Here is a 1,080,998-nt window from a genome sequence, read left to right as displayed (position 1 = left end):
CCCATGATCGCCCTGCAGAGGGAGGCCCAGGCCACCGGCCAGTGGGGTGATCAATCAATCGGGGGCTTCCACAATTGCCCCAAAGAGGGAGGAGGCCCAGGCTACTGACTGGCAGGCTGCAGTGAATAGCCTGGGTCTGCCTCTGCAGGGGCAATGCCCCAGCCGGCTGGGCAGGGCCTACCTTTTGGGGTGATCAATCGTGGGGCTCCTGGACTGTGAGAGGTCACAGGCCGGGCTGAGGGACCCCTCCCCCCACCACGTGCATGAATATCGTGTACCGGGCCCTTACTACATATATAAATGGTTGCCTACAAAGGCCCTTTTAAAAAGTACAGGATCTCAATTTCAAAGTTTTGACTTTTTTATAAGAAAAGAAGCTGTTACATAACCAGGTTTCTGACTGCCTTTAACCTACCAGAGAGCCACCTCTTGCTGATGTCGGCTCCGTGGCTGAACAGGTTACCCACGTGCATTCTACGAAGGCCCATGCAGTGTGTTCCTGCAGCTCATCCGCATCAAACTCCTCGCATGTCAGGGACTAAGAATAAGACTTTTGGTTACCAACTGCCAACCTAGTACTTGCTGGCATTTCCTACCATGTCTTGCTTTACCTAACTTTCTGATTTTTTTAACTCTAAACTTCAAAAAAAAAAAAATTCCCATGAAATTGTTAGGTTTGATCACATACTTTGGTCCTATTGAAGTTACCAAATTCTTATTTATCTCTGAAGGTGTTAACAGCTTGTCCTTACTGTCAACACTGCGTGTTCATTTTAGGAACCAAAGCATCATTTCCATTGTGTTAGAAGCCAATCAAAAAATCTGTTGAGAAAAACTAACACTTTATTGATATGAAATGGTATCCCAAGGACCCTGCACCCAATCTGCTTAGTTTGTGTCCTTCAGGTTGTACCATGTTCACTATTTTAAAACAATACTAGTGTGTGCATGTTTTTCTGTCCTCGGTGGTAAGTGTTCCTTTTTATAAACTTACACATTATCAAGGAAGTTGTACATTTTCAGCTTTCTTTCCTTCTCTGTCACTGCTCTTCAGAATTTCCCAGCCTCCACTCGCTGCTGTGAAAGCCTCTCCCAGGTGTTTGTGCATTTGTGACAGCAGAGCCCCGCGTCTAATACCAAAACCTGCAGCTGCTCTCTGTTCCTGTGTAACCAATTACTACAGAAGTAGCAGCTTTAAACAACACACATTTATTGTCTAGGTTCCTGCAGGTCGGTGTCCACATGGTTTTTCTGGGTCCTCTGTCAGGCTGAGGTTGGGGTTGCAACTGGGGAAGATCTTGCGTCAGAGCTTTTTCCAACCGTTCGCAAAGGCGTGTCCTCATGGTCATAAGGCCCTGGACAGCTTGCTTCTTGAAAGCCAACAACAGAGGGATACAGGGGGGATCTCCCAGCCAGACAGTCTCAGACAACCTAATCAGGGGAGCGGCTTCCTACCACCTTTGCCATATTCTACTGCTCAGAAGCAAGTCATGGGTTCTGCTCACAGCATCAACAAATTTAAATGTTACATTTGGAGGGTAGTCAAGCCCTATCTAACATTCCCTAGTTCAACAGTTTTAAAGATAAATTCCACTCCTAAATAGAACTGGCTTATGCCTATTGCTAAACTCAGGTCATCTCAGAACATTTTTTAGCCGATACTACGGAACGTTTTTTAGCTTTTACTAATACAGAAAAATGTAACATTGTGGTCGGTGTGGAAAAAAGAGCCTGGATGTTACACTTTAAGAAACTGAAGGATTCCACTTCACTTAGCTATTTGCCTCAATGCTTCTTGATTGGCTCTGAGATTCAGGCCCAGAGCCATAAGAAAACAAGAATTTAGGCTTCTATCAATGAGCAGAAAAGCAAATTGCAAATCTAAAGGCATATGGTCCAGCCTATTGCTAACCTGCAGTTCCTACTAATCACAGAGGGATCTGAAAAACATTAGCTGTGGAGTTGTCAAGCCTTAAAAAATCTAGCCTTCCTTCAGGTAAATGCTGCCTGCTCGAAGGCACTGAGAGCTCAGCCAGGGTGGTCACATCCTGTTCCTTCTGCAGCATTGGGATTAATGGGCGGAATCGCAGTGACGCTGAGACACCCATCACCCAGAGAGAGAAATGAGGACAACACAGAATGTGGGAATTTCATACAGTTTGACTTGCCTGGAACAATCTTCCACCCCCTCCTACTCTATTTCTTTGAAATGTCACAGTCTTCTTGGGCACAGTGAGTGAGAGCGTGCACCTTGGGGACTGCTCAGCCCATTTTTCTTTAAAAACTGCTATAATCCATTTACTTCATTATGTCAACTTTCTAGCACATTTATTACACAATTTGTCAACCCTAGCTATTTTTTTAAAAAATCAACATGGAGTCTGGCCAGTGTGGCTCAGTGGTTGAGCCTCATTCTATGAACCAGGAGATCATGGTTTGATTCCCAGTCAGGGCATAGGCCCAGGTTTCAGGCTCGATCCCCAGTGTGAGATGTTCAGGAGGCAGCCAATGATTCATCATTATGTTTCTACCTCTCCCTCTCCCATTCTGAAATCAATAAAAACATATTTTTAAAAATAACATGGAGTCTAGAACATGGATCCAAAATTGCTTATAAAGCATGGTTATATATTCCCTTTTAAATGCTTTTTTAGCCATAACCGGTTTGGCTCAGTTGATAGAGCATTGGCCTGTGGACTCAAGGGTCCCAGGTTCGATTCTGGTGAAGGGCATGTACCTTGGCTGCGGGCACATCCCCAGTAGGGGGCGTGCGGGAGGCAGCTGATCAATGTTTCTTGCTCATCTGTGTTTCTAACTATCCCTCTCCCTCTCTGTAAAAAATCAATAAAATATATTTTTAAAATAAATAAATAAATGCTTTTTTACCTCTCTCCCTACCATATAAGAAGTGTCAGCCTTCAATCACCATAGAGGTGGCCTTGTGTTTTAATAGGCATTTTACTAAGTAAAATTGGATTATTCCATTATATTAAAAGTATATTTTTGTGGCAGGCCATTGTGTTCTCGGAAATGACATTTCATTTTGACAGTTTCTTATCAGAGCTGTTTAACTCCTAGGACAGTTGACAGAAGGCAGTAAGGACCCCCTTGAGTGTTGTTACCAACACATGTAGACACACACACACACACACACACACACACACACACACGCCTCTCGCAATTCTTTCAGATAAATGTAATATTTAGAGATTGGCCAGGTTCTTGTATTGCAAGCTTAAGAAAAAGCTTGTCAGCCAGATAATATATGCATTTTAGTGTACCCCATGCAATGTGAAGGCACCAGATATTTTTTGGCTGAATTTCAGGCTTACTCATTCTCCTTAAATAATACTGAAATCCAGTCCCTGAAGACAAGTGATGATAAAGAAATGCACATTTTGCCGAAACCGGTTTGGCTCGGTGGGTAGAGCATCGGCCTGAGGACTGAAAGGTCCCAGGTTCAATTCCGGTCAAGGGCATGTACCTGGGTTGTGGACACATCCCCAGTAGGAGATGTGCAGGAGGCAGCTGATTGATGTTTCTCTCTCATTGATATTTCTAACTCTCTATCCCTCTCCTTTCCTCTCTGTAAAAAATCAATAAAAATATATTAAAAAAAAAAAGAAATGCACATTTTGAGGCAGCAGTAGTTACCAACAATCAATTGGCAAAAACATCATTTGAATTGAAAGCTTTGGTGAGGGTACAAAGTAGAAGCCACTCAAACACACTTCTGATGGGAGTGTAAATTGGTAATTTATAAATAGATAAGTAGATTGATAAAGACATATTCTTAAACTTTCTATAATCCTTTTGACTCAACAAATCCACTTGTGGGAATTGTTCCTTAAAAAGACACATAAATCTATAGGAATTAATATACAAGGATGTTTTGCTCTGTGTTACTCATGAAAACAAAAAGTTTAAATGGTAATTATTCAGCGAAGTGGGAAATTTTTAAATCACTTATGGTACGTATATAAGATAGAATACTATGCAATCACTGAAAGTTAAAATGGAGGAAATCCTGATATTTTAGGTGCAAAACTGGAGAAAATGCCCACTGTGATACTAACTAGTGAAAATGCTTATCTGCAGGGAAAATGCCTGGGAGGATGTATACCCACGTGGGAGCAGTGATCTCTATGGCAGAAGAGCATATGACTTCTTTCTTCTTGGTGCTGTTCTGTCTTAAAACGTTTCTTTCCATGTTTATCGCCATTATTATATATTTTAAAAAAACAATAGGGAATAATACCAGTAATTTTATCTGGCAACTGAGAATAATGGAGAGTAAGATAAGTAAATAAGAAGAAATTTGAAAAATTGACTTTTCAAAGCCATTATGATAACCACCAAATGTTACAGACGCCTTGTTAAAGACTGACTTGTGTAGTCACATTCCAATTAGAATGGTGATCGATGAGTTTCTATTACAGACAGTGAAGGTATTTATAGGAACCCTGATGCTAGACCTTCCAGAGGAATAAGCGGTGTCTTGGATGAGCATCAGCAGCTCAGGCAGTGCATTTGCTTGGTCGGGGTGGTTAGTGGGCTGCAAAGTGTTAGCTTTACCACCGTAGAACTGAAAGGTAGTGCTTCTCTGGGTTTGCTTAACTCTCACTTCCCTCTGCATGAAGCTGTCACTATGTCACTAGCCCTGTTTTTTAAAGCAAGCGTAGCCTAAAAATAAATAAATAAAAACATAGATTGTGAACTCGGCCATCCTGGGCCACGCCACGTAAAGTTTAGTCACCTTGTGCCAGTAACTTAGACACTTGGGGCCTCCGTTTACTCATAGTGAAAAGAAAGAACGATAGCCAGCTGCTGCAGGTGGTGCTGGTGGAAATCCTTTGCTTCTATGAGAAAGCATATGACCAAATAGGAACGTAGGAGAAAGTTCTTTGTAAACTATGAAATGGCAGCTTAATGTAAGGACTAATATCCCCACTTCCTTCTCTCCTCAACACTATGCATCACTTGTTCTGTATATGAGAACCCAAACTGGTTTAATCTCAGGCACAGCTAATTGTCCCTGTTTGAGAAAAATCACCCCCCGGCTTGGCAGAAGTGTTCAGAAGCTGCAAAATCGTTTTCATGGTATGATTCAAGTGATGCGAGTGTCCATAGATAGGTAGGATCTTTTCCTGCTCAAGGGTCAACTTTCACCTTCTTCAGAGGGGCAAGAAAATAATGCATAATTATGATTACCCTTATGTATGTGGTCCATGCTTTTCTATGGCTAATATTGTCAAGGACTATTGACTACGAAGCAGCTAGCTAGCACAATGACTAGCAGTAATGCAGTTCATGTGCAAGCTCCTATGATTGTTGCATTGTTTTCTGGGTAAGGTGTGTCACGCACATATTTTGGGGTTAGCTACAATTATTTTCTCATAGGGGTTTTAGATTTGCATGGACACTTTTTATATGGATACATGTAGAAAATTGATTAATAAGTAGCATGCCAAGAGTCCATAGAACATTTGAGTGTAGTCAGGTTCATATAAGTTACCTTTTGGGGGAATGCCTATTGAAGACTAAAGCAGAAGGAATTCACAGGCTACACAGGTTCTTCATCTTCCAGAACAGTCTTTTAAGCCTAGGCACTATTAGAATTACCTGGGGATCTTTTTTGTTGTTTTTTAAATACGTTTTTATTGATTTGAGAGAGAGAGGAAGGGAGAGGGATAAAGAGATAGAAGCATCCTTGAGAAACATCATTGATAGGCTACCTCCTACACGCCCCCTACTGGGGATAGAGCCTGCAACCCAGGCATGTGCCCTGACCAGGAATCAAATCGGTTCATAGGTCAATGCTCAACCACTAAACCACATCGCCTGGGCTGGGGATGTTTTTTTTAAAGATACTGAAGTCTGAGCCTTCAGAGATTCTGAACTAATTGCTCTGGGGCTGGGCGCCAGGCATTACTATTTTTAAAAAATTTTGCAGATCAGTCCAATATACAGCCAGTGTGAACAGTCCCTGGCCTGGTGAAATGCATCAGAATACACGGAGAGCTGGTTGAAACCCTGGGCCTTGCCCTCAGGGTTTCTGATTCCGCAGGTCTGGGGCGAGACCCACGGTTAGCACTTCCATCAAGTTCTCAGGTGCTTCTGTCACTGCTGGTCAGAACTACTGGCCTAGTGGAAAGACCAGTAATTTAGGCTTGAGAAGAACTGGTGATATTCTTGACCTGTGAATCATCTTCTACAAAAGGAAATTAACTCATTCACATTGTAGTGATGGATAGAGACAATATTTTGAAAGTCGTGTACAGAATGTTTCTAATGCTGTACAAGCCCAAGGCAATACTGTTATCTCCCCACATCTTGAGAGCCCATGAGATAAAGTGGAGTGGTTCCCAGGAACATGAAATGTAATATAAAATGTACTTTATGTGCATTAGGTACTTTGAAAGTTTTAAAAACGTGGGTGTAAGGTGAAGAGGGGTTTCCTACAAAAAGAAAGAGATGATTCATTTTAAGCATGAAGCAGGACCTTGCCACTGATATTGCAAGTTGGGAGAATACTAGGTTATTAGGAGCATCTGGGGAAATCTGGCAGGCCTTGTGTATCACTGTATTGATTACGATGTTCTCGGGTTTTAAAATTGAAATTATCCTTAAGATTGAAGACATCTTTGGATATTCAGGGTAGGGCAGCCTTGCTTCCCTCTGTACGAATCATTTTTCAGGTTTCTAGACATTTCCGGGAAAGGCAGTTTTCCACCTCTCAGCATCAGGAGTGGGAGTGGGTGGAGGAAGTTGGGCACATTTGGATCCAGGAGCAACCAGAACAGGAGGGACCATTCAGCACAGCGGGGTCTGCACCTGGAGTTACCTGGCAGGAACCACAGAGTCTGCAAAGAGCCCAGGGCCAGATGACAGTCGCACACAAACACTGCAGGTCAGAACAGCACAAAGGGTAGGCAACAAACAGGCATGAGGACAGGATTGAGAGAGAAGTCGGGCTTGACTGGCAAAGTCCACAAACTTACCAAGGACTTGTTTCTCTGGGGAACAGAAGGCTTTTTAAAACTCTGTTATGGCATATTTGCTTGTTCATTCCCCTTTCCTCCTAAACATGAGCTGGCAGAGAGCAGGAAATGAAGGGGAAACAGAAGTCTAGTTGTGTGTCGGTCAGTTAGATTTCCGTTAATTAAGGGTTGACAATAAATACATGTGATTTAAGCCCGGTTGGTGTGGTTCAGTGGTTGAGTGTAGAGCTATGAACCAGGAGGTCACGCTTTGATTCCTGGTCAGGGCACATGCCTGGGTTGCAGGCTCGATCCCCAGTGGAAAAAGGGGGGCGGGGGATGGGGGGGGTTTTATAGGAGGCAGCCGATCAATGATTCTCTCTCATCATTGATGTTTCTATCTCTCCCTCTCCCTTCCCCTCTAAAATCAATAAAAATATATTTTTAAAAAGGCATGTGATTTAAGAACTCATAAGTATCTAGCTGTCATTCCATTGCAATGGTCCATGAAGTGCCCCTACTATGCCCAGAATGACTCTTTCAGAGGTTTTTGACTGGTACTATATATTAAAAAGAATGAACACCTGACTTCAGCCCTTTTAGATATGAAAAAGAAAAATGCTAACACCATTTATAAGGCCATGCTCAACTTTTAGCCCTACTACTACCGTGTGTACACACACATACACACACTTTGGCTGTTTTGCTCAACTCACCCCTTTGCTTACAGCTCCAACATCTCCAGACGCCCACCACCACTCTCTAACGTGGCTTTTCAGGGAGCTTCTCTGTCCTTATTGGTTTTCCTTAACCTCATCTTTCATTAAGTGTCTTAAATCATCCCCTTTTGAGTACCATTTGTTCCTTCAAAAACATTTGACCTGTAGAGCCACCCATTATCTTTGTGACATTTGGGCAAGTTATGTATGTCTTTCTTACATACATCTAGAAAGTGGGTGAATCTATAAAGTGGTCATTTAAACCATGTCAGAAACAAAATCCTAGAAAATTTGATAATCACAGCAGAACTTACATGAGCATCTTTCCCCCGCAAATAGAATCTTTGCACAGTTATCAAAAAGAAAAAGTAGTTCTGGCTTTCTGTATTTCTGTCCCTCCAAATTAAACAGGTTGTGATCAAGGCCCACTGGAAAAATTCTAAGACAGCCATCTCTATCACATTGATGGGGCAGGGAGTGGCTTCGAAACTGCATCTGAAAAGGTGAGATGACAGAGGAGAAAATTATACTCTATGTAAATAATGACCACTATAAATATGTTGATATATCATTTGGCCTTTGAAATGCTTTAGATGTGGTCTAATATTTTATGAACAGCATTTGCTAAAATTGGCTCTATGCCCACAAAATAAAATCCAAACTCTTCGTTGTGGCATTGGAGGCCATTCTCAGTCAGAACACACCCATCTTATCAACTTCATCCCTGGAGACTTCCCTGCTCACCCCTAGCCTGGGCAGGAGTGGGGAACGTCTGGCCCATAGTCCCTACAAGGCCTGAGAAATCACTTGGTCTGGCCCTGCCAAGGCATTAGGGGTGAGTTAATTAAATGTTTGACCAAATATAGCAGGCTAATTTTTAAGTTGATAATTTTATATGGCCTGCAAATGACGTGATTAATATCCAAATAGCCCTTGGCAGAAAAATGGTTCCCCACCCCTGGAGTGTGTAGACATATTGAGTCACCACCCCTCAAGCCCATGTTCACATTTTGGGAAATTTCTGATGGTAGGCCCTCTTTATTTGTGCTTCCCAACCTTATTTACCTAATAGCACACATAGAATATAATAATTTTGCATGGCAAATATGTAAAATGGAAGAATTTGGTGATATCTGTGGGGTTTTATTAAAAATTTACTTTTTCTTTATGTAATTATCAAATATAAAATGTATATTAGGGTAAATAATTCTGAATTGTAAATATGTTTAAATAAAATACTTTAATGTTAATGATAAATTTTACATAGTCTTTCTATTAATGTATTTCTTAAATATCTGTTTATAATGTTTAAAATGTTTCCATGTTATCCCTGAGCAAAACAAAAATGTAACGATAATTTTTTTCAAATTCTAAGTCTCCATTTATAAGAAACTTTCCTTAAACAATAGGTAATAAAACTTTATAAACTATTGATTTTAAATAATTCAAAATTTATAAGGCAGTTGATATTTAAATACAACAGCTCTCTTATTGGCAAATGCATTTTTTAAATTTTTATGATAATGTTAATTGGTTTTTAAGTCCAATTGAACTTTTTATATCATTCATGCCAAAACTTATTATTCATTTGTAAAAAAAAAAATTATTAACATTTTATTTTATTATTGTTAAGTTCTAGTCTAGTTACTAGTGTGATTCAGCAGTGAACAACAACAATGAAAAATCTCTGCCCTTATGGAGATTACATCCTACTCAGGTGAGGCAAACAATAAACAAAATAAATAAATGAAATATTTAGTATGTTTATGTGGTGATATGGAGAAAATGAAAGTGAGAAATGTGGGATATTTAGCAGTGGTAGTGATGGCCAATTTTGAATACAGTGGTCAGGGAAGACCTCCCCAAGAATGTGATATTTGACAAAGACCTAGAAAAGATGAGGGAATGAACCAAGTGGCTCTATGGGAGAGCATTGCAGGCACACGTAAGAAGCATATGCAAAGCCCTAGACAAGAGTGTGTCCAACTAGTTAAAGTAACAATGATGACAGCTGTTGTAAATTGAGCAGAACTACTATGGCAGGCAATAGTATGGTATGAAACCAGAGAAATAATAGAGATCAGATGGTGGAGAATTCCATAGACCTCTGTGAAGACTTTCTAAGTGAGATGGGAAGCCGATGCAGGGTGGATAGCAGAGGAGGATAAAACATTTATTTGAAAAGATGACATTCTCTGCTATATTGAGAATACATTACATATTTGTCAGGGTTCCCCAGGGATACGGAAACAATGGAATATATAGAGATCTAACTAACAGGAGATTTATTATAGGAATTGGCTCATGCAGCTATAGAGGCCAAGAAGTCACACCATCTGCCATCTGTAAGATGGAGACTCAAGAAAGCTGGTGGTGTAGTCCCAGTCTGAGTCCAAAGACCTGAGAACCGATGCTCTAAGTCAAAGTCCAAAGGTCTGAGAACTGGGAGAGCTGATGGTATAAGTTCCAGAGTCTAAAGAACTGGGAACCAGGAGCTCTAATGTCTAAGGGCAGGAGAAGATAGATGCCCCAGCTCAAGAAGGGAGATAATGTGCCTTTTGTTCCAATCGGGTCACCAATGGATTGGGTGATGACCACCCACATTGGTTAGGGCGGATCTCCTTACTCAGTTGAATCAAATGCTCCTTATTCAGTTTAGTGAATCAAATGGTAATCTCTTCCCAGATCAGGCCCCAAAACACAGCCAGAAATAATGATTTACCAGCTAACTGGGCATCCCAAGTTGACACATAACAATAACCATTCCAGACTTTGCGTACAAAAAGGACAAGGACTGAAATAGAGAGGACAATTAGGAGGCCTTTGCAATAATTCATCGCTGAAGCTATAGACTAGGAGAATGAACAACTCACAACACACCCTTTGGCCCATTTGTTGCACACCGGTGCCAAAATGCATCAGCTGGGAAGTTCTGCTCTGCAGCCCCCAGAGACTGAACCAAGAGTAGGTACATAGACATATAAGTGTTTCAGTTCTAGATTTTAATGTATATGTATCCCAAACCAGAATTCTTGAGCCTCAACATTATTGAAATCCAGTTCTTTTCTTGTGTCATAGCCTTAATTTCATCTGCTTATTCTCAAATGCAAATGACAGAGGCACAGCTATGCCCTCATCCCTGGGAAATCTAGACTTAGGCAGTTTGATCTGCACTCCCTGCATTTGCACATGTCCCACCTAGAGAAATTGCTCCTAGATCCTCCTCTGTGTGGTCCTCCCTGCTCATACCAACAGAGCCTTTAGTCTGGGCTTTTCTCAACCCGGATCCTGAAAGAAATAGGATGTTATGTGCAGGTGAGCACAATGTGTGCCATTAGGACACCAAGAGTACCCCAGCCTCCAAAGGTTTGGTTCGCCAACTCTGACTCAGATTCTCCTCTAGCTTGACCCCAGCTCTTCATTGACCCATTGCCCCTGGCCAACTGTCTGTACATTAAGTTTTAAACCTAACCCCACAGTTTGCCTGCATTTATTCTGTACAAAATAATTTATTCTCTACAAACTGATTATAATCTCATATCTTTGTGACTTTATTCATGCTGCTCCCTTTGCCTGGAGCCTCAGTCCCATTTTTTAATGGGTTAACTTTTACTCATTCTTTTTTTTTTTTCACAACATACAAAATAAATCTATTACTAGATTGTAGATACAACATAATTAGCCATTTACATGCAATTAACATTAATTTTACTCATTCTTTAGGCTCAACCCAGGCATCATGGCCAACTGTCCATGGCAAACACTCCAGGCAAAGTGCCCCTTTGCAGTCCTCTGCTGTTGAATACATTATATCAAAGGTATTGCTTTGTGTCTTCCTTTCCTACCAGACTCTAAGGTTTTAGTGGTCAAAAATGATATCCTGTTTACCTCTAAATTCCCATGTCCTGCTACACTTAATAAACATTTGTAGAACTCAGGATTGCTTGTCTGCAAAGCTTATTTAATAATTTCAAATAGTCCAAATTGATTTCTTCCTTGTCTGAATTCTAATCAGAACCAAATGACTTCAAATGTAAGTTGCCTCTATTCTTTAATTCTATGTTTTTCATCTACAACTCAGCTAGATCTAAGTTTCATGCACATTGGGATCATGTATTCACCATGATACCTAGCACATTAATAAGTACCTATTATAAATGTGAAATACTTATAGATTGTTTTTATGAACTCCAGTTTTCACTCTACTAAATGAGAAGAGTTGACTAGCTCCTCTGCTTCAGAGAATGATTATAAAAATTGTTTAGTAAACATTTAATATTAGATTTGATTCCTTGAAAGAAATGTGATTACAAAATCGCATTGTGAAAACCTTTAGGTAACATTTTATGTTCATGTTCTTTCCAATGACTAAAGAGAAATCCTTAAAGATATATAGAGTAAATCCAAAAGGAAATGACAGCAGTATATTTGGTCATTCTTTACCAAAGACTGTGTAGCTTTCAAGCTTCAATACTAGAATTATCATAAAAGCCAAAATTTAGATATTTACATGTTTCACATTAACATCATTCTATTCACTCACATGCAAATATAAGTTGATGGCTATTACAATCCCAAAAAGTTAACAAAGATATCAACATATGAAAAATTCATACACAATACAATTGCTTAATATTATTCATATTTCATTTTTTATCATGTTTATTGGGGCCATAATGGATAAGGTTGATTAGAAATTCAAAGAAGAGAAATAGATACAATTTTTTGGATAAAATTATGTATCAACACTTGGAAATTTGCCATATACATCTTATTTAATACTATGGAGGTGAATGCTTAAAATATTATACAGTAACTTTATTGAAATGGGATAGTGTTGCTTTTTTTAAAAAAACAGAATGATCACCAGCCATTTTTTAATCAAGATGTAACTGCGAACGCTCAGCAGCCTGAAGAGTTTGGAACAAAGCTCCCTTAGGCAGTTATTTTTAGAGGCTTAATTGTTGTGCCTGACTTTCTATTTAACAAATGTCCTGCCAAATCACTGTGTGTGTTGTTTCATTTCATGCACATGCTTACAAAGTGGCAGGGACTTTAGACTTTTCAGAATAAGCACCTACTACAGGTAGTAGAATAGAAGAGTTCATATAACAAGAAAACTTACCTTGGAAACACTTTTATAGCAGCTAAGGAGCAATTAGTGCATCGCATATCGTTCTGGTACATTTTTTTGTATAACTGTTCTTCCAAATGACTATGCCTTTAGAACAAGATGTTCTTATGTTTATTCATATTTATGAGCAACATAGTATGTTATCACATAGTATGTGTCATTCTGAACATTTATTTTAGAATATTTTAATGAGATATTTTAAAGAACAATTTTTTATAATACTCTTAGGGAACAGATCAATAGCAATAAATATTTCCTTAAGTCCAGTTCTGAAATATTTTTCTGAAATGCTTTGGAAATTTTTTTTTCATGACTTACAAAGATTTAAAATCTGTCGAGTGAACACATGGAATTCTACAATTCTATATGCTGTACCGGATCGTAGGTATTTCGAATGCTGTTGAAGCTGCTGTTAGTGCTGTTCTGCTTTATGAAGTTGAGAGTCATCCTAAGAGGCTCTCAAATGTTTTGGTTTCAGGTACTCCTCACTCTTAAAAATAATTGAGGACCTGCCTAGCCAGTTTGGCTCAGTGGGTACAGCATTGGCCCGTGGACTGAAGGATCACAGGTTCGATTCCTGTCAAGGGCATGTACCTCAGTTGCAGGCTCCACCCCGTTGATGTGTCTCTCTCACATCGATGTTTCTCTCTCTGTCTCTCCCTCTCCCTTCCTCTCTCTCTAAAAAGTCAAATGGGAAAAATATCCTCAGGTGAGGATTAACAAAAAATAAATAACTGGGGACCCAAAGAGAGGTGTTTTATTTATTTTTATATTTTTATTTTTTGTTGTTTAAAGCATTACACATGTCTCCTTTTCCCCCATCGACCACTCCCCAGCCACTCCCACCCCCAGGACAAGCCCCCACCACCCCAGTGTCTTTGTCCTTTGGTTATGCTAATGCACATGTACACAAGTCCTTTGGTTGATTTCTTATCTCCCCTTTCCACCCTCCCCTGCCTTCCCTCTGAGGTTTGATGGTCTGTTCGGTGTTTCTCTGTCTCTGGATCTTTTTTTGTTCATCAGTTTATGTTGTTCATTATATTCCACAAATGAGTGAGATCATGTGATATTTATCTTTCTCTGACTGGCTTATTTCACTTAGCATAATGTTGTCCATGTCTATCCATGCTGTTGCGAATAGTAAGAGTTTTTTCTTTTTTACAACAGTGTAGTATTCCATTGTGTAGATGTACCACAGTTTTTTAATCCACTCATTTGCTGATGGGCACTTAGGTTGCTTCCAAATCTTAGCTATGGTAAACCGTGCTGCTATGAATGTAGAGGTGCATATGTCCTTTCTGATTGGTGTTTCTGATTTCTTGGGATATATTCCTAGGAGTGGGATTACTGGGTCAAATGGGAATTCCATTTTTAACTTTTTGAGGAAACTCCATACTGTTTTCCACAATGGCTGCACCAGTCTGCATTCCCACCAGCAGTGCATGAGGGTTCCTTTTTCTCCACATCCTCACCAGCACTTGTCATTTGTTGATTTGTTGATGATAGCCATTCTGACAGGTGTGAGATGGTACCTCATTTTTGTTTTGATTTGCATCCAAAGAGAGATGTTTTATATTACTTATACCTACCAATATTTATGTTATTAGAAATTTAAGTGGAGAAATGTTAAAAATATTCATGCCCTAGCCGGTTTGGCTCATTGAATAGAGTGTCAGCCTGAGGATTAAAGGATCCCAGGTTTGATTCTGGTCAAGGGCACATGCCTGGTTGTGGGCTCGATCCCCAGTAGGGAGTATGCAGGAGGCAGCCGATCAATGATTCTCTCTCATCATTGATGTTTTTATCTCTCCCTCTCCCTTCCTATCTGAAATCAATAAAAATATATTTTAAAAAAATATTTATTCATTTAGAAATTATAAATCAACTAGAGGCCCGGTGCACAAAAATTTGTGCACTCGGGGTGAGGGGGTCCCTCAGCCCGGCCTGTGCCCTCTCACAGTCTGGGACCCCTCGGGGATGACCACTTGCTGGCTTAGGCCCCCTCCCTGGGGGATTGGGCCTAAGATGGCAATCAGACATCCCTCTGGCAGCCCAGCAGTCCTCAAGGAATGTCCACTTGCCAGCGGGGACCAGACCTAAGCTGCAGTCAGACATCCTTAGCGCTTCTGAGGAGTCAGGCGAGGCTCCCACCACCACTGCTGTGCTGGCAACCATCAACCTGGCTTATGGCTGAGCAGAGCTCCCCCATGTGGGAGTGCACTGACCACAAGAGGGCAGCTCCTGTATTGAGCGTCTGCCCCCTGGTGGTCAGTGTGTGTCATAGTGACCAGTCATTCCCAGTCTTTCTGCTGTTAGGGTCAGTTTGCCTATTACCCTTTTACTATATAGGATAGAGGCCTGGTGCACGGGTGGGGGCTGGCTGGTTTGCCCTGAAGGGTGTCCCGGATCAGGGTGGGGGTCCTGCTTGGGTACCTGGCCAGCCTGGGTGAGGGGCTGATGGCTGTTTGCAGCTGGTCACACCCCCTTCATGGTTGGGGGTCTCCACTGGGGTGCCTGGCCAGTCTGGGTGAGGGGCTGAGGGCCATTTTCAGGCTGGCGGGCGACTGAAGCTCCCAGCCTCTCCTTTTTTTCTTTTTTCTTTTTTAATTCTGGGATTTATTTACCTTCTATAGCTGTCACTGGAGCTGAGAGCTGGCTCCAGCTCTGAGGCTGAGGCTGGCTGAAAGCAGGTACCTCGGGTTTGTTTAGCTTCTATAATTGAAACATTGTTACTGTCCTGCTCGCTCCAGCTCTGAGGCCGCGGCTGGCTGAAAGCAGGTATCTGAGGTTTGTTTAGCTTCTACAATTGAAACATTGTTGCTTCCAGAGCTCAGAGCCAGGCCGCGGCAGGCGGGGAACCTTGGCTTCTCCATCACTGGAGCAAGTAAGCCTCATGTTCGCTTCAGCTGCGTGGCTGCTGGCTGCCATCTTTGTTGGCAGTTAATTTGCATATCCTGCTGGTTAGCCAATGGGAAGCGTAGCAGAGGTATGGTCAATTACCATGTTTGTCTATTATTAGATAGGATTATGTTAGCACAAAGAGCATATTTTAATTAAAAGTAATTCTGCTTTCCAAAACCAAAAGTTTTAGTGAGAACAATGGCATTGTTTTATTTTTTTAATTTTCTTTAATGTCTGGATTAATTTTTAAAAAGCTGAATTTTCATATCTGCTGCAATATGTTATTTTGGATGAAATATATCAAGAAAATCAAATCTCACACAGATAGGTGGTTAGAAAAGGAAGGCTTATTTTAATAGCCTTTTTACAGAATTTTGGACATTCTTCTTTGATAAACTCCACAAGTGATGTGGAATCTGAAACCAGATGAACATACTTCTCATGCTCGATTACATTATAGTACATTGGCTTGTATCTTCTACTTACATTTTGTAACATTATGCATTGGTCATTTGAAAAATATTGTTTTACTGGGTTACACAGATCTTGTAAGGATTGGCATATTTCATTATACAGTACAAAAATGTCATTCATTAGTATAATTAATATTACAATACTTAACATCCTTAATGGTTAGAAAGCTAAAAAGCTTACAGTGGCAAAGACAAATTTTTCATTATTCTATTTTCACTTGAAAGTTGAATTTCATCATTGTCAAAAATAATTTTAGTTGAAGTCTCTTTCCTTAAAAAGGCAAGCTCTCTTCATTTATTTTTGAGAAAATGTCTGCCAAATACTTAGGTCTGAGTAACTGGTTTGTTTCTCAACCATTTCCCATGAAATAAACCAGCTAGTTCAGTATTTGGCAACTGAAAATCACCAACTACACAGGTGCTTTTCCTCAAGACAACCATCGTATGCAGTGGAATTATTATTTACATATTTATTTCCAGTTACATCATCAGAATTTTTAAAGACATGTCAAGGGTCACGATAAAATAAAATTAGTAATTTTTACTGCTTCAATAAGGGTATTCTTGGTGAAACTGACATTTCTTTTTTTTACTGTAAATGCATTGTGTTGTTGAAGAACACAAAGACTACTAGAAGAGTTTTGTCCCACTACCTGGATTAGTTCTAAAGGGTCAACAGCTTTACCTACTATTGCTTTTGCACCTTTAGTGCAAATATTAACACTTTAAAAAGGGTAAATAACATCTCAGTATTATTAGTAAAAATTGTATGACCTTAAAGTTCTTGGGGACCTCTTGGAGTCTGTGGGCTACACTTTAAGAAGTATCCTAAGCAATTAGTCATAGGTCACTGGATATGCAAGGGACCCCCATATAGAATCACAGCTTTAAATATTTTTTATTGATTTCAGAGATAAGACTGGGGAGGGATAGAGTGATCGAAATAGCCATATATGTGCAGTGGTTATCATACTGGATGGACATCAAAGTAATACACCTTACTTATAGTATATCATTTAACTAGAGAATTTAATGAGCTCATTTTTAAAAAAATATTTTTATTGATTTCAGAGAGGAAGGAAGAGGGAGAGATAGAAACATCAATGATGAGAGAGAATCATTGATCTGCTGCCTCCTGCACGCCCCACCCTGGGGTTTGAGCCTGCAACCCAGGCATGTGCCCTTGACCGGAATGGAACCCAGGACCCTTCAGTCCGCAAGCCGATGCTTTATCCACTGAGCCAAACCAGCTAGGGCAATGAGCTCGTTTTTAACAATGTTGTGCATAGGCATTACTATTGTTCAACAGTACAGGGTTCTTCTCTATTTCCTGTGCACACAGGAGCACAGGTCCTAGCTCTCTTGCAGATGGGCAGGGTCATGTGCCTAGTTTTGGCCACAATATTCCTCTTGCCCTGATGTGATGGTGGGAATATTTCACAGTGGAGCCCTGGTGATTCTGACTGTGGAGCAGAGCTCCTCTTTCCATTACAAACCACAGTGGGCGTGTTATGCCACAGAGAACTTAGGATTCCTTTGTCACTGCAGCATAACCTAGACTGTTCTGACTGATAAGAGAATCACCTGAGCAAAGTTTTAAATTCACATACCTGGGTCCCATCCCAGCTTGGGATCTGGGCACTTGTATCTGTGGCTTAAAACAAAGCAGAACAAAATAAAAAACCTCTCCAGAAGACATGCTTGCATGCTCACCTGGTTAAGAACCAATGCTGAAAGTAACATTGTTGTTACTACAGATACTACAGAAGTGACTTAGAAATATAAAAGTAAATTTTGCAAAGTCACTTGACTACTAAGTGATGAGACGTAATTTGAACTTACTCTCTCCTAATGCTATGATTCTTTTTCCTCTTGTTATAAGAGATAGGGATGGTGGGAGAGATATACCCTGGCTTCCACATTAAATGTGTTGATATTTTATCCTTATTATAGTACTTCTGCAACGAGCAATCAGGTTCACAGAAGCCCGTTCACCCAAAATATAGTTCTGACAGTTGCACAGGCTATGGAAAAGGCTAGGAATCTAACTTCTGTTTATAAGTATTGTTTAAATAAGTAAATGTATTTCAAGTTCGAATAATTAGTATACTAGTATATAATTACTTTTTAAAATTAAAAAAATCATTTGTATTGGATAATTGGTTATGGAAAGTAGAATTGCATTGTATGCTACTTGACTAACAAAGAATGTTATTAGTAATAGCAACTGTACTGGCCATGTCCTGTCTGCCTTAAAATATCATTACTTAACTTTTAAAGTGACAGTCTTGGATGTTGGTTATTTCATTTGTTCGGCAAATACCAATGGGGTATCTGTTATATACCAGGCACTATGATATGCATTGGTACAGAGGGGTAAACAGAATAAAATACCTGTCCTTATGAAGCTTAGTTTAACGGGAGATATAAACATCTTGAGCAAATACAGTTTTCAGGTAAATAAATACAGTACATATTACAAGTTATATCCATTTCCTCAACATTAATGCATAAATGTAAGGCAATTCAATTTATAATCCCAACTTTTTTTTGGTGAGGGAGATAATTCTCTGATGTACTGGCAATATTTACATGAAAGAATAAAAGACCAAGGCTGGCCAAGAGAAGAAGGAGGTAAATGAGTGGCAGCGGGGGAGAGGAAAGTTACCTTAGGTGTCCGTGTGAGTTCTTGGAGAGCCAACACTGAGACAGAATTAGGAGCACATGACATTAATTTGGGACGGGGAAGGGGGAGTGAGGAAGCCAGGAAAGGGGAGGAAGCAAGGTTGGGCTGGGAAACCTTCAGCCCCTGATGAGATCTGACACCTGTTTAAGGACAGAGGCAGGAAGACCCTCTGATTGCCATGCAGATGTGACTGAGTCTCAGCCAAACTAGTGGAGAGCTTGGAACGAAAGCTTGGATGTTGGAGGTGTAGCTCACAGGCCCAAAGGGCCAGGCCCTCGTGCTTCTGCTGAGCCGGTCATTAGCTGGGGGCTGCCTGGTCTAACCCCACTGCTGTCAGTGGGCTGTGCTCCTCAGTCAACTGGCAAGGTCTTCCTGCCAGCGCTTGGAGAGTACACCTGTGGCTGCAGCAGACCAGGTATTAGCACCTAAGCCACTGCCATCAGAACAAGATGGTGTTGGTGTAAGAATGTAAAAGAGGTTAGTGTGATAGATTAAGGAGCAAAAAAACGACATCAATAAGTGAGAATTAGTACATGAAAAAAGTTTAATTCAATGGGAGAAATGGTTTATTTAATGAATGATGCTGGCATAAATGGCTATTTTTCTGGAAAAAAAATAAAACTCAGCCTCCAACTTAGGCATGGGTGAAAATTTACTACAGATATATGAAAGACTTAACTATAATTAATAAATAATTAAAATATCACAAGAAATTCTATGAAACTTGATCTATACTATCCAACAGCAAGGAAGACATTATTCAAGGCTGGGAACCCAGGAGCTATTTTTTTTTAAAAAAGACAAAAAATAATAATAATAAATAAAAATAAAAGAAAGACTTTAGAAAACGTAAAACCTTTGTTGAGAAAAGATAGCATAAAGTCATTAGATGAATGGTAGATTAGGAAAATCCTTCTATAAGAGAACTAGTTGCACTTTATGTGGTACAACTTAAAGTAAAGAAGTTGTTTTCTATTATGTTTTTTGTAGTCAAATAATATACCTACTATTTACATTTTCCATGAGAGTTAATACACATGTAGGGGCAAATTGTATGACCTGAAACTCTTAAGTGCCACCTAAGAAGAGCCACATTGACTTTCCTCAGTTCTTGATTCTGTTGAACAATTAAAAGTTGTGAAAATCTGACCCTCATTGCAGTGTCACTCCCTCCGCCGCAGGCATAGTTGCTGTGTGGTTTTTTTATGTAAATGTGGGATTTTTTCATTGTATCCCTGTAGAATATAATGAATGCCTATGGATGCGTCCTGGAAGAAAATCTTAGCCCTGTGGGAAAGTCTTAATTCACCCCGGAAAGTATGATTCTTTCCTAGAGTCAAGGACAGGAAAGAGGTTACTCTTCAGAGACTGAAGTTCAGAAAGGTAGTAGACCTCAGGGAAATCAGAAAAGAAACTCTTTATTTATTTATTTATTTGAGGTTTTCTACCCTGGGCAATAGATTCCAATTGTGTAGATGTCTTTGAAGTGAGCCATGTTTGGGAAAAACTAAGGTGGCCTCAGTTAATAGACTCAAGAAGGTCTGAAGGAAGCCACCAACTAAAGATGCATAATCTGGATCTACTAAGATTTACTAAGACAGACGTTTCAGTGTCAGATTTCTCTATAGCTCCCCAATAGCTTTCACAAGACCTTGGTAAACATCCAGCCCTGTTTCTAATGAAGGACCACAGGATAAATAGTCCCAGAATGTGGTGACAGCATATAAATTTTAGTGTCAACTATTTTTACTTCCTGAGACAGTGAATCCATAAATTTGCTGTTCTTGTGTAAAGTAGAATTGCTTTCATTTGTCCTCAGTTTGCTTCTTTAAACTTCAAGAGATGACCCCACCTTTGGATCGCAATATTTGGTGAATAATTTAGAGTTCTTCTTGATCTATATAAATTGTACATATATATGAATTCTAAGGCCATCAAATTGTATTTGAAATAAATTTGTTTGGGTATATTCATGGGAATAAATAGTATCAGAACTACTCTGCATATCAATGTGCAATAATAATTTTTATTAGCTTTTTCTTCCCCTAAAATTTGAAAGAGAAATAAATCTTATCCATATCTGTGATGATTGCAATGACAATAGAAATGGTAATTTAATTTCAATATTTATATGAATACATGAATATTCCTGTATCACTCACATGATTTATGAATAGTACTTTCTGTTGAGGCTAAAAGGATATGAGGCCTAAAGGCACAATTACATTTTTTTAATTCTAATTTCATTCTATGAGTTTCAATTCATATTACAGGGAACGACCTGGTTTTAATTTGATATTTTATAAATTGTTGTAAGGCATGTGGGAGAGTTTTAAAACCTGTGGAATGTTGTATAATGCAGGGACCTAAGGCTTTGAAGCCAGACCCAGCTCTGACCTGGGCTCTGCCATTGAACAAACAATTCACTTTACTTGGGAAAATCACTTCACCTCTCTGGACCTTAAGATTCCTTTTTTATAGAAGGATACCTGAGGTGAGGGCTCAGGGAGATAGTGCAGGAAAAGCATTTGTCTGTGCGTAGCATATAGCGGTTCTCTTCTTAGTAATACTTGTCCTGGCTCTACCACTAGTTATATGATGCTGGGCTAATCACAAACTGTAAGGGCATCAGTTTCTTGATTTATAGCTAAAATATTAGGTTAAGTAAAGTCTTCTGCCTCCTTGGTTAAGTTTATTCCTAAGTATTTTATTATTTCTTATGCTATTGCAAATAGCATCAAAAAAAATTTTTTTTTTTTACTTTTCTTTTGGGATTGTTCATTTTAGTGTACAGAGATGCAACCAATTTGCCCATAATTTTTAAAGGAATTCTCTTCAGTAGGTTAATTCACCCTCTCCTTTTTCCCCTTCCATGCCTCCTGACATGGTGTGCCCTAAAGAAAGCATATAGTTGAAAAGGCCTGTCGGAAGCCACTTCCAGCATGTCAGCAGGGCTGAATCATCTGGAGATGGCTGAGAGCATTTCCCCAAACCTGAAAAGGATGCATTAAATCATTGCTTGCTTCCAGACAGCTCAGGGCATCTTAATCTACATGTTATTGCCTCCTACTGGACAAACACCTGAACAGCCATAGGCAAATTATTCCAATCTGACAATGGATTGTATATATGAAACCCTACCCTTTGATGTGTGTATCTACCTCTCTTTAGGACAAATTGTGTTAATAAAAAGCAAGGGGTCCTGAGATGAGGAGAACTTAGTTCCTTTAGCTAAGTCTTCTCTGACTCCCCAATATGCCTTTCAAAATTATGTTCCATCTCTGAACTCTTATTTAATTTATGCACAGTGCCTTCTCCAGGTCTAGATGCTGGATCAAGACCACCGGCAAAGGCCCTTAAGATAAAGTGGTTTCTAATGTAATCATGTCATATTTTACAGACTATTTCCTTTTACCAACCCCCAGTTCAAGTCATGTTTTTCTTTTATGCTATTGAAAGAAATGAAGACAGCCCAGCTGGCATGGCTCTGTGGTTGAGTGTTAACCTATGAACCAGGAGATAACAGTTTGATTCTCAGTCAGGGCACATGCCTGTGTTGTGGGCTTGATCCCCAGTGGAGGTGTGCAGGAGGCAGCTGATCAAAGATTCTCTCTCATCATTGATGTTTCTATTTCTCTCTCCCTCTCCCTTTCTCTCCAAAATAAATAAAAACATTGAATGAAAGAAAGAAACAAAGGAAGAAAGGAAGGAAGACAAAGACATAAAAATACATCTGTAGGCCTTCTTTACCGAATACTTAGACTACATAAAAATGACTATTCAACAGTATTTCTAAAATAGCTTTGGGCTCTACTAAATCATTTTCATTCTCTGTGCTAGACCCTTTACCTATCAATAATGTTCTTATTCTTTGGGTGGAAGCCAAAGGTCAAGCTGAGTATAGTTTCCACTTAACTGGAAACGTTAACATGACATGACATTTTTCATTTCACCTGTCATTGGAAAGTACCAATTGTTTTTCCAACTTAAAACTACACAAGTCTTTGAATGAAGTCGTTGTGGCATCCTTTCTGATATTAAGCTCAAAGACATCTGGGGCTGCTAACCTGAATATAGGAAGCAGTCTGCTATTTTCAAAGGTCCAGAAAGACACTCTTTGTTTTTGCTTTAATATAATTTCCTTTGGAGCTTGACATATGTACTATAGATAAAATGTGTAATTTAATATTTTCCTTTGGATATAATCCCCTGGTAGTTGTCGATGTTATTGAATAAATAATTCAATACAGAAATATTGCACAACTAGTCTTGTGACATTTGAGCATGAGTTGTCATTTTTCTGATATGATTTGTTATTGAACAAATTAGATTTCCCAAGAACATGGTCACACCTTTTTCTGAAGTAATAAAACACTTGCTTAACTTGCTTTAGATAGATTTGCAAATCTCCATTACATTATCTTTGTTTTCTCAAATCTCACACGTCATTAGTTCTGAGAGCTTGAATGAGAATTTTCTAAAGTAAACTTGAAAACTCCAAGGTCCTAGAGCAGGGGTGGGCAAACTTTTTGACTCGAGGGCCACAATGGGTTCTTAAACTGGACCGGAGGGCCGGAACAAAAGCATGGATGGAGTGTTTGTGTGAACTAATATAAATTCAAAGTAAACATCATTACATAAAAGGGTACGGTCTTTTTTTGTTTGTTTGTTTTATTCATTTCAAACGGGCCGGATCCGGCCCGCAGGCCATAGTTTGCCCACAGCTGTCCTAGAGCAATATTTCTCTGAGAGATGATTTGTCCACGTCTGCAGATGGCCTGGGTCTGTGTAGGTATCACAGTCCCCAAGACCTCTTGTGTCCCATGGCCATGGTAAAGGGACTCTTGAGCTCCTGACTAGCACATGGCTTAGGAGGTAACATCTTTTATGTCAAATTTTACTATTACTGCTCAGGAAAAGAGTATGACTAACAAAAGTCATTTGGGAGCTACTAAGCAATTCAGTAAATACCAACTTTGACGTTGAAGCATGACTTTGCCAGAATCAGACTGGAATGTAGGAAACCAGGGGATGACAAGGTGAACTTGCAGACAGGTAAATAACAGCTCATCTGAGCCCTACACCACACAAGGGGGGAATGTGGCCAGGTAAATAAGCTGATTGCCACCTGTTTACATCATCAGAGTTTGACCCTACCCCCACATATTTAATCCTCACGCACAGCGGTGGGGAGAACCCCAGTTGCTAGACACAGTGGGCCAGTGACGTTTACTCCAGTTTGGCTGCTAGGTGAGAAGGGCTGGTCTCAGGTAACTGGCCCCGGACTCTCCATAGTGGTTGCTTGTGGTTTTCCTACCCTCTTCTTCCCAAGCCTCATCCACCCTCAGGAAGAAAAGCACAAAAATATGGAGTATGTGAATCATGTACATAAAAATGTCCCTGGTTCATTCAAAAAGTGCAATTTTAAGAAACCCACATGGAGGTAATAACTTCAATCATGTTATAAGGCAAGTTACTGTCTTCAACGTAATTGTTCTATAGAAATTATCAAATTAGAGTCTGACAGATTATTCCTCAAAACACATTTAAAAGTTCAGTACTATACAAATTAAGTGAAAATCACTTTTTAGCAAGAACAATTACTACAAGCTGGTCTATTAAGAACTGTCTTTAGTGACTCATATTGGAACTGATTTAGTCAACAGGAATTTAACCATCCAAAGGAGAACATTCGTGTAGAGTTCTTTTCTTCTGTGCTTTCAGAGTCAATAACTAAACTATAACAATAAGTAATAGGGGAACTTTTAAAGCAACCCAGACCAACTAAAAATGTGATTTACTTAAAGTAACCAATTAAAAAAGTAGGTTTGTACCAATTGAGAATTTTTCTAAAGCATATGTAAGAGAAAAGCAGAAAAATATAATTAAATGGAACAAGAGTTAAATATAAATGACTTTGAAATAATTCTTGTATTTTGGTTTTACTTAAATTGGCCACATTAGTGCTACAGCAGTTTTTGTTACTTTCAGCTTTTGTTATTTCCCAGAAGCATGTACAATAGGCAACAGATCAATGCTTCTCTTTTACATAGATGTTTCTCTCTCTCCCGCTCTCTCTTCACCTCTCTAAAAAAAATCAATAAAAACATATCCTCAAGTGAGGATTAAAAATAACAGTAATAATAATTACTCTAAATGTAAATGCTTCAATCAAAAGACATAGGTTGGCTTAATGGGTAAGAAAACAAGACCCACTTCAAATTGAAAAACACATACAAACTGAAAATATAAGAATGGGAAAAAAATATTTCATGCAAATGGAAATGAAAAAAATAGCTAGGATAGCGTTATTTATACCAGACAAAATAGACTTTAAAAAAAAAAAAAAAGCTGTAACAAGAGACAAAAAAAGGACATTTTGTATATAATAGCCAAGGTATAGTATAGAAACAACCTATGTGTCCATCACTAAACAATTGGATAAAAAAGAGGTGATACATATATACAATGGAATATATCTCAGCCATAAAAAAATAAATAAATAAAATCTTACCATTTGAACAACATGAATGGACCTAGAGGATAATATGCTAAATTAAATAAGTTAGACAAAAATATAAATACCATATGACTTTACTTATATGTATAGAATCTAAAAAGCAAAATAAATGTACCATCAAAACAGAAACAAACTCATAAATACAGAGAATAAATTGATGGTTTCCAGGTGGAAGGGAGATTAGGTGGCTGGGTGAAAAAGTTGAAGGGATTATGAATTACAAATTCTAGACCTGTAAATAGAGACAAGTCCCAGCAGACCCCAAAAGGTGAGGTGTAGAGTGTGACCCATGAGGTAGTGCACTGCACTCTAAAAAAACTCCATGATTTTTCTAATCTATACAGACAGAAAACCAGGGAATATGTGTGGTAATGAATGCTAAGAGTGTGGGATAATTGAGGCAGAAACATTGGATCAGGCCAAATTTATTAATAGGATCCACCAAGCAGAAATCCTGTATTTAATGTTGCAGCTTGGGGGGTTACAAAGGACTCTGGTTGGTTTACTGAAACAAGAACTGAAAAATGGTCTGCTCTAAATGAAGTTGAAATGCCAGAACTAACTTGGGAAAAATCCAAAGGCTTAGAATGATTGGAATGCTAAAGTGGATTTATCATTTGGTACCTGCTCTCCTACCAGGAAGGGTCCAGAAGACACACCTTTTATTCTAACTGTGAGACGTAAATTTGTGAGAGCAGCCCCAGCATCTTTGAGGAGCTCTGTAATTGCCCTTCTCTGTAGGTCAGATACAACAGTGGCTTCTGATTACATATCGGAAGGAAATAAAATCACTGTCTTGAAGAGATATAAGCCATGTTCACTGCTGCACTGTTGACAATAGCCAGCTTAACAAATGAATGGATGAATAAAATGTGAGCCACACCAAGTGCACCATCCTGTGGTAATCTCCCTAGTTCCAGAATGCATAATTGCAGTAGATATTTTCAGCAGCTTGCACAATCCCCGTATTGGTTCCTTGAACTGTGAAATATGGGCTATTATGGTGGGAAAGGCAAAATGGAAGCCTGTAGAACTGCGTCTACCTAGGAAAATAGTAAACCCAAAGCAGAATTCCTGGAAAGATTGCAGACTCTAGTGCTACCATCAAGGCCTTGAAGGATGCAGGGATAGTATTTCCACTACATCCCCACTGAATGTATTATCTGCCTTGTGCAAAAAACAGATGGATCTGGGAGAAGAACAATGGATTATTATAACCTTAACCAGGTGGTGACTCCAATTACAGCTGCTATACCAGTCGTGGTTTCATTGTTTGAGTAAATTAATGCATTCCCTAGTACCTGGTGTTCAGCTATTTATCTGAAAAATGTTTTTTTCTCCATACCTTTCATAAATACCATCACAGAAACTTGCTTTCAGATAGAGATGCTGTTTAGAGCCTTCAGCAGTCCCCAGGAGATGAGTCTCAGTGCAGACTCTTTGGATTTTGTAGCAAGGCCAGATATGCACCTTAATTGTCTTACCTCGGGGGTAAATCAATTCTCCAGCCCTAGGCCATAATTTACTTTGTAGGGATCTTGATTGCCTTCTCCTTTAAAAGATATGTTGGATGCTCTATTTCTTTGATGACATTATACTGTTGGACTTAGTGAGCAATAAGTAGCCACCTACTCTAGATTTATTGATAAGACAGTTGTTTGTTAGAGGTTGGGAAGTAAATCTAACAAAAACTCAGGAGCCTTCTACCTCAGTGAAATTTCTAAAGGTCCAGTGATGAGGGGCATGTCAAGATATCCCTCCTAAAATAAAGGAGAAGTTGTTGCATCTGGCTCCTCCTACAACAAAAAGGAGGCACAATGCCTAGTGGGCTTCTTTGGATTTTAGAGGCAACATCGTCCTCATTTAAGTGTGATACTCTGGCTCATTTACCAAGTAGCTTGAAAGTGCTAGTTTTGAGTGAGACCCAAAACAAGAGACGGCACTGCAACAGGTCCAGGCTGCTGTGCAAGCTGTTCTGCCACTTGGTCCATGTGATCCAGCAGATCCAATGGTGTTTGTAGTGACCCTGGCAGATAGGGATGCTGTTTAGAGCCTTCAGCAGTCCCCAGGAGATGAGTCTCAGTGCAGATTCTTTGGATTTTGTAGCAAAGCTCTGGCATCTTCTGCAGATAACTACTGTCATTTTGAGAAACACCTTTTGGCTTGCGGCTGGGTCTTAGTAAAGGCTGAACAGTTTAACCAGGGGCCACCAAGTTATTGTGCAACCTGTGCTACCCATCGTGACCTGGGTGTTGTCTGACCCACCCAGCCATGAGGCTGAGTGTGAACAGCAGCACCCCCTCATCAAGCAGAGGTGGTAGATACGAGATTGGTCTCATGCAGGCCCTGACGGCAGAAATAAGTTACCTGAAGCAGTGACCTAAATGGTCTCCACTCCCGTTACACTGCTTTCTTCCTCCCAGCCTGTACCTATGGCCTCATGAGGAGCTCCCTACAATCAGTTGGAAGAGGAAGAGCAAACTTGAGCCTGGTTTACAGATGGTTCTACACAATGTGCAGAAACCACCCAAAAGAGGACAGCTGCATACTGCAACCCCCTTTTAGGACATCCCGAAAGAACAGTGGTGAAGCGAAATCCTCCCAATAGGCAGAACTTTGAATGGTGTACCGGGTTGTTCATTTTGCTTAAAAGGAGACATGACCAGATGTACAAATGAATATTCTGTACTGAATATTATGTATTCATGGACTGTGGCCAATTGTTGGGCTGAATGATCAGAGATGGAAAAATCACAATAGAAAAATTGGTGACAAGGAGATTTAAGAGAGATGTATGGAAGTAGACCTCTCTGAATGAGTGAAAAATGTGAAGATACTTGCTTCCCATGTGACTGTTTATCAAAGGGTGACCTCAGCAGAAGAGGATTTTCAACATCAAGCAGATAGGAAGACACATTCTGTGGATACCATCAGTTTCTTTGCCCAGACACTCCTGTTACCCACTGATGGGCTCATGCACAAAGTGGCCATGGCAGCAGGTATGAAGTGTAGACACAGGGACAGCAACATGGACTTCCATTCCCAATGCCAACTTGGCTCCAGCCACTGCTGAGTGCCCCGTCGGCCAGCAGCAGAAACCAAGACCGAGCCCCTCATGAGGCACCATTCCGAGGGATGACCAGCCAGCTACCTGATGGCAGGTTGATTACACTGGACCATTTCCATCATGGAAAGGGCAGCATTATGTTCCTACTGGCATAGACGCCTCTCTGCATACATCAACCCAACACAATCAGGACTACTAATGGCACAGACCCTTCCAGAATGAAGGCTTGGTTCACCCAATCAGGCAAAAAGCCAAAAGCAGCTGAGGTGTCTGCTGAGGACAAAGAACATATTGCTGGTGGGGATGTAAATGGTTCCGCGAGCCTAGAAAAACAATTTGTCAGTTCCTTAAAATGGAAACATAGAATTACCATCCAGCCCAGCAATTTTACTCCTAGCTATACTCAAGAGTAGCGAAATCATATATCCCCACAGAAAACTTGGACATGAATGGTCATAGAAGCATTATTCATAATAGCCAAAATGTGGAAACAACCCAATGTCCATCAACTGATAGACAGATGAAATATGGTATATTTATAAATGAAGTTTATATTGGGCAAAAAAAGAATGAAGTGTTGGTACATGTTACAACATGGAGGAACCTTGAAAACATTACGCTAAGTGAAAGAGGTATCACAAAAGACCACATATTGTACAGTGCTATTTATATGAAAAGTCCGTATTAGAGAAATTCCTGGAGATAGAAATTAGATTAGTTATTGCCTAGTGCCAGAATTTCTCTATATCTTGGTTACATTAGTGGTTCCATCATTTATATGTTTGTCAAAACGTATAAAAACACAGTACCAAAAATTGTGAATTTTATAGAATGTAAATTATATTTAATAAGCCTGAGTTTATAAAAAAGATTACTATCTATTCTTTACTATGTTCTAGTCCACTTATAACAAATATAAGTAGATGCTCCATATCTTACGGTGAAGAAACTAAGGCTCAGAGATAATAAGTAATTTGCCTAAGGTCACACAGCTAATTATCAGTAGAACAAAAGTTTGGACTATTGACTCCAAAGCCCACAGAAGGAAAAAAATTAGAAAGAAATAGAATGAAACAGTGCTTGCCATCTGTGTGCTGAATGATTTTCTGCTGCTTCTCATCTTACTTTTAAAAAAAAAATAGTTAAGTATATGCTTTGTTAATATAGAAAAAACTATTATACCAAAATAAAAAGTAAAAACATTCACTTTCGGTAACTCTAAAGGTATGGTTACATATATTCAAAATAACATATGTATGATTTTTTTTTATTGCCCTATCGTTTAAAAGAAAAAAGTGTTGGGGACAACCTAAATGCCAATATGAGGAGAGAGGTTAAATAAATGCATCCAGATGACTGACAGCTAGGTAATAAAGGGATGGCTCATTTTTCATGAACTCTAAGTCTCTCCTCCATCTACTACATCTTAATAGTGCTCTTATTTTTGTTGTTGTCCTTCTTCTTGTGGTTATTTTGTACCAATATACAATACATATAGAATCTATTTTTGATCCTCAGAGTTAAACAGAAGCCCAAACTTAATTGGGTTCATACCAGTATTACCTACCCACTTAAAAAAGAGCTTAACTCTAATTTGAGAAACCAAAAGCCAATATTTCTGGTAGCATTTCTTTTAAAAAAAATTCTTAGGAAATATGAACCATTCAAAATAATGCCTTAATTTGAATTTGATAGCTGTTTTCTGAATTGCTAATATAAAATTAATAGTCAAGAAAGAATGCAAAAATGAGTACTTTGGTATGAAATAAATCATACAACAATTTATCTTTTTTACTGTTATTTGTTTCATACCTGAGAAAAAGTTAAGGCTACCTCAATAAGAGAGGAAAATTCCCACAGGTGAACTTGACACTGCAGTGTCAATGTTAATTCGGATTTATTAGATGAAGTGCTAATGACAAATAGCTAATGGAAAGTCTTCATTGTGAAGGATCAGGTGACTGTTCAGAATGACACTCGTTTTGTTCAGAATGCTGGTGCCTTTCCTCCACCACTCAACAGCAGTCGCTGGCAGGTGGGTGTGGCCAGGCAAAATGGACTTTTCCCCACTTTCCCCTTCTCCACCAATTTTAATACTGAAGTCACAGAGAGAAATTGAATCCTGCTGAGCATTCTACTTCCCGAGATACTATGCCCTAACAGTCTTCAAACTTTACTTAAGAATTGGTCCTGAGGAACAAAAGCACTTAGAGCCATACCATCTGTCTCTGCACCTTATACAGGGGCAACCAGCTAAAGCAGTGCTTCTCCTAATAAGAAAGCAAGAGCAGAAGAGAAAATTTTGTCTACTTATTCTCATCCTCACTCTGCTTTATGAAATTTCCCCATTCCTGGTGTCTTAGTTTCTAATTTACTAGATTGATGACTTAGTTTTAATCTTCCTGGTAAATTCTACTTCAAAAAAATACAAAAGTACACATGCCTCCTGTAGGCAGTGAAACAATGCAAAACAAGGAAACCCTGGTAAGTCTTGCCCCCCATTTTTTCTACCCACCTGCCCTGAGGGACCTGTATTTTTTTATTTAAGTATAATTGATACACAATATTATATTGGTTATATTAGTGTCAGGTGTACAACCTAGTGATTCTGTATTTTTATACCTTACAATGTGATCACCCCACTAATTCTAGTGCTCATCTGTCACTATGCAAACTTATCACAATATTCCTGACTATATTCTTCTTCACCTTTTTCACCAGACCCCTCACTTGGGAAACCATCCCTTTAGTCTCTGTTTCTGTTTCTGTTTTATTTGTTTGTTTCTTTTAGATTCCACATGTAAGTGAAACCATATGGCACTTGTCTTTCTCTGTGTGACATTTCATGTAGCATAACACCCTCTAGGTCCATCCAGGTTATCACAAATGACAAGATTTCATTCTTTTTTATTGCTGAGTAATATTCCATTGTATATATGTACCACATCTTCTTTATCCATTCATCTATTGATGGGCACCTAAGTTGTTTCCATATCTTAGTTATTATAAAAAATGCCACAATGAACATAGGGGTGCATATGCCTTTTTGAATTAGTGTTTTTATTTTATTTGGATAAATATCCAGAAGTGAAATTTCTGGGGACCCAGAATTAATAGCCTTGTACATCTTTTCCATACCTTTTTCCATATGTGGAAAGAATTAGGAATTTCAAATTAGGATCAATTTAATTATTAAAAGAGAAAATGATCTTAGCAAATCAATAAACTTTCAAAAACATTTAAAATTTTTGCTATATTTCAGATACTCAGAACTAGACCAACCTAAACTAGGGTACCAAGAAAGACTGTTGATGGAGAAGATACCCAAACTGAGCCTTGAAGCAAGTGTAGAAATAAGTCCACCGACATGGCAGCAGAGGAGTAGTGAGCGCATTGCAGCAGAAGAACAGCATGTGCAAAGGCCCTGGAACAGTACCAGCATGAGGCATTTTAAAAACCACAGGCATCTGTTTTGACTAGAGTATAGAGTACAACAGAAGAGAATGGCTGGGGATGAGAGTGGGGAGGCATGGAAGGAATGGCTTTTGAAAGAAGAGCTGTGCTGTTTCCCGCCAATGGTGCTCTAGAACCTCAAAGGACTTTCAATGTGGTGTCGCAGAGGTGGCTGGTGGTGAGGACACGACCAGACCTGCCTGATAATGAATGCTGTGTAACACTGCAGAGATGGACTTGATAGGATTCGGTGACCAATTATAATGAAGGTGAGAGAAATGATGAATGTAAGAATAGGGCTAAGGTTTTTGATATTGGTGATTAGGTGACTGCCGGTCCCCCAAATTGAAAGGGACGTAGACAGTTTACAGGGCAGGATCACTAGTTCAGTTTTGGAAATTGAAGATGTTAGTAAATTAGTAAGTGAATCCAAGCAAGGAAGAAGAGCCTGAGATACTACCTTGGGGATAGCCACACCCAAGGGATAGATTAAGAAGGAAGAGTGGAGCCCGGCAAGTGTATCTCAGTGGTTGAGCATCAACCTATGAAATAGAAGGTCAGTTTAATTCCTGGTCAGGGCACATGCCTGCGTTGCAGGCTCGATCCCCAGTAGGGGGGCCTTCAGGAGGCAGCCAATCAATGATTCTCTTATTATTGATGTTTCTCTCTCTCTCTCCTATCCTCTCTGAAATCAATAAAAATATTTTTTTTTAAAAAAAAAAAGAAGACTGGAGAGAAGGGACTGGGGGAGAGAATGAGAGGAAGAGTGAGAGGAAGAGAGAGAGGGACAGGAAGAGGGGGAAAGAAAGGGAGGGAGGGAATAAGAGCAGTGCAAGGGAAAGGACATTCAATGTAAATGCACTCAGGCCTGAGGGCTGGAAGGTGTTCTCTGGCTTTAGCAATGAGGAAGGTGATAATGTTGAGGGGTTGTTCAATGGGGTGGCAGGAGCAGAAGTCAGGGAGAAGTGAGTGAAGGAAGGGATTGGAATAAGAAAGTGGCCGCGATAATTACAGATCAGCTGCTTGAAGAGCTTAATTCTTAAGAATGGAAACAACAATCTGGACAGACAAGGGTGGGTTTTGTTTTTTAATAGATTATATAAACATTTTATGCTGAGAAAATCCTCCGGTAAAATAGAAGAAAGGTATACCCCAGAGAAATGATCATCAGTGGAGCATCATCTAGGACAAGATCCTTCTGCCACTGAGACAGGAAGAGGAAAGCAATGGGTGCGATGGCAGTGAGTCTGTACAGCAGACAGGAGGCAGGCTTTTGGGGGAGTTTTCTATTTTCTCTAAACCGAGGGAGGACCTTTGTTCGGTGCGGGTGACGGCTGCTGGCTCTGGGTCTGGGGTGGCAGGAACCTTCTCAGTTGTGCCACTTTCTCCGCGCTTCTCAACTGCATGGAGGGTGGTGACATACAGATTAGAATAGCTGGGTTGATTGAGGGTCAGGCTTTGCCAGGTAGCTATGGGGGAAAGATGGGCAAAGGAAATAAGGGTTTAGGGTAGGGGTAGGGAACATCTGACCCTCAGGCCATATAGGCCTGAGAAATCATTTGGTCTGGCCCGACCAAAGCATTCGGGGTGAGTTAATTAAATGTTTGACCAAATATAGCAGCTAACTTTTAAGTTGATAATCTTGTATGGCCCGCAAATGATGTTATAAATATCCAAATGGCCCTTGGCAGAAAATAGGTTCCCCACCCCTGGTTTAGGGGAACACATAGTTGAATTAAGCTTCTTTTGAGTTTCATCAGACGGGGTGCTTACAAGCTTGGTCTTGTTCAACTTCTTCATTCTATAAAGGGAGTGACTGAAGAACTCATCCCAAGTCACAGCTAGTTGCTGGCTGAGTCGTGTCCAAATTCAAAACTTCTGATCCTATGTCTTTCCCACTGCACTGACTGAGGTGTTTCTGTCCCGGCTGGTTTTGCTCTATACTTGCCCGTAGGCACTAGCTTCCTTGGTAAATTATCAGCACAGAGTCATCAAGCATTCGGAAGAAGGCAAGTTTGCTTTGCCTCTGACCTTGCTTTTGAGCCTTATTAAGTAACTGGTTGCTGCATGCAGTCATGGTAACCTTTCTGCATTTGGAAACCTGCCTCTTTCTGCTGGTTTTCAGCAGACATCTGGGAAACACAGGGTTAGTACAATAGAAAACTTTATAAGAGTCAAAGCAAGTGATTATAGTGTGCCCCATGATGGAAAACTTTTAAAATCATTTCCAGTTTTTCTCTAGTCTTTTCTACTGCCAATTCCTTTCATCCTACTTTGAATATTTCCCCTTTGATTTTACTGTCATCTTTGTTATAAGAAGAAATAGTTATCATTGGGATTATGGCCTTTATGAAAAAGCAAGGGACTGACTCCTGGCTGACACTGTCACAGAGATTTCAATCACCATCTTCTCAATAGACGACACACTGAAAATGTATCATCGTATCTCTGACTCTGTCATTTTCCAAATTGGATGTAGTCACAATCGCTCTCAATGGTGAGCAGGCTAATCTGAAAAGGAAAAGGACCTGCTACCAATTAGAATTATTCTTAAATATAGAGAATACATATTTCAAGTACTTTACTTAAACTTAATTACAATCACATAAATGATCTCAGCTCATATATAAAGTCATCATCTCCATCCCAACAAATAAAAGCTATCATTGCTGTTACAGATCCCTAAATAATATGAATTGGGAGTACTATAAAATACAGACCTCCAAAATAAGAAAATGACAATAAGAATTGGACTTACAACAGTGCTTAAATGCTTACATTGAAATAACATTTTATTTTGTTGGACATCATCACCTTACTCAGAATTAGTGACCAAGTTCAGCAAATAAAAATGCAGGATGCTCAGTTAAATTTGAATTTCAGATAAACCATGAATGATTTCTAGTATGAGAATGCACACTTTACATACAAATCTATGCATTGTTTTTGGAAATTCAAATTCACAGGGCTGTCCTGTATTTCATCCTGGGAACTCTCTTCAGGATCCGAGTAACTCTACATGGTGTAAAAACATCATGGATTCTCAGCACACACGTCTCAAGGACCTCCCCGTCCCTGTCCCCATGTCTCTGAGCTCATGTGGGATTATCCGTGGGCCCGTGTCTGCTACACAGGTGGAAGGGAGTGGGTGTGGCACTTTCCACAGAGTAAGGACCTGTGGATTGTGGCTGGGAAGCTGTAGCGTGGGAAGCGGAGACAGTTCTGAAGGAAAAAGCTCTAGGCCCTCAGAGTGCTACTTGTCCTCTACAAAACCCAGGACTGTTACGATTTCACCAAAGTATAATAGCCTTTTAATACTCTTTGGACGAACACTCTCCTTCCCAGTCAGCACACAGCGCTTTAATCTAAATGTATTCCTGACTAGTATGAACACATGTGCATTAAGGACAGTTCCTAGCCTCTCCCACCCGCCTCCGTCTATGTTTCACATTTCTGGAGTGGAAGCAAATACCTTTAACCTCTATGTGTTTTCTTTCTTTCTTTTTTTTTTTTTCTTGCAAGTGGAGGTTGGTGGGTAGAGGTTGGTCAGGATATTGTAAAGTAAGTTATCCGGTAGCAGAATAGAAGCTAGTGGTGTTTTCCTCAAACTTTAATGTTTGTGGGTAGTATCCATGGGACTGGGAGTGGGGTATGGGGAACAGTGGCTTTCTACTGGAGCCCTGATTTTTCCCCTATCCCATCTTAAATAACACCCTGAGGGTCATTTTGTGGTAGGCAGTTAGACAGACATGAGCGGAGCAAGGATGATGGGCCAGGGACAGAAGGTGACCAGGGTGGGAAGCCCCAGGTGCCTAGCAGAGGACAATGGTAGGGTGGGATGAAGTGACTTCCTCCCCTAGCATGTTTCTTCTCAGGCAGTTTGGACCCCTGACCTTGCCTCCCTAGAGATAATATCTAGGCCTCAGTTGTATTTTAGCTCCAGGCCCAGCAAAGACCAGCTGCATTGGATAATGGCCCCTGCCCTGGCGCCGACCAATCAATCAGTGGGGACCTAGACCCTGAAAGGACACACATGGAAAACTACTGAATGGAGATCTTCCCCTCGGGCCGCCACTAAAATCTCCACCTTTAAAACCCTTAGGACGGAGGACCCAGTGTACTCGCCCTCCCTGGAGCATGCCTGCACCTTCCCTTTCTCTATTTCCCTCCCCTTCCCTCCCCCTTCCTCACTCCCAAGCTCCTAGGGCCCTTCCTTTGCCTTCCACCTCTGTGATTTCATGGAGTCTTGACTCTGGATCCTTTCCCAGCCAGAACTCAAGAACCAAAGTGGTTGAACCCAGGTTTGGTCTGACCCCACCTGTCAGACACCCAGCACCTTCCTGCCGCCCACAACAATTGGATTATTCAAGACTGTCTCCTGGGGACTGCAGATCTCATATGTCTAAGAAAATAATTTCATGAGTCCCCCACCCCTTCTCCCTGTCTTTTACTCTGCCTGCTATATGGTTATGATACTAGCACCAAGTCACTACCAAGAAGATGATTCTTAAAATACTCTACTAAGTGTATGTATATGTATATTCATACACACACACATATATATATGATACCTTTTTAAGAATAAAATGTATATTCATTGCAGACCTTTAAAAAATAAGGAAATGGATATGTTCTATTACTGTGCAAAATATTTGAAAGAAGATATTAACATTTACCAATCCCTAAGACTCTCCCTAATCATCTTTCTAAAACAGAACTGCCCCTTAGCAGCCATAGCCTGTGCCTTCAAACTTGTAATCTTTGCCGTTTTTGGAAGACAGTTTTATATACGAGTTAATAAAATGTCTTTTTTTTAGGCTTTGTAACTCATAATTTTAAATATTGCACAAAGGCAGCATTGGCATGTAAGCATCTCTACCACTCCTTGATCCTTCATGCATTTACTTTATCCTGTGGCTTTCTAAGGGGGAATTAAAACCAGTTGAAGGAACCAAACACTGATTTCACCAAGACACTCCCTGCTCCAGAGGCAGTGAGGCCTTTTCCCCAAAGCCAGCCCCGTCCCACTTTTGGCTGCTCCGAGCTCCGAGCTACGTATGTGATCTTGGCAAGTCTCTGCTTCTCTGGGTCTCAGTTTCCTTTTCTATAAAATAGAGGCATGGCGACCTAAGGCTTTTTTAACCTTTGATGGTCATGATTAAAACCAGAGTCAAATGCCTATGCCCTAAATGTGTATCCAAAGAGGAAGTACAGGCAGCACATGAATGGAAAAGGCAGATTCGACAAACCTTTTGGATTTCTTTGCGTGAGAATTGAAGTGTTGAAGAATGATCCCCCACCCCACCCCTCATCCTGATCAGAAGAATGGATTTTGTATTTTGTATTTCATGTGCATCAAAAATAGGATCACAGTCTTTCCTCCTTGTAAAGGAACAACATTTTATGATGTGTGTAGTTCACTTACCCTGCCTCAAAAGAAGAAAGGTTAAAATTACATTACTTCTTTTAGGAAATATCATTTAGGGCAATCATCAACCCCATTTATTTGTCCTTATTCCTGTGGAAGCTGTTTTCTTCTTGGATGCTCATTAGGTCTTTTTTTTTTTTAATCCTTTTAAAGAGAGAGAGAGAGAGATTGGTTGCCTCCCATACATACCCTGACCAGAGACAAAACCTACAACCTTTTGGACTAAGAGACAATACTCCAACCAACTGAGCCATCTGGCCTGGGCTCGTTAGGACTTTTTAAAATACATAAAAGTAATTTGGATGAATTGAAGCAATATTCCTATTAAAACAGGGGGGCATGTCATTTTCCCAGGGGTACCATAGATATGTAAGCCCTGAAGTCTGGGAGAAATTACACAGGACACTGAACTGAAGAGGCCATTTCCTCCTTCCTGACACCTGTCATGAAACAGCTAAGCATTTGCTGGTCTATTTGAAATTACATGGATCCCAGGTTTTTTTGAAGCCTCCCTCCATACCAACTGGAGACATTTTCTAATGCAGGATGCCCATTATAACTTGTGGTTGCTTCTCTACCTGAAAACTAACCAGACTCCAGGAATAATAAGAACTCAATAAATGTTTCATTAATAAATGAGTGAATGGAGACTAACAAGTTATACTAAGTTCACGCATCCTTTTGGAGTGAGCCTGTGGCACTGAATTGAAGGAATCTCTGTATTTTTCACAATTTTCTAAATGTAAGGTTTAAGCTAATGTATGCATAAATTACTAAGAGATTTTTTTATACCCCAGGAGATTCTGTATGCTTTAATCTAAATTCATCGTGCTGACACAGATGTTGTACCAGATAAATATTATATTTAGAGGACGTGCATTGAATTCATCTTAACCTTGTTTGTACCTGTTATTTCCTTGGCCATCATTGCAGTGCACTGTAAATATGTAACTTAAATGCTCACAGGAGACAGAATGTGATCATATCAAAGGAAATGAATTTACATTTGTGGATTACCCTCACTGTGCCAGGCACTATGCATACACTGATTTCATTATCCTTTAAAACCTCACTGCAATTGGAAGAGGTGGTTGGGGGAGTATTTTGGTCGTGCCTTTTGGTCACACAAATGGTAACAGAATTGAGCTTCAAACCTAGGCTGACAAACTTTCTAAGTTCATACTCTTCTTTTTTATTAAGCATAAGGTATGGCTTTTTAAATTATGTGTAACATAGGCACAATTATTTAAAGTTAATACATTTTTCTTTAAAGAATTTCACATTATGATTCCTTCCACTGCCTTAGTTCCTCCTGAGTTTGAGTCTTGATTCCTTTTAGAAATATTTTTTGCTCAAAAAAAACTATTTTAAAACCATATTTTCCAATACATTTAATAAAATATTTTTTAAAAGTTTAAAAAATCCATGTTTTACTACTGGGAATGGAAAATTATGTATATATTTTAAAGCAAGAATTAAAAAGAAGCCTGTGATAGATATGATATTGGTGCACATCTGCTATTTTATTTGATTTAGATATATTTGACTTTTATAAGTACTTGCTAAAAATAATATATGAAGTATTAGTGTTTTAAATAAATTACACCTAAGTGCCTAAAAAGTAATAATAATATTTGTTCAATTTATAGTTATCATGTCAATCAGTCCACGATTCTTTTGGCTGGGCTTTTTTTTTTTATCTCCACTTGAATATGGACATACTTCAAAAATTTCCCCTCTATAATCATTGGGACCCAATTTCTTTAAACAATTTACTTTAGGGCTGGTTAGGGTCAAAGTAGATGGATCTGCCTGGTTCTCAGTTTCAGACACCCTCTGACCACGAATAACTTCAAATCATATTCATTCCTAAACTATCACTCCCTAGAACAGTACATATTGTTGCAATAAACCAATACCTAAGCTAAAATAATTTTGACTCTTAGGTCTTTCATAGTTTTAGCACATAGTTCTGTGGGTAAAGGAAATAACATATCTCATACTATTTTCATTATCTGAAAGAAAAAAGCGATGTTGGGCCAAAGGGCATCTTTATCAAATGTAATTGGTTAAACGAGTGGAGAAAACCCTAAGGAACTACCAACATTAAATAAAATATGAAAGATCACAGGTTTAAAAAAAAAAAAAAAAAACAGAAACAAATAGAAGGTCACATTTGCTTATCTATCCCAGTGATGAGATCCTTTTGAGAACTGTCAAGCATATCACATTTTCTAACCTTATTTTATTTGGTTCCTTGAAGGGAGTATAAAGTCTGGAGCAATGATCACGAAGGCAGACATTTCTAGCATCAGTAGGGGCACGTGTTACCTGCATCATCCTGGATAAATCATTTAGCTTCCGCATCTTGCTTTCTCCGTTTTTGAAATATTGACTCTCCCAGCCTGACAGCGTTTTGTGCATGTAGGGGACTCAAGTGGAATATGTATGAGAATACTCATTTCATGGCACTGTATGAAGAAATCATGACTGCCTCAACTAAAGGCAACTTTCTTCGTCTAAGACTAGCAAGTGTGAGAGAAGGAAGGACTTGGGATGCATAAAGGATTCCAGAAATAATTTGAATTCTGGTTCAGTCTGGCTGTTATGGTGACTATAATGATTCTGGATACACTTGATTATTGTCCTTCCTACTTGGCAGGGAACTAAATCATGTTATGAGTCTAGATTGCACTTAACACCTTGACAATAAAAATGAAGAAATTTCACATGAAGCGCCGATTTACTTGTGACTGGAGCTATAGCAAATCTGACCAAGTTACTAAATTTGACAGCAAAAGAACTGTAGGCATCCAACAGTGAGTTATTCCAAGTGAAAACAACCATGCTGCTTCCAGAAACATTTGACAAGCAATTTGTGTGGGGAGAAAATAATAGCAAAGGCAAAAATGAACAAATGACAACCCAGCCATCAGTGGATGCCCTGTGGGGTCACTAAAGCTAAAATCAAGATTCTCTGCTATCATTTCAGAGTCATAATTCCTTCCTCTGACTTACATGCAAATTAAGGAAGAGTTGGCTTGATGTGACCATATCAAGGAATTTATGAGTCAGCATAAATTTTAAAATGCTGACTAGAAGACTAAATAATTGCTTCTATTTACTGTCTAATTGCCTACTCTTAAAGTTATAGAAGAACCATAAATAATACTTTCTAAATAGTAGGAATACATGCCTATTAGCTGGATTTAAGGTTCAAGATAAAATTAGCATTCTAGCCGAAACCGGTTTGGCTCAGTGGATAGAGCGTCAGCCTGCGGACTGAAAGGTCCCAGGTTCGATTCCGGTCAAGGGCATGTACCTGGGTTGCGGGCACATCCCCAGTAGGAGATGTGCAGGAGGCAGCTGATCGATGTTTCTCTCCCATCGATGTTTCTAACTCTCTATCTCTCTCCCTTCCTCTCTGTGAAAAATCAATAAAATATATTTTTAAAAAAAAATTAGCATTCTATGTGAAGATTTTTAAAGATAATTATCAGATATATTCCATTCCATGGACCTTATGCTATTAAAGAAGATATAATCTCCCTCTTGTCCACAGATAAAAATAGAAGAATTATTTCAGGCTTAAATCTCAGATACTAAAATATTTTCAACTTCCAGAGGTTACGGGGACTTTGGAAGGTATTTGTGGAAAGTTTTGTCTTTGGGGGATACAGAATTGTTTGGAGCCAGAAAAGAATGTATCTCCTCATTTAATTTCAAACTTTTTGCAATTTGCTTTCTGTCAAATACAGATATGCTAAAGTCCTTTCCCTATGAAAAAATATGAAACAAACCTTGGAAACAGTTTTTTTAATGGAATATTAAAAGTCATGTTGCTGTTGTACATGAAGTGGATCTTATAGACCTTCATGAATTATATTGGACATTATTACTGTACAAAATCATGACTGCTTCTTTTCTAAAACATTACCAGGACCCTACCTAATATTTAATTGTGTGCTTATTAGTTACTGGGGATGACTTTATTCATAGTTATGATCTGCTATATCTTTTGTGTCCGGTATTCGCTGGCACCCTGCCCCCGGGGGCAAAAAGACCCCCTCCCTCTCTTGGGCCGGTGAGAAACTGACCTCACCACACTGACGTCCAGAAACTGCCCCACCCAGGTGGAAAGTCCCTGCCGGACAAACGGCTCCTGGAAATGGCCAAAACCGCAGGACAGACCGCAGGTTTCACCTGACCCCGGAAAACCCCCACTGCCACCAATTTCTGCCAGCATAAAAACTTGCCCCTGCTCCAGTCTGGCGCGGCTTCTCCTGCTCCCCTCTCCGAGCTGGTGAACCCGCCCGTGTGCTCCCAATAAAGCCTGTTTAATCTGGTCTCTATTTGGACTCACGGTTTTTCCTTGCGGCGGCGTAAAACCTAATATTTTGTTTTCAACAACTGATCCCTTCGCTCTCATATTGTGAGAAAAATTTACCTCTATCATCCCTAATTCACCACCTCCCACCATAACTGAATTATAATCTCCATGAGAGCAGGATTGTGTCTGTATTGCTCATGACTATACTCCCAATCTGTTATGCATAGTAGATGCTCAGCATGTACTGTGGAATGAGTGACTGGATTGAAGCAGGATCCTCTTTTCAATGCCCTGTGAAGGCAGAAGTGGAAGGGACCCGCCTAAGGAAGCTGCAGGAACTATCCCAAGAGAGCAATATTATTTCAGCTCAGCTTGGGAAAATCACCTCCATGTTGATTTTACACCTACCTGTGTGAGGCTCTTATGAGTCCTTGAGACAATAACAACAGTCTAAAGTGTTCTATTCATAAAAGAAAATGAAATGAAGAGGCAAGGAAGTCATCATTTGAGTTAGGGCTGTTGGTGTGGTGGTTAATAGACATTGGAGCAAGACAATCTGGGTTCAAATCTTTAGCCTGCCATTTGCTAGCAGCGTGACATTGGGGAAATTGTTTAATGTCTATGTGCTCCAGTTTCACTTGTCAATGGGGAGACCTACCTCATAGGGTGTTGTGAGGATAAATGAGTTAATGTAGCTGAAGTGCTTAGAACAACTCCTGATTCATGAAAAGTATTGTGCAGGCATTCGCTGTTTACTCCAAAGAAGCCAGCCAGCAGGCCTGGAGGACTAGATGAGCAGAGATTATCACCATGCTCTACCACCAACTAGCTATGAGTGCTAGTTTTAACATCTCAAGATATCTGTCTTCTCATCTGTCAGATAAGGGTGTAGGCCCATAAAAAAAAGGGCTTCTGTATTTCAAATCTTATAACAATTTACCTAGCCCTCTACTCCTTCCCTTCTCAAATGGAAATGTACAGAGCTACTGGAAAGATCAAATTGAATAATGAATGTATAAGCATCACACAAATGCAAAGCAAATGTAATGTTGGCTTTTAGTGTCAACGTTGGGTGTATTTAATACTATATTCACTATGAAATCATTTTAATATTAATTTCCAAATCTGGTAAATCCCAATTGCTCTATAAATATAATATTGATGGATCATAAAAGAAAATAAAGCAACCACAAATCACTTTAATAAAATGGTTGGCCTGCTCACCAGCAGTTTCCTCTTCTTCCTCCTCTCCTCTCTTTATCCATCTTTCTTCTCCAACTTTACTTCCCGTTCTCACATAAGGAATCATGGATGCCTAGAACTAGAAGTGTCTTCCTTATTCTTGCTATCCCCATAATTGAATACATTTCTAGTTTTTAACTTTTTAAAATTTGTTTTCTTTTACTTAAAAATATGCTTGTCCTACTTATATGCTTACCCATTGGGGTGCGCTTACCTCCAATGGGTAAGTTTAGCTGAGGATAGGGATAGTTAGTGGACTGGTCAAATCTGTCATAAACCTGTAAACGCTAGAGATCCATACGAAGCACATGGCTTGTGACAAAAGTATGAAGTGAATCTTCTGCAGTTGATGTGTTGGTTATGCAGTCTTTCCTGCCTGCTTATCGCCGATTGAAATTATGGACCAAAACTTACAAAACTGGAACATATATCTTTACTTTGAAAAATAGCAGGCTCTATAAAAGATATGATCATTGCATTTTAGAACTGGAAAGGATTTTAGAGTTTATCTAGTTCAAACTTAGTGACTTTAAAGTAGTTAGATGATATGACGAGAGGGACACTTCATCTCTGTGGTCGTCTTTCCAAAATCCCATAGCCCCAGTGTAATCGTGAGAAAAACATCAGACAAACCCAGGTGGGAAAAACATTCTTCAGGATACCTGGCCGGTACGCCTCACGATTGCCAAAGTCATGAAAACCGAGGCAAGGCTGAGAAGCTGTCACTGACCAGAAAAGACTGGGAGACACGACAACTAAATGCAATGTGGGACCCTGCATTGGATCCTGGAGCAGAGAACAGTAATGGAAAAGCCGATGAAATCCAAAAAAAAGTTTGAAGTTTAGTTCATAGTGATGCACCAATGTCAGTTTTTTAGTGTGGGTAAATGTACCACAGTAATGCAATATGTTAACCATGGGGAAACCAGGTGGAGGGGTACACAGGAGCACTGTATACTATTTTTGCAACTTTTCCATAAATCTAAAACTATTCCAAAATTAAAGGTTTATTGAAAAATAGTTAGAAATTTCAAATATAGTTATCCTTTTTTTTTTTTTTTTGTGGAACACTGATCTAGTGCTGGCTTATAGTATCCTCTGCAGAGGTCAGACTAACATATTAGTCAATATATACCTTCCTGGGATGGGAAATTTGAAATGTATAGCTCTCTTGGTTAAGAAATGTGAGCAGACCTAACTGCTCTACTTTTTAAAAGAATTTATTTTTTACTTGCACATTTCCCCTTGAGTATTCATTTAAATTATTCTAAACACTATTTTGCAAACAATAAAATTTTATAAATAACTTTTTCAAAATAAATATAGTATGGGCATATCTTGGAGATATTGTGGGTTTGGTTCTAGACCACCACAAAAAAGAAAGTGTAGCAATAAAGTGAGTCATAGGGTAAATGGTCTCGCCTTCAATTTGTAAAGGAAAAAAAAAGGCAAAAAAAAGCAATATCTGTGAAGTTCAATAAGGCAAAGTGCAATAAGATGAGGTATGCCAATAGAGAATTTTCCAAAAAGGTCTGTTTAGAAATAGAAACAGTTTTACTATGATATTGAAGACATATAATGAGAAGCTGATGACATAATTTGTCTGATCATTTCTTTTTCTAGTTACTTAAGTGGTTTAAATATTAGCTCTGAAAAGATCTATGTGTCTTTATGAATTTCTGGGAACTCTTGTTGAATTGTTTCTCTTTTAGCTGGAGATTGAGACTATAACTTCTATTAATAACAGATAAGAGAAGTATAGGAAAATATATTAGCTTGTTCCCTAATCATAGAGATAGTCATGTAATACTTAGGGTCATCTGTTACTTTTATTATCCTAAGTTCATGCTTTGCTTATTCATCCCCCAAAAAACTGGAATATAGGTCCAAATTGCTGGCTAGTTATGCAGACAAATCTACTTGATTCTCAAACTAATTATGAGGAGAGAATGAATCTTCTACTTATTTTGCCCTCATCTATAGACTCATTTTTAAAGCATGAACGAAGATAAGGAAAGGCTAATTTCTAGACATAACTTTGGAATGACCATGGAAAGATGGAGGGTTTCTATAAAGATATCATCTGATGGAATAAAGAATTCTGCTGAGCTGTTCTTATTCATTTAATGTCGATCCCATCCTACAGAACAAATGTCACCCAAGATCCCATGCTGCAGAAAAAATGTCACCTTCTTAGGCCAGTATTTAAGCATTCGAGTCTGAAAAAGGAAGACAATCTCTGACTATGCATCAGAAATTGTGTTAGTGTCTTAAAGGTATCATTTTATGTATGTCTCTCAACACCTCAAATGTCCCAGAAAGGTCCCCTCACCTTCTTGCTACAAGGCAGTGGTTTTCAACAATGGCAGTACCTTAAAATCACCTGGGGAGCTAGCTGTCGTATCTGCTGATAACTTGGGTCACACCCCAAAGCAATTAATCAGAATCACTGAGGATGGGACTCCAGGGCCAGCATCTGTAAAGCTCCCCAGGTAATTACTATGTAGAGCCAAGGTTGACAGGGACTCCTCTCAGGGGTCTACTGGAATCCTGGCCCTCCTGGGAGAACATTTCTCCCTGTAACCCTGTCCAGTGTGACTGCGTTTACTCCTTCCAGGAGTGGAGCAAGTGTCCTCCTTCCCCTTCAAAACCTTCCCTCTCCTTTCTCTACAAAAGTCCCTAGCTGTGACTCTCAGGTCATTTTACTGTATAACTCATGTTCCACCCCCTCTGCCTCTCCACCTCTGTTACTCCCTCTTAATCTTTGAAGATTTGAATTCCAGGAATCCCTTAAACCATGCTAAAATTTGTCCAGAAACATATAAAATCTTTGTTACAGTGTGTTGGGCATTTCATTTTCAAAAAACATAAACATAGTATCGCGGTAGAAAACAAAAACTGCTACACTGTCATGTGCCATCTAGGTTGATGCAGTGGCACTGGGGAGGTGTCTTCTTGATACGTCTTTCTTCTACTTGTCTTTGCTGTTTCTTCAACACAAAGGGATGCTTCTGCTACAGGACCTTTGTGTTTGCTGTTCTTTCCCCCCTAGAGGGCTTCTCTCATCATGATCGTCCCCTGACTGGCCCCATAGCCTCCTTCAGGTCTTTGTTTAAATGCTGCCTTCTCAAATGGCTCTATTTCAAATTGCTCACCCATATTTCCAGTCTTCCTATTACCTTCCCTTGCTTTATTTTTCTCCATTGCACTTATCACTTGTTGACATAATATATATTTAAATTATTTATCTACTTCTTGTCTGCCTCCCAGGTGAGAATATTTGTATGTTTATTCGCTGCTGTACCCACAGTGCCTATATGCCTGGGACAAAATGAATATTCATAACTATGTATGGAGTTAATTAACCCTATGAGGTAGGTACTATTTTTATCCAGTTATGCAGATTTTAAAAAAAAAAATGTTTCCCTTATACCTCTCTGTGGTACTAACTTGTAGGCTGTCACTTATCTGTCAGACAATATTTATTTATGGCTAAAGGTGCTGCACAGTGCTCAGTTAATGCCGGTGACCCAGCAAGATGCCAGGTCGAGGTCAAGCCCTTTCTTTGTGGTTCCTCGCCCCTCTCTCCTCCTTCCTTTGGAGTCGCCCCTCTAATTTAGACTCATCCCCATGATCCTCCTGAAGCAAGACTTGTCCAGGAAGACCTTATGTGACATGAGCATAAAACACATGGGGAGGTTAATAGATGCAAAACCAAGATGTCAGGAATCTGTCACTTGAGAAATGCATTCTAGTGCTAGAGAACTCTTCTGAACTGTTTTAATTTAATCAGATTAGTCAAATCCTGGGGAGACTTCACCTAGCTATATGCAATAAGGCTGCTTACATAATAGGCAGATAATAAAGATATGCAGAAAGAGTATATAAACCTATGCAATTGTGTGGTATGGGAGAAGGAGGAGCAGCAGCAGACAGTGAACTGTAACTGAGTGCTAGTCATGTCCATACACTGCTAAATGCAATGACAGTTTTATTGCTTGATCACATAACACTATATGAACACAAAACATAGACAGGATTGAAATAGATAGGTCCAGCCATGGTGTCAGAGGGAACACGACCACAACGTTATCAACTATGAACATAAATTTTGTCTGTTCTGCTCCTACACTTAAATCAACCACCCATGCAGAGTGAGGTCATTTAACACTACTGAGCTAATATTTGAACTAAGCACTTACATGAGCATTATTTTATTTAATCCGCACAACTACCCTTATCTTCATCTCAGAGACTAAGAAGCTGAGGTTTAGAGAAGTTAAACAAATGTACCCCGTATTTGAACCGGGTATGTCTGTTCTATCATTCAATACACCTACTAACCTCCGTGAATATCAAAGAAAATGTGTATAAAAACACCTTGTGAAACATTGAAACTTGTCAGTTTATATTACAAAATCAGCTGAGGCCAAATAGAATTTCTTTAGAATTTAATACAGCAATCATAATATCATTTCGTAAATGTTCACAACGTTTCTGTAACCGGAATTATATCTCGTATTCTTCATGCAAGCCCTGGGGGAAGGTCCTACTCTAATTTTCAAATGTTAAATTACACGTGCTTTTCTGAAACGCTGTTAAAAGGACTGTGATAAAGCAGCATCAGCTAAGCAGATGCTTCCAGTATTTCGGTGAGCAGAACACGTGGGAGCCGGGGCACTTCCCAGGTCTCAATGCCGGGCACAGCCCAGCCACCACCTCGGGGGAGAAGGACACAGGGTTTCAACAGCAACGGAGCCATGACTTCGCGGAACTCGGATGTCAGAATAGCGCTGCGTTCTCAGAGCTCTCCGAGGGAGCTGCAAACTAAATGCAGTCCGGGCGCAGCCCTGCTGGGCGCGCTAGGGCCTCCAGTACCGTGAATTTTGCCTCGAGTGTCCGGGTAGTTGCTGGAAGGTGGGCGCGGGCTTGGCTGGATACACAGAGCTTTGGGGTGAGCGCTTTCTCCTGGGTGACTGGGATAGACCTCTACAACCCATATGAAAGGTCATTTTTTTCATTTGTTCTGCAAACGTGTATTAAGCGCCTGCCTACCATTTCCCGATATACAGAACGCAGCGGCGACGACAGCCAGGACTCAACGCGAGGGCGCGCGCGCCTCGGTGTCTGCCCGTGTGCGCGGAGGGCGACGGTGCCCTGGGCGTTCGCCCCGTGGCCCAGGGCGAAGCCCGCAGCCGCAGCGCCGGCCTGCGCGCGCCCGAGGGCTGTACTGCCCCACGCACGAGCATACACACACGCACGGGAACGCCGACTTCCCGCGTCCCCGGCGCTGTCCCGGCGCTGGGAGCCGGCGGGAGCTCTCGTCGGAGCGGAAGGCGGGAGCTCCAGGCGGGGCGGGTGCCCGGGAGCCGCGCTCGTGCATACGCTCCGCGGCTCCCGAAGCCCCGCCCCTGTCCCGCCCTCCCCTTCTCCCGCGCGCGGGCTCCGCGCGCCCCAAGTCGCGCGCGTGCGCGCGCGTGCGCAGGCCAGCGCCCTCCGGGGGCGGCCCCGTAGACTCCAACGAAAGCGTCGCAAGGTCCCGGATTAACCCTTTCCGGGCTCGCCAATTTAGAGGCCCGGTCTGGTTCCGTGCCTGCGCAAGCCGGCGGCGCGCCTTCCCCCTAGCCCGCACCGCGCATGCACGGGAAGGGGGGGTGCCGGTGGGGGTTTTCAAGGCCGGCTAGACATTCTGTGCTCGTGCTGGAGGAGGGCTGCTACCATCAGGGACGTGCACGGTTCCCCCCCACCCCGCCCTCTCCCCAAACTCTAAAAAAAAAAAAAAAATCCAAAACACACTGCCACCCACCGTGACCCCGCGCCCCGCGTCCATCCCGTCCCCGGCCTGCGTGCAGCGAGCGTGGGGAGCCCACGGCGAGTGTCTGTGGCTGTGCCAGGCTGCAGGTAAGCGCGGGCCGGGGGTGCGGAAGGGGCCCGGACCATCCGCGAGGCGGGCACGGGGGCGGCGGGCGGCTGGCGGGGCGGCCCGGAAGCGCGCTCTCGCCGTGCTCCGGGCACCAGCCAGCTCCAGAATGTGCGGGCGGCCGGCGGCGCGGTGCGAACGGGGACGGGCGTGGGCCGGGGCTGGACCAGGCGTTCTGGGGGCTGCGCAGGCGGCGAGCTGGCTGGGACCGCAGCCGGGCGGCCCCGCGCGCGCGCGCTCGCCGAGCCTGGCGGCGGAGTTCATGGCCGTCCTCGCTCGCACCTCCGCGGTGAGGGCGGAGACGGCCCGGAGCCCGGCGCCGAGTGCGGCCCGCCGGGCGCCGCCCCTCCGAGCCGGGGACCCCGCCGCACCTCCCCCTCGCTGCCTGCGGAGGGGGCCGGGACCCTCGCGCTCGCACTCCCGGGTGCGCCCGCCGAGCTCGGGAAGCCGGCCGCGCGCCGCCCCCGCCCCCGGCCGCGGGAGGGCGGGGGAGGGCCCGGCGCGAGCCGGCCGGGGAGTGCGCGGGGCGCGAGCTCGGGGCTCGCGGGCGGTACGGGGCGCGGCGCGGCGCGGGGCTGCGGAGACCGGCCACACGCCCGCTCCCGCTCGCCGCCGCCGGGACCGCCGCGGGCTCTGCCGCCCGCGCTCAGAGCCGAGGCCTGCCGCCCGCGCGGGAAGCCCGATGATGAAAGGGAAAGGGGCCCCTTCACCTCCGGCTCCCAGGCCGGAGCTTTTGTTGGGGAAGAAATACAAACGGCCCTCTCCAGCCCCCCACCTCCAAGACGGAAAGAAGTGCGAGCGTGGCTTGGAGGAACCCCGAAGGCTCCTCGATGGCTTTTGCGCTCGGTTCTCTTTCTCCCCATCTCGAAGTTGCGAGCTTTGGACAGGGAAGTCGGGCGCCGCCATTGTCGCGGCCGTTCAGGGGCAGGGAGGCGGCTGCCGCTACTTATGTAAGTTCGGCTTTGCTGGAGCTCCCGCTCCCTGCTCCGTCAGGGCGCCTGGGCGCGCCGGCGATTTGGAGAACCTTCACTAAAGGGCAGCTTTGTTAGGGAGGAGCAGTGAGGGCTACAGGGCTCACCACCTGCACCGACTGGCAATGGGTATCTTCCAGTTTGACTCACCTGAACTTAGCCATTGGAACATCTCAATAGAAAAAGGTGGTCGAGAGGGAGAGGGAGAGGGAGGGAGGGGAAGAAGGCCAAATAACGCCCTAGCCAAAAAAAAAGGGGCGGGGGGGGGGCGCATCAGCACACTGATGTGTATGGCCACTCCTCTCCCTACCTAGTCCATCTCTTTTATCCCACAAGCCCCAGGATAGTTACTGGCAGCGGTAGGGAGTGTGACCTGGTAGGAAGTTTGGCCTGGACACTTGCTTTTGGGGGTGACTACAGGCCAGGTTCCATTTGAGGAACAAAGTCAGAAGCATCCCTAGAACTGATTGTGCCCATCCCGCACACTGGTTGCTCTGTTGGCTTTTCTGTAGAGGGAACTTTGTGATAGTTTTCAGGACTTGGGTCTCTTGGTTTGCGTCTTGCACCACAGTTTTGGGGTCAGACTATTGCAGCCCAGTCCCTTGGTCTTACCACATTGAAGTCTGTGTGATCACTGTTCGGTAGAAGAAACTTTTTATATTTTTCAGGACATTGGTCTGCAGGATGGAGTCCCTCTGGTAAGAGTTCAAATTAAAAAGCTAGAATTCTGCCCTACCTGGTTTGGCTCAGTGGATAGAACATCGGCCTGTGGACTGAAAGGTCCCGGGTTTAATTCCAGTCAAGGCACATGTCCAGGTTGCAGGCTCAGTCCCCAGTAGGAGGTAGCCGATCAATGATTCTCTCTCATCATTGATGTTTCTCTCTCTCTCCGTCTTCCTTCCTCTCTGAAATCAATAAAAATATATTTTAAAATAAAAAGCTGGAATTCTTTGATCTTCTCTGTAGGGATACAGGTGAAAACACTGGGGTTTCTCAAATGCAGGCTTAGAGACCAATGTAGCTTAAATGATGTGTGCTACATTGCACAGAAGTGTGGAAAGAAGAAACCAGCTACTGTTCCCTCACCTCCAGTGTTAACTGTTGGGTATATGAGCTTCTGTAACTTTCTCTGTATTTATAAATACATATACATATATATGTATACATATACATATATATATACTCTCTATATGAGCCTAGAGAAAAATGTGGAGGGCCACATACTTAGGAAATGGTGGGGGAGGGGGCACTTTCTGGCTTTTTCTGATAATCTGTGTAGCTCTCAACATCTGTAAATGGTCTTTGTGAGGAGAAAATCTTTAGTGGCTTTCCAACGCATACTCTGCGCACAGCCCCTCCACACTCCAAGTGCTGCGGCCCTTCCCTGTTCTTCAAGTCTGCTCAGAGCCGGACCTGATGCTGCCAGCCACCCTCCTCTCTGTTCCCAACCTGAAAATGGGTACATGTGCAAGTGGCAGGATAAGAAAGGAAAGTTTATTTTTTAAAAACATTCTTATTTAGAATTTGGGATAGAGGAAGACTCTATCTTATTCTTGTGTGTCCTTTTCTCTTATAGGACTGGCACGCCCCTGATCAGTTATTCTGATCTGAAGAATTTGGTGTTTCAAGCATTAAGACAATAGCCTGAGTTGTTCATGGTAACTATAACTTTGGATATTAAATCTTGAAAATATGGTTTGGTATTTGCTTTAAGAAATATGTGTGTGTGTGTGTGTATACACACACACACACACACACACACACACATAATGTGTTCGCACTTCTCTTTCTCCCCCATTTATACTTGAGGAATGAAAGGCAAACAATATTTTTAAAAGAAAACATAGAATCCATTATTAAAAGGTCACTTTCTGTGACATTATGACAGATGTCTTTTGTGCCAGTTTTAAATTCCTTTTGCTTATAAAATACTTGTAGCACTTGTCAAGTACATCCATCTTGATGACGTTTTTGTCTGGATGGCAGATAGATTGGCATCTAGAGGGAATGAAACTGCTCATCTTTGAGGGTCGTATTAAACCTTAACCCTCATTCAGAAGTGGCCCAAAACTGGTGTGGAAAAGCTAGAAGATAACACCAAATGGAATATTTTGGCAATATTCCAACTTTCTAGTTCTACAGTGACTTGTCAGTTCTCTCTAGGAAGTAGAACATTGAACGCTGTTAGTTATTTTACTAAATCTTTCTCTGAAATTAGACTAGATACAACATACATGACTGATGGATGCTTGCCTCAGAACTATTTTCAAACCTTGAAACTGAGTTATTTGCCTTTATTAACTCTACTTGTCAGGAAGCACAGGTTTTGGAGCTAGATTGCCTGGATTTAAGTCCCAGCTCTCCACTAAATAGCTACAATATTGGGCAGGTTCCCAACATCATCTATGAAATGGAGATAGTAATACCTATCTCATAGTTTTATTTGATCTTTACATTCGCAAAGAGATGGAAAGCACATAGAACAATACCAGGCATGTATTAGTTGCTCATTAAAAGTTGGCTATCATTATAACTAGGCAAATATTTAGTAAACTGAAGATAAATAGAAATAACAATTTGGAAGTCCCTAAGTTGGGATGTCTTTTCCTACTCATACTCTTGAACCCCTCTTAATGACTTTCTGAAATTGTTAGGTACCAAAAATTGATTAGAAAATGAAAATCTACCTGTATTTTCTATGTGGAAAATATTGTCATAATTATCAACTTTCTTTTTAAAAATTTTTTGTAGGAGTTTTTCATCAGTATGTCTGAAACCATTAAATATAATGACGATGATCATAAAACTCTGTTTCTGAAAACACTAAATGAACAGCGCCTGGAAGGGGAATTTTGTGATATTGCTATTGTGGTTGAAGATGTGAAATTCAGAGCACACAGATGTGTTCTTGCCGCCTGCAGCACCTACTTTAAAAAGCTTTTTAAGAAGCTTGAGGTTGATAGCTCTTCCGTAATAGAAATAGATTTTCTTCGTTCTGATATATTTGAAGAGGTCCTGAACTACATGTACACAGCAAAGATTTCTGTGAAAAAAGAAGATGTTAACTTAATGATGTCATCAGGTCAGATTCTTGGTATCCGATTTTTGGATAAACTCTGTTCTCAGAAGCGTGATGTATCTAGTCCTGATGAAAATAATGGTCAGTCAAAAACTAAATATTGCCTCAAAATAAATCGCCCCATTGGAGATGCTGCTGACACTCAGGATGATGACGTGGAGGAAATTGGAGATCAAGATGACAGTCCATCTGATGACACTGTAGAAGGCACACCCCCCAGTCAGGAGGATGGCAAGTCGCCTACAACTACACTCAGGGTTCAGGAAGCGATCTTGAAAGAACTGGGGAGTGAGGAAGTTCGAAAAGTAAATTGCTACGGCCAGGAAGTAGAATCCATGGAGGCCTCGGAATCGAAAGATTTGGGGTCTCAGACCCCTCAAGCCTTAACATTTAATGATGGAATGAGTGAAGTGAAGGATGAACAGACACCGGGCTGGACAACTGCTGCCAGTGACATGAAGTTTGAGTATTTACTTTATGGCCACCATCGGGAGCAGATTGCCTGTCAGGCATGTGGTAAGACATTTTCTGACGAAGGCAGATTAAGGAAGCATGAAAAACTCCACACAGCAGACAGGCCATTTGTTTGCGAAATGTGTACAAAAGGTTTTACCACACAGGCCCACCTGAAAGAACACCTAAAAATCCACACAGGTTATAAGCCCTACAGTTGTGAGGTGTGTGGAAAATCATTTATTCGTGCCCCAGACCTAAAGAAGCACGAGAGAGTTCACAGTAATGAAAGGCCGTTTGCATGCCATATGTGTGACAAAGCCTTCAAACACAAGTCCCACCTCAAAGATCATGAACGAAGACACAGAGGGGAAAAGCCTTTTGTGTGTGGCTCATGCACCAAGGCATTTGCCAAGGCGTCTGATCTGAAAAGGCACGAGAACAATATGCACAGTGAAAGGAAGCAGGTTACCCCCAGTGCCATCCAAAGCGAGACAGAACAGTTGCAGGCAGCAGCAATGGCCGCTGAAGCGGAGCAGCAGTTGGAAACAATAGCCTGTAGCTAGAGTTGATGGGACGCGAACACTTTGCCTGAGCCGTGGAGACTGAGATTGCATTGTTTGTAATAAATGAACACCAGTCACTGTATTATTATTTTTTATTTTTTCTGAAAACTTACGGAACATTGTATACTCACTGGACTTAAGGCAGTGCCTGGTTAGGTATTTTTAAAAATTTTAAAGGAGATAACGTTCCTTGTTTCTGACCAAACAGTTTCACTGTCCTGTCTGGTGTCTAGTATTAATGTTGCCAGTAAGTCCTGCCTCTTCTCTTTTTTTATGGTTTTAATTTGAGGACTCCTATGTCCAGTTCAGAAGTGAGAGACTTCTGTTCCAATTTTTAGTATCTCTTTGCACTTGCTGCACTGGTGAACGCCCTGCACAGAGTGATAATTGAGTAAATTGATTTCCTAATCACAATTATATGTGACTTACGGTCAAAACAGCATTTTTAGTAACTTAAAGTACTTCGTGTAGATGCAGAAAATACTGGTGGGTGGTTGACCAAGAACACTGCACAAGTATGAAAATGAGGCCTGGAAATGTAGAATGGTCTTAGGTTTGCATTGATTTATTAATTTTCTATCACTGTTTTTTTCACAGTTCTTGTGGACAAATAATGAATGGTTGCTTTGCTAAAGTGTTTCTTCATCCATTTTGATTGACCATACCTAACCCAAGAGATGTGGTAACAAGTCCCCAAGGCTGAACAAATCCGTAGGGATGGATATTGGTGATCTAGTGGCTGAGTTCCTTCATTCCTCTTATTTGGGGCATTACCACTCTGAAATTAAGTGGGGTTAGTGGAGTGGACCAGTGCTGAGAGGATTAAAAAACAGTGAATAGGAATCTGGCTCGCAGAGACAAGGTTTTCACATGCAATAATTCCAAGGTTTCCTAGATCAAAATAAATTTTAATTGATTTTGAAATTAGGACAAGAACAGGTATGTGTCCTCAGATACATTTGTGTAACAGACTGTTATCAAACTTTTGGGTTCTCTGTAGCACATGATTTATCCATAAAGGAGATGCAATATCGTGACTTGACTTAATACATTTAAAATCTTTAAAGTGTGTAAATAGTATAGAAGTATTGGTCTTACGTATTTCAAGGAAAGTAGACAGCTGCACTTTTTTTTTTTTGCACATTGAATAAAATAACTTCCATCAGCAAGAAACATCAGTCTGTTGTTAACCAATATTAAAGAGTGTCAGACCAAATGTTTATGTTTTTGAAGTATATTTCATCACTGGCTACAGTTTTAAGTAGAGTTGATTGCCTTTTCATAGCTGTAAGAATTATAAATGCTGTTCCAATTTTGGTGTATGAAAATTTTTTAAACCATTTATTTAGGAATATATTGAAATACCAATAATAGTTTGAATTATGTTCTATAATAAAGCATTAGTCAATTATTTTAGAATGTACAATTTTAGAAAAATGTTGACATTTAAAATTTATTTTTGGTTGCTAGGGTGTTTTTTTAAGAGACATTAAAATAATTGCATTTCATAGTCTGCTGCATTAACACCTATAATTACTACTGTGGGAGAAATTTTATTTTTTAAATGGTGTATATGTTGCACCCAAGATTGTAGGATGAAGATGCTACCTTCTAAGAAACATATTTATTGATAAAATGCTTAATTTAGTTTAAAATTAATTTAATTTCTTTTCTTAACAGTTGTTTTTTTCATCCTAAAGTAGTCCTGTCACTGTTTATATGCTATTAGTGGAAGGGAAATTGATTGACATTCCTAGGCTGTTTTAACCAAAGCAAAAGAAAAATAATTTCACATCTGGTTGATAGCTACTTCAACAAACCATTTTGGGTCTTCACTTTAATATATATAAGAAAATATACTTCTATCATTTCTGTTTTCATAGTAATCTTTCACACATCCGGGTTTCTACCAAAGTACATTTTCTACTATCTTCATCATGGTTTTTCAGAGTTGCAAGTTATGTGGTTAACCCTCATCGAAATCACATAATCATAATGGTACCCAAAAAAAGAAAGCTTAATTTTCAGCCCTTTATTTGTATTATGTAAATATTTATCATTTGTCCTATTTTGCATGAGAAATATATTTGTGTTGCAATTTCTACCGCTGGTACTGGGTTTATATGTGTGTTAGCGTGCTTGTCTGCTTGATGGCAGCAAAGTCATGACATGGCAGCTTTCCTGTCTCCTGGTCACTGAGACTGCCTCTCTCCTCACCCAGCTGGCTTTAATAGCCTCCTGGATGGTGAAACCATAATGTTAGACAGTTCAAGGATAACTCTAATCACAGGGGGGTAATTTTGAAATGTCCTTACACTGAATCTATCATGTGAGGGGAAGGAAATTCTAAGCTATCTTTCCCATTATTTAAAAGTCACTTTTTTCTGTTTGAACAAAGAATATCTACAAACTTAATTTTACTTTTTATGCCAACTTGTATTGTATTGGCAATGGTTGAGGAAGATAATTTTAGGAAGTCCAAACTTTAGGTCATTTATCTACTAATTGGTCACAAATTTAAAATTGTTAGACATTATAGAGGTTGCCATCAACTGAGCCTGATACTAATAAATTCTTCCTATTTTGTTGAGGAAAAAAAAAGATGGAGATGACAGGGAATGATGCAAATTTATGTAGTTTTGATCTAATTATGTAAGGTTATCTGTAACTCAGTCATTGGAAATCTGGAATACATTTTCCAGAGTAATGCTGTTAGTGGTGACTAGTTCCTAGAACAGCTGTAAAAGCCTGTGTACCTGTAACAGAATTAATGTAAGGGTTATAGTCTTGAGTTCTGAGTCGTAGATGTTAATGAGCTGAGGCTTCCAGGAATGAGAATGGAAGAAACTGTCCCTTTCCTCTGCCATTTATTTACCTGTAATATCTACCTCCCTTTCTCCATTACCCAAGCCCACCACCTTCCCACACTCCACAATGTATGAGAGACTAGCAAAACATCAGATTGGAGGCAAGATAACCATTAACAACCACCACAGTGAGAGATGAGGACCTAAATTTATTCTGATGCTTCCTTCTAATACTTAACTGAAATCAATGATCACTTTCAGTGATGGGGAGCTCCCTACTTCGCTGATGTCCTACACTCCCAGCTTTAACTGCTCCTTATTCCTTGAATTTTGTCTCCATTTTTGCATGTCCCCTTGTAACTGAACTTTCTTCCCCTTGGAACTATTCAAAATAAAGTTAATCCTGCAACTACTTGACAACACTTGCTTTGGACCCGACTAGCACAGTTTGTTCCCTTTCCCAGTCTTGTCTTAAGCATTATTTTTAAACTAGGGGCCCAGTGCACAAATTTGTGCAACTTGAAAGGAACTGTGAGCCACAAGGCTGCGGTGGGCACAGGGGTGGGTCTCAGCCCATCCTCTGCAACCCCACCCGGCCCCTCCCGCCATGGCCCCTGGTACCCTGTCTGCCAGCAGCCCCACTCCCACCACTCCCATGTGCTGATGGCACCAGACCTGCTTGTACCCACTGATGGCGTGGAACAATTGGGGCCAGTGCCAGCAGCGGGTACAAGCAGCAGCTGCTGCTCCAATCACCCCTCAGGAGCAGGGGGAGGTGGAGAAGCCCTTAGGGACAATGGGGCCGCAGCTGCCACTTGTACCCGCTGATGGCGCTGAGCGATTGGAGCCAGTGCCAGCAGTGGGTATGAGTGCCCAGTGGGACCATGGCATGTGGGAGCAAAGAATTTTCAGTAACCACCAGAGGCTCACCCCGATGACAATGACCAGTGCCCCGCCTTGGTCTGGTGCCCCTGCTCACCTGCTTCAGGCCAACACCTGCCATGGTCCACACTCGCCCCCTGGTGGTCAGTGCACATCATAGCTACCAGTTGTTCGGTTCTGCAGTTTGGTCTATTTGCATATTAGGGTTTTATATAGGTAGATAATTTGCCCATCACCTGTTATCTGTAATTTCTTAAAGGTCACCATACTGATCTGATCTTAAGGTCCCTGAATGTAATTTTGTTGGATTGTGATATTTCAGCAGTTATGTGATTTCATGATCTCTTCAAGAAATATTCCGAATTACCAGTACTCATGTAGATATTTTCAGTATAATTAGGGGGACGTGTAGTTTAGTGAAAAGACTTCTGTAGTCAAACTTGAATTGGATCCTGGCATGTTTATTAGTTAATATCTAAATTTAGACTAGTTCTTTACCTTCCTGAGCCTTAGTTTTATCATATCTAGAATAGCGATTGGGATTTCTACCTCTTGGTCTGCTGTGAAAATTAAATGTGATAACCAGTACAAAATGTTTAGCCCAGCACCCACTGCTTTTTAGGTGCACCATAAATGTTTCCTTCTTAATGATCATTCTCAATAGAGAAACAGAAGCCAAACTGAAGTTCTCTTGACTTTGACATGTCTGTTTTACAAAGTGACTTTTTTTTTTTTAATTCTCACCCAAATATATGTTTTCATTGATTTTTAGAGGGAGAGAAACATTAATTGGTTGTCTCCCATATGTGCTGTGACCTGGAATTGAACCTGAAACCTAGTTTTGTGCCCTGACCGGGAATTGAACCTGAAATCTTTTGGTGTATAGGATGACGCTTCAGCTAACTGAGCCACCTGGCCAGGACTCAAGTGGCCCTTTTCAATGTATACTGAGAAAATATATTTGTTATACATTATCATTTCCATTTGTTAACATTACCATTCTCATTTTTTCTCATTGGTATTGAATTGAGAAAGGGGAATATAATATGAGACTATCTTTAAAAGAATAGATTCTGGCATCAAGAAAGAACACGGATGCAAAGAAAATTAGACAAGTAAGAAATAACATGGCCCTAGCCAGTTTGGCTCAGTGGATAGAGCGTTGGCCTGTGGACTGAAGGGTCCTGGGTTTGATTGTTGCCAAGGGCACATACCCAGGTTGTGGGCTCCATCCCTAGTAGAGGATGTGCAGGAAGCAGCCATTCAACGATTCTCAGATGTTTCTATCTCTCCTTCTGCCTTCCTCTCTGAAATCAATAATATATAACATGGCCTTCCAGCAGCTTTGGACAAGGTACCATATATTAAAAATTTGGAAGTTTTCTTTTGCGGGGGAGGGTACTTAATGAGCAATACAGGGTATGTTCAGCAGCAGCTGTGAAATGAGAATTGTGAGTGAGCAGGTATTCCCTAACAGCCTCAAACCTAGCATTTGTTGAATATTTACTAGGTATCAGGCACTATTTATACTATTTCTATATACACTTTGTGACAACTTTTAGGCACACCTTCTGAACCAAGATTCAGAGAAGTTGAAAATCCTGCCAATGTCAAGGTGTTATCCAAGCCGGGACAGAACAGGTAGATCTTCCTCCAGAGCCTGTGTCCTTAGTTACCATGTCATAATGCCCTCAAACAGGGAAAGGGGCAACTGTGGCCTTGCACACATCCTTACCAACTTCAGTCCACTTTAGGAGGAGGGAGAGCAGTTGGAGGAGAGAGAGGCATTTATGCAAACAATTGCCCCTACGCTTATATCATTAATTAGTTTCAATATTTTGATTTCTCCAAGACGTTTCTTATGCAAGGAACCAAATACTAAACTAACACTGTTTTACCTTCCTTTGGGTCTAGAGCAGTGGTTCTCAACCTTCCTAATGCCGCGACCCTTTAATACAGTTCCTCATGTTGTGGTGACCCCCAACCATATAATTATTTTCGTTGCTACCTCATAACTGTAATTTTGCTAGTTATGAATCATAATGTAAATATCTGATATGCAGGATGTATTTTCATTGTTACAAATTGAACATAATTAAAGCATAGTGATTAATCACAAAAACAATATGAAATTATATATGTGTTTTCCGATGGTCTTAGGCGACCCCTATGAAAGGGTCCTTCGACCCCCAAAGGGGTCGTGACCCACAGATTGAGAATCGCTGGTCTAGAGGCTCCCCCAAATAATATAGAAAACTGCAGATAAAGTGCCATGGAGGATTGCAAAATAACAGAGCTACTGGTTGGTTTTCTTCACGTGTTCCATTATTCAATGAGCCAGGGAAACCCCAAAGACCATCTAGTTTGTTGTCAAAATTAACTCTTTATGTTTGTAAAAATAGTTATGTGTTAGGAGATCTCCCCCATCTCTCTGAAAAGTGCTAGAAAAGTTGAATTAAGGGTCTACCTCTACTGCTTTCAAGCTGACACTACCTTGGGATAGTTGCATAATTTTTCTTAATTTCTTCAGCTAAAGTGCAAATGGTGATTCCCTATCTAGTTTACCCCACTTTCTTATTATTTCAAAAAATAAACTCATTTCTTGCATAAGTAATAGGAAATTTGGCTTTAAAATGGTTTTTAAGATCAGATGTAATTGATTTAAAATATTACCTCAAGACGGAAAAGGTTAGAAGGTAAACAGGTGGGGAACTTAAATTTACACTTTATTCTTATGTTGTTTACATTTAACTAAAGCAAGGGTGTATGTATGAGTGCTATTTCTCCTAAATCTTGGAATGCTTTAGCCATTCTGTTGTATTCTGCAGTTTTCCAGCAATCTTTCAGCAAATATGAAATGGGAGCCCAGAGTGTGGGTCCATGCACTGAAGGGTCTTGGGTTCAATTCCTGGTCAAGGGCAGGTATCTGGATTGTAGGTTAAATCTTTTGCCAGGGACATGTGAGAGGCAACCAATTAATATGCCAGAGACATCAATGTTTCTCCCTCTCTCTCCCTTTCCCCTTCCCTCCCTTCCACTCTCTGAAAATCAATGGGAAAAATATCCTTGGGTGAGGATATATATATATAAAATAGTAACCGGATTGGAAGGCTACTGGATCAGTTGGCCTTGATTGGTATAAACAAGATTATACAGGGTGGAGCAAAAGTAAGTTTACAGTGGAAAATAATACTATAATTAATAATAATAAACTGTTTCATGTACTCACAAATATAAACCTACTTTTACCCCACCCTGTATTTAATAATCTGTAATAAATGTGGCATGGAAAAAAGGAATGAATTCATTTTAGGGGCTATATAATTATTATCCCAAACTTCTGTGACTTATGAGATCACTGGAATTTTCTCATTTTTTAAGTTTTGAGAAATAATTGACATACATCACTGTATAAGTTAAGGAGTACAGCATGATGGTTTGATTTACATCTATATATATATAAAAGCCCAGCGACCAGAGAGACCAGAACAACCTGTGGCTATGACGTGCACTGTGGCAGCCAACCAGCCTGATCTGGGCCCCGATGGGCTCCCCCCAGCTGGCCCAGCCCCCTGTTGGCCCCCAACACCCTGATCAGGGGCAGGGCTAGCTGGCCAACTGCCTGTGGCCCCTCCCCCCACCAGCCCAACTCGATGGACCCCCATTGGGGCAGGCTGGCCAGACCCCACCTGTGCACAAATTCTTGCACTGGGCCTCTAGTCTATTGTGAAATGCTTACCATTACTTAACAATCATCATCTCATATAGATACAATAAAAAGAAAAGAAAAATAATTCTCCTTTTACTGAGAACTGCTAGGAACACCTATCTTAACAACTTTCCTATACGTTATACAGCAGTGCTAACTAGTCATGTCGTATATCCCTAGTACTTACTTATCCTATAACTAAATTTGTATCTTTTGACCGCCTTCCTCCAAGTTTCCCTCCTCTCATCCTTTCCTCTGATAACCACAAATCTGATCCCTTTTTCTAATGTGGCCTTTAAAAATTAGATTCCACATATTAGTGAGATTATACAGTATTTGTCTTTCTCTGTTTGACTTATTTCACTAATTATAATGCTTCCATATTGTCACAAATGGTAGGATTTCCTCACTTTTTATAGCTGAATGATATTCCATCGCATATAGAGGGATACCTCAGAGACATAAGGGATTTGGGTCCCGACTACTGCAATAAAGCTATTACCAGAAAGGGGACCTGCCCTTCGTGGGGTCTGCCTAGGGCCAGCCCACAGTGTGTGGGTTCCTGGCTTCATGCAGGAAAGATTTCACAACATGAGTCCAGGTGAATTTTAGAACATTTATTAAAGCTAGCGAAACAAGAAAGAGCTGGGGGAATGAGCCTAGGCTGCTCTGCTTTGGCTCCCTAAGAAATCAGAGAAAAAGGGCCTTGGGGACAAGTTCAGGGGGTTTGTCTAGGACGAACTGCTGCTGCCCATTGCTGCCCTGGTTGCAAGCCTCATGGGGTCCCTTAGAGTTTAGGGAATGCCTATGGGGATGAAGGAGTGGAGATGTATGGGTGTGCTCCTGGGAGAGAGCACTCTTGGGACCTTGAATTTGAGGGGTTTTAAAGGCTGGGCATTTTAGGGGAGGATCTCAATAGAATATTCATCAGCTCTATGCTGATATACCAACATGAGAATCATTCTCTTCATCTTTTCTTGGGTGTGGTTGGCAAATAGCGCTGATCGGATCTCTGCTCTCTCTCTCCCTGAGTAGCGTGAATTAAGCTATTTACCCTCTGGTTGGGGAGAGTTGCAAACCATTTACTTTTAAGTGCCCCTGGTTTAGGAAGATAGGATTTACTAGGTAGCTGAGATTGCTTGGCATCTTGACTTTCTAGATGGCTGCAAACTGCTGTTTAACTATCTGGTCTCAGTTTCCCTATTCCCCTTGTCCTGGCTTACTGGCCTGTCTCACTAATGACCAGTGATTAGCATCTTTTCATGTATCTGTTGGCTATTTGTATATCTTTGGGAAAATGTCTATTTAGGTCCTTTGCCTATTTTTTAATTGGCAAGTTATTTGCTTTAAAGGAGGGGCTTGTACTACATGGTCTTTAAGTTTATTTCAAGATTCAAGTCTATTGTTTTATAATTATTTAATTGGTTCAGCTAATATGCTCCAGATATTTTTTAATGTAATTACTTTAAATTTGCTTGCCTTCTAACTCTATTTGGGCACCAAAGGTGATCACAAGATCCAAGTTCTTTAATATTTATGAGAGGTTGTGGGGGGGGGGGGGGGCGTTGGAAGCTGGTGACCACCTCTCACATTTGTTTTGCTTTTAAAAATGAATGGAATGTGCATAAGTCCATCCATGCTGTCACGTCACAGCTCCTAGCAAAATAACTTAAACCACACTTGAAGTAATGCAACTAAGGCTTTCCTGCTTATTTTAAGGACGTTCTCCAACATTGGAGACACGTCTATGAAAACCATACCCCAAACAGTATTTCCGGCTCCCCTGCTGTCTTTTCTTGATTCACTCTCTTGCTGTGGTGGAGGAGCACAACCTCAATCCGAGAATGAACAGAAGGTGAACTTTTTGAGATCCATTTTATCTTCTTACTTATTGATGGTGGGGATTGCTTTCTAGATCAGAAAATAAACTGTGCGGAAGTGAATGATTTGGTGTTTGCAGAGCTAGAGCTTCCTAGCAAACTTCCTATGGCACCTAGGAAACTAAAAGGTAGTTGAATAGCCAGAGATCTCCAAAGAGATTTAGAGCCTTCTCTCCCAATGTGTTTACACTTCAAACGGAGATGAGCTACAGAGCCTAGAGCCAGTCATTTACATTCTAAAGGATTGTTAATGACTAAGGAGCAAAAGTTCCAGGGCTTCTCGGGAGGGGGAAGGGGCAGACCTCCATGTGCAGGGTGACATATGGCTGTCATGCCACCTGTAGGGCACCGGGATGGGGAAACTGGTGCCGTATTGCTCTAAGTAATAAACAACTTTGATTTCTGCTACAGAACTCTCAGCTCTGCTTTCAGGGTGAAAATGTGAATAAACATAGATATTAAAAACATAACCTATCTTCAAAATTTTGAAAATATCTTGAGAAGCCTGAAGCTATTCTGATGTCTGATCCTTTATGTGTGGCCTATATATTTTCTCTCTTTAAAGTTTGAAGAATCTTTTCTTCATGCCCATATGGATATTTCCCAATGTGGATCATTGTACTGGAAACTGGTGGGTGGGGCCTAGCAATCTAGAAACTGTGCTCTTCAGTTTGGGGAAGTTTTCTTGAATTATTTCACTTATGATTTGTTCATGTTTGTTTTTCCATTCTCCTGTTTTCCTAGACAAATGCTCTAAATTTATTGTTACTCCTTTTCCCCCCATCTCTTTGTCTTCTGAGAGGTTCCCTTAACTTTATGTTTCCAATATTTACATTGAGATTTAAAAGAAAGCTTCTTAATTTGAAATAATTTTAGTTTTATGGAAATGTTGCAAAATGAGTACAGAGAGTTTCCATATACCCTGAGTAAACTTACCCTAATGTTAACATCTTACATAACCATAATACAATTATCAAAACTAAGAAATTAACATTGGAACAATTCTATTAACTGAACTACAGACTTAGTTTTGAATTTCACCAGTCCCTCCCCTCCACCCTCCACCCCCCACTAATGTCCTTTTTCTGTTAAATTCAATCCAGGATATCACATTACAATTATTTGTTATATCTCCTTAATTTCCTCCAACTTGTGATTTAATGCTTATTCTTTTCATAGCTTTTATATGGACAGCACCAGTGTGTTATTTTTGTTCAATGGGTCTCAATTTAAGTTTGTCTAGCAATTTCCTTTTTTTTTTTTTTAATATAGTTCTATTGATTTCAGAGAGGAAAAGAGAGTTAGAAACATCAATGATGAGAGAGAATCATTGATCGGCTGCCTCCTGCATGCCCCCTCCTAGGGATCGAGCCCACAACCTGGGCATGTACCCTTGATTGGAATCAAACCCAGGGCCCTTCAGTCCACAGGCCAACGCTGTATCCATTGAGCCAAACCAGCTAGGGCTGTCTAGTAATTTCTTTTTTTTTTTTTTTTTAAATATATTTTATTGATTTCTTACAGAGAGGAAGGGAGAGAGATAGAGAGTTAGAAACATCGATGAGAGAGAAACATCGATCAGCTGCCTCCTGCACATCTCCCACTGGGGATGTGCCCGCAACCCAGGTACATGCCCTTGACCAGAATCGAACCTGGGACCCCTCAGTCCGCAGGCCGACGCTCTATCCACTGAGCCAAACCGGTTTCGGCTAGTAATTTCTTATGATTACATTGAGGTTGTGATTTTTGGCAGAAATACCACTGAAGTGATATACCTTTCTCTGTGAATAATATCAGGGGGTTCCTGATGTTGCTATGTCTTTTTTTTTTTTTTTTTAATGTTTTTATTGATCATTTTAGAGAGAGAGGAAGGGTGAGGGATAGAAACACTGATGAGAAACATAATTGATCTGCTGCCTCCTACATGCCCCCTACTGGGGACTGAGCCAGAAACTCAGGCATGTGCCCTGACCGGAAATTGAACCAGTGACCTCTTGGTTTCTGGGTTGACACTCAACCTCTGAGCCACATTGGCTGGGCTGTTGCTATGTCTTATTACTGGTGATGTTTACTTTGATCGTTTGAGCAATCTGATTTTTGCAAGGTTTCTTAATTATAAAGTTACTATTTTTCCTTTTTAATTAACATCTTGGAGGTAGTACTTTGCAAATATATAAACATTCTATAGATCCTCAAATTTTCGGTCATTGATTTTAGCATCCAACTTTAGTTAAAATTGCCTACAACAGTTATTACTATGGTGTTCTAATAGAGATTTTTCTGTTATCCTCATTCTTTCTAGATGTGTTCATTGAAATTCTTTTATAAGGAAGAGATGGCCCTTCTCCCCAAATTATTTGTTTAATTATTTGTATCAGAACCCATGAGTATTTATTTTATTCTATGAGATATAAGCCAATGCTATTATTATTTAGTTACTCAAATTGTTTCAGCTTTGGCCATCGTGATATCCTAATTGTAATTTTTAAGAGCTTTTTTTGTTTATTTTTTTAATGCCTTCCACCTGATTTTGTTTTGTTTTGTTTTTCATAGATCCTGTTTTTGTTTTATGGTAGCAAATCTGAAGATGGTAATGATAGTTTATTTTTTAATATTCTCCCTGCATCAATAATCTGTTTTGTTAAAGTTGCTTTTTTCTATTTGTTTATTTGCCATGGTCTCTCTCTTTTAAAAAAAAAAATGATTTCAGAGAGAGAGAGAGAGAAATATCGATATGTCCTTTCATTTATATATGCATTCATTGGTTGATTCTTGTATGTGCTCTGACTGGGGATTGAACCCAAAACCTTGACATATTGGGATGACACTCCTAGCAGGCCAGGGCACCATGGTCTCTCTCTTTGTGTTAGACTTTCCTCAGATCACAGGCTATATCTCTTTTCTTCTCATTTCCAAAAGCGGATTATAAAAGCTGATGGGAATCCCTGAGCCCATCGGAGAGGCTTCAGTCTCTGGTGATCTGACTGAGATGTTTTTTAGTTATTACCTAAAGTCAGCATCTTTAGATCATTCCTTTTGATATGGTCAGACATAGCAAAGAATATTTTCAAATCTCCGGTTTAGGGGAGAAGGTATAGCTGATAATATTCTGGGAATTGAAAGGAGAAGAAGGTTGAACAATATCATCATTTAATATGTATGTACTCCCTTTAGTTTCCTTGTTTCCTAAATCTCTGCCTTCAGCTACCTGCCATTCTTAACACCTGATTTTTTAAATTTTATTACTTTAAAAAATATTTATTGTTGACAGTATTACAGATGTCCCCCATTTTCCCCCCTTTGCCACCCTCCCCACAACCCCTACCTCACCCAGGCCTTCAACACTATTGTCTGTGTCCATGGGTTATGCATATATGTTCTTTGGTTAATCTCTTCCTGTCCCCCACACCCCCAGGCTTATCATAGATCTATAAGTCTGTTCTATGCATCCATGCCTCTGGACCTGTTTTGTTCATCAGTTTATTTTGTTTATTAGATTCCACAGATAAGTGAGATCATGTGATATTTGTCTTTCTTTATTTGGCTTATTTCACTAAGCATAATAATCTCCAGTTCCATCCATGGTTTTGAAAGGTTAAGAGCTCCTTTGTTTTATAGCTGCATAGTATTCCATTGTGTAAATGTCACACAGCTTTTTTCTCTACTCATTTACTGATGGGCACTTGGGCTATTTCTAGATCTTGGCTATTTTAAATAATGCTGCTATGAACATGGGGTTGCATGTATTATTTCTGATTGTTGTTTCTGAATTCTTAGGATTTATTCCTAGAAGTGGGATAACTGGGTCAAATGGCAGTTCCATTTTTAATTTTTTGAAGAAACCCCATACTGTCTCCATAGTGGCTGCATCAATTTACAATCTCAACAGTTTACAGGGTTCCCTTTTTTCCACATCCTCACCAACACTCATTCCTTGTTGTCTTTTTTATAATAGCCGTTCTGACAGGTGTGCATTGAAATCTCACTGTGGTTTTGATTTTCATTTCCCTGATGATTACTGATGTCGAGCATCTTTTCGTGTCTTTTGGCCATCTGTTTATCTTTGGAGAAATGCTATTTAGGACCTCTGTCCATTTATAATTGAATTATTTGTTTTTGATAGTGAAATGTATGAGTTCTTTATATATTTTGTATATTAACCTCTTATCAGATATGTCAGTTATAAATACCTTTTTCCATTCAATTGGTTGCCTTTTCCTTTTGTTGATGGTTTCCTTCATGGTGTAAATGCATTTTAGAAACTGCCAACTTGTTTCCTATAATGGTTGTGCCACTTTAAATTCCCACCAGCATTGTATGAGGATTCTAATTGTTTCACATTCTTGTCAACACTTGGCATGGTTCTCTTTTCAGTTTTAGCTGTTCTGGTAGGTGTGTATTGGTGTCCCATTCTGGTTTTAATTTTTAGTTCCCTAATGACTAATGGTTTTGAGCGTCTTTTATGTGCTTTTAGCTGTGTATTTTCCTTCCTTGGTGAAGAGTCTGTACAGATCTGTTGCTCAGATTTTTAATTAAGTTGTCGTCTTTATGTATGCCAGATACAAGTTTTTTATCCCTCCATTTCTCTTCTCTCATTCTAGGACTCCAACACACATATATTAATTTGCTTGATGTTTCACAGATCCTCTTATTTTCAGTCTTTTTCCCCTTTGGTTTCCTTTGTGTAGTTTCTATTACCCTGTCCTCCTCAAGTTCACTAATCTTTTTTTCTGTAGTGCCAAATTTATCAGTAACTTCATTCGGTGCAATTTTCATTTCAGATATTTTAATTTTCAGCTCTAGAAATTTGATTTTGATTTTTGTTGTTATCTCTCTTTTGTTTTCTTTTTAAAAAAATATATTTTATTGATTTTTGACAGAGAGGAAGGGAGAGGGATAGAGTTAGAAACATCGATGAGAGAGAAACATTGATCAGCTGCCTCCTGCATAGCCCCTACTGGGGATGTGCCCACAATCAAGGTACATACCCTTGACTGGAATTGAATCTGGGACCCTTCAGTCCACAGGCTGACTCTCTATCCACTGAGCCAAACTGATCAGGGCTCTCTTTTGTTTTTTTATATGCTCATGCTTTCCTCTACCTTCTGGAACATATGGAGAATATTTAAAATAGTTGTTTTAAACACCCTTGTTTGCTAATTCTATCATCTGTGTCATTTCTAGGTTTTCCTTTATATTTCTGTTTGCTAAAAGTCATATTTCCTGCTTCTTGGTATGCCTGGTAGCTTTTTTCTTTTTAAAATCAGATTGTAAATTTTACCTTGTTGGATGCTTGACTTTTGTATTTCTTAATCGGTTTGGGGCTTTGTTCTGGGATGCAGGTGATTTAGTTGAAAACAGTTTGATGCTCTAGGCTTGATTTAAAGCTTTGTTAAGTGGGTCCAGAGCATCCTTATTCTAAGGCTAATGTGTCTCCTTTAGGAGACAACTCCCGTGGATTCTCCTAGGTGCCCCAAGCAGTAGGAGGTCTTTCCACTCTGGCTGCTCTGAATACAAATACCCTTAGCACTCTGTGAGATCTGAGAGCTGTTCTGCTTGCTTCTTTTGGGTGGTTTTCCCCTACCTTCCATAGTTTCCTCACTCACACGTGTGGATCAATACTCAGCTAAGCACCCGAGGGGATCCTTGTGCAGATGCCCAGAACTTGCTCCCTGTGCAGCTCTCTCCTTTGTTACTCTACCCTATGCATTCCAAATGTCTTGGCTTCCATCAATTTTGACCTCAGAGGGATAGCCATGCTCTGTTTAGGTTCTACTTCTGCTCTGCCATGGGAAACTCTCTCCAGGTGGTAAACTAAGGCAATCATGGGACTCCTGGATATTTCATACTGTGGGTTATAATTCAACTAGTGTCCTGGTGCACAGATTTGTGCACATGGAAAGTAAATTAATTAGAAGAAATATTTTAATATCACTATTCATGTTTTGCTAATGAAAAGAAAATAGGATTCTACCGAGTCTCCTATCTACCTACTCCAGGACTTCTGTGAGGATCAAATGAGATGAGGTATGGGAAAATGCTTCACAAACATGTGGTTAAACTGTGAAATGTTTGCACCTGGCTATAAAGCAAGTTGTGTTCCTGGCTGAAGAAACTCCAAGGAGGCTAGTCGCTAGGGAGCGGGAGCCGGGTGTTGCTATGTGACGTCATTACCCAGCACCCACAGCCACCATTTCCAGGCTGGGTTGGGCTATGGGCTGCATTTTGAGCCATGGGGTCTTGGCAGCGTTGGCTGTGATTTGGTGGGGTGTTGCTCCGGGGTGGTGGTGGGGCCTGTGTCCCACTTGGGAGAAGCCGAATGTTGGTTTGTCGGCGCCAGGTCCACAGTGCCGTTTATTGTTAAATGGCCAGTGCATGTCATGGCAGCTCCTGCATTGAACATCTTCCCCCTGGTGGTCAGTGCATGTCATAGCTACCAAGTCGGACGGTTGGACGGACACTTAGGCTTTTATATATAGATATTGAACTATTTGAGCTCCCAACCGCGCCCCCCCCCCCCCCCCCCCCCCCCCCCGTCAAGTTGTTACAGCTTTAAACATTGCAGGCTTTTTCAGGACAGGTCCAATATCCCTTTGACAGGCCCCATCTTTTAGTTTTTTGAGCATTTCTTTCTTTCTGGTACTACAAGATGCTCCAGGGTCATCTTTATATTCTCTGTTCTGTCCCTAGAATTAGCCACTTCTCCAAGGATCCCTTGTTCCTTTTATTGAAGAATAGTATAAGACACCAAGATCTGGGCACTGATCTATAAAAGCCAATTTATGGAGTTACTGGAGCCTAGATAAAAACTCACAATAATTTCCTGGTGCTCTACATACTTTAAGATGCAATGGTAATATGCATTAGAATATTTTAAATAACATTATGAAAATGTTAATATTTTAAAATGAGAAGATTGTGCAATTGCAGATGGATGCACTTAATTATAATTTAATTCAACAATAAGGAGGCTTTCCAAACACCGGATACCAATTTTAACCAGTCATGTATTAGGATATGAACAGTGTAGAATTTACATTACAAAATAGACTTTTAAATTAATTGATAATTGAACATTAACAGATTGTATGTAATTTAAAGTAATAAAATTTCTAAATTTTAGTTACATTAAATGAGAGTAATTACAGAAATTATAAAGCAAAGAATGATTCATTTGAAGCAAAAAGATTGACTCCTATACTCCTAAATCATGTGTTTCAAAATTGTTCCACATTTTTCACTTCTCATAATCTTGTTACTGATCTATATTCTTTGATGCTATTAATGATCTCAAGCCCCGTTGTACTATTGTTAGTTAATAATAATTGACTCCACCGTCAAGATGAATTCTAACCTCACAGTAGTTGACTGCCCTGAGTGCCATAGTTCCTGATATAGAGAGCATATCAGGAAAACCAAGCAGGGAGTGACAGATCATTTGCTCATGTTGTCCAGAGCCTGTTTCAATGGATCTGTGTTTAAATATGTTTACCCCCACCCAACTTCTCTTAACTCAGCCTCACCAAATCTCAAATAATGTTTATGGTCCTACTAAGTTCCTTCATTTCAAGGAAGCATACCCAATGATTTCATCACATCATCTTTTTGATATTTCATAGTCATTATAAATAGTATTTTCCCTCTGAATCTTAACTTTAGCCTAATGTAGTACTTTATATCTTTTTTTTATTACACTTAGTTCCTTAGTTATTATTTGTTTTCCTAACAAGTGAAGTTAGTTAAGGTCTATAATTTATAAAATTGTCCTTTTTATAAAATTCTCTATAAGAAGCCTAATTAGCTCATAGGCTTCTTATAGATAATTGAATATATGTTGAATAGTATTCAAATATAGGGCTACTTATGGCTTAAAAGATATGTAGCTCACAGTTTTTGGCAAATAAAACATTGAATTCAATATTTGAGTTAGGAATGATGGTTCCAATCTTTCTATATTCTTTTATTAATCGATTTTTTTTTTTTCTGGAGAAAGAGAGGGAGGAAGGGAAAGACAGAGAGAGAGAGAGAGAGAGAGAGAGAGACCACAAGAGAAACATCAATTAGGAGATTGGTTACCTCTCATAAGCGCCTGGAACAGGGAGGGATCAAACCCTAAACCTAGGAATATGCCTCGACTAGGAGTCGAACCCAAAACCTTTCTGGTGCGTGGGATGGCACCTCAACCAAGCCATAATACCATGTTCTTTTCCCTACAGCATTTACTTTCTAAAATTAAATACTAATTAACCCTTTGAGTGCCAACCAATATCCTAGGAACTATGCTAAAATTGCCAAGGCATTTTTGCTGATTTTACAGCAGTTTAGAAAAAAAATTATGAATTGCAAGTAAATGAAGTTACATATTCAAAAACTTAAGGAAACCTTTACTACATTTGTTTTCATCTTTGACATATATTGTTTGCTGATTGTATTATAAAATACTAGTAGAAAAAAAATTTGAACAAAACATATAATGTTAAAATAGAGGGACACCCTTCTCCAATATCTTCCACAAAATCGTCATCTTCACAGCAAGAATTGACATATTTAGCAATATCATCATCACTAATAAAAGCAGACTTAGAACTGGACGCCATTTTGAAGCTTTAGGGCTACAAGATCTGAGTAAACTTCATAAAATCGTAGTACCTGTAAAAAATTAGGCAGATAAATGCCAGTGGTCAATTTTAGAACTACAAACATTCGGCATCATAAGTAATCTGCACTTAGGTGCCATCTGTCAATAAAGAGTGAACTACTAGCACCTAATAGTGACACTGCAGGAGGAGCGCGATAGCGCTCCAGGCACCGGCACTCTAGGGGTTAAAAAAAAATTTTTTTTTTTTTCACCTTGTTTTAGTTTGCAAGGGCTGCCATAACAAAGTACCACAAACTGGCTGACTTAAAAGAACAAAATATTGCTCTGGCCAGTGTAGGTCAGTTGGGTGGGCATCCTCCCTTGCACCAAGAGGTTGTGGTTCGATTCCCGGTAGGGGCAAATGCCTGGGGAGAGCATGTGGGAGGCAGCCTATCAAAGTCTTGCTCTCACATCAATGTTTGTCTCTCCCTCTTCCTCTCTCTCTCTTAAAAAAAAAAAAAAATCAATAAAAAACCCCTCAATAATAATTAAAAAAGAACAGAAATAGATATTCTCCTGCAGTTCTGGTAGCCTAAGGTCTGAAATTAAGGTGTCAGTAAGGCCATGCACCTCTGAGTTCTAGGGAAGAATCTGTTCCATGCCCTCTTCTAACCTGTGGTGGTTGCCAGTAGTTCCTAGCATCCTTTGGCTTGCAGCTGCATCACTCAGTCTCTGCTTGTGTTGTCACATGCCTTTCTTCCCTGTGTGTCACTGTTTCTCTGCATCCTCCTCTTATAAAGACACCAGTCATATTGTATTTAAGACACACCCTAACCCAGAATGGCCTCATATTAATTTAACTATTTAAATCTGCTAAGATCCTGATTCTATATAAGCTCACATTCTGAGTTTCAGGGCGGACATGAATTTTGGAGAGACATTATTCAACTGAGTACGGCCCCATTTCTGTTATTACACCCTTCCCCCAACCTTTTGCCTTTCTCCTATCTTCCAGAACTTGAGTCAGTTACAAGATAAACAATGAGCTGGTTGTGTTTTACTTGCTTTTGATGACCTTTTACAAATCATTCCTTGGTATGTTTTTCTCAGCATTCATGACTTATAAGAGGATGAATAACTCATGAAGATACATTATTTATTTTAAACATGATCATTAGTTGAGCTTCATATATTTTCTTGGACTTTTTGCTTGTCTTCTTTAATTATCCTGTTCTTTGTGAGCTTGCTTGAACTTCAAAGGTCAGTCAATGCATTTTTCATAACTTTGTTGTTTCATTTTTAATAAGCCTTTCAAAAATGAAAGTATCTCTATCAACTTATTCTTTTCTACTTTTACAACTGGAGATTGTGAGATTGTGTGGCTTTATTTTTTTGATGCAGATTTTAAAAATATATATTTCATTGATTTTTACAGAGAGGAAGGGAGAGGAATAGAGAGTTAGAAACATCAATGAGAAAGAAACATTGATCAGCTGCCTCCTGCACGTCCCATACTGAGGATCAAGCCTGCAACCAAGGTACATGCCCTTGACTGGAATCGAACCTGGGACCCTTCAGTCTGTGAGCCAACACTCTATCCACTGAGCCAAAACAGTTAGGGCTGATGCAGATATTTATGGTTACCTGACAATGGCTTCAAACAGTGAAATCCAGTGAGAAATAAATATGAGATGTATACAATATTATATCATAATAATGGCAATGCTATCCTTGCATCAAAGCAAAAAGCAAACAATTGGAAATGCTTCTTACTACTCTCCCCATTGTTTTAGGCAAAAACAGTCTCTTTAGGTAAAGCAAATGAAATACTTGGGAAAATTAAACAAACAAAAATAACCATAACTAGTGTGGACAATGGACTATAGGGGAGTAAGTACAGATACAGTTAGGAATCCATTGGCATAATACCGTACCACAGAGTGACAGGAAGCACCAGAGCACCAGCTCTGCCGGAGCACAGGAAGTGTCTCCAGATCCTATCCACCGGGAAAAGGATGTCCAAAGACTAGCGATCCCTAACCAATCATTTGGTCCCCGCCTCCCTTGAGATGGAACAAGAAAGGGGATGTAGAAAAATGGAACCTCCAATATTCCTGAATGGGAGAGAGGAAGAAACACTTCCCACATCTTATTTATCTGTAAGGTCTGTCATTTCTATCTCCAAAACATATCTTAAATCTCTCCTGTCTCCACTTCTGTTGTTTTTACCTTAGATCAAATCCCTTTCTTTTTCCATTTGGATTGTTGCCTTAGCTGCCTCAAATCCTGAGGAAACAATGTACAAAGTCCTGTGTAGTCCCCAAGTCTATTGGAGCCTCCAAATTCAGGGTCTTGACATCATATGCAGTTTAGGCGATATGTTGCTTCTTATGGTAGGACAGTGTATATAGGAATGTGTTTTGGCAACTCTCTTAGGAAGCCATCTCTGACTTTCTGTCTTAGTGAACTTGGGCTGCTATACAAATCCCATAGACTGGGTGGCTTAAAGAATAAATGTTCATTTCTCACAGTTCTACAGGTTGGGAAGTCCAAGATCAAGCTCTGGCCTGCTTCTTGGTTTGCAGATGGTTGTCTTCTCATATCCTCACATGTCTCTTAAGGGCTCTAATACTATTTATGAGGGCTCCACCCTCATGCCTTAATTACCTTCCCAAAGCCCATCACATTGGGGTTTAGGATTTCAATATGAATTTCAGAGCGACACATTTAGTCCATAACACCCTCAAAGGCTGAGACTAGAATTCCTCTGTGCTACCAAAGACACAATTCCTGTTGCCATACAGCAGTTCTGCATTATAATAGCCTGTTTTGTTGTTGTTGTTATTGTTGTTGTTGTTTTGTCTTTCCAGTTGTAAGCTACTTGAGAGTCAGGGTTGTCTTGTTTATAGCTATGTCCCTAGTATACAGCATATTACATGATATACAGTTGTCTGATGGCTAACAATATAATAATCACTATATGTTAGAGGGACCCTTGTTGCCTCTTTTCAGAATTTACTAATGGTCTGGAAAACATAAAACAAGTTGATCAATTTTATAGATGCTATAGAATAGGACAAAATCAAAATTCAAGAATTCAAAGGTTCAAAAAAAGATTTCGACAGGCTATCAGAACAGGGTGAAACCAACAAGGTAAAGCTCTAGATAGCCCAGCCAGGTATGGCTCAGCAGTTGAGCGTCAATCCAGGAACCAGGAGGTCACCGGTTCAATTCCCAGTTAGGGCACATGCCCGGGTTGTGGGCTCAATCCCCAGTGTGGGGTGTGCAGGAGGCAGCCAATCAATGATTCTCTCTTATCATTGATGTTTCTATCTCTCTTTCTCCCTTCCTCTCTGAAATCAATAAAAAAGATATATTTAAAAAAATAAAGCTCTAGAGAGAAATTTAAAGTTCTACTTTTACGTTCATGTGTGTAATAGTTCTCAAAGTGTGGTCCTGATCAATATTGGGGAAATATAATTAAAAAATAAAATTCCCTATCAACCTGAAAAAACTTCTCCATAAAGATAGATGAAAGAAAAACAGTTTTATTATGGAATAAACACTAAACCAGAATGTGATGTAGAACACAGGAAAGGCACAAGAGATAGCAAATTCAGAAAGAAATTTCACCTATTTAGCCAAGCCATTAAAACCCATTATATCTATAGTCTCAAGATAAATAATCCTCAAGAGGACTCATTGCCTTCATATAAAGGAAAAACGAATTTCTCACATCTGTATGACAAAAGGCATGTTTGCAATTTGGAGCCGGGGGACCTGCTGAAGTTAGGCTTCTGTACTCCCAGGAAACTGGAGATAGGGGTGCTATTTTCCTTGATGATTACATTTCAAAGTGATGGCTCCAAATCCCATTTTAAAGAGAAATTCCTGGACTATAGAAAAGGCAAGAGGCTTATTTTGCCTTTTAAGAGGTTTGCATACATTTCAAAAGGTAGAGAAAGAGCCTATACTGACAAGTTTTTTAAAGTAAGTGCTCTCTTTCTGGTCTTTGCACTAGGGAGAATTAAATATTTCTCTAATGTCTAATCTTTTTACTCTTACACCAAGAGCATCAGCATCACCTAGGAACTTTAGTCATAAATGCAAATTCTCAGATCCCAGCCCAAATGTGGTAGATCAAAAACTCTGGAGGTAAGGTGTGGCAAACTGTGTTATGGTTTTTTGTTTTGTTTTTTTTAATCCTCACTCTAGGATATGTTTCTTGATTTTAGAGGAAGAGAAACATTAATGTAAGAGAGAAATATCAATCGGTTGCCTCTGGTATGCACCTGAGCTGGGGATCAAACCTGCAATGGAGGTATGTGCTCTGACAGGGAATTGAACCTGCAACCTTGTTGGTATATGGAACAATGCTCCAACCAACTGAGCAACCTGACCAGGGCAATCTGTTTTTTAATAAGCCCCTCAGGTGATGCTGATGCTCCCTAAAGCTAGAGAATCATTGTAGAGAACTGTTGAGAGCAGGCCACTTAAAAGGATCTGGGGAAGATGAAGGATTTTATTTTACTTGAATTAATAGTTATCTGCAGTTTGCATTGTATGGTAGCTACCTGCTTTGTTAGGACATTGCCTTCAATTAATTGGCAAGAAGTTAAGATGTCCAAAATTAAGATGTCCAAAATAAAGATATTTGATAAATCTTAGTTTAGCGAAGGCAGTAAAATTTTAACAAGTTGCATCACAGAGGGAAATGAAAAAAGCATTGTAACAAATTATGCTTATCTGGTTCTACAGTGAGTGCATTCCCTAATTTTAAATATATAAAGAGTTGCCTTTCTAGCAAATCACAAAATGCCCAAATCAGGTAAAGCCATACAAGCCAAAGTCAAGAGGAACGAGAAAAGTGTACTTTTTTTCCCACATGTACCCCTTCTTAAGTTCACCTGCCTCTCTTCTGGGACTAATCTATCCTTTATCAGTGCCCCTCAATTTTGCACTTAAATTGGAATCACTTGAGGATAAAAAGATACTCTCAGGGGAGACTCTGATAGCAGCGAGTGAGGAAGGAACAGTGAATTCTTTGGGTACATCGTTCACACAAGCAGTCCAGGCACTGAGCCCTGATCTTCTTTCTGGGCACAGGTCACAGCATGTGGCGGACCTCAAATAGAAGAGCTTCAGAGCCCCAGTTGAAATTCTAGGCACCAACACTGCGATGGGTCATCTGGAGCAGTCTGGAACATCCTCATTTAAGGAATCTGCTTTGAGGAAACAGTTTTTTGTACCTCAGATTTGACCCACAACTGAAAGACAGCTCTCGAACAAATTGGTTTCTGTGGCCATTGAGACAAACAGCATTCATGATGCCAAGTCTTCTTGAGGAAGTCTACCTAAAGCAAGGCCAGTGGCATTTGATTTCGTAGGAGCTCTGGATATTCCTGTGACTGACTTTCCTACATGCACCCTTGGGCTGTGGGCCTGCCTCTGTCCATTGGTCCCATCATGGATGTCCTGCAGGTCAGCCAGAAGAACCTGGACATGATGATTAAAGCCATGTAAATGGAAAACCTGGAATTGAAAAGCAAGTATGAGGAGCTCCACCTGAAATACCTGGAGATGAGAAAAATTATGGGTGGATTTTTAGGGACTGTACCCCAGGAGAGGGAGGAGGCTCAGAAACTAAAGTTGACTGCCAAAGCTGAAATATAGGTCTGAAAGGAAAAGGTCAACTTACTACAGATATGAACTCCATGAACACATCTCTCTCTGGCCTTTTCAAGGGATATGAGAAGCAGAAAGAGGTGACTAAAGGCAATTCCAAGAATAAAGAATCACTGAATTATGAATGCAAACGGAAGGCCAAAGATGCGAGAATTATAGGCCCACACAGAAGAGAAACTCAATGTAGCAGATGAGGAAATTGCTCAAGTTCATAGGAAAGTTCAAGTGGCCTGTGGCCATCTAGGTGATCCTAACAAAGGGCCAGATGAGGAACCATTCCCTGGAGATCATTTGGCAGAAGACCAAAGACTACAACAAACTGATCATAACCTGTTATGACCTGATTTCAGAGGTGGAAAAATATGATGTGGAAGTCATTGACCAGTGACCCTTCTCTCCTGGCTACTTTCTGTGTAACTGTCTGTAAGCAAGCCTCCTGTACTTTATTTTTTCCCCCCTTTTGGTGGAGATCTAAGTGATCCTCAATAATAAGAGATAGCTACAAAAAATTAAGTGATTTTTTGACTTTATAGTTACATTTTTAAAAAATATATTTTATTGATTTTTTACAGAGAGGAATAGAAAGTTAGAACCATCGATGAGAGAGAAACATCATGAGAGAAACATCAATCAGTTGCGTCCTGCACACCTCCTACTGGGGATGTGCCCGAAACCAAGGTACATGCTCTTGACCAGAATGGAACCTGGGACTCTTCAGTCCATAGGCCGACGCTCTATCCACTGAGCCAAACTGGTTAGGGCTAGAGTTATATTTTTGATGCTCTTTTTGACTTATTAAATGTTGATACTTATCTTTCATTAGAAAATTTTTGTATGCTATCAAATATGTGCTCTTGTGAGGGTTACTGAAAAAAAAAATTTTTTTTGGTGCTATATCCTGTAACTTTTTAAAAACTCATCCAAGGAGTGAGGATATTTTTTCCACTGATTTTTAGAGAGTGGGAGAGAGGGGAGAGAGACAGACACAGTGATTGGTTGCCCCCCACAGGAGCCCTGACTGGGGCAGAGATCAGACCTGCAACCCAGGCATGTGCCTTTACTGAGAATGAGAATAGAACCAGCAACCCTCCTGTAAGCAGGCCAACTGTCTAACCACTGAGCGCACAGGTCAGGACTGTAAATTTTTGTTACTATGGGAAAACATTGCTTTGAAATTAACAGCAATACACCCAAGATTCAGTTTATTTTGTTAGTACCTCATATATATATATGAAGTCTCCTTATGAATTCTTGTAATGCTAACCAGCAATGATAAAATAATTGCTATAATCTGTCATTAATCACATCTTGCAAAAATATAATTAGAGGTTTTTCCTATGCTCCTCGGGTATATAAATTGTCCACGAAGGTGGCAGTGATGAGTTTTTCTGAATATGAAGATGTCTAACCAAAAACTCAAGAAGACACTTCAGTGAAACTATATTCATTACCAGAATAACAAAATCTACGGACTTTCAAGGAAAGGCAGTTATAGATTTTCCTCCTTCAGGGTTTAAAGAACCGCTTTGTTTAATAGGAAGATTCAGATCCTCCTTTCTTCTTTCTTTGGCCTCATAAGAGAATCACAGAATTTTGAAACAAATGATCAAACAATGCCTTTAATTACAGAAGAAAAACTGAGGCCAAAAAGCAAAGTAATTTACAAGAAATGAGGAAGCTAAATCATTTAATAAAAAAGAATGAAGCCAAGTGCATACAGTTCAAACAATGCACCATTCCCATTTTTTTTTTTTTTTTACCGTTATATGCATTTTAAAATATAACATCTTCGCCTGATTTGGCAGCAAACATAAAAACTGTTCAGGTGGGTTTTCTGTCTCCTCTGTAAGCTGCATGTGTTTAACCCTTTGCACTCCGCTGTCCCCTCTCAGGGGACATCGGAATTCTAGCATATCACTCGGATGTCCCCTCTCAGGGGACATTGCAGTTTATTAGTGATTACGGGGAATTGAGTTATTTCAACGCAACTTTTTGAGACATGCATGTTTCCCTGAAGTTTTATCTTGAAATGGCACAAGAAATTAAATCAAAATATCGTAAAATTACTAAGATAAATACAAGAAATGTCAGCGGGTTTTGTGTCGGATTAAACAATAAACTACATATTCCCGATGTGGGACAAAGAAAACGGGACTGCATTGTGTGTTCTAACAGGAAAACACCTGGTGGCAGGCGTCAAACCACTTATTACTGTCAAACATGCACTAATCAGCCTGCAATGCATATTGGGGAGTGTTACAAAACTTATCATACTGTACAAAATTATAAACAATATTGTTTTTTTTGCAAATATACATTCCTCAATGTCACCCAATTCATATAAGTCCAGTATCATTATAATACGTTACTTGGTTCCAAAATTATACTAAATAATACGAGGGTCTGTAAATGCACGTTTCCGCCGCAAAGTAGCGTCGAGTAGCTGGTAGCCAATGTCCAGAATGGTTCGGAGTGCAAAGGGTTAAACTATGGGGCAAAGAAAAAAAAGGCCACCGAAAAATCAAATATGCCATTCTTTATACACAAAAGCATTATTTTACCAGACATCAGAACATGCACTTCCAATTTTTTCTCAGAACATAATTGTTTCTGAGGACATATATTTTGTCTTGGTGTTACTAAGTACAGTACTAGGCATACAGTAATGTAAGCTGTATTTAAATTTTAAAAGTACTTTTTCCGTGTAGTGTCCAGTGCCTGGATTTCTCTAAAAGGCACTATCTTTGAGACTCTTGTGTTTTCAGAACAGAAATGAAGGATGTGAAAAATTGATTCTTCGGGTAGAAATGTCAAAATTTGGCTGCCAGGCCCTAGCTGGTTTGGCTCAGCGGATAGAGCGTTGGCCTGTGGACTGAAGGGTCCCGGGTTCGATTCTGGTCAAGGACACATGCCCTCTTTTCGGGGCTCCATCCCCACCGTGGGACTTACAGGAGGCAGCCGATGGCTGAGTCCCTCTCATCCTTGATGCTTCTACATCTCTCTCCCTCTCCCTTCCTCTCTGAAATCAATGAAAGGTTTTAAAAAATTGGCTGCCAGGAACAGTAATCATGAAAGCTATTTCTGGGCCCGAGGATCCACATCAGTGTCCACAGGGGTTGTGGCAACCTCGGGCACTTTCTAGGGTGGCTCTGATTGGATGGCGGTCAGCAACAGTCTTCAGAGTTGGCAGGGCCGTGGTCCTGGGTGGCCCATTAACTTCTGACAGGTTCTCAGCAAGCGGAGTGCGAAGCAGAGCGGGTGGCAAGCACAGGCAGCAGCCGCCTTTCTAGCAGGGCTGGGGGCCCTGGAGCGGGGCTGGAGGGCTCTTTCCGAACCAAAGCCACGCAGGGCCGGTGGCTTCCCGCCCATCCCTGCCCCAGTGCGTCCACGAAGCCCCCCGAGTGAGCTCGGATGGGGCTCGCCCTCCGGATAAAAATGCCACCCTTAGGCTGTCGCTGGAGGCTCTGGCCTCCAAGAACCTCATGTACCAAACGGCTTGCAGCAAAAACTAGGGAAGGCGGGCGGAGTCGCCTCCAAACGTTTCGGGAAAAGCCGGGAAAAGCCGCGGTGCAAGCCGGCGGAGGCACCCGGGCAGCAGGTGGGCCTTCGCAAGGTACCCGCCGCACCTGCTCCGCGAGCTCGTGGCTCTCCCTGCGCAGGGCGTGCTTCTGGGTCGGGAGGTCCTGCGGCCGGACCGCCAGCGCGTCCATCCCGCCGCCGCGCGCCCCGCTGCCCTCGGGCTCCGTCCCTCCCGCGGCGACGGCGCGGTCTCCGCAGACCAGGCCGGGCCTCGGTCCGAGCACGGCGGGCAGGGTCGCCGGGACTATGGGCCGGAGAAGCGACAGCCAACAGGCCGGAAGCGGCGGAGGAAGAGGCAGGAGTCAGAGGCAGCCGCCGCGGCACCCAGCAGCGAGCTGGGCGGAGGAATCTGATTGCGTGGCAGCGCTCACGGACTTCCGGCGCCGGCGCGGGGCGGGGCGGGGCGGGGCCTCCTGCTGCCGCGAGCGCGGGGCGGGCCCGCAGGTGCTTAAAGTGAACGCTGCGCTTCCCTCCGCTCCCCTCCGAGGTCCGGGTAGGCCAACTGTTTGTGTTCCATATTCTGACCCCTCACACATTATGCCCAGGTCCTCACGGCTGCGAAGAGGCAGTTCTAATGAAGTGCTCAGCGCCTCCAGAGTTGACTATCCCTTGGGCTTCCCGCCTGACAGCACGCTGGTGCCGTATAGAACAGAGGTTCTCAACCTGTGGGTCGCGACCCCTTTGGTGGTCGAACGACCCTTTCACAGGGGTCGCCTAAGACCATCCTGCATATCAGATATTTACATGACGATTCATAACAGTAGCAACATTACAGTTATGAAGTAGCAACGAAAATAATTTTATGGTTGGGTCACAACGTGAGGAATTGTATTTAAAGGGCCAGAAGGTTGAGAACCACTGGTATAGAATCTTAGCAACGCCTCCTCTCAGCGCCCCCCACCCCGCCCTCCTCCAAAGCCCGTGTGTGTTTGTTTGTTTCCTGAAGACAAAAGTCAGCTCTGACCGTATATACACTTACGGGGGCTACAGTGTTGGTGGGACAGTGGGAGAATGCTTCTTGAGTACCAGGTCTTTGAAGAGGAACTTAACATTTCAGGTGGGGGGCAGTTTGTAGCTAGGAGAGGACCAGGTCTACATTAATGCCACTGATGTTTGTACTGACGAAGGGAACAGATAACATCTGGTTCAGTTCAGCACCGTTTACAGAGATGGCATCGAGTCTGTAGATCACTTTGGATAGTCACCTTAACAATAGTATGCCTTCAGATCCAGAACGAGGGGCAGCATTCCATTTATGTGGGTCTTTAATTTCTTTCAGCAATGTTTTGTAGTTTTCAGTGTGCTGTGTGCTTGCTTAAACTTATTCCTAAGTATTTTGTGGTTTAGAATGCTTTCTCTTTAAATTTTTTTTGGCTTGTTGATTGCTGGTATACAGAAATACAATTGATTCCTGTACCCTCCAACTTTGCTAAATTGATTAGCTATAATATATAATAATATATATATTATATATGTATATATATATATACATATATATATATAATTTGTGTGTGTGTATATTCTTTGGAGTTTTCTATATATAAGATCATGTCATCTGCAAGTACACATAGCTTTACTTCTTTTTTTTTGTTCACTATTACAGATACCCAACATTTTCCCCCACTTTGTCCACCTCCACCTAGTCCCCCACCCCCCACCCCATTACCGTGGCCTTCATTACACTGTGTCTGTGTCCATAGGCTATGCATTTATGTTCTTTGGCTAATCTCTCCAACTTCCTTTATCCAGTCGCCCCCACCAACCTCCCCTCTGAGATCTGTCAGTCTGTTCCATGTGTCCATGCCTCTGATTCTATTTTGTTCATCAGTTTATTTTGTTTATTAGATTCTGCATGTAAGTGAGATCATATGGTATTTGTCTTCCTCTGACTGGCTTATTTTGCTTAGCATAATAATCTCTGGGTCCATCATGCTGTCACAAAGGGTAAGAGTTACTTATTTTTTTACAGCTGAGTAGTATTCCACTGTGTAAATGACCACAGCTTTTATATCCACTCATCTACTGATGGATACTTGGACTGTTTCCAGATCTTGGCTATTGTAAATGATGCTGCTATGAGCATAGGGGTGCATATATTCTTTCTGATGGGTGTTTCAGGATTTTTACGATATAGTCCAAGAAGTGGGATTTCTGGATAAAAAGGCAATTCCTACAAAAGAATGAAACTAGAAATCAACCACAATAAAAATCTCAAAGACATTCAAACACTTGGAGGCTAAATAGCATGTTAGTAAACAATAAATGGGTTACCAATGAGATCAAGGAAGTAATAAAAAAAACTTCCTGGAAACAAATGAAAATAAACACACAACAAGCCAAAATCTCTGGGACCCAATGAAAGCAGTCCTGAGAGGGAAGTTCAAGAAGCAAGAAAAATCTCAAGTAAACAATCTGACCCTATACCTAAAAGAACTAGAAAAAGAATAATAGGAAAAGCCCAGAGTAAGTAGAAGGAAGGAAATAATAAAGCTCAGAACAGAAATAAATGACATAGAAATTTAAAAAAAATACAAAAATCAATGAAACCAAGAGCTAGCTCTTTGAAAAAATAAACAAGGTTGATGAACCTTTAACTAGACTCATTAAGAAGCAAAGAGAGAGGAACCAAATAAACAAAATCAGAAATGAAAGAGAAGTAATGATTGACATCACAGAAATATAAAGGATTGTAAGAAGATATTAAAACAACTATATGCCAACAAATTGGAAAACATGGGTGAAATTGACAAATTCCTAGAAACATACAACCTTCCAAAACTGAATCAAAATCTGAATAGATTGATAACAACTAATGACATGGAAGCACTAATAAAAAAAACTCCCAGCAAGCAAAAGTCCCGGATTGGATGTCTTCACAGGTGAGTTTAACGAAACATTCAAAGAAGAACTAACACCTATTCCAAAAAATTCAAGACGAGGGAAGACTTCAAGCTCTTTTTATGAGGCCAGCATTTTCCTATTTCTAAAACCAGATAAAGACACTACAAAGAAAGAATATTACAAGCCAATATCCCTAATGTACATAGATGCTAAAACCCTCAACAAAATATTAGCAAAATCAGTCCAGCAAAACATTTAAAAGAGCATATACCATGATCAAGTGAGATTTATTCTGGGTTGCAAAGTTGGTACAATATTTGCAAATCAGTAAATGTGATATATCACATAAACAAAATCAATGATAAAAATCACATTATCATATCAATAGATGCAGAAAAAGCACTCGATAAAAAGCCAGCACCCCCATTTATGATAAAAACTCTTAGCAAAGTGGGAATAGAGGGATCATACCTCAACATAAAAAAAGGCTGTATATGAAAAACCTACGCCAACATCAGATTCAATGAGCAAAAACTAAAAGTGTTTCCCTTAAGATCAGGAATGTGACAGGGATGTCCTCTTTCACCACTCTTATTCAACATAGTACTGGAAGTTCTAGCCATAGTGATCAGACAATAAGAAGAAATAAAAGGCAAGCTAATTGGAAAGGAGGAAGTAAAACTCATTATTTGCAGATGACATGATATTGTCCATAGAAAACCCTAAAGACTTCAAGAAACTACTAGATCTAATGAATTCTGCAAAATAACAGGATACACAATCAATATCCAAAAACTAGTGGCATTTTTATACACCAATAATGATCAGAAAAGGTAACTAAAAAAACAATCCCATTTACTATTGCAACAATAACAGAAAAGTAAGGTACCTTGGAATAAATTTAACCAAAGAGGTAAAAGACCTGTACTTGAAAAACTACAGGACATTGAAGAAAGAAATTGAGTAAGATACAAATAAGTGGAAGCATATACTGTGTTCATGGATTGGAAGAATTAACATAATTAAAATGTCCATACTACCCAAAGCAGTCTATAGATTCGAAACAATTCTTATTAAAATACCAATGGCTTATTTCACAGAACTGGAACAAGGATTCCAAAAATTTATATAAAACCCCCAAAGACCCTGAATAGCCTCAGTAATCTTGAGAAAGAAGAACAAAGTTGGAGGGAATCATAATACCAAACCACATTTTTAGGGTTAATATTTGACAAAGGAGGCAAGAGCATAGAATGGAATAAAGACAGTCTAATCAATAAATGGTGGGAAAATTGGACAGATCCATGCAAAAAAATGAAACTAGACCACCAATTGCACCACACACAAGAATACACTCAAAATGGATAAAGGACTTAAATTTAAGTTGTGAAACCATAAAAATCCTAGAAGAAAACAGGCAGTAAAATCTCAGACATCTATTGTAATATTTTTGCTGGTATATTTCCTAGGGCAAGGAAAACAAAGGAAAAATAAACAAATGGGACTACATCAAACTAAAAAGCTTCTGCACAGCAAAACAAACAAATAAACCATCAACAAAATGAAAAGAGAACCCACTGTATGGGAGAACATATTCATCAATGATATATCGGATAAGGGATTAATATTCAGATTTTAAAGGACTTATTAAAGTCAACACCAAAAAAAAAAAAAAAAAAAAAACCCACACCAAATAATCAAATTAAAAAATGGGCAAAGGACCTGAATAAACACTTCTCCAAAGAGGACATATTGATGGCCAATATACATGAAAAAAAAAATGCTCAATGGCACTAATCATCAGAGAGATGCAAATTAAAACCACAATGAGATATCACCACACACCTCCCCGAATGGCTACCATTAATAAATCAACAAACAACAGGTGTTCTTTTGCTTTATATAAAATTTAAATGTAATTCCCATGTAGCAATAAAGTCCACATCTTTGGATAATCTACTACTTGATTATGAGGGCCAAGAAGCCATTTTCAATGCTTAAAATAGTGAGCCATATTATGTCTTAAAAGTGCATATGTGGCCCTGGCTGGGTGGGTCAGGTATTTGGAGTGTTCCCCTGTGCACCAAAAGGTTTCAAGTTAGATTCCCAGTCAGGGCACATGCCTAGGTTGCAGCTTTGATCCCAGTCAGGGCGCGTAGAGGAGGCAACTGATTGATGTTGCTCTCTCCCATTGAGGTTTCTTTCTCTCTTTCTTTCTCTCTGAAATCAATAAAAACATATCCTCGGGTGAAGATAAAAAAACAAAAAACCCATGCATTTGTGAAATGTTGGCTTTGATACAAACCTCATAATTTAAAATTTAAATTTTTTAAAATTTATTTTTACTGTTGAGAATACTATAGATGTCCTCCATTTCCACTGCCTGTGTCCTCTACAACCAGTTCCTGTCCCATAAAATTTAAATTAAGTAGGTTACCATTTTTAATACCAACTAAATATGGTGACCCAATATAAAAAGTTGGATCAATGCTAGAAATAAAGATTCACAGTTTATCTCCTCAGACTTGTCATTAACATTTCACATTATGGTCTTGGTTTTGTTTGTATGCCTCAGATGAATTCAAATTTAAACATAATTCCACTGCAGCATAATGTTAATTAGGCAGTTTTCCCAAATCTGAGAACATCAGTGCTAATCTAGTTGTGATGCAATACATACTTCAGGATTGTGGAGAATGGCTTCAGAGAAGCGTTTTTGTTCCTGTAATAATCCAATTAAGGAACAGTTTCAGAAATTGTTGGAAGGTGGGTTATTCTGTAGTAACCACGTTTCAGTTGCCATGCAGTTAGCCCAGAAACAATCCATTTCAACGTCTGAACAGTTGGTTTAGAACACTTGTTGGATGAATATTCAGTTAAACACTTGGGTATGAGCTCTTGCCAGGTCAAACCTCTAACACTTATCTTGGAATGTTTCTGAGGACATTCCACACCTTCTGTTAACTCTATACACCTCTGAGCTTGGATCACCTATGCAATGATAGACAATGCCAACAGAGAAGGCTTAGCTTAAAAAAAAAAATATGATCCTGCAGTGGCATGCCTTAAATTGAGCTTCTAATCTTTTAAAATTAAGCCTATTCCTTTTTTTTTCACATTGTAAGTTCTCTTGAATGAGTGAATAGACATGCAGAAATTGGAAGGCAGAAGTAGCTTTGCCTTTCCAACACACCTTCTGAAACACAGCCTTTTCCATTCTCATCAGACATTTGATAATTTTAGAATAGTAGTTGAAGATATTAACAGAGATGGTCTAAACAGAAGCTGGCATTTATGAGAACTCCCTGAATGTTATTTTTTATTTGACTTAAAATTCTTTTAGAAAACAAATTAAATCAGGAATATTTCAAAACAGCTACTTCTTTAGGCAAGCAAATGAATAACCATGCCTCTATCAGTGAGGAGTTAGTCAGAATATATTTGCAATTGCTAAATGCAATTATGACAAAGGACAGTGTGCCTCTCAAGTAAATGGTTGTTTTTGTTGTCCAGGATCTACCCTTTATCACTTGCTGGCTCTCATTGGGGGATCATTTACAGTGACTCAAACTGTGAGTCAGGAAGTAAGAGTCTCCCTGGAGTCACACTAAAAAGACTTGTGAGACTCATAAGCTACAGGGGCTTGATGAACATATAATCTATGGGATTGAAATAGCACTTTAAAATGGGTATATTTTTCTTGCAGATGTCCTTGGGAGACCGTTCTCTTGCCTCCTAGAATGGGCTTTATTTTGACATGGAACCCATACTAAGGTAATGGTACCTTTTGATAAGTTGTCAGATGTCTGGAGCCCAACTATATTAACCAACCTCACAGATTTGTAAGGGGCAAACGAATAATGCATATGAAAGCATTTTGGAAGAGATCAAACATTAAAAAGTTGATGATACAGGTAAGTATGTTGTGTCAGAGAATTCATCAGAGGCCAATTTTCCCTTTCAAATCTTTGTACACTATTTAAATGTTTTTTGGCATTTATGTTGGAGAGATGGTTTTATTGAATTTTAGAACTTGCATTGTGTGAAGCAAAGCATTAAGGGAGTTTATTGAATTCAAGGTTTTAACAGCAGAGGCAGTAACATGGTTTATATGACTATCAATTTAATAAGTTAAGTGGTTCTTTAAAAGAGAATTCTAAGACCAACTATTTTGGTTTATTGTAAAAAAACATCAAGCATGAAACCTTTTGAGAATGTGTTCACTTACCTTCTGATCCCTCTTTTTCTGCATTCCTATAAATACTGATATTTTTCATCCAAGGCCTTCATATTTCCGCCCCCTTTATATCCCCTTCCTATGTTGATTCAATCAGGACCAAGGCTTTAGTCACTTGTATTCCGCAAACTTCCAAATCTTTACCTCTAGCACACTTCTGATTTCAGGACCACTATTTTTAGCTGCTTGGATATGCCCACATAATCTCAAACTAAATATTGACTAAACTGAAGTCTTTATCTTTACTTCTGCCTCAGCTGCTGCTTCCGAATTTCTGTCTTGGCTAATGGCATCACCATTGTATTAGTTAAATTAATCCTAGCTTCTGGGTAAATCCTCAAATCTTAGTGGCTTAACACAATGGATGTTTCTTTCTTATGAATGTAAAGTCCAATCAGTGGTAAGGGGAAATGGGCTTACCTTTCAGGGACCCAGCTAACAGAGGCTCTTCTTTCAACACCTTTTTTGAAGGCCCTGCTAAATCTATTGTTTCTTATCTATCCTAGTAAAAAAAATCTTGCTCCCAAACCCAGAATGAGTTTTTAAACAAAATAAAACAAATGCAAAATATTTCCTTTGGAGTGGAAAAACTGGCTACAAGCTTTTCCCCCAACTCTTACCAATTTAACCTTGAGGCTATGACTCAAAAAACTTTTTCCCCTCTGCTCTTATAATTAATTAAAAGCCTTGGTTTTCAAGACTTTACTCTCTGCTTTGCATTTCAAGAGCTTCTTTGAAAATTCAAATGTAAAGATTCAGCCTAATATCTACTATTGTTATGTAGTGGTATAAAAATCAAATACTAACTCTGAAAACCATCCATTTCCAAATGTTATCATAAACTGCTTCATAAAATGCAAACCTACAGAGACATTGCCCCCTACTCTTTAAATCTACAAAAATTATTTGATAATTCCCATTTCTTTTCTTAAAGTACAGTCATTATTTTTTATTATCTCTTCCCTTTTATTCCATCATCTCTTCATTTAAAAAAATTTGTCATTTCCCTCTTTATATGTATTTGTACCTTACTCTCTTTACAAATTTGATAGCACAAAGATTAGTTTTTCAATGTCTTCTTTCTCATTCAGTTTTTTTTATTTTCATGTCTCTTTATACCACATTTTCTCATTTATTTATTTATTTATTTATTTATTTTTTACTTAATTCACTTTTAGGCCATCCCACAGGCCCAATTCAATGACTTCTAGCAACTGTTAGGAGAAGATGAGCTTTTATTTTCAGCACTTCATTTCTGTAATCATTTGAAGTCTATAAGCCAAGACATTTGGAAAGATTATGGTTAAAGGCTTCATAATGAAATTGCTTCTTTTAATGGATATTATCAATAAATCAACAAACAACAGGTGTTGGCAAGGATGTGAAGAAAAGGGAACCCTCATGGACTGTTGGTGGGATTGTAAATTGGTGCAGCCACTATGGAAAACAGTATGGAGGTTCCTCAAAAAATTAAAAATAGAACTATCATAGGGTCCAGTAATTCCACTTCTGGGTATTTATTCAAAGAAATCCAAAAACACTAATTTGAACAGTTATATGCACCCTTAAGTTCATTGCAGCATTATTTACATTAGACAAGATATGGAAGCAATCTAAGTGTCCATCGATAGATGAATAGATAAATAAGTGGTACCTGGCTGGCATGGCTCCGTGGTTGAACATCACCCTATGAACCAAGAGGTCACAGTTTGAGGTTTGATTTCCAGTCAGGGCATATGGCTGGGTTGCAGGCTCAATACCCAGTGTGGGGTGTGCAAGAGGCAGCTGATCAATTATTCTCTCTCATCTTTGATGTTTCTATCTCTCTTTTTCTCTCTTTCCCTTCCTCGCTGAAATCAATAAAAATATATTTTAAAAAACACTTAAAAAAAGAAGTTTCATCTTGTTCAAGTGTCAGTAGGGATAGGAATGCCTAGTTTGATAAGTTCAGCACAAGAGTAGGAAGGTTGGGGCACCTAGTTCAACTTGTTTACCATCTTGCTTTTTATCACTATTTCCATCATTGCCTAGGAATGATGGTGCTAGAGTGAGGTTATTGTTGTTGTTGTTGTTGTTGTTGGTGGTGGTGGTGGTGGTGGAGGCGGTGGCAGCAGCAGCGACCGTGGCAGCCTCTCTGATAGATGGCTATCTCAAAATGCAACGGCTTGAATAGAGAGTCATTTGCCTTGAGTGAAGGTGTTTAAACAGAGACAGTGAGTCTACATTGGGAACTTAAGCCTCCATTGTGGGCTAAGACTGAATAAATGATATATCAAAGAATCTGGATTATATGGTAGAATAAAAGGGAATTTTTATTTTCCTATGAAGCATTCTATTATTAAATTGATCATTTACATTAAGATATAACAATTTACTAGCATTACTAGACCAACAGACTAATGACTCCAGTAGTAGTAAAAATTAAGAGATAATATTGTTGAATATAATATTTACTGATATAATATCTGTAAATTAAAAAATCATTAATGTGCCTTGATTTTATTGGTAGTAAAATTAATTGTTCTTACTAAAATATAAATAAGCAAAAGCTGAGTTAAGAAGATACTGTCCTTTGGCTGAGTAGCAGTGGTGTGTTGGGTAGAGCAAATGAAGAGATGATGGGAGGAAGTGATGATGGAAGGTCAGAGAAGAAGTGAGGATGGGCCTTAAAGACAGTTTTCTCTTCTGTCCTTGACCTGTTGAACTGGTTTTACTAGTTCATATTACCTTCTATTGCCATAGTAGGCTAATCAAAGGAGCTCTGGGACCATTTTTAGGCATTTTTTTCCTCCCTTCTAATATTATCTAGGCCTCTGTCTAGCTTGGAATTCTATGGGAATCCATCTGGATTCCTTTCTAGTATCACAGAAAGATGCACTCTGAGGTTGAAGGAGATGTAAGTAATTTACTTCTTTTTAAATGCTGATACATCTAATACCTTGCTCCTCAAAATATAGTCTGTGAACAAGCAGCAACTGCAGCATGGACATCACCTGGGAACTGGTTAGAAATGCAGAATCTCAGGCCCCACCCTGCTCTACTGAACCATAATCTGCATTTTAACAAGATCTTCAGTGGGAGTCACATGCACATTAATGTTTGAGAAGTATTGCTCTACCATATTCTTATAGGGTGTCATCTATTCCCAGGGTATTAGTAATTTCCTGGAATGAGTTTAATTGAGGTTGTGCTATCTCTTAATTAATCCATTATTACATTTAATCCCAACAACAAACCTTGGAGATACATTCATCCTTATATTGCAGGTGAGACAGGGAAGTAATTTATCTAAGAATATACAATTAGTACATGGTGAAGAAGTTATACCTGAGTGTGACTGGTTTCCAAGTATTTTTTCTTTCCCTACACTCTATTGCTTTTTTCTTGAGCTTAATCATGAGTGATTGTTTATACATTAGGAAAATAAAGCTCATTACAAAATACATTGTAAAGAAGAGCCCTATTGAGTGTGTTAAAAGAAGGAGGTCTTTCATTCATTCAAAGATTATTTCAAATAGTGTTTCACACTTATGGTGATAAGCATCATTTGTCCCTGGCTTTTGGTCTAACTTGGGAAAATGAGCAGACTGCATCTTGTTATGCCCACACTTCATCTGTCCATCAATTGACTTGCATCTTGTTGCTGCTGAGGCAGGTCCCATCTGTTCAAGCCTGTGTTGAGCCAGGTGCTAAGAGCAGTACTGATTATGTTATGTTGAGGCTGTTCATATGCCTCCAGGCAAACTGTGGTTCAAGAGCTGTAAAACTATTTGCCATTTCAGTCTATCGGATGGCTTGGAACAAAACCAGTCCCAATAAGGCTATTTGAATGCTTTATATTTTCCAAAAGAGTGTTGAGCTGATGGCCACCAATCAAATTATTAAGAAATACTGTATTTTCAGAATAGCTCTATTTTCCAGGGAGAAGTGCAAGTGAAGAAACCCTGTAAAACACTGGAGATGACTCTGATCACCCTTTGTTCTTGTATAACTCCATTCAACTGCGAAGATAGAGGATTAAACCCAAAGCAACTGACATCTGCTTTGAGGCTAGAGGATCCTGTATCAATTTTAGCACTGAGGTTATAACCCAGATGGACTTGTTTCAAGCTGGGTAATATCTAGCTTGGCCGATATTACAAGCACTTCTTGGGGGAACTAGATAGTGCTTTAAAGTGAGCAAGGATTAGAAGCATGGAGTGCGGTGTTATGTCCCAGTATCTTAGAGTAGAACTGGATGTATACATGGGGGGGGGGCATAGTTTTCAGTTGGGTAAAGGCAGGGGAAGCAGTAATGCTTCTTGATGGGTTTCAGGGCTGTTTTCACACTTGAAAGGGACTCTTGACTCATCCTTTCGTAGATTGTGTGAGTTTGTCGGTGGAGGAGACCAGCCTCACGAGGTCTCTTTCCAATTCCTTGTGGGGCCCTGCTTTCTCTAAAGTGATGACCTTGAGGGTCTCCAAGCCTAGGAGCTTTTAGAGCCAGATCGGCTGCCTGGGAGCAGGGCCTGATAGTGACGCCCTTCTCATGCCTTCATGGTCACCCTGTCCTTCCCTCCTGCTGTCTTTTTATAGTAGCACAAGACTGGGACTCTGGGCCCAAGACTGATTAACTTGGCGGTCCCACCCCTCTGTTCAGAGCCAGCCCAACTCGAAGAACTCAGTCAGCCGCCTCGAGAGTAAAGCTTTTGCGTTAAAAAAACAACAAAGAAAGAAAAAGAAAGGACAAACCCATTCTAAATGTCAGTCCTATATCCACCGGGACTAGTGACAGCAGGTAATAGAAGCAATTAGCTGACCCCTGCCGGGAAGCCGGGCAATTACCTTTTTCTCTCTTCCTCTTCGGTCCTTCTCCCGTAGAAGCTGTAGGAGTGCTTTGCTCTCTAAACAGCTACGTATGCTGAGCTGGCACAGGAATGAGGGATGAACTGAGCAGGGATTCCGTCTCCTCCTCCCGCCGCGGCTGTGGCCGCTGGCGGAGCAGTGCATTGTGGAGGCTGAGCGCGCCGCAGCGGCTGGAGCTGCAGCCCGGGATCGCGCGGCGGAGAGCTGTCCGAGGTGCTGATCGCCCCGGCCCGCAGCCGGTCCGCGCCCTGCACGCGCACCTGCACCGGACTCCTCCAAGTCCTGGCCTTCGTGTCTCTGTCTTTACCTAGGGGCGTAACGGCTGGAGGAAATCATGGTGTTCGCTCCAGGTACACCCGCACCTTGCTTTTCCACTAGATGTCCAGGCGGGGAGTGGGGAAGCGAAGGGAGAGAGTAGGGAGGGAAGGCCTTTACCTTAATGCCCATCTGCGCGTTTCGGAGTTATAGTCTGTGAGAGAGGGGCGAGAGAGTGCCCCTGTGCGGAGCCTTCATCCCTCTCCCCAGTCCTGCCCCATTTATCCTCTAACTATCTCCAGCCGTCGTCCCGTCGCTGTTCTTCCTGCTTAGCTCCTGCACATCCCATGCGAGCTCAGGCACCTTGAGAACTGGCACCTTCGTCTGCCGCACAGGCGCCTGCGTGGGCAGAAGGGTGGAGACAGGGGGCAAAGAGTAGTGGGCTTCGGGCTACTTCGGTGGGAATCTCCTTCACTGAACTTCCCTCTCCATAGAAGTGCAAAGTGACCCGGTTCCTCCTGACCTCCCGAGGAGAGAAGTGGGTGAAGCACAGGGGAGTGGGGCGCAGGGCAGAAGAGCGATGCTCCGTAAGGAATTAGCCCTGAAACTCTGGCCAGCGGAAGGCTGCAGCACAGAGGCTGCTATTGCGGCGTCGCGGGCCGTTGCAGTGTCTTTTGGAAGCGGTGAAAGACTTTGGTCTCTTTGCTGCTATTTGTGGCTACAAGTTGGGGAAGTCAGATTTGTCTGCTTTGGGCTGGCTTACCAGCATGTGCGTGTGTGTATGAAGTCGTGGATGTGTGTTTCAGATGAGGTCAGGAGGAGTTAAGGAAAGCTTGGCCCTTGTTAACATACGAAGCCCTCTCTAGGGGTAGATAGAAAGTCTCACCCCGCCCCCCCTTCTTAAATTCCAGCCTCCACTTCATTAAAGATTGCTGGGGGAAAAGAGGGAGTAGGGGAAAGATTAGAAGGGCCTTGAACTCTCTAGCTGTGTCATAGTTTAATCTGAAAGGTAGGTTTGCATTTGCTGTGGCCATGGACCTCAGAGATCTGGGGAAGAAAGGTATTTTAAAAAGGGAAGAATTGAGTCTGGGCTTCAAAAAATTCCTTAGGAAAACTGAGCAGAGGAAGTTGCAATCCCTCCCCCACAAATTAGGATGTTAGCTGGGAAGGCAGGGATGCGTTTCTGTCAGTTTTTATACTCACCACATCTGTGACTCAGAAGAACAAATGACTTAGAGAAAAGCCCATGAGCCGCCACCCCCCCCCCCACCCCCCGCCAAAAAATAAAGGAAAGAAAGTGTTCTGCTTAGTGAACGGACATTCAATCAACCCAGGTTCTGTGAAGCTGGAAAACAACAGCTCTTTGATACATATGTAAATTACTTAACACTTCATAAAGCACTTTCATGTCTTTAACTCATTTGATCTTTATATTACCCTCTGAAGTAAACAATATCACCCCTATTTTACTACCCTCAGGGAGGCTGATTCCAGATAGTTTTGCCAGCCTCAGCTGACGTTTTCTGACCTCAGATTCCTATACCTCAAAGCCTATCTTCCTGAAAAAAAATGTCTCACCAGACCCAGGGATAGCTGCTTTTTGGTTCAAGGTCAGATGTAGCCAAGGGGAAGTATCCTTCCATTTCCAAGGTGGGGGATGGGCTGGTGTTGTCCAGAGTTAGGGTTATTGGATGATGCTAACTTGGCATTTTCTAAAAGCATTGTGGGTGAAGGATTGTGTAATAAGCAGTGGGAAATTTCTGGAGTTGATTGATTTGGCTTAAAAGTAGCCCACTATTTGGATTGGGCTTTACTTTTCCATTTTTTCTTTAAGTTTTGTATTAGTTTTTTTTCCCCCTATGGAGAAAGTATAAGTTTTTCATAACTGTCAGAGATGGCATAAATTGACCTGGATAAGATATCTGAAACACTTTTTTGAGTAATTACTTCATTATTGAGTTTCTCTTGAAAAATCATAAGCATTTGGGGGCAATAGGAAAGGGGTGATAATATGTCTTCTAACTCATTTAGTGATACTGTTCTGGAAGAAAATCTGAAAAATGAATTGTTTTTGAACTCTGCCAGCTTTTCAGCATTACAACCTCGATATCTGGGGATCCAGTTGTTTTGGACTAGTCAAGGGAAATACCCCCACCTCTTTCTCCAAGCCAGCCTAATGCCAAGGAAGGGAATATGTAGTGATCACTCCCAAAATCATGAAATGTGTTTGATAATCCAAGCTGAATAAAACGGCAAATTAACAATGAGCTGTTTATAAAACTGAGTCAACGGATACTGTGCACTTCAAAACCCAGTGTAGCTTTTTGAATTTTAGCAAAGTGGAATAAGAACCTTGAGGTCTAGTTCTGATCTTGCCTCACGGATTGTTCATCCTTTGAATGGTTCTGCTGCCTTTTTGCTTACATTAAAGGCAAAAATAAAAAGTGACAGAGATCCATGGAGCAAGTTTCAGCTCAGAAGCACAATGGAATGAGGACGGAATGGAAGAGGACTTTATATACTCTAGCTAGAATTCACTCTTATCATATGGTATGACATATTCTTACATTCTCTTATTTAGGTTAGTTTACACACTGTACGACAGGGCTTAAGCTGGGCAGAATCTTTGGGTGATTTCTCAGTTTGCACAGGGCAGACAATACAGTTCTACACTTTCCCCCCTTCTTATACCATTCATAGATTTTGTAATTTTAGAGGGTTTTAATTTTGTGCACACCAATTTTTAAAAACCTTAATGGTGAAGGGTCATGAAGACTAATCATTTAAGGATTCAGTTACTTGGAACCTATCACTCATTTCTTCTTTCCTGTAAAGGAATTATACAAAATTAATAAGTGAGGAATAAAGTATAAATACATTAATTTCTCTATAAGTATGATATATTCCTAAATACTGATTAAATAAACTAAGCTGGGGCACATGTCTGAGGCAAAAAGACCCCTTTTCCTAAGTCTCTTTTCTACTTCCTTTCCTAAGTCTCTTTTTCTAAGTCTCTTTTCTACTCCTCCTTCCTTCCCTCAGCCCCAATCTGAAGGTGAAATCTTTCTTTCTGGAGCAATATGAGAAGATTTAGAAACATACAAACATAGCTAAAGGAAAATAGATGACACAACCAATATGGAAAAATATTTTGGCTCTGTGCATAACACTAAATTGACCCATGTTAGTCTGTGGCTATACAAAAACTTCCATTTGGGAGAAACAAAAAGTTCTGGATGAAGATGTCTGGACTTCTCATTCTGTGCTATTGGTTTTGTAGGGAATTCATGGGGAATAAAAATGGTGTAATTGTAAGGAATTAGACAGCCAGTATCTTGACTTCTAAGATTAAAACAATAGTTCTAGAGAGCGCTATCAAAATATTTAAGAAAATCTTATTTATTATAAGTTAATTATAGTATTTATTTATTTATTTTTGCATCCTCACCCGAGGATATTTTTGCATTGATTTTTAGAGACAGTGGAAGAAAGAGGGAAAGACAGAAATATCAATGTGAGAGAAACACATCTATTGGTTGCCTCCTGCATGTGCCCTGACAAAGGCCAGGGCCGGGGCCAGGGAGGAGCCTACAACCCAACTGAGGTATGTGCCCTTGACCAGAATCCAATCCGAAACCCTTTGGTCTGCAGACTGACGCTCTATCTACTGAGCCAAACTAGCTAGGGCAGCTTTTACTGGTATTTATTTATGTAAACCAATTCTTGAAAAATCAATCTGTAAATTATATAGCAGATTGTCTTAACTCTAAGGTATTTTTTACTTTTATTAATTTATTATTTAAAAATTATATCCAGTTAAGTTGACTCTTTTGGTGTATAGTTCTATGAATTTTAACATATGTACACCACTATTTATTCCCCCTTTGCCCTCTTCTACCTCCTCCAACCCCCTTTCCTTCTGGCAATCACCATACTGTTGCCTATGTCTTAATCCCTTCACCTTTTCACCCAGTGCCCCAACCTCTCTCCCCTCTGATAGATGTCAGTCTGTTCTATGTATCTATGAGTCTGTTTCTATTTTGTTTGTTAACTTATTTTGTTAATTAGATTCCACATATAAGTGAAGTCATATGATATTTGTCTTTATCTGAACACTTACTTCATTTAGCAAAATACTCTCCAGGACCATCCATGCTGTTGCAAAAGGTTAGATTTCCTTCTTTTTTACAGCTGAGTGGTATTCCACTGTGTAAATGTACCACAGCCTTTTTAGCTACTCATCTACTGCTGGGCACTTGGGCTGCTTCCAAATCTTGGCCATTGTAACACGACAATGAACACAGGGGTGCATATATTCTTTAGAATTAGTGTTTCAGGTTTCTTCTGATATATTCCTAGAAGTGGGATCACAGGGTCAAAAGGCAGTTCCATTAAAAATAAAAAATTAATTGAAGAAACCCCATACTGTTTTCCATAATGGCTGCACCAGTCTGCATTCCTACCAACAGTGCAGGAGGGGTCCCTTTTCTCCACATCCTCCTAACACTTGTTTGTTGATTTATGGATGATAGTTATCCTGACAGGCATGAGGTTTTAATTTGCATTTCTCTGATGATTAGTGATGCTGATCATATTTTTATATGACTGTTGGCCATCAGAGAAGTGTCTATTGAGGTCGTTTGGCCATTATTTAATTGCGATTTATTTATTTATTTATTTATTTATTTATTTAGTGTTGAGTTGTGTAAGTTCTTTATAAATTTTGGAAATTGACCCCTGATCAGATGTATCATTGGAAAATATGTTCTTCCATTCAGTGGGTTGTCTTTTCATTTTGTTGATGATTTCCTTTGCTATGCAAAAAGCTTTTTAGTTTGGTGTAGTCCCATTTGTTTATTTTTTGTTTTTTTCCCCTTGCCTGAGGAGATATGTCTGAAAAAAAAATTGCTATAAGAAATGTCTGAGATTTTACTGCCTATAATTTCTTCTAGGATTTTTATGGCTTCATGACTTACATTTATACTAGTAAGTCTTTAATCCCCTCTGGCAGTCACCGAGTCTGCTGGCCATGTCTAAGAGTCTATTTTAGCTTTGTTTATTTTCTTCTTTAGATTATACATATAAGTGAGACCATATGATATTTGTCTTTCTCTGTCTGACTTATTTCACTTAGCATAATGCCCTCTGGGTTCATCCATGCTGTTGCAAATGGAAAGATTCCGTTCTTTTTTATGGCTGAGTAATATTCCATTGCATATATATGTACCATAGGTTTGTCTTTTTTATCTGCTCGTCTTTCGATGAGCACTTAGTTGCTTCCATATTTTGGCTATTGTAAATAATGCTGCAATAAACATAGGGATACACATAATCTTTTGAATTAGTGTTTTGAGTTCCTTCAGATAAATCCCAGAAGTGGAATTGCTGGGTCATAAGGCAGGTCCATTTTTAATCTTTTGGGAAACCTCAATACTGTTTTTAGGATATGGTCTATCTTGGTGAATCTTCCATGTGCACTAAAAAGAGGACATATTCTGTTCTTTTTTAAAAAAGTTGAGTGCTATTTAAATGTCATTTTGATATAGTTGGCTGACAGTGTTGTTCATTTCTTCTATATCCTAACTCATATTCAGTCTACTTGGTCTACTGATTGCTAAAAGTTGGGTACTAAAGCCTCTAGCAAAAATTATAGATTTTCCTTTTGGTTTATTATTTATTCATTTATTTTCTTATTGATTCTCACCTGAGGATATTTTTTCATTGAATTTTAGGGAGAGTGGAAGATAGAGGGAAAGACAGAGAGAGACATCGATGTTGACTGGTTGCCTTCTACACAAGCCCCGACCAGTGTTAAAAACAAGGTTATGTATTTTTCAGTTGACAAAAATGTTGTGACCAGAGGTTTGCAGGAAGTCAAACATGAATTTTCATTTTTATAGATGATAAAAGTAAAGCTCAGAATGCCTGACAATTTTATAACCAAGATTTGACATTAGATCCGCTTATTTTCTACACACAACATAGTTTTTAAATAAAAGCAAGAATCAATTTGCAAACTAGAATTATAGACAAAGAAAAGATAAAATTTATCTCATTTGGAGGAAATCTGTGTATTAATACCTCTTCTTCCAAGTTAGACTATATAAGGGGTTCTTTCAACCATGCAGAAATGGGCTCAGTCCTTTCACAGTTTCTGGATCCTTCATCTTCTCCAGGCTGTTGCTCTTAGTAATGGAGAGGGAAAGAATGGACAGTTAGGATTGCCAAAAGTTTATCAGGAGAATAAAAAGATCCAACAAATTTACACAGTCCTTTATAATTCTTAAGGCATTTATATGAACTAGGTGTCATATGTAAGATATTTTTTGAGTTGAGAATAAATGGCATTGGACTAAGTATAATCTCTCCTCTATACAACTGATAATATTTCAGTTATTCCATAGCAATGCAAATATTAGGCAAACTTGGTTGCTGTAGGAGCATGGGTTTGGGGACAGATAGACCTGGGATCAAACAGCTCGCCTTTGCCATATCTACAATTATTGGAGTTGGGTAAACATCTAGTCTAGCTGATTTGCTCATGTAGAAAAGGAAGGTCATAATATCTATTTTCTAGAGTGGTAACAAAAATAAAGATGAAGTATCTGGTCCACAGTAGTCTAAATGGTAGCTATTACCGATGTTACTATTTTAAAAGGGAACAACCAATAATGTGTTTTTAATGTACATATGCGCATATATGATTTCAAGATTGGGCCATCCATTTGGGGAGTTATACAGTTGATTCTTTCTGTGGAAGAAGACTGACTTACTGGTTCACTCCAGGGGTGGGCAAAAGTAAGTTTATAGTTGTTCATTTGAAAAATAATACAAAAATTAATAAGTGATAATATAAGAATAAACTCTGCTTTGCTACCTCACAACTATAAACCTACTTTTGCCTACCCTTGTATGTTACCTAGGTAGAGGTTATTAAACTTTAAAGCAAAATGCTGTGGCAAGCTGAATTTATGATAGAGCAGATGTCTGAGTCCATCCTGCAATGAATAAGTTATGAATCATGGAAAGTTGCTGTTTAAAGGCTAGCAGCTGCATGCTTGAAAGCAGATGGGCATCTCGCTGATCTGAATAATTCTGATCTTGTCTAAATTGAAAAGCTGAATGATTTTCTGGTGAGGGTGTAATTCATTATGTTTTTAATATTTAATTTTTAGTTAAGGCAAATTTGTATTTTGGGATTTGAGATATTGTTTCACAATCTCTATACCTTTTTTTTTTCTTGGAGACATAAGTCCAAATTTTGTGACTTATGTCATAGCCACACACACATCCTCAGATACTATTCTTGGAACATTATCTTTGGTCCTACTTGAACCTTCTCAGGAAGAAAGCTTTTTTCTTTTGATAAAGAAACAGCCACATAGTTACTAACTAGAGATTAGGAGAGGGGTTGAGTTTTTCGTCAAAAGTTTTCCTCACTTGCTATGTGATTTTGAATTAGTTAATTGGCTTCCGTGCCTCTTTCTCAATCATTTTCTAGTCATCCTCAGCATCCTAGATGTTTATTATTGTAGTTCTCCGTTACAGAGATTTATTGGACAGAGGAGACAAATGTAAGAAAAGGCAAAGGAGCTACATTTGTAGAAGACCTACTGCGTGCGAGGTATGGTGATTACCTGAGGGAAAGGGAATGGGGGGAAGTAATAAAAGGTAAAGGGGGTCAAATATATGGTGATGGAAGAAGATTTGACTTTGGATAATAAACATACAATGCAATGTACAGATGATGTACATGTACAATTATAGAATTGTACACTTGAAACCTACATAATTTTATTAACCAATGTCACCCCAATCAATTTAATAAAAATGATCTCTATTACCTTTAAATGACAATAAAATGCCCTCAGAACCATATTAAAGACCTGAAAGGAGACTCTCTAAGGGGAGCAGATGTATTTGATCTAGGCCTGAATCTGGCCCCTGAAGTTTATCTTCTGCTTGATTATTTCCCTTTAATGACCATGGCCGCCACCAGGACAGGACAGGGAATGCTGTGCTCCCTTAAGGAATTGCCTGGAGCATAGGTAGATGTGTCTTTTCCTGTTTCTCTAAGTATAGAGAAGGTGGACATTTATTAAATACTAAGGGAGAACGCAACAGAAATTAGCATAAAATAATTAAAAAGGTCAAGATTTTGATGTGATCATAGATTTTTTTTAACTTCTTGATCCCTTTCTCCCTTCACTCCATTTGTATCTGTGTCATAGCTCAGGGGTTCTCAGTGCTGGCTACATATTAAAATCACCTGGGAAGCTTCTAAAATATATCATTGCTCTGGGTCCAACCCAGGCTGGTAAAATAAAAATCTCTAATGGTGTGCCCTAAGCATGAGTGTTTGTTAAAAGCTCTCCAGGTGGTTGATTGTGCATGTGGGCTGAGAGCCACTGATCTAACTTCAAAGGGCAAGCACAATAGGCAGGTAGCATCCTTGTTTCCTTGTACTTGGGGCGGCAAGAAATGGCGTGCTGCACGCATCTTCAGTGTATGTTCCATTGTCCCATTGAACTTCACTTACAAAACTCAAATTGAAAGATACAATTATTAAGAATTTCAAGATGACAACATCAGAGCAAAAAACAAAACCAAAACCAAACCAAAACAAAACAGAAAACCCCCCAATATCTAAAAAACCAAAAACCAAGCACAGGGTCCTTCTGAATGTGGGGCTACGGATTATTGCACCAGGCGCATGCCCATGAAGCCGGTCCTGGTTACTGACATCTAGTCGCTAGAAACTAGGGATGCTGCTAAACCTCCCACAGTACCCAGCACAGACCCCCCCATCAGAGGCACTGCTGCAAATGGTGGTATTCTGTCTCTGAAGAGCATCTGAGGCCTGTACACAAGGCTGGTTCTCTTCCTTTCTGAAGAATTATTCTCATGGTGGGGCCTGCTCTGTTCCACAATGTCATGGTCACTCCACCTGAGACAACCCCTTTCTGCTCTTTGAGGCAGAAAGGGAGTGGTCAGGCCCCTCAATGCTTCGTTTGAGTGGGCAGTTTTGCTTACTGCTCTTTGCTGTCAGTTTGCTGATGAGGCCAGACAAGGTTTCCAAGATGGATCTTGACCTCACCTGCAAGTGTTATGTAGACATTAGGGTCTCTGTAGGCACTGTCCCCTTGAAAGGGAATCCTCAGGGGCACTGCCTGTCCCACAGGGCAGGGCATTAGGACAGGTGGCCCTCAAGAGCTTGGACCTCCTGATGCGATGGTTCCCGGGGTTGTGCTAGCCAGGCTGGATTATCTCCAACACCAGAGTCCCCAGTACTATTGCAACCTTCGTATGGGTCTGAAAGTTAAAAAAAAATGTTTGTGGGAGAAAATCTGGCTGGGCAGCCAGAAAACCTCGGGCAGAGAGCCAAGAGCAGGTGTGGAATGAGTGCACGGGGAGAGCTCTGGGCACGTGCTCAGAGCATCTTCCTTGGATTTTGGTCTTCACGTGCCAGGAGGAGTGCTGAGGGTGGGTGAGCAAAGATCTCAGTGCAGAATTAATCCCCCAGCCTCCTTTCCTGGCTGGAATTCTATTTCTGGGTTTCTAACCACACACAGCAGATGGTGGTGGGGGTGGGGATCCTACCAGAAAAGAACCAGGTGGGACAGGTGCTCTCATAACACTTGCTGTCGCTGCTTACTACCATCAGTGTGGTCAAGTGTTCAGTGATCCAACCTCACTATGGTTCTCTACTCCTAGAGTTCAAGAAGATTCTTTGAAACTTATCTCTGAATTCCCAGTATCTATAGCAGAGCTTGGTTCATGTTAATTAAATATTCATTAGGCAAACATTATGCACCATGCCTGGACTAGTGCTAAACCAGTGTGACCCCAGTCCTTAGTGGATGTAGCACGATTAGGTACAAAGGCCAGGAAAACAACACCTGCCAGTTGTCTTGACTATGTTTTCTCCTCCAAAAAAATAATACGTAATTTTATTCCAACTAGAATATAACAGAAGTCAACCCCTCCTTTCTGATTTGGCTCACAGTAGAGTTGCCAGCTGCTCTGTTGGGCTTTCATATCGCTGATGGCTGTTCTTCTTTTTGGACATGGGGAATATGTTGTTCTTTTGAATCAATGATTTGGAAAACAAAATATATAAAGACATTGGGAAAGCTATAAAATATAATACAATAAACACAAAAACCCCTACAATGTCACAAATTTGATATTTAAATTTTTTTGTTTAATTCTACAAAAGGCTTTCAGCAATTGTGTCCATTTAGTCCTGAGAAAATTTGCATATATTATGTACAGTGTTATGGTCAGTAAAAGCAAGTTCTCTCCTTGGAAAGGATCTGAGCATTATCATGATTAGTAAATAATTAGAATGGTTTATTAAGCTCTTTATTTTGCACATAATAATGTCAATTTGCAGGATTGTAATGATCAAATAATTTTTAACCAGTTGTGAATGGAAACATTTCTCTTGCATTATAACTCAATGTTTAAATAAGACTTTTTGCCAAATCACTTATCTTGCTTTAAAATAGCTAATTATGCTGTAAACTGTAAAGCAGAAAGTGTGTAATTTAGATGCCACCCTCATTTTCTCCCATCATAACTCTTTTTCCATTGGCAGGACATTGATCTTTGTAGTCTTAATATGTCCCTCAGAGGGAGTTTTATAGATACGGTATAAATGAATTGAGTCAGCCTCCCTAGAAATTGCTTCTCCCAGCAGTAAAATTTCAATTTCTTATATTCTTGGGAAGTATAAATAGAAGAGGCTAAGAGAAACTCTTTTCTGATGTAAGGTTTTGTTTTCCCTAAAATGTTTTCAATCATTTTAGCCTTTGGTAGCATGATTTCTTTTTTTAAAAAAATATATTTTATTGATTTTTTACAGAGAGGAAGGGAGAGGGATAGAGAGTTAGAAACATCGATGAGAGAGAAACTTTGATCCCTACTGGGGATGGGCCCGCAACCAAGGTACATGCCCTTGACCGGAATCGAACCTGGGACCTTTGAGTCCGCAGGTTGATGCTCTATCCACTGAGCCAAACCGGTTAGGGCACATAATTTCTTTAAAAAAATATTTTTTATTGATTTCAGAGAGGAAAGGAGAGGGAGAGAGACAGAAACATCAATGATGAGAGAGAATCATCGATAGGCAGCCTTCTGCACACCCCACACTGGGGATCAAGCTCGCAACCCGGGTATATGCCCTGATGGGGAATCGAACTATAACCTCCTGGTTCATAGGTAGATGCTCAACCACTGAGCCATGCCGGCTGGGTGGTAGCATGATTTCTTGGGGGAAAATACATATAATGATATACAAATTATATAAAATATACAACATATTAAATAATTTAGTTAGGTAAGATGCACTATGAAATATCACAAGGAATAAGCAGGGCTGTGAATCAAGGACTAATAATTCTGTCTATTATTAAATGGAGTATAGCATAGTGTCCAAGGGCTCACTCCCTGGAGTTAGACTGCTGGGTTCCAATTCTGCTTCCACTCTGTGTGACCTTGGGCAATTTACATAGTCTCGCTTTGCTCACTTTCCCCATGGATAAAATGAGGATAAAACACTACTAACCTTGTTCTGATTATCTATTACTACAGAACAAACCAACACAAAACTTAGTGGCTTGTATTTTGTCATGATTCTTCAATTTGAGGTGGGGCTGCTTGGCAAGGTTAGCTGGTCTCTGTTCCACTTGGCATCAGCGGGAATTACTTGAATGCTGGGGGCTGAAATGATCTGAAGGCCCATTCACATTCATAACTGATGGTTGATTCTAGCTGTTAGATAAGATCTCCACTGGGTGCTGTCAGTTGGAACACCTATCTGTAGCCTCTCCTTGTGGCTTGAGTCTTTTATAGCATGGTGGCTGGGTTCTGAGATGACTGTCTTAAGGGAGAAAACGCCAGTGGAGTCTGTATGCCTAACCTTGGAAGTCATGTCACGCCCCCTCTACCATATTCTATTAATGAGGCAGTCACAAATGCTCACACAACTGCAAGGGAAAGGGACATAAATTCCATCTCTTGATGAGTGATGCAAGGTTCTGAGGACATGGGATAAGAACAAATACAAGTTTCTACTTAATATGGTTTTCATGATGATTAAATGAGTCATTTCATACATAAAATGTTTAAATATGAGTGTGCTGTTGTTATGATTGAACATTTAAAATATGCTAGGGGACTGTACGGATACTTCAATTAGCAGACTCAGAATTCTAGAGTTGCCAATTCAACCTCTAATTTAATCATAAGGAAATAGAAACCAAGAGGTTAACTTGCTCAGCCATCCAGTGAAAGAACTGGGGTGATGCAGCCACAATTGTGATGTCACTTAAGGTCAGACTCTGAAGTATGGAAACTTACAGAGTGGGCAAGCGGGGAAATAGACCTCTAAATAGTTAATTAAGTCGAGTAATGAATGCTCTGCCTCCAGAGATCCTTGGAACCTTATTTGACTATAGACCTGATTATAAAAGGAAACAGGCCTTTTCTCTAACTTGTAGCATGTTTGTGTTCAGTTGTGTTTTTTGCCTTTGTAATTAATCGGATCAGATTGAATTCTGCCCAAATTGCTAGTACTACATATTTACCACATAATGCAAAATAAGCACTATTTTTGTTAAAAATTAGAACATTTTTTAATATCCCAAATGTGCGAATTAGTAATACAGAATGTGTGACAGTCTTGTATACAACTATAATTGTGCTCATGTAAAATTTCAAATGGTTACAGGTAATAGAATTCTGGGCCAGTACAGGACCGAGAGGCTGAGGTGAAGAGTAACTGTAATTGCTGGGCATTGCCTGTCATGGTATATAGTCAATTCAGCAGGTTTTCACGAGAGTGTATTCACTTCTTTCCTATAGAATTATGTATATAGTTTATTATAAAACTTTATATTTTTGCCATCCCTCTGTGAATTTCACCTAACCCTCTTGTGATGATTAATTCTCTGTCAACTTCGCCAGGCAATGCTGACTCAATTTTGGTTAAACGCTAGTCTAGATATTGCTGGGAAAGTATTTTTTTTTAGGTGTGATTAACATTTAAATCAGTACACTTTGAATATAGCAAATAATGCTCCATAATATGAGTGGGCCTCATCTAATCAGTAGAAGGCATTTAAAGAAAAGATGGAGGTTCCCTGATGAAAAAGGAATTCTTTCTCTAGTCTACCTTTGGACTCAATGCTGCAACATCAACTCTTCCCCAGGTTTCTAGGCTGCTGCCTGCACTGTAGATTTCTGACTTCCCAGCTCCCACAATCATGTGAGCTAATTCCTTAAAATTGGCAAAAACATTTCTAGCTCTTAGAAACAGTCACAAGGAAGAAGGAGTCCATGTTCTGTTTTATGAGGATGTGATGCCTGAATCTATTGCAGACATTTTGTGGCCATGAGGGAGAGAATAGCCATCAATTTATTATTATTATTATTGGCTTACTTTTGCCTGGGGAGGAAGACATCCTATCATTTTTTTTTTTTGTATTCTGGATGAGGATAGTTTTTATCTTGAAAAAGGAGGATGAACACATATTACTCTTGCCTTTGAACATCCCACCTGAGTTGAATCCTGCTTCTTACATCTGCTCCACAATACAGCAGATTCTGATCCCAGAGTCTCTCTGTTCTCTTAGGCTGACTGAATGCCACTTTCTTGGAAGTCCTCTTCTAGTACATTCCAGGCTGTGCCTTTTTCTATTTCCCATGAATACTCAATCCTATGTGATTTTTTTCTTCCAGAAATTTGTAGATATTTCTCTTCATTGGTTCCCTCTGTCCCATTTTTTTTTTTCTTGTCATGGCTGTGGGTTTATTCCTTTTTGGATATTTATACAGTGGAAGGTACACAGGTTAATGCTTGTGCTTAGTTGATCATTATGACTATTTCTTTTATAAAGTGTTCCTTATAATGAAGTCATGTTTATATTGGGGGTTATTATCAATTTGAAAGACATATCTACATATTAAGATAACCCTTTTTCAAATATATAGCAAATATTTTTCCTAGTTGATTGCCTTTTAAAAATTATTTGTGTTTTACTTGATGTACTGAAGATTTTATTGTAGTGTAATAAATTTTATCATCTTCTTTGTGGACTTTTGTGATAATTGGTGCTATTTGATGGACTTTTTCTCCCCAAGACCAGATATACATTCACTATATATTTTTCATTCTCTTTTCCTCCCTTTCTTCTTTTTTTCTTTCTTTTTGGACTCAAATGTGCTGAATTTAACTAATAACATTTCTCAGTTCATGGCACGCTATCATCACTGGTCCATGCAGAGCCCCTGTTTGTTATTTTGTTAATTTTGTTCTTTCATCCTTCAGCCTCAGTGCCACTTTTCTCCCCAGCCATATACATTTATTTTAGTGTATCTAGTGCATGTTCTTTATTTTGAAAAACATTCACCATTTTTTTCTCCATCTGGAGTTAGAGATTAAAAAATTTTAAAAGACATCTAATTTTCTCAGTACCTTTTGAACTATCATTTGAACTATCATCTTCATCAAATGCGAGGTACCAGCCTTTCTAACCTGTTCCATTTGTCCATCTGTCTGTTTTTCTGTGCTAGGGTCACACTGCCTTAGTTGTTATATAATTTTAAAAACATTTTACTCTGCAGGAATGAAAATCATAGGTAATGTTCTTTCTCTATCATTTAATTCATTTCCTTTTTAAATATGATAGCCAAGGGGGGCATTTTTAATAATTAGCACATCTATGGATGTTAGCAGAGCCAATTGCTAGTCCCTGTCCCCCAAGCCAATCATATGCAGTGTTTTGCAGATGGTGAAAGACATTATGGAAGATGTGTCTTTAGGAGCAGAAGCATATTCAAAGGAAACAGATGCTCACATGCTTTTGTGAACTCTGGTTTAGAATTACTCAAGATGCCTACTGTGATTAATTCCTGCAACCTTAAGTTGTGCTCTGTCAACTTGTGAGAAAACAATTTCAAATGTCATTCTGAGAATTGATGAAATAGGAGCCAAGAATGTAATCAGGTTCTCACCCTCTTTCTATCCATGTTAAACAGTTTATCTGGAATTAATTTTTATCAACAGTGTTTGTCTTTTTGTGTGTGTTTATCTTGGCATGTGGTTTGAATATGGTTCTTATTTGATGAAATATGTAGAAATATTGTACTGGTCCTGAGAATCAGATTTTGGGACACAAAATGGTGCCTTGTTCAATGAAGCAGCACTGAACAGGGGATCCAAACGTATTGCTATAAGATGTGAGCATTTTAAGTCCTACCAATAATCAGTACTACAATAATGAATTAGAGGGGGGTTTACATATAGGCAAACACATGACACTTAGGTAATTTATATTTAATTCAGGAAACCTTCTCACTGGTAGATGCCTATCATCTTTCTGGGTATTGTCTATATTTTAACTAATTTGCTAAAATCAGATAGTTTAAAAGTTATGAAAATAATAGCTTATCATAATTATGATAAACACTTTATAGAACATTGAATATTAGAGGAATTTTTCTTTTTAGAAGAGGAAGCTTGAAGCCAGACAGGTCAAGTGATTTTTCAAAGTTACTTAGCAGGTTAGGGTGAAGCTGGCTGCAAGTCCAGACCTTTCCCCAAGCCCAGTGTGGGCCTGCCATCTGGGAACCGCAAAATGCTTTCTATGAGGACGACTGGCAAAGGCCGCTTGGAGCACTGTGTGGTGAAGGTTCCTGAGGGTAGGTAGCCAACCTCACAAGTCACAGGAAGGGCTGGCAGTGCTGGTCTTGGAGAGAGGAGTGGTGAGACATGAGGCCTATGTCTGTTCTTCATGTGTTACACCTCGCTCACTTAGAGAGGCCAGTTTGCATCTATTCTTATCTTTGCAGGGTTCCACTTAGTGTAGGTAGAGCTCCCTTTTACCCAATTTAGGGACAGCATGAAGGTAGCACAAGTGCACAGATCAGAACACTTAGCATTCCAGGTGTCTTCAAAAAGTCTCATTTCTGCTTGCTTTGAAAACTGGGTGTGAGCCCAGAGTGTTGTTATTCTCATACTGACTTTAGGGGTTTAAGTTCATTACAATTGCAGAGAGGAGACAGAGCTCATGAAGTGAAGTGCTTTGTCCTGGCTGCTGTTATTTTTTGCACCTTCCTTTCTCATCATTTCCTACCACCCTCGGAGTGTCGACAGGTATCTGCCAAGCAGGCCTTGGTATCTCCTGTTATGAGCTGAGTGTGAGATAAAACCAGCAGCTGATGGCCCATTTTATCTGCCTTTACAGGCACCAGTTAAAGCCTCGGATGACATCTCCCTTGATAAGCAGAACACACAGGGTGAAACATTTCAATAGAATGTTTTGATGTTTTGCTGGGTTCATCTTTCTTTTCTAATGGGCACTTGTACTGACTCATATTTTCTCGTTAGTTTTCATGCTCTACAGCCTATCTGGCTGGCAGATTGGAGTAAACAAGAGAGACACCAGTTGTATACAACCAGAAATGAAAAGGTGAATTGAAAATGATTCAATCAACGGGCTAAAAAGGTGAAAATTTACTAAAAAATTTTGTTATCTTTAGACATAATAGAATAAAAATTAGTGATTTTTACTCCAACTCTTTAATATCTATCCAAAAGACCAGTGATGTAGCAATTTATCTTACCCATCACCACTGGGAATGCATATTGTACCAAGTTGTATGTTATACATGGGTGATATAAATGTTATGAGCTGTCCTTTGTACAAAGGATGAGACTAATGTACTATGTATTACTTGGAAGGCAGGTGCTGTAAATGTTTTCAAATGTGGTGAAGTTTTGTTATACTACTTACCTTCAAACACCCCTTTCCCTATGGCCATTGGGGATACATTGAAGAAAGCTTACATGGTTGAGAGATGTATCTGTGTTCCTGGCAGGAATGGGGCCTTCTGGCTCATCATATTATATGACCTTAACCTTCTTATCTCTGTGTGAAGCAGTTGAGTTTATTGGATTGGAGATAATAAAGTTGAAGTTAGATACACACTTCTTACTTGCTTTTCCCTGAGGTATTTTATTCCGTTAATAAAAAATTCATTTGAAAAAATAAATACAAAATTGTCATATGTCTGCAATCCACTGGTGGCTCTAAATTATGTTAACCCTACCTCAAATCACAAGTAGTGTATTGCTTATTCCTCTCCTTCACTGAATTCTAGTCTGTTAAAGCAAATGAACTTTGTAATAATAGTGGGAACAATAGACCATGTTTTTCATCCTTTATCATCTTGCTATGAATTAATTTATTGCTTCCCCTGGGGTTACATGATTTTATATCAAATTATTTTCATGTGCATTTTAAATTCAAATATGAGCTGGGTTTTATTTTCATTGTCCCTTTTTTTTTCACCTTGCTCTAGATTTTCGGCACACAAAGAATATTTTCCAAATACAGGCACAATATTTGCCTATGATGTATTTTCAAATGTGTGATGATTGAATTGCAGCCCCCCCCCCCGCCCAGTTTTCTAAAAAGGGATAATTGTTGTATTATTGAATTTTTAAAATAAACTGCCTAGTACATTATGTGACTCGCATAAGTATACCAGATGGATCATATTGTTCAGTCTTCTGAACACACATACTGATAACATTAACTGCCAACATTTCTTTTTCATCATTGCAAATGATCTACCTGTTAATGCCTCGTGAGATTTAGAAGTGTATCTTCTAATTTTCTTACTTCCTGGAATTCACACCTATTAACTGCAATCAAGTATTGAAAAAAAATAGCTTGAAGGCTTCCAAGAAGACAGCACGACTTTAACATACAGAGAATTAAAAGCATTTATAAGAGAGGAAATTTTTCCACGTAAGAACTTCTCACTTCCATTTCCCCTCAACAAAAGGTTGTTTCTTATATTGTCCACAAACCTGAGTCCTTCGACAGATTTAACTATATAATGAAAGAGGAAGACCCTGGAAATGATACTAGTCTCCATAACCCAGGTTTGCGACCGGGAGAGCGGGTAGATGAAGTAACAGCTAGAATTTAAAGTGAATGGTTAAAACCTTGCTGAAGATTAATGGCTGATTAGTGTTTTCCAGAGTACAGTGCAGATTTGGCAATTAGCTAATTCAGTAAATGGAGGAGGTGCACCTTGCACTTTGTGGCTTGAATCATTTGCTTGATTGTCCCATTAATTAAATAAACTGTGAAATGGTCACTAGTCACTGACTTTCCTCATGCTCTGTGGGTATAGACTGAAGGTGAGTTTTAAATAAAAGGGCGGCCCATCTGAAACATGCATCAGAATTATCTGCGGTCACAGCTAAATATGTACATCCCCGAGCCGCTTCGTATGCAGTCTTCATTGTCACTCTGGATCCTCGGTGGTTCTTATGATGCCAGATGTTGAGAACCACAAACCAACCAGCTGCTCAATGACCTGCCTGAGCTCTGTCACGAAGATCCCACCTTTCCTGTAACAGATCATCCTCTTTATTGCTTTTTCCCTTGTTCTCTGCTCTCTACCACCTCTGCTGTGACAGGCGAGCCCTTCCCTCTTTACACCCTAGAAGTTAATAGTGCTGATGTCAGGTCTTTCTAAAGAGAAATGTGTGTGAAATGAGAATTTTGAACTCATGGAATTATATAAATATGTATATATCAGATTCAACTCTTCACAGCATTTGAATATTTCTTATAAATTTTTATCCTTATATTTATCCTATAATATACCTTGGAAGGATTTACTATTGTGATTTGAAAGATGATTAAAGTAGGCTAGGGGGTTAAGAGGCTCATAGAACCATATCATATCCTGTGCCTTCTGTGAACGTCGTGAAGACCAGGAGATGTGAATTATCTCAGTACCCCTAATGCCTAGCACATTGCCTGGACATAGTTGATGCTCAATAAACATTTGAATGACTCCATGTATCATATGTCTTCTCTGGCTGGCCCCGCCCTCCAGGACAAGGGCAGAGAGAGCACTCAGAGCAAGGGGTTGCCTAGATTGCTGTGAATCCTGATGAGACCCACCTGTCACTCTAAAGAGTATATCAATGTAAACTTTTGCATCTTAAACTGCTTATAATGTGTCTTATATAATGAATTTATATTTATTATAGCTTGCTAGAAACTTTTAAAGGCACGATTACCCTGTTAATTAGATGCATGCAATTTGATTTTAATTTGCATTCTCAGAGATACTGTTTCTCTTTTCCTCCCTGCCTCCATCTCTCCTTCCCTCCCTTATTTCTTTTTCCATATCTGACTCTTAGAGCAAATGCACAGTGCATTTGCTGTGCTCTGACTTGGAGTTTTGATGCTGGCAGCCAAAGCTCTAAGACACAGGTTGAGACAGGTGAAATTACTCTCCTGTTGCATAGCTGTAACAGACACTTCTAAAGTCTGGGTTTATTTTCCTTCAGTTTCTTTTCCCTTCTGAAATATCACTGAAAGAAACTCCCATAAAACATCTGATCGTGTTCTTCACTTCCTTTTCTATTTCCAGCCACCTGTGCTCTTTTTCTAATTAACCCCAACACAGCAAAGGGAGCCAAGATCCTCATGGTTATATAAAAAAGTATAACAGAAAAGCCTTTATCTTTATCTTCTCTACTAGAATTTTGCCCGAGGAAACTCATGGTTGAAGAAGGAGTTTTGTATTTCTTTGTCCAATTTGTAGATGAAGCAACATGGACTTGTCATCTCATTCCTCTGCTTTAAACAAACTGGTTGACTATGTTTTCCTGTGTGTTCGGAGGGAAAGCTGAGGCTTGTGCGGGTGAACTCGAAAGGCCCAGAGGTTCACATGCAGAGCCTCTGGGACAGGGGCCTTCTCAGCCCCTGAGAGTTGTGGGTTCAGAGAGTTTATAAATGCCTGGGGAGTGTGTTCATGGCAAACGGTTGGCCAATGGAACAAACCACCGGGGGACGTCACTGGACCTAAGTGAAGGGGCTTGTTTTCACACCACCTTGTTCTGAAAAGTATTTGAAACCTATGGGAGAGAGCTAAGAACTGATCATCAGAGGGACTGACAGGGACGCAAAAGGAGAGAATGGAGAAAACCAGGAAGATAGGAAATGAGAGATATAAATAGTGTAAATTTAAAAACTGGTAATTGGCCTAGTTATGTGGCCTAGAAATTGGAGCAGCCTTTCTGATATTCTCGCCAAGGAAGGTTTTGAACCATCGGATGACATATTGGATTTCCATTGAAAAAAGGTTACTCGGGCTGCTGTCAGGGCAGCAAGTGGAAGGACAAATAGACGATGTAATAACAAGACAGTGATTTAATATGAAAATCAGTTAGGAAGCAAGTGAGGGCGTGGCATTCATTTACTTATTTCCCATTTGGGGCAGAGAAGGAAATCATCTCTGGGCTCTGTTACTAGCTGCCAGCTCCTCGCCTGCCGGAAGACCAGGCAGCAGCAGGAGGGGGTCCTGGGAAGGACTCCTGAGCATGCAGTTCTACCCCAGCTCTGGACTTACTGAGTAGGAGGACCCCACGTGAGTGACTCCTTGCGATATTTGAGCCTCTTGAAAAATTGAGAGGGCTGATACTTTATCTTCTCTGCTAAACTTTTAAAGCCTTAAAATATTTTATCGTACTTAAAACTGTGAGAAATCTTAGGCATTATATCCTTCCAGAAGGTGACAGTTTGATTTGGCTATCTTGTGCAAACCCGTCACACTGAGGCATTTAGTAAACGCTTCATGGGTGACTAGGAGTAGGGGTAGAATTTGAGGCTAGCTGGTGGAAAAGTTCTTGCTCCACACCGCACCTGGCTGCTGCCTGCGTTCCATCGTCAGGCATTAGTTTACAACATCTACCCGGTTTTCATTGCTTCTACACCTGCAGTCTGGTGTGGGGGCAAGAAAGACCCTGGGAGCCATGGAGCTGTTTTAAGGGACAGGGACGCCGGGTTCCGCCACACTGTGGTGGTTGGGAATGCCATCTCTCTAACTCCTGCAATTTTCAAATGTAGGTGGAGGCTGTCGTGATGAATACCATTCAGATTTATCTAAAAGCATCACTGAATTCATAGCCTCTTTTTGTCATTGTGTCATGAGGGGATAGGTGAAATATTTTGACATTACAGAGGAGTCGTTTTCAAAAGGTGGGGAGCTGCTCTTCAAGGAGAGTAGAAAAGGTTTTACTTTATGTCAGAGCATAATCTCCTCCTGAGAGTTTTGCTACATACTCACATCCTCCAGGGATGATGGCTGCGCTTTGAGGCACCGCGTAGTTAAGATATAGACATGTACTCTCTGCTGACTTGTCGCAGCTGGGATTTGATTCCGTCTTTAGCTGAAAGATGATGATGGTGAAGGCTGTGCTCTTCATTGTAGGGAGGACAGTGTGAGAGGATTTTTTAAAGCATTTATTTAAAATCACTCAAAAAGCTAATATTAATGCCTCCCTCCCTCCCTCCCTCCCTCCCTCCCTCCCTCCCTCCCTCCCTCTCCATAGTGGGTAGGAAGGGAGAGCACATGGCTAGTTTTTCCCAGGAACTCAGAATATTTCATTAAACATTTAAGAGATATTAAATATTTTGGTCAAGCAATTTTCATCTGAATTGAGACAGAAAACCTTTGGACTATATTCCCAGCTGCCCCTGAACTCTTGGGAGGACATAGCTATAAAGGTCTGTGTGAGGTTTTGTGGTCAGACAGCAAGTACCATGGTGAGCTAGTTGTGCTAAGTGTGTTTGATAAAACCACACCTTTGTCTCATGGAGATTTCAGGGATTTCCCCTATAGTAACACACGTATTTACACACTGACACAGCCACACATTCACACACTCATACACTCACACATTCACGCACACACACACACACACACACACACAGAAAAAACACACACAGACACACTACCCATCCCAGGAATCAGGGCTGCCCACTTTCTGCCAAAGGACGTCCTGTCCCTGAGTCTGTGTCAACCCCAGGAGTGGCCACCAAGGGGCAGCAGAGGCTGCAGAGCCAGCAGGGGCGCAGCCTGGGTGGTGGTGGTCTGGCCGCAGAGCCTCTGAGGGGGAGGTGGTGTCTGGGTATCGGGGTAAAGAGCTGGCTCAGAGAGTGGGAAGAGTATGTCACCCTCAGGGGTCCCAGGGTTTGTTCTGTGTTCTATTCAGGTCTAGTATGGCCACTTTAATACATAAGCTCACACGGTGCCTACATTTTCTGTCCCTTAAATACCTGACTTCCGATTTCCAGACTCCTTTCTGGCATATCCCTGGGGCAGGAACGCAGGAGCCCACAGTTTGGGCCAGCCAGGTTCGCTTGATGGCTTTGGGAGGGGAGGGTGGACCCTGGGTGACACGGCCACTCTGAAGAAGTGAGCAGTTAGAGAAGGTCAGAAGGCGGACAATGGCCTCATCCCCATCTCACCCCCTGTTGGATATGAAAAATAGGCATTTTATCAGCCCTGTGTAAAGTGTCATGCACACCCCAGTTTCAGAACAAATTCTTGGTTTCCCTTTTCTCTGAGTGCCATTCCTAAATCCATCTTCATGGAAATTCTGAAGCTGCTACTAACAGCAAAAAACTAGGACCTGGGAGGAATTAGATTTCCCGAGTCTTTCGGGATGAAAGGAGAAAAACCTGCAGCTAAATTTTGCAGAAACCTGTGAGGTCGTAAAAACGTCCTTTTGGGTGTCTCTGAACTCATAACCCAGTCTTGATTGAGTTATTATCTGAGTGTTCAGAAAAGAAATTCTTAAAACATTTCCAAGATAGCATTTCTCCTGCCTCAATTTCCTCAAATGATAAGCCTTTTAACTGTGTGTGTGTGTGTGTGTGTGTGTGTGTGGTGTGTTTCCATGACAATACACACAGTTTAATGTAGCCTGATTTATCAAATTTTTCTCAATGGCTGTTGTATCATTTTCTCCTGTGCTTGAGCAGACTTGTAGCGATCGGCTATGCCATATAGTCTATGTGTGTAGTAGGACATGCCATCTAGGTTTGTGTCAGTCACTCCACAATGTTTGCACAAGGACGAAATTACCTGATGATGCTTTTCTCAGACCACATTCCCATCGTTAAGTGGTGCGTGACTGCACTACAGCTTTATGGCTGGTATTGAAAGCTGCTAAATTAGGTCCTCCCTGTTTGTTGTTCTTTTTCAGAATTACCTCTGCTCTTCTTGGCCAAAATACTCAAAACTTGGTTTCTAGATTATAATTGTCTTTTCCTTTTAAAGTTTTATTGGGACTCAGAGGCTGTGACTCTCTGTTGCTGGGAAGTCACATCACTTGAGCTTGCTCAGTGACACAGCAGGGCAAGCAGGATGGCTTTATTAGCTATCGGTGTAGATGAATGAGATCTAACATCTGGTCCTTCATGAAAAATTCCTGTAGTTACAGAGCTGGAAAATAGACTATCATTCCATTAATTAAGGGACCAGAATTAGTTCTTGTTCTCTGCATTCCATAGGCTAGTCATTGATGAATGATAATATATCTTTATAGTTTCAAGCAATCAGCGGGGAAGATAAAAATATGCTCCGCGGTCGCCATCAGCAGCACCATGTGTTGGAGAGTGTGGACAGTCAGTGGTGGAGCCCTAATAGGCACTTGCATATTTAGTGACCCAATGGGGAGAGACAGTGAGTATGACAAAACCTCTGCCACATTCTCTGTGTGATCCAGGGAAAAAAATCACTAATCAGAGTCTGCCTCACAGTGGGAATGCTAACTTTTTCTAAAACCCACCTCACTGGAATGTAATAGGGTTAATGTAATAGAGGCAAGTGGCACTTAGATTCTTAGGGGAAAAACAATGTAAATTTTTATCAGGAGAATCTTCCTATGGTTGATAGCAGCACAATTTTAATGATATAAATAAGGAATTAAGACCAATTATTAACCACATTGCAATTGAGTTCCTCAGACCCTTTCTACTGGGCTGGTGAGGATGGCACCTGAAACAGCAGGCTGGGAAGGGCAGGGAGAGGGCACGGAGCTCAGGGGAGTCTGTGGCAGGCTGGCCCCATGGGTGGGCTGGTGTCACAGGGAAGCATGACCCCAGGGCGGCCTGCATGTGTGGTGTTGGGAGCGGGAAGGAGGGTAATGATTTGAGGTGGAAAGACACAGAAGGCAAATTTAGTTACTTCACAATCTTGACTTCAATGCATTTATATTGGGCATTTAGAGTTTAAAGCTAATTACATCAATTCATCATCTTTTGTGAAATACCAGTACGATCTTGTAAATGCTAATTAGGCTGGAGGACATTTGCACCATTTAAAACCAGGCAATTGGCCTAGATTTATTAATTTCAAATAAATGTAGTGCATGTAAGTAAATGGCAAAATGCAGGATTTCTGTGGCTGGCTCTGGCTTCTGTCGGCTGTAATGCACTTTTGCACACTGTACTTATATTAAGGGTCTCCACCAGGGCGTTCTCAAATGCCTTTTCCTTTAAAATGAATGCCATAGGAGCACCAGTCGGTTATTATGGTGGACAACGTCAATCCTGACAATGCGTGGTCTGCCCGCAGTGCCTTCCCACGACAGGGGCCGGGGCGGTTTCCTCCTCCTAAGTAGCTGAGCTCTTACGTCTTTTTTTTTTTTTTTAAATACATTCCATTGACTTTTCACAGAGAGGAAGGGAGAGGGATAGAGAGCCAGAAACATCGATGAGAGAGAAACATCGATCAGCTGCCTCCTGCACACCCCGCACTGGGGATGTGCCTGCAACGAAGGTACATGCCCTTGACTGGAATCGAACCGGGGACCCTTGAGTCCGCAGGCCGACGCTCTATCCACTGAGCCAAACCGGTCAGGGCAGCTCTTACGTCTTGATCCAGCCTCTCAGGCCCCAGGTGACTGGCCCACACTGAGCCACAGGCATTGCAGTCTGTGGATAGCCTCCCATGCGGCTAGATGTGACCACCACATGACTCAGTTTCCCCCAGTAGCAAATGAGCAGAGTGATGCTTGCAACTTCTATGACAACTCTTTAGAGGGAAATTGCTTGCCCTCCATTTTCTCTTTGGCTCCCTTCCAGCCCCAAATGGCATATTAGTTAACCAGCTCTACTCACACAGTTGAGGCCAGTAGAGTAGGAAATGGCAGAGCAGGAAGATGGAAGGGAATCGAGCCCTTAGATAACCTGGTGGAGCACAGCCCCCTACACACTGGGGCACCTCTGAGCTGTTATGCAGAGAGCAATAAATATCTCTCCCTGGAGTGAGCTGCTCTAGTTCTGTTTCTCTGTTACAACAGCCTAATCTGTAACCCAACCAATACACAATGGTGGATACTAAGTGCTCAGGAACAGTTGTTATGTCACTTAATTCTCTAGCAACCATCCTAATAGATACTGCTTGCCCTTCTTACAGGTGTGCAAACAGGCTTAGAGAGCGAGGTGACTTGCTCAGGATCACATGGCTATAAGTGACAGAAGGAACTTGAACTCTTTTTTAAAAAAAATATATTTTATTGATTGTTTACAGAGAGGAATAGAGAGGGATAGAGAGTTAGAAACATTGATGAGAGAGAAACATCGATCAGCTGCCTCCTGCACACCCACTACTGGGGATGTGCCTGCAACCCAGGTACATGCCCTTGACCGGAATCGAACCTGGGACCCTTCAGTCCGCAGGCTGACGCTCTATCCACTGAGCCAAACTGGTCAGGGCTTGAACTCTTGCTCAGACAGTGTTGCTCAGTGGTTGAGTGTTGACCTATGAACCAGGAGGTCATGGTTGAATTTCCGGTCAGGGTATGTGCCTGGGTTGTGGGCGCAATTCCCAGTGTGGGGCATGTAGGAGGCAGCCGATCAATGGTTTTCTCTCATCATTGATGTTTCTCTCTCTCTCTCTCTCTCTCTCTCTCTCTCTCTCTCTCCCTTCCTAAAATCAATAAAAATCTCTTTATACAAAAAATAATTTGAACTTAACTCTAAAGTATTTAAAATGCACATTCTTAATTGCTGTGCCCTCATGTCTCTTAATATTACTATTCATTCTTTTTCTACAGAGAATATTTAAAGAATTCTTCTCTGCTGCTTTTACAGTTTTAATCTGTTATATATCGTAGCTCTGGACTCCTTTGCTAGGTTTGGTGTAGATTGCTGATTTTATCCTGTTTTTTTTTTAAGGGGGTGGAGAATGAGTATTGTTTTCTAGTTTTAGATAGATTCATCTTGCCTTGTTTATTGGTCTGTAAATCCCTCAGGAGGGGGTGCTAGTGATGCAAATGCTGAATAAATGACAGTTATACGTCTAAAGGGATAAGAGCTGTCTGGCCTTCTAGAATGACTCAATATTCTCTTACGCGATGTTCTTATGGGTGCATAAATTCTGTTGTTCATGAATCAATCCTGGTGAAAACCATCCTTTGCCAATTTAAAATACATTTGCATGGTAGCAGAGTATTTAAATAGAAGGAACATCTGAAAAGATGATTTCGAACAAGGAATGATGCCCATTTTATTTGTCACTATAAATATAAACAGGTGGGCTTTAACATTTTCACGATTGCACTTTAGTCAAATGTTAGATTCGTGATCATTCTGCTATATATGAATTGGTAATAAGTTTGATGCATAGTAAAATAAAATCCAAAATAACACTGCCTTAAATTATATATATATATATTCTAATATAAAAGAGGCCTAGAGGTGGGCAGTTAAGGAATAATATAGTCTAATATGGTCATTAGAATCTTAGGCCCTTTCTAACTTTTTCCTTCCAAATCCATGAAAATGCCTTCCATTCTAAAGGTTCCCTCATGGTCAGCCAGAGCCCCTGGAAAGACAACCATGTGTCTGAGCTAGAAGGGAGAGGGTAAAGGGCCTTTATCTGCCTCTTCCCCTTTAAAGACCTTTTAAAGAATTTTCACTAAACAAACTCCCACCCATTGGTTAGAACTTACCTGTACCTAGTTATATAGCTGGTTAAATAAAATTAAGGTTTTGACTTGTTTTTAACTAAGGAAGAAGGGGAAGAGTCAATGTTGGGTATATTGCCTTGCCTTTCTAATGAGAAAATTCCCACCATTCTAAGTCAGGGGTTGGCAACCTGGTCCATGGGCCAAATCTGCAACGTAGTGTTTTACTTTTCTTGTAAATAAAGAGTTACGGGAACAAAGCCATATGCATTCACTGATGTATTGTCTATAGCTGATCTCATGATACAGTAGTAGAGTTGAATGGTTTTTAGAGAGATGGTATGGCCAGCAGCCCCAAATATTCCCTATCTGCTCCTCTATAGTAAAAGTTTGCTCACCCCTGTTCTAGATCATGGAGAACAGATTCTGATGAATGAATAGCTTCATTCTTTGGGATGCTATTACAGGATCGGGGTTGCATTTAATATGAATTCAGTCACAAGCTATTTTTCAGCCCCAGTGAGCTCACATCTATTAGGCATATTTTTGGGTGCTAGCAACATAAAACCTGACTTGTGGTGGACTTAACAAAAAGGGGTTTATTTATCTCACACGTAAACACATTCAAAAGTACATGGTTCAGGGCTGTTGCAGATGCTCAATGATGCCTTCCGAACTGGCTCCTTTTGTCTCCCAATGATGCCCAGAATGTTGGCTTTCCTCTCCGTGCTTATTGTTAGATGGTTGCAGCACCTACAAGCAGTATGTCTGCATCCAGGGGAGGTGCCAAAGGCCAAAGGGGCTATGAGCCTCTCGCTTTCCAAAAACTTTCCCAGGGGTTTCCTTGGCCAAGACTATGACTCATTACCCTGCTAGCAGCAGAGAATTCTGGGATGGTGAGAATATAAATTGGGCACATTGCTGGGGCAAACAAATGCAGATTCTACTGGAAAGGGAGAAAGGGAGGCAAGAGTGGTATGTGCTACAGAGAGCTCCTCACAATTAGCTGGGCCACCCTAGTATGTTCTTATAGTCTCCCCTCCGCTTTCACCTTTTCTACCTGCTCCTTCCTGTCACAGTTCCTGAAATTGATTTTGTTGTTTTCACCTCCCTTTCATATCTTTGTCTAGGCGAGAAAACTGGAAACGAGCCTGAAGAGGTGAGGCTGCAGAATGCCAGCAAACAGATTGTGCAGAATGCCATCCTGCAGGCTGTGCGACAAGTCTCCCAGGAGAGTCGGCAGAGGGAAGAGAGAGACGGTGACAACCGGGGCAGCTTCCAGCTGGGCGTGGGGCAATTAACCAAGAAGCATGAAAAGAAGTAACACGGTGGATTTGGCTCTTGTCATATGCTCGTCTTTCAGCCTTTCTCTTAGTATAGGATGCGTCGCCAACATGTTGCCAGTAAAGCAAACCAAAAGTGCCATTGGCACCTAGCGGCAGAATGAATTCATACGAGCCCTGGCTGAGAAGCACTGTTTTGAAAAAGTGCGTTAGATGATTCTGTTTATATTAATGCAGTGCCTCTTAAACATTGTGGGGCCAAACCTGATATTGTAATTGCAAAAGTAGTTTTGCAGCACAGTTTATTTTTAAAAACATAATTTTGTCTATTGATTTCTGCCTTTTATGCATTCTTTCTGTGAATTTAACCAATAGTCCTTTTTGCTGTAATATTGAGTAATTTCTGTGTTCATTATAGTTTAAAAAGACTTGCTGGAAAGGGGAAAGATTGGAGTTTCAATCTTCAATATGGAACTGAAGGTCAAATTGAGCAAAGGCAAATTCTAAGACAGTCCCTCAGGATCTTATGAAGATATATATATATATATGAAATAAAAGGAGCAGGTAAACCTTTTAAGATCTCAGTCTTTTGGTTTCAGTTGTTTGATAGTTTGTGTTTACTCTCTGTGCAGAAATCCTTTGGAAATATGGATTTCTCTTCTTTTCATTTCAAAATTAAGACAATTACATCTATATGCATAAGTTGTCATTGACTCAGTTCTTTAGTAGCCCCATGAATAGCAACTAGAATTGTAGATTTCATCCTGGACATACACTAGGGTCTGACTCTGGGTGCAGTGCTCTTGAAAGGATCTCTGGGGCCTATAAATGCGGCATTGCCATTAGGCTATGCATTTGCACTAGTTCCTTACTAATAAGAACTTCCCTTTTCCCATCCATAAATTAGAATCATTTTCTTGAGATAATGAAAATCATGCACATCAGGAATGAATAACACGTGTGTATATGAATAAAGCTCTCTATTGCAACAGTATGACTGCTGCTTCATACCCAAGTGGATAATTCAGATCTTCCTGGAGTTTTAGAATCCGATTTCCTGGGAAAAGAGGAAGAATTTTACCTGTGTAAAAAACCTTTTGGTTTCAGAGTATCAATGGCTATATTTGGTAGTGGTTTTTTTTAAAAGCCAAGTATTTACATATAAAGTATGACTGATATTAAGATATATTTATAAAATTCCAATGTAACATTTCCCATAATGGATACTATTGATAGTGTACATGAATGACAGCAATCTCTTAGAAGCTCTGCTAGACTGTCTCACACAATGCACACCTGGAATAAATTCACAGGAGAATGGCTGCGGGAGAAAGCAGAGGGGTTACAATTTAAATAAGGTTTATTCGTAAGCTTTTTTCAGCAGAACTCATGACAATCAAATAATGAGTTTAAGTTGAACTGAAGGCATATCACTGATATGATAGCACTACAGTGTAGATGGTAGGAATGAAGGTACTAAGGAACATTATTTAGGAGTATTCATAAATAAAGTATAAACCCCAATGCTTGTAGTTTGCAAGTAATCTGGCACTATGTCTACTAAGCCTTCTGGATATAACCAGCCTTGGATCTTGCTGTCACATGGTGGAAACACATGAACTCGCTATATTCCCTCTCTGGTGTGTCTTTGCTAATATAGTGGGGATCTTTGGAAACATCTGATTAACCTCTGTATCTAAATGTTACTTGTAAATAAAATACACCGAACTTTCAAATATGTTGTCATTTTAAACAAAAGTTTCCTATGTCCTACTGTTATGGTTCATTCTGCACATGGATCTTACATTCATATGGCACCATGAGGTGTCCCAACACTGTTTCCAAGTTCCTAAATATCATGACCTGGAAAAGTGCTTCTTCAATGGGCCTTCACTGTGACTGAGGAGAGCAGGGCAACGATGCTTCCTGGGGTGTGAACAGAAAAAGGACATTTGCTAAGAAGTGGCCTTTGATCTCAGAAAGTGAAGGTAAGTGTATCTGCAAAGTTGCATGTCTTTCATGGTCTTTCTGAGATGGAAAGTCTACAGCAAGAAACAGAGATGTGGGCAAGTTCTTGGAAGAAGAAAGTTAAGCAACCCCTGGACTCCAGAGGAAGGTGCCATATTGGCAGAATCTTAAGGAGCTCAGTCATAAAAATCAATACATATGTTAAAGGTTTACTTGTATATCAGTATAAAGTTATTGGACTCTGAAGGGGCTGGCAGAATGTCACTGGACATAGGATTAAGGTGGGCTTCCCCTGATTATTATCATAAACCAGCATAGAGCCTTTGGTCTTAAGAATTAGAGGTAACACTTATTCATGTCCTTTATCTTCCTGATTACATGGTAAAGCACATATGGCCTCTGCTGTGTGTTGCTGTTCACTTTTCACTTTCCACGCAGCTGGGGTAGAACTGAAGAAAGAAATCTCTTCTGTTACTTTGCTTTTCTATAATCATGTGAACAGTATTATAAATATATACAAAGGAACTTATTGCTTTCTGGGCTTCAGTGGTTTTGTTTGTTTGTTTGTTTGTTTGTTTTTAAGCTACTTAGTCTTCCCTTATGGTGGGATTTCAGGTTACAAGTGAATCAATCAACCATTTTAAAAAAATCATTGAATATATGTCATTCAGGGTATTTTGAACAGTTTAGGTCTCTATGCAGAAACAACACCAAAAAAAGAAGGAATTTTTAATTTATTCACTGTAATAGGTATTCTAGTAATATACAATCCTAGAGAATGAAATCTGAAAAATCTGGTAACTAGTTTTGCCATTATGTTACCCAAACACTGAAGAATAAATACTTGAGTACATGACTCAGTTCATGTAAGGAGAAAGTGGAAGCTATGATAACCTCTCTCTCAAGGGTGAAAATGTTTTCTGAACTATATTACTACTAGAGGTCCGATGCATGAAATTCATGCAAGGGGCTCAGCCCTTGCAGCTATGGCGGCTTGCCTTGGCCCTCGCAGCCCTGGCTTCATCTGGAAGGTTGTCCAGAAGGACATCCAGAAGGACGTCTGGAAGGTCATTTGGCTGTCCGGTCTAATTAGCATATTACATGCTTATTATTATAGATACATTACCTCATTTGTCTCATGGCTACCACCTTACAATAGTGCAGCCAGGAAGATCTTATTCTCTTGTTGCAGATGAAGTCACATTGAGTCAGAGAGAGAATAAGTATAGGGCGTGACAAAAGGAGGTTTACAGTTGTTCGTATGAAAAATAATATAATGAATAATAATACAAGAATAAACTGTTTCATATACTCACAACTGTAAACCAACTGTTGTCCCGCCCTATAGATCCTAGGTAGTGAGAAATGAGTATTGTTGGGCACAAGAAGCCATGAATCACTGATCTTGAACTTTGTGAGTATATGAATTATCAGGGGAGCTTGAGATGATAAGTTATAGGAATATCTATATTTAGATGGAAGAATAAAACTGCCTTACAGAATATCTTTGTGTGCAAGAGAGGTAACAAAAGCATTAAAGAGCCCCCTCAAAAATAATTATCAATAGAAAAGGCTTAATCCATTACCTGAAAAAAGTGAGTGCAAAGAAAAATCAGGAAACTCCAAAGGGAATGAAATGGAAGGCCACAGAGCAGGTAGCCACTTCTCTTTCTTCTCCTCAGAAGCCATGGAGGTAAGTCCACCAAATCCTGACAAAGGTATCAAGAGAGACGAATGAGGGGGTGACTTTATCATTTGTCTTCTGGCTACAGTGTAATGGAAATGGCTTGTGGGAAGAAATAAGTGAAATAGGAAAGAAATTTCTCTCAGGAGTAATAGGCTCATCTTACAGAAATAAGAAAAGAAAACCAAGAGAGTGAAAGGAAAGAAAGTACATCTTAAAAAAAATCCCCTCATTGTATTCTAGGAAAATGGACACAAAATGTTCAACAGCAATATTTCCAGAATAAAATAAAAAATTTGGAATTTCTAGGCTGAGAGTGAGTCATTTACGAAGGTGAAACTTCAGGATGACATGAGACTACCTCATGGCAACATTCAACACAGTAACATAGGAAAGAAAAGGCTGCCAAGTAAATCTGAAGGAAGGAAAGTGTGAAGTAAGTGTATTATTTCCAGCTAAGATGTCACTCAAGAATAAAGGCAAGCATTAAAAAAATTTCTTAAGGGTTAGCAGTACTTAACAGACTTTCTTGAAAAAACTGCTTGACCACTTAAACATAAATAAAATAAAGAACGTATGAATGTGGGAGCTCCAATAAAATGACTGGTGAGGAGCACTGCCTTCACTTAAATATAAAGTGAATATTACATAAGTGTGAAAACTAGGCTAATGTAAAAAAATGTAAGTTGTTATATTTTGACAATATAGAAACACAACTAACAAAAATCAGGAGGTGGGGTAAGGGAAATAACATGCAAATGATTTCATCTGTTAGAGGAAAGAGAATGTTGGTACATTTGAAGTTGTCCCAGAGGCTCCTTACACGATCTTCTTATTTTTAGATTCTTTTTTCTTTTTACTCTTCTGATTGGGTATTTTTTGCTTCCTCATATTTCAAATAGTTGATTTGATTCTCAGAATCATCTCCTCTGAGATAATTGTTGAATCCCTATATATTATTCTTTATTTCAGTCAGTGTATATTTAATTTCTGACTGGTCCTTTTCCATTTTTTTGGAGGTTTCTAGGAGATTCTTGAGTAACCTTATAACTGTGGTTTTGAACTCTATATCCAGTAGTTTGCTTTCTTCCAGTTCTTTCATTTGTGATATGTTTCTTTGACTCTGCATTTTGGCTGCTTCCCTGTGTTTGTTTCTTTGTATTGGGTAGAGCTGCTATGTCTCCTTGAGTTGGTAGAGTGGCCTTGTGTAATGGGTGTTCTATAGGGCCCAGTGGCTCAGCCTCCCTAGTCATCTGAGCTGGGAGCTCTAGGTGCACCCCTTTGTGGGCTGTGAGCCCAGTCTTGGTGTAGTTGAGACTTGATTGCTGTTAGTGTCACTGGGAGGAATTGACCTCCAGGCCAATTGGCTGTGAGTACCAGCTGCGACTACAGTGGTAGAACTGCTGTGCAGGAGACACCCCTATGGAGCAGGACTTGCTTCAGTGGGGCTTTGATGCTCACTGAGTCTGCCCCTTCAGTGTGTCGCTTATGGATGTATAGAGTTATAATCTGGTATGGTCTGACACTGGCCACTGGGTCCACTGGCTCTTGGGTCTCCAGGGAGGTGCAAGGTCAGCCATTGCCTGGGGCCACCCAACAGGAACTCCAGAGAGATCTGCAGATTCTTCCTCTTTGTATGGGGTTTGGAAGTCCGTAGATGAGGCCCTGCTATGAAGCAAGGCAGGTTGGTGCTGGTGCTGGGTCTTGAGCCTTTTATTGATAGGTTTGGGGCTCCCTGACCCAGCTGCACTTGTTGAGATTTTAGCCTGAGCAAGGAAGGACGGGCCATTCATAGGCAAAAGCTGCTGCTCACAGCTTGGGTGGGGTTGTAAATTGGATGAGGCAGGGTCTTGGGGAATCAGTCAGCCCTGCAACCGGGAGGTTCCAGTATAGGAACAATGATCTCTGGGAGAAAGCTGCTCCCAAGTTCCTACCCTGATGCCAAACAATCCAGTTCCTCCTCATATGTATCTATGTCCCCCAGAGCTTTGCCTGGCACTGGAGCTCAGAGGAAGTGGGAGCTTGTAAAATCAGTTCATGGTGCCAGCCTTTTAAGAGGAACAGCTGGGTCTCCAGCAGCCTCTGTATCACTGAGCCCCAATCTGCACTGATTTTCACAGCCCATAGTTCTTACTGCCCATAGCAACTTCTTTTCCCAGCTCTGGGACCCTGGGCTGGGAGTCTGGTGTGGGGCTGGGGCCCCTTGCTCCTCCAGGCAGCCTCTGCAGAAACAATCTCCCTCCTGATTAAAAAAGCGGCCCACGTGGGTGCCAGCCCAGCCCGTTGCGAGCCTCTGCACCTCCTACCAGTCTCAATGTGCTTTCTTCTTTATTTCCCTATTTGTAGGACGTCCATTCAGCCAGCTTTCAGGTGGTTCTGGATGATGGTTTTTCTGTATTTTAGTTGTAATTTTGATGTGGTTGTGGGAGGCAGCAAGTACAGGCATTTGCCTATGCTGCCATCTTCGGGAGCTTTCTTTTAAAAAATCTTTCTTTTTAAAAAATAATTCTTTATTGTTCAAAGTATTACATATACCTCCTTCCCCCCCCCCCCCCCCCCATTGACACCCTCCAGCCTGCCTCTACCCCTGCTCCAGGCCTTCACCCCTATTGTCTGTGTCCATGGGTTCTGCATATATGCATACAAGGTCTTTGGTTGATTACCTCCTTCCTAGCCTTCCCTCTGAGATTCCACACTCTGTTCCATGCTTCCATGTCTCTGGATCTGCTCTGTTCATCATTTTATTTTGTTACTTAGATTCAGTTTTTTCTTGTGTTAAATTAAAAATAAATTAAGTGGCATATATATAATCTCTATATAATTTTTATGTATAATCCCATATGCCATAAAGGACCACTGCTCACTTATTCTTCTGATAAAGCTGGCCAGGACGACCTTTGCACCACACGAAGACCCCTGGTGATCTTCCATTGAGAAAGTGATTCCTTTGATCATTAGGCTTAGGCCCAGCCTGATGAGTCCCAGGTGTGCACACCCCTTCCTGTCTCTCTCTCACGTCGCCATCTTCCCACCTGTGCTTCCTACGGTGAGCTCCCAAATGAATATTTTTACTCAAATGTTTGTCTCAGGATCTGCTTCTCAGCCAACCAAACTGAAGACAGTAGCATTACGGTTGCTTCTTATAGAAAGCCAAGGTTACTAATGATGTGCTTTGTTACAGGAAAACTGGACCGGCCTTTCTGCAGACAGTCGGCCCCAGCCAGACCCTGAGCAGTAGCCGCGTCTTTTAAAAGTCCCCAGAGTAACAGACTGTGAGTTGCCTAAAATTCAGACGTGTCGTGTGTTTTAATTTTATTACATATATGTTGGTTTGAGATTGATTTATTTCAGTTCTGTTGTCTCAGTTGGCTGATTTATAACCACTGGATGCACACAAATATCACATAAGCAGGTACCAGCAGCTGCTCTGTTATCAGAAAGTGGTTGAGAAACGACTGCACGGTCAGACAATTTATGAATCTAAAGCATTGCTATTTAGTAAACAGGAAACAAATTTTAAGTCAAATAATTTTAGCAATACTTTTCTTGCTGAAATTAAATGCTTTTGGCAAGTCTTGGGAGGTCATTTAAAATTTATTTATAGTTTTGCTTATACTTCACAAGTGAAGGTCGCCCTTTGAAAACTCCGGAAATAAATTCATGAAGGGCTATGATTTGCTTCTAGTTTCTAAAAAGTTCAAAGTTCATGGAAAAGACAGTATTTTGGAGTCAAAAGAACACTACTTTGTCAGCCAGCTGAGCTAAGTTCCAGCTCCAGGTGCAATTGCGAAAAACTCCCCGCGCAGGCCCTTCACGTTTGTCACAAAATGGAATGCTGTGTTTCATTTTTGGGTTATTTGTTTGACATCTGTTTCTACAGCTAAGCTGCAAGCTTATGAAAGCAGGTAATGTGTCTGTCTTGTTTGACCTGTAAACTAATAGGTTCTCAGCAAAGAGCAAACGCCCAGTCATTACTTGTTGAACTAACGAACAAATTACCTGCATGACATTAACAAGCATCGTAGTTTTTCTGAGCCTTGGTTTCTCATCTGTAAAACAACAGAAGTTGGCCAAGGGGGTCACTAGGCTTCTTTCGAATTCTAAAATTAGATGATTTTGTATGCTCTGTATTTTTATTGAGGTTTCACAGAAGTAGACAGCTTGATGAATTTTTATGTATGTAAGTATGTAGCCAAGCAAGCGCCACCAGACCCATATAGTATATTTCCTTATGCCTCTGCCAGTTGATACCTTCCCCAAACTAATCACTATTCTGACCTTTATAATCATACTAGAGGCCCAGTGCACAAAAATTTGTGCACTCGGGGGTCCCTCAGCCCAGCCTGTGCCCTCTCGCAGTCTGGGATCCCTTGGGGGATGTCCACCTGCTGGCTTAGGCCTGCTCCCCGGGGGATTGTGCCTAAGCTGGCAGTGATACATCCCTTGGGGGATGTCCACTTGCCAGCAGGCCGAAGCTGCAGTTGAACATCCATAGAGCTGCTGAGGAGGCAGGAGAGGCACCCACCATCGCTGCTGTGATGCCGTCAGCCTGGCTTGTGGCTGAGCAGAGCTCCCGCTGTGGGAGTGCACTGACTACCAGGGGGCAGCTCCTGCATTGAGCATCTGCCCCCTGGTGGTCAGTGTGTGTCATAGTGACCAGTCATTCCCAGTCGTTTGGCTGTTAGGGTCAATTTGCACATTACTGCCCTAACGGGTTTGGCTCAGTGGATAGAGCGTCGGCCTGCGGACTGAAGGGTCCCAGGTTCAATTCTCGTCAAGGGCATGTACTCTGGTTGCATACACATCCCCAGTAGGGGGTGTGCAGGAGGCAGCTGATCGAAGTTTCGCTCTCATCGATGTTTCTAACTCTCTATCCCTCTCCCTTCCTCTCTGTAAAAAAATCAATAAAATATATTTGGAAAAAAAATTGCATGTGCACATTACCCTTTTATTATATAGGATAGAAGCCTGGTGCATGGGTGGGAGCCAGCTGGTTTGCCCTGAAGGGTGTCCCAGATCAGGGTGGGCAGGGGACCCCCAGCTCTCTATGATCGCCCACGCCGCCCCTGCTCACGATCGCTGGCTCTGCCCATGCTCAGGCCTAACACCTCTGGCCAAGGCATTAGGCCTGGGCAAGGAACCCCCAGGACCCCACCATTGCCAACTCGGCCCCTGCTCCGTGCGGTTGACGGCTCCGCCCTAATGCCTCTCACCCAGGCATTAGGCCTGGGCAGGGGACCCACAGCTCTCCAAGGGACCTCCTGCTCTACCTCTTCCCAGGCCTAACGCCTGTGGCCAAGGCATTAGGCCTGGGCAGAGTACCCCAAGCTCCCACCATCAGAGACTCTGCCCCTGCTCCCCATGATTGCTGGCACCGCCCCTGCCCAGGCTTAATGCCCCTGGCCGAGGCGTTTGGCCTGGGCAGGTGACCCCTCCAGCTGCAGCTGCCCCTGCCCAAGACTAACGCCTCTGGCCGAGTCGTTAGGCCCGGGCAGTGGGGACCCAACCAGCTGCAGCCGCCCCCCGATTGTGGGCTCCACCCCTGCCTGGGACTTACGCCTCTGGCCGAGGCATTAGGCCCGGGCAGGGGACGCCCCCAGCTGCAGCCGCCCCCAGATCGTGGGCTCCACCCCTGCCCGGGCCTTACGCCTCTGGCGGAGGCCTTAGGCCCGGGCAGCGGGGACCCCCAGCTGCAGCCGCCCCTGCCTGGGCCTAATGCCTCTGGCCCAGGCGTTAGGCCCGGGCAGGGGACCCTCCCAGCTGCAGCCGCCCCCCGAACGTGGGCTCTGCCCCTGCCCGGGCCTTACACCTCTGGCCAAGGCAGGGGACCCCCCCAGCTGCAGCCACCCCCCAATCATGGGCTCCACCCCTGCCCGGGCCTTACGCCTCTAGCTGAGGCGTTAGGCCTGGGCAGCGGGGACTCCCAGCTGCAGCCGCCCCCCGATTGTGGGCTCTGCCCCTGCCCGGGCCTTACTCCTCTGGCCAAGGCAGGGGACCCCCCCAGCTGCAGCCGCCCCCGATTGCTCCGCCCCTGCCCAGCTCCCATCGCTGGCTCCACCCCTACTTCCCCCTATCACTGGCCAGTGCGGCAAAGGCGCAGGATTCTCCAATCATGGCTGGGGGGCAGGGCAATGGCAGCTGCCATTGCCCTGCCCCCCGGCTCTTAGCTCCCCCCTGGGTTTCCGATCACTGTCAGTGCCAGGGGGCTTCTTCCGTGCTTTCCCTTTTGCCTCCCTGCATTGTGCCTACATATGCAAATTAACCACCATCTTTGTTGGCAGTTAACCGCCATCTTGGCTGACAGTTAATTTGCATATACTCACTGATTAGTCAATGAAAAGGGTAGCGGTCGTACACTAATTACCATGTTTCTCTTTTATTAGTGTAGATATTTGTTTTGCTTATTTTTGAACTACATATAATTGGAAAGATGCAGGGCAGTCTTTTTTGGTCTTTTTGCTCTCAGCTTGTCTGTGAGATTTACTCATGTTGGTGCAAATAGTGAGAACTTGTTCGTTTATTTGCTGTGTATTATATTGTATAAATATGTCAATACTTATCAATTGGGCTAGAGTTTCCCCTCAATTTGGGCTAATACAAATAAAGCTGTTATACCTATTCTTGCTTTTAGGTAGTTATACGCCACCTCCCTTGGGTAAATACCCAGGAGTGGAATTGCTGGGTCACAGTATATACATATTTAATTTACTGGATTCTGGCAAGGAGGTTTCCAATGTGGTAGTACTGACTTATCCTTCTACTAGTAATATATGAGGATTCCATGGTGTCATATGTTTGAGCCAGACCCTAGCCTTCTAAAGGGACGTTGTTTCCTAAGCATTGAGAAATTATGGGAAATCTCACTCTGTCTTTCAAATTCCTTGTTTCTCCCACCTTGTACTTGTAGTACCAGAATTCAGCAAGAGTCCTTGTGGGGGAAACCTGTCCTAATTTTGGGTACTTCAAGTTTCTATTCTGTCCATCTAGCTGCTAGAATCCTTGCTGATTTCATTTTCCTCCAGTCCTCACCCCAAATTAGCCAAGACCCCTCTCCCTCCTCTCATAAGACAACAGTTGATGATGGGCAGCTCACCCTGGAAAGACTTTCCCTAATCTGGAATTCCAGTTAATTTAGTTCCCATCGCAACCATGTCACTTTGCTGTATGTAAAGTATGTTTTTTGTAATGTATCTCCTCTTTTTTGTATGTTTGTGTGTTTTAAATTTATTTTGTATTAAAGTACAATGATATACAATATTATATGAGTCTCAGGTGTACAACATAGTGATTTGATATTTATATTCCTTATGGTGTGATCACCACAAAAAGCTTAGTAACTACCTGTTACCATACAAAGTTATTATGCTAATATTGACTATGTTCCCTTTGCTATACATTAATTACATTCCTGTGACTTTTTTTTTTTATATAACTAGAGGGTTGCCCTTTTATTCCCTTTCATCTTTTTTACTCATTCCTGTCCCTCTGGTAACCATCAGTTTGTTCTCTGTATCTATGAGTTTGTTTCTATTTTATTTTTAAATTCCACATATAAGTGAAATCATATAGTAGTTGTCTTATTTTACTTAGATCCATTTATGTTGTTGTAAATGGCAAGGTTTTATTCCTTTTTATTGCTGAATAATATCCCATTGTGTGTATGTGTACATACTATACACACACACACACGACCTATATAATAAAGAGGTGATATGCAAATTGACCATCATTCCAACACACAAGATGACTGCCCCCATGTGGCCACAAGATGGCCTGCAGGGGAGGGCAGTTGTGGGTGATCAGGCCAGCAGGGGAGGGCTGTTAGGGGTGACCAGGCTGGCAGGGGAGGGCAGTTGGGGGTGACTGGACCTGCAGGGGAGGGCAGTTGGGGGTGACCAGGCCAGCAGGGGAGGGCAGTTGGGGGTGACCAGGCCAGCAGGGGAGGGCAGTTAGGGGTGACCGGGCTGGCAGGGGAGGGCAGTTGGGGCAATTGGGCTGGCAGGGGAGCAGTTAGGCGTCGATCAGGCTGGCAGGGGAGTGGTTAGGGAGTGATCAGGCTGGTAGGCAGAAGTGGTTAGGGGCAACCAGGCAGGCAGGCAGGCAGGCGAGCGGTTGGGAGTCAACAGTCCTGGATTGTGAGAGGGACATTTTTCAAGGGGGTCCCAGATTGGAGAGGTGCAGGCTAGGCTGAGGGACCTCCCCCCAGTGCACAAATTTCGTGCACCAGGCCTCTAGCACATACATAAAATCATATCTTCTTTATCCGTTCATCTATCAATGAAACCTAGGTTGCTTCCACATCTTGGCTATTGTAAATAATGCTGCAATGGACATGGGGGTGTGCATATGCATATATCTTTGTGAATTAGTGTTTTTGTGTTCTTTGGATAAATATGAAGAAGTGGAATTGATGGGTTGTATGGTAGTTCTATTTTTAATTTTGAGGGCCCTCCATACTATTTTCCATAGTGACTGCACCAGTTTACAATCCAACCAACAGTGAGTGCAGGAGGGTTCCCTTTTCTCTATATCCTCACCAACACTTGTTGACATTTTGATAATAGCTATTCTGACAGGTGTGATGTGATATCTCATTGTGGTTTTGATTTGTATTTGCTTGATGATTAATGATGTTGAGCATCTTTTCATATGTTTATTGGAAATCTGAATGTCTTCTTTGGAGAAATGTCTGTTCAGGTCCTCTGCCCTTTTTTCACTGGATTCTTTTCCTTTCTTTTTTTAATATTGGGTTGTTTCCAGTCTTTTTTCTAGTTGCTGCACTAGGAGAATTTGGGTTATATTCCTTATGAGAAATAGAAATCTTCTAATTCTATAAATTATTAAACCAGACATGTTGGTACTGGTGATATCATATCAGTTATAAATCACATTTATGATATTGGGATAAAATATAAGAATAAAACTTGAGTAGCTACTTACTCTACTGATGTGCTTTCTGATACACAGTGGTTTGCAGTGAGGAAATTTTGATAGGATTATAGTCACTTAAACTTATGCTTAAGGTAGGTAATAAAGGAACCCTGTGCTATTCACTGACAACTCTTTTCATCTCATTATTTTTGTCCAACTTTCTGCAAATCGCCCTGCACTCCTCGATAAAATTCTCTTCTCTACATCCTCCAAGTTTCTGCTTCATCACCATTTCTTAACAATTTTGAATCTGACTATGAAAGGAGAAGAGGTGAGGAAGAGAAGGAAAAAGACAGAAGGCTAAAATGAGTCAGGAAAGGAGTAAATTTTATGTTCCATGTGCAAATATGCATGTATGTGCATGTCCACCTGAACACACATGTATGTTTGTGTATGTTAAGATGGATTAGTGTCCTAAGTCCAAACATGTACATTTAGAATGAAGTTAGTTATTTTTTGTCTTGGTTCTATTTTGTAACAACAATTCACAGAACTATTAAACAGAAATGACTTGCATAAAAGTAGGTACTTTTACTTTCACTCTTTTTCAGACACTGAGCTCTGTGGCATCAGGACAATTAAATATGGTCCTAAGACACAGGACCTCCTGGTTTCCTGAAAACTTGCCAAACTTCCAAAGAGAATTTATTTCATTTAAATTGAGAGGTAAACTCAGAGTTCTACTATTATTTTAGAAAAACAAAACAAAACATAACAAAAACCCCACACAGCAAAAGTACTCTCCATCCTGTTTGTAAAATTGTTTTCCTTATGGGGTAGCCTAATATCCTAATTTGTCTCAACTTATTTTTATTAAATTAAAAGTTTGTTGAAAATTAGGGTTTATGTTGAAATAATATACTTATTGAACTATTATAAACCACTGCTACTATTTGTTCAAAACTAGTTCAAAACTAATTAGATTTGTGACCTTAAGCAAATGAGTTTATTTTTCTGATGCTTGTTTTCATTATTTCTGAGAAAGACATTTATTATACCAGTTCCACTTATTATTAGTCATGTTGGTATATGATTGGTGTCCAAATGTTGGTGATGTTAAATTCAGTCCTGTGGGGTCCCAAGAACAAAATGTTTTTTGTAATGACTCTTGAAGCAAGTACATCCTTAATACTTGCTCGACATCAGTGCCAAGACCACTATGTGGTTTCTTAACCTGGTGAAACAGGCCGGATAAGCATTTTTACCGAGACCAGTAGGAGGCCTAAGTATCCTGCTGTACACCTGCCTTTTTTTTTTCTTAAGCCCTCCTTCATTCTTCCTTGGCTTTCATGGATAGGGGTAAACCTTGGCAAAGTCATTTCATATCACATGTACATGGAAAGGTGAGAACCATCAAAAGGGTCCATGCAGAAAAGAATTCCAAGTAAATAAAATATTTCTCCAATACAAATCTAATTATACTATCCATAAATGCTACACCCAGTCTCTTAAAAAGTATATCCCAAGGTTAATGATTGAGTTATATATCTAGGAGTTTTCCTTTTGTCCTTGACCCACAAGAATTCTTTAGAGCTGGAGTGAAAGGAAATGCCTCGCACTCCCTCTAGAGGGAAAAGTGTGCTATTAACTTACTTCAGAGGATGCGTTCAGCACATGTGTGAATGAGTGTGCTTAGTTAGAAAAGCCCAAAGTATCACACAGATTCATTTAGTTGAGAAACTATGATACTAGGCACTGTGTGAAAATCCTAATAGGCAAGATGGTTTTAAAGTGTAGGAAAAGGAAGGGAGGTAAAATATTTATGCAAATGCATATAATATAAAGTAGAAACCAACAGATTTATTAAGATAGGCACAAAACAGCGAAGGAGGGCAGGAATGATTCCATGGATGAAATAATATTTCAGTGGAAATCTTCATGAACCAGAGACATGGGCAAAAAGGGAAGAAAATGTATTGTTTAAATAAGCTTTGTAAATAACTATAATTTTTTTTAATTTCAAAAAATACACTTTTCATATACCAAAAATACTTTGTAAATTATGGCCTTCCTTTGCTTGTTCAGCTTCACCTTCTCCCACTTTCTACCTAACACTGTAGGCTTTAGATGTCCTAAAATACTTGTAGTTTTTCCGATGTCACCCTTCTGTGTCTGTGATCATGCATTCTCTTTGCCTAGAACATTTCCTCTTCTTTTATCTTGGCATCTTTTGTTTACTCTTAAGAATCAGCTCAAACATCTTATTTTCCTGAAAGTTTTTCTTATACCTCTGCTCTTTCATTCCTTCAACCAATGAGATTGGTCTAGACACATTCTTCTTTGCGCCCGAAGCTCCCTGGCTGTCTTAGTATCTACCACGTGTTTCTGCAGTTGTCCCTGACATCTCCCCTGCTAGTTTATAAACCCTTCTAGGGGAGAGGGCACATCTTCATCATTCTTATGTTCCCATGACATAGTACAGCGCCTTGAACAGGGTGTGTTCTCAGTAAATGTGGAGCTGAGTTGTACTTTTAGACTTTCTGGCGTGTATTCTGAGCTGTGCTGTATTTTAGGGATGGAGCACAGGTGAAGGGAGATCCCGCTGTCTGGCCTTTGTTTATTTTGCACATGTGATGTAATAAGTGAGGGGATATTATTACCTCTAATTATAACATTCTTTGGAAGCTACTCAGAGGTATATGAGGACTACTATTTACATTATCTTGTGACAGAAATTACTTATGTCAAAGGAGTATTCAATGAATCGGAGAACTCTCAGGCAGAATGCCAATGTTTATGTCTGTGGTAAAGAAACGAATCACTTTTATGTATTTCGGCTGCGAGTGACTTGACTCCAATTCTTTAGCAGCCACACAGAGAGGGTAAGGAGATCCTCAGCTCTGACAGTTTTTCTACTTTTTTTAAAAAAAAAATAATTTCCAGTAATGTCAGCCTTTTCTGTACTGCTCAGACCTATACCCATCTTTTCCTCTATCATAAATATCGGCCCTCAGTACCGAAAACATTACCAAACCAAAGAGGAGAAAATGACCTCAGAGCAGAAAGCAAAAACTGCTCAGGAGAGAGAGACTCAATTGTGATTTATAGTAAGACCCCCTCAGAATAGAAACCAAGCAACAGCTGAATTAAAATGAGTATGTTGGATCCTTCAGAAAAACTATCTGCATACCCAAGAACTAAAAACTACTTATGGTTTCTATAGAATATTTTCCAAGCTTTTGGATATCCCTTGAATTTTTTTCTCTAATTGAGAACTTAAGACAGTGGTTTAAATTAGTTATTCTTTAAACCTAAGTGGCATGATGAAAATTCTGCTACCAAGAAATCAGTCTGAAGAGATGAATGGAGGTTTTGGAAAACAGAGGTATGAATGCTATTAGGAAAGTACTAATAAGCTTAATTTTTCTGATGTCTTATTATTATTTTAAACTACTTAGGCCCACCTAGATATATTCCATCTCCCTATCATGGGGTTCTTCTCTTGCTTCTAATTTATCCCTTAGTCTTCAGCTTCTTTTGTCTTTTAACATAATTTGCTCATGTGACTTATAATTATAATTATAATAAAATAGCTACGGAATCCACCAGAGCAGTGACCATGACTCCTTTGTCTGGCACAGAGTGGGTACTCAATATATATTTTGTGGATGAATAAACAAATTAATTAATAGAACCTTTAGTAAATTGATGAATTAGTATTTATTATATACTGAAATCCATGGTTGATTTCTGACATGCATGAAACAAATCCTTATCCTTCTGTAAAGCATGTGTCATAATATGCCCATTTTTCAGTTTGGGAAATTGAGATGTAGGGAGGTTACAGAACTTGCTAAAGCCATCCTAAATAAATGGTGAGATCAGGATCTAAAGAAAAGCGCCTTGCTGTTTGCCAGTTGTGACCACAGCCTATTGTGGAGCCTCATGGTGGAACAGGGAGCACCACGGGGTAGTCAGAAAACAGGGTCCTAAATCCCCCCCGCCCTCCGCTGTCCTCACTGTAAATGTGGAGGGTGACAACCCCTTTCCTGTCTTTTTGCCAGATTACTGTCAGGATTAGATTTAGGCCAACGTGATTATAAAATACCTGGCAAATAATGTATTTTTGAAATGCTAGGTAAACGAAGAAGGGGGTGTTGGCAGTTTACTCAGGATAAACTCCTTCTCTCAGAGCTGACTGAACTGAGGAACCTGAGGGCTGCGCATTTCCCTGGAAGTCCTGGTCAGAGTCAAGGGCCCAGGAGTAGGGTGTGGGAAGAAGAGAATCCTTTGTTTTTTTTAAATAGAGAAATTGGTATGTGCAGAATCTGAATACTGAACTTGTATAGACTATAAATGTTAACCCGCCTTAGAAGGTCTTGAATAATACTATTAAAGTATTTTGATAATAATAGTTAAAATGCATATTAGTAATTTTAAATGTGATTAGAGGATGTTTTAAGGTATAGAATGATCCTGTCTTCTAAATCTTATTCCTTTTGTGCTGTATCTGGAACATATCTCAGGGTTCCTTTCAAATGTGGGATAAAGTTAAAAGGTTTCTCTCATCTAATTAAGGATGCAGGATTACCTAACTGAATTATAAGGAGCTGATCTCTCTCCAGCCCCTACCCCTTACCCTTCTGCTTCTTTTATAAGCGAATTAACATGCAATTTAAATGGAATGAATTATAGCCCATCAGGAGATATACTTTAATAGCTCCTGGAACAAAAACTAAGAGGAAATAAGCTTAACTGAATCTCAATTGGCCTTAAAGTTTAGTCTGAAATTGGGCTTTGAATCACTTTAACTTAATACATAAGTTCCAGAGTTACAAACTATGATGTATTTTGCTTTTAATTGTTTTTGTGTTATTTGGTAAACATTTTACACATTTTTAAACGCTGGGATTTACTTATAACAATAGTGACTATATTGACTTTAATAGTTTGTGATTAACCATGGTATGGTCATAAAATACTGAAACTGAAGGAAACTTTCAAAGTAGTATTTCTCAGAGTTCTGCAGAAGCCTAGTCTGTAAGATACTCTGAGAAACAAAGAAACAAAACAAACCAACCCCCCCCCCCCCGCCTCCCCCTCCCCCAACCACCACCGTGCAATCAAGTTGAGAAACACTGCACACCATCGCTCATGCTCAGAAACTGGGAATGCACACAGACTTGTTAAAGACTGAGAAGTTCTGCAAGGAAACCTATTGACCTTTGTTTAACCGTTTCTGTGGTATATGTCACCGTGTACCCTTTCCAGCCAAACAGCTATTAGTGACTTGTAGGGAACATACTTTGGGCTATTTAGTCCCAGATCGAGTGACTTATCCACAGCCACACAAACTCAAGGATATTGATTCCCCATCAATTACAGCTAGCTGATACTCTCACCAAAAAGAAAAGAAAATGTGGTTGTTGTGGCCTATTTGTGGGAAACACATGCTTGCTAATTAGTGATTGCTTTTTAAAAAAGTGTTTACAAACTATCTCTTTAACAAACTGTTCTAAAATATTGCCGGTTATTGATATCAAGTTCATCAATCTGTAATGACTACTTTTTGAAACTTGAAACATTTGCCAATTTTAATCCTGAGAGCTTTTTCATTTGTTTTGGTTTCTTAAAGATTGTTGATACCATGGTTCTATAAACATATATTTAAGTCTCAGGATATGATTCTTCTGGTTTAGATATTTAAAGTCTTTGAAAGCAACAAGCTACTCTGGTACAATTACCTTTTATATCTTGGTTTCTTGAAATTTCCTTCCCCCTTTACTTTTGTTTTGCCTTTTCTAATACTTTTCCTTCTTAAAGAAAAAATTGCATGTTAGTTTTATTTCTGCTTATTACCAATTCTGTAAAACAACATTATGGTGTCAAATTTAATCTAATATATAATACTTATATATTGGCTTTTGGTGCTTTAGATACAAATTGAATAATTAAATATTTTTGCTCATGATAGGCCCTAATATGAATTTAACCCTGTAGCATTTCTAGACTTTATTCTGAAAAATTAATTTACACATTTAGATTAATTTCCCATTCTTTTAACATGCTAGTGTCCTCACTCCCAAATAAAAAGGAGAATTAATATGATGCTGAATATTACCTGGGTTAAAAACAGAAAATATCCCATATAAATGGTAATAGGTTCACACCTGGGGTACCTGTGAATTCTTAAGACAGAGCTTCTCTAAAGATACCAGAGCTGAGAGCATCCACAGAGGGGCCAGCTTTCAGTGACATTTATTAGCGAGAAGCCTAGAGCCTGAAGCCTGGAGGGAATATACAGTTCAAAGCCAGCAGCTTAGGGTAGGTTCATGCTGTATAACAAATCCAGAATGTTGCCCCTGAGTAGTGGAACTGTCACTATGCTAAATATTGATTGATGATCATCCATCAAGAAAACTTTCCTTTCAGAACATTTGGAAGTTTGTTATCCTGGAGGGTTCTGTTCTGTGTGAAATGACGAGGCATAGAAGTGAAGGAGACTGGTACACCCGAGAAAGGAGCAGGTGGAAAAGTGGGGAAGTCAGCGGTGTGGGATACAGACCCAAGTTTCAACCAGGAATCACTTGTGAACCTACTTAGTAGGAGACATGACACAAGGCACAGCACCAACTCCAGGTATAGCCACATAACAGGGAATAACATTCATTTCCCAAGCTTCTGCTAGTCCAGGTATTTTCAAAGTGTAATTTCGTTTAATCCTCAGCACCACCAAGTTAAATATTATTATTATCTTCATTGTACAGTGTTGAAAGCTAAGGCCTAACAAATTAAGAAATTTGTAGAAGACCCTAGAAAGTGGCAGGGCTGGCATCTAGGTCTGAGTCTGTTGCCTCCAGATTCCAGAACCTTAGCCAGGTGCTGGCTGTACTGTCAACACATAAATGTGGCCAGGTGAGCAGTTGACCATGGCTGCCCAGTATATCTAAGCAGAAGGAGTACAGCAGTAGAAACATTTGACAAAATATACACTCTGCAACTGTGTTCTGCACTGTAAGGTCTGGTGCTAAGCACTAGGGCTATAATGAGTTAAACATAATACTTACTTTAGGGAGGTCTCAGTCTAACGCCTGAGGCACCTACCTTCAATGCATATGGACAGGAGCGGGAGGATATTAAAGCACTTGATTTTCATGCCTTCTAATGAGCATGCCTTTCTCAGAGCCCACAGCCCTCATAACTTCCTGCTGTGATATGATTCACCCATTTTCAATATGCTCCTAACCCCTAAGATGTGAGCTGGCAACTTAGAGCCAGAATCTACTGCAAAGAGGAGAGAAAGGGAATGTTTAAATAGATCCCATTGCAGTGAGATGATGAATATATGAGTAGGAAATGTGACATTTTATACATTTGGTATTTATCTGTATTTTTTCTTACCCAATTTTATGTTGTCATTAATGCTGGTGACTTGTACAGCTCTACCTACAACTGCCTGTTAATGTTTCTAAGATGAAAGGAGCCAAAGAGGGTCCATTCTAACTAACCTTTGACAGAGGATGTGAAGCAAGTGAAGAAATGTCCGGCAGCTAAAACTTGAGAACCGACTCACTTCTCCTGCTCAACACTAGGTGTCACTTTAGCTGTTGGAAAGCAGTATTAGGCCATCTTCAGAAACGGAAATTCTTCAGCATAGACATTTAGGCTTAATTTCTGCCTAATCTCTTCAGTGATGATTACTTATATTCTTTCTTCTTTTTTTCCTCCTCCATGACTACACTGTAACAGCGCCACTAGGCCGGTTTAACCAGATAAGTACCTTTCTGTCCTGTTTTGCCTACTTTTTTTTTTAAAAAAAGAAAACCTCTGAAATATTAATTTTTTGTTCCCTCTCGCCTTATTATTTAAAACTAGGAAACAAAGAACCCCCCCAAACCCAAAACACCAAAATAAACAAATAGAAACTAACCAATTAACCAACCAAAGGAACCAAATACCTGAACTGAAAGTACTATAGTATCTTAAGTTTAAGAAGTCTCAATTCAGTTGTAACACCCAGCATAAATAAAAAAAACGTTCTTTTAGTTTTCTATTAAATAATGAACATGAAATTCCAAAAATCATGCTTATGAATGATTTTGATGATTTGTGGGGCAGGGTTGAATCCAAGTTCAATTGCTTTGTCTGTATTTGTTAAGTACTGCCCTCTCTCTCAGGGTGTGTGTTTGTATCTATGGAGAAGAGAGCTTTCTTCAGGGTCACAATAAGAAGGCACATGCTACATTAATTCCCTGTTTATTGCTACAAGTGATTGATTTCTTGGGCTATCAGATGATTAGAATGATGGTGTTGAGTCTCTTGTACAAAAGGGCTGTCGATATTAAATGTAAGAAACATCCAAATCTGTGGGGAATTTGTATGAGTTTATTTGAGCCAAACTGACAACTATTGCCAGAAAGCAAAATCTCAGTGGATTGAGAAAATGCCCTGGAGAATAGCAATTTGAAAGCTTATTTTATACATTGAAATCGAAGATGTAAGGAGAATTACATGAAATTCATTGGTGGCAGATTAAGGAGGTGGGAGAAAGCAAAACTGGGAAAATCTCTGAGATTGGATAAAAGTAAAATGAGGAAACACATACTTCTTTTACATTGGTGGGTATAGGACAGTTAGCAAGTAACATAGCACATAGGGATGGTATTTGGGGAACAAGATAATAATGAGGGGTTCTGTGGTCTCGTGTTCTGGTGTGATAGGTTGTCCCCTGAGGTGCCTAGAAAAAGGGGGTTACTCTGACATTTCAAGGGACTATTATTATAGACTAGAAGCACGTTGCACAAAGATTCGTGCAATAGGCCTTCCTTTCCCTGGCTGCTGGCACCGGTTTTACTCTGGCACCCAGGACCCAGGCCTTTGGTCTGGCTGCAGCTGAGAAGCCAAGCGTCGAGGCTAGGCTTCTCCCCTCTGGCCACAGTGAGGCTAGGCTTCTCCGCTGTGGCTACAGCGGAGAAGCCAAGCCTCTTCAGTCTTCAGTCTTCACTTGGGCCAGAGCATTCAGTCTTTGCTCTGTGCCTGTGTATGCAAATTAACCGCCATCTTTGTAGGGTTAATTTGCACAGTCACTCTGATTGGCTGGTGAGTGTAGTGGAGTGACACCAATTTGCATGTTTCTCTTTTATTAGTGTAGATTCAAGAAGACAATAGGTGGCTTATTTAAAGATTGACCTTTGTCAAGGAAGCTACAGGCCTCAGGGTGATTATCCACCATGATTAGTTAGGAATTTTTATGTTCAGATCATCCTGTGGGGTTATTTTCAGTTTCTAAGTTTGTAAGGCCCACTATGCAGGCCTCCCTTGAGCTTGTCAGGATTAGTACATGGCCAGATCATTGGGAGTTGACCTCTATTGGTTAGGTTAAGTTTGACATTGATGGGTGTACTCACTTCCCAACCAGCTTGCTTGCCTCTCTTGTTGGGACAGCCAGACTAAATCCAATTGCTCAGGGAAATGAGTGTCTTTGTGCTTAAATTTTATTCTATTCTACTTCAACTTATTTCCTGAGGATAAGTCTTATGAATGGAATTATCAGGTCAAAAGTTATACACAATTTTAAAGATCTTAACACATATTACTAAATTGATTTTGAAACAGATCAACTGAATCTTAATGGAGATGAGCTGTAAATTTGTTCTCCCATGATAGCTTTTTAATTTAGTTATAGTTTACTCAAGACATGATCATTTTAGAGATGTTTGAAGTATTTTCCTCTTTCATTGCAGATTTATGGGATCATCTTTCTTTCAGAGAAAATGAGATCTCTTTTTTTGCAACTTACCTTATTATATTCAACTAGTGGCCTGGTGTGTGGATTCATGCACATTGGAAGGAAATTAAATAGAAGGTAGCTGGTGGGACGGAACTGGGCCAGATGGGCACAACACTCCCTGGAGCCAACCTCCCAAGATCCCTCCCTGGCCAGCCACACCTGGGGAAGCATCAGGGCTCAAAGGGCATCTGTAGTCACCGCAGCTTGACAGTAAACCAGATTTGGGGCCAACAGTGCCCCAGCAACAACATAACCCATGGCCGAAGGTAGAATAGTGCGGTCCTGTGAGGAATCAGGCTCCCTCCTCTGTGGTTCCAGGGTATGTCACCTGAGAGCTGCCACTGCCAAGTCACCACAGCTTGGCAGCTCTTGCATTGAGCGTCTACTCCCTGGTAGCCAGTATGCATCATACCTACTGGCTGGTCGGCCAGTCGCTTAGCCTTTTGTATATATATATATATATATATATATATATATATAGATGTGATTGTGTGCAATAAATTACAAGGCTTTAGTAGATCATCTTCCTACTTCCCTTAATACCTTGGGATTTGTGTGATATGGACCTGCTGACTTTATGGTTATATCATATCTTCTAAACATTCTTGTAGACTTTTCTTTTTTTGCAAGTTTTTTTCAGCCTTGTCTCCCATAAGTTAGAAAGCAGACTAGAAATATTAGTAAGAGGATAAACCTTTAAATTAATTTAGTCATTTTTCTCTCCTTATTTGATTTGTAGATGTTGAGATTCAGACATTGTTTTTGGCTCTCTGATAATCCTTCTGGATAAACTCTGGGGTTGACATCTGTAATACCTGATACATCCTACCTTTTTAAAGAACCAGGGACTACGATGCATTACACTCTGTGAATTATGTACTGGGGCTCTCTTACTTGTAGTCAATATAATATGACTGTCCCCTGTCTGGGTAAATTTTGTTTATTCCATTGATGTAGATGAGCCAATTGTAAAAGATATACTAACAGGATGCTATATACTAGAAGTAAGAAAAATATGCAGTAGACTAGTTAGAATACTTTAATAGTCATTAAAATCTAACCAGAATTTTAGACTTGACTATATAATTATCTTAAAATAATCTATTAATATCTAATTAATAAAAGACTACATATTTCTAATAAAACCTGCTAAGTGAAAAAAGTACAAAAAAGATGCAGTAGTCAGAAATGTTTTGTTATTAGATGGCAGAAACCCATTCAACTAATGTGCACACAAGGAGAAATGTATTGCTCACATAAATAGGTTCTAGCCATTCACCCTATCCTTCCCACTTCATTCATTTTAGACCCTTGGCACACATTGTCATTTTCAGTCCCAGAATGTAGTAGTTGCATCTCCTGGCTATTTTGTGGTTAGGTGGAACCACATGATATGTTTTGGCCATTGAAATATGGGTGGAAGTTTTAGAGATCACTTCTGGACTAAGAAAGTAGAAATCCCTGTACAATCCTGCAATCTCTCCTCTTGAGTAGAGAAAACAAAGTCCTTCTATGGAGAGAACAAAATCACAAAAGTGGTGTAGTCTTTGCCAGCTGAAGATTTTACATGTATGAGAAATATACCTTTCTTAGTCAAATCCCTGCGATTTTGAGGGTGCTGTTCATCACAGCATAGTTTGTTCTATCCTGAATGAATTCACTCACCTTGGTGTTATCACCTGGACTGAGAACTGCCCTTGATCCCAAAGGGAAATCAACTCCAAAGCTAAATTTTTAGAAATTTACTAGTCTAGGAGCTCAGGGAGTGTTTTGTTTTATTAAAAAATATTTTTATGGATTTCAGAGAGGAAAGGAGAGGGAGCGAGAGATAGAAACATCAAGGATGAGAGAATCATTGATCAGCTGCCTCTAGCATACCCCCTACTGGAGATGGAGCCATCAACCTGGGCTTGTGCCCTAGCTGGGAATCGAACTGTGACCTTCATAGGTCGACACCCAACCTGAGCCATGCCGGCTGGGCTCAGGGAGCCTTTTAGTAGACCCATAGGTTTTTTCAGGTTCAAGAGCAGCTTGGAAAACCTTTCCTGATAAGATTCTACAATTTTGAAGCCCAGGCGGAAGGAAGTCTAGAAAGATTGGTTTCTTCGGATAAGGTCCAAATGTGGTAAGGAAAGGAGCTTGCAGAAGGATGGGTGTCTGAACACAAGAACACACTATTTCACTTTATGGCATATGCGAATGGGAGCTGGTGGTACTGGCTGTCTTTGACAACAGGTCCTGGGCACACTTAGTGGCAAACAGGAATAGTGTCACCAGTAAACATGCCCTGGTCTCCAGCTCCCCAACATTAATCTTCCTTGCCTCTGAAAGACCACGGGTCTAATTTTAGGGAAGAAAAACAAAATGTTCTGCATTGTTGCAAGAACTTTAAGCCTAAAAATACATAAGGTAACTGAATCCAGACTTAATGATTGGGAAGCATCAAACTGATTCCTTTAGCTTTCACCTCACATTTTGACACTTTATATTATGCTTATCATCTAATAGGCATCTAGGACATGAGCAAATAAAAAAAAATATTTAGGTTAAACTGATCCACATTTCCTAGATGTGTCTAGAACTTTTTGCCATGATTAGGCCGTAAGTTTATTCAGGGACCTCTTTATCTTTTTCATTATTGTGTTGACCTAGCATTTGACAGAATGACTGGCATGTTATTGGTGCAGTTTAAAGGACTGAGTGAATTTATGTAATTCTTGCTGGATACCTGCCACAGGAGGATCCCAAATGTCATCTGTTCCTCAAAGATTTATGGCCCACAGATGTTCATGCTGTTTTCAGCAAGGGAACAAACTTCCTGTGGCATGAAATCTTGGGCATTCCTCTGTAACTCCTACCTAGAGAACCCCAGGGGAAGCAATGTTCTAGAAATAGGATGTGGAATTCACCTGCTCCCCCTTCCCAACCTTTGGCATTCCACCTATTTTAGTAGGCAGATAGTTTGGGTGATATTTTTGCTCTGGACTTAGTAATGGACCATCTGCTGATACGGGTTTCTATTTTGGTGATGTTCAAGGGCAGGAGGGGGGTTCAAGTGTTGAGGTAAGAAAGGGGTATGGTGAGGGCATGAGGAGATAAAGGAAAGATTGAAGGATGGAAGAAAAGAGAGAAAGAAAAAAAGAGGGATCTTGCACATTGTATATGTAGATTTTAGCTTGTGTGTATATGTCAGTAGCAATGTGGTTGAATGATATTTTGAAACATTTCTAGAATTTTTATCTGGGTTTTAATGACTTAATTTGGGGGGGGGGTTGGAGAAGTAATAATAAAGTAATAATGAATCCAAAATATACTCTTTACTGAAGCTTTTATTGCTTTGATAGGTAAAATGGTTTGCAAATAAAAATTGTCATTCTTTAGCGCAGACTTAAAAGCTTAAGTATGTTCTGGTTTGTGAAACTGCGCTGTTAATCACAGAAGACCGACTGAGTCATCGCTTAGAAAAAAGACTGCTTTTTGAGCCCTGAATGGTTGTTTGTGCTTAAGCCCAAGAAGATTTTAGAGTTAAGTTTTAAAGCAAGAAACCAATTCTCAGGAGTTGGATTTCTGGATGCAATAAGAAAGAGAATTTTTACCTGGGTCTTTATTAATACCCTGCAAGACAGCAAACCTCATTATAGCCTGGTCAGTGTGCTACTAGCCCAGGTGTAGCTGCTGTAGCTATTGATGTTTTGAATAGTAAGCACACAGGAATTATCTGATGTGTAAAACACAGTGCTTAAGCCTGTAATCTACTGCAGTAGCTGTTTCCCTCCAAATGTTTCAATTGGTTTTGGTTTAGTAACAAAACTATATGAAAGCTGTGTTTTATTGGTTTACAACACACAACACAGGAAAGCTCATGCGGGACTCCACACTTCCTGCAAAGTCACTTTGGGGATTTCTGAGAGTCCCCAGATGATGTCCTGGTCTTCACCCACAGGACTGGTCAGCTACCACAAGGAGGCCACCACCGACGACACACTGTTGGCACCAGGCATTACTGCTTCTACTGGGCATTGCGGCTGCCATCTATTTCAGTGATTTTTTTGTAGTATCCAGCTTCATCCTGAATCTAGCTTGCTAAGGACTAAGATGTGGGATCTATTTGTATAGATACCAGATTTTAAATGAGCTCTCTAGTGCTGAATCCTAGCCCTCAATCCTCATTTCTGTCATTTTGGGCCACAGGCATATCCCCCAGTCTCATACCACAACTACATTCTTAGAGCCCAACCAATCAGCGAATGAACTGCTTTCTTACGTTCTGTAAGGAAAATCCTCTACTGATGCTCCTAATTCTTCCCTGGCCAGGTCAGTTCTATGGAAGGCTTAATGTCTTAGTTTTATGAAATTATATACTTTTAAACCCCTTCTAGTCATATTCCTTTTTATTGACTTAATCCCTATGTCAGTCAGGGTTTGAGAGAGAGAGAGTCAATAGAAGGAGGGAGGGAGGAAGGGGAAAGGGAGAGGAAGCGGGAATGGGAGAGGGAGAGAGAGATTTATTTTTGAGGAATTGGCTCATGTGATTGTGGAAGCCAGCAAGCCAGAAATCTGTAGGCCAAAGCACTCTTTTGCCATTTCTCTGCTCAAAAACGTCAGTGACTTGTCATGGCCTGTGGAATAAAGTCTAAATTTCTTAATGAACTTCTCTGAAAACCTGGGAAACTGAGCCTCATTTTACATCTCCTACTTTCTCTTTTGCCACCCTTCCACTTGAGCCCTGTTCGACCACCAGACTATCCCACTCGCTCTCCTCTTTCCCACATTTGCTTATTAGACCTGACCCCACTAGGAAGCGTTCCCAGAGAATTCCCGCTCATAGTTCTCTTCTCTTCTCTAAACCCACACAGTTATTGCTGAGTTGTTGGTGAACGTTTGTATTTACCACATTCGCTTTTCTTGCACTTGCCTCACTTATTAGGTATTGAATCACTTCCTCATTTCAGCACCTCTTTCTCCATGTCTCTATTGTCTTCCTATCTATGAGCTCTTTGTCCTTACCCAGCCTGGACCCTACAATTAATCATCTAAACACTTTCACCAATACGCTAAGTCTTTAAATACCCCTCCCCCCATCTTCCTAATACAATTAAACTCTGAATTTACCTTCTTTTTTACACCCTGAATCCAGACAGCTGAGCACTGTCGAAGAGAAGTCTGCGACCATGCAGGTTGGTTCAGCTATGTATTCAGGCCCTCAAATGCAGCAGGGAACTGCAGTACCTTTTAATTTTTATTATTTTTCAAATTGAATATATTGGGGTGACATTGGTTTGCAAGACCATACAGGTTTCAAGTGTACAACTAAACAAAACATCATCTTCACACTGCAACCTGCACCCGTCACCCCAAGTAATGTCTCTTTCTGTTCCCATTTCCCCCCTTTGCCCACCTCCACTTACCTCCCAACCCCCAAAATCTTAGAGTTGTCTTTGGTCATCTTCCTCTCTCATCTCTAGCAGCTACCCTTCCATGTTTGTGTCATTCTTAAACACCCTTATCTTCTCCAGGCCCACCCTCTCACATGAGCTTCCATTCAACTTATTAGAAAACATGCAAGCATCAGGCATGGCCTTCTTTGATCCTCTCTTCCTTTTCCAGTACAAAATATACAAATATACATTCACCAATCAGCACCTGCTTTCCTCTAGTCTTGGAGAATTCGGTGTCTCCATTCTGACTAACTGCTTCACCAGGATATGAGATCCAATCATAAGTATCATTCCAGAATCTTGATCTGTTAATTATTCCTTCTTTGTCCTCTCTCTCCTTCTCTTCTGGTTTCTCCTTTATAGACTATAAGAATGCCCAAGATTTTCACAGGCCCCACAATGACCAGTACTTTTTCAGGACCCTTTAATAACTGAAGACAGTTATGGCTGACTGTCCTTCCCTCAATCTACTTCTTTGACGTGGACAAAGTGGGTTTTATATCTGGCTAATGAGCGTGTGCAAGAAGACCACTAGGGTATTGTCTCAGGGCAGACCAGAACCAGGAGAGGTGGTTCTTTGGAGAAATCTGTTTCTCTGTCCTTTTTTCTTATTTCCCCTCCAGCACTCCTTTAGACAGGCATAAATTCTGGACCTCTGGTCAATAAGAGATTTACACTCCCGGAGGAAATATTCTACCTTCCTTCCTCACCCCATCGTGCAGGAGGTAGAGCAGCAAACATGGAGGGTCTAGGGATCTACTTGCTGGCCTTGTGGGTTTCTGCCAAGCTCTGTGGTCTCGAAAAGCCTATGAGCCCCATTGTCTGGGACCCTAAGACTCTGGACTGCGATGGAAACCTGTAGGAAGCAGCACCTCACAATAAGCAAGGTCAGATGGGCTGCATGAATGATTAATGAACTCTTGTCCTTTCTTCTGTCAACATAGTTCTTTATGCTTTATGCATTTTCACTGCTGAGTTGGGATCCTGTCAGCTGTGACCTGAACAGAAGGGGCTGAATGGCCATCTCCATAAACAACTTCTGGTCTTCTAAACTGTGGCCAGTAATTCTTTCTCAGATTGGGATTGAAAATTTCAACACTGTCTCTTCATTTGCAGAGCATTTTTCTTCTCACTCAATCCAAATGTTTATAAATGTGGTGCTGAATGTTCTATTTATTTTGGGACAGAGGCCAAAGTGAACTGCTTCTCCATCAGTTATGCTAAGCAGTGTGTAATGGGGCAAATTGATAAAACAGCCACAGCTGGTGATGTGATTCCATTTTCAGAACATGACATACCCTTTGGACCAAAGGACTGCCACACTCATTAGCATGGGTAATATTGCCAGACCTGCCAAGGTGCTGGCTAGCAGTGGGCTGGCCCTTGAGCTGGCAGAGTCCTCTTAGACAACCCTGTGCATCCACAGTGTGGACCCTCTTGTAACAATTAAAACTGCTTGTGTTGTCCTTGCTGCAAACACATTTGCACAGAATGTGAATGAAAGACAGTGCTTTCCTCACAAATCTACCCACTGTTTACTAGGAGAAAAACACAGGGCAAGACTGGGAAATGCAGGCTCAGTTTCTGTAAGCAGAACACTGAGTCACCACCATGTTCAGGGAAATGGAGCAGAAGATGGGCCAGGGCTCTGCCTCCAGCCAGAAGCTAGCCATGTGGCAGCTGGGAGCACTGCAAGCTGTCTGAGGGACCGGGCCTGGAGAGAAGCTATATTTAAAGGAATCTACTTAACAAACAAACAAACAAACAAATAAACAAACAAACACACTTTATTTTTACAGCACTTTTAGGTTCATAGAACATTTGAGAGGAAGGTACACAGATTTTCCATGTACCCCCCTTTTCCACACATGTATAGGCTTACAGAGTGGTGAATTTATCCCAACTGATGAACTTACATGGACACATTAGAATCACCCCATGTCTTTTTAAAAATATTTTTTTTTTATTTTTCAACTACAGTTGACATATAATCCTATATAATAAAGGCTAATATGCAAATTGACTGAACGGCGGAACGACCAGTTGCTGTGATGTGCACTCACCACCAGGGGGCAGATGCTCAATGCAGGAGCTGCCTTCTGGTGGTCAGTGTGCTCCCACAGAGGGAGTGCCTCTCAGCCAGAAGCTGGGCTTACAGCTGGCAAGCGTGGTGGCTGTGGTGGGAGCCTCTCCTGCCTCTGTGGCAGCGCTAAGGATGTTCGACTGCCGGGGAATCGCTTAAGCCATCAGTCAGACATCCCCTGAGGGCTCCCGGACTGTGAGAGGGCGCAGGCCAGGCTGAGGGATCCCCCCGAGTGCATGGATTTTGTGCATGGGGCCTTTGGTATTATATAAGTTTCAGGTGTACAACATAGGGATTAGAAATTTATAGAACTGAATGATCACCCAAATAAGTCTAGTACCCATCTGACACCATACATATTTATTATAGTACTAGAGACCCGATGCACAAAATCGTGCAAGAGTAGGCCTTCGCAGCTGTGGCGGCTGCCTTGATCCCTTGGCTGCAGCCTCGGCTTCATCCAGAAGGTCATCTGGAAGGTTGATTTGCATATTACGCTTTTATTATTATAGATTATTGACTACATTCTCTATACTGTACTTTATATCCTCATGACTGGCAATTTGCATATCTTAATCCCTTCCCCTTTTTGACTTATCCCCTACTCTCCTCCCATCTGACAACCATCAAAATGCTCTCTGTATCTATGAGTTTGTTTCTGTTTTGTTCGTTCATTTATTTTGTTTTTTGGATTTCACATGTAAGTGAAATCATACGGCATTTATCTTTTTTTCTGTCTGACTTATTTCACTCAGTGTAATACCTTCTAGATTCATTCATGTTGTCACAAGTGCAACATTTCATTCTTTTTTATGGCTAAGCAATATTCCATTGTATATACATACAACCTCTTCTTTATCTATTAGTCTGTTGGTGGATACTTAGGTTGTTTCCATATCTTGATTATTATAAATAACTAGAGGCCCAGTGCACAAAAATTTGTGCACTCGGTGGGGGGAGGGGGGGTCCCTCAGCCTGACCTGTGCCCTCTCGCAGTCTGGGACCCCTTGGGAGATGACTACCTGCTGGCTTAGGCCTGCTCCCTGGGGGATAGGGCCTAAGCTGGCAATCAGACATCCCTCTGGCAGCCCGGCAGCCCTTGGGGGATGTCCACTTGCCAGCGGGGAGCAGGCCTAAGCTGCAGTCAGACATCCTTAGCGCTGCTGAGGAGGCGGGAGAGGCTCCCACCACCACCGCTGTACTGGCAGCTGTCAGCCTGGCTTGTGGCTGAGCAGAGCTCCCCCTGTGGGAGTGCACTGACTACCAGGGGGCAACTCCTGCATTGAGCATCTGCTCCCTGGTGGTCAGTGTGTGTCATAGTGACCAGTCATTCCCAGTCATTCTGCTGTTGGGGTCAATTTGCATATTACCCTTTTATTATATAGGAGTGCCTGGGCACCCTGGATGAGTGGCTCATGGCTGTTTGCAGGCTGGCCACAGCCCCTTCAGAGTGGGGGTCCCCTATGGGGTGCCTGGCCAGTCTGGGTGAGGGGCTGATGGCTGTTTGAAGGCTGGCCACAGCACCTTCAGTGTGGGGGGGATCCTGCTGGGGTGCCTGGCCAGTCTGGGTGAGTGGCTGATGGCTGTTTTCAGGCTGGCCACAGCCCTTTCAGGGTGAGGATCCCCGCTGGGATGCCTGGCCATCCTGGGTGAGGGGCTGAGGGACGTTTGCAGGCTGGCCACAGCCCTTTCAGAGTTGGGGGTCCTGCTGGGGTGCCTGGCCAGTCTGGGTAGGGGCTGAGGGCCGTTTTTAGGCTGGCTAAGCCCCCCCATGGAGACCCTCATCCCATGAGGGTGTGGCCAGCCTGGGTGAGGGGCTGATGGCTGTTTGCAGGTTGGCCACAGCCCCCAGCCACTCAAGCTCCCAGTGGAGGCTGGCTGGAAGCAGGTATCTGGGTTTTATTTATCTTCTATAATTGAAACTTTGTTGCCATGAGCAGAGGCCACAGCCGGCTCAGGGCAGGCGGAAAGCTTGGCTTCCTCCATCACCCGGGCAACCAAGCCTCCTGCTTGCTCCAGCTCCGTGGCTGCCGGCCACCATCTTGGTTGGGTTAATTTGCATATAGTTGCTCTGATTGGCTGGTGGGCGTGGCTTGGGATGTAGTGAAGGTACAGTCAATTAGCATCTTTGTCTTTTATTAGTGTAGATGCTTCAATAAACATAGGGATGCATTTGTCTTTGATTTATTGTTTTGGGTTTCTTCAGATAAATACCCGGAAGTGGAATTGCTGAGTCCTCTTTTCTTTTTTTTTTTTACTCTCTTGTTATAGCCTTAATGGATTCTTAAATAATTCTTTAGTGGTTTGAATTTCTTTAGATCTGAGGTGGGAGAAGTAGGACTAATTTTTTCCTCCTATTTTATTTTTGATGAATTTTGCTGCCTTTTAAAAAGGTACAACTAACCTTTACTGAAGCACCCATGGCAGATCCTACTCTTGCTGTTCCCCTGAACTCTCACATAACTTAAAGGCCCCGAGGCTTCCTGGGTCACATCTGGAATGCGTACCACTCTTTTATGTGCATTACTTTTAGATTGTCATTGATTTATTTTTTTTAAGAGAGAAAGGGAGAGATAGAAACATCTCATCGATCAGCTGCCTCCTGTACGACCACCCTCACTCACCAGGGACCAAGCCCACAACCTGGGCATGTGCCCGGACTGGGAATCGAACTGGTGACTTCCTGGTGCACGAGTTGACATTCAACCACTATCCCACACTTGCCAGGCTAGTTTTGAGTTTTCAAATGTGAGCTCTCCAAGGACAGAGACCCTTTCTCAGTGCTGAGCTCAGGTGTTGCTGTACAGAAGTTTATTTGGCCAGATAAACGTTGGAGGCATCCAAACCCTGGGATATTTCTGAAAGAATTTTTTTATTATGATCATTCATTTTGTAATCACACTGTTACAATTATGGAAGGACAGTCTGCTGTAGAGCCTGACAATAATGTAAGATACCAGGTTGTTGAAATGGGGTGGAGGGATGCCCCAATGGCCCAAGTTACATGATCCAGACTGTGTGATGGAGTTTGTAACAGACACATGAAAAACGACTTTGTCAGAAGTGGTTCGATATTATGAAAATCTCATAAGTTACATGAAACACAGGTCATTTATGCCAGAGCAAGAGCTATTTCAGGTGCACAGACAAGCACAGTTTGGAGAGGAAGATGTAGCTAGAACAAGCAGAGGACACTGATGGATCTTTTTAGGAATCATTTCTGATGGTGAGTGACTTTTCCCACACTTTTACCCACAGGCCAGTAAAGGTTCCCAGAAAAACACAATTTTCATACATATTTTACAGTTTTCTTTACCATTTTAAAAGGAAATGAATATATGATGCTAATTTTGATTTCTTTTTATATTACATATATTTATTGTGTTTACTATTAAATGTCTGGAATATTATATTATTTTTGTTCATTTGTAGATAAGACTAAGTATTTTTAATTGATATTGGATTTATTATAAGTACTCAGTACATTCTTTAATTGATTTGTATGAAACAAAAGACTTTGTAAAACTTACTTAATTCTCACTACACTTTATATCCCACCTCCCCATTTTTTTGCACCATTGTCTCATGGGCTGAAGTCTTTTTAAAATATTGTGTTACTTTCAAGTTAAGGTTTCTAAACTTCAGAAATATCATTAATCTGGAAATGGTCAGTTCCCTGGCATTACAAATAAACCCTCTACTATAATTCTATATTTATAAACAAGTAAAAAATTATCTGAAAAATCATGGTGACTTGTCACCATCTTTTTTATTATGTTTTACACTATCAATTTAATTCGCTAAACTAAAACTAGAAATTTAGAGTTTGTTCTTGACACCTTCTTCTCAACTTCATGTCCATTTGCAGAGCCTTGCCAATTTGAATTCCTAAATACCAGTCACGTCCTTCCACCTTTCTTCTGTGAACTGAGGAGCATATAGCTTCCTGGATGTTCTCATATACTAACTGCAGCCTCCAACCTCCATGTGAGTGGGCCTTAGGTTTGCTCATAAGTTTGTTCTTAATCCCCAGCAGAGTGCCAGGTAAGTATTAGATGTTGAACGAACAAAATCCCTGTGTAGTTGAATTATCAGGAATTCTGAATTAGTAGTAAAGTTCAATTAAGTATTACAAAGATGTTATAATGTGCGTGATTACCTCTAGATTCAATGTGCTCTCTTTGGTTATGATCGCCATAACCGAATTAATGTGTTGGCTTGAAATATCTATAATGTCACAGTGTGGGTATATGAAATTTTCTCCAAAAAGGAGACCAGAAGAGAGTGAGGGTATCTATTTTTGAAAACCAGACAATGAGGTAATGATATAACAACCATGTTATATTTATCCAGGGGAATAGGTAATAATAAAGTAAACACAGATGTATTAAGGGCCATGAAAATATAACCTGTAGGTCAGTTCAAGGCAAGGACAGGATCAAAGAGGTCTGTGGAGGACATGGAAATTGGAGATCTCATTTGCCTTCTGCTCTTCTCAATCTATGGAGGGATTTTTTAGCTTGGGGAGAATTTTTTTTTTTTTAAATATATTTTATTGATTTTTTACAGAGAGGAAGAGAGAGGGATAGAGGGTCAGAAACATCGATGAGAGAGAAACATCGACCAGCTGCCTCCTGCACATCTCCCACTGGGGGTGTGCCCGCAACCCAGGTACATGCCCTTGACCGGAATCGAACCTGGGACCCTTCAGTCCGCAGGCCGACGCTCTATCCACTGAGCCAAACCGGTTTTGGCAGCTTGGGGAGAATTTTTAAATGCACTTTCCTAGTGAAAAATAAACACAAAAACTTTTCTAGTGTGAGATGTATATATTTGGGGTCCAAATGGGAGCTGTTAAAAATAATGGGCTGCTATCACTTGTATTTTTAATGACCATTTCGTCTTTAAATAGCTTCCCTATAAATTTCATCTCTATTTGCGTGTATGTGTGTTATGCTCTTTCTTCCTTGGGCTTCCTCTCTGAAATGAAATGTGAGATTGTGAAATGACACTTTGCTCCAAGACTCCTTACAGGTGGAGTAAAATTTTCTCTTTCATAACACATCTTGTATCATTACATGTATGTTCCTTCTCTTCAGTGTGTGGTCACTTGACATTTTGCAGTGAGAGAAAATGTCTTTAAGGTTTATTTCCTTTCTAATTACAGGAATTCTGCACTTCAGAGCCTACCTTCATAGTGGGAATTTTTATGCGCATTAATCTTGGGTCCAGTGTCTCCTGAGTCACTGTGCATGAGCAGTGCTTGTGAACTTCAACAAGAATCAGGTGGGCACCACAGGGGCCCAGCCACCTATACTACACGCTCAGTGCTCCAGGCTGACATACAAGGGAGAGGGTCCCTGAAATCCTTATTTATGATCTGGAAATTGCCCAGATCTAGAGGTTTTAGGGCAGTGGTTTCTCAGCCTTCCTACTGCCGCGATCCTTTAATACAGTTCCTCATGTTGTGGTGACCCCCAATTTCATTGTTACAAATTGAACATAATTAAAGCATAGTGATTAATCACAAAAACAATATGTAATTATATATGAGTTTTCCGATGGTCTTAGACGACCCCTGTGAAAGGGTCGTTCGATCCCCAAAGGGGTCGTGACCCACAGGTTGAGAACCACTATTTTAGGTTCTAGAATTAATTGGAAACACAGAAAGAATAAATCTGGTATTTGAGTAAAAGAAATGATTTCTATGTTCAAAACAGTTTCATAGTGGATAGAAAGTCTTAGATCTTTTATGACAGAGGTTTGAGAATCTAGGTCAAGTAAAAAGTGTTTTCATGGCTTTGTCTGCATAAAGCTGAGAAAGCTCCTTAGTTAGAAATGATAAGCCAACCATTTTTATTAGAAAAGTAGTATGTTTCTGAGAGGCCCATTCATGAATATCAAAAAAGATGCTCCAACCAACTGCAGAGCCGGACTAAGGCTTCTAAAGTTCCAAAGCAGTAAAAATATTTCTATACTTAACCGGACACATGTAAATCAAGATGAAATCAATTTTACAGGGTAAAATAAGTGTAGAGAAATCAAAGAAGTTCTGACTTTTTCCCCCCAGAACGACTATTTTCAAGTGTTCTCTTTTTAATTTGAAAGATCAAATCATTTAAAAATAATTGCGAATGGGATGGGGAGGTTGTACTGCTTTGCCCCAAGCCTAATGCAGTCTGCATTTTGTAAAATTCTGTGATAAGCAGAATGCCTCCAGGAGATATTTATTTTCATAATAGGCACCTGGGCAAAATACATCCCTTGAGAACAATGTCAAAATGAAGTACAGTGCTGTCACCTGGCGACCACATTTTGAAATTGCAAAAACATCCATCTCTAGGGTTCCTGCCTTCTACTTCCTATACCCCCTATGTTAGGTGACATCATAGGGTTTTAGAGCTGGAGCAACAGTAGAACACATCACATGCAGTTTCTCCAGGTTACAAATGGAAAACCAGACTTTAAGTTTTAAGTGACACAGCTAGACGGTGGCCCTGGGTATATGCCTCGTTAGTGGTGCATTTGTGGTAAAAGGAGGCACTTGGCCGGACACGGTGGGTTTAAATGGCAGCTCCGCAGTTGACTAGCTGTCAGCACTTGGGCATACTATCACACCTGACTGAACCTCAGTTTCTTCACATGTAAATGTGAAGTCTGTTAGAGAATACCTTGTGGGGTTATTGGGAAGATCGAATGACATATCTAATTTGCCTGCTACATAATATATGCAGTTTGCAGACATGATTGAGACATGCCCAGCAGAGGACTAAATGTTGTCAGAGTAAATGTGATAATGGACTCAGGAGTGCCTTGAAAATTTACAGAACTGTATAAATATAGAATGGTTTAATGGATGATCAGCTGAAATCAAATGATATAGAATAAAAAAATAACTATGTTGATATCGGGACCAGTGAGCAGGAATTCTTCTCGGAATTGTGTCTCATGGAATCAAAGAATGAAGCCTCAGACCGGAGGAGTTCAAACAAGGCAGGAGTTTCTTGCGAGCAAACATGAGCTCCCTGCTCAGGGAGGGGGCCCAAGTGGATTGCCCCCCCGAAGCATTCTGCTCTTCCCCTTATATCTGCTAACGTCCTGCTCTTTATCTGTGCTGCTCCCTGATTGGTTCCTGACCCTTTTATTTTGCACGTGCAAGAAAAACATCCTTGTTCCATAACACCCTGTTTATCTGCTCTCCATCCTGTTTTTCTGCACAACATTTTGTGGTTTCAGCTAGCTCAGTGATTCCTCCTTCTACTACCCCTTTCCCTGTGTACCTAATTTTGCATTAACTCCTTTCAATGTTATATTAATTCAGGAGAAGAAGTAATAATAAAGTAAACAGAGATGTACTAAGGACCATGAAAATATAACCTGTAGGTCAGGTCAAGCCAAGGACAGGATCAAAGAGGACTATGGAGGACATTTGAGATCCCATTTGCCTCCTGCTCTTCTCAATTCTATGGAGGGATTTTTTTTTTTTTCTGGCTTGGGGAGAATTGATAAATCCAAAGGGCAGGCATCTTTCTTTCCTAGTGAAAAATAACCCCCCCAAGTTTTTCTAGTGTGAGATGTGTGTATTTGGGGTCTAAATGGAGCTGTTAAAAATAATGGGCACTATCATTTGTATGCAGAAAAGGTACTTGATAAAATTTAACAACTTTTCATCATAAAAACACTCAACAAACTAGGAATATAAGGAAACCACTTCAACATAATGAAGGGCATATCTGAAAAGCCTGCAGCTAACATCATTGTCATTGGTGAAAGATTGAAAGCTTTTTCTCTAAAATCAGGAACAAGGTAAGGATACTCATTCTCACTGCTTCTATTCAACAAGTATTGAAAGCCCTAGCCTTATCAATTAAGCAAGAAAAAGAAATAGAAAGCATCCAAATTAGGAAGAAAGAAGTAAAATTATCTCTGTTTACATATGACATGATCTATATGTAACAAACCCTAAAGAATACATTTAGAAAAGTAAAGTGTTAAAACTAATAGAGAAATTCTGCGAAGGTGCAGGATACAAAATTAACACGCAAAAACCAGCTGTGTTTTTATACACTGGAAATGAATGGTCTAAAAAGGAAATTGAGAAAACAATCCCATTTATGATAACAACAAAAATAATTAAATGGAAATAAACTTAACCAAGGAGACAAAAGACTTGTACACTGAAAAACGACAAAACGTTGCTGAAAGAAATTAAAGAAGACACAAGTAAATGGAATGCCATCTTATGCTTATGGATTGTCTGATATTGTTAACATGTCCATACTACCCAGAGCTATTTACAGATTCAATGCAAAATCCCCATGGCAGTTTTTTTCAGAAATAGAAAAGTAATTGTAAAATTCATACGAAATCTCAAAGGATAACCAAAGTAATCTTGAAAAATAATAAATTTGGAGGCCTTATACTTCCTGATTTCAAAACATATTACAAAGCTGTAGTGAGCAAAACAAAACAAAACAAAAAATATAAACCAGTGACACACCATAGAGAGTCTAGAAATAAACCTTGTGTATATGGCCAAATGATTTTTGACAAGGGTTCCAAGAGCACGTGGTAGGAAAGAAGTAATCTCTTCAACAAATGAGGTTGGGAAAAGTTTATATCCCCATGCAAAGGAATGAAGTTGGGCCCTTCCCTTATACCAGATTTAAAAAAATGACTCCAAATGTAAAGACCTGAACATCAGACCCTAAAACTGTAAAACTCCTAGAAGAAAATGAGAGGAGAACCTTCATGACAGTGGATTTGGCAATGGGTTCTTGGTCGTGACACGAAGAGCACAGAAAACAAAAGCAAAAATAGATTAATGGGACCACATGAAGTGGAAAACTTTCTGTGCCTGAAAGGAAGTAATCAACAGGATGAAAATCAACCCATGGAAAGGGAGAGAGTATCGCAAACCATATGTTTCAAAAGGAGTTAACATCCTGAATATATAAAAGAACTCCTAAAACCTCAATGACAAAAACCCCAAATAACCTAATTAATACATGGGCTAAGGACTTGAACAGACATTTCTCCAAAAAAGATATAGAATGTAGGTGGATTCTAGAGGCTGGAGCATGCAAGGGATGACTCCTTCTGCAAAACCTCCAGAAAGAATGCAGCCCTGCTGAAACCTGATCTCCGAACTTCTTATCTGCAGGACTGTAGGATAACACATTTGGGTTGCTTTAAGCCTGCAAGTGTGTGATAATTTGTTGTAGCAGCAATAGGAAATGAATAGTCTCTGTAATGGTTTTTCAGCCTTTTAAAAATCTTTGCTTTTCTCAGATCCAACTTCCCCATGATTAGTTTTATAAAACACAATAAGATCATATGACTCTATGGCCTTATGGTGAATTGAACCATTCACCATTAACCTTCTGACAAATACTGCCAGAATCCTCCAAGTGATTGTTGTATGACCTTCATATCTGCATTGGCTTATAAATGACTTTACATCAAGGGAACTTATCCACAAGAGGGTAACAAAGTTCCTTTCACATAGTAGAAACACATACACATATACACACATACACACATATCCATATACTAGTATATGCACACATATATACACACATCTAGTGTATGTATGTATATGTGTATATGCACACACATATATAGTAATTCAATATATATATTCAGTCTATCAGCAATCTATCTACCTATATAGATAAATATATATTATATATACAGGGTGTCCCCCCAAAATGTGTACACACTCTAACAGCTGATAGCTCACTTTTGAAAATGAAATGTATTTTAATAAACACCTCCTTTATAATTATTCAAAGTATGCATATACATTTTTGGGATACCCTATATATAATCTAACCTAATAGTCTAATATCTAATCTAATATATAATAGTCTAATCTAATATATAATCTAACAGTCACTGAATAACTATTCCTTAGCTTATGGAGTCTAATAGAGGTAACAGGACTTCTCTATGGAAGAAGCGAAGGAGAAAAATGAATTACTTTACGTTGCCAGAGGACTACCTGCTCACCATCCTCATAGCCTTTGCTTTAGAAAGGAAAGAACAGAATTAACCATACATAAGTTAAGAATATTTGCAGAATTAGGTGAAAAGGAGAAATCTTTTTACTCAGGAAGAGGATATGTTTTTTGATTTTTGTCACATATTGGGCTTACTCTTTGGGAAGTTATTTTAGAAAGAAATTTTATGAAAGTCAACAACCATTTCAACCTCTTCATAAGTAGTCTTTATGGCAGGAGAAAATATCTGCTTGAAGTAAATATTCTCCTGAAAAGAAGCAAAGCTTTTTAACTCCCTAAATCTCCCAGGGAGAAGGTGCATGAAAACAGCCATTAGGAAAACGGCTTAAAACAAAGAATACTGACTTTCTTTTCCCAGACGTCCTGAAATCCTTTGAAAGGCAACAATTTTGACTCTCCTGGCCACAGAGTGGGAAGAGATGTGACGTGGGAGGGAGGAGAGGAGGGCAGGGAGGCTATGAGAACTACCAGGATGAGGGCAAGTGCAGGAAATATAGCTGACGAACACAAGAGAACGTTGCCTATGGAACATATATGTTCATATGGAAAATGAGAGTGTGCCTTTAAAAAAAACTTTAGGGGACCGATTCACGCTCTTAGTTAGTGGAAATATATCTAGAGACTGCAAGATTAAAACTAATAAGATGTTGAATCTAAAAATAGCCTTTGGGGATCTAATCTATTGGTAGGCAAAGAGTTCTGGTATTCAACTTGAAATTGAGATATGTCTCTTCCAGTTACTTACAGGCCCATGGTTGGACAGCTGGGTTTGAAATTCTCTAGAGCATTTCATTTATTAGGTGCTTATGGAAAAGCGTGGTGCTGAGCGCTCCTCAGGATGGAGGGTTTTGTGTAGGATGTTTATGAGACTTCTACCACAATGCCTCCCCCAGGAGCAGTGCTTGAACAGACTCGGAACTCCTATTTGATTGGAACAATCAGTAAAGGTATTGTGCTTCCTTTAAATCACCTTGTGTTCCAGGAAAGGAACAAAGTCTTTCGTCTTTAGGTGAGTCCAGCCCTGGTGTAGTTACTGACTATGTCCACAAGATGGCAGGCACGATCAGGAAGAGCCTGAAGGAGCCGCCACTATCAGTCTCCACCAAATGGTGAGGTCTCCAGAGTAAGAGGTTAGTGGGTTGCGAGCCTGGGTTTCCACAAGAGCTCTTCCTGTGAGTAGGTGGTAGGATCAGACAGTGAAGTAGGTGGGAGGCAGCCATGGGGAGGGGAGGACGGAGATAATGAAATTTCAGCAAAATGTCTGGAGGTACATGGATGTGTAGAGTTGAGGTAAGGAAGATAAACCACAGGGGCAGGAGGAAGGTCCGGGGGCCAGACACCATGGACAAAAGTGAAAGGCTGTGGAATACGCCAGAATAATGTTTGACCAAATATCTGGGCCACGTGGCTCCGCTAAATCGACACTAGATTAATCATCAGAGAAATAATGTCAAAACATTGATGTTATTGTCACTACGACTTTTAATCTGTCTGACTCTTTCAGAAGGTTATAATCTCTGACAGCCACTGTGAGATAGGCATTAGCAGGACACTCTACATCAGTGGTTCTCAACCTTGGCTGCACATTAGAATCACCTGGGAATCTTTTTAAAATCCTGATTTCTGGGCCTCATCCTCTGGAAATTCTGTTTCTTTGTTATGGGGTGAGGCCACAACATTAGTAACAAAGAAACAGAATTTCTGGAGGATGAGGCCCAGAAATCAGGATTTTAAAAAGATTCCCAGATATTCTAATGTGCAGCCAAGGTTGAGAACCACTGCTCTACATCAACACTAGAGGCTTTTCTCAGTAGAACAGTAATGCTAGGAATACATTTGCATCATTGAAGTGATGGGCTAATTAGCAATAATAAATGTGAGAAATAGGCTTCTCTTGCTACCCTAGGCCATGTGGCTTAGTTACAGTTTTATGAATACTCTTTACCCCTTGCATTGACTGGATGCAAGAATATAGCGAGGCTTCATCCGAGCGTCTCTCCTATATGGGCCTGAGTCGGATGCTGGGAGGAATCAGGTGGCCTGATGCTGAGGGGGATGCCAGCAACACGTTTTCTGTAGAGTGTGTGGCACCTGCCTCGAGTGAACCTATATGGCAGGATCACCTAAAGCCATATCCGTGGAGCTTACCAAACATGTTACTGCTTATGAATGTTTGCTCGGCAAGTCTTGGGATGTGCGCTCTGAGGTTGGCTGTCACTATGACCTAGTAGCAAAGTTGTAGGGAAGGAGCTGACCCTCACCCACCTCTAACCCTTGGAGGAAGTTGTGTTTATTAAACCTGCCTAAGATAGATTCGTCCAAGGTGGGCCTTATTTATCATCACCTGAAGGAACAATAAACCGTACACCTCAGAACAAGTTGGTGACACGTCATTAGTAATCCCCTGAGCAAAGCCCCTCTTGCTCAGGTCTAAAGATGACATGATCACTCAAAGGGATGTTAGGAGCGCGAGCAGTCTTTTGACATCCATTCCTGTTTTACCCGAGAAAGATGTAGAGGATGTTGTATAGTGGGAACTGATGGGGGAAGTATTTTGTTTGGTGTTCATTTCAAGAATAATAATTGCTTCTAGACAGTTGGTTTATTTGCATCGCATGACTGCTGTGAGTCACATACCTGACCCTCTCTGCACTTTCTGCTGGCTACTAGAAAAGCCCAAATTGATGGAACATATCTAGAAAGTTCACAGAAACTCAGGAAATATGTTTAATTTATAGACTTCTCTCCTAGCTTTATCTTATCATTACAGTCCCAGTTTTCCTTTTCCTGATTTCTTCATAGATACAGGGTGGGCAAAAGTAGGTTTACAGTTGTGAGTACACAAAATGCAGTTTGTTTTTGTATTATTATTTATTAATTATTGTATTATTTTCCATACAAACAACTGTAAACCTACACTCACCCCTCTCTCTCTCTCTCTACATATATATGTATATATATATATAATACGCAGTTACTATTTTTTGTAGATCTATATGTATATTGCCTGCATTTATATAAGTAAATAAATCATTTTTCGTATAAGTTGGGAGTCCGAACAAGCATAACACATATTTCAAATATTATTTCTTTAACAATCACTTTTTTTTCTGTCCGGGACTCCAATGACACAAAAGTTATAAATTTTGATATTGTATTATCAATAGTGAAGTTGTGTTCATTTTTTCTTGAATCATTTTTCACTCCATTCTTCTGGCTGAAGAATTTCTATTGATTTTTTAAGTTCAGTGATTCTTTTCCATCTCCTTTCTGCTATTGAGCCCCTTTAACAAAGTTTTCATTTCAAGTACTGCGTTTTTTCAGTTTTAAATTTTCCATTGGGTTCTTTTTTGTAGCTCCTGTTTTCCAATGGGAATGTATTTCATTTACAGTTGATTACTTCCTGGAACATAGTTACGATAGGGGGAAGGCCATGCAACAAGAAAGGACCACAGTTGTTTAATGATTATTCTCCTTACTAACTAGAGATAAGAGGTTTTCTTCCCACCCTGGGAAGCTGGAGGATGTATTGCAAGGAGAAAAACGGGACTGTGAAATGGTAAGAGATGCCGCTAAGCCCGAATGGGTCCATTACTCAGAAGAGAAAATACATTTGAGAACAAACCAAGGACAGGACACACTTTGGTTAGGTTGCTGTGCCTGGACCCTGACCCACTCTGGGCATTTGCCTCAGGAATGCTGACTGTTCTATTAACCGCATAGAAAACTGACTACCTTGTTATTGGACTTCGAGATCCTGGAAGGAGACACATGACCACGGACCCTACACCCACTTATCCTACATCCCTTCCCCCTTACACGTAGCCTTTCTTCATTATCCATGTATAATCAGCCGGCTAGCAGGGGAGGTTAGAGTAGAATTTACAGGATCACCTGCTGCTCTCTCCACACTGCCAGCATTATTGGAATAAACACTCATATAGGATTCAACCTTGTCTCTGCTTAATTTGGCTCACGCAGTGAAAGGTGGCCCAGACCCGTTTCATATCTGGTTTCAGTTATAATAGCTGCGCCAGCGCCTTATCTGATCACTCTAACATCTGGGCTATTTAGGATTACCCCCTCAGTTAACTGTCTTGTGTGAATTGGTCATGTGTCTTTGGGCTGCCCACACTGCTGCTTTTCAGTTTAGTGTAATCGGAGTCACCCTTCACTCAGTGGCAAGAGAAAAGCAATTTCCTTGCTCTGTTTGGACCATAGGATCTCCTTTTCCTTGTTCTCCGGACCAGAAGATGGGTTAAATGTTTTGCTGCTGCCTCTGCCTGGGGCCACTCTTTGTTCAAAGCAGGGAGGAGAGACAGGGAAAATCTCTCCCACATAGGGGTTGCCTCTTCAAGTTTTGACCTCCTTCTTCCGGTTTCCTCTACCCTTAGGTTTTTGCATTTTCTATTTTGTCCAGGAGTTTTAGTTGTAATCAATGGGTGTATTGGACTTACTCCGTCGTTGCTGGTACCCAAGGTCCCCAGTAGAATGCTAATGTTGGTCATTGTTAGTATGGGAATCCTATTAATATCTTGATCGTTAGTACCATGAAGTGTTTTTTTTTTTACATAAACAAATTATCAGTAAAACAGAGACAAATTTGAGAATGAGTTAAATTTTTCACCTGAATATTTGCAACAGACATCTACTATCATAGAACTGATACCCAGCCGAAAGGATACACTAGATCTAAAGATGAAACTACAAAGGTACAATGAGTCTTCTTGTTCTCTTCACTGAAAAAACCAATAGTTCTTTGTGGTACAAGTCAGCAATAGATTTATTTTTCCCTAGGAAGGAGGAAACTTACAGAAAACGATCCTAAATTCTCTTGAATTTCAAAGAATAGGTTAGTGGCAGAAATATTAGTAAACAAACAAACAAACCCAAAAGATTCTTGCTTATCATGATTTATCTTGAAATCCAGTGTTTTCAGTATATGCCATTGACACTGTATAACTGTAATGGTGGATGTGGTGAAGGGCTAGAGGCAACTTTTTTCCCCCTGAGAATAAAGGAATTGAAGAACTTTGGCAGGAAGAGAAAATATTTTCCAGAATGTTTCACACAAACTCATTTTGGAATTTTGTATATTGTAAAAACCAGTGCTAGGCAATGGGAAAATAACAGAGATAACATGTGAGGAAACATTGAGATGTGACTGTGTTCCAAGTACTATTCTAAGCACTATACATGCTCATAGTAGTTCTCATTGTGTAGATGAGAAAACAGCCGTAAGGACATTGTAATTTATCCAAGTTCTCATAGCGGGTAAGCATCAGACCTGGAATCTGAAAACAGGATGTCTGATGTCAGAGCCTGTGCTTTAACTGATCTCCTATGTTCGTTCAGGTGTAAATATTGCCACATAAACATAAAGTCAAAGCCAGTGTGGTATAATGGTAGCTAGGAATCAAGACATAGATTTTAGGTTTGGATCGGTTACTAATGAAGGGTGCACACTTGAAGAAGTCATGCGATCGTCATGGTCTTCAGTTTTCTTATTTGGATGCTCTCTAAGATCCCTTCTGACTAGAAGAACGCATAGAAAATGTCAGGTCTTGGGAGGGATAATGAGTTTAAACATGAAAAGAATTCATTTGTCCAACACTTAGTAAGTATTATATACTCTTTTGAGAAAGGAGGCTACAGAGTGAACAAAATATAAAATTGCCAGTATCTTGGAGCTTTCATTTAAGTACAGAGGGCAATATAAAACATATAATAAATACATAATATAATGTTGGGTAGGGATGAATACCATGATTGAAAACAAAGTAGTAGGTGGCTATATTTTTAGACAGGGCTTCTCTGAAAAAGTAACACTTGAACAGAGAACTGGGTAAAGTGAGGGAGCAAGCCCTGTGGATACCTGACAAGGAGCAGTCCTAGCAGAGAGAACACTCTCCCAGTGCACAAGTGTCTTGCACACTCACCTCAGCATAGCTGAGCAAGCATTTCTTTTGAATTACATTTATGAATATACATTCTAATCAAAATTAGTGGGTTTCTGAAGAAAATTTGAATAAGTTCAAAGTAGTTTATTTCATTACTTTCAAATATTTAATTAGGCATGCATTTACAAGTTTTCTTACATTTTAAATGTTCTGTGAAGCCTGGAGCCATTAGCTCCAGGTCGGAATGATTTGTTCTTGTGTTCTGCCCAAACGGATGGAACTAGGAAGCTTGCCACCAAAGTGGGAGACACCCATCCTCTAATTACTGAGTGTAATTGAGAAGGGAATTTCATTTTGAAAACAAAATATATTTCATTCGGAAAAGGTGAGTTCAGTTCTTGAATGATTGATATAAACTGACATAAAGTTATTCAATAAAACAAGAAGAATTTGAACTGTATAAATCAAATCAGCAATATTCCTTCTTAAAGTAAAAATCAAGAAAGGCCTAAATATTAATTTGTATTTGGTTGTATTCAAGTCTTACTCATTCAAAACCTGAATTTAGGAGTGGTAGTTGCCTATTAACTTAGGAGAAATATTCACTCCAGAGAGGAGGATTAGGAATTCCTATGGACTGGGGAGAAGGAAATGTTCAATCATTGTTGGTTTCTGTAGGGCACTCAGAGAGAGTTTGGGAAGAGGCAGTGGTGCAAGCAGGTTGCTATGTTTCCTGCATTCCTGCGACTTAAAGTCCGGGTTGGCTTCCTTGAAGCACTTGGGGTTAAAGGAAACATTCAGATTTGATGCTAACTGTGTGTGCTGCGGTTGTCAAATCAAACATCAGAAGTGAAGAGATGTTATGTAGGCAAAGCACGCACTTCTTTCTTATTGTTCAAAGGATTGCCTAAGCCGCTAAATGTTATAAGGAATAAGTGTGGTGTTTTTTGAGCCTCCCCTCCACCCATGCTGGTTGTTTAAACACAGAGGGCTTCTGTATGTCAGTCCTTGCAAACACAATCGGAGAAAGAAACTGCAGAGCAGGCTATCCGGCAATTGTTCAGGTGTCTGAGCACGGGGAGGCGGGGAGAGGAGCACAGGCTGGTGGCACTTGGTGCCCATTTCCGGAAAGCCTTTTCTGGAAAGAGCCCTGCCTGGGTTGGTGGGGTACCCTGGGTGGCCTCCAGTTCTAGAGCTCATTTACCCCGACGTTGTTCCAATATGACCTTCAGGCCACGGTTGCTGAGTCCAGAGGGACTTCTAATCTCAACCACATACTGAACAAACATCAATCCTGCCTTTCTACATTCTTAAGCTCTTTAGTAAAAAGAAATAGAAAAAAATAAAATTGTGATAAACTCTACATGACACAAAATTTGCCATTTTAATCATTTGAAAATATATAGTTCAGAGACATTACTCTCTTAGGTTCTTATGTTGAGTTAGGAAATATATTTTTAAAAGCCACAAGTTTATATTGGTATTGACATTTCCAATTAAAATTTAATATTCAGTGCACTCACTGGTTTTCTTTTTTAAAAAAATTAAATCTTTATTGTTCAGATTATTACATTTGTTCCTCTTTTTTTCCCCCCATAACTCCTGTCCTCCCAGTTCCCGCCCCACCCTCCGCCCTCACTCCCCACCCACTGTCCTCATCCATAGGTGCACGATTTTTGTCCAGTCTCTTCCCGCATCTCCCACTCCCCTTTCCCCTGCAAGAATAGTCAGTCCATTCCCTTTCTATGTCCCTGATTCTATTATAATCACCAGTTCATTCTGTACATCAGATTATTTATTCACTTGATTCTTAGATTCACTTGTTGATAGATGCATGTTTGTTGTTCATAATTTGTATCTTTACCTTTTTCTTCTTCTTCCTCTTCTTAAAGGATACCTTTCAGCATTTCGTATAGTACTGGTTTAGTGGTGATGAACTCCTTTAGCTTTTCCTTATCTGTGAAGCTCTTTATCTGACCTTCAATTCTGAATGATAGCTTTGCTGGATAAAGTAATCTTGGTTGTAGGTTCTTGCTGTTCATCACTTTGAATATTTCTTGCCATTCTCTTCTGGCCTGCAAAGTTTCTGTTGAGAAATCAGCTGACAGTCGTATGGGTATTCCCTTGTAGGTAATTGAGTCTCTTTCTCTTGCTGCTTTTAAGATTCTCTCTTTGTCTTTTGCTCTTGGCATTTTAATTATGATGTGTGTTGGTGTGGTCCTCTTTGGATTCCTTTTGTTTGGGGTTCTCTGCGCTTCTTGGACCTGTAAGTCCATTTCTTTCACCAGGTGGGGGCAGTTTTCTGTCATTATTTCTTCAAATAGGTTTTCACTATCTTGCTCTCTCTCATCTTCTGGCACCCCTATAATTCTGATGTTGGTACGCTTGTAGCTGTCCCAGAGGCTCCTTACACTATCTTTGTATTTTCGGATTCTTTTTTCATTTTGCTTTTCCGGTTGGGTGTTTTTTGCTTCTTCGCATTTCAAATCTTTGACTTGATTCTTGTGCTCCTCTGGTTTGCTGTTGGGTGTCTGTATAATATTCTTTATTTCAGTCAGTGTATGCTTAATTTCTAGTTGGTTCTTTATCACAACATTGAGGGTCTCATTAGATTTCTTGAGGATCTCATGAAGTTTATTGGCAGTTTCTAGAAAATTATTGAAAGACCTTAAAAGTGCGTTTTTTAGCTCTATATCCTCCATTTCTGTCATGTTTCTTTGTCTTCACATTTTTTATGCTTTCTTGGTGCACCCCCTTATGGTCTTTGTGTGCAGTCTTGTTGTAGTTAAGCCTTGATTGTTGTCGGCAGTACTGGGGATGAATTGACCTCCAGTCAATGACTCTCAATGGCTATTAGAGTCAGCTGTGTCTGCAGTGGGAGAGCTTCTGTGCTGGATCTCTAGGGCGGTGCTAGTCTAGCATTTGCCTAAGGCTATCTGGCAAATGCCTCTGTGCAGGGCTTGGGCAGGGCGGGTCCCCGGGGATCTACAGGGCAGGCAGAGCAAGCAGTTATGGCTTCTCTCAGATCCGTCCCCAGGGGTTCTGCCTCTCAGAGTCCCGGGAGAGAAAGCTGCATTCGAGTTCTGACCAAAGCCAGACAGTCCCGCTTCTCCCGTTTGAGTCTGGGTCCCTAGAGACTCGCCCGGATCTGGAGCTCAGAGTCTGAAACTCCCTCCCGATTGAAAACAACAACAGCACCCTACGCCACTGGCCCGCTCCACATGCACTCCGCACCTTAGTATTTCACTTCCGCACTGCGCCTCCTCTGAGACTCGGTATGGATTTCTCTTTCCTTCTAGTTGTAGGATTTCCACTCAGCCAGCCTTCCTGTGGTTCTGGGTGATGTCTGTTCCATCTTTTAGTTGTATTTTTTGAAGTGGTTGTTCGAGGCAGCAAACTCCAGCTGCCTATGCCGCCATCTTGGTTTCTCTGGTTTTCTTAATTGTCTTACTTTGCAACATATATTTAAACATTGGGAAACTGCAATTCTAATATGACTTTTAACAGCACAATTATTGAGTAAAGGTTAGGATTTTTTTGCAGTTTGGTTTGTTTTTAGAATATAGTCCATAAAGGTCAGAGTATAGGACTCAAAATCCCCTGTAAAATATTCTCTGTTAGGTCCATGTGTTTCAGTTTGTTTTGAATGTCAGGATTTACTTTTGAAAATCCTTTAAATTGATGCTTTGAATATATACATGATTACATGATTCAAAATAAAAATGTTTTTAAAAAGTTTATTCAGACAGGTTCCATTTCCATTTTTATTTTTTTTCATCCTATCCTTCCTTCACCTAAGGGCCCTAAAAATAATTTTTTGTTGTTAATTCTCACTCAAGGATATTTTTTCCATTGATTTTCAGACAGAGTGTGTGTGTGGGGGAACAGAGAAACATCGATGTGAGAGCAACACATCGATTGGTTTCCTCTCACACATGGCCCTGATCAGGGATTGAGCCTGAAACTGAGGTACATGCCCTTGACCAGAATCAAACCCAGGACCCTTCAGTCTGTGGGCTGATGCTCTATCCACTGAGCCCAATTTATCTTTTCAGTGTTTCTCTTTGGAAAAAAAGTACATAGGAAATATAATCAATACTATTGCAATAACTATGTATGTTGTCAGTTGGGGTACTGGAAATAATGAGGCAAACACTATATAAAGTAGATGATTGTCTAACCACTAAACTGTACACCTGAAGTGAATACAAAATAAAATTGAAAGGAAAAAATAAAACAAAACAACAACAAAATGAATGAGACCTTTATTTCTTCCCGGAGAACCAGTTGTAAACAGTAACCGTCACATCACTAGACACACTATTAGAGACATTTCCGAGCCAAAAACCGGGCTCTGACATTTGTACATACAAATCCCACCCGACCCAAACAACCTGTACTCCTGTGTTTCTTCTCTTTAGTCTGCCTCATACCTCCCTCATGATTACCTTGCAATAGCATCTACCCATAGATATTAGGTGCATATTGCTTTTTTCTTGTATTATCATGACATTAAGCATGGGGTTTGGTTTGGTGTCTCAGCCTACTTTGTCTGGTGCCTTAGCAGGCTTTTCTTGGTGATAATCAGAATGATATTTAATTTTCTTCCGAGTTTATGCATGCCATATTATGCTGATGTTTTTAAAACCATGTAAGGATGAGATAATTACAACTCATTGATGTCAGTACAAACTGACCAGTCTGTTTTCCACTATTCATGTGTGTTTTTTTTCTCTCCTCTTTTCTCTGGCAGAGACTTATCTTTACTTCTGTTTTCATGTTTCCAGAGCACCGTGAGCCCAATTTTATATCTTAATTTAATCTCCATACCCTTTCAAAACTAAATTTCACTTCTTTTGGTTTCACAATATTTGATAAATAGTGAACAAACACTTCCTGAGGGATGTAATCATACAGCTTTATTTTTGGTTTCCATTGTCCCTTACTTCTTTCAAGATGAAATATAATGGTGTTTGCTGCCTATTCTCATTTTTTTCCAGCAAATATAAATGGTTTCACTCAATGACTAAAATGTCCAATCCCACATACAGCACACAACCGTACCTACCACGTAAAGGTGAGTCTTCTCCCTCCCCCCAGCCTGGACCCATTGCATGTGTAAGGCCTCTGGTTGGGTAGGGGGCCTTAGTCAGCATCTTCTCTATTCTCTTCCCCCTTCTGTTCTTATTCCACCAGGGTTGCGTGCAAGGAGAGAGTTGAGGACAGGGAGGCAAGGAAGTTCTCATTTGATGGCTATCGCATGACCTGGCATAAGCACTCTGTGCCCTTGGCAGAATGTTAAAGCAGAGCCAGTCAGTCCTCATGGACAAGACCGGACACTGGGTCTCCCATGAGCATCCCAAACACTCACACACTCTTTGCTCTGAAAAACTCATTTAATGCAGAGCATTCAAGATCCAGCAGTTTTCCTTTTACCCGCCATCAAAGCTTATCTCTTATACCTTAGATCTTTCAGGAAGGCACAAGACACCAGCTGACCATGTCTTCTAACTTAGGTGACACGTGAAAGCCCCTTTCTCATGATTTAAGGTGAAAAGGAAATACATTCATTCTCTTCACTCTTGGGGGTGAACTCTCCCCCATAAAAAACTATTCACCATACAATATTTAATTTTTTTTTATATAAGTAATGTGAGGGGGATGGGGATGAGGTTCATGAACTGTTTCTGGACATTGCTTATGAATTTCACATGTGGTCTGGCACTTTCTCTGGAAGGCAGTATCTGTTGTCCCCCTGAGGTCTTTGGGTGACACTTGCATTTAATATCCTGTTACATGAAGAGGATGACAGATGCTATCATGTTCTTATTGAATAATATGAATAATTTTAAATTTGCATGTTTAATTATGTACAAAAATTGGCATGACGGCTCATTATCAATTATCAAATGTGAATTCAAACCTAGTCATTAAATTTGAGTGCATTTTTGTGTGATTTAAATGTATCACTTCAACTTTTAGAACTTAATTTAGTTCAAAATCTAGTTTCAGGAGCCTATGTTTATAGGCGAATTAATACATTTTATAATAGCTATGTCATGCTGTCTTAGAGGGAATATTAGTTATTTTGAAAGAGAAATACCATTTAGGGATGTGGGAAGCATGCTAGATAATAACTTTAAAATAATCAAATCAGGGAACATTGTAGAGCAAGATTTTCATGAAGGAGAATGAAATTAGAATAGGAGGAAGAGTGTAAGTATAAATTAAAAAGGAATAAACATATTAAGAATTAGATGCTTTTACCCTGGATTCCATGGATCACCTGATTGTCAATTTTAGGGAGGCTGTGAACCTCCTGAAATTGCTTAAAATATTTGTGTAGATGTGATAATGTGTATTTTTTAGAAGAAGAATTCTTAGCTTTTGCCAGATTCTCAGAGGACCCCCAATGACTACCAAAGGAAAGGAACCATGGCTTATTCCCAATAGCATTATAGTTGGATTTCATAAATTTGGACTTCATAAACCATTTTTTCAGTAGCTAGGAACACAGTTGAACAAGTCACATTCACCTCTCTGGGCATCAGTGTTTTCACTATGCCCTGGAGAGAGCTCTAACTGATGGTGGTGCATGCCATGCCTGGGGTGGGACTCAGGGAGTGAACGAAGCAACATTATTCTCACCCTCCAGAAGTTGCAGTCATGAATGTAAAATATGCGAGTAAAACAGATGAACACCACATTTCAATTTTAAAATGTCAATTTTATAAAAACAGGATTGGAGAAATAGTTTAGATTTACAGCCAAGTGTACTTCCTTATACCTCATTATACTGCTTTCCTTCTCTGGGCATTGATGCATGCATGGGAACAGCAAATTTATGCCTCTATAAACTAACTGCCAGGAAAATCAGGGAATCTATGCATCTCAAGGGCACACTTTCCCAAAAATATTATCCAGAAGGTATTGAACCAAGTGTCCTTTTCTCAATTATACTGAAAAGATAAAGAGATCATAGAGACAGTTCCCTTCTAGGGGATTAAGCCATCAGTTTCTTGCTTTATGAAACAGGGTGAGAATGCTGCACAAGGATGGAAAGCACTCCCCTACTGATGCAACTTTCTCATACAAGCAGAAAGGCTGCTTAATAAAATAGCCTGAAGAAATCATTGGGGTTAATGGATGTTGAACATTTTATCTAAATCTAGGAAAGTTTAATTTGATCAAATGGAACATAGTTATTTACTTTAAAAATATTTTTATTGATTTCAGAGAGGAAGGGAGAGGGAGAGAAAGATAGAAACATCAATGATCAGAGAAAATCATTGATCAGCTGCCTCTTACACACCCCCTGTTGGGGATCAAGCCTGCAACCCAGGCGTGTGCCTCAGGGACATGAACTGTGACTTCCTTGTTCATAGGTCGACACTCAACCACTGAGCTACACTGGCTGGGCTAGTTGTTTACTTTTTGAAATAAATGTGATATAACCAAAAGTATTTAGATAGGTTAGCATGGGATGATTATTATACAATACACTAGAGCAGTGATGGCAAACCTATGACACGCGTGTCAGAGGTGACACGTGAACTCATTTTTTTGGTTGATTTTTCTTTGTTAAATGGCATTTAAATATATAAAATAAATATCAAAAATGTAAATCTTTGTTTTACTATGGTTGCAAATATCAAAAAATTTCTATATGTGACATGGCACCAGAATTAAGTTAGGGTTTTTCAAAATGCTGACACGCCGAGCTCAAAAGGTTCACCATCACTACACTAGAGGCTTGGTGCACAAATTCATGCACCAGTGGGGTACCTCAGCCTGGCCTGAGGGATCAGGCCAAAACCAGCTCTCCGACACCCCCCAAGGGGTCCTAGATTGTGAGAGGGTGCAGGCCAGGCTGAGGGACCCCACCGGTGCACAATCGGGGCTGGGGAGGGACACGGGAGGTTGGCCAGCAAGGGACGGACCATGGGAGGGCTCCAGGGTGTGTCTGGCCCATCTTGCTCAGTTCTGATCTGCCAGACCCCAGCAGCAAACTAATCTACCAGTCGGAGCATCTGCCCCCTGGTAGTCAGTGCATGTCATAGCAAGTGGTTGAGCAGCCTTAGCATATCATTAGCATATTGCATTTTGATTGGTTGAACAGATGACTGGACACTTAGCATATTAGGTTTTTATTATATAGGATTAGAGTAGTAAAAATAGAAAGATAGAAACATAACCAGAAAGTTATTACACAACTAATGGTGTTCTGTAATAATTTCCTGGACTGTTGGTAGTAGAAATTAAGATAAACAACTATGGTGGTGATTCACTGAATGCCGGGAGCAGAAGGGCTGTGGAATGAAAAAAATCATGTGCATTCTAAAGCTTAGGTCTTTGGAGGATGAGGACAATACGTGAGGAAGGAAGCTTTTGAGGTTGTGACAAATAATGGGTGTTAATTTTGCCATTTTCATTTGTTAAATTAAATTGATGAATTGGGTGAGTCATGCAGATTTTATAATTAGTAAAACTGAAAAAAAAGTTAGTTCTTACCTGTTCTAGATTATACATTAATTAGGACTTTCCACGTTGGCTCAGGACAATGTAATTGGTATTGGTGTTATTATTTATAGATATTTTTATTTTAGTTTTATGACCCTTTAGTATGTATTATGTCAATTTTCAATTTATACCTCTGAGTTGTACATTCACCCTTCATTACCTTCTCTGCCATAACGGAGCATTTCTCCTTAGCGGCAAGTATAATAAGCTTTGCCCACAGAGGGAGCTGAAAGTACATTGTAGGATGAAGGGGGTTCCAAGTTTAGAGGCCGCTGCTGGCTTCTTTTTCATGGATTCATGCGCAGTATGTTTGTGTGTGAACAGGAGTTGAGTGGGGAGCATCTAGGGCCCTACCCTAGCTATGTGCCCAGAGTACACAGTCATTTTGGAAGGTCCCAGCCCTAACTCTGGCCTGATGACATTATGGACATCACGCACCCAAGACCTGCTGTGCAGGTGAGTGGGATTTTACCATGGCACCCTTTGTGCACTCACCTGCCAGCCTCGGCCGGTCTCTCCAGTCTGCAGTTTCTCCAGTGCTGGACCCTGCAGAACGTGCTTCTCCAGGTCTCACTTGCAGCAGCATGGTTTGCTCTAATCCTGGGCTCCTTCAGGATACACTTTCTTCAGTGCTCAGCTCTTGCAATGGAACAGCTTCCTGTAGCTCTGGGACCCTGCAGACTCATGGCTGTTTCTTGCACGGGGCTTCTACAGGGAAGGCTGCCTCCTGCTCTCAATTCCAGTAGTGTCCAGAGGCCAACAGATCCCATTGGTGCTTAGAGGACAGATTTTCAGCAAGTCCCACTGACAAGGCACCTTAGCATCCAGAGAGCCATGGCTTTGCCCTTTCCAATGAGGATTGGATTTCCGTCCTGGAGAAGAGGGTCCTTCTGTGGGTACCCTATTTCAGCCTTTAAAATACCGGTTGCCTCTTTTATCTGCTACTCCTGTGTTCTTAAGAATTCTCTTTAACTCTCATTAAACAACTCTTCATTATTCCAATTCCATGTTGATAATTCTTTATGTTGAACTTTTCTCACTCACATTACTATGTCTCCTGACTAGACCCTAAGATACAGGCAATGACCTTACAACCTCATTCATGTTCTCTCATCCCCTATCAGTGGCCATTCTGGTTTTCTATATAAAATAGATTCTACTTTGTAATGACTCCTTCTTGTGCCTAAATAGTTCTGTCCATTTGAAAAAGACCTAAGGTAAAGCAGCTTTATTCTGAATTATGTGAATCTTGGAGATCTAACTCATGGAGAAAGATTTCTAGTTGCTCACTTGAGTAGAAGTCTTGATAGAATAGAATGAGAAAGAGCATGGGTCTTGCAAGCAGGAATCTGTTCTCCTTTTTTTTTTTGTCAGCAGGCAACTGGCTGATAATATAGATTTGAAAGGGGGAGGGTGGAATGAATTATGGCAAACAAAACACTGCAGTTTTCCAAGCAAGTGCAAATGACTGTAATCAAGACATTAATTAGATAAACCTCCAGCAAGAACACCCACAAAGAAATGTTGGGGCACTTACCTGGCAACCTAGGGGCACTTCAGTCCATTTCTCTTTCTATTTCCAGACCCTCCCCTCCCTCCAGGCACGCAGTGACCACCATGCTGCAAGCTTCTTACCCCTAATATAGTCTTCCTGACTCCTCCTCCCTAAGCCATTCATTTTCCATGATTGCTTTCCTCTTTCTTTTCACTTTAATAAAAAACTCCCAATTATTGAGCCTGAAATAACTTAGTGTGTTTCTTAACATTAAGGAGTAAATGACTATTATGTTTCATAACCATTTGTAGCCCCTAATAGAAGCATTTTACCCAAATTAACTTTAATTGATGGAATTTGGTAAGGAAAGGAGTAGGCAGATAGTTCTGAGATGGGGATCTAATGATGTTTTTTGATCGACTTACATGTCTTCTTCTTCTTCTCCATCATGCCCAAGCTAGGTTTCTGAGGGGAAATATGTTCATGAAAATTATTGGTAATTAGCTTGGAGCTGCATGCCACTCAAATCTTAGTAGTTACCCCTACAAATGTTGCTATGTTCCCTGGAGAGCACATAAGACGAAGGAATTGTGCTTAGGTTGGCAAAGTAAACTCTAGAAATGAGGGGTTTCTAGACCTTCTTTTGAGGTGTGCATTCACTTCTGACAAACATTGCTTTTGACAATCTCATTTCTCCTGTAAAATTGACAGATCAAAGTATTTATTTCTCTTGGCTTTATAAAATGAAGTAATCAAAGAGTTAACTAAGTTGTTCAAGGTCATGGTCCATCTAGGCATCAAAAATGATTAGAATCTCGAGTCTCGCTATTTGATCATGCTGCTTTCTATTAGGAAATTCAACTTTGAATTTTTCAAATCCCTGACCTATTTTAAACTTGTAGGTTGGACTTGTGAACTAAGGAAAATGATTATTTGCAGGGGAGAGATTTCAAATTCCTATTGATAGGAACAACTGCCTAAAGTGGCATAAAAGATCTCAAGAGTTTTCAAAGTTACTTCACAAAGCTTTCTGAGCCCTCTGAACATCAAATGGTTCTGATAAAAAGAACATACTTTTTATCTGAAAGTTAAAAAAAGGAGGGTGAAAGGCAAGAACTGTTGGCAGGGACTCTTCTAAAGAATGTAAAAGGACACATGAGCAGAAAAGTGGATTAGTATGTTTTCATCTATATTTTAGTATAATTATGTGGCAGTGTCTCTCCTTGCATTGAATTAAAATATCCAAATTAACTAGTAATTGGTTTTCTAATTACATATTGTGGTTTAGAATAATGGATTATATTGAAAAATTAAAGCAAATTAAGAAAAATATTCTAGCATTTTTACATTTAGATTTTCTAGATTAATACTAACCCTGATAATTTTTTAAAAATTCCTTTTGTTGCCCTAACCGGTTTGGCTCAGTGGATAGAGCGTTGGCCTGTGGACTGAAAGGTCCCAGGTTCGATTCCAGTCAAGGGCATATATCTTTGTTGCGGGCACATCCCCAGTAGGAGGTGTGCAGGAGGCAGCTGATCGATGTTTCTCTCTCATCGATGTTTCTAACTCTCTATCTCTCTCCATTCCTCTCTGTAAAAAATCAATAAAACATATTTTTAAAATTCCTTTTGTTGAGACAGTGTAGGATATCTGATCAATCAGCTAAATTTTCTTCAGGTACAAATAAAAAAATAATCATTCACTCAATCATTTATTCATATATTAATTTTGGAAATATATGCATGTAGAAGAAAAGTGATCATATAATTTATCCGATTAGCTTGTAATTTAATTTTAGATGTCTTTCTTTTCTTAATTATGTACATTTGTGTATATGTGTATATATATGTATGTGTATATGTGAGAATTTTAATTGTAAGAGTTATAGAGGGGCAGGATAATTTGAATTTTTAAGCTTTGCAAGATTATGGCCCCAATTTGGCAGGAATAGAATATTAACAGTGTAGTTGGGATCTAGACATTTGATTGATGCACCCACATATCTAGAATTTCCTGGGCCGTGTGGACTGCAGAAGTAAGAGCTAACACTTTTTTTTTCCAATTGAAGGCTAGTTTAAAGACAAATTAAAATTGCTTAAAGACAAATTGTCCCTTTGTAATTTACTTGCACTTTCCCTTCCAGTCACAATGACAAGGAACACTCAGAAACACTGAATCTTCAAGTTTCTGTGAACTTTTCCTAATTAGAGGTTAGTGCTCCCACTTTGTTTAAAGATGATGCACAGGCTTCTGCCTTGCAAGACAAATCATGTTCCTTTAAGATCTATCCCCACTGTTCTTCCTAGTCAACAGACCAATTGCTGGGATCAAGTTACAGCATAACCTAGCTGGGGAAGTGCTGGATCTGCTAGGAGCAGAAATGGACTATTTACCAAAAGAACTGCAGCAATCAACACGTACTGGCAAGGGCTAGAACAGTATATTTGGGGTCGAGTCCTTAGGAATTTTGATTAAGGGGAAACAGAACATAAGTTATAAAATAAAGATTTTATTAATATGTTGTACATGGTCTAGTAACACTGGATTTATAGTCCTGGAAAAGACCCCTTCTAGGTTGGCTCTTAGATACTTGGGACAAGCGATTATCCACACCACATAAATTAGAAAAGCCAGATATGCTATGGTAAATACAGAAGAAGGGAATCAAAGTCCCAAAGAAATAGTCACACTAGCATGGATATACTATATAATGCCAGAAAAATCCATGAGTTGGTTGTTTTGCCTGAGAATGATCTGAAGATATTCCATTCACTGAAGCAATAAGAAATGTGCCGGTAAGATTATACCAATGTGATTACTGAGTTTGTTGGTGGTTTTCCTCTGCAGACCCAGGCTGACATAGGAGATATGAAAAACCTGACATCTCTGATAGGAATGGTTTGATAGATCCCAAAGTAATAGAGGCTAAGTGTCAGTGCCTTATGATGAGAAGCACAATTATAAGGATCCAAACATTTGGAATGGTAGCTAGGGGCTTTGACCTATAGAGAGCTATGAAGATAGTTAATAGAATAAAATGTTCTCAGAGATAAGATAGGTAGAAAGCCAAGAGTATTTATCGATACAACAAAACAAATAGTTTGAATGGATAGTGGGTTTCAAAAGTGGTATTTTTCTCTGGAGCAGATTAACGCTGCCTGGGGTGTATGCCATGTGGCCATTGATCTGGCAAATGCATTCTTTTCCACATCTGTCAAATCAGTTCACATTTACATGGGAGGGATAACAGTACACATTGGTGATTTTGCCCCAGGGCTATGCTATTCTTCTGTGTGTCATAGTATAGTCTGTGGAGATCTAGACCCGACAGTCTGGACATTTTACAAAATATCACACTTATTGATGACATCATGTTAATCACACCAGATTAACAATATGTGTTAAGTACTTTGGAGGGCTTGTTTTTCACAGACTGAGGGAAAACCAAACGAAGCTTTAGGGGTTTAACACATCACTTAAATTTTTAGAGATTCAGTGGTCTGGGGTGTAGCAGGAAATCTCTTTCCAGACTAAAAGAAAAATTATTGTAGTTTGCGTCCCCACCCCTAAGAAAACTGGTAGGGTTTATGTTTTCCACTTTGGAGGCAACGCTGCCTCCATAAGTACTCCACACTTGGAAATATGGCTCTGATTCATTCATCACAAGCTACAAAGAGGGCTTCCCGCTTTAAGTAGTGTCTAGAGCAAAATAAGGGCCTGCACAAGGTCCCGGCTGCAATGCCCACAGTGCTGCTGCTTGGGCCATAAGGCCTGGCATTCGAGGTGTCTGTGGAGGGAAGAAGAGATTGAAGTTCATAGGAAGTGACAAATAGGAGATTATTGATAGAACCCTACAGTTCTTGAGCAATCCATGTTATTTGCATCAGAATTTCATAACATTTGGTAAACTTGCGAAGTGCTGTTGGGCCATCTTAAGGAGAAATATGGAGGGTTACCCTTGGGGTAAGTGACCATAGATACAGAGCATTCCATCATGAACTGAGTTCTGTCAGACCCACCAAGTATTAAGAGCAGGCAGGCTTCCCAGCAATGCATTACTGGATAGAAGTGGTATCAGTGGTATCTGGCAGGCACAAGTGTCTGAGTGAACATTAAACTCTATTTGGTTGAGGTGAATAATTTACTTAATGGCAGAACGAAGAAAACACTGTTGAATGCATATGGTTTGTAAATTGCAAGTCCAAGGAGATCAAGGAATGGACTGAAGTGATTTGTCTAGATCCTTTTTCTTGACTGAGACACTTCCTCTTGCTACTGTTGCTTGTGTTGGCATTACATTATTTTAAATATTCTTTGAATATTCTAAGAATGATCTTTTCCTGAAAGCTTGGATGAACTTACAAGTAAACCAATGTGGGACTAGAATATTTTTTTAAAAAAAATTTCCACAGCTTTTCATACATATTAAACAGAAGAAATTACTTGAAAACTGTCCCTACACTAAAAGAATTTGATATATGAAAAATAAACACCATAATAAATCCAGTGGATGGAAGTAGTTTGTTCCACAAATTGGTAAAAATTTTCTGTTTAGAACAAAAAAATCTACACTTAATGTATTTTCTTCTTATGTTAAATGTGATATTTTCCATTTTTTTTACAAAGTTCTAATACTTACATGGAGATTAATATATTATATACTAATTCTAAATATATTTTGAATTACTTGTGTCTTATTTTATTTCTAATGATATTTATCTGGGTGTGATTTTATTTTCCCTTGTTCAGATTTGCTAATGTTTGGGCTGTTTTACTAACTTCTACCTCACTTTCCTCTACCCTACACACCCACTCCAGTGATCCTGCTCTTGGTTTGTTTATTACTATACTAGAGGCCCAGTGCACAAAATTTTTCCCTGGGAAGGCAGCCCCTCAGCCTGGCCTGCACCCTCTCACAGTCCATGACTCCTCAGGCAGACATCCCTCTCACAATTTGGGATCCCTCGCTCCTTACTACCCGCCTGCTCGCTCCTTACCACTCAGCTCGTTGCTCCTTAGCAGCAGGCTCCTTACCATTCAGTTCACTGCTCCTTAACACTGCTGCTGTGGCCCGCCACCACTGCTGTACTAGCCAGCCATGAGCCTGGCTTCTGGCTGAGTGGCGCTCCCCCTGTGGGAGCGCACTGACCACCAGGGGGCAGCTCCTGCATTGAGTGTCTGCCCCCTGGTGGTCAGTGCACATCATAGCGACTGGTCATTCTGGACATTCAGCCATAATGGTAGCTTAGGCTTTTATTATATAGACTAGAGGCCTGGTGCATGAAATTCGTGCACTGGAGGGTGAGGTCCCTCAGCCCAGCCCGCCCCCTCTCACATCCAGGAGCCCTCAGTGGATGTCCTACTGTTGGTTTAGGCCCACTCCCCGTGAGGAGCAGGCCTAAGCCACAGTCTGGCAGCAGAGGCTGGGATCATGTGCCCAGTGTGTGTGTGTGTGTGTGTGTGTGTCTGCTGGGAGCCTGCCCCAAGCTGCACCATGGAGGCTCAGAGCAGGCACCCTGTGTGTGTGTGTGTGTGTGTGTGTATGTGTGTGTCCACTGAGGACCTGCCCCCAGCCACATCGTGGAGGCTTGGAGCAGGTGCCCCTCTGTGTCGATCTCTCAGGCTCCTGGCCATGCCTGTGTGTTGTTCTCTTCCTTGAGCAGCAGCCAGGGCAGGCTGGAAGCTTGGCTTTCTCTATTGCCAGGGGCAACCCAAGCCTCCAGCTCTGTGGCTGCTTGGCTTCTCCGCCGCAGCCTCAGCAGAGAAGCCAAGCCTCTTCATTCTTCAGTCTTCAGTCTTCAGTCTTCAGTCTTCACTCGGGTGGAGCCTTCAGTCTTCATCCCGTGCCTGCATATGCAAATTAACTGCCATATTTGTTGGGTTAATTTGCATACTCATCTGATTGGCTGATGGGCATAGCAGAGTGACACCAATTTGCATGTTTCTCTTTTATTAGGGTAGATTCTTCTCCATTCTAATTCATTGATTAACCTTTTATCTTTCTTTATGCAATGGGTATGATTACTGACTCCATGCCAAGCATTGTGCTAATGATTTTACCTTCAGCACATTAATTTCTTTCTTTTTTTATTTACATATTTCAATGTTTTCTTTTTAAAAAAATTATAGAACTGAATACTGAATTTATTGAAAATAACTTTTCCCATAAAATGTTATTCTATTCAAAATTTATTGAAAATAACTTTTCCCATAAAATGTTATTCTTCAATATTTAAATTCTACATATGTTTAAAACATATCTAGGTCTGGGAGTAGCAAGGAATAGACCAGCTAATTTAAAATTGAAAAACATGTTTTAAACCAAATTATTTTCTAAAAATTTCAAATGTTATTTTATCTTCAGTTGATTAAAGTTATGAGAGGATGTCTCTTTGAAGTTGGAGTGAAGGACCCTGGCAATTCAGTGCTGAGGTTTTAAAAAAATCTTTATTGTTGAAAGTATTATATATGTCCCCCTTTCCCTCCCATTAACTCCTTCTAGCCCACCCCCATCTCCCACCCTAGGTCTTTACCACCTATTGTCTGTGTCCATGGGTTATGCATATATGCATATAAATTCATTGGTTGAACTTTTCCTACCCACCCACCCCTGCTTCCCTCTGAGATTCCACAGTCTGTTCCAGGCTTGTATGTCTCTGGATCTATTTTGTTCATCAGTTTATTTTGTTCATTAGATTCCACATATGAGTGAGATCATGTGATAGTTGTCTTTCTCTGACTGGCTTATTTAGCTTAGCATAATACTCTCTAGGTCCATCCATGTTGTCTCAAAGGGTAAGAGATCCTTTACACAATATATAAGAATAAACTCAAAATGGTTAAAGACTTAAATGTAAGTCCTGAAACCATAAAAATCCTAGAAGAAACCACAGGCAGCAAAATCTCAGACATTTGTCATAACAGTATGTTTACAGATACATATCCTAGGGCAGTGTTCGGCAAACCTCAGCTTGCAAGCCACATGCGGCTCTTTGGCCCCTTGAGTGCGGCTCTTCCACAAAATACCATGTGCGGGTGAGCACGTACAGTGCGATTGAAACTTAGTGGCCCATGCGCAGAAATCGGTTTTTGGCCTGGGCGAGTCTATTTTGAAGAAGTGGCATTAGAAGAAGTGGTGGGTGTCGGTTGGTTGGGCAATGGGAGATGCTGCACAGGCGGGCCACGGGATACGCAGCGCGGGGGAGGTACATTGTTTTGAGGTACGTTCGCTGAGGTCGACCCCTTCCAACTCTCCCATCCACATTCGTCTATCTGAAACAAGTATACAAGACGAGTGTCAATGGGAGAGTTGGAAGGGGTCGACCTCAGCGAACGTACCTCAATCAGATTGAGGACGTTCTTAGCAAAGGCCAGTTTAGGAGTACCCTAATTAAGTTAATAACAATGTACCTACCTATATAGTTTAAGTTTAAAAAATTTGGCTCTCAAAAGAAATTTCAATTGTTGTACTGAGATTTGGCTCAGTTGACTAATGAGTTTGCCAACCACTGTCCTCGGGCAGTGGTCGGCAAACTGCTGCTCGCGAGCCACATGTGGCTCTTTGGCCCCTTGAGTGTGGCTCTTCCACAAAATACCGACTTCTGCGCATGGGCCACGAAGTTTCAATTGCACTGTACATGCACGCCCATACGTGGTATTTTGTGGAAGAGCCACACTCAAGGGGCCACAGAGCCGCATGTAGCTCGCGAGCCGCAGTTTGCTGACCACTGTCCTAGGGTAAAGGAGACTAGGGAGAAAATAAACAAATGGGACTACATAAAATAAAAAGCTCCTGTACAGCAAAAGAAATTATCAACAAAATGAAAAGGGAGTCCACTGTATGGGAGAACATATTTGGCAATGATACATCTGATAAAGGATTAATATCCAAAATATATAAGGAACTTATACAACTTAACAAAAGGAAGACAATCCAATTAAAAAATGGGCAAAGGACCTAAATAGAAACATCTCCAAAAAGGACACGCAGACGGCCAAGAGACATGAAAAAATGCTCAAAGTCACTGATCATCAGAGAGATGCAAATTAAAACAACAATGAAGTATCACCTGTCAGAATGGTTACCACCAACAAATCAACAAATGTCAAGTGTTGCTAAGAATGTGGAGAAAAGGGAACCCTAATACATTGCTGGAGAGAATGCAGACTGGTGTAACCATGTCAAAATGTTTTAGGAGCTTCTGGCTAGCTTTTGTTGTCTGATTTGGGGACTTTAGAGAAGTTAATTGTGACAAATATTTCTTAGAAAGCTCCTTAAAATTTTACTTATACTAGTACTGTCTCAGAGAGATAGCATCAATTTGCCATTTAGACTCCAGAGTATATTTTTCATGCTATCTTCTCTGAGTGTACTCTTACCTCAAAACAGTATCCTGTTCCCACAGAAAATTACTTACTATAGCTCCCACACACATTTGCATATATATAGAGGACGATACAATATCCATTAATGTCATCACCACCATGGTAGTAATTTATATATAATTTGGGTTCCTATGTGGTCCAGTCTCTGTACAGAGTCACAGTCAAAAAGCACTGACCAGCAACCCAGAGTAATTAAAAGGAAATGCCAATATCATTAAAGGGCATTCAATCCATAACCCACATTGACACAAATCTCCACACATCTCAAAAGCCCATTTCCTCTCCTAAAATATTCAATACCATACCTGCCCTGGCGTCTTTCACACAACTGCCTCTTGCTCTCATGAAGCCTGTGGAGGGTTTATCTGTTTATTTCTCTCCTGTTTCCCTTAACCTCTATTGCTCCCCACCCTGCCCCTACCATTGTTCTCATTCTGTATCTCAAAAGCCTGGGATTGGGTTGCAAAGACAGAATTCTTTCAAGGGCAAGTGAGTGAAGAAAAGGAAAGAAAAAGAAAGCAAAGGGAAGCAAAGGAAAAAAGACAACCCTCTTCTCTTTTAAAGGACTGGGAGGAGGAAGCATGAGAGAACTCATGCGAGAACACATTTTGTCCTTGTCACTTAAGCAGTGATATATGCATTAGTCATTCAATCCTCATGGTAACTGTATAAGGTAAATGGTGTTATGACAATTTCTATATTGTTGTCAGGGTAACCAGGACTTAGAGAAATGAAGTCATGTTCTCCCGTCATGAAGCTAGTGAGATAGAACAGGGCCTCTGCTTTTAAGCAACTTACTGTACTATTTTATGAAGTTCCAACGAACTCAATAATGGTTATTTGCCAACTAGAATATAGTTTTCCCCTTATGGCCCATTATTTCCTGTCTAAATCTAAGCTCTTAGAAGTGAATCCATGTCTTAGAAGTGAATCTTTATCAGATTACACACACACACACACACACACACACACACACACAACCAATATGCTGACTTTTAGTTTTGGAACCTGCCTCTATCAAAATTTTGCTTAAGTTATTCTAAAAATTTAAAACACATTTTATGGAATGGAACAACTAATTCTTCATGCAACTGTTAAGATTTTTTTGATGATTCTGGTAAATTAGATAGAATAGGTTTCTTAGCAGATGAGATTAGTGGGGAGAGGTCCTGGAGATGTACCCACCAACAGGAGAGTGTGCGTACATTCATTCCTTTGGGTTAATTATATTGATAATGGACTCTTGAGGGATAATGGCAGGGCTCAGGGAGGAAGCAACAAAGATGCATCTTGCTATAGTAGTAGATAAGATGTTATAATTTTCTAAAGGAATAACTGTAATTTCTGATGCAAAGGAGGAAGAAACATAATTGTTGTGGACAGTTGAACATCAAAGGATTATTTGTGGTAGGAACCACTGTACTGATTGTGCAAAATACATTTTTGTAACTCAGCATATGGTTTCTCTCGTAGCTTGCGAAGTATTCCATTGTGGATATGTACCACATCTTCTTTACCCAGTCCTCTATCTTGGGACACTTTGGTTGTTTCCATGTCTTGGCCATTGTGAATAATGCTGCAATGAACGTAGGGGCGCATATATCTATATGAATACATAATTTCAAGTTTTTTAAAAAATATACTTTTATTGATTTCAGAGAGGGAGGGAGAGGAATAGAGAACTAGAAACATCAATGATGAGAGAGAATCATTGATTGGCTGCCTCCTGCGTGCCCGCCATGGGGGATCAAGCCCATAACCCGGGCATGTGCCCTAACTGGGAATCAAACTGTGACCTCCTTGTTCATAGGTCGACACTTAACCACTGAGCAACCACCACGCTCAAGTTTTTCTGGAATATACCCAGAAGAGAGATTGCTGGGTCGTACAGTAGCTCTATTAACTTTTTTAGGAATCACCATACTGCTTTCCATATTGGTTGAACCAGAGTACATTCCCACTAGCAATGAATGAGGGTTCCCTTTTTCCCACAACCTCTCCAACAGTTGTTATTTCTTGTCTTATTGATGATGGCCACTCTAACAGGTGTAGACCCCTGTCTGTTTTTGTAAATACAATCTATTGTGACACAGCCATGCCCACTTATTTCCATATTGTCTCTGACTGCTCTTGCACTGTAGTGGCAAAGTTAAGTAATTCTGACAGACTACATAGCCCACAAAAACTAAACCATTTATTTCTAAGCCATTTATTATCTGGCCCTTAAAAGGACAAGTTTGCTGGGCTTATATCAGGAGATTTTTAGACAGGGAAGCCCTCTGCTGAATTGTCTACTATAGGTGATGATGACTTGCTCTTTTGTCAAGTTACTTGATGTTCTGTGGGATCATCTAAACTCTTTGAAAACTGGGCTTGTCTATTATATACCTGGTAGAAAGTTCTCTGCTAGAGTTTGGGCAGTTTCCCCTGAAATGATAATAGGATAAAGATCTCGAGGTCCTTTCTGATTTAAACCCTGCATTTGGGAAAATGTTCGGTTCTGGCAATGTGAAATTATAGCACATTTAAAAAAGATTGGTTATAAATCTACACATACTTCTTCACATAAGGCAGATGCTGCATTCTATGGGGAGGGGAAAATCACCCTTTATCCAGGTTGGAGTGTCATTAGAGAGTTGAAGAATCTGTTTTGCTCATAAAAAAGGTTTCAAAAATACACACCTTGTTATAGATAATAGATCACAAGTTATGGGAAATTCCTTCATGTAGCACCACAAAGAGACAATTCCTAATATTACCACCAGTTCTCATTATCTTCAGTTTACTGGAGAGGCCGAAGGTGCTGCGCAATCATGTAAGAACATCCTCTGGCAGAATGATGCATTTATAGAAATGCTGAGTTATTGAGTCACTCCCACAATATCAGCTAAATTCAGCCCATTCACTTGATTCACAGTAGAGATATTAAATTCACACTTCCCACATTAGGAAATATCCTGCTTCCTAAATTGTCAAAGCCAAACAGAAAGTTCAAGCATCAGCCACATTATGGCAAGGAGTACTAATGGGAACTCTTCTGTGAAAAAATTCTGACAGTATAAAAATACAGTTAGAGGGACTGGGAGATTAAAGGGAAAAAATGTAATTCCCTAAGGTTTCATGCCCTTGTAGTGGTTTAGAAATTTTTACTGAGCCATCAGCTTATACAAAGGATGAAACTCTAAAGTGAGGAGGTCACACCTACATGCAATTTCTCAGAGGATGTATTCGAGAATGTGTTTCATGACTCTTTGGTATAATACCGGTAGTAAGGGCATGACACATGAAAAGGTAGGCTAATCTACATCTATCTATCTATCTATCTATCTATCTATCTATCTATAAAAGGCTGATATGCAAAGTGTCCCCTCTGGAGTTCGACTGGGAGACCGGGAGTTCGATAGCTCACTATGATATGTGCTGACCACTAGGGGGCGGTGTGAAATGAAGGAAGGCCCTGGCTGGCAGCTGGCAGCTGGCAGCCAAGGAAGGGAGGCCCAGGCAGGCAGCTGGAAAGCCCTGATCGGCCCTGATCGCTTGCCAAATCTAGGGACCCTACCCATGCATGAATTTTGTGCACTGGGCCTCTAGTCTACACTAATAAAAGAGAAACATGGTAATTAGCATATGACCTCTACCCTTCCCATTGGCTAATCAGCATATCCTTATGCAAAATAACTGTCAGCCAAGATGGTGGCCGGCAGCCATGCACTGAAGCGAACAGGGAGGCTTGCTTGCTCCAGTGATGGCGAACTCCAACATTCCCCGCCTGAGTTGCTGGCCTCTCAGCTGCAACTCTAAGCAACTATGTACTATGTTGCAAATATAGAAGCTAAACAAAATCCCAGAAACCAGCTTTCAGTCAGCCGGGCTTCAGCCAGCCAGACCGCAACATTGTATCAAATACAGAAGGTAAAGGCCAGAGCCAAGGCCTCAGAGCTAAAGCTGGCCCAGAATAGAAAAAAAGAAAAAAGAAAAAAAGGAGCAGTTGGGAGCTTCAGTCACCCGCCAACCTGAAAACGGCCCTCAGCCCCTCAGCCAGACTGGCCAGGCACCCCAGTGGGGACCCCCACCCTGATCCAGGACACCCGTCAGGGCAAACTAGCCGGCCCCCACCCGTGCACCAGGCCTCTATTCTATATAGTAAAAGGGTAATATGCCTCCCGGCACTGGGATCAGCGGAGCAGCGAGCCTCCCGGCACCGGGATCAGCGTGACAGGGGGCAACGCCCAGACCCCCTGATCGCCCTGTGGCTCTGTGAGTGACAGGGGGTGGGGCCACAACCTCCCTATCCGCCCTGCTCTGTTCGTGACAGGAGAAGGTGCCCCAACCCCCTGATCAGCCCTGCTCTGTGCCTGATAGGGGGGAGCTCCCCAACCCCCTGATCACCCTGCAGCTTTGTGTTTGACAGGGTGCAGTGCACCAACCCTCTGATCGGCCCTGCTCTGTGTGTGACAGAGTGTGGTGCCCCAACCCCCCCCCCCCCCCCCCCCCGGGCCCTGCTCTGTGTGTAACGGTAGAGCCATAACCTCTCCATCGGCCCTGCCCTGAGTGTGACAGTGGCGGCACCCCAACCCCTTGATTGGCCCTGCTCTGTGGGTGATAGAGGGTGGCGCCCCAAGCCCCCTCCACGGGCCTTGCTCTGTGTGTGACAGGGTACGGAGCCCCAACCCCCCTGATGGGCCCTGCTCTGTGAGTGACAGGGGGCAGCGCCCCAACCCCCTGATGGGCCCTGCTCTGTGAGTGACAGGGGGCAGCGCCCCAACCCCCTGATGGGCCCTGCTCTGTGAGTGACAGGGGGCAGTGCCCCAACCCCCTGATCGACCCTGCTCTGTGCGTGACAGGGGGTGGCGCTGCAACCTCCCCATCGACCCTGCCTTGAGTGTGACAGGGGGTGGTGCCCCAATCCCCCAATCGGCCCTACCCTGAGCGTGACTGAGGGTGGCATCGCAACCTCCCGATCTGCCCTGCTCTGTGCATGACAGGGGGCGGCGCCCCAACTCCCCAATCAGCCCTGCTCTGAGCCTGACCAGGGGCTGCACCTAGGGATTGGGCGTACCCTCTGCCACCCGGGAGCAGGCCTAAGCCAGCAGGTCATTATCTCCCGAGGGGTCCCAGACTGCCACAGGGCACAGGCCAGGCTGGGGGACCCCCCTCCCCTCCCCCGAGTGCACAAATTTTTGTGCACCGGGCCTCTAGTTTAATATATAGGTGGGAGATTTAGTGGTGGAGGTTTAACAGAACTCAGATGTTGATTGATAGACACAAAAGTAGAATGGTGCTTGCCAGGGTCTGGGAGGGGATAACATGAGTTATTGTTTAATGAATGCAGTTTGGGTTTGAGATGATGAAAAAGTTCTGGAAATGGATAGTGATGATGGTTGCATAACATAGTGAATGTAATCAATGCTACTGAATTGTACACGTACAAATAGTTAAAATGGCTTTCTGTTGTATATGTTTTACCATAATTAAAAAAAGAGAAAGACATTTTTATGCTGTGAGTTTTATCCCTGTAAACGGAAGAAGTGGGGGTGTGTTTCCCTCATCTCAAGCATAGGTGAGAAAATATTCAAAGGACCATTGAGCTTAATATTTATCCCACCCCCTCTCCTGTCTCCACACATTAGGACATTGAAGGTGCCTGACCTATGCCTGAGAAACATAAACAGTCTTTGGAAATACAAAAGGAATTTGCATGAGATTAAGTACTGACTAATACAATGAAGATAAGCATTCATGAATCCTGCATGTAATCCAGAGCAAATGCAACTCTTGTATATTAATAGTGTAAATTCACTGTCACAGTGAAAAATTATTTGGCAGTATGTATTACAACTGAACATATGCATAGCCAATAATTCAGAATTCTCCTAGGTATATATCTAACATAACTGAGTTTGTTAAGTGGACCTAAAGACATATACAAGAATGTTCATAGCAGCTCTATTCATAAGAGCCCCCAAATGGAGACAATAAAAAGGCCAGTCTATCTTAGAATAAACAAATTATGGTATATATGGTTTTTCCCACAGTGGCTGCATCAATCTGCATACCCACCAACAGTGCACCAGGGTTCCCTCCTTCCACAACCTCACCAACACTTGTTTATAGATTCTTTGATGATGTCCTTTCTGACACGTGTAAGGTGGTTTTAATTTGCATTTGTCTGATGTTTAGTAACATTGACCATCTTTTCATATTCTATTGCCCATCTGTATGTCCTCTTTGGAGAAGAGTCTAGCAGTTTCTTTGCCCATTTAAAAAATATGTTTTTATTGATCTTTAGAGAAGAAGGGAGAGAGAGAGAGAAACATTGATGAGAAAAAAGCATCAGTGGGCTGCCTCCTGCATGCCTCCTACTGGGAATAGAACCAGCAAGCCTAACTAGTGACCTCTTTGTGCATGGGAGGATGCTCCAACAACGGAACCACACCTGACGGGCCCATTTTTAATTGGATTGCTTGTTTCTTTCAGTGTTGAGTTGTATAAGTTCTTTATAAATTTTGAATATTAACTCCTTATTAGGTGTGTCTTTGGTGAATATGTTCTTCCATTCAGGGTTGTCTTTTCATTTTTTGTTTATGGTTTTCTTTGCCGTGTAAAAACTTTTTAGTTTGATGTAGTCCCACTTGTTTATTTTTTCTTTTGTTTCCGTGGCCCAAGATATATCACAGAAAATAGTGCTATGAGAAAGGTCTGAGATTCTATTGCCTATGCTTTCTTCTAGGATTTTTATGGTTTTGAGTTTTACATTTAAGTCTTTAATCTATTTTGAGTTTATTTTTGTGTATGATGTAAGAAAGTGGTCTAATTTCATTTTTTGCACAGTTTTTATATTTTATATCCTTATTGGAAGAATCTGCTCCTGCCCTTGCTGTGTGGTTGGAGCGTTGTGTACACCAAAAGTTGTGGGTTGGGTTTCCCATTAGAGCACACATCTAGGTTGTGGGTTCGATCCCAGGTGGGGGTGCACACAGGAGGCAACCAATTAATATTTCTCTCATTTCTCTCTCCTCCCTCACCTCCCTCCCTCCCTCCCTCCCTCCCTCCCTCCCTCCCTCCTTTGGAGAGGATTAAAAAAAAAAGAATCTGCTCTTTTTTTGAAGACAAAAATGTAAACATTTTCTAACTTTCAAAACACAGATTAGCAGAACCACAAAGAGTTGAAAGTGAAGTGAACCTTGAAGATAGGTTAGCTGAACTCTCCTGCTTTACAGAGAATTGAGCTGAGCCCAGGAGAAATCAATAAGTGGTGGAGCCTGAATTATAGCTCAGCTCCGCCATTTGTTTAGTCCAATGTCCTTCTGTCAGTGCCTCCTCTTTCCTGCGTCTCTTCAGAACAGTCAAGCGAGATAAACCCAACTATGAAACCTTACTGAATGCCCACTATGTCAGGCGCTAGGTGAAATACAAAGAGGAATAAGGCCTCTTCCTCGCCACTGCTGAGTTTGTAGGGGAAGCCAGACATATAGGCACCTAATTATGTGACTGGCAGAAAGAGTTAAGTGCTATTAATTAAGGAGCAGAGAAAATGGAGAAATGAACTCTTCCTTCTGTTGGGGCTCATAAACAGTTTTTGAGAATAGATCACATTTGAGTTGAAAGCTAAACAATCTCCAAGTTGTGGCTGCGTTTTGCTTAGTTTCTTCCAGAAAAATGATGTGGCAAGGACTTTGTAGTTCCTCTGCAACTCGGCTGGCTCAGCTGAAAAGACTCTCAAATGGTCCTTATGGGCACATGCCCAGTAATGAGCTTAGAGACCTGAGCCAAATTGTTCTAACAGTTGCTTCACACCGTCATCCATGTAATAATTAGAAGCTCTTCTTTGCTTGCTGGTATGGCCAGGTCTTGTGTATCAAATAAGTTTGCTGAATTTCTCTAAGGGCCATGGAATAAGATGGGAGGAAATCATCACAGACAATTATTTTGGACATCTAGAATTAAAGTGTCCTTCTCTCCCTCCCTTCTTTTTCACACGAAGGATGCATATGAAATAATGAATCGACAATGTGTATCAATAAACATGGAATTATTGAGATATTTTACATTTTTTTAGATTGAGTCCTTAAAATTTAATTTGTACTTTACACATACAGTATATCTAAATCCAGACTAGCCATTTTTCAAGTGCTGTGCTCAGAGGGAGCATGGGAACTTGTGGGGCTCAAGTGAGGGTCCTAATATTAGTATTAAGGACTGGGAGATGGTGATAGATAGTAATGAATGCTCTGTTTTTTCTCTAATTTCACTTTCCCACAATTCATTTAACCAAACTGGGCATGGCTGTATGGAGCTACTTACCAACTTCTTTGCCTTTCCAGTTTTTAATTCTGTGCATCTCTGCCTTTGGCAATCAGGGGCGTTGAAATTTGATTTATTTGGATCAAAACACTTACAAATGGCATGATCTTGGTCAAATTATTTAACCTTTGTCCTGTATCATTTCCCTTGCCTATAAAACAGAATTAATAATAAGTACTCTTGGAGAGTTGTGGATTAGATGTAATATGTGAATAGTATATAGCACAGTTCAATTAATGAGAGTTGTTGTTAGTACTATATAGTATGGAAAGTTATGTCACAAATGCACTTTTCTGCAAGTAGTGTGTGGTAGGTGGCAGATTGCGCTTATCCCCAGGCATGTTATAAAATAAAATCTATTTGAAGAGATTCTTTCACCTAGGAAGAGGTTTCCAATCTTATCAGACAAGGCCTTCTTTTCATAGTGTTTTGTAACACTACCCTTTACTCTCCTGAAATAAAATTTATAGACGCTATAGCTCACCCACATATACTTAAAACATAAATATATGTTCTAATGTTATGTAAAGGGAAAATCCCAAGAAAGACATTTACAATAAAATGTGTATCTTAATATGTAAATGCGTAGGCACCACCACTCTAGAAAGTGTAGTGAAGTGGTCAGATGATACTCTCCATGCATGGAATCATTGTGAGTGGACTCTTCCAAGGCAAGATTGATAGAGTGAATCTAAATATCAGAAGTAGTACAGTTATTGGTGACTCAATTTTATGAAATAATGAACAACTCTTACTAGACTTTCCAACAAATGAAAGTAACTCTCCCATATTTTACTTTGTGGTTGTATCCCTGCACAATTCAGCATATTAAATTCAACATATTAAAATTGTACAAAAACCTTTATATTTAAATGTAAAATGGCTTAGACTCTAGACTCAAACTTATAAGCAGATTTTCACTTATAATAATTGTTCTGTGGAACAATCAAGGATAATGCAGGAATTAGAACAAGTTTTCATTGAGAAAGAGTGTTCTTAACATTGCAGGTCAAAGAGCATACTTATTCCTCGCCCCATATTTACTGCCAACAGTGCCCTCCAACTCTTGTGATGAAAACACCCCTAGTTTCCCTCCAATTCTCCAAATTCCCAAAATGTCCAGTTGGAGGTGGTACAACCCCAGTTGGAAACCATGGCTCATGAGGAGGAAGTTTTATGACCTCCTATTTTTAAGACGGCCTGGTCTTGGGACATGCCCGAGGAAGGCAGCACTTACTCATTAGAATGGTGCCAGGCAGCCAACTGTTTACACTAAATGGGGAAACAGGAGAACTGGAATGTCCCTGCTCATGTCAAGCTCCAGCATTATTTCTAAGAGAGCTTCCAGAGTCAAAGTCACTGCCACATAGTGCTCAGATAAATTAAAATCTTCCTTCAGACACACAGACTTTCAACTCCTGCGGGAATGTGGGTGGATGTCAAAAGTGGAGAGGCTGTCATTGGTGCTGGACTGAGCTGGAGAAACAGATCCACCCACAGGAAAGTGACCTAACAAACTGTGTCAATATGAAAGGATGGGAAAAATCTGCCCATTACAAAAACAGTGCAAAATCAGTTTTGAAATTTCAGTAAGAAAAATACACCCACGCTGGTGGCTTAGAGGAAGGGAATAAAGAGGGAGATGTGTACAGTCAGGTTGCTCTTCCTCCACTGTGACAGCTAAAAGTAATGTTACCTTCAGCTTCTTAAGGGATCAGAGGGGTTACTACTGAGGCTCAGAGATAAAAGCAACTTTAGAAGTTATCTGATTGAATCCTCTAAATTTACCCCGCGCGCTGGTCCACCAATGAGGGTGAATGTAGGTTAGGTTGAGGTGAGTTCATTACTGCGCTGTAGAGTTTAACAGAAGAAGAGGGAATATTTAGCACAATTGGCCAGATCAGCTACATTAGGCAAATCCCATTGTTAGGCTTCAGAATTAATTAGAGGAGCAGGAAAGCTGTTGGCTGCTATAGGAACCATGGCTAGAATGGACATCCTAAAAGATTATGCAAAGGAAAATCTGTCAGAAAACACAGTAGCATTGAGATTGAACATCAGGTTAGAGGTCACATAACCCTAAATTTCTTGGCCCAGTTCTACAGAGATGATGTATGCCAGCCAGGAAGCACACTGACTAGCAGCGAGAGAGGCTGCAGGCTGTGGAGGAGAGCAGGAGGGCAGTATACAGAAATCTGCCAAAGGGAATATTTAAGTACCTGTGGGCTCACCCGTTGATATATGAAAAGATGCTCACTTCACTAGCTATTAGGGAAATGCAAATCAAAACCACAATGAGATACCACCTCACACCTGTTAGAATGGCTATTATCAACAAGTAATAACAAGTGTTAAAGAGGTTGTGGAGAAAAAGGAACTCACGTTCAGTGCTGGAGGGGATGTAAACTGATTCAGCCACTATGGAAAACAGTATGAAGTTTCCTCAAAAAATTAAGAATAGAGTTCCCATACGACCCAGCAACCCCTCTTCTGGGTATCTACCTGAAAATTTTCAGAGCATTTAGTCCCAAAGATATATGCTACCCTATGCTCATTGCAGCATTATTCACGGTGGGTAAGACATGGAAACAACCAAAGTGCCCTTCAGTAGATGTTGGGATAAAGATGACTTGGTAGGCATCTATAATGGAATACTACACAGCCATTCAGAAAAGATTAAATACAAATACTTGTGACAACATGAATGGCTCTTGAGAACATCAGGTTAAGCAAAATAAGTCAGACAGAAAAAGTCAGCAACCATATGATTTTACTCATATGTGGGGCATAAAACTGAAGCAACAAATAAAGAAACATGAAAAAACAAATAAAAACTCATAGACACAGACAACAGTATAGTGGTTACCAGAAAAGGGGGGTGGAGTTGGTAAAGGGAGTCAAATATATGGTGATAGAAGAACATTTGACTTTTGGTGTTGGGCATACAATGCAATATACAGATGATGTATCATATAATTGTATACCTGAAATCTGTATTTTTTATTAACCAACGTCACCCAGTAAATTTAATTAAAAAGAAAAAAAACAAACAATATCTAGGTCAGGACTTGACAGAAAAAGCAATTCATAAAAAATCAGCAATGATACTTAGATTTGTTAAAAATAGATACATGAATGTGATGTAATGGGCATATATGTTACCAGGTTCAACTGGTGCAGAATGTACATTCATTAGAGACGTACACAGAAAATTGGCCAAATATTAGACAGTAAAGCAAGCCTTAATATATCTCAAATAATTAATATTCTAAAACTCACTTTATCTTAGCACCGTGTTATGGAAATGAAAGTCAGTATCTAAAAGTCAATAAGAACACAGAAAAAATGTATGGGTCAAAGATATAATAAATATTAGAAAATGTTAATAAATAAATGAGCATTGCTCCATATTAGCACATTTGAAATATGGAATTTAGACAGAATTATAAAGCCTAGAATTTTCTATCTGTAAGAAGAAAGACTGAGCTAAGCATCCATCCTAAACGGTTAGAAAAAAGACAGCAATGTACCCCTTAGGAAGAGGAAAATTACCTGTCGTTTCAGAAATGCTTATTAAGGTTCCTAAATTCTTGTGTCTTTAGGATAATTGAAAAAAAAGCACAACATAGAAGAGAATGAACAGAATCTTAACAAGCAGGTCTGAAGCGAGAGGTGGGAAAGATCCCCAGCAAGTAAAGACATCAGCAGGTGTCAGAGGCATCATAGCAGTCTTCTGTGACAGTAACCCTTTCAACTAGCACTGCAGAAAAATCGTTTTTTAAAATTTAGGTGAACTATTAATTGCATCATATAAATATCCCTTCTACTACGGTTAAAATGTCAGGGGAAGTACTGGAAGACTATTTCTGTCCTCTAAATCCATTCTCCTCACCAATACCGATATCGTTTTGCTGTTCTCACTCCCACCTATCAGGTACAACCTCTGACTAAATAAAACTGCTTTGGAAAGTAGGTTTTGTAGGCTAAAAAATTAACTCCCAGCCCTGGCTGGGTGGCTTGGTTGGTAGGTTGTGGGTTCGGTTCCTGGTCAGGGCACATACCTATAATGGATTCAATCCCTGGTGGGGGCGTGTACAGGAGGCAACCTATCGATGATTCCCTCTCACATCGATGTGTTCTTTTTCTCTCTCTTTCTTGTTATTTCTCTAAAAAAAATCAGCAAAGCCATATCCTTGGATGAGGATTTAAAAAATTCACTCCCACAGTTTTGAATTTCATAGCACAATCTATATCTATATCTATATCTATATATCTATATCTATATCTATCTATCTATCTATATATATATATATATATATAATGCTGCAACATAGGTATGCACATGCATTATTTTTTTAAGGAAAGAACATCATTAATTTAATAAAACTATTTTAATTAAAATATAGAGAAGGAAAAGTTACCACCTAACACTGACAAGAAATGCTATCTTGTCTTTTTTCCTGTAATTTGTCATTGCTTGCTGGTAATTGTACTTTGGAGATATACCATTTAAACAGCAGTGTTTGAGAACGTAGGGGAAGGGAGGTTAATGACCACTTCTTGATGTTTTAATTACCTGAGGGGAACATCAGAAACTGAGAGGCTCCAATAGTTCCACAGAGCTCATTAGTGACCTGCCAAAGACAATGCCTAGTCTCATCACCCTTGACCTATCAGGACATTTGACACAGTTGATCTCTTTTGTTCTTCTTGGTTGTTTTATCACTTGGCTGCAGATACCACATTCTTAAACTTTCTAGGTTTGTTTTTCCCTGGTCACTGCTTACCTTGCTTTAGAGATTTCTTTTTTTTTCTCTTCAATGTTTCTTTAAAAACATATTTATATTGATTTCAGAGAGGAAGAGAGAGGGAGAGAGATAGAAACAATGATGAGAGAGAATCATTGATTGGCTGCCTCCTACAAACCCCCACAGGGGATGTTTCCATTGTTTTTTAGAGAGAGTGGAAGAGAGAGGGAAAGACCAAGAGAGATATCTGTGTGAGAGAGACACATCAATTGGTTGCCTCCTGCATGAGCCCTGACCAGGGTCCGGGTCAGGGAGGAACCCACAACTGAGATACATGCCCTTGCCAGAATCAAACCCAAGATCCTTCAGTCCTCAGGCAGACGCTCTGTCCACTGAGCAAAACTGGCTAGGGCTGTATGTACTTCTTTATCTAATGTCATCTCTAATACAACATCCAGCACTTCAGACACATGGAACTGCTGCAGCTCTCCATGGCTTTTGCACTTGATGTTCTTAACTGGACTGTCCCACCGTGTCTTCTTCCCCACCCCATCATTTCCTTGGGAAATCTGCCTTTATTATGCAGCCTCACTGCTGAGCACATTACCTAGCGCACAGGAAGCATCCAATAAATGTAAGGCTGTTTAAAAAACCATTATTTACAGAGGACTGGTATTTCCTATATCAAGTTCTTCATTAGTAAAATTTATGCAGCTATGATATAGCTCATTACTTCTTCTTCATTTTTATTGTCATTATAGCTAGAAGGAAATATGTATAAACTAGGCAGAATAAGTGTGCTTCTCTACTCACACAAACATGTAGAGTCTGTAGAATTCAGGGTCTACAGTTTACATCCATCTCTCCAAGATGCATCTATCCTATGAAAATGGCTTTATTAATAATGAAAGACATGGATTGCTTTGGTTGCAAAGGAAATTAAAGAGTAGAAGACCTTTGGGACTTTTGTAATATCAAGGTCAGGAGCAGCAGCTGCCACAGTCAGATCCTCTCCCCACATCTGATTGACAGAAGTACTTGGGAACGCTACTTCTGACATTGCATGAGATGTCCTATAGTTAAGGCCGTATTTTAGGTCAATACCTATATTCACAAATAAAATATGACAGCAATTAAAGACATGCCTGCCAACAACAAACAAGTTTTCCAACCCAAAAGGTAAAACACAAGAAACAAATAAAAATAGTGAAAGCTGCTTGAAGTCATTTTCTTTTATTTTCTGAAAAGTAGTTTTTGACATGTATATTCAAATAAATATTATTTGCATAAAAAGCTAAGCCTAGAAAAAATTTAATCTTCACCCATTTCTCATTTATTAAATTAAGTGTAGTTTTTATCTGTAGTTGGAGTAATATTTTTTAAGGGACCAGAATTTTGAGAGCTCTGATTCAAGGTTGGGTTCTGGGCAGCTTCTAGTTGGGAAAAGCAAGCAGGGCACACATTCCACGCACAGGGGGGAGAGGGCGGAGCCTCGAGTTGCCTGGAACCGGCTCTTGGGTCAAACTGGTGATCTGTCTTCTTAATGACCTTCCAACACAATTTACAATTTGGAAGGAATAAAAGATTGCCTAAATAAAAATGTAAGCAACCATGTTATTACATACATGGAGTTTTGTAAACATCTTCAGATCATGTGTATGGTGGTTTTGTGTGCATACAATGTGTGAGTGTGTGTGTGTGTGTGTGTGTGTGTGTGTAAAGGAGGGCAGGGAGGGAAAAGACCATAGAGAGAGAAGAAAGGTGAAGTGATGATTTTGTTCTTTTCCTTTCCTAATAATCCTCTTATTATTGGAGAGTTTAAAAGAGATGGTCTGAAAGCTGGCCCTGACCTTGATGTATGATCTGCCACCTATCCACACCCCTCTACCCCATGTTTCTCCCACCCCTGCTGTCTCAAACATGAAATGATTTATAATCATACTGAGTCCTTTCAGCCAATGTCAATGTAAGTGGAAATATTTGAGTCCTTTCAGCCACTAATTTCTAATTAGATTCTGGCTGACACTCTGAAACAGGAGTGTCATTGTTTTTGCTTTTGTGCCGTCCAACCTAATTAATGAACAGACTCTTTCATAAGTAGATTAATGAAAGTCATCTCCTTACCCAAAGTTATTTCAGGCACGGCTATATGGCACCTCATTAGAGAAGCATCAATGTGGTTGCTTTCAGTTAGAAAAAAAACACACACATGTCAGTGTGGGCCTTATTATTTTTAGAATAGTTTGTTTTTATCCTGTTTCCAGAAAGGATTCTTAGCTTCCATTCCTCTACCTATTTTCTCATCCAGAATGAAAACCTTTAAATAAAATTGGTGCTGATTTTCCGCTGGATTTGTAATCAGAAGGTTTTGTACAGTCCTAGACCTGTCACTTTAATAAATGTGTAATCTTAGGAAATTGACTTAAAAGCCTCTGAGCATCACTTCTTCATTTGCAAAATTGTAAATAGTATGTTGATAACTTACCTACCTTATAGCATTGAGAGAATGTGAACAAAAGTATTTAAGGATCCCCACTCTCCTCCTCTTCTTCACATGCACTTTCTATTTCTCCTTCTTGGATTCCCTGTTGGTATCATTCTAGTATGTGTTCTTTCTTAATTTCAGTGACTTCCTCTACTCCAGTGAACTGCACCTACAACTTTTCTTCATGGTCATGGTATCATCCTAATCTTATCACATCCTATCTAGGCCTATGGTCACATCCAAACTCAATCTTGCTGTCCCCATGAACTTCTCCCACGAAAACCCTTACCCTTCATTATTTCACCTTTGGATCAGAATCTCCTATGTATTTTTTTCCTCACTATCAATTCATTTGTTAATTTGTACTTTAAAATTTTTGGACTTTATGTATTTATTAATAAAGAACTAACTTTCTTACCTGTTAGCCAGATATTTAGACCCTTGCCGTAGAAAGAGGATTCTTATTCAAAGAAATCAAGCAAATAATCTCAGAAACATCATGGTAGGTAAGGATCCTGAATGAAGTTATCCACTTTGTTATATTTGGGTAGTTTTCAGAGTAACTGCCACTTCATGCAGTCCTTTTGAAAATTCATTCATTCCTTGACTCTGCTTTCTTATTTTTTCCATTTACTATTATTAATATAATTAATGATTGCTATTTAAAGTAATAAACAACTGAATAATACCAGAGGGAATTATGGTAGGCAGAATTTTGACCCCATGATGTCTGTCCTCTGGTGTTACTCCCATGATAGTGTTACCTTACTGGTAGAAGAGAAATTATACTACTGGTGAGCTCAAGCTAATCAAATAAGCTCTTTAAAATCAGAGTGTTTTTCCATAGGTAGCAAAATCTCAGACATCTCTCAGAGCAATATGTTTATTGATACATCTCCTAGGGCAAAGAAACTAAGGAGAAAACAAACAAGTGGGACTATACCAAAATAAAAAAGCTTCTGCACATCAAAAGAAACCATCAACAAAATGAAAATTAATTTCCAAAATATATAAGGAACTCATACAACTTAACAAAAGGAAGACAAACAATCCAATTTAAAAATGGGCAAAGGACCTAAATAGACACTTCCAAAGTAGACATATAGAAGGCCAAGAGACATGAAAAAAAATGCTCAAAGTCATTAATCATTCAAGAGATGCAAATTAAAATGACAATGAGGTATCACCTCACACCTGTCAGAATGGCTATCATCAACAAATCAACAAATGACAAGTGTTGGTGAGGATGTGGAGAAAAAGGAACACTTGTGCACTGCTGGTGGGAATGCAGACTGGTGCAGCCACTATGGAAAACAGTATGGAGTTTCCTCAAAAAATTAAAAATGGAACTCCCATTTGACCCAATGATCCCATTTCTAGGAATATATCATAAGAAATCCAAAACACCAATGTGAAAGAATACATGCACCCAATGCATGAAATTTGTGCAAGAGTAGGCCTTCCTTCCCTTGGCTGCCGACACCGGCTTCCCTCTGGCACCTGGGACCCAGGCTTCCTTCACAGCCCCAGCTTTTTCCTGTAGGTCATCCAGAATGACGTCCAGAAGGACGTCTGGTCTAATTAGCATATTATGCTTTTATTATTATAGATTTGTATTTTCCTGGTTCAACAATTAAAAATAATTTTTGTGTTACAACCTTTTTTTGAGAATCTACTTAAAGTTATGGACAATTTTTAAAGAAATAGATTCTTATAACATTTTATATATAAGTTTATTCAGGGGCTCATGGACACCCTTAGGGGAGTCACTGACCACATGTTAATAATTCTCTCTGGATGATCGTGTTCACTTGTATAAACTCAAGCATGGTTTATGAATATACTGTTATCCCTGCCTGGTCATAAGCTCTATCCCTCATTCAAAAATTTGCATTGGACATCTTCCTTGAGGTAATTATCCAGCATATGCTTTGAACACAACATACTTTAAATGACATTAATCTTTTCTATCCTAAAACAGTTGTCTCTTAATGTTATTCTTCTGTTTGTTAAGATCTATCACTTTTTTAGTACCCGAGTTTGAATCATTAGTGTGGAATGTTGACAATACCATTTAAATGTGTTAAGATTTCAAGAACTAGTAGAATGGCCTGGATAAGAGATTAAGCACCATCAGTCCATTGAAATATTTTACACAATTTTATTCTGTCTCCTTCACTACTATAGAAACAAAAATTCCTTGATAATTATTAAGGATATCATCAGAAGAGATAAGAAGGTGAGTAAAGTGGATTGGCAAATACCTCTCTAATTAAAAAAAACACAAAACATTTTCTCTAGAGGACTCAACACACACACACACACACACACACACACACACACACACACACACTTTTCCTTTTGGATTTTGTGCAAATATATCACTTACTTTGTGATTTGGAAAAGGATCTAGAATTACCTATGACATTTACCAGATAGTAGCCCCAAGGTGCTGGTTTATTTTTTTCACTATCCTCTCCCATGTTTAATGGCAACAGTTAAATAAATACCCATTACCACACTCTTTATCCAGGCCAACTAATAAAAATGTGAAATTTTTCAGCTTTATTATTTTGAAAGTTTTAAGATAAAACCAAATGTAAGTTATCACCAAATTGTTCTGTCCCAATAAACAATTAAATCTATAAGAGTTCTTTACCTGGATGATCAAAGAAAGTACTGTAAGTATGCACTGATTTCAAATCTCTGCCTTTTAACCTGAGTATCCCATAACTTACCCCAATTTTAAATAATCGATTCTCTAAATCAGCAATCCTTTTCTTAAAAAATAACTTGCCCCTAAAATATTTTCATTTGTAATACTAACTTCTTGAGTAGATGCTGTCGGCTAATCTCCATTATGATCTGCAACACTTTGAATAGCATTATATAGGCCATGATGTCAGCGTTCTGAGTAGCACATGAGAGTTACAGTTCCTGAACCCAACCCTTATTTGCATAAAGAGCCTTTGGAATTCAGAATTCTTCTAAATGCTGCAGATCATCACTCACGTGATTGCAAATTGAAGTAAACCCTATATTCAGTCAACAGAGACTACATCAAATTCTTACCTTCTTGTCTCCCATAAGTGCTTTCTTCTTAGTATTCATTAAAAAGCTCTCAAATACCACAAAGACCAAATGGGCTATAATTCAATTTCCACACACATAGATAGCAGCTATTACTAATGAAAGCTAAGAAAGTTACCACACTGAAATCAGGCACAGACTGTAATTTACAAATAACCATTAATGTGGCATTGAAAAAGTATTTTTGGTCCTACATCTCCAAGATAATTAACCAGAAATCATTGGTTTTATCCCAATAGAAAGGCAGAGGTCAAGCGACTCAATTTGAGTAAATAAGTTGAAACAAAATATTTCATCATTATACTATTTCTAGAGCAATGATCATCTATTAAGTGTTGTAGATTTATTCATTAAAACTGTGAAATAAAGAGGACAACACAAAATAATGTCACATTGAATTTTTAAAATGGCAATAGTAGTAACTATCTAAAATTGAGGTCTGATCAGCAAAAATTATAAAATATTTATCAGAATACTATAAAATGCAGTGTTACTCTGGGATTTTAGAAAAACATCCTGAAGATTAGACAAGGACCCTGACGGAGAGTTGATGATCTAATAGGAAGGGAAATTCTAAATTACTTTTTGATAAACAAGAATATCTCTGTGAAGTAGTTATGCTAGACATGAATCACGCAGCTATTTTACAGTCTCTAAACATAACATAGTTTAGACTTTTAAAAATATTTTTAAAGCACTGGAAGTAATAAGGAAAATGATAAGCGAAGAACTCAAAAGTAATTAAAATGGAATCTGCCCTAAGAAAAGAGAAAAGATAATGAAAAGAGCTTTTCATGTTGACTGGATTTTCAGAACATCTATCACTATGTATGGGGGGCATTCTTCCATGTCAGACCCACTGAGGCTCTTTCTGTAGAATGAGTCCCATCCTCAGGGAAGGCATTTCCCTAAAGAACCTGATGGCAGCTATGAGACCTCTGCCTAGAATTGTGTCAGACACATATATACACAAAGCTGGCATATAGTTAACTCCCTTCACCTGTCTGTGATCTCCCATTGGCTCTTTTTCAGTAGGAACACTAGGGAAGCTTGAGAACTGCCCATGAGAAACAAGCATTTGATGATCACAAAATATGAACTTAACCCAAGTTCACAAACCGGTTTTGTTCATAAATACATCATTGGAAACAACCCGCTGCCTATGCCGAAGGGGTCGTAGATTAATAAAGCACCCGAAGGAGGCCAGCTGTGGCTTCACTGTCATAGGTAGGAAGGTCCCATAGATATTTACTGATGGTGATTAATGAGCAATGTTCCCTAGGAAGGAGTGTTTAGCCTTGACTTTGTAGGCACTGGTCAGGTCTAGTAGGAGGAGACTAATATCTAATTGACTCATCATTTTTGACCTCTTTGTAGGCTTTTTAAAATGTAAACCAAACCTCAGGACATTAATCAAGTTTGAAACACTCATCTTCAAGAAGTGTTCATCAGAAGTCATTTCTTTCATACTTCTAAAATTACAGAAGTTACATTTAAATGCTGTAATGCTTGGATAATTATAATTTACATTCATTTGTATTTATTTGTTTTATAGTTTATAAGAATGTTTATGTTATTTCCTTATAGTCTAGTAGTATATTATAATAATTCTATAAATAATGTAGTGGGGGTATGTTTATCTCTTGCCATAAAAAAACTAAGACACAGATGTCAAATGATCTGCCCAAGGTCATACAGCTCAGTGTGAGGCAGAGCTGAGAAAATTATTCAGATTTTTTTTTTTTTCCGTTCAGACATCAAGTTCATTGAGCATATCAAGTTTAGGAGCTACAGTGATATACATTAGGCAACAAGAAAGCTCCATTAGAAAATATCTACATTAATAAAAGCAAATTGGCATATTGTTCATATTTCCCCCCACCTATTTGAGCAATGCTTTCATTAAGATAAACAGACAATCAAACATATAAGACCATATCAGTGTGAACTTATGTTTTCTGAGTTTGCTTCTTATAGATGGTGTTTGCCTATATATAGAGAATAAATAAATTGTGATTTCACAAAATGTTCTATGTATGCTATCAGGAATGACTATTTTAGGTTCCTGGAGGGTATCCAAGAATTCTCAATCCCTGCAGAAGCCTTTATATTTATTATAAATTACATTTTAGGCCTCTATGAGACTTTTCTATTGCAATCGTAGCTTATCAGGTTATGCAACACAAAATTCCATTTTATAAATTGTATTTACTTCCTACAAGCAGACTTTATCAACTAGAAAATGAGCTAGTTCAGGAAGCATAGAATTCAGATATTTATGAAAGCTAAGTACTTTCCTCTATTTTCTTTTAACTTTATAGATCTGTTCAAGCAGAACTATGACAATGGCTCAGGGCAAAAACCTAAAATATATATTATATTCTCTTTTTGAAAATCCTTTGCCTAATGTAACCTTTGACTTACTTCAGAGAAAGCAATTTCATTTATTTATACATAGTAGGTGGTAACACCTACTATGTGCTGGCACTGTTGCGGTCATTGCAGATGGGACAGAAAAAGGGATAGGATTCTTACTCATCAGGGGTGTGCTGTCTCCTGGCAGAAAGATGTATGTACACAGTAGTTACAGTATAATTTGATAGGTGCTATCACAGTGACATAAATAGAAGTGCTATGGGCACACAGAAGACTGGCAAAATGCTCAGGAGATGGGTGTCACGAAAAGCTTGGTTTCAAAATATGAATAGTATTTGTCAGCAGAGAAGATGAGAAAGGGTTTGGTGGGGGTAACAGAGGCATGAGAAAGCCTGCCATATTTGGGAACAAATGCATCCATAGTCATGGATAATAAAGTATCTTGGGTGCAATGTCAGAGTGTTTACAGAGTAAGCAAGGGAAAGATAATGAAGAGCCTGATGTGCCGCACTAAGTTAGCAATTCATCCCATAGGGATTGGAAACAGGAAATTGGATCACAAAACAGATGACATGTTTCTATCTGAGATTGGAGAAAAACGATGAAGTCTGCTACAGGGTGGAAGATGAATTTGCAAGGGAAAATATGGAGGCAAATAGTTTGACAGAATTTATTTAAATCATTCTCTCAAGGTGTAAAGGGCTTTGTCAATGATATCCCAATGAAGCTATTAAAAATAAATGCAAAAATTAAAAGTGGCTGATTTAAAAAAGAAAGACATTAGCAGTGGAGGGGAAAGTTTTCAGAAAGATGTGATCACTAACTAGGCTTAGAAACTCAAAAACACCCAAGAGTTATAGTGGAATTTTGTCACTGGCATGGCAATTGACAGCATCTATTCTCACTTAAATTGCTCAAACAGCCCAGATTTTTAATTTGAAACCAACAATGAACAAATGATTATGTTACTACTAACCACCATATAGTCTATTCACATGACTAATATATAAAGTCAGTTGAATTCAGACTTTATTTATTGGTATTTTTAAATGGATAAAATCTACTTTAGAGTAATAAAAAAATGTTGAGGTCACATATAAAGGTTGATATCTATGGAATTTTCATCATTCAGAAGTGGTTTATAATTTCTAATTCCTTTGACTTTATCCTAGCATTTACAAATGTAAAAGGTTAATTATTTCATTTCCTCTGACAATATTCTGGAAATTTTTTAGGGAAAATATCCCACTATGTATCTTATTGTCAATCCATTAGCCATTGTAAATTCTTTTGAGGACTTTCTAAATGGTTTATATTTGGGGGTGTTGGGGATGGTTATTTTAGATTCTTCATCCAACAAACACCCTGAAATATGAATCTCATTTACATGTGTATGCCATAAAGTTAGGATTTATTTTTTCTTGACAAAGGTCCAATGTTATGATTTTATAGGTAAGCAATGATTTTATTAAAAGCAGTAGGCAAAGTTATAATCATTTGAAGACTATTACTTATATGAAAGGTGTTAACACTTTCCTATTGCTAGTGTAATCATGTACTAATGGGACACTATTAGCCTATTGTATTTATCTCTGCAGAAATCTTTTGCAATAAAAGATATTTAAGATAGATGCAAAGGTAAACTTGTAAATTTGAGGGATGACTTTTCTTTGGTATTGAGTTTTCAAAAACTATATTATAGAATATTAAAAAACAGTATCCTGTAAGGTCAATGTGCAAATTGCCATAGTATCTGTAAAAACTATATTTAATTGCTTAAAATTAGAATATGGTTCAGAGTTGTTCAATCAAGTCTAACTTTAACTTTCAAGATTTTTCCCCCCCATTTTCAGTCAGTGGACACATTAGTCAGGATTCTTCAAAGAAACCAAAGCGATAGAAATTATATAGAGAGAACTGGCTCATATTATAGTGGAGGTTGGTAAGTCTGAAATATGTAGAGCAGGCTTGTAGATGAAAAATTCAGGTAAGAGTTGATATTTTGTTCTTTAGGCCTAAATCTGCAGGCTGGGCATGCAGGTGGGGTTTCCATGTTGCACTTTTGAGGCAGAATTGCTTCTCCTCCCCTCCCCCCAGCTTTATTGAGATATAACTGACATATGATTACTGCAATAAGGTTAGTTATTACATTCATCACCTCATATAGTTACAATTTGTGAGTGTGTGTATGTTTATGTGGTGAGAACTTTAAAAAAATCTCTTTTTAAAAAAAAATATATTTTATTGATTTTTTACAGAAAGGAAGGGAGAGAGATAGAGAGTTAGAAACATCGATCAGCTGCCTCCTGCACATCTCCTACTGGGGATATGCCCGCAACCAAGGTACATGCCCTTGACTGGAATCGAACCTGGGACCTTCCAGTCCGCAGGCTGACGTTCTATCCACTGAGCCAAACCAGTTTTTGGCAAAAAATCTACTCTTTTAGAAACTTTCAAATGTACAACACAGTGTTAACTCTAGTCACCATGTTGTACATTACATCCCAGAACTTAACGCATCTTATAACTGGAAGTTTGTACTTTGTGACCATTTTCACCACCTCCTACCCCTTCCCCCTGGCAACCACCAATCTGTCTCTATGATTTTGTTTTTCTTTTAGATTTCTCATTCCACTTCTGGGTATATATTCTAAGGAAATGAAATAACTAGCTCAAAGAGATATCTGAACAGCAATGTTCACTGCAGCATTATTTACAGAATTGCTTCTTTTTTCTGAAACTTCAGTGTTTTCTTAAGGACTTCAACTGAGTGGATGAGACCCACTCACACTATGGAGCATCATCTGCTTTCCTGAATCTACTGACTTAAGTGTTAGTCAGATCTAAAATATGGCTTCACAAAAACATCTAGGCTGGTATTGGAACAAATTAATGGGCAATGTAGCTCCAGTCAAGTTGGCACATCAAATTAACCATCACCGTATATGTGATAAAAATAAATTCTTAGTTGCCGTATGAGGACAAAAGTTATTTTTGAAATCTCATCATAGGGATTTGTGAGGTTTAGTTTTTTATAGGAACATTGTATTTGAATGCTTTGTTTGAATCATATTTGAATATGTTGAATAATTCAAATATGAGTTGAAAGAAAATTTTTAAATTTGTTTTCTAAAGTAAGAAAAATAACATTGCTGTAAGTTTTAATAGAGACTTAGATATTTGTGTAACTTTAAGAATGCAACTGTAACACATATTACTTGTAATAATTTTAGTGATAATTTCATGCGCGAATGGGTCAATGTAATTACCCCACATATTTATGATATGTGTGACTTCAAAGTTGATGCTGTGTTTATAAATGGTAGTGCTACAAAGCAAACTTGCCAAGGACACCCTTCAAAACTGAAAGAGGAGGAGAAAGGGGAATAGCATTTACTATATGGGACCTCCTATTTGTAGGTACTTTATATATGCTAACTCACTTACACCTTACATCTTATTAAAATATCCCCCTTTTACAGATGAAAAAATTGAGAGAGAGATTAAGCAACCAATTCACATCAGATGTCTAATAAGTGGTCAAGCTAGAATCTAAACCTTTGTAAATATGACTGCTAGGCAAGACCTCCTCCAAAGTAGGAGTCCTAGATCTACTTTTCTGAGTTTTCAGAATAATTTTCAGGGAAGAGCATCACAGGAAATAAATGAGGATAAATGACAATGGGGAAAGGCAGAAAGCATCTTTACTTCCTGCTTCTTCCTACTCCTACGAAGTGTGTGCTATATATTTAACTTGTCCTAACCAGCATAGACATTTTAAACTTTATGTAAATATACTGTATGCATTTTTGTATTACTTTCCCCTCTTAATTTTCTGCTGGTGATATTCATTGATGTTGATACATGTAGCTCCAATTTATTCACCGGTATATGCTATTTCATTGTGCGAATATACAATACTTTTTTGGGTAGTTATTCTACAGATAAGGGACTTTTTATTCCTCCAAATTCTTGCTATTTTAAACAATTCCTGCTATTTTAAAAAGTGCATGCAAGATTTGAAATAGGTCTTGGTACACACGTGCAAGACCTATTCTAGAGTGTATATAACAAAAGGTTGAACTGTTAAATCCTGTGAAATATACATCTTTGATGTTACTAATTATTATTAAACTATCTTCCAGAGATGTTCTACTGGCTGACAGCAGTGTATAAATGTCTTCTTTGCTATACATTCATGCAACAATTGTTACTATAAGACACATTATTTTTCATGTGGGTTTTACTCATGTGGGTTTAAAATGGCATCTCAAAAAAAATAAATAAATAAAATGGCATCTCATTCTGCTTTTCCATGATTATACATAAGAGAAAGCACTTTTGTTTTTGGGTACTTATGCATCTTTTTATTTTTTCTCATTGCCTTAAATAGATACTTTATGAATAAAGTATCTTCTTTGGTTAATGTGGAGTGAATACTCCTTCAAATTTTTCTCTTGTGCTTGGACCTTTTAAATACTGTTTTAATAATAGTTTTTAAATTACTATGCAGCTGAATTTGACTATGCCTTTACAATTTGTGCTCTTTATATTTTAATTAAGATACCCTTTACCAACTATAATATAGATGAGTCTCTTTTTTTTTCTATAGCTTTGAGTCCTGCTTTTCACAGAATACAGTCTACATGAAATTTATTTTCACATACAATTTAGTATAAAGATTGCCATTTTATTTCTCTTTCCCATATGGATGTGCTACTGCCCCAGTAGCCTTAAAAATTTTCCTTCTTTTCCCAGGATCTACCATGATAGCACTGAAATGGAATAGGCTTTAATTTATACATGGGACTAATTTTAGACCTTTTTCTGTACTGTAGGGTCATTTATCTATTTCTGAGCTTATACCACATTGTGTTATAAAAAGCCTCAGTCTGTTGTAAGACAAGTATCTCACTTCATTCTTTTTTAGGAGTGCCTTCATATTTCTTGATTCTTACTCTTTCATATACATCTTAGAAACAACTTGTCAAATTGCATGAGACATCCTATTGGGGTTTTGTTTGAAATTGCTTTGAACTTATAGGTTATTTGGGAAGTCTACGTTATAACGAATCTTCTTGTCCATAAAGATAGTGTATCTTACCATTTATCTACAGATATTTTAGTGTGTTTTATAATTTTCTCGGTAGTTTTACTCTGATATTTCTAGTTATGATTTTCTTTGTATCTATCTTGCTTGAGGTCTGTAGGGATTCTTAATACTATGGCATCATATCCTCAGTCAGCTCTGCTCAGCCACAAGCCAGGCTGATGGCTGCTAATACAGCAGTGATGGGAGCCTCTCCTGCCTCCTCAGCAGCGCTAAGGATGTCCGACTGCAGTTTAGGCCTGCTTCCCGCTGGCAAGTGGACATCCCTCGAGGGCTGCCGGGCTGCCAGAGGGATGTCTGATTGCCATCTTAGGCCCAATCCCCCGAGGAGAGGGCCTAAGCCAGCAGGTGGTCATTCCCTGAGGGGTTTCAGACTGCGAGAGGGCACAGGCCGGGCTGAGGGACCCTCCCTCCCCCACAAGTGCACAAATTTTTGTGCACCGGGCCTCTAGTCTATATAAAAACAGGTAATATGCAAATTAGCCAGGCGTCACGACCGGCTCAGGAGCAGCTGCGGGCGCAGATGGGCAGGAGGGAACTCTGTACCACCCCCAGCCCCAGTGGACACACACCAGGGGTGGGGGTGTGCTCCAAGTGGCTGCGGCGCAGCTTGGAGCATGCCCCTGGTGGGTGGTGGCAATGGCCAGAGAGAAGCAGCCCCAGTCCCAGATGCCTGGCAGTGGCTGGAGCAAAGCAGCCTGGGTCCCAGTGGGTGGCGGTGGCAGCTGGAGTGAAGCAGCCCGGGTCCTGGGTGCTGGAGGGAAGCTGGTGCTGGCAGCCATGGGAAGGAAGGCCTATTCTTGCAGAATCTTCATGCATCGGGCCTCTACTTAGTAATAAAGATGTTTCCATATAAACAAAAGATAGTCACTTTAGTTGTCCATTTTGGGTTTTCAGCAATTTTCTTTCAGCACTCTGAAAATTTTAATGCATTTTCCCCTTTTACTATTATTTTCAACAAAATTGGTCCTCATTAAAATTTTCATTTCTTTGTAAGTAATTTGACTGTTTTCTTACCTGACATTCAATTTTATTAGATTGTCTATTAGACCTCACTCTATTTTTCCTATTGCATCATCGTACTCCCTGTTTTTTCTTCACATTTCTTACATTTTTTACTATTTGTGCTCCATTCTATATGATTTCTTCAGATTAATCATATAATATACTAGATCTCACTTCATAAACTTCTAATCTACCAATTAACTCTTTTATTTTATTTTAAATTTTAATTATTATTTTGTTCTTGCTAGAAGTTTTATTTTGTTCCTGTTCAAATATACCTTTTTGTCTTTGATAGCCTTTTTCTTGCTGTTGCTTTTGGCACACTTTTTATTTTCTTAAAAATGTTAAAGAATACTTAATTGATGGTTTGTAGCATCACGGTTCTCTTAGTATTGTCCAGATTTTAACACCTAAAGTTCAGTGTCCTGGAAAACACGTCAGTCCTGGACAAACTGGGACAGTTGGTCACCTTAGCATCTCATGCCTTTACAAATCTGATTTTGTTAGTTGTTGTTTCTGTTGCTCTTCCCCTTAATGATTTGTTTCCTAATTTTAAAAAATACTGATTATGATGGTGCTCTCCTGTTCTTTGAGACTTTATCTGTGAGAGTCAATGAGGCCTGATTTAAGATTTACTTCAAAGAATCAGAGTTTCCTTCAGTCAGTCACTTGGGGATGCTACCAAAAAAACATTTAGTTATTTTAAACCTTTAAAATAATTTAAACAATTTTTTAAACTTTTAAAATAATTTAATTAATTTCAAATTTACAAAAGAGTTTCAAAAATAATACAAAGAGTTCCCACATACTCATCACCCCGACTACCAATCTTAACATCTTCCCTCATTTATTTTATCATTTATTTATTTAAATAAATTTTTATTGATTTCAGAGAGGAAGAGAGAGGGAGAAAGAGACAGAAACATCAACAATGAGAGAGAATCATTCATCAGCTGCCTCCTGTATGCCCCACATTGGGGATCGAGCCCGCAACATGGGCATGTGCTCTGACCAGGAATTGAACTGTTACCTCCTGGTTCATAAGTCTATGCTCAACCACTGAGCCATGCTGGCCAGGCCCCATTTACTTTATTATTCTTATTTTCTGAACCATTTGTGGGTGGCTTGTATCCATTATGCTCCTTAATTCTTAAATATTTCAGCATGTTTTTACAAGAATGCGAAAATCTTATAGTCTGTTATAAAATGCAAGAAATTTATCATTGATACAATTAATATCTAAAATATAGTTCATATTCAGTTTTGCCAGTAGTTTCAATAATATTCTTTTCAACAGGAAAATGTTTCTAATTTTGCATTAGTTTTCATGTCCCTTTAGTCTCTATTAACTAAACAGCTTATTTATTCACTAGAGGCCCGGTGCACAAAATTGTGCACAGGTAGGGTCCCTAGGCCTGGCTGGTAATCAGGGCTGATTGGGGCCTTCCAGCTGCCGGCTAGGGCCTTCCTTAGCTTGCTGTCGGCTGCTGGCTGCTGGCTGCTGGCCAGGGCCTTCCTTCATTCCATGCTGCCCCCTGGTGGTCAGCACACGTCATAGCGAGTGGTTGAACTCCCAAGGGGACAATTTGCATATTAGCCTTTTATTATAGAGGATAATTTTGATGAGTACAGGCTGCTTACTTGTTAAGTATTGTACAGTCTGGGTTTGTCTCATGTTTCCCTATGATTCATTTTCAGGTTACCTATTGAGGCTACGTAAATAAAGTTTTCTCTTCAGTAGAGGCCCACATTAAATTTATGTAATTGCTCATTTTGGGATATTTTTGTGCATGAAACAGTATGGCTTTTACCCCAATGCAGTGTGAGGGCTGGCTGGGGTTACCAATAATCAAGGAGGAATCTTGCCCCAGCACAGCCAATGCTGAGTCACAAAGGTTTTTCTTCCCCTCTCCTGCAGGGGAGGATTTTTGTTATCTTCGTCTTCTCATTCACCTTTTAGCTCTTCACATTTCCCTGCTTTAGGAGAAAACCTTTGTTTCCATACTGCTAGTTATACCCACAGGACATCCCAGCTTCCCTGTAGGTATAAAAACTCAGAGCTCCCAGCGTTCTGGAAATAGCAGGATGCAGTCAGCTTTTGCTTTCTAGTCTGGGTTTGTGTGCCTGCTCAGGTGGAGGTCTCTGAAGTTTCTCTTGACTTTCTTGTAAATGTAGTGATGCATTTAGAAGAACATCTTTCATAAATTATGTTGAATTTTAAGTGCTTTTTCATTCCGGGTTTTCAGAATTTTTTTGTCTGCCATATTGCCAACAGGTATTGAAGACAAATATGTTTGATCTCCATCTCCAAACCTATTCATTGATCCCTTATTTCTCCACTTACTAATCCATTAAGAAAATACTTACTGAAAAATTTTGCTATTTTGCTACTTAAAACAATAAAGAATTAAAAAACAAAACATAAAACCAAAAAAATTTTGCCACGCATTAGGAACCCACACTTAATTCTGTCTTCCACTTTCCCTCTAACCTGTTATTCCTTCCCCTCTAAATAAACCTAAAAATGAAGTGTAGGCCAGATGAGCGGCAACAAAAAGACTTGTTTTATCTTGATTTTCTTCAGACAATCTGCCCCTATTCTCAGCTCCTACAGCCACTCTGTAAATACCTTTTCTCCTTCTTTCAATGAACACATTTCAAACACTACTGTGTGCCAGAGATTTTGCTAGGTAGCAGGTAATCATTCCCCTTGTTTTTTAGGAACTCGCAGAATGGTGGAGATAGCAAACAGGTAAATTGCAGGCTGCAAAAGTCAACTTTCTGCTACTGTAAATAACAACACCATCAACAATACTAGCAAACACGTGTATGTCACTCTGTGTGCCAGTTTTAAATGCCACATATGTACTAACTCATTAAGTTATCATAACCATCCTGTGAGTAAGATATTACTTTCTATCCATATGTTACGGAGGAGATGACTGAAGTACAGAAATTTGGTAAAAGCTAGGAAGCTGCAGAGCAACTTTCCAAGATTGGAACCAAGGCAGCTGACATATGGGTTATGTTCTTGGTCTCATACCGAACTGCAGTGAGAGCTGTACAAGGTGCAGTGAACTGCAGCCTCACTTATTTATACAGGTACCTTGAAGAGGGTGTTCAGGCTTCTCATATTTGTACCCCATGGCATTCAGTTTACTGTCCTGTTTCCACTAGGTATTAAGTGCACCCTTGTTGAACTGAATTTTCTTGGGCTGGCTCTTGGGAGTGGGATTTAAAGGGCACTGACAGAGACAGCCATTCTGTTGGTATCAACCAACAGTTGGTCATCTGTCTTTATTGAACAGACACGGTGAGGTGGAAAGGCCAGTGTCGGTTGTTTGCTGAACAGGAGGACTGAGTAGCTGTGCAAAATGTCCAAAGGTGCAGCTGCTCCCCGGATTGGCCTTCAGATACAGAACTGTCCTCTGCTTCAATGTCTATTGTATCCTCTCCAAAGGGCCCAGAATTCATTTCTCATCCAAATAGCAGGAGGCATTCTAGGCTTATGACAATGTAACTCTGTCCAGAAGGACAGACATTTAGCTGTTACTAACCAATAACACCTTTTTCTAATTTCTTAAGTCAACTGGTCTATCAAAACCTCAGTAAATGTAATTAAAAAAAAATGTTTTTATTGATTTCAGAAAGAGGAAGGGAGAAGTAGGGAGAAAAACTTCAATAATGAGAATCATTAATCAGCTGCCTCCTGCACACCCCCTATTGGGGATCAAGCCTGAAACCCATGCATATGCCCTGACTGGAAATCGAACCAGAGACCTCCTGGTGCATAAGGCGATGCTCAACCACTGAGCCACCCTTGCTGGGCAGGCTCTCTTTTTTTTGGCCAGCATTTTTGGCTCAATAAAACCTTTCATTAATAAATATCAGAAAAGAATGGACAGAGTTCTTGAATAAACATTTGTATGTTCCAAAGAAAACATACAAATGACCAACAGATATATAAAAACTTCCCAACATAACTAATTATAAGGGGTATGCAAATTAAAACAATAATATACCCACTTATATCTGTTAGGATAGCCAATATTAAAAGTAATTATAATAAGTGTTGGAGAGGATGTGGAAAATTTGAAACATTTTTAAAAAGTACACAGAGCCGAAACCGGTTTGGCCCAGTGGATAGAGCGTCGGCCTGCGGACTGAAGGGTCCCAGGTTTGATTCCGGTCAGGGGCGTGTACCTGGGTTGCGGGCACATCCCCAGTGGGAGGTGTGCAGGAGGCAGCTGATCGATGTTTCTCTCTCATCGATGTTTCTAACTCTCTATCTCTCTCCCTTCCTCTCTGTAAAAAAATCAATAAAATATATTTTAAAAAAATAAAAATAAAAAAAAATAAAAATAAAAAAGTACACAGAGAAAAAAATACTTCAAGTATAGGAAAATACAGCAATTTTACTTCAGGAATTCTGACCAGATGACTTTGTTTGCATGTTCAAAGTAGTGGCCTCTCCATGATCTACAGGTTTGAGATCACTCAGCACACCTATTAGGGAGAATTAATTATAAGAGGCTGGAAAGTACCAACCCACTTTTCCAGCAAGACACATATGAAAGGTCAACTTATTGGCACTTTGACTAAACCTAAAATGAAACAAATTATGAACATGTCATGTTTTAATTCTAATTTAGGAAAAACTTAACTCTACAATTAAGATTCATCAACAGTAGTAAGTAGCCAACATGTCCCTTTCCTGACACTATTTATCTTCAGAATGCAAAATGGTGCATTCACTATGGAAAATAGTATGGAGGTTCCTCAAAATATTAAAAATAGAACTACCACATGATCCAGCAATCCTATTTCTGGTGTTTATCCAAAAGAGTTGGAAGCAGAATCTTGAAGAGATATTTGCACTTCCATGTTTATTGCAGCATTATTTATAGTAGTCATGATGTAGAAACAACCTAAATGTCCATTAATAGATGAATGGATAAGAAAAATGTATACATGTATTCCAAAATATGCAATGGCATGAATGAAACTGAAGGACATCATGCTAAGTGAAATAAGCCAGTCACAAAAGGATACATACTACATGATTTCATTTACATGATGTGATGGTTAATTCTATGTGTCAACTTGATTGGGCTAAGGGATAGTTAGATATCTGGTAAAACATTATTTCTGAGTGTCTGTGAAGGTGTTTCTGGAAGAGAATAGCATTTGATACAGTAAGCTGAATAAAGAGATCTACCCTCACCAAAGTGGGGGGTGTTATCCAATTCTTTGAGGGCTAGACTGAAACAAAAGATGAAGAAAGGGTTAATGCTTAAGCTGAGATTCCCATTTCCCCCCCTGTCCTTGGACATAGGAGCTGCTGGTTCTCAGGTCTTCAGACTCCAGGACTTATACCAGCAGCCCGCTGGTTATCAGGCCTTTAAAATTAGATTGGTTTATACCACTGGCTTTCCTGGTTCTATAGATTACAGGTAGCAAATTACATGCTTCTCAACCTCCGTGACTGCATGAGCCAATTTTCTGTAATCAGTCTATCTATCTATCTATCTATCTATCTATCTATCTATCTATCATCTATCTATCATAGTCTATCTATCTATCTATCTATCTATCTATCTATCTATCTCCTATTGGTTGTGATTCTCTGGAGAAACCTGACTAGTAAATATGTGGTATCAAAAATAGATTAGAACAGTAGTTGCCAGAAGCTGAGAGGAAGGGGAAATGGGGAACTTCTATTCAATGGAAGATACAAGATGCATTAAATTCCAAATATTTTCAGTACACATTGTGCCTATCCTATATAATAAAAGGTTAATATGCAAATAGACCAAATGGCAGAATAAACCAAACAACCAATCAAAGCATAATATGCTAATAATATGCTAAGGCTGCGCAACCGCTCACTATGACATGCATTGACTGCCAGGGGGCAGATAGTCAACTGGTCAACCAGTCACTATTATGTGCACTGACCAACAGGGGGCAGATGCTCTGACTGGTAGGTTAGCTTGCTGCTGAGGTTCGGCCGATTGGGACTGAGCAAGATGGGCCAGACATGCCCTGGAGCCCTCCCACAGTCCCTCCCCAGCCCGATCGTGCACTGGTGGGGTCCCTCAGCCTGTCCTGTGCCCTCTTGCAATTTGCAATTCAGGACCCCCTCGGGGGATGTTTGAGAGTTGGTTTCAGCCAGATCCTGCAGGCCACTCCCCTTGGGAGGGCACCAGACGCAGGGCTCATGGCTGGTGAGTGGTGCTGCGGCAGCATGAGCCTCTCCTGATCAGGACTGATTGGGCGCAAGCCTGCGGCAGACACAGTGAGGCCAGGATGAGCAGGAGCGGCAGGTAGAAGCTGCAGGTGGTGTTGGACTGTGGGTTTCAGCCTGATGGGACTCTACCCATGCACGAATTCATGCACTGGGCCTCTAGTAGTTAATAATACTCTATTTTATACTTAAACATTTGTTAAAAGGGTAGACATCATATTAATTGTTCTAACAACAACAATAAGGTGAGTAACTGCCTTCATGACCAGAGAAAGCAAAAGCCTACAGTGGAAGTGTGGGAGACCTGGGACCAGATGAATTAGGAATCAGACACATGGCTCCTTCTACAAGTGCTAGTGCACTCAGGACAAATTGGTTGGTAGTCTGGAAGCTTAGAGAAACTCCCTCCTGGACAGGCCAGGGGGCTGTTCTGGCCTGCACAGGAATGGACCAGAACCAGCTAGCAAGGAAGATTCATCAAACCAGAATCCAAAGCAATTGCAAAAATCAGGACTAGCTTATAAAATACTTCGGGTTACTTTATAAACAGGAACTTGGCAGAATGCTCTGATTCAGGACTCCAATGTCATGTCTATAAAGCACAGGAGGTAAGAGTCTGTACTTTGAAGCATAGTAGATCTCTATTTGCACCTGGGCACTTTGCCTTACTAGCTGCATGACCTTAGGCAAGTTGATTGTCTCTGAGCCTCAGTTAAGGAGTTTTGAAACCATATCTAAAACACTTAATTTGTAGAGAGCAGGAGTAAAGAACAACTAATTTTACAGTCATTATCATTATTATTTACTTAATATTGGTTGGGTTTGATAGCTGCTGATGCTTTAAATATACTGAAAGCTTAGATGTCAGTTTTCTTATATGTAAACTCGAGGCCTGGTGCACAAATCCATGCACAGGTGGGGTCCATCTGCCTGGCCAGTGATTGGGGCCGATTGGGCCATCTTGCCCAGTCCCAGGGGAGGGACTGTGGAAGGTTGGCTGTGGGAGCACACTGACCACCAGGAGGCAGTTTCTGCATTAAACGTCTGCCCCCTGGGGGTCAGTGCACATCATAGCGACCAGTTGTCCTATTGCAATGGTCACTTAGGCTTTTATATATATAGATAGGAATTATATTGGTATTTATTTCATGAAGTTATGAATATGAAATGAGCTAATTTATGTAGTGTCCATATCATGCAAAAATACGAAAATGGTAATGTTGATCATGACAGCAATATTATTACTACTTAAGAGATTAAGAATCATATTTGGGATATATTTTTTTGCCCAGCCTTTCAGTTGTAGGAGAATTAAACATTTTGCCCACTAGCAGGTATTCTTTTTATCACTGAGCACTCTGGTACCTGTAGCCTCTCTGGTATCCAAGCAGTGCAAGCTCCTTTTAGCAGAATAATATGAAAAAGTGTCAGACATGTTTCTGGCCCCACCCACTGGTCATTCTGGAAGGTTGTTCCACCGTCTGGTCTAATTAGCATGTTAGCTCTTTATTATATAGGATTGCTTCCAGGAATTTTATTTATTTATTTATTTGTTTGTTTATTTATTTGTTTGTTTATTTATTTATTTCTGTGAATATGAGGAGCTATGTATCCAAACTTATTTCCTAAGGCAATGATCATATCATAGAAATATTTTTATATTCTAAATATAATTTCTCATACCTGCATAATTCTCATACCATAATTTGTTGCTTTTTCTGTTGTCAGTGGTTTAATTTTCTTTCCTTTCTGTATGCTTAAAGTTGTTTTTTGAAAGCTAGGCGATTTGTATAGAGCAGGAGTGAAAATGTACACAGCTTTTTCTTTCTTTTTTTTGACCATCAGGTGAGCTGTGTTTGGGTTTTCCTGCTGCTATAGTTACCTTCAGTGTACCCCAGAATTCAAATTCCTCCATCTGGAATGTGGGCAGGTGTTTTTTTTTTAGGCTCCTGCTCCACCCTCAGCTTCCAGGAGTCCCTGCACATCTGCACATCCAGGGAGACCTCCCTCCTCACCCCTGCCCTTCTACCAGGAGTGGCTTGTTACTCAGTGCTCAGCTCATGGTGGGGGCAGAGGTATCCTTGGTTTTTCTGGCCCAGCCTCAGTCTTAGGCAGGCCCTGTTCAACTAAACACGTGTGCGTGTGTGTGTGTGTGTGTGTGTGTGTGTGTGTGTAGGGGATGGGGGTGGGGAGGCTTTCTCAGCATTTCTGTTCCCTCCACCCCATTGTAACCAAGATCTGCTTTGTATCTGTGGGAGTCTTAGGTGGGAGAGAGTTCCTTGCGCTTTACACCAAATCAGCAACCCCTGCTTTGCATGGATGCAGGATCTTGGGAATGAGAAGGATTCCTACTCTTTCCCCAGAGGCAGAAATTTTTGCTTCTCCCTTTCCTGGGACCTGTGCATGGGAACATTTCTTACCTCTTCTCCAGGGGCTTCAGGCTTTTGCTTCCTATGAGTGAGAGGTCTGGGGAGTGAGCGGGATTTTCTGTGCCCTCTTTATGTCAGAGGCTCTCGGGAATGCTGCACTGTCATGTTCAGACTCAGCTGCTTTCTCTTTTCCTACCTTCTCTTCTGCCTGTGCTTTCAAAGGTGAACCTGATCATGTGTCCCAACACCCTGGTGGGGTTTGTCACTCTTTAGAATTTGATTTACTTGTTATCTTGCAAATGCAGGTCTCTGATAGACTCAAGGAAGTTATGATTTAGAATGCAAGAAACAGTTTCTTACAGTTTCTACATCCTAAGCAGAAGCAGAACCCCACAACTTTTGTTAGAGAAGGGCTTCCTGTAAGTTGTTCCCATTTCTTTGCTGCTGTGAATGACTCTGTGAGCATCATCTATGTATAAATCCTTTACTGTTTTCCTTCCTATGCAGTCTTCAAGGCAGCATTGCTGGTACAGTGATAGTTTCATTAAGTCCCTTGAAACATATTGCCACATTGCATTCCAAGGTGGTCTCACTCTTACTGACACCAGCAGTATATGAGAGAAAAACGTGTTCTTAAACATTTTCTAACATTGCTTATTATTATTTTAAATCCTCACCCGAGGAGAAGCTTTTATTGAATTGAGAGAGAGAGAGGATGGGATAGAGAAAGAGAGAGAAATATCAATGTGAGAGTAAAACATCGATCGGCCACTCCTCTCCCCTGCACACACCCCAGCCAAGGATGGAACCTGCAACCCAGGTATGTGCTCTGATGGGGAATCAAACCCATAACCTTTCAGTGTACAGGGTGATGCTCCAACCAACTGAGCTACACCAGTTGGGGAGCTTATTACTCTTTGACAGCATATAAAATATTTGCCAGCATATAATTTTGTTAAAATTTAGATTTTTGTAAGGTTAAATATTTGACCAAACTGATGGTCATCTGTCTCCCTTCTGTCTTTCTGTTGCTCAGTTTATCAGTGCTGAATGCTTCCTTGTGGATTTATTACTAATAAGTAACGGCTATAGCAGAAGCTACCATGAATATAGCACCTGTGAAGTGGCTGCTCCCAAGGCCTGTAGAACGTCGGTGCCCAGATCTTGGCTCTTTGCACCTTTGCCCTCCAGCCCTAAGATTCTTTCTGAAGGACCTCAAACCAGAGCTCAATGACAGATAATGTGTGTTGACCTCTGGGTCTGGTTATCTTCAGTTTATATGCAATAGAGGAAGCCATTTGCTTCTCTCCTGTCATCCTCATTCAGCTAAACAGACTCCAAATAAAATGGAGACTTGCTGCATGCCCTTCTGTTTTCATTTGACTTTAGACTCCACTTAAGAACGTTTTCAGCATGCCCCAGGTTCCTCTGCTTCTAGGACAAAGCTGGGTTAGTTTTAAGTGAACCAACCATGTTTTTCAATGTCAATCCTTTGGATGCTGATGGATAACCATGTGAACAAGAAGCACAGATGAACAAGGAGCAATATCCACATGGTATAAAATTCCATGTTTCATTGTGACAGTATTTTCAATAGAATTTTTGAATACCTGTTACTGAAGTATTTTTTCTCATAGTTTATGTACATGGTGAGTGCTGACATTGAACCTGGAAAAATTTAAGAAGTCTGAGGCACAACTTTTATCAAGAAAGCATCTCCATGCCGAAACCGGTTTGGCTCAGTGGATAGAGCGTCGGCCTGCGGACTGAGGGGTCCCGGGTTCAATTCCGGTCAAGGGCATGTACCTTGGTTGCGGGCACATACCCAATAAGGATTGTGCAGGAGGCGGCTGGTCGATGTTTCTCTCTCATCGATGTTCTAACTCTCTATCTCTCTCCCATCCTCTCTGTAAAAAAATCAATAAAATATATTAAAAAAAAAAAAAAGAAAGCATCTCCATAGAAATGATTGTTGTCATTATTTAGTACCACCAGTCGCCTTTCAAAAAGTTGCTCTTACTTGCTTCTTCACTTTTTATAGTTATATTCATATTCCATTTCCTTTTTACATGGTATATAAGTCTCAAATACAAATGTTGTCATTAATAAAATATGTAGTAACATCTAATAATGTTCTATTATAATCTATACTAATAAAAATAAAGATAATAGTTTCATTATAGCATTAATAGCAAAATTACAACATATGCATTTAGCTCACATCAAGCATAGGAACACAAATTGATGGGGAATCTTATCTGGTTTTATTGTCTTTAAAAATAGATACTTTCCAGAAACTTTCAAACAAAAGTTCACTTATTATTTACTTTTGTGAATACTATTTTGATCATCTAAATCTTTCCTTTCTAAATTAAGAACCATTTTACAAACGTAATAGAAACTCAAGAACATAACACTTTCCGTGTGGGTGATTTCATATTTCCTTTGCTTTTTTTTGCATTAAAATTATTAATGAAATGTCGAGGTAATGCTTTTACATTCAAGTTCTTTAGAGGTTTATTTTTAAGTCACAAGGTGGGAAGAACAGAATCTGTACATAGCTCTCCACCTCTGCAGCAAGGCAGCAGCATGAACCCCAGCACCAGCTACCAAGGGTACACTTTTCAAAACCTGTAGTCATTGAACTAATTATGTAACTCAAAATTCGACGGGTTTCTCAAACTTCATGAAAGTCTCCTGTCCAAAATATTTGCATAATTCAATGTTAAAATGTCCCCTTAAGAACCTCACATGACTATGGTCCCCTATGGCATAGTTGTGGAAAGATAGCTAAACTTCAATGTAAAACCTCATTGCAAATGCATCAGTGTATGCAATTCAGTGTCAAGAGACTCCAAGACAAGTGAAACTACTGACTGAGGGAAAAGTAATTCTCAAGAATGATTTTTCTTAAATATTTTATATTTAGAACATTTGAGATAGGGTAAAGTTATGTGGAGTATTCAGTTTTCATTCTTGTATTAAGAAATGTGTGACTAGTCCAATTGGGGTCATAAATGAAAATGCTATAAATAGCAGTTTTTAGAAAGTACATTAAAGGTCATAACTTATTATCATAGTGTCAACTTTTATATTTCCACAAGAGTTGATTCTGAATTTTGCTCAAAACAAAAAAGGTAAAACTTCAGGATTGAGATTAATTTTTTAAAAAAGGACCTCAATCAGGAAATAGTTTTATTTTCTTAATAATTTCTCAGTACTAATATGGGTTTAATGGGAGTTGATATCGCTTTAAGTATGATTTGCTTCTGGGCAAAGACATAGCCCAATATCTTTGTTTTGAGAATTATGAATATGTCCATTTCATTTGGGGAATTGTATTCAATACATTTGTATTCATTTGGTTTTGTTCAGTTGAAGATATTGGTTCCTTTGAAGTCCTGACCATTTCTGTAACTATGGAAACTATAGTACTTATCCAAAGTGGGCAGCTACCTGGCAAAAAATGCTTTTTGATAGGCAGCAAAATGGACCTATCAGTTCCCATTTCCCCTAACATTTGTAAGAATTAGATGATATAGAAATCTGGTATTTTAGACTAGTAGGAATTCATATCTTTTTATGTTAACACATTGCACACCAGTAGTTTTATTGCTAGCTTTACCCAGTGGCCAGATAAGTTTCTATTGAACGAGTACAAAAAACGTTTTACAAAGTATCATACTTTAAAAATATATTAGCTTGTAGGAACATGTAATAAATAACTTCAAAATGCAATGGGTATTTAATTTTAAGGTGTGCCTTTAACATTTATGTAAAACACTGTGTAATATGAAAACCCGAGAATGCTCGTGATCCGCCCGCAATGTGTTAATATATTTACACTTTACAAGTTATGGGGTGAATTGTGTCCCTCCAAAATTCATTCCCATTACCTCAGAATGTATCCATACTTGCAGCTATGGTCTTTAAGAGGTAATTAAGTTAAAATGAGGTCGTTAAGGTGGGCCCTAATCAGTACAACTGGTGCCCTTTTAAGAGGTGGAAGAGTTACCTCTTAGGGATGGGCACACACAGAGAAAAAGGCATGTGACAATACAGCCAGCAGGCAGCTGTGGGGCTTCCTCAGAACCAACCTTGCTGGCACCTTGATCTTGGACTGCCAGCCTACAGAAGTGTAAGAAAATAGCTTTCTGTTATGTAAGCCACAGAGTCTGTGGTATTTTGTTAGGGTAGCTCTAGTAAACTCAGACACTGCATACTATACCAGCCATGTATATTTCCAGTATCCTTTAAGCAAACAGATATAAATGGGATATCAGTTCAAAGGGGATACTTGGAAGCTAGTATATATATTTTTAATAGAGTCTATTTGATTTCTTAAGGAGGGTGCTGCATGTCACCTATTCTAGAAAAAGAAAGTATCTAAGGAGCTTAACACACTTGTTTAATGTGAATAGCACCTCAAAAAAAATTCCAAAATACCAAGGATCCACAGGCCTTTTATTTCTTGGGAAATAGGTACATGATTTACCTCTTAGTTTTCATTTTGATATAAATAAAATGCATAATGCAGAAGATTGGTACCATAATCTGTATAAATAAAGTTTGGATTATAGGATCTTTAAGGCTTCTCCGGATGTGTTATTTTATTTTTCTGTCAACCTGGGAGTGGAAAGAAAAGGAATTCTATTAATTGAACTTTATCAAAACCTGGAACAATTTAAAAAGGATCTAGTTTCAAATCATGGATGACAAAATAGCCTATGAAACATGAAGTTGGCTGGGCTGAAATATCTGTGTTCCATCAGTTTGCTGTCTTCAGCATCAATGCTTCCTAAACTTCAATTTGTGAAACTGAAGATTCTGATTGAGAAATTCTGGACATGGCCCAAGAGGCTGCCTTCCCACAAAACATCATCTCATGATTATTCCAATAGTGACAATGTCAACCCATTTATTGGTCACTTACAATTATCTCTAATCCTCACAAGAATCTTTTAGAGTTATTATTATTCTAATTTTTCAAGTAAAGAAACCAAGACTAGCATAAGAACAATAACTTGGTCACAGTCTCATGGTTAGAAAGTCTAGGGTTAGAGAAAGACAAGTATCACATGATCTCACTCATATATGGAATCTAGGGGACAAAATAAATTGATGAACAAAATAGATCCAGAGACACAGAAGCATGGAACAGACTGTGGAATCTCAGAGGGAAGATGGGGGTGGGTGGGAAGAGATCAACCAAAGAACTTGTATGCATATATGCATAACCCATGGACAGAGACAATAGGGTGGTGAAGGACTGGGACATAGGGGTGCGGGGGAGGAGTAGAAGGAGTTAATGGGGGAAAAAGGGGGACTTATGTAGTACTTTCAACAATAAAGATTTAAATTAAAAAATTCAAACATGTTTTCTGATTCAAATCCTTTGCTGTTTGCTCATCAATGGCGCAGCACTGAAATCATCAAAGTAGTTAAAAATAGGGCATACGGTTTAAATCTGTAAGATTAATACTGTAAGATATTAGTCTTACAGTTACTTTTATTAAATGCCACAATACTGTAAAGTTATTGTGGTTTGACGTGTTTTGCAGAATTTATCCTTACAATTTTAAACTCTTATTTATACCTTGTCTAAAAATATCAAAACCATTTCAGTAGCATTACATAGTCTGGGTACTCATTATAACTGAGCAGTTCATTAGAACAAAATTCTGATGTATATAAAGGGTAAAAGGGTAGGCACATTTCTCTGTTAAACTAAAAAAATAAAAATAAAAGGCAGTTGGGAATTGAGTGTGAGCATTAGCGTGACATGCTAACTAAAGGGTAAATCCATATTAGCACCCGTGTCTTTTAACTGCTCCATCATTCATGGTTCACAGATTGAAGCAAGATTAAGAGAAAAAATTATTTCACCAGCAGCCCCCAAAGATTTCACCTATAGAAATAGATAATGAGCATTGCCATGGATACACTATAATTATATCACCTGAACAGAATCTAAGGGAATTAGAAAACAAGAGACAAAGAAATAAGCTTAATTATTCATTCCCCTCCCAGTAATCTCTACAGGCAATTTAACAGTAAAGTGGGGTGACTACGGAACACATACATTCCATGCCCGTATGCCACAGAAATAACTAATTAGGCACCATGTGCCAGTACTAATTATAGACGTGATTGCTGGGAGAAGGATGGCCGAATATAGAGTAGCTGGCAACATGACGGTCCTCCTGCTATGCAGAGTGTGCTGAATGCTGCCGCAGGCTGATTGGTTGTTATCTTCTTTGCATGAGAATCAAATTGTAACTGGTTTACCTTTTTAAAAAATTTTCTGATAACTCCCAGATTACTGAAGAAGATGCTGAGATGACAGCAGGCTAATCCTCTGAGAATGGAGAAAAGAGGAAAAATAGTATGATTTGGTAATTTTCACCCAGGACGACAAATCCTGTGCTCAGATATAAAAACCCTCAGATATAAAAACCCTCATCCCTACGAGTCCAGGTTGGTGTAAACGATGGGTTCAACCATTACTCATGCTTTAACGTAAGCTCGATCTACCAACCTACCCATCTTCAAATCTCTCCAAAAACACTCCCTGAAAATGCATCAGGAAATTATTTTTAGTTAATGAGATGCCTCTGAAGACCAACGTTACTGAGAGAAGTTGTGGTATTCACAATTTAGTCTGGATTGAATTAATTTGTGTTTCCCAAACCTGGATGAGAGAAAAGAAACTGTTGTAAATAGAAGGGTGTGGTAGGCAGAATTTTGAGATACCCCCTAGTGCACACATTCTGCGTAATACCCAGAATGTGAACATGACGGATTTTACTCTCAAGATGCTATTAGTCAGTTGACCTTAAGTTCGAGAGATCATCTGGGTGGGCCTGACCTAACCACAGGAGCCCCTTATATCCAGGCCCAGAGTTCAGAGATGGAAAAAGTCAGAGAGTCAAGGCAGAAGAACTTGATGCACTTTTGCTGGCCTGAAGATGGAGGGGCATGTGGCAAGGAATCAGATGACCTCCAGGAGCTGAGTGGCCCCTGGCTGCCAGGCAATCAGTCCTACAACCTCAAGAGACTGAATTCTGTCAACAAGAATGAACTTGGAAGCAAAGTTTTCCTCAGAGCCTTCAGATAGAAACTCAGCCAGGCTGACATGGGGATTTTGGCCTCTTGATGCCTTGAGGAGGGAACTCGGTCATGCTATGCTGGATTTACAATCTACAGAACTGCGAACCCCCAAACGGGGTGCTGTTTTAAGGCACTAAGTTTGTGGCAATTCGGTGCAGTGCAATAGAAAGCTAACACAGGACTAGGGAAGAGGTAGGAACCAGAGGGACCTTTGAATTGGTTTGGGAGAGCATAGGTAGGTTGAGGCGGTGGGCAGGGGCTAACCATAGGGTAGTGCAAACATGTTTGGTGGTGGAGGCAGGGGCCCCCAGGCAAGCACAGAGTGCAGGGAGATAGGGAGAGGGCTTAGAATGTCTGAGTCCCTTTGGACTTCTCCCCGTCATTCCTCATACTCAATTAGTCAACAAGGCCAATTGATGATACTGTCACCATCTGTTGCTCATTTTAAGATTGTAAGATCTTGCTGTCTCCTTTTTCGAAGTAGAACCATGACTTATGTTCTGGTTGGATTTACCATTATGAGTTCACTGAACTTGGATGAATCACTGTACTCATCTAGGCCTTAGTTTTTAAATTTATAAAATAGACAGATGGACGAGGGGTTCTTGAGTCCCTTCCAGCAGTAGCAGTTTTAAATCAGAGACTCATCATTGCCCTAGACTGGCCTTCCTGCCTCTAGAATCTGTTCATCCGGCAGATCTGATCTCATCACTCTTTTCTGAAGAGATTTAAGATTTAACCTCTTTAGGATGCCATTCAAAATTCCTTTATGAACTGACATCAAAGTGGTATTTTCTATCAGAGACCACTGCTCACCCTCAAAGCACTTCAAGTTCTAGGCTATCTGGACACTTTACTATTTATTCCCAGACACAATTCCTGGTTTCCTGTCTTCGTGCTTCACTCATCGGTCTTTGGGGATGAAATACTCGAATTCATCTGAATGTGGTGATCAAACTCAACTAATTCATTAAAATGCAGCTCAAACAATACCTCTTTCAAGAAGCATTTTCTAATCCAACTGGGGGTGATAGCCACCTTCTCTGAACCATAATTATTTTCTGAATCATTTGACTTGATTTGTAACCTTTTTGTAGCACTCATTCTTTATAATAGTATTTAAAAGTAAATATATGAAAAAAAAATAAAAGTACATATACATTTATGTGTTTATTTATATACTAATAGCCCAGTGCACAAAATTCGTGCACTGGAGTGGGGGGCGGGGAGAAGGGGCCCTTCAGTCTGGCCTTCACCCTCTCCAATCTGAGACCCCTCAGGGAATGTCCAACTACCTGTTTGTGCCCACACTTTTAACAGATAACAGCTCCATTGTTGTTCCTTTCTTATGCTTAAAACCATTGGAATTAGTAGGTATTCAAAGTGTGTATACATTTTGGGGGGACACACTGTATATTTCTAGTCAGTGGTGAAAGAAACCAACATCAGATTTGGAACCCCTAGACAGGGAACCTTGCTCATTCCCCACATGTCTCCCCACTTCACTTTCCACCTTCGTGGGCAGCAGGAGAATCAATGTTTTCTCTCATTGATTTGGAAAAGCACGTCCTGTCACCCGTTGCCCAGCAGGAGTGTGCTAGGCTCCAAGCAAGCAAGGCTCAGTCAGGGCAGCCTGCACTCATGGGTGCTGGCACCCAAAGTGCACATTCCTCCTCTACAGTCACCCCGACTATCCCACTGTTTTACTGAGAGGATGGAATTCCTCTCTGCCTCTGGGCTCTTGATCTTGAACGCTGACCAAAGGCACCTCAGAGAGGGCCACCTGCGCCCACCAGGTGTGTCTGTCTGCACCTGCTCCCGCCTCAGCACCTGCATTAGCCCCACAGAGGTGATCTCGTAGCTGCACTGGCCTCCGTGGGAACAGGGCATCACCACTCCGCCCTCTCACTGTCATCTCACAGGCGCCCACTCTCAGCACCCAGAACACCCAGACACTCTCCAAAGTACGTGAGTGCATCAGAAGGTGTTAGGCATGCCGGGTTGATGGAAGTGTGGTGGAGAGGCAGGGGGAACTTGTGCATGCCTTGGTTTGCAACTGTTGCAGGCGTGGGAGGGTGACAGTGTGCTGGGGGATGTTCGCACGCCAGGGGGGTATGTGCACACCGGAGGCCTCTGGCTTTGCAGATCCGCAAACCCCTGTGGTGCGGCCAGGAGGACGTCAGTCTGGCCCGCCACCGTGGCTGTCTCTGGGCCAGGAGGTTGATCTTGCGCAGTCACTCCTGGGCACTGATGGCTGCCTCCCTGCCGTGAAGGGTCACGGATCCGAGTCCCGGGACTGTGCACAGCCTCAAGCGCTGCCCCCCACCCGGCAGGGTCACAGATCCGAGTCCCAGACTGCAGACAGCCTCCTGTGGTGCCCCCCACCCGGCAGGGTCACAGATCCGGGTCCTGGGACCATGGACAGCCTCAAGCACTGCTGCCTCACTCTCGAGGACATGGATCCAGGTCCCAGACTGCGGACAGCCTCAAGCACTGCCCCCACCTGGCAGCTTCACAGATCCGGATCCCAGAACGCAGACAGCCTTGCCTGCTGCCGCCTGCCTTCAGTATGCAAATTAGCCGCCATCTTGCTGCTTCAGGGTGGGGGTCCCCACTGGGGTGCTTGGCCAGTCTGGGTGAGGGGCTTAGGGCTGTTTTCAGGCTGGTGGGTGACTGAAGCTCCAAACCTCTCTCTTTTTTCTTTTTTCTTTTATTCTGGCATTTATTTACCTTCTATGCCTGTCACTGGAGCTGAGAGCCGGCTTTCTCTCTGAGGCTTGGCTGCTGAAAGCAGGTTTCTGGCCTTTGTTTATCTTCTGTATTTGATACAATGTTGCGGTCTTGCTGGCTGAAGCCCCGCTGACTGAAAACAGGTTTCTGGGGTTTTGTTTAGCTTCTATATTTGTTACAATGTTTCAAACTGCAAGCTCAGAGGCCAGCAAGACAGGCGGGGAAGCTTGGCTTCCTCCGTCACTGAAGCAAGCAAGCCTCCCTGTTCGCTTCAAGCTGCCTGGCTGCCGGCCGCCATCTTGGCTGGCAGTTAATTTGCATATCTCAGTGATTATCCAATGGGAAGGGTAGCAGCTGTATGGCTAATTACCATGTTTCTATTTTATTAGATAGGATACCATATATGTGTGTCTTTACTAGTACATCTGGTCATCTCTAATTGATTATAAACTCCTTTAGGACTAGAAACTTTTTTGTGTTTTCTACAGTACTTGACAACAGAACTTTTTGCTCAGCAAAGTGTTGAATCAAATATGAAATATTATTCTTTTGTACTGTGTGACGTCTGGTCTAATATTCTGCCTGTTAGAGTGAACTTGGAGGGCATTTTATGAAAGAACTTTCTGATCTTCTTGGTGCTGACCTTCGAGATTAGAGGTTTGCCCCAAAAGCTTAGATTTCTCTTTTCTGATGACATATTTCTCTTCTCTAACATATGCTTATGTTCGCTAATTATATATAAAGTTATATTACATTTATGTATGTGTGCATATATATACATACATATATCATATGTCAATATATTTTAATACATATATGTGCGTCATTTAGAATTCAGCTTCTATCTTTTTAGGATATTTTAGATCATAGAAATATTAGGTTTATTGCCATTATGTAAAGATAGACTCCATTTTATTCTTTACTTGTTATTCTTTATTTATTCTTTTTTTCTCCACCCATCTTAAACCCAGTATCTTCCTTTTATCACAAACATCATGATAATAGAAACTTAAATTATACCTTTCTGCCTCTATTGTTGCATACTTTTGTGCAGATCTTCTCAGTCTGTACTCACAAGGTGATCCATTCTTCCTTTTGACCATTTCATTTTCTTTTTTCTGATCCTTTTCTAGTTCCATCTATAGCTTGCTTGAGAGTTGACACCAGTGTAATTTTTTTCTCAAAATACCCATTCATAGTTATGAAACCACCCTGTTGTCAGGGGTTAGTTGAGTCATTGAATAAGTGCCTGTTGAACATCCTGTAAGACTGACAAGATATTGAATAAACATTTCAGAGAGAAACAAAAATGTCCAATTTGAAGAGATCCAGTCAGTCCATCAATACCTTCTCCATGTGACACACCAATAAACAGCTTGAAAGCTGGCAACACAGCTGTCTGTGGTGGATGCCAAAGAAACAGATGGTGCTAATGCAGGAAGGATGCTTTCCATCACTTGGCATTAGGCTCTTTTGATTACACACCGAAAATGGAGAAGGAATTGACAGGCACCAGAGTGCCTAACGCAGGCTTTATTGCCACCACTTGTCAGCTGGAATATTTTAAACACACACTGATGAAGAACCCTTTGGGCTCACTCTACTTTCCCCCAGGTTTTCAAACAACTTTTCTGGGAAAAAATTGCCCTAGTGATGGATGGAAAAACTAAGGTCTGGAAGGAAATATAACTGAAGATGACTGGCTCTAGATCAAATGTTGAATCATTTCCAAGATCAGACTTAACTTCCAGTGTCCTTCTTCCATTCTAAAGCTTTTACAGAGTCAGCTACCTGGCTGACATGATCACATCATATCTTCCCTCTCTTACGTGTAGCAATGCTCCATGTTTTGTTTTATATATTTATTTTTAAAGGAAGAAGTGATGCAGAAGAGCAGAGCAGTAGAGCTAGCAGATTTTAAGAGAGAGAGGCTTATTTTTTAGGGTTTAAAAGTCAGGCTGTGATTACTTCCAAACTATTTTAATGCATCTGAGTCAGTTACCTCATCAACTAGCTGAGCTGCAAAAGGAAGAAGGTGATATTATTCTAAGGAGGAGTATCTGCAGTGAAATGCGTGCAGCACCAGTTTTCTGCACTTTGCTACCTCTTATGTGGGGTATAGTGTGTGTTTAAAACTGACCCTTAACCTTGCACTGGTGAATTGAGGCAAAAATGCACTCCCATTTTGATTGGTTTTGTATCCTAAGGTTTATCATCTGGCATGCCTCCATAATGATAAGGAAAACAACATGGCTAAATTATTGTTATTTATTCTGAAACAGTTTTTTAAATATGTTTTTATTGATTTCATAGAGGAAGGGAGAGGAAGAGAGAGATAGAAACAACAATGATGAGAGAGAATGATCCATCCGCTGCCTCCTGCATGCCCCCTACTGGGGATTGAGCCTGCAACCTGGGCGTGTGCCCTGACCAGGAATTGAACCACGACCTCCTGGTTCATGGGCCAATGTAAGGAAGGAAGAACAGTGTGTGTGCTAGTTTCTATTTGTTACCTCTCAGCATCGAACCTCAGCCTTGTCTGCTCTTCTCTGAGTTACTGAGGCGGGGCCTCTGCAAACCATTTCTCGGACAGCCTGCTAGCTGACTTCGGGGTAAGTCCTGCCAATAGAAGGGACCAGAGGGAAACTGGAAGATGGAAGGAGTGGAGAATGGGCTTCCTTCCTGGTTTTTCCTATTCCTCTCAGCATCAATCTTTTTTTCTTTTTAAAAAAGTATGTTTTTATTGATTTCAGAGAGGAACAGAGAGGGATAGGGAGATAGAAGCATCGATGAGAGAGAAACATCAATCGGCTGCCTCCTGCATGCCCCTTACTGGGGATTGAGCCTGCAACCTGGGCATGTGCCCTGACTGGGATCTAATTGGTGAACTCTTGGTTCATGGGAGGGCACTCAACCACTGAGCCGTACTGGCCAGGCTCCGCATCAATCTTTCTGTGGCAGTTGCTCTAGCAGTCTTTTGGTTTTAGCAGTACCAGAATCAGCCTTAGCCATCCCCCTCAGAAGTGCTGATATAACTTATAATATGAGCAACAGCAACATGGAGCTCCTTCTGTGGGCTCTAAAGTTCTTAAAACCCCGCCTACTACTTGTTTCCCAGCTCTCTTTATAACCCATATAACCAATTTACTATATGAAATAGCCACATCGCTGCATGAATCCTGGCTGTGAGCATGGCAAAAGGACACATTTACTTGGAAGAGGATTCCACAGGAAAGTTCACAGGCTGATGTGGGCTCAGTATAAGGGAGGACTGACTTTCTAACTGTGGGAGTTATCCCTCAGTGGTTGTACAGAGCTTTCTATGGCTGGAAGCATTCAGCAGGAGCTAGATGAATTCTGCCAGAAATGCTGTAGCAAAGACAATTAGAGGAATTTTGCCTATAAGACTGGCATAGATTTAAAGTTATATCTATATAATTTTTTGATTTTAGAGAGAGAGGAAGGGAGAGGAATAGGGAGATAGAAAATGAATGAGAGAGAAACCTCAATGGGCTGTGATTATATATATATATATATATATATATATATATATATATAATCACAGCTGGAGTATACACATGGGCACAGCTTTCTTGAAGGGGAATTTGGCAATTTATATTCAATTACTATTTCATTCTAGAAAGGGGTCCAAAAATAAACATAACATGAGTGGGTATATCTTATGTCAGGGATATTAGTGGTAAGCACAAACCAGGAAAGGGGAACAGTGTGAAGGTGCCATTTTAGGGGGTGGGTGTGGAAGGCTGTTCTGGAGCAGCTCAATGTGAGCAGAGATGTAAATAGCAGGTCATGTGGGATTCTGGGGGAGCAAAGTTCTGGGAAGAAAAGGGCTTGGCTTGAGGGAGGTCAAGGATGGAAGGAGATGTCACAGAGGAGCCAGTGACTAGGTTTTGCGGGGAATCATGGTCTAGGCTGAGAACATTCCATTTCTTTCTGAATACCATCAAAAGCCATTGGACCATTTTTATCAAAGGAAAGCCAAGATCTGACATGAGCGGTTTATAAAACTTTTAAAAATATGTTCTGTCTTTGACCTAGCAACTCTAATTTTTTAAGTATTTGCTTTAAGAAAATTATCAGAAACTACATCTATAGAATTGCATATGCATATATCAAAGTGTGCAGGCTGAATATTTCTTCCTTGTTTTTCCAGCATTTCCTCTTTTATCTGGGAACAGCCCCTGGGCTGCCCATCCCCCACCTTTCTTGCAGCTCTTAGGGTGGGCAGGTTCCAAGAACACCCAGCAGGGGCACTAGATCCACTAGGCACAGTGGTGGGCTGTAACCCTGGTAGATACTTCCCTTCCCTAGGACCATCAATCACCCTGTCTTCCCGCCTGAGTTGATTCATCCAGGGGAAAGCATCTGGTCTACACTAGCAAAACCAAACTCTCTGCCCCAGAAATGGAAACTGAAAGCCAAATCACAACACGGTAGTTGTTGGAATGGGGCCAGGTGCACGATGGCCCCTAGGAATTGAGTATTCTCTCACGACTCCTACTGAGCTGTGTGGATGCCCTCTTCCCAGACACCTGGCAGCTCAGCATTTCCTTTGATTCTCTGAATGATTCCAGGACCGGCCTAATAACTCCTGTGCTGTGTTTATATACGCAAGGATTGCTGCTGCTGCTCACAAACCAATGACCTTTATCTAATATTGTCTGGAAGGATGTATATGAAAATGTCAATAGTGAGGGAAGTTTGTGTAACTTTTGTCTTTTTTACAAGTGACAAATACTCAAATGTCAGGTTAAGAATACCTAACTTGATCTTGCTGCCTATTTAACATTCAGAGTGGACATTGAGCTCTCTGAGGTCTACTTGTCGCCGAAGTATCCAGGCACCCATAGCCCAGACTTTGAAGACAAAGAGGTCATAGCAGATATAATAACAAGACATTGAACTATGATGAAATGTGAGTCATGGAAACGTCTGACAGTGAGATTAAAACTTGGAAAGTTTCAGACCAGAAGGTAGAACAGACAGCGGAGGGTGGAGGTGGATGTGGGAAGGGGACTCATGACAAATCATATTTCAAAATCCTGTTACCCTCTGAGCTATGACTGCGGTAATAAGCACTCATGGGACTTTGTGATTTAATTACCTAAAACACATTATTAAAACTAATCAGCTTTCATGATTGGTGTTGTTGGAGACATAGCGCGTTTGCTGTACTTTGCCCATGTTGGAGCAACATTGTTCTCTAGGGCGTCCAAATTTTAAAGGGTTTGCATACCAATGAAACAGAAAAACCTATAATGTAAATGGGTTATGAATAAAAGGAGTGTTAGTTTATAGAAATCAAGAAGCAAACATGTATATTTCAGTCATTTCTATGCAGTAGCCTATTATGATTAACTGCCTAGTTAGACATTCAGCAAAACTCTAAACTCCTTTCATAGCCTTCATTCCTGCCAAGTTTCCCCAGGTCTTTTCACACAAAAAACTGCTGAGTGCTCACCCACTATCAGGCATAGTACCAGGCAGAGGGAACACAGAGCCATCTAAACACTGCGTCTCTGCCTCAGCATGTTCACATTAGAGAAGGGGAGACAAGGGAGACATCTATCGATTTTTTTTTTTTTTTACTATGCTCAGGGCCTGTGCCTGCTCTTTATATCTTCACAATGATCTTATGTAGCAGGCGCTATTATTACATTGTCATTTTACTGATAAAGAAATTGGCCTCAGAGAGTTAGATAACTTGCCAAAGTTACTCAAACATGATAGAATCAGAATTACACACATTTGTGTGTGCACGCATGCGTGTACACACACACACACACATATGCACACACACATACACATATACGATGTCATGGACCTCCAGAGCTGTAGCTTTTAATAACAGATACTCTATTCCTCACTGAGGGGACATTAGCTCTATCTGAAGGGATAGAAAGTCAGGATCTGTTATGGACTGAATGCTCCTAACCCAGGCCTGAAATTCATCCTGAAACTCTAATCCCCAGTGTTGCAGTGCTTGGAGATGGGGCCTGAGGGAGGTATTTAGATTAGATGAGATCATGACAGTGGGGCCCTTACAATAGAATTAATGCCCTGTAAGGAGAGAATTGCAGACTTGCTTTCTCTCTCTATATATGCACTCACCTAGGACAGGCCAGACGAGGACAGAGTAAGAAGGTGGCCATCTGGCAAGCCAGGAAGAGAGCTCTTACCAGGAACTGACCAGACCTTGATCTCCAGCTTCCAGTCTCTAGACTGGTGAGAAATACATGTCTGTTGTTTAATCACCCAGGCTGAGGTATGTTGTCAGAGCAGCCTGAGCAGACTAAGACAGATTAGTTTCTGAAAAGAAGAAAAGAGATGGCGGAGCACGGAGGCCTTATCTCTAGAGAATTGGTCAGTTCTCTAGGATGCAGGAGATTCACTGGGCAGTGCCCTTGCCCTTGCCCTTGCCCTTGCCTTGTGTAGGGAGCATGCAAGCAGGACTGGGCATGCACTGCTATGTGGTTGCTCCAAAGGCCTTAGCTGATCCTCTGCAGAGTTCTGGAGCTGGGATGGTCCTGCATTAAAGTGGAGGAGGGGGACCTTCATACTCCTGCATAAGCCAGTCCCTGCTATGTCTGTTAACACTGGCAGAGGCTGGAGGAATGAGGACTCTTATTCTGGAGGGAGTCTGGGCGGGACTACCGCATCCACCATACCTCTCTCTTTTCTCTCCGAGGCCCCCTATTTTCTCACATCTTAAGATCAAAATATAGTATAAAATGGTATCTATGTGCACTTTCATGAGTGTTAGGAAACTCAAGTTTTAGAGTGAAATTTAAAGTAACTTCATGAAATATTTAAAGATGCTCAGAAACGACTGCTGATTTTGTCACTACTGCCCTCTCAACTTCAACTTTCAGGAGGAAAATACTATTGGATCCTCTGCATGTTTTCACATCAGCAGACTGCCACTATCATAGTAAAAATAATTTGGAACTTCCAAAATTCTGGTAATGCTAGTACCTATAAGCGCAAGGCAGGAGTTTCAGGACAATATATAGTAAATGGTGAATAAATGGTGCCAATGTTCATTTAGTTACACTACTGCACAAATTAGGTCTTTGACTCTTTTTTTTTTTTTTGCTTTTCTTTTTTTTTAATACTGTGCTGTAGCATTCTTCTGCCAACTTTATTTAGCATTCTTCTGCCAACTTTTCTATCATTGGAATTCATGTTGTTGAGACTTGAAGAGGGTGTTTTCCCCCAACCTATCTCCCTTTTGTTGAATAAGAATCATTCAGAAAACCTCTATAGCACTTATAAATGTGTTCTGCTTATTTGAGAGGCTGATTTAAATTTTAGATCATACTATTGAGAGAAATGCATTGAAAAATGCTAAAGAAGAATACAAACATCAAAGATCAATACAGTTTCTGATAACTCTGCAGCAATGCTGACGTTTGAAGCAGAGATGTCATGCGGGCAGGTCTGTGGAAGTTCAGGGAGGTCCTTCCAGAGAATTGCACCTGTGTGGGCTCATCCCAGGGTCCCAGCAGAGGCAGCCTGTGCTGTGCACATTACCCGGCTGAGCAGTCAGGGAGTGGCCTAGAACTCACCTACATTGCATATCAACGCAAATATCCTGCGGAGGCTTTTAGTGAGTCTTTTCATGGCAGAGGCAGAAAAAAGTTTCACCAGGGTCCAAGTGCACATTTGCTAGACCTGATCGGCAGGGTTTAGAGTCTGAAAATTGAGGCATTCAGGTTTGTCTCTATTTTCAGTTGGTCAGATTTGCATGATCAAAACATAGGGAGTCTGGACTAGAAATAAGCATCCTAGTCTATTAATTTGAAATGAGAAACAAAATTGCCATGTAGAGCAGAAAGTCAGGTTGGCTCATCCCAGCTTCCCCTTATGGGAGAAGATGCCATTATAACCTTACACTGTTCTGAATAGTAAGCTGATGGTAATATAGCCAGATGCCTACCACTTCCTTAGTTTGTACCTAACAAAAAGACTCTGTGTCTGTGTCAGCCAATTGGCATTGGTGGTGTCCACGCACAAAGACCACGCCTTGCTATTTGACTCATCCTCTGCAGTCTCCATTCGAAACACCCTTCTCAAACATTTTGGAAAATACATTAGAAGGCAGTAGATAGGACCATTGTCTCTTTTTTACTTTCAATCTGTTTTTCTAAATCTATACCAAAAACCAAAACAAACAACACAAAGAGTCCTCATTACACATATGCATTCCACAGTGTAACAGTCTATGTTTAACTAGGTTTTCTTGTTTTGTTTTGCCAGGAGAATGATAAATGATGTGACCTTGGGGCATTAGCTGTGGGAAGAAATTTACTTATTTGACATCCTTTATAATGTAAAATGAAACTGTGGCTCAGGAGGCTAAGATGTTTATTTGGACATCTCCAACCATAAAAGAAATGATGAGATAGTATCATTATGCAATAACTTAACAGTGATATTTATGGCAGTTAGTAGAAAGCTTTCTTAAAACAGGGCAATTGATGCCAGATTACAGTTGTAGGAAGACTCATGAAGTGCTTTAACTTGGTACATGATGCCGGGCCATGTGGCAGGCTCACATTAGGTTCTCATTAAATGTCCTAATGAATGACTAAATGCATAAATTAAAGAGCACATTGCTCAAGGCCACAAACCGGTCCTACTGGAATTTTTAGTCCCAGATAGAAATACCTTAGCTCACGCTGTTCCTCTGGGGTCGCAGATTTTCTTGCATTTTCATCTTTGCCTGAATCCAGACCTGTGCTGGAGGCTTAGAGCATCTGGGAAGGTAGACATGGTAAGCCGCCCTGTGAGTGAGGCGTGCTGACCAAAGTGCTGATCTGGCACACATCCTCCGCCCAAGCGACGCCAGAAATATCACAAGAACAGCAGGGAAAGTGCTGCCTGTTGCCAAGTTTATTTTGTATTTTCTGCATGTTAAAAATGAAAACCCACGCAACCAAGAGCACTCACTTTTTTTTTCTGACAGGAAGTGATTAGGAGGGAAGGGGTTTGTTTCTGGGAGCAACTTTTTTATTTTGACATCCTAAGGGCCAGAAAACATGCAAATTTTAGCATCATCTTTAGATCTGGCACAAGAGGTACCTGCCTTGAATCCTGGATTTAGGGGACCTCACTCTGGCTCATTATCAGGTACAATTCTCCCCATGGAATAAGGAGTCTGCAGGGCCAAGGGTGTTTCCACAAATAGTTTTTACTCTAGACTACACCATGAATAACCAGCAACCTGGTGTTTCCTGCCCAGAAAGCACCAAGCACATTTCCAGGATCTACGCAATATCTCTCCTGGGTCCATCATCTTAAGGGATTTGATGCAGTGGTGTGTTTGCCTAGGTTTGAGGGACTGGGCAAGCATGGCTGTTGGCAGTGGTATGAATTAAGAGTAGATGTGCCAGCTGGGTGTGCATGTCTGCCTGCAAGGTCCCTTGTCCCGTAGGGGATCACATGTTGTGCAGAAGGTATAGCATAATGCCAAGGTGGGAAGAGAAGCTTGATTGTCTGTTGGCTGACTATCCTAACTCGGCCATATTCCCCAGTGGGTCCTCACGGACTCTTAGAATTTAGGACATGGCCTTCTAGGTCATTGTGAAGGCATTATTTTTTCATGGTGAGAGCATAGGACATATTTTATTTAACAGTTTGATAGCTTGATTTATAACTTTTAAATATTCATATATCTGGGATGAAGGCCCCCACATACTTTTCCCATAGACTTCAAAAACATTAGTGCCAGGACTGGAAATATAGACCTGAACTATTTATGAATTTGAAGATATTTTTGCCCTTCTTTCTTACTTTCCTTTCAGGGAAGTAAGGAGAATATACATTAGGACATGGTGTTCCTTATTTGTTTTAGAAAGCAGGATGAAGAATTTGACAAGATATGTTTATAACTTTAAAAAAGAGCAAAACATTTTTAAAGGAGTTTAAACCATTACATCTACCATCCAGTGATTGTTTTCATGGTCAGCATTTTCTCAGGTAAACCTGAGACTTCACTTCCATACAGACCTGGTTGCAAATGCAGCCACTCTGGAGTCAGCTCTTGTCAGTTCCATAGACCACAGGGTTCCAGATTCTCTCTATTCACAGGATGTCCCTTCATTTCTCTGGATCCCCCTAGACCAAGAAACACCCAACAGTCCCACTTGCTAAGCAGTTAGGTCCAATAAATTAATAATTATTTAAACACGGATGCCTTAGTAGCCATTTACAAAAAATTAAAAGTAAAAAATATATTTTAAATAAGTTTTAAATGACTATAATTTCTAATGGGATATTGGCCATCTTTTGGGAACTGCACACTTTCTCAAGCTTTGGATCAGATTGGACGGTACCAGCCTCACTCTCCCTTCCACATTGATCTGTGTGTAGTACCAGCTTTCTATCACAGCAATTGCCAACAATCCAAGCTGGCAAGGATGAATGTTATCAAAAGGTATATAATGTGATCTCATATTAAAACTGTAAACTACCTTGAACTAGTAGTTTGCATGGGGTCCGACAGTTTTTGAGCATTACTCTGTCCCCCTCAAAAATATAAAATATCCCATAGAAGCCCATGAGTTCATTGTAACACTCTGTGTGCCTGCTGTGCTTTGGGAACCACTAATGTAGACACTTGTAGAGTAAAGAATACAGAATAGCTTGAGACTGATGGGAGATAATTTTCCCCTCCCCTGGACCAGCCATGCCAAAACTATTTACTCATGGTTACCACTTTCTGTAGATATTAAGTTTTCCATGAAGACATTTTTAAATACTTGTTTTAATGATGGCATATTTGGGGGAAAATAATCACAATTAATATATAATAATTACTAGAGGCCTAATGCACGAAATTCGTGCAAGAGTAGACCTTTCTTCCCCCAGCTGCTGGCACTGACTTCCCTCTGGCACCTGGAACCCGGGACCCGGGCTTCCCTCTGGCCACTGGCAACTTCCTTCGCAGAGGGAGGTCAGTGGCCTGGGCCTCCCTCTGCGGGGTGATCATGGGGTGATGGCTGGGCCCCGACCAATCACATTGTACCTGCCTTGGCTGGCCTGATGCCAGTGGGTATCATAGCATGGTCCTGGATGGTTGTCTGGATGGTCATTCTACTGTTCGGTCATTTGATTAATTTGCATATTACGCTTTCATTATATAGGATGACTGACACTTATACAGTACATAAAGTTTCCAAAGCCTCTTGCTATATTTTGTTATGTTATAATAAGGAGAATGATCCTAGAGAGGGAATATGTCTTCATCTGAGCCTCCTGCAAGCGAACACACCCATCCAGGCCTGCCTCAAACCCTGTCATAGCTTTCCCTGATTTACAATGGATTGTACTTGCTTTCTCTCTAGTTATGTGCAATTGTTTGCTTGTGACTTCCCTGAGAAGTTTTCATATTCTCTGTATTGGGTTTCAGCAAATTTTGCTACTTTTATTTTATCATCCCTAGGGTTATAAGTTCTTTGTCACCAGTCATGTCTAATTCTTTCCAGTTTCCTCAAAATTACCTTGATCTAGAGCAGCGGTTCTCAACCTGTGGGTTGTGACCCCTTTGGCGGTCGAACGACCCTTTCACAGGGGTCGCCTAAGACCATCCTGCATTTCAGATATTTACATTACAATTCATAACAGTAGCAACATTACATTTATGAAGTAGCAACGAAAAGAATTTTATGGTTGGGTCACAACATGAGGAACTGTATTTAAAGGGCCAGAAGGTTGAGAACCACTGGTCTAGAGCATCATTAGCTCAAAAGAGCTGTTTGTTGAGTACATGAATGAACAGTTGAAGAAATAATGAATTGCTCTAGGCCTCTTATCAAAAGGACAGACATTTGCACTAATCTGGGCTAAAATGAGAAATTATTTTATCACTTTTAGATTTATGTTCCAAGGGCTACTTTGCCTATTTTAGAAGGACTAAAAGAAGAGAAAAACCACTAAGACAGTGGTTCTCAACCTTGGCTGCACATTAGAATCACATGGGAATCTTTTTAAAATCCTGATTTCTGGGCCTCATCCTCTGGAAATTCTGTTTCTTTGTTATGGGGTGGGGCCACAACATTAGTACTGACTTTCTAGGGCACAACCTCCACAAGCTGTCAGCAGCAAATAAATAACAAGGTGATTCTGTGGGTACCACACCTGGTCACACTGGGGTCTGCCTCACCAGATAGAGCAGACTGTCTTGGTGAAACATTGAGGGAACTGTGGAAATAAGCCAAGGCCATCCATGCTGGAACCAGTGGAAAGTATTCATTTAGAGCTTACCATGGAAAGGAAGTCAGCCACTGTCACTTGCTTTTGGCAGAGACTCAAAGGCAGTCAGTCAGAAGAGGGGCAAAGCTTTAAAGTGGAAGAATTTAAGGCTCAGGTGTGCCCTGATTGAAAGTTGTTGGCTGGGGAGGCCAGAGATGTGCTAACTAGAAGTGGGCTTCTTCTGAGATGGGTTTGGCATGTATATCTACCTTGCTCTCTTTGGATCTGAGTTGGAAGCAGAGATACAAACAAGGGCAGTGGCAGTTTTTGAGAAAGTCCTGATTGTCTGGGCCTATTGCTGCAGAGGTTGTGGGTCAGAGTTCTGTTGTCATATATGGTCTGGCCATTGTCCAATTATATATTCAATCTCTTATAGTTATCTACAGAACTCTGAAGTATCATGTTATTTCTCTTCTTATGTCATGGAGGTACATTTTTACTCTCAGGATTAAACAGATAACCACAATGACAAACTTATTTGCTTAATGTAGATCACAAAATATGTACAATATTTTAGTAAAAGTTTACTCATTTAAAAAAATTAATACAACCAAAGAAACCCAAACAAATATTTATCCAGAAAATAGTGATCTCAGAGAAGTTCCTAAAGGAAAACACATTTTTATCTTCTTAAAATATCCTAGGACATCTCCTCAATGTCACTGCCATTTCTCCTAGAGGCTGTTTTAAAATGAATAAGTGGTTCTCCCTAGGTGTGAACTGAGCCTCTTTTACAGAGAGGAGGGTGAGCTATTTTAAACCTTTGCACCCCTAGTAAGTGTTTGTACTGTGTGACTAAGAAACAACGAAACCTAGAAGGTTCAAACTAGAAGAAACCTTTGGAATAGTCACTGCTTCCCTGCAGCCAGTAAGTGGAATTTATAAACTGTGTGAGATCCTAGCACCCTCTATAGCAGTGGTTCTCAACCTTCCTAATGCCGCGACCCTTTAATACAGTTCCTTATGTTGTGGTGACCCCCAACCATAAAATTCTTTTCGTTGCTACTTCATAACTGTAATTTTGCTACTGTTATGAATTGTAATGTAAATATCTGATATGCAGGATGTATTTTCATTGTTACAAATTGAACATAATTAAAGCATAGTGATTAATCACAAAAACAATATCTTACCTAATAATAGACAGACATGGAAATTGACCATCCCTCTGCTACACTCACCAGCCAATCAGGAGAGTATGCAAATTAACCCAACAAAGATGGTGGTTAATTTGCATACACAGGTGTGGAGCAAAAACTGAAGGCTCTGGCCAGAGCAGCAAAGACTGAAGGCTGAAGAGGCTTTGCTTCTCTGCTGTGGCTGGAGGGAAGGCCTGGGTCCCCGGTGCCGGAGGAAAACCGGTGCCGGCACCTAGGGGAAGGAAGGCCTGTTGCACAAAACTCTTCATGCAACGGGCTTCTAGTGTAATTATATATGTGTTTTCCGATGGTCTTAGGCAACCCCTGTGAAAGGGTCGTTCGACCCCCAAAGGGGTCGCGACCCACAAGTTAAGAACTGCTGCTCTATATGCTAGCTGACAACCTGTAGCCTCTTAAGCTCAGTGTCAAAAGCAGCTTGCATCTTAGAGTGACAATGCATTGAGTAGAACATGCTGTACCACTTCAGTTGTACTTTCAGCAGCCTCTGCCCTCCTTCCCCCAACTCTGTTGTAGTTTTTCACACACATCTCCTCTAACACCTCCATTTTCATTTAAATTTTTAGAGGGTAATGCAGATCAAGATTCTTTTCCCTTTGAGCTTGACGTACAAAAAGATAGTTCATCTTATATTGCTCAACGTTTACAATGACTGGCTAGTTTTAGATTTTGATTTCATGCCTTTGACTTACTCAGAATCTTAATTTTGATGCAAGTGTTCCATGTTTTGGGGACAGGAGTGTCCATGACCCACTGTGGGTTCTTGGCTTCCCACAGGAAAGAATTAAAAGGCAAACCAACATAGAGTTTAAAGTGATTGGTGTTTCTGTTTTCTTGGGATATATTCCTAGAAGTGGAATTACTGGGTCAAATGGAAGTTCCAAGAAAACAGAAACACCCATCAGAAAGGATATATATACCCATATGTTCATTGCAGCACAATTTACAATAGCAAAGATTTGGAATTTTAACAACCTGAGTGCCCATCAGCAGATGAGTGGATTAGAAAACTGTGGTACATCTACACAATGGAATACTATGCTGCTATAAAAAGGAAGGAATTCTTACCATTTGCAACAGCATGGATGGACCTGGAGAGCATTATGCTAAGCGAAGTAAGTCAGTCAGAGAAAGATAAATATCACATGATATCACTCATTTTTAAAATATAATGAACAAATATAAACTGAAGAACAAAAATAGGACCCGAGACACAGAAGCATCGAACAGACTGTCCAACCTATGAGGGAAGTCAGGAGGTGAGGGAGTAAGAGGTCAACCAAAGGACTTGTATGCATGTATATGAGCCTAACCAATGGACACAGACAGTAGGGGGGGGCGGTGAGGATATGTGCTGGGGTGAGAGGTCAATGAGGGAATAAGGACACTCATGTAATACTTTAAACAATAAAGAATTTAAATTAAAAAATAAAGTGAAAGTGAGTTTATTAGTGAAGCACTGAGACAGAGAACAGACTATTGGCTACTCCCTTTAGTGGAATTTTTTTCCTTTATTGAGGTTCTTTTAATCTAGTGTGGAAGAGGTAGGTATTCAATAAGGGGGAGGAATATTTAGGATCTTCCTGGGAAAGATATGGAGATTTCTCAGAAGAGCTCTGAGGGCCAACTAAAAATATATGGTTTGGAAAACAAAACATTTTAATTGGTTATAACACACCAGTGGGGAATGAGCAGAAATCAAAGAGGATTGTCTTAGATGACACAGATTCTCTACAGGCATTAGCAAGTTTGAGTAATTTTAAAATTTTATGACATGGGATAGAGTTGTTCAAACATTCATTTTCCATGGTTGTGTCACTATAGGTGTCTATTGCATGTATATAATATAAAATAACGAGCTGCTTTGCAGCAGACCATTGCGTCCACCCTAACAATGCTAGGAAGGTACAGAGTGACAGCAAGAACTGATGTTAATTTTCTTAGTCTTATGCTGTAAAAACTGTAGGAACTTCCTCAGTATCTGCATAAGAAAAACAAAATAAAACTTGTAGCCAAATAGCTTTAAAGATTATTCCAGTAAAATTGATGAATGAGTTACCTGTTGGCTTTCCCTGTATGCAGTTATCACTTGGTGATATAAAAAGCATTTTGGTAGCAATTTCGTTGATAAAGTCTGTATCAGACATTTATCATGGGGCCAAGTCAGAGGTAACTTAGTTTCTGCATAAAGATGTTTCCCATGGGATTTGACAAGAGACTATATGGAGTGAGCACTACCCATTCCGTGAGCTTGTTCTGACTCAAGGAATAAGCTTGTGATTGGCTTATTGGCCTCTGTCTGGGATTGTCTTTCTCCCAGGCTTCCATGCCACTGGGTGGGATGTACAACATCATAAGGACCTCTGACTATCTGTCTTTCCTCAGCAAAAGGAGTGAGACCAAGAATAGGCATGCCCAGGACAAGGAGGGCTCAGCATATAGCCAGGGCCCTAGCTTCCTGCCTCATCTCTCCTGGACCTCTAGACACCAGTCCCTATTTGGAGGCCTTGAAGTAAGGCACTAACAACTTTTCTTTAAAAAAAAATAATGCATTTACATAGACCCACTCCTCCAAAATGTTCAGCATTCAAAAATCTAGTCAGCTTTTCAGCTGGTTGAGCTCTGAAGGCTGCTGAGAATTTTACCTAGAGGCTCAGAAGCAAACAGCGAGGAGCAGCTATTTGTTTTTGTTGCGTTTCCTATCTATAAAGTGGGCATTGAAACATCTTTGGTGAAACATTTTAAATTCCTTGGCTATAATGGATATCTAATTATAAAATATTATTTTGCTTCCCCCCACCCCAGCATTTGCAGAGTAGCTTTAGTCCAATGGCATAAATCACCACCAAAGGAGTAAGGAAATTAAATCTGCGCTTGGATGAGTGTGTGATTCTGGTTTACAGCCGAAGCTATAAAGCCTTCTAGTGCCTTCACTACAGATCAGTTCTAATGTTCTCCGCATAGAGCATCTGCTGCTAAGGCAAATGAAAATCAGTTGGAACAACAACAAAAGAAACACAGAGATTGGGTTTTAATAATCATGTCTCAAAAATGAGCTTATCACTGTTTGAATACAGATCTGAGCAATTTGGTACACCATTTATACATCCTCTAAACTAGCATAGTGCTTTTCTTCCAGGGGCTAAAAAGCTTTGTGTGTATAATTTGGCTTTATATTACAGAACAGGGGGAGCAGAGTTGTCCTAGGGAAGCACTTATCCCTTTTTTCTGTTTAGGTTAGGAGCATGTGTCCCAGGGAGAGGCAGTGCAGTGCAGTGGAGAGAGCGGTGACTTTGCTTCCAAAGGCCTAGCTAACTCTCTCAGCTCAGCTGTGCAGGCTGGGTGACACTGGGCCAAGATAACCCTCTATGAGCGATAGTTCCATCCTCTGTTAAATGAAGGTCAGGACATACTTTTGTAGAGATGTGAAGAGGATTAAGTGAAGTGAGGTACCCTTGACTTGGTACCCTTCCATGGCACCTGCTCATCAGTGCCTACTTTGAGATCAGTCCAACAGCCCAATTTCTCAATACCTGCACCCCGCTGAGGAGATCCACTGGAGAAGACTTGAAAGCCTACACTTTGGGGTTTCTGTCAATTCATGCATTCATGTTGTCCAACCAAAGCTGGGTCCCCAGGACTATTGCCTTTCAATCCTTCTGTTTTTGTAATCAGTTCTCTACTCTTCTCTACCCATGCTATTTTTAAAAAATCTAATTTTTTTGAACCCACTATGCTATTGCTAACCTCTATCCTCAGCAAATAACCTTGACTCTTACTGTACTGAGAAAAAAGAGAAAGAGAAAGAGAACAATATAACTTTCACAACTTTGTATAGCTCTACCCTTAAACTTATCAGCATTCCTGTTCATATTTTCTTCCCTTTTTGTTCTCACTCTGGGATAATGAGGCCCCTCTCCCCTGTTCAAGGCTAATCCCCTGTTCTTTTGTTCTAATCCCATCTACTTTCCCCTCCTTAGGATCTAGCCTGTTAATCATCCACTCTCTTCATTCGATGTTAACATTTCTCTCTGTAATGGCATCTTTGCCATGACACCTCATTACATTCAATATTTTCATCTTAACAAAAGAAACCCTCTCTAGAACTGGGTTCCAGGTTGTCATGGCTGACAGCCTATGTTCTTACCTTCCCTTTACCAGGAAGCATCAGAAGTACTCAGTTTCCTGCTTCACTTTTATTCACCCTTCAATCCACTGTAATATGACTACCACTCTACATCTTCATGGAAAATATTTTTGCAAGGTCCTCTATGATTATCTTGTTTTAAAAACCACTGGTCACTTCCAAGACTTTATCTTATTTAAGGTCTCTGAACCATTTGTATTCAAAAGTACTCCCTTTTCCTTAAAATAATCTTTCCCTAATTTCTGAGATTGCATATCCTTTTGGGTTTTTCCTTTACCTGACCCAGGCTCAGCATCCTTTACCAGTTCTTCTTCCTAGTTACATTTCTTTAATTTGGTGTTCCGCAGGCTTGCACCCTGGGGTTTCATGTTTTTTTAAATCCTATACCATCTCCCTGGGTGAGTGCAACTACCTCTAAGGTCTCAGTTAGGAATAATGAACCAGAAGCTATGACCCCTGTCTAGCTTTCACTCTTGATCCTAAACCACAATCACTTCTGCCCAGTAGAAACGTCCCTTAAATGTCTCCTCAGCTTTTCAGTTTTAACTATAAAACTTCCATCTTCTCCTAAACCATTTTCTTCCCCTTTTTATCTCATCTGAGTGAGGGGCCTACATTTCACTCAGTTGCCAGAAGGAAAAACAATAAAAAGCAGATGTTCACATAGGATCTTCCTTTTTCCACAGAGTATGTGTTATCAACATATAAGCCAACATCCGTGTCCTAGAGCTCTCACCTCTTTACATCTCTCACTAATTCTGTTGTCATCTCTCACCAAGATTGCTGCCACACCTGCCTCTGCTGTGCCCTCTCTGCCTCAGGCTTGGCCACACAACAATTTTTCTACAACCCAAACACCAACCTGAACATTTCACTTCCCTCATTAAAACTTTTTGGTTATTTATTGACATAAGCAAGTCTCATCACAATTTGCCTCTGCTTTGCTTTGTAGATTAACATTTTTTTGTTTCATCATCCTGAAAGTCTTAGAGTCAGATGAAATGAAAAATAGAAGGCTTTGTAAATGCATCATACCTAGTGGCACATAATTTGCTTATGCACTTTCTTCTTTCACGAACAGCTTTCCCTCTCAAATTCATCTCACCAACTCTAACTCACCCACCAGATGTCAATTCGCACCTCACTTGAGTTTCATTGGCCTTTTCCCTCTCTTCCTAATGGACTAGCTGTCCCTCATGGGGGATCTTTCAAGTACCTGTTATAAATTTGGTGATCTATAATTGATAGCTACTACTACTACTACTACCACCACCACCATTAACAGACCTAGACCTAGAACTAAAGGTTTTGGGTTCCATTTTCAGTATCATTTTTTATAATGGACGATATCAGTGGTCGGCAAACTGCTGCTCGTGAGCCACATGCGGCTCTGTGGCCCCTTGAGTGTGGCTCTTCCACAAAATACCACGTGTGGGCGCGCATGTACAGTGCGATTGAAACTTCGTGGCCCATGCGCAGAAGTCGGTATTTTGTGGAAGAGCCACACTCAAGGGGCCAAAGAGCCACATGTGGCTCACGAGCCACAGTTTGCCGACCACTGGACTATATCATGGCTATGTTTACCTATATTTCTCATGAAAAAACCTTGGTTTCTATGAATGATAGCTATGAACTTTAAAAAATCCCCAATCAGCCCTAGCTGGTTTTTCTCAGTGGTTAGAGCATCAGTCTGTGGACTGTTAGGGTTGCTTGTTTGATTCCAGTCAAGGACACCTACCTCCATTGCAGGCTCGATCCTGATGTTTCTCTCTTTCTGTCTCTCTCTCTCCTTTCCACTCTCTCTAAAAATCAATGGAAAATATCCTCAGGTGAAGATTAAAAACATTTTTTAAAGAGATCTTCAATCATTTGTCAGGCTCTTTGATCCCCTGGTTGCTGAGCATTAATCTTAGTTCTACAGAGAGTGAACAGAGACGTTGCCTTTGTAAGATGAACATCAGTTAGAATGAGTTAATATTCACCTTCACCATTCGGCCATGAAAACTGAAGATGGGTGCCCGTATGGCCCTTAGCAGTCGTGTTGGTGTAATGACTTTCACAGTTCCCCTCTAGCAATGAAAAGAAATGCTCCCAAAAGAGAGGGGTAAAGCAAATGCTAAGTCAGAGACCACCCAAATTCAAACCCTACAAACTATTGGAATTACTCTGGCTCCTGAATCTTAATATTCACAAAAATAAAGAATTGAACAAAGCATTTACTGTGAATTGGCTAACATACTGAAGTGACCTTACTTCATATGAAATGTTTTATTCCTCTGTTCTTAAGGTTAAATGTTTGTGGTTTCTAATTTTTACCTAAAATTTGTATCCTGTGCTTGTGAGAAGAATGTGAAACTCTTCACTGTATTAACACTACATAAGAGTCCTGACTGGTTAGACTCAGTGGTAGAGCATTGACCCTCAGACCAAACGCTCATGAGTCCGATTCCTGGTCAGGGACACCTATCTCCATTGTAGGTTCGGTCCCTGGTGAGGTGTATGCGGGAGGCAACCAATCGATGTGTCTCTCTTACATCAATGGTTGTTTTTTTCCCCCCTCTCTCTCCTTCTCCTCCCTCCCTTCCACTCTCTCTAAAAATCAATGGGAAAAATATCCTCAGGTGAGGATTAAAAAAAAACACACACAAAAACACCGCATAATATGCTTTTCAAGTTGTCAGGACTGTAAATATTCAAATGAGAAATGTCATTGTGCTTTAGTAGCATGTACACCTTTTGTTCTGGATAATGAGCACAAATATAAAGGCTTAATTATCAGTGCTGTTTCACACTTTATGGAGAGTTGACAGAGTGTTAGACACTTTATAGAGTGTGGGGAAAATAGTCTCTGACCTGCATGAAGATGGATATTCCTTTAAAATAATTGATTTTTAGTCGATCACCAAATATGTCATTATATTTGCTAAAATTGTTTTAAAGATTAATACTTATCATTGTTTTTACTACTATAGGAACAACTAATAGATATGATACATTGCATGATGTCAGATTAGACTTAAGTGCTAAAACCAAAAATATAGAAACTATATTGTGATCATTTTTTTAGGTAGATGTAGGTGACCATTTTGATAGATTAAAGAAATATGGTCCTCTGATCTGCTCTAAAGCAATGTTTGATTTGGTTCTATAAGATGCATTTGCATATCTGAGCCTCTCCTAGTTTCTAGCATTGCCTCACCACTCCTATCATAAGGCGTGCAACTTATCCAAGTATAATAACCAAAACAAGGACAAGGTCAGAAGAAGCTCCAAGACCATGTGAACAGTTGCCAGAGCACAACTGGTCCTAGTGTAACAAGTGACTTAGGAGGAGAAACCAGGCAGACAGCAAAAGAAGTGGCTGGAAACTAGATCATGAAGGACATTATTATCAAAGTTACCTAATAATGTGTTGTCTGAACTGAAGCTCTTAGGGAGAGCTATTTAGTAATAACTCCCTTAGGGAGTTATTTAGTAATTTTGCTGGAACAGTGGCCAATTTTGGGTAAACAGGGGCAAATGTTCTCCCTACTTATATACCATGCCTTTGTGATGAAGAGTAGCTAAATGATTTTAGGGATAGTGATATGAATAAATTTTCATTCTTAAAGGTCATTTTTGGTAGCCATGTGTTAGATAACTAGGAAGGGAGAGAATGTCGACACAGACATCACTTAGTTGACTAAGACATTCAGTTTCCTTGGTGAGAGTGTTAAGAGCTGCATCCGAGGTAATGACCACAAGGAAGTAGAAGGGGAAATAGATTTGAAAAATATTAGAAGTCAGAATCAATAGGACTGGTAAATAGATTTGGAATATTAAGAGAAGGAAAATTTTTAGGATAACTGCAGTATTTCTGGGTTGGGTGACTATGTGCAACCAATTAAAATTGATAGTACAGCCAATCAGAATACAGATTGCAAGATCAGTAGGTGTTGGTGGATGAAGAGCGTAAGTTCAGTTCCAGAGGCTAAACTTGTGTGTTTGTGGGGCAAATACGATAGAATGTCTAGTAGCTAATTGGAAAGATGGACATATGTTCACAGGAGAAGTCAAGGCTATAGAAGAACACAAGAAACTATTCTAATTACAAAACCACTTGGCTTCAATTAAATGTTTTTTATTGTCAGTACTGGAATTCTTGAAAGAGTGTCTTTGGCTTTCTAGTATTGATTCTTTCAATGTTAATGTGTCTAAATACAACTCTAATAATAATTTTTAAAAAAATATATTTTTATTATTGATTTCAGAGATGAAGGGAGAGGGAGGAAGAGAGAGAGAAACATCAATGATGAGAAAGAATCACTGGCTGCACACCCCACACTGGGGATTGAGCCCGCAACCTGGGCATATGCCCTTACCGGGAATTGAACTGTCATAGATTGATGCTCAACCACCGAGCCATGCCAGCCAGGCTCTAATAATAATTTCTATTGCATTCTTGTTTTATAGCAAATTTTTTCTATCATTGGAAATATTTATTTGTTTTCATAGCTCTATTTCAGAACAGTTTGCACGGGCTGCTTCCAAAGCAGTCGCATATGAAATTGTAGGATTGTGGTAGTCCACTGACAGACATTGAATAATGCCATCTAGCAACAGTGTGCTTGAGGGTATGCCCCACACTCCACATTTTATTCTATTGTTTCATCTATCATTGTCACTGGGCACATTTAGACATATTGTAATGAAACAATCCAAGTTGAAACACTACTGTAAGCTCAAACATGCAGACATTCATTTACTGTTCAAATAGTAAGGCTCTACTATGTTCCCACTGTGTTTACAGATGGGAGGGTTCAGTAAGCAGCAGATACTCTCCCAACCCTAACAGTAATTACAGTTATGGTATTCATCTTGGTTGAGCTGATATAAAGCCGTCCTGTAAAACTCTGAATTTCCACCTCTGACCTTGATATGACCCGAGTTTTCCATTTTTTCTGGATCACATTCTTCCCAAGATTGAGTAGTATAAAGCTTGATTAGTGGATAAAAATCTTTATATAAGAAATATTTAAGTTTGTGGTAAATTTGATCGTGTTACCCTCCCAACTTAGATTTTTTTAATGGCTCCCAGTACCTCTGGGATAAAGTAAACTCTTATATATGTCATATAAAGTTATTCACAATAGTTTTAGGCCTGTCTCTCTAACTTGTTTGAACTCCATCTTCTCTTACAAATATTTCTGTCCAGTTATATGGCCTTTTTACATGCATTATCCATAAACAGTGCTTTTATTTCTCATCCTGGGTTATGTTTTTATTCTCTGTCCCTTCTTCCTACTTCACTCTAGCTTGTTTTTAAAGATTTTTCTTAGGCAGTGGTTCTCAACCTTGGCTGCACATTAGAATCACCTGGGAATCTTTTTAAAATCCTGATTTCTGGGCCTCATCCTCCAGAAATTCCGTTTCTTTGTTATGGGGTGGGGCCACAACATTAGTAACAAAGAAACAGAATTTCTGGAGGATGAGGCCCAGAAATCAGGATTTTAAAAAGATTCCCAGGTGATTCTAATGTGCAGCCAAGGTTGAGAACCACTGCTCTAGAAACACTTTGTTTCCCAAACTGGGCTATGAGATCTTTCTACTTGCTCTTATAGTACTCTGCATTTATTTTCATCCAAGCACCTACCATGCTCTATATTAAATATGTGGGACTAATTTGTACCTTTACAATAGATCAGTGGTTCTCAACCTGTGGGTCGTGACCCCTTTGGGGGCCGAACGACCCTTTCACAGGGGTTGCCTAAGACCATAGGAAAACACATACATAATTACATATTGTTTTTGTGATTAATCACTATGCTTTAATTATGTTCAATTTGTAACAATGAAATTGGGGGTCACCACAACATGAGGAACTGTATTAAAGGGTCGCGGCATTAGGAAGGTTGAGAACCACTGCAATAGATCCTTGTGACTAAGAACCATGTTTTCATCTTAGTATCACTAACATCTGGCTTAATACTTGGCACATGGGAATACTTCAATAAACATTTGTTGAGTAAAATGAATGTGTTAATAAATGAAAGAACACGCTTCCTATAGCATCATGCTCGTTAGGATTCTAGCATTTTTTACTTCTCCCTCTGAACTTTCCCCCACAAAGCCATGGACATTGCCCTCTCTCTACCCTCTGAAAGCCACATTCTTACTCAAGGTCAAAGCGGTTCTGGGCTCCTGTGACCCACTTTTCTATGCGTTTGTCTCTAGAATAGGGAATATTCTATTAGGGTTTCACTTTCTAGGGCTAGCAACAAGGACTCTTACTGAGTATTTTTTAATTCTTCCAAAGTAACACATTTTTAGTCAGTTAATAAATGAAGAGAGAATGATTGGCTAGCCCCTTATGTATGTCTGAGCTGTGCTGGACTTTGCATATAAGCAGCCCTGGAAAAAATAGATATGTACCTATTCACATGTAGGTAGAATTTTATTTTTATATAGCGCTATATGACCCACATTATTTCAGTTTTTAAAAATTTGTCTTCACAGAGACCCTATGAGGTAGATAGGGCAAATTTCAATTTTCCGTATTTCAAAGATGGAGAAATGGAAGCTGTGGGAAGGAAAATGATTAGCTGGTAAGTAGCAGCTGACACTCAAACCCATGCCTTTGGCCCTAGATTCAGTTAACTCTTCACTAAACCAAGCTGACAAATGTCTTCAGTCCTCTGTGCGGCTTAGTAATTCTTACAGTGCAATGGCTACAGAGGCATGTGTGCTATGGCATTAGCCTCTCCCCCACGCATATTTTTCTGAGTCCTTCCTAAAAGAACATACTTTACTGCAACCCCATGTTTCTAAGCAGAAAGAACAATGGGAGATGCAGTTCCTATATGAGTTCCTACATTGAATCAGAGGTGATTGTGGAGCGTTAGAGAGCTTCTGCCACCCAGGCGTTTGTCTAAAGTCTTCATAGTCATAGATAACCTTGTCATTGCCCCAGCTTCCTGATAGCTGAATCTCTCAGAAGGTGGAATAGATAACGAAGAAATAGCTACTTTGGGCATAATTTTCATCCCAAAAGAGGAATTTATTTGTGGATAAGAAGGGCAAGATGAAAATTTGAGGAAACATGGCCATGTTATGTTAAAGCAACGAGGCTCCATCTTTAGGAGGAAAAAGAACATCTACAACTAGTTTAAAATGCGTATTGCTGGTTTCAGATGCCGGAGAACCTTGGCATCTGAAGTGGTGTCTCAAATTCTATAATGTCAAACACACCAGCCAGGTTATCATAGGACAGATTTTGATTCCATAAGAACACTTGCTAGAGTCTGCAAGGGAATACAAAAAAGAAGGTATTTGGGGTTGACTATTTTGGGTTCATCTACTTCTATTACTTACTACTTTGAGAAACATCCTTAAACCCAAAGGGCTTTAGTTTCTTCATTTGTAAACCAAGAACCCCTTAAGAAACAGGACCAGGATATTTTAGCTTCCAATCTTGTGAGGTAATTTAGAGGCTCTAATTATATTTGAAAGGATCCTATCTAATAATAGACAAACATGGTAATTAACCGTACCTCCGACACACTTCCCATTGGCTAATTAGGGCGATATGGTCATTCCCTGAGGGGTCCCAGACTGTGAGAGGGCACAGGCCGGGCTGAGGAACTCCCCCTCCCACCCCCCCCAGTGCACAAATTTTTGTGCACTGGGCCTCTAGTACTTTATAAAATGTTAAACCCAATAAAGTGATTATATTTTGGGTTGTCCTCCTAACAACCCTACCTGGTAAATTTCCTAAAATTTCAGAGAAAAAACTACTTGATTGTATGCTACAAAACTTTAGAGGGGGCCCTAGCCGGTTTGGCTCAGTGGATAGAGCGTCGGCCTGCGGACTCAAGGGTCCCAGGTTCGATTCTGGCCAACGGCATGTACCTTGGTTGCAGGCACATCCTCAGTGGGGAGTGTGCAGGAGGCAGCTGATCGATGTTTCTCTCTCATCGATGTTTCCAACCCTCTATCCCTCTCCCTTCCAATCTGTAAAAAAAAAAAATCAATAAAATATATTTAAAAAAATACTTTAGAGGGGAAGAGAACTGAAGAGAGTCAGCTTTCAAAGATTAAATTTTACTTGTTTCATTGCTGTTCACTTCAGTGAGGAAGAAAAGGGTATGGGACCTAAGGAGCCCACCAAGCCTGGTTAGTTAGGAGTTTCCCAATGCACACAATTTTTTAAATAATATGTATAAGAAAAAAGGAAGCAAAATAACCAAAGACAAAACTTTAAAAAATTATGTCAGAAAGAATCTGAAGCAAAAATAACTAAGGTTTGTAAAGAAGTTAAATAAAAAACACAAAGGACAATTTTATTTGTGTTCAATGTATTAGTTTTATAGAACTACATAAACATGTACTTATTATCTCACAGTTTCCATGTGTTAGGAATCTGGGCATGACTTAGCTATGTCCTCTGCTCAGTTTCACAAAGCTGCAGTCAATGTGTTTCTGGGCTGTGATCTCATTTTAGGCTGGGGTCCTCTTCCAGATACATGTGATTTTTGGCAGGGTTCACGTCCTTGAAACTAGAGGGCACATGATGGCTTTTTTTTTTTTGCAGAGCCAGTGGCAGGGCGGGGCGGGGGGGGGGGGGGGCGGGAGAGATTAAAAGCTGAGGAGCTGATGTATAGGACCAATCTATGGAAAAGGTCTTATACCCTGCTGTCTTCCTAAGTGATAGGCACCTTCAGACCTGCATTGCAGGGTTAGCATTTTCTCCAGAATAACCCAATAGAACACTCAAGATAATTTCTCAAAGGCAAGGGCCTAAAATATCTGCCATGTGTTCTCCTCTCTCTATTCCTCAAGCAATCAGAGATCGTTCTTCAGAGTAGGGAAGAGGGCTTTCTTTGTCACTGCTTTGCAGGCAGTAGAAGTGCTCACAGCTGTGCCTGCACACGGCCTCTGTGCCTATCCTCTAGCTTCCTGCCTGGCAGAGAGCTCCTGAGTTCCCCTGCTTGACAGAACTTGATTCAATTGCTGAAATTTGCAGCAGTGTCCCTTGAGTGTCCTTGTCCAGAATGATTTTTCTCCTCATATAGCTTCTCTGAGTCAAGTCCCTTAGGACTTGAAATGGAAGATCATGCACAGGGGACACAGACTTCATAGGGGCCCCAGAGGGGAAGTTGCTTTAGGCCAAGCATTGATCTTCTTGGATTCAGAGCACCTGGGCTCCTTCCTGAGCCATGCATCCCCCTTCCCATTGAAAACCACCACAATTTTAAGTGAAAATAAATTATTATTTTTTTTTTACCAGAACTAACCCCAAGGCCTTGGTATGTTGCTGAGGCATGAGACAGATATTATTACTTTTTTCCCTTTAATGGTTTTACTATGTTCATAGAGATATATAGACAGCACCACAATCAATATTTAGGACACATTCTGCACCCGCAGAAGAAACTCTTTAGCCATTAGCAGTCATTCCTAATTTTCCAACAAGGCCCTCAGGCCTAATCAACCACTAATCCCTTTCTCTACTGTTGCATTCATTTTATCAAAAAATTGTTGGTAAAAAATATCCACTAAGGCCGGGGGGGCCTTGTGAAGCTACTAGACACTCCCACTTTGATACTGATTTGCTTATTGACACTGTGTATATAGTTGTGTCACAGCTGAGAATCCCCCGACGGCATTGTGTCCTTTCTCCACTGGTACTTTGTCACATAATTTGCTAAAATTAACATAACAGTATTTGTACATCATCCATGGTGTTCCTAAAATCAAATAAATTTATGAAAAAAACCCCAACCATTTAATTTAACTAAATGTAACCTTAGTGGATGCTTTTGTATTCTGACCTTTTATTCCTGACTTTTTATATGCTCATAGCCACTGGCTTAATTGTTCAGTTTAGTTGATTTTTGAGGATCAATATAAAAATTGGCAGTTTAGTTTTCTGTAACTTTTTATTTTTTAGGGATAGAAACACACACACATAAACAGGAAAAGGGCTTGTAAAATTAATGTTCAAATAATGTAAATTGGACTAGGACATCTGTATTTCAGACTATTTATTGATTCATTCATTATTCCAGCCTACTTAAAAGGCACTAAATTTAATTTATGCCACACACAGTTTCAACTCCCAAAAGCATTGCCTATTGTCTCATGTTCCCTTTGAGTCTTATACTAGAGAATTTCTACTCTACAGTCACCATTCCCTATAAAACTTCCAAACAAAAGTACTAGTATGAGTAGCATGTTTAATATTGAATTGTTTTGTCTATGGCCCCATCAGTTTTCCCATCTATATTTTAGAATCTTTGTAAAAATAGACCATGTTCTGGTTACTTCAATTGGTGTTTAGTAAATGATTGTTGAGTAGGTGAATTAATGAGTGAATGAACAAATGAAAGAATGGAGGAAGTGATCAAGCAGTGGAAAAAATGGGGGAAAATGATGTCAGCTTTGTTTCTCTGTGAACTAATTTTCCTCTTCCATTTATAATAATGCTATACACTTTCATCTGTCATTCACATCTTTTCACAGCTACTCTGTGGTAAATGAGATTTTCGTAGAGGCCATAAAAGCAGTTCAAAACTTCAATTTCATTAAGCATTCAACTTCCACCATAAAACTTAATGACTAAGCAGATGAACATGGAGATGACTTTGTAAGAGTAAAGTGCATAGGCATACACATCATAATTGCAAAGCTACTGTACAGCTTAACCAATTCAGAGAAGGCAGCTGCTCTGAAAAGAAAACAAGGCTGCTGTCCTGATGGCCTTTCTCACTGAATTGTGCTCACAGCTCTCTTTCAATGCCTGCTTGATTTCGATTGGGATATTTTGAATACACCATGTGGTAAATCACATGGCCCCATAGCATTCCATCTTTTCAAAAGCACTATACTCGTTGATTAGTGCAATTATATATCTCTCTTTTCAACCTACACATTTATTTCCATTTCACAGATGGAGAAACTCAGGCAAAGTCAGTTTAAGTCATATAACATGTTTATTTTTCAAGTGAGGGAATTGAGATGTGGAGTGACCAAGTAAATTGCCATGGTCAAAGCCGGGAGTGGTGGAGCTTCATTTGGGGTCCAGGCATTCTGTTTCAGAAGCCAACTATTCTATACTGCTTGTTTCTCTGTGACTACCCTCAGTGTGGTCATCACCTTAATTTCAGCCCTACGTTCTGTGCACCGCATTATAGCACTCTCTCTCTCGCTCTCTCTCTCTCTCTCTCTCCCCCTCTCCTCTATGGACTGACCTCCCAGGGCTCTCCATAGATAATTTTCCCATGTCCCCTCAGAATTCCCAGATTTTCTTCCTTTACTTTGATTTTCATGTATTCCCTACATATATCCAGAGACCCCTATTCAAACTGCATTCTCAAAGTTGCCTTGAACTAAGCTCCCCAGGAACTACCACTGTGCTCTCTGCATGTGCACCCTCACTGCCAACTCTCTTGGCTTCCCAAAGAACCCTGACTCCAGCTGGGGCCATCTGGGCTTACAACCTACCAGAGTCCTGAGTCATTGAAGACCCTGCAGGCTGGACCGTCTAAACATGTAGATGTGTGATGGAGATACTCAAATCTGAGGCCTTTATGAGCTCATGGAATGTCTCCCTTGAGGACTTTGTCTCACAGAGAAATATATTATTCTATATCCAGTTTTGGAGTATAAAAGGTATTTTATTTCATTTAACAACACAAGGGAATTGTTGCCAGATTCAACTTCCATTGTTCTCTCTTCATTCCTCTGGACTACTCTGCCACATTAGACCCCGTTCAATAGTTACTTCTCCAAAATGTTCCCCACTACCAGATCCATGCATAGGTCTCTCCTGGACTTAATACCGTGTTTTTGTTTTTATCCTTGTTTTTTTATGTGACCATGCCATATTTCTCTTCTTCCCTTACTTTTCTCTTATGCTCCTCGGTTTTTTAGTGTTAGGTTCTCATTTTTCCCTTCTGTCTCTGTATGTCCTTTTCCTCAGGGCTTACCTATCCTCTCAACTTTTTAAAAAATATATATTTTTTATTGATTTCAAAGAGGAAGGGAGAGGGAGAGAGAGATAGAAACATCAGTGATGAGAGAGAATCATTGATCAGCTGCCTCCTGCATGCTCCCCACTGAGAATTGAGCCCCAAACCCAGGCATGTGCCCTTGACCGGAATTTAACCTGGGACCCTTCAGTTCTCAGGCCAAAGCTCTATCCACTGAGCCAAACCAATTAGGGCCCAACTTTTCATTATAACTTGATGGGAGAGAAAATTATAAACTCTGACCCTGTACCTTTAGTTACAAGGCTCACTCCAGTCTTTGATCCCATATATTCAACTTTCAGCAAGTTAATTTCACTTGGAGGAGTTTTCTCTCAGATTCAAGATGAGTTTTATATACCCGATGTGTTCTGCCTGCGAAGGTGCCCAGCACTTCCTGGACAACATCACTTTCCCTGGCAGAGCCAGTGCCTCCCTCTGGCTGCCACTCCTGGTTGACCAGCTGTATGCCTGGAATTCTGGGCTCCTCCCACTATGTCAGATCTTGACTAAAATTCTACACTTGCAGGTATGGCTCTGGCACCCTAAGGATCAGGGAGTTAGTGACCCTTGGAGGAAATTTTGACTAAGAAGAAACCAGAGCGTGAAGGGAGCCAAGGAGGTTGATTTCCCTCTTCTTCTCACCCACAGACTAATCAACCCTGGTTTTCTTCCCAACTTGTATGTATGGAAAAGTCTTGTGAGCTGAAAGAAACACCTCGTAAACACCTAGTAAGCCTGAGCTTGTATGGGGGGAGGGTGAGGGGAGGCAGTCCAGGGAAGCAGCGCTGCATGTGTCATACATATCCTTTCTCACCTCGCTCCCCTGTTTTGGCACCCTCATTGCTCAGGATGTGTACCTGCAAATAATGCATCACGCTCTGTTTTCTAAAGAAACCAGGTTAAGAGAGCTCTTCAAAATCAAAGTTTTTAACAAGAAATGGAACTTTTTTTCATCACTCAGGTTAGCTCCTGTGTCTGTCGAAAATAACACTGTAATCCTGTCACTCAAGATGAAAATTCTGTGGTCGTTTAGTACTGCTCATTCTTTCACTGATAAAAATTCGACCCTCAAAAACCCCGTTCGTTCTTCCTTCACACATGTATTCTCTCCAATGCATGCACTACTCCAGATTCACACCAGTTGTACCTCAGTTCCTTCATAGGCTCCTGCTTTCTTAACTCTGATCCCAGTCTCTCCTTCATCTTCCCAGTCTACGAGGCAGATCTTCCTTAACCATCACCTTCATTTCATATTCCGGAAACATACCAATATACACAACATAAGCTCCAGTGATGCTTCACAGCCTTCTATGAAACCCTTGAAACGCTTTCTGGGTTTGAAGTACTTTCAATTATCCAACATTCCAGCCTATCCCTCACCTGCTGCTATAGACACAGGCCAGCTCATTTCCAACTTCTGCACCTGTGCTCATTATTTCTTTGGCCCGAAGCACCTTTTCCTCCTCTTATATAATTCTTCCTGCCTTCCAAACCTCAGCTTCACACAGTGTCCTTCATGAGGTTTATAATAAGAACTCTGGAACATACCTCTCATGAATTTCTTTAGCATGAATCATCTCTAAAGTTAAATAGATAAATTGCATATTGCTTTATACTGATCATAAGTTATTAGATAATTTAGTTCTGTTTTCTGAAGTATATTACATTCTTTGACCCTAGAAAGAGTCATTTTTAAAATTAGTTATACAAGACACAAAATACATACTTAAAACTTTTTTTTAGTGACTGTGTCTTTGAAAATGAATAGCCCACTGCACTATAACCAGAAATGTCTTGGTTAGTTGAAAGCGAGGTAGCACTGCCTGATAATAATGATCAGAAGTAGGGATAGTTGGATTTAATGAACAAAATGATATCCATCATCTATACTTGTCAATGCCACTCTGAAGGAGAGCCAGTGATTGACAACTAAGCATGTCTAGCTTGTTGCTGTTGCAGAAACAGCTTTAGAGAATAGCCCTACTCTTCCTTCCACTGAGTGTTCCTGCCTCTGCCAGGTAAAAGTTACACTTGGGTAGGCAGTGGTGGAACTGGGAAGCAAGTTGTATCTCAGTCTTACATCTTCAGTGCCGTCTCAGACCCAGATCAAACATTTGTTGGCCAAAGTATTAGAATACACCAAGCCAAAGGCATGAGGGTAGACAGTGAAGAGGTCAGTGAGGCTAACGTGTGCACTGAGTGTGATTAGTGACTGGACATATACTCAGGTTCTGAAGGGTATATGTTAAAAAGTTTGGATTTTTATTTTATTTTAGTTCATCGCCATTTATCCCTTCTATGCCCTTTTTCACCTCCACCTACCCCACAATCACCACACTGTTGTCCATGTCCATGAGTTCTCTCTCTTTTTCTTTCTTTTTTGCTCAATCCTTTCACCCACACCTCTCAAAATGCCCCCACCCCATCAGAACTGTCTGCATGCCCTCTATCTATGAGTCTCTCTCTATTTTTTGCTTGGTGGTTCAGTTTGTTCATTAAATTCCATATGTAAGTGAATTCATATGGTACTTGTCTTTCTCTGACTGACGTTTCACTTAGCATAATGTTCTCCATCCATGCTGTTGCAAAGGGTAAAATTGTCTTCCTTTTTATGGCCGAGCAGTATTCCATTCCCAGTGTAAATGTACCAGAGCTTTTGTTTTATTATTATTCACTCATCTACTGATGGACACTTGGGTTGCTTCCAAATCTCGGCTATTGTAAATAACACTGCATATAATCTTTGGAATTAGTGCTCCCGGTTTATTCAGATAAATTCCCAGAAGTGGAATCTCTGGATTTTAAGGAAGTCGCATTTTTTATTTTTTGAGCAAACTCCATCCTGCTTTCAACAGTGGCTGTACCAATCTGCATTCCCACAAACAGTACACAAGGATTTCCTTTTTTCCACATCCTCACCAGCATTTTTTCCACAACCTCTCCAGGTCCATTCATTTGCTGTTGCAAATGGTAAGAGTTTCTTCTCTTTTTAACAGCAATGTAGTATTCCATTGTGTAGCTGTATCAGTTTTTTAATCCACTCTGGATTAAAAAGTGCTGATGGGCACTTAGGCTGTTTCCAGATCTTAGAAATTGTAAGATTGTAAATTGTGCTGCTATGAACATAGGGGTGCATATATCCTTTCTGATTGATATTTCTGGTTTCTTGGGATATATTCCTAGAAGTCGGATTACTGGGTCAAATGGGAGTTCCATTTTTAACTTTTTGAGGGAACTCCATACTATTCTCCACAGTGGCTGCATCAGTCTGCATTCCCACTAGCAGTGCATAAGGATTCCTTTTTCTCTGTATCCTTACCAGCACTTGTTGTTTGTTGATTTGTTGATGATTGCCATTCTGACAGGTGTGAGATGGTACCTCATTGTCATTTTGATTTGCATCTCTTGGATGATTAGTGACTTTGAGCATGTTTTCATATGTCTCTTGGCCTTCTGTATATCAATGGCATACTTCACAGATCTAGAACAAACTCTCCAAAAATTCATATGGAATAAAAAAAGACCCTGTATAGCTGCAGCAATCCTGAGAAAGAATAACAAAATTGGAGGGATCACAGTACCAGATATCAAGCTATATTATAAAGCCACTGTTCTCAAAACTGCCTGGTACTGGCACAAGAACAGACATAAAGACCAATGGAACCAAACAGAGAACCCAGAAATCGACCCAAGCCATTATGCTCAGTTAATAATTGACAAAGGAGGCAAGATCATACAATTGATTCAAGACAATCTCTTCAATAAATGGTATTGGGAAAATTGGACAGATACATGTAAAAAAATGAAACTAGACCACCAACTTACACTATAAATAAAAATAAACTCAAAATAGATAAAGGACTTAAATGTAAGACAGGAAACCATAAAAATATTATTAGAAAGATTTCAGAAATACTGTATCTTGAGGTAAATCCCATTAGACTTGCTTATCAATAACATCTGTGAGGTTAAAAATGAGAACTTAAAGGTCCTTGGGTGACCAAATAGAAGTGATTGCATTAACCAAAGCAGGGATCACTCCAGGTGGAGGAGATTTACAGACAGACAAGGAGATTCAAATCAATTCATCCATTGCCTGTGGAAAAGAATTTGCCTAGAGATTGGAATCCTTAAGGTCAGATAAAAGTCTGTGAGTCATAAATATTAGATGAGCTTCCAACCCCAGGAGATGATGCTGTAAGTCAGCAATAAGTAGAGACCAGAAGCACTGGGTGATGACCAGATGACAGCAGACCATGAGTATCATCTGTTTGCCCGTAAAGATTCTTCAGCCCTTCCAGTATTTTATATTTTAAATGTATTGTCAACTTTTAAATTTTGTTATTTTTTACTTCTCTGGACAAGTTAGAGGTTCTGGCAATACTGGATTACCATTCCCTCATGGCCACCACAGACCAGGTGTTGTTGAGTGGCACCCATGCAGAGGGTACATGCTCTGCGGGCGAGCGCCTCCCCTCGCACCAGGCTGTGCCAGCTGGGTCAAGATCTCCAGGCATTTGAGTCTTCAATCGCTGAGAGAGAGCACTGACAATGGGACAGGGCTATTTATTATGAAGTAGAGCCAGAAAATGGGTTTGTTGTTCTTGTTTTGATTATTTTCATATTTTTTTTTGAGCCCAAGAGGTAAATTGAAGCTATGTCTTTAGAGTTAGGGAAGGCAAGAGGGGTTCTTCAACTTAATGGCCTAAATAATAATTACTGTTTTTGAATTCTAGTGGCACCATCATAAAAAAAAGGCAACATTACATAATGTAATATGGTGTAATCATATATTGTTAACATATGGGTAGAACATAATATATTAGGATATAACATAAACGGCTAATATAATAAAGTGTATGTTAGTTTGGAGTTGGGTAAGACAACAATGTCAAGGCTAAGGACATGGACTCTAAAATCAGACAGCCTGGGTTCAAATTGTGACTCTGTTGGTTATCACCTGTGTGACCTTGTGCAAGTTGTCTTTCTATACCTTGGTTTCCTCACCTTTAGAAGGCAATTGTGAATATTGAATATGTTACTATAAGTACATTTCTGGTGCATAATGAGTGATCAGTAAAGGTAAATGATTGGTGTTACTTAATCCAAAGTGGTTCATTCCTTACCACCCACAGACCTAATAAATCTACTGAGTTTTGTAAATCCATAGCTAAGGAAACAGGAACTAATGAGACATTAATAGCTAACATTTAAATATGATGTGTTGTTTTTGCAGCCATGTCTTACATATCTGCTTGACATGGCTGGACATCTTGAGAGTTAAATATCTGCTCTTCTGAGCATATAAATATTCTGACATATTTTTATATTTTCTAAGAGGAAGGACATTTATTTCTGTTCTGGAGCTGTTAATGAATTCTCTAAAGTATTAGTTATTCTTTCGATTTGTAAATTTTTGTGATTAATTCAGGATGAAACAGTGAATCAGTATTTAGATTACCCGCTTCATCAAGATTTATAGCCAGAAAATTATGTGGAATTTAAAGGAAAAGGAATATCCGTAGAAGAAGTTTTATCCTCCGTAAGGAGTGCTAAGTGATTCAGTTACACACGTCAGTAAATTTTTATTCAGAAGGTGAATTTGCTGTCTAGCTTCATTTAAAAATCAACTTCAAAAATCCCAGAATTTAATTTTGGGGTCCAAACCTCATGCATATTTATCTTTAGGAAATTGATAGAAATGTTTCCCATTTGCAATTAGATATATAATTGAATTGAAAGGAGGTTTGGGATTAAAATATTAAAGAGCTTGCTTTAAAGTGTTTACCCAGATAGTCTTTGAATTTCAGAGAGAGACAGACTTTTGTTGGAAAAAATAAAGAGAATTTGAGAGGCCTTTGAGCCAAGTCTCCTCTTTAGATGGATGCATCTAAGGGAAGTCCTGAGGGTAACACATTAAATTATATTTCCCTGCTTTTTAATATTTAATAACAAATGTTTTGGTCTGAAGAATCCTCAAGTTAGAATCATAGGATTTTAGAGCTAGAAGAGACCACAAACTGAAGCATGATGATTCGATTAATGTAAGGAGAATAGTTTGTATATCATCAATTAGCCATATTTCTTTTCAAAGAAAAGCAAAGTGTAGTGGTTAGCTAGAAATTGCTAGAAAGACAAAATTTGCATTAACCAGTTACATACAAATTGGCTAACTCATTCAGTTGCCCAGAATCTGGGAGGCTGTTTGACATGCAGTGGAATAGTGTTTTAAATAGCCAAATAATTTTTATATTCACTACACAACCTTATTATTTTGTCAAGCTTATTTGAATGCATTGAGCTTGGATGGGATGCTTCTATATGGATGGGTATACAGGCAAACCTCAGAGATATTGCGGGTTCAGTTCCAGACCATCACAATAAAGCAAGTATTGTCATAAAGCGAGTCGGAATCTTTCTGCTGGTAGAGGGTCTTTCTTTCAATTTGTGAAAACACACCCATGAAACTCAATAAAATAAAGTGCAGTAAAATGAGGCATGCTGTATTTGCATGTCTATTCTTTCCTCTTTTGCAAAGGTGTCCAGTAAAAACAAATGAGTAGAGAAGGCTAACATATCAGAAACATGGAAAAATCATGAGTAAAGAAATACAAGGAAGAGTGAAAAACAAAGACTAGAAATAAGAGAAAGAATAGAGATTGGCTTTACCCAACCGATGAGGAGGTGGAAGTACAAGGATGCTAAGCAATTTGTCAGCTAGTAAGGGGCAGGCTCAGAAATCTGAGCCAGTTCTCCGGACTCCTAGCCTGTCCACTGAGCTATGCCAAGCTTCTCAAACTTAAATGTGTCAACATGTCTCCTGATGACCTTGTTAAAATGCAGATTCTGATTCCATAGGTGCAAAGCAAGGCCCGGATTCTCATTTCTGACAGCCGGGTAGTGGGCCCACCCCCAGCAGCAAGGGGTCATATTCTACATCCTTAATATGGTCAAAACCAGACCAGAACAACTTGTCCAGAAAATGGTTTTCTTCCTTAGACGGCCCACCTGCTGCTCTCAAGGAAACTCAAGGGCCCTGGCTGGGTGGTTCAGTTGGTTGGAGCACAGTCAGGTACATGAAAAGGTTGTGGGTTCAATTCCTGGTCAGAGCGCATACCCAGGTTACAGGTTCCAACCCCAATCAGGGCATGTTAGGGAGGCAACTAATTGATGTTTTTCTCTCATATCCATTTCTTTATTTTCTCTCCCTCTCCCACCCCCATTCCTTTCTCCCTAAAAATCAACAAAAACACATTCTTGGGTGAGGATTAAAGAAACAAAAAGAAAAGAAAATGCAAGGCCCAGTTTGAACAGCATTGTGAGGTTGGACAGGTTTAATTTCAGGGCCTTAAACTTCAGTTGGTGTTTTTATTCACTCGTGGCCCAGTATATTCCTGAGGGAACCAGTTCTGATTTTGCTTTCTTCCTATTAAGATCTCCTAGGAAAAGTCATAAATTATTTCACGCTACTGAGTGAGTGCCTGATACCAACTTTTAGAATAGTTTATTGGGAGTATTTAAATGTTACCAATACTCAAAGTACCCTACTTGTAGGACATTGTTTCTCAGTCATTGGGTGAGGAATATCCATTTGGGGGTACTGAGGGATGCTTTCTATCTACTAGCAACCTTGAAGTCCTTCCACACCAAGGGCATTTTTACATATTTAGCATACCCAAGTTCCCATACTACAAATTTCTCTCCAGCTTTCTCATTTACTTCTTTGCCTTCTAACCCTCCTCATTAAAAACTAACATAAGAATCTCAGAGATGTGGTGGCTTTTCAAAGGCTGGACGAATTCCATTCCTTTCCTACAGTTGACTTGCTGAGATGTAAGAAATGTCTGATGGTTTTCCCTACCCTGCAAATCAGACACGAGAGTCTTAAACACAGAGCAAGGGCTGAACCACTTTAGCATCTGGGGAAGGAAGAGAGATTTGTGTAAGACCAGTGCCATAACAAAGAATCTTGTATCAAACAAGAATTTGGAGCAGAACCAGAACTCAGAACAGTGCACAGTACACAAGAAAGCCTCATTAAGTGATTAGTTGAATGAATGAGAGAATTATGAATGAATTATTCTGTAGCTAAGGACAAAGGTGTAGGGATTTCACAGTACTCTTTCATTTGTTTTATTTGATGCAATCACAAGTGTGATAGCAAGGAAATTCTAGTGGATTGTGTAGCATAAGAGAGAAGTCAGGGAGGAGGAAGAATATTTTGCTCTCATTTTTTCTCCTCGTCTTCATCTACCTATCCAAGCACCTGTCACTTCCTTGTCTTATTTTTTCTACAGCTTATCTGCAAGACTAGTTTTATCTTCTTAAATTTGTGTTTCTGAAGCTTTTCTTCCTTTGTGTCTATTTAGGGTTCTAAATATACCAATACATTTTGTATATTTAACTGAAGAATAAACTCCTCATTTTTTTTCTGGTATAAATGCCAGGATCTGGTATGAACACAGCATGAAATGTACAAAAAATAAAACATGCCTTATCTCTTGAAAGATTGAGGTTAACTTCCTTGCTCAGAAACAAAATATGTATGTGAACTGGAAGAATATCTGTAGTGTACTGCTACCCTTTTGAGCTAAAAATATTCTTGCCTATCCCCGGCTTCATCCTGTGGTCGCTGAAAAGCAGATGTTAACATTGGATTAGACATGTAAGAGGTTACTAGAGGAATACTTGTGAAGGATACAGGGAGAAAGTGGGAGTGTATGGGAAGAGCCTTCAGGCTGACACATATGAAAAAAGAAGAGAAAGGAAAGAGATGGGGCTAGAAAGAGTCGCAGGCTGCAGTGAGATTCTAAGAAAGTTTCAACCAGGCTGTTGGAGAGTCCCAAGGGCTCCACCTCCTAGAAGTCAATGCCTGGAAAATACCATTCCTATGAGGATGAACTGCTGGCCCTTCTAGGATGAAAGGGGCCTCATATAGTCAACTTGTCATATGTGCTGATTGGTCTTCTCAAGGAAGAGAGTCATACAGGGCTGCATACTGGTCTCGTTGTTGGCAGGCTGAATCTTCAGAGGCGGCAGTAACTAGATCCATCTTGATAAGAAGTTCATGTTTTGGGTTCTATATAATTCTGCCACTGTGTCCACTCCATTCATGTGCCTGTCATGATGGTGACAAAGTTTAGCTCATGTCAACTGACTGAGCCATTTTGTTTATATGAAGTTGTTTAGTGCCTCTTTTATTTTGAATGGTTTCTGATGGTGCTTTGGGATTCTAAGTATCAGTATCCATTTAGACCCTGTGTTCAACAGTCGTCAGGTTTAAATATTTCTCTTCACCCAGGGGAAGAAGATGGGCAATCATTAGAGCACATACTTACTTCACTTTTGCGTATTCCTTCTTTCTAGTCAGTGGATTCTGGATATGAACTAGTGAATCTGACATTATATTGGAGCCAATGCCTCAGCCTCTTGCTCCTTGGTTTTGCCTTCTCTGGCTCCAGATATTAAGCAGAATCCTTGTTGGTGTGTTTTACTTCTAAGGATGCATGTTCTGTTAACCATCTCCACCCCAGTGTGAGCCCATTCACACTGACTGCTCAGTTGTTTCCGCTGGTGTCAGCCACCTGGCTTCTAGTGGGTGACATCACCACTGTTGGTGAAGCATCTAGTGGTCCTAACTGCCTCAGTTCCCACCAGCCCCCTGGGTATTAATGAACCCAGCCTTGGGTCAGCCTGTCTTGCATTTGCCTCAGAGAAGAACCACCACTGCGATTCTTGGTTATGCTGGTGCCCTCTCACCTTTCATGCATGCCCCCTCCACACACACCCATTCCCAGGGACACTGTCTTGGCTATTGCTGCTACATGCAAGTTAATTTTTTAAAACCTTTCAATATATTATAATCTCTCTCCTGATTTATATGGTCCAACATACTCCCAGGTGGTTATAACTCTAGTTATCAGCCCAGAACCCAGGAGAGAAGGTGGGAGCAGCTCATGAGAGAGGGACCCTGTCAGGAGAGGGCTCTGCATCTTCCTGCCTGGAGGAAGCACTCCCCATAGAAAGGGATAGCAAGCTCTGAGGGTTAGATCCACTGGGACATCCATCCAGATGTCCTCCCTTATGCCGCAGGGCCCCAGGTTCATCGTCCAGGGCTCCAAGCTTAGCAAAGCAGACGGCCTTAGCTGAGCACTTCCACTTCTCCAGAGCTCTGTGTCTCTATCAAGTGAGTCTGCTCCTCGGCCGAGTCAGGCTCTCCCTATAGGAGAAGGACTTCTTTGGAAGTGACCGAAAGGCCCTGTGGCTCTCCTACTTATCCTTGTGTGTTCATGGCCTTTCGTTTTTCATTCTGCTTCTGTGGGGTCTCAATGCAACTTAGCAATAACCCGCCAACTCTGCTGTCTTTGTCATGATTACTCCCTCATATCTTTCAAGTGCCTGATCTATTGCCCTTGGAGGGGGATCCCCTCTGCCAGGATGTTTTTCCAAGTCACCAACAAAGAACTCGGCAGCAATTGGATCATTGCTTATGCCGGGATCTGTATGTACTGCACACCACTCAGGATGGCATCCTCCTTGTCCTCCAGGCAGTGAGTGAGGCAGATTCCAGGCCTTCTTCAATCTCTGTTTCCTTGGACCAACCCTGGCACCACCTGTGTTAGAGTCCCCTGAGAAGTAGGCACCAGGATGAGCTCAGACACGTAGAGCAGGAATGACAGAAGGGTCACGGAAGGAGTCGGGACGGGGTAGTGGGAGTCTTGGACTGACACCTGTGAAAGAAGATGGGACAGGGGCAGTGGAGGATGGGGTAGAAAGAGAAGTAATCAAACCACAGGGCAGTGCCAGGAAAGATTCTGGCCGGCTGAAGCAGAGTCTTTGTGGCAAGGTGTGTGTTAGAGAAGTCCCTTGTCCAAAGGAGTCCCCCACTACCCAGGCTTTGGCTGGGAACAGTCAAGAGGAAACTGAACTGCAGCATTCACATGGTGGGGTCCAGAGGGCAGGGGGCCAGGAGTGGAGGTCAACTCCCCACAGCAGGCTGAGCGACACCTTCCCATTGCCACCAACAGGGATGGTAATTGCTTCCTAAATAATAGGTAATATTTATAAGCATCTGTTATATGTCAGGTACCATGTAAGAGGTTTTGAAAACATCTTCCCATTTAATCATCATAACGAGTGTAAAGATTATCCCAATTTTTCAAAATCAAACTGGGGCTTAGAGAGGTTGATTAGTTTGCAATAGGTCATAAGGAGTTGGTCCCCTTAACAGGAATCCTGTATTACTACTTCCCATTAAAGCAATTTTGCATATATTGACAAAAACACATATTCTGTTCTAAAGCTTTACTAAGTCTTTGGAATATAATGATAAACCAGGCAGCATGGGTCCTGCTTTCACAGAATTTAAGTCTAATTGGAGAAATTGTGCAGATACCCAGTTATAATGTGGCTTGTCAACAGTATAGAAAGGCCCTTATAATGTCGTGTAAGGCTTCCTGAAGGACATGATATTTGGATGGGTAGCATTTAACCAGGTGACAAAAGGTGGGCAAAAAAAAAGGTACTAAGTGGAGGAAACACTATATGCAAATACCGATGGGCCAAAGAAAGCACAAGACCCTCAGTGGTTCTCAACCTTCCTAATGCCGCGACCCTTTAATACAGTTCCTCATGTTGTGGTGACCCCCAACCATAAAATTATTTTCGTTACTGCTTCATAACTTTAATTTTGCTACTGTAATGAATCGTAATGTAAATATCTGATATGCAGGATGTATTTTCATTGTTCGTGACCCACAGGTTGAGAACCGCTGCTAGATACTTAGTGATAATGGACATCATAGCATGTGGAAAAGGCTCCAAACTGTTAGTAATTTTATACTGTCTTTTATATAGATTTGCCCAGAAGCAGAGTTACAAGCAGAAAAGACAGGGTCACATATGCTCAAAAGGGATATATTAAATAGCATGAAAGTTGCATTATGGAAGCTAAATAGAACATCCTTTTTAAACAAAATTCAGAACTTAATTGCATTACAATTAATTGACGTAAGATTTAAAACACGACAACAACAACACCACCTTCCTATTTGATTCACACAAGAGTGTCCCGGTTGAAATCTCTGCCTTCCAACTGCCTCCTCATGCTGCTCCAATGCTACCCGTCCCTGAGGTGTAAATAGGTTGTTTCACTCCTAAACTTACTGTAATGGTCTCCTGTTGATTCTAAGAGTATTAAGCTTTGTGTCCTGACTTTCAAGATACTTGAGAAGATAAGGGAGTTCTGGTAATAGTTGCAGGAAGAGGTCAGTGATTCCTTTATATAAGACAGGTCAAAATTGTCCAAAACAATCATTTCTGGGTACAGGAAATTGGCCCAGAGAAGAAAGAACAAATTGAAGCATTTATTCTTGAAAAACTGATAGCCAGCAGGTAAGAACATGTGACCTTGCCTGGAGCATTTACTCCCTGCTTAGCTCTTCCTGGTAAGAAGAGTAGTTTTAAAGGATGATGCTGGCCACAAAATCAGCAGCTTTGCTGTCGGAATGAGTACAAGCTATTGGGGTTAGAGGCAAAAAACAAAACAAAACACAAAAAATGAACAAAAAAATGAAAAAACCCCACAAAAACAAACAAACAAACAAAAAACCTGTGGATTTGCAGTGTAAAAGTGATACATCTTTACCCACATAGGAAATAATAGAAACACCAACTGGTAAATTGTTAAATAAGATATGGTATATAGTGGAACATTACTCAGTGATACAAAGGAATAAACTACTGATGCATTCTGCAAGCCCCATTTTCTTCACTAAGCCTTCCCTGACTATTCTAGTTCATAGTGAGGTACAGTATAATAATTAGTTGTTCTCCAGTCACTTACTTTAATGCTGTTCAGCAAATTTTATAGAAAGTGTACTATGTGCTGGATACTATTAAGGTACTGGAGAAAAAATAAGGTCTTTCTTCCATGGAAACTATATTTGAGCAATTATTTATGGTATTGAACCCATGCTATTAAATCTGATAGTTTTGTTGCCTTTGTTATAGTATAATTAATTCTTTGAGGGTAGAGAGCCTCTTATACCTCTTTTCATAATCTCTAAGACCATCCTTAAGGTAGTTTAGGCCATTTAGTGAAATGAATGTGTTGTCTCTTTCAGCGATATTTGCATTTAGGTCTTAATTTTATTTATAGGAAGAAAGACCTGGGAACAGGAATCTAGAAATTTTTAATAAGGAGTGGGTAGAGATTTATTTGTACCAAATAAGTGAGAACACAGATTATTTCTCTACACTTCTGAAATTAAAACACTAAAATAAGTTTTAATACTGCCTATATTTAAGGAAAATGCTGGATTTACTCCAAGGTTCAATTTACACCTGTTATTTAGAAGTGAAATGTGAAAATTGAACTGGAATACACTGAATTCCCGGGTTCTTATCTCAGTGGTTTTGAAGAATGAAGCCACAGATGAAAGGTGATAGGTGAAAAGTACAGAAACTTTATTGCAAGCAGATGCTACCTCTAAAACCTAATTCTAAATTCTAAGCCTAAGACTCTGTCCCTCCTGGGTGGACAGAGGGGCCCCTCAGAAGGGTGACGGCTTCTTTCTTTGTCTTGAGGCATTAAATAGGCTCTAGTTCTTTGTCTGAACCTAACCCCTTCTTATTGGTCATTTTGTTACATAGAATTCGTTTTCAAAGCTCAAAGCCCATGTAGTGTCTCCCACCTCCCGCCCATCACCACCACTCTCCCCCTTATCTTGTTGGTTGGAGTTACTTTTGATTTATCTTATAGCTCTTTCAGTTGTGTTGGCAGAGAAAGCCTTATCTTATGGCCCTCCCAGCTACTCAGGTCAGGGCTACTTTTGGCCTAACTTCTGGTCACTTTAATTGCTCAGGCCCGAGATACCCCTGTCCTTGGCTTATGGCTGTCTTTATTGCACAGGCCAGATATATTTCTATTTGCCTGTAGCACTTCTTTAGTCTCTGTACAAGTAAGATAAACACACTGGTGTCTTCAGGTCTTCATTGTGTATTCCTTCGCCCATAGACCTCTCCCTTATCTCTATGGCTTCCTAAACCTGCCTAATTAAGCTAGCTAGCTACCCCTTTCAGAAGTATGCTAAAAGTTTTATTTGTTAGGGTAGGTAAAACTAGCTAGTGTCATTTCTGAAATTCAGTGGCTCAGTGGAAGTTCACTTTTTATTTATGTCAATTCCAGTGTGTGTTTGCCAGGTGGTCTACCTCCAGGTCATTTCAGGACCCAGGTTTACGGGCTCCTTCCATTCAGCTGACAGAGAACCAGAGATTACATATGGAAGACACACCCTCTTAACCACTTCCAACTGGAATTAGCATGTTATACTCCCACTCACATTCTGTTGGACAGAACTCAGTCACATGACCACATCTAAATATAAGAGGATGTAGCAAATACAGCTTTGCTACATGTCCAGGAGGAAAAGGAAATGGGTTTTTTGAACATGTAGCAATCTCCTCTTTAGAATTTGTACCCTGTTGTTCTAGAACAGCTCAGTAATCTTGGATATTCCTGACAAATGCTTATGAATAATTCACTTTGACTACAGTGGAGATATGCCATATGCTGGCTATATTTGTGCTATCTTGCATTTTCATCTGGATTACTTATTTTTATAGTTAAAAAATAACTTAAATTGTTTCACTTTGCAGTAAATAAAAATTGCATATTACAAACAAGTGGCATACTATGAAGCCATTTTTGTGAAATGGGAGCGTGTGCACAAAGAAAGCCTAAACAGAAATATATCAAAATGTTAGTAGTGGTTATCTGCTTAGAAATAGAAACAATTTTTCCTTCCTTCCTTCCTTCCTTCCTTCCTTCCTTCCTTCCTCCCTTCCTCCCTCCCTCCCTCCCTTCCTTCCTTCCTTCCTTCCTTCCTTCCTTCCTTCCTTCCTTCCTTCCTTCCTTCCTTCCTTCCTTCTTTCCTTCCTTTCTTTCTTTCTCTCTTTCTTGCTTTCTATTTTCTGAAAAGTTTTAGAATAAGCAGATATAATTTTACAATCAGAAAAATAAAACAATTCTACTTAAAATAAGAGGGGTCAACTTGCATCGGGTTGAAAGGGGTACTTTCACATGCTTTTTTTATGTGAGTCAGTAGGCAGGCATTCATAGTACCATGTCCATTTTACAGATAAGGAAACTGAAGTGCAGGTGGAGCAAGTGACCTGCCTAAGGGCACACAGCCAGAAATAGCCAATCTAGGACATGAACCTAGACCATATCCTTTCAAATTCCTTGTTTTTCCATAATATCAGCTTGGTTTCAGGAGCCCTGAAGTGAACTATAGTGCTGTGGAAGGTTCTACCTCCTAGTTATTATAGAGGAAAAACACACAGACACTTGTGTGGGGGATTCTGGTAGAGAGCCTCTTAGAAAGACACCAGGGAAGTATCACTGAGTGCTTCTCGATGTTTTAGAGAGAGCTTTCTGACCGAGAACTGGTGCGGGGTCACCTTTATCACCTCTCTGCAGAGGGATAGGGTCTGCTTTCTGACTTTTGGCAGCTCTTTCCAGGACAAGGATTGGAAAAGTTGCCGGGCCGCCTTCCTCTGCCGCATCTGATGCAGATGGCTGCGCACTCTCCGCTTTTCGTTCCTGTTTTCTTTTCACCTCTCAGGGTAAAAAAGAACAGCCTGTAACATTGCTGTGGGGGACTTTCTGGAGCAAACCCTGCACCGTGACTGCCCAGGGAGGGCAAGGTTGCCACCCCTCTGGTGTGCTAATTGGCCTCTTATACTTGTCACAGCCATCAGAGTCCCCAGCCTGCAGGGTTCCGGGCAGTGGTTTATTTCAGGGGCATCTGGTAGGAACCAGAGAGGATGATTGGCGTGTGGACTGGGAAAGGTGTGCCACAAAGCTGGAAGCCTCACTAGGAAAGCTTGCGCCCATGCTGAAGGACAGAGAGAAGGAGAGAAACACTTCCTGGGACCCAGTGTTGGGAGTGGGCTGGAAACTAGTCATTATGTTACCCAAATGGCATGTTCAGTTTGAAGCTAGTGACAGCCCCAATAAGCAAATCCAAAGACATTACAGCTTTTAATTCTGCGGCTCCGAACTCCCGCCCCCTCCCACTCTCTTTCCTTTTAACCTGCCTTTTACCACTGCTACCTTTGGTGTTCTCCTTCAGTCTTTCCAACAGAGCAAGTTTTAAAGAACCATTATGATATGGTGATGGTGGGCTGTTATTTAAGGTGGCAGGATCATTTTGTTCATGAGAGAGCTTTCTCTACTGTTTTAGCAGAGGTTCCTGAGAACCTTGACCATAAATGAGGAAATCAGAGTTTGACATTCATCTGCTCAAATGCTGAGCCAACAGCTGAGGGGTAAGTTCTCTCGGTCACAGGGTATGTGTCTGAGTGCCACAAAGAGCAAATGGGGCATATATCATCTACGCTGGATAAGACATAATATTCTGACTCTTTTTCTGAAACTTAGCTTAAAAATTGTTGAAGATACTCTACAATTTTGTCTCCTAGCTAATTAATTGTCAAAAAATTGAGTCATAAGGGAAACTATTCTCCAAAGAGCAAAAGAAAGAAAACATATACGTACCAGCCAAGAATATTTCAAACTCTGTCACACCAGCCTCTTGAAGTGTCATATAATTTGTTTCCTTAATAATTTGCAGGCTGTCATTAAGTCGCAATCCAAGGGAGAGAGGAGCTGTGAGGTGCTCTAATTTCTAGAAGAGAAATTCAAGGCAGATGTGTGCACCAGATGTTATGGAACGGTGGGGGTTTTCGTGCATACTTCTATGAGACTAAGTTTATTATTACAAAGCCTCTGTTTACAGAACGAAGATGATGTGACCTGAGTTTGAAAGAAAGAGCAAAGTTAGAGAGTGAGAATGTTGTGTGCCGAGGTAGGACGGAACCTGCAAATACTGAAATGGAAATAGTGATGAATCTTTGTGCTTAATCCTCATTGTTGAGAGGCCTAAAGCAGATCAGAGAGTTCCTAATCCAGTTCCACTTCTGGGCAGTTAGTTAGCATTGGCATTGAGAGGGCACCCTGAGATCAATCAAAGCTGTCAACCAGACACAGTGCGGAAGGGCAGCTCAGGCATATACTGAGCCCTTGGAAGACCAAGGAGGTGGTGTTTCCATGGCTGGCAGTGACCTGGACAGAAATCCAGACACCTGGAAAGTCTCGTTCCGTAACTTAAGAACGGCGTGACTCTGGGTTATCCTGTCTAAGTGTCATCTATTTACATTATACAAAGGGAAAAACATAGTAATGTCTGCTACATTGTTCTTCAACCTGAATTCAATCTATGTACATTAAATGAAATGTTCTCATATAGGAAATATTTAGTAACATTAAAAATGGAGCCTGGCTGGTGTGGCTCAGTGGTTGAGTGTCGACCTATGAACCAGGAGGTCATGGTTCGATTCCTGGTCAGTGAACATACCTGGTTTGCAGGCTCGATACCCAGTGGGAGGCGTGCAGGAGGCAGCCAATCAATGATTCTCTCACATCATTGATGTTTCTATCTCTCCCTTCCTCTCTGAAATCACTGAAAATATATTTTTTAAAAATTGAGATAAACCCCACATGCTTATATTTCTCCCAGGAAAATATTGCATGTTCATATCTGTGAATAGAACTGCCATTTGGACATTGAGTATGCCTTACAAAGTGAGGAACATTGAGCCACAAGTACTCTACAAAATTAAGCCCCTATTTTTATTCTATTTCTTAAATAATTAGAGCTTCTAATCATGCCTTTAGAAGGTTTCTAGGCTGGCTTTGTTTCTTTGACATCTAATTGACCTCACCAATTCTTATATGCAACTTTTGTTTTTCTTACTTTTGCTTTCAGATAATTCATTAACAGCCATTTGCCCTTGACTCATTTGTCATTACACTTTCACCTTTGTGAAAACTTTCTTTTCAAATTACCTCTTCTGTTTGTTTTTATCAGTCTTAGTTAACTATTCGGATGTAACTGTGAATGAAACTATTTTCATAATAGCTGGGAACATTTCAGCACTTTAAAATTTGTCAAACTGTTCAGATAGCGAAAGTTCTTATTTGCCCTGACTAGACTGCCTCCTTGTGACCTTCTCTTTTCCCTTTTCCTCACTTCAGAGGAGTTTACTACAGGTCTTGTGATCCCCCTAAAATACTTCACCAATGGCTCTTGTACATTTGATCTTAAGGCTCTATTTGCTTCTCTCTGCTTCTGCTAATTTTCCTGAAAGGGTTCTCTTTACAAACCCCCACTGTTTTCCAAGAGCAGCGGGCTGTGCTGGCAGTTGTAGCTTCTCAAAGAGGCTCTCCCTGCGGCCCTGCAATGCTGAGTTAGCCTCACCCCCAGGCTCATCTGTGAGGCTGTTTAATAATAACGAGCATGTATTCAGTGCTCGCCACGTGTCTGGTACTGTTCTCAGTATTTTATATGCATTCAAGCCAGAGGATAAGTTATGAAGCAGCTATCACTGCATTTTAAAGATGAGGAAATGAGGCAGGATAGTAAGAAGCAGGGGAAATGCCTTGACAAGTGAAATAAGGGAAACTGAGACAAAATAATTAAACAAGGGCCAAACAATATGAGCAATTTACAGTCAGCTAATAAATCACAAGGTTTTATCTTCCCTAACCACACTTAGGAGCAAATGGGCTTACACATCCCAGACTGTCCTGGGCGTTAGTCCTGAGCCCTCTGCCTAGGACTAACGCCCAGGACAGTCTGGGATGATGTTCCTTAAAAATGAAACTAACTAGAATATAACTTTGACTCCTCTACATGCACATTTTGATGTACCAACATATTGAAGGACACACCTGGAAAGCTAATGAATATTCTGTTAAGAACCTCCCCTGACACCTCCCCTAGGATTTCCACAGGCAAAAGAAAGATAAAAGCCTCAAGACAAAGGACCCAGTGCACATACTCTCTAGAGTACTGGTTCTCAACCTTCCTAATGCCGCGACCCTTTAATACAGTTCCTCACGTTGTGGTGACTCCCAATTTCATTGTTACAAATTGAACATAATTAAAGCATAGTGATTAATCACAAAAACATTATGTAATTATATATGTGTTTTCTGATGGTCTTAGGTGAGCCCTGTGAAAGGGTCATTTGACCCCCAAAGGGGTCGCGACCCACAGGTTGAGAACCGCTGCTCTAGTGCCTGCCCACGCCTTTCTGCTTTAGGCCTGTGTCTCTGCTCTCTTTCCCCTAACACTAAGGGTCCCCACAAGACACAACCAGGGGAGCAGCTGGCCAAGCCCATGAACCTCTCTCCAAGGTCCCCTTTTCTCTGACTTTGCAGTGAGCTGACAGCCGCCCCACCTTGGCTCACTTCTGTCACTGTGGCTTTACTTCCCAGTGAGTCCACACAGCCCACGTGGCCATTTCTTTCCCATAACGTTTCTAGAGCCAAAGCAGCACCGCCTAGGCTCTCTCCAAGTTTTACAAATTTTAAAGTGCTGAAATGAGGCGACATTTAAGCTGAGACCTAAATGAAGTGAGGAAGTGAGACTGCCAAAGTGACTGAAATTGACTGGGGATGGGGGGGAGAGGGGGAAGTGGGGGGATCCTGGAAGGAGACAACCATAAGGGGGGAACTCTCATAAATTTATATAAACTCTTCTTAAATCCTTTCTGACCCCTGACCTGGACAAGGGACTCAGGGAAGGAAATAGTTGGAGATTTAAAAGAGAGGTGAACAGATACTTTCGCAATTGCCCACCACAATGGTGCAGGGGTATCTGAGTCCTGGCAAGACAGAAAGACTTAGAAAATACATTGGAGTTTACATTGAAACTCCAGAGACCAGACCTTGGGAATAAAGACCATATCCTGGGGCTAAGAGATTCACCCTCGGTGCATTTATTAGGATGTGATCAAAGTTATAGTGATGTCCTGAGGAAGGGACATGACATAATCATATTTGTTAATATTATCAGTCTGCCTCCTGTATGGAGACTAGGCTGTAGGAGTCAAAGTAAAAGCAAGAACCTATTGTAATAGTCCAGGTGAGAGGTGATAGCGGTTGTGACCAGGATAACATTTGTTGGAGGCAGAGGAGAGGGGTGGCATTTGGGTAAATGCCTTGAAGTTTGACAAAACTTACTGGTAGGTTGAATATGGATGTGTGTGTGTGTGTGTATGTGTGTGTGTGTGTGTGTGTGTGAGAGAGAGAGAGAGAGAGAGAGAGAGAGGAGAGAGACTAGAATAATTCCTTTTTTTAAGAATAATTCTTGACATGCTGTGGCTTTACAATGTTACTCCATCACCTTAAAGCAGATTACAAAGGATAGGTCCACACAATCCATCAAGCTCCCTAAGATGGGGAAAGTGCTGGTGGATGGTCCACAACATACACAATGGCCAAACTGGCAACCAGACTAGCTACCATGGAATCCAACAAGTATGGCAACAGTCTGCAGCCCAGGCAAGCAGTCATGTCAGGGAGGTCAAACAACAGATGCCAGAGCATTGGGACTGGTGACTGAGGCCTGGCTCCTGAGAATCAAGAAACAGACAAGATTCAGAAAAGTGTAGCAGATCGAAAGGAAGCTGGGGCCAGAGGACTTTGGGACAACAAACAGGAGGAAGAGAGGGCCTCTGCATTAGAGGGTCTTAGGTACCAGGCGAGCCAGCCCTCAGAGAGAGCACGCAGACCTGACTTGTCCAGCTGGGGAAAGAAAATGGGAGCTTTGTCATGGGAGATGTAAATGTCTAGTTATTGGATCTGAGACACCTGATCAGATAGAAATTATTAATAAGAGGTGCTTTGGTTTGAATTAACTGAGTATTGAACTAGAGCTTTTAAGATATCTGTTGCAACAGGACTGGCAGCCGAAATGTTTACAGTAGCACCACCCACAGATCAGGCCCTTGCAGCCGCCTGCTATGGGAATCACAGCCATAGGAAGGATAGGGACCCAGGGATGCTATTAAACCCCTGTTTCCCTGTTAGGAGAAATGAGAGGCAAGAGCGGAGCCAAAGCAGTCCGAGAGGTCAGCCATCTGCTGCGGGGAAATGGAGGTTATGCTCCCTCCTCCTCGCGGCTCTTGACACCTGGCTCTGTATTCCCTTGCTCACAAGGGCCTGCGGCCTCTTTCACTGGTGCCTGCTTGTAATGGCCTAAAATGCTTGAAAGCACGCCTTTCCTGCTGTGGCTTAATCACACTAGACTGAAGACTTTCATTTAAAATGTACACTGTTTTTCTCTCTCTCTCTTTCTCCCCCAGAATAATTTATTCAGCTTGACCAGCGCTGTATCCCTGATTTTATTTGAAACTTGCTAGAAAACAGTAAACTAAAAGGTATTTTGCAGTTCTCCAAAGTAAAACCTACAGAATGATTGGGAATTGGGTCAATGGTGAATTTGGGGCAGTAACCGAAAGCTTGTTTGGGTCAGGTTCCATTGACTTAAAAGAATTCTTGTGATTGAGTGAATTTGTGTTTCCTTCTTCACTGCTCTATAAGGCTGTGGAAGTCGGGATTTTTATCATGTTTTTTTCCCCTCTCACATAATCTAAGAAAGCACGGGTGGGGGTGGGTTGTGGTGTATAATTCTCTTAATACATTATTGAATTTAATTTGCTAAAATTGTATTGAGGATTTTGCTTCTATGTTCATGAACGATATTGGTCTGTATTTTCCTTTTTTGTGATGTCCTTGTCTGGCTTTGGTATTAGGGCAATGCTGGCCTTGTAGATTAAATTAGGGAGTATTTCTTCTGCTTTTATCTTCTGGAAGAGATTATAGAGAATTAGAATAATTTCTGCCTTACTAGTTGATAAATTTTCCATGATTACATATGGGCCTACTGCTTTCTGTTTTAGATTGTTAATTTAGATTTATTTTTAAAAAACCCACAATCTTGTCTTGTCATTGATGTACCTATCAGTAAATTACTTCGAATAAAGTCCCAAACCCTTAAGATGGACAGTATATAGGATCTTGCTCTTTATTTCCTACAACCTCTATCTCACATTTGCTTTCTGGATCATATCTACATAGACTTTTTTCGGTTCCTTGAAGGATTATTTCTCAGGGGGCTTCACACCTGGTCTTTCATCTGTTTATAATACCATTCTCCCAGATTTCTTACCTAAGTAAAAAAAATGGCCTATTCTTCAGATCTCTGCTATACTTTCTTTGTGTGTCCCCTCCATGGTACCCAACAAAATGGAATCGACTCTTTATTGTTATTATTTGTTTGCTGCTTATCTTTCTTACTAGACCATAAATTCCAATGAAGACTATTTGTCTTGTTCCCTCATGCATTGCCCTACAATTCAAACAAATGTCCATCATATATTTGTTGAAAGACTATTTCTCATACTGTTTCTGTGGAGAAAGTACTTTATCTTCCTTATATTGATGAGGAAACAGGCATAGAGAGAGCCCGTAAGTGGTTCATTTGCGTTATCAGTAAATTGGATGGACAGGTTGAAAGCCATGTCAATGACTCTGATCCCGATGCTATAAAAAACTGTGCTAGAACAGGATGCTTTACTGGGGCTTCACTTAGACTGAGGATATAGGGGTCCTCAGAGGATCCTTGAAGTCCTTAAGCATCTTTATAAATTATTTTGGGTAGGAGGATTTTTAGAAAATTGAATATCCATAAATATCATTTACTTCTTAAAATATTCTGGTTCACAAATAATTTTAAGAACCATTTTTATAGAGACTCATCTTAAAGTGTCATCATTTTTTTTTTCAAGCTGTGTAGACAAGACTTGTCAGTACTGTCCTTGACACATAGGAAAAAGTGAAATCTTACTAAGAAATACTATAATGATAATTTCACTGTTTAAGAAGAGTAGTACAAAATCATTTATTTTGTTTAAAAATTAATCTTAAATGCCTCTTTGAGAAGGATTTTCTTCTGAAAATTGTCAGTCGTGTTTTAAATGAACCAACACAAACCAGTTATTTAAACCACTTAAAGAACTTCAAGAGGAGAATTATTGCAGTATTTTTTCAAAATCCATTTTCACTACTTCATAAATAAGTGAGGCATGGTAGTTTTTAGCAAGAACTGACATTTTATATAGAGAGAGGTCAAGAGGTCTATGTCTGCTCAGCAGTTTAAATGCATAAACATTTTAAGCAGTAATAATGAACAATTAAGTAATTGCCTTAGAATGTTTGGATCCTGGTCTTTTTGTATAAGTTCCAGCAAAAGTTTAGCTAGAAGGGAAATTCTGGTTATCACATTCCTTAGACCAAAGTTGGGCTTGAATCCTTCAAGTGCACTGTGAGGAAATGGATCCCTGGGTCTCTGAAAATGAACAGGAGCACTGAGAGCTGATGTAACTTTGCTGATGGTTAAATTACATCAAGAAACATTAAGGCCTTACACAACATTCCCTCAAAAGGAAACACGTATATTGGGAATGTTTGGTCTTTCAGGGTGGAAATATAAACCTTAGGCATAATAGTTCTGTTGTGTAACAATATTTGGTGATTTGCTAGTTCTGGCAGGGCCTTCCTTGTATTGAGAATGTTTCTGAAATTTGTCCCATTAGGACAAAGTCATACTAACACATGATGCATTAGCTCCTGCACTATGTAGACTCCTCCTGTGTATGTGTTTCCAACATATGTAATCCACCTGAAACCCTACACCCCAAATTCAAAATGGAATCCCTTGTCTCTATCTCCTTACCTCTTCTGGCTGTTGCTCAACAAGTATATGTATAACTAGACAGATAATTCAGAGTTGTACCCGGATATCCCTAAGCTGGTTGCACTACCACATCTCTTCTTGTGGGCCCCTGGGATTGTTACAATGGGGGAAAATGATTTGTGATAGTATCCTTTTCCCAATTCTATTTTGGGATTATATTCCTCCTTCAATCAAGAGACCTTGATTATATTGAACTTCATAACCAGTAGGGAGGAAGCTATCTACACTAATAAAAGAGAAACATGGTAATTAGCATATGACCGCTACCCTTCCCATTGGCTAATCAGCATATCCTTATGCAAATTAACTGTCAGCCAAGATGGCGGCCAGCAGCCATGCACTGAAGCGAGCAGGGAGGCTTGCTTGCTTCAGTGACTGCGGACTCCAATGTTCCCCGCCTAACTTGCCGGCCTCTCAGCTGCAATTCTAAGCAACTATGTACTATGTTGCAAATGAGAACCTAAACAAAACCCCAGAAACCAGCCAGACTGAAAGTCAGCCGGACCTAAACATTGTATCGATGTTTTCAGCAGCGAGGCCTCAGAGTTAAAGCTGGCCCAGAATAAAAAAAAAAAAAAGAAAACAAGGAGAGGTTGGGAGCTTCAGTCACTCGCCAGCCGAAAACAGCCCTCAGCCCCTCACCCAGACTGGCCAGGCACCCCAGTGGGGACCCCCAACCTGATCCAGGACACCCTTCAGGGCAAACCAGCCAGCCCCTACCCATGCACCAGGCCTCTATTCTATATAGTAAAAGGGTAATATGCCCCCCGGCACCGGGATCAGAGTGACAGGAGGCAGCGCCCAAACCCCCTGATTGCCCTGTGGCTCTGTGTGTGACAGGGGGCGGGGCCACAACCTCCCTATCCGCTCTGCTCTGTTCGTGACAGGGGAAGGCGCCCCAACCCCCTGATCAGCCCTGCTCTGTGCCTGATACGGGGGAGCTCCCCAATCCCCTGATTGCCTTGTGGCTCTGTGTTTGACAGGGTGCAGCGCCCCAACACCCCCCCCCCACCACGGGCCCTGCTCTGTGTGTGACAGGGTAGAGCCATAATGTCTTCGTCGACCCTGCCCCGAGTATGACTGTGGCGGTGCCCCAACCCCCTGATCAGCCCTGCTCTGTGGGTGATAAAGGGTGGCGCCCCCACCCCCCTCCATGGGCCTTGCTCTGTGTGTGACAGGTTAGAGCCATAACCTCCTCATTGGCCCTGCCCTGAGTGTGACAGGGTGCAGCGCCCCAACCCCCTGATCTGCCCTGCTCTGTGTGTGACAGGGGGCGGTGCCCCAACTCCCCTATCGGCCCTACTCTGTGAGTAACAGGGGGGATTTCCTCAACCCCTTGATTGACCCTGCTCTGTGTGTGACAGGGTACAGAGCCCCAACCCCCTGATGGGCCCAGCTCTGTGAGTGACAGGGGGCAGTGCCCCAACCCCCTGATCGGCCCTGCTCTGTGCATGACAGGGGGTGGCGCCGCAACCTCCCCATCGACCCTACCTTGAGTGTGACAGGGGGCGGTGCCCCAACCCCCCAATCGGCCCTACCCTGAGCGTGACTGAGAATGGCATCGCAACCTCCTGATCTGCCCTGCTCTGTGCATGACGGGGGCGGTGCTCCAACTCCCCAATCGGCCCTGCTCTGAGCCTGACCAGGGGCTGCACTTAGGGATTGGGCCTGCCCTCTGCCCCCCCGGGAGCAGGCCTAAGCCAGCAGGTCGTTATCTCCCGAGGGGTCTCAGGCTGCGAGAGGGCACAGGCCGGGCTGGGGGACCCCTCTCCTCCCCCTCCCCACCCCCCCGAGTGCACAAATTTTTGTGCACCGGGCCTCTAGTCCTATATAATAAAAGCCAATTATGCAAATCGACCGAATGGTGGAATAACCGGTCAGTAGGGGTGGGGCCTGCGAGCAGGTGGCAATGGGCCAGCCAAGGCAGGTGCCAGAGAGCAGAGGGAGGGGATGGCGATTGGGGGGAGGAGGGGCAGTGACTAGTGGTGGCTGAGGGGCGATGCGGGTGGGGGGGGGCGGGCAGCTGGCGCCATCCTTCCGATCAGCCCACTGGTCACCTCCTGCAGAGGGAGGCCACTGGTGGCAGCGGGGTGATGGGGGCGGGGCTGAAGCTGCCCCCTGGTGATCAGTGTGCTTCCACAGGGATGTCCGCAGGGAGCAGGCCTAAGCCGTCAGTCAGACATTCCCCAAGGGCTCCCAGACTGCAAGAGGGCACAGGCCAGGCTGAGGGACCTCTACTTTACAAAATAATTTAACATATCTGTCTCGTGGTTTCTAGGGTTGAAGTTCTGCAGTTGAAGTTCTTAGTTGAGTTGTCTACTTGTATCATAGTTTATAACTCAGAATATTTAATGAATGAAGAAGGATATTCAAAAGGCTGCAATATGGGGCTTGGACTGTTTCACAAATCCTAATACTTCAGAGATTACCTAAAATAATCAGCTGTGGGGTGGAAAGTGCCCGAGTGGGAAGGCAGCAAGATGCTGCTGAGAGGAAGGAACCAGAAAGAACAGATACCTTAAAATAGTAAAACACCTATCTGTATGCATGACTGGTGGGACAAAGATTTTCCCAGAACAGATTCCTGCCATAACACTACAATGAAATTCATTAAATATTTAATGTGTATAACATTAAGGGAAGAGCTCAGCTGAAAAAAAAATGATTTTGAAAAAAAGGCAGGTATCTCAACAACTTTTTTTTTTTCATTTTATTTTTTTAATTTAATTATTTTAAAAAAAATATGTTTTTGTTGATTTTTAAGAGAGAGGATGGGAGAGGGATAGGAGATAGAAACATCAATGAGAGATCAAGCCCACAACCAGGGCATATGTCCTGACCAAGAATTGAACTGGTGACCTCTTGGTTCCTGGGTCAATGCTCAACCACTGAGCCACACTGGCCGAACTCATTTTATTTTTTAAAAATTCTTTTCTTTCATCACCATTTATCCTCCCATCCCCTCTTCCAGCTCCACCCATCCCTCTCCCCCCCTCAATATCCATACTGTTGTCTATGTCCATGAGTTCTTTCTCTCTCTTTTTTCTTTTTTTGCTCAATCCCTCCACCATTTTAAATAATCACTGAAAGAATACCTTAAATTTTCCATTTTTTTTCATACATATTTTTTGGGGAGGGAAATAATTTTAAAAAATTATCATCACTGGTTATCTAAAGTGGGTTGTTAGTCCTATACTCTCCTTTCATTTGGGACCTTTAATATTAAAAGACTACAAGAAGGAGATGCCAACAAAACAAGTTTAAGCAAAGGAATGATAATTAAGATGTTTATTCACCACATATTCATATTACTGAATAGATAATGTGTTGTGTCCTTCTCAGGACATCACATCTAGAGGTGAATGATGTTTATCGTTTCTCAACAGTGCCATAAATTGGTCAAGGTGTGGCCTGACTTCTCCACTGTATAATTGCACTTTTCCCCCCTTACAAGTCATAAGTGGTCTGTGAAAGATACTTTTTTATCATGCATATATCCTTCTCCCCGTTACATGTTACCTCTAGATTTAGCTTCCATTGAGGGTCCCAATCGGATTCAATCTTTAGCATGATAGTTGCAAAGTGATGGCTTTCCAACTCCAACCCTCCTTCTACAAAAACCCATCATCTCTTAGCATTCTACTGTAAACAACTTACATAATGTTATTAAACAATGTTACCCCAGGAAGTTTAATAATAAAAAAGCTCTTTGCCTATTGTTGATATGGAGAGTGTAAAAAGTCACATTTCAGTGGTGGTTTGTTATAGCATCTTATTAATTCTTTTTTTGGCTTTCTTTTAAAAAATTATTTAATGCATTGGGGTGATATTGATCTTCTTTAATTATTATAGCAATTCTATAAGAGTGGCTCTTCCATATATATATATATATATATATATATATATATATATATTTAATATATTTTATTGATTTTTTACCAAGAGGAAGGGAGAGGGATAGAGAGCCAGAAACATCGATGAGAGAAAGAAACATTGATTAGCTGCCTCCTGAACCCCCCCCCTACTGGGGATGTGCCTGCAACCAAGGTACATGCCCTTGACCAGAATCAAACCTGGGACCTTCAGTCCACAGGCCGACGATCTATCCACTGAGCCAAACTGGTTAGGGCTCCAGTATGTATTTTACATGAAAATTTTTTTCAGTGTAAAATAAAATTCTGTCTATTGTAAAATATTTAGAAACAGCAGATAAGCTAAATAAATAAATAAATAAATAATAAAAACCCACACATAATAGACATCATCCACATTTTTAAAACAACTGACTAATAGTTCTATATTTTCAAAATATTAAAAAAAATGTATTCCCAAATGATTTTAATTTAAAAACAAATTGGCTTTGTCTCATTGATCAGACAAAAAGAAACTAATGTTAAGGGAAGCGCAAACACATTTATTTTGTAATGCAGAAGAATTGCTTTTTGTATCACTTTTTGTGTAATGGTTAGTAAATGTCATTTAAGTCCTTTTATGTATAAAACTGCCAAATGCTTACCTGGTATTTTATTAGATGCAGAAAAAGATTGGAAACAGCTAAATTATAACCTTTACATATGGCTCTGTATTATTGTTTCTTCATACTGTGTCTGTATTTAATCTTTTTTTATGGAACCTGTTGCGCCTATTTATGAAATAATAAATATAGGTGTTTGTAAGTAAAAAAAAAAAAAAAAAAAAAGGCTGCAATATGGGGCTTGGACTGTTTCCAGGAAGATTTGTCCAGGGTCCACATTTACCTACATGGGACAGCTGTAACTCTATCCTAGGTCTCCATATATTCTATGTTTATTTTTCTCCAACAGCCTGCCAATCTGAACTCAGCACTAAGAGTCTATAGATTTGAGAGACCTTCCCATAAGCTTCCAGCTTGAACTTGATACCATTATATCCTGGGTCTCTCCTCTTATCTCTGTCACTTTCAATGATGCTGACATTCTCCCAATGTATAGCAGAGCTCATTTAATCTTTTTAATGACCGTGAGAAATAAGGTAGGGATAGTATATACTCCCATTTGTTGATGTGATAACTGAGGTTCAGAGAGATTAATCTTGTTCCTGGAGTCATTTAAAGATGCCTGCATTCTTAAATTATAGTTTTTTCTATTTTTAAAAGGCATAAAGCCATTACTTACAGATTAATATAGGTGAGATAATAGACCATAAGAGATGTTTTATATATTCTTTCCTACCTAGAAAATCAACCATTAGTAGGTTTCTCAAACATATTCCTTTTGTTTTTATTATCTCAATTTAAATTTTATAAACTATTGAAAATATTTGGTTAGGAATATATTCTAAAATCTTGCTTCTAGAAATTACAGAATTTCACAAAGGAAATATAATAAAAGAAAGCACGCTAAGGATAAGAATACTGAATTATATCAGCTCTCTCTCTTCAACCTGTTTTCAAACTATTGCATTAGGAATGTGACACACTGCAGCTTTTCAAAACAGCACATACATATTCTCTGAAAGCGACTGCAGATCTGGAAAGTATCATGTCCAAAAAAGCGGACAAGTCCGCTAACCACTCTTAGGCTTCAATGGACCTTGCAAAAAACTTTAAAGACCCTATCCTAGTCAATGAGCTATGCCATTTTTTTTGGTTATTTGAAATTTTGTGTTAAGAAAGTCAATCTTCAAACTGCCATCTATAGCTGTCATATCTTTGAAACTTCTAAATATCTGTTTTCTATCTTCTATTACCATTTTGGCAAGTTTTTTAAAAGTATGTATCTTTTTAGTGGAAAAGTTCATTAGGATACTGCCACAAGTAACCACAATATATAGTACAATCAGTATAGTACCTTTTAAAGTCTCTTTTCAGATATCACTCTTCCTATAGAAAGAAAAATAAACATGAAAACTAATGGCGTTTGAAAATTACACAGATAGCCTTATTGGAAAATAGCAAGATATTTATATATGCATTTTACCTCACTTTCCCCTACCCCCAAGTCATCAGTATCAATTTTTGATAGTTTTGTACTAATACTTTAATGTTACCTGAAGCATAATAAAAATCTACCTCTGTTACACTGAACACATTTTTTTAATTAAATCTTTATTGTTCAGATTGCATTTGTTCCTCTTCCCCCCCCCCCCCATAACTCCCCTCCTCCCAGTTCCAGCCCCACCCTCCGCCCTCACTCCCCACCCACTGTCCTCATCCATAGGTGCACAATTTTTGTCCAGTCTCTTCCCGCATCTCCCATTCCCCTTTCCCCTCCCAAGAATAGTCAGTGCATTCCCTTTCTATGTCCCTGATTCATTATAATCACCAATTCATTCTGTACATCAGATTATTTATTCACTTGATTCTTAGATTCACTTGTTGATAGATGCATGTTTGTTGTTCACAATTTGTATCTTTACCTTTTTCTTCTTCCTCTTCTTAAAGGATACCATTCAGAATTTCATATAATACTGGTTTAGTGGTGATGAACTCCTTTAGCTTTTCCTTATCTGTGAAGCTCTTTATCTGTGCTGGGGTCCAACCCCAGCGGGTCCAGGGGTCCCCAAAGGTGTGGACAGAGTCGGCGAAGAAGGAAGGACACGGAGGTAGCATTCAGTTGATCAGCAGCCTAGCCAGGATCTCTAGCCAAGTTCTGGTCAGGATCTCCAGCGAAGTTCTGGTTAGGATCTCCAGCCAGGCGCTGTGTCCATGTTCTCTTGCTAGGTTCTCCAGCCAGGTTCTGTCCAGGTTCTTCAGCCAGGTTCAGTCACCAGGTTCTAGTCAGGTTCTCTTGCCATGTTCTGTCTAGGTTCTCCAGCCAAGTTCTGTAGCCAGGTTCTGTCCAGGATCTTTTGCCATGTTCTCTGGCTAGGTTCTGGTTAGGATCTGACGATTATTGTCTTGTTACATCCGTATTTATACCAGCCGATTTTAATCCTGTCAATTTCTATTACAAAGGTTAGGGCGTTTCTTATCTCCATTCCAGGGAGTAAAGATTATGTAGCTTAACTACCCGCCTGGCACTTAATTAAGGGGTTGTATCCCCTCCCTAACCTCAGGGAAAAATCCCCACCTGAGGAAACAACCTTTCTCAGAGAGGTGACCTTGGTTAAAACACATGGCACTAAGGAGAGCAAACATATTAAGAACAATATGCTATATATGCCAGGTCCCTTGAAACATATGCTGTGCAGATGTTTCTTTCCTGCAGCGACTGTGTCAAGCAGCAAGGATGGACCGGCTTCCGGCATATCTGACCTTCAATTCTGAATGATAGCTTTGCTGGATAAAGTAATCTTGGTTGTAGGTTCTTGGTATTCAGCACTTTGAATATTTCTTGCCATTCCCTTCTGGCCTGCAAAGTTTCTGTTGAGAAATCAGCTGACAGTCGTATGGGTATTCCCTTGTAGGTAATTGAGTCTCTTTCTCTTGCTGCTTTTAAGATTCTCTCTTTGTCTTTTGCTCTTGGCATTTTAATGATGATGTGTCTTGGTGTGGTCCTCTTTGGATTCCTTTTGTTTGGGGTTCTCTGCACTTCTTGGACCTGTAAGTCCATTTCTTTCACCAGGTGGGGGAAGTTTTCTGCCATTATTTCTTCAAATAGGTTTTCAATATCTTGCTCTCTCTCTTCTTCTGGCACCCCTATAATTCTGATGTTTGTACTCTTGAAGCTGTCTCAGAGGCTCCTTACACTATCTTCGTATTTTCGTATTCTTTTTTCATTTTGCTTTTCTGGTTGGGTGTTTTTTGCTTCTTTGCATTTCAAATCTTTGACTTGATTCTTGCGCTCCTCTGGTCTGCTATTGGGTGTCTATATAATATTCTTTATTTCAGTCCATGTACGCTTAATTTCTAGTTGGTTCTTTATCATAGCATCGAGGGTCTCATTAGTTTTTGTGAGGCTCTCATCAAGTTTATTGGCAGCTTCTAGCACATTATTGCAAGCCCTCAAAATTGCGTTTTTTAGCTCTATATCCTCCATTTCTGTCATGTTTTTTTGTCTCCACATTTTTTATGCTTTCTTGGTGCACCCCCTTGTGGTCTTTGTGCGCAGTCTTGTTCTAGTTGAGCCTTGATTGTTGTAGTTAATACTAGAGGGATTTGACCACCAGGCCAACTGGCTGTGAGAATCAGCTGTGTCTGCCGCGTCGCGGGAAAACTTCTGTCCTCTGGAGAGGTGCTAATCTAGCCTTTGCCTGAGGCAATCCAGCAAATGGCTCTGTGCAGGGCTTGGGTGGGGCGGGATCAACAGGGCGGGCGGAGGAGAGCAGTTATGGCTGCTCTCAGTCTCGTTCCCAGAGGCTCTGCTTCTCAGAACCCCAGCAACTGCTGCAAACCTTGGAGAGAAAGCTTCCCTCACGTTCCAACTGACACCAGACAATCCCACTTCTCCCGTTTGAGTCTGAGTCCCTAGAGACTCGCCTGGATCTGGAGCTCAGAGTCTGAGACTCCCTCCTGATTGAAAATGACAACCGCGACCTCAGCCACCAGCCTGCTTTGCGTGCGCACCACCGCACCTTTATATTTTCCACACTGCGCCTCCTCTGAGCCTTGGTATGCTGTTGTCTTTCCTTCTAGTTGAAGAGTCTCTCCTCAGCCAGCCTTCCTGTGGTTCTGGGTGATGTTCGTTCCGTCTTTTAGTTGTATTTTTGAAGCGGTTGTTTGCGGCAGCAAACTCCGGTGTTTACCTATGCCGCCGTCTTGATCTCAGTCTGCCTCAAAACATTTGTTTTGAGGAAGAATTTTTGTAGGAGTTTGAGAAGAAATGGGTAAGTGCTTTGAGGACAGGAACTATGTCATCTTCACCCTTTAGATTTTTTCAGTAAATGTAGATGGACACGGACATGTCAAAAATGAGTAAAACATGGAATGGGCATTAGGCAAAATCAATTTATAAAAGCAAAATAGTTAAATTCCATTATAGTGGATGTAACCAAAATGTTATAGTTATTGCAAATAATAATTCTGATGTAAGTCATTCTGTAAGTTCTAAGTTACTTTAAGAAAAGATTTCCTGGACAGTGCCTTTGTCTACCAAGAAACCATGCTCATGTAAAATTGTGACTGCTGTTAAAAACTCAAATTTTAGGAATTTGTTTCAAAGAAAAGAAAGTACCCAAGAGATAGTAAAATTTTAGGTTCATAAATAAAAGAGGAAAGTGTTTACTTTAGATTACTATGGTCCAATTTTGTCAGCATGCCCACAGAAAAGGGGGCAAAGGATAGGAAATCTATATATCACGAAAATACAAATTAAAGCATTACACCTATGGACTCAAACAGAACAAAGTTCAGTGTGCTAATATACTACTAAACAAAAGAAAAACTTATTTTAAAATTACTGTAGTCTTAGGAAGGAAGCTTTTCTAAAAGGCTCAGTGCATCATACAGATTTGAATCAAGTTCTCTGAAGACCTGAATAGAGCAAATCAGGGCAAAGGCTGGTGCAGGCCAAAAGACTGGTACATTCTGAGCAGTAGAATAATTTTTACTCTTAGGACAATGGAGGTAAAAATAGATGACCTCACCAGGCTGAGAATTAATTGAATCAAACCAATCCATTCCTACTTTCAACCTTTCTCCTCTAAGAGATCCTAATTGTGTCACAGTAATTTCTCTCTGTAGTCAACTCTCTGTCCTTTTGATGCCATTTCCCTCCCCAATCAATGCTAACCCTTCCACTGTTATACGTGCTAACTGGAGAATCTTCGGTACAGATGTCTATAATTAATGGAGAGAAGCTTTTTGAAAATGGAGTCTATTTAATTCTTTCATTCAACTAATATTTCCTGAATGTCTACTAAGTGCCAGGGACTGCTCAGCAGACACACAGGTGAACATGACAGTTTCTGCTTTCATGTATAAACTGCAATGCAAATAGGCACAGAGGCACACGGGAGGAAGGAGAGATGGGAAGAAGGGAAGGGGGTCACACAACACATCCCGCTGGCCTAGAAATGTTCACAGGAAGGTGTTGTGAGGGTCTAAGGATAGGGGATGTGATTTTATATATTCTGTAGTGGGGTAACATTTTTGAGTTACAAAACTAAAAGTTCTTTGGGCTGGGCTGTGCATCACTTAGGGCAAAGTGGAGGCCAGTCCTGCAATTGGAACAAGGAAGGCACAGGTGCTCTGCCCCAGGGCATACCATGGTGTGTGGCAAGGGCAGCAACTAAACTTCCTGGACCTTGTTTGCCAAAGTGGATCATATGGTTACGAAAGCTTTCAAACTGCAGGTGGAGGGAGTTGAATGGATTGTACTGTCTCCAAGGTGAGGAATAAGTATGCAGAGTATGCTTAGAATGGGCCCCTAAGTTCCTGTGGTGGTTGCCAGCTTTGAGGAAGAGCTATTTGTGATTGAGAGTTAAAAGCCCAATAGGCTGTTGGAAGTGTCCAGGAGGAATATAAAGCAATGTTTAAAATTGTGGGATTTATAATTCTAGTTCAAAATGAAATGTCGTAAGAAAAAAAAAGAAATGTTCCCCTATGGTTCCCTCCGGACTGCTGTAGTGCATCATCCTACAATATGCAATGCATTGGGCTTGTCAAATCAGTAACAACTGAATGGGGTTCGTGTCAAGGCAATTTGCCACCACAAATTATTATTGAACAAACCTGTGAGTTGGGTTGTTCTTCTAAGCAGGATGTAAGGGTGATTTCTTTCCTGGGTTCTTGACCAGATAGATTAGAAGGATGAAGCCACAGACAAAAGGTGGTAGATGAAAAGGGTAGAAATTTATTGGAAGCAAGTACAGACTCCCACGTAAGGAGAGAGTCCCAAGGGGGTAACCCACCAAGCTCTTTTTTGTTAAGGTTTATAAAGGCTGCAGTTCTTTGTCTCTTCATACTCCCTTCTAATTGGTAGAATATCAGCTTCAAAGCCCAAACCCCACCTGGGGCTCCCCTCTTTCTCTCCCACTTCAGTGGTAGAATTCTCTACCTCCTGTGAAAATCTGTTTTCCTCTTTCTCCCACTTGATGGCATTTCTCTATCCTCTGTGAAAGTTTGTTTCCTCTCTCTCCCCATACCCTGTGGCTATTCCCTATCTACTTCTCTTTTCCCCTTTGTTGATTAAGGTATTACAAATGTGTCCTTATCCCCCCATTGTTCCCCCACCCCCCAATTCATGTCCTCCCCCCTCCCCCCCGTGTCTGTATCCATTGGTTATGCTTATATGCATGCATACAAGTCCTTTGGTTGATCTCTCCCCCTTAGCCCCACCCTCCCCTGCCTTCCCTCTGAGGTTTGAACATCTGATCAATGTTTCCCTGTCTCTAGATCTATTTTTGTTCATCGGCTTATGTTGTTCATTATAATCCACAAATGAGTGCGATCATGTGATATTTAGCTTTCTCTGACTGGCTTATTTCACTTAGCATAATGCTCTCCAGCTCCATCCATGCTATTGCAAATGATAGAAGTTCCTTCCTTTTTACAGCAGCATTGTGTAGATGTGCCAAAGTTTTTTAATCCACTCATCTGCTGATGGGCACTTAGGCTGATTCCAAATCTTAGCTATTGTCAATTGTGCTGCTATGAACATAGGGGTGCATATATCCTTTCTGATTGGTGTTTCTGGTTTCTTGGGATATATTCCTAGAAGTTGGATCACTGGGTCAAATGGAAGTTCCATTTTTAGTTTTTTGAGGAAACTCCATACTCTTCTCCACAGTGGCTGCACCAGTCTGCAATCCTACCAGCAGTGCATGAGGGTTCCTTTTTTCTCCACACCCATACAATAGAGTTAAGACAGTCTCTTCAATAAATGGTGCTGGGAAATTTGGTCAGATACATGCAAAAAAATGAAACTAGACCACCAACTTACACCATACACAAAAATAAACTCAAAATGGATAAAGGACTTAAACGTAAGATGGGAAACCATAAAAATATTAGAGGAATCCAAAGGCAGCAAAAACTCAGACATATGCCGAAGCAATTTCTTCACCAATACCACTCTTAGAGCAATGGAAACTAAAGAGAAAATAAACAAATGGGACTACATCAAAATAAAAAGCTTCTGCACAGCAAAAGAAACCATCAACAAAACAACAAGAAAACCCACTGCGTGGGAGAACATATTTGCCAATGATATCTCCGGTAAGGGTTTAATCCCCAACATTTACAGGGAACTCATGCAACTTAACAAAAGGAAGACAAACAACCTAATAAAAAAAATGGGCAAAGGACCTCAACAGACACTTTTCGGAAGAAGACATAAAGAAGGCCAAGAGACATATGAAAACATGCTCAAAGTCACTAATCATCTGAGAGATGCAAATCAAAACGACAATGAGGTACCATCTCACTCCTGTCAGAATGGCTATCATCAACAAATCAACAAATGACAAGTGCTGGTGAGGATGTGGAGGAAAAGGAACCCTGGTTCCCTATCTTCTGTGAATGCATGCCTTCCTCTCCCCTTTTCCTGTGGCACCTCTTTTTTTCTCTGTGAATGTATGCCTTCCAGCAGCTCCAAGCCCTTACCTATGCCTTCCTCCCCATTAGACCTTCATTTCTAAAACTCCCTAAACCTGCCTATTTTATCCCTAACACTCCTTTCACCTGGACTCCACCACTAACTCAAAGGCCTGCCTGGGTTCTTGGTTTGGTTACGAAAACTCCAAAGTAAAGGAGAGAGACAATCTTGGGACATCCTGGAGCTCAAGAAACAAGTCTAACAGGAAAAGCTCAGAGTCACAACATCAGAAGACAGAGAAGAGCTGGAAATGAGATAAACTGCCTCATCCTTCTGATTTCAGACACTGGACGGCCTGGACGCCAGTGCGAGGTGGGTGAAGACAGCCTTTAATTGGCAAGCATAACATTTAAATCTCTACCTAGGCATATTTACTATGTTTCCGTTGTGTTCTTTTCATTTCTAATATACTTAGGAAGTCTGCCCATCCGGAGATCAGTTAAATATATGTCTTCCCACTTTCTCTTGTTTAAATTTAACTCTAGAGTATAACATGAGACTTGGATTTGATCAATACCCCCCCAAACACTTTTTGAATAATGTCCTTTGAAAAGCCAATTTTTGAATAATCTCTTTCTGCAAGGCTGGTTTACCCCCAAATTCTTTTTAAAGAGTCTATCTGGCCCCATTGTTTTGTGACGGTCCTTTTAAACTTATATCCTGTTACTGACTGAATTAGGTTATTTTCATGATATCTGTCCTATTTACTCTTATGTCATGTTTTGCACTGATTCCGTACTATTTTATTTGTAGTTGTTTTATATTTTGTGGGTAATTTACTAACATGATGTCTCTGTTTGAGACTTTTAAAAAAAATTTAAATTCTTTTTTGTTTAAAGTATTACATAAGTTTCCTTTTTCCCCCATTGACCTCTCCCTGGCTGCCCCTACCCCCCAGCACATGCTTGAGACTTTTTTAAACTATTGTTATACTTGTTCTTCCAAATAAACTATTAAACTAATTATTGTCAAGTCCACAAAAATATAATCAGAATTGAGTTAAACCATTACATTAATTTGGGAACTATTGCTTTCTCAATACTCTTTAATCCTTTGGAGGGGAAAAATGTGTATCTTAATATATTAGATCTCCCTTTGGTTTTTCCTATTAAGTCCTATAACTGTTTATCATAAGAATTGCAAATTTTTCTTGCTAATTCTAGATATTTCTTTTTTTTGCTTCTTTGAATGAAAATAGTTTTCTTTTGTTTTATCTTATAATTATTGTTTATTGACATAGGATAAATCTAGTGGTGACTGCATTACTAAACTACATTCTAAAAGTTTTAAATTAATTTTTTGGATTTTAAAGATGCATAATCATATATTACACAAGTAATAATTTATCTTCATAAAATTAGTGAGAATTTTTATATATTCTGGCACATTTGGCAAATTTTCATCCTTAGTGTGTTGTGGCTGGTGTTTATTTTATTATAGCTAGAAACAACATCATAAAATTTATAATTAGATTTACAGGTCGTATGAAGTGAAAAAATGAAATTCTAGTTGAATTTAGTTGGACTCACTTGTTTTTAACACTAGAATTTTGTTTTTTGAGTGCATATTTTGGTAAAATTTTTCAAAATAAATGTAGCTCAGCTTTTTTATCCACTCATCTACTGATGGGCACCTGGGCCGCTTCTAAATATAGGCTATTGTAAATAACACAGCAATGAACATAGGAGTGCATAATATTCTTTTGAATTAGTGTTTTAGGGTTTTTTGGATATATTCCCAGAAGTGGAATTGCTAAGTCATAAGGCAGTTCCATTTTTAATTTTTTGAGGTGACTCCATCCTGCTTTCCCCAGTGGCTGCACCAAACTGCATTCCTACCAACAGTGCACAAGGGTTCTCTTTTCTCCATATCCTCTCCAACACTTGCTGTTTGTTGATTTGTTGATGACAGCCATTCTGACAGATGCGAGGTGATATCTCATTGTGGTTTTAATTTGCATTTCACTGATGATTAGTGACAATGAACATCCTATCATATGTCTCTTGGCCATCTGTATGTCCTTTTTGGAGAGGAGTCTATTCAGGTCCTTTGCCTATTTCTTAATTGAATTGTTTTTTTGTTGTTGAGTTTTATAAGTTCCTTATAAATTTTGGATATTAAGTCCTTATCAGATATATAAGTGATTATGTTCTCCCATTCAGTGGGTTGTCTTTTTATTTTGTTGATGGTTTCCTTTGCTGTGAAAAAATTTTTAGTTTGACATAGTCCCAATTGTTTATTTTTTTCTTTTGCTTCTTTTGCCTGAGGTGATATATCAGAAAAAAAAATATTGCTGTGAGAAATGTCTGAGATTGTGGAGACAGACTCATGGATAGAGAGAACAGACAGACAGTTATCAGAGAGGAGGGGGTTGGGGGCTGAGTGAGAAGGGTGAAGGGATTAAGCAAAGATAAAAAGAAAAAAGAAAGACTCCTGGACACAGACAACAGTATGGTGATTGCCTGAGGGAAGAGGGTTGGGAGGAGGTAGAAGAAAGTAAAGGAGAGATAAATGGTGATGAAAGGAAACTTGACTTGAGGTAGTAAACACACAATACAACAATACAATGCACAGATGATGTATTGTAAAATAAATAAAAGCATATTTTGGTATCACTGTACACAGGATTTCTAAGAACCAATAAACATAATGATTATGCTTTTCAGTAAATTAAGGTAAATTTTTATCTCCGATGATTGATAAAATTTAATCCAAATGAATCATTGGAACTTTTGTGAAGAGCTTTATAAAGGACTGGAGTCCCAGTGCACAAATTTGTGCACATTGAAAGGAAATTAATTAGAAGAAATATTTTAATATTGCTATTTGCCCTTTCTCTATAATAGAAGTGTCAAACAAATTCACGATTGACAATGACAGATGGAAACACATGCATGTGATTGGCGCCAATGAGAGCTTCTTATATATATAGATAAACTTACTTAATTAGGCCTGCTTTCTGATTTAGCTAAACTTTTTCCAGCCCAGTGAAGCACCCCAAATTCTCTTTCAGGTAGTTGTCAGCAACACAGCAGTAAATATCAACATGAAGCAGGTTATTATTGTAGATCACGCAGGAAGAACAAAGGGTAAAATATTTAACTGCAGCAGTGTTTGATTATATTCTACGCAGTGATAAAACCTGAAGTCATTTGCAAAGTCCACCACTTCTTACTTCTTTTCAGTTGGCTCAAGTTCTAAATCTCCATTTTCTGGCTAATGAAAAGAAAATAGGATTCACCAAGTCTCCTATCTACCTACTCTAGGACTTCTGTGAGGATCAAATGAGATGAGGCACAGGAAAACACTTCATAGACATTTGGTTAAAGTGTAAAATGTTTCCACCTGGCTGTAAAGCAAGTGGTATTCCTGGGCTAAAGAAACTCCAAGGAGGCCAGTTGCTAGGGAGAGGAAGCCGGGCATGGCTATGTGCTATCATTACCCGACGCCCACAGCAGGCTAGGCTGGGCTGTGGGCTGCATTTTGTACCATGGGGTCTCGGCAGCATCTGCTGCAATTTGGTGGGGTGTTGCTCTGGGTTGGTGGTGGGGTGGTTGGGGAAGCTGAATGTTGCTTTGTGGGTGCCAGGTCCTCAGTGCCGTTTCTTTGTAAATGGCCAGTGCTTGTCATGGCAGCTCCTGCGTTAAGCATCTGCCCCCTGGTGGTCAGTGCCCATCATAGCTACCAGCCGGTTGACCGGTTGGCTGGTCGATTATGCTTTTATATATATAGATTATAACTGCAATGTTAGATCAGCTTGCAACATAAGAAGTGAAAGGTAAAGGAAAATTTCAAAATGATTTTCAGGTCTCTATACAACAGAGAGCTTGTATTTGTATCCTATTGGTTCTGTTTCTCTAGAGAACCCTGACTTAAAGAGACACTATAATTACTTTTTTTCTTCCTGAAAGAGGGAAAAGTAGGAAGTCTTCATTCAGATGTGAATTTGGGGGCTACACTTTGGCACCCCACAAAAAGGGGAAAAATAACTAGAGTGAGAGAATACTTTGTCTCCTATAGAGAAAATATCCCCAAGACATAGCTTATTTTCTGTAATACTTGATGCCATTATTAGATTCTCCAAAATTTTTTTTATCAGACACAACTTTTAATATAAAGCATTTGTTTAAAAAAATGTTCAGCAGATATATAAATGGCTGTTTTTTATACTGTTTCCTAGAGGAGCCATAGAGTTCATGTCATCTTTGTGATCATGCTCTCTCCATTGCAAAAATGTGCATACTAGTTCAGTTATAGTTTAAATGTTTAAAAAATCTAAATGATGATGTTGTCTCTTTTGCATCGTAACTGGTGTAGGTGTCCCATTACAGCTGTAATCATAATTAGTTGTGCATTCCAGATGCACTGCCTGATATAACTATAGAATTTAAGGAACAACGGCATGGGTCTGCATTTGGGCTTCCTTTCTAAAACATTATAAGCCCTTATAATGCCCTTGACTTCCTCTTCAGTTGATTCCTTTTAGGAGGTTCCAGAAGGTGCTGGCTTTATTAACAGTCTCTAACTGCATTCCTTTAAACCATTCTCCATTTATGAAGTTATGTTTCATTTTAGTGCTAGTTGTCATAGTGTAGTGGTCGCATAGCAACAAACATTGGCAAAAACATTATCTTTTTTTCCCTACACACAAATGTATTTCTCAGTGATGATCAGAACTCCTTTGCTTTGATACCGTAAAAACTTTCATTATCTTATTGGGCAAATCAAGCTAGGTAGCAGGTGAAGTTGTCAAAAACTGAGGCACTGAGGTCAATTGTATAGGAAGTAAATTGGTCAAGAGAAGAGGCAAAGCTAGGAGGAAATTAGGGAGATACAAAGACAATTTAAGCAATGGAATACTATTATCCATGTTGTGTGGAGGAGATTATAGTTTTGTGGCTTTGTGGGCTGGTGGAATTGAAAGTCATATTGGAACACTGGTGATGAGAAGCAGCCGGGACACTGTTGTATGAGTAGAAAACCCATTCCCTTAAAACTTCAGATTTTTAAAAATAAAACTTTCAGATATAGCTACATCCTTAAGTTTGTACATCCCAAACGAACCATGAGCTCTGTTTTCTAGAATACTTAAGAATGAACACATATATGCCCTGGCTGGTGTTGCTCAATGGTTAGAGGGATGCAACCTAAGGGTCCTAGGTTTGATTCCTGGTCAAGGGTACATACTTGGGTTGCAAGTTCAATTCCTGGTATGGTCGGGTGCATATGGGAGGCAACCAATCCACGTGTCTCTTTCACATCGATGTTTCGATATTCCTCTCTCTCTCTTTCTCTTTCTCTTTCTTCCCTTCCCTCCCTTCCACTCTTTCTAAAAATCAATGAACAAAAAATATCCTCAGGTGAGGATTAATAAGAATGAACACCTATAACATGTAAAATACTATGACAGACAGTACAAGAAATAAAAAATTAGTTATCCTTAGATACTAACCTCAAGGAGTCTTAGTGTAATAGATGCTTTCTGTTTGTGTTTAATTTAAAAATATGTTCTTCCAAGTTTATATCGAGGCTGTTTATGAGCTAGGCTTTTCTTTCTTCTTCCCCTAAACTCTCTCCCTCTTGCCCTCCTCCTGACCAATGCTCTTCTCCTCAGTGAGTTCCAAGCCATTATCTGTTATACACACACACACAAAAATGTACTTAATTGCCTTGAACTTTTGCTATTTTACTCCTCTATAGCAACTTACAAATGATTATCTTTTACATTCATTAGCACATTTCAGATAGGATATTGCTTCTATCTGAAGTAAAGGATTTTAGAATTGAGGTGCAGCCAGTAAGTAACAGAGCCTTTCTCAAATACCATTTTTGCCTCTAGTTGAGGGCTCTTGCCCCTAAACCATAGTTCCTTTAATGAAAGGGGATCAGAGATATATGACTCAAATTATAAAAGTTAGTTTGGGAAATAGTTCAAAAAAATGGATACATATTTGTTAACACTGTCTGTTGTAGGCTTCTAGAAAGGAGAAAACAAATTGGTTCAATTCACTCCATGTTACCCACAAACCATCAAACATTTAGGCATTTAGTAAAAGATAACAGTATGCAGTTTACAAAGTCATAATCATTCATGGTATCATCACACTTTTGGTCTTTAGATAAATATGATTTTTCTGTAGATTTTCAATAATAATGCAACAAACAGCGTGGTTGTTTTGCTACTGATTTTATAATATAATCTTCATTTTGAAACAAATGCTGTAAATAGCCTTCACTTTTTATCTATTGATTATGCTTTCATATAACAGCATTGGAAACAAAGTTTTACAGTGAGAATAAAAAACATTATATTATGTAAGTTATAGTCTCAACACAAGGACAATATATTAATTGATTTTTAAATATTAAATCCATCTTACATTTCTAGGATAAAGCACACTTGTGTGTAATTTGTTTTATATTGTTGAATTCAGTTTGCTAACAAACATTGTGAACCTTTGCATTTACATTCATGATTTGTATTGGCCATAATGTTATTTTCTTGTGCTATCTTTGACATTGGCATTGGGATGATACTGGCCTCATAGAAGGAGTTGGGATGAGTTTAATCCTCCTCTATTTTCAGGAAGAGTTTGTCGAGTACTCATATTATTTCTTTTGAAATTTTTGATGGAATTCATCAGTGAAGCCATCTGGACCTGGGCTTTTCTGTATGGAAATATTTTAAATAGCTAATTCAATTTATTTACTTGTTATATTTCTATTAAGATTTTTATTTCTTCCTAAGTCAATTTTGTTTATGTTTAAATTTGCTAATTTTACGTAACTAGTCAAATTGTTGGCATCAGATTATGTTATAGTAGGTCCTTATAATGCTTTTAATTTCTGAGGAGTCAGTGATGACTTTCATTCCTAATTTTGTTAATCTGTGTTTGTTCATGTTTCCTCTTGGTTAATCTAGCTAATGGCTTGCCAATTTTGTTAATCTTTTCAAAGAATCAAGTCTGACTTGTTGTTTTTCTCTTTTCGTTGTTTTGTTTTCTATTTGATTTCTGATCTTGTCTTTATAATTTTTTTTTCTTTTCCTTGCCTTCAGTTGAGTTTACCCTTATTTGTGTTTCAAGTACGTAAGGTGAAACTTAAGTTATTGATTTGAGATATTTTTTCTTTCTAAATATAAATATAAAAAGCTATAGATTTTCCTCTATGAAATGCTTTAACTGTAACTGCATCCTATAAATTTTCACACATCTTTATCTTTTTCACCATTATTGAAATCTGATTAAAAATAAAAATCATATATTTAAGCTGTATAATATCACCTTTAATATATGTATACATTGAAATAATTACCACAAAAATATATTTATTACCAAACATACTTACCATTTGTGTGTATGTGTGTGTGTGTTGAAATCTGCTCTCAGCAAATTGCCAGTATTTAATACATTATCATTAACTGTAATCATCGTGTTGTACATTACATCATTCCAGAACTCACCATCTAATAATAGAAATAACCAACTTATTTCTATCTTTTAATCAATATCTCTTTTCTTCCCTCACACCCAGCCTCTTAACCACCATTCTACTTAACTCTGTTACTATAAGTTCAGCTTTTTTTTAATTGCACATATAAGTGAGATCATGTGATAGTTGTCTTTCTGTGTCTAGCTTATTTCACTTAGCTTAATGTCCTCCAAGTTCATCTATTTTGTTTCAAATGTCAAGATTTCTTTCTTTTTAAAGGTTGAATAATATTCTATTGTACATGAATACCACATTTTATTTATACATTCATCTGTTAAGCGACACATAGGTTGTTTTCATATTTTGGCTATTATGAATAATGCTGCAATGAACATAGCACTATAGATCTCCCTTCAGATCTGTTAATATTTGCTCTATAAATTTAGGTGCTTCCATGTTGGGTGTATATATTTTATAATTGTTATTTTTCTTAGTGAGTTGATCTCTTTATCAATATATAATTACCTTCTGTGTTTTTTGTTATAATTTTTTACTTAAAGTCTATTTTGTCTGATATAACTACCCCTGCTCTCTTTTGGTTCCATTTGCATGGAATATGTTTTTTCATTCCTTCAGCATATAGACAACAGTCTGTAGGGTTTTATTTTTTTATTTATTTAGCCATTCCATGTCTTTTATTAGAGATATTGATCCTTTTACATTTAAAGGCTGTACTATTGCCATTTTATGAATTGTTTTCTCAGTATTTTGCATATATCTTGTTTCTTCCTCTCTTGCTGTCTTCTTTGTGGTTTATTTTCTGTAGTTAAATGCTTTGTAAAAGAGACACACTTTAGACTGTAAGACTCAAAAATTTTTAAGTGAAAGGATTAAAAAACAAGATTTCTGACCCTCTTTAACCTCATCTATCACCCCTTATTACTTTTAACATATTTCTCCCTTGATGTCTCATAATTAGTCCTATACTTTTTAGCCTAATTTCACTGGGCAGTAAGTTACAATCCCCAGCATTAAGGTCAATGGAATTCTTACCCATTTGGCATACCAGATGTTTATTAATTACAATAATAATAATCATCATTTAAGTGATTAGTGAATTTTATATTCAGAATCAAATTTAAGTGTAGGTCTGGAAAAGTTATACTATGAGGACATAATAACCTTTATTCAATAACATTGAATGCCCATTCAATTTATTTTGGAAAGCTGCTGGACAAAGGAGGATCTGTGAATAAAGGCTATTCTTTGGAAAAGCAGGAACTTGTACTAGTAGTAATAATGGTGCCTTATATTCTAGTATATGTAGATTTTTTAAAAGCACTTTACCTGCCTCCATGGACTAGCATTTTGAAAAGCCTTTCAAGCTTGATGTAAGTCAAGGGTAGGAAGTGACACTTTTCTATTCTCCACTTTTTAGTGTAGCTATTTTAGCATTCATCAAACCCAACATTCAAGAACTGTGAAAGAAACGGGCAACTTTCCATCCACTGATGCTATAGAAAGAAACATGTAGAGGTGGTCTCAGTAAAAGCAGCCACTCATGGAAAGAAATAGCACTTAAGGATATTTAACTCTGGAGGAAATTTTCAATGTACATGACATATGTGTATTTGTATGTAAGTGCATGTAAATGTGTGTAGGTGGAGACACAGAGATACACATATATGTTCTCATTTGTACAATGGAAATCCTTCTAACTATGCAAATCGAACAGAGATTCAGTCTGCTAAGCAGTATGGAAAGGTAGTAAGAATACTCCACTTTCTTCACTGGAGATAAAACCCCAAAGAAAGGTGCTTATTATAGCCTAGGAAACAAATACCAGCTACTATTCCTCAGTTCCTGCTAACTTCCCAGCTCCTAAATGCTGCTGACAACTCTGTCTGCTGCTGAGTGTGACCTCGAGTCCAGGCTGCTCTCCATCTTTACTTGATTGTCTGCCTGGTTTATAAGCAGTTTTTGCCTTGTCTTCTCAATCATACCTGGCTCAATTCCCTTGCCCATTAGGTTTTCATTTCCTTAGCTTTTTGTCCCAATGCATCTGGCCTCTGGCATTTTTATTGTAATAGAGAACTGATTTTGTTTCTCTTTATGTATTGATTAAATGTCAGCATACAATAGATATATTGAATGATCTAGGTCCTTCTCACCAGGATAAAATATCTGTGAGTTTAAAATATTCTGTAGAAATTAAAACATCTTTCATCTGTTCAGCATAAGAAAATGTAATTATAACAATACTAGTACCATGTATTGAAGTTCTATACATGTATATACTCTATTTCCTTTCATCTATACGGAACCATATCAGTTAACTGTTGTCATTTTCATACAATTTACAGAAAACCAAGGCTCATGCAGCTAGTAAGTAATAGGGAAGGAATTCCAACTCAGATTTCTCTTCTGCCTCAAATGTACTCCCCATAAAACTTATGGATCTAGAAAACAACTACCATGATATTTCAGTGGAGGACAAGCCTTGTTAGTATAGTAAGGCAGAAGGTAAAAAAACTCCAATTTTATGACCACAATGGGCTTTGTGCACATGGCAAGTAAAATTAATCTCTAAAGTTAACTATATTGCTATGTCCTTCCTAATCATCAAAGATCAGCAGCCCACGAAGTCTATAAGAACTAAAGGAAGAAACTCACATTCTCTTGTGTACGTTCTCTCTTGACCACTTGATAAACTCCAATCCACCCTTCCGGAAAGTTCCTCTTGATCACCTTTGTCTTTATGCCCAACTCCCAAATACCCACCTGGACAGTTAGGTCCTCTATGCTGTGCTTTTACTGTATTGACACCATATTTCTATCTCTGTTACTGTATGTAATTCTCTCCCCTTCCATTATTTGATGAGCTTGAGAGTAAGCATTTTCTTTTTCATGTTTGTATCTCCAGTGCCCAGGAAATAGTAACCAGGCTTAAATAAATAAATGAGAGCCTTGAAGGGAAGCAGCCATCACTTAATTGTCAAAACTCAATTAAGTGATAAACACCATTCAGATGGAATGACTTTTCCATGTCTAATTTCAAAGGCTAATCCTTTTCCTTTTCACTTCCAATTTTAGAGGAATTCCCCATATAATTTTAATGGCTTTGAAATAAATGTCTTTATGAAGATACAATTTAGGTAGTTTATAATTCACCCATTTAATGTATATAATGTATTGTTTTAAAAAATATATTTATAGTGTGCATCCATTAACACAATCTAATTTTAGAATATATTCATTACCTTAAAAGAAAATACCAGTCACTCTTCACTACTCTCATTTTTTTCCTACTCCAGCCCTAGACAATCATGACTATACCTTCTGTTTCTATACATTTGGCAATTCTGGGCATCTCATATAAATGTAATCATATAATATTTGTTTTTGTGTGACTAGTTTCAGTCAGCATAATGTCTTAAGGTTCATTCATGCTGTAAAATGCATCAGTAATTCATTCCTTTTATTGGCTGAATAATATTCAATTATATTTGTATACCATAATTTGTATATCCAATTATCAGCTTATGGACATATGCATTGTTTTTACTTTGGGGCTACTATAAATAATGCTCCTGTGCACCTTCATGTATGCATTTCTGTGTGGACATACGTTTTCATTTCTCTAGGCTATAAACCAAATGAATTAATTAGCCATACGGTAACCCTATGTTTAATTCATTGAAGGAAACACTAAATGTTGTCAAAGGCAGCTACACCATTTCACATTCCCACCAGCAACCTTGCTACTGCTTGTTTATATCTGACTTCCTGATTGTAGCCATGGTAGTGTGAGTGAAGTGGTATCTCAATGTGGTTTTAATGTGCATTTCCCTGGCAGTAAATGATGTTGTATATCTTTTCATGTGTTTGTTAGATATGAATATATTTTCTTTGGAGAAATGTCTATTCAGATCCTTTGTCTATTTTTAAATTCATTTCGTCACCTTTTTATTATTTCGATGTAGGGTTCCTTCATGTTACGACTACAAGTCACTTATCAGATATATGACTTGCAAGTATTCTCTCTCATTTTGTATTTTATATTTTCACATTCCTGATGGTGTCTTTTGAAGCACAAAAGTTTTTAATTTTGATGAAATCCAACTTACCTACTTTTTTTAAAAAAAATTTGTTTGTTTTGTTTTTGTCACTGTGGTTTTGGTGTCTAAGAAGGTCTTACCTAACTAAAGATCTTAAAGATTTAACTTATTTCTTAAATTAAATTTATTGGGGTGACGTTGGTTAATATGATCATAAAGGTTTCAGATGTGGGTTTCTATGTTACAAGATCTGTATATTGCACCATGTGCCCACCACCCAAAGTCAAATCTCCTGTCACCATATATTAGGATCCCCTTTAACCCTTAGCCCCTTCCCTCTGGCAACCACCACACTACTGTTTGTGTCCACAAGTTTTAGTTTTATATCCCACATATGAATGAAATCTGGTGGTTCTTAGCTTTTTCTGACTGACTTATTTCACCTAGCATAACGTCCTCAAGGTTCATCCATGTTGTTGCAAGTTTTATCCTTTCTTATGGTTGAGTAGTGTTCTATTGTGTTTATGTACCACATCTTCTTTATCCAGTCCTCTATCACGGTACGCTCTGCTTGTTTCCGTGTCCTGACCACCATGAATAATGCTGCAACATAGTGGTGTATATATCTTTGCAAATATGTTTTCAAGTTTTTTGTATATACCCAGGAGAGAGATTGCTGGGTCGTATGGTAGCTCTATTCTTAATTTTTTTGAGGAATCACCAGGCTATTTTCCATAGTGATTGTAACAGCCTATATTCCCACCAGCAGTGAATGAGGGTTCCTTGTTATTGCTTGTCTTGTTGATAACAGCCACTCTGACAGGTGTGATGTGGTATGTCATGGTAGTTTTTATTTGCATTTACCTAATTGCTAGTGAGGTTGAACATCTTTTCATATATCTATTGGCTGTTCATATGTCTTCTTGAGAGAAGTGTCTGTTCAGGTCCTCTAACCATTTTTTGATTGGGTCATTTGTTTGTTCGGTGTTGAATTTTATGAGATTTTCTTATAAATTTTGGTCCATTTTGAATTAATTTTTGTTTAGTGTTAGGTAGAGTTTGACCTTTATTCTTTCACATGTGAATATCCTGTTGTTCCATCACCACTGTTGAAAATAACTGAATTTCAATTCAATTGAATTGTCTCGGCATCCTAGCACAATATAATTTTAATAAAGACAGAATATATTCATTAAAGCCAGCACAAAAGTATTCTTGACTAATTCCTTTCTCATTTTTCCATTATTACTACTATAAAACTAGGATCTTAAAAACCAGAATGTGAATTGCTTTATTAATAAATATTTTTGGAATGAAGCTATAAAGAACTAAAAACTATCAGCTTTAAAATTTTATCTTTGCTCTTGAATCCCAAATGCAGACAGCCTCTCATTTAGCATCTTGTTAAGTAGTCTGAGTCATTAGCACTGAAGTATTGAATTCTATAATATCATCTCTATAATTTAGTTTTATTATATCCACATTAACTGAATACAGAATAAGCATGCTGAATGACTTCTCAGATATTCTGCTTTAACAGATGGAACTCATTTCTCACAACTGCTTATTCCACAGTGACTTGATACAGTTTATACATTGTCATTCATGTCCCACAAATGGACCACATCTGTTTGCAAAGTTGCAAAGAGATTTACCCATAACTATGAGAAATATTATGAGCTATATTTCAGTGTTTCAATTTATTTCCTTCAGGACCTTTTGGCTACCTTACATATAACCCTCTCCAAATAAACATATATATATATATACTAGAGGCCCGGTGCACAAAAATTTGTGCACTCGGGGGGGAAAGGGGGTTCCTCAGCCCATCCTGTGCCCTCTCCCAGTCTGGGACCCCTCGGGAGATAATGACCTGCTGGCTTAGGCCTGCTCCCAGGTGGCAGAGGGCAGGCCCAATCCCTGGATGCAGCCCCTGGTCGGGCTCAGAGCAGGGCCGATTGGGGAGTTGGGGCACCGCCCCCTGACACGCAAAGAGCAGGGCCCATCAGGGGGGTTGGGGCTCCATACCCTGTCACACACAGGGCAAGGCCCAACAGGGGGTTGAGGAGCTCCCCCGTGTCACACACAGAGCAGGGCCCATCAGGGGGTTGAGGAGCTCCCCTCTGTCACTCACAGAGTAGGGCCGATAGGGGAGTTGGAGCACCGCCCCCTGTCACCCACAGAGCAGGGCCGATCAGGGGGTTGGGGCGCCGCCACTGTCACACTCAGGGCAGGGCCGATGGGGAGGTTATGGTTCTACCCTGTCACACACAAAGCAGGGCCCGTGGGGCGGCGGGGGGTAGTTGGGGCACCGCACCCTGTCACACACAGAGCACGGCCGATCAGGGGGTTTGCGCACTGCCCCCTGTCACGCTGATCCGGTGCCAGGAGGCCTCGTGGCTCCGCTGATCCCGGTGCTGGGAGGCATATTACCCTTTTACTATATAGAATAGAGGCCTGGGGGCCGGCTGGTTTGCCTTGAAGGGTGTCCTGGATCAGGATGGGGGTCCCCACTGGGGTGCCTTGCCAGCCTGGAGGAGGGGATGATGGCTGTTTGCAGCTGGTCACACACCCTTCAGGGTGGGGGTCCCCACTGGGGTGCCTGGCCAGTCTGGGTGAGGGGCTGAGGGCTGCTTTCAGGCTGGCAGTTGTTGATTGAAGCTCCCAACCGCTCCTTTTTTTAATTTTATTCTGGGCCAGCTTTAGCTCTGGCTCTAGCTCTGAGAGCAGGTATCTGGTTTGTTTCGGTTCTATAATCGAAACAATGTATAACTTCAGCTCTGAGATCCCAGCCTATATTTGTTAGAATGTTTCAAACTGCCAGCTCAGAGGCCGGCAGCGCAGGCGGGGAACGTTGCAGTCTGCAGTCACGGGAGCAAGCAAGCCTCATGTTCGCTTCCAGCTGCCTGGCTGCAGGCCGCCATCTTGGCTGACAGTTAATTTGCATAAGGATACGCTGATTAGCCAATGGGAAGGGTAGCGGTCGTACGCCAATTACCATGTTTCTCTTTTATTAGTGTAGATATTTAAAATTACTGATCCTAGTTTTTTAGTAGTAATAATGGAAAAATGAGAAAGGAATTAGGACTTGATGTCACTGCTCAAGTCAAGAATACTTTTGTGCTGGCTTTAATGAATATATTCTGTCTTTATTAAAATTATATTGTGCTGGGATGCTGAATATCAATGAATATTCTTTTTGGCATCCCTTAGACTAAATGTTAGAATGCAAATTAAAAACTGTATCCCCTGAGGATCTTTATTTTTTGGGTTAATTGGTAAAATAAGAGATCTCTGAAATATAAGCCAATTAAAAATAATTCAACTCAGGCAAAAACTGAATGACATTAGATTTGGCAATGATTTCTTGGATATGACATCGAAGGCACGGGCAATAAAAGAACAAAATAGATAAATCAAAGATCAAAATTAAAGACTTTTGTGCATAAAGGACACTATCCACAGAAGAGGCAACTCATCAGAAGGGATAAAATATTTTCAAATTATGTATCTAGTTAGATATTAATATTCAGAATATATAAAGAACTACAACTTAAAAATAATAGCAAAACAGTAAACGACTCAATTAAAAATGTGCAAAGGGTCTGAATATAGTCATACCTCATTTTATTGTGCATCACTTTACTGTGCTTTACAGATGGTGCATTTTTTACAAATTGAAGGCAAAATAATTATGACTTTTTTTCCGACTTTGTAGTTAACTACAAAGGCTATTAAGGGATACGAATCAACAGAAGGTGAAGAGACACATGGGGCGAAGCCCAGTCAAAGGACCCTCTGTTCTCATGGAGTTCAGGGCTGGAAGCATTCTGGTTCCCCAACCTGAAAGCTCTTTGAACCTATAATTTACATTCATTATTATCCTGTATTAGTTTTTATATAGCAAAGTAGTTAAAAAGTCATGTACTTTACAGAGTGGTTCCCCTGCTGCTTCAAGTACCCACTTGGCCCCATATGTATTTATCATTTCATTGACTATATTATTCCCTGAACTGTAATCTACAACTCTGTGACTATTCCGTAACTACCAAAGTGTACTGCTTAATCCCTTCAACTTTTCACCCAGTCCCCCAACCCCGCTCCACTCTGTCCGTCTGTTCGCTGTACCTATGAGTCTGTTTCTGCTTTGTTTGTTCATTATTTTGTACATTAGATTCCACATATAAGTGAAATCATATGGCATTTGTCTTTCTCTGTCTGACTTATTTCACTTAGCATAATTTTATTGCAAGAATTGCTTCACTGCAGTGATCTGGATCTGAACCCACAATATACCCAAGGTATGCCTGACATTTAGCCAAAGAAAATATATAAATGGCCAATAAGCACATGCAAAGTGTTCAACATCTCTATTAGGAAGATGAAGATTAAAAGTACAATGAAATATCACTTTACACCCATTAGAATGGCTATTATAACACACACACACACACACACACACACACACACAATAATCTATGTTGGCAAGAATGAGGAGAGATTAGAACACCTGTGTTGTCAGTGGAAATGTAAAATGGTGTATCCACTATGGGAAAAGTTATGATGGTTCCTCAAAAATGTAACCATAGAATTACCATATGGTCTTACAATTCCACTTCTGGGTATACATTCCAAAGAACTGAAAGCAGATATGAACAGATATTTGTACACTCATGTCCATACCAATGTTATTCACAATAGCCAAATGGTGGAAGCAACCTAGTGCTTATTGAAAGATAAATGGATTAGAATAATGTAGTGTATACATACAATGCAATTATCAATAAGCCTTGAAAATCAATGAAATTCTGATTCATGCTGCAACATGTTACATGTATGAACCTTGAAGACATTATACTAAGTGAAATAAATCCAGATACAAAAGCACAAATATTGTATGACTTCACTTATATGAGATACTTGGAACAGTCAAATTTATAGAGACACAAAGTAGAATGGTGTTTACTAGGCTCTGGGGGTAGGAGCATTATTATTTACTGGGTACAGAGTTCCAGTTTGGAATGATGAAAAGTTCTGGAGATGGATAGTGATGATGGTTGCACAACAATGTGAATGTACTTAACACCTTTCTTTTCTCTCTTTTCCTTCCCTTCCCTCCTCCCTTCCTTCCTCCCTTTTTGTCCTTCCTCCTCCCTCCCTCTCTTCATTTCTTCCTCCTTCCTATCTATTTATCTCCCTATCTGTCCACTTACCTTCCTACTATTCATATAACATATATCTAATAGTTGGATTACCTATTCTGGTACTTCCAACTTTGGGACGGTTTTCTTTGTCACACCAACAATCACTAAACAATGCAGTTTATTCATTCCTTTAATATTATTCCACATATTGAAGAATGGAGATATTAGGTAACTTCCCTAAGGTCATACAGCTGTTAGATTCAAATCCTAGCAGTGCAATGCCAGCAATCATGCTGTTAACCACAATACTAGGCTGCCTTGTTATTTATTCAAATAAATTCCTAGGAGTTGAATTATTGAATTAAAGAATGTGAAAAATGTAAACTTTTGATTGTAGCTATTATCCAATCTTTTTTCAGGATATTTGGTTCAACTTACAATCTTGCCAAAAGCATCTGGAAATGCTACTTTGCCTTGCCAATTATGGATTTTTAAAAAATTGTAAGCCTAATGTTTTAAATATGTGTCTTAAATTATTAGTTGTTATGGACATTTTTTTGCATATATTAATGGTCCCTTGAAGTTATGTTATGAATTTTCCTTACCTATTATTCAATTCTTACTAATGTAAAGAAGTTCAGATTTAGCAATTGAATATATGAATTATTTTTTCTTTAAAAATAATGCAAACTATTTTTCTCAGTTAGAAAGATTTTATTACTCTAGCTACATATTGCTAAGTCATTTTACATAATAACTCTAAAAATTTATAGGCATCGGTGTGTGAAACATGGAAAAGCAACCCAACGGCTGCCCAGGGCCATCGTCCTGTCAGACTGGATGACTGAATACCTTCCCAATTGTTCTTTCTCTATCTCTTTTTGCTCCTTGTTACTCTATCTCTTCTAAAAAGAATGAGCTTTCAGAATGAAGTTTTAAACATGCTTACTTTTGTTCACATTTCTCAGTGATGTAAAAATTTAATTTAAAATGCTTAGCAAAGGCTATAAAGTCTTTCTGGCCTTTCCCATCTTTTCTAGATGCATTATTTCTCACATTCCCATGCCATCTTCGGCCCTTCGTATACACACTGAGCCATACTGAACTGCATGCATTTCTGATTTCACCAGGCTGCTTCCTCCTGCTGTTTCCACTTGTTGGCTCCTCTGCCACACTGCTCAGGCCGTCAGTGTGAACATCTCCTCACTCATTGGAGCTCATCTCTCCTATGAACTTTTGCTCCCTCTGTCCCTTCATGGAGAAATGATGACATTCCTTTGGTGCTTTCATGGGCTCCTTATGTACTTACGTTGCAGAACTTTATAGCATTTATTTAGTGTAGAAGAGTCTGTTAAATCTATTAGAGCTGGACTAATCCCTCTCTGTTTCTCAGAGCCTGAAATTATTGTTGCACAGACAACAGGCTTACATAATTGATGCTTTCTATGTCCAGTCATCTGGCTAGGTTTGCCATTTATTAGCTTTGTGGCCCTGTGTAAACCCTTTAACCTCTCTGAGTTGAAGTTTTCTAATCTACTAAAAGAATAAAAGTGTGTAAATCATAAATTGATTCATAGGGTCATTTTAAACTTTATATAGAACAATATTTATGGTATCATCTCATAGTAATTCAATAAAAATGTAATACATTCATGTTCTCTAGGGGTGTCTACATTTGGGGATTTTTTATGTTCTACTTTTCTGAAATAAAAATATAATACATTGCCCTGACTGGTTTGGCTCAGTGGATAGAGCGTCGGCCTGCAGACTGAAGGGTCCCAGGTTCGATTCTGGTCAAGGGCATGTACCTTGGTTGTGGGCACATCCCCACTAGGGGGTGTGCAGGAGGCAGCTGATCGTTATTTCTCTCTCATCGATGTTTCTATCTCTCTATTCCTCTCTCTTCCTCTGTAAAAAATCAATAAAAACAATAAAATATATTTAAAAAATATTATACACTATTGCCCCTTTAATATTATTTCTATATTTACTAAATATGAAAGAAATATACTTTTTCTTATGTTCAACTCATAAGCATTTTATTTACATAAAGGTTTATATTATGTATTAAGATAAAAAATTGTTCCCATCTAACATGTTATTAAAGGAACAGAGAGGATGAGTTCATTAATCCTGGTCTTTTGTAAAAGAGCAATAAATATAATTTAAAATCCTGACAACAAAATAATATGTGGCTTCCTTGAACCTACCTGTGGCAAAAAGGTTTTAAGGGTCTCTTTGGCCTCTTTCCTCCAGCAAGGCTTAGAGGATTAATACCCATTCACTAGGAATTTCCACAAAGTATGGGTGTTGCACATTCTTTTCTCTTTTGCTACCTTGTGAGTGAAAATTATTTCTGAATCTAATGAGATTTACATGTCCTCAGGGAGTCCTCACTGCAGAGCCCACACACTCTAGAGCAGTGATGGCGAACCTTTTGAGCTCGGCATGTCAGCATTTTGAAAAACCCTAACTTAACTCTGGTGCTGTGTCACATATAGAAATTTTTTGATATTTGCAACCATAGTAAAACAAAGACTTATATTTTTGATATTTATTTTATATATTTAAATGTCATTTAACAAAGAAAAATCAACCAAAAAAATGAGTTCGCGTGTCACCTCTGACACGCGTGTCATAGGTTCGCCATCACTGTCCTAGAGTGTGGTCCCCTCTACTTCCACTTGGGTCTTCAGGCTCTCAGTCTGTCAGTCACATCTAAGTTATGGGCATCTGGGTGAACAGAAGAGATTTTCCAATTTGCAGTTTGTGTGTGTGTGCGTGCGAGTGCCCAACAAAACTTTTCCACGGCATATTCAAAACACTTATTCAAAGCACTGGAAACATTTTCATGGAGGTCGAGTTAAAGTTATCACTGGGGAAACATTCTAAATAACAGGTACACAGCACCAACAGTATTAAGAATAAGGTGCTAATTGAATTAGTCAAATCATCCCACTTTATATGAGCCTAGAGGCCCAGGGCACAAATTCGTGCATGGGTGGGGTCCCTTGGCCTGGCTGATGATCAGGGCCAATCAGAGCCATCTCACCCAGTCCCGATTGGGGCGGGGCTGGCTGGCCAGGGGAAGGGACTGCAGGAGGTTGGCCGGCCATGGGAGGTTGGCTGTGGGAACCCACTGACCACCAGGGGGCAGCTCCAGCATTGAGCGTCTGGCCCCTGGTGGTCTGTGCGCATCATAGCTACCGGCTGGTCGTCCGGTTGTAACGGTCACTTAGGCTTTTATATAGATAGTTATGATAACTAGCCTGGCTTATGCTAAATGACCAAACCAGCTTATGAAATATTTTAATTACTGACTTCCTTGTCAAAATTTTTCTTTCTGGCCATAGTTTTTGAGAATTAGCAAATTTTCTCATCTTTACCTTCTAATAAAATGCTGTCAGCCACATACTATGCTGATGCTAACAATATATCAGCTACTCTTGAATTCCACTCCATCAGCCATTAAAGCAAAAATGATACAGACCAGCATTCTCAGCAGCAGGTTCCCTGATCTAGTACAGCATCACTGCCAACTGTTCTTATTAAGATTAATAAATCAGTTATTTTAATTATTAGTCATCTCTGGATTCTATAGCAGATCGAGGGAAGCCATAAAAAGAATAATTTAGTGAATATCCAGGAGCTTATCAGAATGGTATAGCAATGGTTTCCAGAAGCAGAAACCCAACAGCAGGAAGTCCAGGGACATAGGAGAATAATACTAAGGAATTAGGAGGTAGTAAGGAAAATCTCTTCTTCTCATCATTTATGCTTGTTCCCCCCCCCCCCCCCAACACCCCCCTCCCTAAATCGTAAACTATTTCAGGGAAGGAAAGCACTAGTGATATTTTGCTTGAACCACTTCTCTGGGCTCTTCTCCCTGCTCTGATTATTTACCTGGATGACTCAACCCTTCCAAATTATGTTATATCCCCTCATTTACAGTAACACCTTTCACTGTAATAACTTTGTAGAATGTCTGTCTTTCCATCGTGACAGTAAGTTCTATTACAACAGGATGAGCAATCAATCACTGTGTGCTCAATGGCCTCCCAGGGCCTGGCATACAGTAGACAGTCAATAAACACTCATTTAAAAATTGAAAAAGTAAGTAATGTCCCCTGGCGAGCAAAATCACCCCCAGTGGAGAAACACTGCTGTAAGTCTGCATCGCGTGGCTGTTCTGCATATTTAAGATGGATTTCCAAAGAAACTAATTCCAAAATTAATATTTAAAGGAGCATATTTTTTTTGTCTTGGGTAGAATTTGCCTTTATTTTTCACCACAAAATATACAGGTTTAATAATGATTTCATGAATTTAACATTGAAACATTTTCTTGGGTTCCAGTCCTGGTCATGGTATCACTTTGAACATTTTTCTCAGTTCCCAAGACTGTCTTTTTCAGAAGCAAAGGTCCTATTCTTATGGTGACTAGTGCACCCAGGTAGGTTTTTCATCATTCCTAGGAAAGCTCTAAGACTTACTGAAGTTATTTTTAGTCCAAATAACTCTTAAAAGCAGCCTTCATCTGTCTGTCATTCATGTTTGTCATTTATTTCAGAGTTCCTTTTACATTAGCTTCTTTCTGTTGCAATTTAGATGAACAAGGGCAAAGTTGCATGGGCAAAGTTGAGTATTTAAAAGGATTTAAATGGCCTTTCTTTGCCTACTGCTTGAGGAAAAGCCTTCTTTCCTTGAGTACAATGTTGCTATTATATGCCATTTACATTTTCGTCAAGGACTGAAATAACAGAGTGCAGAGATCCTGGAATAATGTGAACCAGTTTTTGTGTGTGTGTGTGTTTTTAAATGCCTTGGAGTAATTTTCACATATCCTAGAACATGGCTTTACAGATATATTTGAGGTCTAGGATGACAGGAGGCAGATAGAGATGCTTGCCTTTCAGACTTAGGAAAATTGATTTCTTTGCCTAGGGAAACCCCTTAGAACGCATCATCCTGATAGGAACATTCTGAAGGACTTGACATCCTGCGCAGAGGCACAGCCAGCACCAACTTGGCAGAATAGGAGACTCGCACAGAACATACAGTGTGGAATGGTGGTGCTTTCCCTTGGCCACTCAGTCCTTAGGACAGGTTAACAGCCACAAAGCAAGCTGTATTGATTGCTTTTGTCATGTTGGCATTTGTCCATGTCTCCAGGGCTGGCGTATGTCTGTTCTAACATTCTGTACTGCGGGTGGACAGCTGCAGAAGCAGAGGGTCAATCTGCTTACCCTTGTTTTTCTGTCATGATGGTGGAGATAAATGCCATGGAGCACTAAAATGAGCACTGGGGAACTCCCCTCCTGCAGACCTTATGTCAATTGTATCAATTTGACAAGTAAACAGCTCTTGCAAAGGATTCCAGGGCTGTTGGATGGAAAGATCAGAACTACTCTTACAGATCATCCATGGAGTCCCTTGTTTTGTGGATGATACCAAAAGCAGGTGAGTACCTTGGCCAAGTCTACATGACTTATTCTGAGTCATTTGACTCCATAAGTGAGAAAAAAAGTTTTAGACCACATATTGCCAATACTTCAATGTGATTTTGGACGGCATGGGGCAGATAGGATTTCATAGTCAGCTAGGGCTGCTGTAACAAAATACTATAGGCCAGGTAGGTTCAACAACAGGAATTTTCTTCTCACAGTTCCGGAGATGAAAGTCCAAGATCAAAATTCCAGTAGGGTGAGGAGTTTCTCTCCTTAGATTACAGATACTGCCCTCTCATTGTAACCTCACTTGAAGTTTTTTTCCACGCATGAACACAAACAGGGAGAGAAGGAGAGAAAGAGAGAGAGAAAGAGATAGATAGATAGATAGATAGATAGATAGATAGATAGATAGATGATAGAGCACTGTCCTGTCTCTTCTTCTAAGGGCACTAATCCCATCATGGTGCTCCACCCTCTTGACCTCATCTAAACCTAATTACCTTCCAAAGGCCCCATCTCCAATACTGTCTCCTTGGGGGTTGTGGGTTAAGGCTGCAGCATGTAAGTTTAGAGAGGGGAACAAATCAGTCCATAGTAGAGGGGAGTGGAGAAGCATTTTGAATCATGAGCCTTTTGGAAATAGACAGACAGACCTTAGAATAAGGGGATATCAAGAAGGGGGAAAGCAGCCAAGGCAGTGTGACAATGTGTAGAAAAAATTGACAGTTTTATTTTGAACCTACTAGAAACCACTGCTCCACCTAACAGGGAATATCATGCTGCAGGAGCTGCTGCTATCTCTTTATGCTGGTACCGGCCTGTGGCCACAGCTTTTCAGTGGCATTTAAATAATTTAAACAGCAACTTTATTTTCTCTCTGTCCTGCTGTGTCTCCCAATATTGGTTATTTCTAGTTAAAATAAACACTTTCTCCTTAACATTATAATAAAATATATCCATCTCTCTCCCCATATATATGTCCTTTCTTCTCAGAGCTGTGCAGAATTATCCCCAGAGAGCAGCACCCAGTATCCTCCCTGTGCTTTGGGCTGAGCTGCACCAGCCAGAGAGAAGCTCAGTGCGGCAGCTGGTGGCTACAGTACAATTAGCATCAGATAGGAGGTCCCCTTGGGCTCCTCTCCACCCTTTCGTCCTCTCTAGCTCCTGCCAGTAGCTTTTTTGGGTATTTCTGTGTTCCCTTTCTGACCTAGTTCTTTTCTTATGCATCGCAGTAGATGTCAGTATGCCCCCTTATTTCTATTACTTGAAGCTGCCTCAAGCTTTTGTCCCTGGTTTTGAGATGGTATTTGGGAGAAATATAATGCTTTCAAATGTCATACTTATCAGGCATATATGTTAGGAACTTCGGAAGACTACTTGCCAGATAACATAGTTATATGCAGAAAGTATTATTGATAAGCATACTCTAAACTTCTGTGCTTTTCTGCTTATTTGTGGCTTTTATGTTGTTACTCATGACTCAGGTAAGATAGCCACTGTTTCATTCTGCTAACACATAAGAATTAAGAGAAAATTTGCCATTGGTTTTAAGTTGTCTTGACTCTAATTCTATATAGTTTACTCTAAACACGGGCTTGCCAATTTGCTCTTTTTATGTCACTAACTTCTGCTCAGTGACTCACCATGAAATCCCCTCAAAATAATCCAATTTTGGTTCACTTTATGTTTCCTTTTTAGTTAAATAGCTACCTAGGTCACTGCAAATCTCTAGTAATTATACTCAAGAGCATCTGTTCTTTAGTCAGTCAAGGCTTTTCCCAGTCTGGCAATTGACTGCTCTCCTTGGGCTGCTGCTCTTGCATGGCAAAAGTCAGCTGTGCAAAGCACCATTACTGTTCTGCAATTAAGCACTGCCTGTTGTTGAACTCCTACCTTGCTGTCGAAATAAACTGTTAAAATGGGAATAAATACTCAACCAATAAAGAACTAACAACTTGCCTAGAAAACCAAAAAAGAGTTTGTTTGGAAAATGATCAATAGTGACATTGCAGAATAATAGACTGAGGCAATAAAAAATAACAAAATCATATTTTAAAAAGAGTATTGAAAAGAGGCTATGGAGAGATCAGCATTTATTCATTCAGTTATTATTTACTGAGTTCCTGTTATATGCCAGACAGTGTGGCAGGAATAAATTTGCAAATAAGCTGAAAAAAAAATCCCAAAGAGCAGAGGATATATATCACTGACAAATGAAGGTGGTATGCTTTCAGTGTAACCATAGTGTTTGTATTGAAATGAACCCTAGAGAACTCAGAGGCCCAGTAGCAAAGTGTAAAAAGGCATAGGCTGCTTGATTTCAAACTCTGTCATTTACTACAGGTGAATTTTAGGACCTCATTTCCCTTGTTTGTTAAATAAGGGTATTAATTATGCATACCTCTTACTTGTCTAATAATTAAATTAGTGCCCAGCTGGCATGGCTCAGTGGTTGAGTATCGACCTATGAACCAGTATGTTATGGTTCAGTTCGATTCCTGGTCAGGGCACATACCTGGGTTACAGGCTAGATCCCCAGTGTTGGGCCTGAAGGAGGTAGCCAATCAACAATTCTCTCTCATTATTGATGTTTTTTTCTCTCTCTCTCTCTCTCTCTCTCTCTCTCTCTCTCTCTCTCCCCCACCTTCCTTTCTGAAATCAATAAAAAATATATTTAAAAATAATTAAATTAATTAATACAAGTTAGCATTTAAAATAGTGCCTGGCTCAAAGTAAGCATTCAATGTAATCAGGTAAAATTTAATCCAGGGATATACTGTGCCAATGATTCTGAAGCAGTGTGTGAGTTCAATGGAATGGAGTTTTATGCTTGATTAGTAATGTCCTGCAGTAAGTATAAGAATAGAGAGTTGTGGCATCTTCTCTGCTTTGCCCTCTGCTTTGCAAATAAAGAAGCTGTGTCTTCTACAATAAAGTACCTATCAATAATAACCTTAAACATAAATGGACTAAATGCTCCAATCAAAAGATATCAAATGGCTGAATGGGTAGGAAAACGATCCATATATATATACTGTCTACAAGAGACCCACCTCAGAACAAGGGACTCACACAGACTTAAAGTGAAGGGATGGAAAGATATCTTTCAGGCAAATGGAAATGAAAAAAAGCTGGGGTAGCAATAATTATGTCTGACAAAATAGACCTCAAAATGAAGGCCATAACAAGAGATAAGGAAGGCCACTTCATAATAATAAAGGGATCAATGCAACAAGAGGATATAACTCTGGTAAACATATATGCACCGAATACAGGATCACCCAAATACATAAAAAAAAAACTTCTGAAAGATATCAAGGGAGAGATTGACAACAATACAATCATATTAGGGGAATTTAATACCACACTGACCACTAGATAAACCAGACAAAAAATCAGCAAAGAAACACTAGATGACTCACTAGATCAGATGGACTTAATTGACATCTTCAGAAAATTTCACCCCAAAGCTATGAACTATACATTCTTCTCAAATGCTCATGGGACATTTTCAAAGATAGATCACATATTCAGTCACAGGCAAAGTCTCTCCAAATTCAAGAAGACTGAAATTATATCAAGCATCTTCTCAGACCACAGTGGAATAATATTCAAAATAAACTACAATAAAAACAATAAAAAAATTCAAACACTTGGAGGCTGAATAGCATGCTCTTAAACAATGATTGGATTACCAAAAAGATCAAAGAATTAAAAACATCCTGGAAATGAATGACAATGAAAACACAACAATTCAAAAATCTATGGGACACAGTGAAAGCAGTCCTGAGAAGGAAGTTCATAGCATCACTGGCCTACCTCAAAAACAGAAACACACACACACACACACACACACACACACAAACAAACACAACTGGTAATAGATTATATAACTCTACAACTTAAAGAATTAGAAAGAGAGCAACCAGAAAAGTCCAGAGTGAGCAGAAGGGAGGAGATAATAAAGATCAGAGCAGAAATCAATTGCATAGAGACCAAAACAACAACAACAAACAAACAAAAAATAATACAAAAGATCATAAACCAAGAGCTGGTTCTTTGAAAGGATAAACAAGTTTGATGAATATCTAGCCAGGCTCACCAAGAAGCAAGGAAAGAGGACCCAAATAAACAAAATCAGAAATTAAAAAGGTGAAATAACAACAGACCCACAGAAATACAAAGGATTGTAAAAAAAAAAAAAAATACTATGAACAACTCTATTCCAACAAACTAGACAACCTAGAAGAAATGGACATATTCCTAGAAAAATACGACCTTCCAAAACTCAATCAGGAAGAATAAACAAATCTCAATGGGCCAATAACTATGGAGGAAATTGAAGCAGTAAACAAAAAACTCCCAGCAAAGAAAAGCCCGGGGCCAGACTTCACAGGGGAGTTTTACCAAGCATTCAAAGAAGAACTAAAATCTATCCTCTTCAGTCTAGTCCAAAAAATTCAAGAGGAAGGAACCCTTCCAAACTCTTTCTGTGAAGCCAGCATTACCCTAATCCCTAAACCAGATAAAGACACTACAAAGAAAGATAATTACAGGTCAATATCCCTCATGAACATAGATAGCAAAATCCTCAACAAAGTTATAGCAAATCAGATCCAGCATTACATTAGAAAGATCATACACCATGACCAAGTGAGATTTATTCTGGGGATGCAAGGATGGTACAATATCCACAAATCAATAAGTGTGATACAGCACATAAACAAATTAAGAGATAAAAATCACATGGTCATATCAATTGATGCAGAAAAAGCATTGGACAAAATTCAATACCCTTTCTTGATAAAAACCCCCAGCAAAGTGGGAATAGAGGGATCATATCTCAACTTAATAAAAGACATATATGACAGACCTACAGCCAACATCATACTCAATGGGCTAAAACTATAACCATTTCACCTAAGAACAGGAACAAGATAGGGATGCCCACTCTCACCACTCCTGTTTGACATAGTACTGGAAGTACTAGCCATTGTGATCAGACAAGAAGAAGAAATAAAAGACATCCAAATTGGAAAAGAAGAAGTAAAACTGTCATTATTCACATATGACATGATATTGTACAAAGAAAACCCCAAAGATTCCATAAAGTAATTATTAGACTTAATAAATTAATTCAGCAATATAGCAGGATACAAAATTAACACCCAGAAATCTATGACATTTTCATACAACAATAATGAACTTACAGAAATAGAGATTTAAAAAAATCCCATTTACGATTGAAACAACAAAAAAAATTAAGATACCTAAGAATAAACTTAACCAAGGAGGTAAAAGACCTCTTCTTGGAAAACTACACGACATTGAAAAAATACATATATGAAGACATAAACAAATGGAAGAATATATTATGTTCATGGAGGGTAGAAGCAACATCATTAAAATGCCCATACTATGCAAAGCAATCTATAGATTCAATGCACTCCCCATTAAAAAACCAATGGCATATTTCACAGACCTAAAACAAACTCTCCAGAAATTTATATGGAATAAAAAAAGACTCCAAATAGCTGCAGCAATCCTGAGAAAGAAGAACATAGTAGGAAGGATCTCAATACTGGATAGCAAGCTTTATTAAAAAGTCACTGTCCTCAAAACTGCCTCATACTGGCACAAGAACAGACATATAGACCAATGGAACCAGAGAGCCCAGAAATCAATCCAAGCCACTATGGTTAATTAATATTTGACAAAGGAGGCAAGAGCATACAATGGAATCAAGACAGTCTCTTTAATAAATGATATTGGGAAAACTGAACAAATACATTAAAAAATGAAACTAGACCACCAACTTAAACCATATACAAAACTAAACTCAAAATGGATAAAGGACTTAAATGTAAGATGGGAAACCATAAAAATCTTAGAGAAATCCATAGGCAGCAAAATATCAGACATATCTTGTAGCAATATCTTTACCAATACAGCTCCTAGGGTAATGGAAAGTAAGGAGAAAATAAGCAAATAGGATTACATTAAAATAAAATGTTTCTGCACAGCAAAAGAAACCATCAGCAAAACAGCAAGGAAGCCCAATGCATGGGAGAACATATTTGCCAATGTTGTCTCCGATAAGGGTTTAATCTCCATAATTTATAGGGAACTCATACAACTAAACAAAAGGAACATAAACAATCCAATAAAAAAATGGGCAAAGGACATAAATAAACACTTTTCGAAAGAGGACATACAGAAGGCCAAGAGACATATACAAACATGCTCAAAGTCACTAATCATCCAAGAGATGCAAATCAAAATGACAATGAGGTACCATCTCACACCTGTCAGAATGGCTATCATCAACAAATCAAAAAACAACAAGTGCTGGTGAGGTTGCAGAGAAAAAGAAACCCTCGTGCACTGCTGGTGGGAATGCAGAATGGTGCAGCCACTGTGGAGAATAGTATGGAGTTTCCTCAAAAAATTAAAAATGGAACTCCCATTTGACCCAGTAATCGCACTTCTAGGAATACTAGAGGCCTGATGCACGAAATTCATGCAAGAGTAGGCCTTCCTCCCCCAGCTGCTGGCACTGGCTTCCCTCAAGCACCCAGGACATGGGCTTCACTCACAGAGGGAGGCCCCGCCCACCCACTGCAGGCCACCCTTTTTGGGGGTAATTGTGGAGCCCCCCTGATTGGTCATCCACTAGCTGGTGGCCTGGGCCTCTATCTGCGGAGTGATCATGGGGTGATGGCTGGGCCCTTGACCAATTGCATCGCACCTGCCTTGGCTAGGCTGACACTAATGGGTGTCATGGCATGGTCCTGGATGGTTGTTCATATGGTTGTCTGGATGGTCATTCTGCTGTTCGGCCATTCGGTCCATTTGCATATTATGCTTTTATTATATAGGATATCCCAGGAAATCAGAAGCACCAATCAGAAAAGATATATGTACCCCAATGTTCATAGTAGCACAATTTACAATCTTACAATTTCTAAGTTTTGGAAACAGCCTAAGTGCCCATCAGCAAATGAGTGGATTAAAAAACTGTCATACATCTACACAATGGAATACTACACTGCTGTAAAAAAGAAGGAACTTCTGCCATTCGCAACAGCATGGATGGACTTGGAGAGCCTTATGTTAAGTGGAATAAGCCAGTCAGAGAAAGATAAATATCACATGATCTCACTCATTTGTGGAATATAATGAACAACATAAACTGATGAACAAAAATAGATTCAGAGACAGAGAAGCATCGAACAGACTGTAAAATCTCAGAGGGAAGGCAGGGGAAGGTCGGGGGTGGGGGGCGGGGTAAGAGATCAGTCAAAGGACTTATATGCATGCATATAAGCATAACCAATGGACACAGACACCAGGGGAGTGAGGACGTGTGCTGGAGGGGTGGGGAGTGGCTGGGGAGAGGTCAATGGGGGAAAAAGGAGACATATGTAATACTTTAATCAAAAAAGAATAAAAAATGAAGCTGAGTCCTGGCTGATGTAACTCAGTTGGTGGAGCATTGCCCCATGTTCCAAAGGGTCACGGGTTTTATCCCTTTTAAGGGCACATGCCCAGGTTGTGGGTTTGATCCCTGGTCAGGTTGCATGCAGGAGGCAAGTAATCAATATTTATCTCTCAAATTGATATTTCGCGCTCTCTCTGCCTCCCCTCTCCCTTCCTCTCTCTGAAATCAACAAAAACATATTTTTAAAAAAGGAGCTGAAACACACAAAAATTAAGACACATAACTATGGTAACACACCTACTTAGGAACAAAATAAAAATAATATACCTCTATGCTAATTTTCTTAGCCCTACATATCATTTATTATATACTGGACGCCTGTTGCACGAAGAGATTTGTGCAATAGGCCTTCCCTTCCCCTGGCTGCCGGCACTGGTTTTCATCCGGCACCCAGGACCCTGGCCTTCACTCTGGATGGAGCCTTCAGTCTTCTCGGCTCCTGGACGGAGCCTTCAGTCTTCGCTCTGCCGCTTTGCCCCTACGTATGCAAATTAGCCACCATCTTTATTGGGTTAATTTGCATACTCTCCTGATTGGCTGGTGAGCGTAGCGGAAGGATGGTTAATTTACACGTTTGTCTATTATTAGGTAAGATAAAGAAATTATATTTAGATAAGATTATACAAATGGTTTCCAAAGTGAGGAAGACCAAATCTTATCAAATATCTATAAGTTTGCAATATCCAGAGGAACTTAGTAGAAATAATTCACCAGACTTGTTGGAATTATGCATGTTAGAGAAGAGTTCAGGGAGTTCATTGTTGAGGTGATTCTTTACAAATTGTATTCTTTTTCACTTTATCAGTGGCTTTTAAACATAACTGGTTAAATTCAACCTAAAGTCATTTCCATCCACTTTTTCATAGCCCCATGAAATGTTTCTCAAATCATATGCATAAGAATTTCTGTCGTCATGACAATGTGCACAGACCGATTGGTTCTAATGTATAGATTTATATGAATGGCAGTATTGAAACTACATCTTTTTGCAAATTACAATGTATTTAGTAAAAACAAGTAAATAGATTAAATTAAACCATTAAACCTGGTCTTTGAATCTTTTTTTCTGTGTTTACAAAGGAAATAGCTAGAGAAATTAAGACACAGAAAAGTGAATTTTCTGTGAAATAAACCAAGAAAGCAGAATAAACCCATGAGAACTGGCTTCTCATCCAGTGTGCACACTGCAGCCTCTAACATGTTGCCATGATTCTACTCTTGGCAGAAAACATTGGAATTCACGGAAGAACATTTCTAAAACAGAAGGATTATATGTCTTTTTTTCAGGGGCAAAAAAAGTAAACTATAGCCCTGACCGGTTTGGCTCAGTGAATAGAGCATCAGCCTGTGGACTCAAGGGTCCCAGGTTTGATTCCGGTCAAGGGCATGTACCTTGGTTGCTGGCACATCCCTAGTGGGGGGTGTGCCGGAGGCAGCTGATCGATGTTTCTCTCTCATTGATGTTTCTAACTCTCTGTCCCTCTCCCTTCCTCTCTGTAAAAAATCAATGAAATAAAAAAAAGTAAAATATAGTGCCATCAACATGTGGAGTTCAAACATTTTTAGTTTATAGTGTAATAATGGAGCTGACTCTATGTCAGGTACACTGTGGGTGCCAACAAATTGTTATTAAATTCATCCACAAGGAGTACTATTGATGAACACACACCCAAACATTTTTACGTTACTAAGAAGTATTAGTGGACAGCAGTTCTGAGACCCAGGGGATTTACGATATATTAATCATCCAGGGATAGACATTTGGTGAACACACATGCACACACAATCACAAATAGAATGGTGTCCTGCATCATGGCAGGAGTTCTATATAAAATAAAATCTTGCTAAACAACAAAGATCTGAGAATTTCAATAATTAGATTAAAAATAACAAGTAGATGTATTAAATAGATTTTCACTGCTTATAACTTCACAAGGGATAGAAGCGTAAACACTCAGAACAACAACAAAATCCTCAAAAAGTCACATAGCTAGTGTGACTTGCTTTCTTTTCTGAACCTACAACCTCCACCTTTTGATATACGGAACGATGCTCCAACCAACTGAGCCACTGAGCCACCCAGCCAGGCTTTCCTGCATCTTTTGATTGTATCATTTCCTCTTGTGCTTGATTTAATCTCATGTGTTTGTACAGTAACATGCTGTATAGGCTTGTAGCCTAGGAGCAAAAGGCTATGCCATATAGCCTACATGTACAATAGGCTATATCATCCAGGTTTGTGTAAGTCACTCTGTGATACTCATACAACAAAAAATTGCCTAATGACACATTTCTCACATGTGTCCTGGCCATTAAGTGGTGCATGACTGTGCTTCAGAGGTGATTTCAAGGCACAATGAAGTTTAAAAATGACTGCACTGAATCACACTGAACTTTCCTCAAGAGGAAACGACTCCAATAATCCATCCCCTCTGAAGGTCTCACCTCTTTCTCTGTATTCCCAGATGCAAAATTATTTTGACAGTTAAAAACGGTGACTGTACCTCCTGGAACCCAAAACAGGAATTGGGAACAAGTACAAACTGTCTGGAAGTCTGAGGTAGAAATGCAACTGGGAATAACAAGAAACTCGGATGGTGTGATGAACCATGAACGGAAAGTCTGGATCTAGCATGGGGCTCTCTTCTCTGATCAGCCTTTGAATATACTGCAGAGTTTCTGAGTCATGGGAGGAAGCTGATTTCTTTGAATTTTGTGAAGTTTTTATAAATCCCCTTGGGATTGAATAGTCTCACTGAGTACTCTAGTTTCTCACAGCAATTCTGAAGGTAGCTACAGAAAGACATATCAAGAGATATTGTCTTCCTCCCTCCCACCAAAGAGGACTCCAGCTTGGCTCTGTCAGTGTCTCCCCCACTCTTCACTTCCGTGGTGGAGCTGCTCTACCAGATTGGGCAGGTACGTGTGTACGTGTCTGCACGCCTGATGCAGAACCTGGGGGAAAGACTATGGAAAGGGAGGTGGAAGAAGAGCACAGTATAGAACTGGACACGAATCATTTGCAAACAGTGTGGAAACAGGTGAAATGCATACATACTAGTATATGGATGAAAGCGATCCAAAAGGAATGTAAACCAAGCAAGTGACAAGTTCAAGATTTGAATTTACTTTTGTGTTAAGTTTCTGTGGTCACAGCACTACTCAAAGGCCAAGCCGTGTGAGGCACAGCTTTATCAACAAACTGGAACCAGAGTTTGAAAGGAAAATCAGGGCTCCCCTAAAGGACAGTGGGGTGCTCTGGTAGCACCAGTAATTGGTGCGAGAACACCAACACAAAAGGTGAAAATCGGGGTGCAAACAGTGACTGCTGGGTCAGCAGCCGCCCTGGCCTACACCTACAGATTCTGCAGCCCATGCTCAGCCCTACAGTTCTGTGAACGGAAGTCCTGCCTGGTGCGACTTCCCTTTCTGAGTCTGTGAATTGTTAGGCTTTATGTTTGAAAGCACATCAACAAGATAACGATTTTACTTTATAGTGGTTTGCCTTTACTAACCCACCTTTGTAGAAGCATCCTTTCACAGTGACCATAATATGTCTTGGGTTAGGTAACTATAATAGCATATGCTGAATATTGTGCTTACAGCAAAAGAACAGAACAAATTCTTGTTTATTCCCAGAACATTGGCATGAAGTGTAAGCAAGTAATTCAGAGACTGGATTTTTATAGTCTTAAATATTTACATATGTATTCAAAAAGGACCATTGTTTATGTTTATGGACTTTATAAAACTACTTTTATTGATATTTAGAGAGAGAAGAAGAGAGAGGGAGAAAGAGAAACATCCATGTGAGAGTGGAAAATTGATCGGCTGCCTCCCTACTGGGAATCAAGCCCGCAACCTGGGCATTTGCCCTGACCAGAAATCAAACCAGCAATCTTTTGGTGCCTGGAATGATGCCCAACTGAGTCACACTGGCCAGGACTACGGACTTTTTTTTTTTTTTTGAGAAGCAAAGTTAACCTATGTTATATTCTTCTCCAATATGAAAATGATGTAGGATTTAAAACAATAATACTTAACATTTATATAGCACTTTATAGTTTCTAAGCCTTTCATAAATATTTCATACAGGAACCCCTCTCAACAATGTGAGGGTTTATTATTCCCATGCTATACTAAGGGGAACCTAAGCGCAAGGCTTGAAGTGACCTGGCTGAGCCCACTCAAGTATGATATCATTGAGTCGGGCAAGAACCAATCTTCTCCCTCTAGATGCTCAGTGCCTTTCGCTTTATTACAGCTGCCTGTGTACATACACATAGCTGTTTTTCAAGGACATGACATTGACTGTTCTCTTCAATGACTGCCACTTATCTTAGCATTTGGTTTATTGAAATGGTAACCAACCTAGAAACACAAAAATGTCAGCTAGGCCTGGAACTTTAAAATGAGCAAGCAAAATGATTTTGACATTTTTGACTTCTTAAAATTAAAACTACCTTAAAACACATTACTATCTCCAAATGGTAATGGTGATGGATAATCACCATAATCTTTTTCTTAACTTGATAGAAGGTCATTATAAGAAAAACCATCATCTTTTTTATTTCTTACATCGCCCGCCACTGCTGGACATGGTAAAGTGAACAGGTTTGGCACACCAGGGCTTAGGTTCTGGTCCAGCCACAAGCTATGTTTCCTTCTCACAGGAAAATAACTTATCTGAAGCGATGCTTCCTAACCTGTGAAAGAGAGGAAATAGTATCTATCTTAAATATTCACTGGAATATTTTAATACAAATTAGATAAATTACACAGAACACATGAGACTATTTTTCAATTGTAAAGCATTCTACAAACATGAGGCATTATCATTCACCATTAAATGAGTTCTAAATGACTAGATATGATGCGTTATATTTCATCATGTATATTGTAATATAGTTCAAAGGACTCTTAAATATGTTTAAATAGATCCTGGGAAAAACATGCTATTTTGAAATAACATAAAATTCCCTTTTATAACTTAAATGAGAAAACTGAGTTAGTGGGTCTTTGTAAATTTTAAAGGACAATATAAAATTGAGATCTGCAATAAATATAAATTGACTTTGAATGAAGATAGCTGATTTTTTTTTAAAAGTAGAATTAGATCTACTCATATAGATTAATTTTACTAAAACAATGTTTTGTTTTTTAAATATATAGCAACTTTCTGGTGATCAAGAACAATATAATTGTGTTTGTTTTTCAAAAACAGAGTTTGGGTACTTTTTCAGTAATAACAGTATGGAGGCTGCAGATGACACAGCTAATAAGGGCACAATCCCATTTCTGAAATGTGTGAAGTATGATGATCCTTGAGTGAATCACATGATCATTTCTTTGCCTCACTGACAAATCTGGAAGAAAAGAGGGACTAGAAAGACTGAATTAGCTCTGTAGAGTATAATATACTCAGTCATTATAAGGAATTCAACAGAAACATTTTCTTAGTAGAATAAAAGACTCCTGTGGCTACAGAAAATTATTTCTGATAAGAAAATGAAAAGATATTCAACTGCACTTTGTTTTCTGTGTAGTCCTACATTTAAGAGGGTATCTCCAGTGAAACAACATAAATTTATTAATTGGAAGTAAGGCACATAAATTGGTCTACAGATAAGGCCAAGCAGGGATAGGGCATGTATATAACATTGGCTTTTTGTCACTTCAAATAGTAGCACATAGCTCCTCCTTTTGGCTACTCTATATAACAATGCAAGGATGTATGATTGCGAGAATTCTGGCACATTAGGGTATAACAGCCTTTCTGATGCATTTCCACATTGGTCAGAGTCTCTAGAGGCCCATTTCAGAATTCTATATCATTCTGTTGAAAACTATAGCCAATGACTTTGAAAACAGAACTACTTACCAAAGTTTATACAAAGCTCAAAACAATTATAAATAAAGGTGGGAGATCAATATACAGGGTAAAGTTGGTGGTCTAGAATTAAGATCTAAAATAAATAATAAAATTTGACAGTAATAAAAAACAAAGTTCTCCATCCAAGTTATAAAATTTGCAGCATGAAATAGAATGGGGAAACCTGATATAGCTATCGTTTTAGAGGAGGGTAAGTGTCTTTCTTCTTGCTTTATATTTCCATATGGAGAGACTTCAAACATGGAGACTTCCTTGTTTGTTATTCCATGATTTTCCTGACTAGTGGTGATAATCATTAATTAATGAATTTGGTGGAGCCGATCTTCTAAAAATGTGTAAATGCTGAGAGTCATTCTTACCTCTCCATCCCACGGCATTGCAAGACAGAAATTAAGGGCAAGCACATCTATTCTACAAAGCCAAATTTTTCATGATTGCACTGTCCCGATACCCACATTTAGGAGAGCCAGGTATAAGTAGTAGCAAACCCACTGTGTTCCACAGTTAAGCCACATGCTGCAATTTATTTTAAATCTTTTTTTAAAATACTCACTCAAGAATATGTTTTTATTGATTTTTAGACAGAGACACAGAGAGAGAAAGAGAGAGAGAGAGAGAGAGAGAGGAAGAGAAACATTGATGTGAGAAAGAAGCATCGATGGGTTGCCTCCTATGTGTGCCCTGACTGGGAATGGAATCTGCAACCTGTTGATGTACAGAATGATGCTCCAACCAACTGAGCCACCTGACCAGGGCTATCTTGAATCTTTAATAAATTTCCATTCATGAGGCTTTTGTGTCTATCTTTAAATTTGTCCAAAGTCATGTGGGAAAAAAAATGGTATTTTTTGTGTTCCCTCAAACTCAGATAAATATGTATATGAAACAACTTAAAAATATTAATACTTAACTAGGAATATAGAATATTTAAAAGTAGGGAGCAATAGTGAATTTCAAATATGTGAAGGACCCTGATTTAGAACCAGGGATAACTCTGTGTAGCCTCAGAGAGGAATAGTTTTTTATTAAATATAGGGAAAACATGTCTAGCTATTAAAGCAGAGGCAAAATAATTCATTCAAGAATCTGCCAAGAGCCAATCACAGTGCAAGATATTGAAGATACAGCCATGGACATGTCCAGCATCATCTCTTTCCTCATAGTTTGTTTTTTAGAGGCAATGAATAATAGGTAATTTCAATACCATGTGATGAGTTCATTTAGTAAAAGTACAAGATGTTACTAGAGCACATATAATAGAGTGCCTAACCCAGTAGAGAGCATATGAGATGGATTGACAGAGAAAATAATAGTAGGTTGACAACTAAAATAACAAGATGATTGATTCAGGTACATAAAAGGGAAATAGAACAGTGTTCCAGGCAGAAGGAGGTGCATGTGGAGAAGCTCAAAGAAGAGCAAAGATGTAAGGAGTTTGGACTCTATCCTAAAAAATATTGGGAACTCATTGAAAGTAGAAGTGTACTAAAGTCAAATTCAAATAATTTGAATTTAAAAAATATTACACTGACTGTCCTATGAAGAAGAGAGGGCAACACAAGGAGAGGCTACAGATTGAGTACATTGAGATGGAAAAAAGTGGAAAGTATGGAATATACTTAGACTATGGGATGAATGATTTGTGCCTTTCAAGTGCTCACCAATCATTTGAAAGGTATAAATGAAGAAGTTGCTGAATGACATGTAAATATCTAAGGTGATATACATAAGCTTCATATTTTGACTAACAGAGTAATTTCTAAGGGCATCTGGATTTCTTCACTGCCCTAGTTAGCCAAGTTGTACAGAACTGGGTCAAGGTCATTGAGATTAGAGCTGTTAGTGAATGATTGGCCAAATGAAGCATAGTAGCTGTACTTTCTTTATCTAACTACCCAAATCTGTGGTGAATTTCTAATGTGGAGGTGGCAAGGAATGAGTTTGGTGTGACAGGATGAAATATTTTTTATGTATTTATTTTCAAAAAGATACCATGACTCGGAACTTAACATTTTCTAGAGAACATTTAAAGACAGAATTAGTATTACAGGGCCATTAGAGATAAGTGGACACAATCTTCCTAAATTATGGCTGATGATTTGTGTGTGTGTGTGTGTGTTTGTGTGTGTATTTGAATATGTATATAATTGTTCTTTATATTTTCAACTCTTGCAAAGTAATATATGCATAAAGTTTAACAAATCATGTTAAACCAAGATATTAACAATGAAAGGCATCCATCTTCTTCCCATCTTATCCAAATCTCAAGCCCTGTTCCCTAGAGTCATTCACTTTTACCTTTTTCAGCTATTACTTTTGTCATTTACTGTTTCTAATATTGATTATTTTTATTTATATCTTTTAGAAATTATCTAAGTAACTGGCTTCAGTTATAATATATACCCATATGAGAATAGTTTCCTCTCCCAGCTTCAGTGTTGTACCCTGTAAAACATAAGGAAACTGTGCACTCAACCCGGCATCACGAGGCTCCAATGAGGTCATCTCCAGGCCCTTTCACTACCACCATGTGGACTCCCCCTTTGATCCCCAGAACTCTTCTCCACCTCTCATGTAGCCACAAACTCACTGAGTTTCAACAGAGCACATGGCTGCTCAACTTAAATTACATCTAGGATTGGCCATATGACTGTTTTTCCAATGGACTTCCTCATTTTTAGGAAATATTACCACTCTAAATCTTCCCTTCCGTCTTTCCTAAAGGCTGGAAAGCAAATACAGGGTGGACAAAAGTAGGTTTACAGTTGTGAGTGTGAGTTTATTCTTGTATTATTTTCCATAGGAACAACTGTAAACCTACTTTTGCCCCTCTCTGTATCTACACTAATAAAAGAGAAACATGGTAATTAGCGTACGACCGCTACCCTTCCCATTGGCTAATCAGCATATCCTTATGCAAATTAACTGTCAGCCAAGATGGCGGCCTGCAGCCAGGCAGCTGGAAGCGAACATGAGGCTTGCTTGCTCCAGTGACTGCAGACTCCAACGTTCCCCACCTGACTTGCCGGCCTCTGAGCTGGCAGTTTGAAACATTCTAACAAATATAGGCTGGGATCTCAGAGCTGAAGTTATACATTGTTTCGATTATAGAACCGAAACAAACCAGATACCTGCTCTCAGAGCTAGAGCCAGAGCTAAAGCTGGCCCAGAATAAAATAAAAAAAAGGAGCGGTTGGGAGCTTCAATCAACAACTGCCAGCCTGAAAGCAGCCCTCAGCCCCTCACCCAGACTGGCCAGGCACCCCAGTGGGGACCCCCACCCTGAAGGGTGTGTGACCAGCTGCAAACAGCCATCATCCCCCTCATCCAGGCTGGCCAGGCACCCCAGTGGGGACCCCCACCCTGATCCAGGACACCCTTCAGGGCAAACCAGCCGGCCCCCAGGCCTCTATCCTATATAGTAAAAGGGTAATTAATATGCCTCCCAGCACCGGGATCAGTGGAGCCACGAGGCCTCCTGGCACTGGATCAGCGTGACAGGGGGCAGCGCCCAAATCCCCTGATCGCCCTGTGGCTCTGTGTGTGACAGGGTGCGGCGTCCCAACCCTCTGATTGGCCCTGCTCTGTGGGTGATAGAGGGCGGTGCTCTAACTCCCCTATCGGCCCTACTCTGTGCGTGACAGGGGGGAGCTCCCCAACCCTCTGATGGGCCCTGTTCTGTGCGTGAAAAGGAGGAGCTCCTCAACCCCCTGATGGGCCCTGCTCTGTGCATGACAGGGGGCAGCGCCCAACCCCCTGATTGGCCCTGCTCTGTGTGTAACAGGGTACGGAGCCCCAACCCCCCTGATGGTCCCTGCTCTGTGCGTGACAGGGAGCAGCGCCCCAACCCCCTGATTGGCCCTGCTCTATGCGTGACAGGGGGTGGCACCGTAACCTCCCCATCAACCCTGCCTTGAGTGTGACAGGGGGCGGTGCCTCAACCCCCCAATCAGCCATACCCTGAGCGTGACTGAGGGTGGCATCGCAACCTCCCAATCTGACCTGCTCTGTGCATGACAGGGGGCAGCGCCCCAACTCCCCAATCAGCCCTGCTCTGAGCCCGACCACGGGCTCCACCTAGGGATTGGGCCTGCCCTCTGCCACCCAGGAGCAGGCCTAAGCCAGCAGGTTGTTATCTCCCGAGGAGTCCCAGACTGCGAGAGAGCACAGGCCGGGCTGAGGGACCCCTCCCCCCCCCCACCCCAGTGCACAAATTTTTGTGCACTGGGCCTCTAGTATTAATATAAGATCACTTGAACCGCAACAGACAACGCCTTGAAAGATAAGGAAGCTGGATACAAGGATCCTTAGTCCTTGGATGATCTCGTGAAGCAGAATTATCCGTGACACCTCTACATCAGCAGTTTTCCACCAATTTGGTTAGCTAATGGAGAAAATACATCTTTATCTTCCTATCATATAATCCTCTAATCTCTAGGTATCCACATTTTTCAAAAGTTCACATTAGGTCACTTTGCTTTTACAAACAATCTATATAAGTACCTCTTTCACTAACTGAAAAAAAATCTGAAGAGGATTTTTGCTTTTATAAAAACAAAAGGTGAAGAGCAAAAATAGCATTTCGCGTTTGTTTTTCAGTGAACTGTTATAGAGGCAGCACCTCTGAGCAGTGACAGTGGCCCCACTAGGCTCCTTCCCCAGGAACTACATTCCACATCTCAGCATCAAGCTGCCAGAGCTATGTCTGTGTCTGTGCTAATATCAATTTACAGCTAACCCCTGGACAACTTGCGGGTTAGGATTATCTCCCCCCAACCCCATCCAGTCAAAACTCCACATATAGCGTTTTATTCCCCTCAAAATTTAACTATTAACAACTTATTGTTGATCAGAGTCTTATCAATAACAAAACATAGATTAACACCTATATATGTACAATGAAGTAAGCTGGAGAAAGGAAAATGTTATTAAGAAAATCAAAAGAAAGAGAAAATACATTTAGAGTATCTATTGACAAGAATCCCATAGAAGTGGATCTGCACAGTTCAAACCTGTGTTGTTCAAAGGTGAACTGTATTTTGTGCATCTGTTTGCATGATGTGTCCTAAGGTATCAGAAAAGCCAAAGAAAGCTCATGAGAGTATTATGCTTAGAATAAAACCAGAGGTGATTGTTTCAATCATTGTGAATAAAATAAACACATCGGGCATGTGTTGTATTTTGGGTCTGGGAACATTCAGAAATGTTTCTATATAAATTAATGGTAATTGCTTTTTCGCTTTTCACCATCTTGCCTTACAAAAGGTTTCATACGTCCAGATAGTGAGGGGAACCTGTATAATTATTTTTCAAAGTGTTATACTACTTCAGCCTGTTACATAATATTTAAACATTTTTAAAACTATCAAGTTTTAGGTAATGATCTATAATAATAAAAGCATAATATGCTAATTAGACTGGACGACCTTCTGGATGAAGCCAGGGCTGCGAGGGAAGCCCAGGTCCCAGATGTCAGAGGGAAGCCAGTGCCGGCAGCCGGGGGAAGGAAGGCCTACTCTTGCATGAATTTCATGCATTGGGCCTCTAGTCTATAATAATTGTTTGGCTCATTTGCATATAGCCATTCACAATAGCTTTGCTCATTCACTGTGTCCTACCAAATTCCCATCCCACCTAAAAATTAGAGCAAGTCAGCCATGCAAATTAGCACAGAACCAGCAATTTACTAAATAGATCCCTTGTGGTTTTAAAGAGTTAATATAGCCTCCACAAGCACCTAACCAAGTCTTCTCAAAACTTAAGCCCTGAAAGAGCCTGGCTCATTATAAACTAGTGCTCTCAAGTTTTAAGATTTTGAGAGTAGTTTTCTAACATTCAGCTATTTGAGAACAACTAAGGAATTCAAAGGCAATTGGTTGCTCAATTTAGCAAACATTAGTTGAATAACCAAAATACATACAGCCCTGATAGTAAACCTGTCTTGCCTAGGAGTGCATAGTTCTGGGGGTAGATTAGGAAGGGAGACTTTTTGGAAATAGTTGGCTGCCATGGCCTAAAATAACTAGGAGGCTTTGTAGAATACAGATAATAATGGCACTTAAACATGCACCTTGGAGTACATACTCTCCATCCCCAACAATGAACCCTGAAGTACACTTAGCAGGGAGAATTTCATAAAACCAGCTGATGGAACTCAACTTTGGAGGAAGTCTTGTACCATGATGCTACTTCAGTACTAACAAGAATGATACTAGCCTGACATAAGGCATTTTGATGACATTATGGCACAGACCTCTAGTATACTTGATTGAGCTTCTCAAAGAAACTTCTAAAATTAAGTAACTGAGTTGTATTATTTTATTAATCTGACTTAGTGATTTTATATATATGTACTAGAGGACTGATGCACGAAATTTGTGCACTCAGGGCAGGGGGCGGGGGGCGGGGGTCTCTCAGCTTTGCCTGCAACCTCTTGCAGTGCGGGAGCCCTTGGGGGATGTCCAACTGAGGGCTTAGGCCCGTTCCCCACAGGGAGTGGGCTAAGCCATCAGTTGGACATCCTTAGCACTGCTGTGGAGGCAGGAGAGGCTCCCACCACCACCACTGTGCTCGCCAGCCATGAGCCTGGCTTCTGGCTGGGCCCGTGGGAGCGCACTGACCACCAGGGGGCAGCTCTTGCATTGAGCATCTGCCCCCTGGTGGTCATTGCATGTCATAGCTACCACTCGTTCCACTGTTTGGTCAATTTGCATATTAGCCTTTTATTATATAGGATTTTTAGCTTAATTTGTAACAGTTTACATTTCTGAATTCCAATATTTAATTCCTCCTGCAAACAGGGCAATCATATTCTATGAGTGAAAAATTTGGATACAGATGGGTATGAATATATGAATACAGTGAAACACTGAGAAAGTCTCACAAAAATCTGCATATATATAATTGTTATTATAATTTTCAAATCCTGCTATTGTCAAGCTACATAAAACCTCAATAAGAATGAGTTGCTCTGAAATTAGTATTAATACAGGTATTGCTTATCTTACATTTTAAGCTTGAATTTAACTTCCTGAGTATTTTGTAAAATCAAATTTTATGATGATAGGTGGTTTATTAAGTGTTTCCATGAGAGCCAGGATTTTCTGTCAAATTGTAAGGAAGAAAATATTCTTTTAAATATTGAGCCTGGCTGGTATGGCTCAGTGGTTGAGCATAGACCCAGGAACCAAGAGGTCATTGGTTCAATTCCCAGTCAGGGCACATGCCCAGTTATGGGCTTGATCCTCAGTCGGGGGTGTGCAGGAGGCAGCCGATCAATGATGTTTCTCTCTCATTGATGTTTCTATCTCTCTATCCCTCTCCCTTCCTGTCTCTTTAAAAATCAATAAAACATATTAAAAAATAAATAGATACTAGTGTAACCCATATACTATCTGGCTTCTGGCTTCTGTGAGGAATAATTAAAGCTGTGGCAAAGGGAATATATATTTTAGAATAGTGCGTTCTGCAATGCCTCAAAGAATTATCTCTTTACTCTGATGTGTCAAAATAATATGATTGGAATATGATTCTGTACTAGTGTCTTTTTGGATTGGATTTATATTAAAATTATATTAAATATAATCAGGGGTTAAAAATCAATAACCTTCTTGAGTTCTTAGGGAGTTATAAAAACATTACTTAGAAATAGTGTACATACCTATACAATTCACCCATTTAAAGTATAGAATTCAGTGATTTTTAGTATATACTCAGAAATGTGCAATTATCACCACAGTCAATTTTAGAGCACTTCATCCCTCAAAAAGAAACTCCCATACCTTTGCTGTCATCCAACTAAATTTCCATCCTCTCTAGCCATAAGCAACGTCTAATTTGTACTGTGCCTGAATAAATCTTCCTATTCAAGACATTTCATATAAATAGAATTATGCAATATATGGCTTTGTGACTGGTTTCTTTCACTTAACAATATTCTTTTAAGATTCAATCATTTGTCACATTCATCAGAACCCTGTCCCTTTTTATTATTGCATAATAGTTTATTATATGGACACACCTCATTTTGTTTATCTAGTTCAGTGGTCGGCAAACTCATTAGTCACCAGAGCCCAATATCAACAGTACAATGATTTAAATTTCTTTTGAGAGCCAAATTTTTTAAACTTAAACTATATAGGTAGGCACATTGTTATTAAGTTAATTAGGGTACTCCTAAGGCTTAGGAAGAGCCACACTCAAGGGGCCAAAGAGCCACATGTGGCTTGCGAGCTGCAGTTTGCCCACCATGGATCTAGTTGAACATGAGTTGTTTCCAATTGTTGGCTAGCATGAACAATGATGGTATGAATATTCATGTTCAAGTTTTTGTGTGGAAATATGTTTTTATTTTTCTTGGTTATATACCTAGGAGTGAAATTTCTGGGTCATTAAGTAACTCTGTTTCATCTTTTTTCCCTTTTCATTGAATTTACTGAGGTGACTTTGATTAAGAAAATTGTATTGGTTTCAGGAGCACAATTCTACAACTCATCATCTGTACAATGTATTGTGTGTTCACCAACCCAAGTCAAGTATCTGTTAATCACCATTTATCCCCCTATAACCATCCTTGAGGAATTATTAGACTCTTCTCCAAACAGCTATACCATTTCATATTCCTACCAGAAGTATGTGAGTATTCTGATTGCTCTAAATCCTTGCCTACACTTAATGTTTGACACTTTGATTCTTGCCATCCTAGTGTGGCATAAAGTGATATCTCACTATGGTTTTGATTTGCATTTCCCTGATAATAATGCTATTGGGCATCTTGACCATTTGTATAGATTCTTTGGAGAAATGTCTATTAAGATCCTTTGTCCATTTTCCACATGGGTTATTTGTCTCTTTGTTCCCCCAAACTATTCTTTAAATCCATCTGGTATTCCATATTTCATGGGTAGACAACTTCTCTTGCCCTTCACTAAAAAGTAGTTGAACTTCTACTTTTTAGAACATTTGTTTCCACGTGGTAAGCTTCCGCTTTTCTGGAGAACATCAGAGACTGTTATTGCCTTCCTTAAGACTCCATGATACGACTAAGTAAACCCTACGCAATTCCTTTCTGCACTAGTAGTTAGAGTTTTTCAACCAGAGCTTTTATTGATCCCTAGAGCACCAGCTAACACAAAATGACAATGGGTTGGAGAGCTAGGTAAGCTTCTAAAGGGATTACAAACTTTTTATTATGTTTCTTTCACATTCTTCAAATTCTAATTAATTTTTCATAGTGTCTTTCAAATTTTGCTTTGTATACTCTGGATTCAGACCAAATACTTTTTATTTAACAAACCTCAATGTAGCTGTTAGGTAGGATATGAGACATAGTCTCTGATTCCAGGAGGCAGTGTGCCCAGATAAAATGTGGGGTTCTATTATCAAGAATGAAAGGGAAAATAGATATTAGGGTAGTCAATTAGTATTCCTTGCCTCACAATGTGATCTTAAAATCCTTGAGAACATTTGCCTCTATAAGAGTACAGCCTTTTTGAAATTAATTCAGAAGGGTGGGTTCCGCAGACATTTTATATATAAATCAAGTATACTTATGAATTTTTACTGTGTTTTTTCAGTCTTTGCAAGGTTAAGAATTTGTGCTACCTTTCCTTTTTAACGTATACTATTCTGCCCCAAATGCCAGACTTAGCTCGGAACCCTTATGCTGTAAGGGGTTTCAGGATCTATGACCAAACTCTTTGTAACTGGCATCAAGTCTAGTTAGTTTGACTGTGACTTCGTGCCAGTTATAACTGGGCTTCTGTTTATTCCTAAACATGGTCCCCGCTCTATATCCAGTTTAGCCAATGAATGCATGTGTGTGCACATGTGCATGTGTGTTTCTGTGTGTATGTTTCTTTCTGTTTTTATGTTTTTCCCTTGCTCATATCTTAGAGTCTATGTTAGATGGGGGGAAAGGGTGGTCCTGCTTTGCATTTACTAGTATAACCTTAGGGTTTGATGTGCTTCTGATGAGATTGCTGAAGTGAATCAAAAAATTTTTTGTGCCAGGTTTGACTTCTAAAAATTATTTGAAGGCCTGCATAACACAATATTGCATTCTCCATTTCTCATAAATGACCTCTGGGTAAAATCTCTCTCTTTAAATGTTGACATGAAATTGTTACTCTTGTGTTCAATAAAGGAGGTTTAAACCTGTGACTCTAAGAAATGTGCTATGTACCGAGTGACAGTATTTTGAAGAGGATCATAATTTCATTCACATTATCAAACATGCAAGGGGAGGGGAGCTAGAGAACAATATACACTATGTACAAAGAAATACCTCATTTGTTCATTACTGATTTCTTTGATTAATATTGAAATGCCTAGACTGTGCAATAATGAGGTTGACTACCTTCTGCTTATTGCAGTAATTTGTAATAATTTACAAGGCTGCTGAGTAATAATTTTATTATTCTTGTGAGGAGATGAATCTATTAGGAAACAGCTATTGCCTGTTTATCCCTTACTGCACTGTGTAAAGAGAATTATGATACCAATCACTGTTTTTCATGAAACATTGGTCTTTAATTGGTGATACTGGAGTATAATAACAGCTAGCAGAGAACTGCTTAAAGGTATATTTCCCCCAGATAGTCATAAAGGGACCATTGTCTTCCTATAGTCTAAGTAACACATAGCCCTGCATTTTGTATTCTCTACAGTTTTAACATGTCCATTCCCTCCCTTTGTTTTGGCCGACTCCTTTTTTGGCATCATCTTTTGAAAAACATCTATCAAACTGTCACATATTTTTATAGTGCTTATCATATGTAAGAAATTCATAAATTTAGATCACCATTTGAGTTTTACATTAAGGTATTATTTCTTTTATTAAAAAAACAGATGAGTACTTTTAGCTCAGAAATGAAAAGAGCTGAAGACAGAGCAACACGCCTACCCTTTGTCCAGCAAGATAAAAGCTGGACAAACTGCAAATTAATGACTTATCGTACATCCATCAGAGAACTGAGTAACAGGGCCAGACCTCAAATGACTCATATTGTATGATTCCATTTGTATGACATTCTAGGAAAAGCAAAGCTATAGAGATTGAAAAATCGATGGGTAGTTCTCAGGGTTGACAGTTGGGGAAGGGGTTAACTGCCAAGGGATTGCAGAGGGGAACGTTTAGGATGATAGAAGTAGGGCAACCAACTACTCATCTTAGTTTGCCCAGGACTGTTCCAATGTTTAACCCTTTTCAGTCCAACGTCCAGGCTGACGTGACAGACCAGGCGCTAGGAGCAGGTCCAACGACGTGGAGCTGAGGTCGACACCGCAAACCCCTGCGATTATATGCATTGTCAGTAAGGTGCTGGGTTGCATGTGGGGAAATGTTTCAAAAGATACCACACTATGAAATGTTTTAAAGAATAAACTCTTTGATTGAACATACTTAATAATATAACCAGTGAATTTTTGGTTTAAACTTTAAAATAAGAACATTAAAAAGTTCAACATTCAATCCCGTCAATTAATTTGGACCAGACTGTTTGAATTCCAAAAATAAAATTGGACCGCAAAGGGTTAAACTAAAAGGCCTGTGTGCTAGGGACCCCTCTTCCTTCCAGACACACCAGGATTTTGGGTGACTCTAGGGGGAAGTACTCTGTACGCTACTGGCTTGGTAGATACCTACTCTACTCTGTCTTTGTCACAACAGAACTAGATATTGCAAAAGGTGAATTTTACTGTATAAAAAAAATTTTAAAAACTCAACTAATATGCCATGGATCTCAAAATATAATGCAGGCTCTGACAAACAAATCTAACTGTATTAGAAATGAAGAGAACTTGATAAGAAAATGTATCTGTTCATATAGTAAAAACAAAGGCAGATACAAAGAGTTTTGAGGAGCTCATGAAAGGAAACTGAAAACATTTGCAAGGGTAGAATGGGAAAGGGGATTGCATTGTTTTAATTGTAGCAGTGTCATGTATAATGCACAACCCGAACAACTGTGCTCTGTGGCCCTGCATCATTCGGCTTAATATTAAACAACTTTAGAACTTAGCTTCCTCATTCATAAAGTGAAGACATCACAAGAATTACCCCTTTTGCTACTATTTATTGAAGCAGTGAGCTCTAAAATAGGTCATACCTACCATTTGGACTTCGATGACCTTACTCAACCAATTTGTGCTTTGGTTTCCTCTTCTTAGAATAAACATTTTAATGGCACCTCTCCCCAGTGCTGGGGTAAAGGGAAACTGAGGTCGTGTCTATAAAGAATAGCACAATGTCTAGCATGCAGTAAAAATAGACAGCATCATGTCTGAAACATCCTAGGTGGATTGCTAGCGATTTCTTTTGGCATTTCTAGTTTGGGGACTTGTGTAATACAGAAGAATATAAATTCTAAAATGCCAAAAATAGACTATTTTTCTGTGTTTTTTTTTAAAAACAGAGTTATAATTATTATGAATTTAGCTTTATCACCTACATACAACAATGGAGGTGTCAAGAACACAAGCAAGATATAGTTACATAACAGAAAAACAGGTATCCAAAAACTGCACAATTTTTCTGTCTGTCCTTGGGTTAGTTGATTTTTCCATGGAGTTTAGACACTGTTGCTGTATTACACACACTGCAGAATTAAGAGCCAGAATACTTCTTTCTAATGTACTGCTACAAGTCTATAGAAAAATACCACAGATAGTGGACCAATTCCCAACCCATTCAGACCATAAGTGGGGACTTCTGGTTTCCTATTCCACAGGTAAGGAGCTTGGAAGTTTCCACTCCATCCTAACAACAAGTAAAACGTTGAACAGACTGAAAAATCAACAACTTTTGTTGGATTCATAAGAGAGGGGAGGACACAGGGCAAGTCACTACCCCCCAAATTGGAGAGACAGGCAAAAAATGATCATTGCAGGTTAGCAGAGCAGAGATTCTTAAGCAGAAACCTTTGTGAGAACCAGTGTTATGGTAGGAAAACCTGAACCGTAACTGATGACTTGCTGGAGGCTCCGTGTGTACAACTCTCAGAGTTCAGAACACCGGGGACACTCAGTCATGATGAGCTCTACAATAGTGTCAGATTTACCCCCAGGAATCCCATCAGGTTCCCACAGTAAATGTCAGAAAGAAATTCCCACATTTTCCATGCAGGGGGAGAGAAAAAGGAATTGTTTTGAAATATACCAGACCACTCCATTGTTTTTAACAAAACTCGCCTTCAGGAGAAACTAGTGAATCAGAGGCTAGCTGATCTGGGAAAGGAAATACTCAACTCCAACCCACTCTAGCTATCTTGTCCCTTTGAAGGGGAGAGGGAAAAAGCTGAGAGAGTCCAGATGTGCAGTCTCTCTAAAAGACTGAGACCTGCTCACAGGACTGTAGGATGCTTCCCCTCTCCCCACCTTACCACCACATTACAGAGGACTATTTAGAGGAGCTCCTATTACTTGGTGCATCTTGTCTGATAGCAAGAAAAAATGTCAAAAACACAATTTGAAGAGATGGAGCAAGCATCAGAGCCAGGCATGGCATGGGTGTTGGAATTAGCAGACCAAGGATGTAAAGCAACTATGATGAATATGCTACGGGCTCTATTGGATAAAGGAGACAACATGCAAGAACAGATGGCCAATGTAAACAAAGAAATGGAAATCTTCATAGAGAAGCAAAAATAAATGCTAGAGATGGAAAAATCACAGTAACAGAAATAAAGAATGCTTTAGTGGCCTTAATAGTAAGCTGGACATAGCTGAGGAAAGAATATCCATGTGGATATATCAATAGAGTCCTTGAAAACCAAAAAGCACAGGGAACAAAGACTGAGGTAAACATAATATCCAAGGACGATCCAAGGAGAACTACAAAAAGTATAATAGATGCAAATGGAATACCAGAAGGAGAAAAAGGAAAGAAAGGAAGAAAATAAATATTTCAAACAACAACTACTAATTTTTTTCCAAATTAATGTCAAACATCAAATTAAATCCAAGAAGCTCAGAGAATATCAAGTGGGGTAAATGCCAAAAACAAAATCCTCCCTGTATCTTGGCATATCATTTTCAAACTATAGAATAATCAAAGCTAAAGAGGAACAACAATAATTACATCTGACTTCTTTTCAGAAAGAATGCAAGGTAAAGAGAGTGGAGGGAAATATTTACAGTACTGAGAGAAATGACCCACCAACCTAGAATTCTGTACTCTGCAAAATTATCCTTCAAAAGTGATGAATAAATCAGGATTTTTTCCAAACAAAAATGAAGAGAGTTGTTGCCAAGAGATCTGTCCATTTAAGTGGAGAAATTAAAATTATCTTTTGTTTTCAAAATGTTAGTGCCCAGAAACTTTGGCCACACTGTAAGAGCAGAGTCTACATCAAGTGACCTGGAACAACTCCCAGAACCATGTCTCAGAGCTATTCTGGCAGCTGCTGAGCCCATTCACACCTAGGGCAGCCTCTCCCTAGGGCAGCTCCATTCTGACCTGACTTATATGGGCTCGTGTTATAGGTGAAATAGAAATCATATGTCTGCACCTTCTAAGGGAAGCTAGAAAATGTGGCTTTTGCTAGATTTTATTTGGAGAAGGCAAGAAAATATAAGAAAATATCAAAATGTAGACAGAGTGATTAAATTAATACGAGCTTTCAGAAATGACCATTATCCACTATAATTTCCTAATTTAATTTTTTGATCCAGAGTTCCTCTTACCAATTTATTTTTAAGGATTTCTGTCCTATGTATGTGTGTGTGTGTGTGTGTGTGTGTGTGTATATATATTTAAACCTGCACATAAAACTTTACATCACATTTGTTTAACTTAAATTTGCTACCTTGAACTCTTAGCTTTAAGTTTTGTGGGATCATGTCAAAATCACTTTTGTTACTTATCATAAGAGCATGTCAAACTAGTTTTATTTATTGATACCTTGAATATGTGTCCTTTTTAATTCTATGGAGGCATATCAGAATCCCTCTTGGGTTGTGATTAGGTTTGAAAATGTTACCGAAAAGCCATAACTGGTTTGGCTCAGTCGATGGAGCATCAGCCTGCGGACTCAAGGGTCCCAGGTTCGATTCCAGTCAGGGGTATGTGCCTTGGCTGCGGGCACATACCCAGTGGGGAGTGTGCAGGAGGCAGCAGATCGATGTTTCTCTCTCATCAATGTTTCTAACTCTCTATCTCTCTCCCTTCCTCTCTGTAAAAAATCAATAAGATATATTAAAAAAAGAAAATGTTACCAAGAATATTTTGATATATTCTTTACGTTAATAATCACTACTACATCAAAATAAAAAGCTTTTGTACAGCAAAGGAAACCGTCAACAAAACAACAAGAAAGTCCACTGCTTGGGAGAACATATTTGCAAATGTTATCACCGATAGCGTTTAATCTCCAACATTTACAGGGAACTCATGCAACTTAACAAAAGGAAGATAAACAACCCAATCAAAAAATGGGCAACAGACCTAAATAGATACTTTTCGAAAGAAGACAGAAGAAAGGCCAAAAGACATATGAAAACATGTTCAAAGTCACTAATCATCCGAGAGATGCAAATCAAAACGACAATGCGGTACCATCTCACACCTGTCAGAATGGCTATCATCAACAAATCAACAAACGACAAGTGCTGGCGAGGATGTGGAGAAAAAGGAACCCTCATGCACTGCTGGTGGGAATGCAGACTGGTACAGCCACTGTGGAGAACAGTATGGAGTTTCCTCAAAAAACTAAAACTGGAACTCCCATTTGACCCAGTGATCTCACTTCTAGGAATATATCCCAAGAAACTAGAAACACCCATCAGAAAGGATATATGCACCCCTATGTTCATAGCAGCTCAATTCACCATAGCTAAGATTTGGAAACAGCCCAAGTGCCCATCAGTAGATGAATGGATCAAAAAACTGTGGTACATCTACACAATGGAAGACTATGCTGTGGTAAAAAGGAGGAATTCTTACCCTTTGCAACAGCATGGACGGAACTGGAGAGCATTATGCTAAGTGAAATAAGCCAGTCAGAGAAAAATAAATACCACATGATCTCACTCATTTATGGAATATAATGAAAAACATAAACTGATAAATAAAAACAGATCCAGAGACAGAGAAGCATGGACCAGACTGTCAAACCTAAGAGGGAAGGTAGGGGAGGGTGGGGGTCAGGGGGAGAGATCAACCAAAGGACTTATATGCAAGCATATAGGCCTAACCAATGGATACTTTGTATACCATAAATATATTTTGTCAATTATACCTAAGTAAAGTTGAAAAAAAGGATATCACCATTAGGAGAAGCTAGGTAAAGGGTATATAGAAACGCTCTATATTTATCTTTGCAACTTTTCTGTAAATCTAAAATTATTCCAAAATCAAAATTTATTAAACATATTAAAGGAAAAAAGACTCACTACTTTGTTGTATAGTTATTCAAACTTCCATGGCTTCTTCATATCTGTCCCATACTTAAGAATGTCATGAAATGTCCAATGAACTTTGTTAGAGTCCCCAGTTTTACTAGCTCGCTGCTCATGTCTTCATACCCACCTGCAGCATTCTGGAAATATGCACTGCTCCTAAATGTTTTTATTCCTACCCACACTTTATTTTCTAGTTGTTAAAGAGTGTTTTAATAAATGCAGGAAAAGTTATAAAGGGGAAGAGTACAGATTTTACCATTTCAAAAAATGTCCAACATTCTAGAAATGACTTCATTGACTGATAGATTCATTCATTCATCATTCATTCATTTATTCAAAAACATTTAACTGGGTACCATGGGAAATATTATTTCTTAGGGAAACAAGCCCCTCCTCCATGAGGTGAAGCTTTCAGTCTGTCACTTCTCAGAATCTTGAAACAGGAGTGCATGAGACCGAGGAGAACATGAGACACAGTTTGTGAGTATCGGAATCTTTTTTGAGATTAATATGTGGAGAGCTACTCTATGCTTAGAACTGCCTGCAGAATGAAGCTGCTGTATGACAAGCAGAGCCAAGAGTTCCAGGGAAAAAGAGCCTTGCTGGCATCCTCTCATTCCCTGCATCCTGCTACACATGAAGCCAGTGCCAGCTTTGGGCTTCTCAGTTTAATGATCTGATAAATTCCATTTTTGTTTAATCTAGTTTGTGTTCCACTTTCATTGCTCACAACAGAAAGGACACTGAGGGGACAATAAAAATATTTTATCCATTGGTCTGACTTTTAGGTGTATTTGTGGGGGTTTTTTTCTTTTCTCTTCAAAATTATACACAGGAAACACAAAGAGGCTATGCCAGGGGCTATTTTAATCTCTGTTCTAGGGGGAGGAATTCATAATAAGGAATGACATGATGGGTGAGATTGACAAGAGTATGTTCAAAGTATTAGAGTAATATTAAGAAAAAAAATGACGAAATGCAAAAAACGCCAAACCACGCCCTCCCTCCGCCCACCGCAGCACCACCCTCCTCGCACTCAGTGCCTTTGGCCTGAGACCTGCTTCAGTGTCAGGGCCTCAGTTAGTGCCTGGGATCTGCTCCCAAATAAGTTTCAATTTCCCTCTTTGCAGTACTAAGGGGTCACTGACAGATTTATTTCTGGTCTTTTTTTTCTAGAATTTTTTACATGCCGAGTTTATCTAGTCTTCAAGGTTAGACAATGAGGTTATGCTAATTTCAGTAAACGTTGGCTATATACTTTGTCATCTTCACTTGACCTCCACTTTCATTTAGTTTTTTCTCTCTTCCATTGACTTTAGATCTGTAGACACTGTTAGCTAGTAATTTACCTTGTTATACTCAGGGGAAGGATGGGGGGGATTTAATCTTTGACATAATAACTAAAAAACAGCTACTTGGTCCAGAACATGTCTTGATAGCATTGCTCTCTTTGTTAATTGGCTCTAAGTCATACATTTTTGACCTTTTAGAAAATGGCACTGTTTCATTCTGATTCATTAGCCCGACTACTCTTTAACTTAAAAAATAAAAAAACACAACAGAAGTTCCTGATTTTACTAAACTTAGCTCTATTATTTATGCAGAATTTAACACCCTTTGCTCTATCTACAGTTCTTGCCAATGGCTAAAATATTCTAATGTTCAGTAGAAGTTGTATTAAAAGATTAACTCACAGGGTAATGGTATTGATGAATTGATCTATCCTATATAATAAAAGCCTAATATGCAAATAGACCAAATGGTGGAATGACTGGTTGCTGTGATGCTCACTGACCACCAGGGGGCAGAAGCTCAATGCAGGAGCTTCCCCCTGGTGGTCAGTGTGCTCCCACATAGACAACATTTATACTGGTACATTTAAAAAACAGTATATGGGTAATTTTCTGTAAACTATGCAGTTTTGTTCTCTTAGGCTTAAAGAAATTGTTTATGTTGGGTGTTCTTTTAGGTAGGTAAGGATGAAAAAAACAAGTATTTTCTACAACCAATAGAATTTCTCTATTTTGGGTATATTTCTCCTTTATGAGAGGTGTGTTCAAAGCTTTTTCTCCAATACTTTACATAATAAAGCCTCACATGACTTATTGTCATACCTACCAATTTGCTGTGTTCCTACTGATTCCACTTACAGTGGCTGAAATACTACTTAGAAATAATTTTCTACAATCTTAACAGAAAAAAGGTCAAAGGTTATCCAGCCTAATTATTAAAATAATAAGGCATTATGTGAAGGTGCTCTATTATTTCACAGAATAGAAAGATAAAGACACTCAAAAGAAAAATGTGAGAATAAACTAATAAGGGATCTTCATAGAATTTATCTTCCTAATGTTCTTAAATTAGTCTGGTTCATTCTCATTTCATATTTTAATCTACATTGATTAAGAATGAGAACTAAATCATAATAGGACATATTAAGTGGTAAACCACTAAAAGATTCTCACAAACATGAGGAACAAAAGTGTTTTTGCATTTAAATACTTTGAAAAAATAGCATCAGTTCAAGAAAAATAAGATTAAATAGTTCTGAAAGTGATTACATTTATTATTTAAGCCTGCTTTTTCATTTGATTTCATTTCTTCAGAATGAAACTGCCCACTTTTGTCAGGAAGTTCACAGCTTACCCACGGCTAAATAAAGAGCTGTTTATTTTATTATCAGACCTCTCTTCTCCTTCAGGTCCACATCACACTTTTAGGTACAAACCTTCAGGTGCAAACATTTCCTAGGGAGGCTGAAAAAGCAAGAACTTGTACCCTGGGCACAGAGGGATGTATTTAAATCTTAATTTGGCCACTTGGGCAGGTTAACTTAATATCACTACACTCCAATTTTTCCTATCTGATTTATTTTTAGTGCTTTTCTCTTTGTTTCCATTCCAAAATTTTACTACAATATATCTAGTTATGAGATTATTTTTATTTATCCTTCTATTTGAATATTGCTTTTTCCCCAGTCTCTCAATTTTTTCTTTTGAAATGTTTTTGCTTTGTGTGGGATTGTTTATTTTATCATCTCTTTCATTCATCTTCCTATATTATCTCTCTCCTTCTCTGTACAACATTCTGTGTAACTTTTTTATCTCCCTACTTATCTCTTGATCTGTAGCTAGACTCTATTTTCTTCATCTGTTTTTAATTTAGATCTTTTCAGATGTCTTTCTTTTTCTCAGTACCTTGTTTTCTTAATATTTTGCCTTTTTTTCCCATAAAATTTCAATTATTTCTTTTCTGACTAAATATTTTTAAATTATTTCCTTTATACTTTTTCTTTAGATTATTATATTCTTTCCTTAACTTCTTGGGATGTTTTTTTCTAATCAAAGTGGGTAATTTCCATAAGCATTATGCTATTTTATAATTGTGAATTCATCTTCAGACGGGCTGTTTTTCCTGTGGGAATCCACACTGCCTAGGTTGTGGCGTATCTCTTCAGAGCAGTTTGCTTTTGCTTTGTCCACAATCCCAGGTGTGTCGCCATCCAGGGACTAATCTTTATGTTAATTCCTGGGCCTCAATTTTATTGAACCAGATTTTGTACTTAAATGAAAATTAAAACGAAAACAGTGGCTTTCTTGTCTTTCTCCCCCGGAGGTGGAGGGTGCTCTCCTGCCACTCTTTTAGTGAAAGCACCACCACTTGAGGGTCCTGTCTTAATGTGGGGTTTTCAATCCTCACTCCTTGCCCTAGGCAGCCCAAGGCCTATGCTCTCTGCCCCATTGGTACTCAAGCATACAACCCTAGGTTATGAAGGTTGGCCTATCTGCATCCCCACCCCATCAACATTGACCTGCTGCAATTTTGGGGTCCATCTTCATGTCGGCATTTAGGGGTATTGCCTTCGTTCCCAAGAGTGTAACTTCGTATATAACAGAATGGTTATTATTTGTGTGTGTGTGTGTGTGTGTGTGTGTGTGTGTTTTACAGAATTTCTAGGTGTTTTAGAAGGAGCACTTTCTTTTTTTATATTGTTTAAAGTATTACATATGAGAAAGAGCACTTTCAAGGTATCACCTCAGACATATCGCATCTGAAGGCCTAACCCTATACTTTACAATTAATTTTTACTTCCTCCTTGAAATACACATTAACATTATTTATAGTGGCATAATTATGCCATTTAACCTTGTTCAGGACTAATAGATGTAAATGGAATTCTACTGAGTGAACCCTCTTTCACTTCCTAATAAAAAAGAGGAACTTCCCGTTTCTTTCTGCCTGGGATTTTAGGCACTGCCTGGAGGTGGAGCAGCCACCTTGTAGCCAGAACAATAAATGCACCATTCTATCCACGGTAAAGCAGGTGGACAGGGAGGCCTGGTTCCTACCCATGTGCCTCAGATCTGACCTCCGACACTGGGATTCCTTGTGGCATGGCAAAAGGAAACCATTTTCATTCTCTGGAAAATGCAATGTGCAAAATGCAATTCAGATCAGTACTGTAAATGGTAGCTTCAAATAAATAAATGTATAAACTATTTCTTTTTAATATGCAGCTTCAAATCTTTTGTAGCTAAATTGCAAAGCAGACATGTGAGACTGGCGACTGCACTTAGCAGCATTAGAGTAAACAATGTGTACATTTAGGGCTGGGCACACCCTATGCCTCTAGCACATGAAAAAATACCCTTCCCTCTGAAAAACTGTGCTCTTTTTATGACCTCATGCTTTTTTCACCTGTTGTCATCCCAGCTAACCTGTTCACTCCCAATCATATTATTTTACAATGATTGCTTATTGATGTGTCTTCCATACAAGGCAACTAGTTCCTTCAAAATAGAAGACATGCCTTAGTTATTTTGTTCCCCAGCATGTAAAACCATCTCCAGTACCCCTAATTAATTTATTTCCTTATTTATTCTTTAAATGAGCAAATATTGCAGTGGATTACTGATAGCCTACTAAGTGTCAGGCACTCTCCTTGGTACTGGCGACATAGCAATAAGCAAAACAACACTAATCTGGCTCCTGTGGAGTTGGTCATTCATGCTCCATCAATTTTGGTTAAGTAACAAAATATGCACACTGAAATCTTTTCCATATTGGTCAATACACAGAAACACAGCGGCATGCTATTGCAAAGGAACCTATGAAAACTCATGTTTTCTCAGAACACAGCTTGGTTCTTTTATTATTTCACTTTTCATGTTGCCTGGAGAACATTCATTGACACGTATCACTTGTAGCACATGTTGATGAATCCCAAAGCAATTATTTCTAGCACAGAAGTTTCTCTTGAGATTCATAGCCTTCTTTAGATAACTTAAATTGGGTACCACAAAGATAAAATTCCTTTCTCTTCCTCCCAAAGCATATTCCTCTTCTTATATGACCTACTTCACACAAGGGCCTTCACCCACTCGTTCATGCCATTTAAAATGGACTTCACAGGAGTCCCGTGACTTTCATAATAAAGTCCAGCTCCGTAGCACAGCATTAAAATCATCGCCCCTCAGACGTCTGCAGCTGGAACTCCAGGCACTGCTCCACATTCTGCCTTCACTCTCACTGTACATGACTGTGTCACTGCTCGCAATTGCACAAACACACCACTCCTTTTTCCTCCTCGCTTTCGCTCATGCTGTTCTCTTTGCAGAGTGCTCTTCCCTTTCACACGTGGCTAACTCTTACTCAACGTCACTTCCACTAAAAACCTGTCCCTCACGATCCACAGCCAGGCCCTTAGCAGCCCCTCCTCTGTGTTTTCTTAGCCCCAGCGCTCAGCTTTATTACAACATGTCAGAAAATATTTTAAATGCTTGCATTTCCAAAGGCATTCTGTCTATTGGCTTAACAATAGTATATGACGGTTCTAAGTAAAAAGAAAACGAAAAACAGAGCAAACAAATAAAAAATAAGAACGTTGTCTTTACCTTCCAAAAGTGTCACTCTTGGACTTACAAAAATGTTGTATTTTTCCTCCTTTTTGTTTTTAATTTAACCTTGTGAAACTAGCAAAAAAAAACAACAAAAACGAAATTCTACATTCCATTAATACAAATAGCTTAAATATATTTAGGATAAAACCCATGTTTAAAATTAAATTAGTAAAATTTAAATTATTTTCTGAGTAATATTTGTTTTTATGTGTAACAAACTAAACATGGTAATAAAATTAGCAGGCTGAATTGTTTATGTTCCTGTAGTGTTATAAGTTACAGAAACACCCAAAACAAGTCAGTTTTCATAAGAAACTCTACTTTAGAAAATAACATAATACTTTCTTATCGTACAACTACAAATGCCTACAATACTACAGAAAATAGGACTCCAGAAGGTAAGATTACATCGTATTATCTCTTCTGACAAATTTATCAGTACTTAAAATTAAAAAGTAACTCAGTTTTTAAGTTAATTCAGTTTTTTTAAAAAGAAAATCTTAAACGTTCTCATTTATATATATATTTTTGCAATACTATTAAATCTCACTTATTTTTTTTATTCACTTACCTCAAGAAATACTCTGAATATTTAGGCCCCATGACTCCTCCCTCATCCGCGATGAGTAGCTGTGAAAACTTGTACAAGCCTGATGCCTCTGTCCTAAATTTTGCCTTACTTCATTAAATTTATCCCTCTGTGATTTTTAAAAAAAATTCTGCTATACCTTGAACACATATTTTTTGACATTTGCAGTAGCTGTTAATTCAGTGTGATATACATGAAGTCTGGATGCTTCTTAATCTTACTCTTCTAGAGACTTAGAATCCCACCAATTGTGGGTGACCATGTAGTGAGCTGGAAAATGGGACGGAGCGATTCTAAGAGACTAGCTCATGGTTTCAAAGATGTGAACTTCTGCCCACACTGCCTGGGAGCACCACAAGGATAGAAAATGTGTGCATATGTCATATATCTCTATATGTATGTCTACCTATATTCATCTCTATCTAGGTCTAAATCCGAATGTATTCTTATACCCAGCTTCTGAGAACATATGTGCCTAAAAACATATATGAAATATGCAACCAGAAACATGTCCTATTTTAAATAAGACAGCTGATGCAAAGTGTGCTTCTTAGCATTAATTCACTTGTTTTTGTCACCTAGGCCAGTTCACACTATGTGTGGGGTCTCCTTAGAAAGCCAGGAGAATGTAGATGAACTTGATAGCAAAATTCTGTCTTCATTCTTTCCCCTAACTTTGGATTTCCTAGTTGAGGTCCTCTCAGGGCTGCTTTGTAGTTTTTATTTTCAGGGAGGTAACAAGTTGCATTGCACCTAATGTCCACTAACTGCATCCTGAAAAGGAAGCAACCACCATACCCTAGTCCACAAAGAGTTAAGAATCGATGTTGCTTTCCATCACAGCCCTGGGTGTCAACTCCTCGTGTGATATCCCCATTGTGTCACCAAGTTTCAATCAGTGAGTTCAGTTACATTGACGACTGCCAAAATGAGCATCGTGCCATCCATCCACTTCATAAGCCAGGGGTGGGGTGGGGGGAGATGTTTATAACTGGTTGCAGCGGAGAGTCAGAGCAGCCGGTGCCAAGAAAGGTCCCGGACTTACTGGAGCCCTGGCTGAGTGTATCGACTCATCTCTGCCCCAAAAGCAGAGGTCACAGGAGAGCAGTTCTAGAGAAACAGACCACCCCAAAGGGACATCAAGTGAGCATAGCTGTGGATTTCTAGAAATTCTGTGAGATGTTGTGATGTTGGTAGTAACTGAGCAGAGGTGATGGCTGACATCTTTGATACTGTTTTGAATCATTTAATTTTTTCAAGCTTCTGCCAACATTTCTAAGATTTAAAAGACAGTCATAAACTCCAAAAGGCTGAGAACCACTGCATCCATAAAGAAAGCCATTTGGAAAGAAGCCTAATGTTTTCTTCTGCATAACAGAGAACAGAAACCCAAGTTTGGGGTTGTTATACTAATAAAGAGTTTAACAGTTTTGGTTTGTCTATGGTGCATAAATGCCTTTTAAAAAAGGGTAAATTTATTTTGCTCCTGAATCTGTAATTTGGGCTGGCCTTGGTGGGAGCAGTTTATCTCTCTCACTCTGTTATCCAACTTCAATCACCCAAAGGCGGGGGGCTGGAGTCACCTGAAGGCTCATTTACTCACGTATGGTTCTTTTTTTAGAAAATATATATTTTTATTAATTTTTTACAGAGAGGGATAGAGAGTTAGAAACATTGATGAGAGAGAAACATCGATCAGCCGCCTCCTGCACACCCCCTACTGGGGATGCGCCCACAACCACAGTATATGTCCTTGACAGGAATAAAACCTGGGACCCTTCAGTCTGCAGGCCGACGCTCTAGCCACTGAGCCAAACCAGTCAGGGCATCACGAATGGTTCTTGATGTGGCTGTAGAATAGGATCTTAGCTGGGAAGGTCAGTCACAACACCCATACATAGCCCCTCCATGTAATCTGGGTTTCTTTAAGGCATGTCATCAGTTCCAAGGGTGAGTCCCCAGAAAACAAGATGGAAGCTGTGTCACCTTTTATGACCCAGCAATAGAAGTCATGCCGTGTCATGTCTGCTACATTCTACTTGTCAAAGTAGCCACATAGGCTCACCCAATTTCCATAGAAAGGGAGTGGGCTTCACTTCTTGCTAATGGATTGCTTTAGTTCTTCAAAAGTAGGTCAGACCAGAAATGCTGCTGTGGCTATTTTAGGAAAATACAAAATGCTATAGTTTGCCCTTTGGTCATAATGATTCACATCTCTCTCACATGCAAAATACATGTTACTGAATTTTCTATTTGCTCTACTTTTGCTTTTCCCTTAAAATTCCACTTTTGTGCTATTATTTTGAAGTTATGCATCCAAAGACTTATACTCTTTATGACTTTTAATGAATATCCTAGATATTTTTACCTACATACAAGCCGAACAGATTTTTAGAACAATCAATAGCTTTAGGTTCGTCCTAAGCAATGCAAGAATCTTTCCACACTTTAATTCTGACTATCTCCTCCCAGCTTGATATATGTCTTAGTCAGCTCAGGCAGCTGTAACAAAATACCATGGACTGGGTGGCTTCAGCAACAAGCATCTATGGAAGCTGAAAGTCCATGGTCAAGGTGCCAGTAGATTTGGTGCCTGGTAAGAGCCTACTTCCTGGTTTGCAGATGGCTGGTTTTTGCTGTGTCCTCATGTGGAGGAGAGAGAAAGAGAGCTCTGGTGTCTTCTCATTAGGGCGCTAATCTTATTGCGCTCTAGCCTCAGGACCTCATCTAAACTTAATCACCTCCAAAAGGTTTTAGTTCCCAATACCATCACAATGCGGACTAGGGTTTCAACAGGTGATTTTGAGGGTACAAACATTCGGTCCTTAGCAATGAGCTATTACTACCTAATGTTTTAGATCTGGCCTATTTTCCCAACAAATATTAGGTATTATATCTTTTTTAGGAAAGTAGAAAAAATGCAGTTGTAACATTAGCCCATGTTTTTACCAACTTTTTTCTCACTAATTTTTTCATTGGAATATAATTCACATAGGATAAAATTTACCATTTTAAAATGCACAATTCAGTGGTTTTTAGTATACTATATCTATAATATTGTGTAACCATCACCAATATCTTAAAATATTTTCATCACCACAAAACAAAGCCCATACTAGTTGGAAATTACTCCCCATTTCCCACTTCCTCAGCTGCTAATGGCCTCTGATCTACTTTCTGTTTATTGAATTTGCCTATTTTGGACTTTTAATATAAATATAATCACATAATACATGGTCTTTTATGTTTGACTTCTTTCATTTTGCACAATGTTTTCAAATGTTCTCCACATTGTAATATCTCATTTATTTTTAGAGCTGAAAAATATTTCATTGTATGGATATATCTCATTTAGTTTATCCACCCATCAGTTGATGGCTTTTTTGCTTACTAGAGGCCCAGTGCACGAAAATTCGTGCACTGATGGGGGGTGTCCCTCAGCCTGACCTGTGCCCTCTCGCAGTCCGGGAGCCCTCAGGGGATGTCCACCTTCCAGCTTAGGCCCACTCCCCTGCGGCTGCCTCTGCGGAAGGGGGGGCACCAGGACCAGGCCTACTCTGCCGCCTCTGTGGAAGGGGGTTGCCGGGATCACCATGGCTGGCCTGGTGGTGCAGGTTCGCTGGCCCCGGCCCCCATCCACTGGTCATTCCGGCAGGCCATTTCCAGAAGGTCGTTCTGCCATCCAGTATAATTAGCATATTAGCTCTTTATTATATAGGATTGCTTCCACTTTCTAACCATTATGAATAATGCTGTAAATGACAAATGGTTTCCACAGTGGCTTCATCATGTTGCATTTCTAGCAGCAATCTATGAATGTTCCAATTTCTCCACATCCTGAACAATACTTGTTATTTTCTGTTTTTTTTTTTTTTTTTTGCTTGTTATTGAATTCTAAGGTGACATTTATTTTCTCTTAGCATACTGAATATAGTATTTCATAATATTTCCCTTCCACAATTGTCATTTATTCTTAATGAGCTTGAGCCTTTTCTCTTTCCCATGCAATTGAGAATCAACTTTCTAAGTTAAAAAAAATACCTTTTGGCAATATTGTTTGAAAGTTTTATAGTTTTCTACATCTTGCCTTTACTCATTCTTTGTTAGACTTAACTTCAGATACTTATATTTTAATGTTATTATAAAATTATATAGATATGTATCTATATCATTTAAAGTGAAATAGATAGCTATATATGTATTTATTTTTAAGTTTCATCTTCTAAATTTTTTTTTTGCTATAAATAAACTTTTTAATATCTATCTTATATTCAGCCACTTGCTGTACTCTATTGTAATTTCCAATTATTTATCTGTATCCTTGAGAGGAGTTTCTATATTTGTTACCCACACCATCTAAAAACAATAATTTTTTCCTTCACTCCAGTCTGTATTCACTCAGTTTTGTCATTTTCTTATTGTTTGTTAGGAATTTCAGTATAATGTTAAATAGAACTGATAAAATTAGACATTTTGTCTTGTATGTGACTTAAAGAACTGCTTTTCACATCTCTTCTTTAAGTTGATATTTTTGTAAAATTTATGCAATCTTTATTTTGTGTATGAATGAGATGTGGCAGAGAAAGGATAAACAAATTATTTTATTTCACTGGCTCATGTTGAAGTAGAAAATGGGATATGACATTTTGAAATGGTGCCTTCTTTAATTGCATTACACTTAGCATCATAATGTTTAACCTCATCAGCATTTTGTCTGTAAAAAGCTAAACATTTTTCTGATTCATAATAAATATTTTAGGCCTGGGGTGAATTTAATGGTTGTTAAGATTATTAGGTAACTCAAAATGTAAATATTTCAAGAATGTTATCAGCAAAACAAACAAACAAACAAAAACCCACAGGTGATATTTACCTTCCCTTCAGAGAATTAAAAGGGTGCTCTTACTTAAAAGATAATTTTTGGAAATTTCCTAGCTTTATTATCACTTTAGCAAGATCTTAAGTAAAAGCCATTTGGATTTTTAAAAGAGTAACTTAAAAATGTCGTTGAATCAGAATCAACAATAGTATTCCTAGAAAAAAATAACCTTAATCTGTTTAAATTGAATTAATTGTATGATAAATAGCTTCTTAGGAATATGTAATCAGCATTTGAATATTTTCTTCATACAAACCTTACTTAAGAATAAAATACCATAACAAAGCTGAGAGGTTTAATTTATTATGGTGACATAATTTGGTGAAGTTTTAAATTAATCTTTTTCTACTTTCAAGTACAAGGCACATAACAGTTTTTTCATCAGCTGTATAGTACATTCCCACTAACTCATTTTTCATATGCATGCAATCAGACTATAACAAAGCATGCTAAAACCTTAAGCTAATCCTTCATAGACTCCCATGCTTTCTGTAACCCAGAGTCTTAGACAGCAACCCAAATTGCTGATAGCCTCCTGGCTTTGGCTAAATGCCATTTGGAAAGCTGTGAAGAACTTCAATTAATGCTATTCTTTTTTTTATTATTATCATTGATTTCAGAAAGAAAGGGAGAATGGGAGAGAGACAGAAACATCAATGATGAGAGAGAATCATCAGCTGCCTCCCGCATGCCCCACACCTGGGATCGAGCCTGAAACCTGGGCATGTGCCCTGACCAACCAGGAGTCAAACTATGACCTCATGGCTCAACCACTGAGCCATGCCAGCTGGGCCAATTAATGCTATTCTTGAATACGCTTGGATAGTACTCTAATTTTTCAACCAACTTCCTATGCTTCATTGTTGCAATTGCCACATTCACACAGTAGCAGACCTGATTACATCTATGAAAGCAAATGATATATTTGCCAAATGAAAGATCACACCTTCAAGTGAAGAACTGAAAGAATGAAGTCATGTTCTCAGCCATTGAAAGTTGTTTCTAAGAGACAGCATGGAGGGTAACTGGTCAAGTTTATTCTGAGAAAGTAATTTAGTTTATCTAGAGTTCCATTTTTTCATATGCCTTCAGACCATTTGGATCTAGTAATAAATGCTGTTTATTCTTTCAAACTATTTAGGTAGGTGAAAATTATTATTCAATGCCAGTTTTAATCTGGCACATGCCACTAATATCCTACTGTGCACCCAAAATCCTTATTCCAAATGACACAGTGTGACAAGCATGAAGTCAAAGGACAGGTAAATAGATAGGTAGATGATTGATAGATAATAAATTGCAACTACTCATAAAGAAGATATTTGGGTGAGAATTTGTGAACCATGAAACAATCTAGGTGCTGTAAAAAAAGATTGACACCACATTAAAAGTTAAAACACAAAAAGAAAATATGCAAGACATTTATAGTAAAGTAGTAAAAGGTTAATAATTCTGATATCCAAGGAGTCTCTTTACTATATCAGTAAGAAAATAAAACCCAAAAGAACTAACAGGGGAATTAATAGACAAATTTTAGGGGAAATAAATTTTTCAATAAGCATTTGTAAAGAGTCTCAGTATCATCAAAGAAATGCAAAATAATATATGGAGACATCACATTTCACTGATCAGTTTGCCAAAAATATACATGATTGAAGTATCTGTACTATGACAGAAAATGTCCTCACACCGTGGGAATGTAAACAGTTTAGGTTTTCTCTGACTAAAGCACATTTAAAAGCAAACTAACAAAGGAGGCTCTTTGCATTTTACGCTTTTTCCTTTACTAACCTTAACTGGCACATATTAGTGCACACTTCATTTTTAAGTAAAATATAAATAAAAAGCCACAGAATTTCCCTGAAGCAAATCAAGCTTCCTAATAATAATTATTATTTTAGAAATATCTTTTTGAAAATGTATTTTATTGTCAAAATAGCTTTAAGATTTTATGTGAAGTAAACTTATATGAAAAGTGAACTCGAATTAGTGTGTATTCTCCCTAAATATTCTACTTGCTAACATTATTGTGATGCTTAAAAATTAACATATGATGAGTATCAAGGAGAACCTTTGGCCATTTTTTTTTATATAGACAATCAGAGATCCTTGAGGGTATATTTAAATCTCTACCCTCATTTGCTAGAGGTGATCAGTGTATGAGTAGTATTCTGGGAACCCGTTGCATTTTACCCTGCTCTGGGGTCATTAAGTGAATCCTGTCCTGGCATATGAAAGGATAAAAAAGTCAAGAAAACAATGGGAAGAGGCATGACAATAACCACCATAGTAAAAATTAATACTGATTTTTTAATATTTTGTTCACATTCCTTTTTTAAAGAATTATACAGAAAATAAGACTAAGTCCCTAAAATATAACAATTGCTTTAATACCTATATAATTTTGTATCCTTTTTATTATATTTTATTATAGAATAGCAATTTTAAAGTGGCATCTTTTGGTATTTATAAGTTACAAATTCTTTCCTTGACTTTCTTTAAAATGCTGAAGCTCTGTGACTACTCTTTTGGTTAACTTTCACTTCTTCATTGCATCTTTTAACATAAAATATTTCCATCTTTTAATATAAAATATTTCCAAATTAATTATTTGCTTTCTGTCCCAATAGCTTTATAACTTTATATATTGTAAATAGCATCCTATTATTTAAATAAGGCCCCAAAATGTAAAAATAATAAATTAATATAGTGATGCATGTTAAAATTTTAAATTAAAAGGCAAGAGAATGATTGACCATAATTTTGTCATTAAGATTATTTAATTTGGAAGAATGAGAAAGGACAGGTACACCAGATTCTCAAAGGCTAGTTTGGTTCTATTTCTTAAGTGGGATGGCCGGTACTTGGGTGTTTTTATTGTCATTATACTGTTCTAATTATATGGTAAAGACCATGTTTCTTATTTAAGAAGATGTGGGGAAACTTACTCTGAGAACAATTAGCAGTTTGGAGAGGGCCCTCATATCATTAATTGCCAAGCCAGTACATTTTTATCCAAGTTGATGAAGAAAGCACTTGGGCAGACAGCGAAAGAAAGCCATCGACAGGGCTCTTGACCTTACTCTTGCTCTGGTTTTGATTTTATCTTGCTTTTGTGTTCTATAATTGTTTCAAACGCCAGTCTAGTTTTAATGAGTCATAGAAACACAAACTATTGGGCAGACTTCTTCTTGAACATTTTCCTTTATTAAATCCTCTACTTTCATTTTGTCATTAAATTCTATCATTTATTTATTATAGGGTTTTTTAAGTTTATTTCCTCCTCTTTTTATTTCCGTTTTCACCATCTGTATCATGTTAAGTATGGAGAACACTTTACACCCTATATTTGTAATGGAGGTAATTTAACTTTTCCAGCTTTATCTCTACTATAATGAAGCAAATTAGAAGAATTGTTACTGCACAGATATTTTCAAGAATACCACTAACCCTCCTAAGATCAGAGTGACATGCACTATGGATACAAAAATAAGCATGTATAGTCCCTGTCCTCAAGTTTAGTATGTGAGAAATAAATGTACTTACAATAATGTAAGATATACAAAAATTAAAGTTTAAAATTAACTAGGTTAAGGAGCAAGATGAACAATTATTACTATTTTGCAAAAGGCAGAATTAGGAAATAACTTACAAGATTTGTAGAAGTGACACATTGTGTCATCAATAACAAATAGTGATTTTTTTAGCTGAACAAAGGTGCATAGATCACAGCATAAAGGTTTGGGGAACTGTAAATGCAATGGTATAAAAATGAGAAACAGCATGATGTGAGCCTTAATTTTCTTTGCTGTGCAACAATACCATAGTGCATGCCTCTCTGCATGGCACTGTAGACCCTTAAACATCCCTCGGTAAACGATTATCATGTGCATTACATTGCTCTGACTTTACTCTTGTTATTTCTTTTCCTAGAATGTCCTTTCTATTTACTTCCCTTGATACAATCTATGCCATTATTCAAGGTCAACTACAATTTACCTCTTCTTATGATCTTTGAATATGTATGCTTGATAGTCTAAAAATTCATAACAAAGACAAAGTGTAGCTTTGACTGCAGAAGGTAGAAAAGTTGCTTGGCATTCTTATCATGCCTCGCTGTTCAGAATTACTTCCCATCGCCCATTCTATGCCTGACAGAAACAGTGCCTGTTACAAGGAAGCAAGGCACCAATTAAAAGCAGACTGTTTCTGTGTCCTGACTGTACTTCTTTCTAAAATTCCTGTGTCTTACTCATATTTTTGAGAGGCATCCAAAACTTGTTGTTTTAGATTCCAGGAGAAAAAAAGTTTGCAGCAAATGAGAAACAAATGGTTTATAACATACTATGAAAAAATGTATATGCTTTGATGAGAAAATTTAAAAAATACCAATGAATAATTATAAAAGGACATAGTCAGTATAAAGGGAAAAAGAAAACTTTTCGGCTACTAATTATCATGTTTTCTTTGTTTTCAGAATAGTGCTAAAATGTTTTACATACATACATCATTTTATGTAAGGCTTTCAACGGCATTGTGGGTCAGCATGGTATAGGGGAGAACAACTTAGATTGTAGATTAAGAATAATGTTCTTTCTACATGGAGTTGTTGAATTAATCCGTAAAGTGCTCTCAGAACAGTGCCTGACATTCAGTGATTGTTAGCTAGAATTATCATAGAAGAAGCAGGCTTACAAAGCAAACACAGCACAGCTCCAGCCACATGGTAGGTGTTCAACTGCTGTGTTTTCCCTTGTGATTCTACTCTCAATATATGACCTAATTGTTCAAGTGCATCAGCATTTACTTTCCTATCTCACACTCCACATTCAATCACCTAGTTTGTCAATGGTACTACTTAAATATATCTCAAATACACCTGCTTCTTTGGGTATCCACTGGTATTTCCTGAGTTAAGGCCTTCAACATCTCCTGACTGTTTTTTTCTGATCTGCCATTACCATCAAAACCCACTGGTTTTCCTGTGTTCAGTCTCATTCATTCAAATGCACAAACCCCAAAGTCAAAAGATACAGGTTAATTACATTAACCTAATCAAATCTGTTTATCTATTAACTATCCCTTTCAGTATAAATCCCAGTATAAGTCACCAGATAAAGTTTAATGACATTAACCTAATCAAATCTGTTTATCTATTAACCATTGCTTTCAATATAAATCCCAGGCTCTTTCATTGAACAGAGAAAGTCTTAAAAAATCACCTCCCCACCTTATCTATCTTCACCTCTTTTTTCTCCCCAAAATATTCTAGAATATATTTCCTACAAACTAGATATTCTTTTACATAGTCAAACTGCAGCCATTCGAATCAGGAAATGAATAGTAATACAGATGCTGTCATCTAATAAGCAGACCCCACAAGTTTTTCCAGTTATCCAAATAATGGCCTTTATAGTAAAACTATCCAATTTGATCACATGTTGCATTTATTTATTATGTTTCCTTGGATTCCTCCAGTAAATTTGTAAACTTAATTTGGGTCTATTTTATGTTTCTTCTTTTTTTCTATTTTTTTAAATTGTTGACACTATTGCAGATTTTCTCATTTTCCCCATTTTTGCACCCCTCCAGTTATGCCTCCCCCCTTTTCTCTCTGACCATCACCACACTGTTGTCTGTGTCCATGGGTTGTGTGTATATGTTTTTTGGCTAATCCCTTCACCTTCTTTGTCCATTTTCCCCGACCCCCCTTCCCTCTGACAGCTGCCCAACTGTTCTATGTATCCATGTCTCTGTTTCAATTTTGTACATCAGTTTATTTTGTTCATTAGATTCCACAGATGAGTGAGATCATGTGATACTTATATTTCTCTGAATGGCTTATTTCTCTTAGCATAATACTCTCCAGGTCCCTCCATGCTGTCTCAAAAGGTAAAGAAATTCTTCTTCTTCTTTTTTTTTTTTTTTTTTTTTTTTTTACGGCTGCATAGTATTCTATGGTGTAAATGTACCACAGCTTTTTTTATCCACTCATCTACTGATGGACACATAGGCTGTTTCCAGATCTTAGCTATTGTAAATTGCAGTCACCTCATTTCTTGTATGTGCGCCCATCATAGTGTCATCTCAGTATGGTGACTTATTCACCCCTGCATGTCTGAGGACTCGCAGCGTGCCTCCTCTTAAGAAGAGCTCAAAATGCCTTTGGAATCGTACACTTTAATACTGTTAAAGGTGGAAGTCAAGAATAAGTGATAAAAACCTTCTGCTTACCTAGATATAAAACCATTTTATTTTTTTTAATGTTTCCTATTTTCAAAAATTTTCTCCAGCAATGCTAATAGATGCTCTATTTTAAAATTAGGTCTAATGACATCTCTCTCAATAATGTGCTTAGGGCCCTGAGGGTGCTGTCAGTAAAATCCTCTAATGAAGACCCCTTTCCTAATATGGGCACTACTTTGTTTTGTTTTCCTTTCCTTATTCAATATTTCTCTCTTATCGATGCCTTTAAATGTTATTTTTATCACCTGATCATACCAAAACATTCGTTTTCTTTTTGCTGTTGTTTGCAAGGTGAAGAGAAATGACCTTGTGAGCACTTCCCTGGTGCCCGACAGCAGTCACTTCTCCCCGAAATGCTGCTGAACGTTTTTGTACCAGGTCATGGCAGTACTTTATCACTCCAAAGAACTGATGAAGGTTTTTAGGTAATTAAAAAATCTGTTAAGGTTCTGGAAATTGCTTGAAGCTTTTATACATTATTATTTGCCTAAAAATCACTGCCCTCCCCAAGAAGTATTTGATTACAATTTATTGATGTTACCCGAAAAGGAGATTTTATTGTCTGTTTATACAAAGAAAAACAAAAGCAAAACTGGTAACCCAAGTTCCTATAGAGTGAGTAAAGTACAAGAAAAAATACAAACTGACTTGAGAAAAGAAAAAAAAAGATGATGCTTTGCCTTTAAGGAGTTTCCAGGGTACTGGGAAAGATAGACAGGTATGGATAGAAATAATCAGAGTATATTCACATATGTGCTGTATGAAAGATGGGCATGGTTTGGAGGTTCAGAGCACGAGCATGATCCTAGACATATCTTACCTCACAAGAAATTATAGAGGATTAAATGAGACAACACATGTGCCTGCTGCATTGGGAGTGTTTGATGTATGGAAACTATTATAATTTACAAAGGCCTAAGGTAATACAGAGGATAAATATCTACCCATTCCTGGAAAGATCAACTGAGGCACAAGAGTAGGCCACAAGGTATATCCTTGTGCTATTTGGGAGTCAGAAGGTTACCAGCTGCGTTTTGTAGTTCACATTTTGCAGATCTACTAACTCACCTCGTAGGCATAAAGCAGTAGCTGAACCTATAAGCGTTCCACCTTCCCCTGGAACAGCCTTTAGCTTTCTGACCCCTGCACTGTGTGTCTGTGTCTAACTTTATAATGAAGGGCATGGCTTCTGCAAGATATCCTCATTATCAAGGCCAGAGGAAACAAGCCATGGATTCCGTCCATTCATGTGGTTTCTGGCTCAGGCTTTGGATTCCGTCCTGCTTTGGTCTTCCCCATGTGCACTTGCACTTACTTTTACTCTGTCCTGCCAACCTCACATCTAGCATCCATTAGAAGACATCAGTCTTACCAGCTTTGCTGGTTATATAAGCCAATCCCCTGAAAAAATTCATACACACACACACACACACACACACACTCATTTGATGGTTCTGCTTCTCTGATTGAACCCTGACAAATATATTTTCTGTTCAACTGATGTGCTAGTTTTTCTTTGTGGGCCACTGCTCTGCGGCTTATTTATCTTCTATTGCATACGCACAGCATGCCCCTAAAACATAAAAATGTCCCCTTCAGTGTCTCTGGGTAGAAAAGTAAATTTGTGACTACTATGACATATATGTAATATACATTTATTTCAGAATTTTGTATTAATATTAATCTATAAAATAAATGAAAATATAAAGATATACAAGTATTTAAAAATAGAGATGAATGACCAGTAGAAATAATTTCTTCAAAAACAAGATTATTGTATTTATATCATAACAAATTATATAACATTGAAGGGGAAAGATTTTTATTCTAGAACACAGCCCGTTTGTCTTCAAACTGTTCGGGGGGTGGGGGGACACAGAGGAGGAGCTGATTGAATTCAGCAGGTACTTATTGAGTGTCTGTTATGTGCTAGATATTGTTCCAGGGACTTGGGATGCAGCAGAGAACAAAACAAAAGTCCCTGCCGTGGTGGAGCTTACAGTCTCGTACCCTTTGCCTGCACACTGTGACTCCCGGCAGGTCACAGCACCGCTCTGCCTCTGTCCTCAGCTACTTGATGTGGGAAGAAGCAGGCTTGGCCCAGATGTGGGTAACGCGCCTGATGCACTGTAGATGCCAGACAGACACCAGCCCAACCCACCACCCAGACAGTAGGTAGGGCTGGAAGCTGACTTTTAATAATAAAATACAGAGGGGAGGATGGAGGGAGTGCAGCCGGATGGTCTGGTATGCGTCACCAGGGCCTGGACTGGCTATACAAACTGCTGCTGGCTGGCTTGCTGGCTGCCCTGCTGGCAAGGTCCTTGGCCTTCACCTTAGCTGCCAGTGCCATCTCCTTTGACTTCTCCTTGGCTATCTCAATAAGGGGTTTGGAAGGGGCCTCACCTTACAGCTTGGCCAAAATATATTCCAAACCTTTCATTGTCTTTCTTGGTCACATTGCTTTGGAACCGGGCGATTCCAAATTCCTGGACAGCTTTGGAGACGCCAGACAAGCTAGAAGTGCCCCAAGCTTCCTCATGGATTGCCGCGTGGTCACTGTTATAAAAATTCACACAGTAAACACATCGTTCCTCCCCCACCATCAGCCAGGCGTGGTTGATGTTCCAGGCGACGGTGGTCATGGTCTGGTACTGTACGCCGAGTGAGCAACATTGGCAAGAATCAGTCATTCTGCCAGCAGGGCATCCAGTTGGTCTTGGTCAGGAGATTCGGGGGCAGGAGCTTCTAATCAGGGGCCCCCTCCTGGTGCTCTATGTCTTCTGTCAAGACATGTTTGCCATAGGGATTCGGCCAGGGAGCACTTGGTCCCAGGCACTCTGGAGCACGCTCTGGCCCAAGAGATATTTCACCATCATCGCGGCCAGAGCTGGATCAGCACCCGCGCAGCATCAGGGTGCAGAGCACCTGGGCAGGGGGAGGCCAGTGGGGCTCCAGCGCCAGCCGGGCATGCAGCTCATCAGGGCATCCCCACCGCTGCCGCCGCCATGAAGAGTTCTGTCTTCTAGCCATTTTTATTAACTTTACAGGTCTTTGCAAATTGACGGAAAGGACCAAAATAGGATAAAATGGGAATAACTGTTGATAATACTTACATCAAGATCTTTCTTTGTTGCTTTTATTAGGAGGGACTTTGACATTTAAAAAGATCATAGTTTGAGACAAAGAAAACTCAGTAAGAAAATTACAAGTTAATAATTATCTTTCAGAAATATATACTTTAAGTGAAGAAAGTATTCTTGGCTCTCATCATTTTCTTTTTCTCCCCCTGTGATTTTCTGTACTACACCGTGTCCATGGTAACCTTCATAGCTCACAAGATCACTTCCAAGGTCCTGCACAGCCAATCACGGCCCTCTTTTATGACATCACAGGAATAGAATGGGACAGAATGCAATGGGATAGAATAGAATAAATAGAACAGAATAGAATAGACAGAGTGTATCATGTATGGTAGGAGTTAACATTTTGAAAAAGTTTTTTAATTAAATTAAAATATATTTTAGTATGTTTATTGTCTGCTACAATTCTAAAGGAATAATACCAAATTTTCTCTTGATTCTGTGAGATTTTATTTTAATTTTCTTAGATGAGATTATTGTCTGATAGCCTACTGGATATTCATATGTTAAGGCTTTTGTCTATTTTTCTAAAGAATTCAGATTTCTTTATCATCATCAGACTCCCTGCATTTATTTCCTAGGGTTGCTATAACAAATGACTACAAACCAGGTGGCTTGAAACAATAGAAATTTATTTTGTCAGAGTTCTGATAGCTACAGTATAAAATCAAGGTGTGGGCAGGGCCCTGTTTTCTTTTCCTACTTCTCATGGTTGCCAGTAAGCCTTGGTGTTCCTGGACTTGTGTCTGTGTAACCCCAGCCTCTGTTGTCACAGGCTTACCTGATCTCTGTGTCCTCACATGGCATTTCTTTACTTTTATGTGTCTCTTCCCTCTTGTTCCAAGCTGACAGTGTTTTTACTGACATGGTTGACTGGTCTATGAGTTGCATGTCTAATCTCTTCATCAAAAACTTAACCAGCATACCCCTGGCTCTGTTTCCAGAGCAAGTTATCTGAATAGAAGTTTCCTAATCATCAAATTCTCATTCTTTTTGGCTTAGCAGTTCCTTCTTCAACTTATCTCTTTCTCATAGCATTTACTGTAAGTAGTAAGGATAATATGTAGGTAATATTGCCAATAGCTGATCAACAGGAGAATTATATTTTGCAACAGTAATAGTTTACTTGACACCTCTACAAAAAATTCACTTTTGGTGAAACTTAATTCTGTGTTTTGAAGACATATTACAAATATTGGCATACAACTACCTGATTTATTTGTTGTAGTCTGTAAAGCTTATTTTAAAATGATATTTTACTTCAAACAGCCGAATAAATAGGCTTCAGGCAATTTCATAACATTTTTTAGCTGTGTAAAGAAGCATGTTATTTTGTTAAAAATAAATCATTGTAGTATATATTTTCTACTTTATTCTTAACCAGTAGATATCACAGACTTATTTGTTCAGATTATTAAGTGCCTTCGAACTCTCCTAAGCAAGGCTTTGACAATCTGTCTAAATCATTTTTTATCGCATTGCTTGCAGGAAACTACTCTATTGTGACTAGAATATGAAGGGTCTGTAGTACATTAATTCAAAAGAGATAAAAGCAATTCATTCATAACGACAAAATCTTTGAAAAGGTAGTTAAATACTTTCATGCTACATTGTACTATTTAAATTGCTCTAAATGTTTATCATGTAGTAATCTCAACAAATAATGATGACAAAGCTAAGCCAATGTTTCTCAAAAAGTGGATGGCATACCACTAGTAGGACAAAATATTATTTCAGGCAATTCAGAGACCAACAATGTCTAATAGTAACACATTTATGTTAACATATGTGCTAGTCTATATAAGGATCCTCAGTGAGCCATTTCTTTCTGTTTTCAAGCCATGATTTAGTAGCCTGCCACACTGATTCTGCTTTAACCAATGGGATATGGCAGAAGTGATGTTGTGTCATTTCCATGCCTAATATTTAAGGAGACCTGAGCCCTTCAATGGTTTGTTATTTAGAAAAATCTGAGCCAATTCATGCACCTGGTTTTGCTAGGAGACTATGTGTCAAGACCACGTGGAAAATACAAGTGATGGAAAAGAAGCTCTGGAACCACAGGGAGAGAGAGGCTCACCATCCCAGTGGCACCACTGAGCCCAGACTTCCATCTATCTCTGCTGAGGCACCAGTCACATGAATTAAAAAATCTGGGAGATTACAACCTCAGCACCATCTAACTGTAGCCACAAAAGAGATGCTGAATACAACTAGCAGAAGAACCGTTCAGCACGAGTCAACTCTTCTTGAATATGAGAAATAGTAAAATTGATTTTTTAATGACACTGAGTTATTACAGTGTAATAGAAAACCAAACAATAATTGGTATCAAAAGTGGGTACTTCCATAGCAAAAAAAATGTGGTATTGGAAGGACCTGAAGGTATCATTAATGAGGTCTGAAAGGCTAGTATGGAAATCATGATGGAGGATAGAATCAAGGGAACCAAAGTTATCTTATATAATAAAAGCATAATATGTAAATTGACGTGTTGGTTGGGGGTGGGGCCAGTGAGCAGTCAGCACCAGGCCAGATAAGGTGCATGCCAGCAGGCAGAGGGAGGGGATGGCGATTGGGGGGCAGCAGCAACCAGCGGTGGTTGAGGGGCAATTGGGGGGAGGGGGCAGGAGAGGGCAGGGCTAACTGGCCATCACCTGACTGGGCCACCCTGTTGCCTCCCACAGAGGGAGGCCAGACAGCAGCTTAGGCCCACTCCCCATGAGAACAGGCCTAAGCTGTCAGTCGGACATCCTCTGAGGGTTGCCGGACTGCGAGAGGGTGCAGGCTGGGCTGAGGGAACACCCTCCCCCTGCCCGAGTGCATGAATTTTCGTGCACTGGGCCTCTAGTATAATAATAAAAATCAACAAAACCACTGCCTGAGATAATGTGGATAGAAAAGGCATGTAAGAAACTTAGATTTAGTTGTGGATATTTCAGACAAAAAGTTGAAAATGCCAGTAGATTTATTTTGCCCCTTGACAAAGTATAAGAAGCCTGAGAAAAGCTATGATTAGAGATTTCTAAATGAATTGACAACTTCATCCCAAACATTAACATAAACTAAATATGATATATTGGGCTAAGCACTGATACTAGAGATGCATTTGATCTTAGACTAAGAAAATGTGCTTTAGCCCTAACCGGTTTGGCTCAGTGGATAGAGCGTCGGCCTGCGGACTAAAGGGTCCCAGGTTCAATTCCAACCAAGGGCATGTACCTTGGTTGCGGGTACATCCCCAGTAGCGGGTATGCAGGAGGCAGCTGACTCAATGTTTCTCTCTCATCGATGTTTCTAACTCTCTATCCCTCTCCCTTCTCTCTGTAAAAAAATCAATAAAAAATATTTTTTAAAAAAAGAAAAGAAAATGTGCTTTAGGCATTTAAGCTGTTATAATGGAAGCAAATTACATTCTGTGTTGAATTCTAAGGAGTTGTTTTTGTTCTACTGAGAATACACAATTATTTAGAAAAAGTATTTTTAAATCTGTAAAAATTGTCATTTATATTAAGGGTAGACCTCCAAATTCTTGACTATCTTTGAAGAGATGGGGAATATTCACAAATAACTGCTATTTCAGACTGAAGCATGTTGACTTTCTTTCTTTCTTTTTTTTAAAAAATATATTTTATTGATTTTTTGCAGAGAGGAAGGGAGAGAGATAGAGAGTTAGAAACATCGATGAGAGAGAAACATCGATCAGCTGCCTCCTGCACATCTCCTACTGGGGATGTGCCTGCAACCCAGGTACATGCCCTTGACTGGAATCGAACCTGGGACCCCTCAGTCCGCAGGCTGATGCTCTTATCTACTGAGCCAAACTGGTTTCGGCGACTTTCACTCAGAAAGTCTTCCATGTTTTGTGAGGTAATTAGGGCATCAAGTTCCTCTGGAAGAAATAGTTAATAAGATTTAAGTGCAGGAATTTACAAGTTAATTTCATTTTCTACATATATCTGCTCATTTGAAAAATCTGTGTTTGTATTAATCAGAGTGGGCTAGATTAAGCTGTGGCAATAAACAACCCCACATATTCTTTGACTTACAAAACATGAGTGTGTGTGTTCAGTTTGGCTGGAGCTCTGCTCCACAATGGTGGCCTTCATTTTAGAACCTGTTGTGACACATTGCCACCATTGAAAGATTTGGAATTACCACAGCTGGGGCAAGGTAATATAAGGAACTGTGCACTGGCTCTTTTTTTCACACTTTTAAAATTTATTTTTTTAATTACAGTTGACATACAATATTATATTAGTTTCAGTTGTACAACATAGTGATTGGACATTTATATACCTTATGAAGTGGTAGGGAATATAGCTAACTAGAGGCCCAAGAGTAGGCCTTCGCAGCCGTGGCCGATACCTGGATCCCTCCCTCACAGCCTCGGCTTCCTTGATCCCACGGCTGCAGCCCCAGCTTCATCAGGAAGGGTGTCCAGTCTAATTAGCATATCACACTTTTATTATTATAGACTAGAGGCCCGGCGCACGAAATCCGAGCACGGGTAGGGTCCCTAGCCTGGTCAGTGATCAGAGCTGATTGGGGCCTTCCAGCTGCCGGCCAGGGTCTTCTTTTGTTCCGCGCCACCCCATGATGGTAAGCACACGTCATAGTGAGCAGTCGAACTCCTGAGGGGACAATTTGCATATTAGCCTTTTATAATACAGGATAATATTGTAATAACTATGTATGGTGCACTGGCTTTTAGAAGCTTCCACCATGAAGTGACCCCCATCATTCCAGTCATCAAAGCAAGTCACATGGTTAAATTTCAAGGGGGCAGTGAAGTGCAAGCCAAGGATAGTGTGAGCTCTCTAATAAAACCAGTTTTCTTACAAGTTAAGTTTGTGCAAATATTAAGCCTAAAAGAATCTAAGCATCACATAATTAGAAGTATGCATATATTCTTGATCTGATTGATGTCTTCTTGTTGTCTGAACTGCTTACTGCTTATGCACTTTTTGAAATGTTTGCTATAAACCACTTGGATTATTATAAAAAGGCACTTAAAATATTTCAAAGAAGTTCTTACTAAACATTTTTTTCTAGTCAGATGGCACTAGTAAGTTGAAAATAAATATTTACTTGTCATATGTGGGCACTAATATAACTAGATCCATTCATTCTGTTGCTTACTTAAGATGGCAATTTGAAATAAAAGTTCAACAAAGGTCACATATCTTTTTAGTAATTAATCCTCAGTACCTGACTATATCAGAGGAATAAGTAATTGTTTACTTTGTTTTCTTATCATGTGGAAATTTTGCTTCTTTAAAAACTTTAAAAAGTAAAACTCAGCCACATCATCTTCACTTTATGATAAGCCAAAATTTTCTCTTATCAATGACTAATCAAAAACATTATCCATTTTCTCATTTAGTAATGTAATTCTAGGTATGCAATTTTGCACATTGAGTAGATTTAGCATTACATATATATTCTTTAACATAAAAACTTGATTTTAATCATCTTTACATTTATAATTATTCTATTTATGGCAAGTGAGATCATTTTAAATGCATAATAGTGATACAAAATTATTTTAAATACATACATTTTAATAAAAAGTAATAAAACATAGAGTAGCACAGATATTGGCGGAGCATACATACAGGTAAAAATTGTTTAAAGGTAATGGGAATACTGATGTTTAGAAAACAGTAATGTAATGAATAGATTACAAATGATTATTTGAATTAAAATAGAAAAATAATCAGCCCAAGATTGTTCTGAGTTCAAAGTTATGATACTTTCATTGGGATTTTGAATCATGAATAAATTTTGGAAATGCTAAAGATTTTAAAGAATTGCTTCCAACTAAAAAAAACTGATTTTCTAAGTCTCCATGTTAATAATGAGTGTTTAAAAATCAGAAAAAGATATGCATTGTGCAAAATAATTTACATAAAGTACGTGAATATATACATACTAAAGCTGCTTTTTGTTATAAAATATTTATAATTATATAAATAAGTAAAGCATTTCAGACCCATAGTGAATATTTAAATTGTTATTTTTCCTCTCTAAAATGCTGTTTTGAGATACACAAGAAGAGTGAGCATTTCTTACCAAATAACTGACTGCCATGAAAGTTTGCTCTTAGCCGCAGCTGTCTTTAAGATAGGGTGAGCAACTGCTTGTGTGAAGCCATTTTGGAGATGTTAAAAAGTCCACTCACTCCCATGACACTATAGGAAAAGCTTTGCTTTTTTCCTATATGGTATGACTCCTTATTAAAACCTAAATAATCCTAAGAAGGGCATAGTATTCTTATTTCCTATTATTATTTGTAATTTGGTATGAATCAAGTCCCTTGAAAATAAACTTTGTTTAGGAAGGAGTAAGGTCTAATATTTTAACTGAATATTTGAGAGGAAAGTGTGAAGAATGTGAGAATGGGAAAGAACACAGATAAAAAACAAATGTCAAATATTTCACAAATTTGCCTGAATGGTGTGACTCAGTGGTTGAGCGTCAAACCATGGTTGATTCCCAGTCAAGGCACATGCCCTGGTTGCCTTTCTCGATCCCCAGTGGGGAGTGTGCAGGAGGCAGCTGATGAATGATTCTCTCTCATCATTGATGTTTTCATCTTTCTCTCACTCTGCCTTCCTCTCTCTGAAATCAAGAAAAACATGTTTTAAAAATTCAGGACTATACCTAACAGTTAATCTAAAATCAGTTACTAGTGATGATTAGGTCTGTTCAAATAATTGAATCCAAATAATTGAATCGATATCCTCTCCCCTGGGAACTGACGTTTAGACCACTTCACAACCCACATTCCCTTCCCCTTGGACTACATTTCACTTGCTAAAACTACATTCCACTTTCTAAGACCACATTCTGCTGGGGTCCAACCCCAGCAGGTCCAGGGGTCCTCAAAGGTATGGACGGAGTCAGCAATGAAGTAATGACACGGAGACAGCGTTCAGTTGATCAGCAGCCTAGTCAGGACCTCTAGCCAGGATCTCCAGCCAAAGTTCTGGTTAGGATCTGATTAAGATCTGATGAGGATCTGATGTTTATTGTCTTGTTACATCTATATTTATACCAGCCGATTTTAATCCTGTCAAATTCTATTGCAAAGGTTAGGGCGTTTCTTATCTACATTCCAGGGAGTAAAGATTATGTAGCTTAACTACCCGCCTGGCACTTAATTAAGGGGTTGTATCCCCTCCCTAACCTCAGGGAAAAATCCCCACCTGGGGGAAACAACCTTTCTCGGAGAGGTGACCTTGGTTAAAACACATGGCACTAAGGAGAGCAAACATATTAAGAACAATATGCTATATATGCCAGGTCCCTTGAAACATATGCTGTGCAGATGTTTCTTTCCTGCAGCGACTGTGTCAAGCAGCAAGGATGGACCGGCTTCCGGCAAATTCCCCTTTTTTTATTTTTTAAATGATAGCACATGCAAATCAGTGGCCACCTCTCAGATTGGGCTGTTTAAGACTCGGAAGAAGACTGGCAAGCAATGACAATAAGCATAGCTATAAACATAGTGGATGGATTGCACAAGGAGCCTTGTTTCTGTAGAAAGTTGCTGGCCTCTTCAGTCAAGGGATTTCAGCTGTCCTCAAGTCGGTGGTTTGGTTGTCCTTGTTGATCTGGCTAGCGGGCGGCGTCATTGGCGACGGGCTTCCCAAAGCATCAGCAAGTTGAAGGGCTGCATCACAGGGTCCATCAAGGCCGTGCTTGATGGTGGTGTTGGTGTCCGAGGAGGAGTAAGCTGTGCCCTCTGGGTAAGCTGATATGGAAGATGGAGGGTAGTAGAGAGAAAAAGAAGAGAAAGCAAAAGAACTACAAGGCATGGAAGTGTTTAGAAAAAAGAGGGAGAAGAAAGGGAAGAAGGCAGCATCCTGACACAGACCTTTCCTTCAGCTGCCCCTTTCCCTGTGGTCCAAGGTAGAAATGGGAAACAAGTCCTGTTGCAGTGAGAGGGCAGCTGCTGTCAGCCAGTCTCTGTCTTTACCTGGGTCCTGATCTGAGCTGGGCATGGGAAGCAGGAAGCAGCCATTGGGGCAGGAGACCTCCCTCAGAAGGGGTGAGGGTACAAGCCCCCACATAGTTGGGGGGATGAGGTTCTGTGCCCCACCTCTGTTGACCCCAAGTTCTCTCCTTCCGGCCCATCTGCGACTGTGCTTGTCTTAGGTCGTTCCTCCCTGAGGAGTCTTACCCGTCTTTGACTAACCAGCCATCCTCCGGGGCCAAGCAGGGTGATGTGAGGTTCAGTTCTGTCTCTTTGGTAGCCTATGCCCCCGTGGCCTCCACGCCCAGCAACTGCCTTGGGATACCCTCGCCTGCTGGCAGGGCCCCGGCATTGATCACATATCTTGGGGAACCCAGGTTTCTTCTCCAGGGAGGGCCCAGCTCACACCATTGGGCGAGAGACAGATCCATGGTACCAGCCACCATGAGGCTTCAACCTCAGCATGAACAGAGGGCTCAGGCAACAGCTGTGGGCAATTGGATTGTAAGAAGAGGGTCCCTCTTGACACGAGGGTAAGAGGGGCCAATACAGGACAAAGGAGAGTCCCGGGACAGGGCTTTCTCAGTCCAGGATGTCAGGCTCTTGGCACAAGACAACTCCACTTGCTAAGACTATTATCCTTCTCCTGCAGACCTTCCCAGGACCCAGAATGCCCAGAGAATTCTCTGCCCAGTAAAAGCCCACCTAGAGTCCTTTAAAATCTCTGACTCCTCATCCCTGGGTGCTGGCACCATTTTGGGTGTCAATCCATCTGGTATCCAGATGACCTAATACATTCATAATTCTTTTCCCCTTTCAGCCTCATGCATACCTCCTTTGGCGACCCTAACAATGACATCCCACCAACTCCTTGTGGATCCTGACGATTCACATTCAGAGCCTAGATAATGGAGCTAGTTCAAGTGATATCCCAAGTTGTATTCACAGCAATACAGTCATGAGACCATGAAAACTTACCATTTGCCTGTGTCTGTGGTGAAAGTACTTTTGCCAGTGAGCATATGAGATGCTGCTCCTCTGCCTCCCATGTTAAATCCATGATCCTGAACACTTACTTCTTGGGGAGTACAATTGCAATGGGATACCCACGATAGTAGATATGTCGTAGACCATCAATCTCTATGTACAATCTTAAGGACCACTTATTCAATGGAAGAAAAGTATTTGCTGAGTTGAAGTCAAGTTTCCTAAGCTAGCCATGAGAACCACTGGTCTATGGAATCAGAGGAAGGGCTTGGCCAAGAGGGCAAGAAAGCTACCTAGTAGGCACAAAAAAGTTTTTCAAATTAAAAGATGAAAAATACAAAGAGGATAGAACACTTGGATATTCTAGGATAATATAACTTCAAATAGCAATGAAAAATATGAAATACAGTACATAATTTGTGTGCATACAATCAACAAATATATGGGAGTAATAATTACTGTTTAGGATCAGCTGGAGAGTTCTTCCTTTGTGGTTTCTCATACAGTCAGATAATGGCTGCAGTCATAGGAAGGTTGACTTGAGTGGGCACCCAAGGTCGCCACTCCCATGGCTGACAGGAGGTGCTGGCCATTGTCTGGGAGCTATACTGGGTTGTTGAGGAAGCACAGATTTGGTCTTTTCAGTATGGTAGTCTCAAAATGAGTCAGATTTCTTACATTGTGTCTCAGTGCTCAAATATGAACATCCATTAAAAAAGAGAAAACATACAACATTTTTTATGATGTAGCATCTGAAGTCACATAACATCACTCTCACTCCTTTCTATGCAAACAAGTCACAAGTTACATATCAGTTAGAGTTGAGATACAAAGAGCCAGTTTCTTTAGCTAATTTCTATTGGAAGCCTTATAAAATAAAAGCTATTGTTATCTCTTGATTATCTATTGAATTGTTATTACTTTGTAATTTCCACGAGAGGGAAACCAGCCCTTTTCTGAGGAAGAGGTTTATTGTTGTGGGCTATCCTTTTGATAGAATGTAGAGTCATAAAAATGGTTTCAATAACAAGAAACATATTCATTTTACTTTTTAGTCATAAAAAAGTCAAAGGGTAAAATGACATTGCTGTATTCACCCAGACAAATAGAGCTGTTAAATTTTGCCTAACTGCTTGGCAGATGAGCTGAATTTGATAAGCTGCTGGCTGAGAGGGAAGACATGCAGCATAGAAACTTTATCAGTGAAATTTTTCATTATCACAGAGCAAAGGAAAATGGCAGTATTTATAAGTAAAAATAGTTTTCTCATCATTCCACAGAGGAAATCTATCCTTAAAAATTTCAAACTTTGGGCAAATATACATAGTCATAGAGTACCATTTATGTTTCGAAATATTAGAAACATCTTAAATGTCCAAAGTTAGGGAAGATTCTGATGAATGTAGCCAATAACAAGTATATTTTTGAGGAAGTTTATATTATATGGGAATCAAATGGGAAAATGCTTGTAAAAGTACGTATTGAAAACTCAGAATATAAAATACTATTTGTGAAATTATTTCAAATAGTTAAATAGAAAAATTAAAAACCCCCAAATTTTATAAACCATTAATAAGACAAGTTAGAGAAAAATTTAAAACTCGTGTTTTACTTATACATTGTATACATTTCTCTTTTATAATAAAAACCTAAAGCAGAGATTTTTTACTTTAGAATGTTAAAAAATAAAATATATTTCATACCTGAATACACACCTACTCAGATGGTAAAGGATTTACAATTCTCTTCCTTCATGTACTTGTCTTTCTACATCATAATCTGACATATTTTCTGATGATGCCAAAGTTATATCAAATACAACTCTTTCTTTTTTGCTTTTTCTAATATATACAGACAGAATTCTTTGCTCTTAAAATTGTGTTCGTATAGGATATTTTTAAAGATTGGGATATAATTTACAATAATAAAATTCACCCTATTAAAGTATATAATCCAGTATACTTTATTATATACGTCAGTAGTTTTTACTATATTCACCAAGTGGTAAAACCAGCACAACTATTTTAATTCCAGAATATTTTGGTCACCTCAAAAATAAATCCTGTGTCTATTAGCAGTCATATTTTATTCTTTGCTTTCCCAAACTCTAGAAATTTATCAGCTTTCTCTCTCTGCCTATAAGTGAAATCATATAATTTGTGGTCTTTTGTGTCTGGCTTCTTTTACTTAATATAATGTTATAAATATCTATCCATGTTAGCATCTATTTTTACTTCATTCCTTTTTGTGCATTTTCCCATTATTTGGATATACCAAATGTTGTTTATTTTTTCATCAGTTAGTGGGCATTTGTGTTATTTCAACTTCTCCGGCTATTCTGAATAATGTTGCTATGTACACGTATGTACAACTTTTTATGTGAACAGATGTTTTCTATTTTCTTGGGTATATAACAGAATTGTTTTTGCTGGGTCATATACTAACTCTATGTTTAACTATTTGAAGAACTGTCAGCTTTCCTAAGTAGCTGTACTATTTTATAGTCCCACCAGTAGTGTAATGGTTCTGATTTCTCTACATCTTTGTCAACACTACTCATTTTTTGTCTTTTTAATTACAGCCACCCCAATAGGTGTGAAATGGTACCTCATTGTGGTTTTAATTTGCATTTCTTAACAACTAATGATGTTGAGCAACTTTTCATGTGCTTATTGTCCATTTGTCTACCTTAGTTGGAGGACTATCTATTCAAATTCTTTGCCCATTTTTAGTTTTTTGGGTTGTTGTTTTTTTTGGTCTTTCTATTATTGAGTTTTGAGTTCTTTATACATGCTGAATACTGGATGCTTATTAGATATATTATATATAAATATTTTTTTCTGATCTGTGGGTTGTTTTTGTACTTCCTTGAGAGTGTCCTATGAAGCACAAAAGCTTTTACTTTTGAGCAAGACCAATTTATCTATATTTTCCTTTGGTTACTTTGCTTTTGAAGTCATAGCTAAGAAGCCATTGCCTAATCCAACTACACAAATATTCACACCTATGCTTGCCTCTAAGAATTTTATAGTTTTAGCTCTTACATATAGGTTCATTATTCATATTGCGGTGATCTTGTAGATGGTGCACAGAGGACTTTATACAGAACTTTTCATTATACTTGATCCTGCATCACTCTTTACTGAATTTATTCTTTACCTTCTTCCTTTATATTTTGATCTCCTAGAATACCGCACACAGGAACTGGTAGTAATAAGTCTGAAAAAAAGGATTATTTTTTTAAATGGAATTGAACTCAACAGGTTAAATGGTAGCATTAATGTATTACCCCAAATCTGTTAACTTTACATGAGGTCCTTCAGCTGTCCGGTCTACATAGCATACTATGTTTTTATTATTGTAGATATGAATTACATATAAAATTTTATAATAAAAATTCCCATTATTTCATATAATTTCAGTTGTTAAGTATCAGAAAAAGCAAATAAACTACAACTTGCCATCCACTCCTATCAGTAGATAGGGGACTCACTTGTAATATACTCACCCAAGATGAGCTTCTGGAATATAAAGAGGTCTGGTGAAGTGGAAACTACAATGGAGACACAAATGACCTTCCTCATGTAAAAGAAGAGACCTTCCAGTAGGAAGACAATAGGAAAAAGTGAGAGTAATTGTCTCTAGACAGTGGTCCTAGTAACAACCTAGACTAGAGGAAAGAGAAATCATCTCCTAAGACAGAACACGGAGTAGTGGGAATGTGCTCAGAGTCAACCAGTGCTTTCAATGGTAGCCTTGGATAGGCAGGTCAGGAGTTGTAAAAAGGGCCTCAGATTGAGCACATAAGAGAAAGAACCTAAGTAGAAATGTATAAAAATTAATTTGTAGAAAATGGAACACATTGCAATTATGCATTGAGAGACATATAAATTTTTGTGTTTTGTTTGTTTGTTTGTTTTAATGTTTGCTCCGATGGGGCATATTAAGCTATTTATAGATTAAAAAGAAATGATAGCTCTCTGTGCTTTTAAGTTAATAAAAAAACTTTCATGAAATAAAAACAACTAATAAAATTGTTTTTAATGCAAAATAAATCATGCACCAATGTTGGAAACAGCACTTAATGATTCCATCAATTACATGTGGTGATCCTAGTAGACAATTTGGCTATTCAAGCTTAAATAAACTTAGCTAAATACTTCCATGTAGGCACTGTGTGCCCCAGGGGATTACAAAACAAAGAGAAAACAGCATACCCAAATTAAGGAATTTAAGGCTGTGAGATAATTTCAGTTTCTAAAATTATTAACAAGAACACACGCAATGGTAGTGAGTGCTGTAGAAAATCTTTTGTTGCTGTTGGTAGTAATAGCTCACATGTTCACGAAGGAAAAGAGGGGAGGATAAAATAGAATCACTTTATCAATGTTCTCTTTTTCTGTTAATAAAGTGAAATTTAGTATATATCCTATTCAAAGGGTTTGTTAATACAATAAAAAAATTTTTTCAGTGAAATATCTACGTAATAGCATATGAAGTGCCAACTATATGCCGTGTACAATTCTCTCAAGCTATGACTGTCACCTGTAGCAGTGGGGACTGGAGATGAGAGCTTGGTTAAAATCAGGTTAGGTTCTTGTGTTCATTCACATCCATTTTGAAGAAAATGTGTATGTGGAGCCTGAACTAGCTAGAAAACCTGATACTGAATCAAAGTTTTTGAAAGGTACAGAATCACAGAGACCATTTAATGTGAAGGAATGTGTAAAGATGAAGAAATTTGCCTATAATTGACTAAATTCAGAACTTAGTACAGACCTTCCTCAGACTTCAACTTCCCTTTATAATAAATGTGCACAAATGATCAAGTAGATCTCTAATATCCCATTCGCCCATTCCCTTTGTTCAATCCTCCAATATGACAACCCTTATCTTCCCAATCTGGACCAGAACCATGGTTTCCTAACTGATATTCCAACTTCCAGATTTGCTCACCTCCAAGATCTGAAACACTATTCTTCATGTAATAAATTCTCAATATATGTTCATGGAATTAAAAGTTGTCTTGGCAATCACAAGAGAAACAAAAGGGCCTTACAGATAGATGAAATGCAGGGAATTATGAAAGGGGGTGGTGTTTCCTGAGAATGATGGTAAATTTTGTGTAACTGAAAAATATGGCCATATGTAATTCACACTGGTGGTATTTGTTGGTGTTAGATTGTAAAAGAACACATATGATCAATGTAGGAGCTCTTAAAATAATCTAGGAAATGAGAGCCTGACCTTCGCAGTGGCAGATTAGATGACAAGCATATCTGAAGACAAAAATCATGCCCATATTATATGTATGAAGTAAAGAAAGGAAAATAGTAGAAGATTCCTCTGTGGTTTCAGCTCAAGAAACTAGGTAAATAATGACATCATTATTTGATCATAAAATGTACAGGAGGTTGATCCAAAATTAGGACACATTCTTTTTTCAGATAGGGGATTTTAGATAGTGGAAGGATATAGAACATGGCTACTACTCACATACAGTTGGAGGTTGAATGTTTGGACCTTACCATCACTGAGATGATTTCCATTTAGGATTGGACAACATTCACACAATGATTAGAGTAAATTCTTTTTATATCAGAAGAAATTTTGAAAAGGAGGACCATATGGCCACCTCTTCCCTAAAATCACTCTTCTTTGCCTTGTTGAAAAACGTCAAAATAAACAAGCAAAATATGATCTCAACGGCAGCCAAAAATAACATATTGCCTCTCTCTGTACATCCTCAGAGCACCTGGAAAACAGTGAGAACTTTACTGTTGGGCCAAGGTCTGTGCTTAATAATAGAAATAATGGGATTCACATGCTTTTGTGACTACATCTGGGAATCACTTGGAACAGAGTCCTAGTTACTAAATAGTTATCTAAAGGTTATATCACCAAGCAGGATTATGAAAATCCAAGTACCAAACAATTGCCTTTATTTAAATTAAAGGCCAATCTTATAAGTTAATTCTGAATAATATTATGCAGACAAGGGTACAACTGTTTCTTCATATTTTCACTTGTCCAGAAAGTTTCCTCACTGAAATAGTTTAAAAAACGATACTTTTGGGTGAGTTTTGACTTACTTTCAAGCGTCCTAAGTCAAAGGCAATACAGTGTTTGAGCCATCACAAAAGAGTTGATCGCAATGCAAGACAAAAAGTAAAAAACAATTAACATGTGACATAATTATATGTTAAAAAAGACTTCTTGATCTAGAGGGCTGTAGTAGGTCTTGAATATAGCTTTGTTTTATATACAACACATTTATTCTTTCATAAGCATTTACTGACCACTCTATTAGGCATGAAAATACAATAGGAACAAGTCCTCTATCTTTTGGACTAAAGGCTCCTGTGCTTTCAGCAATTTCTTGTGTAATAGGATTTCAGTTCCTTCAACACTGTTTCTCCTACTCTGAAGATACTCCAGCTTCTTGCTAACAACTTGAAATATCACTAGCAGAATTAATTTTACTCCTTCAATAATCGACTGAAATTAGATGTAAAAACTAGAAGACTCAGTTTCCCAGATTGGAGAGTTATATGTCTGTTAATGAAACTACATCTTACATTATGTTTTTAGGTAGGCCTGCCTACTTTTGATTCACATTGAGCTTATGTTAAGCTTTTGTTTTGTTTTTTTAACATAAATTGCCATGATATTTTTCTAATCTACTTGATCAGATGATCTTAAGAGGGTATGGGGGATAAATGGTGATGGAAAAAAATAAAATGAAATAGAGGAAAAAAGATATAAAAACATTAATGGGGAAAAGTTCTAACAAGAGGTTATAACATTTATTCCTATTATGTTTCATGTTATTTTAGCTCATTTTCTGAGCATGCCGGGATCTTTGTGAGTATTCGGTCCTCTGATGTCATCCTTTTCTAGGAATATTGTGGCATTGGGAGACTTAATCAGCTTAGCTTCCTTATTCAATCCAATGACAAAATTGTAAAAAGGACACTGGAGAGCCCTGTTTTGTACCACTATTGATTTTTCAAATTGTTATCCTCGGTAACTGACACGATGCATTAATCAACATTCTTGAAATACAAATGTTCAAATAGATATGATTTTTACTCATTGGGCTATAATCCAGTGATCACTTTTCAATCTTGAGCACAGGATATGAAGGTGTATTACATGCATCACTGAAAATCAAGGTAACTTTCCAGTATTTGTAAGCTTTTCCAGGTTTAGTCAATAATCCTATCTCATTAAAAATTAGCCTATGAGGATTTTTCCTTATGCATATTTATTTGTTTGTATTGATGGCTAGTTTCTTTGTTTAAAGAGAGTTATTAAATTACCTTTTCCAAAGTACTTTGTAACATTTTTCTGAAAATGACATAAAATTTGGCAATATTTAATATCAGAACTTTTTCTTTATCTTCTTTTGAAAAACGTTATGGTAACATTGGTACATCTAAGGTCAAAAGTCACCAAACTCTTTTTTTCCATCAACAACATTTCTTCACTTGTATTTGCAAGTTCATTCAATATATTTTACTTCTACACATTTTATGTACCTAAGGCTGTTTTACCATATCTCTCATTTATCGAGTTTCATCTCTCTTAATAATGTTTTAAAACTTTTCTATATTGCAAGACTTTCTCTTTAATTAAAAAATATCATTAACAATAATAAGGACACGGAAAACAAGTCAGGTAGTTTAGTAGCATTATGCCATCTGCCCAAATGATTGTGCTTAGGCCATCTTTGCTCTAATTTCAAATTTGTTTTACAAGTCATGTGTTTTTCCTTACACTAAGTCATAAGAATGGAGGCTGGACCATGTTTTCATAGACATTCTTCATTCTGTTTGTCTTTTCAACATTTGAAATTGTGATTTTCAAACTCTGACTTCAACAGAAACACCCCATTGAAAGTCATTTTGTTTCTTGAGAAGCTTTGCTCTTTCTGTCAATTAGGAATAACTTGTGAATGTATTACTCTTAGAACGAATCAATTTTGAATGTCCCATTTAAGAGTGTCTCACTATTACATCATATCTATTTCCTCTATGTAATTTGGAAGTGAGGGAGTCATGCTTCATTATAACAATATCTTCTTTATTCTAATGTCTTCCTATGTCATTTCTACTTAATACATTCCAATTTTTATTGTTTCCCTTATTTTTAACAAAGTAATGCATGGACATGGTAACAATTAAGTAGTATTAAATAATTTATAATATTTAATATTATTTCTTACCATTTCCAATCCTGATACAGAAAAGAAAGCATATGTAGTAGTTCTTCTAGTGATTCTTCTGGTGGTTGTACCTTTAATTCAATAATACACAGATATTTCTTGATTTATCAAACAATTTTATTTATTTTCTTGTGAATGATTAAGAATTTAGCTCATTTCAAATACCCCTGACTAGCTACTTCACAGTGTTTCTAATTGTATTAGTTATTTCATTATTTTAGTTCAGTCATTACGTGACTTTTTGACTTTAAATAGAGTTATCTATACAACTTGATCCATCAACTTCAGTCTCTGCTTCAGTTGAAGGTATTAGCTCTCCAACTTTTCCTCATCTTCCTCACATTTACCTTCTAAATTCTGTCATATATGGCTTTATCTTTACAATGGCAGTACCCATGTCATTTTATATTCTTTTGTAACCATATTTAAATATTGTATAAGTTGATTCTGGAAACTCAATAAACTGTATTTACATTATTACAGCTGTGTAACTATTGCCCCAGGAAGAACACACTGATCCAGCGTACCCAGGGCCACCTGAGAAAAATAGTTGCTTAAATTCCAATCAAACAAATGTGCTTTTTGCATACTTCTTCAATGGCCTGAAATCATTCCTATTTTATTTTGTTAACCATGGCTTTTTAGTATAATTCTTTATTTTTCTGGAATTTCTCCTTTGTCCTACACTTCCCTGGGTCAGAGAATAAATATGCAGTCCTCAACATAAGAACGTCCAGTTCCCAATTATTTCATCTATTATTTGGAATTGATCTCATTCTTTTGAAAGTCTACTTCTTAGAGTCCACTGACTGACATCTGATTTGATCCAGTACTTCTAGGCTTACAACAGACAAGTCACTCCAGTATGTTTAATTTCATTCTTAACTCAGTTATAGTTTCTTTCTTGATTTTTACCTTTAGATTGCCAGAGTACACGCTTAGAAATTTTTTAATATAATGAATCTTCTATTGTTTTTATTATTAATTTGAGAGAGAGAGAGAGAAACATTGATTTATTGTTCCACTTATTCATGAATTCATTGGTTGATTCATGCATGTACCCTGACCAGGGGTCAAACCTGCAACCTTGGTGTATCAGGATGATGCTCCACACCAACTGAGCCACCCAGCCATGGCAGAAATTTCTTTAGAAAGGGCACACCAAAAGTGAACTTTCATTATTGCTGCAAGAATTTCATTGTCCTTTTTTGTACCTACAATCAAGTAACAGTTTGAACAGGCAGTGGGATTCTAATTATTTTGTAGGTATAATGTCTCTCTCTCTCTCTCTCTCTCTCTCTCTCTCTCTCTCTTTCTCTTTCTTGCAGATTGATTTTAAAATGTAAAATGATGCTCTATTATACTTTCTAAAAGGGTAATTTTTACCTTTAATTTCCCAGCCTTCAGCTCCCCTCCACTGGGAAAAAAAAAGGAAAGAAAATTATTCTGTTAAAATGACTTAAACTCATTGTTATGATGATCAAATTCACTCAGTTTTCCTTGAGCTAAGGCAGCCCAGGTTGGGTTTTTAATCAGAAATGGTTTTCCCTCTGGATGGTGGTTCAGTCCTACCAGGATCATGCCAGAAGTGAAAAGGTCCTCAGAAGTCCCTCTTCTTCTTCTTCTTTTTTTAAAATATATTTTATTGATTTTTTACAGAGAGGAAGGGAAAGGGATAGAGAGTTAGAAACATCAATGAGAGAGAAACATCGATCAGCTGCCTCTTGCACACCTCCTCCTGGGGATGTGTCTGTAACCAAGGTACATGCCCTTGACCAGAATCAAACCTGTGACCCTTCAGTCTGCAGGCTGACACTCTATGCACTGAGCCAAACCGGTTAGGGCAGAAGTCCCTCTTCTTCATTGTACTCTTCTAACTCTATTTTCCATTTCCTGCATCTTTTTGTTACTGATGTAAAGAGCAAGCATAGAATGTTTTGCAGGGCTTTATTTGAATGAAAACAAGCCCTAAAGAATGCTCCTTTTTAAAAATGCGACTTCTGACTTCTTTTGTTACTGTCTTCAGTGACATCTGAATTATTTATACTGTTCTTCATTCTGGACTAAAACATGTCAGCGGCTCCCCATTGTTAGCTAACCATGCTAAGTGCGTCTTGCTCAATGACACTGAGCATGTGGCTCTCCTTACACTGTGCTGAGTGCGTGTGCATAACAGAGACAGCACTGGGGCACCTCTAAAACGTGACCCCCTTGTTTCCCAGAGGTCGTGAAAAGAGTTGAGCATTGAACCTCTATGCAAACTCAAAGGTGTTATATTGTGAAATAAAACTTCTACCAGAAATCTCTTTCTGAATGCCTCTGTGGTGTTGGAATGCTAACACAGAACAACGCCAAAGTCTAAATTCTCTGTGGTAGTTTTATAACCACCTCATTATTCTGAACTTGGACGCTATCAATCAGAAAGAAAAAAGAAAGACAGAAAAGGAATTGCATGAAATGTCAGGAGGCTTTATTTTCATTTAAGACTTGCAAAGAGCCTAAATTTATGCTACTAGTTCCAGATTTAATTGGAGCAGGTGCCTGATATTCCACAACCAGACAGTCAAGGGCTCAAGAAAGCAGCATGTAAGGGACGGGCTACTCTTTAAAAGGATAATGCACTTTGCCTTAGCAGGTGTGGCTCAGTTGTTTGGGAGTTGTCCCCTGTACCCAACGGTTGCCCGTATGTAAGCCTTTGCTGGTGGATTTTCCATGCACTTACCGAGGAAATAATAACAATTCTATGCAAACTCTCAAAAAGTGAAAACTCATTTTACAAGGCTGGCATTACTGTGATATTACAACCAGAAAAGACATTCAAAAAATATTACAGATCTACATGACTCATGAATATAAATGAAAAGCAATTAACAACATATTAGCAAATTAAATCCAACAATATTTTAAAAGCATAATAAATCATGAACAAGTGAAGTTTATCACTGGAAATCAGAGTTGGTTTAACATTGCAAAACAATCAATGTAATTCACCATTAATAGATTAAAAAATGTGATCACCTCAATAGATTCAGAAAAAACATCAGACAAAATAACAACCGTTACTGATAAAAGTTCTGAGTAAGCTAGCAATTGAAGACATCTTCCCCAACCTGCTAAGAGACATCCATGAAAGTACTATATGTAACATCATAATCAATGACAAAAGAATAAATATTTTCTCGCTAATTTCAGGAACACATAAAAAAGGTCTACTTTCACTACTTCTATTCAATATCGTACTGGAGTTTCTAGACATGAGGGAAAAGGAGGAAAGGAAGGAGGGAAGGAAGGAAGGAAGGAAGGAAGGAAGGAAGGAAGGAAGGAAGGAAGGAAAGAATCAACATTGTAGAAGTAAAACTATATTTATTCACAGATGACATCATTGTATATTTAGAAAATCCTAAGGGATGAAAAAATACTAAAACTGATAAGTGAGTTTAGTGGCTCTGCAGAATAGAAAATTAATCTACAAATATTAATTGTATTTTGATATACTTTCAGTAAACAATTAGAAGTTAAAATCAAAAGTGTTGCATTTATAATAGCCTTAAAATCTAAAAGTCTTCAGACAAAATGTACCACAGTTGTCAAGATTTGTGTGCTGAAAGCTACAAACATTGCTGAGAGAAGTAAAGACCTAAATAAATAGAGAAATATGTGGTGTTTATGTTAGGATATCATTTCTCCCCCAGCTGATCTTTAGATTCAAAGGGATCCCAACTGAAATCCCAACAGTCTTTTTTTAAATAGAAATTGATACCCTGACTCTAAAATATAGAAATGTAAAACATCAAAAAGTAACTAATTATCTTTAAAAAAGGTGAAAAAAATTGAGTTCAATGATTTATACAATCTGACTTTATGATTTATTATAAAGCCATAGTAACCAAGACAGTGTGGTATTGGCATAAACATCTATATCACAGAATACGAAGTCCAAAAAAGACTCACACATCTCGTCAATTCATTTTTTAAAAGGTTGCAAAGGTAATTTGGTGGAGAGAGGATTGATTAACTTTTCAACAAATGGCACTGAAACAATAGCATATGTGTATGCAAAAAATAAAATGTGATTCTCCTCAGTATTTATCCTGAGAAATTAAAGCTTAAATGCATACAAAAACTTGCACATAAATGTTCATAAAAGCTAATTTGTAACAGCCAAAAGCTGGGAGAAAAATCCATCAACATGTGAATGGATAAACCAGTTGGGATATATACATGCTACGGAAAAGTATCAACTACTATCAATTACACAACAACATGGATGACTCTCAGATACTATGTTGAGTGCAATAAACCAGAGAGGACAAAGTACATATCTGATAAAGGCCTAATCTCCAAAATTTATAGGGAACTCATACAACTTAACAAAAAGAAGATAAACAATCCAATCAAAAAATGGGCAAAGGATCTAAATAGACACCTTTCAAAAGAGGACATTCAGAAAGCCAAGAGACATATGAAAACATGCTCAAAGTCACTAATCACCCGAGAGATGCAAATCAAAACAACAATGAGGTACCATCTCACACCTGTCAGAATGGCTATCATCAACAAATCAACAAATGACAAGTGCTGGAGAGGATGTGGAGAAAAAGGAACACTTGTGCACTGCTGGTGGGAATGCCGACTGGTGCAGCCACTATGGAAGACAGTATGGAGTTTCCTCAAAAAACTGGAAATGGAACTCCCATTTGACCCTGTGATCCCACTTCTAGGAATATATCCCAAGAAACCAGAAACACCAATCAGAAAGGATCTATGCACCCCTATGTTCATAGCAGCACAATTCACCATAGCTAAGATCTGGAAACAGCCTAAGTGCCCACCAGTAGATGAATGGATTAGAAAACTGTGGTACATCTACACAATGGAATACTATGCTGCTGTAAAAAAGAAGGAACTCTTACCATTTGCAACAGCATGGATGGAACTGGAGAGCATTATGCTAAGTGAAATAAGCCAGTCAATGAAGGAAAAATACCACATGATCTCACTCATTCATGGATAATAAAGACCATTACAAACTTTTGAACAATAATAGATACAGAGGCAGAGCTGCCTCAAACTGATTGTCAAACTGCAGTGGGAAGGCCAGGGAGGGGTGGGGGGCAGGAGGGAGTGGGGTAAGAGATCAACCGAAGGACTTGAATGCATGCATATAAGCATAACTAATGGACATAAGACACTGGGGGGTAAGGGAGGCCAGGGGATTGTCAAGGGCGGGGGCGGGGGGGTGGTGGTGGAAAGGACACATATGTAATACCCTTTGTAATACTTTTAGCAATAAAAAAAAAATAAAGTTTTGATTGGAAAAAAAAAGACAGGAGAATTTTGGAGGGAATATGTCATCTTGATTGTTGTAATGGCATCATGACTGTTTCATACACATACTACACACACCACACACACAACTTGATAAAAATTTATTAAGTGCGATTTAACATGTGCAGGTTATTGCATATCAGTTATATTTCAACAAAGCTGTTTAATACAACTGCATAGTTCTTTGCCATTGTATAAATAATAAAATTTCCTTTTCTGCCTAACTCAAGGTAATTATTGGGTATATTAACCATGTTTTAGGGTCATAGGATATGGATCATGTCAGTATCTCTAAAGTTAATTAAGCCCATTTACCCACGCAAATAGCCCTGGTTTTTTAAGGTTTGTAAAATTTTGTTTCAGCTTTTTACAGTTTATTTATTGTTGGTGATTTCAAAATTGCTAACTTTTGGATTATTGCTTGGAATCTGTTATAGAAATGGAATACATAATTTAGTTGTTAAAAGTCAACCAAAGACTATAAGATGTATTATAAAAATACAATCTTTGAGGCCAATAAACTCGGGTTCAAATTCTGACCCTGCCACTTACTGGCTATGGATCCCAGGAAAATTTTATAACTCAAGTGTCATTTTCTCCATCATGGAATAGGACTGCTTTTGGGTAATTTGTAAGCTTGGTTGGGAGGGAAAAAAAATTCTGTGTATGTAAGGTCTAGTATACAGTAGTCACTCCCAAAATTTTTCTTTCCTTTCTTCACTGTATTAGATGAATTAACACTAGCTCTGTAGCTGATAAACCTCAAAACCTCAGAGGCTAAATGCATTAGAAATTTTTTTCTTGCTCATAGAATATCCAATTGGTAACTGGGGTTTTTTTTGGTGGGGTCTCTGCCTTTTTCAGTACAAGCCATACTCTGTGTGTCAATATCCAGCCAGGCTTTCAGAGAGAGAGGTAATGGAAAATATGGTAAGAGATTACAACGGACCAGGCTTGGATGTAACACATGTCATTTCTACAACTGTATTTATTTCACCAGAACACAGTCTTATGGGCATAGCAGTGATGTAGTCTAGGAAAGGCAGATTAGCTCTGTGCCCAGGAAGAAGTCAGTATCAAGTTTTGGTGAACAACCTGTATATTTTTACCCTGTTCCCTGGGTAATTAGGAATGAAGTTCTGAGAAACAAATGAATGTTAGGATATAGCCTTGGCAATGTCCAGTGTGTAGAGCTGTGGTAGGGCTCTATTTCAGATAGTTCCAATTGCTGGTATGTTAATTTTTATGTGATATATTATCACTCAAAATACTAATTCTTGCAAAACTATAAAAATAACAATCATTCTGGACACCATCAGCTACCATTTCTTTTTCTTTTTTTTTTTAACTTATCAACAATCCCTTAATTTTGTTATTAAATTTATTGGGGCAACATTGGTTAATAAAATTATATACCTATCATTTCTTTGGAATGCCAACTTTTTAACAAGAATTGCATTGTGCATTTTACTAATTTCTACTTTAGAGTATAGAATTCTTAAGGACAAAGACACATTTTGGTGTTTTATTTTTTTTCTTCCAAGTGTCCTGCTACCAAGTAGAGTAAGAAGAGTCTGTGACATTTTTGAAAGAGTGAATGTTAGAAACTGAATCCTAACTCCTAGAAAATATACCTGTGTCACTCTAGCTTCCTAGACATGAATGTATACTCACCTTTAAAAGAAAAATGTACCTTAAAATATCTTAGAATGGACATATCAATATTAATAATGCATGTCTGAGAGCTATGCTTCTGAGGATTCAATAAAATTATACCTTATTGCAAATTTGTATCTAAAGAAATTAATTCTTAGAGAATGTGGCTTATTCATGGAATTCTTTGTGCATCACTTACTCAGCTATTCACCAATCACTAGAAATTCACTGGTGATGTTCCCTAAATTATACATTCTCTCACTAACAAAGGAAGATGATTTTCTTTTAAACCTTTTGAAACAATAAAAACAAAGTAAAATTCTATACAAGCATATGTCCCCATTGCTGCTTTAGTGCTGGGTTCTGCTACTTTCAGGCCATTCTAGTTTTATGAATTATTTTAATCTAGATTATCTTTAACAAACATCATGTTTAAAATGGTATTTTTCTCCAGACATATCAAGAGCATATCAATCTTTCCATGAAAAACTGAAATATAAACTGGAGTTGAAACAACAAATTAAATGTAATGCAAAAAATTATTAAGATTAATAACATAATTATTCTTTCAGTTGGCTGGATATATTGCATATAAAATTAAAGGTCAAATTCTAATTATATTATTTGTTTTTAAACAGTTTTACTCAATGTAGTCTGTCAAGAACATTTATGTCTCTGGAGAAATTAGAACACTACATAATTGTAAGCATTTTCTTGAAAGGGTAAAAAAGTCTTGCTCAATTAAAATACTAAAAGAAGGACTGCTTTTTTCAGCTTTATTGTGGTATAATTGTAAAATTAAATTTTAAGATATTTAGCCCTAGATGATTTGGCTCAGTGGATAGATCGGCAACTCACAGACTGAAAGGTCCTGGGTTCAATTCTGATCAAGGGCACATACCTCAGTTGCAGGCTTGATCTGGTCTGGGCACGACGTGCAGGAGACATCCAATTGATGTGTCTCTCTCACATCGATGCTTCTCTCTGTCTGTCTCTCTCCCTCCCTTCCACTGTCCCTATAAGTCAATGGGAAAATATCCTTGGTTGAGGATTAACAAAAAATAAATAAATAAAATATAAAACTTAAGATATTTAAAGCGTGAAACATGATAATTTATATATATATATATGCACACATATATATATACATATATACATACATGTATACATACATATATACATATATATACTCATCACCTCACATATTTATCTTTTTTTCTCTTTTTCTTTTGATGAGAACATGTAAGTTCTCTCTTAGCAAATGTCAATTATACAATACAGTGTTGTCAACTATAGTCACCATGTTTTCCATTATCCTCAGTTCTTATTCATCTTACATCTAAAAGTTGGTACTCTCTTACTGATGCAGACATTCTTTGGGTCCAGGAACCCCAGGGTTTGTGACCCAATGCCCATTCTTGGCTACATACAGCAAAGAATTCAAGTGCCAGATTGGATAGAGTTTAAAGTGAAAGTGAACTTTTGGTGAAGCAGTGAGACAGGGAATGGACTACTCCACAGACAGAGCAGCCCCCTTTAGTGGAATTTGCTTCATTTATTGAGGTTCATTTAATGGGGATATGGTATTCAATAAGCTGAAGGAGTATTTGGGACCTTCCTGAGGGAAGGGTGGAGATTTCCCAGAGGAGCTCCGTGGGCCATTTTGAGTCCTTGTATCATTTTCCGTTTCTGACCATGGTGGTACGGATTTTACCAAATAGTATGTTAATGTATTACAATGAGAACATCATCAGGCTAGGGGTTACCACTAGGTGCAATTATTCACCATGTTGGATCCAGTGCGTCTGCCAGTTGTAAGCCATAAATCTAATCCGATGGGTGTGGTCTTCCCTCTTCTTGACAACTACTGTAGTTTTTATTGTCACATACGAAATCTCATTACCAACTTCTCCCTATTTCCCCCTTTTCTCAGCCCCCAGCAACAACTTTAGTGCCCTCGAGGTTCATCCACATTGTTGCATATGGCCCGGCTTCCTTTTGTAAGGCTGAATAGCACTCGTGTGTGTGTGTGTGTGTGTGTGTGTGTGTGTGTGTCTATGAACACTTAGGTTGCTTCTACTAGTGTACCTTGCCTATTGGGGATAATGCTGCTATTAGCCTGGCCCCATCTCATAGCTGCCCCTCCAACTTTTGTAATTGTCCAAATCTCCTTCTTTGTTCTTGGTGGCTCCCAATACTTGAAGTTGTACCAAGACCTGTCAGTGTGCCAACGGGGAGATTGCAGTCAGTGTCTAGATGCAGGCTGAGTGGAAGCTGGACAGTCCCTTCCAGAGAGAAACTAAGAGATGGGCACTTTTGCCTGCTCTCTCCGTGCTTGGTCCAGGTGAACAGCCTGGTCCGGGGAGGGCTCCTGCACTTCTTAGTAAGTGTTCCTTTGTTTGCTAGAGTCCTGTGGGACTTGTGAATGGAAGTTCCAGTCCTATTAGGGTCAAGAGATCTGAGGTCCTTCCCTCCATGGCAGCCTCAAAAGCTTGAGACATACATATGGATACATAGCTTCCCAGGGTGATACTTCACCTTGATGATGTTATTGAAGTGGGCTGCGGGGAGGAGGAGAGAGAGCTGTACACCAGCCTCCTTGGTCTGTGGGGAGAATCAAAGCCAGCCTGCTACATTAAAAGGCTGACCCCCAGACAGCAGCTTTTAAAGTCTGCAGATGCATAGCTCTTACAAAAAAAGACCCTGGGGGTGTGGGGGTGTGAGTGGGAGGTTGGGGATAGGCCAGATGAATGCTCACTCCCTTTGTTTCTTTGCTTGCTAGAGTCTTGTGGATCACACAATAGCCCATTGGCTTTCAGAGCTAGGTGTTTTGGTCCAGTGTGTGTCTTAAAAGTTGGGGTGCTAGATGTGGGGTCCAAACCTGTTGCTCCTCAGGCAGAAGCTGGGAGTTGGGGGTTCCCTCTGGATTATAGGGCACGGTGCTGGGGTCCAGGCACTGTGCTAGGATGGGATTAATTGCTAGAGTGTATCTTGGCCTTTCCTAATCATTTTAACGTGAGTACTTCCTCATTCGTCCAGTGTGTAGGAATCACTGAGCTGATTTCCAGATCTCCTTCAGAGTGAACTGCTCCTTGTGTAGCTACACATTTGGTGCATCTGTGGGAGGAGCTGGGTTTAGGAGCCTTCCAGATCACCACCTAAGTTAGCTCTTTCTATGATATTTGTTCTCTATTTTTAATTTCTTGAGGAACCTCTATACTGTTTTCCATAGTGGCTAAACCAATTTACTTTCCCACCAAAAGAGATCTCTTTTATCCACTTCTTCACCAGCATTTATTTCTTGTCTTTTTAATAATAGATATCATAACAGGTCCTTTGCCCATTTTTAAATTGGGTTATTTGTTTTTTGGCTATTGAATTGTATGAGTTCCTTGTATATTTTAGATATTAGCTTCTTATCAAATACATGGTTTGCAAATATCTTCTTCCATTCCAAAAGATTGTCTTTTCATTTGTTGATGGCTCCTTTGCTGTGGAAGCTTTTTATTTGATGTAGTCCCACTTGTTTATTTTTGCTTTTGTTGCCTTTATGTTTGGTGTCAAATCCAAAAAGTCATTTCAAGACCATTGTCAAGAAGCTTGCCTTCTATGTTTTATGTTCAAAAGTCGTATGGTCTCAGGTCTTACATTCAAGTCTTTAACCCATTTTCAGTTGATTTTTGTGTATGGAGTAAGATAGTGGTCCAGTTTCACTGTTTTGCATGTGGCTGTTTAGTTTTCCCAGTACTACTTATGGATGAGACTGTCCTTCCCCATTGAGCATTCTTGGCTCCTGTGTCATAAATTAATTGACTATATATGCATGAGTTTATTTCTGGACTCTCAGTTATTGTCCCCCATTGGTCTATGTGTCAGCTTTTATGCTGTACCATACATTTTTTATTACTATAGTACAAAACCAGGAAGCATGATACTTTTAGGCTCTTCCTTATTTTTCAATATTGTTTTGGCTATTCAAGGTCTTTTGTGGTCCTGCACAAATTTGAGGATTCTTTGTTTCTATTTCTGGGGAAAATGCCATTGGGGTTTTGATAAAGATTGCATTGAATCTATAGATTGCTTTGGGTAGTATAGATATTTTAACAATATGAATTATTCTAATCCATGAGCACAAAATATCTTTCCTATTTTTTTGTGTTTCTTCTTTAATTTCTTTCATCAATGTCTTATAGTTTTTAGTATACAAATCTTTCACCTCCTTGGTTAAACTTGTGATGCTATTCACCTCGTTGATGCTATTGTAAATAGGATTGTTCTCAAGGGAGTTCTTAAATGTGATGCTTCTATACAAAAAGTATGGAGTATATCTCTTCTCAAAATATATACAATAATATGCTAATTAATGTTTTTAGTTATCAAGATATTCTGAATCTTCCTCCTGCTTTTACTATTATGCTAATGTACTAGTATAGTTGGTCCAGGGGCATGGACTAGAGTATATATGGATGAATGCATATATATGTACTATTCTTTCTTACATTTATCATTCTTAGATTCATTCATATTTATTTTTAGCTATAAATTACTATTTGCAACCAATCAAAAATAATTTTAATAATGTTTTTAATCCAGTATGTTAAAAGTCATCTCACTCAAATAAATTATTTTGATAATTTAATAAAGAAAAAATCAGATTGTGAAGGACTTTCTATGTCATACCTATGCTTTGGTTTTATCTTGAAGACAAGGAGGATGTACTGAAAATTGTTAAGCAGTCAAGTGAAATAGATAGCTATTGTCCTATGAAGTTAATAAAACTTGGTGACTAGATGTAATGGATATAGTGGGAGGAAGAGTTTCAGAATGACTTCCACATTTCTGGCTTTAGTGTCTGAATATATGTGGCATGGATCAGTAGTGGGAAACTGTGGAAAGGTGCTAATGCTGAACCAAAGGTGGCCCCTTTGGTTTGTATGTAGTGAGTTTGTGATATCTATACATTTCCTGCAGGTGGAGATGTTATATGAGTAGAAATTCACGTTGAACAGTCCTATCTTCTAAAATGTTCTCTTCTTTGGCTTCCACGGAACTGCTGTTCACGGCATTGTGCTTCTGGGTTTGCTCCCGCCTCTAATGTTGGACTCTTCATCCTTCACCAGGGGGAATTGCAGAGACTTCCCAGAGCCCAGACCAAGGGTGCTTTCTCTTCAGAGATCTCACTCTCACCAATGCCCTCACCAATGCCCTCACCAATGCCCTCAAGCCTGTCTTGGGGGCATGATAATTACAGAGGTGGTAGGAAAGCTTAGGGGCAGGTAAGTAGAAAGAATACCAGGAGACAGTAATCAAAATTTATAGTGAAAATTTTGATAAATCGGTTATTCACAGCATTCAATTCTCATTAGATATCAAGGAAATACAAACTTCAAAGGATCGTTTTGTTGGGGAAATTAGACTACCTTTATCAGAACAAAGCCAGATTGCAATACACAGGCCTCACACCATATTGCAAGTAAGTAGGGTGGAAAGTAAATAGGGGCGTAATAGAGGTGACAAGCAGAGGAGACAGTGTATTATAGATTAATGTGTAAACAAAATGACCGGGTATAAAAGAAGGGCTGAAACAGAAGCTAAACCAATTGCATTACAGCATTTATATCTTTAATACAAAATGTTAAATAAAACATAAAGCAAAAATATTACGTGAAAAGCATTTGAGAATAACAAGACTATTTCATTTCACTGGATTGGCTACTAATAAGAAAAAATAGACACGATGTTTTCATATGTCTCCTCAATATTTTTTTTTATTCATTTAGCATGAAAAAGAAAGCTTCATTTATTAAACTTGATGAGCAATGGGTTTTAAAATCTGGCTACAGGTTATATTATATTATACATAGGGTTCTGCTAAATTATATTAAGATGTATACTGACATTACAAAATGTTCTCTAAGCAGTTCATATTAATTGAGTCTTACAAATATGTATTTATTTTCTATTGAGAGGTGATTACTATGGTAGGTATTGAGGATCCAAATATGGATAGCTACAGTCTCAGAAATACAACCCAGATACCCTGAAAATGTTAATATAATGTGGTAAATACTAAGATAGTAGTAGGTACGGTGAGTTGCGGTGAGTACTGGCAACACTTAATCCAACTGAATGATTCAGGCATGAGGTACACTGAAGCAAGCCTAGAAGGAGAAATAAATATTAGCCAGTAAGAGCAGAGAGAGGGCATTCAAGACAGAGACAATAATATGAGAAAGTTATAGATATATTCCAGAGCACACAACACGAATGGCATTATAAGCAGCAGTCTGATGTACTGAAGCATAATGTATACAATAATAGGAACAAAGGCGGAAGAAAGAGATAAAAGCACGTTTCTGAGAGCCTTGTATGTTATTATAGGAGCTTAACTGTAGGTAAAGCACTGGATTAACATGCTCAGGGTGTATTTTTAGAAGACCATTCTTGCTACAATGAAGAGGAGTAAGACTAGGGGCAAGGAAAGAAGTTAGGAGGATAATAAACCAGGGGTGAGATGGCAAAGCCAGATGGGGACATAAAATAGATATCTATAATAATAAAAGCATAATATGCTAATTAGAATGGACAGCCCAACGACCTTCCGAATAAAGCTGTGGCAGTGGGGCCGAGGCAGAGGCAGTTAGGGGTGATCAGGCAGGCAGGTGAGCAGTTAGGGGCGATGAGGCAGGCAGGTGAGCAATTAGGAGCCAGTGGTCCTGGATTGTGAGAGGGTGCAGGCTGGGCTGAGGGATCCCCCCCACCCCATGCACAAATTTGTGCACCGGGCCTCTAGTGGAAATATAGGAATGATTCAAGATCAATTCACATGGTAAGAGAAATCAACAATGTTTATCGATGGATTAGACACCATTGGTGAGTACAGACGTCTAGGATAACTCGCAGGATTCTGGGATTGGTGAATTGGTGGATGGTAGTGCCATCAATTCATAAGGTGAAACAGGAAAATGAATAAATTTGAATGGAGGGGACAGGCAGAAGTGATGAATTTAATTTGGAGCTATTAAGTCTGTGGGACAAGTGAAAGTTTCAAATGGATTTGTTTAGCAGGTTTTGGGATACACAAATATCTAAACTAGCTGAGAGATCAAAGCTAAAGATATAGATCTGGGATCGCCATTTAAATGTTACTTAAGACCATGGGAATGAATGAGAATGCTTTGTTAATGGAGAAGAAACTTGTACGTCTTTCACATTTACCATTCACGTTGCCCTCTGAGTTCTTCTTTCACAACTATACTTCATTTTAATGGGATTTTACACGTTTGTCCATGTTGTGGTCTAAGAAGAAAGCAACCATTTTGTTATGACCAGAGAAATGGATAGGAACCCTATCTATCCATGTTTTCCACTATCCTGTTCTTACCAATACATTGCTGACTTAGCCTGCTTTGAGTTGTCTTCTCCAGAAGTAAATAGACCTTTGTGTTTCTTCCATAGTAAGAGCTCTCATGACACCTGCTACCAATAGTGTGCTCCCAGGGAATAACTAAGCCGTCTATGTCAGTTTCCTATGCCTGCTGTTGCTAATTACTAGATACGTAGTGGCTTAAAGCAACATGAATTTATCATCTTGCAGTTTTGGAGATCAGAAGTCTGAAATCAGTTTAACTGAGTTAAAATCAAGAGGTTAGCAGGCTGGTATTTTTTTTCTGAAGGTCCTAGGGGAGATTCTTTTTCCCTTTCCAGCTTCGAGACTATCTGCATTCCTTTGCTCATGGTCACCTCCCTCCATCTTCAAAGTGCATCACTCCAACCTTTGCTTCCATCATTCCACCTTTTTTTTCCTCCTGCCTTTGACTTTCTTGTTTCCCTCTTTTAAGAGCCCCTACTAGAGTCTACATTCAGCCCATGGGATAATTCAGGATCAACATTTCATCTCAAGATTCCTAATTACATCTGCAAATTTCATGAAAGATAACATTCACTGGTTTGAGGGAATAGGACCTGGACATCTTTCCTGGGCTACTGTTCAGCAACTATACTGTCTACGACTAGAAATGAACACAGTTGCTAGCCCTGGCTTGCAGTATTGCTTATAGGCACTATGCTTATATAAATAAAGTAACTGGCCATATATATGATGTTTAAATAGCATTCCTTAACTGCAAATAAGTATATGCACAATTACTACAAAAAAGTGCTACCACTTTGACTTGCACAATAGCACTGTTCATTTCCAAATACTGTAACTAAGAAATAATGTAAATTTCATAGTTGACCAATGTAACAGACACTTATCATTTTTCTCATGTGAGCATCAAATGCTTTCTTTCTGTTTCTTTTTTTTAATCCTCTCCTGAGGATATTTTTTTCCATTGACTTTCAGAGAGAGTGGAAGGGAGAGAGGGAGGGAAAAAGAGAGAGAGAGACACATCTAGTGTTTACCTCCTTCAAATCCCGACCAGGGCCAGTGATCAAACCTGCAACCCAGGTACACATCCATGACCGGGAATTGAACCCTGGACTCTATGGTAAGCAGGCCAACGCTCTATCCACTGAGCCACACTGGCCAGGGCTCAAATTCTGCTTTTTAATAGCTCCCTGAATTTGTTTTGAGAAATTACTTATTTCCAACCACGTGTGTTTTTGGAAGGGTAATAAAACCAGGTGACTGCCTTCCATTCTGGAAGTCAAAAACCAGCCCTCTCCCTATGCTGATACAGCCAGGGAGTTAGTGCCTGAATGAAGGTTGGCTAGTCAAATGCTCTACCCTGTGACTCCCATCTTGATCCAGTAATGTGAGGTTGGATGTAACAGATGGCATTTACTCATGTTGACTGAGCAGCACCAAATCAAACTGTTTTTGTCTTCCCAGATTCCTAGCCCTCCAGTACTATCTCAAATCCTGCCTGTTTCCAAGATTGCTATCCAGCCCTCTGTTAGGTCGATGAAGGAGGAATGCAGGAGGCCAAAATGGTGAGGGATTAAGAATTTATTCAATTATCCGCACACCAGGTGGCTGAGCTTGGATGGCTCCAGCACCTATCGAAAGGAGTCAGTGGCTTTTAAAGGACTTTTGGCGGGCTTTTTCTGGGCGGAGAATTCTCTGTGCATGCCTGGAGGGGTGATAATGGAATGTGGTCCCAGCAAGTGAAATGTGGTCTCAGCTAAGGGAATGTTCATAGTGAAATGGCCTGAAAAGCCAGTTGGGGGTGGGGGGGGGGGGCAGGAATTGATTCAACTGCTCCATCAAACCTAACACCCTCCCTTCAACTATGGAAGCTTTCAATATCTTGCCAATAAATTACTTTCTCTTAAATTAGCCATACTTGGTTTCTGTCACTTACTACTACACTGAGGATTTACCTCCATTTCTTTGAGTGTTTAGTAATGGAAAATCACTCAGTAAAATTGCAGAAAAGCGATTATTTTTTCTGAGTCATATCTTTATGGAAACTGTTTTCCACTTCCCTGCATTTTTAGAACTGTTTTCTTGAAAAAGGATATTCTATTAATATTTATAATTAGATATCACACAAAGCAGATGCTAAATCTTATGCTATAACTTTATGGGTACAATTACATAAAGAAGATTATATACTCTTTGGCATCATGTTCTCTGTGGGAGCTGTGGCACAAATGATATTTTCCTATTCTTTTCCTTTTTTTCTTTTTTTGAGTAGGGGAGGGGATAGGCAAACAGTGATTGACCACGATTACTTTGAACAATTATTATCATCTTGAACATCAGTACTTAAGTGGCTAGAGGAGTTCAATGAATACTCGATTGACTTTTTTTTCTCTTTGACCCACATCACAATTCACCCAGTCACACCCTTTATCCTATTCTTACCCTGAGGCCACAAGGATTATGTACTGTTTTCAGAGAACATAAAGGTGAGGACCTCAGGCTCTGTGAAAGAGCCTGGCTTCCAAAGGCACTTGGGGTGGGGAGTGGGAAGTTTACTGAGGTCAGAGAACCGGAGAGACAGATGTGTTTTTCTGATTACCCTTTGAATAATACAAACAGGAAGCGGTAGGATATATATTGTGCAATCTAAGCCGAACATTCAAGAACTATAGTGGTATAGATGGGGAAACTGAGGTTCTGAGGCATAATTGTTTGAAAGTAATGGCATAGGGGTTTTAACGTCGGCCCTTGACTCTTTCCACTACTCCGTCTCCTCTCTGGCGATTACTTCTGAAAAAATTCTACTAGGGCCCTGACCGGTTTGGCTCAGTGGATAGAGCGTCGGCCTGCGGACTGAAGGGTCCCAGGTTCGATTCTGCCCAAGGGCATGTGTAGGAGGTGTGCAGGAGGCAGCTCAACAATGTTTCTAACTCTCCCTCTCCCTTCCTCTCTGTGAAAAATCAATAAAATATATTAAAAAAATTCTACTAGGGACCTCGAGGATAAGAAGAGAGGACATAGAAAGTGTGCGGAGCGCCTAATTCCCTCCCTACAGAAGGCCAGGGTAGGAGCAGGGCTGCCTCCTCCGAGGACGCTGCTCAGGGAACGGACGGGGCACGCCCACTAACGGTGGCTGCCTCCCGTTCCATCCCCGGCTGGTAGGGCTTGCCTCTCAGTCGGGTGTGAGCGCCTGGCCAGCGCGGAGGCTGAGCGGGCAGCACCCGCAGGCCAGGCCGAGGGCGCGCTCGGGAACACCGACGCCTCCCGCCAGCCGCGGCGCACGTGCGGGGCCGGGGCCGGGGCCGGGGCCAGGGGCCGGGCTGGGGCAGCTGGGGCGGATGGAAGCGGCCAGCTCCCCGCGCCGCCGCCCGCCCGCCAGCCCCGGTGGTTGGGCGGAGGAAGAGCGGGACTCCTCCCCGCCGTATTAACATGCACCCAGAGGCGGGTGACCAGCCCAGCTCGCGGTGTCCCCGCGCTCAGTCTCTGCGCCAGAGGCGAGCGCTGCGCTCCCGTCGCCGCGATCCCGAGGACACGGCCTCTTCGACACCTGGAGCCCCGGTGAAGCGGCAGCATCAGCATCAGTGGCAGGAGCGGCCGCAGCCGCCTCGGCTCCGCTCCCAAGTCCTTCCCCTCACCCCGCGGAGAGCCTGTCCCGACCCGGGACACCCCTTTCACCCTCCGTCCTCCGAAGCTGCCGGGACTGACAGACGGTCGCAGGGAGAACCGAGGGCCGGACTGCGAGCAGCGGCAAGGTAACGCCGGGCGGCGCCGGGGAGCCGGGGCGTGAACGGGTGGTGGCGGCCCCCGGAACCCAGGACATCGCCACGGCCACGGTCGTGGTGCGCTAGGTGTCTTGCCCGCTGCGAGGTTTCTGCGTCTCTCGCCAGCGCAGGGGCTGTGGGATGGGCTCCTGGCCACCCGCCCCCGCGGGGACCACTTCCCCTGGCCTGGGGCGCACTCCCGGCTCGGCCCCCTGAGGATCCCGGGAATCCGGGGCGGCGCGCCCCTCTCCAGGCGAGCTGTCCTCGCCGCTCTCCCCGGGCTCGGGAAGGGATGGATTTCTAATTGCGACAGGGTCCTGGAAGGGGGAGGGGAGAAGAACCCCACTCCTGGGCATCTCTCCGAGCCAAATTCACACCCCTCCCATCCCCAACCCCTAATGCACTTCGCAGGGGAGGAGGGGGCTGCTCGCTGCAGGGGTTTCTCGACTCCTGAGTCGTTTCCAAAGCAAGTTGTTGCACTTGCTTTTTAGGTGACATTTTGGCATTGGTTACGGAGCCTCCTCCGTGTGTGTATGCGCGCGCGCAAGAGAGAAAGCCAGAGAAACGGAGGCACAAAGAGAGACAGAGGCACCGGGTGAGATCGAGGTACAGCATCACACACACACACACACACACACACACACACACACAGACACACACACACACACACACACACACACACACACACACACTACACACACAGTACACACACCAGGGTCCTAGGAGGAGGCTACTGGAGAGTTCCTGGCGAATGGGGTGGCGAGCGATGAGACCCGGTATTCAGCGACTTGAATGAGCGGGGTTGGAGCCCAGACCAAACGGGGACCTTTCCTCGTGGCCGGGAGAGATAACAAATTGCACTTTCATTGAGGGGCGGCTGCAGCTGCAGGAGGGACCTTCACGGGCCCCGCCGGGATGAAGACCCTGCATTCAGGACTCTGGCTGCTTCGCTCTCCGCTCTTCTCTCTTCGGGCAAGGCGAGCTGCCCCTGCTTCACGGGGAGGCAGTGAGTGGGAGGAGGGCATGGGGAGGGGCAGCCCGCTGCTCGCTGCTCGGGTGTCCAAGACATGGAATGCCTATGCCTGCGCGCCAGCCTGTCCCCAGCTCCTGAGCTCGCTCCCTCCTGGCCAGTAGCGCTGCGGAATTGTCTGTCTGAGAAGAGGAAGGCTTTTGGAGGGGAACGCATTTGAGGTGGAGGGACAGTCCGGACAGGGACCCCGGGGGGTGAGATGTTCTTTCTTTTATGGACTCGGGAGAGACTGTACACGCTTGACAGCGTGAGTCTGGCTCCCAGGTTGGGGGAGATCGATGCTCTCAGTCTCACCCGGGAATAACACGTGAAGTTATGGAATTACACGATGAAAGACGTAGAATAGAAGTATCAATTAAAGACAGATCTTTAGCTTTGGTAGTCTTCACCAATGACTTTGTGAAGTGCTCATGGAACAATCTGAGTTGTAGTCAGACCCTGGGAGGAGGAATGTGTTTAGAACCAGGAAAGTGATTTTAGGACCGAATGCGAACACCAGCCCATGTAAATTGTTACCAGAAAGGCGCTCACTGCCTTTTGACTGTTACTTACAGCAGGATTTCGTGGCAGGAAACAGCTTTGCACTGGCCTATCTAAGTTTGCATATCTAGCAATAGTCTTTTCCCTTACTTGAATGGAAATGACATGAAGGCAAGAGATGTTACAAGTATCCTAATTTACTTAATGTCAAAGGATAAAGGTTTCTTTGCTTATATTTTTAAAAAGGAAATTCAAAGCCTTAAGGAAATATTGAATCTATCTATCTAAAATATATGAAATTTAATATTTTGGATAGAAAAGATACCCTTGTTTCAGAAAATCATATTCTGTCATGACATAGGAAAGTTCATAGAAATTTGAAGTCAATAGCCTTATTATTCATTTCCTTAGGATTTATTAGTTCAAAGTTTAAAGGTGCTGTAGGGAAGTCACTGCATTCAAATATTCCTAGTTCCAGATTTAAAATTCCCTGATTTTTAAAAATTGTCTCACTGAGGAGAAAGTATTAGTTTACTTTATATGAGGAAAACTTGGATGCATTTGCAAATATGGGGTATTTTTAAAAATTTACATGTGTCTATAAAACACAGGAACAATTGTGCTTGGGGGGAAAAATATATATGAGTTATCTTTATGGGATATTTTCATGATTTAGCATCTTTAATTTCTTCTTCAATATAAACTTTGTTCTGCCAGGATGAAAACCTTGGGAAACCATATCAGCGATTATTGAAATCAAGACTTTTCTCTCAAAATATTATGGAGCCCATAAAAAGAAATAGCCTAAAACTAAGTGCTGTTAAGTACAAGTGCCTGATTGAATCGCACTTGGAAATACAAATGACATGTACGTAGATTTAACTCCATTGGGTATATATGCCTTTGTTTCCCAGAGCCATCTAGATTGATTTTTTAAAATATAAAATTAAAATTGGGAAGAGGGGAATTGAAGTTTTACTGTCTACTCATTTAGCATACTTAGTAGCATAGTAGTAGTTCAGCTACAACTTAATTGAGACATGTGCCATATTCCCTGAATAGACACTTCTCCGGAAAAGAAGAATTCAGCATTCTGATTTTGTATTTCAAATACATAAAAAATAGTAAAGAGCTATCTGACTCTATATTTTTATAGTGACATTTCTATGATAGATTCAAATTCACATGATGGTGCCTTCTTGGTCATTCCCACAAATTGTTCCGCCCTTTATCAGAGCAATTCTGCTCCATGCCGAAGGACCTGTTTCCTCTTAGGAAGCATTTAGTTGGAAGATTTTTATGACGGTTTAATCGCTATAGAAACCACACCTGCCTCTCCGTGCTTACTTTAAAGAAATGATGTACTCCTAAGTTCTTTTGATTCTTTTCTCTTTTTCCTTTGGCAATTATTTCCTCCTGCTAAAGGAGCGCCATTGAACAGGAGGGCTGAAAGGACTTTTGGAAAATCGAAACACTTTTCTCCAATCCTCACCTCCCACACTTAAATCTTATGCCTTATGTCTGTGGTATGTTGTTCTCTTTGCATATTTTTATTTTAAAACACAATCGCAAGAAGGCTTTGCTTACATTCTAGAAACCTTTGTGCTGCTGAGACAGTTGGAAGTTCAAAAGCACCCCATGTCTTGGGCTGTCTCTTTTATTCCAGAAGATCTAAGGGCTTATAATTCTCTACTTTCAGAAACAGGGATACTTCCAGTGGTCCCCACATGTCTCCCTCCCCCCTTCCCCCCCCCCCCCTTTTTTTTATCATGGGGCATTTGCAGCCTATTACTATCCAGTGAAGGTGATTTTCTCTGGATGTGTGGTCCAACAGGAATTGCCAAAGATGTTGTTCCTAGGAAGGTAAAACATTCTTCAATCACAGAGGAGGATTTAGAATTCATCTTCAATAATTTACTTTAATTTAGTAAAACATTCACTGACAACTCATTGTATGAGATACCATGTACCAGTTCCTTTCTTCTAACACATACTATCTGACTTCTGCAAAATATATGTTTTCTATATATAATATACCATTAATGCATAAAGCATTGCAGCATTTGTATGTGTGTGTGTGTGTGTGTGTGTGTGTGTGTATGCTACTTTTTTTTTTTTCTTCTTGGTAACCCTGCAACACACAAACCTGCAGAGCAAAACATGGGACTGAGAACAGAGAAGTTGAGATGTAGCTATAAGGAGGCTAAAATGGTGACTGACTTCCCTTTGAGGTCCTTTCTTTCTTACTCCGACTGCACAGAGGTTGGTATTGCAAATGAGATGTGATGACCCATCAATTTTACCTCCTTCACTGTAGCAAATGGTAGGGGCCAGACAACCGGTATACGTGTGAGAAACTGGAGATATTCTCTGCCTTTATTGGCTTAAGATTTCTCCTGATTGGTGCTGACTATTGTTTTCTCCTTCCTGTAGTAGTTGATGATGCCTGGATAAAAAGTGACATCCCACTTCAGAAGACACATCACATAAAGGAAGCCCTCTGGATATAGAGCCACAGATCTTTGGCCCAGAATCTTGGGCGTTTTCTTGGGTAGTTGAGAACCAACATAGCTAGGCTGTGGTTGACCCACGTGGGGTTGTTGTGAACTGGATATCAATGCTCTGGATCTGCTTCAAGACACAAACCCACAGTCCTGGTCATCTCCTGAAACTAAAATTTTCATTTTCATATTCACTTATCATAGTTCACTCACCTGTTGTCGTTGACAATTTCTGGATCTTCTCTCAATTTTTTCTTAACAGATTTGTAAGCAGCAACACAAAAGCAAGCATGAAGAGTGTGATTTGGCAGCGTGTCAACTGCCAAATTTGTATTGCCAGGTCTCCTTAGCATTCAGCAAAGCAGAGGGCTTTTGGAAGCCATGGATAAGCATTTAGGAGAGGAGGATTTGTGCTGGGACTTGCTCATCTCCCTGGTTTGTGCATCCCAGTTTGCAGCAGGAGGACTCAGAGACATTTATTTAAATGGCTCCCATAGGCAGCTCTTGGGGAGGTCTCTCTCTCTCTCTAGGCACATTTCCAGCTGACACGGTTTTGGCTAATTTGAAAACATCTGCTAGAGTAACTTCCCTTTTCATTCTGCTACTGGAGAATGGCTATGAGTATATGATAGGAGGACAGGCATGAACCCTTACTCTAACCTCATGATTATAAACTTTCCCAGGGGACTCTTCCTTTCCTGGTTTCAATTTCAGTGGAAATGCAGTATGAAATGTATTTCTGGACTAGAAATTTTCCTGCTAGATATCACTGAGATTTCTTTATAAAACACATGCTGCAGTTTCAGAGGAAAATGGCATTTTGATCTTGTCTCAGACTTTGCAAACACTGTCCTTTGATATGATTCATCATACTACTCTAGCAAAAAGACAAGGCACAGTTACTCCTAAAAAGTTCTTTTCCCAGACATGAACCCAGAAGGCAAAGGAACCGTTTTCATTTTTCTTTTGAGCAGGGAGGCACTTTTCCAGTTGGAGCTAGGAATAGGCAGCAGAGGAACCTTGGGGCTGTAAATGTTCACACATTTAGAAGTTGATTGTGTGAACCCTGGCCTAGCCATTCAGATGAGACTTATTTGAATCTGTAGCTTCTATGCAACTGAATAAGATGTCTTTCCCCCACTCGCCCTGCAACACTGTTTCTCACATTATTTCTTCTTTCCTAAACCTCAGCTGAAAAGTTATTTAGTCAGTAAAGCCAGCCAGCTGAATGCAGTTTTAGTGCTCTATATATTTTGGTGTGATCCTTTTATAGTAAATAATGAGTTGACTTTTGTGATTATCCAATAGACTGCCTTCCCCACTGGACTGTGCATTCCAGGAAATCAAGAGCTAAATATAGCATGTTCACTAAATATCACTGCCTAGCACAGCACCTGGCAGTTAAATAAACATTGATTGAGGGAATAAACAAGTGAGAGAATGGTGCAACTCTGTAAGGACTATAACTCCAAGGGTAGCATTACCTGGCTTTGCATGGCCCTCCTGGCAGTCTCCAACTCTTTGCGCTTAAGCATACTCCGATAATACCTGGTGGACACAGGGCTGGAAAGAAAAGGATTAAAAAGCACAAAAAGATTCCTGTCCCTTCCTTTTTCCCTCCTTCTTAATTTATTAATAGCTTCACCACTCCACTTGTCTGCACTTGAATGTATCCTTGCCTTTCAAGGCTTAGCTCAAGCTTCATTCCTGAACTTGACCTCGTAGGATTGAGTATTCCTTTCCGTGCCTCCATTGAATCTGCTACATATTTATATCTTGGTTTTGTATTTCATTTTTTGTTTGTGAGACCATAAGTTCAAGGGATAAAAGAGACAGGGGCTGGGATAGGGTTTGCATATGCAAGGGTTACAGCTGTTCATTGAGGAATGAAAGATGACAGGGATGAGAGACAAAGGTAGTGGGATAGAGGGTGGTGGCTACAACTGACTCTCTTCTTTGAGGCTGATTTCTGTATAGGTATTAGGACCTAGGAGTGGTGGCTTTCATTCATAAGAGTTATTGGAACTTACCATTTAAAATTATATGGGATCATAGTCTTCTAGGTATTTCCATGATTTTTTTATACTCATTTCTGGCCAGGCATGTGACACATTCTAACCCAGGGGTGGGCAAACTTTTTGACTCGAGGGCCACAATGGGTTCTTAAACTGGACCGGAGGGCCGGAACAAAAGCATGGATGGAGTGTTTGTGTGAACTAATATAAATTCAAAGTAAACATCATTACATAAAAGGGTACCGTCTTTTTTTTTTTTTTTTTTAGTTTTATTCATTTCAAACAGGCCGGATCCCGCCGTGGGCCGTAGTTTGCCCATGGCTGTTCTAACCTATTGTATGCTTCAGATATTCTGCTTTAAGAATTCTAAGGGATCTAGATTACAGATATTAGATATTTGCCCTGAATATATTCATTCTAAGTATCAGCAAACAAAAAAACAATGATAATATCTCCAGTAAATCATTAGTATGGATAATAAAGAAGAACAAAACATAATTCAAATTCTTGGGAAACTTAACATTCAATGCAAAGGATTAGATTAAGATGCAACCTTAAGAAGTAATTTGGGCCCAGCCTGCGTGGCTCAGTGGTTGAGCATTGACCTATGAACCAGGAGGTCACAGTTTGTTCCTGGTCAGGGCACAGGCCTGGGTTTCAGGCTCAATCCCCGGTGGGGGTTGTGCAGGAGGCAGCCAATCAATGATTCTCTCTCATCATTGATGTTTCTATCTCTCCCTCATCCTTCCTTTCTGAAATCAATGCAAATATTTAAAAAAGGAAGTAATTTGTCAGAATGTGTTATAAAATAAAACTAAGTGCTCAAATATCTGGGACTAATTATACTTTTCTTGTTCTTATTTTTTTTTATGGAGGGGAAGAGCTCCACAAAGAATGGGATCATTGTGTAATGCTTCCTAAAGAGGAAGGTCTTAAGCTGGACTAGTATGGTTGGGTAAGGATTAAATGAAAGAAGGGTTGGCTTTTCTGATAAGGCAGAAGGTTGTTAACAAAGACATAGAGATGCACTGGTACTGGCACAAGAACAGGCATATAGATCAATGGAACAGAACAGAAACCCCAGAAATTGAACCAAGCCATTATGGTCAATTAGTATTTGGCAATGGAGGCAAGAACATGCAGTGGAGTCAAGACAGTCTCTTCAGTGGGAAAATTGGACAGATACTTGCAAAAAAACGAAACTAGACCACCATACACAAGTATAAACTCAAAATGGATAAAAGACTTAAATATAATTTGTGAAACCATAAAAGTCCTAGAAGAACCATAGGCAGCAAAATCTCAGACATCTCTCATAGCAATATGTTTACAGATACATCTCCTAAGGCAAAGAAAACTAGGGAGAAAATAAACAAATGGGACTACATCAAAACAAAAGGTTTCTGCTCAGCAAAAGAAAACAGTATCAAAATGAAAAGGGATTCCACTGTGGGAGAACATACTAGGCAATGATACATCTGAAAAGGGTTAATACCAAAAACATATAAGGAACTATACAACTTAATAAAAGGAAGACAAACAATCCAATTAAAAAATGGGCAACAGACCTAATTAGACTTCTCCAAAGTGGACATACAGAAGGCCAAAAGACATATAAAAAATGCTCAAAGTCACTGATCATCAGAGAGATGCAAATTAAAATGATAATGAAGTATCACCTCAGATCTGTTAGAATGGTTATCAACAAAAAATCAACAAATGACAAGTACTGGCGAGGATGTGGAGAAAAGGGAACCCTAGTACACTGCTGGTGGGAATGCAGACTGGTGCAGCCACTGTGGAGAACAGTATGGAGTTTCCTCAAAAAATTAAAAATGGAACTCCCATTTGACCTAGTAATCCCACTTCTAGGAATATATCTTAAGGGACCTGAAACACCAATCAGAAAGAATGTATGCACCCATATGTTCATAGCAGCATAATTTACAATAGCTAAGATCTGGAAACAACCCAAGTGCCCATCAGTAGATGAGTGGATAAAAAGGCTGTGGTACATTTATACCATGCAGCAGTAAAAAAGAAGGACCCCTTACCCTTTGAGACAGCATGGAGGGACATGGAGAGTATTAGGCTAAGTGAAATAAGCCAGTCAGAGAAAGATAAGTATCACATGATCTCACTCATATGTGGAATCTAATGAACAAAATAAACTGATGAACAAAATAGATTCAGAGACATAGAAGCATGGAATAGACTGACGAATCTCAGAGGGAAGGTGGAAAGAGATCAACCAAAGAACTTGTATGCATAACCCATGGACACAGACAATAGGTGGCAAAAGCCTGGGGCCAGGGGTGGAGGCGGGTTAGAAAAGGTCAATGGGGGAAATAAGGAGACATATGTAATACTTTCAACAATAAGATGAAAAAAAAATAAAGACATACAGATGCAAACCAACTTGACATTTCCCTGGTTCAGGAGGATGGTGTTCTGCTCTAGTTCCTGCAGTGGTCGGCAAACTCATTAGTCAACAGAGCCAAATATCAACAGTACAACGACTGAAGTTTCTTTTGAGAGCCAAATTTTTTAAACTTAAACTATATAGGTAGGTACATTGTTATTAACTTAATTAGGGTACTCCTAAGGCTTAGGAAGAGCCACACTCAAGGGACCAAAGAGCCGCATGTGGCTCGTGAGCCACAGTTTGCCGACCACGGCTCTAGTGCATTTTAATTAGGGCTGGAGATGAATTTGATTAAGAAGGATGAATATATACTGTGGCGGATTTCAATGACTATATAAGAATGTTCAGAGTGGATAGCAACTTTAGAAGATTTTGAGTGGACAGTAACATGAACAAGTGGCCCCTTGAATTGATGGGAATAGATGAGTCTACTACTAGATTGGGACAGAGAGAAGCATTAGGAGGCTGTTGCACTAATTGAGGAATAAATGATGAGAACCAGGTCTAGGGAAGTAGGAATAGGAGAAAAGAAGACACGAAATATTTTGAAAAATTTTCAAGTAATATTTGACTCTCGCTCTCCCACATACTTGGTATCTGTGTTACAAACTATTTTTCAATTATTTATTATTAATTAAAAATTATTGTGAAATAGTTCACTAACACCAAAAAATTAAATAACAATATAATAAGCACCACGTAGATTATGAAATAAGTATGAATTAAGTATGTATATTGTTAATATTCCCAATGTACTCTCTCTCCAAGCATGTCTCCCCACAGTGGTACCTATGCTGTATGCTAAATTTGTGTGTAACATTTCCATGCATTTCCTTATACTTTGCTATGTATGCATATGAACCTAAGCAATATAGTCTCATTTTGCTTTATGCTGTTTTTAAACTCTGTGTAAATAGTAACATGCTTTTTGTAGTCTTCTTCCCCTTGCTTTAATTGATTAGTGTTTTGTTCATTCATGTAGATTTTATTTATTCATTTTTACTGCTGTATGGTATTCCATTGAATAATCTATCATGGTTAAGGGCTCAATCTTCTGTTGATAGACATTTAGGGTATTTTCCAGCAAAATTGCTTTGAAAATTCATATTATACTTCCTTGTGCTATCAAAGAGGACCCTTTCCTTAGCCTGTCTCCTTCGGAGTGGAATTGTAGGAGGGTGGGATTTACATGTTCACATTTAGCAAATAATGCTAAATTACCAAAAAGGGTTGTGCCTCTTTATACGCCCATCAGTAATCTATAAGAGCTCCTTTTTCCTCCCCACCCCACATATCCTTGCCAACACTTAATGATACATTTTATTTTTTTTTTGCCAATCTTATGGATGTGATGTGATATCTCCTTGTAGTTTTTTAAATTTTATTGAATTTTTACAGAGAGGAAAGGAGAGGGATAGAGAGTCAGAAACATCGATGAGAGAGAAACACCGATCAGCTGCCTCCTGCACCCTCCCCACTGGGGATGCGCCCACAACCAAGGCACATACCCCCGATTGGAATCGAACCCGGGACCCTTGAGTCCGCAGGCCGACACTCCATCCACCGAGCCAAACCGGCCAGGGCTCTCCTTGTAGTTTTAATATGTTCTTCCCTGACTGCTGGTAATGTTGACCTTTTTTCCTGTCTTGGTTAGTATTCAGGTATCTTTGGAATGCTTAGTTATATATGCTGTCCACTTCTTTTTTTAAAATCTCACTGATTTATTAGAGCCATGTATATATTCTAGAGGCAAGAGTTTTTCTGTAACATGCACTTCTGTTATCTTCACTGAACTCGTGGCTTGTCTTTTCATTTTTATGATGTCTTTGAGTGAAAAGATTATTATTTTTGAAACTTTATTGTTCAAAGTATTACATATGTCCCCTTTTTAAAAAAATATGGAACGCTTCGTGAATTTGCACGTTATCTTTGCGCAGGGGCCATGATTTTCCTATATGTGCTGCCAAAGCAGGCACGAAAAGATTGTTTTTAAAATTTAAAGATTGATACCTTTTTCTTATTTATTTATTATAAGGTATAATTAACATATGTTATAAAAATGCATTTTTATTCTTCTCTTTATGGTATAGGTAAGTTATCTTGCTTAAGAAATCTTTTCCAGTTCTGAAGTGATAAAAGGTATCATTCTTTCTCATCTCATAAACTATTAAAGTTTTATTTTTGCATTTAGTTTTTCAAGACTTTCTTTTCAATGGTTATTTTATAAAGTCTTTAATTACATTGCAAAGTTGAGTAAAACATCTAACTTCCCTAGGTCTTAAATTTCTTTCCCATTTAGTTGGAGTTTGAAGTAGTTGTACTCTAAGAATTCTGCTGCAGCAGCTTCAAAACGTAATCATTTTATGGCTGGAATATACAGAAGGCTTTTAATGGAACTCCAGGGTCTCCTTCTGATTAAACTTGCACCTAGATTTACTTTTCTGAAGAACTGCCAAAGTCATTGTAAGGCTCCTCAGACTTTGTCCTTGAAACTACAAGGGTAACATTCACATTCATTTTTACTCCCCTGTGTCCCTCAGATCTGAGCACATACCTGGCCTCTGTTTGGCCTTCAAATGTGCGATTGGACACATGTGTGAAGGCACAGCTGGTTCCCTTTGTTGCTCAGTTGCATTTGTAATTAGTCCCTTACATCAAACCTTTTCCCCACCATGACCACCCTGCTTGTCGGACTGCGCTTTCCTGGCCTCTCTTTCCTCTCCTTTTGTTTCTTTGTACTTCATGCATTTAAATTCTTGTCTATTTGAATTCCTAGGAAAAGAAGAATCAGCCCCCCTCCCCCCATGATCTTCTATACAGTTTAAGCATTTTATCATGAGCAAGGATTCATTTTAAAATAATTATTTCAAAGCCCTCTTTCTTTCAAGGCCCAGGCAAATCTCATCTCTCATATGAAACATTTATGACCACTCTACCCAGGATAAACTCTCCTCTGACTTCCAGTTGTCTTTTTCTGGATCATTTGCTTTATGGTTTACATTTTACACATGTTATCTGAATACTCCTAGGTTTTAAGTCCTTTAAGGGATGCATTGGCTTTTGTTTCTCTCCTAGGCCTGAACCCCAGTAGGCAGCACAGTGGCTTTTCAATGTATAGCAGCTGCTTTATTTTCATTTTATTTTACTTTTAAAAAATATCTATCTTGTTGAAAGTATTTTGTATATCCCATATTTTCCCCAATGACCCCTTCTATCCTGCCCCCGCTCCACACCCCCCCCCCCCCCCCCGCCCCAGGCCTTCACCACCCTATTGTATATGTCCATGGGTTATGCATATATGCATTCAAGTTCTTTGGTTGATCTCTTTCCACCCACCCACTCCTACCTTCCCTCTGAGATTAGACAGTCTGTTCCATGCTTTTATGTCTCTGGACCTATTTTGTTCAGATCAGTCTTTTTTGATGATTATTTTTTATTGGAGATGGCATAGGTTGAGTGGAAAATTAGAGTGTGAGGACATTGGGAATGGTCACATTGCTAGAACATATAAGAGTTTGGAATAAAGAGCTAATTTGTAGTGAGAAAAATTGAGCTCTATTTAAGTCATGTTGATTTTTTGAGACAATATTGGGCATGTCTCTTCACCAAATTGGGAAACAATAAACTGAGTTTTATGAAAAGATGCAATTTGAGGTGTTGATTAGGGCATTGTCTGTTGGAAGGTGACCATCAGATTCATGATATGAGCAGTGTGTTTCAGGTAGGAATGTGCCCCTGCCCTCCCTGCCCCCCAGTTCTGATTCTTCTATTCAGTCATCTAGCTAGCTGGATGACTAGAAAGTTAATCTTTTAGAGCCCAGTTTTCTCATCTGAAAAAGGAGGATAATTAAACTTACATATCAGAGTTTTTGAAAGGATTAAATTTGCCAACCTATGTGAAGTATCTAGTTCAAAGGTGGGCTCGTGTTGGGCAATTAATAAAATGCTGTTATTAACAGTATGTTTCATCTGCAAAAACTAATCTGTCAACCATCTTTTCACATCAAAGTAGATCCAATTAAAGAATTAAACAATTTCTTGTCTAGTCATGAAGTATTTTTCTTCTCCTATTGAAAATTCCTATATCTTACTTATTTCACTTTTCTTTATTATGTGGTAACAGTGACAGCAATCCACCAAACAAATTCAATAATAGCAAGTATTTATTAAGCACTCTATCCTTTGGGTTCTTGAAGGATACAACTTTCAGTATTTCCTGTAGGCTCCATGGGCTGCATTTCTAGGGAAAGAGACCCACAGCTCCAATAGCCCAGCCCTGACATGGTACCATATGCTGTGAGGAGACTACAGAAGAAATCAAAGTCATGTATTTCTCCCCAAAGATTCAATTGTGAAACAATCAGTGCCTCTAAAGCAACATTTAAAATGGAAATTTAATTTAGTCTGGTCAGAATGAATATTTATTAAGGCAAGGTGAGATATGGAAAAAATCCAGAGGCTAAACGGAAAGAAGCAGTTGTGCTTAACCCTTAGGAGGAGCGCCTCGTAATAGTCAAGGGGAGCCCGGCGGTGGATGTACATCGGCAGGTGGAACACACAAGACCTCTGATTGCATCCACCTTCTCTGCTCCATGTGGCTTATCTTCTGCCTTCATGTCATGTGCCTTCAGTCAGCTCACAGTTTCTTTCTTAGAAAGGGCTCAGCAGATGAAAACCAATACTAAATAGAATGAAAACTTTACTGATTGATAGGTGGGAAAATTCCATTTTTTTTTCATTAAGGGAAAGATTTAGGTCTTATAGGTTTTGTTATAGTAACACAATGTTATTTCATATCTTGTGATTTAGGTTTAAGACTCAATAGAACCAAACACAAAATAGTTTTTCTTTATTCTTTATTCTTTCAGGAATTCCTTTTGGGTAGAAATATTGGCACACATAAAATGGGTTGAAAGAGCTAATAAACTCACATGAAATCTGATTTAAATATTGGCAATGCTAATTTACAGATAGGGTATAGTTCAAAGTTGTGCGTATAAATTGAATATTTTTAGACATTAAACAGAATTATCACATAGGAATTGTCTTATCCCATGGTGGCTGGCTTCTAAATTTAAATGTCTAAATCTTTTTGACTCATTCCTTACAAACAAAATAATGCTACTCTAATGAAAAATTCAGTGCCCTATATCTATGAAAAGAGAAATCCTAAATTGTGACCAGGAATATACCTCACCACTTCTGCCAGAGAATTAGGCGTCTCCTGCGTGACACGCAGGCTCTAGCAGGTACCATCCCAGAGGTCTGGTTTCCCTTGATCCGGACCTGAAACTGGTGAGAGAATAAGAGAGCCAAGAGATCTTATACACAGGCACCAATAACTGTCAATTATCTTTATTTATATAAACTACTTCTCTTTATTTAATTTTGAGTGAAGGAAGGAAAGTCTAGAATAGCTCAATTGTCCACATTGTGTCCTGCATTGAGAACCAATATGTGTAGTTTACTTATAAGTCAGGTGTCAGTAAGTTAGGAATGATAGCTAGACTGTATTCCTCTGTACTGAGGTCATTTTTGCCAGATATTTTTTTCTATGTATTTTAGATTCTGAAGATGCCCACTGTTAGGTGATGGGAATTACCAATTCATTCATTCATTTATGCATGCATGCATCATCAACCAACAATTTATTGAATAACTAGTACAAGCCAGGTACTATTCTAGGTCCTTTGAATTCAGTCCTGAACAACAATGACAAAAGACAAAAGGCATGCTCTTGTGGAGGTCACATTCAAGTGGCAGGAAGCAGACAATTAACAATAAACATAATGTCTCTTTTAGAATGTTAGACAAGAATAATAGGAAAAAAAAGTAGAACCAGGTTAGAGGGGTTATTGAAATATTGTTTTTTGATAGATTTCTGGCATAGAAGGAAATAGGATTTTTTTATTTTATTTTAAAAAAGTTAGACCTTTACTTGAAACATTCTAGCTTTAGGATTTGACAAACGCTAGGAGAAGTATGGATTATTTTCACTGCTGTGTCATTCTTTTATCCTTTCTGTTTTAACCACAGTTTGTATATGCCCCAGATACAGAATCTACCTTATTGCATTGTAACTACTTAATGTTTTTTAATTCCCACTTGACTCTGAACTGTAACATAAGGCATGTTTCTTATAAATGTATGTCCCTGTAATAATAATTCTAGTAATAATAATAGTAATTATATTTCTAATTGAATGCTTTCTCTGTTACTGAGCCCTATGTAGAAAGTGATATCATGCTTTACAGAATATGTTCTCAGACCACAGAAGTACCATGGGTAGAGCTGGTAACTGAATGAGGTCTGTTAACACCAGGCTCTGTGCTCCCTGGAGACCTAACCCAGTGCCTGGCATTTGGTGGGCATCCAAGAAACGGTAGAGTGAAATGGAAATCAAGTAAGCTGCAGTATTGCAAAACTGATTGCTCTCAGAAATGTGTCTCCAGGTGCCTGCAAGATATACCCTCCTCTAGTTTTAAATTGTTTCACTTCACAGCCTGGCTGGCCCAGGAGGTGGTTATTTGGAAATTCTTGAAGTGACATTTCCCTTATTTTTCTTCAGTTCCTGCCTCCTGTTTCCATACATCTCATAGGTGGTGAACACAATAGAAACAGAATTACTATTTACTGCTGCTAACATCACAACCCTGTAGTTTGAAGGTGAAGCTACTTTGTTCTATAATGTCTATTGTATTAATACCATATGATCTCACTTATAGGTGGAATCTAATGAACAAAATAAACTGAGGAACAAAATAGGAACAGGGGTGTGGAAACATGGAACAGACTGACAGCTGTCAGAGGGGAGGCTGGAGGGGGACACTGGAGGAAAGAGGTGAAGAGATTAGCCAAAGAACATATATGCATAACCCGCGGACACAGACAACATTGTGGTGATGGCCAGAGGGAGGGGGGAGGGCCCTGCATGGAGGTGGGTGAAGTGGAGGAATGAGGATATCTGGAATAGTGTCAATAATAAAACTAAAAAAAAGAGATATTTCCATAGATTGTCTTTTACCTTGTGTTTTAGTAGTGCCTGCTTCAGCGGGTTCTCTCAGGATGCAGGCATTGTGAAGGCATGGAGAACCAAGAGCATGTTTGGCTCCCCTCTGCTTTCCACCTGCCTCTGCCTACTTGTCAGAGAAGTTGTGTGTGGCAGAGGTGAATCTCTGTGGGAGCTTCTGGGGTGTGACCATCTGCTTGCTCTGATGCAAGGCAGCCCCTTCTTTCCAGGAAAGGATCTGCAGGCCACAGGAGGAACTTCAGCTCTCTGCTTCCCCCTGAGTCATCTGTTTGAAAGGATAAATGAGCACATCCCTCAAAGACAAAGAAACACAAAGAACGGTGAAGTTTGCCATAAGGACACAAGCTAGGAACACAGCACACTGGGCACACCTTTGGCGATGCGATAAGGGCTTTAATGACAAGGCGGAAAAAGATGTTAGATCATCCTTCCAGTATGTCCCTGGAAGAATGTGCTCGCTGCCTCGCTATTCTTTGCAATTCAGCTGGAGAGAATTAAAAACTCCAGTCGGTTTACATAGACATGGATAAATCAACATTGCTCTAGCCTTAACTCAAGAGCAAGGTGATTCCAATGGCCAGTAGAATGCCACTATATATTCTTCTAACTTTAACTTTTTTAAATGATCATTTATTGAATGCTGCACTTTGCCAGTTGGTAATAGAAGTTGACCTCCTAGAATTTGTACTTGAGACCAAACATCTCAAACTTTAAGAGTTTGAGAATTGCCATTTCTTTTTATATATATATATATTTTATTGATTTTTTTTACAGAGAGGAAGGGAGAGGGGTAGAGAGTTAGAAACATTGATGAGAGAGAAACATCGATCAGCTGCCTCCTGCACACTCCCTACTGGGGATGTGCCTGCAACCAAGGTACATGCCCTTGACCGGAATCGAACCTGGGACCCTTGAGTCTGCAGGCTGATGCTCTATCCACTGAGCCAAACCGGTTAGGGCCTAACTTTAATTTTTTAAGAAAAAGGTCAGTTGACTCTATAAGCATCCCTTCCTCAGATAAGTAAATATTGGTATGAGATGTGTGGCTCGTGTAAATTAACAGAAGCAGAAAGGAAGGTGGATACATACAAAACTGCTAGAATAGCGAATGCCCATTATCAAGTCCTTGCTGTCCTTGTGTCACAGGCAACAAATCTTACATTTTCCTTCCTGTGTTTCCATAAAGATTATTGCCAATGCTTTTGTTTTCTTCTGAATTATTTTACATTCCTGACTCAAATTTGAATGTGTAATTGACAAAGGACATAAAATTTGTGAAAATTCTAGACTGGTTCTAGTATGCATACTAATAGTAACAGATTAACCTGTTGAAGACAGGGAATCTTATGTCTGGAGGCTTGGCCCTTTTTCAATCTACAAGTGCCCCACATTGAAATCTAAATTCAATTAGTTTATATTAGACAAGTCTTAAAGTTAATTTCTATAAGCATGTATGGAATATATGAGTCAAAACATTTTATTATAATTTCTATAACTGAAATTGAGTAGCTCACATTAAACAGTCATATATGTTTAAGTATAAGATATAAGGCTAACTAATATTTTTAAAGATATTTTGTCTATTTGTTTGGAATTTTGCCCCCTCCCTATTCACAACTCCTTTTCACACGAATGTTATTTTTTTCATTAAGGCCATTCTTGATCACCATTTACAAAGTAGTTCAACCTGTCCCCATTGTTTCCTTCCTCAGCACCCTGGTTGGCACAGAGCTTCTTAAAAATATGGTTGAATATTGGTTCTTAATATTTGCCCAAAGAATGAAAGTGAGGTAACGAAGCACTCAGTAATTTAAAATTCTTGCTTATAAAAATAGGGCATGTTTGAACAGAAAGTTTAAATACATTTTAGTTGAAGAAGTTGTGCTTAAAGCTTTGGTCTTAAGTCTGAGTTCTATGAATATGTCGGCTCCTCATAAGTGCTTGGGCCATCAGTAGAAATGGCATCATCCTCATTTCAGTGAACTTAGTGAGAGAGAAGGAACAGAACAGAGTTCAATCCACAGAGGGTAGCAGGGTGATGGGGTATTACAGGGCACTGTGGTAGAACCGAGCAGGGTACTCACCTCAGCTCAGGGTCTGGGATGGTTTCTCAGAGGATGGAATGAGTGATGTCAAAGAAACGTCAGGGGTGGGAAGGAAGTGTGCAGTGGTTCTTCCTGAGCCTTTTAAGTCCATTCGTATGAGTCTCCACCTCTGAAGGTTGCCAGCAACAATGCTCTGTGGAGTGTTATGTGCACCTCTCTCAGGGTCTCAGTTTACCCAGGTGTCAGTTGACAGGTTGACCATGTGATTTTGAAGTTTTTCTAAAATACTAATATTCTGTGAGCTGTAATCTCAGGTGAGAGTTGTTACATGGAAGTTGCAGTGAAATACCCACTGGAGTTGAATGCCTTTATAAACTGCAGGATTGTAATGATAAGCGGGGGATCCGCAATTAAATTTTGAAACACCGGGAAGTCTGTGAAGGAAGGTTGGCATATTTCATGTAAACTAGGTAAGCAGAAAGTGTAACAAAGGAAGCCGAAGATAAACTGCATTTCTTGGGGGACTTTGGGATACATTCTTAGAAAGCTTGGCTGATGAAAGTGATAAAGGGAAAAAAATGAATGGGGAGAATGGAGATAACGAGGTGGGATTAGTGGGTAAGTGATTGATCATATGGAGAAAGCATGAGAGATTTTAAATAGTTGCCTTGAGTTGAAAATCTTGGGATAAAAAAACAAATTAATCCATCAGCAGGCAGTCAGGCTTCAAGTCATCACAACTCTCTCTCTCTCTCTCTCTCTCTCTATATATATATATATATACTATAGTACAAATGAATCATATATATATGTATATATATATGTATATATATATACATACATATATATATATATATATATGTACAAATGAATAAATAAAGGTTGTGAACCCCTTTAAGGAGCGTGGGTTAAAATATAACCAAAATGATTTTCTAAGGAGGCAAATTAATGTAGGACCTATTAGACAATAGCATCAATCTAGTACTTAAATAACATTTATTGATGCTTTCTTTGCCATGTACTATGTTTGGTACTGAGGCACAAAGGACCAGCATAGAAAAAAAAGGCAATATGTTGTAGAAATTGCACATGAGATATGGGTAGAACATGGGGGATGTGTAAAATCTTCTAAAGAAAGTTGTGTAAGCTTGTTTTTCTAAAGGGGACAGTCCATTATTTTGATGACAGAATGTAATGCTACTAAAAAGAAATACATCTTTTAGAAATATTTATTAGAGAAATTGGTAAACAAAATTAAGATCATTCCATCATAATATGTTACATTAGTTATTATTAATTGACCAATTATTTAGTAATTCTGAAAAACACAAAAGAGCTCAAAAACATTATTCCTACCTTGAGGGGTTTTACTTGGCTAGTATGTTGCAAGGGACTTAGTGATTTTCCCTGCCTCTAAAGTTGCATTAAAAATCATTGCTGCCCTGGTTGGTTTGGCTCAGTGGATAAAGCGTTGGTCTGCAGACCAAAGGGTCCAGGTTCGATTCCAGTCAGGGGCATGTACCTTGGTTGTAGGCTCCTCTCTGCTCCCTGGCCCAGGCCCTGGTTGGGGTGTGTGCAGGAGGCAACCAGTCGATGTGTTCGTTTCTCTCACATCAAGGTTTCTCTCTGTCTTTCCCTCTCTCTTCCACTATCTCTAAAAATCAGTGGAAAAAATGCCTTTGGGTGAGGATTAAAAAAAAGCATTGCCAATATTTCAGTCAGTCAGTATTTCTTATACAATTTCAGAAATGAACCTGCCCATCTGTCCTGTCGTTCCTCAGTAACTTTATTGGATTTCCTCTCAGCTGCTTTATGGTTGTTTTAGAAAAAAAATTTTTTTTCTAAGTCCTAACAGCATGGATGGAGAAAACCAAAGTATTTCTTCTATTGTTAGATCTATCCTTTGTTTCTTAAAGATAAAGTAAAACTTCTATGATAGTTTATGAATTATTGATATTACCTAAATCCTTTATTGGCATAAATAGGACTTTGATTGAGCAGGAGCTGTAAGTAAAGTGATTTAAAAAAAAAAAAAAATATATATATATATATATATATTATTGATTTCAGCGAGGAAAGGTGAGAGAGAGAGAGAGAGAGAGAGAGAGAGAGAGAAGCATCAATGATGAGAGAATGGATCGGCTGCCTCCTGCTTGCCCCAGATTGGGGATGGAACCTGCCACCAGGGCTTGTGCCCTGACCTGGAATCAAGCCATAACCTCCTGGTTCATAGGTCAATGCTCAACCACTGAGCCATGCTGGCTGGGCTAAGTAAAGCATTTTAATTAAACATAACCATTAGAAGACCCATAAAGAATTTAAATCCATAGGTTTAAAGAGAGAAGCCAGTTCCCCTTCAGAAAGATACCTCATTGAATCCAAAAACAAATTGTCATCCTTTAACTTTACATCCATATGTATCAGCAACACTCAACCATGTGTAGACATTGGAATCATCCAGAAAACTTAAAAAATAAATGATCTCAGGCTCCATCCCAAACTCCATCTCTAGGGCAGGTTCAGATATGAGCATTTACAATGCTTGTCACATAATTCTAGGGCATATGGTTCTAGGTATAAGAACTGATGACCCATAGATGTGGTTCTCAAAGTCTGGTCTTAGTGCCAGCAGCATTGCATTATCTGGGAACTTCTCAGAAATGAATATTCTTGGGCCCTATTCAGACATACTGAATGAGAAACTCAGGGAGTGACACTCAGAAATCATTGTTTTAACAAGCTCTCTAGGTGATTGTGATGGATGCTAAAGAATCAGAACCATTGGCCTTTAGATTCCTACCTCCACTAGGTATGCATGTCTCTGCCTGCAGGTCCCACTCAGCTGTGTCTGGGAATTGGTTTTTGCATGGAGGAAAAAACACAGAAGGTCACTGCTTGAAATGGGATTATTACTAGAGTCTTCCTTACGTGTGGCCATGTTTGTGCACTTTCTAGACCACTTCTCTGGGAACTCTCCACTCTACCTTCTTCTGGGGATGTTTCTCTGAGCTTTTGACTGTCCCCTTTGTTACCTAAATCATCTTGCATATTTTGAGCTTCTTTGCTGGTCATTCTGGCCACCTTTCCTGCAGTCTTCTGGTTTCTAACCATCTAACTCATCTAATTTCTGTTATCTGCCTATAAGAGTTTTGAGCCCCTGCACCCTGAGCTGTTCATGCATTCATAGCCTTTCCTCACCTCTCCTGGTCCCAGGCCTGCTGGTACCTTGCTTTGGTGCTATGAATGTGTTGGGAGATGGAAGTGAAATTAAGAATTTATAAAGTAGGCAGCTTTCATCTCTCTAGAATTACTTTTTTGTTTAGGGTGTTTTTATTACTGTAATTAAAGAGCTATGAGTTTGTAGAACATCTGGAGCAGTTGCATTTAAATATATAAAAACCTCTTTCCAGAGTTAAATTATAGGTACAGCCAATCCCCCTAGATGATTATTGAATTCTGCTCCCTCAGACAGGGCATAACATTCACATTGGAGAGACCTGCAGAGGGCTGTCTCTGATACAAAGCAGCAGAGGAAGATGTTGTTGTATAGGAACATAATGCTTTCAAAGTGAAGAACAGGTTTCAATTCATAAAATAGAGAATAGAATGGAGAAGACTTTATGAAAGACATACATTTTGGGTAGAGCTTTAAAGGAGTACTTTCATAGCCAGGCTCAAGTGTGTGAGTAAGCAAAAGGGCTAAACATGTGTAAAGAGCAGTCATTACTTTGTGAGGGCTGGAACATACCGTGTGTGGCCAAATACAGATCGTAGAGAAGCTTTGGGACATAAATGAAAGAGTTTGATTTTATTCATTATGCAGCAAAGAATCACAGATTTTTTTTTTTTAAAAGCTGAACTATCACTCTAGAGCCCACCAGATTTTGATACTAGCTTATTCTTGAAGTGACTGAAGAAGGAATATATGAGAGTCAATTAGGGGTTTATGTCCCCAAATCTCTAACATGTAAAATGCTTCAAGGTTCCAGTGATGAGATTATGGAATAAATGGTGAAAGTGATGAAGAATATTCTTGCTGTCATCTTTCAGAATAGGTACGTACTTGCTGTGACAGAAATGTAAGCTCTATAGAGGCTGCTATATTTACAGTGACTAGAACAAAGTCAAGTTCATAAATATTAGGTTAACAAGTGAATTAGGAATTTCTATATGTGTCTCCATCACTATATGTATCATACCATTTCCATCCAATCTCTTAAAACACAAAGTATTCCAGGAAGAACTAAGTGGTCTTTACAAGTTTGGTTTTGGTAATTGATTTCAACAAGCTTTGAACATTTTATGTTACCAGTTGATTATTAGGTAAAAAAAAAAAATCGTTCTCAAGAACAAACTTAAATTAGGTACAATTATACTATGCTGTGTTAGTAATCATATTGTGCTGGTTCCCACAGAGCTTTCGTCCATTTCTGGCACCTTATTACAGATGAATTCACTGAGGCCTGGGGAACATAAACGACAGGCCGAATTATCCAACCAGTGAGTGTCTGAAGCCATGATGGGGAGTTGACTTCTAATATGCAGTCCAGTATTATTTCCATGGAATAATGCTGCATGCCCTTTGATTTTAAAGTCAAATCTTAGCTTGAACTGTATGAGAAAAAAAAAAATCTCCATCTGGCTCTGCTAAATTCCCAGAGGGAGAAGCCACCTTCTGTGGCTGTTGAAAAATTTAAATCCTAGGATGCCAGAACTCAGTAAAGGAGAAGAAATTGACTGTGTTATAGTTAAAGAACTTGGTGTTTAAAAAGACATAAGTAGACACTTATACATTTGAATAACTTCTTGTAGGCTTGTTTTCAAGCATTGGCAGACTGGACTTTTTCTAAGATAGTAGGCCCAGAGATTTCTTTATTTTATTATTATTTTAAATCCTCATCTGAGGATATTTTTCTATTGATTTTTAGAGAGAGTGGAAGAGAGAGGGAAAGAAAGAAAGAAACACATTGATTGGTTGCCTCCTGCACCTGCCCCTACCTGGGAGATGCCTGCAACCCAGGTACGTGTCCTTGATTGGAATTGAGCCCAATACCCTTCGATCTACAGGCCAAGGCTCTGTCCACTGAGCCAAACCATCTAGGGCAGTAGGCCCAGAGATTTATAGAATTATAAGAATATCCTCTAGAAAAGACATAAGGGATTGCTACCTAAGACCTGTATTTCCAGGTTGGAAAAAGATCCCACAGAGATTAAGGAACATGTCCAAGGTTAGAAAACTATTTTTTTAAATTAAATCTTTACTGTTCAGATTATTACATTAGTTACTCTTTTTTTCCCACCATAACTCCCCTCCTCCCAGTTCCAACCCCACCCTCTGCCCTCATTCCCCACCCACTGTCCTCATCCATAGGTGCACGATTATTGTCTAATCTCTTCACTCACCCCCACACCCCTTTCTCCCCCCCCCCCCCAAGAATAGTCAGTCCATTCCCTTTCTATGTCCCTGATTCTATTATAATCAACAGTTCATTCTGTTCCTCAGATTATTTATTCACTTGATTCTTAGATTCATTTGTTGATAGATGCATATTTGTTGTTCATAATTTGTATCTTTACCTTTTTCTTCTTCTTCCTCTTCTTAAAGGATACCTTTCAGCATTTCATATAATACTGGTTTGGTGGTGATGAACTCCTTTAGCTTTTCCTTATCTGTGAAGCTCTTTATCTGACCTTCAATTCTGAATGATAACTTTGCTGGATAAAGTAATCTTGGTTGTAGGTTCTTGGCATTCATCACTTTGAATATTTCTTGCCACTCCCTTCTGGCTTGCAAAGTTTCTGTTGAGAAATCAGCTGACAGTCATATGGGTACTCCCTTATAGGTAACTGAGTTTCTTTCTCTTGCTGCTTTTAAGATTCTCTCTTTGTCTTTTGCTCTTGGCATTTTAATTATGATGTGTCTTGGTGTGATCCTCTTTGGATTCCTTTTGTTTGGGGTTCTCTGCACTTCCTGGACTTGTAAGTCTATTCCTTTCACCAGGTAGGGGAAGTTTTCTGTCATTATTTCTTCAAATAGGTTTTCAATATCTTGCTGTCTCTCATCTTCTGGCACCCCTATAATTCTGATGTTTGTACTCTTGAAGCTGTCCCAGAGGCTCCTTACACTATCTTCGTATTTTTGGATTCTTTTTTCATTTTGCTTTTCTGGTTGGGTGTTTTTTGCTTCTTCGTATTTCAAATCTTTGAGTTGATCCTTGTGACCCTCTGGTCTGCTGTTGGGAGTCTGTATAATATTCTTTATTTCAGTCAGTGTATGCCTCATTTCTAGTTGGTCCTTTATCACAACATCGAGGGTCTCATTAGATTTCTTGAGGATCTCACTACATTTATCGGTGGTCTCACCAGTCTTTTCGAGGGCCTTACTCAATTTATCGATGGCTTCTAAACAGTTCTTTAAAGACCTTAAAAGTGTGGTTTTGAACTCTATATCCAACAGTTTGCTTTCCTCCAATTCTGTCGTTTGTGTCCTGTTTCTTTGTCTCGGCATTTTTTATGCTTCACTGTGTCGATAGAGTGCCTTTCTGTGCTAAGTGTCCCAATTACCTGAGGTAGACACTCTTGGTGCACCCCCTTGTGGGCTTTGTGCACAGTCTTGTTGTAGTTAAGCCTTGATTGTTGTAGTTATCACTGTGAGGAATTGACCTCCAGGCCAATTGGCTGTGAGAATCAGCTGTGTCTGCGGTGGGAGAACTTCTGTGCTGGAGACACCCCTCTGGGGCTAGACTTGCTTCGATGGGGCTTTGGTGCTCACTGAGTCTGCCCCCTGAGTGTGTCTTTTATGGTTCCATGGAGCTGCAAACTGGATGGTCCCACTCTGACCTCTGGGCTTCCTGGCTCCTGGATCTCTAGGGAGGTGCTAATCTAGCCTTTGCCTGAGGCTATCCAGCAAAAGCCTCCCTGCAGGGCTTGGGTGGGGCGGGTCAGGCAGGTTAGCAATTATGGCTGCTCTCAGTCTTGCCCTCAGAGGCTTTGCTTCTCAGTGTCCCAGTAATCGCTGCAAGCCCCACGGAGAGAAAGCTGCCCTAGGGTTCTGAGCGATACCAGACAGTCCCGCTTCTCCCGTATGAGTCTGGGTCCTTAGAGACTCACCCGGAACTGGAGTTCAGAGCCTGAGACTCCCTCCTGATTGAAAACAACAACCGCGCCCTCAGCCTCCAGCCCGCTCTGCATGCACTCCGCACCTTAGTATTTTACTTCAGCACTGTGCCTCCTCTAAGCCTCGGTATGCTTTTCTCTTTCCTCCTAGTTGTAGAACTTCCACTCAGCCAGCCTTCCTGTGGTTCTGGATGATGTCCGTTCCGTCTTTTAGTTGTATTTTTTTTTTTTAATATATGTTACAGAGAGGAAGGGAGAGAGATAGAGAGTTAGAAACATCGATGAGAGAGAAACATCAGTCAGCTGCCTCCTGCACACTCCCCAGTGGGGATGTGCCCGCAACCCAGGTACATGCCCTTGACTGGAATCGAACCTGGGACCTTTCAGTCCACAGGCTGATGCTCTATCCACTGAGCCAAACTGGTTTCGGCTAGTTGTATTTTTGAAGTGGTTGTTCGAGGCAGCAAACTTCCGTGTTTACCTATGCCGCCATCTTGGTTTTCCTCAGAAAACTATTAATGATTGTATTGAAACTAGAAAACAGAACTCCTAATTTCTTAATTTGGGAGAAGTGAATATTACTTTTCAGGTATAAAATGCACACCCTTAAAGGAAATTTGGGGGCTTAAGGTGATGCATTTTTAAAACATTTTAACTATTTTATGTCCATTTATGATATGAAACATAACAATTCAACAAATACCATGAACATGCCATCCATTTTCAGATAGAAGGTCATTGCCAGTCATGAAATGTTCCAAATGCTCTCAGCTTCCTAACTTCAGGACCTTCCTTCCTCCACAATAAACTACTCTCCTGACCTTTACTTTGTTGTCATACTATCTCTGTTCTTTATTCTTTTGCCATTATGTGCATCATGCCTAAAAAATCTATTCTTTTTTTTTTTTTTTTAAATATATTTTATTGATTTTTTACAGAGCAGAAGGGAGAGGGATAGAGAGATAGAAACATCGATGAGAGAGAAACATCGACCAGCTGCCTCCTGCACATCTCCTACTGGGGGTGTGCCCGCAACCAACGTACATGCCCTTGACCAGAATCGAACCCGGGAGCTTTCAGTCCGCAGGCCGACGCTCTATCCACTGAGCCAAACCGGTTTCGGCAAAAAATCTATTCTTTATTTTGCTTGCTTTTAAGCTTTACTAAAATGGCAGCAAAATGTTAGTATTATTCTTCTACTTGCTATTTTCATTTTAACAATATGGATTGAAGATCCATTATGCTGATGTAGATAGTTAACATATTTTCATGTTGTATGAATTCCAGTTTTTGACTCTTCCACAATTCATTCATCCATTCTCTTATTTTTGTATATTTGGATGCTTGATGGTCAATTTTGTTTGTTTTACTGTTATCCACCAGGCTGACATATACATTCTTATGCATGTCTCTTGGTAAGTTATGTGTAAGAGGCTGGGCTATGCAGGTGCCAGCTTTTCAAGATAATGACTAGCTGTTTTGCAAGGTATCTGTGCCAATTTGGACTCCCACCGATGGTAAATAAGACTCCCTAAAGTTCTAAATGCTTGCCAGTACTGTCACCAGCCTACTTAATTTTTGTCAACTTGGTGGGTGGATAGTAGCATTCAAAGGTATATATATATATATATATATATATATATAATCTCAGAGAGGAAGGGAGAGGAAGAGAGAGATAGAAACATCAATGATGAAAACTAATCATTGCTTGGCTGCCTTCTGCATGCCCCACACTGGGGATGGAGCCCGCAACCTGGGCATGTGCCCTGACTGGGAATTGAACCGTGACCTCCTGGTTCATAGGTTGATGCTCAACCACTGAGCCATGCTGGTTGGGCTTAAATGTTATTTTTATTGTGATTTGGGGTCTAGTATTTTCCTGTAAGAAATACATATACAATATTACAAGAAGATGCAAAATTAAGACATTTTTATAAATATTCACTTTAGACAAACTGAGCAAGAAAAACACAACGCATTTAGATGAAGAAAGTATGATTTTTATTAGAGGATAGGTATTTTCACACATTCAGAGTGATGGTTGTTAATGTATTCAGCAATAACACCTTCATGCTTGTTAATATTTAATGATAATCTTGAATTAATTAAATGAATAAGTTGAATTTATTCATAGTTATTTATATTATCATGATGTTTTTTAACTCATTCTGGACTAGAATATACTGAGATGGAAACTATATTAAATATACATGCTATACACACACACCTTATGTATACATTATATATTTGTATAAATAATTTAGGTTAAAATCATTTATTTCCCTAAATAGATTACATTGTCAAATTTATAGAAGTAGTAACACTGTAACTCTTAGGGCTCCATTGAGATTGTCACAATTGAATCTTTTAAAAATGCTTTTAGATCCTTGGTTGAAATGTGCCCAGGCTATGCTTAGTATGTGACACTTAGTGACTAGTTATGTGACACAGATTCTTCTGGCTCATATTATAGGTTGGTTTCTGCCCCAGTGGGATCTGATATAGTAACACCAACTTCTTATTTTTATATTGTGATAAAATTAATATGGTGCTACCCACCATATGGTGGTGCCCACCTCCATCCTCTACTGAAACAAACAAGAGCACTTTGCTATAATAACTTGTTACCAAAAATAGATGAATGAACTCAGAGAAGTGGAACATCTTTTGGTAAAGAGCCAGTTAAATGAGATTTAATGAATATCTCCCTCTATGACCACAGATCTGCACAGTTTACATGCAGGTTTGACAGAAAAGATCACCTTTTTATTACGAAGTTATTTTGTAATGAGATACTGAACATTGACGCAATGGGGTCACTTCACGCATTACAATCGCCAGAAGGACTTTGGACGGTCACATATCAATAATCAGAAGGCATAGAGTGTGGAGACCAAATTTATTTTAGGATCTACTTGAAGGTCAGCATTTCCTCCATAACTTACACATCAAACCTGTGACCATTAGAGTTTCTATAACAATGGATGACAGAAGCAGATGGTTTTTCTATCTGAAACTGGGTGGAACAGGCCTGGGCATTCTGCATTCCTATCTACCTCTCCTGCTTTCTTTAGGTGGATTCTACCCTTTGATGGTAACAAGGGACACAATCTAAATCTCAAGCTGTGAAAACTGCCAGAAACCATGTTAATCTAATAAAAGTTCTCAAAACGATAAACTCTAATAATCCTAGTTTCGTGCATTGCATTATGAGGCCCAAAAGGAGGCAATGTGGATTCCCACATACCTGTTTTACACTCTCAGATTTGCATGATTTGGAACTGAGAAGTTTAGAATAGCCACAGGTGTCTCCTGAGGTTCCATCCTTTGGTTATTGCATATTCCCTTCCCAATTCCACCTCCAACCTTCACCCAAGGTGGACCTAACCCATCTGCTTGTTGCTCTGTCCCCATTTATTCTTCACTTCCTCTGCATGTGACTTTTCTCAACATGATATCACTAGCACGGGAAAGCAGTCTTTCTGCTCCATTTGGTTAATTAACCTCCAACTGTGTCTGTGGCTCACCTTGTTCGTAGGTTTACAAGATTATAAAATATCTGAAACTCCCTTCTTAGTTTTCCTGCATCTTCTTAGATCACACCAAACAAACTCTAATTTCAAAATTTCACTACATTAATGCATTCTATTTTTACTAACTCAAAATCTATAATACCTCCAACATTAATAATCTCATAATCACTCTCAACAAATCATCTTAACCATATACTTCTAATTTACTTCTAATACTTATTTCATAGTCTTCTAATTTAACCTACTACATTTCCTCTTTTATTATAATGTATTTTCCTTCATTATTGCTACTGAGTACCCAATCACATTTTATTGGTTTTACGTGATTTCAGATCTTATTGAGAAGATAATGCATATATAAGAGGAAAACATAACAACTTAATAATATCTAGAATTTCCCGAGATCTTATGTCCTGGGCAAATAAAAGTTGGCTACATGTGTTCTGTGTATAACCATTTAATTCTTACAATAACTCTCTGATGTAGTAATATTATTATCCCCATTTTATGAAAATGGAAATTGAGATACAGAATTGCCTGTGGTTACACAGGGAGTAATTTTTGCAGAACCAGTAGAGAGATGATGCAAACACAAGAAGTCTGGCTTCAGTCCCAGCATTCTTCCTCACCAGTATCTACTTCTTCATTAGTGTGATACATATTTCACCCTCTATAGATCCTTTTTGAACAAGATATGTCTTTTAAAGAAATAAATCTGTTCCTTAATCCAAGAGTAGTACAACAATTCAAAAGCAGAAGCTGTCACATACATTCATGACTTTCATGACTTGAAGGTAGAATAGGACATGACTTTCAAATGTCTATAAAGACCATTTGGGGAGAGATTTAAAAAAATTTATTGAATTAGAGAGGAAGGGAGAGGGAGAGAGATAATGATGAGAGAGAATCATTAATTGGCTGTCTCCTGCACATCCCACACTGGGGATTGAGCCCGCAACCTGGGCATGTGCCCTTACTGGGAATCAACCGTGACCTCCTGGTTCATAGTTCAATGCTCAACCACTGATCCACGCCAGTCAGGCTGGGGAAAAATTTTTAAATAGAGCACATTACTTCTACAATGGCCTCAAATCCGGCCATAGGATTTCCCACATTCCTTAAGAGTGCGGAGACAGGAGCGAGGGCCCTGGGGACCTTAAAGGCTTAGCAGTTTGTGTGCACTGATAAATACTTTAATCTATGCTTCATAGTGTTCAGGATGCTGTAACTTTTTTTTGTTATTGCTTTTATCAAGAAGTGAATATGATATCCATTTTGCAAGAAAAATGATGGGTTAATGTGAACTACTAGGCAATTGGATGTCAGAGGAAGTCATACAATTTTTTTATGATGTAGGGTTCCTGCCTTCAAGGAATTTATTATCCTCTTAGAAAAAAAAGACTGATGCAATCAAATTCCCTAGAGAAAAACAACAACCTTCATGCCAGTCTTCATAGAAGCCACCATAAAACCATTATAATCTGGTTGTGTTAGGGCATTTGCAGATGGAGAGAGCTAAGGAGTAGGGTTGTCTACTTCTCTTCCAACGTGCCCTCACTATATCCTAGTGTTGAAGTTCCATCAAAGTAGTGGTCATGTCTATCTTGGTCACTGCAGTGTGCTCAGCATAATGCCCAGCCTGCAGCAGATGCTCAATAAATGTTTAAATGAAGAAGCATTTGGGGCTGAAAAATGCAGGGAAACAGTTTTCTGTATGCCCCAAAGCAATGCCCAGAAATTGATTAAATATTGTGTTTTCCAACAGAAAGGTAAGCATCAGTAGTACCGATTCAGTTCTCTCTGCAGTGTTGTGTTAAGTGTGCCCTGTGGTAGTGGCTGCGTCCCTGGGCCGGTTTCTGGAAAGTGGAGCTGACACCTTTCTCTCCTTAGCATCAGTGGTGAGACAGTAGGATCCTGATCTTAAATCTGGCTCAGATAAGAGCATGAGTGTGGTTAGTCATTCGTGTTAACTTCAGGGCTGGTGGCCAGATAGTAAGTAGTCAGTTTTGCAATTAGATTTCAAAAACAGTGTACAGTATATTATTTTGCTCAAATATGAGTTAACTCTTATGAACTCTCTTATGGTGATGATGTGTGGAATCATTTATTTTTTAACTTAATAATTTTGCAATTCTTTCCTAGATTTTGAGCTTGAAATAATGATAAAGTAAATAAAATGCAAATCAAACTTTAGCCCACCAAAGAATATGTAGTTATGTTTCATTTCCATGGACACTTGAAGGGAGTTTGTTGTATACTGGGACTGCACATGGGTTGGAGTGAGTGATTAGATAAAATGTAGATATAACTATATTTTAAGATTTAAGATAAGTTCTTCCCCCCAGTAGAATAATCAATGACAATAAATGTTCGATTGATCCTGCTAAGGGAAATCGAGAAATTAATTTATCTAGTAATTGGTTTTGGAAAAGTAAGTAAAGAAAAAGTTACAAATTTAGTAGTCAGTTTCATTATCTCTTGTATATGCACTTTTATTCCAAACAAAAAAGAAATTAAAAAAGACTTTAAAGAAATAAATACTCAAGAAATACTACTGTTTTCTCTCCCCCGACCCCCAATTTGTGATTAATAACTCCGTACTTTCAGATATGCCGTGAATCAAATCAGCATCCCACAGAGAACAGTATGCTCAATATTTGGTCACAGTTTGAAGGCAATCCAGATGGTTTTAAAGAAAAACTAATTTGAAGAGAATGTAGTATAATTGACTAATTTTTTCTTGAAATTATTAAAAGTCCCTTCAAATCGAGAACTGTAGTCACCTTGTATTATCTTAAATGTACATGAATTTAAATTTATATTAAAATATTGGATAATAATAAAACTAGGAAGATGCCATAACAACCAGAAACAAAAGAAAACGGTTGTTAATTTCTGGAGGGAGAAATTTAGGACCTGAGATATGGGACCCAGCATGGTATCAATGCAATTAGATATCTGGAGTCAAATAAAATTAGAAAGGAGGAGACTTTTGCTTAGGTACACTTCTCATCTACATGGATCTTAGTGTATCCTTTTAGGATTCTCCAGCAACTTTCACCAAATGCCTAGTAAACTCATGTGGCTTCAGATTCTCTGCCCTCTTCTTGCCTAGGCAGTGATCTTTTCTGGCTACCTCACACTTATCGAATAATATTGCAGGCCCTCAGAATGCCAAGGATATATCACTCTTCCCAGGACATTTATAAATGTTGTTCTGAAGTAGCTGACCCCAACCTTTTAAGAATCCTATGAGCTGACAAATTGAAGCAGCCTTTTTGTGATTAACTTTTGTATTTAGAAGAGGCTCGTTTAAGGAACACTGAGTTTTCTCATTGACAGAAGTGGGGATTAGCATGTCTACCCCCCTTTTTTATCAGACATTAGAATAATCTAGCAAATTCTGTTGATATGATATGAATTTTGAAATTTTTCTCTTAGATTATTTATGATGTCAAAAAAGTTTAATCATTTACTATACTTTGTTGTAAAAAGGTTGAGAATTCCAACCTGCAAAAACAATTCAGGAAATCCATTCCTATAGCTTATGGGAAATGCTTTGTGCTTAATAGGAAAACAGGTAGTCATAATGAATTTTTAAGAATATAACAAGCAAATCACTTTCATAGTTGTTAAATGAATTCTGAACTACTTCTCACCTTAATGTTAATGCAAATGTTCTGCCAGTGAACAGTGCGCAATTTCCTTTATTCACTTTATGAAGAGCTCCCTAAAGTCCTTCCGAAAGCTCTAAGAAGACATTTTTTGATTATCCATTTTCCAGATGAGAAAACAAATACCAGTGGGAGTGAATATTTATTGGTTTTGGAAGAATTGGTGGATCACATTTAATGATAGCAAAACAGTATTTTCTTATTTTTTAGTTTTGGGCTATAAATTATATTCTGCTCTGGGAGTATATAAAATATTCTTTTATGAATTAAAAATAAATCTTGAAAGATGCATTTTGTGAGCAATAATATCACTAATCATGACACTCAATAAGATTAGAAACTCTTCCAGAAGCCATTAAATTTCATAATTTATGTGAATAATTTGTTTGTAGCTGTAATTCATTCACAATCTCATTTACCAGGCACACATACACATAACTGGCTTTATAAGAGGCTCATGGAGTGTATTTACAGTTATAGGTAGCTTTATTTTTATACTGAATGTTTATTACACTCAAGAATAGATGTTTTACTCATTTATTATATAAATAGATAATACTAGTATTAATATTTTTACTTAGGTGGTTCAAATTTTTTCACATTTGAACTTTGTAATTTTTAGATAGCAGATTTTTTTTTTTTTAAATATATTTTATTGATTTTTTACAGAGAGGAAGAGAGAGATATAGAGAGTTAGAAACATCGATGAGAGAGAAACATCGACCAGCTGCCTCCTGCACACCTCCTACTGGGGATGTGCCCGCAACCCAGGTACATGCCCTTGACCGGAATCGAACCCGGGACCTTTCAGTCCGCAGGCCGACGCTCTATCCACTGAGCCAAACCGGTTTCGGCAGATAGCAGATATTTGTTTTGCTCCAAAATCACTTGTATATATTTCTATATCGTTTTTTTTTAAATTAGAAGGTAATTTATGGCCTAATTACATTGAAATGTCTGAAACTTTAAGAAGGATTACAAATATATTTTGAAGAAAAGTGAATGCATGTTTGACACATTAATTCACTTTTTAGTAACTTAAAATTATAAGTAAGCTCAGTAAAGAAAAATTTAAAACTATAGCTAAAAATGAATTAATAAAATTCCAGTGATCCTATTGATATTAATATTTGTATGATCAAGTTATTTGATTATATTATTTGATTATCTTTTTATTTGATGATATTGCAAATCCTTCTACATGTTATAAAAATGGAATTATATTACTAATTTTGATAGCTATCCATGTCACTGTATGAATCCAATATACGTATAAATATATCCCACCAATTTTGGTATGTTGCTGTTTTCATTTTCTTTCAGTTCAAAATATTTTCTTTCTTTCTTTCTTTATTGATTAAGGTATTACATATATATATATATTTTTTTAATATATTTTATTGATTTTTACAGAGAGGAAGGGAGAGAGATAGAGAGTTAGAAACATCGATGAGAGAGACATCGATCAGCTGCCTCCTGCACATCTCCCACTGGGGATGCGCTTGCAACCCAGGTACATGCCCTTTACCGGAATCGAACCTGGGACCCCTCAGTCCGCAGGCCGACGCTCCATCCACTGAGCCAAACCGGTTTCGGCAAGGTATTACATATTTTTAACTTGACATTTCCTATTTGGCTCATAGGTTACTTTGAGAATATACTTTTTATTACCTTTAAAACTGATGTTTTCTTTTTATAAGCCAGAATATAATTTCTGTTGGGGAATGTTTCATGGGAAATTAAAAAGAGTGTGTATTCTGCTGTTGTTGGGTGGAGTGTCCTATCAATGTAAATGAGAATGATGTCAAATAGGTTGATAGCATTGATCAGGACTTCTCTATTCTTACAGATTTACTGTGTACTTGTCTGTCACTTAGAAAAGAGTGGTGAAGACTCCAACTATAATTGTGGACCTGTGCATTTCACTTTTCCAGTGCTATCAGTTTTTGCTTCATATATTTTGAAGTTCTGTTGTAAAATTCTTATACATTTAGGATTGTTCTGTGTTTTTGGAGAATTGACTCCTTTATTGTGACATAATGTTTCTTTTTATCAGTAATAATATTTCTTTTTCTGACATCTACTTTATCTGCTATTAATATAGCTACTTCAGCTTTGTTTTGTTAGTGTTTACATAGTTTATCTTTTCATATTCTTTTAATTTTAACCTATATTTTTCTTTATACTTATGGTGTATTTTTTGTAGATAGCACATATTTGGGTCTTGATTTTGTTTTTGCCATCTATGTTAGCTGTTTTCTGTTTGTTCCATTGTTGTTTGCTTTTTCTCTCTTTTATTGTCTCCTCATATAAACTGAATGTTTGTTACACTTCCATTGTATGTCTTTATGAACTTATTTATTTATTTGTGTTACTTTTTTAGTGTTTTACCTAGGATTCATAATATACATCTTTCTTTCTTTATTTTTTTAAATATATTTTGATTTTTTACAGAGAGGAAGCGAGAGGGATAGAGAGTTAGAAACATCGATGAGAGAGAAACATCAATCAGCTGCTTCCTGCACACCCCCCACTGGGGATGTGCCCGCAACCAAGGTACATGCTCTTGACCAGAATCGAACCTGGGACCCTTCAGTCCTCAGGCTGATGCTCTATCTTACTGAGCCAGACCAGTTAGGGCGATAATATACATCTTTAATTCATTAGAGCCTACCTTTAGATATCACTATATGAATGCTATGTAAGGTAATGTAAGGATCTTATCACAATATATTCTCAATTCCTTTCTCCCATCTTTTGTGATATTTATTATAAATTTTACTTTTACACCTGCTATAAACACAATAGGTTGCTTCTATTTTTGCTTTAGACCACCAGTTATATTTTAAATCAATTAAAAGTAAAATATAATTTTATTTGACATTCATTGATCCCATTTTCAGCACTCTTTATATTTCTTTGTGTAGATCCACATTTCTGTGTGCTCCTATATTTCTTTTTCCTGAAAAACTTTCTTTACCATTTTTTCTAAAATAGGTCTACTGGCATGCATTAGCTCAGCTTTGTTTGTTTTTTTGTTTGTTTTTGTGGGGTTTTTTTTTTGTTTTTGTTTTTATTTTGTCTGAGAAAATATTTACTTCATTTTTAAAAAATATCTTCACTGGGTATAGAATTCTGCATTGATTTCTTTTTTCAGAATTCCATGCTTTTCTAGTTACAAAAATTCCACTCTAATTTTAAAAAATATATATTTTATTGATTTTTTTACAGAGAGGAAGGGAGAGAGATAGAGAGTTAGAAACATCGATGCAAGAGAAACATCGATCAGCTGCCTCCTGCACACCTCCCACTGGGGATGTGCCCGCAACCAAGGTACATGCCCTTGACCAGAATCGAACCTGGGACCTTTCAGTCCACAGGCCTACGATCTATCCACTGAGCCAAACTGGTTACGGCTCATTTTAATCTTTGTTCCTCTCTATGTTATGTGTCTTTTTCTGTAGCTGCCTTCAAAGTTTTCTCTTTGTCTTTTCCCCCCAGCAGTTTGAATATGATATAACTAGGAGGATTTTGTTTGCTTTTTATTCTTTCTGAATTGTTTTGTGTCTACAGCTGGGGACTTTCTGTAATTTTGGATAATTCTTGACTGTTACATCTTTAAACATTCGCTCCGTCCTATTTTCTCTCTTCTTCTGGGTTTCCAATTACATATCTGTTAAAATATTTGATATTGTACCGTTTTTGGATACTCTGTTGGTTGTTGTTGAAAATTGGGTATCTTGTGTAATTCAATAGAGACTGAGGTAAAACAGTTTTACTTTTATAAATAGGCATTCCTTTCATTATTTCTAGTCCTTTAGTTCAAGGGCTTGAGTAAATCTAATTAGGAGTTGAAGTTTCATGAACTTGGTGATAGTGATAAGGTTCCAGTTCCTTTAGTGATACCTTGTGTTCTGATCCGGATTCCTCCACATTTTTGTTCCTCTTTGAGCAGTGTTTTCTATTTTTTTCTTGAGCTGTGCTAGCATGGCAATAAGGCATGGAAGTGGTGGTATGTCCTCTGTTCTTCTCATTTAGTCTCACTATGAGACAGATCCATTGTACCCCTGGGTGTTTGTGGTGTGGCCTCCTTAGTTCTCTTGCCATTTCCTCATTATTATTCTGAGCCCAGCATGCATTCCTTTCACTCCCTCAGGGATAGGTTATCAGTTGATTTATTTTGTTTTTGTTTTCTTTTCATAGCTTCAATAGAGTCTCTCTAGTGCCCAGAAGTGATGGTATTAGTTTATCTTCTCTTTACAGATTAAAGCTTTCATTCTGTAGGGGACATGGGGAGAAGGCTCCAGGTGGAGTTCTGTGCCCTGTCAGTAGCAGTTGCTATTCCCTTTCCCCAGGTATGCATCACAAAGGACACTTTACTTAAATATTTCCAAACTTTTCTTTAAGCCTTTGGTAGGATTTATGGAGAAATCAACCTGAAGATGATGCGAATTCCTCCAATTTTGGTATCTGTCAGGGGCTTCTAAATATCTTGCCACTTTACCCTTGGCCTCCAATAGTTTGTTCCAAGCCTAACTGAGTTCTTGTTTCTTGTTGTGTCTATTACAAGTAAGCCAGCGCTCACATTATCTCTCAATGCAGTCCACTGTCTCTCCTAGATGAGGGGCCAATTGTTTGACCCACAAACTCAGCTCTCCAATGGGTACAAAACAATTCATGAATTTTCAATTTGTACAGTTTTTCATTGTAAGTGTGGGAGCAATCTCTTCCTAGCTTCCCATACCTTTGAGTAGAATTGGAAGTCACAGAGCTCTTATTTTTAACTAAATCTTTACACTAAGGTAGTATTTACCAAAATTTTTCAGTTTAGGACCCCTTTACACAAAATTCATTGTACACCCCAAACATCTTTTGTTTGTGTGTATTACGTATGTTTATATTTATGGTATTGAGATATTTTAAGTAACGTATTAATTCATTTAAAAATAAGTATAATGAATACTATTAACATTTTATGGTAAATTAGATGTCTTTTAGAACAAAATGTATTTAGCAATATATAGTTTATTGATTGTTTTATAATCCTCTAAATCTATTAACTGTCCAGGTTGCAATGAATGTCACATCATAAAACCTCTGGAAAATTTTATTGTAAACTCATGAGAGAAAGAGAGTGAAAATGATATTCTAGTGTTGTTACAAAATACTTATTTGCAGACCCTCTCAACAAGATGAGGATTTCTCCCATGACATCCTATGTGTCATTAGCACATATTTCCTATAGCATCTTATATTGGTCTTCCAAAACCTGTAACAGCACCTCTTATCCTCTATAGCTATAAACCAATGTTTAGAAGAGTATTGGATATTTATAGAAAGTTAAGTAATAAACATTACCCTTGGATATGTAGAATTTTGTATGTCTGTATGTATGCGGGCAGTTCATAGATTTCTTACTATTTCAGGCATTAATCAAACATGTTAAATACTTTTTTTATTGTTGACACTATTATATATGTCCCCATCTGCCCTCTTTGCCCACCTCCACCCAGGTCTCACCCCGCTTCCCTCTGGCCATCACCACACTATTGTCTGTGTCCATGGACTATGAATATATGTTCTTTGGCTAATCCCTTCTTTTTTCACCCAGTCCTGCCCCCACCCCCATCCTACTGACAGTTGTCAGTCTATTCCAGGGGTCCTCAAACTACGGCCCGCGGGTCACATGCAAATACAAATATTGTATTTGTTCCTGTTTTGTTTTTTTACTTCAAAATAAGATATGTGCAGTGTGCATAGGAATTTGTTCATAGTTTTTTTTTTTTAAACTATAGTCCAGCCCTCAAACGGTCTGAGGGACAGTGAACTGGCCCCCTGTTTAAAAAGTTTGAGGACCACTGGTCTATTCCATGTATCCTTGCCTCTGAAAATCATATTGTGTCTACACTAATAAAAGAGAAAGATGCAAATTGACCATACCTTTGTGACACCAACCAGCCAATCAGGAGTGAGTATGCAAATCAACCCAACAAAGATGGTGGGTTAATTTGCATAGGCAGGTGCTGAGCTGCCAGGGGCGGGGTGGGACACAGGTGTTCTGCACCACCCCAAAGGCCCATTCTTGCACGAATCTTTGTGCATTGGGCCTCTAGTGTTTTATAAAGGTCTTATGGTGAAATTCTTACTTGAAATAGATAATCTTGATATCTACATGCAATTATTTTATTTTTCATCAATGAAAGGAATTCAAAGTATAGAATTTGTTGTTAATAAAATGTGCCTATGTTGATATTTCCTTCTAATGTAGCATGACTCAAATTAGTGGCCTGATGGCAGCCTGACCTTGGTAGAGTTCATATATTGAATTTGAAATTGTAAGTCATCATGAAGGACACAATTGCTAGAACATATGATAAAAAAAAAATGACAGGATGGGCAATATTATGTAATGAAGTGTGACCATTTGGTTTGTTCTTTCTTAAAGGACACTGCATATTTGTAGAATTTCATAATATATTAATATGTCAGTACACATTTAGGTCCTGAAGCACAAAATATATTCTGGCCAGAATGCTTGCCAAGATACCAGTGCCAGAATTGAAATACTGTAAAGTATTTATTGAACAGTATAATGTAATGAATAGAGTCACAGGTTTATATTTTACTATGAAACCTCGAAGTGATTAAAAAAGAGGGAGAGAGAGAAAGAGACATGACAAGCTCTGTAAAAACTAAAATCAATTATCAGACACTCACCAATATATTTCATAATGCAAATACTCATGATATAAATAACCTGCTTTATTGGGCTCCTGCTGTATTCAGTGTGTTAAGCTCTTTTCTGACTTTGTTTCTAGTCTTTACAATTATCCTCTAAGGCAGGTGATATTCCCATTTTACAGATGAAAAAACAAGTTCAGAGAGGTAAGAAACTTAGGCCAAGACTCAAAATTAGTAAGTGACAGAGCTTATATATGAACCTATATTAGCTAACCTGCAAAATCTATATATATAATTGACATTCCTTCAAGCTTATTTCTGTAAAAGTAGAAAAAAGGTAAACCAAATTTATAGTACAAATATTAACATTGTTCTTAGTAGTGAATTAGTCATCCTTTTTTAAAAGGCAATTCAATATGAACATTATGATCAAATGAATTTCACAAATCTGTAACTTGATTAATTGCATATAAGTTTTGTGTTTGAATACATTTTTAATTTTTAAATATTGTTTTATAATGCAAGTAATAAAATAAAATTTAATATTATAAACCCTGTAATATTTTTATAGCTTATATTTCATAAACCATTTTCATATTACCACATTTTTAAAGACAATTCCATGAGTCACAATGTGACAGACTAATTGGGAAAGTTGCCCAGAATATGATACTGTGGTCTAAATTATGGATTCCATTTTTATATTATTTTAATCTCATCCATCATAAACATTAATTGATAATATATTATCACAATTGTCTGTGCTAGGTACTAAGGTTTATAGGGAGTGGAACCTATATCAGCTAAAGTGCAAAAACTATACATATAATTGACATTCCTTCAAGCTTGTTTTTGATACTGGACTTTAAATCTCTTTAAAGATTATTTATTGACTAAAGACTATTCCTCTAATATTATCAGCCATTACTTAAATATAATGTCTTTGGCTATAATTGACTCAATGTTCTAAGCACAATGCTGTTTTATATATCACAGAAAATCTTGTAGAGTGAGCATCCTCTTCTTTCACTTAGAGATGAAGAACTATAGATTCATAAGAGAAACAACTTGTACAAATTGCCATAGCTAGTAATTGTCAGTCAGAATTCATATATGTGAATATAAAATTTTAAATTCCATGATCATTTGATAATATGAAAATGCCACGGACTTTCTTTGCTGGAAGATAATATTGTCTTTACATTATTTGCTACTATTCTTATAACAGAGTAAATATATGTCAGCATAACAATGCTTACTTATATACTAAGCATCTTGTAAGTAACTTTTTTATGTACTATAGATCTAAATCAGCGGGTAACTCATTTACTTTTTATGAGTAAAACAAAACTATCTTATATTTATTTTGAAAAGCAACTTGTTATTTAATTTTTTAAATATATTTTCATTGATTTCAGATAGGAAGGGAGAGGGAGAGAGATATAGAAACATCAGTGATGAGAGAGAATCATTGATCGGCTGCCTCCAGCACACCCCACACTGGGGATCGAGCCCACAGCCATGCATGTTCCCTGACCAGGAATCGAACCATGACCTCCTAGTTCGCAGGTCAATGCTCAACCACTGAGCCATGCCGGCCGGGCAGCAATTTGTTATTAATAAAATGTGCCGGTGTTGATATTTCCTTCTAAGGTAGCATAAGTCAAATTAGCAGCCTGTTGGCAGTCTGACCTTGGTAGAGTTCACATATTGAATTTGAAATTTCACCCGATTTATTTAGCCTCATGGGGCAAAGCTCCTCCAGGCTTTTGTTTGGTCTCACTTTAGCACCTGGGCCCAGGGCCACAGCGGATACTCATATCTCCTTACTTTCTATTAATTTTAGTTTCCTCACTCTCAGCACCTCTGCTTGTCTATATGGATTACCAGGCAGAGTGACCCAGGTCGTCATCTCAAAAGGCTCTGAGTTCCTGAACACCTTGCCCTTCTCAGGCTGCTGCACTTTTCCATTTACCATTGCAATTGGTCAGGAGGATATCGAAAGTGGCCCAGTGGATTACCAGAGTGCCAAACATGTCCACACTGTCCTATTGTGAAACACGAGCCTTCTCTCCTCTTGATGATCACAATCAAATATTCCTTTCCTGCTGGTCTCATGATTAAGGAAAAAAAATGCTTGGAGTGATTGTGTGGCAGCCATAGCTTACATTTTTATTTTTCCCTTGAAGTGGCCCTTTGGAAGTGTTTTCTATCTGGGAACCAGACCACTACACATTCAGAATCTAGAGTTTTTAGTATGGGAAGCACAAATTCCCCAAATGAGTCATGGGAAGAGATGGTAAATGAGCCACTCTTACATCTACCCCTTGGTTCCTAAACAATCATCATGATATCTGGCAAAGTATCATCCCCAAACTGGCACCTCAGTTGTAAATTCCAAAGGCCATTCCATCCTGTCAGGCTAGCAGCATTTGGGTGGTGTGAGATGTGACAGGACTGGTGGGTCCTCATAGTTATGTTCACTTCCATATATCACTTGATGAAGGTAGTGCTTTGGTCCAATTCATTATTACATAGCATCTTATGGTAGTGGATTAATACTTCATAAGCCTATGGATAGTGGTGCTGGCTGAGATCCTTTGGGCAGGCAGAACAAACTCATACTTAGAATATGTATCAATTCCAGTTGAGATGAATCATTGACTCTTTCAGAGTGAAGGTTTCCAGTGTATTTCGATTGCCGAGTATCTGGTTGATCTCCTGGAGGGATGGTTCCATACTAGGGTATGAGTGTTAGTTTCTGTTACTGACAAATTTGACATTTGACTGGGGGCAGAGGTAGATCAGTCTTGATGATGGATCCCATGATGTTGGGCTATGCATAAGGTATGTCTCTACTACCATGGCCACTTTGTTTATATACCATTTGTGTTACCATTGAAGTGGTCAAGGGGGGCTGGCTGATGTCAGCTGACCATATCATTTATCTACCTGATTGTGTCTGCTGCTTCTATGGTGGCTGCTCTCTGGGAGGCTGTAACATGGGGATAACAAGCTCTTTAAGCTATGAACACTTGTGCTCACTCCCAAAGGTCTTTCCAGGTCCCTCTTCCCCAGACCTCTTTTCTCCCAATCTTCCAATTATTTTCCTCCCAAGCCTCTGACCAATCAAGCAAGTCATACACCACTGCCTGTACTTTAGTACACCGTATTCAACCATCCTTGATATATATGTGTATTCTTCTTCTTCTCCTAGTTTTGGACACCTTAGTAAATGGCTGTCTGCCCCTTTGGGGGAAGCACTGTGAGAATCATTATCATACATACTTGGGTTTTTTGGTCCTTCTTCATAGGAACACTTTTTCCTTTAGTTAACAGGCTTGGTGGCTAAAAACTGGCTCAGGTCCACAAATTAGGAAAGGGATCATAAATTTTTAATGAGGCAGCTCTTCTTAACTTCACGATCATCAACCTTTGATTTGCTTTGATCATATAATTGAACAGTACTCTTGTTGGATGCTCATCTATCTTTCCACAAAGAATGCTCAAAGACTGAGTTTTATTAACCATCTCCATTACCCGACATGGGTCAAAAATCCCTGATTGCCATTCTGACTGCTATTATAAATAATTGTGCTCTAGAGCAACGATAGCCCTTTAGAGATGACCTACACTGAAGCAATGGTGCCAGGCCCACATCAACCATTCATTGGATGAGGGTTGCTCCCCTTGGCAGAGGAATTCAGGCATGAGCTTTCAGTAGGTGTCACTCCTGGCAGCCAGGTAAATGAATGCCTTGGATTAAGGAGAGGATTCTCTGTGGCACATCATACCATCCACTACAATTTCTTTTGTTGATCATGATTGTGCAATCCATCCATATTGTTGAGTATGGCTATTAATAATTAGTTCTCATTGTATGACTATACTGAAATGTATACATTGATTCTATTGCTATGAACATTCTCAGTCATACATTTTGATGAATATCTAATCTAATAAAAGAGAAACATGCCAATTGGTGACCGCACCTCTGCTATGCCCCAAGCCATGCCCACCAGCCAATCAGAGTGACTATATGCAAATCAACCCAACCAAGATGGGCAGAGCTGGAGCAAGCAGGAGGCTTGGTTGCCCGGGTGATGGAGAAAGCCAAGCTTCCTTCCTGCCCTGGCTGGCTGTGGCCTCCGCTCAAGGCAACAAAGTTTCAATTATAGAAGATAAATAAATCCCAAATACCTGCTTCCAGCCAGCCTCCACTGGGAGCTTGGGTGACTGGGGGCTGTCAATATTTTTATTGACATTTCTTGGACTTAGACTTTTCTTGGAAATTTCATTATTTCTTTTTCAATATGTCTTTTACCCATTATTAATTGGTTTGTTTATTTTTTATTAGTTACTACCAACTATAAACCCTTTGCTATTCCATATGCCTATATATCCCATATGCTAGAGCCTATAAGTCGGTGTCCTGATTCTATCTTGCCATTGCTTTTCAAATCTTATTGTAATTTTGGCAAATTATTAATTTTTGTTTATGGTTCATGATTTGGCCTTATACTTATAAAGACCTTTCCAACCCCTTGTTTTCCCTCTGATTTACACATTGTGGTATGTTTCAGCTGCAGTGGACTGCTTACTGTTCTAATTCTATGCTGTTCCATGGTATTTTCTATGCTTGGCATAGCACTCCTCCATCATACATACAAATACACACACCACTACAACTATAACCAAGAATAAGCACCTGATAAAATATCACCCTTAGATCAAGGATAACCTTTTCTTTGGAGCCATTCCAAAATCTCCTTCTTTCCTCCCCTCTATAAAGCTGACTTCTTTTTCTCATCATTCCCTCTAGTACCCCTAAGTAGGTATCGTAACACCTCCAGCATGTTAAGGCCTAAATTGATTATAGGTTTGTATACTGTTATTGAACTGTAAGTCCTTTGGACAAAATTCATATTATGTCCATGTCTATATCCCCAGCAGTGTAGGATAGTTACACACCAGTTGTCTATTGAGTACCTGTTGGGTGTTTTCGGATACACAATTGAGTGAAATGGTTTGCCCGGGCTCAGGGAGCCACTAAAAAGCACAGCCAAATCTAATCCCAGCACTCTGTTCTTTTGACTGCATTGTGTTACTGCTGTTCTACTTGTGAGGGAAAGAGGAGCAATAAGAGATATCTTCCGTGCAGATAATCCAACAAGTTCAAATCCAATTCCCCTCTTTATGCTACCTTGTTTTCATGCAGCCAGAACTTTTTGCATTTACTTATGTGAAGATGCCATCTTTTTCTCCTCCAAGGGAAAAACTTGAGGATCAAATAATACTGTGGGTTGGTTTTATGGAAGACTTTTCCCTTTTCTTTAGAATGAAGTCCTCCCACCCCCAATTTTCTTGTTTCTTACTGCAAATGTTACTTTTTTCCCTTTTAACTAAATTGTGTTTTGCCCATTATTTTTTCTGGTTGGTAAAATTTGTATTGCTAAAGTGGGATTCAACTTAATGGTTATTGTTTTGTGGTTAGAATTGCATGGAATAAGCCACCTTCTTACATAAAGTAAATGGATTTCATGGTTCAGCAACTAACACCAAACTAATTTAATGTGACAGGAGACCACAAAATTTAAAAGCAAAAATCCAGATGAGTATATAATCATTGACTTTTTTTTTGAGTTGGAAGAGACCACAGAAACTGCTTTGTCTTCACATCACCGAAGTCTTATAGTAGAAATATGCTTATCCAACTTTTGACTAAATTGTCTCCATTTGCATTTTCTCATAAGACCAGTAATTTTATGTAATTCTTGTTATTATAAGTTTCTTTCTATTTCAAGTTCTATTGGCCCGCTTATCTCGCCATAATGTCTATTTGTTGGGCAGCTACTAACTTCTCTCTTACTTAGACTGTTGCAATACTCTTCTAACTTTTCTGCTTGTTCCCTCTAATTCACCCTGTCCCCAAACCACTCCCAATCCATATTCCACACTAATTCTAATGCGCTTGGGGCTGCCAATGGATATCTGCCTACCACTTCTCTCATCTCATCTGGTGGGAACACTTGCCACTCCCTGGCAATGTGACCTTGAACATTTACTGAATCTCCCTTAACCTCAGTATTTTATTTTTAAAATTTATTTAAATTCTTTATTGTTGAAAGTATTACATATGTCTCCTCTTCCCTCCCTTGACCTCTCCCCGCCCACTCCCGCCCCCGCCCCACAGCACAGGCTCTCACCCCCCTACTGTCTGTGTGCATTGGTTATGTTTATATGCATACATATAAGTCCTTTGGTTGATCTCTTACCCACCCACCCTCCCACCCTCCCCTGCCTTCCCTCTGAGTTAACCTCAGTATTCTAGGTTAGAAAGGATGACAATACCTCTCCCACCTCTCAGAATGGTTTCACAGGTTAAAATGTATGCATACTAGTAAAAGCCACTGTTAAAAATGACGCACAAGATTTCATGCTAACTGGGCCAATGTCCCAGAGGTCTATATCTCTTCTGTGGAACTATCACAGGAAATGTCTAATCGTATCCAACACAGCCTTCTGAATTTTAAAGCCCCACTTGTGTGTCTAAGTTCTGTCCCTTTCAACTCTCTCTCCTTAAATCCCTGCAGCCTGTTCACTGCTCCTATTCATTTGCTTGTAATTGATGCTGTAATTGTTACTGTTTCTGCTCCTTGAGAGCAGAGCTTTTTTTTTTCGATTTTCAATTCTTTCCAGGTCTCAGGGTAGTGCCCGTCAGGATGCAGTTGTTTTCATTTTCTCAACACTCTGGCACCTTCCCTCGAGGCCAGTCTATTCTTGAAAGTTAGTTTTGGTTCCCAGGGAGTGTTCCCATTGATCCTGGTGCTGTAAGCGAATCCACTGGACCCAGTCTCTGTCCCGAGACAGTCCCTGAACACACAGGATAAGCCAATTAGGTGAGAGTCAGAGAAAGTCACTTTGTATTAGATGTGAGAGTGGAAAAGGTCCACTGTGAGAACAATGGGCAGCTATTATGCTCCCTCCCACTATCTACTTTTATTGTTATATTTTTAAGTTCTCAAATGGCAATTGATTTTCCGAGAACACAAGAGAAATTGGCACTGAAAAATATGTGTTTTCTTTTGAATAGTGCCCGACACAGTACGAGACTTCAAGACCCTATGGCGTTTTCTCCTTCCCTCATACTCACAGCTAATGATGAGTGTGTCTATGTGATGTTAAGATTACAGAAAGTATCCAGGAAAAATGGTCCAAGACGTGCTGCTAAATCTATCATGTGTGCTGTCCACCAGTGGGAACGAGACCAGGACGCTGCCCAGTGATTTAGATCCCATCAAGGAATAGCTATGGTGCGAACACTCCTGCTTTGCTATAGCCGCTGTTTTGGGTGCTGATGAAGATTCGGTTTTTAGTTGTTGTTAGCAATTGAGTGGACACTCCCTTTCTCTCTCAACCACTAACTGCACCAAGCACTGGAACTTCATCTATGAATGTGAACATTTTCCCAACTGTGTGTAACTGAATATGCTTAATCTTAAGTAGATCTCTGATATTTCTGTTCTTGTTCTATACAGTGAAGGTTATTCTCTAGCTCAGGGATTTGCTCAAAGGACTGGTAAGATATAGTTTCTATTTTTAGTTTTTATCTCAAGATCATTGGAAGGCTTGAGAAGAAGTCTTTTTATTTCAGTTATACTGTGGATATCCTATATAATTGCCCCTGTAGACATTGGGAGAACGTTTCTTTCTTCTGCTGAGCTTCTTTGAATTTGCTAGGTTTGCCATTCCCTGCTGTGTTTTCCATGTGTTGTTGCATCCTCTGTTTTCATACGATTTGATGTTTATATTGATATTTTTCCTTTGAAAGTATTTGAAAAGATATATGGCAAAATTATGCAGAATAAGAAAATATAGAGCTCATTCCAACTTGTTAGATTTATTTTAACCCTAAAAGCTATTTCTCAGCAGTGCATGTGAAAGTATATCACTGCTCATCAATGTTATTGTATATGTAGTATAACCTATGGTAGCTGTAATTAGAATATACATTACACCTTGAGTTTTGCCTGTGACAAGTATATACTTTTTTATGTATAAGTTGTATTCTAACTTTATTCTCCTACTTGTCACATTTTCTTACTGTATCACAGAGCATTTAGTAATGTGCTCAATAAATGCAAACTCATTTAAATAATTGTTAAGAAGGAAAAATGGTTTCATAAGGGAAAATCAAAATATATTTCAAACTAAACTAGAGCTGAATTTTGGGTTAATTAATGATTTTAAATGAGTTCTCATTTGCTTATATTTCTTAATGCATATCGTTAAGAGCCATCTATTCTTTTCCAAGTAAAAAGTAGTGAAATAATCATATGCTTGTAGAAAAAAAGAATGTTGGGTGAAGAACATTTTCATCACTACCTATATTCCTTTTTCCTTTTCCTCCCTCTAGAGTCCTGACTTTGGTGTCTGACATAAAGCCTCCCTCATCCAACACTAACCATCTGTAGCATCTCTATAGACCCCGAGTCTGAGAGCAGTTAGTAGAGAAGTTTTGACTGGGCTTGGGGTACTTAAAGGTTGATGACCTGATAATATGGGAAGGAGCAGCCAAGATTGAGCAAGTAGGAAAAACAGGCTGCAGAAGCGAGTCAGAGAGAGAAAAATAACAGTGAGATCTAGTTCTCTTTAATATTGCATAACCTGATATACACACAAACGTTTTCCCCAGAACATAAATAATGTTCTGCAAATAATTCTGCAAATAATCCATGGACTCTCAGCTAGAGTTTTGCAAGAAAAAAGAGAGAAAGAAAGAAGAGTGGGAGGGTGGGAAGGAGGAAGATGGGGAGGGAAGAAAGAAGAAGAGAGGGGTGGCTATTTCCATTCTAAGATACAGTCTCAGTCATTTTGGGTAAATTTTTTCTTTTATTTGCATAACATGAGTACAAGGTTCTCATTTTGAAATGTAAGGAAACATTGATTTGCATAATTGAAACATTTCTTAAAACATAATTTAGAATTTGGCAGGAATATAGACTTCAAAGGGGGCAACTTTATCCTCAGAATTTTTATATTTTAAAGCATACATGGTGAAATGTTACTATCATTTAAAAAGTTTCTTATGGAGAATTTCAGCCAAAGACATCACTAATATTTTTTCCTTTATAACATGGATAGTATTAAATATGTTGACTGTAAACAAAAGGCAGGTATTTCTTCAACAAAAAGGTTTTATATGGGGGAGACAATGGAGAGCATTGTAATCCAGAACGTGCAGCCATGGTAAGCCATGTGTGATTTTGCTAGAACAAAGGAGAGCAAATTCTTATATAGAGAGGAAGAGGAAGTTAAGAGGACTCATAAATATTAGTAGAGTTCTCTAGTCTAGGGCAGGATAGCTCCCCCTACAGGCCCTCTAGATTCTAATCTTAGTTGAGGTCGGTTTTTGTTTTGTTTACAAACATCATCATTTTAATACTGCATTTGAAAGATGGAAAGAATGAAATAGTTAGAATTATTATCTTGGTCAAATTACATTATATTATCTGAATTTTAAAAATTCCGCTTATCTGTTCCAGGTATATTGTAGATGATTATAGAGAAGTTGCCTTTTTGGCTGAACTTCAGCACTTTGTTTATTGATCAGGTAAACATTGCATGCTCTTAATCCCCATTAGTGACTGACTACTCACACATTACAATGGAGACTTTTAAACAACAATAGAGTTTATAATTAAAAAGTAAATTCTAATGTATCAACTTTAAAATTTGCTGACATTTTCAAATCAGGACTAGTAAATTCTAATGTATCAACTTTAAAATTTGCTGACATTTTCAAATCAGGACTAAGAGTATCTACTGTTAACTTTTTAGGAAATGAGCCTTTAGTTTGTGATATTATTCAGAAAAAAATAAAAATAAATAGTAAAGATAACTTTTAATCTGATATTTATTAGCCAAGGCAGGCTCTACCATAACTGAAATATTAAGCTATTACCTTCTGCAATATGATGTTAAGTGAGGATTTCGAAGTATCCAGTATTGTTGGGGATAAGATCACCTATAAATCCATGCAGTCTTTATTAAAGCTGGCTTGACCGGTAAACTTTCCATATAATTACCTTGTGGGGAGGGGAGGATAGAGAGAGAGAGAGGGAGGGAAGAAGGAAGGAAGGAAATGAGGAAGAGAGACGGAGAAGAGAGAGAATGAATGGGGATGAGAGAGCTTTTTATGGGGGTTGTGGTAAAAACAATAAGATAGGTCCCATTTGCTGCTGACTGTTGTCTTTTCATTAAGGGATGCAGCAGTCTTTTTGACTTTTTTTTTTCATCCTCAAATATTGCTTGTGGAATTTTACCTTAGGTTTGCCCATGGAAAACCTCCTAGACAGCAGTATTATGTAGAAAATGTGAGTAGGAGTAAAGTGAAAAGTGAGTATAATTTTCGACATATAAAAGACCTACCTAAAAAAGGACTTTAGCTATTTAAGGATAAACTTTCCCTAGGCAAGTATAGAACTGAAAATAATTATAATTATTGTTATTTGTTTTAGATAGATTAATCACTTTACAAAGCAACTTTTTACAAATCCATTGCTTTTTAATAACAAAGCAATACTGTACAGTGGTAAAGTCTTAATGTCAGAAAATTTGGCTTTGAGATCTGATTTTGCTGTTCCTGGGCCATGTGATCTTGCACATGCCTTTTTAATCCATCTGAATCTTTGTCATTTGTAAAATAGAATTAACATGCTTGCCCTTATTGTCTCCCATAGTTTTCTTGAAAAGCAAATGAGGTAATAAATGTTTATTATTAAGAAAATGGCTGTTTTAAGTGAATGTATGGGATTACTATGATGTTTTGTTTCTAACAATAATATAAATGGAAATACCTCTTTCTGATTAACTTGGGTAAAAATAATCAATGCAAGAATAATTTTCTCAACTTTATTGGATTTAATAAAACATTGTAATAATATAGTTGTGAGTTCAACTATGATCCCTCATACATGTTAGTGTTCTAAGGAATATTAAACATCCTATCTATTCTCACAGCTAGATAACATGAAGTTATTAACTTCAGTTTAGGTGCATATTAATCAAGAGTAGTGGACCTCAGCTATCACTATACGGGACCATAAATTTAGTTTTCTACAAGCTGCGGTCAGTAGCCCCTGCTGTTGGGATGTGTAAGACCCTGGTTCCTTTCTTTCAAGGAGCTCCAGGCACACTGCTCCCCCTGGTCTGTGTGCCCCAGCTGGGGCTTCACCGGGCTGCTCGTTAAAACACAGCTTCCTGGGCCCTTTTGCCAGTGTGGTTTGGGCATTATGCTTTTGGAATAAGACTTTCAGGTGCTACTGATGCACACTGGTAACTAAATACCACTATTTCTTGGTCACTGCATGCACATCTCGTTTTATTGCGCTTCATGGGTGTTGTGTTTTACAAATTGAAGGCAAGACCCTCCAGCAGCAAAAAGATTATGACTCATTCATTGTATTGTGATACTTGCTTTATTATTGTAGTCTGGAGCCAAACACACAATATCTCCAAGGTATGCCTGTAAACGCTGTGTCTGGCAATTCACTAAGTGTAATTCTTACAAATTTTATACAAGGAAAACTCAGGGGAAAAGAGACTGTTGTGTTACTATTGTTTGGTGCTTTTGTTTTAGGTCTTTTTGCCAGCAGTTGTGGCTAGCTTTTCCATTTTATCCAGGATAAACTGTAGTATTTTGGGGGGAAAATTTAAAAATACAATGATGAAGTTGAAGGATTCAAACTTTCTCACCTTTCATTCAATGAGAACCTGTGCATGTTAACTGATAAATTAGGCTACCCATTTGGGCAGAGAGTTTTGTAGTGCGAACTGTAATAAGCATTGGTTTGGCTTGACCTACAGCTAAAATAAATGGTCGAAATTTTTATTCTGACCATTGACCATTTGGGTATAACAGTAACTGTATACCTTGATTCCTGGTTTGTACATGATTTACACAACCTGATATTAGTCTAGATTCCTGGTAATGTCAAGACTTCAAAGTAATTTAGGAGGTGTTTTTGTTTGGTTGTTTGTTTTGTTTTTTTGCCGTATTTTTAAATACCCGAGAGGAGTTATCTTGTGATAGATGATGGAAAAGCGGACATCCAGGGCTTTCAGAAATGGTAAACTTTGGGAGGCGGCGGTAGACAGGAGTGTAGGAGAAAGGAAATCTTCAAAACTTGGAAGCCAGAGTTTTTGTTCTGCAGCAATAGCTCTTAAAAATGTTTTCCCTTGGAGGGAACAGGATCAGGAGTTGGAGCTTGTCAGAGATGCAAATTTTCAGTCCCCGCCCCAGATTGACGGAATCAGGAACTCTGGGAGTGAACCCAGCAATCTGTGCATGACAAGCAGTCCAGGTGGCTCTCATGCATGCTCGAGCAGAACTGCTGCTCTAAAGCAGAGTTTGGGAACCCTGAGATCAGCTTCACTGGTGGTCTTTCAGTATCTATAACCCCAAACAGCTTCTGCTAGTCCAGCCTGGAGCAGCCCACATGAAAGGATGCATGGATGCTGCCACGGACACTGCAAGAGCCGACCTGAGAATTTGCTTCTATTGGTCTGGATCAGCGCCCCTCTGGTCCAGCCCACTCAGAAGCACTGCCTGCCATCACCTGCCACTAGCCACTAACAGATGCTGTAGCAGCAGGTTAGAAAGCTCAGCCTGTCCTTTCTCTGTTCAGAACAGCAGCAGGAAAACTGTCCTTTACCACACACTTAAGGCAAAACTTGCATGTTTTTAACAGTAATCTAGGTCAGCTTGTCTCTAGCTGAAATCAACCTTATCAGCCACCTATGAACATCTTGTCAAAATCTTTGATGGTCTCCTCTAAACCCACATCTGCATCCTTCTTGGCTGCCTGTGTGTTTGGGGCAGATCCTGAGTGTGTGGGTATCCCGTGCCTTTCCTTAGTAAAGGCTTTGGTAATGATGTTCTCAGGACCATTCTGAGGTTCAACATATCTAGCTTTTGGCCCCAATCAAGTTGCTACTTAAATTATATATATATATATATATATATATATATATATATATATATATATATATATATATATTTGGTTTCAGAGAGGAAAGGAGAAGAAGAGAGAGATAGAAACATCAATGATGAGGGAGAATCATTGATTGGCTGCCTCCTGCATGCCCCTGCCCCACTGGGTATTGAGCCTGCAACCCAGGCATATATCCTGACCAGGAATCAAACCATGACCTCTTGGATTATAGGTCAGTGCTCAACCACTGAGCCATGCCAGCTGGGCTCAAGTTGCTACTTTGTGTGCATGATAATTAGACTGTACTTACACACACAATTATGCACAGAAGGGGATATGGCAGATATTGGGAAATACAGGGCACTTACCCATTAAGCGCTCCATCTATATACACAACTTGAAGGTTTCTTCCCCCCCCCCCCCACCTTTCCAATAGCTAGCTTTTTCTATGCCACCTGCTTCTCCAGCTGCCTTTTTAAATAGAGCCTACACCTGCAATTTGAAACAAAAAAAGTTAAGCATCAATATTTTGGGATTAATTGTGCTGAGTCACAGTGCTGGCTTTATTTCCAACAGCCTTAACAAAGGATTACTGAGAAAAGATGGGGGAAAAGCTTTCTTGAACATCATAGCGTAGAGAAAAAAAACACCCTAAAACACTCAACATCAATTGTTATGGTTACATTTTTTGTCTACTCATTTGATGTTTAACTTTGGACAAGTAGCTTTCTGACCCTCAGTTTCCCCACATGTTAAATGGGATAATAATATTTATTTTTTACAAGGCTTTGTGTGCTAGATATAATTACTAGAAGGTGAATACACACAAGTAGGTGCTTACTGTCAACTGTCATTTGTAACTCTTGTTATTTTTAGGATTTCCTGTTGGTAGTATACTAAATTTATTTGCAGTATAGGAAAGATAAGTAGTTTTTAAAAATAGAAATATATCCTTTTTAAGAATTCGACATTGAAGTGAGTTATCAAAAAATGTTTTGAAATTACCTTCCCTAAAGGTCTTTAAAATAGGTCACATTCAATTTGGCATAGTTGGGCTTGTTTTAGATGACTAATCTAAAAATATTCCCTTTTTGGAGATTTAGTGACTTATCTCTGGCCTAATAGACACATAGAAAATTGATTTAAGTGACACAGATGGAAGCAAAGGTATAACAGTTGCTCTCCATTTACCAATTTCCAGTGTTTGTGAAGTGGTTTCTATATTTATGTTTTAGTGGCAGCAATAACCGCTTTCAACTTCCATCCCCCTAATCATATTCCATCCCTTTCAAAACATTTTCTCTACCAGCTATTAAGTTAATAGACATTTCAGGCCTGTTAGACTCAGAGTTGGTAAACAATTTGTCCTGGATAGAGAGGGGCAGGCATGTGTAATTTCAGGTTAGTATATCTACTAAACAAATGCAGTTTCCTTTTCGCTATATTTGTCTTCAACTTCTAAAGTTATTTCTAATAATGAAAAAATTATTAAATTTTTTTTGTATTCCTGAAAAAAAGCAGAGGAGACTGTGATATAATAAGATATATATATATATATATATATATTTGGTTTTCATTCTGTTTCTGTCATAGAGCTCCTAAAACTCTTGAAATTTCCTAATTGAGGAGAGCAATAAAGGTGTCTTGTTATGTTAATGAGGTGACTTTGAGAAATCACCAAAGGATAGGGGCTGGTTGCCAGGGGAGCCAACCATGTGATTGGAGAGTTGGAAATTCCAGTCCCATCTTTGGACCTCAGGAGAAGGAGAGGAGCTGGAGATTGAATCAGTGTCCAAGGACCAATGGTTTAATCAGCCATGCCTTTGACTGAAGACTCCTTAAAACTCAAAGGACAGGATTCAGGGCTTCTGGGCTGGTGAACACACCATGGAGATTCAGGAAGAGTAACACGCTTAGAGAGCATGGAGGTGCCGAGCCCTTTCCCCTACCTTGCCTTATGCGTCTCTTCCATCTGGCTGTTCCTGAGTAATATTCTTTGTAATAAACTGGTAATCTAGTAAGTACACTGTTTCTCTGAGTTCTATGAGCTGCTCTAGCAAATTCATCAAACTTCAGGAAGGGATCATGGGAACCTCCAATCTGTGCCCTGAGGGTCAAAAGCACAGATGACAACTTGGACCTGTAGTTGGCTTCTGAAGGGGTGGGAACAGTCTTGTAGGACTGCATCCTGAACCTCAGGGACCTGATGCTATCCCCAGGTAGATAGTGTCAAGATGGAGTTGGATTATAGAGCACCCAGCTGGTGTGGGAGAAATGTGTGTATGTGTGTGTGGGAGAGGGGGAGGGCGGGTACGGGGGGGGGGGGGGGTGGAAACCCACACACACATTGGAATTGGGGTGCAGGATATTAGGAAGAAATCAAAATGTGTAAGATGTTGCCTACTGTTTAAAACCAAAATTCAAATGAGTGAATTTTAAAGATCTTATTCCCTTTGTTCAACAGTTCATGAATTGAGCAGCATCCAATCTAGCAGATAAAAAGGAGCTCCAGAGAGTTTTACAAAATAAAAGATGTTTATAGGAAGAAAGGAACAGGTCTAAGGAAATTATACTGGGTTAGTTATTGCAAGGCCACTTTCCTTAGAGGATGGCAGGGGTCTATCAGGCAAATTGCCAAACCAGTGGTGATCAGGTAATTCCTGAGAGACTGGTTTAAGATTTCCTTTATGGAAGAAGCAGAAACTATAATTGTCTTGGTTTGGTGGTGTGGAACAGAGCATAAACAACTCCATTTTGGGCCTTTTGTCTTGTTTGTAACACTACTCAATGTGTTTAAAATGCTTAAACATATGCTGCTCTTTTCAATGCTTACTTCCCTTAAGTATGCCTTCTCTCTCAATATGATTTTATATGCCTGTGTTCTGACCACATAGTAAGAATTTATAAAATATTTGTTGACTTTAAATTAATATTAGCTATACACTGTTGTTTCTAATATATGTGTGTGTATATATATGTATATGTGCAACACATATCTGAATACATACATTATAACTAATATCGTGCCATATGCTCCATTTTCTTTTTAGAATTTATGCCTTAAGCTATTAACTCATAAAACAAAAGCACACACTATATTTGAGAACTTGATGAATGATCGGTAAAACAACTTTATTCACTCATAAATCCTGCTTACTAGCCAGATAAATATGTCCTTTAAAAAGTAGAATTAAGGAAATGTTTACCTCTAGCTGATTAATTTCAATTTTAAATACCACTGGCTTGTAAGATGTGGTAAGATTGAGATACAAATTACTAGTTTATCCTTATGTATCTTAAAATCTTTTTAACTAGAAACATGACAATGAGTGTGTTACAGAATTTACCTGGCGACTGGAAAATACACAAGGAGTACTTGGAGATTCAGGAAAAACCCATTTATTTTCAGATGTACTAGTACAGTGACTCAGGGGAGTCAGTTCTCCAAAGCCTGAGTGAGTGAATATGGAAGAAGCTTTCCCTTTATACCCTTTGGGTTTTTTGTCCCCCAAATAAGGCAGGCTTCCGGACCTTTTGAGGGCTTTGAGAAAAGCCCCGTGTGTTGGGATGGGGGATGTGAGATTATCCCCAGAGGCCTGGCCTGGCTCCAGAGCTGATAACCCCCTCCAGGGGTTGTGGATGGTTCATGGTTTATGGCCTCTATACAATGGGAGTATTTTGGGAAACAGGTTCTGTAAGACAGGACAGGCATCAATGGAGTTAATTATCGGCGAGTAAGAGTGTACATTAGAAGGCAGGTTACTGGCACAGATTCACATTGCTAGCAATCCCCCCCCCCGCCCCCCCCCGCACCCCAATGTCTTATATTCCCCTTCAAGTGAAATTTACTAATTTTAGTTCTAACAATTCCAGATTTGTGACAGTTTTACCCCACTGAAAAATATTTGGACTTATGGCTGTGCTTAGCACACCTGTAAGAGTAATCAAGAACAATTAACATTTGAGAAAAAATATTTAGGGACTTTAACATATTTTCTTACAATATACAAATGGATGTTGATAATTTCAAATAAATGTTATCTGTTCAAAAAAGGATAAAAAAGTTCATTGATTAAGTGAAGTGTGGTTCCTAAGTACATAAAAGTAATAAATCAGTATTTTAAAATGTTATGTAGACTTTAGTAATTTAAAATGGTCTTTTTAAAAAGCATCAACAACATGAAAGACAGACTACTAAATAGTAGAAAATACATCCAGTAAGCAGTTAATATCCAAAAATATATAAAGAACTTCAATAAGAGGTTAATACCAAAATATACAAGAACTCATACAACTTTACACCAAAAAGCAAAACAATCCAATTAAAAAATGGGCAGAGGACCTAAGTAGGCATTTCTCTAAAGAGGACATACAGATGCCACATACATATGAAAAGATGCTCAACATCACTAATAATCAGGGAAATAAAAATTAAAACTACAATGAGGTATCACCTCACACCAATCAGAATAGCTATAATCAATAAATCTACAGAAAACAAGTGTTGGTGAGGGTATGGAGAAAAGGGAACCATTGTACACTGTTGATAGGATTGTAAATTAGTGCAGCCACTATGGAAAATAGTATGGAGATTCCTCAAAAATTGAAAATAGATCTGCCATATGATCCAGAAATTCCACTTCTGGTTATATATCAAGAAAAACAAACAAACTACTAGTTAGAAAAGATATAGGCCCCCTTATGTTCATTGTAGTGTTACTAGTAATAGCCAAGATATTGAAGCAACCTAGATATTCTACCAAAGATGTGAGCTATTTATAGATATACTAGAGGCCCAGTACACAAAATTCGTGCACTCAGGGGGGTTCCTCAGTCCAGCCTGGGTCCTCTTGCAGTCCAGGAGCCTTCAGGGGCTGTCCAACTGCCACTGAAGTGGGAGAGACTCCTGCTACCTCCATTGTGCTTGCCAGCTGTGAGCCGGACTTCTGGTTGAGTGGTGCTCCCCCTCTGGGAGTGCACTGACCACCAGGGGGCAGCTCCTGCATTGACCGTCTGCCCCCTGGTGGTCAGTGCGCATCATAGCGACCGGTCATTACACCATTCGGTCAATTTGCATATTAGCTTTTATTATATAGGATAGATATACCTATATGGGCAAAAGTAGGTTTACAGTTGTTCATATGGAAAAAGACATAATATAATAATTAATAAATAATATAAGAATATGCTCTGTTTCAGAACTGTAAACCTACTTTTGTCCACCTCTGTATATACAATGAAATATTATTTAGCAATAAAAAAGAATGAAATCTTGCCATTCATGACAACATGGATGGTCCAAAAGGGTATTGTGCTGAGTGAAATAAATCAGACAGAGAAAGACAAATACTGTTTGATCACTCTTATATGTGGAATCTAAAAAATAAATAAAACAAAGTAAATGAATAAACGAAACAAAACAGAAACAGACCCATAGATATAGAAAACAAGCTGATTGTTTCCAAAGGGAAGGAGGTTGGCGGATGGGAAAAAAATAAAATAAAAAGGTTTTTTTTGGTTGTTTTTTGTTTTAGAATTAATACCGTGTGTGACCTTTTATCTAATAATTGCAAGAAAATCAGCTTTCTGAAACCAAACTAAGGAAATATAGTCTTTTAATGACTTATAAGTCCTGGTTATTGAGTAAACTATACTAATAATGATTACAATACACTTTTTTCCACCTTGTATTGTGTTAAACACTTTAATGATTTATTTCCTCCTCACTATTAAACTATGATGGATTACTTTAGCATACCCATTTGGCACAGAGGCTAGGAGAATGTAAGTGACCTGACTTGGTCATATAGCTAGTAAGTAGCAACAGGATCCAAACTTGGGGTGGGGGCAGGCGGGGAGAGAGAGAGAGAGAGAGAGAGGGAGATGGAGATCAATTTGTTGTTCCACTTATGTAAATCATGAGCATTTGTCTGGAGGTCATGCACTGACTTCTCCCAATAGGATAGACATTAGAAATTATAATTTAAAAAATGAGACAGAAATCTTAATTTTATTTTAACTTGCTACTTCATTTAAATAAGCTTATCTTAATTTCTTTTAAGAGACTATAATACCCACCTTTCTACTTTTTTAGAAAAAAGCAATATAAAAAGAAAAAAGATAAGATTAAATAAAAGTGCTCATTTTACCACACATATTTTGCTGGAACATTTTTTTTTTTAAATATATTTTATTGATTTTTTACAGAGAAGAAGGGAGAGGGATAGAGAGTTAGAAACATTGATGAGAGAGATCGATCAGCTGCCTCCTGCACGCCCCCCACTGGGGATGTGCCCGCAACCAGGGTACATTCCCTTGACCGGAATCGAACCCGGGACCCTTGAGTACGCAGGCCGACGCTCTATCCACTGAGCCAAACCAGTTCGGCATTGCTGGAACATTTTTTAAAAACAGCAACACTTTTGTTGGAACACTTTGAAGTTATACATAAAATTCAAATGAAAGACTGTAATTTCTTGGTAAATAAATAAGACTCTTCCTTCTTTTCTTTCACATTATTTAATACTATTCTCTGACTATCCTGGGGAAGATTTTATTCCTACTGCAAACTCCTGGTGTATTTAAGCTTGGCTGGGCCTAATGAAGATATTCCCCATGTGTAGCTCATCTTCACTTGCTGGAGCCGAGCACGCTTTATTGTCAACAGATGAGAACTGAACCCCCGCAAGGCAATTTATGAAGTCCCTGAAGAGAAAAGAAATCTTGAAATGTCACTGTTGACATCAGAACCTTACGAATTTCCCTGATTATCAACATCTTGATTTCTAAAAATATATTTGTTCCCACCTTCTTAAAATATCTGCTTAACTGGGAGAGGAATTTATATTACAAAGAAGGAATATTTTAATAATAAAACTGAAGATTTCATTTAGGCGCTACATTTCATGAATAATTAATTCAACTATTTTGAAAAGCTTTTGAAGCCAGAGATTAGGAGGTTTTTCATATAGGGTTTTTTTTGTTTTGGTTTTTTTTTTCAAATTCTTCTCCAAGAAAATCTTTCCATTTACCAGTGCATTTTTTCTCTGGTGTTGTTTTATTGTTTAGATGTTGTCATGCTTAGATTGAAGGAAGTTCTTTTCAAAATGCCAGTGAAATGGGAATGGAGAAAAAGCATATTTTTAAATTCTTACCATCTCAAACTTTCAATAGATTCCTGTTTTCTCCTGATTAAAGAACAGTAGACATTTGATAGTTTATACTTATTACATTTTCAACAATGTATTGGCAACAGCAAAATCTATGTCATCTAGTAAATTGATAATTTTTGAGGCTGATGGGGCTCACCCATCAGATAAAAATCTGGTTTGAGATAGAAGCAGAGGACATATAGAAAATGAAATCATTTCCTGATGCATTTTGGGGATTGAGTAGACATGACTTACTAATTGAATATGAAGGGAGGGGGGAGAAACAGGGTGACTTGTGTGTTTCTGGTTGTCACAGTTGTTCGTTGGTGCCATATTCTGAGAGAGAGAAGCTTGAAGTTGGGAACAGATGGAGGTCAGGAATCCAGTGTTTTATCTTGGTCATTCTAAGATTAAAAAATCTTTGAAACACCTAAGTTAAGGTGCCAAGTAGGTAGTTTGAAATGCGAGACTGGATTTCAGAACTGAGACTGGGTCTGGGGATATAAATGTGGGAATCATAAAACATAAAGATGATATATAAATTCATGAGCCTGAGTAAGATCATCTTAGACTATACAAATATTATAGAGAGGTCAGTAGGTTATAAATTTTTTCTAATATTAGCCTTTAAATGTAAGCAGGCTGATCAGCCAAGATAAGATATCTAGCAGCATCCTCTTTTGTTAGTTGTGCTCAGGAAGTTATTTTTAAGTATAATATGACATGAGGCCAAATTCCTTTTCTTCCTGGAGCATCTGAAGCTTAGCTAATGGTCTCAGAATAAATAATACTCTAATAAATGGTCTATATTGAGGACCTCTAGATCCTTGGTCACCTTTTGAGAAAATTCTGATATATTTTCACTTGTTCTGGTTTTAAGAATCCAGTCAAGCTATGAGTGGAAGAATCATACAGCATCCAAAGGGAAGGTGGGTAAGCTCTGCCGGGGAATAACCAGCTCTTTCACTAACATACCATAATGATGTGAAGTAGGAGACTTTTGTCTGTGGATCTCAAGTTGTGCCACTTATAACTTGTCTATAAATGGCTTTGGAGATGCCCATCTGGGTTGCTTATGGCAATTTCTGGTACCAGGTCTCATTTTTGTATGACATATGACCCAAGAGGGATCAGGCTCCCTTTCCCTTGTTCCATATTTGCCAAAAGAATAAATCTGATTGCCCCTTGAGAGTTTTTAACCCCAAACAAACACACAAACAACAATAAATCAGTAACAACAATGAACCTAATACATTATTCCCCTTTGTCATACAAAATGCCTCAAAATTTATTTGTAGGTTAGATAAAGAGGGCCTAATAATTAAGCAATATGTAGATGTGATTTGATCAAGGCCAGACTATTTCCCTGTTTCAGCGAATTACTGTCTACAGATAGTCAGAAACTTCTTCTACCCCAGGGAGATGATACTTTAACCTGAGAATATCTGCTTCTGGTAGCATACCTTAATAAAGAGTATAGGTCAGCTTGACCATGAGATAACATAAGAGCCAATTCTAGTGAGCCCAGCTGGTGTAGTTCAGTGGTTGAGCATCGACCTATAAACCAGGAGGTCATAGTTTGATTCCTGGTCAGAGCATATGCCTGGGTTGCAGGCTCAGTCCCAAGAGTGGGGTATGCAGGAGGCAGCCAATCAATGATTTTCTCTCCTCATTGATGTTTCTGTCTCTCTACACCTCTTCCTTCCTCTCTGAAATCAATAAACATATTTTTAAAAAACATTAAAAAATAATTCTAGTGAGCAACTCTGAAGGTTGCTGCTGTTGAGAAGGACCAGGTCATTTAAGTTGCAAGTCATAATTTAAGGCACTGCTGTGGGCCATGTGGCTGTTTCTTCAATTGCCTTCAAATTAAAGAGATTTTTATTAATGCCATTGAAGTCATTAAAAATATGTGACAGCCTGTGATAGCCTGCTATTGGTTGGGGTCAGCATCCCTCAGCACTCAAGTTGCAAAAATTAACCAATGACTCAACTGTGGAGGATGGTGTAATGGATTAATAAGGCTCGTAATTGAGCAATAGACATGTAAGAAAGCCCACTCTGGTTCATATTGGCCAAAGGCAAAATATTGATGAAGAAAGCACATTTTCTGAGCACATTCTCAGCAACTGGATTCTGTCACTTTTCTTGAATGAGAGAAGGGTGAGTAAAGTAACCTCGTTGAATTTCCCCCATTATAGAAGTTTCCTGCCAAGTGCCGTTGAAAAACTGGTGCCTATATTTGAGACAGTGATCACAGGAGGAGCTTCTTCCCTAGGAAGTACTTTGTCTTGTGGCATTGACAGATAAGCTATCAGCTTATCAGGATAGGCTGTATTAAGTTGCTGTTATAAATGATGTTGCTTGTGATAAATATCCATTTTGGATTAATGATAGTCCTGTTTCCAAATATGTCATATTGTTTCATGAAAAGCCATTACTTTTTGGAGGGAGGAGGGAGACTCTAGAATGCTGTCTAGAATGTTATTATTATAGACAGATGAGAGTGAAGAAGAGATTAAGTTGGGAGGTTAAGTAAGAAAAGAACCAGATAATGAAGTGTCTGGTCCAGTCTCAAGAGATTGGACCTTTTTCTACAGGGATTGAGGGCCTAAGCTAGAAATATGGGGTAAACTGCCTGGAGGATAGCCTGGAGACTAGCTATAAACATCAAGGTAAGTTCAGAGATCTTTGCAGTGTCCCAAGAGAGAAATGAGGTTCTGTGTTAGGGTAATAGCAATATTAAAGAGACATTACGAAATGGAATAGTTATAAGGTAAAGTATGATATGGAGAAGAGAATTGTAGAATGACTGAAATTTCTGATTAGGGGTGCAGTGAAGCTAAGACTGAGAAGGTTTTGAGGGAAAGAAGATGGCTTCCATTTGGACATATATCTATGGCGCATCCATTTGAAGATGTATGGTAGGCAGATGGGTATGCAGTTTGAGAACCCAGGAGAGAGTCATTGACCTGGAGATTTAGAACTAGGAATCTTCAGTGAAGACACAGAGACAGTGGGAATGGATGAGCTTGCCTAGTGAGAGCATGCAGTTCAGTAGCAGAACCATAAGGTTAGAAGCATCTCATGGATGAGTAAGGCAGAGAAGACAGTAAAGAAAATTAAGAAGGAATAATGAGGTAATGAAACTATTGCTGGCAAGATGCCCAAATTTATCTTAAGTAGGGTCTTTATTAACTTCAGATATCACATTAACATTGAAAAAGTTACTCTCCCCCACCTTCTTTAAGTGATAACTCAAAACTTGTATGAATTTGGCACTTGTATTAAGAGGTATTTAAGATCTAACTTAAATCGTCAATCTCAAGGTGAGAAATTTTAAAAGTGTTCATCTTGTCAGTGATATGGCCTTGCTTTAATTTATTAAATAAATTTTTAAAATATGGCCTTTGTAATATTTTCATTCATGTATCTCTTCTTAGGCTATTAAATTCTTTTTTACTTCTCAAAGAGTCTAACGAAGGCCTTATACTATTAGAAATGTTTGTAATAGGGGCTCAATAAACTGATCTTTCCACTCAACCTTGCCCCATCATGTCTTTTTCCTACCCTTTTATCTATTCCCATGGTTGTTATTATCATTCCAATGAGGATGTAAGCAGTTAGAACACTGCAGGTGTTCAATAAACATTAAAGAATAGCATACTTCCCTTTCTAACTTAAATCTTGTTTTATTTATAGTATATTTAGATTAGGTAGCTTTATTATTATTTATCTCTAAGCATTCCAGAGGCAAAACTTCTCTTTCACCTCACATACTCTTGCTTCACAGATTTTCTACCCTAATTATACCTATTATGTAGTTGTGATGCTTCACTATGTTTCTTTCTTTGCCTCATTTCATTTGTTTTAACTGGCATTTCCTCTATTCTAAACATAGTCTACTTTCTGCATGCTCATCCTTATTCTTGCATTTCTAGGTCTTAACAGTGTTGATCTCCTGATTAGTCATCTTCTAATGGACTCTGAAATAGTTCCTACCTGCTACTCCATTTCCTCACTAATGCTATGCATATGTGATTCTTCCCATTAATACGAGGACCTCAGAAGACTTCTGCCCAGTATTTCCCATTACCACCTGTGTTGATTTTAACCAGCTCTTTGACTTTGGGTAGATCTATTGGCATATCCAGGCATGGCTAACTTAAAAATATGTGATAACTGTAACTCTTACTTCTATATAGTACTAATATAGCAGTAACCATGATGAACTGTAGTTATATTTGGTAATTTTCCATAGCCAGTGGACTATAAGTTTTTGAAGAGATGTTTTATTTCCCAAAGGAAATCATAGCTATCATTTTAATCACCCCACAACCCATCCCAGGTCACAAATGCACTTAAATTTTTTTGAGTAAATGACCCTTAGCGTTAAGACACTTCATCAGCTCACATCATTACTTTTCTAAATCCTTAGGGCTGTTTCTTAAGGTCATGGCTCATATTCTATGTATTTCTTTGTGCTTTTACTATGCTTGGAAAGCTTTCATAAGATCTACAAAATGGCATATTCTCTACAGACATGATTTGAACAACAGTGCAACATATCGTCTATTTAGGGGCATGGTTTCCTAACTGTATTCGATATTGCTCCACAATTAATATAGGATTATTCATGATTAAAGTGAAATGTAAAAAATAAATCTAGTTACCAGTATATTATGTGTATGTATATTTTTTATTGTACATCTTGTTTTAGAAGTCTCTGGATGGCAAGAACCCTGAATTCATAGATTTCTTTTACAGGAACAGCCTGTCAATTGTAGAATACCCTGTGGCTTTTTAAAGCTCCATATGCTAATTCCCATTGCTCTTATTTTATTTATTTATATAATGTGGTACCTTATTCCTTAGAACAACAAGCAGTCTGCATCTCTCAAATCAGTTGTGATCAGCAACAGAGGGGCTTTCTGCTAAGTTATGGACTTATGACAAAATGGATGTATTTCAATATTGTAACTGAAAAAAAATGAAAAATAGATTTCCAGTCTTCTTAATACCATTTTGAACCAGATTTTCCAAGGTCTGAGGGAGGCATTTCAAGAACTAAGTCATCCTGAGTATGGTGGTTGTTCACCAGTTAATGATCTCAAATAATCATGGAACAGGCCTCATTGTCTCACCATTACTTTAGCATTTTTTAAGTTAAAAGCTGCATGCTGCTGATATTATCTTGGAGTCCAAATAAGAAAGTGAAATTAAAAAAAAGAAAAGGGAATTCTAGTGGCCTAATGGCTAGATCAAAGGAGTAGTTATTAGTGTCAGTAAGGCTGGTTCTATTTCTGGCTCTGCCCTCCCTTCCTGGCTAGGTACAAGCTGCCTCAGCTTTCATTATTACTTATTTTATTGAATTGTATTGTTTTTTCAAAGTGATTATTTCCATGGCAACAAGGCGCTGTTCCAGACATCAGGGAGGCATGACAGTCACAGTGGAGTTGGGAATGAGCAAAGATAAAGGGAGAAGAGAGAGGAGTGGGGGTATGAAGAATTTTGAGGGCAAAGGTGTGGGATGGACCTGGAAAAGCACCAAAGTCATTTTAATTTTAAATGTCAGTTCATGGAAATTTTTTATTTGCTCTTGTTTACTAAGTCAAGCAAATATTGTAGCTGTTTTTATTTTTCTCACAGTAAAAAGAAAATACAGGCGATACTGCTGATGAAATAAGATCTAACCTCCAAACAACAATAGGTAGTCTTTCTTGATCTGGCTGTCATACTTATCTTTTTGTGGGTATCCAAGTGGTCATGGTATTAGCTCTGTCAGTATAAAGGAATATTTAGAGAATAATTGACCTTGAGGCAGCTCTGACATTAGAAAAAAAATACTCCCACTGTTGCTGTTATGGTTCAACTTGTTTTCCAAAGATGAAGGGATAAAATTATTTTGATGAACAAGACATGGTAAATAAAAATGGATTAGTCCCTACCATTCCATTCTGTCATCAAGGTGGACTGCAGAATTTCTATAGGAAAACAAAGGTAGTTCACAGATCCATAATAATAATAATAAATAATAATAATAATAATAATGTAAAAAATAAACCTAGTTACCATTATATTATACATATGTATATATATAAATATATAATATGTGTTTTTTATAATACAGATTCAACTTCTTGAGCATTTGTAAGATTCAGGCACTGCTCTAATCAATTCTTTTTTATTTTTTAAATATATTTTTATTGATTTCAGAGAGAGGAAGGGAAAGGGAGAGAGAGATAGAAACGTCTATGATGAGAGAGAATCATGGATCGGCTGCCTCCTGCATGTCCCACACTGGGGATTGAGCCCGAAACCCAAGCGTGTGCCCTTGACTGGAATCAAATCTGGGACCCTTCAGTCTGCAGGCTGATGCTCTATCTACTGAGACAAACCAGGTAGGGCTCTAATCAATTTTAATACACTTATTTATAACTTCTCTGATAGAGGGAGATTTTTAGAAATCATACTTAGTATGTAAAACTAGTTACCTTCCTAATGAAAATTTAGCTCTTAATATGTCCTCTGTGGACCCCAAGAAACTCAGATAAAGCTGATATGAGGCAGGTTAGATACTTTTCAATATTTGTCAGGTACAGTATTAAATCACGTATTTGATTTTGTCTTGAGCAGTCATCTTAGTAGAAGGTCCATTACTTTTTTTTCTTCTAATCCTCACCCAAGGATATTTTCATTGATTTTTAGAGAGAGAGGGGAAGATAGAGGAAAAGACAGAGAGAAATATCGATGTGAGAGAAACACATCGATTGGTTACCTCCTGCACGCGCCCTGACCAGGGCCTGGGCCAGGGAGGAGCCTGTAACCGAGGTATGTGCCCTTGACTGGAATTGAACCCGCAGGCCAATGCTCTGTCTACTGAGTCAAACCAGCTAGGGCATGAAGGCTCATTTTGTTGATCAAAACCATTTGGGGGTATACAAATTGTTTCTTCTTTCAAGAAATAATTTTATGGCATTACCATAGTTTTTGGCAGCTTTTTTTTACTTTGCACATCTTATTAGGATAGTGAAAGTGCATTTTGCACTAATCTTTTCCAATTCAGTGAGTTCCAGAGAACTGATCTAGAGTTATTTTATTTATTAAATAGGAGCCATTGCAATAATCACAGCTAACCTTATTCTCAAACTTGTGAATTAGATGCACAGGTAGTGGAAGTTCAAATGGAAATGGTAGAATTTAGCTTCTTCCCTCCAGTATTATAATGTATAGCTTTTCTTCATTTGGTTACTTAAGAAGGACATATGGTCACATTACATGGGTTTAAAAACAAGGAAGTATAATAATCCATTATATTTGAACACTTTGCATTCTATATAGCATAGTCCCAAAACAATTGCACTTGAGCTTCATGAGTAAACATTCCTTTGGAGGATGTATTTTCTTTTTTTATGACTGGGGGTGCTTAGCTTTCTACCAATCCATACATAGTTAATTTTATGACTAACCAGTTTAGAACCCAAGTCTTTTACCTCCCAGTCTAGTGTTATTTCCAGCACAGTTTCCTACCCTTGAACCAGAGAGAGATATCTTACATCTAAATTTTATTATGATTATATTTTCAAAATTTAATTATATAAAGTAAAAGAAAATGAATGTTAATGAAAACCATGAAAGTCTTATTAATATACTGAACATTTTAGTATAAGTTCATATTATTGTACTTGTTAATAAATATGCTTGCACAGTGGTTGAATTTTAAAAGTTAAAACTGCAAAAGGTAATGAGCTTTCAATTAGATGAATATTAGAACATTATTCCCCAGGTAATATTTTAATGTTTTTTTTTTGTGTGTGTGTGGTTTTGTACTATCTGGAAGATGATGCAGAAATTCCTAGGACATTTAGTCTTTGTAGGGAGAGAGAGTGAAGCTAATTAACCTCTGATTTCTTGGCTGAACTCTGTTAGTGGGCGGATCTGTCATTTGACTGTTATTAGGCAAAATAATGTGGTGCAAAGACATGGCCAGGCATCCTCTATTAATTCTAAATGCTGTATCTGAAGTACAGCTAGCTTTATGCATGTTTCTTGGTTTCCAAAGTATTTACCTGTAGTTGCTTTAGCCTTGAAATAATTCAGCATATTGCTATTTAACCTACATCGCTGAAATGTAGCATGAAATTCATGTTTGATTTAAAGAACTTCAGGAGACCCATTCAACAATCTTCATTAAATTCTATGTTTTTTTAGGTACTATGCTGAAGAGAGAATTGTATATATGTGAGGTAGCATAAAATAGAAAACAAATGATAGAGAAAAGGTTTCATATTTTAGATAGCCCTTTTAAAAAACATCTATTAACTTTCTTATTTTTGAGGGTTAGCAGGTAAATACACATATTTTATATCAATATATAATACATATATTTTTACATATATTTATATTCTATATGTATTATATTTATATTATAATATATATGTATGTGTGTATATATATATATATATATATATATATATATATATACATACATATAATGGGGAGATATATATAGTAAAGTTCAGTGAGTGGGACTGCAAAATGGAATCCAGGTGGATCTCACTGCAGAACAGGCTCAGTCATTCCATTCCACTGGGTGAAATAAGCACAATCAGAAAACTACATAAATGCTAGAAATTTAGAGTCGGAAGAGATCCCTTCATAATGAAGAGATCCAAAAAAGATTTCATAAAAATGGTGGTGCTTTAATGGGACTTTGGAGACTGAATAGGATTTGAACATATACATGCTAGTGTTAAAAATAACATTGGATCAATTAAATTTCAATCAAGAGTTTATTGTGCATAACAGAACAGTTCATGATCTGGGATTTTTCGAACTAAAGGTGGAATGAAGCTCAAAGATGCATTGTCATAGGACAGTTTACAAAGCAAAAAAATGCAGAAGCTGTTTAATCTTTATAATGATTGGTTATCACAATGGAGGTGCCTTGATGGCAGGGAATTAGTTAAAGACGATTATATCATATCATGTTAGGAAAATGATTTGTTTTGTTCATTGTTATTAGAGGCATTTGCAAGAAATAACCTAAGTTAACTTTTGCTTGTGTTGCAAAATAAGTTAGATTAGGTTTTGCTTATTACATGGCTTAACAGGTTGTGTGAGGGATTCTCAAGTCAGGTCTCAACTTATTTTATTTTACATTAGTGAGTGAAGAAGGTTAAACACCAAAGGAATAGGAAATGGTTGGTTCTTATCTGTTGGAACATGAAATGAAAAGCAAGACAGAATGTTAGAAAGGAAGTGAGAAATACATGATGGAAGACTTAAAGTATGATATAATAAAAAGGCATTAATAGCCCACTAATCTAAATGCTTTCACTTTATCACATGAAAGATTACTTTTGAAGGGAAAAATCATATTCATCAAAAATGCTTATGGACTGACTCTTGCAAGATATACTTTCTGTAGCTTCTAGCAATTGGAGATATCATTGTGATCATATGTTATAGCATAAATGCACCTCTAAATATTATCAGATTGGTCTTTCATTTTTGTATCTATCTATCATTTTTTGGATCTATCATTTTTCTCTCTATCTATCTATCATCTATCTATCTATCTATCTATCTATCTATCTATCTATCTATCTATCATCACTTTGAAAACAATTGTTGGCCCACCCCAATAGATACAAGAATGGCCACATAAGGTCTCAAACTTCTAGGTCTTAGAAAACAGAAACAAAAGCTCAATAATTTTAACTTGGGAAAACTTTTCAGTAAGCTACATGTCAATCATTTAAAATGGATATATAACCTGGCCAGCGTGGCTTAGTGGTCAAGTGTCAACCTATGAATCAGGAGGTCACGATTTAATTCCCAGTCAAAGCACATTCCCAGGATGTGAGCTTGATCCCCAGTACTGGGGTCTGCAAGAGGCAGCTGATCAATGATTCTCTCTCATCATTGATGATTCTATCTCTCTCTCCTTCTCTGAAATCAATAATAAAAATATATTAAAAAATAAAATGGATATATATGTATACACACATATTCTATATATTATTTATATATACATATTTGAGTAGTATTTATTACCTGAGAAATGGTACATTATAGACTGGTTGGATATTAATGATTAGTGGTGGGAAATTAATTGAAAAAATAAATTAGCATTCTTTTTTTTTTTTAATATATTTTATTGATTTTCTACAGAGAGGAAGGGAGAGGAATAGAGAGTTAGAAACATCGATGAGAGAGGAACACCGATCAGCTGCCTCCTGCACATCCCCCACCGGGGATGCGCCCGCAACCCAGGCACATGCCCTTGACCGGAATCCAACCTGGGACCCTTCAGTCCGCAGGCCGACGCTCTATCCACTGAGCCAAACCGGCTTCGGCTAAATTAGTATTCTTGATTGTTGATTAAAGCTACTTCAATGTTAACTAGGGTGTGCCTCACACTTCTATTTAAATTAAGTGACTGGTGAGGAAAGTTGTATGTGTATGTAGCAGAGTAGAACTAAACTGGTAACTACATCACTAAGTTGCCTTCTAGAATATATCTTAAGAGAGGCTGAATCCTGATGCCAGAACAAGGATTAAAGAAAGACATACCTTACCAGTGTTGGGTCTGAGCAGAGGAGATAACATTGGTAAGCTGGTATACAAGCAAGGAGTTGAGATCTTGGAAAACATATTAATGTTATGGCAAAGCTTAAATGGGGTAGACAAATAGGAAGTGAAAAGTTGTAAAGATGAAGAGATAGTTCATGGTGAATATCTGTTAGATTAAATTCTACTGTCAATGATAGCCCTTAACACTCAGCTTAGTGTGCTTCTTGAAACGGGGTGCAGGTCAGCTTGTAAAGATAATTGTAATTTTGAAAGGGTATTTTATTATGTTTTAGTGGAAAGTAGAACAAGAATGATTTTCAGAATTTATATTCCTTTTATTTTCTAATGAATACTATTTGGGAAATAATGAAGGATTGTGTGTTTGTGATGTATTATATTACCTGTTAGATTATAACTTTTAATATTCATGAGTATAATTTCACTTAAGATTTTCATCTATCTCATTCTATTCCTGGAAGATATTTATGTAAGGGATATAACACATCAACAATAATATTTTACTTGTAATCTTTCTGTGAGATTGCATCTGGGTTTTGAACATAAAATTGGTGCTTGCCACATGTACTTAAACTAACTCTAATGTTTAAAGTATATATATTCATTTATTTATTTTTTCAAAATTGCCTCCCATTTTCTAGTATAAAACATGTCTTTAGAGCCCTCTTCTTTCATTTAAATATTTTTATTAGATCTCAATGGTAAAATGTATGCCTTAATTACTTCAGTTGAGTGAGATTTAGTTGTATTTTTGGAACATAGGCTTAGCAACTTAGTCAATATAATTCTTGAATGCTCAAAGTGCTCAATATAAGGAAAGTATTGAAGAAATGGAATACTTTATTTTTATTTTTTTAAATCCTCATCCAAGGATATGTTTTATATTATTCCATAGAGGGAAGAAGGGAGAGGGAGAAAGACAGAGAGAAACATGGATGTGAGAAACATTAATAGGTTGCCTCTCATATATGCCCAAACCAGCTATTGAACCCACAACCTGGGTATGTACTCTGACCAGGAATCACACCTGTGACCCTTCAGTTTTTAGATGATGCTCTATCCAACTGAGCCACATGGCCAGGGCAGAAATGGAGCATTTTACCTCTGCCCTAAAGGAAGTCTCAGTTCAGTTAATCGTGTCCTATCAAAGTCATTGCATAACAAATGAAAGTTACTTCCATCTAAGCTGCAATTGTGAGGCACAGACTGTTGTGGTGTACACATTGAGGGAGAGAATAATTGCTGTAAATTGGAATTCAAGAAAAAAAAAAAGAATTTGGATGGGTCTTGAAAGATGGGTAGACTCAGAATTGATATAGGGATAGTCCAGGGAATGTTCTTTATCCAGTATCTAAGACTAAACCAAGTCAAGTTAGCTTCACTAAAAAATTATTTATTAGCCCAAGCCAGTTTTGCTCAATGGATAGAGCATTGGCCTGCAGACTGAAAGGTCCCAAGTTTGATTTCAGTTAAAGGCACATGCCTGGTTGTGGGCTTGATCCCCAGTAGGGGGCATGCAGGAGGCAGCCGATCAATCATTGATGTTTCTATCTCTCTCTCCCTCTCTGAAATCAATAAAAATAAAAATAAATTGATGTTTGTTGTTTTGTTTTGTTTTTTAAAAAAACTATATTGGCCGAAACCGGTTTGGCTCAGTGGATAGAGCGTCGGCCTGCGGACTGAAAGGTCCCAGGTTCGATTCCGGTCAAGGGCATGTGCCTTGGTTGCGGGCACATCCCCAGTGGGAGATGTGCAGGAGGCAGCGGATCGATGTTTCTCTCTCATCGATGTTTCTAACTCTCTATCTCTCTCCCTTCCTCTCTGTAAAAAATAAATAAAATATATTAAAAAAAAATTTAAAAAAAAACAAACAAAAAAAACTATATTGTTTCCAGTAAGACCAAAGGAGACAAAGAACCACTGGATTTTCTCATGGGTAGAACTAAAAAGCTTTTGGGAAGAAACCAGCTATGCCTGTCCCCTCTCCTCTTCTCTCTTCACTCTTGTTCTCACTGACATCATTTGGTTCTTGTTCTGCTTCTAAGTGCCTGCAACCTCACTCTCTTTGTTTAATAATTAGCACAAGTAGCCCCAGGTGCTTCCATGTCTCCTGATTCTTCATGATCGTCCAGCTCCAAGAGCAACTAGTTATTGATTCAGTCTTGGTACTTATGACTGTCTTGGTGTAATTCTTAAGAAAGAGAATCTGACTAATTAGGTGATGGTATGGATGGACACTTAGTCCAATAAACTGTGAAGACACAGGACAGGAGATCACATGATATGAGGATGGAATTGGGCACCCACTCATTTTGGAGGGAATTTGTGGATGTGTCAGTGTCAAAGAACTTTCAGAAAAGGAGATGCTGGCTGAGGAGGCACCCCAAGTGCAGAAGTACATAGTAAGAATGGCATGGTGTCTATGGAACTGTGAGACAGCCAAGCTTTTGGGAGAGAGGATCGGTGCTAGGGAGGAGTAAGAAATAAAAATGGAAAATAAGACTTGAGCAGCAAGTTAAAGTTCAGCAGAAGACAGGATATTAACACTAATGTAATGCATGCTATGTATCAAGAGTCTTAGGTGTTTTCATATCATGTAGGTGCTGCCTCACCCCCTACTCCGTCCACAAGCATGTGAGGAGCTGGTGTTTGTGTTTTATTTGTGTTGGTTTTGTTTTGAATTATAATTCAATCTGTAGATTCATGGAAAGTAATCCTTGGTTTTGTCTCAGGTATAAGACTAATTTACCAATATTATAGGACTACTGCTTCCCTCAATTCCATTTCCTGAGTGTATGCCTTAGAGATTTAAGTTAAATTACACTGCATGATTTTGTGATTAAGATGTTATACTGTATTTCATTGCTCCTATTCATTTGCCTTTCAAACTTTGCACTTGCCTTTAAACTTTATGTTGAAAGGTATCTAGAGTACATATTCATTGTAAAACATTCAAACAGGATAAAACTAAATGTGAAATATAAAATGCAAAATGTGAAAGTCACTGTACTTTTCTTTTTCCTGGGCTCCCAATTTTGTGCTCTTCCCAATTCTACTGTCTTTCCTATAGGTAACCATACTTTGTAGTATCCTTTTACTTTTTTATAACACATACGTAATAGAAATATAGATAGATAGTTTTTACATAAATGAGATCATGGCAGATACATTATTTTGTAATTTAGCCTTACATGTTCCATTTAACAGTGCATATGGAATATCTTTGCAAGTCAGTACATGGAGCTCTACTTCATTATATTCAACTGCTCCATAATATCGATTTATTTATCCATCCTCTTATAAGTGCATGCTCAATAAAATTTAAAGAATTATACTATTAGTTTTAATGCATTAATAAACTTTCTTTACATATTTTATGCATATGCAATTATACTTACATATAATGGGTATCAAATAATAGATTTGTGAATCAAAGGATGTGTGCTCTTTAAATTTTGATACAGCCCAGGTGCCTTCCACAAAGCTTGCACTCACTCACACCCCCACCAACAGTGATATTATCTGTGTTCTTCTCCCTCACCAGTTCATAAAGAATGTTTTCTTGACCTCCTTTCAAAGTGACTCATGATTGTGTCTATATTACCCCAGTGGTATGGATTATATATTTCATAAGAAAGTAATAATGTACATGTCACAACATAGGAACAATGTAAAAAAAATTGTACAAGCAATTGAAGATGAAGTTAATTTTTAAATCCTGAGGAATGTAATATTCTTCAACAGAACTTGTTTATCTTTTAAAAACACGTTTATTATTCCCAACTCATTGAGATAAAAATATACTTCATATTTTCTTTAACAAGGAAAACATGGCCAATGACTAAAGGTTTTAGAGCTTTTATAAATACTTGACATTTTTCAAGAAATTTATTTTCATGAGAAAAATTAGCTCGGAGTCTAGGAATAATTAACTTGGAGGAATATACCAGTTCTTTTCTATTCAGAACTTCATTTTCTTCTTGAGAAGATTAAAATGGTAGTAAATGCCCTCTCCAGTTGCAAAAGATACTAATAGAACACATCATTCACCTTTCCTTATCCTCTCTATGTGCAGATCTGGAGGGAGCACCACCCACAAATGCAGCCATCGCCATCATGTGTGAACCGTGTGTGTGGTGTGTGTGTGTGTGTGTGTGTGTGTGTGTGTCTAATAAATAACAAATACCACATATAACTCTCTGAAATCATGAAAATGCATGGGTTCCATAGCAGAATCCAGAATCCAGACCTTTGAAGGTTCATTATGTTAGGAAGAGTGCCTCCCATTGATTCACTAGATGGAGTCAGAATTTATGGAATCAGAAGACTCTGACTGCAATCGACCTAATCTATAAGTAATCTAAATAACCATTTGTCAAGAAAATTGTATTTTCAGTGTGCTCCAGATGGTTGTGGGTTAATCTTCTAGTGCCTTGATACACAGTGGCAAGTTTCAAATACCTAAAATCCCGGGCACTGCTTTATGTCCAAAAGCACTTAATTGATCTGTTAAATAAAATTTGTTTCACCTCTACCTAGTATTAAAGAAGAGAAATATAGCCAATTAAGAATCACTGATCAATTGCTCAGAATCATTCTTCAAATAAGCCTACCTTTTTAATAAGACTGTACTTTAAGACTAAAGACTGTTTATTCTTCTGACTTAAAAAGTTTCCTATTGACACTAGTTATATCTTGGCTAAAACAAATATTTCCTAAATTAGTGGGCATTCTTTAAGAAGAAATGACAAAGATCACAGTCCTCGGGTAGGGGCAGTAGAGTTCCTATCAACTGATATTGTGGTAATGATACAACTTTGGTTTCCATTGAAATTAAAATAACCATTGCCCTAACCGGTTTGGCTCAGTGGATAGAACGTTAGCCTGCAGACTGAAGGGTCCCAGGTTCGATTCCGGTCAAGGGCATGTACCTCGGTTGCAGGCACATCCCCAGTAGGGGGTGTGCAGGAGGCAGCTGATCGGTGTTTCTCTCTCATCTATGTTTCTAACTCTCTATCCCTCTCCCTTCCTCTCTGTAAAAAATCAATAAAATATATTAAAAAAAAGAAACTTAAAATAACCACTTATAACAGTGTGAAGCTATATGAGATAAAGCACAGGGAGAATGGACATCGAATTCAGCTCTTTTTAGTAGATTATAATATGGACTTGTGGTTTACATCATGGAAAATGTAATCAGATTGAAAGCTCTCGAGACAGTAGAGAACGAGTTATGGAACTCTAGTACGTGCCAAAAGCAATTACTGGATATACCGAAAAATAATTTTAGTAAGCTGCGTAGGAGAACACAATGACATTAACATCTGGTTATTGCCTTGACCCACATACAGTATTTGAAATAATGACATTATATATGCCAGGTGTTATTTATGCTTGTGATGGTTTTTAGGCAATTTGATATTTGATCAAATAATATTCAGAATTTGAAAAGTTGGTTTTCATACTCTTCTGAAAGTTATTTTATTTTAGAATCTACAGATTTTCATTTTTATATTAATACCAAGTATAAATGTATTATAAAGTAAAACCACCCATGTTTGCCAAATTTCCATATGACAACATTTATTTATTTTAATTTTTAAATTACAGTTGACTAATATTATATTAGTTTTAGGTATACAATCAAGCAATTAGACTTTAAAAAAATTTTTTTAAATTTATTGATTTCAGAGAGGAAGAGAGAGGGAGAGACAGATAGAAACATCGATGATGAGAGAGAATCATTGATCAGCTGCTTCCTGCACGCCCCCTACTGGGGATTGTGCCTGCAACCTGGGCATGTGCCCTTGGCCGGAATCGAACCTGGGACCCTTCAGTCTGCAGGCCAAAACTCTACCCACTGAGCCAAACCGACGAGGGCGCAATTAGACTTTTATATATCTTATGAAGTGATCACCCTAATAAATCTAGTATCCATCTGGCACCACATATAGTTATTATAATATCAACCATATTCCTTTCTATAATTTACATTCCTGTGACTATTTTGTAACTACCAATTTGTACTTCTACACCCCTCACCTTTTTCACACAGCTCCTGGGAGAAACTATCCTCTGGCAACTATCAAAATCTTCACTGTATCCATGAGTCTGTTTCTGCTTTGTTTGTTCATTAATTTTGTTCTTTAGATTCCACATATAAGTGAAACCGTATGATACTTGTCTTTCTCTGTTTGACTTTTTTCACTCAACATAATACCCTTTAGCTCCATTGTGTTGTCACAAATGGCAAGATCTCATGCTTTTTTATGGCCAAGTAATCTGCCATTGTATATATGTACCTCATCTTTATCCATTCATCTGTTGGTTGCCTCCATATTCTGGCTGCTGTAAACAATGCTGCAATGAACATATGCGGCATATGTCTTTTCAAATTAGTGTTTTGGGTTTCTTCTGATAAATACCCAGAAGTGGAATAACTGGATTTTTCTTTGTCTCTTGTTATAGAGTTTGTTTCAAAGTCCTTTTTGTCTCATATAAGTATTGCTGCACAGCTTTTATTTAAATGTACATATTTATGAAATATCCTTTTCCATCCCTTTATTTTCAGTCTGTGTGTCTTTCGATCTGAAGTGAATCTCTTATAGACAGCATATGTTAGGTTCTGATTTTCTTTTCCATTCAGCCACCCTGTGTCTTTTGATTGGAACATTTAATCCATTTGTACTTAAAGTAATTGTTGATAGATATGTACTTAGAGCCATTTTATCATTCATATTTTTGCTTTTTTTTCTTCTTTTTAAAGAAAATACCTTAACATTTCTTAAAAGCCAGTACAATAGGTTACTGTACAAATCAACACAAGATCTAATCAAGCACCAGAGAAATGATGTGATCAAGAGTTGTGGTAAAAACAAGATGTATGAGGCTGCCGCTGGTATAACTTGGCATTCTGTTTTACAGCAAACTTTTTTTATAAGTAGAAAGCGTATACTCTAAAATAAAAATAAAAAGTATATTTGACAAGATATATATGTTAAATATTTGCAATGACTTCTCTACTCCCCATTCTTGTAAGAAATGCAGATCTAGGGAGGATTTTTCTTTGGATGAGATGGGTAAAGGGAGACAAATTGAAGAAAGAGGCTAATAAATAATTTTACATAAGAAAAGTTTAAATAGAAAATTTTGTGTGTGTATATTGGAGAAGTGAAAAGAAGAAAAGGAGAAGATAGAAATGAAAGAAAGAAAGAGAGACCAATGACTGTGTATGTATGCATGTGCATGTGTGTGTGTGTGTGTGTGTGTTTGTGTGTGTGTGTGTGTTGATGCTGATGCCGTGCTGGGCAAGGCTGGCCAAGGGCTGGGCAGTGTGTGTAATCAGGGGAGTCATGAAGTGGTCTAGTTATGTTTCAGTCACTCTTGGGATTTCCTTTCTGACCCAAGTCAGCACGCTGGCAGTCTCGTGTTCCCCCCATCCTTCACCTTCTTATTTTCTCCCTCCATGGCCCCATGAACATTAACCTCTGCTTTCTGTTGATTCTGCTTCTCATCTGGCCTTACCTGTTCATTACTACTGCCTGTCTGTAGTTCCTGCCTTAGGCAGGCGTTTATCGTTTCCCCTTAGACTATATTACTGTAGCCATTTTCTTTCCTCTTCCCCTATAATCAATTTTAACACCATTATTAGAGTAATCTTGCCAAAATTTAAATGCACCTTTCTTCAGATTGCTTAGTCGGTGGCTCCCTACTGTCTATACTAAAAAGGATAAAGCACAAACTTCTTAGCATGGCAGGTGACCTAACTCTGGGTTCTTTTTTGACCATCTCCCACACACTCCCTATGCTGCAGCCATACACAATTACATGCGTTATTTTTCGCATTTCTTATATTTCTTCTTTAATCTGTACCTTTTCAAAGTGATGTTTGAAAAGGTACAGATCTGCCTCCTCCTCACCATAGCCTCAGTTCCTGTTTCTTCAAGGCTCAGCTTTAACGGCACTGGGAAGCTCTCCTTTATGTTGATACATGTACCTACCCGCTCCCCCCCAATTCCCCCACCAAGTACCTTCATTCTGGGATAGATGACACTGTTCTGGTCCTATTTATACTCTGTGTGTGTGTGTGTGTGTGTGTGTGTGTGTGTGTGTTTTCAGCATATATTATTTCAAACTCATTACTTAAGCAAATATTAATTATCAGTACCATGGAATCACTCAACTGAGTCCCTTAAAAGGTCATATCCTGGTTCTCCATGGCCATCATCTTTCATAGTGCCTACTAGTGGTAAACAAATGGTAAATGCTTGTTGAGTGAATGAAGTTGTGATTAATTCATGTTTGTATTCATTTACACATGTGTAATAGGTCACTATTAATATTACTTATCAGCCATTTCATGCCTGATTATGTATGCCTTGTGGCCCAAAAAGTCTAAGCTCTTTAAGAAATAAACCACAAATTACATTTCTCTTTATCTATGCTCACCCCCATCTCATAGCATTTTCTGTTTATTAAGTACATTGAAATTACATGACTGAGAATGGCAACCTGGTCTTGAGAACAGCAAACTGGTCTTCATATTTCATGTTTAGAGCGATGCACTATATCAGGTTAAAAATGGACACCTGTTCCTGTTTCCTACTTCATGACAGGAAATTAAAACAACAGAGCCTTGATAAGAATTAAACCATCAAGGCCATGGGGCGGTATTAAGTACAACATGGAGAGGGCTTGCTGAAAGAAGGACAGAAAACAGATGATGTATTCAGAAACCAGACTTTTCCTGCTTTGCCACTTTGCCTCAGGCCAATGCAAACACCAACATATTTTATGTGAAAGCATCATACATTTATAATCTTCCTGTTTTTTTCTATTCCTAACTGACATAGATGCCAAGAGCCCAATTTTAACAAACAATGATTAAAGACTCAATAATTAAAACTAGAAGTTATAAGGGTGATTAGAAAAGCTTAGAGCAGTGATGAAATAAAGCAGGTCAGCATAATGGCATTTGAAAGGAGGTAGGGTTTGAATCATCCAAGTCTCTGTGGGTTAAGAGAGTTGTCTTTTTAACTCACAAAAGGATGCCATATGATCTGTCCTAAAACATTACATGGATAAATGAACAGAATGCAAGCTTTAAAGCTAAGATGCTTGAACGTGGATTGCTTAATGCCATGGTTTTGCACAGTGGAGGTAATGGAGTTTTCTTATGCTACTCTCTTCACTGCCTCCCTCCCACAACCCTGCACTTAGCCATATACATTGCACTTAACAAAGTGGATTGCAATTGCCTATTCACTTGTCAGTTTTCCTTGTCAGATTATAAACTCCTCGAGAATATTGACATACTTTATCCACACTTGTATCTCTGCTACCTAGCAATGTATCTGATGTAATATATTAATTTTGGATGAATGAATGGAATGACTGCTTTATTATTCATGCCACCGCTGAAGTTTCCTGAATCTTTGTTTCATTTTTGTTGAGCATGACTCTGTGTGTGTGTGTGTGTGTATGCGTGTGTGTGTATGCATGCACACACGGTATTGTTTTTGTTATGCTATTTTTGGCCAAAACATACACTAGGCTGAATATTGAGGAATAATATGTTATTAAATAGAATTAGTTGATTACCTCAGATGGCTCTCCCATCATATGATTTTGTGACCTTAGAGATCTATCTTTCTTTATTTGAACCTCTTTTCTTCCCTGGGAAAATAGCTATTTATCTCTGGTGCAGTGGAGGATGCTGGTCAGCTGTATTGTTTAAAACGTTGTAGTAGTATCTAACCTACTTCATTCCGCAGTCACTGCTTCTTCAGTGTTTGCAACAGAAAAATAGAGTGAATGGAGGAAATATCACTTGTTCCTCCCCTTCTCTCTCTCTCTCTGTCCCTCCCTCTTTCCCTCCTCTCTCCCTTACCTCTTTCCCTCCCTCTTTCCTTCCCCCACACCGAGTGAGAATCATGAATTTTAATAACAGTTTTATTTTAAATGGCATTAAATGATTGTTATTAATAAGTTCTTTATTTAAAACCTTTTATAATAAAGGCACGTGAGCACCCAGAGGGTGGCATCTAGACTTGGCATAGCCTGAGTGGCCTCAAACTCAGCACTGGCACTGAATTTGAACCTGTATCAATCTGGTGATCACTACTCGCCCCAAGGAGGTAAAAGACCTGTAATCTGAAAATTGCAAGACACTGAAGACAGAAATTGAAGACCATGCAAATAAATGGAAACATACTGTGTTCATGAATAGGAAGAATTGAGATCATTAAAATGACCATACTGTCCAAAGCAATCTATAGATTCAACACAATTTCCATAAAGATACCAATGGTGTATTTCACAGAACTAGAACAAATATTCCAAATGTTGCTATGGAATCACAAAAGATCCCAAATAGACACAGCAATCTTGGGAAAGAAGAGGAAAGTTGGAGGAATCATGCTACCTGATATCAAACTATACTGCAAGGCCATAGTAATCAAAACAGCATGGTACTGGCATAAAAACAGACATAAAGATCAATGGAACAGAATAGAGAGCCCAGAAATAAACCTTCACCTTTATGGTAAATTAATTTTTGACAAAGGAGGCAAGAGCATACAATGGGGTAAAAATAGTCCTTCTATTCAATAAATTGTGTTAAGAAAATTGGACACATATGTGAAAAAAATGAAATTAGATCACCTTCTTACACCATACACAAACATAAATTCAAAATGGATTAAATACTTAATTTAAATGTTAGATTTAAAACCATAAACATCCTAAAAGAAAACATATTCAGTAAAATCTTGGATATTACTTGTAGCAACATTTTTTTTTTTTATCTATCTCCCTGGGCAAGGGAAACAAAGGAAAAAAATAAGTAAATGGGACTACATCAAACTAAAACGTTTTCTCACAGCAAAGGAAACCACCAACAAAATGAAAAGACAACCCACTGAGTGAGAGAACATATTTGCCATGGACACATCTGATAAGGGCTTAATATTAAAAAAAAAAAAAAAAAGAACTTCTACAACTGAAAACCAAAAAAAAACAACCCAAAACCAAATAATCCAATTTAAAATGGTCAAAGGACTTGAGTAGACACTTTTCCAAAGAGGATATAAAGATGGCCAATAGACATATGGAAAGATGCTCCTTATCTCTAATCATCAGATAAATGCAAATTAAAGCCATGATGAAATATCCCCTCATACCTGTCAGAATGCTTGTCATCAATAATGAACAAATGTTGGCATGAATATGAAGAGAAGGGAACCCTCGTGCAATGTTTTGGGAATGCAGATTGGTGCAGCCACTATGGAAAGCAGTATGGAGTTACCGCAAACATTAAAAATGGAACTGCCTTAATGCCCAGTGAGTCCACTTCTGGGAATATATATGAAGGAACCTGAAACACTAATTTGAAATAATATATGCAGTTTTATATATGTTGCAGCATTATTTACAATAGTCAATATTTGGAAGCAGCCAAAGTGGCCATCAGTAGTTGAATGGATAAAAAGCTGCATTACATTTACACAATGGAATACTGCTCAGTCATAAAAAAGGGAAATCTTACCTTTTGCAACAGCATGGATGGATTTGGAGAATATTATGCTAAGTGAAATAATCCAGTCAGAGGCAGACAAGTGCCATATGATTTCATTTGTATGTGGAATCTACTGAACAAAACAAACTAACAAACAAATTAGAAATGCAGAGAACAGACTGACAACTGTCAGAGGGGTGGTGGGTTAAGAGGCTAGGTGTAAAAGGTAAAGGGATTAAGCAAAAACAAACAAATAAACAAACAAAAAACACCTCATAGACACCAAGAACAGTATTATGATTACCAGAGGGAAGGGGTATGGAGTGATGTAGAAGAGAGTGAAGGCAGGGATAAATGGAGATGGGTAAATTGACGGGGTGGTGAGCACACAGTACAATATTCAGATGATGTATTATAGAATTGTATGCCTGAAAACTATACAATTTTATTTAACCAATGTCACCCCAAATAATTCAATAAAAATAACAAAAATAAAATGTCTTCACAACAATATCCTGGCATGTTTGCCCAAATACCTGTGACCTAGCCAAGCTGACTAATAAAATTAACCATCATAATATTTAAACCATAAAAAGTAAATATTATTGGCCACATTGGGAGATATATCATAATGGGTAGGAGTAAAAGATTTGTTAGAAAACTCTTAAATTGTCAGATCAAAAATTTAGCCAAAATGGATGCTTTTGGTTTACCACCATTTATATGATGGATGTTGTATATAATTTTTTTCTTCTGAGAATTATGACTTTACTTCAGTGTACGGTAGTCATACATATGTGTACTGCTATTTGTTTGAAAGGTCACTAAAATGAGTCAATTTGTTCTTTACAAAAATACATGTTGATGAAATAAGGTTCATTAACCTTTTTAGCATTTTGAGTAAAATATGTGACCAACTCAATACTAATGTAGTCCCTGTAGAAGTGAATTTACTATTTCTGAATGTTCCCTTTGTTTTTAGAAATCATTTTTTGGGGGTATAATATTTGGTAGAATTGCTAAATGCTTAGAAATATGTGTTTTCTTAGTGCTCCTTCATTTATTTTTGTATATGTTTTTATTGATTTTAGAAAGAGAGAAGGGAAAGGAATAGAGAGATTGATGTCGCTCTCGCATTGATGTTTCTATCTCTCTATCCCTTAATCAGCTGCCTCGTACACACCCCATACTGAGGATCAAGCCAACACCGGGCATGTGCCCTGACCAGAAATAGAACCAGGGATCTCTTGGTTCATGAATCAATGCTCAATCACTGGCCATACCAGCTGGGCCCTTAGTACTTCTTAAAGAAATAGTTACATTTGCTAATTAGGAAACTTTGTGATTTTTTATTATAAAATAAAGCTTGGTAAGATTAAGTAGGAGCAATGTAAAGAGGGTAACATTAGGCAAGTGATAATGGATATATACTTTGAATCTAAAAATATTGAGCCAAATAATTGACTGGCTTATAGTTCTAAAAGCAGTATGCCAACTACTTTTTCTGTAATTATACTATGCCAGTTCTTCTAATGCATCTCCATTGCTATTTCTGAATAACTAACTATATTTTAGACATAATTGGTGTTTAAAATTAGTTTGCCTGATAGACTTGAAGCAAGTCCTTTATAATTCAGGTCAGCAAAGAAAATGCCAGTATACTAGATTAGCACAGTTCTTTCTGTTCCTGTTCAGCAGCTGCAGGGTGAGATCGCCGATGATGAAAGCAGTATGCTAAATCATTATGCACAATTTACTTATTATGAAAGTAAAGAGCAAAAATCAATTTTTTTCATGAAATTACCTTGCTATCTGTTTATATTGTGTTTGGCTTGTGGCATAAAAGATCACAAACACTATTGACTTTTCAGTTGCAGCCTCTAGAAATATGCATGGAAAGTGTGTTGGCATTCTTAATAATATCTCCTGTGATGAGGTAGAAAGAATTCACTTTTGTAAAGGTAACTCACAGATTCTTACCTATACTGGGAGTTTTTGAAAATAAGGAGTGGGGAGCTAAGTCAATTATTTTGAAATTTTCTGTAGAAGGATCATCTGCAAAAGTGTTTTTCAGCTTTTCATCATTGCCTCACTGACAATCCTACATGGACATTTTTTTTCCTATTTGCTCTTGCATGAAACTTTAATATCATGAGCGTACTGCATTCTCTTTATGTACTCTGGCCCTTGGAACACAAACCATGGGACTAAGATTTTTCACTACCCGCAAAAAATAATCCTCATGTTGAGAATAATGCATGACTTCCTCTTTTCAGCTCTTCTCCATCAGATTGAGAAATGAATATAATTTTACACTAATGGGATTCAGAATTTTTTCTTCAGAAACCTAAATTTCCAAGAAAAATGCACTCCCAAACTCCCTAAAAATGTTTTATTTATTTTTTTATTTTGATAGTATTATTTCACAGAGATTTATTTACAACTAAAAACAGGGTGGGGGTGGTTTGGGAGAGAATAACCAGAGAACTTATATGCATATAGGTATAACCCATGGACACAGACAATAGTGTGGTGAAGGCCTGGGGGTGGTGGAGGAAATCAATGGGAAAAAAAGGGGGGAAACGTGTAATACTGTCAATAATAAAGAAAAAAATTTAAAAATAACAGCAAAGAAATAAAAAGATTATTGAGTATTTAGGACCTAGACAATTTTCAAGGCTTTAGTATGATATAAATTCATTTTATATTGGAGCTTTGGTCAATGGAATCCAGATCTAGAGGAGTTTTATTGCCGAATGTAGCAGTAGCTAGAAGGGTATGGAGGACTCAAGAGATTGCTCTTTCATTTTGTAACTTTTTATTTTGAAGTTGTAAATTCACAGCAAGTGACAAAAAAAACACTGTATCCTTAACTTACTGGTAACAACTTGCATAACTATGATAAATTATCTAAAGTAGGAAAAAGACATTGGTATAATTCACAGAGATTATTAAGATTTTACCAGTTATACATGCACTTATGTGTGTGTATGTGTATTTTATGCAATTGTATCACATGTATAGATTTGTGTAATCACCAGGACAATCAAGATCAAGATCCAGAAGTATTTATAACCATGTGGCTCCCTGGTACTACCCCTTTAAAGTACACATCCCTTATCCCTAACCCTGGCAACAACTAACATGTACTCTAACTATAATTTTTTAAATCCTTACCAAAGGATCTGTTTTTATTGAGAGAGAGAGAGAGAGAGAGAGAGAGAGAAGAGAAAAACAGATCGGTTGCCTCCTGTATACCATATCCCTTGACTGGGAATTGAACCTGCAACCTTTGGATGCTCCAGCCATCTAAGCCACCCAGCCAGAGCTCTACCTGTATAATTTTGTTACTTCAAGAATGTTATTTATATAAATGGAATCATACAGCATACACACTTTGGGGACTTCTGCACTCAGCATAATTCTCTTAACATTGATCCGAGTTGTGAGTCTATCAGATAGTTTCTTTTAATTGCTGAGTGGCATTCCATGGTATGTCTGTATCTATTGAGGGACATCTGGATTGTGCCCAGTTTCAGGCTATTAGGAAAAAAAGTTACCCTCAACAATTGTGTACAGGTTTTTATGTGAACATAGTTTTCATTTATCTGGGACAAATGCCCAAGAGTGCAATTGTTGTGTTCTCTGCTAAGTGCCTGTTTAGTTTTACAAGATGCTGCCAAAGTGTTTTCCACAATGGCCGTCCAATTGTTCATTCCCAGCAGCAATGTATGAGTGACCCGGTTCTCCACATCCTGGCAAGAATTTTATGTTGTCTTTTTTTTTAGCCATTCGGTTGTGTACATAGGGAGATCTTCTTTTTTTTTTTTTTGAAGAGACTAATTGAAGAAAAGTTGGAGCCTACCTGTACCTCCAGCTTCTTCTGAGGTAGCTTGAAGATTGTTCAAAACCTGTTCATATTTCAAAATACTAAGCCGTTTCTGTGATCTGCACATACGTATATGTGATGTTTGTTTAAAAGAAGGCTATTCTTTGTAGATATGTAGGTGTGGAGATCAACTTGGTCTATGGCATGAAGGGCAGAAGCTTATGTTTTTCACAGAGCCCCATACCCGTCACCAATGGGAGCAGTGGCCAGTGAGTGTTTTTATTCATGCCTCAGCCTGAAAGCTTATTCATCCACATCATACACATCTGGGCACTAAAACTACTCGGGAGCTAGGGTAAGTGCAATGGCAGTTAGCAACAACCTGGGAATTATCCATTTGATTTCTTGGATTTTTTTTCATCTGTCAGTTTGTCAGAGGGACAGAGAATATTTAACTTCAAAGTACCTATAAGTTGATATAGGCTTGTAAAATATGGATGAGCCCAACACAGAAAAATCTTGAAAAACAGAGTGGGGAAATACACACACACACACACACACACACACACACACACACTAAAGGCCCAGTGCACAACATTCATGCACTGGGTGGGGGGGTGGTCCTCAGCCTGGCCTGCGCCCTCTCACAGTCTGGGACCCCTCAGGGGGTGTCTGACTGCTGGCTTAGGCCTGCTCCCCACAGTCAGACATCCCCCAAGAGATCCTTAGCATTGCCATGAGCCTGACTTCTGGCTGAGTGGTGTGCCCCCTGTGGGAGCGCACTGACCACCAGCGGGCAGCTCCTGTGTTGAGTGCCTGCCTCCTGGTGGTCAGTGCGTGTCATAGTGACTGGCCGTTCTGCCAGTTCGATTGATTTGCATATTAGGGTTTTATTATATAGGATAAAGAAATATTACACCAAATAAGAATAAGAGTTTATACATTTCCATATATATACTATTAATAAATGCATATGTATTATTTGTATATGTGTTATATAAATATTTAAAAATATCTTATAAAGGTTCAAGATTTCCACATTATTAGTAGTACATTAATGCTTCTCATTCTAAGTCTGACAGTAATATTTTCTCTAAGTCAAATTTGTTCATCATGAAAAAATAACAAAAAAAAACAAACAAAAAAAAAACAAAGGCAGCAGAGAGCCATTTATAATGAAGAAATAATATCGGGTTGGAGAAAGTGAGAACTGCAAAGTGCCAATCGCGGGAGGCTGCAGCCTGTTGGGGACCAACACAGGCTGTGCTGCGGTTGTGTTTCTCAGTGTGGGGCTCCCTCTTGAAGCTGCTTGTAATAACTTGCCTGAACAGGTGTAGCCACTTCAGGTCACTAGAAACATGTCAGCTCGGGAAAGTGATCCTCAAGGTGTCCTGACTTGCTGCCCCTTGCTCAGGGGAAGCCTTTTTTGAGCCAATCTATCCCCTGGGACCTTGAAGGAAAAACAAGACAAAAGAAAGCGAGAGAGAGATAAGCAGCCCTGAGTTCTGGAGGCAGAGAGAACAGTTAAACAGCAGAAAGCTTCAGTGTGTGGTCATTTGTATTTTAAATGTTGTAAGCTTCTGACATCATTTAAAACAGGAGAGTGTCTGAGAGCCAGAAATGTTGCCCAAATTCTTGCTTTCTTGTCTTTGGTCACTGCACTTCATATAGGGCCTTTTGCCTTACAATTTTGCCCAGGCTTTTGGAGAATGAGTGAAGGAGCATCCATAGTTCCAGGTTGAATTTGGCATAAACATAGAGGATATTAGTGTTTAATCATGCTGAGGGCTCAAAACGTAACAAGACCCTCTTCTCTAGGAATTTGGAGCCACATATGAAAGTAATGGAGAGTCACACACAGAGGATCACTGATAAAGAAACATTAAGTCAAATAAGAATAAGAGCTTACACATTTCCATAAAATACTGCTCATGAGGGTATGTTTTAAGGATGAAAGGTAAGAGTGTACAGAATTCTGGGAGGTGGTTATCGGGGAGGGGAATGTTGGCTTTTCTTAATTTAAAATGAGAGTTTATGGGAAAGACAAGATGTCAAGTGTGCCTAAGTGGATGAGAGATGATTTGACTCCTGGGAGATGATGGAAATTTCAGGCATCCGGCTACTTTATTTTTTTAAAATATATTTTATTGGTTTTTTACAGAGAGGAAGGGAGAGAGATAGAGAGTTAGAAACATCGATGAAAGAGAAACATTGATCAGCTGCCTCCTGCACACCTCCTACTGGGGATGTGCCCGCAACCAAGGTACATGCCCTTGGCCAGAATCGAACCTGGGACCTTTCAGTCCACAGGCCGACGCTCTATCCACTGAGCCAAAGCGGTTAGGGCTCGGCTATTTTATAAAACAAACAGGAATCACAGGACATTTATGTTTGTTTAAGGGAAGCTGTTGCGTGTCTTATGTATGTGTGTTTCCCTCACAGCAGTAAATGTGCTGAGTAAATGTCATTAGCTTGATCAATAGGACTTTGAAAAGGCTGAGGGGGTGGCTTTAGGAGCCACGGTAAGAGAAAGTGGTGTTGATGAAAGTGCTAACTGCGCAAACATGGAGGGTAAGGTGTAGAGGAAAGGGAGAGAATTGGGAGCATTTTTCTCTGAAGGCTGGAATTCGTGGCATGTGTAATAAAATGGACTTGTCATAGTGCAGATAGAATCTAGAAGCCTGGTGCAATTTTTCTCTTTTAGGTTGCAAAAGAGAACACTCCACGTTGGGTAAGAAAGAAATTTGGCAAGAAATAGGGAGTCGAATCCTTATTTTGATGAAACTGGCAAATGCTTCTGAATGATTAAATAAGAGTTTTGATGTTTTTACAAAAGTTGTGCAAAGTTTTCTAAAAACAGTACTATGGATATTTTTCTTCGATGATGATGTTATAGTTTGGCACATTTTGGTACCTTGGAGTTTTATTCCAGATTTGTAAAGTAAGTGTGGCAAGGCAAATCTGTGAGATATGGTTCTTTTATTGCTTATCCAACAGAGAAAAAAATGCGCTTACTAGTAATGATCAAATATGTCAAAACAAACTCCTTATAAAGAAGGATATTGGTTTTAAACAGTAGCATAGTTCATACAAAATCTATAAAATAAAATAAATTTGAGCCTAATATAGCTGAATATGACTTAAATTAATGATGGCATTATATATCAAGTCTAGGTTACTCATGATGAAATTCTAATATTTTGATAAATAATCTGTCTTATTTTTATTGAATGGAATCAGAATAAACTGAAGCAGAACTATATAGTTTAGATATTGATTATCCTCACTTTACTATCAAGTGCTATAGATATAAACATATTATTATGCTGTGTGTATATAGTATGAACATTAGATAAATTTTGAGTCAGAATGATCTAAGATTTTAGCATGCATAATAAAATAAAATTACTTATTTCAGAGCTCCTAATAACTTACAAATGTGACCCTGAAATAGATAAGTATGGCTATTTTTATAAATTCTTACAAACCAGAAAACTCCTCCCCAAATATGTCAGGCTTAATTTTCTGCTCCGTGGAGCACAGCTAGGAGGCTAGCAAAGCCCAGTGACATTTTCCACAGTGTGAGTTGCCAACCATTAGAAGCCTGTGGCAATGTTTAAATTTACAGCAAACAAGCTAACAATTGGTTGAAGAAAGGATTATGTAATTCTTTAATATCCCTTTCTGTAGCGTTCAAATCACTATTGGAGAGAATCCTAAAGACAGAACTGGTGACTGTCTGCTAAGGTAGCATCTCCTTATAGCTATGAGCCGAGATAGCCTTTATGCTCAGTTATTTTGGCTCTCCTCCCCATCCTTTGCTAAGCTTCTATGAAATGGATCATATTGGAGTGTGCTCACTTCAGTGTGTGTTAGAGCTGTGATTTCAGTGGTCATTATTTCTGCAGAGTGGCCTATATTAATTTCAAAGTCTCCTGGAGAGCATTAATTAGTAAGATAATTACATGGCGCTACTTGGGTTCTAATACCTCAGTAATTAGATCCAACCTTCAAATGGTAACATTGGTAATGGCAATAGGAAGAGTTAAATTCGGAGGAACTGAGAAACTGTATTTATTCTATGAATACAGTAGAATAAAAGTCAAAAGAGGATCTCTACAAAATAATTTGTATGTTAAGATATCCTACTAAAGTTCTAGGAAAATGTGATTATCCAAATGATCAAATTGCAGCTCCTCATTTTCCCCCCTGGATCTGTAAATGACATTGTGTGTATGCACAATAATATCTCATTTACCTGGAGATGGTATTGAACAGAAGGGTGGTAAATAGATTTTCTAGATAATTGGAACACATCCTAACTGCTAGATTTAATTTATTTTATTATTTTGCTTTTCAAAAGTGACAGTATATGTATCTCCCAGCTTTTTCCTATCAGAGTATGTTGATCATAATTGAATCTTTTCTTTTTGCCTTCAGGTTGTTACCCTATGGAATTTAGGAAAGCAATATGTTCATGTCCAGCCATGTCAGGTCCTGTGGGTAGTAGAAGGGCTCATGGAAATCCTGATTATCTTAGATCAATACTTATATGATTAGTACTCACATTTCATATGTTGACTATGGATTTAGTTATATTATAATCCCCTTCCACAACAGAATGAGAAATACTTAAGGAAAGGGACTGCATATTGGTATGTTTTTAAATTGTTGACAGTATTACAGATGTCCCCCAATTTTCTCCGCCTTGGCCCTCCCAGCTCCTGTCCTCCCCCAAGCCTTTAACATACTAATGTCTGTGTCCATTGACTATGTATATAAGTTCTTAGTTAATCTCTTCCAGCCCTGCTCTCCCCTCTCCCGCAAGATATGTCAGTGTGTTCTTAAAGTGAAATTTTCTCTCAGAGAAAATAAGCTCATGATTGTTGTTTGAAAGATTTCAAACTAATGCCCAGCCAGTGTGGCTCAGCAGTTGAGCATCACCCCAGGAACCAAGAGTCACTGGTTCGATTCCTGGTCAGGGCACATGCCCAGGTTGCAAGCTCAATCCTCGGTGGGAGGAGGATGCAGGAGGCAGTTGATGGATGATGTTTCTCTATCATTGATGTTTCTATCTCTCTATCCCTCTCCTTTCCTTTCTCTCTAAAAATCAATAAAACATATTTTAAAAAATATTTCAAACTGAGGTTTATTTGAGTTTGTTGATTGAAGTTGAGATGAAAATTCTAACAATTTTACAATATTCAAGGAAATTATGATTGTATTTATTTTTAATGTCGAGGAAAATTAAATACATTGGTTTGTATTAGAACCTTTATATAGCTCCAAATACGTTGTTAGTTTAGAAAATGTAATGTCTCATTTAAAATTTTCTTTTTCTTCTAAAATAGGTACATTTAAATTAAAATATTTTTCTGCCTTGGCCAGGTGACTAAGCTGGTTGGAGTGTTGTCCCAGACAGCAAACGATTGTGGGTTAAATTCCTGGTCAAGGCACATACCTGGGTTGCAGATTTGATCCCCGGTCAGGGCATGTTTGGGAGGCAACCGATCGATGTCTCATCTCATATCAATGTTTCTCTCTCTTTCTCACTAAAAACCAGTAAAAACATATCCTTGGGGGAGGATTAAAAATTTATTTAAAAAATACTTTTCTAAGATATCCCAGAGTGCTGAACTTTACAGTATTCAATAACTAAAATTTCCCTCCATTTTCTAGAGGAAAAATTAGTATTTATAATCAGTATTTATTATAATCAATATTTATAATAAAAGCCAGGATATTATCTACTCTTATTCTACAAAGTCATTAACAGATAGTGAAAACATTCATTTTTTCAGCAAAAAGATGAAGGCTAAAAAAAAATTTATTTTTCTTACTTCAGTTATTTTATGGAGAAAGGTATTCTCAGATATTAATACTTGGTTTTAATTGCATCTTTTGGAAACTCTGTCTGATAATGGGGCATGTTTAAACAATGTAAACTGAGACAAAAGAGTTCATTCAAGAAAAATTTTTTTTCTTAATTTCCACTGAATTATAACCTGTGTACAGTAAAGTGCATAAGGCTTAAGTGCAAAGCGTGGTGAAGATGATGAGTGAATACACTGGTGTATCCCCCACTTAATGTAAAGATACAGAACGTTTTACCAGCCCAAATAACTCCCTTATCATGCCACCTAATTTCCTCCTGAGTAATCACTGTAATGTTTTCCATTACAAATTAAATTAGTGTTGTCAGTTTTTTGAATTTTATGTAAATGGAATGACACAGTATGCTCTCTTGATTTTTTTTTTTACTCCATATTATCTCTGTGGGATTAATCCATGTTTTAGGCAAAAAGAGTTGGTTCTTCTTTGTGGCTGTAGAGCAATCAATTTTTTAAATATAACATAATTTATTAATCAATTCTATTATTGATGAACACTTGCCTTGTTGATGGGTTTTGGCTTTCCAAATAAAACAGGTATGAAGATTCTGCTGTATCTTTTGGTGCACATACATAGAGTGGAATCGTTGGCAAAAGCTCTTCTTTTGTTCAGCTGTTTAGCTGCACAGTCTTTCAAAGCGATTGAACCAATTTATACTTGTCACATATGAATTCGACTTTCTGTTATCTTTGTCAACACTAGGTATTATTGGTTTTTGTAATTTTAGCCATTTTTCTATTAGTTGTCTTGTTTTTACCTTTCATGTTAGTCTACGACCTCTCTGGCATTTTTTTTTAATCTTTTGGATACAGTGTGATGAAGTGATCAACACATTTAATTTTCCACAAGCATTTTTAATTTATCAGCCACCATTTATTCAAAAGACACAATTTATTGTTTTCCCACTTATTGATATAACATCTTTGTTATAAATGAGGCATCTCCATAGGTGTGGGTGTGTTTCTTGATTCTTTGTTCTGTTTTATAAGTTATTGGCATAAAGTTTTTTGTAGACACTTTTATTTACTAGGGTGATGCCCTCATTTTCAGCTCATATTGCTAAATTTATTTTCCTTTTTAATCAGTCTTACTAAGAGTCTCTGGAAACAGTTTTTGACATAGTTATTTTCATTATATATCTTTTTGTAACTCAATTGATTTCTGTACTTATTATTTATCTATTATCTTTGAATTTAGTTTGCTCTTCTATTTCTAGGGGCTTTTAAAATGTTTTTAAGCTTTCATTTTGAAATAAGTTGGGTTAGAAAACATTTACAAAAATTTTACAAAGTTTCTATAAACTCATTACCCAGCTTTGCTAAATGTTGATGTATTACATAACTGTGGCACAATTTTAAAATCATGAAATTCGTATTGAAACATTCTATATGGATTCTTTAAATTTTGCAAATTATACCACATATGTTTCTTTTTTCTAGTTTAGGATTAAATCCAGTATTATACATTGAATTTAGTTTTCATGTCTCTATTCTCCTTTGATTTGGGGAACGTCCTTAGATTTTGTCTCTCTTCATGACCTTGACACTTTGGAAGAGTGCTAAACAGTTAATTTGCAGTGTCTCTCAATTTGGGTCTGTCTGACATTCTTCCTGATTAAGTTCAGATTACTCATTTTTGGCAAGAATAAACCAGAAACAAAGATGTGACAGAAATGTGTCATATTAGGAGAAACACGCACGATGCTGACATGTCTTATTCTTGGTGATGCTAAGCTTGAACACTTGATTGTGGTAAAGTCTGCCAGTTTTCCCCACTACAAACTTACATTTTTTCCTCTGCAGATAATAAGTATTTTGTGGGGGAGACAGTTTGAGACTATGCAAGTATCCAGTTTTCTCATATACACTTGCCCACTCATTTTAGCCTCTATGAGTGATTCTTGCCTTTGCAACAACTATTACTGTGGTGTTTGCAAGATGTTAATTTTCTATTTGCATCATCCCTTCTGTCTTTATTAGTTGAATTCTGTGGCTGGTGGCTCAGTTGGTAAGAGACTCGTCCTGTACACCAAATGGTTGCAGTTCAATTCCCCCTCAGGGCACATACTAGGTTGCAGGTTTGATCCCCAGTTGGGGCGCATATGGGAGGCAACCAATCAATGTTTCTCTCTCACATTGATGTTTTTGTCTCTGTCTGCCTTCCTCTGTCTCTAAAATCAATAAACATATCCTCAGGTGAAGATTTATAAAAATAAGCTGCTTTATTCTTATTGATTCATTCAAATACTTATTTTGGGGATGGAGTCAAGGATATATATTTTATTCCATGAGATGAAATTAACTATTGTTTGTTGTTCATTTTATCGTAGTTTGGCAATTGGGAGCTCCTTTAGGCTGGCTCCTCTGTCTTTTTGACACATCATCACATTTTGAGCATGATTGGCTGAAAGACAGTTCATTTGGTGTCATCTCTAGCTTAGATTGCTAGACATTTGCGTGTTTTGAAGATGATTTATAGAAAGAGTAATTGCTTTGACTTTTCATTCTCTCTAAAACCAAAGATTGGCAGAGGTGCCGAGAAAAGCATCAGAGGTTGTGAATGTTGAATGAGTTATTCGCATAATGAACAAAATTTATTCACTAAGTGAGCAATGCAGAATGCCCAAGATGGTGGTAGATGATAAGAGTGGGTAGAATGCAGTGAACTTCAGGGAGACTGGAGTTTCTGAAAGACACCAATGTTGGAGATTATGGGATGTTTCTGAGTCGTGAGAAGTTGGACTGAAAGAAGAACCATTGCAGGAGAACATTCCAAGGGGTTTCCCAGTAATTCCTCCCAGCAGTTCCCAAGTGAATGGCGGGAGTGGGGAAGTAAGAGGGAAGGAGGACCAGTGAAGGGAGAGAGGAAAGGAGGGAAGGAGGGAAGGAGGGAAGGAAGTCTGCCTCTCCAGATTGAATGGCTGTGAAAGGAGACTCCTTCCAGGTGAACATTACCACAGTTACCACACCTCTCCCACAGGTGGGAGATGGCAGTTACAAGCCTGGAGGAGGCCTTGCACGTTAGCATGAGGAATAGGACTATCCCAATAGATAACTGTCACTCTAAGTATTAGCCAAAGGCACTGCAAAGATAATCGAAGGAAGAAAAAACAAATGTGATAACAAAAATAAGCAAACATGCTCATCATCATCAGGAAAAGCAAGTAAAAATCAAAGCAAACCACAAAATTAATTTTTTTTGCCTGCCAAATACCAAAAATTTAAAATATAATATAACCAAATGAGAGTGATGATATGAGATTTCTGTTGTTCTCAATCACTATTGGTACAAATCCCAAGAAGACTGTCAGTATACAATATTATAAAAAATGTTTATTAATTTAGAAATTCTATTTCTGAGAGTGAAGTACATGATTAAGAATTCTGACTTAAGAATGCAGATACTCGAGTTGGACTGGATTTAAGTCAGAGTTCTGTCACTTCATACGTATATGGACTTCAGCAAGTCACGAGTTTATTTTTGCCTCAGTGTCCTCATCAGTAAAATGGGATTAATTATAGTACCTACCTTGTCAGAGTGTTGGATGGATTATTATATGTAAAGCAGTTAAAATAATATGCCTGGCAAATGGTAAGCACTGCATAAGACTGTGCTCATCTAGAATTTAAGGGTATCCGAATTTAGACCTTTTTAGATTTTAGGAAGGTAATATGAGATATATTGGCTTTATTATATAATGCTCCCCACTAGGACCCCATAATCAAGCCCACTAATATTTCTAATGTGAAGTATAATAGTTTTCATATTGTGTCATAAATGATGATGATAAGGTCAGATTCAGGTTTTCTTAATCTTAATCTTCAAGAGAGATTTGGGGGGGGGTTGATACAAAGACATTTGAGATCTGCATTTCATAGTAATAAAATATTAAAAGTTAAACTTTTATATAAAATGTGTATTGCCACTTTATTTAATAAAGAAAATGTTTATAAACTATTAAACCTTGAACTCTTTATGTTATATTATAAAATAAATAGGACACAATATTGTGTTATGTCTCTAGAAAAAAAATAACTAGCCATAGAAAAATAGTGTAGAAGAAAATATTCCATATTTTTAGCAACAACTATGATGATATGGTGGAATTATAATTTCATACATTTATTTATTTTATACTATTTGAAGGTTTTTAATAAAGATAGTAAATTTATAATGAAAAAGTAATTTTTATCAGCTTGACTTTATAATCTTAATCTGTAAATTTGATTATAAGCAATTTGAAAAGTTGCCTTTTTTGTTAGTTATATTTTGATGGTGGTAAATGTCACTATAAGTACTTTAATATAGAGAGGCAAATAGAGAAATTTCTTTGAATGTTGTTTAAATTTGTTTCATGTGCTGAATTTTACTGGCTAATTTCCATCTCAGTCACTCTATCTCCTAAAATTTAGTGTCAGTAAATGTAAGTCAAGTTTATAAAAGAAGTAGTATGTATGTCAACTCATATTTAAAAGTTAGATTTTCTGTGTTTCTTGTTTCTCTGTGAACAGTATCAAAATATGACAGATCACCCCTTCAGTACGAAAGTGTTCAGAAGTAGAAAGGACTTTGAAAAGCAGATGGTCATAGTTTAAGTCCCAACTCTACTCTTTTCTTGTTATCTGACTTTGGCAAATTACTAATTCCCTGAATCTCAGTTTTTTAATTTGTAAAACAGAAATAACATCCCATTTAAGGATTAGGTGAGATAATTTTTATAAAGCATCAACCCAGGGCTTTATATTGTATGCTCAATAAATGGCCATGCTCTCTGCCTTCTTTCCTAAGTTTTAACCAAGAACAGAAAAAAATGTAGGGGAAGGAATAAAATATGGGGAAGCACTATTTATTAAGCACTGCTAAAAGTACTTAAATCGTATTAATTTAATTATTCTTTTCACAGTTCTCTGTAGAGGGCCTACGCAGCTTGTCCAACGAACAAGCTCTGCTCTTTGGCTGAGCGGTAACATTAAGCTTGGTGATCTGACCAAGAGCCCATGCTCTTGATGACTTGACTAGCCTTCCTCTAAATTATGAGTTAAAGGGTAAGAGCAAGGCTGCTATTCTTGTAGTTTAACATGTATAAATAATAGTGAAAAGTTAATGAGGAAGCCCGGCCAACATGGCTCAGTGGTTGAGCATCGACCTGTGAACCAGGAGGTTATGGTTCGATTTCCTGGTAGGGCACATGCCTGGGTTGTGGGTTCAATCCCTGGTGTGGAGTGTGAAGGAGGCAGCTGATCAATGATTCTCTCTCATCACTGATGTTTCTAATGCTTTCTCCCTCTCCCTTCCTCTCTGACATCAATAAAAAGTATATCTATATTTTTAAAATGTAATGAGGAAGCTCTGCTAACAGTTGCATTCCTGTTTTGGCCACTCTGTATTTCAGCACATGGTGAGCAGTGCTCTGGGGAGCCTTCTATGATTACAACTTGCACCTTTTCCTGGGACACTCTTAAAAGGATCAGCAGACATCCAATTTACTCAGATATAATCCCAGATTAATGGAGTTTTTGCAGAGCTGATTACACTTGATTTACCAGGACTGGGTAAGTGTTTAAAAATACATTTACTGTTTTGCAGGTGATATTTGATGTCATGCTGTTTGAAATATTTCTGTCTTGTTATAAATTGGAAAGTTATATTAACTAAGCAGACACATGGTTGGAGGGAAAATTGGTTGCCAGAAAAAAGATACATTGATTAATATGTTTATCATGGGCTAAGCGCACACTGATGTATTTAAGGATATTTTTATTACTTATGTGAAGTATAGGGAGTTTACATTTAGTGCAAGGGGAATTTAATGGCAAACATTCTCCTTTTAAAATATAACTGCAAACTGTTTTATGAAACCTGTAATTGCTACAGTCTATGTTGTTTCTGCAGCTATAAAATCAATAACTGTAAAACGGAAAGGCTATTTCCTTTAAATTGGTTATGATGATGTTTATGCAAATCTTTCCCTGTGAGCTTTCCTTACCTGTCTTCCCAGTGCATATAGTCTTACTTCTGCATATCTTTTCCTCAATGTCAAACTTCTCTGTTCCAATGTACTAAATTGCCAGTCACTCCAGTCAAGGTTAATTAACAGAACAGAGACTTGGGACTGGGGAAAGAGAGTAAAGTTGAATCAGATGGAAGAATAGGAGTAGTTACTGCAGAGAAAACAGGTGGGCGGTGAAGAGGATGAGCCAAGGTGACTCTTCCTCAAGCGCACAAATTATTCTGCATCTCAGATACTCAAGATTTGAGATGAGTCAGTGCCTCTTAGACATAAATAGGAAGATATTTATGGACGAGACCTCTCAAAATGTACATTTGCCTATTTTTCATGTATTTTATACACAATGTAAGGAAAGGATATCCCAAACGTTTCTAGTATGCAAAGCCTGGTAAATGGAAGCAGGGAAGTTGAAGGTCGGTGAATGCCCCTGGTTACTGCATGATGGCCAAGAACATTGGCTTTAAAAACAGATTGGTTTCTCTAGTTTGAACACTTACTCCCACAGTTTGACCATGAATCTGGGGTAGTTGTAAAAATTAAATGAGCCAGTTTACAAAGAGTGCTTATGCTTAGTATTGGACCTGGCACACAATAAATATTCAATAAATGGGTGTTACTATGTCAAATGATTGTACAGACATTTCTAAGGATATTTGTAACTTTGCCAGTCTTTGATTTTAATAAAGTTTTCTCTATAAGAGCTTTAGTTTTTCATCTATAAACTCTCTTACTATGTTGAATTTTCCTTATTCTCACCTAGCCAATTACAGTGGGAAGATATTACTATATTTTTCAAGATTATTTTTTTTTCAAATCTGGCATGTATTAATTTCTGAAGGGCATTGATATTTTAAATTTTACTAGTATGATATCAAACCTATCGCTTTGCAGCATCTTAATATTGGGTAAATTTGACTTTTTAAAATATTTTTATATTTGAAGTGAGAAAAATAGAATAGCTATTCTAGGACAATTTTTGTAAAGATCAAATAATATGAGATACAGTGCGTGACACAGAAGTATCCAATACATGTGAACTATTACTAATATTACTAATGTTATTGTTATAAATATTTTTCTTAAACATATTCTTATCTACCTCTGTCTGATTGCTGATGCTGTCAGTCTTTAATTTATATAACTTGAAGCAAGATGTTCTATAGAATTTTTAAAAATAGAATATTAATATGTACAAAATCTCAGGTCACTTTAACTTTTGAAGACATGACTCATAATTTTATACACTCAAAGTACAATATATTTAATTTAAACACAGATATCATTTTATGACTTTACTAAATTACCTTCAAGGACAACTGCTTTTAAAACTCCCTAAATTAGATTCTTTCTAGAGGACATTATATAGCTATAATTTTAAATTGCTTCACATTTTGATGATTCTTAGTATCAAAGTTTGGCTGTTCCACCCTTAATTTTTCACCTTTTAAAATGTTCAACCTACCTATTGAGTATATAAAGTTATAAAATAAATACTAGGTAATCAGGATACCATCTGTCTCTACTAACTACTTTATCTAATCTTTCTGAATTTGTACTCCATCTTATATCTAACATCTTGAATGCTTAGAATTTGGTTTCATTATTCATCCTTAATGCCAAACTCTGATTCATATTATATTCACCAGTGAATTTTAGGAAACTGATCATTTTGGCCCCATCTCTGATATGAAGATCTGATATTGACCATGCAAAACCATGCACCAGGGTTGATGATAATGTTTTCTAAGAATTATTGTAAACAATAGAATATAAACTTATTTTTAGATTTTTGATTTTTGATATTTTCATTATTTGATTTATTTAAATAAGTCAATTGTATGAACAAGCAGGAATAGGAGTACATCAAATATTTCAATACACACCTGAAGATTTATGGCATATGTAGAATTAACCAACAAAGTAAAATTTCAATAGAGCCAATTAACTTTTATGTAACATGGGCCTAAGTCATATTTTGTACAAGAATAACACTTTACTTATGTATTTATTTTTTTGGTTTGGACTGACTTATAACCCTCTTTATTAATCATAATTGATAATAAAGCCACACACACACACACACACACACACACACACCTCTCAAGTGTTCATATAAAATTCAACCATTGACCTAGCCCCTTACATGAGCAAAGAGAAAATTAGATGTCATAGGATCATTTTGTTACTAGTATAACAAACAGAATCCCTCTCTTGCTAGCTTAGATAAAGGGGACTTTTGGGGTGGCACATGAGGAATATTTTGTTGGGGTTCAACCTGGCCTGGAGGTAGCCATTACTCCCTTTAGCTGATAGTATCTGTAGGCCTCATGGCCTCTCCTTTTTTGTTCTTTCTATGAATCTACATCATCACTATCTTTCTATCTTCAAACCTACCCCAGAGCAGTGACCCCCAAATAGAGTTTACAAACTTTCCGTATCAGCTATCCAGAGCCAGGTGATCCATCTCTGTGGACCATATTCTGTTTCTTGTGAGGATCTGATTGGTCCACTTCAGTCAGTTATTTATTCACAGCCCAATAAGCAGTAGTTAGAAGAATATGATTTCATGGGGCATGTATAAGCTCCCTTTGTGCCAATGAGCAGCAAAAAACCCCCAAGAATGAGCTGTGGGGACAGGAAGGCACCTTTGGCACCTGAATTGTAATAGACATATCACAATGTAATAATAGTGATTATAGGCAGATTGGGATTTATGTGTTATTTGGGTGCTTCTTATATGATACATTGAAAGCTAATATTTTGATATATCAATTTGTGCCCTAAATGGCAATGGAAACCAAACAATAGTCTTATATTTCTAAATTATAAAAAAAGTCATAAATGATTCACAGCATATATTGAATATGCACACTTTGAATACCTGAATGTTAAAAATTGCTGATAGAAATTTAAATGTAAAAGTCCAGTGGAGTTCACACTTTTTCTAATGCCATAGCATTTCAATTCTGTAAGATTGCTGATTACTTCCTTTAAAGTACATTTTCCCACCAAATTTTAGAATAGTTGGTGCTTGAACACTTAAAAACAGGGTATGGAGAATTTACCTTTCTCTTCTTGCATTCTCAGGTTTAGTATGTAAGCTTTGATGTCCAGATCTGGAGTTAGCCACATTGTTCAAAAAAAGAACCTGATTTCCTTTAGACAGTGCCTATGTTTCCTTCCTTTTCAGAACCCTATAAGACTGTAGGACTTCCCATTTTGGTCCCAATAATTGGAAGTTTCAAATGACATAACACACGAATCCAAGTCCAATAAAACAAGTAGTATAATAATGATGCATCTTGGATTTTTTGCTATTCAATGATGTGCTTAACAATTTTTATTACTCTTATAGTGCAAAGCATTAAGCTAATTATTGGGGATCCATTGCTGATCTTGTTCTTTCTCTTATGCAGTGGATAGGTTTGTGGGAGGGAGTTTGGGGTAGAAACAGTATTTTCATTTGATATGCTTTTGTCATTTAGTTCAACATTGCTCATTCTTTAGGATGACTTTACTAGTAAAGCCAACCACATATGGATTGCTGCTTCTACTCTGGACATTCTCATCCATAACAAACTTGCCCCTATTAGGGTAACTTTATCGCTCAGTCAGCTATTTTTTGATTTTGAGAAATTAACTGTTCAGTTTTTGTTTTTTAAAATATATTTTTATTAATTTCAGGGAGAGGGAGAGATAGAAACATCAATGGTGAGAATCATCGATCAGCTGCCTCCTGTACGCCACCTACTGGGGATCAAGCCTGCAACCCTGGGCATGTACCCTGATCAGGAATCAAATTGTGACCTCCTGGTTCATAGGTTGATGCTCAACTGTTGAGCCATGCTGGCTGGTCTCTGTTCACTGTTTTTTTGTAAGTTCCTGTAGCCATTTGGGCTATAATGCATAAAAGGAGATATTCCTTTTTTTCCTTGAAGTATAATTGACATATAACATTAGATTAATTTCAGGTGTACAACATGTTCAATATTTATATATATTGTGAAATGATCACAATAAGTCTGGTTAACATTTGTCACCATATATAGTTACACATTTTTTGTGTGTTGAGAACTTTTAAGATACTCTCTTACCAACTTTCAAATATACAATACAGTGTCATTAACTAAAATTACCGTGCTGCACATTGCATTTCTGCACTTACGTATGACTGAAGTTTCTACCTTTTGACCCCCTTCATTCATTTTACTCACCCCTCATCCCTCTCCTCTGGCAACCACCAACCTGTTCAAGAGAGAGATTCTTGAACCAACTTGTTTTGAATATTATTAGTGTCTTAATAATCTATTGAATTAACTACTATGTAAATTTGTGTTCAATTTTTCATAGTTCAAAGTCATTGTAAACACTACTGAGCTTTTATAATTTCTCATGTCTTTCTTCATTGTTCCTTTGAATTTTCTCAAAGACTTGGAGTACCACTAGATGTATTGCAACTGCCATATTTCCTATAATTTAGATAAAGTCAAAACTCAGATTATTGCTTTTGTTCAAACCTTTGCAAATTGAGGTCTAGAAGCTTCTAGAATCTAGATCATCAGAGCCAGAGGAGTCATTTGCTACATACAGTAACAGGGAGATGCTTTTACAGCAACAAAATCAGGTTCAGAAATGGGTAATTCATAGGGTTCATATTGCCTAATCAAGAACTTGAGTTATTCCATTTCCTTTGATCAACTTATATGAAAATGGCATTGAATGTCAATTGATACTTAAATTGTCACAGAGACTATGATATGAAATGAGCTGACATAGGGGTCTGTTCATTCAGTAATGTATTTGTTTAGAAATGTATTTTGAGTGCCTTTCATATATTAGGATTTAAAGGAAATGCTTGTTATTGTTTTTTAATCCAAGAATGTTCTCAATTATGAAAATGACCACAAATTCTATATTAATGGCAATGTTACAGATCTTCCCATCTGAAGTGGGTTGTTTTGGTCAATGGGATATTAGCAGAAGTGATTGAGTAGAGTCTTGAAAAGTTCTTGCCCAGTGGAGCTTGCACTCTTGATTTTTTTAGTACTTAGTGTGCATGGGAAGAAGCATAGGCCACCTGCTATAGATGATGAGAGAAACATGGCCCCATAAATAGCCAACTGCCATCTAAGACCAGAACCCCAAGCCTACCCTCAAGCTCATCTCAAATGCCTGAGCCAACCTAGCTAAGATAAGCTGAATCTGACCTAGATCAACAGAATAGCAATGCAAGCATATTATTGAACTAATTAAATGGTTGTGAGCTAGATAAATGGTTGTTGTATTCAGCCATTGAATTTTTGGGTGGTTTGGTAAACAGCAAGTGTAAACTGATACAGAACGTGAAAGTAATGTGCTTTTAAAACATATATGGTTAAATATCACCAACCTTCAATTACTAGAAATTGCTTACAGAAGTTTTATATAGTTGGGAAAAGTTGAGGAAGAAGAGTTTAGCTTTAAGTTCAACTTTAATTCAAATGATGTCCTGCTTCTACTAGATTACTAGCCTTCCTTCCAATGCAGGCCCTTTGAGGTGACAGCCCAGAAACAAATCTGAAATATTCTAATGTTCCTGTCCCTTATATTGTCCCATTGTGCTTCTAGTTTTAAATTCAGATCAAAAGAGGAGTTGATTTGGGTTGACATATTTGAATGAGGCCTAAGAAATGTATTTTTAGAATTTCTTATTTTCACAAAATTAATCTTTACAGTCATATAAATAAGTTTTTCTTTTACTAAGATTATAAATTCAGAATCAAAAGTTTATAAACTTGCTGTTACTCTTTTCTTAGCTCTTCTATTTTATGGTGCACAAAATACCATTCTTCTCCATTTGAAATAATAAACCCCTAATTTTGCTTTTAGATATATGACAAGAATGTGCCAAATTGAGAGTTGTTGTAACTAATTATTAATCATGATGTGTCTAATGAAAATTGTGATAATATATCTTGTTAATAGCATATGAGCTAAAATTACAATTAATATGCTTTTTATCTCTACTAAAGTCACAATATGCCATTTAACTCTTACTCCCCCTTCAGATCATGGTCAAAGAACCCTTCCTCAAGTAAGCCTGTTTACAAATTCAATCTATTTCAGTTTACTATGGTTTTTGAAAAAGCTGTGCTTTTTTCTTCATTGTACTTTTTCTTTAAAAAAAAATGTTTTTACTGATTTGAGAGGGAGGAAGGAAGAGGGAAAGAGAGATAGAAACACTGATGAGAGAGAAAATTCGATCAGCTGCCTCCTGCACGCCCCCTACTGGGGATCAACCCTGCAATCCAGGCATGTGCCCTGACTGGGAATTGAACCAGTGACCTCTTGATGCATGGGACCATGCTCAACCAACTGAGCCACACTAGATAGGCTATGGGACTTTTCAATGAATATTTACACTTTTATTCAATGATGTCTGTCTTCATTGAATTGTAAGCTCCTTGAGAGAAAAGATAAAACATCTCTAGACTAACCATTCTATTTTCAGCATGCAATGCAGTGTCTGGTATCTAGTATGCATTAAACAAATATTTGTTGAAAAATAAGTTAATGAAGAGACAGCTTTTTTTGCATGCATGAGGTCTTAGTTTAAATGGTAACAGTAAAAGTGTTGAGGTGAATTTATTCCATTCAGAGACAACTGCTGAGGTCCTAAACAGAAAAAAAAGTAAAAATAGCTAAATAAATCTAGAGATATCTCATGTTCATATAATTGAAAAAACTCAGTATTGTTAATATTGTATTATATCCAACGTGATATATATTTTCAGTGTAATCTGAAAATCTCGTAAGTCCTGGCCAGGTAGCTCAGTTGGTTAGAGTGTTGTCCTGCCAAGATTTGCGGGTTCGATCCTTGGTTAGGGTACATACAAGAATAAATCAATGAATGTATAAATAGGTGGAACAGTAGGTTAATCTCTCTCTCTCTCTCTCTCTCTCAAATTAATAAATTAAAAATAAAATATCTTAGTAGATTGACTATTTGATTCTATAATGTACATGATATCACAAAAGGGGGGGAATCAAAATAATTTTCAAATAGAAAACAAATTTGAACTTACAGTACTTGATTTAAAGTCTTATGATAAACTCTATTAGTACATTATAGATTAAATTAATCAAGACAATGTGGTGTTCAAGTAAAAGTATTTATATAGCTCAATGGGGAAAAAAAGAGAAAGTCCATGAATATGCTAAATTGAATTTTGCCAAAGTAATTCAATACAAAAATGCTGTTTTAGTAATTAATGATGTTGGAACAATTGAATATCCATGTGGGAGAAAAATGACATGACTCAACCATTAACTCACATCCTACACAAAGACTAATTCAATCTGGTTTATTTACCTATAATCTACAACATGTAGGGAGGGGGAAAAACAAAGGAGAGTATTTTTGTGAATTTGGGTGGGCAAGAACCACAAGTCCTAAAATGAAAAAAATTAATAAATTAGATTTTTAAAAATTAAAAGATATTGCTTTCAAAATACACTACTTAGAAAAGTTAAAGATAAGCCACAGACTGCCAGAACGTATTTATAACACTGATGACAAAAAATTTGTATCTAGTATAGATAAGAATTCTTAACACTTAATAAAAACCTGATTTTTTTTTAAATGTCATTATTCAAAATGTCGTCATTGAAGATACAGGAATGGCAAATAGCTCATGACTAGATGTTCAACATCATTAGTAATTAGAGAAATGAAAATAAAAATCAAAAAATAAAATCATTTACGCCTTGCTGAGATGGTTAAAATGAAAACAAGACTGACAATAACAAATGCTGGTAAGGATGAAGAGCAGCTGGAAATATCATACGTTACTAGTAGAAATGTACAATGGTGGAACTTCATTGGGAAACAGTTTTACAGTTCAAGTAAAGCAAACACTTTCTGTGTGTCCCAACAACCTTAACACTAGAGGAACGAACACACAAGAGAAATGAACACACAAGTTTACACAATGACTTGTATTCAAATGTTCTTGGCAGCTCTATTTATAATAACCAAAGACTGGATATATACCCAAGTGTCCATCAACTGGGCGCATAGGTAAAGAATTTGTGGGATATGGATACAATGTGATGCTATCAGCCTTTATAAAGGAACAGATTATTAATTCACACAACATGAATACATCTCAAAATCACTTTACAAAGGGAAAGAAGCCAAACTCAAAACATTCAGTGCTATATGATTCCATCCACATGAACCTCTGGAAAAGGTGAAACTACAATGACAGAAAGCAAAACACTGGTTTTCAGGAGCTGGGAGTCAGGTGGGAATATCGACTACCAATGGGCACAAGGGAACCTTATGTAGTACAAAAAATATTCTATATCCTGATTTAGACGGTGTCTATACAAGGGCATACTTTTTACAAATATTATTAGGTTGTATGTGAGCATTAGTGAGTTTTATTGTATTCAGTTTATATTTCAGTGAAGTGCATTTTATATAAATGCTTGATTTTCTACTGAGACGTGAGCACAATCCATTACGTTTACAACCCTGTGTAATTTCTAATTCTAGTACTTGGTATTTAGATTCATAAAAAATACTACAGAATTTAAAAACTCTTGATTACTTAAAACTCTGTAGAGTGAAAAATATTGGGAAAATATAATTGTTTAAAACAACATTGGTATTCAGTCCAGCCAGCATGGCTCAGTGGTTGAGCGTTGATCTATGAACAAAGAGGTCATGGTTCGATTCCCAGTCAGGGCGCATGCTCAGGTTGTGGGATCAATCCCAAGTGTGGGGTGTGCAGCCAATCAATGATTCTCTCTCATCATTGATGTTTCTATCTCTCTTTCCCTCTCCCTTTCTCTCTGAAGTCAATAAAAATATATTTAAAAACAACAACAGTGGATTTCATAAGGAAAATATTCCTGACCCAAAATTGTTTCAATGTGTACACTGAATCCCCTGTTACCTCCTCATTTTGTTACATAATACCCAGAATCATCTGATGTCTTAAATGATAAAATATGGAATGTTCTTGTATCAGTTTCTAAATTTTCATAATTTGAATGAATTGTTTTAATATTTTCCCAGATGACTATTGGTCAGCTTTCACTTTTCTTGGAGGGTTTATAAGCTATCTTTGATGTCCACATGGATACTACCAAGTTTGGAAATTATTAGTGTCTTTAGAGTTTGATTTTAAAGTAAATGTGGCCAGTGGGCTTAGGGACTGCTTTAAGTTGGGAGTTGCTGGAGATAAATCCTCAAATTGTATGAGAAACAGCTCTGCTATTTTTCACTGTTGTCAAAGGGTCAGTGACAGACTGTCCCCATCCCCAGTCTTGGAGCTGCTGAGTATTTTGTAGTTGTCTCTCCTTGTCAATGATTCAGTGATTTTGACCATGAGCATGAAGCCCATTAACTGGTAAAATGATCATGATGATACATTATAAGACTTGTAATGATGTGATTTTTCTTATAGCTAACACAGATTGATCTTGTGCAAATTATTCCTGCTAACTCGTTTTCTATTACTATTAATCACATAGAGGGTGTCCAAATAATATAAACACACTTTGAATGATTTTAATGTCAGTGTTTATTAACATACAGTTCATTTTCAAAATTTAAAAGAATCTACAGAAATGAATCTTTTTTTTTTTTTTTGTCCATGCCTATTTCAACTGATGACCATTCTGGTTCAGGCACTGCTGATGACACAAAGCAATGAAACCACAAACCTCAAAAATAATTTCATTCGGTATTTATGCCATAAACTTTATCTTTTATATATCCCCTTTAAAAAGTCTAGTGGATAAATTTTCTTTGTTCAAAGTTTATTTTGGCTTCACTCATTATTTTAAATCAGTTAAACCTTAAAAGATGTGAAAATTAAGTGAGTTTTCAGCTGTTAAAGTGTGTACACATTTTGATCTGTGTCCCCCCAAAAAATGTATACACGCCTTGAATAATTATAAAGGTAGTGTTTGTACTTCAAGTGTGTTTTCAAACTTCCATTAGCATTTTAGGGTGAATTTCCTTTGTTCAAAGCTTTTTCTGGCTGAAAAGAAAAAGACATCAATTGAGCTATCAGCTGTTTAAGTGTGTATACATGATTTCGGGACACCCTGTATATTCATAAATTTGTAGTGAATATAAATTCTGACAATACTGAGGAATCTAAATTTTGCATATTGAAAATGATGTTTTTCTCTTCTCTATCTAAATGCATAGTCCTCAAATTGAGAGATGAGAAAAAGGCATTGATAACATTGCTTTTAAAAATAATTTTCTCTTATGAATGATGACAAAATTAATAACCTTTTTGTTGTATTTAGTGCTATTTATTAAACATATATATGTTTCCATTCTTAAATTCAGGAATTAAAATAGTCAAAAGGCTATTTTATTTATTTTTATTTTTATTTTCTTTATTGATTAAGGTATTACATATGTGTCCTTACCCCCCATTGTCTCCCCGCCCCCCACTCATGCCCTCACCCCCCTGGTGTCTGTGTCTATTGGTTAGGCTTATATGCATGCATACAAATTCTTTGGTTGATCTCTCCCCATAAAGGCTATTTTACGAAAGTTAGCACCCAGAAAGGCTTCATTAAGTCTCACAATGCATAATAGATACAAGGAGAACAGTGATCTTAGGTAATTTTTTACTATCTTTAAACAACATCAAGAATCATGAGTTAATCTGATTTTTCAGTCTTATGAGGGTTTTTCCCCTATGTCATTGTGTGTGTGTGTGTGTGTGTGTGTGTGTGTCTTTAGTTCATTATAAATGAGGGCAAGAATGAATTAAAATCATAAGTTTTGATTATGCTTATAGGGAAGAGAATGGGGGGGTGGCATGTTGATTGTACAGCCTCCCATTTGACAGATCTTTTTGGCTGTATGTATTTATCTCCTACTCAGTTTTGCTACTGCTTTGGTTATGGAGAATTTCAAAATTCACTGTGCGAGTGTGTTCAAGAGAACAAGAGAATTATAGCTCTGAGACCATGAGAGAATATATAAATATATATTAAATTTACAGAGACATTTAAAAAATAGGTATAATTACGCTGTTTGGCTTGAATGCATTTAGGAAAAAAACTGAGCTCATCAAATTGCCATCTTCCATATTTGGAGTTGGTATGGTCAGTTTCCTTAGCCCTCCTCCCATCCCACGCTAGAATGATGCAAGCAGCTGTAAAAGTGTGGGAGGAATAAACAGTGGGAATGTGAGCAATTTACACTGTCTCTGTCTTTCCCCAAACTGCCTCCTTTCAAAGCATGCTGTGTTTAGGGGGAAAATGTCTATAGCACCTTCTAATCTGCTCCCATAATATTCTTAAAGTGATTCTACTGGAATTTAATTAACACTTGATAATGAAATTCTTACCACAAAGTGTTAATAACAAAGATAAAGTTGAAGGTAGAAGGGAAGGGAGACAAGTGATGGGTCAAATTCCCTCTAGAAGTGCAGTGGGCTGAGACCTGACCAGGAGTGGATAGATTGGCCCCATAATAATCTATGCTGGCAGTGTCCATGCCCATCCTGGCTAATGGCCTTTGTTCCCAGGTGTGATTGACAGCAAGTATTTTTGCTAGTCCCTCCCAACTTTACTGGGCCATGTCTATCTTCCCTTTGCTCCTTTCTTGTTATTGATAACTAGGTTAATTATAATGATACTAGAGGCCCGGTGCATGAAATTCATGCACTTGGAGTGGGGGGTCCTCAGCCTGGACTGCACCCTCTCGCAGTCCGGGAGTCCTAAGGGATGTGTCCAACTGATGGCTGCCAGCCATGAGCCCAGCTTCTGGACTCCCACCACCACTTGCTGCGCTAGCCAGCCATGTGCCCTGTGGGAGCACACTGACCACCAGGGGATAGCTCCTGCATTGAGCATCTGCCCCCTGGTGGTCAGTGTGTGCCATAGCGACCAGTCGTTCTGCTGTTTGGTCTATTTGCATATTAGCCTTTTATTATATAGAATCAGGTTTAATGTATTATTTTAGATTTTTGCCTTCATTTGAATTGGGCTTTGATTTTAACCCTTTTCAGTCCAACCTTGAGGTTGACTCGACAGACCAGGCACTAGGAGCAGGTCCAACATTGAGCAATAAGAACACTAAAAAGTTCAACATTAAATCCCGTCAATTAATTTGGGCCAGACTGTTTGAATTCCAAAAATAACATTGGACTGCAAAGGGTTAATGTCATCTTACAACCTTCAGATTTCCTACCATCTTTCACACAGTGCAGTTTTATGGTTCAGCAGTTCACATCTTAATAATCCTTATTCTCTGTAAGACTTTGTAAATTATGCTGTGTCAAGCAGTAGTAATGCACTGAATTTTTCTTCAAATTAGGAAGGGTTGCCCTAACCGATTTGGCTCAGTGGATGGAGCGTTGGCCTGTGAACTCAAGGATCCCAGGTTTGATTCCGGTCAAGGGCATATACCTTGGTTGTGGGCACATCCCCAGTAGGGGGTGTACAGGAGGCAGCTGATTGATGTTTCTCTCTCATCCATGTTTCTAACTCTCTATCCCTCTCCCTTCCTCTCTGTAAAAAAAATCAATAATATATATATTATTATATATATATATATCTTTATGTATGTATATATATATATATATATATATATATATATAAAGAAAACTGTTATTGTTTTAATGACGTCTGAAATAAAAAGAATCCTGGGAATTATCTGAGTCATTTGCTATATCTGGATGCTATGATATGTCTTTCTTTTTAACTGGGTCTTTCCTTTTTAGTGTTATCTTATAAGCAGAGAACTATTCCTCTTAAAAAGACAACTTTTAGTCTTTCTACATTTATTAGTCACCATTCTATGTGTTTCCAACTGTGATATCTGCTAAAGTTTGTGTTTTATCATTTTAGGGGTCAAATTCTAATTATTCTTCAGCTCTTTGCCTTTATCCTCCATCCCATATTTGTACTTGAGGTTCTGAAGTGAAATAAGATACTTAAATAGAAACACAATCATGAGTGAATAGGACATATGCAGTTCACTTTGGGGAGCTTGTTCACTTTCAGGCTTCTTTAATATCCATGAATTCAGTGGGAGAATTAGTCATGAAGTAGTGACTTCTGAGTCCTGAAAAACATATTTTACCTTCAATCTTTATTCCCAAGGAGCAGAAAATAGAACAAAAAATATACTCCTTTACTGTTAGAATATTCAGGAAACTACATTGAATAAATTTTGGTAAAAAAATTAAGGTAACTCCAGCCATGATATTTTCTTTTTTTTTTCCTTAAATATATTTTATTGATTTTTTACAGAGAGGAAGGGAGAGAGATAGAGAGTTAGAAACATCGATGAGAGAGAAACATCGATCAGCTGCCTCCTGCACATCTCCTACCGGGGATGTGCCCGCAACCCAGGTACATGCCCTTGACCAGAATCGAACCTGGGACCTTTCAGTCCGCAGGCTGATGCTCTATCCACTGAGCCAAACCGGTTTCGGCAAGCCATGATATTTTCAAAATTGTAATACTTTAATTTTAAATAGTTTAATAGAATAACAGTGTATTCTTTTCTATGCCATGTTATGATTTGTCATGGCCTGCCATACATTATTAGAGCAGAATAAACATGGTAATAATTATAGCCCCACAAGCAGATCATATCATTTGGAAAATATGGTACCAGATGAAAAATTGTATAAGCAGGTGAACATGTCAGTAAGAGAAGTCCAACAACAAGTACTGAATAGGTGTCCCAACAGGTGTAGAGCAGAGAAGCAGGGAATCTAAGGTCAATAGTGTGATATGACCATGAGTATGAAATGGGAAAGTATGTAGACTTAATCTTTATTTCCTACACTCTTTCAAATTTTGAATGGAAATAAGCCAGATTTCAAAATAGGCAAGTGACATCTCCATTTAGGTTGTCTCATGCCCAGGGCATCCCTCAGTGTGGACAGGAGGCCTGGATGTAGCTGATGTGGTAAGAATGGCTGGAGTAGGATAGGGATTGCTGGTGAAATATGTCCCCCCAAACCCTCACCATAAAACCCTGAAACAGGGGTGTCAATAACAGTTAAGGTCCATGTCCTGAATAAACTAGCAAGCTCAGCAGGGATATGGGCATGAGGAAAAAACATCATGGATCTAGTGACCAAGTTGTGGCATAAGGTATACAACAAGTGTTAGAAAAGGTTGATCCTGATCATTAAATAATAACCAGGGCACAGAACAGTGCCAGGACTCGATGCAAAGTGTCAGGGTTCATCTAAAGTGCCTTAAGTCCTTCCTGACGTGGCCAGGATGTGGTTGCAACTGTGCAGAGAGTGCAGTGGCAGAGAACTGTGGCTGACACTCTTCCGCCATGGGCTTCGTTCTTGTCTTCTGTGCTTGGAGACCCCTCTACTCATCCAGCGTCCTCCGAGACACAGTTGTAGCAGGGGAGAGAACCAGGTTTTCTGGGTTGTCTCTGAATGAGACTGTGTCAGAATGGCAGTTGAAGCAGGGTTTCTACCTACAACGCGCCGCCCTAGCCTTGCCTGACTACCCTCTTCCCCATCCATTCTGTCGTGTCACTTTACCATAGGAAGGGAGGAGAGACAAGAGCCACTTGTTTTCTGTGTTGGACACCTGTGTATGGTAAATAGAACCTGTGGTATTGTGACCTATCAGGCAAATATTAGAGACAAATTATGTGAATATTTATAAACTGTATTCAAAAGGTTTTTGTATTTTTATTAAATTGCTTTAATATCTGGTACCTAGGCCAAATTACCTTGTCTTAGTTTAATTTTGAAAATAACTTTATTTAAAAGTTAATTGAACTTCAAACTGATTTAAAAGGTATAATTGCAATGAATTTGGTCATTATAGGCATAATAAATAACATTCAATGCATAACACCTAGAAGATTATACCTTTTCCCCTTGTCTACTTCTACAGAGAATTTAAGGAAATTTACTGTTTAAAACTCCCATAAATCAATATAATTAGAGAGTATTCAAAAGACATATCAAAAGCTCATTAACAGGAGAATGAGGGAACTTCCAGGTACCAGGAATGTTTGTTATGACAAGTAAGCATTTAAGTCATTGTGAAATGTCTATATAGTAACATGGTCGCCTGTATAGTCCATATTCTTGAGAAATATATAGATAACAACAACAACAATAATAATTAGAAATGTATATCCCACTTACCATATACCAGGTACTATTATAAGCATATTGCTTTTACTATATGATTAACTTCTGATAGCTCTAAAGTTCAGTTTATAGTTACTATCCCAATTTTGCAGAGGAGGAAATTAAGATAAGTCACTTGCCCATCTAGTAAGGACAGACCTGGGATACCACCCTCCTGGTTTGATTCCAGGTCCTCTGCTCTCAACCCTCCCTTCCAATTATTAAGTTAATGCCCATATGGATAATATTTTAATATTACACAGAATAAATTTTAATTTAATTCTCAGATTTTAATTTTTGGGAAAAATACAGATTTGTTCTTTAGATAATGTTTCTTATAGTATCCATCGGTAAACCATGAAGGAATAACAATGTTTAAAATTATTGATATCAGCAAATTTTCTTTATTTCTGTAGACTGTGGGTATTTTATTATGTTCTTCTTAAAAATCTGGCTTTTAACTTCTTTGTTGTTTTTTTCTCTCTTCACCACACTTCTATCCATCCCAATAAAATAACTGGCAACAGTTTATGTCATAATCACTCCTGTGGCTCTGTTTTCTGGATGTGCCTTCATTAACTCATTTGAGGAACATTTATTGTGTTTCCTTTTCCTGGGCACTGGGCGAAGCACTGGGGAAACAATGGGCAGTAAGGCCAAAAATCCTGTTTGTTTTTTTCGTATAAAGTTTATATTTTAGAGGGAGAGACATGCTATAAATTATTATTTTATGATTGTGGATTTAATTACAAGTATAGAAGCTCTATGAGATTGTAAAGCCAAGAAACTTTATGTAGTGGGGGATCTGGGAAACCATCAATGAGGAAGTAATATTTGAGTTGAGAAATGAATAGAATAACAAAAATTAGAAGTTTGCAAGTTGGGAAATTACAGAGGTTTATGAAATCTTCTTAAGTCCTCAGAGCAGCTGCTGCTTGTTTATATTACCAGATGTTCTTTCTCAGTTCCCTGTGCATTATTATGTGGTATTAGTGTCTTCCATGCAAGTTTCCAGACATCAGATCTGCTTACCCAACTCTCTGAATCAATGTAATGCTAGCTTGCTCAGAATTTAACCCTCGGGCATTTGAAAAATCAGTTTCCCAGTGTTTTCTATATGCAGAACTCCTGGCGTTGCTCCATTTACATCTGCATGAAGAAGATGGGGCTTTCTCTAGCCCACCAAGACTTCTCTTCTTTCTCTACGCTTGGGGGGACTGCAAATTTTGAGGCTGGCTTCTGAAACCACTATCATTCTTCTTCTCACGCCCCTGGTGGAGGAGGATGTTCTCCATCTGACCTCCAGAACTGCCTTTTTCTAACAGACCCAACTTTATCCAGCACAGAAGTTTTGTTGAAAAAGTTTTAGTCACTTCTTTCTTATCAATGTCTTTATTCAGTGTTCCTGCAGCATGCTTTCTAGGCATTTTTAAGGTTCTAACCTTTGGGGAAGTTCAACTTGATACGCATTATTTTTCAATTGATTAAAATAGTAAATGTGATCATTTCAGGAGCCTGCCTGTTGGTTGTCATCTTGCCCTCACAGTTACCAGTTGAGGAACTCCTTTTGTTGAAAATTTTTGAATTTCGATTTCTTATCTCAGGTATTCTTCTAAGCCAGAGTTAATTTGTAGGAGAGAAATGATGACCATCCTGGGCTTTCGACTGATCAGTCTGGTACTTTAGACTTTAAGTTTTCTCTAAACACATCCTCAACTAACAATTAGTTTTAAGTACTAAACACATCCTCAACTAACCCAGATACATTTCCCTTAAATAGCCTATGGCTGGCGGCCTCTCTTACTTCAAGTCTTTTTGCACAGATAGTCCTTTCTCAATTGTTCCTACTCGGACCACCCTATTTAATGTTCCAGGATTATTTCAACTCCAGTTCTCCAGCAATTTTCATTAACTAACCCAACTTTGTTTTTTGTTATTCCATAGCACATATCACCTTTTAACCACATATAAAGTTACTTATTTATTACATCTACTGTTTATTGTCTGTCTTCTGATTCTAAATGTGGCAGATGTTTACTCTGCTTACTGATGTGTATATGCCAACACTGCAATCAACAAATATTTGCTGGATGATTTAACATAATATATAAAAACATTGCAAGCATTTAGTAGAAGAATAAATGGGCCATTTTAAAATAGTATTTAGAAATCTAGGAAGAAAAGGGAAGAAATAATATGGAAAAGCAAAACTTGAATGAGTTTTTGTGTGCATGTACAAGCATGCATGCTTGTGTAGTTCACAACAAGGTATTACTATTAAGATTTATTTAATAAATTATTTTTATTTTTCCTGTACAAATTTTCCAAAGGCATTATTATACTACACATATTAAAAACATTTAGTATAATAGTTGTTTTTCTCTTTAGACCTAGAATATTATATTTAGTATAATAAAACATATAACGATAGATAGATAGATAGATAATGTTTTTATTGATGTTAGAGAGAGAAGAAGGGAGAGATAAAAACATGGATGAAAGAGAAACATCCACCAGCTACCTCTTGAACGCTCTCTTCTGGGGATCGAGCCTGCAACCCCAGCTTGTGCTCTAACCGGAATTGAAGCAGTGACCATTGAAGCAGTGACCTCTTAATGCATAAGTCAATACTCAACCAACTGAACACCACTGGCCGGGCTAAAAGCATTTATATTTTAATGAAAATTAGAAATAATAACAAATTTCTATCAGTTGGCATAGAGCTTATTACATAGAAAATTGTTAAGTATGAGATTAGTAATAAAAAGTATTCAAATAAAACTGATATAAGACTAAAATACTACAATTAAGTTTACTAGTTTTTGTCAGGCATTTTATGGTTGAACTTCATGTTTCAAAATTGAAAAATCCTCACTTACTATAGTATAAACTTCGTTTAAGATATAGTGGTTAAGACCATGGACTACAGAATCAATATGTTCAAATCCTAAATTTCCATCTCCTTAGTTCTGAGATATTGAACAAGTTTTAAAATACATCTCAATTTTTTTTTTGTCTGTAAATCACTTAAAACACTGTCTGGTGAAGTGTAAGCACTAAGAACATTTATTACTGAGCTATTCCTTAGAAAAGTTTTAATGAAATGATTGGCTTTGGGTCTAGAGAAAACCATATTATGGTTCACATGCAGAATTAAGTACCAGTAATGCACTGCTAAAAATATTCAAGAAGAGAAAATTCTAAGTGGTACACTAATGGCCTATAATTTCTCATGTTGAAATTAATATAGAAATATCAAGAAAATAAACGGAACTTGACTCTAATATAGCCCCTGGACTATTCAAAAGGATTTGTTACAAAAATATATTAAAACCTAGTATTATTGTTTCACAAATGTTATATGCATATATTGTAGTTAGTGCTATAGATAGAAAGTGCAGAGGCATCCCTGGCCTTTGGGCTTCTTCTCTAAATGAACCCGACAGAAGTGAAACAACCAGTATAATTAGCTCAGTGGGCACTCTAAAAAAGTGAGCCTGATGTGTAAATTCAGGGTTTTTATTAATTACAGCATGAAGATATTTCTGCCTTTGTCAGAATTTAGCTGTATGCAATTAAACGCTGACGCGTGGTGCTCAACTTTAGTGCCCAGGAGCTCTGATACAGATGAATTTTTCCCAAAGGGAGAATACTTCCTTATCCAGTAGGATGCTTGGGCCTAATGCTTTGGAATTGCACTTTGACTCATACCTAGGTTTTCTTTGTTTAATGCTGCAGAAATTTTTGAGTTGTTTTCCTCTTTAGACCTATAATTAAAAGGGAAAAATAAATCAGCACTGTTTACCTGCAAGCACAGAGTAAATTGCATTTTGCGAGCTAAGTAAAGAAGAACTTGAAATATTGAACTTAAGAGAGAATTACAGCCATGCACTGCATAACGAGCTTTGGTCAGTGGTGGGCTGCATATACATCAAGGGTCCCCTAAGATTATAATGGAACTGAAAAATTCCTAACACCCTAGTGATGCCATAAACATCATAACATTGACGCCCAATCCATTACTCACGCGTGTTTGTGATGATGCTGGTGTAAACAAACCCACTGCACTGCCGGTTGTATAAAAATATAGAAGATGAAGTACATCTTGTAATAATAATAAATGACTATATTACTGCTTTATTCATTTACTGTACAACATATGTTTTGTTATTTTAGAGTGTACTCTTTCTGCTTATTAAAAACTTTGCTGTAAAGGATCATGCCATTTTATACCTGTAGCAGCCCCATCTCATGTTTACCACATCTCTTCATTGCATCATTTCTCTGTGTTTGAGTTCATCTCTTTGTAAAGTAGCATGCTGTACGAGCTTGCACTGTACAATCAGTAGACTTTGCCATGCAGCCTAGGTGTGTATAGGCTATACCGTGTAGGTTTGTGTGAGTGCACCTAGTGATGCATTTCTCAGAGTGTATCCCTGTCATTAAACAGTGCATGACTGCACTGAGATGGTCTGTAAGGCACAGCACTGGAAAATTGCTTACATGAATGAAGAGCTGGAACAGAGAAGTGCTATCTTATATTTGAGATTGACTTGGAGGAGCATTGAATAAAGAATGAATGAAACCTTTCCCTTTCGATGTATGGGATAATATTTACTATTTAAATGATAAAGGAAAGGGTGGCTTTTTTTGCTGCTTCTAGATAAGTATCTTGTGTTGTCTACTGAGTGCCTTATTACATGCCAGGCAACTAAATCCAGGATACAAAGAGGAATCAGATGGTTCCTGACCTCAAAGAAATCACAGCCTAGTATAGGAAAGAATATAAAAACATATATGCTGTGGGGAGCATCAAGACTACCTATGTATTCAAGGTATTAGGAAATCTAACAAAAGGGGCATCTAATCTAGTTGGGGAGGAGTGGGTTATGAAAACCTTCATGTAATCATAAAAGTTGAACTAATTACAAAGAATGAGATAGGAGACTTCCTGGGTAAGATGACAATTGACATGTCTTTATTCATATGTGTGTACCCCTACACACACCCACAGATGCACACACACTGTTAAAAAGAGATTGAAGACAAAGAAAGTGTAAAATTGAATGGAATGGGGGAAAAAACTAACAGCCAAGGACACGAGGAGGATCTTCTGAAGGAGCACTGTCATTCCCCTCAGGGGCGATTCTCAGCACACTAAACACTGAACCTTGTCTAAGACTTTTTTTTTTTTAGCGAAGTGTTTCATAAGTGAGAAAAGAGCCCAGTCATTCTAACAAGGATGGCAAAATGCCTCGACTGAGGCATTCTCATTTCTCCTGCCATCTCATTACAAAAATATGGATAGATCACAAAATATTGAGCCCTAAGTGTAGCTTGGATGGGGGAAAACTCATTTCATCTCTAAGAAAACACGCATACATTCTCAGAGCAAGCACTCGGGCCCTAGATTTTGAGAAGTGATGTGAAGAAAAAGGAGCTAAACGTTATCATAAAAAATTCATTTTTAAAAAGCCTATGAATTGCACCCTATCACCCCCCATCTTAGAGGTCAGAAAACGGAGGGTTAGAAATGCTAAGTAACTTGCCCTCGATCACAGAAGTAAGAAAGCTCTGGAATGAGAATTTGCAGTCAGTCCTGGGAGCCAAAACCGTTGATTTTCCTGACACGTTATGTGATTCCTAGCCTTTAGTAATTATCTTTCCTTTTCAGCTAATTTTGAAGACACTGGGCTAAGGAAGAAAGAATGAGCCAAACTGAAATTGTTTTATTTCTCTGTGTGTCTCACTTCTATGAGTGAAGTTTGGAGAAGGCAGAGGCTAGCTTTTAGAATGACGTGCTTAGTTCATTCTGACTCTTAACCTTTCAGACTTGACCCACTCGTCTATGAGCGCTCTTATACCATTTCAATTCCCATCCAAACTGTAGAACTCAGTGCACATTTTCATTCTCTCTTGCTTTGCAAATCTACCTCAGCTTTTTAAAACTTTTCTCCCCTGGCCCACAAAAATCAGCGCTGGCTTCCCTTCTCCCACATATTTAGTGTTATTTCTGTGTGCACTGTTTTCATTTCCCTAAGAGGTTTAAAGGCCTGACATACACAGATTATGATGCAATTTTCTCCTTGAGATCCCAAAGTACAAGCTGAACAATCTGCATTCTCCAGGACCCCTGCTGTCAGAAAGTATCCTGGTAACTTCATCCGAAATGGAAAATAAAACTATATATGATGTCATATCTTGACTACCTACAGTGAACCTGGTCATTGTACAGTTTATTGAATGTTTCCAAGTGCATTATTTTAATTTACATTGTATTACGTGTATTTATATGACTTAGTTCTTGTAATGATCGGGAGGTGTTTATTTTTAATCCACTTGCTAATGAATGAAGTAATTACACTTGTTCTTCTGGCCTCCGTGTCATTGAAAGGCTTGGATTTCACGTCTTATACTGTTTAATAAATTAGTTTAGCTTGATTAGAGCTTTTAAAAGGTGAAGTTCATTTTGTTTGGTAGAGTGTGATAGCAGTTCCCTTGCCTGAGGCTTTGTGTTTTGTTAATTGGTTGGCTGCCAGCTTTCACATAGAAACTGAAGTTGTCCCTTAGTACTTTTCTTCTTTTCCTTTCCTTACTTGAGGACCTATTACTGTTTGTACAAATGTAAACCTTTTCATTTGTGTACCACGCCTGATCTTAACTTTTGTACATTTTTGTTAGCAAGCTCAAGGACAGTCTATGCTTTTTTATTATTAATATGATGGAGAGGTTTTATGATTTTCCTACACCCCCCAAAAGATAAGATGTTTAAAATTATACATATGGTACAAAAAAAATAGAGAATTTGCTCTTTACTTAGGGTTTTCCAGTTCAATTTATCTTCCATAAAATTGAAAAAGTCACTGGAGGGAACTATTATAGCTTACCATATGTGAATTAGCATAAAGAGCAGCTGTTAGATATAGCAGTTTTGATCTTGATTTCATGTTTCTGGTATATTTATTAGCTATGTTTTATGTGACTCCACATAAGTTTATATTTATTAAGTACTTAGTGGAAATCAGCACACAGCTATAGGCTACAAGCAGTTTATATGAGGAGCAAAGCAAACAGGTATCAACAGGAGGAACTCAGGTCCAGGACAGAGCAGTCCTGAGGTCACATGTCCACTTGGCAACTTGTCAGACACAACCTTCCTCAAGTTACTTGGTCTCAGTAAGCCTCAGTTTCCTCATGTGTTTATGGAAGTAATAATACTGCCTTGCTCATCAATGTGGGTTAAGCTTCAAACGGGATGATAGGTATTTAATGGGTAATACAGGGGCTGGCATAATGTATGTTCATTATTATACTCTGAGTTCTTTATGATGAATAATCAGAATTTCTAAAAATCAGTAATTATATTTTTAAAATCAAGGCATATTCCTACTAGGGACACTGATAAAATAGGCTTTTCATTTTCATTGATGCTCAATACAGATTATTATTTTTAGCTTAAGTAATGAAGTATTTAGAATTGAGGAAACTTCTGAGTAGAGCTAGATCATAGTCATGAATGTAGAGTTTGTACTACATTAGAGAATTTTTTTTTATCAGTACTCAAAATACATACTAGTAGTTATTTCTTCCAAGAATATAAACTATTTTGGAGGTAGAGCTGTTGTGTGCTCAAAATTGATTTATGTTATTAAGGTGCATGAAACTATTATAACTAGAAATATATGAATAAAGTACATTTCAGCAGTTCATGTTACCGGGAAACCCCCGGTTGGGCTCGGGCTACCTGTCGCTGTGCCCAATAACGAAGGCAGGGTTGAATCATATTAGACATTTATTGAGAAGTCTAGCCAAGCATCAAATCCTGCCTTCCAGCAAGGTGCAGAGGACAGGATTACATAGGGGAAGGGGCTAGGGTGAGACCAGGAACAGACTTCATCAACTATTGTCATTTAGTCATCAGGCGATGAGATGATATTGATGAGATGATGTTTTGACTCCTGGTGGGTCAGCCTGACCATGCTTATCGGTTCTGCTTGCTGGATTCACAGCTGAGTCACCTCCTCAATCGCTTCGCACAAGCCTTGAAAAGGAAACTTAAGGAAAAACTTAACCCTCTATGCACATATAAGAAACTTAACCCCCTATTCACATAAGTATATGTGTTCTAAGATTTAAAATAACATGATTACTTTTCAGATTAATTCAGGTGCTCTATCAGCTTATAGGTCCCCCTATTATTCATAAATTTTAATGTGCATCAGAATTACCCAAATGGCTGCTTAAAGGATAAACCACTGAGCTCTAACCCCAGGGTTGCTGATTCAGTAGATCTGAGCTGAGGCCCAATACTTTTTTTGCTTCTCTAACAAGTTCCGCACATGATGCTATTGCAGCTGGTCCAGGAGCCAATTTTGAGAACCTCTGGTGTTAATTCTGAAACTGAGAAGGCTCTCAAATTACTCATCATGCAAGCTAACAAGTTAGCCTGCTGGTTGTATACACATATACTAACAGGAGACATGAAACCCCAGGTTAGAGACACAAATGGCTTATTACTCACAGAAAAAGCAGCAGCCAGAGAACTATCTTGCTCTAGTTGCAGCTCCCCACACCCCAGGCCCCACAGGGCAACGCTGTAAGGCCAGATGTTTACCTGCGCTTGCAGTAGGTGTAAATCATAGAGGAAGAGCACCAAAATGAAGTAACCAGGCAGCATTGTTTCTCAACGATGGGGGAAAAGGGCATGTTAAAATGACAGCTATTTCAAATTTCTAATCAAATATCTTTTTCATTTTCTCTTCATGAATAAGTTATAACAATAAGCGTTTATTAAATTTCCCCATACATATATTATATTTCAATAATTCTTTTGCCCATGTCATGGATCTTCTTAAGCACTATTAAGTATAGATACAATTCCTTCAGGTCACAAGGTTAAGTAGGTAGAGAGAGAAGATCTTCACAGTCAGAGTCACCCTCCGTTGCCACTTGTTAACATCCTAGCTAGCTTGATGTGAAACCTTAACTTCTCTGAGTCGCAGTTCCCTCACTTGTGCAATTGGCATTCTTTCCTTATTCTATTGTTAAAAGATAAAAATAATATTGATCTGGTGCTTTGTATAGCACCTATTACATAACAAGTTTTCAAAAACGGTCATTAGAATTATTAGGTGTGCCATAGTCAGAGTCCTCTGCTAATCCAAACTAATGCCCAGATCTATTTCATGCCCAATTTAGGTGAAATACCAGTGTCATTACAAGGAAAATAACTTCACATGATGCACCACTTATGGCGAAGTGCTATGTGGTGATTAATTGGAGGTTTAAATTCATCTATTGTCTGAGCAGGAAGTGGCTGCTTTGCCAGGCCTAGGAGAACTGCTTGGGCAAATGCCACCTGTTCCACCAATTCGTCCACAGGTGATGGGAGAAGATAGGAAAATATACTTCCCCGTGGTGATAGCCTGGCTTCCAAAATGTGGTGGCAGGTGGTTATTTATTCTCTTGCAGCTGAAGTTGCCAGCATATAGAGGTAAAAAATTACTTGGGAACACAAAATATTTCATCCAACACAGAATGTAGACCTTACAGAGCTATTAATCAAGGCAGCCAAGCTGAAAGGGGCATTAACTGCAGGACTGAGGATAGAAGGAGACTGGAGTCAAACTATAAAATGATTCAAGATTGAAGGAGGATGAACTAACTGACCTGCAGATTTTAGAAATTCAACAAATTGTCCCAGAGAACATGGAACTGAAAATAAGAGCATGTGTTTCATTTGGGCGGTCTTATTTGTTTGCTCATTGCCAGAATGTTCCCTTTCATTTGCTGTGTTCTCTCCACCAACATGGACCTAGTTCAGTGGTTCTCAACCTTGGCTGCACATTAGAATCACCTGGGAATCTTTTTAATATCCTGATTTCTGGGCCTCATCCTCCGGAAATTCTGTTTCTTTGTTATGGGGTGAGGCCACAACATTAGTAACAAAGAAACAGAATTTCCAGAGGATGAGGCCCAGAAATTAGGATTTTAAAAAGATTCCCAGGTGATTCTAATGTGCAGCCGAGGTTGAGAACCACTGAGCTAGTTGGTTTTCTTCTCTACATTTGTGTGTCTGTGTTGGCATGTGTATACTCCAGTTTTGAACTGTGAGAGCTGTAAAGGTGAGTGACACCACCTGTGTCCTCAGTGAATTTACAATTGAGTAGAAAAGAAATGCATAAAGTGATAATAAAGCAAAGTCTAGCAAAATCAAGATGAGGAGAGAATGGGCTAGAGAATATGTTTCTATCTTCATAGCAATTGGCTTGAGTGTTGCATATTTACTAAGAGCCTGAGTTATGGAGTGAGAATGTCTTTCTCTCTGATTAATCTTGGGCCTGTTATATTCCAGTAAGCCTGTTTACTCATTGCTAAGATGGTATAATACAGTGAAGAGGAAATGAGATGACAGATGTCTGACCCATAGTGAGCACTCAATAAATACTGACTCACTTGACTCTCTCATTACTTCAATTATTAGTCTCTTTAAACAGAATTTACTAGAACTTTCCTTAAGGAGTTAAAGAGGAGGCCTCTTAGAAGACTGTATGATGATAGTAAGTAATGTTTCTTAAGAATAAACTTGTGTTTCAGGTACTTGCTAAGCATTTTACCTACTTTTATTTGATTTTATGAACATTCCTAAGAGCTAGGTACCCTTTTAACCCCACTTTATAGATAACAAAATAGAAGATTAGACAGTTTGTATAATTTGCCTAAGCTCACATAGTTAGTAAGAGGTAAACCCATTTATCTCTCTGTCTATCTGTTTATCTGTCTCTCTACTCTCTCCTGGGAATGTAGAAAGGTCTCTTAAACACTGATTACATTAAAGAAATGAAGTAGGAATGTATTATTTTAAAATATTCCATCTTAGCATTAAAACCTTGAATTCTCTCTGATATGATGTTAGGGTGAAGGTGAGGGGGAAGTGGGCTGCAGAAAACCATTAAAATGCTACATTCTGCATCATAGTTGTTAATTATTTTAAATGCTATAAGTTTCTCCAAGTTAAAAGCTTTTTGTCATAAAGATATTGATTCTCTATTCAGAAAAACACATACAAACATAACCTCTTTAACAAATGTCAAATTTTCTTTTATACCTCTGAATAAAAATGAGACTTAGTCATGACATATAGTCTAAAGAATTTGCTATTTGGTGACCTAATTGTTTTTTCTTTGTCTATGGAAACCTCCAAGAGGACACTCTACTTTTCAATGAGTCAGTATCGTTTTGGAGTGTAGTTTAGTCTGACATTGCCAGAATCAGTGTTCTTATTTTAATCACTGTAACTGTGATCTCTATTAATATTATTAAATGTAATGTATAAGCCAGATTTTACCTGCCTCTTCTAGAAATTAGAAGAGTTGCTTCAGAGTTAAAGTTGGCTCCAATACAGACATTTTTTCAGAGTTTTTATTGCAGGTAGTGTTTCCTCTATTCCAAATGGCATATGTATAATAATCGCATTCTTCATTATTGGAGCCAGCCCCTACCAATGGCCATTTGCTTTATCATCTAGCTCTGTGCAGAGAAATAAGAAATGTCTGTGGCGGCTTCCAGACGTTAGGATCATAATTACCTTTGTCCTTAAAGAGCACCTGATGCTGTCTCCTTTTCACTGTGTTCTTTGGAATTCTGTGTGTATTGTGATCACAGCTTTCTTTATCCAATCAAGTAATAATATTCACATTTTCAAGGCTATCCCTTCCATAGGAATCATAAGGGGGCTACAGCAGACCTTCTCTGCTCACTCATGCTGTTGACAGTTCCTAGGACGATGAGGACAGGGTTGCAGACAGACTGACTTTCACTCCTATAGTGATTAGCAGCTTCTCTCTGTTAGTATACTTTAAGCCTCTTTACCCCAAAATGCTTCATCTTTTTAAAACTTACTTTACAAACTCTACCGATGTTGATGCTTTCACATCCTGCCATTTAAAGTGGCACATAAGGTTTCTTAAAGAAAAGGATGTGTAGAATGAAACATCCCCAGAGTTAGCAGACCCTGTCAGTTACTGTTAAAAAATGTTTATATTTACTTTTAATGGTCCTTCATCCTTAGGTAGCTACTAATATATTTAGGTGATAGTACTGGTTCAGGAAGCCAAAATAAATTTAATCCTTCTGCTACATAATATCTCTTAAGATATTTAAAAGCACAGATCTTTTGCTAACTTCTCCAGTCTGCATATTAACATCCTCATTTTTTAAAAAAATTATCACTCATATTGCAAGCTTTTAGGAACATTTAACATTTAATTAATTCAGAAAGCACTTGAACTCATCAATGTTCCTTTTGAAAAGTGACTCCCATAAATTAGTGTTGTACATCAGATGGGGTCTGATTTGTGTCGAATCCAATGAGATGATCACTTCATTTCATTTCTGCAGCCTAATATATTATTAGCTTCTTTTGACAGCTTTGTATGCAATAGACTGATATTGAGCCCACAGTGCCACTTCCTATCACTTGTCCCATTTATTTTGTCATTATTCACATGACCCAATGTCGAAACAAGTTTCCCACATCCTATGTGGCTAAGGTTGACATTGTGAACAAACTCATTACTATTTTTTTGACAAAGTACTATAAAGCGATGTGACTAAGACAAAACAGTCAAGACAGTATATGATACTGTATGCTAATATGTGACGTATTTCCTGAAATTATTTGCTATGATCACATCCATATTCTGTACAATTTGACTTTAAGTTGGAAGCATGCTGGCATGGCATAACTAAAAGTGTGCTATTTATTTCAGTGCTGGGCCTGATTATATTATCACAGAACATGTTGCTTCTACCTTGTAAGTGCATAAATTTAACAAGGTTTTGCTTTCTTAAATATAGATACTGATTTAGTAATGCTTTAATTATGGGAAACCCCTCTTTTCAGGACTAAGGCATTTTAGTATTTTCTGAAATGCTGGCAATGCTGGACATAAACTAGTGTATTACTTTGCTTGGGTTGAAATGAAAATTGATGAGTTTAGCTAAAACTATCTTATGCTTTGTATACCCTAGTTTTATTTTTATAAGGGACTAATTTATTAGAGTATATGTTATCATTAGGTACTTTATCTGTATCAGCTCTATTCACAAAATCATGTTATGCCACCATTAGAAAATGCCATCATATTTACTCTTTTGTCAAAAACATTTTCAAAGATATGTATAACAATTAGGGATAATGATCAAGTAGATTATTAATAAAACTAGAGGCTCGGTGCACAAAATTCGTGCACTGGGGGGGGGGTGTCCCTCAGCCCAGCCTGCCCCCTCTCACAGTCCAGGAGCCCTCAGGGGATGTCCTACTGATGTCCTCTGTGGGAGACGACCAGCTGATCAGGGGAAGGCGCCACCCCCATCACCCCACTGCTGCTGCCACTGCCAGCTGCCGCAGCCACCAAGGTGTTTTCATCAACACAAACTCCAGTCCCTTCACTATGAAAAAATGACAACTTTCTTTAGGCATTTTCAAGATGTCTCTTTCATAGGATATGACATTTCTTTCTTTATTTATTTTTAAATATATTTTATTGATTTTTTACAGAGAGGAAGGAAGAGGGATAGAGAGTTAGAAACATCGATGAGAGAGAAACATCGATCTGCTGCCTCCTGCATACCCCCTACTGGGGATGTACCTGCAACCAAGGTACATGCCCTTGACTGGAATTGAACCTGGGACCCTTCAGTCCACAGGCCGACGCTCTATCCACTGAGCCAAACCAGTTACAGCTCTTTCTTTTTTTTTTATCCTCACCTGAGGATATTTTTCCATTGATTTTTAGAGAGCATGGAAGAGAGAGGGAAAGACAGAGAGAAACATCAATGTGAGAGGAACACTTTGGTTGCCTCCTGCATGAGCCCTGACCTGGGCCCCGGCCAGGGAGGAGCCTGCAACCTAGGTACATGCCCTTGATCAGAATCTAACCTGGACCCTGTGGTCTGCAGGCCGAGGCTCTATCAATCTGAGCCAAACTGGCTAGGGCAGGATAAGACATTTCTTAGCCCCTCCAGCAGTGAACCTTCGTTTTTTCCTCCAAGAGTGAGGTGGAAAAACCCTAGATCACCTTCGTGGATTCCTATTACCCAAGTTACCAAGAACACTATGAGTGGCAAGAAGGGAGCTTAGCCAATGAGCGGTAAGAAAAGGTGTTTGCTCTGCAGCTCATGCGCAGAGGCGGGACAGGTGGGCCCCCCTGTGGGTTGTGTCTCTGCTCCAGGTCCGCCCGGCCCCAGCGACTGCCATGCTGCCATTGCTGGGGCCAGGGGTGGTCCTCCCTGTATGTTGTGTCTCTGCTTGCTGGGGCTAGGGGCAGCATGCAGCCCCCTCCTACCCATTTGTGCACGTAGCCTCCTACTGAGTCGGTCGTGACTATTACGGTGTCCCAGCTAATTTGTATGTTACCTCTTTATATAGGGTATCCCAAAATTCACCCAAGAAGTAATTTTGATAGAAAACACAGATTTATAATTAAAAATTGTAAATTTTTTATTGATTCATAAAGTATACAGTATAAGGTTATGTATGGAATAGCACATCAGGTAAATGGCCTCCGTGGCTTTGCTTGCACATACGCAAAGCCGTGGTCTTCATTGGTCTCCATTGTCCCTGCTCCTGGGCCATAATTGGTACTTGGTAATGCTTATCAAATTGAAGGGATTGAAATCAAAGGGCAACAGATATTAGAATCTGATTCAATAAACCGAGTAAAATTAGGCTTTTATTTTTTGTTGTTGTTGTTAATGCTCACGCAAAATTCAAATCTTGTGTGAATTTTGGGACACCCTATATATACAGATGTTTAGATATTTCTTAGTGACACAAGTTCTCATAACCAAGTAGAATTATTTTTAGAGTCAATTAAATAGACTCCCTTTTTTCTAGGAGTTTTATTCACAGAAGGTCTTCTTGATATACAAAATCATAAAAATAGGAAGTATCAATGTATATGTATATTTATATTATATTTATTTGTATATATACATTTATCTATATGTGTGTTTATTTATTTATTCGTTTTTTTGTTTATTTATTTATTTTGTGTAAGAATGTTTAAGACTAAAGGAATTAAAAAGTAAGCTCAATGTATTTTTTCCAAAGAAACCCCGAATACTTACCTGGCAGAAAAATAGCTGTATTCTCTTAGTGATATGGGAAACAATTAGGAACAGCAACTTATACATAGGATGAGTGAAAGCTAAAAATAACCAGTATCACTGCAAGCTTTGTAGGTGGAACACATTTTTTAAAAATTGAAAGCAAGAAAACAAAACACAACTGTATAACTAACATTTCTCCAACATTTACATGTCTTCAAAGCAACTTCCTTCTAATTATTGGCATAATATAAATATAAATTCTAGCACTCAAAGGTATTAACTTTTTAAAATTTAAATGATAAATGAGGAAAATAGAATAAAATTAGCTTGATAGTTTATTCCAAAATAGTAGGAAAAATTAATATATTTCTTGTAGGTTATGTTAAGTTCTAACCAAAGACAATTTTAGGGTTAAAGAAAAATTTATTTTTGTACTAAGACCATAAAAACAAACAAACAAACAGACTCATTTGGGAAAAACACAGAGGGTGGAATTAGTAACAATAGCTTAAATTTTTCTCCAAATTTTTTATCAGAGGTAATCAGTCATTGAATATTTCATGCCAATTCTCTGTGCCCCATGCTGTCAGAATCACAATTATATGATGTGATGATTGTTTACTTCAGAATTTGGAAGATAAGACACAAGGGGAATGTGTCACTGTAGATGCTAAAAATTGTATTGTTTTTGTCATACTGTAGGAGAATCTAATATCAACATTTGATAGATTATTATTTAAAAGTTATTATAAACAGATGAGTGGGTGGTGAGATGGGAAGAGAGGAGGAACAGTGCAGAATTGTGAAAATTTCCATAGCCTGAGAGATTTTAATCCCAGCTCTATCATTAACTAGGTATATGATGATTTGGAAATAAATACTTAAAATTATACTAGTCATATGCTTTTGGACAAGTAATTTATTGTGCCTTAGTTTCCTCATTTGTTTTAAGTGAAGTCATGAAGTCAGAGATATTACCTGTTTTATTCATTGATGTATTCCAACAACTAAGAACAGTGCCTGGTAGGATTGTTGTCTCAATAAATATTTGTTGGATAGATGAATGAATGAATGATTGCCAGAACAGCAAAAGTGATTCTCGTTACATTTTAATTAATTTTTGCTTTGAAGGCATGGCTGGACATTAATTTTTTTAAATTACAGTTAACATACATTGTTTTAGATTCAGTTGGACAGCATAAGGTCAGACATTTATATAACTTACGAACTGATCATCCCAATAAATCTAGTACCTATCTGACATCACACACAGCTATTACAATATTATTGACTATATTCCCTATGCTATATTTTACATCCCCACGCCTATTTTGTAACTACCAGTCTGTACTTCTTAATCCCTTCCCTTTTTTCACCCGTCATCCCAACTCCTCTGCCACCTGGCAATCATCAAAATGTTCTCTGTATCCATGTGTTTGTTTCTGTTGTTTGTTTTGTTGTTTATATTCCACATACAAGTGAGATCTCATGTTATTTTGTCCTTCCTGTCTGATATATTTCCCTTAGCGTAATAACCTCTAGGTTCATCCATATTGTTGCAGATGGCAAGATCTCATTCTTTTTTATGGCTGAATAATATGCTAATATATATACCACATTTTTACCCATTTATCTGTTGATGGACACTAGGTTGCTTCCATAATATGCTATTGTAAGTAATGCTGCAATAAGCATATGGATGTATATATCTTTTCAAATTAGTATTTTGGGTTTCTTTGGCTTAATACCCAGCAGTGGAATTGCTGGATCCTTCTTTGTTTCTTGTGATTGCCTTTGTTTTTAAAGTCAGTTTGGTAAAAGTATTGCTACCCAAGCTTTATATTTTCATCTCCATTTATATGAAATATATATTTTATTCCTTTACTTTTAGTAGATGATATGCTTTTAAGTTTTATCAATTTTCAAAGAGTTTTGTAACCGTTTGAAATTTTTTAATATTAGTAAATTTGATATCAAATCATAGGGTTCATCTGCTTTACAATAAATATTTAGTTACAAAAAGAGAGCAATTATTTTTAGTTATCTTAATAATATTTAGAATGTCAAGCATGTTTAAATCACTTTTTGATTAAAAATATAGTCACTCAAGTGTTTGTTGAACTATGGAAGACCAGATAATTTTACTTACCTACAGATATGTCTGAATTTTATTCATCATGAACTTCACCTCTAGGACCAAGATTTAATCAATGTTTTAGTTTAAAATCCCAGATAGTCTTTTCTAATTAAGAGGGACCTTTCACTAATTACCTTAAATTTAATCTAAGTACTCACAGCCTCTTATGTCAACTACCCTTATTATGATAGACATTTCACCACATATATGTATATCCAATCACCGCCTTGTGTCCTGAAATAGTTATATGCCAACTGAATCTCAACAAAGCTGGGAAAGAATAAATAAATAAGTACTCACAGACTCTTGAATCAGTAAAATAACATATTACTTGGTGTATCTAAAATACAAGAGATGTTGGATAAACAAAAATTAGTAAATGTCAGTGCTACTTTTGTTCTTAATCTAATGTTAAAAATAAAACCTTATGGATGTGTAAGGTTTTTCATTTTATAATATATTTTCATGAATGCTACTAAGATAACAGTGCAAAGCATTATTACCCCTATATCATGGAAGAAGAACAGAACATTTAAGTGACCTAAAGATAGTTATACAGCTCAGAGCTATTATACACTTAAATGCAGGCCTGCTGTTTCCTACTTCAGTGCTCGGGGTAATTAAGGATTTTTGTTGTCATTTGCTTAAGAGGACCAAGGCACTCTTTCAGACTGACATTGTGATAATAGGAGTACTATATCAATGCACAAATAACCCTCTCATGTACAAATTTAACCTATATAACATAACATTTTTTAAAAAACTATGGATTTGCAATGGGAATGTTATCACAAAATGCTAAACAACAAAAGAGTAATAAAGAACCAAAGGGGCCCGACCAATGTGGTTCAGCGGTTGAGCATTGACCCAGGAACCAAGAGGTCGCTGGTTCGATTCCTGGTCGGGGCACATGCCCAGGTTGCGAGTTTGATCCCCAGTGGGGGTGCATGCAGGAGGCAGCCTATCGATGATGTTTCTCTGTCAGCTATGTTTCTATCTCTCTATCCCTCTCCATTCCTCTCTCTAAAAGTCAATAAGAACATTTTTTAAAAAGAACCAATGTAAGAAGGGCCTTTTTTCTCTTCTCAATTTGAACATGTCCAGGAATCAAAAAAATCCAAAGTTTTCTCCCCCTCATCAGATCCCCTAACTAAAGGACAATCAACAGTAGGTTTATAAGATAAAGAAGACGAGGAAAAGGCTTTTAGAGGAGTAGGCACAGAGTGAGTGTAGACACCTGAAACTCCATGAAGAATTTACTTTAATGCCAATATTATTTGCTATTTGGGCAAATAAAAATTCAGACAACCAAAATACATAAAGTGAGAATAGAAGATAACTTTGTGCTACTCCTGCTGAGGTCTATCAGAGTAGTTATCTCTGAAACAGTCTGGGTTATAGTTTTATGTGATAATAATCCACAAAATGCAATTGGCACAAAAAAAAAAACCCAATAAAATAGTTACAGCAAGTACAGTTACAAACTGTTTTTTTATACAAAACTAATTCTGGGAAGGTTTCCTTTAAGATGTGAAAACAAAAATGGTCTGTGGTTTATATACTAATCTACTAGACATCCTTTATGGAGGGCATGACGTATATCTTCCCCCACATAAAACCCACACAAACTATTCTTACTTTCCAAATAGGAACACGTCTTTGGTGTTCATGACATTTTAAAATGATCAAAATTGAGATTACAGTCAAATAGTGCAGTGACTTCACACACACACACACACACACACACACACACACACACACACTATTTGTGAAATTGGGTTGTAAATAAAATATGAAGAATTCTGTAAGCAAGTTTTAAATTGTATGAAATTCTGTATTTCCATGTATATATTAATAAGATACTTTCTGCTTGAACAAACTTGTGGCATTATTGATCATGAGAAGCTCCGCTGCACACAATCCCCAGCGGGAGCGAGCCTATTTTTACAGACCTGTAGGAACTACATGTACAGAAAGATGATCAAAAGATCATTATACTGGGAATGGGGAAAGCCTCCTACTGTTCTGGTGACATTTTATTTCAACTTTTCCTCCTTTTTAAAAATCAGCATGAATAAAGTTACTAAATATTTATTTGTGGTTTAGAAACTATATTCATTAAAGCCTAACAAGGAACTGAAATATGTAATGAGTTGAGAAACAATATTTATGCTTATTTAACAAATAATTTAAGATACGCATTCCTTTAATTATTGTCTACAGTCAGATACCTAGAAACTATTTTTAAACCTTACTTATAGGTTAAACGTGTCACGTAGAGTGTAGAGTGGTGGATGTTCATTACATGGGTTTCTCTGACCTTATAAAATAAAAAGTAGATTTTTTAAAATTATCTATTGGTAGAATCATACTGTAAGACATGTTGTACTTTTACCATAAAATATTCCTAACTATGGTAAAATACAATTATTTAATTTATTTTAACCTCTGTCTATGAATAGAAATCTGAAAAGATCCTAATTAATCAAAAGAGCTCATAATTCCTCAGACTGTAGCCTAAGTAATTTCACCAAAGCATAATTATGATCATATCTCTCATGGTTCCCCACTGCCCACTTTTCCCAATAAAAAACCCAAATGTTAATGACTTTCCTTTTATTTGGAGAATGAACAAAGCCATCACATAGGCCAATTATCTCTCTCTCATTTTGTTCCCGCTGCCCACAGGACACTTGCACATACTCTTTCCTTAGAGAGTCTTTCTTTCCTTGGTTAACTTCTACTTATATTTCATATCTCAGTTCAATAATCATTTTTTATATTTGAGCAAAAGTGTTCCTCATCAAGGAACTCTACCTCCAAATACAGATGTTGTTCCTTTGTTATATTTCTATAGGATTGTTTATTTCCTTCAGAATACGTATGTATCTTCAATTTACAATCTGTTATGAGTCATATTAATTAATATCCATCTCCCTCTCTCAAAAACAAACTTCCCAAGAGTAGAGAACACATAAGGTTTTATACACAATATGGCTAGCAAAATATTTATTGAGCACATAGTAAGTACTCAATAAGTATTTTTTATAAGAATGAACCAAGCTCTTTTCTGGGCACTTATAATATTCAAGCTGGGGCTGGGGCGGGGGAAACCAGCTAAAATCACTGCTTCCTTAGGATGTAATTCTAGCAGGATAGAAGGGCCAAAAGTGCACATAATAAACAAATAAATTATGCGGTCTATTAGAAAATTATAAATGCTTTGAAATATAGCAAATTTTATAGGAGTAGGAATATCAAGAGTGCCAGGGGTAAGGAGACATATTGTGGAAGGTGACATGGGAGCAAAGGCTTGAAGGAAGTGAGCAAATTCACCAGGAGGCTATTGGAGTTTGCCTGGGAGAGGGAACAGCCAATGCAAAATTGGAAGAGCTCCTGGAATGGCCAGGTGGCTAGTGTGGCTGGATTGGAGTGAACAAGTGGACAATAATTATCAAAGACCTTGTAGAAACAGTGGGAACCGGGTACATGAATGGAAGTATTGAGAAGTATAAGATTTTTAAATGCATTTTGATATTGTCTCATTAATGTTAACCATGATTTATAATACTGAATATAATTTTCTACCAGATAAAATTAAGTTTATTATATATTTTCAGATTAATTCTTCAACTGCCCAAATTAGAAGTCAGCCCCATTCTGGCAAAAAAATCTTTTCTTTCATAATGGCTGATCTAGGAAAACAACAACAACAAAAAATGTTTATTGGAAGCACTTTTATTTATATTTATTTAAAATTTCAGCAATCAGATTTACATATAATTTTATTATCACTAAAACACTTATTTTTCTGGAGGGAAAAGATATCATCCTATATAATAAAAGCCTAATATGCTAAGTGTTTGGTCGTCCAGTTGGCCATTCAACCAAAGCGTAATATGCTAATGATATGCTAAGGTTGCTCAACTGCTCGCTATGACGTGCACTGACCACCAGAGGGCAGACGCTCCAACTGGTAGGTTAGCTTGCTGCTGGGGTCTGGTCAATCAGGACTGAGCAAGATGGGCCGGACATGCCCTGGAGCCCTCCTGAGGTCCCTCCCTGGCTGGCCAACCTCCCGTGTTGCTTCCTGGCCCCAATTGTGCACCGGTGGGGTCCCTTGGCCTGACCTGCACCCTCTCACAACCTGGGACCCCTTGGGGGATGTTGGAGAGCCGGTTTCAGCCCAGCAGTGGGACAACTGGTCACTATGATGTGCACTGTCCATGGAGCAGATGATCAACGCAGGAGCTGCCCCCTGGTAGTCAGTGTGCTCCCACCCAGCCAGAAGCTGGGCTCACACTGGCAAGTGCAGCAGAGGTTGTGGGAGCCTTTCCTGCCTCCACGGCAGTGCTAAGGATGTCTGACTTCCGTGTGGAGTGGGCCTAAGCTGGCAGTAAGACATCCCTTGAGGGCTCTTGGATTGCGAGAAGGCACAGGCCGGGCTGAGGGATCCCACCCTGAGTGCACAAATTTCGTGCACAGGTCCTCTAGTAAACTATAAAGACAACATGCCAACATGATTGTAATGCTGTGCTTTTGAACATATGTCGCATGGTAACTGATGGCGCAGGGTGAAGTGTTGGAGGGATTGCTTGGTTTAGCCAAGATCAGGAAAAGAAAAGTGAACATTAGGAGTGGACCATGGTGCTGGGGAAGCAGAAGGGAAAGAGCTGGTGAGGGATGGGTTGTTTAAGAGATGCAGTCATTGCCCAGCCAGCATGACTCAGTGGTTGAGTGTCGACCTATGAACCAGGAGGTCACGGTTTGATTCCCGATCAGGGCATATGCCCGGGTTGTTGGCTCCATTCCCAATGTGGGGCATGCAGAAGGCAGCTGATCAATTATTCTTTGTCATCATTGATGTTTCTATCGCTCTCTCCCTCTCCCTTCCTCTCTGAAATCAATTTTAAAATTTTATTTAAAAAAAGAGAGAGAGGTGCAGTCATTTCCCAGGATGGTTGGAAATGACTGCTTTCTTTTTTTCCTCCCAGGCTTGTTGATAGGAAAATTCTTGTTTCAATGCTGTATTAGTTTCCTAGAGCTTAATTTACCACAAACGAGGGAACTTTAAACAACAGAAATTTATTCTTTCACAATTCTGAAGGCTAGAAGTCCAAAATCAAGGTGTTGGCAGGACCACTGTCTCTTTGAAGGCTTCCTTGACTCTTCCTGGTTTCTGGTGACTCCCTACAATGCTTACCATTCCCGCCTCGTAGTTACAGTCTCTGCCTCTGTCTTCACCTGGCCTCTTCTCTGTGTGCATCTCAGGATATCCTCTCCTCTTCTTATGGAGAACACCAGTTACTAGATTCAGGGCTGCTCTGATCTAGTGTGATCTCATCATAACTACTCACATCTACAAAGACCTTATTTGCAAATAGGGTCATATTCACAGGTACCACGGATTAAGATTTGAGCATATCTTTGGGGGAAGGTATAATTCAACCAACTACAAAAGCTTCTTTTGGAGGACAGTTAGGATAAGTAGGGAGTCCTTTCATATGTACTGAATCTGTGTCTCTTGCTCTTTATCTCATTTGGTGTTGCAAAGAGGACCAACCCTGTCATAGAGTGTAATCCCATCTTGGCCTGCTCAGACTCAGCTTGGGGACCAAGAGACTAAGTGGGATTGTTCTATGCCAACATTAGCATTTTCAGGTGTTTTGTAGCTGAAATAACTTTACAGGTTGTGTAGTGGTACTAGATAGATATTCGATGTTTTAAAGGGAGTTTCCCTGAGGGATACTATTTTGTGAGGATATATATGCATCTCATATTACGAATATGCTTCATATGTAAAAATCTCTCCTGGTTCTAACCCAAGTAACACAAATACCACCACACCATATATTTTGATCTTTTGATGGATTCTTCTAAAAGGTTACAGATGAGGAAATTTTATATAAGTTTAGAGGTGACAGTTTTTCAGAAGTAGGCAAAGAATTATGCAGTTCTAAGAAATGAAATACACATTTCTTATATAATATTTTAATACTGTCAATATTATTTAACACTATTAATACTACTCATCTTAATGTTCTACCTTCATAAAGTTAGAATACACTCTGCAAAGATTAGGAACCTCACATGTGAAAAGCCAAGGAACCATGAATTACATATATGTTCAAGATATTCATACAGTTTTTCTTTGCCATTTGACATTTTCTAGCACAGTTATTGCTCATTCATTCCAATGTTTAGGGATTATAGCCAGGTGCTAATGATAAATATTTTGTGCAATCCAATATGCTATCTCTGAACTTTTCCAAATTACAAGTTAGGTGCTCTGATTCGCTGTGAAAGCATAATTAGAAATTACAGCACAGAGAATGTCAGCATAATATCTGAAGTACATGTGGTCTATAAATTTGGTAATTGCATCTAGTATCATTTTTCTCACTAATTATAGGACCTCTACTTGGAAAAATTGTTGAGTAAAATATCATTTCTCGATTTATCCTCTGTCTTTACATTTCTAACTATTTTTCGAATTTGGATCATTTGCAATCAACTAGATTGTGTCCTGGGCAATCTCCTGGCCCCTTCATCAGGCTGAGTGATTCTTAGTTAGGGCTTGAGAGCATTCAGGGAGGATAGCAGTGCTTCAACTCATGTTCAAGGTCATCTCTTCACTCTGAAACTTCCAGCCATCTCTCACTCAGATCAAGGCTCTAAATAACCTAGATTTTTAAATATAAGAATATCCCATTTATCTAGCAGTCAAATTTCTGCCAACATAAATTTCCTGAATACAGTCATGAAAGGAAAAACATTGGTAAAGAATTACATGGAAGACATCAGTCATAGCCTTCACATGCTTGCCTTTGTAGGAGAACAGACATCCCTGGGTCCTCACAACAGAGCCTCCCAACCATAAATTGTATGTAACATCAAACGGATTTGATTTAATAAGCATGATTAACTAATCTCTCAAGCTTTATGATCTTCTCAAATTATATTAAGTCATTATAGCATAATCAATATTGGCATCATTAGATTAGAAGCAGGAAGGGCAAAAGCAAAGGGAAATGGGTGGGTGAGGTCAGACAGTTAAAAATACTAAATAGTGCCCAGCCCGTGTGGCTCAGTGGTTGATCATCAGCCCATGAATCAGGAGGTCACTGGTTGGATTCTTGGTCAGGACACATGCCTGGATTACAGGCTTGAACCTCAGTAGGGGGTGTGCAGGAAGCAGCCCATCAATGACTCTCTCTCATCATTGATGTTTCTCTCTCTCTCTCTCTCTCTCTCTCCCTCTCCCTTCTTCTCTCTGAAATCAATAAAAACACATTAAAAAATACTAAGAAGTAATTGAGACTGAGGATGATAAGTCTCACTACCCTCAAAACTTTCAAACTCTGACTCCATTTAGTGAAGGTGCTTAAATATCAAAAAGACTAGATAATACAATCACAGATATCTACAATGATATACGAAACTGGCAAGAAAAAATTAAAGTATATTTAGTATATTTTCTTCAGGGCAAGGAATTATATAATATTTATTGGAAAGAGTTCCAACAAAAATCGTTAAATATTTACCATCTTCACCTTGATAGGCTAGATTACTATTATCTGGAGAATTGTTTCATTCATAGTAAGTGTTCCTAAAGGAAAGCAAACAAGGGATGTGTTCTCTATGATTGCCTTACGTCCTGTCAACTCATGTATGTGAAATGGTGTTGTCTTATAAAAGACAATATTACCATGTAAAGTCTTTATAACTGGTGTTCTAATTAGAGGTTTGCAGCGATGGTTGCATATTAGAAACTCCTGAAAAGCTTTAAAATATTGGCCCCTGAGCCCCAACCCGGACCAATTAGTCAGATCTCTAGGCATTAGTCTGGGCTCTTTGTAAAATGTACAAGTTCTTTGTAAAATGTTCCCAAATGATTTTAATGTTCAACCAGTTTGAAAAAAACAACAACTCTGTTCCAAATGAATAAAAAACACTTGTGTACCCCAAGAATCTCAGGCCACTTTCTAAACAAGGCATATCCCGGTTTGTTGATAGAGTTTTGAGTCAGTTGGTCTTTGTACCTTCTGGAAAGAGTCAGCAAGAGGATTGCTTCTGAAATCCTGGGTCCATGCTTTAGAAAATAACCAACAGGGAAAGGAAACTTATCTTTTGAAACTGTAACTTCATAAAGGTTAGAGTGAAGTAATTCAAACATCAAAGTGACATGGGGAATAAGAAATATTATTCATCATGAAAATTCTAAGGTAGAAATCAACATCTGAGAACAGCCTCTGATATATGCCCACACAAAATGCGTGACTGTAGTTCTACAGAAAATTGTTCTTGGAGAAGTAAAATTTTACTTCGGAGAAGTAAGCTTGCCCCAAAAATCTGATTACTGAATAAGAAATTCAAATATGCTAGGAAGAGCCATAAAATCCTTCTCAGAGGTTTTGGCAGCTTAATTGGGAGTAGTTGGGTGTGGGGAGGAGCAGGGATAATTATAAGTTTCCATTTTCCAAATGTGATAAATAATTTAAAAAAATATTTTTTAATAGAGGAAAAATAGAAATTCCCTTTTTGTGATATATAGATAGATGATAGATAGATATAGATATTTAAATGCCCTTCATTTTCCTCTTAAGAAAAACATATATCAAATATTTAAAAGTTTTACTCTTGTGTGTTGAAAACACAAAAATATTCCATTTTGGTGAACTATTAACTTATCATGAATTTATTTATTACCATGAAACTATGTTTCCTGAAGTTTTAAATGAACAGATCAATTGCTCTAACTGAATCTTTTCTCCGTTCTCCAAAATGGTGTCATTTGAGTGACTGGGATGCACCCTGACACCGGGAGCTGGAAGGAGAAAGCGCGCTGCCCGGGAGCAGGGTCAGCACATGAGGCTTGGCTTTGTGTCTTACTTTAAATAGGCTGTCGCTGTGAAGAGCACAACGTGAAATGAAGACATTGCAAAATGGTCTCCTTGCGAGGTGCCACCCGCTAATGAATCTGCCCTGCATCCGTCACTCAGCAATACTTTGAACAATGCAGCGGCGCGGCCCATCTGCAGGACTGATTTTCTTAGCGAGTGGGTTCTGGTTCCTCCAGTGAGAGACATTTTGACCATTTTGTCTGAAACTAAATGTTCACAGAGAGCTTATGAACAACTAAAAGTGTATTGTTATGAAATGTGAAAGATTCTATCATGAGTAGTAGGAGTTTGTACTTTAATCATTAGCTTGATAAATAAAACCAGATGCAATAAGAAAACTGTTTCTTAAAAAAAGAGCTAGAAGGAGGACATTAGAAACATAATGTAAAGTAGAGCTTTGTATAAAATTTTTCACGAATGTATGGATATCAGACTTGGCCGGGATGTCAAAGTTATATAAAGATTACTGTGATTTGTTTATATCACCTAATAAGTTACTAAAAGTTATACATGTAGCCTGCATGCTGATATGAGAAGCCTTCATTTAAAACTGTTAATGGAGGAGAGCAGGCCTCATCTCCCCTACTCCCTCGTGGGAGTGGAATTCTTACAATATCCCGAGAAAAGGAATTTTCTGAGACTTACATGGAAGAATGAGAGCTTTTTATTTGGGTGGAATTAAATCCCTAAGTTTCTAAAGTCCCATTTCTCTTAGTTCAGTCATCGGGGACGTGTAGCTGGGGCTTCAGTAGAACTAAAATTAGAGCGAGAGTCCAGAGTTTCCTTTCCATGTTGGAGCCTAGGCCGGTCCAGCATCAGGCTAGCTTAGCTTGTGTTTCCCACATTAGTCCCTTGGGTGCGGGGTCTGCATGGGCCATAGGGACCAATGCAAGGAAGCAGATCAAATGAGAGAAAGGGAACTGCTTGTTTAGGAGATTTTGTCCCCCAGTTTCTGTGTGCTTGCGGTGACCATGCCCTCTCTGGCCAGCCATTTCTGTTCCTAGGTGTGGTTGGCAGGCAAGTGCCTTCCCTATGTCACACCAACTTCACTGGGCATGAGTTTGCCTTTTCTTTGCCCGGCGTTTTGCATGGAATAGGCTGGTGGTTCCCTGGGGAGTGCCAAGCTGCAGCTTCATGGTGGAGCTGCCCGCATGACGTGCCTGTAATGTCTGGCCTTCCTTTTGCTCCTTGCCTATTATTAATAACTAGTTAATTACAACAATATCAAAACCATTACGGAGAACTTGTTTGCACAGAATGCAGTTGCTTCTTGATCATTGTTGTCATAAGACAGGGACAAATGGAGACTACTAAATTCACCCAAAGCTTTTAGTTTTCAGTTTTAACTTTCTCCCTCCACACAGTTTAGTGGAGGTATTCTCTCTAATGGAACTGCCCATGAGCAGTGAAATAAATAATAAAATGAGGAGACAAATAAAAAAACAAGGACCTGTTATAGTTGGCCCTAAAGAGTTCTATACTGACCATTTCACTAGTTAGACACAGAGAAATGATTTTTCCCACTAGGAGTCCTCCGGTTCTGCCGTTACATTGATTTTCTATGCTCCCTATTCTTGTTTTCTTTATCATATAAGCAACAAGTAATAGAATCTATTTGTGCATTCTCTGTGGCAAATGCAAATTCACATTCTGTCCCAAATTGAGGACTGTTTGTTTTATAGTTAAGTGGAATATAAAATTACTTACAGAGGTGAAATGATGGAAGTTGGTGCTAATAAGGTAGTTTTATTCAATATAATTTATTTTTGAAAATCAGCTAAAAGAAAAATGGCTCCCTGGTCAAAATGATCTCTCTTGTATTCTACAAATTTCAGATTATATTAAATCATTGAGATTCATAATCATAATTTTAAAAGAAAAATGTCACAGTAGAGTTCTGCATAGTGAACAATTTAGTGTTAATTGTATTAACCAGATTAAAATTTGCCAGAAATCTGTCATTTTTGAGAGTTTTAACTGATGCACAAGGAATAGGAAGGGGAATCTGAGTTCTAGGTGGGTATTTATTGTATTGCCCAGAGGAACATTGCGAAGCAAGTGAAAAGCACAAAAGAAATTCAAAAGTGAGATTGAAAGATTCCATAGACAAATTCTGCCTCTTCATGGTTTTGCTGAGGGTCGTGGTGGCATTTGATGTACCTGGAGAAAACCCTGCCATCTCATCCTTCCCACACAGCTGCAAGTTTGCCTCTGCTGGAGGTGAGCTTCAGAACCAGTTGGAAAGGCTAAGAACTTCAGTTGCTATCAATTCAACATATTTCATCTAAATTTAGCCAATTACTAGTAGCCTGCATTTCCTTATATAATTTCCATCCTTTAATGTTAAACATTGAAGGAAAAAATCAAGTGAAAGTAATGTCATATTAGGATTTGGCTCAGGACAGGGAGGGATTCTGAGAAGTGGGGGTGGGAGCCAGCTGGGCTGAGAACAGGCTGCGGGGTGCCAGGAGCAAGGCTCAGGTAGGTGCAGAGTTGCAGTGTAAATGCAGGTGGGAAATGAATCTTATGGACCAGTGTGGATACAAGGGCAGTAATGTAGCCACTGATAGAGAGATCATCAAGGACAATGAAGTTGGGCTCCCTTCCTCTCGCTGGGTTAGATCTCATTGTGGGAGCCCAGCACAGACATCTGATGGCTTAGCAGGGAATGACGCCCATTGTGGGGATGAAAAAACAAACTATTGCCCTGGAGTGATTATAGCATATAGATATACTCCCTCTTTATTTGTAGTTCAATGTAAAAGGATTTCCCTGAATCCAGGAGTTCTTAACATCCTTTTCCTAAAAAAAAAAACAAGTATCTGCTGGAAAGACTTTATAGATTTTTTTCACTTTATAATTGATTTTTGTCTTGACATTTGCCCTCAGAATGTAATGTAACAAAGCCCATATGACCTTTTTATATTTGTAAGAAGTTGTGGGGAAATATCTTTGTGTGTGCCCTGTAAAAAAAAAAACAAAACTTTGAATAGAAAATGACTATTTGCTTTAATTATTATATATCTTAGGCAGCTCTTCTGAAACAGATTACCATAGGCAGGGTGGCTTATAAACAACACCAATTTATTACTCACAGCTCTGGCGGCCGAGAAGTCCAAGACCAAGGGGCTGGCAGATTCTCTGTCTGGTGAGAGTCCTCATTCTCGTTCATAGTTGGCTGTCTTCTCACTCTGTCCTCATGTGGTAGAAGGTGCGAAGGAGCTCTGCGGGGTCTCACTTATGAGATACTGACCCCATGCATGATGGCTCCACTCTTACGACCTAACTACCTCCCAAAGGCCCCACCTCCAGATATCATCATATTGAAGATTAAGTTTCAATACAGGGATTTAGGAAAGACACAAATAGTTAGTCTATAGCACAAGTGATCAATATTAAGTGAGTAATGTCTTCAGATATACTGGTATGTAGTTGCTTGAGTGACTAATAAAATACAATAAAATCATCTAAAGGCATTGTTGAATTTGCTTGGCAGTATTTCTAACTTTAAAATCAGCTATTAGATCAATGATTTAAGATCAAACAGGATTCCAACGTCAAGGAAAAAGCAAATGTCCAGGAAATCATTGCATTTTCTACCTTATTTATTTATTTATTTATTTTTATTTATTGTGACCATTTTTATTTTGGTGCATGCACTAGGATCATGGGAGGTATTGTTTCTAATGCATTATCAGTTGGGAAGGTATTGAAATGAATCAACTAAATGGGATTATTTTTTCCAAGTCATTAAATTTGGTTGCAATGTATATTTTAATTATATATATATTTTTTTTCAATTTTCCAATTGAACTTTGATACTTGTCAGTTTCTTTGGAAAGAAAAAGGTAAAAGGAATACCATTAGTTCTTTTGCAGTAGCAGGACTTGTGTACAGAAGTTGGATTTTCATTACTGGTGTTGTTTTGGACTAGGTGTGCCACAGGGCTGGCCAGAAGAGCGGGGCATCAAATGATTTGCTTGTGTTAATGAAGAGAGTCAGTGGTTCAGCTTGGATTAGCATCTTCATACTTGTGTGTTGCCTTGAGTTGTCAGAGCACTCTGAGCTTTCCTCCAGCCCTTGTTCTTACATGTGAATATTAAAATAAATGATTGGCTGGGACAGCTAAAATCTAGTCTTTAATTCTATTGCTAAAAAGAAAAAGTAAGAATTATTGATATTAAATTTCCTTAGGATTGATTGAAATTTTCTTGATTAAAAAGTCTATAGTATTTTACATTAAGCATTTTTTGCCTTTTTCTTTTGCAAAAGTGAAAAATTTTAAGTTTATATTTGGTTCATTTGGGAAAAAGTTAAATTTATATAAACTTTAATTGAGGTTTAAATAGTAACACCTCTCAGCCTTGGTTTTAGACCTGAGCATGTGGTAATGATTTATATGACGTGTTTTTGATAGACCACTGTGGTGGAAAGATGCTGAGTTTCATTAGTGGTATTCTTTTTTCCATGCTAAGTTGGCACTTCACTGAATAAGAAAAACAATGGCCACTAATGAGTATAGTTTTAAAAATATAAATATATGTATGAGTAAGTAAAGCTGGTTTGAAAGACAGAACAAAGAGTGAGGGAAAACAGAATTTCTTTTGAAAGATGAAGAGGCAATATTTTGTCAAATGCATGAATTAAGAGCTCAGAAATCTGCAATTTAGGACTAACGAAAACAACTTTTTATATTCATTTGTCAGCTTTCTTGTGTCCACCTCCACTTCCCACAGAGGCTTAGTAAATTGTAGCAAAAGGCAATCTAAAGAATAGCTGAAGCTGAATGCAAAATCTATTCTATAATGCATTAAGTCTAAATCTTTGTGCTGGGGTTTTAATCTGACGTGCCTGAAACTAATTTCTACATTATTCCCCACTGTGCCCCAGCACCTCTTCTCTGCTTTGTTTTGATTTTTTCACTGTTTTGGCATGCTAACTCTGTACCTTCATTATGGTTTCTCTCTCTCCATCTTTTAAAGACTCTGCATGTCTTTCTAGATGTTGTTCTAGTGAACTCAATTCTATTTCTCACAGGGTAGCATCTGACTGCAGACTGTCTTGGTCTATGCTTTTCTATGTTAATGATGAGATGGACAAAAGTAGGTTTACAGTTATTTATGTGGAAAATAATACAGTAATTAATAATAAACTTAGTTTCACGCATTCACAACTGTCTCACAACTGTAAACCTAATTTTGCCCACCCCATATTTTCTCTGCAAGCAAGCTACTTCTTTTGTGTTTCTCCTGTTCTCAAAGAATCAAGAGCCACTGCAAAACATTCCTAAATTCCATGTGTTTCCGTGAGAACTCAGAAATAAAGTCAGATGGGAAGAAATGTTTTCACTTCAACCTTTCCCCAATTTTCATAGACTGGGACAGGCCAAAAGGTGCATATTTATGTTAAAAATATGCTAAAATTTTTGTTTTCTTGATTATTGACCTCAGAAAATGGTCTCATTGTCTATCTTCTGCACACAGAAGTGATGTGAGTGAAAGAATCATTTTATATGCTCTCATATGCAAGACACGTTTACTAGAGATAAAAGTGATATCTTGGCTGAGGCATGATTGAAATTGATAAAAACCTACATTTTAAACCTGAGTCAACTACAAACTGTGGGATATCTCAGAATTAACCTCTTGAACTATCAATTTTGTACAACAAGCTGAGTGACCATGGGCATAGTGCTTACCTTCTCTGGGTATGATGACATCGATTTCAAGGCAGTTTAGGCCAGTTCATCTATTTCTAGTTAATCTTTCAACTTCAGAGTTTACATTTTTTTAAAAAAAATTTTTTTAATTGATTTCAGAGAGGAAGAGAGAGGGGGAGTGAGACGGAAGCATCAATGATGAGAGAGAATCACTGATCGGCTGCCTCCTACTTGCCCCACACTGGTGATGGAGTCTGCAACCCGGGCCTGTGCCCTGACCGGGAATCAAACCCTGACCTCCTGGTTCATAGGTGGACGCTCAACTACTGAGCCACGCCGGCTGGGGACAGAGTTTACATTTTTAATTAATTGTTGATAACTGAGATAATCAACAGAAGCACCTCTTTATACAAAATAGGGCACCTATGGGTCATGGTACTTGGAGAGAACAACCATTGCTAGGAATTAGGATTCCAAATCCCAGATCTTGAGAAGAAGGAACCTCCTGGGAAACATTAGCCAAGAATAAGCCTTCTCTCCCTCCTACCAACAGTCTCTAAACCTGGGCACAATAAATGTATGTGGATCTTCAGAGTTATTGTGTATCATGGGATGTCTACAGGGGCGAGAAAGAAGGGGAGGAGGAATAAAATATGAGATGTTATCTACCAAAGACTTATTTTCATCTTCTCTGAAGCATAAACATTTCAGAAAGGAAAGGAGGAAGAGGGTGCTGACACAGAGATGGTAGACAGGAGCGCCGAACCTGAGAGCAAAAAGAAGTAGAAACAACATGCAAAGTACACGTGTAAGTGGAGGGAATCAATGAATTCCAAAGGAATTCAGTCTTGTCTTCAGCAAAGTCTGCCAAGGTTTGGGAGGGATTTATGCTCATTATGGCCCAGAGTCATTAGTGTCTAGAGCCTAAATTGTGATTCCTTACAGTGGTTCTCAACCTTCTGGCCCTTTAAATACAGTTCCTCACGTTGTGACCCAACCATAAAATTATTTTCGTTGTTACTTCATAACTGTAATGTTGCTACTGTTATGAATTGTAATGTAAATATCTAATATACAGGATGGTGTTAGGCGACCCCTGTGAAAGGGTCGTTCGACCACCAAAGAGGTCGCGACCCACAGGTTGAGAACTGCTGACTTATAAGTAGGGATGCTATCTTCAGGTAAAATAGTTCTAAGAAATATGTTTTGTTTGTTATGTTTGAATGTTTCAGAATGTCATTTTCCTTGTCATTGAAACTTATCTTTTGGGTAAATCATAATCCTACTGCTTATTCTTTTGCAACTACTCCTAGCATCTTGAAAAAGCTTAGCTAGGGCTCAATGAATGCAGTTGATTAGCCACAAAATCCTACTGCATAGTGCATGAATGTTTTCTTTAGGATTTTTCCTTTAGGTGACTTTACTGAGTTAGTGAATGGTCCTTTGCAACTTCCCCAGAAGCAAAGCAAGTTGGTGAGTCGGCTGACATATCACTCTGCATTGTTCATACTGAGGCAGTTGCCTGCATTTATCCTCTTCCAGGAATTTCAAATGCCAGCTATCACACTAGGCTTGTTGGTAATTTATTTTTTATCTCTAACTACTATGCTACTTTGAATCTGAAGATCAATCTCCAAGTGTCTTGAAAGCATTCAGCTTCAAAAAATTCTTGAAAGTAAGAAAAAGATGTCTTTGTTTAAGAAAATAAAAAAGGTGGCTCATGATAAGTGGTGTGGCCATTATGATATTTGAATGGTTTTTGATGTTCAGCTCTGAGGTGATAAATAACAGTGACATCTGAGGCAATGCTCTCTGGTCTCATCATCAGCAAATGTTTTATCTTCAATGACTGCATTTGAATTGTGCAAAAAATGCTGTTCTTGGATTTGATGGTAAATCTAACTACTTTGTCTTGTTTTGAATATTCAGCTTTCCCTTTCTTAGCTATTAGTTAAAGGGAGAGCACAAATGTGTTCAAAGCCCATTGCTACAAGTTACAAGTGCTCCCTTGTGCAATGCAGGAGTCTAAAATACAATGCTTCATGGGAATGTTGCCGAATTTTTCTTTTTTTCCTTCTTCTTTTCTGACTCTCCTCACTAAATAAAGTGAACACAAAGTTTATTTTCAGTGAAGCCATTGCTAACCCCAACTTCAAATACTTTTACCAGATCCTTTCATCAATACTGAAAGGGGTTTTATTTAGTTTCAAAAAATATACCCCTCCAAAATTGATCTTGTGTCAGGTGCTCATTCAGTTTACAGTGACCTAAATGTGTAGACATCATTTTCACAATCACAGTCTCAGAATAACCAACATGAGGCAAAATAGACATGAGAGCAGCTGAGAATTCCACAGAATGCCTTGCTCTCTGTTCCCCTTGAAGGCATTGCCACTCCCATGACAAAAGTCACTGGGCAGACTCCCTGAAGTTTCTTCCTGGGTTGTGACAACTCAGTATCCTGCCATGTGGGGACACACTCTTTGGGGTTCAAGGGGCCTGGATACTTCTTGAGATATTTAGTCCAGAACTCTATTGGCTCCTCTCTTGAGCTCACGGAGAATCAGAGTGGTGCCTGGGATAAAGTAAATGCTCAATCCTTGTGTGTTACCCACCCTCTGTCTGTGCTGCCAAAGTATATGTGAGGACTTCGAAAGAGGAGCCATGGAAATGATGAATGGTTTAGAAATAGATGAAAAGGTTCAAGTTATTTGTCCCAGAGACACATAAGCTGAAAGTTATACCAATATTCTCTCTTCTACAACACTAGCTTCAAATGTGTGTCCAGGATACTTCTAAAGTTCAAGCTAGAGTAAGGTTCAAGGGGGCCCCACTTATATTTTCTTTAGAGAAGCTCAGCTTCCATCCGTTTTAATATTGACACATGTGTGATTTTATTTGAACCAGGGGTTGTAAGAATAGCATATTTTTTTTAAAAAATCCTATTTTATTTCATAAATAAAAAGCATGTGGCAAGAAAATGTACTCTCTTTTCACTGGATTTTAAATGAGGCAAAGCACTTGTGGGCATCTGCTTACTCATCTGTCAAATGAAACATTGAATTCTTAGGTTGTTTTGTTTTTCAACTCTAAGAAAAGTCTGTCATTCTCCAAAGAGACTGTCTTCTATTTTAGTCATTAAGAAAGACACCTGGGTCTAAGTTAGAAGCTCTGGTGTCCAGCTCGACCACACATTACTGCACTTCCTTGGAGCTCAGTGTTCCACAAGATCAAGTTTTCAGAGGAAATGACGTTAACGCTTCGTCCAGCTCCATGTCTGGAAAACTTTCTTAAAAGATAAACAGTTTATAGGATGTATATCTATGAGGATTTTGAAGAGAAAGATTCACATCCATCCCCCCCTCTCTCATTGTATCAAGTGTATATTCCAGGAAGCTAGAGGCCTTGTAGAGTAGTTAATGCTCTAACTCTCCAGTTCCACTCAGTTTTCTGGGCATTTTGGATTTTACTTGTGTAAATTCTACTTGGATTTTTGTGGTCTCCTTTAACCAGATATGAGATGGGGTTATTTTGATGTTGTTTTTTATGGATGGTTTGTGTGTTTTTGTTTTTTAGTGTTGAATATAATGAATACATTAGCTGACTCAACTTAAATTCAAATGTTTAAACAAAGTCTTCTATAGTTTGGCTCCACATGGAGAATCTATATGATGGAAGTGACATGCTGTCACACCGCTTCATGGTGAGAAGTTACATTGCACAGGTACAAAGACAGCTTTTCTCCTTAAACTGAAGCTTCTTGGTAGAAATCCTGCTTAAGAATGAGGGTGACAGGCATGAGAAGTTGCAATGCTACTAAACAGGAACAAAAAATTACGAGAACAAATGTTCCTGAGCTGAAAAATAAATTAGCCCCTCAGTAATTTAATTGAACATGAAATAGAAAACAGTAGCAACATTCTCTTAAATGAGTAATCTTCAAAATTGTTAGCATCAGGGCCTTCTCGGGTACAGACAGATAAGCCACACTGACAGGTTTAGTTGTCTGTTCCTGTTAACTACTCAGGGAGGTGACAGCTGGGAGTGTGGTACCTGATGGTGGAAGTGAGCTCACCAAGGTGAATGCAGGGATAACTTCTCCCAGATAACAAGGCCTTCTGTTTCTTCTGATGGATATCTTCTCTTTGAAACTGCTGTGGGCCAAGGGCAAAGAAGTCTGGATCCTGGAATAGAAGGGAAATGAGTGCTCCCAACCCTAGGCTATCTGTAAACACTGCCCTGTCTCCAGTGAAGTCCGGAGAAACTTCTGCTAGACTTTAAGTGTGGAACCTCTAGCCTTTTCTCTATAAAAAAGCATGAAGAGGTTAAGTTACCTGCCCATGGCCACGGAGCTGAAGGATATGAGCTTAGGGATGTGACTGTGGGCTAAGGAACGTTTAAAAACGGCCTAATTTTAATACTAAAGTCTGTCATTCTTGAATGGCTACTGTACTTACACAGAGTAAATGTGTTGCCTGACTCCATTGGTGAGCATATCTAGAACCAACATTCACTGCTATTGATTACTTTTGCCAGGACATGCGACCACATCAGATCATTAATTTAATGAGCTCCTTAGTACTCTCAAGTAGCCTGGTGCACAGTTGGTCCTCTCACATCTGGCCTCTTTTCCTTATTTAATAAAATAAAATTCCACTCGTCATTCATTTATTTCCTCATTCATTATTTCAAAAAATATGCATTGAGCACTTAACTATGTGCCAGGCAGTATTCTTTGCATTGGTACTAGATCAGGAACAATATAGACCAAGACTCGTCCTCCTTTATGCACACTATAGAGGGAGTATGCAACTATGAACAAAGTTATGACAATACTACAGGCCCGGTGCACGACATCCATGCACTCAGGGGGTAGGGGTCCCTCAGCTGGGCCTGCACCCAGTTCAGAAGCCTTCAGGGGATGTCCAACTTAGCGCTGCTGCAGAGGCAGGCCACTGTGCTTGCCAGCTGTTAGCCTGGCTTGTGGCTGAGCAGTGCTCCTCCTGTGGGAGCACACTGACCACCAAGGGGCAGCTCCTGCATTGAGCATCTGCATCCTGGTGGTTAGTGCGCATCATAGCGACTGGTTGACCAGTTGTTCTGGTAGTTCCGCCATTCCATCGCTGGGCTTTTATTATATAGGATATACAATGTAGGCTATGGGGATAGGTGCAATGGAGAGAAATGAAGCAGGGCGATGACTGGAGTAGCTGAGAACAAAGTTGCATCTTTCAATAGGGGAGTGAAGGAAAGAAAGCCTCACTGAGCAAGTCACAATTGCATAAAGGTAGGAAGTAGACAAGTGCGATGTAGACATCTGGATGCTCCAGACAGACGGAGCACACAGGGCCCTGGGGTAGGGTGCTGTCTGGCAAATTCCAGAAATTTCATACAGACCAGTGAACTGGAGCAGCAGGGGGGATGCACACGGGAACAAACACCTTGCAGGACTGAGTGTCCACTGAGATGACTTCAGCTTTCTCTGCAAGAGGAAGGAAGCCACTTAATACATTTTGAGAAACAAGTAACATTATGACTTTTTTTTCAGGTATAATTGACATATAAGATTATATTCGTTTTAAGTGTAATTGACTGGCTTTCTAAGAGGGTAACTCTGGCTGCTGTATTCAGAATTCACTGAAAGGGAGACATGAGGAGGTCATTGGTAAGCGTGAGGCATATAATAGGTATCCAGGTGGAAACAGCGTGATGAATGTATGAATCCGGAGTTCAGGAGAGCTCTCCATGGATATTTCTAGCTCTCCTTTTCCTATATTCATGGTAATGTTTCTAAATGTCTTCCCTCTTCTCCCTTGAATAATTAAACACTCAGCAGCTTCTATAAGAAAATGATATGAAAGACAGTTAATTAGAGAGCAATTCATAAGCCTGATTTGCTGGAAAATAGTAGAGAAGAAAAGGAAGTTTACTTCAGGATAACATAAATCCTTACGGAGTGAAATATTCACAAGTGGTGCTGACTCAAATGAGTAAATATCCTTATGGAATTGAAAATATAGTCAGGGCTCCTGAGCTAATGTTCTTCATTTCACTGTGAAGGTCATTGTTAATTGTTTCCTTTGAGGTTTAAAGTCAACATTAATGCTAATATCTTCAGGGTTTTTTTACATTTTTCTCACTAAACTAATTAATGTGGTCATATAGGAACCCGGGCCAGGCACGGGGGCTGACAGCGTGGGCCTGTGGTTGTGCCTCCTGAGGGAAGAGCCAGGAACCAGGAGTGTGGTGTCTAACTCTGCCATTTGAGGGTGACTTTGATCAAAATCACCAAGGTTTTGTCCATCTTTCAGTCCCCCTGCACCATGTTAATACCCAAGGATTTAAAATAGTTTTGCTATGTTTATCACTAGCATATTGAATTTTATTTCTCAGTATATGCTGAATTTTTAGGTGATAGAGATTTAGTTTTATAGGAGAAACTATAGTGAAAAGTTAGGCTACGTTCCCATATCTATCATTTAGTGACCTTGGAAAAGGCATTTAACATTCTTGACTACAGTATCTTCATCTTTCAAATATATTCTGTGAAAAACACATAGGAGAATATTTATGAGGATGCTTTTCACAGTAATGGGCACAGAATTGAGGCAGTATATTATAGTCATTAAAACCACAAAGCCGAGGCTAGGCTATGTGGGTTCAAATTTTGGTTCTCTTCCTTACCAGCTCAGTGGACTTGACCAGGTTTCTTAACCTCTCTGTCCTTCAATTTGCTCATCTGAAAATGGGATTGAGAGTATTATGTGTCATTTAGCAGGTAGTTCTGAAGGTTAACCATAAAAATACCCACAAACATGCCAAACACATGAACGCACTCAGTAGTGATTCAGCATAAATATTACTATCTTGACTAGCAGTAGTCCTACCCTTGCAACTGCTATGTTCCTCTTCCTGCTACTGCTGCCCTAGGTGAAATTCTAAGATTAACCAAAGCTTCTTTGTGGTTACCAGAATCCCAAGACATTATATTGGAATAAGATAAGAGACCTTATCTCATTGGACTTCACAGCTTTGAAATAAGGTCTGAGAATGAAAATAATTCTCTCTCTCTCTCTCTCTCTCTCTCTCTCTCTTTCTCTCTCTTTCCCTCTCTCTTCTCCCTCCTTTTCTTTTTCTCTCCTTTCCTCTTTTGAATGGAGAAATAAAGCTAAAATGAATTGAAAAATGTCACTAAGGAGTTGAAAAGAAACCTAACCACATTGGAGTCTTCTCATTCCAAATCAGTGAAATAGCACATGATGCTTATCATTAATGATTCTTGGATAACCTTTGTTGTCTTTGTTACTCTTTTTTCATCCCGTGATAAACTAGGGGAATCTTGTTTTCTCCACTGTTAAGACAAAAGCCCTGATAAATAAGAAGGAGAGGTGGTAGAGCAAATGCGGACATACCCTGTGAACAGTTGGGACTCACACGGACCTAGGAAAGTTGGCACCTCCTCACTGGAACAAGATATCATAGTCTGTTTTGTTCTCTGCCAAATCCTCATACCCAGAAATGCCTAGTCCATAGTGGTCTCACAATGGAGGAAAATGGAAGCTAAAGGTGTGGCAATGTCCTAGATATTGCTGTAACATTGTATTGATGCCAATGCTCTCCAGCTCTCAGTGCTTAGGAAACAGCCCACTTTAAAACTACCTTTTAGAAAGCAAAACCAGCCCAACACAGAACACTACTAATAGAGACATCTTATGTGAGTGAGTAACACAGAACAAGGGTGGAATAGTTTGAAATAATAGAGACATGATAGCTGTTTACAATTAAGCACCTACTTTATGGAGTTAGCCATGTACATACAAATGCTAACAATACGATTAGTTTGTACTTCTCTGTTACTGCCAAATCATCCAATTCTGTTGCATCCAAAACTGTTATACATAAGTGCTAGGAATTCCAAAGATATTTCAGCCTTCTGAAATAATACTACCTACCTTGGCTTATTATTTTCTCCTTTTTTAATTCAAGGAAGTGAAAAAATCATTCAGAACATTTCCTTAGTATGCTTAAAAAGCAAAATTTAACTGAGAAAATGTTAAAGATCTTATTATCGGGCTGATTACCCAAGTAGTGCTGATCAGGTGATTCCTGAGTGACTGGTTTAAGATTGCATTTCTGAGAGAGCTAGAAACTGTAATTAAGTTAAGGCTAGGTTTGGTGATATGGGGCTTAGACTAAGTCATTCATTTGGGGCCTGTTATCTTGTTTTATCCAGTATCTATGTTAAGTACTTCATAAAAATTATGCTTTATTACATTTTATAATTTTCTCGTACTCTGCTTCTTGAAAATATTAGATAAATTCCCCAAGATTCATTCATATCCCCCCTCTCTCATAATAACATAGCCATAAACTCTCCTATAATAACTGAGACAAAAAATATACAGCAAATATTCCTTTCTCATCTTCAAGTGGTGCTAAAAATTGCAGGTTTTCAGTGGTAATGTTCATTAAGAAAAAAAACACACAAAATTCAACTGAGTACCTTTAAAGATCAAATTGGCTTTATTCAAGGATTCCAGGGAAGATCACTTTCCTTCAGAAGATGGTAGAGGTCTGTGTGGCAGATGGCCTCACTAGTGCTGACCAGATCATTCCAGGTTGGCTGGCTAAAGGTTACAGTCCTGGAAGAGGTTGAGACTGCAACTAGGTTAAGCATTAAGTGTTGGTTTGTTGATGCGGGGCTTAGCACATGTGACTCCATCTTGGAACTGTTGTTTCTTTTTAGCAGTTTGCGTATGTCGTTAAGGCACTGGGTTTTTATGAAAAGGTTCTCCCATTCCACGAGGATGCCTTCACCTGGAAACTTGCATAGAAAAAAATCTTACGCTTCTGAACCCTGCCCCCAATCTCTTTGCTTTCTTTTCAGCATCTAGGTGTGATCACTTCAGATGAATAAAAGAGCAGGTTTGCATCTTATTGATATAGATGCTCTCAAGCTCTCTAGAAATAGCAGCCAAATCAAATCTTCCTTTAAAAGGAAGCCTAATGCTTCTTGGCAAAGTGATACTGTCCATGTGGATTCTGATGATGCATCATTACTTCCTGCTGTCAGGTCAATGAATTGCTCTGGGACTCGGTGTGTTATCTCTGTGCTATTGTGGTCTGGAACTGGCTGCTCATTTAAAAACCTAGGCCTATTGCTTGTAAAGAAAAATAGCTTTGCTAGAATTAAGACTTTTATGAGATTGGAATATTTATTTTCTTGCATTAAAAAAAACACATAGCAACAAAGCTGCTAAAACAACAAGCTTTTCCATCACTGTTGTTCTGAAATCCCTTACTTTGCTAAAGAAATGTGCTGGGAAATCTCTTTGTAACATAAGCCCCTGAAAGAGAACATATGTCTTTTGTGGGATTGCTGTTACATTTGACACTCATCACAAGGCCCCCTTTTGTAAAACTGATGGAGGAGAGGATACGCATAGAATGTTGGGCATGCATAGCAATTAAAATGGAAATATTTGCACTTTACAGAATTAATGCTAGAGTAATAGCCCTCATGAACACCATGTGCCAAGCATCCTCCCAAGCACATGTTTGAGCTTCCACGATTTGGCGATCGTGATCATGTTCTGAGTAGTCACTGCAGCTATCACAGTTGCTGGGCTGAACAATACAAAACTGCTAATATTTGATCATTTTTGCCCTAAAGAATGATAATTTATATGATTTAACGTTACTATCCTTATAATAAGAATAAAGAACTGAATGTTTATCGAGTTTACAAACTATTCATAAAATGTAGTGGTAGACACTTGCTGCATTCTAAGTAAAGCTCTACCAATAGGGTGTGCTATCACCACGGACTTGTTAAGCCCCATGTGTTTGCACTGGGATTACACCAGATGCCATTAAGATACTTGGGATTTATGCTGCGCCGTATCTCCTGTGAACTAAAGGCAATTTTATCCCACCTTCTGTAGCCTGTTAATATCCCTGTGATGGGGAAATTAAAGCTTAGAAAGATTTTAAGTAACATGTTTCAAGAAACCGTTTTTTAAGAGTCCAAGGCTGTGACTTTTAATGCTCGGGGGTGTGACTCCAGAACTCCCCACTGAGCCACTACACTGAAGTGCACAAGCTTCGCAAAGTGCTGCGGAAGGACAGCTTCATCGACAAAATTAGCCCTGGGATCAGGGCCGCCGAGAGAGCAGGTGTGTGTGTGTACACGCTCCCCTTTTACTCCACTGGTGTGAGCTGCAGCGGCTGAGCAGCTCACGGGCACACGCGTCACTGTGGCTCTAGCCCTGCTCCTGTGCACTGCGCAGGGGACCATGCGCAGCACCAGCACCTCATTTCTACTGCTGCTGCCTACCTTCCCCCTTTATTTGCTGTCCTCGTGTCCTAACGTTTCTGAAGAGAATTTCTGAATGAGTAGAATAGCGAGATTTCTTTGCTCTGCCACCTCTCAAAGAATATCATGACTCTTTTCTGAAGCAGAAAGTTTTTTCTAAGTGTGCACCTCCAAGACCAGATCTACCCCCAACTTCTCTGGGCACTTATGTTCTTTGGTTCAGGTCTGTCTCCCAGAATGCTAGGTGTACGTGCCAGCACACTCCAGAGCAGTCAGCTGCCAGAATGGATGGTGTCCTGGGAAAGGACATGGATGCGAAAAACAGGATGCACAAAATATTTCAAGGTGAATCTTGAGAAAGTGGTGATATGGAGACTACTCCTTTGACCTTTAAAAAGACCTGAGAGGAAGCTGTCATTTTCCTAAAACAACAAAGTGGAGTGCATTTGATCATTATGGAGAGACACATTCTACAAACTGCAATAATGGGTTTCAGGCTGTGAGTCGCAGATACGTGTGGCCCCTGATGATTTTCATGATGGAAGCAAGATAACACATGATTTGTCTATAAATAGCAGATGAGCTTCCCAGATAAATAACTGTAAAGGAAAAAACCCCAAGATAGTATCACTGGCCACTCAGTAGACTAACAGAATCATTGCCTGGGCTCCTTTCCAAAATATTCAGGAGCACACTAATGTGTAGCAATATAATGGCAGTCCATAAAAATCAATATTATTTAAAAATAGAATAAAGGGAAGGATGAGGCCCCCTACTGTACACTGGTAGCATACTATAGCTTACAGCCAGGGCTTTTGGATTTTGCATTTCTACTTGTTTCAGATTAGAAGCAATTATTTCCTTTTCCTTATTCATCCATTCAACAAAGATGCGCCTCTTTGTAGGGGCTGTGTGATTTGTATCATATGCGCATATTTCATATAAAACTATTCTTTCAAAGACGTGTGGTTAAGCTGATGTAGTCTATTTTTGTCTGATTTTATCTATAGACTTGTGGTGAGATGTCACATGATAACTTAAGGAAAGTGAAAGGCAGGTTAACTCACCATTGCTGTGACCAAAACGTGGTTCCCAGGCAGTCCTCTGAGCATCACTGGAAACTTGTCAGAAATGCCAGTTTGGGGGCCGAACCCCAGGTGCCCTGAATTGGGCATCAACAGTCAGTCTTTGAAAACCTACCATCATCAGAATCCCCTGGAGGTTTGCTCAGTCACATAGTGTTGAACCTCATCCCCAGGAATCCCCACAGAAACAGCCAGTAGCAGGGGAAGCTTGGAACAGTGATGAAAGACCTGGCCCAAGGCCTGGTAACTCACTGCTTTGGCTTTTACTAGACAAACATGAATTTCTCAAGTTAACCAAGAAAATAGATGAACAAGCCATTGTTTGTATTTTTTTTCTCCTTTTATTTTCAGCCTCTCCATTGAAATGGGGAGTAAAGTGATAGTGAATGATGGGTCCATTAACAGTGAGATCAAATGGCACGTACATCTTATATTATGTTAGGTATCCATCATCGCTGAGCCCAAATGAATTTGTGTACATTCATATGATTGCTTGGAAACCTCATGGGACTTATAAGAAGCCCATCAATTGTTGATCTTTTAAACAGGACCACAATGCGCCTTGAAATAGATCTGAAAAGTTTGCCAATTTTTAATAAAACTCATTCTCTATGTCTGTGCTCTCAGCAACTCAGTTCATAGCATAACGGATAAAGTTATTTCCATGGATCATAATTAAAATTTTCTAGAAGGCTCTGATTATGTAAATCATGTTAGAACACATGTTTTTTCTATTTATTTTCATATTTATTTATATATAGGAAGAGGAAATTATTGCACAACTTAATCTTTTTTAGGTTTTCAACCTGATCTTCTGTAAGCTCCACTTTCATCAGAAAATCTGATTACTAGAGATTGTTATTAGTCTGATATTGATTTTCTAGGAACATCCTATCATTAAAAAAGGTCATTTTCTGATGATCCTACATTCTTTTCCTTTTAATTCTCAATTTTTTTCTAAGACAATATTTTTATTTTAACTTTTTTCTGTAAAGTATGTTTAAATATCATAGTATTTATGGAAATACTAAACATAATAGTTTATTTGTAATAGTATGCAATAAAGTTATGGCATTATGGAGTTTATTCTCTCTAATAAAATATATTGTAGATTTTGATACATATATGATTAAAAAACACTTTTTTCATTAAAAACACATATCAAGTGAAAATCAAGTAAACAGTAATTATTCACTGGGATTTTCTTGCCTATTAAAAACAGCAACTCATATCTGATAGCTTTTTCAGTAAAGGTCTATTTGGTTGAGAATTTCTAACAAGTATATTAGAAGATAAAGGAAATGTCTCTTTGGAGGACAAACTTGACATGCTTGCAGAACTAAAGACAAAAGAAGATATTTAAACAAATGCATCTTGAGAAAAAAAGGATAAAAATGTGGGTCAGGAAATAATATTAGGGTGATGCTGATGGACTCAGTGTTGAATCTGAACCAACTTGGATAACCTGCACTGAGGAAGGTGATACTTTATAATCTCCCAACACAATATTACATTAGACTCAGTTACCGAAAATATCAATGATAATGCAGATAACCAAGGAGGCTTGGGTAGTTTGGTTTTAAATTTAAGACACTTTGCTTAACATTTGATTTGAGAAAAATAGGTGTTGGGAGGCTACAGTTCTGATTGTGGCTCTTGAAGCCACTCACCCCGATTATCACTTGACCATAGCATTGACTAATTTTTATAATGTGAGATTACTTTTTAAAGAAACAACCCAGGTTTTGTACTACTCCCAAGGGAAGAAATAGATTTTTAGATAGATTTTTTTTCTCTTCAGAGGTGTTTTAAATGTATACTAAATAGCCAAGGAGTAAAGACCATTAATTCACATTAGGTAAAATTGCTTATTCAATACTCTATTGGTCTAAGTGTTCTAACAAAGGATTTATTTCTTCTTCGGCTCCTTGATTTAAAAGCCCAGACTCCATCAAATATATGATGAAACAAATTTAATTTGCCAAGTGATATAGATAATTTACTTAATATGTAAGAGGTAGATCAAAATGCAACCCTTTGTACATCTCATACTGAATGACATTGATAACTGAGGTTTTGAAAAGTGCAAATGCAATGGATTTTCTCAGTTGCTGTTTTGGTAATTATTCCTTGGCAGTTATAAGGTATGAATTAAATTTGGAAATTAGAGCTTCTGTATATCAACACTGATATCAACAACGCCCTCCAAAGATGTTCAGTGTACAACTCTTCCAACATCATGTAGTGATTCTATTTTGCCTTCTTTCTGCTCAGTGATAAAGTCAACTATAGATGAATTTTTACATGAAAATACATGGGGCATTCATTATGATTGCTCATTCCTGTTTTCTACTTCTCAAGAAATTGTAGTTTAATAAATCAGAGGGCTGGGAAAAATTTCACAAATCTTTACTCTATTAAAAAGTTACTTCAAGTAATTTGATGCAGGTGATCCATGGATTACTCTGGGAGACATCTTTGTCTTAAGGGTACCTATTTTTAATAATCTGAAAGCACTAAGCAGCTTCCATTGCTAGCTCTTTTGATTTCAGTAGCCTAAAAGGGCAGTTATGTATTTTGATTGGAAATAATGGTGCGCCCAGCTGGCCCAGCTGGTGTGGCTCAGTGGTTGAGAATCAACCCCCATGAACCAAGAGGTCACTGGTTCGATTCCCAGTCAGAGCACATGTCCAGGTTTTGGGTTCGATCCCCAGTGGGTGCATGTAGGAGGCAGCCTATATATGTTACTATCTCTCTCTCCCTTTCCTTCCCTCTATCTCTAAAATCAATAAAAACATATTTAAAAAAAAGAAATGGTGCTACTATAAATGTATAATCCCTTATTATCTTTTATCATCATGTTCTTTTTTACTGAATAAACTTTCTCAATAGTTACTGAATATATTTTTTGAAGGAAGGATACAAAAAATGAAATGTGAAAGCAGATATAATTACTCAGATTTACTGTACATTTACATGGTTGAAAAAAAATTTTCCTAACACTGAGAAGACTTTTCTACTTCTTTTTAATTAAAAAAAACACACACAATTCATCTATACTTTGTTGGAAAGTTGTCAAATTGACTTAAAAAGCTAAATTTATTCTCTTATATAATCTCAATAACTTCAGATGTCAGCCCCTTTTTTTTCTACTTAACAAGGGCATACACCTGACCTTTGGTTATCAATAGAAAATAGTTTGGAATTGCTATTTAGACTTGGTTAATAACTTATGGAGGGTCTTCAAAGAACTTGTAGATATCTTATTTGACTTATGATACTTTGAAGAAGTTGGTATTCTCTTTTACAAATGATGAAACAGACTTAGAGGAAATTTACATCTTAAAATTTAGATAGCCATAGTTGAAATACTTCAAATGGTATAAGTCATGTACAGATTTTTTTTTTTGCAGGGTGGGAATTCTAATGAATTTTCATTGTACATATATAATAATATTGTGTCATAATATTTTTATTATAGCTTTACAGCACATAATAATTCATTTGATTCTAGTCATAAAGTAATTACAAAGTGATTCATGTTAACATTAACTTTGTTTAAGATGAATAATTCACACTATCACTAAAGCCATTTATACATATTGCATTTCGTCTACTCATAACTCAGGCAACAATTGCTTCCTTTTTGTTCCTTTGCTTCTAACCGAAACTAACTCTGTGTAACATAAGCATATCAGGAATTTAACAGAAGGATCTTAAGAAAACAAAGAAGTTTGAAGAGAAGGCGACTGAACTGATTTTAAAAAAGACAGTCAATGGCTACTTGGTGGCTCAGTCTGGGAACTCTTTCAGCTCATCTAAAAGTAATAATTTGCCCCTGCATCACCCTTCAAACACTACTTTACCAGAGTAGCCCAGTGGCAAACTGCATAGACTCTAGCACGACTCAAATTCTCCAGCTGTACGTCTCTAGGAAGCTGCAGGAACTACAAATCTATCCTGTCCTACAGATTACAAATGGGTGAGGATCGTAGCCTTATTTGGTCATGGAAGTCACCCTGAGCATTTCCCTCACTAGGGCATTTTCTGTCATAAGAATGAGTCACCACGTAGCTGTTGACTGCATCCTCTGGGAAGTATGATGGAGTTAGCATCGTCTTGGCTTGTTTTATATGAGGGTAAATATGTCTGGACCAGAAGGAGCAGTGCACATTGTTTACTGAGTTTTCAAGGATAGGAAAATGGCTGATAGTCTGTCGCCCATGCTAAATTGTGCCACTAAGAACATTTCTTGAACTTCTCAGTAAATGTTTGCTAAATAAAAATGGAGTCCAGGCCATCATCCCATGCACCAAAAATGTTGCGGGTTTGATCCTGGATCAGGGCACATATGGGAGACAAAGATGTTTCTCTCTCACATCTCTCACATTACTAGTAATTTGGAGCAGAGAGGATGTTCCAAATTAATGCTGATCTCTCTCTCCCTCTCTCCCTTTCTCTCTCTCTAAAATCAATAAAAACTTAATCCTGGGGTGAGGATTTAAAAAATGAAGGGAAAAGAATAAAGGACTTATATGCAAACAATTGGCTGTTCACTGTTCTAGGGGTTGATAGGGACCTAAGACTTACATGTTTATAGATCAGCTAGAACAGATAGTGTGTAGCTAGTATTATTTTCTTTTATGTAGTAGAACTCATTTCCTCTAAGAAGAATATTAATAGAAATAGCTCAATATGGGAAATCAACTGTGATGGTGTCACAGTTACTCTCCCTCCATTCCCATCTTATTTCAGCAATTTCCTCATATTGGTGCATCTTGATCCTTGCCATTATCCAAGTAACTCCATGTGCAATAATTTTCATTGACCATAAAACATTCGTATATTCCTCATCATATTTATTCTTATTATTCATGTTCTTTTAAAATTTTAACTGAGATGTACACACAGTCCCAATCACTCAAATTCTTCGTTTTCTTGATTCTCAGTCTCTCCTGGACCTGACCAGTCAGTCATTTCATGACGATTTGCAACACCCTCAATTCCTTGACCACATAGTCATTGGATTCAACATGTCCTTGATCCCAACCTTAAATCCAACCAAATTTTCCCTCTGCTTCTGCTTATAGACCGTTAAAGAGTGTCTAACAAAAATAGACACTAGTATTTGGCAGGGAGATATTAAGTACATGATAAATGAGCCAATGAATGCATGCGAAAACATCTCTTCTAATTGGCTATTATGCATTTGTGATTTTTAACCTTACATGGTTTATTCAGACCCATTGGCAAGCAGCTTACCATCTTTGACAGTATGGGGTGGTGGTTGAGAAACTGACACTTGGAGCCACATGCTTGGGCAGTTTAGCATCTATCTTTATAAAATCATCTGTAAGATATAAAGAAAACTATGCACTAACATCTAGGTAACCTACACACCATTTTCAAATAAAATGGTAACAATATTCTGAATGTGTGTGCATCATTTCCTTAATTTTCTTTTTGTTTATAGTCACTCCAATCTTGAATTGTCCTTTTATTTTTCTTCTACTTTTTAACTCCACCAAGTTAGACATTATGGTTTTCTTTAGTAAATGTTTGTGTTGATTTAGTCACATATTTGCCACTCTCCTATCCCTCAGTATTCTTGCACCTCAGGTTTCCATCTAGTATCACTTTCCTTCAGCCTAAAACCTATCTTTTGGAATTCCCTTCACAGGGGAGCCACTGGCGATACATACTCTTCATTTTTTATTTATATGAAAAAGTACTTAATTCTGTTTCATTCTGAAAGATATTTGTACTGAATATACAATTCTAAGTTGATAGTATTTTAAGAATCAGTTGATGAGAAGCAGTGACTTTAAAGGATGCAGCTAGTTTGTGTGTTCTATAATTGCTTCAGGTTTGCTCCTTTTTGTCTCTGCTTCTTTGGTACAAACATTAACCTGTTCCAGTGAATTACCCATGTCCATCTTCCTTCCAAAGCCCATTCGAGCTCAAATTTTGGCAAGGAGAAAGTACCTTCATTTTAAGAGAAGCTGCACTGCCAATGATATGATTTTGTTTGTTTGTTTTAAAATAATTAAATTTATTGGGGTGACATTGGCACAATCATAATGGAAAACAGTTTGAAGGCTCCTCAAAAAATTAAGAATAGAGTTACCATATGACCCTGCAACTCTTCTTTGGGGTATCTATCCAGAAAATTTGAAAACATTTATTTGCAAAGATATATGCACCCCTATGTTCACTGCAACATCACCAATGATGGTTTTTCCTTTGCTATGGAAATTGCCCTAATGCTTGTTTTAAAAATGCACCAAACCATTCCTTGAGTATTTATATCCTTGGCACAGAAAGGATGCCCCAAATTAATGCTGATTCTCCTCATTTTTGGCTAGTAAATGAGCCACTCTGTTTTAATGAAAGGGGAGAAACGTCCCTTTTACTTGCACATAGAACCAGAAGTCCTCACTGAAGTATCAAAATGGTAGTTGTACCCAAGAGTATTTAATTTTAAGGTTTATTTGGTAAATCAATTCAATAAAAACACAGCAGTGTGGCTGGCTGAACCCTAAATCATGTGAATGTACTCTGCAAAGGAAACTGTGTTTGCCTCTTTGGTATATGTTAACATGGTTCACTCTGTCTCTTGAAAACCATGGTCATTGTGTGGGCCTGTCTCAGAGTATTGATATAGGTCATTGGTAGCAACATAGATGCCACATAAAATAGCATTTTCTCATGCATAGCATTTAATGTATTACACTGTGATGTCTCTCAGTTGATGCACATCTAGATAACTCCACTGTGTGTTTCACATTGAAGTGTTTTTAAATAATCAAGGGTGTTATTTACCTGTATACTATAAAACACTTTATGCATATGGCAGAATTTCAAAGTACTTTAGAAGAGTTTATCACATTTTGCTCCATTAGGTATAGGTATATGGGATAGTAATAGCATGAAAGTATTTTGCATCTTGTGAAAAGGGAGGCTGGGTGCAAAACATAATGAAATAAGGTGAGGAATAAAAAGAATACATGTCCTAGCCAGTGCGGGTCAGTGGTTAGAGTATTGGCCTGCACACCCAAGGGTCTCAGGTTCCATTCCTGGTCAAGGGCACATACCTGGATTGCAGGTTTGATCCCCAGCCCCAGTCAGGGTGAGTGCAAGAGGCAACCAGTAAATGTGTCTCTCTGACATCAATGTTTCTCTCTTTCTTCCCCTCCCTCCCTCCTTTCCCACTCTCTCTAAAAAAAAAATCAATGGAAAAAATATCCTCAAGTGAGGATTAACAACAACAAAGAATACATTTGATATTACAGTATAATAAATCTCACCTTTCCTGATAAATTTGCCTGAACTTTTCATTTATCTCTTTCCTTAACCATTTATAGTTCTAAAGAGTCATTTTTGTTTAATTGTGCATGTTCTTATCAGAGGAAAAACACACTGTATCAAGAATTGCACTGTAATCCTAGTAATTAAGGTAAAACTTACGGTGTTTGTATGTTTTGTTCCGTTAGGGTTCTTTTTCTAAATGAACTAGATAATCAATCATGTTCTCCAAAGTGGAAAATTGGCCTGATTAGACCAAGGTCAAAATGCAATTCACTGCTAAAGTTAATTAATTCCAGTTCCCTGGCTAGATTAATAACTAATCTAGCCATCTCAAGTGGTCAACATTTATAAGCTTGTGGCTTGCAATTATATGAGAAGGGGTGGACTAATTTAATATTGGCTTTAAGAGATAAAAGGCTACATAGGGCTCTTTCATGTCTAAGAGATAGAAAGCTACATAGGGCTCTTTCATGTCTAAGAGATAGAAAGATACGTAGGGCTTTTCTGTACTCATTGCAAGCTATAAATCGATGCTAAGATTATCACTCTCTCATTGGGTTTAGAAATGCATGTGTGCACCTCTGTCTTCATCCTACCCCTAAAGCAGTGGGTTCCTTGTTGGCAGGCACCTTGTTTGATATACCATTGTCCTCTGAGCACATAGCACAGTATCTGGGTGAAATAGACCTTCAATACATTCTTATTAAGAGGAAAAATGGGTCACTGGTGTGAGTAAAATAAGTGTCACATATGGAGCTTTCTACGGAATGCTTTCCTAAATTTTCATTTAAATTTAGGTAAAATAAAATTTAAATTTCAGGTAAAATAAAATAAAGGAAAACCCTGACTCCTCAGCAGGGTTTTGCTCTGATTTACCAGCAATCCAGTGCTCCATTTCCCACCTCCATCTGCCTCCTCCTCACTTCCTCGGTTTCTTTCTCTTTTGATTCTCTGATATTTCTCTTTCTGTTGCTTCTTTAAACATTTCTGTCATCAAACAATAATCAAAGCCCTCTTTTGAATCCTTCTCCATCTTCATATTTTTTTCAGAGCTTCTATGTCTGGGCTTCTTGGAGGCATTGTCTTCACTTGACGTCTCCTCCTCTCATCTTCTGTGGCAACTACCCCTCTTTCAGGGGCTCTCTGGCCTCCAAGGACACTTCTTTGGCCAAGGTTCCTGAAAACTCTTGGGTGCCACATGAAGAGGCTTTCCCACCTAGACTCCCATTCAACTGATGACCTCCACCTCATGCTCTTTCTTTGCCTTTGATTTTCAGGACACCGACGCCACTCATCACTCTGCTTTTCCTCCTGTTAATCTGGCTCCTTTCTGATCTTGTCACAATTTTCACTACCTAAGGCTTTGGAGACCAAGGCTTATTCTTGCCCTTGTCTTGTTACTCTCAGAAAACATTCCTGGGATGGGGGGATATCCTCATGGTTTTCTGTAGCTGTTAGACACTGTTGATGACTATATTTATATAGCTCCCACTTAAAAAGCTCCAAGGGGAGCCATTTCTATTGGAATTTCCTATTGACTTTCTAGTCTCTAAATGTGTCTTATCATTTCCCTGTGATTAAGTTTTCTATTCTTCCCATGTTTCACTTCTCTGTGAGTGGTCCCATCATCTCTTCAGAGACCCAAATTAAAGTTGGGAATAACCTCCCTCTCATTAACCCTCAAACTAGTAGTGGATTCTACACTCTCAATGTCTCCTTGATGCATCTACTTGTCTCTGTTCTCCCCTCTGACTGTTAGCTCAGGGGCATGCCTGTTACCATTTCTTGTCTGAATTATTGCAATGGCCTTCCAGCTGGTTCCCTCCAATAATTTTCCACACCGATCTAAATGCACAGCTGATTGATCACATCCTCCTCCAAGCCCTTCAAGTGTTCTCTGTGGCCCTCAGTGTGAAAATGTAATCTCTCAGGATCAATGTTGATATTTTGGCCCCTGTTCACTCTGGAATCTGCTTCAATGCAGAGATCGTGTCTTCTTAATTTTTTTACCCTCAAAAATCTAATTTAGTAGCTTGCATTTAATTAATGCCCCAAACATATTGCTCAATACATAAGCAAACAGATGAAAATATAAGTAAATATTTTCATTAGGCTTTAATACATAGGAGAGAAAGTACCTTATGCAATAACATAAATATAATTTAGTTGCCATTTTATTATCCATAGATTTCTTGTGACTTGGTTACCCTCATTTATGATAAATATGATCATTTTAATATTTCTGAGTTACTGGGGATAGTTTTATGGAAAATTTTTTGAATGGTTAGAAATTAATTATATCAAACATCATTTCAGCAATGGGGTATTTTATACTTATTAAAACTAATGATCCATAAAAATTAATAATCCATATGTTATAAGACTCCCTATTAACCAAAATATTATAAACAATATTATTAAAAGCATATGACATATCCACTAGGCTATTTAATTTTCATAAAGGTCCTATGAGGTAGTATAATTACTGCCCCTATTTTAAAGAATTAAATCATCCTATGCCCTTCTCTTACATTCCAGATTAATAGCAGAATAGGTCAGTTTGGGAGTTATTAACAAAAATGCTGTATTTTAAGGACTAAGTGGCTCTGCCAACATCCTTCAGTTTAACAGGCTCACCTCAAAGTCCTCCTATTTGATGACATTAGGAGGTCAGTGTCCCTTGCCCTTCCTGTCAGTGCCATCATTAGGCACAAGCTGCCTGCCTTCCTGTCACAGAGTTAAGTGGCATCCAGATGGACCTGTGTAGATTCTAATACTGCAAGGAAACTGTATTCCTATTGGGAACATCTACTTTTGCTAAAAGAAACAACAGTATATACAAAGTGTGGTAAATTAGTAAATTTTCAAAAATGCAAATAAACATATATTTCTATTTTAAAGAGACTTTTATAGAACTACTGTAAACATCAAAACATGCTTGCATTCTCTCCTTCTTTACTGGGTGAATGAGCTATGAAAGAAAGACCAAAAAAGAAGAAGAGGCCCTGACTGGTTTGGCTCGGTGGATAGAGCGTCGGCCTGCGGACTGAAAGGTCCCAGGTTTGATTCCGGTCAAAGGTATGTACCTTGGTTGTGGGCACATCCCCAGTGGGAGGTGTGCAGGAGGCAGCTGATCGATGTTTCTCTCTCATCGATGTTTCTAACTGTCTATCCCTCTCCCTTCCTCTCTGTAAAAAAAATCAATAAAATATATTTTTTTTAAAAAGAAGAAAAGGTAGGAAATGAAGCTAGAATGTAGTTCAGAAAAGCCTAACTGGCACAATGACTTACACTCATGTCACAAAAGCAGTTGCCCATCCGTCACCTGTATTTTACATATTTTGTCCTCATCTCAAGAGATTTAAGGAAGATCTTGACCACTGTTTCTCTGTGCAAGCATATTGAGTGATTGCTGATTTTTCTGGGTAAAATGAAGGGAGGGAATAGTGATTTATCCCAAAGCTTTTCAAGTAGCATTTGTGCCAACATATACCGATTCTGTTGGGGACTGTGTAGGACATTCCACTGAGGAAACACTTAAAAGGCCAGAGGTCTTACTGGTCTCTAATGAGACATCAACTTGTGTCACCCTCTGCCATTTGCAATGAATAGTTGTAATGCCTCTGAGATTTAAAGGCCCCACCATAAAGAACAATGCAGCAACCCCCTTTGATAATTCTAACATTTAATAAATGAAAAGAGTTAATGCATACCTGGCTCAAGCCTATAACATTATAATGTGAGTCCATCTTTATTTCTTCTATTCTTAGAAATTATGAAGAACAGATGTTTATTATCCTCCATGAGCTGTCCGTTATTAATGCCAATGATAACTCACCCCTCAGTGTAAAACATCTCGCCATCTGTAGATCCACTGTCATCATGAAAATAGGTGAGGTTTCTTGTAATCTTAGTTCACTAAACAAAGTGGCTGCATGGTTAGTGTGGTCTCACCTCACTCACTGCTTCAGTGCTCAAGTGGAGAGAACTATTGACTACCTTTAACTTCAACAGTGTGCGGTAAAGTGGATTAAGGTATATTATTCCTTTTTAATTTTATTTTTCCAACATCTGGTCAATTCTTGCACTTCTTTAGAATAATGTGAACTCGAGCGTCAAGGTTAAGAGATGGGACTTGTAGGCCCAGCTCTGCCAGTGATGCCCTGTGCAATGCCAAGCCTATCCTGAGGTCAGTGTCCTTTTGTGGAAATGAATGAGTTCAGCTGGATCAGGCATTCTCTTTGCACAACAGGATTGCCTGAAGAGTTTTAGAGATTCTTACGGCTCACCCAGACCTAGTGAATTAGAACCTTCTAGGACTGAAATTAGGAATGTGGAATTATCTGAATTTCCTCAGGTGCTTTCATGTAGCTGTTCTACATCTCAGAGCCACTGATTTAATAAACACCATGTCCACTCCAGATCTTCAGTCAGGTCTGTTCTCTGAGAGGCTAGTACCTGCCTTTTGTCTGCGAAGTTTTCCATTCCCTGGGCCCATTTTCCTAAGTGGTGTCATGTGCGTAGTAAATATGGAATATGTCATGGCAGTAAATATCATGGTTAAAAGGCTCTTGTACTTCAATAATTTTTTCCTATCCCTCGCCCAGCACATATGAGTCATTAATAACTCTTGAGTCCAAATGTTTCAGTCATTAGTGTCCCACCTCAAGTCACTCTATGAACTGACTTCTACATCTGCACTCTTATCTTCCTTGACCCACTGCTTTGAACTTGATGCTTCTCATTATGATCACAGAGTCATTCTTCCACTCATTTACTCATTCTTTCATCCATGAATAGTTACTCAACACCTTTTAGTTACATTTCTGATAAGGAAGTGAGTTTAATGATGAACCTAATTGAAATGGTGCCAGCCCTCAGGGTGTTAACAGGCCTGGAAGGAATCAGACAGATGATAAATTGTCTACTAAAATGTATGATGAGTGATAGATGACCATGACAACACTTAGATGGAGTAATTCAGTCTACATGGTGAAGAACAGTTTTCCAAGGAAGTGAATTTTAAGCCTACCAGAACTTTTCAAGAAAATTTAATTAAGCTGAAGGAGGTCATGTTCAAGTCCAATGAAAAACCATCTGTGGAGACATGAAGAGAAGTTTTAATGGAGTACAGCTGAAGTCAGATTGCAATAAGTTAAGGAATAGGTAGGCAGCCAGGAAGTATAGATAGTGAATATTTTGTATTTCTTTTGTACCAGTCGTTACTTCTTCTCTTTCATTTCTGATTTTATTTACTTTTTCTTACTGAGCCTGGTTAAAGGTTATTGATCTTGTTTATATTTTCAAAAAACCAGCTCTTGGTTTTGTTGATCTCTAATTAATTAATTAATTAATTAAGGATTTTTGAGATTTTTAGATGTGAAATTCACCCTTCATGGTCCCATTCCTCCTAAATTTCAATAGCACATATGTTACGGCATATGGACCATCAACTCCACCCATGGCTAAGACTGCAGCATTAAATTAGTCAAGCCAAGGAAACACTGGACTTTGCATTGGTTCAAAAGTGTTTAAATGTGTGTTAAAGGAAAATAAACCATGATTTCATATGCCATTTTCTATTATTTCATGGAAGTTTATGGTATTTTAAGTAGATGTGTCTCAAATTTGCTTTTATCAGTTGGCTTGGAAACCTAATTTGTAATATTTTTCATGTGGAAATTACATTCTAATGTTCTATGTTCCAAACATGCAATTTACAAGTGAACTTCCAATCACAGCCTGCAACTAAGGTGAATACATACAGGAAATCAGTCTGGCAGCAATTTTAGGTCTCATTTCTTCTTTGATTGTTGTCAAGGATAAATAGAGCAATTTTTCACTTTTAAATATAATTGTGGGAAATTTTCTGTGAATCCTTTTGTAAACCAGCAAATAAACACAGACGCCTTCCTAAGAAAAAAGCAGGAAAGTGATGGAGATGAATGAACATGGAAGTTGCCTTGGAGTTGGGGTGTACTTCTGTTTTCTTTGCAAAGAAGGGGGCTTAGTAGCTTAGCATAAAGAGGATGGGATGGGAGATAACTGTGGGGGAGGGAGTGTCAGTATGAAGAAGTAAGAAGTAGAAAACTGAAGCCTTTAGCGGTGGTGCAAAACACAGCTGATAGTAGTAGACCCTTGAGTGCTGATGTGGACTCTCTCTGAGTTTGGGGATATTAAAGATTCTTCTTCCTGAGGAGTCTCTCGGACCTTGGAGTTAGGGTGACACTGGGGAGCAGCCCCCACTTCCTAGTACCCTCAGAAGGCTCTTATCGTTTGCACTGCTTGTTTGCAGGTAGTAAGATGAAGTGAGAAAAAGCCTTAAACCTAGTCGGAGCCTTCATTTTTGCCAATTGAGTCTCAACTCTCCTTTCTTGTTTCACCTACTTTAAAAACTTTAGGCGTCATGTGAAAGCTGAGAGTGCTTGTTTTTAGGCAACTATGAAAGGATGTACTAGTACGGTGACTTGTAAAGGAAAAATGGCGAGAAATTACTTTTGAAACCTATTGACCCAAACCTCCTCTCTAAACCCCAGGCCCCTACAGCACAACGGGTCAAAAAATAAACTAATCTCCATGCTCCAGCCACTATAATGTCCCATAATGTCTTCCAGTTAAGGCATCACCATCCTCCATTCATCTACACTAGAAATTAGCATGATCCTCTTGGTTCTACCCTTGCAAATAGGCAGCTTCCTCCACTTTCCCACAGTTACAGTTTTAGTTCAGTGTCTACTCTGTTTCATTCTAATCGGCCCTCTGCCTCCAGCCCCAGGGCTAAGCTAGTCCTTTACTTGACATCGATTACTTTTTAAAATCAAGCAGAGGTACAATCCAGTCAATCTTCACTTTATAATTATCTCCTTATTTAAGGCAGTGCTGTCCAATAGAACGTCCAGTGATAGGGAAACATGCTGTATCTGTGCTGTGTAGCCAGGGGTCACATGTGGCTATTAGGCATTTAAAATGAGGCTGTTGCAGAATTTGCCAGGCGACCAGAAAACACACAATGGGTACTCAGAAGATTCAGGAAAAACCCTTTGTTTGTAGATGTACTAGTACGGTGACTGACTGGGGGAGTCGGTTTCCAAAGCCTGAGTACTGAATGCGGAGGGTCTCGCCCATTTATCCCCTCGGTTTCTTTGTCTCACCACATATGGACCAGGTTTCCGGACTTTTCACGGGCTTTGCAGTCCCTCTGTGGGTTGGGATGGGGGAAGTGAGATTATACCCAAAGGCTGGGTCTGGGTGGTGCCAGTGACCTCCCCTCTGGCTAAGCTGTTAAATTCTTGGTTTACAGCCCTTGTAAACTGGGAATATTTAGGAAAACAGATTATTGCCTAAGGAAGGGGCAATGACTTAATTATAGGCTAACAAGAATGTGTATTAGGATATTGGTTACTGGCACAGATTCAGATGGCTAGCCCCCAATTGTTTTAGATTCCTCTTCCAGGCTAGTACGACTGAGAAATTGAATATTTGCATGTATTTATTTAATTTATATTTAAACAGCCACATGTGGCTAGCAGCTATCATATTGGACATTGAAAGTCTGAAGGATAAGATCTTACATACACACAATGTTTGGCATGGTATGTAAGATCCTTCACCGGCCAATGACAGCTTTCCCCTGCCCCCTGTCCCCTCTCCTTACTCTTCACTTGGGACCTATCCTGAAGATGACACAGCTACTTATCACCTCCTCCAAAAGGACCTCATGTTCTGGCTTGTTCTATACGTGTGTTGATTGTGTATAGTTTTGTCTCATACATTCTTTCTCTTCTTAACCTCTTGTGAACACCTATAAATTTTGTAAGCTATGCTCAGATATGACTTCTGAAAAGCCTCCTTTTATCTCCTCGGGCATCGGTCCATTTCCTTTTCAGCCTTCCATTACAATTTGTATATTCTCTAACAAAGCATTTAACATACTGACTGGCAATTCGTTTCCTATCTATTATCCTAAATCTCATTTTTCCCTTTAAACTGTCAGAAAGTAAGTTTCAAAATTATTACCTATGATAGATAACTAATATGTTGGGTCAGAAAAAAAAAGGTCAAGCTGAATTTCAAATGAATTATGAAAGAGAACATTGACAAATAAAGAAGTAAGGGGATCACCACAGTTACCACCACTGCATACTTCGATCCATCTTTTGAGAGACTATAAGGGAAGGGGTGGGCTTTGACCTTCATAGAACATCTAACATTATTTTTTGACAATCCCAAACTGTATTCTTTTACATCTTAACTTTCTCTATATTTCAAAGGTTTTTTTCTTTCTCATGTCAAATCTCTAAAAACTATTTAAGTGATAGACTTTCCATTGAGCACAACATATATATTTCAAGGTTAAGCAAGAGTAAAACACTTTGCCTGGATTTCCTATTATGAAATTGATGGGGAGGAAGAAGGATATTTTTAAAAATAATGCACTGCAGTGGAAAAAGAAATCTGTCAGTTAAAACTAGTACATACAGCCAGCCTTATAAATGTTTTATAATCATTGTAAGAAATCAAAGCGAATTAGTGATATTTTTGAAATTTCCCAGGAAAAAAAGACTTCCTGCACATTGAATTATCTTGGCAGCATTCCTACCTTTTGAGCTCACTGGAGGGTAAAGAGAATAGCATCCTTTATGTACTGATATTATGGAAAGCAAAGCAATCTGTTATGTTTCTGAGGATGCTATTATTGCCATTTAAAAAAATGATTATTTTAAAGAGTCCTTAGTACCTATTCAAACTATTCTAGTTTCATTGATACTATTATGTACAGACACTTAAAAGAATTATGGCTATTAAGCAGATTTGAATATTATGAATACATAATGACTGGGTTTCTGTTACTTCCTATTTTTACAGTTTTATAGTTGATCAGATTTAACATTATAGACCATGAGTTATTTGACAGTCAAATCTAGGAATGGGGATAATCCTAAATCTCTTGTTTTGATGGGAATTATATCAGAAAAGAATTATGAGGAAGGGCTTAAGCATTAACCCCGCCACCTCCTCTTTTTATTACCTTCAGACCTACTCAGGCTGAGTGGGAAAATTCTCCTTCATGCTCCAAAGGAACCTGTGTAGACATACATTTATCGTTGGACTTATTGGGTTATATTGTAATTAGATGTACGAATTTCTGCATCCCCACTAGCTTGCATTTCTTGAAGCAAAGTACCATGTCCTATTAGTCATAATCGCATCCCCTGGAGCTCAATACATTGCCTTAATATGAGGTAGGCACTCAGTAAATGTGTCCAGGTGGGAGAAGAGGAGGAAGAGAGGAACTCCGGAGGGGCGTATTTTCTAGGCAAAATGAATGATGAGCATATTCTCATTAAATTTTATGAGATCTAAAACCCTAAGGCTTCTCAGTTTTAAAAGACCTAAAAGGTTTAAAGTGTGTCAATGTAGAAGCTCAAATAAAAACTCATGGTAAACAAATTTATATTTTCAAAGATTAATTGATAACTGCTTCTATATAAAAGATCTGAAAAATAGAAATAGATTCGACCCATTCTTTTATTTTTTTTTAAATCCTCACTCAAGGATACTTTTTCCATTTTTTTAAGAGAGAGAGAGAGAGAGAGAGAGAGAGAGAGAGAGAGAGAGAGAGAGAAACATCAATGTGAGAGTGACAGATTGATTAGTTGCTGCTGCACTGCCCCAATTGGGCTGGGGATTAAACCTGCAAACCAGGTATGCGCCCTTAACCAGGAATCGAACCAAAGATCCTTCTGTGCACACCCAATATTCTAACCACTGAGCAAAAGCAGCTATGGCTCTACTCATTCTTAAAGGAATTCCTCACAACAAACTTGTGTGCCCTTTGAAAATATTTAATGGCTATCAAGGATGCATTCTTGCAACTAGGGAGTATTTTATTCTATACTAGAGGCCCGATGCACGAAATTTGGGGGCGGGGAGGGGTCGCTTAGTCCAGTCTGCACCCTCTCCAGTCTGGGACCCCTCAGGGGATGTCAGACTGCCGGTTTAGGCCCAATCCCAGCAGTCGGACATCCCTGTCACAATCCAGGACTGCTGGCTCCCAACTGCTCGCCTGCCTGCCTGCCTGATTGCCCCTAACCACTTCTGCCTGCCAGCCTGAACACCCCTAACCACTCCCCTGCCAGCTCCATCGACACCTAACTGCTGCCCTGCCAGCCTGATCGCCCCAACTGCGCTGGCCTGGTCGCTCCCAACTGCCCTCCTCTGCCAGCCCGGTTGCCCCCAACTGTCCTCCCCTGTTGGCCCGGTCACCCCCAACTGCCCTCCCCTGCTGGCCCAGTCATCCTCAACTGCCCTTCTCCGCTGGCCCGGCCCCCCCCCCCCCAACTGCCCTCCCTGTCAACCTGGTCACCCCTAACTACCCTCCTCTGCTGGCCTGGTTGTCGCTAAATGCCCGCCCCTGCAGGCCTGGTCCCCTCCAACTGTCCTCCCCTGCAGGCCTGGTCCCCCCCCAACTGTCTTCCCCTGCTGGCCTGATGGCCCACAACTGCCCTCCCCTACCGGCCATCTTGTGGGCACCACCATCTTTGAGGGAAGGACAGTCAATTAGCATATTTCCTCTTTATTGGCTGTGGGCACCACCATCTTTGCAATGGCATGAGGGTCAATTAGCATATCCCTTCTTTATTAGATAGGATTTTTGCTTTAAAATAACACCCTTTTGTAAGAGTTTCATGTTTTAATAAAGTGATGTCAGGACCAATTTAGAGAGAAAATCTGCCTATGTCCATTTGTACCTAGATTTAAACATGATTTAAATTATTGTTTTCCTATTTGATTGCATTTTTAGCATATGGTGTTTATGTTGGACTAATAGTTGCTGTGTGAAGTGAGTGAGCAGATGTTGCTCATCATAGTTTGTGTTGCTATGCTTCATTGATACCTTCATGCCACATTCCAGGACCTCCTCAGCTAGAGGGTCATAATAGATAGAAGCAGTTATGTTCTCATCTGTTCAGTAATCTGACCCAGCATGACAGACATGCCCACATTGTCTTGACCCACCTCTGACCATGCTAGTAATTATATTACTAGAGGCCCGGTGCACAGATTCATGCACCGGTGGGGTCCCTCAGCCTGGCCTGCACCCTCTCGCAATCTGGGACCCCTTGGGGGATATTGGACTGCAGGGCAGGCCGAGGGACCCCACTGGTGCACGAATCCTGCACCGGGCCTCTAGTATGCTTAAAGATTTTTGGTTAAACTCTTCCCACCCTTTCCCCTCCTCCTTCCCTCTAAGATTCATCAGTCTGTTCCATGTTTCCATGCCTATGCATTGAGCATCTTCCCCCTGGTGGTCAGTGCACATCATAGCTATCAGTTGAATGGTCGAACAGTTGCTTAGGCTTTTATATATATAAGCAACCTTACAGTTTTATAGTTGATCAGATTCAACATTATGGACCATGAGCTAATAATGTAGTCTGATTTGATAAATTTATATTTGGGTTTTGAAATGTAGACCCACAAAATCACCTTTGATTAATTGCTAATTTTAGAGATTAAAAGACAGTTTTTGAAAAGGTTTTGCCTAACTTTATACCTTGGCAACTTTCTGAAGTAAACTAACCTTTCAACTGTCATATGTAACCTGTGAGCATTCAGATACCTTGGATACTGACACCCAACTAGTGGCTATTCACCCTGTACTGTGTTCTGCTCTCTCTTTTACCAGATCTCCCCCCTCTTCCCTGCACTATTACAAGTTTGTTTTTTGTTGTATATCCCAAAGCCCAGCCATCTTAAAATCTGACCTCATTTTGCAAGTTCTATTCTGAAACATCTTAACCTGTTTGGTTCACCAAACAAAAGAATAGACTAAAACTCTCAGGTTAACTGGTAAAATCTTATTGCAAAACCACTCTTATCTTTCTTTTCCAAAGAGAGGTAAATATCTAAAATGCCATGAATTGTGTTGTTAAGTATTCTTTTTTTTTTTTAATATATTTTATGGATTTTTCCACAGAGAGGAAGGGAGAGAGATAGAGAGTTAGAAACATCGATGAGAGAGAAACACCAATCAGCTGCCTCCTGCATATCTCCTACTGGGGATATGCCCGCAACCAAGGTACATGCCCTTGACCAGAATCGAACCTAGGACCTTTCAGTCCGCAGACCGACGGTCTACCCACTGAGCCAAACAGGTTTCAGCTGTTAAGTATTCTTGAAAAAATTACAAGAATGAATAATATTTACTAACAGTACTGTGATATTTCATTTTCAACTTTCATTATTATCAAGTACAAAATATGTATTTCTTTCTTTTAATATTATAGAAATATTTTCTAAATAATTTTGGCTTGCCATAAAGTGTTGATGTTGGTGTGGGTTTTAGCTGTATTTTATTTTTCTCCTGGCTATGGCCTATCTTTATGATCAAATTTTACTCAAAATAAAATGGGAAAATTGAGCAAAGAAGATTCTCATTATAAAGTTGTGATGATAATAATGAAGGAGCCTGATCATTTGTCTATTACTTTCATGATTCCTACGTTTTCTATCTCCTTAGTATTCTGAAGTAAATCCTTTATTAGAAAAATAGAAATGCACTTAACACCATTGTAGGGATTGTGACCAATTAATTGCCTCACACATGGAAGGTTAAGGGCAAGAATTGCCCTTGTTTCAACATATAGTAAAATTGGTCAATTATAATTTATCTGAGAACTATAGGAGGCATTTGTCCTTAAATGAGAAATGTAATAATAGTACTTTATATCACCATAATAATTTAATATTGTTTTGAAAGTTCTGGCCAATACAATAAGAAAAAATAGATGTACACATGTTAGAAACAAGCAGTGATTCTTATTCTTTATGTGATATTTGTATATTTCATAGATCAAAAGGAATCAACTAAAATTACAATGAATAAAATGCTGTTAACTTGGCAAGATAAAAGATATTTTGTAATTGTAATTTTGTGAACATTTTTTAGAAAGGAAAACAATTTATTTTTAGTGCCAAAATTTAATAAAATAGTTAGTAATCATTTTAATAAAAATTACATATGACCTATGTGAATAAACAAAAAATCTTAAGAGAAGACACATTTCTAAAAAGAGAATAGTACACATTATAAATATTTTAATTATCTACAATTAGACAGGTTCATTACAAACTCAGTAAAGCCTTTAAAAACATATTTTTATAAGACAAAAAATGTTTCTAAATCGCTATTCTAAAATATTGAAAAGGCAATAAATGGGTAAGAAGGTTACAAGTGAGCATTGTGAGACATTTGTCCAACAATAATTAAAGTCATTTGTTGTTATCTTGAGAATAGACAGATGGTTTAGTTGCCATAGAAATAGACCCAAACACATCCAGAAACTTAGTATATTGCTAGAATGATCATAAATCTATGTAGAAGATAAAAATTATTCAACATACAGTATTAGAAAAATTGGCTAATAAAAAGAGTGAAATCAATGTAAACCCTCCTCTCATATAAAGTAGTAAAATAAATCCTTAAGAATTTAAACATTTATTTTTTATAAGAGCATTTGAAGAAAACTCAATTTAATATTTACCAACTCTCTGGATGGTCTGAAAGAAACTTCTTACGCTTTAAGAAATACAAGAAAAATAGACACAGTATTTAATGTAAATTTTTCAACTTCTGAGTATCAAAAATCTTTATATAAAAAGACATAAACAGAATGTTGCATGATATGAAAAAGGTTATAATAATTGAGTGAGAAAACTAAAGTAACTCAACATATATAAATGGCATGGACAGACAAGTCACAAAACAAGAACCTTGATGATCAAACAAATGTGGGAAGTTATTTGGCTTTATAAATAATCAAATAAATGCAAGGTAGTTTCAGTTTCTCATCTGTTAAAAAAAAAACAACAACAACCTGCAACAAAAGTAAAGCTAATTATCAACACTAGAGTACAACGCAAATAGAATCTGTGCTATTATACATAGTATAAAAATAACTAATATACTTGTTCTACAAAAGCCATAATAAAATGGACCCCCATTGATATCCTAAATTTGATTTAACTCTAAACACTATTTCAACATACATGAATCTTAAAGCTTTATAGTGCCAAATTTTGGAAACAATAGTGAAAATCACATGTAAAATACAGTAACATTTATTTAAAAAACTATTAAAAATGGCAGCTAATAAAGGTTGAACATCACTGACAAAATACTTGTAATCCAATTGTCACTAGACACAAGTTACAAAATTGTATATACATATAATAACAGTGTAAAATATGATATCAAAAAAAGACTAGAAGGAAACACATCCATATTATTACCAGTTGTGTTAGGGTGATAGGACTCTAATTTTATAACTTTGTCACTTATATATTGGAATGTAAAGCCTTTTGAAGAATGAAGTTATCTAGGTAATCAAGCTACCACTATGCTGCCCAGTCTCCTGTAAAGCTCTTGGGGAAATGTTTTGCAACCACAAGGAGACCTTTACATCCTCTTTATAATGTCAGGGGTCCCAACATTCTCAGAGGAAGAAATACCTCTGGGATTCAAACACACTACCTCACCTCCCATTCTTTGTCATGGTCCTAAAGCTAAACTGTGAAGGTAGTTTTCCAAAAATGGCTTAATTCCTAAAGGCAAACCCAGATCAGATCTTCTCTATGCATACGTGGTGATTAATTTAAGGCAATGGTCAAATGGGAGGTCATTTTCCCTCTGTTCAGACATGCCAGATAATATTAGCATGAATGACACATTCCTTTTGGCATGATTATTCATAATTATCTTCATTCAGCAAGTTTGATACCGGTTGTAAAATACACTGTATGTCCAAAGAGTCAGAAAATAATGCTTGTAGTTAAACTACGACATGTCATTGATTGTAAGAAGCACCCTTATTTCATAGAGATTAAAATCTTTTAAAACAATAATGTTAACTTGCTTACAATCACTGCTCCTTTGCCCTAATCAGGAAAACATGTTGGAATTCAAGCAAGAAGAGACTAACTAGGATGCTTTCCTCCAGTTTGGGCTGAAGGCCTGACCTCCCGAAGGACCAGTGGTCAGGGCAGGATTGTCAGTGCTTCTGTGCTGCTTCCCTGAGCAGCTTGCACACAGGCTCCGGGTGCTTTTTCAGTTTCCCATCTTCACGCTCACAAATGCCCCATGGGCATGCATGGCCCATGATAAGCAGGTGCTGCGTAGGGCCCTTCTCCTAGAGGCCGCCCAAGGCCCAAGTGCTTCCAGCTGCACCTCCTGCAGATGATGAGCGCTGGATGGAGACTGCGCATGCCCCTTGCTGGCCCTCACTATTGAGTTTCCTGTCCGTCCTCACACCACAGTGCTTGCTTCTGCGTGAGCCATAAGATGCCATGGTGTTTGCGTCCCACTTCGATGCAAGTAAGTGACAGTGGCATTGCTGTGAGGCTATGATTTAATGTATCTTTGTATTGGTTTTATGTATATCATTGTAAAACTTTAGTGGGTAACGGATCGTTTGATACTCACCTATACGGAGTTTAGGGAGAAAGGTGAAGCTTGGCTTGAGGTTTCTAAGATATTTCAGGTACCATAAATATCTTGTCCTTATCTGTGTTAAACTTCTGGCAAATTAGACCGTATTAGAGATGCAATTAAAAAAACAAACAAACTGCTAAATTAGAACCTTTTACTACAATATGATACTTTGATAGCCTAGCACAGTGGTTTTCAACCTTCTGTCCCTTTAAATACAGTTTCTCATGTTGTGACCCAACCATAAAATTATTTTCGTTGCTACTTCATAGCTGTAATGTTGCTACATCGTAATGTAAATATCTGATATGCAGGATGGTCTTAGGCGACCCCTGTGAAAGGGTCGTTCGACCGCTAAAGGGGTCGCGACCCACAGGTTGAGAACCGCTGGAGCAGTTCACTGACACACCTGGCAACTCTTCATCCTGTTAAATTTGATGAACTTCATTTTTGAGGTTAGAGAGTTTTTATTATATTACCAATGACAATCCTAATAGATTTTTCAAGGATTACCAAGGGTGATATCTGTCTGATGCATTATTTAATTATGGATTATTGAAATATGTCCTCTAATGATGAATCCTGATAGTTTAGTGGACACATTACAGTACTTAAAAAAAAAGAAATACACATTGTTGGACATTTGTGGGGACAGAAGCTTATTGCTTTCATTACTAAACCCTTATTGGAGATCCTCTTGGTGGGGGGCAGGAAGGGGGGTCTAGTTTCTTCCCCAGGTGTAGCATGTATCTTAAATAGGTCATGACTGTCTTTTCTAAGATTTGGTTTCAGCATCTTTGTCAGCAAAGATTTTCAACTTCCCACATATTGCAGCAACTCTGGGAAATAAGTGCTGCTCCCTACTATTTTCAGTCAATATTTTCTCCAACTACCTGCATCCTACCCTCTATTAGAAATCCCAGCCATAGATATTCTCTGAACAGCATATCTAAAATGGAACCCATCATCCCAACGCCCATACCTGTCCCTACTCTCTTGTATTTCATGTAAAACATTGCGATCTTCTCAGGGACCCCGGCTAGAAACATTGGGAATGTCTTTAACTCTGCCCCCATTTAGACCCCACACTTAAATCCTTGTAAATCCGATCAGTGATCATGCTCTGCAGGTCACACTGCCCCAGAATTGTCCTGCTTACATGCAGACTTGAGCATCGTTGCCATGGCACTGCCCCACTCACCGCTAAACTCCTAGAATTCTCCCGATCAAGGACTTCTGTAGTTTGAAATCAACCTCTTTCTGCAAAACTTCTGCCCTATCTCCTCCCATGGATCTGTAATGCAATTTACCAACAGGGCCTCCTTCCCCAGCACAGCCTTTGAGTTTCCTGCCTCCGTGCCTTCTTTCATGCTTGGGTAGCTCCTCCAATTTGGAAAGCCTTGCTCTGGAAGGGTTGCCACTCCTTCTGTTTCTCCCTCCCACCCCCCAATTTTCCCTTAAAAATCATTTATTTGTGCCTCTCTTCTCTAAGTGAAAGGTTTAAGATGCCTCACAAAAATGCACGTATATACAACACTGTGAAATTACATAACATACAAGTGGTGCAAAACTGAAATAAACGTATGCACATAGCCCAAAACCAAAATAAAATTTAAAAATAGGAGAAGCAAGATGGCGGCGATATAGGCAGACGCGTCCCAGGTCTTGTCCCGGAGCAAACGGAGTAAGCAGCTGAAACTAATAACACCCACCCCGAATTGGCAAATTTACTCAGCTGGTGAGACAGTTTGCAGCCGGGAAGGGCAGACCTCCCCTGGAAAGGTCAAAAACCAGGGATCTGGGCAGGAAAGTTTGCCAGACCTGAGCCCAGAGGGTCGGAGGGAGACCGCATGGCAGACAGCCGCGTCTCTTGGGACAGACACAGACCCTGACCGGGGTAAGGAGTTCCTCGGGTTTGCTGGCGCCAGGAGATTTGAGATTTGGATTTTGTGATTGCGGAGAACTGAGACTAAAGGGGGCATCCTGAGGAACTGATCAGACCATGCAGTGCCCATAAGAGAGGAGCGTTTTCCAGACCATGCAGTGCTGGTAAGAGAGGAGCGTTTCCCAGACCGGTAAGAGAGGAGCGTTTCCGCGGCCGGCCAGCGTTTGTCTGTTTCTTTGTTTTCACTGAACCCTGCTCAGAGGACAGTTCGGATACAGACACTCACCTGTGCTGAAGAGAGGGTGAAGGTGCAGACGAGGGGAATCTGGGGAGAGGCTGAGGAAAGAGGGGGAGCCGGAGGAGGTGGCAGCGAATTGAGTGCTGAGACCCCCCTGGGCCCAGGACTGGGGCAGCCATTCCTCCAGAGGGTGGAATTCCTCCCCCCAGCCCCCCAGGCAAGGAGCACAGCCACACCCAGATTCCACCCTGTATGAGATAAAGGATTAAAACAAGCTGATTAGTCCCTGGGAGTTACCAGGGTCTGGCCTATAGAGGGATTTTCAGTCCCACCAACAACACAGAGCAGGGTAAGGATTAAAAAAGGATAGAGAAGCTGTATAGCCTCAGAGGCCAACCCAAAAACACTGCCACCCAGAGGCTGAGCCACAAACTGACTCTTAGGGGAATACAAATTAAGGCAGACTGGATCACAAATACGGCCTGCTTTAAAATCAGGTCTGTGATTTACAACACGGAGGAACAGTGTAATGCAGGCAAATTCAACACTCTCCTAAATACCTGGCAGGACTAAGGCGAACCAGGCTGAAGAGTAGAAGAACCGAAAGACCATCACTACTGCAAATTTTTTCTTTTTCTTTTTCTTTTTAATTTTTTCACCTTTTTACTAAGAAACCAATTTTTTTTCTCTTTTTCTTCTTTTTCCATCACCTGATTTTACCCTTTCAATTACCACATTTTTATTTTTAACCAGTATTATTACTGCTACCATTTTACCATTTTTTAAAGTGCCATTTTATTTTCTCTTTATTTTCTTTTGGGATTAGTGTTCTCCATTCTATTTTCATCGTTACTTTAGCATTAATTTTCCCTATCTCAATTCCACCTCTTTGCTAAAACCCTCTTCCTTACTTTTCCCCTTTTGGTGTCCTGTTTCTCTTACCCTATTCCTGCTCCAGACTTTCCCAATTCCCTCTTTTTACCCCCTGTCTAATTCCACCCTACTTATATATCCTATTTCCAATCTACTGCTCTAAATCCTAATACACCTATTCTTTATCCTTCTTCACTTTCCAAACATTTTTTTCTCTCTTATCTTTCTATTGTTTTCTTGATTGTTGAATATATTGGGCTTTTTTTTTTTTTTTTTTTTTTATTTGTTTGTTTGTTTTGTTTTGTGTTTTTTCTTCTTTTTTAGGACTGGTTGTGAGGTTGTTTTTCTTTTTCTTTTTCTTTTTTTCTGCTGGTTTTTCCCTTCCCTCCCCCACCCCACCCCGGTTATTTTTGTGCTTCTGTTTTCCCTTACCCCTCTGGATATTATTGGTGGTTTGTAGTTTGCATTCATCTCCAGGGATCTGTTGCTGGAATTTGTTGAGATTAGTGGCAGTTCTATTGGAGTTTGCTCCTCATACCAATAGTCTCTTCCCCGCTTCTACTTCATTCTCTTTTTTCGCTCTCTTTTTTTCCCCCCTCTTTTTTCCCAATTCTATTTTTGCACTCCTTTTTTGTTTGTTTTTTTCTTATTTTTCTTTTCTGTTCTCTCTTTTATCTTCTTCTCTTCTTTCTCCCTTATCCCCTAATTCTCTTAATTCGGGTGGTCACCTTTATTTGGGGTTATTAATATTGTGAATATACTTGTGTTCAGTGCCTGGTACGTTGTGCCTTGCTCTGTTGTATTTTGTGCCTTTAAATCAACGCAGCAGATCCAAGCAACAGCAGCCCCCTGATCACCGCAGCCTCCTGATCACCACAGCCTCCTGATCACCACACCCTCTGTCTGTGGAACAGCAGCTGTACGTGAAGCCTCCCCCCACCAGCCAGAAGAGCCATCACAGCTGTGAACAACATCCACCAGAGGAGCTGCTGCCAACTGGAAAGCAGCTGCTACCGCAACCGTCTGAGCAGCAACCACAACCCAAGGAGCCCCTGCCACCCAGGGAGCAGCCACTGAACATCTCAACATCTACATATGTCAGCGAGATCAAACATGGGTAGGCAAAGAAACCCCCAAAGGAAAGAAAAGGAGGACTCGCCAGAAAAGCAGCTAAGTGAGACAGAGATATGCAACATGACGGAAAAAGAATTCAGAATAAGGTTCCTAGAGTACATGCACCAGATGTTCAAGAAGCAAGAAGAAACAGATGAAAAACTCAACTACTTATGCAAGAAGCTAGAAGAAACAGATGAAAAAATCAACAACTTAAGTAAGTCCCAAGAAGAAATGAAGAGTGACATAGCTTCAATAAAAAACTCCATTGAAAGTATCAACAGTAGACTGGGAGAAGCGGAGGACCGAATTAGTGAATTAGAAGACAAGGAAGCAAAACACACTCAAACTGTACGGCAAATGGAGAAAAAAATTAAAAGACAGGAGGAGAGCCTAAGGGAGCTTTGGGACAACATGAAACGAAACAACATACGAATAATAGGGGTGCCAGAACAACAGAAAGATGAACATGGATTAGAAAACCTATTCGAAGAAATAATATCAGAAAACTTCCCTGAGGTGGGAAAGAAAAAAGTCACACAAGCCCAGAGAGTCCCAAACAAGGTGAACCCAAAAAGACCCACACCAAGACACATCATAATTACCATGGCAAATGTTCAGGATAAAGAGAGAATCTTACAGGCTGCAAGAGAGAGACGGAAAGTAACATACAAGGGATCTCCCATTAGATTATCAAATGATTTCTCAACAGAAACACATCAGGCCAGAAAAGAATGGACGGAAATCTACAAAGTGATGCAAAGCAAAGGACTGAATCCAAGAATACTCTATCCAGCAAGACTATCATTCAAAATTGAAGGGGAAATAAGAAGCTTCACAGACAAAAAAGGGCTAAGGGAGTTTATCACCACCAAGCCAGCCATGCAAGAAATGCTAAAGGGACTGGTGTAAAAAGAAGAAATATCAAGCTCAGAAAGAAAACAGCCACACACACACACAAAAAAAGAAATGGCTACAAACAAGTACCTTTCAATAATAACTTTAAATGTAAATGGACTAAATGCTCCAACCAAAAGACATCGAGTGGCTGAATGGATAAAAAAACATGACCCATACATCTGCTGTCTACAAGAGACCCACCTCATTAGAAGGGACTCACACAGACTGAAAGTGAAGGGATGGAAAAATATCTTTCACGCAAATGGAAAGGAAAAGAAAGCTGGGGTAGCAATACTTATACCTGACAAAATACATCTCAAAGTGAAGGCCATAACCAGAGATAAGGAAGGCCACTTCATAATACTAAAGGGATCAATACAACAAGAAGATATAACCCTGGTAAACATATATGCACCCAATGCAGGAGCACCCACATACATAAGAAAACTTCTGGAAGATATCAGGGGAGAGATCGACAACAATACAATCATAGTAGGGGACTTTAATACACCACTGACATCACTGGATAAATCCGCTAGACAAAAACTCAGCAAAGAAACAGCAACCCTAAATGACTCACTAGATCAGATGGACTTAATTGACATCTTCAGAACACTTCACCCCACAGCTGCGGAATATACATTCCTCTCAGGTGCTCATGGGACATATTCAAAAATAGACCACATATTGGGTCACAAGCAAAGTCTCCACAAATTCAAGAAGATTGAAATCATAAAAAGCTTCTTCGCAGACCACGATGGCATAATGTTAGAAATAAACTACAATAAAAACAACCCAAAATACTCAAACACTTGGAAGCTGAATAGCATGTTATTAAATATTGATTGGGTTACCGATGACATCAAAGAAGAAATTAAAAACATCCTGGACACTAATGACAATGAAAACACAACAATCCAAAACCTCTGGGACACAATGAAAGCAGTCCTGAGAGGAAAGTTTATAGCTCTACAGGCCTATCTCAAAAAACAAGAAAAAATGGTAGTCAATCATCTAACTCTACAACTCAAAGAATTAGAAAGAGAGCAACAAGAAAACCCCAGAGTGAGCAGAAGGAAGGAGATAATAAAGATTAGAGCAGAAATCAATGAAATAGAGACCAAAAAAACAATACAGAAAATCAATGAAACCAAGAGCTGGTTCTTTGAAAGGATAAACAAGATTGACAAACCCCTAGCCAGGCTCACCAAGAAGCAAAGAGAGAGGTCCCAAATAAACCAAATCAGAAACGATAGAGGCGAAATAACAACAGACCCCACAGAAATACAAATGATTGTTAAACAATACTACGGGCAACTCTACTCCAACAAACTAGACAACCTGGAGGAAATGGACAAATTCCTAGAAAAATACAACATTCCAAAACTCAATCAGGAAGAATCTAAAAACCTCAATAGGCCAATAACTATGGAAGAAATTGAAGCAGTCATCAGAAAGCTTCCAGCAAACAAAAGCCCAGGGCCAGACGGCTTCACAGGGGAGTTCTACCAAACATTCAAGGAAGAACTAAAACCTACCCTCCTCAGACTACTACAAAAAATTCAAGAGGAAGGAACGCTTCCAAGCTCATTCTATGAAGCCAGCATCACCCTAATACCAAAACCAGGTAAAGACATCACAATGAAAGAGAATTACAGGCCAATATCCCTCATGAACATAGATGCCAAAATCCTCAACAAAATCTTAGCAAATCGGATCCAGCAGTACATCAGAAGGATCATACACCATGACCAAGTAGGATTTATCCCAGAGATGCAAGGATGGTACAACATCCGTAAATCAATAAATGTGATACATCACATAAACAAATTGAAAGAAAAAAACCACATGGTCATATCAATTGATGCAGAAAAAGCATTCGACAAAATCCAACACCCATTTTTGATAAAAACTCTCAGAAAGGTGGGAATAGAAGGATCATACCTCAACATAATAAAAGCCATATATGACAGGCCCACAGCCAACATCATACTCAATGGACAAAAACTAACACCATTTCCCCTAAGAACAGGAACAAGACAGGGATGCCCACTCTCACCACTCCTGTTCAACATAGTACTGGAAGTATTAGCCATTGCAATTAGGCAAGAAGAAGAAATAAAAGGCATCCAAATTGGAAAAGAGGAAGTAAAACTGTCCTTATTTGCAGATGACATGATATTATACATACAAAACCCTAGAGACTCCATCAAAAAGCTACTAGACTTAATACATGAATTTGGCAATGTAGCAGGATACAAAATTAACCCCAAGAAATCTGAGGCATTTCTATACACCAATAGTGAACTTTCAGAAAGGGAGATCAGAAAAACAATCCCATTTACCATCGCACCAAAAAAATTAAGATACCTAGGAATAAACTTAACTAAAGAGGTTAAAGACCTCTACTCAGAAAACTACAGGACGTTGAAAAAAGAGATAGAGGAAGACATAAACAGATGGAAGAACATACCATGTTCTTGGATTGGTAGAATCAACATCATTAAAATGTCCATACTACCCAAAGCAATCTATACATTCAACGCACTTCCCATTAAAATACCAATGGCCTTCTTCAAAGATCTAGAACGAACTCTCCAAAAATTCATCTGGAATAAAAAAAGACCCCAACTAGCTGCAACGATCCTGAGAAAGAACAAAGTAGGTGGGATCTCAATGCCAGATATCAAGCTGTATTACAAAGCCACTGTTCTCAAAACTGCCTGGTACTGGCACAAGAACAGACATATAGATCAGTGGAATAGAATAGAGAGTCCAGAAATTAGCCCGAACCAATATGCTCAATTAATTTTTGACAAAGGAGGCATGAACATACAATGGAGCCAAGATAGTCTCTTCAATAAATGGTGTTGGGAAAATTGGACAGACATATGCAAGAAAATGAAACTAGACCACCAACTTACACCATACACAAGAATAAACTCAAAATGGATAAAGGACTTAAATGTACGACAGGAAACCATAAAAATTCTAGAAGAACACAAAGGCAACAAAATCTCAGACATATGCCAAAACAATTTCTTCACTGATACAGCTCCTAGGGCAGTTGAAACTAAAGAGAAACTGAACAAATGGGACTACATCAAAATAAAAAGCTTCTGCACAGCAAAAGAAACCATCAACAAAACAACAAGAAAACCCACCTCGTGGGAAAACATATTTGCCAACGTCATATCTGATAAGGGCTTAATCTCCAAAATTTATAGGGAACTCATACAACTTAACAAAAAGAAGATAAACAATCCAATCAAAAAATGGGCAAAGGATCTAAATAGACACCTTTCAAAAGAGGACATTCAGAAAGCCAAGAGACATATGAAAACATGCTCAAAGTCACTAATCATCCGAGAGATGCAAATCAAAACAACAATGAGGTACCATCTCACACCTGTCAGAATGGCCATCATCAACAAATCAACAAACGACAAGTGCTGGAGAGGATGTGGAGAAAAAGGAACACTTGTGCACTGCTGGTGGGAATGCAGACTGGTGCAGCCACTATGGAAGGCAGTATGGAGGTTCCTCAAAAAATTGGAAATGGAACTCCCATTTGACCCTGTGATCCCACTTCTAGGAATATATCCCAAGAAACCAGAAACACCAATCAGAAAGGATATATGCACCCAGATGTTCATAGCAGCACAATTCACCATAGCTAAGATCTGGAAACAGCCTAAGTGCCCATCAGTAGATGAATGGATTAGAAAACTTTGGTACATCTACACGATGGAATACTATGCTGCTGTTAAAAAGAAGGAACTCCTACCATTTGCAACATCATGGATGGAACTGGAGAGCATTATGCTAAGTGAAACAAGCCAGTCAATGAAGGAAAAATACCACATGATCTCACTCATTCATGGATAATAAAGACCATTACAAACTTTTGAACAATAATAGATACAGAGGCAGAGCTGCCTCAAACTGATTGTCAAACTGCAGTGGGAAGGCCAGAGAGAGTTGGGGGGCAGGAGGGAGGGGAGTAAGAGATCAACCGAAGGACTTGTATGCATGCATATAAGCATAACTAATGGACATAAGACACTGGGGGGTAAGGGAGGGTAGGGGTTTGTCAAGGGCCGGGGGGAAAAAAAGGACACTTATGTAATACCCTTTGTAATACTTTAAGCGAAAAAAAAAAAAAGAAAAAAAGAAAAAAGAAAAAAAAAAAGATTTAAAAGAAAAATCAACTAAATATAATGGACCATTTGGTATCATGATTCAAATAAGTCAAATGTAAATAAACATTTTTATTGAAAAAAAAAATAAAATAAAGGCATGACAATGGGTTTCATGCACTTGCTAGGGCAGCTTTATCATCAGGATAGCCTTCACCTGTCCCTGTGCTTCCTCTGGCTTTTAGATTCTCCTCTGTCATATTCAACACATTTTACTGTGCCCACAATATATGTCTTTCTGTCTAGGTAGTCAATAAATGCATTGGCAGTAGAAGTTATGTCACACTCATATTTGTCTTGTTGACAGTGCTGCATAAGCACTGGTCGTTCAGGAAACATTGTGTTTTGATAAGAGTTATCCATGAATAGTTCACAAATAAGATCCCCATGGCACGCAGAGTTTTGTGGGGATTGTTATTATTGATAAATAGTTGACATATAGTATCCTATGAGTCTCAAGTGTACAATATAGTGATTCAAAATTTATACATACCACGAAGTGATCCCCATGAAAACCCTAATTACTATCTGTCACCGTTCCAAGTATTACAGTCTTACTGACTATATTACCAATGCTGTACATTACATGCCCGTGACTTCTTTATTTTATAACTGGAAGTGGTGCCTTTGTTTGTTTTTTAAATTTGGGAGTGAAGAAGTTTTATTTCTTAAGCATAGCATCCATAGAAACTGCCTGAATCCAGATGAGGTCAATTTCTGTTCTCTTAGAGACCCTTTCTCCCTGACCCTTTTACAGTTTGTAATAGTTGATGCATCAGTGTGACTCCTTGATATCTGTCTCCTTTACTGCACTGTCCATGAGAATGGACACCTGCTTGTTCCTTTGCACGATGATAGCCCAGTGCCTCGCTGGACACTTGACAGGCGGCGTATTCAGCACAAGGTGGTGGAATAGTGAGTGAAGCACTGAAGGAAGGGCACTGGGCCCACATTGATTTCGGTTCCTCTGCCTCTCCTCCTGCAGGAACACTAATACAAGTACCTGTGAAGTGCTCCTCCCCCCTGCCCGAAAGCCAGCTCACCCACCAGCATTAGCAACAGCAAAGACACAAGCAGAGTGTGGGTTTCTGTGTTCTCGTTTTCTTACTCCTAAGGTTTATCTTCCGTCTGCAAACTCCCTCATCTTTGGCCATATTATCTGCTCTAGAGAACAGGTCATCTTTTAAAAAGCAGTGTTTTATGGAAGAAACAGTGCCATCTGATATTTCAATGAATGAGTTTAAAAGGTTTAAAGGTTTGCTTGCCAATTTCGCCTCATGTCATTTTTAGAATATTTACAGACAGTGAGGGTGAGCATAACATGTTAAGCGTACTCTGCTTATGCTTATGTGTAGATTTAGAATTTTGTAAAAAATGCATGTTTCCTCAAATGTCTTGTGCTTTCCTGGAGTTGATTTTCATGAAGTTAAAAGGATTTTTACAGTTTCTAGAGTTCTATGTCTCATGAATGTTGGATGGAATTGCTTAATTTAAGAGTCTTCCAGTGCACGTAGACTACCTGTGATAAAATGTTGTGCATTTCTATAAGATATTCCTCTCTGTCTCTCAAAAAGTCATCATTGTAGGGGCCCCTACTGTTGTAATTGCGTCTTGATTGCTACTGGCCCATTCACGTGTGAGGTCAACCCTTCAGCGGCTGACAGAGGATCAACTTAGTTACAGTGCAGCTGCTGTGCAAGTGCTCGCCACACACAATGCACCTCCGCAGGGTCTGGGGCCTGCTGAGATGTTTCTTCGGATATGCTGCTTGTGAAGCTAACTGGGTCCTACTTTGTTGTCTGAAGCTGGCCACTGGGTGGGTTGGTTCTGAGGCCTTTTGAGAGGAATTCTGGTGCAGGCCAATGTCAGACGCTGCCTGTGATTGGCCTTGAGAAATCCGTTCGGAACTACAAAGCTATGCATGGATTGTGGCTGCCTCTGCTTTCCTGGGTGTGTGCGGGAAGGACCAAGCTGCGCACCAAGGCCAGCTTTTACCAGCACCGGGCTCAAGGGCGGATCAATAAAAGTCCCAGTGCACCCTGAGGTCCTCCTCTGCATGCCTCTGCCTACTGGTCCCTGTTGGGCTCAGTCCCTGACAGAGCCTCTGGTGGTCCTCAAGTTATATGAGGTAGGTTCTCAGTGAGTCACCAGGAGGGGCAAGTGGTGTACACCTGAGTGATACAGGTTCAAACTCTGTGCCAGTGCCAGGTCTGAGGCCACTCAGCAAATGTCCCAGGGTACACAAAGCCTCGCTGCCACTTGCTGGGTGCTTGCAGACATGTGTGGTAGGATGTAATCTCAGGGGTTCGTCAGGGAGAGAGCAATGGAGTTTATCAGTCCCAAACACACCAAGATCTGGCCCATGAAGAGGGGGTTGTTCACCAGTCAAGTGGGTGAAGGAAGGAATGAACCCCACAGTCCTCAGGGGAAACCTTTGCAGCTAAGATATTCCTCAGAGATCTCACCTGCCACCCATGAGAGTGGGCAAGCCCTTTCCAATCTCTGCCCTTCCTACCATTCTCCATGTGGCTTCTTCTGTAAATCATTGGTTATAAGACTTCTATTCAGTGAGGCTTCAGTTAGTTATTCTGATTGATTATTATATATTTTTGTTGTAATTCCAGTTTGATCTGGGAGGAGGTGAGTGTAACACCCACCTAGTCTGCTTCCCTAATTTCCCTTCTGATATTCATTTACTACTTTATTTATTTAACTGATAATGATAAAATACTAACAAGAGTCATATTTTTTCTCCAAATATCATTAAAACATCCAGTTATAAAATCCTACAATTCATCATTATTGCTATAATCATGTATTTTTCAATCAAAAGCCATAAAGCTATTGTAGGGTATTTGCTGTTATTCTTTTTATAAATTTCAGGATTGAAATTGGTGTTAGTCCAGTGTTTGACTTTTGTTTCCAAGTGATTGGGCAGTTTCACACAGTTATAATGTTGGCTCCCCTCAACTCCAACTGCAAATCTTCATTAAGCCTTTATTGTGGATGAGACAAATTGCAAATGTGAATTATTAACTTTACATAACTAATGATTTTAATTTTTATCTACTCTCAATAATTTATGCATAATTTAGAAAAAAAATAAAACATGTGGAAATAAGATTTAAAAAATGAATGCTAGCCAGAGCTGGCTGTGTCCCAGGACTGAAATCCAGGCCAGGCTTACATCCAGCCCAGGCTTTTCTCTGCAGCCTGCTTCCAAGAAGCTATGTTGTTGTAGCAGAGCGAGCGAAGTCTTCAGTACTCTTGGCTTGAGTATGACAACATATTTGATAGCACTGGTTTTCAATTTTACACAGTCGCTGGTTCATCAGTGCCAGGAGAAGCCTATACAAATGACACACATTAGAAATTTAAAGTGAACGTCGATAAGAGGAGATATGAAAATCTCCTACACTATATAGTTTCACATCACCCTTCAAGGGTAAGCTGATTAAGATATTTTTTTCCTTGGGATTTGGATTATCGGTGCCTTTCTTCAGCGAAAGTTGTTTACTATTTTCACCTCACTTCTCCCTTGAAATTCATCAATAACTTCTGTCTACATCTTATCCAAAATGTAGCTGGAATTTCGCCAAAGCCTATACACCCATGATTTGGCATCTGGCCTCTCAGTCTCCAGCAGCCACATTGGCCTCCATTGGTTCCATCTCCCCACCTTAGGGAGTAGTTTCTCTTTCCTTTACTTGGAATTCTCTTCCTCCAGATCCTCACTTGACAGACCCCTTTTGGCTTCCATGTTCTTTCCTCTTAGGGACAAATAATATTGTTATGCAATCATAGAAATGGGAAAGAGAAACAGATTCCACCTTTACAAAGTTTGTTCTGGTTGTGTCTTTCTGATAAGATGCCTTAAGTAAGGAGCAGTGTAGAGAACAAAGTGCAAATTAGTTGAGGTTTCAAGCAAATAGCTTATTCTTTTAAGGATTAAGTTTTATTTTATTCCGATACCATTCTAAGAACTTGCTGTTCTGGGGTAAGAATAAGTAGCAGTGGTTATCACATAGCATGCTTGTAACACTCTCACTCTTCCCTTGAAAGGTACACTTGAACAGTCCATGATTACTATATCTAAGGACCACTCTGCTTTCTTATACACAGTCAATTGAATCATCAGTCAAATGGATTATCAGTGCCTTTCTTCAATGAAAAGAATAGAAAGAACAGAATAGAATTTCAAACCAGGGCTTTTGGGTTTCTCATAATGTTTCTCTCAGGAGAATGGGAGACAGATTTTGACAAATAGAATCTTCTTCTTCACACATAGAAAATTTCATAAAGAGAAGCTTTTTAATAGTCAGGGGAAAATGATATCCCAAACCAAATGTGTTGAAGTTTCTTTTTCCTTTTAGTTAATTATCTTATCTAAATTTGTTTATTTCTCTCTTTGTAATTCCTTTGCAATGAACCTTTGTGTTGCTTTTTCCTTTTCTTGGTGTACAAAAATTAGTTTAAAATGGATCAAAGATCTAAATGTAAGACCTGAAACAATAAATTACACAGAAGAAAACATAGGTACTAAACTTATGCACCTTGGTCATAGAGGACATTTTATGACCCCAAAGGCAAGGGAAGTAAAGGTAAAAATGAATGAGTAGCACTATATCAAACTAAAAAGCTTCTGCACAGCAAAAGAAACCACCAACAAAACAAAAAGGCAAACAACTGAATGGTAGAAGATATTTGCAAATGACAGCTCTGATAAGGAGTTAATGTGCAAAATACATAAAGAACTCATGCACCTCGACACTAAACAAACAAACAATCCAATTAAAAAATGGGCAGAGGACATGAACAGGTGCTTCACCCAAGAAGACATACAAATGGCCAACAGGTATATGAAAAGATGTTCAACTTCACTAGCTATTAAGGAAATGAAAATCAAACTTACAATTAAATACCACCTCATACCTGTTGGAAAGGCTGTTTTCAATAAGACAAGCAATAACAAGTGTTGGAGAGGTTGTGGAGAATAAGGAACCCTCGTTCATTGCTGGTGGGAGTGTAAACTGGTACAACCACTATGGAAAATAGTATGACGGTATCTCAGAAAATTAAGAGGAGCTACTTTATGACCCAGCAACCCCTCTTCTGAGTATCTACCCCCAAAATTCAAAAACATTTATTTGCAAAGATATATGCACCCCTGTGCTCATTTCAGCATTATTCACAGTGGCCAAGACACGGAGATAACCAAAGTGTCCTTCGATAGAGTATTGTATAAAGATTTGGTAAATACATACTAAGGAATACTACTAAGCCATAAGAAAAGATGCAATACTACCATTTATTATTATGCTAAGCAAAATAAGTCAGTACAAAAAAGCTAAGAACCATATGATTTCACTCATGTGGGATATAAAACAAACTCATGGACAGATATAACAGCATGGAGGGTAAGGGAGTGGGGATATAAAAGGGTAAAGGGGGCCAAATATATGGTGATGAAAGATGATTTGACTTTGGGTGGTGGGCACACAATGTAATACACAGATCATGTATCATAGAAATATACACTTGAAACCTAACGGATCTTATTAACCAGTGTCACCCCAATAAATGTAATACAAGTTAAGAAAAAGTAACATTGGTAAAGTTATTATTTCTTGAAAGGAATTTAGATATCCAAAGGTCTACCAGTGAATTTATGTAATTGAACTTAATCTGTCAATGTCATTTTAAAATGCTTTGCAAAGAGAATCTGAGGTAACATGAATGAATCCTATTGGAAAATATTGCCTAACACATAGTTGGTTTTCAATAAATGTTGGAAATTGAATTAATGGCTGCATTTTACAGTGAATAAATTAACAAACAAGTAGGGACAAAGAGAAAGTACTGACAGAGTTTTAAGATGAAACCAATAAGCATACAGAAAAAACAAAAATATGTACCATCAATTTTTGAAAAATTATTAGAGTTAGTTAAGCATCGAATCACTATATAATACATTAAAACTAATGTAATATTCTAAGTTAATTATACTTCAAAAGAAGGAAAAACTAAAAATTACTAGTATAGTATTAGCTTTTTATCAATCAAAGCAAGGAGGGAAAGATAATCAGATACCAATATCCTTTAGACATAAATTTTAGTTATATAATTTATTCTAAAATGAACATTAAATTTTTATTTAAAGTACCTTTAATTATTTCACAAGAGAGGTTACACTCTTCCGTTCAGTTTTTCATAAAATATTATTGTATTGGAAATAGCCCAAATCTCACAGAAGCAATACAGAAAATTAATGATAATAATTACAGTTTGCTTTTCATCAAACTAAATTTATATATAGGCAAATATGGGAATATATAAATATGTATAATTTTGTGTCTATGTGTATATCTACACACTCAAAATTATGTAGTCTATTATATATAGTGTGTATCTTTTGTGTATACACAATATTAATGTACTCATTGAAAAGGGGAGTTTCTCTAAAAATGGTGGTAGTTCTTAATACTTCAGCATCCAAATCTTCATATAAAACATCAAATAAAACACGTTAGAGAGAAAATTAAAACTTGAAATACAAACACTAGTTTGGTGCATCTATTGGAGTATGTAAAGGACCATTTACTCATGCCTTACACATACTGAGCAAATATTGAGGTAATAGTATCTAACAGGCACTGTCTAAGGCCCTGGGAATAAAAGATAAATAAGGAAAGGATGATAGGGGAGTACACAGTCTAGTAGAAAGGCAGGAATGTACACAAATGATTAAAATAAACTGTAGTAAGTGATCCAACGTTCACAGAATGTCAAAGGATGAGGAAGTCAGTGGGGATAATAAAGAATCTCTGTGACAGTGCTGGACACCGGACATACATATTCAGGCCTCAGAATTTAAATGACTTGTCTGAGGATGGGAGCTACTCAGCTGGGCCTTGCTGGGCTTCAGGATAGGGTATTGAGCAGGACAGACCCAGGTGGGAGGGGAGGCTGGGAATAGGAGGGGAGACAGCCATCACTTTCTATTCTCTCTGTCCATTGGCCCCCAAGCAGGAAGAGGCTGAGGCTGAGGCTGAGGCCAGGCTGGGCTGGGCCTGGATGCTCACTTTCCATGCAGCAGCATTTCGTTGCACAAAACCGTCCTTTCTCCCCCTTCCCTACTGTTTGCCACATTCCCTCCTCCTGCCCCAGGTGGGACTAAAGAGCTGGAAGAAAGCAGTCATTATACTGTCCCACCGATTCCCCTCGGAGGTCTCCACTCTCCTCTGGTCTCTACCTGGCCTAATGCAGGGGATCACTTCTGGAGAAGACTCGCCACTCTCCTCGATGTGTCCCAAGCCTGGAGCAAATCCGCCTGCTTGGCCCACCCAGCCGTTTCAGGAATTAGGTCCTGGGTTTCTGTCACTTTGAGATTCACCAGGGGTGGTTGGATTTGTTCGGAGCGGGAGGAAATACTGGCCCTTCTACTTTCTCACCCCATCATGTGCCTTCTGTGTCTTTGATGTCCTCCTTCCTTCCTACCACCCATGTGCATGAGCGAAGTGCAACTAACTCCTGGGACTTTGCCATAAAATGAAGCCCAAGCTTCTCACATTCCCTTCTTCAGTTTGACATGAGATGAAGGCATGTAGCATATTTAATGTATTTTGAACAAAGGCAAAATACAGATTCTGACCACTTAAATATATAGAATTCCTTCATTAAAGCTGTAGACATCACAGCTTGTTTAAAAGCAGGGTGGGATCCTGGAGTGATGGGCAGATTCCACTCCTCGCATTAAGAAAAGCACTCGTGACTTGTCGCTTTATTAAAACCGAAAAGTCCGAGGGCTATTGGCTTTTTCCCAAGTAGTGGGGCCCTAGGTGGTGTGCTTTATGCTCTTCAAAGATTTATTGATATTTAGAAACAGTGCCATTGAATGAAACCAGTGTGTCTGTTTGTGAGGTTGATGTATAATCCCAATTTTTGTATAAATTTAGAATAATTACCTTTATTTTTTTTTTTTTTATTTTTTTTTATTTTTATTTTTTTTATTTTTCGCTTAAAGTATTACAAAGGGTATTACATAAGTGTCCTTTTTTCCCCCCCGCCCTTGACAAACCCCTACCCTCCCTTACCCCCCAGTGTCTTATGTCCATTAGTTATGCTTATATGCATGCATACAAGTCCTTCGGTTGAACTCTTACTCCCCTCCCTCCTGCCCCCCAACTCTCTCTGGCCTTCCCACTGCAGTTTGACAATCAGTTTGAGGCAGCTCTGCCTCTGTATCTATTATTGTTCAAACGTTTGTAATGGTCTTTATTATCCATGAATGAGTGAGATCATGTGGTATTTTTCCTTCATTGACTGGCTTGTTTCACTTAGCATAATGCTCTCCAGTTCCATCCATGATGTTGCAAATGGTAGGAGTTCCTTCTTTTTAACAGCAGCATAGTATTCCATCGTGTAGATGTACCAAAGTTTTCTAATCCATTCATCTACTGATGGGCACTTAGGCTGTTTCCAGATCTTAGCTATGGTGAATTGTGCTGCTATGAACATCTGGTTACATATATCCTTTCTGATTGGTGTTTCTGGTTTCTTGGGATATATTCCTAGTAGTGGGATCACAGGGTCAAATGGGAGTTCCATTTCCAATTTTTTGAGGAACCTCCATACTGCCTTCCATAGTGGCTGCACCAGTCTGCATTCCCACCAGCAGTGCACAAGTGTTCCTTTTTCTCCACATCCTCTCCAGCACTTGTCGTTTGTTGATTTGTTGATGGTGGCCATTCTGACAGGTGTGAGATGGTACCTCATTGTTGTTTTGATTTGCATCTCTCGGATGATTAGTGACTTTGAGCATGTTTTCATATGTCTCTTGGCTTTCTGAATGTCCTCTTTTGAAAGGTGTCTATTTAGATCCTTTGCCCATTTTTTGATTGGATTGTTTATCTTCTTTTTGTTAAGTTGTATGAGTTCCCTATAAATTTTGGAGATTAAGCCCTTATCAGATATGACGTTGGCAAATATGTTTTCCCACGAGGTGGGTTTTCTTGTTGTTTTGTTGATGGTTTCTTTTGCTGTGCAGAAGCTTTTTATTTTGATGTAGTCCCATTTGTTCAGTTTCTCTTTAGTTTCAACTGCCCTAGGAGCTGTATCAGTGAAGAAATTGTTTTGGCATAAGTCTGAGATTTTGTTGCCTTTGTGTTCTTCTAGAATTTTTATGGTTTCCTGTCGTACATTTAAGTCCTTTATCCATTTTGAGTTTATTCTTGTGTATGGTGTAAGTTGGTGGTCTAGTTTCATTTTCTTGCATATATCTGTCCAATTTTCCCAACACCATTTATTGAAGAGACTATCTTGGCTCCATTGTATGTTCTTGCCTCCTTTGTCAAAAATTAATTGAGCATATTGGTTCGGGCTAATTTCTGGACTCTCTATTCTATTCCACTGGTCTATATGTCTGTTCTTGTGCCAGTACCAGGCAGTTTTGAGAACAGTGGCTTTGTAATACAGCTTGATATCTGGCATTGAGATCCCACCTACTTTGTTCTTTCTCAGGATCGCTGCAGCTATTCGGGGTCTTTTTTTATTCCAGATGAATTTTTGGAGAGTTCGTTCTAGATCTTTGAAGAAGGCCATTGGTATTTTAATGGGAAGTGCGTTGAATTTATAGATTGCTTTGGGTAGTATGGACATTTTAATGATGTTGATTCTACCAATCCAAGAACATGGTATGTTCTTCCATCTGTTTATGTCTTCCTCTATCTCTTTTTTCAACGTCCTGTAGTTTTCTGAGTAGAGGTCTTTAACCTCTTTAGTTAAGTTTATTCCTAGGTATCTTAATTTTTTTGGTGCGATGGTAAATGGGATTGTTTTTCTGATCTCTCTTTCTGAAAGTTCACTATTGGTGTATAGAAATGCCTCAGATTTCTTGGGGTTAATTTTGTATCCTGCTACATTGCCAAATTCATGTATTAAGTCTAGTAGCTTTTTGATGGAGTCTCTAGGGTTTTGTATGTATAATATCATGTCATCTGCAAATAAGGACAGTTTTACTTCCTCTTTTCCAATTTGGATGCCTTTTATTTCTTCTTCTTGCCTAATTGCAATGGCTAATACTTCCAGTACTATGTTGAACAGGAGTGGTGAGAGTGGGCATCCCTGTCTTGTTCCTGTTCTTAGGGGAAATGGTGTTAGTTTTTGTCCATTGAGTATGATGTTGGCTGTGGGCCTGTCATATATGGCTTTTATATAATTACCTTTATACTGAGAGCTCTGTCTTTTGTGGGTTAAGGAATGTTATGGTCTGCTAAAACCTAATGGGAGAATTAATGGTTTTTGAAGCAGTATATTTTAATGCAGTATTAACCAGTAAAGACCTCGCTATCATGTTGTCCAACAAAATGATCTTCATCTCTATATTAAATATAAATAATTATCCTGCCATTGGGTAACATTAGGATGGCTGTGGATTTTCCTCCCCAGGGTACTGGTTCCAGTGCCTAATGCAGCCCTATGCACTGAGCAGAAGCAGATGTAGGTCATGATCAATAGGAGCAATTAAAAAGCCTTTGCAATGTGGCTAAGCCTTTGAATTCACTTAATTATTTCAGATCCAATGTGGAAAAGAAAAGGTTACCTTTTTCTTAAAATTTATCCAGAATTATTTCAAACATTTGAAGATTTTTCTTCTTTTCACAGTACAGATTTTCTTTGCATAAATGAGTTCTATTAACCTAAAAATAGACTCCTCGTGGAGTATTATTAACTTTTCTGTGTGGGCATTAATGCACATTATGTACCATCACTGTCTGGAACAAGATGAGAAAATACCCTCCCGTCTCAGTTTTCCTGTGAAAGCTTTCTGGTAGAATAAAATGAAAAGGCCACTGACACAATATTTGATGTGAAGGAAAGCAATGTTTTAAGACCTTACTGGGAGACTAAGAGGCAGAGTTAACTTATAGGTTCAACTAACACTTAACATTATTGAGAAGCGATTCTCCATGAAATACGTGTTAAGATTACTCCATTTTCTTTCAAGGAAACCTATGTGAAACTTAGTTCTTCTTGGCTTCTAGAGAGAAAGTTGAAATCCATGGATCTTACCTTTCTGAAAGAAAGAGGACATGGGCCATCCTAAAGTAGCCACATAATTTGAAAAGAATAATAATGAAACAGGTAAAAGCTAAGGAAAGTGAAGTGATATTGCAAAAGGTAGCAGAGACATTTGTTGATAATATGGTTTTTACCTTAACGTATTATTTTATTTCTCTAAACTGCCTACGTTTTTAAAACATACAGTTATGCATGGAGAAATAATGTACAAAGAATCTTCTCTTTGACCTGTCTACTCTCACACCATCTATGAAATCCTATATACCCCTGATATATCCCTCGTCTTTCTAAATATTTATTTCCTCAATTAGCATTTTACATTAAATAAATTAATAGTCATTAAATTTTGTGCTAGAATTAAGATTGCCTATTAAAAAAAAGACACAGAGAAAACCTTTGCTCTGTAGACTCCCAAGTTATATACAAAAGGAACTCATGGCTTTCAGCTTGAGTTGTATATTCAACTTTCTTGCATAATTAGGATGCCAAGAATTTTATTTAATATACGTTTTAAAATTTCTAAAGAGGTTTCTTGTTTGTTTGTTCTTGTTTTTTTAGTTTACCTTGGCAGTTCATGTTTCTTTAACCAGCAGCCTTTAGCCAATCTGTGAGGTGGTAGAGATTTGTTTATAATTGCTATTTCTAAGGAGCCCAAATATGATTACCTTTATCTGAAAAGAACTTCCTTCCTTGTCCATAATCTTCTCCACACACAGGTCTCTTCCTCCTGAGGTGAATTCAAAGTTCTCAACTATTACAGACAACCCCTAAGTAAGCTCAACACATTTTTATTTCACTCAGTTATACCTGTCCGTGGTCCAGTATTTATAAATGGTCCAGAATCACAATCCAGATATCTTTTATAGGCAGTGGTATGCTGGCAATAGTTAATAACCAGCTTTCAGAATAAGATGTATAATATTTGCCAGTTTTTGTGGTGTGTATACTTTCTCCATGGCCAACTTCAAGCTACCAGCAAGTCTTCACAATCTCCCCAGCCACTACTAACAGGCCCCAGCACAAACCTGTAGAATAAACACACACCTGAGGCTCTGCAAATCCCTCCAACACATTCTCTTTAATTGGCTGCTCTGCAGATTGGGATACACACGATGCTATTGGTGTTTCTTCTAATCTAATGCAAGAAAACAGCCGCTGTATTTATTAGTACTACTGCTACCACTTTCTCAGTAAGAACTCCCCTAATTTCTTTCACTGGAACAAACAGAACATTATCTACCCAAAGTGTCAGTTGGAGATGTGTTTATCAGAACTAGACATAAATTAGGCCCATGTGAGAAGTGAGAGAGCCAAAATACCAGACACTTAGAAAAGGGAGAACTCCAAAGAGATTTTTAACAAGGGAGTAGTCAAGTAAATGAAAGGTTGGTTTTTGTCCAGATGTAGGAGTAAGTGCTGCTCCTTGAAGTTCTGTGAGATTAGATAAGGTTATGTTCTGTATAACAGTGTTTTCCACCAAGGTGATAGTGCTTCTTCTCGCTTACTGACGTCTATTCTTTTACCGCAGGTAGCCAGTGCTGAATTTTCTCCTTCATTCTGTGATAGTTTACTTTCCAACCAACTGTGAAATTAAGAAAATTCTCCCCACAGCAGTCGGATGCAGTGTGTTAGTTTGTGTCTTATCAAAAACAGTTTAAATGGATCTCTGGTGGCATTTCAGTGAAAATTAAAAGCACAATTCCAGTGTTTTGGGAGTAAAGAATATTTTCCATCACTACTTAACTCATTTGGTTTAACTGCCACGAAACTGGTCCATCACATGCAATAACAGAAGTCTAATTCTTTCTCTGGTCTTTAAACTGTGTCACTTCACTTATGAATAACTAGGATGGGAAAATGGAGGTGATAAATGGGTCCCTATTTTTTTAAAGAAATGTGAAAAGTCTTGCACATCAATCATCTTATTAAGTCAGGTCCCATAGGCAAGAACATGTGAGGCATTGTTATCTGCTTGGGCAGTACGAGGATATTATTTCATTTTTCCTTAAACCCACCAGTAGCTCCTACCAGCGGAGCTTCTTGGTACTGGAACTGCAGAGAACCTTAATGACCAGTCTGTCTCCAGAAATTTTTCTTTCTAGTCCTTATTAGACACCTTGCGGCTCATTCTACTCTTGACACTTCAACTGTTGTTGCCCAACTCTCAGGCTCCCTGGCTCCCTCAGGACATCATATTCACCAAAACTCAAGGAAGAGCTGGTATTCATGGGGTTTGTCCCTTCCAAGATCCAGACCCTATTATGGTGGCTGCATGGGCCTTTGATTCACAAGAGAAAGTCTCAGACTCTACTACACTCAGAAAATGTCCAGTGATCAAATTCTTTTGTGACATATGTCCCAATTCTGTGCAAATGCTCAGCTCATAGCCTGGCAAATCCAAAATCTAATCCTACACGTTTTCATTTTAATGAAATTTTCACCCTGGCAGGCGTGTTCAGTGGTTAGAGCATCTGCCCACAAACTGAAGGGTTGCAGGTTCGATTCCCAGTCAAGCGCATGTACCTGGATTACAGGTTCGATCCCTGGCCCTGGTTGGGGGGTGTGCAGGAGGCAACCAATTGATGTGTCACACATTGATCTCTCTCTCTCCCCTCCTCTCTCCCCCTCCCCAAGCTTCCCTCCCTCCTACTCTCTCTCAAAATCAATATCCTTGCATAAGGGTTAAAAAAATAAAATAATATTAGAGTATTTTAATCAATATATTTTATATTATATTTTAATATTCTTCATGTTATAGCTTAATATTGCCAATGAATTAAACTTGTAACTTCAGTAAATTCTTCTTTCAAATGATTCTTTTAAAAACTGTGGAAGGACTTATCTGAACAAAATAAAATTTAAAAAGATTGTTCTCTAGCTTTTTAAGGAACGTAACAGTTTGGCTGAGAACACCTAGGAAGTTTGAGCTTCAGAGTACTTGGCCTTGAAATTTATCAAAGTGGCATTCACCCTGCATGGGAGAATTTACAGTTGTTAAGGAATAGCATCATTTAACACATGCACTCACAGGGGTTTTTTTTGTTGAAGAAAATGTCATATTTGACTTTAACATGGATTACATTTTTTCCAAGAATATTGCTTCTGATTTTTCTGTGGCAAAGTAGCTGCTGTTGCTATGCTATCAGCTCAGTTGCTATGGGGGATGCCTTGGGTGTTTGCCAGACTAGGATTGGTTATTTCAGCACCCTTATGTTCAGCAGTTGACATTTTTCTACGTTGAATCATGCTATTTTATCTTAATTCCATGGACAGGTTCAATGTTGATCAGCCTGGAAAAAACAAAATTAGATATAAAGGAATCCAACTATTTCTTTAGAAAACTTAAGAATTCAAGTGGTATGTGTGAGAAGCGTACATTTATGCATGGACATGTAAGACTAAATGTGATATATCTAGAAATTGGCCTGTTACAAGATGTGTGATTTTAAGTCATGAGGTTCAGAGAAATAAAAAGGGACGAATGTTGGCATTTATTCTGAACAGAGAAATTATTTTAAATTGGAGATGGCCACATATTGTCAACTTCATTGACAACTGTCAAAATTAATGTAACTACTATTTGAGGTAAATGCAGTTCTCCATAAATGCAATTTTCTGCTCTCCTCTCTGCTTTTAAGATGCTTGTGTCGTTGGTAAAGGTTCTCTACCCTAGGACCAACTTTCTAATGATCTGTCTTTGCCTCTGTAATATGGTGACACTAATTGAATATTTAAGACCATCACCAAACCAAAATTCAAAATTCTTTGAAAGGAAAATAAGAAACTCAGTATCACAATGATTGTCCCCTGGCTTGATCTTTTTATCTCAAGGGCAGGAGATATAGCCTTTGAAGCACAAGATCTAGGGGCTTCTGCACCCTGATTGCTTAATCACTAGTCTATTTTAATAAGATAAGTCCCAAATTTGTAACTTTTCCAAATATGCATTCACAGGTGGGCTTGTAAAAGGGATGTGTAAGTTGGCTTAGTAGTGGGGGAATCAAGCTTTTATTACTGAAAAGCCTATAATGGCCATATATTGTAACTATTTTTAGTCTTCAACATTAGAGAACACTGGAAGCTAGGTTTTTGAGTGAACTTGACATTTCTGCAATAAAATTTATTTTAACAAATAACTGGATCATTTCCTGAAAGCATTAATTCTCAACTGCTGAGTGGATTTTTATCTCAATAATTTCCCTCCTAAAAATGATTACTGTCTTTAACAATGAAAAAGGCTATATGCATCCAGGTTGCAGAGAACACAATGTAGTATTAATTTCAAGGAATTATTTCTATAGTTCTTTTTTGACTAGTAAAGTATATGTGTGAATATAAATATAGTATTCTTGAATAAAAGATACTTTTTTTAGATGACAACTAAAGAGGACTTCAAAACATGAATAATTCTTATGTCCAATTTATGGTGGTATAGTATGTAGCCATATGCATATTTAAGCCTTAAAATTGTGGTATCCTTAGAAACAGAGCACAGTGCAGAAATAAGGACAGAAGCATACCTTGGTCTCAAGCTGTGTCCTCATCTCCCCCTTTCATCCATCCTCCCACCAAAAGCAAACAATCTTGTATAGAATCTGAACGAGCACCAGTATTCGATTTCAAGATTTGCAAAATAATTCAAATTATTCTCTTTGTTGTGGACATTTGGGAGAGACATAAATAGTGTTATTCTTATGTAACCCTGTCAATACTTTTGGGTGGCCTGAAAATGAGATATGTAACATTGAAAAATATCACTCACAGATTTAAAAACAGGGACAAGCAATTTGATTTTCTCATTCCAGGGGCATTTCAAACCCAGCTACCTCATCAATAGGACCCCCATGTCACCCCTGCATGACTCAAGTTTTTGCACATTTGACACTCTTTTCTTACTGTCATCACTTTATTGTCTGCTTTTCCCAGTCAGCTTCTCAACCGTTGGGCCTGTCCTTTATTTATTTTTATATCTAAATGACCTCTATTAGTGATTCTTATGTAACTTTACTCACCTTTCCCCTCAAATTTGCTCTTTTTCCTACCAGCCATCCTGGGTTCACCCATGAGCCCTCCTCTGTCCTTTTTTTTTTTTAATCTCCAGTTGAGCATTGTTCTCCTTTAAGTCTCTTCTTCATTATTCCTGCCACAGCATTATTACATGCCCTAACTCATTTTTGCTCACACTCTATCTTTAACTTCCATCTGGTCCCTATAGCCAGTCTTACTCTTCTCCAAGAATTTTTATAAAACACAAATCAGGCCTCGTACTCACCATGCTTATTTGCATGTCTCAGACATTTTATAAACTGAACTTGTTCAAACCTAACACTTGAGCTTCCCCTAACACCCAAAACTTTTTTCAAGCTCAGTCTTCCTCAAAGTAAATGGATTTCGATTGTTCCCAATTCTAAGGCCCAAAACCTTGGAGTCTTTCTCAACTCTTCTCTTGCATGCCCAACATTCAGTTAACGAGCAAACCTTATTGGCTTTACCTTGAAAATATGCATATAATCTTACCAGTTCTTCCTGTCTACCAGGCCACCGGCCTACTCAAAGCCATCATCCCCTGATGCCCAGACCTCTGCAATAGTCCTGACAGTCTATCTGCCCCTTTGTCTCCTATGGTGCCTTATTGGATTCTGACAGAGGTGAGTGTAAGATGCAGTGAGTGGATTATTTTCATACCTTATAGATAAGGACCCTGCGACATTAAGAGTTTGACTATGAATTATGGAGGTGAGACTTGCCCAAGGCTCTGATTCCTAAACTCGTGTTCTCTTCACCTATGACAACTGAGTCTTGTAAAGGGCTAGGTGACTGGTTTACATTGGCACAAGTATATAGAGGAGGAACAAGGGCTGGAACTAAACTCAGTGCTCTGCCCATCCAAGTAGTGCATAATTCATACACATGAAGCATTAAGGATGCATTTATTTGATTAATAACATTTTAAAATGAAAATATACTTAGAAGTTTAGCAAACTGAGCTTTAGTTAATTCTGTATGAAAACATGAGATCTTCCTTTGAGGGTTGAAATCAGGTCATGTGAGAACTGGAATTTTTTTTAAACTATATTCAGAACAGGCAGTGCATGTTAATGATAACTGTGACAAGAATAGATTATTGTAATTTTCTATATATATATTTTATGAAATTATCTTCCTTGAGTATACCACTATATGGACATTTATTGCATAAGATTTGAAGTAATTTATTTTTCTGATCATAAAAGATGGAACAGGGTGTGTTCTCTTCACAATTCTTATATAAGTGTCTTTTAAAAATTATTGTTCACATGAAGGAAATGAAAATCACAACCACAGTGCAATACCACTTCACAACCTTGAGTTGGCTGGTATTTTACATATATAAGGATTGGTGAGGTAAGGATTGGAACTTGTGCATTGCTGGTTGGGAATTTAAATGGTGTAATCACTATGGAAAACAGTATAGTGGTTCCTCAAGAAGTTAAACATAGAATTATCATGATTCAGCAATTCTCCAACACATGAGTAATGCATTGCACTACCACCTAACCATGGCTACCCAACCTCACTAGGTGAGAGGGATTTTCATCTCCATTATATGTAATCTCATGGGCCCTCCATCTCGTATGTGGTCCATCATAGATTGAAATGTCTTGTGGCTCATGACTGTATATAGTTCCGTGGCAGTAGATATATTTACATTGTTGTGCAGCTATCATCACTATCATCTCCAGAACTTTGTCATCATCTCAAACTGAAACTCAATTTCCATTAAAAACTAACTCCCCCTCCCCCTTTTCCCCAGCTCCTGATAACCTCTATTTTATTTTCTCTATGATTAGTCTTGTACTGGGAACCTCATATAAGTGGAATCATGTGATGTTTGTCATTTTGTGTCTGACTTACTTTACTTAGCATAATATCTTCTAGGTTTATCCATGTTATAGCATACATCAGAATTTTATAAGGTTGAATAATCCTATATAATAAAAGCCTAATATGCTAGGTATCCAGTGGACCACTCGGCCGTTCAACCAATCAAAGCGTAATATGCTAATGATATGCTAAGGCTGCTCAACCGCTTGCTATGATGTGCACTGACCATCAGGGGGTAGACAGTCTACCGATTGACCAGTCACTATGACATGCACTGACCACCAGGAGATAGATGCTCCAACCGGTAGTTTAGCTTGCTGCTGGGGTGCCGCCAATCAGGACTGAGTGAGACAGGCTGGACACACTCTGGAGCCCTCCCATGGTGCCTCCCCGGCTGGCCAACCTCCCGTGTCTCTCCCTAGCCCCAATCGTACACTAGTGGGGTCCCTTGGCCTGGCCTGCACCCTCTCACAATCCAGGACTCCTCAGGGTATGTCAGAGAGCCAGTTTCGGCCCAATCCTGCAGGCCAGGCAAAGGGACCCCACTGGTACATGAATTTCATGCACCAGGCCTCTAGTATTTAATAGTTTGTGTACTACATTTTGTTTATTCATTGATCTGCCTGTGGACATTTTGGTCATTTTCACCTTTTGGCTTTTGTAAGGCCGTTGTGAACATCTATAATAATAAAAGTGTAATATGCTACTTAGACTGGATGTCCTTCTGGATGACCTTCCAGATGAAGCTGCAGCAGCAGGAGGCCGAGGCAGAGGTGGCAGTGGTGGGGGCTGAGCCCCTTACACAAATTTTGTGCATTGGGCCTCTAATGGGTGTATAAATACATGTTAGAGTCTCTGCTTTCAGTTCTTTGGGGTATATATCAGAAGTGAAATTGCTATATTACATGGTAATTCTTATTTAGGTTTTTAAGAACTATCACTCTGTACCATTTTATTTTAATATTTTATTTCTAGCTTTGAGAAATAATTGACATGAAATATTGTATAAATTTAAGGTGTACAGTGTATTGATTTGATACTTATGTATTGAAAAATGATTACTGTCATAGTCTTAGCTAACACCTACATCATGTCACATAATTACCATTTTTTTTATGGTAAGAACATTTAAAACCTACTCTCTTGGCAACTGTAAGTATATAATACAGTATATTAACTATAATAACCATGCTCTACATTATATGCCCAGAACTTATTTATATTCCATTGGTGTTTTTCAGCCATGAGAAAGAAGGTAATTCTGCCATTTGCAACAACATGGATGGTCCTTGAGGGCATTATGGGAAGTGAAATAAATCAAACAAAAAAAGACAAATACTGTATATATTAACTACATATGGAATCTAAAAAGCAAAATTCATACAGAGTACATTGGTTTATATACATGTATATATTTATATATGTGTGTGTGTGCGTGTGTGTGTGTGTGTAGATATCTCTATATATAAAAGCCTAATATGCAAATTGTCCCCACGGGAGTTCAACCGGGAGACCAATCACTCTCTATGATGTGTGCTACCAACCAGGGGGCAGCGCGGAATGAAGGAAGGCCCCAGCCAACAGCTGGAAGTCCCTGATCAGCTCTGATCGCCAGCCAGGCCTAGGGACCCTACCCGTTCATGAATTTCATGCACTAGGCCTCTAGTATAGATATAGATATAGATATAGATATAGATATAGATATAGATATAGATGATATAGATATATATGACATCTTTATCCATTCATCCATTGATGGGCACCTAGGTTGTTTTTAAATTTTGGATATTATAAATAATGCTGTCATGAACATGGGAGTACAGATATCTCTTTATGAACTTTTTTTTTTTCTTTCCTGTGGATATATACCCACAAGTGGGATTATTGGATCATTATGGAAATTTTATGTTTAATTTTTTTAGGAATCTCCACATTATTTTCCATAGTGGCTGCACTAATTTACTTTCCCACCAAGAGTTCTTTTCCCATTTTTAATTATTTGTTTTTGTCATTGTTGAATTGTAGGTATTCTTTCTCTGTTCTAGATATTAATCCTTTATCAGATACATGATTTGAAATCTTTTCTCAATAGTGGTTTTGAGTGTTTCTCATTTCGCAGTTTTCATGGTGGTTACTCTGGGTATTACAATATACTTATGTGACTTATTACAGTCAACTGGTACCAACATTTTACCACTTTAATCTATGGAAACCTTACTTCTACTTAGGTCTCTTATCTCCCACGTTTTTAGATGTCATTGTCTTGAATATCAGATTGCCTTTTTTTCAGTCATCAAATATGATTTTTGGAATTCATGAGTAAAAGGATTGCACATACCTATATTCCTGCTCTTATCCTTGTTTATTCTTTCCTTATGCTCCACTTTATTTTATTTTGGCTTAAAAGAACCTTCTAAAACCAATTTTTAAAGTTAAGTTTGCTAGTGACAAACTTTTATATTCCCTTTCTATAAGGAAGTCATTATTTCATCTTAATTTCTGAAGGGTACTTTTGCAGAATATTGAATTTATAGTTGACATTTTTTTTCTTTCATTATTTGAAAAACATTATGCCACTTTCTTCTCACCTCCATTGTTTCAAATGGCCAATCTACTATTATTCAAATTAATGTTCTATAAAAACACTTGGTATGTATTTCTTTGGGTTTATTCTGTTGGGATTTTCTCAGATCCTTGAATTTGTTTATATGAGTATTTTACCAAATTTTGGAAGTGTTCAGTCACTATTTCTTTGAATATTCTTCTAGGCCCATTATCTATCTCCTCTCCTTCTGCTAGTTCAGTGACATAAATGTTGGGTGTTTTGTTACTGTCCTGTCGGATCCTGAAGTTCCTGTTTATTTAAAAAATATTCTATCTATACTCTGTTGTTAATATTGGGTGAATTCAGTTGATCTGTCCACAGTCCTTTCTACTCTTCTTTTGAGCCCATCCTCCAATTTATTTCCTTTTATTACTATTTCCATTATTGTATTTTTCAATTCTATAATTTCCATTTGCTTATTTTTTATAACTTGCATTTATTTGGTAAAATTTTCTATATTTCCATGTGTTGTAGAAGAATATGTAATTGATTGCTTAAACAGTTATTTGATCGCTGTTTAAAATCCATGTCAGATAATTCAACCATCTGACTCATTTTAATCTTGACATCAGTTAATTGTCCTGTCTCCTGTGAGTTGTGATTTTTTTTTTTTTGTATGACAGTAGTTTTTTATTATATCCTGGATATTTTCTCTGTAAAGTTAGACAAAGGAGATTTTGGATTCTATTTAAGTGTTTTATAATAGCAGGCAGTCACTGTTTTAAATTTGATATGCAGGTCCTCCCCTACATTTTTGGGCCATGGTTCCAATGACAGTTTATCTTCCATTGCCTTTCCCGTGTGATTCTGGTCTGCTGGCTTTAGCTGGTGTTGCTGAGGTTTATCCCAGCTGCACTGCCTGAGGGGGCTGAATCAGCTTTTGATGATCATGCCTCTGGACGCCTCTCGTTAGGAAGGAGGGTCGGAGGTGTGCAGGACAGAGAGGCTCTCTGGGCTGGGCCACTTGTCAGGTGGTAGAGTTTAATAAAGGCAACCTGGTGTAACAAAATTTGAAAAAAGATATAAAAATGGGAAAGAGATGTACAGAAATATGCCAAAGACAAAATGTGTCTTTCATAGCCTTTTCTACAGATGACCCTACACGTTTCCCATCCATGTTGGAAATAAAGGCAATAGAAAGAGGCTCCCTGTCTTCCTGTACTTCTTTTGCCTCTGGAATAGACTTTCTCACCTAAATACTGTAAAAATGAGCTTTGTGCCCTCTTTTGTAGCAGACATTTTATTGTGATGACACTGGCCAGGGAAGCAAGTGCACAATTTATTTCTACTGAATCTTCTGCCCAATGTGAACCATGAGGGAACCAAAGAAATTGTTGCAGCAAATTGTACTTTGGGAGCATTCCACAGGTTACGGCGAACCTTGCCACCTGAAACATGTTTCCCTCACTGGGTCTTCAAAAGGCACAGTGAGGAATGTAGGTATGAACAAGACAAGGTGGTTGAACTACAATTGCTAACCATTTAGATTTTTCTCCACATGTTGCCATTCACGATATTTTCTGAATGTGAATTCTTGTATCTTTATTCCTCAAAAAGTAGTGAATAAGTGATTCATAATAGATGAAAATACACTTCTGAATAGTGGGTATATGTATATTAGATGATGCATCTTCAATGGTTTAGCACTTTTATGCAAGCTTTAAGTATAGTGGTTATGAATTTATAACAGTAAGTTACATTTGACTTTTCATATCTTTCTATTGCTGGACTTTAGTCAAGATGTTTTAGTGTTGTCTCTCAGAGGTACGTCTTCAGGGAATATGAAGTCAACCATATCTGTTCAATGTACTTATTAGGTGGGTGAGTCAGACTGAAGAATTTTCTATCTTGGAAGACACTAAAGCATAGTTTATGATCTGCTCAAAACATACCATATTTTTAAAACCCTGATTATTGCAGATAATGGTGGTATTGACATTGCAAAATTTTGTAATTAAAGAATAGATTTAGTACAGTGCTTTAAACTTATTTTCCATTATGTTTTCCATTATGAAATGGCTTTAAGGTGGCTGTTTCTATTTAGACTAAAAACAAATGCAGCCAGCCATTGTGACCAAGAGCTCAATTTTGTCACTTTATTATCATAATTATTGGCAAGAAGAAGAGATTGTATATTGATTTAGAGGCAAATTTACATTTTTATTATTGTTATTCCTCTGATCCTAAACAAGTTGACACAAAATAAAGTATGCATAATTTTAAGAAAATGTTAAATAGATCAATTTCAGAACATTGAACTGGGGCTTTGGGATTTCAGGTTATTCACTTAATTATAGCTGTAATTCTCAGCAGCTATGGAGAATTAATTTTAATGGTCATGAAGTAAAAGATAAGCTTTAAATGCTGTGGAATTTGCTTAATGTAGTTTAATTTGAGGGGAAAATATTTTCCTGTAATCTACGTGACTCATACTTTATCCTTAAGCTCCTTGAGAGCAAGAACCTTACCTTCCCCATCTTTCTGTTGGTACCACAAAACCAACAACCACCCCTATTTATGTATAATGACTGGGCTTTAATTTTATGTGCAATATAGTAGGTATAGTAATAACTCTTATGTCTATTAGACGTTATAACTTTGGATTATCCATATTTCAGGCCAGTATGTCTTCAACACTTTTTGTCAGTGATTAAATTCAAAGTAATTAAATTCATATAATATTTATCATTTAAAAGTTTAGTACATTTTACCATTACAATACCAGGATGTGAAGTTCCATGAAGGAATTTGTTTTCTACCCTAACCCCAGCACCTGAAACAGTGTTCAAGCACATAGTAACCAGTCAATATTTGTTGAATGTATCAATACATTTTTTTAAACACTGTGGAAAAAATAGTCAGTATAGGCTGCCTTTGTGGTTCAGTATGAAGACCTCCAGATTTAGTATAAAGAAATCTAAATTAGTGTCCCCTCTGCTACTAATTTGCTGTGTGATATCAGGTATGCCACCTAACCTCTCTGTGTCTTTCTTATCTATGAAATGAAGAAATTAGATTTGATGAGTGATAAATTCCAGCCCATATTTAAAAGTGCATAAGTCACTGATTCATGATTAGTAGTATTCATTTGGGAAGCATTCAACTGGAAATAAAGTTACAGTTTGTGGCCATGACACCAGTGTTGCCAACTGGCACATCAGGGCTTGGAACTAAGACTTTGGTCTCTGGCTACTAAAAATTTGGCTCTAACAATTAAACTAATTACCAACCTCATTCTTTTAAGGCTTTTCTAAACTTTGGCATGGCAAATTGATTTTTAAGAATAAAGAAAGCTAAATCTGATGCAGTAGAGAAAGATGTAGAATAATGATAAAAATAACTAGAATTAAATCCTGGCTCCAAAATTTTCTGAGAGCTTGGCCAAGTAATTTAATCTCTCCATGGCTCAATTTTAGCATCTGTAAATAAGGATAATGGTGATATCTAAATAAAGTGATTTATTTAAAGTTCCTGGGACATGATAAGCTTTGACAGCCTTACAGCCAGCCTAATGTAAAGTAATTAAATGAGTGAAAAAAGTGTTCATGAAAATAAATCTGTGTATTTGGCCTGAGGCACTGAAAGGTGAAACTGTGTGAGCACATGGCTGAGTAGGTCTGTATTGTGGCACCTCCACCTCCCAGCATTAATAGTTTAGGCTGTTTCTTAACATCTCTACATCTAGGTCTTTTCAGCTGTAAAATGGTGATAATAATAGCAATCAATGTAATGTGCATAGAACAATGACTGGCATATTGTAAGCCCTCAATAAATGGAGCTATTCTTATTATGTTCTGTTAAGTTTTTCAACACAGGTAATTAAAAGAGATGTGGAAAAACTATAAGTCCGCTGAATGAAGAAAAAACAATGGGAATTCAGCAGGCCAAATAGATAATAGTCTAGTGCAGTGGTCAGCAAACCGTGGCTCGGCAAACCACGGCTCACGAGCCACATGCGGCTCTTTGGCCCCTTGAGTGTGGTTCTTCCACAAAATACCTACTTCTACGCATGGACCACGAAGTTTCAATTGCACTGTACGTGTGCGCCTGCATGTGGTATTTTGTGGAAGAGCCACACTCAAGGGGCCAAAGAGCCGCATGTGCCTCGCGAGCCGCGGTTTGCCGACCACGGGTCTAGTGGATTGTTGTTGTTGTGTTTTGTGGGTGTTTTTTTTTAAGTATTTGCAAACATATTAAACTTTGAGATTTCAGGGGGGAAAAAACGCTGTGTAAATGCAGGGTATTGAGAGATCCCACTTCAGTCATTGACAATAAATAACCAATTTAATATAAAATTATATAATATCCAATTTTAAAATCTTGGGTGATGCACCCTACCCTTTTATTTTCTTAATCCTCACCTGAGAATATGTTTTTATTGATTTTTTTAGAGAAAGAATGAGAGAGACATCAATGTGAGAAAGAAACATCAACTGGTTGCCTCCTGCATGCAAGCTGGCCAGGATCGAACCTGCAACCTGGATATGTGCCCTGATCAGAAAGCGAACCCATAACCTTTTGGTGTACAGAACGACGCTCTAAGGAACTGAGCTACCTGACCAGGCAGAGCCTTCCTTTTAACTGAGAAACCTGCCCAAGGAAAAGATCTTTTAGTCTTCTGCCACATGGATTAAAAGATGCTCCTAAGCAATGCTCTAAAAGTTGTAAATAGATTATTATTCTTTTGCTGGCACAGCTATGCCATCACAATGAGTCTTTGCACACCTGCTGTTCACCGGGAGCCCCAAAGCATCGGGTCTGTAGAGAAGTGAGTTTGTGTTTGGGGCAGTCCCTTACAATTTCAGCAGAGAGTTCTTTAGCCAAACTGAAGCTGCAAAGCTGTCACAGTTGGGCTGAGATATAAAGGAGAGGATGGAAAAGGAAGAACACGGGTCAAATAAACAAAGGCAGTTAAATGGAGGCTAAGCTCCCAACTAGCACTACACATTTTAAGGTGCTTTGTTTTTAGTGAGCCTTAAGGAGACATGAAATAAACATATATTGCATGATGGTGAAGCCTTTTTCGATTGATTGGAAAATTTCTTGGTTATATCTGAGCACACATTACCTCATTTTTAAAAAATCATGTGCAGTTGTTCAGAAATAGGTACAGCCCATTCTTCCAACAGGATTAGAGTAGAAGGGACTTCTTAGCAGAAAGTAATGGAAAGTTTCCTCCCTTAAAATTATTTGTTACACAGTAAGTTTGTTTATACTTAGCAAGTAAATGCTTCTTTAAAATATAAATATCTCTCAAAAGTGTAAGGTATCTCCTTTATTCACACTTTAAAAGTAAATTGTTGCCCTAGCCCAGCCGTGGGCAAACTACGGCCCGAGGGCCGAAACCGGCCCGTTTGAAATGAATAAAACTAAAAAAAAAAAGACCGTACCCTTTTATGTAGTGATGTTTACTTTGAATTTATATTAGTTCACACAAACACACCATCCATGCTTTTGTTCCGACCCTCGGGTCCAGTTTAAGAACCCATTGTGGCCCTCGAGTCAAAAGTTTGCCCACCCCTGCCTAGCCAGTTTGGCTCAGTGGATAGAGCGTCAGCCTGCGGACTGAAGGGTTCCAGGTTTGATTCCGGCCAAGGGCACATGCCGGGGTTGCGGGCTTGATCCCCAGTCGGGGCATGCAGGAGGCAGCCAATCAATGATACTCTCTCATCATTGATGTTTCTATCTCTCTCTCCCTCTTCCTTCCTCTCTGAAATCAATAAAGAAATATATATTTTTTAAAAGTTTAAAAAAAAAAGTAAATTGTTTTTATTGCTGACTTTTCTCTTTCCCAACTGAGGATTTGACCTTGAAGGCAGTAGAGTCTGAAATGGAAAATTTAAATTAAATTATTAAATTAAATTAGAAACAGAAGGACTTCTGAGGTTGGTTGGTTCGATGAAGGAGCTTTGGTCAGATGTGCAAGAAGCTATTTGGGAAGGAAGGAGAAGACGTTCGGACATGTGAGGAGAACAGTCTAGATTAATTTAGTTGGCAGTTATATTAGGATTTTCAGTTCATTTCCCATATCCTAAATCCAATGCTTAAACTGTAAGTTAATGCCTGAAGCACTTGCTAGAGTGTGTGCCAGTTCATTGCAACAGGGTGACTGTTAATGTCCCATAACTAGCAGGGCCCAGGGCATAATGAAAATGCAGGTCACTTGTTCCAAAGGCGCGGCAGAAGGTTGGTTAAATGTTCTAAAATACAAAACTGTTTCTTTCTTCTGCCATTTCTCTCTCAACTTATCATAATGTTTACATTTACTATTTAAGGTAGTTCTAAGGAAAGAAAAAATAAAAGTTTAAATGATTAACATGAGTTTTACTATTCACCTTTGTATTGTACATTGTAAATGAAAGACTATTTAAGTTATTTGCGAAATCACCAAAATTACACAATTTATATTTAATACTAGTAGGTCATGCATATGTATACCATTCTTACCAGACCAGTGGAAACACTGCATAAAACTTTACTGTTTTATTTCACTTCTCGATATGGGTACATTCTCCCAACCCTCTCTCTCTCTCATTGGCTCACTGATGAGTAGGGAAGGGTTGAACAAAAGGAACTATGGATTGCACTTTCTCTCTCTCTTTGCCGTCATTTTCAGCAAAGCTGGGCTAATACAAGTGAAAAAAATTAAAGAAATAAAAGATATATAAGTGTAGGAACAGAAAAAAGTTTCCTTCTTCCCTCCTAGGTTCTTTGGCTGGTCTAGTAATTAATCTGACATAAGTTAACAAAAGAAAAAAAATTAATTTCTTATGTATGTGAGCCCCATAAAAAAACTAGACTCAAGTGACTAAAGCAGGAAGCATTTATACCTTTTAGACAAGGAAACAATAAATTTGTGACAAACTAACAAGACAAAGGTGTTTGGTGAAGAAGTAACAAGATTTGCTTATGCAGCCTCTTGGCCCTAAATTTCCTCTCTCTGGTGCTGAGGATAGTTTATGCTGGTACACGGAGGATACCTTTCCCAGGGGAAATTCATCTTACTAGTATGCTTTCAGGGAGACAAAGGAGGGTCAGAGTGTGCTTCTTATACAAGCTGCTTCTCGAGTACTTTTATTAGTAATTCAAAACAATCAGTATACCAAAGTGGTGTATTTTGGGGTGGCATACTCGGCTCCCCTTTATAGGGTCCCTTGGTCATCTGTATTTCTTAGCACCATTACCTTCTTGAGAAGTTCAAAGCAAATTCTGGTTGGAACAGACAACATGGCCCCTGGGGACTGTCAGCTTCCCCACTTACTTAGTCGTGGACATAAATACTTTACCTCATTCTCATATTGAATCTTACCGAGCTCCCACAAATCCTGGGTCCACCAGAATTCACCATCATGCACACTTATATGCAGATGAGGTAGCAAGGGGTGGCTGAGGACATGCATGATGTGCAGATCCCCCCTGCTCACCCACATGCGCCACTATCCTGTTGGACTCAATCCACCAACACTGTTTAAAGATAAATATTAAAGCACAGGCCCATTCTCAGCATGAGGCTTCGTGCAACTGTCCAGGTTGCATACCCATGCATCCAGCTTTGCCTTGATGTTTCTTATACACAAATAAGGGATCAGTGAGCTAAACGGTTTGCAAAGGAAGTGGAAATGGGCTAATCTTGGGCTAGTCTTCTTTTTTTTATGTGATCTGACACTGTCTCAGACATATGGAAAATCACAAAATAAATGAAGACCTTGTTCTGAAATTCATTCTCACTCCAGGATCTGCAGGCGTGGAAGGACCAGGAAGCAGATAATTTAACTTTGTCTTCAAACAATCATTACCTTATGGGCTATAAAATTTGAATAAAAATTTTAAGATAAAACATTATATTTTAAATGATGCTGCTTATTCAGTAAAAGAGGTAATTGAGTGGAAAACTTGAGAGAGATTATTTGAGATGGAAGATAGCTATACTACGAGTTAGAAGGCCTAGGTTAGTTCTGGCTAAAATCCCAGGAAATAAGGATTTTGACATTCTAATCTCAATTCTGTCACCAAGGGGAAAGTACCTTGGGCAAGTCAATCGCCTGGTCTGATTGGCCATCCTGATTTTGAGATGATAGTGCCAATTTCCTCATCTTTATAATGAAGAGCCTAGGCAAGAATCAGTAAGTTTCCTAACCTATTGATCAAGAGAATGAACTGGGGAGGATTTTCAAAATGCAGATTGCCCTGACTCTACCCATAAATACTCTCATTTAATAGCTCTTGTGTGAAATTCCATAATTCGTATTTTCAGCAGCCTTCCAGGCAGTTATGATTATCAACCATTTTGGGAACCCCTAGCTAGATGACATTTAAGATACCACCAGTGTTTAAGATACTTCTTTATATTACTTATCTAACTTAGGAAATATTCCAATTGTAATAAAATTGATTTTTTTTCATTTTGGTAATCATTACCTGAGGATATGCTTTCCATTGATTTTTAGAGAGAGTCGAGGGGAGGGGAGGGGGAGAGAGAGACATCAATATGAGAGAGACATATCCATTGGCTGCCTCCCACATACATCCCTACTGGGGCCCGGGATCAAACCTGCAACCTAGGCACAGGCCCTTGACTTGGAATTGAACCCAATACCCTTCTGTGATAGGGCTGACACTCTATCCACTTAGCCACACTGGCCAGAGCTAAAATTGATTTATTATTGTATATCTTGGGATCTGGGATTCTTTTCCAGAACTTGCATATTCTTTCCATTTTGTTTATATAGTCAATAAAAAACAATGTCTAGCACAAAATATATTCTCAGTAAATACTTATGAAGAAATAAATGTCAGTTCTGTATGTTTAACAATAATCAATTTTCCATTATCTTCTTGAGTTACCAATTCCCCATATTTGTAGGGGGAAAATTCAGAGTTTGTCTGGTTTAGTGGTATAATGAGAATATTTAATGTAATAATTATATTTAAACCATGAAAATCATACTTATACCTGATAGCTTTTGATATTGCAATCTCATTTTTATCCTTTGTAACTGGAATAAATGAGACATAAGTGAAAATATAATATTCCCAGCATGTTTAAGTGTTATGAAAGTACATACCATTGTTATTATTGTTCTTGCAGTTTATCACCCACAGCATTGTAATACTTAACCTGTCAACTGTGCCAGCCTCAAATATTGCTCAAAGAAGTTCTGCAGAGAATTGTATAAGCCCCCAACTTTGTGAATGTTTGGTGTTCTCTTTAGAGGCAAATACAATGTATGAGTTTCTAAAGGGATTGAACTTCAAAGCAGAGATTCTGGGATGGCCTCCAGCCTTTGTTATTAGCACAGTGAGATCGAGCTAGCCCTGTCCCCTGGTCTGGCCTCTGATTCCTCTTCTGTAGGAGAATTTCTACATTCATTCAGGCACTTGCCTTCTTTTTTTTAAGATATATTTTTATAGATTTCATAGAGGAAGGAAGAGATAGACACATCAGTGATGAGAGAATCATTGATTGGCTACCTCCTGCACACTTCCTACTGGGGATCGAGCCCATGACCATGGCATGTGTCCTTGACTGGAATCGAACCCAGGCCGACACTCTATCCACTGAATCAAACCAGCTAGAGCCAGGCACTGTCATTCTTAACTTAGGTTAAAAAAATTACTCAAACCTTTCAATATTCTTAATTCTGAATATCATTACATCTCCACTTAATACTTAGGGTTTACTATTTTCTTATTCTTTTCTGACAATATTTTAATATGCTAGGTAGGGCCACAAAAGTATATTGCTTAAAGGAAAAGAGAAGCAGAACTCTGTTAATTCCGTCCCTTTCAACACCAGACGGAAGGTGTGTGACGATGTCCTTTTCTTTGTGACCTTTTCAAAAGAATAGTCACAGTTCACATAAAACAAGTGATTTGAGGACACGTACCTCTGCATACGTTTGGGCCCAAGCAGAAGTCCCATTTTAGCGCTTTCTTGAGAAGGCATCATTAATCATGAGGGGAGTGGTGTGGCGTAGGCAACGGCAAGCCCCTAGTGGTACACTTGGGGAGATTATGCCATGTTTGTTGTCTTCCTGTGACGTCAGATGAACTACTCTGAAAAGAATAGTATTTCTTACCTCCTTTTTTAGTCACAGCTGCTGTGTTGAAGTGTTGCTACAACAATGCACAGGAAGTAAATACAGTCGTGTGTGTAATATGTCTTATAAAATCAGTGATTGATGCTTGCATGTTATTGCTTTTTAAAGAGGATATAATTGTTAATAGTAGAAAAGTAGATTGTAGAATATCAAACCTATTTATTTCAGTGACATTTTTATGGTTGATTTTATTTTCTGAAAAGCATAAAAGTACAAAGTGCTTTCATCATGCAAGACCAGGGCCATGTAACTTTTCTGGGAGACTCGCTCCCCACATCATTGAATTGGAGCCTGCCAGAGGAGTTCTTATGAGATCTCCTTAAGTATCTTTTTGTTTCAGGATAGTTATTGCATCTAATTATTGCATTTTGTTGTTTCAGAACAGTCGCGCATCACATGCCCCGAGTGATAACGGGCTAAAAAAAACTGCAAAGTTTGGATCTGTTCCTGTCTTACAAGCCAGAAAAATGGAGAATTGATATTCAAAGGTAAACTGTCTTTTTTCCTTTGTATATCACATTCCTACAGCTTTCTCTTCAACCATCCTACAGGAAACAATTTCTTTCTTTTTTTTTTTTTTTGATAGCATGGTATATTTGAATATAAACATTTGTGGATTGTAATTTCAGACACATTAACAGGCAACTGGATTAGAGACTGTGATTTTTAACTCCCTAGTTGGCTATACGGATTCTGAATGAGATGTGTTGTACATGGTTCCCCTGCATTCTTATTGTTAATCTGGAGTGGCAGATCAGGCAAATGCCATTGGCATGACTGTGGACCAAACTGTTGTACTTTAGGTTAAGCATGGAATTATGAAAACAGCTGGCATAGTATCAGCTTTTATTTTTTCTTAGAGTGTTGTACAAATGTTAATCAGCCCAGACAGGCTCAATGTGATCTACTTGTGCTAAGAAAGGCAGGGGAAGCACAGAGACGATCTATGACCTTCACTCCTTTTATTTTATTATGTAGCTTTGGAAAAGATTAAAAGAAGGGTCTTAATGAAGTATGAATCAGGAATACTACGCGTGTGGAGTCAGCTACAGGGGATTGATATTGCTGAGTACTTCAGTAAACTAGCATCTTTGTTTAGGTTTCTTGTATGAGAGAATGACATGGATAGTTTTTTGGGGAGCTGATCCCATGGATCAAGAATTAGAGAGCAGAGAATGAATCGGGAAGAAAAGACCAAAATAAGGGTGGGTAAACCAGTCCACCGCTGTGGACCAGGGGAACTTGATTATTCTGGGACCCCTAAGACGATAGAGCTACCTTCCAGAATTTCTGCCTGAAGGATGTGCAGCAAGTTTATCCACTGACCTTTCCCCTTGGTTGTCAATTGCTCCCAGGGGCATTGACAGCACCACCTGCTGGGCTATGCTGGCACCACATGAGGTAGAAAGCAGAAAGAGTTGTCACTGGAGGCAGACACTGAAAAGTCCAGAGAGCCCAGTGGCCCAGAATGGTATGTCTGTGAGTGTGGCTGAGGTCAGAGGTGGGCCAAGGTGGGGTGATCCAGGGAGCCAGAGGCATCTGTCATAGTTCCTTCTTCTTTTCAAAGCATACAATAAATCACATATTCCTCCTCCTCAGTGAACTATCTCCAGGAAGAAAATGTTTTGTGTTTTAAAGTTGTTAATAGTGATTTCCAAATGTCATAGAACCAGAGTGAGCTCTGTTTCAAAACTAACTTATTCATCGATTAATTTCCCATTTCAGAACAAGAAGTACATCTTGGTCCACATGTACATTTGAGACATCATATAATAAGATTTGAAGTATGACCAAAACATTGGAATTACAGATAATGTAATAACGTTATATCTATATTTACTATTCACTGTATATTGTTTTGTGCATAAAAGGTGTCTGTGGACACACAAATATTTAATTACTAGAGGCCCAGTGCACAAAAATTTGTGCACTCGGGGGAGGAGGTCCCTCAGCCTGGCCTGTGCCCTCTCGCAGTCTGGGACCCCTCGGGGGATGACCACCTGCTGGCTTAGGCCTGCTCCTCGGGGGATTGGGCCTTAAGCTGACAATCAGACATTCCTCTGGCAGCCCTCGGGGGATGTCCACTTGGCCAGCGGGGAGCAGACCTAAGCTGCAGTAAGCTATCCTTAGCGCTGCTGAGGAGGCAGGAGAGGCTCCCACCACCACCGCTCTACTGGCAGCCATCAGCCTGGCTTGTGGCTGAGCAGAGCTCCCCCATGTGGGAGCGCACTGACCACCAGAGGGCAGCTCCTGCATTGAGCATCTGCCCCCTGGTGGTCAGTGTGTGTCATAGTGACCAGTCATTCCCAGTCTTTCTGCTGTTAGGGTCAGTTTGCATATTACCCTTTTACTGTATAGGATAGAGGCCTGGTGCACGGGTGGGGGCCAGCTGGTTTGCCCTGAAGGGTGTCCCGGATCAAGGTGAGGGTCCCGCTTGGGTGCCTGGCCAGCCTGGGTGAAGGGCTGATGGCTGTTTTCAGGCTGCCCGCACCCCCTTCAGGGTGGGGGTCCCCACTGGGGTGCCTGGACAGTCTGGATGAGGGGCTGAGGGCTGTTTTCAGGCTGGCCAAGACGGCGACTGAAGCTCCCAGCCTCTCCTTTTTTTCTTTTTCTTTTTTATTCTGGTATTTATTTACCATCTATAATTGAAACTTCGTTGCCGCTCTAGCTCCCAGGCCACGGCCTGCTGAAAGCAGGTACCTGGGGTTTGTTTAGCTTCTATAATTGCAACTTTGTTGCTTAAAGTGGAGCTCAGAGCCCCACCGCAGCAGGGAGGAAGCTTGGCTTCCTCCATCACTGGAGCAAGCAAGCCTCCTGCTTGCTTCAGCTACATGGCTGCCGGCCGCCATCTTGGTTGGGTTAATTTGCATATCTCGCTGATTAGCCAATGGGAAGCATAGTGGAGGTATGGTCATTTACCATGTTTGTTTATTACTAAATTAGATTCTCTTTTCTATCTGAAAACAACCAATTAACAGTGTCATTATTTGTATGAAATGAGTGACTTAAATTTGCATGTCAGAACATAATGTGGCAGAGATGGTCAGCCAGCAAAATGGATTTAACACAGTAAAGTGATTCTGAGTTTGTTTGTTATTGTGATGTAAAGATTATAATAAGGATTGACATAAGATTAAAATAAAGTCAGATAAAGCCTTCCATTGTGTTGTGACCTGGAAGATCATTTGTTTAGAGGAGGAATGTAATTAATTGGTGAACTCTATAAGGAGCATCTATTAAAACAAACCGGTAACAAACATTTAAAATTAATGAATGTACGTTAGCGTGCAAATTTCTCATGAGGAAATGAAAGTGGAGGTGGGAGGGAAAAGGAAAGCAGAAAGAGGCAGGAAAGGGAAACCAGGGTAGTGGCAAATGGCAAGGCAGAAATGCCAAAGAGAAGACAGAATCAAACTATGGGGTGAAGAGAATGGCTGACAGTAGAGAGCATGACTTAGAACAAATCACATCTGAGCACAGAATGCAAACCCAGTGAACAGTCTCAGTCACTTTCCTGAGTAATCAAAGAAAGAGGAAATGACTATCCCTTCTTACCTGAACAAGGCAATCACCTCTAAGGTCTCATTCAGCTCTGAAGTCTTATTAAATATAAGTTTGGTCATGTCTGCTTTTGCTCAGAAAATATTCTCTGATTTATCAATTCGCCATTGTCCAAACTTCTTCACTAACATTTAAAACCTGCCACTCTGTTTCCTGACTTATTTCTAATGACTTCACTTACCAGTGGTCTGGACCACTGTCTTGTATCGAGGCTTCCAAGTGATTTCATGGATTGGTCTGGGACGAGGCTCAGGAATGGGCATGTCTAACAAGTTCCTGAGTAATGCTGGTCCTGCTGGTGCAGAGACCCTACTTTGGGAACCACTAAGTAAAACGAATGATCCAGGTTGGTGTCACAAGTTCTACATTGCAGCTGCAGTCAAGTCTGCTGGCAATACGAGGGCTTGCTTGCCAACTTCCAGTGTGGGAGGTGTGTAAAGGTCAGGATCTGTCTTCTGGTCAGATACTGACTTAATATCATAAAATCTTCAACAGTAAGTCTTTTGATACATTTTATGCCCTGCTGTGTTATATACTTTAGGTTTATAAATATGTGTTGGATGGTTGGGGGTGGGGGGGAGATGTGGAGGGAAGAGAGGAGGGAGAACAGGAAGACAGATGGACAGGTTTGGAAACCAAGGGTTGGTTTCAGCAAGAAATGTAACTTCTTGCAAAGAAACTGCTCTGGAATATGCCATTAGGGAAAAACTAATTTCCTTCGCATGAAAACCTCCCTATTGTATAAGACCATACTCAATATATAAGGCATTTTATTAGGTGGAATAGCTCTGTGATTCAGAGCCTGCACATCTGGTTATCAATAGCATTGTGCTCTCTAATAAGCAGAGTCGTTCACAAAGGAATTTCTGCTATTTGATTGAGTACAACAAGGGACATGTCATTTATATCAAGACAAATTGGACATTTTACTTTATAAAAGAGCCACTGGGTATGTGAAAGCAGAAAATCACATCTATTTAATAAATTCCGTTGCAAATGTCTCTTCCTTGAGTTTAAATTTTGCAGCTGCAGCATAATTTGAATGTTTGTTCACATTTAGGACAATTGTGCTTTCTGGTTTTTTTGCTTTCTTGCATTCAAATGTGTTCACGTATCAACATTGCACATTTTCTCTCTGCATCTTTTCATCTGCATCCTTCATCCGGTGATTGGCTTGGTAAATTTATCTCACTTTTCTTGCTAAAATAACTGTTCCTGCTGTCTGTTTTCTGCCTACTCTTTGATTTATTCCAGAAAGTGGGCTCAATGCCTACTTTTTAGAGCTCAGTGTGAAATTTGTTCTGTGTTTCTAAACCAAGTCCCCACATTTTTTTTTTCCTGTGATGTGTTCTGTTGTAGCATCAGCTTCAAAATGCTCCCTGGAAAAAGCTTATTGCAGCTATGTATTAGCATAAATAATAACAATGTATGACATGAATCTTAAAACTTTATTTTTAAAACTTATTTCATAATTTATTTTAATAGTAGGACATTAAAATTTTCATGTCATGTTATGGCATTCCTAATGTTAAGCTTAAAGGAAAAATCTCACTTCCAACATTGTTATTACTTTCTTATATGTCCTTGGCTAATTCTTTAGGCCTCAGTTACCTCCATTACAAAAAGAAGGAATTAGGGTAAATGTCCCTGGGGATTCATTCTACTGCTTTATCTTGCAATCTCAGGATGCATATCATAAAGAGCTACTTAAAATTATGCACAAAAGTATGTGTGTGTCAGTCAATCGACTAATGGCACGTATTTGACAATAAAATTGAAAGAACAGTGTTTTGAATACAGAAAGATCTGAGTTCAAAACTTAACGTTCACCCATTAACAGCATGAGCTTGGAGAATTTACTGAACTGCTCTATGTGACTTAGTATTTTTATCTGTAAAATGGGGGCAGTGTTAGTGTTACCAGCAAGGTTGCTTTAAAGACTAGAGATACATCTTTAAAATAGTTAATACCATGCTTATATGCTGAACATATTTAGTTCTAAAGGCCTGTGCAGCCCCCTAAGCTGACCAGAGCCTTAGACATGGTTTTAGAAGGTAATAGAGACTACATTCCTATTCTCCAATATCATTCTACAAGGTGAGGAAATTTTTATTTTGGACTCTAAAAAAGGAACATAGTTTAGAAAATGTATCCCAAATTTACTAGTAGTCATTGGAGATTTACAAAACTAACAGGAAAACAGCATATTTGCTCATCTATACAGGAAATTTGTCTCTCTACATTGCCACTGATTACACATAGCCAGCAAGGCCCTTTTTTAAAAAGAGTGACTCTTTGGGTGTCAAAGCATAAAGTTTTCCAATTGTATTCTGTTTTCTGACTTGTTATCTAGACACAGTTTGGGCAGAAAGTAAAATATAGATTCTTTAAGACAAAGGTTTAGCCTGAATAAATGTCCCTATACTCTTTATATCTGATTTTAGTATGTTCAAATGTATCCCTTTCTTTCTTGTCCTCTAAAAGCCTATTTTTATAGCCAATTTGCCTGATGCATGCAGCGTTATGCCCACAGGCAAATGAAATCAAATTTTGGTCAATAGATGTTTTATTTGCTACAGGATTCATGCAAATAATGAATTTTTCTGCTCCTCTTATTTGTCTTTGAGGTTGAATTGTCACTTTGTTGTTGGTTAACCCCTGGACTTTCTCAGCAGAAATTCAGAGCTGCCTACTTAACAGGAATAGATCAAAAAAATTTGGGGGTATATTTCATCAATCTTGGCAGAGGTTTTAATCCTGTTGCTTTTTTTCTATTTTAATATTCTATAAATCTTCTGCAAGTTTATGTGTTTTGAGGTATAGCTTACTGTTTTACTTTTATGTAAGTCAAATAATTTAGGAGCCAAGAACTCTGGTGCTGTTTGAGTATCATAACTATTTCAGATATCTGTAAGACAGCTAAGATCTACTTGTGGAATGTTGTGTTTATTTGTCATGTCTCAGAAACATATCAGTGTCACAATGAAAATCATACTGATGAGGTTGTTTCAAGCCCTAAGGACACACACACACACACACACACACACACACTGCATGGTGGTGGTGAAATTGTTTACTTAGACAATTCAGTCCTTCACAGTAGCATAGTTATTTCTACATAGACTAATTCTAACTGAAATTGTCATTTCTTATTAAATGACCTATTAAGAACTCTCTTAAAGAATGTAAGTATTTTTTGTTGTATGATAGAATAAGTTTTTTATAAAATAGTGTATAATGGAATTTATTATAACTCACATTTTTGAGTAGTTGTTGACATTGTAAGAATACCCAAGGATAATTTACTAGGTAGTAAAAGGTTCAGCTTGATGAGAATTATAGGAGAACAAGAAAAGGAGGGAAGGTATGTTGGCTGAGATTATTTCCTTCTTGCTGTATTCTCATCACGTGCTAGAAATTTTCACCTAAAATATCATATCTATGTATATAAAAGGCTAAAATGCAAAGTGTCCCTGTGGGAGTTCGACCAGGAAACTGGGAGTTTGATCACTTGCTATGACGTGTGCTGACCACCAAGGGGTGGCGTGGAACAAAGGAAGGCCCCAGCTGGCAGCCAGCAGCTGGGGAAGGGAGGCCTGACTGGCCCCGATTGATCCTGATCACCGGCCAGGCCTAGGGACCCTACTTGTGCAAGAATTTCATGCACCAGGCCTCTAGTTTCTATATAAAAGCTAAGGTTAGAGAAAAGATGGTACCATTTTAAACATTAGTGCCAGAATTCTTTACCATTCCCATGTAATCTTGGAATTATAAATCAAATAAGGTACACATTTGACAAAATAATGATAGTGATTCACAATGCCTATCTCTCTGGCGCTTCAAATATTTGAGGACTTTTTGGTTATTGGTATTTATGATTAAAAACGTGATAGCAAACATGATAGCAAATACTTAGGTATATGCCAATGTAGGGGAGATATAATTTTATATTTACCCTTAGGGTCTTTGGCTATTGACACAAGATAGATTAACATGAGAAAAGCACACAAATGTGTGTTTTTTTCTGTTTCCACAAGTTTTTTTTTAATTTAAATCTTTATTGTTGAAAGTATTACATATATCCCCCTCTTTCCTTCATTGACTCCTTTTAGCCCACCCTGTCCCCTGACCCAGGCTTTTGCCTTATTATCTGTGTCCATGGGTTATGCATATATGCATACCAGTTCTTTGGTTGATCTCTTCCCACAACTCACCCACCTCTGCCTTCCCTCTGAGATTCCACAGTCTCTTCCATGGTTCTATGTCTCTGGATCTGTTTTGCTCATCAGTTTATTTTGTTCATTAGATTCCACATATAAGTGAGATCATGTGATACTTGTCTTTCTCTGACTGGCTTATTTCGCTTAGCATAATACTCTCCAAGTCCTTCTATGCTGTCTCAAAGGGTAATGTTTTATTTTCCTGCTTTTTTTCAAGTGCCTTTGGCTCAAAGTAATCCCTGTGCCAAAGTGCCATATTTTGGGGTGGCACATTCTGACTCCCTTCACCAAGTGTTGTTTTAAGCATTTCACCTAAGTTGCCTCACTTAATCTTTACTATCACTTGTGAGAAAACTTACTGTGCAACTACAGGGAGAAATCATCAAATCTATCATCAAAGTAACAGATTCCATGATATTTTCTCAATCATAGAGGAAGCTCACAAAAAATTTGTTGAAGATACAGAAGATATGATCAACACACAAATAAGATTCGTTTACTGGTTATATGTAGACTTCTTCATTCAACAGTTGGAGAATACCAACTCTTTTCAAGTACATGTATAATATTTTTAAATTATGTGCTAAGCCATGAATCAATTCTCAAATGTACTCTTCATTTCATAGATGAAGACTCTGTGGAAACACTAAATAACTTGCCAAAGAACACAGAGCTAGTATGTGGCAGAGCAGGGCACAAACCCAGACAGTCTGCCATCAGAGCCACTTGGCTACTGTATTATCTGTCCATATTGGTTTTACAGGTGGAAAGCAAGGAGTTGGTCTTTAAGAAATAATTTAAACTTTTATATCAGGAGGAGAGAACCAGAGATTAAATCTAATTTATTAACACAAGGATGCTACCAATTTGAGATTAACCAATTGGAGCGTTATATAACCTACGAAGCTAGACTTAGAAGAAAGTAGTTCAAACCATGAATTAAGAGTAGGTTTATCACTGATACAGCTCCTAGGGCAGTTGAAAATAAAGAGAAAATGAACAAATGGGACTACATCAAAATAAAAAGCTTCTGCACAGCAAAAGAAACCATCAACAAAACAACAAGAAAACCCACTGCATGGGAAAACATATTTGCCAACGTCATATCTGATAAGGGCTTAATCTCCAAAATTTATAGGGAACTCATACAACTTAACAAAAAGAAGATAAACAATCCAATCAAAAAATGGGCAAAGGATCTAAATAGACACCTTTCAAAAGAGGACATTCAGAAAGCCAAGAGACATATGAAAACATGCTCAAAGTCACTAATCATCCGAGAGATGCAAATCAAAACAACAATGAGGTACCATCTCACACCTGTCAGAATGGCCATCATCAACAAATCAACAAACGACAAGTGCTGGAGAGGATGTGGAGAAAAAGGAACACTTGTGCACTGCTGGTGGGAATGCAGACTGGTGCAGCCACTATGGAAGACAGTATGGAGGTTCCTCAAAAAATTGGAAATGGAACTCCCATTTGACCCTGTGATCCCACTTCTAGGAATATATCCCAAGAAACCAGAAACACCAATCAGAAAGGATATATGCACCCAGATGTTCATAGCAGCACAATTCACCATAGCACCATAGCTAAGATCTGGAAACAGCCTAAGTGCCCATCAGTAGATGAATGGATTAGAAAACTTTGGTACATCTACACGATGGAATACTATGCTGCTGTAAAAAAGAAGGAACTCTTACCATTTGCAACAGCATGGATGGAACTGGAGAGCATTATGCTAAGTGAAACAAGCCAGTCAATTAAGGAAAAATACCACATGATCTCACCCATTCATGGATAATAAAGACCATTACAAACTTTTGAACAATAATAGATACAGAGGCAGAGCTGCCTCAAACTGATTGTCAAACTGCAGTGGGAAGGCCAGGGAGGGTTGGGGGACAGGAGGGAGGGGAGTAAGAGATCAACCGAAGGACTTGTATGCATCCTTATAAGCATAACTAATGGACATAAGACACTGGGGGGTAAGGGAGGGCAGGGGTTTGTCAAGGGCGGGGGGGGGGGGAGGACACTTATGTAATACCCTTTGTAATACTTTTAGCGAAAAATAAAAAAAATTAAAATTAAAATTAAAAAAAAAGAGTAGGTTTAAATGATTCCTGAATGTTTGAATAGCAAAAGCAAAGCAAGAATGGCCTAGTTTGAGTTATTACCTAAATTCATTTCCTTTAATAACTCAGACATGAATTATTCATCATGTTTGGGGCCTGTGTATGAAATAGGAGGACATCCACTGGTGTTTCACAGTCACATTTAACTCATTATTTCCAAAACTAAACTCATAAATGCCTCCTCCTATCTGCTCCTCCCTTCTCTGCTCTTCTCTGTCCCCACCTTTGTCACCACTACCCACACACCCAAAGGCTTAGATTAGAAATCTGGGAGTCATCTCTGAAATCTCTTTGCTTCCCACCTCGGGTAAATTTGAATGAATTTGTTGAATGAAATTCCCTATTACCCATCTAGTATATTATTGCCCTAGTTAGATGATTACAGTCAAAGAGAGTGCGGATATCAGACTTATGCTCTGCTGATGTTTTCTGATGTGTTTTGGTTTCTGGCCACACTATTCAATTCCCATGTGTGGTTTGTTGTTGTGTTGTTTGCATTTTGTTCTTAGTGGTTGTGTTGGTGTTGAGTGTAAATATATTCATGGAAGATCCACTATAGAAAGGTTAAGATACTTTCTCTTCTCCATAAAGATATTGTATATGTATGTTGACAAGTAGAGTGTTTTGCCTTTGACACCCACACGTTCTCAGCAGTATTTCACTCTTTAGTTATATTCCATGGTGGGGAAATTGGTTTCCTGGCAAGGCAGCTTTCTTAATCAAAGACTTCCTGGGCCTTAAGTAATAAGAAACGCAAATGTTTCTAACTGAAACTTATAGTGAGGCTTAGTTGGCCACATATTTCAATCTTCTTTTGGGATCTAAAACTCTAAACCTTATATATAAGAAAATATTTTATGAGGGATACAAGGAGTTTCACACATTTGATCCATTTTTATTTAAGAGAAGTAACTTGTAAATAACATATGCATTGGTATTAAAAGCTTGAATAATTTATCTCTTCCTTGACATTTAAATTGCTCCTTCTTTCCCACTATTTTCATTATATTTAACTCAAACTTGTATCTAAGTACGGAAAATTGTGCATAGTTAAAACACAGGAAAAGGTTCCTTGGGCAGGTAAACTGAGGGCCTGATTTCCAACAGGATCTTAACATTAAGATGAACCCTGCCCTCCAACCTCCTACCCCAGGGAGACAGGTATAAGAAGAATTATGGATTGAATTCCAGGGAAGACCCTCATTTAGGAGGGGCAGGGCAGGAAGAAGGAATTAGCTGGAAGTTCAAAGAAAACCAGAGCTGGACACTAGTTATAGCATTAAAAGCAGATTTATTCCAGATCATTGCCTCACAAATCTCCTAGACACTTCTCCGGTGTAACCGTCCTGGAGGAGGATTGTGTCTCTCCTCCAGACAGCGATAGCCTCTCCTCAAAGTCCTCAGGGTGTTGAGAACCTGTCATGTAGCCTATTGTGTAGTGATCACATTTGAGTCTCATAAGATTTTGTTAGGATTCACAAAGCTATGTGACTTGCCTCTCGAGATTACATCTGAATCGCCTGTTGTGTTATCAATGCCAGATACCTAGTAAATGCTCAATAAATGTGTAACGAGTACATCAGTTACCTTTATCTGATTATATGTTTTATTTTATTGAGAAGATTTAAAACTCCTAGATAATAGGAATTACCTTTTTCATGCTTTTGTATTCCTCATAATACCTAGCAAAAAGTATATTACAGAGAGCAAATAAAAGTACTTGGTTTATTTATCTTAACAGTCCTTGATTCTATGTTGTTTGCCTTGTTCCATGTTGAATGCAAGATAGTTTAGAGTAGAATTTTGAGTGAGTATTGCTTTGCCATAAATTAGTATAGCACCAGGCTCTCCTGGAAGCTCATTTCTGCCCTAGGATTACAAACTGTTAACATATTAGATAACTGTTTTACTTGGTTGAATGAAAATAGAGGTGGAAACAATATCAATTTTTATTGAGACTATGTAACTGGCTCTATGCCATATACTTTACAGATAATATATCATTTTATTCTCATAACACCCCATGGAGTAGGTGGTATTTTAGTCCCATTTTATTAGTGAGCAAGAAAGGCACAGAATTCAAGGAATTTCTCCAAAGCCATGTAGCTAGTAAGTGGCAGACCAGGAAATTGAACCTAGGCACTATGGCGCAGAGTCTGTGTTATTCACTCAATTAATAAGTATTTTTATATCATAGTATATATCAGGCATGATTTTAGGCTCTAACAGGTGACCAGTGAATGTGTACTTAATAATTATACTATATGAGTTCTAGTCAAGGATATCCACTGACTGATGTATAAAAGTGGAATTATTATTTAGTGGTGATTGACTCATTTCAGTGAAAAAATGATTTGTCCAAAGCATCCATTTTCAGTTTTCAGATGTTACATGCTGTACCAATTCCTCCTCAATTAAAAGAAAGCCATTGCAATGTGACTTGGAAATTGTCAAGTATTGTTCGAGCTGCCAAGCTTCAGGAATTAGCAATCTAGAATTTGCAAAAATATTAAGCCAGGAAAAAGAAGCCATAAAACACCATTTCTACTGTGTTTGAAATTCTGCCAGGTATTAGTAATTGTATTATAATTTGAATTTTGGAATCATAAAATGTCAGAGTTGGATGGGAACTTCAGGATCATCTGTGCCAGCTCTCTACTTAGTGCCAGAAGGGTTCACACACATTCTTAGAACTAGAGCTTTGACAAATGTTTCTCTAACATCTGCATATAGTCAACAGAGACAGTTAATGGAATTCTTTACACTGTTACATGACTTGGTGTCTATGGCTAGTAAAATAGAAGGATATCTGGCCAATCCAGCCTAGCAGGGTCTCTTGTCACTCTTTCTGGGATCTTTTCCATTTTAGGAATCTGCTTGATACTAGGAGCTGTTCTTTTGGATATCATTTTGCATTGTCCCCTAATCCACTAAAGCAAGCGTCAGCAAAATTCACCCCACTGGCCAAATCTGACCCATCTCCTGTGAATAGAAAGGTTTACAAGACCAGTTCTTCCGTGTATTGTCTGTGGCTGCTTTTGTGCCAGAAGGTGAAGCCTGGGTAGTTGGAATAGAACCAGGATGACCCACAAAGCCTAAGACATTACTCCCTGGCCCTTTGAGAAAACACTTGACAAACTCTGCTCTAGACTATCACAGCTCTTTGCTATATTTTTAAATGTCATTACTTCTCATTTTCTTCACCATGTGAAAGAAAATGTTTATGGTAGACTGAACTTCAATATAAAGAGCTATACGTTATTTTTTTCATAATAGTATGTAATTGTCCTCTCTCTCTCTCTCTCTTTCTCTCTCTCTCTCTCTGTCTCTCTCTCTCTCTCCTGGTAAACTGGCCACAATAATGGTTTTTGTTTCTTTCTGTGCAAAGTCTGAGTGTCTGCAGTTGCCCTATACCAATGACGTAGTCACATAGTATATGTCTGAAAAAAAGACATGGTGATGTTTTTTGTGATCATTTAAAGACTTTTATTTATTAAGACCACATAGTGTTCTGTGATTTTCTTCAATAGAATTTGGTGCAAATAAAGACTTGAATGAAGCTTTTCTTCAATAAACCTCTCTGCATGTGGCCCCTGCCTCCTTGCCATCCTTTCTTATGATCCCTCCCACTGGCTGCCTCCTCGCAAAACAAGGCGGGTACTTTCCTTACAGTGTTTGCAGAGCCAACTTCTTGCTTCTCCTCCTACCCAAGAATGTCTTGGGTTTTTTTCTGCCTCCAATGTCCTTCTTTAGGTTTGTGCTAACATGTCATCGGAGTAGCCTTCCATGACCACTTTTTAATGTCTACCCCACCTCTTATGTGATATTTTGACTCCACAATGTGTAATTCTCTCATTGTCCACATTCCTGACGTGTGTGGTATATGTGTGTGTGTAGGGATGGTACCTGCCCTCTCTACTGGAATATCAACTTCACCAAGTCAAGGACTGAATTGATCGTGTTCACTGTTTTTCTAATATCTAATATAGTAGGTGCTCAATGAATATTAAATATTCAAGTGTTAAAATGGCAAGAGATATTAATGCACATTTAAACATCACCGGAATCTTTACCCAATTCTGCTGAAACCATTTATGCATTAATTTACTAATAGGTCATTTATCATTGCCTAATCATTATTTCAGGTATACATATGGCCCTTTCCTTCTTAAGGTGATGTGGGTGCCTTTATTTCAGTGATTTCTCTGGAATTGACACATTCAGACAATTTGGGAAATAGCAAATAGTTATTTGTCTATATAACTGAGAAAGTATTTTGGATCACATGGAGCTTTAAGAATAGCCTGAAAGACCAACAGGGAGAAAAGGTATTTAATGTTCTTGTAATGAAATCGAAAGGACTACAATAGTGTAAATCACAGTGTTGGAGAAGGTTTGGACATGGTAGAAAGGCAGTCAATGATTGTGTGATTAAGCTTCTTTAAGAAGATATGACAAGGCATCTGTTTAGCATGCTCTGGACAGTCTCCAGAGTATCCTGTTCAGTTACGTAATAAATAGTTCAGGATGGTACTAATTATGTTGATTATTAATTAAATGAAATAGTCATTTACCTACTGGTTAAAATACTTGGAAAATTATCTTGGAGATTCTTATGTCATTTTTTCCAATCCCTATTTTAGAAAGAGGGGACTATGTGCCCAAGTAATCTCACCTGCTCCTGGAATTGCTGCAGGCTGAGTCCCATAGTCCTGACACCCCGGAGTAAGCCACTGCCAAAGTGGACGTTGAGTGGAATGTTCATGTGGGTGGAGTGGTCAGAGGCAATCTAAAACAGTCCACAGCTTCCCCCTTACCCTTCCTCACCTCCCTGTAAGTCCCATGTCTCAGGGAAGGCTGCAGCATTCATTATAGTCACTGAGAACGTTGTGTCTGTGAGAATATAGACTGGCCTGTGAGGATGATGGATCAGTGTGCCTGACAACTTTCACTCCAGTCTGTCCCGTTTCCCACCCTCTTAATAATTAGGGAAAAGCGGAAGAGTTGACCAACATGGCCCATTACAATATTTATACAGCAAAATAGTTACCACATGCTGAGGTGTTATTTACCATAAGTGGTGCTCTTTCTGTCAGCTGCATGCTGACCCAACACATACAATATTTTTGTAATACTTTAGTTTTGCAACCACTAGGTCTCCGTGCATCCCTCTGAAACATGCAGAAACTTTAAAGGCTCCTCTTTCTTCATCTCCAAACATCATGGTTAGTCTTTCTTTCTGTGGAACTTTTCAGAGGGACATCTTTATTTCTTGCGCTGCTTGCAATGACTAGAAATTTAGCTCTCCCATTTCTGTAGCCCTTCCGTTGTGATGTATTCATTCGTTTGGATAGCACCATTGTGCTAAAGGATGGCCTTAGACTGCAATCCCACGCTCCTCTACCCTGCCGCCTACATGACTCTATAGGATCATTAATTGTTAGGAGTTTATCATTAACTTATTTTAGAACACTGACAACAACCTTTACATGGAAATTTTTCAGGCATTTTGAAAAAACTATAAATAAAATGACTTAATTTCCAGTTTTTCCCACCACTTACCAATTCAGTTGGGTCATTGGAATACCATGATCTGTGGCCCAAAATGTCATATTGAAAAATCAAGAGATCTTGCATTTGTTTCTAGCTTGAATACTGATTCTGCTAGACTTTGGGTGTATATTTTACCCTCTGTTTAGTGACTGTGGCTGACTTTGGAGGTTTTGTGAATTAACTTGGATTTTTGCTGATATCACGATCCATTTTCCTACCACTTTGTACCAATGTTGCCTCTTAAGGAACTTCTTATCTTGTAAACTCAGACATTCCTGTTGTTCCCATCTATCTTGACTTTCTGTTTACTGGGGCCTTACTTCTCCCCTCATTTGAATAGCATAAGGAGATTATAAGTATCATCATATTTTCACATGTGAAGTCAGCAGCCACAAGAGATACACAATTGCCTCTACTGATATAGAATGCTGTTATAGAATCTCGTGGTATTTTTGGGAAAATATTATGTAGCTTACAAAGGAAAGAAAAGTTTCATTAAAAATAGGATTTACTCAAACTCAAAATGCTTTAAAAACTCAGTCTTGCTGTGGACTATTGTATCCTGTGATTTCTTCTGATATGTGAACCTATTTATACAGTCTTGAACCATGTCTAGTGAATTTTCAGTGATTGGATGATTTAAAGTTAATTGAAAGCCAATAAATTATATATACAAACTTAATATGTAATATTAGATGCTTTGCTATACCTGAGATAGGTATCTTTAAAATCTCTTATTTTCAGGTTTTATTTTCCAAGGTTTAAATTTACTATTATGTGAGAAGAGTATTAGCAACAAAATAGGATTTTTAAATTAAGTTTATTAGAGTAACAATGATTAATAACATTATATATAAGTTTCAAGTTTACAACTGTATAATACATCTGTATATTGCATTGATGTTCACCACCCAAAGTCTAGTTTCCCTCCGTAACTTTGACCCCTTTATTCTCTACACCAAGCATGTCAAACTCAAAGGCTAACACAGTCCAAATAAACGAGGCATACAGCCCATAGGCCGAGAGTTTGACATGCTTGCTCTATACCCTCTTCCCACTGGTAACCACCCTTCTGTTGTTTGTATTTATGAGTTTGTTTGTAGCAAAATAGGATTTTAATAGGTTTTCCTATTTTGTAACCAACATGTGCTCTTCACAATTGTGTTCAGTTATTCTTTCAGATAATACTTTTTTCCTTCTGAAAAAAAGTTATTAAGGCAATTGCTAGTGAGTACACTATTATGGCAATATTGATTTTGCTCCTTGAAATCAATTGACATTTTTTGTTTCATCAGTGAGTCACCTTAAATGTTTCCAAATGTTTTCTCTACTTTCCTTCCTCTGAATCCGAGCTCTTCCTTGTACTTACCTTTCCTCTGCCGTTTCCTTGTACTTCTCTACCCCTCCATTTCTGCAATAAAATTTGACTAGCGGTTATAAGGAGAGTGTTGATACCCTGAGATGCCAGGGAGAAGGAATTAAGTCGTTCTTTTTTTCTTTTCAGACAAATATTTATTCTTTTGAAATATATTATTGGGAGCTATTCTATTTTCTCAGCTGTTAATACCACATCCTTCTTTGTGGAGAGTGAAATGTAGGTGTGCGTATGGGAGCCTGTGTTGGTGATCAGAATTTCCACCTTATTTATATTTCAATTCAGATGATTTATTCTAGTTCTTTCTGAAAGGATGTAATTGTTCCTAGAAATTTCAACTGATATCACCATGTTCTGGGTCAAATGAATAAGAATACAAAAGTATCATTATGCAAATCTTTGTCTTTAAAGTAGAACTAAAAGCCTACTGCTGTAAGTATCAAGAAAAACCAAGTGAAGGCGGTTCATCTTCTGGACATACTGTTATGCTACCTTTTGTTATGAAGGAAAAAACTTGCATTGATCTGGGGCAGCTATCTGTAGAGGTTTTATCCTTTTTGAAGAGGTAACCTCTGAAAAGTTTCTTTAATATCTATATATCAGGTTGCTATGCTTTAAGAGTAAAAACATATTTTGTCACTATATGTAATCGCCGTTAGAGTGATAGGGTTGCTGCAACTATATTGCACAACACACTTGTGGTGGGTCAGAGAAAAAGCCTTTTTATGGTTTTAAGCAGATTAGATATCCTTAAAAGTATATTTCAATAAGAAAGGCATCTCTGCTTTTTTAGAACTATAAATGCATGGCTGACATATGTAGGTACATAAAAATATGCAATATATTTAAACTATCCACATATATTTATATTTATACATATACCTACACGTGCTTTAATTTTGATAACTACATAATCAAAACAAATAGGAGCAGAAATGTTTGAAAATGTTGTACAAGTACTTTATGTATTTGTGCATGGGATTTAACAGGTTAACCCTGGGCTGGCTCTTTTAATGAGCTTTGTATTTTACAGAGAGATGTAATATAGAAATTGTCCCTTTGCTATTGTGAGCACAGCTGAGATTACTATTGTAATATCTGCACTTAGGTAGTACAAAGTCAGCTCAGAGACAAAGTGTTTAATAATGGCACGGAGAGCCCCATATCCATCTTTGCAATGGCTTTTATTTATTTTTTAATGACTCCCCACCCCACCCATGAGAGGATTCATTTACAGAAAGCTACAGCTGAGTCCCTGCGCTGCACGCTGTCTTGGCCAGGTGCTTCTAATTGCAGGCTTCCGTCTAGAAGCCCGAGCCCAGCTGTGCTGGGATTGATTCCTGCCACACAGGAAACTAAGGAGAAAGTCTGAACTAGGTCAGAAAACTGCCTCACTCATCAAGTCTCACAAACTCGGGCTGGTGCCCTTATTTCCTTCTTCACTGCTGCCTTGCCTCTTGGCCTCTGTGGTTCCCTGGCCTGGTGGCTTCCGTCACGCTGGCCCTGTGAAGTTTGTAGCATCCACCAGCTCTATGCTCTGACTTCGGGACAAGTAGTTGGCCCCAGACCAAGTCATAAAGAGCAGTAAATCTCTGGCCAAGAAACAAGTCAGTGTGCATTTAATCTCAGTGCTTGGTCAACTCGAATTAGTGCCTTCAGTGTCCTTACTTTTCCCTGTGATTACAGGTCATGCCCTGGAATTGTTTCTTTCTTTTTGGCCCACAGCTCAGCCCTCCTGAGGGTTACCACATCCATGATCCACACAGACCTGCCTCTTGAATCTTCAGTATCTCAGTCCTATTTCTACACTGTCGTACACAGGGTCTGCGTCTTTTGCTAATACTGTTTGGTTCTCTGCAATCTGTTTAAACACGGTTTGAGACAACCCTGTTGTCACTAATGACCAGAATGCTGATTTCTTTGGTCTGAGCAGTTGTTCTCCTTCTGTTATGATTCAGCTCAGGTATCAATGTATAAGCCTCTCTTGCCTCCCCCACCACCTCACACTCCCATTGCGAGGCTGGGCTAGATGCTCTCTAGCTGTGCTCTCCAGATGGCCTGTGCATATTTCAAACATATGCATTGACTCATAATTATCCATTTATGTATCTGTCACCTCCTCCCCCCACACACTGGTCTTTGTGTCTCCTGGTGCCTGAGACAAATATGTGCTTTTAAAAATGTTTCCTGAGTGAATAAATGAGACTTAATTAAGATCTGCATTTTTAAGTGATAGGCCTACATATAATAACTGGCCCTTTGCCTGTATCCTTTATATTTATTGACCTCCAAGCTTCATCCAGCTATCACTAGGCTTTGCTGGCCATTGTCTATGCTTAAGCTATGACATTTGACCACCAAACTAGACTCCATGATTGCCTGCCTGGTGCCCTATGACCTGACTCCCAGGTGCCCTCTCTTGCCCATTAACTCTGGCTAGTGGTGGATAGTCTCCAGAAAGATCTGTTGTGGTTTCCATTGGAGTTGACAGTGGCTAAATGTCTTGGGCAGATGCTCTCTCTATCTCAGGCTGGGAAATAATCTATATGAAGGCAATATGATTCTCATGAACTCTGAACATGCCAAGCCTAGACCTTCCTCCTCAAAAGGAAAATAAAAATATTGAATGAATCACCTTTAACACCTTTAATTGTAATTAACAGGATACCAAAATATTTTCTGGTGAAGGCCTGAAAGGTCAAGGCCGTTATTTCAAAGTGAGCAGATGGTGTCAACTGAAACCCAACTCTGCTGGGTCAGTAGCCATTTTGGACCTTGTGAGCCAGACGCCCTGCTCTGGAATGTTTCTAAATCAGGGGCCCCGATGCCAGAGAGAGTCCTTTCCTCAACAACACTAAAATTCAAAGTACTACGCTATTTATGGTTGGTGAGAGAGATAACTACTTTTAGAGACAGTATTTAACATTTGTTTACCAATAATAGAACATTTTAATAGTTCATGGGGACAAAAATCAACCCATCAGAAATATGCCTTGTACACAGCATTCTGTTGGGATTTTCCCCAAAATCTCCGTGAGGAGTTGTGCTTAGACTAAGGCACTGCTGAAAGGGGAGGGTGACCCTCACTTTCCGGATTCCCAGAGCAGTGGCTGAGAGGTTCCACGCTGGTTCTCAGAACTCTTAGGTCACACTCGGTTCAGGCAGTGAGTCCAGTTACTTCCTTCACTATTGAAGAGTGGAAATGAACCCCCTTTAACACCTTTAATGTTCCAATTGCTCTGCCCACTGGGGCTTCTGATCATTTGGGGATATTAGGTAAGCATTACTTCAAATTATTATTTTTGATATGTTCCTGCCAGAACATTGTTTCTCTCCCAAATTATGAGTATATTCTAATAAAAATCTATCTACATTTTCTTCTGTTCATTTTAGGGTCTCTGCCCTGGCTTTTTCTGGAATGTTCTCACAGTCCATCCTTTCTTACTCTCAGGTCTCAGATTTATGTCTTTAAGAAAGCCTTCCTTAATGGCCCTAACTAAAGCGCCCTGGTCTCCACCCCATCTCACCCCATCTCTGTTACTTTTTTCATAACACTCTTCATAACCTGAAATCTCCCTGTGTTTGTTTACTTGTTAGCTGTCTGTCTGTCCCTCCTCTAGCCAACGTCATTAGGATGTGAGTGTTGAGAATGAGGAGCATGTTTACCTTGTTATCTGCTGTATCCCCAGTTTCTATCAAAGTGTGCAGCCTATTGTAGGCATTCAATGCATATTTGAGGAATGAATAAAAGAAAGAAAAATAAGGGGGCAGAATAGATGAAGAGGAGGGAGAGAGAGAGGAAGGAAGGAAGGAGAGAAGGAAGAAATGCAGGCTTTGTGAATGATTTGTATGCATGACTGAGTATTTTAAATTAGGAAGAAACTCGGAACCTGTGCAAATAGTGGCCAATTACTTTGCCATTTTTTGATCTCTTGTCAGGAGAAATCTTCAGACCTCCCTAGCTGCTTTGAGCACAGAGCTCGTTCCTACCTGTCTATCATTGCCCGACTGACACTGCAGGTTTTATAATTACCAGTTACCGCTCAGTGATTCACTTCAAGATTAATCTGTGGACAGTGATTATGAAAAGTCAAGAGATATGTGAAATTCACCTTTTCATATTGGCTTTCGGGCATGACATGGATTACATACAGAGCCAGTATAGATCGTTTCCTTTGTGACGAAGGCAATAGTCTTTCCACGAGTCAGTGATGCCGTTTGATGACCTGTGACCATGAAGTGGGCACTTTGATATATCTAGTAGCAGCTTACTGCTCTTTTTAGCAACTGTTAACATAGTCTGAAGGGGGGTTATTTTAAGGGTGTTTTTCAAACAACTAATGGTTTTCAAAGGTTCTTTAAAATAGCATTATAATTAATCTTCATTAGTTTTCAGTCAAGGTAAATATTCATTTTCAAGATAGTGATTGAGTTGATGAGAATCCTTCAATTAAATATGAGCCGTAATTCAACACATTCCCTTTTAATAATTCAGTCAGCTGCTTCTACTGTCAAAAGATTTTTTAAAAAATTGTCAATAGCTTTTTTACCTCAACGAGATGCTTAAAATTCAGTCATTGTATCAAATAAAGAATAGGTGTGTATGTCAAGTAATTTCACCAGTGAGATTTTTATATATCCAAGTGATGTCTCGTTTCATGGGAAATCTTACCAAAAGCACAAGTCTCATCACATTGTTATTGAATTAAAATATGGAAAGAGAAAATTTCCAGTCTAATAATGATCTAAATCTTTGTGGGTAGATAAGTTACTCATCCAGACATAAAATAAACAGATTTTTTTACAGTACTTTTTCTAATGAAAAGAGTGAGCGATGGATTCCAGTCTATCTCTGTCACCAATCACTTGCATGCCTTAGGCACTTATCCTCATTATATGTTCTTATGGATAAGAAGATTCCAGCCCCTTTCCAATGAGTACAAATGCTATTAAAATTTCAATAGCATTGCGAAACAATAAAATGCTGTTTAAATATAAACCAATTTGAGAGGGTATGAGCTTTTCTCTGTCCTATAATGCACTAATTATTGGTGACTCCATTATTTAAAATATTGAAATTAAATTATTGGTATAGAAAAACATGTATGAAACTAATAGAAGGTACCATCTTTGTGAGAGGGAAAAAAAAGTTTATCCAAAAGAAGGAGTCATTGTTTGTATTTGCCTTATTTATAATGCAAAGGAAAAGATGACTTCCAGAATGGAAACAAGGATCACTGCAGATTCTCTTCCTAATAAACACTAAACTGGAGACAGCAATTATTTCTTTAAAACAACCATTTAAAGAGAATTGTCCTAAGGACAGAGAACAAATAGAGAAATACTCATTCCAGAAAATGAGAAAAATCTCCAAGAGTCTGTAACATTTGAACTATGACCCCACCTCCTACCCCATGTTCTGGATACTCTAATTCAGAAAATCAGGCTCTCTCTTTACCCGGCTCCCAGTCTGGGGCCACAGTTTCACCTTGGGAAGGACAGGCTGCTGCCATCCTCATCTGTTCCAGCCCCATTTTGTAAAAACTCAATTCCAGGCAGTGTGACTAAGAGATCCAGGGCGCCTTTATTCCACTTGAAGTTCCATTCTTAGAAACTCTACTCAGGCTTAGCAAACTAGTTCCCTGATCTCTCTATCCAGCTCACTTGTAAGGCCAAGGTTCCGCAGGAGGAAAGGCCAAGAAGATGGGGTCATCTCTGCCACTCCCTCTGCTGGTGAGGCAGATGTCACTCTGGGAAAGGTGAGCCCACGTGTTCTGCCCCAGCTCTTGTATTGTGGTACAGATGTTCTGCCAGGGCAGGAAGTAGGTCTCAAGAATGATGAACTCCCCAGTTCTGCTGGAGGGAGCTGACTTTATTAGGAACAGAGCATGAAGAGTTTCATACCCAAGGACATCGTCAAAAGCAATGAGCATTTGGGTAGAGAGCATTTAAGAAGGCACTCATGGCTCCATGATACAAGCAGAAACAAGCAAAATGGCAGAGTTGTGAGAAGTTTAACAGAGAGAAACAGTGGGAAGAAGAGCCTGCCTGAGATCATGGTGGTCAGGGAGGCTGGGTGCAAGTCCTCAGCTGTAGCCTCCAGGAGCAATGGGAGCTGGAAGCAGACAGGCTAGAAAACATCCCTTCAACCGCACAACCTTTGACCAATAACTGGCTTATGCTTTCCCAGGAGAAATCCCTCGGTAGCCAGGCTAAATCATAAAACAAGAAGCTGTATGGGCTGCGGGAAAGAGATTTCAAGTCATCCATACTAATAAAAGGGTAATATGCTAATTGGACTGGGAGACCTTCCGGACGTCCTTCCGGACAAAGCCATGTCGGTGCGTCTGGGCTCTGAGACAAACCGACAGCAGCTTCTTCTGACATATACACACGCACACTCACCCCTGACACACTCAGCACACTTTTCCTCCACCTAATTAACAGTCCTGCACACACAATGACTCTCAGAAAGGGTAATGAAGGGCAGAAGCCTCACTGGCATTAGGGGTTTCAGCAAAAACTGTCTAAACAAAATCTTACCTTGACCCCGAGGCAGTTCCTCGTAATGCAAGCATAAGAACAAACCACACCTGGCCTGGCAGTCTGAAAGACCATGTGCGTGCCTAAGACTGCTCCTTCTCGGGAGTACTAAGGGAAGAGAAATCCAAGCTAGTAGTCCCTGTCTCAATGTGGAGGCAACCACATAAACTACTTAAGCTGTAATCACAGCCTACAAGCCAGACAGGCATCACGTGGTAAAGAGTAAAAATATAACTGGCTGACAGAGCTTAAGCACAACCTTTGACCAATAACTGGCTTATGCTTTCCCAGGAGAAATCCCTCGGTAGCCAGGCTAAATCATAAAACAAGAAGCTGTATGGGCTGCGGGAAAGAGATTTCAAGTCATCCATACTAATAAAAGGGTAATATGCTAATTGGACTGGGAGACCTTCCAGGAGACCTTCCGGACGTCCTTCCAGACAAAGCCATGGTGGTGGGGTAGAGGCAGAGGCAGTTAGGGGTGATCAGGCCAGCAGGGGTGCAGTTGGGGGTGAGCAGGCTGGCGGGGGGCAGTTGGGGGTGAGCAGGCTGTCAGTGGGGGCAGTTGGGGGCAATCAGTCCAGCAGGGGTGGGCAGTTAGGGGTAATCAGGCTGGAAGGGGGGGCAGTTGGGGGCGAGCAGGCTGGCGGGAGGGTGACAGTTGGGGGCGAGCAGGCCGGCGGGAGGTGGGGGCAGATGGGGGCGATCAGGCCAGAATGGGGGGGGCAGTTGGGGTTGATCAGGCCAGCAGGCAGAGTGGTTAGGGGTGATCAGGTAGGCAGGCAGGTGGGCGTTTAGGAGCCAGAGGTCCCGGACTGAGGGACACACACCTGCCCCATGCATGAATTTTGTGCACTGGGCCACTAGTTAAATATATAAACGAATGACCAAGAAAACAACTAAAATTTGGCAGGAGTGTAGGCAGTATGCACAGTTTTTCAGACTGAAAGCAAACTACACTGGAGAATAATTTGAATTCACATGAGAAAAAAGAGTGCTAATCAAGGTAATTATGTAGGTTAAAATAAAAGAATGTATAATTGTTTATTTTATTTTACTCTCTAAACTGACTTAAGAGCAATTAAATAAGACATATGCATATCATGGTATTGTTGGATTTATAAAATGCATAAATTTCACAATAGCAGCAACGATAAGGTGAAAATTCTCACAAAAAAATGATTTCAAAACATCTATAGACAGTTATAGCGTACAAAGAGTTAAATATGAACGATTCAGTTAAAAGAGATTATCAGAATGGGTAAAAGCACAGATCCAGCTATATCCTGTGTTTGAGAGATACACTTTAGGTTTTAATATATAAATAGCTTGAAGATGAATGATGGAAAAGGATATACCATTCAAATAGCAATCTTAGGAGAGTTGAAATGGCTATATTAGTATAGACAAAATAGACTTTCAAACAAAAATGTTGCTAGTGATAATGATGGATATTTCATAAAAGAGTCAATCCACAAGGAGGATATAACAATTATTAACATATATGCACCTAACAACAGAGTTCCAAAACACAAACAGAATTGATGAAACAAAAGTGACAGCATTGAAGGGAAGAATGGGCAATTCAACAATAGTTGGAAAATTCAGTACTCTACTTTTAATAATGGATAGAATAACTGAACAGATGATAAACACAAATACAGACTTTTTTCATTTTTATTGAATTTATTGAGGTGACACTGGTTAACAAAATTATACAGGTTTCAGGTGCACAAATCTACAACACATCATCTGTACACTGTATTGTGTGCTCACCACCTCAAGTCAAGTCTCTGTTCATCACCACTTACCCCCTCCCCATATGCTCCTCAACCCCCCTCCTCCCTGGCAATTCACAGACTTTAGCAACAGAATAAACCACTAAACAAGAGCAGAATACACATTCTTCTGAAGTGCACATGAAATGTTCTCAAGGATAGACCATCGGTGGGCCATAAAGCAAGCATTGTTCCCCTTGAACAATGAACATTGAAGAGCCCTTACCTAAGTCTCCCCATAACTTACACCTGTTGTACTTTGTGTACAGCAAATACCGTTCTGTACTATCAAAGCTATGTCAAAGTTGATCTTTCACTTGACTGCCCTTCAGTTTTTTGAAGGTGGGTACTGGTTTCTCCTGGTTTCGATGGAGCTCATTCTCTTTCCTCTGGAAGTGTTCCAGGTTACAGCATTGCTTAGCAATGAACAGAGAGCATCTGATGTGTCTGACCAGTACCAAGTAGAAGACCATTTTCTTCTTCAGTCTCAATACTTTTCTTTAATAAATGCTGCCTAAATTTGCTGTAAAACATGTTGCTGCATATCACATAACTAGCTAATTTTCATTGACAGGAAATGATCCCCAAACTCATTTTGCATATAGTCACATCATAAATGACATCCTATCTAATAAAGAGGGAATATGCTAATTGACTGCCCCACCCTCAAATATGGCGGCTCCCAGTCCTGTCAGCCCCACTGACATATACTCACTCTCCCCCTGACTCCGGAGCCCCCCAGTCCCCTCAGCCCCCCAGCCACCCAGGGCCACCTGAGGCACAGATAACCAGGGCCAACCAAGGCTTGCACTGCTGGCAGTGGCAGCAGCAGAGATGTGATGGGGGCGTCACCTTCCCCTGATTGCCGGGTCACCTCCCGCCCCTGAGGGCTCCCAGACTGTGAGAGGGGGCAGGCCGGGCTGAGAGATCCCCCCTCCAGTGCATAAATCTTCATGCACTAGGCCTCTAGTTAGATAATAAAGTTTTAAAATAAGACAAATGCAAGATTCTGGATTGTTTCTTTGACTACGTAATACTAGAGGCGCGGCACATGAAATTCATGTGTGGGTACGGTCCCTAGGCCTGACCCGCAATCAGGGCCACCTTCCCCGGCTGCTAGCAGCTGGCCCCACACCTCCCTTCCCTGGTTCCCCTTTCACTATCGGGTGATCGAAGCCTGCTGGCTGGGGAGAGGAACTAAAAGGCCATGGGTCACCCTCTTTTTGGAGGGTGATCGGTGGGGTAGGAGCTTTGGCCTGGCACCACCCACATCCCCTGCCACCCACCCTTGGTTCCCTGTTCACCATCGGGTGATCGGAACCTGCCGGCTTGGGGGAGGGACCGAGAGGTGGTCAGTGCATCTCAGAATGACTGGTCAAGCGGTCATTCTGGTCATTCTGCTGTTAGGGTCAATTTGTATATTACCCTTTTATTATATAGGACTAGAGTCCATGCACCAGTGGGGTCCCTTGGCCTGGCCTGCAGGGATCAGGCTGAAATCAGCCTGGTGCACGGATTCATTCAGAGCGTGTCCGGCCCATCTCGCCCAGTCCCTATCGGGGCCAATCAGGGCAGTCTCACCCCATCCTGATCGGGCCAGTCAGGGATAGCCAGCCGGGGAAGGACCACAGGAGGGCTCCAGGGCATATCTGGCCTATCTTGCCCAGTCCCAACCAGCCAGATTCCAGCAGCTACCAGTCAGAACGTCTACCCCCTGGTGATCAGTGCGTGTCATTGTGACTGGTCGAACGGTCAAATGAACAGTCAGACACTTAGCATATTAGGCTTTTATTATATAGGATATGTTTACAATTCTTTTCTAGTAAAGAAACAAAAAACAAGGCTAACTTTTAATCAGATCAGAGCATAGAAAGAAAATCACATACACACTACATGGAGGTATAACAAAATGAAAAAGAAATGGAATCCAACAACTAAATGATGTTTCTTTGACACTCATTTAGTTGAAAGTCGAGAGGTCAAACATTCCTATCTAAATTCATTACTTTCTTAGTAGAATAGAGAAATCTCCCCTTTATTTTAACAGGTTTATTTTTTGAATCTTTAGATATTTTAAATTGTTTATTTTAAATTGTTGAAATTTCTGAGCATTCTCTCTATTATTGTTAGAGTTAGCCATTGTCATTAACCTTTTTTATTGTTTTTATTTATTCTTTCTTGAGATTGGTTTGAATATATGTACTTGTCAAGTTATGGTTAAAATTTGTTTCAGTGTCTGGACGTCTCCTTAGGGAAGAGATGAGAATCTGATTAGTAAAAAACAGAACAGTCTATATACTAGTAAGTGAAAGGAACAAAATCTTTCAAGATATAAAGTATTAAAGGTAACATCTTTTTTAAAATATATTTTATTGATTTTTTACAGAGAGGAAGGGAGAGGGATAGAGAGAAACATCGATGAGAGAGAAACATGGATCAGCTGCCTCCTGCACACTCCCCACTGGGGTTGTGCCCACAATCAAGGTACATGCCCTTGACTGGAATCGAACCTGGGACCCTTCAGTCCGCAGGCCGATGCTCTATCCACTGAGCCAAACCGGTTAGGACTAAAGGTAACATCTTTATTGATAAATAATTCATATACCATACAGTTCATCCATTTAAAATGTATGATTCAAATTGTTTTAGTGTGTTCATTCAGTGTTGTGCAACCATTACCATATTCTACTGTAAAAACATTCCATCTGTCCAGAAAGAAAGCACCCAATACCGTTATTCATAATGGTGAGGTAGAAGGCATTGTCATGCATTTTGGGCCATGAGGAAAAGTAAATTGGGAAGTGGAAAAAGGGAGCAAGCGATGAGTAAAGGAATGTCTATATTCTCTGGAGATCCAACTGGACTGCTTTGCATCTCTTAGAAGGCAGACATCTTCAAAACAGTTTTCCCTAGTAAAATTAACTTGTGGAAAATTCGCTGTGTGATTCCACTTAAACCTAATGGAAGTGTCAGAGCTTATAAAAAGGCTACGTTGTGAATTACATTCCTCACCACCGGGTTCTCCCTCGCCTTTCAAAAGGGGTTCAGGCTGAAGGAGAATCTAAGCACAGTGTGTGTCTTGCTTCAGTAAAGAGGCAATTGTAATCAAGCGGTGCTGTGTTTGAGCTGGGCAATTTAAAAACAAATGCTTCATTTGGGTTGCTTTTAATAAGGCCTATGTGGGTTTTGTTGTTGCTGTTTTTTCATTTTCTTTAGGTTTCAGGGACCAGAATATTAAAGAAAATCTAGTGCATTTTATTTTTAAATTATCAGAATGTGAATGGAATGTTTATTTAAAGCATAACAGCTATAACAAAATGCATGACTTTCTTCTGAGAGTGATAAACTCTGCATTGATCTAAGAATTGACTTAAATTTGAATGGTGGCTGGCACTGGCTGTTTATCTTGTTCATCCTACGTTCGCCTCAGACCTCATTTGGGTGTATATAGAAGTCTTTAAATCAGAAACATCAAGTATGAAATTAGATATATTGATGTAATATTAAAAGCCCTGGTAAATGCCCTTCTTCAAAAATGCTATTTTTCTCTGCACTGTTTTTCTAAGGAAAACACAGTTTGGGGGGGTTGCCCTTTGTGAAGATAAGCAGTGCATGACTAGGTCTCCCAAGTTCTGTGCCTCTGCTCCCTCTGCTGGCTGAAGAGGAGTACTACAGGCACCTGATGGGGTTGCTGTAGGAAGTGTGGGAGCACATTTTCTGGTCTGTGCCATTTAAAAGAGCTCAAGGGTGCTGGTGGGCTCAGTAGTTAAGCGTCAGCTTATGAACCAGGAGGTCAGGGTTTGGTTCCCAGTCAAGGCACATGCCTGGGTTTCGAGCTCAATCCCCAGTAGGGGACTTGCAGAAGGAAGCCGATCAATGATTCTGTCTCATCATTGACGTTTCTATCTCTCTCTCCCTCTCCTTCCCTCTCTGAAATTGATAAAAATAAAAAAAGAGCTCAAGGAAATGCGATGGTCAGTATTAAAATTTCCAAAGATGAATGACGTTTCTCCTACCCACTCCTACGCACAGGAAGGACTCCCTCCCTACGCATCTCCGAATGTGGAAAGGTGACACATGCAGGGTTTGGGGACATGACAGCTGATAGGGCAGCCTTGTGTCAGCCAATGGGATCCTCATGTAATAGTTGTAAAAGCAGCAAATTCAAAGAAAGACGTTTTGTGTGTGCCGAGCTGTCGGGAAGGGTCCAGGATTCTGTATGACCTATAGTGACGTCAGTTTTTTTATAGTGTACTACTATAGTATTTTATAGTGCAGTATCTTGGCACTGGCTATGCTGCTCTCTGAGTAGAGATAAGGAATGTGTGTTCTCCCTGCCATGTATTATTTCTAAACTATAAAAAGTAAGCAACTGCTGCTTCTTAAAAAAAATATTCTAAGTTTCTTTTTTAAGTTAAACAGGTTTTGTTGTTTTTAATTGGTGCTTTTAAATCCTTCTTTTCCTAGATATTTGGATTGAGGTTAAAGAGGCAATGAACATTTTTAGAAATAGATTGTTCTTAAATTATCTTAGATAACAATGAATTTCTGTCATCTACACGTTTCTTTGTATTAACCCTACAGGTCAAAGCTAAATCAAATTTGCTGAGTTGAATTAAATGCATTTCATTCACGAACTCAATGACAAATGAGTATAATACGACTTTAGGTAACAAGGCTAAAGTATTAGAAGTAATTTATGACTTGAGATTGAATTTACAGTTGGTCTTTCTACCTCTGAAATTTTGACGAAGAAGTAGGAAAAAAATAACAAGAGACACTTTCTCTACCAGGTATCAAAACGTACTGCCGAGGGTTTCAAACACCATCCCCTCCCAGGTGCTCTTCCTGATTGTGAAATAATTGAAATACAATTCCTTCACTGGCGATAAAGCCAGAGGGGGGAATGCAGCGTGGGCTTCCTCTTTCTTCCCTCAACTTTAACTTACCCGCCAGGCCACAGGCAGAACAGGTGGTGGGAACGCACCGCCAGGAGCCTCACCCAGGAGGGGAGCGGACAGGGGGTGCACAGGCTTGCAGGTCCTGCCAGTCCCAGAGACCACGTCAAGAGCTTCATTTTCTCAAATAAATCGCTTCTCCTGGGGGAGACACAGGAGTGGGAAATCCCTATTTAGAGACATGGGACTGAGTAATAGAGTTTCCCAACACAAAAAAGTATAAAGCAATTAAAACAATTTAATGTTGGCACAAGAATGGACATAACTGCTTGTGAGAACAGAAATGAGCACCAGAACACATTCAGGGACGTGTAGATACTGTAAGGTAAAATGAGCTATGTCAGGTGTGATTATATCTGCTGCAAGTAACAGAAAACCTCATTTCTATCATCTTAAAAATTAAGGTCATTTCTTGGCACATGTAACTGAGAAGTCTGAGGGAAAATGAACAATGGCTTCAGGTAGTGCTTAAGCCAAGAGCTTTACAAATATCTCCAATGATCCTGCGTCTTCCTTTTGTCTGCTCTGTGTTACATGATGTGGGTTTTATTCGATAGTGGGGTCCCCTCGTAGGTGTGAGGAGGCTTTCTCTCATATCTAGTGTAAAAGTGGCCATTGCTGCTCAGCATTCCATGTAGCGTTTTAAGTTTCATTCTACATGGCTTAGATTATATACCTAAACCTAATATGGCCATTATGATAAGCGACTGCTGGACCCATCCCAATCCTGAGCATTAGTTCAATTTACACACCCCATAAGGCTGCCACTAGGTCAGATGTGGGTTCTCAAAGGAAAATTTACACTTTACAGAAGGTGAGGCAAGAGACACCACAGTGGTACCTCAGCACAGTTAGGAAAGAGAGACAGCAAAAGAACGTTAAGTCAAACATCTATTTAGACGGAAAAATTAAATTCTTACATCAGATTATTTTTAAAATTCCAGCCTTATTGGTATACTAAAGTGTTAAGGCATTCTTCTGTTTAGTAAAATAGGATATATACATACATATGTTTATATATATATATGCATTTATATATGTTCATCTATAGTTATACTAGTGGCCTGGTGCACAAATTGGTGCACATTGAAAGGAAATTAATTAGAATAAATATTTTACTATTGCTATTCGCCCTTTCTCTATAATAGAAGTGTCAACCAAATTCACAATAGACAATGACAGATCAAAATACACACGTGCAATTGGCACCATTGAGAGCTTTATATGTATCACGCATGTGCAAGTCAACGTAGCCTTTTATAGATATAGAGTAAACTTGTTTAATTAGACCTGCTTTCTGATGTAGCTAAACTTTTTCCAGCCCAGTAAGCACCCCAACTTCTCTTTCAGGTGATTGTCAGCAACACAGCAGTAAATATCAACACAAAGCAGGTTATTATTGTAGATCACACAGGGAGAACAAAGGGTAAAATATTTAACTGCAGCAGTGTTTGACTATATTCTGCACAATGAGGAAACCTGAAGTCATTTTCAAGGTCCACCATGTCTTCTTTTCAGCTGAGTCAAGTTTCTAAGCTTTCTAAATCTCTGTTTTCTGGCTAATGAAAAGAAAATAGGATTCCACCGAGTCTCCTATGTACCTACTTTAGGACTTCTGTGAGGATCAAATGAGATGAGGCACGGAAAAACGCTTCACAAGCATTTGGTTACAGTGTAAAGTGTTTGCACCAGGTCGTGTTCCTAGGCTGAAGAAACTGCAAGGGGGTTAGTCATTGCTAGGAAGAGGAAGCTGGGCATTGCTACATGACGTCATTACCCACGCCCATTTCCAAGCTGGCCATGGGGTTCCCCAGCGGGCGGCTGGAAACCGGGGAAGGGAGGCCGCAGCCGGCAGCTGGAAGGCCCCGATCAACCCTGATCGCCAGCCAGGCCTACGGACACTACCCATGCATGAATTTCGTGCACTGTGCCTCTAGTAGATAGATAAGCAGTTACAAATATATATTTGCGTGTGTGTGTGTGTGTGTGTGTGTGTGTGTGTAGGAAACACTGGAAGAATAAGCTAAATCAAATGGGTAAATATAGTGGCAAGGGGATAAATAGAACAAATTCAGAGTGGGTAGCAAGACTTTCTAGTACATATCTTTTTATATAGCTGATTTTTCAAGCATGTAAATGTATAACCTAGTTTTTTAAATGTAGAAAATCTAAACCCCAGAGAGCAATTTAAAAAATGGAGAATACATTTATAACTTTGGAGTAGGAAAGACTTTTCTAGAAAAAAGATACTAAATGCTAAAAGGTATAAAGAAAAAAAGCTGATACATTGGCATCCACATTTCAAAAATTCACAACTAATTATAAAGCACAGAGATACAGTTAAAAGGCAATGTAATGACTGGTACAAATACCCACAAAGAACAAGTAGTACAAACATATAAGGAACTTCTACATGTAAATAGAAAAATATCGATGGCAAACTTAAGCAAAGGATACAAACATTCAAATCCAAGAAGAAGAAATATAATTGACAAGGGAGCCTTTCACTTTAGTGTGTTGGTTGTACTTTTTTAAACCAAAAACATTTAATTATATATTTTTGGATTAAAAATCAATTAGCATCTCAGAGATGGGAGCAGGGGGCGGGGAGAATAATGAATGGACAGAGGAAGAGCACATGATGCTCAACCCCAAGGCACTCTCACCCGTGGGAAGCCCACTGCAGCTCCGGGCTCAGAGGCACCAAATGCAGAGCAGGCTGGAAGGGGGAGGCAGGCCTAGGTAACCCCTGAAGAAATGAGGCCCTTAAAAAAGCAGCTGCTGCAGTTGTGTAATTGCTCACTTAAGCGGGTGAATAAACAACTCCAGTGTCTCTAGCCCTTTTCAATCATTTTGAGCTTATTTTCCATTCTTGCTGTTACTTAAAAATAAACAATAAACAGAAGGAAGAAATAAGCAAGCTTGCTTATTCCCTACAAATGTAATCATTCCACGTGTTTTCTTCAAGGGTGGTCAAGTTCACCAAGAATTTTGACAGCTGATAATAGACTTGTCTCCTAGTTACGTGAAATAGAGCTTTATTTGTCCTAAAGCAGAAAAAGAAAACTGGAAAATTCACACATATGTAGAGATTAAACAACAAGCTCCTGAACAACCAATGGATCAAGGAAAACATCAAAAAATATCTTGACACAAATGAAAATGGAAACACTTATGGGATGCATCAAAAACGGTTCTAAGAGAAGAGTTTATAGCAACAAATGCCTGCATTAAGAAAAAGGAGAGATCTTGCCTGGCCAATGTGGTTCAGTGGTTGAGGGTCGACCAATGAACCAAGAGTTTACCAGTTCAATTCCTGTTCAGGGCACACCCCTGGCTTTCAGGCTTGATCCCCAGTATGGGGCATGCAGGAGTCAGCGGATCAATGATTCTCATCATTGATGTTTCTATCCCTCTCTCCCTCTCCCTTCCTCTCTGAAATAAATAAAAATATGGGAAGGAAGGGTGGAAGGGAGGGAGGGAGAGAGGGAGGGAGGGAGGGAGGGAGGGAGGAAGGGAGAGAGAGAGAGAGAGAGAAGAAAGAAAAGAGAAAGAAAAGAAAAGAAAAGAAAAGAAAAGAAAAGAAAAGAAAAGAAAAGAAAAGAAGGAAGAAGATTGATGGGTACCAGAGGAAGGGAGCAGGGAAGGAATGGGTGAAGGTAGTCAAAGGGTACAAACTTCTAATTATAAGATGAACAAATTCTGGAAATATAAGGTACAGCATGGTGACTATAGTTAACACTATTATATATTTGAAAGTTGCTAAGAAAGTAGATCTTAAAAGTTCTCAGCACAAAATAAAATTTACTGTGTGAAGTAATAACTAACCTTATTATAGTTATTTTATATATATTTATTTATATTAGAGGCCCGATGCACGAAATTTGTTCAAGAGTAGGCCTTTCTTCCCTCCAGCCACCGGCAGGCACCCGGGATCGGGGCTTCCCTCGCAGCCCCAATTTCGTTCGGAAGGACGTCTGGTCATATATAGACATTACATTTTATACCTTAAACTTACACAATGTTATATGTCAGTTACATGCCAATAAAGCTAGTGAGAAAACTCTTTTCTAAGAAACCCACAGGTTAATGAAAAAGTCACAACAGGAATTTAAAAGTTATTTTGAGTGGAATGCAAATGAAAACAAATATCAGAACTTGTGAGACACAGTTAATGCGGTACTTAAAAAGGAAATTTTATAGCATTAAATGCTTATAATAATGAATAAGCTATTTTTTTCAGCAGTCAACCTTCATTTACTGAGAACCTCATATCTATTTGCGCTACTCAAGATGCTCAGGAGGGTAAAAGATTTCCAGTTTTGGTGAGAGCTGCAAAAATTGTTCTCCACTTGGCTTTTACCCATATAGTTCCCTCTTTGAGTGCAGGAATAGTATCTTTTGCTGATTTATATTCCCTTGCCATGGAGAGCACAGTATCAGAAAGACACGTCCAATAATATATCAATTCTAACAAAGAGCTAAAAGGAACAGAAACCAAACCATTACCTTTTTAAATATCCCAGCCAATTGTGACTATGAAAATGACTTTTCATCCATATTTTTTTTAATTTATTTTTTAATAGGCTTTATTTTTTAAAGTAATTTTACATTTACAGAAAAATTAAGATAGTACAGAGCTGTTATGTACCTGGCATCAGTTTCACCAATTACTAAACATCCTACAGTGGTATGGTGTATTTGTTACATTTCACAAACCAATATTAATACATTACCTTTAATGAAAATCTTTATTTGCATTTTAATTACAATTACATAAAGTCAAAACAAAACTACTTAATTTGCTAGAAACCTACAAATTCAAATATATGCTGAAAATACATCAGAGTAATTGCCCATGCAGCTATGAGATAGGAAGTAAGAAATGTGACTAAAAGGGAATAAACAAATAAATGAAATAAGAGCTTTTCAGGAGCCGATAGCTGGTTACAAACTGAAAAGTATAATGAACTAACTCGGCTATCTAAAAAAAGGAAGAGGTTGAAGCGAGAATGACTTTAGGGTAAAGGACTGTCATACTCATTTAGCTGTTAAGCCCCACAGGAAAAGGGAATGAAATTTAGGTTAGGAATTATTAGCATCTTAGTGGGAGTGTCCATTTTCCCCAACCCCGCCCCCGCCATGCTGCATTTTCTTAAATTAAGAACAAAGACTCTTCTAATTATGTCACGTCAGCTCATTTCACCAACTGTTTGGCTGCCAATCTCTTGTCTCTCTCTTCAGCAATGGTGAGGCGAATACCCTTTCCACGGGGAAGGGAAATCCATGGTTTGTTGCCTTTGCCAATAACAAAAATATTGGAGAGCCGGGTGGCAAAGCTATTGCCAGTGGTATCTTTGACATGAACTACGTCAAAAGAACCAGGGTGTTTCTCTCTGTTGGTGATCACACCAATTCTTCCCAGGTTGGCACCTCCGGTGATCATACACAGGTTACCTGTGTCAAACTTGATGAAATCGGTAATTTTGCCAGATTCCAAATCAATCTGAATGGTGTCGTTCACCTTGATGAGGGGATCAGGGTAGCGGATGGTACGAGCATCATGGGTCACCAGATGAGGGATTCCCTTGGTGCCCACAAAGATCTTCCGCACTTTGCACAGCTTGTACTTGGCCTCCTCAGGTGTTATACGATGAACAGCAAAGCGACCCTTGGTGTCATAGACCAGACGGAAATTCTCTCCTGTCTTATCAATGCTGATGACATCCATAAAGCCAGCAGGGTAGGTTATATCGGTTCGGACCTTGCCATCGATCTTAATGAACCGCTGCATGCAGATCTTCTTTACTTCATCTCCTGTTAGGGCATACTTAAGTCTGTTTCTTAGGAAAATGATGAGAGGGAGACATTCTCTCAGCTTGTGGGGACCGGTAGATGGACGAGGAGCAAATACCCCGGTCAGTTTATCCAGCATCCAATGCTTTGGAGCTGCTACACGCTTCAGGTGCTTCTTGGGACCACGAGCCATGGCTGTGCTAGGCACGGAAAGAGGACTCTCTTCTTGCTAGTAAAAACGAAATGAAGTTTAAGAAAGTAGTCACCCGCCACGCCTCGGTCTCCGTCGCAATGGTGTCTCACGCAATGGTGTCTGACGCCCTGACCCCACGCTATCTTGCCCATCCATATTGAAGTATTTTAGTAATTAGGGCGGTGTCCTCACTCCAGCCACGTGGATAGTTCTGCCTAAATCAACTGATTCCAGTTAGTAATGTGTAGCCAGTCAGTGGCATTTCAATTTAGAATTATTTTCTAGAATTTGAATGATGTCTAGTCAAGACATATATTAATAAGTTAATGATAATAAAGCCACTTTTTACTTAGCACTTCACAATTTAGAAAACAGATTTGTTTATACTTTATTATTTGGTCTTAACGCTGAATAGACTGAGACCGAGACGGCAGTTGAATGACTAAATCCAGGCTCTTTTCAGCAGATGGCAAGCTAAACCTATTCAAAACCCAGTGCTCTTTGGAATGCCCTCTCAGCCTTCTCTTGATGCAGCAATTCTTCCAAAGTCCTTCCCCACACCTTCTCCCATGCTACTCAGCACCATTTCCCATTTCTGAGCTTCATTGCCCCCACTGGTAAGAGGTAAATAAAATAAGTGAACAGTATCTATTTGGGATAAAAGACCTTCTTTTCCTATTTCCGCCCAGTTTAAATTTCATTGAGATTCCCAAATTATTAAATCAAACCATGTTGATGGCAAAGACAGTAATCACTTTCAAAAGAAGTTCCAGAATTCAAAAGGGAATGAAAATAGAGACACCTCTGAAACATGGAAGGACAAGGGATTCTGGTGGGGAAATGGCAGGAGGCAGTTTCAGGTTGTTTGCCTGGACCAGGTAATTAAGCTCCGAGGTTATCTAAGGAAATCCTTTATGTTTAAAGCAGGAAAAATCCATTTTGTTTTGGGGGGCTGAGATCAAGCAGGATGCCTGATAAGGAGGGGACAAAGGTTTCCTAAGGAACAGACTTCTGATTTCAGCTGGTTTTGCTGAATTAAACAAAGGAAGCAGATTCTTCAATGAAGATGAAGCTCCTAATTAGCATGTCAGTGAATAGGATGCTGATGCATATAATCACTGCTTGGGGGGAATAATCAAACCCCAAGGCAGCCCATTTTTTTTTTTCCTGCCTTGGTGACTTGTCTGTGCAGTAAATAATTAGCTTCCTGATTTTTAAAGAGGTTGACATTTGGAAAGCTTCTGCAAATAGTGTTTTCCCTCTCCGTTTTCATTTATGCATTTAATTTACTATTCAGTTGCCCTGAGACTGCCTGGCCTGCTTCAGCAATTTTCTTCTAGTATATATAGAACAGTATGGAATGATCTGTTCTATATTTATGTCCTGTAAGTACAGAAAACCCTCCTGATTCGTAGACTTAGGATATGCAGTTTTGATTATGTGATATGTTCCCCATCAAGTTGATACCTGTTCCTTGAAGCATGCTGTCCTTGATTAGAGTCAAGCACAAAAAACAAGGTTTAAAAAGAAGAGAACAAGTTCAAATTTTTATTTTTTTAAATATATTTTCTTGTTTTTTTACAGAGAGGAAGGGAGAGGGATAGAAAGTTAGAAACATCGATGAGAGAGAAACATCGATCAGCTGCCTCCTGCGCACTCCCTACTGGAGATGTGCCCGCAACGAAGGTACATGCCCTTGACCGGAATTGAACCTGGGACTCTTGAGTCCGCAGGCCAACGCTCTATCCACTGAGCCAAACCGGTTAGGGCAAGTTCAAATTTTTAACACTGGATAGGTTGTTAAACAAGTTTTGTTAAAGAACCATTTTTTTTCCACAAGAGACATTCTTAGGATAAAATAAATGAAAAAACAATAGCATATGAATTTTGTAATTCCAAGTAGATATAGATTGATCAATTAATCAATCCATAAATAAGACAATAAACATAAAAATATATACCTATCCCTATATAAATGCCTAAGACAAAATGATGGATACCAAAATATTTTCTCTACTTGATCAATTATGGGTAATTTTGGTTGTCTTCATATTTTCTACAGGGAACATGCATTACTTTTATAATCCAGAAAAAGATACATTGTTTTCATAGAAAGAGAAATACGAGCATGTGGTAGAGATCTTGTCCTTAATGTAACCAAAAGAAATTAAAATGTATGAAACAAAGCAAAATTAGAACAAAGTCATTTTGTCAGAAACCTAAACCTTTTTTAACATAAAGTAAATAAGAATTTAATACGTATTATGCATGTTTATACGAGAACATCAGTAATGCTCAATAAGTTACATAGCTGGTTTCTAAACACACTGCAGATAAAACAGTAGGAATAATATTTTAACCAATGTAACTCAACATTAAAAATATAGGCATCTACGCACTGGCCAGTATGGCTTACTTGGTTGAGCATCATCCCATGCACCTAAAGGTCGCTGTTCCATTCCCAGGCCAGGCACATACCAGGGTTTCGGGTTCCATCTCAAATAGGAGGCTTACAGGAAGCATCCAATCAATGTTTTGCTCTCGCATCAATGTCTCTCTCTCTCTCTCTCTCTCTCTCTCTCTCTCTTCATTCCCTTCCTCTCTCTCTAAAAATCAATAAAACACCTTTAAAAAAAATAGTTCCCAGGCCTCTTGCTCAGAGTTGCTGATACTGTTGGTCAGGAGCAGGGCCCACAATTTTAAAAATATAGTCATCTATCTCTTAAATAGATTTGAATTTTTGGTTTTTACAATAAGACTTCAAATCCCTATTAATGCATAAATTCCTACAAACACTTAGATCAGCGGTTCTCAACCTGTGGGTCGCGACCCCTTTGGCGGTCGAACGACCCTTTCACAGGGGTCGCCTAAGACCATCCTGCATATCAGATATTTACATTACGATTCATAACAGTAGCAACATTACAGTTATGAAGTAGCAACGAAAATAATTTTATGGTTGGGTCACAACATGAGGAACTGTATTTAAAGGGCCAAAAGGTTGAGAACCACTGACTTAGATGGACCTTTCTAGGCATTCCTTCCCTGAGCAGCTTTGTACTCTGCCCTCTGTGTAGAGTGGAGAGCATATGCCATTGATCCCTTCTAACTTTGAGTTTGAAATGTTTGGGAGGTCCTAACCAAAAACAAGCCAAGGAAGTGAAATGAGCTACATAATTTGCAGGGTCCAGTGGAAAAAATTAAAATATGGAATCCCTTGCTCTAAAATTGAGAACTTTGAGGCAGCTACAGCAGAGCATTAAACCAAGTGTGGGGCCCTGTGCGATCATGCAACCTCCACACACCTGAAGCCAGCCCCACAGAGAACATGTGCCCCAGAGCAAGACAGGTCTCAGAATCCTGTCCTGAAACCAGGTGCCTGACTTTCAACCTCTCAATCCCTCCCGCTACAAAAATGGGGACACTCTGTGGAGGTCTCATGTATGTGAAAGATCTGGTGCAGTGTCTGGTGTCAAACATAAATAGGGCTGGACACTAGTTAACATGGTAAGGACAAATTTTATTCAGTAATATACTATTGAAGCAGGGAAAAGTCCAGTGTGAACTGAACTCCATCAACTTTGATTTGTACGAAAATGACTGAATTTTAAAGGGTGAATGAGGGAGTCAGGATCCGGGCAAGCTGGGGCTTTATAGAGTCAGGGAAATGGAACATTACAAAAACCTGGAATGGGAGGGTTGGTCCAAGTGACCCCCACCTGGGTTTGCTAACTAATGCTTATGAAGGTAGGCTCCATGACCTTCCACAGAGGCTGGGAGATGGAGCCTATCTCCAGGTGTTGGCTGACATAGTTCTTTTGGCAGCCCAGGGTTTTACTTTAAGGTAGGACTAGGGTCATCTTAGGGATGCAGACTTTAGCTGTGAAAAACTATGTTAGTGTTTGTTCAAGTCTTTATAAGCTAAGGTTGAGGAAGAAGAGGGCTCAGAGGAGCCTGGCTAGAGTTTGGTCCAAGAGAAAGCCATTGTCACTGGCATACAGTGCTTAATAAATTATATTTTCCCTTCTCTAAACATATTTCTTCCACCACATCATAAGAGGGAAGACAAGGAAGACAACTATATTTTTCTTAATTAATATTTTACTTTAGATAATTCCAGTTATCTACACTAATAAAAGGGTAATATGCTAATTAGACCAAGAGACCTTCCGGGAGACCAGCCAGGGAGGGCATTTGGGGGCCATCAGGCCAGCTGGGGAGGGCAGTTGGGGGCCATGAGGCCAGCAGGGGAAGGCAGTTGGGAGCAATGAGGCCGGCAGGTGAGGGCAGTTGGGGGTGATCAGGCTGGTGGGGGGGAGGCAGTTGGGGGTGAGCAGGCCGGCAGGTGGGGGGCATTTGAGGGCGAGCAGGCCAGCAGGCAGAGTGGTTAGGGGCAATCGGGCAGGCAGGCAGGTGAGCGGTTAGGAGCCAGCAGTCCCGGAATGCGAGAGGGATGTCTGACTGCTGGTTTAGGCCCGATCCTACAGGGATCCCTACAGGGATCGGGCCTAAACCAGCAGTCGGACATCCCCCGAGGGGTCCCAGATTGGAGAGGGTGCAGGCTGGGCTGAGGGACACGAATTTCGTGTACCGGGCCACTAATATATATATATATACATATATATATATATATATATGGCTAATATGCAAATTGCCCCCCTCTGGAGTTCTACCAGGAGACAGGAGTTGGATCGCTCATTATGATGTGCGCTGACCACCATGGGGCAGCGTGGAATGAAGGAAGGCCCTAATTGGCCCTGATCACCGGCCAGGCCTAGGGACCTTACCCATGCATGAATTTCGTGCACCGGGCCTCTAGTCATTAATAAGAGAGTTCATGAAGAGCCACAGTGTGGCATAGTGAAATTGGATTTAAAATTAAATTCTGATTCCTCAAAAGCAAATTTGATAGAGGAAAGCACTATGAAATAACTGTTTTTAGGCATAAAGAACTTTAAATCTATTTTTCTCTCATTTCACATTCTTGTTAAATAGGAACATGGCTATTTGACTAGATGGCATTTTTCATAGAACATAGTCAAACTCAAAATCTTCTTTAAAATTAGATATTACCTAACAAAAGTGAAAGAAATGGCTCCCTGGTTAGTTTATGATACCAACTTTATTGTTGCCTTGATTCTAAACATTCTTAATGAAGAAGAAATTGATTAAAAAAATACTTTAATATCTGGATTAAACTTGACAGAAATATATTATGAGAGATATGTCTGCTGGTTAATAGTTGTTTGAGGCCCTTGTTTCTCCAAGAGCGTGTAAGACTCACTTCTGGGAGGTTATTTAAATTGCACATTCCTGGCTACACACTAGATTTATTGCGTCAGGGCCTCTAGTGATAAGAACCTGAAATCTCATTGTTAACAAGCTACTGATTCTTACCCACATTAAAGTTGGACAACCATCCATATAATCTCTTATGCACCCAGAAATAGATGACAGATGAGTGATTTGGTAAGATCTGCCAGGTGAAAAGATCAGAAACACAGATATTTTTTTCCTGCTTGTTTTCTCTCCCCTGGTCAGTTGACCTCTGCTTCTTTTAGTCCACTGCCTATGCAGGTGTTATTTTGGTTTTTGGTTTATTTGTTGGTGGTGGTTCCCTAAATCAAGCACCCGTTCCTGGATAGAGAAAAAAAAAAAAAAAAAGAAACCTGACAGTGGCCTCTTGGCTCAAATCTATGGAAAGAGCTCCAACACATACCCTCCCACCAGTCCCCTCTCTCCGAGTTCCCTTCTCTCTACAAGCCAATGAAGGCTAGAGAGTGAGCATATGCCTAATGGGGCACACAGTTCAAGCCTGCCCATCCCCTTCCCTTTGCCTTGAATTTACAGGGGAAGTTTATGCTGCTTCTGACCAGCCCCACCAGTATGGCTTGGACCATGGATGTCTTCAGCAGTGATGATGGTGTTTCGCTCACCAAACCACACTCTGTCAGCTTTATCCACAAGGGAATGTATTTGCGAGACAGTCAATGTTCAGGAATATAATCTGTGGCCATAAAATAGAGAATTGCTAGCTACTCCACATGGGGATGAAAGCTGTGGTCTTTCTCTTATTGTCACAGGGAATGTCAAACTGTTAACAGTCCTCAAGTTTTAAGGAAACGTGAGTCTACATCTAGCATGCCACCACCTTCCTCCCTTGAACGCTCCATTCTTCTACCTAAGAAACATTATTGAATACAGGGTTTCCAGGTTATGTTATATTACTTCAAAGTAATTTAAAAAGACTCTTGGGGTTTTGTAAAATTGTGGCACTGGCACTTCCATAAGCATTTATATAACCTCTTTGTATACCAGTTTTTCATGTGAAAAATTGAGATTTTGAGGATTTAACAGATCCAATGGGTGAAATATCTAGAGTTTCACTTTCAATTTTAGTGACACTGGAGGCAGTCAGCCCTGGTTTCACATGAGTCACAGGGGGAAGGATTGAAAATACCAACTCATGTGCCTTCTGGAGAGACACCCAGTGTGCTTTCCCCCTACTTATCTTGTGTGTGTGTGTGTGTGTGCGCGCGCGAACAGACATGGCAAGGTCTGTTTAATTTTTCTTTCTTTTTCTTTATTGATTAAGGTATTACATATGTGTCCTTATCCTCATTGCCCCCTCACACACACACCCACACTCATGCCCTCACCCCCTGGTGTCTGTGTCCATTGGTTAGGCTTATATGTATGCATACAAGTCCTTTGGTTGATCTCTCACCCTTACCCCCGCCCTCCCCTACCTTCCCTCTGAGGTTTGACGGTCTGATCGATGCTTCTCTGTCTCTAGATCTGTTTTTGTTCATCAGTTTATGTTGTTCATTATATTCCACAAATGAGTGAGATCATGTGATATTTATCTTTCTCTGCCTGGCTTATTTCACTTACCATAATGCTCTCCAGTTCCATCCATGCTTTTGCAAATGCTAAGAATTCCTTCTTTTTTACCACAGTGTAGTATTCCATTGTGTAGATGTACCACAGTTTTTTAATCCACTCATCTGCTGATGGGCACTTAGGCTGTTTCCAAATCTTAGCTATGGTAAATTGTGCCGCTATGAACATAGGGGTGCACATATCCTTTCTGATTGGTGTTTCCCCCTACTTATCTTAAACTGGGCCGTTTATACAATGATTTATTTTAAATATAAATGAGTGTAACTTGGAAAACATGTCCTGCAATTTTATGAGTCCAATCACTTGACCTAATGCTGGTCCTGCTTGCCTCAGCAATTGATTGTGAGTACTTTAATCTGTCAGTATTTCCATGTCAATTTTATTAGTTAAACGGAATAGTCTTTCGTGAAGGATAAGTATAAGGATAGTAAAGTTTAAATCTCATTGTAACTCTGTCAAGTCTCGTAAGCCTTTAATAATTTACTTCCCTGCAAAGGGATCCAGTGTACATGAAACTTTGAAACTGGAAAGGCATGCAGGGAAGTATCTGTTGTTTTCAATGAACAGGATACTTTCAATGCTGAAAGCCCTATGACACTTTCCCAGCAGCTGGGCCATTCCCCTCCATGACTAGGCCATGTTCTGCCATGGGCTTCATCATTCTGCCTGGTCCCCGGGCCAGCTTACATTCCTGTCAGGGGCACTTGCCACTTCCTATGGTTCAGAGCTCTTGAGTCTCAGGTGCTTTCCTTTACAGAGGCCTCGCAGCCTGCAAAGGGATCCAGTGTACATGAAACTTTGAAACTGGAAAGGCTGGTTTACATTCACAGAAGGCGTTGGCACCTACGTATTTTTAAACAGCTCACTTTCCCTATTGTCATCTGTAAGATTTAGATTTGTCACCATTGGAAGTTATGGCTCTTCTCTACTTAGAATTACATACATTTTAAATTCGTGTCACCTAAAAAATTACTGGACATGTAACCACTTATTTTAATCCATTCCTTAACAATATTTGTGTAATTCTGCATTTTAGGTGATAAAATACAAAGAGGACAAAATCTGGGTTCTTTAACCATGACGCTTTGGGTTACTTAGAGTGAATAAACTAATTACAGAGATCTACTGGAGACCTGCTCTGAGCAGAACCAGTTCCCGACTCAGGGCCTCCTTCATTCTTGTGAAGGAAGCAAACATCCAGCAAACAATCCCTTACTATATCATAACAAAGAGTGATATATACTGTGAAGAAAGAATGAAAACAGGTATGTGGCCAAGGAAAACAGTAGCATGGTTTAATATACAGGCACACCTCATTTGATGTTGCTTTATTGCACTTCACAGATAAGTTTTTTTTTTTTTTACAAACTACAGGTTTGTGTCAACCCTGCTGAGTAAGTCTTTTGGTGCCATTTTTCCAACAGCATTTGCTCACGCTGTGTCCCTGTGTCACATTTTGGTAATTCTCACAATATGTAAAACGTTTCTTTACTATATTTGTTATGGTGATCTGTGATCGGTGATCATTGAATTGTTGCGATCTCACGATAAAACTTTCAACGAATGAGGAGTTGCCTTGCATAGATGAACAAAGAAAGTGGTTTCTTGAGAGGCTCTGCTCCTGCTGAAGATGCCGTGAAGAGTGTTGAAGTGATGACAAAGGATTTAGAACGTTACATAAACTTAGCTGATAAAGCAGGAGCCGGGTTTGAGAGGACTGACTCCAATTTGGAAAGTTCTACTCTGGGTAAAGTGCTGTCAAACAGCGCCTAGTGCTGTAAAGAAATCAGTCCTGAGAGGAAGAGTCGATTGATGCAGCAAACGTCATTGTTGTCCTGTTTAAGAAATCGCCACCCGGATCAGTCAGCACCCCTCAGTGTTAAGGAAAGACCTCCACCAGCAAAAAGATTATGACTCACTGAAAGCTCAGGTGATGGTTAGCATTTTTTTTAACCAGTAAAGTATCTTTTAATTAAGGGGTGTGCCTTGTTTTTTAGGCAATGCGATTGCACATCTAATAGACTACAGTATAGTGTAAACATAACTTTTTATACACTGGGAAAACAAAAAATATGTGTGATTCACTGTATTGTGATATTCATGTTATTGCAGTGGCCTTGAACCATCCCTGTGAGATCTCTGAGGTGTGCCTATGAATGGAGAGGGCAAAGTATTGACACGAAGGCACAAGGCTTTAGTGATGATGCCTCCAAGTACAGTATGCAGACCCTTCATTTTTTAAAACTCAGTTTTTTCACATTAGGATTTTTTCTTTTGTCTTTTTTCTACTTCATTGTATAAGTTCCTCATTTTGTGTCAATTCCATACATGAAAAAAAAAGTTTCAACACTTCCAAGGTATAGACTAGGTTTTAATGCCATGGTGCAGCGATTTTCAACCAGTGTGCCACAAAAATGTTTTAAACATGCAATACCTGACTGTTTAGTCAGGGGCACTGACCTCTTTCCCCTTAGATTGTCAACAAAAAAATGGCAACAGCCAGCAAAACAATAGCCGTCCAGTGTGACTGAATCAAACTTATACCTGTTTTTGTCAGATTGACAAAACATAATATAGTTTTGGTGTGCTGCAGAGTTTTAGTGATTCGTTTGTGTGTGCCATGAGATGGAAAAGGCTGAACATTGCTGCCTCCGTAGATGAAGCTTTTATTATTGTACCTCTGTTAACTCTCAGTTCTGGCAAGTTTCTGCCTGGTCCTGTCAAATGTACCAACTCTAGGGAGCTCTTTCCATTACAATATATATTATTTACAAAAATGTGTTATTCTAAGGAGACAAGAAAAACAGTATAATTGGGGAAAACTATACTGAGCTGATGACCAAAAGTGAAGCTTCAGGTTTTTTAAAATTCTTTATTGTTTAAAGTATTACACGAGTCTCCCTTTTTCCCCCACTGACCTCTCCCCCACTACCTCCTCCCCCAAGCACAAGCCCCCCACCCCCTCTACTGTCTGTGTCCATTGGTTTTGCTCATATGTATGCAGACAAGTCCTTTGGTTGATCTCTTACCCGGCCCCCCTTTCTTCTGCACTTCAGAAGGCAAGGAGCAAGGAGGGACTGCGGGCATAAGATGAGCTGGAGAGGAGGAGCCCCCAGAAAACAAGGGTTTTAGAAGTTCAATAGCGTTGGGAAGATGGAGGACAGAGGGACACATGTGGGAAGGAAAGGGGAGAGATGGTGAGAGTTAGCTGTGGAAAGACTCCTAGGGCTATAGTGGGTTCAGTTCCAATAATCAGCTCCACTATTAGATTACAGACAACAAATTCTGATTTTTAAACATCTGTAGATTCTTTTCAGATAATCAGCATGTCTCTTGTAAGACATTATAAATTCATGTTGCATTTAAATACAACTGAACAAAGAACAGCACTAATGAGAAACATTGTTGACTTGTTGCTGGTGCGAAGACATGTCAAGTTGAATCTGTTATTGTCAAACTTAACGTTATTATTAATACTTATGTTCTAGATAATTGAGTACCATTCTGCACTTGCTGTTGTTTTCCAGATTAATGATGCCAGATAAACCCAGCTGTCTCTGGTTTTGCTCAATGAGATTCTGACCATTCATTATTTCCCATCCATATTGTAGGAACAGTGTACCTGTGACTGAAATCATCAAACTAATTAGAGGTCCAGTCACATGTTTCCCATGTAAATGTAGCCAGAAGGAAATATGGCTGCCTTCAAGTGGGATAAAGTCGCTAAATTCTTTTATAGTTAGAGATTCAGGACATTTTCTATTCCGGTTGGTTGAGCATTTTTTATTTTGTTACATCTGTTAAGAAAGGCAAGAAAAGAAAGTAATTTTGTTTTTTAGTTATTTTTTATTACACAGTAAAAAAAAAAAAAGTTAGCCTAATCACAACCCAGAAGCCAAGAATTAGCAATCATATGAAAATGTTGAAAAATGTTGCCATTTCCAGCGCTTTTTGTTATTGAGACAAGAAAGCTCTGGGGAAATGATTGCCACTGATTTTTTTTCTAATGTAGTGATCTGGGAACGTTGTTGAATGTCAAATGTCGGGCCCCACGAAGTAAACAAGAGGAAAATTCCCATTGGCAAATTGTGATGATTCTGAAGTGGCAAAGGTTTTAAGTGATTTTACTGTCAAGAAAACTAATGGGACTAAAGATGTGACCTTCAAAAGGTTAGATTAATGGAAAAGGGAGAAAAATGTTTTGAGCAGGAATTGAAGTTTCTTTGGTGGAATCTGGACTTTTTAATACTCTAATTTGTCCTGTGTGTGTTAGATGTGGTGAGTCATCCATTTATTCAGGAAACATTTTCTGAGTGCCAACAATATACCAGTATGAGATGTACTGAATGAAAACTTACGTTTACATTTACAGGACAAGAAAGGATAAGTTTGATAGCACAAGTGGTCTTTATCTGATGTTTTCAGAAAACTGCAGGTTGTGTTTGTTCAATTAGGCATTTATGAGTTTGTTAGCTTGGTGAACATAAAGTAGCTAAGAATGATACTTTAAAATGTTTTTTAAAAATTCCTTAGGCCCTGAGGGAGAAGACATTTAACATGATAATATAGGTGGCTGAACTATTTTTAAGTCATACATTAACTTTTAAAAATATTTGGCACTTGATTTGTCTTTCAAAATTAAGATTAAAATGAGTTTCTGGGAGCCATGCTAAAATTATATAAAATTGATAACAGTGAGACTTTAGAATAAATTTATTTCTGTGATAAAGGATTCTCCCTTTTCTCCCTCCACCGCTTCCTTCGAAATAGAGCAGTCATTTTTATGAAATTTTAAGTGAGAGAAACTTGCTGAACCCTTTCAAGCCCTAGTAACTATATAATTAAGCAGTGTGTCTAGCTAGAGAATTAGAAGTAGAAAGAATCTTAAATATATATATATCCATTCAACAATCTGACCCCCAGAAAAGTTACAGATGCATGAGGGGGTAAAGTCTAATTCTTACCCAAGTGTAGGCAGTTACAGAACTAGATTTAGAATCCATATCTATTAGCTCCTAGTTCAAAGCTCTCTATTTTACATGAAGCATTCATGTCCCATCTATTGCATGCATGTTACCTGATGAGTATTTCAAACTTTACAAAGTATTAGTTGTGGGAAAAGATGAATTTCATTTATTTTCTTCAAAATAATCTATTCCAATAAATAAGGTTCTCTCCTCCTAAATAGGTTATTGTAAAAATGTTCTCCAATGCCTCTCCATCACTTTATGTCTTTCTTTTGAAAATATTGACCTTGCTTCATTCCTTTTATCTCCAAAAACATCTTACTGGGTTAGTTGCTTATTGTATTTATCAGAGTTTAAGTTGTGAACTAAGACAATCTTTGCTATAAATAATCTGACTTTTATTAACTCCTTTGGCAAAGGAACTCCAAAAGAGGGTGATTAATATCTAAATGTTGTTTCCTCCCAGTGTTGACAGATTTTTTTTTCTTATTAAGCAACTGATATTGGGGGAAAATCATAGAAAATTGCTGGAATTTCTATCCACTTAGCTTTCCATGTGTAAAGAACCTCTTTGCTTATTTATTTTGTTTCTGGCTAACATTAGAAGAAGGTCACTTTGATTTATGCATTAAAACTTGTCAGAATTTTTAGATTTGCTTCTCTCTCTTTTTACCCCTTCATTATCCTCAGATGGCACTGCCTGAAGGTGACTTTTCTGATTTGAAAGTGTAAAGTTGGAGGTTTAAAATGAATTCATCTACTTTCTGGGGAAATGTGCTATATTCGTGGTCACAGGACATTTTAATATCTTATTTCTCTCCTTACCAAAGTGTGATCTCTTAATTTCATTTTCCTCTTAGATAAACAGCTGCGTCTTCTAGGGTTTGTATGGATTTTCGCCTTGGAGTGTGCATCAGAAACTGGCATTTACCAAACCGACTCTTTTTTTTTCATTTTTTAATATGCCATCCAGTTTGCACAATCTTTCCTCTTCCTACAGTTTGTACTTTTCCTCTTCCCCATCCCATCTCAATCTCTATAAAGTATGTCCATGATTATGTACCAGGTGGTCACACTGTTTGTTGTGGGGGAGCAGGATTTTGAATACAAGCAGATTTACTCCAGAGGCCAAGTTCTGACCCCAGCATTATTAACTTTGTCATCATATGAAACTTACTTAAATTCCCTGGCCTCAGTCTTGACTGTCAATTCAAGGTGAAATAATATCTACCTACCTACCTCATGGAGTTGAGAGAGTTAAATGAGTTAACACTTACATGTAACTCATAACAGTAAAAAACATAAAGACAATAGTGATGAAAATTTTGATGATGATGATGATGAAGATGATGAATGTTGATTTCTAATATGATTAATACATTGACTAATTAGGACAGATCACATCTAAGAGAAGTCAGTCTCCATCTATGAAAAAAAGGTTTCACCTTCCCAGTGGAGTCAGATTTCAGCTTAAAATGCAGTCAGGGCCTCTTGCCTTGTGGCTCTAAATTATCTGAGCTCAAGAGAATTGTTCTAAAGAAAAGGTCTGCAAAAAAACATGATTCTAAATGTCTACACAGAACCGCTGTTACCTGTTTAATATTCATTATCCATTGTACTGGGGCATGTAACACAGACAGGCATTGCATGTGTCCTCAGTCTTCACGAGGTAGTTGAAGGAACCAAGATACTATAATCAAAATGTAGACACTGGTATGTGGGCACATTCTTTATCTTCTGTGTGAAGAAATACTTTTCAATGGAGAAAAATATATTACTTTAAATCAACTGAAACTCTTTTGCAATACAGCTATCGGAGCTGCAATATACTTGGGAATAATGGGAATTTTGAATTACAAAGTTGACTTTTTCTTTGTAACATGAATGGGTATTTGAATGGAGTTAGAGAAATCATAATGATAGCCTAAAAGTAAGAAGGCTATCAATTGCCTCTTACTCTTCTCCTTCAAGGTAGCTCTGATGAGCAGGCCCATTGGACCTATTACAGTATCAGAGAAAAACTTTTTGTAGTAGGGGAATTCATAATAGTGTCATTATGATACATTCTGAAATAGTAATTACTAAGACAATGGGGCTATTAGAGGTAATTCTACCTTAGAATGTGCTGATTGCTTGGGCAATCTGAGATTTGGTTAGTTGTGCTTCAAATCATTAAATCAGGAAGCATTTTAAATATAAAATGGACAATTGACCAGAAAAATTTAAACAATTATAAGATTTATCAATTTATCTTTTCAATGTCCAATGTTATCATCTCTTTGTGGGAAAGTGTTTATATTAATATTCAGTTGTCCCAAAGAAAGATTCAAATAGGAAACAATGACTTCTCAATAATTTTGCTTTTCCAAGAAATATTTTTTCAAGTATTTGTGTGTGTGTGTGTATTTATAAACATACATACATGTGTATAGAGTAAAATTTTGTTTGTATATATATATATGTGTGTATATATATATGTATATATTTATAAACATACATACATGTGTATATAGTAATATCTAAAAGACAAAAATAATAATTTAGTCAATCCCACATTAGCTTTGATTATCTCTGATTTTTAAAAATCACATTACTCATAAATTATTAGGAGTCCCTGAAGAAGCATATCTTGTTTGCGTAGAGATGAGACTAAAGATTATGGCCTTAGAATAACAACTGTGTTGTTGTTGTTTTTTATGTAGGGTTAGTTTCTAATGATTTTTATGGTCACTAAAGTCTGAGAAACAGCGCTTTAATCCTCACTTTTTAAAAATTTGAAACCACTTGACAGGCAGATTTCTGAGATAAATGTATTAAAGTCTCTCAACCTGATGTTTGACTCCATACAATTATTATTTTTGCTTTACATATTTGAAAAGCTCTGTTGTTTTATGTTTATGATTTTTATATCTTTTTTGATTGAACCTTTTTATCTATATTGAAATATCTCTTTTAGTCCTGTTTAATATTCTTTGCCATGAATTCTATTTTACCTTATATTAATGTTTCTTTACTTCCTTTCTTCTTATTAGTCTGGTATATATTTTTAAATCCACTTATTGCAATAACTCTCTGTGTCATTTAGTTTTAGATATGTTTGTTGCAAGAGAGCATTCTTTTGTTTCGATTTTTCTTATTTCACATGATACAGGAGTCTCTACAGTATAATCAGGGGATTTTATCCATTTGAATGTATTGTGATAACTCACGTTTGAAATGATAATTTTATTTATATTTTCTTATATTGTTTTCATTTTTTTTCCTAATGTTGTTCAAGAATCTTATTTCTAGCCCTATAGGAGTTCTAGTATCTTTAGCTGATCTGTCAGTATCTGTAACCTTCCCCAATTAAGATAAGAACATGAACATGTTTTTAACTTTCTTTCTACAGCCTTCCTCACTCCCCATTCTTGTTTGATCCAGATTTAGATAATCTGGGATCTCAGTTCAGTATTATTATATTTTTACATTGTACATCAATTACAATTTTCTGTGTTTAACCTGTTACTTTATTCATCACTATTTTTCATAGTCAATTTTCTTTTCCTTAGAGACATGTCTTGTTTTTCCAGGGTACAAACCTATGCCTCTTTCAAGAAAAAGACTAGGTTAGGTAGGCATAAAATTAAAGATTCAAAAACAGTGTCCATCTGAATTTTGAGTATATTCTTCCATTATATTCAGGGCTCTTGAAGAAAGAGATCCTGTTGAATTGATTCTCTTTTTCTTCCTTTTAAGTCACCTGTCTGCTCTGCCTAGAATCCCATAGGACAGTGGTTCTCAACCTTCCTAATGCCGCGACCCTTTAATACAGTTCCTCATGTTGTGGTGACCCCCAATTTCATTGTTACAAATTGAACATAATTAAAGCATAGTGATTAATCAGAAAAACAATATGTAATTATATATGTGTTTTCCGATGGTCTTAGGTGATGCCTGTGAAAGGGTTGTTCGACCCCCAAAGGGGTCGCAACCCACAGTTTGAGAACCGCTGCCATAGGAGTTCATATTTATCCTTGCTTTCTGGAGTATCTGCAATTTGTGAGTCAAGTCTATTCAATCACTCTTCCTGGCACTCACAGGATCCTTTTAACCCAAAGACTTAGGACTCCTAAGCTATGATATGGTACTTAAATTATTTACTTTACATCCATTACCCTTTTTTATATATATAATCCAATAAAACAGATGCTGGAACTTGTAGAGTTATTCCCAAGTCTCTTACCTTTTTTCCTGTGCTTTTTATCTCATTGTTCATGGATGTTATGTTTGGGAGATTTCTTCCCCTTTCATCTTCCAGTTTATTAATACACTCACTACTCCTCTTATATCACAGATATAAGATATGACACATAGTATGTAATATTCAGCCAACCCATTGTAGTTTTTTTTAATATTTATGATTTACATTTCTAAGATCTCTGTTATTTGTCAATTCATGTGTTTTTAGTGCATGTAGTACTCTAATTTGTATAATGATAATATTCTCATTTACTATAGCCTTTTGTTAGCTCTTTTATACATGTTTTCTAAGGTAGTCTCCTTATAGTTGAGTGTTGTCTTTCTCTTGTTTTGATGGTATTGAATTTTAGGAGCTGTTCAGTTATCCTTGGTTCTCTGCTCATTTTTATGTTTGCAGATGTCTGATTGCATCCCTGAGGATACAGGTCTGATTATAAGATCTGGTTTAGGGAAGCTGACTGAGCCTGTCTGCCAGTCAGTCTGCCAGGACCCTGCCTTCCAGGTAGCACTAGTTACCTGGGGCCTCTCATTTTCAGCTATACTCTCTACTTTATGCTGAGGGCAACTGTGCTTATGTTGAACCCCTCAGGCTCTGCATAGGTAGCGCCCCAACTGACCAGCCTGGGAATTTCCTGCCTCTATTAACTCAGCAAGCCCAGCACCATTCTCATCTCTCCAGCTGTAGCTTTGGGGCTGTGATTTATCCTGCCTTATTTCTCTTTCAGTCTGATCACTTTTGCTTCACATCTCTCAGAGATCTCTCAAATTAATTTTTCTGCTGATGGTGGTCTTTTCTCTCCTTTTGGTGATGTTTTTGACGGGTTAAAAAATATTGTTTCCATCGTTTCCTAGAGTTTGAAGCAAAAGACACGGTAGATAAATGTGACAAGTTTACTATCAATAACCAGTTTCCTACCCACTCCTGACACACCTCACCAAATTATTTTAAAGGGCATATGTTCTAATTTTGTAAATAGAATGATTTAAAAATCTATTTTTTTAATATTGAGGTTAGCAAGCTTTATTTTTTTTCTCAGAAAATTATTTATTTAGAGATATCGTACGTATCCCACCCCAGCACCCAGTGGGAAAGAGGACACCTCAATTTCTCCAATAATAGTCTCAGTTCTAAGATTCAACAATCCACTTCTCTTTTCTTTTTTTAATTCTTTATTGTTTAATGGGGGGTGGGGGGAAGGAGACATAATTTAAAATTCTTTTTCAACCTTTATTATTTATTTTATAAGGACTTCTCTGCTTATTTCGTTATTAGATACATCATCAAATTTAATATTAGCATACATAAGGAAACCACAGAATAGGTTATAGGATAAAATTATTTAATTATACCTAAAAAATAGCATTAGGGAGTGACAAATATTTAAGATGCTTTAAAACTACTCTGTTGTGCTCGCTTCGGCAGCACATACACTGAGTGGCCAGATTATTATGACCACCTGACGTTTATAGACAAATTAGCTATAATTTTGCGCTGAAGTTGCTAGAGGGCCAGATCATCATAAACGTCTGAATAGCACAACATACCTAAGTATCGTTGCTGATCAAGTTCATCCTATCATGTTGATGGCGTATCCCAATGGAAATGGCTTCTTCCAACAAGACAATGTGCCATGCCACGGTGCTTGTATTGTGCAGGAGTGGTTTCAAGAACATGAGGGAGACTTTACCTTGCTTAGGTGACCCCCATAATCACCAGATCTCAATCCAATTGAGCATTTGTGGGACAAAGTTAAAAGAGCCATCAGGCAGCTGGTTCCACAACCATCAAATCTCACAGAACTGGGCAGTGCTATTCATCAGGCATGGTGTCAGATTCCTCGCATCACCTTTCAACATCTCGTGGAGTCAATGCCAAGAAGAATCACTGCAGTACTAAAGGCAAAAAGTGGCCCAACAAAGTACTGATGGGGTGGTCATAATAATCTGGCCGGTCATAATAATCTGGCCACTCAGCATATACTAACATTGGAATGATACAGAGAAGATTAGCGTGGCCCCTGCGTAAGGATGACACACAAATTCGTGAAGCGTTCCATATTTTTTTAAAAACTACTCTGTTACCATTCATTCCCTACCATCCTATTGTTTTATTTTTTTATCATTGTTTTAAAGTTTTACATATGTCTTCTTTTACCCCAATTTATCCCCCCGCCCCAGCCATTCCCACCTCATTGTTTTCTTTTTTTTTTTTTTAAATCTTTATTGTTCAGATTATTACATTTGTTCCTCTTTTTTCCCCCCATAACTCCCCTCCTTCCAGCTCCCACCCCACCCTCCACCCTCACTCCCCACCCACTGAGTTCATCCATAGGTGCATGATTTTTGTCCAGTCACTTCCCGCATCTCCCACACCCCTTTTCCCCCAAGAATAGTCAGTCCATTCCCTTTCTATGTCCCTGATTCATTATAGTCACCAGTTCATTCTGTACATCAGGTTATTTATTCACTTGATTCTTAGATTCATTTGTTGATAGATGCATATTTGTTGTTCATAATTTGTATCTTTACCTTTTTCTTCTTCTTCCTCTTCTTAAAGGATACCTTTCAGCATTTCATATAATACTGGTTTGGCGGTGATGAACTCCTTTAGTTTTTCCTTATCTGTGAAGCTCTTTATCTGACCTTCAATTCTGAATGATAGCTTTGCTGGATAAAGTAATCTTGGTTGTAGGTTCTTGGTATTCAGCACTTTGAATATTTCTTGCCATTCCCTTCTGGCCTGCAAAGTTTCTGTTGAGAAATCAGCTGACAGTCATATGGGTATTCCCTTGTAGGTAATTGACCCTCTTTCTCTTGCTGCTTTTAAGATTTTCTCTTTGTCTTTTGCTCTTGGCATTTTAATGATGATGTGTCTTGGTGTGGTCCTCTTTGGATTCCTTTTGTTTGGGGTTCTCTGCACTTCTTGGACCTGTAAGTCCATTTCTTTCTCCAGGTGGGGGAAGTTTTCTGCCATTATTTCTTGAAATAGGTTTTCAATATCTTGCTGTCTCTCATCTTCTGGCACTCCAATGACTCTGATATTAGTCCGCTTAAAGCTGTCCCAGAGGCTCCTTACACTATCTTCACACTTTCGGATTCTTTTTTCATTTTGCTTTTCCAATTGGGTGTTTTTTGTCGAATCTTTGGTTTGATTCTTGTGCTCCTCTGGTCTGCTATTGGGTATAATATTCTTTATTTCAGTCCGTGTATGCTTACTTTCTAATTTCTTTATCGTAGCATCGAGGGTCTCATTAGTTTTCGTGAGGCTCTGCACAAATTTATGGCAAGCCCTCAAAATTGCGATTCTTAGCTCCATATCCTCCATTTCTGTCATGTTTTTTTGTCTCCGCATCTTTTATGCTTTCTTGGTGCACCCCCTTGTGGTCTCTGTGCGCAGTCTTGTTCTAGCCAAGCCTTAATTGTTGTAGTTAACACTAGAGGGATTTGACCACCAGGCCGACTGGCGGTGGAAATCAGCTGTGGGAAAACTTCAGTCCTCAGGGGAGGTGCTAGTCCAGCCCTTGCCTGAGGCGATCGGCAAATGGCTGTGCGCAGGGTTTGGGCGGGGCGGGCTCAACAGGGCGGGGGGGAGGGAGCAGCTATGGCCGCTCTCAGTCCGTCCCCAGGGGCTCTGCCTCTCTGTCCCAGCAATCGCTGCAAACCTCGGAGGGGCCGTAGCCAGACAGTCCCGCTTCTCCCGTTTGAGTCTGGGTCCCTAGAGACTCGCCCGGATCTGTAGCCCAGAGTCTGAGACTCGCTCCTGATTGAAAACGACAATCTCGCCCTCAGCCGCCAGCCCGCTTTGCGCGCGCACCCTCACCACCGCACCGCCGTACCTTTAAATTTTCCACACTGCGCCTCCGCTGAGCGTCGGAATGCTGTTGTTTTTGCTTCTAGTTGAAGAGACTCTCCTCAGCCAGCCTTCCCGTGGTTCTGGTTGATGTCCGCTCCGACTTTTAGTTGTATTTTTGAAGTGGTTGTCCACGGCGGCAGTCTCCGGTGTTTACCTATGCCGCCATTTTCGATTCTCTCCTCATTGTTTTCTTACCACAAATATTTTAAAACCTAGAGTGTTAGTCACTGATTGTTACTTAATTGGTTTTTCTTACCTATTTCTTAGCTTTGATCTCAGAAAATGAGGAACTCTTTCATATCCATCATACTTAGGAAAATTGTTATGCAAAGATATATATCTTTGTAAGTAACCTTCTTCTAATTTCTTTGTACCAGAATAATATAATTTTCCAAGACTAGTATTCTTTCAAAAATATGATAGATCATAAATGTATGATTTCTCTGAAGGTTTTAAACAAGTCTGGTACTTAGCTATTTTGTAAATATTTTCACAGAATAGAAAATGTGAATATTCTGAAATATGAGACACAGAGATTGATTTGCATGAAACACACTCACACATTCACAGGTTAGGACACCACCTGGAAAGCAAATGAAGAAATAAATTATTCAATATTACTTGCCCATTACAGACTCATCAACCCCCAATATATGGTTCTAAGTGTAATTTGTAATGCAAAGTGAGGGATCTCTCTGTGATATATTCAGGAAATATTTATTAGGTACCTATTATGAACCAAGTGCTTCAGATACTTTATCTCACCAGGAATTTAAAGATAAAATGCTTTTGCCATGGAAGAACTTACATATATGCAAGATAACAATAATTATTATTTTTTAAACAGTCATGTGTGGCAGGTGATATATCTATATCACATAGAATTCTCACATAAATATAATATGAATATAATATGAATATTATTAACCTCAAAGGGACACTAAAATTCAGAGAGACTATGTAACCTGCAAAGGCCACACAGTCAGAATGCTGCACTAAGTCTGTCTAACTCCAGAACTCGTGTTTTTGCTACTGAACAGCACTTTTTTCACATTCTGCTCTTCTAATAACAAGACAAACAACAACCTTGTAAGTCACTTAGTTTCTAGTGTCTCTGTTTTCTTTCGTGTACATAGTATGGAAGTTGGTTGGGATAGTTCCTCGAGTCCTTTCCAGCTCTTGGGTTTTGGGCATTTGTCACATTAACTGTTGTTTTACCAACACACGGCACTGTTGTACCATTATGATTTATACTTGTTGGTTTTCTGTAGTTATTTACCTGGAGCTATTCTATGAACTGTGGTCTACTCCCTGCAGAATACGGATTCTTTTCAACGTGGAAGAAATAGATACTCTTCAAAGACAGACTGAAGGCTTACTTTGCCATCCTAAGAAGGATGTTGATTAAAACCCTTCAGAAAAATTTAATTCTAAAAGAGCCCACAATATGAGATATTTGGGGGTATTTTTCCTTCCTATTAATACAGTATCTGTCATAGGGCCCTCAGGGTGACAAGTGCATAGTAGTACTATTCAAAACATCTTCAGAGAATATACATTTACACCTAAAGGATCAGAGAGCAAGTGAGAACCAGCAAGAGAAAGTTCTTCATTCTACAAAACCAAGTGACAAAATCACCTGAGGGCAAGTGGCACAGAAGGTACCAGGGCCACAGTCACACTTCCCATTGATCTCGTCCCAGTAATTCTCAAGTTGATTTCTGATTAAGAGGATTAAACCGTTATAACTGACTTTTTTTAGTTTCTATAAAACTCTTGCTTCAAAATAATCATGATGCATAAAATTCACTTTTAAGGTTTATCTGCATGTAAAGATTTCACATAAAAATGAAAATTTTCCATATTTAACTCTATTTTAAGTATGCGATGCTACATGCCAGACTTTTCTGATCATTCCAGAAATAAGGTAGACAGAAACATAGATTGGCTAAGATGTGGTCATGTGGGACACCTTTGAATTTTGCTTGGCATAAAAAGACAACACACAAAACTACTGACTGGTGGACTGAAGGCAGCTGGCCATAAAAGTAAGCTCTTAACTGGAGTTTCAAAGACACAGGCTGTTTAAAGAAATGAAAGTCAAAGAAGAAACATACATATAAGGACAGATACGAGGCGAGTCTTCTCCACAGAGGGTGGTGGTGAGGAAAACGCACAAATCTCCCAGTGTTCTTTGGGAAATATCTCAAGAACTACTTGATGTTTTTGTGAGGGTTTAGTAATGACCTCACATCTTCCAAAGATAAGAGACAAGTGATTTCATCTTCCCACTTCCCACTCAGGTTCATAGATTAAAGTAATAAATATTTAATGGAAGATAAATCAACACTTTAGGGTTCTGTGTGTTATCTTTTGTCTCTTTTCTGGAACTGGTGACAAGCAAGGCTATCCTGTGAGCATTAACCTGTATAAAAATGTAGACACTAAAACATGGAATTGGCATTACTGAGATTTTAGAAACTGTGCAAGTTTCCATTGAATTAATACAGTGGGTAGAATTATATTAGCAATAATAAGGCTTGGTTTTGTTTCCAGCTCTAAACTTTGCTAAAGCTATTTTAACCTATATAAAAGTTAGTTTCTTTTCAATAAAATGAGGGTAAAAATAATATAACACCTGCCCTACTTATACCTCACAAATATGCTCTGAAGATAGAATAATATCTATAAATAAGTGAATTTGCATACTCTAAAACTCCATGCAGATCTAAAAAGTTATTATCTAAATATGTGTATAATATTAATGCTTGCTCTCCTGACTTGAAATGATATTTTTTTTCTCCTAAAGTTTTCAATAAAAGAACTGAAAATAGCCTACTTGGCCTCAGCTGGATATAGCTGTGTGCTCACAGAGAAACAGGGCAATAAAGACCACATGGGAACTTGGCATTGGACCCACCTACTCAGGCACATGTGTGGAGAGCCAATTATCATGCATTATTGTAATTGTTTACTTAACCATCTGTCTCCCTTGCTAGAACAGAGATAATGTCTGTTTTAGGAACTATTGCATCACTGGCACTAGGCATAGGAGTAAGCCCTTCATAAAAATGAATAAACAAATGAAAGAAATGGATGGGTGGGTGAGTGCATGGAAGGATGAATGGATGGCAATTGTTTCCCAGAGCAATTATAACTGTGGTCAGGAGAAAAGTCAAAACCCAGTCCAAGCCCATGGCTATGATAGGATATCCTAAAGGAGACGACACGGTTAGCAGTCACTAGTGTGTCCCCCACTAGGCAATCCACAGCTGGAGAGTCTGTCCTTGGGTAACATGCTGACGACAGAGACTGTCAGAAGCAAGGCAAGGGCTCAGACAGATCGGAGGTTATCAGAAATGAGACTAAGGCAGATAGCCCAGCTCCCAGAAGGGACTGTAATGCTTATCAGTTTACCAGAAAAGGTATTCCAAAGGGGACAGGGACAAAATCCCAGAGCCCGGAGGGAAGTCAGGTTTGGGCCAATCAAGAGCATAATTTTGAGGACAGGAGCATCATTCCAGGAGCACAGAGGCCCCAGATGTGATCATAAGCATGAGTAGCATGGCAAACAGAAGGGGAAGACCTGCAGCCATTCAGCCAGATTGACTTGGGCATTGGGTAGGATGAAGTTGGCATGAGAACAGAATCGCCAAGTGTGGCTGCACAGAGCCAAATATAGCCCAGTCGGTGGCTGACATCTACCTGGCCTGCTCATCTACCCCACATGCATCAGGCTTTTCACACTGACCTGAGATGAAAGGTTATATATAGACTAATGGCTTGCAAAGGATAGAAACAGTTTTTAAAACTATATACAAGTAGTTCCCAGATTATAAAGCAAGACTTATACTAAAAAAAAGGTGTTATGATACAAACAGTGACAAATGTTGGCAATTCTTTTCCAGTCCCAAGGCAGCCCTTTACTCCTGCTTTTGCCTTGGCAACTAATATTCAAACTTTCCATAATTGTTGGCACTTACAGTTAAAATTGTCTCCACCCCTCCTCTGGTTTGGTGCAGGACAGACCCAGCACAGACCACAAGTTTATCAGGTCACGGTTTCCGGCTTGTCAGTCTACCCACGCTCTAGGATTTGTTTGAATGTTAGGAAAGAAAAGAATAAAATGATCAAAATCTAGTTTAGATTATTATGCTGTGTGGGTGAGTGGGCACTGCTTGCCTAACAGGACTCCTCGAGATAAATGCTACTTGTGACCAAATAAAGATTTGGAAAACTGTATGCTTCATGCTTTATCATGCTGTGAAAAACCCCAAGTACTTTAGAATCAATATGGTACAAGTAAGTATAAAAGGCAGAGTTTGAATTTCATTACTTTAAAATGTCAAGCATGGGCTCTGATGGTTTAGTTAGTATTTCCTCCTGAAGTTGAGCAGTTTCATTTCTTCAAAAACTAACACATTTCTTGAAAATGGCTGATTAAGAGTTCTTATATAGTCTCTGGTACGATAGAATTCACAATTTTTTATGTTTTACTTATTTTTTAATATATATTCAAGTGAACATGGACTAGTTGGGATGGATAGTCTCCTAATTCAAATAAAAGTTGTTGTTTCTCATTAAACCTTATCAACCTAACGGGAGAAGCCATTTTGTGGATGATGAGCACATGGAAGGACCACATAGCAACTCAGTTATTGATTTGGATGAAAATGGGTTGACCAGGGTTTCTTTCTCAGGGTAGAGTACATCTTATGATTCTCATACAAATGGACTAAAAGTAAAAACATTGACATCCACCCCTAGCTATTGACACCTAAGTCACGTGGGCTTGGTTTCTAGAATATATATATTCTTTTGAAGTTATGTTTGGTACTTAAATAGTCATCATTTCATAAATAAGATCTAGTCTGTTTCTTGTATCCATTTTATTGCTATTGGATACTGTGCATAAGACTTGATTATGATGCAAGCTAACACAATTTTGTATTATAACTAAGAAGTCTCATTATATGCACCTCAGTAATATTTATAAAATGGCTTTACAAATAAAAATGTTTCAATAATCTGCAACTCCTTATCACATTATTATCCACAAGCAGATGAACATGCTAATTTTGCATACGTTATGATAAAGTAAGCCATTTTCTTACTCTAAATGACTGCTTAAGCATGTCCTATAAAGACAGGACATTCTTAGAGAAGAACTTAGAAACAGTTATATTAACAATGTAAATGTCTTTTTCTGCTTTGTTTCAGGGGAAGGGTAAAGAATATTTTACTTTAATTTTCTTCTGGAAATCAAACATTGAAGGAACTTAATAGAACAGTCTGGAAAACATGCTTTCTTATAATTCTACTAGAGGCCTGGTGCACAAAAATTTGTGCACTTGGGGGACGGGGGGGGGGGGGGGGGGCGGTCCCTCAGCCCAGCCTGTGCCCTCTTGCAGCCTGGGACCTCTCGGGGGATGATCACCTGCTGGTTTAGGCCTGCTTCCCGGGAGATTGGGCCTAAGATGGCAGTCAGACATCCCTCTGGCAGCCCAGCAGCCCTCGAGGGATGTCCACTTGCCAGCGAGGAGCAGACCTAAGCTGCAGTCATACATCCTTAGCGCTGCTGAGGAGGCAGGAGAGGCTCCCACCACCACCGCTGTACTGGCAGCCATCAGCCTGGCAGCTCCTGCATTGAGCGTCTGCCCCCTGCTGATCAGTGTGTGTCATAGTGACCAGTCATTCCCAGTCTTTCTGCTGTTAGGGTCAGTTTGCATATTACCCTTTTACTATATAGGATAGCAGCCTGGTGCACGGGTGGGGGCCAGCTGCTTTGCCTTGAAGGGTGTCCCGGATCAGGGTGGGGGTCCCGCTTGGGTGCCTGGCCAGCCTGGGTGAGGGGCTGATGGCTGTTTGCAGCTGGTCACACCCCCTTCAGGGTGGGGGTCCCCACTGGGGTGCCTGGCCAGTCTGAGTGAGGGGCTGAGGGCCGTTTTCAGGCTGGCCGGGACAGAAGCTCCCAGCCTCTCCTTTTTTTCTTTTCTTTTTTTTTCTGGGATTCATTTACCTTCTATAATTGAAACATTGTTGCCATCACTGGCACTCCCAGCTCTGAGGCCGAGACCGGCTGAAAGCAGGTATCTGGGGTTTGTTTAGCTTCTATAATTGAAATATTGTTGCTTTCGGAGCTCAGAGCTGGGCCGCAACAGGCAGGGAAGCTTGGCTTCCTCCATCACTGGAGCAAGCAAGTCTCATGTTCGCTTCAGCTGCATGGCTGCCGGCCGCCATCTTTATTGGCAGTTAATTTGCATATCACCCTGATTAGCCAATGGGAAGCGTAGTGGAAGTATGGTTAATTACCCTTTTTGTCTTTTATTTGATAGGTTAACAGAAACCCTTTGTTCCAAGATTAGGCACCTAGAGGCAAAGAATAAGAGTCTTTAGAATCTCAATTTGGATTTATTCAATCTTACATTCAAAGTTGGTCACACCTGTTGAAATTCTGGCCTTCAGGGCCAGCTTAGTTTAGAGAGCAAAGATAAAAGCACTGCTGTCCCCGGATTTGACCTGTAGACCCATATATCCACATATCTCCATCTAAATGTGCTCCAGGTACATCAAACTCAGCCTCTCCAAGTAAAAACTTTCTATCAACTCCTTATCCTCTGAAACTAGATAGTCCAAATTCACTCTTTTACTGTTGATATCGGGTCATTTAATAAGTAATTTATTTTAGTTTTTCAAGAGACATTTATGAAGAATACTTCAGGCACTGTGCTAAGTACTAGCTAGAGATGCAAAGAGATAATGCCCTGATACCCAGAATTAAGCATTTTCTTTTCTTGGATCTCAGGCTGGTGCACAGAACTATAGTTTAACAATTTATGATTGTTCATTGATATGCATGATTTCTCATGAGACTATTAGCCCCCAGGCATATTTTTAACTTTATTTTTAAATATTCTAAGGATTATTTAATCAGCATTTATTGAATGTTAAGATGATATGGAAAGACATCCAGTTATTCTAGGCTAGGAACAGTAGTTCTATTAAATCACTCATCACCGTATTTATAATTCGGTAAATACTATTATTGAGATTTGGGCAGTAGCTCATATGCAATTATTAGAAGCTCTGCCAGTAAGTCAACAATTGTACAACTGTAAGGAGTAAATATTACCAAAAACATCTATATGTGATTTTGTTCATTAAAATTTGAAAATAATGAGCTTTTAGGTCAATTTTATTCTGGTTAGCACCTTTGTTTAATTGGCAAGAAAGAGACAGACAGTTTCCTGGAGAGTTAGCAGGTCCTTTTTTCTTTTATGTTGGACACATATGAAACTTTTCTTTCAAATGGAAGAGACCCTTATGGTAAGGAGAGACTAAGGTTCCTGAATGAGAAAGGCACTTAAGTCAGTTAGAGATAAGAGTGGCTAGTCTTGGAACCCTGTTGCCCACTAGGTCAGACCATCCCTAGGCAGAGGAGAAAAGGTGATATGGACTTGAGAAATCAATTTGAGTTAAATATAAGTTGTCTTCAGTCTTCATTTATGAATATACTTGTTTCATTGGTATTGGTATTTGTTGGTGCTTGTTTTTTGTGTGTGCGTTTGTGTTTTGCTTTGTTTTGTTTTGTTTGTGAGCAGGGGAGGCGTTAGCAAGCAGTGTTTCAGAACCTGCCCAAAGGTAAGGCTCACTAAGACCACTGTGCAAATGCAGATGATCAGAATTCTGTTTCTACTCTTCGTTGTACCTGAGGTCAAGCTTGGGGATTTGTATTTTTACCAAGTGTTTCTGTTCTTTTTCATATGGGGAAATGTCTACTTGCTTAATTGTGTGCTGATTGATTCCCCGGTTCAAAATACAGGTATGTAATGATGTTCTTTGTGGCTTTCTACTGTTGGAGGTCACACCCATTTTCTGGGAGGCTCTAAACTGTATTTAGACAGAGCTCATTGACTGTGGGGTGGACCGACTATGAATATCCTCAAAACCAGATATTAGATGAAGTGATTGACCTCTGTAGGAAAGACAATCAGACTTGAATAGACTCTGTAAAAGAAATATCATTTGTCCTTTACACTTTGTCCTTGTCTCTTATTAAAAACTTGTCCTTTGATCTTAAAAGTTTTTGAAGGATTTCTGATTTGCCAGAGGTGAACTTTGCATTTCTTCTCATTTCTCATTCCCTTGTCCTTATATTCCGCCCTTTCATTGATGACGCCCTCTGTTTTGTGAATTATCTTTGCAGTTTCTGTATTTAGTACACAGCATAGAGCAAATACACTATATTACTTAGTTTATGTTTAGTACTAACTTTAAGTGATCTTTTAAATGTACATGACATTCATCAGTCTTCATTATTTACTGCTAAGACAATGTTCTCAGTTTCCCCTACTTAGTTCTCATTTTCTAACACTTGAAAAAATAATAAATGAATAACTGACCACCAAGTTTCTGATTCAGCTTCTTTTCCTCTCAATACATTTTTTCCTGAGATTTGCTAGTCCTGTTGCTCATCGGAAAGATACACACAAAAGGGGGAAAATTGCTTCTGTGTCTGTGGATATTATAAATCAAAGTAGTGGTCCATGAAAGCTTAGTGTACTTGGCTGCTCGAATTTATTAATTCGAGCTAGGGATGAGAAAGTATAAAATAGAAAATGTGCCTGTCTTTCCAAGATTATCTACAGAGATGAGATGCAAAAAATAAGACATAGGTTACATCTAAACTGATCAAAAAGATATAGGTTATATCTAAATCTTTTGAAATCTTTCACACAGAGAATATTCTCCACTTGAGGATTTTATGTGGTTGAGTTCAATATGACATATGTTTGGTTGGAGGTTTTTAGTATAAATGAATGTTAGTTTCAGCAGAATAAAAGGGGAGAACTTCCTAAGAACCATTATTAAATAAATATTGTTATGGTTCATACATTTCTGCCTTGACAGATTTTTGTTTCAATGTCATAAAATTGGTGGTTAATTTCAGGCTTATCATTTTATGTTTCTTTTTATTGAATTTATTGGGGTGAAAAAATATATAGTTTTTGAGTACAGTTCTATAATACATCACTTGCATATTGTATTGTATGTTCACCATCCAAAGTCAACTCTCTTTCCATCACCATTTAGCCTCCCTTTATCCTCTTCTACCTCCCCCCACATCCCTTTCCTCTTATAGTCTCCATACTATTGTCTATGAGGGCTATTTTTTTTACTTAATCCCTTCAACTTTTATACCCAGCCCCCCAAACCCTAAGGACTATAGTCTGTTTCTATTTTGTTTGTTAATTTTGTTCATTAGATTCCACATATAAGTAAAATCAGATGACGTTTGTCTTTCTCTCGCTGGCTTATTTGACATAGCATAATATTCTCCAGGTCCACCCATGCTGCTTTGAAGGGTACGATTTCCATCTTTTTCCATTGTGTGAATGAACCACAGGTTTTTTTATCCAGTCATGTAGTGATGAGCATCTGGGCTGCTTCCAAATCTTGGCTATTGTAAATAATGCTGCAGTGAACATATAAGTGTGTATATTCTTTCGAATGTGTTTTGGGTTTCTCTGGATATATTCTCAGAAGTGGAATTGCTGGGTCATAAGGCAGTTTCATATTTAATTTTTTGAGGTAACACCATACTACTTTCCACAGTGACTGCACCAATCTGCCTTCCCACCAACAATTCACAAGGGTTCCCTTTTCTCTGCATTCTCACCAACACTAATTTGTTGATTTATCAATGATAGCCATTCTGACAGGGTGAGGTGATATCTCATTGTGGTTTTAATTTACATTTCTCTGATGATTAGTGACGATGAACATCCTATCATATGTCTATTAGCCATCTGTATGTCCTCTGTGGAGAAGTGTCTATTCAAATCATTTGCCCATATTTTAATTGGATTGTTTGTCATTTTGGTGTTGTGTTTTATCAGTTCTTTCTAAATTTTGTATTCTAACCCCTTATCAGATGTACCATTGGCAAATATCTTCTCCCATTCAGTGGTTGTCTCTTCATTTCGTTGATGGTTTCTTTGCTGTGCAAAAACTTTTTAGTTTGATGTAGTCTCGGTTTATTTTTCCTTTTGTTTCCTTTGCCCAAGGAGATATATTAGAAAAAATATTGCTATGAGAAATGTGGGAAACTTTACCTCCTGGTTTCTTCTAAGATTTTATGACTTTGAGTCTAACATTTAAGTCTTTAATCTATTTTGAGGTGGGTGTATGGTGTAAGAAGGTGATCTAGTTTCATTTTTTGCATGTACCTATCCAATTTTTCCAACACCATTTATTGATTAGACTGTCTTTACCCCATTGTATGTTTTGCCTCCTTTGTCAAATATTAATTGACCATAAAGACATAGGATTCTCTATTCTGTTCCATTGATCTGTATGTCTGTTTTTATGCCAATACCATGCTGTTTTGAGTACTGTGGCCTTGTAGTATACAGGATTTTATATCCTTGATTAAATTTATTCCTAGGTAATTTTTTATGCAGTTGTAAATGGGATTTTTTTTCTTAGTTTCCCTTTATGATAGTTCATTATTGGTATATATACTATAAATGCAACTGTTTCTGGATATTTATTTTGTATCCTGGTACTTTCCTGAATTCATTTATCAGTTCTAATAGTTTCCTGGTAGAATCTTTAGGGTTCTCTTTATACAATATCACATATTCTGCAAATAATGACAGTTTTACTTCTTCCTTTCTAATTTAGATGCCTTTCATTTCTTCTTGTCTGATTGCTGTGGCCAGTAGTTAGGCCAATGATGGCTGTAGCTGTACTGAACATGTACAGTGCTGAACATGTACACAATTTTCTGTCTTGTCATTCTCTAAACCAGTGGTTCTCAACCTGTGGGGCGCGACCCCTTTGGGGGTCGAACCACCCTTTCACAGCGGTCGCCTAAGACTATCGAAAAACACATATATAATTACATATTGTTTTTGTGATTAATCACTATGCTTTAATTATGTTCAATTTGTAACAATGAAAATACATCCTGCATATCAGATATTTACATTACGATTCATAACAGTAGCAAAATTACAGTTATGAAGTAGCCATGAAAATAATTTTATGGTTGGGGGGTCACCACAACATGAGGAACTGTATTAAAGGATCACAGCATTAGGAAGGTTGAGAACCACTGCTCTAAACAATGCAGTATGACAATTATTTACATAGCATTTACATTGCATTAGGTATTATAAATAATCTAATAATGATTTAAAATATGGGTGGATGTGCAAATATTACATCATCCTATATAATAAAAGGCTAATATGCAAATAGACCGAACGGTGGAACGACCGATCACTATGATGCACACTGACCACCAGGGGGATGACGCTCAATGCAGGAGCTGCCCCCTGGTGGTAAGTGCGCTCCCACAAGGGGAGCGCTGCTCAGCCAGAAGCACTGAGCCGGGCTCATGGCTGACAAGCGCAGCGGTGGTGGCGGGAGCCTCTCCCACCTCCATGGTGGCGCTAAGGATGTCCGACTGCTGGCTGGAGTGGGCCTAAGCCATCAGTCGGACATCCCTCGAGGGCTCCCGGATTGCGAGAGGGTGCAGGTGGGCACAGACCAGGCTGAAGGACCCCCACCACACCCGAGTGCACGAATTTCATTCACCAAGCTCCTAGTTTTATATAAGGGACTTGAGCATCCACAGATTTTGGTATCCACAGGGCATCCTGGAACCAATCCTGCACAGCTACCTTGGGATGACTGAAATACATATAAAAATGAAAGTTAAACTTACTGGCTATGTATATCAGTTGAAACAATGGACACAACTCTTTTTTCACTAGTTGGCCATTTTTTCTTAGCATAGACTCTGCATCCATACATCCATATTAATAATATACATTATAAAATTTCTGTAGGCACAAGAAATTGCGATATACTTTTCAAATTGACTCTAAAATGATAATTTCATATCCCTCTGACATGTTGAATACCTTGTTGCTTTTTTTCTCAACTTTTTCTCCTCTGTTCTGTAGCACAACTTTGCCTTCTAGTATTTTAGTGCCAGCAAAGAATTCTGTAAGCAAATAGTTTGTGGCACTATAAAATATGGAATCTCTAAATAATGAACTGACAGAAATTGTGTTTACAATTTACAGAATTATCAAAGAGGTTCTATCATGCAAATATAATTTCATGTCAATTTTTCTACATGAACAAAGAAAATCGTTGCTAGAGTTTTAAGGATAGAATATACTGAAGAGAAGTTAAAGAGGAAAATGGACACATACATTTTCCTTTTGTATTATTAAATTCCTTTGTTGAACTTTATTTATTTGGGTACTGAATTTTGTTCTGAATATTTTTCTTTCTCATTCTTAAGCATGAGAACTTTATAACGTCCCCTTTTCCTCCACTTCAGCTCCTGGGAAATTTTTTTAACCACAGCTGAATGAGTGGTAGACAGCTGGGACTTGAAATGTATAAACTGTTTTGAGAGAGCAAACCAAGTAAACACACTGTGTCACTGTGACCATCTTAAACCTCTCTAGTAAAGAGGTGTGGACTGAGGCAAACAACATGTTTTCTGGTAAAGAATCTAAGAGTTCCTGACAAAGAAATATTGATTTGGAAATTAGGAATATTCTACCCCAGTTAAATGGGCTGTAAAAATCAGGGGAGGACCCACTCTTGCAAATTTTTTGTGTAATCATGTTAGAACTCAGTGTCTTCATTTCAAAAGTGAGAATCTGAGTTAAATGCTCTGCAGTATCCTTCCAAGTGGCTGTGTTTCTAGACCAATTTTTATGTTCTCCTCACACCTGCTTTGGTTTTTAACATATCTGCTTTTGAAGATGCTTAAACTGATGACCAATTGAGTTCCTTTTAACATTACCTCATATCAAGGTTTCTAATCTACTTAATAAAAAAATAAATTTAAAGCTGTCATAGAAAACTGCTATAAAGGTATCTGGCCTATTTTTTCCATAACTGAAAAATAAAATAAACCATAATCTTTCCAAATGTATGGTACTTTTAGGTTTTCTAGGTAATATTTGTCAAAGAAGTGGACATGATATGTAAATATTGTCCACATTAAATCTGTTGTCACCAAAATTAGACTGATCGTGTACTTAAGAATTTTCAAAACAGAACTAAGTGCTGTATTTTAGCATCAGATTAGCCAGTGGACTGTGATCCATTTGGAAAGAGGTGATCCCTTGATGGTTAAGACAAAGAAAATCAAATCCTTAGCCAGAAACCATTAGCAACCGATACAGTGTCAAATGAGTAAGTAGGTTGCCTCCTGGCAGCATGAAAGCTTTTTAAGTGTGTGAGTTACAATTACCTCTTGTTCTCAGATCAACATATGTATTTCAGAACGTTTATTTTAAAGTTTTTTTGTCATATTTTAGTTAGTTTACTTGGTATGTCAGGATTCTTTTTTTTTCCTGTATTGATTAAGGTATTACATGTGTCCTTATCCTCCCATTGCCCCCCCCCCCCACTTCCCACCCCCCACTCATGCCCTCAAACCCTGGTGTCTGTGTCCATTGGTATGCGTGCATACAAGTCCTTTGGTTGATCTCTCCCCTTTACCCCGACCCTCCCCTACCTTCCCTCTGAGGTTTGACAGTCTGATCGATGCTTCTCTGTCTCTGAATCTGTTTTTGTTCATCAGTTTATGTTGTTCATTATATTCCACAAATGAGAGAGATCATGTGATATTTATCTTTCTCTGACTGACTTATTTCTCTTAGAAGCATTGGGGATCTGTACAAAAATTATTTAATCTTAACAGGATGAAATCGGTGAGTCATAGTGAAAATTTATGCATTTAAATTTAAGCATTTTTATTATACTATCATAATAGTTAAATATAACTTATTAGGTATCTTTAAAATATTTAATCAGATAAATCTTCAGGGGCTGAAATGCTTATATCCTAAATGTTAGAATCTACTTTAGTTTGAAGACCACTGAGAAAACAAGGAGAAGCATCTTTGAAATTACTAGGTTAGTGTCTGTATAGAACAGATTTATTGCAAGCATCTAATTTTTTTAATCCTCACCCAAGGATATATTTTTATTGATTTTTAGAGAGCAGGGGGAGAGAGAGAAACAAGGAATTTAATTCACCCCATATACAATAATACCCCATATATACCTCAACTGGGGGTGGAACCCACAACCTAGTTATGTGCCCTGACCAGGAATTGAAGCTGTAACCCTTTTGGTATACGGGACAATGCTCCAACCAACTAAACCACTCAGCGAGGGCCCAAGCATCTAATTCATAGAACTTTTTTCGTAATGTGGATATCAAGTAAAGTAGGGGGCATCATCTAACACAAGAATGCATAATGTTGGGAAAATGTCATTGTAATTAAATTGCTGGCTGCAAGGGTGAGCAGGTCCAAACACTCAGAAGAAGAGGTGCCGGATTATTGGATTTAGTGGAATAGGTTGTACTCAGAAACGACCTTCACAAAGAACTTTAGATGATGATTATGACTGTTGAAGGGCTCCAAGCAGGAAGAGTTGTTAATTTTGGAAAAATTCACTCAGTGATGCTTTTTACTTCCCTCTGCTGCTTCACACAAGACTAATTGTTTCTTTCTTTCTTAAAAGACATTAAATTTGCTATTAAACTCTTCTTACATAGTGGAATTATCACTATTTCATAGTGATTTGGGTGGTGCCCTCACTTATTGAACTTTTGTCCTTAAATCAGAGCTCCTTTTGAAACCTTCCCTTCTACTCTTTCACCAAGGCTTAATAAATCCAGAATCTGAGTAATTAAATGATTAAAGCAAATGACTAAGTTACAATACAGCTATCTGGGATGTAAGTTAATTTTTTTTGTTTTGTTTTTTATTTAAACTAGAAGCCCCATACACGAGAATCGTGCGGGGGGGTGGGGGGGGTCTCTCAGCCCAACCTGCACCCTCTCCAATCCGGGAGCCCTCAGGGGATGTCCTACTGACGGCTTAGGCCCACTCCCTGTGGTTCTCTGCTCTCTGTAGGGCCTGCCTGCTCAACGCTGCAGCAACGGGCAAGCAGGCCCTCCTGTCTGCTCTCTGTGGGGCTGGCTTGCCGGCTCACCACCAGTGGGACTAGAGGACTCCTGGGGGTGGGTCCAGTTGCGCAGCCTGCCTGGCGCTGAGGGGACTGGGCGCCACCATCTTTGTGATGGAGTGACAGCCAATTTGCAAATTCCCTCTTTATTAGATAGGATTCCTTCTAATGATCTTTAAATTCATTGCTCACCATTCTTCCCTCCTAATAACAACTTATTCATTCAACAAATATTTACCAAATGTTCTTTATGTGCAAATTAAATGTCAATGACTCTCTTCAATTATTAAACCTGCCAGTTTTAGTGGATGCTGTAATTGGCCAAGGCATTAGGGCCAAGGTGTTTAAACACTGCTGGGAGTGTTGGCAGCTGATGGCTCTAAGCTGTATCCCTTCTGGTGAATTGCCTTTGCTTGAAGGGAGCTGCCTCACTCAAGGTTATGCCTCATCCTCATGGCAACCCACACCCAATGACCAGTCAGTGAAGGGGATACAAAAGCCCAGCCTCCTCGCCTCAATTTGGGACAATTCTGAGAGGCCATCCCAGCTCCAGAGTTAAGTATTTTCCTCCACCCCATCCTCCTTTCCTTACCACTTTAGCTGTGCTTTTCCCCAGGGTTCCCCCACTGAACTTTCTGCTCAGATCTCTATCTGAGAGTCTGTCCCCAGGAAACCCAACCTAAGATACACTAAGCCATAGCTTATCACCTGTCAGAGCCATTCTTCACTGTTCCCTCTACTGTTTCTACCATCTCTGTTAGCATCCAGTGCAGCACTGTATTTTTTGTTACCAAAATACCCATTGCTTATTAGATGCTGGCCAGCAAAAAAAAAGTGATGTTTTCCCTCAAAATTTTGCATGTGAGTAATTCTCAGTGTCCAGATTATGCTTAGAGCAGTGGTTCTCAACCTTCTGGACCTTTAAATACAGTTCCTCATGTTGTGACCCAACCATAAAATTATTTTCATTGCTACTTCATAACTGTAATGTTGCTACTGTTATGAATCGAAATGTAAATATCTGATATGCAGGATGGTCTTAGGCGACCCCTGTGAAAGGGTTGTTCGACTGCCAAAGGGGTCGCGGCCCATAGGTTGAGAACCGCTGGCTTAGAAAGAGTGATCAATCTGATGGTTGTACTAGTTTCTTTTGAAAAGCAACTGAGTCATCAACTGGTCCAGCAGAGTATTTTCAGTGGACTCCTCTACTGACCCAGCTTTCTCACATAGTACACATTATGTGTTAAGTCAAGCACGTCAAACTCACAGCCAGCGGGCCACATGCCTTTGACATACTTGGTTAAGTTAGTGTAATTGTAGCTTGTTTTACCAGCCAGGACAGCCAACATTGAGAACTAGCAAACTATTTCACCTGAGTGTCTGTTTATAATGCAGATGAATTATTTTGTCTCATGCCTCAGCCTTTGCACCTTATAATTTTTCCCAGCTATCTAACATAGAGTATTCCTGTGAAACCTTTGTAAGCCAAAATGGCATAAAGACAAAAAAGCAATTACCAGACCTGGGAAAGTCGGTCTGGATTTTTTTTTTAGTGTTCCCAGACTCAGAAAACCTACCAAATCATACCAGTAACACATTAAACTTAAGATAACATTAATATATAGTTAGAACAGAAATGATATGAAAAATACACAGCCTGTAATAAAGTAGACATGATACATGTACAGCATAGTTTCACTTAGCAAAAGTGGGAAGACAGTGAGCACACTGGAAGGCTGAGACGTGGTGATGATGAGGTTGGGCCGACTCATCAGAGGTTGGGGTAGTAGGAGCTACAGGAGAGTGGGGTGTAAGAAAAGAGAAAGGAGTTCTCTCTGGACATCTTGTCCTCTGAATTCATCAGGGCAGGCAGGTCACTAACGTCCAGCGTTGACATTTGTTGTTTTACTGGGGCTGATGTGGAAGCCTTGAAATGTGACAGTATGCTTGACTGCTTAGCCTCGCGCATTTTCCTGTCATACAATTTTTGGTGGGCACTCAAAACGTTCTGCAAACCTGCTCTAAACCCAGGTGCCCTTTCGAAAGTCATGCTTTCCTGCATGTAGGGCAGCGCTGTCCATCACGGCGAAAATCTCACACACGTGCTTCATGTTCAGTTCCTGGACAACTTCACTGTCGGCCCATCTGCTCTTTGTGTTTGATTTCGATTTCTATATTTCCTCTTACGATTGCATCCGTTTGCCTGCCACTTCTTTGTCATGAGATGCCAAAACCTCTTCAACATCATCTTCAAGATAAAGCAGAGACGCCCACAGACACTGTTGGAAGCGGAGGGGCTTGATGTTGAGATGCTGAGCGTAGTTCCTGGAGAAGGAGCTTGCAGGGCCTCTCTCCCTGCTCAGGGTGCACGCTGCCTCTGTGACCGCTCACTGCAGAACAAATGCTCATTGCTGTTTTTGCTTATCACCTTTTTCCATAAAAGTGAAAATTCTCTCCAGATGTGTTTTAGTTAGCGAACACAGGTGCTAATGTAGATCTTTCATGAGAATGAAGTGGCGTAAAGGGAACTTTCAAAAAGTAGAGGCTACCTGTGCTTAAATTCAGGCTGCTTAGGAGGACCACTGTTTGCTTAATGTGTGACCTCTGGTTACACTGGCGTCACAGAAGCATTTTACTGATGTTTTTTGTATGTATTTGAAAAAAAATGAATAAGATCAAGCACCTTTTCTATGGTGGAAAATTAAATACTTCGTTCTAATGTTTGTTAGAAATCATTCTAATAATTATTTCCTTAATACAAGCGAAACCCATAATGCCCAATCCAACTCCACGGAAGTAATTTGCTAGCAAAATGAGCAAACATGTCAACATATGCAGCTTGCTGCTGGCCTATCTTAATTGACAGAACGAAAATACAAAAACTTAGCCCATTACCTGGGCCGGCACTTTCTCGCCCCTGCAGAGTATGTGCAAGTAGGTCAAAGAGCTTTTTTGCTAAGGCCAAGCTGGGCTCAGATTCCTTTCCAAACTGGGCTCCTGGCCATCACTAACAGTTGATTAGAATTGGCCAAAATGGAAGCCTATTTATAGTCATGGACTGGATTCTCTAGGGTTAATAGGTGCTTTCAAGACTATGCACACCTCTGAAATTATACACACCGTTTTATTTGGATATATCTATGTATATTTTTCCAGGAGAGACTGCAGTGCTTTTCATCCATGTAAGGGTCATGGTAAGGAATCCATCGACCCATGGACCCTTTAAACACTCCTTCAATATTTCTGTCAAAAACTTTCAATAAAAGGTGAGCAGCCAACAGTTCAAAGGCCTACTTCCCTGGCAAGGATCTGGAGCCAGTCTTCTGTGCATCTGATTAGAGGCAGGTCCGTGTGTGCTAGTGGTCAAAGCCACTCAGGCTGGCATTGAGACCCACCTGGGCATGGAAAGGGTGCGGCAGAACGTCTGCAAAGCCAATCAAAACTATTTGAGTGTGTGCTCTGTACCAAAAAATGAGGACACAGTGTTGAACAGATTCCTGCCCAGTTCAGGCTTATTCTAATGATCATACAGTAATTAATATTTGCTGTGAAGGACAGGAGGGCTGGTATTGCCCTTAAAAACAGACTGGTTATCTTCCAGAATACAAACCAATGAACAAATATGTCTCTCAAATTCTCGCCATACATAAACAAGATTTTAGATCTGTAAAATCATCATGTTAGTTTAAGAATACAGAAATATGTTGCTTATAATATAAACATCGAAATGTATCTTGTCGGTTTAAAACTAGAGGAATCTATTGCTTATAACATTGGTCATAAAATAGTTTGGTGTTTTGTTTTTTTTTGGTGTGTGAAATTCATAGAATAGATTACTCAGTAATTACAAGTATATTCATTAAATATATGTTTAAATATTTAATATTCACCATGAAAGGAAGCCACACGTTGACAACTTTCTAAGGAATTTAGTGTTTCGTAATTTTATGATTGTTAGAAGCATTCTATAGATGTGCAGTGGCCCCACATGATGGCATCTATTTTTCCATGAAGTATGAGAAAGCTGCACTGAGAGTGGAGAAAGAAGAGGAGACATGTCAGAAGTTTGAGGAGAGGAAAGCAGATTAGAAATTATCACTGGGGGTTGTCCTCCCAACACAAAAGCAGAGATAACCTCTGTCAACCACCTAAATTAATCAATTTAATGCTAAAGTTTTAACTTATGGACAAATACCCAAAAGGCACTACACATTTGAAAAGTAGCGTAGCATACCATAAGATTCTAGGGTCAGATTATCTGGATTTGGATCTAACTAACTTAACTGTGTGATTGTGGGCAAGTAACGACCCTCTGCCTCTGTGTCCTCATCGGTATTATAGAGACAGTAATAGAACCTACCTTAGAGAAGTATTTTCATATCGAATATTAAATGATTGGTATATATAAATGCTTACAATAGGACCTGATACACAGTAAGTGTTAGCAATAAATATTTAAAGAAAATCAACAGCACACCAGATTAAAGCTAAAATGAATAAATGACCCCAATGGCAAAATAAAAAACTCTTAGCAATTAGAATTTAATATTACTAAGTATTTTCACAGAATATTGAAAAGCTATTACAGTCATAAAACACAAATATGAAATAGGAGCAATTTGTCAATAAAATAATCAAAGAAAATTTATAGCATGAAAAGTAAAGACAAAGCTATAAAATATAGAAGGGCAGATCCAAGGACAAACTAAAATAGGTCGAAGATGCCCTAACTGGTTTGGCTCAGTGGATAGAGTGTCAGCCCGGGTTCGATTCCGGTCAAGGGCATGTACCTTGGTTGCAGGCACATTCCCAGTAGGGAGTGTGCAGGAGGCGGCTGATCGATGTTTCTCTCTATCCCTCTCCCTTCCTCTCTGTAAAAAATCAATAAAATATATATTTTTTTTAAAATACATTTTATTGATTTTTTACAGAGAGGAAGAGAGAGGGATAGAGAGTTAGAAACATCAATGAGAGAGAAACGTCGATCAGCTGCCTCCTGCACACCTACTGGGGATGTGCCCGCAACCAAGGTACATGCCCTTGACCGGAATTGAACCCGGGACCCTTCAGTCCACAGGCCGATGCTCTATCCATTGAGCCAAACCAGTCAGGGCAATAAAATACATTTTTAAAAAATAAAATAAAATATGTAGAAGAGTCTGGCCAGTGTGGCTCAGTGGTTGAGGGTCAACCCATGCTATTCTATATAATAAAGAGGTAATATGCAAATTGACCATCATGCCCTAGCACAAGATGGCTGACAGGAGAGGGCAGTTAGGGGAGAGATCAGGCCAGCAGGGGAGGGCAGTTGTGGGTCATCAGGCCAGCAGGGGAGGGAAGTTAGGGGCGATTGGGCCAGCAGGGGAGCAGTTAGGTGTCGATCAGGCTGGCAGGGGAGTGGTTAGGGGGTGATCAGGCTGGCAGACAGGAGGAGATAGGGGCAATCAGGCAGGCAGACAGGTGAGCAGTTGGGAGCCAGCAGTCTCGGATTGTGAGAGGGATGTCCCAGATTGGAGAGGGTGCAGGCTAGGCTAAGGGACACCCCCCCCCCCCCCAGTGCACGAATTTCATGCACTGGGCCTCTAGTTCATAAAATATTACTAATTCCAGAAAGCATAGCAGCAACCCAGTCATCTGCAGCCACTCTCATGGAAAGGATCAGAAGTCAGAAGGAGTTTGGAGCATAAGTGGAGCTGAAAAGGAGAAGGTGGATATCTCTCCATATTTCTGGTAGAAAGGCTGTATCAGCATTTGCTCTTCTACTTCTGCCTTTGAATAACCCAGTTTCCCATTTTCTGCATTTGTTCATAAAAGTTAAATAGAACTCCACAAAAGAGCATATTTAGTACTTGTGCTACCTGAACAAAAAGCATATGTGAATGTTTATAAGTTGTGATCATTATTTTTCCACATCATCAATTTGGTTTGTCTGATTTTTATAGCATGAGAATAAAACAGTTTTGCAGAACAATTCAGAAAGTTGGAAAATGCTGGGCATGAAAAATGATTTTTATTTTTGCACAGAGATACCCTCAGAAGCTATTTATATCCAGCAACTGTGTGTCTTTTATTATTTTTTATAGCAAAGCCTCAAAAGCTTTCTGCCTAAAACTTTGTTAAGTCTTTTGCTACTTGTATTTAGAGAGATTCTAAGAGAACATGCAAACACCTTGTAAAGATAATCATTTTTTAAATTTATGTTTAATTTTGTAAAGAGTTACATTGCTATCTTCATTTCACAGAGTAGCTGGACATAGTAACTTTGGTATTGCAATATCAATCAAGTTCTCTGAAAAATCTTAATGGGTGGAGTGCCCAGCCAGAGGAAACACCCAGCAGGATATATTAGTGACTGAATCATTCTTTATGTCCAAATTTGAATTCTCAGCTTGCCGTTAACATAAAAAGAAATGGCTATAATTAAAAAACTATAATAGAAACAAAATAAAAGGAAGCAAACTTAAGACAAACCAAATAAATAAATAAGAAATCAACCTAAGTAAATGTCAACTGGCATCCAAAATGCTTATAAATTACATAATGATGAAATAGAAAACCAAGACATAAACAGAGACTATGTCTACTATGATGAAAATATTGGTAACTGCAATTAAATGCTTAGCATGAGCCAGGTGCTAGCTGAATGCTTCAACATGTGTTGTTCCATGTATTACTCATCACAGACCTATTTCTATGTAACTTGTTTGTTTGTTATTGCCACTACCTGACATTCATAGAAGGGGAACTTCCAGCTTAAAGTGGCAACATAGGAGGATCCTTTTCCCACAGACACACAGAATCTATCTACCGCTATAGATTTCCTCTGGGGGCGGGGGGCGGGGGGGGAGAACCTAGCTGAGAGACCTACAAATTGGGTGAGTGAATATGAGGAGAAAAACACTGAAGCACCCAGGAGAGGCTGAGGGACAGTTGGGCCATGAGGGACAGTGGTTCACCCTCAGTGTGGTGAACCACTTGGGAAGGAATTCGCAACCCAGAGCTTTTCCATGAGGAGCAAAGGGTATGAACCTCACATCTGGCACCCCAACTTTTAAAACCTGCACCTGAGCATCGAGCCCCCAAAACATCTAGCTTTGAGAGCCACCGAGACTTGCACAGACTTAATACTCAGGGTCCCATGCAGAAGCAGCACCTGCTGCTTCTATAGCTGTGACTGCCAACGTTCAGCAAAGTAAGATCCGCAGCTGGATTAGCACTCTTAAAGTGTACGTCTATTCTTACCAAGGAAATAAATTAACTTTTTACCAGCGAATGGGAGTATATTTCATGAGGATGGAGGGGAGAGTGTTAATGGAGAAGAGAAATGATAGGGGTCATTTCCATGGGGAGAAGAGAAAGCTAGAATTTCAAGTGTTCTTGGACCTTCTGTAACAGGAATAACTTACTACCTGCCTTTCAAACACGATTTAATTTCACTCTGGCCCCACAAGACACACAGGATGCAGAGGCTGGCTAGTCCCCAAGAGTTGCTATTTTCCCTTTCACCCAAATGGAAAGGTATGAAAACTTCACAAAATGAAGATATATCAAGAATTCACTCTGCATCTTTAGGCATTAAATATGGAGTTAAAAGAATTAGTAACCACACGCAGGTGAATCAGGTAACATTTCTTGGCCTCAAGACCCTCACATTCTGGTGGAAGGGACAGAGGCTCACAGAAATACCGGCATAATCAAGAAGAGTTAAGGACCACAGCCACACAGAGGAGTGGCTTGTCTAGAAGCTCAGGGCGGCGTTATTTAGAGGTCACATGTGAACCAGCCCTAAAAGATGAGTGAGGCTCCTCTGGATCCAGAAAGAGGAGAGGTGTTCTAGGAGCAGAACTGTAAGGGCAAGCGATGTGAGAGAAGCAAGACGCATTCCCAGAGCTGTACTTACATGACGGCAGCATCTGCTGTTTCAGAAGAAGTGACCAGAGATGATCCTGAATCAAAAGAGGGGGACCCAGGGCCTCGGGCCTCACTTTAGAATGGTTCTTTATCTTCAGTAGTCACTAGCGACCATCACAGGCTTCTAAGTGGGGTCCTGTCATGGTACAGCGGTTTTAGAAAAATTAACTCTGTCAGAAGAAAGGTGGGCTGTGAAGAATGTGCCCAGATGGTGGGGAAGAAGGGCGCAAGCTCCGCTGGGGGCGGGGGCTGCTGTTCTGCCCTGCAGACCACCCGGCACGCTGCCACAGAACTGCAGCTGGCCCCTGCATTCAGTTCCTTCCCAATCACAGGCTGGAACTCCGGGCCACAGAGCCCAGCCTGCAGATACTGCTCCTGCTACAGGCAGTGGTTCACTGGGTTGCCTTGAGAAGCCACTTACCCTGTACAAGCTTCAATTGTTGGTTTTTTAACCTATAAAATAGGAATAGTCATAATACATTCCTTGGTTATTCAGAGAATTAAATGAAGTAACATGAATATACTTTGTAAATTGTAAAATGGATTACAGTTATTAATATAGTGTACACTTATTAAATAGGGATTTCCAAAAAGACTGTGACTTTAAAGAAAATTCTCAAGAAATATTCACACACACACACGCACACCTGGAGGCAATCATGGGGGCCCCCAGAGCCTGTTGAGAAAACTCCTGACTGACTTTGGAAACACAATACAGAAAGAAATGCCCGAGGGAAAGGGTCAGTGCATAATCAGAAATCCATGCCATCTTCTGTTTATTCATGCTCCACACTAACATTCTAACTCTAAAAATGTGCCCCATTATTTCCAGATTGACTTCTCACTGATTTTATGTAGGTAATTTTGATGAAATCTGAAAATCTTTCACACCCTGGTTATTATATACTGTGTAGCCAAAATTAACAGACTAGAAACACCCTCTTTAGTGATTCACTATGTTTCCTCTTCTGACTCATGTGGTTTTTCTTCTCCCGCCCCCGCCCCCCCCCCCCCCCCCGGGTATGTATCAGGGAATACTCTAAAAGTCTAATTCATGTATATTTCAGGGCTAAAAAGAGAACACCAACATTATTAACTGAGAGTAGGAACAGGTAATGTTAACATCACCTTTGTCTGTGAAGAACTGCTCCCAGAGAGAGAATTGGATTTCAATGACCTCAAGTCCTGTGATCCTTCCTTACTTATGAAAGAAACAGCATCTGAAAAAGAGAAAACATAAGCGGCTCAGAAATATAAAGCTACCATCTCTGAGTCCACATGGCAAGTCTTGCTTACAGAAGAAAAGTCTACCTGCTTACATATAAATAAATTAGTTGTGCAATTATGATGTGATCTTAAGTTACTAATATTCCCCGAAAACTGTAGCTTCTATAGATTCCTCAAAATTTATCCCAGATATACTCTATGCTGGCAGTTTTCAACTGGGATGCCGCGAGGATTTTTAAAACATGCAATACCTGACTATTTAGGAGCACTGGCCTCTTTTTCCATGGATTATCAAATTAAACAATGACAACAGCCAACACAACAATAGCCATCCACTGTGAATGAATCAAAATTATACCTATTATTTTGTCAGATTGGCAAAAGTTGTAATATTTTTTGGTGTGCCACAGAATTTTAGTAATTAGCTCATGTGCACTATGAGATGAAGAGGGTTGAAAATCGCTGCTCTTAGCGATTAAGCTCTTGAACGGTCCACCAGGACTTCAGCCAGGCTGTTGGCTATTTGATTCCTCTCCACCTTGGAGCTCCTTTACAAACATGGATGGCCCTCCTTCCTGGAGCCTGAGGCAGTGCCAGCCCTGGCATCCATACAGACCATTAATGCACCTACACAGCACGGCTATTTCTCTGTGTACAAAGGAAGAGAAACACATTTAGGAAGTTGGCTAATGATCACCTCCAGTGTCTGCTTGCTGCTCCCTATCCTCCTCTTGGGAATTTTCTCTGTATCTGTGTTGCCCCTCTTCCCAGCATCTCTGCCTGCCTGTATTTTCTCCCTCTGTTAAAACAGCAGCAGATCCCATAGCATCTGTTTGTCTTTGATAGAAACACCTTCACACAAAATGCCACCTCTTTCAAAATTCCCCATTCGATGCCTGTTTGAGTCCATCTTTATCTGTAAAATGAAAGATTTTGTTTTCTGTTCAGAGTTGTTTCTAAGCTGAACATTTAGCAGGAATCACTTTAAATGCCTTGAAGATAAATCTGCTTTCTATGTTAAGCTGCCTGAAGAAAATGAAAATTAGATCCTTAGGTCACTGTCTTCTTTTGTTTCTTTTCTCCCATCTCTTACGTGTCATTCTCTTCCTATTCCTCCGCCCACACTGCCCAGGTGGTCCGGACATAGGGCCAGTTCTTATGGTACTCCCTCTCTCTCTCCACCACTAAGAGCAGAGAATCCAAATATTTTTTTAAATAAAAAAATTAAAAATATACAGTTATCCCTCAGCATCAACAGGGGATTAGTTTCAGGAAGATACTAAAATGCACAGATGCTCAAGTCCCTTATCAATAAAGTGGCTTAGTATTTGCATATAACTTATACATGTTAAATCACCTCTTAATTATCATACCTAATACAATGTAAGTGCTATATAAATAGTTGTTATACCCTACTGCTTAGGGAATAATGACAAGCAAAAAAAGTCTGTACTTGTTCAGTTCAGATGCAACCATTGTAGGCCCAACTACATAGCACATGTCAGCAATAACAACATTTTTTTCAAATATTTTCAATCTGTGATTGGTTGAATCTGCAAATGTGGAACCTGAGGAAATAGAACCCACAGAATGAAGGGCCAACTGTATAGAGTCATGCATTGCCTTAATGATGGAGATACTTTCTAAGAAATGTGTTGCTAGGCAATTTCATCATTGTGAAAATATTATAGAAGGACTTAACAAGCCTAGATGGTTTAGCGTACTTGACACCTATGGCTTCTAGGCTACAAGCCTGTACAGCATGTTACTGTACAAAACAGCACAAGATTAAATCAAGCACGAGAGAAAATAATGCCATCAAGAGACGTGGTAAACAGGAGATATATGAGGCTGCCGCCAGCATAAGAAAACATACTGTTTTACAATAAACTTTTTTATATAGTAGAAAGAGTATACTCTAAAATAACATTAAACCCTAGCCAGTTTGGCTCAGTGGATAGAGCATCAGCCTGCAGACTAAAGGGTCCCAGGTTCGATTCCAGTCAAGGGTACGTGACCGGGTTGCGGGCTCGATCCCTAGCAGGAGGCAGCCGATCAGTAATTCTCTTTCATCATTGATGTTTCTATTCCTCTCTCCCTCTCCCTTTCTCTCTGAAATAAGTAAAAATATATATATTTTTAAATAAAGTAAAATAACAATATAGTAAATACATAAACCAATAACAGTTTATTATTACTATCATGTATTATGCACTGTACCTCACTGTATATGCTATACTTTTATATGACTGGCAGCACAGTGGGTTTGTTTACACTAGCATCACCACAAATACATGAATAATGCATTGTGCCACGACATTATGACATCACTAGGTGATAGGAATTTTTCAGCTCCATGATATTCTTACTAGTGACCCGGTGCACCTGGTGCACGGATTCATGCACATTGAAAGGAAATTAATTAGAAGGTGGCCGGTGGGGAAGGACTGGGCAAGACCAGCCGGACACTTCCTGGAGCCAACCTCCCACAGTCCCTCCCCAGCCAGCCACATCTCGGGTGGCACTGTAGCTTGAAGGGTGTCTGCAGAGTGAGCGGGGTCCCTCTGGCAGGTGGGGGTTCCCTCGGTTTGGCCTGCGGGGATCAGGCCAACACCGGCTCTCCAATATCCCCCGAAGGGTCCTGGAGTGTGAGAGGGCACTCTGCAAAGTGCTATTATACAGGGTGTGGAATGTAAACACAAGTGTGCATTAAACCAGATTCAGGGCCGACAGTGCCCCAGCAACAACATAACCCACAGTTGAAGGTGGAATCACGCATCCCCGCAAGGAATCCAGCTCCCTCCTCTCTGGTTTTAGGGTGCGTCACCTGAGAACCACCGCTGCTAAGTCACTGCAGCTTGGCAGCTCCTGCGTTGAGTGTCTGCCCCTGGTGGTCAGTGCGCGTCATAGCGACCAGTCGGACAGACACTTAGCAAAGTAGCCTTTTATATATATAGAAGGTAGATGGGACCACCATCCTATATGTAGTTGGTCATTGATCAAAATGATTATCCAGTTCATGACTATATATTTTTAATAAGACATAGATAATAGACAAAGGCGCTCCAAGTCATCTATAAGTGAGAATCAATGTTACATAAGAGACCAAATATTACCAATTATAATTCAAGAATACTTATCTGAAATTTAAAAAAAAAAAAAAAAAGACTTGTACTACATATTGAGAGGACATACCTGGCAAAATTTTCTCAGAATGGCCTATACCTAAATATAGTCTAGTAAAATAATTGATCTTTAAATTTAAAAAAAAAAATCCCTTTGGGCACCAAATTAAAAGGTCAATATACCTTATAAAAGAAAGAAAATAAAATTGTCATCAGACTTCAATGGCATGCTCTAGGACAGTAGACAATGGGGTAACATTTAAGAAATACAAAGAAAACAAACATGAGCTAAGGATTTTATATGCATCTCCACTGATCTTTAAATGTAATAGTCACAGTTTTTATGCACATGTAAGAACTGAGGGAGTGTAGTTTCTATGAGCCTTTCCTAATTTACTGGAGAACAAGCTTCAGACAACCAAGATGAATGAAGAGACATCAATAAAACTGGTGGTAAACACTAACTACATATTTATTTGTATAACTTAGAATACCTGTCGGTTATAAGGGAGAGGGTATAAAATCTAATGGCCATTTGCTTTATATACACTCAACTGAACTGTCTAAAAATGGAGGGAAGTCAATTATGAGAACAGGAGACAGAAGAAAAAGAATAGAATAAATTTTCTGATTTCCTCAAAGGTATCAATGGGGAGTAAATGGTACTAGTTGAAAGTACATTCTAGAGAATGGGGGACAAGAAGGGATTGCCAGCTAATTTCAGTTTTACTATAGTTAGCTATTAGATAAAGTAGTAAAAAGGGGTTAAAGGGAATACACAAATATCCATAAATTCATAAATTATCCTATATAATAAAAACCTAATATGCAAATTGACCAAACAGCAGAACGACCAGAAGAACAACCAGTCACTATGACACGGACTGACCACCAGGGGGCAGACACTCAATGCAGGAGCTAACCCCAGCCCTCAGGCTCCAGGCCAGCCAAGGCGGGTGCCAGTGGGGGGCCCCCAATTACCCTGCCGGTCATCCTAAAGGTTGGCCCTGATTGCCAGCCAGGCCTAGGGACCTTACCCATGCACAAATTTCATGCACCGGGCCTCTAGTAGAGTATAAACTCATATAAAGATATTAATAAAAATGTATTAGAAAGAGAAACGCATGCCTTTCTAAGTAAAAAAAGATACACAAAAGAGAAAGCAAATAACATGAACCAGTGCTTTTCAAATTAACTATAATGAAGGGAACAGTTGTTTTCCACAAAATCACATACTTGGACTTTGTGGTAATGACAAATTGCCTAAACATTTCTAAATGTTTCATTTTCTAGTTTCTGTACATATATATGGGAAAATATGTAACATAAATATAGCAATGGTGATGTCAGTTAAATTAATTAAACAAGGAGGCCATTAGACTGAGGTGGCTCCAATGCCATAGCGGCCTATATAAACACACCAAAATCTAAGCCTGCAAATGCCTCAAGGTTACAAAACTGAAACCTAAGGACAACCAATCACAACCAACCAACTAGGCTCAAGCTGTAGTCAATCATTTCCCTACTTTGCTTCCACCTTTTCTCTGTAAACGCTCTCCCCACGCTCCTATTGGTGGAGTGCTCCTAACCACTTCCAGTCTAGCTCTGCCCAACTAGATTCCACCCTTGTTTTACTTAATCTGGACTACAAAGCCATTCTCATTACTTATTACAGTATATTCTTACAATTGTTCTGTTTTATTATTAGTTACTGTTAATCTTTTATAGTGCCTAATTTATAAATGAAACTTTATCATAGATATGGGTGTATAGGAAAAAACATAGATGATAGTATATATGACTCAGTACTATCTGAAATTTCAGGCATCCACTGTGGGTCTTAGAACCTATCCCCCAATGGGTAAGGGGGGCTACAATATTATGGTATATAATTATTATATATTATTTTACATAAATGTACTTTTCTCCACTTGAAATAATATGTATATAATTCTTTTTGGTGGATAAAAGCCTACAAATTATCATTTACCTAATAAAAAGGAAGGAAAAATATATATGATATTTATAAATATATAAAAATTACACATATATAAGTATATATTAACATATTAATGAAAGGACATCACAGCAATAAAAATAAAATAGTTACCTAAAGTAGAGAAAGAAAATAGAAGGGGGAATACGTAAAGTCATATAAAACTTTACATAATTATAAAACAAAATTAAATTTAAAAGAAAGCAATCCCTGAACACCAAAAGCAAATTGAGACAACTGAGCCTGTATATCCAGTAGGTGGCACAACAACACTAAGAGGACTACTCCAAGTGACTTTAAAACAGGTTTGGTTCTTGTTCTAAGTGGAATGTTATCATAAACACAAAAACACTGTAAAGAAGCTTAAACTGGTTTTTAAATCATTTTCCTGGGAGTGGGGGGAACCCTAATATTTATTCTGAAACTGTTAGTGTATATATGGATAAAGCAAATGAGCAATTACAATCATGTCATTAAAAATCTGAATATTTAACATGAGAAAAAAAATCTGTTGAATTTGAATAGGAAATATTTCATAGTGCATATTATTTTATAAAACTAAATGATTCCAGCTTTGTCCTCTGAATAGACTTAGAAACAGTGCTGACATAATGGCCTTCACATACCATTTTCCACTAAAATGGATCAAGGATTCCTTGAAGAAATAGCTGATTACAGGTATGTGGTAGGAAACGTGCTAGTTGATCCCAGAATATGTCTAAGGGTGCTTTTGTGATATCAGAGTGCTGATATCAAGTTGAAGAGGCTCCCAGTGGCCAAAGATGAGAAAAGTTTAATAATGTTAAATATAACAACTGCAATGGATTGAAACATGTCAAACGTGTTCAAGTTCGTGAATTCCTAAGAAGACTGAAAAAATAATATATTGCTCATCCTTGAAAGGGTGAGGAAACAAAAATCATTACTTTACAAACTAGCAAGTAAAGGGAACAGCTCAGCATTTATTCTGCCTTTTCTGTACAGACTATTCCCACGCAGATGCACAGTTGATGAGATGTTTCTTCTTGTATAAGTTCCATGATTAAATAAAGAAGAAATTTTAAAATTCCAATATCACCATTTACAACCTTTAATGAATTATTAGATCGAGACAATGGTAATCAATGACTGGCAATATCACACACAAAAAGCCACCAGAAGTGCTTCTGGATGGAAGCAGCCTATATAAACACACCAACATCTAAGCCGGTACATGCCTCCTATGAGATATTTTGCCAGTAACTGAATCTTAATCTGATAACATCGCTAGGTCTCTGCTATTCAATACTAGCCATAGGTGGTTGTTGAGCAGTTGAAATGTGGCTAGGCCAAATTGATAAGTGCCATACGTGTACTATGCACACTGAATTGCAGAAATGTAATATGGCCCGGCTGGCGTGGCTCAGTGGTTGAGCATTGACCTATGAACCAGGAGGTCAATGGTTGGATTCCCAGTTGCAGGCTCGGTCCCCAGTGGGAGGTATGCAGGAGGCAGCCAATCAGTGGTTCTCTCTCATCATTGATGTTTCTATCTATCTCTCCCTTTCCTTTACTCTCTAAAATCAATAAAAAATATTTTTTTAAAATGTAGTATGAAAAAAAGCAAACTACCAATGTTTGGATATATTGGATTAAAATTGTATTATTAAGCTAACTTAAACTATTTTCCTTATTTAAATGCCTTATAAATTTTTAAATTATATTTATGGCTAATATTATATTTCTATTTGGACAGGACTGCTCTAATTGTAACTACAACTTACAGGAAATAACTTCAACAGAGGAACATATAAAATGAAAATGACACTAGAAGAATAGAAACAGCAAAATCCAGGCTTTCAGAAGCACTTGAAATTCATATTTCTGATCTATTTCTGAGAGTCAAAGTTACTAGAAACATATATGTTTGAGCCTTATAATTCATGTATAAAGTAGTCTTAAATATTAATATCTATGAAATTATGGTTTAATATTCTATTTTATTTTCACTGTTGCTCATAAAAAATGAGTACCTTTAAAACACATATCTTGCATTGCCTAAAATAATTTATCACCAGTGGTATGTACACTTCACTATGTAAAACATTGTAATACAATTTATCCCTCCTGAAATCTTCAGTTTTTAAATATAAATGTTTTAAAATCTTCTCTAGTCTCTCTTCATCTTTACTATTTCCCCAAATTAGAGATCAAATTAATAAATTATTATAAAATGTCAGAAACTTTAAAAGTTAGATATTTAATTAAGTTTACTCATACTTCATTTTGAATATGACCTTTCTAACATAGTAGGCACCCAAAATATTAGGTAATTTGTTTCTCACTTCATTAAATCAGAAATTATGTAATGGTATCTAAATTCTACTTCTACATTTACTCATTATAAAAAATTTTGCGACCCATATAACCATAACTAATGGACATAAGACACTGGGGGGTAAGGGAGGGCAGGGGCTTGTCAAGGGCAGGGGGGAAAAAAGGACACTTATGTAATACCCTTTGTAATACTTTAAGCGAAAATAAATAAATAAATAAATAAATAAATAAATAAATAAATAAAATAAACTCCAAACTGGAAATTAAAAAAAAAATTGCGAGATTAGCATGCTTTAATATTTTATCAGGACAAATAAACATGACAAAATGTTTAATTCACAGAAAAATATCTTACAGATCATATAGCCACACATAATAAAAAGAGTATATACAGACAGCCCTCAGGTTATGTCGGACTCGACGTATGTCATTTCGTGGTAACGTTGCCATCTCCCATTTATTTATAAAAAAAAGTTCGGTCATTTCAACGTATGTACATATGTGCTTTATGGTTTTTATTATTTATTTACCACAAGTAAAGGTCAGGAATTGTTATCTTTCTTTTAATTTTTTTTTACTGTTTCACTTCATTACTGCTGTGTATGTGCTCCATGTGAGTGACGTAGGTGCTTATGTAGGTGGGTTCTGACTTACGTCGCGCAGTAGGAACGGATCTCCGACGGACCCGAGGACCTACTGTATATTGAAAATAAATCTTGTAATTTTCTTTTCCTTTACTCACAGTGCACTAAAGCAAGAGAACACTAGGGGGCAGTGTTGTCAGCACAAAGATCTCATGGGGATTGGAAAGGACAGCTCAAATCCACCAACTGCTAGTTTGGTAGAATAGCAACAAAGAATTTGTTTAACCTTCCTTTTCTGAAGAGATGCTTTGCTGATACTTTGAGTCTTTTAGCTTAGTGACAATCTTTTGGTGATATTCAACCCAACTCAGTTGAATTCTTAGTTAACAAAAATATATTAACTAATTAGCCCTATGGCTTCTTGGCCTTTTGCCTAAGATCAAGTATAGTTATTAACCCATATTGTCACTCACTACCCACAAAAAGAATAGGGCCAAAACTTAAGGTCAATACTAAAAAAATCAAAAGCTATGAAACCTTTTTACATTTTATAAAATAATATGTGTTTTTTTTAATATCGCAAGGGCATAAATTCTTTATGCATTGACTTTATGGTTCACTTTGGAAAGTAATGGGCATAGTCTATAAATGATTAATATATGACAGTAAGGTAAACATTTACATGTCAGGTGCAGAACAAGCAGGCTGCTAAGTTCCAATCCTATATAATAAAAGGCTAATATGCAAATTGTCATCTCGACTGGGAGTTCAACCAAGGGGTGGGGCAAGCTGGTGGGCCAACAGCCCGCAGCCCCTCTCCTCAGCTGGCCCTGCCCCTGATTAGGGGCAAGGCCGGCCAGACCCCACCCATGCATGAATTCATACACCGGGCCTCTAGTGCCTTTAATATGAGGTGAATTTTCTAATATCAAGCAACATACATTTTCTTTTAGAGTATTAGAATCTACAAGTATTTTATGAGCTATACTCTGAATTGTGGGTTTGAGCTACTTAAATTTTAAAAAAATAATTCTAATGAGTTTACATAATTTCATTTTGAACAATTCTTGAAAGTCTGTTTGGAATATATAATTTAGCAGCAGGTGAGCCCGGTGATTATAAAAGTACATAATTAATATAATTAATCCTAGTTGAATCTGACTCATTTCTTCAGATCCTTTTGGCTTTTAAATTATACTTGGAATTTCTATTTGCCTTGAGGTTTTATAAACAATAAATGATTCACCTTCCTCCATAAAGCGGCAATCATCAAAAAATTAAAAATGGAACTTCTTTTTGACCCAGCGACCCCACTTCTGGGAATATATCCTAAAATCCCTAAAACTCCAATCAGAAAGAATATATGCACCTCTGTGTTCATGGCAGTGTTATTTACAATATCAAAGAGAGAATCTGGAAAGCAGCAAGAGAAAAGCAGTGAAGAAAAATGAAAAGGAGGAGGAGGAGAAGAAAAAACAGAAATCTGAACATAAAATGGCAATTCATATCCTATATAATAAAACCCTAATATGCAAGTTGACCAACTGGCGGAATGACCGGTCGCTATGATGTGCACTGGGGGCAGCTCCTGTGTTGAGTGTCTGCCCCCCAAGAGAGAGGTGACTGGTGGTGGCGATCATGGGTGGGGCTGGCAAGTGGGCAGCGCCAGGCCAACAGCCAAGGAGGGTGTCAGTGGGGACCCCCAATCGCCCCGCCCACAGATGGCCCTGATCGCCGGCCAGGACTCTAGGAACCCTACCCTATATATTGGAAATAGTCTCTTAGATTTAAAAATTAAGACCTGGCAAGGCTACTCTAACACTGAAAAAACGGGATGATGCAGCGATGACATGCATGGACTCTGGCTTGCACATTTTGTGGTCAGCCCTGATTCTGACACTTATAACTGTGACAAAGCCAATTACTTAACTTCTCTCTGCTTTAGTTTTTCCACTGATAAGATGGAGAAAATGGTATTACTGCCTCAGAAGGATCATGTTATGTACTACTTTTTATAATGAGGGCAAAAAAATGTAGCTGCCCATACAACAGCAAGATGCCTTTCACCTGTAGGAAAAGTGTGGTCACTGGTGCATGCAGCATCTCGGATTGTGAGAGGGATGTCCAACTGCCGGGTTAGGCCCGACATCCCCCGAGGAGTCCCGGATTGAGAGAGGATGCAGGCTGGACTGAGGGAACTCCCCCCACCCCCCAGCATGAATTTTATGCACCGGGCCTCTAGTCTATCAATAATTGTATCATCCTAGCGGGCTTCTAGTCTATCAATAATTGTATCATCCTAGCCAGTTTGGCTCAGTAGATAGAGCATCAGCCTGCGGACCAAAGGGTTCTGGGTTTGATTCCAGTCAAGGGCACGTACCTTGGTTGCAGGCTCCTCCTGGGCCCCAGGCCCTGGTCGGGCTCCTGCAGGAGACAACTGGTCAATGTGTTTCTTTCACATCGATGTTTCTCTCTGTCTTTCCCTCTCTCTTCAACTCTCCCTAAAAATCAGTGGAAAAATATCTTCAGGCGAGGATTAACAAAAAAAACCACACAAACAATTGTATCTAAAAATCAAAGTAGAAGGACAAGGAATCTAATGAACAAAATAAACTGATGAATAAAATAGAACCAGAGGCATAGAAACATAGAACAGACTGATGAATCTAGGAGAGGGAGGTGGAAGGGGAGACTAACCAAGGAAATTGCATGCATATATACATGACAATAGGCTGGTGAAGGCTTGGGGCAGGGTGGAATCCATGTGGTGAGGGGGCAGTCGGGGTGGGGAAAGGCGGACATCTGTAATACTCTTAACAATAAAGATTTTTTAAAAAAAAAGAAGAAGAAGAAGAAGAAGAAGAAGAAGAAGAAGAAAAGAACTGGTGCTCAGGAAATTCCCGAGCACATTTAGAGCTACCCAGACCCATGTCCACAGACTATTATTACAAACTGGTTTCTAGGTCTTGGTTGAAATTGAAGAAACAAAACATAGGAGCCATAGAGAAAGCACGGTTGCTACTCTGTTAGCCTAATGAAATGCAAGAGTTGAAGAAAAAATGCTCTTAAAAATATGTCTAGAAATCTGTAATTATAGTGCATAAGAAAGACAATATCATGATATGTAATTAGTCATTGTAGGATTATTACCTTTGAATAAATTATGACTTCAAATGAAATTATAAATGTGAAAATAAAATATTTGACCATTCTCTTTTTAGACTTTAATAATTACTATAATAATTATAATACTAGCTCATAGCATTGTTCTATGGAATAAGTGAGTTTAAATATGTAAAACACTTGGGAAAATGCCTGGCACAGAGTAGGCCCAATATAAGTACTTGCTATTATTATACATACATGTAATTTTTTATAATTATGTTTCTAATTAAATCTTAGACATTTAAAATGGGATGAAAGATTAGCATTCAAGTCAGTGGTTTTCAACCTTTTTTTTTTAACAGCAAAATTCATTTTTAAAAATTCTTTCTGCAAACAAAAAGGTAGAGTGGACCCTACTGAGTAAGCCAGATAAAGAGGAGCCTTTCTTTGTGAAGTGGGGCTGATTTATATCAGCAGCAGTCTCCTCTGGAGGCAACCCTGGAGCACTGTGTGAAAACTAAGTGAAGGCACCCCACCTTCCACAGATGAGAAAAATTAGCCCACGAGAGGTAAATACCCTCATCCTCAAAGCTAGCATGTTCAGAATGCTTTCCAGAAAAGCACTAATACCTAATGTGCCTGGGGGAAAAAAATGATGTTTGCTGGGCAATACTCAAAAGACTGTATTTAACCAGTAACCAATCAGAATGTCTCTGCTTAGCAGGAGCCTGAAGCTGTTGATCCTTTTGGTGTCAGGCATTAACTCATTAGTTGCTAAATTATAGGGCTTTTCTGTGGGATGCAGGAAGGCCTGGGGCCAGGGGCTCAGGACAATAGTATAAAAGTGTTTGAGATGTCCTCTGGAAAAAAATCATATCTGATTGGAACCTGCTGAGAACAGCAGATACCATAAATGAAAACTGGAGAACTCTATTTCCTCTCATTTTGTCTTTCCAGAAATTAAAGTTCTGTTCTCCTCTGGCCTCTTCCAAAACATCTAGGCACTTTTTGTCTTCCATAAAGGAACTACTGATGATGTTCACCATGTTTAAAGAAGGTAACAATGTGCAATCTCTCTTAGATGGGAGAGAATAATATGAACCAAATATCCCATTGCCATAAACGAGTTTGTCTGTAATAAAGAAGTATTGTTAAGTTGAAATAAAATTATTAAACCCAGCTCATTGCAGACAGTTGAACAGTAGTTGTCTTTGATAAAAATTGCAAATGATTGCTTTGCATTTATCATCCAAAGTAAGCTGAGTAGTTCAAAGTGATTGCTGAGAGATAGTAATTATAGGAGTTGATTTGTAGCTCCATCTTTACAAAAGAATTTACAAAAATACTTGTCACTCCCTTGAAACAACTTACTTCTGCCAGTGGTTTTGACACAGACTACCTACCTACTACCTAATGGGCAGGTAGGTGATGGAGACAGGAGGGGGTGAAAAAGGGCAAAGCCCTGCAGGGTGTCCCAAATGGGAGAACTGATAGTCTGGATGTGACTGGAAAGAGAATGTTGCAGAGGTATATGGGGAGAGATGGGAATGAAAGATGAAGCACTGTGTGTGTTAGCAGGACAATCAAAGCTATATAAATAGCTTATAAATTTGATCTAGGATGGCTTCTTTGACTTCGTGAAGTTTAGATTCCCATGTCAAAGGCAGATCTATACCTCTTTAGTGGTCCAGAAAAATATCTGTCTCACTTTGCTGGCTCCTGAGGGAAGGAAAGAGGCATGTGAGAAAACTGATTTAAGTCTGTGACTTAAAATGAAGAGCATTTGGCTAATGAGCAGCTGTTTGGTTAAGCAAATGACTCATACTGGGATATTTATGGAGCACAACTATTTTTTTCAAGCCTACAAAAATATAAAGGAAAAAAGTCTCCCTAAGATCCAAAAACAGATGTTTCATAGAAAAAAAACAAAAAACTACTAAACAATAAGTTCTTCTTTCTGGTTTATCAATTTATCTATGGAAACATATGTGGGTTTTTCTAAGGAGCCTTACATTTATTTTCATTGAACAAAGAACCTTTACAGAGTACTCATTTTATGCCAGGCATTGTTTTATGAAAAAAAAAAAAAAATTAAGACAAAGACCGCAGCCTTGAGGGGTAAAATCTGATAGAAAACTTCCATAATACATCCCCAAAATATAACTAATAATTAAAAGTATATATATATGAGGCCCAGTGCACAAAAATTTGTGCACTCGGGGAGGAGGGCCCTCAGCCTGGCCTGTGCCCTCTCAAAGTCTGGGACCCCTCAGGGGATGACCACCTGCTGACTTAGGGCTGCTCCCCGGGGTATTGGGCCTAAGCTGGCAATCATACATCCCTCTGGCAGCCGAGGAGCCCTCGGAGAATGTCCACTTGCCAGCGGGGAGCAGGCCTAAGCTGCAGTCTGACATCCTTAGTGCTGCTGAGGAGGCGGGAGAGGCTCCCACCACCACCGCTGTACTGGCAGCCATCAGCCTGGCTTGTGGCTGGGCAGAACTCCCCCTGTGGGAGCGCATTGACCACCAGGGGGCAGCTCCTGCATTGAGCGTCTGTCCCCTGGTGGTCAGTGTGTGTCATAGTGACCAGTCATTCCTAGTCATTCTGCTGTTAGGGTCAATTTGCATATTACCTTTTTATTATATAGGAGTGCCTGGCCAGCCTGGGTGAGGGGCTGATGGGTGTTTGCAGGCTGGTCACACCCCCTTCAGGGTGGGGGTCCCCACTAGGGTGCCTGGCCAGCCTGGGTGAGGGGCTGATGGGTGTTTGCAGGCTGGTCACACCCCCTTCAGGGTGGGGGTCCCCACTGGGGTGCCTGGCCAGTCTGGGTGAGGGGCTGAGGGCCGTTTTCAGGTTGGCCAAGCCCCCCGGCGACAGAAGCTCCCAGCCTCTCCTTTTTTTATTTTTTTTTTTATTCTGGGATTTATTTACCTTCTATAATTGAAACTTTGTTGCCTTCAGTGGAGCTCAGAGCCGGCCGGGAAGCTTGGCTTCCTCCATCACTGGAGCAACCAAGCCTCCTGCTCACTCCAGCTCCCCAGCTCCGTGGCTGCCGGCTGCCATCTTGGTTGGGTTAATTTGCATATAGTCACTCTGATTGGCTGGTGGGCGTGGCTTAAGGTGTAGCAAAGGTACGGTCAATTTGTATGTTTTTCTTTTATTAGATTAAATAAATAATCCTCACCAAAGGATATTTTTTCCATTGATTTTTTAGAAAGAGTGGAAGGAAGGAGGAAAGGGAAGGAGGGAGGGAGAGAGAGAAAGAAATATCTATGTAAAAGAGACATATTGATTGGTTGCCTCTTGCACATGCCCTGACTAGGGCCAATGGTCCACCTACAGGTATGTGCCCTTGACCAGGAACTGAAGCCTTGACCTTTTGGTGTGCAGGCCAATGCTCTAACCACTGATCCACACCGGACAGGGTGAAAAGTGAATTTTTTAAATGACAACATATGACTGCCATAGACTATAAGTGGCATAACTTTTTATTTGATTATAATTTAATTAAGTATAGAAATTATATCTTAATTATATAATACTATTGGCCTTGCACATGAATCCATGCGTGAATAGCTCACTGCCACTTGCCTCAGCTGGCTGCCCTGCCCACCACCGCTCATAGCTCTCTGCCACTTGTAGGTCTCCACCACACGTAGCTCGCTGCCCCGCCCTCCTGCTCATCATTCATTACGTGTCACGGCATAATGACCATTTGCATATTACCTCTTTATTATATAGGATTAGTATTATTTATATATTAATATATATTATAATTATTAGTAGCTTATAATTAATAGTTATATTTATTAAGAGTTTACCATGAGACAGGCCTTGTGCATTTGAGGCCTCTGGTTGTAAGAAAAGTATGTATTCCTAAAAGAGTTTAAAGTGGAACTAAAAGAAATATCACACTGAAGAGAGTGGTCTGACTGTAGCCTGAGATAAGAGGTGGCTATTGGGATGGAGCATTACATTTGGCTCAGAGATACTTGCTAATCAAGATAGAGTAGCAGGATATGTTACTGAAGTTCAAGGAGGCAGGTCACCTCGCTGTTATCTTTGAATAAGGGTTCACACAGGAATTAGATCTGAAATTGCCTTTGAAGAATGGGTAAGAGTCGATAAATGGAAGGGATTTCTGAGAAGGGAAAATGGGTTGAGCAAAAACAGTGAGGCAGAAATAGTCACTACTCTGACGGAACACAGGCATGCTCAGAGCAGTAGGTATGCCTGTTAGATTAGAATGGAGGACACAAGTGGGGAATAATGGGCAGTAAGGATGGCCAGGAATCAAACGCTATAGGGTCTTTAGGGCAGGTAAGGTCTGTGGGCAGGAGAAAGGCTCAAAGCCTGAAACGGATCTGTAATGGGCTGAGTGCAACGTGCATGGCTACCCAGTAAGACTGGAAGTGGGAATCTGGTAAGGAGTTCACTGCACACTGGCCTAGGAAAAAGGTCCAATAGGTACCAGTCACGTTGGATTAGGGTCCACAAGGCTGAGGCAGACTCTAGCTGAGTGGAGACTGGGGGTACCTATTTGAATAATCTAGTACAGGTGAAACTGGGTCGATTGAAGTGATGAGATATCTGAAAGAAGGTGGAGGAGAAAGCACCCTTAGTATATGTGTGTGTGTGTGTGTGGCGGGGGCGGGGGGGGGGGCATTGACAAATAAGGGTTTGGCAAAAGTAGGTTTACAGTTGTTCATATGGAAAATGATACAATAATTAGTAAATAATAATACAAGAATAAACTGTGTTTTGCAGACTCACAACTATAAACCTGCTTTTGCCCCACCCTGTACCTTCTCTTAAAAGTATATGAGTTTGCTAGGGCTGTTGGTTTCTTCCACAGCCTCTCGCCTTGCCTTGCAGATGGAAGTCTTTACATGCTCTTCCCTCTGTGTCTGGGTCCTAATCTCTTCTTATAAGGACACCAGTCATGTTGGATTAGGGCCCACCCATCTGACCTCATTTTATTTTCTTTTTAAAGGCTCTATCTCCAAATACAGTCACATTCTGCAGCATTGGGGTTTAGAACATCAACATATAAACTTTGGAGGAACACAATTTAACTCATAAATGAAGGCAAGAAAACATAAACGGGGAAGAGAATGAGCACTAAAGCTTTAACCACAGCAAAGGACTAGAGAATTACACTGAACTGACATTCTCTGAGCTCTTCCAGGTTAAATATTATGATAACATTTCAATGTTAATTTTCAACATTGTATCTTTTCAATTCTATGTATCTTGGAGCACAGTGGCTCTATTGAGTCAAAAATTTGACTAAATTTGATCTAAATGAAGTATGTGTATGCCAAATTAGCTGAGAAGCATACATGATACACATCTTAGGTGGAGTTGATTTTTGTAATTTTTTTTTATAGCTGTAAAATTTGCATCCCAAAAGCAAGGTGGAAACCACAAGGAGAAATAGTTAAGATACTGGACACTTTGTTTTAGGATTTTCTGATTATTTTTTTCAAGACTACAAACTAGGGAAGTACCCAAAGCCTTCCTATTCACTGAGGCTGTTTTTTTTTTTTTCTTTTCTTCTGTCTGTCCACAGTAGTCTCTTCTCTTCTTTCCATTATTGCTGACCAAATAGGGCTCTCTGGGCTTTGCTTTCTGTTCAGAATTTCAAATCACCTGTCTTTTCATATTGCCCCTTCAAATCACAGTTCCAGGATCCTGTGCTAGCATTTCAGTACCTGCTGTCATCAAAGGGGCTGTAAGATGAAAACTGCCCAGCTGTAACCTTCCTACTGATTGTGTTATCTCTTCAAAATTAATAATAATATAAGAGATAATAATAAATCATTACAATGGGCTAATGATTTATTTCCTTATCCTGGGAAGTTTTGCAAATGCTTTCCAGAATGGAAGACTTTTTTTTTAAATTTAGATTATTTTTGTTCTTGGCATGTGGAAGGGGTGTGAGGAATACCATAATCTCACCTACGTTGTGGTGTTCATCATTCTTTGCTTAATTTATGTTCTTTTACAGACTTAATCTGGTACTCACTTTTAATAGAGCATTTTAAAAAATTTATATTGTCTTAATAAATATAGAAAACTACACTTAAGAAAAACTTTTAAAACAAATTTCATAAAATATATAACCATTTGAGGTTTTCTATTTTCATCTTTCACTATTCCATCACATTCTCAAATCAGTAAGTAACTGTTAATCATCTCAACTCCGCAAGGCCCTGTGCTTGAGCGTATAGATATATCAGAAAGGACAAAACAGGCTGCTTATTATCACTGAGCTGCCAGGCCAGCTGGGAAGAAAAGGCATAATGATGAGGGCAAAGAGGAAAGGAAATGCATGTCTTAAGGGCCTACTGTGTGTCAAGCACATGGATAGGAAGTGCTTATCATAGGCTACCCCACTGAAATCTCACCACATCTCTGAGAGGTGTTTGGCATTACCCATTAGTATTCACAGAAGGTAGATTACCAGCCCTACATCACAGGTCTATCTGTCTTGCCCTAAAAGCATGAGTATTTTCTATAAGTTAACTGTGGGCAACAGCATCATGATAATAAAAAACAGTCAAGATAACTACAAAAGAGTTGTCATATGGTAATAGCAATGAAAATGTGACTTAGGAGATCTGAGGAGGGAACAAGCAGTGGATTAGAACGATCAAGGAAATTCCTACAAATATAACCCAACATTATAACATGTGTATGGTACAGTATCATGATAAGTAGATAGATAGACTAGATAGATAGATAGATAGATAGATAGATAGATAGATAGATAGATAGAGGATGGATGGATAGATAGATAGATAGATAGATAGATAGATAGATAGATAGATAGATAGATGGTGCAGCACACCACAAATTCTCTATTATCCAGCCCAGTCCATCCGGGGACACCCAGACAATATTTGAACAGCTTTTAATTTTTTAATTTCTAACATTTTATTCCAACCTATACAGAATCTGAAAGGCATTAGAGATTCAGGGTGAGCTTTTCTCACCTAGTTGACTCTCTAAGCTCTTTGCAGGCCTCTGTCTTCAGCTAGAGACCATCTGGAGCACATGGGCCACCCCTTTGTAACAGGCAGAGACCATTCCCTCAGCCTCTTCCTTCCTTCCTTTCCTCTGTGGTCTCTAAATTGTTTTGTAACCTTTTAACTCTGTCACCCCAATGCCTGCCTCACCTTGAGGGCTGTCATCTCTGCCATGTCTGAGTTATGCTAGTGCATCTACTTCCTTACTACGTTTGAATCATGTCACAAAAGGTGACAGGAGGAGGAAGAGGGGAGAAAATCCAAGCCTCCTCCAAAACAACTATGATCAAAGTCCTTTAAAAGGAATTCTGATTTAATGAACAAAGCACATTTTTTCCACAGTGGCAAAAACCCTGCCCTTTGCCTATCCAGGAATATGAGCCTGTTGTAGGCAGGCATTCCTAATTTTAATTTTCTTGCATTTTGATATTCCACTGTTTTCGATGTTTTTATTTGAGCACCCTTTAAAAATAGGAATCTATATAAAAATGAACTAAGATCTTGTCTTTAAAAAGCAGCCTCAGAAAATGGAAAACAGTTACATGTGGATATATTATCTGGACCCCAGAGAAAGAACAGTGCAATGAAAACTAGTGATTTTTTTTTTATTAGAGAAGCATAAGAAAGATATGTGGCAGTAACACCTGCATATCCAATGCAAACCCCAGTTATTCTGCTAGAAATAAGAAAAACGCCCTTCCTTTTGAAAACACAATTTAAATTACATTGAATAGAATTACCATGGGCAAAGATGAAAACCCCACCTCATTTGGGGCAGAAATTGTTATAATGCCATAAGCACTTCCTACTTCTGTGCATCAGGCACTGCTCCAAAACCTGGCTCTGAAGTTTGGCAAAGTCTTTCTTGTCTAGCTGATGTTCCTGTTCCAAGGTGAGCCACTGCTCCCAGGTCCTGCTACTTTCAATTAGCCAAGAGCCATTTGAGGCAGGTGTACCGCCTCCAGAATAGGCCATGATGCATTAGATCAGAATCTTTTGGCCATCCCTCTTCTCCCTTCTCACCAGCTCTACCTCTCACTCTACCTACATTCCTCACCCAGACAAGTGGATTATTCTTATGCTTTCTACATATTCTTTATTTAATTCTACTTCCAAAACATTGCTATATTCCCCCTTCTGCCTCCCTGCCCATCAAAATTTGTCCTATGGACACAGCAAATTCAAAATGGAAGTGGCGCAGAGTATGCAAAACCAATCCAGAAGAAAAGTAGGAAGAAAAAAATGAAATGGTCTTTGAATATTCTAGAATGGGGAGACTTTTAAGCTTTAGAAAAACAGAAGAAACTATAAAAGTTAACACACTTTTAAACTGACACAATTACAAATATATAACATTTTTATATTTTAATATGGCTTATAAATAAATGAAAAGTATTATAAAAATGCTATATAAAAATATCAGTAGGTTATGTGTCAAGGGAATTTTAAAAAGAAAATACAGTTACTAAAGAGTCACATAGATACAGGTTAAGGATTCAATGTCACTAGTAATTTAAAGGAATGCAAGTTTAAATCATGAAAAGCAATTTTTCCCTATTACATTTGCATACTTTTTAATATGTTATTAGAGATAGGTCATGACTTTACATACTTTTTAATATGTCACTAAAGATAGGTTATGACTTTAATACCTTGCTGATAGCATTATGATTTAATATAGATTTCTTGAAAGGCAATTTGGTTTATACATTAAATGCTGAAAATGAATCATGCTTTTCTCAATGATTCCAGTACCAGAAACTATTCTAAGAAAATTATGTAGTCTCTTCAATAAATGGTGCAGAAAACTAAACAGCCACATGCAAAAGAATGAAACTCGACCACTACCTTACACTGTACACAAAAATCAACTTAAAATGGATTAAAGGCTTGAACATAAGACCTGAAACCATAAAAGTCCTAGAAGAACATATAAATGGTAAATTCCTTGATATGGTTGGTGACAATAATACTTTGGATTTGACACCAAAAGAAAAGGCAACAAAAGCAAAAAGAAACAGGTGCCACTACATCAAACTAAAAAGCGTCTGCACAGCAAAGGAACCATCCGGAAAACACACAACCTATGGAATCAGAGAAAACATTTGCAAATCATATATCCAATAAGGTACTAATATCCAAAATATATAAAGAACTCATATAACTCAATTTAAATATTCAGTTAATAACTGGGCAGAAAATCTGAATAGACATTTTTCCAAAGAAGACATACAAATGGCAAACAAGTACATGAAAAGGTGCTCAACATTCTTAATCATCAGGAAAATGCAAATTAAAACCACTATGAATGAAAGGTGAAGGGATCAGCCAAAGAACATATATGCACAGCCCATAGACAGTGACAATGTGTGATGGTGGCAGAAAGGAAGGGGGTCAGAGGCTGGGTGGAGGCAAGCAAAGGGGTGAAAATGGGGACATCTGTAATAGTGTCAACAATAAAAATAAAGAAAAAAAACAATGAGATACCACTTCATACCTGTTAGAATAGCTGTTATAAAAAAGATAAATAACAAATGGTGAGGATGTGGAGAAATGGGAACCCTTGTGCACTGTTGGGGGGATTGTAAATTGGTGCAGCTATTATGGAAAGAAGTATAAAGGTTCCTCAAAAACTTAAAAATAGAATTACCATATGATCCAGCAATTCCACGTCTGGGTATATATCAAAAAATTAAATCACTGTGTCAAACAGATATTTGCACTCTCATGTTTACTGCAGCATTATTTGCAATATCCAAGATACAGAAACAACCTTAGTGTCCCTCAACAGATGAGTGAATAATAAATATGAAATCATATATATATGATCATATATTATTCAGCCACACAAAAGGAAGGAAATCTTGCCATTTGCAACAACATGGATGGACCTTGAGGAATTATGTTATGTGAAATAAGTCAAAGACAATTATACTATATGATTTCACTTATATATGGACTCTTAAAAACTGAACTCATAGATACAGAGAACAGATTGGTGGCTGCCAGAGGTAGGACATGAGAGAAATGGGTGAAGGTGGTCAAAAGTTATAAGCTTCCAGCTATAAGTCCTGGGGATGTAATGTGCAGCATGGTGAAGAATAGTTAACAATACTGTATTGTATATTTAAAAGTTGCTTAGAGAGTAGATCTTAAAAGTCCTTATCACAAGAAAAAATTTATAACTGTGTGTAGTGATGGATGTTAACAAAACTTCTTGTGTAATCAATCATTTCACAGTATACTACATATATCAAATCAGTAGTACACCACAAAGTAATACAATCTTACATGTCAATATCTCCATTTTTAAAAAGACCATTCAAACCAGGATTGAAAAATGCAAACAAATCATCTCAAATATTCTCTAAGATTTAAAACTAAAGTTCTGATCATTTAGCCAGAATAAAATTCAGTGAAATCATATTTTCAAATGAATAAGGGAGGGATAAAGTGCATGAATACAATGATTATTCAACTTGTTTCTAATTCTGCATTTTCATGTTTGAAATATGTTCCTTTCATCCTGCTCTGGAAAAATGTGCTCTGTTGCTCTACCTACAATGACAAACATTATTCAAACTTACCATTATTATTAAACGCTGATTAAACGCCCACGACCTAACACAACAAATCTGCCAGCTTCTCTGCCTGTGCCTTCCATCTTAACAGAAGGACAAGACAGACAGACTGAAGAGAGCCTTTCTTAAAGCTGGTCAGTCCTAGAGTCTTCCCTTACATATTCTGGAAACGCAAGGCATCCTACAGGAAACACGTTAGAACATTAAATGAGCATCATCTTTGGATAGAGGCTCTTAGCTACAAGCTGAAAGAGAGAATAACTGGCAGAAGAACGTTGGCACAATTGAGGGCAAAATTTTTATTTTGCATAGATTTGTGGATATTAACAGTTAAAATTAAAACTTGAAGAGCTGCTTCCTCTTTGCTAATTGCTTTGAAATTGTGAAACTTCTTTAACTTGGGCCATGGCACTCCTTTTCTATGAGTATGGTTATCTTTACTCTAGATCTCTTCTATAAATTAGGGCGTGGACCACTCTCTCTTATCTACGTGTATCTTTTTTGTTTTGAGAACATTCTTCTCTCTTTCATATTCTTTCCTACAGCTGGATGTGTCAGTGGTGTAACACATCAAGTTACTAATGAAGTGGAATGTACAGCAAGGTATTTTGTAAAAGCCAATGGTCACTGAATAATTGGAGACCTCATTGTGTGTCTGCCATTTTGTCTTCAAGAAGTGACTAAAAACTGTATTTTTTTTTTGGAAATTCTTTTATGTGTTGATGGGTCATTTGATAAGTAATGAGATTTCTAATATAGCTCCAAATATTAGTACCATCAAATTTAGCATATGTAAATGAAAATATTTTTACCTGAAGAGTTCAACTACTATCTCAAACTTCCATTTTTCTCTCTATACTCTTTCATAGTAACTAAATAAATAGTCATTATTTTCTTTGAATATTGTTAGGGAGATTAGTATTTCTCTTTCAAAATATACTCCCTATCTTCCCAATGCTGCTCGTTCATTAGTTACCTCTTTTCCCTTTTTTCATGGGCCTCTTGCCATCTGCAGCATATGTATTTTAAAGGTTGGAAGAAGATGAATCTTCAAAAAAAATCAGTTGTTTTGTTTGTTATTAGTTCCTCTTCTTTACTTCTCCTTTTGATGCAAAATATTGTGCTATAATTCTATTAGCTTCATAAAGTTGGACAGGGTGAAGGAGAAATAAAAAGCCTCCTTCACATGGTATTACTTGTTTGCTGTTCCAATAACACCTTGATTGGGTATGATGATTTAAAGTTTTAAGGAAAGGTCTTTGAATTTCAATTATCTTTACTTTTTCTAGATAATATTGCAGAAATTCTTGACTACCAGTTCTGTATCATCTCCCAAACATTACTGTGCTCTGGACTTCATTAAACTATTATTTTTCTTTTGAGGACTGGGAAACTATTTAAAACTCCCAGGATGGCTTTATTTAGGTAAAGAGATGATACATGGTACAGTTTGGTAACTTTTTGTATTTTCAAGTTTTTAAATGCGTCCATTCAGCCATTTTATTTTGCAAAGATTAACTGACCGCCAGTCCTGAGCCAAATGACAAGCTGGTTGATGGGAATGTGATGAGAAGAGAGACAAGCGTTAAAAATTTTGCTCCATAAAATAAAAGATTGTGATCAACAGCTTAAAAATGATGTGAAATTGAGGCACGAATTAGTTTTTCTTAAGATTATAGAGCCTTGAAGCATGTTAAATGCTGCAGGAAAGATACTGATGGGCAGTGGAAGGTTTAAGATAGAGGAGGAAGGAGAGGAGGGTGGGAACTTGGGCACCTTATGCTTATATTAGAGTTCCTTCATCTAAACATGATCAAAGAAGGAAAGGCGTGATGGAATTAGGTACATTTTCAGGTTTGGTATCAGGAAGTTTATTTAATTAATAGCATATTTTACCCATGAAGAATAAGAGGTAAGATTATGTATTGGAAATTATAAGCAAATAATCAAATAGAAAGTTTTAAACTGTTTCTGGGAGAAAGTGAGGCAGTGCTGACAAGGAAAAATGGGCTCCCACTTGGCATCGAAGAGCCATACATCTATACTGGGGCCAATCTGCACAGTTGGCTGATTTCTCAGGAGCTCTCAGTTTTACTTATATAATGGAAATAAATAACCCCCAAAAGCTTTAAATAGCTCCACATAATCTGAATCCAAAAGTAGATTCAAATACACCCTAAGCCAAAATAACCAAGTACTGGCTTCAGAAATGGAACAGAAAGTGACAAATACCATCATTACCTCTGCATGTGATATGTTCTCATTTGATACGATAATTTTTCCAATTGAGTTTAAATGAGCAAACTTTCCAGATGACAGCCTGCATTCCTCCTTACTGATGGTTCTCACATGTGAACACACCTCAAAGTCACCTCGTGGGGGGGGAGCTTGTTGAAACACAGATTGCTGATTCAGTTTCTGATTTAGTAGGTTTGGGATAGGGCCCTAGAATTTGCATTTCTAACAAGTTCCCAGGTTCTATTGAGGCTGTTGGTCAGACACCACATTTTGGGAATCGCTGCTCTAAATCAAAGTCTGCAATACCAGGATGAGTATCTGCAGTGGCTGAAGTCACTGGAGCACCAATGTTCAGGATCTATTTCTCTCTCTCGCTCTCTCTATCTCTATCTCTATCTCTATCTCTATCTCTACCTCCCCTCTCTAAAATATTCATGTTTAAACTGTATAGTTGGTATATATTTTTGACAATTTATTTTCTTAATTTTCAACTATAAATGACATACAGTATTATATTAGTTTCAGGTATACAACATAGTGATTATTAGATATTTGTATAACTTACAACTGATCACTCCCATGAGTCTAGTACTCATCTGACACAGTGCAATATAATACTATTGACTATATTGCTTATGCTGTACTTTCCATCCCCATCACTGTTTTTATAACTGGCAAGTTCTACATCTTACTCCCTTAGGATCTCTTTCTCATTCACTGCAGATTCTCCCCATGCCTACCACAGTGCCTAGCACATAATGGTACCCAATAGCTGTTTTGAGGAAGGAATGTTTGTAGACTAGTATTTCCTGAATGCCATCTACAAAGGTGTCAGGCACATTCTCTCTGTGAATGCAAAGAGGCACTTCCACACACACACACACACACACACACACACACACACACACACACAAATATTAACTCTTTGATACATCTCTATCAAAGGAATAAAATAGCGAGTCATTGACATAACCTTAGCTCCTAAATGAGTAGCATTTATTTCAGACTATCTTAGCACTCCATAAAGATAATAAAAGGTCACAACTAAATAAAAATGTAAATCTTTGAAAAGTATAAAATGTCAAAAGTAGCCCTGGCCAGGTGACTCACTTGGTTGGAGTATCATCCCCTATACCAGTGGTCGGCAAACTCATTAGTCAACAGAGCCAAATGTCAACAGTACAACGATTGAAATTTCTTTTGAGAGCCAAATTTTTTAACTTAAACTATATAGGTAGGTACATTGTTATTAACTCAATTAGGGTACTCCTAAGTCTTAAGAAGAGCCACACTCAAGGGGCCAAAGAGCCGTATGTGGCTCGCAAGCTGCAGTTTGCCGACCACGGCCCTATACCAAAAGGTTGCAGGTTCGATTCCCAGTCAGGGCACATAACTAGGTTTCGGGTTTGATCCCTGCAAAGGAGATGTTTCTCATATCTCTCTCTCTTTCTCTTTCTCTCTCTCTCTCTCTCTCCCTTCCTCTCTCTCTCAAATCAATTTTATAAAATATCCTCAGGTGAAGATATTTTTTAAGTATATTTGGTATTTTGCTCCTGTATGCAAAGCATTATAATCCCCATTTTAGGGAAAATCTTAAGTGATGTAACCTAAGTCTTGCCAGATCCTTTGGTCAGTTTTCTCTGTGTCCTATTCAGTCACTCAGCAGTTTGAGCCAGTTGACTAATCCTTTTTAAATTACTCTTTTCTAGGCTCTGTTCCACCTTGCCTCCTAGTTTCTCTTTCACTTCCTTAGAATCATTGGAATTCCCCAGGGAGCTCTTTTCCTGACTGCCTTCTCTATTCCTGGATGATCTCACCTGGTCCCATAGATGTTGAGAACACCAATGGGCTGATGTCACCCAAGTCTACAACTCCAGCCCAGACTTCCCCTCTCAGCTCCATGCTCATTTATTCAACTGCCACCTTGGCATGTCTACTTGAATATCTAATAAGCATCTCAAATGTAACAGATCCAAACCCAAATTCTCCATTATCTAGACAAACTTCCCCCCAGTTTTCTCCATATCAGTACATATCACCCACATATATCAGTTGCTCAAGCCAAACTCTTGGGCATCATCTTGAATCTCTTTCACGTGCTAACTTTCCACAAACCCATTTGATCAGCTTTCACCCCCAAACTGTTTCTGGTCCAACCTCTTTGTACCATCTTACCTGCTGCACCACAGCTGAAACCACTTTCTCTCTCTTCCCCTAAACCAGGGCAGTAGCTTCGTGACTCCTCTCACAGTTCCCACTCTCATCTCCATTGGTCCATGCTCCACTTAGCAGCCGGGGTGGTGTTGTTAGGGTGAATCCGACAATAACAATTATAACTTGCCCAAGACTTCCCTCCACAAACAGGATAAAATACAAGCCTCTTACCATGGCCTATAGGGCACCACTTCTCTATCCTCATCTCCTGCCACTTCCCCACACACCCAGCCCATGGGATTTCAGCAACCCTGCCTACCTTTCTTTCTCCCTCTTGAACAAAACAAGCTTCTCCTGCCTCTTTCCTTTCCCACTGCTGTTCCCTTTGCCTGCAGTGCCCTCCCCAACCTAAGGCCTTTCCTAAGCACTTTGGGCAAAGTGGTTCCCCACCACCACATCACTCTCTGTCCCATTTTTATTTCCTTTACAACGCATTTAAAATGTTTTATATAGTTGTTTGTCAAGCATTTATCTGTATCTGGCAACTAAAATGTAAACTCCAAGCAGACAGAAGTCTGTGTCTTCTTTATTGCAGAATCATTTAAAACCTAGTTCACCACACGAGCACGGTGAACTGATGAACTTTAAATCTATTTTTCTTCTTCTGCAGCACCATGTTGGTGACTCTTTAGGTATTATTTTATAATTTGATCAGACTCCACTCCCATCTGGATAATGGGTATTCTAATCAGTGGTAAACTCATACACTCGCATCCGTTCTTCTTGAATGCTGAAAGCGATGATGTGGATTCAAGACAGATGCTTGGGCTGTTTAACAGAAATTGCATGCCATTGTCTTTGTGTAGTCCTTAGTATTTATTTTTAATTTAGACCATAGACTATGTTTTTGAACTCAATATGAACCCCTTCTGGCTAGCATTTTTAAATGTAACAAACAAGATTAAGTTTTCATTCAGGCACTCCAGATTATTCACTATAGACTTCAACTTGAGAATTAGAAGTTTCCATGTTGACCTGAAGCCCTAACTCAAATATATTTGAGAGTGATTATATGCTTTGTGGTGGTGTTCAGCATTTTGAGTTCTAAGTTTAAGCCACAGGAAAAAAATAAAAAGAATTTATGCCTTAATCTGTTTTCAAAGTTGTTTTTCCCCATGTTTATAGCATTAAAAACAACCGGAATCTCCCCTTGGCCAGGTACTTAGAATTTGAAAAGTCCTACTCGGCTTTAGATTTGGAGTTAACACAAATTTGGTTGCAATTTCTACCATGGCTAGTTAATTTTCTTAGTAGAATCTTTTATAAACAAGCAGGAATAAGAGCTAGATTCATTCCTCCCAATCTAAACCAAGGTAAGACTCCCTTGTTTCCATGGCAAACTCTTTGTTCACAGGTTTGTACTTTCTCCTCACATTTATGTGCCCTCTTAAAACCTTTGACTGATAAAAGCTTCCATGGGTTAAAACATGTTCAAGTAACTCCTGAAACACGAAGTGTATTTAAAAGCTACTATTGACACACATGTCTACCTGTGGCCTCTGTTGTGGAGCTCGAGTGACAGAATGACCAGAACTCCAGACTGATTAAAATTTAGAGAGCCTTTATTGACGGCCAGTATCCACTCCTCCACTCGGGAAGCCCAAGAGAGAAGTGGCCACGACCATCTACAGAGGCCAATATTTAAAGGGGACAACTACATCCGTGTTCAGGTTCCCATAGCAAGCAGAGCCAAGTTACAAAAGCTCATTGCGTAGTTTTAGCCAAGCTATTCATCATCCTCCTGTTTTTCATTTCTTGGTAACTTAAAGGTCAGGACTATTCTTAATTTGATCTGTCTGTTCTTTGTAGGCCGTTGCTCAGGTGTGTTGATCTGTTTGTCCTTTGTAGGCTGTTGCTCAGGTGTATGAGCTCAGTTCCTAGAAACTTTGCACAGGCTGTCAAGCTGCTGAGGTGGCTAGGTAATTAAGCAGGCCTAAAAATTTTTTCTACTCTGTAACAGCCTCCTTTGTGCCAATGCTATGGGAGGTCTTAGAATATACAAGTTTATCAAGGTTCGCTTTCTAATACTCTTTTTTCCTTCAAAGTTTTTCCTCATCAGCCAACTCTTCAATGGCGGGTTTCCCAAAGCACCAATGTTGAGGTGCATGCTCCCAGGTGGTCTCATCCACTGTATGCATGCTCCCATCTACATATCCCTAGCCCAATGCTCTTTTCTCAGCATTGTTCATGCTGTTACCTATCCGTTGGACATGGGATCGCCCAAGGACACCTCAAATACCACAATTCAAAGTCAAACTCATTATCTTCACACTTCCACTGGCATGTGTACCCCTGAGCCCTTTCTTCCTGAAAGACATCACAATTCACATGATTGAAAGGACTGTCATTGACCCATTGTCCCAAGCTTGAAACACTGAATTTTTTCCTGAGCTTTCTACCCATAATAAACAGATACCTAAGTCACATAGATTCTACCTCTGGTCTGACCTCTCCTTTTCATCCACACTGCTACTTTTAGGAGCATAATTTATTATAGTCTTTTGTGTTTTTTGTGATAAGATATGAGTATGGATGGTCTATATTCATATTAAATTCATTATCTTTACCCCATCCTCCTAATTTTATCTAAGGAATGACTCGCAGCAGTGTGAGTAGTGCTGTAGTTAATATAAAAAATTAATAGATATTTTACATTCCTTTTTCTTTGTACAAAGTCTTCAAAATGAGGTGCTCAGTGGCTTTCATGTGGCTACTGGCTGTCATATACGATAACATAGGCGTATGGCGTGAACTGGGGTGGGACTAACACTCATGTGGAAAGATATGCCTATGGCTTCAGTGAGAGAGAAGGCTGAAGGTAATGAAAACAAAGAGCCAATTCATAACTACACCGAGAAGCATTAAGGGAGCTATCAGTAGAGAACTTATAAAGCAAATGGAATCAAAATGAGGATAAAAACAACAGCCTGAATTGGAGAGATGTAGGTCAAAGGTACAAACTTGCAACTAGAAGATGAGTAAGTCCTAGAGATTTAACACACAGCATAGTGATTAGAGTCAACAATACTGCATTATATATCTCAAAAATGCTAAGAGACTAGATCTTAAGTGCTCTCACCACAAAAAAAGAAGTGATAATAATGTGACGTGATACAGGTGTTAGCTGATGCTGTGATCATACTGCAATATATAAATGGACCAAATCAACATCTTAAACTTACATAATGTTATATGTCAATTACATCTCCATTAAAAACAACAACAACACACACACTCACACACACACACACACACACACACACACAGCCCAAAATACACACAAGAGAATGGACCTTCAAGGGTAAAATTTTTTTTAAAAATGCTCTAAAGAAGCTAAAGGCAGACTGTACCAAACACTAGGAAGGGCCTGGGGCAAGTGAATCAGTAATTAGGAGATGGCCTTCAGAAGAGCCAGGTAAGTAGGGCACCTCATCCTCAGGCACACATGAGCCCAGACAGGTGCGATACTTCCCTCCAGGCTAATGGCCCAGAACTATTCTCCCAACAAAGTGAAAGCTCTTCTGCTGCTTTGTCTTTGAGAGAAGCAGAGTAGAACCTGGGGGAATGAAATGAGGCCACTGAGGCTGGGCTTGGCCCTTAGGGTAAGGCACTGAATGTGTATTCTGAAATGGGGATTCTGACAAAAGAGGTCCCAGGCGTTGCTTCAGGTAAAGAGAAATTTCCTCTCCCTTACCCCCAAAGCAAGGCAGTCTCACCCATCCTGCCCTCCCCATAATTATAGAAGGCAGACTGCAAAGGTTAGAACCCATACTAACAGGAAAGTTAATAGGGTTTCTTGTTTGATCTGAGGAAACCCAGTCTTCAATTCTATCCTTTAACATTAGTGTAAACAGAAAACCAAAAATCATCACATTTTGAAAGAAAACCTACACCTTCGAAGAGAAACATCAAACTCAACAAACGGAAGAACTAACCCAAGGAAACACTGTCAATAAAAAACTAAGGCAACTTTAAAACAACTATGAAAATAAAATAATTATCCTCCTCAAATAGTCAATGACATTAATAAGAATAAGCCACTATTTTTTAAATTCCCAGAAGTTAACCATATGATCCAAAAACAAACACATACTCTGTCTAAAGACTTGGTTGTAGGATGAATACAGCTAAAAGAATGAATGTTCTAGGATTCTCAAAAATATCATGTAAACAAACAGAGAGATGGAAAGAATGGGCAGAGTCAATACATGTAGAAATAAAGAATAGAGTCAAACTTCCAACATCTGTCTAATAGTTTTAGAAAAGCAAGAGAAGAAAGTGAGCAAATTAAAAGAATATTTCCCTGAACTGAATGACAGCATTGTTCACTTCCAGAATACCCAGACATAAATAAATTTATGAATACATAAAAGGTTTCCGGCTGGAGGGAGGGGTGGACACAGATTACTCACAAGGAGGGAAGAGCAGGTAGGCTAGACATTTCATCAGTGAGTCTGTGTCACGAGTCATAGGATCAGTTTTCCAAAGCGCTGAGGGCAGATGAATATCAGTTTGTATCTACTTCTTACTCAAATTTAATATGGAAAAACAAAGAGTCTTCTGAATAAATTTTACCAAATGAGGTCCTTCCTGAAAAAAATAACTAATGAATTTATTTCAGCAACTGAACCCAAGGAAGAAGAAGGAGTGGGGTTTTTAGAAATGAGAGTAAAAGAAAATCTTACCACGAAGGTTGAAATGCCTAGGGTACATATGCAATACATTTTTAAAAAATTAAAACTTTCCAGATTTATTTTTTTTTAAGTAATACACTAAGCTATTATCTTGTTCCAAAGAATGATCCGAGTAGTAGCCATGCCCTGTTCCTACTCAGCAAGGGAAGCCTTTACTGTAAGTGACAGAGTCCAAGAATCAGCTGTCACATGAGCATCCCTCATCTAGTTCTCTATGAGACCTGAGCGCCCTGGAGCCACTGCCTGGCCCCACTTTAGAAGGCCTAGGGTGGCCTTCATTTTGTCGTTTCCCTCGTGGTAGCATGAGGAGCCTGCGGATCCCCCAAGGCCAAGCTTCCCTGATCTCCCATTTTAGACCATGTTCCAGGTCTCGGGGATGCTGGAACTGCCAGTCCAAAGGCCCTGAGCCCACTTCCAACACATCATAGCTCTTCCCCAGGTCTTCCCTCCTGTGGCTGACCAAGCACTAATGGTCACACTCAGATGAAGGATGGCCTAAGGGTGTGGTTTACAGGGAGTGGGGAATTACGGACAGAGCTTGGACACACTGGCAGGAGCCCACGTGCATGGCTGTCACAGCGTGGGAAGAGAAATGGGCAAGGCCACAAGCTAGGACCCTCCATTTGTGTTCCTGTCCTAAACCTCAAAAATGAAAAAAGATAGGGAGGGAAGAGAGAATTCAGTAGAGGAGGAAGTGGGGCTGAAAGCTGGCTTAAGAAAAGCACCAACCACACATGGCCATTGGAGAGGGAGGGATGGAAGCTCTCACAGGAAGTGTTGGGAGGTTCTCTACAGTAACTGACAGAAAACCCAGTTCAAGATGGCCTAATTGACATGCACACTTGCTAGTGCTCACACCACAAGAGGGAGGCCTCAGGTGGTTTCTTTCAGCAGCTCAGTGAAATCCTCAGTCATCTCTCTCATCTCTGTCTGTGGTCAGTGCGTGGCTTGGCCTCTTTGGCCATCCCCTCAGGGACCCAGGATGATAACCGTAGTTCTGAGGGATGCACCTAGGCAACAAAGGCAGAGGCCGGAAAAGTGCAAGCCTGTCTGTCCCCTTGACAGAGTATGCAAAGCTCTAGAAGCTCCCCTATCCTCCACCTCCCAGGTCTCATTTGCCAGAACTCAATTCAGGCCAGAGAAACTGCATTTACCGCTGGCCAGGATGGACTCAGGCTAATATAAGGTCGGCCCTGACACTGGTGAGGGCCCCTGACCTTGAACCAAATGGGGGCTCTAACAGCCAGGAGAGGGGTCATGGCAGGCACTTCCAGGGAGAAAAGTCAGAGTGTCAAGGACAGACACTTTAGAGCAGTGGTTCTCAAAGTGGGGCTCCCAGGCCAGCAGCAGGGAACTTAGAAATGCAAATTCTCCAGCTTCACCCCAAATCTCTAGAGTCAGAAACTGGAAGTGGGGGCTGAGCAGCTAGTGTTTTAATAAGTCTTCCAGGGGACTCCGAAGCACTCTGAAGTTTGAGAATCACAGCCGGTCTCCATCTCCCTCCTTTAGGATGAATGCACAAAGGAGAAATAAAGGAGGGGGGTGGGGGGGGAGATAGGCAGCTGTGAAAGCAAACCAAGGCAGAGAAGTAGAGAGCTGTGGGCAGCGATTAATGCAATGATGCGGCCCTAGGTCTGATTTAAACAGCTTATCAGGGGTAGAAAATTGAGAAATGGAACTCAAAGCGGTGATAATTCAAGTGAAGGGCTTTCAAGGGAAGTCTATGCAGTTTAAAGGCTAGAAAAAAATTCCAATAACAAGCTAAAGATACTGGAAATTAGGTAATGCTCAGGGGAGAATTTTCCTGAGGACTGTGAAGGGAGAGAGATTGGAGCCATGATCTCTAATACATTAACCACTTGTCAAGTGTGTCTGTGGCTTGATTGGAATGAGGCTCCTCTGAACTGAAATGTAAATGTGACATACACGCTGGCGTCAGAGCCTTCGTATACAGAGAGGACAGGCAACAGGCCATTGCTAATTTTATACTGATTACATAAATGTTCTTTGGTATACTGGGTCAAGTAAAATATCAAAATTAATTTCAATTTATTTTAATGTGGCTACTAGAACCTTTTTCATTACACTTGTGACTCACATATTTCTGAGGGAGAGCTCTGGTCTCGAGCAAAGGAAGTCTAACAAATTTGGAGAAAAACTGGATGAGACAGAGTTAGGGAGTTCCAGGTCAACATAAGGGCCTCAGAAAAACACTTGCAGTTGTTTCAAGATTCTTCTCATGTGAAATTGGGTCTTAAAGTATTACGAGAAAAGTGTTTCTGCCCCTTAAAAAGGAAAAAAAAAGAGATTATAAAGATATAAAAGTTAGCCTATAAAAGACTGGCTAGTTATTTAAAGTTGACAAAGAGGACTTGAGTTCATTGAGTGAGGATATAATTTGGTGCTAACATTTCTTCTGCGTTTGAAAGAAATCTTCAGTAGGTTAAATTAGACTGTTGGTGGGTGGAAGAAGAAAAAAGACCAAACATCACCCCTTGCTTTTTTGGTTACATGCTTGAAAGGAAAGGTCAGGGTATAAGCAGAAGATGCCTGAAAACTCTCTTAATGGCCTTTTCTTGGTTTTCATTTGTTGTCTTGGCCAAGCCTAAGTACTTGACTTGGCGAGGAGACAACTTCTAGTTTATTCTGTCTTTTTGCCTTCCACAAATTCTCTCTTAGCACTAGCATTAAAGTCCCAGCTACAAGGCCAGACTGCCCCCCTCTCCTACTACTTCTACCTGATTTTCATGAAATAACAACTTCTTCTTTACTGTGGTTACAAAAATATATATGAAAGGGGGAAGAATGCAAAATGACCCCACTGGAGAAGGTATTTCCATCAAATATAGACTTTATTTTAATATTCCCATACTGGGTTCTCCATTGTTGAATATGAAAGAGAGAAGAATGACTAGGATCATAAGAAATCCTTTTATTGGAGAACTATAGATTCAAGTACTTTGCTGACAACAGTAAAAGCTTTTAACAGTTAGAGATTTTAAATTTTCGGGTAAACAACATCTAAAATAATTTTGGAGCAGAAATATTTTGAATATTTTTTCAAGGTTAAATTATGCAAGGTAGAAAAGGAAATATTAGTGTGGTTATTAACGAATAGGTAAAAGTTTTAAAAAATATCTAACACATGTAAAATCTACCTGGTTATTCAGCCAATTAGAACCCAAATATCATCCTCTGAATATAAGTATATTAGTGTCCTATTGCTGCTGTAACAAATTATCACAAATTTAGTGGCTTAAAACAGCACACATTTATTACCTACATTTCTGATGGTCAGGAGTCTAAAATGGATGTCACTGGGCTAAAGTCGAGGTATTCTTTCTCTGGTAGAGATTAGATTTCTAGATTGATAGGATGATTTGTTGTTTTGTTTTTTAGTACTTTAACCATATGTCTTCTCGGTTACATTGCTTCTGTGATAACTGCTGCCATTCTTACCTGTATTCCTCTGTACATACTGTCCTTTTCTCTGGCTGCTTTCAAGATCTGTTTATCACTGGTTTTGTACAATTTGATGATGGTGTGCCTTGGCATAGTTTGTCTCAGATTTCTCATGTACTTCCTTCTGGAGGCTCTTGGGGAGAATCCTGTCCTTGATTTGTTCAGTTTCTATTGGCCACCTGCATCCCTTGGCTCATGGCCCCTTCCTCCATCTTCAGAGCCAGCAGCAGAACATCTTCAAATTAACCTCCATCTCTGACTTTCCTGTTTTCCTCTCACCTACCTTATAAAAACACTTGTAATTACATTGGGCCCACCCAGATAATCCAGCATAACCTCCCAATGTCAAGATTTTCATCTTAATTATTCTTGCAAAACCTCTTGTCATGTAACGTAACTGTTATGGACTGGATGTTTGTGGCCTCCCCCTTCCCAAAATCATATGTTGAAATGCTAAGTCCCATATGATGGTAGCAGAAGGGAGGAGCCTCATAAGTGGGCTAGTGCCTTTAAAGAAGACACCCCCACAGAGCTCTCTAGCCCTCCTTCCAGCATGTGAATGACAAGTTGGCAGTCAGTAACTTGAAAGAGGGCTTTCGCCAGAACCCAGCCATCCTGCCACCCTGATGTCGGACTTCCATTCTTCAAAACCATAAGCAATAAATGTTTGTTGTTTAACCACCAAGTCTCTGTATTTTTGTTATAGCAGCCTGAACTGACAGTAACATTTACTGACTCTGGAGAGAGGACATGGACATCTTTGGGGGTCGTTATTCTGCCTACACAGTAGGACTCTAACAATTTCACTTCCTGGAAAAGAAGTGATAAAATGAGAAATATCAGAGGCATTCTTTCAGAGTGAAACATCTTTATTTCACCTTCACTTTTGAAAAATTATTTCTCTAGGTATAGATTTCTAGGTTGATAGGGTGTCTCTTTTTTCTTTTATTACTATAAACATAAATCTTCTTGGTTATATTATTCTGTGAGAAATCTGCTGCCATTGTTACCTTTGTATACAATGTCCTTTTTCTCCAGGTACTTTCAAGATTTGCTCTTCATCACTGGTTTTATTCAATTTGATTATGATATGTCTTGCTGTACTTTTCTTCACATATCTCATATTTGGAATTAATTGAGCCCTTGGATTAGTAAATTTATAGTTTTTATCAAATTGCAGCCATTATTTCTTCAATAAGCCTTCAGAGACTCCAATTCCACATATATTAGTCTATAATCCCAGATCACCAATGCTTTTCTTTGAGGGATTCTTTCATCACTGCGTGCTTTCTTTTTATATTTTAAAATTTTCTGCCATGTCTAATCTGTCATTAATCCCATCCATTGTATTTTCATCTCATACCTATTAGTTTTCTCTCCAGAAGTTCAATTTCTGTCTGTTTTAGCTTCTGTGTCTCTACTTAACTTTTGATTGGTTACCAGACATTGTGAATGTTACCTGTTTGGGTACTATATATTTTTGTGTTCCTATAACTATCCTTGAGCTTTTTTTTTCCTAGGATACAGTTAAACTGCTTGGAAGCAGCTTGATCTTTTTATGTCTTGCTTTTATGATATGTTAGATGATTATAGAGCAGTTGTCAATATGAAGTTAGTTCTTCCCACTACTGAAGCAAAAGCACCCCGGGTGCTCTACCCAATGCCCCACAAACTCTGAGCTTCCCAGTGTGCCTGATGGGAGTAGGTGCTATTTCCAGTTCTGAATGAGCATCACACACTGTTTGATAATCTTGTCTGACAATTTTTACACCGGCCTTGGGTGGTTTCTTCACATGCAGTTGCCAGTCAGACTCCCCGCAGATCTCTGGGTTTCTCTCTCTGTGTAGCTCTCCTCTGTGGTACTGTGTCCTGAGTTCATCTGCCTAGATTTCCCTGGACTCTCTGTCTGCTAAACTCAGGGAATCAGCATGTCCCTGCCTGGATTTCCGTTTCCTGCACCAGAGCCTGGAAACTCTCTGGAATAAGTGGGAGTGATTGTCAAGTTCACCTCATTTCTTTCCCATCTCTCAGGGAACACTGTCCTTCATTGCCGAATGTCCAGTGCTTTGAAAACGATTGTTTCATATATTTTGTCCAGTGTTTTTGGTTGTTTCAGGTAGGTGGTGAATCTGGTCCCTTGTGACTCCCCCTTAGGCAGAAGTGCCTCATCCCTTAAGCAATTTATGGACCCTTAGAAAAGGGCTTCTTCACATGTTTCTTATAGACAATTGAGACTTTCCATTTACTTGAACACAATGCTGTGGCACTAGAGAGATAAGTCAAACAACCTTTTGCTTTAAAATCATTAAGTGTGACTGGAACTTTCTTGTGTGAAATACTTTTTAAAAAATTTTTACCTCTTAGTAAAAATATTGTTCAACTTTCATTGAAGTACCTGCACTGTTTTATCCTTCACTGTTATTCATCTTCAAATGTGTCAATTAAGCCCTAACCGGTTTGGCTCAGTGGATAAGAGCGTCAGCCTGCGGACTCAAGGGTCCCAGGTTCGATTCCAGTGAAGGGCATGTACCTGGGTTGCGGACACATCCCCAGTAGGGAGTGTGCAGGAGGCAGCTGATCGACGTTTCTCTCTCATCCATGTTTCTAACTCTCTATCCTTCTCCCTTCCTCTCTGTAAAAAATCAATAAAATATATATTTTTAAAAAATGTGTCAATTAAAATAAAATCTATTCACACCACTTTGCATTAAAAATTATGTTTTGGCAGTTTAGTCTCAGAGGCTTCTGAATAGAGAGAACCCTACCGAGCCTTGTATTCCCATCCCCTTAGAGGCATAATATAAACAGGGTTCTAATTATGATAAGAGGGGAGATGTTTTTAAGATATCTTTTTAGAAAGATAGGTTTATTCTAACATATATTTGATCTTTCAGTCTTCCAAGTCTTTATCTTTTCCACATTTAAACATTCCCTTCCTTAAAATGTAATACCTATGCATTTGCAAGTGGTAATCAATTACCTGTAGCTTTTATATATTGAGAAAAGCAAAATGAATATCAATATTTACCTGCTATTAAGGACAAGAGGTGAAGCATCTTCTCATAATACTGTTAAAAATAATTTCCTTTTTCAGTACAACCTGACAGTGGTGGAAATAAAATGTTCCAAGCAAAAAGCTGAATGGAAATAATTTCATCCAAGCTATGGAGCCCTTGGCCATTTTCTTCCATCTTACTAGAGCCTAGTTTATGAAAATTCCAAAGAGTTGAATAAAAGGAGTTCTGGGCCCAATTCCATTGTGGGGTGACAGTTTTCCCACACCATCAAGCAATTTTTCACCAGCTGGGTGTCCTACAATGTAACTCAATTCTGACCCTTTCGACCTGGAGATAGCATAGGCCCCACAGCTTCCGGCCTCAGTCCTACAACACTGCCCCTTCCTTCCCTCCCTCCCTCATGTTAGATTGCAAGTCCAGGTTGTCACCAGTACTTCTGACCTAAATTACAGGGTCCCACAACTCCCTCCTTGGGTTCCATTAATTTGCCAGAACTCAGGAAACAAGTTTTCTCACTAGATTGCTGCTTTATCACAAAGAATATCTACACTAATAAAAGAGAAACATGCAAATTGGTCTCACTCTGCTACACCCACCAGCCAATCAGGGTGAGTATGCAAATTAACCCAATAAAGATGGCAGTTAATTTGCATATGCAGGTGTGGCGTGAAGACTGAAGGCTCTGGCCTGAGCAAAGACTGAAGACTACAGAGGCTTGGCTTCTCTGCTGCAGCCAGAGTTAAGGCCTGGGTCCTGGGTGCCAGAAGAAAACCGGTGCCAGCAGCCAAGGGAAGGAAGGCCTATTTCACGAATCTCTTTGTGCAATGGGCCTCTAGTTAAAGAATATGAATCAACAGCCAGATGAAGTGATACTTAGGTCAAGGGATGGGGGAAGGGCACTCAGCTTCTATGCCCTCTCTGAGCATGCTACTCTCCCCAAATTTCCACATGTTCACCAATCCAGAAGCTCTCCAAACCCTGTTCATTTGGGTTCTAAATTGAGGCTTCATTACATAGTCATGCTTGATTAAATCATTGGCCATTGGCAATTGAACTTAACCTTCAGCCCCTCTCCTCTTCTGGGAGGTCAGGGGGATGGAACGAAAAGTTACAATCCTCTTATCACAAGGCTGGTTCTCCTGGCAACCAGCCCTTATCCATAAGTGCAGTCCAAAGTCATTTCATTAACATAGCAAAATACTTTATAGCTCTCATAACTTAGGAAATTCCAAGGACTTTTGGAGCTCTGAGTCAGAAACAGGGATGTAAACTAAATAGATATTTCTTATTATAAATCACAATATCACAATGACATAAAAGCTGAGTGTGTATTACATACTGATTGTGATTTCAGATACCTTGCTATCATCATTTCACAATATTTCAATGGTTAAAATATTCCCACTTGAAAAATAGAGTGGAACACTGGGACATACCATTGGAGGAACTAAGGAAGTTTGAAGATTGTTTACTTGCAAACCTGAGATAAAGCAATTTCTTAGGACAATTTTTTTTAAAGACCTGGGCTTATTTGCTATGCTGCATATTTAGTTTACAATTAATAGACTTCAAAATAACCAAGTTCAAATTAGAAAACTAACAGTCTTCTAAGGACTGAACACAGAGCCTAACCTTAGTAGGAACTCAGTAGATGATTCATTTCATGGTTAAATATGCAAATGTCCCTATATATCAAGAGAGTAACATGTAGCAATCTGTTCCGAATAGTTTAAAGAGATTCCAAGTACTTATTTACTTATTGTGAACTGTCTCCAGGACTGTAATTTTATTCCATTGCTGATGATTCAGTGGCAGCAAAGACAAATTGCTCAGCATCCCCCAAAATCTTTCACCTACTTAAAAGTGTACCTGATAGCCATCCTTCATTATGTAAGACAACCTCATTGAAGTTTGACAAATGAGTATATATTCAGTTGGATGATCAATGTCAATGTATCCTCTTCTCTGAGAACATTTGCAATGGTTTTGTTTCTGTCCTCAGTATGCTCTTTTGTGTCACCTCCAGCTCAGTCAGTAGAAACACAAGGCTAGTGTGGTTGAGACTGCAGGCTTGTGGCCAAAGTCAGCCAGTTGACTTAGATGGAAAACCAACCCTTAGGAGTGGTCAGAGGCTACTCCATTTTTTTTCTCCATTTGGGCACCTGGTTAATGCATATCACAAGCGGGACTGATCAGTGGTGTGGACTTAGCCAGCAATGGAAAACCTGCTTTAGGGTGTAGGCTTGGTCACAATGCCAGGCCTACATTATCTGATACATCGTGTTAAAGAGCCAAGGAGTTTAAAGAAACCTTCTTTGATATTTTCCCCTCTAGCATCTATATAAAAGCCAAGCAACCAGAACAGTGGAATGACCAAAACGACTAGTCACTATGACGTGCACTGCGGTGGCCAACCGGCCTGATGGGGGCCCCGATTGACCCCGCCCCCTGCAACCTCCTGTGGCCCCGCCCCCCAGCCAGCTGCAACCCCTCCTTCTGGCCAGCCCCATCCCAGTCAGCCCCCACTCCCTGATCGGGGGCAGGGCTGGTTGGCCAGCCTTCCATGTCCACTCCCATCAGGGCGGCCGGGCTGGACCCACCGGAGCATGAATTCGTGCACCGGGCCTCTAGTAAAAAAATAAAAGCTGTAAAAATTATCCCTGAGATAGAGAAATGTTTTTTTCTTCCCAAAAAAGTTATAATCTGAGTCCATATTAGTTTACGTTAGTCAAAATTCCACACATGGCATCCATCTTAAAAACCAGCTAATCTCTAGCAGAATGTAATATGCTATTTATAACTGTCTTCCTTCAGTATTGCAATTTCCTTATGTTTTCCTACCATCCCGCATTTCTCAATAATTCTAATAACCTTAATCTTCAAGAAAATTAGCACTTACTTAACAAGTCAACTTTTATTCTTTGTAAACTAAAGAGGTTTTTGGAACTATAAAAGACTTTAGTGCATTTGAAATTAAATTCATTCAAAAAGTAGGACCAAACGATAAACCAATAAACAAATAAAAATGAAGAACCAGTACACCAATTTTAAGATACTTTGATAACTACTCTCCAAACATTTTAATATATTCATCAAAATACATATTTTACATTAAAATTTTAAATCAATTATTTAAGAATTATAAAACACCAACTTAAGTGTATTAGATGTTCATTTCCACTGTATTATAGTGATTTTCCTCCCCAGAAATATTTTTATGTATTTATTTGTATATGTGTGTAATTGGATGCTTTTAATATTAGCACTAAGAATGCAGGACCAGCACAAAACCACTTCCAATCACATTTTAATTCACTCATTTTGTTCCAACTAGAATGTTAGTTTGACTAAGCTCTAGATAAACTGCATTAGTCTTATTGAATGGGGCACATGAGAAACCAAGTGAGCTTTTTTCAGTCGCTGTCTAGGTTCTGCTAACCACCAAACCACTTGTTTTTTTTTTTAATATGAAGAGCAGATGAAATAATGTCTTACTTGAATTATTATTCACCTTTATATGCTTCTGTTTAAGGTACACTTTCTTACCTCCTCCCCACCTTCCCCCGACCCCCCGTGTTTGAACTCCTCTCCAAACTTTCTATTCCTTGAGGATGGATAACTGTCATCTCCTATAATTCATTCACATCGATATCTATGCCTTTCTTTTAAATTGTTGTCCAATCAAAATTCCCTTTCAGTTTTATTGTATCACTACAATTAGAATATCTAGTGAACAAGTAGTCCCTTTTGAGGGCTGGTAGAGAAACGATAATTTTTGCCAAATGAATTTACCTCCAGGAAGGACAAATGAAAGCAGAGTTTATGAGTTACCTGGAGCTTCAAGTGGAAGTTAGAGCCAGTTCCAGGGCTGTTACCACTTCCTAACCTTGAAAAGTTCTGTGCCTATTTATCATTCATTCATTCATTCATTCATTCACTTGGCTTGTACTAACTATTTAGTACAGGGGTGGGCAAACTTTTTGACTCGAGGGCCACAATGGGTTCTTAAACTGGACCGGAGGGCCGGAACCAAAGCTTGGATGGAGTGTTTGTGTGAACCAATATAAATTCAAAATAAACATCATTACATAAAAGGGTACGGTCTTTTTTTTTTTTAGTTTTATTCATTTCAAACAGGCCGGATCCGGCCCGTGGGCCGTAGTTTGCCCACGACTGATTTAGTATGTGCTATTCACTAGGAAAATAAATATAAACAACATGAGAAAGAGTCCCTGCCCTGATAGGGCCTCCTGTGTAGTTGGAAAGAGAGATGCTTCCAATAACTAAGCAAATATGTGCTACTGAGGGCAGGCATGGTCTTTGTAACTTGACTGTAACGACGGAATTTGACTCAATGAAACGGTGTCAGTTAACCCCAGATCTGAAGGACAAAAGGAGTTAACTAGACAAGAGAGAAATCATTCAAGGAAGAAATACATGTGTATGAACCTATCCCTTAATTTGGGACTAACAAAGATTGTGATATGATTTTCCATAAATGATGAAATACTATACTAGTAGTTTTTTCAAGTTTCTGCCCTGTAAGGTTTATTAAGTAGTTCTGTAAGGTTTTTAGGGATGCTCAAGCAATTGTGCATTAAATGGTAAATCGAATAGGCAGAGAGCCCTGATCAGCTTGTTCTTGAACATGAAGATATTAAATCTCTGAGTAATACGGAATTCACTTCCCACTCTGCCTTCAGCTCTTAAATATTATTATAAAGCTGCATCTATTCAAATGTTTTTTCTAGCATATACCATCTGTGTTTTAGGATTTAAATAAATAAATTTATTTTCCCTTAAGAAACAATCCACCATGTGAAGTGCAAAATGTGTTGACAGGTGGTCTTCAATAGCATACATATTTCCCAGTGTGATTTATGCTACTATTTAGCCTAATTATTACAAACAGCTCACCCGTCTTATAAATGATCTTCTTAGAGAGAGAAAATAACAGATTTCTTTTTTGAGAATAAAAAAAGAATAGTACTTATGCCAAGTGTTTTATCTATGTGATATTATATACAGACAATTATGTTATATTGAGTTAACCACATACACCCAAATAATGCTACATAACTCTGAGATAATGTTGTGCTATATAGAAAAGGGTGTTTAATAAATATAAGAAAAAATGTTCTGACCAGTGAAATTATCTATGATAAGATAATGGAGATATAACAGCCATGGTCTTGTGAGGAAAACAGAATCCATGCCACAAGACTCACTAGAGGCGATTTAATATAAGGAATTAGTTACAAAGATGGTTGCAAGAATTTTAACGGCACTCCTATACCCCCCGAGAGCCGGAGGTGGAGACACAGGGAACAGGTGTGTCTGAGAACCGAAAGCCATGGCTGGATGCTATGAACACTGCGGCCACTTGAAGCAGAGAGAGGGAGAAACACCCTGGTTTCTCCCTTGCTTCTACCCTTCAAGTTTCCACAACCCTCCCACAGACTCAACCTAACTCAAGCCAATTGTAAGGGAGGCTGGGAAATGGAATTTGCAACCAACCCAGTGAGGCAGAGCAGAGCAAGGGAAGTTCAAGGTATGAACCTGAGGGTAGGCAGACAGATAACTAGCTCATGGCCAGATAGTGATGCTGAACGCTGCCATGCATGAGGACTCAGGGCCAACAGCATCATCCCCAGTTTTGGTTTATCTAATAATTTTCATCAACAGAGATTCTAAATATGTAGCCTGAAGTTATCTTAGGCATCTACTCTTAGTATTATATATTATACTTAAAGGAAACCTCATTATTTGAAACCATTGTTTTACAGGACATATTAACTCTTGAACTTATTATAGGGTGTCCCAAAATTCACACAAGATTTGCAATTGAATTTAACTGAATTGCAAATCTTGCATGAATTTTGGGACACCCTATATAAGATATTATTGTCCTTGTTTTATATAAAAGGTACTAAGTAAGTATGTTTAAAATTCTTAGTGTTGCCCAGCCAGCATGGCTCAGTGGTTGAGCTTCAACCTATGAACCAGGAGGTTATGGTTCGATTCCCAGTCAGGGCATATGTCCCAGTTGCAGCCCATTGATGATTCTCTCTCATCATTGATGTTTCTATCTCTCTCTCCCTTCCTCTCTGAAATCAATAAAAACATATTTTTTTTAAGAATTCTTGGTGTTTTTCTTTCAAAATTTACCTTGGCATTCACTTTAACCTTTTTTTAAATCTCTGCATAAATGTTAGCACTAACCATAGTGTTCAGTTAAGCCCTATATCCTGCTCCAAACAAACTATATTTAAAATATTATTATTATATACTCCCAAAGCATGAAATATTAAGAGATCAAAGAATGATGTATGCTCATTGCTTCAAGTTTGCTTCTGTCTTATAGTCTGGCTCACACTTTGGCTGGCGAGTTCTATTTTCTTCCTAAAGCACAGTATTAAATACAATTGGAGATATTCTAATAGGCAATGTTAATGAACTCACAGACCAGGCACTGTTCTAAGGATTTACATGCATTAACTCACTTAATAGTCACATCATACTGATGATGGAAATATTATTGCTATTCCCATTTTAGAGACAGGAAAACAGAACACAGGTTAGTTGGGAACAGGTGGGATTCAGACCCTGGCTCTCTAGTCCCAGAGCCTGGCTTTCAATGGCTCTGCTGCTTCTGAGAGTCTAACCTAGATATGAGGAATCCTAAGGGTTTTTTGAAAAGAAAACAAAGTTAATATGATGAAAGGCCACCCAACTGTTTATTTAAAAAGCAACCAAACTTGGTTGTTAAAAGAACCAGATTCACTGTTTTTTTTCCTACAGGGTTACAATGGGCAGGTTCCAATCCCACCAAGCTTGGGCAGAAGGTTATGTGGGTCCCTCCGTGGACAGGTATATCCTTCTGTCTATCCCAAAGGCCCAGGTAAAAGCACAACAGGGACTCTCTCAACAAAAAAGTGATTCTAAACTTCTTGCTGCCTGCACAGCTTCTGAGGGAAATGCTTTCTTCAGCGCATTGTTCATCCCAGACAGTGCTTCTTAAACCAGAGCTGAGCATGCTCCCTCACTGGCCTCTGTCAGTCCAATGAGGCCTTGGCAGAAAGCTGGCTGCGGCCCCTGAGAGTCCATGTTAGAGGTGATCTGGGGGTGGGGAGGAGAGTGTGAGGCCAGAGGAGAAATGTGGGTGTCAGTAGAGAGCTGCCTCCACATGCAGGAGAACCACCCCTGGTCCCCTTCACTCAAGCGAGAGGACGGCCCCCCAGGGCCTCCCACAAAAGCCCAGACCCACCTTGAAGCCATAAGTCATGAAGCAGGTATGGTTTGCAGCCTCAGCTAGCTCCTCTTTCCAGTGGCTGACTGGTTCTACTGATTTGCAAATTCACAGACGGAGTAATCCTATTAGGCCCAGACCATTTCCTGGCAGCCATGTTCTTTTCCTCATACCAGAAAAAAAATTAAAATTCTCTATGCAGTCACTAATCCTCCATCTCTGTAGTTTATCATTTCAAAACCTTGACATGAATAAGCTCTTTGTTGATGCAAAAATCAAAATAGTGTTTCATAACTAAGTCAGCGAAGCCTGGCAATCTATGGAGCCAAAACCCTAGCACAGGTTGTTTTTCTTTTTTCCATTCCTGAAAGCATATATCTGTCAGTTTAACCTTTTCATCCTTGGAAAACGACAGAGGCGAGCAGATTCAGAAATGGAAGACAATAGTGAAATTAACACAGAGGTTGATCCCAGAGAACTAAATAACCAGAAAACAGATGGGAAATGGGAGACTGAATGGAGAACAAGAAAGAAAATGGTAACAAATTTTCTCTGAAAGTGAATGGTAAAGAAAGTGGGCAATGAAACCACATTTTATATCTTTTTAATAGCTACATTAAGAGAAGGCTTAGGTAGAAAAGAATTAAAAATGTTACCAGTCCTGATTCTCACTCTTAGGCTGAATCTGCCCCCACCAGGTGCCCCAGCTCTCAAATTCTATCCAAACCATCACCCCCATTTCCAATGCTAAGAGGGTAGAAAAATTCATTTTCTTCATAGTTTTAGCAAAACAAAGAATTTTTCATTAGAATTTTGAAAATACATGATTTCAACTCAAGAAACATTAATAATCTACTATGTGTTAGGTACTGTTCAAAATTAATTTCGGCCCTCAAGGAGAAAAAGGCCCAGAGCAGATCAAGGTTTCTGATCTTAATTCTAGCTACCAGCTTGGCTCACCAGGAAGGGGCACCTTCACCCATCATGTTCTGTTCCCTCCATCCTATTTGGGGTGGGCGAGACATTAAGATACCACAGGTCTTTCCTTGGGCAAACTTGGTTGTCACACATTTGGATCTAATAGATTTGCTCATCCTTCTGAGAACTCACTTCCAAGTCTGAATATTATTTTCCTCAATAATCTCTGCTATCTCCAGGCCCTGTAATACTTATTATATTCTGTCGCTTTTCCCTCCGAGGGAGGAGGTATCCTATATAATAAAGCTGTAATATGCAAATTGACCCTCACTCCATAACACCGTCACAAGATGGCTGTGCCCCCCACGGGGTTTGACAGGGGTGGGGCCAGCCGGGTCTGAATTTCGCCCAATGAGGATGGGGCCAGCCAGGTCTGGGTCTCGCGTGATTTCGAGGTGCACGCAGGTGGGCGAGGACTTGACTCTGGGTCCTGCGGTGTGCCCCAGACTCTGACAGGAGGAAGATTTTCACATACATTTTACTAATTTTCTTTCATCTCTGACACTTCTATTATAGAGAAAGGGCAAACAGCAATATTAAAATATTTCCTCTAATTCAGTGGTTCTCAACCTTCCTAATGCCGTGACCCTTTAATACAGTTCCTCATGTTGTGGTGACCCCCAACCATAAAATTATTTTCGTTGCTACTTTATAACTGTAATTTTGCTACTGTTATGAATCATAATGTAAACATCTGATATGCAGCATGTATTTTCATTGTTACAAATTGAACATAATTAAAGCATAGTGATTAATCACAAAAGCAATATGTAATTACATATGTGTTTTCTGATGGTCTTAGGCAACCCCTGTGAAAGGGTCATTCGACCCCCAAAGGAGTTGCGACCCACAGGTTGAGAACCGCTGCTCTAATTAATCCCCTTTTAATGTGTATGAATTTCATGCACCGGGCCACTAGTACTAGTATAATGGAGCGATGGAGAGCTCAGGCTTTGCAGTCAGATATCTGCCTTCAGACACCAGCACCTTTAGTTCTGAGGCTTTGGGCAAGTGACTTATCAGTAGCCTCCCTTTCAGCCTCAGTTTCCTCAGTCATAAACTGGAAGAACAACAACACTCAGAGGGCTGTTGTAGAAATCCAGTGAAAATGTGCAAATCACTGGACACAGTGCCTGGCGCACAGTGAAGGCCCTCAGTAAACCCCTACTATTGTCAACAGGATGAGATGACCTCGGATGATGCTCTCTTGGATCAAGAAAGTCTCCCTCCCTTTCCCCCTCTCTTCCAAGGGTCTTCAAGGCTTCTGCTCTTACAGTTTTTCCCTTTGCCCTTTCTGGAATCCTCTGTCTCCAGATTCTGGGATGCAACCTTCTGTCTCAACCTAATTTCCTCTGGCCTGTTCTCTTTATCATCCTATTGTTAAGACTCCTTCGATCTTGGTTCAGGCTAGGCTTCTGTCCCCAAGGCTCTTGTCAGCATCCCCGTTTAGGCTCCTACAACAGGCCCCCTGAGAGGAGTGGCACACCCCCGGAGCCTGAGCTTGCTTCAGAAGCAGGACACCTTCCTCTGCTGTCTCAATGGGTGTAGTTCCATTTTGGGCATGGTGCCCTGCACCCTGCTTCCTGTCTGGCAAGTGCAAACCATTGGTTGAGCATAGATCACTGGCTAACCACTCACACTCAGAGGGACATGTTTGTGCCCTAGTTGCAAGTTCCATTCATTCACATCCTGGTTTTCTGGTTTTCTAGAATTTAATCATTGCAGTTTTGTCTTTTACTGTGCACTTAAAGTATTATGGCAAACTATCAGATGTCATTTACAACAAGGGAAGAAAATGCTATTACCACTTCATAGCCCATGGCTTTCTCTACTGTGATGGACTAAGGTGTTCATTTGTTCCTGCCAAGTTTCTTAATAGACTAAAAGGATCTTTCGTACACCATCCTCTCTCTCTCTCTCTCTCTCTCTCTGAAATTTTTAAGTCCTTACTAAAAGTCAGGAAATGCAAAATTATTTCACTCACTTAAGTTCATCTGTTTATCATGCGTACTATATGCCTGCCTTTTAAAACTCCGAAGAGAACAAACAGAAGAGATTTCAAAGCAAGGTGATATTTTTTCAGAAGTCTGGATGATAAACAAAAGAAAGCTTTAATGAAACCCACTGTGTAATCTTAGGACTCATTTATCTGTTTAAAGATGCTGCTGAGGTGACTGTAGTGCCAACACTTGATTTACAAGAACCAATTTTCCAGAACTTGATTTTACCTGACCAGGTGCTTACTTATTTTGACTTAAGTTAATCCTTTTATTATTTTTTAAAATATTTTCATTGATTTTTAGAGAGAGAGGAAGGGAGAGGGAAAGAGAGAGAGAAACGTCAATATGAGAGTGAAACATTGATCGGCTGCCTCCTGCATGCCCCCCAGGGAATGGAGCCTGCAACCTGGGCATGTGCCCTGACTGGGAATCGAACCACAACCTTTTGGTGCACAAGACAATGCCCACCATCTGGGCCTCGCCCCCAGCTCCTCCTCCAAGAGGCTTTCTCTGGCATCCTCACTACTTCTTCCCAGGTGCTGCTTTATTGTCCCTCATATCTGATATTGTATGTTCATCTGTTAAGTGTCCAGCTCCCTGGTCAGACTGAAAGATCTAAAGGACAGGCCTTTTTCATTTTCTTCTAGTTATTGGACCAGTAGCCCTGAACTATTAACCTTTTTATGTGTTCTGATGCCCGCATGGCCACCACCACCTCAGCTGCCTCCACTCTCAGCATGTCTGCCTTAGTAGCACCTTCTTGCTGCTTCTGCTCCGCTCTGAGCTTAGGAACTAGCTGGCTGCACCTTACTGCTGAGTGCTGTCATTCTCATAGCAACCCCATCCGTTACGGCCTATTATTTCCACTGTTCAGTTCAGGAAACTGAGGCACAGAGGGTGTTCATAGCTCATTCATGGTGACTCAGCTAATGAATGTCTGAGCCAGATGAGAATGAAAGCAGTCTGGCTCCAAAGCCCTCCCCTTCACCATTCTAATACAGGCCTCTCCCTCTCTACAACCACATCTAAAACAAAGATACATTGGCTCTGAGTAAGTGTCTGAAGGGACCTGCTGTGAGTAAAGGTCATAAACTCTCATGTGTGAATTTCAGGACATACCCATTCGGTTACTTCTCATTTAGCACTGCATCTCGGCCAGCTCAAAGTGGTAGGTGGCTACATTCTAGGGGTGCAAGTCGCTGTCTTCTTGTGTAAGCAAGAACCGCAAGAAATGCAGGGGAATAATTGAAAGCAGATGTAAAGTAATGCGTCGGGAGCACTTGTTTCTCTTCCTACACACGCTATTGCAGAAGCTGGCCTTTACAACAGAGCTCATTCTCTCCCTGCGTCATAAGCTCATCATGTGCTCCCTCCTGGAGTTCTCCGCAAACCGGTTTTTATGGGAGCTGAGGCAGGTCGCCTGTGTGTCAGAGCTGACTAACTTCAAACGCCCACACAAAATTAGCATCTCTCTCTGTCTCCATCCAGTTTCAATGGATTTCAGCATGGAGATTAGAACTTCTCAGGGGTGGGTCATCATTCCTGGTTCTTTGTTCTTGTGTGAGCTGACAATTGCCACAATATCCCACGTTAGTCTCCGAATTGTGAATTGTTATGTAGATTTGGCATGCTGGGACCTTTCTAGAATGCTGTTCAGTAGCATTTTATTCATTCATTTACTCACTCACTTATTCATTTAAACTCCTACTCTAGGCCAGAACTTCTGCAAGGGTGATCAGACAGACAACAGGGCCTTTCCCCAAGGCATTCACAGTTTAATAGAGAGACAGAAATGTACCCAGGTGACTTAATATAGTCTCACAAAATCATAGAAGCCCTTGGAGGACAAAGCGCCTATCCTGGAACTATGGCCAAACTTGAATAAATCCTTCTCAATTTGATTTGCCCACCATTGCCAGATTAATCTTCCTAAAATGTGACTATTCTTGAATTTTTCTGTTTTGGAATGTTCAGTGGTATAACACCTTAACTAATCCTTGAGTCTTTGAGCTAACAGCAGAGTGCTATTGCATTTCTCTCTATTTCCCTAAGGAGGGTGGTAGAGTAGAAATCTCATAGGACCAATAAATGGAGGATGCTTATACTTGCTTTATCCACTTCACAAGGTAGTGGTGAGAATCAAATGAGATCTAGCTGTAGATGTGATGTGTGTTATAATGCACTACCTACTGGGTGGGGCAAAAGTAGGTTTACAGTTATTTGTATGGAAAATAATACAATAATTAATAATAATACAAGAATAGACTGCTTCTTGTACTCACAACTGAAAACCTACTTTTGTCCACCCTGTACAAGAGAAAAGGAAAGAAGCCTTTACTGAGGACCTACTCTATGCCAGGCAGGCATGTATTCTTTCTTATGATCATTACAGTAACTCCATTTGTTCCATTTTCAAAGATTAAGTCAATCTGAGAAGTCCTTTGGGCAAACATCCACAGCTCTCAAGAATGGGACAGGGGTTTATTTTCAGAACTGTGTGTCCGAGTCCTCATTATACTGCCTCAAGCAGCTTTGAAAAAGAGGCCCCTCTCCAGCCAGGCCGATTTGATCATTGCTCCATGGACACGTTTTCTCTTTGCTGTCTGTCCACATTTTATCCCCTTTTCACTGCCCTGCTGAGGGCCTGGCCTGGCCTCCATCAGTCTGTCATTTTCCCTTCCCCTAGACCAGTGGTTCTCAACCTTCCTAATGCCGCGACCCTTTAATACAGTTCCTCCTGTTGTGACCCCCAATTTCATTGTTACAAATTGAACATAATTGAAGCATAGTGATTAATCACAAAAACAATATGTAATTATATATGTGTTTTCCGATGGTCTTGGGCGACCCCTGTGAAAGGGTCGTTCGACCCCCAAAGTGGTCATGACCCACAGGTTGAGAACCGCTGCCCTAGACTTTTTATTTGGCACCAAATTATAATGCAGACAGTATAAGGGATCTTTTGTACTACTGTCTGGTATTATTCTTAACTCTGAAAATATTATCTTCACTCTGTGTCTACATATAATCTTATGTCACCAAAAGGTTTTTCAAGTTTTTTAGGCAGAAACTACACCTTTGTCAATAAAGCCTAGCATGCTATCTTATTCATCCATCCATTTATCCATCTTTCTACACCAAAATATAGTAGATGCCCCTAGATTTAAACATTTTTTGAATGAATGGAGGGAGCGAATGAGTCAATGATAATGAGTCTGAATATTCTCATCTCTGTCAGCCTCCTCTGGGACCCCCTTATCTTGTCCACCGCAATAAGCCTTGAAAGCATTCTGCTCAGTCCCAGAACCTTTAGGTAAATTCGTACAATGGCCATCTATGTTTACAGTGTCACAGGTATGGTCGCTAAGTAAAAGGAATGAAGAAACCACAATGGAAATACCTGTACTTTGTTGCTAACTTTTTTTTAATCAAAGCAATTCCGTTTTTAGTGAGTAGGCAAAGTAACTACATAAAAGTAACAGTTAATCTAAGAGTCCAACCAGAGAGCCCCTCCTTCCAGCACAGATGCTCTCTGAGTGGGATGACACAACGATCTGACCCAAAATGTAGTGTGCTAGAGCCCACATGACTGCTTCTCATGACTCCAAGTGACCCGAGACTCAGCCACCTGTTGCCTTCAGACCAGATTATCCATGGGAGACTGTTTTTGGAACACTATGCACGAAGATACTATCTCTTCTTAAAAGGCTATTAATTTGATGGGTCTACCAGCTTTTCTGTACAACTGTGGTCCCCATGAAGGCACTGTACCGGGCCCTCTCCTTGTAGCCTAATCTCCTTCACCTGCCCCTCAATTCTGTCTGAACGGCGGGCCAGATCCCAAACCAATCAGGGTGTGAGAAATGGCACATTTGCACCATATCTTTACTTCCTCTCCCGGGGGGACTGCACGTACCGGTGAGCAGGCTGTGATTAAGGCCCATGACCCGTGACCAGGAGGCCCAGGCTTTCAGAAAAAGAACAATAAGCTACAGACAGAGGAGTGCCCTGCCCAGAGCTGTGGTGTTGTGTCATTTATCTGCTCCCCATACCCACCCGGTGAGGAAAGGTGGAGAGAATAGCTCTGGGTTATGGAGGGGATCCTTTCATGGAGTTTAAACTTTGGATCCATCAAATTTGATTTCTAATTTGACTGTGAAATTACCAAAAAGGTTATGGGGAAAAAACTCCTTAGCAGAAATGGGCTCCTGGGGGTAAATTGAATTCAGATCTGGAAAAACAGAACATTTCATTTCTGCCACCTGAATTGTGACTCTAAACTCTGATAACTTTATGCATGTCCACTTCCCTCACCAGAGCATAAGTTACAGGAAGGCAAAGGCCATCTGTAGTTTCCTTTTATCCTCAGCTCTGAGTTCAGTGGACACTCTACAGGGCGACGGGAGGCAGAGTAGTAAAGAACAAGTACAGCCTCTGAGGTTAGAAGACCGGAGTCCCAGAATGTTCGCTGCATAAATGAATGACTTCCCAAATGCATTGCACCACCCGGAGATCCACTACCTTGAACCCACTCCAACTCCCAAGGGCAAGTGTTTTCCCATTCATCATCTGTAAGTTGTACAGCATGCACTTGGACAGCAAGCTAAAGCCCTCCCCCCCACTCATCACTAGTCTGCCTTTCGATCCTCCGATAGGAATCAGGCTGGGCCTACCTGCCTTCCACATTGCACCTCAGGTACATGTTCTCAAAACTGAATCTTATTTCTCTTTCTAATAATCTGCACAGCAATTCACGGTTTTCTATTTCTGGCTAGTACTAACTAGCATCAAGTGGTCAGATGAATACGAAATGAGGAGTTAGGGAAAGCCAATTCTAAGTGGATTTTGTCCATTGGTTCTGGTCATGTGTCAGTCATGCTCTTGATTTCATTTTCACTTGTGGGATATACTGGACAGAGATGAGACCAGATGGGTTCTGCTGCCTCTGTCACATCCAGATTTGACCTCATCATCAGCCAAACTCCCTGGAGCCCCTCAGGGATCCATGGAGGTGAGCAGCATGTTCTTCAACCTTTCATCTCAGAAGGTGATGACACAACTTCATTCTGGCACAAACTTGCAAGGGGGCTGTTCCCAGCTTCTGAAGCTGCCAGTGAGACATTGTTATTGCCTAGATGTCCAGAAGGAAAAACATGCACAAGAGGACTTTCTGACCCCACATTCTGGAAGGTGGGATGTCATGGATTCTTTGGTTTGGGCTGTATCCGTCCCCTCACCTACCCACCTCAGGCTGCTGTGACAACCTCCATCTGCCCTGTGGCTGTCAAATGGCACCAGTGTGCCAGTTCTCTTTAGATTCAACCAGGTGGGCGAGTTCCGAGGGAGCCTAATTAGACCGACTACATTCTAGACACCGACACAACCTTTCTACCTCTGTGACTGGCCTGTGGGTGTTGGTGTCTGCCGCAGCAGCCCACGTTACAAGAGAAGTTAGAAATGCAGGTAAGGAAGCAATCTGAGCGGCAGGATGGGAGGGGAGCACAGAGACCCAGGGACCAGGAGGACGCAGATGATCCATCTTGCCACTGCGGGGAGAGGAGATGAGTCACAACCAAGGCCAAGATGAGGAAGGAAGCAAAATGTGGATTCCCAAATGCCTTCCTGGGTGCTGCTGTATTTATAATCTGTCCATGCACAGAGCCTTCTTCTGTAACTGAGGTTAATTGCTGCCATAATTACTTTGCATTTTGGAAAATAACCTGTGTCCAAAAGCAACACTAAACTGCTGTTCAGGTTTTGAAAGGAGGACATTGAAAGTGATGCACCTTTAGATTTTTTTTTTTAACCAGGACAAGTGAAATGTCCCTTCCAATTCTCCCTCAAGTCCTTCCTTTCAGAATGCCAGATGGGCTGTGTTAGAATGACTTCAGACATCATCAACTAATTACAGACAGATTCCCAGGCCCTGTCCTGTCCTGTCGAGCCAAAAGGGAATAGGTCCACACATCTAATTTTTAACAAGGGTCCCAGTTTAGTCTGACTCATATCTAGATTTGAAAGCTACCGTCTGGCCACTGTCCAGCCCTGCCTCTCACCTCCAGCTCCTGAGGAAGACGCATGCCCAGAGCAGAAGCAAATGACTGCTCATCCCCAGGCCCAGCACCAAGTGGACAGGGCCGGCCGGACTCAGTGGGGAGCTCCTTCCCCAAGTTCCATCAGCTCAGTGGGCCAGAGCCCAGGTAAATGGAAAGACAGCTTTTGTCTATTTCAGCTCCAATTCCAAAACTCAAAGCTTGCATCTTACCTCTCTGTGCAGGAAAGGCAGTAAGTACCAGTTCGATGCCCACAAGAGGCTGAAGAGAACACAGATGACGGCCTATTTGCCACCACAACAGGCCTCGGTGGAGTGAGCAGGTAGAGGCAGGTCAGCAGACCATGCTGTGGCCTTAGGACCTTCTTAGGGGAAAGGAGGAGCAGACAGGCGATAGAGAAAATCCCCTTTAGGCTCTGCTCAGAAGCTAACAGAGGGGCCAGCGTAGACCACCTTTCACATAACCATGACAACAGGGCTGACAGTTTCTAGAACCACCCAGGGAAGTGTCTGTCTCATGATATTTCAAGAGTCGTTGCTGAGTTTTCTCAATCCCAATACTATGTGGTTTCCAGGTGCTTGGACAAATATCCAAGAGCTCTCCAGACTGTTTTTACCCCACATTTTACTGTCACTGGAAAGTGGTGTCATTATACTCATCATACCTACTCTTCTAGTTCTGTCTCTGTGGGATCCATGGGAAGAGCAGTTTTAGAGGGATGCTCACAGAGGCCCTGAAACCTAATTCTGAGGTTCCCACCGAGTCACAGGCCAGACCGTACGAGGGCGTGACCAGGTGCACACCTTGTTGGGCTGGACCTTTCCAATGAAGGGTGGGCTCAAGGCTGCACAGACTCCGGGAAGGGCAGCCTACACAGGCTCTGAGCCTTAGCCCCCCCACTCAAGCTGTTAAATGCTAAACATGGACAAATGCCAACTTCTAAAAGACTGCTTCAAACACTGCCTCAAGAAATTGGAGTGATGATGCTATTAGAAGAGTATTTTAAAAGGCAAACCACCTGGGAAAATATTTCCCGTGTATTTGAAAGCAGTGGGCTCAGCACTGTGCCAGGCACACAGTGACTAATTGGCATTTGAAGGTATTATCATTGTCATCAAAATAGAGCTTTCTGCCCTGGCTGTTGTGGCTAAGTGGAATTTCCATCCGTGCACCTTAGAGTCACAGGTTCGATTCACAGTCAAGAGCTCATGCCTGAGTTGCAAGTTCAATCCCCAGCCCTGGTTGGGAGGCAACCAATAGATGTGTGTCTCTCTCACATCGATGGTTCTCTCTCTGTGTCTTTCCTCCTCTTCTTCCCTCACACCACCTCTCTCCCTCCATTCCATCCTCTCTAAAAATCAATGGAAATATCCTCAGGTAAGGACTTAAAATAAAAATAAAAAGAGAGCTTTCTGTAAGTCAATAGAAAAATAGGATAAGAAAGTGCTCATGGCAGATAGTTCACAAAGGATGAGATTTATATGGCACACAAAGCATAGAAAATATTATCCTCATTAGAAATCAAATTAAAATAATGAACCACCTTTTCCCCAAATGTTGAATTGGCAAAGTTTGCTTTGTGTTTGTATTGTTTTAAGATAATACTCTGGGGTGGCCAGGGAGCAGCCTGACACTCAGATACTTTCCATAGAGTGACCTGCCACTTCATCTCACAAGATTACAAACGTCGGAAATGTTTGTGTAGATTTAATGCAGTAATTACACTTGTATGGAATTCGTTCTAAGAAAAATATAGAGCATGCACAAATACTTACCTATAGAATGCTCCTCATACTGTTGTTTATAAAAGCAAAAAAAATAGAAATGATCTGAATAGTCAACAACAGAGGTTTGACTAAATATATTATTGTACAGTGGAAAGATATTCAGACCTATCAATGATGTTGCAGGCTTTGTTCTCTTATCATACAAAGATGGTCAAGATAGTCATGATTGGGAAAAGGAACTTACAAAACCTGAATAAAGGTGTAGAAAAAGGTAATGTGAAATAACAATGACTGTCTATACATGGTAGAATTACAATTTTTTGTTTTGTTCTGCTTAAAAGCATTTTCTAATTTTTCTGTAGTGCATATACATTGTTGCTGTATTGAGAAAAAATTTTACTTAAAATTTTTAAGCTTAAGATTTCAGGATATAGTCGCAGACTTAATTGGGATTTCTCTTTCTCTCACTATCTACAGAGCATTCATATATGCCAGACTTTGTGCTGGTGCTAGAAATAGCAGTAGACATGTTAGCTGTTGACTATTGGCTTAGTACTTGTTTTACATTATTATTACTAGTAGTACTGGTATAGAGATTAGTATTAGTTTTACTAGGGTAGTGAGTACAAATACACAGTCATTGCAGCATAGACATTTCCAGCACTGGGAGATACAGGAGGGTCACTAACTCAGACTTCAAAGGGCCAAAGACGGAAGGTTTCCTGGAGGGAGGATTATGTATTTATAAGGAAAAAGGAAGGAATGGTGTTGCTGGCAGAAGGAAGAGCACATGCAGAGAATTCAGTAAGAGAGCTGGTACCACAAAGGACAAAGTTAGTTTGGCTTGGATGCTGCAGTCAGGTGTGAAGGAGCCGAGATGGGGCGGGAGGTAAAGGGGAAGAGGTCAACTGAAGTCAGAAGCAGGAGGCCTTGCACACTGTGCTGTGGACTCTGAACTTGGCTCGAAGCTTTTGGATGAGATTTGCTCTATGGGAATGTTCCCTGTCGTGTGGAGAAGCCTGAGGCCAGCAGGACTGGAGTCATGGAGCCTCATCTCTCCTCTTCCTTGCTTTGATTTGTCAGGGTCTATATTCCTCATCTGCACATATTTGGTCTTAACTATAAGTACGTGTCAGTTCAAAACACCTCTGCTAACCTTCCATGACACTTTTAACTTTCAGAAGATTCCCTGCCTTTTAGCTGATTTCAGATAAGCCTGCCGCCCACCCTCACCAAGTGTTATTACACTAAAACTCCTTCCCAACTTTCTGAGGAGAAATCGTGTTACTACTCAGCTTGTGGAAAGTACTCCAACTCATTAAAAGCAACACGATCTGTGTCCCTCCTGCACCTTTCTGTCCCCTGTTACCTTGGGCTCTCTGGTTTTTTTCTTGTGTGGTTTTAAAGCAGTGATTCCCAAAGTGGGCGCTACCGCCCCCTGGTGGGCGCTGCAGCGATCCAGGGGGGCGGTGATGGCCACAGGTGCATTTGTTTTAACTTTTTTTGTATTACCTTTCTATTCTGAGTTCAATAAATAATTTCATCATTTCAAACTTCAAAGTTTCTAATTTACACCTTTCTTTACTATATTTTACGAAAAAGGTAGAAACATTAATACATATATCTTTCTGTTTAATTGCTATTAAAATTTTTAAAAAAAATTAATTTCCAGGGGGTGCTGAGTAATATTTTTTCTGGAAAGGGGGCGGTAGGCCAAATAAGTTTGGGAACCACTGTTTTAAAGCAATTTCACACCCCAGGCCCTCCCTGCCCCCCCTTACCAACAACTGAACACAGCCCCTTTGCAGGACCTTTGATAAATGCAAAAGGCAGGTTTGTTATGAGTAGACAACAGCAACACACAGCATAGGATTTAAAGTTCAGCAGAGACACAGAGATTGGGGCCATATCCCTGTTTCTCCTGCCATAGGGATGGAAAAGATTTCTGAGGATTCTTCTTTTATTTATTTTCTTTATTGATTAAGGTGTTACATATATGTCCTTATCCCCCCATTGCTCCCCACCTCCACCGCTCATGCCCTCACCCCCCTGGTGTCTGTGTACATTGGTTAGGCCTATATGCTTGCATCTAAGTCCTTTGGTTGATCTCTCCTCCTTACCCCCACCCTTCCCTACCTTCCCTCTGAGGTTTGACGGTCTGATCTATGTTTGTCTCTGGATCTGTTTTTGTTCATCAGTTTATGCTGTTCATTATATTCCACAAATGAGTGAGATCATGTGATATTTACCTTTCTCCAACTGACTTATTTTGCTTAGCATAATGCTCTCCAGGTTCATCCATGCTGTTGCAAATGGTAGGAGTTTCTTCCTTTTTGCTGTGTAGTATTCCATTGTGTAGATGTACCACCATTTTCTAATCCACTCATCTGCTGATGGGCACTTAGGCTGTTTCCAAACCTTAGCTATTGTAAATTGTGCTGCTATGAGCCTAGGGGTGCATATATCCTTTCTGATTAGTGTTTCTAGTTTCTTGGGATATATTCCTAGAAGTGGGATCACTGGGTCAAATGGGAGTTCCATTTGTAGTTTTTTGAGGAAACTCCATACTGTTTTCCACAGTGGCTGCACCAGTCTGCATTCCCACCCGCAGTGCATGAGTGTTCCTTTTTCTCCGCATCCTCTCCAGCACTTGTCATTTGTTCATTTGTTGATGATGGCCATTCTGACAGGTGTGAGATGATGCCTCATTGTCGTTTGATTTGCATCTCTCAGATGATTAGTGACTTTGAGCATGTTTTCATATGTCTCTTGGCCTTCCTTCTGTCCTCTTTTAAAAACTTCTGAGGATTCTTCTGCTCCCGGGGAGACATCTATGAAGGCCTTTCTCAGCATGCGCCTAGAAACTGGGCAGTTCTGAGAGATGGCCTTGGAGTGGCACGCAGCAGTGTCCTATGCTAGAATTGGATGAGAGGCAGTTAGGAGAGCACTTCCCGACGTTGGCTTCCCTATTGGCACCCAGCAGAAAACCGCACATGTAGTTTCCACTTCGGTGAACCACACACCTTGGCCCTGTGTGGGCTTCTCTCTTCTTTGGGTCACACAAATGCAGTGACCCAAAGCCATTGCTGGGATGGTCAGGGCTGTGGGAGTTGCTCATTTCAAATGCGTTTGCAAATCCCTGGGGATCGTGTGCTGGGCCCTGACAGCCTCGGATGTAGAGGTCTCGGTGTAGCGTGGGACTAGGTTAGGTAAGCAACCTTACTTTACTCTTCAGTTCAGCAGAGTGGGTAGATTGCTGTCTTGAGCCCGGGTTCCATGACTTAACAGCTTTTTTTACTTTGTACAAGTTACTTCACCTCTCTGTAGCTCAGTTTCTTCATTGGAAAGTGGGAGGATAATTGTACCTACCCCGTGGTATTGTTGTCAAGGTTAAACGAGCTAACGTGTCTGAAGCACTTGGAACTGTGACTGCCACACAGAAAGGTCTCTATACAAGCCAACTATCATTATCGCCATTATTAGCAGCAGCAGTAATATCTCCCTTTACTTCTCTTAGTTTTTGCTAAAAGTAATCAATTAGAGCCTTTAGTCACACCTTTTTCATGCCTCTGTAGGAATATTTTTAAGAAGCAAAATGAATGTCAGCATGATGACTAATGTGAGAAATGTGTCTCTATATTTAGGCGCATCAACATGGCAACAATTTAACTGCTGAAGGGGTTGTCAAAAGGTCTTGTTCTAATGGCCCAATACCTAGCTTCCTAAAAATGAAAAACTACTAGTGTGTCCTTAATGGTCAGATAAGTTCAACAAATATATTGAGCACTAGGTGCTATGTGGGATAGAAATACAAATAGAGGACATGTCCACAGAAACCATAAAGAAGCGAGAAAAAATATTAATGTAGATGGGGAGAGAGGAAGGGGAGGAGAAGAGGGTGAAAAGTTCACACAGAGGAACGTGAACTACTAAGTTGTGTAAAAAATCCCTAAGCAGGGAAATCTTCGAGGTCTTCTACTTTATATGACTAGTTTGCAAGTCAGGTCATCTCAGTTTTGTAAAAACTATTATAATAGGGATGAACCTTTTTGTATTGGTGTACAGTATAAGTCAACAAAAGTGTAAATGATTCTAACATTACATTTTAAAACCAATTCATACTGTTTAACAATATAATAAATAATTTACATTTTACAGTTCTATTCCTTAACAAGTTCACTTGCTGGCATCCCCATCAATTTACTCTAGTGGACTTCATATTAAAGGACTACAAATAAAAAGGAATAATTCAAATTTGCTTTCCAGCCCCAGCTGGTTTGGCCCAGTGGATAGAGCATTGGCCTGTGGACTAAAGGGTCCCGGGTTTGATTTTGGTCAAGTGTGTGCAGGAGGCAGCCGATCAATGATTCTCTCTCATCATTGATGTTTCTATCTCTCTCTCCCTCTCCCTTCTTCTCTGAAATCAATAAAAATATATTTTAAACAAATAATTTTTTAAAAAATTGCCTTCCTTATCTCATTAGTAGATATGGTTTTTCCACATTAAAACTGTAAATCATATGCATAATTGAAGGCCTAAAACTTTTCTACTGATGTGATTAAAAATGTATTTAGGCTAAGAAAAGTACAACTAGCTGCTTTCTTCATGTTGCAATGGAAAATTGATGATTCTTATATTGATGCAACAGCCATATATCATACATTAATGGGAATACAGCATTCATTCATTTAAAAAAATTTTAACAGGCATTGATACTAACTAAGTACATTATACATGCTCATTTGAATCTGGAATGTGCCAAAATTTAGGCTTCCTTCAATCTTCCAATAAAAACATTTATACAAGAATTCAACCATATACTCAATTAAGCCAGAGGTTTTCCAAGAACTTTAAGTTGTAAATATACTGATACTCACCCACTTTTCCCCACTAGTTTAGACACTCATTGGTTATTCTTGCCTGAATCAATTATCAGCCTATGTAATCTTCTAATTATGGGATCACTGCTTTTTTGTTAGTTCATATTCTACTATATTAAAGAGCTTTCTCTCTAATTTACTTTGTATGGACTGTGTATTCTTATTTTATTCAATTATTTGTTTAGCTGCTCAAACGTTTTTAATCTGGTGCTCCAGATTTGGTCCTAGGGAACAACTTTAGGCAAGCTCCTTATGTTATTTCAATATGTGCCCATTATTTTTTTTTAGCTTTTTCTTCCTTTCTGGCATAAGAAGATGTTTCAGGATCATCTTGTACTTCCCCAGCACCAGCCCTGGATATGACAGAGAAGCCATTTCTCCAAGGAGCCCAGATTCCTTTTGGCCAAGAAGGACAGTTAGAACCCAAGACCTGGGTGCTAGATGTGCTCATTGCTACTCTAGTATCATTTTTTCCAAGTCCTCCCAATAGAACCAGGAAATATGTGTGTGCACACTCATCTCTAATCTATTAAAAACTATCAGTTCAGACCAGCAGTTCTCCACTGGGGCAATTTTTCCCACAAAGGACGTTTGACAGTGTCTGGAGACATTTTTGCTTGACAGAGCTGAGGGCAGCAAGGGTACTACCCACATCTAATGAGTAGAAGCCAGAGATGCTGCTAAATATCCTACAAAACACGGGCCAGCCCCCCACAACAAAGAATTATCTAACTCAAAATGCCAGTAGTGCTAAGGTTGAGAAACCCTTGCTTATACTGTTACCTCTCATTTTAATCCAGCCCCACAGTGTTCCTGCTCATGTTTCCTTCTCTGGCAGTGAGAAACATGGCCTCCTTTAGCCACTCTGTGCTTCCTATGTGGTCAATCCTCAATACACAGAAAGCATCCTTCCGAAAATGTTGTCCCATCCCTCTGCAGAAAAATAAACCTACTTACTGAACTCAGTATTTGTTTAAGCTGGGATTTTTTAAAATCTATTTTATTGATTTTTTTTTTACAGAGAGGAAGGGAGAGAGAGAGAGAGTTAGAAACATCAATGAGAGAGAAACATCAATCAGCTGCCTCCTGCACACCCACTACTGGGCATGTGCCCACAACCAAGGTACATGCCCTTGACCGGAATCAAACCTGGGACCCTTCAGTCCGCAGGCTGATGCTCTATCCACTGAGCCAAACCGGTTAGGGCAAGATGGGACTTTTTTAGTTTTATTTTCGTTGGTTGTTTTTTTTTTCTTTTTGGTCATTGGCATGAAAATAGTCAAAATACCATATTCAAAAGCCAGTTGGTTGTTGTTTGATTTTTCTCTCCTGAATCTGATAAATGCATGGGAGCAACTTAAGCTTTATTGCTTTTTTTTTTTCTTCTTCTCTGTATCTTAGCTTTGAAAACAAACTATGTTTTATTTAGGTCTGTATGTCCTAAGTATAAAAGTATGTATATGTATTAGCTCTATTGGCCTGTATGATTTTTCCTGGCTAAACTTCTGCTTATACCAAAGGAAGCTATTTTCATAATAGTGTTTTTGCCTTTTACTTTAAGAGAGCAGATCAGGATTCATGATTATGGCAATTCCAGGATAAGCCAGGGCTATAACAGGAGGGAACAGGGCATCCTAAGGCTGGGTCTGAAAGTGACTGCTCAGGGACAAAAACCAGTGGTCAGTCTTCATGTCTAAGTTAGAGATAAATGCAAACTCCTTAGCATAGACATGCTACTATTAGGGGTTATGGGAGAAGTAGTGCAAAATAAAATCTCCACATTTGCAGATGACATTCTTTGGGATATAATTTTTTTTTTAGTATCAGAAATCTGTTATTAAATAGAAATGCAACAAAAATGAACTTATGTAAAATAATGCTACTGGGCAATTTTACTCAAGGATGATATACTTTCAAATTTGTTTACAACTCAAGAACAGATTTTAGATACCATCATGGAGTATAATCAAAAGGCAGGCAAAACAAGCAGACAGAAAACAAGAAACAAAAATGAGATGCCTTTATTTCTAAATCTAGATCTCCCAATAGACCACTCTGTATGCTGGATAGCTCCTCTTTAAACCCCACAAGCACCCACTCTCATCAAGTCCAAAGTCGATTTTATTACAGTTCACTGCAACTGCAGTTGCAGAAAATGCTGAGCAGAGAACTGGAACATGCTTATTTCCATAGCGAGGCTCAGAAGCTAGGTAAGCAGGTGGTTGCCCCTGTGACCTATTTAACTGACTTAGCAGTACATATATGCTTATGTTCACTTATGTCCCTTAATAAGGCTTTCATGAGTTTTCCTATTTATTCTGGCATTTACATGTTGCTTTACAGTTTACGCGTGGTTTAACAAATATTTATTTGATTGTCTCAGCAATCTAACCATTTGCCTGTTCTTTTTCAAGAAATTCACTGTTTAACAACATTCTCAAATGTATAGGTATAGAAATTGATGGAGCCAGGCTTCACACCTCACAGACAATATTTAAGTTTCTCCTGTGGTGATTTTACCAATGTTTGCACAGACATATCCATTCTTTTTTTTTTTTTTTCTCAAGTCAATTCTTACAACACTTTCAAGTAGTCTTCCCATTTTATAATTGGGGAAACTCTGGCTCAGAATATTGGATTATCTTGCCCAGTATAACCCAGAAGGAAATGACAAAGGTAGAACAGGAAACTAGGGATTAGGGTACTTAGTTTATTTTCTCTCTTTACATTTGTGGCTCATAAAAGAATGAATGATTCCCTGATACGTGCTTTTTACTTCTGCTAAGCTAGAGAATCATCCCAAGTTACATCAGTATGTTGGGAAATTAATCCCCTTTGCCATGTAGTGATTATAAATGTAGCAGAACTACAGTTTTATAAACATACAAGTTGGATTTGGGATGGTTAGGGCTGTTGCTGGAAAGGCAAAAAATAATAATTTTCTCTAGCAGTTATGAGCACTGAGAATTTTACTTTTGCCAGAAGAAATAGAAAATAAATAAAATTACCGTATGAATCAGAATGTAGCACTTAATGCTGAGTGAAACTATTAAAAATGGGAAGCAATTGACAAGTGATCTCTTCCTTAAAATAAGATGTGACTAATGACTACTATCTGGTCAAAAAGGCCTTTTACAACAATAGACATTGCATCATGGATACCTTGACGTGTATCCTTGGGTGGGGTGGAGTGGGATGGGAAGGATAACTGTACTCTAAGAGCCCAATACCATACAACAGAGCACAACGCAGATTTACCTCATAGACATCAGGGGAAATTAAAGGATGCGCTATGTGGCAATAGGCAGCACTGAATATACTCTGGAAAAGAAATGGGGCATATATTACAACTGCCAGGAGGCAGCTCAGGGAAGGTGGAACATTTTTAAAGTGGTCCACTACAATTTTAATGAACTTAATGGTAGGCTGGCTCCTCATGCATCAGAGAAATGGTGAGAATAACTCACGTGACAAGTCCATTCCATCCTACTAGTTCTGCCTCCACGCAGAGTTGTTCATTTTTTACATTTAAGGAGATGGATGTAAAAAGGAAGAGTTCTTCTCTCAGGCCTTTAACATCCGCAGAGAACCCATCGGGAGATGATTCTCACCTCCCAGGCAGCTTTATCTAACTGTGTGATCTCTGCTACACAGTGCTTCTCACTAGCTCTTCCTTTTCAATGTCCCTTTCTTAGTTTACTGAGCACAGGTGAGAAGTCAGATTAGGTCTTTGTTCAAAGCTGGCTCTGTCACTTGGCCTTGGGCAAGCAAGTGCCCTAAATGTTTGAGCCTCTCTGGACTCTTCCCTCAATTGCAACTGATAATATTGTTGCTGTAAGGATTAAGTGAGATAATATAGGTTAAGTTTATTTAGCACAGTTCCTGGCATAGAACAACATACTGCAATGTTATTACCTTATATCTAACACATTTCAGCAGGCTCCTATTTGACAGGATGGCTCAAGAATCCTACTTGGGTGGATCCATTTTTCCTTTGCTGCCGTATTAGCTTGCTAAAGTTAATGACTACGGTACCCCCTTGTGCAACAGCCATCAGTAGCCTCACCCCCTTATCAGTCAGTAAATTTAAAATGCTGTCCTTTGCAACCTAGTTTCCAGCCTTATCTCCCAGTTAAACTCACCAGGACTCTCTATGCTCTGCCCCTGATGCCTTGTGCTTCTGCCATGAACTACCCTTGCACCTGCAAACTTGGTGACATCAGTTGGTGGTATCAAGTTTCCTTAACCCCCAAGGAAGGGAACTGTTTGCCAAGAAGAACCTTCAAACAAAACTAAGGATGTTAGATGTGCGAATTTCAGGTCTTTTTCAAGTGCCTGCAGGGGAATTGAAATGATTCAGCATGCTTACAAACTGAGTCCAGAGAAAGGTCAAGGCCTCCACCAATCTTTCTTAGTGACCAACTTTATCTGTGTTCAGGAATCTTTGATATGGCATGTATGTTAATTTGGCAAAACTCTCATTGTCTGTGCATGTCACAAATCACCCAATCTTTTTTGTCCATCCCTTTGCATACGCAGAACTGTGTGCAACTCTTAGAACCCTGTACAGTGCCTGTACTGGTTGGCTGCAGTGCATACAGATTCCCAAGATATCCATTGCTAGTGCTTGCAATTCTTTCCTGATCTTTGCCTTCTTCTTCAATTCAGCTTCACAATAGTTCTGCCATGTTTCCCTTCCTGTCCAGCCCTCCACCCGCTGCTGCCCTAGTTCAAAGCCCCATCGCGAATACCTCTATTGCAATAGACCAACTCCTGGTTCCCCTCCATTCACTTTCTCTGGCCGCCCTTGTCCCCTGGCCCCCACCAGGAAGCGCAGTCTGCCCAGAATGCAAGTTCCTGGAGTAACCTCTAACACGGGTAGAAATTACTCTTTCGGCAGAGAAAAATCTGTGGAGAAAGACTCCAAAAACATTGTAATGGCTTTCCCAGGGTGCGCCTCAAGTTCCTGAATTGAATATTCTGTGATATAATCCCCTGAGTGGTATTTTATCACTTATCCCCCCTAATGCCTGTGTTTGCTTGGTTAGTAGTTGGTTGTTAGTCTCTTCTCACCTGTTAGTGACTAAAGATACCTGGAAAACATCTAACAGCATATTTATTTTAAAGAAACTGAGGCTGAGATCAATGAAATCACTTATTTGAATTTGACATATATTTGTTCAAAACTAGAATTATTCTGTGTTAATTTGTACTCTAGTCAGCTTACATATTTCAAATCTTAAGTCTGGAGTGCTTCGGTTTCATAGCAACAGACACAATTTTAAAAACAACAAAGCACACAGCTAGTCCACGAGCCAGGTAATAAGGGGTATGGTGTGTTTCACAGCTCAGCTTGAATAGAGATGATTGCCAAAGACCAAAGGAATGCAAATGTGCAAGGCATCCTCGTTCTTTGTAATGTTAATATCCTAGCTCTTTCTTCTCTACCAGATCCTCTGGCTTATTGTTAGACAGGAGGAAAACTGTAAAGTTGTTTTCTTCCTTTTTAACACAGTTAAGGGGGGGGGAGGGGGGGAGCAAGCTCCTTTTCTTTATCTTCCTTCTCCATTGCTTACTGCCACCACCATTCCATATCCTCAATCTGTGCAGGTAAATGTGGTATTTGCTCATGTTGATATTTTTATCTGATATTTTTACTTTCCCACAGGTACCTACTTCTCCTTGTACTCAATTGTCATATAAGCAAGTTTAATATGCTTTATTGCTCTAGCAGAGTATTTACTACATGTCTTTATATACATAATGTTGCATGAAGACCCACCCAAAATATGCTCAATAGTTCCAACACGAAAGTCTCCTCTTATGCTAGAATTTATTTGGTAGCAAATGTAGTTGAGGTAGGTGCTTGATATTGGCCAGGTTTATGTCTAATGACTCGACAAACTTCCACATTTATAAACACTACTGTAGCCTGTTACTCTATTACATGAAAAAACTTTATCACATATTAGGTGACTCTTCCAGAAATGAGGACATAAGGATAACAACACTGACTGAAAAATAGAGATATCAGGGCCCTTGGAATGAATGTAGCCAACACTCTTAGAATGACCACCAGTGCCTTCCCATCCTTGTCCATCGGTGCGAGGGCAGGATGCTGCTGGCCCCTCTATAGGTCCTTCAGCCCTAATGCAACCTGCCTTCTCTATGGACAGTACAGTTATTTCCTGGAAAATTTACTATAGCGTATGTGAAACAGGGAAATCCCGATGCATCCTCTGTGTTCTGTCTTCCTACCCTTCCCACTCCCCCTACTACCAGCTAGTCCCCCTCACCCTGCCAAAAGCATCAATCCTAGATTGGGGTGGTTGGGAACAGTAAATCCTAGTGGTTACAAGCACAGAGTTCAGCACCAGCCTTCCTGTACTGGCATCCTGTCCCCACCCCACCCCCCACCCCCCCACCACCACCACCACTTACCATCTATATTACTTGGGGTAAGTTACTTTATTTCTTGGTGCTATACTTTTCTCATTTGTAAAAGGGGAAAATTAATATTACCTACTCTGTAGAATTCTTAAGAGGATTTGATGAGTTAGAACATACAAAGAACTTAAACAGGGCATCTAAAATAGAAGTTTAGTCTTTCAGGGTATCCTGCTCAGTAAAGAACCAAACTGTTGGCAGTACTTTTGAGAAATAACTCAAGAGTTTTAAAGTACATAGTGATTAGTTTGGATAAACTTCTAACAGAAGCCTTCATGGTAACCTTGTATGGCCATCTACTACCACCTCCTTACATAGGGTGATCATAGTAACTGTACGTTTTGTATTTTTTCATTTGGTCATGTGTAGATGTTGGTCCAAGTTATAAGGGTAAGATTTTCAGGGTGGTAAGGGGATGCTACAAAAATCAGAATTTCAATTTTCCTAATAACAATAATTCCCACTGCCATTTTCATGCCTTACTGGTTAGAAGCACAAATAGAAATGGAAAAGAGTTATATACCTTGGCCTCAATTTATGGATGAGGATATTATACTAAACAAGTTCTTGGAAACTAAAGGGAAGAGTTACTGGGCAGCAGTTCTGTAAATATTATTATTATTTACAACAATAATATTTATATAGTGTGTGAATGAATGTTCAAACTCCAGAATAAGCAGTGAGTAGGGTTTTGCTGCCCTCAGAGTCGTATAGGTTAACCCGTGAGAGCTTTGGGTAGATCTGAGAGGAGTGGAACAAAGTTGTTTTTGGCATTTGGCTTCTCACAGTCCCCTTTTGAAAAATTGTTCTTATTTGATGCCAGGCAGGCCCTTCTCTGTGGAAATCGTTATCTCCCAAGCATCAGTGCCAATCGGGATCACGTGCAGTCCTCCTGCCCACTCTTGACAGATGGCAAGGAGCCCGAACCTTCCATATGCTCCTCTCTTCTCTGGGAAGGCATGGGCACAGGAACAAATTTGGCTGGTGCAGTTGTGACTGTGGGTGTCTCTCAAGTGGCATCACTGTCCTTGGGCTCTTTAGCACCAGACCAGGTTCCAACAAGTTAAATATTCTGTGGTGGACAGCACAGAGAGCAAATCAAGCTCTCAGGCGTTTAACTATAAGACTATAAACATTTGAGGGGAAGGGAGGTTAAGAGCTCATTTGAGCTAGGGCGATACAGTTTAGTGTAGCATCCGTTTCTACAGGCTGTTGGGCATCTTGCTATAGTAAAGAGTAGGGAATGTTCTGTTTTCATTGACTTCTCTTCTCATCTAAGGTCTAAAGCTTGTCAGAATTCACTATCCTTTCACAAAGACAGCAAAATGTCTTCAGAAACAACATTCTCCCAACAGAGAGAACTTGTAAACTTAGCATCCAAATGTAATTGATGTTTCAGAAATAGCCTGTTCTGGGCTGGTCTACTGTTTTCTTATTTTATCTCTTCTTCCCCCTTTCGATCATTACTTTCAAAAAATCAAAAGCTTAATTCAGGGGTGGGGAATCTTTTTTCTGCCAAGGGCCATTTGGATATTTATAAAATCATTTGCGGGCCATACAAAATTATCAACTTAAAAATTAGCCGGCTCAATTTTGTCAAACATTTCATTAACTCACCCCTAAAGCCTTGCCAGGGCCAGACCAAATGACTTCGAGGGCCTTATAGGGCCCTTGGGACAGATGTTCCCCACCCCTGGTTAATTTTGAAACTCTCCAAGTTTACAAACGAATATCAGACACAGATCAATCACATCGTATGTTTGGGATTCAGTTCTACCATGCCTTTTTCAGTTATAATTAGCAATTTCAATTTTTGTTCCTGTTTTCTGTTTTGTGTGGGGTTTTTTCCAGCTTTTTTATCCCTTTTTAAATGTCTTGATTACCTCCTTAGGTTGTAACTGGGCGACTCAGTCATTGAGCTGTGGTGCAGTGAATTATCGTTTACTCAGGTCACCCACTGCTTTAAATCTCCATGAGGTTCACTCCAAGGGGGCTTGACTGAAGGTTAGTTAGCATCCTTTCTTAAAGTAATCCCAGTTATTCTTGTACAGAATTGCCATAGCTGAGCTTATTACCCTTAGCTTATAATAAAACTATTAAAATTATGTTTTAAAAGAAGCAACAGTGACCATGGGAAGGACTTTTAATTAAGGCTGAGTTTATAAATTGCTATGAAAGTAAAACAGCCCTATCCAGTTTGGCTCAGTGGATAGAGCATCAGCCTACAGACTGAAGGGTCCCCGGTTCAATTCCCATTAAGGGCACGTACCTCGGTTGCAGCTCAATCCCCAGTAGGGGCTGTGCAGGAGGCAGCCGATCGATGACATTTCTCTCTCATTGATGTTTCTATCTCTCTATGCCTCTCCCTTCCTCTCTCTCTCTCTCTCTCTCTCTCTCTCTCTCTAAAAGTCAATAAAAACATTTTTTTTTAAAGAAAAAAAAAAGAAAGTAAAACAGAGCAGGTTTCCAGCATAGGTTTCCCAATGTTCATTTATTAGAGTATTATTCTCCTGGTTTCTGTTTGGAAAAAAATTTTTTCATTCTTGTTGTAATGTTTTTAAGCTAGCAAGACATATGGTAGTATGAGAGAAAGCATGTAATTTCTGTCACTGTATGGACTAGGCAAAAGTAGGTTTACAGTTGTGATACAAATAAATAATAAGACAATTAATAAATAGTACAATAATAAAACTGTTTCTTCCCATACTCACAACTATAAACCTACTTTTTCCCACCCTGTATATTTATAAGTAAAAGACTAACTGGAGTGGTATTTAGTTTAAGGATCAATAATAATGAAAACTGAACTATAAGACATTTTCTTCATTCATTTGAGATTCTGATCTATTTTGAAATTTTGGTCCAAGTCCAAAAGGGTGCATATTTCAATTCTGTCATAGAAAACAACAAAACTGTTTTCTCTTCCTAAATCAGGAAAGTAGAAAAAGTAATTATATGCCTCTTCAGGAAAATTCAGGAATTCACTATTTTTCTATTTCATGTTACATGATAAATAGAAGCTGTGTTTAACAGAGATATTTCTCATTGTACCTTAAAATGTAGTTCCATAACAACTTCCTGCAAAGAATTCAAGATATTTCTTCCTACTAATGAACTCTCCCAGAAAGTTCATGAAGAGGTAGCAACTATAGAACTGTAGGTTGGAACAAACCTGATATCATCTAGCTCAGAGATTATTTTTTGATTCAGTTGTGAAATCTTTTTCTCAAACAAAAACTTACACAAGGTTTGATGTATAAACAGAGAAGTTACAGAAGGCACAGAGTTGCCCCAGTTTTTGCCTCTTCCAACTCCTAAACCAACAGCAAAGGGGCCCTTTCAAATCACAGTTCAAGCCCACCTCAGACTATTTTAGAAGCAAGGAAACAGAGGCACAGAAAGGAGACTTGCTCTGGCATGGCCAAGTTCACCTGTTTAATCATAGACACACCAGCCGCCATTAGTACTATGAGTTTCTACTATGGCTCAACCCCTGATACCTGGCTTTGCATTTCTCCAGGGAGCTCTTGACATGCTGTATATTTATTTCATGTATTTATATATTTATTTTATGTATTTATATATTTAAATATTCCCACTAGAGTGTGAGACCCCTGGTGGAAAGAACTAGTCTTAATTCAAGTGCATTTTCCCCACAGTTTTTAATGTGAATTGAAATTGCCCCAGCTGAAATTATAGGCCATATTAGGCAATAGCCTAATATTTCGAATAACCTAAAGTTGTTAGGAATACAAGAAATCTGATTTTAGTTTGTTAAATTTAGCTATCCATATGGAATAAATTAACATGTAATGTAATCTCTTATTTTCAAAATAAAAGTGGACCCAAGTAGAATAACAGTTAGTTGTTAACTGGAGCATTAAATATCATAGATCAGGGGTTTCAAAACAATAGCAGACATCAGAATCACTGGTGATTTATATTCTAACTAGAATCCCAGTGCATGAAATTTGTGCATGGGTAGGGTCCCAAGGCCTGGCCGGAGATCAGGGCCGATCTGTGGGGCAACCAGCGGGGTGATTGGGGGGGGCCCCCACTGGCACCCGCCTAGGCTGGCCTGGGGCCTATGGGCTGGGGGCAGTTCCTGCATTGAGCATCTGCCCCCTGGTGGTCAGTATGCCTCATAGTTTCTGGTCGTTCCACCAGTTGTTCTGCCGTTCAATCAATTTGCATATTAGGCTTTTATTATATAGGAAGGATAAGTGCACAAGTGATATTGATGCTGTAGACCAAGAGACCAATTTTTGAGACCAAACTACCTTTCATTGTGATGCATTAATTTGACATTAAGTAAAATTTCCCCTGCTGACACATGCTGAGCCAGTAGCAACTAAGTAGATGTTATCACTTAACCTCTTTGGCAGCCCCGCTACAAAAAGAGAAAAGGAAAGTGCTATGGTCCAGCAAAAAGAATCAGGACTTATTTCAATTCCTGCCAACATTTTCACAGAGGAGCCATGAAGCAAATCATGAGGAAAGGGACTAGCATTGCCATCTGAAGGACTGCAAATTTCAGTAATTTCCTCGCTGGGTGATTCAGTTAGCTATAGCACACCAAATCACTATACACCCCACAATGAGCAGTACTCTAGTTATTGGACAACTTAAAACTGAGCAACACTCATCTAAGTGTTTTAATCCATCTACTGACAGAGTCCAGGAGTACATTTCTCCATATAAAATAAAGGGAAACTTATTCATATTATGGGGGAGTCTAGGAGTACATTTCTCCATATAAAATGAAGGGAAATTCATTCATATTATGAAGGATAAAGAAAAAAAACTTGTTTTTAATAAGGATCCAACTTTAACTTTCTTTGCATGATTACTATCTGTTATCCCCTCACCCACCATCAGAGAAAGGGATTTTTCCCCTTCATTTTTATGAGATAATTCATGCAAAATCAACACTGTTCCAATATTTGAGTACTGGAGAAAAGCCAACCACTGTACTAAGAATAATCAAATATGTGTAGGATCCAGCCTCCATCCTAAAGGCCTGCGCGCTACATGTAAAGCTAGATGTCCCAATTGTGATGCAAAGTAAGTGCCCAGTAAACTTTGTCTTCAGAGAGAAAGCAGGTTTACCTGATAGGCATTTACCATCATAAACTTTGCAATAGGAGTTACATATTTGCTGTATTTGTACTCATCTAATTAAGGTAAGGCTTTCTCAACTCACAGCTGGAAAAATCAAACTCTGGAGGGTTTAAATGTCTTATCCTCAAGCAATTTGTGAGCCAAAACCAGGATTAGAGGCATGACTCCTGACTTCCAGCCAAGTAATCAACCTTGCAGGTTTTGTAGACATTTTCTCTCACTTCCACCAAGCCTCCCCTCTTGGCATTTGTGTTATTTTAGACACCACGGATGACATCAGAAAGATTCCTTCTAATTTTCTTCAATATTTTTATATATTTAGAAAATGAGGTATCCCTTCTCAATCCGTTATTTCTGTCCAAGAGAGGAGGTGAGTCACTCTGCTGTAGCTTGCTAGAAATACAGCTCTATAATCAACATCCCCCCCGGATGCTGCAAAGGCAGGTGCTAGCAGATGGCATTGATTCCTCGTCACCAATTTTGCACAGATTCCAAGCAGTCATTTAAAGAGTGTTAATTGTCCTAGAGTCCACTAAGGAGATAATACTATAGTCCACATGAAGTCACCTACCCAAATGTTGCATTTCATTCTAAGTGGTTATCAAATTTGAATTTGGCCTATAAGAAGCAGGTTCTAATGCATGAAATTTTTGGTCTGAAATTATTTGATTTTTTTTAAAAATCAAATTCCATTCTGCATTCCTTATCTTAAAATCACTAAAATTCTCTCAATTTACTCTCATTCTGTTGTAGCTAATACCAACACAGAAATTGCCAGCAAATGTATTACATGTTTACTTCTTTGAAAATGGGGGTGTGAGAGGGGAAGCTGTTCTGTGGATAATAACATCTCCAGCCTAGCCGGTATGGCTCAGTGGTTGAGCATCGACCTATGAACCAGGAGGTCATGGTTCAATACCCAGTCAGGGCACATTCCCTGGTTGCGTGCTTGATACCCAGTGTGGGATGTGCAGGAGGCAGCCGATCAATAATTCTCTCTCATCATTGATGTTTCTATCTCCCTCTCCCTCTCCCTTCTTCTCTGAAATCAATGAAAATATATATTTTTTAAAAAGATAACATCTCCAAATTACTTGTTTGTGTCTCTTTAGAATTTAAATGATATAATGGCACATGCTCATTGGAAAGATGTTTTAATTGTTCCTTAATACTAGGTAGGAATACTAGATGGCTAAATTTATTGGGATGACATTTTTATAGTCCAACCACTAACTTGTAAAAGTTTTTAACCATGAAAATGTAGTAAATGATTACTTCTATTTTCTATGCTACTGCAAGTGCATTCTCAAGAACCTATCAGAAATAATGGTAGATCAGGAAAGCTGCAGTTTGTCAGTATGAGCCTTGAATTTAAGTCAGCTTGAAAACAGGAAGGAAAAGTACATTTCTTCTAGAAAACTCAAAACAAGTTGAACACAATAGTGTTAGACATCTAGGCAAAAGAAAAACTTGTATGGAATATCTAATTACACTGAGGGGTTTTTTTTAGCATTCCACGTAAGAAGAAAGATGAAATTATATTGCAGGAGTCTTGTAAGGTAGGCAGTCAACAATAACTGAACAAACACTTTCTGTGTGTCATACACCAAGGAGATGCCAAAAATGAAGCAGATGGTCCCTGCTGTTCAAGGAATTCACCCACTATTAACACTTTATTGGGAGAATCAAGGGAAAGAGAAATCTATAAAGTTGTAAGTCCAACTGTTTTCTCTTTTTATTCAACTGCGGTTTCTGTGAAATAGGAGTACTTATCATCAATCAATAAAAATCAAGAGCAAGAAAAGATTCATAGTAAGTAATGTCAACAAACTAGTATCCAGGGTTTCTTTAGTGTCATTACTAGAGAATTGGTCTCTTTCAAAACTCAGTCTTGCAGTGTTATTTATAATAGCCAAGATTTGGAAGCAGCCTAAGTGTCCATCATCAAATGAGTGTATGAAACAGCTATGGTACATTTACACAATGGAATACTACCCAGCCATAGAAAGGAAGAAAATGTTACCCTTTGGGACAGCATGGCTGGACCTGGAGAACATTATGCTAAGCAAAATAAGCCAGCCAGAGAAAGACAAGTGCCATATGATTTCACTCATATGTGGAATTTAATGAACAAACTGAACTAAGAAGCAAAATAGAGACAGACTCATAGATGGAGAGCAGGCAGACAGCTCTGGTGAAGGGCAGTGGGGGGATGTTAATTGCGGGGAGCTGAGCAATTGAGCAAAAAAGAAAAAAGAAAGAGCTCATGGATAGGAGCAACAGTGTGGTGATTGTCAGGGGAAGGGGGTAGGTGGAGGTAGAAGAGTATAAGGGGGATAAATGTCAATTAAAATAAAATAAAGAAAGAAAAAAATAAAACTGCAGTTAATGGTTTGCCAAGGTTGTAGTAACCAATAACAGTACTTTGATACAAAAGTGCAGATTAACTATATCACTAGCCAAGGACTGAAACCTCTATTTCCACCCAGTTGTTTGGCTTATATGATCTTACATCTTGAAAAAGAGAACTTAGTTGCTAAAAACCTGTGTGACATGACTCTCACAAGTCTTCTATGCCTATGGTAACAACATCGCACTTAGGAGAGATCGTCAGCAATTGGTTTCAACTGTTTAGGACACAAACTACTTTTACCACCCTTTGCCTTCTGTAGCAAAAGGCTGTCATGGTTTTAAGTACAATATTATCAGTGTTAGATTTTCCAGCGTAGAGAAAAGTTCATTTCTAACTGTGATCCCTCAGACCACTGCCATATTTTCAGGTAGTATGCTTTTTACCTACTGATTTCAGCAACTTAAGCTAGGGTTTCCTGAACAAACACACCTTCCACCAAAACCACGAAGAACAAGGTGAGGCTCTCTATTACTGTGGGTTAAGCATCTTAAAAACAAATACGCAAGTCTTTGCCTCATAACATCTATTATTCAAGATTAAGGAGTAGGCTACCCCTACCTGACATGATGCTTCTACCACATTTTTTGTAAGTTTGTTACTTTCCACATAGCTTATTAAAAGTGTGTTCTAGCCCTAGCTGGTTTTTTTTAAATCTTTATTGTCCAGATTATTACAAATGTTTCTCTTTTTCCCCCCATAGCTCCCCTCCACCCAGTTGCCACCCTACCACAGGCCTTCACCCCCCCACCCACCCACCACTGTACTCGTCCATAGATGTGAGCTCTTTGTCCAATCTCTTCCCGCAACCCCCACAATCCCTTCCCCCTGAGAATTGTCAGTCTCCTCCTTTTCCATGCTCCTGATTCTATTACATTCACCAGTTTGTTCTGTTCATCAGATTTTTTTATTCATTTGATTTTTAGATTCACTTATTGATAGATATGTATTTGTTATCTCTTTGTTGTTCATAATTTTTTATCTTTACCTCTTTCTTCTTCTTTCTCTTCTAAAAGAATACCCTTCAGCATTTCATATAATACTGGTTTGGTGGTATGAACTCCTTTAGCTTTTTCTTGCCTGTGAAGCTCTTTATCTGACCTTCAATTCTAAATGATAGCTTTGCTGGGTAGAGTAATCTTGGTTGTAGGTTCTTGCTATTCATCACTTTGAATATTTCTTGCCACTCCCTTCTGGCCTGCATAGTTTCTGTTGAGAAGTCGGCTGACAGCCGTATGGGTACTCCCTTGTAGGTAACTAACTGTTTTCCTAGCTGGTTTTTCTCAGTGGTTAGAACATTGGCCCTGGGACTGAAGAGTTGCAGGTTCGATTCTGGTCAGGAACACTCAGTTGCAGGCTCGATCCCTGGCCCCGGTCTGGCACATGTGGAAGGCAACCAATCGATATGTCTCTCTCACTTCGCTGTTTCTCTCTCTGTCCCTACCCCTCCCTCTCTAAAAATCAATGGAAAAAATATCCTCAGGTGAAAATTAACAACAACAACAAAAATTTTAGTTTGTTCTAATTAATGCAGAATTGGAGGTTACATAGTATGTGTAAGGATGTTTTCTCACTGAGAAACATATTTGAGAGAGCCTAGATCAGTCATTTCTGTCCTTTCAAGAATGCCCCATAAATAGTCAGGCGCACGCAGATAGAGCGTCTATTAAAAACACACATAACCCTATGGCAGTGGCTACCCATTGGAGCTGCACAGCAACTTCACCACGGGAACATGCTGAAATACAAGTGGCCCCGTCAAATCGCAGGTTTTCAGGAGTGGAGGCCAGAAATATTCATTTTTCAAAAGTGCTGCCGAAGATCCTGAATCCCAGCCAAGCAGAGTTAAGAGCAAAATTCTATGGTTACAGACCATTTTTGAGGTGTTTAATCAGTGATGTGTGAGTGCACAGTTTTCATCCCCTATGGCAATTACCTTTAAATATGTCATGAGATTATTTCTACTTCCCAAATGTGTCCCACTCACACTCATGCGTATCCCTTCCCCCATCACACTGCCTCTCGGTAGGCTGTGTTCTTCTCATTCTGCCCGTGAGCCAAGTGAGCAGGGAACCTTGTCTGATTCAGTGTTCAGTACAGTGTCTAGAACATTGGCACGAATAAGTGTTAAAAATAACAGGAGGCACTGCATGTCGCCTTCATACACCAAAAATTCTTTCAATGCTGGAATGTCAGGTTTCAGACCTACAGTCACAAATTGGATGTGCAGCAACATAGCTTTTCTTAGTTTCCACAGTAAAGTGAGCTTGCCTCTTGAGACCCCAACTCTAGTCAAGACTGAGAACTTGGAACACTGGCTCAATGAAGGTAACAGTCCCGCCATGCAAGGTTCTGCCTTTTAGATGGATATTTGGGCAAACTAAACATTCTCGCCATGCCCAGCCTTTGGAGGGCTGGCTCCCCGGAGCCTGCCCTCCCTGGTCCCTAAGCTTTGGCTCCTGCACCCTCGTCCTTTGTGTCAGCTGAGAAGTGGCAACACCTGCCTGGCCCTCGGGTCCTCTATGCTGCCTGTTGCTGACGACGCCTGTGGTCTCTACTGCAGCCTGTGATGTGCACTGGGCGCACCCGTGTCCTCCAGGCCCCAGCCACAGGCCTCTGGTTCTTTCAGCGCTTCCACAGCCGCTCAGAAACCATCACCTGCTCCTTCCACCCCAGCCCAGGAGGGGTGCGCTCGCTGAGGTCACTCGTTCACCAAGTCAGCCCTCACCAATGACAGTGTGAATCAAACCCCAATATGAGGCTTTCATTGTCGGCTTGCCATCTTTCCAACTTGTAACTCAGGCAAGAGATCTGGGATGTTCCCAGACCCATCTCACCTCTCTGTTTCTATTGATTGCCACACCAGGTTTGACCCTAGAGATGTTGATATGGTCAGAAACGAGCCTTCTAACAGCACCAGTCATTATTTACACTCTGTGTTCTGAAATGTGAGTCAAGGAATAATTTAGTGTTTATACCAGTATTTTATAAAATGAAATAGAATCAGGTAGGTAGCGTAGGATCACGTAGAATAGAACATACTTCTGGTTTTCTTTTCTTTTATACTGGATCAATAAGTAAGCTACATATTTCTTACTGTGCTTTTAATCAAAAATGGACCGGAAACTCTGGCCTCTCCTTTTGTCCCCTTTAAATTCTCATCTCCAAATAAGGGTTTTTATTTCTGATATCACTGCCTTTCCTCCCTAAGAAAACACTCCTATAGAATAGAATCATCCTTCAAGCTCTCTATTCTGGGGTTAATTTTGTACACTATACGCTGGTCTCTAAACTCTTTTATGTCTACATTTCTTCTCTCCTGTGCCTGGTCCTGCCAATTTCAAGTCAAGATGTTCTTGATGACTGCATTTCTTTCTCTTCTCTCCTTTGCAGCTGGGCTGCCAAAGAGGTGAAGTGATAATATTTATTTATCTGGCTCAGCATTTGCCAGCAGTGGAAAATTACTTAATGTCAGATTAGTGCATCACAATGGAAGGTCAGTTGTAGTTTGTTCTCAAAGTGGGTCCCTGGGCCTACGGCATCAGTACCACCTGGCCACCTGATAGAATGCAAATTCTCAGACTCCAGGCCGGTTGAATGAGATTGTTGTAACAAGCACTTCGGGTTATTCTGATACCTGCTAAATTTTTAAAAAACCACTCTTTTTTTAAGTTTTTGGGGAAATGGCTCTTCTGCACTCATACTTCAACACTCTTTGTAATATTTAATTAAATTACATAATTGTGATTCAAAATAGATAACATAAGTCGATTTGAGGGAAAGTCTAAAAAAGCTCTAGAGTCACTTTCCTGTGTGAGTGCTGTGCCTTGGGCAGCCTGTCTGTGTTTTCAGAGAGAACTGAAGAGTTTCCATTAAGCTGGGAAGTGGATGAGGTAGAATTCTGTGGAAAAGGTTTTTACTCGACTGAGGGGGAAAAAGGACTCACCATAAGATAAAACAAAATGCAGGCTGTAATAATGTCTGACAAGTGACCTTATATAGTGGAAAAGCCCTTTTTTCATGGGGGAAGGAGAAAACAGAAGTTGAGGAAATTCTAAATTCTAGACATGGACACTGGTTAATTGGTGACTTTGAATAAATTAATTAAACTTCCTAGAGATCAGTTTTTCTTTTAAAAATATAGACATCTTCCACTTCAAAAGCCTGTTAGTCATACTTACCCAAGATTCTTGTGGGTGAAAGTGGTTTAGGTAAAAGGAGAGGGAATCATGATCAATTTTCCCATCTGTGAAATGTGGGACTTACCGGTCAGCAATTCCTCAGGTATGTTCTTTTTGAGAAATGGCAAGAGATAGTCTTCAAAAAGTCAGTGACCAGGCAATTTTACAAAATGCTGGGTAAAATGTTAAAAAGGTTTCTTAACTGCAACACTTCACAGCCTGTAATAGGCTATAAAGGGTGTTTCAAATCTCTAAAGAAAAGCTATTATTAACAGCTTTCCTCAAGCATATTGCACCAAATATTTGTATTGTTGTTTTTTACTTCATGGAATCTCTCTTAGGACTAGAGATCCACAGAACATACTTTGGGGAAATTCTATGGTCCTTTCTAACTCCAAATCTATTCTTTCGCTGGGGCCCTGCATCGTTGACTCAGTGATACTTTTAAACAAACAGTGTTGGAAATGGCCAGAGAAGCAGTGGGAATTATTTTTAAAAGAAAAGAATCTTGGACAACATTAAGAAGGGGATAGACAATTACCAGAACCTTCTTTGATATTTTCCTTGGCACCAAGTAATGACCACCACTAAACTTTGTAATTATAAAGAAATTTGGCTCTAGTTGGTTTGGCTCAGTGGACAGAGCATTGACCTGCAAACCAAAAGGTCCCGGGTTCGATTCTGGTCAAGAGCACATACCTTGGTTGCAGGCTCCTCCCTGGCCTGGGCCCTGGTCTAGGCACATGCAGGAGGCAACCAATTGATGTGCTCACATCGATGTTTCTCTCTGTCTTTCCCTGTCTCCTCTGCTCTCGAAAGAAAAAAAAGAAAGAAAGGAAGGAAGGAAGGAAGGAAGGAAGGAAGGAAGGAAGGAAGGAAGGAAGGGAAAGAAAGAAAAAGAGAGAGAGAAAGAAAGAAAAAGAGAGAGAGAAAGAAAGAAAAAGAGAGAGAGAAAGAAAGAAAAAGAGAGAGAGAAAGAAAGAGAGAGAGAGAAAGAAAGAGAGAGAGAAAGTTGGATACAGTATTGGATTGATGGAGGTGATTTCCAAATGATCTTTATTAGTTCTTTAGTCCCTGCCTCTATGTACATACATTTCAACTGTCTTGATTATTTTTCTAATGCCAGTGAAAGTACTATATAAAATAAACAGAACAGAGATTAAAGATGATGATGATGATGATGATGATGATAAATAATGGAATTGGGCCCTTCTATTAAAAACCTTGCAAATTTATGCACATTCAGTTGTCTAGAAAATGTATTTATTTGTACCAAATGAGTGGGGTGCATGTGGCTATTCCTTTTACATTTTATGTATAAGGTATAGAAAAAGAACCAAAGTATATTTTGAAAGATTGAATGACCTCAAGCCTTCTTAAGGTGTAAATAACAGTTTAGTGCATTATCAGCTAAGAATTGTATAAATTATACACCTTTGTAAAAACAAAATATTTTGTCTTGACAGCTTTGCTTTAATTCTGAGGCCTGTCCCTTAAACTCTGATTCATTAAGTGGATAAACTGTAAAAGATCAAATGTCTTTTCTCCTGGTTTGAATAGATTCTTTAATCATCAACTAAAAATCCACCAAATGGCAATCCCAAAAATGCTTATGATCAATGCCATTACAATCTGACTCTACAGACTGAAGTTTGGAGGTAAAACCAGATGAAGTCTGGTGGGTCCATTTTGCCAGTAGCATCCTCAGAGGCCCAGCCTATCCTTGGATTAACCTCAAGCTTAAGGACCCACCAAAAATAAATAAAATTCCTAAAATTTATTTCCTTAGAGGTTTAGGTCACTCTGAAGCCAAGCCAGCATTGCCTCAGAGTTTGTAGACTTTACCAGATTTTGTGCCATCTACCATGTCATATGACCACTGTTGACTACAATCCTATGACACTGCACTGCTTGGCTCAGTGGAGCAAGGCTGCATGCCCTGTTTAGCGTTGCCCTGCTAAAGGAGGCTGATCTCACATGCAGTCCTTCACAGCCTTCAGTTACTGAGAGGATTTGTTCACACTTAGTGTAAATGCTGCACCTGAGAGTGGATCACCCCAATTCTATCGGTGGTATAAGGGGAGCAAAAGGGAATTTTTGCCAGAGTAGAGTCAGGAAGAAAAATTGTCCTCCAGCCCAGAGTTATAGGCTCGATTATTGGTGTTTCCTTATAAAAGTGATCCATCTTTCTGGGAGATGATGCAAATAAGTCTTTTGTTGTTTTCTTTTCTTTCTTTTTCTTTTCTTTTTTTTTTTTTTTTTTGCTGTGGTTTTTGCTGAATAGTTATAAATATACTAATATTATTAACCTTAGTACCTTTGCCATTTCAATATTGCTATTTTTCTAAATGAGGCATCTGGCATGAAACAAAAAAAATTAAAAAATAGAAGCAGCTCTTATAGAAAGATCTTCTGTGAAATATATTTTGTGATAATATCACTCCACCTTGTAAGGGAAGGTCAGCCCAAATAGCCCACAGACAGCTTTCTCCAACGTTTCTGTAAACAGCCAACAAAATTAGACCCAGTGGATAGACTACAAATACGGCTCTTCTTGTTTATGGTTGTATCTATGGTTAACAGAATTTAAAGGATGTGATAGCTTTGAGGTGTGAAACATGCTGCAGAGAACACAAGGACTGCTTTACCTGAGCATGCTAGTATTTACAGTGTCAAAGTTGTGCAGGTCGTATATAATATTTTGTATGTCCAGACATTTTATTTCTAGTCTTATCTCAATTCTCTTGCCTTAAAATGGGAGGATTTGGTCTAGATTATAAAGAACATGAATTTGAAAAATATATTTCAATATTACATATTTTTAAAAGGAGATAGATTTCCACAAGTTGGATGAATCAACACATTCAAATTCCCAATGAAGTTTTTCTTCTGCTGAGTTTGCTGTCCATTTCTTCTGCTGTGGTAGCATTTGTAAGCAGTGCACTGATTTTCTACATTTTCTTCCCTCTGAGTATCCTCAAATATCTCCATTCATTTATTAATTCAGTCAGTAAGGTATTTAGTCAACTAAAATAGGATAGGGGTAGAAAGATGTATATGAATTGGTTCTTGCCTTCCTAGAGCCTGAAATCTAAAAGAGAAAATGGGGCCCTTAGGAAAGCACTGAAGGAATACCTTAAATATAAGGTATACATGATGACTCTTTCCCCGCAGGCAAAGTGCTTTCAGAGCTTGAAGAGGCAGATCACCCCCAGATGGAATAAACAAAGAAGGCTTCATGGAGGGAAGGCTTGAATGGGCCTTAAAAGATGAGTAGGATTCTGAGGGCTTTCCACTAAAAGCCTCGGGACCAAGAAGATACCAGGTATAGTCTGGGAATCACAAACATCCATGTGATTTATAGAAAGGAACTTGGTCTGATGTATTTTGGAAAGAGAGATTGGAGCCAGCTTTGGAGGACCTTGAATGTTTGAAGTCAAGGGCTTTATTGCTAAGTGAGAAGAAACCATGGCATATTTATGAGTAGCTCATCCTAGTGCATGGGGGAGCCAGGCAGAAGCTAGAGACAGGAATGTAGCTTAGAATATGAGATAATTGCAATAATACAAACTGGAGGCAGATCCAGACCTGTTGTGGAAGTTAAAAAAAGTAAAGAGAGAGAGTGAGAGAGAGAGAGAGAGAGAGAGAGAGAGGAGATGCAAGACACTTTCGTTTATCTATTAAACTAACATTTAATGAGCACCTGCTGTATGTTGGTGTTTCCTAAACACCCATCATTTACATACCACCATCATGATGTTTGCCATATCCACTTTTGTTGGCACTGGTTTTTACTTAATACTTTTCTAAAAATAGACTCACTTTTAATTTAAACATTTTTTAAGAATCTTCATGTCACTTCCATTTACCTTGCCTCCAATAGAAGTTAACTTAAAAATAAGAACAAAGAAAGCAAAACAAGTTGCTCACTTAGGTAGATGCTTAAAAGGGAGGAAAGGCTAGAAGAGGTATTAAAAACATATCATCAAGAAATAGATTTTTTTACTTTGACTAAACTAAATGGAATGAAAGAATTGAAATGGGAATAATATTCTCACTATGCCATTCAATGCCACAATACTAGGATACCTTGCCCTGAACCAGCTAGTGTGCTGGGAATGCAAAGGTGAATTTCACCCTCTGTTCCCAGAGAGCTCAGTTGAGTAGGAAAGTAGGAATTACACAAGTGAACACTGCATAGCGCAAGAAGGAAAATCTAGTGTGCTGTGGACATTCTAGGATACGATTGGCCAATTGAGAGCTTGAGGCATTCCTTTTAGACTTCTCCCTCAGCTCATTATCACTTGGAAATTAAATTCAAGTCCCAGGGTTTAATTTAATTCCCACTCCATGTGTGGGCTGCTTCCTTATCTCTAGTTGCTGAGAACAAGCATAACAACCTACCTTTATTTTCTGAGAAAACAAAACTAAGGGCAGAGATTTCTTAGGCTGAGCAGAAATGTTAAAATATGGTAGTAAATACCCAACATAGGTAGAAATATTGCCACACATGTGGATCCAAGAGGCTGTGGGTCAGGTGTCAGATCCTTCTCCCCGGTCAGAGCTACACCCTGTGATGAATCAACCTCTTTGCCCAACCCAAAATTAATGATAGCTGGGAGCATGGAGGCCACTATTCCCAGGCAACCAACTCCTAAGTTCTTTCATGTGCTTAGCTTTTATAGTTTTCAGAGATTATAAAGCTCATTATTGATGGACAGCATCAGGAACTTTCCCAGGAAATGGGGATATGAAAATGAGTGAGACTGTCTGTGCCCTCTAGAATCTCTCAGGGTCTACTGAGAGAGATGTGTATATAAGGAAATCAAATACAGGCATTTCTAGTGGCTGATTGAAGTATGAATAATGAGCTCTGTGAGAACACACGAGTGGTTGTTAACTCTGCCTACTGATACAACAAAGGCATCACCAAAAAAGTGACAATGGAGTTTGGGCTTTGAAGGAAAAGTATGAGTTTAGAATAGTGAGTGGAGGAAGGAAGATGTGCATTCCAGAAAGAATCACAGATGTAAGAAATAGAGAGTCTAATTCTCTCTATTTAGCTAGACCAACATCAACATCACTAGGGGATTTGTTGGAAATGCAGATTCTTGGAAACCACCTCAGAAACCCTTAGAATGGCTTAGGATGGGGTCCAGCAACCTGTGTCTTAACAAGCCCTCCAGCTGATTCTTATGCACACACAGGCCTGAGAACCATTGTTGTAGTTAATTGATGGTATCAAGTGAGAGAAAAGCTAGATAAACAAAATTTTATATTTTTCATAATAAAGAGATACTAGATAGATGTAGATTTGCCACCCCCACTCCAACTTTTTCACAATTGCTTTACTAGATTATATAGATACTAGAGGCCCAGTGCACAAAATTCGTGCACTAGTAGGCTCCCTAGCGGCTTCCAGCTGCCAGCCAGGTAATGCCTCTCTTTCCCTGGCTGCCTCCTGCCACCGCCACTGGCCGGGACCTCCTGCCCCACCCCTTGGTCAAACTCCCAGACGAACTCCTGGTCAAGGGGACAATTTGCCTACTATGCTTTTATTATATAGGATGAAAAGGGATAAAGTATATTGCCAAAGTAAAGATAATGAAAGTAGAATAAAAGTGGAAAAATAATGAAACCATTACTGTTTTGTCATAAATTTTCCAATAAACTTCCTGGTATTCAAAGCATAAGTGGAAAGTATTCATTTTACAAGAGTTACAGAACTGGCAAGATTAAATGGCAGTCGTTAAACACACAGCCTTGCTAATATTAAGACTAGAGGGGGATATCCCCCATGATGCCTCATTGACAAGACACTCTTTGTGGAATAGATAACATCCAACAATAGCATCCATGCAAGCATGAATACCTGTTTCTTAGAATTCCTTTCGACAGGCCAGTGGTTTAATATGAAAGAGAAGTTGAGTGAAAGGAACCTTAATAATGAAGTCAGGTTTGTAGCTCTCAGATGATCTGACTTCCATTTGGATAGTATCATCAAAGATGAAAGCAGAGTAGCATTAAAAAAGCCCAAGGAGAGATGGAATACTTGCACTAGAACAGGCACTGCACATTGCCCCAAGAACTTCATCTGTGAAGAATGTGCTTCCCTAATCCTCCTGTATTTCACTCCTTAACTTTTGCACCTTTTAGAACTGTTTTTTCAAAGGCTTTTTATTTGGGGCAACATATACCACAAAATCTAGTGCTTGCTTGATTAGATTTTGATGTATTATTTTCTGATTGTTTCACATTTATGTGGGTTTTTTCTTCAACTAGTTTGTAAATTAGGTGAAGCCTCTCATTTCCATGTTTCCTTTAGCACAGATAAATTTTAAAAGGAGGCTATATTTGTACCTCCTCTTGCAGGAGAAATAAGAATTTGCTCAGTGAAGAGAAGTCAGTATTTGAGAGAGCAGGAAGCACAAACAACATGGCATATGGGGAAGAATACAGAGGCCAGTATTGCTGGTGTAAGGGGTGGGGTGACAGGAGACAAGGCTCTCTTGAAGATGGGGAGCAGAACATGAAGATCTCTGCTCTGGGTCATATTCAAAGGTTTAGATTATATCATAAATGTATGGGGAGTCTGGGAAGAATTTAAAGCTAAAAATGGCACAGATAGCAAAGCTCACATTACAAATCATACTGTTAGCACTGTGAAAACACTGCCGAGTGTGTGTGTGTATGTGTGTGTGTGTGTTAGAGGTGGTGAAACAAAGTCATTAAGGCTTAGTGATTAAGAGCTTGCCAGGTTCAAAATTTACTAACTGTATGATTTCAGACAAGTTATTTAATCTTTAGTAGTCTGTTTTCTTATCCAGAGAATAGTCCTTACCATACATTGTTTGAAGTGGTCAACATGTGCCTGGCATATAGATGCTCAAAGATTTTGTAATTATTATGGTTACTAGAGGCAGAGGGACCATGCCTTTTTTATTCACATAGTTTTTATTGGTCTTTGTTTTTCCAACCAAGTCCAGATGAGAAATAATGAGTGGAGCCAAGAACTTGGAATAGCGTGAACAGAAGCAGGAGATCCATGACATTATTCCTAATCAGCTCTGGGAATAGAGCTGAGATTGGATACACGGAATTTGTCATTGCACCAGTCTCATTCCCAGTGACACTCAGCAGCTCCCCCCCTTCCCCCCCCCCCCCCGATCCAATGTGGAAGGAGAGAAGGATGGTGGCATCTGTCCTTGGTTTGACATAGTCCAGAAAAGATGAGGCAGAAGGATCATAGAGCAGGGAGCTGAGGATGATAACAAAGAATGTTTGGTGTGATGTGTCTCCTAGGCTGGAAGGGAAGGAAGGAAGACAAGATGGGCTAATGGAACTGAAGAAGAGGGAGGAGTTGAGGAGCCAGAGAATGGAAGGAGTATCATGAGAGCTACTTGAGAGCAGTGGACATAGGAGTAAGGGAATGAGAAAATTTGAGATATAGGAAGTTGAGGGTGGGATATTAAGAATCTGCAATTCTCTTTACAGTACTCAGTGCATGTAAACAATAGTTATTTAATAAACAAATGTTGACATAAGTTCATATGTATTGATTTGCTTTGACTTCATATCCAGTACATTTAAAGACTATATTGACTGCTATCCTCTAGGCTATCAAAACTAAATGACTTTAACCTAAGGACAATGAATGTCATTATGTTTTCCTCTCTATCATAGCAGAAAGTTTAGTGGTGAAGGATTTGTTTGTTTAAAATTTAAGATTAGATATAGAAGTCTAGTGGGGAATGAGAGATTGGTTCTAATATTAACAAAGCTATTTAGGTAAAGAGTGAAAAATAGAACCTTTAACAATTATGTGAAAATGGAAGCAGAAGAACGAAGTGATACTTGAGGAATTGCAAATCTAATTCCCATCGACAGCAGCCATTGCCACGGCCAGGTAAGGACAAACTCACCAATGGAAAAACACTCCACAGGGCATTGAAAATGGCTGGCTGCCCAACTGGCATGGCTCAGTGGTTGAGCATCGACCTATGAACCAGGAGTGTCATGGTTTGATTCCCAGTCAGGGTACATGCCCGGGTTATGGATTGATCCCCAGTGTGGGGTGTGCAGGAGGCAGCTGATCAATGATTCTCTCTTATCATGACGTTTCTATCTCTCTCTCCCTCTCCCTTTCTCTCTGAAATAAATAAAAAAATATATTTTAAAAATTTTTTTAAAAATGGCTGGCTGCAGGACTGCCCTTTCTCTCACCCCCTGTATGCTATCTGACCACTTCTCTCTCATGGGTGCATGTAGGCACTGGTAATAGTTTAGAAAGAGGGAATGTAAAATCTGAATCAGTTTGAGTAATTTATTGGATCAATAAATATTTAACCTGGAAAAGAACTATATAAAGACACCTTAGCAAATTCTGATGGGGCTGCTTCTGAGATGGACTCACATTTGGCCTCTGTGGGACATAGAGCACTTTGGCAATTGCCCCAGCTGGGCAGGAGGGCCCCTTGGATGAGTATGCGTTTGTGGGCCTACAATGGTTCTGCCACAGACAACTACAGGTTCTCAGCTCTGGACAGGAAACTGGGCCTGACTAGACCTAAAAAATTGTTGGGCAGCTTCCCTCTGTTTCTTTCCCTGGGGCGACATGGAGACTGGATCTGCTTCCCTCTGCATGTTTGCTTCTCTCCTCCATTACACACACTCCTCTGCAGGGCCCTGTTTCTGCTGCCCCACATTTTCAAATAGCTCTGGCTTCTCATGGTGCCAACACTGACCCTTTCCTCTACTTGACCTTGTAGATAAGAACACCAGGGTTCATTGACTCCAGGGACATTTCCATTTAAGTTTCCAGGAGCCACCATCTGATTAGCTCAGCTAAGCCTCTGCATGGATGCCCCTGAGTTGGGTCTTCAAATCTAGTTCAGTCAGCTCAGAGGATGTGGTGATTGGCTTCAGTGTTCCTAGCCAGGATGTTGTCAGCAGATGCTGTGGTTAGGGGAAACAATTCCCCAAAGCAGGTGTCAGCTGAACAGCTACCACAATAGGGACGCACTATAGGCACTCAGTAAATTTGTATAGCAAATTTGGTAAGAAAAACAGCAGCATTTAAAAGAAGGGAATTTACCCTTTTTCAAAAGGCGAAGGAAAAAACAAACAACAACTCATAGACATAGACAACAGTTTGGTGATTACCAGAGGGAAAGGGGTGGGAAATGGTAGAAGAGGGTAAAGGGGGAAGAAATGGTTACGGAAGGAGGCTTGACTTTGGGTAGTGAACACACAATACAATATACAGATGATGTGTTATAGAATGGTACACCTTAAACCGACATACTTTTATTAACCAATATTATCCCAATAAATCCAATAAAAAAATTTAAAAATAAAGAACCTGGACTTGTCAACAACCACAGAAGACCAATAATTAACTCTTTTAGTCACTTGAACTAAACATAACTAATAATCAGTAAGACACTCCTTAAATTTTATTTTAAAAAATACAAATTTTAAAAAGAAGAGAATTTATGTGAGGAAAACATTTAATTCAGGTAAAACAAAAAACATAAAAACCAACTATATAGTCTGGCTGTGAAGCAAGTTGTCCAGAATGTGCCAGAACATGTTCACAAGACTATTCAGCTAGTTATGAGAGATATAGACAAAAATAACTCAGCTTTCATTAGAGGCTATTTTAGCTTATTTTTTTCAAGTTGTATTGTTGTGTTGTTTTGATTGCCATTGTGTTTGCATTTTTTCATTTTCTATTATGGCTATCTTTATATCTCATTAATTTTATTATATCCTCACTAGAGGCCCAGTGCATGAATTTGTGCACGGGTGGGGTCCGGCTGGTTCCCCCCCATGGGGTCCAATCAGGCCAGGCCAGTGGGAGGGAGGAGCCATGAGTGGTTGGCTAGCTGGCCCTGGCCCTGGCCCTGCCCCCAATTGGGAGGGCCGATCAGGGGCAGGGATGGCTAGGGGGAGGGGCCATGGCCAGCTGGGGGAGGGGCTGCAAGAGGTTGGCCAGATGGCCCCACCCCTGATCAGGGTGGGGGGGGCCGATCGGGGTCTGCCCCCCCTGATCGGGCTGGTTGGCCGGCCGCAGTGGGCATGATAGCAACTGGTCATTCCGGTCGTTCCGGTGTTCTGGTCCCTTGGCTTTTATATATATAGATTCCTTTATTCCTGTTTCTCCTAGATTAGTCAATGGCTTGCATGTTTTTCTAAACTAACTTTTTTTTTTTAGTAGACATTGAGGGAATTTACATTCCCCTCTTTCAAAACTATCACCAGTGCCAAATGCACCCATGAGTAGAAACCTTTTTGCTCTTCTGTGTGAAAATTCTGCAGACATCTGTTTTACCCCCATAAGAAAGGGTATCCACATGCTCACGGTACCCCCCCTTAAGAGCTATTTGCCATGTCTGGTCTAGGTGACCACATTCTCTCAGCAACTCCCAGGAATCCATCTGTGGGCACTCTCCTAATCAGACACTCTCCTAGAAATCGAAAGGGGAACGATTCCATGGGGAGCACATCTCCAAGGTCACATAGAGTTAGGACAGCCACCTTTCCACTTGTCTCAATTCAAAATAATATCAAGAGGTTTTAAAATGTACTGCCTCATTTATCTCCACATAAAAATCCCCTCCTAAGTCTTATGATATTTTACTCAACCAGCAATAGGTATACACCAATACTCATGACTTACTAACCATTTCTCAAAGAACACCATCTTTCACCTTTTTATGCTCAAAAACAGAAATGAAACCACTCTTTTAAAGCTTTTATATGAAAACAAAGGCAATTGTAATTCTACTACCTACTGTGACCAAATTGGAGGAGGTTTTGGATGTTGTTGGGGGTTTTTTGTTGGTTATTTGTGTGTGTGGGGGGGGGGGGGGGGGGGGTTGTACAATACCGTATCTTTTGAAAGGGAAATGCTCCAAAGGCATTTATTTACAGGAGCTGACTCAGATTGATTGAAGGAGGTATGCACAAACAAAATCTAACTGCAGATGATTATGATTGTAATTAATATTAAAGAGAAGCCAGAATACATTCCACGTATAGAAAATGGCTTACCATTGTACTTTGAGCAATATAACCAGTGTATTTCAGAATGTGCTTATTCAAAGGTGCTCTAATGGTACTTACATGACTTTAAGTATACAACACCTGTAAACCTTCAAGTAGGAAAGCTTGGAAAAGTGAAAGAAAATGGCATTCAGCTATCCATTGCAGCTACAAATTCAGAAGGTCAGAAAATATCTGAAAAGTGGGCCTTTGGCCAGTGTCAACCTACACTCTCACCTCTGTTAAGTTTTCTGTTTATTTGTTACTTTAAAGTGGCATGGCTTTGTGTTTTAGTAATATATTAATTAGAACCATTCCCTTATTTTTAAATTATTTTTATTTAAAATCATAAATGTCCTATACATTCATATGATTCTTCATTCTCAATCTTTATAGAATGGAGATTTATTATTAATAGAGGAAAAATTGCTAATAAAATCTGCATCCATGTTACATAGAATTTTCTTCTGGAAAAAGTGTCGTGTGTTTAAACTGTGGTAGCAACACACATGTATGAGCAAGTAGCCTGAGACAGGCACAGCACCAGCTGGCCATCCTCTCTTCTGGTCTTCTCCCATGAACTGCCCAAGCAAGAAGTAACTGCTTCTTTAGATCTTCTTGGCCTCTCCCCACACCTAAATCTAGGCTCTAGCTACAGCCAAAAAAAATATTTATAGAGGTATGGCCATATCACTGTCTGGTTTCAATCACTCTCATGGAGTGCCTCCACATGCGTTCCGGGACACTAACAAAGGCTCTCCAGGATTTGGTCCTCACTACCCATCTTACATGTGAATAGGTCCAGATGAAATGTCAGAAAACAAAATACCAGTGGCAGAGACAAAGATAAAGGTCTGTTTCCTCCCACATAAACAAGATGCAGAGGTACGCATCCAGGGATGAACTGATCCTCCACTGTGGCCAGGTGCTTTACCCTGTGCTGCTCCAACTACTACTACTTCTGCCTCATGTACCAGATCGCTCACTGCTCAGCCAGCCCTCAGGTCTGCATTCCAGCCAGGGAAAGGGATATCAGAGACACTTTCCAGAAATTGCACATGCCATTTCCAATTATATTTCATTAGTCGGAATTAGTCACCTATGCACATCTAGGGAGACTGGAAAACAAAGTCATTATTCTGGGATTACCTTATACTCTTCAATAAGGGAATGCTTTCTTTCTCTTTAGTTGACTATTATAACCTGGCATTGGCAGGTCTCCTGGAGGGAAACCAAAGAAGCCTCCTGACCCTGAAAAGATTTATTCTTCCTGAGATTTCTTCTTCCTGATGCCTCCCCAAACCAGAACCCTGTTCTCCTGGATGGGGTTCCCCACATTGTTCTTTCTAAAGCTAGTCATGATAGCCTGGCTGTCAGTCCTCATTGAGTGAGAGAGTGGAGCCCTCCACATGGCTCTTCTCTCTGCATATAAAGAAAAATCAAGAACAGCAGCTCTAAATAAAGACATGCACAGAAATCAAAATGAAATAAGGACTTGCCAGCTTTGCAACACTGCTTTTCCACTGTCAGCATCTTCTAATATGTGGTCTGTTTGTTTTTTTTTCTTGGTCTAATAAATTATCTACCTTGAGAATTTCCTTTACCTTGCTGGATTTTTGCTTTGGTCATCATCTGTACAGGTGTGGGAAGTCTGTTAAAACCAGGCACATCTTGCCTGGTTGGCGTGGCTTCGTGGTGGAGTTTCAACCTATGAGCCAGGAGGTCAGGGTAGGATTCCCAGTCAGGGCTTGCTCCCCAGTATGGGAAGTGCAGGAGGTGTCTGATGGATGTTTCTCTCTCATCATTGATGCTTTATCTCTCCCTCTAAAACTCAGAGCTCATCTCAGGATATCCAATATACTCAACAAATTTTCCAATCCCAAAATCAGGACATGTTGTCTGATAGTAAAATTAAACTTAGGAGAACAACAAAACATAATTTTAAAGTCATGGTAGACACACTAAAAAAGAGAGAGGATCATCATAGAAACCATTATGAAGGCATATTTACCTACAGTCCCCACCCATACTCAAAGGGGAAAGTATGAAAGGCAATTTCCCTTTCTATTTTCAGAAATCTTTACAGCGACTTAAAATCTAATTCAAGGGCTAGCAGCTTCCTTATCCAAGAATGCAGAAGATAATAAGAATTGCTTTTCGTATTTTTTTTCCTGATGAGATCATGTCTCTCTGAGCACCTCGCAAGCCCTTTGGCCTGTAGGGACTGCAGTGGGCATGCCCTGGTCTGTAGCAGCAAACACTGGGCCCTGCACAGGAGAGATGCCCAGTTACACCACAGGCTGGAGCAAATGATGGCCATGGATGCCACTGACAAACATTAACTAGGAAGGGGAGGGGGAGAATTGGCAGGAAGAAATGTGCTGGAAAGGGAGTTTAAGAGTAAGACCTCACTTTGCAGGTGGAGGTGCTCCTCCTTCTCTCAGTCTTCATTTTCCTCTTTCATGTGTAATCATAAGACTAATTATGTGAGTATAATCCTACTAGGTTGTTATTTTTGCTTTTTTTATTTTTAAATCCGTATTTAAAAGGCAAAAATGTCCGCAGCAGGACCTGTTTCATATAGACTTCCTCATACAATGGATTTTTTCATCTAAATTAGTTTGTGCCACAGTTTTGCTAAAAACGTGTATTTAACCTTCTGATATCCCTTTTTCCACACCTATTCTTGGAGTCATCACTTAATACAAAGCAGTTCCAAGGTATTTTATGCTTAAGTTTCCTTTTTCATGAGTCTCTCCTCAATGGGCAAGTTTTGATTTACAGGTTCTTCCTAATCCACAGGTATTATCTATAATAATAAAGGGGTGATATGCTAATTAAACTGGATGTCCTTCTGGATGAAGCCAGGGCTGGAGGAAAGCCCAGGTCCTGGGTGCCAGAGGGAAGCTGGTGCCAGCACCGGGGAAAGGAAGATGTACTCTTGCACTAATTTTGTGCATCAGGCCTCTAGTGAGTCCTGATTTCCTTTTCTCCTTTTCAGATGTCAATTTCTTTCTCTCCTTCAAACAGATTGTCCTCTATTTGCCAATCATATAGTCAGGAGGCCAGGCAAATCCTTCAAACTTTTACTCTAAGGCAGATGGAACTTACAGAGGTGGGATAGTCTTTGATGGGTTGTGAAGAGTTGCGGGGTGACACAAAAACCAATCACCTGTCTCCCTCTTGCCTCACTCGGAAAACCACTGGTACCTGGAATTCTTGTAAGATGGTCCCTTCCTTCCTTGGCTTGGCCCATCCCTTGTCACACAATTATCTTTCCATTCAATAGATGTCACTTGAATCACAGTACAGACCACTCTGAGAAACTTTGTGTTAATACATTAATTGATTGAATAAATATTTTACTGAGTTCCCACCATCAGCCAAGTACTTTTTGGGGTGCTGGGAGGGTAAAACTAGGGTTGTCAATAGGAACTTGGTCAGTGACTGGAGAACACACTCTGTTAGAGTCAGAAAATCCTCTGCCTGGGGCAACAGCAGCCCCTGTTACTAACGCCACGGGGAAGGCCTGGGCTCAGAGTGAATGAGCTCCCACAGTGGATCTGCAGGAGTGGCTTCTCACAGAGGCTGAGCTGACCCTTAGCCCAGGTGTTTCATGTCCTCGGGAACATTTCAAGGACCTCCCCTTTAGCCATCTTGCCATCGTCTGTGAACATTTAACCAGAAACCTTTAAGCCAGGAAGAACAGGTGCTATGTTATTCAAGCTAACCAACTCAAGCTTAGTCCTTCTTCAACTGCTCTAGGTTTGTTGACCCTCTAATGACAGAAATACAGGGGCGGATTGTCTCTACAGCTCTGGTTTATTTGCCAGACTGTTATTTTTATCAACTCTGATTACCATGGTGGGGGAGGGGTGCCTGTGTGGTGTCATTGTTACTACAGAATTCTAATGGGAAAGCATGTGATGGAAGATAGAAAGCTATATCCTCAAGTTATAAGGTGCCAGTATACTCCTTTATTTATTCCTTTCTTTTTATTCTCATTTATGGAATGTTTACTCTATGTGTCTACATGGCTGGCCTGGTGCTAGGGAGAGGGATGTAAAGGTGCCTAAAAGGTAGGCAGGTCTGCAAGGAACTGAAGCTACCCAGGAAAGCCAGAGAAAATTCCACTGGTGCTGAGAGAGTAGCTGGTGGGGAAGCACAGAGGGGAACTAGTCCTGTCTGCAAAGGGGGATCAGCAAAGGCTTCCCAGAGCAAATGAGCCTTCGGTGAGTTAGATTTCCCATTCACATACAGTTAAGGATAAAGCCAGAGAAGCAAGGGGAAGATACAGCCAGTTATTGGAATCTTGGAGGAAGGGGAAAAGGGGTCCTCTTTCCAAATAATTTTAAAACACTTCAGCATTTCTATAGTTTCCTGTTCCAGGTTTACTAGCTTTCACCCCTACAGTCTCCCCATATCTGGTTGGAGTTGTCTTTCCCGCCTTACAGAGACGATGGAGTTTCTCCAACGATGCAGTGCAACTGCTTTCAGGGGCAGTGATGAGTTCTTCTGACACAAAACAAACACAGTAGCGGACAGCACCACAAGACAAAGCAATATCTATTTACCAAAGGACCTGTTAACCATTTCCCCCCTCCTGTTCATCCCCCAGGTCTTGGCGGGAGACGGGTCTGGAACCTGACCACGGGGTGTCCATGACCCCCGCGGTTGCGCCCCATCAGCAATGAAAGGGTTATCCGGCAGCCGCAGCCATCACCACGGAGTCACCTGCGATTCCGCCTGTGACTCGCACCACTCGGACCGCAAGCCATACCTGCTGAGCCCAGTGGAGCACCACCCGGCTGACCACCCTTACTACACGCAGCGCAACTCCTTCCAGGCCGAGTGCGTGGGCCCGTTCAGCGACCCGCTGGCCAGCAGCACCTTCCCGCGCAGGCACTACAACTCGCAGCAGGAGCTGAAGGACGAGTGCGCCCTTGTGCCCCGCACCCTGGCCACCAAGGCCAATCGCCTCCCCCCCAACCTCCTGGACCAGTTTGAGAGGCAGCTGCCGCTCAGCCGGGATGGGTACCACACGCTGCAGTACAAGCGCACAGCCCTGGAGCACCGCAGCGACAGCCCGGGCCGCATCCGCCACCTGGTCCACTCGGTCCAGAAGCTCTTCACCAAGTCGCACTCCTTGGAGGGACCATCCAAAGGCAGCGTCAACGGGGGCAAAGCCAGCCCCGACGAAACACAGACCGTGAGGTATGGCAAGCGCAGCAAGAGCAAGGAGAGGCGCCCCGAGCCCAAGGCCCGGCCCAACACCTCCCCCAACACCTCGCCGGGCTGGTGGAGCTCCGACGACAACCTGGACAGCGACATGTGCATCTACCACTCTCCGTCGGGCGTGATGACCATGGGCAGGTGCCCTGACCGCTCGGCCTCGCAGTACTTCATGGAGACCTACAACACCATCAGTGAGCAGGCGGTCAAGGCCTCCCGGAGTAACAACGATGTCAAGTGCTCCACCTGTGCCCACCTGCCCGTCAACCTGGACGCGCCGCTCCTGAAGAAGAGCGCCTGGTCGTCCACGCTGACAGTGAGCCGCGCCCGGGAGGTCTACCAGAAGGCCTCGGTGAACGTGGACCAGGCCATGGTGAAGTCTGAGTCGTGTCAGCAAGAACGTTCCTGCCAGTACCTTCAGGTACCATTTCTGTCGGGTGGTGGATGTTCAGAAATTATACCTGCTAATTGTGTGGTGTCTTCTCCTGGGTCTAGTATTGGCTCTCCTATGAATTTTTCTGCATGAAAAAAAATTTGTTTAACATTTCTCTGGCTAAGTGCTCCTATCAGGAAATAAACTTGCTACCATCTTCATCTAGGTATCTTGAGTTACTAGATATCAAAGTGCTTTGAAAAGCACACCCACATAGAGGCAAGGAGTTATTAATGTTTTGTGTTCTTTTGTCTGAAGGATCGTGGGATAGAGAGGAGAGGAAAGGGAAGTCTACACAGAATGTTAAAATAAATCCACCTTTTTACAAAAGTCAACAATGACCTTTGGAATTTTGGAAAGAGTTTAATTATATCTATCTAGAGTTGTTGTTCTTTTCTGTTTTTTGTTTTATTTTTAGTTGTAAAATTCTGCCTGGAGTTATTAGTTTGGGGGAATTGATCTGTCTTAACCATTGTAATTGTCACACCAATACCAACACTAACCACACTCCCACCTGAGCCCCCGCTGCCCAGAGCACAGGGAATGGGGGTAATGCCCTGAGCACTGGGAAGGTGGAGCTGGAGCCAGTTAGGGGACCTGACAAGCACAGCTGCAGAGAGTAGGACAGCAGAGAGGAGGAGGACAAGGGGAAGCATCCACACAATAAAATGCAATTAGTGTCAGCGTGTAAATCCCACACACATACAGACCCACCACAGGCTGCTCCTCCTCTGCCACAACCTCCTCATGTTTTCCCGCTGCCCTCCAGTCACTTAAACTAGATTTCACCTGGATAAAAAGAATAGGGAAAGAGTATTTCCCTTTCCTACAATCTTCCTCTAGTGTTGTCATTTTTCCTACGACACAACCCTTCATAACAATGGCCCTCATATCCTTCCTTGTTACAGTGTCTTTTTTCCTCTTTCTCCTACTATCCCCATCTCTTTAAAAAGTTCTTACTGTACTATAATCATTTCCCACTCTAATCTTAAGAAGAAATGCAAGAAAAAGTCTCCCACTGAGAAGTTTATCATCTTGCTCTCTTCCTGACAAAACTGGCTCCTTTGGACATGCGTCTACAAACCCTGAGAATATTCCAGGCTGGCAGTCAGTGGGCAAGGACAGTGCCACAGCCCTTCCCCAGACTTCAGAAGAAGCCACCAACATGTGGATAGTTTTCACAAACACTACACAATTACATGGTGTATTGCCTAAGTTAGAGCTAAAGGGATCATTTAATCCAACCTCTTCATTTAGCATATAAAAAAACTAGACTCAAAGAAAGGTAAAGACTTAGTGGTATACTGTTAGTGTGTGGCTCTGGTAGGACTAGAACCCATGCCTCTTTATTTATGGAAATGACCATTATAGGAATTACATCAGAAAACTTTAGAACTGCCTTAAGCACATAAATCTCATCCATCACTGAGAATAAAATACTTTGATTAGACTATCTGTCTTGAAGAAAGAATGGATAATAAGATAGAAGCCCTAGAAGGATATTTTTTTCTATAAAGTTTCTGTGACTAGCAGCAAAAATAGAATAATTTTTTTAAAAAAAACTGGACTTTAATAAATAGTGATGAGATTAGATAAGAAATATCAGGTTAAAGAAGGATACTCTACATGCATCTGGAGCTAGCCTTTGTTAGTAACAAAATGCTTCCATTGTGTTGCATAATTGCCCATGTTCTTCCTACCTTAAATTCTTTTTTCTTTTTATACCATTGTGAAGTAAAAAGCTCAAGTAGTGGTGAAAAGTAGAAGGAGAGAGAGAGAGAGAGAGAGAGAGAGAGAGAGAGAGAGAGAGAGAATGAGAGAGAGAGGAAGGAAGAAAGAAAGAAAGAAAGAAAGAAAGAAAGAAAGAAAGAAAGAAAGAAAGAAACTAATATTAATTGAAAACTTACTATGTACCAGATGCTGTAGCAAACATTTCCTCATAATAATTTTGAGAGCTAGATATAATAATACTCTGTTTTTACAAGAGTGGAAACCAAGGATTGGAAATATTAAATGATTTAAAGATATGTGGCCAGTAAATTATAGAACTGAGATTTAGACTTAGATCTATGTGATGCAACATAGCTCTTTCCTATATACCCAGCACAACCCTAGAATCAAGGGCATGAAAATGGCGAGCAAGGAGAAAAAAATCTTTAAAGTAAACATATTATTTACATTCTTTAGTAAAATGAGAATGAAAGCTTGAAGATTTAAGTATGGGATTTAGCACAGGCATATTAGTGGATCTATCATAAAGATTTGGAAATTCCATTTTCAAATTATTGAATTTATTTTAAGTCAATTTTTAAATGACATATTTGAGGCTTACAAAAAGGTATAAAAAAATAAAATATACATCACTCAGCTATAGAAATAAAACATTAATTGCAATGGATTTCATATGTTCCTTCCTCAATCCCTCTTCTCTCCCTTCCTCCTCAGAGTAATCACTAATCTGACTTTGATACACAAGGCACCTTTATTTTTAATTCTGAAATTATCAAAATATTGAAAACATTTAATAGTTTCTATTCTACACTAGGCAATAATTAACCCTAACCTGAGCTAGTTCAAGCCTTTAAATATAACTGAGAGTAGAGTTATACCTTCTTTTTTTAAAATATATTTTTATTGATTTCAGAGAGAAAGGAAGATTGAGAGAGAGATAGGAACATCAATGATGAGAGAGAATCATTGATTGGCTGCCTCCTGCATGCCCCACACTGGGGATCAAGCCCGCAACCCGGGTATGTGCCCTTGGCCGGAATCAAACCTGGGACCCTTCAGTCCGCAGGCTGACGCTCTATCCACTGAGCCAAACAGGCTAGGGCGAATTATACTTTCTTTAACAAATTTTGATATTTATTGAGCTCCTGGTCTGTACAAGGCTTTCAAACTGAAATATGATGAAGTAGTAGGTTAGTGAGTAAACTAAATGTAGAACAGTGTGTTCTTCTCACCCATTGTGCTGATGTCGAAGAGTTCCTCTAAAAAAAGTGAAGGAGCTGGCCATTCACAAGGGGAGGCAGGAGAATGGGCAGCGCCTGAGAACTGGACGTTCTCTCCAGCTCCTGTCTTGCTTTAGAGGAAAAGGAGAATCTGCTGTCCTGTGCGAGCTCCTCTTGGAAAGATGGATGTAGCCAGCTCCTGCCAGCTCCTGTGGAATAATTTCATTTGTAAGCTCATCCTTAGAAGCAAATTTGGGGAATTCAAGAAAGAGAAGATTTTTGTTTTGTTTTTTCCTAGTTGTATTGTTTTAATTACCACCTAGTCCTGAAATTGGATTTCCAATGTGTTCAATTTCAACATCACAGGGTTGAGTGGACAAGGCATTGAGCTTTAAATAAGAGGGTCTGTGTTCTAGTCCCTACTTACCAAGAACTAGTGATGTTGGTGTTGCTTGGAACCATTATTTCAGCTCTTCTGGGTCTCCTTCCTCTGCTATAAAGTGAGACACTTGATCTAAAGGCCTGTGAGCTCAGTCTACATCTTTAAACTCCTAAGTTACATATGCAGAGTACTAATTAAAGCAATTTTCCAGAGCCTGGAGCTCTCACTTAATAAATACCTACCAAAAGTGAGTGTTCTTCCAATGTTATCTAATTTGCTCTTTAAAACCAAAAGGTGTTTTACAGTTGAAGAAGCTGAGATTTAGTAAATTAGGTTAAGTAACTTGCCCAAGGACACACAGCTAGTCCATAGCATCATGGCGGGTCAAAACTGATGTCTCCCTACAAAACCTGAATTCTTTCCTTTTATTATGCCCGATCCCAACCCCCTTCCAAATATAAAACAGAGGAAGTAGCATATATCAAATACTTTTTATGTGCTAGAAATCATACAGTATCTCATTTAGTACCTAAATCAACTTTGTAAAGTATTACTGTTTACTCCTGCTTACAGACAACAAAACTGAGGCACAAAAGATTAAATCATTTGCCCAGGAATGCATAGATAGTGAGTAGAAGAGCTAAGACTTGATCCCAGATCGGTCTGAGTCTCTAATGTGCTTCAGAAATAGAAATAAATGTGTTGGGGGTTTTTGACCTGATATGTGTGCCTGCATGTTTATGAATTGTGATCCATCTTAAACAAGCAACAGAATGACTAAAAGGTTCCTAATTTGATCCAAGAATGAACAAAGATTAAATTAATAGCCACCAATAATAGCATCTAAACACTAGCACAGTTCTGATTCTCCCTTTGTCCAATTATCGCTTAGAATTAATTTAACATAGGCCATTGCTGTAATTATATAGAAAATGAGAGGTCTGTAGGTATTTGGCCTCTGTGTGACATTGATTTTGAAATGAAATATTGTAGCTTGAAATCATTGCCAGTTCCAGTTAATACAATCAATTGGTGATAATGTGCTCACTCACAAGCTGTTTGTAGTTTTTTTTAAAAAAGGGCTCTTTTTCCCCCCCAATATTGTTATTTTTAAATGTCAAGAATCAGATGTCTGCTGTGTAGAATTATTGTACCACTGCCAGTGACTGTCTGTATCAGGCTTTGAATCAGGGACATGGATTTGAAGACATTAAAACTGTTTAATTCTCAGTTGAGATGTGGTTGGCTTTTATACATTTGGAATAGAGCATTTATGGCACATCTCAGGGTAAGTGCTAATAGTTAAGTAAATAAAATAGGAAGGGGATGAAAGGAGTAAAAAGAGCTTTTGTTGTGGTTTGGTTTTTGCTTTAAAAAAGCAAGATTCTTGGTTCTGTATATGCGTCTTTATGTAAACGTTATATGTTGAGAGACTGGCATTTAAAGCCATTCAGAAGAGCAAGATTTTAGATTTCCAACTGTTAGCCTAAAAACCAAAATCCCTTCAAATCATGTATTTTGCGTTCATTCAGCAGCAGAAACAGGAAAAGAGAAAGAAAACACTCTCCGGTAGAAGTAGAGAGAGACACAGAGAGAGGGAGAGAGAGAGCAAGACAGACCCGAGAAAGAAAGCACTCACAGAGATGAAATTTTAGGCGAGCAAAATGATCGACCTCTTTAAGGCTGAATGGGTTTCTTCAGTTTGTGTGCAAGTTTCAAGAAATGGAAGGACTGACCAGGTTTGGGTACAGCTCTTTTATTACTTTGTATTTGGTGATAGTATGTTGCTGGTTTGGGTGGTTTGGGGTGGAGGGGGGAAGGAGGATCGTTTTGTTATTTTATTTCTTCTCTAAATAATGGCTAGTAAGACTGAAAGAGCTAACAAACTAATGTATGTGCAGATGGTAGGAAAACAGGTTGATACTTCGGACACCCACAAATCTGTGTCCCCACAGGGGCTTTGTAAAATCTTTAACTGACACAGATGATCTAAGGTGCCAGGTGCTATTAGAGGACATTATGTGGCTAGTGATTGAAATGTGATCATTCGTTTTCCATGACAAGAATCCTGAATGCTTACTGTTCTGTTGCAAAATTAAAATTTCTGGATGGTTGAGGGGCTTGGGGAGGGCGGCGAGGGGGGTGGCTGCTGGTTAAATAAGACTCCACCAAAGATCACTGAAGTATCATTCATAAAGCATGAACCCAGGATTATTTTTCAATGCAGGTACAACTGTTTTTCAAAATTTTGTTCAAGATTATTTCAATCTTTGCCCAGTGAGGTTTTTCTTTCCCTGGCTGAGGCTTTTCCTCCCCTTGTTTTAGAACAATTTAAATTATACGGAATCAACTAAACTACTTTATGTGAAATGTGTGACAGTGCTGAGCAATTCTGCTAGTTACTTTGGTTACTGTGAGGTTTCCTTGCTGCCGTTTTAAAACCCCCATCAACCACATTAGTTGTTTTGTTGTTGTTGTTGTTGTTTGTTTATTTTTTTTGTTGTTGTTTGTTTATTATTTAAATTGCTCTAATAATCCAGTAAAGAGTGCCAGAAATTTTAATGTATTTCCTTTTTGTCTTGCACAATCTCCCTATTTGTCACTGATCTCAGTAGAGAGGTCCTTCTTTGTTGATTGGAAAATGAGACCACTCCTGCCTGATGTTAACTTTGAATGTAGAATCAGTGATCAGCAGCAGAATCCTCACAATTCTCTCCTGGGTTTTCTGTAATTCTCACTATCGCCCATATCCAAGTAATGGGGGTGGTGGGGGAGACAACTGGAAAAACACTATGTGAAAGCAGGGGTCCAGAAAGACTCAGTGGTAGTAAAAGGAAGATTGAAATGAAATAGAAAAAAAAAAGAATATATTTCTTGGAGGTTGTTAAAGAAACTTTGTTATTCTTGGTCTACAGTTTTATTATTTTAAAGACATTTTCAATAGCACCAAAAGTGCTTGGTTATCTGATCCCACAAAGTCCAATCTGCTATTGGAAGTTTTAGCATTAGTTAGCACTGAGTAAAAGAGCAAAACTAGCCTTAGGTCTCTCAGTGGTCAGTGCATTTTATTTCTTCGCTCCCTTGCATCCTTATAGGGCAGTTTGCTTGGTTGAAAATTAAAGATAGTAACCCAAGTAATAATTTACCATTCTGTAGAAAAATATTTATCCATAATCTCTGGTCCCTTTGAGATCATGGCTTTACACAACTTTACACCAACAGTGATTTATAAATGGTAGAACTCATTGTATTTTTTTTGTTTTGTTTGAGGTTTTATAGGAACCATTAAAAACATATGCAGTGTTACCAAGCTGACTTTTATTTGGTGACTAGATTAAGGGTGTTTGTTTGTTTGTTTTCACCATTTTGATTTTGGGTTTTAATGTAACCACCTCTTAGTAGATTCTTGTGCTCATTGAGATGGAATTGAATCAGAGGAAATTCCATTTTTATAGATCTAAACAGTTAAAATTACAAATATGGTTCAAACTATAGCACCTCATTATTAATAGTTAGATTATTTTCTGTCATTTGCTAGGGAAGCTTGGTTTTTAAAAAAATTAAAATTGGCCTGTTTAGGTAAAATGAGATTACTATTAACAAGCCCATGAAGAGACCTGACAGTTTGGCTCAGTGGATAGAGCATCGGCCTGTGGACTGAGGGGTCCCTGGTTCGATTCTGGTCATGGGCATGTACCTTGGTTGTGGGCACATCCCCAGTAGGGGGTGTGCAGGAGGCAGCTGATGGATGTTTCTCTCTCATCGATGTTTCTAACTCCTATCCCTCTCCCTTCCTCTCTGTAAAAAATCAATAAGATATATTTTTTAAAAATAAAAATAAAAAGCCCATGAAGAGTTGTATAATCTCACTGTGATTTGTTTTACTCACCTGAAATTTTGAACCTGTAATTTTTCCCATTGGATAGCAATAACATGCATGTGTGACTTCACATCTAGGGCTCATTTACCTGCTTCTCAAGACCGTTTTGCCTCACCCCCTGCCTTCTGGCTTCACCTCTAATAACTCCCATTTGGAACACATTATGGCACAGGGAAAATTCTTTTACTTTATTTTTGTAAGTGCATATTCAAGTGTTTTTATAAATGCTTAATCTGAAACCACAGTTGGAGGGAGTGCTTTAATTTTTTTCAATGAATCATTTATTCTCCTTCAAACCAGTTCTCTCTAATTGTAGCTCAAAAGTAAAGATATAGAGAATGAATGAGTTCATTGCTGTTATTCCAATAACAGAGGTAAAGGAGATAATATAGTGTAAGGAGAGACATATCATACAACTCCTTCTGTTACCTTTGGCCAGTTTCTTATTTCTACTATTTTTATTATTATTTTTTAAGGACATTTATTAAAGAAACAATGACCAAGGAAAGACCTCTTCTGATTCTCTAACCTTTTAAGTGTAAGAATATATAGAATTATCGTTAAAAAATTGGGCAGTTTATTTTTTATTTTCTAAAGTTTGGCAATATACCCTACCTTGTTTCTGTTTCTAAGATAAAGAAACTTCTCATTACATTTGCAAAATAAGTTTTCTAGACAGGTAGATCTTTTCTTTTACTATTAGGTCACTATATTCTATTAGTTATAGTTCCTACTCATTGTTCTTACAGAATTAGAAAACATTTTATAAAATTTAGGCTTGTGACATCACAGAACTGTCTATGAAGCAAAATAATGTGGAGTCCAGGGTTAGTGTATATTGTGTGCATGTATGCTGGTTGCAACCTACAATTCTATGGTTACAAATGGCAGGTAGTATTTTTAACCTCTAAAATAAAGAAATGAGTATGTTTTTCTCTCTTATTCCTATCAGTCCTTCCTGCACTCCAACGGTTTTATTATGAGTGAATCACATGCCAAAGGGGGACAAATGGAGGTGTGATCTTTAGGCACAGCGACAGAGCCCTGACACTGGATTTTCAAGACAATACCCTTCTTGCTGACATCTTCCATTCTCTTGGCAGCCAGTTTTCCTCACCTCTCATGTCACTTTCCTAAGATAAAAATTGTTAACATATCTGTAACCATACTGTCCAAATGTGACATGTAGGAGAGAATTATTGGGCAATGAGACCTTTAAATCAGGGCAACTCTAGAAAATATGAAAGGAAGAGTGCATGGGAGATGACAAGGGCTACAGTCTGACCTCTTGGTCATTGCTTTCAAAATGAAAAAGTAAGTAAATGAAAAAAACATCTAGCTCTAAAGTTGGAAATACTATATATATTGGCATCCATGTGGGTAAAAATTAGCATAATACCACATTCATCTGCATGTATAGAATCATGTATGTGTGTGGTCACTTGCTTTATCATTGAATATTAGGGCAATGGTTCCTCAATTTTGTGTATGCATGAAAATCAGCTTGAAAGTGTCTATAAAATGAGCCTTTCGGGCATCAAACCAAGAGATTCTGATTCTGTACATCTGGAGTGATTTTGTTACAGAGATAAATCCAAGAACCACGCTTTAACCCAATTCTAGGGAACTAACAACTAAATTTATCATTTTACCTACTGAAGGGGGCAGTCAAGCCTAACAGATGAAAACATGGGCTTTAATATTGCCACTGACTTCCGACATGACTTTGGGTTCCCTCTACTTAGTATTTCCATTTCTGTATCTGAAAAATGGGTAAAATAACACAACCTTCGTATTTGTTTAGGTGTTTAACATTTTTTAACTTTAAATTTTGCTAATAAATTAAAAAACCTAGTGTTCAATGTTTTGAGTTTACAAATCCTGAGGTTACCATGTTTCTCTGCTTCTTCATGTGATTCATGTACCTTACCACTTTTTCTTTTATATTTTGCTGGGTCTAATTTTCATTGATCCACAGTTTGATTCCAAGGTAAAGGAAAGCCCTCTCCCGGTGTTGGATGATAGTAGGTCTTCATCACAGAGTAGATTTTAGGCTTCTTCGTCAATGTGCCAACTACACATAAAGCTTTGTCTACACGTGAAAAGATCATAAAGCGTTGATCTTTTGAAAGCTTCACATCAGTGGGTCAGATTGTCTCATGCCTTGATATTTCCTGATGGAACACAATTCTTCTGGCCTCCTCAAAGTTTAGTTTGTTCAAATAAAACCTCCTTTTATTTTCATCCCTTAAGTCTGTCAAGACCCTGGTGCCTTATTCCAGGAAGCTTTGGTATGTCAACAGGACAATTTAATTAACAGTAGCAGCTATGGGGATTGTCTACAAGGCATTCTATCTACTCTTCATTGCTTTCTTTATGGGCTTATCCAGGTTCTCTGAGGAGTGTTTCCACCATGGCAACTTTCATAGGTGGGAGTTCTGCCATTGCTAGCAGATGACAGAAGCTCCTTGTCCGTCACTCTTCTTCACTCCTGCCCAAAGTCCCTGATTAATCCTCTCCATTCTCTGAAGCCAACCACATCATACTTACCAGGCTGCAGAAATTCAGACAAAGAACATGAACATCAAAGTCAGTTCTCTCTCAGGAGCTCTTTCCTCCACAGGACCATGGGGAGCTCAGACTTTCTCAGGCAGCCACATACTCCCTATCTCACCTGCTTCCACATTGCCACCAAAGCAATAAAAATAAACCCATTATCATTCATGGGAATAATGCACTACAATTTAATAAAATTATGACTCTTAATTGTGAAAATTTGAGCAAATAGTTTGCCATTCTTCTTTATAAAAATGGAAATGACTGAAGATAAAGATCCTCCTGTGGGAACAGTAGGACTCCTGTAAGGTCACCCAGGACCTGAAGCCCACTCTTAGAAGGCCAACTGTTAGCCCAACTTGTATTATGGGCATCAGTCTTGGCCGGTGATCCCTCCTGCAGTAAATACGTACAGAGAGAGGCACGCTCCCGCAGGACTTTGCCTTCACGTCCCTTAAAGGATCCTAACTACTTGTAATCCTTAGAGAATTTGTCTTTTTTTTTCCTTCTCCTCTTAACTAGAAGAAGTTTAGCTGGCTTTTCTGTGACTCAGGAGGTGTCAGTGAAAGTAACTGTCATTTGTTTGCAAATGAACGCTGAGCTTTCTGAAAATGACTCCCATATAAAATCTTTCCCCCATAACACTCCTCCAGCCTTCTAGTTGATTTTAGATAGTTTCCTGTTCTCCCACCTCTTGGAAGTATTCCATGGCACGCTGAGCAGACACTTTTAGTCAAAAAAAAAAGCCTATAAATAGCTGATTTTCCTGCTTGCTGCCTTCTCTCTGAGGCTTTCACAAAGGAGGTGAAACAAATCCACCAGAAACAAGTACTCTCTGTGAGGTGTGAGTGGTGAGGCTTGTGGAAACTCAGGTCCACAGGCCGAAGGTTGTCATGTAGGTTTGCCATATTTGACTTACGCAATCATTGAACAGACAAAGAAACTTTTTATTTCATGCTAGATGATCTCAAGAAGTAAACAATCAAAAGTATCTCATATGAGCTTTCATACTACTTTAAAAATATACATTTTGACTTTCATGCTGTTTTTTTTAAAATCCCCAAACCAACTATACTTATTAGCTTTTATTGGTAAATCTAGATAACCAAGTCCTATAGCTATTTCATGACAGGAAATTTGAAATTTCCAAGATATTGTTCTTGCTTATAGAGAGCTTGTACTGTCTAGCCCAGCTTCTCTTTGTCTCCTATACGCTTCCCGCCCCTGCACCATCCCACCTCCCGTAACCCCCTCCCAACCCTTCCACCCCCACCCCGCCACTATTGTCAATACCACCAAATCTCCCAAAATGATATTAGGGAACAACCTGGAAGACTGTACCCATACTAAGCAAGACCTTACTATCATCCCTCATTGATCTTACTGAAATCAGCCTTAGAAATCAGACATGTGAGGTTGATTATACTCCCACCTACTTCTACCTTCCCATGTCCCATACCCTTCTGAGCAAAAGAGAATTGGGCTTAGCAGTACTTTCCCCTTTTTCTTTCTTCCTTTTCTCTTTTATTCCCCTTACTTTTTAGGTAGCTATTTTATAATATAATTTGGAATAGGAAAACATCAGTTTACAGATGAGGAAATTGAGGCCTGGAGAAATTAACTGGCATTCTCATGGCTTCTCGGTTTTACAGGGTCATGCAGAAGCAGGGACAGTAGGAATTCTTCCTCTTATTCAATCTGTTAGTGTTCCTCAATCATGTAGCACAAAACATTAATTTATCTTAACTATTAGAGGCCCGGTACATGAATTCGTGCATGGGTGGGGTCCTTTGGCCTGGCCGGCGATCGAGGCCTATGGGGGGCCGGCCAGCTGGGGGGAGTGATCCCTGAGAGGTTGGCCAGCCAGCCCCGCCCCCGATTGGGGTGGGGGGCCTCATTGGGGGAGTGGGGAGGGGCCATGGGAGGTTCGGAGGGGCTGATAGGGGCCTGGATTGGGACAGTTGGCCGCCGCAGTGCCCATCATAGTGACCAGTCATTCCGGTCATTCCAGTCATTCCAATCGTTGCGCCATTTGGTTGCTGGGCTTTTTTTTTTTTTTTTTAATATATTTTATTGATTTTTCACAGAGAGGAAGGGAGAGGGATAGAGAGTTAGAAACATGGATGAGAGAGAAACATCATTCAGCTGCCTCCTGCACACTTCCTACTGGGAATGTGCCTGCAACCAAGGTACATGCCCTTAGCCGGAATCGAACTTGGGACCCTTCAGTCTGCAGGCCAACACTCTATCCACTGAGCCAAACTGGCCAGGGCTGCTGGGATTTTATATGTATAGATATACTCAAGAAATTCTGCCTCCTGCCCCACCCCCTGCTTTTTTTACTTTAGGCATTGGGACTAATTTGGTCATGGCTTAGCCTATTCTGTAGTTTCTGGAGAATGCATCTTGGTGTGCCTTTCTTCTTTATGAACTCCCAGTGAACATGCACAGTCAATATAAGCAGTTATTGGCAAGAACTTCAAAGATCAGTTAGCTCAGTGCATTTTATACTTTTAACCTATTTAGCATGAATGTCTTGTTTGTATAAAAGAATTTAAAACAGAGCTACTCCTAATGAAGCAATAAGAGGAAGAAAAGGAGGATTCAAATCTAAATCCTCTTCCCCCATCTACTGTCCTGCATCCAAGTTTTCCTGGGGTGGGGAGAAATTTCCCACACACACACAATTTGAAAACTATTGCCCATTCCTTCCCCAATAAGCAGATCTAAGCTATCAAAGAGAATTTAATGGCCCGGGTAGGCAGAGGGAATAGTCTGTATCTACTCTTAATAAATCTAATAAATCAGAAGATCTTGATAAAGTCCAAAAAATGTTAAGTAATTATCCCAAGCTTGGTAAGTTTAATTCACTGCTCTCCCAGACTGCAGTCCTGGTGCCCTGTCCTTCATGAAAACACAACTGAGCATGGGTTGCCAAGAATTCATGATTAACTCACACTATAGAATCACTTCTTAGCTATAACAGAAAATTCTTTTTTTAATATTTTTATTGATTTCAGAGAGGAAAGGAGAGAGAGAGAGGAAGATATAAACATCAACAATGAGAGAGAATTATTGATCAGTTGCCTCCTGCATGCCCCCTACTGGAGATCAAGCCTGCAACTTCAGGCATGTGCCCTGACTGGGAATAGAACCTGGTCCATAGGTCAAGCTCAACCACTGACCAGGCATAACAGATGATTCTATGTCACCCTCATACCCTATTCCTCAGCTGTGACCCAGAGAAAGGGATTAGCTTTTCTAAGAACACACAGGCCCTTTGATTTCCAGTCTAGAGCTCTTCTATCACATACTGGATGCAGTTCATGAGATAATGAATGATGGCAAGAAGAGGAAGAAGATGGAGGAGGAGAATGAGTAGAAAGGGAGAAAAAAAAAAGACCATAATTTATTGAGAAAGTTCTATGGCCCTATGTTTAAACATATATTGTCCTTAGTTCTGAAAGTTTCTGGGGCAGTTATGCATACCCTCATTTTATATAAAATGGGAGTAATTAATGTGCTCAAGATTATGCTGCTATTAAATGACAGAACAAAGATTTAAAACCTGATCATCTGATTCCAAAATCTGTTCACTTTTCCACTATATCATGCAGCCTCTGCTATGTAAATAATCCCTTTGATCTTTTCCTGCAAGAATGTTTCTTTTTTTAAAATTTTTTTTTATTAAAGTATTACAAAGGGTATTACATATGTGTCCTTTCCCCCCTCCCCTTGACAATCCCCTGGCCTCCCCTACCCCCCAGTGTCTTATGTCCATTGGTTATGCTTATATGCATGCATACAAGTCCTTCGGTTGATCTCTTATCCCCCTCCCTCCTGCCCCCCAACCCTCCCCGGCCTTCCCGCTGCAGTTTGACAATCTGTTTGAGGCAGCTCTGCCTCTGTATCTATTATTGTTCTTGATGAGAATTTATTTTAATACCAATTTTAAAACATGATTAACTATGGTTAAAAAATAGATCCTACCATTGTGCTTAACTGTAAACCTAAGTCTAGTTTGGAAAGTGATCATGTTAGAAAGCAAGTAATATATGAGGTTCATTTGCAAAGTTAGATATATAAAATGTTAAATTGTATTAAAACAATATTTCATGTAGCGGGAAAATTATATCTCAACCTATGAAAGAACCATTGCTCAAGGCTGTTCTTGCTTTTTTTGTTTGTCTCAATGAGAAACTGTACTATTGGTCCCTTGAGACTGCCAACCTGATTGTAGTTATAACATTGTTAAAATACTACAAGCTTATGTCTGAATGAGCTCTGTCTTCCCATTTTCTATCCTTTCCTTGGATTAACTTGGGAATGTTTGCTTCTATAAGAAGTAATTTCACTGAAATGATGAGGAAGTAAACTAAATATCCCCAAATATGATTCCTCTAAATCAGCTTGACTTTATATTTGTCCTCTAGGGAGACCAGATAGTTATTTCCCAGGCATACTATGAGCCAGAATTCTGTTTGGTGCATGAACTCCTGTAATCCAGATTGTTACTAAATATTGGAGAAATTCACCGATTTTACTATCTGTTAAATTATTACTCTAAGTCAGAAGGAAAAGAGATGTTTCCCTAAAGGTCTATCTTTAGAATGCTTATAAATTACCTTATAAAAGTATTACCAAATCAAGTCATAGAATATCCAGGACAGAGCACTCATATGTATCAGCTTAGAGCTGGATACCTATATCCAATGCATAAACAGTGCTATTCACAGATATTAGTAGAGTTTAAACTGAATTCATTTAATAAATAGTCATACAGAATGCTCACACTTTTTAAGTCCATCAGGCTAAATAGTGCCATATTTAATTATGAATTTAGAAGTCAATGCAGTCTTTCTTATCCTGCTTCTCAGCTTATTTTGGATTTTTCCTCATGTACATGTAGCTCATTGCGGATAATTTCCTGTTCTAGCAAGCCCTTATTTAATGCCCTCTCCTATTTGTTTAAGCCCGGATGAAGTTAATTTTAAGTAATGGATACAGGCTTAATATGTTTCACAGCCTTCACTTTCTCTTGGTTCAAGATTTTATAAAATATCCCCATGCATAAAATAAAATGTTAATAATTCAGTTAATAGGGCTTTGTAGATGATTAAGAAATGAAAGAATTCACTAAAATTAAACCATGCCAATTTAATCTCATTTATGTTTTTGAAGGTTTTATTAGATTAATGAATGAATAGAATGTAGCAATGTCTTTCTTAGTTTCAACAAGCAAGGAATCCATCCAAGTATCATAATATATAATCCCTTTGCATCGTCTAGAGCAGGGGTGGGCAAACTTTTTGACTCGAGGGCCACAATGGGTTCTTAAACTGGACCGGAGGGCCGGAACAAAAGCATGGATGGAGTGTTTGTGTGAACTAATATAAATTCAAAATAAACATCATTACATAAAAGGGTACGGTGTTTTGGTTTTTTTTTTAGTTTTATTCATTTCAAACGGGCCGGATCCGGCCCGCGGGCCATAGTTTGCCCACGGCTGGTCTAGAGTGTAGAAGGAAAACTTTTGTTGAATGATTTAATAGAACTGGCATTCTCAACAAGTCTTTCATTCAACCAAGATTTATTTAGCACCTGTTCGATCGACCCAGACTGAACTCCAGGAGAGGTGACGAGATAAAAGTGGGGAAGGGCTGAAGACCAGCTTGGGTTAAAGAACAGAACATCTAGATAGCCAACCACCTGGCTGGTGAGAATAAGTGCATGGAGGACAGGATTGAGTCTCTGGTTGACAAGATGATATGGAATCATTTTTTCTGAAATATTGAAATTTCCCAAAGATGGAGAATATGGTTCAGCCTAGAGGTGAGGCCCCAGCAATTTAACACTCTGGGCAGAATTTTTCAGGACAAGCAATGGTGTGAAGGTGACATAGAAGACAGACGACTCTTGAGTCCAACAACCAATCTGCTGGCCCTGGAGACAGTGGGGCTGCCCAGGCCCTAGAGGAAAAAATTTGGATAGTAAGCAGAGCACTGTCCATGAGGGACAGCATCCTCAGCATCAGCACCAGGCCAGCAGGAGGCGCTTTCCTGGATTCTGTGCGCAGCGGCAGCAACACTGCACCCAGAAAATGGAGATACAGTGGGGCTGCCGTTAAAACCGTAGAAGTTCAATGGCATGAGAAAAGCAGAGAGGGCAAGTCCAGAGATAACCCTGGGAGTAATGAGTAGGTTTATTATTACACCAAAACCTAGCTGCATCCCCAGATCATACACTTGAGAATGGAGCTATTAGATCAGGAAGAGTTTTCTAACAAAGGCATTAGATCTCAAGTAGGGTGAAGGAATTCTTGTTATTAAAAATATGTAATGAAAGTCTGGGTGAACACCTCAGGGATGGAGCGAAGGAAATTTCCCTATTTGGTAAAATGATGGCGGATGGCCCATTGGATTCCTTTTAAATCAAATACTCTAGTTCTGTGCTGTCCAATATGGTAGCCACTAGCCTCATGTGGATATTTAAATTTATATTAACTAAGGTTAAATAAAGATAAAAATTTAGTTGCTCAGTCACAGTAGCCATATTTCTAGTACTCAACTCAGTAACCAGGTATGGCTGGTGTTTACCATATTGGACAGCACAAATATACAATATTCCCATCATCATAGAAAGCTACTAGACAGCATTCCTCCTCTTCTTTTGGGCTGGTATTGTGTGTGTGTGTGTGTGTGTGTGTGCGCGCGCGCGCGCGCCTATTATAATGCACTAATTTCTACTAGATTTGGGGTTTGCCCTGAGGAGGTGACATCCTGTTGTGATGTCTCAGTGCTCAGCAGTGTCAGAGCTGGCCAGTACTTCTCTGTGTGTGTACGTGGCACAGGACGGCTCAGTGAGAATGAGAGCTGCCCTGTGGGAATGCCTGCTCCTCCACTTACCCACTAGGTGGCATTAAATAATCCATTCCACCACTCTTAGCTTCTGTTTCTTCCTTTCCAAAAAGACTCACCTCATGGAGTTATTCCGAGGAATATAATCTATAAAGTACCTAGTTTTCAATAAGGACAATCAACTTTCACTAGAAACCCGAGGATTTGCCCAGATTCTCCCTGAGCATTTACCAGCCACATGTTATGCGCGTGGAGCATTGTGCTGGGCATGTCTTTGTTCCCCTGGATCTGCCATCAGCCCTGGCATGGCCCTTACAGGAGCCCTGCTCTGCTTCTGCTTTGCATTGTGTGCCCGCCTCACCATTAGCCAACCAGGAAGTACCTAGAATAATACTTCCATTCACACTCTGAGCTTTGCACTGAAGCTTTTTCTCAGACACTAAGCCTCATCTGTGATTTTCCTCCTCACTTATAAAAGCAGCCTGCAAAGCCTTCCTCCTACTCATAGTTATTTGTAAATTACAATGTTTTGGCACCTCTAGGAGCTGAGTCTGGGTGCAAATGGACTCAGAGCTTGGCAAGGCTTAGGAATTTCTGCTACAGCCAGTCACACAACTGGTTGCCAATCTGACAGGCCCTCTCCCCAGCCAACAGGTATGGTTCGCACCTTACCTGAGACACTTCTGTGTACATCCCATTCTCCTGCCTTTGACCGAAGAGCAAGAGCTTTCTAGAGAGACCCTAGTCGCTATGGGTTTTCCAGGGCAGTGTTTACATTAACCCTGTTCATGAGGTGAGTGAGTCTCACGCCTTCCCTTTGCACACTAAAATTTAAAATACTAATTTATGGGTGTCCATGGGAGACTTAAGCACACCATTCTGAGTTGTAAATGTGATTACCTATTTACATAATAGGCAGTAGTCGAACAGTCGCTGGGATGTCCTTTTGAAAGTAGATTTTTGTTTTGGGGAAACTGGTTTAACCAAACATGTGCTGTCTGGTCTCCTTTGTTTACTTACCAAGATTCAAAGCCATGTTTCTCATATTGCTCTCTGAAACCCGGTGTTCTGTGGCCATATTTGAGAGCTGGGAAGAGAGAGATACTTCAGCCCAGAAAGACATGAAATGTCATTGGTCACAAGCCAGTTGGAAAACTTTACTTTTCAGAAAAGGCCTTTCTAGAAAAGCTAACTGAGGCAGGAATCCCTAATGGAGACCCTCAGAGGGTTTCCAGGCCTGAAGTGTTCATGGGGAGGTTACTCAGAGTTGAGGCAACCCAGGAGCAGAACTGAGGAGCAGCTTGATTGACCTCTGAAGTAATCCTACCTTGAGAAGACCCTGTGGTGGGATAGAGGATGGGGAGGGGGATTGAGGAGAACTCAAATGCAGAAAGGCTGGGCATACCTACCTACCTAATTCAAGTGTTCTTAGGCTGGGCTGGGGAAATGCAGGGTGGGCAAGAATAAACTCCAGGGATTCAGTAAATTCTTGATTTTACATTAAAAATTTGGGAGGGGAGGTTTTATATTCATTTTGCTTGGGAGAAAAGTTCTTAACATTTATCATATTCTCAAAAGAGATAAAGAGCCATTAATCATGATATTGTTAAATATCATGGTAGTTTTTTTTAATTAGGTAGTTTTCAAAAAAAAACTTAAAATTGATTACTTTTCTTCTTTCTTATAACAGTCCATCAGAAAAAACTTTTGGTCATGACCTTAGAATAATTTGAGGAATGTGCAGTTGTTGTGGGGGCATATTACCTGAAATAAGTAGATTCTCTGTTGGAACTTGAATATCCTATTACAAAGTAAGCCTGTACTAGGATTTATTGTGAAGGAGCTTTTATTGAGTGATCAAGTTAAATAGCAAAACCAGGAGGATCTGCTGTGTACAAGGGTTGAAGTGCCAGAAGCCAGTCCATCCTTGCTGCTTGACACAGTCGCTGCAGGAAAGAAACATCTGCACAGCATATGTTTCAATGGACCTGGAGTATATAGCATAGTGTTCTTAATGTGTTTGCTCCCTTTAGCGCCATGTGTTTTAACCAAGGTCACCTCTCCGAGAAAGGTTGTTTCCCCAGGTGGGGATCTTTCCCTGAGGTTAGGGAGGGGATACAACCCCTTAATTAAGTGCCAGGCAGGTAGTTAAGCTACATAATCTTTACTCCCTGGAATGGAGATAAGAAACGCCCTAACCTTTGTAATAGAAATTGACAGGATTAAAATCGGCTGGTATAAATACGGATGTAACAAGACAATAAACATCAGATCCTCATCAGATCCTCATCAGTTCCTAACCAGAACTCTGACCAGAACTTTGGCTGGAGATCCTGGCTAGAGGTCCTGACTAGGCTGCTGATCAACTGAAGGCTGTCTTCGTGTCATTCCTTCTTCGCCGACTCCGTCCACACCTTGGGGAACCCCTGGACCCGCTGGGGTTGGACCCCAGCATTGAAGCTGAGAGAAGAGAGGAATTCAAAGATTTGTAAAATAGTTCCTACTCTCAGAGAGTTTGCAGTCAAGTGGGATACCACATAGTTAAATAAATATAATAAAAGGCAAACTAAGAAGCATAAAGATACCTGAACAAAGAATATGGGGTTTTTAAGAATAAGAATCCCAACCTGAGGCTTAGGAAAGGGAGTGTAGAAGACAAGAAAGATTTCCCAACTGGAAATGCTGTATCTCAGAAGCTTTTCTATCATTTCTATGAAAGCATATTGAGATTTCTCTTAGCATTCTTCCATGTTTATTAATCACTCAGTAATTCAACCTTGCATCCCCCAGGCCTAACTTAGTTAGTGTTTAGCAAACACCATTTTGGATAGATGGATGGATGGATGGATGGATGACAGTCATAGGCAGGAGAGAGTGAAGGCCCCAGGGAGAGAGAGGGAGGGGGAGAAGAAGCAATAGAGTACACACGTCTACACAGTCCTTATTGCAGCAGCCAGCTCAGTTCAGAGTTTCTCGGGAGAACAATCAGAGAGATTTAGACGATGGACATGTTCATGGGTCAGAAGTCCAGGCACAGCCTGGCTCAGCTGAGTGCTGTGCTCAAGGCCTCCCAAGGCTGAAATAAAGGTCCCAGCTGCCTGGGCTCTTATCCGCAGGCTCTGGGAAGACCCTGCTTCCAAACGTGTTCAAGTAGATGCAGAACCCAGCTCCTGTAGCTGTGCAACTGCGGTCCCTTCATCTGTCAGCCAACAAACGGCACATTGAATTTTCATCACGCTTTGAATCTCTCTCACTAATGCTGTCACATCTTTTGCACTGAGGCAGGAGAAAGCTCTACTCTTTCATTTTATTTCATTATATTATATTTGATCTTATTTTATTTTATTTTATTGCAGTAAAATACATGTAACAAGCTCTTCTTTGAAGAGCTCATGTGATTACACTGGGTATGCCAGATTAATCCAGGATGATCTACCTATTTTAAGATCACTGATTAATGAATGACCTGATGGCATCTGCAAAGTCCCTTTTGCCATGAAACCTAACATAACATTTTCACAGGTGTGACACCGGGGGATGGAGATCATGGGAGCCAAAATTCTGTCTGCCACAATAGTTATCCGCAGAGTGAGTGAATATAAATAGCAGGTTGATGAGGGAGTTCCTTCATTGACAGCCATGCATTTTGAAGATCACGAAGTCAGTTCTAGGAAGAGCTTTGAACACGGCTGTGTTCAAACTGTGTTTTACTGATTATTCAACTTTGAGTGCATATGTAACCTCTCTCTGCCTCGGTCTCCTCCTCTGTAATGTGGAGATAACAACAATACATATCACAGAGGGTTGTTGAAAGGATTAAATTAGTTAATGTAATGTAAAGGGCATAGAACAATACTTGGGAAAGGGACATTACATAATGCCTCAATAAATGCTATTATTTTTATTAGTAAGCTTGAATGTAGTAGCAGCGTAAAATGCAACAAAACAGATTTCAGAGCCACTGCAGGGATTTCATTTGGTCAGGCTTTTTGATGGAATGGAATCCTATAGCAACTGTATTTGTTTCCTACTGCTACTATAACAAGGTACCAAACCTTGTGGCTGAAAGTAACACAAATTTATCACCTTACAGTTCTGGAGGACAGAAGCCCAAAGTGGGGTCTCAGTGAGCTAAAACCACAGCAATAGCTCAGCTCAGTCCTTTCTGGAGGTTCTAGGGGAGAAGCATTTTCTTGCTTTTCCAGCTTCTAGAGGCAGCCTGTGTGCCTTGACTCCTAGCTACCTCTTTCTTCTTCGAAGCCAGCAATCACCTCATTCTGATGCTGCTTCTGTGGCCACGTCTCCTCCTCTGACTCCCCCATCTCTCCCTTTCACTTACCATTGGGACCACCTGGATAACCAGGATAATCTTCCCATCTCATGATCATTAACTTAATCACATAAGCAAAGTCCCATGAATTCACAGGTCCCATGAATTAAGAAGTGGGATCTTCGGGGAACCACTCATCTGCCTACTACAGAATCTACTACCTAATGCAGGATATATTTTAAAAACCAAATATAATTTTTTGAAGTTGTGCATGAAATGTTTGAAATCATCCATCCAGTGCATATTAGTTAGATGAACTCACTGTATGTACATATGCAGTGGCTCCTGGATATTTCTTCTTTTTTTTAGACTATATTAAATGAGTGGGTCTAGATTCCTCTTTACCTATGAATTGCATATTTGCAGCTTCTTTTTTAACTAAAGTGTTTATTATTCACTTTACAATAAAACCCCAATTATTTATATCACTTGAAAACTCCTTCCAATATCTATAAATATAAATACATACATTTTATACATTTTCAATTATTGTGTCATATACTGTTTTGTCTTTTTTCGTACATAATATAATTTTTAATTCAAGGAGCACTAACTATATGTCAGACACTCTGATGAAGGCTAGGACCACAAAGTTGAAAAAGAAAAGGCTGATTCCTGTCCACAAGGAGCTCTCATTATACTGGAAGAGGGGAAGGATCCTGATCGTAGTAATTTTTAAGAAGAAGAAAACATGTTTGAAATACATTATCGCCTGTACTTGGGGAGTGAATGATTGAGTTGTCAGAAAGAGAGGAGTAGAAATGAAAAACAATTCATGGTTTGAAAAATTGGGTGCACATCAGTACCTCTGATTTTGACAGATAATATGGGAGAAAGAATACGTTTGGATGGAGAAAATGATTTCATTTTAGACGTTTTGAATCTGATGTGCCATTTGAAGATGTCCCATAGGCAAGTATTTATTTATTCAAAACTATGTGGAGGTTATTACAGTTATCTAGATACAAGATTATTATGGTTCAAGCAATTAAGTAAAAGCAAAAAACTCAATTGGTTGGACGGTGTCCTGTACACCGAAATGCTGCTGGTTGGATTCCCGGTCAGGGCACATGCCCAGGGTGTGGGCTCGATCTCCAGTAAGGGGTATGCAGGAGGCAGCTGATCAGTGATGTGTCATTCATCAATGTTTCTATCCCTCTATCTTTCTCTATCATTCTCCCCTCTCTCTAAAAAAAAAAGTCAATAGAAAACATTTTTTTAAAATTCATGTGAGGAAGATGGAGAAGTGAAAGCAGAAAAATTTTTATTCTGAAGTTCAGGAAGATGACAGGAATGGAGAAAGGTCATTTGGGAATTACCATGTGGAAGGGAGAGAAGAGTCTGAGTGAATGAGATCACCTTGGGGCATGTGTAATTTAGAAGATGAGCAGCATAGGCCAATTTCCTGAGCCACCCAGACTTTAAGCACAGACAGAAAGCAAAAGGAGAACAATAATAAAGAGTCCAAAAGATAGACAGAAAGGAGAACAAAACTATATACAAGTGCCCTGACTGGTTTGGCTCAGTGGGTAGAGCGTTGACCTGTGGACTGAAGGGTCCCAGGTTTGATTCCAGTCGAGGGCATGTACTTGGTTGCGGGCACATCCCCAGTGGGGGGTGTGCAGGAGGCAGCTGATCGATGTTTCTCTCTCATCGATGTTTCTAGCTTTCTGTCCCTCTCCCTTCCTCTCTGAAAAAAAAAAAAAAAAAAAAACCATATGCGAGCAAAGGGAGAAGAAGATATCACAGAATAAAGAAGCTTCAACAAGATCAACCACCAAACAGTAGTTGAGTCAGGCAAGGAATGAAAAGTATATCAATAAATCTGGCAATTAAGAAGAAACTATTGCATTTGGCCGCAGTTTCCCTAAAGTGATAGGGTAAAAATCATGCTGTTCGTTTTAATAAATGCTTATTATTTTAGTAGTATAATTTTAATGAAAATGTGTATAGCTACTAAAATATGCTAGTATACTATGGTTAAATTCATTTCTCAATTGTTTGGCATTTAAATATTTTTACAGTTTTTCAATATTCTGAGGAATGTAATAAATGTTGTTTTTGATAAATGTGAAAAATTATTTTCTGGTTAGTGTTTCCAAATACTATACACTATTCTTCGATTCAAAAGAAGTGCAAGTAAATCTTAGTATTTTAAAATAATTTAGGTATTCTAATTTTGAATAATTATTTTGCAGAGATTTTTTTTTCTCTTTCCATTATTTTCACATAGAGACCATCACAAATGTCTGGACTTGTCTAACCTGGAGTGCACCCTTCTACAGCAAGCATTTCCTCAACATACTACAACCTGAAGCCCTCTATTAATTCAGCATTATAGTACACTAGAGGCCTGGTGCACGAAATTCATGCACGGGGGCGGGGAGGTCCCCTCAGCCCAGCCTGCACCCTCTCCAATCCAGAACCCCTCAGGGGATCGGGCCTAAACCAGTAGTTGGACATCCCTCTCAAATCCTGGAATGCTGGCTCCTAACTGCTCACCTGCCTGCCTGCCTGATTGCCCCTAACAGCCTCTGCTTGCCTGCCTGATTGCTCCTAACTGCCCCCCTGCCAGCCTGATCACCCCTAACCACCTCTGCCTGCCAACCTGGTTGCCCCCAACTGCCCCTCGCTGCCAGCCTGGTTGCCCCTCACTGCCCCCCCCCGCCCCCCGCTGGCCTGGTCACCTCCAACTTCCCCTCCCGCCTGCCTAGTCACCCCATGCAGCCTGCTGTTCGGTTGTTGTGTGAGGGCGTCCTGACCAATTTGCATACCCCTCTATTATTAGCATAGATAATAACTTGCTTCCTTTCTCTACATTATAAACAATTTGATGCCCATTAGTAATAGGTTTCTTCACTTTCAAATAACTAATTTCCCACCCATTAACTATTTTTGTTGACCTCACTTCACTAGAGATCCTCAATCTAAGTTTTATTTTAGCAATCACAATTCTCTCATCTAATTAAAAAAAATTGGGCCATTGCCTCAGTGGCCTGCATTCAACCTTATTTTGACTGGCAATTTTCTAATAATATCTCACTCTCTTTTTCACCCCTGTGCTTAATGTAATAGTAGTTTCTGTTCTATTGAATTCACTCTCTCTTTCCAATTTGCTTTGCCCCACTCTGGGTTTTGTTTGTTTTTTCACATTTCTTTTTCTTTTCCTCCTATTAATTTAGTAACCTATTCAAATCTTCTACTGTGACAAATGCCTCAAGGGGCATCCAATTATTTATTCAGTGAAAATTCCTAGAGGTGGACTAGGTGGATCAGGGAGTATGTAAAATATTAAAGATTTTTGCATATATATTACCAAATGACCTCTACAAAGGTTGTCTGAATTTTTACTCCAGTACCAATTGCCATACTTGACAATTCTTCTCTATTGTGAATACAAATCCACTTCCCTTTAACTTGGATGTAGAGCCATATGAAATGAACATAACTACTCTTCCACATGGCAGTCCTGCAAATGCTTAATGAAAACAGTTATTTGTCCCTAAGTCTTCATTGGCCCATCTTCAAAAGACGTAGTTTCTTCAGCAATTCTCTAAGAACAGGATTTCCAGCACTGTCAACATCCCAACTGACAAATTATATCTTGTTTCAAGGAAAGCAATATTCCTTTCACCTTATGGTATAATTGTGTGAACAATATTATAGTTGAATTCAGACTTCACAGCATCCATTGAAAATCTTTGGATATAAACACCCTTCTTCAATCAATGCACTAGCTTGTCTGGCAGCCATGCTAACCTATCTCACACTCAGATAACATTTTCAAGCCATTTTGTCACATGAAATCATGTTGACATGTTTCTCCCACACTGTACTGTGCACTTGGATCGTGCACAGTACTACATAAGGTAGAATAATATATTTATTTTTATTAAATGTCATCGTACAGATATAGATATGTCTTTCTAGCCCAGGTCCACCCCTGACTGTTATGCAGATTATGCACTAACTCTGCGGGACATCGTTTATGTCAGTATTATCTTACTGTTATTTGTTACTATGATTTTCCAGCAAATAGCAGTAGACTCTTGAGAAAGAGATAGCTTGTTTCCAATTCCCCCACCTGAAAGTGCCATTTGGACTAGCAAAAAAAAAATGTTTCTGCTGTCAAAATTTGAGAATACTAAATCTGAAATCCAATACTTTAATTTTCCCCAAGATGTGTTATATCTTATAATAGTGTCTAATATATCATCATCAATGTTGATGATAAAAAACGTTTAGAGTAAGGCCAAACAGGAAGGCTTATGCATACCTCTAGAAACCATTCTATAGTGTTTAATGAAAACATTTTTATACCATGTAGGGAAAGCCATTCAACCAGTTGTGAATCTCCTATTCAGTCCATATGTCTTTACTTTGTTTCAAAGTATATCATTTTACTACAGATATCATTGGGGAGGTTCATAAACTTAATATACATTTACTAAGGAATTTTGTCATATACATAAGAAAATAAAGATAATAGAAATTACCCAGAGATCATCACTCTGAACATTTTTGTGTTGTTGCTGTTCTTTGAAAATACTGGTCATATTGAGGCCTAAACTACCTAGTGAGAAAAAAAGAAAGCATAATATAAACATTATCAAGAATGAAGACAGGAACATGAATAACTGTATAGTAGAAACTAAATCTATCATATGACTAGAACAGAAATAGACTTCGTATCAATATTTGAAAACTTAAGTGGATAATTATTGGAAAATAAATTCTTCAAAACTCAATAAAAACAGACACCTTGAATATATCTACAACAATTTAAGAAATTGGCACATTAGCTTAAAATTTACACAGAAAATAAAGGCCAGACCCAAATAGTTGTATGAAACCTGCAAGGAAAGGTGATCTCATACAAAAATTCTTTTTAGAGATCTGAACAAAAGAGATGTCTCACTCATTTTAGGATTTAGTATATTCTTAAACAGACAAGGGCAATTTGAGAAAGAAAAATTTTAATGCAATTTCTTTCATGGACCTGATACAAAAATCCTTAATAAATATTTGAGTAAGATTAAACAATTATTTAATTTAATGTACAATAACATGGCCAGATAGGATTTATTTGGTAATAAAAGGAAGGCTTAGCATTCAAGAAGATATTCACATAATTCACAGCATTAGGAAATTAAAGGAGAAAACACATATGACTATCTCATGTGCATGAAAGGCATTTCATCATATTTAACAGCCATTAATGATTTTACAAAAATATAACAAATTAGCAATAGAAAAAAATTTTAAAGTGTATCTACTTATATATAGCTGACAGGAACTTCATATGAGGTTGCATCTTCAAAATATTGCTTTTAAATCCATTAAGAAGATAAAACTCTTCTAAAATGTACTGAACTAGATTTGGCTGCTGGTTCTTTTTTTTTTTTATTGGGATATACTTGACATATAATATTAGTTTCAGGTATACAATGATTCAGTATTTGTATATATTGCAAAATGATACTACAATAAGTCATTATCCATCACTATATATAATTTTAAAAATTATTTTTCTTATGATGAGAACTTTTAAGATCTATTTAACACTTTTAATTATGCAATACAATAATATTAACTACTAGGGGCCCAGAGCACGAATTTGTGCATCTTGAAAGGAACTGTGGGTGGCAAGACTGTGGTAGGCACAGGGGCAGGTCTCAGCCCATCCTCTGTGCCCCAACCTGGCCCCTCCTGCTGGTGTCCCCAGTCCCCTGTCTGCTGGCAGCCCTGCTCCCGCCGCTGCCGCTCCCACGTGCTGACAGCACCGGCCCCACTCTCACCTTCTGATGGCCCGGAGTGATTGGGGCCGGCACTAGCCGTGGGTGCGAGCGGGGCCAGCGCCATCAGCGGGTGCGAGTGGCAGCTGCTGCCCCAATCGTCCCTTGGGAGCAGGGGGAGGTGGAGAAGACCTCAGGGGCGATCAGGGCCAGCAGCCACCGCTTTCACCCGCTAACAGTGCAGAGCAATCGGGACCAGTGCCAGGCGCCGGCAGCAGGTGCAAGCGGTGGCTCTGGCACCGGCTGTGGGTGTGAGCAAGGCCGGCACTGGCAGTGGGTGTGAGCAGCAGCTCCGGAATTGGCAGCAGGTGCAAACACTGGGCGGCACCACAGCATGTGGGAGCAAAGAATTTTCAATAACCACCAGAGGCTTGCCCCAATGACAGCGACCGGCACTCCACCTTGGTCTGGCGCCCCCGCTCACCTGCTCCACCATCCCTCCACAGCTGATGTCTGCCATGTTCTGAGCTCTGCCGCCTGCTGCCAACACCCAACACCTCCTGGTGGTCAGCGCATGTCATAGTGACCGGTTGTTCGGTTGTTCTGTAGTTTGGTCTATTTGCATATTAAGATTTTATATATATGGATATCCACATGCTGTGCACTACATCCCAAGGACTTACTTTATAACTGGAAGTTTGGACCTTTGACTCCCTGCACCTATTTCACTCACCCCAACCCCTTCATTTACCTTCCTTTCCCTCAATTCTGTCAGTTCATGTTTTACATCCTCCAGCTGCCTACCAGCAACCACTTGTTGTCTTCTCACTTCTTCCCTGAGTTCTTATAATTCTGCTTTGTGATCTTCCTTTATATGTAGCTGTAATTGTTTCATTGGCTTATTCTTTTAATCTTCTTTATGAAGCGATATTTTTCCAGTGCATATCCATTATTTATAAGAAATTTGTGATTGTTCTTTTTCATATTTCTTAGAGTACCTGCATGTGCATTCCTTTTATGTTACAACTATTTGAATGAGTTGCATTTTCCTAGAGAATCAGAAGCTTCCTCTAAAGAGACTGCTGGGCAGTAGTCTCCCAAGCATTTGAGTCCAGGGCTTCTTTTGCTGTTGCTATAGTTATAAACTGTTTGTTGATGATATAATGCATCTATGTAGTCACACATACTCTGACTCTCAGACCAAACCTAGTTCTTTTTTCCCTCAGTTATTTCATGGATGAACTCACAGGCTGCCTGCCACATAAAAACCCTAATGATCGTCATTTTCAGAAAGAATTTTTCTGGCCCTTAATGAGATTGGGCCGTTCACTCTCCACCTTCCTTAGTCCTGGCCTTTTCCACAGCACATGCCTCTGAGATGAGGTCCTCACTTTGGGGGAGGATATATTTGATGGAGTTCTCTAGGGTCGACTCATACCTCCCCTTTACCTACCACATTGTTATGACTTCCCTCTTTGATGTTCTGCCTGACTCTGGCTGTGGAGTTTGGGGATTTTCGGCTGGTTTTGCTAAAAATGTGATTTGTGGGTATGCTCTTCACTTGGTTTTATTGTGGTTTTTATTGTTTGGAATGGATTCTAGGTGGAGAAGTGAGAAAACTCAGTTTCTGTGAAAACCAGTCTTGTTAACATTTAGAAACATTTCCCTACTGTTTTCTCTCTAGAATAGTAAAGATGACGGCATAAGAAAGCTCAGGGTGTGTGTTTACCTATCAACCAAGTTAATCTTCAAAAATAAAAATAAAGCATGGTCGGCTTAGCATACTTTTCCATAAACCCAGGCTGCTTCTCTTAGTGCTCAGAGACCTTCCATTTAACACCATGTTTTAGGATGAGGCTGTGTTATAAATCCAAGCCCATCAGGTGTTATCTTTGGATGATTCAAAAGACTTGTCCATCATCATCCCTTGCTGCTGTGTTTCCCTTAGCAATCTTTAAGATTACCCACCTTGATTCTTGGGTCCTCCCGAAAGCTCTTAGGGTACACAAAGATATAATTTGCCTAGGCACAAAAACTTAAGCTTAATGGTTTTAGGTGTGCCCTTTTTTTAAAAAAAGGAAAATGTCTTCATGGGAATATTAAATTATTAATCTAATAAATCTCTTGATATTTTAAATCAACATCCTGCCTGCTCATTTTTCTAAGCAAAATGTATGTATTTAATTAATAGTGGATCTTCATGCAGTAATGACACCACAGCCATGTTAACCAGGGACAGATATAGAATAGTGAGACTTAATAAATCAGACTAGTCCTTGCACCCATCATAGAACACATGCTTTAAATTATTTTGCTGGTAGCAATTATGCTAAATTACCATTTCAACACAGCCTGCCAATTTAAGAGCTCTTTCATTAGTCATTCAAAAAATATTTATTAAATGCCTACGATTGCCAGGCTCTGTGTAGATGCAAAGAATACAAAGATGATCAGAAATAGACATGATTCCTATTCTCAAGCTCCTCATTGTCAGTGGGAAGAAAATGTTACTCAGACCAATCACACAAATAAATTTAAATTAGTGCTACCATGGTAGGGACTACTATTGAATTATGATGGGAGCTCTTCCCTGCGTGTAATCAGGGAACCTATCCAGTGACCACTGTGCTCAATACATACACAGAAGATTACGATACTGCAGTGGCACATTCGTTTAAGCAGTTCAGAGAATCATGCCCCTAGAAAGTAATGGTTAGGATCTAAGGAAGGGCTAGTGTAAATCAGACAATCAGCCTAGAGAATCATGAAAAGGCAGGAAGAAACGAAAGGGTCAGAAATGAATGTAATAAGGCTACGTCACCAAGATGGTGCAAGATGAGTCTGGTAAGATTTGCAGGACTATATCATTCAGGGCCCTGGAGGCTGCATTTACATTTAAAATTTTTTTTAAGTTTATTGAATTTATTGGGGTGACATTGGTTATATAAAATTATATAGGTTTTAAGTGTACATTTCTATAATACATCATCTGTATATTGTATTGCATTTTCACCACCCAAAGTCAAGTCTCCTCTATCACCATTTATACCCCCTTTACCCTTCTCTATTTCCCCCAAACCCCTTTCTCTCTGGTAATTACCGTACAGTTCTCTGTGTCTGTGAGGTTGTGAGGTTTTTTTGCTTAATCCCTTCACTCCATCCCCAAACCCCCTCCCCTCTGACTGCTGTCAGTCTGTTCTCTATGAGTCTGTTTCTAGTTTGTTGTTTGTTAGTTTATTTTGTTCATTAGATTCCACATATAAATGAGATCACATGGTATTTGTCCTTCTCTGACTGGCTTATTTCACTTAGCATAATACTCTCCAGTTCCCTCCATGGTGTCACAAAAGGTAAATTTTCCTTTTTTTTATGGCTGAGTAGTATTCCATTATGTAGATGTACCACGGCTTTTTGACCCAGTCATCTACCGATGGGCACTTGGGCTGCTCCCAAAGCTTGGCTATTGTAAATAACACTGCAGTGAGCATAGAGGTGGGAATATTCTTTGGAATTAATTTTTCCAGTTTCTTCAGACATATTCCCAGAAGTGAGATAATATTTTTAATCTTTATACCCTAATTTGTATGTGTAGGAGGGTAGGAGTGGGGAAAGCTGCTATCCACTTTGCCTTTTAGATGAAGTCAAAAGATAGGTAAAATGGAAGGAGAACCAGTTAGAAGACAAATGTAGTATTCCAGGTGAAAAAAAAATGGACAAGGCATCCAGAGATTACAAATCTACAGGACTGGGTGGTGTGGAATGTGAAGGAAGTGTTCAGAATGATACCTATGTTTCTGACTTGCTTAAAAAATGGTTTTTCATTCACTGAAGTAGGGAACACTAGAAGAAGTTCAGTGAGGACATGGTGGGGGGGAGGAGAGATGAGAAAACGATTTGATTTTAAGTGCTTTGAGGTATCTAAGTGAAGTTGTCAAGTAGCTGAAGTTCATGTGGGAGATATGGAATAAAATATAAATTTATGAGTCATCTGCATGTGAGAGGTTTTCCTGGGATTTAAATTTCTCTTCACCAAGCTTTTTCTTCTACGCTTTCCAATTTGAGGATCATTTTCTTTGATAGAGAAAATGGTGAAGTTTCAAAGTCTGATGTTTTGTCCTACTTCTCCCTCCTCTGCATTGCTCCTCCTGCTGCTGCTCTTCCTCCCCTTCCTCCTCCTTCATCCTCATCTGTTCACATTATACCATCTGGACCAAGCCTTGGGATTGTCCTTGTTCTTCTATTTGTTCCAACTCATATATTTTTAAATGGCCTTTTATTTTCTGCTCGTGGTTTTTTTATTCCTTTTTTTTTTAATTCACAAACTTCATTTTATTCTGTGCTTTAGCCTTTTGGTAAAATTCTTGCATATGCTCATCATTTAGTGTATTCTTTTTTATTGTGAACTCATCTCTCAAGTTTGAATCAAAGTCCTTTAATTTGAACACTTCAAAACTCTCCTTGTACAATTTTTTGGCCTCTTTAAAAGTATTCTTCTTTTATTCTCATCTCAATCATTTCATATTATATCATCAGAATTAAGGTTTGTGATGCCACTTTCCCTCTTGAATCATCTGTCCTTTTATGTTATCGAATCAAAAACAAGTCTCCCCCTATTCTCATTCTCCTTCTTTCCCTTCCTTTTTCTTCTATTTTCTGCCTCTTCTTTTTTTTCTCCTCCTCCTCCTCCTCCTCCTCCTCTTCCTTTTCCTCTTGCTCTTACTCCTCTGTTTTTGGAGTTTTGTCTTCTTGAAAATTAGGCATGATTATGCCCTGGCTGGTGTTGCTAAGCGGTTAGAGCATCAACCTGCACACTGCAGGGTTGCAGGTTCAATTCCCCATCAAGGGCATGTACCTGGGTTGCAGGTTTGAGCCCTGGTTCTGGTCGAGGTACTTGTGGGGTACATGTGTCTCTCGCACATTGATATTTCTCTCTCTCTCTCCTCCCCCTTCCTCCCTCCCTTTCACTCTCTCTAAAAAAATAATCAATGGAAAAAAATGTCATTGGGTGAGGATTAACAAAAAGAAAGAAAGAAAATTAGCCATGACTGAACACCAGCACAAATGGTTCTGTACATAGGTCTACAGCTGATGAGTCCTCAAGGATTTCCCAGGTTTGGGGTTGTCCCTACTCTTTTCTAACTCTCCCTATCTACCTTCTACAGAATTTATAATATAAAATTATTATAATTACAAACATAGCATGACAATTTTTCTTTTAAAAATTAATAATTTTATTAACATCTTTATTGAAATATAGTTTGAAAACCATTAAATTTACTTATTTAAAGAATACAATTCAGTGGTTTCAGTACATTCACAGAGTTGTGCAACCATCAATCTAAGAACAGTTTCATCACTCTGATAAGAAACATTCACTTCCCAGTACTCCTACCCCAAGCCCAGGAAAACCACTAATTAATCTACTTACTGTCTCCATAGATTCTCCATATTCTGGACATTTAATATAAATGGAATCATGCAATATGTGATCTTTTGTGACTGGCTTTTTTCAAACAGCACACTGTCTTCAAGATTTATTCATGTTATAGCATATATTAATACTTAGTTTATTTTTAATGCCAAATAATAGTCCACTGTCTGGGTAGAATACATTTTTAAACCATTCATCAATTGAAAGAAATTAGGGTTGTTTCCCTACTTTGTGGCTATTATGAATAATGGTTCTATAAACATTTGTGTACAAATTATTGTGTGGATACATGTTTTCAGTTCTCTAGGATATATGCCTAAGAGTGAAATTTCTCAGTCAGATGGTAATTCTATGTTTATCATTTTGAGGCAAATCAACTAATTATTACTTTTTCTTTATTATATATCACTAGAGGCCCGGTGCATGAAATTTGTGCACTCTGGGGGGAGGGGGTCCCTCAGCCTGGCCTGTGCCCTCTCACAGTCCAGGAGCCCTCAGGAGATGTCTAACTGACAGCTTAGGCCCACTCCCCTTAGCACTGCCACAGAGGCGGGAGAGGCTCCCACAACCGCTGCGCTGGCCAGCCGTGAGCCCGGCTCAGGGCTTCTGGCTGAGCGGTGCTCCCCCTGTGGGAGCACACTGACCACCAGGGGGCAGCTTATGTGTTGAACATCTGCCCCTTATGGTCAGTGTGTGTCATAGCGACTAGTCATTCTGCCGTTCAGTTGATTTGCATATTAGCCTTTTATTATATAGGATTAGAGGCAGCCATAGTCTTATTAATTCAGGAGAGGAAAGTTTTAGGGTCAAGTTTGCATCATGACAAAGACAAGAAAGGTTTAAAAGTCTTTAAGCTAAAATAGCTTTGCTAAGTCACGTTGTCCTTGTCTATTGATAACCTAGGATGGTCTTGTTGTGATTGCACATTTTACTTGGTAAAGCTGGATTTGAAAAATGCTGCCTGCTCAAATTCTATGAACTAAACACCTGGAGAGGAAGCTGCAATAGCTCTTTTGCCCATCTGGAAATGAGGCACACTTTAAGGAAACAAAATTTTTCTGGGGTATTTTTTATGAAAATCATTTGTTCAGAAGGAAAAAGTGTTTGCCAAAATTAACTCTAAAATGTGTTTAATTCATTTGAAAAAAAATTAATGAATTATTAAAGAATATGACATTTTTTTCTACAAGAGAATATGATGTCCAGAGGACAATATTTATTGCTATTTTATCCCTGGAGCCCTAAAGTCTCTCTCTTTATTAGCTCTGTGAATGTTGTATCCAATTTGTGTACCTATACACTTACCTTCAAATTTGTAAAATACATCTGTCATTCCATCGCTAGTCAGACTGAAACAGGTATTCTCTTTAAAAAACAAAAAACAAAAAACTGAGATTGCTTCCCCATGTGGATTTCTCCTTGACAGAATATACATTATCCACTATATGTGAATCAATAGCCTAAGAATCCATCGAGATAATGAAAAAATAGCAATGTAATTTTGCTGGGGTAGTGAGCATATAGGACACTGTTCTTGCAAATGTTATGCAAAATTGCATGGGCTTAAAATTTGCACTAAGTATTCACTTGAGTGATAATCTTCAGTGATAAGATTTGATTTCCTTAGGTATCTTGATATGAATGAAATGTGAAGTTGCAAGTCTAGCATTGTGAGCCACGGCCAACCACTCCCTGCCTCCCAAGTTCTGTGTTTACTGCCTTACTCACTCACTTTGCATCGGCAAATCATAGAGAGAAGCTAAATGCTCTCAGCTGCACTATACCAAATCAACGCTGAGATGAATAATGAACTTAATTTTCCATAAAGACATTCTATTTGGCATTTCAGCTAATAAGGTAAGCTAATGGCAATTCTGGGCTATGGAAAAGAAAATAAATAGTCTCGTTGTGTTTGATTTCAGTGCTAATCCATAATTCTTTTAACATGCTGCAGTTAATGTCATGTTTCACTATGTCTGTGAATGTGAGATGAACAATTTTAGGAAGAGTACCCCCAACGACCCCTTTTCCTCTGATTAGGTTGCTTATGTATGAGAGGGGCAGAGGGAAAAATCCAGCTTTTTAGTAAAAATGTCATCTATATAATAATTTTTTACCACCCATAGTGCAAAGTGAATTTAGCTGAACAGCAGAAAATTTAGATGCAGCAGAGATAGACCACTTTATTTAAGCACTGCTTATTGAATATAGTTAGCATTTAGTATGACATATAAATTGATGTTGAATGTGCTCTCAAGAAAGCAGAATACATAAATCGTGTTGGTTTCTGAGTCATTTCATTTCTAAGTACACGTTATTCTCGAGAAGGTAATATTTTCAGTTGCTAACATTATTCCAGCTTTAGTTTAGATGGGTTTTATTTTGTAAGATTGTATTTCTAAAATAGCAGCATCACAGTAATGTGAATTTTGGCTATTAGTTTCTTATTTACCATGGCTACAATGCTTTTAGTTCCTGTGGAAAATGTACTTGTTTGTTCACTGAAGTTCATGGAATTAAAAACCATGAGACCTGTCTGAGACTTTCGTTGCTACTTTGGTTATGCTTTTTGTGATAAGTTTTTCAGCCTTTAACACAAGGGTTTTTATTTTAGTCAGATTGGAGCACAAATCCCTGAAACCAGCAAAAGCTTAGCAAGATAGGGAGGAAATTGCAATCTTTTCTATAAGAACGACAAAAATGAAAAATATGATCAAGATTTATGTTCTCTGGGCTCACTGCTGTGTCACCTGAAAATTAGAGACTCTATTCTCTCAAAGTAGGTGACCTCAAAAGGCATTTCAGAAGGTCTATTCAAAAACAGCCAAACTATGTGGAAATTTTGGAGAAATGGAAAGGAAATGTTTCTTCTATTCCTACTGTCAAACCTTCCCATTCTGTTCTCCTGAGTGGGGAGTGGGCTGTGAACACCTGATGTTTTTGTTTTGTGGAAATCTTTAAACATCACAGACTTTTATAGAAATGAAAGAGTTTTTATGACCCTCCCCCCCCCCCCTTTAAAGTGTCCACGGTGTCTATTTTCCTTAAAAGTATAAACAGGATGTTTGAGTATGAGTAGTTAGCTGCCACTAATGATTTAATTCCACTTAAATATCATCCATGCTCCACCTACAAATTTGAGCATTTCTCTTGAAATGCCTCTGATATAGTACAGCCATGCAAAGGAGGAGTGTGTCATTTTAGTCTACCACAGTTCATTTCTAAGAACACCAAGACAGACGGACATATGTTACCTATTCTTCCTTCAAGGCTTTAAGATGTGTTCAATTCCATTCTCTGTTTATAGAACTCTGTTGGAAGCGCAAATGTGGTGGATTGGTTATTTGTAAAGTGTTCATTTTCTCTTCATCTTTCCCCCCTTTCCCTCTCACACCTCTTTGCTCCAGACCATCCTTGGCTGCCCCGTGCACTCTTTTTCTCCTTTAATTCTAATATTTATTTTCCATTTCCCTTCTCTCTACTACCTCTGGATTGCATTGCATCCCCTGGAAGAAACTAACTAGAAAGCAAATTTTTGTAACTGCCACGTTGTTTTCTTCTATTTCCTATCAGTTGTACAACATGAAATATCTTCCACCAGCATGACATTTTATCCATTAGAGCTCCCTAAAACCAACCTGCTGATGTCAATCTGCAAGGCTGTCTGGCCAGCTTCCCTCTCATGATTCTGTTGTCTACAACGGTCAACCCACTCATACTCAAGATGAGATTCAAAGCTGCCAAATGCAAGGCATGTGTTATTTGCAGACTCGTGTGTTAACTCTCTGTGTTAATTAATGTGGAAAATCTAGAGGAAGCAGCACCACCACCTTGCCTTCACACACCCACAGAGCAAAGACCACAGAGCAGCCATCAGCTGAGGACAGTGGTAACAGAGGCAGTGGCATTGTTACAGATGGCCCGCCATCATAAGAAGTTCCTGGCAGGATGGCAAAGGAGGCCTGAGCAGAAGGCAGCAAACAGATTTGTTCCCAAATAAATGTGAAGCTCATTCTTGGGGACAATCAGAATTAAGTGGAGGGGGAGCAAAGATGAGAGAGGACTAAAATATCACTAGACTTGCTTGTTATTGCTAAGGTTACCTCATGTAAGCTCACGGTCTGGAGAATGCAAGGATGTCTGCATTATGAAAACAAAGGTATTACTCAAAACCTATCAGGTCTAAGATTGGGCTTAGTATCTTCCCCACAAGCCTCCTTATCCTGTGTTTCCTACTTCTGTAAATAGCAACCCTGCCTACCCAGTTTTTTCAATCCCAAAACATGGGAAAACCTTGATTTTCCCCACCTCTATCTCACCCTCACATTTCCAAGGTAAACTCATAAAAGTCGGTTGGATAAATGAGTGAAGAAATCACAACGTCTTATAAATGTTATTTCTATTCACTTCTCTCCATTCTCTCTGCCACTATCCTAGTTAAATGTCTCTGGTTTCTCACCTTGATTTTTCTAGATACCTCCACGTGGTCTTCCTGCCTCTGGTTTGCCCTTACTCCAGTCCATTCTGTGTACTGTAGCCCAAAAATGTTTCTAAAATACAGATAAAAATCACCAATTCTACTGCATATAAATCAGCAGTGATTCCTCCTTACCCAGGGGATAGAGTCCAAACTCCTTAACATGATTTACAGGGTGTGACATAAGTGGAGACCTTTTCCTTCACAGCCTCATTTCCTAACACTCCCCCTGTCTAATCTTCATTTCAACCCTACTGATTGACTTCTAACTTTCTCAAAGGTGCCATGTTCTCCTGCCCAGGGCCTTTGCATGAGCTGCTCTCTCCTTTGCCTCTTCCATCCATCTATCCCAAATTTTTCTCTCCCCTACTTAAACCCTTTACAACCTTCAAGCCTCCTCTGAGATGGCACTTCCTCCAAGAAGCCCTCTTTGGCCAGGTTTGAGTTCAGTACCCTCTCCCAATATGTTTTCACAGCATCCATTATTTCTTTACCATGCTTCCTCTATTTATAGGATTATCTACTTCACTAACCTACCAGTTCCATGAAGGAACATATCCAGTCTCTTATTCAAAGCTAGTAGCCGTATAAACTTCATTCAAACTCTATATGAATGCATGAGTAGATACTTGGGCACCATAACAAGCTTTATTATCTTTTGTTTTGAGGATGTTGCAGAAACTGAATTCAGTGATTCTTTGTTACTTATTCCTGCAAAGTACTGTGATAAAGCGGTTCGCATAAATTCTGTCATCTTGTTCCTATTCCTATTTTATAAATGAGACAACTGAGGCTCAAATTGCCATAAGTGACACTGTTCCTAAGACTTGTGCCCCTTGGTCTGCTTAATTCCAGGGGCCATCTCTTTCTATTCTCCACATGGACCACTGCTCCCTAAGAATGAGAGGAAAATTTCATCTTAAAAATAAACATTGGATTGTAAAAAAAAAAAAAAAAATCCTTAATTTGTCACTGCCTACCTATTCATTTGCCTTTTGACCTCCGGTGGCCTGCCCTGAGTGTACTTTTCCTTTATTGTTAATCTGAAAGTACCTTTCTTTGTACTGTATTCTTTATCCTCCAGCTTTCTTCTATAGCCCCTATGCCTCCGGGAGTTTTCTGCTTTTCTTGCTCTCTCCACAGTGAAAGTAGCTGGGCCTCACATTTCTGTTTCATTTCCATTGTCCTTTTCAACACAATTTCCCCCCAGTACTGCTCCCTGATTACTCTTTCCACGGTGCTTTTGCCTGAGCTCAGTGAGCCCTTAATGTTCGTCAGCCATAGTCTGATGTCAGACTACTTAGGGGGCTTCCACTGGTCTTTCATGGGGGAAGCAAATTGCTGCTTGTTACCATCCAAGCACTTAATGAGCAGTACTTTCTGTGGGAGAAATATCTGGAAGCACAGCTAGAGAAGGGAAATGTACAATTTCTGGGAAATGTTCCATTTTGTGTTGACTGAGATAGTCTTCAGGGTCCTTGTGATGCAAACCAATACACGGTGCGCACAGTCTCAGAATGTGAGAGGCAGTACAGCCTTGTGTGAGGAGCAAAGGCTTCTGAGTTGACAGGCATTGGTTTGAATCCTGTTTCTAACATTTCTCCGTCTATGTGACCTTGACCAAATCAAGTAACCTTTCTGCACCTCCAGTGCTTCATCTGTAAAACAGATAATAATGGTGCCTATCTCATTCAATGATGCTTGCCCACAGTGGGTACCTAATTAACTATAATGTAGTGTCGGTGGTTGTGGTATGTGGGAAATGGCCCAGAATATGCCCACACTGTGATCCAGGAAACGGCCCATGTTACCTTACGTGGCAAATGTGACTTTGCAGATGTGACTAAGTTAACCATTTTTGGATGGGGACATTTTCCTGGATTATCTGGCCAGGCACTGAATGTCATCACAAGTGTCCTTATAAAAGGGAGGCAGAGAGAGACTTGACCCCAGAAAAAGGCCATGTGACCCTAGGAGCAGAGAGGTTTGAAGAGGCTGTGCTGCTGGCTTTGTGATGGAGGGAGGGAAGGAATGCATCTCTAGAGGTGGGACAAGCGAGGACATGGATTCTCCCTAGAGCAGTGATGGCGAACCTATGACACGCGTGTCAGAGGTGACACGTGAACTCATTTTTTGGTTGATTTTTCTTTGTTAAATGGCATTTAAATATATAAAATAAATATCAAAATATATACATCTTTGTTTTACTATGGTTGCAAATATCAAAAAATTTCTATACGTGACACGGCACCAGAGTTAAGTTAGGGTTTTTCAAAATGCTGACACGCCGAGCTCAAAAGGTTCGCCATCACTGCCCTAGAGCTTCCAGAGGGAGCTCAGCCCTGCCCAAACCTTGGTTCTAGCTCAGTGAGCCGATTTTGGACTCCTGGCCTCCAAAACTGAGAGAATAAGTGAGTTATGTTTAGCCACTAAGTTGGATCATTTGATATGGCAGCCATAGGAAGCTAATACTGTGGTGATATTTTGGGAGATGAAAGATGACTCTGGAAGAGACATGACAAAGGTTGACGTGTGGGGCAGAGAAGCCCTGTAAGTGTACAGTGTGCACCCGAAGGCATGGTTGGAGGGATCACAATGCCAGTGTCGTGGGTTAGAGGAAGTGTGGAAGGAGGAAGTGGAAGGGTGTAGCCATGTGTGGGGATTTTAGACAACAGAAATGAGGTCTTGTGGAGAAGGGAGGTGATAAAGTGGTGGTTGAGGGTGGGATGTGACAGTGCAGGGTGGCTGAGCAGATGGTGAATGTTCTGTTCAGGAAAGAGGGAGCAGTTAAGAAGAAAGGCTAGTTTGGGGAATTTCCCTAGGCAGCCAGGCTTGCTGAGAAAGGGAGGAAACATAGATTTAGAAAATATGACCTGTGTCTCAGAAACAAAAGCAGCCATGTCTATTGCTTTCAGTGCCATATTACTGTTAAAAAAAAAAAAAGACAATCCAATGAAAGGAATTCTGAAAAAGACCTGTTGTGCTTTAGATCTAGTCCAGACTATTAGCAGGAAACTGAGTGCCTTCAACTTCATCTATTTCTAGCAGTACCCAGAGAGGCCTCCGTCTGAAGGGAAGTCTCCATGTATTGTACGTAATTTGTACTTCATACAGAACACACAGTGCCATTTCACATGGCCATGCCTCCACATACACTATGTCCTCTCCCTCTTGCCCTGGGCCCAGCTGACAAAGTATGCCCATCATTCAAGTAGCTAGTCAAGTATGACCTCTTTGGACCACCTTCCATGCTAATTGCACTGTCTGGTATGTGTTTTCTAGCAATTTCCACAGTTGATTGTAATCACACTGGAGTGCTTGTTACTCCCTCCTCCCACTAATCTCACCTCTCCCTCCAATAGACAGAAAGATCCCTGAAGGCAAATGCGAGTCTATTGATACTTATATCTTCTGTTCCCACAGTGCTTGGCATATAAGAAGCAAATAAAAGTGAATGGATGGATGGGTGAATCGATTCATTGATCAAATCCTGTGGGCAGGAGTTATCATGGGATAAAAAAAATAATAAAGTTCATGAATCCTAGGTCAGTGTCTAAAGAAAAGTAGTCCTTCCATCCTACTCTTCAAAAGCAAGAAATAATAAAAGGAAGAACTGTTTCATGCATGGAACAGGGATTAATTCCTTTATCATTTATTGTTTAATTCAAATTGCAACTCATTATCTCAGCTAGAATTTAAGAACAACTTTTCTTCATGCCCAGATCTAATTTGCCATCTCTTTTATGACATGATTTTTTTTTACCAAGGCAGCCTACAAAAGGAGAATAGCAAAATACTATGTTAAATGCACGTAATTTATTTTCAAGTATAATAAAACCACAGGTTGGTTTTTACCTATTGTATTGCACATTTGAGGGAAAATTTCCAAGGTTCATATTTTTTTCTTTTAAAAAAACGATACATATGCTCAATGCAATATTTATAAACGAATGCTACTATTATAGTTTCATTATAAATATAAATAGTAAGAGCAGCAGTAAAACACATCACATTCACAATTGGAATAAAATTACAGTAAAACCTCCATATAACGGATTAATTCAGGCAAGGGATGTCCATTAAAGCTGGAAGTCCATTATATAACAAAGTAGGTTTTCCAACTGTGTATATTTTAAAAATTGACAAATTAGTTTACCTGTTTTTACTTATGTAGACATGTTTGTCTAATTAAAATTAAGTATGTATGAAAAGTTTAATTTCACAGGAAAGTTTTCTATATGTTATTACTATAATTTTAAAGTTATACTGAATAGATCTAGTGAATGGGTGCATTCACCAGTCACCGTGAGTAAACAAATGTACAGGGCTGGGGTGTGGCTTAGCACACGTGGGAACATTGGCCAGCACCAGTTAAAACTGTTGCAGAAAGTCACACCCGCGACAACAGAACCAATTACGCTGAGTGATGCCATGTGATCACATGCTAATCATTCGCCAAACATTGTTTACAAGAGGTGATTCTTGGATTTAAATGTGTAGATTTTAGTTGTACATATGTAATATTTATTTATGTCGGTGAAATTACTACAGTTTTTTTTCCCAACATATGGCCTATTCCGTAAAATTGGTTAAAAATAACAGTAACAAAAAATAACCTGTTGATTTATGTATAAGAAAATCTTGGTTTAAAAGCATTTAAAAATTAACAGGGTGTTAATTTTCACATATGACATACAGACTGGAAATTTTGCCCATTAAATCCGAAGTCTGATAAATCAAGGTCCACAAAACTGAGGGTTTACTATAATCATAGATGTTGACCACATGTACAGAATTCCTTTACAGAGCCACCTAGATTAGTGTTTGATTAAATAACTGGGTACTCTAGCCTGGCCTGGTGGCCCCCTAAACTAACCATTGCAGATGGGAACTTGAGTGGCAGCCTCAGGGGTAGTGGTTGCGAGACTGCAGGGGCAACCGGGGACGCTGCAGAGCTAATTGCTATAAAGGTTCCCTTCCGTTGCGTTCATTCTTCTAAGTTAGTTTGGGTCAAAGACCTGAGTGTAAATAGCAACTGTCTAAGCAGCTGCCCAGGAGGCCCACAGTCCATCCAAGCAGAGTGAGCCTCTGCTGCGTTGACTAGTACCTGGTGCCTTACCACAGTGCCTGGCACGTCAGTGTAATTGACATGTTTTTAAGAGCAAGGAAATCAATGGTGAAATTTTTGCTTCTTGCTGACAAATGAACAGAAAAACCTACAGTCACCTGCAATATCACATCACATGAAACAAATAGAAATTTCAGAAACCGATCATTTAAGCCCTTCTACATTCTAAAAGACCAATATTTCCATAATGACCTGCCTTAATAAAACCTGAAAAAAATAAAGATTTACTCTGACAACTGACACATACTACTAATGTAACACATATCACATTATTTTAAAACCAGTTGTTTACAAATCTGTCGCACCCAGCAATCTGTAAGCCACTTGAGGGAAGGGATGATGTCATTCACTTGGCAGAGGCTGTGTCCTATTCATGCCTATGTTTCCAGTTACAAGGAGAGTATCAAATCAAGTAAACAAAACAAAATAAAACTACTCACCAATCTTTTTTTTTATTGTCTAAAGTTTTACATATGTCTCCTTTTTCCCTGATTAACACCCCCCTCTCCCCGCCAGCCATTCCCACCCCAGGCAAGCCCCACCGCCCCAGTGTCTGTGTCTATTGGTTATGCTGATATGCATGCATACAGGTCCTTTGGTTGCTCTCTAACCCCCCTACCTCCCCTGCCATTTGTCTCTGGATCTATTTTTGTTCATCAAATTATGTTGATCATTATATCCCACATATGAGTGAGATCATCTCACCAAATCTTTTACCACATAGCCTGAGTTATACCTGACTTATTAATCAATTCAGGAGTCGGCATGGGAACCGTTAAGCCTGGATTTTCCTTCACCAGTGGCGGGGGAGAAACATGGCAGCAGGTCTGGAAGGGCCCCTGTGCATGAAGGGCCTAGCGGGGGTGTAGTATCGTGCTGGTGGGTTTGAATGGTGGACACATAACTGGCATCCAGAGGAGAGCATTCCAAGATGGACGAGGTTGGGAAAAGCTCTATATTGCACTGCTCCCTTAGAGAGTTGCCATCCATATTAGCATCTAAAGATTCCAGATGTCTGAGCATATCACTGAGTTTATCAGATTCAATTCCTTTTCTTCACATGCACATCTATTCACATCATGCTTTGACAAATGTCAATCCCCTCATTTACAAATGAAGAAACTGGCACCCAGAATGTAAATTGCAGTTGACATGGCTTGTAAGGGGCAGAATTCAACTGGAAATCAGATCTTTCTCTTGGACCTATGTGCTTTCAGCTTTATCATATTGTAACTATCTATCCACTGAACTGAACAAAATACAAACATGATTAATCTAGCCCTAGCTGGTTTGGCTCAGTAGATAAAGCATCAACCTGGGGACTGAAGAGTCCTGGCTTTGATCTGGTCAAGGGCGCATGCTTGAGTTGCAGGCTCAATGCCCAGTAGGGGGCATGCAGGAGGCAGCCAATCAATGATTCTCTCTCATCATTGAAGTTTCTATCTCTCTCCCTCTCCCTTCCTCTCTGAAATCAATAAAAATAGTTTTTTAAACATGATTAATCTATATGAATAATTTTCACCAATTTGCAAAACTGTTTTGATCTCCCTGTATGGAGATGTAAAAGACTAAATTGGAGGTGGGTTTCTCTGTGGAAAGGAAGAACCATAACAAAACCCAGTCTTCAGGAATTTACACTTTGTGTCAAGCCTATGCCATTGCTTGTTTCACTCAAAGAATCCGTGTTCATGAAACATAGCAATAGAGGCATGAGAGTGGCATTGGCCTGTAAAATTAGGTATGTGTCACATGTTTTGCATTTTATATCATGAACCTAGACCATGCCAATCTTTCCCAGTAAAAACTGTAATGAGGTAAAAATGTCTTATTCAAGGTAATAAATGATTATCTCTGGGTGCAAAAGAACCTTCTATCACCAAAAATTGACTGGAATTCTTTAGTATTCTCTCTCACACACACATGAACACACATGCACACTTCATATTCAATGTTTTCCCTGTTACATTTTAAACTACCCAACAACAGTAACTATCCTATATAATAAAGAGCTAATATGCTAATTAGACTGGACAGTGGAACAACCTTCTGGAACGACCAGTGGGAGGGACTGCGGGGCCGCAAGGCAGCCGGGGCTGTGAGGGCCAAGCCCCTTGCATGAATTTCGTGCATCAGGCCTCTAGAGCAGATATATTTCATTTTGAGAAATAAAAATTTGGGCCTTTTTTTTCCCTTCTTTACCTTTTTGGTAATGAGTCAAAATGACCTGATTTGGGTTTTTCAAATATTCATACTTCCCAGTAACAAGGCTGACTTCTGCAAGTCATAGCCACCCTGCAGCAGAGTGATTAGGCACTTCACTTCCCACTCAAGTTTGCAATTGTTTGTGCAGAGTAAAAATTCTGAATTAATAGAAAACATTCAACTAAGTGCCCCTCATAGTATCCTACTTGACAAAAAGGGATTATTTTCTTTTTCCCTGAGCTAGATTTGGATAACATCCAGAACCAAACAAAACAAGCTGTTTTGTGTCACAGTGTCCAGAGGGAACATTTTTTTTTAATGAGACATGATTTTTAAATCAGAAAAAAATTAAGTGGCTTCCTAGCTTTTGTCCGTATCAGTCACATGTCCCCGATAACACTGGAAGAAGTCTGGAGCATAGAGCATACATTCTGGGGTAGGTAGGCCATTATGGGGCAGTTAGAGGCTGAAGGGAGGCATCTTAGTGCCCTTCAAACTGCCGAGGTAGAGGGGCTAAGACTCACTTTCTTCCTTGTACACCCATCAATCTGGCAACTCGAATTTCTTCTCCTCTCCCATCCAAGATGCTGCTATATGTAAATTTTGACCTGGTTTCAATTGTAATAAATATATGGGGCATAGAGGCAAAAGAAGTTCATGAGCAATTGTCCCAATCTGGGATTTTTTTTCGGGTTGGCTTCCTGAACAAAAATCACTTAAGTAACAATTGATTTTTTGGCCCAGTTTTGCAGAAAGCATCATTTTCTTGAATTTTATGTGAAAGAAGAATTACATTTATTCACTTTGTTTGGGTTTACAAAACAGCTTTCCTTTTGTTCTGATGTTATGCAGACACCAAAAGAAGATATAAAAAAAATGTCTGGGAGGCATTTGGGTATCATGAAATATTTAAATCAGCAGTTTCTAGCACATGTGGTCAATAGAAGTAGAGGGAAACTGAGGCATCTGGTCTGATTGCCTTTGGAGAATTATCATAGCCTCATGTAGGAGGATTCAATATGGATACAATTTTACTGTAAGGTACTTGAGTACGTAGATTTTCAAAAGATAGAGTACCTCGATGAAAAAAAATTGTTACTGCATTAATTTAATTAACCATGAAAAATCCACATTTTCTTTCTTAAGAGGTTGATTATATAAAGAAAACATGAAAGGCTAAATATATAAAAATAATATCTGCAATTTATTCAACTGATAAATTGGTATAAAGATTTACTTATTAGGTGATTCATTGCAGCCCTCTTTGAGAAAGATAGAAATGTGATGCTGAAAAGTGTCCCTCGATGTACTGTTAATATGCTAGTTCCTCCATCTGTGATGCTAAAACATAAAATGTGGTCCTCATGAAGGCAGGGATTTCGTTTTGTTCAGTTCTACATCTTCAGTGTCTGGAAGTGGGCCTGACACAGGGAAGATGAGCATTAAACATTTGCTAACTGAATGAATAGTCCCATATAATGAAGCATTTCATAGCTATTAGAAAGAAGGAGGTAGGTCTATAAGCACTGACATGTAAAGACCAATATATACTAAAGTAAAAATGTCAAGTGCTGAACAGTATTTATGGTATAATATGAGTTTGTTAAAAAAAGAAAATGTGCCGAAACCGGTTTGGCTCAGTGGATAGAGCGTCGGCCTGCGGACTGAGGGGTCCCAGGTTCGATTCCGGTCAAGGGCATGTACCTGGGTTGCGGGCACATCCCCAGTGGGAGATGTGCAGGAGGCAGCTGATCGATGTTTCTCTCCCATCGATGTTTCTAGCTATCTATCTCTCTCCCTTCCTCTCTGTAAAAAATCAATAAAATATATTTAAAAAAAGGAAAAAAAAAGAAAATGTGCTTATATATGGATATGTGGATATGCACACATATATATATACACATATATGAATAGAATATCAGAAGGAAAATGTGAAAGTGATAACAACGGTGGTTACCTTTAGGAAGTAAGAATTGGGAGACTGGGCAGCAGGAGACTTCTACTTTTAACTCTACACCATTTATAGTGTTTGTGAGGGTTTTTCCAGAATTAACATATATAACTCTTACTAAAAAATGAATTCTGTGGAAAAACCCCAAACCCATTTTTATCTTAAAAGATGAAATCTATGAGAGATCACAAGCCTACCACCAGAATGGGTCTGTTTTTGGAGAATTTATGTTGTCTCTACAGGGTCTCAGTCTGCAGCGACCACTCCATCACTGGCAGGGAAAACGTAAGGAAGAAGTTATAGCTGGAAATTAGTGAACGCTGGGTAGGACAATTAGAAACTAGGCTCTTTATTATTAAAATCTATTTTTTTTTCATTTTTTCAGCTTGGCCTAGAATCGTATGTTCAAGGAAAATGTACATGTAACTGAATGCAAAAAACCCATATGTTCTGAGTCAGTCGGCACCATTTATTTTCAATGAGATAAAACAGCTTATTTAAACTTTGAATTTTCCCATTGGGTTTAGACGATTCAGCTGTTTACCCAGCAGCACTCTGCTTAAAAATAGATGGGATGACATTTGTGGGTGCTTTAAAAAAATATCCTTTGGAGAAAGAAGCAGAACTCTAAAGCCACATTTACCATCCATATTATGTAAGGAGGGCAAGTTTTATGCTGTGAGGGCTCAAATAAATTATTCTCCTTTCTAACCCATAACCTATAGCTCTTTGGAACCAATCACAATCATTGAACATATGCTATATATAAAGACATCCCAGCTGAGTTCTACTTTTTGGTGACTAATTTAATGGAAACCTAAATGGGAGTGTTTAATAATTGCACATGGAGGATTTTTTTCTTTTTTCGCCCTTCTAATTATGTACTTTCCCCATCATTCTTTTGTCAACTATTTATTGAATGTGGCAGACACTGTGGCTACAAAACTAAATATAAAGATAATTTCAAGTGTATTTTACCTGACTTTACAGATATGTAATAATGTGTATATGAACCTGCCCAAAATAAGTGGTTAATAGTAGCCTTATACTAGCTGTCATACTATTCCACAGAGTTTAGGATAAGAATTCAAATAGGTTGAGCTGAAAATATACTATCACCCAGATTTTCAAACTGAGTAGATATACAGAAGCACTATAGTCCATTAAAGTATGAAATATTAAAATCAGTGTCCCCATCTTGGGAGCATTACTGAAGGCAAAAAATTATGACACCAGGAGAAAATGAAACCAAACGCATCACTTTCCCACCCAGAAAAATACACCTGCCTTAGAATCCTCCTGGTTGTATTTATTTAAAAAAAAAAACACTTTAGGAGGAAATTGTGTTTATTGACTAATATGAAAAAAGAAATCAGGTCTGTGTAAGGGCAAAGGCATACGTCATCCTACGCAACATGTTTATCCTCGGTTCTTTTAGAAGTTTTCTCTGAGTGCTCATAAAAGATAATGGAATTCGGTTCTGTTTCTTTCTTCGTCAGGCATTCTCCTGACCCTGAATGCTGTTGCACAGATGGCAAGTGAGTGGTGTTTGCCCACTGAGAAGGGATTGTACTCTTCACCCCTCCATTATGTGACTTGAATACCTACCTGATTTACTTCACTCTGGGCTTGCACCTGCTCCTGCTGACCTGAAGCCATGGCAGTGAATGGTCAGGTTAAGATGGAGACAGAGCCCTCCAACACCCATTCTTCCATGTCTCCTCAGAATCCACCTCTCAGAGGTAGCCTAAGTGGCCCTCCCACTGGACACATCGCTTTATCACGACGATATTTCCCTTTTCTCAGATTCTGTAAATGTTTCGAGTGGTCCAGGAGCAAGGAGTTTGTGCTTTCTTTTGACGAGGGCGGTATAGTTCGGAGCAGCCCTTGGCCTTCTGTACAAGTGATAAATACTCATGATGAACAATGGAGCTGGCTCTGGAGGCCCTGGGGCTGGCTCTAGGAGAACTCAGAATGAGGGGGAAATAAATCAAGTTCTAACATAAAGGCAAGATTTTACCTCTCATTAGGTCCAACGGCTACATGTGGAAAAGCGTGTTAGTAAGATGGCACGGGGATTGTGTTGGGGTGGGGAGAGGGGGAGGCCTTCATGTGGTTTAGGCCAGTGGTCGGCAAACCTCGGCTCGCGAGCCACATGTGGCTCTTTGGCCCCTTGAGTGTGGCTTTTCCACAAAATACCTGGAATCGTGCCTAAAATTAAAAACAACAACATACAGCCCTAAATGGTTTGGCTCAGTGGATAGAGCGTCAGCCTGCGAACTGAAGGGTCCCAGGTTCAATTCCGGTCAAGGGCATGTACCTGGGCTGCGGTCACATCCCCAGTAGGGGGTGTGCAGGAGGCAGCTGATTAATGTTTCTCTCTCATCAATGTTTCTAACTCTCTAACCCTCTCCCTTTCTCTCTGTAAAAAATCAATAAAATATATTTATTAAAAAAAACAAAAAACATACAAACCTGACTTACCCAAACTTTCCAAGGAGATGCAAGGCCGTTGTTCACATTACTGTTTGTCAGTCATTGTCATGATTTAATTTTATGGATATTGTAAGGTAAATTGTAAGGAATTTAATTTTATAAATAAATAATATCATTATTAAGTATGATATCAAGTTTTATTCAACGTACCTATAGTTTAACTAAGACTTAAAACTTTAAGTAAAGTTTATTAAGTTAATTTTAGGGAACATTGTGGAGTGAAAGAAGATGTGGTATCGAGGATTGAGAAAGGTATGTTGAGATGGTTTGGACATATAGAGAGGATGAACGAAAGGAGATAGACGAAACAAGTATATAAGACAAGTGTGGATGGGAGAGTTGGAAGGGGTTGACCTCAGCGAATTTACCTCAATCAGATTGAGGACGTTTTTAGCAAACGCCAGCTTAGGAGTACCCTAATTAAGTTATAACAATGTACCTACCTATATAGTTTAAGTTTAAAAAATTTGGCTCTCTAAAGAAATTTCAGTCGTTGTACTGTTGATATTTGGCTCTGTTGACTAATGAGTTTGCCGACCACTGGTCTAGGCTTTTAAGATGTGTTTTCCATCTTCTTTCCAGCTGGTGTGTTATGATATAAAAATCCAAACATGAGTTATTTTCTTTCTTCTTTTCCTCTTATGATTAAACCTTCACTATCATGAGTTAGCTCTCCCTCCTCAATAAACTAGAGTGCTTCTTTCTTTTTACAAAAATGAAGCATTTAGATGAGGTGATATTTATGTACATTACCTCTTATGACCCCTGTCAGCTTTATTTGTATGTGAGTTTCAACTCAGTTGTGAACACATTATTTTGTCAACAATGAACATTAATCTTATACTTTATACAAATGCATCATCTTTATAAACAAGACTTTCAAAAATACCAACAATTGTAACATCTTAGACATACTTTATCATTGAGAAAGCAAAATAGCCCAGATTATCAAAGTCATGTGCAGTGATGAATGCACCAAACGTTTTGTTCTCTCTCTAAACCCCCATGGTAGTTTAGAAAAAAGGAAAACATTTTTAACCCGTAGTACAATATTACTGGATGACATCTAATTTCTTAGAGATTTAAAGTAATGTAGATTGGGATGGAGCCAGGGAATTAAAACAATGGGGAGAGAGAGAGAAGGGAGAAATTGTGTTAGGATAATAGTCAACCCTCTGTGGTAAGAAAGCTTCAGTGAGTAGATTTTAAACAACTGAGTCTTGCTGGTGTTTTAGCCCAACAAAACGATTCTTCTATCACTAGTGCAGGGCTTTAAGACAGAGTAATAAAATCTAGTAAAATATAACTAATCTCTTTGAGATAAGAAAATATTACAATGGTAGTTGTTCTTTTTTCAAGGCAATTTTTTTATAGCAACTCATCCATTTTAATCACCCTGATTAGGGTCTTTCGGTTGTTAAGGACTATTACATTGTGTGGTTTACTGCCGGAAGCCGGTCCAGCCGACTCCGTCCACACCTTTGGGGACCCCTGGACCTGCTGGGGTTGGACCCCAGCAGTTTACAAACAAATATGACTAGAAATTCTCAGCACTGGTAAAGCACAGTAACTGGGCACGCTCGGGACCCATATTTGCCCCAGCAATGCCTGGCACTGTGCTTTGCACACACAGGTGGTCTTCACATTTTACATGTTCACTGTATGAGGAAAGTGTAGGAATTCACTCCTTCCCACCACCACCGATCACCGTACTTGGTAGCAAGCAGCAACTTTTTCTGAGTAACGAGTAAGCTCTTAGAGCCAGGTTGTTAACTATGTAATTCTAAATTTTCTAAATACTTCCAATGGAAGTGGATGAAGATAAAATAGTTTATAACTTGTTCTGAGACTTGGACAACCTAAGTAGGCCTTTGAGTTGCTTGCTTGTTGTAGGTAGATGCTCTAGACCAGCGGTTCTCAACCTGTGGGTCACGACCCCTCTGGGGGTCGAACGACCCTTTCATAGGGGTCGCCTAAGACCATCGGAAAACACATATATAATTACATATTGTTTTGTGATTAATCACTATGCTTTAATTATGTTCAATCTGTAACGATGAAAACACATCCTGCACATCAGATATTTACATTATGATTCATAACGGTAGCAACATTACAGTTATGAAGTAGCAACGAAAATAATTTTATGGTTGGGGGTCACACAACATGAGGAACTGTATGAAAGGGTCGCGGCATTAGGAAGGTTGAGAACCACTGCTCTAGACATTTAGTCACTTGATCATTTGTTGGTGATGTGCTTAGTTCATATAAGATACGGTAAACCCTCAGTTTTACAGACCTCAATTTAACAGACTTCGAATATAGAGGACAAAATTTCCAGTCCATATGTCATATGTGAAAAGTGACACCCAGTTAACTTTAAAATGCTTTTAACCAAGATGTGCTTATAATTAAATTAACAGGTTATTTTTTTATTATTAATTCAGTTATTTTTAACAAATTTTAGGGAATAGACCAGATGTTGGAAAAAACACTAGTAATTTTGCCGACCTATCTACAACTCTAGTCTATATATTTAAATCCAAGAGTCACTGCTGGCAAAAAATGTTCGGCAAATGATTAGCATGTGATCACAGCGTATGGAGTTTGGTAATTAGTTCTGCTATCTCATGAAGTGACTTTCTGCAGCAGTTTTAGCATCTGCTGGCCCATGTTCCCTTGTATGTTAAGCCACGCCCCAGCCGTGTGCTTTTGTTTACTTGCTGTGACTAGTGAATGCATGAATTTACTAGACCTAGTCAGTATAAGTTTAAAATTACTGTGATAGATGTAGAAAACTTTTCTGTGAAATTAAAATGTTCATATATACTTAATTTTAATTACACAAGTGTGTCTACATAAGTAAAAACAGGTAAACTAGCTAATTTATCAATTCCTTTAACATACACATTTGGGAAAACCTACTTTATTATATAACAGACTTTCGGCTTTAACAGACACCTCCTCACCCAAGTTAGTTCCTTATATACAGGTTTTATTGTAGTTGACTCTAAATAAAGGAAGTTACCCTAGATAATGTGGGTGGGCCTCGTCCAATCAGTTGAAAGGCCTAAGAGTAAACCTTAGGCTTTCCCTGAAGAAATTCTGCCTCAAGAATGTCTTCAACTTCAGCTCCTGCCTGAGTTTTTTGACCTACCAGCCTGCCCCACAGATTTCATAATTGCCACCCCCCACACACAATCATGTGATCCAGCTCTTTAAAACAAATCTCTGCTTTTTCTGTTTTGCTCTGAGAACCTTTACTGACCCACCACCTCTTACACACAGACCTCTGGAGATCCCCCTAAGCGCACACATCGTCCTCACCCCAGGCTGAAAGAGCCTTAGAACTATTGCATCGTGCCTCATGGTTCAGCTCTCTTATGAGTTAAATAAGCTGTAGGAGTTTGCCACACGTGGAAATTTAAGCATCACGTAGGACATGACTTCTACAAGAAAATCATCTGAATTCCAAAAAACAAGTTTTTATCTAATATATATGTATACTTTTATATCTTCTTTATAGTAAACTAAGTCCCTGAAGTATGTGTTACTGTCCTCATTAGATGTTTGAGAACACTAATGTCAAAAGATGTTAAGGTAACTAGGCCAAAGTCACACATCTCATAAGAGATTTAGATTTGGACCCAGATTTACCTGATTCCAAAACGTATGCTATATTCATTGCACCAAGCTCCTTCCATGTAGGTGAAAACCTACAGCAGTAAGAATTACATGAATTACATGGTGGAAAACATTCCACTTTCTTCTGCGCCACTTCCTTAGGTGCTGTATGGAGAAGGATTTAAGCATCATCTGATATTTATTGAGGACTTATGTGCCCAGCTCTTGTTTTAAAGATTTCTTAAGTGAAATGTCTACATTTAATTATACCTCATTTCTATAGTTGGACTTTTCAAAATTCTGAGACATGCTATTACTAGTGATTTTTGTTCCAGACCATCTATTTTAGTTGTTGGATATTTAATTTTTTCCCCTGTTCCTAAATGATAGATGTTTCATTTTGACATTTAATATCTTATTAATTAGAATAAAAGACATAATTGTTCTAAGGTGAATGAAAGTCTTTTTAAAAAATTTAGTGAGTTAGTTTTGTTTTTTAAAAATATTTTGAACCCTATCACCCCTGCCCCCCCAGGCTGATATACAAGACATGCAATGAATTCAACATTAGTTAGTACTAACCCACCTAACAGACCCACTCCATCTGGTCAGCATCTCTAATTCTTGCCAGGGTGTTCTCTGACTCTAGGCTACAGGGGCCCATTCAGAAAGACACTCCCATCTGTCCTCAGGCTGAACATAAGAGCGCTCTTAAGAGATATTCTTCCACACAAATACAATCGTAAAAGTAATGGTAACTCAGTTGAAGAAGTATTACTTTAGGATCTCAAAGCTATTCATTTAACAAGAGTACATTAAGCATTTGCTTTACAGAAGGCACTATGGGAGAAACGAAGATGAATAATGTCTCTGATTAATAATGAATGTGGCAGCGCTCTGTGCTGGATGTTCTAAAAGCAGTGCTTTTCAAACCCATGGTTGCAATCAATTAGTGATTAGTGAAATCAATTCATTGGGTCTGAACAACATTATTTTTAATTAATCAGATTATAATAGAGAAAATGGAAAAGGCGGTAGAGTGCATGCATGCAGAGAGGTTAAACATTTCTTTCTTTCAGTTGCATATGTGCATAGACTGGTTCCCAAAGTCAGATGTATTTCTTACTGTGAAATGTAGTCAAAAACTGTTTAAGTGCTATCACTCTAGAGAGAGAGAAAAAGATGAAAACAAAAGCCTTGATTTCAAGAAGTTTGCATCTTGCTGGGAAGATAAAGCTAATTCATGAACAGCAGAACCCTTTGTATAAAGCAACTAATGACTAAGGGATAAAAGCAATGTTGCTAATTTAATGTCCCAGTGGGATTAGGCCTGGGAAAAATCACTGTGATAATGTATTACTCCTTCCTCCTTGAAAAGCTTTCCTCACTCAGCTTCTAGGGCAACACACCTCGTTGATCCTTCTCAGCCTGGTAACTGGTTCCTTCTTACCTGCCATCTTCTGAGACTGGATCAATGCCGAATGGGCACAGCTCTTGGGCCAGTTCTTTCTTCCGACACTCATTTCTCAGGTCACCTCATTCATTCTCAGAGCTGTGAATGCCATGTGAAGGCCCTCATTTCTTTTTTCCAGCCCAGACTGCCTGAACTCGCAGACTTGTCTATTCAGGTTCCTATTCAACTTCTCTCCTTAGATGTCTCTTGGGCATCTCAAACTTAATATGTCCCAAACTGAACTCCTAGTCCTTGTCCCCCAGGCTGAGCCTCCCTTAGGCCTCCTCATCTCAGCCAACGGGAATGCAATCTTTCCTGTTGATCAGACCAGAAACCTCAAAGTTATCCTTGACTCCTTTCTTTCTATCAAACCCACGTTCAGATAATAATTAAGAAACGTATTGGCCCTATCTTCTCTTGACCCCCAATGCTAGCACCACTCCTCACCCTCAACTCTAGTCTGGATTATCTCCTGAGCCTCCAAACTTTCCCTCCAATTCCACCTTTACTCTAGTCATTCTCAATTCAGCAACCTAAGTACTCCTTTTAGACTAGAATGTGTGACGTCTCTCATCAAACCTCAGATCTATTCCCATTTCACCCTGAGTAAGAGCCACAGTCCTTACAATGGCCTGCAAGACCCATGTGATCTGGATCCTACACCAGTCATTACTCTGTGTTTACCTAAGCACAGGGGTCGCCTAAGACCATTGGAAAACACATATATAATTACATATTGTTTTTGTGATTAATCACTATGCTTTAATTATGTTCAATTTGTAACAATGAAATTGGGGGTCACCACAACATGAGGAACAGTATTAAAGGGTCGTGGCATTAGGAAGGTTGAGAACCACTGCTCTAGAGTACATCACACTCTCCTCCGCACATGCTGGTATGACAACTCCTGTTAGTTCTACTTATCATGCTGCTTAACAGTGTTTTGGAATATAGGCTCAAAGTACAAATCCTCGAGAGACAACTTCCTAGTATGGTGGTTATTAAAATGGAATTTTGTATTACCCATGTGCATAAGGACACCCTAACTAGTATTCAGTTCTTCCCAGATATCAAGATCTAGATTCACATAATTTGAAAGATAATGGTTTTATTGTATTAGATTGACTAAGATTCATGAAGAATAGATTCTATTTTGGCCCATTTGAATGTAGTACCCTTTTAGAAACTGTGAATGTAACTTGGACTAAAAGCCCAGATAGCACCAAGATAGAGCAGTGATAATGAAAAGCAAGAAATGTTGAGTTGTATCTCTTCTTAAATATGTTGTCTTTTTCTTTATAGATGCCAAATAGCTAAGTTAATGAGTCACTGAATTTATAGTAATAATGTATAGCCTCATTTGAGAAACTTAGTATCCAAAATTAAGCAATGATAGAGAAACTAAAGGAAAATATTTGCTGAAATTTATTTTAAAATTCATAATTTTTTGAATTAATTATTAATACTGGAGATGCTGGCATGATATTTTATAGACTGTAAACTAGCTGTACTGTTTGTTCATAATAAGGTTATCAGACTTTATGCTCTAAGGGAAATGATTCCTACTCATAAGCATTTGACAAGTAGTGGGGTCTCACTCCTGCTGAGAGAGTTGTAAGATTTTGGCCGACACTGAAGTTTAGTTTTATGAATGATATTTCTACATCTGGGTTTCCATTGACCCCAGGAGGAAGATCACTAACCTTCTACCACATCTGTGCTTCTGAACACCAGACACAGATTCTAGTTTGCCTCGGGGAATGTGCCTCAGAGAATGTGGTAGACAGACAACACACTGGTGACTACTATTCTGGAAAAACACTTAGCCACTGCAAGCCAACAGACAGGCCTCTGAAATGCCAGAAAGACGTGTTAAAAATGAACAGCTTCATTAAAAACTAAGAAGGGGCTCTAAATTAACATATCTCCTATGTAGTCAGTAAAAAAAAAAAAAGGTATAAGATATTCACCATAGACCTAAGCCTCTGTTGTTTTTATCTTGTAATCTTTTAGGGTTTTTGTGTTCTTCCTAATATTTCACTAAAACTCATAGCCAACTGTGACTGCTGGGTGATGGGTGTTGTGTGGACATTTTTAAAAAGTCTTTTGGTTCTTCCAAGCATCTAACCTTCATTACTTGTTACAAGTTTCAAAATATTATATAGCATTGTATGTCCCAGCAACCTCACTCTTGAGTTTTCTGTTTAGTGAAAAATCATTGCTATTAAATTTTGAAACTTATAGACAGCAACCTGGTATAAGGAAAAGAGTACAGAAATTTGAATGAGACAACCCTGCTTTTCAATTCTATGGTTTTACTAGCTGTAAGATTTGGTGTAAATTATTTACAGCACTGAATCTCAATGTTCTCACCTTTGCAATGGAATTAATAACAACATAGGGTTTTGGTATTCTGTGAGATAATGTTTGTGTATTAGGGATTATACATGGCTACCAGCAACCCTATTGATACACAAAGTGAGAGAAAACATCTTTGTCCCAGCATTCCGAGGTCCAGAGGCACTTGCTGATTGAACAGGCTTAGATCACAGGCTCAGAGCAGTGGAGCTGGGGATGCAATGTGCTGATTGGCTGAGCCCAACTCCTGTGTTACCGCTGAAATACCTGGACCCTGAGTGGTGGGGAAGAAAGTTTCCCCAAAGCAAAATCACAGGGATGTGATTACAAGAACCAGAAGTGGGTGTGGGATAGCACAGCCCACAGAGGCCCACTACCATCAAAATACCTGGTGGGTGATGAATAAAATTCACTTTCCGCCCTGTCCCCACATGATACCAGAGTGTAGTATCTTAGTTACTATTTCTTGATGTGGTATCGCAAGGACATCTTCCCAACAAGAGTGCCCCCTTTGATGTCAGCCATCACCTCAGGAGCATTTTCTACAGCCGCAAAGGCCCATGGATTCCCTCCCTTCTGAGGGTCACATGCCTTGCTCCTCTGCATTGCACCTGCAGTGCCATTTCTCAGTGACATCCATGCACTTCACACACATACAGTCAACTCCTAAGGAACGGCGTTACCACCAGGGAAGAGGATTTCTAAGAACAAACTACAAACGCAGTAGGTAATTCATAGGGACTAAAGTTTAGTACTCAACTCAGCTTGACTTGCTTTGAAACTGTTTTTACTCTTTTTCTTCATCCATCCCCCAGAATTGCCTAATCCATTTAAAACTTATAAACCTCTTTGAGACTGTTTTACAAAATGCTTAAGTATTTACCTGGCACCTAGTACGGTTCTGGATACCTCGAAGATACCTATAATGTCCGTGGGTGAGAGTCATTCCATAGGATCAGAGTGAACAAATGACCATTGCAGAGCACTCTTTACAAAGTTCTGTTAAATAGCATGTAAAAATATTGTTTGGAGGGAGATGTGGCAAAGGGCACATGTCCTATTTTAAAAGAGGTGGGTATTTACTCTTGTCCTTAAAAGGTCATTTTCAAGCAATTTAAGATTTACACCAGCTTCAGACTTCAAGGGGAGTTAGAAAGGGCGGTCTCCAGGGAAATCTGATCGGAAAACACCCATCTGCATGTTGCGTAATTGTAACTTTCCTATTCTTGCTTTTTTTTTTTTTTTTCTGCTTTTGCTATGAGAAGAGTAAGCTAAAAAGGCTACAGGGACATTTTTGCCAAGTCGCAATTGTCAAGTTGAAAGCTGTGTGGAGCAGAAAAGCAGTTCTCCCAGCTGCAAAGAAGATGCAAAGGAGCCGAGTGAGTAGGGAATCTGAGAGCTCACTAAAAGTGCTTAGAAGGCCCGTGCATTAAAGCCATTTCTGAGAAAAGTGGTAGGCAGGAACTGAATCCGGGGCGAAGGCTCTAACAAATGCTGAAAAACCAGGGGTGCTTGGAGGCCCCAAAGCCACCCTTGAAAGGCGTGGCTCTCCTGTAAATTTTCTGACTCCCCCCAAAACTGTCCATTTGTGTTTAAGCGGTAACTGATAAGACCTTCAATAAGTATGCCACAAAACAGTGACATGGCAAACACTGTTTTACTTCATAATTATTGTAAACATTTATTATTTTAAACCCTCTTTATCGGTGCTAGAAAGTGACAAGATCATATGTGTGCTTATTTTATTATTTGAATTTTATTTAAAAAAAAACAGTGCAGGTGAGTGGTGCACTCTTTTTTTTAGATTATTTTTTCATTCACTCAGTCAGCATACATTCATCAGACGCAGGGTAATATTACTTAAAACTTTGTGGCTGGCAAATGCGGACTCCTACTCATTATTATGACCTTGGGCAAGTCATTTTAGCTTTTTCGAGTCTCAGTTTTACAGCAGTAATGCCTATTTCATAGGGCTGCTGGAAGGATTAAAATAAAGTGACATAAGTACCAGTTCCAGCCCTTTGAGATTATTCCATAAATGTCATTTTATTCCATAAACATCAGGTCCCTGCCTCTCCTTTCATAAATACAGTTTTCCCTCCTCAGAGCTACCCTTCCCCAAGTTCAGGAAAGGCCTGGTAGGTTGACTCCCCTTGGCCATAGCCAAGCACCTTCATGTATCTGGTTGCTTTCATTGGTATAATCTATGCTTGGGGAGAAATCAACAGTTGCTGAGTCTTGCCAATATCAACCTACAACTGATTTTCACCATTTCAGTCACTATTCTTCCCTGCTATATTGCCTTTATTTCTACTTAATCAAATGCCTGAGTCCTTTCTCTCAGCCTCTGTGATTCCTGATGAACTAGGACTTTGCTTTAAATCCCCCCCCACCCCCAGTCTTAGGGTGATCAGTTTTCCTCCCAATTCCCTACACTGCAGAGCTGCTCACAGAATTGCACTGGCCTCCCTGGTATTTGTCAGGACATATGTTCCATTCCCACTGTCCCGGCGTTCTAAGTGTCTTCATTCCTTTTGTGGCTCTCAGATTTCCCAAAATCTCACACATTTTCATTACTCCAGACCGCACCATCCAACTTCCCATCCTGAGATAATCCAATCTCCAGAAGTCACTCACACATGGCTCATCCCCCAGCCACCGTCTCTCAGACCATCACCGGCACAGAATGTCTGACTCTATCTACATTCAGTTACACTTTATGCCTGCAGCCCAGCCAAAGCAGACTCAAACCACGTGTGCTTTGAAAGAGCCTTTCAAGGCAAGCCTTCCCGTGTCTGAAATAGTATGTCTCATAAGTTTTTATTTCAGAGCATGTAATTCTTATTTATTTTATTGTTTTTTTCCTCCAGAAAGATCTTTAAACACTAAAAAATTGTTTTCTTATCTGAAATGTATTCTTTAGATGATCATAAAATAATAGTTATTAAACGATAGCTAAGATCTGAATATGGGTGAGAAATCCCTGGAATGTGTACAGGAGACCCAGCTTGGGCACAGTGCCACCTGGACTAACTACTAACCTCTCTGGACCTCACTTTCTTTACTTGACAAGCTGATATTATAACACTTACTCTTCTTATCTCTCAAGGTAGTTATAAGAATCATGAAACATTATGTTGCATTTATACTTAATTTTTTTGCAAAAGCATGCTATAGATTAATGCTAATTATTACTATTAATTTTGTCACTAAGAACATGAACATTAAGTTTATAATTACTGTCCCAGAATATGTCCATTTCTTGTTCTTATTTTTGCACATATTCTTTAAAGGGGTGTTTAATTGATTCTAATATCCTTTTTTTAACATTTTAGCATCTTTTCTAAAAAATTGATTTGAGAGAGGAAAAAAAAACCTGAAGCTTGGTATGTGCCCTGACCGGGAATCGAACCCACCACCTTTTGGTGTACAGGATGATGCTCCAACCAACTGAGCCACACCAGCCAGAGCAACATTTTAGCATCTTTGATATTGGAATGTATCATACAACCTATGGTATATCAGAAATTAATTGGTGACATTCATTTCTTTCTTAGTGGTACAAAAAATATTGTGGGGTTTGCATTGGAGTCAGTAAAATGTATTTGGTGCTTAGAGGAAAGCTAAAGAAGGGTAAAAGTACTTAGTCTATCTAAATGAAAATTTTATTGAGTGGCAATAGGACCACCACCACCCCCAAAAAAATCAGCAAAGTGTTTGGAGCATTCAGATAGAAGGTATTGCCTTGAATTATATCATCTTTTAAGGTTCCCTATGGGAAATATATTTTAAGGACCTCCAGCTTTTTATAGCTTAGGCTCACAGGTCTCCTAGAACTAGTGCGATCCTGATTCAACTGAGTTTGGGGAAGCCTTGGGGGGAGGGGGGAGGAATATGGCTGCTCCAGAGGACAGTCCACTTCCAAAGGTCTTAGAAGAAAGATAAATACATTTTTGTGCCTGTGGGCCAAGTTGGGAGAACAAATGTTTACCATAGAAGATAGATATATAGATGAAATGTTTATATTTATAATATTTATAATTTTCTTTTTTGCAATTTTTCTATTTTTACATAGGGTTACCTATATATTCTATTTGCATTTATATTCTCATGCTAGAATATCTACTTTAATGATTAGAAGTTTGTCAGTTAAAATGTCACTGCTTTTTAATTCACAAGATGGTACAGCTGACCATACTTAACATGTCATGAAGAGACAGATTTCTAATCTTCATTCTCAGATTTGTATGATGCTTTGAATTAACAACTATATTCACACACATTATCCATATTCATTAAACATCTGTCATCATCCCCATTTTACAGATGGAAAGACTGAGTCAAAGAGATGCAGTGACTTATCCAAGGTCAAATGCAGTGAGTGAAAGCAAAGCTGGTGTTGGAATTCATTCAGTGTCACGTGGTCTGTTTCTGGCACTGTACTGGGCCCTAGAAAGAGCAGGATAAACAGCAAGAAGTTGCCCCCTTTACTTTTTCCAACCTCTCCCTCCCTGACCTCTGAGACTAAGAGCTGCCCAGAGTAGAACCATCATGGAGCCCAGAGCCTCTGTGTATGAGGTATGACAGTCCTCATACCTATGGAATGCATAGGTCTAGGCTCTAGGTTTCTAAAAAATACAAATACCAAAATAGTTCCCCTGGAGGTTTCTTCTTCCCAAGGTTTCTAACTTTTGAACCAGAAGAAAGCATTTGAGATCTGATCACCTGGAAGCCAAGCAAGATAAGTGGCACAAGGAAGCAGGTTCCCCCTTGGTCCAGCAAGATGGAGATGAGTCCCAGGGCAAAGAGCTGTGCACTACTTCCTGATGGGACTTTCCCTTAAAAATGATGGGAATAGACAATACGTTAGGAATTTACGTTTCTGATTACTATATTTCAATTATTTCTGCCCTCCATTACCAGAGAAACTTGAACATGGCATCAGACCTCTTGGAAAGCCAATGTCATCCATCATCCAGGAGCATCTGTACGCTCGGTGCCAGGCTGCGTGCTGGGAGTCATGCACAACTCCCATAACACCGGCCATAACAGGAGCACTTCCTGTGTGCCTGTGGGCATTACCTCATGTAATCCACAAACAGCTCTATGGAGTGGAGAACTAACCAGGAAATTGAGGCATAGAGGACTTAATTAACTTGACCATGAAAGTGCCCTGTTACTGGCCCAGCGAGAATTCAAACCTGCGCAGTCTAACTGCAGAGCCCACACATTGACCCTTCAGCAATACTGCTCCCCCAAGTTCAGGGAGTTTACTGAGTATTTGGAGAGATGACACAAAAACACAAACAAGTAGTGTATACAAATGCCAAAGAACTCAGATGGAACATGTGGATCTGGTTTGGGCCACACAATCTCCATCACAACTCTGCCCCCGTACCTGGAAACCAGCCATGGTCAATACATAATGAATGGGCCATGGCCATGTGCCAATGAAACTTTATTTACTAATAAATGGCATGCTGGAGTTAGTCTGTGAGCTACAGTTTGCTGACCCTTATGTAGATGATCTATGCCACAGATTTCTTAATGGAGATCAGTGTAGATGGGAGCAGTTGGTGGGATCCTTGGGAATTAAGCCTTGAAGAGAAGTTCAGGGTGAGCTTCGGAGGACCTGTGAGACCTGCCCTGCCCCTTCTTGCTCCCTGGGCTCTGGCCAGCTGGCCTATGTTTCTAGGCTTTGATTACACCAAGCTTATTCCTCCTCTAGAGGTTTCTCCCCGGCTGACCCCTCTGCCTGGAACTCCTTCCCTGAGCTCTCCTCAAGGCATTTATGGTTTCAGAAATTACCTTGTTCGTGATTGTGTACTTATCTGTTATCTGTCTCTTCCTGTTCTCCTTATAGAATGTAAGCTCAATAACATGGGATGAACATCTGCACTGTTCACTGCTGTATATTCCTGGCACGCAGACAATGGCCAGAAAATAAACAGGCAAAAAATACTTGCAAGGGCAAATGAAAAGCGGGGAGAGAGGCAAAGGAGAGAAAGGGAGGGAGACTTAGGAAATGCAAGCATGCCTCATTATATTGTGCTTAATTTTTCTTTTCTCTGTGACTGAATAGACTGTTGCCGTCATTTGAATGGCTATCACTCAGTGCCCATGACTCTATTTCAGTTAATAAAACATCCTGTAATAAGAGAATGATAGCACTAATTGTGGCCATTCCTTGGTCAGAGGTAGGTCTTCTGTACTTCTGAATGATGACATGTGGTTTAAGTTATAGACTGGCTATAATCGAAATAGAAAAATCCATACTAATCTTCATTTCATTTTATAAAAAAATAAAGCTCTCCATTAGTATTTTAATACTTAAACATATACATTAAAAAGCTAATGATCCTCTCTTTCTCTAACCCATAACTATTGTTAAACTTAGCCTTTATTACATGTATGTTATTAGCGGGTTTTGTTGGATCCAAACACCTCCTAAACTGGGGCAGACAAGCAGAACAACTGACCAGGCTGCTTTTCTATCTGCTCCAGCTTCCTTCTCTTACCGACTTTCATTTCTTTAAACTGCTAGGACTAGTAATAATAAAGACTTTCACAGACAGTTGCAAGGTTAGATTTTTTTTATTTCCCTAAATCATTTTTCCCTGTGCAACTGAAGCAGGAAGACATAGCAACCTTTGAATAGATCACAATAGTAGCTGTAACTATGAGTTTCCTTTCTTTTCAATCAAAAGGGAATAATATTTCATGCTCTAAACACCTTAAAAAATTGTATGCTTTCTTTGAAAACTATGTACCCAACCACTGTCTTCCCTTTTACTCTAAAATGTTAGAGACTCGGAATAAAAACTATGGTGCAATTATAACAATTTTGCTGGCCCTTAAACTTCAGCAACAGTATTTTTCTTCTCCAAGGTCTTGATTTTCGTTTTTTGTGGGGGTTTTTTACATTTTTCCTAGAGCTGATTTCTGCATTTATATATGTAATCTTGTTCTAGGCTATCTTTAGGTGTATAAATAACATATTAATTTTTAAATTCCATTCCAACGTAAGTCACTTACATACAACTTTTTAGCTGCAGTCATTTGAAAATGATGTTTAATTGAAAGACATACAGATTAAATACTACCCCGCTGGTTCCCTTCTTAAAAATCACAGCCTGTTTCTAGGCCAAGTCTACGTTTCAGCCATAAACTGATTTTGGAGAAAACACCTAATCAGAAATTTTCCATGTTTTGTTTCATAAGTGATATAAGCTAATATGTCATTAGTCTCTGACAAACTGGGCATCAGTACTGAGAAATGGCAATGTCGTGGGCACATCTTATGACCCTCAGCTGTACTAACTTAATTATTAAATTTAACTACTAAGTCAACAATGAGGTTCTGAACATGATCATATCTTTGCAGTGAGTCATCTGCCAATTGAAGGGAAAAACAAGACTGTTCTCAGCGTTTATAATTTCCCTAAGAAATGTCCCCTGTTGCTATAGTGACACTGATGCTTTTTAGCTAAAAAAGTAAAAACTCTACACTGTTACTACCATAAGTAATAAATGGCAAATGCATCAGATGTGATGGATTACTAAGGTGCCATAAGTGTTCAGTTCCATAAGAACTACTGATCGTAGCCTAGAGAGACAGCATCAAACAGTGATCAAGTGCAAGGCCCCATAGCTGTGAGCTGGAACCCTGCCCTTCGTGGCCAGAACTTTGAGTCAGTTACATAACCTCAGTTTCGTCATTTGTAAAATGGGGATAATAGTAATACTACCCTTCAGCTGTGTGGATCCAATGGGTGAACATTTATAAAACATTTAGAACAGTGCCTGCATATGGAAAGATGATTTAAGAATTTGTTTAATAAAATAAACAAGCTGCACAGTGAAACTTAATCATACTTTTTTGTACTTTTCAGGATTAGAATTTATAAACAACTGTTTTCGGATCCATGAATAGTAGTAACTCTTTAATCTGATGTTTCTAGACATTAGCTTTCAAATTATATGGTCAAATTCATAACTTAAGGGAGAAAGAAGTGGAACATCTATTTTCACTTCTTAGAACCTGTATAACATTTAGAAATGTGCAATACCTGTATGTATCATATGTTGGGAGTAAGTAAATTCTGATCTGTTGTGTTAAACAAAATCCTTTAGATCCCAGTGCTGCCATTTAGTAGCTATATGTTCTTTGGCAAATTTCTTAAGCTATCTGAGCTCCTGCTTCTCATCCGAGAAATGCTGAAAAATGCACAGAGTTGTTGTATTAATGAAATAAGTCCTATAAACAAATTGCTTAGCATAGTTAAATGTTAGTAATGAAACACTGTATTATCTAATGGATAATCAGTAAATGTTTAGCATCAAAATATTAAATACCTTTTTAACTTCGAATTGCAAATTGGGCCAGTTTCCATTTATGGCACCATACCTTAAACTTGTTAACATGTTGATTTGGAACGGTTCTCAAATCTATTTATGCTTTGTCTTCTCATCTCTGCTGTAAACATGTTGAGGGCAAGAACCAGACTCCCCTTCTTTTTAAATTAAGCCCTGTGTGCTGTAGGCTGTTACTTCTTAATGTGTATAAAGAGTGGTAATTATTCATGTCTTTTACCAAGTGGAGGAAGAATGAGAACCTAAGTTGAGTCCATGTTGAAGTGGAAAATCTAAGAGCAAGCGAAGAAAAGTCATAAAGAAGCTCTCTATATTGTAGTGTAGTGCTCTGCTGAACTCAGAGGGAATGGCTGTGGAATGTGCTGAGAACATTATGTTGTGTGGTACCCACAATTAGGGACTAGAATAGGATCCAGCAAAGCAAGAGGAAAAGAACAATTCAGATAAGTACAGTAATAGCTATCCCAGGTGAGTTGAGAAACTCTTTAAGACAGTGGTTCTCAACCTTCTGGCCCTTTAAATGCAGTTCCTCATGTTGTGACCCAACCATAAAATTATTTTCGTTGCTACTTCATAACTGTAATGTTGCTACTGTTATGAATCATAATGTAAATATCTGATATGCAGGATGGTCTTAGGCGACCCCTGTGAAAGGGTCGTTGGACCGCCAAAGGGGTCGCGACCCACAGGTGGAGAACCGCTGCTTTAAGAGGTACTGGTGGTGGTGGTAATGTGTGTGTGTGTGTGTGCGCGCGCGCGCGCGTAGAGCAAGAATAATTTAAAGTAAGAAAATGCCACTGGCTTTCATGAGGAAGTCATTGGTAACCTTTAATTTGGAGGCTGAATCCAAATTAAGAGGGTTCAGAAAGAACAGGTGATTGGGAAGTCAGCACAGCTGGGACCACTGGTTGAGGAAGAAGAACAGATATGAGATAGTAGAGTTGAAGGGTTCAAGGAAGATGTCAAAAAAAACCTTTCTAAAATTTTAAATGTCAGTTGAAAACAAATAATTAAAAAACTAATAAAACCGATCTCCTTTCCAATAGTATTCTTATGCCTGACTCAATTATTCTCAACATGAAAACTGAGAGGTATAAGTAAATCTGAGCCAATGGTTTTCATTTTTCCTAATACACAAGTTGTTTTAAAGATTCAGACATGGATTTCCATGTATTCAAATTATTTTCAAACCAGTTATAGTAAAATACCATTACTGAAAAGTTAACATCTGAAGTTTTTGGGTCAGAGCCCCCAAAAAAGGAAACAAAAGAAAAATGTAGGGTTTTATAAGAAATGAATCATCTCTTTTATATCTGACTAGGTTCCTCAAGATGAATGGACAGGGTATACCCCTCGAGGTAAAGACGATGAAATTCCATGCCGAAGAATGCGGAGTGGCAGCTATATCAAAGCCATGGGAGATGAAGACAGTGGTGACTCGGACACAAGTCCCAAGCCGTCTCCCAAAGTTGCTGCACGAAGAGAAAGCTATCTCAAGGCTACTCAGCCATCCCTTACAGAACTCACCACACTCAAGTAAGTGTTTCTAACACTATACGTCTGGTAGTCCAGCTCCTTCTAATATTATTACCTAGGATCAAATTGTGTGATGCCTAGAATAAATGGGACAGAAAACATTCTATCCATGGAGCAATGTGATACATTGACTGGTCTATTGATTTTGACATTGGGTTTGACTTGCTTTCAAAGACAAGGGCATCCAGGTGTACTATGCATGGACATAAGCTGAATCCCCAATCTCCAAGATGAAGAGTTTGAAATAATCCAGACTGGCTTCTGAAAGAAATTAAGATTTCTGGTTAATGAGAAGATCCATGTACCCCAACTCTTGGACATTTGTTTAACCACTAAATCTATGAGGAATCTCTTCCTTACAAGACCCTTCAACTTTTCAGATAATTGAGTAATATCATTGATCAGATTATATTGGAGAAGCTTCTAGAATGTGGTCATGTTTTAAAATTGGGTGATATGTGAAGGTTCTTGATATCCATTTTTAAATTTGGTCACTCAATAGATTTTGTAAGTCCTTAAAATGTTTTTTTGTTTTGAAAAATATGATATAAGTAATATTTACCTCCACATGTGCCCTTTGTAAACAGAGAAGAGCTTTACAAAATAAACTACTGAAATTGAAATTTTAATTTTTAATTTGATTTACAGAAGTAAATCCGAACCTGGAACACAGCATCATGTAGCTCATCATTTGGACCTAAATAATATATTATGGATAATTTGTGTTTCTTAAGTGCCTTTGATTACATGTTTTGAGGAAATACATACTGCTATTCATGCATTTATATACATTACAAAATAAGATATTAAAATACATAATAAATAAAACATAAATTTTCCCAAAGGAAAATAAACTAGATTGTGACCTAGGACATTGAAAAGCAACCAACCATTCTATGGTGGAAATTTATTTAAATAGCATGTTACATTATATTTTAAGGAAGTGGACAGGGAGAGTTCCCTCATCAATATTTTTTCAATGGAGCATGTGAAACCACTATGGATCATTTCAATAAAAAAACTTAGAACCAATGACATAAGTAAACCATCCCAAGAAAGGAAGCTCTTCTTCCTTTCCTTTGGCTTCCAGTTGCCCTCCTCTTTGCCTTTTTTCTGCATGTATTCATTTCCCGGGCGTGCCATACTACGACCTTGAAACTATAAGAGTTTATTATCTCACAGTTCTGAAAACTAGAAGTTTGGAGTCAAGGTGTCAGCATAGCCTCACTCCTAAAACTTGTAGAGGATAATCTTTCCTGGCCTCTTCCAGGCTTCTGTTCTTCACCTGTTACCCTTGGCATTCCTTGGCTTGTAGCTGCAGCACTTTGATCTCTGCCTCTGTCACCATGTGGCTGTCTTCTTATGACACCGGTGACATTGGGTTAGGACCCTCCCTAGTGACCTTATCTTAACTTGATTAAACTGCAAAGACCATATTTCCAAGTAAGGTCACATTCACAGGTATTGGGAGTTAGGACTTGGACATATCTATGTGGGAAACACAGTTCACCCCATAACAAATACTGCCACAGGAGGTAAAAAATGATTATGGAAATGAAAACCAGAAACAGGTATTTATTGTACTCTGGCACAGCTCACAGAAGCTCATAAAATTAAATATACTCCGTGTGAAAAGATCTGGATATGTAATAAAGGCAGTGGTCCAAAGTGATGTGAAATGGGGGTGCTAAGGACCCTTCTGGCAAATATTTTCTATGGATTTTAAAGTATCTCTCCACTAGAGATAATAATAGATAGTCATCGTCATGGCATTGACATCTTCCAACAGATGCAAAAGAAGGAAAGCTTTGGGCAAGAAAGTCACTTGGACCTTCAAGATATCAGTTTCCTAATATGAAAACCAAGTCGTGGGAGTCTCCAACCTCCAGAGACCCATCCACCTCCTTAGTATCCCATTAGTTTACCTATAGGGATGCATTTGTCACATCAGCTGAATGACACTATACATCTTGGGTGATGAAATACAGTGATTGCTTCTATTCACAGTGGTACCCAGGCATGAGGAGAACAGAAATGAGTAGAGCCATAAGGAACGTGAGGAGAGTGCTCGGAGGAGGCCAGGGACAGGGGTATGTGCAGAAATCAAGTTCACAATTATACCTTGTAGCTACTCTTCTCAGAGCTTGGGAGCTGTGAGAAATCAGCTCCCAAGCCATTGAAAGTTTTTCTTTTTCATTTTGTCTTCTACATAATAGCTCTTTTTAATGCAACTAGCATATATTTCTTTCACTGCTCACAAGCTTTAAGAGCAAAAAGAGACCACTACACAGACAGTGGCTAAGCTGATGGTAGAGAGGGTCATACTTCAGACAGTGAAGTTAGTCATTGAGCAGAGTCAGTGACTTCTACTTTCTTCCTGTAAACCTGTAGAAACTCAAAACAATAGCCATTTTACTGGGGGGGCACCTCTTAAATGGAAATACCTTTTCTTGATTGCCTATTCGTTAGCAGGCAAGACAGCATCTGACCATTCTAATATGTCTTTCATTTCTATGCTACCCTTCCATTCCCCAGACTTATTTCTCCTAGTTATATTTATCTCCACCCATTTCTTCCTCACCTGCTTTAGGAGCTCCATCTCTCATTACAGTCTGCATATTAAGCTTCCATCATACTCAAATACATATGATTACTAGTGATTTCTAGTTTAATAGGACTTACAGAGATACAGAAGAAGAAAAAGGAAATACACTTTGAAGGCAAAAATTGGGATATGACATCACGCATAATTAATGCTGTCTTTTATTCCTTGATGATGTTTTGACTGGAGATAATTACTTTTCTAGAAGTTTGAAGCATTTAGTTCCTCATAAGAAAAAAGATCCCCATACTCTGGAATTCTAGTTCTCCAAAAAAGAAACTATATTTTTGTTCCTACTGCTCTGACATTTAAGTCAATTTTTCCTCCTTCCTCCTCAGCAATTCACAGCTTTAGGGATGATTCATAGCCATGAACCAAGATAACTAAAATTAGCCAAGTGAGATTGGGGCAACATTTTGTTTGAGGTTTTCAACTCCCATCTTCTCAGAAATGTTGGAGAGAAGGTACTCCTACACTCTCTTACATTGTTTTTCTCTTTTCTTTTTCCTTTGCTATTTTCCAAAGGCATCTTGAGGGCTTACTTATGAGGATGGTTTTCATCAGCTACTTAATGTTGTTGCATCTTTAGATACATAAGGCCAAAGGTCAGCTGAACATTCTAGAGTCAGAGGCAGCCTTGAGGCAGAGAACTCCACCTCTGGGCTGTAAAACTCCCGTAGCTACTCTCGGAGGACCATTATTTCTTTTACTCCCTTTCTTCTTTCACAGCCGCAATAAACCCCCTCCCCTCACCACTAGCCTTCCTTTTCCGTTATTAGCTAACAATAAACCTAAATGACATATCATCCGAGAATATTATTATTTTCAAAAATACCTTCTGAATGTTTAATAGACAATTCTCAGGCAAGTAAGGGAGAGATTTGGGGGGCCAGAGTTCCAGCTTGGCTCTGTTAAAGGACTGAACTCTTTTCCTTAAATTTGTTATGATATGCCATTTATTCTAAAATTAAAACTACTGCCTGCTATCATGATTAGTTAAAACCATGTCCAAATCTTATCTAGGATAAGATTTTTGTGGTGGTTTTTTTCTTCAATATATTGTGAAAAGGAAGAATTTTTTAAAATAACATTTGCGAGCTATCATTTAAAAGATTCTAAAGCTAAAGTTAAATGTCCATTAATCCAAGGCAAATAACACCTTCAAATCTCTTCCTTCTTCTTTACCCCTTCATCCAAGCATGAAGGAAACTTACCTCCTGGGAGAAACAGTCTCTGACACACAGATTTGCAAAAGTGTCTGAAATTGGTGAGAAGGCCCCTAGGCTTCTGTGCGTGTTTGACTCTGAAGAAGACCAACAGGGTGCCTAACAATTTTGACAAAGTGTCTAACAAAAGGCTTCAGGAAGGTTTATTTTCAATCCAAAAATGCCTTGGAGGCAGATAGTTTTTCATTTTCAGAATCGTTAATTCTCTTAATCTCATTCTCTCCCTGATACGACACTTTTAAAAAAATAATAAGTTAGTGAGATACTAAATAGCTCTGTGGCTTTTGGCAACTGGGTTAATGTCTCTGTGCGCCCCGACCCCAATTAAATGAGAGGCTTGGGCTGTAAGTGTGGACGGCACCACGCTCATCGCTCCCATCACAACTCTCCCAAACCAGGTCAGGGACAGACAGCAGCAGCCGATCTCAGCAACCTGCCCACTGAGCAGCTTCCCACTGCGGCTCAGAACAGCCACGGCTTCTCATTGGCCCGCGACTCCCCAGGTGCTACCCCTTGTCTACATGGTCTCTGAGGCATCTAAATGTGGACAATTGTAAAGAAGAGGCACAGAAGAAATAGTTTACTATTTGAAGACAAAAGGAAGTGGTGTTGATAAATGACAAAATTTGAGAAGAGATACACAGGATGTTCTCCTTCGCCTTTAATTCTGGAGATTTAAAATGAGTCAGTTCTATAGCAAGAACCCAAACTGTAGGGTCCCTTTTTTTGGTTAGCTTTCTAAGTTTATTTCTTCCCTTTTTCTCTCTAGACGCACTGTGTCCTCTGCTGGTTCCTCACATTCTACATGCCCCTTCTACCCACCTAGGGCTCCCCATGTTCTTTCTCTTCCCATAAAGATGGGAGCATGAGGATTTTTTCCCTGAGGGTTATCTGAGTTCTCCATATTTAAGAACACAGCAATGTGTATCAGTCCACCGTTCTCCTTAGTGCATGAAATGTCTCTGTTTTTCTTTGTTCTCCACTTTCCCCAAATGTTTTGCCATTCCTCTCTACCTGTTCCTCAGTATAACTGTAACATACAATAGCAAATGCTCCTTACAGTGGGCAGAAGAACAAAATAACACAGTCCGACACTACAAAATTATGCATTTACATCTGCAGAGATAGAAACTCGGGACAATTTCCCATCCTTCACTTATCCTGTATTTTCTTCTATTATCCTCTATTCACCCAACTCTCCCCACCCTTTCAACATAAGAAATTTTTAAGAAGTTTAAAACATGGAAACTCACTCACTAGCTCATAGACAGATTATCTAAATACCTTTCAACCCCCTGCTAGAAATAAGCCCAGTTAAAAACAAAACATACAAAACTGAAATGAGAAGTTGCCTATTATATTCAGCCCCTAATTGCCATGTCTTGTTTTTAAAAACCTGGTCCTTCTTTAGGTATGAATACCTTCCCGAATGAGATGGGTGTGGGTAATAGTGTAGTCTGTACCCCACGCTGGCCTCTTGCTATGTAAGTGCTCTGTAGGAAAGCCAGTTTGGGAAGGAGACCTGTGTGGATTAAACTGTACCTACAAGATCATGACCTCAGAGAGGGAAAAACTGCATGTGAGTCTTTGAAGGAGGTGAAAAACAAATGAAAAATTCAGATTGGTTTAGAGAGAAGGAAACATGACAGAAAGATTTAAGTTTGAATAAGGTTCTGCATGCCTGACTGAGAGCTAACAGCTTTACATTCCTTTTCGCTGTTGTTGTTTTCCCATTTAATCACCACATGCGATTTCCCCCACCTTACAAGTAAGGAGCCCCATGGCTCTGGGTGCGATTTTTCCATCCCATGGCGTCTAAGTCTTCAGCATAAGACCAGCGCTGTGTTCCTCTCAGGTACACTGATCCTCTATTTTTAATCTAAGCATGCAAGAAAATGAGATTTCCAGGCACCCGAATAATTCACTACCACTGAAGTACATCACTTCTCTCCCTGACTCTTTCATTTCTGTGAACCAAATTACCAGTTTCTTAAATTCAGTCTTGAACCATTGCAGCTCACTTCTCACTTCCTCAAGCTTTAGAACTTCACTCTTGCTCACTTGAGTGATTGCAATGGACCAGTTTGTCTTGCTGCTGCTTTTGGAATTGTTGCCTCTCTTTGCACCTACTCCTTCCATAAACTTTCTACCAGGTTACTGAGAACTCCTCTCTGAATCCATTTTGTCTATGTATGGCAGGGGTCCTCAAACTACGGCCCACGGGCCACGTGCAAATACAAATATTGTATTTGTTCCCGTTTTGTTTTTTCACTTCAAAATAAGATATGTGCAGTGTGCACAGGAATTTGTTCATAGTTTTTTTTAAAACTATAATCTGGCCCTCCAACGGTCTGAGGGACAGTGAACTGGCCCCCTGTTTAAAAAGTTTGAGGACCCCTGATGTATGTAGTCCAACTGCAGTAAGAGATTCACAAGAAGACTCCACCCTCCTTTGAGCTCTTCTCTTTTACTGTCCCCTTCTCAGGATTCTATGCTTAAATCAAATGGAACTACTAATTGTGCTTGAGACCTGTTTTGCTCGCTTTTAGGACTGTGCTAATCAGGATAGGCTAGATTACGCTGGCAGCGAAAAACAACTCCCAAATCAGAGAAGCTTCTCACATCAAAACTTTATTTCTTGCTCATGCTACATGTCCATCTTGGGTCATTTTGGAACTCTGCTCGCCAAGGTCACCCAGGACTAAGGTACGGACACACCACATCAATAAAGGTTCCCAATGCCACCAAGCCAGGGCAAGTGCACAGGATCTTAACGCTTCCACTAGCAAGTGGGACAGGTCACCTCCATTCCCATTTGATGGGCAAAAGTTAGTGGTATCTTCAAAGAGAAGGCAATCTTATCGTGCACGCAGGACATGGACACATAAAACACTGTTTGTCAAGTAGCAATAATGACTACCAAAGTTTATCTTCTGGATGCCAAATATTTTGCTCACTCTCTTTCCTGCAAGCACAATATATTCATGCCCTACCACCACCATCAAAGGGAGAAAAACCAAACACTCTGAACTGATCCTCTCTTCATCCCACAGTTTTTGGTCTGAGGGTGACGTTCGATAGTCTGTGTAGCAGGGAATGGTGTCAACACCCGGTCAGGATGTGGCTCCCCTGCACCTGGAGACCTGCGACCCACAAAGCAAACTGTCTTCTTCCCACACACCCAATATACCTCGTATAAGGCAGTACAAGGACAAAACATACACAATAAACACTCCCAGTCAACTTCAAGAACATGGGAGACAACAGTGGTCACTTCTCCATCTCAATTTTGCAATCCCACTGGGTAAAATGTTTAGCCTCTACCCTGGGGAGGGAATGTTTCTGATTAGGCTGCACTTCTCCTCCCTGGGAGCAACTTCCTTGTTCATTGTTTTCATGTCTCCTGGCTCTCTGCTCTGGGAGAGTCTTCTGTTTCTATAATCCTTCTTGATCATGTCCAAAGCACACATCAGGGAAAGTATGCTCTTTGGAGCCCAAGAGACATTGTAGGACTACTCTTATTACCATGTCTTTTAATCTAGTCTTGTGGTTCTTTGGGGTGAGGTGGCCATATCCTTGATTGGAACCTTGCCACGAGTTTCCATCATGTCTTCATCACTCAAAGATCTTCTCATGTTACTGTGGGAACCATGCCAGAGATGTTGGATAGTCAAGGCAACAGAGTGTGAAAGGCCTTCGTGATAGTATGCTGGATGGCCAAGGCCACTCTGAACATGGATGGGGATCTTAATCAGAATGGTCAAGGCTAAGATGCCATACACAGGTTCAAGGACACAACAATCTCACGGTATACTGCACACGCGTGCTCTTCTGTAGCCCAAATGATTGATGTCACTGTTAGCAACTGGCCTCCTTTGTTTAAGTGGTATAATACATGATACTAACCAGCCAGTGTACTGGTGCTGCTGAGAGAGGAGTGTAGGAAAGGCTGGAGAGAGGGGAGAGGCCAGAGAGGCAAGAGTGGAGAGCTCAGGTGCTGCTACTATGTGAGGCTATGAGTACAGAGGCCAATGCTACCATGTGGGAAAGATGTATCTGTTATCAGCCGGTGTGCGGCTACCTGTATGGGACTTTGCTGTGAAGGACTGTTTTTTCTGATGGCTCTATGGCCACTAGCTTCTACAATATGGATTCATTCTTATACATCCACAACTTCTCATGGCTTCTCCATCTACCACCTGGCATCCAAGAAGGTCCAGCCCCTGGCGGAGGTGCTTGACCGCGACAGTTAGTACAGGGCAGGGTTTGAGAAAGAACCTGCCCTGACAGTTGGCATAGTCGAGCAGAATTCAGAAGAATATATGGACTCAGAGCAGCCAAGAGAGCACAGTTACCTTTTACAAGCTGGGTTGAAGCCAGTTGTTTTTTCCAATCCGTGCAAATCCTCAGATGTCCAGCCTCTCCTTCTTCCCTTTCATTTCTACTTGCAATCTAACCAGTTCTTTTCTGAGTTTATTTCAAACTGCAAAACACTTTGTTGAAGGCAACCAATAGCAACCAACACATGCTACTAACATTGTGTTTTGCAACTGCTTTCCCTAGAGTTACAAATTCATTTGTCACATCATCTACTTCCAAGTTGTTGTAAACAACTGATTTCACCTCTGCCTAACATGTTACCAGTCTCTGGTAACATGTTACCTGCTGCCTGCTACCATATCCTGAAATCATAGCTACATATTTTAGGGTATGGTATTTTAATTATTGTTGTAATATGGCTACCCCATTTTTGGTACCAATTTATGTACTACTCATGATAGGCTAGGTTAGTTACACTGTTAATAAGTAATCCTCAAATCTTCTAAGTTCATTTATTGCTCACAATATGGGTCCATCATTAATTGGAAGGAGGCTCTGCTCATTGCAATTATCTGATTCCCAGAACAGAGGAAATAGGTGCTTCCATGGTTACTGAATCAGAGAAAGGGAATGTGGTGAATTGAGCTCTAGTTCCTGGAAATTGTACACGTAGCTTTTGCGTTTCATTGCTAAAGCCGTCTACAAGGCCACACTAATTTCAAAGAGACAAAGAAGTGCAATACTACTATATGCCCAGAAAATGGAGCACTGGCTACATCTGGTGAACAGCAATAATAATACCTCAAGGCCCTTGTCTGTGCTATTCCCACCCTGTACCCCTGAAATGCCATCGCCTATTAACTTATTCACTCAACAAAGGTTTTCTAGCATGTTGCTCAAGAGCGCATGCTCTGAGGTGAGGTTACCTCATAGCTCTGTCATTTCTAAATGGGTTACTGTAGGGAAATCATTTAACCATTCAGTGCCTCAATTTCCTCATCAGTTATACAGGGGTGATAATATTTCCTACCTCAAGAGCCATTGTGAAGATTCAATATGATTACATATGTGAAACACTTAGAATAGTGCCTAGCACATGGTAAGTGCTTCACACACGTTAGCTATTTCTATTAAAACAGTTCTGGGCCACCTCCTATGTGCTAAGGATTGGGGTATATTAGTAGTTAGTATTCCTAGGATAATATAGTTTACAATCTAATGGGAGAGAAGAGTAGGGGGGAAAAAGTCTATTCTTTTCAGTCTTCCTCTCAAATTTAACCCTCTCCCTGTTGGCTGTTATTCCTTCCTCCTTAGAACTTTGGAAGCTCTGTGTAGAAACATTTCTCAAGGAAGTTATAGCCTTCTCACACACTTTTTATTTTCTCTGTCTCTCATGTTAAGGGAATTCAAACTCTATCTGAAGTAATGTTTGTGAAGCACTTGGCCCAGCCCTGAGGAGATATTGAATGAACGCTAATTCACCATTACACAATTCCTATATATGCCTAAGGTGCCTTAAACAGTAGCTTCTCAGGGTCGCTCTAAACCGTAGATGTTGAATTGGCCTGTTGTCACGCATCTGCCTGGCACCCTTTGGCTGTGTCTTTGCTCGCTCAGACTCTTTACCCTCCCTCTGCTTCTGAATCTGTGGTTCGTTGGAAAGCTCCCTGTTCCATCTCAACCCTACTTGGCATTGCCAGCCCACCTGGAGACTCAGTCTGGCAGGTACACATTAGCGTGTTAAAAATATCTATGCAGCCATCCCTCGTGTTGTCATCCACTCTGAACATTAGCATATTTCCCTCAGTTCTTCTGGGGAATACCTGTTCTTTCTAGTTCTCTGAGGAGGAGGAGAGTGGCTCTAAGAAACCAGCAACAGTTAGTCCTTTAAGTATTGAAGAAGCATCCTCTTCAATGATCACATTAACCACTTGTCACTCTATCTGTGAATCCAACCAATCACATCAATGAGGAGGAAATAATACATGATCATCTAACCTGACAACTAGTAACATTTTAATTTTCTTCCAAGTCTATTTTTCAAACTGTTGTTTAAATAATCTATATATATAAAAGTGTAATATGCAAATCGACCGGTCAGCTATGATGTGCACTGACCACCAGGGGGCAGATGCTCAACGCAGGAGCTGCCCCCACCCTACAGGCCCCGATCACCCCGCCAGTCGCCCCACACACAGAAGGCAACCAGCGGCAGTGAGGGGCGGGGCCGGTGAGTGGGCAGAATGGCCAACCTCTTGGTCCCTCCCCCCAGCCAGCAGGCTCCAATCATCCAATGGGGAACTGGGAACCGGGGGTGGGTGGCAGCGGATGTGGGTGGCACCAGGGCCCTGATCGCCCTGCTGGTTGCCCCATACACAGAGGGCTACTAGCAGCAGGGGGCAGGGCTGGCTGCCAGCAGCCAGGGAAGATAGGCCCTGATCTCAGGCCAGGCCTAGGACCCTACCCATGCACGAATTTCGTGCACTGGGCCTGTAGTTGTAAATAATAGTTTATCAAGTGTTTTCAGTGCATCTCATTTGGTCCTCCCAATGGTCTCAGAAGGAATTTAGAATTGAAACTAACCAACACTTCACAGATAAACCAAGAGCTTTGCCTGGTTCTGAGCATCGTGAGGTAGAGCCAGGCTCGGAGCTGGGTCTTAAGCTCCAGCTTTTTGCTTTCCATCCCAACTTTCTTCCTCCCACTGCCTCATGGAACTGTGGGGACTTCTTCCTGAACAAGACTGTCTTCACCATCTGGACATCATTTCTGACTTCCAGCTCAGAAACTTCTTTTAGTTCTTTGGACCACTTTTCTTTCACCAGAAAAGCAGAGCTGAGAGCACTAGGCATAGATCCAGGTTACCAACTACACATGAAATTGCCTCCACCTCAGTAGTATCATCCCTGTGCCAGATTTTAAGAGATGGACACTCTGCTGTGGATACAGGCATTGAGAAGACTGGGCTACTAACCTGAGAGCTCATGCCTGGAGAGGCCGAAATTAAAAAGCCAAGACAGAACCACTTTATTTTGTTGTTTCCCTTGCTCCCCTCCACTCAGTGAAGAAAAGTTGTGTTTTAGCGTGAGAGAAGCTAGGGGTTAAAATAGCTGGCCATGTTCATCAAGCCTGAGACTGCGCTCTTCTTCATTGAAAAGAGCCACTCAGCCGCATAGTCTGGGTGCAGTTGGCTAATAAGAGTCAATGGTGCACATCTCTTCCCAACTTCACTCTTGGTTTTGTCACCCTGGTACCTTGATATTGGCTATGATGGGAATATTTACATCAAGGAAATCAACAAACCCTACAAGTCAAAGTTTTTTGCTCCCAAAGAGCCAGTTTTTTAAACATTTATCTGTATGCCACTGAGCACTGTATTTATGTAGTCTTTCTTTAGATATAAGATGAAAGAAAAATCTTAGAAGCAAAACTAGAAGGAACCTTACAGATGATTCCAACCCTGTGATATTACAAATTAGGAGATGGAGACCCAGAGAAGAGCAATGACATGCTTAAAATATTCTGCAAGTTTTAGGATGCAGGTTGTCTCACTCTTAATCAAGAATTCTTTCCAGAAAAATCAAAGTTTTTATATTGCTAGATTCCCTGAAGGAGACAAAAGAAATATAAGACTCTGTCTCTACTGCATATATATGATTAAGTGCCACCAAGAGTGATGAAAACAATTTTGTACAATTATTTATAACTTTCAAAATAATGTTAGGTATTTTACCTTAGACTAAAAGTACTGTAATTGTTCACACCAAAAAAAATCTGTTCTACAATTTGCTCTTTTCACTTAAAATTATATCTTAAAACATCGTTTTATACAAGTACATGTAGACTAATATTTTAAAAAATTATCTTCAACAATTGCAAAGCATTCCATTGTGTGCATGTACAATAATTTGTGTAACCACTTTTCTCTTTGGGGAATATTCTTCATGAAAATGTATGAAGGCAAAAAGGCTTAGTTTATAAGGAAACATATTTACCACATATCACAATTGTTATTGGATTATAAATCTTATGTAATAGTACAGAAATGAGCTAAGAATTTTAAAGTAATTTCAATAAACATAAAGGCTTAGGACCTCAAAGCCCTCAATCATTTGAAGAGAGTAAAAATTAAGTAAAAAGCATGATATAAAGTGAAATACATTCATAGTCACCAAAATCAAAAGATATATAACCATAAAGCCTGCCTTTTCAATTTCTCAAAATCAGGATTGGGTTCTAAGAGTCTGCCACTCGGGTTAAATATAAACAATCTACTATCAGGAAAATAAACTAGGTCCATTGTAAAAATAGGTGGCTTTTTGTTTGTTTTTGTTTCTTTTAATTTACAGTTATGGTGATATTAAATCACAGCTAGAAATTTTCTCCTTATTTTCATTGTTGAATATTTTGAGATTGGCTGAGCTGCTTAGAAGGTAGGTTATGATCATCCTTCCTATTCTTCTTTCACTGGCTGTATTGAAAAAAAAATTCTCTTAGGCAGAGGAAATTCCTAGTATTAGCAAGAGAGAGAAGTGACCCTTAGGGGAAAAAAAATCTTAGGTTTTTTTTAATTTGTTCTGTTTCCCCAAAATAAGGTAAATTCATGAAATGCCTGTGCTACTCGACCCCCTGGACCTTCCCTGAGCTTATTTAAGTGGTTGCCCGTAGCAACCAGCTACACCGTAAGCAGAGCTACGGTCTTGTGAAAACAGCTTGGAGGGCCTCTGTCTGCCTTCCATGATCATTACCTGGCCCTGGAGATAACTACAGTAAATCTAAATGATTACTTAAATATATTAATAATGTTTTTGTGCTCCTTTATTTAAAAAACAAACAAACCTCTACTCTTTAAACAGCATGATAAATTATAGAAAATATAATAGTTGTCATTTGAATCTGCTGGTCACCCTTGATACTGTGAGAAAGGGAATAATTTCAGGGACCAAAGGAATGCTGTGAAGAAACCCCAGCAGAAGGGACAGCCCATTGGCCACCCTCTCCATCTTCTTCCCTCTCCATCATCATAACATCCACTCTCCAAGGCCCACCAGTCGTAATCAGATCCCAGTCTCGCTGAGATAGAGCAGCCAGAAATACCCAGAAAAGGCAGACCTGACCGAAAACCTGCTCCTTACCACATTTGTACTCAATAAGCTATGCAACCCTGAGAAAATAGGTATGGATAATACAGAAAATATTTTTTAATGAATATCTATCTTAGCCACCTGTAAAAAACAAACAAACAAAAAGAAAGAAAATCAACCCTTATCTGCTTTAAAGGATTTGGGAACTTATTCTTGGTTTCTCTTGACATCTAATACCTCTGCTGCTTAGGATCACTCTGTAATCCCCAATCCTGGCCGGTTACATACGTCCACCAAGTATTAGAGTCATGCCAATTTGGCCAATTAACAAGGGAAATTTGTTGAAGTTGCTTTCTTACTTAACCAATATGTAAGTTTTCATTGGGTCATTCTATAATCTCTAAGATAAGCTTTATAATACTAATTACATTGCATGGGAATGAATGCATAAGTCCTCACAATGGGAGATAAGGAGACAGTAGACTTGCAGAAGTCAGTCATGGTGTGAAAGGAAATTAGTGATGCAGTTTCTCTCCACCATATGTTATCAAATTAGCCAGATCCTGTGTGTGGAGCATTGGCAGAACTTCCTCTGCTGCTGGATACCTTGGATAGTAGCTCACAGCCAGGCAGCTACCTTGATAATTACGTGGAGTCTCTGCCAACTTTTGCAATCTGCCCTCTAGAGGCAGCCACCAAACCATGCCTTTGTGGCCACGTGTGATCCCATGTGGACGATTCAGCCCCATTATTACATGTCAGTCTTTCCTGACCCACATAAAATTCCCAAGTGCAAGAAGCTCTTTAAACCTAGAGGGACCTACTACATTCAGCAGAATTTAAATGCCAAACAGGGAACATCCTAGCTGTTTATTCATGGACCCATCCTCAGGCATCACTTCCCACTTCCACAGTCATGTTCAACAAGGTATTGGGAGCAATACTTGTACCATTGGCATTCTGAATTCAGTAAAAATGAAGCAGCGCCTATAATTGAAATACACTTCCAACATGTATCACAATAATGCATATTGTCAACTACACAAAGTCTCCTATTTATATATTAAGTCCAAGCTGATAAGTTTCCTTCCATGCTGTCATGGTTAGAGAAGGATCCAAGGTGGAAGTACAGCCAGACAAGGGAGTGTGAGGGCAGGCAGTACTCACAGACCACCTGGGACCTAGCCAGGGTTGCCTAACCCTTCAAAGGAGAATGGAGGAGCTGTGTATAGTTAGAAATGAAAAGTTTAAATGCTTATGGCATCCTTGTTTGTTCACTTATTTACCTATTCGACAAGTATTTAATATTTGCTGTTCCTCAGACACTAATCCAGGCACTTAAGGGAACACAGTGAAAAAAAAATTTATAGCAGTCCCTGCCCTCCTGGAGCTTGCATTCTTGATGAGTAGACAAAAAAAAAAAGATAGATAGGTATTGAGTAGGTCAGATGTGAATAAGTGCTGGAAAGGAAAAAATTAGCAGGGGAGGTGCCCTTCGAACAGAGTGACCTAGGAAGGCCACACCAAGAAGAGGACATTTGGGTAAAGACCTGAGGGAGGTGAACAAGTGAGGCCTGCAGCCGTCAGGGGGAGAAGATTCAGGCAGGGAGTGATAAGTACAAAGTCCTGGAGGCACCTGGTGTGTTTGAGGCACAGCACAAAGGCCGTGTGGCTAGAGCAGGTGGACAAGGGGAGAACCATGGAGGAAGGTCCCCAAGGGAATGGAGCCAGACTGATGATGGGCCTGGAAGCCATGGGAGCACTTTGGATTTTATTGAGAGGTGGGGAGATATTAAAAGGTTTTAGGTAGAGTGGCATTTTAAAGGAATTTCTCCCACTGCTCTTCGAGGAGAAACTAAAGTTGATCAAGGAGAAAGCTATGGCAGTATTCCAGGGGAGCGGCGGTGAGAGCTGGGACTGGTGGCAGCACCGGGAGCAGTCATGGGGGACAGTGGTCAGACGCTGCGTCTGTTCTGGAGGCAGAGCCTTTAGAGGTGTGAATGGATCAGATGTGGGCTGTGAAAGGAAGAGTGGAAGGGTTTGGGTCCAGAACTGGGGGACTGTCAGAGAAGCAGCTTTGTGAGGAAAGATCAGAGGATCCTTTCTGGACATGTAAGTGTAAAAACATGTCAGAAATCCAGACATTTACTGGGCATCCTTGTGAAAGGCCTCTGCTCCTTTCCTTAACTTGAGCAGGGGGCTGGGATGAGTGTAACAACTGCCTTCTGTCAAGAGAGCTGAATGTCCCGGTTAATTTCTTTTCTTTTTTTTTTAATTGGGGTGTAAGTTAATTTCTTTTATATTAAGTAAATTTAAAAGATTTCTTTGATTAGGCCAAGAATTGGCTAATAAGGATTAAGTATTTATTTACTTAATTACTTACTTACTTAGGTCACAAGGCCTTTTGAGGAGCTGATGAAAGATATGAACCCTCTCCCCCAAACAGTGCACATGTGCACATTCCATCTTGTATGCAGTATCAGGAAATTTATGGACCCCCTCCCTCCCACCTAGCCCAAACCGACATGCACTGTGTAGAGATTATCAAAAAAATAGGAAAATCCCCAAGGAATGTCTTAATGGGGTTTCCTTTATGCTTTTGTTTCTTTCCCAAAATTCCCCTTATAGTATACAAGAAAAATACAGCAACCTTAAAAGTATGAACATACTTTGCATATATGGCCTTTATTATGTTGAGGAATGATCCCTCTGAGAGTTTTTATCATAAATGGATGCTGGGTTTTGTTGAATGCTTTTTCTGCATATATTGATATGATCATGTGATTTTCACCCTTTTTGTTTATGTGATGTAGCATGTTTATTGACTTGAGAATATTGACCCAATCTTGCATTCCTGGAATAAATCCCATTTGGTCATGGTGTGTGATACTGTCAATGTATTGCTGGATCCTATTTGCTAATATTTTGTTGACAATTTTAGCATCTATGTTCATCAGTGATATCGGCCTGTAATTTTCTTTCTTTGTAGTATCTTTATCTGGTTTTGGAATTAGGATAATGCTGGCCTCCTAAAAAGAGCTTGAAAATCTTCCCTCCTCTTGAATTTTTTGGAACTTTTTTAGTTCTTTGACTGCTTGGTTAAACTCGCCTGTGAAGTCATCAGCCCAGGACTTTTGTTTACTGGGAGGTGTGTTTTTTTATTGCTGCTTGAATTTTACTTGTTGTGATCAGCCTTTTCAGGTTTTCTGATTCTTTCTGATTGAGTATTAAGAGATTGTATGTTTCTAGGAATTTGTCCATTTTGTGCAGGCCTTGCATAAGGATGTCCAGTTTGTTGGCCCATAGTTGTTCACAGCATTTGCTTACAATCCTTTGTATTTCTGTGATGTCAGTTGTTACTTTACCTCTTTCATTTCTGATTTTCATTTATGTGGATCCTCTCTCTTTATTTCTTGATAAGTCTGGTTAAAGGTCCTTCAATCTTGTTTATCTTTCCCTAGAACTAGCTCTTGGTTTCGTTGATCTTTTGTATTTATTTTTTTAGTCTCTATGTCACTTATTTCCACTCTGATCTTTATTATTTTCTTCCTTCTACCTACTCTGAACTTTTCTTCTTCTCTTTCTAAATCTTTTAGTTATAGGATTGGGTTGTTTATTTGAGCTTTTTCTTGTTTCATGAGATAGGCCTGTCATGCTATGAACTTCCCTGTCAGGATTGTTTTCACTGTGTCCCATAGATTTGGGTTTGTTTTGTGTTCATTTTCGTTTTTTTCCAGGAAGTTTTTTATTTCTTCCTTGTTCTTTTTTTTTTAATTTCTTTATTGATTAGGTTATTACATATGTGCCCTTATCCCCACAATACCCCCCAACCCACCCCCCACTCATGCCCTCACCCCCTGTTGTCTGTGTCCATTGGTTAGGCCTATATGCATGCATATAAGTCCTTTGGTTGATCTCTCCCCTTTACCCCCACCCTCCCCTACCTTCTCTCTGAGGTTTGACGGTCTGATCAATGTTTCTCTGTCTCTGGATCTGTTTTTGTTCATCAGTTTATGTTGTTCATTATATTCCACAAATGAGTGAGATCATGTGATATTTATCTTTCTCTGACTGGCTCATTTCACTTAGCATAATGCTCTCCAGTTCCATCCATGCTGTTGCAAATGGTAAGAACTCCTTCTTTTTTACCGAAGCATAGTATTCCATTGTGTAGATGTACTACCGTTTTTTAATCCACTTGTCTACTAATGGGCACTTAGGCTGTTTCCAAATCTTAGCTATGGTGAATTGTGCTGCTATGAACATAGGGGTTCATATATCCTTTCTAATTGGTGTTTCTAGTTTCTTGGGATATATTCCTAGAAGTGGGATCACTGGGTCAAATGGGAGTTCCATTTTTAGTTTTTTGAGGAAGCTCCATACTGTTCTCCACAGTGGCTGCACCAGTCTGCATTCCCACCAGCAGTGCACGAGGGTTCCTTTTTCTCCACATCCTCGCCAGCACTTGTCGTTTGTTGATTTGTTGATGATAGCCATCTGGCAGGTATGAGATAGTACCGCATTATCGTTTTGCTCTTCCTTGTTCTTATTAATAATCCATTCATTGTTTAATAATATGCTATTTAGCCTCCATGTGTTCAAATATTTTTGAGGTTTTTTATTGTAGTTGATTTCTAGTTTCATGCTATTGTGATCCGAGGAGATGCTTGATATATTTTCAATCTTCTTGAATTTGTTAAGACTTATTTTGTGTCCTAACATGTGGTATATCTTTGAGAATTTACCATGTGCATTTAAGAAAAATGTATATTCTGCCTGCACTTTGGGATGAAATGTTCTGTATCTTGTATATTCGGCAAAGTAACAAGATACAAAATTAACACCCAGAAATAAATGGCATTTTTATATATAAATAATGAACTCTCAGAAAGATAAACTAAAATAACAATCCCATTTATCATTGCAACAACAACAAAAAAGATATCTGAGAATAAACTTAACCAAGCAGGTATAAGACCAATACTCAGAAAACTATAGGACGTCGTCAAAAGAAATAGAGGAAGATACAAACAAGTGGAAGCATATACCGTGTTCATGGATTGGGAAAATTAACATCATTAAAATGTCTATACTACCCAAAGCAATCTTTAGATTCAACACAATTCCTATTAAAATGCCAATGGCATATTTCACAGGTCTAAAACAAATATTCTAAAAATTCATATGGAACCAAAAAAAGACCCTGAATAGCCTCAGCAATCTTGAAAAAGAAGAACAAAGTTGGAAGGACCACGAGAACAGATATCAAACTATATTACTATATTATAATCAAAACAGCCTGGCACTGACACAATAACAGATATATAGGCTAGTGGAACTGAACAGAGACCCTAGAAATCAACCCACACTATTATGGTCAATTAATATTTGACAAAAGAGGCAAAAGCATACAATGGAGTAAATATAGATTCTTCAAAAAATGGTGTTGGGAAAATAGGACAGGTACATACAAAAAAATGAAAATAGACCACCAACTCATACTATACACAAGAATAAACTCAAATAAAAGACTTAAATATAAGTCATGAAACCATAAAAATCCTAGAACAAAATATAGGCAGAAAAGTCTCAGACATCTCACATAGTAAGATTTTCATCAATACATATCCTAGGGCAAGGGAAACAAAGGGGGAAAAAAAACAAATAAATGGGACTACATCAAACTAAAAAGCTTCTGTAGAGCAAAAGAAACCATCAACAAAATGTCAACTGAATGGGAGAACATATTTGCCAATAATACATCTAATCAGGGGTTAATTTCCAAAGCATACAAAGAACTCATACAACTCAACACTAGGAAGACAAACAATCTAATTTAAAAATTGGCAAAGGACTTGAATAGAGACTTCTCCATAGAGGACATACAGATGACCAATAGGCATATGGAAAAATGCTCAATGTCACTAATGATCAGAGAGATGCAAATTAAAATGACAATGAGACATCACCTCACACCTGCCAGAATGGCTACCATCAATAAATCAACAAACAACAAGTGCTGGTGAGGATGTGGAGAAAAGGAAACCCATAGTACACTGCTGGTGGGAATACAGACTGGTGCAGCCACTGTGGAAAACAGTATGGAGTTTCCTCAAAAAATTAAAAATGGAAGTACTGTTTAACCCAGCGATCCCACTTCTGGGAATATATCCTAAGAATCTCTAAACACCAATCAGAAAGGATATATGCATCCCTAGTTCATAGCAGAGTTATTTACAATAGTTAAGATCTGGAAACAACCCAAGTACCCATCAGTTAAATGACTGGATAAAAAAGCTGTGGTACATTTATACAATGGAATAACCATGCAGCTGTAAAAAGAAGGATTTCTTACCGTTCATCAACAGCATGGATGAACCTGGAGACCACTATGCTAACTGAAATAAGCCAGTCAGAAAAAGACAAACATCACATGATCTCACTTATATGTGAATCTAGTGGGGGAAAAAATAAATTGATGAACAAAATAGGTCCAGAGGCATGGATGCATGGAACAGACTGACATATCTCACAGGGGAGGAGGAAGGGGAGCTGGAAAGAGATTAACCAAAGAACTTATATGTATACTAGTGGCCTGGTGCACGAAATTTGTGCACGGGGTGGGGGGGTCCCTCAGCCCACCCTGCACCCTCTCCAATTGGGGACCCCTTGGGGGATGTCCGACTGCCGGTTTAGGCCGGGATTGGGCCTAAACCAGCAGTCGGACATCCCTCTTGCAATCTGGGACTGCTGGCTCCTAACCACTCGCCTGCCTGCCTGCCTGATCACACCTAACTGCCTCTGCCTGCCTGCCTAATCGCCCCTAACCTCTCTGCCTGCCTACCTGATTGCCCCTATATGCCTCTGCCTGCCTGCCTGCCTGCCTGATCACCCCTAACTGCTCTCCCCTGCTGGCCTGATCTTGCCCCCAACTCCCTCTGCCTGTCTGATCACCCCTAACTGCCCTCCCCTGCTGGCCTGATCTTGCCCCCAACTGCCCTCCCCTGCCGGCCAGATCTCCCCCAGTTTCTGTCTCTCTTGTTTTTCCCAGCAGTCCTCCAGGACTCCCCGCCTCCCTGTGTCCCTCTTCCTCTTTCCTGGCTGGGAGGGGGTGGAGCCAGTGGGAGCCACTCCACCCTCTGCCAGCTCTCCCTTCCATCCAGGCCTCTTCAGGCCCGGTCTGTTTTGTTTCCTCATTCTGAGAGAGGCTCTGAGAGTGAGCTGGGAGGGAGGGAAAGAAAGGGAGAAAAGGCTGTGAGCTGGTAGGCACTCTGTGTGTCTGTGTGTGTGTGTGCGCGGTTGTGAGTGAGTGTGAGTGCCAGCCCTGCCCCCGCCCTCCCACCCCCGTCCTCATCTCCGCTGCCACAAGTCCCCACCCACCAGAGCCTGCTGCCTACACAGCCTAGGCTTTAGGTCAAGTCTTCAGTCGTTGTGGATGTGACAGACCCAGGGTTTTTATATATTAGGATATGCGTAGCCCATGGACACAGACAATAGTAGTGAAGACCTAAGGTGGGGCAGTCGCTGGTAGAGGGGAGAAGTGGGGGGAAAATAGAGAGCATCTGTAATAATGTCAACATAAAAAAATAAACTTAAAAAATAATTAATAAATAAAATGAAAATATTGTTATACTTTCTAAGAAAATATACTTTATACCTGACTATGTATAATAGTGTATATTACATGATGGTTATCATTGACACCTAAGTAAATATTTAATGTATTTTTATATGAATAAGGCTTCTCCTTCCCTTTCTCTCTTCCTCTCTCTCTCTTCCTCTCTCTCTTTCTCTCTCTTTCTTACTCTCTCTCTCTCTTTCTCTCTCTCTCTCTCTCTCTCTCTCACACACACACACACACACACACAAATATGCACACACATATATCACCTTGATTCAATAAATAAATGGCATCATACAGCACAGACCAAACTTTGACAGCTCTGGATTCACACCAGCTTTATGAATCCACAGCCTTTTTTCTTGTGAGACACTTTAAATTTCATGACCCCATTGTAGTAATAAAAGTGCATAAAATTAATGAGAAAAAAATGCTGTTTTTCACAGTTTTCCCATCTGGGCTGATTTCTGGTGAGTACTGTTATACTATATTGAGCCAATTTGATTAGTAATTATCATCATGCCTTGCAAAGTTGCTAGAAGGGAAGGTGTCTGTCAAGTATATTATTACAATGCCTGTACCTACTTTTCCAAGGGGTATCATTTTTCATATCCTGATGAGCTGCCACATATTCCCCACCTGTTCTCCAAAAACATCATCATAGTTGACAGGTCTTTATTGCCTCAGCCCAAAAGCCATGCCCGTGGCATACTGTGGAGGTGAACCTGCACTAATTGATTCTGTCATTTTGAAGAGGCAGAAACCACATCTGCGGGAGCCTGGTTGGTTCTTTTGTTTTAATGAAGCAAAAGTCACCGCCATGTTTGTCTGTGCCTGTCTGCAAAGTGACAGTGATTTATCTCATGCTGAAAGCAAGTTCAGGGGCCTCCTTGAGAAGCACATAAATCTACCAGCCCCCTTGTGACAGATGTTGAAGCCCTGCCAAATACCCTCACAGGGAGTCCTCCGGAGGAAGCCTTCCCACTTCCCAATGCCAAAAACTCAGTGTCCAATTCCCTTCTCCCCAAATGCTGTCATATTTAACAGAAACCAAGCAACTATGCTTCTTTTAGCTAAATCTAGAGGCTGTTTCCTGCTTTTCTTGAATAAACTCGTTAGTAAAAATCACAACCTAATTCAACTTCCTCATTGTGGAGATTAAAGAAACAATGATTAGGGAGACTTTGAACCTGTCCATACAAAGAAGGGGCACTGTTCACCCAGGAAATGTGAGGGTGAGAGCAGGGTGGGTTATACTGAGTGTTAGATGTCAGGGGAATCTCCTGTGTAGATACCATGTGAGCGACTTAAGAGGCTCTAGGACAGGGCAGGGCCATGGAGAGCGGGTGCAAAGCCATGGCCAGAGCCGCCATGGTACCCACCTGCATCTCCATGGCAGGATCCAGCTTCCTGTCACATCCTCATCCCTTCTCTTTGCTTTCCTTGTCTGCTCTCCCAAGGAATTTTTACCCCTAATATAGTGATCATTTGTTCTTCTTTTCCACAGCCATGCTTAGCCTTTCTATTTCACAAATGTAGAGGTTTGGCTCCAGAAGTTTGCACTCTGGCCGATTCTGAGGGGCGTGTGTCTCTCCACACATCGCTGCTGTGTGCGGGTCTCTCTCTGCCTGAGCATTCTAGTGAGGGATTCCCCAGCAGCCCTGAGAAGCCTGAACCTACAGCCCACACTGTCAGGAAACTGTTTTTATTGCTAACCTAGATCCTTCCATCAGAAAGGCCTTTTCTTCCCTACATGTGCTAAAAGGAGAGGCATGACCTGCTTTACATGTGCAACATAAAAGGCAATTAGTTCAAGACTCTGATGTGCACAATTAAATTTTTCTCTAAAGATTCACTATCTTTAATCAGAGATCCTTGAGTAAGTATCAATGGCAATAGTACAAAGTGAGGGACTTGTAAAAAGGAAGTGAAAGAATGGATGTGTGACAGGTTGCTTGCTTTGGGGATTCCTTCCACACGAGTGCTGCAGGCCCCCGATCTCAGAAGAGGGTCCCACACCCCGGACTCTAATGTTAGATCTGAAGAACTTGTTTCTCACAAATATTTTCCTCTGAATACCAATACAATCATTACTGGCTGAATTGTTTTATCGGACTGAAAGAAGCAGTACTTAATATAAAAATGCAAGACCTGTTTTTGACTGGGTCTTGTTGATCCACTTAAGCTTATCACTGATTTGAAATACCTTTCAGAATCAAAATATGCCTACTCTCTACCCCAGATACCCTTGTAATGATGTTTATATCACTTTTTATTTATACAAGAAGAAATGGCCATAACAATATAGTATAAACATTCCAAGTAAGATGGATGAGAATTGCTTTCTTTTCCTTACTTTCAATATGAAATAATAACCAATAGGTCTCTGTGAAATTTACTTTAAGATATAACATTGTATATCCTCTTCTAGCCCCTCTCCCCAGCCACATATGCATATTTCTTCACCATCTCTCCACTTAAATGAAAGTATCTACATTTTTTTCTTTAACATATTCCCTCTTATCCTCTGAAATAATCATTTCTGGATTTACGTGGGCTGATGTTGAAATGGCCCCTCTCTACTGAGGATACATTTCATCATGGAGTTCCTGGTCACTGAAGAATATTTCTGAATTTCCCTCTGAACATCTATGTAAACCCTTTTCCCCACTCTCTGCCAAAATACCCAGCCATAATTTGGAATGTATATTTAAAGGAAAACTAAGCGATCATTGAAATGCAGGTTTTTCAAATGTAATAGACCCTTAAAACTGATTTTATAACACATATACAAGATAATTTTCCCAAGGATTTCTTCTAATCAGTTTCTTGAAATGGCAACTGGGCAAATGTTACACAATTTCCCCTCTGTCACATTCAGAGTCAGAGAAATAGTGTGATGTCCCCAAAGAAACATGCTGGCACTGGGTGTGGATGGCAGGGTGAATCAGGAAAGCATTTTCACTTTTAGGTTATGATGGAGAATCAGTGTAGCCCCAAAAGTGGCCAGGTCCCTAAGCAAAGAAGCCAAGAACTGGGTCGGTGTGAAAAGTTAATCATGTATTTGTTCTTCCCAGGGGCCAGTCTCTTGGATCTAGGTTGAGGCCATGTTAGCATGGTGAGATGAAAAAACATGAAAGACTCCTGACTTTCTGAGAATTCATTTCATTTGAGTACTACAGACACACACGAAGACACCCCTCCTGACCTTCTAGAACTACTTTTCCTGGAGAAAGAGAGCTCCAGATGATTATGAGACTGGTAACCTTTAAAAGCCTAAATTAATGTTTCCTTTAAAATTAGACACATATACTCTTCTAGATTTCTAAGGATTTATACTCCCCTTCTGGAAGCAATTTTATATTCAGTGCACAAGCACAGTCTGTTGTTATTTGGAGGTTGATGGTCTAGTACAAGAATTTCCCAAACCTTCCATTCTCCTTCCTCTCAATTCTCTGCCTAATCACTGGTCATTTCACAGCTCATTCAATCAAGTGCCAGGTGGGGGACTCAAACAAGCATATAGTTGTCGAGGGCTAAGGTGTCTTGGCAAAGTGTCCAGTGAAGTGAACACCAGTGCTGAGTTCCCAGGACATGGGTTCAAGCTGTGCCACTTACAGATCTATAATACTCCTGTATAATAAAAGGCTAATATGCTAATAGACCGAATGGTGGAACAACTGGTCGCTATAATGCGCACTGACCACCTGGGGCAGATGCTCAATGCAGGAGCTTCCCCCTGGTGGTCAGTGTGTTCCCACAGGGGGAGCACTGCTCAGCCAGAAGCCGGGCTCACAGCTGGCGAGTGCAGTGAGGAATGGGCCTAAGCCATTAGTTGGACATTTCCCGAGGTCTCCCAGACTGCGAGAGGGCACAGGCTGGGCTGAGGGATCTCCGACCACACGAGTGCACAAATTTGTGCACCAGGCTTTTAGTAAAAGCATAATATGCTAATTAGACCAGATGTCCTTCCAGACAACCTTCCAGACGAAGCCGGGGTTTCCAGAGAAGCCCCGGTCCCAGGTGCCTGCTGGTGGCCAGAGGGAAGCCTGGGTCCCGAGTGCTGGGTGCCAGAGGGAAGCCAGTATGGGCAGCCGGGGGAAGGAAGGCCTACTCTTGCACGAATATTGTGCATCGAGCCTCTAGTTCAGTGGTTCTCAACCTGTGGGTCTCGACCCCTTTGGCAGTTGAATGACCCTTTTACAGGGGTCGCCTAAGACCATCCTGCATGTCTGATATTTACATTACAATTCATAACAGTAGCAACATTACAGTTATGAAGTAGCAACGAAAATAATTTTATGATTGGGTCACAACATGAGGAACTCTATTTAAAGGGCCAGAAGGTTGAGAACCACTGCTCTAGTTAGACTATAAATGCTGCAGGGTGTTACTGTTTGTGTGACTGTAATCAGGTGAGTTAGCTTTAATGCATGTTGATTTATTAATTTATTGGGAATGACAATAACATCTATCTTATTGTAATGAAACAATCTATATATATATATATATATGTATAAAAAGCCCGTGGCCCTAACTCCGTAACAACCAAAGACGGGCGTGGGTAGGCAGGGTTGTGAGCCCAGCAGGGCGGCGGGCGGGTGGGCAGGGCTCACGTGATTGGGGCTGCGAGCACTACAAGGCCATGTGGGTGGGTGGGGCTGCATGATTTCGTGTGCTGGGCTTCTAGGTCACATATAAAGCATTAAGGGTTGTAGTTATATATTATGGTAACCATTGTTATCATAGTTTTATAAAACCAAATGTATCCCTTAACCTTCTGTCTTCAGTGCAATATAAATACTGTAAAATACTCTGTAAAATAATGCCTGCCTCACAGAATTTCTGTAAGAATTATCCTATTTGATAATATGGAAGTATATAAATAATGGGCATTAAAATAGTAGCCATCGAGTTCTAAAAAGCTTGAGTCAGAAGAGTAATAAGAGATTACTTTGGAGAACCACAACCTCATGGAGGGAGAGCAAGGAGTAATAAGACCCCAAAGGAGATGGCTAGGTAGACAAGCAAGGTGGCTTGCCACACTCCACAGTTGCCAAAAGTGGGCTCTGAGATGTAATAGACAGTTTCTGACTCACAGCATAGCAAATGGCAGGAACATCAAACAGGTGAGCTGGTTTCCTGAGTCCCACACCCACTGGGAACACGATGGGCCTAGATGTAAGCCACTCACACAAGGGGTTGTGCAATAGCTGAGGCACACAGGGTCCAGGACTCAGGGCCTTTTGTAGCAAGCAGCAAACATGCCAGTCCTCCTGCTTCCCCTGAGGAGCAAGCAGCATTCTCACCATGGTGGCTGTGACCTGCTTAGTTCCTATGTGACCAGCTACAGGAAGTGCTCAGTATCAGGGATGGCTATGGCTTGAAGTTTGGCACACCCAGGAAGGACACGCAGGAGTGCTTGGGGCCTGTGGTGGACTGTCATTCCCCCAAAATTCAGAGTTTATAAGCCAATAATTCCATTCCTAGGCATATACACAACAAGATACAAAATACTCATAGCAGTGTTATTTTTAACATCCTCAGCTGGCATTGGCTAAACTGTCCATCGACAAGAATAGATTGGATAAATAAATAACAGCATATGCATACAATGGACTACTTAGACCAATAAACAAACTACAGCTACACCAAGCAACCAGGATAAATCACATAAACACCATGTTGAGTGAAAGGATCCAGACGCAAAAGAATACATACTTTATGATTCCACTTATCTAAAGTTAAAAGCAGGCCTAACAAGTCCATGGTGCAGGAAGCCAGTTACCTTGGGGAAGGGGGGGATGTGTGATTGGCAAGGAGCTTCGGGGATACTAGTCATCAAGAAAGTGCTCTTTCTTTTTTTTTTTTAGAAAGAATTTCTTTTTTATTGAGAGTTGGTTCTGTGGGTATATTTTCTTTGTGACAAATCATTGAGTTGTCAAGCTGTAAGCTTATAACTTGTGCACTATTTTGCATACATATTTCAGTAAAACAATTGTTTTAGAGTTGTGTATTTACTATTTAAAATTCCACAGTTTTCTACGAGAGTTTCTTGTGATAATACTTCCTCAGCTAATGAATTGATTTTTAAAGTGTCTTATTTAAAGAAGTAGGGCCAAGTAGAAGACTGGGATGATTGGGCAATGGCTAAACTACCCCCTTTAATGATAACCACCTCCTGCCAGCAGCAAGAAGGAGGCAACTGTTAGCAAGTCAGCCTCTCTAGCAAGACAAGTCCACCTCCTTTCCATTACATGCCCTTGACATCTGAATTGAAAGCCTCTCCGGCAAAAAGGAACACTTGTGCACTGCTGGTGGGAATGCAGACTGGTGCAGCCACTATGGAAGACAGTATGGAGGTTCCTCAAAAAATTGGAAATGGAACTCCCATTTGACCCTGTGATCCCACTTCTAGGAATATATCCCAAGAAACCAGAAACACCAATCAGAAAGGATATATGTACCCAGATGTTCATAGCAGCACAATTCACCATAGCTAAGATCTGGAAACAGCCTAAGTGCCCATCAGTAGATGAATGGATTAGAAAACTGTGGTACATCTACACGATGGAATACTATGCTGCTGTTAAAAAGAAGGAACTCCTACCATTTGCAACAGCAAGGATGGAACTGGAGAGCATTATGCTAAGTGAAACAAGCCAGTCAATGAAGGAAAAATACCACATGATCTCACTCTTTCATGGATAATTAAGACCACTACAAACTTTTAAACAATAATAAATACAGTGGCAGAGTTGCCTCAAACTGATTGTTGGACTGCAGTGGGAAGGCCAGAGAGGGGTGGGGGACAGGAGGGAGGGGAGTAAGAGATCAACCGAAGGACTTGTATGCACCCATATAACCATAACTAATGGACATAAGACACTGGGGGGTAAGGGAGGGCAGGGGCTTGTCAAGGGCGGGGGGGAAAAAAGGACACTTATGTAATACCCTTTGTAATACTTTAAGCGAAAAATAAAAAAAAATAAAAAAATAATAATTTATAGTTTAAAAAAAAAAAAAAAAAGAAAGCCTCTCCGGCATCACAGATAGAGACTCTCCTAAATGAGCAATAAAAAGGACATCACTGCCTTGGCCAGTTTTGCTCAATGATTAGAACAATTCCCGGTCAAGGGCTTATACCTGGGTTGCAGGCCTGATCCTGGCCAGGGTCCAGCATGTGTAGGAGGCAACTGATCTTTGTGGACACATGGATGTTTCTCTCTCCCTCCCTCCCTTCCACTCTCTCTAAAAATCAATGGAAAAAATATGGATTAACCAAAAGAAAAGGAAATCACTAACATTCCCTGGTGATTAATTGCCTTGTCATTAGGAGGAGAGAAATGATGAGGCTTTTGTTGCCTGGCAGACTTGAACCACTGACCAGGCCTTTAGTAAGGCTTAAACAGGAGATCTGAGCTTCTTGTATCCTAGCCCAGGCCAAGAGGAAAATCCTAGCACTGAGTAATTTAAACAGTGTATGGATGCTACCATAGCCCAGAACCATGGTCGGCACACTGCGGCTCACGAGCCACATGCGGCTCTTTGGCCCCTTGAGTGTGGCTCTTCCTAAGCCTTAGGAGTACCCTAATTAAGTTAATAACAATGTACCTACCTATATAGTTTAAGTTTAAAAAATTTGGCTCTCAAGAGAAATTTCAATCGTTGTACTGTTGATATTTGGCTCTGTTGACTAATGAGTTTGCCGACCACTGCCTTAGAGCCTCGTTTCCTGCTGCCATGTCTCCAGCAGAGAGGAGGATGGGGGCTTAGAGGAGTTCTGTTCAAACTTTCATGCACATAAGGAACACCTGGGAATCCTGTGAAAATGCAGGCGCTGGTGCAGTACACCTGACAGGGGCCTGCGATTCCACATTTCTAGCAAGCTCCCAGGTGATGCTGCCAGTCCCAGGACCAAATTTTGAGTAGCTTGCTTTTAAAAATACCCTGAGAGCCTAAATTAATTGTTGTAAGTGGGATTCAGAAATTGAGGATGGGGTGAAAATAATAAAATTCCCAAAGTGTTTACTAGAAAAAAAAAAAAACACCTCATTTCTAAATATATTTAAAGACAATAGGCAGATACAGCTAGAAAAACATTAATTTATTAACTGGCCTTACCATGAGAGCCTAAGGTTGCTGTAAAATAGTAAGATATTGCAATATGTCCATAATTCTATCTCATTTCAAGTTTGTGCTTGTTTTTCCCCTAATGAGCGCTTCATGCACCACTTTCAGTGGTTCTCAACCTTCCTAATGCCGCGACCCTTTAATACAGTTCCTCATGTTGTGGTGACCCCCAACCATAAAATTATTTTCGTTGCTACTTCATAACTGTAATTTTGCTACTGTTACGAATCGTAATGTAAATATCTGATATGCAGGATGTGTTTTCAGGGGTCGCGACCCACAGGTTGAGAACCGCTGGAAGCCTAGCTATGCTTACTCAGAAGGGGGAATGTTCTTTTAGCATTAGATATTTATCTTGTAAGCAGCAGGAGCCACCTGGAGTTTTTTTAAAGCGGGTAGAAGGGGCAGGCCAGTAGGAGACCTCAGTTCTAGCATCAGCCATGCCTCTCACTAGCTAGTTAGAGCGCAGGGCTCCTCTGGGCCTGTTACTCCCTCATCTGTAAAATGAGAGCCTGTGAAAAGATGTCCACATCTACCCAGGCCGCATCTTTAAGTCACCAATGGCAAACATTTAGCAACTTGATTTGAGCGAATAACCCTGAATTCCCCCAGAAGGCCCCTTTCTTACATACCTAGTACAAGAGGTGCAGAATGTGCTGTGCAGCCAGCGCCTTCTGTTCATTCCTCGGCGTCGACCGCCCCCTGCAGGCGCTCTCCGGGACTGACTCGCCTTGTGGTCAGGGCCCTGTCTTTGGAGACAGACACACCTTTCCTTCACTTAAACCACTGAGCATAGGACAGAGCAGGACGGGGCATAAACGCCTTTTTCATTAGCGCAGAGGCGAAAGCCGGTTAATAAAGACCCAGAGAAGAGGAAGGGCCTTCAGGGTGTAGATGAAGGAAGGAAACAAGATGAGTTTTAGCTCTCCCAACAGCAGCATATGAAAGAGTAGCTTTGTTTATTTATTTTGTCTAGTTCCCTGGCTCCCTAGCTGGAGTTTTATACACATTCCTTATGAGATTCTTGGGATTTTTTTTTTTTTTTTTTTTTTTTTTTTGCCCCGCCGGTGTGGCTCATTGGTTGGGTGTCGTCCTATGAATCAGGAGGTCATGGTTTGATTCCCGGTCAGGGCACATGCCCAGGTTGCAGGCTCCATCCCCATTGTGGGGCATGGAGGAGGCAGCCTATCAATGATTCTCTCTCATCATTGATCTTTCTATCTCTCTCTCTCCCTCTCCCTTCCTCTCTGAAACCAATAAAAATATATTATACAAAAAAATAAATTAATTTTTTAAAATTTAAAATAAGAATCTTGGAATTTTCCACAGAAGAATATGTATAATGTATTATATTGCTACCATAATAGAGAACATTTTGACCAGAAAGCTTGTATCTCTCTTTATGTGTCAGTAAATGATTGTTCAGTGCTTCTCTATGGGTAAGTTAAGCCATCTTCATTGGGGTAAATATTATATTTCCATTCTTTCTCGCTCAAGGCATAAAAAATTACTATCATTTATCATGATGCAAAAGTAATTAAGTGGGCAGAAGTCATCTTTTCAATATCTGAGTATGATTCTGGAAAAGCTTTTGACTGCCAACAGTCCTAATTATTACTGTCTTTGTACCTAACTGATTTGCTCAGAGAACATGTGGCCATTTGAATACTATTTGATTCTGGTGATAATGGATTGGTGCAGCATGTTTTCATTCTGCTCAACAATGGTTTAAAATATGTTTCTGCCTTATATGGTGGGCAATTATACTTTCTGTTCAGAATCTGTTAAGTTAATGATTCTTCACATTTACTGCAAAACCTTTTTATTCTTTCTATTTGGATGAATGAATAGTTATTTTCTCTAAATATAAGTTTCAGAACTGTTGCATTTCTACAGCTAAAGCTGTGGTAAAACATAGCAAGTGAATGTGCATTCGTGTGTATTTCATGGCACATTAAAATTGTATTTTAAATGCCTTTTTCTATGGTCACGTCTGGTCTTTCCATGCCTTAATTAAGGCACCAGGATAGCTATAGTATAAGGAATTGTGGGAGCCAGTGATGTATTGGAAGGCAGGAGGCGATACTCAGTAGGGCAGTCTGGTCATTAGAAACCACCTGCATTTCCCAGCTAATCAGACAAGAATGCTGCATGCCGAAACCGGTTTGGCTCAGTGGATAGAGTGTCGGCCTGTGGACTGAAGGGTCCCAGGTTCGATTCCAGTCAAGGGCATGTACCTGGGTTGCGGGCACATCCCCAGTGGGAGATGTGCAGGAGGCCGCTGATCGATGTTTCTCTCCCATCGATGTTTCTAACTATCTATCTCTCTCCCTTCCTCTCTGTAAAAAATCAATAAAAATATATTTTAAAAAAAATGCTGCAAATCAGAGAAGAACAAGAGGAAAGTCCCGCCATCTCCCTTGGCTCATGCCTTCCTTCCTCTCCACTGACTACAGCACTGACCCATCCATCAGGCTGGGACATGGAATACACAGGAGCCTCATGCACAGTGGTGCTCGAGCCCACACACATAGACCCTGATTCATCACAGCAGAAGTTTAAAGATTTGGAAATTAACTGCTTATTCTCAGGCATGAACTCAGGTCTAACATCCAGTTTGGGAGTAAGTCAGGGGCCATGTTATTAGTCTTTTCCTACAGATGGTCGCTGGCACGATGGTTCGGCTTACAATTTTTCTGTTCTAGCATGGTGCAAAGCCTTATGTATTCAGTAGAAATCGTACTTTGAATTTTGAATTTTTGTCTTTTCCTAGCTAGTGATATGCAGCATGATACTCTCATGATGCTGGGCAGTGGCACTGAGCCACAGCTCATAGCAAGGCATGCAATCAATCACAAGAGTAAGCAACTGATAGCCTACAGTGTACATGTTGCCAGCGTTATTTACAATAAGTTTATTGGGATGCAAACCCATAGTTAAGTCAAGCTTCATGAATGGATGCAACCACCCCAAAACTTAGTGGCATAAAACAATATTGTGATCATGGATTTTGCAAGTCAGTAACTCAGATGGGGCAACATGAGGATGGTTTGTCTCTGCCCAATATGTCTGGAGCATCAGTTGGGAAAATTAATGCCTGAGGGAGCTGGAATCATCTAGAGGTATCTTCACTCACATTCTGGCTTCTGGGACTGGTGTTGGCTGGGACCTCAATGAGCTGTTGGCCAGAACCTCTGACGGTAGTGTGCCTATGGGCCACATTGTGGTGGCAGCTTACCATGATGTGTATGAACATGCATGAGACCCAGACCTGCAGCAACCACCTTGTAAGGAAGGGAGATCCCTGAAAACAAAGGTCAGAACACAAGATGGTGAAGCTGAGAGATGGAAAGAACCGGAACCACTGAATTAATCTCGAGTACTCTACCTCCAACTTCCTGTTCAGTGAAATAAAATTTTCTGCATGTTTTTTTAAAGAATGGGTTCAATATTATGCAATGCGAAGAGGACATTTGAACTGTGAAGAATATCTTCACCATCTGAGGACATGGACAGGGATGTGCATGGATTTAATGTGCAAATAGTATCTTACCCTTTATCAACATTTCCCTAATTATTAGTGAGACTGAACATCTTTTTATAACATGGTGGCATATAAATGTATTTTCCTGTAAATTCATGTATCTATTTTCCTGTGATTACCTCTTTATAGCTTTTCCCCATTTTATTTGAATTGGTTGCATTGTTCTTTATTCATTTTTCAGTCTAATTTACATGTTATGGATGTGAACCCTTTTTGTTACATTGTGTAGTGTTGCAGGTATGTTCCCTATTCAATGACTGTTTCATTCCTTTTTACGGAGAAATAGTATTCCATGACATGGATATACCACATTTTACTTATCTGTGTGTCTATTGATAGACATTTGGATTATTTCCAAATTTAGGTTTTATGGATAATGCTGCCACGAACCTCATAGAAACTTTTGGAGTTTGTTACATTCCAATAAAAAATTCTGTGGGAATTTTTATTGCAATTGCATTAAATTTATAGATTATTTGGGGAAATTTTATTACAATATTTCATATTTCCATCCAGGAAAATTGTTTTCCTTTATAGTTACTTAGGCCTTATATATTGCCTGCCATGAAGTTTTATCGTTTTCTTCATAAAATTCTGGTGCATTTCTTTTTTATAATTCCTACTTATTTATAATGTTTTTTCATTTTGAATGGAATTTTTAAATTAAAATTTCTATTTTGTGAAAGCACTGAAAAGAAACGGGCACAAAGGAAAAGCTTACAAATTACACAGGACAGAATTCTGGGGCGAGGCGGTCGCAGCTGTCATCTTCCTCCCCAGATGCCGAGGCAAAGGTGAACGGCGAAATTGTTTCATAGTTTGAGAATTTAATTGCTCTCTGGTGTCACCAGACCATGATGATTTCCTGTGAAAGGTTTTCCTTCTGCGACACCATGCAGGAGTTGAGCAATCATGGGAGGGCATTTATATTATTTGCCCCAGCATTTTAGGTGCCGTGTTAATGATAGCACTGCCGCATCTTACTACCGTCTACATTATAGAATGTGACTAAATGCATCCCTTTTATTGATCTCTTCCAGGATTTCCAATGAACACTCCCCCAAACTCCAGATCCGGAGTCACAGTTACTTGAGGGCAGTAAGTGAAGTCTCCATCAACCGAAGCCTAGACAGCCTTGACCCTGCTGGCCTGCTCACGTCACCAAAGTTCCGCTCCAGGAATGAGAGCTACATGCGAGCCATGAGCACCATCAGCCAGGTGAGCACCTTGGCCACAGGCCATTAACTGCACAAGGGTTACTGGACACTGAGAGTGACGAAGTGATGAGTCAGTCATTCCCCCAGGAGACCACTGCTGAATCAGGCACGAGGCCTGGTCTGAATGCTGCTTGCGTTTGGCCCCTGATATCAACAATCTACCAGCAGGTGAGGGGTCTTCTGCAGATAAATAAAGCACATCAGGGGAGTTCTTGGAAATTCATGAGCATCAGTAAATTTGTCAGCAAGAAGTCAATAGATGAGGCTTCAGTTGTAAGATGGCCAAAGGATAAAAGGACATGGTAGACATCACTGGCAAAACCAAGGCAGTGTCCAATCATAAAAGCACAAGTATCAAGCAGGCCATCAAGACAAGAAATGAGATATAATCTATTTACCTGCAGTGGGTCCTAGGTGAATAGTGTGGCTTGGTAATGAGACAGAAGTCCACTTCTAAGAACTGGTACACAGGACTGGAGATGAAGACTCAAAGTTTGCCCAGCCAGCATAGCTCAGTGGTTGAGAGTCGACCTTATAAACCAGGAGGTCATGGTTCCATTCCTGGTCAGGGTACATTCCCAGGTTGTGGGCTCGATCCCCAGTGTGGGACGTGTAAGAGGCAGCTGATCAATGATTCTCTCTCATCATGGATGTTTCTATCTCTCTCTCCCTCTCCCTTCCTCTCTGAAATCAATAAAAATATATTTTTAAAAAAACACTCAATAAATGCAACGTATTCGGCTAAAGCTTTTCTAGTCTCTCCCACTCAGGGTCTCAGAGGGCATGGGAGAGCGGTGTGAAAAGGACCTGAGACTCTTGGGGCACCTGACCTTGCGGCTTTCAGGGGTCACCAGGAAAGCAGAAGGTACCTCAGAAGCTTCCTCTGGAAGGACGAAAAGAAGGTTATTTTTAATGATGTGTAGGAACATTTCATTTAAAGTTATCTCACAATTTAAGAAATACGCACTATGCTATTAATTCAGCTAATACTAGTATTTATTGAGCTGAACACTGAGCTGGATTATGCATGCTATTCAGTGATGAATATAACATAATCCCTGCCGCCACCACCCCCAAAGCTTACAGTCGAATGGAGAACATACAAAAAACTTAAAAAGTGCTGGCACAAACATTATTTTCTTGAACACCGCAAAAACACTCTGAGATAGGTAGGGCAAGAATTAACAATGAAGCCACCTTTACTAGGTCAGGCACTATGCCAATTGCTTTATATTTTTAAAATATTAGTCCTTATAAGCACCCTGTAAGATATGTAAGTAACCAGATGCTAAATGAGACTGTCTTAATGGTCATGAAATTGTCAATAAGATCCTGAAGCGAAGGAGAAAAAGATACTAAGTACCCAGATTCTAAAGAGAAAGCTTCTAGGCATTTTAACAAATAGAATAGTATCTGATTCTTAACTTTGAAAAATGCTAGCCTAAAGCATGTACAAGGAATAGCAAATGCTCTGGTTTAGATGGAGCTTAGAATACTTGTAGAGGCAGCAATGGAAACCTATTCTGAATTATATTCTGGAGATATTTTTATACAAATGGTCTTGCTTGGCAAGCCCAATGGACTGGACTTTATTCATTAGGAATGGGATTGATTAAAGATTAATTAAAACTTCAGCTTTTAAGCAAGCAAGAAATCTGATCAGAATTTTGACATAGGATAATTAATCTGACCAAAAAATGTGGAAATATTGGCGATGATGTGAGGCTAGGGGCAGAGAAGCTAGTTTGGAAGACAGGCATTGTGATCATCAAGGTGAATTAATGCTACTAGTGGTGCTGTAGAGCTGGTGATGGTGATGATGATGGTGAAGATGGTGGTGATAGTGGTAATGGTGGTGGTAATAGAGATGGTGGTGATGATAGTGATGCTGGTGGTAGTGGTGGTGATGGTGGTAATAGTGGTGGTAGTGATGGTGGTGATGGAGATTGTGTTTATGATGGTGATGGCAGTGATGTTGGTGTAGGGAAGTGATAGTATAATGTGGTGTTGGTATAGATTAGACAAATAATGCATTTGAACAAAAAATGATGTTATTATAGGCTAGGCATGGAAGCATCTCTGATCTCTGAGGGAGACCCTTAAATAAAACCATAGCTCTCATTCATCCCTACCCCCTGATCTACATGGATTCTTGAAGAGCAAAGAACGACAGGGACCACAGTGAGGTTCTGAGAGCAGGGCAGGGTGGGAGACATGGGAAACTGGCATGTGAAATGTCAGCATTTCCTTACTTTAAAGAAATCTCTAAGAGCATGCACACCTATGTTTGCTAGCTGATGCTGCCCAGTGATGCTCACAAACCCAACTCTCAGGGAAATAGTTGCTGCCTCATTTGGTGAAGTATGGACTTGTCTTGTCCTTACATTTTCACAGTAAACAATATAATATAACATTCAAAGCTTCTTTAAGCTTATCTTTATTCTGGACAGCCTCATGATCACATAGTCTTCTGTAATTATAAAATCATCTATAAATACAATTGTTATGTGAGCAGAATACATCAGTGGATTTAAAATTTTTTATTGGAAAAAATGTTTATACACATTCACTGCTTTTATAATTTTACATATTTAACACAGGAGCACATGTCACTTCCCCATTGGGATATTGTGTGTCACTTCCCCCATCGGGACAGTGTGCCCATGCAACTGCCGGCTAGTAGTCCCTGAGTCAGAGACATGACCTTCTGTGAGACAATATTACTTCCTAGTGAGAGTTAATGAGATATCAACAAATTACTGAAGAAGCATGTTGATACTGCAGCAGGCAAAGCTCTGCAATTCAATGGTATCATCATTTCACCTTAAGTAAAATACAGGAAGAATAGCCATCCTAAATGGATTCCTAATGATACCTCATTTTTCTAGTTCTATATTCAATTTTCAGGTAAGACAGCATCTTTAAGGATAATTTCAACTTTCAATTGCAGTTCCAATATTGCCATTATTCAGAGAATAGTTTCTTCTTCAAAGCAATATTACCATATATATATATATGCTCTAGACTTTTCAAAAAGTGGTAGACTTCTATAATGTTGAAGATATGCTTTCTTATAAATCATTAGTAGCAATCCTAATAGTATAGAATTTAAGTGCATTATATCCTGTACCCTTTTAAATCTTGATACATATATTTTTCAGTCTCCTAGAAAGATCAAATTAAAATGTTGTAAGCTAATAAATTGGCCTAGAATAACTAAATTGTATGTTTGACATTCCTACCTCACAGAAATAAAATAACCATAAAAACAGATTGTGCTTGAATGTTAGATAATAATTGAACATCATTTTATATGGTTACTCCCTTTTTATGTTTTGCTATATATACATCTAATAAATATGAGGGCTTTTAAAAGTAAGGCTTGCCCTAGCTGGTTTGACTCAATGGATAGAGCATCAGCCTGCGGACTGAAGGGTCCCAGGTTTGATTCCTATCAAGGACACATGCCCAGGTTGCACCTCGATCCCCAGTAGGCGGTGTGTAAGAGGCAGCCGATCAATGAATCTCTCTCATCATCATTGATGTTTCTATCTCTCTCTCCCCCTCTCCCTTCCTCTCTGAAATCAATAAAAATATATTTTAAAATAATAATAATAGTGGTGGTAGTAGTAGTTATGATGAAAATGAAAACAATGTTCATATACATTTAGTAACAGTGTATTGTTTACCAGATACAGTCTGGAAGCTTTGCATAATATCTCATTAATTTCATATGAACTATAAGAAAGATCTCTTTTTTATTTACAAAACTCAATCTCAGAGAGTTGGAATAATTTGTCTCATTCTTCTCACTATATCGAAAAATAGTATATACTACTTATGCAGTGCCTACCATGTGCCTGGAAATGTAGTATGTATTTGTATATGTTACTTTATTTTTATCCTTAAAGCATCAATATGGGGTAGGTATTATTTTAACCATTTTACAGATGAGGGAAGTGAGGCCATCTATAATTATTTGACCTATATTTGTGTATAAATTTGATAAAGAATAATCTTTTTATATGAAAAAGTAGTGTCAAGCATTCAAAAATGTAGTTATTAGTGATACTAAGACTAAAAGCAGGCTAAAGTGGGACAGAACATATAGGTTATGTGCTCTTATAATGGAAATATAGTACAACTATTGTAAAATGAGGAAAGAATGGAGAGAGCATATGGACCCCCCCCCCCAAAAAAAAAGAATTGTTAACTGTTTTCAGTAATGATATGGTCAGTGGTAGTATTAATGTGTTATTATGAGGCTGCTGTGCATGTATTGTGGAATAAAGCAAGTGAATAATTGTAGGATATCCCAATCCTGTCATCTTTGTGTGCACGAGAACCAGAATTTAGTATGGAATAAAGAAATAATTATAATATAGAAGAGATGACATAAAAACCCTGCAGTCTGGGTTTGAAATGGAGGAATTCATATTCTAGTTCTGTCCACTGAGTTAGCCTAGGAACAATGATCAACAAGGAGCAATGACAACAAAGCTTCCTAGTGAGCAGATTGTGTTCTTGGGTAACAGTTCCCACTAATAGAAATGAGGGATTTGGGGGAACATACTGACTCCAGGACTGGGCAGGAAACATATGAGATGAGTTTAGAATACCTTGTCAAGGAAGCTACTTGAGACTACTAGCTTCAGGTCAAAAGGACTCAGGAGCCAACCAAAGAGGTGCCCGCTGGCCAATACATTTCACTATGTATTCTAACAGACAATTCCCACATGATGTGCCTCTTAATGAAAGAACACATGACTTCTAGTCTTGCCAAAGGGATTGAGCCTGAGTCTGATCAAAATTTTGGATCCAAAGAAAAAGAAAAGAAAAAAATCTGGATCCAGCTTACACTTTTCAGGAAATATAAAAGACAAAGAAAGATATATGCTAAATCCCACCATGAGTATGAAATCCTCAAATCCAAACTATGGTAATCTCTACAGGTCAAACGACCCAGATATTTCAATGGATGAATTATGATTTTAAAAATGGATGAAGGAAGACCTGTATGTTAAACATGAATTAAAAGATACGTTAAATATTTAAAATGTGTACAACTAAACTACAGAATACAAGGATGCACAATTAGGTAAAAAAAGAAATGCAAAGAAGTGATTGCAATAGAACTCAGAGTGTGGGTTGCTCTTTGAGGGAGGATGGGGATTGTGGTTAGGAAGGAGCTTATGGAGGGGCTGCTGAGTACCTGGAAAAGTTCTGCTTCTTGCTCTGGGTAATGCTTATACAGGTGTTTTCCTTGTTATAATCTGCTGAGTTATACATGTTTTGTGTGTGGTTTTACTTTATGATTCAATGTTTATGAAAAATAGCCAGGAGGACACATATACCTGTAGAAAGCTAGTTATTCAAGTGTAGTAGTTACCTTCACAGGGATGGATGATACTATTTCTTTGTGATGTTTGGCAAAATGGTGACTAAAAAGGAAAATGTAACAAGCGATACACATACATGTTTACATAGATACATACACGCATACGTAGTAAAAGCTTATTTTGCTTTTACTTTGAAATCATTTAAAACTTACAAAAGACTTGCATGTAACTCTCTCTCCTTGACAATGAATTGCAAATATCATGTCCCTTTAAGTCTCCAGTACTTCCTAAAAAACATGGATATAGATCATCTAGATTTAATTTTCAATGTGGACATATATAATTAACCTCAAAAACATGCAGGGGTCATATAAAATTAGATAAAGTATGCTAAAATACTATTTTAAACTCTAAAGAATTTTTAAGAAATCCATGTCTTTTCCACTTAATATGCTTTAAAGAAATTGGTCACTTTTATCTGAAGTTTCAAGAATTAGGCATTATTGGAGGGCGTCTTCAGATAACATAAAATGAGGAAAGAGTCAAATATTGTCATAGTTTTCACTATGTATTCTAAGCTTAGTTGCAGTTTAACCTGTTAAATTCTCAATTACTCATGAATTTGATGTTAGGGAAATTAGACATGAAAGGAACCAGAAAATTGAAGAATGCGCCCACGTCTCTGCAAAGTGGGAATTGGAGCACTGGGTCTGGCTTATTTATTTATTTCCGTATTTACTTTTTAGAGGGTGCTCAAGCCCAATGTAAGTTATACACAGAGGCATATAAACAAATAAAAACTGATTCCTCAAAAAAGAGAAGGTCTCGTTTGGAAAATTTTTACAATGCATTTATAAATAATTAGTGGACCATGGCTATCAGTTCTTTAAAAAGGAGAGCATAACCTTTAGATAGTACGTAAATAGTTTGAAAATCTTGATAGTGCTTTTCCAGATTTTGACATATCAGCTTTGTTCTATTTTGGGGCAGAATATGAGTATCTTGTTAGAAAATATAGGGCCTGTTTTTATACTTTACACTAAAGTAAGCTTCAGTCTACACTGAAATTATTTGATGAACTAATCACTTCCAAAAGCACAATAAATACTAGTTTCTGACATGTTTGTGCTGGAAATGCTTCTGTTGAAATACATGAACTCTGACATGGACCGATAAGACTGTTCCCTGGGTTTGCGTTTATAAATAAGGAGAATTAGCCCCTGGGCAGCACTGGAATAACTGTAATAGAGGAAATCCAATACATTGGAGTTTGAGCCATCGGACGCTGCTTTCTGCTGGGGAGCTGCGGTTTGGAGATGCTGGAAGGGAGAGATCACTTGCCCCCTGGGCAGGAGGAGGCGTGGAGTGACAGCGCCCTGTCTGTGCCCACAGGTGAGCGAGATGGAGGTGAACGGGCAGTTCGAGTCCGTGTGCGAGTCGGTGTTCAGCGAGCTGGAGTCCCAGGCGGTGGAAGCTCTGGACCTGCCCGTGCCCGGCTGCTTCCGCATGCGGAGCCACAGCTACGTGCGGGCCATCGAGAAGGGCTGCTCCCAGGACGACGAGTGCGTGTCCCTGAGGTCCTCCTCCCCGCCGCGCACCACCACCACCGTGAGGACCATTCAGAGCAGCACGGGTGAGTGAGCAGAGCCGCTGTCCCCGGGGCCCAGGCTGGCCTGGCGCCCGGTGTGCCACAGCCCCGGTAGACAACACATTGTGTCCTTGTGGTTATCACACAGTCACCATAACAAAATATCACCCGCGCCCTACAAAGCCTCTGGCCACATTCACGCCCAACCTTCTTTCTCCATCACCATCTCTGCTTTCAACAGAGAAAATAAAATGCAACGAGGGGACCAGGAGGGACAGCACAGGTCTTCACAAGATCCCCACACAGCATCCTAGGCGCCAGCAAAGTCATCCCCAACAACGCGACTCTCCATAACCAGCTCTGACTTTAAGGGGTGTGACCCTGAAACAAACCACACACCATGGTTGTTGAGCCTCACAGAGTTGGCATGTTCTTTTAATTGCAAAGTACCGGCAAAATGCCTATCCCCAAAGGCCTGAAATGAATGGTCCAGTCATATTGATTGCACATTTTACGAGTTCCCTTTCATTGTAACAGAAGGCAGATTTATTTCATTATTTTAAAACCTCTGACTGTCATATGTATAGAGCACCTCCTTTCCCCTCTAAATTGAAGTTAGGGTTATGCCTTTAAACTGTATGTTTATCAGTAGATTTTAGGCAGACAGGCACAGAAGAGCTTAACTGGTTCCCATGACACTGGGACCCGCACAGGAATGCAACCATGAGTTATGTACAACAAGGTGTGTGTGTTTTTATATTTATAACACTTGTGTCCAAGAAGAAAATCCCCTCCATCTTAAAAAGGCTTAACTTTATGATTAAATTTAGCATCACTCCAATACAGAGTAGTTCTACGAGATCATCACTCTTAGCATCAAGATAAATAATGATGACTAAATTAGAAGAAAGAGCTTATGCCATGATATTGTATTATTCCATTTCTGTTCTAGGTGCATCAAATGTCTGTAATTGAGAATAAGTCCTCAAACCTGAGTTAAAATCCTACTAATTAGAAACATGAGGTTGAAGTAGGAATTTGGGGGAGAAAAACTATTAGAGGCTAAACAACAGGAGTTCCTTCCTGACCAATGCCAAGAGGAGCCCCCAGACACGGCACTGGCCCCTCGGGGAGCTCAGCTGCTCTTCCCCCACGGGCCATCTCCAAGCAGAGAGAGTGGATGTGCATTCTTGTTCACTCAGAAATTCTGTAAGAACCGCAGTTGAGGTTTATAAATTAAATAAGGCTGATTTATGCAATGGAAAACTATTTGTTTAATTATCATGGGCATATTTATGTGTGTGTTTACATTCGTGCAGTAAGTGCAGTTTAAAGGTCTGCCCTGTGCCTGTAGCACATCACTGTCTTTGGGTGTTTTCTCCTTTTCATCATCCCCACCCGACACATGACCCTTTTCCAGTGTCTGCTCCATTCGTCACCCTAACAGCCTCATCGCCTGCCAGCTGCTCTTCTGTACTGAAACCACGCCTTCAATACACAAAATGCAGATGCTTGCTCAGAAGAACGAAGGGAAGGAAACAGGCCACTGGCTTACTCCTTCTGCCTCAGGGGGTGTTATCGATAAAGTGGCAGGGGACTCCAGATGGCTTATGTTTTGCTCACCACTCAGAGGATTTCTTTGAGAGACAACTTACTTATACTTCCTGCAACAGTTCTTGTCTCATGGTCTTCACACCAAACACCTGACCTTTCTAAGACCCTTCCAGCTACTCTGGAGGTTCCCAGAGTTCAACAACAGGGTTACCAGATAAAATCCAGGTTGCCAGTTAAATTTAAGTTTCAGATAAATAGTGAATAATTTTGTCGTGTGTGTATACCCCAAATATTGCAGGGAACATACTTCTACTACAAAACTGTGTGTAGTATTTGCTGGATCTAACAGGCCTGTCCAAGGAGATGAGAGGTGGACCATTCCTCACTCTGTTGTTATATTTAGAATCCAAATCGGATTGTTATATTTAGAATCCAACAATTGGAGGATTGGAGGGGTCCTCTGTGGGACAACACCCCAAAGTAGGGAGAAGTAAGCAAAAACTCCGTGGAGGTTATTCCATCTGCTCTCCTCGGGCTCTGTGTGTCTCGTCCTAAGCCATGGGCCACAGCCTGCAGCTCTCCGGGTGGGAAGGCGGGTAGGGCAGGAAGATGTGACTTGCCTTTGGAGTGGACAAGCATAAAATATCAGATTTTTGTACAGGGCTTCACCCTTACATCAAACTGAACATTAAGATGTATTATCTTTACAGTCATGGAAAAATGAACCATTAAAGGAGTTATAAACCATTACAATAGGTTCTAAGTATGCACCTCAGATATTTAGAAGTACAACCTTAAGAATTTTAATATCACCTTTCACAGTTTCTCTATCCCATAGATTTGTTCCTTTTTAAGCCATAGTTTTATGATATAGTAAGATTATGTATCCTACATTCTACCCTCCCATTACTTCTACATGCCTCTCTTTCTCTCTCCCCTTCTCCTCCTCCTCCTCCTCCTCCTCCTCTTCCTTTTCCTCCTCCTTCTTCTTCTTCTTCTTCTTCTTCTTCTTCTTCTTCTTCTTCTTCTTCTCCCTCTCTCTCTCTCTCTCTCCCCCCTCTTTTCTCTCTCTCCTCTCCTCTGCTCTCCTCTTCTGCTCTCTCTCATTTTCCCTTTCTCTCACACATAATCACAGTATTATTATACAAATTTTCTTCTACTAGTTTCCTTCTTACATTGAATAAAATACAATTTCATGTAGAAAACAGAAAATCTACTTTCTCACAGGATGACAGGATGTACTAACTTTTGAAAGAATGCACTCATCTGTGGAAATCAGGAAATCACTTTGCTCTAATTTTAACCAATTCCCCCATGTACACAGGTCAAATTTACATCCATGTTTTTACGACATGATATAAACTTCCCTTCTGTTTCTCTTCCTTTACTCCTTATTCTTGAATACTCACAACACAATCCCTTTTTCCTAAACTTCCCCTTGCCTGAAAAAAAGTCCTCATTTTGGCAAATTGCAGTTATTAGTTATAACTTCCCCCCACACAATAACCCACATTCTGAGTCTTTGATTTTCATGTCAATCCATTTTAATTGTTCATATTTTCAACAAAATATACTATTAAGTTTTTCTCTTCCAGTCTTGTTCATTCTTCATATTAGCAAAATGAAACCATACACCAAAGTCCACCAAAAAGTATCTGGTATCATTTGGGAAAGTCATGGCGATGGGCTGAGTTCTAAGAGGCCCTAAGGATCCCTTAGCAACGTGAGTGAGGATGGACAGATTGGTCCCAGCAGACCACGGCAAATTGGGAACTGAGTTAGAGTGACTTGCAATTATGTTTCCTTTGAGTTATTGACTTTTGGACTTGTATAAATATGATAGAATCTTACATTCTCTCGGCCTATATAATCTGCTTCAAGCAACCAGATATTTCTCCATCTAATAGATTGAACAAGTTTTTATATAAACCATTGCAACTGGGACTATTAGTTTAGGGTTAGATCTCCTGTAGAAAAGTAAAATGCAAAAATGGGCAATTACCCACATAACTATGGGAAAACAGACACCCTTACTCAGTCGTCCAAATATTTTAGTTAAAAGTAAGACTTGGCACCAGCAATATACCCAAACCTTCACTTCAGAGTATTGGATTAAAACTACCTTGTATGGAATATACAGCTATTCTTTAGGGTTGTTGTGATATTCAAATGAGATCATTAACAAGGAAGCACTATGTAAGTTATAAACTACAATGCCTCTACCCTGTCTTTGATTTTAAATTTCTCAGCCAAGCTTATTTATTAATACTGACAATGGCTAAACCTGTGGTCACTTCCTACTTAAAAAGCATTATGAACGGGCTGCATAGATTCTCTCAGGTAATCCTAAGGAATATTCTATGACGTGACCTATGTAGTTTCTGACTAGGGATGAAGTACAGGGGGAAAAAATAATTACAGCTTGGCGAGTTTATTATACAACTTGACCAAAGCACTACAGCTAGTAGTGGACAGAGCAGGCTTTTAAATTCTCATTGCCTGTCAGTAAATGCTTAGTGAAGTATGGTATGCCCGGAAATAATCTAACACAAAACCTGTCTGCTAAGTGAGAGGACTCTTTTCTTTGATGCTTTCTTCCCACAAATATTCCTTTAACTCCTGCCAAGTCTAAAACCTGTGTTTTCCATCAAAATTTCTGAAAATACCTCTTTTTAAAAAGAAACCGTTCTGTTCACATATTATTGACATGGCTTTTCATATTGGTTTGTCTAACTGTGGAGTATCTACTTAAAGTGAAATTAAAGATATAAAATATAGATAAATTAAAATGCATGAAGGAAAAGCATATAAAAAGAAAATACGCTTTGGGCTTAAAGTTTCATATTACACTTTTTCATTTGGCATTATATTGGATTTAGAGATCAAATGTCTAATCCTTTGATCTAGCCGTAGTATTGTTAGACAGCACTGAATGGGGGAAAAAAGAATTTTTGCCAACTCTCTTATAAACTAAGCAGGTGGTAAATTCTGTTTTGTGGCTGATAAAATGATCAGAGGTCCCTGCCTTAGACTAAGTAAAAAAATACAATAATGTAATCCTGACCTGACTGGTCTCTTGATTGAGTTGTAAAGCAAAGATGTGAGCATTCATAACCCAGTTACAAAAGTCAATGAGAAAACACAAATCAGACTCCTTTAATGTGAATATTTACTATATGGGAAATTTCTCAAAAAAATAATGGCATGACAATATAGAACCTAAAAATTCAATTTTTTACCTTTATGATACCTCCAATGGGCATTGTTTTATTATTAAAGAAACTGCCACATTTAAAAGCCTTCATAGGCCAGAGTTGTCTGATCCAATTCATATGGAACTTTAACAAATATAGCAAAGTAATAGTAATTAAAAACGATACATGGAATTAATGCTGGCAGTTGGACAAGCCTACACTTTAGGGCAGTGGTTCTCAACCTTCTTAATGCTGCGACCCTTTAATACAGTTCCTCATGTTGTGGCGACCCCCAACCATAAAATTATTTTCGTTGCTACTTCATAACTGTAATTTTGCTACTGTTATGAATCATAATGTAAATATCTGATATGTAGGATGTATTTTCATTGTTACAAATTGAACATAATTAAAGCATAGTGATTAATCACAAAAACAATATGTAATTATATAGTCAATATGTGTTTTCCGATGGTCTTAGGTGACCCCTGTGAAAGGGTCATTCGACCCCCAAAGGGGTCTCGACCCACAGGTTGAGAACCGCTGCTTTACGGTAATAGTGTTACATCTAACACAACCCAACTTTCACCAATGGGAAACCACCCAAAGTTACATTTAGCTACTGCTTCCTGTACACAGTGCCGCTTAGCACTGTCAGAACCCATTACCTTCCTTCCCAGTCCTATCCAAGTATTCTTTATCACCATTCTACAACCTATGAGCTAAATTATATACTCTTTAATAATATTCAACTGCCGTAACCGGTTTGGCTCAGTGGATAGAGCGTCAGCCTGCGGACTGGAGGGTCCCGGGTTCGATTCTGGTCAAGGGCATGAACCTTGGTTGCGGGCACATCCCCAGTAGGGAGTGTGCAGGAGGCAGCTGATCGATGTTTCTCTCTCATCGATGTTTCTAACTCTCTATCCCTCTCCCTTCCTCTCTGTAAAAAATCAATAAAATATATTTAAAAAATAAAAAATAATATTCAACTACTCAAAACAAAAACAATCTTCACTTAGAAAAAGGTGAAGGTAAAGAATTCTCAAGGACAATAATATCCATTGTCCTTTAAATAATGTAGGATGACTTTAGTGACAAGTCACATTTGAACTTTAATAGAGCACAACTTCTCTTAAAAAATAATCCTGATACCAGTTATGCTCTGTTTATATAGCTTATGGAATTTTTTTGTTTGTTAAATTCAGATGGCAGCTATAGCAATATCTTCTCTAATTTATTGACAGCACATTTATTGTATTTCATTAAATAAAAAGAAGATTGATGTAAATCAAGGTAAAACTGACACAAATTGTAGTAACTTTCTTTTTATTTAAAAATTAGTTACCTGAAACATGAATGAATAGCTGTCCATCAGAAAAAAAAGAAAAAGAAACCCACACTCCAAAATCCTTTAATACTTTCTAAGTTGCTTAAATCAAATGAACGCTCTCAACTTTGGTCTATAGCAGTCTTGAAGTCTGCACTATATTATATAAGGTCTCTATCCAGTACCTTGCAACAGGGTTAAAGAGTTTAAATACCACTTAATTTAAGCTTTGCAGTGGTTCAGCAATTAGCCTTTGAAACACAAACCTACAGTTCTCGCACTTAAGATTTGTCCCATGAATATTTGTTGATAGTTGATTGATAGGTGAAAATGGAAGATTTCCTTGGGAAATGTTGTGCTTCAATGAATACTAAAAGTTTCTTGGATGACTCCAACATCTACACAGAAGCAGAAAGTACTCCCTTTTTTCTTATGCATCTGAAAATAAATCACTTCCTTTTGGAGAGAGTGGGATGGTTGCCTGTCTCCCCCACACCATCTTGAGGAACAAAGTTTCAACAATTTCTTATTTGGGGAAAGAACTTCTGGAAATAAGTGATAATAAGAATCCAGGAGACTGGCGAATGTTAACTTCTGCAAAAAAAAAAAAAAAAGGTTTCCATTTTATTCTCAAGCTGTTAATGCCACTTTATGTATTTTATTCCCATTTCTTCTAACCAAAGCCCCATAGAGGTTACGTCCCTTGCTTTCATCTCTCTATTATCTTTAATATGGAAGTAATATTAATAGTATCCTCAGTCCTGACCTGGTCTCAAATCTCTGTTTAATTTGTGAATCTCTGAATAAGAGGACTTCACGGGCTTCTGATCACATCTCTGGAGTGGATATTAAAACATGGAAAAAATCTATAAAGGATTTGCATCAACATTTTTTCTTTATTTTTTTTCTAACTTTCCCTTAAAATGAATCATTTTTACCCCCAAAAGCATTAAAGCACTATGAAAAGCCAGAAAAAATACTGATAACCTCAAGCATCAGCCGGAGCACTGAAGGGTCATAGGTTCAAAACCCAGTCAAGGGCGCATACCTGGGTTGCAGATTCAATCACAGGCCCTGGTCAGGGCTCATGCAAGAGGCAACTAATCAATGGAAAAATCAATGGAAAAAATATATTCCTGGGTGAGGATTAACAACAACAGCAAAACTCCCACTCTACTTCCATTTAAGCCCTAAAATACTACCCAAGCCATGTGCTGAAATCTCAAATAACTTTTTAAATGTTCATTATTTTTTAACTTATAATATCCTCCTATAAATCTGTTCTGCAGAAATAATGTGAAACAAAGAAAAAAATTACAGACAAAGATGTTCACCATAGCATTATTTATGATGGTGAAAGATTTGAACAACACTTGTTGGTGGTGAATACTTGTCTACCAATAGAAGAAAGGTTAAGTAAGCTATGAAACATCCACTTCAATGGTTTATTAGAGTGTAAAAAGTGTTTCAGAAAATTTTATAATAATAAAGGTGGAAAACCTGATATGATATGATGTAATATTATATTGTATTGTATTGTATTATATCATATCATATCATATCATATTTTATTATATTATATTATACTAGAGGCCCCACATGCACAAAATTATACGCGGGTAGGGTACTTAGGCCCAGCCTGCGATCCGGGCCATCTTCTGCCGCTCACCAGTCCCCAGTCCTGCCCTACCGCCGCCACCCACCCAATTCACCATTCGGTGATCAATCGGAGCCTGTTGGCCAGGGGGAGGGGCCAAGAGGTCTGCCTTCCACCTGCTCTCCAGTCCCCAGTCCCTCCCTGCCACCCCTCACCCCAGTTCCCTGTGGTTCCCTGTTCACCATCCAGCGATCGGAGCCTGTGGTCTGGGGGTGAGGGACCAAGAGGTTGGTCATTCTGCCTGCTCTCCAGTCCCTAGTCCCACCACGCCACCACCCATCCCGGTTCCCGGTTCGCCATCCAGCAATGGGAACCTGAGGGCCGGGGGGAGGGACCGAGAGGTGGTCAATGCACCTCATAGCGACTGGTTGAGCGGTCGTTCTGGTCGTTATGCTGTTATGGTCGCTGGGCTTTTATTATATAGGATTATATTATATTATAAATTTAGGCACATTTAAGAACTATCCAAAATTGTGTTTGTGAGCATGTACTAGCATATGTGCCTATAGACATACACATATAGTTCAGAACTGTGTCAAGAAATTGTGCCCAGAAAAAAAAGGGAGAAAATGCACTAGAATGTTAAACAGCAGTTATTTTGGTATTGGAACTAAATTTGGTTTTGTTTTATCTTTATATTTTATTTTCCAATTTTTCTATAGTGCACATACTAGTATTTTACTTTCATAATAAAAGAAACTTTATTTTTTTAAATAAATAGCAAATATTTTATGGTTATGATCCTATAGAAAGCAATAATAGACCTCACATCAGCATATCTTTAGGTTTTACCTTTTTTCTTTTATAGTTTTTTGGTTAAATGAAGTCTCCTGGGCTCAGAGGTTAATTGAAGATGATCTCTAGAAAGAGGCTCCTTTGTTATTGTCATTTATAGAAGCACACATCTCCTTCTAAGAAGGAATTTTTAAAAACAAAATGAAAAACAATAGATGTTTAAAGGATCCTTTTCTTTGTCTCCCCTGACTCTCCTAGTGGTAGCAGGTGAAGTTTGTGTTGATTTCATTGCTTTTCTTTTTTCCCTTCAGATTCAGAAGCAGTAAGTAATTAGCAACCGACAGTTGCAGGTGGTTTTTTGAGGAGATGGGAGTTCAGGACAAAGGAATAAAGCTACATAAGCCCAACTTAGAGTATCTTTAGCAACATAAATCCATGCCTTTGTAGTTTTTTCTCTGACAAAGCCCAACTCTTAGAGGCAGGCTTTCAGCTTTTACCAGCCGAAGGAGCTCCCCAAGCAATTATGGTAAGAAGAGGTTTCTGCCACAGCCACAGTCTAATGTAACAGTGTAAGCCACCTGTCTTTTTAGAAAGGCTTTGACAAACTCTTTAGAAAGTAGAAAAAGTGAAGCACTGAATGGAATCGTGGAAAGTTATAGGAAATATTTATCATTGTTCTTTATTGAGAAAGAGTGATGTCTGGCTGGTGTGGCTCAATGGTTGAGCATCGACCTATGAACCAGGAGGTCACGGTTGAAGTCACGGTCAGTTCCTGGTCAGGACACATGCCCAGGTTTCCAGCTTGATCCCCAGTAGGGGGGCCTGCAGGAGGCAACCAATTGATGTTGATGTTTCTCTCTCATCAATGTTTTTCTCTCTCTCTTCCTTCCTCTCTCTCTAAAAATCAATAAAAACATTTTTAAAAAATAAAAAACAAGTTTTTAAAGAGTGATGTTGACAAATTTACACTAAAAATGTATTAGGAACTCTTGCTCCATGAGAAGTGTCAAAGCAACAAAACAAAGGCGAGTGCTTCACCAGATGGATACCTGCGAACCTTAGCGCAGCTCTCTGCCATGCTGGTGGAAACAGAAGTTACTGGGTTAATAAGTTACATTCTTTGCAGCATCTGCCTTTTCATTTCTCAAGCCACTTTCTGGGTTTCCTCTTTCAAACCTTTGCCTCCCCTCTTCCTTATTCTTTTCCAGGGAGAACTCAAAGGCACTTGGTGTTTCTGATCCATTCCAACAGCTCTAGGGGAAACTTGAGGAAAGATGAAAATAACCATGCCAATTGATTATCTTTTATTATATATGCTAGAGGCCCGATGCACGAAATTTGTGCACGGGGCGGGGGGGGTGGGGGATGTCCCTCAACCTGGCCTGCAATGACGCCAGTGTCCCTCACCCCGGCCTCCAGCCCGAGGCCCCTCCCCTCCCTCCATGCGTCCAGGGCGCCGACACTCGGCTTGCGTTGCCAGGGCAACGCCGCCAGTGTCGGCACCCCGGCCACTATGGGTGCTGCCATCTTTGTCACAGAGTGATGGTTAATTTGCATATTATTCTTTTATTAGATAGGATTCTTCTGGATCTTGCTGTTTAAGAGAACATGGCGTACGTAAGAGTGACCCAGGAACAAGGGAAGGAGGGAGATTGAGAAAGAGAGAGAAAGAGCAAGAGAGAGAGAGAGAAACATCAATTATCAATTGGCTGCCTCAGACATGCACCCCAACCAGGATCAAACCCACAACCTGGGTATGTGCCCTGACCTGAATCGAACCTGCCACCTTTTGGTGCATGGGACAACACTCCAACCAATTGAGCCACACCAGCCAGGGCTCAACTGATATCTGCAGGACACGTCACTTCAGAAGCATTGTGGAACCCTCATCTGAGGAGTGCAAGAGACAATGCATCCACTGTGTTGTCTGCTGAATTTGAAAACCCACATACATCAATACATGCTTCCAAACCTCTTAGTTCATTAGTGGCATCCTAGTTGAATGTGTGTCACAGGAGGATTTCAACCAGAAGCTGATGAGCAAACTGAAGCTTATTTCCTGCCTTTTGCTTTAGGGGGTTGCTGTTAACCATAATGATAACTGAATGTGTTCATTCAGAGCCTTCCTTCTAGGATTGTTCCTCCATCCCATCATACACAACCTGGTTCTGTTTGAAAACAGTTGACCGTTTGAACCTGTGAGTAGTTTGTAATGATCCTTTCCAAATATAACTCTTCTTGATTTCAGTTGCATAATGGGGAAGCCCTAAACCATCTTGGAAAACTGCATGTTTTTGTTGTGCTGCCAAAGACAGACTTAATAGGATTAAATTATTGAATAGGCAATCCACACTTCTCACCTCAAACTGGTTCTGAATCAAAATGATGTTTTAAAAGGTAGGGAGGTGGGGGGATAAGAAACTTGTGGTCTTCAGATAAAATGCTTTCTTAATTATGAAACTATTTCCGATGTTAATACCACACCCCCAGAATTATTTGGACATTTCAGAAGAAGGCAGATTTTTAGTAGTGTCCTTACTTGCTTGCCTGTGTTTTCTTATATAACTCAGAATGATAAATCATTTTTAAAACCTTTTATTTTTAGATCTCAATTACTGCATAAGCCTTGACTATCTAAGTTATACGTCCACAGGTTTCCAACTGTATCCATCTTGGATTACCCCACCTTCCTCCTTATCATTCCTGGCTCCTAATCTTCTCACTTGCCTGGTTAATATCAGCTTTGGTAGGTTGGGGGACCTAGTCAATGCTCTGGAAAAGGTGAGCGGGAGTTCAATCAGTTGCAGCTGTGCAAACTCTAGCTCAGCTGATAAAGCTGTGAAGGGTGGGGGAGAAGCAGGGAGAGGAAGAATTGGTAGAATTGTCTTAGTTCAAAATACCCCTGTTTGTACTCGTGGCGGTTCACATTCTGCCTTATGTATATAAATCTCCCAATATGCAGTGTCTGGTTACACACCGAGGCATTGTTTTATGAGGCTTAATTGAAGATAATAACAACTTTAAATGCCAACAATGGATCTTTTGCAAATATTCCCTTAACTCTCCCCCCAATCCCTCTTTCTACCCTCCCATCTCCAGCCATTTGAGCATCTATCTGAAGGATAATTTTGTTTAAAAAAAAATCAATAAACTACTTTGCTGTCTTATAAATTTGACTTTCAAACTGATGAACTGATTGAGAGATAATTGGTTCAGCTTAGACAGAACTGCTTCTATCATTGGTGCAGCTGCTTAAGCTTGTAGTTCTGCGAGCTGCAAAAAGTGGTAACTTCAGCATCTTAACTGAAACGTGTTATCACCTCCTGTGCCTTCCCATTTTCTCTGCTGGAGAGCCCTACAGTTTCAGCTGCAATGGGCAAAGGAATAATTAGAGGAGCAGTTCTGTGACTTGACAAATCCTTGCCAATAATTAGCTGCCCACCACCTGCCACTGGACACCCCACTTTAGTGCCCTTTAATGGGTCAAGATCAGAGCCTATCAGTTACTTGAAGAAAATAACACCTGGGCGGTTTCAGCTCTTAATAACTGAGCTTAGTAACATGGTCATATATTGCTCTAACATGGAGGTTAACAGGTATAAATGAGAAGCATGCGCCCCACATAAGATTTCCCAATGGGAAAGAAACCCTGGAGATTGAAGGTCTTTTTCATGTGAAGCAGAGGCCAACGAAGGAGGAGCTGCTAGTGCAAGCCCCGCACCTAACATTGCCATCCCCTGGGTCCAGCCTGGGCGCTGCCACAGAGGCTGCCAATCTGAGGCTTGCTGTGGTGCATGCTCTCACCCACTAGTAGAGCAGACCAGAGATGAAGGCGGGGGTGCGTTTCTCAGCAGCAGCTGAGAGAGCAATAAGTACAGTGGGAGTCCCCATTTGGAGTTGCAACCTCAGCTTTTAGGACAGAGAAGATTGAAAACAAAACTTCTAGCCATTAACCCACCATCCTTTTTTCCCCCCAAATGTGAACCTACGAGAAAGGCCTCTCACCGGGACCCAGGCATAGTTTCTTAGGATCCATGCAGTACATCAGTCCCCTCTTTTCCATGGGGATACATTCTAAGACCCCCAGTGGATGCCTGAAACTGCAGCTAGTACGGAACCCTATCTATATATATAAAAGCCTAAGCGACCATTCGACCATTCCACTGGTAGCTATGACACACACTGACCATCAGGGAGCAGACACTTAACACACAGGCATGGAAACATGGAACAGACTGATGAATCTCAGAGGGAAGGGGGAGGAGGGAGGGCAGGAAGAGATTAACCAAAGATCTTATATGCATCCTAGAGGGTCCCTTTGCCTAGCCTATGGGGATTGGACCGAAACCAGCAGCCTGACTTTCCCCGAGGGTCCCGGATTGCGAGAGGGTGCAGGCCAGGCCAAGGGACCCCACCAGTGCACAAATCCATGCACCAGGACTCTAGTATATTCTGTTTTTCCTACATATACATATCTTCTCATGCAAAGGAAGCACTTTACAGCTTCTCTTTGGCATATCTGAATTACCAACATCACTTCTCTTGTGCTTTAGGGCCATTATTAAGTAAAATAAGGGTCACTTGAACACAAAGCATGGTGATATCCAAGAGTTGATCTGTTAACTGAGACAGCTACTACGTGGCCAATGGGCTGGGAACATACACAGCATGGAGACGCTGGACAAAGGGGTGGCTCATGTCCAGGGCTGGATGGAGCAGGATGGTGTGAGATTTCATCACAGTACTCAGAACAGTGTCAATTTAAAACTTATGAGTTGTTTATTTCTGGAATTTTCCATTTAATATTTTTGGGCCATGGTAGACCACAAGACATTTAAACTGTGGAAATAAAAGCAAAGATAAGGGAGGCGATTGTATACATTTCTATATGTTTCCCTTCTCCAGAGCCCATCCTCACTTTCTGTGGGTAAACCATATAATCACTGTCAGATGGAGGCATGTCTTATTCCTAGCCACAGCCAACGTGGCTATCTGTGGGATATTTGAACCACTTTTCAGGGGGTTGGTCTACAAAGTCTCACATGGGTAACTATTTGTATTTTTGCAACCTACTGGGGATGTGCCTGCAACCAAGGTACATGCCCTTGACTGGGATCGAACCTGGGACCCTTCAGTCCACAGGCCGATGCTCTATCCTCCGAGCCAAACCAACTAGGGCTCACCTGGCTATTCTTTAACTTGATTTTTGTAATTCATAGTGATATGATCTGATTCACCTTAATGATAAAAGAATTGATCACTGAAGTCATTATGTGAGGCATCAGGCTGTAGTTTTTATCATCTCCAGTTATCAGGTTCTTATCAGATTTCAGTGCCTGGAACAGTCTGTGACATGCTTATTGCTTTTCTACTTCCTTTCAAGGAATTACCACCCCAGCCTTGCCCAGTATGGCCCATGCTGCCTCTCAGACCTCTTCAGTTATTCTTCTGGACTTTTCTATTCCAGGCACACGGCCTGCTTGTCCCCCCCACCCCCTACCCCCCACCCCCAGCTTCCCAGCTTTATCCCATCACAGCGGCCCAGATTCTGCCCTCCGGCCTTCTCAGGACACCTGTAACCATTAGCTGCTCACCAGGGCACCTCCACCCATGGGATGGGGAGCTCTGACCTTCCGAACCCCAGCAAGGGTGTGTTCCTACTTTAGGCTCCAGGGCTGCTGCTGCTGCCCGTACTTGGCATCTTCTTCCCTCCCCCACCGCAAGCTCCTTGTTCTTCCTGGCACTATCTCACAGCCACTGGTGCCACCCCACGTCACTCCCCTGTCCCTTGCTATGCTTTCTTTTCCTTCATGACACTGATTGCTCCAGCTCTTTGAACAGCACCATCTGCAATAGATGCCTTAAAAGTATCTGTGGAATGAACATGTGAAAGAAAGCTGCGCTCTTCTCCCCACAGTTAATGGTACTGACTCTCGTGGGAGCTTTTCTGGGAACAATGTGAAGACCACCAGACAGAGACTGCAATCTTTTTCACCCGTGCCTCCTTTTGACACAAAACAAACAAACAAAGCAAAACCTCATGTGCCACTGCAGGGTCTGGAGCTGGGGGCGGAATGGGAAAGGGTGGGAGTGAAGTGGGCACCCACCACAATCCATAGAGGCAGGTGAGCGTGTTCAGTTTCCCAAGAGGAAGCATGAGCCACAAACCCTTCAAATCATCTTCCCTAAGCACACCTTCTCTAAACCAGGGATTTGGTCAGAATGGGTCAGATGGAGTTGGAAAAGGTCTTGGTTTATGGTGGTTCATCTCTCCTAGTATGAAAGGAAGGACTTTAGAGTATTTATGGAGAGAGCCTATTGCACGGAGAAGCATAAATGCATCCATGTCCCAAGCTGTCTGTCCTAAACTTAGCCATGCAAGAAGAATCAGTCTCTCTACTACAGAACATTTTAGTTGTCTATTTAAAATGTTATCTGTGCTGCCTCTCATTGGCTGGTGGGTGTTAACCTAAAAATAAAAGTGAAAGGCAACAAGCATTTATTTGAGATCCAAAGAATAGTTATTTGAGAAGCACTGATTCAGGAAGAAACCCAAATAGTGTTCCAATTAGGAGGTGAAGTGAGGGGTATTTATGAGAAAGGGAAGGGGAACAATTACATCAATAGAAGGAAGGCATTTCTATAGGTGCAGATAAGCCAACATCGTGATGCTAATTTTAAACAATATTTTTAATTTTTAATCCAGTAGTCATTGGTCTGGTAGTCATAATACCTGCTTTGTTATTATCTTGGCAAACAGTTGTTGGAGAGACAATGTTGCTTTAGGCCCAGTCTAGAGGTTATTTTGCCATATTTTAACATTTCCAAGGTTTGAAGACTAAGATATGCAAGGAAGTTCCTCTGAGATGGCAGCTACAACTTCATTTTAAAGTGCTTTCATTTATATTATTCTTTTTTTTTTTTAAGGTATAACCAAGATTCACCATCAGTGGACCTGCGTTTTAGTTTGTGTGCCAATCTATAGAGCAGTGGTTCTCAACCTTCTGGCCCTTTAAATACAGTTCCTCATGTTGTAACCCAACCATAAAATTATTTTCGTTGCTACTTCATAACTGTAATGTTGCTACTGTTATGAATCGTAATGTAAATATCTGATATGCAGGATGGTCTTAGGCGACCCCTGTGAAAGGGTCGTTCGACCGCCAAAGGGGTCGCGACCCACAGGTTGAGAACCGCTGCTATAGAGGAAACCAGACGTGCGCCTATCCTAGAAGGGTCCCCTTGAATCCCAGAGGCAGGGAACCATACCCGCTATTCCCACACCATCTAGTTCTGATTTCTGTGTTAGCAAAGCCTGGCAGTGGTGGGAATGAGGAGAAAAAAGGAATGGCAAATATTATCTAATCCTTCCATCCAGCCAACACTGAACACTTCTCCGTGCCAAACCAGAGTTCAGGTCTAGGAGCAGCACCAACATGATAAGAAAGCATTCCTGCCTGGAGGCGTTTACAGTCTAGCATGCACACCAACACTTTTTACTTCAACACCATTTGCTAAATTCTCAACTTTTGCACTGTTTTTCCAGGGCAGAATGCTCTAGGCCTCAGTCACCACAAATGTGCATGTTCTCTGCAGATTGAAAAGAGGCTGAAAACCCTGGTGTAATCTGTCTTCCTAAACGACTACAGGACTTTATCCAGTTGACATGTGCAATTACTTTCAACTCTACTGGCACCTTGCTGGGGACTCAGTTCCAACTCAAATGTGCTAACAGTTCAGCTCACACTCAAATGGAGCTTATCAGATCACAGGAGCTGGCTCGATACTGCTGTTGAGTTATTTGTGTACAGTGAAGGATTCTTTTTGGTTGTTTGTTAATCCTCACCCAAGGATATTTTTCTATTGATTTTAAGAGATAGTGGAAGGGAGGGGGAGAGACAAAGAGAGAGAAACATCAATGTTAGAGGGACACATTGACTGGTTGTCTCCCACATCTGCCCTGACCAGGGCCAGGGATCAAGCCTGCAACCAAGGTACCTGCCCTTGACTGGACTCGAACCTAAGACCCTTCAGTCCACGGGCCGACACTCTATCCATTGAGACAAACTGGCTAGGGCCAGTGAAGGATTCTCAAGTTGCACTATTAGAGTCTTAGGAGGACTCCTAGAGGGGTGTCTTCCACAAAGAGCTGGAGGCCAAGCAGAGCGGAACAGAAGGAAGGAAGGTGTCCAGGGAGTTGGTGTCCACGTTGGGTTGCACTGCCGTTCTCTAATTTTATTTAGGCTGGACTTGGATTTGAGTTTACCTGAATGTTGTTTTCTTTTATCATGCTGACCATCGTTTGTAAATATACATCTCTATGAACACCTTGAAAGAAAGGTGCTGTTTCTTTTCCCATCTTTGTATACCCAATGCCTGGCATATAATAAGTGCTTAATAGATTTTTTTTTTAATAAACTAGCTAAACAAATAGACTTTGTAAAGTTTCTGTGTCCCATTCTCTTAGGAGAGTGTATCCAACCAGATTATAGGAGGTGTAAGGCATCTCAAAGACAGGAATCCCGTTACTATACTTAAAGAAACCTGGTTCCTCTCTCCTCTTTTCCTTCCGCCTGATGAAAACCAGACAGAAGCTTAAAAATGTCGTATCTGAGCTGTGCCCTTGAGACTTCTTTCTCCATGGCAAAGTTCATTTAAGTTCTTTTGTATTACTTTGCTTCATCACTTTTTACAAGCTTTAGATCACTTCTGATTACATTTACTCAAACTTTTCAATTCTTGTTGGAGAGCAGGTGGCAAAATTGAAAGCCATTTAAGCCCAGATGCCCAAACAGGTCCCCTTGCCCTCTGCCCTTCCTGGATGTGCACCTGGTTGGGGTGGAGGGTGGGGGGGCGAGGGCTGGAGCAAGGAGGGATCTCACAGAGCCCACTGCAGGGCCTGACAGTAAGATGGAGTCCTGGGCGCTGGCATTACAAGCCATGACTCACCCACCCCCAACACTGCTCAGGCAAAATGGGGGAAGACCACACCATCCAGGCTTTCAATTGGTGAATTAGCAACTCTGACAATAAAGGCCTTACCTTGCGATGTCAGATGTGTGTAAAGAATGAGTTGTATAGGGTATTTCTACCCTTTTCTCACAGATGGAACAATGTCATTCAGAATTTCAAGAGCTTGCTGCCCTGGAGGTTCACTCCACGAGGGTCCTCTGCTCTAAGCACTGTGTCACCCAGAGGCTCCAGCATCGAATGTTTTGAAGGATTTCATTCCTGTGCCTCTTTAATGTGAGCAAAGGGCTCTAAGGAGCCCCTTTCAATCAGACAGATGTAGTCCTTGCCCTCACAGAAAATATGATTCCCACCCTTTCAGAAATTCAGCAACCAGTGAGGGCAAATACATCGGTGATAACAGGGCCTCATTACAAGGGCGGGAGGACATCTAGACCCATGCCTTCTGCCTCCACCAAAGCAAATAAGAAAGCATTCTCCCACCGTCAGCACCTGCATGCCAGTCATTCTACTGGCCTTTGCTCAAACTGACACACAGTAATAGGGAGAGAACTTGGAGTCATGAAATATTAAGATACAAATTATATTCAAATAGGTGGGTTCACATGTATAAATAAGATTCAAGCAAGCAAATGTGAGATCTTGGCTTACTAATTAATCAGGTTTTTAGCAGCCTGTTTCTCCATTTTATTCCCACAGAGCTAACTCACAATTTCATCTCTAATACCTGGCAACACTCAGTTCTCCCTTTCTAAACTCGGGTCTTCTCTTATATTTCATACCAAAGTGTCTCTCCCCTCTCTCCATTTCCAAACTCAGTGGTGCCAATATCCTGTAGATTGAAAACGACATCATTAATAACTGTCACTGAGAGAGATGAGCATCCTATTGCAATGGCATTGTACGTCTGGCACTGTGTTTAAGTCCAGGGCCCTAGATTAAGCTGGATCCTACTGCTCCTTTGCTGATGGCTCAGGCAGAGCAGCATCTTAGGGAGAATTGCACTGTGACTGCTGACGTGTGATACATCTATAAGAGGCAAACACAAATAACTCATTCCAGCTGCAATAGTACACAGTTCAGTACTGGTTGACCAGAAGGTGTACAGAGCAAAACAAAATTGCATTCCCCCTCATTCCTGAAGTTTTCTGAGAAGTAGTCCAGAAAGTTTAAATTTTTTTTTCCAAAAAATAAACTGAAATAACCCCTTCATTTATTTTAGATGTCTTTCAGAGAGCCTTGCAGATGGTTTGCTGAAATCGTCATGCACAAAATCTGTTTGGCTCAAAAAATTAAAGTAACCCTACCAATTTCTCTGCAATACAAACCTGAATTTCTTATTTCTATCTATTAAACTTATTCCCACACTGCATTTTGTGAACTGAACTACAGAAAAAATTCCTTAAGATCCCCACATTTGTCCTTTATTACCTAATTCTGGAACCCCAAAATAGTGTTACAAATGCTAACTTCCCCCTTGTTCACTTTTCTACGTAGTCATGTCTTTTCTCTTTTACACAAGTCTCCTATCAAAAATTTCCAAAAACAGTAGATACTAATATTACTAAATCCTAGAAGTGTTCTTTTTTCATCTAACTGAGTGCACTCCAGTCAATCTCCATGACATCAGCTCAGTAACAAAGAGATAAAGCTCAAATTAAAAGTGCTTCCCTCTGGCCTAGCTGGCATGGCTCAGTGGCTGAGGGTGGACCTATGAACCAGGAGGTCTCTGTTGGATTCCCAATCAGAGCGCATGCTCTGGGCACAATCCCCAGTGTGGGACGTGCAGGAGGCAGCCAATCAATGATTCTCCCTCATCTCTCTCTCACTGATATGCCTATCTCTCTCTCCCTCTCCCTTCCTCTCTGAAATCAATAAAAATATATCTAAAGAAAAGTCCTTCTCTCTAGGCCTGACCCCTAGGTCTCAATGGCCACTGGGTTGGAGAGCTGGGAAGCAGAGAGACCTGAATCACTGTGTGCTCAGACACTTTAATTCAAAGTTATTTTGAGAAGAATTGAAAGAATATCTAGCAATGGGCCTTCAAAATTACTATTCCTCCCTTAGTCATGAAGTTTGATTTTAGTGAGGAAAAAGAATGCTCCCTCCGCACCAAACAGAGCCTGGTTGTGCAAAGCCCATCTCGCCAACCCCTTGGTCCCACATATGGCAGCGCCGGCCCTGTCGGAGGGTTCTCTGCAGAGCTTTCTCCTCCCCAATGCGATGGGGGGAAATGCGCGACGTGACTCAGCTTCCGTAATCCTAACTGCTGTCACTGCAGTCCTGTTTGTACATTTCTTAAAGCATCTGTTCTGGAGGGTTATGGTTTTACAAAGCAGTCTTGATGTTCCCGGTGGCATAATTGCCCAGATATAGCCATGCCTGCTGCTCTGGGAACTGTGGAGATGAGAGGCTCTCAGCGTGGGAAGGCAAACTGGGGAGGAGTATGTGTGATGCCGGGCGCATTAATCCCCAAGGGACAGCTCTGTGCAAGCTGGCGGTCGAAGTCTCCCTCTGGCGGCCGCCGACGTGTGTTCACCGGGGACAAAATGAAAACCAGCTGAAATGCATTCCGTGAAGTTGTCACAAGGAAAACATTTCCAGAAAACAGGGGCTTTGTCATTATCTAGTGAACTTTTGAACACCCCTCCATCTTCTAAAAGGAAACAAATGAAAAACGGCCACTCTCTGAATACAGGCCTTCCTCGCACGTCCACTTCTTCACTGGAAATCAGAACCACAGTCTTCTCACGCTTAAAGCAGTTTCTCTCCTTTCTTTTTTTCTTCTCTGTCTAGTTCGTTACCAGTCTTATGTATCTGTCCCTTATAATATGTATCACGATTTCTGCCCTTCTTGTCAATTTCCCCAGCCTATAAACACAGAGCTGCCCAGTAGCATGTGAAGTAAATGTGGTAACACTCCAAGCCTGTGAATGGGTCTCTCACTGACAGTGCTGATTCCTTGTCAGGACAGCTCCAAACTTCCATCCTGAGGACCAGCTATTTCTGGGGATGCACAGTCTTCACACCACTTAAAAGATCCTGAAATCTGGACTAAGGGATTTCTCTAATGGGCCCAGATCCCCGTCATCTTTTCTAATCCTTCCTTTCCCTGAACGGTCTTGAGACCAGCCGGCACCATTGGGCTCCACACCTTCAGGAGCTCTGGGTTAATCCTGGCTTCAAGGAATTTAGAACACCCAAATGGCTCTTGCTTTCTTCGATCCTGGAAAATACGTTTCCTGTCTAGTTCTGTGACCAAATTCCCATCTTGTACTCTTTTCTAGGACTTGGATCCCTATCCTCGGTCTTCTCACCCTGTTGCTTGCCTTTCTCTTGCCTCTCCTTCCCCTCATGGCAGGAGCCCTGCTAGCAGGCTTCACTGACTTTTTGGCTACCTCCTGTTTCTGATCTAGCAGGTGTATCTTTCTAGAAGTGAGCCCTTCTGCTGCCCATGGAGCTTAAATTCTTCCAGCTACACAATTTGCTCAGATACCAGCAACTTTGTTGAGACCAATTGCCCGTAGGATGGTGCATATAGGACCCTGCAGCCTGCCTTACCCGCTGGTTCTCAAGTTCAGGAGAGAGTTCAGGAGAGGCCCAGTAAGTCCAGAGCAACTCTGCCCAGAAGGTCCCTTCCCCTGCCAGGGTCCACCTAGGGGACCACTCTGCCTCTCGGGAACTGTTCTATTGCCATCCCACAGGAAATAGAAGAGGGTGACAACCTCGGTGTCCCCAGCTCACCAGCTGGCAAAGAATTCATCAAATGCTTACAATCCCCCTTCCACCTTGCCCTGCCATTTTCTTTGTCTTTGCAGCATTCTCATTCTCCTAAACCCATATTATGATGTGCACATTCTTTAGAAACCAGAGTCCTCACTGCTTTGGGGGGGGGGGGGGGGGCAGGATTGCTTCAGGAAGGCCCAACACAGGGCCCCGTCAGGCCTTCCTATCATTAACCATCGCAGTGCACACTGACATTACAGAATGAAAAATGCCTGCACCCTGGAGATCCATGAGGCCAAGTTGGTTATTTCTTCCCGCTTCTCATAGTATTTTGCTCCTCTGATAAGATCAGACAGTTTGTACACCTAAAAGGCCACCATCCACTCACCTCAGCAGCTGAAGCAAGCAGCACACCTTGAGCAGTAGAGATGCAAAGATGAAATACGTCCCAGCAGCCTCCTCACCCAATATGCATTCCCTTTTGTCCTTTTCGGATAAACAAGTTTTCAGTGGAGGAAAACACTTCCATTTGAACTGATTGGGACGCTCTGGCTTGGGCTGTGAAAACACAGAGAAGTCATGGCCTGAATATAATCATATACCAACTTGTGCTGAGTCAGCCTGGATACCTGACTTTCCCTTTTCTCTTTATCTTATCATACTCAGCAAGAAGCTACACCTCTAATCTGACTAGTATACATCTATGCAGTGATTACCTTCTATTAAATTGGGTTTTCTGACAGGCTTCTGCCTGTGCACAGAATAATGAAATATTTTTCATTTATTCAACATTTAGATTAGAGTATGTAGGAAAGAGGAAAATCAAGTGTTAGAAAATATAGTGTGCCTCGTGTTTGCTCCTAGAGATGACCAATGCAAAGAAATATAATGGCTCTTATATTGAGAAACCCAGAATGCCTTAAGCTAAGAGCTGAAGATCTATAATGTGATCTGGGGTGCTGGCTTCATGATGCGATGCTGCCTGGCTTTCACGAACATGAGGAAGTTCAGAATGAGCGACCTAGATACGACCTCCGCATCGTCAGCAGGCCTGCCTCGTTCACTAGGTCTGGGGCCTTAGAGAATCTGTTTGAATTTCCAGGGACACAGCTCCTTGATTTCCTAATGAAGGAGAAAAGTTCATAAAGAAGGTTGGTTGCTGACAGTAATTCAGAGCTCATGTTCATCTCCTCACACATGTAACAGGAGAGCTCAATCACAGGAGGGCACTTTGAAGCGTTAAGTCCTCAATAGTTAGCACACAGCTGCCTTTTGGAGGTCTCAGTCAGCCTTGATCATCTGGCCTTCACTTGTAGAAGAGCGGTTGCCTTTCCAGGGCCTGAACCGCTGCCAGTGTAAATAAATGGGGAGAGGTATTGAGTGACCTTGGAGAGCTAACGGCTCTCTAGTCCACTGTAAATTGGGAGTGAGAGAGGCCATAGTTACAAGAGACTCTAATGCCTGGTAAAGGAATAAACTGCTAATTAAAAAGATAAAACTGCATTTGAACTCTGAAGACCATGAGAACTTTATAAATGATTCTCATAATGTGCTTTTGATGTCCATGTACAACTTTTTCTTGGGAGGTGAGGGGAAGTGGGTCCATTTCATTTTGTATTACCAATAAAAATACTCCAAAAAAAATACACATAATGGAAAAGATTACTTCTCCCCTCTGGTAAGAAGCACTTAACCTTGGATCTTGAACTAGATTACATTACCAGAGGCAGCCTAGAAGCAGCCAGGAATTTGTTTCCCTTGATGTTATTTTGATGTATTAAACTATCAGTAAATTTCTCAGAGTTCTCCTAAGGATAGCCCCTTAATATATAAGATGAACAAAAAAAAATGACTTGAGCAAATATAGAGAAAAATATAGACCATCATTTTGTCATTTTCAGGATTTTCTCATCTTTCCTTATGTGCAATATTAAATTAATTCATCAACCCTTTTAAAAATATTATTGTATGGTGGAATTATGGAATTATTTAGGCTAATCTTACGTTGTCATAGTAGTAAATGTAAATACAGGCTAATACACTTAAACATTTCTTTTAAAGTTTACTTGCTCAAAGCCATACTCATGTTAATTTAACCTTTCTGAGTAATTTTTGTTCATCCGACTCATGTTTTTCAAATTAACCTAGTAACTGTGGAAATCATCTGGCCCATATATAAAAGGAAGCTTCCTTTATCAGAGATGGTCTGTATGTGGGTGCTTTTGAGGTTTCCTACTAAACCAGATCCTCAGATGCGCCTTTGATCCACACCAAATCCTGTTTTGTGTGGCATGCAGTACCGCCTTATTTCCTAAGTTATGTTTGCTTCTCCCTCACATTATTAGAAGCCAGCCGCCCTCAGTAATCTGAACCATAAGTCTTGGTCTCGGTGAATAGTAGCATGAGATGTAGAGCCTAATTCTGTTGTTGGTGATCAAAAACCTAATAAATTAGGAAACTTGAAGGGAAAAAATTATATGAAAACTAAAAAATAATAGATATTATAGGGAAATTCCCATAGAAATAAATAGTTGAAGAAGAATGAGGAAACCAGAAGATCAATTACTTCCTTTTCTCATTTCTTCTTAAAACTTCCTTCTTCTCTAATGTACTTCTATCAGCCTTCTCTGGGCACTCCAGTCACTTCACCCCATAGCAAACCATCAAAGATCCTGGGTCTAGCAGGCCATGCCAGGCCATTTAAAGACCATGGTGCTTTAGAATCAAAGTCTCTGAGTAGGGGGAGATAAATGGTGACAGAAACAGACTTGGCTTAGGATGGTGAACACACAACACAATATACAGATGATGTATTATAGAATTGTACACTTGAAACTTATATAATTTTATTAACAAATGTCACCCCAATAAATTCAATTTTTAAAAGTTTTTAAAGACCACGGTCCCCAAATCATCTTGGAATCCCCAAAGGTTTTTCTAAGAACTAAAGATAACCAAGTAAATATCTCCTTCCTTGGTATTGCCCACTCAAATCCTGATCCAGCCCTCAGGACACCACTAATAATCCTAGAGTTTAGAAATTCTTAGCAATGCCTAGGAATTTCACAAAAACAAGGGGTGAGCAAGGCTTGTCAGCATTTCTCAAACTGTATTCCAGGATTTCATGAGGTACTCTAGAAAAAAAATTAAAAACAAAAAAGAAAAGATATCTCACCTATTGAGATGCAATTGAGTGTATCTCACATGTAAACCATTAAGGAAGTCATAGTCTTGTTACCATATTCAAGACTCTAAGAAAGCCTACAGTAAAGCAACCTCTTTCATCCTCATTGATCCAGAATTTTCCAAATTGCTTTCATCACAAAAATCTTTTATCTCAAAATATATTTCTATATCTATCAGAACTGGTCTTCCAAGCCTTGCAACTTAAGAAAATTTGAACAACAATTATGTCACATTGACTTGGGTATAGTAGTATGGGTGCAAATCCTAGACACAGGAGACTATATCTTTATATCCATCACCTGTATTTTGATTTGCTGAGGTGGGTAGCAATTCCTAACATGTATCAGCTTCCCATTGAAATAGTTAATTACCTTCTCTTCTTCGTGATGATGTTTAGAAGAGGAAAATGATAGGTCCACTAAAAAAAGGATACCTGATACATGTTGTCTAGTATATACAAGGACAGAGATTATTTTTCAGACATTCAGAGTATCACAAAAATGAGGGCAACCTGACCCTGGTGGATGGGAAATCTAAAATTACATTTCTGAAATCCATTAAAGGTCAAATGGAGAATAGAGCTTATTTGGCAGCTGGGTTTCTATGTTGATCTACTTGATGAAGAGGTTTGTCGTTTGAGGATATCAATTATAGGCTAAGGTTTGGGGAATAGTTTGGAGCATTTAACATGAGCAGGGAAATAAATGAACTTAAATTCTGCTAGAAACCACTGATCCTGCTTTGCAAATGATGCAATCATACAATCATAATACAAAGAATCTTCAAAGATTCTTTTTTAATAGTAAGCATTTATTGAGAGCTATAGTCAACAAAAACATTGTGCTACAGGAGGCAGAATTCTTTCTAGAGAGACAGATTATATATGTCTGACATATATACATCTGATATATATATATATATATATATATGTATCAGATATATATATGTTAGGGAACACATGAAACCAGGGGCAAGGTGAGGGCCTGCTAAAGGTGTGCTGGGTATAATGAGCTAATAATGAGCTAATCCCCGGGTTCTAAATGGCAGCATTTTCATTATCAATTCTGTTTCTCATAAATACTTCCTTTGAGGGTTCTGGAGACCAAAAGGAGGCTGGATGAAAGAAGCCACAGTCTCCTGTATTCCTGAGGTTTGTGCAAATATGTAAAGAATCCACAGGGAAAGGAGTTCGGAGTGCAGACACTGCCAGATGTTTCCAAACCATCCCACATTACCCCTTAACCCATTCCTTAGCTTCTTAGCCTTTTGTCATCTTTAAGTAGGACAAATTTTCATTTCTTAAGTTAGTTTTGTTTTATCTTTTTTTTTTTTTTACATACTAGAATATAATACCTTAAACTATAGGGAGAAACGCAAATTTTATCAACAGTAACACTCTAAAGTTTATTTTAAGATATTGTGGTAGCCTTACATATACAGGTATTTCATATTTTTCTTTTTGTTTGGGACATTTCATAATTACATTAATCTTTCCTTTAAGTGACTAGGATGTCCCATTCCATTTTTGAGGACAGCTTTTCTCTGCTTCCCTTACAGTGTTGGATTTCCACTTTGCATCTCATTCTTACTTCTGATTTTAAGACACACAGATTTTTTTTCATGTGAATCAATAAATTTAGAATTGATAACCACTAACCACATACATTTTAGATGGGAAAATAATTCTGTCTTACATTGTTACTAAATTTTAATTTTTAATGTATTTGTATTGATTTCAGAGAGGAAGGGAGAAGGGGAGAGGGATAGAAACATCAATGATGAGAGGGAATCACTGATTGGCTGCTTCCTGCACGCCCCATACTGGGGATTGAGCCCGAAACCTGGGCATGTGCACTGACTGGGAATCGAACCGTGAGCTGCTGGTCCATAGGTTGATGCTTAACCACTGAACAACACCTCCAATACTTTCAGTATTTCTAAAAGCACTTTTCTATTGTGGTGACTTCATATCACTAGTTAGTATTTTCAAAATTTTATCTATTTAGAGCTTGGTTCTCATCTTTAAGAGTAAATGTTATTCATAATTTTGATAATTCTAAATTTGGGGGCCACTTATAAGATTTGACAAAACCATCATCATATTTAACCTATAAAGTGATTAATGAATGGATGTAACAAAGCAAGTCAACTTTACTGTTATGTTGCTTACACATTACTAGTATTATCCTTAATTTTTAAAACTATCTTTCCATTTTATGAAGGCTGATTCAAGAAAACCCAGATAATGTGATCAGAAAATCCTTCTAACTGGGCACCTATCAGCTGAAGTACATGAAAGTACTGAATACGAAGATCTGAGAGACAGTACCTGTATTACTTTCCTATTGCTACTATAGGAAATTATCACAAACTTGGTGACTTAAAACAACACAAATTTATTATCTCAAAGTTCTGGGAGTTTAGAATTATGACATGGGTCTCACTGGGCTAAACCCGTATTGGCAGAGCTACTACATTCCTTCTAAAGGCTCTAGGGAAGAATGTATTCCTTGCCTTTTTTGGCTCTTAGAGGCTGCATACATTCCTTGGCTTGTGGCCCCCTTCCTCCACCTTCAAAGCCAGCAATGGCTGGTCAAGTCTTTCTCACTCTGACTCTGACTCTGACTCTGACTCTCCCCGAACCCCTTTCACTCATAAGGACCTATGGGATTACATTGGGCCCACCCAGGTAATCCAGAATTATCTCCCCATCTTAAAATGTTTAATCACTTCTGCAACATCCCTTTTGCCAGATAAGACCACATTTACAGGCTTCAGGGGTAAGGACTTGAACACCTTTGTGGGGGCAATTATTCCGTCTATTACAATGCCTCCAACATCTGTTCCATGAGGAGGGCCCCATGTTCCTATTCTTTCTCAGAGGGTGGGTTGTGTGTGTCCTACTTTATAAATTTTAAAAGGCTAATTAGAACCTAACCAAGGATTTCTTTGGTTTAGGCTGGAATTCTTCTCTTCCTGGGGCAATTGAAGTCAGTTTCCACGATCAAGGCCTATAGGGCAAAAGAAAAATTGCAGGAAAGAAACAGTTTTATATAAAGCCTCATTTGCTCTCCACAGCGTTAATATAAGAGAACATTGATATAAGGGAGCTGAATACAAATATGCAATATTTATCACCAACATAACCAATGTAGTCTTTAAATAAAGCTTCTAATACTATAGACAATGTGTGCTATAGTTCTCCAAACAATAGTCATGTAAACGATCTTCCTCCATGCTTTCTTACTGCTCTGTTAGGGATTCCAGTCACACTCGACCTCAATGGTCAGGTTTGCAAGAAAGCCCTCCCATAGCATTGTCTTGGTAAGTCTTACTACTACACCATTCCATATTGGCAGGGGCCTTGAATACCAATTATTTTGTATGATGTAAAGTCCCCCTGAGTTTCTAGGTTTATGGTTTTCTTTTAATGAGGATCTAAATGTAGCACCTTTGTATTTGCACTAAGAGATACTGAGTCCTAGAAAAAAATGCACCGTGTTCTTTTTCATATTCCTCTTTTGTTTGCTAATAATGCATCACACTTAAATCCACTTCACAAAAGAACATTCTTGTCAAGTTTTAGCTTCATCAAAGAGATAGAAAGATGCATCTATTATTCACCAGGTTATGCGAGCTTCTTAACAATGCTCAGGAATTTTATTTCCCAATGTTTAGAAAAAAAAATAGTGCTTTTTAAGTAATGACAAATGTTAAACTATTGCAACCAAAAGAAAAACCCAATACAGGAATATTCTGTGCTTACAGCTTTCTCATTTAAATAATCCTTAGACATTTTTTATTATCTGCAAATCCTTGCTTGATTTGATCAGATAATTTAACAAACTATGCTGCCTTCTCTCACAATATTGGTTGCAGTGTTGCCAGCTAATGATGATCTTGTATATACTGGTGTAGTTTAAGTGATTCGTTGTATCTGAAATGGTGATTTTCTAAAACAATTGTCTCTGATTTTTTTTTTCCCTATTTCATCTGAATCTCAGCAATTTTTCTTCTCAAGAGAAAGACTCTCTCCCCAGGCTCTGTCTAGGGTTCTCCAGAGAAGGCCTCCAACTGTCCTGAAAGGGATGTCCCAGCCCCCATTGTCTTTCCTTCTGTAACTTTTCAGTGATGATTAGTTACTCTAGCATATCATAGAATCTTGGGTGAATTACTCTTCCTGGTATGATTAGAAGAGAAACTGATTCACGCAATGAAAGTGGAGAATCAGCAACTTTCAAGAAAATTATGAAAACATCTTACTTGATCATATTATTTATATATGCTATTTTAACAAACTGTCCCCCTTCTTAGGGAACATCTTTCAGATCAATAATAGAGTATAGTTATTTAACTACCTGGATCAAATATCACCTTATTGCTATTCCTAAACAACAATAGGTATCAAGTGCTGAGCCCATTCATGTTTCAGAATCATCTCTCTGTGCTTCACATTTGTGACCTTATTTAATCCTGTGTCACACCAGTGAGGGAAATATTATTTGCCCCATTTTACTGAGGAAAAGAATTAAGAATCTTGAAGAGTAAATAATTTGCCAAAAAACATGCACCTAGTAAGAGACCATGATACCACACTCCCTCCCAGATACTAATTTTATTTCATTCACTTTTTCTTTTTTTTCTTTTTTAATATATATATTTTTTTATTTCAGAGAGGAAGGGACAGGGTGAAAGAGATAGATGCATCAATGATGAGAGAGAATCACTGATCAGCTGCCTCCTGCACTCCCCACACTGGAGATGACCCCACAACCTGGGCATGTGCCTTGACAGGGAATCGAACCCTGACCTCCTGATTCATAGGTTGATGCTCAACCACTGAGCAACACCAGCTGGGCCATTCACTTTTTCTTACCATCATTCCTCAGCAATATGGCTAACAGTGTTTGCCTTTTACAGTCTTACAAATATTCTCTGAGATGATTTAATACTCCTTAATTATTCGCTTAATGCTTCATTTCCTCTCTGTGATGATAGTTCTTTGTCTGATCCTCATTATCGGGGAAATTCCTCATATGGGGAAAGCTGCAGCTCTGTTTATTTCTAGCCATTTATGTACTTATTATTTCACTTTGGTTTTCAGTTGGGCCTCTAGACTGAAAAGCATCATTGATCATCCCAAATAGAGATGGGGTGAGGAGCGGGGAGTTTCTCTCTTAACAGATTTGGAGGCTTTCCGGTCAAACCTTTTCTCCATAAAAACCTCAGGCTAGGTTTCAATAAAGCTATTTTTTAAATAGGATTCTATTAGAACAGTTCTTGTTTATGTATGTTGATATTTTTAGTTTGGGTTGTTTATTATAAAGAGAAACTAAATTGATCTCTTGATGTTTTTATATATTTGGCCCTTTCTCACCTAATTTCAGTGTCTTCTCCATATTTTATCTGTTAGAATACTCAATAAGGCTCAGTTGATTAGAGTGCCGTCCCCATACGCTAAGGTTGAAAGTTCTATCCCTGGTCAGGGCACATACAAGAATCAACCAATGAACTCATAAATAAGTGGAACAACAAATTGGTGTTTCTCTCTCTCTCTCTCTCTCTCTCTCTTTCTCTCTCTCTCTCTCTTCAATAAATAAAAATTTAAAAAGAAGAATACTGAATAAGAAATACACACTCAATGGTGGTTTTTTTTAAGCTTTGGACACTAGCCATTAATCAAACAATACTCACAAAAAGGCTTGGTGAAGGAGATATCATTTGAACTGGCCCTGAAAGAATCTCTGGGACTTCAATAGGCAGAGATAATAGGAGATAAACCCATAGGCAGATGAAGCAGAAGGAATAATCAAGCAAATTGCTCAGAGGTGGAAAGCCCAGGATATGTTCAAACAAGAGCAAATTTGAACATACTTGAGTTTGTCTGAAGCACTGGATCTATGAAGTGATGGTTACAGATACATTAGAAACATGGACCATCCCAGATCATGGAAATCACTTGCTGTTTACATGAGAATTCTGGATTGAATCTCTGGGAAGCCACTGAAGGTTTTTAAGTGTCTTTATATCTGCCCCAAGAATATATGGGTGATGAGTAATATTAGAATAGATATAAGTGGTAGTTTGTCAAAAGAACAGAGAACTCTTCTGTTGAATTAGGGTGCAGGTTAAATAGGACAACATATGAAACCCACAAAGAGCTGGCTCAGTGGGTAAACTATAGACATAGAGACATGCTAGAGTCCTCCAGAGGCCCTATGGGAGAGTTAGTCCACAGAAGAGGTGACTAAAGTGTAAGATAAAGAGATTGTGGTCAGGGGGGCATTTTTACTCTTCAATCACTTAGAGGTGGAGTTGTACTGAGAGTGCTGATGTCTGAGGTATGATGACCAGGCTGGTAGTTGATGAATTAAAGTAGAGAGAACGATCACTAAAGTTGAGGACATTTTGTGAGGTTATAAACATGAATGTTGAAATCTTAGCAGTGGTTCTCAACCTTCTGGCCCTTTAAATACAGTTCCTCATGCTGTGACCCAACCATAAAATTATTTTCGTTGCTACTTCATAACTGTAATGTTGCTACTGTTATGAATCATAATGTAAATATCTGATATGCAGGATGGTCTTAGGGGACCCCTGTGAAAGGGTCGTTCGACCGCCAAAGGGGTCGCAACCCACAGGTTGAGAACCGTTGTCTTAGAGCAGGGGTCCTCAAACTACAGCCCGCAGGCCACATGCAAATACAAATATTGTATTTGTTCCCGTTTTGTTTTTTTACTTCAAAATAAGATATGTGCAGTGTGCATAGGAATTTGTTCATAGTTTTTTTTTAAACTATAGTCCGGCCCTCCAACGGTCTGAGGGACAGTGAACTGGCCCCCTGTTTAAAAAGTTTGAGGACCCCTGTCTTAGAGGGTGAAATGGAAAGGTCAATGAAACAGGGAAAGTCACTGCAGAAGATGAGGAATATCCTGGGAGTTAGTAGAGATCAACAGAGAAAATGGTATACTCAGCCTCAAAACAAGGGAGTGTGTAGGGTAGTGGTAATAGAAAAATGATTCATAAATGGCCATGGGCATGAAAAACTATGGTGACCACATGAAAACTGAGAACATTCATGATTGCACTCAGGGAGAGAAACCTGGTGACTGGGAACACTAGAAGGAAAGAGACTGCAGTGGCTACCCTGCTGAAATGTGAAGTTTAAACCATGAAAATGTGGAACCTTTTCTCGTTTGTAAAGTAATGTATTTGTCCATGTATGTTAGCCTGTGAGGAGAAGTGGCCTCAAATTGCCAAGGGCTTCAGGGCAACAGGATTATCAAGGAAAAGTCAGTTTCCTTAAGGCAGGCGTATGGAAGGAAGGAGTTGCTCACACTAGAAAGGGTTCCCCTAGGACTGGAGGTGGAAAAGGATGGGGTGGATGAGATACCTGAAGGGGATGGAAGTGAGCAAAGATAATAAGGATGAAGGAAACAAGAAATTGTGAAGTAAACAGCAGTGTCCTATTAGTCACAGGGAAGATCTGATTTATTAGCCCAAGTTTCAGTGGAAATGCTAGGATTCAGACCAAGCCTCTGCAAATTTGCCTTCCTAATGTCAGATTTTGTCTGTTCATGGCTTGCAGCTTGGAAAGTCAAGCAAAGGCAAGTGATATAGTTGCTCTTTGCAACAGATTTTCTCACTAGAGTTCTAAGTGAAAACAAAAATGCGTTAGACTCCTTTGGCATAAATTTGTCCAATTCACTGGTCATTACATTACATATACAGGACTCATTATTTTCCGATTCCTCCTTACTTTTGATCTTCCCCTTATAGTCTTCTATTTTTATGTAGTCTATGGTAATTGACTATCTTCTATGGTAATTGAGATTACCCTTGCCCTTGCCTTACCATCTAAAATAAAAAATAAAATATCTTGGATTTAGTATGAGGAGCAAAACAGATTAAAAGCCAGGTTACTGTTTTTATAAGTGGAGACTTTATGAGGAATATTAAAACCAATTGTTCATGGTATGATGTGCCTTTTTAAATTAAAACACACACACTCGGTAAATAAGCTGAATGTTAATTGAGCTACTGACTTTTTTTATTCTCAGTGGAGGATATGTTTATTGATTTTTAGAGAGAGATGAAGGGAGAGAAAGAGAGAGAGAAAGAGGAAACATGGATGTGAGAGAGAAACACCAATCAGTTCCCTCTCACAGGCACCCCCACCAGGGATCAACCTGAAACCTGGGTATGTGCCCTGACTGGGAATCGAACCCTCAACCTTTTTTGGTGTGTGGGACAACACTCCAACCAACTGAGCCACCCAAACAGGGCTGGGCTACTGACTTTTGCATCCAGTATTGAATTTCAACATTTATTGTCTTCTCACCATGTGAAAAGCACTGTAAGAAGAGCTACAAAAAGCAGTAAAATGCTTGGAATTTGAAACATGGGAGACATTTTGCCTGGAGATGAAGAACTCAGATTCTGAGACCAAAGAGCCCCAAGTTATAATCCCAACTCTTCCACCTGGACCTATGTAATCACAGGGTGTAACAATCTCTCTGGGCCTCAGTTTCCTCATTGTCTGAGTCTATCCTGCCTGCTCTAACAAAATACCAGAGACGGAGTGGCCTATGAACACCAGACATGTATTTCTCACAGTTCTGGAGGCCGGAGGTTGGAGATCAGAGTGCCCACATCGTCAGGTTCTACGTCTGGCGAGGCCCTGCTTCCTACTTTATAAAAAGCCTCACACGTACCTGCACATGGCAGAAGGAGCAAGGGAGCACTCTGGGGCCTCTTTTGTAAGGGACTAATCTCATTCATGAGGACTCTGCCCTCATAACCTGATCACCTCCTAACAGCCCCACCTTCTAAGACTGTCACTTTAGCATTAGGATTCCAACAGGTGAGTTTTAGGGAGACAAAAGCATTCAGACCATAGCACTCTGCGTTAATCAGAGTGTAAGATGAAGAGATCACACATATAAAAGTTGACTCAGTGCCTGGTACTTGGCAGTACTCAATAGGGTGGGGATGATAATAGTGGTGGACTTGGTGGAAATGATAAAGTGGTGGCAGTAGTGGAGGTGAGAAAGGTGGAGGTGGTAGAGGTGATGTTGGTAGGGAGTGGTCTAAGCTAAAACAAGGACTAAAGAGGACCCAGGTAGCCCGTGTTGTATGCCAGATGAAGGATCTTGTATATTTTCCAATGGGAGGCTATTAAATGGTTTCAAACAAGGGTCAAGCAGTTTAAACTTTTCAGATGCGCTTTTTTTTTAAGGTATACTTGACATATAACATTATATTAGGGTCAGGTGTACAACCTAATGATTTGATATTTGTATGTATTGCAAAATGATCACCAAAATTAGTCTAGTAAACATCTGTCACCATAAATAGATGGTCTTAATGAAGTAAACTAAAGTTAATTGACCCCCATCTCAATGTGCTTAGCTATGGAAAAGTTATTGTTAAATTGACCAAATATCAATCATTTCGCTTACCTGACAGTTGTCAAATATTAATTTCAGGGTATGGTTAATACAAGCATGGATAATCAGAATAGCTATTTACATTTAGAAACATTGAAATGGAAATTACTTAGAAATTTCTCAAAAACATAGCACAATGTTATGCTTGATTGCACTGGTAGGAAACATCCCCTGCATTTTCAATTTAGACTTAGAAAATGACAATCAATATTTTTGCAATTCATTTGCCAATGAAAATGAAAACCTCTAAGAAGAATTTGTTTCTGCAGGGTAGATATTGCACTCACATAAAAATTTAGCTGACAACTAACAAAGAAGAATTGGGGGGAGGGGGGAGGGGGAAAACAGCTGCCCAGGAAGTAATCAGTTGCCAGGTTTCTTGGAATGCCCTGGAATTCCCAGGAAGCCCGAGTGTGCTCTGCCAAGCCCCATGTAGTTCACTGATGGTCATTCGCCTTTTGAAATTGCATTAGAGGGCCCATTTCTAAGTTTAATCTCCTCTTGAAAAATCCTATATAATAAAAGTAATATGCAAATTGACCCTAACAGCAGAACGACTGGGAATGACTGGTCACTATGACATACACACTGACCACCAGGAGGCAGATACTCAATGCAGGAACTGCCCCCTGGTAGTCAGTACACTCCCACAGGGGAGCTCTGCTCAGCCACAAGCCAGGCTGACGGCTGCCAGCACAGCAGTGATGGCGGGAGAGGCTCTAAGGATGTCCAACTGCAGCTTAGGCCTGCTCCCTGCTGGCAAGTGGACATCCCCCAAGGGCTCCTGACTGCCAGCTTAGACCCAATCCCCCGGGGAGCGGGCCTAAGCCAGCAGGTGGACATCCTCCAAGGGGTCCCAGACTGTAAGAGGGCACAGACCGGGCTGAGGGACCACCCCACACCCCGAGTGCACAAATTTTTGTGCACCGGGCCTCTAGTATATATATATTTCCAAACTCCCACAGGATGCATAATTTTGCACCATTGTTAGTGGTTATTGCCACCATTTATGTCTTCAGTCACCCACCCATTCCATTTTGTAAGTCTGAACATGGCTTTGTACATGTCTAAAAATGCTATTCCCAATTACACTTCAAAAGGCAGAAGCTGCCGTGGCTGTGTGGCTCAGTTGGTTGGGCATTCTCCCGGGCACCAAAACGTTGCAGGCTCCATTCCCAATCTGGGTCATGCAGGAGGCAACTGATTGAAGTTCCACTCTCACATCAATGTTTCTCTTTCTCTCTCCCTTCCTCTCTCTCTAAAAATCAATTTATTTTTTTTAATTAAATCTTTATTGTTCAGATTATTACAATTGTTCCTCTTTTTTCCCCCCATAGCTCCCCTCCACCCGCTTCCCCTCCCACCCTCCGCCCTCACCCCCCCACCACTGTCCTCATTCATAGGTGCACAATTTTTGTCCAGTCTCTTTCCGCATCCCCCACACCCCTTTCCCCCCCAAGAATAGTCAGTCCACTCCCTTTCTATGCCCCTGATTCTATTATAATCACCAGTTTATTCTGATCATCAGATTATTTATTCACTTGATTTTTATTTATTTATTTTTTAAAATATATTTTATTGATTTTTTTACAGAGAGGAAGGGAGAGAGATAGAGAATTAGAAACATCGATGTTTACATCGATCAGCTGCCTCCTGCACAGCCCCCACTGGGGATGTGCCCGCAACCAAGGTACATGCCCTTGACCAGAATCGAACCTGGGACCTTTCAGTCCGCAGACTGACGCTCTATCCACCGAGCCAAACCAGCTAGGGCGATTCACTTGATTTTTAGATTCACTTGTTGATGGATGTGTATTTGTTGTTCATAATTTGTATCTTTTAACTTTTTCTTCTTCCTCTTCTTAAAAGATACCTTTCAGCATTTCATATAATACTGGTTTAGTGATGATGAACCCCTTTAGTTTTTCCTTATCTGTGAAGCTCTTTATCTGACCTTCAATTCTGAATGATAGCTTTGCTGGATAAAGTAATCTTGGTTGTAGGTTCTTGTTATTCACCACTTTGAATATTTCTTGCCACTCCCTTCTGGCCTGCAAAATTTCTGTTGAGAAATCAGCTGACAGTCATATGGGTACTCCCTTGTAGGTAGTTGACTGTCTTTCTCTTGCTGCTTTTAAGATTCTCTCTTTGTCTTTTGCTCTTGGCATTTTAATTATGATGTGTCTTGGTGTGGTCCTCTTTGGATTCCTTTTGTTTGGGGTTCTCTGCGCTTCCTGGACCTGTAAGTCTATTTCTTTCACCAGGTAGGGGAAGTTTTCTGTCATTATTTCTTCAAATAGGTTTTCAATATCTTGTTCTCTCTCTTCTTCTGGCACCCCTATAATTCGGATGTTGGTACGCTTGAAGCTGTCCCAGAGACTCCTTACACTATCTTCGTATTTTTGGATTCTTTTTTCATTTTGCTTTTCTGGTTGGGTGTTTTTTGCTTCTTCGTATTTCAAATCTTTGACTTGATTCTTGCGATCCTCTGGTCTGCTGTTGGGAGTCTGTATAATATTCTTTATTTCAGTCAGTGTAAGCTTAATTTCTAGTTGGTTCTTTATCACAACATCGAGGGTCTCACTAGATTTCTTGAGGGTCTCATTAAGTTTATCGGCGGTTTCTAGAAAATTCTTGAAAAACCTTAAAAGTGTGGTTTTGAACTCTATATCCAGTAGTTTGCTTTCCTCCATTTCTGTCATTTGTGTCCTGTTTCTTTGTCTTGGCATTTTTTATGCTTCGCTGTGTCGATAGAGTGGCTTTCTGTGCTAAGTGTCCTTTAGGGCCCAGTGGCTCAGCCTCCCCAATTACCTGAGGTAGACACTCTTGGTGCACCCCCTTGTGGTCTTTGTGCACAGTCTTGTTGTAGTTAAGCCTTGATTGTTGTAGGTATCACTGGGAGGAATTGACCTCCAGGCCAATTAGCTGTGAGAATCAGCTGTGTCTACGGTGGGAGAACTTCTGTGCTGAAGACACCCTTATGGGGCAAGACTTGCTTCAGTGGGGCTTTGGTGCTCACTGAGTCTGCCCCCTGAGTGTGTCCCTTATGGATCTGAGGAGTTGTAATTGGATGGTCCCACTCTGACCACTGGGTACACTGGCTCTTGGATCTAAGGAGGTGCTAATCTAGCCTCTGCCTGAGGCTACCCAGCAGAAGCCAGCTGTAAAGCAATGTAAGTTGCCCTGGGGCCTTGGGGCAGCTGCAGTTTGTTAAGTAATTTTCAGATTACAAAGGGCCGGGCCTTTCATATGCAAAAGCCTTCCTGCAAGGCTTGGGCGGGGTGGGGTCCCAAGGGATCAACAGGGTGGGCAGAGCGAGCAGTATGGCTGCTCTTAGTCCTGCTCTCAGAGGCCCCGGCAATTGCTTCGAGTGCCTCCGAGAGAAAGCTGCCCTCGAGTTCCAACTGATGCCAGACAGTCCAGTTTCTCCCCGTATGAGTCTGGGTCCCCAGAGACTCGCCCGGAACTGGAGCTCAGAGCTTGAGACTCCCTCCCGATTGAAAAAGACAATCGTGTCCTCAGCCACCAGCCCTCTCCGCATGCACCTCCGCACCTTTGTATTTTACTTCCGCACCGCACCTCCTCTGAGTCTCGGTATGCTTTTCTCTTTCCTTCTAGTTGTAGAATTTCCACTCAGCCAGCCTTCCTGTGGTTCTGGATGATGTCCGTTCCATCTTTTAGTTGTATTTTTGAAGTGGTTGTGCGAGTCAGCAATCTCCGGTGTTTACCTATGCCGCCATCTTGGTTTCTCTAAAAATCAATTTAAACAAAAATTGTAAGGCAGAAGTTAGTTAAAATAATTTCACTTTGATTATATTTTTCCAAAAGTAAAGATATTTCTCTTTCTTAATAGTATTCGCTTCTTACATCATCATATATGCAAGATTATAAAGGTGGGGTGTCAAATAAGAAAAATATCTAGGAGGCTTGAAACCCTAAAATTAGTCTGAATTATTTTGCCTTAAAGATTAGGATTGTGCAATATAGTGAAGATTTATTCTTATTTAACAAGCATTTACCTAGCACTTATATTTGTCAACCAATGTTCAAAAATGCTCTATAGTATTCAAAGATGTTCTACCAATATTAATACATCAAATGTTATGGGGCATTTTATTTCTGTTTTATGGTGGGCTTACATTTGCCATTTGAGTTTTTCCCCAGGAGTTTCTGCAACCAGAGAAGATTGACTCTTATCACCAGAGAGAAGAAATGTCACCACATTTAAATAGACATTGTCACAAAACTGTGATATCTCTCATCTATTTTCCTAAGTTTTCTTAAACGGAGGATATCTTGGTGCAAGGTGTCAAGCTAGTTCTGAGCACCTGAGAAGAGATTTAGCATCGTGGAGTCCAAAGCCCTATAGAGACATGTTGGGGAGGAAAACCTTTTCCTCTACCCTCTTATGTTTTTTCATTGGGGGCCTGCAAATTAAATTGTCAAAAGACATGTGAGTAAGAGAAGACAGATGTTTATTTATGTACATACAGGAGTTCACAGAAAAATATGACTCCAGGAGGCAGTTAGAATTTGAGGCTTATGTACCATCTTAATAGGAGCAGGGAAGGAAGAGAAAAGCACTTATGAATGACTTTTAGGAAAGAGAAATGGACCCTTAGGGAAACAGATGAGAGATATAATAGTTTTGTGACAATGTCTGTTTAAATGTGGTGACATTTCTTCTCTCTGGTGATAAGAGTCCATCTTCTCTTGTTGCAGAAACTCCTGGGGAATGGATTTGTAACAACTGAGTTGTTTGTGAGGCTCTGCTTTTAGGCAGATAAGGGAGTTCGGGGGGTGGGGGCGGGGGGATCCTATTCTCAAATGCCATCAGCTCAAAATAATTTTATGCCACAGTGGCATATTCCGGACCCCTTCAAAAAGAACCAGGGACAAAGAAGACTGCTCTTGACTCCCATTCTTAGTAGCCATTCAGACATCCCCATTTTGGTGATTGAGGAAACTGAGATACAGAAAAGTTTAGTGATTTTTTTTTCAAGGTCAAATGGTTGATCAGTGGTACAGTCGATATTTGTACCTATTTAGTTTGACTATAAAATTCAAGTTCTTAAAAACCATGAATTGTGCCTTTACTATGCCAGCCTTCTTCCTTGAAAATTTTTGTATTTAAAGCATAACAAATGGCTTCAAAGAAACTTTTATTAATAGTATTAATTTGAAAAGAAAAGAAACAAAAAAATAATAGTATTAATTTGACAATACTATAACTAAAAGCAGTCTTGCTAATAATAGCAACCTCTTGACTCATCCTAATACAATCAATTCTTCATATCTGGTCATTTTTTTCTGTCATAAAATGATATCCAAAGCAGAATAGCACTGTATCCATGAAACATAGGTAAGTCTGACCCTTGATTCATAGTTTCAGTTCCTTCATAGTCTGCCCTTCAATACACCTAACCTGCCCCAAACACCAAGGTCTCATGCTTATTGTCACTCAGCTCAGGGTTGATGGCCTTGATCAATATGCCACAGTATCTTCAGTAAGAACATTCAGAAGCTTTAGTTACTACTAGAAATATCTGCCCCAAAGAAATTTAAAACTGAATTAGTGATAACAAATATACTCATGATCTCTCTAGAATAGAGGTTCACTTGGGAAAGAAATGGAAGCTAAAGTCTGAATAGTTTTCTAGGTCCCTAGATTGTTACAGCTAGATATATTCTAGATTTAGGTTATTCTAACCTTCTCTGCCATAATTGGAAATGGTGTCTGACAGTTTCAGTGGGCTTAAGGGCCTCCTAAGGTCCATCCAAGGACCATGTTCTCCTGCCTCCAATTTGGTTACCATATTGATTTTCAGCAGGTGGTTAATCAATAAATACTTTGGATCATTTTGTGAATAGCATTGTTATATGCAACCAACAAACAACACATTTTTGTTAGACACGTACCATCTGCCAGGCACTGTGGTAGTCATGGTGGATACAAAGAAAAACCAGGTGTAATCCCGCTTTCAAGTTTTCATCAGAGAAGGAAGCACGAAGGCAGAGAAAGGCATGACAGTTCAGGTGTGTACCAGATGCCAGAGAGAAGTCTGAAAGGGTTTTATAGCACAGGAGATATTTGAGTTGGTTCTTGGAAAATGGGTAGATGTGTGGAAGCCACTCACGTGACCATTCATGAATTCAAATTTTGCTCATTAGAATCTTATCCATTCCTTTTCAAAGCTACTTGAAAATCTCAGGAGATTCCGCTGAGGATGGCAAAGGAAAGAGTCTTTATTTCAAATTTTCATTCCAGTTCTTGACAAACCATGTCTACATTTGATATTTCAGACTATAGTCTGTGATCCAAGATAAGACAGGAAGCTACAGCCTTACACAGCTTGATTGGCATTCTTTAGACTTCCTATGCGATGGTGTAACAACAGCACACAGACGCCAGGGGGCAATGCAATTTCACTAAAATCATAGGAAGTGCTCACATCTCATTTTCGCTAAGAGCATTTACAACATCCTGCTGTAAAGGTGACAGACATCCTTAAGAAACAAAAGAGTTCTGCTAAGGGGGGGAAAAGGTGCGTAAATCCTTTCCTTGAAAGCTTCCTGAATTGCCATTAAAATTGCCTTTCAGCATGTGCACAGCTGAACATTTTGCAATATTCCTTGCAAAAGAATTACTTTTCTCTTTTTCTTAATACAGTTGCCTGATATTTCCAGTCCTCTGCCTAAGAAATGGTCATCCTAACCAACCCCCAGATAGTCTGAATCATACTGTTGGAACTTTCTCTGCCCAACTGTGGGCTCTCCTCCCTCAGTGCCCATTCAGCCAATCCAGCTGCACCTTTGGCTAGACCTGCGGTTCCCTTTAAGGTAATTCAGGCTGTGTTTTGTTTCCCGCTTGGCAGCGCCAGGTGTCTGCCCTCCCTTGGCCCCCAAGGATGAGAGATCAAAGGTGTGCCTACATCTGCCTCCTGGCCAGCTCTTTAATCAGTTACATGTTCAAAAGGTACAAGTGCAGTATTGTGCACTGAGGGAGGGAGGATACATCAGAGAAGTAGAAACAGGCAAAATCCCAGAGTGTTTGTACTCACTAAAATGACACACACCATATCTGTCTACATAGTAGCCCTGCCATTTGGCGGCGTTTTCGTTTAAAAAGAACAGAAACATTATGGGTAATTGGTAATCTTCCTTTCTTTGAGTGGAGCTCTTCTGAACTCATTTAAGGAAATATTGTACATGGACCCATTTGATGACTAGTGTTAAGTAGAAATATAACAAGGCAAAGGAACATCCTTATTAAGTTGTAAAATGGAAATAAAAGGACAATTATTGATACCTATAAGGACATGTTCAGAAATAAATTATAAGAACACTTATTTCACTTACAACAAAAATGACAGATCAAAAACTTAATGAAATAGAGCAGAAATGTTTTAAGAAAGACTATTTCCAATAGATCATCTATATTCCACATCCACAGGACTAAATAACTGGGGAAAAAATGCCTTTTCAAAAAACAGTAGTATACTATTTAGGTATGAAGAAAACAATTCTTCAGGTAGCGAGAATGGAGGGGACAGACTCTTGAACCAGACATCAGCTCTAAGGCCTGCAACTAGTCAGTCCTCCTTTGGATGAAGGGTTACAAGAAAAAGCTCACAATCTAGTTAGAAATTATTTCTAAACTTAAACTAAGGAATAATATAAACAATTTGAGCACCCCAACTTTCTCTAGATGCTCAGGAAAGCGCCCTGATTTTCAACAAAGACATATATGTGAGCGGGCACTGATTGGTTTTGTTTTGGGGTGTTTTTTTCTCTGCACTCCTGTCCCACACACACCCAGCAGCAACCTTTCTCCTCCTCTTCTGTGCACCAGGTTGTAAAAAGGAACTTCGGCAACTTCAGTTGTGCTGAGCTGCCCTCACAGACAATAGCAAGGCAGGAGCAGTGGCCTAATATCATGTCACACCGTCTTTCCCAGTTACAGTGGCTTTGAATCCAAATGTGCACCGCATGTGAGAGAAGAATCGTGTCACAGTTATTAAAGGTTGTGGTAAGGAGAGAATCCTTATCAGCTACATCAAGTATTTCATTCATCTACTTAACAAATATTTGCTCAGCACTTACTTTGTCCGGACACACTGCTGGACTCTGGGAATTCAGTGATGATCAAAGAGTCCTGCTCTCTGTTCATCAGAGTTTACAATCTAGAGGTGGAGACCAGCATTAATGAAATAATCACAGAGGTAATTGCTCTGAAAGAAGGAAATACAGTTCTTGTGGGAGACTTTACTATAACAATGAAACTCACCTAGAGGGTCAGGGAGAGCTTTCCTGAGAAAATCTTTGTAAACTAAGAGCTGAAAGGCCAAGAAGGGTGAGGAGATGTTAATGTTCCTGTTAATATTAATATCATGCTAATATTCAGAGAACCAAAAGAGTCGTATGGCTGTTGAACAGAAAGCTAAGACATTAGCTGTAAGGTGAGGTCAGAATTTAGGCAGAGGTAACTGTGTCAGTTATCTGTCACTACGTAGCTAGTATTGCCCCAAAGTGTAGTTCAGCAGGTTAAAAACAACTACTTTATTATAACCTGTGATCATATAGGTCAAGAATTTAGACAGGGTTCAGCTGGGTGATTCTTCTGCTCCACATTCAGCAAGAGGTTGGACTGGTCTAAGGGGTCCAAGATGGTATTATTTACACACCTGGCACCTTAGTTTCAATGTCTAAGAGTGTAGGCTCAGCTGAGACGGTTGAACAGAACACCTATAAGTGGTACCTCCAGCATTGCTTCAAGACTTCTCATGTGGTAGCTCAGGGCTCCCAGGGATAGTGTCCAAAATATAAGAAATCGTAAGTTCTGGGCCCACATACTTGCAGAGATCACTTATTGGTCAAAGCAGCCACAGAGCCCTCCCAGATCAAGGAGAATGACAGGCAGCTCAGCACAATTGAAGTTGCCTAAATTCCTTTTTATAACCCTGGTGCAGAGAAGAGGAGGCTGCTGGGCGTGTGTGGGCACAGGAGTGTGTGGGCACAGGGGTGCAGAGGAAAAAACAAAACAAAGACAATCAGTGCCCGCTCACATTTATGTCTTTGGTGAAAATCAGGGCGCTTTCCTGAGCATCTAAAGCAGCGGTTCTCAACCTGTGGGTCAAGACCCCTTTAACAGTCAAACGACCCTTTCACAGGGGTCGCCTAAGACCATCCTGCATATCAGATATTTACATTACGATTCATAACAGTAGCAACATTACAGTTATGAAGTAGCAACGAAAATAATTTTATGGTTGGGTCACAACATGAGGAACTGTATTTAAAGGGCCAGAAGGTTGAGAACCACTGATCTAAAGGAAGTTGGAGTGCTCAAATTGTTTAAATTATTCCTAAGTTTAAGTTTAGAAGTAATTTCTAACTAGATTGTGAACCTTTTCCTACTGTACCCCTTCATCCAAAGGAGGAAGGACTGCCTCTTCGCCTTAGCGCTGATGGCTAGGTAAAGATTCTGTTCCCTCCATTCCCACAGCTTGCAGAATTGCTTTCTTCATACCTAATTTGTATTTTACTGTTTAAATTAATTGAAACTGGGACAGTTTCAATTAATTTAACAGTTTCCATTTCTAGTAGGCTATGGGTCACCCTCTGTACACAAATTATTTAGATTCCTCTGTAAAGCAAAATATACTCACTCCTTCTAAAGCCTTCCAAAAATCTTATGTCTTTATGGCATGAAGTTTAAGTTTGAGATTCAGGTTCTCACCATCTCAATAAGGTCCAGGGGCTGATGAAGTTCCTTTGATATAGTTCTCTAGTATAGTTTCTCTCAGTATGAAGATTTGTGAACTAAAAAGAAAAGGCATCTGTTCCACACACAGACTAATGATACAGAGATGACATCGAAGCAATGAGCACTTTCATTCAAAGAGTAGAGGAACAAGAGGCACATAGCCAACACAGGTACATAGCAATTCTGAAATTCTTATGTTGCCAGTTCCTTAACTAAAGGGCACAGTCCCACTTCCCGGGAATGATTCTCTGCAACTCTTGTCTCCACCCTCCAAACTCTTGGTTGCACCTTCTGAGTTGTCCTGTTTGTATAATGTCTTAGTCAACTCAGGCTACCATAACAAACTACCATAGCCTGCATGGCTTAAACAACAGATATTTATTTCTCCCAATTCTGAAGACTAGAAGTCTGAGATCAGGGTGCCACATGGTCAGGTTGTGGTGAGAACGCTCTTCCTGTCTTGCACTGTGTGCTAGCATGGCCTTTCTTCAGTGTGTACGTGTGGAGAGAATAGTATCTTTCTCTTCCTCTTCTATATAAGGGCACTATTCCCATCATGGGGGTCCTACCCTCATGACCTTATCAAACTTCATTACATCCCAAAGGTCCCATCTCCAAATACCATCACTGGGGATTAGTTAGGACCGCAACATATGAATGGGGAGTGGGGACCACAATTCAGTCCATAGAACATAAGAAATGGTATTAGCAGCTGTATAATCTTCTCAGCCTATTTCCTGACCATAGGAGATGGGGGCCTTTAAAAACTCTTTCACTTTGAACTACTTCTGCCCATTTTTGTCCTAGCTGATAATGCATCCACTAATGCACTTCTCTTAAAATCTTTCTGGACTTCCTATGAATCTTATTAGACTTTTCTCCTTTAGACAAAACACACATCCACAATTCTCCTCAATATAGGTCCTTCTTTGGCCTGTGCTCAGAATCAGGCTGCTGTGGGATAATACTCTTAGGATTCTTAGAAGCCCTCATGTCTCTGTGTAAGTTTATGAGGCGCACACTTAAATATTTCTAAAATCATATGAAAGGGTCTTACAGCCATACCCTTAAGATGATTTTCACCTTCAATCAATTTCTTACTTTGAGAGACTTTTGCCTTTAAAAAGACTAGAAATGTGAAACCCTTTTACCTTTTTCTTTCAACTGACAATTACTAGCTCTATATTTTCTCTAAATGTTGTTTGAAAACTGAGCAGTTCTTTTTTAAACTTGTCTTTACATTTTATTATATACAACTATTTAAAAAAACTAATTGGCACGTTAATCATTCTGCCTAGAAATCTTCTCACTAAAATCTAAGAATTCATTAAGTATATTTTCTACTTTCCATGTTACTACAGGTCATAATGTTGCCAAACTTTCTGCCACTACCTCAGAAAAGTTGCATTTTCTTTCTATCTCCAAGGTCAGTTTTTTCCTGCCCTCCCAGCTTTCATCAACAGTCTCCTCCAGGCCATCCAGCTTCTTCCCTCAGCTGATGTGGTTTATCAAAGCGTCTGCACCCGGTCTCTTCATCAGAGCAATCTCAGGACTTCTAACCTGGTATCTCAGGGTTCCAAGCGGGAATGATCCAACAGACGAGAGGAGGAAGCTGTCTGTTTCATAAAGCCTGGGAGAGCCCCTGGGAGAGCACCATTTCCACTGTATTTTAATGGTCAAGGCAGTCAGAGAGCTTGCCTGGATTCAAGAAGAAGGCACATAGCCCCCATCTCTCCATGGCAGGTGTAGGGAGGAACTTGTAGCCATACTTATTCTGCCAAGGGTGACATCGTGAAGACTTTGCAAGTCATGTTAACCTTTTTTATCTTTATCTTAAAAATTATAAAAAGCCATTTAACATTTTTAAAGGAGCCATTTAACATTTAATTATAACATTTAATTGTACTTGCTTTGGAAAAGATCACTCCAGCTGCAGTGTAAGAATGCACTGGAAGGAGGTTATTTAAAACTGAATGGCTCTTTCTTAGTTCCTCTTTCTCAATTCTTAGCATATAGAGCAGCCATGGGCAAACTACGCCGGATCCGGCCCTTTTGAAATGAATAAAACTAAAAAAAAAAAAGACTGTACCCTTTATGTAATGATGTTTACTTTGAATTTATATTAGTTCACACAAACACTCCATCCATGCTTTTGTTCCGGCCCTCCGGTCCAGTTTAAGAACCCATTGTGGCCCTCAAGTCAAAAAGTTTGCCCACCCCTGATATAGAGTCATGTGAACATGGCTATGATAATTTGACTTAGGGTGATGACAGTAAAGGTGAGAACTGTAGATTCTAGAGATATTTGGATATAAAATCAATTAGCTAATATTCCTTGAAGTCCATTTAGAACATTATCTGTCTCCAACTAGTTGGTAAACTTACTTCTTAGGTACCTTTTATTATTATAATCCTGAAACCTAATTAACTACTGTAACTTATGTATATTCACTCCACCTCAATGTTCACCTCCATGAAGACTAGCCTCTGAGTAGAAACAGACAATAGTCATTATAATGAAATCTGAGGACTCTAGTCAGCAATATCCACAATTAAGATAACATGTTTGAAGTACATTTGCTGGAATTAATAAAATTCTCTTTTAGGATACCTAGAAATACTTGGTAATGATAATATTTATTGAGTATTTACTCTATGCCAGGCACTGTTCTAGTCAGGGGAGTTACAGCAGCAAGCAAGGCAGAGCAGGTAGGTCTCTGCCCTCAACTCTGCTTAATTCTAATTAGGAAAATAATATAAACAAGGAACCAAATGATAAGTCAATGAGATAATTCTACCTAGTGATGACTGCTATGAAAAAAAATAAAAAATAAAAGAGAAAGATGGTCTAGAGCAAGGGTGGGGAATGTCCGGCCTTCAGGCCATATAAGGCCCGCAAAATCATTTGTTCTGGCCCTGCCAAGGCATTAGGGGTGAGTTAATTAAATCTTTGACCATATAGTTTTTAAGTTGATAATTTTGTATGGCCAGCAAATAATGTTATAAATATCCAACTGGCCCTTGGCAGAAAAAAGGTTCCCCACCCCTGGTCTAGAAAGTTATTACTGAGGCTGCTCTAAATACAGTAGTCAAGGAAGAACTCTCCATGGACGTGACATTTGAAGTAAAATATGAAAGAAGAGAAAACACTAGCTGTAGGCAGACTGGCAGGTTGGGGAAGAGCATTTAAGCCAGAAGGAGTAGCAAGGGCAATAGCCAGAGGTAGAAAGTCATTAGCATTGCAAAGAACAGAAAGAAGACAGAAGTGACTAAAGCATCCTATATAATAAAAGCCTAATATGCTAAGTGTTCGGTTGGCCAGTCAGCCTTTCAACCAATCAAAGCGTAACATGCTAGTGGTATGCTAAGGCTGCTCAACCGCTTGCTAGGACGTGCAGAGGGCAGATGCTCCAACCAGTAGGTTAGCTTGCTGCTGGGGTCTGGCCAATTGAGACTGAGCAAGATGTGCTGGACACGCCCTGGAGCCCTCCGATGGTTCCTCCCCGGCTGGCCAAACTCCCGTGTCTCTCTCTGGCCCTGATCGTGCACCAGTGGGGTCCCTCTGCCTGGACTGTGCCCTCTTGCAATCCAGGACCCCTCAGGGAATGTCAGAGAACCGGTTTTGGCTCGATCCCGCAGAACAGGCCGACGGACCACACTTGTGCACAAATTCGTGCACCAGGCCTCTAGTCTTGAATAAAAGAGAAAGTCAAGTGAGATGAAGTAGAATAAATAGGAAAATAAGCAGGGATATGTCACATTGGGCCTTGATGGCCAGGGTTAAAGTTTTGATTAGTATTTCAGCAACAACAAGGTATCGTTAGATACCTTGGGTTTTAGTGAGCCCTCATCATTCAAACTTTAACCTGACCCTTTCTCCTAAGAATTATTTTAGATCAATTGAAGTTAATCATTAGATGAGAGTGGTAGGAAAGACGGTGAAGTAACTTTGGAATTTGAGAACTGCTGCAGAAAGCATTTCTGGTTAGTGATTGGCTCTGACTTATAGGAAGACAATGGACATGGTCTGCATGAATCTCCCACAAGATTAGGAATTTTACTACACTAAAGATATTGAGTTGAGGAAAGAACAGTTTGTTTTCCTTTTCTCTCTTTTGTTTTTTGGTGTGTTTTTTTCTATTTTTCAAATACTTCTGCAAACTATGAAGAATTAAATGTGGGGTGGGAAGGGTAGGATACATTGTGTGTATATACATATTCGTATGTGTTATGGCTCATCCTGAATTCCAGGCAATGTCACTGTCAGCCAATCACCAGATAATGTCTATTGTGTGTCCTGCAAGTCAGCAGTGCTACGTGTAACTTTTCAGCATCAACATTAATCATTTCTTAAATATTCAAACTTATAAAAATGATTCCTATTATAAGATAACATATATATTTTCCCTCATTCTATAATTTTTTGTAAAATGTTAATATTAGCTATCCAACTAGATTTAGCTACTTCTTTATTTTCACTATAGCATAGTTACTTGTAATATAAAGGCCTATCCTACTATAAAAAAAAAAGCTTAATTTGAGTTTTTAAAAAATAAGAACAGTTCATATGGAGCTAATGAATCACTAAAGTTTTTATTAAGATACTCTTTATAATTAGAGTTCTAAAGTCAAACTTTTATCTTTTCCCCCTTACCCAACAAATGCATTACTGGGCTCTGGTCCATCACCACCCACATTTCCTATAAGAATTTGTTTAGATTTTCTTGCTTTACTTGCATAGTGCCTATTTCTACATACTGATTAGAGTGCCTTGTCCTTTCACTGTTGCTATCAACATGGTTAAACACAAAAACAAAGATGGCTGGGGGAAAAAATCAATATTTTGACCTGGTTTCCTGTATAAAGATTCTACAGTTTACAAAAGACAGGATCATTGTTTAATAAGCCAATGACTCATACCTCTTGGCATAGTCACCTGACCAAAAGGATGCCAAGTCTGTTTAGGTTGTGTTCTTAGTTGATTGTCAATGACTGTTATTTCCAAGGTGACCTATGTACAGTATACTTTTGCATATGACAGGTTTAAAAGGTTTTGAAATTACTGGCAAAATAATAGTAAATGCTAAGCTTACTCACATTCAGCTTGTTCAGTTAAATTATAATCCTTTTTGTGAATAACTCAGAAAGTATTTTGAAGATTGAGATTTTCTTTTCTGGGCCTGAGTAGAAAGAAACATCAGTTAAGATAATGCTATGCTAGACCTGGTTCTGACCAGGTTGGGAGAGCCAGTTGTTACATTTTTCAAAAATTTTGTGAGTCCATTATTAAACACAGCCATTATTACAAATTAAATCATTTAAACTTACAATTAAATAAATTAAATTAAAAACAAAGGTAATAGCTCTAGCCGATTTGGCTCAGCCCACAAACTGAAGGGTCCTGGGTTCGATTCCAGTCAAGGGTACGTATCTCCGTTGCAGGCTCAATCCCCAGCCCTGGTAGGGGCTTGTGTAGGAGGCAACCAATTGATGTGTCTCTCTCACATTGATGTTTCTCTCTCTCTCCCTTCCACTCTCTAAAAATCAATGGAAAAATATCCTCAGATGAGGATTAACCAAAAAAACAAAAAACACAACAAAGGTAGTAAATACCTAAAAATCTTTACATCATAATCATCTAACTACATTTTGCTATCTATACTCTTATGGTTGTTTATATTTACTGTACTTGTATAATGAAATACTGTACAATGGTTTTGCTACTTCTCATCTCTTCTCAACTCCACGTTCAGTGACATCAACCTGGTAGCTTGAAATAGGTCATGGTGGGAGTATTTGCATAGTGTTGAACTTGAAAGAGTTTTACTTTAATGACAATAATTTATATGAACGTAAAAAATACTTTAACAATAGATCATATAAAAGGTGTAATGATAATAAATTTATAGGGAAAAGAGCCGTTGGGGTGCTACTCAATGCATGAATTTGTCAAATCATGGTTGGTTTGCTGGCTGTGGATACAAGTGTTTGACCAGAATGAACAGAAGCATTATGTGAGAGTCAATTGGCTATAATAGAACTTGCAACAAAGAGTACTGTATATTCTATTATTATTTGTAGATTGCATATTACACATCATTCATATTAGCAAAATTTATAAAAGCACACATACATATAGTATACATACTTTTCCCCCTGAAGAGTCCCTTGTTAAACACTGAGCAGACACTACTGGTTCTGCATGAAACATGAAATTCAACACGTAACTTGAAATTTATGATAGAGAGCAAGTTTGTCTTTTTGTGAACATAATCTGCTAAAATCAGAGTGCGTTCATGCTGAAGCCCATTTGGTTTACCAATTTTGTTTCCATTTTTAATTTGAAACTCCTCCAACTTCAAAGAGAACTGGGATGTCAACCAAAACAGTAGACATTTTTGCTCAGCCTACAGTATCATGGCCATCACAGAGAATTCGGGGAATATTGTTTATTTAAAACTATTACTTACAAAAGGAAACTTTTAAAGTCAAATCATTGAAGCAGGTCTAGTTTATCTTAGTTTTATATTTTTACCTTTGGATTCACCCAAAAAGCACAAGGGTAATGTGCACTTGCTTCCTGAACAGTTTGGCATGCTCAGATAGTCCTCTGTCTGTCTGACCTGCAGGGAGTGGGACTGCCTAACACTCAGACCAGAAAACGCCTGCAACCCAACCACCCCAAAGAAGAGGGTTGCCAGATCACACCATGGTTTTTAACCACCTGTTACATATTTCAACAGAAACCCTGCTCCAGCATATATCAAAGGATCTCTATACACAGTCATAAATAGAAAGTACTAGACATTGGTGGCCTATTGTATGAAGTTTTATTAATCCATTTTCCAGCATGATTTATGTACAGAAATATTCAGACAGACAGATTGGCCTTTGTTTCACCCCAGAACATGTCAGGTCATTTTCATGAAAAACTTCCTTGAATGATTTTCCTGGGGAAATTAAGACACCCATGCTGTCTAATCACAGACTGAAAGTTACTTAGTTCTTAAAGTTGACATTTGTTTAGTTAAATTATCAGAATGCCAGGAAAAAAAAGTCTAGATCTGAAGCATGTGTTTGTTAAGAGAAGACTGGAAAAGGTATTTCGGGTCCATTATATAACTGCCACTTTTTGTTTTTATTCAAGGTGTCATAAAACTGAGTTCTGCAGTTGAAGGTATGTTTTACAACCACAAAATCAGTAATGTTTTGCTTCAAGGTTGCATAGCGTGGCTTTATAGCTAGTAAGCTTCTGTGGCAGTGGTGTTTGATGCCATGTTCTAATTGCCAGCTATTGCCATCCCGTCTGTGTTTCTCCTCGTTCTGATCATTTTCTGCCACAAGTCTCTCCACCCTCCACAGTGGCATGAACGCTGACCCGAGAGGGCAGCATTTACGAGCAAACATACCTGTTTGTATTTTCTGATGGGACTGCCTCAGATCCAGGGCTCTGTAGGGATCCCCTGGCCCTCCAAAGGCCTTCTTCGAGGCTGGACATTGGGTCTTACCAGGAGCCTTGCCCCCAATCTTTCAGCAGAGCCTTCTCTAGAGTGTTTTGGTCCCTTATGCCAACGTAGCAAACATGATTGCCCAGGAATATATAGGCCTGTAGTCATCAAGGCTTCCTGATGAGAAAACCAAGTGGCTAAGGCATTTGCCAGGCTCAAGTGCAGGTTCTTCCCGAGCTGTGTGACACCCAGGGGGGATTTCGAGGCCCAGCTTCCTCTAGTATTTTCCATATTATCCCTATCGGGCAAGTGGCAGTCCCCATTAGTTATGCATTCAAGAAGCTGAGAAGAAAAGGAAGAGGGATTTGAAGACAGAGGAGAATCATTGGGGAAGAGAAGACACATAGCAGCATTTTGCTGAGTAACCCCCAAGACTATTAAAAATACCTCATTGTTTGAAATGGTTCGTTGGTTATTGGCATAAAGTTGATTCCCTTGCCCTCATAGACGCATAAAATCTGAAAGTAGAGAATGTGTAATTTTCTCTTTTTGTGAGTTTCTGTGTTTGTTTTGGGATGTGTGTGTTCTCATCTATTGGGAGTTTGTCAGTCATGCTTCGGAGGGGAGGCTCCTTGGAAGAGGTGGTGGGGTTTAAGGTGAGTCTTCACATTTGAAGGGCGATCTGGCTTGATGAATGGGCAATGCATGGAGGTGGGGAGTGGGAAAACGCAAGGGGGGTTGGAGTGGTGAGACCATCCGCTTGACTCAAATAAAGGATTGGGAGGGCTGGCGTTCCAAGGTTGGAGGATGAGAAAGGGGCTCAGAAATGTACCCATTGGGCTGGCAAGTCCGTAGTGGGGAACTCTGCCTTCTGTAGGTTTAGTACCATCACATTTTTTTCAAAACAAAGTTTCAAAGGCAATATTTCTGACACGCCTGGCAGGAAGCATGCTGCTCCTCTCAGGCGAGGCAAGGACCAGGAGCAGGTGCAGGCCATGGTGCTTCCTGGTCAAGAGGGAGGAGCACAAGGATGTCACCTCCAGGAGCCAGTGAGGGCAGGGGGCATGTTTCGGGCCTCTGCGAGGCTAAGCAGGAACACACCTTCCCCAAGCTCAGTAACATGCAATTGTATTGAGAGGCTATCCAAACCTCTCCGTGCCCGACAAAACATAGAAGTGGCAACAAAAGCAAGCAGGCCCATGAGAAAGACCTTGCGGGCAGAAACTCCCACGCAAGCGGGCTCCGAGTTTCAGGCCACTATCTGTAGAATTCCAGATAGCAGTTGGTCCACTCCGGGCTGTTGGATGTTTTATCAAGAAATGGCCTTGAAGTCGGAGCTTTACATTGCCTGCTTGGCTTAAGCACAGTATTCCACTTACAACAAAAGGACAGAAAAACAAAATACATTTTGTAGAAAGCTACGAGAACATTCGATAATGTAAAAACCATTCTTCAGCTATAGCTATTGTTCTGTTCATTATCTTGCTAGTAACTACTGTTATTACTAGGCAGCATGGCCTGTCTGACCCCCCAAAACAGGGATATGGTCTCCAGAGAAGGATGAGAATAAGGATGAGTGAGGGCAGGAAGCAGGCTGACTATTGGGGGCTTTTTTGACAGCCTCCTCTTCACCTCCTCTGAGTCACAGGAAGTTCTCTGAAGTGGCCATGGATACCAGAGGCCAGGCCCACTTCAACTGCCGCTTGAGCATCTTTTGGCAGCTGATTGGCTGAGGGCTGTTGAAGGCTTGGGAGCATGCTCTGCTGTAACTGTGTTAGAACATGTGTGTTGCAGGGGCCGCCTGGGATGCAGTTGTCGGCCGGGGTGTGTGTGTGTGCTCAATGCATGCATTCTTGGTGCATCTGGAATGTGAGATTTTTGACAAGCATGCTCAATGAAATGTGTGTCGGACACTCTCTTGATTCCATATCAAACCTCAGATGGTAGTCCCTGTGAATATTTAGCTAATTCCTGTACTTGCTACTTTCCATCTGTGGAATGAACTCAAGGCATCGTCATACAACTTCTCATGTCAAGGAATATGCAAATCAGTGGCCGCATCCACTGCCAGAAATGAAACCTATTTCTTTTTCTTCAAAAGTGACTCTGTTCTGGATTACCCTAGAACTCTGACAATAGCATTACTGTTGTAGGTGCGTTACCTTTTCCCTTTCTGTTCTCTTTTAAAAAATAAAACAATGGTCAGCGTCATAAGAGAAAATCAACAGATCCCAGTTGCTCCTTCCTACCAAGTAGTTTTGCTTGCAGTTTTATTCCTTTCCTTCCTCTGAAGCAGGGGTGCCCCTTCAGCATTGTGCAGCTTCACATAAGCTTTTAAATTCAGCAGAATGAAAACGCCTGTATCACATTAATGGTAAGGTTAAAGTGAATTGTCTTTCCACATTTTAAAGACTTAAAATTATACTTAAACAGAAACACACATCGATGCTTCACTTAGTTTGAAACATTTGAATGGGGAAAAACAAGTTGGAAAGAAAGAACTGCAAAGTTTTATTGATAGCAGTGAAGAATTCTGGAATCTAATGTTAGATTGATAAGCCCAAACTCTGAGAAAACTGGTGTAAGGGAGAGACATCCAGACAGCAAACTGAGGGGCAGGGGAGATAGTAAGCGCAATGGCAAGGAGAGAAAAACCATCCCAGGGCAAGAATTCTAAATATTCCTCTTAAAAGGGATTTTTCCCTTTGAAATTGAGCAAGGAGGGAGAAGGTGGAGGGAGGGACACATATTTCCACAAGTAGGACCAGTGCAGCAGCCTAATAGAGGAAAAATGAAAACAGAGGTCACGGAAGAGCTGAGTCACGCCTGATTAGAATTGCTCTGATATTCCGAAGGCAGCTATTTCTTTCCAGGGCGGGAGGGCCCAGCCCCAACCAGAAGCTCTTTATCCAGCATATGAGGAGATGAGTTCAGACATGAGGGGAGTGGGGAGCATTCGGGCAGGGAGGCGGCAAGTCTGAAGGGCAAGATGAGGCAATGGAGGCTGATGACAGGCTTTGCAGCTGATACCCAAGGTGTGTTCCGTGATGAGACTTGTCTCAAAGGTGATTTGTTCCTACCTGGTAGGTAGGTAAGATTCCAAAATGACATCAAGTTCTTTTCAAAGCCTATATGAGGGAATGAAGTTTGGCTTTAGCCCTTGCCCAACCCTCAGGTCCCCCCCGCCCCCCCCAGGCCTCTCAGTGGGGACGCTGGGGGTTTCAGTTAGCACTAGAGGAGAACGGGTGAGCGTCAACAGTAAAACCTCTGTGAACAACTGTGATTTCATAAACAAAAGCTTCCCTGACACATGAAGCTTCTGTTTTTCTTTAGCTTCTTGTCACTCCATTTTATTTAGATATTTTTTAAGTGTCTTATTTCTCCCTGATAATGGTCATGAACCATCAAAGCAGGGGACTTGGGGCTGTTGTCACATCCAAGGTGGTGTTTTTGATGACCTCATGGCCTCAGACCAGGAATTGCAACAAATCCTCAAATATGGGAAAGATAAATCAAGTAAAAACGTGATGCAATTTTTGTTCCCATTTTCAAAATTCACAGCTGTATTGTAAACCTGTAAAAGTAGAGCTGCTTTTTCTGTTGCAACGCTCTGATCTAACTTCACATGTGTGCTGAGGAGTGGGATACTCATTTGCTTTGCTTAAATTCTATTTTCCATATGACATGGGATGAATCCCAAAATACCCTTGTCTTAGTCTATTTAGGCTGCTATCACAAATTGCCCCACCTCCTAATACCAACACCCTAGAGGTTACAATGTCAACATATTAATTTTGGTAAACACAAATATTCAGTCTATAGCAACCCCAAATGGTTTTAACATTTAAAAAGTATTCTAAATGTATTGATGTCATTTCCTCCCCAGGTGAATTTTATTTTTGTCACTGTCTTTCTACTTTTTAAGCAAAGCTATGTTCATTTGTCAAGTTAGACTGTGGTAAACCCATTAACAAATGACGTTTCCACATTTTTACTATTGGAATTAAAACAAAACCTCTTTACAGGCCTTCAAGCCAGATTGCTACAGAGAGGGAAGGGCTTCCTCCAGGGAAGGAATTCCTCCCCATTCCAAAACCCAGAATGAAATGTGAAGGAGGGTCAGGAATCTAAAAATGCAATTTGTAGAAACTGAAAACAAGACTGGAGAGAGTTGTCTCTGCAATTAAAAACAAAAACAAAACAAACAAAAAAACACAGACTTTCTGCTTACAAGGCCAACCTGGAAGCTGGATCATCCTACTAAGCAAATAAGTGTTCCCTTCTCAAATGTATTTTGCAGAAAATTGTCATTATACTTTTGGCAACATTTTCCTATTACATAGCAATGTCTCTGAGGAATGAGAATTAAGTTGAAAATTTACCAAATAGCTTCTTAAAACTAGGACCCTCCCGAAATGGCAAAGATGGGGCAATGTGACCCAGAAACAAGGTATGCCTAGTTTGTGGTCTTGCTTAGGATTACCCTCGCCGCAGATAGAATTGACCTTGAATAACTATTGGCAGCATTTCAGAGCTCTCTCACTTTTTTTCTTTTTCTTTTTTTATTTAGTTTTTCTTTCTTCCCTTCCTCCCTTCCCTCTCCTCCCCCTGTATCCCAGCTGCACTCCTCTGTTTCTACACGTGCAATAGAAGCCATGGAATTGGGGTTGGAGGGCCATCAGGCAACAGAAAGCCAACCATTGTTTGGCACGTAACCACTTATAGTTTTGGCAAGTAGCCATTATTTGCCTTGGTGCCCTCACCAATAAAATGGGGATCTCTATTTCTTAAGGCTAAACAAGCTGATTTAACACAGTAAATGGCATACAGTAAGTGCTCAATAAGTTCTTATTCTCTTCTTTACCTTTCCTCTTTCTCTGCTGACTTCCCTGCATCTCTCCCTTTTTTCAGCATCCAAAGATCTGGCAAACAAATGATCATTCCTCTAGGATTATGTCATAGCACCACTGAAGTCAGTTTCACCTGGGGCAAAGCCATAGACAAACAAGCAACATAAACAGTTGCTTCTCCACTATGAAAGAACTTAGAGGGAATAGAGTTCCTGATCACCTTGCTGGGAACCATGACATCTGTGTGGATCCAGGAGCAGTCTCCCAGGTGAACAGTGCCAGGAGCCAATCACAACCCAAACTGGGGGTGTTTCCATCAGATGGAATGTCCCCTCACCTGCTCTTCCAGTCATAGGGGGTGGGGGGGGGGGGTTAGTGAGGAGAAGAGGAAAGGTTTTCAGGCTAATCCAACAAAGTGTTAGATAAAGACTGATTTCATCAATATTAATGTTTTTTTATGAAGTCGATTATAAATTCACTGTGTTTCTGAGTGTGCCATTTGTCAACACTGATCAAGAATATGGAAGTTTTTGAATTAAGAGAACTAAAGTGACAACAACCACAGATATACAGAGAGCAGCCTTCTGTAGCCAAAAACTAATAGTTTGTGCTGAATAAGCAGCCTGGAGTACCTACAGCAAATTAGCATAACCCAGAAGACAGTTTACAGCACCATAACCTTGCTTTCACTACCCTCCCTGGGGCAGGAAATAGAAATTTATAAATCAAAGGCAAGCTGTAAAGGAAAATCTGCCAGTTGAATCACTGATTTATTTTCTTTTGTTTGTTTTTTTTAGGAGTGTAATGTCTATATGTTTGTTTTTATTATTTTTATCAATCTACTGGAAGTTTTCAATGTAAACAAAGTTCTTACTTTAAAAGAATAACAACTGATTAAGCTGCCTAAGAAGGCAGCTTTTAATGCCTGTGGTCTAATTAGCAGTCTTCAAGGCTAATTTAATAGTGACAGCAAAGCCCCTTTTGTACTTGAGTCTCAAATTCAGAAAATGGCCTTTACATTTTCAATCTAAAATGATAGTCTGAAAGCAAAAAAAAATCTATATATATAAAAGCCTAAGCGACCAACCGACCCTTCCACCATTCTACCAGTAGCTATGACGCACAATGACCACCAGGGTTCAGACGCTCAACGCAGGAGCTGCTTCCTTTAGAAAATCCACCCTAAATTATTTCCAATATATTACAGTGATCCACATCCCCATTAAATGTGTTTTCTGTAAATATTTTGAAAGATTTTTTTATCATTTTTTTGTCTATAATTAAATTTATGTATGCAAAATTTACTCAGTTTGATTAGCTATGATTCCTTGGTAATCAAACCTATATAGGAAACCTTCACAAAATAAAAAATAAAAAAAATTTAATCCACAAAGTATTTTCAGCCTGTCAGGTGTGGCTCAGTGGTTGAGCATCAGTCCATGAACCAAGAGGTCGCAAGTTCTATTCCCAATCAGGGCACATGACCAGGTTGCAGGCTTGATCCCCAGTAGGGGGCGTGCAGGAGGCAACCAATCCATGATGTTTCTCTGTTATCACTATTTTTATCTCTCTATCCCTCTCACTACCTCTCTCTCTCTAAAAATCAATAAAAACATTTTTTTAAAATGTAATGGAGCCCTAGCCAGCTTGGCTCAGTGGATAGAGCGTCAGACTGCAGACTAACAGGTCTCAGGTTCGAATCCAGTCAATGGCCGATGCCTGGGTTGTGGGCTTGATCCCCAGGAGGGGACATGAAGGAGGCAGCCAATCAATGATTCTCTCTCATCATTGATGTTTCTATCTCTCTTTCCCTCTCCCTTCCTCTCTGAAATCAATAAAGGTATATTTAAAAAATAAAATAAAATAAAAATGTAATGGAACTTTGTTAATAGTTTAACAATAAGTGATGCTGACATGATATTAGTTTATAACAGCATTTAATTAAATTTTTGTTAGTTTTGATTTTGCAGATTTATTCACGGTTTAATGACAGTGACTCTTTTCCAAGACTTAGATACCTTATCCTTTTGCAAAGCTCATAAGCCAAGGCGTGACCCCTACAGTGCCGAGGACACACTCATAGTAACACCTGTTCGATGCCCTCGCAGGATTGCTGTGGGGTTACATGTGGAATTGCTGTGAGTGAAGGGAATGAAAAGCCATGTCCTTCAGGAAACAGGAGGTAGAAATTGCTGCCATGAAACCCGCTGCGAGGCAGGCTCTGGCAGACCCCAGGGCTCACAGCCTTGGATCTTCCTTTTTGCATATGCCGTGTGTAGTGGCTAGACTTTTCTTCTGGAAGCATCTGTGGAAAATCATGACTTTGTCTTTTAGGGCAGGGAGGAGGAGTACCCAGTGACAGCTGCCTGGGTCTTTGTGCTCTATTTCTTGGAGTTTAGTTTCTTTTTTTTCTTTTAAATATATTTTATTGATTTTTTTTACAGAGAGGAAGGGAGAGGGATAGAGAGTTACAAACATCAATGGGAGAGAAACATAGATCAGCTACTTACTGCACATCCCCTACTGGGAATGTGCCCGCAACCAAGGTACATGCCCTTGACCGGAATCAAACCTGGGACCCTTCAGTCGGCAGTCCGACGCTCTATCCACTGAGCCAAACCAGTTAGGGCTGGAGTTTAGTTTGTTTTGCTCCTGAGGTATTGCCTAGTCTGCTTGAGCTGCTATAACAAAATACCAGAGACTGGGTAGCTTAAAAAACAGACATTTATTTCTCACAATTCTAGAGGCTGGGAAGTCCAAGATCTAAGTGCCAGCAGGTTAGATGTCTGGTGAGAGCTTTTGTCTTTGTCTCCAGTTGCAGATGGCTGCCTTCCTACTATGTTCTCACGTGGCCTTTCTACATGGGGAGAAAGAGACAAAGAGATAGAATCAGAGAGATCTGGTGTCTCTTCTTCTAAGGTCACTAATCCCATCATGGGGACCCCACCCTCATGACCTCATCTGAACCTACTCACCTCCCAAAGGCCCCATCTTTAAACACCATCACATTGGGAGTTGGGGCTTCAACATATGCATTTTGTGGGGACACAAACATTGAGTCCATAACAGGTACCCTTGGGTGCCTATGGCCTCAATCAGATGTAATACAATCAGTCCCTCCTGCTAGTTAAACAGAATACATTTGAATTAAAAGGGAGTGGGTATTCTTCATCTGTGAGTTTCCCCTGTTCTTGTAAATAGTCTTTATCATGACCTTTGGGGACATCTTGAATCTTAAAAAATTACAGTTTCTATGGAAGGGAAAAAATAGGCTCTCCCTTGTAAGGAAGGTAAAGGTTAAAGTTTGTGGGATTCGGCGGGAAGTGAGCATGCAGCCACATAGGTGAGCGCGGCTCAGAGAAAATGACACAGCAGAAAAGGGCCGGCAGCCTTGCCAAGCAGTTTCCTTTGACATTCCAGAGGCTCAAGCAGCCCTTCTGGTTTCCTGGAATGCTCTTACTCAGTCATCATGTGGTGGCTGCGGAAAATCCCTGCAGCACCCATGGGTGACCTGGAATAATACCTCCTCTGCCCCTGGAACAGATACCCCCGTGACGTACACAGAGCGCTGGCAGGCTCGGTGGCACAGCCAAGGACAAAGCGGCCAGTTGCATGCAGGCTCACTCAGTGGCAGGGTGTCTCAAAGCCACCCTCACAAAGGGACAGTTCACACCCACGTCACCAGCGCCCACTGTCTCCCAAAGAGGCTGCCAGGCAGGGACTAACGTCGGTCAGGCTCGTTCTGTGTGTCACGAGGAAGGTGGAGCAGAGGTGACTGGGGGAAGTCTGGTTTTCCCTCAGCACTGGCATTTCATTCATCTCATCTCAAATGCTGTCACTCACCCGGAAAGGTCCGAAATGCGCCTTCCTTCCGCTTCTGAAGCAACGGGATGTGGCAGCAGCTGTCTGGGTGATATGCAAGCTGCCCAGGAGGAGGGAGGAAAAATACCAGGTCTAACCAGACGGGTCAGGGAATGCAGGCAGCCAGGGGGAATGGGAGCATCCTCGCTGAGGATGTAACTGTACTTATTGAACTGTACATTTTCAAATGCCCTCCGGCTGCTGGGAAAAGTTCCATCAGCTGGGCAGCAAAGAGAAAGGCCCTCCTGTTATAGGGGACTTCCCCTGTTCGCAGAGCCTTGAAGAACTTCAACAAGAGATGTTATTAGCCAAACTTAAAATAGGTTGAATGTGTTGTTGGATACCTTATTTATGTGAAGCCTGGAAATAGGAGACGGTGAATATCAAAGATGGTGCAAATAATAGCTATTAATTGCAATTTAATAATGCTAACTACAATTAATGACAATCTATAATAATAATCTATAATAATAAAAGTGTAATATGGTAATTAGACCAGACGGCTGAACAGCAGAATGACTATCTGGACAACCTTCCGGACGACTTTCCGGATGAAGCCCGGGCGGCTGCGAGGGCCTACTCTTGTACGAATTTCGTGCACAGGGCCTCTAGTTAGTAATAATACCACTAAGCATTTACTTTGTTCTGGGTCCTGTGCTAGGTCCTTGACATATATTATTTCACTTAACCTCTCAACAGCTCTATCACAGAAGCGAAGTTAGCATGCCGTGTTATAAACAGGGCACGGACTCAGAGATCACACATCATTGATGTTTCTATTTCTCTATCCCACTCCATTCCTCTCTGAATTCAATAAAAATATATTTAAAAAATAAAAGTGTGACCTCGGCCTTTTGGTCTTAGGTTAGGCACAAGGGGAGGCAGAGAAGGTCAAGGAAACTCCCAAAGGCTCCGTCTTCATCTGCGTAAGCAAGTAGTAGCATTTGAGCTGATTCCCTGCAGGATTTTTGGCTCGATATATAATTCACAGCCAGCCACAGAAATTCCACCAACTCAGTGCACACCCTGGACAGAGAGGAAATAAGGAAGCAGACAGCGAGTGTTTGTGTTGGATGCTCTTTGCAAGGGCCGCGTGAGAGAAAATGATTTCATTCTCAGGGCATGGCTCTGAGAGGGAAGTCAAACAGCGCGCAAGCTGAAACAAATCCAACAGCCTTATCTTATTCTTGATGCATGGGTTCCTTTTTCTTCAAGGCCCTGTAGAGGCAGGACACTGTGAAGGTCCTTCCTGGGACGTGCTGCATCTGTGACTTACAGGGCCTGGAAGCTCTAATGTTTTTCCTTGACAAACCTTTGCTACTCACTGGTCAGGCTCGCTAACCAACACAGGCTTAAAATACATAATCACAGAAACACACACACACACACACACACACACACACACACATACTCACACTAAGTGCAATGAGCCAGTCACAAGAAGGACACGTGCACAAGGGACCTAGAGTCATCAAATTCATAGAGACAGAACGAAGAATGGTAGTGCTAGAGGCTGGAGTCAAGAAAAGAATTCTGGAGACTTGGTTGCACAGCAATGTAACTGTACTTATTGAACTGTACATTTTCAGGTAGTTAACACAGTACATTTTGTTACATATATTTTAGCAGTTTAAAAAAAAATACAACCTCTGCTGGAAGCAATGATGTAATATAAAGAATACATGGTTGAGGTCAGGCCAGCCTCGGTTTGCATCCCATAGCTGCCACACACCAGTTTGGGAGCGATGTTCTGTGTGTCTTAAAACAACAGAATCATCATATTATTCCTCCGTTTCTATGGGGCAGGAGTTTGGAGGAGCGTCCACTGGCTAATTGTGGCTCAGCATCTCTCCAGGGCTTGCAGTCAGGGGAAGCGCTAAAACTGGGGGCTGGCTGAGCATCTCCCCTCTTCTTACAGCCTCAGCGCTTCTCTGTCTTTGCACATGGCTAGCATGGCTCGCTTACAGCATGGGGCCTCAGGACAACTGGACTGCTTCGGTGGTGGCTCAGGGCTCCAAGCCGAGAGTAAGGTAGACATTGCATCACCTCTTTAGCCTCAGAGGTCATGCAGTGTCACTTCCTTCACATTCTCTCAGTCCCGGGCAAATCACACATTTCCCCGAGTTCGAGGAGAGGGGAATTAGACTCCACCTCCTGACAGGAAGTAGCGACGTTGGAGAGCAGGCTTAGCAAACGGCTCTCCTGTGCAATCTGGCTCACCTCTTCAAGACAGCCAGCCTGTTCATTTATATACATCTCTGCCACAATGGCAGAGCTAAGTGTTTGGGACACAAATGGCCTGGTTCGCAAAGCCTAAAATATGTATGGCTCTTGATAGAAAAGTTCACTGACCCCTATTCTACAAGAACATGTCATATGGAAGATATTGCTGCATCACCTTTGATCATTGCCATCTGCCACTGGCAGGTACCAGCCTCTCTGAACTTGACCTCCAGCTCCATATCTGTAAAATGGAATGAAGAGCATATATATGTAATAATAATTTTTTTAAAAGCACTTAGCACAATTCCAGGCCTGTAACAGATAAAGTATAAAATTCAGCTCTGCTCTGGCTGGTGTGGCTCAGTTGGTTGGGTGTCATCCCATGCACCAAAAGGTGCTGGTTCAATTCCGGGTCAAGGGCACATGCCTGGGGTGCAGGCTGAATCCCCTGTAAGGGGCATGCAGGAGACAGCCCATCCATGTTACCCTCTCATACAGATGTTTCTTTCTCCTGCTCCCTTCCTTTCTTTCTCTAAAAATCAGTAAACTGTTCTTTAAAAAAAAAAAAAAATCAGTTCTTCCCTTTCTAGACTTAATTATAATTTGAGAGCCATGGAAATGTGTTTGCTACCACTATAGGTCTATTAGCAATATCAGAAATACCCTGTTTTAGATGCTCCCTCGAATTAAGGCAGACTTTACAGAGACCTTCTTTTAAAATACATGCTTGAAAGAAAGGAATGTTTACAAGAATTCTTTTAAATATGCAATCCTCACCCCCATCCCTCAGTGCATTCCTTTGTCAGACTTGCTATATTTTTACCTTTCAAAGAGCAAATACCTAAGAGAATGAAAGTGATCGGGGAAAATTGGGACTGAGCAAGCAGGGAAGAGCTGGTTGGCAGCAAATCTCCGATTGCCGATAGCAAGAAAGACTGGAGAGATGTGACCTCCTCACAGCTGTGCTCAGGGCTGCCTGTGCCTCAGACAAAGCATTGAAAAAATGTTTTCTTGGCTTTCCCTTCCCCTTTGCCTCCCTTTTTCTGTTGCCCAGACTTGCTATCTCCGCTCCAACCTCCTCCCACCTGCCAAGATCTCCTTGAGTCTTTTTTCTCTCCTCCCGTGGAATTTCCAAGGCCAATCCTCCAGCGCATCCAAGAGATTGTTCACCTATGACCCGTCTTCCCTCCCGCTGGCCCCCTCTCCCCACCACCACCCCCCACCCCAGATACTGGAGCACGCTTCTGTTCAAGAAAATAGAGACCTCTGATAACTGGCACTTCCTGTGCTAACATTAGACCCTCCAGTCCCAGTTTCCTACCCATTTTCTCCAAACCACCAAAATTATCCGTTCTATTTATGCACCACTTAACAATTCTTTTCTATCTCCTCTTCGAGTTCCGTTTGACTCCAGTTGCTTTTAAAATCTACTTAGCAGCATCCTCAACTATATTGGAAGAATTGGTTCCTTTGACTGCACCTATTTGTCATCAGATTACTTTCATATCAAATATGATGAGTGTTTTGGGGGCAGTTGGGGGGAGAGTTGGCAATTTGATTAGAGACCATTCCCTTTGGTCCAATTAATTTTTACAGCATCTTTCCCCCTCCCATTTAGCCTAAAATTTGCAATTTTATGCAAATTTTGGAAAATAGTTTGTAGTATTCCCAGAGTCCCAACTCAATATCAGCCAAAGGCCAAGTCAATTGATGCTGCTCCAGGAAGAATTGTGGTTTGGAAAAATGACTCAGCTGGCTCCGGAAAAAGAAACAACAAGCACTGCTACTGCTGGGGCCGGTCCTACTGTCATATCTGCACAGAGTTTACAAGGGGCTTTCACACGTGTTGCCTCTGTAGTGTTCAGAGGCAGCCCTGGCACAGCTGTGAGGAGGTCACATTTCTCCAGTCTTTCTTGCCATCGGCAATCAGAGATGTGCTGCCACCCTGCTCTTCCCCACTAGCTCAGGCCCAATTTCCCCAGACCGCTTTCATTCTCTTGGTCAGCGATTTTCAACCTTTTTCATCTCACGGCCCACATAAACAAATTACTAAAATTCTGCCGCACACCAACAAATATGTTATGTTTTTGCCAATCTGACCCCCCAAAAAGGTATAATTTTTAATCATACCTTTGTTTTCTTTGACACTTCAAGGTAAAAGAGGTCAGTGCCCTGACTAAATAGTCAGGTATTGCATGTTTTAAAAATTCTTGCAGCATGGCAGTTGAAGAGCACTGCCTTGTGTGATAGAATCTCCCACATAGAATCGTTTAATCCAACAAGTACATAGAGTCGTGAACAAAAATCTACCTCTGGTCACTGAGAGCACTGGAATAAATAGGACCAGAACCAGCCAAGTGTGATGAGTTCTGTAATAAACATATGTAGGAGGTGCTAATGGAACCAAATTAAGTGAATCTTAATGAATGAACAGTTTTCCAGGCAAAGGAGGACACTGAGTATATAGAAAGACACCACATAAGTGCCTCACCAAACAAATAAGTAAGCAAATAAACAAAATTTTAAAAATAACACCAAAGTGCCCTGGCCAGTGTGGCTCAGTTGGTCGAGCGTCATCCCGTGCACCAAAAGGTTGCCAGTTCAATTCCCAGTCAGGGCATATGCCCAGGTTGCAACCAATCCATGTCTCTCTCTCTCTCCCCCTTCCTCTCTCTCTAAAAAATTAATAAAAATATACATTAAAAAGCCAAAGTGACTTAGCTGGTAAAGGCATTTATTTTTTCAAAAAATGGCCAGCCATTGGAAGGGCAGCCAACGAATGTCTCAAACCCAGCTCCTTGCCGTCTTTTCACCTGTGAAGATCAGCGTGGGTTTGTCTTCTCAGGCAAATGCTCCTTGTGGTCCCCAGATGGCAGCCACACAGTTCAGAGTATCTCTTGCTGATGACAATGTCCCGAGGAAGAAAGGGATGTCCCTGACTGTGTCACTGTAAATAGGGAGGTAAACCTTCCCGGAGGCATTCCCACCAGACTTCCCTTCTCATCCCTTCGTCCTACAGACCAATGAAGATTCAGCCTCCAAATCTAGGGAGGTGCTCACCTCTCCCAAAAGTCATGGCTGCGTGCAAAAGTCCACAGCACTGGGGTCCTCCTGTTGGCAAGGAGGTAGGTTATCAGAAAACAAACAATGTGTCCCACAGGCACAAAGGCATGGAAAGGATGGCATTCTCCAAGTGATAATTTCTTAGGTGTGAAAATGTCAGGAGAGGCAAATGAAATAGGCTACAGCCAGGTGGTAAAGGAGTCACATGCCAGTGTTTGTCTGTGTCTTATGGGTTAGTGTTCCTTAAGGGTGAAAGAGTGAAACATCAATGTGAAGAGTTTTTCATTATTCTTTTTTTTTAATTTGGCAATCATAAAATTTTCTTCAAAAACAAATGGTTAGCCCTGGCTGGTGTGGTTCAGTTGGCTGAGCAATGAGAAATCGCCAGTTAGATTCCCTATCAGGGCACATGCCCAGGCTGCAGGTTCGATCCCAAGTAAGGGTGTGCAGGAGGCAGACAATCTGTTTCTCTCTCATCAATATTTCTCTCTCTCCCTCTCCCTTCCTCTCACACTAGTATATATGTATATGTGTGTGTGTGTGTGTATATATATATATATATATATATATATATATATATTAAGTAGAGACAAATATACAGCAAAATATATGGCAAAAATAAAATTTAGTCAATTGTCATAGCAGTGAAAACATAATAGTATATCTAATTTTTATTCTAATGTTTGCACCTTTTTATGATTAGAGTAGTAATGTGTGTTCATTTTTCTAATTGGAAAAATCAGAGAAGCCTAAAGAATAAAATAAAAGTCATCCATAAGCTCATCACTGGACTATAACTATTTGATGTCAAAGTTGGTCCTCGTGTGCATAGTAGTTTTATATGGAGTTAGAGTAGTAAGTGACTTTCTTTTTTCTTTGTAAGAATGCACTTCAAAGTCCATATCTTCTTATAATTTTCTGTCAAATTTTGTGTCAATGAAAGGCAAACCACTGTTGGTCTTTTTAGAGGGGGAAAAAGGCAACAAATTAAACACTGGCTTAAGTTATAGGGTGCAACATCTTACATTAGGAAAAATAAAATATCACTGTTTTAGGGTTTTTTTCTCCCAAAGGGGTGTCTTTCTGTTGACTTTCTGCTTTACAGAGCAGATCATCCAAACCCAAACTCTGTAACGTAAGTAAATGAGGAAAAGCAGGGCCTTGACTTCTGGCAGGAGAAGGCTGGGAGGGGGCATTACAGGAACTGAGGCCAAGTCTCTTCTTGGTGAGGCACAGCTGTAGCTGAGAGCGGTTCCAGGCCAGGGCCCCAGGGCCTCGGCACTCAGAAAGGTACGTGGCCGTTTCTGTTGGCACCTTCGGGAAGGCTGTGTCTGCCCTTTGTGCCTCCCCACTACAAGGGGTCAGGATGTACAGAATTCTTTAATTTTTCACTTCCAATTTAAAAAGGAAAGCTGAACATCTCTCCATTTAATAGCAGACAATAGCAAGACTGTTTTAAAAAGTGTCAGGACCTGCCTAGGCAAGAATCCATTCTGGGTGTTGGGGTTTTTTTTGTGTTTTTTTAAGTTCTCTTTTATTTAATTTTATGATTATTTTTCCCACAAATTCAGTGGCACTGCCAGTTTCTGGGAAAAGTTATGTTTCTTGTGTGCAGCTTGTTAAAAACCTATAGAAAGGCTAAGAATATCTTGCCACTAACCTTGGGAAAAACCAGTTAGCCTTTCTGGGCCTTAAAAAGAGAAAGCTCAAGCCAGAGGTTCAGAGTGGCAGACTGGAGGAGAGTTTAGAGATCATTGCACAATGATCCCTTCTGCACATGAATGATCTGAGATTCAGAGAGCGTGAGGGACCAGCCCGAAGTCCAACAGCTTCCTCCAAATCTTATTATTTTGATTTCTAAGAGTTCAGCGAATTTTAAAATCAATTAGGTTATGTTTGAAAAAGCAAGTGGACAGGAGATACTGAAGTGTAAGATAATAAAAACAAACGCGTAGAGAAATAGAGATAAGATACTTTATAATGGTTATTCAAATTTATATAGAGAAAGGAAATGTAAACTGTGTAAACTGTGAACCATTCACTGCACAATAATTACCCAACAAAATATTTACTGAACGCTCATTGGGAGCTTCCGGTCTAGGAGGGAATTGAGAAGATAATTACAGTGTAATAAGTGCTCTGTCAAATAAAAGCGCTGTATTCTAATGAGGTCTAGTTGAGGCATTTGGAAGGACATTCCAGAAGTCTGCCTGGAAGAGGTGACATCTAAGCTGATACCTGAAGGAGAAAGAGGAAGAAAGAACTTAACTCCATTTGCAAATGGAATTTGATGGTCTTAACAACTAAAAGTAAAAGTGGGCATGTAGAGTTCTGAGACCACGAAGGTGAGCAGGAAGCAAGCTTTCAGAATCTCCAAAGCCTTAGATTTGAGACTTTACCCTGAGGGTAGATCTGTCAGCTGGAGAGTGACAGGGTCTGTTTCGTATCTCCAACTCTTGCCTTAAGTGTGTACAACAGTGTGGAAGCAGGTACGAGACAGACCCAGGGAGACCAATTAGGAAAGTATCGCTCAAAATATTTTGACAGACAAACGGCAGAATGCACACACATGTGGACACACACACAAACTGAAGCACGCTTTTCAAAACAATACTTCTCCCTTGTTGGGTGCATTTTCTAATGGCATTTTCTAATCTATTTCACTCTTTGAATGGTGAAACTGCATAACCCACCTCAATTATCCCAGGACCCATTATTAAGTCACAACTAGCAGTTTGAGAAACCTTAAGTTAGGAAGTCTCTGTGATCCTCCAGCAAGGAGATAATAGGACTTAAGGAAGCAGAAAGGTGGCTAGAAAGATGTGGAATGATTCCAGAGGGACTTAAGAGCTAGGAGAGAAAGAGCCAAAGAAAGTAGAGATACTGCTCAGAATTTTGGCTTAAATTCTAGACAAAGGGGTCATTTGCCGAGATGGGGAACATTAACCAAAAGATCTATTAGGAGGTCAAAGACACTGAGCGTTTGAGAAATGCCCATTTTTGGTAAACACAAATGTGCCCCTTCATTTGTGGCACATCTGAAGAAAAACCACCTAAAGACTACATTATATAACTCCAGGAAGTGGTCTCGCTTGTCTACCAGAAGAAGCAAATTGGTGGAGATGGGAAGGACGAAATCCTTACGGACAGGTGTGGGCTCTAAGGCTGAGCCCAAAAATTCTCCTCGGAAAGGACAGTCAAGCTAGAGATCCCGGAGAAACAGCCCAGATCAAAGACTCACCTGGGCTTTGGCTCTGCCTGCTCTCAGGGCTTTTGTGAGGCTGAGTATTTTGGCTTTTGGTTTACTAGCATGTTGGCAGGAGTTAGCTTCAGAGCACATAGTATTGGCATCAAATTTAGAATTCCCAATCACTAGTTGCAGGGACATCACAGACAGCGTATGCACTTCTTATAAAAATGGAAATCCATTAACTTTATTCTTCACGCACGCCCTCTGACAGCACTGGGTCAAAGGGAGTTTTTTTCCTTCCTCTGTTCAGAGCTTCCACAGTGCCCACCCTTCTCCTTCTAAATCCTTTCTTTTACACAACAATAGGGAGTGCTGGTAGCCCGTCGCTAGTTGAAGATTTGGAACAATGGGTGTTGCTGAGCCGGGGTTATTGAAATGGTCTTGTCTGTGTCCTGGGGGAGATTGTAAATGAGATGTCAACAGGAGCTCTTTTGTGTGGATGGCATTCAGCCCAAGAGAGAGGAATTTCCTTACTGTGCTAGTATTTAAAGCAGATTTGTTGCTGCTTTTGCGAAAATTTTTTCTCCAGCGGCCTGAACTATCAGCCCGGAATGAGTCACTCGGTGGGACGGTGACTTCCTTCCCCGCTTAGCAAAGCACTGAGTCAGTCATTTACATTTAGAAGGAAAGCTCCTAAGAAGCTTTCTTGGATTTTCATCAGCCTGAGCTTTTCTAGACCGTCACGTGGGACTGAGCTGTCAGCAGCCCGGTCCCCCCGGGGAGAGGGCAGCCGGGCCGGGCTGTTTTTCTCACTCCCTGCAAAACTTCTGACTGTTTTGCTCACTTTTTTTTTTTTTTTAATCCAGAGAGAGAATGGGACAAACACAATTTCCTGCTTTAAGCCTTTTTCCTTTCTTTCTCCCTCCCCCTTTTTTGGTAAATGGCAAGCAATTTCAGTTTACTCTAATTACCATGGGCTGCGGTTGGGTTAATTCCATCCTTAGAAGATAAGGCAACTGTTTTTTATTACTTCTCAGCCAGGTGCTGCAGGGTGACAAGACTTGCCTGTATCTGGAGACCTGACAAGGTTATCAGCAACTGCAAACAGGCCGAACCTTTGAGCAGCGCCATCACATGCTTCCCTTCCTGGTGATCCAGTTCCCCACCCTTGATTGGTAGTTCATTTTGTTTCCTAGTCTAGTCTTTCCGCATTCCTGCACTTAAGCAGTCCTATCACAATCCTGATTATGAATCATAATCATAACCCAACCCCAAAACATGAGCATAAATTTCCAACCTCAGTCCCAAACATACAACGCAGAATATTTTAACAATATGCTGACTTGGTACATTTGCAGGGGTTAGAGTTGCTTTTTCAAAGAGGTGGTACTTAAAATCTTTCACCTCTGACAGCAAAAATCCCAAATACTCACCTTGTATTGCCTTTACCTTCTATGGCTCCTTTTGGGAAGTAGAATGTCACCCACACCCGGAGACAGTGCCTGGCTTGCTTTAGGTAATAAAAATTGCTAGTGCTCAGTCTACTTATATCTTATTCTTAGTTTATTCTTTAACTCGGGCTATAGGTGTGTTTTGAAAGTGATGTTCAAACTGTCTGTAGGCAATGTGCTAATGAATGATGAGTGCCACTGCAGGTAAACTTTTAGGTGCGTGTCCTGAGCTACATCAGGTTAGTGCTGCGCCCAGCCTGGACCTAGCATGGGCCACCCTCCTGTCACTGCAAATTATGGTGGCCAAGGAAAGAATGTTGATTTATGGACTGCACTGTCAACTCAGACTATAGCTTGAGGATAGGGAATAAGGATGAGGAAGAGACTGATGGAAAGGATGTGTTCAAACACACGCACACAACCTTGCAAATATGAAGTGTTTCTAAGAACACTTCACACTACCCCGTTCTCTAATTTGTATAGAGAGGGGTCCACCTTGTGGGAAGAGGCCAGTTAAAATCCCCCGCTAGGGCTCCGATGACCGTTATAACAAAAACCATAGTGGATGTTTCTGATAGGGATAAACCAATAAACATCCAAAACTCCAATGAGGTCAAGGAAAGAGACATGTGAGAAGGGTTATGAGATCTAATCTTAGATTCCTCTTTTCCTTAAAGCTTTAGAAACCTTGCCCACCCACAATGCCAAGTCCAGCGCCATCTGCCACCCTCTGTGTGGGCTTGGTGGGAACAGGGCTCCATCCAGGACCAGAGCTGCCTCTGAAGGAAGCCCTGGAAGGGAACTGCTCCAAGGCATCTGAAGGGCTAGGTGGATGTTATTCCTTCACCTGCAATTCTGAAAGCCATTGCCCCAAACCTGACCCTGGAACTACTTGCAGTGTGAATGTCCTACTGCCTCCTGCAGACACCTGTTGGCAACCACTGCTCCAAAGGTTTCCTTAAAGCAGCGGTCGCCAACCATTCAGACCTCACGGACCACCGGTTGGCAACCGCTGGCTTAGAATACGAGATTAAGGGGTGTTCCCCCAGCCCCCCTGGTGTGTCATGTCTATTAGCTTTCTACTGCCCCAAAAGTTCTGAATTCCAAGCACATCGGACCAAAACATATTCAATACTGCCTTTGGGACTCAGACATTGTTCTCACAAGGGTTCCAAGGTGATCTTAAGAGGCTTAGATGGGAAGAACCCAGTTCCAGCCAGACTCCACCCTGGAGAACATGGACAACCAAACTCTCCAACCTCCTTGTCAGGTGGGGAATTGGGACTGTGGATGCACCTGGTTTATTACATTCAGGGAATGAGGATGACGGTGGGAGGTGGGCAGAGTGAATTGATCCAAACTTTAGTGCTGGCCACACTGGTGTCCTGGGTTATTTTTATTTAATTTTGGCAAATGATAAAAACCCAGATGTAAAGTGGAATTTTCAGTGCCACCTTTAAGTGGCCCTTTGCACTCAAACTGTAATCGTGCGAGGACTGAACTCGTGATGCGGACAGAGAGCCCCACGGGCACCTGGACAGGTTCTTCTCTGGATCTGTGTCATCAGCCGGTGACACAGTTGGATAACGAGGTGTCATTTTAAAGTGCTGATTCTGTTACTTGAGAGTCAGTAAAGAGCAGAGCAAACAGTTTTCCACAGGCTAACCCAGAGAGTTTTTCCTGTTTTAACTTTTAAAGGATGGGTTTCAGGGAGGAAAGAGGAAAGGAGTAGGATGAATAATTAACTGCCTAACTGCCCAGCCCAGGGCCTCCTGTGGCCTCCCACAGGCCCAGCTCTCCAGACCCAGGTAATTATTCCTCATCATGCTGAAACCAACAGGAAGGAATGGTGGATGCATTTTCTTTCTTCTTTACTTCCCCACACATCCTGTTTTCCCAGGTTTGGGGATTTGAGTTTGCCTTGTGCAAAAACTTCTGTTCCAGGTCCAGCCTTCCCTCCCGGCCCTCTGTCCACAGGGCAGCAGCAGAGGGCTGGCTTAATAAGCCTGCCTCCTTTCCAAAGCCCAGAGAGCTTGCCAGTGAGCAGAGGTTACTGATAAATCCAGCCTGAAGCTTTAGTTTGGACTCAGCCTAACTGGACTCTCATTAGATATGACCTACCCTGGTGTGTACACGGGTCACTCTGTCTGCTTGTCTATCTCACCTTCTCCAGGGAGGCAGGTTGGCAACATACGCCCAATACCTTGCTCCCATCTAGAACCAACCATTATCCCATATATAGCCTTGGGGCAGGTACCCTTGAATTCTATTTTGTTTACCAGACACACAGCTACATGGCAGGAGAGTCCTGTTTAGTTGTCCGATTACACTCCAGGTTTTTTCTTGTACTCCAGGTTCCATGGTGCAGGTAGTACAAATTCTCATGAAAGAAGACCAGAGGCAAAGAAAGTTCCCTGGCTCTCAGATATGCATCTTGTGCAAGCAGGAGAGCACAGAATAAGCCACAGAATAATGAGTGAAAGGAACTGAGGCGAAGAAGGGCAGCTGCACGGGATGCGGGCAGTTAGCATCAGGGACCCCTCATACAGCCATCTGCTCAGGGCCTACAGACAAAGCCAACCAGAGAGGACAGAGGAAATTAGGTGGATAACCCATAGGAACAACCGGTTTCCGCTGATAATAGATTGATTTTTCCCATACTAACTCCATGTCAAAGGCTGGCCAGCCACAATCGCATTTGGCCAATGGCAAAACAGAAGTGGGCATTGGTGACAGGAGATTATATTACAACATCCAAGATCACTGCGAATAGCTTTGGTGAGTATTCACTTCACTTGAGCCCTGGTGACCTCCTTGTTGGTCCCTTTTTCTTTTTGCCAAGAAGTCTCTTCACATTCCTGTTCATTCCTTCGTGTAACAAGTATTTTCCACACACGCTACTACTATGTGCCACACACGTTCTAAGGACTGTGGTCATATTATGAATAAAACAGACAACAATGCTGACCTTGTGATTCTTACATCCCTAGTTAACTCCTTTCTCTCGGTCTGGTGGGGGCCGGGGGGTGGGGGGGAATTCACAGAAGAGAATATGGGAGCGTATTTCTGAGAAGTGACATCGGAGAAGAATGAAACCTTGTTGATGAGAAGCTTAAAAGAAAAATGTCCTTCCCTGCTCTGGCACTCCCCTTGCCCCAGCCTCCTCGGCATGCTGTCTCTCAACAAAACTTGGTCTACCCTCACCTGAGGAGTTGGAACAAACAGGAAACCTTACATAATTCGGTAACCCTGACCTTGGGCCCTGGATCTTCCCCTCCTGTAAACAGTCCATTCAACCCAGGAAGGCCTGCAGACCTTGCTGCGACAAACTTTGAAAGACACATCATGTTACAAACCAGGAAAAAAAATCCCTAAATCCTAGAGGAAGTGACATATCTGATTCAGTGGTAGAAATCACTTCATAAAGTAATGGAACAAATGGACATTCAATCCCAACAGATGCTACTGCCAGCACAGTCACTTGTGTGCCTGGATGACTCAATCGCACCTGTTGGAAAGGCCGGGAAAATGAGCCGTGAAAGAGACTACTGGAAGCAACAGCCCTGCCTTGCACATTAGTAAGCCCCGTGTTTTCGACATCCTGACTTCAACATGTGTGCCTAGTTCTCAGAGGCTGTGACTCACCTTAGCTACTGGGCAAATGACTCTTACTCAGAGCCCTGGGTTTTTCATCTTTAGTATTAAATTCTAGCCAAATGTCTACTTTCAAGATGTGCCTTTGAAATGATTGATTTCAGGCAACAACTGGCTTTACATATGGTAACCCTCAATTTCTAATACTACTTAACTTGTTGCCAAACTTCATTAAAAGTCCACATTACAAGTTTGAGACCTCAGCCCCTGGACCTGGGCCTTCTAAAATGACTTTCCTCCAAACAGCATTTAACTTCCTTTAATTTAGTTAATTAATGGAACTTTTGAAGAGAACAGCTCCTTTGATCTGAGCCTCTTTCTTAGTTTCCAGTTAACATTTCCAGAGAGGGAGAAACAACGGCTGCCCTTGCAACTGGCCGGAAGCACCAGCAGCTCACAACTGTGGTCCAGCCTCCAAATCGAAGACCGAGCAGAGGAGGGAGAACCTGAGGAAGAAGACTGGTGGAAAGCATCGCCCTGGGCATTTCTGTGGGTGTTTGCCCCACACAGAGATAAAAAGCACTAAGGTGAGGCTGCAAGGCCTGCTCTCTGAGAGGCTGGGCCTTCAGTCTGGAAATCCTAAGTAATCCTTGCAAACAGACAAATGGGGAAGCCAGCAAAGTGAATTACAAATGCTCCTGCCAGAGAGAAAGGTTTTCTGCCATCAACATACAAATTTGGATTAAAATGGAAAATGCATGTCTCACCCAGCAGGAATCCTCACTGCCATCCATCAGACCAAATGGCTACAGCAGTTCTTGCTTTTCAACTTTCCATCTTAACAAAAAAAATGTTACACTGGCTACTGCTTAAAAAAATAATAATAATAAATCTGGCCTGGCCAGCATGGCTCAGTGGTTGAGTGTCGACCTATGAACCAGGAAGTTATGGTTTGATTCCCAGTCAGGGCACATGCCTGGTTGCAGGCTTGATCCCCAGTGTGGGCATGGAGGAGGCAGCCTATCAATGACTCATCATTGATGTTTCTCTCTCTCTCTCTCTTCATCTCTGAAATCAATAAAATAATAAAATATATATAATTTTTAAAATTCTGCAACCTCGACGCAGAGATCTTACCTTGCAGCTAGAGTAAAATTTTTGTTAAGGCAATAAATTAAAAATCAAGACATTCTGAGTCTTAACTTCCACTCTGTATGTTTTTTTGGAAGACAAGTCCTGCAAAAATATCCACCCCTTTCTACAGCGTGACTTACCTTGGAGCAGAGCTGCAGCTTTCACGGTACATCAGTGATGTTCCAACCTTGGCCACCAGGGGACACTAGAGAGTACGGTTGCCAGTCCCAAAGTACTACTTTGTTTTCCCAGACTTTCGGTTGGGAGGGAGGGGGTTTGGGGATGGGGTTGGTGCGGGAGACACAGCTGACTTGAAAAGCATCCATTTTTCTCTGAAATTACGCCACTTGCCATTTTATAAAGCAGAGGTTGCCACGTTACCTGTTGCCAGGTTCCTGGGAGTGCTCGGGGAAAATGTGGGCGAGAAGGTACAGCACAAAGTCCTTCAGCTGGGTGGCTTTCAAGCTGTGTTGACGGCTGGCGCTGACATTTGGAGAGCAGCTGCAAGGATTGCCTGAGCCTTGTTTGATTGTGGTTCTAACAGAGGAGTGGCTACGCCTTGTGCCTGGGGCTCTCCCCCCCCCCCCTTTTTTATGACTAACTTTCTGATCCCTCCCTCTTTGGATTTGGGTACAGTGCAGGCACTGTGAGCAACACGCTCACCTCAGGAAGCCCACGTTTTGTAGCAACTTGTTAAAACAACTTGAGTGCCTCTTTAAAAAAAGTGACTGAAACAAACCTTTCCAGTCTCCCTTCTGAGAACAATGTTGTGTTTGATTAGCCTCAGAGCACTGCTCCCTGAAAGATCTGTTCTCCCCACAAGAAACGGCTGCTATCAGCTGAACAGATCTCTGAGCCAGACATGCCCGGGCTTGGGGCATTTGTCTGGCATTAGGAAGTGTCTGGAATACTAGTAACTACCAACTGGCAAGTCTTATGACTACAAGAGTTATTACACCACCCCTCCCTCTCTGTCCACATTCCCTGTCCTCCCCCGACGCGCTCACACAAGCGTGCTTTTTTTCTGCTTCCATGGAGAAAAGGTTAGCTGGTCTTTGTGGTTTCCGCGGAGGATGACTTGAGTGGAAATCGTTCTCATAGCTACGTCCCTTGAGCCAAAACTAACCAGGAGAGAAGGCGAGGGGAAGCCCTGCTCCTGTCCCAGAAGACCAGCCCCCCACGCTTCAGCCCTCTACCTTCTCACCGTGACGCCGGCAGGGCAGCGACCACTGACCACCACACTTTGGGTGGCCTGTACATGTTATGCTGTAAATATTTTGAAACACAGGAGTGATTTTTTTCCGTGTGTGTGTGTGGAATTTCTCCCCTTTTTGCAGTATTTTTAAAGTTGTAGCTGGTACACCCTTGTTGACCACTCCAAATTCATTCACTCTCCAAACCTTTGACAGGTTTCTGCAGGGCACAAAGGATTGTGCCAGGAGCAGTTTCCTGGCAGTTTTTGATGGGAGGCATCAGGCTTCACTGGACCAGGTGTTGAAATGGATAGTTTCATAGGGGGGTGAATACAGGTGGTTTGGGTGAAGGAAAAGAGATGCGATTTGGAGTCCTGAGTATGCTAATTGTATCACTTAGTAGCTGCATAACTTAACCTGCTGTGAGCCTCAGTCTTACCATCAAACATTGGGGGCAGTGAGCTCGTCCTCTGTCATTAGGCCAGGTCTGTTGGATTTTTAGCGCAGTGTGTGTTAGAGTACGGGTCACTCTCTGGTGCTGAGGTTGATCTAATGGCCCACCGAGGGGTATGGAGGAATTCTCCATCTCATCGTCTTTATTTACACCTGGATTTGTGCTTTTATCCTGTGAAGGACTCAGGCCAGGCCACTGATTGGCATCAGGTGGGGAAGTCCGGCCTGTGTAATAAACCACCATGGAGGCCACACCCTCCACAATTCACTGTAAGGCCAGCACTTTGGGCCTGTTGACGGGAAGCAGCAGCAGTGAACCTCTCTGTTAGCCGTTCTGTCCTCAGACCGGATAGTGAACAGCCAACAACTAACATGATAACAATGACAATGAGGGGATTTGTGGTCTCTACTCTGCTGTGGTACCTGTGCTTTGAGAGGTCTGGAAAAAGGGAAATTACTTTGTTTTTGCAAAGGCAATTTTATCAGGTATGTTATCCTAGAATGCAAAAAGACAATACACAGGCTTAAAGTGAAGATTGACCTTTGTCAGGGAAAATTCTAGCCTAGGACATGACTAAACTGCTTTTAGTTAGAAAGTTTTAATTTCAGACCATCTTATGTGGTTTCTTTAGGTTTCTGAGATTGTCAGGCCATCACACAGGCCTTTCCTGAGTTTGTCGGGTTGAGTATGTGGCCCCTTTTCGTACACATTATAAATAAGCAACTTGCCTGACGTTAAAACCACAAGTCCCTCCTGTAATTGTGCAGGAAACTCTTTACGTCCCAAGTTTAGATCCTTCCACATTTTTCTTGGCTTTTTTTATGTCATTTTGCTTTCTAAAGTTCCCTGTAGTTTCCGGTTACTTCTCTAACATGTCCTTAATCTCACGTGCACTACCTCTGCCCTATCCACTGGATTTGAAATGTCTCCTATGCTTCTCTAACTATCCAGATGCTTCTCAAACTATCTCCAGTGATAGACCAATTGTTTGTTTGTTTGTTTGTTTGATGTCCAATCTGTTGCAGAACAATACTTTGGTAAAATGCAATGAAAATGAATTACTAGGAAAAGGAAATTTTAAAAAAGGCACACAAAACAAGAGCAGTTTTCATTAGAATCAACTGACAAACTACTCTGTAGAACTGTTAGAAAAGTTTCTAAAACCTTACTTTCAATTTTCATGGTGTATCTCACCATGCACTCATCAAGTAGTTTGTGAATCGATACCTATTTGTGGACCACATTTTAAATAGAACCGCTATGCACTGAGATGTGCTGGAAATGCCTAACAATAGGCTCTCCAGGGGACAACTACCGATTTATAGTACCTGCCAATTTCCATGGTGTAAACACTCAGACCAAGTTCAGTTTCAAGCTATTAATGAAATGTCACTGAACACAGATTTGGGAAGAGATGTGCACAACCAACTCTTATGGGCTTGTTCTTAGGTTCGAAAGACTTTCTAAAATTTAGTAACCAAGAACTGCTAAATAATTCTTCAACATAGCTTTATAGTATCTGACCTATTAGCTTAGACAGTGAGAACCCATTAATAAGAAGATGCAGAAAGTGGGTTTGATCCTACATCTGCTTTATGGCCACCTGACTTATGTGTGCTCTTTTTAAAAAAAAAAAATATGTTTATTGGTTTCAGAGAGGAAAAGAGAGGGACAGAAACATTAATGATAGAGAATCATTGATTGGCTGCCTCCTGCATGCCCCCCACTGGGGATAGAGCCTGCAACCCGGGCACGTGCCCTTGACAGGAATCAAACCAGGGACTCTTCAGTCCGCAGGCCAACGCTCTATCCACTGAGCCAAACGAGCTAGGGCTCTTTTTTTTTTTTTTTTACAATATACAAAATAAATCTATTTACCAGATTGTAGATACAAGATAATTAGCCATTTACATGCAATAAACATTAATATTTCAAGAAAAACAATTTAAATATAATATTACATGCAATAAACATTAATATTTTAAATATAATAATATTACCAGAACTGTACTAACATAGTATAATATCACAAAAGTTGTAGGAAATATTAAAAATCTGCAAATATCAGGATTTTATTATTTTCTAAAATATTTTTGTTCATCAGTTTATGTTGTTCATTATATTCCACAAATGAGTGAGACCATGTGATATTTATCTTTCTCCGACTGGCTTATTTTGCTTAGCATAATGCTGTCCAGTTCCATCCATGCTATTGCAAACGGTAAGAGTTCCTTCTTTTTTATAGCAGCGAAGTATTCCATTGTGCAGATGTACCACAGTTTTTTAATACCCTCCTCTACCATACTTTTCCTGGCTCTCAGATCTCAATGGATTCTAAGTCATTCGTGTTATTGAATCATGAGAGTAGAATGAAAAAAAACCAAAAACTTAGGAGAGAAGAAGGGTTTAGGGCTTAGTCTGAAAAGCTAGGAAAGAGTAATGCTGGGGAAAATTGGGGGATTTAGTCGTATGAGTTTCTAGAGCAACCTTGAATGCAAAACATTTGGGTCACAAGAAAGAAGGGAATTGTGAGAATTGTGAGCTGTGTGTTGGATCTTCTTTCTTCTACTTCAAACGGCAGTCTTGGAGATTTGAACTCCTAATACCTATTTGATGACTTACAGGTGGTGCCTGACTGTGATTCCTGGGGTAGCATTGTGACAAGCTCCACACCACAGTAAAACCTCATCACAAAACCTCTGGGATAAAAACATAACCGATGAGCATTCCTGTCCTCTATTCAGCTCCCTTATTATAAGTGGGAGAAAAACAATTTAAATATAAATATAAATTACTTCCATCAGGCACTGGGGCTGGGTCAGCCTGTTAGGGAAGACATGTCCCCAGAACTCTCCCTGTCCAATCTAGCCATGGTGGACTTGTGGCATTGCTGCTGCTCTCTGGAAGTCCCATTGATCAACGTACTGTGGGGGCTAAAAAATATATGAATACTTTTTTCTCCCACCCTTTGGCTGGGCTAACAATCAAATGAACAGAGATAGAATAACAGTCGAAAATCAAAGTTTTAATACATGCGAATGGAGAATGCACATAGGCATGAAGACCATGAGGCAACATTGGGTATATAAGACATTTCTGAACCAAGGAGAAAGGGGAGGGGGCAACAGGGGACTAGATGTCAGAAGTGAGAAAGGGTGATTTACAGGTAGTTGAGGAGGAGGCGAACATACAGAGCAGGCAAATTCTTGCTGGGCAACTCAGAAACAATGGGTATCCAGCTGAGAGGCGTAGAGTCTTCCTGCTAGGGTGAAGATTCTTACAGTGATTAAGCCAAAGCTCCCTTCCCAAAGCAGGTTTCTCAGTCTGCAACTCTTGGGCAGGGAAGAGGGAGGCGGGGGAGCGGAGGGGAGAGCAAAGGTTCTTTCTGAGATTTTTGTTTCTTAATAAACAGCTTAAGATCAATGTCCCTAAAAGCAGTTTTCCGGTGACAAAATTTTGGTTCCCTTCAGCACCCAGAGTTATCCCTATGGATATCGAAGAGGAGCCGACAACAGCCCTCAGATGCCACCAAGTTGCAATGGGCCCTAGCGAGTGGCTCCAAGCCCAGTCATTACCCCGGAAATAAGGTGCCCCTCCACCTCCATATCACACTCAGCACATCGGGGCAGACTTTTTACTGTACATCACAGCAAAGGAAACGATTCTGTGTTTGTCTGCTTTGTCCGGTTTTGACCGTCTACATTAAAAGAGAAAATTGGGGTAGTTAACCACAAGCAGTCAATCATTCAAAAGATCAGACATTTGATGTTGGAATGTGGCAATGAGTTTCTTTGGAATATGAGTGACCAACTGTCCTGGGAATCCATTTTTAAGAAAATAATGAGTTCACATTGTAAAGATTTGTTTAAGGAAAAGTAATAAAGGGATCTAATCTCACTTGGTTCAAATAGACAGATTCTATCCTAGTGATGGTCAGTCCTCCTCTCACCCACTCTGGTCCTAGAAGGACCCTAAGCAGGGTTATCCTGTTCAGACCTGCCTAGGGAGCACAGGGTAGTGCCCCGGTAGTGACAGTGCATGGAACCACAGCGGGTGAGGTGGAATACTGACAGCGCTCATGCTCGAGTGACTTGGCCAGAAGCTTCACTGTGGCCCAGGGGAGAACCTGAGACCAGACTGGTTCTGCTCCTGGCTCTGCACCTTGCAGGCTCTGTGCGTCTCCACTGGACACATTGCCTCTCAGGACTGCTGATTGTTGAGCTCTGTTCCCATGTAAAGCTGTCTGTTTTATGCAATAATCTTAAATGGAAGGTTTCCCTGGGCTGAGCCTCTACCAGCATCCTTCCCAGGAGAGGTGACATGCGTATTATTCACATTACCCTCCCCCTTTCCTCAAGAGCACATATGATATTGTAATGTGACATCTGTGTATGTGTTTTCCTTCAACTGTCAGGCAATCCCTGGGAAGTAGCCAAACATCTCTGTCCCTATGTCTTTTACGGTTAAGGAAATCACTCTGAATCACAGGGCAGTGGAGCATCAGGACAACATAATAGGGTCTTTCTGTTTATTGGTCATTATTGGATGCTTCCTTTGAGTGGCCTTGGGAAGCATCCTAAGAATTGAAGTGAATGTGTTCCTCTGCATGATGGCCCCAGTGCCAGTTAGAGCCAGAGGTAAGGAGGTGGGTTGTGTGGTCAGGACCTGCTGATTTGATATAACAGCAGGGACGCCAGCTGAGAGGAAAAGGCATGGATGAGGTGGGGGTGGCGGTGGGGCTGGGGAGAAAGTGATGGAAACCCAATAGTTCTAGTTATGTTTTAAAGGGACTAAACAAAAGTCTTTAGAAAGCTGGTAAAGAAATTGTTCACTGGCAAGGAGTTCCCATTTGGACACTTAGTAACTCATTTTGATTTGCATTTTCCTATATCGTGCTACACAAATGGAAAGCTGAAAGCCAGTGTGTAAAGCTTCTTCAGGACCCTCAGCGTTACAATTAGATCAGTGGTTCTCAACCTTCTGGCCCTTTAAATATAGTTCCTCATGTTGTGACCCAACCATAAAATTATTTTCGTTGCTACTTCATAACTGTTATGTTGCTACTGTTATGAATCGTAATGTAAATATTTGATATGCAGGATGGTCTTAGGCGACTCCTGTGAAAGGGTCGTTCGACCGCCAAAGGGGTCGCGACCCACAGGTTGAGAACCGCTGAATTAGATGGATGGAGAGAGGGCTGGAGCCTGCTTCAGGTGGAGCCTCAGGAGGACCTCAGCTAACTCACCAGGTCCACAGACGCCTCACTGCGCAAGTGCAGGCCCTGAGGTGATCAAGTCGCCCTGAAGGACAGCACATCAGGGAGTGGACTCAAACAGACACAGAGACTGATTTAGAAACTAGTGTGTACATTTATGATACAATTAAAGGAGACTTTGGTGCAGTGTATTGCCTCTCAATAGGTAGTTCTGCTCAGAAACAACAACCAAAAAAAATCAGAACAAAAGTTCATGTAGTTCTATCCAGAAAGAGAGAAAGAGACAGAAAGGAAAGAGAGAGAGAGAGAGAGAGAGAGAGAGAGAGAGAGAGAAGAAGAAGAAGAAGAAGAAGAAGAAGAAGAAGAAGAAGAAGGGAGGAGAAGGAGAAGGAGGAGGAGGAGGAGGAGGAGGAGGAGGAGGAGGAGGAGGAGAAGGAGAAGAAAGACTGATGTTGATAAAAGCAAATTGCAGGAACCTATGATAATATGCTGTATATCCCCCACCCCCTACCCAGGCACCTCATACTGTTCTTAGGATTTTACATGCTTACAATCTCTATGCTTTCCTTCTTTTCCCAATGTTTATTATCAACCATCAGAATCTTCTTTAATGAGTTACTTGATTTAATATTACTTATATTTAATATTTTCCTGAGAAGGTGGAGACTACCCTGGCCTTATCTATGTGCATATATTATCTCTCAGGGTGCACTGTTGCCTGAGAAGATTTCTACAGATGGCTAATCATGTCTACTTTATGTTGACTCATATTAATTTCCATTTCAGAAACTTCCATCTCAGAGGTTGGTGTTTTTCGGTCTTTTGTCCCCTCAGTTTTGTAGGGGTGTCACCTCATGAAAGGCCCTAAGGGCCCAACCAGGAATCTCACTTAGTCTGTCAATGGACTTGTGTTCTTGTTAAGTGTCTTAGTGTGTTTCATGTGCCCTAATTTCCAATGGATGTCAGTTACAATATCAGAAATTAAAACCCATGCAGAAATCACAGTGTCTTTGTTTTCACTGTCTTCCAGTGTCATCTTGCATTACAACATATAAGAAGACACCACCTCCAGTCCCACCCAGAACTACCACGAAACCTTTCATTTCTATCACAGCCCAGAGTAGCACAGAGTCTGCCCAGGATGCCTACATGGACGGACAGGGCCAGCGAGGAGATATTATCAGCCAGTCTGGACTGAGCAACTCCACGGAGAGCCTGGACAGTATGAAGGCTCTGACAGCCGCCATCGAAGCAGCCAATGCCCAGATCCACGGCCCTGCAAGTCAACACATGGGCAACAACCCTGCCACCATCACCACCACGACCACCATAGCCACCATCACTACAGAGGACAGGAAGAAGGATCACTTTAAGAAAAATCGATGCCTGTCAATTGGGATACAGGTAACAGCCTCCCTTTCCGACCTTTGAATTAGGAACCCAAAACTAAGAAATGTAATTTATATTTTCCCAGATTTGTGGTCTTGCCATTTTGGATGACATAGCTGTGTCTAGGACAGTGATGGCGAACCTTTTGAGCTCGGCATGTCAGCATTTTGAAAAACCCTAACTTAACTCTGGTGCCGTGTCACATATAGACATTTTTTGATATTTGCAACCATAGTAAAACAAAGATTTATATTTTTGATATTTATTTTATATATTTAAATGCCATTTAACAAAGAAAAATCAACCAAAAAAATGAGTTCGCGTGTCACCTCTGACACGCGTGTCATAGGTTCGCCATCACTGGTCTAGGACCAGATTTTCAAATTATTGGCTCTGGGCTCCCTAAATTGTTAAACGTGATGAAACAAAATTATGAAGGCATTGCGTCTATAGATATTAGCAGCTATTGTTTTTGTTCTTTAAATTGAATGTGTGACTCAAACTGTAGGGTAACTAAACAAACATGAACACAGTCAAACACGAAGAGCCCTCAATTCCTAATGCACATTTTGATTCTCAACAAAGGAGTGGACATTCAAGAATAACCTGGGTTATCGGGTTGTGTTATAGTACGTTCAACACCCTTGAGTAACCAGATGAGAACAAAAATGTGAGTCCCTCCTCATAGATATGGGAGGGAGGGAGAGCAAGACCAATGAGCCTGGTGGTGTGGAAAGCAGTTACTCACATCACAGCATCAACAGGAAAGAATGCACAGCAGTTCCAGCGTAATCATTGGCCATTTAATCAAGCATCTCATAAAAATGGTAGAAAACTCATCAGGGCTGTCAGTTCAGCTCACTATTTTCTGCTCCTCAAAGATAACATCAAACTAATTCTTGTTTTTCCCATCTGTTCAGCTTGGCTTACCCTTTTATCAATGGAGAAGAGTCATTCTTTTCCCCCGGTTTTGTTGTGCAGGTGCCCTTTGAATAATAACTTCCTGACGCAGTGTCCAATAAATCTATCCACACTGAACCAACATAGGGCACAGCTAAAAGCCAGGTGCGGGGTACATTTTTCACAACAATGATGTATTTTCACAGTCCATTCTGCAGAGTCCACTTTTAAAGGATAATTAAACTTTCTCTAATAGTGATGAGTCAAATGCTTTTTATAACCTGCAGGTTACTATAACACAAGTTGTCAAGTTTCCTAAAAGAACTCCTAGCCCTGGTGCTTGGAATTAAATGGCACAGCAGAAGGCATGGGCCCAAAGCCAGCCTTCACCACCACGCCCTCCTCATCTTCCTAGAAGCTAATTACCCTCCCAACACCGAAGGATTTGGAGTAGGGAAGAGTAGGGGTCGGTCCTGTGTGTCATCCTAGGCAAATTACTTCATCTTCCTGAGCCTGTTTCCTCCTCTATCCCTCATAGGATTATTTTGAGAATTAAGTTTCCTAATCGAGGAACCTATGGGGGTATAGAGTTTCAGTATAAGATGATGCAAAAATTAGAGAGATGGATGGTGGTGATGTCAGCACAACAATGTGAATGTACTTAATACCCCTGGAACTGTACATTTTAAAATGGAAACTTTTAAGGGGGGAGTGAAGATATTCTACAGTTTATCTTAATGAGGTAAAGACCTAAATCTCCCAAAATCAATAATTCTGACTACAATCAATTAATTTTTTCCTTTCTTTTGTATTTTGTTATCTGCAAATTCAAAACTTCCAAGAACATAGTCCCATGTAGTGTTCCCTTCTAACATAGTGCTCATAGGTGAGTACATACAAATCTACGGAGGAATTACAAACATTTATTAGGCAAATTTTAAGTGACTAAAATTGCATTTTATGAAGATCAGCAGAGTCAAAGTGCATGCTATAATAATGAAGTAATGGCTCTCATTAAATGCAAAAATATTGAAGAAAATGGTTACAAATCACAAAACATTCTAGTAGAGTACAGAGGTTTCTAGTGAGATGTGATGTTTGTTTTTCAAGTGAGATAAATAAAATGGAGCACCTCTCCGTATTTGATTATTTCTTTAGGTGGATGATGCTGAAGAACCTGACAAAACAGGGGAAAATAAAGCACCCAGTAAGTTCCAGTCCGTAGGAGTGCAAGTAGAAGAAGAGAAGTGGTGAGTCCACATGCATTTGTCCTCTTTCATCTTGAGGTTGGCAAGTATGGTACAAGTATTTTCCCCCAGGATAAACCAACAAGATTCAATGATATTGTCTGTTAACTTTTGATAGCATTTACAGGGTAAGCCTGAAACAATATTAGCTGATTCCCTCCTCTACTTTAATAGTGGAGACCACTCCATTGAAGGTTTAGCTAGAATAGTAGAGTAAGCACATTGCATTTACATACATATAAGCACTGTGTATATTACTGTTGTGTTGCGAAACTATTCCTCTTCAACAAACCTTTCTATTTGGCACTGTAAACTTTTTAAGAGATGAGGACTTATCTTATTCCTTGTTTTCTCTTAGCACTTAATAGTGTTTGGTGTTTGATATGCACTCAATGAATGATAAATAATGAATAAATGGGGAAAAGGAAAAAGAAAATTTCCCATTATTATCCTGATGGGGATGTGGAGCAACATTAACTCTCATTCATTGCTGGTGGGAATGCAAAATGGTACAACCATTTTCAAAGACAGTTTTAGTCTTACAAAACTAAACATATTCTTATCATATGATCCAGCAATCACACCCCTTGGTATTTACCCAAAGAAATTGAAAACTTATGTCCATGCAAAAACTTGCCCACAGATGTTTACAGCAGCTTTAGGCATCATTGTCAAAACTTAGAAGCGCCGAAACCGGTTTGGCTCAGTAGATAGGGCGTCGGTCTGTGGACTGAAGGGTCCCAGGTTCGATTCTGGTCAAGGGCATGTACCTGGGTTGCGGGCACATCCCCAGTAGGAGATGTGCAGGAGGCAGCTGATAGATGTTTCTCTCTCATCGATGTTTCTAACACTCTCTGTCTCTTTCCCTTCCTCTCTGTAAAAAATCAATAAAAAAAAAAAAAAAAAAAAAACTTAGAAGCAACCAAGGTGTCCATCAGTAGGTGAATGGATAAATAAACTGTGGTATATACAGACGATGGAATATTATTCAGCATTAAAAAGAAATCAGTTATCAAGCCACGAAAAGACATGGAAGAAAATTAAATGCACATTACCAAGTGAAAGAAGCCAATCTGCAAAGGCTCCATGTTATTATATGATTTCAACCATATGACATTCTGGAAAAGACAAAACTATGGAGACAGTAAAAAAGTGGTTCTCAAAGATTGGGGAATGAGGGATGAATGGGCAGAGCACACAGGATTTTTAGGGCAGTAAAACTATTCTGTTATACTACAGTGGTAGGATCATTTATGATACTTGAATATATGTCATTGTACAGCTGTCAAAATCCATAGAATGCGCTACACCGTGACTGAACGCTAACGTAAACTATGAATTTTGGATAATAATGATGTGTCCATGTAAGTTCACCATTGTGTACCTACACATTCTGTAGGTTCACCATCTGGTGGGGGATGTTGGTAGTGGGGAGAAGAGGGCAAAGGTATATGGGAAATTGCTCAAGTTTGCTGTGAATCTAAAATTGCTCTAAAAAAATAAATTTTATTAATTTAACAAAGCAGGAGGGTAGACAATGTTAACCTCAGAGTTTTGTCCTGGGGGTGTGATGTTTCATATATGTAAAACTTTAGAAAATTACCTGACATAAAAGAAGCTCTGTATAAGTATTTCCAATTCTATTATGTACCCAGATAGAATCTCTCTAAAGATTGAAATTTTTAAAAAGCAATTATACCATCTTTTCTTTAAAGTAAGAGAATAACCTCAAATTTAAATTTTTCCTTTAAACATTTCCCCTGCAGTCAACTGTTCTTTTACCAAATTAATGCCCTGACGCTTGCCCAGCAATCAGAATGTAAAATATTGCATTATTTGGCCTAGTAGCAACCCAAAAACTTCAAATGAGCCACTTTTATCATGTTATTGAAAAGTTGAACATTTCAGGAATTGTTGAAGTTTGTAAGGATGGTCAATTCCTCGGTAAACTGAGTAATTTATTTAAAATTCATTCTCCAAAGGACTAGTAAACCCAATGTTGGTGCTTAACTTTCTAAAACGCACCCTTCCTCAGAGGTCACTCTATAGTTAACCTCTGTAAAGTAAATTAGCATTTAAATTTATGTTAATGATGTTTTCAACCTCTCCAAAAGAAATCCATTGTCAAACAGTCAGGGATTACTTATATCTTCTGTCTCTAATTATAATTCTTTTATAATTTTGCTGGTAGTAATTCATTTAGATGGAATTTTAAAAAGCTAATTTGGGCAGGTGAAATTACCTGATGACAGACAGGGGATTTTCTTAAATTATCTAGTGATAAAGCTGAGACTGTTGTTTTCACAATGAATGGCCAATACAACCCATCTCTTCCTTCCCCAAATAAACAGACTGATACGCAACAGTAACCTAACAAAAAGTGAGAGAAAGAAAGAAAACAGAGCCAGAGAAAGAAAGAGATAGTACAGAAAGAGGAAGAGGAAGACTTTGTAAGAGGCCAAGAGATTCATTGTCACCTTTTGAATTTGCCACAATTTAGGAACCAAAACTAACATAGCAAAGTCCACCTGGCTGGTTTGTCTGTTAAAGGGTAGACTTGTAAATACAGGGTGCTCTTCAGTGTTCCAAATCAAAACAAAAGTCAGTAACTCATTAGTAGAAAGTAAAATGCACTAAGTAACCTATCTGCTTCAAAAAAAAAAAAAGGAATCAAAATGAGTATTACAAATGCTGATATATTTGCAGGCAGCCATGACATCTTCAGAATGCTATTGATTGCAAATATGCCACGTTCACTCTCCAGGGCTGCCTCATGGTGGGGCCCTGCATAGAGGAATGCTAAAGGTCACTCGTTTAAATGCCATGACAGCACCAAGCCAGGGACAATGCATGCATGTGGTTTGGGAACAAGACAGCTTATTTGAAGCCCGTGAAGAAACTCCTGTCTCCATCAAACACTAGCTATCTTCCTTCAATTCCTGTTTCTCGGGTTGGCTGGAGGCACTGTTTGACAGGATCCACACGGCATATGTTTGCTGACATGCAGGACTGGTGCTGAACAAAGCGGGCAAGTCGTGCCACCTCCTCCCCGGGATTACTCACCTCCACCACGGTTCTCTATCCCACGGACTCCTAGCATCCTGTATCCATTCTTTCTGGTCTTTTGACGACTCCCCGGGAATTTGCATGAGGTCTTCCTTTCTTCCAAGCTGATAATTAGCAAATCTAGTAAACCAATCCTTCCTATTTACCAAGGTGAGAAGCGAAGAGTCTCCCAGGGATCTCCCCTTTCCTTCTGAGTAACAACTGTGCTTCAACAGTGGTTCAAACTAAACTTCTTCCACTAGCCCATTAGTGGCTATAACAGTGGACACAAAGAGAAAAAATATTATTTTCATTATAAAATTGGTATGAAACAGCAAATTTACTTGGAAGAAAACATACAATAGCATAATAACAGTTTATAACTCTCTGATGGGCTTTGGAGCATTTTAAAAAACTGATTATATATCTTATTATTAAGTATTATCTATATTTTCTATAATTGGATAATCTAACGATAAGGAGAGTAAGTTCATATTTATGTATTATAAAAATTTATAAATTACAGAAATAAAATAAAATCTCCCATAATCTTATCCATTAACCATGAATTAATATAGGGGTATAGTTTTACCCATACTTTTTCCAGGAAAATTTTATTTTGTTTTATTTTATTTGAATTCCACTTTGTGTTTATTAAAAAAAAAAAAAAAAAGCATCAAACTTCCCTGGGTTACTTGTTTCTGACCATATTTATGTTTTGTTTTGTTTTGGCACAAATTGCCAAGGATGAAGAGAACAGGAGAGGGAAACACACAGACACACACAGAGACCATTTTGAAAGCTGGAAGGCAGATAGACTAGTGATAACCGACTTAGCTGATCAGAGAAACTCAATCTAAAGCCAGTGATGCAGAAATCCAAGCTGTACCTTGATTTAAATTTCAGAGCCCACAGAAGGCATGGGAATATGTTGGGCAGTCAAAGTAGAATGAAGGTGGAGCTACAAACCCTTGAACCTGCAGAGCCAGTGCCAGTCCTTCCTCTCTGTGGCAGAGGCTTGGAGGTTTTTCATCTTCAGAGGCTAAAACAAAAGGATCTCTGGTCTGGAGGACAGCAGCACAGCTGAGGGCAGGATTACTGCACTGAAAATAGGAGGATAAGTGCAAACTTACAAACAATTTGAACCCAAGACCCAAAGATTTTGACATCAAGGATTTGGCAAGCTAACATCCCAGCCAGATCATCCTGCAGTGAGGATTAGAGTGGATGAGCCCCTCCCCCAACCCCAGACTTCTGACTGGTTTTTAGGCCTGGTCATAATAAAGTAGACATAAAAGCAAGTTCTGAATAGTGACTTAAAGTCTTATATTTATCCACCAAGTTATGATTTCCAGTGTTCTTCATTCCTTTGTGTAGGTCCAAAGTTCCACCTAGCATCATTTTCCTTCTGCTTGAAGAAATTTTTTTAAACCATTCTTATAGTGTATATCTACCCATGATGAATTCTTCCAGCTTTTGGGTATTGAAAAAGTCATTATTTTGTCATCATTTATTTTTATTTTTTTAATATATTTTTATTGATTTCAGAGAGGACAGGAGAAGGAAAGAGAGATAGAAACATCGATGATGAGAGAGAATCATTGATCGGCTGCCTCTCCCCACCCCACTCTGGGGATCAAGCCTGCAACCTGGGCATGTCCCTTGACCAGAAATCGAACCGTGTTCATAGGTAGATGCTCAGCCACTGAGCCATGCCAGCCGGGCTCATGTTTCTTCAATTTTAGTTTAGTATTATGAATATATGGAGACTCTTAATTGAGGTGTAGGCACAATCTACTGAGTCTTGCTTTTCTGCTTATTGCCATATTCCCCATGTTGCCATATTGCTGTCATAATCTCTAGTTCAGAAACAAAAGGTAAGTGTGAAGTGTGTGTTATAGGTTTGGCCTTCAGCCCCTGTTGCAACTCAGCTTTCATAAGGTTAGATATTTGTGATATATTTTGTAACAACTTATAAATCAGTCATTCTTAATTTTCACAACTAAGAGTGTTAAGGGATGGTAGAAGTTTTGAACTTATATGCTTTTTTGTTATTTATTAACATTGTCAAATTAACAAACTGACATCTGATGTTAGAGATTATATAGATAGAAGCTACTGGTCTCATGGCAATTTTCTAGAAAGGAAACTCCAGAATGTTATTTTTCTGGTGTATGTATATTTAATATTTCCATCCGTGTCTTTGTAAAGGACTTCTTAACTATCTGGGATCTTTAGAGATCATCCATGTGAGACGCAGTGCTACATCAAGTACGATTTGCCTTCAGCATCCAGGGAATTAGAATGGAAAACTTTAACGAGAATAAGTGGGTAGTAAATCACTTTGTGGCTTCTTTTCCACCTTCAACCACTCCCCCACCCCACCATGCCTTCATGTAATATGTGAAGTTAGGTAACAGTGAATGTCATCAGTAGGATTTGTACGTTTGGAGCTATGTGTATGTGAGGGAAAGGCAAGATCCTTTCATTGGTGTTGATGGGATGGGAATAGGAGCAGATGGGTATTTTGGTGATTTGCAAAAAAGCCTCTGGTCTTTCTTATCTCCAGTTGGTGGAGCCATCTCCTTCTCTCCTAGTTTACCTTTTGTTGATTGCAAGATAATATGTAGGCCTCCAGGGGACACTCAATGCTGGGAGTGGGGAGACTATTGCTGGCATCAAAATATGCTTGAGAATGACACCTGCCACTTCAGCAGGCCTGTGAATGCACAAGTTCAGGTGTAGGTGTTGGAGGAAAGTACTGGCAATCTATTATGAAAGCTGCTCTCTATTTCTAAACGCACATGCCTCAGTGAATAAGATGATTATGCTTTTATCACCAAAGTCTCTTCTATTTCTATAAAATTCTGAGTTTCTGAAATCTTTCTTGCTTCATACATTCAAATTCATGGCCTCACAACTGAGTGGAACAATGTGGAGAGGTAGCATCGCTTTCTCTTTTAGCAAGCGTCAACTACTATGAATGATCTCTTTTGATTGCAAATGACTTAAATATGTAAACTTTGGGCTTCTAGTGATTTGTGTCTTTTCAACTAGGCAGGACGTTAAAACAAAAAGCCAAAATTGAGACAGAACCTTCTGACAGCCAATTCAGGAACCACAGACTTGGAAAGACCTTTGGCAGTCAAAAATATCCGCCTTTGCCAACTCAGAAGCTTTGGATCAATCCCCACTCCTCACAGTTTACTTGGAGTGCTGCATAGCCTAATACCCACTATTGATCTTAGACAGGATTTGGCAAACAGCCTCTTTTCTTTGCCAAGTTAACAATATCATGATCTAGCCAAATAGTTCCTTACAGTACACCTGAGTTTTTAAGGTGCGTCATTCATGCGTTTCAAATTTCAAAAGCCTGAAACTTGGCATAATTCCTGATATGCCTCATACACGTTCTTTTTTTTTTTCTTTCTCTCCTTCCCTCCTTCTTTTTTCTTTTTCTCTTTCCTCCTTCCTTTTGTCTTTGTCTTTTCCACCCCTCTCTCTCTCTCTCTCTTTCTCTTACACATTTTTCAAGATAATTTAGTTTACAAAAGGCATCTATTTCACAAGCCTATGGCCTCCATTTGACCCAACAACAAGACCACAATAAAAAAAAAATTGTAAGTGAGACCTCTTGGGCTTTTAGTTGCCTGAGGGCAGGAGCCAGGGAGTGACCTAATGCTCCGATTGCAGAAGAAAACAGTTCCTCCTGGGGCACAGTCAGTTCAAGGATGTTCTGTTGAGACTCCTCACCAAGGTTTTACAGTGACAGCCCATCACTGTGCTAGCACCTGCCCAGCTGGTCCTGAAAGGAGGCTGGCAGCACGCTGGGTGCTCTCTGCAGCTATCACAGGATAACAAGCCCACTGTGGTTATTTCCCATTTCCTCCCTTTCTTTTATTTGACGAGTATAGTACAATTATTTGAAGTAGAGAGAGTTTTTATGTTGAAAACCTATTCTATTTTCCTTTGCTTAAAGAGATTTTCATGGCCCTGGCCAAGTAGCTCAGTGGGTTAGAGTGTTGTCCTGATATGCCAAGGTTGCAGGTTCAATGCCTGCTCGGAGCACATACAAGAATCAACCAATGAATAAGTGGAACAACAAATTGATCTCTCTCTCTCTCTCTCTCTCTCTCTCTCTTTCATAAATAAATAATATATAAGAGGGAGCTCTTCAAGCAAAAGAATGACCGACATGGAGGGTTTTAAATAACCAATGGATCTTTGTGTTGAGGTAGTTTTAAAATGTGTCGATAAGACAGTGATGACCTCATACAAATGGGGAGCTGGAGAGCTCCTCCCCACTGAATTTGGAAACAAGGGCTGCATTAGGCCTAGGTTCTGCACGCACTGTTCCAACTGGGAAGCTGATGTGACAGAAAGCATGAACCTTGCCCCAGTCACATGCTCAGTGGTTAGAGCATCACCCTGGGCATGAAGGGTCGCATATTCAATTCCTGGTCAAGGGCATGTACCTGGGTTGCAGGTTTGGTCCCTGGCCCTGGTAGGGTCACATGCGGGAGGCAACCAATTGATCTCTCTCTCTCTTCCCCTTCCTTCTACTCTCTCTAAAAAAAATGGAAAAAAATATCCTCAGGTGAGGATTAACCACAACAAAAAAAAGCATGAACCTCTTTTTTAAAAAGTTGTAATTTTTTTAATATATTTTAATTGATTTCAGAGAGGAAGGGAGAGAGAGAGAGATTGAAACATCAATGATGAGAGAGAATCATTGACCAGCTGCCTCCTGCACGCCCCCTACTAGGTATCAAGCCTGCAACCCGGGCATGTGCCCTTTTTTTTTAAAAAATATATATTTTATTGATTTTTTCACAAAGAGGAAGGGAGAGAGATAGAGAGTTAGAAACATCGATGAGAGAGAAACATCGACCAGCCACCTCCTGCACATCTCCTACTGGGGATGTGCCCGCAACCCAGGTACATGCCCTTGACTGGAATCGAACCTGGGACCTTTCAGTCCGCAGGCCGACGCTCCATCCACTGAGCCAAACCGGTTTTGGCCCGGGCATGTGCCCTTGACTGGAATTGAACCCCAGGCCCTTCAGTCCTCAGGCTAACGTTCTATCCACTGAGCCAAACCAGCCAGGGCTAAAAAGTTGTAATTTTTATCTCAATCTCCTCACCCCACATCTTTAACCTATCTTTTATTTTATGTAAGGAGATATCTTGGGTTTTACATCAGTTAAAGGGAAACATTTCATAAAATACCAAGATGGCTGCACTTCTGAAGAGTAGCATTTTGAGATCCCACATATATTTGGTCTTTATCAAAGGCTTGGTGACAAATATCTGAAGTCCCCTCTAAAGAAAGAGCAGCATAGGACTCGTGTTTCTCCTTTTGAAAGTAGATGTAGCCCTGAGAAGCAACCACTATGTGAATGAGAAAGATAAAGATCACCAGAAGCCAGAGGATTGTGCAACAGGATGACTGAGTTCGTCTCCTTAAGATAATTTCATGGCTTAGGTCTCGCATAATGGAATCCTTGCAGGTCCCAAGCACGTATGTTCTAAAGATAACAACTGTGCTTAGTTTCTGTTCATGATTTACTTTGCTTAGACAGCCCCATCGGACAGAGGAGATGAGAATGGGCCTGCAGCTCGCCATCTGCGTGTTGATTTGTAGCCTGCTGTGCAGAAAAGTCGCGGGAGGGGGGCAGAAAATCCTCTAATTGAAATATAAACTGGTTTCATAGAAGGAGCACAAAGCAACAGCAGAGGTGAATACTAACAAGTGACTTTTCTCTTGCTATTCAGAACAGACAGGGTATTGTGTCCCATACTGGTTGAGCCAGTCTGTAGTTTCATGGTTTTTTGCTCCTTAGACCAGAATATTGGCCGGTCTGTTTCAGAAGCTGTAATTATTACACATTGTGCCTTCAGGGCATGAAGGACCCAAGAAGCTTCAACACTGGAGATTGTGGGTTCAAAACTAGCAAGACACTGGGTTTGGCTTTTGGATTTTTAGCAGCAACCAGCAACTAATCTATTCTTTTCAAAACTACAGAAATTAATCCAGTGACTGCTACTCTCTTTTTATCAAAATTTTAAAACAGCAACAACTTGATGGCACCCTTCCCTGAGAAGGAACTTTGCCCATCAGAGACTGAAAACGTTCTGTAGAGCAGAACATTCTTTGAAAGCTCTGGGTGGAAGAAAGCACTTGCTTGAGGAACTTAATTGATAGACACAGTGCAGCCGGGACAGGGCTGCCTGAGTTCAAAGGCACCGCTTTTAATCCCAAACCATTTTCATTTCACTTAACTGTTATTTCTTTCTGGGTGACTAAACTGCAAACTCCTACTAATCTGCTGCCAAGTGATTTTTCTTAAGGAGGTGGATACTTTACCAGATTCAGAGCCAGGAGCCTCTGTCAGGAATGCCGATGGTACGGTTTTGTGTCGATAGAAACAGGCCCAGGGAAGTAGGTCACTCTGTTTTGTATGTGAAACAGATTCTGTCTCTGGCAAGTTCGCTCCAATTGAAAACAATAAGGCACTGGTCCGTCCTTAAGTCTGGAAATGTAATGCCTCTGGCAGTACAGGATCTTGGAGAGTGCAGCCTAGTGTTTTTTCATAGCTGGGATTTTGTGTTAGTAGAACAGCCACACTGTCAACTGTTGCAAGGAGAGCCATCCAATTCACACATATGCAGCTGGACAGGAAGTTTAGAAACAAGTGGCTCTTCTCCGTTTCCTTGCTAGTACAAGAGATCTACAACATTGCCTTCAGACTCTCGCACTATGTGATTTTTTTAATGGCCCATTTGAGAGTGTGAAAACTTATAACATGACCAAGTATAATGGAAGTAATTTCTTGAAAACAGCAAACAGTGAAATGGGCCAGTTTCATCTGGTCCATCTTCATAAAATGAATCACAACATATTTGATCATTTTGACTGTGCTAATAACTAACACAGATTAGTGCAGTCACTTTTTTCCTAGATATTTATTGTCTGTGGGGGGTGGGGGGGGGGAATGATTTATTCAGATGATTGGACTCTCTCTTTTTTGGGACTTCTAGTTTTTCTAAGGGGTATAGAGTTGCAAATAATTACCTGTTTTATTCTGGTCATTTTTTATTTTTGAGGGATCAGAGTATTAGTCTTAATTGGCTTTCACAGAGTGTTCCAGGAAAGTTAAGAAGCATATCTGGTTTATTAAATGTTGTGTTGTTTAGTGCACTATGGAACATGAAACAGTAACTGAAAATCAACTGGCAAATAAGCACTCTTAAAGTGGTATAATCATGAACTGGTCAAGAAAATTTACCACCTCGGCCCCATTAGGATGGCTACTATTAAAAAAAACCACACACATAAATAAGTGTTGGCAAGGATGTGGAGAAATTGGACCCCTTGTGCACTGTTGATGGGGATATAAAATGGTGTACCTGCTATAGAGAACAGCATGACAGTTGCTCAAAAATTAAAAACAGAATTACCATATTATTCAGCAATTGTACTTCTGGGTATATACCCAAAAGAGTTGAAAGCAGGCTCTCGAAGAGATATTTGTACACCCATGTTCATAGCAGAAGAGTCCATCAAGAGATGAATATATAAACAAAATATGGTATATACATACAGTAGCCCCCTCTTATTTGCACTTTTGCTTTCTGAGGTTTCAGTTACTGGCAGTCAATCATGTCTGAAAATATTAAGTGGAAAATTCCAGAAATAAACAATTCATAAGTTTTAAATGGTGCACCATTCTGAACAGCGTGATGAAATCTTGCTCCATCCCTCTCTGTTTCTCCTGGGAAGTGAATCATCCCTTTGTCCAGGGCATTAGCTCTGTGTATACTCCCTGCCCTGCCCGTGAGTCAGCAGCAGACTAGGTTATCAGATTGACTGTCCCATATCACAGTGTTTGTGTTCAAGTAACCCTTTTTATACTTATTGGCCCCAAAGCACAAGAGTAGTGATCCTGGCCATTCAGCTATGCCAAAGAGAAACTGTATGGTGCTTCCATTAAGTGAAAAGGTGAGTTCGGTACAATGAGAAATTTTGAGAGAGAGACCCACATAACTTTTATTATAGTATATTGTTATAATTGTTCTATTGTATTATTAGTTACTAGGGGCCCAGTGTACGAATTCATGCACCTTGAAAGGAATTGTGGGCCATGAGACTGTGGTGGGCACAGGGGCAGGTCTCAGCCCATCCTCCATGCCCCTTCCCAACCCCTCCCACCATGGCCCCCGGTCCCCTGTCTTCCAGCAGCCCTGCTCCGGTCACTGCTGCTCCCATGCGCTGACAACACTGGCCCCGCTCACACCCGCTAATGGCGTTGAGCAATTGGGGCCATTGTTATATGCCTAATAACAGCGACCGGTGCCCCATCTTGATCTGGTGCCCCCACTCACCAGCTCCACCATCTCACCATGGCCAATGCCTGCCATGTTCCGCATGCACCCCCTCCCCCCGTGGTCAGCGAACATTATAGCAACTGGTCGTTTGGTTGTTCCACCGTTCAGTTTATTTGCATATTAGCCTTTTATTATATAGGATTGTTTTTACTCTCTTACTGTGTGTCTAAATTAAACTTTATCTCAGGTATGAATGTGTAGGGAAACAGTATACACAAGGTTCAGTACTAACCACGGTTTCCAGGATCCACTGGGGGTTTTGGAGCATATCCCCATGAATAAGGGGGCAGGGATTATTCACTCGTTAAAAGGAAGGAAATTATGGCACATGCTACAACATGGATGAACCTTGAAGACATTATGCTAAATGAAATAAGGCAGTCACAAAAGGATACTTTATGATTCCACTTATATGGAAGACCTAGAGTAGTCAAACTCAAAGGCACAGAAGGAATGGTGGTTGCCAGAGCCTGGGGAAGGGGTAGGTAGAATGAGTGGTAGTTACCAAAGATGAAAAAGTTCTGGAGATGGGTAGTGGTGAGGGATGCACAGCCATGTGAATAATGTACTTATGCCACTGAGCTGTACACTCAAAACTTACTAAAATGGTAAATTTTGTGATAGGTATTTTTTCACAATTAAAATATATAAAATATTAGATCAAGAAATTACCTTAAGAAAAAAAACACAAAGAAATACAGATGGGGTAACAGACACGCAATGCTACCTTCAGTGGACTTATATTCTCTATCATTGTTTCCTGCCTGCGCCAGGAGCCGTTAAGCTTGAGTGTGTGTGCATTTAAATTGCTTCACACTCACGCCTTCCTTTCCCCTTGTCTGAGAAGGAATTCACTGCTCCTCGGTTCTTCCCCAACCCTCCCATCTTCCACGTCTTCACCTTCACTGCAGGAATCAACCAGGGATGTACAGAGTCCTTTGGTTGTCCATATAAAGTGCTCTGATTAAATCTCTTAACAAGTTGTCTTCTATCACCTTGGTAGAAGGACTGTGAGAAGGGAAGTTAAAGGCACAGGGGAGGACGGTACAGGAAAACTCTAGAACTGTGAGCTGATTTTTGCCCCAAAAGCTTTGTACCAAATAATAACAATGACCTATGCAATCAAGAGACAGGTGAATCCTTAGCAGGGAAAGGAGTCTTACTTTTAAGGGGAACCTACCAATTCTTTAGTTTGCTTTCAGGAAGTCTTACTTGGTAAGAGCTGCCGCTGGGAAAATGTGATTTTTGCCAGATTCATGATAGCCTTGGCCCAGTTTGGGTTGGTTCCCCTCCCTCCCACTTCTATGCAAGTTATGCATAATAAGACATAATTGCATTGCTCCCTTACCCCTCACCAATCTGAATTTCAGGATTCAGGCTGTCCAGATATGGGGAGGAAACTGGCTATTGGACATTATACTGGCTTTGATTGCTCCACTTCTAAAATTTTTCTAGCTGTGCTTTAATACTGAATGAACATGAGAAATTTGTATTCTTTGTTTAAATATTTTTTTTATTGATTTCAGAGAGGAAGGGGGAGAGAGAGAAACATCAATGATGAGAGAGAATCATTGATAGGCTGCCTCCTGCACCAGGGCCTGAGGCCCCAACCTGGGCATGTGCCCCACCGGGGATCAAACTGTGACCTCCTGGATCATAGCTCCGGGTTCAACCACTGAGCCACGCTGGCCGGGAGAGAAATTCGCATTCTTTATGTTAGAGCTACGGCTACTGATATGCTTGTATCAGGGCCTGCCTCTGCAGACTGAGGAGATGAGGCCCCTGATGGTCATACCCATGAAGAAATGTAGAAAGTGGTGTTGCTTCAAGAAATATCCTTGAACTAAATCTCCTTTCCCCATTCCTCCAAGCTTCCGCAGGTTCACCCGATCCAACAGTGTGACGACGGCAGTGCAGGCTGACCTGGACTTCCACGACAACCTGGAAAACTCTCTGGAGTCTATAGAGGACAATTCGTGCCCGGGCCCCGCGGCCAGGCAGTTCTCCCGGGACGCCAGCACCTCCACCGTCAGCATTCAGGGCTCAGGAAACCACTACCACGCCTGTGCGGCCGACGACGACTTCGACGCGGATTTTGACCCTTCAATCCTGCCTCCGCCGGACCCCTGGATTGACTCGATCACCGAAGACCCCATGGAGGCCGTTCAAAGGTCAGTGTGCCACCGGGATGGCCACTGGTTTCTGAAGCTTCTGCAGGCGGAGCGAGACCGCATGGAAGGCTGGTGCCAGCAGATGGAGAGAGAAGAGCGGGAGAACAACCTGCCGGAAGACAGTAAGTAACGCAGCTGTGCACATCTGTCCGCGCAGGTCTGGGCGCACCTGGCGTCCTCACACTCCGTGGTTTCCTCCCGGCCAGATGCACGTGTCCAGCCCCGCAGGCTAACCCTACCGCACGGGGGCGTGTGGGAGCGCCGGGCGATCCCGCGGAGAGTCCAGCCGCCCCTGGCGGCACAATGAAAAGAGACCCTCTGGTTACACCTTCGCTCGCTCTAGATCCATAACTTGTAGCACCTAGATCCTTTCCTCTCTGAAGAGCACCAAGCTCAGCAGAGGGGCGGTTCCTATGCCCAGCGGGGTTCCCCTTCCCCCAGGTGTTACTGAAGGGGTACTGATTCTCCGGAAACTAGCAGTGACTCTAACTCGTTTCAAGGCCCACAGACACGTGTGCTTTGGGCATTTATAATCTTACAGTTTGATTACTTTCATTAACAGGCAATATTAAAACAAGGGTAGCAATGTACAGGCCAGTAAGAGGCTCAGACTCACTGCATTAATCTTAAGCCTGCTTGGCCTGCACTTGCTCGCTTGCGTTTTAGGGAGGCAAACCTTCAGCCGCTAAGTTAACACGAACTCCAATTTAATGGCTTAAACTAAGTGATAAAATAAAATATGATGACTAAATAAATAATGGAGACCTGGTACATCTTTCTTTTCAAAGTTGGCCTCTTAGCAACAATTCCTATTGAAAATTGACAAAGGAGCCCTGACCGGTTTGGCTCAGTGGATAGAGCGTCGGCCTGCGGACTCAAGGGTCCCAGGTTCGATTCCGGTCAAGGTCATGTACCTGGGTTGCGGGCACATTCCCGGTGGGGGGTGTGCAGGAGGCAGCTGATCGATGTTTCTCTCTCATCGATGTTTCTGACTCTCTATCCCTTTCCCTTCCTCTCTGTAAAAAAATCAATAAAATATATTTTTTTAAAAGAAAATTGACAAAGGAAAATGGCAAGTTACGATGATTTCGAAGCACGTTTCAACAATTATGAAATTTGATATAGTTTACAATCATTTTAATTTTGTGCATTTATTTTCCTCTGAAAAACTATTATTAAATGAATGGTGGATCTTCCAACTGATGAATCAAAGACATTTAGTGGTAGGCTGCCTTCTTTTTGTGTGGGAACCAGCTAGAAGAGTATTGTCCTGGTGTGGGTTTTAGACCTATTTTAAAAATCGGTGTTTAACTTCTTTTTTTTTTTAAAGGTTTTTTTTTTAAATATATTTTATTGATTTTTTACAGAGAGGAAGGGTGAGGGATAGAGAGTTAGAAACATCGATGAGAGAGAAACATCGATCAGGCGCCTCCTGCACACCCCGCACTGGGGATGTGCCCACAACCAAGGTACATGCCCTTGACCGGAATCGAACCTGGGACCCTTGAGTCCGCAGGCCGATGCTCTATCCACTGAGCCAAACCGGTTCTGGCTTAACTTCTTATTATGAAAGTTTTAAAATATGCACAGAAATAGGAAGTTGAATGTAATGAACCCCCATATGCCCATCGTGAAGTGTAACACTTGGCCAGTCTTATCTTCTTTTTTTTAAAAAAAAATTATATATATATATATTATTGATTTTTTACAGAGAGGAAGGGAGAGAGATAGAGAGTTAGAAACATCAATGAGAGAGAAACATCGACCAGCCACCACCTGCGCATCTCCTACTGGGGATGTGCCCGCAACCAAGGTACACGCCCTTGACCGGAATCGAACCCGGGACCCCTCAGTCCGCAGGCCGACGCTCTATCCACTGAGCCAAACCGGTTTCAGCAAGTCTTATCTTCTTATTTCCCCCCACTTATTGTTATTTTTGCCAGATTCTCTTTTAAAAAAAAATCTAAGGCATCATGTCACTTCACTATGTATCTCACACTGACACGGACTTTTTTTTTCTCACATAACCATCATGCATTATCATTCCCAACAAAAATAATAGTAATTTCTTAATAATTAGACTGAGAGCCTACTGTAAGTCATGTTAAAAGGACTTATTAAATAAGCCAAACTCACTGTGTCAAGGAGCAGTGAGTTTTCCATTAAGGACGTATTTTTCAATGAAAACTAAGTCTGGGAAATAACAGTAGTTTGGGGATTTCCTTTCTGTGTCCACTTTCTTGCTCACATCTTTTCTCTCTGCTCCTGCCTCCTGCCTAGACCCTGCCAACCAGATGACTAGCTTATTTGTTACCCTTATGAGCAGCTTAAAAAATCCATAAATGGGTTTCTATAACATTCATTAGATTCTTTCCTATTATGAGTACAAACAACTTAGCAGTGGAAAAATTAATCTCCTCGACTCTTGCCCCGAAGAGTCGGTGCCACTGGGGGCTCACCTGAGTGTTGATCCACAAGCAGAATTAGCTTTTTGCCCTCATAGCAGGTGAATGAGGCGCCCCCAGGAGCAATGGGTGGGGAGAGGTTTCAGTAAGAAAGCCTTAGCAGTGGCTTCGTGGTCTCTTTTCCCCACGTGGGCATACCCAAAGTGCACTAGATTTTCTAGGAAAAATCAGTGTCTCAGGAGCTATGGCCTTTGAGTGCTGCTCAACACAACAAGCTGTCTTTCAGATTTCAATCCATTCGTTTGGGATTCATTCTACCTTCCTGGTTGGCTTTCAGTAGGACCCAGGGTAGCTGTTCATCTGATGTTTCCTTTTAACCTGAGACTAGATCTACTTCTCTCAACCCACTTTCAAAATGATGTGTTGTACAGACATTGTATAAATATTTTGGAAAATCTTCCTTTAGACTAAAAGAGCCATGGAAACTATATGAGGTTATATCAAAAACAACATATTTCTGACAATCATGTCAGAAAACCAGGTTATCATCTTGCATTTGGGACAAAAGAAAAACATTTTTGTATTTTGAAATGTACATAACTGGTAAAGTCCCAAAATAATAAACACAAAGGAACTACCCAGACATTAGCTGTTCTATAACTTCATATCAAATGTTATTTAAAACATTAATTTTTAAAAAAAGAAGATTTTTAGAGAAAGAGGAAGGGAAGGGAGAGAGAAAGGAACATAGATGTGAGAGTGAAGCATTGATCAGGCGGCCTCCCTCCTGTATACTCCCAAGTGGGGATCAAGCCCAAATCCTGTGCATATGCCCTGACCCGGAATGGAACCAGCAACCTTTTGATGCATGGGATGATGCTCAACCAACTGAGCCACACTAGCCAGGGCAAAACATTGATTTAGAATTAGGAATTATAAACCTATTCCATATGAAGTGATTTTTATTATGATAGTATTCGTTATAACAATTTGTTCTAAAGAAGGATAATTTGCTGTCTTTGTACATGAAGGTGCCACCATCCCACCATTAATAAACTGTACTTCTTGAGGGTGTTTTCTTCAGAATAATGATTAATTTTTTCAAGTCTACCTCTTTATTTTATGAGGTTGCCGCCTGGGATAGGGGAAGGGTATCAGGGTCATGGTTGCAGAATGAGCAAAGATAACTAGGGGTGGGAATATTTTTGGTGCTTTGCTTTAAAGTACCCAACTGAGCAAATTGGCCTTAGATGAGAAGTATGTAATGAACCCTTCTTCACTGGGGACTTGGCCTCTCTTTGTAGTTTGAAACATATTTTAATATCAGAACCTCCTTTTCTGATTAGAAAAAAATACACACAACACCCACAAATACAACAAGAAGGAACAGTGAAGCACCTCTGGTGAGGGCCCGGAGGACTGCCTGCTTAGCTTCTACCACCCCCAGGCCGAGGTGCCTAAAAACACGCCAGTCCCCTCTCCCCAAAATTCTGGAATATAGTTTGAAAGTCAATGGGCTATAATGAAAGGGTCAAATTATTACTTTTTTAAAATATAACTTTATAATGTTAGATCAAACTGCTAACACAAAGCTTAGAGGTCAATGCCCTTTACATGTGCTTTTTAAAATGTACAAAACTAATCCAAATTAGTAACATCTATTTGTGTAAGCCCAACTAGTTTACAATATATGGCTCTTCCTTCGAGTCTCAGCGTGGGCCTCACCTGGAAGTCTTTGTGGAATGTCTCCCCTCAGGCTGGGTTGGGTGTATTTCACTGGTGCTTCTGTCATAGCCTGTGCGTGTCTCTGTCAGGTGTTTCCAACATAATTTTATGATAATCTGTGTATCCCTCTCCTCCACTGAAAGTGAGCTCTCTGAGGACAGAAAGGATTACTGTCTCATCATCTTACTATTTGCTAGTACATAGCAGAGGATCCATGAATGTGTATTTGAGTCCTTGAAGTACTTTGAAAATTTTGTTTTACAAAAGTATTTTATCTAACAAAAAATTTCTTCCTACGTAACTAAAAAAAATAGTACGTAACTAGCAGTTATTTTTGTCAAGAGATGGAAGGGGTATAACCTTGTGCGGTGATGAGCCCTTCTCGCCAGAGTAAGGATTTGGCAGAGAGAGAGGCATTTGCCACAGAAACGAAAGATTGGACTGTTGTGTTGGTCGGCTGGATGGTCTAGATGAGCCCTGAGTGTCCCTTCCAGCTCTTGGGACGTGATTCCGTTCTGCCAGCACTTGAAAGCTTTTCTTTCTTTTGTGCTCTGGGGGGTACAAAACAGGAGCTCCTATCTACTAGCATTCCCGATTTCTAAACAGTGTGGAGGTAAACTCATATGCTCAGGTCAGAGATGACAATTTTTTTAAATTTCTTTATTGATTAAGTTATTACGTATGTGTCCTTATCCCCACATTACCCCACCCCCACCCCCACTCATGCCCTCACACCCCTGTTGTCTGTGTCCATTGGTTAGGGAGATGACAATTTTAAGTGAGGCAGACCCAAGGGAGGACATGACCAGAAAGCCCAAGCAAACCTCCATCGTGAGAAGGGAGAATATAAGCACACGAAAGACTATTCATCTTGTCCTTACAAAGCCCTGGCAGAGGGGTAGAGACTTTGACAGGTGTTGTTTCATTTGCCCTCAAAACAGCTCTCTGGCAGTGTCTTGTCCAAGGTCACAGAACACAGAAGTGTCTGATGGAACAGATACAACATGAATAACAGTTGACAAGATAATAATACTTTGTTGCTGGGTGCCGTCCTCTAAAGCTCTCTCTACATATCTCTTCCTGGTGTCTTGGCAACCACAATTCTGTTCTGATAACTGGGCCTGGAGTTGTACAGGGCCTTTGTTTTACTAATTCTCTAATTTAACTTTTTTTTTTAAAGGAGTGGGAAAGAAGAGGGGTCAATCCCGTTTGACAGGCATAGCCAGTTTCTAAGTAACCAGCTTAAAAAAATAATCTGTGTACAGCCAGAAAAATAGCTTGGGCACATGGGTCAACCACAGCTGTGTCTACCTCTTGGTCAAGCTGCCGTTTGTGTCCTTTGGGTCCTATACAAGAAGGGGCTCTCTCCAGGGTACATGACGAAGGTGGCTCCTTCACAAGTCCCTCCCATGAGAGCTAGTCTTCAAAGTCTTCATGGAAGATAAGAAGGACAGAGGGAGAGAAAGGAAGATCCTACCATACTGTACTTGCTTATTTTATTTTGTGGGACACCATCATTATCCCAATTTTATAATCTTTTAAAATGTTTGATAAATGTACTTAATGTTTCTCTGAATTGTACACTTAAAAAATTGTTAAAATGGTAGATCTTATATTTTATCACAATAAAAAAAAATCCCCCTTCTTTAAAAATGTCTGCAACAGCCCTAGCCCGTGGTCAGCAAACTGCGGCTCGCGAGCCACATGCGGCTCTTTGGACCCTTGAGTGTGGCTCTTCCTAAGCCTTAGGAGAACCCTAATTAAGTTAATAACAATGTACCTACCTATACAGTTTAAGTTTTAAAAATTTGGCTCTCAAAAGAAATTTCAATCGTTGTACTGTTGATATTTGGCTCTGTTAACTAATGAGTTTGCCGACCACTGCCCTAGCCAGTTTGGCTCAGTGGATAGAGCATCAGCTTGTGGACTAAAGGATCCCGGGTTCGATTCTGGTCAAGGGGATATGCCTGGGTTGCGGCTCCATTCCCAGTGTGGAGTGTGCAGGAGGCAACCAATCAATGATTCTCTCTCATCATTGATGTTTCTGTCTCTCTCCCTCTTCTTTCCTCTCTGAAATGAATAAAAATGTATCTTTTTAAATGTTTGCAACAGCTAAAGGTAGGTAGAACAAGTATGCTATCATCCTGTTCATAGTTACTCATTATGCTTATAGGAATGTAAGGTATTTTTAAAAATATCTTCCTGAATTAAAAATACAGTTGACCCTTGAACAACACAGCTTTGAACTATATGGGTCCGCTTATATGAGGATTTTTTCTTTATTCTTAAAAAAAATATGTTTTTATTGATTTTAGAGAGAAAGGAAGAGAGTGGGGGGGAGAGGGGAGGAGAGAGAGAGAAACATCAAAACATCAATCAGCATGCACCCTGACAGGGGACCGAACCTGATGCCCAGGCATGTGCCCTGACAGCAAACTGAACCGGCATCCTTTTGGTGCATGAGACAATGCTCAACCGAGTCCCACCGGCCAGTGGGAGGATTTTTTCCCCAATAAATACCTGTACTGTTTTCAGTCTGTGCCTTAGAGTCTGTGGATATGACTGTGTGCATTGATCTAGTCTAGGCCATTTTATATTAGGGGACTTGAGCGTCCCTGGATTTCGGTGCTGAGGTCCTGGAACCAATGACCCACAGATACCAAGGGACAACTTAAGTTATGGGGGAATCAAAAGTTATATGCTGCCTAGCCGGTTTGGCTCAGTGGATAGAGCATCAGCCTATGGACTGAAGGGTCCCGGATTCGATTTCGGTCAAGGGCACATGCCCTGGTTGTAGGCTCCATCCCCAGTGTGGGGCGTGCAGGAGGCAGCCAATCAGTGATTCTCTCTCATCATTGATGTTTCTATCTCTCTCTCCCTCTCCCTTCCTCTCTGAAATCAATAAAAATATATTTAAAAATAAATAAAGTAAAATGACCAAATAATGTCACATACTCTTTCTAAAAAACAAAAAGTTACATGCTGATTTTCAACTACGGGGAGTTGGTGCCCCTAATCTGTATGTTGTTCAAGAGTCAACTGCATCGTATGTCCGTGGCAGAACAGAAGGAGGGGGAGGATGAGTTAGGAATAAAACCTCTTTGCTCAATGGCAATTCCAAGTACAGATTTGGGCTTGGGTGGTTGCAATCAAAGAAAGGAGCCATCCAATTTTAAATAATTATCCAATTATCAATTATTTTATGATGCCATTATCCTCACTCTGATAGCTGCCTCCTAGGGCTTTTGTTTTGGGCACTCCCTCCGGGCTGGAAGCACTCTGCCGGGTTACCTGAGGTTGGGTACCCGTGCGCCACACAGGGCGGAATGAAGCAAGCACGTGTAGTCGCCCAGTAACCGCAAGCTAGCTTTTGAAAAGTATAACTCTAAATTCTCCGGGTGTGTGGAGCTATTCTTTTTCCTGATAAAATAAAAGCAGAGCAAGGACTTTCGTTCTTGTTTAAACCCTCATCCCTAAGAGTCGATAGTGGGTTTTTGGCTCAATAACAAAATACTGAGAATCTGCAGGGAGTGTTTTCCTCCGAACTGTGGCAGCTGACAGAATGCTTGTCCCTGCAGCACTTGACGTAAAATGATACAAGCTTTTCTCAGACAATGAAGCCCTTGTGAGAAACAGCTGTCTGGGGGAGATGGCTCAGTGCTATTTGACAGTGGCTTGTATGTTCCATAGATACGTCTGGTCTTATCTGACCGGGAGAGAAACGGCCAGATGGAACTGAATGCTTCTAACTAGGAATGCCGTCTACCACTGCGGGTGAAAAACATAGGCTCAGGTTTCAGTGGCCCTCGCATGGAATACTGGCTGATTGTACTTGGAAATCGATCTTTGCCTCCTGAACTGTGGGCGGCTTATATGGGGAATTTTCAGGCTCTATCTGAAACGAACTGATAAACCTAGAGCGTGTGCAGGAGGCAGATTAATTCCACTTTAATTTTGCCTGGTAATAGCATCCAAGTTAGTGAAACTTGGCCCTGAGTCCCCCAGAAGGCTTGTGAGCCTTGGCAGCCAGTGTGGGATTGGTAATGAAACCTGAAATGGGGTTTGCCCGGTTTCAGGTTGAGTTACGGAAGCTGTGCACAGTCATCACTGTGACCGTCTATCGGTGCCATCGTCAGGCTCGCTCTGCTCGGTGTCGCCTGTGGCATGGCTCTGCAGCCTGTGAAACGGTGGGTGGCGGGCAGAGCAGCTCTCATGGTCTCTGCAACTCATCTGCCTCAGGCCCTTGTGTATTTCTAAGCCGGCAGAGGTGGGTGGTGCATCCTAGCTACTTTCTGTTTTAGTCTCATCTTACTTTTGGAGTAGCCTTCAAAAGGTCGCTCCCCTTCCTCCCCCACCACACACACACACACACACACACATACACACTATAATTTTTTTTTTTTCCCAAGGTCTGGCCAACCTGAAATTAGTGACTGAGGAGGAAGTGAAAGTAATAAAAAGGAAACAATGTGTAAGGTGACTTATGTTTCACTTTCTAGAATGTAGAATGCTCGGTTCATTTTGCTTTGCATTGCCCTGGGCACAAAGAGGACATTACAGAGCATGCTTCTGTGGGTGTGTTTCCCTGGGGGTGGTCTCCAGGCTGGGGGGAGCGCTGAGGCATGACAGGGTAAAGTCATGGCAAGCTGAAGGCAGAACCAGGCCTGGACCAGCTCTCCTGCTCCCTAGGCCAGCGCTGCGCCCATTAGTCCAGGCAGGAATGAGTGCCCTCCTTCCTGCGGGGCAGCGAGGCGGAGTGACAGAGAGAGGGGCTGACTCATGGAGCAAGATCTCCAGTTGTTTTCTCTAACAATAACTATTTCTGTGGAATATAATTACAATGGACTTCAAACACAGCATTGAGTTCTTTTCTTCTGTGTTACCAAAGGAAATGGTAACTTCATTTCCTTCAGCTTTCAAAGGTTCAAAACTTGTAGTTAACTATGTGATGCGTATGATGTTACTACTTTTTCCATGCTGATGTAAATTGAAATAGGGGTTGGAGCATAACCACCTTTCATGAGTAAGACTCCTGGAGTAGGGACTGGGGAGAAAAAAGTAAAATTAGCTGAGTTCTAGAAAACTTGCTCTTTACAAACAAAACAGCCCCCCCTCCCCCGCAACCACCACCACCACCATGTTTCACCTCTGTGGAAGCCCTGGTTTTCATCTATGGGAAAATTTCTACTTGTGAATCTCCCTCTTTGTTCATTAGCCATCAAGTTTCAGCTACAAAATAAATAAATAAAAGGAAAGCACTCTGGTTAAATGCAGAGCAGCCCCTGTCAGCCAGGAAGGAAACATCCACGTTTTCTGTGGAGACCTGTTGCCCACAGCAGCTCTGGGTCAGAACTGTTGAGAAGCAGCTGGCCAGTTGGTTGGAGAAATTCTGTCCCACGAGGTCACACTCGTAAATAAGAGTGACTCCACATGGATAATCCCCACAGGCAGTCACACAGATTCAGTCCGACGAATCCACGGGACTTTAAAATAAGTGGGTTGACCCACTTTTTAAAAATTCCTTTTTCCTCCTTTACCCATAATATTTACAACATCGAGAGAGAGAAAAGCCAGGGGAGTACAAAGAATTCAAAACCTGAGGATAAAAGGGTTTAATTCACACACAATTACATCCACCTTATCCAAAAGTGGCTTGGCTCGTCCAGCCTAAGTCAGCACAAACAGTATAAGAGAAACCAGAGAGGAAGAATAGTCCAGCCAAGACTATATTAGCTAATCAATTCATCAAGACTATAACTTTAGACCTGCTAAAACCTTAAAGAATCAGAATAGTCAAGGCCTGGAATGTTGCAGTTAATGTATTTTTCTGGTTAACATAAAGTTTGTAGATGAGTCAGTTAATTTTGAAACATGTTTTGTGGGCACAGTCTATGCCTTTGAAGGGCTCGTCTCCTCTGGTTAGAAAGTAAGACCTATAAATAGATGATGCTGGGAAGCACGTGGGAAGGGAAAAGACAGAGCTGTGCATGGGAATTCGAGGAGCATTGCGGGGGGGGGGGGGGGGGGGCGTGAAAGGAGATAGGGCTTTCTGCAGGAGGTACACCTGAGCGACAGGGGAGGGGTGGGGTAGGCACCAAGGCAGGAGGCATCCCCGGTTTAGTGTGCAGCCTGAGCAAAGACACTGAGGAGAGAGGCAGCTTTGGATTTGGGGACCTGGGGGCCCAAAGCACTGAGAGAGTGGGCAGAGGTCAGGCTGGGCAGGTGGGCCTTGTCTGCAAGCCATTAAAGGGAGTTTCTGTTTATCCTGTGGATGATAGGGAACTGTGGAACAGTCTCAAGCATTAGAATTATGAGATAAGAGGCCACTCCAGCTCCCTTAATAAAAGCAAACCTCTGCCCTGGCCAGCATGCTCAGTGGTTAGAGTATTAGCCTGAGCTCCAAAGGGTCACGGGTTCAATTCTGGGTCAAGGGCATGTACCTGGGTTGCAGGTTCCACCCCTGGCCCTGGTGGGGGCATGTGTGGGAGGCAACTGATGTGTCTCTCTCACATTGATGTTTCTCCCTCTCTCTCTTCCTCTCTCTCTAAAAATAAATAAATATATATACATATATATATATATATATATATATATATTTAAAGAATGCATATATTAATTATGCCTAAGGATTTGAAATACTGATTTTGACTCAGCAAAAAGTCAGGCATTTCCCCAAAAGAAACAGTCCTTTTTTTCACTCTGCTACCACAGCACACTAAACTCTGTGCAGCTTTGTCATGGATTCACTTGTGGGTTAAAAGAAACTGTTCATTACCTTTACCCCTGTGCCTTTTATACCCCCTTCTTGTCCCCCAACCAAAAAAAAGTCACACCCGGGAGGTTAGTGCGGGGCGGCGGGCGGCGGGGGGGGGGGGGGGGGGGGGGGGGGGGGGGGGGGGGTATAACATATCTGGGGTTTTGACTGAATGTAGCCAAGAGATTTAAAATCATAGTTCTCACAAAAGACCCCCACACCCAAAATAGTCTTTCTCTGCTTCTCATTACATGTATATTCTTTAAAAGAAAAACCAAAATTTGAACCTTACACCACCATCCCTTTCAAGTGATCCTCCCTGGTTCCTCCATTGTTTTCACAGCTGAAATTCCTTTGTGTGACAATGGAATTTGTGGAGAAGTGCTTTGCTCTCCCATAGGGCTTGGGCTGCTGAGCTTCTTCAAATTCCCCCTACCCCCCACCCCCACCCCTTGACTTGTCATAGCCATTGCCCTTCTATCCTCGTGTACCACCTAGAAAGTGTTGATAAAGGAAAGAAATCACCATCAAATGCCTTCGCTTCAGGAGTTTCAGGCCTAGTTTTCAATAAGTGTTGAGAGAAAGGAACACAACTGGACCGGAAGTGAGAAGACAGGGATCCAAAACTGTGGGGACGCGGAGAAGGCACGTCTTCGTTTGGGCCCAAATTTTCCAAATGAAATTATATCTGTCCTGCCTCACTGGGTCCTAGGAGGATCAAATTAGATGTTCGTGTGAAAATGCTTTGAAATACAAGGTAATAAGATAAATAGAATTTTGCTGGAACAAACAGTGATGGCCATCCAAAGACTCTTCCTGGCTTTATATGAATTAACCTGGGCCTATCGTCTCTATTATGATCCCTCATAGCCATCTGCTGTGGGCTGAGAGGTTTCTAGCATTATAAATGGGAGAGTTAATAAAAAGGTACCCACTTTTTTAAAAATATATTTTATTGATTTTTTACAGAGAGAAAGGGAGAGGAATAGAGAGTTAGAAACATCGTTGAGAGAGAAACATCGATCAGCTGCCTCCTGCACACTCCCCACTGGGGATGTGCTCTCAACCAAGGTACATGCCCTTGACCGGAATCGAACCTGGGACCCTTGAGTCCTCAGGCCGACGCTCTATCCACTGAGCCAAACCGGTTAGGGCCCACTTTTTAAATAGAAGGAATTTAGTTCAACAGTGTTTATGGCTGTTGTCCTGTACTTCCATTGAGGGCTAGACTAACCAAGGAGCTGGGAGGAAAGGAAAGGGAGAAAGGGATCTAAAAATGCACTGGCCGGTGCTAATAAAACCCCTGGGGAGAAGCAGACTTACCGATATAAAAAGAGTGACACAGCAAGGCAAGGCGTATTATATGATGAACTATTACACAAATAGATAGTATAACCCATGGTTGAATGTCATGCTTGGGTATGCAGCAAAGATCATTATTCTGGAATGTGCCTTAAGGGAGATGGGAGGTAAAAATTGTCAACTACATACGGGGTGAGCAATCTGGAAAGACTGTATGGACCAGAGTGTGAAGGAAACCAACTAAATGGAACCCCAGCAGCACATCTTCCCCCTGGCGCAGCACAGGCTGGAAACCTCCCATCTGACTTCAGACAGTCTGCTGCCTTAAGCTGTGGGGTCTCAACTGTGCTAGTGGAATTGCCTTGTCTATCACTCTCTCGTTTACACTCCAACGACCCTTAGCTGTCACCTTCCTAGGACCAAGGGGAAAACCTTCATAAACTCAGGGATAGGCTGGACTGTTCGTCTAGTCCAGTGGTTTCTTCTGGAAGGGAGGCTAACGGGACAGAAGTGGCGTATACTTTATCTGTAGGGCTTTATTTCATTGCAGAGAGAGAGAGAGAAGAAAAGAAACACAAATTAAGAAGTGCATTTTTAAAAATTGTTTCTTTAGGGAAGAACATATACATAGATGTTTGCTATTTTGCCCTTTCTACTTTCATGTATTTTAATTTTTTTCCAAATAAAAAACAGTGGCATTTTCAAATGATGACTACTAAAACAAGCTTTTGCCTTGGCTGGGTGGCTCAGTTGGCTAGAGCGTCGTTCAAATATGCCAAAGGTTGCAGGTTTGAACCCCGATCAGGGCACATACATGAATCAATGAATACATAAATAAGTGGAACAACAAATCTCTCTTCCTCTCTCTCTTTCAAATCAATCAACTAAAAAAATCAATAAATCGCCGAAACTGGTTTGGCTCAGTGGATAGAGCGTCGGCCTGCGGACTGAAGGGTCCCAGGTTCGATTCCAGGTCAAGGGCATGTACCTGGGTTGCAGGCACATCCCCAGTAGATGTGCAGGAGGCAGCTGATCGATGTTTCTCTCTCATCGATGTTTCTAACTCTCTCTTTCCCTTCCTCTCTGTAAAAAATCAATAAAATATATTTTTTTTTAAAGTGAAAGACATTAAATATCTTTAAAAATAAATAAATAAATAAATAAATAAAATAAATCAATAAATAAAATTATACAACATGCTGTTTAGTCCAGAGTCCATTTTCATATTGCAACTGATACCATCTCAAGCCATGGTTTTTGTTTGTTTGTTTGTTTGTTTGTTTGTTTTCCATTTCTTAAGAGAGACCAAGAAGACAGAATGTTCTCTAACCACCATTTAAGGAATTCACTGTCCTTTGAATTGCTCAATCATACTCAGCTCCATCTGATCATTTTAAGTCATCTAGCAAATCTCAAACCTTTAAATCTTGTTTTTCTGTTTCACAGTCTCTCCCACTACCCCTCACCAGAATGTAATCCATGAGGGCAAGGCTTTTTCTTATCACCATATCCTACCATCCAGTACAGTGCCTGGCACATCGTGTGCCCTTAATAAATATTTGCTGAATGAATGAATGATTGAATTCCCAGAACCCACAAGGACTGTCCCTGCTCCATGAAAACATAATTTGAAGGTTGGCCTTGCCCACCCGCTTTTGCATAGACCCCACACTTTTAGGTTCCTCTGGCTTTCTTGGCCATGTCCTTGAGGGCCAGGCCAACCCTATGAAGTTAACTGCTGCCATGCTACAGTAAAATGGTGAGATGCAAGGCAAACCCTGGAAAGATGCACTATCTCTAGGCTTCTTCCAGAACTTTCTAATACCAGGGTGGGCTGTTTTATACGCATGGGAAAAGCCCACAGCTTAGTTACTGTTGCTCCCTTATACTTCTTTTCTTAGAATCCCTGATCAAAGTCTTTTCTTTGCACTCTGCTGAAGGATGGTATGGAATGTTTTAGAGTAGTTTCTAAATAACATTATGATGACTCTTTCTTCTTTATCTCATTTCTTTACCAGCATTCAGCTTTATTTTTTCCTAGTGTTTATTTCCACTGATGTTTACCACATGCTGTTTATTAGTTTTGTACTTCCTTAAGGCATATGTAACAAATATGAAATTTACTTCCAGGAGAAAAGAGTTATCACACCAAGTTTGTGTCTAGTGGACAAACAAAATGGAACAAACTTCACTAGAGCTTCTTCCCTAAAAATTAAAATGAATTTTTAATTCTCGGAAAAAGAAAGCATGCACCCTACCTGGTTTGGCTCAGTGGATAGAGCGTCGGCCTGAAGACTGAAGGGTCCCAGGTTTGATTCCCGTCAAGGGCATGTACCTTGGTTGCGGGCACATCCCCAGTAGGGGGTGTGCAGGAGGCAGCTGATCGATGTTTCTCTCTCATCGATGTTTCTAACTATCCCTCTCCCTTCCTCTCTGTAAAAAATAAAATATATTTTTAAAAAAAGAAAAAGAGCTCTAACCGGTTTGGCTCAGTGGATAGAGCATCGGCCTGCGGACTCAAGGGTCCCAGGTTCGATTCCGGTCAAGGGCATGTACCTTGGTTTCGGGCATATCCCCAGTAGGGGGTGTGCAGGAGGCAGCAGATCGATGTTTCTCTCTCATTGATGTTTCTGACTCTCTATCCCTCTCCCTTCCTCTCCATAAAAAATTAATAAAATATATTTTTTTTAGAAAAAGAAAAAGAAAGCATGGAGGTCAGAGAAGTGTGAGCTATCATCTGTTTGTCCCCCGCCCTCCTGGTTCAGGGTTTCCCTCCTGACCCAAATCGTCATCTCCCTACCCTGGGCCCAGGAAAGTCCATCACTTGGACCCAGGAAATGCAAATAATCCTGGAGCCAGTAAGAAATTTCCACTCAAGGAACATGATGGCAAAAACCTGGGAAACAGAAGGGCCACACTCCACCCCAGGTATTTTTGCTCCAAATCTAGGGTTCTGGCAGACCATGCTGAATGAAGAACGATGTCCCTTGTTTTCCTTGAGAAGAAACCCGAGTTAGTCCTACCCACCACGGTTGGGTGTTGCCTGGATGACTGTTTGGAGCCCTTCTTTCTCCTCATTGGAGAATCACCGTCTTAGCTACTCTTATGGTAGTCTACTACATAGCGCAGGTATTCGGCTGTAACTGAGAATCAGTGCAAAGTTTAAGGAACATCAGAATTGTTTGAGTTTCTATGCCAGTTGCCTGGAGCTAAGCGATCCCAGGCAGCCCATTGGAGACTTAGGTATTAGATCTAATCTCCCATGATTCATTCTGAAAATTGCTGGTGTCAGAATCCTCCCCTTCAGCAAGATAATTCAGGAACCTCAGAGTTGGCCTAAAGCCACGTGTTCACTTAGGAAGTGCCTTCTCAGACCTGTCTCAGCTCTAGGACAGGTCATCAACGCACACACCCATCCCAGGCAACCAGGGATCATCCAGACTTTGGTTTGTTTCCTCTACTTTGTGTGGGGCTCACAGTTAGAGAAAGTGCAATGTCCTGGCCCTAGGTGATATATGCATTTATTGAGTGCTTGCTATAGGTCAGACACTGACCTAAATAGTTCACATACAGTACCACTATTTTTTTAAATATATTTTATTGATTTTTTACAGAGAGGAAGGGAGAGGGATAGAGAGTTAGAAACATCTATCAGCTGCCTCCTGCACACTCCCTACTGGGTATGTGCCCGCAACCAAGGTACATGCCCTTGACTGGAATCGAACCTGCGACCCTTGAGTCCGCAGGCTGACGCTCTATCCACTGAGCCAAACCGGTTAGGGCTACAGTACCACTTTTAATTTTAACAACAACCCTACAAATAGGTACCAATTGCTCCATTTTACACATGAGGAAACAGATCAAGTGACTGTCCAGGACCACAGCTGCTCTCAGTGTTGGAGCCAGAACCCTTGGCCTACTCAGGGCCTGAATTCTTAACTACTGTGGTGCCCTGTGTCTGCATATGCTGTCCCTCTGCTTTTGAAGTGTTGAGAAAGGGAGAGGAGGCCTCCAAGAACCGATCGATCCGTTAGAGAGGAATGGACTAGCCATCTCAAAAGAGTGTAAGCAAATTGGAAAGAAGTAAAAACTTCGCCCTGAGCAATAGCTGCCAGTCGGCTGTCCAGGGCGGCCCCTCGCTATCACTGAGTAGGCGAATTCCTGCACTTCAGCTGTTTGGCGTGACTGGTGACATATTGGAGAGTTCATCATCGCCCTGAGTTATGTGTGTGGGAATGCTGAACTATTAGAGGAGTGCCCATGACTAATGTGCATTACAAACCATTGGCTAGCCGGGCAGTTTTAAACAGAAGCAGATTTCTAGAAAACCCGGGGCCAAAATGAAGTTTCTTTTTCTTCTGTTTCCTTCTCCTCAGACTTTGTGAGGAATGAGGTCGAGAAAGGGAGACCTGATTCCACTCTGAGTCTCAGGCTCTGTACACCCGTAACAAAACCACAGCAAAACCATTGCTTCAGTCCTACAATGTGCCTCCCCGGGAGGATTTCTGAGCAGGCCAAGTGCACTTTGAGAAGTCACCCCTCTGGTTTCCTATGAGCAAGCAGGGTGCCTTCTTCCCTTCCTTCCCGGCAGGGAGGGCGTGTTGAGAGCTGCCTGGTGGCAGGGCTCCAGCAGTGCAGCTGTGCCCTGGTCCCCACCGGCTGGAGGGAGAGCCTTGGGACAATGCAGACCTGAGGACCGCTCGGCATGGAGCGCCCCGCCCCGTCTCAGCACGCCCATCGGTTGAAAGGTTCTCGCCTTAGACTGCACAGAAGGCAAGAAGTGGCTTGCAAAGGGGCAGGGTTTCAGCACCGTGCAGAGGGAATTAAACCCACGTTAACAATAACATTGGGCTGTGGAGTGGAAAAGCTGGGACGGGGCTGGCGTTCCCCAGGCAACAGTCTGAAAATGTTGACTCCTTAGAAAGTCTTTCCACTGGCCAGTGGCTCTTTCCTGACAGTACCAGAGGCAGAGCTCCGGAAAAATAAAGAAAGCTATGGCTGGAACATGGTGAGTGTCAAGGGGTCCCCCTCCGAGACAGGATGGCTTTTCTTGTGTTTGGATTTGGGTTAAAAATAAACAAACTGGCAGACCCGGATTGCTGACACAAGTAAATCCATAACTATACGGGCAAACACTTGCAATTCATCCTTGCAGTAAAAGGAAAAAGCAAAACAAAACCGTTTGCCTCTTCTCTTGGTAGCGTCCAGTGCTGTGGTGGAATACGCTGTGATCCCTGAGAAATATGCATGATGAGCAGGTGTTTTTCCCTCAGTTGATTTTATGCTTTAACCTAGGAGCCTCAGTTACATAGACCAGCAGAGTAACGACCATGACTGGGCCGTGTGCACGTGTGTGCGAGCACTGTGTGTGTGCTGTTTGCCCGAATTATTGCAGCATAACTTCCTCTTTGCTTTACCAGACTAAATCTCAACAATGAGACATAATGTGTAAACTCCTTGTATGTTTGCTCTTTTCAGTTCTAGGGAAAATCCGAACGGCAGTGGGCAGTGCCCAACTTCTCATGGCCCAGAAATTCTACCAGTTCAGAGAACTGTGTGAAGAAAACCTGGTAGGTAACATTCCCCATCACTACCCTTTCCTGCTAGTACCATGAGAAGAGTGTGTTATCAAGATTGGCCTGGTTTTTAACCAAGTCAAGGCCCATTGGACTCTCTTGGAATAAAGAGTTTTCTGATGAATCTTATTATCTGCTCTTAAAATTAAAAATACTTTCATGCTTAAAAAATCATAGAAGAAAAAACCCAACTAAGTTAAAACTCCATTTCCTGCTTTATGGTAACCGAAAAATCCCCATTTTCCTGGCTTTCACATGGCATCTCTGATTTCATTATTCTTACCAAAATAGGGACCATCTGGTATTTCAAAAATAATATTACAGAAAATCATTTTGGATAATGAGTTTCTTTCTGAAATAGCCATCAGTTCGTATATCCTTATCAGAGTTCTCTGTTTTAATTCAAGGGCCAGAGGTGAAGGGCATCACAAAGTGTAGATTTGATCTCCCTGAGACACTGAATCCTTCTTAGACATACCAGAACAAAATAAAGCAAAACAGACACAAAAGCACCACTGCCAGCAACATTTTAATACAGGGGCAAGCGCTTCCTCACTCACATATGCCTTTTTTAAAAACTACTACCAGCTCTACTGTGTCATTCCACAGAATAGCTTTTATTGGCCAATTGTTGGTCAGGCTGGGTCTAAAACAAAGATAATGAAAAGCAACTTGTTTATCTTGTTGAAAGCAAAAACATTCTTTTTTTTTTTTAATATATTTTATTGATTTTTTACAGAGAAGAAGGGAGAGAGGTAGAGAGTTAGAAACATCGATGAGAGAGAAACATCGATCAGCTGCCTCCTGCACATCTCCTACTGGGGATGTGCCCGCAACCCAGGTACATGCCCTTGACCGGAATCGAACCTGGGACCCTTCAGTCCGCAGGCCAAAGCTCTATCCACTGAGCCAAACCGGTTTCGGCAGCAAAAACATTCTTATATGCAATCTAATTGACCCAAACTATGATTTCAGAGTTTTAGCCACATCTTCTTGTTAACAAGGACAAATAAAGACTGAAAAGGATTTATCTAGACAGTACTCAGCCAAGAAAAAAACAGGAAGCATGCAAACCTTAGTACTCTCCATCCCTCTGCGCCAGGCCTTTCTTTTTGAGATCTTCCTTTGGAGCTATCTCTTCCCTCCTACTCACCATTCTCCCATCTATAATTTGTCTTCCCTTCCCTCAGCAAAAATTACCTGATCCTTCTTTCACCTTCCCAGAAATTCTATTCTGGATTATAAGATAATATATATTAGTAAATGTATTGATAATTGACTACCACAAATACTTTATTGAGCTTCACTTCATGCCAGGTACAGAATTCCCGCTAATTCGTGAACTTGGTAATGTGTCACATATCTTAATCAACATGATTCTTTGTTCTTTAAATGTAAGAAAGCGCGCATAAAGCTATACTTCTCAAAATGATTGCTAGATACCTGGAGCCCAATGTGTACACAGTGCAGGGCACAGAGCATGCCTTTTTAAAGAATTATACTGCGGGCAAGTATATTATGTAGTAGAATACTAATATTATGCAGATTTTGAAGATCAAATTGCAGACAAAACGTTTTGAAAATTTTGCAGATGTCCAGGAAAGGTTAACCTTGTTAAAGCCATCTTTTGATGTTTCCTAGCTCCTAATGGGCTCACATTCCTTGGCCACTAGAGGAACTTAGGTGGCAAAATATGAGAAGCATGTTAGAGGTAGACGGAAGCGGAACCACACTGCTGGCCAAGGGCCATTGATGGCCAGTCAAACCATGTCCCAGGAGGGAAGGTCAAGAGTCCACTGTGTCAGACCTTATGGAGCATCTTGTGACATTATTTCTATGATGGTTTTACAGTAGAGGAAAATGGGCATGGAAAGGCTAAGTAACTTGACCAGGGCCACATGCTAAGAGGCTGCACCAAGATTCAAATCTCAGTCTCTTTGACCTCAATCCCTGTAAATCCACCCACTACCCTACTTATCCCCTAGAATTTGAGCTGCATTCTTACCCTGGTGGAGGGACCTGAGGCTGACCAGTCAGCTCTCCCTCCTCTGCAGCAGGAAGCATGGTGACCTGGTAGTGTCATTGTTTAGGTCTATAAAGCTGCATAAGGATGACATTAAGATTAGTCACAACCAGACCCAGTTCTCCTGTCTTGAGTTCTTACTCTGACAAAGGGAACACTTGAACACCCACACATTATCTAGACTCTCAGGCATAGAATGAATGGATGAGAGTTACTTTTTTCCCAGTAAAACTAAACCAAGGAACCCAACCCCCCTCATCTTTTTACACTCTTTACCATCTCTGAGCCCTAAGTGGCCTGATTCAGACTAAGGCTAGTACTACAACTTCTTGTGCATGGGATGTCACATGACCCACTGATTCAGAGACTGGCTGGGTGCCTGAGCTCTTTCTCTCTGCTTCCTCTTCTATCTCTTTCATGATATGGGGGCAAAGAGGTTCCTGGTGAGGAGGGAACAAGTTGCCCAATATACAGAGCCAAAAATAACTCTGCCTATTGAACTATCATGTCATGCACTGGTGCACTGAAACAATTTAGCCAATGGAGCTTATGACCTAAAAGACTTTAGTGAACTCCAGAATATGAGCAATTTAGTTTTTCATCATCAATAAGATAAGGAAATATATTGTGAGACCATAAACTCCATTTGAGAGGTACTTTGTCCAAACTATTATCTGTCTTTCTGAACCTAGATATTTAGAAACATTTTTTTTGTTTGTTTACTGAGTCAAAATGTTATAGAGAAACTCATTAATTCAGGTGTCATTAGCACAGATTTAATACTGAACCAAATACTTACAAACTTTAGAATTTACTTCTTCCAATGAATTTCAGAACTATGGGTAGTTTTAGAACTATAAGTTTATAAAAACATCTTTACTTGTATTTATTTTGAGTCTAGACAAATAATGCTAGTTCATTCAAAGGGCTAAAAAGTTCTTTCCAACCCATTAATTTTGATGGTCACTGACCTTACACATTCTGAAATTCTGATATCATTTTCTATGAGGGTGGTTTTAAAAGAAAAAACTGGCCTCAAGTTATTATACAGCATAAGGTCTCACAGTCTTAGTTTCCTGAATACTTAGAGGTAACCAAAACTGACCCCAGCTATAAACATCTGACATGTGGCAGCTCCCATCAATCTAATGCTTTAGCTACTACTGCAGGTAGTGATTAACAATGAGCATGGCACCTTCATTCTCTTAGTTATGTTTTTTCTGTCTTAGATCATAATAATTTGTGGTTCATACTTTCTAGTACTTGGAGGGACATGTGGATGGAGGCGAAGAAAGCCAATCCTTAAATACCAAAAATTGTTCAATATTTTCTAGCAAATGGATCACTGTGGACTCTTTGTGTATATGTAGATATGTGTTCTCACATTTGCTATATTATGTTATGGTCAGTTTAACAGTGGTTCTCAACCTTCAGGCCCTTTAAATACAGTTCCTCATGTTGTGACCCAACCATAAAATTATTTTCGTTGCTACTTCATATCTGTAATGTTGCTACTGTTATGAATCATAATGTAAATATCTGATATGCAGGATGGTCTTAGGCGACTCCTGTGAAAGGGTCGTTCGACCGCCAAAGGGGTCGGGACCCACAGGTTGAGAACTGCTGGCTTAAAACAAATTCATTTCCAAATGATTTTGCCAAAGTATTTATATGATAAATGACTTCCTATATTAATAGCATCTTAATTGTTAAACATATATTTTATTACTCCTCATCTGTCTTCCCTAGTATTTCACTCAACATTAGTATTAAAACAAATCATATTTTAGATTATGTATCTGTTCTCTGAATAAGTTAGGTAGCAGGTAGTCAAATATCAACTCTAATATACTGTACTTTTTTCAAAGATGGTATTTTCATTTAAATATGGTATTTTATATGCATCTTATTGTAGATCATACATTCTGGATTTTCTTTTTTTTTTTTAAATATATTTTATTGATTTTTTACAGAGAGGAAGGGAGAGAGATAGAGAGTTAGAAACATCAATGAGAGAGAAACATCGATCAGCTGCCTCCTGCACATCTCCCACTGGGGATGTGCCCGCAACCCAGGCACATGCCCCTGACCGGAATCGAACCTGGGACCCTTCAGTCCGCAGGCCGACGCTCTATCCACTGAGCCAAACCGGTTTTGGCTCTGGATTTTCAAATGATTACTCTCCCCATACACTGTACTGATTGATGTTGCATTACAAAAGAAGAGTTTTACAACCTTGGCATTTGAAAGTCAAATGGATGTGTATATAAAATTACCATTTGTAGTTGCCTCTAAAACAAAAAAGTCTAGCTCATAGAAACAGAATAGAAAAGTGGTTGCTGAGGGCTGAGGGGTGGAAAAAATAGGGAGAAGCTGGTAAAAGGGTATAAACTTTCAGTTAGGAGATAAATATGTCGGAGGATCTAATGTATAACATGTTGATTATAGTTGGTAACACTGTACTGTATAACTGAAATTCACTGAGAGAGTAGAACTTAATGTTCTCACCAAACATTTTTTTAAAAGGTAAATATGTGAGGTAATGGATGTGTTACTTAACTTGATGGAGGGAATTCTTTCACAATGTATATCAAATTATCATATTGTGCATTTTAAATGTCATTATTATTTGTCAATTATACCTCAGTAGAGCTGAAAGTATAATTTTTAAAATAACCATTTATAAATTACTATAAAATTACCACTTTTATCTGAAAACCAAAAGGAACTCACTCTCCTTCTGTTGTTTGAAGTATTTGAAAATGTTACTTTGGCCCTGTGCTTGTTGTCATGGATCGCCTCTAAAGCATGAATATTCTTCTTTCTCTGTACAGAACCCTAATGCTCATCCAAGGCCCACCTCCCAGGATTTGGCGGGGTTCTGGGACATGCTGCAGTTGTCCATAGAAAATATTAGTATGAAATTTGATGAACTCCATCAGTTAAAGGCCAATAATTGGAAACAGATGGATCCTCTTGACAAGAAGGTAGAACAATGTAGATTTTGTATGGTTCATTTAAAAACCTGCACAAACATTGGACAGTCTAAATAGGCTTCTGCATTCAGTCTTGCTGTTTACAATGTGAAATGGAGCTGACATCATACTAATTTCATTGTAATGACAATGTTTACATAGTAATCATTTGGGATATTATCTGTAATATGTTTCAGGCATATTTTTAAAGAAAAACCTGTCTTTGTGAATTGGAAAATTGGGAATGTGGCTTTTTTTTTTTGTTAATTAAACTTTAAGTTAAACCATTTTAGTCACTGGAAGGAACTGCCTCCATTTTGCTTTTTAAACTAAAATAAATGACATATTCAGTGCATGATTACATAGAGCAAGAGTTCAACTTCCTTACAGCCCTAGGATGTGTTTCTGAGGAAAATAAGCCCTGAAAGCTAACTGACTTTGATAATCATTTCATAAATATAGGAATAAAGAAACCACTGTTGTTCAAGTCTAAAAATATACACACCATCAAGTTTCACAGTAATCAAAAATGTTGGACTTTTTCCTTTATAAAAGAGTTTACTTTTGGTTTATTTGCCTTGGGGAATATTGCTCACTGGGTTCCTCATGCAACCGTTTAGAAATAAAGACTCAAATTTTTTACTTTAATTAATAAATTACAATTTTCACATTGGACTATGGTGGTTCCACCAGGCTCACACAGGTATACAGTGTCCTCCCTAGGCTGGGCTGTCATGCACCACTTTTGTAATGTTTTGCTTTCCTCTGGCCTGAGGTCAAATAGTTCCAAGAGATTCAACTACACAAATGACTCACGGTTATTCCCCTGAAGCACTGGTGGCCCTGACCTTTTCAGATCTCCTCACCTCTCAGAGAGCTCATGGCAATCCAGTCCATTCTGTTGCTGCCCAGAGTATCAGGATTCTTAGGGTCAGTGGGCTCCCAGGAGAAATCCAGTCCCAGGGGACAGGAAAGCTGCACTATCATCCTATCCCTAATTTCCAATTCTGTCACCCGTCAACCTGAGGGTTTAGTGTTAAGCATCAAAGTACCATTGGTGTATATGTGGCCTCTCACTTGGGAAGCCAAACATTTGCACTTAATCTAGCTTGTTTTTTTAAATCTGTGTTTAAAATTGTTAGCTAGATAAGCTTTTGAATTGGTCTTATTTTTTTTAAAAAAAAAAACAAAAAACCACTACAGATGTACACACACATCCATCTAATTTCCCATTTGTTGATTTTTTAAAAATTATTGTTAAAATTTATAATGTACACAAATAGGAAAATATGACTGAAAATGATCAGTATTCATACTTCTAAAAATATACACGAAGTTGCTCAACAATGAAGATTTTTTAAATGTCCAAACTGAGTGATGCTAAGAAATGATATATGTAACTATTGACATTCGCACAGTAAATCATTAGTCAACTTGATTTCTAAATCCTTACACACTTTGTCCATGATCAGAGCTTTTCATCGTCCCGTGCACTTTAGAGGGGAAAAAAAATGAATGAGCACAATCAGAGTTGGCAGAATACTGTTTGCATTCTGTGCTTCCTTTTCTGTCCTCTGGGCCCCCAGACTCTCCCTTAAACTGCCTGCGGGCCACTCCACTGTAATAAGTTTAACTAGGCTCCACCCATGCCAGCAAGGAGGGACCAACTGTCACCAGCATGAGTGTTAAGGCACAAGGAATGCGCTTTGGAGAATCATAGACTCTACACTTTAAGATACTTTTCACATTTATGACACACTTCACATTTATTTACGAGGACCGAGGGTATTTTATTTAAAATGAAAATATTCACATGGACCATTTCGCAGCCTCAGTTTATCATCCTTTTCATGAGAATCCTTTCTGGTCTAGATTTCCTTCTTTCCCACTGGCATTTTTTTTTTTCTACTGAAGTCATGAGCGGCTTTTGTCTTTGCAATGGCATTTAAAAATACCTGTTTTATAGTTTGCTGTTGCTAAAGCAGGTGAACTCTTTCAGTCCCGTGTTAAGTTCTCACAATGTCTGTCCCTATGATTGGAATAGCTCTCTGGGCCCCGGAGTGCCATCCCAGCAGGATGTTTTAGAGCCGTTTTGGAGCTGAGAGTGTAGGAATTACCCATGTCTTCCCTCCAGGGTGACCCTGGAATGTATATTGCTGTGTGTTTGTGTGTGGTGTGCAAACGGGCGTAACTCACTGAGGCATCTACAAAGCTAAAGGAACACAGTCTTATCGTCTCTTCCTCCTCATTTGGCTCTTTAGGTTTGGGTGGGTCTGGGGAGAGGGCGGTGATGCTTTTAAACTCTGAACCCAGCTCACAGCAGCTGCCTCGCCTCCTTAGAGGGGGTGCAGAACTCTTAAGCTGCTGCTGCTGCCGCTGCAACCCTTGCCCATCTCTGGCCGCCGGAGGAGTCTGGAGCCTCCAGAGAGAACCAGTAAATGTGCTGGGTGCGCAGCCTTTCAGCAGGGGGCCTTTAGGTACCCACAGCCTTTCTTTGGAGAGACCTAGTTCTGCAGTCCAGCCTCACCCTTGGCCTTAAGCTTACAGGTATATTTTTTCCCCCCGCATCTTTTGAATACCCAAACCAGAAAAATGAAGAAAAAGTTATATGCAGTGTGCAGATCAGAACTAACCACCCCTAGGTTTAAAAAAAAAAAAAAAAAGTGTGTTCTAACTACTGACGTATCCCAGTTTCCCCCACGCTTGTCCTGAGAAGCTGTGTAATGTCCTGAACCTTCTGCTTTGATCAGGAGAGAAGGGCCCCTCCTCCAGTGCCAAAGAAGCCGGCGAAGGGCCCCGCGCCGCTGATCCGGGAGCGCTCGCTGGAGAGCTCGCAGCGCCAGGAGGCCCGCAAGCGCCTGATGGCCGCCAGGCGCGCCGCGTCCGTCCGCCAGAACTCGGCCACCGAGAGCGCCGAGAGCATCGAGATCTACATCCCCGAGGCGCAGACCCGGCTCTGAGGCGCCCGGGCGCGCCCCCGCGGCGGCACCCCCAGGACCCGCCCGCCTCCTCCCCCGGCCCCCTCCGCCTCCGAGCCCGTCTGTCTCTGAGCCCAGGGACTCCCACTGTCGCGGTGTCGTTGTCCATCTTGCAGGAGCCGCCCCCCAGGCACCCCTCTGCCCGGACCAGTTGGCCCATGTTATTCACTGAGCTTCGCCACCTGTACTGATGCGTCACCTGCCTCATCCGGATAGGCAGCCCTTTCTTTTCTTGACAAAACCAAGCCCACCTGTGTAGAGATAGCCCCTTTAAGCCACCCGCCATCCTCAGTTCTCTCAAGCTAGTGTGTCCCTAGAGCTCAGCAATATAAAACCGTAGGGTATTTCAGAAATCCAGTATCACAGGGGGATCCTTTGGGACTTAACCGTCTTCCGCGTAAAAGAAACTAGGGCTCCGACCCCCTTTATTTCCCCAATGGTTATTATTTTGCAAAGCAGATGGAGCACTTTATTTCCAACCTCAGAAATCACGCCATCTCACCAGAATCCATGAGTGACAAACCAAGAGGGGACCGAGTTGGGCTGGGGGTGGGGGACCTGGATGTGTAGTGGGGAAGGGAGAAGCCACATCTGCGGGTGCTGGGAGTACCTGCACCACTCACAAACTGCCTCACTGATGCTTCATCAATCACTGCTTCAAATGTTTCAATCAGCAGAAGATTGTAAATTCGCTCTTTCAGGGAAATTAATCTATTCTGAAAGGCAATAAAATGAAGAAAGGCAAGGCAAAGGAAGCACTGAGAGTTTAAGATATACATAGGGATTTTTTTTTGTTCTATTATTAAAAAAAAATTTTAGACCTGAAATGTTTCATCAGCCTTTATTGTGTTATGTATATTATATTGTTGTGCAGTAGGGTCTTAAAGGGGAAAGTGTTGGTTCTATTAATTTGTTAGTGTCCATCCTGGGGAGCCTACCTAACACACCTGTATATGTACACATCTGCTTCTGAAGCGCTCTACATGGCAGCCAGGTGGTTTTCGGAGAAGAGTTTGGATTTTCCCATCATCCCCTTGAATGCTATACGGCCATCTCTTTTAACCTGTTAGTTCATATTGCTGACATATCTCTTCCTTTAGTCTTCTCTCACTATTCCATAGAGTCCGATCATCCCCTAGCATAAGGATTGTGTCCCACGTCAACCCAATAAAATAAATTTTCTACCCCAATAGACATGCCTCATTCCAAAGAGCTGCCACTCCTCTTGAAGTCCCAGGTAGTGAGAAAAATTTGACTTGCAAGGTTCAGCAACCACAAGGAGAGGGGAACAGTCACGACGCACAAACACTGAAAGATACCCAGGCTTTTGGCAGAGAATGTTGATTTACATTTTTAGTGATGCTGGATGGGCAGTCTGCACTTTGCTGAAGTTCTCCGTAAATGCCCTTATTCATAGCAGTCAATACATTTAGACTATGGAGATCTTAAAGTATCACTGGCGTTCTTACGTCCAGCTCCCACCCTAAAGTATTAGAAATTACCATTGAAAAATGAAAGACTTCTAAAAACATACATCAAATACGCTTGCACCAGAGAAGCTTTTTCAAAAAAACACACTCGCATCGCCAGGTGCTAATTTAATTTTATTTCTGAAATTAAGAGAGGTGATGGGTTCTGGCAACAACTATTTTCATGGACATATTCAAAAACCACTAGGGAATTCGCTACCTCTCAGAGCCATCGATGCTTTGAGCTATCTTTATAAACAGGGCACAAATGTTTACTGCTGTGGTTTACAAGGGCTACTAACTTATCTCAAAACAAACTTTTAACTAGGGTGAACAAAGCACCTTGAGTGCTTTGTAAAATTGGAGCATACAGAGATTTTGAGCTTCAGGTGTTGCTGGTTCTAAAAAGAATACATCTTTTATTTACTTTCTAGCAGCAGTGGAAGGTCACACAAAATTTGCATCAAGTAAGGCCAACTGCCACCTTGGGTAGCCTATGGTCACATTCAGTCCTGCAGATGACGTGGAACTCGAAGATTAACGTGAAGGAAGTGGTATCCATTGGAAAACCCATGTTCCCAACAACAGCTCTGTGCCCTGAGGTAGAGATAAGATTTGGAGTAAGAAATAGATTTCTAATACGATTCCAGATCATCCTACAATATTTTCTTTGGAAACTGGTTTAGCCCAGGATATTTTAAAGAGAGACAAGAGAAGTCCTATTTATCTTGTCCGTGTGAGCAGTATTTGTATATTCATAAGCTATTTTTGGTAAGAATTTTAAATCTTTTAGCTAAATGCCTACAGGCATCATGACCTTTGCCTTCCTTCAAATCACAAATTGTACAAACACTTTATAAAGAGCTAATTATTGATGTTAAAACGTGACCCCACATCAAGCGGCTTGTTAACCACTTGCCCCCTTTAATTGACATCCATGATCATAACCTTCGTTACATTGTTCTTTTTGATGTATTTGTAGAAATGTTTCTTAGTTCATAATGGAAAATGTATGTACCCTGAAAAATTACTTATTTTGTTTAACTTTGGTACAAAGATGTTTGGGCATTTTCTTGGGGAGGGGGGAATTAAAAAAGAAGTTTGTCTCCCGCATCAAAAAAAGTTCAAAGAAATTAAGTATTTATTATATTTTTTGCAGTTGTTTCCATACAATTCACATAACCTTTTTGTAAAGAGAGATGAAGAAATGGATTAAAGATTTTTAATATTTGAAATGGTAAATAGAACTAATTTATTTGTAATATATTTCTGTTATTTATAGATGTTTCCTTAATGTTTTACTGTGCATTACCACTTTAATTTAAGCCTTATCCTTGTGAATTTACCATTTCTTTTTTAAAACATGTCTAGATGCATATTTTAAATAACTGGAATGTAAATCACTAGCATATCTGAATTCCCAAATGTAATTTTTAAAAATTATTTTGGTTTGGAAAAAAAAAAAGATTCATTTGAAAGCCTTCTGATGGAGGGATGGGGAACATTTTTATGGATTTATGAATTGGAATTTCATAGGCTTATCTACTTAGATTGTGTGTGAACAAAAAAATTGTAAATAGATGAATGTTTCCCATAATGTAAAAAGATGAAATTAATAAAATAATTAATGCACTGCTTTCAGGTCTGCATGTTTTCACTACAGAGTCCTGCTTCTTCCAAGATATAAGTAATTGCCTTTGGGGGGAATAATTAAGCAATAAAGAAGCACCTCCTTGTAGCTTTCATTGTAACAGCACGCAGTGCTAGTCCCTGTTGAGCCAGGGGGTAGACCTTGTATCCCACAGAAGGGACTGAAATACTGAAAACTAAAAGTCACGTTACCATGATGATCACACACAGGTCAAAGTGTCAAGTCAAAAGCTGTATATTTTATGAAAGCAGTTATTAGCCTCTCAAACTTGTGCAGCTCTGTATATATCTCAGCCACTTGAATTTCTTTGCAAACATTTCATCAATTTTGTTTTCTACACAGTCCGCCAGGGTAAGAAAGGTCAGAATAATGCTTTGTGGTTCTCAATTTATCCTTGCGGTACTGAAAAACTGTGCTCACTGGTTTAGTGATTTGCCTCCTGTGACATAATTATTAAGGAATAGATTTGAGTCCCAAGTTCAAGCCTTCATTCAGCCTTCAGTGGGGTCTCTATCATGCTTCCAACATTTAACATTGGTAATTATTTGTCACTGCTGATTTTGTCTGGGGTTTAGTTAGGTTATATCCACAAACCTGACTCCATATACACAAAAATACAGATTTATCAAAAAAGAAAGTAAATTGCAGTATTTTATGAAGTGAACTTGCCATAATCTGAAAATGCTGCAGCTCTGAAGAAACCTATATCCACAGTGCTTCCTCCCACCGAGTTCTTGGGCAAACCCATCCACCTTAAATGCAACAAACTTGGAAACTGTTAAGCAGATAAGCCACTTTTTCTGATTTTTATACATAAGCAAAACCATGCCAGTCACCAAAATAACACAACGTACTTTTGAAACGGCTTCAAGAGTTTGAAGTGGCTGGATCCTCGTGAGGCAGCAAAGATCTTATTACTTTGTTCATGCACTGACTATTCCCAAAGTCTCAACTGTGATTACAGTGTTCGCCTTTAACAAATTATTTTTTAAGTTTTTATTTATTGATTTGAGGGAGAGAGGGAGAGGGAGAGAAATATTTGTTGTTCCACTTGTTTATACATTCATTGGTTGATTCTTGTATGTGCCCTGACCAGGAATCAAACCCGCAGCCTTGGCATATCAGGATGACACTCTAACCAACCGAGCTACCCATCCAGGGCCTGACAAATTAATTATTTTATTCTATTGGGCTCCTTAACCATTTCAGTCAATCCCCAAACAAAATGAGTTAGTTTTTGCATGTGGAAATTTGAATTTCACTGAAGCAATTTCCCCTGTTACAGGGTTCACCCCCCAAAAAAATGTAGTTTCATTTTTTATAGAAATTGAACAAAATTGTTTGTTCTGAATATGAATATATTTTTATATCTTTGAAATCCCCCCCACCCCCCGTTGAAAATATAAATGGATTTTGGTTTAAATAAATGACATTGAAAAATTGCAGTGTCTGAATGTGTTCATTCTCGGATGCCACCGTAGATCCTAAAGGGTGCTGAAATTGACCTCAGGTTTGCTGGCTGTTTGACTTTCAGCTGCTAAGACAAGATTAGGTCCGCTCCTTTTAGAAACAGAAACTAGTGGCCCTGTTTGAAAACTGTCTCAGGGTCCTAACTCACATATTAGTAGAAGTTTACAGAATACTGTAGGTCTTACATTCCTCTGCAAAGCACTCATCATCTCCCCTGAAGCAGAGAGAGAAAATAGCTTCCTGCTTCCTGGTCCACATGCTTTCCTCAGGGCTCACTGCTGGCCCTGGGAAGCCATCAGCAGATAACCACAAGAATGTGGAGCCCCGGTGCCATTCCTGATTCCTGGGTCTCCGTGGAGCCAAGTCAATGCATTATCTTCATGTCTTCTGTGAAAACGAGCCCAAGCCTGACTTTATAAAAAATGCCTGAAAGCAAGAAAGTGTTTTAACAAACACCAGAAGTCAAGCTCTGCTGTAGTTTTCAGTGTATCCTTGCAGTCCCGAAACACTGTGCTCACTGATGTTTAGTGAACTGTTGCTATTCGATGCACCAAATGTTTTCACTAGTACAGATGAAGATTGCCATTCTCCTCTGCACACTTCTAGCCCGCCTTCTGTGAGAAGGATCTGCTAGTTTCCTCCTTTCAGATTACTTGATAGGTAAATCAACACCATGAGGGAGCTTCTATTGAGGTCTCAATAAAGAGATTCATCCATAGAACAACTCTCCCTTTCACCTTGGAAAGGAGGAAGGGGAAAACAAATAGAGCTTCAGTTTTCCCTTCTGTTACATCGGTGGGAAATGCATTCTTCCTGTTGACCCTAAGGAGGAGGTTATGAACAACAATTATAGGTTTGGTAGCTTTTCTAATGCTTTCACTGCTGCTGGAGGCCAATGATCTACAAAGAGAAAATATTCCCCCAGAGCTAGCCTTCTGAGATTTGGACACATAACCATCAATTAATGATACCTTCCTTGTTTTTTGTTTGTTTGTTTTTAATACATTTTATTGATTTTTTTACAGAGAGGAAGGGAGAGGGATAGAGAGTTAGAAACATCGATGAGAGAGAAACATCAATCAGCTGCCTCCTGCACACCCCCTACTGGGAATGTGCCCACAACCAAGGTACATGTCCTTGACCAGAATCGAACCTGGGACCCTGCAGTCTGTAGGCCGATGCTCTACCCACTGAGCCAAACCGGTTAGGGCTGTCTTCCTTGTTTTGAGGGCTTTCAAGCCCAATCCCATCATCAGTTTCAATTATGAAAAGTAAGGAGAAACATCTAAGGGGTTAGATAATAATACTGTAGATGGCCCATTCAGTGTATTCTAAACATCTCTCCAGATTAAAATAATGATATTCTACTAACTAAAAAAAAAAGGAAGACCTATTTTTAAGAGTTTTGGTTTTAGGGTTAATCTCTTTCTATGGGAGATGTTTACTTCTGTCAATCAGTAACACTAAAAAACCCTTTTAAGGGTTTTTAAAAAATCTCTTTAATCCTCACCCGATGACATGGTGACACGTTTAGAGAGAGAAAGGGAGGGAGAGAGATAGAAACATTGATCGGTTGCCTTCTGTATGTGCCCTGACTGGAGATCAAACCCACAACCCGGTATGTGCCCTGACCAGGAAGTGAACTGGCAACCTCAGCAACCTTTTGGTGCATAGGATGATGCTCAACCAACAGAGCCACACTGGCTGGGCTGTCAGTGACACTTTTAAAAATCCCAGCTATGTCACATCATTTCCTTTCTAGAATAAGGTTCTTTGCAACCTCAGCCGATGCAGGGTCTGTCTATAATTCCAAGTGTGAGAAGCAGATCTCAAAGGCAGAACTTGAACAAAGGTGAGAAGGAGAGAGGTTGAATAACTTACCCTTAGATTCCTTTCTGGTTTGATTTAATGGAACACATTCACTGAGAGCCACCCCTCTCCCTGGCTTGCGCAGGGAAGAGAGCCTCGCTGCCTTTACTGCCTTCCCTGGCCGGGGCCAACCTTTTCTGTTCTCTGCAGCCTGGTCCCTGCAGAAGCAGTGTCCAGGAGGCCTTGGTGAGTGTGGCACTTTCAACATTGAGCTTGACAAAGGGGAAAGAGCAACTCCAGGGCTCTGGGATTGTTTCTTATGGTAGTCAGCAAGGCAATGAGTCAGAAACGATTGAAGGGGGACCTTTTTCAGGATGCTGATGTCTTTTTCTCCTGGCTTGGGTTGGTGCACCAAGGATCCCTTGACCAGCAGGTTGTTCAAAATGAAGTCTTTACAGAGAGAGTGAAAAATTGATCAATAGTTTGGAAAATTGGAACAGTGGAGAGATGTTAGCCCAGGAAAATGAGGATTTCCAAACTGAATGCCAGCGGGGGTTAAACACTTGTGACTAGCAGTGAAGTAAGGAATAAATATTCAGACAAGTCTGAGTAAGTCTGAAGATAAAGAAAGAAAGTAAAACACGCTGCTAACGTGGACCCAAGATGTTTTGGCATCGGACTATTCAGGATCTGTCAGTGGCTGAGTCATGGTGTAATTGTGCTCAAGGGCACTTCACTTTCAGATAGGCCATAAGGAGGCCAAGGACCAGCTTTCTTCTAGCAAAGGCAACACATTAGAATTGGGTTAAATATTCAACTAGAGAATATGGGTTCAATATTACGGAAATGCTTCCCTAAAGAATAGATGACGTCTTGACTGCCCTGAAAAACTTGACACGCTGTTCCAAGAGAAGCCATTATGAGAACTGAGTCACCAAAGGATCCTTACGAAAGACGGAAAATCCTCCATCCTCTTGGTATTTAAATGTGTTTATTAGATGATACATACAGTAAAGACAGGTCTCCACACACGCAAACACACACCCACATACACGCACACCATGATCCCTGTTGGCTTCAGCCCAAAGTGAAGAATTCCCCACCAGGTTTCTGTCTGTGACCCCAGGTCCATGAGCAGAGAGGATCCAGATGGGAGAAGACCAAGGCAAAGCGAGACGTCCCCACACACCCCAACAGAAACACCCAGGTGTCATTCTGATTGTACTATTCTGCCTTGGGGATAGGTAGGAAAGCATTGCCATGCTCTTAGAAGACATTTACGATTACAGGATGTCCCCCCAAAATGCAAACACACACTTTAACAGGTGATTCTCTTACATTTTGAAAATGAAATGTATTTTAATAAACACTGCCTTTGTAATCATTCAAAGTGTGTATACATTTTGGGGACACTCTGTATTGCCAGCATTTCTCTGAGACACTGGACTGACCCTCTCATCAGCCTCAAAATTGTGCCATGAGTGGGCCTGACTGTCCAGCAGGGGCAGGGCTATTCTGTAAGTGAGAAAGAGCTCAGGTTACTGGGCCAGACTGCCGGTGTTTGAATCCTAGCTTCACCACTTACTAGCTGTGTATTTGGGGCAAGTTACTTAAACATTCTGTACCTCAGCTTCCCTATCTGTACAATTAGGATGAAACCAATACTTACAGGGCTGTTGAAAGGAACATATATGTATATATATATATATATATATATATATATATATATATATATATAAAGCTCTTGCCCTGGCCAGTGTGGGTGAGTTGGTTAAATGTCAACCCATGCACCAAAAGGTTGCCGGTTTAATTCCTGGTAAGCACATGCCCAGGTTGTGGACTCCATCCCCAGTAGGGGTCATGCAGAAGGCAGCCAATTGATGTTTCTCTCTCTCCCTCTCCCTTCCTCTCTATAAAGTCAGTAAAAAACATATTTCAAATATATATATATATATTAATACAGTGAGTGCCTGGCACATGGTAAGTGCTCAAACGTTCACTGTCATCATCATCACCATCATTACATGTTTACATTTACTGAGAAAGCACCTTGTGCCCTGGCTGCACTATTTTATGTGCATTCCATAACCCTATGAGACAGTCATTACAATAAGTTACTGAGAGATTCAGGAGTATCGCAGGGTCATTGGTAAGTGGCAGAGCTAGTATTTGAATCCAATATAACTCCAAACTCTTTGTTTATATGTGTGTGATTTGTGCAAGACAAAGCAACTTATCTGCCATTTTCCTCACCATTTAAAAAAGTTAGTAAGGTATTATTTCAGAACATTATGGTCCACCTACTATCCTCAGTGGCTCCACAGCATTCTGTTTTATGGATGAACCATTAGACATTACTTAGTTCTCCCCCACCCTCCACCATTGATGGACATTTAGGCTGTTTCCACTGCTTGCTATGACAAACAAAATCTGTAGTGAAAATCATTTTACAACGTATCTTCAGTACATATGGAAATGTGTCTATAGGTCATATTCCTAGACAAATAGACATAAACTTTTGTTTTCAAATATTGCCAATTGAAGTGGAAATCAAGGTGAGGTGGAAATCACCAAACATGTATGAGTTTTAGCACCTATTTTTGTAAAAAAAAAAAAAAAAGAAAGAAAGAAAGAAAGCATTCATAAAGTAAATTCAGAGCCATACTTAAAAATACAATCAGTGGTTACAGGGTTGGCCTGTGGACTGAAGGTTCAAGGGTTTGATTCCCGTCAAGGGCATGTAGCTCAGTTGCAGGTTCCCCAGTCCTGGTAGGGGCCCTTTTGAGAGATAACCAATCTAGGTGTCTCTCTCAAGTTGATGTTGCTCTCTCTTTCTCCTTTCTCCTCTCTCCTCCCTCCCTTCCACTCTCTCAAGAAACCAATGGAGAAAATATCCTCAGGTGAGTATTAAAAACAAAATACAACAACAAAAAATCTAGGCATCTTCTAGTTGGCTTTAAAAAAAAGAAGGGGAAGATAAGGGTGTCTATAAATGTGATGGTGAGTTTTTGTTTGTTTTAATTATTTTTTAATATATATTTTATTGATTTCAGAGAGGGAAAGAGAGAGAGAGAAACATCAATGATGAGAGAGAATCACTGATTGGCTGCCTCCTGCACGCCCCCACTGGGGGAGGGGGTTTAAACCCAAACTTGGGCATGTGCCCTGATCGAGGAATCAAATCATGACCTCCTGGTTCATAGGTCAAAGTTCAACCACTGAGCCACACTGGCTGGGATATAGTGGTGGTTTTAATGCAGTCTTTTATGTAAATCCCAGAGCAAAGATGCTAGAATTCAAAGAAGGAATAAATATATAAAAGTCTAATATGCAAATTGTCCCCTCAAGAGTTCGACTGGGAGACCGGGAGTTCGATTGCTCGCTATGATGTGTGCTGACCACCAGGGGGTGGTGTGGAATGAAGGAAGCCCCGGCCAGCAGCCAGAAGGAAGGCCCTGGCCAGCAGCTGGCAGGCCCCAGTCGGCCCTGATCACTGGCCAGGCCTAGGGATCCTACCCATGCACGAATTTCATGCACTGGGCCTCTAGTAAGTATATATTAGCCCCAGGGTATAAACTCATCCAGGAATTGGGACTATGTCATAAACCTCAGAGGACAGCCTAAGAAGCGCCTCCTGCAGCAGGTCCAGGCTCACCATGGAGGTCCAAGCCAGGACTGGGAGCAGAGCCTAAGCACTTTGAAGGTTAGTAGGTTTATACCACAGGACACCAATTCCTATTCCTGGTATTTCATTTATTTCTTATTAGTTTTTGGTGTGTGCTTTTTTTAAAAAAAAGTAAAACTCCACTTCTAAAAAAGCTTAAAGACAATTTACAGAAATAAAACATAAAGTATTGAACAATTTTTAAATGAGAAAAAAAGAAAATTGATAGATTAAGTAACTTCACCGAGGCAAGGTCCCAGGTCCCCAGGATCCTGAGTGGTGGGGAATGAATACTACAATTCTTCACAGGCTCCCTGATAGCCAGGGCAATGTGGTCAGCATTTTTTAGTTTGTCTTCATTCGGTTTGGAGACACCAAAACTTTGAAAGCTCCTTGTATGCCCAAAGAACTACCAACAAGATTCTGCATGCATTGCAAACCTAATGTACCAGCTCACAGAGCAGGACTGTCTTGCTAATCATAGCACTGACAAGTGACACATAGCATGAAGTACACCTACTGTGTCTTTAAAACCAACCTTACTGTATTTAACTGGTTCAATTGATTTTTGGTTCTTGGCAAACAAGCGGTCTCAGATGAAGATAGAGTCTAACATCCTTCCTGAGTCCAAAATCCTTTGGAGCTCAATCAAGAATGTGTCCTTCCTTCTATGAAGTAAGCAATATGCCAGTGGGTACGTTTTTTCTTTTCTTTTCAAGTAGACGTCTTGACAAAGAAGTCCTCCTTTTCCTGTTCAGACAGACCCATATCAGAGTGTGTGACTTTATAGACCTATCTATAATAATAAAAGCATAATATGCTAATTAGACCAGATGTCCTTCCGGATGTCCTTCCTTCTGGACAAAGCTACAGCGGGCGTGGGGGCTGAAGCAGAGCTGGCAGAGGCCCCTTGCTGCAGCCGGCGAGGGCTGGGGCCAAGGCCATTGCATGAATTTCTTGCATTGGGCCTCTAGTTTGTCTATAAACATGAACTCTCATTTCCCAGACACATCCCTTTGACAGCTAAAAGTTACAACCCTTCCCACCCAGCCTTCTCCTGCTGCTCCTGGGCCGGCTGGAAGGCGGAAGACACTGCTATCCCTCAGGGCTGGCGCCACCTAATAACACCCAGGTTTGAGCTACCACCTGAGGGCAGTTCATAGGCAAACTGTCCTGTGCCTTTTAACAAACATTAGGACAGAGGATTCTTCCTCAGTGTGGGAAAGCACACAGAGAACTGCACAGAGCAGCTTTGATTCTGAGGTCTGGTTAATATTCTATCTCCAGACCTGGAAAGACTATGCTTTGATATTGAATTTAAACTACCATTTCTTTTTCTTTTTTAAATTGATTTGTGCGGGTTGGGGGTGAGAAGAGAGAGAAAGACTTGTTTGTTCCATTTATTTACCAACTCACGGGTTGCTTCTTATATGTGCCCTAACCCGGGATGAAACTGGAAACCTTGGCATATGGAGACAACCCTCTAACCAATTGAGCCCCCGCAACCTCTCCCTCACCTCACCCCCATCCAGGCCAGGCAAAGCACCATTTCTTTATTACATGTAAAACACTGGGCTGAGCTGCTCCTACCTTCCAAATAGTAGCCACATTCCACTGTTTGGAAGGTGGGGAAAAGGGAAGAGGACAAATACAGCAAATACCAAAGAAGCAAACCAAATGAAAACTTGAAAATTAGCCAAAAAATTCTGCCCTTTACAAAATACATTAAGTGGTTACTTGGAGAGAGTGAGGCAAAGATTTATAGAAGGTGGGGTTTGCCTTGCAAGCTTTTAACAGCCCTGAGAACAATGGTACTCAAACTTCAGTATTCTTAAGAATCACTTAGCCTAGCCTCCCCTGCAACTCTGCACCCAGCAGATCCTAACTCAGTGAGTCTGTTCAGAGAGCCAATCAGAATTTCTAACAAATTTACCCCATGGTGAGTCTGATGCCAGAGCCCACCGGCCAGCCTGTGAGAACTGCTGGACAGCAATGGTCTTCAATCAGGGAAGCTTGAAGAAATCAGACTAATGACATTAGAGTGTTTGTGTGCAGTGGAGGTTGAGAAGCCCCCTCTGTAGGGTATTTTTCAGCTGCACGACCATGGGCAGATCACTTGCTGTCTTATAGTCCATTTGGGCTGCTACAATAAAAATACCAAAGATTGAGTGGCTTGAACAACATTTATTTCTCACAGTTCTGGAGGCTGGGAAGTCCAAAATCAAGGCCCCGGCAGACCCAGTGCCTGGTGAGGGCCTCTTCCTGGTTTGTAGCTGGCCACCTTCTTGCTGTATCCTCACAGGCCTCGAGAGAGAGCCTGTCCCTTCCTCTTATAAGAACATGAATCCCATCATGAGGGCTACACCCTGATGACCTCATCTAAAGCTAATTACTTCCCCACATATCTGAAATGTTACTAAGTGCTCTATGGAGTGATTTGCCCAACGTTGAATTTGTATGAACGTTTTATAATCCAGGGAATGCCTGTATTAAGCTAAATTTGCCAATACTTTAGGAATGATAAGGCATTTCCCTAGGGATTGGTCTTATTTGATTTGCCCAATAAAGTAACATCACAAGCATAGGTTTTACCATTGATCAGTCTTACCCTAGTTCAGGAGCTGCCCTGCCTGGGGGTGTAGGAGTTGGGGGCGGGGGGGCGGGGACACACAGAGCAGACTTTGTTTGGGGCTTTATCTGCAAAGTAAGCCATGGGCGGTGTGCCTGCAGCTGGAGGAACAGCTGTCCTGACACCTCAATAGCATAGGAGGGTGATTCTCTCTAAAAGGGAGCCCACTGATCAGGTGTGCACAGTGCTGAGCACGGGCTTGACTTGAAGGCTTCCATCTACCCTTCTCTTCTACCCCCACTCAACACCTCTCATCAGCCACCCCTATCATCTCCAAGGCCACAAAGCCCCATCTCCCTCCCCGTCCCCACTGCAGCCCTGGTGACTGTCGCCTCAGCACCTCCTCTCACTTCCCCTCCTCACTCATTAGTCTGGCAGTTCTCTCTTCATCCTATTGGTGTGGCCTAAACCCTATGCCTTGCTGTTTCTTCTCTGCCTTTAATTCTCAAAAAGTGTACTTTCAGCCCTGGTAGGTGTGGCTCAGTTGGTTGGGCATCGTCCTCTGCACTGAAAGTTTGCCTGTTCAATTCCCAGTCAGGGCATATGCTGGGTTTTGGGTTCGGTCCCCAATAGGGCGCGTGCAGGAGGCAGCTGATGGATGTTTCTCACATTGATGTTTCTCTCTCTCTCCCTTTCTCTTACTTTCTCTTTTAAAAAAGTGTACTTTCAGAGTAAAACCAATGAGCAAATGAATGTATCTTTCTCTTCACATTGCTTCCATCACTCTCCTCATGGTCCCCAAGGCCTGTGGTTGGTTGCCTTGGGCTGAACACAGAAGAGGCTGCACAAAATGTGAAGAAAGACAGCACAGAAAGTCCTCTTCTTTCTCCACATGGATAAGTTTTGTTGCCGCCATTTACATAGGAAGAGACTGAGGTGCTGAATGATAATTGACTTGTGCACGATCACAGCCAAGCCATCATACACAGCTACACTGGGAGCAGGCCTGCGACCCCCACACACGTGGGCAGGGAGTATTTTACTCCATCAGGCTGTCTGCTCAGAGGCCCGCCAACTAATATATTGTGTATGTGTAAACCTAACTTTCTTACCAACAAATGAGGCAACAGGCAGAACAGAGTACAATACTGGCTAAGAGCTGTGTGGGAGTTCATTCAGCCCAGAATTCAAATCTCGACTCTGTCAGTTACCAACTCCATGATCTTGGACAAGCTCATTTATTTAGCCTGCTGAGCCTCAGTTTCTTTGTCTGTCAAAGACAAATAACTGGATACCTATTTTACCTGCTTCATAGATTGTTGTGAGGATTCAGTTGGATGACATGTTACTTAGAAACATTCAGAAGGGTCCTGGCTGACATTACACATTCAATAATTGCTACCTTAAACGTTTCTCAGTAGAAGAAGTTTTGAACTTTTGCTTCTTAAGCTGAAACCCTTTAGCTACATCTTAGATTAGCTACTAAATCCAACAGCTTTTAACCAGTTAAACAGGTTACTTCATGGTGTTCATTTTTTCTGCATTAGTCATGAAGACTGGATGCCAAATCACTCATTTTCCCCCTAACATTTTTCAATGTAAAATTTCAAACACACAGCCAAATTGAAGACTCTTAAGTGAAAACCCCAATATTTACCTACTACCCAGATTCCACTATTAAATTTCACTGAAATTGCTATATCATCTATCTATCCATTATCCATCCTCTCTCTAGTCATCAATCTATCTTTTTCTTAAATGAATTTCAAAGAAAATTATGGACATTCCCTTTGAATACTTCAGTATACTTAACATAACTGGAATTTAATGTTTGTTTGCATTTTTTATCACTTAATTTTGAGTTAAAAGGTACATTGGAGATCATTCTGTCTCACTCCCTTTATTCTACAAATGTAGAAACTCGGCCAGCACATGTCTCTGGAAATGGCACAAATGTGCAATGGACCCTGTGCTTGGTTTACACTCTGCTGTAACCATCTTAAAATTCTTAGTAAGTGTATTTTTGAACTTGTGTTTGTAAATGAATTCCAGTGGGACAACAGTGGATATGCATGAGGAGAGGCCATACACATCATATGTCCGTAGCTATTCCGTGTTGCCTCACTCTCATATAGCTGTCCCCATGACCAAGAGCACAAGCTTTCGGAGGACCCACGAGAGATCCCCACTGGAGATAGTGGGAGATCAGCAAGACTTCAAAGTAGGTTCCAGGTGCTGGGTCTATAACTGAGTAAGTACCAGTAGAGGTGCTGACAGCCCTAAGAAGCCATGCTTTCCATTAAAACCAGAAAGAAAGCAATGACATTCTAAGAAACATGAACGAACAAGAAACCCTTTCGTATTCTTTCTTGCTCTTGCTACTTCCCTGTATTAGCCAACTACTTACGCTGAAAATGATAACATAAAAGGAAAGGGGAAAAAAGGATAACCCATAATTCCTTCTTTTAGTCCATCCTTAGTAAGCAGAAGGTAATGTTAGTAGGGTATAAGCATATTAAGAAGTAAAAAAGAAAACACAAATAAACAAGTTTATGCAGCCTTTCCACTGTTCTAGTTAGAACAAAATATATACATATGTACAAGTTACGAAATTGAAATTGTGTAATTTGGATGATTCCACATATTCTCTCATATTTCCATTTAAAACTGGTATTGCACAATATAAAGATGAGCATTAAAAATTAATTTCATGCTAATAATTCAAAATTGTAGTTTTCCTTTACATAAAATAGCATCAGATAGCAAATAGAAAACCCCATGACAAGTCAACAGAAAGGGGAAAGCTTTACATTTTAGTACCCTTAAGGGTACTTTTTTCCTCTTTCTTAAAGTGCCCACATGTGTATTTTGCACTGGGCCCTGGATGGAGCCTACACACCTGTATCTGAAAGCCTCTGGCCAGGAGATTCTGGTGCATAGCCAGAATATAGAACCTGGGCTCTGTTTCTACCCATCTGCTCCCCCACCTCCTACCATCCAGCTCCTCTCCACTTTTTTCCTAACGGAATCCAGAACACAAAGTAAATGTTCTCTGTGCACAAACGTTATCTGCTCTGCATAGCTGCTGCTCTCTCTCAAGTAAGACACTATTCTTCAAACATCCTTCATTTTAAAGCATGCAGTTGTCCAGCTACTCTGAAGGAACAGCTATTTTAAAGCTCTGCATTCTGACTTCAGAATTTACATGCTTTCCTTCCTTGGAGTCATAAGGTCCTTTCCTATCTGGTTTCCAAATAGCCCCCCTTGACTTATGTTTATAAGTACAGTCATTTTCCTAGTCAATTACAGGTTTTCCTGGAGCTCTGTCAAGAAATCCCCCAGGTCCTTGAGATCCTTTCATTTTCAGTCTCCAATGAAGAACATCACACCTGGTCTTGACAGGGCTGGCCTGGCACTCTCCGGCAACCAGGCACAATGCCCCCCGCCCCATTCTTCTGGCATCTTCTCAACAGCAGTACCCCATTCTGTGCCCCCCGATATTCTGCTCTCTGTCAGCTGGTTCCTCTTCACAATTCCCATGAATTATATCTGAACTAAAGCACTTAGACTCTCCAACTTAGTATTTTAACATAGACTGCTCTCTTCTCTGGACAGAGAGTCATCCCTCGTTTACAATCACCCTTTTGATAGTTGTGTCCAAAGAAAGAAGTCATTTCCTCATTTTGAGAATACTAAATGCCATCATTTGGAGAATACTGATGATCAGTATTTTATAGAAATTTTATTGATTTCAAATGATCACACTGTTATTGGATCTATATGAATTATTATCTATGTCCTTAGAGGTTTAAAGCTTTCAGAGACTGAAGAGATCATCTAATCCAACCCTTTGTTTTGCTGGTGAGAAAACCAGTTTAGAGAAGTTAGCAGTATGTTGGCCTAGTATTAATACTTAGTTCCTCTGAAGCTAAGCTCAGTGCTCTTCCTTCTATATCAGGTGGCAGCTTCAGTCTCCAATGAAGAGCATCACACCTGGTAAGACTCTGGGTTGGTGGACGCACCCACATGCAAGGAGGGTGGCACACTCCAGGGCCATGGGGACAGAAGCTCCTACACTCAGGACCCTTCTGGATCTCACCTCTTCACCTGGCTGCTTATCTGTATCCTTCACAAAATGTCCTTTGTAATAAACTGGTGAATGAATAAAAAAGGGGATAAAGAGAGAGTAAAGAGCGAAGAAAGGAGTTGAAGGAAAAACATTTTCCTCGAGTAACTAGGGAATGAGGCAAAAGCAAAGCTCCGAGAACAGACAAATGAGATTCTATTCAATCAGACATTGTTCCTCGTACAAGACTGACTGTGATATATGATAAATATTCCCTGGAGTATAAAACAAAGAAATGAGGAATCTGAGGATTGGAGAGGTCAAGTAACTTGAAAAGGTTAAGAGATGAACTCAATTTTCTCATCTTATCCACATGATCCCTAAAAGTCCTTCTACCTCTAAAGGGGGGGAAAAAAGAAAGGAAAATATATACCTATTTCTGCTCCACACTCATAATAAATTTGGCATCTTTTACAAGAACAGAAAAAGAACTCACAAAAGGCAAATTGAGATGTCTTCACAGCATTCCACTGAAGTGTGCCCAGAGGGAGGAGGAGACAGCAAATCAGGGCTCTGAATACCCATCCCTTTAGTAACTAAGAACTGGTGTTCTTTTGAAATTTGCAGAAACGATGCCAGTGCTGAAAATTCAAACAGCTTCGTTTGAGAGAGATGAGGATTACCTAGTCTTCGGCATAAGGGTCACCACTGGCTCCAGCCTACATTTCGGAAGCCCTCACCTCACTTTCTTGTATAAACATCCTAGAGGAGAAGGAAGATGGAGGAAAGGAACTGAACTGCTGCTATTGTAAGAAACTGGAGAAAGGCAGGTTGGAGGTGGGAAGAGCAGGTGGGGCCAGGGCCTGGAAGGACAAGATCAAAGGCTGAAACTGGATTAGGAACATTCACCTGCCCCGTGGCAATGTGGGAGCAGAACTCTGAAATGGTAGGTGTACAGAGCGAGGACCTTCTATCTCAACAAAACACATTTGTAGGCCAATCTGCTTTGCTCTAAAATTTTTAGAGTTTCCACTTTGTTGCCTCACTTAATCCTCTCAACAACCTTGAGATTTAGGTATTTATTCTTACCAAATTTAGAGATGAAGACACCCAGGCTTACAGATGCCAAATAACTTGCTTAAGGCTACACAAGTCCGGTTCCCTTTTACCTATGGCCTCTCTTATTCTAAAATACCACCCAATGCATTGTAAAAATAAGGCTTTTTTTGAAATCCTAATACAGGTATGAAATCTTGGAGGACAAAATTATATAATTATATGGGCCTTGAAAGAGCAATAAAGCCCAAGGATAACTATTGGATTGTAATTGAGTGTAAACAGAATTCGATGCCAACTGAAGAAAGAAAAAAAAAAGACTAGATGTTATCTGACCTACCTACCTACCACCCTTGAGTATAAATGTGTCTTGGTAAGGAACATTTGCTATTTGTTTATAATTCAGAATTCTCAACTCACTGCCAGAGCCCCAAAGAACATCATTTTCATAGACAGAATAGTATATTGCACTTAGTAACTGCTTTACTGATAACAGAGTTCCCCTTAACTGAGCTGTTTCTTCCTTACTTCCAGCATCAGGCCAACAGGCATTAATTTACATACCCACATAAATGTCAGTGCAAATGAGCCGAGGAGGCCTGATTCATCATCTGCAGAGATTTGAGTTACAAAGAGAAATACCACGCCCCCCACCCCCCGCCCCATGGATGCAGGTTTAACATTGTGACACCCAGTACAATCGCTGAGAATGCCTTTCAAGGAAAACATGCTGCTGTGTGAACCCAGTGGGCAGACGCAGAAACAGGAAGGCTGAGATTAGAGTCGGCATTACAGTTCTTTTGATGTTTTCTGAGCCAACTAGGGAAACCGGTGAGGCTCTGAGAGAGCTGATCAAAGGTACCTCTGCAGGTTCAAATGAACAGGAGTTGGTGAATCAGGGCAGCACCTGCCTGCGAATAGAAACATATTTCACCAAATAAAGTTAATCTTTTAGTCGAGCATGGAGGTGGCAGTTCTTTTATAAAACTTATATAGGCCAAGTTTATTCCTGCTGTATCTTAGGTCTCCAAAGGGAAAAGAATGCTCTGCTTTATTTTGTTCACAAAGAGGTGTTTATTTATTTTAAAGCTGATCTTTGCCCCGTGCTGTATTTCATGTAAGACCTTTGGCTCTAATTGACATACATTGTTTTAGAAAAGGTGGCTGTTTTGGGGTTGGAGTTAAAGAGTGGGAAGGCATTCCCATATAGCTTTACTTTCCTTTTAAAATTACAACTGTTTTTCAGTTAAACTATACCCTTGTCCCAGAGCAATCCGTAATCTCTATTTGGCAAAATATAGCTTAAAAGACAGAGGAAGTTGGAAGGAGCAGCACAGAGTAACTATACATACTAGGATAAGCCTAAAGATTCTCAATCAAAATAAAAAAGAGAAGTGTGCTAAAAATGGTAGTAACCCGAGGTTGCAGATTCAAAAAGCCACTAAGGGAAGGGAAATTAAATACATTGAATACCAGCTTAAGTTTAAGACTTACACGGAGAAGCTACAAAACATTTCTTGGCATTGCAGAGTTCATTATTTCAGGCCCTGGCTGGCTAGCCCTAAGGCTTAGGACACCAGGAGGATGTGTCATATCCTGCAAGTCTCCGGAGAAGCAAAGGTGGCCAAAGGGAATGGAATGGGCAAGGTGAGGGTGGTTAATAAACAGCAGAACGGTAAACTGAGGTACTTGGAAGATAAAACATGTATATTATGATCATTTGCCAAAGCAACCACCAAATCCTTACAGAACAGGATAATAAAAGTGGGATGGTTCCAAACTGTTTCATTTCAGGCATAGTGTGTGGAAAGTGTAAGCTTACAGAATCACCCCATGGACGTGGGCTCTATTGCAGCTGGTAACCAGACAAGCTGAACATTGATGAATCTGTTTCCTTAGATACACAATGGGAGTAGCATCTCATCAGGGTTGTGAGGATTAAATGAGATATGCACATAAAATGTTCAATTAATATAATATAGAGTATAAAATATTATATAAATGTTATATATTGTCCATTTCAAATTAATCTAACATTTTCATTTCAATATGGGTTTACAGATGACACCTGATAACATAATGGGAAGGGCTGTCGATTAGATAATTTAAAACACATGGTGTTCCATATTGTGGAGGTTTACTATAGCCAAAGGCTGGGGGGAGGAAATGTTAGTGTCACACACACTGGCTTTTCACACAATCATTTAAGCAATCAAATTTCCAAGCAAAAAATCATTGGGAAGAAATTTAAAGCAACAGAATTTTAACGCTCTCCTCTTAATTGGCCCAAGGAGACCTAACACTAGATCTCTGAGCGTTGCTTTTAACTCTCCAGTTTCCAGAGATAAAGTTTATTTTTTGGTTTGATACAAATGCATGTTACCTTCCTGCAGTGTTAGATCTGTTAGTGGCTTGGCTTTACATATTATATGGACTACTAGTATATGTATACTACAGGGTAATCTCAGTGCCACTTTCAAACTTATGTTAAATCTAATTGGATAAGTTAACTTGGGTGATAATTTTACAGAAAATTACATTTCTTTCACAAAGATGCCCCAACAAAAAGACTGCAAAAACAAAAATTTTGTCTGGAAAGAGACTCCTAATATTCTACTTATGAAGAGAAACAATGGCTAAAGAATTATTTAGGGTAGTGGTTCCCTAACTTACCTATGCATTAGCATCACCAAAGGAGTTTTCCAAAATTTCTAAACCCATCCCATAGCTTTTGTGGGGGTTTTGGAAAGTTTTCCAGGTGATTCCAATGTGCAGATAAGTAAACAAATACAAATTATCCAATCCGCAAAGAGAACCAAGATTGAAGAAAAACAGAACCTCAGAGGCATGTAGGACAATCTCAAGTGATCTAATATAAACCTACTGGAATTCTAGGAGAAAACAGGAAAAAAAAAAAAATGAAGAAATGGCCACAATGTTCCAAACGTAAACTTACTGATCCAAGCAGCTCAACAAACCTCCAGCATTGAACTGAAATACGATAATAAAAGAGCCAGAGAAAAAGACATTACATACAAGAGAAGAACGATACAAAAGACAACTGTTGTTTCATCAAAAACATTGGAAGCCAGCCCTGGCCAATGTGGCTGTTTGTTGAATGTTGTCCCATCCATGGAGAGGTTGCTGTTCAATTCTGGGTCAGGGTACATGGCGGGGTTTCTGGTTGGATCCCTAGTAGGAGGCATGCAAGAGGCAGCCAATCAATGTTTCTCTCTCCCTCTCCCTTCCTCTCTCTAAAAATCAATAAAAACATATTAATATTTTTAATAGAAACATATTAAAAAACAATGTAAGCCAGAAGATAATAAATGTAATAATGAAAAAATAGAAAAAGATTATCTACCCCTAATTCTATCTTTAATGAAACTACCCTTAAAAGATAAAATATTTTCAATGAACAAAAACACAATTTGTCACCACAAGCCCACAGAAGTCTCAAGAAATTCCTTTAAGCTGAAGCAAAATGACATGTCATTTGGACTGACACAAATGTAGAACCTCAAAAATGGTAAATATTTAGCAAATACAAAAGACTATATGTACACTCTCTTTTTTCTTTTTGTAATACATTTAACTGTTTAAAGGAAAAATTATAACATTGCCCTGTTGGATTTATCATGTAGCCATAATATATATGGAACACAAAGGAAAATAGGAGAGAATGAATGGAACTATACTGTTGGAAGGTTATATATGAAGTTGTATATTAATGCTAAGTAGATTGCAATAAGTTAAAGATATATATTGTAATCCCAGAGCAACCACTATAAGTCAACTGTAATTGAACAAAATTTTTTTTAAAAAACTAAAGTATAGTTTGTAAACCAATAGAAAAGGTAAAACCAAAATACTAAAAATATTCATGTAACCCAAAAGGCAGGAAGAGTAACAGAGGAAGAAAAAACCCCAAATGGTAAATAAATCCAAACATATCAGTAATTACAGAAATGTAAATCAACTGAACACACCAAGTAAAAAAGGCAGATTAGGCTAAATAAAAAAGACCCAAATGTATGCTATCTAAAAGGGATGAACTTTAAACAAAATAGGTTAAAAATAAGCAAATGAAAAGATATACAAATGTTAAATGCAAATACTAAGCATAAAAATAACTTCTACTTGGTTTAGATTTAAAATTTTTTAAATATATTTCTTTCCAATTACATTTATTTTTTTATTTTTATTTTTATTTTTTTTAAATATACCCCATTGATTTTCCACAGAGAGGAAGGGAGAGAGATAGAGAGCTAGAAACATCAATGAGAGAGAGACATCCATCAGCTGCCTCCTGCACATCTCCCACTGGAGATGTGCCCGCAACCCAGGTACATGCCCCTGACCGGAATCTAACCCGGGACCTCTCAGTCCGCAGGCCGACGCTCTATCCACTGAGCCAAACCGGTTTTGGCTCCAATTACATTTATTAAAAAAATTACATTTATTTATTTATTTATTTATTTTAAATATATTTTTTATTGATTTTTTACAGAGAGGAAGGGAGAGAGATAGACAGCCAGAAACATCGATGGGAGAGAAACATCGATCAGCTGCCTCCTGCACACCCCCACTGGGGATGTGCCCGCAACCCAGGCACATGCCCCTGACCGGAATCGAACCTGGGACCCTTCAGTCCGCAGGCCGACGCTCTATCGACTGAGCCAAACCGGTTTCGGCAAAAAATTACATTTATTATCAATCAACTTCAAGAGGGAAAAAATAAAACAGGCAATTTGGGGTGATTTTTTTCTTAAACCTTTGGGTTTCATTTGACCCTTGATATTTTCTTTAATCACTCATGGCTTCTTCTCTCCCCTTTCTGGTATGATTCATAAAACATCTTAACTGGGAAAGCCTTTTATGATTTGCTGGTCTCCCTTATCTGTACTCAAAGTCTTTCAGCCTTTGATCTAGCTATTAGAGCAACACATAATTCTCAATCACCTCTATCTCATTTTTATTTTGTTCCTTTTATATACTCTTATTTCAGTTTTGGTTTTATCTATTTATATGACCCTGAGGTGGGATCAGTCCACTTGAGGCTCATGTGCCCTTCAAAACTGTGCCCTTACCAGGTTACAGCAGCACACCACTTCCTCACCTATTTTTCTTACACCTCCTGGTTCTAAGTTCTTTTCTGCCATTTTCAAAAAGTCTTGGAGTTTAGCTCTTTCTACAGTAGGGACTTTCTAGTTTCAAAATTAGGCAAACTTAAATTTGGAAGAATTTTTCTATATTCTTTAAACAATGCTGAAGCTCTGATGCTTCCTCAAACTTAGACAAATCATAGCTGGGTCAGGGCTAGAAAAAAACATTGAGTGTCATAACAAAGAAACCTCATACTAAGCATGACTACAAAGAATGGTTTTGTGGCATGTGACAAATCTGCTCAACCGTAAGTGAAAGAAACACCACCAATTCCCTTCTGGCCATCCTGGCTTCATAAATAAAGTCTAGCCCAACAAACTCTGCTTGTGTATGGCACCATTTTCTCACAAACTGTGACCTTAGAAAATAAACCTAGTTAACAGCCCCACAAAAGATAGAACCTGTTTTAATCACTTTAGAAAATGTTTTAAAAGGTGATTTCTGTACAAATAATGCTGTCTTTGAATGTACACTCCTTATCTAACTGTACCAAAGAATAAAGTTTAAAGGGTAACATGAAAAAGGGGTAATATTAAGAGACTGCTTAGGTTGTTTACTTCTGGAAACTTAAGCCATTATCAGGTGCTTTGAGACCTTTCTTTTCAACACTGGCCATGTCTTAAAATATGCAGGACAGATTACCAAGGCATTGAGTGGTTAACTAAAGTCTGATGGAATGATTCATTTCAATTTGCCCTGCTTTAAGAAAAGCTTTATGCCTCCTATCAAGAGTAAATATCACACATCCTGTTTATACATACTGGCTTATTGTCCAAGGTTCTTCAAAGAGCTGGTGACACCCCCCAACTCACACTCAACCCAACCCCCCAACTTCCTCTCATTGGCGTGATATATTCCTACTCACTTTAAAGAAGCACCTCCCTCAACAAAACAGTCTGTGTTACAGTAAATTTTAAAGAAAATACTTTATTGTGTCATGAAAAAAGGCATCAACCAACTAGATTCATACTTGTTTGAAAAAAATTTGAAAATTTATTAGACAGTATGTGGACATCCTGTTCCACATGGGAATGAGAAGATGCTATAGGTTCTCTAAGTATTGCACAGTCTGAAAAAACACCAACAAAAAAAAAAAAAAAAGAGGGGGGAAATCACATAATCTTGGGAACCATATCACATTATGAATAATCTACCAAGAAACATTAAAAAAAAACAAAAACCTTTGTTTCTACAGTAGCTTTGAGTTTATAGTTGTTGGAATGACTGTATTCCATTGAAGACATCTCAGTAACAGGAAGCTTCATTTTAACAATCCCATGTGCAAATATTAATAAAAAAATATATAAAATAATGCAATTTATCTCTTGCCATCACCCCAGCAATCATAACATTTGTTAGAACTGTTTTGCTTGAAAATAGTTAAGCTGTAAGTTTTGCCTGAAGCTCCATTTCTGCAGCCCGTTTGAGTGCAACATCCACTAGAAGCTGAAATCCACTAAAATCTTGGTTGAGGTCCGGTGGAGTAGGAGGAGGAGTGTTGAAAAGACCACTTTGTGTATTTGTGCTTGGTCCAGATTTACACGTGTCCTCTGGGTACATGAGGGAGGTGTCTGTAAAGTTGCTGGCTGCTATCTGCTGTATATCTGTGTTTTGTCCCACACCAACTGGCTGACAGAGAGAGAAAGGCACATCTTTCAATGCAGTCACAGTGGTATGACAGATCACTGATGGACGAGCCAGAATTGATCCCGGAGATGACGGCTTAGGGGACAGTGGCCTCCCTAGGGCTGGGTTTGGTCCAGCAGGACAGGAATGAAATGGGCTCTCCTCTAGAGCTGGCATGAAGTTTTTGATGCCCATTGCTGACTCCACAGAGCTCACTTCAGATATCTTGGCCCCACGGCGGGAAATTGTGAACTGATTTGGATCTTTGCCATCCTTTCTCAGCATGTCAGGGAGGAGCCTTCGGCGGGCGTTGATGAACCAGTTACAGACCTGAAATGATTTGGGTATGCTTTAACACTCAGCATACATGTTCTGAGAACCTTCCATAGATGCTTAATTATCTCTTTGCATTTAAGAAGACATGAAAAGACTTATCGGAACTTACAAAGTTATTCCAACGTATTTGAGCCCAGACAAGAAAAAAAACTGCTTCCTATCATAAACCTGCTTCTCTCCAATACAAATTCCCTTGTCTCATCATCCATAAACCTTTTCAGGAGGAAAATAAAGGTATAAATTCTCAAATGTCTAAAAGTTACTTTAGAGGAGGTTTACCTTTTGACTCCCCCATATTAACCGATTACCTACTGCCCCAGCATTGAAGTTAATCAACTACAGGAAAATCTTTCCTGTATGAAAAGGGCCACTCCCCCAAGTTACTGATTTTTCTCAGTTCAAATCACTGTGTCAACAGACAGACATGAATTACCTCACTGAGGTCTGTCTTTGTTTAAATATCAAACCAGTTTCCTGGGTAATAGAGTAAGATTTAACCTCCTTTTTATGATTGTTGCACAAAGAAAGGCTCTTTTAGGCATTAAAGGAAATGTTATTTGACAGATGACTGTCAAGTGTTTGTTTCTCTAAATAGCCAGTTATTAGCTATCAGCACTAGAAAGTTTAAGAGATACCCCCCACCCCAAGCTTTTGAGTCAGGAGGCACTTAATGACTTGACATACAGGAATGCTATAAAATGACTTTAGGGGAAAAAAGAAAGAAACCTGAGTGCATATACCACATGTTCTTTTTTTCCTACCTGTAGTGTAGATAGATGTGTTTGCTGGGACAGCAATGCTTTTTCTTGCTCTGAGGGATAGGCATTGTATCGGTGCTCATACAGCCAATCTCGGAGAATCTGCACAGATTCCTTGGGCAGGTTGCCCCTTCTCCGTCTCTTGCCTGAGCCGGCAGAAGAGGAAAGGTCCAGGGGGATGTCCATGCTGTCATCATCCTCAGTCTCACTGCCGGAGGCGACAACACCTAGGAAAGGACAAAGGCCAGCCGTCAACCGGTTTCATCAGCAGAGCACCTACTGCAAAACTCATCTCTTTGACCATTCAGTGTAAACATGTTTTCTCAACTACTGAGAGGCAGGGGAAGGACCAGTGAGTGTTTTCTGTCCTGAAATACCAGAGCACATGTAAAGGCTCCAGAGTAATTTGACTAGAGGTACAGTCTAGATTCTCAACCAGTCGTCGGATGCCCTTTCATGCCCACTCCGCTAGGATTCAACTTTTCACATTCCTTTGGAATGATCCTCAGAAAAGTCCTTCATGTAATCCAACAGAGGAGACCACGCCCCACCCCAAGTGAATAACAGCTTGCCACCTGTGCATCAGGAAAGGTGCTACAACAGATGGAATGTGTCTAACAACCTCTTTGAAGTCATTGCTATCTAGGATAAATCTAATGAGTGTTCTATTGTACATTTTAAATGCTATTCTTCCTCCTTCCACTGAAGGTTTGAAATAAAAAGGGAATATCTCTACATTTCTTTCACTGATATGAGGGAAAATCACACTCTTAACCCAGTTAGTATTCTAAAGATAAAATGCATGTCTAAAGTTTCTGCCAATTCCATGGTCATTTCTTTTTCATGGCTCCTTACATTTATTCAACACCACTTCTAATGGCCAGTACTGGTCACTATTTAGTAAATACAAACAACCAATGAAGTTTTCAGTGTTGTTGCACAAAAAATATTCTTCTACTTGTAAAAGGTCAGAGATGCCTTAACTGAATAAAAATTTAACTTTCATATAAATTTCTACTGCCAGATTAATCTGAACCTAGAACACGAGGTATCAATAAGCAGTTGTCTTAATTATATGACAAGAAAACAACAACCCTGAATATGCAATCCCAAAGGAAAATCTCTTGTAAGTACTTTAATCCCACCAGAAATTTTAAGAATTCACACACCATTAAAGGATATTCAAATCACACACAGACTGAGTTCAATAAAAATTCAGACCTGGCCCTTTTAGACATTTAAACATAATTTAGAACTTTATACGCTATTAAACACACACCCCACCCGACCCCCGCGCGTGCGCGCACATACACACACACACACACACACACACACACACACAGAAAGAACATGGGCAACTCTTAGAATGTATTGATCTAAAATTTTAAGGATATAAATGAGTCATAAACTAGTGCATGCTTGAACCTAACAGTACTTCTACATAAAGAAAATTGATTAAACTAACACAAAATTTAAAGTTAGACATTCTTTGTTGATGCAAACTTAATTGAGTGGTTTGCCTGGATAGGAAATAAAAACAGAATATTCCTCACAGTGATAAACCACTCAATGTACTTGAGGATTTAAAAAAACAAAACACCCTTTTAAAGCCTTTTAACACAATGAAACTCAAAGAACTACCCATTCAAAGGTTTGTTGATGAGATACTCCCCAGTTAGTTGAGTCTGACTTTATTTGGTGACACATGGTCAGTTTTGGACTGCAGGGGGCAGAGGTATTGGCGAGTGTCCACAGAAAAGGCAGGACTTTCCTAAGACCAAGTAAACCAAGTTCTAACAAAAGAGCAGGATGAGTAACAAAAACCCACACCTGAAACCTATATGATCATATTGACCAATGTCGCCCCAATAAATTTAATTTAAAAAAAAAGAGCAGAATGAACTTGCAAATTAACTTTAGCTCAAGCCTTATTAAACAGCCATCAATAAACCAATCACAGAAAAATCCTAAATGTTAACCCCATGTATTTGATGTTTCCCTTCCCAGAAGCTTTCATTAAACTGCTTTTTTTAAAAAAAAAACTTATTTATTGATTTTAGAGAGACAGGAAGGGGGAGAAAGAGAGAAACACTGATTTGTTGTTCCACTTATTTATGCATTCCTTGGTTGATTCTTGTATATGGCCTGGCCAGGGATGGAACCCCAAAACCTTGTGGAGTATGGGGATGACACTCTAACCAACTGAGCTACCCACCCCACAAGGCTCATTAAACTGCTTTAAAAGAAAAAGAAGTACATTTAAAACCGAAACTGCTTTCACTGTTGAAAAGATGAGAAAAATTTTAAACCCCTTTTAAAATTTGGGTGAAGAGCTCTTCATAAAAAAAAAAAAAACTTAATAAATTATGAGTACATTTTATATTTGCAAAGAAATCTAGCTTTTTAACACTAACTTTTAAATACTTGAGTAACTAAAGCAAATTTGTTTAAACTCCTCAATGTCTGAAAAGCCAGACATTCTTTTCAAAGCTGTTATCCCCCCTCCTTTTTATAAATTTTTTTAAAAGTGTGAAAATTTGCTCATTAAACAGTGAATTGTCAACTGTAAGTTGATAATAACAAAGAATCTAAAACAACAACAAAAAGACCCTGAAGCCTGCACTTCGGTCGGCTTCAGTTTGACAAGAAGCCTGAGCTTTTACAACAGGTTAATGACACACAAAAGCAGGTTTCAGTTAAGCAACACCCAACTGCAGTGCGACTTGACTCTGTTCTCAGTTCATTTAAACAAATGAGTGCCAGGCGTCTGGACCTCTTAACAAATATTTCCAATATGTGCACAAAAGCTGAAGTAACAGGAAGTCAAGACTTCAGTTTCTTGGCTACAGCAGCTGATATTTCACCCACGTTTGCTGCTGTCAGGACTATTTTCATTAAAACTCTCCCTCTGGATTGTGGCTCAACTTGGAAAAACAAAAAGACTTTTCCACGTTACTCATTTCCTATTGTAACAGAGCCTTTGAAAAGTTTCCCGGTTACGACTGGTTTCCAAACGTCCTGCTCTCTGCTTACACTTTTTAAAAATATGTGGCTGGGGGGAGGGGTGTGGGATCACAAGCCGCCTTCACTCCATCCACATACAAGGGAATGTTGTTTGGGAAGATGGCCCAGGGCTCCCACCGGTCTGTAAAGCAATCCTCTCCTTTCCGAACAGGAGCTGGGGGTGCGAGGGAGAGCCCGAGAGCAGTGGCCGGATACCTAGAGGAGGCAAGAACCTAGAAGTAGATTCACATAATCGGAGGAGAAGTTTAAGGACACAATTAGGAAAAGGCAAACCTAACCTAACAGACTCCCTGCCCAGAGCAGCTCAGAAGCGGCAGGAATCGTACCCCAGCCGAGGAGCAGCCACAGAACAACGTTATCGCAAGAATCCCACGGTCGGGAAGGACGAGCTGAGACTTTGGGGGTTTCCTCAAGAAGCCCCTTTCTGCGTGGCTTAGGGCCATTTGGGGGGCTCTTTTCGGCATCCTCTGCTCTCTAAGACGAGACCCTACGATCACTTTCCAGTCTTCCCCACGCCCGGGCTCTGAGATGGAGTTTAAGGGGATTTTGTTTTCAAGAAAACTTGAAAACAGACTTTTATAAGACAAACAATAGTCCAAGCCGAGGGGGAGGGGGGGCAGACTTCTTCCAGAGGCCTCGCTGGGCGGCTCGGAGCGCGGCCCCCCCAGTAGCCGGCGCGGGGAGGGGGGCCCGGGCGGCCGGCTTTTAGCTTTTGTTCGGCGGCTCCCTCCGCCCGCACCGAACTCGGCCCCTCCGACGGCGGCGTGAGCACCCCCGGCCCGCGGGGCTCTCGGGTTACAGGAAACCGGAGACGGTGCCGAGAGCCTCCACCTTCTGAGGGGGCTGCCCACCCCCGAGGGATTTACCCAGAAAACCTAAAAAGGTGAGGCAGCCGGGCCGCCCCCGCCGCCCCGCACGGCCCCGCGCCCGGCGCAAAGTTTCCCCCACACGCACCTCTCATTGTTTCCAGGAGTCGGCGCTCCGCGGAGGGCCCCGCGCGCCCCGGGCTGCCGACTCCCAGCCCCGTCCTGCGGCCGACGGGGAAAGGGGGCGACCGGAGGCACCGAGTGCCGCGGAAGGAGCGAGGGATAATGGGAGCGTGGGGGGGACCCCAAAAATTACGGGGGGGGGGCGGGAAGGCACCCTAAAGTGTCGGGGAATCGGCGAGGGACACCCGACGGTACCTGGGCAGGAGAGGGGGACCCAACGGCCGGCCTGGTGGGGGCGGGGACCCGGGAAGGCTGGGGGGGGGGGGGGGGGTCGGGGAAGCTACAACGCTTCCCCCACCAGAGCCCGAACAATGCGGGGCGCCCGGCCCTTGCGGAAGCCCAGCTTTGCAGTGGGCTCACCAGTACCACTCCTCACCCCCCAACACCCCAACTTATCCCAGGGGGTCCCGGCGCCGCGGGAGAGTCCCTCCGGGCCGGGTCCAGACCTGTCAGTCCTCCCCGAGTAGACATGGCCTTCAGGGGCGGCCACCGCGTGCTCCCGGCGCCGTTACGTGGCCAAACTTGTCCGCGCCGAGTTGTCACTGTCCCTGGAGGGGGGTCGCTGGGCGCCGACTCCCAACCGCTACCAAAGCCCCGACTCGGACGCGTGCAGCACGAGGTGAGGCGAGTTTCCAAGGCCCCGGCCGGCAGCCCGAGCACAGCACCCCGGGGCGGGCCGGGCAGGGCCGGGCGGGGGGCGGCGTTCGGCCCGTATTGTTCTAACTGTCCCCGCGGGGCCGCCTGGAAGAATGCGGGGCCGCGGAAACTCCGCGCGCTCCTGCGCCTGCGCGCGGCGCCCCCTCCCCCGCGGCTTCCCCAGCGACTAACTTCTGTTTTGAGCCACTTCGCATAAATCACAACAGAAAAGCCCACGGGGGCCCACGACGGAACATTCGGGGTACCCCCCCCCCCCCCGCCAGGGGCTCAAAAGTTCACTTCGAGAGGGAGCGAACATTTCTGACCTTTCGTGGTGCCAGGCCTTTTTTTTTTTTTCCTTCTCTCTCGTGTGTGTTTTGTTTTTAAGCCAGACTGCCGGCAAGTTTTAGTTGTACGGCTTCCAGAACGTTTCGTGGAAACAATGACAGCCTCGCTCTGCACTTACAACCAAGCCTGCTTGTCGGACGCGGGCTGCCTGCCCGCGGCCCTAACTCTCCATCCCGCCCCGCACTCTCCGTGGGAAAACCTGGAGCGGCCGGGAATGTCCCAGACCCGCTTCCCGGCGTTTCCCACCCCCGAGGGCGACCCGGGGGCCGGAGCCGCATTCCTTTTGATTGTGAAAACACCCCCATCCCCCGAGAAGAGAGTGCCCGGGCCCAGCTGGGGCGGGGGGGAAACCCCGGAATCCAAGCCCAACTTTCAGACAAAGGCGCTCCTGGCTGCCGCCGGTCGCGACGGGGAAAGCGGGGCGCGGGGGGTACCCCTGGAGTAGGGCCCTCAGAACCCCCCGCCCCGGAGAACCCGCGAGAAGCCACGCGGCGACTCGGGAAGCGTGGGGCGTGGGCTGAGACAATGAAAGTTGGAGGCGCACAAACAAGGCGGCGAGCGTGTTTCTTGACAACGTGCCAGCAGCGTGGAGAGGCCCGTCTCCCCACCGCCGCCCCTCGTGCTGTGTCTAGGAGCGCGGCCACTGCCGTTTCAGCCGCGGCCTCAACAAAGGGGCCGGCGCGGTCCCAGCCGGGGAGCACGGGGCTGGCAAGTCCCCAAAGTCACTCTCGCCCCGAGCCCGGCCGGCGCGCACGCTTCCCCGGGACACGCGCCCGCGGGGCGGCAGCCGGCGGAGCCTTACCTTTCTTGCTCTTCATCCTGGAGCTCCCCTTCCAGCGCGGGGCACCGCCGGGGTGTCGGGGGCACGGGCAGGAGCGGAAGCGCCGGGGGCCAGCGGCTGTCCTCCCCGGAGGGCGCTCCGGGAACTTGCAGGACGAGCTGCAGCAGTGAGTGCGGCCCCGGCGCTCGGGTCGCGGGCGCCCGCTTCTTGGGCGGAATTCAAGTGACACTTGGGCTTCCTCCCACCGGGACCTCCTGGCAGCCGGCCGGGGGCTCTCGCTCGCCCGGCGCGCTCCCCTCCCCACGCCGCTCCTTTGTTCCCCGCTCCCGATCGGCGCACCTCGGCGCTGTCAGAGTGAGAGGCGAGGAGGGAAGGTACAGGAGGTCCTGCCTCCGCCCCCAGCCGCCCGCCCCGTCCCCCGCCCGCCGCTCCCCGCCCCTCCCCCGCACCTTCCAGCCGGGGAGGGCTGCGCGCGGGCCGCGGCCACGCCGCCTCACTCCGCGCCCCCGGGGCCGCTGTTACCCGTCCCGAGTGGGGGCGGCGGAGCCCAGAAACGCGAGCCTTCCTCCCTGCGGCGCGCACGCCTCCCGCACCCCTCGTGGGGCCGCGGCCACCCCAGCCGAGTGCCCCGCGTTTCTCCCTCGGGCCTTTCTGCCCGGGGCCGACGAAGGTGTGTTTGGTTAGGAAGCTGCCACAGATGGAGGTCGGGCCTCCCCCTCCTTCCTCTCCTCTACCCCCGGGAAGAAAAGCACCCCCCCCCCCCCCCCGCTTCGTTTTTGACAGCTGCCCCACACTCCAGTCCCGGCTCCGGCCGCTTCTGATTCAAGGGGCGGGGCACCGAGGGAAAGTATTCGGGACAAGAACCAACTTCTTCCCGAACGCGCGGCTGCCACGGGCTCGCGGGCGCGGCGGGGCGCACCCTTCTCCTCCGGGGGCTCTTCCTCCCCCAGCGGCCGTGCGGGGCCGGGGGGGGGGCGGGGGGGTGAGACACAGACACCCGAGGAGAATGACTGTGCCCCGGGGCTAACGCTGCGAGTTCCGGGCCGGATTGCAAGGCAGTTTCGAAATCGAACACGTTGCGGCGCACACTTGTCATGCTCACATGCTCTTTAAAACTCCGGGCCGCCCGTCCCGCCGCCTCCCGGCCGGACTCTCCCACGCTCGGACCCGGGCAGCTGCCGCCCGTGTGAAACGGCGGGGACCACACCGGGGCTGCTCGGTAAAGTCTGTTTCGGTCAAGTCTGCTTTTATGACTTCAGCCCTGCTAGGGAACCCCTTCTCTTATCGGATATTTCAAACTGGTCGCGGAGGGGGAAAAACACATGCTCCTGTAGGTTTGTTTTGGTTGAGGAAGACTCCAACAGGAGTTCCTTGACGAAAGTACCCTTTTCAAAGACCAGATCCTGTTTGGCTGATTCCCAGAAACGCATACCCCCTCCCCGCCCTCTCCTCCGAGCCGAGTTTCCCCGTGTGTGTCCCGTGGCTTTGAAGTAAACGAACTGTCACAGGCCACAGTGCGACTTTCACCGTCACTTAAAAGAGAAAAAACCCCCAACGTAAATAACCCGGGCAGAGACGTCAGCGCCGAGCCGGCCTCCAGTTTCGGCTCTGAGCTCTTTTTGTTTTGTAACCTCAATGGAGAACCCGGCAGGACTCGCTCCGTGGAAATAAGGTTAAACCCGAGGGAGAAGGCAGCCAAACGATGACTAACTAGACTTTGGAGCCTCTGTTTTCGGATTAAATTAAAGCCAGCCTCCCACCCACTCACCCTCCCAAAAAAAAGACACCCCCGCCAGCAGAGTGAATTGAGGCCAGAGTTTACAAAGCTTGGGTGGTTTTTCCAATTACAGGACTTAAAATGAATAAACAAGGGGAAAAGCGTCACTCTAGGCAGGCAGCGACCTCACGATTTTTTTTTCCCTTCGGTGGTTTGCCGACTGATCAGCACCTAAGAGAACCTACACTTCTGAAAGGACAAAGCGAATAAACTTGGTCCCGGGGCAAAGCAGCGCCCTACCACTTGCTGGGGCGCGGCTGCTCCCCGGGACCCGCTGGAGATGAAGCAGCTGCGGCGCCCGCGAGCGGGACAGATGTGGGGCCGCCCGTTGGGGGGCCGCTGCGAGCTGGCGTTTGAAGGCTTGTTTGTTGCAGGGATTGGTGGCTCACATCCGCTGGGGGCGGGAGGGGCGGGAGGAGACGCGGGAGGAGGGGCCGGGGCCGGCCCACGCCGCGGCCTGAGTGGCAGGAGCCTCGGCTGGAGGCCGGCGGTTACTGGGGAGACGCTTTGTTTGCCAACTTCGACCGCGGCCTCGGCCACTCGACAAAACACGCCTCCTGGCCGCTGGCAGCAGCTCGCGACAAAAAAAGGTTTCCTTCTTCCGCGTGGTTATCCTTGGCCACGCGATGGCTCTCATTCTGTACACAAAGGCACCTTCTCGTCTAAATGAACTTGGCTAATGACGGCGATGCTCTGGCAACTGAGTTGGAAACCGAGAGAGGAAGCGAGTTGATGGCTAGAAGACAAACTTTAGGGGCAGGGGGAGGGGCGCACATGATTTCTTTCAAATAGCGAAGAGGAAATAGTGGAACTTGAAACGCTCTCGCTGGAGGTCCGGCTTGATCCGGCCAATGCTCGCCTTTTGCTGGGGCGCATAATATCAAAGCGATTATTAAAGCCGGTGAGACGGTCGGAGAGGAACCCGGGCACCTGTCGGGGGTGAGCGCTCCCCTGGTAGAGGTCCCCACCCCCAAGGCTCGTTCCCAAACTTGTTTGGGGCTTTGAAACGTTGGTTCGTTCTGAGAAGTGCCTGGAGTCTGCATAACACAGGCAAGAAAAATCAGCAATTGCTTAGGATATTTTTTGTAAACGGTATTTGCTTTTCCCAAGGTGGAAAAGCAAGTTTTAGTTCTGGCTCTGTCAATTCTAGTGCCCACCTAGCGCCTCTCTGTAAAACTGATCCAATGACAGGATTTTTTCCAGTGCTAAATTTTTTTTAATTAATAAAAGTATATGGATTTACATGTGCTACATATTATTTGCTGAGTTCATATGAATGTTAATTAAGTTGGAAAACTGGTGCTCAAGAAGGCTGCTAATAAACGTTTTTCGCTATTATTTTTTTCCCTCCAGGCACACCTCGTTCCAATGGGTGTCTTATCTTCTCAAGCTGTCTCAAGGCCAAGAAAAGAAACAAAGTTGTTAAAGTTATTTTTCACAGCCTGCAAACCCTTCAAAGGCACAAAAGCCAGAAAAATGTATCAATACATCCAGTTATTTTGATGCCAGGTCCAGGAAGTAATTGCAGAATGTATTTCATTAATCTACTCAACAACCATTGATCAAGCAAGAATTCCATGGGGCCCTGTCCTAGGTGGAGGGATGATGACTCACTCAGTCTTGTATCCATCCCTTTTGCTTCTAATCTCTGGGGGACAGATATTTTTTTATAGTCATCTCTTCACATCTCAGGTGTGGGATCTGGGACTACCTAAAGAAAGCTGACCATAGTCTTTTCAAGGGCCTGGTGCGGGGCTACAACCCTCTTATGATTTTTATCGACCCCATCAGGATTATCTCCATCTCTTAATTACATGAATAATGTAACTCGTAAGACTACTTTAGTAGGTAATCACTTTTCTCCTAGCCTGCACTTCTCTTCCCATCCTTTTTCCTCTGTAGCCCAGTCCTCCTCTTCCTTTGCCTGGAGGCTTGGACTCAAGGGGACAGAGTAAAGAGATAATCTGAGTACAGCCTTTGCCCTCTTTTGGCCTCATCATACATCTGTAGTGTGCTTTACAGTTTATGAAACACTTAGGTGGCCTTACTTAATAGTACAGTGAAGTATGTTATTATTTTTCTCTAGAGTCAATATAACTTAACACCCAAACATAACAAAGCTAAAAGGTATAAAACCAAGTACGGGGCATAAATTGCCCAGCTTTAAGTCAGGTGTTCTCTGTCACTCTTTCTTGGAAGATCCAATAGATGTGGAAGGCAGTATATAAAACAGATTTTAAGCACAGATGATGATATCAGGGCCTACTGATCATGTGTGGCGATTGCTTCAAAACCTCTTCTTTGAACTCTACCAGTAGTTTTACAAAAGGCTCTCTTCCAACCTACTAGCTTCTTGTGCTTTGTGTTCTTTTCTCATTTTTTAATTAAAAAGAAAAAGTGCTAAAAAGAAATTCAAGCAAGAAACAAGTACACAAAGTTAAATGTGAAAGACCGTAATTCCTCTCCACTCTCCAAATGTGCATATGTATAGTACACACAAATGTAAGGGATGTCTTATTATTTGCTCTTTTTAAGTGGACTGGGCCTGGGATGGTCCCAGGAGTCTGTGATATCCTACCTAAATGTAGGTATCCTCAATGCTACCGTCCACCTCAGGGTCTCAACCACAGTCCTATTAACAATTGGAGCTGGATAATCTTGGTTGTGTATTGTACAATGTTTAGCAGCATCCTGGCCCTAACCAATACTTGTCAGTAACACCCATCCCCCAAGTTGTGACAAACAAAAAAACAGCCCAGGCATTGCCAGAGGTCCTCCAGAGGGGATGGAAATGGGCTGGGGTGGAGTTGGTGTGGGTGGGGTGAGGATCATCTCTGCTTGAGAACCACAGATCTAGCTCAACCCTTTCTTTATTTCTTCCGTAACACCACACTGTAAGTTACAGTATTTTGCTATTTGACTATTAACTTGTTTATTTTCCTGTGACTCCCACTAAAAAGACTTTCAGATATTCCAGATGTTAACTTATTCCCTTTCTCCTACTTCCATGAATGTAGTTAATCCATTCACATGTGTCCATTTATCTTCCCAAAGCTATAAAGGACCCATTTATAATGGCAACAAAACGACGAAATATCCAGGAATGAAATTAACAAGAAATAGGTGCAAGTTTTATGAGGAAAACTTTAAAATACTACGGAGAGACATGAAGGAAGACTTAAGTAAAATAAAAACTATAACATTGTTTTTAGCAAGATTTAGTAGTGAAAGGAGAAGGATGTTTATTTTCCCCCAATCAATCTTTAAATTCAAAGCAATTTCCATTAAAATACCAACAGGATTTTTTTTTTTGTAATGGCCCACAGTTCATAAAAATTAAAGATCTCACAATAGCTGGGGAAATTCTAAAAGAGAAGTACGGTGGGGGAGGATAGGGAAAGCCCCTCCAAACATTAAAGTGTGTTTTGAAGTTGATAATAATTACAATGTAAAAGTTTTGTACTGAGAATAAAAAGGAAACAACAATGAGACATTAGAATAAAGAGAGAGATGGAGATTTTGGCAAAGGTGGCTTTTCAGATCAGGGATAAATGAATTGGATAATTGACTGCTCTTAGTTGAAAATGAAGCTGGATCTCTGTCTCCTTTAACAAAAATAAAATTCATTGAGTTAAAGATTGAAATATTAAAGTGACTTAAAATACACTAAATATGTTCTAGAACAGTGATTCTCCTGAGGGTGTGTATGTGGCGAGTTGGCCTCCCAGGGACATTTGACATTGTTTGGAGACATCTGGTCATCACTAGAGAGGAGGGGAAGCCACTGGCCTCTGGAGGATAGAGGCCAGGGATGCTGCTGAACACGCTGCTACACACAGCACAGACGTCCACAAGAAATTATCCTGTCCAAAAAGTCAGTAGCGTGGGGGCATGAATATGATCTTGGAATGGAGAAGACCTTTCCAATCAGAACACAAAATTGAGAAAGAATAAAATATGTAAATGTTTATAAGCATTTTGTTTTTGTTTTGTTGTGGGTTTTTTTTTTTAACTGTGTTTGAGGGAAAATCCCATAAAATTTTCAAAAGCAAAGTACTTGCAGCACCTGGCAGGCATCATCAGACCAATGTACCTAATATATGAAGAGCTCATAAAAACCATCGGAAAGAATTCTGTTTTTAAAAAGTTGGGCAAAGGAATCCAAATAAACAAAAACGGTTTTTTAAAAATCATAAAAATTGTAATTACAATTAAGTAAATTGGATTGAGCTGGTATGGGAAGGTTAATAATATACTATGTTGATTAGGGCTGTATTTTTAAGCAAGGTACAGAAAACTATAGTATTATCCCTTTTGTGTAAAAATTTTTATGCCTATATTTTTTAAAATGATACTCAAGGAAATATTAGCAATGGCTACCTTTGGAGGAAGAGAATGGGGAAGGGAATGGGATACTGTACGTGGTAAGCAGGCTATTTTTTTCATCTTCTACCTTTTTTTGTACAAGAACTGAGAGAGAGAGAGAGGGTGTGTGCCACTTGAAGTTAGTGAAGGCAAGGGTCCAGTCATTGACTGGTACAGGGGCCTATACCGTCATTTCATTTTACCTTCACTTATTTCTTCTGTGCTCTTCCTTTAAGTAGATCTGAGTTTCTGGCCTACCTCATTTTCTCCTCTCTGAAGAACTTCTTTTAACATTTCTTGCAAGGCAGGAAATTTTTAATTACTAAACATAGTGAATTGTAACTATAGATGTAATTTATGTACCAATCCCCAATTATTGTACATTTTAACTTTGGTCTGGTTTGAGTTAGAGAGGATTTTTGCAAATACTCTATGCCCCCTCTCCATAGCAGGGATCTAAAATAGGACGAAGTTGTATATGGGGCCTTTAAAACTGGCTCTGCGGTTCTAGAGTCTTGGGTAGTTAATCATTAGCAAGTGTGAATAAGCCCCAATGACACCCTGGGAGCTCATTATTCATTGCCTTTTACAGAAAATAATAACAAAGGCCATCAAACCATTTACATTGTTGAATTGGATGACCAAATCTGCAAAATTGGAAAGGTTAATTTTGATGCAGGTAATTTTTGCAGACAATTTGGTCAAGCATTACAATACTTAAAAAGAAAGCAAGATGCTTTTCCCAGAATTGAATTAAATGCTATCAACGCATGGATGGAGGCAGCATATCCCCTGAAAGGCAAGGAACGTTTAAGTAAAGGCTTTCTCTTCCCCTGGCATATTTTTAAAAGAGAACAATCTGTTATCTCCCAGTGTTTTCATTAGGCTTCCACAGGATGTCATGCAAAAGCCAAAACAATTCTCCCATATTACCTTAAAAGGATGGAAAACATTCACTTCCAAGTTACTTGGATATACTTTATTTTCAAAACTTAGATACATTTTTATTTTCTCTTTCCCACCCATTTTGGAAGCTCGCCTCAGCAACACATTTACGGACTAGATCAGCGGGGCTCTTCCTCAGGGTGAAACATGACTAAATCAGTCCAGACTTTTCTCTCCCCTTTCGTTTGTGCTGGCAACAACTCACATACATGTCTACTAGTTCAGAATCAATTTTAGTTTTTTTTAAGTATATTTTTTATTGATTTCAAAGAGGAAGGGAGAGGGAGAGAGAGAGATAGAAACATCAATGATGAAAGAGAATCATTGATTGGCTGCCTCCTGCAAGCCCCCGCCCCCGCTCCCCCCCCCCCCCCCCCTTTTCAAGCCCACAACCCAGGCATGTGCCCTTGACCAGAACCGAGCCTGGGACTCTATGGCCTATAGGCAGACAAGACCCTCTCCCCTTCCTTTCTCTCTCTCTCTCTCTCTCTCTCTCTCCTTTTGGATATATTATCCCTCAATGGAAGTCACAAATCAGTTATTTGTCCTTAATATTTTGTCCTTCACAAGAATCCCATTTAGTTTAATAAAAAAAAAAAAACAACACTAAACAAAATAACCCTTTGAAAAATGGGGCCTAGATTTCTTGAATTAGGTTCACTTTGCTTTCGTCTGATAAAATATGCTCATCCTACCAGCTTCTTTAGGGAAAAGAATACAGCAAAAGCCTACACAAACTTCTACTTGATCAGTCACTTGTCACTTCTTATTGTTCTGACCAAAAAGTATATTTTTCCAAAAGGACTAATGATTCTGTAACCACAGTGCTTTGCCTGTGTAATTATTTCATTGAACCTGGAAGAATTCTTGAGATATCCTCAATCTGAAATACAAGTCCTTCCATGTAGCTTTGAAATCCAGTTCACAAAATAACCTCCCGGCTTTTCATTCTAATAGTGTTGTTTAGAAAAAGATTACTCTCTAATATAACTTAAACACACACTTGCTTTTCCTAGTTCTCTCCCACACACCCCCAAATACATCTTTTATTATTTTGTAGATTGTAATCAAACCATGTCTGTATTTTTAAAAATGCAAAATGGACCTGGCCAGGTGGCTCAGGTGGTTGGAGCATCATCTCATACACCAAAAGGTTGTGGGTTCGATTCCCGGACAGGTCACATACCTAGGTTGTGTGTGGGTATCCCTGGAATCCCTGGTAGGGACATGTGCAGGAGGCAACCAATTATTCGATTTTTCTCTCCCTTCCTCTCTCTATGGAATCAGTAAAAACGTATCCTTAGTGAGGATTTAAAAAAAAAAAAAATTAAACTTTAGTCCAGGAAATAAGAGTAAATTTTGTTTGCTCATATTCAAGTTGTATAAAGAAGACTTAACTAAGTTACTGTTAAGGAATCCTTATATGCTATCAGGTGAACTATGCTAGAAAAAAAATTTTAAATACTGGTATAGTCATTCCTCACTGATTTAGCTGTAGGTTTCCAATGCCTCACCTCCCCCCTTGCTGTCCCTATTCACACAGAGTAGTCAGTTCTAGTTATGGATTGTTCTTGAGAAATAAAGCTGAGAAGTTTTAGAGACGTACAAAGAGAGTTTATACTCTTTCTTTCAGGTTAATGAAATTGAAGGTGTATTTTCTTTTACCTTCTAGATCCACTCCAGACATTATTTGAATGTACATCAAAACAAAACAAAAATAAAATTGTGAATTTCTAGGATTCAGCTTCATCTGTTGCATCATGATTGCCTGTGTGTAGCCCTAAATGTAAATAATGCCCAAGCTAGTGTTGGGGGATTGTGGCTTCTCACTCTCTTGCAAGTTTTCTGCAGTGAGTTTGGATTCTTTCACTTTCATTATCATGAAAAGCAATAGGTCTTATTTTTTAAGCTAAGATTAAAGCTGCCTATCCTTGGCACCAGGTTCTAGGTACAATTACTGGTTCTACACATGAACTGAAACAGTAATATTATTCACTTGACAGATATTGACAAATATTCCTGAATGGTTACTATGTGCAAAGCTGTAAGCTGGTTTGTCCGAAAATAAAATAAGTAAGCAATGTAGGTGAATGTGCTAGGAGTTCAAAGGAGGAGAAAAGATGGGTAAAGTGAATTTCAAAAACTGAAGGAAGTCGATTTGACAAGGATTTGGAGAAAAGGAGGCTTTTGTTCAAAGCTGGTGAGAGAACTCAACAATGTATATATAAAGTCTTGGAAGCACTCTTTGATCCCCAATCACACTTTTTGGGGATTTATTCTGTAAGCAATAAGGTGAGCCCCCAAATTCAGGGGTCCTGGTAGAACACAAAGTACACTGGGGCGCCAGGCAGCAAGGCAAATATCTTCACTCCTGCAGGAGGCTGTGCCGCCCATGGTCTGGGAGCACCTGCACACCGAGCAAGCTCTGCTTGGCTTTTTAATCCTGACGCACGTGACCTGTCCCTCACTCTTGATTGGAGCTCAGGCGCACAGTCTTTCCCGATTGGCTAATTCAAAGGGAGGGGTTGGCCTTTGCCATTTCAAGATGGCGGCCCCCAGGGGAGCTGCAAGTCACCCAGCCAACATGGTGGCTGCCACCTCACGTGAGGTAAAATGGTAGCTGCCAAGGTACGCAGTCCAAAATGGCGGCTTCCAAGTCACGTGAGCCAAAATGGCGGCTTCCAAGTCAAATGAGCCAAAATGGCGGCTGTCTACTGTTCCTTGACAGGACACAGGACCCGTCTGTTCTCACAGTCCTAAGGTGCCGTGGTCTAATTTGGTGGATGCGGGAAGAGGGAGTCACAGAAAGCAAACCTCATAGGTACATTAAAGTTACATTGCTAGACTCAGGTGGGGTCGGGCTTTCTTCTGCAGGAAGTGACGACAACTCAACAACACTTTAGGAAGATGAAGTTCGCAGTTTTCTCCAGAACAAATTAGAGGCAGAGTCTGGGTAATGGGGTTTTACAGAACAAAGGGCCTGAAACCTCACTGCGGCTGTGAAAACGGAAGGGATTCTTTTGCTTGGTCCTGTACCTTTCTGAAATAGGACGAGATCTGCCCGGGCCTTGATATTTGACACCGAACAGGCAATTACTGCCAACAAAGCATAGAAAACACTTTACCATTGTTTATACTATTAAAAACAGTGAGCAACCCAGCTGAGAGCAGGAACCGCCCCACGCCAGGCTGGGCCAGGCGAGGCTGCTGAAGTCAGCTGATTGCTTTGTTCCTTCTTCCTGTTCACGCTGCAGAGGTCAAGGGGCGCAGGGGTCACAGGGCGCAGAGGTCACGGGGGCGGAGGTCACGGGGAAAGTTTACCGATGCCTGTTTCTCAGTGTCACCCGCGTCCCTGGGAAGTGCTAACCTGCCAACAGGCTGCTGACCAGTGACTGTCGTGACTAAGTTGCCCCCCAGCCAGCTTGTCGCCATCATGTAATCAGGCTGCTGTTAGGCCTCCGTGGGGAGGAGGCCGCTCCCTGTGTTCTTGTGGACTGAGCCTGCAGCTGTAGTCAGTCCTGGGGAGGAGGGCTGGCGGTGTGGGGTGACGGGTAAATCCGGGCCTGGCAGCCCTCACTCACTTTGTGAAGCGAAGGCTTCACACACAACGTGAAGACGACCATTGCCTTCTTTTTAAGTGCACAATTCCGTGCATTGAGTGCATTCACACTGCTGTGCAACCATCACCACTGTCACCGCTCCCGAACACTTCATCTTCCCAAACGGAAACTGAGCTCATTAAACTGTGCTCCCTTTCCTCCCTCCCCGAACCTGGCAACTTGCGTTCCACTTTCTGTCTCCAGGAACCTGAGCTCTACAGGTCCGTCATAGAAGCTGAATCAGACCCTGTGTGTCCTTCTGGCTCTGGCTTATTTCACTTAGAATATCTCCAAGGTCACATGTTATTGCATGTATCAGAATTTCTTCCTCATTTGCTTTAAACATTTTTTTTAAATCTTTGTTTTAGAGAGGGGAGGAAAAGGAGAGAAACACCAACCAGCTGCTTCCTGTACACGCCCCGACGGGGATCGAACCAGCACCCCTGGCATGTGCCCTGACTAGTGATCAAACCTGCCACCCTACGGTGCCATGGGATGACTGACGCTCAAACCAATTGAGCCACACCAGCCAAGGCCCATTTACTTTTGTAATTTTCACATAATTTCATCCTTACAAAAAAGTGGTAAGAATAGTACAAAGAGCTCCCATCTACTCTTTACCACCCAGAGTCCCCAGATTTTACACACACACACACACACACACACACACACACACACACACGTTTATTTCCTTTATGTATGTCCTTTTTTTCTGAATCATTTGAGAATAAATGGCAAATATGTTACCCCTTGAGCCCTAAATACTTCAGTATGAGTTTCCTAAGAACAAGGACTTCCTCTTACATAATGCAATAATCAAAATTAGGAAACTCACACTGAGATAATACTGTCACTCAATATACAGGTCAGATTCATAATTTGCTAGTTGTCAGATAATGTCCTTCAGATAAAAGCCAAAATTTCTAGACTAAGCCAATGTAGGGTCCCACGTTGTATTTAGTTGGCCTATCTCTTTAGTCTCCTTTAATCTGGGACAGTCTGTCTTTGTCATTCATGGCCTTGGCATTTTTGAAGAGTAAAGACCTGTTATTTCACAGTCTGACCCTCACTTTGGCATTATCTCATGTTTCCTCATACTTAGATGGAGGCTGTGCATTTTTGACAGATATATCACAAAAGTGACATTATGTCCTCAGTGTATCATATTAGGTGTCAGATAATTTCAATGTTGACATCCCCTTACTGCAATGATTTTCAGCCTTTTTTGTCTCATGGCATACATAAACTAATTACTAAAATTCTGCATCACAACAAAAATTATATTTATTTTTGCCAATCTGACAAAAATAGGTATGATTTTGATTGATTTACAAAAAAATAAATAGTAGTAATTACCTACCCTTTTTGCTCCAATGTGACTTTTTAAAAGTCAGGTGCCTATAATTTGTATATAAGGACTTCTGGTACCCAGAATTAACTAATCAGATGCAACTTTATTATGCGATGTGACCAATAAGATGCAACTATATTATATGGCCTATATATTTATGGTTCAAGACAGGGCATTCACACTGGATAGCTATTGTCATATTGACTGTTGTCATTTTTTAGCTGGGAATCTAGGGGAAAAGAGGTCAATACCACTGACTAAATACAGGTTTAAAACATGTATTTCATGTTTTAAAAATTCTTATGGTTTCAACACTGGTTGAAAATTGCTGCATTACTGGGTAATGTTAACATTGATTACTTGTTAAGATAGTGTCTAATCCATTATGATTCTAGTTTGAATCAAATATTACTATCATATTTATCAATTGGTGATTTCTACCATCATTTACATTTATTTGTTGGCATTCTACTATACATAAATGCTTTTTCTTCTCCATTTGCTTGTTTATTTATATCTCTGTGGATGTATGGAGTCCTTTTAGTCTGTGGGTTATAGCTAATTACTATTATTCTTTATGTTGGTTCTCAGATTGTCTCAAACTCGGCCAATGGGAGCTCCTCAAACTGACCCCCTTATCCTTGTGACTTGACTCCCTTATTCTTTGAGTACTTTCTTATTTTCTGGAATGACAAAATGTTTCAGTGTCATATTGTTTTTCCCCTGCCCCAGCCCTGGAAGCAATCATTTCTCCAAAAAGCCCCAGCTATTTTCAGTAGAAAGTGGTATTTAGAAACTAAAACATGGGCTGTATGTGTGCTTATCACTACTGGAGTGTCCTGACTTCTACCTCTCAGTGGACAGAGGTAGAATGCATGTGTGCGCACGCACACACATATACACACACACACTCACACCTCTGTGTCCATACAGTACATTGAAAACCATGCATTCTTACTGATACATTCCATTCCAACCCCACAGGACTCATTTCAATCTTTCCACTTTTCATAGTGCTAATTATCTTCTCTGACAGTGAGAAACCTGTTTCCCATTACTCTCAAGATAATTATTACTTGTTCAATCTTAGGATATATCAGACATGTCTCTGCAAAGAACAAACCTGCTACAATAATTCAGTATTCATTTATTTTTTCTTTACTCTGAGGGTATAAGGTCAAAATACTATGTTTAAGTTACTTGAGTTAGTTCTTTCTTCTACCCTTTCAATGTGACTGTTATTCTTTTGAAATACATTTAAGTTTCTTTTTTAAATTTATATTCCATTTTGTAGTTCTCACACATTCTTTTGATTTTATGATTATTTTTTGGTATTTAAAGGATTAGTGTGGTTCCAAAATCAATACTAATTAGAAGGTTTACCTAGAGAAGTGTCAGTCCTGTAGATTCCTCTCACCACGTAGGTCACCAAGATCATTGGTTTCTAGTGTTCCCTTTCTGTTTTTTGTGTTGTTGTGTTTTGCTTTGTTTTACACAAACAAAAAGCAGATATATTTTTTATTATGCAATGGGTAGTTCATGATAGATCAGCAATTCTCAAACGTTTATGCCTCAGGGCCTCTGTAGACTATAAACATTATTAAAGAGCCCTGGCTGGTTTGGCTCATGCATAGAGCATTGGCCCATGGACTGAAGGGTCCTGGGTTTGATTCTGGTCAAAGGCCTGGATTGTAGGCTCAATCCCCAATGGGTGCATGCAAGAGGCAGCCGATCAATGGTTCTCTCTCATCATTGATGTTTCCTATCTCTCTCTCCCTCTCCCTTCCTCTCTAAAATCAATAAAAATGTTTTTTAAAAAGTTATTAAAGAGCCAAAAGTTTTTATTTATGTGGGCTATAGCTGATATATTTAATTTAATGCATCAGAAATTAAAACTGAGAATTTTTACCCCTGGCTAGTATAGCTCAGTTGGTTGGAGTGTGATCCCATATCCCAAAAGGTTGGCGGTTCAATTCTTGGTTAGGGTGCATACCTAGGTAGCAGGTTCAATTCCTGGTCAGGGCATGTCTGGAAGGCAACCAATCCATGTTCTCTCCCACATTGATGTTTCTCTCTCTTTCTCTTTCTCTCTCTCCCTCCCCCTATCTCTAAAATCAATAAGCATATCCTCAGATGATGATTTAAAAAAAAAGAATCTATTTTGGAAATCACTCCACATGTTTATAGATATCATCCTTATTTTTAATTTAGTTTTATAGTTCTCATTGTATGAATGTACCATACTTCAATTATTTTCTTATGTTTGGGCATTTAGGCTGCAATTACAAATAATGTTGCAATGAACAATCTTATGCATATGTATTTTTATAATATTGAAGGTGTATCTTGGGGACAATTTCCTAGAAGTGCAATTGTTGTGTCAAAAATAAACACATGGCCCTGACCGGTTTGGCTCAGTGGATAGAGTGTCAGCCTGCGGACTAAAGGGTCCCAGGTTCGATTCCGGTCAAGGGCATGTACCTTGGTTGCGGGCACATCCCCAGTAGGAGGTGTGCAGGAGGCAGCTGATCGATGTTTCTCTCTCATCGATGTTTCTAACTCTCTATCCCTCTCCCTTCCTCTCTGTAAAAAAATCAATAAAATACATATATATTTAAAAAAATAAATAAATAAACACATGTGTGGTGTTGTTAGATATTGCCAAATTCTACTTCAAAATGGTTGTACCAATTTGCATTTCCACCAGCAATGAATGGGAGTTCCTGATTCTCCACAGCCTTAGCCACAAAGCATAATACAGAAGACAGACATGTAAATTAGTAATATACTGTATTAGACCCATAGTTTATCTACAAAACTGACACCAGCCTTTTCTGAGAACTTTCTTCATCAATATTGATCTTGAATTAGCCAAAGATGGTAACTCTTAAATTAGGACTAAAGTTCCAATCTGTCCTTGTTAGAAAATGATGTAAAGATGGGACCAGTTCAATCATATTTGGTCATATACCAACCAAAGTAGAGGAAACTAGTTTGCAGAGGCAGTAACCTCAGTTACTGATGGCTTCTCTATTTCCTGTTTTAGATCCTATAAGGGTTAGTTGAATTTCCAGCCCTTGGATTATAGTAGACACTTGTTACATGCTATTTTTAGTGGATACTATCAATATATTAATTAGGTACTTATAATAAAAAGAATTGTAACTAAGAAAAAACAGTTACAATACAATGTGATATGACACTGTATTAATTAGGCTATATGCTTGCATTGCTCTAACAAGGACCCATATCAGCATGAAAAGAATTTTATTTCTTTGTGTCTCAGTCTGAACATAAACACTCCAGAGCTGGTAAGGCAGGTATGAGGTATTGGGGACCCAGACTCGGTCTAGTTGTTCCTCCACCATGGTTGCTTTCTTGTGATCTAATATGGTTGCTTTAGCACTTGATACCTATCAACCTCTTGGCCACTGGGAAGAGAGAAAAGAACAAGGGGAGGCTTCCTTTCTTTCTTTCTTTCTTTCTTTCCTTCTAATATATCTTTATTGATTTCAGAGAGGAAGGGAGAGGGAGAAATAGAAACATCAATGATGAGAATCACTGATTGGCTTGGCCCCTGCTGGGGATTGAGCCCAAAACCTGTGCGTGTGTCCTTGACCGGAATCGAACCTGGGACACTTCAGTCAACAGGCTGACGCTCTATCCACTAAGCCCAACTGGCTAGGGCACTCTTTTTCTTCCTACACACAAAACACATTTTTCTCCTGATCTAATGAAACAACACAGAGTTCCATTTGTTCCCTCCATTCAGCTCAAAATCTAGGACCTCTGAGTGATATACATTCCCCTCATCGAGTGTACTTGTGACCCTCATGTGAGGATCTACTGAAAAAGAAGCATCTGTCCTCTCCACCCTCAAGACCACCAAAAAGATAGTGGTGAATTAAGAACAAGATTATAAAAATCCTCTTTCAGAAAGAGAAAGAGAGGGAAACAGCAATCATCGGACTACTGCAATGACGTAATGCCCACTGACATGAAAGGCTCCCTGTCCTGGCAATAATATGTGTTTCTACGTTAGACCCTGACTCTGCCAAGGAATCTCCTTCTCCATTGTCCTCCAAAGCCTTTGGCTTTGCCTCTGGAAGGTTCTTCCACCTGTTATCCTCCATCGCCACAGCTAAAGTGCTATTGAAGAGTATGTTCGCATGCGGATTCAGTTGTGGGGACTGTGGGGATTGCGTTAGAGCAGCGGTTCTCAACCTGTAGGTCGCGACCCCTTTGGGGGTCAAATGACCCTTTCACAGGGGTCGTCTAAAACCATGGGAAAACACATATATAATTACATATTGTTTTTGTGATTAATCACTATGTTTTAATTATGTTCAATTTGTAACAATGAAATTGGGGGTCACCACAACATGAGGAACTGTATTAAAGGGTCGTGGCATTAGGAAGGTTGAGAACCACTGCTTTAGAGACTGAAGAATTACAGGTTCTTAAAGGCCAGTCTGTGCATTCTTAATACATTTCTGGTATATTTCCTTCCATTCAGTTCCTTGGTGAAGTAACCACAGCCATACATCTTGTCTGAAAAAATGTTCTTAAACCTGAAGAGTCTATTCTTTTACTCACTGGCTGGTACATGATGGCACAAACCCACACTTGAAGTATTATGATGGGTACCCTAAGGCCATGTGAAAAAATAGGCTGGCGTTGGAAAGCAACCAAACTTTAATCTGGCCAGCTCCCATTGTCTGGTAAAGAACACAAGAGAAAGCCTTAACAAAACGTCGTTGGTGGAAACGTATCCCATTTCACTCTGCTTTCAAACTGGCTAATGTGTGCCTGGCATCATCTCTCTCATAGAACTTAGATAAAGGCAGAAAAATAAGGCAACACACATACACATTCTGACTTTTCTCAAACACTTCTCCCAGAGTTGTGGGCCTGATTGGCATGAGCAGTACTTTCCACTATATTGCAGGAGATAATTTGCCTGAAATTAATATACTTACTGCGGCTTTCTTCTAGTCAGTGTTAGCATGGTATACCTTTCTCCATTCCTTTACTTTTAATCCATGTCTTTATATTTAAATTGGGTTTCTTGTAGATAATATAGAATTGGGTCTTGTTGTTTTATTCACCTTGAGAGTCTCTGTCTTTTAATCAGTATTTTAGATAATTCACAGTTAAAGTGATTATTGATATAGTTAGATTAATAGCTATCATATTTATAACTGTTTTTTAAAAATAGTTTTATTGATTTCAGATAGAGGACGAGAGAGAGAGAGAGAAAGAGAGAGAGAGAAACATCAATGATGAGAGAGAATCATTGATTGGCTGCCTCTTGCACACCCCACACTGGGGATTAAGCCTGGAACTTGGGCATGTGCCCTGACCAGGAATTGAACTGTTATCTCCTGGTTCATAGATCAATGCTCAATCACTGAACCATACCAGCCAGGCATAAATGCTTTTTATTAATTGTTCTTGTTCTGTGTTTTTTTGTTTGTTTGTTTGTTTTATCGTTCACTCTTTCTGCCTTCTCTGGTTTTATATGATTCAATTTTCTTTCTTCTCTTAATATATCAATTATACTTTAAATTTTTTTTAATCATTGCCCTAGAGTTTGCAATATACATTTACAACTTATCTAAGTCTACTTTGAAATAACATCAAATCACTTCATGTGTTTGCTACCTTATAATGATATTTCTAATTCCTCCTACCCATCTTTTATAATACTGCTCTCATATACTTCACTTATCCATAGCTATAATCACCCAATATATTGTTGCTATTATTATTTTTTAATATATTTTTATTGATTTCAGAGAGGAAGGGAGAGGGAGAGAGAGATAGAAACATCAATGATGAGAGAGAATCATTGATCGGCTGTCTCCTGCACGCTCCCTACTGGGGATCAAGCCTGCAACCTGGGCATGTGCCTTGACTGAAATCGAACCTGGGACCCTTGAGTCCATAGGCTGATGCTCTATCCACTGAGCAAACCAGCTAGGGCGCTATTATTAACTAATTGTTATCTGTTAGACCAGTTAAGAATAAGAAAAAAATATTTTATCTTTATTTCTGAATGCTTCATTTCTCGAACTCTATGTAGATCTGAATTTTTTAAGTTGTGGTAAAAAACATATGACATAAAATTTACCATCTTAATCATTTTAAGTGTACAGGTCAGTGGTATTAAGTGTACTAACATTGTTGTGCAAGCTAAACTGAAACTTATCCATTAAATAACAACTCCCCATTTCTCTCTCCCCTCAGCCCCTGTTAACCACCATTTTACTTCCTGTTTCTATGAAATTGACTATTTTAATTTTTAAATTTTATTTATTGAATGATTGATTTTAGAGAGAGGAAGAGAGAGAAAAAGAAATATCGATTTATTGTTCCACTCATTTATGCATTCATAGTTGATTCTTGTATGTGCCCTGACTGGGGTTCAGACCTGCAACCTTGATATATAGGGACAACCCTTTAACCAACTGAACTACCCAGCCAGTCCCTAAAATTTACTATTTTATACACTTCACATAAGTGGAATCTTATGTATTTGTCTCAAACATGTGATTGTTGGGTCATATGATAGTTCTATTTTTATTAATTTTTTGAGGAACCACCGTACTGTTACATAGCAGCTACATTCTCACTTACAGTGCACAAATGCTCCAATTTCTCTACATACTTGCCAACATTTTTTGTTTTGTTTTGTTTCAGTTTTTTTAATAGTAGCCATTCTGCTATCAATAAGTAGAATGTGTGAGGTGATTTTGATTTGCATTTCTCTAGTGATTAGTGATATTAAGCTTCTTTTCATATGTTTGTTGGCCATTTGTATATAATTTTTAGAGAAATATCTATTCAAATTATTTGCCCATTTTCTAATCAAGTTATTTTTTGTTGTTGAATTGGAGACTAATTTTTTAAAATATATTTTTATTGACTTCAGAGAGGAAGGAGAGGGAACTAGAAACATCAATGATGAGAGAGAATCATTGATCAGCTGCCTCCTGCACACCCCCAACTGGAGATCAAGTCCACAACCTGGGCATGTGCCCTTGACCGGAATTGAACCCAGGACCCTTCAGTCCGCAGGCCGATGCTCTGTCCCCTAAGCCAAACCGGCTAGGGCGAGACTAATTTTTATATAAGCTAGTTCAGGATGGGAAACAGAAGTCATTACATGGATTACTAGTTTTATGCATTATATTTAGCAATATATAAGATCAACATAAAAAAGATCATTTCATAAGAAAGGATTCAAAAACAAAATGGAAAGCACTCTACTGACCTAAGACAATCATTGCCGCCTACATGTGGTATAAGATTATAGTTCTGGTTGCTGAAGGTCAATGAGGAGATAATTAAGCTCAATATGATCCAGAGAACTGTGGAATGGGGAACCAACTAAATCAGAAGTTATAGTCTGGTCACCATTGTCATCAATTTTCCCTATAGCATTTTAGGTCTTTAAGACATCAGAAATGCATTTTATAATTTAATCTAACTTTGACATTTTCAAATGGTTATCCAGATTTCATCATTGATTAAATAATTAATTTTCTTTTCAAATTCCTAATTGAAAAAGTTGCCTTTTTTATGTGCTAAAATCCCATATGAATTTGAGCCTGTTTCTGGCTTTCCTAGTCTACTCCATTGTTTTATTTATGCTTATACCAGTATCACAGTATTTTAACTTTATTATATTGGGGAAAGAGTCTAGTAATTGATCCCAACTATTCATTCCTTCTTCTGCCTTCAACCTGAATTTTAACTGAACATGTTTATTTGCCTGACAACTGGGCACTGTAGATTACAGCTTACCTTGCAAACTGGTGTGGTCATGTGACTAGGATGAAGCCCATGGTGAGTGAAGATGAAGTGTGTAACTTCATCAGGTCAGTCCCTTAAAGACAAGTCTACTTGGCCTGGACTTTTCTGTGGGCTAGAATGTGGATGCAGAGATTATCCAATGTCTATTGTGTGGAAAGGACACTAACCTATATAACAGTAGCACAAGATGAAAGAAATCTGAATGCTTGAATAACTTTGTGGAATACCGCTTTATTGTAACACTGGACCATTCACCTGTAGACAGTTGGGGAGACTTAATCTCCTAGCTCAGTGATGGCGAACCTATGACACGCGTGTCAGAGGTGACACGCGAACTCATTTTTTTGGTTGATTTTTCTTTGTTAAATGGCATTTTAATATATAAAATAAATAACAAAAATATAAGTCTTTGTTTTACTATGGTTGCAAATATCAAAAAATTTCTATATGTGACACCGCACCAGAGTTAAGTTAGGGTTTTTCAAAATGCTGACACGCCGAGCTCAAAAGGTTCTCCATCACTGTCCTAGCTTATTTGAGCACTATAGTTTGTGCCTCTTTGTCTACAACCTAGGTGCACAATACTACAATAACTTTATTACTTATTATAATTATTTTTATTATGGCAGCTAAAGGACAAATTTTTTAAATCAGCAACTTTTATACATATCATTTGTAAACAGCTAAAATATGATGGGGAAAAGTCTAATTTTAGTAAAAAAAACTCACAAAATTCTTAAAAATAATTCTTAAATTCTTAAGAATAACACCATCAAGAGATGAATATTTGGGAATATATATTTTTGTTTTTCTGTAGTGATTTCTATAGTGATTAGATAGCTAGATACATAAATACATACAAGAAAGAGATTTATGGTCACATAGTTATATAGAAACCCGATGCACAAAATTCGTGCAAGTGACTTGGCCCTCACAGCCCCGGCTTCGTCCAGATGGTCATCCAGAAGGATGTCCAGAAGGTTGTTCGGCTATCTGGCCTAATTAGCATATTACCCTTTTATTATTATAGACTAGGAGCCCAGCGCTTGATTCGAAATCGCGTGGCGCCGCCCACCCTCAAGTCGTAGGTCCAGGCCTGCCTCCCTCTCCAGCCCTTGAAGCAGCCAGGGCTGCTGCTGATCAGGCCCTCCCCCAGCACAGGCGCATGGAGGCCCCTGCCGCCCCGCCCCTGATGCTGCGCATGCAACCTCCTCCTGTCCGATGGACCTGTTACAGCGTCCCAGTTAATTAGCATATTTCTCTATTATATATATGTAGATAGATACATTAAGAATGACAAAATGGGTTTTACAAAATTCCAATCGAATTTCAGTTCAATTTTAGGGGAAGAAGTTTACCTAATGATTCTAAACTAATTTCTTTGGAAGAAGAAGTAGCAAACAACGTAACCTTTGGGTGGTAATTAGCAAACTTTATTGCTCAAGAGCCAGTTCAAGAAGAATAAAAATGTTCACTCGCCACGTTTTCCTCTTTCAGCATGAAAATAGTTTTCTTGTTTCCATGAAATACAAGTCTCTTATTTTCCTGCTCTATTAAATAATGCCAATGAGAAAATTCACAGTTCTTTGTAGTCACTACACTATTAGTATCTGGGTGTATTGAAGAATAAGGAATCTCT

General features: G+C 39.7%; 5 protein-coding genes, 1 long non-coding RNA gene, 1 other non-coding gene and 2 pseudogenes across 30 annotated transcripts; 4 read left to right on the top strand and 5 right to left on the bottom strand.

The window, feature by feature from the left end:
• The first annotated feature begins 48,757 nt into the window (after positions 1-48,757).
• Positions 48,758-56,024, top strand: ZBTB14 (zinc finger and BTB domain containing 14). 6 transcript variants are annotated; one of them, XM_070420598.1, is made up of 4 exons: positions 48,758-48,834; positions 50,493-50,522; positions 51,401-51,482; positions 52,576-56,024. In XM_070420598.1, the coding sequence occupies exons 3-4, from the start codon at positions 51,480-51,482 to the stop codon at positions 53,920-53,922; spliced, it is 1,350 nt and encodes a 449-aa protein (XP_070276699.1). In that variant the 5' UTR covers positions 48,758-48,834; positions 50,493-50,522; positions 51,401-51,479; the 3' UTR covers positions 53,923-56,024. The 6 variants fall into 6 exon arrangements, with proteins under 6 accessions (XP_070276699.1, XP_070276697.1, XP_070276700.1 ...); XM_070420599.1 differs by lacking the exon at positions 48,758-48,834 and adding an exon at positions 49,534-49,803; XM_070420596.1 differs by lacking the exon at positions 50,493-50,522 and having other exon boundaries at positions 48,764-48,834.
• A 25,447-nt stretch (positions 56,025-81,471) lies between these two features.
• AKAIN1 (A-kinase anchor inhibitor 1) lies at positions 81,472-123,030 on the top strand. Of its 2 annotated transcripts, XR_011472180.1 has the most exons (3): positions 81,472-81,535; positions 87,590-87,657; positions 121,148-121,235. XR_011472180.1 is itself a non-coding variant. In XM_070420602.1 (2 exons), the coding sequence occupies exons 1-2, from the start codon at positions 93,300-93,302 to the stop codon at positions 121,339-121,341; spliced, it is 210 nt and encodes a 69-aa protein (XP_070276703.1). In that variant the 5' UTR covers positions 92,983-93,299; the 3' UTR covers positions 121,342-123,030. The 2 variants fall into 2 exon arrangements, 1 of the variants encoding a protein (XP_070276703.1); XM_070420602.1 differs by lacking the exons at positions 81,472-81,535; positions 87,590-87,657 and adding an exon at positions 92,983-93,315 and having other exon boundaries at positions 121,148-123,030.
• LOC139014611 (cyclin-G1 pseudogene) lies at positions 86,613-87,106 on the bottom strand (annotated as a pseudogene).
• Positions 123,031-368,485: 245,455 nt separating the features above from the next.
• On the bottom strand, positions 368,486-369,107 carry LOC139013495 (PRELI domain-containing protein 1, mitochondrial pseudogene; annotated as a pseudogene).
• A 35,237-nt stretch (positions 369,108-404,344) lies between these two features.
• DLGAP1 (DLG associated protein 1) lies at positions 404,345-1,031,275 on the top strand. Of its 16 annotated transcripts, none has more exons than XM_070420578.1 (14): positions 404,345-404,677; positions 500,587-500,746; positions 622,603-622,705; positions 796,528-797,562; positions 863,080-863,294; positions 896,865-897,042; positions 903,773-904,013; positions 954,680-954,709; positions 986,239-986,612; positions 988,656-988,747; positions 1,002,049-1,002,470; positions 1,020,013-1,020,104; positions 1,024,968-1,025,120; positions 1,027,859-1,031,275. In XM_070420578.1, the coding sequence occupies exons 4-14, from the start codon at positions 796,600-796,602 to the stop codon at positions 1,028,066-1,028,068; spliced, it is 2,970 nt and encodes a 989-aa protein (XP_070276679.1). In that variant the 5' UTR covers positions 404,345-404,677; positions 500,587-500,746; positions 622,603-622,705; positions 796,528-796,599; the 3' UTR covers positions 1,028,069-1,031,275. The 16 variants fall into 16 exon arrangements, with proteins under 16 accessions (XP_070276679.1, XP_070276682.1, XP_070276678.1 ...); XM_070420581.1 differs by having other exon boundaries at positions 622,598-622,705; positions 986,323-986,612; XM_070420577.1 differs by having other exon boundaries at positions 622,598-622,705.
• LOC139014000 (small ribosomal subunit protein eS4, X isoform) lies at positions 657,512-658,465 on the bottom strand. Its single transcript, XM_070420576.1, has one exon. It carries the CDS (start codon positions 658,330-658,332, stop codon positions 657,541-657,543), a length of 792 nt encoding a protein of 263 aa, XP_070276677.1. The 5' UTR covers positions 658,333-658,465; the 3' UTR covers positions 657,512-657,540.
• On the top strand, positions 676,406-676,507 carry LOC139014703 (U6 spliceosomal RNA). The gene has a single exon (XR_011472269.1). It is a non-coding gene; the product is annotated as a U6 spliceosomal RNA (small nuclear RNA).
• On the bottom strand, positions 962,579-978,875 carry LOC139014002 (uncharacterized). The gene is made up of 4 exons (XR_011472179.1): positions 978,728-978,875; positions 966,090-966,155; positions 963,674-963,752; positions 962,579-962,687 (listed from the first exon to the last, which is right to left on the bottom strand). It is a non-coding gene; the product is annotated as an uncharacterized lncRNA (long non-coding RNA).
• A 20,701-nt stretch (positions 1,031,276-1,051,976) lies between the features above and the next one.
• On the bottom strand, positions 1,051,977-1,059,839 carry TGIF1 (TGFB induced factor homeobox 1). 3 transcript variants are annotated; one of them, XM_070420575.1, is made up of 3 exons: positions 1,059,526-1,059,839; positions 1,053,730-1,053,953; positions 1,051,977-1,052,962 (listed from the first exon to the last, which is right to left on the bottom strand). In XM_070420575.1, exons 1-3 carry the CDS (start codon positions 1,059,539-1,059,541, stop codon positions 1,052,387-1,052,389), a joined length of 816 nt encoding a protein of 271 aa, XP_070276676.1. In that variant the 5' UTR covers positions 1,059,542-1,059,839; the 3' UTR covers positions 1,051,977-1,052,386. The 3 variants fall into 3 exon arrangements, with proteins under 3 accessions (XP_070276676.1, XP_070276675.1, XP_070276674.1); XM_070420574.1 differs by lacking the exon at positions 1,059,526-1,059,839 and adding an exon at positions 1,058,186-1,058,479; XM_070420573.1 differs by lacking the exon at positions 1,059,526-1,059,839 and adding an exon at positions 1,056,829-1,056,945.
• Positions 1,059,840-1,080,998: the final 21,159 nt, after the last annotated feature.

This window comes from Myotis yumanensis, unplaced genomic scaffold (assembly GCF_028538775.1).
Source record: "Myotis yumanensis isolate MYYU_CA2020_CCGP unplaced genomic scaffold, mMyoYum1.0.hap1 SCAF_7, whole genome shotgun sequence".
NCBI lineage: Eukaryota > Metazoa > Chordata > Mammalia > Chiroptera > Vespertilionidae > Myotis > Myotis yumanensis.
This window is presented reverse-complemented; position numbering and strand designations above follow the sequence as displayed.

What these genes read in the sequence shown, in the direction of transcription:
- LOC139014000 (XM_070420576.1), bottom strand. Translation starts at nt 658,332, where the DNA reads ATGGCTCGTGGTCCCAAGAAGCACCTGAAGCGTGTAGCAGCTCCAAAG.
- DLGAP1 (XM_070420578.1), top strand. Translation starts at nt 796,600, where the DNA reads ATGAAAGGGTTATCCGGCAGCCGCAGCCATCACCACGGAGTCACCTGC. An exon ending in GCCTGTCAATTGGGATACAG is followed by an intron (nt 986,613 to 988,655) that starts GTAACAGCCTCC and finishes TTATTTCTTTAG; the next exon opens with GTGGATGATGCTGAAGAACC. An exon ending in TGGATCCTCTTGACAAGAAG is followed by an intron (nt 1,025,121 to 1,027,858) that starts GTAGAACAATGT and finishes TGCTTTGATCAG; the next exon opens with GAGAGAAGGGCCCCTCCTCC.
- TGIF1 (XM_070420574.1), bottom strand. Translation starts at nt 1,058,210, where the DNA reads ATGTCTACTCGGGGAGGACTGACAG. An exon ending in TACTCGGGGAGGACTGACAG is followed by an intron (nt 1,053,954 to 1,058,185) that starts GTCTGGACCCGG and finishes GTCCTTTCCTAG; the next exon opens with GTGTTGTCGCCTCCGGCAGT. An exon ending in CACATCTATCTACACTACAG is followed by an intron (nt 1,052,963 to 1,053,729) that starts GTAGGAAAAAAA and finishes AAATCATTTCAG; the next exon opens with GTCTGTAACTGGTTCATCAA.